The 1044913-nt window shown below is 36.9% G+C and overlaps 17 protein-coding genes and 2 long non-coding RNA genes across 48 annotated transcripts; 8 read left to right on the top strand and 11 right to left on the bottom strand.

The window, feature by feature from the left end:
- Window positions 1-1565: 1565 nt before the first annotated feature.
- On the bottom strand, window positions 1566-5830 carry LOC139996272 (3-hydroxyacyl-CoA dehydrogenase type-2-like). The gene is made up of 4 exons (XM_072020526.1): window positions 5816-5830; window positions 5389-5550; window positions 2183-2609; window positions 1566-1762 (listed from the first exon to the last, which is right to left on the bottom strand). The coding sequence occupies exons 1-4, from the start codon at window positions 5828-5830 to the stop codon at window positions 1566-1568; spliced, it is 801 nt and encodes a 266-aa protein (XP_071876627.1).
- A 35320-nt stretch (window positions 5831-41150) lies between these two features.
- Window positions 41151-42675, top strand: LOC139996271 (uncharacterized). The gene is made up of 2 exons (XM_072020525.1): window positions 41151-41283; window positions 41704-42675. The coding sequence occupies exons 1-2, from the start codon at window positions 41151-41153 to the stop codon at window positions 42393-42395; spliced, it is 825 nt and encodes a 274-aa protein (XP_071876626.1). The 3' UTR covers window positions 42396-42675.
- A 30611-nt stretch (window positions 42676-73286) lies between these two features.
- Window positions 73287-77447, bottom strand: LOC139996170 (uncharacterized). The gene is made up of 3 exons (XR_011802158.1): window positions 77041-77447; window positions 76579-76703; window positions 73287-73844 (listed from the first exon to the last, which is right to left on the bottom strand). It is a non-coding gene; the product is annotated as an uncharacterized lncRNA (long non-coding RNA).
- A 17400-nt stretch (window positions 77448-94847) lies between these two features.
- Window positions 94848-754669, top strand: Ten-m (teneurin transmembrane protein Ten-m). Of its 11 annotated transcripts, none has more exons than XM_072020548.1 (19): window positions 94855-95778; window positions 298079-298163; window positions 416904-417218; window positions 718515-718697; window positions 724590-724674; window positions 727029-727192; window positions 729106-729276; window positions 731572-731913; window positions 733463-733752; window positions 734285-734531; window positions 735090-735464; window positions 736592-736927; window positions 737801-738008; window positions 740467-740493; window positions 741809-742025; window positions 742359-743200; window positions 743514-745822; window positions 746155-746908; window positions 747619-754669. In XM_072020548.1, exons 2-19 carry the CDS (start codon window positions 298148-298150, stop codon window positions 749105-749107), a joined length of 8370 nt encoding a protein of 2789 aa, XP_071876649.1. In that variant the 5' UTR covers window positions 94855-95778; window positions 298079-298147; the 3' UTR covers window positions 749108-754669. The 11 variants fall into 11 exon arrangements, with proteins under 11 accessions (XP_071876644.1, XP_071876642.1, XP_071876645.1 ...); XM_072020549.1 differs by having other exon boundaries at window positions 94856-95778; window positions 731638-731913; XM_072020543.1 differs by having other exon boundaries at window positions 94848-95778; window positions 729106-731913; window positions 733463-733740.
- On the top strand, window positions 141954-144548 carry LOC139996171 (uncharacterized). The gene is made up of 5 exons (XR_011802159.1): window positions 141954-142557; window positions 142725-143164; window positions 143238-143396; window positions 143479-143764; window positions 144242-144548. It is a non-coding gene; the product is annotated as an uncharacterized lncRNA (long non-coding RNA).
- On the bottom strand, window positions 227944-232760 carry LOC139996060 (sialin-like). Of its 2 annotated transcripts, XM_072020105.1 has the most exons (6): window positions 232383-232760; window positions 231409-231697; window positions 230331-230916; window positions 229081-229213; window positions 228649-228890; window positions 227944-228267 (listed from the first exon to the last, which is right to left on the bottom strand). In XM_072020105.1, exons 1-6 carry the CDS (start codon window positions 232384-232386, stop codon window positions 228148-228150), a joined length of 1374 nt encoding a protein of 457 aa, XP_071876206.1. In that variant the 5' UTR covers window positions 232387-232760; the 3' UTR covers window positions 227944-228147. The 2 variants fall into 2 exon arrangements, with proteins under 2 accessions (XP_071876206.1, XP_071876205.1); XM_072020104.1 differs by lacking the exon at window positions 232383-232760 and having other exon boundaries at window positions 231409-231704.
- On the bottom strand, window positions 718973-824377 carry LOC139996284 (uncharacterized). 2 transcript variants are annotated; one of them, XM_072020556.1, is made up of 5 exons: window positions 823894-824377; window positions 823665-823811; window positions 823103-823168; window positions 820252-823029; window positions 718973-718989 (listed from the first exon to the last, which is right to left on the bottom strand). In XM_072020556.1, exons 1-4 carry the CDS (start codon window positions 824029-824031, stop codon window positions 820270-820272), a joined length of 3111 nt encoding a protein of 1036 aa, XP_071876657.1. In that variant the 5' UTR covers window positions 824032-824377; the 3' UTR covers window positions 718973-718989; window positions 820252-820269. The 2 variants fall into 2 exon arrangements, with proteins under 2 accessions (XP_071876657.1, XP_071876656.1); XM_072020555.1 differs by lacking the exon at window positions 718973-718989 and having other exon boundaries at window positions 819368-823029.
- LOC139996295 (E3 ubiquitin ligase Rnf121) lies at window positions 750383-759886 on the bottom strand. 5 transcript variants are annotated; one of them, XR_011802186.1, is made up of 10 exons: window positions 759765-759886; window positions 759444-759478; window positions 759209-759350; window positions 758986-759140; window positions 758686-758914; window positions 758375-758610; window positions 758159-758275; window positions 756057-756149; window positions 752112-752458; window positions 750383-750469 (listed from the first exon to the last, which is right to left on the bottom strand). XR_011802186.1 is itself a non-coding variant. In XM_072020589.1 (9 exons), exons 1-8 carry the CDS (start codon window positions 759801-759803, stop codon window positions 756086-756088), a joined length of 1017 nt encoding a protein of 338 aa, XP_071876690.1. In that variant the 5' UTR covers window positions 759804-759886; the 3' UTR covers window positions 751784-752458; window positions 756057-756085. The 5 variants fall into 5 exon arrangements, 4 of the variants coding, with proteins under 4 accessions (XP_071876690.1, XP_071876691.1, XP_071876689.1 ...); XM_072020589.1 differs by lacking the exon at window positions 750383-750469 and having other exon boundaries at window positions 751784-752458; XM_072020590.1 differs by lacking the exons at window positions 750383-750469; window positions 752112-752458 and adding an exon at window positions 753572-753784.
- Synd (protein kinase C and casein kinase substrate in neurons protein Synd) lies at window positions 761173-819745 on the top strand. Of its 5 annotated transcripts, none has more exons than XM_072020581.1 (10): window positions 761175-761426; window positions 808779-809170; window positions 809401-809589; window positions 811458-811469; window positions 813167-813393; window positions 813656-813776; window positions 814293-814403; window positions 816556-816722; window positions 817131-817291; window positions 817463-819745. In XM_072020581.1, the coding sequence occupies exons 2-10, from the start codon at window positions 808808-808810 to the stop codon at window positions 817573-817575; spliced, it is 1464 nt and encodes a 487-aa protein (XP_071876682.1). In that variant the 5' UTR covers window positions 761175-761426; window positions 808779-808807; the 3' UTR covers window positions 817576-819745. The 5 variants fall into 5 exon arrangements, with proteins under 5 accessions (XP_071876684.1, XP_071876682.1, XP_071876679.1 ...); XM_072020578.1 differs by lacking the exon at window positions 811458-811469 and adding an exon at window positions 810730-810750; XM_072020579.1 differs by lacking the exons at window positions 761175-761426; window positions 811458-811469 and adding exons at window positions 792158-792456; window positions 810730-810750.
- A 209-nt stretch (window positions 824378-824586) lies between the features above and the next one.
- LOC139996016 (uncharacterized) lies at window positions 824587-827004 on the bottom strand. The gene is made up of 4 exons (XM_072019987.1): window positions 826856-827004; window positions 825976-826165; window positions 825437-825651; window positions 824587-825136 (listed from the first exon to the last, which is right to left on the bottom strand). The coding sequence occupies exons 1-4, from the start codon at window positions 826868-826870 to the stop codon at window positions 824978-824980; spliced, it is 579 nt and encodes a 192-aa protein (XP_071876088.1). The 5' UTR covers window positions 826871-827004; the 3' UTR covers window positions 824587-824977.
- Window positions 827005-827363: 359 nt separating this feature from the next.
- On the bottom strand, window positions 827364-830006 carry LOC139996015 (alpha-tocopherol transfer protein-like). The gene is made up of 4 exons (XM_072019986.1): window positions 829884-830006; window positions 828986-829276; window positions 827917-828280; window positions 827364-827800 (listed from the first exon to the last, which is right to left on the bottom strand). Exons 2-4 carry the CDS (start codon window positions 829264-829266, stop codon window positions 827543-827545), a joined length of 903 nt encoding a protein of 300 aa, XP_071876087.1. The 5' UTR covers window positions 829267-829276; window positions 829884-830006; the 3' UTR covers window positions 827364-827542.
- A 1212-nt stretch (window positions 830007-831218) lies between these two features.
- On the bottom strand, window positions 831219-833782 carry LOC139996298 (alpha-tocopherol transfer protein-like). Its single transcript, XM_072020595.1, has 3 exons — window positions 832986-833782; window positions 832479-832842; window positions 831219-831617 (listed from the first exon to the last, which is right to left on the bottom strand). Exons 1-3 carry the CDS (start codon window positions 833285-833287, stop codon window positions 831360-831362), a joined length of 924 nt encoding a protein of 307 aa, XP_071876696.1. The 5' UTR covers window positions 833288-833782; the 3' UTR covers window positions 831219-831359.
- Window positions 833783-836271: 2489 nt separating this feature from the next.
- Mterf3 (mitochondrial transcription termination factor 3) lies at window positions 836272-838191 on the top strand. Its single transcript, XM_072020584.1, has 2 exons — window positions 836272-837820; window positions 837911-838191. Exons 1-2 carry the CDS (start codon window positions 836839-836841, stop codon window positions 838186-838188), a joined length of 1260 nt encoding a protein of 419 aa, XP_071876685.1. The 5' UTR covers window positions 836272-836838; the 3' UTR covers window positions 838189-838191.
- Window positions 838192-838251: 60 nt separating this feature from the next.
- On the bottom strand, window positions 838252-841686 carry LOC139996294 (endoplasmic reticulum-Golgi intermediate compartment protein 3). 2 transcript variants are annotated; one of them, XM_072020586.1, is made up of 8 exons: window positions 841435-841686; window positions 840889-841047; window positions 840695-840811; window positions 840575-840615; window positions 840429-840493; window positions 840134-840357; window positions 839938-840066; window positions 838252-838912 (listed from the first exon to the last, which is right to left on the bottom strand). In XM_072020586.1, exons 1-8 carry the CDS (start codon window positions 841547-841549, stop codon window positions 838575-838577), a joined length of 1188 nt encoding a protein of 395 aa, XP_071876687.1. In that variant the 5' UTR covers window positions 841550-841686; the 3' UTR covers window positions 838252-838574. The 2 variants fall into 2 exon arrangements, with proteins under 2 accessions (XP_071876687.1, XP_071876688.1); XM_072020587.1 differs by having other exon boundaries at window positions 841465-841682.
- On the top strand, window positions 839134-839929 carry LOC139996301 (reactive oxygen species modulator 1). Its single transcript, XM_072020598.1, has 3 exons — window positions 839134-839273; window positions 839518-839651; window positions 839726-839929. Exons 2-3 carry the CDS (start codon window positions 839524-839526, stop codon window positions 839832-839834), a joined length of 237 nt encoding a protein of 78 aa, XP_071876699.1. The 5' UTR covers window positions 839134-839273; window positions 839518-839523; the 3' UTR covers window positions 839835-839929.
- A 554-nt stretch (window positions 841687-842240) lies between the features above and the next one.
- Vari (MAGUK p55 subfamily member vari) lies at window positions 842241-866658 on the bottom strand. Of its 5 annotated transcripts, none has more exons than XM_072020568.1 (8): window positions 866240-866656; window positions 859537-859652; window positions 848934-849230; window positions 847466-847702; window positions 845752-846226; window positions 845274-845608; window positions 844458-844532; window positions 842241-843723 (listed from the first exon to the last, which is right to left on the bottom strand). In XM_072020568.1, exons 1-8 carry the CDS (start codon window positions 866343-866345, stop codon window positions 843547-843549), a joined length of 1818 nt encoding a protein of 605 aa, XP_071876669.1. In that variant the 5' UTR covers window positions 866346-866656; the 3' UTR covers window positions 842241-843546. The 5 variants fall into 5 exon arrangements, with proteins under 5 accessions (XP_071876669.1, XP_071876670.1, XP_071876673.1 ...); XM_072020569.1 differs by lacking the exon at window positions 866240-866656 and adding an exon at window positions 862178-862766; XM_072020572.1 differs by lacking the exon at window positions 844458-844532 and having other exon boundaries at window positions 866240-866658.
- Window positions 866659-870926: 4268 nt separating this feature from the next.
- On the top strand, window positions 870927-883921 carry LOC139996287 (venom dipeptidyl peptidase 4). The gene is made up of 13 exons (XM_072020567.1): window positions 870927-871181; window positions 874297-874360; window positions 875281-875522; window positions 877602-877676; window positions 877805-877857; window positions 878192-878388; window positions 878589-878758; window positions 879371-879471; window positions 879730-880193; window positions 880330-880612; window positions 881197-881391; window positions 881862-882022; window positions 882524-883921. The coding sequence occupies exons 1-13, from the start codon at window positions 871158-871160 to the stop codon at window positions 882838-882840; spliced, it is 2346 nt and encodes a 781-aa protein (XP_071876668.1). The 5' UTR covers window positions 870927-871157; the 3' UTR covers window positions 882841-883921.
- Window positions 883922-901258: 17337 nt separating this feature from the next.
- LOC139996286 (A-type potassium channel modulatory protein DPP6) lies at window positions 901259-1020997 on the top strand. Of its 5 annotated transcripts, none has more exons than XM_072020563.1 (13): window positions 901259-901866; window positions 986002-986246; window positions 1007265-1007371; window positions 1008661-1008859; window positions 1011609-1011683; window positions 1011988-1012040; window positions 1012129-1012689; window positions 1013185-1013508; window positions 1013586-1013759; window positions 1014227-1014449; window positions 1014591-1015035; window positions 1015164-1015369; window positions 1015515-1020997. In XM_072020563.1, exons 2-13 carry the CDS (start codon window positions 986145-986147, stop codon window positions 1015614-1015616), a joined length of 2571 nt encoding a protein of 856 aa, XP_071876664.1. In that variant the 5' UTR covers window positions 901259-901866; window positions 986002-986144; the 3' UTR covers window positions 1015617-1020997. The 5 variants fall into 5 exon arrangements, with proteins under 5 accessions (XP_071876664.1, XP_071876665.1, XP_071876663.1 ...); XM_072020564.1 differs by lacking the exon at window positions 901259-901866 and adding an exon at window positions 949858-950325 and having other exon boundaries at window positions 986002-986237; XM_072020562.1 differs by lacking the exon at window positions 901259-901866 and adding an exon at window positions 949858-950325.
- On the bottom strand, window positions 1020835-1024097 carry Mei-w68 (meiotic W68). Its single transcript, XM_072020524.1, has 5 exons — window positions 1023985-1024097; window positions 1023441-1023874; window positions 1022821-1023178; window positions 1022136-1022474; window positions 1020835-1021026 (listed from the first exon to the last, which is right to left on the bottom strand). Exons 1-4 carry the CDS (start codon window positions 1024095-1024097, stop codon window positions 1022174-1022176), a joined length of 1206 nt encoding a protein of 401 aa, XP_071876625.1. The 3' UTR covers window positions 1020835-1021026; window positions 1022136-1022173.
- Window positions 1024098-1044913: the final 20816 nt, after the last annotated feature.

Genomic DNA, 1044913 nt, shown 5'->3' with positions numbered 1-1044913 from the left:
CTTTTGGAGCTAAATGTGAATATAGATTTCAGTGTTATTATTGCACATTATTTACGAACAGGCAAAAGACAACGGTTTATTGATGAACACAGACTTAAATGAAATTATTATTGGATAAGATATTGCTGACGTGCATCTTCGAATAGATATGAAACAAAATGCGCGATATATATTGTATGAATGATGTATTAAAAGCCATTACTTTCTTGTTAGAGAATTATAAACTCATAGTTTGAACGACTCAGTGATTGACCCAAACTACTGATGTTTTGTGTCAACATATTGTTAGCAACAAATTTACATCTAAATACACATAATCGTGAATAAACCGTGAAAGTTTATGCATTTGTTCTGCTTACATGCTTTTTTATTGCACGTATAAAAATGAAAATTCCTAAAAATTGCATACTAGCCGTAATACTAACTCACCTGTCATGGGGCTGTCTATGTAACCAGGACAAATTGTGATAACACGTATTCCTTGCTCCAGACGTTAGTTTCGAAAACACGTCTACACTGGTCAGCAGAATGTGACTTCTTGTTCTTGAAATCGTAGATATTTTCGTAGCTAACAACCTTAGCGGAATCAATTAGCACGATCGCGCCCCACCCCAATTTCGCTTTCGTAGATTCAATGCTTGTTTAATTAACAATTAAAATTAACACTTAACACTGAGTTTTCAATTAAAAAATCACTATTAATTTCCAAAAACTCTTGATTACTACAAGTGTCTACGAGTGCTCTCACAGAAGAGCGAAGACTAGGTGACTCTTGACCGAAGATGTTTAACCGAATAACAAGTAAATGATGTCGAACTAGTAATAAATGTCAACCCCCACCATCGGTCGCTGTCAGGGTGGGAGAGGCCCTGGATTACCGTAAGGGTAAAGTCCACTTATTCCATACCTCACCGTATTGTAAACTTTAGGTATGTATTGTATAAATTAAGGATCTCTGCAATAAGCAAAATCTCTAATTCTTATGGTTTATGAGCAATAACTCAATTCCTTGGAAATAATGTGTGTCCGAGCAAATACGATTGAACAGTTGCTGATTATCTCGGCCGAAGGATGGATTAGATTATATGGTGCGTTAAAGGGACCTAATAGTTTCATTGTATTATTTCCAGGTATACTCCAAGGCTTGTGTTAAATATGTATACTATATTTTAAATATGTATAGATATATTATATATATATATATATATATATATATATATATATACACACAAAATTCTTTACATTGTTAAAAACGAAACGGTACCTTTCGTAATAAAGATCGTATTATTTTAAGTTGATTCTTGTTGAAGCTTCAAAAAAGTAATGCGATCAATCAAAACGATTAAAATGAAATTAAATAATTCGATCATTCACAGTAAATAAATTCCTAATTAGCAACAAACAACTCTAAGTATCCAACAATTAAGTACTATTTTATACTAGAATATGTCGGATATATATGTGTAAAAGGATTTATTGCAAAAAAGAAATATTTATTTTACACGACCGTCCTGCATGTAAATACATATGCTTATGTTTGGTTCCCACTGAATGTTTTCATATATTCAACACTTTGAATGGCCTTGCGAATCTCCTTCTTGATTGTACCTGTAGCCCATGTCTATACGTATATTCTCGCCATTAATCAATGGATTTTCGATGCATGCTTGAATCAAATGAGCGACTTCCTCGCAGGTTCCGTAGCGTTTTGGTGTGAGTTTCATTGCGATCCACTGCTTCCTTTCCTCCTCTTTTTGTAGAGCTAAATGTGAGCAAGGATTTCAGTGAATCTGAATTATTTAAGGGCAGACATTTAAACCATGAGTGTTTATTAATGAACAATGACACCAATGAAATTATTATAGTATAACATATTAATGAGGTGCATCATCGCATTGAAATAAAACAAAATGCGCGATATGAATTTGATGAATGGTTTATTGAAATCCATTACTTTCTTGTTAGAGTATGATAAACTCGTAGTTTGAACGACTCAATGATTGACCCAAACTACTGATGGTGTGTGTCAATATATTCTTAGCAACAAATTTACATCTAAATACACATAATCGTGAATAAACTGTGAATGTTTATGCATTTATTCTGCATACATGCTTTTTTTATTGCACGTGTAAATATAAAAATTCCTAAACATTGCATACTAGTCGTAATACTAACACACCTGTCATGGGGCTGTCTATGTAACCAGGACAAATTGTGATAACACGTATTCCTTGCGACGCGAGTCCTCTAGCTAAAGGGATCGTCATGCCGGAAACCGCAGATTTCGTGGCGCCATAAGCAACTAAACCAGGTGGTGGTTCATAAGCCATCATGCTTGAAAGATTTATAATGACTCCTCTTTGTTGATTTGAATCTGGTTTGTTCTTCGCCATCAAGCCGACCATTAAGCGCGTTACGTTAAATAAACCCCACACGTTAGTTTCGAAAACGCATCTGTACAGGTCAGTAGAATGTGGCTTCTTGTTCTTGAAGTCGTAGATATTTTCGTAGCCAACAACACCAGCAGAATTAATTAGTACGTTCACGCCGCCGAATTTTGCCTTCGCACATTCGATGCTCTCTAATACGTCCTTTTCGAGCCTCACCTAAAAAGTATCATACAGTTATTTATTATGAAAACATTACGTATTATTATTAATTCAGAGTTCCGATAAAGTATGAAAATTTTACAATGTGAAATTTCCATCTTATTACTGTTATTTCGTTCGCTTTTTTTTTTCGTCTTGTTAATTATTATCTTATAGACTCTTTAACACGATTGTTGCCATGGAGATTACTGATGACCGAAGCACCAAAATTAGTAGAAATACGTAATTTGAATAAATGTCAAGAGTTGACTACCACTGGCACCACTGGCTGTCGAACATGAGAAAATCCGCGTTTACCTTAATGAATAATAACCCTAAGGAACGTTTCGACTTGAAAGATACATGATGGCAATTAAGGATCTTGAGAGTAAAGAAGACAATGTTAAATCTTGTGGCGGGTCTTTATAATTAATGCGGGTCCGAATAAGTATGACCGATGTATGGATTATTGTTTATAGTAGGATCCGGAATATAAAAACATAGAACAATTATTTAGCAACGAGAATAAACAATATGAGATAATTTATAGTCGTAAAAAAGAAGTGAATCGAGCGAAATTGCACTATAGCGGAATCTGAGCCGCCGGTACCCTCAGTGAGATAAATTAATTAACACTTTGACTGCCACGCCGAAATCACATGTTTCCCGCATAACGCCACTGGAGTATTTTTATTATTCAAAGCATATAATGGCAACATAATAATAAATTGATGATGTAAGACAACATTCTTCCCCAATGGACCGTTTATCTTATTGGTGGCGCCTTGTTAACTGTCGATAGCGATATATTATAACAAGGCTTCGTTTATTTCAACAAACCATTCGCATTCGTTATTTCGTTGTAAGCAAAACGTCCAGAATATATTGTTGAAACGTGTAAAAGATATTAGTATACAGTTTTTTGCTCATTTCATGCAATTTGCTCTTTCTATATATAATATTAAGGTATATGCACACTTCTAACTTCAATTATATGATTATAAAGCAACATTTACGATTATTTTCTGAGGTGTGTTTATAATAATATTCGTAGATAGCCTCTCAAAGATATGGATGCTAATACGGTGCATCATTAGATGCAAGATTTGTTCTCATTCTTTTTTTTATTGACGTGCTAATAAAAATGTTTAATTGTTCAATTGGGCACTTTTTGTTTCAAAGTATCTTCTATTTATCGGTTATATTCAAAATGCCTTAACTGTCAATATTCATACAATTTTTACGATTGTAAGAATTTCAAGCGCTCTGGTCACCAATGACCATCGTGGCGTCACAGGAGAAACCGTGGCCGGTCATATATGACCAACGTGGCAGTCAAAGTGTTAATGATGATTATACAGAGTAGTATATCTCTTGTGGGTAATGTTTCAACGTTATATGTATCGCATAATAAAAAATTCATCGTGGCACCACCACCAAATCTTGTCAAACTGGCGTGGCATTCAACGTATTAATATTATATTAGGTTGGTCTACATTAAATGAAACTTGAAATCCACTTAGTTTCTTCGATATATACGTATGAATATAAAATAATTTCTTTGTTATTCAATGTGTAGCGGCACTCGACACCAACTATCTGTCGGACGGCCGCAGCGCAGTGGTTAATCTAATCAGGATGCCTCCCACAACAATAAAGGGTGACGACGACGAAGGAGTGTCGCGGAAGTACATCGAATGAAAGGCACCGGGATATTCCTGACAAGCGTCATAACGACCACCGTGGGGTTTTATTCGGTAAGAGTCCGGCACTACCCGCCGCCCCCCAGAGGGCGGTCAGGCGTCCATGAGGATTTCCCCACGTAAAAAAAAAAAAAAGTGGTTAGCGCCTTAGGTTACCGATTAGGTAGTCCGATTTTTTATCCACGATAAAAAAATGAGAAGAGAAGCAGCAGTACCCCAGCAGCGGCAATCTACACCAACAGCGCAAACCTAACTCGGCCTCTACTCCAGCGGAGTAGCGCTATCGTGACGACTACTCTAACACTTACACCTCAAATGTATTTTTCTCGACTGTATTCGCGGGGAGACGCGTTCGCAGTATAACACGCCAACGTCAGCCATAATTTCTCGTCTCGATTGTATATAATCGACGCCACGAATCAGCCGATTATCTATTTCGGTTAAGATAATAGGGGTGATTTGAATGATATTCACACTGAGTTAACAATTAAAATATCGCTTAACACTAAGTTATCAATTGAAATATTACTATTTCTTTTCAACAATCTTTGAAGAATATAAATGTTTACGAATGTTATGTGTAATAGATGTAGAATGTGTTTTTAGCGAACAGTTAATCGGTTAATCAGTTAACAATGTTGTCGGGAAGGAAAACTATTGTAGTGTTGGATGCCCCTTATTAACGGTCCCTCGCAGGTTAAAAACGGCCTTTGAGTACCGTACAGGAAAAAACCTTTTAATTTTACGACACCAATGGTTCCTTGGGATTATATTTGAGAATATTTCAATAGCTTTTGACTATCTTGACCGAAAGACGGATTAGGGCATATGGTATAATTACGGGACGTAACAACTTTCTTGGAAACTCTCCCTTCTCATTATGTGAGTATTACTCCTAGAATGTATAATGGTAAATACCAGCAGAAAATTTTACTCGATGCATAAACGAAGCGATATATAAAATAATGGAGTTGTGAAACGTTTTCGAAGGAGTTAAGAATATTTACTATTTCCTGATATCATTTTATTCGATATAATTGATAGGTTTATTGGGAGGAGCGGTGGTAAGAAATCTTACGAGCAATTGAACTTACGTCGGTACACGTAAATAAAGCATTTTCGCCCAATTTCTCGGCAACTTTAGCTCCGTTGCAAGATATATCAGCCAGAACCACCTTGGCACCTTGACAATAAATTTTCTCCGCGACAGCCTTCCCGATTCCGTTGGCACCTCCAGTGATGTAAGCAACTATATGCTAAAATTTGTTATTAATAATCCATAAATCCATGATTATTAATTTTTCTACTTCTTCCTTAATCTTTCTTAATTTTTTATTATTATATTTATCAGAAGAAATTTCATAGATCAATGGATCTACGATTTAATGATTGCATGAAGTCCTATTTCCCGTACGATGAATTTCATTTTAAAGCGCGGAAATAATGTTTAAAAAATTCAGCAACGATATAGTCTGCAACATCTTACCTAAAATATAGAGAAGAAAATTATTCCAACATTACCTGCAATTTCCCCATTTTGACATTCCTGGGTTATTACACACCAGGGGGCTGAAATTGGATGTCTCTTGTTCCTTACTTCCCTTCGTTTGCTCTAAGAAGATTTCAAGTTAGTCAAGTACTTTGAACATTCTGAAAAAAAGGAAAAAAATCTTTAAAAAATCTGAATTTTCCTCTGCTTCCACTACTTAAGTGGCAGGTATTACACGATGCAATTATTTTCACGAAATTTCTTCAAGCATGTACCACGATAAATACTTAACAAAATTTCAGGAAGATTATGTAGGAGAAAAACGTGATAAGCAATTTAAAAGTTCTTTTTATTAAAAACGTTTGCTTTCGTGGTATTAGACGTTCAACGTCATAGGAGTGAATTATAAGTCGCATAAGCCGATTTTTACATGCAATAAATTTAGATTCTCGTTGCTTTGATTATTTAAAAAATGTCACAGATTTATCTATTACCGGAGGACTTATATCTTTGATCATAAGAAATAAATTATTACCTTTCCGACTACCTTAATCGAATCAAATAGAAAATATAAAAATCAAAAAACCGATAAAAATGCACTTGTCTCGTCATTTTCTTATGTAATCTTAAAAAATTTCAAGAAATTTAATGAAATTACATTACTTGCCAATTTGTACAGGGTTACGTCTATTCTTCCGTTAAGTTATTTAGTGGATCTATCTATCTTTTCTAATAATTTCTGATTAGTTGCGACGATGCATGGTTAAAATATCGTAAAATGGCAATCGAAGATGAACGATTGTCATTCCGATTTACCTTCGGTATTCAATGCTCTTCACGAGTATAATCGATGAAAATGAGATCTAGTTAACACTGAAATTTTAATTTTTTACATGATCGCAATCATTAAATTATTTTTTTATCAAAGGAAAATTGATTTTAATCTTCAAATTATTTCTTTACCAAATCTACCATAATATTCGAGCCATTTCTCTGTTCCAAATCAATGTAATCTAATTACAAATCCTCCAATCTGTCAAATCGATAATAATTTTCCAACCTATCATTATTTCTTAAATTATGCAATCTGTTATAATTTATTTCGTTTATGAATTTATTTTTTTTTTTTTTTAATTTGCATTTAAATTTTATCGGAATGGTAACCAATGAACTCTAATTCCCCAAATTAGTAATTAAACCTTTATGAGATTAATGGTAAAATAGATTTTTATCACATGTAAATTCATCTTTGACACGCCGATCCGATAAGGCGGCTATGTCAGTCGGACGATATAACCTAATTCTCGACGATTAAATGCAACGGTTGCGATAAGGCTTGTAAATTGAGCGAATTATGCCGTTGGTACCGGTACACGACGTGGCCTCAACCGATTAACATGCGCATTACGCGAGGTTGGAACGCTCAACCTGACATTTGCATTGGAACGTGTCGAACAACCTGAGACCTCTATAACACCTGGTGCCGCCGATTACTTGTTTCATTGATCGTAAAGTGCATTCTTAAAACATCTTTTGAATTCATCGAAGAAAAGGTACTGACATTTACTTAGAATTTTTACATAAATCTTTTAGAACAAAACATGAAACAATTCAATATCAAGATTTGTAGGTATAGAATTTTAATGGAAAAAAATATATCAAATGAAACGTATAATCCGTTGATAGTTTCTTTCACCTTTTATAGATCTACAACGATATATTATGAGAGATTCTATTGAAAAAATTAACATTTCATTATTCTTCTCGATATATTTCAACGTGAAATATTCTTTAAATATAAAACAAAGTGAAAGATTCAGTTATTTGTTACACAGAAGATACAACTGATCGACATCTTTTGTTATCGTCTGCATTCAGACTCGTTGAGGACGCACTTCCCTCTTGAAGGAAATGAAGACCAGTTCGTGGCAAAGAAAGCCCGAACGAAATCGGTCACGTTAACAGAACGACCGATGGAAACATTTCGTTCTGATCTCCGACAAATTGTTAGTTCGTATGCTCGACCAATTTCAATCCTCCTCTAGTTCCAATTTCCTGCGCGTCATTACCGGTGTTCGTAGAACCACGGTGTCGAGGACCACGAGAAATCTTACAGCGTTCCTCTCGTTGGAAGAAACCAGTTCCATCCTAACAGTTCGCTTCTGTTCGCGACAGTCATCGGCTTTCGTTCTGCCGCCATATCCGCACCTTTCTCACCCTCCACGACTAATCGTCCCCACAGCCGCCAATATTCAGCCACGTTTTCCAACACACTGTTGAGTATCGAGCGTCGACAGAACCCTGAACACAACCTTATACTTGGATCCGTCGTTCTGCACACGACTGCGAATCCTGGAGAAAGCCAGACCAGAGCACGTTTGAAATTACATTATTTGAAATATTATTTCAAATAACCTGTTACTTTATTACGTAATTATTGCCAGGCCTGTGAACGCTTTCGAAATGATATTTCAAACGACACGTTATTTTGCTTCATAATTGTTTAATCAGTTAAGATAATTACGAAATAAAACAACTTGTCCTTTGAAATTAACGAATTAAGATTTCAAGGAAATTCTTAAATTCACGAAATGAGAAGTTCCCGAACTTCTTATATTCGTGGAATTTCTATTATCTGAAAGTTCCAAAACTTCCGAAACTTCTGTAATCTGAAAATCAATCAATTCTAGAACTTCCTATATTCCTAACTTTTCTAAATTCCTAACCCCTCTCCCCCCCCTCCTCTCCAAATTCTTCGATTCCAAAATTTCCAAATTCTAAAATTCTCAGGTTTCAGACATATACCGCAAAATACGAAAATTCCCGAAGTTTCCCAGCTTTCAAAATTTTCAAGTTCCCGAATTCCGTGCGATCGTTTCTCCTTTTAATTCGAAATAAAATTTCTCCCACTGCCGGTTGAAACCTGGCTGGAAGAAATGAGGCGGTAGAAGGGAGGAGGATGTGATGCTCGAGGGTGCGAGGATGCTGGGACGTGAGTAGGAGAATAAAGGGGATGGGGTAGAGGTCGCAGAGGTCGGACACCACGTAAATTGCATACCCGATTGCGGTCTACTGAAGAGTGGCGCCCTCCACTGGGCAACCCCCTCTTCAGACCGTACCAACCCCAAACTGGATCTAACAAGCCAGCAACCACAGACTAGGTTCAGCTTGCAACGGGACTGCCACCTCTAGGGATTGCCGCCGGGTAAAGCCGGTGAACTGTCCCTCATGTCCTGACTGGAATCCCCTGCTTCCTTTTCTGTCTCTCCCTCCTTCGTTCCTCCTCCCTTCAGACCCGTGAAAACCTTCGTACCCATCCAGCCGTCCTAACAAGCCCGTTTACGTTCAGCCCGTAAACCTACTGACGTTACCTCCAGCCTCGCATGGCGAGACGCTGTTTCTCTGATCGCGACACCCGTGGCTTTTAGGAATGGATTTATTTCCAGGCTGGATGATGGAGATCGGGAAATCGATGGGAAGTTAAATGATTCGAGAGTTTTCGGTATTGCTGATTACCAGATGGATTTCTAGGCGAATTTATATTTTTGTGAACAGAATTAAAGAGATTTAGATTCGTCTTATTACAATAAATATTGTGACGTGCAATTGACATTTTTAAGAATTAATAATGTAACGAATAACCCTTCTGTTGTGAATAATCGTCGACATCAAATATCGTTTCGCATTTGTTGAATCGAAGATTGCTAGATTTTTACGAGCAAAGGTAGACTGTAAATGTTCATAGGTATCCAAACCTAAAGCAACGAGGCAGCAGAGACTTATTTAATTCGTTGGCACATTATAACAAGCACCATATTTTGAAAGTTTTATGTATTTTTCGAATTCGAAACTTTTCAAGTTCGAAACTTCTAATCTGATTTACCATTAATTCAAATCGATTAAAGTTTCTGTAGTGAATATTAAAATCTACCAAAATCTTGCAGTGTCGATAACGTTTAATTTCTCATAAAAATGTTGATAGAAGAGTTCATACGAGAAAGAAGAAAGTAGTAACATTTAGACAACTAAAAAATGTAAAAAAAGTTGAGACGTAAAAAAAGCTAAACACTTTCGATGACGAGAAGCATATTTAGGAGAGTCCTTAACATACCTCGAGGCACCAATTATTCGTCTCACCAGACGATTACTGCACTTTATTTAGCTTCAGCGTTCGAAGGTTCTACTTGTATCTGTTGGTGACACTTATTATGAAATGGTTTCTTTTGAAACGTGCGATCCAAAAGCGGTAATTAGAGTGCCCGGTAACTACAGCGTTTCTTGCTACTCAACGAGAAAATGGCAGCCAGGGATTTTCTGTCTTTAGCAGGAACGAGGTGATGCCTGACTTTATACCGTGTTGCGACTCGTTAAACTCCTCTCGCTATTGTTGTAATTGTGGCCCCGCGAAATCCAGCGATTACAATAGCAGCTGGTCTTGCAAATGTACGGGGATTAAAATAACGTTCGGGAGCTTTTTCTCTCAAAGAAACACGAAAATTCAGAGAGTTTCAAGTCTTTAAAAATTGTAGGTAACTTAATTTTATCGATATTTATATATAATTTATTTCATTCTATTTAATTTGTTATTTACATTTATAAATTCATGAAACTGCTATATTCCCACAGTTACTGAATATCTAAATTTCTAGATTTAAAGAAAAATCTGCAGAACGACACAGTTTCAAAGTTATACTGAAAGTTTTAACAAAATCAATACGTTAATGTATGCTAAAAGCGGCGAGAGCTTCATGAAGAAAGAATACGCAAGTGGCATTGCCAACTTTCCAAATCCTATTAATGTAAAATACCGGAATTCTCTGAATGATCCTGTGGATAGGCTCAGATAGGTTTCGCATCCATATGTGCGCTTTCGACGCTTTAGAATTCGCCAAGAATTTGAATACAACGAATGGCGTCGCGTCTCCAAGTGGCTTGCGAACTTTTGTTAAGACCAAAACTACCATCAACGAGATGACCCGGATTCCGAACTGGTGATTCTATTCGATCCAATCAATCGTACAGATATTCCTTTAAGTTCGGAAAAGAGTACTGAGAAATACCTGATAAATTTTAGTTTTATACGATGCAGTCAATTTGTCAATATTCGACAGTCAATATTCCTATTATTATAGTTTTATTCATTGTATCATTCATGGGAAGAAATTTATTCTCAAAGCTGCAAAAATTATCTGATTTTTCGAAACTCTTAAATTGATTGTCAAATTCTCAAACATTCTATTCGACTGAAACGAAGTATCTTAACCCTATTAACCCGTAAACCCGATTTTCAGGCAAAATCGTCGAGGTTCATCTGCTCTTTGCGTATCTTCTTATCCTCTTCGCTTCGTTTCAATTTGATCGGTGATGTTCGGCGAGCAGTATGCATGTAGACGATAGAGAGAAGCGGTGAGCTACGTTCACTCGACGATAGTCGTCTTAGGCTCTATATACCTGTAGGTACTTTGCGAAAGAAGGTTGTGTTTCAGGTGTCGACGAAGAAAAAGATGCCGGAGATGGAAACAGAGGCGCGGAGGCCGGGTCGTGGCAACCGAAAGAGAAGGAAAGAAACGATGAAGCGAAGGATAGAAACACAGAGAGAGGGTGCTAAGGTAAGATGCTGAAGAGCCCATCTGGCTTCCAATCAGAGTGTTGCCACCAGCACATGTGTTCACGGCACGTTGAAGGTGGCGGCTCAATCAACGGGGTGCATCTCTCTTTGGCCCTCCTCTTCCTTATCCACCCCTCGCTTCAGCCAACTTTATATCACATAATCGAGCTTCGAAGCCACGTCGTTTCTCTCCTCTCGTCGTACGTGTGTGTGTCTGCCTTCCTCCATCTTTTCTCTGACACTTCTCCTTGTCTGTTATACGTAGCAATAGAGAGTTTCATCCTTCTCTTTGAATTTGGTACTCTATCCCTGTTGGGTTAGAGGGAAGGAGAGATTTTCTTTCGCGAGCTGTTTCGATAGGCGTTCGTTCGCTTTCTTCGACATCCACGAAACCCTTCAAGACCCTTTTCAATTCCGGAGAACAACTTTAAGACGCATCAACGGCTTTATCTAACGCTGTTACCCCACGGCTGATTACGGAAGTAGTGAGATAGAAAATATCTATCGAGAATTGTTATGAAGGAATAGATGTATGGATTTTGATGGGTTTTTTTGGGAGGGGGGAAGGTGTTGTACTGACTTGGATATTTCTATATGTCGATTTAGTAAAAAAATTTATTTATAAAGAAGATAACATACATTAATATAGGTTTAATTCTGTATTATTTATTACTAACTTTGTAAATTTATGCTTTATCAAATTTATTATTTAAATTTATATTTTAATAGAAACAAGAATCTTGGAAGAATTGTTTCATTAACGATAATAAATTCTTTTCAATTATAATGAATTAATACCCACTAATAACGTTTAATATGTTGTTTAAAGAAACAGTAAACACTCTTTTTGTCGCCATAGGAAAATATATTTTAATTCAATTTCTTTACTTACGAGCGTAATCCGGTATAACGTACATCAAATGAAACTCCCTGGTTCGCGTGTTTAAAAGGGTTGCAAGGCCGTGATTGATCCTGTCGCTCTACCATGCGTAGCACAAATACGTTATACAACGAACAAAAAACTCGTTACAAACGTTCAAATACAATTGGATTGACTATTCGATTAAAGAGCCCTAATGCTTCCTCGTTGAGTACACAAAGCAGGAAAGCTGTAAAGCGATCTATGATGCGAAATATTCACGGTCGTTATTGAAACAGGAATTATGAATTTTATTTCATTCCTTTTTTCTTTTTTTTTTTTTTTTTTGGAGAATGAAGTAAATACTCGTTACATTTTGATATTTAAAAATTTTTCTGACTTTGTGTTTTAACGCCTAAAATTTCTGTTATTTTATGGTGAAAATCAAATAGAAATTATTAGCAGGGACTAGAATTGAAAATGTTATTTTATGAAGTAAAAAGTAAAATACACTTTTTATTTTTAGTTATCATATGATATTATTTATTTTATTATGCGTTATTATTATTATTACTATTATTTATAATTTATTAATCTCATTTCTCAGTTTATTTGTTTGTGTTCTCTTAATGTAAAAATTAATGTTTGTTAACGTCTTAACCAAATTTCACGAATGGAGATACAAATTTTCCAATAAAGAGACTTCAGCGCAAAAGATATGAACCAGTTGCGTCCATTGTCGTCCTAGGATTAAGCATTCCAAAGTTCCATGGCAAAAGGGGCATTGGCGAATTAGCATACGACGAGTGGAGTTGTTAAAACGTGAACCAAACAGCGTCAGTTCCGCATCTGCATGATAAAGAGAGAAAAGGCGAATTTGTTTCAAAGACACTCGAAAAACCTTTCGTGCGGGTCGATCTAGTTGAAAGATATTATGCGCGAAATTTGCCCGTTGAATTTCCTTAATGCTGCAGATGTTTTCTTTGTATAAACTGTATAAATAGTCAAGATCGACTACTCAAACGTTCTCCGATCCATAGCTGATACACACACTGATTTGCATAGGATGTGTCCATATGCAATATTATTGAAGTCAATGAATGTAACAACTCCTTTTTAATTCCTGGATCCTCCTGCACAGTTCAATTCTGTTTTATACATTTTTGCATACCATATGCCTTCTGTGCCTGCTTTATATCTCTCACAAAAGTATAAAATGTCTGTTTGTTATATTTTAAAATGTTCTCTCTATATTTTACTATATTAATATTAAATATATTTTATTATATGAACTATATTACCGACATTATTAGTTGGTAAAAATTATCGTGCAACTAGGCCCGCCAGCTATTATCTTTAATTTCCTCATAATCGTTCGATTATCAATGAACATTAACATCATGGAACACCGTAGAACTTTCACGGAACTCGCGCGGCTTTGGTGTTGGCTTTAAATCCCAGCTACTCTTCTCTTTCTCTCTCTCTCTCTTCTCCCTTACTACCCCTGGTAGTTGAGCTCCGGCAGCGCGTCGACGCCATTGAGGAACAATAAATGATTATTGTCGAGACTATTACCGACGGAGTGGCGAGCAGGCCCCATTGGAACTGTTCGGTGGTCAGTTTCTCTCGGTGCATGTGGTCTTGTGTGTACAAGCAACGCGCGTATACGTGCCACCATTATTTCTCGTATCTCGCGAGTCCATGCACAACCCACCCACCATCCAGTCTACCACTGCCTTTGGCCTTTCGTCTTCGCTCTCTCTTGTACCCCTTTCGCTTTCTCTATTTATCCCTGTTCCGAGCGCTCGACTCTTCTTTGTCTCTAAAATACTGTCGATACGAGCAAATAAACAGCACTCGCTTAATTCGCGGCTACGATCTGCCGTAAGAAAGATAAAGCGATTTTCGAGGAGATTGCTAGAGAAAGAATGAACCCGCGAGTAATTACCGACAGTCTTACTTTCGTGGTTACTTTGTTACTAGCCACCTGTGATTGCTACTTACTCGTATAACGAGGATTGAAAGACACGGATGTTCTCTGAAGCTTCTTTTCTGCTGTAGTAAGTATGACGTGTTGGTGTGGCGAAGTAATGAGCAAAATATGCAATGTTCAAGTATCGTTATAATTGGACCGCAAATTCGTCTGCATTGAAAATATCCATTTATGCGAAATTTAAAGATATAAAAATACACAGATAGCATATATATATAGTAATGTTGTATAAGTATCGATCGCCGATAGTTTTCTATTTAGTTCTAAGATCAGCAGGCGATGTCGCTGATGTCGCAGTCCTTGTTAGGTCAAAAAGGCTATGCATAAGTATGTGTGTGTGTGTGTGTTTACAGCGTGTGCCTGCGCGAAGACAAGAGTCTTAGCCAGCGAATGTAAGCGAACGTCTCTTTTTACCTAGCGACAAAATAATAATTCAACCTTCCGTAATAGTCATCCGCTCTATAGTCCCTACATATATTACATGATATATAAGAACACTTAACATATTCAAAATAGAAGCAGATCTATTTAGATTCTATTTTTTTTTTTACTCAGGTCCACCAAAATTTACAATAAATTCGAATAAAAATCCGTAATGTATTTATAATAAACAACGTTGCTTTGGAAACAGTCTCCAAATTATTATGAACAAGAAATGTACAAAATTTCAAGAGTTATGGTTATCTAAGTTATGCAAGAACTTGACCGGAAACACGGAACAAGATCTTCGATAGGATTTAGAATTTAACAGGATTCTGAGGTAGAAGACCAGTAGCAGGAGCTGCTTGGAATCCTATCTGTCTACGAAAGGAGGAATTACTAATGCGACCGCGGCAGTGTATGTATATATTGATGTACAGAAGCCGTAGCATTTACATGGCGCGCCAGTAATAAACACTTGCTGAGCAAACGGTGTGTGCTCGACGTTTGATTGGGCCGGGCGCGTAATGACAGGGCATTGTCATGCAAATCTTGTCGAAACCCCGCCGCTTATGGCCCCGGGGCCCATTAAGCCCGCAGGCATTCGCTTATCGTCCTGTTTGGTGACCGTAAATCGTCAATTTGCGAATCCTCCGAACTTGACAGGCTTGCCATCCCTCCTTGAAACGCTCCTTAATTCGCTAGAAATAGATAGAACGTTTGATTCACGCGGCAAACATGTTTGCTGCACTGTAAGCGGTAGTTTCCTTCGTTAAAATTCAAGACGCTTTGCAAACTATGTTCGAGCAATTAACTAATAATGCAACTTTCAACGAAGAAACCAGAATAATTTACTTTCTAAACGAATTAAGCTTTACTTTCTTTAAGTCGAATGATAGATTTTTTTCAATTGATTGATGGATTTTTGGAATTTTAATTCGTCAAAGATTCATAAAAATATTAGAAAATAACAATACTTTGTAGACTTCTTGTGGTGTCTGTTTCAAAGTATTGTGAGTTGACAAATTAGAAAAATCGTAAGAATCGAATAATGTGTTCTGTTTGGTAATGGTATCATGTGTGAATTTTTATCCACATTCTAATTACAATCAATTCTTAAGTTGTACGATTAGATATAAAGTGAAAGCTGTATTTTCATCGCAAGATACATTTACTAATAGAAAAGCATTAAACACAGGGAAATTTACTTTGAAATATTTAATTTAAATTTCTTTCCGCTGAATTTTCACCGTTAGTACTGCCAGTTATGAATTCAATTCTCCAAATGTTTAGAATCAAAATTATTTATTTTGGTAATGAATGAATATCTGATAGCCAATTTAATATGAAATCCAGTTAATCTTCTACATAAAACGCATTATCTATATTTTACATAAATTTTGTTTCTCTATTTATTGAATCACGTTAATGCGTTGAGACGAATTTACGTATAAACGACGTAAGTAACAAACCAAATAAACGAGATAGATTCATCTGAATCGTGATACGTTACGCTGTGGAAATAGAAACGAAGATAAGCCTGAACACGATCGCTGTGATTTGTCCGGGGATTATTTCGACAAATCGAGATAACTATCCAGAAACGTTTACTCCATATAGATGCAGGTGTAGTAGCTCGTTGATTAGCATGCCACCGTACGGAGATAAGCGGCCTAACCGTGACGATATAGTTGGTTCTGACAGGTCTATAGGCTATTTCACGTGCGAAGATTTACGCTATTGTTACGACCGTGAAACTTACGCAATATTTCAAACTAAAATTTGGAGAGATTAGCTTCACAAGATTAATAAATAAACGCGTGTTATCGTCTTCATTAACGTGATCGAACAACATTTTGGAACAAGGTCTCGTGAGACGAAATGATAGATCGAGTAAATTGTTAATTGCGAGCTTTCGTTTTAATGTTGTAAATATTAGTTATATTTGAATTAATAATTATAATGGCTTTTAAAATACTTGTTCTTTTTACATTTACAAAGTGAATAAAATTTTCATAGTAGTTCAATTATTTGATTGACGAAACGAAACTTTAAAATATAGTCTTTACTCTGAATTTCCAACGTTTATGGTAAGAACTGTTTCGCTTAATAATAAAAACAAATCAATTTAATTGCTACTATCTGTGACCAAGCTACACACATAAAATACTTTCACATAGACAATAGGATAATGAAATTTTCGGAAGCCGAAGTTCACTTTATCATCCATTTAAGTGTGCCAGTTAACCATCCTCGAAGACGATTGTAAAGTAGCAAAACCCGGGCAAATTTCTCATTAGCAATTTCGAGGAAACGATTTTACATTTACAATAGAAATATAGCGACTTATCCCGGACAACAGGTCTCGATAACCGTTATCTCTAGCGGTTCGTGATATTAGCTCGAAAATGCTGGAACGTAAACATCATAACGTGACAGTTTCTAGAGTACAGGATAGCTTACTTCCTAATAACAGCAGGAAGTGCAGGCAATGAGCGCCACTCAGCTTCGCTTCGTTGTTGCTCGACGCTCCAGGCCGGCGTGACGTAGATAGGAAGCGAACAATAATTGATCGAACCCTCTAAGCTCCGGCTATAAGCTCGTGATCCTGTTATTGCAGATACGCATGGCCACGAGCCGCCATCCTCCAGCTCACATATCTAAACGCATCCGTATTACTAGAGATTCGTATCATGGCTGTGTATCGGGAAACTGGCAAAGATTCATTTAGACGATACTCATCAAAACAGTTCCACATATTTATTTAATTCGGTATTACATTTTTGGAAATAATTAATAAAAACGGTATGTAGGTCATTCAGAAGCTACATCGACACGAATAATTCCGTAAGTTGAAAATAAAGAAAACTGATGTTACAAATACTATTTCATTACATCTTCTTATCTTAAGCTACAATTAAGAATTCTCTAATTAATATTCTATTATAATCTTAGAACACGCACATACATTCCAGAACTATTGTTTTCTAGAAAGAAACTTTTCAACGATACTTTCGCAGCCAATGCATCGACGGAACGATTCTGCATGACGCGATCTATAAAATCACGTTCCAGAACTCTTCGAGTGTTCAAAGTTCGGATCTTGTAAATCAGCGTCGGACACAACTAAGAAACACTGGCACAAAGTCGAAACCTATGGGAGGGGACACTTTTTCCACCTCTCTGCCTGTTTCACAAAAATAAATTGCAGTTTAGGTAAGGAAATAAAGAAATAAAGAGACGTCGTCGGCAAACAAACAGCGCGAGCAAGCGTTACAACTGATGGATTCGTTTGCGGCGGTGTCAGCCGAATTTCAGGCGCAATCTCCAGCCTGCTACATTGATCACCCGACTGTCATTTAAAGGCGAACGAGAAAGAACTAAATCTAAAAACAGTGAACGTAAGAACGAGATAGAAGATTAAACAGAATATCGAGGAAGTCCTTTGCAGAAGATCCGCGAGGTTGGAACGGGGAAAAGACGGAATAATATCGTCCCGTGACGAAATCTTTCCGGTAAACTCCCTCGTGGCGTATCCCTACCTAACGTTCTCCTCGAAACGAAGAGAAAATTGGAAGAGGCGACCGGTTGCGCGATGGATAAGAGAAAGAGCCGCCGGAGAAAAAGGAGAAAAGCACCACCGTGTGCCCCCTTGAAACGCGCGGTTCCTCGGGGACTCGCGAATGAAATTTCATTTCGGGAGCGCCGTAATCTCGGAATTGTTACTTGACTTCGTTCGTGAAAGGAGAGCATGAAAGGGATCCTCTTGGATTCGTTCTGTAATCGGCGAAATCACCTACACTTCGCTCCCTCCCTCTCTCTTCCTCTCTATTCGTCTCTCTTTCTCCGCCTCTCTGCCTTTCTGCTCCTCGTCCTCTTCTTCTTCGGTGCTAGCACGTTGACTGTTCTAAACATCTACATCCACTCGAGCTTGTAGGCTGTTTAAGGAAAGCTTATTGTTTCGTACACCTGTGTTTTCAATTGCTTCGAGTTCCCCCGCTGAAGGTGCAAACGAAGCTTGATAAGATTTTCAGGGAGTTTTAAGTGGTACGGAATCGATGCAATCTGCGAATCTGCTGGAGAAATCGGGTTATAACAAGCCTGGCGCGATAGGGATGTATATTGGAAAAGGGGGAGGGGGGTGTCTGTTTTGTGAACATGTATTTGCGTGTTTCGGTGGAGAGAGTTTTGTGAAAAACGTCTCAGAATTTCTATAAAAATTATATCAAATTATATAATATAATTCTATAAATTATTATAATTATCTTATAATTATTCTGATTGTAATAATTAAATTTTATCTATCAAAAGATAATTCTATTTGAAGACTACATTTTTAATGGAACTTTATATCCAATTCTAATCACGCGTTGTATACGAATCTGTTCCAAAAAGGAAAATTATAAATATGGTTCGCCGATTAAAATGATTGCTTCGTGGACGTTCGAGGCTTTAGCAGGACATTGGTCATCCTTTAGCCTAGAGCGATACCTCGTTTATCGCTGCGGAAATAAAGCAGGCTTTCAGATTATTGCACTGGCGGACAGGGGATGGCTTCGAAATTTATTTCGGAATGTACGTGCTCCTATTGAGAAAACTTTTCGGCGAACATCCAACGATTGACCAGTCACGGAGTTTAACAGTACAAAGTTACAATTCACCGTTACAATAAGGCGCATTGCTGCGGATGTAGTAGTGAATTCCACGTACTACTTCGTATCTCTGCTGCCGGCTATTTCCAGCAATGGAATCGGAGCACAATTCGAACGTATTCGTCCACTCCAATCTGATTTCTCCAATTTTTATTTTTTCTTTTTCTTCTTTTATAATACCATCGCGACCTCGTCGTTACGCTCGATACATGAGGAACCTGTGTCAAATCGTTTCATCACAGCTATAATGCGGGGAATCTTTCGGTTGAAGATGGAGAAATTGTACTCCAAAGAATGGGATTTCTACCGTTTCTACCGTTTATTTTTCCATGTTATTTAGGTATTGCTTCGTTTCTGTTCTTAAGGGAAGAACTTTTGATTATTTGAAAGTACTATTGAAGATTAGACAACATGAAAGTAGAATTAAGGAATTTCTCGTATCGTCAATCTTTTTATCAAACGTGCAAAAACTAAAAATGCAACGCATATGAGTTCATGCATATCGAATATAGCGTTGTACAATAAAAATTCTAAAGAACCGAACCAAGTTGACTAACAAAATCTGTATCTTCGTAACGCGATATCGCGAAATTCTGGTTCGTGCTTCGTCCCATCATTCAGTAATAAATGTTTAAGTAATATTATTCAGAGAACGACATTATATATAAACTGTGTATATTTATGCATATTCAAATTTTTGTGAAAATAATTGAAAGAATGGAAGCAAGGTGAAAAATTATTTTTCTTCCTACATTCTATAATAAGCACTCTACGTTGAATAATTTATATATCTTTGCATATCAATGTATTTTTTACATCCTTAAATTTCCCATAAGTGCACAAAAGTTCGCAGTCTATTTATAAACGAACAACGAATTTTCATGCGTGCATTGACGAAAATTTAAGAGCACAGTAATTTACAAGAATGCATCAGCTGGCCAGCAACTGTTTTCTCGGAGATCAGACTTTTTGCGTATCTCCCGTCGTTCGTTCGAATTTACGTTCAGACGTTGACCTGTATTTTCGAGGCCGGATGAAGGAGAATGGCCGCATGCAACGAGTTCGACCCGAACGAAATTCGAGAGAAAAATTCCAACCGAATGAAATATTTCCCAGGGTCGATTGTGAGTTTGGACGTTTTCCGGCTGATCGGACGTTGCAGCGTGACTGCCGACGTGGAAACCTCCATCCTGTTTCCGGCAGACCGCGCCACAGCCGTCACTTCGTAATCTCTGACACCTACTTTCGCCTGTACGCGTTCAAGAACGAAGAATTGATCGGTACACGGCTTCCAGAATTCCGTGGTTCGCTTTCATCCTGATCCGTACCGAGTATCTAGCTGTTTGAAAAACGGCGCAGGAAGATTCCAATGGCCTATGTGATCGATTCGTGTCGCTAAAATTATTGGAAATTATTTTTGCAATTAAAGTATATGTTGCCAAAAGTAAACAACCGTTCAGATACGTAGATTTAAACCATGGTGCGCGCACGACGAGAATCGAAAGAGAAAGGGCGACGAGGTTGACGCGAGCAGAGGGGAAACATTAACCTGGTTGACCCTTGCATCGGTGCGGTCAGCTGGAAAATTCGAAAACTCGTTTGTCCGGCCCTTTGCCTCCCTCTGGTCGTTAGTCGATAACATGCAACGCGTTCTTTTTGCAACGATAAGCATACGAATTGCAAGCTTGTTACGCTAGCGCGTAAGCAAATTCGTACTGCGCGGAATAGAAGAAAATAGCTCGTTTTAAGGACGTTATGTTTCTTTCCCGGTGACAACGAATTATCTGCTTCGGCAAGCTGTTTCCTTTCCTTAATAATTTGACACTCTCGAATTCAGTAAAATTTCTAGTCACAGTAAAGGGTTTGTACTTGGAAAAAATATTCATAAAGTAAATTAAACAGATTGTTATATAATTATATGCGTTAAAATATGCGTATGATATATGTGGTACTTCGTTTATTATTATTATTATTTTTTATATCAACCGATCCAATCTCAACAATAAAATCCGCAACTTTCGACATGAAAATTCGTTCAAAGTAAAATAACAATAAAAGAATTCACAGCACGCCGTTCCTCGTCGCATTATCCGATATTCATTGGTAAAAAGGGAATCCCACATCTAAGGATTAATTCGGCATAGCTGTGGCAGGGGTTGGAGAAGATTACGGGAAGGGGGGCAAATAAATGAACGGTGCCAAGATAATAATTCCGGCCTTTTATTCCGTATTCACGCGGTATAAATAAGACGGCTGGCTCGTATTCGTCATTGCATCGAAGCCACCCCTAACGCGGAAGTCAATCGACGTGGAAAGTCGTGAGACTTGGATACCTCTGAACCGTAAAATCCGAAAGAATCACAGCTCAGGCACGAATCATTTTTACTCCAGGCTTTTCCTTATTTTATCGTTATATTAGGCGAAAGGAAAGAGAAGGGGATGAAAGTAAAAGGGATCTTCGTGCCGAGCTTATCCGTCGTACTGGCCAAAACCTTTTTCGATCCCGCGTATGTAAACTTCATAAACATCGCCTTGGTAACTCGAGGGGACTCCCGAAGACCGGACAAACGAGTTTGGTTGTTTGGACGAAATTTCTTTGGAAAAGCAACGTCCCTTCCATCGAATTAAACTTGTTTGTATAACTCGCTATTTTTTTCTCACTGACCATGTGACCGGCTTCCTCGTTTGCTCGTCTTGTTTAAATAAGTGTCCGGCTGGCATATGTGCTCCAATAGACAATTAGAGCGATACGTAGAAACTGCACCGCGCGTGTGGTGATTTCGAGTGATGTTTGTGTAACCTGTGACACGACGTGTTTGGTAAAGCCCATCAGAAGAGAACGACAATTATATGTACACGAGGAGGAAATTTAATTCAAACATTGATTTTTATGGCGCAAGATTTTAAATGAGATAATAATCGAAGAGCACGCAAGAAGAACGCGATGTTTTATAATCGACTGTTCGAATCGCAAAACATTCTGTAACTGTTTGAAATGTTATCAATACCAGGAAGTTCGAAACTCAAGTTAATTCTATTTTATCCGTTTTAAAACCAAATTAGAATTACGATTACTTTTCCCAATCGTGCTATAAAATCATGTTCCACTAATTTTAGAAAATTATTCGTTAAATTTAGAAAAATAATTCGTGGTAATAAATCTACGATCGCCTTTCCATTTCCTAAATGCAATTTACACATCGGAGCTGCCAACTTATTCCTGAAAACCCTTCAATCGTGACGTCTACAATTTTAAATTAATTGACTCGAAAACGTAACATTCGATCTGCCAATCAAATTCCTAATCTGAACGCGCATTAACTCTGTACCCGGGTCGAACGATATTTTCTTTGACAAAATCAGGATAGGCGCGGAAACTTTGATCGTTTCCTTCAATTCATTCCAGGCGACTCCCATCTTTGGAATGCAAAAGAAAGGCGGAACGAGCGAGTGATACACGTGAAAGCGACATGCACTAGACAGAAGGAAAGAGAAATGGGGGGAATGCAAGGAGAAAGTAGAGACGATGTCCCAACGTGCGATTAGATGACTTGTCAACCTACGAGAAAATTGCGTTTTACAAACTTGTTTCGAGGAAAGAATTGGAGGGAATTGCGGATGAGGGCGGTCGGGAAGAAACCAGGTAGAGCAAAAAAAAAGTGCACGGAGGAGGGTTGTAGGTCCGTTGCAGAGAGAAGAGGAGGGAGAGAGGGAGGAGACAAGATGAAAACGAACGAGAGAAAGGGAAAAGAGGGGCCCCTCTTTATATTAGGGCGAAACAGTCTAAACCGAGCTTCGAGCGATGCAAAGTCGCCGCCTCTGTAGCACCCTATCCTCTCCCTTTTCCTTCTTCTTCGTCTCCACCTACTCCTTACAAAGAGGGACACAAATTGCCTCGGAACTTAGTTTCGCCGGATATAAAGGACTTTCCGATTACGTTAGCCGTACTCCGTGATTGATCCGAGATGACGATTGCGAGTGCAACGTGTGTATGTGTAAGCGTGACCTTCTTTCCTTTCCTTTTCTTAGTCTTACTTCGACGTTTACCAGCGAGGATGGCCTCAGGACCACCATTTATCTCGGATTCTTTGACTGCGACAAACGAGACACGATTCTACGAAATTCGGCTCTGTTTTCAATATTTTCAAAGAAGCACGTGGACTCGATTCGACGTTCCACTTCAGAGTTTTGTTGGTAATGTTTGTAAAACAAAAATTTTAGGATAGCTGAGGACTATATTTCGAGCGCTCGATTAAATATTTCCTCGGCTTAGAATATCCATTTACGCTCCAATTCTTCGTAATACTTTGTCCAAATCAATATTATTATACAGTGGAATAATAGATCGAAATGATAAAATATTGAAACAAAAAGTGAGAAGAGAATGTAACGGAAGAAACGAAGAACGGAAAGAAACGTAATATTTAATTCCTGATATTGTTATATCGTAAAAAAGCGTCAATCTAGAGAAATTTCGTGGATTATCTATCGACCGGAGGAAAAATTGGTGGAAAATGGAAAGATGGCCATTAGAATCGACTCCACGTTCCGTGCAAGCAAACGTTCTTGATCTAATTTTCTCTTCTGTCTGATTTACGCTCTCATTCATGAAAACGATGAAATCGAGCCGACTTTCCTGAATCCGACTATAATGCCATTGGCTCGCATATACGTTATCGGCTGCGTCTCCACTTCGACCGAACTTGAATTATACGATTAATCTCCTAGCCGAAAATTAGGTTACTGGGATACGATGGTAATGGATGGGAATTTCGGGAAGAATAGGAGCGCCGAGTACGAACTTCCGGAATATTCGAACAATAAGTTTGAATGGAGGGTCGCTTGATTTATAGTCTTATTGTACATTTTCAAGGAATTATATCTCTACGAGGAATATTGCTTAAGTGAAATCATTAATTAACTCATCGAACGTACACAGTGATAAAACGAGATACCGTAAGAGCAACATATTTCTGTGCTGTTGTGTATGTTATTTGAGCTACCAAAACCTGAATTCCATGAATAAATTTGTTGCGATGCCGCCGCTCAAAAATTAGTTTCATCTCTCTTATGAATTTTCTGTAATTTCAGTAATTTATTCTTTGTCTTCGCATTAAATTCGCCATTTTTTAAGCCTTCATTCACTGACTTCGTATATTTAGTATAATTTCTGTATTGTATGATATCAATAAAATCACAGTATCGAGCGTGGTTTGATATAGGATATTATTTGAATTGGAAATATATTTTCATTATTTTATACGCTATAAACGTTCTCTAAGGACACCAGTATTTATCTGTCTTCTGTGTATAATTGTCTATCGTTATATTGTATAAGTCTTTAATTACTTCCTATTATGCCTTCTTTCTTACTCGACCACTCCTCAGACAATATCATTTTGCTTCCCCTTTAGTAAAACGCCACTTTGTTATCTCATTATCCTGAAGTAATCCTTTACAATACTTTGTCCGCCATCGCTCATTCGTACGATCTTGAGTTACCCCTTTCGCGCGATCAATTTATATCACAAGCGTACTCATTAGTTATGTCAGCTGGTCCAACAATAAAGAAACAAAGAAAGTTCCATCGTTTCAAATAATCTCCATTTATTTGCAGTAGTTTATCGATTCCAGACGTCTCTCGTTATCGTTTCTTGTTAGCGCAGGAAAAAGTGGACCTTCTTTCTTTTTGACATCTGGATTCTCCGCGCGGATACGTTCACCGATCGAAGGGTGGCGTTAGCGTTCGCAGAGGGTTCGAGGAACAATCGAAACGAGTATCGAGGCCAGAAGAGACAATCGTCGTCCGACCGGATGGACTTTGTCGCTTCCACCTACCGATTATCCTTTGACCGACCTACGGATGAGACAATAATATGAGAGGGCCACTCGTAGAAAAGATAAGAGGAGACTCAGCCAGTGGATGGTAAGCGGGACGATCTCGGAACCGTTATTTCTCGTTATCGGTTGTTACGTGTGCGAAACAAACGAATCCGACGACGATGGGTAAACCCTTTGTGCTCCTGACGAGCACCGAATCCACGCGACAATACTCTTTTCGTTTCTGTCGCCACTCTTCCACCGAGCAAACTTTCAAAAAGATCGCATCGATCCGAGAGAACTGGTTTATGGCCCCTGCACAATGGCTACCACATAAATTCCATGCTTGCGCTGCTTTCGCATGAATTGTGATTCAGGTGCAGAATGTTTAATCTTGTGTAATATATCGTATCGTTTAATTCGAATTGCATTTAATATTTGGAAATTTAAGGAACTTTAATTATTTAATATTTAATATATAAAGTATTTTTTTTTTTTTTTTAAGTTTTCGATATTATGTAGGATATTAATCATGTTCTTCGTGAACTCTGTTAAATCCACTAATCGCAAGATATCGAACATAGTAATGTAGAACGAATTTATTAGAAAATCAGGAAACTTTTCGTCGATATTTACTGCTCGTTCGAAAGATTAAAGAGGAAATTTCTATATTCGAAAAATAGCTTCCTATCACGCTCGCCATTCTCCATTTTCACTGACTTCTGCATTTAACTTCAAACTCGTCGTAATTTCACCAAAACCGTACCGATCTCCACAATTTCTCAGGTTCGCAACGTCATCGAGCATCCAGCAAATAAGCTCTGAAACTTCACGTAACCCAGCATAACCAGGAACACACGTTCCAATGTATTCGGTGTCTTTGGTCAGAAAGTTCACGCTTGCCGCGGACACGTACAAAGTACAGTAGCCGAACAGAGAATATAATCGGATAGCGGGAGAGTGTAATCAAACGGAGCGGCATCGACTTTGCCCCTCTGTCAACGCTTTTCTTCACTGGAGAGATTCGTAATGCCAGGAAATAAGGCTACGCTAGACAGAGGAGCCTTCGTTTCCTGAGAGGGACAGAAGCAAACGCAAAGCAACCCGCCACGACAGCAACAATTTCATGGAAGCAGTTCGACTAATCCTCTTCCGTGTCCTTCGGCATGGACACGCTTACTTTTACCTCTGAACACGTCTACTGTCCATGTAGTTCCCGTCTCTCGTTGTCGCTAAGTCCGTAACAGAATGTCCTTCCATTTTAGTACGAAGCTGAAGCATGATAATACACACACAGATATTTCGTATGTAGTCACGCATGCAGTATTGCGTGCACGCAGATTGGCGCACGAGTTTCCAGTTCTGTTCGGACTAGGAGCCCGTACGAATGCTCACCAGAAGCCTTTTGGTCCTTTCGCACAGCCACTGTTCGAATTAACTGATTTTGAAATGATGAATTTTGTACTGGCTTTATGCGACATCATCTATTACGATGAAACCTATAAATCCTATTACGAATTTTCAGAATTACGAGTAATCTAGAAACTTGACTATGTATAGGTGTTCGTCTACGAATACATAAAGCTGGGCTTAAAAAATTACATTTCGTACGTACCGATTTTAAGCGTATTGTAGTCCAGCTCACAATCGGTCCGATCTATTAGGTTGCCCGAAAAGTTTCTTTCGTTTTATAAGGGAATAATAGACGCACAATGTTTTTTGTTTTGTATTAGTTTATTGAATTATGCACGACCACACTAATAGAAATATAACGAAACGGATCATATCTAATTCATTTAAATAATATAAAACAGAAATTGTTGTTCATTTATTATCATCTTATGAAACCAAAGAAACTTTTCGGACAATCTAATATAATATTACATTATTGCTTGTATTATTAGAAGAAAAATCTGAAGAAACCTAAACCGCATCGAAAGATTCATCAATAACCAAGCGACGATATTGATTGCCATCATATTCATGACACTATTTCGATCGTTCTAGCGCGGTCTAAGGGCGTGTACGAAGCTTATGAATACGTCTGAAAAGTGTATCGGCAATTGCCATCTCTTTCACGTAACGATATCTGCTCACGGTATAATCGGGTCCTGCCAGTAGCAGCGGTAGTAGCGGCAATTGGACCAATAGGAATGGCTACCATTAGAGTATCTTGGACACGGACCAGAACTCGGTTCTGCAGTAAATGGATTTTCTTTGAAATACATCGTGTAGCCTAGTAGCCGACAACGTTTTCATAACTCTACTCGATTCATTCGTGAAAATCAGCGTTCGTTTCCCAATTCGATACGCGCCTGTCGCCTAACGTTTTATAAGTTTAGAAAGAGTATCGGTACTCTTTTCGTCCGAATAAAAACCTAATAATAACGTAATCTATAACCAAGCATTTTTCTTTATATAACGTTTTATAAGGTGTACAATATATCGTTGATTTTCGTGTCTCGCGTCACTGCCTGAGAGAAAATTTCACGAGGTTACCTATTTCGAGCGATATCATTTTCTTTTTTTTTTTTATAGCTTAGAGGAGATTTTCACGTCGTCGCGCAACCATTTTTTGGGAAGTTTTAAAAGTTCTTTAGGTTAATTTTTGGTTATTTTGATTATTTGAAATTTTCAGGTTATTTGATTTTTGTTTCTAGATTCTACTTTTACGTAATTCCTTGATGTTTTGGTAAAAAGATAGTTTTACTAATTGTTCTTTGCGAGATGGTTTCAAAGCGCTCAGTATGAAACGTGTACGTGTTGTTACGTTCTATTTAGTTGCCGCGTTCGGTAGCGTTAACTGACGTTTAAGGCAACTGGCAATAAGCTCCATTAACCTGCTATGTGCGGGAATATTGGTACGGGAGAGGATTAAAATTGTTCGAAAATAAATTAACAATATGTAATGATTTATTCAAATCTTACTCGATTTCGATATTGACTGACGGATATAAAATTCTTCGATAAACAAAATGATAACTAACTCTTCGATAGACAATGGTAATTATTCGGTTGACGAACGGTAATTAAATCGTAATATTTGATAGACGAACGGTAATTAATATACTAACTTCTCTGAGTCGCTACATTTATCTATATCTGTCGGAGATGAAAAAACGTTGGGGTCTTTCTTTTGAAAATGTTTGAGGAGATCCCCAACGTCTGTTCAACTGCCGACTTTGTTTACATTTTAAATTGTCTTATAAAAACATAATTAGATAAATATAATAACATAGATAGGTTTTCGCAAGATATAACTTTTAACGGCTTTAACTGCTCTTCACTTCAAACACTGTAAACATGGTTTCAAATAAACGTTTTAAATTACCTTGATTTGAAAGGAACTATTTTAGTTCCGCGCTACGGATCGCGCGGAGCGTATGACGTGACACGTGAACAAAGTTTTCTCGTGCAAGAATAATTTAAACCGTTTAATCGACCATAAACATTCGTTAGTGTCATGGAATTAAGTACTGTTATAATCCATCAACAAATTCCAACGAAAAATGTTGAACGTGTTTGCAAGTGATGAGTGATGGCTTGGAACGACATGTAACAAATCGTAGCGAAGCACACGCAAAATTACAAGCTCACAGGAGATGTCGATACGAGCAATTAGAAGGAAACCGACAAATCACCTGTATCCTGCATCTAACGTGCCATTGATTCGCCGTAAACAGGTAATTAGTCGCGCGTATTCCGTGAAGGCACAAATACGCTCTGTCACTGATTTAATTAGTCTATAACTCTTGCGCTGCGGATTAGATCTCGTTCCTCTAAATGTTTCTATAATAACATAAATTATTACCGCAACGAGCGCTATTTTGGTTCATTCAACGCAATTTAAACAACACAATACGTTTCATGCACCACAAAATGACTCGTGTCGATACTATGGTCTTGTTCAATGTACCATTACCTCGTTACTATTACAATTCGATACCTTTACAATTAGATAAAGCCCAGAGTCGCTTTAAAATATGTTCGCTGGGGGGTTAGTTTTTACGAGCATTGTACTATTGTTTCATTTATTATGGAGCTAGAAAATTATGTCTATGTAAAGCATTTGAAATTATTATTAGATATGGAAATCTTAATCATAGAAATATTACTGTTGCGAATTATCGACTAGAGCAACCGGTCAGGTCAAACCGATCGGCTGATATCGCGTACCTCGAATAAATTAATGCTCAAAGTGCAGGAGGTTTAATATATCGAGCGTTAGAGTGCCATACACGGAGGGCCACTTAAAATTCCGAACAATTACTATTGTAACAACACATGCGTCTTAGGAGGTTTCGATTTGAAGGTGCCTCGCGTAAATGTTTTGCCACAGAGGATTAGCACTGTACGACGCACATAATGTAATAAACAAACTCTGGACGAAGCAATTCCGTTGCTACGAGCAACCGACAACCGGCGACAAGTTCAAACCTTCCGATACTCTCCTCGACCTATTGGTATCGATGTATTGGTTTTATTTTACATCGGAGTGTGTTAATTTGTCCACGATGATTGTAAGCAGTGATAGCAAGTTATTAAATTGCTCTGTTTGTTTCGCGATTAATTTTTCAAGCCTATTGAAGTTATCCGTGTTTGATGAACTGGGAACACTATTTTGTGATCGATCACTATAGATTTTCGGACTGCTTTGATTTCCTTGAACTACCTGTACGTAAGAGGTTTTGTGGATTAAGTGCTTGGTTGGTTAGGTCCTTAACTCTGGGTTTCGGCTACTTATTTTTATACAAGGTCTTGTAGACTGTGCAATCTTTATAGTTCGCAGGATGCTTTCCTTGACAGAGGATGCACTTCGCAGGAGTTTCTGAAGGTTTAGTGCACTGATCTATAGAGTAGATATCTGTACATTTAAAGCTGCGGTGATTGTGGTTGCAATATTTCTGCGTGTGGCCGAGCCTTTGTCACCTTTTACATCGAACTATCTCTTTCTTTATAAAAGGTGGTTCAATTTTTACTACAGAATTCATTAAACGATTGATATTATAGGATTCTTTGTTATTTGGCTTTTGCTTTAAGTCAATAAAGTATAAGGATAACGGGTTCTTTTCTGATTCTATGCCTTATATTGCTAATGTTGGTTACTTCATGGGCATTATTTAAGAGTTCAAGTTTCAGTTCATCTAAATTAGCTGAGTGCTGGATGTTGCGTAGTACCACACGAAAAGGTCTTTCTTGTTTCAGTTAATATGTGTGGAAGTTGGAGTTCAGGGTTTTTAGTAACTTTGTTAGTTTTCTATAGGAGTCTGGATTGGCCGGCAGGATTTTAACTTGATTATTTTTAACTTTTACTATGTAATCCTCTTTGTTAATATCTTTCTCTCTAATAACATCATCAATAAAGATAGGTGGGGGAGGAGGATTTTTTGTGCGTTGATTTGTTGATGTTTCAACTACGTCCATGGAATCATCTGTAGATTTCAATATTGCGAATCCGTTGTAAATCGTAACATTCACTGACTAGTGTTTACATTTTTTTTTTTTTTTTTTTTTACTGAATCCAGCTTACGTTTTTTGATGTTGTTTGTGTGGTTTGAAAGATGGGATATATTATCCTTTTGCCACGGAAGAGGTAAAACGGTGCGGTTGTTGTTTTGTTCATGAGAGCCTGATCTCGTTACTTGGGCCATCTTAGCCATCTAAGTTTAGAAAACACTTAGATTATTTCTGTTTCAACTCATTTTCGACGGAGGGTCGTCACTTATTGTATTGTGAACTTCACTGAGCACTAGACACACGTCTAGACGCTTCGGCAGTCGAAAGAAAACTTACCGCTACAAATTAAAAGGATCGCGTTAAAAGGATTAACTTCAAAATGTTTACGTTTTATGGTGGGCCCTTAGGTTTATCGAGGGTCTGAATAACGTACGTGGATCGTTGGGAACCAGGCAACGAGGGATGGCGTACGGATTGTCTCACGCGACGTAACAATAGTTAACGAAATCAACTCGTCTCGTTATTAATTTAATCAACAACGCGTCTCACCGTCCACCACTCTGTCTTATCATTAGAAATTATTATAGATATTTATACGAAACTAATGTAAAATAACTAATGTACAGCCATAAACTCTGTATGATGCGCTTTTTTCTTTTGGGTTTGAAAACAATCATATTAACAGGTTTCACCAAATAACGGATCAATATTTTATAAACAGTACATATAAAAGGAATGACAAAATTTTTAAGCATCAGATACTTGGAAGATAATTGGAAGCGTACCCTTAATAATGCATTTTGATTTAGGATTATATCTCAATTGGTTCCAAAGATATAGCGCTGTAAAGGATAATAAACGTATCTAAGCCTATAGGAATTATGAATGGTGACCCGTAGCGATTTGACCATCTTTTTCAGGTGGCGCGTATGCTTAGTACAATAGTAGCAATAATAAAAGAACGCAAACGCTGTCCGTCACTAGCCAGCGTACTGTTAACAAGCTTGTGATAGGTCAGTGACGTGGTGCAAGTGAGAGGTCCGAGCGTGCAAGAGAGTCAGCGATAGAGAATTATCGAAAAATTCGGTTTTCTTGCAACGATGATATCTCAACAACGGAAAATCGGATCGGGATAAAATAAAAAGTATTTTGCGGAGGAAGATTTACTTTTATTGTTTAAACTTTCAGTAGTTTTAGTCGATGTCACTCGTGTATATAAAATTATTGGAATAAATATGTATACTTTTTTAACAATATCCTTTATAATTGTTTGTTTTCGTATAATTGTTGGTATTTTTAATAGCTTTTATAGCAATTATCATGCAAAACTATGTGACATATTGAATAAGAGAATTGGATAGAAGATAATACTCGATTTCTTTATTCTCGTCGTAATAATCGGTTCAGAGCAGCCACATCGATTCTTCTATATTTCCTGTCTACATCGAGATTGCTTCTCGTCGATCCAGCGTGGCGCGAAACTTACGAACGTGAGGCTTGAATAAAGCGTCGATTTTTCGAAAGAACAGAATTAGGAGGTCCTTGGCTGGCCAGCAGCCAGCCAGCCAAGTTTCCGATATGCAATTCCGCTTTATTTCCGGATCGTTTGACGCGACCGCGTGCTCGTGCGAAAGGCTAATGTAATGGAAACGCTGTAAGCCTTCCTATGCATATTATTGTGCCACTTGCATGCCGCGTCGCAATGCTAATAATTGTTATGGCCCGATTGAGTGCAATTCCACGCCACTCGAGCGCCGTGCCGCATCGCGCGGCCATTACACTTTGGCATTGAATAAATTGCAACACTTTTCCCCGTTACTTCCCCGATTCGTTTCGACTAGAGGATCATCGTTTCGTCCCACCATCCATGTACAACCCTCTCCAACGCTTGTTTGCCATTGCTGCTTCTACAGATCATATGTTTAGGCTAGTTTCATACAAAGATATTAGGTTGATGTACGTAAAAAATCGTTTCTCTGAAAACCGAATTTTATGCGCCAATACGCTCGATCATGAACCGTATCACGAAGAAAAACTACGAATGCATTTAGAATAAAATTGTGAAACTTTATTATTGCGACTTTATTAATGCACCTATAGTCGGAATATTCGATATTCATTTTGTGAACTTAACAAAAATTGTAACATTGACTATATAAATTCCTTGTAGTCGAAGATTTTATATTAGACAATGCTTCTCAATGATTTGACTAATTTCTTAATAATTGTTACAAGCTTTAGGTTAGATTTAACTTTTCGAAAGTATCATAAATAAAACTAGTTGAAGCCTTGATGGCGATAAAGTTCGCTGAAATTCGAATTGTTTAAATTCATTCGACCTTCGTCCAAAGCGTGATTCAGCAAGCATCGTTTCGAACGATTCGAACGAATATCGTAACGGGAGCACGGTTGATTTTTGATCTATCGCTGGAGACACGACTGGTGGCGTTAGCGGTTGAAGAATTTTGGTGTATTCGATGAACCGTGAGCTCGAACCGCGATATTTTTTTATGCCCCGAGTCACGCGATTTTACGCGGGCCTCGCTGGATTTTGAACGAGTTTCGCCTGGAAAACGAAGCTTCGCTGTTGTTTGATCTGCTCGAAATTAGATGGAATATGGAATCCAGCAAAAATGACGCGTTTCGATTGCGATCATCGTCAAGAGATCAAAGGAATAAAAATCGCTGCGTCTCTCTCTCTCTCTCTCTCTATATATATATATCTGCTTTTTCCGCTATATTTTTTTGACCAACGAAGTCGATTTGTAAAATTGAAATTCTTTCGCTCGTCGTGTTTACGAGTAGGTTTAGTATGAATTTCGAATTTTTAAAATTGTTAGTTTTTCGAAATATTCGTAATAGAGCTTGCTGTCTTTCTCCTCCAAAGAACTGGCAGGTGAATTAATTTGTATATTTAATTATTTTTATTCAGTACCGACTACAAACAAATTTTTATTCCATCGGAAAGAATATTTCTTCGACGCTATTGAATTGAATATTTAACAAATTACTCGATAATATTGACGATATCGTTACGGATACGTATCATCGCCTCAAACAAAATATATAGCAATTAAAAACGGTACGACTAACGGCAAGATATTAAATATGAGGGTGCGTGGCATTTAAAACCGCGCAGAGGAAGCGCTTTTCAATGCCACTTGTTTTAACTTTTACGCTGTCGTTAAACCAATGGCCAAGGCTCTGGACGATCTTAGTACACGTTTAGTTACCGCTTGTTACAGCTCGGAATCTCTTTGTTTACATGGCGGTAGTAGCCAATAATAGAAATGACCTAACTTAAAGCAGCCTTCGCTTCGAAGAAAATAAAATCATAACATCTGTTTGGAAGTATATAGAAGCACGAAACTACAGTAACGCGAAAGTGATTTTTGCCGGGATTCGAACGTTATCGAGTCGCACGACGAGTCTCTCATTTACATTTCAAATTTTAACGATTCCACCGGCCTAACTTGCAAAACCGTTTTGCATGAACGTCTGGGGGTTCAATAATGGAAGACAAGCTACTTGGTTCGATAGTGGCCGGCGCGAAAATCCTTTCAACGCGTTCCAGACTCTTCTTTCTATTGCTATTGCCACGCTCTCGATACCGACGATCAGCCTCGCGTTCACGGGAATTGCTATTTTCCGCCGTTTCGTTTTATTTAGCTGTCCTTTTCAAATCTCTGTGTGCACTTCCGAGGGCGCACTTATCGTTAGCGATAAGCTGTCGTTGGGACAATGGATGGCAGCAAGGATTTTTGAGAAATATGGCTGTTAGAAATACTCGTTTCTGGAAAGTTGCTTCGATTACGTAAATAATAAGTGGAATTTGGATTTTTATACAATATATTATATTTCGATGGATATAAATTAAAAGATAGAAATAATTCTGAACGGGCAATTGAGATATTTCTATAAGGAATTTTTAGTTTAGTCGAGAAACGTTTATTTTAGAACGTAGGAGGAGGAATATCTAAATAAGGTTCACAGATCATAGTGATTCATGTACGTATCTCCTGTCAAATATAACAAAGAGAATATTTCAGAAATCATTGTATACATTTTATCGCGTAAGATACAATAAATTTCATATATCGAGCTTTCAGAATATATTTATAATTGTTATTTGGAAGGATCAGCAGATTCTAATATCTGCAATCACAAGACGAGTGTAATTGTTTTTTAATCGGCTTAAGTTTAAACGCGTGGTATATTGGCTGATTAATGAAAACTCGGTGGCTTTTAAATTCGTTGATTCTAACGTGGTATCAAATGTCTGTCCCGGAGATATTTATTCTTTCATTGGTAAATGAATATTCGTGATTAATTAACGAACCTCACTATTAGCTCCTATTCTTTTTAAAATTCACTTACTAAATAATTTCTATTTCGATGAATACACGACGCTTTTTCAAAAGATTCTGAAATACAGTAGAACATAGGCTACTCTGATTCGTCACGGCTCGCGTTTTTCGGTTAAACGAATAACTTTGTTTTCACACGAGGAAAGATCATATATTTCGTATCGTTTTATCAAGCTTATAAGAATTTTAGAAAGCTTATAAGAGTTACAAGTTAATTATCATCCCGAAATTTTCTACTAATCGATGCTCCAATAATCGGTGTTGATAGTTGAGGTTCTACTATATAAATAATCTGCGGAATTTTTCGGGCAATTATTCGGAGCTGTGTATAATCTGGTTGCGGGCCATCAGACATTCTTCTTGGCCAGGGTAGCCACGTCTGGCGAGTTCTTTTATCGCCTCCTAAAATATCGTCATCATTGAGCTTAATCGCGTAATAAAACGTTTTTGTTCCCCTGTTTGTCTAGCCGGTAGTCCCCGGAGGGTGAAGTTTGCACAGAGAAAAATAAATAAATCGCTATGGCGCATCGCCAAACCTTACTTTCCGCCATTGCCGCTACATTTCTTCGCCTCTCTGGCTTTCCACGACCTTTAGTTTCGACTGTTCTTTCGAAAATTTACCGGCGAAAGGCCAAGGATGACAGCGAAAACTTTTCCTTTCCTCTTATGCCAACAACTAACGCGTCTTTTATCGACGAGCAAAGTTCGAAACAAAACACACGCATCAAAAGATTCCAGAGGATCGTTCGATGAAATTTCATGTACCGAGAATTCAGCGGCATAGAAAGTCAGCTGCTCTGTAACTGGTCGTTACTTCGATTTCTTGTGCGATTGAAGTAATACGATTGCCGCGGTCACTTATTATAGGCTTTGTTGTGTGCACGTATATGTCTGCAGAGAGGAGGTACGGATTTTGTAATGGTTCCGTGACTTCTTCTATCGGGTAGTTTCCAAAGTACGCAGTCTTTTAACAATTGATACGTTTTACGATAGATTTTAGCGGAATTGAAATAGGTTAATCTATTAGATACAAATCTAAACAAGTACAATAAATTTTCTAAGACCCTCGAGCGAAAGTGTACTTATCTATATAGGTGTGGCTATTTCAAATGTGTTGCTATATTATTCCATACTATAATGGTTTACGTATATTTGTTTGATATTTATTTAATTTTTTGTATTCACCGTATTGCAAGAACTAGTATAAACGAGTCTCCATTTGCAGTGAAAACTGAGCAAAAGTTAAAAAATCAGAGAACAGGCAACTATGGGAGCTGGAAGAGAGGATCATCGATTAGCTCCTCGATAACGAATCCGATGGGAGGAACATTTCAGGGCGAAAACCGTGAAATTTCGATTGGCGAAACAATAACATATCGGCGGCTCGAAGGATCGCTGACCAATAAATAATGCTTTTGTAATAAATAATCGTATTACGTAGCCACGTGGGGCGGTGGACTGCGTCCACGCAACCAGATCACCGACCTCGTGTACGTACGGTTACGATGGTATCGTGATAATCGACGTTCGATAATATCCTCCAATAAATTTGCCCCGATAACGGGTAGGATTTATATTATTGGAGCACCGTGGACTATAAACGCCGGTTACGACGTGCTACGGGGCCAATTTATTCTCCTCTGACGGGTATCATCTACCTCGTAACACGATAACGAATTTTCTTCGTTTTATCTTAAAACCTGTACATCAATTTTACAAAACAGAAAATGATTTATTTTTCCATATCTTCGTTTGTATCGTATAAGTGGATATTTATTTTATAATGAACGAAAGTTAACACTTTAACTGCCACGTTGGTCATATATGAACGGCTACAGTTTCTCCTGTGACGCCACGAAGGTCATTGGTGACCGAAGCGCTTGAACTTCTTACAATCGTAAAAATTGTATGAAAATTGGCAGTTAAGGTATTTTGAATATAACCGATAAATAGAAGATACTTTGAAACAAAAAGTGCCCAATTGAACAATTAAACATTTTTATTAGCACGTCAATAAAAAAAAGAATGAGAACAAATCTTGCATCTAATGATGCACCGTATTAGCATCCATATCTTTGAGGGGTAATCTACGAATATTATTATAAACACACCTCAGAAAATAATCGTAAATGTTGCTTTATAATCATATAATTGAAGTTAGAAGTGTTCACATACCTTAATATTATATATAGAATGAGCAAATTGCTTGAAATGAGCAAAAAAACTGTTTACTAATATCTTCCACACGTTTCAACAATATATTCTGGACGTTTTGCTAACGACGAAATAACGAATGCGAATGGTTTGTTGAAATAAACGAAGCCTTGTTATAATATATCGCTATCGACAGTTAACAAGGCGCCACCAATAAGATAAACGGTCCATTGGGGAAGAATGTTGTCTTACATCATCAATTTATTATTATGTTGCCATTATATGTTTTGAATAATAAAAATACTCCAGTGGCGTAATGCGGGAAACATGTGATTTCGGCGTGGCAGTCAAAGTGTTAATTAATTTATCTCACTGAGGGTACCGGCGGCTCAGATTCCGCTATAGTGCAATTTCGCTCGATTCACTTCTTTTTTACGACTATAAATTATCTCATATTGTTTATTCTCGTTGCTAAATAATTGTTCTATGTTTTTATATTCCGGATCCTACTATAAAAAATAATCCATACATCGGTCATACTTATTCGGACCCGCATTAATTATAAAGACCCGCCACAAGATTTAACATTGTCTTCTTTACTCTCAAGATCCTTAATTGCCATCATGTATCTTTCAAGTCGAAACGTTCATTAGGGTTATTATTCATTAAGGTAAACGCGGATTTTCTCATGTTCGACAGCCAGTGGTGCCAGTGGTAGCCAACTCTTGACATTTATTCAAATTACGTATTTCTACTAATTTTGGTGCTCCGGTCATCAGTAATCTCCATGGCAACAATCGTGTTAAAGAGTCTATAAGATAATAATTAACAAGACGAAAAAAAAGCGAACAAAATAACAGTAATAAGATAGAAATTTCACATTGTAAAATTTTCATACTTTATCGGAACTCTGAATTAATAATAATACGTAATGTTTTCATAATAAATAACTGTATGATACTTTTTAGGTGAGGCTCGAAAAAGACGTATTAGAGAGCATCGAATGTGCGAAGACAAAATTCGACAGCGTGAACGTACTAACTAATTTGCTGGTGTTGTTGGCTACGAAAATATCTACGACTTCAAGAACAAGAAGCCACGTTCTACTGACCTGTACAGATGCGTTTTCGAAACTAACGTGTGTGGTTTATTTAACGTAACGCGCTTAATGGTCTGCTTGATAGCGAAGAACAAACCAAATTCACATCAACAAAGAGGAGTCATTATAAATCTTTCAAGCACGATGGCTTAGTTACCTGGTTTAGTTGCTTCTGGCGGTTTCCGGCATGACGATCCCTTTAGCTAGAGGACTCGCGTCGCAAGGAATACGTGTTATCACAATTTGCTGGTTACACAGACAGCCCAATTACAGGTGAGTTAGTATTACAGCTAGTATGCAATGTTTAGGAATTTTTATTTTTATACGTGCAATAAAAAAAGCATGTAAGCAAATTTGTTGCTAACAGTATGTTGACACAAACCAACAGTAGTTTGGGTCAATCATTGAGTCGTTCAAACTTTTTTTTCCGTGGAGGAAATCCGCACAGACACCCGCCGCTTCTAGAGGGAAGAATGGGGTGGAGTGTCGGACTCCAACCGAACAAAACCTTCACGATGACCGTCCCTCTTGCGATTAAGGGGTGCCCGGGAACCGCTGAGGTGACACACGAGGCCCCCCGCGCGCAACTTTCTTTTCGCAAATGGCGCGGTGTGCTGCCATGTCACGTCGCGTCCCCTCCCGGGGGCCGTCCGAATCCCCAACCGGACTACTTATTGGTCCTCCTCCATCGGAGGTCGCGATGGCCCTCGCGCGCTCCGTGTAGGCGCTACACGGGCACCGCTGCGTCCTCGTCAGCCGATTCTCTCGGGATAGGAATCCCGCTCCCTCAGCCGCTCCGCTGAAACTGTTCGCGACATAACTAGCTCGCAGAAGGAGGCTATGGCCTTTCTGCCCTTCTCGCTCGTCAGCAGTGCCTCAAAAATCGCCGGCGGCGAGAGGGAGTCGTTCAAACTACGAGTTTATCATTCTCTAACAAGAAAGTAATGGCTTTTAATAAACCATTCATAAAATTCATATCGCACATTTTATTTTATTTCAATTCGATGATGCACGTAATTAATATGTTATCCTATAATAATTTCATTGGCGTCATTGTTCATTAATAAACCGTCATGGTTTAAATGTCTGCCCGTAAATAATTTAGAATCGCTGAAATCCTTGCTCACATTTAGCTCTACAATAAGAGGGGGAAAGGAAGTAGTGAATCGCAATGAAACTCACACCAAAGCGCTACGGACCCTGCAAGGAAGTAGCTCATTTGATTAAGCATGCATCGAAAATCCATTGATTAATGGCGCGAATATACGTATAGATATGGGCTAGAGGTACAATTAAGAAGGAGATTCGCAAGGCCATTCAAAGTGTTGAATCTATGAAAACATTCAGTGGGAACTAAACATAAGCATATGTATTTACATGCAGGACAGTCGTGTAAAATAAATATTTCTTTTTTGCAATAAATCCTTTTGCAAATATATATCCGACATATTTTAGTATAAAATAGTACTTAATTGTTGGATACTTAGAGTTGTTTGTTGCTAATTAGGAATTTATTTACTGTGAATGATCGAATTATTTAATTTCATTTTAATCGTTTTGATTGATCGCATTATTTTTTTGAAGCTTCAACAAGAATCAACTTAAAATAATACGATCTTTATTACGAAAGGTACCGTTTCGTTTTTAACAATGTAAAGAATTTTGTGTGTATATGTATATATATACATAATATATCTATACATATTTAAAATATAGTATACATATTTAAAGCAAGCCTTGGAGTATACCTGGAAATACTACAATGAAACGCACTTTAACGTCCCTTTTTGGTCCCTTTAACGCACCATATAATCTAATCCATCCTTCGGCCGAGATAATCAGCAACTGTTCAATCGTATTTGCTCGGACGCACATTATTTCCAAGGAGTTATTGCTCATAAACCATTAGAATTAGAGATTTTGCTTATTGCAGAGATCCTTAATTTATACAATACATACCTAAAGTTTACACTACTGTAAAGCACGTAATAAATCGTCTTTTCCCCGTACGGTATTCCAACGCCTATCTACTCTGAGAGTGACCGATGATGAGGGATGACATTTATTACTAGTTCGACATCATTTACGTGAACGTTATTTGGCTAAAATTCTTCGGTCAAGATACACCTAGTTTTCGCTTTTCTATGAGAACACTCGTGGACACTTGTAGTAATCAGAAGTTGTTGGAAATTAATAGTGATATTTTAATTGTTAACTCAGCGTTGACACTTCAATTGTTATCTCTGTATTAAGTGATATTTTAATTGTTAATTTAGTATGAATATCATTGAAACTATCCCTATTATCTTAACTGAAATAGGCCATTGGTTGATTCGTGGCGTCGATTATCTTATCGAGACGAGACGACTTACGACCTTCGTTGACGGGTTATACCGCGAACGCGTTTACCCTCGAATACGGCCGAACAAAAATACATTGAATAAAAAGGAAATTGGTTTATATTTATACTTATATATCGAAGAAACTAGGCGAGTTTCAAATTTTGTTTAATATAGATCAACCTAATATAATATTAATATCTCTATAAGATAATTAACAAGACGACAAAACGATCAAAATACAAATAATCCGATAGAAATTTCACATTGTACAATTTTCATATTTTAACGAAACTCTGAATTAACAATAATACGCAATGTTTTCATAATAAATAATTGTATGATACTTTTTAACTTTTTAGGTGACGTTCGACAAGGACGTATTAGAGGGCATTGAATCTGCGAAGGCGAAATTCTGCGGGGGGTGATCGCGGTAATTAATTCCGCTAGGGTTGTTGGATACGAAAATATCGACGATTTCAAGGACAAGGAGGACAAGGAGTTTCTTTAACATAACGCGATTAGTATTCGGCTTGATTGCCGAGTACAATCCAGATTTTAATATATTAACAATAATCATGCTGTACCGTTCGAACAAGATGCCTGACACATCGCCACCTTATTCAAATCCGGATGATGCCTCGAGATCCGTGGAGGAACCTACAGATCGAACGCAGCTAAGAGAACGTATTCTTGCACTTTTTCCTTTTCCCAAAGAAAACCCCGAGACAGGTAAGTTAATAATATGACTAGACTGCGAATGTTCAGGAATTTTTACTTGTATACGTGCAATAAAAAAACATGTATGCAGAATATATGCATAAATATTAACATTACATCTAGATACGCATAATCGTGAAAAACTTTATATCAATATATTGACACAAATCATCAGTAGTTCGGGTCAATCATTGAGTCGTTCAAACTACGAGTTTATCATTCTCTAACAAGAAAGTAATGGCTTTCAATAAACCATTCATAACATTCATCATATCGTGCATTTTTGTTTTATTTCAATTCGATGATGCACGTCATTAATATGTTATCCTATAATAGTTTCATTGAAGCCTTTGTTCATCAATAAACCGTCATCGTTTAAATGTCTGTTCGTAAATAATGTATAATATCACTGAAATCTTTGTTCACATTTAGTTTCAAAACAGAACAAGAAGCGTTCAAACAACAAAAGAAAATCAAAGCGCTCCAAACCCAGAGAGGAGGTCTCTCATTGGATTCCATCACACCTCCAGAATTCAAGAGACGTAAATTCGAGGATATGTGGCATAAATACGTGGACAACTGGCGTGAATGTCTGGTGGAGGGGAGTAAATTCGTGGATAAAAAGCTCAAAAACGTGGTCAACTGTCGCGAATTCGCTCATGAGCGGCAAGAATTCTTGTTTGAATGGCGCGTATCAACGACCGAATGTCAAGTGTCAACGATCGAATGGCTGGTATCAATGGTTGAATGGCAAGTATCCATTGTGGAGTGACAAATATCCATTTTTGAGTGACAAATATCCATTGTTGAGTGACAAATATCCGTTGTTGAGTGACAAATATCCATTGTTGATCGACAAGTATCCATTGTTGAGTGGCAACTATCAGCAGCCGTATGGCAAGTATTCACAGCCGGATGGCAAGTATCCGCAGTGGAATTTCCAATATCAGTGGTCGAATGTCGAGAATTTGTGTCCAAATGTCGCGAATTCATGGACATATCGCGTGCATTTATGTATAAATGACGAGAATTTATTGAGGAATAACGAGAAATCTTTGATAAATGACAAGAAATCTTTGAGAAATGACAAGAAATCTTTGAGAAATGACGTGAATTTTGCTTAAATCGCGAGAATCCATGGTCAAATGTCGGGAATCCGCATTTAAGGGACACGTATGCGTGGCCAGTTGGCAAGAATACAGTTTTAGATTTAAGCTACTGGTACTATTGAGCAAAAGATCCACTAAGAATTTATAGGTTTAATTTTATGGAGACATACAATGGCAACAAAAATAAGCACATGTATTTACATAGAGGATAATCTTGTAAAATAAGTATCTCTCTTTTCAATTAATCTTTGTATAAGTAAGTATCCGATATTATCTAATATAAAATAGTCCTAATTTGTTGAATACTTAGAGTTATTTGTTGTTATTTAGGAGTCTCCTGTTTAGGAGTTTACTGTGAATAAACGAATTATTTAATTTGATTTCAGTCGTTTTGAAATTATTACTTCTTTTGGAACTTCAACAGGAATCAACTTAAAGTAATACGACTTTTATTACGAAAGGTACCGTTTCGTTTGTACCGATATAAAGAATTTTGTGTATATATACGACGGAGATGAAAGGACATCGGGGCCTTTCGTTTGGAATTTTTGGGAAGACTTTCAATACTTTAGTCTAAACCTTTCATTATAACGGCATTTGAATAATAAGACTTAGAAGTAGTTATTTATGATTTAATTCGATCATGTGTGCCCGAGAATTATGACAATAGGCTTGGGCTCGAAGTGACACAACGGGTCGCTAAACGTAGCCAAGGTCACGAGATGGACGTTTTTACCTAACAGAGGGATGGAGTAATTCAATAACTTTCCTTAAAAATATAGTTGACCCGCTCCCTTACCCGCTCCGCTGCCTCCTTCCGCAGCATAACTAGCTCGCAGAAGGAGGCTACGGCCTTCCTGCCCCTCTCGCTCGTTAGCAATGCTTCAAAAATTGCTGGCGGCGAGAGGTCGCATCCTATTTCCCCGGTGAGAGAGTGTCGCGGCGCTGCCCACGCCGGGCAATGTTTCAGCGTGTGCTTATTATTATTAGACGCTCGAAGTGAGCGTCGACTGTCCAGTGGCTATCGAGAGTCAGGCCCAAATATCTCATACTGGTCCTGTCCCGATCTCTGCCCCCACCAACCCCAGGCGATAGTTCGCCGGAGGCGACCCGTAATCGGCCTTCCGGCAAAACCACATTGCCTCGGACTTTTCGGGGGATACCTTCAGCCCCAACACTTTGATCGTGGCGACCGCGCAGGCTACCGCCAGTTCCGCTAGAAGAACGGTCCTGCCCCATGTCGATCCCCATACCAGCGCCTACGTACCGTCGGCGTAGCACGTCAGCGCCGAGTCTGGGGGCATCGGTGCCCGAAGTACCGTGTCGTACGCGGTGTCCCACAGCAACGGGCCCAGTACCGAACCTTGCGGTACGCCACGGCACACTGCCCTTCTCATCATCCTTCCGCCACGCCGGTGTAGACGATACTACGGTCCCGGAGGAAGGCCCGGACCACACCCCGCAGGTAAGCGGGCACCCGATGGAACTTGGTGGCCCGGCTTATCCTGTCCCAGGAGATGCTGTTGAAGGTATTGACCACGTCTAGCGACACAGCCAGCGCCACGTAACCATACCGCACGGCCCCCTTGACGAGGGTGCGGACACGGCCGATGGCATCGGCGCGTAGACCGTCCCCTCCGGAAGCTAAACTGGCTGCTGTGTAGCCCGGGAGCACGTCGGGACAAATACAACTTATATAATATATATATATGTTATATAAGTCGTATTTGTGCGTGTGTGTGTGTAATATACATCCTTAAAACAAGGCTTAGAATATAATTGGAAATGCATACTACAATGAAAATATTATGTCCCTTGAAATAATCCATATTTCGGCCGAGGCACTCAACAACTATTCAATCGTATTAGCTCGGACCCACATTATTTGCAAGGAACTACTGATTTATTGTTCATAAACCATAAGAATTAGAGATTTTGCTTATGCGGAGATCCTTTATTTATACAATACATACCTAAAGTTGACATAACGGTAAAGCATGGAATAAGTGGAATTTACCCTTACGGTAATCCAGGACTACCCCCACCCTGAGAGCGACCGATGGTAGGGGATGACACTTATTACTAGTTCGACATCATTTACTTGTTATTTGGTTAAACATCTTCGGTCAAGAGTCACCTAGTCTTCGCTCTTCTGTGAGAACACTCGTAGACACTTGTAGTAATCAAAAGTTTTTGGAAATTAATAGTGATTTTTTAATTGATAACTCAGTGTTAAGTGATATTATAATTGTTATCTCAGTGTTAAATGACATTTTAATTGTTAATTAAACAAGCATTGAATCTACGAAGGCGAAATTCGGGGGCGTGATCGTGCTAATTAATTCCGCTAAGGTTGTTGGCTACGAAAATATCTACGATTTCAAGAACAAGAAGTCACATTCTGCTGACCAGTGTAGACGTGTTTTCGAAACTAACGTCTGGAGTTAATTTAATATAACGCGCTTAGTGGTCGACTTGCTGTCGGAGTACGATTTAATAACTAAACAATAATTATACCGGACATTTCGGACATGAGACATCGCGTACCAAATACTGATGGTACCTGGAGACCCGTGAGGGATAACGTAGTGGACCCTACAGTTCCAACGCAGAGAGGAGCACTAATACCTGCACATTCTTCATTTCGTGCAGAGAACACCGTAGCAGGTATGTCAGTATTACGGCTAGTATGCAATTTTTAGGAATTTTCATTTTTATACGTGCAATAAAAAAGCATGTAAGCAGAATAAATGCATAAACTTTCACGGTTTATTCACGATTATGTGTATTTAGATGTAAATTTGTTGCTAACAATATGTTGACACAAACCATCAGTAGTTTGGGTCAATCACTGAGTCGTTCAAACTATGAGTTTATAATTCTCTAACAAGAAAGTAATGGCTATTAATACATCATTCATACAATATATATCGCGCATTTTGTTTCATATCTATTCGAAGATGCACGTCAGCAATATCTTATCCAATAATAATTTCATTGAAGTCTTTCTTCATTAATAAACCGTCGTCTTTTATATGTCTGTACGTAAATAATATACAATAATAGCACTGAAATTTTTATTCACATTTAGCTCCAAAAGAAGAAAAGGAAATTAAGCGGTGGAAAACCACAAAACACTCACCAAAACGCTACAAAACCAGAGAGGAAGTCGCTCGTTACAATTCACCGGACCTCGGGCAATCCTCAATACCGCATGAAAATTCGTGCACAACTGGTGTGAATGTCAGGACGACTGGAGTGAATCGGTGGATGCACGGTGAGAATCCGCCGATCAACGGCGCGTATGCGCCGAACAACGGCGAGAATTCAATCAACAACGGCGAGAACCCGACCACCAATGGCGAGAATCCGATCATCAACAGCGAAGATCCAATTAACAGCGGCGCTTATCAGCCTATGAACGGCGCGTATCAGCCGATCATCGGCGAGTATCCGGTCAACAGCGGCGCTTGTCCGCCGATCAACGGCGAGTATCCGATAATCGACGGCGCGTATATGCCGATAAACGGCGCGAATCCGATCATGAACGGCGCGTTTCCGATCATGGACGGCGCGTATCCGATCATGGACGGCGCGTATCCGATCATGAACGGCGCGTATCCGATCATGGACGGAGCGTATCCGATCATGAACGGCGCGTATCCGATCATGGACGGCGCGTATCCGATCATGGACGGCGCGTATCCGATCATGAACGGCGCGCATCCGATCATGAACGATGTGTATCTGCCGACCAACGGCACGAATCCGACCATGAACGACGCTAATCCGACTATGAACGGCGCGAATCCGATCATGAACGGCGCCTACACGCCTATCAACAGCGCGAATCCGATCATCGACGGCGCGTATACGCCGATCAACGGCATGTACCCGCCGATCAACGGCATGTACCCGCCGATCAACGGCATGTACCCGCCGATCAACGGCGTGTACCCGCCAATCAACGGCGTGTACCCACCGACCAACGGCACGTATCCGATCAACAACGGCGCTTATCCGCCGATCAACGGCGCGTATACGCCGATCAACGGCGCGTATCCGCCGATTAACGGCGCGTATCCGCCGATCAACGGCGCGTATACGCCGATCAACGGCGCGTATCCGCCGATTAACGGCGCGTATCCGCCGATCAATGGCGCGTATCGGCCGATCAACGCCGAGTATCAGGTCAACAACGGCGGGAACACGCCAATCAACCGCACATGTCCGCCGATCAACGGCGAGCATCCGATTATCGAAGGGGAGTATCCGATCACCATCTGCGAATATCCGTGGATTAATTGTAAGTGCACAAATTGCTCGAATTTGTGGGCAAATCTCCAGAATTGGAGTGCAAATAGCGGAACTTTTAAGATAAACTACAGCAATTATTGCAAAAATTACGGGAATTCTTGGGCAAATGACGAGAAATATATGATAAATGACGAGAATCTGCGTTTAAATGGCGAGTATCCACGATCAGATGTCGAGGTACCGCGTTCTAATTGCGAGTATCCGCGGCCAATTGCCGAGAATACAGTTAGAGGCAGTAGGCGCAGGTACAATCGAAAAAGATGCACTTAGCATTTATAGTTTTAAATGTATGATGACATAGAACATAAGCATATGTATTTACATAGAGGATAGTTACGTAAAAAAAGTACCTCTCTTTTCAATTAATCTTTGTATAAATATGTATTTGATATTATTTAATAATAAATAGTGCTAAAGTGTGTAATACTTAGTGTTATATGTTGTTACCTCCAGTCTATTTACTATGAATGACCGAATTATATAATTTATTTCAATCGTTTTGAAATTATTACGTTTTTGAAGCTCTCTCTCTCTCTCTCTCTATATATATATATATATATATATATATATATATATATATATATATATATAATATACATATTTAAAACAAGTTTTACTTATATATATTTGGAAATGTACTTGGAAAGGCATATACTGATGAAAATATTACGTCTCGTGACCCTACCATATATTCTAATCCATTCTAACGGCCAGGATGTCCATCAGGTATTTATCGGCGGCCAAATTGACCGCTCTGAAATTTTTACATAAATTTAACCATATTTGAAATTTATCATATCGCTTCATAATTTCTGATTTTTCTTAAAACATTTACTTTTAGTTTGCCCACTTATTTTATGAGAAAAATTTGTACTCTGACTTGCCTACGGTGATCGGTCATTTCGACCGCCGACAAAATATTTTAGTTATTCTTAAAATAAATGCAATCAGTACAAAGAAAAAGCTATGTCCAGGTCAAATGACAAACAAAATCAGTAATAACAAATAATAGCGGCTGGTATAGCCGTAATCTTGTCCTAAAACATAATCCATCCCTCGATCAAGATAGCCATCAGCTGTCAAGACATATCAATTCAAGCCCGTTATAATCCTAAGGAACCGCTACAAAATTTAGCATTATTTACAGTCTATGGTTACAAACAGTTCAAAAGTTTCTTAGGGTTACTGCTCATTGAGATAAAAGACGGGAAAAGCTTTCCCAACTCCAACCTCGAGTAACCGTTGGTGGAGAACGGTCAATACTCATCAATGTTTTCGTATAAATATCGCCAATATAGACCATATTCTTACTTGCTATTGTCCTTTCGACTAGAATATATCTCAGTTGGTTAGTCAATTAATCGACGCCTAAACTTATTATCTCAAAAACTCAGACAGAAAGCATCTCACTCAGAACGTTTTGTGTAATGTTGTTATAAAAGGAAAAGTAAAGTCAAATTTGACAATAATTTTGTATTCCGTACATGGTATTATTCTGTGATAAATATTTACTCTAGAAATGTCAAGACTTTTCAAAAAAATATTATAAAAAGAGAATAACGGATATAGAAGAAGACAGTTCAGTGTGCGATGAACAAGAAACTTCAGCGACTGAAAACAGCATGAGAACGCGTGAAAAGCTATTTACAACCGAATCAGAGTTGAATATTATAAATAAGCGTTTACGTAAGGGCAAAAAGGAAAGAAATGATCGTTGACAGCAGAGAGTAAGACTGGGCCCGAGGGAACAGTCTAGAAAGAAATAGATGCAAGTCCCAAAACAGGTACGACATCAGTTCATAATATTTTGAGGGATATGCTAAACGGCATATAATGGAAGAACAAGAAAAGACGGCATTTTATCTTATCGTTGATCACCGTATAATGCTTCATATAATACTATGTAAGGAAGAAGATGCATTTAAATTATATGGGACTAAGAGCGTCAAATCTCGGGAATTCGTATTTATATGGCGAGAATTCACTAATATATCACAAGAATTTTTGGATAAATAACGAGAATTCCTTGAAGAATGGCAAGAATTCTTTGATAAATGACGAGAATCTGTGGTTAAATGGAGTGAATCCAGGGTCAGATGTCGAGTATCCTAGTTCAAATGGCGCATATCCGAAGCAAATTGGCGAGAATACAGTTATAGATATAAGACACTGGTGCAATCGAACAAGATTCAGTAAGCATTTATAGTTTTCAATTTATGAAGACATACAGTGCATATGATCGTCTTATTTTTTTGAAACTTCAACAAGAATCAACTTAAAATAATACAATCTTTATTACGGAAGGTACCGTTCCGTTCCTAACAATGTAAAGAATTTTGTGTGTATATGTATACATATATATATACATATTGAAAATATAGTATACATATTTAAAACAAGTCTTGGAGTATACCTGGAAATAGTAGAATGAAACAATTAGTTCCGTTTATCGCACCATATAATCTAATCCACCCTTCGGCCGAGGCACTCAACAACTATTCAAACGTATTAGCTCGGACCCACATTATTTGCAAGGAACAACTGACTTATTGTTCATAAATGATAAGAATTAAAGATTTTGTTTAATGCGGAGTTCTTTAATTTATACAATAGATACCTGAAGTATACAATACGGTGAAGTATGGAATAAGTGGACTTTACCCTTACGGTAATCCGGGGCTACTCCCACCCTGAGAGCGACCGATGGTAGGGGATGACACTTATTACTAGTTCGACATCATTTACTTGTTATTTGGTTAAACATCTTCGGTCAAGAGTCACCTAGTCTTCGCTCTTCTGTGAGAGCACTCGTAGACACTTGTAGTAATCAAAAGTTTTTGGAAATTAATAGTGATTTCTTAATTGAAAACTCAGTGTTAAGTGATATTATAATTGTTATCTCAGTGTTAAATAACATTTTAATTGTTAATTAAACAAGTATTGAATCTACGAAAGCGAAATTGGGGGGGCGCGATCGTGCTAATTAATTCCGCTAAGGTTGTTAGCTACGAAAATATCTACGATTTCAAGAATAAGAAGTCACATTCTGCTGACCAGTGTAGACGTGTTTTCGAAACTAACGTCTGGAGTTAATTTAATATAACGCGCTTAGTGGTCGACTTGCTGTCGGAGTACGATTTAATAACTAAACAATAATTATACCGGACATTTCGGACATGAGACATCGCGTACCAAATACTGATGGTACCAGAGGAGCACTAATACCTGCACATTCTTCATTTCGTGCAGAGAACACCGTAGCAGGTATGTCAGTATTACGGCTAGTATGCAATTTTTAGGAATTTTCATTTTTATACGTGCAATAAAAAAGCATGTAAGCAGAATAAATGCATAAACTTTCACGGTTTATTCACGATTATGTGTATTTAGATGTAAATTTGTTGCTAACAATATGTTGACACAAACCATCAGTAGTTTGGGTCAATCACTGAGTCGTTCAAACTATGAGTTTATAATTCTCTAACAAGAAAGTAATGGCTATTAATACATCATTCATACAATATATATCGCGCATTTTGTTTCATATCTATTCGAAGATGCACGTCAGCAATATCTTATCCAATAATAATTTCATTGAAGTCTTTCTTCATTAATAAACCGTCGTCTTTTATATGTCTGTACGTAAATAATATACAATAATAGCACTGAAATTTTTATTCACATTTAGCTCCAAAAGAAGAAAAGGAAATTAAGCGGTGGAAAACTACAAAACGCGCACCAAGACACAACAAAACCAGACAGGAAGTCGCTCGTTGCAATTCACCGGACCTCGATCAATCTTCAATACCGCATGAAAATTTGCGGACAACTGGAGTGAATTGCTGGATGTACGGAGAGAATCCGCCGATCAACGGCGCGTATGCGCCGATCAACGGCCCCTATGCGCCGATCAACGGCCCCTATGCGCCGATCAACGGCCCTTATGCGCCGATCAACGGCACCTATCCGCCGATCAACGGCCCTTATGCGCCGATCAACGGCCCCTATCCGCCGATCAACGGCCCCTATCCGCCGATCAACGGCTCCTATCCGCCGATCAACGGCCCCTATGCGCCGATCCCCAGCGAATATCCGCCAAACAACGGCACGTATGCTCCAAACAGCGGTGAGTATCCTCCGATCTACGGCGCGTTTCCGCCGATCACCAAAGAATATCCGCCGATCAACGGCGCGTATGCGCCGATCAACGGCGCCTGTGCGCCGATCAACGGCCCCTTTGCGCCGATCAACGGCACGTATGCGCCGATCAACGGCACCTGTGCGCCGATCAACGGCCCCTTTGCGCCGATCAACGGTCCCTTTGCGCCGATCAACGGCCCATTTGCGCCGATCAACGGCCCCTTTGCGCCGATCAACGGCCCTTATGCGCCGATTAACGGCCCCTATGCGCCGATCAACGGCCCCTATGCGCCGATCCCCAGCGAATATCCGCCGATCAACGGCCCCTATGCGCCGATCCCCAGCGAATATCCGCCGAACAACGGCGCGTATGCGCCGATCAACGGCGCCTGTGCGCCGATCAACGGCCCCTTTGCGCCGATCAACGGCGCGTATGCGCCGATCAACGGCACCTGTGCGCCGATCAACGGCCCCTTTGCGCCGATCAACGGCGCGTATGCGCCGATCAACGGCACCTGTGCGCCGATCAACGGCCCCTATGCGCCGATCCCCAGCGAATATCCGCCGATCAACGGCCCCTATGCGCCGATCCCCAGTGAATATGCCCCGAACAACGGCACGTATGCTCCGAACAGCGGCGAGTATCCTCCTATCTACGGCGCGTATCTGCCGACCACCAACGAATATCCGCCGATGAACGGCTTGTATCAACCAGTCTACGGCGAGTATCCTCCTATCTGCGGCGCGTATCTGCCGATCACCAGCGAACATCCGCCGATCAACAGCCCGTATCCTCAGTTCCACGGCGCGTATCCGTTGATTAACGGCGAGTATTCGATCAACAACGGCGAGTATCCGCCGATCACCGACTCAACCCAGCCGATCACCGATGCATCTCAGCCCACCACCGACGCGCCTTCACCAATCGAAGGTGAGAATCCGATTAACAACGGCGCGAATCCGATCAACAACAGCGGAAATTCCATCAACAACAGCGAGACTCCGATAATCAACGGCGCGTATCCGCCGATCAACGGCCCGTATCCTCTGATCAACGACGAGAATCCGATCAAGAACGGCGAGAATCCGCCGATCACCGACTCAACCCAGCCGATCACCGACTCAACCCAGCCGATCACCGACTCAACCCAGCCGATCACCGACTCAACCCAGCCGATCACCGACTCAACCCAGCCGATCACCGACTCAACCCAGCCGATCACCGACTCAACCCAGCCGATCACCGACTCAACCCAGCCGATCACCGACTCAACCCAGCCGATCACCGACTCAACCCAGCCGATCACCGACTCAACCCAGCCGATCACCGACTCAACCCAGCCGATTACCGACTCAACCCAGCCGATCACCGACTCAACCGAGCCGATCACCGACTCAACCCAGCCGATCACCGACTCAACCCAGCCGATCACCGATGCATCAACGCCCATCACCGAAGCTTCTCCACCAATCAAAGGTGAGAATCCGATCAAAAACGGCAAGAATGCGGTCAAGAACAGCAAGAATGGGATCAAGAACGGCGAGAAACCGCTGATCACCAGCGAATATCCGCCGATCAACGGGTCCGTATCCTCTGATCAATGGCGCGTATCCGCCGTTCACCGACTCAACCCTGCCGATCACCGATGCGTCTCCGCCCATCACCGACGCTTCCCCGCTGATCAACGACAAGAATCCTATCAACAACGGGTTGAATCTGATCAACAACGGCGCGTATTGGCCGATCAACGACGGGTATCCACCGATCAACGTCGCATATCCGGTCATCAACGGCGCACATCCGGCGATCAATGGCGAGTATCCGGTCAACAACGGCACTTGCCCGCCGATCAACGGCGCGTATCCAATGATCAACGCGAATATCGGTCGATCAACGGCGAGTATCCGTGGCGGAATTGTGAGTGCATAAATTGCAAGAATTTGAGGACAAGTCTCCAGAATTCGCGTGTAAATGGTAAGACTTTTGATATAAATTACAAGAATTATTGCAGAAATTACGAGATTTCTTTGGCAAATGACGAGAAATCTTTGATAAATGACGAGAATCTGCGTGTAAACGGCGCAAATCCTTGTTCAGATGTCGAGAAACCACGTTTAAATTGCGAGTATCCAGCAATTGGCGAGAATACAGTTAGAGGTAGGCGCAGATGCAATCGTAAAAAAGCCACTAAGTGTTTATAGTTTTTAATGTATGATGACATAGACCATAAGCATATGTATTTACATTATTTATATTATTTAATAATAAATAGTGCTTAAGTGCGTAATACTTAGTTTTATTTGTCCTTACCTCCAGTCTATTTACTATGAATGATCGAATTATATAATTTATTTCAATCGTTTTGAAATTATTACGTTTTTGAAGCTCTAACAAGAATCGACGTAAAGTAATACGATTTTTATTACGAAAGATAACATTTCGTTTTTAATAATGTACAGAATTTTGTGTGTGTGCATATATATAATAAATATATATATATATATATATATATTTAAAACAAGTTTTACTCATATATATTTGGAAAAAAAAATTATATCTCATATTTGTGGAATAAAATTTGGAGAGCTGCATTTTTTTCAAAAACAATGAGCAGGGATAACTTTGCTGAAATTATAAGGTTTATATGATTTGATAAGTAGAGCGAAAGAAGTCAACGTTTACGAACCAATAAATTTGCAATGTTATCTACAGTATGGGACCAATTTACAAAGAATTCACAAAATTGTTATAAATCTGGTGCATACATTACTTTTATATAAAGAATCACAGGAAAAATAAACATGCAATAAAACTCTCAACAAGTTCAAATTCATTACTACAAAAAACTTGTTAAGTAAAAAATTGTAAAGGTTACAAAATTACGAAAATTTGTTTAAGATGCGGGAAATATTTATACGGTAAATGTACAATTGATAATAAGATAATTTTTAATAAATGCAGTGGAGGTGAATAAGATATATCCCTATATAAATAAAAGTGTAATTCTATTTAAGTCTATAATTGGAATTAAACAAAAGTAAATTTGGACGAAATTTAAGAAAAGTTCATCATTTTATATACATTTAGTTATAGATTAACTATTATCTAAGTTTAAGTCATAAAAACTATTACTTCTTTAATCACCGATCATTTTGACCGCACACGGTAGGAATAGGTGTACACGGAGTGTCGGTAGGTTTAGCGTTAATTACGTAAGATTTAGAGATTTTTCTTACTGTCGAGGCCCTTAATTTATACAATACATACTGAAAATTAGGACACTCCTTAGAGTTATTGCTCATTACGGTGAAACATGGTATAAGAGATGCTCGAAGGCCGTTTCCACCGGCGAATAACCTTTGGTTGGGGGCGGCGACCATCCATCACTAGTTTCCCTTCCCGACAACATCGTCACCGAATAACGCTTCGCTAGAAACACTTTCTACATCTATTACACATAACATTCGTAGACATTAAATTCTTCAAAGATTGTTGGAAAGAAATAGTGATATTTTAATTGATAACTTAGTGTTAAGCGATATTCTAATTGTTATCTCGTTGTGAATATCATTCAAACCACCTCTATTATCTTAACCGAAATAGGCGATCGGTTGATTCGTGGCGTCGATTGTCGTATCGAGATGAGAAATTACGACTGTCGTTTATGCGTTATACTACGAACGCGTTTCCCCGCGAATACGGTCGAACAAAGGTACATTAAATAACAAGGAAATTACTTTATATTTATACTTATATATCGCAGAAACTAGGTGGATTTCAAGTTTCATTTGATGTAGACCAACCTAATACAATATTAACACGTTGACTGCCACGTTAGTTTGACAAGGTTTGGTGCCGCTATGAATTTTTTATTATGCAATGCATATAATGTTGGGATATTACCTACAAGAGATATATTACGCTGTATAATCGTCATTAACACTTTGACTGCCACGTTGGTCATATATTACCGGCTACTGTTTCTCCTGTGACGCCACAGTGGTCATTAGTGACCGGAGCGCTTGAACTTCTTACAATTGTAAAAATTGTATGAATATTGACAGTTAAGGCATTTTGAATATAACCGATAAATAGAAGATACTTGTAACAAAAAGTACCCCATTGAACAATTAAACATTTTTATTAGAACATCAATAAAAAAAAAGAATGAGAACAAATCTTGCATCTAACGATCCACTGTGTTTGCATGCATATCTTTGAGTAAACATACCTTAGAAAATAATCGTAAATGTTACTTTATAATCATATAATTGAAGCTAGAACTGTGCACATACCTTACTATTATATAGAGAATGAGCAAGTACTGTTTACTAATATCTTCTACACATTTCAACAATATATTCTGAACGTTTTGCTTACGACGAAATAACGAATGCGAATGGTTTGTTGAAATTAACGAGGCCTTGTTATAATATATCGCTATTAGTTAATAGTTACCAAGGTGTCACGGTGTTGACCCGTGACCAATAAGGTAAACGGTCCATTGAGGAAGAATGTTGTCATCATCAATTTATTATTATTCTGCCGTTATATGCTTTGAATAAAATAAATATTCCCATGGCATTCTGAGCGAAACATGTGATTTCGGCAGTCAAAGTGTTAACGTGGAAAGGGCTGATATTTGGAAATTTCAGAAACGAAGATGTGATCACAAGAAAAGAAAGATTCTAAGCAATTTCATTAGAAGAATTTCCTGAAGACTTCAAATTCTATAATGTCGTTACGCGTTACTCTACGTGTAGTTTAAAGATGTTAGAAATCGAACTGATCGATACAATCGTACGTTTCATTCATCGTAAGTCGGAAAGATTAAATCACGTGGCCCACAATTCCCATTAGAATGGACTGCACGCATGGGGTGGAAAGAAAGTGATCCGGTTGTAACGAGACAGGGATCGAAGACGAAGGTGAAAACGAAGGAACTGGGCCACTCTTCTCTCGTCCCGCGTTGTAATTGGAAACCTTCTCGAAGATCATCCTATGTATCAACAGTCCATTGGATAACGGGGTGTTCTCTTCCGCTTATCGGATAATTACGGGGATGAATCGTCTCGTTGCCACGAATCGAACAGAAAAACCCTGGCTCATCCAGGAACGGCTAGCGTTTAGCGATGGGATCAAGTTCAATATATACGTAGAAATTCGAATCAGATCCAATAATCAAAATCCGCTTCGTAGGACTGGAGTAAATAGACTCCGGAGTTTTATGTACTTCGTGCGAATCAGATATTTCTATGCGAAATTCCAAAATGCAAAAACGCACGGAACATCCGCGAATGAGAAACAAATAATATTTGTTTGATCGCTGCGTTAGTCTAATTTAATTAATAATAGACTATATAACTAACGCCATTAATGCTACTTAAGCGTGAAAGAGCGCGACGCGAGATACACAGACAGTTTCAACAATTTTAGAAATTGCTTGACAACGTGTCTATTGAATTTTAAAGTCGCCTTTCGATAAAAGTCGAAAAATATGATTCATCGTATTTCTCATCCGTGGTCTTCATACAGAGTATAAGAGCTTCGCATCTAATCTCATTGTTCGAATCTACTTGCGAAATACTTGATGCCATCGCTACCGGTGTTCCTGGAGGAAAACGAAGGCACGAAAGAAGAAAGGGGAGTGGGACTGTACCGAGGGGGTGAGAAAGAGAAGTCGTTACAAAAAGTCAGGTCGGATCAAGTCGAGGGGCTGCACACTTGTGAAAGGGGATGTAGGCGTTAGATTAGCGTGATCTCCAGTGATAACGTTCTTTTTTCCCTCTCTTTTCTCCATTCTATCCATCGAACCGTTTTCCACGTTGCAAGGAGCCGTCACGACTCTCTCGTAGAGTCTGCCTATCCTCGCAGGCGAGCAGCATCTTAGCACGTTTCTAGCGTGCAATTACTGACCCCTTAACGAGGAGGGTTGCGGATGCAACTTTTGAAAATCTCCTATTAGAAATAACGGCCCCTCCGGCGTACGTGTCCCGAGCCGCTCGGCAAATTGGAATCTGCGCGATGAGAAGGGTGCACTTACGTTTTTCTGCCCCTCCATTGCAACCCTCTGTCGAGCGGCAAGCCTTCTCGAAGGGAATCGATTTGTGTACCGGCAGTTTCGTTAAGACACGATTAAGCCAGCCGCCGTGTTTTCGCAACGAATTGTTTCCCCAGAGAGTTTCCCCGTGGGATCTCGCGTTTTTCCATGCTAATTTACAGACGACTGAGCGCAGATGTACTGACAAACGCGTGAAAATCATTGCAGTTCGTTCCGGGATTAAGAGATCCCTTTTGTGTTTGCTTTTGATCTGAAAGATGAAATGAAACGTCAAGATTTTCTTTCAAGGTATTTTTTCTCGGGCTTTAGAAGTGTTTTAAAGATAATAATAGGCGATAAGTGAAATTTTATCGCGGTAGTTTTATGGTATTTGAAAGACGTCCTGTTCCAGTACGAAATTACCCTCGAAACTCGAAAAATCTTTCTATTTTGTATTTTTTAAATATGCAACAAATATCGGAAAATTCCTTTTCATTCTATATATAACATATGTATAACATGTTACGTCATTTACTTGAAGCTCATTTTATAACGATTAAAAGCAACAAAACGCGAGTAACGCCATTAAACTGGCCATTGTGAAAGGTTAATGCTAGTCGTAATCACTTTCGGATTGTTACGCATCTCACTTTACCACCGTTCGGATGGCTGTCAATAAAGTTCATTTGTATTTGTCTAATTAACCGCAGCTGCATCGTCTATGACAATGCCGACTGTAATTACAACCGTGTGACTTTGCAACTGCGTCCACCTATGGAGATAGATCGATTTAGGAAATCGCGTATCATCGCGAGGAATATCCAATCGATTGTGTTTCGTCGTGAAATCAGCGTTACTCTCGCTTATTTCATCGAAGTCTCATTGAAATACTCGAAGCAACACCTTTTAACCCTTAGAAGCTGTCACCCTCTTACTCTAATATTAACTACTCTAATATTAATTATTATACTCTAAATAATATTAGGTTGATGTATTATTAAATAACGTTTCATGCAATAAAATATTCATTGCACGTAATTTTTTTTTACATTTAATCAAAATAATTTTCACGTCATTCAATATAATTTTTCAATGACTATTTTTCTTTGATAATTTCTGATTCGTAAGAATTGTCAATTTTAGAAACTAAAAAGCTTCAGAATGGTCCTGTCGTAATCTCTTTGTTCATAAATTTCTCTAATATATTTATGCGTTAAAAATTACTTAGGTAGAACATGGAATATGCTTAACTTTTTCTAAATGCCATTTCTTTTTCAGAAACGAAAGAATTTGCTGGAAAGTAGCGTTGCCCGTTGTGAATTCCAACGTTTGTTACGAATGTATAAACGCTGTGATATGTTTACATTCAAAAGGAAAATAAAGAGCTCGAATAAAATAACGAACAGCGGATCTGTTTGTCAGAGGAAAGATATTTGTAATTAGTAAGCAAATCTCGTTACGCGGAAATAATTAAAGGGGATCGATGTAAATATTAAGGAAAGAGAAATTCTTTCAACTCGTTATTCGCGTTATTCTCGGATTATATCTCGTTTTATAAAGATATTGAAATTTCTAACGAGTTAAAAAATTACAATTAAATTATTAAAATTAAAGATTTTACTAAATTTTCTGATATTGTTCATATGATATGATACCAATCCATCGTCAGTTCGTTAGAAGAGTAACACAATTATTATTGTAGTATCGTAGACAAAAGGCCCTAAAAGATATCGGGTAAACCATAAACATTGTCGCGTGCCAAGGTGCTGACAGGTCCATCGATGTGTCGTCGGTCCTTCAGTTGAAGAATTTCGTAGAAAAGGCCGTGACTTGGCCTTCTAGCTGACCCTGGCCACGAGCGGTTGCGTAACACGTGCGTGGTGGGGTTAAAACAAAGGGACAAAAGGGATGCTAAGGCAAAAAGACAAATTCACAGTGAGTGTTAGTAGAGAAGTCAGAGAGTGTGAATCGAGAAGTCAGACAATACGAGTTGCGTTATCGAGAGAGTGTGGTCCGCGTGAGAGAGAGAGAGAGAGAGAGAGAGAGAGAGAGAGAGAGAGAGAGAGAGAGAGAGAGAGAGAGAGATAGGTAGATAGATAGGTAGATAGAGATAGAGATAGAGGTAGAGATAGAGATAGAGATAGATAGATAGATAGAGAGAGATAGAGAGAGAAAGGGATAGAGAGAGAGTAAGAGAGAGAGAGAGAGAGGGATAGAGAGAGAGAGTAAGATAGAGAGAGAGAGAGAGGGATAGAGAGAGAGTAAGATAGACAGAGAGAGAGAGAGAGAGGGATAGAGAGAGAGTAAGATAGAGAGAGAGAGAGAGAGAGAGAGAGAGAGAGAGAGAGAGAGAGAGAGAGAAGGATAGAGAGAGAGAGAGAGAGAGAGAAGGATAGAGAGAGTGTAAGATAGAGAGAGAGAGGGATAGAGAGAGAGAGAGAGAGAGAGAGCGTTGGATCTGTGGTGATGAGAGTTGCAAATTAACTATTGAGTTGTCTAAAGTATAATACGTTATTGCGATTAGTTCATGTTAAACAACCATCGTTCCCTGTTTGACCAACATCTGTACAATCCATTCATTCGTAAACAAATCATTATTTATTTTTCCCCATACTACATTATAGAAAAAAAAAAACACGAATTTTCCAAAAAGTTCGTTTGACATAGAAAATTATGCTTCTTTAATTGCGAAGAAATATTATTTCTTTTAAATTTAAACTAATAATTTTTAATTGGCCAGAGTTTTTAATAAAATCTTGTTTATGTATATGGCGTGCTATTAGAAAAAAGATTAAAACAGGTTGCAAATTGTGAGAAACTTAGACTTAACTTAGACGAAGCTATTCTACCTTCTCTCGACTCAAATCTCGACCATAAGATCACCAAAAACCGCATTAGGTCCCCCTCATAAAGCCTTTCATTTGATCGCATCCCATTCGCAGCCCATTTATAGAAAGAAAAATCGCTTTATCACGGCGTTTCGACGATAGTGGCCGACAATTTTCGAAGGTGAGTCTTTGACAATTGTGACGAGACGTGAAAACGGCGTTCAAGGTAAATGAAGAACATAGAAAATGCTGGAAGAAAAGAAGAGAATGGAAGATCTTAGTAATGGTCGCGGACCGAGGGTCAATTTAGACTTCAAAGGGTTCCCTGGTATAAAGGATATATAAAAAGGAGTCTCCGGTCTCGTACATCCAGAAGAGAATTCCATCTCGACGAGTTATTGGTGCCTATGATCTACGAACAAACTCGCTCCATTATTTCTCAATAAATTCTCAACACTTAAAAGACAGAGTTCTCTTGTTCCCAGAGGTCCCTTTCCTCGATCGTTTTGTCCAAGTCCAGCACGAAAGTTTCAAGTGGTTTTAAAGTGTCATCGCACACTCTCGCGCCATCGACTCGACTCGTTTCGTTCACCGTATCGATAAACTATAACGAGACAAATGGATGTGGGAGCGGCGCAAGCCTCTTCCTACACTTTCTCTCGGACAAGATAGACTATACTCGTTTCTTCGTCCACTTTCTCCCTTACACGTTCGGCTAAATTCTTTTTTTCTTCTTTCCGCACGGTCGCTTTTGTCTCTGCTTCATCTATCGCGTGTCTTCTCATCGGTCTGTCTGAGAAAGAGAATCAAAGTTGCAACTGTATGCAGCCTCCATTTTCTCTTCATCCCTTAACCCCTGCCGTTTCATCCTTCGGCAACGCGTACTCTACGCGAGAAGTCACCTTGACTCCTCGATAGATATAAATGAATTCCTTTATTTCCGAAGATAGCACCTTCTCCTTCCGAGAGTGCGTTTCTTCTAGTTTACGTTATATATCCAACTCGCTTTATCGTTAACGTGGTTTATGAGAATTACGTATCTCGCTATCACGAGGTCTATGGCTTGATTATTGGTTTCAATCTCGCTGTGATTCTTCATTCTTTATACTTCGATGTTCCTGCGATTTTAACAAAACGAATATAATATTCGAAGAAAATTTTTAGAAAATTGTTATAAGATCTATCATTCGGATTATATATAAAGATATTATTGTTTCTTAGAATTGATGGTTTCTAATGTTTCGGAATCGTATTTTCTCGTATATTGCATCAACAAAAAGAATATCAAACTACTAAGTGAAAGATAAAAAATAGAATTACGTATATAATGTTGAAACTAATGTAGAGTTTACGGATCGGTTGATGGAACGAGGAGATCGAACATGCGATATATGCAGGTGATCAAAAGGAGTACGGATCAAGATCAAGTCCACCATCAGTCTCGGTGTATTTGATGTCCGAGAGATGGCGGCGCCAGTACCTCGACGAAGAAAGCAATCCAATTTTGTACTTTAGTAAAAGTAGAGAGATCTTCGTATAAAAGCTCCTTTTATGTGAAATCTGATACGTTTCAAGCAACAAGCATCTACTCATAAGATATTTTATGGCGTTTCAATCTAAATCAAATTATGCGTTATATTAGACATCATTCTCTTTAAGTTGATTTCGCGATTGAATTAAAATTACTGGATATTGCAATTGTTTATTCCATAATATAATAAAATTGCACTTAACTTTATTGAAAATAAACTACGTAATTAGCTTTAATTCAACGGAAGCTAATGATATGCATCTAAATTTCTACATGAAAGAAGAGACTTATCGCAGATCGTGTAACATCTGTCGAAGCGGAACTCGAATTTGACTAAAACTCCAGCGACTTCGCAAGTTCGCAAGTGCACATAGATCTGCTCATATCGGACTACCGGACAGCATGTTCTTTTTCCTGATCCAAACGCATCTCGTGTCCAATCTCATCCCGTACGATCCCTTGAGACGCGAACTGTATCTGCGGACATCCACGCGCGGCCGACTTTATCTGAATTCGGGCATGCAGGCTTCGATATAACGCAACGTTACGTTCCACGCTCTATCGATTGTCATTGTAGGTATGAGTTTTCGACTTTTCGTTCTTGTTCTTATCTCATTAAATAAGCAATAAACACAAGGCGTACATTTTTCAATTCCAAATACCGATTAAATACCTTCATTACAAACTTTACATTTAACTATTTTAGATTATTAGATTATTTAAACTACGTTTAATTTAATGCTGCGTTAAATAAAATCTTATGTTTAAAGTGTTTCGTTACTACTCGCTTACTATATCCTTACTTCATAAATCTACCAGAAACAAATTACCTTGGACGTTTTCTAAGAAAGAAAAACTAAATTATTTTTATATATAATAGAATTCGTACATATGAATGAAACATCTAGGAAATATTTTATTTCGATACTGAGATAGTCATATCTTATGATACTAAATTATCCACTGGGTGCAAATAAATTGTAATTTTCCTACGAATTTTGTATCCTATTATTGTAAACTTCGTAATTTAACGTTACAACATACTATAGAACGTATGAAATTTTATATTCCAATTTATATAAACAATTAAAATTCAAATTAGAAGTTCCATTGGTGCCCCAGGTTTCCCGGCAATGTTCACGGCCCTGAAACAATGGGCCTATATATCGTGCGGCACATGCGTGCGAAATCGTATTAATTTATCGCGGGGCAATTACAAGGAGCCATATATTAGGCAGCCAGCCTAGGAGCGTAGCCCTGGCAGACCTATGAGAGCCACGGAACCAGAGGAGAGGAACGTAACTATCCGACAGGGAGCGGTGGAAATTGGGGGAGAAAGAGAAGGCAACGTGGGAGAGACGAGACGTAGACGCCAGACGGAAGAAAGAGAAGGCGAGACCTGGGGACCAGAAAGAGACTCCGAGTTCATTTCGATTCGCGGGGTGCCTGCAGCGATAACGCATCTGTCGCCTTCTACCCCAACCTCTATTCCTACCATTGCCCCTAGAATACTGGATCCCTGATTTCTGTAACTGAAATGTACTGGTACCGTCTTTACTGTTCCACTTTGACTGAAAATTGTAAATTGGAGATTTGGTCTTCTCTTTGGCGTTCTGGTTTTTCTTTTCTTTTTTTTTTCCAGTTTATTAAGTATACAGCTTGTTCACGGGTTAACATGTTCGAGATCGACGAAGACTGCCTCTAATGGCTAAGTTATTTTTGCGGTTATAATTTCTAGTTTGATAAATCGGAACGATCGGTTACATACGAGACATATGTACGAATCGATGCGAAATATTCAGCTTAAAAACAACTGGATACCGAAATATTTAGTCGGATCGAAGTAGCTTCAGAAGTATGAAAAAGAATGTACCTAGACTTAGGTATCAGAATTTTTGAATAGAAAAATGTCAAACAACAGGCGTCTATATATCAAATAAAATAACATTATTCATTCGGATTTTAAGCATTTTACGCGTTCATTCGAATGATATTATTTGAGATAAGGTAAAGAGGCAAGTCATGAATTCTGGCCTGCAGGACAGAAAAAATATTTCTATCCTTAAAATGAACCTGAACTTTATATCTGCGTATTCCAACAACCAAGATTCTTCTTCATCGCTCTTCTTCTCCATTTTCTTCTTTTTCTCTTCTACTCACATCGATATCGAAAAGGAAGAGGAGAGAAACACCTGGCGGGCAGCCGCGAGCGGAATCCAGCGGCAGGCTGTTCGTTACGAGAACAATGAGAAAAGGCGTAATTTATGGTCGACCCGACGAGATTCGGTGACCGGGGGATGGGCTCGAGCAAACGTGAATTTAAATAGACTTTCTCGATTCGCGTGCAATTAACGGACTGAGAGTTCGACGGCGGGAATCGCGGATGCGAGGAAAGTGTCTGTAGAGTTTTATGGATTGGACCGTCGTGTAGTTTCGGGAGCCAAATGGTCTGCCTAGAGTGCATAATGGATCTAACGGATTATTTGTAAAGGTTACTAAATTTTCGGGTTAAAAGGTTCCAATGTGGAATCTTGAAAGCGGAGGATATACACTCTCGTTCGTAAGCATTAGGGAACCTTTTTGTTTCGTACAAGACGTGATAACATATATATATATATATACACAAAGGCAAAATGATTAATTCATCGCGATTTTACGTTCGTGCAAGATAACCAGGGAAAAATTTGTCAAAATTATTTCTAAGAGTGATGAGAGTTTCATTTGTAAAGGATGGTAGAACAGAATCACACATAAATTTCACACGAATAAATTTATATTGCACAAGCCAATATTTGGAAGAATTAGCTTCAATAATATAAAAAATTAAAATTCTGTACTTCTGTTAAATGAACTGATTGGATTATGGAGGTTTTATTTCAGCTTAACGAGGTATAAAATCATAAAACTTGATTGACAATGGTACGTTCTGGCCACACGAACGCCTATGCTTTTTACCAATTTCATCATACGAGGGAGAATTTATTATTTAACGAAGGGATCGATGTAATGTTTATGTAGGATGTAAATTTGCGTATGAATCCGATAATAGATACCGCATCCATAAGTTACATTCACATAGGCGTGTGTCACATATGGTAGCTACAACTAAACTATTATTTTTAATTTATGTTCTCAATTTACCGACTAACGAAGCTCAACGCCGGGGCACCGGAATAATTAATGCTAAACCGGCTGCTCTCGTAAAATTATCTGGCCGATAATTTTTGTTGAAACTCGCCATTAAAGCGTGTGTACGCAGATAATCACCCCTGTTTACGCACACGTGTCCCTCTCATTTTCTTTATCAAGCGTAATGATGTTAATTTCCGCGCAGCTTGGCCCAACATTTTTCTTTTTGCTAACCTGCCATGCGTTGCTCCCTACCTTCCCGTATCGAATATGCCTTTTTCCTTTTCTATCTATCACCGTTAAATGAAATATGGGATATATATATATATATATATATATGTGTAGTTTTATGTACTCAATCTCAACAATCTCTTGTTCCCTTTCGTCAACAATACGATTCACTCGATAGGATCCTGGTGGCGTACAATTTTATTCTCTATCTGTTTATCTCCGTTTCCGTGGAGATTCCGTAGGATGTTCCTGGAGCCGGTGGTATTCCAATTTCCAGGGACGATGTATCTTCCCAGTTGGCTGGTTGCACTCACGGGCAAGAACGTCGGCTTGCCAACTGGAAGTTCATTAACGAACTAAATTACCGTATCCGTTACTTTTATCGTGCCACCGCGAACGTATAGTACAGCCTCCAACCCGCGAAATCGTTTCTGACGATATTTGGCTGTGTACACGGTTTGCCGGGTTAACTGCTGCAAACAGAATTTCCGAATATCCCCCTCCCCCCATTCAACTGAAGCATAGAGAAGCACGACTCTGCAACAATAATTTTCTACTCTACATAAGATCTTGCTCGCTCTATGCACATGATATCATTCTAATTCATCAGTTTTAGAATACATAATAAGCCAAATGAATCGTTAAAACGTTTCAGATTTTTTCAATGGAATAAAATATCACGTATTACTTATTTTATTCGCAGGCAATTTACCAGAATTGAAAGCTCGGGAGCGAAGCGTCCGCGTCAACGAAACATCAGCAAAATTTTCCAATCTTTACGATCTCCCAATAATCTCGACAAATATCCCAAAACGATACCGCGATCGAGTATCCCGAAATTAACGACGCGTGAACGTTCGAAAATATTCGCATAGCTGCCTGGCAGTCGGAAATGGTATTAAGATTCATTTATGTGCTCGGCTAATGAGATTAACAGCGGGGGGCAGGGCGTTAAAAAGTCGCAGATTAATGTGTTAATGAACCGGGTATCGTGTGTTTGCGCGGCTATTCTATTATCTCGTTGGAATTTCGCCGCTTTTAACGTTTTATCAATGACGATGGCGCCACGTGCGTGGTCGCGCGCGCGCGCGCGTTCGCGTTTACGTTGTACGCGCATATGTTCGCCGTTGGTCGGCCAATAAATAGCGATAATGCCGCGGCATTATAGCAATAAACGGAAAATATAAATACAAATTTAGCGAGAGGCCGAAAGTGAGCCGATATTGCGAGCAAGTAGTGGTGGATGGCCAATGAAGAGGGGATGGGGGTTGAACAGGAAACCGGCTTATTATAAATTGATCTAATCTATATGCATTAAAAGCGTGTTTCGATACGCACACCTAGCCACGCGGCTGCAACCGATATCGCATTTTGATAATGCGCCGGGATATTCAAATTAGGCGAGTTTATCAGATTTAGCGGAGTGTCGCCACGGGATCGAACCGATATACCCGCAGAGATTCCACAGCGTTTGCTATCTTATCCTGCGAGACTTTTCCGCGATTCCCCGAACAATTCTAATTACCAACGTTTACATGTTCGCCTGAAAGGCTCGAAGCGGTCAGTTATCGGTTTTAGTGTTGGGGCTATTGGCAGTTTCCGGTGTTTTATCGGAGATTGTTTTATTACAAAGAGTAGTAGTGGAAAATGATGGAAAATATTTATAAAACGTGATTCTATCGGATCCAAGGATATGCGAAAGCGCAGCTATTTATTGCAAATTATTGTAAGTTGTGAAAAAATGTAGTTGAAATGGAGAGTGTAGGAAACGAAAAATTGGAAATAGTTAACTTTGTGACGAATGTATAAAACGTTTTTTATATTTTGCAAATCGTGGAAAAGAAAAACCGATATTTGCGATTTTGATAGATTTGCTTTGCTGGATACTACTGTTAACTTTCTCATTATATGCAAATATTGCCCATAGCAAAATACAACAAATAACAACAAACTTACACAGTAAGTTTGAAAATATGGAAAATAAGTTTGTCTGTGATTTAAGGATTTTCATCAGAATGTTAGAAAATACATTTCACTGCCTCGAATTCCAAACAATGGTGTAGTCAGACGCACATTAAGAGAAAGCCCGAAGGTAATTGACGAACTGCGTGTAATGTTCTACGGAAACGGGGGATGTCTGTATAAATGACTCACAAATTGCTATCTGAAATGCAAATAAATTCATTCGTTTCTGCGTGTGGTTACAGGGGAACAATAAAGAGGCTGCAATAAAGTTGGAAGGGAAAGTGAACGAAAAGGGCGGAGGGGAAAGAAAGTAACGATATTTGCAATAAAAATGTAAATATACGATAGAAATAAAACCATTAACTAAATGTAACTCCTTACGACATTCAGATTATTTAAATTGCGCGTCATTTTGATAATTTGAAGTTTCGTTCTTATCAAACTATAATAAATATTTCACGATGATAAATGTAACAGACAAAATGTGTCCGTAAAATAAATTAATTTATTCTTCCAATTACGTAAACAATCATTTCTTCCAAGCACTGCAACAAAATATTTAAAATACTTTTGTATATTTATACTACCGCTCGGAAGTTTTAAGACGATTATTATATTTGCTTCAAAACTGGAAAAGGTTAAGTACCTAATTATTCAAATTTACGAAGGAATTTAGCTCGATATTTTATATTTCACAAAGCCACCCAACGTCTAACGTGCTAACGTATTAAAATTTATATTATGAGATATATATATATATAATACATTCAACTTTTAAAGTGTAATCGCGAGCCTCTCGTGTCTGATACATTTTTCACTGGATAATGTGTATATATATGTCATATATACAAAAATTCTAAATTTGCATAGATATCGGCAGTCGAGTAATCATTTAATTTAGTTGAAACAGTGATCATCGATGTATTTAAAGGTATGTTGACTTTTTCGGAGACTGTAGCTACGAGAAGACGCGACTTTCTGGGGGCTTGCGGCGTGGCGCGTGCGTGCGCCACCCTTATATAGCGTCGGCGAGTAGAAAACAAGGGATAGCGCCGACAACCGACCGGCACAGAGGATTATCCAACAAGTCGTGGCCGGATAAGGCCATAAATTATGACGGGAATTTGTTCGTTCGCTCTATAATTCCCTAAGAGTGGAGTGCATGAAAAAAAAAGAGAGGGAGAATGACCAGCCTCCAAGTAATCGGACGATCAGTCTCCTCACGAAAATTTTAGTTGCTTCTCCTCTAATACCGACTCGCATTACGATCATTGAATCCAGTTGTAACAATATAAAGACGTTATTAAAATGTTTAAAACGAGAGAAGCAGTTAAACCTATAATTTATAATATAATTTTGTGCTAAAACAATTAGTTCTGATTTGTACATATTGCATTTAACAGATTGTCGTTCAATTTTTCATCGGGGGCAAATAATAACGAAGATCGAAAGGATAGACGATACCGATTTGTTAGAATTTACAGAGGATTAAAATCTCCACTTGGACAGTGATACGGTTTCTCTTTGAGACTTTAAATCGATCGGTCTACCCCAAAGCCAACCTCGCAGATTGGAGGCTCACCGCGTAGACATTGTGCGGAGACGAATGAATCACCGGGGATTATCGCATTCAAAATTCGTTTACGCCACCTTTTCTCGGACGCGAGACGCCTCGTAGGTAATTTTATAAAGGGATTCAATTGGCTTTACATCCGACCGGTGAAATATGAGTCTGTGCCGCGTGAAATAAGACCCGATTGGATTGAAAGAGTATCTTACCACCACTAGCTGTCTACTTATATGTATGTATAGACCAACCGTCTCCTCTTCCAACTTCCTGCCCTTGCTGTTAATATTGTATCGAAATCTCCGCTGTGTAATGTACGGGATGCCACTTTGCAGTTATTACCGCGTTACGAACAAATTTCACTACATATCTCTTATTCGCTGCCACAATTACAGAACTGGAATTTAGTTCATCCAATATTCAACGAACCGAATAAATTTTCGGTAGAATTTGTTTAGATTGGTGACGGATTTGGTTGATTAAATTCGATAAAACACAGTCCTTATTAATGCCCTACAGCGTTACAAACAAGTCTCGCTATATGTGTTGTTCAGAAGCCACATTGATCAACCCCATCGATTCGAACGTACAGAACAGCGATGTTACTACAAACATCCTTTCTTATCTTATTTATGTGATCCTTTTACGATAAATGAACTTACGGAGGTAAGAAAGTTGCCCTTTAAGAATTCCATTGAACGTGTATTTATATTATAAAATTATGGAATTTTTACAAAAAGTGATGTTGATCGGTTTGATTTCCGTAATACACTGACCTTTATCGAGATAGGTAAATGAATCGAAAAATCATAGCTGGTCCATACAGAAAGCATATTGAAATAGTCATTTCTATTTAATTACGGCTGAATTCCCGATGGGTTGGTCAGATAGGGTCCGAAAAGAAAGGTACGTCAAGAGGGACCATGTCGAAAACGAATCGATACCTCGACGGGATTTTAATAGCTACAAAGGATGTACGAAGGCTCCCTTGGGAATCGGAACCCGCGTTCGACACAGAACGATATGTTTACCTCGGTAAAAAAGGTGCTTGTCATTCGTATTTCATTGAACGTTACAAAGTCGACGCCGGTTCTTTCATCGCGGACAGTCGTCGATGATTTACCTTTGTTATTAATTTTTAATTAACGATCCTGTCCCCGTCGATAGGAAGGGTATACGCACGATACGACGAGAAACACGTGGAACAAAACGACGCAGCGTACTTCTCAATGGAGTCAAGAAGAAAGGGGTTAGATTAGGTTGGGACTCGACACAATGATTTCATGTACTGTCGTATTTGCGCAACGTGTTAATTATCGGACTGCTTTCGCGGAAGCGTTTCAAGTCGAATTTTTATCTCGCGGAGAAATTCTACGTTGCTTTTGGAGATGTCATATTTTATAAAAACCAAAGATATATCATGGAGACATTAACGCCTTCATATGTAAATATTAAATATAATACATGAATACACGTTTCGATAAACGATCGTTGAACTTGATTAATTAATTTATTATCACCGACTGTGACGATATTAAATGAAATATAAGATTAAATAAAATGTAAAAGGTATGAAATACATATGGTTAAACATATTCACCGATTGAACTATCGTTCACTTGTTATACAACTCATAATATGCAATTTATAAATGAAATCGACAAACGTAATAACGTAGAATTACGAAATAAAAAATGAATAGAATAACGAAACGCGTTCCAGTTTACATAAAATTATGTTGGTATAGGATTCGATGCGTCGTGTAACGATGTAAAACAAGGTAAACGGAATCAAGTGAATTCCATATCACCGATGGTGGTATTAATAATCAACCGTGATCGGCATCGAAATTTGCATAGAATTTAACGGCAACCATGTACGAAAAGAAAATGGCGACTATCCGTGTATAGAAGGAAACGAGGTAGTAACGAATAATCTCGATGCACACGGTCTCATACATATTTATTCGCGACTTGTGTACACGATGAAAGCACCAACGATCCATATGCATGTGACGACCGAACCGCATATTCGAGGTGCAGGATAGCCTTGTAAAGGGCCTCGTTCACGGTCTAAAAGCGCAATCAGTTCCTTCTTCATCGATTAACTCCTGCATTATACGCAAGACGCAATTTGACCACTTCGAAATCAGTTCCAAATTACCCACGAAGATAATTCACCGTGAAAATAATTCTTATTATTTTATATCAGATTTCATTGTGTATTTCTCTTTCTGTAAGTGCTGTAATGCTTATGAATGGGAATGTATGCAATATTCGATATACTTTAACGACTTATTAACTAGATTACGTACTTACGATTCTTTGGAATTCTATCGTGTTTCAACTTTGAGCTGAAGAAATGTCTGAATGTCAATAAAACGCAGCGCACTATTAAAAACACGATCGAAACCCGAGGCACTGTAAATCATCTAACAACCATTGCGAGAGTGTAAAACTTAAAATTATTGTACTGTACATTCTTCATAGAAACATCAGGAAATATGCGTGTGTAATAATTACAGTTTACTGATAGTCAAAAATGTATTTGTGTTTCTGCTCTGAAAGTGTTAAACTGGAGTTTCTAAACGGATGAAGAATATAAATCGTTACATAGCCGTGACAGTGGGAAAAAGTTTGGAAAATCAGATTCAACGGTTTCAAAGCATTGACAGATTAGCAGCGATCGAGGTGCATAATGTGTTCGTTAAAGCTTTCATTTACTATCGGCGAAACGTTTCGTTTCCGTAACTATTCGCCACACGTTCCGGACTGGCGGCAGTTTAAAACTCGAAACGGCACTTTAATCGGGCGTTCTTCTCGCGCAGACAGTTTCCTGCCGGTGCGCCATTCACCAGGCCAGAAAATCGTCGGATCGTTCTACGAACTTCACTCTTTTTCGTTCCCAGCGCCTTACGAATTCGTGGATAAGTCGCTGATATATCGACGATCGAACCGCAGATGGAAAACGTCTTACGAGTAATTTATTCCCGGCTAAGGAAACAGCCGGAAGGGAGAAAGCTCGCCAAATCCCGCCATTGTTTCGCTTTCCAGTGATTTTTTAACCAACGGCTGTGTTATTTGAGCGTGAAATGATGATGGAAGTTCTGCAGGAACAGATGTTTAAACTCGTAAATGAAGAAATTTCATGTGAATTGTGAATGTGTGACAAGTGTGACGATTAAAAAGATTTCACTGATGAAATTGAATACAAAACAAGACTTTTCATACTGTTCGAAATACATGGGAAATATTGCTTTCTTTTTATTCCTATTACACATAACAAATATATATTTTTTTTTTGTAAGAAATTAATAAAAACAATTGAAAAATGAATGGAAAGAAAAAGTCTGCCAGCAATATTATGAATTATCTCTGCAATGGATTCGAACTCGTAAACTATTATATTCCTTGTATTATAAAATATATGATAAATAAATAATGTGCTATAAAATAGAGGTTCTATAAAGATTAAAGAATTAATGCCTTGTAACGATTGCAAAATAAAATTTTACGTAACGATAGAATGACCCGATATTCCCTCTGGTTGGAATTAATTAAGTTTCGTGAATGGTGTTAAGGAAACGCATACGCAGAGGAAATTATGTAATCTTAGGTGTCGACGTAATTTCGTTCCTTCCATTGGTATCGGAAATCCAGTGATTTCAAAGGAAATAGTTACGTTCTGGCGTTGTCGGATCGAGCTTTCATCGGTGTTGATGTTTCTCGCTTTTACTTCGCGATTCGGACGATATGTAAATACCTTTTACGCAAATGAAAACTGCATACAGGTACACGTGGTGGTGTAAGTCGCAGCGAGCAGCGCGCATATATCAAAAATACGAGGGTCATGAAGGACGAAAGGCTAATATGGAAAATTAAAAAGGAGCTTTCCCCGACTGGTTCGCCAAATTACTAGATTTTCCATTTCAGGATATCCATCGCGGAAATTGCCACCATGCAAATGTATAAGTTGGCACGATGCATCGTCTATAATAATTTTATCTACATTTTAGAATGTTTTATGTGATTTTACGGGATAAATATAATTTTGTGCCGTATTTAAAAACAAGTTGTATTTATTAAGACAAAATTCTATTCGCATTTCTTCGAATATTACAGAGACTATTTCATTAAAATTCATACGTTCGAAGTATTTTTGTCGCTAAAAACGAAAGGGAGTTCGATTTGCTTTTATTCGAATGTTTCCGGAATTGTTTCATTAAAAAGCTATTTAATCGAATCAAATTTCAGGATTCGCGTATTAGACAAATTTTTGTTATTTCCTAAAGAAAGAAACAAAAAGACAGAAAGAATTCGATCTCTTTCGTTGGAAATAGCTGAATTTGTACAATATTCTCTAACGAGACACTTTCGTAAGTTAGTGAATCGAAAATAATCATTGCATCACACGTAACGATCTGCGTGCGACGGGTTTCACTCTCACCGTCTGCTCCCCGCTTTCTGGGCCACGAATCCTGGCGTCGTCACAATGTTATATGAAGGTAATGACCTCCAGGTCCGCTATTAACATGAAAATGCTTGTCATACACGGTGATAAATAATGCATCGGCGTCAAAGACCCTGCTACTTTTCTCCCCCTTCATATTTCGTCCCCATCTTTCCATTGCAGGGAACAACCGATAGCTCGTTGCTGCAACGCCTGCATACAATGCCCGAAACCCTCCGAACCAGTCACATTTTTCGTCTAATGAAAACCTTTTCGGAATTTGATTCGCTCTTTCTGAAAAGAGACAAGACAATACCTTTCGTTTTACAAAAGAATATACACAGCCTGGCGGAAGTATTCGAACACTTGCAGATACCTTTTGTCGATATATTATGTGTGTTATACTCCACTTTGAAATTTCATTTGCACCGTTACGAGACTCGACTCGTTTGAAACAAATCTCAAAATATATCTAAAAATTGAAATATCCACATAGTAGCAGCGTGTATCTCGCAGAATTGACAAAAATATTTAAACAATCAATTATCTGTTGAATTAATAAACCCGATGTTTAGCATCATGTTTGGCATACATTATACAGTTAAGATACCTATTCATGCTATGTACTAATGCTTTACTAAATATAAATATCACATGTAGGAGTATAAATATCACAAATATAAATATAAATATAAATATCACAAAAGGAGTTAAAGATAGCATTTAGCGAACGTTGTATTCTAACGTGTGTTACGAAACGATGGTATTACGATGATATTCGTAGAACCTACGAAAGAAGGCTGAAAGCCGATCTCGTGAGACGATCCTGTGCCATTTTCCAAGGGAACAATGCCAAAAGAGTTGATTGATCCTGCAGCAATACTAACCGGTTTCACGATGAATTCCCGTTCACGTGACGACGATCATGCACTCTTTGCTGCGTCCCATATGTCAGCCTGGAAGTCCGGGCCTTTGCCCATCAACGAGTACAAAATTCGAAGACCAGCATTTTTCCAAATTGTCCGTTTATTGGCCACTTTTTCCGGATGACGCGTCAAACGCGATCGTCCGGCAATTTATCGATTCTCTTCCAGCATATCTGATCCCTTTGGTTCCTGTATGTGTATATACGATTCCTGGATTGTTCGTAATTGGTTCCATTTTGAATATAATAAACTTTGTATACTTTTACTTCGTACTTAATACATTTCTTACTTTGTTCTTCGTATTTGATATACCCTTGACGCTTTTTCTTTATAACGTTTCCTAAAATCATAAGCTGTGATATATATATACAAAGTACACATAAATAGAGGCATGATTGATGATAATATCGTTAGATGGTTTTGATAAAAAAATAATCGAAGGTAACGAATATTGCAATTTAAGAGGAAGATCACTAAATACAGAAATATGAAAATAGCCCACACTGGTACTAATTCTTGAAATATCTGTGTGGGCGTCGTCAACGTTCAATGGGCCGTATGATCATTGGTAGAATTTGTATAGAGAGAGCATTTTGCGTCCAGTCGGTAGGAATTATTCGTTCGGGTTGGCCATTCGTCTTCGTTGGTTGAAACGAAGTTGCGGAAACTGCAGCACGCAGCTACTATTTTTCAGCGGATAAACAGGTAGAAATTTTGCGTGGACTCGCGAGTACGGTCTGGCCGGAGTTTAAAAATTCATAAGGGAGTTCGCGCGAAGATACGAAACAATGGGGCATCGTATGAATTTTAGAAGAGTGGCGAATTTGAGACACGCTGCTGGAACATTTTATCCAGTAGAAAAGCGCAATCCGGTAACCGTGCTTTATCTCCTGGCGCTCGGTAAATTTTAAGGATTATCTTCTGAAATAAATAGTTCGTGGAAGCGAAGATGCACATGCTGTTGACGTAACCGGTCGACATATCGGTCGTGTATAGGGTGACAGAAAAAATCGTTATCCATCATCATTATAATTCTTCTATATATACCTTGAAAATGTTTGTTAAGTAATAATTATTGGAATTATAAATATATACAATATAGTGTGTATATATATAATTTATATTTATAACTATGTATATTATTATAAATATGAAAAGCCTATAATTTGGTATTTGAATCAGTCAGAGACCATACTAATCAACTTCGTAAATTGAAAAGCAAGGAATAACGATTACAAATAATGCTTTTTAAACTTTATCTTAGAATTTGCGGTTGTTTATACTAATAAATTGCTGAAAATTATGTATCTTTATGAATCCTATCATGCAAAAGTGGAGTTAATCTGTTTGGCTTCTAAGGGAGCATTTAATCACCACATCCGTTCAAATAAGTAGTTTCAGATTTTTTGTTTTATAATTATTAGAAGTATGCAAGTGCTTATATAGTTGTATACATGGGCAAAATTACACGCGACTTATTTCGCGTTTTTCATTCGTTGGAGAAAAGAGATCAACATCGCCACGTTCCGGGTGAATCATTTTTCTCTCACCCCATATATATCTCGAAGGGACAAGCGTTCTCCGTTGCTGTGTATTTGCAGGTCCACCGCGTGTGCACGCGCGACAACGCCAGTAAAAATAACACGATAACCTCGCAGATGTCACCTGCCAGAACACTCGCGCGCTCCGACAACTGCATCTGGGCAATGAAAAAAAAAAAACATAAAAAAAAAGAAATAAAAAATAAAAAATGGCCCACTTATGAAAAAATCCTCGACACGGTTGTCTCTCTGTCTTCCTGCTTCGGGCTTCATTGCGATTTTTAATTAGCGATTATCGAACTCCAGGTGTCACTGACGTACCTCGTGACTTCGATCGAAATCCGATTGCATCTCGCTATCGAATATACCGCGCGATGATCTGTACGCATGAGTTGTAACTTTAATTATATAATAAATCCTTCAATTTCGAGTGATAACGCGCAGTGCACGGCCTTCGTTACGCAACAATCCGCGAAACTGATTGCCTTGATGGCAATTTCCACTTAATTCATGGAAACTGGACATTGTGGTTTCACGAGAAACTTGCGGATCTCATTGATTCTTTTAGAGAAGTAAAATGTAGCAATTTGGAGCGTTACTATATTATATACGGTCGAACATTGTATTCTTAAGATTGATTAATTAATAAAGCAATAAATGTACTACCTCTAATATCAATTATCGATATTAGAAATCGAAGTTATCAATAATTGCCAAAAAATTCCTTTATGCAATCTAAGAAGTATTTATGCACGTGGTACTGAAAGACACGATTCTTACTATAATTTTTAATTATACCGTTAAATATCATAATTGGTAAATTCTTATTAAAACTTTTAATTAACCTTGCACGTATAATTATAAATTATATTTACTATGAACAAATCAATGAACCTAAACACTATAATAATAATAATAACAATAATCCTATGGTGACCTTTGTAAAAAAAATTTATCATTAGAAAAGTAGCAATCTCGATTAATAACATTAAATAAGAAGAAATCGAAATCTCAGTCAATCCAGCGTCCAACATTCCATTCCAAATGAACACTTTTCGAATCTCAGCGTACGAATCTGAAAATTGCCACCGCTCTAGAAAAAAAAAAAAAAAAACAAAGAAAAGAAACGAGTCAATAACGAGAGAAAGGATTAAAGAAACAGAAAAAGAAGGATGATGAGAAAAGAGACTTTGCCGCGATTTCCCAAGCGGTGTACGCGCACCTGCTCTGCCAGTCGCTCCATTTCTCGCGAACACACGATGCAGATCGTTCTCAAAGATTCTGCCGCCTTCAAACACGCTACTTACCTTCTCTACCTGCTGGAGAGCTTCATACGAACACCTGATTGTTTCGTGCATATGTCGTGTGGTTGTATTTGCGCGTATCATCGCATGATCGTGACCTGTACCGTGTCTCGGATGACCAGGTGGTCTCCAGATGTCGGTAATTTTGATAAAGAGGATGATGAACGTGAATTATGATCGTCAACGATGATGAAAGACGAGATTGTAAGAAGTTGCGTGAGGCACGTACTTTGTGACATACTTCTGACGTATTGTTCTGTTTTACGTATAACGTACAGGTCGGAAAATAGTGGCTTCCGGATTTATATATATATATATATCACTGAGATTAAACGACGAAGAATTTTTCGGCTGCTGGAATTATAAATGATGGTGAAAGATTATAAGATAGAGTGGTATGTTATACGAGATAGACATTTTTTAAAGTAAAGTCACTTGATAGTTAACGATAAAATGACCTTTCATATAATAATCGGACCACGACTTTGTTTCCGAGCAATTATTAATTAAAAAAAGGAAGAAGTATGAACGATATAACAGTATCATTGTAAACTCGCTCACGACGAGAATGTCGTAACTGCGGATTGACAGATGCAAATCCCTTCGCGCACTCGCGACAGCTATTACGTGATTTCACGATGTACGATCGCATTACTATGCAAGATCGAAGATGCGTCTAATCGATAATCACCGGTCACGTTCACCTGATGAAAGCACTGGAGCGCGATCGGTTGAAACGCACGTGACCAATTCACGCAGAGACGTGTGTCGATATAACACTCTGGCGCCGTAAATCAAGACAGTTTCATCGGATCTGTTCACGTTGTTTTCTTTAATTTATCTTTCACCTAACACCATGGGTGTTTAATACATTTATGTGCATTTGACACATTTACCGATCGGACAATTACAGTACGTGCGTTCTTTATTTGCAGACATGTAAAAGACTCGTACATAACTGTACGCTTAAGATTCTAGGACGTTCTAAAAATTCCAGACGTTTTAATTTATGGAACAAATTCTGCAACCAAAATTGTATTTATTAAATACCTCCATCATGAACATAAAAATACAAGGTTCCATTTTAAAGAATTAACTTAACTTAAACTTAACTTAAATTTAAAGAATTAAATTAACTTAACTTTGATATACCTCTCGCTACTACATTAACGAAAAAATTATACATATCAACCAACTTTTCTAAGAATATTTTTTCCGATAACTTCAATTCACCATTATTAAAAATGAATTAACGACAATTGAAATAACTGAAAAATAATATAACTGCAATGATAAAAGAAATTGAATGAATATAGTATAGACTCAAAAACCTCGTTTCTCTCCTCCAAATATGTATCACTGCGCAAAAGCAGAGACACGACAAAAACAGGAACACGATTGATTCTTCTATTTGAGTATTCTTCTACATCTTTTTTCGATCGTTCCTGTGAATCGTTATTGCTGGTTACACCTGTAAATCAGGCCCTCGAGGCGGTTACCACCCACGGGATTCGTGGGCAGAACACGCGCGGTCAGATCTACAGATTATACGGACGACTGGTATCTTGTTGCTTTCCTTCCCTCTCCTCTCATGTGTTTCACCTACGCCGTACCCTTTGCCTCTGATTCCTCTTGCATACTGTGTTTATGTACACTTTCGTTCAGAAGTGTTGGCAGACTTGCAGAAAATTAAAAATTATTATGAAACTATTAAAACCTATAAGAATGATTAAATCTTGTTTCAAATCATATATTATATTATGATAAATATCGAATACATTAAAAATATAATAGATAACGATTACACACATTAATAAAATCTTTAATGCATATTAATAAGGATTATGTATTGTTCCTCACAGGATTATTATTTTAATGTTAATAATAATTGATAGATTCGTCGATGATCTAGGTCAATCATCACGTTTTGTAATCAAATGTTCCTATACTTGTGAAAGGAGCTGTACATACATGTACAGGACAGACGGTAACATTGGTTATTCTGACCAATCTGAAACAACCTTCCTGCCTAGCTTGCAATAAGCTAGCGTATAGGTAATTTAAAACTGCTTTCTGATTGATACGATTAATTTTCTACCTGAGAGTACCGTTCAGATTGCACAGTTATGTTTGAGCAGCGATCGCCATTACTGCTTGATGAAGTTCTGGTTTTCGTAGCAGCATTGCGTGGCGAACTTCTATGTTTCGATAGAAACAAGGTTAAAGGAAACATAAGAACATTTATAGTACTTTGTCATTCGTAATCATAAAATTCACACAATTTTATCCACCAAATCAATGAAGTGAAAAATCATAGAACTCGAATTTTACCAACATATCAAATCTTTGAGTTGCTTTAATATACGAACGAATAAAAATTTCCATCGGTAGATGGTGGCATTAATTTTATTAGAAAGATTCGCAGAGTTGCATTAAGTAAGTGGTTAAATACATCGTTCCGCTGGTTATTGCACCGTCTTCCCTTATATCCGGCCTCGGTTCTGGTTATTATCGTGCTATTTTCGCGGCGAGCAATTACAGAGACCACACGAAATCTCTACTTTCTTTCCTGCCTCGCCGCGTTTAGGACAGGCATGCATAAAATTGCAGATTACGCAATAGCCGACGGCGCCATCGCTTACCCACTGCAACAGGGTTTAATGCAGTGACGTTCGTTATACGCGATAAAGCGAGCTTCGGATTCGCTACCTAGAACCCTCTCGGGGATTCGTACACTACACCGTCGCGTCCTTTTTCTCCTGCTGCGAATTTAACCCAGCGGAAAAGAAACTATTATTTATATCGTGCGAATTCTACTACCAATTCGCGCTATTTGAACGAAGTACTCGATAACATAAAACGACAAAATCTACTCTTCATTTTTTCTTTAGTTCTTCTACTGCGTACGCAATATATTATTTATAATTAGGCTGCAAATGTTTATGCAATTTTAGATTCTTGCGAACGTAACTAAAAAGGAAGAATTTAAATAGAGTTTCATCTACCGAATGTTGTAATAAGTTATGTCTACTTTGAATATTTTTATACTTCATTTAAGTATTCGGAAATATGCACAAGGTAGAGAAAAGCTATTAAGAAAATCGAACTTTTGAAGTTTAAGTAATTTAAGCAAAGTATGGAATGGAATTGTTTATAATAATTTGTAATAAATATATCAGTTATCATAACTAATAAGCTTTCATACGTAATACTTTCAAAATTGAAGTTGTAAGAAAAGATCTTGATTCGGGAAGCTCGTTTCATACTTTTTATTGCCTCCCTCCCGGAATACCTTTTTCTACCATTTATACGTTATCGAGTCTCGTTAGGTCTCTTAACCAACGCCGATACTACGAAGTTTATACGCGAAATGAATGGCGAATCGAACGAAAATACAAGGGACGATAAAGAGTAGTCAGGATCGAAATTCAGTTTAATTCTTCTAGCACAGCGCAGGTTAATTTCAATGATTAATAGCAAGAGAGGTTAAGTCATTACGCGGCTCGCGTGGTCATAAGGCAGAGCAACGAGACGGGGGAGTGAGAGAGTATGGAGAAGGGAGGACACAATACGAAGAAGGAAGAGGCAAAGCAGGATAAGGGCCACGAAGGTACTCTCGATGAGGGATCCTACCGTGGGGCACAAAGAGAAAGAGGAAGACGGGGTAGAGGGCCGTGGCATTGAATGCTGCACCGGCCTTCCTCTACTGGTCCCGCAGTCGAGCAGTTCCCTTTAGTTTATTTTTCCATGCGTAATGAACTCCTCCTCTCCCGACCATTCGTCGTTGCATCGATAGGGCCGACCACCCTGCTACTCGCCACAGACTAAACCCTGTTTCGGAATTCTATGCTATTTCACGTCCGACCGTTTCCCTCCATTTCCCTCCGTTCCTTTTGATACCGCACGACCAGCAAGCTCGCGGATATTTTTGTCTAAGTTCCACTCAACTTTGTTCCTCGCGTATCGTAACCAGGAATCGGCCATCCGAAATGTTGAAGCGTTCCAATGCTAAACGGTCGACCATCGTTCAGGATACTGGTTCGAAAGTTTGATTTGATATAGTTGATCGTTCGTAATTATAGATATACTCCTGCTTGTAGGTATTGAGACATGTAGAGAAAATGAAGTGAACCTCAAGAGATGGTTAGGAACTTGTCAAAGCTTTTTTTGTAAATAATAGAAAGTTTAAATTGTAATATAAAATATAATATAAATTACAACATAGTGTAGAAACCGAATCGAGCTTCAATCGAAGATTATCAATCTATGCAAAAGTGTCTTATACCTGTGCCTCGATGGACTTACAAAACATGTATTTTTTCCTTGTATTATACAAGATTTGTTTATATAAAAATAGCTTTCTTATAAGATATACGAAAAATTTTGTTGTAAATTATAACCGTCCAAGTGGATTTTCAGGATTCACTCGCATTTCTTTCTCGTCGATCTGCCATCAATTAGTTTTTCAAGATACTGTCTTCTTCCATGGTTGGTATTCTCACAGCCGAAATGAGAAAGGTAACTTACAGATAACACTAGAAATACGAATCTCGCGAGGGGAGCTTGATTTTTGGTAGTCCCATAATCAGAGATTCAAGTCCAGTTTGTTCTCGATCGGCTAATGTCATCGATTATTGACGCCGGACGTTATCAACGATTGATCAGGAGCAATTAACACGACATTACAGAGATAGTCTCGGATGGAAAATCGGTTGCACCGTGGCGGTGGTGCCGGTGTAAAACATGATAAACACGCTTCGTATCGACGTTATCGATCGAACATGTCAATCGTAGGTATGGCCAGAAACGTAAGTGCGTCCCCTAGGGGCTAGAAATCGGTTATCGCGACAGTTCGAACTTTCCGATCAATCGTATGTAGACCGCTTTTCCCGGTGTCGAGCATGAATGTGGTTGATACGTGCACAATCGATACTCCAGGTACATTGGACCTTTGGTCGGAGATCGTGTTTTCGGGTTCGTCAGAGTGGACAGAGAGAACAGAGTGTGGTAAAGAAGGGACGTAGAGAAAGGAAGCGAGAGGAATCGGACAATAATGATGCGTTTCATTGGATCCATTGTGTCCCGAATTCAAGTTCACAGGCACAATTGATGTGTATCTATTGCTGCTACTGTCCAGCGTCGCCATTCAATCGACTTTCAATCTCTGGATGGTGTCGGCTCGCGAGACTGGACCAAAGGAGACCCTCCTGTTTTCAGCATTAGGCGCATTGTAGCTATCGATTGTACTTGGAACCATCGTATCATTTTCTTCCTTTTTTCCCCTTTTTCTTTTTTCTGCGTTTACAGCACTGAGCATGAAATCTCGTACATATTTAGGGTTAATAATATCATTTTTTGATATGTAAATATAATCAGCAGTGCAATAATCACCCACTTTGCGACTTGATCCCCCACTTAACCGATGCAAAATTACGAACACACCTTGAACAGAATTACCCAATCGTTCATTAACTTTCAGATTCGTTCCAACGAAAGGGACACTGTTTTTCTTGCGCGCTGCTCTCGTCATAATCCGTTTCAGAATCAATTACACGATACTTTCACGAGCATGTAACCAGTTCAATCTCGGATTTAATGGAGATGCAGTGGAAAGTGTGTGAAAGCAACTGTACGCCAATTTCTTACATCGATCGGTATTTTATGGGCCAGGTGCACGTAAAATGTCGTTTGCACGAAATAATAACAGTACTGTTTCACAACCGATTATTCACCGTTATTATTGTAATCGGCGATACGTCGAGATTGAAGGTGGCCATTTAACCGCACGATTATGTTTTACATAATAACCTATCATCATATAATCAGACGAACTTTCGCACGGAATTATTTCCAACAGCATTCTATGGAGATGTGACGTTTTTAGCCAGTGTAAAAGGGATATCATCCCACTGTGTAGGAGGGAATACTGCTTATTGTGCACGACGTCTCCACCTTTTTCCTGTAGTCATTACAGGAACGGAGAATATTGCTAAAAAAAAAAGGAGGCAAGAAATGGGGAAGATTCAAACGTAATAGTGCCCCTCAGACTTGACAATATTGTGTAGCGCGTGTAATGTAATAAAAACATTAGAAAGAGATTAGAACGCGATGAATGCTTGAAGTTACAAAGACAGACCAATCTTTTCGAAAAATTATGAGATTCGACCTAAATTCTCATCATATTTGTTACGTCGGCCGAATCTCTACCTAGACCAGGCCACACACCGCGGGCAGGATGTCCGCACATCCTTATTGCGTACCTCGAATCCTCAAGATTCTCAAGGATTTATAGCCAACAAAACAAGTCTTAATAGCCAATTAAAAACAATGTCTACTCACTACCCTCACTTTCCTGACCAAAAATATCATTAACAAATCCGATGGTCCCGTGCGCTAGACGCACCCTTCACTAGCTCTCCTCCGACACATCGTCATTTTCGTCTCCAGTTCTATCCTTTCGTCGTTAGAACAGTCAACAAGTCTGTAACGGGTTCTACCCTTAAACCAATTCTTCCTCGTCGTTAGAATATTTAACAAGTCTGTAACGGGTTCTACCCTTAAACCAATTCTTCCTCGTCGTTAGAACAGTCAACAAGTCTGTAACGGGTTCTACCCTTAAACCAATTCTTCCTCGTCGTTAGAATATTTAACAAGTCTGTAACGGGTTCTACCCTTAAACCAATTCTTCCTCGTCGTTAGAACATTTAACAAGCTTGTAACGGGTTCTACCCTTAAGCCAGTTCTTCCTCGTCGTTAGAACATTTAACAAGCTTATAACGGGTTCTACCCTTAAATCAGTTCTTTTTCGTCGTTAGAATAGTCAAAACGTCTGTAACGGGTCTCTTACTTATCTTGTACCGACGCATCAGTGTAACTGTTCATCTTTACAAAGTTGCTGGAATAAACGATATTATATACGTATCAACACAGTGTAACATCAATTAAACCACCCCTATTATCGTAAGAGAAATAAGGGGATCGATCAGTTCGTGGCGTCGATTGTTTAATCGTAACGGGAATTTACGACTCCCGTTGACGTGCCTTCTCGCGATCGCGTCTCTCCGCGAACGGTCGTAGCAATATTTAATCGTTATGTTCTCTCGTATAGTAACAAGGTACATAACATTGTACACCGTATACAATAGCGCACTGCGTACTGATAACAGTACACAGTATAAAAATAATCGTATGTATTTTAATTTACGAAGTCAACCAGCATGTACATAGTTCGTATTGTAACAAGAGATATGCTAAACTATGGAAGAAATTGACAAATATAAGACCCGATGACACACTTGCAGATAGTACATTGTACAAAAATAAGAATGTGACAATAATACATATGACAATCAATAAAATCAAATATTAATTTCCAAGGAACAATCGACCTGTTCGTCCAATTAAATTAAAGAACAGAGACTGGAATTTAATCGTTCGTATTTGTCTTTCGCGTGGAACCACATCAGCCGGTAGTATGAATAACTTAAAGCGTTAATAACAGTCGCGGTGCAGAAAGCACCGTGGCACAATAGAAGGTTAGGTGGAACTTAAACGGAACGAGCGTTGGATTTCTCGATTGCGATTCCATTTGCATACAGTTCTATTCGGCGCGGCGCGGCGGGCGCGACAGAAAAGCGAAGTATTTGCGATTTACGTTTGCTCTCGTTGCAATGGTGGACAAGTGCATATATCCACGGGCACGTGTAACAAGAGGTTGCCTTATCAACCACCGGGTACATGTCCAATCAATTTTCAACGTGACGGCACACGCCGCTTTTGTGGTAATATCTATTATTCCATGTCCCGAGGCCGGCTGAGTCCCACTCTCGCGCATCACACACGTGATCTCCTCGTGACAATAGCTTCGTGAATGCCACGAGATCCCTGGCGTCGCCGACCCCTCCGATTTTTAGATCAAAAACCACGGATTGCGAGTAATTTCGACGAATACGCAGCCACCGACGAATTTTCGCAGGGGTTCAGACTCCCATGCATTTTCTTAAAAGCCTCCCCCGTACAGAGGTGACCCCTAGGATGATGAAGAGAAACTAAACTTGGGAATTGAAAATGTTGAAGTTATGAGAGTTCGAGGTAAAGCGAGCAACTGTCGTAATTTCTCAGCAAAGTGTCTTGACACACAAAATTGAATTAATATTATCAAGAAGACTTGACAAAATTTTTTATCTGTATAACTCGGTAATTTCTGAGTTAGCTTCTAAGGGTCGAACTTTGGAGGTTGGTTTCATCCCTTGAACTTGAATTATCGCAGTTAAAAAAGATAAGTAACTACTATCTTTTTCTGGGCTGTTTTACAAAGTTTCATCAAAATCGAACCCAGACCGATCGCGGCCCTTCTTTACGAGCAACGGTGCGATTTTTCCTCCGACGAATTATCAAACATATGGCCGCTCGTTACAGAATGGCGTCGTTCTTGCGGTATGGATGCTTCGTTTTCCTGTCTCCGTGTCTATGTGAATTCCCCCGCTCGTCCAGAGAGTACGGATAATCTAATTATCCTGGACGACAAATCTCGTTAGCCGTGCTATGCCCATAGTCGACGACGCGGCACGACAACGAGGACAATGTCGTCCTTGACGATGTAAACGCAACGGCGTAACGCAGTGGCTCGTTGCAGTCCGAATAGAAGAAAAAGGAGAGCGACGCCAGAGAGAGAGAGAAAGAGAGAGATCGATTCAGATGAGAAGAAGACGACGAATATTCGGAAGTAACAGAGAGGAGGATATCGTTAACGTAATCACGAATTTCTTCGTGAAAATTATTCGTCCGCCTCGCTCCTCTCTCGTTCCTCGGCCCAAGAGGAGTCAGGGTAGAAAAGAAAAACGTTTACGGGGGCTTATGCAAATGCAGGTAATTAATTTCGCGAATCCTATTAGCCCTGCCCAACGGTCGTAGGTGCACGAAGGCGGAAATTCTACTGGTAACCCCCCACTTTCTACCCTTAACACCACCCGCTACCACCCTTATCGCGATACTCGACTTTTCGAGATCCTCGACTTTCGAACGTAGCCCCGTGTCCTCTACCAAGGGTTCATTTCGAAACGAACAACGATTATACGTTTCGGAAGTATTCGCTTAATTGGATCGTTCTCTAAACTCGTACCAGTAACATGGGCCTATCGAATGCGCGATTCCGATGCGTTAGGTCGACTGTTCTACCTGAGGATCGTTTGGTTAAGGGCTTTATTTCCATGTGATGCGATAGCAGTTAGAAAGAGAAAGTTTTATCTATGTGCCTAGATTGGATGGTTAGCTGATCGAAGTATTTCTTGCTGGAGAAATTAAGAATAAGTAGTTGTGTTCTGCTGTCAGATTTTCTGACAAGAATGTAATTTTAATCTGTATGTTGTTGAGATACAGAATTTTCAAAAGTTAAAAAATTAAAAGTTCAGCGCAGTTCAGTTATACGTTCCCAAATAAAATCCAACCATTTCAAACATCCACCAAAGACAGATTTCCCTGTAAATCACGATTCACGGTTCACATTTTACAATTTCCCCAACGCAGCGTCAAGTTCATAGCCAGGTAAAAAAAAAATATATATATATATATACCCACAAGCTATTCGATTGTATTTCTGTCATTCCGCGGGATCGTTCGCATCATTGTCATAAACGGTTCGACGCTTCTGCTGACCCAATCGGTAGCAGTTAATGTGCCTATCGTGAAAAATTCGTTAATTTCACAGTGACTGCGTCCGACCCGTTGCTCCTCGTTGTGTACAACCCGGTCCCTTCGTTCGTACGTGTTCTGGTGTGTACGTTCGCGTACAACTGAATCCGTATCGAGCAAACCAGGACGACACACGACTCTCGCAGCAGCTTTTCGAGTTCCCACCGGAGAGGGTTTCTACCGCCCTTCCGACGTCACGTATTATTGACGGCTTAAATTCATTAGATTCTCTCGCGGAACAATGAGAGAGGGTGAACACTACCGGACTGTAAGTTGGAAAAGGATGGATAGAACGAAGAAGAGACACGTGAAACGCGCGTGGGATTTACGCATCGAGATTGAGATCAATTATCGAGAAAAAGAGGAGTTCAAGGAAAATTTAGTGTGTTGTAGCTTCAACAAGTTTTACTTCAGTTCACAAATTTTAGTTTGGTGTATTGACGTACATTTTTTACTAAACAAACAATTTACTGTAACTTCTTACATTTTCTAGAATATCAATAAATTGTAACATTGGCTACAAAGAAGGGGAGTATCGCTGTCTCTCGAGAAGTCACATTTAATGTTCAAAGTCTCTCTTTCTTGACACCTCATACTACTTGCCGAAACTGTGCAATAACGATAATATGTCGAAAGAAATGCATACCGATATCGATCGAAATAAAACACCCATAGCATAAACTTCCAATACTCTATATAATGCCGGAGAACATTACGAAGTTTCGATAAATTCCGATGCAGGGAGTATACGTATCCAGGCGAAATTGCTGAGACGTGTTTTGGAAGGAGACCGAAAGTTGTAACGACCACACGAGAGCTTGACTGTCGTTTCCAATCGTGAAACGTAATCCCGGACGTTATGCTTCGATAATACACAGGAAAAGTACGGAGTTACGGGAAATTCGTTGGTCCTCCTTTCATCAATCGATTCATTTACCAATCCCGATTGAAAGACCATGCGGCGAATCGATGACCTATCCTACTTTTAAATCAATTGCTCGCTACGTGGGAACGCGCATCCGATGAAAAGCCAGGCCCTAGCCAATAGACCGGCTCGATGAAATCAAACCTTGAGCTCTGCCAAATTCGTTTCAGAGAGCACGGGCGTGCAGTTTGTTCATCGCGCGAATAGGACGGAGAAGGATGCAATCTGAAGGGATTGAACGATCGCACCGGGAATCAATTAATTCTTTCGATCAACGATTCCGCTGAGTAAAAATATTTTACACCACCAGAGCAATGCATCAATCCAATGCACAACCTCAAAAATTCCCTAATACTGGTTAGTTTATTCTACTTTATAGAATATAATTAAGTGTTTATAATGTATAATATTGTATGCAGAATATAGCATAGAATATTGCGAATATAGCGAATTTTGCAGTTTGTATAGTATCTTTTATAGTTTCGCGAAGACGTTAATGGCAAATTTATTCTTTTTATTTTTTTCTCTATACCAAATATATAGCTTACTCATAAATATTAAGATACATACTTATACATACAAAGTATATAAATTGAGCACATAGTTGCCTCAAAATATTCCTCTGAAATACTTATTAGCAATATGACGATCGATAATGTATATAAACACAAATAATAAAAATATAAAGATAATAAAAATGGTTTTCTTAAGATGTTACGTAACTTGTTAAAATCTTCAAAAGTCAATATTTGTCCAGAATTTATACGTAAAAATATATTAGAAATTTGTTCGTGTGATACAAATCAAGTTACATACAGATGTAATTGAATTAGCATTGCCAACATAAAGCAAGAACGAAAGAAGTAAATTCGAGAGTCGAAAACGCGTATCAAAGATTCGATCAAAGTAGAAGGATGGAAATCAAAGCGGTTCTGGTAAAAAGATGCGGGCTGGAGATCGCGTCTTTCATGCGATCCTATGCAAAGAGAAAGCCGACGATAAGGTTTAATTCTGAACGGTGCACGGCGAATGCGGATAAAGGCGTGAAAACAGGCGAGCGTGGAAAAGAGAGGTTATACAGAAAGAGGACAAGACAAGACTACGGCGCTCTATCTATCTTTATTCCCAGTGTCTTGGTATTAATTTCACGATTATTAATTGTGAGGACATTATTAACTCGAGCCTCGACAGACTTTCATAGAAAGGGTAAGGTGAGATATAACCGGAGGATGAGACGGTTTAAAATGCGAGAGGAATGCACGAGAAACGCTCCATGGGACGAGGAAGAGACCGCCAACGCTGGATACGACGAAGGTCACGAATACTGCGTTAATGAAAGGGAAGTTAATCACTCCGACCAGACGATAAAGACGATGTCGCCGCACCCCCACACGTACACGTAGAGTATTGGTGGGGGCAACGCGCGCTTTTCGCTTCACAGTTTAAAGCTCTTTAAAGCGCTATACAGCTATGTATTTGGAATTTTTGAATTATATCTTTAATGGGATAACATTCATCTTTAATTTTTCGCGTTTGTACGTGCTTCGAATTTAATGGAAGTCGATAAAAGTAGTTTTAGCTGTTTTCGTTCAACTGAGACATATGAATCTATATATATTAGGTTGTCCGAAAAGTTTCTTTCGTTTTCTAAGGAAATAATAGACGCGCAATGTTTTTTTATATTAATTTATTGAATTATGCATGAACATAATAATAGAAATAAAACGAAATGAATCATACCTAATTCAATAAAATAATATAAAACAGAAATTGTTGTTCATCTATTATCACTTTATGAAACGAAAGAAACTTTTCGGACGACCTAATATATTGATTCACGAAAATATTCCAACATTTATAGAAATCTTTATGAATATATCATGTGTGTTACACGAAACATTTAAAGTTTCATTAGCATTGCAATGATACACTATTGTCAAAATTATATTGGTAGAATTTGAGACCGATTTGAAAATGTATGTTTAGTATAACGTATACTATATTCATGGGAAATTTTTATAAATATTCAAATACTGTTATATTCTGTGAATCAATACAGATTCAACGGGTTAATTCCACAGAAGTGCCCGATTGAACGAAATTTCTCGTAAATATAACAAATCAGGAGATGAAATGGTATCGTCGACGATGTTACCCCTCGAAGACTTTCACAGCATCGAACTAAAGAAATAACTTACGCCGCTCCCCGTTCTTAGTATCGGAAGAAAAATGCGTTTGCACCAGACCCGCGATTGGAGGGTACAAAATGGATGATAGAGATATAATTCTAAGAATGCAGACGGAATCTTAAATCACTCTTTTTATGGTGAATTGAAGAAGGCTCGTCTGTGCGAATTTCATACAATTCCTCGAAAAAGGAAGAAAAGGAGAATAAAAAGTAATTCCTATGGGAGGTGAAACTTGTTTGCGAAATGAATTAAAGATCCCCGACGAACTTGAATTTATTCTTCCATCGAAATTTACGATTATACATCCTGTGCGTATTCTCTATCGTAATTCGCAGAAAATTGAAAAAAGATTGAAATATAACTTTCTACATTGTGAAAGGAATTAATATTTGACACAAGTTTTGTCGTAAAATTTATAATCAAATTTTCATCAGATAATTTAACATGCATATTACATGAATTCTCTGCATTTTTGTAAACTAAAGCTTTCCCTAAATGCATAAATATCTCTAATCTAGAAATAATTAACCTCCTGACATTCTCATGAAAGCTAAACCTCGGGGCTGCTTCTCTAGAATCTCTTAAAAAGTTCCAGTTTCTATTGAACGGAAAATCTGTAATACATTCCATACAGTAATTTCGCGATATAGATGAACGAGGACGAGCGTATCGTACGATTCCACGCACTCTGAGAACGAGAACTCGCTCGTGGCATGAATAATCATGCACGCGCGGGTTGTAGAGCGACAAGCCGCTCGCAATTATACAAAATGTAACCAGCACCGGTACAAGAACTAATTCGGAGATGCGCGAACACATCGTCAAAGGGGAAAATACGTTTCTTTATCGCTGCGCGAATCGCGAGCGGATAAAAAAATCTGCCGGATATTCAGCTTGAAGCTTCGAGCTTCAACGTTTTAACCCAGAATTTTCTTTGATAATGCAGCGGAACCTCTATATCCACGAGAAATGCATCCCCTGAAATTACCGCCAACGCGAAATTCGTATGCTGATACGAGGTTAAGCGGAGGAGTGGGGGAACACGCGCGAAAATCGAGTTACGTATTGTCACATATGTATTTAAATACATGCAAACATTAAATCGTGGACCGTGATAAAATTTCGAATGAAAATCCCTCTGAATGAATCATACGTGTTACAGAAACGAATATGCCTTCTTTTTTCACTTTTGATAATTATTTCTTGTTGTAATGATCGATAGATTATAGATGTTTTGGTAAATACATATTTTTATGAATATGATTGGAAGATGAAACCTGAATATTGATCTGGGATATTGTCCTCATAGAATAAGATGATTATTCAACTTGTAATTTTTAAAATTTGCTAGCTAAGTTTTATTTATATTATCAAAAAACTTCATTAACAAAATTTCATTATTTTGTTATGGAAAAATAGGACTTATTTCATCTACTAAAAATTATGAGGATTATTTTACTCCGGATACTTTATGTATGTTCCCACATTGCATGCATTTTCGCACCTTTAAATTTCATACTTGATTTTAAATTTTGTTGTCCTTATGCAAAATCTAATGATTCATTAAGGAAACGATTAATAGGATCAAATTTTGTATTGATGTAAGATAACAATTCAAACTACATATACAGGAGTATTTGCAAAAGTTAAAAGAAACTAAATATATTAATATATCAACTAACTGATTACCATGTATTAATTAAAATATTGTTATATAAATGATGATAAAAAATGCAATTAGAAATTTGAATACATGGATATTTTTAGTATAAATTTCAAAATAAAATAATTTTCTAGTAACTTTTCAAGTTAATTTCATTTCATCATTAGTATTATTTATAATATCTTTATATGATCGAATATATTAATTTACACTATTCAGTTCGAAAATCCATTCAAAAGATTTAAATACATGGTTCATTACAGGTCAAGCTTCTCAGTGACTTTTTATGTTAACCTCGCTTCACCAGCGTCGTAATAATTTACCAATATCCACGCACATAATTGTTCCACAACACTGAATGTCCCTGCGCATATACATAAAATTCCAATATCTAATCTAAAAAATTGTAACTGTCCACTAGAAACATACATATTATTTCTCCTACGTCTAATTATGTACTATAATATAAGTACATAAAATTTGCGCAATTTGAGGTTAAGCGTACTCGAAACAGTTTTCAACCATCGTTTCTTACCTTCTTGTTGCAATGGCTGGTGCATCAGACATAATCAAAAGTCGCGGCGAACGAAATTAGGAAGGCGGTAAAGTTTGAGGGAACAGTCTGCGGTGCGTAGAAAGTGGCGTTGCGGTGGTCAACTCTCTCTTCCGTCCCTTGTTTCACCTTTTCCGCAAACGGAAAGTGCTCGTTGGTCGCGAGTGCAATTAACTGCGGCACAGGCAAGGGCGCGGAGAGAACTCTTGCTTGTAATTCGTAAGGTATTTCGCGCGGTTAGACGAAACTTGATAACTTTAGCGCGTGACACCTGCCGCGCGTAATCAACCTGCCCGAGTTAACTGGGTTTCTCGTACTAACCGTGCCCCCACGGCCCCAAGAGCATTCCTTTTGCTACTGCTAGCAGCCGACGCGTATTGTCTCAATCTGGCGTTGTTGTCGAGGCTGCTGAGCGAATTCATGCTTGATCAGCCAATGAGAAAACGTGAACGCTATGTTATGTTGTACCTAAATTTCCTACAGGGGGCAGCAAGTTAATATGCGCCGTGGTTCTCGCGAATAGTTGATCGTTTCTTGGGTACTTGAAATTTTGTGAGTGAATGGCCGTACGAATGTTTTATAATAATGTGCAACGTAATTATATTGTGGTGTATATTGAATTGTTATTGGATATAATAAGTAGGATAAACCGTGGGTGAGCGTAGGAACGATATAATTTGAGAGGCACGAATGTCGATTTGACATTGAAATTTGAAAAATCTTACAGAAATGTTGAACGTTGTCGTGTAAAACGATGAAAATTGAATATTAGGGACAGATTTTCAGTAGTATATATATTTGTAGAGTAGTGAAATGACATGGTTTTTATAGATTTTGTCGTAAGATTCGTTTAATTTTGATTGTCTTGGCGAATGAAAGCGATATCTTTGTTTCATCTCAGAAGATGCAATTGGCGGGAAGCACGCATCGTACATTGTACGTAGATAAAAATGGTGAGTATCGATCGACGATATCGAGTTTTGAATTAATCGAAATTGAGAGGTTCGATAGAAATGGCTTGAATGTGACAGGTTATATGCTTAATGTTAAAGATGGAATGTTAGATATTTGTTAGTGAATATGATATTTAAAATTTGCAAAAATGAATGGTTTTTCAACATTGTTTTATATGGATTTTTAATCCTTTATGAACGAAAGCAGTTGAATAAACGACATATTTGTTTTATCGAGGAAGATATAATTGGCGGGAAACGATTTATTACGCGTGTATTATACACCATAATGTATAAGTATATGGAAATAAACAGCAAAGTTGTCTATACAATAACGGTAAAATATAATAACACAATGTATTATAAAATTAGTTTATATAGGTCACAATTCGTTCGAACTTATAAAGGAAATTAAGTATTAAAAAGAAGAATGTTACATTCAATCGTATACGAATGAAAAAAATTCATTCTTCAAATGTGTGAAATTATTAAAGCATAACATCCAATCGTCAATTGAGATTATTTATAAACATTAAATATACTTTTTAATTGTGCTGGTTGCAAAATATGACTAACTATGTAATATACTCGACGTTATAGAAGGAATTAGAATATTTTTTGAAAATTTCATTACATATAATATTTTATTATATGTATATAAATTTCATTATACGTAACTTTCGCTATATCTGCAAGTAATTGTAATCTGACACTTAGCAAATATATTATATACTATATACGATGACACAATAATGAAATTAGACACGCTTCTGAAATTCGAAATTTACACGGCTGAATCGTTCGATGAATGAAGTCTGGTGTAAGTGAATGCGCTCTCTGATTGGAGCGACCGACGACGAATTTTATTTTATTTTATTTTGCTCGAATGTCTTGATTGGATTGCCTACTGCATCCTTCTTTTTTATCGATACTGTGCAAAAGTGAAATGACGTAGACTTATATATATTAAAGGTATTTCTAACGAAATTTTAAAGTGGGTGCAAATAGCCAAACTTGTAGAAAATTCCAGATAATTTACAAATGAAAATTTTTGCTAACATCAATTCGCTAATTATTACAATATTTAATAAAAGTAGTATATTAAAAAGTTTTAAGAATAAAGATTTTTAATATACATACATATGTGTAAGGCACATATAACGCTTTAAAAATGTTTATCAATTACTTAAGAAAAATATTGCACTAGAAAAATTTAAGAATAGAAATCTCTGATAATGATCTTGATTTGCACTAAACTTATTAATTATTTTTAAAAAAATATCGGATATATGTACAATAAAGTTTACATTAAAAAAAAAAAAAAAAAAATACTATACAAGAAAATGTTCGCATTATATAAAGATAAGGCATATATAATATCACCTACAAGACTCTCGTCGAAATTAAATGAAATCTTCGACGCGGCAGCAATTACAGCGAGGCCGCCCTTTAACCATGTAACGCATCCGCAGAGAATACAAGCAGAAATGTAACAAGAGCAAGAGCAACAAGTGCTCAAGACGTAATTACCCCTCAACTTCGCTTCAGAGACCGTTAGCCGGCTAACAAATCCGCGTCCTGCAGAAACAGCAAAATAAATCGTCAAACTTCCACCAGGATTCATGTCGAAGGAACTCATTAAATTCCTCTTCCTAATCCTCGTTGGAAGAGGGAGAACGTTCAAAGACACGTCCTCATCCGGAAGTAAATTCAATTTCGACCTTTAAACGAATCGAAACGGTGAATCTTATCTTCTTGCTCCACCAAACCAAAGAATCCCCTTCGCTCGCTCCCGCGGAAAAAAAGAAATTTTTCACGAAAATACACTAATGAGCTACGTTCCATGATTATATTGACAAAATTTGAAACCAATCTGAAAACGTAGAAATATAGAAATTACAAGATAGTCACTGCAAAAAAATTAGTATAGTTTATGAATATTCCTTTTAACACGTATATATAATAAGTGTAGTCTCGCTAAATATTTAGGCCTATTAATATAGTAGAAAATTGGCTGCTAAAATAGTTCTGTGATGTCCATGAAATACATGCATAAATATCTTGTAGTTTCTATGTATATTTTCAGATTAATCCATGTGCTTTCAGTGGATTTTTACACCTTCAAATTTCCCACAAATACATATGATTACGACTACGTGTATTCCCAAATTTATTGTTATTAATGGATCACCAATGATTTATATTACCGATCTGCTTATATTCACTTGCTTGTCTCTCCATAGGTTAATATAAACGGAGTTCCACTGTATAACGAGGGTTAGGAGGAAAGAAGATGGGGCGAGACAAAAGTTGGGAAAGACGAGAAAAAGGAAAAACCGCCTGGCAACCACCCTCCCGTGGTGGATGCACCTCCGCGAGTAGCAGCCTCCCTCCAAAGCATGGAACGTGGCGCATGCTCATCCGGGAATCGAACCCGCGAAGGCACAACGTCACCGGCGAACCAGCCGCAGGGATCGTCAGTGCGTTTGGCGAACAGTTCGCGAACGGACGTGTTCCTCGTGGTCTCTTGGAGAACGATCTAAACTCAAACTATAAACACAGGAGAATCTAACAGAAACACGCGGCGATTGCGTCCACTGGTGGTACCAGCCAGCAGAGGACGCGTCATGCTGAAAACCTTCATGTCGTTTCTTCGTGCTTGATTCGTTTCTTCATGATCGATGAACGCTGGAGTTTGCGTGTCCTCGTCGTAAAACGCTTCCTCCATAGGTCTTTAAAGGATTAAAGCATTCGATTCGTGTCTTTGATCTTGGTAACAGGTGAATGACGTGCTGGTGACCTCGGGGGAGCGTGCACCGAGACACCAAGGTCGTTCACGATCAATGTTCGCCGCCACGTGACGAGATTCACCGTACACTCTGCGTTCTGTTAAAATACTTCCGCGAAGAGGAATTCGATTGAAAATTTCAATATTTATATTTTATAATTTATCATTCTCGGGACCTTCGTTCGCCTTATTTCTTATTCGAAACGTATGAGAAAAAAGGACACCAGAAGGATTCTACTCGCAAGATATCGATAGCTCCCTTTTCTATATTTCGGAGTATTTCTCTTCTATGAGGAAACAAGCCGTGAACTTGATGTAAATCCTGTATTTCGTCGCGTGATCATGTGGTGTGGTGAACTTTGTATTGTATAGAAATATATTGTACACTGTACATCGTTGAACTTTCGTTGAGTGGTTGGAGATAGAAATACGTGAGAATAAAGAAAAGGAAGAGAAAAGAAAGAGACATAGGAAGAAGGACACAGTGACGTGCAGTGCGATCTGTGGTAAGAAGACTCTAGGGACTACGAAAGCCCAACTACGACGTGACATGGCGGGGAAATCATAAACGGAGAGGGTAAACGAGAGCGAAGGGTGAAGAAATTGGAAAGAACGCGTGGTTTCGGTGAACGTGGCTCCTGAAGACCGGATTTTCGTCAACGTGGCTGGTGAGTCTCGTTTTATATATTATTAAACGCTTGTCTTATCGTTCTACGAAGAATGTAGGGTGTCGAAACGATTTTCCAGCGATACATGAATGAATATAAGTCTCGTTGAATGAGAAATGGAAACATCAATCTTTTGTAAGAAGGAAAGAGCAACAAGTGTTGCTGCTGATATCGCACCGCGGAGACAATCTTTGATATAAATTTGTAAACACTGGCGCGCACGCGGTTTGCACGCCGATATCGATAAATTCGCGCATTTTGGACTGATTTTTGATTCTTGTTTAACTTGAAGCGAGGATTCCTGACAACGTTATATTAATTTTATCAGCGATGTTTTGGTTGATTAAATATTTACACAATGTTCGCGGTGCATTAAGATTTCAAAATATCTGGTAATCAATTTTAAATAGCGTCGCTATAGAGAAATCCTTGTTCTATTAAGAATGAAATGATTGTAGGTTTCAGACATGCATAATTTTAACTGATTGCGCTCTTTATTCATCCCTAGATAATGAAAACTGAATCAATTCTGTCTCACGTAGATATTTCACGTTTATTGCATACAAATAGTTACATAAAAATGATATTTGAAAATCATTTCCTATAGTCTCTTTTCGTTATGACAATTCACATGCACAAAATTGAAAATTTTTCCGTGTTATGATAATATTTTTGTTTTCGAACGCTTGTTTTCTACTCGGTAATAAAGGAAGAAGTAAATATTGGTAACTGTTAACATAAAGTTACAGCAAGGAAATCGGAAATTAAGGGGTACATAGCTCCGTGGTACTTTATCGAAGGCAATTTCGTTCAATTATTAAGTTATCTCCTAAAGGTTCTTTTCCTGAACTAAGCAGCATAGAAGAGAGAGCGAGAAAGATTATTCGACTGAAAAAGTTTTAATAGCTTTTGAAATATTTTCTAAATGCTTTTTCTTTCACATCTGTTTTATAAGTTTCCTTTTATCGACACATTTCCTCGGTGCTGCTCGACTCGAACGTCTTTTGATTGTGAGATCGAGAATACTAGGTATCGATAGCCGATAGAAAAAATTAATATCTACACTTTTTAAACTGTCTGTTGAAAAAATTCTAGAGAAAGATTTTGAAAGAAAATGAAAGTATCTCTTTTCTTAAAGAACAGATGTATTACGTACATGTCACGTATATTCTATGCATATAAGAATATTATTAGAGTAGTTATAGAGTACAAATTAGGGTATTTATGTCTCGCTTCTTTGATTCATCATATTTGTAAAAGATTGAAAGAAAGAATTTTTTTAAACGATATAGTCATCTTTTTTGTATCATTAAATGTAGCGATATAAGACTAGATTATACTCTCAATCATCATATTGTTGCATTCGTTAAATGAAAAATCTCCTTTAAACGTGTTAAACCGATTACCATAAAATTTCATATTTGATTTCAGAAGTACACTAATTATTTTTTAATTATAGTCAATCCAAAATCAAGGATATCATATTTTCAGCAACTCGTAACAATCAACCAAACGCGTGAACGACACACGATAACTATAACCTTCTAACCTTATCTTTTCACGTAACTTCATTAATTTAAAATATAATCAAAATTAAACGATCGGTCAAGTCCAGGGGTTAAGTTAGGTCGTCGAGGGGTGGATCAATGTGGCTGGATCACGCGAGTACCGTTCCGTATATCGTGGCTTATCGTCGGCTGGAATGAAGTCGAAAGAATTCAGAGTCTCCTCTGAAATGGCCCAGAAAATATTTGCGTGGGATTCCAGTCGCAACATCTTTCGTTTCCCTTCCGTTGGCGACGCGTGGCGTCGTTTTTGCGACACGACACTTGCCACAATGGCATGTCGTCCCGTTAGACATTACAAGTCCTATTACGCGGGAATTCTCGACGATAACGAAGTCCTGCTCCTTCCTTTTTCCCTCGACATAGTTAATCGACCGAAGGATTGTTAGCTTTAGATTATTGTGTTCAAATCGTATACTTAACATTCTACGATATAACGTCTGTAGCCTTTTAATTTATGAAACAAATTCTGTAATCAAAATTGTATTTATCGAGTGCCTTCATGATGTGTATAAAATAAAATTCAAAGGCTCAAACATAATATTGAAACTATTACGATAAAACAAAGTATCTCGTGTTCCCAAGTTTGGCCCATAGGCTTGGTAAAATACTACACGATATCCCTCTTTATCTAAATTGATAAGTTTAATATTGAAAATCATCTAGTACATTGTAACACCTTAATATTTAAAAACGGGAGTATGTGCATGCTTGGATATAACAAGTATCGAGATGTTCGAAAAATATCGAAAGAAGGGTTTGTCAGAAACATGATATTACTAGTCGGAAATTATTTTTTGCTCGTGGTGACTGTTACATTAGCGAGGAAGAATAAAAACGAGTAATATAGTCCGAAACGTTGGATGACAGCCGGTAAACCCCCATTCCGCCAGGGCTTATACTCCATTGGACAAATTGCCGCCAATCATAAATAATTGACAGACAATCACGAGGGATTTAGATTTTCCAGCTCCGCTTGTCCATAAATTTGATACCGGTTTTCGTGACAATGCCGCCATTCTAATTTACAATGCGTTCCTCACATTTACGTCATATTTTTCATACTATCATCTGTCAGACCGAAAAGCAACTAATAATGTTCGTTTCATAATTTAATGAAGCATATCTGCTATGTTCATCTTATTATTGAAAATTCGAAGTATCGGAAGCTTGTAATTTGACAGATTATTAATTGGTAATGTTAATAATTCATGAAATCTATGAATTATATATTTGATGAAAATTTTAATACGATGGCTAATAGACTGTGGGTGCTTACGCACCTATAGAAAATCGAAAAACGCAAAAATGTTGAAAATTTTTTGGTTAAAAATTGATAAATTGCTATTTCATAACTTTGTAAACTATTCAAAATCCTTACGACGAACGAATATAATAGTAAAAAATTATTCCTTTTGATCTTTTTGAGATCACTTTTTGAGATATGGGATATAAGATCCTATTCTAGATGAGACTTTAAAGTTGTTCGTAACATATATTTCTTTAATTTTTCGTGTATCGTTGCGTTTATTACAAATAGAAAAATTATGTTGTGTTGAAAAATTTAAGTACACCTATCTTAAGCTTAATTACAAATTCCTGCTCTGCAATGAAAATATAAATAATGTAAAATTTGTCAAATTCTTTCTCTAATTCTTCGAAGATAGGAAAAGAGTATTTGCAGCTTTCTATGTGCAAAGACCTGAAAGCCAAAGTAAATTAATTATTCCTTTGCTCATGCAAATACGAATACCATCGTGTAGGAAACAAATGACAAATTTATTCGTAAAATTCAAAGGCTTCCCTTTTTTGAGAAAAAATCGCTGAGGGATTGGCTCGCGTGTGTCTCGAGAATTTGTAGGGATCGCGCGTGATTCGAGGAACAGCCGTCACGGACACACGTATACATCAAGATCGCGAATGCCTCGGAGTAGCATGCCTTCTGTAATCAGATAACGAGCCTCGCAAACGAAATCCCGCGATGATATTTTTGCCTTTATACGTTTAACAAAATGCCATTCGCGTACATTCAAACGGCACGTATCTCCGTGTAAAGTAAGCGCTCAGATTGCGATCAATGAAATACCATTGTTTCTAATCTAAATTTATTTCTCTACCGTTGATTGTCTTCTCGTGTTTTGTCAATTACTATACACCATAGTTAACGTACACGATACTATTGGCACACATAGCGTCCACTCAGTTCTTTAACTAATTCTGTTGTGTTTTAGCTTTTATGTGTTTCGATGAAATTACTTTACCATCACAGTATACAGTATGGAAAGTCACAAAACGTTGGATTGACCTTCTTTTTTCATATTTAACATGGTTTCGTAAATATTCACAGTAATATGAAAACTCGCAACTGTTTTAAGAGGTGGTTTCACTTCTATAAATCGTTTGTTAACTAAAACAAAAAATGCCGAATTGTCGGATTTCCGTCAGGGTATTTTGCAAAGAACCGTTCAAAGTCTGTTTATTTGAATATCATTAAAAAATAAAACTACAAAAAATTAAACAACTCTGTACCGCCAATGGTGTCTTTTGAGATATGTAATTTCTTAAATAAGTATGCGAAATGCATGATCTCTGCATCTTTGAATATTTAAATTCCCCATACATGTATAAAAATTCGTAGTCTACTTGTTAAAACGCTGCATAGAACGTAACTAACACAACTAACGTCGCGAATGATATTCCTAATGACATATACCTAATTTGTCACAAAACCCAGTAACTTGTCTGAAACCTCCCTTAAACTTTAACACACACACATGGATCGAGCTCGAATCGCGCAAAGAACGACGGAAATGGCAATTCCCTTGGTACACAGAGCACATAGGAACTTCCGCCGAGCAGACAAGATACATTTCCGCGTATAATTGCGCGAGATAAGATATAAGGATTTCTGTTTCGAGATCGAGCGCTCGTTCAGGTTGGATGGAAAGTCGGATCCAGGGATCGTGGAGGCAGGAGAACCGCGACATTCAGAAAGGGGTACGACGACCAAGTTTCCGGGGGGTTTTCGGTTGGAACTCGTTCGTAACCGGAGTCCGATCCGGGCCGTAATTACAATTCGAACAAAGTTATGCCAGCCTGGATCAGGCGGGGATGTGTCAAGTATTTAATCAGGGCCGAGTCGAGTCTACGAGAGACAATAGATGGCGACCAACCAACCCTCCTTCTCCTCAGCCTACCTAACCCCTTCTATGGATCTATCTTTCTCTTACCATCGTTTGCCTCCTTCATCTACCCCCTCCTGCTCTACCAACGCTATGACTAGGGGTGCAATTATGTCGACCTCATTTCAGGACAGCTTCACTCCTCCCTTTGAATTGTACCGTAACTCCTCGTATCTCCCTCTGCCCTTTTCCATCCACATTTCTTTCCCAGGAGATCAACCTTTGAGTTATTCCTCGATTACTGGTAGCTGTACGTTAGTGTAAATTATGTTCTTTTAAATTACTTCGTTCCCTAATCCTGTGTTTTTCATAGCGTTAGAAATTTGGTTTATTTCTAGATCGTGGATTTTGGCGCACCCATTTTTTGAGAAATTTAAAGGTATAAAGATGAACAAAATGCGTGAATTTCTAAGAATCGACATTTTACATGTTACTATCTGTTTCACATTTTTCTTTCTTCGCTTTTGGATTCCGCAAGATCTTCTTTGCCTCGGATTATGCTCGTTTTATTTCTCTTTATGTAGCTCCTTTTGGTGTTACGTTTACCTCGTTGATTTCTTCATGAGTCTTGTTTAGAGCAAAGCGTCTTGGTTGAGATTCTTCTTATGTGCTCGAATGAATTATGCTGTTCTTCTTTCGCTTCTTGTTACATCGCAGCAGCATTGTAATCGTGTTAGCACGGAGGGTAATCGCACGGAAAGAAGGTTGTTGCTGTTTTGACAAGATATCATAAAGTTGCTTTTTCTTCGCTAGCATTTTTCATATTCAAAGTTGGGTCGACAGTTTCACGGGAATGTAATTAGCCGTGCGTCATAAAATATTAATTGGGTCAACGCGTTCACTTCTGAATTATGCAATAAAATTATAAATCGCGAAATTGTGGAATTGTGGAAAAATATTTTTCCAGTAATCTGTGTCAAACGTATATGTAAAGTTTTACGATATACGAGGGGAAATGTATTGTACGAAAATACAATTATATTCACTATAAAAATTATTTTTTAGCACGTAGCATTGCAGATATGGAAATTTGGATTCATAGTGAATAAATATAATTGGTACTTTAGGAAATTTTAGACCAACTAAATTCTAGATAATTATGAAGATGTATCATATGCGTTAATAGTCAAGGGGATGTATTTCTATAATATAATTAGTAAATATACGAATATACTAGTTTACTAATCTACTAATGTACTAATATAATATTTTCATGTTGCTAGGATTTTTGATCCTAAAATGTAAACTCAGTAGGCTTAAGGAGGATTTGCTTAATTATGTAAAAATACGCGTTTGAGCGTGCTATTGTGAGAGAAAGATAAGAAGCTGGTGATAAGGCTAATTAAAAGAAAGAAAGTGAAAAGAAAAGAAATTTAAGCTACGTTGTTCTGTCACTATATTCTATGTAGCTTTTTTGTAATTTGGTAATTATTTGAGGTCTACACTATCAAATATAAAAAAATGAAAATTTCTGTGATTATATGAAGATTATAAAGCAGATTTTATAACATAACACTACAAATTATTTTCAAGTAAAGGATCTGCAAACTTCCTTCACCTTGAAAAATAATTTCAACCAGGCAACAAATTTTGTTTAACGTAACAACAAAGTTCTTGATAATAGTTAGGAGAGCAACTCGTGTCATGATTAATTCAGACATTTATGTTCTTTCTCGCCATTTTGAATTAAATAGCTGGAAACGGAATGTGTTTTTGTTTGTTGCCCGGAGGATTGCTAGTACCACATAAAGATAACAAACGTTGCTACGTCTTTTTCCTTCATGAATTGCAAATTCTCGTCCTCATGCTTCTTCCGCTTTCTTCATCAGCTTTACCATGTGTGTATCTTTGAAACTTTAAATCCGCTTTGCCCGGTTGTGCCACGAGGTACATAAATTCAAACGCTTTTTGATACAGCATCTACCAATGTTCACACGTTTATATACGATGGTATTTCGTTGGTAATTTTATGAGAAGAAAAAGGAGATTATTAGAAGGCATTAATATTGGAACAGCTATTTAATAAACAACGGTTTATCGGTAATCGATTATTCCCAACAGCAAATCGGTTGTAATCAGCAAATAACGTATAAAAAAAAGAATAGATTTTATTTTGAAATGTAATTATTTAAATAAAACTTTATTTATTAATATTCTCACGTTAATATCGCCTAAAAATGTAATAATTACACTGCTAATGCTTATCAACAATTTGTGGAATTTTGCAAAACTTATTATTAATATATTTTATATATTAAAACCTAAACCTTTATTTTATTAATTTTCGTTATGAAAGTATCTAATATATCTATTCCAGGGCGTAACAATCAAAACAGGACGAATATTTGCGGAAACTAGACAAGACTATCTAAACCATATAAGGCTCTGTAAACTTTTATATTACCACTAAAAAGAAAATCGTGCATATTATTTATCACAAAGTTGCCTAGCTAACCTATTCCATTATATTATATGAATTTTTCCATAAATCGAGGTCTATAACAATATCCAAGTAAATACACGATCAGTTCTTGGAATTTCGTGGAAACAACGGTGGGCCAGTTAAGCCATTGGGTTTATTACCGAATGAATTTTCCGGCCACGGCCGCGTCGCCGGATTATGCAATTTAAAACGAGTTAATTGAAGTGCAATAAGTCGTTAAAACTCTTGAGCAAATTAATTAATATAAAAGCCGGTTAGAATAGCGCAGAGCTAAAGCGCACAGCTCTCCCAGTCCTGTTGCCTCCAACCCCTTGGTCCCCTTGCCCTAACCAACCCCCTCTACAACCCTTTCTCTCTCTCTCTCTTTCTCTCCTCTCTTGCTCACCTCGTTGGAGAGAGCAACGGCAGCGGTAACGACGATGGCGCAAGCAACGGCGGGGTCAGAGAGGTAGAGACCAGGGAGGAAAAGTACGGTTAATGAAATAATGTACGCCCGACGTAGTCCTCGAGCACGCAGCGCGCAGCGCGGGATTTAACTTTTCCACGAAAATACTTGCGCAAGCTAAAGAGGCGACACCCCATCCCTTGGCTAGCAGCTACCGGCTACCCTCTTGCCGCTTTGAGTTGCAATCGCGGCGAGGGTGGCGCCCGGTGACTCGATCGTTGAGAAATCAAAGGAAACACGAGACGTAACCTGTTTAATTAAGAACTTCGTACGATAGAGTTGGTATGTAGCCACGTTAATGATTTAGCCCCGGTGCTACCGCTTTTCGCCGATGCCATTTGGCAATCGTTTCCTTTCGTTTGTTCGGATGTTGTACTATACTGTACTGTTTGCTAGTAGATGATTTTATTTTGGTAACAGAAAAATTATTAGTATCGGCATTGGATTATTTACATAGGACACTAAATTATCCAATTTTGCACTAAAATTATATGAATTTATTAAATAAATTTGAATGGAATAAATAAACCGGAAAGAGGATGAAAGCAATATGAATCCCGGCTGATGTTGCGTAATTTGTTATTTAATATTGTATTGTACATTCCTGATGGTGAATAGAAGGAACATACGAGATCGGGAATCCCGACCTTGGATTTCGCGCGACGGAGCCAACACCGTGAAGCACGGGGGAATATTAAATCCAATCTGACACGAAATTCAATATCGTATTATTCGAAAGAAATCGAAAATATAGCTCTTGATGCAGCGTATTACGTTCCGTGCACCGTATTACGTCCCTTTACATCTCTACCTATGGGCGCACAGTGGCCTTTACAATCGCACGAAAATATTCATAACTCGATTTTCAATTTGCGCGTTGGAATACCAGACGCGATATATCCCCGGTTTATCATGCTGTTTCTCCCCCGGGAAACTTTTATTTCATCGCACTACCAGATAATTAAATATATAAAAAAAAAAAACGGTGCTGTTGACAAGCGAAATAATAAATCGCGTTAAATACACCGAAATTGAGAATACAGCGTCCAGTTGGAAAACATCGTTTATTAAATCAATCCTGGCCCCGATGTAATCAGAGAAAGTATGAAAGCTCCATCTGAAAATTCGACAAAAGCAGTTCTAAAAAGAAGACAAATTGCGACTAGGCTCGGGCCAAACGAAATAATTAGGACGCGAAAGACAACTGGAACGACGACGAATAATTTGCAAATTACTTTTTTCGTCTTCACAGCCTCTGTTTAAGATAATTAGCATTCATAAAGCGATGAGACAGCGTTACACCTGTCGTAAACTGGTTCCGGCAGCGAGATACAGCCGCGTCTTGCCACAGTCTCAATTAGCTCGGCTTCACAGTTCGTTAGGCCTTTTAAAACCGGTTTCCAGAACTGAATGTTTTCAGTGAGGACACGCGCATAACTGAACACGACTGATGAAAGGGTGAAACGATAAAGCATTCGAAGGAGGGTCGCTTCTTGAGTCGATATCGATTTAGGTTGCGTAACATCCACGTAGTTGAATAATTCGGTGATATTTGATACGGTTTGACTTCTTTAAATTAGCAAGCTTATTTTTCTTAGACGGTTTATCACTCTAAACATAATATTCTCACATTTGGAACTTCTTGTTCAAAAGCTTCCGAAACTTGTTTCTTTGACAAACAAGTTCAAGTATCGAAGCTAAAGAATTTGTTATTGTACTTTTCAATTTTGGAATAAATCTCACAAAGTATTTACACCCGAAACGCCAAATATACAAACGTCCAAAACATTTTTCCCTCGCAAACACACCAAAATATCAAACTCAAAAAATTTTCTATCTAACAAAACACTTCTGTTCATAAATTATTTTATTGTATTCGCTATATACCTCAATAAACAAAACAATGAACGTTTCAACGCGATCGACAGTGGTTGTAAATCGGGTTCTCGTTGGAGCAAAGATCCGGCCCGGGTAATCTTCCCTTATCAGAATGGATCGTATAATGCCTCGTAACGAGGATGCAATGTCAGCTGAAATCCCTGCCACGTAGGGCGGCTCTGCGGAGGATTGTTGGATTCGCAGGAATGACGAAACGCATCCTCCGTATGTAACCGTGTACAGGTGCACACGTACACTCCCGTTCATAACTATTACGACACTTTTTGGTTTGGGACAAGTTTATAAAACACGATAATTCGTTTAAATCATCAAGCAAACGATTAACCGATCGCGATTTTGCACCTGTACAAGATAAAAACTTGTACAATCTATTTGTAAGAGTAGCAAAAGGAATGGGCGATAATTATGAATTAAGAATCATACGTATCGTACACAAAATTCCCAAACTTCGTTGGAAAAGTTTTGTAACTTACAACAGTTCGCTTAAAATCTCGATTGAAATTGAAAATTACGATAAGAAATTGGATGACACGAGTGCCAGGATTGGTTATAGTAACATTCGCGAGATACAGTTAGGAAAAATAAGAAGAAACTCGACGTTATTATACGCAAAAATAGGATTTTTATTCTGACGTTGAACACACGAATTCGTCTTAAAATTTTTATGATCTTGGTCTGCCTCTGTAATAGTTTGCCTAAGTTTCAAATCAAATGATAATTGTTAAAGGCTTTAGCAAGTTCCTAATTCTCAGATTAACTTTCTCTAAGTGTTCCTACACTTATGAACCTGAGTGTACATACTCGATTCTGGCTACTAGCAAGAAGCACATGATCCAGAGGCTAGTAGAGCAACAAAGAGGATGAGTTTGGGGAGGGTAGGAGCGTAAACGGACGAGCATGCGAGGCAAAGGCAACCAAGCGGGGAATCGGCGGGAGCTAGAGCTGAATTAGCATGGCTATCTGGGTAATATATTGGACTGTATCGTTGGACACGACCAGCCAGAGCCACGTGATATACTGACACCCCGGCTTTTATTGGCAGTACGTAGTCCACCCTCTCCCTTTTCGGGATAGCCTCACCTCTGCCCGGCCCTTGACGCCCGGCTTATCCACTTTCCCTGTTAATCCGGCAACCGTAGTCCGGACCACCGACGCTAAAAAATGTATTCCCTTTCCATTACTTTTGCCATGCTTCCGGAGAGTCCTCCGCAACGACAGCGCCTAGCATTGGATCCCATGTCTAGCTATTTTCGAGGTTCGGCTGCAAGTGGAAAATAAATTTTGTCGTCAAACTGGAGAACTAGAGGTGGTTGTTCCTTGCGGTTTATTAGCGTGTTGAAGCTGATTGATTGGCCATGCTGTAGATCTTCGTCGAGGGAATAAATAAATGTGGTTTAAATTGGGTCTTTTAAAGTGGTGCGTTGATGGAGATTGCGTGGATCTTCATGATTGCTTCACGAGGAAATATGTGAATGAAGTACTTTCACACTCGTCCATAACTCACGAGACACTTGTAAATTTTAAATACATATAGACGAACGATTCCATGAAACGATTAGATGATCCTGGTTATTTTATGTAAAATCGTCGAATGAAGAGATTCTTAAATAGAGCCGTTCAAATATTCGTAATACATTTCTATGTCATGATTGTCAATGTATATTTTAATCTGTTTTAAATCTTTATCAATCTATAGTATGTAAAGAAACACAAATAATTGAATAATCGACTGGAGAATTCATGGGCAGGTGTATTAAATAAACTGTTCACCTTTCTCACTGTGTGATTGATAGATACCAATAAAGCATACTCTGGTTTTGTCAAACTTGACATAGTGCGGCTGCGGTACTTTATCTGTTCTGAAAAATGTTGTATGTTACAGATTTCGGACTCGTGAATCGGGTAAATTCAATGGAATTTCGAAAAAATGAAATTCTCTGGAGTATTCGAGTAAATTGGAATAGTTTCTTTTTTTTTTTTTTCAAAATTGAACGTATAATTCTATTTTCTATTTCATTTGATACTTACACCATGGTTATGGTTGTGGAAATAATTTGGTATAATATAAGAATATAAGCGTGGAAATAAGTCAGTGAAATGGCGTGAAAAGTTAACCGAGCACACGCATTGGCGTGATCGCGAAGCTCGTGACTTGGCTATCGATCGTCGACGGTAATTAACGCGCGGTACACCCGAGAAAAATCGAAAACGATCAAGCGTCGGTACACGCAGCTAACTAATTACCCGCCGTGGATCGTGATTGCACCGCTTTGTCAGTCTCTCTGACTAGCCCTCGTCTAACCTGCATGGATTTGCATTCTGATATTTGTTTCGCGAAAACGTCGCTCTATTTTTAACCGATATCTCCCACGATCACGCGCATCAACGGTCTAATAGTTTACCGTGACACATTTGCTATCTGTCTATCTGATGCTTGTCGCACGTTTATTTGTCATCGGTGAAATTAGCACTTGTCCCTTGTTTCATCATTAATTGGGCAACTCGTATTCTCTGTAACCACAAGGTATTGCTTTCTATATTGAATTTCGTTATCTTTTTTTTTTTTTAATTGATTATTTCTAACTGCATAAATCACTATAATAGTAATAAATAATAATAAGTGAATAGTATAATCAGAATTCAAACGAGTTTTATAATTTTTACAAAAATATTGATTTTAAAATTTTCATTCTTCGGTATTCCAGTGACGGATAAAAATTTCTTAATGTTGAATGCGATATAACGAAAGGAACAAATATGAATAATTCTTCTAGTTCTCCAGTGAGAATTGTTATTAAACATTACTATAGAAAGACATTTAAAATGTGAGATTTCTTCTTTTTGATAATAATTGTTAATTATTTCATTTTACATCGAATAATAATTTATTCATGACATGATTCATACTATTCGAAAAGGACAGAAACCAATTCCAAATAATTATATTATAATTTCAATAACGAATGATCTATGGCGCGTGAAACGTGAAAAGACTAGGTAATCGACAGGTTAATTAAATAAATCGTTCCTCTTCGTTCCCTTTCTTTCAGTTTTATGAATTCAACATTTTCTATTTTTACTGACGCGACGCTTCGAATATTATGTTACTAACAAAGAGCTTCGTGCGTTACTTTCCAACAAAAGGTTATTTATTTCGCACAATGGATGACACGTTTTTAACAATTTGACACTTTTTGTATCGCCGGTTTACTTTGCGATATTTTAGTTATTGATGATATAGAGGAAATATTGCATGCAAAATTTTAAGCCATAGAAGTGAAAAATTATTTTTTGAAGTAATTACCGCTGCATTCTTTTTTTTTTTTAATGGAGTTTAATAACGCTAATGGACATTTAGTTTGACTACTTTAGGTGCCAATATCCCCTATTGCTATTGTCCATCCTAACTCATTTTAAGGTTCAGTTTTTGATTAATCATTTCAGTCCTATGAACAGCAATTATTTTTATATCAATTTCAATTTTTCGATTGATACTTGTTCGGGGGAAAATTCTTTTTAAAACGTAAGAAAGGATCAAGTGAAACAGGGGATGATGACACAATCTGGAATTTCAAGGTCGCCGATCGAAGATCGAAACGAAAAACGTCGCGTCGCCCGGTTCTGAAAGAAATCCGGAAAGCTCGGAGTGGCTCGTAAAGTTTTAACGTTTGTGGGCCGTACAAGCGTTCGAGTAAAATAATACGATCGGTGCGTTTCTGAAAAGTGGCTTTCCAAGGTTGGATCGCTCGCTTCGCGTGAATTCGTTCGGATTTTAACGAACAACGAAGGAACTTTGAATCGTAAAACTCGATCGAGAAAGCGAGAAAGAACGGGTCCGCGGCGTTGGCGGCGAGGCCGAGACGTTTCGGGGTCGTTTTAAAGCGAAGTAAATCTCGGGGATAAATCGGTCGCGTCGAAGACCAGATCGCAATAACGTAAAAGTTGTGTGACACTGAAGGCGGAGGCAAGAGACGCGCACCTGTGCCGAATAGCCCACCGGTATATATGTAACGCCTTACTTTGTTCGACTGGAATGTGTCGCGCGAGACTCCATTCTCTTCATCGATTTATTTTAGTCGAGGCCTACCCGTGCTTATAGACGAAATTTGAATGTTAACTTTCTTGTAACGGTTCTACGAACAAGTTACATTTTGTTTGAAACTTTATCAATATGATTATGGTAGCCGTGTCTTGTTCTAGTACTAATGAAATTTCACTACTGTGTACATGTAGTACTGTGGTATGAATAGTCGTCACCGATTTTTATATTTGAAATTTGTTATCTCTTTAAGAAAGAAAAATGATTCGTAATGTTTTAAGATTTATAAGAAGAAATATGGTGTTATATTTATGGGAAAATTCAATCATAAAAAAAGTAGAATAATAACAATAAACAATCAAAGAAATATATACTTCTCATTTAGAAATATACAACTGGATCTCATGTTGCTTTACAATAATTATTACAACCATCACAATAATTTAAAAGCAATAAAATTGTAATGCATTCTGTGAAAAATCTGTTTTACTATACTTCTCTATCATAATACAATAAATTGGAAATAAAACGTCCTATATTGATTTCCATTGAAATTTAAATGACTTTAACCAGTACATTGAAATTTCCATTGCTTGTAGGTATTTTGCTATTGAAAATTTTACAAAAGGTAGCATGCATTCAAAGCTACTAAATGAGTTTTATTTGAATTTAGTAAATAAAAGCAGCCGTCCAAACACTGAATATTCTAGAGAAGAATATGATTGAATATCGATTTTATTGAAATACGTCAACGCATTATCAATACACTATCTTCTTCTTAATTAGCAATTAAAGAATCGTTGAGACGACTATCCATTATACCATCTTCTTCAATCCATAATTACAGCTTTCATTTAAATTTTGAATATTATTTTTCGAAGAAATCAAGCAACCGCTCACTTACACACGCCGTTTAAGTTTACCAATCAAATCTAACATTCATTATCAATAATCGTATTATAAGATTCCTTACATACCTAAGACCATTAGGAAGATGTCTAGAAAGGAATAATATTTATGCATGCACACTTTTTTCATTATGGATGCTTTATTTTAAGTAATAATTTCTAATCTACCACTGTTTCGTTCGATTATTTAACAAATTTCGTTAAAACTCCCAAAAAATCCTACATAGTAACGCTACATACTTACATTCTTCGATAATCGCATTGCATAGCGAATGTATTAACTGAAAGAATTAAATCACACGGACGCGAACCTAAACTTTACAAAGAAGAAGCTATAATCGCAAGACTATAATCTCGACAAGACTATAATCGCAAAGAATCTTCGTATAATCCTTATTACTCGGACGACATATCGCCCATCTTCTTATATCGCTCACAAACCTCTCAATAGAATTATGACAAAATTGAAGAAGGAAGAAAGGAAACAGAAATCGGTTATCCAGCCATGTATACCAAGTAAAACGTTGAATGAAGAGATTGTGCGTGTACACGGTAAAAAGAAAAATATTAAAAAAAAGAAAACAAAAAGAAACGAAAGAAGGGAGAGCCGATAGAGTCGGGTGGAAAGATTCAGTCTGTTCAGTGACTAGCAGCGGGTTTTACACGCGACCTGTTTACACGACAATACCTTTGACACACTCGACTCTTGTGGTATCACGGCTTCAAGCGACATTTCTATCTAGCGTGCGTTCTCCTTCAAATTGTACGTCTTCTGCACCGTGCGCTATTGTATTCTTTAGCAGCGTACCTTGTAAGAGGGTGTTTTCAAACAGAGAGTCCACCGGTGAGGTAACGTTGAATCGTTCGTCGAGAACGTCTCTCGATTTTCAAGCTCCACGGAAGCACGGGGAATTGTTCTCGGGATGTGTACGAATCGACGCTCTGACGACTTGTTACTACTCTTTCGACCAAGTTTATTGTCGACCCGACAATGCCACGCCTTTATGTTTGCATGAATCTCTCGTGGTCACGTGAGCCATAATCTGAAAATACGTTTTTCTATAGGAAATTGGATTTTTAAATTATTTAGACCTTTGATGGCGTAATGAAGCACGATGAAGAATTTAGAATAAGGAATTTAAAAGGTATTAGGTTTGGTGCGTATGAAACTTCTTTTCTTCTAGTTATGTCTAATAATTTATATACTTTTCCTTACAATATTTTAAAATACTTAATAATTTCTTAATTTCTTATTATAAATCGTTTTATAATATCCTAACATTTTTATGTGATATTTCTTACGAATTATACAAGGTTTTAAGCGATATACGATTTTATTTTGTTTGATGAAAGATGGAATAAAAATGAATATTTTTAGCTGTATAGTTTCACGGGTTTACGTTTGTACAGGGAATAAAGTTCTTATGCGCATCTTGTTTACATGTAGAATATGTTTGATTCCGTACCAACGGGAGGTTAATAAACATTCGTACCCGTTTCCCGTTGCATTGTACGCTTTCTACATGCTACACCATTGTATTCTTTAGCATCGTGCTTGGAAACGGCATCGAATGTAAGTATCCGTGCTATCGCGTTGGTGTTAACCAGTTACATCAACGTTTCTGTACGAAGATAACATGGTTGCTCTGCAAGTGAATAGCAATTTTATTCTTCGTTTATTGGTTTGTGGTATTATTGAATTTTTCTTTACTGTAAGAAAGTACAATACTACTAATACCTTTTTTTCATTGATATTTTATTCGAAAACGTATTGATCATAAACTTAATGAACGGTATATAGAGATAGAAAAATTACATATCATCACGAGATCTCAGGAAACAGAGAGATAAGAAAATAAGTATTACACCAAACATCTTATCTGTGCTGTGGAACCTGTTAGGAACTAACAATACAGCTCATTCCACAGTTACAGAACAACTGCCTCACGGTCTTCGAAATGGTCATGGATCATCACAGGCAACTAGGAATACGTTGTGGAGAATTCTGCATCGTGGGACAGCCATGTAATTATAACAATGGCTAAAAACCAGCCTCGAGAACCATAGCCATAATGTCATAGTCGTATTAGTCGAAATCCCAGGATTCAGGGTGACTTGTTCTAGTTTAATCATCTAAATGAAACATTTACGTTTCATTCCATTAAGCATAAATTGGCCCCACTTTGGCTTCGGTCTTACGATATTATCGATTTGAATGTAACTGAAGACGAAATCTAATCGAATCATCGTACTATAAATTCAACTCGTTATCAAATAAACTACTATATTGTTATTTAAATATTTATATCGTAGATTTTTTACTCATTCTGTAAGCATGGCAGATCTGTAATATATCAACGGTTAAACGAAATCTGTGAGTGTTCATCTGGGAGATCGATATCGAACAGTTTCGCTCGACTAAAACGATACACAAGCAAACGAGAAAGAGGAAGTGAGAGAGAGAGAGAGAGAGAGAGAGAGAGAGAGAGAAAGAGAGAGAGAGAGAGAGGGTGAAAGAGGAAGGGGGAAAGGGTTGGTCTGTGACATCGGAGCCAGCTTGTCGAGTTTGTTCCCGATGTTTGCCGAATGCAGTCAAAGTGCATGTGAATTACCGCACTAACCTGGTCTCAACCTCTACGCTGTCAGCGTGCTACGTAATTAAAACATTCTTGTCACTGAGCGAAACGTCACAGCAAACAGAGATACCGATCATTTCGATTTGAATTCATTTGGTGGCCAAATAAATTAGCATCAGGGGCGTCGCATCGACCACTCAACAGGAGACGAAAGTATAGGCAAAACGAACAACTGTTGAACGTTATATTCCCTATAAACACGCCATTCAAAGATCACAGTTGGAGGCATAGAAGGCATGAAAGAGGTGGTAATAAAATTCCACGTTTCTATTTGAAGATATCGAAGGTATAAAAATCTTAGTAATAAGATATTGCACAGTAGAATAAAGATAAAATGCTATTGGTATCTTCCAATAAAATATAGTAGAATTACGATAATACGAAAATATCTTTCGCACAAAAGAATAAGAATTCCATAATTATTCCAGTGAAATTCAGCATTATAACGAAGCAAATTAACATTTTTTACCGAAATAACGTATGAATATATATAACGCATCTGGCAAAGAAATAAGCTTCTAAAATAATTTCATTGAAATTCAGAACTGTAACAAAATATTTCACGGCAGAGGAAATTAATATTATTCAATAAATAATTGAAAATACAGAATCTCTCAAAAGGTAAGAACATCCATTGAAATGCAGCGTTGTAATAAAATCCCATGGTTCTACTTGAAAATATCGAAGGCATAAAAATCTTACGCGAATACAGTACGTAGGAGAGGATAAAAACAACCCTCGTTAATCCTTGGAACAGCCACAGCCGGACTATTCGCAACACATAAAACGCCCTCGAGACAGACTTGTCGCGCCAGGCTTTAAATGCGGTTCAACATTCCATAAAACATGGCACTCGTCATGGCTAGAGCACGCTCCTGAACCACCATGCACAGTCTGAGTACTCGACTGTCAGAGTCATGGGATTATTTATGCGGAACCTCTTTGCCCGATGGTCGTTTTCTCACTATTTATTGGCCCTGGGAAATGCGGCCTCTACGTTCGCGGACCAAATCCAGAATCGATTTCGACTGGGTCGAGCAGCTCCTTAACTTACAGTATCGTTACGAACAGGGAAACGACCCCAGAATACCAAACACATATTTTCTAAAGACAAATGACCTTCCTCTTATCGATCAAGAAGATTTCAATCTCTAGGAATGCTTTAAACCTTCCATTTCAAGAACCCTATGAATGATAATGGCGTTCTTCCGCTATTACGCACAGTATGTAGGTTAAACGAAATTGCTATCGGGACGAGCATTAACGACTACTAAAATAAAATATGTCAAAGATAAGTATTCCAATGAAATGATATTAGTTGTGGGTTACTATGGAATCGAGTTTCGATTCTAACTGTTGTAATAATTGGCTTTCTATATAGCCAATTATTATAATAAAAATTTAGTTAATATCTGAATCGCTATATATTTTTACCATCTGTTGATCAGGTTTAATCCAATTTTTCATAAGTTACAAGCAGGTGTTCATTTTACACCAACAAATTAATTTAAAATTTCTAATCCTTCGTTGAGTAAATTAGGAATAGCAATATCGTACTGGCCAAAGTATTTTGAAACAGTGTAATAGGAGAAAAAGTTAGCCCATTTGGAAGATACAATTCACTATAGCGGCCATTCTATCGTGTTATTCGGCATTGTTTCTCTTGGTCAATATTGGGTATCCACCAATAGGGTACAAGTATTCCATTGGTAATTTAATTAATGTTGGTGGCAGAAAATTCGTGCCGAATGAAAGACAGTTCCACGAAACTCTTTTGCCCTGGGAGTTCGATCTTTTCTACTTCCTCCTCAAAGGTCAAGCCGCTTCTATTCTTCGCGAGGTTTTCTCATCCACTATCGGCTCGTCCTTCTTATCTACGAAAGTCCGAAAGGCTTTTCGCTTCTTTGATTCGGGAAACAAAAGACCGTAGATTGAAATTCGCTTGTTGTATCTTGGCTACCTTTCTATCGGATTCAACGTTATACTCCGATAAACCCGTCGATTCGTGATTTGGATGTTGCCTTTTACTCTTCGATTTTTCTGTAGTGGTTTCGGGTCCCTTTCAAGGATGTGATCGAAAATGCCGCACGTGATCCTACAGCAGCCACTATGAATTCTAATCTCGTATTTAAGATGGAAACCAATACGAAAGGTTTCGTAGATAATGATTCGATTTCTTTTATTATAGCGAAACGTAAAATTGTGAAATTTTTCTTTATATCGAATCTCATTGACTAACGAATTTTTTAATTAATTTAATACAAGATCAAGAAGTCATGTTTAATGTGAAATGAATACTGAATACTAATGAATGAAGCCTGTGTATAGGATTTGCAAATGATGATACGATCTCTTTCATCGCATCATAATTTTGTTTATATTAAATTTCTCTGTTTATCGGATTTTTTAATTAATTTCATGATAAATAAAAAATGAGTGTTTAACGTGAAATCCACTATTCAAGATCGTGTATAGAATTCGGAATAAATAGTGTTAATTCGTCCAGTCGCGGGGAGACGGTCGCGTTATAGCGCGTCAACGGGAGTCGTAAATTCCCGCTACGATTGCACGAATCGACACCACGAACAGGGCGATCCCCTTATTTCTTGTGGGAGAATAAAGGGTGATTGGGTTGGAATATAACTGGACTTCACAGTTATATAATATATGTATATTTATTTGCACTGGATTACAATAGTTAACGTGAACCGAACGTGTTTGAATTCGTCGTGTCGGAAAGCGTTGTGATGGACCCGAAGGTTGTTCGATTTGATATTTAAAGCAACGAGAACTTGACTGAGTTATGTTAGAACTTGACGGCCCGAGGGGTGTTAGAACAGTGATTGACCCGTCTCGTACTATTTGGGAAGAAAGCTCGATGTGGGTGTATCCTTGTTGAACTAAGAACGCGGATTCGTAGTTCACACTTTTCGGTAGAAAAGTGAGGGTAACTATCCGCGATGACCATTGGTTCTAGCCAATGTCAAGAAACAAAATACAAGGAGAAAGTCTCCTGCATTTGTGGCTCCTGGGTGCCTTTGTACCTGGGGAAAAACCCGCTATTTCGCTGGGCACATTTGCTTTATCCGTAATGAGTAAGAGCGTGCAATAAACCTAAGGACCCTTTTAAGGGACCACTCATAAACCGAAGATGTTCAAAAGAATGCAACTTTATGGATAACAGATGTGTGACGATGTGCAGGCCTCGGCGGCCTGACCATGAGGGACGTCGCAGGTATCGACTCACGTGACGTAACAAATAGAAACAGAAACTAAACTCCTATTTGCCAAAGTTTTATTCTATAGTACTTTGTCCTATGTTTAAAATAATAGTATAAAATAACTGACGTTGTGTCAATTTTATTAGAAATTGATTGTCGAGTAAAAAGGGATTACATGATGGGAAAGAAGGTTATTGCGTAATTTTGTTGAAAAATTTCTCTTCTTCTAAATTATGGAGAAAATGTTACAATAAACGTTACAATAGCGTTGATTGATGTGTCGGTCAAGACCTCAATTAACAGAAAAGTTTGGTTAGTCGAGAAACCACAAATTCGAATTGTAGTTAATTATATTCCGCTAATAAATTTCGACATTTGCGGGGCTTTGCAAAGTTAACTTCCAAGCGACTTTCCAAATTCTACCAACTAATATCGTACAATAGTAATGTATTAAATTTATAATATAGATTCTAACGCAATCTATATATGTATATGTAACATCTATTATTGTTAAATATTTAATCAATCGTTTGAATATTTCATCTTTTTATTACTTTCAAAAACACAGTTTCGTGCTTTTGTAATTTTGTAACGCGATGAAAATTTTTAAATTTTTATTTAAAAATACAACAATGTCAGACCAGAAGATATCAATGTTTCAATTGACATCGAAATCGTTGCGATAGCCATAAAACTCAAGACACGGTGGTTTCGAAATATGAAAAACGTTTGTGACGGCGCTCGAAAATTTCATTGAGAAACAAGCGAAAAAAGAGAAGCCACGCTGGAACAATGACCATATTGGAGAGTCGAATAAATAACGCCGATTCCGAATGCTTGAGAAAATTCGGAACGGATAGCAAGGTTTGTCTATGCTAATTTATCGTACCATCACTCTCCTCTTGATCTTTGTATACGAATGTTCTTTATTCCTCTTTGTCTTCTTCGTCACTGACTCTCTACCTTATTAGAATATTTTATGTTCGAAATGATGAAGGGTAGGTTCGATTTAACCCTTCTGGATTAGCTTAAGAAAAAAAACTTTCGTCGGTTCTTGAATTTTTATCATTATAGAATACCTTTGCAGTCAAACAATCAGTCGGATAAACTTTCTAAAATTTTTCTAAAAGTCTCTTCCTTCGCGCGAACTTTCGTCTCGAATCTTAGAACGTTATTATTACGACTTTTTCTTCGATGAGTTATGGGACTGAGTAATCGTGAGTCGAATTAGTGAAAATTACGTTTTAGGAAAGTTGAACTGTTTCTTTTCCACGACGATGAACAAATTTAAATAATTATAAAACATATAAAACAGCAACCTAATTACTCGATAAATTTCTATATATAATACGTCATCATACGAAAATAGAACGTGTATTCAATAACTTCAAAGACCTATAATATAGGTATACAAATTTGGAACAGCTCACTATCGAATATCTTTTCAAAATAATTTTTACTAGAGTCAAAGATATTTATAGGCTGTAAGAATAGCTGTACAGATCGATTCGAACTATCGTAAAACATCGATTTATCGGCAAGCCAATCGGTCAGTAAAATTCTACGTCAAAGTTTCTACAATCAATCAGATCATCAGCGCTTCGCAATAACAATCTCGAGCAATTCGTTGGCATTTCATTCGCATTTGGTCAACATGGTGTCTTATAAAAGATGTTCGCACGGACCGTTTACAGAAGACAGTGGACAAGAGGCGATTCGAACGAATGGCTGCCATAAAGAATGTCATCGTGTATTCGAAGACATCGGGATTTTTCTTGTGTCCACAGGCTCGGACTCGGAAAATCGAGCTACCGGGATAAAACGTTGTTGCAAGCTATGCAGAGCTGCGCAGCTTTGCTCTCTAGCCTTGGCTTCGATGTAAAGAGATCCCGTACGTACGGAGACGTATTTCACTGTTGAGAAGATTTCACGTGTTGCCCGAAGCTTCTGTTATGCGTTTACTTTTTGCATTAGCTGAGTTGAAGGAAATCCGGTATTTGCAAAAATATTAGATTTATGTCTGGAAAGAACGACGCATCCTATTATTCGATGAACATGGTTTGATGGCTCGTTAGCTAAACAGGAGAAAGAAAATTTCCGTGTATACGCGTATGAATGTATATTCGCATATAGTATATAGGTTCACGATAGTATTTGTACAGTTACCATGCGAAACTTTTGTAAATATATTATGTATGTTAAAGAGAACTTTTTGAAATTTCATTAGCAGTGTAAATTTACATGGAAGCTACAAAATATGTATTGCAAACATGCACTTAGTAAAACTATTAAGTGAACATGAACTGTTAATTTGAACAAACAATTAGTCCTAAAGATGTTCTTACTAAATAGCTTATTAACATAATCAATGATTGTCTGCTCGAATGGTGGTCTTTGTAAAATGTATGCTTACGATAAACATCTTGTAGCTTATTAATATTTTTGGTTGGAAACTTCTGAATTTGAAATATACATTTTGTTTATGAGAATCTCACGAGAGATAGAAAAATTAGACAAAAAGTTTTCTTTGCAACAAGGATCAAGTATTAGAAGCTGACACGCTCCGTGGAAAGGGATTACATCAAATTTGAATAAACTAGCTGTTGCTCAGAGAGCGTGAAACTGGCATGCATAGCCACAGCTCGAGTATGTTCGTTGCTCGTTTGCGGTAGCCTACGTTTTATGAAATACTGCTTGGCGAAAGTTCGCTGTTGGACCACCGAGTCACTGACACCTGCAATCTGCGTTCTCAGCTGCATTCGAGATGCACGTCGGTTATCTTACGCTGCTAGGTGTATTTCACGATTACATCCACTCGCCTGTTTGCTACGCTACGCGACCCACGCAAACTGAAAAACATTCTCTTTTGTTCTTCTTCCTGTTTGGAGTTTAGACTATGTTATACGATGTTCCTTCGTGGTTTAGCATTTTAGCGATGAAGTTTGTCCAGTATCGTTCTGGCAATATTAATACGTACTATGATTCTTTTGCATATTGAAATCTTTTTAAACAAGCTTAGTTTTATGATATCGTTTAATATATTGGGTACAATATGAATAAATGTCTAATTAAATATTTCTGTAAATTGCAACGATTAGATATGAAATTGTCTAACCTAATAGAATCTACTATTCAAGAAACGGATCAACTTCTTCATCCGTACGGTTTCTTCTTTGTGTTTATATCTTGTTCGATCTATTTTTAAGAACAAATCGAATTGCACGAGTTTTTTTATATCAAATTTCTTGTACTGAAATAATATTCTTAATTTAATCGTAGTATCTCTGTATCAGGCCAATGAACTGTAGGAATTCTTTTGGATATTGAAATCTTTTTAAACAAGCTTAGTTTTATGATATCGTTTAATATATTGGGTACAATATGAATAAATGTCTAATTAAATATTTCTGTAAATTGCAACGATTAGATATAAAATTGTCTAACCTAATAGAATCTACTATTCAAGAAACGGATCAACTTCTTCATCCGTACGGTTTCTTCTTTGTGTTTATATCTTGTTCGATCTATTTTTAAGAACAAATCGAATTGCACGAGTTTTTTTATATCAAATTTCTTGTACTGAAATAATATTCTTAATTTAATCGTAGTATCTCTGTATCAGGCCAATGAACTGTAGGAATTCTTTTGGATATTGAAATCTTTTTAAACAAGCTTACTTTTATGATATCGTTTAATATATAGGGTACGATATGGATAAATGTCTAATTAAATATTTCTGTAAATTGCAACGATTAGATATGAAATTGTCTAACCTAATAGAATCTACTATTCAAGAAACGGATCAACTTCTTCATCCGTACGGTTTCTTCTTTGTGTTTATATCTTGTTCGATCTATTTTTAAGAACAAATCGAATTGCACGAGTTTTTTTATATCTTGTACTGAAATAACATTCTTAATTTAATCGTAGTATCTTTGTATCAGGCCAATGAACTGTAGGAATTCTATACATCACTATTTTAAAATTACTAAGCAAATTCAAATAAAGATTCGAGTTAACTCGTCATTCAAATTTCTAAAAACATAATTTCTTTATTTAGGAATTCTCAATGAAATCGTGTCTTATTAATTAATTGTCGTGAAAGTTAATTATCGTTATAACGTTAATACTCTTTTTCTTTTATACTATAAATTAAGAAGTATAATATTGCTAACGCTAAATTACATTCTATGATATAATACTATTACTTTATAGGTACGTAATATCGTTCGATTCCATCTGATCGATGAAACGAATCAAATGCTACGATATCAGCTTACTCATATCCGAAACATTAGAATTGCAGATAAATCACGGCGCGACCGAGCAGAAAATTATTTATGCTCCTGGTCTGTCTAGGGATTTGGAACTTTTAATAGTTCAGTGACGTTTGTTTTCCAACGGGGGCCGTGTATGACGCAACGCATATTGGGATTCTCGATCGGAGCATCTTGCCACCTTATTTCCAGGAAAGTTTCACAATCGAACTTTCTTGAGTTGTTTATGACGTCGGTAGGTCGCCTATGTGACTGCCCAACGTTGAGTTACGGTGCCTAACTTCAATATTTAAGAATGTCAGTTTCTTCAAGTGTACGCAACTATCTGGAATCTTTCAAAGTCTCTCAAATGTCTCGCTAAGTTTTGCATAAGTCGAAAATCATGGTCAAAGGAAAATCAAATCGATTACAATGTGATTTTTCAATATACAACGTCACTGTCTGTGTTTTTTTTTTTTTTTTTTTTTTTTTGGAGAAACTTTTCTTTTTATTATATAGAGAGTTAAGCTATTTATTATGCGAATCAGTCACCATTGTGTATTTAAAAATAAAAACTTTAGAGAAGTAGTAATCGTCTATCTTACAAAGTTAATTTGGTATCAATAAATTGCTGAAACATGTTAAATTTAACAAATATTTGGTTTTACGATTTATACTTTCGAGCGAAAACTATAAAGAGAATTGTCCTTTTTACTATCTTAATTATTCACTCACGACGATTCCGGGTGGCAACTACGGAAGTGTAATGAGCATCGCTCGAGTATCCTCGGTCTCGTCCGCCATTTTCACAACATATTTCTCTCTTTCTCGTAGCCTCTTCTTCATCCATTCTTGTCCCAGGCGGCTTTTACTCGCAAGTCACAGGAGATTATTAATAGCTTGCTCTCGTGTGAATTATCGTGCACTCTGCGAGATATGATCGAGAGCACGCGCGACATTCACCAACTTCGCGCGTTCAAACGCCATCTAACATTCGAAAATTTTCCTCCACGATACTCCTCACATTCTGCAACGTATGTTTCCCATGATTTTCATGTCCACTGTAAAGAATTTATATTTTTTATTTCGATAAAAAAGGAAATTTCGCTCGTATCTTACAATTTACAAATTTCTGTTCGCAGGAATACTCACGCTAAATGCTTGTGTTCTTAATGCGCGTTGCTATTTTTTTAGTATAGTACGTTAATTTATATTTGTATTTTGTAAAAAAAAAGATAAGAATTTATATTAACTATCGAAAATCATAACGAATACTCTACTTTATATTATACCATATGCATTCTGTTTATTTTTGCACCTTTAAGTGTCGTATAAATGCATAAGAATACGCTGTCCAACGATTAGCATATTCGTCTGTTGACCTGTGAAATGCTTCGAATCGTTACGCAAAGCACACGGTTTCTTCTTTCCCCGTCGAATCATCGATTCATCGAACAATAGCGATTGTTAAACGAAGGAAATCGCGAAGGAGTTGTCGCGGCATCCCTTTGACTTCGAATCGAATTCTCGAAATTCCGACGCCGACCTGCACAAAACGCCGGAAAAGAAAGGGACTGAATTATTTATCGGTGAATTTGACTCCGATATTTTCAGCGGCGCGCGACAGATTATTCCGTAAGCCAGGCGCACATGCGAGTAGAGACGCTGCATGATTTATAGCAGGTTCGTTGTTTCATGGATGGGTGAATGTGCTACCACTAGGATCATTCGCTGCCCCTTTGCTTCTCACGCACCATATTTACGAGAACTGACCAAGCGAAAGCAATATATATACCGGAGGACAGTCATAACTTTCCGGTAACAATTACTCGTTTATAGATTCAATCTTTTCTTTAGTTTCTTTTTCTTTTTTTTTTATTATTATTAGTGGCTGGACATCGTGGTTTCTTTAACTGTTTCACTATGAACGTCATTTGATCCTTTCTTATCAGAATGTACAGTATAGTAAACAACTGAGTGACATTTTAATTTAGATAAAAAATAAGTTTCTGTATTTAGGAAATTTAATTAACCTAACACGAATGTATTTGGGAATAATAATAAATTTGTATAGTGCAGTAATAGGCATAATATAATATTTCTCATAAATACAATGCTTCCGAAATATCACGGAAATTAAAGTAAAGCATCGATGAAATATATCTAGAAATATGAGTTATTCGCTAAACCTAGCACATATGAAACATCATCCAATACGGAACCCGCAGACTAACGATATTCCATTCATTCCGTTACGAAACAATTTATCGGTAAGCGAAAGAATTTATGAACCAACGAAAATCGTCTGTTAAGTTGCTTCAACGTATATCTACATCCATTCTATACTATAGTAACTACGAGGAGACACGAATTTGCGTAATCACTGGCTCTCGTTCTCGAAAGCTCCGGACGAAATAGGAAGCCCCTGAAAATCCTGCGGAGGATGAAGTTTCTGGTCCATCGAGTGCGACATTCTGTGGCGGTGGTCATTTAAACGGCGCACAGTAGCGCTCCCATCCCGCGGATATTCGTTCATTGTCAAAGCCCCGCAATCTCTCGTCCGCAGCCAGATATTTCGGCTGCTATGAATGGATTTTTCGAGGTCTTCGCCGGGCCCTTTTAACGAGCAGCAAAATGGAGAGTTCGGAACGCGCTGCGTGCAACTGATAAATCGTACGTAATACACGCGACAGGTTGCTACCAACGACGAGTAATTTTCGCGAAAATGATAGTACTCGTCGAAAACCTAGTAGAAATTCCTGGCTAATTTATACCAGAGACGTTATCTACTCGTCGCGTTTCAATCTGCAACGTGTACGATCGAGGGATCTGTTATGGAAAGTTTCTCGATCTATAAATTTCAGAGAATACGTGGCTTTCTCTGTGACTAAAAATTCTGAGCAAAATAGCATATGTCCGTAGGGATCTGTGGCTGTTCCATGAATTCAATATATCCGGAAAAAGTTGTTGATAAAATGTGTATTTATTAGAATAGAATTTTATAGAAATATTTAATTTCATTGAATTCACCGATACTAAAATCTGCAGAAATTTGTAGGAAATGAAGGAAAGATTCGATAAGTCTATACGTATAAAACTACATAGGTATCATCAGAGTCACAGACACTTTCTCCAAATTTACAAATCTCGTTTCTGTTTGATTTTCAATGTAAATAATCAACAGAATATCGAATAAAATAAACCGACACAGCTTGATATTTACAGAGTACTCGAAAATAATACTTCACGTTGGTAATCGTTTTAAGTCGATAGAACGTTTCGTTTAATTACTAACTCGAAAAAAATGAACGCTTATCGGGTTAAATTTTGTGTAATTTGATGTCGAATAGCTTGTACACTTTCCGAATAAAGCTTGATTCATATTACGCAGCAAAGTGTCTCGTATTGTTTGTGCTTAATCAACCTTTAATCAACATCGGAAGTTAGTGAATTGTATCATTAGTTAACGTCTGAATATTCGATAACGAGCAATTTGATAGACAATTGCGATGCCCTTTTACGCTATCAAATTAATGAGAACGCGTATTTGTGCACGATTTACAAGGAAATATCGTACCATGAATTTGCGAACATTGATTCCACGCTATTATTATTATATTAATTCGGGTCGATGTTAATTTTCTATAAACAAAGTAAAATATCACTTTATTCATTCTTTATCTTTTTCGTTAATGTTAAATGATTTATATCGCTAATTTATGTGCTACGCTGAAATTCTAAATTCTATTCCCGTCGTCTATGTTCATTATGGAGGCATTTAATAAATATAATTTTAATTATAGACCGGGAATTTTAATAGTGTCTTAGACAGATTCTCTATACTTAGAGAGATAATAAAATTCTAATAATTTACTTAAATTCAGCTCTCCTGTTATTATATATATTTCTGCTCTAAAGAATATATTTCGTAATATTTTTAATATTCTGCAACCCATTACTTTCCACTTATTTTGGATAAATTTCATCGTAAGTATACATTATAGAATATTCCATTTTAATTTTATGATGCGTTTATTTTGAAAATCGGGGATTGTTCGGTGCGGATGAAAATTGCTTCACTCATATTTTACGCTCGATTTTTATGACACAGAAATATAGGTATATCATTCAATTTGAACGAAGAAAACCGAAGGAAGCAGTTGATTTTTGTATTTTGTAAACGCCTATAAAACAAATTCATTTATAGAGAGAGCGTAAAATCCCATTCTCTGAATGCATGTACATTGTATATATGTATACGCAGTTTTTTTTTTTTTTTTTAGCAATCAACATATCCATTACGCGCAAAATAAAACGTTACGATCAAAATTACGACTTTATCTTGCTATTACGAGATATTATACCGAACGTTATAGAGTGATTAGACCTTCGAATATATATGACGAAACACTTAATCGCATTTGTTTGACTTTATCGATTTCTAAAATAAGCTAAGATTTACTGAAATTTCTCGTGTAATAGAAACATAATTTTATAATAAACATCATTTTTTTTTATGTGATCATTTCTAGAGTTAACGAACCTATAGTGCACAATCTAGCAGTATAATCTAAAAATTCCTATTTTTGCGATTTGAATAGAATTGATCGGAGGCTTGGAACAAATATCACCGATCAAAGCTTGGATTTCTGGAACGATTCCATTAGTTAGACAGACGATGGGTATTAATTCAAGTCAATGATCTACAACGCGGACAGAAAGCAAAGTACGAAATCACGTTCGACGAACTTGAATTTGCATTCGATTTGGAAGGAGGCGAGCGATGAACGACGGATTACCATTGAAAAACGACATCCGTCGTAGTTATTAGACATTCCCGGATAGGAATACGCGCATGTTCCAACCTTTTTTCTTGTTTTATTTCACTTTTTCCTTTTGGTCTCGATCGACGTGGAGAGTCTGGACACGTCGACGCGAGCGTCGATCACCAGAGAAATTTTGGGTAAATTTAATTTTCTTTTTCGCTTCGGTCCCTAGTCTAAATCGAGTCACTCGTTTCTGTCGATGATTCGTCGATATTTCTACAATGGAATATTCCCCACGGAATAATTGACTTTATGGGATTATCCCGGCTACGTCCTCCGATACGTGTGCGCGTATATGGGAGGCACACGATGAACAAAATAAATGCTCGCAGCCGCCACGAATTATTTCGTCGGCTGAATCTCGCATCTCTCCGTCACAAAAAAAAAAAAAAAAAAAAAAAATCGTTTATATTCCTTCCCGTGAAAACCGAAATGCTCCCTATGGTACCCGAAGGAACGCCGATTAAATTGTCAATATTAACACTGAAAATTCCTGTCAGTTTGGATCCACGAATAGGATCGAAAAATGGAAAGCGCTTAGAAAGGATTTGTTTCGTGTGTCTGTGTTATTTCGAGAAACATTAACCTCTACGCGTAGAGAATGTAATAATTAAACCAGGGATTTTTATGCAAATATAATTAGGATATCAAAATTAACAGAACGAAAATATGTTTTAGCAATCAAGAATTCCAACAAGTTACTATACGCCATGGTGTTATTTTATTATCGTTTTATTCAATAAATTGTATAATGTCTGTTATCAATCAATCGAATCTCAACTTGAAACACGATTACGACAGATCTGGTAAAATAGCATATCTTGATTGTATCACGAGACACGTAGTGGATGTAATTATTCACAGAACGTGGAAGAAACATAGTTACGGCTCATTTTTGTGCAGACGTAGACTCGTGTGCGTGGTGGCACGTTAATCGAGATAAATCTCGATATTTATAGTCGACAATCGGCCGGATACATCGGCCATTGTACTTCTATAAATGCACCGACGTATCTGCAGCTGCAGCCCAGGGATCGGAGGGATATAACATTTGAGCTTATTATACACGATCGCGGTATGGCGAACGATCGGTCGTACCTCCATTTTTGTTTCCGCGTTTACGTGCCGTGAGTCGATACGGAAGAACCGTGCACGCGATTCGTGATTTATGGTGTCGTACTGATACAAAAATTTCCACCACTGTCATATTCGAGCGGAACAAAAATTTGTCGAAATTATCCGAGAATACGCTCGCGATTCACGGTTGCTCCATGGGAATTTCAATCGTACACATTGGTATTAAACAGGATTTTATCAACTGGTATAAATTGATACTTTACACCGAACCATTGCTGGCTCGTTCTGCTGAAACTCGAATGTTTCTGACCAGTTTATAATTTTGAAGAAAGTTATTTTCGTTATATTATTACCTTGCCGCGTATCAAATGTCGTTCTATACAATAAAACTTCAATTCCACGAAATACCGTATATTTGATCAAAGTAATTTCTGTATCTTCCCATATACTTTTACAATAACTATTTTGTTTCGTTATCCAATCTGAAACGTTTCTATCGCAATATTATCACGGGCATAGTCGAAAGCGCATTTAGAAAGCTCGGAAAATTTTTCATCTGGATGTTTCGCTTTACTATCCGCAAAAAAAACCGTGGAATAAAAACTGGGCGCGAGAAGCTAGAGAAACGGCTGAGGAAGAAGCACATACCTCGTAAGAAAAGTAATTGCCAGCAACAGATCATAGGGTCGGCTTCATGATGGCGTGCTGGCGGCATTTGACCAGAGCGAACGTAATAAAGTTTCGTTTCGCCACCACGGCCCAGAGAGATCTAATATAAAATGAAAATAAATCAAAGCTTCTCTCGTCAGACCGGCCATTAACTTCTGTTTCTTTGTATCGCTATCGTTTTCCTCCAGCAAAATTATTAGTCGCAGCAAAATAATTTACTTTATAGAAGTGTAACGATGCTACGAAGAGGAAGGAGCTCGCTGTTGCTCGTTATCGATTGCTCGGGAACAAGTAGAAAATTACGAGTTGGTGAAACTTGGTAACACGATTCATTTTAATTCGACCTGCATTCCTCTTCGACGAAGGACAATTAAATTGTTCTGTAAATCGAGAGAATATTAAGTAGACGAATTAGAAAGAGCGAGTGCAAAAGTTTCATCGGTTTTACCTTTTTATTATTTTACTTATCTTCTCTCTATCTACGTATTGTTCATTTAATTCTTTTCTATTTACTTCACAATTGATTAATACTTGCTGCACAGAACTTAAAGTCACCCATGACACGTTTGACTTGTTTCTCGATTGTAAATGCCGATACTTTAATCGTGCTTCGTATTCAAGCGATATACAAATCTCTAAAATATCGTTTCTTATTTGAAGGAAAAAGGAATTCATTGAAAGAATCGCCGTGTAGCATGCACTGGTAATAGCAATTAATTCCGGGCGCGTGTAAAATGTCGAGCGTTTCCGGCCACACTGCGCAGGGTCGACTAGGTGTCGCAATGAATTTTTAAGGTGTACGTATTTTCTGGCACGCTGGAAACGGACTCGTTGATGTCCATCGTGCCAGAAATTAAATTACCTTTCAGGTAGGCCACCGGCGTGACTTACCTTTTCTCTTACACCTCTTTTTCCATGTTCACGGGTGCAACATTAATATGCACTTTGACTGACGTCTCGCTTTCCCCCTGTTGACGAAGGAAAAGGAATGAATGTCAGCATAATTGTAAGAGGTACGGAATGGACAGAGAAAAACACATTTAAAATGTATAAATAAGAATCAAAAACGTCGGAACGAGCGACTGCGACTGAATGTTGCGCGTCAGATGCTTACTTCTTTAATTCTTTAGTACACAACAAACTCAACCGACTTTACCCTACTGTACTCTTGTTTTTCTCTAACTTAACCAACCGTGCCTTCTAAATCTACCATTAAAACCCCAGAGAATGTGCGTAAGCTATGCCATTGAAACGAAACTGCACGCGTGCAATAAACCTTTGTCTCCAGCGCTGTACACATTCAATAGTGGCCAACGTTTATGTGTTGAATATTCATTACATTAACGATCCGATGCGTTTCTGCTTGAAATAAAATCGAAATAAGAGACAAGATTGATCGTAAATGTAACGGGTATATGGGTATAGACGAATGAAAGAATTTCTACGAGCAAACATATCTAACAAATAATACATAGAATCTATAATAGTATCCAATCGATAGTATTTCATCGAAACAATATTTCTTTCGAATCACAGATAGCTTTCCTATCGCTGAATCGAACATAGATCTCGAAGAAAGTTACTTTAAAGAAAGCATAGGAGAAAGCAGATCATCTCGCTTTATCGGTTGTATACGTGTCCACCACCATAGGCTTGAAGTCGATATCACGCGATATATCGTATTGTTCTGGGTTATATATCACTGCGATACAATTCCATTGCTCTTCCCTTCTCCAGCTTAAGAAAAATCCACGACGTTTCTTTTGAAATTCCTTTACCCTACAACGCTTCACATATAATCTTTGGTGTTGAGAATTCCATAAGAAATATTTCTTCCGAAAAAAAGTGTTATGCGTTCTATAAATTTAAAACTTCTTCTATTTTTTATTAGTCGGTGATGATATATTTTATAAGTGCTGGTGATAATATTTAAAAGATCAAATAAATTTATAGTTAGATTCGAAGTCCCAGAAAATATGAATTTTCATAAACATTTGTGGTAATATTCGTGCGATATTTAAAATTATTTGTCACGGACAACTCAATTTCTCAATATCTTGCCCGCTTATGGTATTTTTGTATTCCCGAGGAAATTTATGTTTAACATTTATTTCGTCTCTTAATTTATTTCCAGTATTCACCTGCGCAAGAGAATATTAACGCGAAGGAAAAGTACGCTGTTAGTGGAAATTAAGTAATAAATTTAACGAGCTAAGTTCATATAATATTTGCAAATAGAACGCCAGCTAAATTTCTTTCCTTTAAATGAAACTGCCAGAGATTATGCGTTCAGAGTTCAGATTTAAAATTTACTAGTTATTCGAGGAACACGCAGGAGCACTCTTAATTTACGCAAGTTTATTTTTTCGGAAATAATTTTTTTGTTCTTTCGGTAGAAACGAGAATCCAAATATTTATATATGAAATTGTGATAGTGTTGCGTTTGCATATACATATTTAAATTTGTATAATATAACATAGATATACATATTTTAATCAAGTTATCTTTATTTCTGTTACAGGTATGTAGGATCAAAAAGTTATAGCGTGTCATTAATTATTGTTGAGTAGCGAATGGTAAGTCAAAATAAATTAATTAGTTATTGCAGCTTATTGCGGACGCCAATTTAAAGTTTACGCGTTTCTTTGCAACTTTCCTTTCCGGATAATTCCCCTCCCGGAAAGATAATAACGATTCTCATACTCCTTAAAAAGTATTAAAAAAATATTATAAGAAACAGTAGAAGAAAGAAAAGGCAAGAAACAAATAGGATATTTAAGATTGAAAACGTGAATGATCTAGCTGTCGATGCACCATAACCATAACCCGTTCCATCTTTTTCTCCCTACGTTCCGGTAGTCGCAGGCGAGCGACGAGACTTGTAATCAAAAAGTCATTATCCACCGTTATCTTGGAGCCCTCCAACTTTCCGAGTCCTGGACGAAGACCACAATTCCTCGCCGGTTCCCGGCATTGGGGCGACGCGAAACCAGAGACAATGACACTACTTCATATTAATTTCCCTCCCTGATGCTCTGGCCCCTTATTCTTTTTGCCGACAGGCCTCCTCACTCGACTCGTTTCCTCTCATCCACCCCACTGTTGGCTCAGGAAACCGCATTGTTACCGCCTGCTTTCATCTTCCGTTTGCCTGACCAATTTTACAGCATCCTACCGTGTGTATCCGCGTTCTACATGGGAAACTAGAGGAAAGACAACCACAATAGCTCTGGATTTGCTATTATTGTTTGTCGAATTTGCCGTGCTTTACGAAATTTCTTCTCGGACAGGGCGTTTCGCGGGTATCGTTGAGGGTTGATGATCTTAAAATTTGAAAATCTTTGTCAGCTTTCAGTGGTGTAATATTCTTCAAGCAAGGTTCCGAGCTGTGTATTCTACTTGTATGACACAAAAGTGTGTCTGAGGTGGTTTATTAAACGCGTTGGTTGGTTTATTAAAGAGATGTTGGTTTATTAAAGTACAAGTACAGAGATAAGTGTATGCCGGTCGTAATCGTCGCTCGCTCGATGCTACTGTTCAACTGTACACTTGCTATTCGACTAACTGGCTCGCTATAATGACTGTCCTAGAGACTACGTTTGTTTATTTGTATCGACAGGTGATATAAAAAGTTCAAATGTAACTCCGGTTGGCGATTACAAATAACGGCGATAATATTTTGTCGGGAGTTTGTTTACCTTTGAACCTACCAAACCAAAACAACGTTGGCATTCCAAGGCGCAATAATATGAGTCTCTCCCGATTCAAATCTTCAGTTGACTCGTGTGCCGCTACATGTGTAATACAAGTATATACACTCCTCGCCAAAAAGATAGCTCAGGTGTGCTATCTTTAATTTCTCAATGACGTGTGTAGAGTTTTTCGTCTGTAACGTATAATATCAAAACATTATTAAAAATATTATGAGGTTTAGCGTGTAATAAAAAATATTGCTTTATTTTAAGAACGAAATGATAGCACATGTACAATAAGAAAATAATATTTAACATAAATTGTAACTAACAATAATTTCTTATTAAACGTATATACTTATTTTATAATGGGTATATTCCCCTTTATTTTCTATTACTTCTATTGTACGATTTGGTATCGATTTATATAGTTTCTGGATATAATTTTGACTTAACGTATCCCATTCGCGTACAATATATATATATGTATATTTATAAACAAATTGTACAAATGCCACATGGGAGATTTATAACGTAATGCTAATCTGTCTTGTTTATTGAAATAACATCCGTTGATTGGTTTTAATTGCTCCAAATATAACAAATCGAATCTATCCGTCTAAATCTTTCATTTATTTAACTGGATTAATTTCTTCATGGAAAAAACTGCCGCTTTTGATGAATTTCATGAATGGTTAGTAACTGACCACGAAATAGCGAAGAATAATTACATGTTACTGGAAGCCCTTGGCCCGGTAGGTTCAGACAGGCTTGGATCGGTAATAAAAGAGAGGGACGACATCGCACCTCGCCAGTACAATGTTTGACGATACATTATTTAAATCAGCGCCACGCTTGTTTGCCGTCTCTGTGTGCAACATGTAAATACAGTAGCCGCCGCCGGTGTTCGACAGGGGAGACGAAAACACAAGCGGCGTGTGCACGCAGCCTCTATCACGACGACGATGATGGCGGACGCGGTTGGTGGCTGCTGTGCCATCCCGCAAACTCGATTCTGCCCGCTTTCTATCGGGCGCGTAACGTTCCGAAAATTCGTGAATGCCGACGTTGCTCGATGATCGAGTGCCCGACGCCATTGTGTGATTGGTGTTGCGATAAAAAATGTTGTCCGCGTTTGACGTGTTATTTATTCGCGGACCCTACATTTCACGCTCTCTGGTTCCGCGTTTTACGCCTCTGTAGCGCGAATCCGAATTATCCTCACACCTTGTGTCGGAAGCATTTGCATAATTACGAGAAATGTAACGCGCGATATTACGATCGAGATTTTGAAACGATCTAGTGAAAGCAAATAATTCGGGCTGCGGTTTTAAATTTAATTTTTGAATATCTCAATTAATTTTTTATTACTTCGATGGTTAACGCGTTGACTGTTGGTTCGAAGTTGCGTAGCCTCCGTTGCCATTGAAATTTCGTTTCGTGAAACTTGATAATCTTCCCGATGCTATTTGAGAACAATGTGTTAATATTATGCTAACATATATAACATTCTATAAGATATAACATAACGTAAAACGATATATCAATATTCTGAAACAGGAATATCGTGTAAAGCAATAAAATTCGCATAGAACTGGTCACGTAGAGCGATAGAAAGACGTGTTACCGATCTTCGATACGAGACCTCGAATGTTTAACGATTTCTCCTAACTTGCCTGGATATCTCGCTAATGGAGCCGATGTCTCGGCAAGCAATATCGAACGAGCTTGTTCCGTCTTTGTCATTCGCCACAGTGCATTTCGTGTTTCTTCCCGGAATCATCGGTATTCCTCGGTTTTTCCTACCGTTCTCCTCCCTTCGGCGGGTCGAGTGAGCCATTCCGCGAAACCGTTTTGCATAAACACGCGGCACCGCACAAGTGTCATGGATTTCCGATGCGGAAGATGACGCAAAGGTTTCAGGGGATTTCCTTTCTGCTAACATTAAGATAGAATCACGACAGGGACCAACATACACAATCACGTTCGCGTATACGTAGTTTTATATTCCATGTACAATATTCTTACGCAGTTGTACATTCGCGTAAATACGCGTTGCCACGCGTTAACTCCTGTATCGATGCATCTATTTTTATTACATTGAAATATCGTTTCTTTGAGTTTCGAATTTGACGCGCCGACATCTGAATTACCGCAAACAAATTGTTCAAATCTTCGATCTTCGATGTTTAGAATCACATTCTATGAATACGGTTCAAGTTTTCAGGACTCCATATCAACTTATTGTGTCTTATTTTATCATTTAGTTAAATAAATGTGATATAAATATCAATACAATACTTTACCATTACGAAGAAGCGCGTTGTAACGTTAATTTAAAGGAGTTAATGTAAAGAATTTAATTTAAAAAAATTGTGTAAAGAGTAAGGAAATAAATATAACCGAGCTAAAGAAAAATTATGAAAAATTTATGTGAATAGAAAGAGAGAGAAATTTTCTAAAAATTTCTCGAAAATCAGAGTACAAAGCAACGTAGATTCCATTGAGTGTGTTCCCATCGAATCGGTGTCACGCATTGCGAACGTTCGACCGTGGCGCCGGAAACTCACTCGTTATTCGCGCGCCGATACTCTTCGTGAAAGGTAAACACACTGCGAAGTTATTCTCGCGCTGCTGGATTCGCGAAATTTTAATCTTGAAAACGATGCCTTTCAACGGCGACGAGCGAGGGTTAGCGAGAATTCGACACGGATTTCAAAACGGCATTCATTCGCTAGCGGATATGATCATATTAATGGCATAAAGAGAGAGAGAGAGAGAGAGATGTTCGTTGGAGAGAAATTTGACCAAGTTTTGAATCTTTCTCTGCTTTCTGGTTTTCTGTATACACTTTATTCGAGAGATATTAATTGGTGATATAGAGACACTATAAAATCAAATATTTAAGAACAATGTAAGGACATGCAGGAATTCGTAGAAATAGACGATTGTACGGTAAAAAGGGCACGAAAAATTATTCCCGAGAATAACAATTTTTTCACATTTTGTTTAATCTTCTCTTTTATTACAACGTTAGAAAAATAAAATTGGGGTAAGAAATGGCTGAAAGAACGTGAAAGAGTTAAATAATTAATTTAGATTTATAATTAATGATTTTATTAAAATTATATAAATTATATAAAAATAATGTATAATTAGGTGAAATGAAAAATATAAATAATTTTATTAATGAAGTTGTTCTATGAGAAAAGCGAATTTAACGTAAATTTCGTTGCAGCAATCCTACGGATTGATATTTATTTAAATCTGCATTTAATTCAATTCAAAGAGATTCCCCTTTCTATCGAAGAATGTAGATTGCTCCAAAAAATAACGTGAATCAGAATATGCATTTGGAAAAGAAAAAATTGCAATGGAGGTAGTCTAACGATGCATTGGAAAGAAGTCGAGCATTCATGCAAAAAGCAGACAGCTGTAAAGGTGAAAATACACTTTTACGTTGTAAACTTCTGGCTGGAGCCAGATACCAAATGGACTGAAAAATTTAAAATGCCAATCAGCGGTGCGTTTCAAATATATATACGTATATATTTTCGATCGATCGTTGTCGTAAAATGCAATGGTCTGGTAATAACTGCGCCCAACCTAGCTAAAGGTAAAACTATTCGAAACTGGAACACATGTGTACCTATACAAGTTTCACTTTTACCCTTCCTTCCCTGTTTCATTTCCTGACTCATCTCCTCCGATTATATCCATTCGATTCGTTAAACTTTATCGTTCGTAAAATGTCTTAAATTTAAACGTTGATAACGTTAAAAACATTCTATTCAAAACAATTGTCGCGCTTCTCGACTGTTCCTTTATTAGTGGGTCCTTTATTTTAAGTATTAAATCGATACGTATAAAATATTGCTTCCTTGAAGTGTAAAATAATCGGAGACAGTATATTATACAATATGGAAATTACTTCGATTAAATTTACGATATTTTGTAGAAATTATACGCGATTAAAGTCTAATGCAAAATATGTAAGATAATGGAGTCGACGCAGCATGTGCGTCAATAGAGATGGACGTGTTAATCATACACACTCAATGAGCTTATTATTCAGTAGTTTCATTGTTTTGGCTGTTAGTTTTTATGGACTTAAACTACTTAGAAAGTTTCCAAATAAATACAATTTCACAGTAATTATTCTTCATTGCCAACGATACGCAATGCAGACAAAAACTTAGGAAATTACAATCTAAACGGATAAGAAATGCACTTGCAGCGGAAGATCGATGAATTTACTCGCGCCATCGTCACAAATCTTGCTTTCTTTATTTCGATTTCAGTCAGAGTCGTAGATAGTGGTGGACAATACCGCCATTCACGTCGTGAGAGAACTAAAGAAGTAACAGAAGAAAAGTGAATCGAAACCTTGGCATAGCTTGAGAGACAAGGAGGCGAGACAAGAAATCTGCATGAAGCTTGGCAATAAATTAGTAACAGGCTGCCGTTTCGTATCGGTATTTATATCGAATCTGGCCATTTACTCGGTACACAGAACGATAACATTGTCGTTTGTTCGCCGTGGAATAACGTTAGCTCTTTGACAATGCCTACTTTAACATATCTGACCCGTGTATCTGTTGAATGTTCGGCTTCTTAACTGACCAAGGTTCCACAAATTAATGAACGATAGCTTTGAACACGCCGCCTTATACTGGTTTCTTTCGAGTTCCGCTTTTATCTTACGCCGAAGTTTCTTCGATTAAATTATTCATGGAGACCTTCCACCTTCACCCTTTGACTTTCCATCGACGCACACTCAACAAACGTCCGGTCAGCAGTTTCCTCTATAAGGACGAACAATGAATTTTATTAACCATGGTTCGTATCGCTGGTGTCTCCTTTGATTTTAATGCGTGAATCATCTTTAATGGTAATTTATAGATTGCGGATGCTTATGCAAATTTATACTTTTATGGACACAATGAAAGAAGTGAAGTCCAAGTAGGTGCGTGTTTCACTCACCAATCATTATAACGAGTACTGTATACAGAATTTGCATATTTTATATATTAATTTATATATATAACATAATTATAATATATATAAATACATACAGGACGTGGATGGAGAATAATGAATAAAAACTAAGATAAAAGATGCTTTAAATATTTTTATATATTATTTGAATTCTGTGAATATTTACATCTCTAAATTTCTCATAAGTGCAGAGACATTTACATTCTAACAATTTCCTCGTTGAGATTTCTGGGAAATTGATTACAGAGTTATTATTATATGTACGATTATATGTACGACCACAGCGAGGACCTTTAATTTTTTTCCTGTGGAAAAATCGTAAAGGAATTTTTAAATCGTTGAAAGAGCAATATAAAAGAGGTTCAAGTTTAAGTTACAAAAACGGTGAACATCGTTTTACTAAACTCTAAGAAGAAATGTTCAAAGGGTTAGAGACACGAACTGCCACCTTCTCGAGACGATTCGGAAAATGGGTATGTGCTTTTTAGGTTTCAATCTTGATCCAGGGTAAATACACGTGTGATAGGTAGAGATGTAAGCAGCCGGTGGTGGCTGTGCGAGAAGCAGCTCGTCACGTCGTTGACACTACGAGTATATCTGTCAGCGTCGACGAGCGATGTTTGTACGAAGCTTTCTTTTCGAAACGTGACTGGCTTATAATCGAAAGCCACGCCGCCTTAAAGTACTCTTCGCTACAACTGCGTGACCGGATGTTCCGACAAGGGTGAAAACGATCGAGTTTATTATTCCAACGACCGACCCCGCTATCGACTTCTCTTTCTCTCTCTTTCTTCGTACTCTCGACAGAGGCAGCAGAGCGCAAAAACACTTGAGAACATGTGTCCTTATCCCTGAAGGGGTTACCACTGCAGTTTCTACTTCGAAATCGTATCCTTCTCGTGTAACTCGCCCCGCGAATAATATCGTGTTTCACTAGATTTCGTGGAACAGCGTTTCGTTTTACGTTTTTCAAACCCGTCACCGTGTTCAATCGCGTACAACGTTCTACGTGGTTTTAAATCGTTTGCGATAAAACAGAATTTTTACTTCTCCTTTGCTATCTTCTCTACTTAAAATAGCATTGCGAACGAATAGGCAATTGTAGATCAGCAAGTGTTACGTTACTATAGCTTCCTCTAAAAAATATTAGGACAGTAATTAAATCTGTTTAAAAATTTGAGGAAAATACATTTTATAAATATAAATTATGTACAACATATCCAAGTAAATATTGAAGATGGATAAAATTTACGCTAATTGGTCTATGCCAAGTATGCCAATTTTATTGAAAAAATGTGAAACGTTGCAGAACATTTGAGCAAGAGTGTATAATCTGGGTTTCTTCTTAAAAAGAAGAAATTATATTTAGGACTCGGAAGATCGTGATTAGAAATGAATTGCTCTAATACATCATGATAGGTATCACAAACAGCGATAAGTATTATAGATCTGGGTCTCGTACTTATTCGAACTTGCACGTTCGCCATAATCGTCTATATCATAATGAAAAATGTATCTTGCTAGCATATCGTACGTGAATCAAACTCGGTCACATTTAATCATTTTATAATTATTTACGATTATCCTGTTTCCCCCCGGGATACGTTAATAAATGTTAATGAGGGTGGACATAAATTTCCCTAATTCCCAGTGGGAAGTTTAAATGAAAAAGAAAGTAGCGTGTAATTAAACACGGTGATCGACACTCGAACTTGTGTAAATGAAGATTCTTTTAATTAAGGCCACGCCTCTACAAATTTCCCAACCTTGTCAACCGTTGTCGGACTTGTTTCCATGATGTTTGGTAACTCTCGGTCCTGACGCTATTAGAAAACTCCGATCAGAACCTTAAGGAACGATTTGCTTAAATTAAATTTCAACTACATTTTTTTTTTTTAATTAAATTTCACTAAAAAATTGCGTCTTTTCTTTTGGTACAATGTTAACGGCAACCGTGAAGCATGAGTATACAATAGACTCGAGTATAGGTCAGAGAACCTTAGGAAAAGGGTGTAAAATTGCTTATAAAACTGAAATTTCCTTTCTGAGGCAATTAGACCTTGAAACCGTGCAACTTCGAGACCTTGACACCTTGAAATCTTGAGAGCTTTAAAGGGACCTTGACAATTCGTTAAAAAGAGAAAATTTACATCTCCTCAACAGAAAGTAGAAACACAGGACGAACGCGATTAATTTTTCTCGCGTCCTTAAACGACGTCTTCGACGAACTTAACAAACCTCGTTAAAAGTAATAAATCGCGTTAGCGCGAACGTGCACTGCTCGCAAATCGATATATCAGTCACATAGATGTTGACGGATCATTCGATCGGCCATCGTGGAAGCAGCTGCGAAGAAAAGGGTGCCCCGTGCTGTGATACCATCGTAGGGTGGATCGAGAAGCGCAATGTTTTCGTGCGAGGGTAGCTGTTTTGTTATTTATGGTTGCATTACCGAAAGCGGTGTAAGGACAGTAAATGCGTGAGAGATGCCGCGTGCAGGACTAAAGTATGTATAAAGTGGAGAAGCACATTTTTACGATGCCACGCTGAGTTTAATCCGCTCCCACGATCGATTTCATCCCCCCCGCTCCTTTCTTCCTCTACTTCCCACGGGTGCGTTTCTTCGCGTCTCTTTCACGCGTTATATAGCGCGTGTTACCTGCCACGAAACTTGCCTGCTGCTGTTTCAGACATTGTTCGACCGAGAATTTATCTTTACGACGAAAGAACTCGTTCGCGCAACAAGACTTTACGGTGAGCCTTTAAAATTTATACGAATGAGCTCCAAATAAAGCAACCGGTTCGCTACGTGAAGAAAACTTCAACGCAAGGATTGCTCGATTTGTTGTTAGCGTAGGAATAAAATATGTTGCCGAGCATTACGTTTGTATCACAGGATGACCAAGCTCTTGGGTATAATAATTCATTTTATTTAAAGATTCTATATCTCCTTTACACGTTGTTTCATTTTCGTTACAAATAAATTACAATAGAACCTTGATTATGACGCATGCTATCCGAATAGCGCAACTTCTGAGATAATCGAATAACCTTATCTTCGTATGAGAGAAAATCATGATATTTGATGAAAGTCATATATTAAAGAAGAAGAACTTTCCTTAAGTGACTTCAATAGTGGTTCATTTGTTTCATTGTTATAAAAATCAATTGTTATCGTTTACGGATTTTCTCGTAATTTGAGTTTGAAGATGTCGCGAATATTTTGGGTTGCTTCGAGTACAGCTTTATTCGTCTCGCTTTTTCCATCATTGAGGCCATTAGAACGCGCCAGTTGGGTGGCCGATTTCGAGCGTCCATCGTCATCTTCATCGTTTTCGTCGGCATTTCTGCGTCGCGCTGTTTCGTCGTCCAAAAATAGTCGACATTTCTGAACCGACGCGACGTGCGTTACTACAGTTGGAAATCCTCTGAGATGCTGGCATTTCCGTTTCAAGCGCGCAGGGTGGTCCGTCACGTCGAAATTATCGGTATTGACAAATCCATGCTCGTCGCCCTGATTCACGAGCAACGATACACCAACTCCAATCTGTATTCCGCTCTCACGCGATTCGCCAAACGATATCTTAGAATTACACCGTGTAAAATTGTGTACGTTTCGCGGCGTGAAAAGATTTCTTATTGCGGAAAGATTCTTCCACGAATTCTTCGTGTCCGTTAAATCTTTTTTTAGATAATACATATGTTTGTAAGAGATAATTCTACAAGAGTATTCTACTTTAGCTATTGTCAATTGATAACGAAATTAATATTATTATTAATATTGGTAATGAAAGTAGCAATTACTCAAAAATTAATAAACAGAGTTTAGTCAGTATTTTGTGCATAATTATTAAAAAATTTTTTTTATAATTGTTTTGCGTAATTTGTAAAATGTACTTGCGAAGTTTTATTTGTTTTACTGATAGTATCGTGTAAGGAACTTTTTTATGAACTTGTAATTTTTAATTTGAAAACTTTCATTAACACGACAATATACGTAACGCGGCAATATGTAAAAGTTGACAACAAATGTGACTTATCTTTTGTAGTTTTCAAATGGGAGAATATTCAAATTAAAATAAGCTTGAACAGATTATTTACACTACTTAAATGACACTTTTATTTAAGTATAATTAATATTAATCTATTTGTGAATACCTTGTTGTGGTTTGTGTTGGCGTTTAAACGTAATGTGATATTAAGGTGTAACCATGTTTCTCGCATGTTACTGTATTTGTATAACTAATTTGTTAATTTTATAATACACGGAGAAAATTATGAGAAAATTCCATTCTACGAAGTGTGGACTGTTTTAATGATAAAATGAACATAGCTTTCCTTGATAGGATGAGAAAAATTAGTAAGAAAACTAACTTCCAGAAAAGTTACTCCTATGTATGCATGTATATATTCTGCAATTATTCATTGATCGAGAATGATATCGATATTACTTACACGTGTTTTTATGTCGATGCAAATTTTCTATCCTTACACTTATTCGTTCTCGATCTGAGATCGGTTTTCATGTCTGAAACGTGCGTGCGTGCGTGTGTGTGTGTAAGAGAGAGAAAATTTGAGCCTCTAATTCAAAGCCAATAATTCGATTGATTTTGAAGCACACGAGGTAAATAAAGTGGATACTTTTAATCTTTCGTAGCAATTTCAATGCGGCTTTTTAAAATAAACCGAAATGCGATGTACACGCTCATCCGCTTTCCATGGGATTTTTTTCGATATTTATGGTTCAATGGCCGCGGGTTCCATTTCAAATACTAACTTTTCGGGAACAATGTATACAGAACGGTTAATTCGTTTCCATTAATCCTCTTATATTCCCTGAACCGTGCCGCTGCGTGTACTTTATCAAAATTTCATTTGTTTTATCAAGGATAAATCTTATTGCAGTTTGCTTTATCGGGAATTGTTTTCTGACTCTTCCATATTTCCGTAATATTTGTCCTTTACGAGTGTGTTCATTGCTTCGCTCTCTAAAATAAATACGCGGAATCTAATTAATATGCAACTGTTTCAATTATCGAGTTACGTAATAAGTACAGTGGCTCGCGAAAGGATTTCGATACTTACAGTGGCTATACAAAATATTACCACACACTCTTATTTCCCTTATGAAGCGTTTCTCCTTTTTATTAGATTTCACACATTTCATTCTCATAATATCCAATTTTCACAATCGCACGAAAATAATACTAAATGCTATGAAATTTAGTATATTTAGTTCTAATTAATTAATATGTAAATATTACGATAAATAGAATGGCCTGCCGGTACTTTGTACTGCCACTGTACTCTATGTTATGTTTTGAACAGAAATTACAGACGAACAAAGTTTATTTTTGTTAGAAGACCTTCGATGATCGCATCTTACATGGAAGTAGATGTCCTCTTACTTATAAATAGGTGTGTTTATTATTCGCTTGCGAATATTTCCGCTTGATTCGACAACAAGTATTTCTTCTTTGCTGTCTTTTGAACCTCGTGCATGACTGATCTTTCGAGCGGCTGAAATATTTCGCGGACACGAAAGAAACGAGGCGAAATTGGACTCAATAAATTTCCAGCGGAGATACATCGGTGATGAATCACCGGTTATCGCCATGCGACTTCAAACGAAATTAAATGTCGTGACTCTTCTCGTGCATGTTAAAAAATTTGTCACGACAACAACGTGACGAGGAACGTGCCGAGAGGCGGCGACTTTGAAACGGATACGTGCGTTTCTCGATCGATCGATCGATCGATCGGTGAACCTTAAAGATCGCATCATTGAGAGAAGACACCACGAAGTTTCTGTGTTTTGTAAATTAAACTATGGAGCAATTGTTTCTTAATCTTCGTTCGGATAATATAGTCCAATTGCCTGAATTCGCGAAATTTAGATTCAGTTTAAAATCTGTTTGCCAGGATCTGGAAATGTGAAATTATTTAGTTAATATGAAATATTCTGTCGAGTTTTTACGCTTATCCTCATTAGCCAAGTCATTTGGCTTTAAAAGATTTGATATTTTACCAATGGGAATTTTGATTTAACGTATAGCTGCTTTCAGGTTTCAAACAAAGTTGTTCGCTCAACTATTTCTTGCTTTGAAAGGAAGGCAATTATCGAAAACATTTCTGTATTCTATCCTCTAATTTATATATACACGTGTATATGTACAAAATCTATTTTATGTTTCGAATTTTTCACTTAACAATAATTATAACTTCGATAATTATGAATTAATTCCAATGGAATTTATTTCGATAAATTTTTGCGATAAATTACTTAATTAAAATTCCTTTTGCAAAAAAATATTATCTGCATGTAGCGAACCATTTTAACTTAATTTTCTAATTATATTACATTTTGTTAACTCGATATAACAAAACTTCCAGATTCATCCTATTTTACTTCTCGGAAGCTATCCTCTCTTCCGTTCGCTTGTTGAAATACCATATCTTTACATGTACAAGCAGGAGAATATTATTTCCACTATTCTTATATAGAACATTGAAAAAGAAGGTTAGCGAGGATGCTGCAGAAGGCAGTACGCAATAAAACGTCGGAAATACACGTTCAGTTGTATTTGTTACTACAAACACTTGGGATCATTTATTCATCATGTACGCGAGTGCATTCGAGTTGCGATACGGAACATTTTGAACGTACTATGGGAAATGGCTCGGTCTTAAACTTTCCTTCGCTTGAAACGCTCTACTTCTTCAATTTTGATGACAAAGAAGAAGCTTCTACTAAAATCTTGTTTATTAAGTTTGGTAAAACATCGGAAAGCATAGGAAAGTATACAAAATCGTGTACTTAAGATTCTAGGTTTCATGATTTTTTAATTTACGAGACAAATTGTACAATGAAAATACTTTCGAGAATCGTCGAGAAACAAGAAACCTAATGATTCACTGCAGTGTGCGTGTCTTTTTTTTTTTGACACGCTTGTATTGACAAATATTTCGATATAGCGAAAATTAGTTGGTTGTCTAATGGTCTAATTTCTTTACTTAGTTTTGTAAATAAGCACAAGACGCATGGTTTCCTATAGGTTTAAATACCTTTTTTTTTTTTTTTTTTAATAGACAACGTACAAAATTCTTATGGCCGAAATTTTAAATTGATGCAGAGTCGTGACGATGTCACGAATCTGGTATTTCACGAGGATAACGTGCGCAGTACGCATCTCTGATAATTGGGGTTTGCACAGCTTGCAAACGCTTAAATGCGCACTGAAGTGGTTTGGCGCGGAACATAGCGATACGCAGTCTACATTACAAATTGGATATTATACAATTACTTAGTCATTAAATTAGGCGCTACTGAATCTGTAACAGCTACACCGATGCGAATGATAGCGTGCTGCTATACCAGCCCCTTGAAGCAGTCGAGCTTTGTGGAAGGCCTTCAACAAGTCTCTATTGTAATCAATACGACCAAAAACGATTCATTATCCCGCTATCTAATTCTATAATATCGCTGATGTGAGCCGCCTAGAATCAAAGAGGTGCAACACTTATTCTGCGTAGGTATTACCATTCCCGTTAAAAATAAATCGAACCTCCTCTATTCGATTATTGAAAAATTAATTATTTTAGAAATATTTCGTGCATAAAGCACGACCTACTTTTTCAAAATCAAAGTAATTACACGTATTGCTCATCGGGAATAAAAATACAAATAACTTCGGACGGCGCTCCTAACTTTACAAAGGCAATAGATACGCTTGGCTTGTATTATTCTGCAACTTCTCCCGGGTAATAATTTCGCGAGTAATCCACGTTCAGAGTCGATGTTTCTGTCAGTGAAGGTAACCTTTATTTTTCCGTGATACGGTAGAATGGCGAGAATCCATCGCGAAGTAGCGCCACGTCCACTAATCACCCGTCATAAATCCCAAACACCACGAGTGCAGGACGAGGAAATCCATGAAAGCTCTGTAGAGCTAAAGCTTCGTGTAATGTGTGACAACGTGACCAACGGGATCAATGATAAAATTAATTACTGTTAATTAACCGAGCGAAATACTCGAGCTCTTCGACGAACATCTAGAACGAACCGAATGAAAATTAAAACGTCTCTCCGGATGTGTGTTGACAGTTTTGTGATTGGATCGAAAAATGCGGTGAGAATTAAGCCCTTCGTGGTTCTAGATTATATCGTTGAAAAGCAGAATATAAATATATTATAATACATAACGAAAAATAGTGGCGATTGAATTTTATCCATAATAAGGTCTATATATTTATGCCAATTCAACCTTACGTATTCGTTCAAACAAATATAAAAATAAAGAAACTCGTGGTATGGAATGATTTTCTATAAATATTCTCATAGAGCTTTCCTTATAACGTTTACGACATTTACTCCGTTCATTTCCATCTTTCGTTAAAAACAAAGGAAAAAGAATGGGAAGAGGAGGGATAAGCGCGGGGGTGGGAAAAACACGAAATGCGGGATTAAAGGAAGAAAAATGTACGACTCTCTGCGTGGATTTTATATTCCACGCGAACTACGTATCTTCTTAGAGCGGCATCGTAAAACTGCGTGCATACAGCGGCAAGTTATTTTTACATTTAAATGCATTATTTTCTGTTGGCAGTTTTTTGGAGATAAGTAAGCGAGAACGAAGTTGAATGCACTCGCATTGATAAGTATGTCTGGGTTTTGATGAACATGACTTTCCAGTGAACGAATTCTCCTAAAAATGTTTGTTTAAAAATGTTGAGCGAAGCATTAGTACAGTTTTCGGTTTCACATAAAATGTGATAACTCGTATAAATTATCAAGCAAATTATTAATCAATCAGGACTGTTCATTCTTTTGTAAGATTATCACTCGAAAATTTGTACGAACTATTTATAAAAATCATAATTTTATTAAAACTTCTATATGGAATTACTTGCATGTTATTTTTATGACAATTATAGAATTTTATTAATTTTAAAAAGTAACAAGTGATCAAAATAACACGAAGTATCGTTACGTTCAGTACATAGTCTTAATATCGTATTGTACACGTCATGTTTGCTACAGAACTTGCAAGCCTCAAGTTAGTGTACAGCATATATCGTCGGTTGCATGTAAAAATAGCTGCGCATGATCACGATGGCGAAACAAAATTTCGTTGTGGGATAATGATCCTTGTATACAGCGACTCGAGTTTCGCATCGGCACGAACGGTAACGTGTTAAATGAGATAAATTATGCAAAGATAAATAGTCGGCAGACTTTCGCTCATTAGCGTAAGCTTTTCGTACTTGGAGGAAACAACGCAACAATATTTCCGCAGGCAAAAGTGCGTTGTACTGTGTGCAGTGAAAATCGTGTTGTAAAATAAGAAGAATATTAGGTCCAAAACAGAACGGTTGCACAGGTGCAAGTCCGCCAGTTTTCAAGGGGATGAATGTGAAAATATAGCTTTAATGATCATACGTATAACAAATTATAATATAATATAACGTATCATTCGATGTCCGACAGATTGTTCTCACTTTTTATTATACCATATTAAGATTTCTCTGTTTTAACGTAAAAACAAATTAGAATCAGAAGATTATCGATGTATTTACAGCATCATGCCTTTCTCTTGTGATCTTCGTATTTAGTTTATTGTACTATCATTTAGATTTCGTTATAATATAATACGATTTAGAAATGTTATATGTTCTATATCGTTCGGTATCTTCGTCCGATTTTTCTACTTTCTATTTCTGTCAGTGACTGTTGCTCGATATCCCTCAACGTGAGTGGAATAGATTGAAAGAGAACAGTCCGATTTGTGCATTCTCCGTGTTACCGATTCACGCTTGACAAATGTCCCTCTAACTGTGTTATCTGCGCGGGACACGCCGAACAACCTGTTCTTTGCATTTCGCATAAGAGTGATTTACGTAGTGCGAACGCTATCTCGGGAAAGTTATGACCAAGGAAAAGGAGTTGCTCTGGATTATTTTCTATCCGCTTTTCAAACGTAGTAATCTGCGTTATATATATATATTTTTTTATAGTAATTTTAATTATTATTTTAATATAATTACTATAATAATTTGATATTATAATTACTAAAATATTAGATTATTTCGAGGATCCGTTTCAAACTATATAAACCGAGCGCTTTTCTCATAAGAAGTATTATGGACATATCTCTTTCGATTTTCTAATTTTCAATTTGACGTCCGAAAACGCTTCAACAGCGAAGCATTGAAAATAACCCTTCTTCCACGTCACTTTGGAGCGTTTATATCAAGTCACATCATTGGAACTCCTCCGTGTCCTTTTCATATTATTTCAAAAGAAGAAAAATAACCGCGAAAGATCAAACGATAAAGCGCCAGCTGTTTTTTCCACCAGGAAGAAGGGTCGCAAAAACCTACTAAAAAAAAAAAAAGATCAGCAGAAGTTTTTTTGAATGTTTTCTCTATTCGGTCACGACGTTCATGAAACGCGGAGGTTCCCTGTGAAATAATGAAAATATTGACATTCGTGGCAGCCACGATGCATTATCTTGGCGTTTCCTAACTCGTAACGTCGCTCCCAATGTTTCGAGGAGTTGCGCGGCTTTTAGCGCCCAGTTTTTCGGCCGCATCCTAAGCAAACAGACTTTCCCAAGATGTCACCCTCCCTCCGACCAATTTCTTTTTTTTTTTTTTTTTTTTGCCCACTCCTTTCTTTGGGAAAAGGGCACGAACCTTTCTCAGGCCACGCAAACGTGTAACAACACGCGAAGGGCTGGCACGTTTTTCAGCGTGACGGCCCATCGACAAATATTCTTATAACTCTTCACGCTACTAGGACGTGTGCAAACAAGCCACGGGCAGTGAAAGAAGTCAAAATGATGGAAGGATTGGTGACTGAACGCGATAAGTGCGTGCCTTGGAGGAAAATTCTTTGATATTAGGCTAACAAATAATTAACTTGTTACGACCTTGTGAAATACTAATTTCTATTAATACTAAATTCTAAATTCTAATAAAGAACAGACACTTATTTCTCGGTTATTATATAAGATGGCGTATGATCGATGAATCATGCTTGATACGGTTGTTATCTTTAAGTGGCTGTACAATTCGTTTCGTAGAACCGTTAACCGAAGAAACAGACGACGAATGATCTCTTCGGTGGAGGTCTTTCGTCCTCTTGTCCCTCAGACATCCTCTTCCGGTCCCTTGTCATTTATTACTTGCCAGATGACTTTCTTAGTTATACACCGGCAAAATTTTATGGGCCACTTAAACATTATGATCTTATAATTTTTCCAGATACGGAGAACCAGCAGGTTAAATGTTAAAGTTATCAATTGCTTTCGAAGGCGAGTCACCATTTGATAATTTAATCTGTTGTTTTCGTAATTAGTAACTTGTCTACGTTGGTATATTTCTATTAAATAAAGTCTTTATAGAAAAGAATTTATCTTATATGTTGAAAGTAAAAATTTATTATTTCGAGCTTACATCGCCAGATTCATTTTAAAAACATAGCTGTGTCTTCGCAAACTCTGCCAGGCGTTGCCAATCATTCGCACAAATCGATATCTACGAAAAAGCATGGATCAACTCGTAACAAATCGAAAGGGTCACGGAAGTAAATAATAATTTGCCTGAAAGCGTGTCTAAGCGTCAGCCAAACGAAAGAAACATATTTATTATATAAACGGGATAAAATAGCGGCAACGGTTCTCACTAATAGCCTGGTAAAAAAGATAAATTGCCGCGGTATAAATAACAGTGAGGGCTCCCTCGTCAGCTTGGCGCGGCTGAAAGACATTCGTCTGTTTCGACAGGTGCGTGCCGGACGCTTCCGCGGTTTCCAAACGAACAGACACGTTCCGCCATTTTAAACGTTTTCTGTGTAACATCCGTTATATACGCTGTGCCCAATCTTCTCACGCGTGCACAAGCGGAGATCCTTTCAATTCGGACGAAAAAATTGCTGCACGACTTTTTAATGAAAGACATCGATTACGGGAGAGAAATAAATACGAAGCGTTCGTCAAAAATCTGGCGATTCGGAAATTGTTAGGGGATATTCTGGATAACATATTCTCTGATACTAAGATATAGCTATCGCATATACAGATTTTTTTTCATTGAAAATACGACGAAAATTCTGAACTGTATTAAATTAAAAAAAATAGGAAAATTTCATAAATGTATGGCGGTATGGTCGTTTTTAAATGAAAAGTTATATCGTGCCGTATCATGATTGTAAATTATAACATAGAGTGCAACTGATTTAAACAAAATGCTACGTATGTAAGTAAAAGAAAAAAGTTGTATGTCGGAATGTAAATTCGTAGAACGTACATCCTCTTGTTTAATTAAAAAAGGGAAGTTCGCTATTTTGCGCGATGAACCTGACGGAGCTTCTAATGCAAAATAGTTTAAATGTGTTTTTAAATGAACACGATTCTTCTTCAGTGTGGTAATATAATGTTGCATTCCTTACTCGGCATTTTTTAATCCAGAGTTCGTTATTCCCGCCGAATGAAAGAAAATTTAGCATAACGTCCAGGTTTTTAACAATTTCAATTCGCCTCGAAATTCAAAATTCCAAGTTTCACATTCGATTCGGAGCTTCGATCATCAAAACGGAATTGGTAATTTCACGGAATATTGAAATATTTCACAGATTCAGTATCAAATATCCTTAAAATCCAACACGACATTTAATACGATCAAATTCTCTATTTTATCTTTTCTATAATATAATTTTATGGGAAAAATCTTCTCAAAATATTCTAGACGAAATTATCGCATAATCACACGCATATATGCATAATATAGCAGCAATAGTAGATTACACAGGTAGATTGCTCCTGTGCGATCGACTGCGCAACGCACACGTACTTTGTAGATAATGTACAAGGTGGATGGAACACGTATGATACAGCGTACATGGACTCGCGGCCAAACTAGGCTTTATATCAAATGCATAACAACGCTATTACTGCACTCAATTGGTATAAGCCGCAGATTGCGGATAATCTGTCCGCTGTCGTCACTCTCTATGGCTCTTACCAGAAACACTTACATTTTGACGTTATTATAACGTTAATGTATCAATAACCACGAATGTTAATTGATATTATCGATCGACTACTATCCAGAAACAGTGCCGGCCAATATTAACTTGTCAACAAGAGGGACATCTTCATTTTATAAAGTAATAGAATTAATTTGTTTGGAAAGAGCATAAAGGGTTAAAGATTAATGTGATCAGGAATATTAATTAATTTTATCGGCTATCCAATTAGTCGCGGACAATGTTAAAGGATTTGCCGATAAGAGGATATAATTTCATTTGCTTATTGCTCATGTATATGTATTTTCGAAATGATCGTGTAATTAATATTTATTAGCCAGAGGAAAAGTAATATAGACAGGTAAATAACTTTTAGTCTATTCTACGAAATTAATAATTATTTCATGATCGATAACCGATACAAATTTTCTACGTAGAAAATTTCTCGTTATATAGATACTAAAGTTACGATCCGTATATGCAATAAGGAATTGCACGCAGTCAACAAAATAAGTGTTTCTCGTCTGGTTTGCTAACGCAAGAGAAACGTAACTGTAAGTTTCGATATTTATTATACTCCGGTAACAAGATGAAGCTAGAGTTAGATACACAGGCAACCTGAGAAACACTATTAGGGTAACGAACCATCAAGGATTCTATCTGCTTCTGTCCGCGCTACACGTAAACAGATCCATATGGCAACACAAATAGTCGCTTACGTGATAGGCTATCCTATCAACTCAGGTTAGTTTTATAGTTTATCCGTATGCTCGTTTGTTCACGCATGAAAAGCATCGTTGCTTCTTCCTGAAATTATTTCTTTACGAGTATCTTGTTATAGAAAATTTACGGATAAATTGTCGTGGGCGGACAGAATATTTTTACAGAATTTATTCAGCATAATAGAATGCAATGTAGAATGCTTGCGGTCCTTTATGGATCATTTACGAAGTACATTGTATTGTTTGATCGTTATTCAAGATGCTACAGAAAAGGATACTTACGGTACTCTACGAAAGAATAAAATTTCATTAATTAAAGGAAAAATTCATATTAAAAAAATATATAATAATTCTGAATTTTGCGGTAATCAAACGTTTCCACGTTCTAAAAGGATCTATTTACCATCTCATCGAGTTGTCGGAACTTTCACAGGAGAAGAAGCGATCAGAAAGTTTCACAGCTACTTGACAAGTATTGCTGATGATAGGTACGAACGCCGCAGACGTGGTTGAATAAAGGGAGGAAAAGAATGAAAGGAACAAAAAGGGAGGATAAAGCGTGAGCCGGGTGAGAGACCGTGATGTTAATTAATATCAGAGTGAGAGAGAGAGAGAGAGAGAAAGAGCAGAGGCTGAGTTTCTGACCAAAAACTTTTCACATTTTCCCGCCATCGTGAATCGCCCGACGAGCCTAAAGTTCACGAAACTCTTTCCTCGTTAAACTCTTAGCTGCATCCCGGGTATCGTCGAATTAACACGGTTTCGTGATTACATCAGAGTTCGTCGCATTATTATTAACTCTATAGAATACGAACAAACGAAGCCAACACCATGGCAAAAGATCGATTAACATATTGATGAATAGAGAATTCTACGATAGAACTAAGTTCAAACGATCTTCTGCAAGTATCTCTGATTGCTTAATTAAGTTAACAAAGCGTTAGTTATTCCGTCTTCGATGTTCAATAAGGTTTTTGTGATATGGAATTCTTTGTCTAATATGAATAATATTTTAAATAGAATTATTATTTTTATTTTCCTACTCAAAACGAATTATCTTCCCTTAAGAGTTACACATAAGCCACACTTGAGAAATGACTTGAGAGTTTGTTAGTGAAAATTCCGAACATATTGGTAGAACAAAGGAATAGAAAAAGGTATCCAATATGTAGACAAATTCCCAATAGATCCCGTTCATCGAACTATTCTGCCATTCGAAAACTTCAAAAGAAAGGAATTACACGAGTTGAGACTTCCAAATCGAACCGAGCTCAGAGCTGCAAAAACTTCATCTCGCCAGATCTTCAAACTGGCTTTGTTCGATATTAATTAACATCGTAGGTACAGCAGCCCTTGTTGCAAAGGCAAAGTTCGACTTCCATCGTATTATCGATCCTCGTCGGAAAATTGGAGCAGAGGGCAGAGAGAATGTCTTTCGACGTCTTGGAGCAAACCTGGCGTAGCTAGAATCCGGGTCCATCCGTTTGTTCGATTACCGAAACTTCGGCTAGGATAGTCTGGGAAACGGCGGGATAATTAAAGCATCCTGCCGATAATTGTTATCGACGTGACGCGAAACTTTCAGGAATGCAGTTGTCAATTGGAAATCCAGCGACCCTATCGTTCGATGGGAGGAGACGATTCTCAACATGCAGAAAGTCCAGCAGCGTTCCTGATCTTCGTTGTTTACGTCCACGGGGACACAGGGCGTAAGCTTTGAAGAAAGTACCCGATGAGAACTTTTAATTGAACGTTTTGAATCTTTCAACGGTACAGAAGCCCAAGTTTCTTTGGTTCGATTCGAATCGCCCCCGAGACTAATCCGTCCCTTTCTGTCCACCAATACACCCGTAAGGTCTATTTATCCACTTTAATTGCTTCGATTGTCTCGACATATCCTTTGGTCCTTGGATCTTCGATGACAGAGACGATGGATAGTTCCAACGTCTCGCTGGATTTGGCTATTGTTCGCTGTTGTTATTATCGGGACGTGGGGAACGTCACGCCGAGGAAAAGTTTCCACGTGTATACGCTATCTGAACTCTCATCGATCCGATAACAATAATATTATGTTAATTTTACTGAAGTATACAGATTAATAGCAAATTAATAATAATAACGAAATTAACTCGTTAATGAAATGATAATATTGGTTTGAAATTTTCGCCATCATAACGTCAGAAAATATATCGTTTTGTCATTCGTCATTGATAAAAAAAAAAAATTGTCTTAAAGTCTAAAGTCGAAATGAACCTTTCTATTATCGATAATAGGCAGAAGAAATTCTTTTTAACATCTAGAGGAAATTTATTCAGAAATCGTTTGTTCTTGCGTGACTTTAAAATCACTAACATTTGTAAATCTTATACAAACAATGCATCAGCAAAGATAATTGATTTTTAGGGCAAACTGATTCGAACTTTTTAGCGATCACTGAATTCCCGATAAATCCTTGCCAGCTTTAAATTTACACAACCTCGCAGTTTAAACGAACGACATCGGATGACACTAGCCAATTATCTCATTAAATAATAATCAGTGATGGTTGATATAAATCTCCATAGACAAATAACAAATATTTACGTCGGTTCAATATTCACAGTGCTTCGATGTTAAAACGTGAGTGACGAGCGACTTTCTAAAATCCAACGCGACGTATTTTCAATCCCCGACACGTAGGAGGCGCGATTCTTAGTCGCGTGATTGATGAGCCGAGTTTTTGTTTGAGAAAGCCTAAGATCCACGTACGAGCGTGGACATTTTTAGTTCCTCGTCGGTATTTTCAAACGGCATGACAAATAGTCGGTTGTCGGCGCGTCGAATAAATTTCTGCTCGAAACGTCGTAATAAAGAAGGAACCACGCGTTTCCAACGAACAGATAATTTTATTTCACGCGATACAAGTTCAGCTTCTGCTCTTGTTTTTTGTAAATTTTCAAATTTACAACTTCTTTTATAGAGAAGAAATCATTTATCCAAGGGAGGATTAGCAAAGCGCTGTTTGTGAATCATCTCCATTCATCTTCATGCATAAAGTTTTCATCAAAGGAGAGAAAGAAGAAAAGGTTCTACGTGTAAAATTACGATGGGGATTGGCCATAAATAAGAAACCGAACGTTTCATATAATTCACTGGATTTCCATACGATGATAAAACGGATGCTTGGGCCAGTGAACCGATGATTTATAAGATCTCCACTCTTCTCCAACGTTCAAGAGACGTTTTTGTCTATCTACGATTCTCTTCAAACCGCCGAGAATGTTTGTTTGTAAGAACCAAACATTACTCCGTTCACCTTAAATTAATTATAATTTCCTACCTATCGTTCAGATCAAACTGAAGTATTGGTATTAATAAACTTCTGAATATTTCTGTCAAATAATTCTTCACATTCTGTATTTTTACAGAGAACTTACGAGCGTAAAAATTTACAAAATTTACCTAATACAGAAAAATATTCGAATTAAAGTTCTTCTTACGATAATTAGGCAGTAAAATAAATCTGTATTTGCAAATTGTTTCTTCGGTCCTTCTTACAAACATATGAATTTGCATAGACACACGAGTCTAATGAAATCAATTAACGAGAAAATTTCTGCGCAACATTTCCCCGCCATGAAAAACTTTCGTAAGTAGGCGACGTTCGAGGTCAGATAGCGCGCTGTAAAAGTCTCAGAATTTATTTGTCAGATCAGAGAATTCACAGTTAATCCTGGAGATTAAATAAGACGCGATGAACCGCGTCTTTCGTTGCGTTAAAGAGCGACCGGATTTGCCTTCGTCAAGTTTCTAGTACTTTCGATGTGCGAGGCAAACTTGGTAAGCCTTAGGAGTTATGCGTTCCCAGGGAAACTTTGAGCCTACAAGGCAATGGAAACAACCGCGTTAGCCGTACCATCTACACGGGACGACTTGAATAATAGACATTGTTGTACGAATTAGGAAGGGAAAGGGCGCTAGCCACGAAACGTTGCGGAGACCTCGCACTCGGACCATCGACTTTAATTAACGGTGTCTGAACAGTCAGTCAGCTCGAGGTATTATTAACTCGTCCCTTGTCGACGTCGACGTCCCTACTCTGGAAAACGACCAGAGAATTCGACGATCTCGTCGATCGTGAGACCTCGTCCCTTTTCAAACTTCTTCGCGTCCTTTCGCAGACTGGCGGAGGAATCGAGAGAAAGAAAGAAACATGGATGGACGTTAATATCTTGTCAGTTCATGGATCGAGGATTTATTGATGATCGGATACATTATTAGATGGGAATGTCGAGGTTCAGTTTTTGCCCTTTTCTGGCTGATTCCTTTCGTTTCTTTTGACTGGCGTGTCATAGTTTTTAAACCGTGGGTACATTGACTTTGTCTATAATATAAAAGTTGTTTAAAAAGATTGTAAAAAATATTTAAGATAAACGAATATATAAAATCTTTTTGTTTATATTCGTTTTATCTTTACAGTAAAATTTGGTCAATTTTGTTATTTGTATTTTGTATTAAATTACGTTGTTAAAACAACGAATACTGCTTCTATCGTATCATTAGGTGCAACTGTATTTACCTTAAATCTAAAGTATTCAAGTAACACGAGTAATGAAAATAGGAAAAGACATCGGACGAATCCCATTTTTTTCATCGACGAGATTAAGATTTTAATTGTGCAGTACAGTAATTACGGGGTAAATTTCGTCCCGTGGAAATTTTCCTACTCTTAAGGCCGCCTGTTTTCCACTTCTTCTTGTTCTTCTTCTTCTTCCTGTTCACTTCCGCTTGCACGGGACGTCGCCGGAGCAGAAGTTTCGTGCGGTCAACTCGCGCGATTCGACTGAGTTTTCCTCCGTGCAACAACACCGAGAGAACCAAGCTTCTGCCGATGAAAACAGATGGAGGAATATCGCTTTCCTTCTCCACGGACAAGGCTGGAATAATATTTGTAGATTGCAAGCCGCGGAAGTTGGTCGTTCGCCGAATGGAACAAAGAGGATGAATTTCAGCTGGAAAATGAACGTCGATGAATCTTAGTCGCTTCGGGTACTGCTACGCGGTAAAATGTGTTAATTAGTTCGGGAAAAGGAAATGGTAAACAAACGCCACTATGGCTTCTGGCGTAACACGGAAGTTGTATAGAAACGATAGCAAACGAGTTGTTCTAAATTGCGAAGGAAGAAATATTATCGTTGCAGAATATATAAGAAATATTTTCGTGCGCAGAACATTTTCGTTATCCGATTTTATGAAATAAATCGTGACTTTATTTCGACGACTTTAAAAATGAAAAAACAATTACAGCGCAGTCGCTTGATTATTTATGAACCAGTTTCTGTTACTTTTCGTGAATTGGATAGACTCACGCTTGTTCTTGCATGTATTTTCTTCGAGTAAAAGTATCAGAGATTATACAAAGTATCGTCACGTTTGTGATGCCAATGAAGACGCTTTAATTATCCGCGTAATGAGTACGAAACTTCACGAAGGACTTTAAGAATTCGCTGTAACAGTGCCCCTCTCTCGCAACAAGGATTATTCTGGAAAGTCGAGAAATATTCCACGAAGTTCCCTGAACTTGCTGTATAATCCGCAAATAATCCGCCTTCGATTAATTCGGAATCTACCGTGCAATTCTAACATAGTCTATAAATTTACCAAGTAAACCAACACACGAAACTATACATAGAACGTCATATTGTAACAATAATCACGAGCTAGTTTTAGCAGAACAGATAAAAAGAAAAGAATCTTCCGATTGTCAAAGATTTGACACTACTCCCAAACAGTTTAAGATACGTATATATAACGTTGCTTATATTTCATATAGTTATACAAATATAGTGTAGGATCTTTACTACGATTAGTTTATTTACAATAAATCAATTAAACAGATGTTGGTTTAACAAGAAACGATGGTTGTTTAACCTGAACTAATCACAGTAACGTATTATAATTAAGACAACTAGATAGCGGAGCACACTCTCTCGACAACGCTAGCAACATTATCTCCCTGATTTCTCAACTAACACTCTTTGACTTCTCAACTAACACTGACTGTTAATTCGTCTTTGTCCCTTAGCATCCCTTTGTCTTTTTTCTTAGCCCCACCACGCACGTGTTCCGCAATCGCTCGTGGCCAGGATATTTTCCGCGAAACTATTCGATCGAAGGACCGACGATACATGTTGGGCCTGTCGGCACTTCGACTTTTTCGCGACATTGTTTATAGTTCGTCCGATATCTCGTAGGTCTTTCGTCCACGATACTACAATAGCTATACAAATATAGTTATACAAATGCACGCTATAGTGTATTGTATTCGCTAGTATATTTACATACACTGTGTACTACCAATCTTATCTATAGTCACTTATACAGCAGAATAAATAGAGCATCTCACCTATAAAATACAAGGGAATAAACCACTATGGTGTTTCTACTGCAGCCTGAAGAACACGGTGGTGCAGGATGAAACGGATAGGTAGTAAGAACGTTGCCAATTATCCCGAAGGATCGTAGTGAAAAATCGCATGAGTCTCGAAGATGCTGGGATGAGCGTGGGCCAGCGGCGTAATACGAGCTTAGTTGAAAAGCTGAATCGCACTCTTGGGGCAACGCCTAGCTCGTTGCCTCGCGGAACCCTTCTGACTTACGAGCAGATTAAGAAACTCCCAGCTTCTCGAAAACCAGCCTCCGAACTGCCTCGGGTCACTGCTCGTCCGTGAAACGATATCCCACCGGAATTCACCGTAGATATTATTTTCAGACCTCGCTCTCTCCGCCCGTGTTAATTACAGACAAGCTTTATGTTATTAAACCGCCGTGCGCCGCCCCGATTCAATGCCCCCATGAAATTTTACGATCGACCGAATTTGTCCGTTCTACAACGCGCTTCCGCTGCTTTACCTCTTAAATACTACGCTTGATCGAGGGTAACGCCACTATCGATGCTTCTAACCTTTTTACTCCTGAATTATATCGTCGTAACGTTTTTACGTACAATTTTTCCTCTAAGTATTTGAAAGTTGATTAGACAACGTGTATTTTATGCGTATATATCTTTCACATCCCTTAAAAGTTGAAGAGGTAATATATACTCTAAGAATTATGAATCTTACGATCTTTAACATTAGAGCTACTTACTGATCTTTAATACGGCGAATTAGAATTAAAGCGAATAAGATAGAATTATAGGGAAGATGACAAGTCACGTTTCAAGTGTGTTCAAAATTATTGACGCAAATTGTTTCTAAATACGTCAGTACAACGTGTGGTTTCCCTATGCTCGCTGTAAGTAGAATAGGTCTTCTGGTTTAGACAACCTGATCTACTCTGCGTCGTGTATGTCTGCGGTCTTCGTAATGAATTCTTATGTTACTGGCACTACAAAGTGCTATTGATGTTAACATTTCCGTAGACATTTGTAGATTGAAACGGATTTTCATGAAAATTTTATTTCATTAAAGGACCTGGAATTATCAGGTATTTTATATTAGCTGGATATTGTTAATCGATAGTAATAATCGTATAGACTACTGGAAAATTACACTTGAGAAGGACATGTAAAATTCACAAATTACGTAGAATTACCGTGTAGATTGCGGGCTGGAAACACCGCGTATAATTGATTATACCTGTTGATATTCTCATCTATTATTTAAGCTACCCTTTCTTAACATCCTATAGAGAATACAAGTCTTGTAGAATATCAATTTTTTCTTTCTTTCCGGAGATTAAATTCCTGGTATTATACTTGAACACATCTATTGGAACTCGTAACTTATAATGTTAGCAAATAATTTTTGTCGTGTAATTTTCGTATTTCACATGGTCCCTGTCCTTAATAATTATAAAACTACAAATTATTTCCATAGAAATCTATGGAACCTATAAAAGAATGAGGTTTGACTTTGTATATAATTGTTTCAATATAAAAGACCTAAGTTAATACATTTATGTGTAATAGCCATGCCAGAAGCATAGGGGTATAATAATTAGTTCGTTTAATAATGATTTATGATCGATTTGTTTGGAGGAGTCTTATCAGGTAAATGAAGCTCTTCCGGTAGTGGAACAATTATGTGATAAGTAAACGAAAGGGTTGCACGAGTTTCTTAATTTAAAGTGTTATCTGTACACACGAGCGAGATCCTCCAAGTCCAAAGGAAATATAGCTACAGAAGCTAATTTTGGATGTTTCCCTTCGAGGAAGATATTACTTGCTGCTAGTCATACCCGTTTATCTCCTTTATCCGCTTCAATTTTAATCTACCACGAAGCTGCTTCACTGTTTCTTACTTACAATCTTCCTTCGTGTCATCTTAGAATGCAAATATAATTCGGTCCTATGTGCAAAGGGTTGCGACGTAAGAAAAACACTCTTTGATCTTCTGCAATTGATAGTCATCGAATCGTAATTATATATGCAATTTAAACAGAAACCCTATTTCTATCGAATGATCGATGGTATTTACAATTACACGTGCGCTTTTCGTCGGATATTAGGAGTTGAACAAGGCGCGAAGTTTGAGAGGATGGCTTCGATGTAAATGGAACAGTATGCGTCGTCCGGCGAGCTCCTTTTAACCCTTTGTAAGCTAACGTTCAGGTAACTGCAGAACATTGAACGAGCGAGTCTGTTGTTCTGGCGGTGGTTGCTGGCTTGCTAACTGCTCGGTCGACCACCTCTCTCGCAAATTACCTGCAATTTACCACTAAAGTTGCATCAGAGTCTCGTTGTCCTCCTCTCTAGTCTTGGATATCCATTGCGTCTCCCCTTCCCCTCCATCGAATAATAGCGTCATCCTCTCCACCGACAAAATACTCTAACTTCATATAATTTGTCTCCTTTTTTATATCGTGTTATTCTTCTTTAATTCGGTCCGACTATGTAGCTTTATTCTACTTACAGGTAAACCATTAATTTTACCTCTGTATTTAAAAACAATTTGGGCCAATGGTTCAGAAAATATTGCAGAAATGTCAGATGAATTTACCACGTTGATTTTCAAATCATTTCATAGGAATTTTAATATATCTACATATGTAAGCTTTATGTTGGCAATTAAATTACTCGAGTTATTCAGTAAACGTATATGTAAATTCGAAGCTTTGATATTTGAAACTTTCGCATAAATATCGATGCAGAACCATTTGACAAATGGGAATCCAAAGTGCTATCGCGACGTTCTCACTAGAAAATAGAAAAATTATTAAAAGAGGTAATAAATGTTAATTCATAGTGAAATATTACTATATCTACTTAAAGTATAAATAATTCGATATTCTCAAATCAACAGCTTCTCTATGAATCCAAAAAAATTAAATATGCAGCTAATTCGCAAATCAAACATAACTATACCATCGTAACTATATCCATTTAAAGGGAACGTAATTTCATATTCTGAAATTAACCACTTTTCTTTTAATTCCAAATGAATAATTGTCCATTTAATTCATAGTCAAATCGTGTTGCAACAATGGATCTCATCGATAAACGGTATCTTACGTCGCTATTCCTCCAGCAATTTTAATATCGGGCCGGTGGTTTCTTTTCATTCGTTCGCGGTTCGAAGTTGGCCGCTGCGCCCCTGTTTTCCTCGGAACGTCCCGATTTCATTATCGAAAGATATGCCTCTTAAAAGTCACGAGACTCGTTCGATGACGCGATGGCGGTTCTTCGTCTTCGTTGGGGTTCTGTGCGCGCACGAGAAGCGCCAAGGAGAAATAAGAGACGACGGTGGAGAAGTCGTCGTTGTGGAAGTGGCGGTATGCAAATGTCCAGTCTCGGCAATCTGCTTAACTTCTCGTCTCGAAATTTCCCGACTTTCCCCTGGAGCTTATGTAAAGTCAGCCGTCTATTAATAATGTATTAAGTAATTACGAATACGGAAAAAGAGATGTCGGGCCCGCAGTTTCAAATACGATTTGCACACTTATAGACGTTCAGGTATAAACGATGGAACCAGATCGAAACCATTCGACTACTAATTTTTCTCAAACTTATGATCGATTAGGGTTTAAGAACTTTTGCGAAAGTTGTGTTTCCAGGAAGTATATTATATCGTACTAATTTCGATTGTAAGAATTAATTTGTGTTGAGAATTGTGGATCTTAATTACCGAAATAAAAGTAAAGGAACACTAAGGTTACACTTGGAATTCATGTTAAAATAGTTTTAGATTTATTTAATAAACGATTTCCAGGATCTTCGTCGATGTACATTTGCACGCGTCTCAGCAGTCTTGTCTGTCTCATCATCTTCCATACCTCATTGCCAACGGAACAGTTACATTCATCTGTTTTTCGAGACGCCGCGCACACATATATTTCCACACCATATTCACATACGTGTGTCACTACTACGCGGTCAATCTAGTTTAGCACACAAAATTATACATATTTCAATAATTTGTTAAATGTAGAACTGTCTACCAAATAGAAATATCTTAACGGTTTTAATATCTTGTTATACGCAATGACTTAGAAGGATAGAATATTTTGTCTTCAAATTAAAGTCAAAAGAAAAGAGCTACGTACATTTGTGAAAAATTGTAGTTATCTGTAATTCAATGTGACAAATTTTAGCATAGAAGAACATACGATTATTCGAAGACACATTTTGCTACGCATAGAGTAGAACTGAGAGAACCTTTGGAGAAAAAGAAACATTTTCCACGGTGTACGCGAAACTTTCGCGACAAACCGTCTTCGAGGATATCCCCGAGCTACTGTTCTTTGCACCTGTTCGCCTGTACCTGAGCGGAAATTTTGTAAAACCGCAGGCTTCGCTATTGTGGGAATTGTTGCAAATTGTGCGAACAACTTCAGAATCTTGCAAAACTTCGGTTTTCGTTAATTTCGAATCTTTCTAGTTATCATCCGTTTACTTATCCGAATTTTAAAATATTTGATAATATAACATCTGCGTACATAATGTCTACTTGAAAATCTTTTAAACAGATATTATAGACGCTGGGAAGGGAAGAAGGAAATATCGTAAATGTGAAAAGGAAAGAAAGTTTATGCAGTAATATCATGGCATTCCCTCGAATAAAACAGCACAGAGAATTCTTTTCTTTGATATTAAAGGGGAAACGAATCTTATGTAAAAAAAAGTTACCATAATAATTTACTATAATAATAACTGGCTGCAGAATTTTCAATCGATGTTACATCGTATTTAAAAAGGAAACAGTTTTATCGCGTTATTTTTGTGTTGCAAATAATTGTATAGCTTAGAATTAAATCATTTCTTTAATAAAATTTATCGAATAATATAATACAATTCGAATACCGAAATCAATTTATTAATATCAAAAAATTGCTTGACTAATTGAAAAATCTGAGTCATCGATTTCGGAATATTGCTTCTTTAAGCAATTCCTCGACGAATTTCCAAACAATCAATCAAACATTTATCCCATCGTTATTAGAAAAGAGAAACTTACGAAACCCGCGAAAGCTATTACGTCTGTCAATGAAATTATTTGCACCTGGTCGATAATCGAACTAGACGTCTCAGTCGAGACGCGATTTCGCGGACGAATTGGCATCGGTGAAAGTGTCCGTGGAATCGTGATATTGAAACAGAGACTGGGGGAATAGTTGGCCATTAATTACTGCGAGGAAACGTTCTACTTAGATGACAGAGTAAGAGAAAGAGAAAGAGAGGGAGAGAGAGATCTGTCTCGCGACAAAGTTTCCTCCACTTCCGGCCGCGAGAGATCCATGAACGACCGTCCCATATGGGAGTTAGTAAGGCGCGAACTCGTAACGGCATTAATATCGAATCACTCGTTCGTTGGGAAAGTTGGCCGTGCACTTTCCGAACGGAAGAACAGAGAAAGCTCGGCTTGAAAGCTCCGCCGAGTAAATCCGAGTCGGTAATTCTGGAAGGAGTTTCAAGCTTTGCCAAGGATTTGTTTTGAAGATCGTTTCGTCCAACCTTTCCCTCTCTTCTCTCTTGGTTTCCACCTCTTTATCTAAGAGAAGTCTAACATTTTATCGACAGCGTTAACGTGTAATACCGATCACCGTAATTCCATTAAATATAATCATTTAGTTATCACAGATGCAACACGAAAGAAACGTTTGCCGCATAAACGCGATGTTGTTTATCGACAGTCTTCGAGAATAACGATATCGTTATTAATTTTATTTTACGCTTGACCTATTCCAGTTTGGATCCGATCGTTATATTATATGTAGATAGGACAAGGTACGCTCTACCCCAGGAAATTTGTATGTTTAGTAAGATTTCTTTTTATTTCTGATTGGTGTACTGCGAATATTTATGCAAATTTCTATCGTTTGGAACACAACTAAAGCAGAAAGAGAAAGAGAGAGAGAGAGAGAGAGAGAGAGAGAGAGAGAGAGAAATTAGCTTGGCAAACGGTTACAATCGAAGTAATTACGGTACAGTTAATTTTTCCGCACAGCCAAGCCTCCAATATATTTCAAAGCTTCGCTCGACAGGAAAGTTTAATATCGCCATTCGGAGATTTATCGTCCTACCTAACAAACGTACACACATATACATATCGAATGTAAAGACATGGAAATTAATTAACAAACCATATTTGTTCAATTACGTGGAATTACCCGAGCGATTCGATTAATTTCTTTTCCAGCAACACTATGCGCGAACGAATCGTAGCCTGGAACAAATTATAATCAGGATTGCTGTTGCGGTTGCATTTAGAAAAATTATATTTAATTTAACTAAAAGGCACACATATTTAATTCCAATTCAAATATCAAATTATTTATTTCTGTAGGGATATTATTTAAAAAGTTGATATCAAGCAGAACGATCGTTTTACTTCTCAAATATTATAACGAGTAGTACATTTTCTACATTTTAGACATGTTTGTGTATTACGTGTATTCCGAGCATATCCCATAAACGCATAAGCGTGCAAATTGTATTTGAAGCTGCTACAAAAAAATCGACGGTATTAAAAGTCAAATTTAATTTAACACTTAACCGGATAAACGTATCGCGTAGCCAGTTACGCTCAACGTGTTTCCGCGAATACGTGCGACTGGATTTTAGCGTTCTAGAGGGTAGCACACTCGGAAGGCACGATCGAGTTATAGCCACACGTGACTGCGGTCCGGTACTTACGCAATTAGCGAAATGGCCTTTGCAAATTGAATCTCGACCACGGACCACGGATATCGAGGAGAAAGAGAGAGAGAGAGAGAGAGAAGAGAAAAGAAGTTAACGTTCACGATATTACGACTGAAGTCGGTCTAAAAGAAACGACAGAAGAGAGATCGTTGTCGAAGACCGTATTCCCAGTAGTCTTCGGTTCCCAGATACCGACCAAATTAATGCTTTCCGACTATCCTGTAGTCAAAGAATACGAGAAGTACTTTGGTATATGGACCATTGGATCGCCGACGAGCCGCGAAACGTAGTTTTCTTACATAAAGTAATATCACGATGAGAAGGGAATTGTAATTAAGAAAGGAAGATCGTAATCAAGGGATTTTTGTTGGGATATATTAACTCGGTTAAGCTCTTTGATAAATGAGAATGCAGATAATGTCGAATTATTGAAAATCAAGACTACATCAGCTGCTTATTTGTCGAATCGGATATTTCTTCACGAAACAGAAGGCAGAGAAAATTGATGAAATTATGTAAGATAAGAAACAATCAAGTGCTTTCCTGCACTATCTAACGAATTTTAAAACGTTAATATAATACAAAAAAAAAAAAGTAATTGATCATTTTGGTTTGTAGACGGTTCGTGTATTTTTCAAAAGTTTAAGAGGAACGAACAAGAACATGATCAAGTTATCCTTCTTTCGATACGGAAATGTCGCGAGTAAGCGTTTATTCATGAAACATTCGCACGTACTCGCGAAGCCGCGCGCAAGTACCGAGACGATATATTCGACTCCCTCGTGACTACGTTCTTCGTATGCTCGGGGCTAGATTGCTCTAGTTAACGACAGGTATTTCAACGCTAACTACGCGGCTGCCTTGGCGTTGTGTTCGAAATGTTTCCTGGGAGAAATTGTCCGTACGCTGCGTTATATCAACGCGCGGGTCTGATTCCGTACGTACGCGTCGTATAACAGTCATAATGCGATGCATCTTTCCCGGTAATACGAAAATTTCACGAGCCGCGGAATAATTGCCAAGTATACGGGACAATTTCGTTCGAACAGGATTATCGGCACGTCGTTGCTTATCGGTAAGCGCGCGCGCGCGCGCTTTTCAAACGTTCGATACCTCGCAGTACAATACCGCGACCGGAAAATAAAATCGAGAGATCCGGCAGGAATATTTTATTAACTTCGCCGCTGAACTTTATTTCCGTTGGAAAATATTTCTCGCCCGGTGTTCGTTATTATTTTAGAAATTACGGTGATGCCTCGATTATGTATGGATTTTATTAGTGATGGTAATTGCGACGTTTCCTTCGAATCAATTACAAGTTTAACAAACATCAAGTTTTGAGAGTATTAGATACGAACTATGCGAACTATTTGATAGGTTTAAGTATTGAGCATTTATCGATTTACATTGTGAATCATTGAAGCTCGAAAGGTACTTGTCCTGATTCAACCATCTATTTATTATTTATTATTGTTGAAATGGTCATCGCTTCTAAGAAAACTCTACATCTGGTCTTCAGTTTTCTCAAGCACTGAAGCCATCGACAGCCTATAGACAAAAGATTGCGTCGAAGGCAAACCACAAACTGTACACAGGCAACGTTGGCTTCAGGATTTTTCAGTCATAGGGTAACACTGCTAGCGTGCGGATATTGATCAGCTCATGTTATATTCCGAACTTTGTATTTACACTTTAGTTTTAAATATATATATATATTTTCTATTTTACATTTTACCCACGCATTCCTTTGTATTCGCATACATCTAATAACCTCAACAATTATTATCACGGTCCAATTTGTTTTATTCGCGCAGTCGTTTTCATCTTTACATAAGGTTTTACTTTGTTTAATTCCATTTTAATTCTCATTACATTGATTTCTTCCAACATTAAATACAACAATTTGGGACATACATTGAGCTTACGATTTGTATGTTTCATAAGGAATATATCTTACTATATACACACTTGTTTCATTATGACTTTCTTTGTTTTATTTATTTTGGGCCAAGAAAAGGTCAAAATTCTGGAACAAAGAGGACTACAAGACTCTTCGATACAAATGACGTATCGTAGACTTGGAAGAACAACAGATTTCGAACAGAGACCGTAGGATTACAAGGCAGCTTCTTAAGTCAGAGGCATGAGCTGCGCTCTCCTGTATTACATTCCTGTATACCCTATGCAGCAAGTTTGTTCAGGTCACATACAAAATTCAAGGAGCTGCCCTAAGAATCTGCACCGGCCTTCTCCCTTCTCGCTTTGCTCGTAATCCTCCAGGCATATCAAAGAAATCAGAGAAATTAGAATCTACGTAAGACTACAAATTAGTTGCTGCAGTCATATAATTGTGAAATTTTGCTTTAAAAAAATAAATAAACATATAATTTCAAAATATAAATACAAATGGGTATTTATATTCTACAATTCTAGTGTTAAATAATACGCAGGTTCAATTATCTAGATGTATTAGGTTGTCCGAAAAGTTTCCGTCGTTTCATAAGGTGATAATAGATGAACAACAATTTTTATTTTATATTATTTCATTGTATTAGGTATGTTCTATAAACTAATAAAGTATATTCTATAATTCAATAAACTAATATAAAACAAAAAACATTGTGCGTCTATTATTTCCTTATAAAACAAAAGAAACTTTTCGGACAGCCTAATATTTAATCAACATTCCTATCAATATTATTTCGATATTTAATTCGCAATCGTGGTTAAGGATTCTAAAGCGTCATCAATAGAGGCGTGAGCAGGGCGAGATGAATAGATCGCGAATTACAGACTAAATAGGATGTCACGGTATAACCCTCTCGTCATTTTCCACCCCTTCTATGTCATCGTTTCTCCCCCTGTCTCTGTAACCGTCTCTTCTTTTCACTTGCTGTTTGCTTCTCCGACCCTTTCTGTTTATAGTTCGTCCGGTACATTCTACTCTCGTCGATGTCTCTCCATCTCTCTCTTTCTCTCACTCTCTCTTCCTCTTTCACACACACACATACACTCTTTCAGTATTTCTCTCTGTCGTTTGTCACCCCTGATTCTCGTCTCTGTTCAACGACAACGTAACAAACGCAAGCACGGCCGCATCCATCATGCGAGCCACTTTGTCACGGCGGGATCAACAGCGCTTAAATTGTATTCGCGATTCGAGAACAGCCCATAAATTCTCATCGCCACGATGCGACGGGCCATCCTCCTTAACACGTTTCTCTTCGCGCGCAGTGATTCGACGGCTACTCATCCCTCCTGCTCTTCCTTATTTTTCGTCCAGAAAGATTTACGACCCGGTCTTCTAATTCTCCGAGAGTACAACGTGTACTCTCTTTATCGCGCCTAATGATTTCTTCCTTACGTACAGGAGGATTTATCGTGTAGTTCAGGTTTAGGGAATTCGAAGACTGTTTATAAACGAAAACGGTTGGGAGATCTACGGTGTTAATGAGATAGTTAAAGTTGGATTTCAGGACTTGGGTAATTTTTAAATAACTTCGTAAATGTGCAGTCGCAAAAATACATATACATACACAGATACCTTAGATATAAAATATTGTAATAAAAACGTTAGTCTTGAAAATTTTGTTAACACGTTAAAACGTATATTGTTAACATGTAACACGGTTTATTCATTTTTACATTTATTAAGAAAAAAAGAAGTAAACAAAATATAAAATACAATGTGAGCGTCAGTAATATCCTGCTATCTTCATGGCATTGAACAAATTTTAAGATTCTATAATTTCCGATATAATTTTATGCCAAATTAACAGAACAAATTAATTAATAGAATACTTTTTATCTTCGACTTTCATCTAACGAATAGGTAGATATCGCGTACGGCGATGTTTGTTAAGCGATATTTCAGTGTACAATGCAATTTTATTGGAAATAAGAAGAATCGAAACTGTATTAAGTGATTTAATGAACGGGTCGATTAAGCAGAGCGAACTGTAGCTTTATCGGAAATATCAATTTTCCCTGGAGCTTGGTTAATTTAAAAGACGATGCCTTTTTAAAGGATCGTATCTGTTCATTTGTTCCTTTCGAAGCTTTCCACGTATCCGTTTCGTTTAAATACAGCGACCTGCTGAATTATTGGCCCCTGCCAGCCACTTGACACGGAAGCGTTGAATAGGAAATTGAAAAACGTGTTTCCAGATTTTTTTCGTTTAAAGTTGCGCGCTTCGTATATCGAGAATAAAAGATCGAACTTTCTAATTAGAATCGAGTCGATAACGTTCGATAAATAATTAATAATATCGAATTCTCTACGGAGAAAATAACGAGGAATTTATTTGTAATATTTCCCGTGCGAATTCTACGTTTATTCTCTTTGAATCAAAGTTCGTCTCTTTATTTATCATTTGTTTCTTTATTTATTAAAGCTTAGAATAAATTTTCCAATTAACGACATACATTTTTATCGTTCTTTATTTGAATGGAATCTGTTACGAGTAAGAATTGCATAAAATAATTTTCCGAATAGTTTTTATATTACTTGTTCGAATGATATACTTTATTTCTTTATTCGAATAAAATTTGTTATATCACAAGTGATATTTTCACAAAACAATTTTCCATGTTACGCGCCATCGTATTAATCTCGACTCTGATTTTCGTTTACCGTATAAACCATCGCGCTTTAAGAGGAATGCTTTCGATGTTGGAACAGCGTGCATGTTGTACAAGGTTCAGAATGATGTCGTGCTAATGCATCAACTTTGTTGTGATTTGTGTACCCTGTCTCTATTCTCAGAACGCAATTAGTTCGAGAATGGAGTATAATCAGAAACAAAATTCATAATCATCTACCAAGTAAAAATTCAATTTAATTTTTTCTACCTAATTTTATCTATCTGACGTTAGAAAATAGGTATGACAAGCTCGAATAAAATATGAAAAGCTTACCATCGATATGAACGACTTTTCTTTTCGATTTTACGTGAAACAGTTTCTTAGAAATTGCATAATTGGCATAAAAAAGAAAACAGTATTGTATTCACTGTATATCAGAAAACAACAGACTCATAACAAGAACAACCTCAGACTCTCTGTACATATAATTATTTTTTAATAGCCCTTGAGAAGCAAATATTGTTTCTGCGGTTATATCGTAACCAATTATCGTAAGTCGAATAAACACATTTGGATCCTTCATCATCATAACAAGCAAACGAGTAAATAAAAAGATACCATGGCACGGAATTCATCTAAAATAACGTGGAATGAACAGTGGAGAGAAAAAATTCCAGATAAATATTTACACGAGTTGTGTTTATACCAAAGGTGCAAGCAACGGTGCAACGATAGCAACATGGTTCCATTGTTTCCGTGTTTTCTCCAAGTAGCGCTCGTACCAGCCCTTTATCTCGGTTTCAGCATAAACATGCCCTTACGATACTAGCTATGGCTACTCGCAACAGAATCATTATATATATATATATACGACACATCCAGACTTGAACACAAAGTCGTAAAGAAGAATAGAGCCACTGGTTATGAGTGCACGAGATAATCCGACAAGAGATAATTGAAGGGATAATTGATCATGATAAATAATAACGTGACTATACATCTATACACTATTCGACGGACGAGACAGATAAAATTCGTTTCTTGCCAAAAGAAATTCGTTTTATAAACGAATTTCGACGTTTTTCCTAAATTTTCTTTAAACTAAGTTTAGACAAAAGTTCACGGTAGAAACGAATTTTCCAAATGACCTACTAAAGCAACGTATTAAAAAGTAAAGTACTTATGCGATTTAGCGACTATTGACCATGATAATGGTAAATGTTCAAATACTTTGGCGAGCCATCGTACGTTTATCGTGCTACCGTATGTTTATCGTAAACGATTCACGCGAAATTTCATTGAAATTCGACGCATCGCTCGCGAGACAGAAATTGGTAAAAGACAGGAAGGTAGAAACTGCAGTGCATGAATATTCCATGGATAGGCGCTTGCGCAATGCAGGTATCACTTGGTCAGGTGATTACACCATATCGTACGTCACTGCCCTCTGTGCGAATGGTTTGGACGCCGGCAAAAGGGGGTGCAAAGTCGATGCAGGCGTCGGAGTCACGTTTCGAGTACTAAGGGAGATTCCGGAAGTCACCTGGACGTTTCCTATTTACGGCGCTTCCTAGCGAGCTAAATTAACCGAGAACGCCAGCGATTCTTATCCCCCCATGTCCTCGCATTTTGCCTCGTTCTGAAGAAGGATCGGAGGCCCGAGACGAAACGAGGAAAAGGAAGAAGGGGTGGGACACGAGACTGGTGACTGCACTAGCTAGAAAACGACGATCCTCTACTGCTCGAGGTCTACGTGACCAAGCAGATAAGAGGGCGAGGACGTCGTTAGTCTCTGGCCCAGGCGGAAGAACGTCCTCCTGCACGCGAAAACTATAGCTGCGTCGAGATTATCGGGCGTTACTTCGTTTACAAATTTCCTCCCACCGTTCCAGGCACACCGGTGCGCTTTTATCGTATTATTTACCAGCTTTCACGTATCTTTTTCCACGTTCGCCCATTCTCCACCGGTTTATTACCCCATCCACGCTGCGGATCCTGATGTACGAGCTCTTCGCCCTTTAGCGTTCACCGATCCTTTTACCTTGTTTTCTAAGGTCGTTCTTCGTCCTCGATTAATTACCATTGAACATCCTCTGAGAAGGATCTCAGGAGCAATAGTTGGTCTACAGTTGTTTCCAAAAGTTTGGGAAGCCTGTACAAAACTGCAGCGTGTCAAAGTTATTTCTAAAGCTACATTGAAAATCAAGGACGAATTCGTACGTCCTTTTTTTTTTTTTTAATAAATGTCTACCGATTCAAAGGTGTAGAATCTGGCTATGGCGGTTACTATTGGAATTTTTATCGACGAACATTTGAATATGATGAAAAGTAATTGTCGAAGGACCGTCAATTTTTTGTTTAATTAATTAGGAGGATAAGAGCGATATACAGATTTAAGGTTAGAACAGATTTTAAGAAGGTAACGTTTATTAGGTAAATAATGTGAGACCTATATTGGTTATGGTGGATGTTTTGGCCTCGAAGAAGCTCTGCAAGACGTCGTTTTATAAATAACGCTTTCACGTAGTTGATATCCCCGGGGTCGTTTCAGGCTCGTCGATGAAACGTATATACGCTTGCTTTTTCACTTCTTTGTGTACACTTACGTCTAGTGCGAAATGAAACCAAGGAGATCGATCCAAACAAACTTTCAGAGAGCGGAATAACGGCGGCACTGACAGAGAGACGCGCGGAAGAATTTAACCTTTTTTACCTACTTCAACTACCGCGATATTATTTCTTCCTACCCGTTTCGCCGCTGGAACTTTCCAAAATTGTTTGCATAATAATACGCAATCGACAAAGTTGAAGGAGTTTATGATGTTTGCCTCACTTTTCGCTGCGAACCATCGCTTTCCTCTGTGTCTCCTCTCCTTCATTTTTTTTCTATTTTTGCAAAAACCAATACAACTTCTAATACCTCTATATTAAAAAAAAAAAAAGAAAGAAGGAAGTTCATTGATATCCAAGACGGAGCAGAAAATAGCACTTTTCTCAATTCTTCCTTGTTCGAGAGAGATTTTTATCGATAGAATTAATCAATAGAATATCTACTATATTTTCGCCGATATTATTAACTTTTATCGACTTCCGTTGATTAAGAAAACTCGTACCTCTATTCTTCATTTGTATTTGAAATTTTTGCCATTTTCGAACGTTTTTTCGAACACGCACATTAACATTTCTGCCATAAAATCAACGCAAACTTTAACACGACTGGCAAAAACGCGTTTGGTTAAACGTACTTTCTCTTCTCGAGATAATTAAAGCGATAAATCTCGACAATCAAAAGTCGGTTAGCGCGGTATCGAAAAGTGCAAGTTGGAACTCAATTGTCCGCTAATTTCCATGACCTAATTTCCGGGGCAGCGGGGAGAAAAGGTTTTATTCGGTACTTAGAGAGTGCTGTTCGCGCGAACTCGATTATTACGACGTCGCAATTCGCATTTGCTTTGTAATATTTGATATGGTGAAACGAATTAAAGGGAATTCCAGATAAAAGATGACACTCTATCTTCACAGTTGCGGGTGCGCAATTTCGATTCAACGTACGTAATTCGAAACGTTGAAATTCGTTTTCCTAAAATCGTCGTTTCCGGCTTATGTCACTGTTGCGTTAAATTAACGTCGGAAGAACCGTATAAAGCTGTAGAAACATGCAGCAGAACTAAGGTTGAGAAACACTGCCCCTACTGATTTAGGTGTTCTCCGGTGCGCTATAGGTGCACGGTAAATTCTACTAATGGAATTTATCGCGACGTTACGAGCCTAGATATAGAAACTCTCGCCTCGGAGTTACCTTTTTATTGGACACCGAGCGCACGCCTACCTACCTGTGGATGCCAATCTTGTCTTAAGGAGAATATTGCACCGGTCTTACGCGTCGACAGAGATATACGAACTTTTGGAAATTAATTCATCTTACACCGATTTCAGATGAACGTCGTTTAAAGTTTTTCGTGTAGTTTTTCCTGAACGTATTATGCTAACAACGACAATTTCAAAGTGCAACACATGACGTTTTACCAAAAGAGGGAATCAAAACAACGTCATCATACGTATAATCGAATTTTATTATTCTTCAAATAGGAGAAACCTGTAGGAAAGCCGTATATCATGCCTGTCTGCATAACTAAACAGAAAAAACTGGCGGCCATTTATCAGAGAATTTTCACCATATTGAAGTGTTTGTCAATATAAATTTATTAGACAACACGTACACCGCACTGAATTATTAGGATTGTTGTGTTCTCAAGATTTTATTTTCATCGGTTCTCGGTAGTTTATCATAGCGTTTTGGCGATCGAAACGTTTTAAAATCGTACTGTTCCCTGGTATCGTGAATTTAAAACGTAGAAACGTAATAAAAGAGATCATTTAATGGGAGGGTATGTTATTCGATGTTCAAACGAAAGCTGCATTGAAGTTTCAGATACTATAATCCTGGGGAATAACGGTTTTTGGAATTGCCAGCACCTTAAACCTTTTTTCTATAATGCAGATAGGCTTGGAAACTGTTCCGTTTGCGACATAGTCGGTGTTGCACTCTTTAAATAAGTAAATGCCTAGACGTAGCGAGTGTATCGCCACTCATGTTAAACCGAGTTTCGTCGGAACTCTCTTTTTCCCGTCTGTGATTTAAATATTTAGCCTAGTGAATAATGCACGCCAGAGAGGCTAAAACTCTATGAACGGATTCAGTCGGTTCGCTCGGAGTCGTAGGCGCGGAAGTGCGGAGGAATTATTCAGAATATCATTCCGGCTTGCACGGTTTTGTTCTGCATTGTTTCGTTCAAACAGTGTGTCGCGTACTATCGCTACTCTCTATGTAATTAACGATATTCCAACGAATCACGCGCTATCGTCATTCGTCGAGTGTCGTTTTACGAATAAAAAACATATCGATCGAACGACGAACGGTTCATTAATACATATGAACTGTTGCTTGAAGTTTGAATTTCAATAGAAGTTTAGTAGAAGCTCAAAACTGATAATTCTTACAAGTTTGGAATAACGAAACAAAGCAGTGTTGAAAAAGTAGTATAACGAATGATGTGGAAATTGCTTTGACTAAATATACAAAATGAAAACCATAAGGAACGCTTTGAAGTTCAGTTTCGTGGAAATGATTGTATGCTGCTCACATTTCGTTGTATGTGGGTATATTTTACATTGTATCTAAAGTTCTATTGAGAAGATTTTGCTTTGTGATAAAAGATAGCTTGTTGAGTAAATTGCAAGAATATTGAGAACTTTTGAAAGTTGAGCATCTACCACATTAAAACAGAACGATGAGCTAGTATTTTAAGTAATAAAAAGTTCTCGAGCCGCGAGGATCTCGTAACAGACAACAAAAGATTACTTTATTGTGGTATTTTCCAAATGAAATCGTTTCATGCCCGCATGAAAAGTCTCTCGTCAAATGAAACTTATCCAACAAACGATAACAACCTGGATAGATCTGAGTGTCATATTATATGTCGCTAGTGAAAAAGTCTCGTGTCAGCAAAACCATAGTTTATAAGAAAAACAGTTAATAGAAATACATCATTCGGATAAATGAAAAACCTGAATATCATTATTACTAAAAGATTTATATTATATTTTACTGAAAGAAAAATCTTGTATCTATGAAAACGTTATGTACGTGTATAAATGAAGTAATTTCTTGAGAAGTTGAATTCCGACAGACGGAAGAAAAATTGAAATTTCCAGTTTACTAAGAATTATTTTATACAAAAACAAACATACACTGTGAAACATATGTTAAAGTCTAATTTTCCTAAAAAAATCAGTATAATTGAATTGAATTTGATGTAACTTTACATAATATAAATCATAAATTTATTTGCAGCGCGATTCAGTTGAAATAATTTATACAATTTTTTAATGATTCATTTCTGCAGAAAAATAATTAGAATTTAATAATTTATGTAATTTCGTATAAATGTCGTTCATCGGTTTATTTATGGCGGGGGATCATTTAAATCAGACAAATGGAATCTTTGATAGCAAGTTATTATCTCGTTTTATACAAACTTGCTAAAATATCATGCCGATGTTTGCACACTCCACAAACAGCGTAGTTATTTTTTGGCAGCGTTATTTTCAAGAGCAGCGTTCCACTCGATCCAGAAAGCTTAAAAGCTTTCAAAAGGCGATTTACTCTCTTGCAAAAGCGGATGTGCAGCATGCAAACGCGCTTGGATAAACATGACGATTGAGTTAACCTTAATTGTGTTTAAGATCGATTTCCCAATGTCAATATACCATGTCAATACACTACATAGCAAATATTGCAATGCACGCTAATAATGAATAATAATTGACTTCTAATATTTTACCAAGAATAAACTTTCATTCAACGTTTCATATTTTTAAAAATACTTATATATTTACAATTTTAAATACATAAATTTTAACGCTCTCTAATTAAAAATCTTTAACGCTTTTTTCTTTAAGAAATTACAAACGAATTTATTACACAAGCTAACGTCAAAATAAAATTCGTATCGGTCGAAATGTCATCGATAATAGCCCCCACCCCCCTCCCCCCAAGAGTTAAAAGTGAAACAAAAATCTCCACTTTTACGGAAAATTCGCTGACTTCGTTCGAAAGTTACAGATTTATCGCGCCATTGTCGATGTTCGTTGCACGGAATACACGTTCAAATTGAACCCATCCTTGTCCCTCTCTGTCTCGCAGCAGGTCGTCCGGTTGGAATCGTCACGAACGCGGAGAACGTCGCTACGGACCGAATTGAATCTCCACGAAATCTCGGTAGGCGTCCCGTGTTCACGTTGCAACGCTGCTCCAGTTGACGTTTCAGATTTTCAGCCGGGCATTAGCATGCACCGTGAATCGCGTTTCGTCGATGCGTGTCACGTCGACGCCATGGCGTTGCATTCTTGCGGAGGCGTCCTTAAAGGGCGACACGTTATGCCGTTTAGCCAGTCTCTCTGTTGGATATCCGCTAAAGAGAGACCTTTGGATCTCGATCTATTTTGCAAAGCTTGCCGGTTGACAAAGGCCAATCGACGTCGAATCGATAACCGTTTCCAAAAATGTTGCTAAAAATATTTACGTGTCTTGCAGTTTTGTGACAAATGCTGCGATAAACGTTGCATACGTGGATAGACGGCTGGAAGTTGTTCGACGAGAGGAAGAGTGTATCAAATAAAACTTGAATTGCACGCAGTTTCTTTAAAATATCGTACGAGTGCAGATTGAAAAGTTTTCGCAATGACGACGACAGTGACAAATAAAGCAATTTCTGGCAACGATTTAGAAAATTTGTCAATCTGTCCCATCTAATCGAAGCATTCTCCATATCATTTAATATATTTTTTCAACGATCATTTTATCTTATTTCTTCAGATCTGTAAGAATTAACAGTTTTAGAATTGAAAAGGAACTGAAACGAAATTGGTGTAACTTCTTCATTTATGAATCCCTTTAAAATAATTTACGCATTTGAAAGATTGCTCGGATGGGATAGGAAATGTTGAATTTACATTTTATCAGGGACCATTGTGGAACTTAAAGTCGCGATATCGAAGTTTCATATTTTTATTCTACATCTACTTAACCTCGAATTGATTTATAATAAATTTCTCCCTCTTTAATCTGTATTAATACGTATTAATAATTCATCGATAACAGTAGATGACAAATTGAACGTGTGGTGTTTGACGCGCTAAATTCCAGCTTCAAAGAAAAGCGTTTCATATACGCCAACGTAATATCATTTTAATTAACATAAGCGTACACATTCTTTTCATTTCATCACTCTCAAATTTTCCGTAAACGCATGAAAGTCCTCGTTCCATCGCTGATCGACACGATGATGCCCATTCGTAAAGACAAATGGCTCACTTTTGCACAGCGACAACCAAGAAAGAAGGAAAGAGTCGAGCATCGAGTTCGAGAAAACATTTTGATTTGCTTCTGTGCGCTCGCGCAACTATGCGAGGAAACATAAATAAAAAGTTGCCGGGTGCGAGGATAGGGAGCGCGTGTGCTGATGCACGGAGCTTCGAATGCATCCAGCAGTCGTATTTCTCGGAAGCTCTCCTAGGTACCTAGGTACCTATCCTGCCTTGCCTTCGGTATCACCTAGGAAACCGGGCAGAGTGGCTTGTTCGTGACAGTTGGAAAATAAATATTTGCACGTATTTCAACGATTAGTCCGGTATAAGCGACGCGAGACGACGACGACTACGGAGACGTTGCTCTGCACCATAGGGTTCTCTCATACCCTCGGTTTCTCAGCATCCTCTTTTCACCCATTTTCAGGCAACCTTCGCTCCGTCATCCGTGCCTGACCAGTTATTCCAGCCGATATTGAAAGAGCCAAGGGCATAACTCGCGGCTACACATGTGCTCGTGCAACGTGGCTTTTCTTCTTTTTAAACCATTCCACCTCCTCGCGTAGCTATATCTCTCACACACCGTTGTTACACGACGAAAGCTTTGCTGTCGTTCCACGTTCAATTTGGAGATTTATTGCGCTGATTTAGGGATATGGAGTATTGGCTTTTCCGCCGCTCTCTGTCTCTCCTGATCGCGCGTAATTTTCGTCGCTCTCCTCGAATGTTTCTTAGTAGACATCTAGTGCCATTGTTCGCTTGTGCGTGGTCTCTACATCGAGATTTTACATTATCTAGGTGGTAGGAATAACTTATGGGATAATACATTTAACGCGTCTGTTATACGCGAGAATTGATTGCGAAATTAATTTTGATTTAATTCTAAGCAGTGAAAGAAATGAATGTAATAAATGACTGACGCAGAGGCAACATCAAACATGATTCTTGTTTAGTTTGATTCGAATCAAATGTGATTAGTTGCCATTATTGGATTGTGATATTTCTGTGCGATGCCGTATATGTTTAATACGAATTATTGTTAAAATCTTTTTCCGCAATTTCGTGGTAATATCCTGCACACGCGCATCAAACACTGTTTCGTTGTCAGGCAATTTTCCAAATTTTCAATTTTGAGAATTCACCGCAACAGACTACTACGTCTCTTCAATTTACATTAATGCTAACCTAATCAACACTGGCCACATACAAAAGTCGGCGCCGACTATAAAATATTCATCATTTCAAACTACACTCGTTAAGAGGATAAAACATTTACCAAAACGAAGTCACTTTACCAGAATTACGTGGCCGGGAAGGTTCGCAGAGGAAACAGAAAAACAGAAAACGCTGCAGACTAGGAAAAAACACGTAAGAATGTCATCACAGAGGGATAGGCTCGTGTCTGCACCTACACTTCGTTATCAGGTTGATGCACATCCCACCTAACTAAATTCAGACGAAATCGCGAAAATCCCTCTTTGCACCGGCGGCTGCGCCTCACTGAATCGAATTATGAGGGACCGAGGACCAACACCCTCCTCGACCGTGAATTTCACTTCCGTCCATGTAGGGCCACAATAAAACGGACATTTGATGGACTGTGGAATGGCGAGAGGACAGAGAATGAAAAAACGCCTACCTACGTGTACTGGGGGTTTCTGGGAGTTTCAAGTGAATTACCTAAGGGATGGTAAGAAATGAAAAAAAGAGAAGTTACTTGGAATTTCACTGCGTCTTTCGCTAGAATATCTTTAAAAGTGAAAGATTCCGATGATTATCAGTCGAAAAAATTCGCTAAGAATTTGAAAAGGCAAAGACAATTTTGAAGTTTTGAAAATGGCTGCATTTTTTAAGGAGACACGTAAACCATGTGGCGCACCATTGAAAGCTATTTAAATTCCCCTCTAATGAAGTTTTATCTTCTGTTCTTTTAACGTTACGACACGGCCAAATTGTGAGAAGCACTCTGTATAAACAACTGATATCAGATTTTCATTTAACTCATTGAAGCTGATCTTGTTTCTCTTTATTTGTTTCAGGTAAGTGAAAAATAAGTGGCAAATCCTTTTATCTTCGTCCTGTTCCCATTGTCGATGTAAGTAAAAAAAAAGAAGGAAATTACCGTTATAATTGTATAGCATAATTTCTATGTAATTATCATCATCGCTTAAATTGTTACATTCAATATCATCCGTTGCCAATTAACTTCCAATGTTAAAACACTTTATACGCCCACCTAAACGTACATGCACTTAAACAAAACGAAGAAAGAGTAAAAAAAAAATAAACGAAAAAACATGTTAGTGGCCTCGTCACTAGAACCACGCAGACAAAACGCGCGCGAGCACAAAGGTAAAGGGGTGCGGAGGTGAGGAAGAGCGACTATGAAATTACGGGGTAGGTAAATGAAACTGTTGCAGAGTCTCATGCATGCAGCTGCCGCCGGTAGCAGTCCAACCTGACTGAACAGTGCAACACCAGCGCCAGTGAGAAGGCGATACTTTTATTTTTATTTGCCTTTCGCTTTATTTTCGCTTTAATTTCTCCCTTTTCGTCGCGGCACGGCGCTTGCTAATGGGGATGCCGGTGGGCGTGGGGTAGAACAAGGACGCTGCACGGAGCAGATAGGAACTGCAGAAGCAACCGGCCGTGCCTTCCTCTTTCTTCAAGCTAGCCGGCGACTCCTACTAAATCCTCAACGAAACTGCAATTCTTCTTCCGATGCCGATAAAATTAATTATCCTGTCCGCTCCGCTTCTATTCCACTTACCTCCCTTTCGTCGCGAGCAGAGGTGAATTCTCGGTTAGTTTTAGGGTAGAATCGTAAATTATGAATGTTAGGATTCGAAAATTCTTGATTGGTAACTTGATTGTATGTAAGGTAGGATGGGAGATGAAGAATTCTCTGCGTGAATGTTTCTTGCATTTTAATTCATTGGAATACTAATTCTTTCGCTAAACGTTCATGCGTATTGTGTTTTTTCTCAACGCAAATTATTGTACCATTCTTCAAGAATATTTTTTCAAAGTTTGCAGTCCCCGTATCGTTCGTTTTGATTTCTTTGTTACAAACTACACTTTACTTATCGATAGTCCCAAGTTCAGATGTTAGTAAAAAGTGACTACATTACCGCATTAATTTACAATAATTTCATAATACTTTTTCTCGGAGCATATTCTTCTATAATAAGTACAATAATCTTCTTTTTTATTGAATATTAACTAACCGGTCTTACTTCTACACCAAAGTGAAAAGAATGAACTTATAGGATCGAAAGAAGTTAAGGATGTCATTAGAATTTCACAAAGGAAGATCAAAAAGCAGCGATGTCAAAGAAGATGTCAATTTTCCCTCTTTCTTTCTTCAACATAGAATATTGTACCACATATACCTTTTACGTTAGGTGTAACCTAAATAATTATTATATATGGTCATTGAAAATGTTGTGGCGTTATATTAAACAGGATGCTTGATTTATCTAAATTAAACTGTTGATTGTTGGTTCGATCGGTGAATTTGTACGAGTAAATCGCGTTCGCCTACATATCAATATCTCGACATGACCTATATCCAAAGCAAATATGCAGGAATATTACAGAAGTGGGTGCTGCTAGGAAGCTTTTATGTGCGCCAGCGTAATGCACCGTAATCTACGATCTGCTGTGTTAGCGTTCAAAATGTTCAATCGAAAATGAACCGACTGTGACGTATATTAATTACATTCACCGGTATATGAAGTCGATTATATGAATTATTACTTGGAAATATGTCAAAGATAAAGTTGTTCTTCTTATTGCTAATTAAAAAATACCTCTGCCCTCTACATAAAGTGTACAATCTTATTAACGACTGAAGAGATTCGCGTATCTGTAATCGTAATTCTTCAGTTTCATGGATGACGGTAATGACGTCAGTTTTTCTTCTCGCGTCTGTAATATTGCGCGGTTATGCAATTATACAAAGAGATTAATTATATAGTAAAACGTTGGAGATTAACATTGCACACTAATGATATAGTCAGCTTGGAGTGTGTCTACGAATTAAAGAAATATTTATCTTAAGCGAAGCTAGATCGTGCTGTATAAATCAGAAAAATTTCGAATGAATTAGATTCGTGATTTTCGAGTTCTGTCATTGTCGCATCAAATAAGCGATACCTACATACCCCGAGGCATACTATTGCAACGACGTTTCACATTTCGAATCGAGATTCCGTGTCATGGATATACGATTTAACGCGTAGACCAAGAAGAAATTTCGGGTATCGGTTCGATGCAGCGATGTTTGTTGGCCGGGAACCTACAACGATTTCCACTTACTTCTTTCGGGAACTTCGGGATAGAGATAGGGATGTCTTGTTTTTTCTTGGACCAAGAGTCTACTCCTCGGTGGAGCCGCGTGCCGCTTTCCCTTTGCATTCCACCTTCGTCTTGGCTCGGCCGAGTATCCCCGAATTGCGAGACTAGAAGGTATCGCGGAAACAGCGTCAAGGCGGCGGCGCGTCCGGCCGCTTCCGTCTCGCTCGCGCGCGCTCGCGACCTCGTTTTCTCTCGCGCTTTCTCTATCTCGGGGTGGTATCGCGCCCCCACCGACACCCCCTTTTGCACTCTCCGTCTCGGTAGCCCCGCTCGTGCCGTCAGTTGAGTCCAGAGGACTTCGCGATTCGCACTTCCGACCTTCGTTAAGCTTTCTCTGCCGCCAACGCGATCCATGCTCCATCGTGTTTATTCGTAACTTCGTAGATTTCCATAATTTTATCCAATTCGTGATTTTAACGTTGATGGTACTTCGACATGGTTTGTTGAATTATTAAATGAATAATTGAGCTACGAGGATTTTAATAAAGATCTTTTAAAAGTGGACTCTGTTGACATTGTTGTATCTGATCTATTCGTACAAATGAGTGATGCTTCGATATGGTTTGTTTAATTGTTGAACGAATAGTAGCTAAATCGATGGAGAAAAACTTTGGCAAAGTTAAGCATTAAAAGTGGATATCGTTGACCTTGTCCTGCATGATTCATCTCGTATAAATGAGTGATGCTTACTGAATGAATATTTACAAGAAGAACTGAGTAAAACTAACTTCTGAAAGTGAATCTCATCGACATTATTTCATTTGATGTCTTCGATACAAATGAGTGAGTCACATTGAATAAATAGTTGAGAGAAGAATTTTGATAAAAGTAACATTTAAAAGTGGATTTTATTTGTTTCTATTTTAATATTAATGATTGTTATAACGGGTATATAAGTATAAGATACATGTACGTGTTGATTTTGGATGAAATTTCGTAGGAGTTGAGGAAAATCTTCAAGGTCGATAACACGATACCAAGTAAACACTACGCATCAAGTGTATCGTCTCGCCGCCATATTGACAGGCGAACACGTGAGTTCTCTCCTGCTTTTCCATCGTCCTTCACTTGGTTTTCCAAGCACTTTGCTCGATGTTATCGGAGCTCTCTATAGCTGGATCCTCGATATACACGATTTCGAAATATTTTTGGATCATCGAATAACGTCAAATCACCAGGAAGATATTCAGTAACATAACAGAATCGAAATTTGGAGATTAAATTAAAGAAAAATTCAGTGAAAATTGAACAAAGTTAAATTGAAAAGTTGGAAAAATTCAATGGAAATTCAGTGAAATTTTAATTTAAAAGTTAAATGTTAAAATTAATGTTTCGTAATATATAAACAAAATTTCCAATTGAGATAAACGAAAAGCAAATAATGTTTAATATAAATATTCCAGAGCTATAACAATATAAATCAGTTCGAAAATAAAATCTCCAAAGTTATGAAGAATCAACAAACAATTATTCTAAGATTTTGAACATCGTGTCACGTGATACGAACCTTGGCCTTGAAGGATTGCTCATTGGTTGACTGCAAGTTTCAAAGGCACAAAAGTTTAGCGAAACTAAGAGAAGAGAGAGAGAGAGAGAGAGAGAGAGAGAGAGAGAGAGAGAGAGTTCAAAAGCCCTATACATAAACTAGCATCTGTATGATTGCACGAGCGTCGTGGATATATTTCGAACTGTGTGTCGATCGTTCGATGGAAAGTGGTTCGTGATAAATGTGTCCTCGCTATCGAACGTAGACGGTGACCTTCGAAAAATCCGCCAAGATTTATGATTCGTCGAGTAAGAAAGTGACGGTGGAAATTTTGTTCCTTGAAAGCTTCCCTGCTCCGACGGAAAAAGCTTCTTTGTTACATTCCACATCTTCTATTTTCTGCATTAATGTGACGAAGTGTCTGCTGACAGTAATTTCCAGGTAAGAAAATTACGCTCCTGGCAGCCATTCTAACTGTAATTCTAGAAAATGAAATTCTGCGTTTTTCAATAATATTTCATATAATGATTTAATTGAAAACAGAAGAATTAGTAACAGCCTGACAGTATTTTAATTCCATTCTTATCTCTTGAGAAACGTTTAATTCAAAGAATTATCTCGAAACATGTCGATTAGATTCAAATAATTAAAATTTTACGCTATAACTGTTTAAAGATTACTGCTGAATAATGTCGTAATTATTTCTGTCATTTTGTTTTCAATATTCATTTTCATTTTTTTCCTTCTCTTGTCGTCTGGTACATTTTAAATAATCCGACAATAGTGCCCTATCGTGTTTAGACCAGTTTGTTCTATATTTGTAAGAAATTTTAAAGCCGAAAAACAATAAATATGAAATATTACGAAGTTGATAGTATATGGAAAAATTATATCAACATATTTATAATTTTTATTATAGTAACGTGGATGATTTAAGAGATTAAGGAATTAGTATAGACAAAATTAAAATATTATTTTAAATGAATTTTTAACTCTCACAGAGTGTATCTTCACAGTTTATAATAATACGTAATATATCCGTTTTAATACCTATTTTATAATACATGTAATTTGAGAAAGGAGAAAAATAGAAATGGTTTCCCCGTGTGGAAATGTAATATGTGTGAAGCAGATGGTTCCCGCGTGCGCAAGGTGTAACACGTGAGAATAACCCGTTTAATATATCTTTTTTCTTATTCTCTTCCATTTCAATATCTCATTGACTCGGCGTGATTCGACATTAATTATTTCAACGTTATTAATATATATGAAAAGATAACAAAAATAGAATTTGAAAGTTTAAATATAGATATTAAAGTAATAGTGCCCAAATTAGGGATAAAATAAAATCACTTCAACTAAAGGTAGAAACGAAAATGCTCGGTAAAAATTTTCGAAATCTAACATGTAAATGGATACTGTTAATATATCTCTTCGTGTAACTTATCTATTGATTACCAAAATGTTATGACACGCTTTTAAAAACCGTCAGAAGTAAGATTGGAACGTTTGAACATACGAGAGACTTAATAATTCAACCTACGTATTTTATAATAATATTTTATTATTTAATATTTTAACAGTAACTATCATGTCATATTTTGTAAATAGTTATGGAGATAAGCACAATATACGATTCCGTATAGCGTCCCTCTAATTTTATTCGAGTATTAAGTTTCGTTTTTCGAAAGGGTTTATTTTTACTTTATTCCTTCGAGAGGAAATTCCTTTTCCCTCGAGAAAAATAATGCATAACAAAGAGTCTTTATTGACGTTATCATTGAAATATCGATAACAGAAGTCTTACGAGATTCATCGAATTCTGAGTCTGGCATTTTGCAACTGAAATTAATTGTCAAACTTCGTTTCTGCGGTATGTTCCCTGGCATATTTTTTTTTTTTTTTTTTTTTTTGGAAATGTACCGCTTTAATTCCGCATGATCATTTTTATTCGAAACAGAATGTTGAACGTATGTGATAGTGAACTTTTAACAGTAACGAATAGAACGAATCGCATTGATAGTTTCCTCTTGAAAATTGATCCGGTAACCACGCAATTCTCCAATATTTTTCGAATAGATAGTAATTTGAGCATAGTTACGGATTGAAACGTGTACGAAACGAATATATCTTTTTCGCAAATTTAATTTCACGCCATAGAGTGATTTACGGCGATACATTGGCGCGCTAACCTAAATTGTTCAAACACTGAGTACTTCTAAATTTAGTGTAATTTCGAACTGCAAGAGCTGTCAGAATTCCAATAGGAATGCAAGATCCAATCACATAGCGATAAAGAAAACTTTAATATAATTATGTTGATATTTTCAATATTATTAATAGCAGGGTTGACGTAATATAATTTAATCTTTCTCTATGAATAGTGTCTATTATACTCGAACACAAGTGAAACAAAAATATCTTGATGGAAATTAACGAATTAAGAGAAAACGTAACTGAAAGTTTCATGAAAACAATGTTTTGGAAACGGTCAGTTTTCCCAGATCCTCAATTAAAATGGTAAACGACATGAGCCACAAAAATGTTCTGTTCGATTCTCTTAAAATAAATCGCAATTCGTTGTCTCCTAAAAGCGTATAGAACAATCCGGGGAAAATCGAACCGCAACTATCTATCGGAAACTAACTCACGAAAAATTAGTTGAGCTATGAAACAGTAGTTTATTGAGACGGAGTTGGTATAAACTCGGATCGGGTGTTACCCGAATATGAACGAAAAATCGTGATAGAATCACTATACGAACGACGTTTGTTCCCTTTTTAATTTTCCCAACCGGTGATTCTCTTTCCCTCTCTCTCTCCCTCTCGCTCTCTATCTCGCTCTCTCTTTCCCATGTTCTACGTCCCATTCTAGCTTTCCTGAAAGCTGCTGCGATCGACCAGTGGCCAATATTGGTGGACTGGGATGTAATAAACCCTCAGGCGTCACACAGATCATCTCTCTTGGCTAGCGTTATTGAGGCAATATTATATGACATAGCGTGTCTCTGCATACGCAACGTGTAAAATAGAAGGCAAACGTGTTATGAGAATCTTAACAGGCTACCTGTCGTTTGTTTCGATTACCAATTGGCAGCTTTAAGATCTGACCAGTTTCTCGTGGAATGGCCTATAAGATAAAATGGGCAGAGTAAATTGCGTCGGAGGTTTCAGTTCGAATCTTTCAATATATCATGAAATTTATAACATTCAATATCGTGGAAGAATAATTTTACGAAATACTAATTCTACCATCGATAATCCAAAATGATCGACTTTATTGTCCTCGTAGTTAATATTCGTGGCTTGTAACGAAAACTCCAAACAGTCTGAAAAAGTTCTGACTCGGTTGATTTCTGGTGAGTTCACTGTTCAGTCATTCATCAGAGCGATCTCGTAAATTCGATAAGTCGTTGCACAAGCGGCGGCGGTACGTAATTCAGCGAGGAGGCCGGTACCAAAAATCAATCGAGACCGTCGTCTGAGGAGTTTCGAAGCGTACTGCTGCGTTCAGAGCTGCTGGAAGAGGGGGTTGATGGTAGAAGAGAGGAAGAGGGAAAGTCGAGTACTCTGACGGTACGTCTCGTCCCTTTCCAACTCGCGGGATTCCCGATAAAGCCGTCGAGCATTTGCTTCGAAGCCTGCAGTGTACTCAGCTAGTCCGACTTCCGGAAGTTTCGTCCCTGAAGTTTACCCTTTCGCTCTGAGAACCGAGGAACGTCGGAGGAATCTCCGAGAGGTCAAAGCTGTGCACGCAAGAGTTTGAGAAGCTGAATAGGCCGAGTTGGGGAAAAACCGTAAAAATACGGATAATTCGGACTGGACATTGCCTTGTAATCTCGATAATCTAAATTCTATGGTAACCCTAATTAAGGGTGACTGTCAAGAAAATAGTTGTGAGGAGCGTGAATCGTTAGATGGCTATTTTTGGTATTGTTATATTTTACAATACGTAGATTAATTTAATATCAAGCTTCAATCAAAATCGTTGATATGCAATAATTTCGATTACATTTTTTAATTTTAATTTGATTATGTACGATATATATATATATAATCGTTATCTGTTCCCGATAGCACAGATTTCCGTGCAGATCTTCAATCTTAATCAATATACTACGCCACGACAATATCATTTACGATAAATTGAAGATTATCCTTAACGGTTCAGTAGTTTGCAGGAAGTTTACGTCGTGCTAATAAACTTCTCAGTGTATCGAACAAACTCATGGCGTTTACTGGGACACTAATCCGACGAGATTTATAGCTCAAAAGGTTGTTAAAAGTTTCTTCGAAGTTATAATGTGCTGAACGAAAGGCCTGTAATTACGCGAATATGCCATGATTAGGCCTCGATTTCTTCTACTTTTTCCAAATAAAAGCAACATTTCGTTCTATTGTCAATCGTGTACTTCATTCAAATACGCTTGTCTCACGCAATTTCTGCTAAAATTGACATACAGTATAATAAACAACGAGATTTGTCATTATACAAATATATATGTAAAACAAATTGCTTTTAAACATACTAGTGTACTAAATTTTTAGTATACTAAATATATGTCTCTAATATCTAATAATATCCATGCACATTTTTATATTAGCTTCAAATATCAATAAGACCACTATAATCATGACGATCGTGTCTCGTTACAGTGCTAATGAAATTTTCAGATGTTTTATATGAAATATGGACATAAAAATTGTCTATGGTAAAAGTTCAAATATTTACATGAGCCAGCCTAGGTATATACATATATAGAGTCAACCTGAATCCATCGTGACGAATTTTCGACGATCGATCGTGAGCCGCGTAACTTGATAATCGGTCGTAAACATCGCCTTAACAACCGGTGGTAATGTCCAATACGTGTATCTGGTAGTTGACTTACGCGTTACAGGCCGTAACACGGTACACGGCAATAATTCATCAGGATGAAATAGGCGTACGTGTTTAACGCGAGACGTTTATTACGCTGCATTTTTGCTCGACTCGCGTTCGTTTCACCCGGAAACGGATATTCGTCTCTTCAGCGGAAAGTAAATCATCGCAACAATGTTTTATCGAATCGTTCGCGCGGTCCAACGAATCGTTTCCAGCATATCTTTTACGCTTTTATCGCTTTCGTTAACTTCCTTCAGTTCCAGTAGTTTCGATGCAAGAATCTTTATTCATTCTTAATTCTTATTCTAATTAATTCTAATTCAAGTTTTATCAGTCTGGGTCAGGTTTCACTTCAAGTAGCCTGCTTCCAAGCGAATATCTAATGAAAAATGAAGCAAACTGGTTGTGCATGAATACCAATGGAAAAGATACTTCGATCTTTGTATCACTTGGTGGCTGTGAGAAGATATTTCAATGTGATTTAGTTGAAACGATCTGTTATACGCGCATTGTAATTGTAAGAAGATTTGTTGTGTTGCAAGGAGAGAGCGTAGCATGAAAAAAGAAGAAGAATGACAGATGTAGTTGGTACTGAGTGATTTCGTTCATCATCCTATTGGACGGAGACCTTTGACCCGCAGCGATCACGGAGAGAAATTACAAGCGGTGTAATTACTGGATGATGTATCGCCACGTTTAATAGGCATTCCCTTAGCTGTTTGATGATGTTCGTATCGCTGGACAGTTCTATCTGGCCTCTTCGCAACACGGGCCAATGTACTTGATTACGTCTAATCACATCGTTGTAATACCATCGTTACCTTACCCCGTTTCGGGTAAGTTACGCGTAGTCTACGCAATAACGCATGTGTGCAAGTAGGAGGATGTTTGCACAGCTAAATGAGTAACATAGATTACCTGGAATTTCTATGGAAAGCCGAATAGGCGCTGACAATGAGCGAATGATGGTGACTTACCTACATGTATGAGAAATTATTGTACATAATTTTCAGATTAATGTTCGCGAATCTTGTTATTGTCTTTTTTATATATATTGTAATTGTATCGTTTGAAGTATAATCTCGCTCATAAGTATTATTATACAAATAGTTCGTACAATTTTTTACGTGGTTACCTTGCATCAGCGAAAAATCCTGATTGTTTGCTTGATCTGTTAAATTACGTTTAATGCAACAAATATGCAACAAACCATTATCTTGGTGTTTATGAACATTTCTATGGAACTAGAACGTTAGCAATTTAACTGATTCGTTGAGCGTCAGTCGAATATAGAGCATGTACAATTATTATGATCGTTCAATTTCCCACGAACTATTATCCTACTTGGAATGGCCACGGGCTATTGTTACGAATGATACGTCGTGATGGGAGAAATCCGTGGTATGATGCCTTGCTGACCATGTGTTATTTCGCGCAAATCAGTTTTGACGTAAACGCACTTTGTCACGTTTATCAACGCTTGATCGTATGAAGATTTATGCTAAATATCTTCTTGCTTAGGTTTACGCGGCTCTGTTTTCTTTTTTCTTAACACAGTTTCGCAAAGTATTTAACCATTTCGAAGTATATCGCACATTCCCTAGTTACAAAATTTTTATTCTTGTGATGCAAGTTTCAAATGTTAATAGCATTCTAAAGAGAGTGCATTCACTGAATTTTAATAATATCCCAAAAGTAACTGATGAAGCTAATGACGTAAACAATAACCAAAAAAAAAGATATAAAAATATCCATTTCGAATTTTTCAATTGTTAAGATTTTATATTTCCAATAATTAGGTTACGCATAATACGAAAGCTGGAGTTCTAATTAGAAATCACATAACGAAAAGTAGCGATCATTTATTCTCGGATATTGATCAGAAATTATATCCTTTATCGGACTCACGTATTGTCCGAATGCAAACGAGCATCGAGACTCGTCATTTTCGAGCAGAAATTTCTGCGGGTCGCTCGATAAGGAACAAAGAGACTGTCAGAATCGTACGTGTCCAATCACCATCACTTCCTGCTGGAATTGATTATTAATTGCCGGCACGTGTGCTGCGTGCATCCATTCGAATCCCAGACGATGCGATGGTGCGAGGACATCGCGCGTGTTTCGGCGGCTGATAAAGTTATGCCTGTCCATCGGCTACTAATTAGCGATTGATTGACTTCCCTTCTCTTTCCTTCCGCTAGGTATCGTCACTAAGACAATTCGAAGAACGATTATTCCCAACCTCTCTCGTTGACAAACGTTCCTATGGGCGAATTTTAGTAACTGCTTTATTTAAGCGCGAATTAGTTGCAGAATATTTTATGGGAAATTAAAAATAAATGGTAGAACAAGAAGTAACTTTTATGAAATGAAAACGGATATAACGAAACATAAGTTTAATTCTTAAATAGGAAGATATATATACAGTATAGGAACTTTTAAGGAAATAGAAACTTAAACACATTCTGATGATGTGTCTGTTTATTTAAAGCTACGTAACATTTCTCTGTAAGATGAAATTTCTTTATATCTTGAAACAATCACTTTCTTTATACTTAAAGCAGGTGAATTAAGGAAATATAGTAATTACAAAATACGAAGGATATTAATAATACGACCTTATTAAACTTTATTTATTCACAACAAACTTACCCGTAAAATAATATTTAACTAAAACATTTGAATTGCTTTGTTAATATATTCGATTGAAAATATGGAACACTGCGAATTTGAAATACGCTTGTACATTTTATGTATGGGTATTTCAAGTGTTTCCGAAAGCGTATTAAATCAAATTGATGATATTGTAAATTCATTAAACTTGCGCGAATTTTTCGTTATGGCTTCTTTGGCATATCGTTTAAAATATTCTTTTATCATATTTGAAATAACTTTGATGTCGGGGCAAGTGGCACGTGTTACCGACAGCGAGCGATGTCTTTGACACATCATCAAAAATATAATTATTTCGTTAATAGCTTTTCGAGAACGTGAAAAATTTATGCGTCTCAATGGACGCGTAACTCATCAATTTGTGCTCGTTTAATGCACACGGAATATAATAATTATTTTTACCTTCATCGTCGAACTCGACTCACTCTTTGAATAGCGTTAAATCTTCCTAATTTTTCCCTTGATAAAACAGTAGCTCTGGAGTAATAAAAGAGTCAAAAAGCTAGAAAATTGTTCAATAAATTCACGAATAAAATTACTTTCTATTAATATATTTCATAAACTTTCTATTAATTTTGTTTTATCACGAAGTAGGAATATACATATTGAACGTAAATATGTTAAAACGAAGATATTTTTGGAATATGCACGAGTCGTACATTTTTGTTCAGTTCTGCTAATTATCTAGAGAATTACATTAGTAAAGTGTACTTTACGTAATCTACTCTATGTAATAAATTACAGAATATTTTCCTGTTAAAGTAGATAGGTACGTAAAGTGTATAATTAGTAATTCAAAGTTTATTATCAACCTGCTTTTTATGATGAACTCATTAAGTTAAAATTATTATTATATTAATGCTGTTACATTATTATATACATAAATCACGGTTGACCGATAATTAGATCATAATTAGATTGGCTGCATGTTGATAATCAAAAATGCAAATAATAGACCATGAAGAAAATTTATCTTGTTTATTTTACATAATATAAAGCTATTTATTTAACAAGATACTGTGTTAAAGCATTTTATAATTGGAAGATATCACTAATTAAAAAAAAATACAATCTTTCGCAGTTTCGTTTTGTTCTAGTAAGCTGCATTCAGTTTTCCCTGCTTATATATATGTAATATATTTTATTTCCGATATTAATTTTCTACGTTCAAAATTTCTAATTTGTCATAATTGTCTTCGCTTCATTAATCAAAGGATTCTAATACAATATTCTCGATACCCATTAATATCACGTTGGAAGTTTGACGTAATTAATTATCGTCATAATTTCGGAAACAATCAACAAGTCGTAATAATTGGTTGGGCGAGCGAGCAATTACTTCGCTCGGAGATTAGAAATCTGCGGTAAGAGATATCGAGCAGCAGTTAATAATTTATGTAGTTATGAAGGGTTGTGCTTCGCATTGCAACATAGGTCACCAGTAAATTATTCGACGGTGCCATGACACGAATACTGTTTAGTAGCCTGGAAATTCAAGTTACAGAAATTTCGTAATCAAACAATGCACTTCCGTATCTCATTCAGTTAAAATAAAATATTCTTAATATTAATATGAATGAATATTTATATGAATAAATCTATGTATGTAATTTTACATATTTTTTTCGAATTATATTAATTATATTAATAATTATATAATTATTAAATTGCGTATATTTATACATTCAGATATTTGTGGAAATGATTGGAAAAATGGAATCTAGGTAGAAAATTGTTTTATTTACTAAACACAATGAATACTCTGCTGTGGATGCCTTATATAATTTTGCATATTATATGCACTATATTCTGTGCACTTTGCATCTTCAAATTTCCCATAACTTTTTCTTACATTTAAATTAATTATTTACGATCATAGATTACACCATACAATGTATTGTATTCACTGTATTCACAATGTATTCACTGTAGTGAAAAACGATAAAAATAAAATCGATTACATTAGTCGATATCTGTGAGACAAAGGATCGAACACTATAAAAAGAGAAAAAGAAAAAAAACAGATAATGATTAACTTCTACCAGTCTGGCAGTAGTAAAATGAAGCGAGTAGTATTGATCAATGTCATAATCGTCATTCGTTGCGTAAACGTCCCTGCCTTATTATATTAAATCTTATTTTATAAGGAAGAAACGCGTCTTCGGGTAAGACGTATGGGAGATAAGACAAGCTGAGATCGTAGCATATTGGCTGGTTAATATAATAAACAATTGCCTTAACGAGGCAACAATGGAGTCGCAATATTGGTTCTGGTTCCTCGCTAACGATGACTGACAGCGGTTTTATGAACGCTCTTACGCACACCCCGAAGCTTTAACTTACCTACAGGAAGTAGTAGATATGTATAAATAACCATTGACGCGTATAATATCGCTTCTTGATAATTTAAAAAATTAAGTTTTTCAATTATTAGGTCGTCCGAAAAGTTTCTTTCGTTTTATAAAGGAAATTTTTCGTTTTAATTAATTTATCGAATTGCGTATGATCCATTTTGTTTTATAAAAGTATAAATAAGCAGACGCGATCGCGGGGAAATGAGTTACAGTCAATTGTCGATCAGTTATTAATAGAGTTATACGAGTTATCGTACACTGTCTTTGCGAATACGTTTGTACGAGCGTCTCTCGACAGTATTTATATTTATTAATTTATTTAATTTATTCCAAATATATTTGACGGGTTGCAACAGCAATCTCTCCTTCACATTTTATTAATCCTTTACACTATCCATCACAAATTGATATAGATAAAGATCACAACGTTCGACAGATTAGGTTTCATGTTTCTATAAAGATGCGTCGTTATAAAAGACGTGTCTGTAAAAGAAAGACACTTTTCGGACAACCTAATATTACCGTTTCTTCGTCGATTTTTCTTTAGGTCCAGAACTTGTATGTTCTTTATTTGCAAACGTTTCTTTCGGCATTATTTCCTTAAAAAGTATTTCACTTTCATTTATTATCTTCCAAATGGCGTTGTAAAGTGGCAGTAACAATTTTCTGTTAGCTACACGAGAATAGCTACTGTATTTCATTTTCAAGCAGGATGAAATTGACTAGAAACATAATTCGATGTTTGATTTATGAATTACGCTTCATCCGGCCCTTCGAAAAGAGGACCAATTAATATGTCAGGATAGACATCGATTTCGTGGTGGTCAGAATGAAAGACGACGCGTGTGGGCGACGTGCGTGGCCATTAAACTAAACTGCAGTTGCTTGCTATGGGCCAGCATGCTTCCGCGACGAAAACAGCGTCGTTTCAAAGTCGCTGTTCGTAGATGGAAGTAGCAACGTAGAATTAACTCTCTCGCGACCAAATGACGCGTTTTATTCACACGGCAAGTGCGATCAGGCCCTAGCGTGCACGTGGGCGTGTACAGAAACGTTTTCTCATTGAACGTTACGCACATAATAATGAAGGTGGGTGAGGCGTCTCGTTTCTGCCGCCGGATGTCACGTGGCTCCATGTGACCGCACGCGGTGCTCCTCTGGCCACCAAGAAATCACCATACCCTTTATCCATTCTGTTTTATTCTTAGAATTATTTTTTATTCGTTTCGTCGTGACATTTTAATAGAAGGAGAGATTGATATGGAAGTGATGAAGTTAGAAGTCATTAAGGTTTGGATATTTTTCTTTCTCTCAACTGCTGGTGTTACGTCTAATAAATGGATGATTCATCGCGCATAATGCGTACAGTATGAAAGAAATAAATTCAATGAATTGAAATTTCTTTATATCGCCCTCGAAATTAGAAAATTTATTGTAGGGAATAAAATCCTCGGGTTATAAAACAATGAGTCAAATTATAAAAAGGATATACACGAGAAAAACTAAAGATGTAGGAAAATTGACATGGTTTTAATTGCTATACGACTGTAGCATCGTATTCTAAAAACGCATTACGCAGAGGATGGAGACTTTCATCGAGAAACGAGTTTACACGAGCAAAAGGAAAATGTTAGCGTTAGCATAATGCAAAGCACTCTGCGCGCTATAGTTTAGTCCGGCCCGAATGAGTCGCGAGAGTGGTGCGGTTGCGAAAAATAAATCCGCACTTTTCGTGTCATACAATGTGCAATTTTAAACGCTGCGCGACTGACAGAATAGTTGGAACTTCATCTGTGGAAATGTGTACGTAAACCTGCCCGTCGACCTAGTTTGTAACCGCAATTTGTGAACACATAGCTTTTTTTATTTTCCTTTACAGAAACTTCGTTGCGGAATACGTTTATGCAAAATATATCGAAATTGTACGTTCTATCGTCGTATTTATTAAAAATATAAAATTTTCACAAGTATCAGCTTGGTGCGTTTGATATATTATTTCTTTGGAATTTGAATTTGATAGAATACCTGAATTATCAGTGGCAAAATATTAAAGAATTATTTTATACGAAAAAGATTATGCATTTCGCGAAGGTTTAACAGTTTAAAGAATAAAGCGAAAATGATAGGTACAAAAAATGTTTTAATTATAAATCAAAGAATTAAATGCTAGTCTATTTTTCGTTGGTAGAGTAAAATGCGAAATTTCGTTGTTTTACACACGGCATGTGTTACGTTCAAAATAAGTAGAATAAATGTTCGCCGTAAAAAGAAGAATACGCTGGAATAAAAAAAGTCGCATGCAATGGCACACATTGTTTGTCGAGTAGGTATTTAATTTTCACGGTGCAAATGAGCACGTTCAATCTTCCTCGGGAGTACGATTATTTCTACCAATAAATTTCATTTATTAAGCACCGTCATATTTAAATGTCATATTACGAATTTTTTTCAATTATTGTGATTCAAATATTCTTAGTTAGATTTACACAGGCTAGAAAGGATTTGACACGAGGTAGAAAAAACTCAATGAAATCTTCCGTGGATCTTTATTTATTTATATTTTTTTTATATGCGAATAAATTATCTTTTATCCATTTTTCAGGAATGAATTATATCTCAAATCCTTCTTTCGTAAGGATACGTTTACGAAATTCTTATTTAAAGATATAAAGTAATAGATAATTCTGGTTTTGTAATTTTCAATGGAAGACGTTCGTTTCTAGGAAGCTTAACGTAATTAACTTCTAATTGTAAAAATGGAGAGATAGTTGTATGAATAAAAGTCATCACAATTTTTAATGATATACATAATTCCATGCAATATTTACTCCAAATTAATAGCTAGCGTGAAAGAACTGTCAAATTGTAGCCTCTGTTCAAAATACAACATTCTGATATCACGATATTTTATCAAAGGTGAATCGTAATGATATATGTATATAAAGTATTAAACAGAGTAGCGATACTCCTAAAAGAGATGCATAAACGTAGGTAACATAACTCATACTAATGATAAGCAAATGTTATCTCAGGTTGATTTTCAAGAAGTATTTATTTAGGGCAAGATAAATAATCTTTTGATCGTGGAACTCGACATATCCCAATTTTAGTAGAATATTATAATTAATTCAAGATTCTAATAGAACATTACAATTAACGCAAAATCAGCCTCAGAAACAAGAAAATCATGTTTCTTGCCTTCTTCTCTAATGTGCGTAAGTAACAAATTACGGTACTTACTCGAGAGATACTAATAAAGACACTAATATACTGTGTTCTTATAGTATTGTGAGTTTTTGAACGAGTTTTAAAAATATTGGCGCCAATATTTGAAAATTGTTAAAATTCAACAAGGAGCGATGGTAACGAGAAAATTTCAGAGCCACAAAATACAATGATAAAACATAATTTTATCGCGTCTTTTCCAACGAGGACAAGGTTCCAAACGACAAAATTGTATTCTATATCTCGTGAAAAGAATTTTCCAACAAGTGTAGACGTCAGAGCAAATTCCTCGTTTCGTAGATTCTCAGGAACGACTACGTCAACTACTGCATCTGCGTGTATTCCCATTGCAGTTAATTCCGGGGAATTTTCTGTGCTGCATAAACAGATTTCCGTATAATGGAAATTTCGGATAAGCTGCGCCCCGATAATCGGCATTCTACCATGCCAGCACTTTGTTCCGGCAACTAGCAACACAATTTTTCTATTAAAATTATGGAAAACCAAACGGTTGAATTAACCAACTGTAATAAATCCTCTTTCCATCTTTTGTCTTTCCGATTTTCCCTGTAGTATATTCAGGGAAGTTGAGCGAAACCGTGCTAATAAATCAAATTGGACAGCGAACAAATTGGTCAATCAGATTTTTCGTGAAAATATATGAACCAAATACCAAACCATTCTTATTTTATAATTTTATACGAAGACTGTCATGATCGAAGAAGAAATATTAGAAAATATAATTTAATTTAATTACTAGTTACTTAAAAATCATTATCCCTCATCAAAATTCACAGATCAGATATTAATAATTTCTTTTTCCTTTTTTAATCGCTATTCGATAAGTATTGATCGATCGTGCATTTTCTTATCCTAAATTATTTTAAATTATCCAAAATACGTCACAATTCATGAGAAATACAGATTAAACATCCTCTTCGATAATTATCCATTTAAATTACTTTAAATTATCAACTAAGTAAATACGTCACAGTAGGATATAAGAAGAAATTTGCCGGCAGGAAAGCTTCAATCGTTTTCCGTGTCGAACATTCCTTCGCGACAAGTCATTAGAAAAGGGAATCTATACTTACTCGCGATCGTTTGTCCCTTAGACGGACAGACGAAAACGAGGCACATTCTCTCCATCTTTTTTTCCTCCTTTAATCCTCGGACTTTCTTAGTTTCGTCGTCCTTCTCCTCCTACTTTACCCTCCTCGTTTTATTTTATTTGTTCTTGCCGCTCGAAAAGCTGTGTTCATTCTTCGGCTACGAAAGAAGAAGAATTGGAACAATGCTCCGGCGGTTATCGGAAGTTGTTTGTCGACCAATTAGGAAAATGGCTTGCCTTTGCTCCGTTCCATCTCCGAGTAGCACACCGATTAATACGACTGGAGAAAATAAAACGATTCTGTAATATCCTTTTGCACGATTCAGAAACAACGGTTGAAACGGATGAAAATAAATATATTTCACAAAGGCTTGCAGCCAGACGGGAGACTGAATTTTCAAGCATTTTAACGAGGTGCCAACGAATATTTAAATATTTCGATTCAATTGCAAGCGGTTCTCTCTTGTTTCGTCGCTTTCTTTCTCTTCTCTTTCTTTTTTTTTTTTTTTTTTTTTTTTTTTTATCGTTTATAAATGTTTCGTCTTTGAGAAACATCTTTTAATCGCAATGTTTCTGTATTTGCTTGTATTAATGTTCATCGTCGAGGACTTTTCGAGATTTATGCAGAATATCGTTTATTTGAAAAAAAAGTAATAAAAAGAACTAAGTTTGCTGGTAATCACTGAATATAGTATTTCTTTTTTCTCTTGATATCATTAATATTGATCACTGCCAATGAAAGTTAAAAAAATTCACATAGAATAAGCATAAAGAACGAGGTTATTTCATTTTACAACAATTGTAAAAGGAATTGAGCTGCATTATTTAGTTTTGTTTTGAAAGCGGAGGCTTTTATTTCCATTCATTTCACTCGCATCATTTTTACGCGCATTCATTTCTTCTTTGTATCATGTATTCGAAAACAAGATTACGAACGGCACGCAAACCTTATTGATAATTACAGAAATGAATTCGTTATCGCCGTTATTAATTCGTATGTATGAATATAATTCATAATACACGTGCACATTGTTGCCTCATAATTACTGTTTCAGCGAGGTTTTATCGTTCCCTTTGTTTCCGCGTGTCCCACGTTTTGTCTCAGCATATTGTGTGATTCTTTTATCGTACGAACGAAGACTGCTGCATGAATTTTCTAATGAATGCAATTGCAATTTAAATTTCCTAAATTTACATTAGTTAAGCGATCAAAGCCTATTATTACATTCTCACGATATTTTACACCCAGAAAGTGAATGCTTTCCTATATTTATTACAATTTTAAGCGTGACATAATGTAATTGATTACTCGTACGATAAAGTATTTGTATAATTCTTCTTTGGTCTTTCAAACCGTTCCAGATACACCTAATAAATATAAAATTAATAGCGATAAAAGATATAATTCGCGCCTTTTTACGTTTTATAATTTGACCTCACTACCGCGAATGAATAAAATTTCAATCTTTCGTTAATCGAGCGTCCCAGTGTTGAGCGTCGAAGATTTCTCGATTAAATTCATTTACATAGTTCAATCATCGACGCTTCGATAACTTTCACAGAACGTAATCGTGCACGCGACACGATTACCCTTCCAAAGATTAATAATTACAAATGCAGCGATCTTTCAAGACGTATAGCGAATACGGTTACTCTGCTGCAAGTAGGTCGCTTTTAATTCACGGCTAATTCGAGCTCGACCGACTAAATTTAGTCGGTCGTAAAGTTTTCAGATTATACACGCCGAGAGAAAAACATCAAAGAACGCATTACAGCTCCATTGATTAATTCCGCGCGGTTGAATACAGAGAAAAAGAACTGGCTGGCAGAGATCGTTTGATTTCTTTCTCCTCAAAGACATCGTCCCGCGTAACAGTGTCATTTCTACTCTTGACTAGCGATCGGGAAATGGGAATTCTTGAAACGAATGGCAAAAAAATGCAAAAGGACCGATTGCACGTGAAAGAAACGATATGAACAGAGGAAAAAGGTCAAGGATTACTTTAACCATGCATTTTCCGATGAAATAGAGTGTTCTCGATTACAGGGAAAAAAGTTTGAAAAAGGAACGAGTTGTACTTACTATACAGCTTGTTGTAAGTACGTGTCCATCGCAAGGTGAGTTCCTATTTCAATAACGAAGAACACAGTCAGAAGATTTTACGTCCAGCGACTCACGAAAGAGAATTTGAACATTTATAAAAGCTTTCTATGAAGATAATATTATGTGTGTTGATAGTATTACGTGTAGTAAGACAAGACTGTGGTCTGAAAATGTATATATTCAGACCTATTAACGGAAAATACTTCTACCACAGTATCGAAGTACGTGTATAACGAACGAAACGTAAACTGATAGATTTGACGATTAGCTATTCCTCTGTAAGATTACCAGACAGTAATAAAGGAAATGAACATTCGTTCGAAATGAATAGAGAATCGTATGTCCAACAATCGCTATTTTTCATTACGAAAGGTATTCGACTGTTTAGCTTTGCTTTTCGAATTAACAAACTGCTTGAAAACAAAATCTGTGTTGCGATTAAACAGTCACGAACGCTAATTAAAAACCTTCCCATCTTGCCAAGAATAAGTTCGTGAAATAAATAAAAAAGTATCAAAGGTATCAAAACCTTTTCTCTCTAAAAATGAAATCCTTTTATGACTTCCTGTGTCAGTTGAATTCGAAGCTTCACCGGTTGAGAAACTTATACAAAAAAAAAAAAAAAAAAAAAGTGGAAGGGAGAGAAAGAGAAAATGTTCGTTCAGAGTTACGGTACGAATATTTTAGAAAAGTGGGAAAGTATGGCCGGTCGGAAGTGGAAGTAGGTCATCAATGGCCGAGGAAAATTGCCGGCCGTGTTGTTGGAATTTAAGGTAGCTCATAGTCGTTCAAAGGATCGTAGCTTTCTGCGAGCTACCAACCGACTATCGTAAAACCTTGGCGAACAGCGCGAGCACGTTGGAAATTCATGACAAAGGTGCAAGTGAATACGTACGAACGTTTCGTTGCTGGACACGAACGATAAAATACAAGTAGAATACAAAAGTAAGAATGGGTCAGGTTGAGGGCCGATATACACGAGGAGGAATTTGATGATGATAATCGCAGACGATTAATGTCACGTTTGGTTATCGTGTTCCGCTGTTTTAGTCTCTTACGTAGAACTTAATGGGCGTAGCACGTTAGTGAGTAAATTACTCCCTCCCTCTAGAAAAGTATGAATAAATACAATAATTTCTTTTTATGTTATGCATAGTATAGTTTGCATTGGTAGAGTATCGTATTAACGCTCAACGACATGAGCGCCATGTGAGTGATTGACCACCACATAATATAAACTCATGACAATATTCGAACACTTGTGGAAAATTTTATAAATATATTGTGTACGTTATATCTCCACGTTCTGTAATTTCGTCAGCACTGGCCATAGATTCGGAGAACTTGATCATTCCTTATTTGATAGCATTGCGAAATTATCCTAATTGTCAAGGGCAATATTATTTAACGTATATAACTGTAACTATCGATGAGCTGGAAGAAGAAAAGACTTTATTTTAACAGTACTCTGTTTAAACTGTTGAGTTCTGTTTCTATTGTTTTATGTTAATTAGGAAAACATCTAATAAATACAATTTTGGTTACACGGTTTATCTGATAAATTAAGAAGTAACAGAACTGGAATCTGGAGTATACGGTTTGCTACGGATTTCCCATATGCTTCTTCTTCTTTCTGCGCGTTCTTTCTCACACTGTTATCTAGACGAACGTTCTTCATTAACACACCGTGGACAAATGCGATTCTATCCTAGTCTCTGTGAGTGCGTTACGATGTTCAGGATTTCGGGGCTGGGCATTTACTCCATTTACTGCTCGCGTCGATCTATTTCCTCCCTCTGAAAAATTCATCGAGGCGAGGTATCAGCGCGCGGAAAAAGAGGGAACATTAGGTGGAAGATAAACACCGGGCCACGATCCTTTGAACTTGACAAATCGTGGGTAGAAAAGGTCACGGGGAAAAGGGTAAACGAACCCCCTCGCGCTGGTCCTTGAACCTTCCACGTCGTATCCGTGCATTATTCGAGACGGCCAGCGCCACTGGTAATGGCTCCTTATGATTTAGCGAGAGTGTTTTCTTAGTTTCCGCGAAAGTGGCGCTCGCGTAATCGTTTGTCAAGCGGCCGACGAAATAATAGCCGGGCACCGCCTCCCTCTTGGCGAGGTCCCGTGGCCCAACCGTGAAATCCTGCCGCGATATTTTACCGTCATCGCTATTAAAGGCCATTCCCCAGATGAAGAGTAACGACGCGTCCTTCGCACGGTCGAACCAACGACGTCGCTCGCTCCTTTTTTTCCAAGCCATTTTCCTATCTCGTGTCCTTTAACTGCTCACGAACAGGAATGGCGATTAATCTGAGATCGAAGGTTTGTTTCGTACAGTCCAAATATTATTTGTATGTAGTAACCGGTGATTTTTAGCTAAATTCAAATGTTTTTGTGATCTAAGATTCTGTACTTTGTTTTCAATGTTTTATAGTATTTCTATATTTATATGCATTCTGTGTATTTTTGCATATTATGTATATTTTCATACGTTCAATACCCAAGATTTACTTCAAATTATAGAATATGAACATGAAGCTCGAATTGCTTCGATCAGGTCGCATCACGCACCGGTCAAAATCGCGTAAATCACGTAAATCCAATGGAAGCATTCACAGTAGGCTGTTCGGTCAAGTCGAATGAAAATCTATACGGCGTCGGTTTGCTAGATCGCGGTCGATAGTGGAAAGGGGCCATGGAGGACGAGCGTTTAATTGAGTTCGTACGAAATTACAGCTAGCTATATCATTTCAGTGTACTTGGAAAACGACGTTTTCCCCGAGTGACCGAATAAAAATGAAAGAGACTGCGACGACATTTGATTGTTTCTGACCGTTTAATATGAATGACTCGGTAAAATCCTAGATTTTGAGATCTGAGCGAATCTTTGACCGCTAGGATGAATCCGGTATAATACGATTTTCATAGATATCTACCTTTCAAAGACTTTTCAACTTTCCACCTATCGTAATCACAAATCATAAATAAGAGGCATCAAAATCAAAACATTAACCGAAACACCATCGTCACTTATAATATCTAATTTTCATTGTAAATTCAAAATATCTAAATCCACAGGGTTTTCAAGAAGACGTCTTACAATTGTAAGAATTGTAAGGAATTGCGCACAATAACGGGCTCGCTCTTGACGCCAATTCAAAGAAAAAGGAGAAGATTTCACGTCCAGTTAGCACATTTCGAGGCTTCGCAGGGTAGTTTATGTCAGTTTAACACGATTCACCGATAATGACGGGGTCGTGGCCCCGTATCCACTTGGTCAGCTTGATGCTCGCGTCAAGTCACGCAATACACCGTCACGCGACCGTCTCTCTCTCTCTCTCCCTCTCTCTCCCTTTCTCTTTCTATCAATTGTCACGGCATTCTAATGCTTAATTATTGTCTTCCATCGACTGTATACTGTCTCGGTACTGTCAGGATGTCGTGCGTAGCAATCGACAAAAATCTTAAACACAATGGTTACGTGCGTGTTTCGACGGTGATCGTTTGGAGAGATATCCGGTGTCTACGTGTAGCTTGTCCATGGCTATCGTTTGGTTTAAACGGAATGGCATCTTGAAGCAACGCTTGACGAAGGAGCTACCACGGAAGCAGCCGTAATCTCGACGATAACCCCGGGAATAGGATTGATGCGAAGGGACCGCTTTGCCTAACACCGGAACTGTTAATCTGCGTGAATCTCCCGAGTCTTTCGTTGCACGCATCTGCGCGTATGATTCGATGTCTACTTCAACGCTTCTCCATTCAATACAGCAGAGATATTCTATTTAAATCGAGGATTATGAAGAAGTAGGGTTAGATATGGTTGGATTGATAAAAATCGGTGTTTTCGATGTAGCTTTTAACAAAAGTATACTTCTTATTCATCGAATGTCGTGTTAATCGAACTTGGACACATATTTTGAAACATAATACAATTTATTATACTTGTTAAGAAATGTGACTATCTTGTCTTTGGTTTATACACTAAGATTGTATGTCTTCTATAGAGCACTTAAATCTTAAATTTGAACTTCATCGCGGGCCATTTAAAAGATCCACCTGGTTCATTTCTAACAAATTTTTCATATTTTGGATTCGACAGGTTATTTCCTTTCCCAGATACGTTATATTAAACCCTTTCTACACATTGAATAGCGTTAAAAGCAGTGAGATCTACAAATTATTAATATGATTTAGTACACATGTAATTATCAACACAATAAAAAATAACATTACTAATACAACTTTAAGGCAAGATTTTCGGCAAGTGTTTGCTAATAGAAGCGAATTCACAGTGGTAGGAAAATGGACGACAAGACTAAATTCGTGATATGTACAAAGAATGCAATTTCCCGGCAATTTATCTGGTTGGCTCTCATTTTCTTTTCAGCAACGAGCAAGCAGTAGGTGAAAGAATTGCAGGCAAACGTCAGTCGCGACCGCTAAAACAGCAGTTGTGGCCGTGCGAATGTAAAACAAAGATCACTTCGCGATAGCGGACACATGCCTTGCACGGAGTGAAGCATAAAAACCTCGTAAAATCGTCTGCCCAGTTACGCTCCTCTGCCAGCTCCTCTATTTGCAACCACGGGATACTCTTTTCCTCCACACTGTTCTCTATAGATTCTTCAACGAGTTCTTCTCTGCCGCATGTTTTGCAAATTATTTGCAAACGTATTCGTCTGCAGAAAAGAAAATGTGGAAATATATCTTGCGTAATAACTGTTTCTAGTACAATGGCTGTTTGTTTCTTCCGTCTTTTTAATCTTTATAAAGTTGGCAAATATAGAAGAACGTTATACTAAATTAAATATGGAAAATTATTTATTGCATAGAATATTTCTGCATTAAGATCTTCGTGGTTCGCACTTTGCTTAATTCGATAATTCCGCTTTTGGAAAATTCGAATTTCTACAATTCTAAAATTAGTAGAACTTGTAACTTACAATTTATCATTTTCTATTAGAAAATGGATAATAAATATTTCACAAGAGGCAGAAAAGAGTATCACACGTGAATCGAAGATTATAGATAAACCGGGTGGATCTTCTTAAAACGGTTAAGTATGGATTTTACGCTTAGAGGATCCTTTAGCTGGTGGCAAGGCACATCGCCGTGAAAAGACGCGTTACCATCTTGCCCCCCCCTTCTTTTTTTTTTTCGATAGAATTTGCGGGGTTTCTTCTTTTGACAGGCCCGGTGATTTCAAAGGAAGCGGTAAGTGGCTCCTCGCATAAAGACCGTACGTGACCCAACCTGGTTTACTCTTCACTGTGCGATCACGGTCAGAATTTTCCTCATCACACGCATCACACGAACCAAACATTATTCTTCACGCCTAACAACGGTGCGCATGTAAGGCGCGCCTATCTCCCTGGGCTCGTTTCTATGAAAAATTTATGTTACAGATTTCCCATCGCGATCCCTTTTATTCCTTACTTTATTTTACGTGTATCGTCAGATTTGTGAAAGCTTTCTAAATGTGGCTTACATTTACGTAGATTAAATACACGTAATAAGGTTTATTTTATTTAAATAAAATTCAAATCACTACGGTTTAGAGTAATTATACCTAACTGATTGTTACAAATAAGACTAGCAGCTTTTTCGTTTATAATATCTTTGCAATCGTGTACATGGCTTCTAAAAAAATTCTCTACGCTGCTGATCTTATTTTCATTTGGAAAAGCATCGCAATGAAACAAAATTTTACATAGTTCGAGTAATATTCATAATACGTGAACACAGTCTCAGCAAGTTTTCATTGCAAACGACTCGTCAAGCTGGAATTATCGGGTTTGCTCGGTCATGTTCGACAATGTCCTCTTTGTTCGTAATTCACTATACTGGCATACTTACAGTTTCGAAACGAACGGAAAGCAACGAAAGGGAGGAAAAGTTTGAAGGAAAGGGAAAAAGAAGGAGGCAGCACCGATCGAGGAAGAGGATCATTTGTTATGCGTGACTGGCGGCCAACTGAACTAAAATTGTGGTAGAAACAAGGGTTGTCTGGGTAGTGAAAAGAAGGTGGAGAAAGTATAAACTTGCGAAGAAACTCGGTCCTGTGAGGAATAAAAAGGAGAAACTTCAACTTATCGCGCCTCTGGCGAAATCGCGGAACTTGTATCTACGAACGAACGCGACAAAACGTTACTCCGTTCGAATAATATTTTATTCTCTCCCTTTCTCACACTCTACAACCAGTTACTGGAAAATGCAGCTTGAATACGTAACTTCGTTTTGATTAGAATATCGAATATGTTCGTACGTAGAGCGTCACACAGAAAAATGCACGATTTTATATTTACAATGGAGAATATTAACGCTTAGGTTATCAACTTTCAACATGTTACACATATATACCTAATTACAATTAAGACAATATGACTCACACAGAAGAATGCACGATTTTATACTTACAATGGAGAATATTAACGCTTAGGTTACCAACCTTCAACATGTTACACATATATACCTAATTACAATTAAGACAATATGACACACACAGAAGAATGCACGATTTTATATTTACAATGGAGAATATTAACGCTTAGGTTACCAACCTTCAACATGTTACACATATATACCTAATTACAATTAAGACAATATGATTCACACAGAAGAATGCACGATTTTATATTTACAATGGAGAATATTAACGCTTAGGTTACCAACTTTCAACATGTTACACATATATACCTAATTACAATTAAGACAATATGACACACACAGAAGAATGCACGATTATATATTTACAATGGAGAATATTAACGCTTGGGTTATCAACTTTCAACATGTTACACATATATACCTAATTACAATTAAGACAATATGACTCACACAGAAGAATGCACGATTTTATATCTACAATGGAGAATATTAACGCTTAGGTTACCAACTTTCAACATGTTACACATATATACCTAATTACAATTAAGACAATATGACTCACACAGAAGAATGCACGATTTTATATTTACAATGGAGAATATTAACGCTTAGGTTACCAACCTTCAACATGTTACACATATATACCTAATTACAATTAAGACAATATGATTCACACAGAAGAATGCACGATTTTATATTTACAATGGAGAATATTAACGCTTAGGTTACCAACCTTCAACATGTTACACATATATACCTAATTACAATTAAGACAATATGATTCACACAGAAGAATGCACGATTTTATATTTACAATGGAGAATATTAACGCTTAGGTTACCAACCTTCAACATGTTACACATATATACCTAATTACAATTAAGACAATATGATTCACACAGAAGAATGCACGATTTTATATTTACAATGGAGAATATTAACGCTTAGGTTACCTACTTTCAACATGTTACACATATATACCTAATTACAATTAAGACAATATGATTCACACAGAAGAATGCACGATTTTATATTTACAATGGAGAATATTAACGCTTAGGTTACCAACCTTCAACATGTTACACATATATACCTAATTACAATTAAGACAATATGATTCACACAGAAGAATGCACGATTTTATATTTACAATGGAGAATATTAACGCTTGGGTTATCAACTTTCAACATGTTACACATATATACCTAATTACAATTAAGACAATATGATAAAAATAACTAAGTACGTGCAACTGTATTTCTATCTCAAAAAATAAGTAACACTTTGCAGAATCGTTATATTCTGTCGATTTCCAAAACAATAAACGTTCTGACTCGTATCCGATCATGCGATACCATTGAAAATGGCAGCCATTCGATGTAACGGTCAACATCATAACTCACGGTTCTTTCAATCCGGAGATTAAAAAAGAGCTTGGGAGGCGCAAGGTCGCCGAAGCGACGATGTTACGAGGATGATATCAACTTATCTGTAACCTAGAGGCAAGGTGGCCCGAGACCTTCTATGGTCTACAAGAAGAGGTGGAGGCTCACCTTCTCATCTCAGTTGAGCCGATACCCGACCTTGATTGAAAAGCAGATGACGTGGAATAAGGAGTTTCCCGGAGGGGGGAGTGGTCCAGAGAAAATGTCTTCTACCCTTGGGGCTCTCCAATTTCTCAGAAACGCGGAATTTATTTCATTCCCCTAGCTATACCGGTGGGTGAGGTAAAGACGAAAGAAGGAAAAAGGATATAGAGAAGGAAGAAGGCCGAAAGACAACCTTCGATGGTGAAACGTCTCTGGGCTAGAATGTCTGCGTTCGATTTTGCCGTTTCGTTATGATATGAAGCCCATCTATATTGTTAGTGGCTTCTCCTACCGATTTGGAAATAAGAATTTATTCCATTTACTTTGAATTTTTGTCTTGCAAATTGTCATTTGTAGTTTATATATGCAGTCATATGTAGTTAATATTTATTTCTCATTATTTCTGTTAATATCAACTAATATTTCACTTTTTCTTTCCGTAGACATATAATTCTGAACACGAGACGTTAAATTGAAATAGAAAGCAACAATAAAATTCTCCGCTTTCCTAAATCACGAATAACTCTTCCATCATCACGAAATTCCTTCTATATAGAAATTCCCTAATACATCCAGATAACGGCACCATCACTATTGGAAGTATTCTCTAAATAATCATATACCCTCAAAGCATCCAAAGAATCTAGAACGTGTTCACGATTACCATCATCCCATCGCTGCTTGAGAAAACATTTCTTGAAATCAAAAAACATTGACCACGAACAATCGAAATACTGGGAAGAAACGATACTAGTTGAAGTAAAGAAGTAGTAAAGAATATTTATATATTCTTACTACCAATTTATAGAGGACTCGTGTAGAGGATGTTTGATCGTGAGATTTATTAGTCGAGATTGCACGTTATTGAAACCGTCGAATATATTTAAAAATAATTAAATAAATTAGTATACAGACAATATTCGCTGAGACGATCGTACAGTATAAATCGCAAAATAAGATCGCTGATAAATACTCGATAAATGCTCGATAGATACTCGTAGATACTGATCGATAACTGTTAGTTAACTGGTTGATAACTGATTCGCAGGACTAGCGGATAACTCAAGAAAATGTAGTTGAACCACCTTCAAATGGTTGTTCTGAGACACACGAAATAGAAGTACGTGATTTGAAGACGACCTAACATCCTCTATATTGGTGACCCCGACACCATATATATATATATATTGCAACGTATCTACTATATAAAATTAAAGAATAATTTATGAAATCTAAAAGCAAGCACGCATAAACTACGTCGAACTTGCAAACTATAAAACGGAATACTCGATCACAGTTATGGTTAGGAGATAAAGAAGCAGCAGTAGAAAACTATTCTCCTAACATAATTTTGAAAATATGTCAATAATCAAATATATTTCGAACGAATTGTACCAGTCATTCAAACAGTAGCATAAATCATTCATCGGTACATAAAAAGAGGCATCAGCGATCAAAGATCCAAAGCTTATGATAGGACCTCGCAGTAAAGTTTAACTTACGAGTACATTCTCCTGTATTAAGGAAGAGGTTTGAAATATTGTTCCAACAGCATGGTGAAACACGAGGGACCGCTGGTCAATCGAGCAACCTTGGAGATTTTCGAGTTGTCCGCGAAGAAGGGGTGGGAGTGTGGCGAGAAACAATTGAAGCTTCATCGTGCTTCAGGGTCTGGACGTTGGATTTCTATAGAAAAGGACGTGGTCCGAGACTGGGAGAACAAAAGCCTCGGTGGACCAACGAACGAAAAGAAGATGCTGGAACCAATATGTAGCTCGCTCTTTCGTCTCTCAGGCTCTTCCTTCTTTAGCCAGGGGCAAAACCTTTGTTACTTGTTAGTGACTTTTATCTGGTCGCCCCCGGTGCTCGATTTATCTCGCTATTCTCTCCCTCTTTCTCTCTTCGAGCTTTCGCTTCCCCTTTTCACGTTCGGCGCGCTATCACCTACCAACAGCCCGCAGCCTCGAACAGCCCGGAACTTCTTATTCCGGATTTTAGACCCGTAGGGGAAACTCTTTCTTATTCCTTTTTTTTTTCTTCTTCTTTTTCTTCCTCTTCTTCTGCTTCTCCTTTCCCCCTCTCCACCGCTACATCCTTTCTTTTTTTTTCAGTTTCGTTGAACGTTCCCAGGACCTAGCACCTGCTTCCCTTTATCAGTGACAGCTTAATCTCTCGTACGACTTTCGGTAACACAGACAACCGCGACAGTACGCGCTCGGAAACGACGACTTTCTTCCAGTAAACTGCCCCTCCTTATCTCCCCGAAGCCCAAACTTTCTCCAACCAACGTGGATCTTTGATTCCTCCCGCTAACCTCTAATCTAGTACCAATAATCCGCATCACACTAAATCAATCATCATTCCCCGCTAGGGCGGAATGAAATATTCGTATTTTACAGGGAAACATTTTAGGTTACGTGCTTCGTCAAATTTGAGGAAACTCTTCAAACTTGATGAACATTTTTCAATGGATTAAATACGCGTTCATGAAGTTTGGTAATAACATTAGGATTCGTTGGATTCGTGAGAAACCTTACAGTTGTGGATAGAAGAAAGTTAGAAATAACGGCATAATTTTATAAGGTGAAGAAACAAAATAAATTGTTTGTAACAGAGAGGCGAATGTATACCTTTAGCTATCTCTGCAAACTAATCAAAATAACTTTTACATTACGTTGCATACGAAGAAAATGAAGGTCATCTTACGGAGAAAAATTTTATGTCAAAACGTTTCGTATAGTACACGTAATATATTAAATTATATTAAAGTGTATAGTTTCAGTAGTACAAATAATAGTGTATAGTGTCAGCGTGTTTATCTGTACTTTTAAGTCTATGGAAATGACAACAGAAAGCGATGACTTTCTTCCGGCAAACTGGCCTCCTTCATCTCTGCAAACTCAAGTACCCGACGCTTCTTCCTTTGGATGGCGTGAATTCTTGATTCCTCGCGTTAGACGCTGATCTATATGTATAATGCCAATAATCCGCGGGGTTTCTTCATTAAATCTCGGAATTACTTTATCGAGGAATGTCGGCGCAGATAATTCCATAGCAATCGGACGTTTGGAGTTATTGCTGGGAAGAAGCTGAGGTTTCTTTTAATGGTGAGACTTGAAATGGATCGGTGTTGTCCCGTGTTTGAATTTGTGGGGTCTCTGGGGTGATAAACATCTGTATTCAATCAAAAGGAGAAAGTTTTAAAGCCGCATGGTTGTCTAGATCGTTTATAATACATGAGAAATGTAAATAAGTTTAGATGTATAATAATTCTCTTTATTATGAATGAATCTTCACAAACGTTCATTTTATATTTTTGTTCTATTCATCTTTATCTTTACGTATGAAATCTTATGAATATATTATATGTATCATAAGAAACTTTTTGCTAAGAATGAAGCTGTAAAAAGACGTTACTACAATTTCTACACGTAATATCGCCAATCATAAAACAAAATCCAATACAAATTTGATTATGTGATTTAGTTTGATATTCGAAAGAAATTCGTATCTTTTATCAGAAGTAACTTTAAACCAGTTTTAAGTTGGGAATGGCGACAACGTGAATGTTATTTCTTACACCTGGAAGACACGTTCATTTCCCTATCGCGCTGATCGATCAGCAATCGACGCGTTTCCAATCTCGCGAAAACGCGACGGATTTCGCGATATAGCATAGCCAGGCTTGTCGAACTCGGGGAAAACGCTTTCGTATCGCCGGAAGGAACGTTTCGCTCGTCCTTTCCACGATGCCAGAGAGAAATGACAGATGTCTACGACGCACCTGTGTCGGCTGTCGCCTCTACCGCGTTTCCTGCTCGTCGCATCTGTGTCCTTAACGGGAACCGATTGTACCTCGTGCATTCCTACACTTTTCCATTCTTAATAAAAGAAAGATACGGAAAGGTACGAAAAATGTTTCATATGTTCTAACGTTTAACGTTAGCATGTTGGTATCTTGGAATTTTGTATTAACAAGGGGAGTTCTTATATTAAATTTCGCTCGATTTAATTTGTGATTATTGTTGTTTTATACAATATACATATATTGTTGTTTTTTTTTTTTTTGTAAAATTTGAATAGCATATAATTTCCAACATTTCCACATCAGTCGATAGTATCTTTTCAACGACTATTTTGTTTCATTATTCCAAGTTTGAAAGAATTATCAATTATAAACTATATGAAACATCGTAGTTTGAATCCATTAAAATCAACAGGTACAATAATAGAACTGCCAAATGACAGGCATATGAGTGTGTCTAATTAATACTTCTATTTCTACTTGAGCATATGGTGCGTCGATTCCATCATTTTATACATTCCCTGTATAACATGATTTTAAAGGAATTTATTACGAAAAAAAAAAAAAAGAGAACAGTTGAGAAAGTATTTAGACAAATGGAATAAGGAATATGGTTAACCTACCCTAAATACTTTATGATTAGACATTATCATATGCCGTGACAATAGTTTCATATTTTTATTATAAATCTTTTTAACTTGAACGTATAATTATTCTCATTGGTATCGTGGTAAGTGAAAATGGAATTACAATATTTGCACAACATAATTTACAAGCTATGCATTTATGAAATTTATATATTTCGATATACATTTTTATTTACAAGAGAAATGAAAATTAAAATTTATTTTAATGAACCACACGAATATTTGATTAACTTTATAATATTTACTACAGTTTATTAAACACATATTTAACATGGAATGAAAATGTAAATAAATTTTATTTTTATGGAAAAGCCAACAAATTTATTTATTTATTAAGCTTATTTCCTTTACGCTGACAAACTATCATATTATTACAAACAGATATTTTATACTATATATTTTATAAAACATGAAACGTCAGATTGCTGTTATTGCATTAACATACCTCGATAACTATAGTTTTCCTAATATCCTGTTTAGTATCGTTGTAAGCGTGAGGATTACACAGCTGTTTACATATTTTCGTGCTTTCATCTGCGTGTTACGAGTCTGAGATATAAAATTACGAAACTTCCGTGATTCAGTTGCGTTTCATCTCCACTTACACTTTCTGTATACTTAAATACAACTTCTCATTATTTATGCAACTCGTTCTACTAGATGGTGATGCTCGATCTTCGTTTTCGTAAAAACTTTTGGAACATCAATCTCTGGTTTGCGCGTACTACATTTTTGTTCTTTAACTCGCAAAATTATACTATTTAAATTTATAATATTATACACGTAAATATATACAATATAGTGTTTGGTGAGTAATTCTAATTATTTAAATCAATTACGAATTGTATGAATCGTACATATATTGTCAAAACTGTATAAAAATTTGCAGAAGAGAAATAACGAATATAATTACATACATGAAATATGAAGATAAATAAAATATTTTTATTAGTTAAAAATTTCTAAAAAGGATATAATGAACGTAATTACATAAAGTATAACGGTAACTGGAAACGTCGTTATATACAAATTTGTAAAATGAAGATAATAGACTTTTAAAAAGAAATATTATAAAATTAATACCTAACAACTTCAAAAATATAATACTTAGACAATTGTATTATATCTTCCTGTACGAGAAATTTAACACGCGAGACTTAAGATTACGCACGTCCTTCGCTTCTGTATATTTTCATTATTAACTTTATAATTAAGAAATTAAGGTTTACTATCTCATGCTAATGTTGATTAATATTTCTCTGTTGTTTCAACAGAATACAAATGACAAATGTTTTAATGGAACAGTAAGATTTATTCTTGCATTTTGTCTGAGAATGTCATGTTTTTTAAAGAACATTGGAAATTTGTTTAATCAACGTCAATACAAAAATTGGTTTTGCTACGAAAGAAATTACTAAATATGAAAACGAATTAAAAAATATTTTCATTGACCTGATAAATACGAAAACCTCGGCTACATAGTTGGCAAAGGTTTATTCACTGGAATATAATAGAAGACTAATCGGACTGTCCCTGTTATCAGCACTCGCCATTGATCGATATTCATTCCATTTCTACCGTATCAACCATTTTGAAAGCTTATCATTACTTTGTGTGATGGTCCGCGACTCGATGATTGATAAAACTTAATTGAATGCGCGTTTTTCATTACGTAATTAGCGCGTGAAGTTTCGTCACTTGCGCTTTACAACAAAATTATTATAATTACTACAATTATTTTTATTATATACAAGATTAATTACAATAAAAATATTTATTTATATACAAGAATAATTAGAATAAAAAAGATAGAGAAAAATGTGAATTACGAATCACGTTATATAATTCTCAAAAAAAAAAAAAAAAAAAAACACGAAATATTCGAACCGTTTGTGACAGAGTTCACATTTCGGCGATTTTCGAGCTTTTTGTTTTAAGCTCGGTTCAACGATATCCGAAGCTAACTTGGCAAAAACGAAATTAACCGACGCGATGTTCGTTATTGTACGTAGTGGTCGTTCCCGTTTCGTATTCTCTGCAACACTGACTATAATTAGTACGACGAAGAGAGTTAGCCAAGTGGACTTCGCCGCAATGATGTTCCCGCTTCATTTGTTATCAGACTCATTATCATCGGAGCCGCTTTTCCACTCACGTGAAAGGTCATATCGCAGGTGAAACAGCTCTTTACCATTTTGTACCGTTGATTGCACAGTATGCGTATCTTTTATTCCCCTCTCTATCTTCTCTCGTTCGTTCATTGTATCATAAGCGCGGTTAACTCTTGCTACGAATATGTACGATTGTTGTTATGGAAAGCACGTGACATCAAAAGTAAACGCTCGACGCTGAAAAAGAGTGCAATGATATATGGTACTTTGAAGAAACCTGTTTATTAAGTTTTTTGAGTAGTTCCAATCTTCTTTGGAACATTTACTTCAACCCTTAACGTTATGGATTTTTTCATGAAAATACGAAAGACTGTCGTGGTCCGATAAGTATAACATAATACAATATAAATAAATAAATGAAGATACTGACGTAAAAATGAAATCGAGAACATAGTGTAGCGGTACATAATTCAATGGAAGATTTCAATCGGGAGAGACTCATATTATAATGCCTTTGAATACCAATGTTGTTTTGGTTTGCTAAGTTCAAAGGCAAACGAACTCCCGACAAAATATTGTCGCTGTTATTTGTAATTGGCAACCGGAGTTACATTTGAATTTTTTATAATAACACCGATGTCGATATAAATAGACGAACGTGCTCTCTAGGACAGTCATTATAGCGAGTCATATTTAGTCGAATAGTTAGTCGAATAGAAACGTATAGTTAAACAGAGCGACATACACTATCTCTGTACTTGTACTTAAGATGATTTTAATATAACTGACTGTTGAAGTGGTCATCGCTTCTAAGAAAACTCTATATCTGGTCTTTTAGTTTTCTCAAGCACTGAAACCATCGACAGCGTATAGACAAAAGACTGGGACGAAGGCAGACCATAAACAGTAGACAGGCGACAATGACTTCAGGGCTTTTAGTCATAGGGTAACACTGCTAGCGTGCGGATGTGGACCAGCTTAAATTATATTCCGACTTGTATTTACATTTCTGTATTAAAATATATTTTCTACAATTCTTCTTACAATTTATCCACGCGTTCCTTTGTTCACACATCTACTAACCTCAACACTGACAATTATGAATTTCTCTTTATTAAACAAACCAACACGTTTAATAAACCAGCTGAATAGAAATTAGAATAAGATATCATTCATGAAAATTCATTATTCTTATGAAGTAACAACAAATTCAATGACATATCTTAATTCAATTAAATCGGAAAAGAACGTTTACAAATGTTCTCGAGCCACAGAAATTTCTCTTTATCCCTTCTAATACGAAATTAAATCGAAGAGCAGCGGTGTACGAAAATAAGACAAAGCGGAAGATTGTGGTAACAGGCGATGTGTGAATCCGACTGGAACAATAGTTTGGACTTTGTTGATTAAATGTCAACAGAAGGCAGACGCTTGAGCCGCTTTTCGACCGGTTCATAGGATGAATCCGCGCATTGGTGTGTCCTGCACCTGACGTCGTAAGGGTTGGACGAAACGAGCCGGTGGAAAAGGTGTAGGAAAAAGATGAACAACGAAGGGAGAAGGTCAGACTAATTGGATGTCGGAGGCGCAATCTTGTGGTCTCCATTTGTCATTCGAGAACGCGAGAGGCGACTCATCCTTTTGTATTTCTACTCTCTCCTCCCCATTTCCATTTTTCTCGTCTTACATTCCGTCCACACGCGCGAATATCTTTTCGTGAATTTGGTAATCGTTGCGATATTGCAAGAATTCTGCAATTCGATTCACGTATCGCTGAAAATGCCACCAACATTCCCGTGATTTTGCATCGTTCGTGCGAGATTGTTATTCGACGTAGAACGGGCTTGCTAGACCAAGTGGAAGTTTGATGGCGAAGATGGGAAGAAATTGAAGTAGCAAATAAAGATTTTTTTCAAATTCTACTTTTATTAGCGAGTATCTTTATCAATCAAATATGCGTAACGTTTTACGCTAATTATCTTGTCGTTTAAAAAATTAGAATGGAATGGTGTTCGAAAGGATTAAGCAAATTTAGTAGAAAAATATATCGATGTATTTAATAAAAATATTTCCTCTGCTAAAATATATACGTTCGGTGTAAACGTAACGGAAAAAGATTTAAGCTAAAATGTTAGAATGAAGTTGTAGAGAAGACTTTATGCGGGAATTGAATTTATCGTTCGATATTGAAATATCTTTGAATGTATTATTGAATCGCTGTTAAGAAGGCGTATACAAATATAACCTGACTGTAGATGCGACGAAGGCTTTTCCAGAGAAAAAGGAGACTATTACCGGCTGTCAGTTTATGAAAGGTTACCAGTTGCTTCGAGTGATATTGTTCCATGCGCTATTGAGCACGAAACATCCATCGCCTTCGGTTCTTCCGCCGATGCAGCGAAAAGAAAACCGGGTACACCCATCCAGAGTGTAGATAAAGCTTCGAGTAAAAGACATTTCTTGACTTCACGGCGTTCAGAGAACGTTTGTAGTTTTCGGTTACTAGAAGAAACATCGGTTGTCTTTTATGTAACGTACCTTCCAAATCGCTGAAAAATTCAATTTCTTCCTTCCTAGTTTTCTTTTAGCTCTCTATCAATGTACATCGTTTATTTCCAATACTCAAATTTATCGTCTGAAGTACTTATAATTATTGTAGTTGAAATTTAATATCGAAATATACAATTTTAGCATTTATAATAAATCTTCATACGCTCTAGGATTCGTAAAAAGATCATTTGTATTATATTCCAAATATATGTATCTATTTACAATTGCCATTTTTATAGAAATAAAAAATTTGAGTAACATATAAATCCTTAAAAATCATGAATTCTGTGAATGGTAAACGTAGAATCATTAATATATATGAGTTTTTACGATATCCAATTCATCTACTAATTTGGAATTAGAATTAAATTAGTTACTAATTTTGAAAATAGAAAACTCGCTGTTATTCAAATTCTAAATCTATTAAATCATATCACTAGCTATAATTTAATGTTGTTTATACAACATAGTTTGGGAAACGTTAAGTACACCAAGTTTAAGGAGTAACAAGCTCACAAACAAGGTAAAATTGTTACTTGCTGGCCAAATTTACCGCTATCGAATGCATAAATCTACGTGCTCGTGTATTCGTACGTAATTAGTGAAAAATTACCTACCAGGAGAGAAAGTAGTACAACGTACAAAGCAATTGTGCAAGTTTTCGACTGGTGAAACGTTTCAGAAAGTATTCTAAGGACGAAGAAGCAGTTAAACGGATAGGCAATTGTCTATTTCGAAAAGAAGACATCACGCGAGCGGAACACTTGTGTTGTTTGAGAAAGAACGCGTCGAATGCAAAGGCATGCTTCGCGGCAATAAATCCATATGTTAATCGCCGCGAGCGTCGTTATCCTAAATCACTGCATAAGTTAACTGGCGTTTAACCTAATAACGCGAAGGCGTTCGTGACACGTAAGGTGATCATAAAAAGCTTATTTAAGGTTGCTCCACCAACTCGCACGATTAACTTGATTACAAAGAAGCCGATTCAGTTGTCGAAAACGTGTTTAATTCTGCAAATAAATAGCTATTTAACAGATACGAGGATTTGAAAGAAAGAAAGTACATTGCTGGGCATAATTGACAATTTGCATTTTTTTACTCATTAAGAGGCATGTGTGTATTTAGTTTAAATAATATCTATGAATTAAAGAAATTATTCGTTTGCATTGAATTACGTTACATGCGTGAATTGCGAGACAAAATTGTAATGTTTGCGTTATATTATTGATGTACAACAATAGGCTAAAAATTCTGACAACATTAGATCCTTGCTGTAAAGTTGATTCACCGTAGATGGACGGAAATGTGCGAGCATTTGCCAACAGATAATTTGCAGGAAACTCAGGTGAAACGGTACGGTAAATCTCCGAAGGCAAGGAACCGGGACGCGTGATGCATGCGACGTCCATGTTTGTTACTGTTTCACGTACACGGCGAACAACTCCGTTACTAATTGCTCATTAGGTCGGATCAGAGACATTTCTAGCTGTGAGAACCGTCGTGCATTTCTGCTCGATTAAACGACAGTTCGAATTTCTGTTCTAATTCTGCCTGATTAATCGACCAATCGACGTTGAGTCTTTATAAATTCCTGCTCATTGGCGATTCTCAATCGAGATACGTTACACGTTAAAATAGGATTTCTATCGTTAATTTTGTCATATTTTCATTTCCATGGAGTTTAGTTACATTTAAAAGGTGTGATTATCAAATTTCCAAATATAATTATTAGATTGCGAATGTTTATGCATTTACAAGATAGATACACGCGATATTCAAAAATATAAAAAAATATTCGAAGGTTATAATATTTAAAGAGCAAATGAAATTATTTAAGATTCTATCCTTTTATTTGCGCCCAAAAAAGTATGCATTTTTGCATAAAAGTTAGCGATCTAGTAATTATATCATTAACATTTATTCGCATTTTAGGTTCTGTTTAATTGCATAAACGTATGCGTTAAGAAATTTGGAAAAAAGAAACAGAAAGTTTGAATATTCTGTACCGTATAAATTTGAAGAGACAAGTTGACAAACATGGAATAATTGACTTTTACGATTAATCAACGTGACTGACTTTATAAGAAATGAATTTTTCTATCCATCATGCTTTAATTTTTACCATCTAAATTTTGTTTGCCATCGCTTTCCAATTAACACATCAGTTTATGCTTATGAGTATTTGAACATCAAACCAATATTTAAAACTTATACCAACATTTTTTACGAATAGGATAACATTAAATCAGTGCAAATATGTGAATATCTATATGATGGCGTAAAAAGTTAAATAAATAATTTACTAAATGAAGATTAAATACATATTTACTGTTAAACAACGGAGAAAAACGACGAATATAAAATACTACCTCGAAGTAATAAAATTATCTCGTATTTGTTTGAACGCAACGAAATCGTATAATTTCCAAAAATTTCTTTCACCTTCGCGTAACATAATGTCACATCAACATTTTCATATATCTTCTTACGTACGTACATTTTTCAGAGCTTCTAGAGACGAAAGAAAATACCAAACTTCCTTTCGACAGTGCCACTCGAATGCCAGGGATATTTCTTCAACTATTTCTCAATCGTCGATGTTTTCTACAGGAGAATTCCTCGCGGCTTTGCGATTCAACAGCGTCGCCAGAAAGCCGCATCTTTCGTCACAATTACTAAATCGCTGGCAGGAAATAATCTCTCTCTTTGTCCACGTGGTGTCTCGAAACGGCCAGATATTAATTCACCGCGATTAATCACCGGAATCTAGAGAAACAGCTGAGAATGGCGAACCTTCCAAGCAAAGAAACAAACATTAAAATAGCATATCTCAGCCTTTTTTGAATCGCCATTCCCTTTTACAATAGCCTTTCTTACGAAAAAGAAGCTTTTAACAAGATAAAAGATACATTAGAGGTGAATCGAATATTTTAGAACGTTCTGTTCAGATAAAATGTTGATTTACGATATTTTATATTGTAAACGAAAGAAAAATGTACGCAGGTTTCTAAAAATGGGAAACACGCATTGCGAAATAAATGTCTTAAGTAAGTTACACAGTTATCAAGTTTCAAATATTTATTTGTATTTGTTAATAATGCTGTGTTAAATTGTACTATTTACTCTCCATTAAATTATTAGAAGTTTCTATCTTTTTCTAGTTTTTCTTCTTGCTTCGTTGCTGCGTTCGCTCGCAAATTTCATTTCTCCTATATCAGGAAGCATTAGGTTGAGACTTCTCCAAAATCTCCAATTTCAGCGAGATCCCTTTCAAACATGTTAATTAATTACAAGATACCTCTCAAATACTTCAAACTCTCGTTATAACCAATCTCTTCCGTTTTGGTCCGTGAAAAATTCTTAAAACATAATACGAGGATTCATCGAAAGCAAAACTGCGCTTGAATATAGATACGCTATGAATGAAATTTCGAATTAACAATCAAAGTCCTAGAATCATTTCGAATAAGAAACCGACTGTAGGATTCTTTTATAACGTTTGAATTTCTTTATAGGTTGTAGACCAAAATCCTTTTACAATATTTGCGCTTTACATTCTTAGAGCTTTAATAAATAAGGATTATCACTAATGTGCAAAAATAATATGTATGATGCATTGATTATGAAATAATTTGTACTTTTCCGTTATTCGTTATATTGCTTTAAAATATTTACATTCTTTAAACGATTTTTAATCGAGGAATTAATAACGAACAGAAGGTTTTGAACATAATATACAATGAGTTTATGGATGAAAATATTTAACAAGAGGAGAAAGGCTAATTATTCAAGCTCGCGTTTACGGGTGTACTTTTTTTCTTCTGGCGAATTTTATCATATTTATCCCGGACGTTGGTAAGGAACCACGTCTGGTTATACCGTAAAACCCAAAAATACTGGCTGACGCGTTCGTACGGGCTCTGCCTACGTTGCAGTTTGCATAATTACCCAATAAAAAAAGAACCTATGATGCTATAAAATAAATAGAGCGATTCTAGCACAACCTCGAAGAAACGCGATCTAACAAACGCAACCCCATAACAGTAATGAATTCTTTAATCCTCTGGTGTTTCAGCCTGTCAAATAAATTTTTTAAAAATCCCAGAATGCACTCGGAATTCCTTTAGTTTTCCTCGATTTGAAATTCTTTTGAAAGATGGATCGAGTTATACTTAAATTTTTTAATAGGAATATTTCCATCAAAAATATTCGCGAAATATTCAAGAATAAAGTAAAAGAAGGCAGTAGGTCTGTAATAAATTTGGAAGGTTATGCTTCCGCGTGTAGCGATGATTTTTCGGATCGGCCTGGACGCATAAGCGGCCCGGGTGTAAAACATACTACCCCCGAGGGTAAAGCGTACCCCTCATTATCCGCGTGTTCCGCACTTGAGTTACATCCCACGCGCATATACCCTTTATGTCAATTTGCATATTAAACTCGTTGAAACAACTAACAAGGATTCTGCTGGGGGTAGCATAAGCTACTAATATGCAAAATATTAAAAAGCCAATTTAGAATAAGTGAAAACGTACCCTACGCTCCTGTGAGAAGAACAACTACGATGTCAAATAGAATGATAATTCGCGGAAATTTTATCATACGTTTTATCATACCTTGAAGAATGAAAAAAAAAAAAATTAAAAATAGAAAAAAAATAGACAGATAATTTATATTTGGTGTTTCTATAGTAATTTTCTATTATGATTGACCCCATCGTCTGTATTTTTCTATTCGATTTTTCTTCTTTTTTTTTTTTTTTTTTTTTGTAAAAATTTTTTATCCTTTGCAAGTAATTTTTTTATTATAATTCACATGTATATATATATATATGTATTCATTTTTTATAAATATAAAGTATGACTTCATTTTATAGAAATTAACTTTAATGAAGATTTTTAACTTGGACCGATTCTTATAGAGAGAGAATAACTTTAACGTTTCTATTTGAAAATTAAATTTCTGACTTATAATAAGATTTGATCGGAACAAGTCTATAGATTTTCGAAGGGGTGTGCTCCGACAGCTGGCGCCACAGTTGGCAAACTTTCGTACTAAAATTCGTAGAAAAATGAATATATCTCGTATGAAAATTGTTCAAATCTTCGGTAATATCGTTAATTCGATTCCTTTATCTACCTTATTTTTCTTAAACGTATTTCATTGGTTTTTAGGTATAAAAGAAGATATACAAGAATCCCCAAGAAATATTGAATTTATCATAACACAAAATTACAGTAATAGATACAATACAATATACAATATTTGTCTAACTTATATCAACTATGTTGCCAGCCATTTTCTTCCAGCCATTTTCGACCAACAATTTTTCAAGCTTGAAAGAAATATAAACGAATTATCATTAATAAGCTTAGTTTCTTTTACCATTTTGTCATGAAATTCCAATATCCAAAATGCCACAATAAACAACGTTAAGACTCCACTAATGCTCTGTTACACTAATACAACTGCTATACTAATGCAAAATAAACGAATTTCGAAACAAAGAATGAAATTTCAATAACAAATTCACGTTAAGGTATCATACAAGCATAGGAGAGATAGTTTCCGTAGTGATTCGTTAAATCCAGGCCATTAAAAGTAGCATAAAGCTGAAGTGTAATATCGAGTCTGAGGATCGATTGTCGCAGGGTATACCGTGAACCTCGTCGATGCAATAACCAACGCGCGCCACGCTGTAGATAATCGTCTCATAATTCACATATCCAGCGTCATTATTATTCATACTTCGAGTGAGACCACGGTATGCGAAGGCAAATTGCCAGCCAGCGCTGGCAAATACCACGTTGTACTTCCATACGTAGCTACGTAGGAGTTTAGCTTTTCATTGAGCATTATGTAACGTTCCAGCTATGTGCAGAGTGTGCCACCCGTGAAAAGAGTTAGTTTACTTTAGAAGTTAATAACGTGTTAGACAACCGAACAGGCAAATGTAGTCTCTTGTTAAACCGACTGTACTCTCGAAATGCGTTTTACTATTTCAAACAGTTTTTACAAGTATCAGGCTAGAGTATGTCGTTTCATGCGATACAATTTTTGTCGCAACTGGAATTGCATCTAATTCCAGCGACTATCTTCTTTCTTTATTCCAGATTTTAAAGAATTATCAGTTTTGGAATTCGAGAAGTTTTAGAACGGTGCTGTTACGATTTCCTCGTTTATAAATTCCTTGAAAATAATTTATGTAGTGAAAAGTTATTCAGCTGGAATACGAAACGTTATTAACCTTCCTCGAATACTAAATTTACGTTTCCAGAAACCTTCGTGATACTTTCTCTAAATTGAAGTTCATCTAAGAAAATGTTTTTATTATAAAACTTCTTACTATTAAATAAACGTGATTTATTACACATTCTTCTTCTTTAATATGGTTATCTAACAATTAGTGATAAAAGAAAATTAAAGGGATGGCATTGACACGCCAGAAATACCAAATTTCAAAGAAATGACATTTCATATATGCATCGGCATGATATTAATTTTCGATCGAAGAGAAACAGCGAAGGAAAATCTGCTATTCGTTCCATAATTCCATCGCGATCCTGTAAACGTCGAGCGTCAACATGATCGATAATAATCGAGTGAAGAGGTATTTTATTGTTTCAATTAAATGTGAATTATGCAACGGAATGCGGTGGCGGGCTGGTCGATCATTTTTACCACGCACCCCATACGTTTTCCTAGAGCGGTTGATGGCCAGAAAAAGAACAGAAGGGACTTGAGCGATCACGCGAGCACCGTAAACGGTTATCGCATCACTCAACCGGAAGTTCACCGCTGCTGCCCGGAAAAAATAGCCGGATACGCACGTCCCTGTAATTATGCTTCGTAAAATTCAGGAGTTTTCTCGCGTGCTAGCCCAGCCAGATTGGATCGTTCGTGGGATGAGACCAGACGTAAAATTTAAATCCTTTTTGAGTGGCGGGGAGCCCTTTCACCGGGTTACGAGTAATTTCCCCTTAACTAACTCTGCAATTTCGAGCGTTAACTTATCGATCCAAGATTTACACGCGCGCGGATTATACGCTCCTGTCAATTACGATTCGAGTTTCCGATAGTTCCAACAACCATATTTTGTCCTTTTTCCTCGCGTGATTCTTTGTTATTTTTACCATTGACATATGTTTTTATTTCAATATAATCATGTTCTAATATCAATATTTTCTCTATTTTTGTTAAAAAAGGTTTTATCCAAAGGTATCCCAATGTAATTAATCCATAAATTTTTTCAGACAAACGGGGCTCGTTGTTAATTAAATTATAAGGAAAATACTTCGACTGTTAATTCTCGCAAAGTAAACTAACAGCGATCTGTTTCATTTGTAAGGAAAATGTCCCTAAAATTCACGAGGATCACGTGTTACAAAAATCAGCTTTAGTCGTCGCAGAATAATTTACTTAAAAAATAAATTACTTTCAATAAGAAGATTACGAGAAAAATATTTCCAATAGCTTTTACGTATAATTCGCATAAACTACCACTAATTTTTGCAAGGCAAACTTTGCTATATTTTACCATTAGTCGCAAGCGCATCGAACTACACACGAATATGATGTCTCTCTGGATATTCAGACTGTCGGGACGTCTTTTTCTTCGTATCTTTCGATCATGTCTTCTATATAGTATTTCCTGCTCCGTTTCGACCGTGAGTAGTTTGATCGATCGTGAACGTTCACGTGGAACTGAATCTCAAGAAACAGGAATGGCGGATCTGTCCCCGTGTGGCAAATGAAAATATATCAGTGGCAGTCGGCGGTAGCCGAAATCAGGATGCGGTAGCGTTCTCATCAGCATGCGAAAACTTTGTTATTTGTTTGAACACGTTCAATTATGCATGCGCAATATGCTGACGGTTTTCAAGGGTGCGGAGGGCGGGAAAAGGGGTGGTCAAGGGAGGCACGAGGGGGAGGTAACCGTGTGCCGTATTACGTCGCAAAAGAGGAAACGGCAATCCTATTGGAAGGGTGCGCTCTCGTTCGGACGTAATTGAAATGATAATAAAGCGCGAATGCGCAACAATGACTGCAACTTTTTATCTCTCGCGTTCCTCTTTTAAGGGTGGCGAATAATGTAGTGACAAAATGAAATTAGAGGAAATTTCTGGTCATTAATACAAAAAAACTCTTTTGGTTGTTGCTGAATTAATTGTGGTTCAATTCAATTAATTGTGGTTCCTTTACGAGTATATGTTTTGTCACGAGAAAGAAAAAAAATGCGAATTAAAGATACGATTTTTGAAAGCCTTAGCTGATATGAATCACAGCGTTTATTGCTTCGAATCAACTATCTTTGTCAAGATATCGAGAATATCGTTTTAAGTTCAATGAGGGTGTTAATAAAATTCGTTCAATTTGTATTTCTTATTGGCGTGACAGAAGAGATAATATATTTTGATAGAGAAGTAATATAAGTTTATAAGTAATATTAGAAGTTTCCGGAAATAAAGCTATCTTAGGAATTAAAAATTTGAGGTGATTTCTAGCGTAAAGACTTAATGATGAGAAAACAGATTTTTTAACGTTGAAAGTTTCATATAACAAAGCACGTTTAAGTCCAAAATTAATGCAAGAAATAAATTACGTACGTGCTTGTAAAGAGATAATATATTGCTTGCCGTATATCTGAGACCGCTATCTTCAGCACTACAACGTGGAACATAACAAATGAACAGCTGTACTATCGTTTACCTTACATTTTCTTCGCATCTTTCAACTAGAAATAATCGCTATGTACTTATCCTATGTAAAACGATCGGTTCAGAACAGAATAAGATTATTAAATTATATTTCTATTTAATAAAAATCTATAGCAATAAGATTTCAATCAAAAAGGTTGTACAAACAAATTTTGAAATAACAAGATATCTTTTAAGCATGTAAACAATTTGCTACAGAATATGATTGTCTGAACTAATTAAATTCAGACAAATAAGAAATTTAATGTACAATTATACATAATTAACAAATTCATTGTAATATTAAATCTAGAACGAATTCCTTGTAGCATAAAATTCTTCAAAGTTCGAATAATTTGCCAATGATAATTCATGTAATAACGCGGCAAATTCGAATTTTTCGTATGCATCGATCAAATACATTGAAACATTGAAGCTTCTCCACAAAATAAAAACAACTGTCGAGAAACCAAGCGTAAATAGACTTTTAACCACTGCTAACAAGATTCCTATTGGCTCGTATATCTCACTTTCAGTTCTGTTTGCAGCTGCCTTGTTTCCAACACTCTATCAAACGCCATCAAACAGTCTTTACCTTCTCGAGCTACGTCACGTCACGAGATTACTATGCACTGGGCCAGCTTCGCGCATCGTTAGCCGACTGTTCACCCGAAAGCGTGAACTGGGTCATCGCGAAGGAAACGAGGGGATGGTGGATTCGCGAATCGGCCAAGTATTCGAAATTATTTCCTTAGCGAGAGAAAAACGGGCGAGGAACACGGAAGGTCGACTCGGTTCTCGGCATTCCACAGAGTCCAGCAAAGAATTCAATATGCCTCAGTTGACGACGATGAAGCGAAGGTAGGAATCTCGAAACTCGGTCACCTCGTTTCCAATTGACCGGCTCCAACCGCTCGTCTCGATTCCCTGCGGACCGGGGTTGCATTATGCGAACTTCCTGCAGATTAGTTGTCGTCAAGTTTAATATTTTACCAGGTGATTCCGCGTCGACCTGGCTATTCCGCCAACTACCACTACCTGCAAGTTGTGTATAGAACAAAGCCATAGTTTCCTCCGAATATTACATTCCTTAGAAGGAGCGCGCGTAGATTCGATAGCGGTCAATATCGAGTGAGATTTTACATTGATTAGGATTGTCTTTAAATGGATATTTTGAGTTTATTAAGCAACGGATCGTCAAATTGCAATCACGTACACGGATATGATCAAATGACTACTATCGATTCGTAGAATTGGTAGAATCAAAATTGGTTCTGTGTAGATTGCAATGGAGAAATCCTTTCAGCTTTGATAGCAAAGGTAGAAAACGCGGATGCACGGAATTAACGCGCGTACATTTACACCTGAATACCTGAGCTTGGAAATTGTATATAGGATACGCACGTGAATGGAGTGCTCAAGTGCAGACACGTGGCATGTCGAGACCTTAATAGCTCAGTCTCACGACTAAAAGGGATTCGTGGTTGAAAAGCACCGAGGGCGGTACTGGTCAGACTGTTAGCAGCTGCATTTTCAGTTGTTCCACACATTCAATTCACCCTTTGATAGCGCTGACCCAGATTCGGCTCCGAGCAGACACGTCGAAGAGCAATCGATAACCTCTTTCTACGCAATTAACTACTCCTAACTCGCTGGCGGCGCTCTTACCCAGAAAAATTACAAGCAGATGTGCTTCAGGAAATTAGCAGCTTTTATTGTGTTTAGTGGTTAGAGGAAGAATATATTTTTCTGTCTTTATATCGAGTTTATTGTCGTAAGAATAAGGAATATAATGGTATCTCTCATTCTCGTTACTTCATTTTGTATTATGTTTGATTGATGGTTGTGTACCGTGCTTTATCGATCACAAGAGATAAACGTGATAAGTCCATTTTTGTAGTTTTCTGATTTTAACGTCAACGTGTAATTCGTTGAACGCAAAGGAAAGCAAAAGATATAAGAAATTCAAAAATAGTCGACAAGTTACGAAATTTTATAAATGACGATTTTACTATTGATTCTTTTGAAATATTCAGGAGTTAAAAGATCAGATTAAACATCTCTTTCATCTTCTTGGATTCAAAATTATCAATATTCTTATGAATAATTCTGAAGATTAAAGGCTATATTTGATTTCATTCATTCTAAACTTAAAACTGTAGGAATATTTTAGAAGATGTAAGGTGAAGGTTGTATTATGTATGCACAATTAGGAACGCAAGGTCGGCCGTGAATGAACCCATACTTTTCGACACCTTGAACCTCAAGCCAGGCGTTCGTGCCACAACCTTCTCCTAGGAACCTTCGAGAGACACATTCGCAGCCAGACCGCACCGTTATTACCAGCGATAAATCGCCACCTTTAATAAGAGTTCGCATGACGTTCCAGACGGAAGCCAGAGACGCCGGCGTCGCAGCTAACGGCCAAAGAGAGTCGTGATATCAACTTGACGCGAGAACAATGCGATATCAACCATTCACGATAGTTTGTTCCTACGATTGTAAGACCAGGTTTAGGAGCATTTTCTGTCGATTTACTTTATCATAGATAAAGGAAAGTAGATAAAAAAGTGTTACTTCGCTCTTAGAAGTTGACTTAGAAGTTTGAATAGATAAATGGAATTAGTATTTCGTTCATAAAATTCCTAATAATACAATAAAATCCTATTATAAACGCTGTTATTGAACATAGTCCTATTCGAAGTACGATATAAAAGCTTTCTTCCAATGAATGATTTATGCACACACGTTACGATAACAGCTTGTACGGATTTGTATTCAGTGAAAAGAATAATAAACAACAATTATGAATTACAGAAAGGTTTGGTTTGTCTCGTAAGTGAACGCAGCTGCGAATCCTTAACACAGGAAACGTTATGCTGTGTGGAGCTGCGCTAGATTAACAATTCTTGGCGTTTCAGTGTCGCTTTGGATGCGTTGACGCTACTTCAGGCTAGCTTCAAGGCTCGACTGTAACGAGCTTCAGGATTGATTAACCGTGGCGTCGAGCGACGCGCGAGCAACTCTACTTCTGCCAAGTCTGGGCAAACGAGTCGACGTCTCGATCCCCTGGCGAAGGATCAGCGGAGCCTTAATTACGCTTGATTAATAGCTTCTTCGACGGATTGTCGGCTGACGGAGACGGCTGTTTAACGGAGGTCTACCATAATTTTTCGGTGAGACTGTTCCCTCGGCTAATTTTCGGTACACCGCTTAAAATAAAACGTCACGAAGTGGTTAGTCTACTCGATTGATGGGACAGAATCACGACGATACGTTTTCGTCTTTTAAAGTGTCCCATTTGATTGATTGCCTGCTTTTTTCCCTTTGTTACGAGAAAATTGCCTTTTATCTAACTTTGATTAAATTTTCTATACAACGCGCTGGAATTTTTTGATCGACAGACAGAATCTCGTTGTTATCCTGTTGATATCCGTTGATCTCGAGGTATTCTTAATCGAATTCCATCATTTTGTAGCGCTCATTATTATTTTGTAGCAACACCAGAATAATTCATATTCATACGCCGTGCAAAATAATGTAGTTTCGGTAACTGGATAAGTTCAACTAATAGTTGCGAATTTTGTATGTTTCAATCTCGTCAACGGTCCACTACCGTCAATTCCTTAACGTTTTTAGCGACTAAAAAACAGATTCATTCTGTGGATTCATTCTACGTCGTCTAGAGAATACAACAGCTACTCGAACATGTAAGAAATCGAGCCAATATTATTCATAGACATTTTAATGAGAGATGATTGAAGTTCTCAATCTCTGTTTCTCTTCGTTAAAGTGTTGTTAAAAGCGGATATATTATTCTCATCTTTTATATTAATTTTACGCTAAAAATATCTTTAAGATCATAATAGTCTTGTTATTTATAAAACCAAATAGCATTACCTGCGAAGCATTTTCCACTTATGTCTCGATGAACGAAGCGGTAATTGGCAACAGGCCACAAAGCAACCTGAAACTCGCGAATACAGCGATTCGTTCAATTTCCGCGACTCAAAATCTTCATGAAATTTCCAGGGACGAGACGACCGCACTCTTTTCTCGAGCGGTGGTCTTTGATATCTTGCTGGTACAGGAAACGTTTCAAAGGAGAGGGGAAATGACTTAGCTGTAATCTTCCGTTTTTCAACTGCGAAGCTCGTCGAAACGGCCGGCTATAGCACCGAAATAGATTACAAACGTAATATTTCAGCCGCCATAAATATTCTCCGTTAAAGTTGCCAGAGCTTTTCACTCTCGGTGCTCTTTCGTTGGATCTTTTGGCTGTTTCTTTCTAAGCAGAGGACGAGAGAGGGAAAGGGAGTCTTTCGCGGAGTGCTGGTCGCCAACGCCGCGATCTAATTGGGATAAGACGGATTTTTGTACCAGGTGGTCCTTAATTGGTCGGCCATCATTACGGGTGGTCTCGCGGTTCTAATTACTGTAGTCCACGTTGCGCAGACCTTTATACGCTTCTGCACACCAACTCTCGAAAGATTTTCGTGAATGTAGAATTATTTATAACGATCGCCACTACATCGTTGACACTCTATTGCTTGTGTGCCATTGTTTCGAGTTACTTTATTCGAGCGTTTGGTATTTTAATTTTAGATTTTTGAACAATTCGACGACTTTTGATTTATTATTGAGATTATTAGAAATATAGTTTGAGTTAGATGCAATATTTATTTTCTGGAATTATCACACTATAAATTTACGTTACGTATTAAGAGACTCAATAACAGTAGTTTACAATAAAGTTCAGGATTCGCTGTTATGTGTATCATTTTCATGTAGATCATCTTTTTATTATTTGAATAAAGTGGTTCCACTCTGATCTATAAGTTGGAAAGGAAAAAATCCCAGAATGTTTAAAAATATTTGGATACTTCTAAAATACATTATAGAAAGTTTCTTAAAATATCTTAAAACAATTTGCTTTTATTATATTGGAAGTATCTATTAACCACTTTTAATAGAATATTTAATAGAATATTTAACACTTTTAATAGAATAAACATTTATTGTTATTATTTATATTTAAAAAACGTGTATAAAAATGTGACAATAATCTACATAAAACATAAAAGTTTTAGCTTCATTCGTAATTTATAAATCTTGCAGATCTTTCCGTTTACGAAAAACAGGTTAAAGTTTAACAGTAGTAATAATAGTGAAACATATTTCTGGCTCGTCATTACCACTGCTATGGTGCTTGGTTCCATGGTTGAATCTCCGCCGATCCAAAGATCGCGAATACAACAAACGCAGACGTTTGAGCAATAATATTAATCCAGAAGACATACCTCCACTTTGCCATAGTGTGCTACGTTATTAATATAACACGTGAGATCAATAAGAATAAGAAGAAAGAGTTCGATGATTACACAGTGAACTTGAAAGAGAAAATAGTACAAAATTAATTGTTTTATTCGAGAAGTAATGCTGTTAAATTAAATTTGACAAAGAAATTAGTCAGAGTGTTAGAAGATAATATTTATGTATAACGAACGTTCGAATGATTCTCGATTGTATTTTAAGTACTCTTTCCTTTTTCCTTCACTTATCACTCGGCTGTGAATATTTATGCTCTTATCGATGTATTTCTCATCATATTTAAACGTTTCTTTATTTCTTTTATACCATGTAATTTTTACGATCAAATAACTTCTTCTATTTAGAAAAGTAAGTTCTATGTTCATCTTACCCCAGTTTCCATAAGCGCGCCAACCAAAGCAGGCAGAATAAACGCAGAAATCGTCCCTGGTGTATTTGTAATACCCATTAAGATTCCAGCATAGTTTGGTGCCAAATCATTGTGATTGGTGAGATGTCCAACAAAAATTACACCGCAGAATACTATGCTCAGTATTAATAATATCGTGGACCCTACGCGGTCGCAGCCGAGATAAGCGATTATAATAAGACATAAACTCGGTGGAATACAACCTGTAACGTTAACGAATAATTGAAAACCCATAGGTTGACATATAGGACATATAGTTTGACGTATTTATCATATTTAACGTAAAAATGAAATCATTCGTGTTATTATGAATACTTTTTACCTAAACTTGTAAATGAAAAAAATTTATAAGATTGAGATTATATCGAATATAAATTATATAACGAAACTCACTTATAAATACTGCAACTTTTCTAGCCCTTGTCTGTTCCCAATAATTCTTTTGTCTGCCCCAGTCCAGTAATCTACCAAGCAATGGGTTCGCTATTGCATTTATCAGATATGGGGAGCAGCTCAGGGAAGCATTCTACGCAAGTAAATAAATACGTTGACGACCGAATGATTCACAACTGTACATATAATTTCATAATTATTTATATCGCTTTTGTATTATTATTAACGAATATAAAGTTTTATTTGTCGCTGTAAATTTTTTGTTCAAAAAGATCCCAAAAGTTTAAATGAATTTTATAAAACGAATTATTAACTTAAAAGTTATTATGTAAATTAAAGGAACGATAATGTAGCCATTATCCTTGTAACAATCAAAGCAATATTTTAGCTGAGATATTTTAATAAATAATAAATAATAAATAATAATAAATATATGTGTCTTATAGTACCTCCTGACTAATTTAAGTAACTCTACCATTGGGTTATTCGAATCACTTTCTCGTTTTTGATATTTTTTGCTTTGTGGATCTAACGTGTACACGATATTTTCTCATTCTTCTATTATTGTATTAAGTACTAATGGAGTCTCAGAATATACAACAAGTTTGATCATTCCATGTAAAAGTTCGAAATTGAGTTTCAAGTTTAGGTGACAAATAATCCTATATTATTATACAGGGTGTCGCTATTTTTTGCCGTCACTAACTTTTTGGAGATCATTAACTTTTCCTGTAGATCCTACGAGTGAAAATAAGAAAAATATTTCATATAAACGTACGTAAAAATGTTCTATCAAAGAATTATAACAGAAATTCGAAATGACAATTGGCTACATTTACTTGCGTTAGCTCCATTTCAAAGTGCCGTGTGTTCTTATAAATACAGGCTTGATATTTTCTCAGAAATTGAATTTATTACATTGCGAATTTTACGTCAATTTCCTTTCATGTTGTCAAACGCATTATAAGTTCTTTGCCCTAACTCCTCGCATGTATCAACGACTTCGAGTATCAAACGTAGCTTATGTAAACAGATCAGATAAATATTGCCAACCTGTTCTTATGCTATATCGAACGAAAACCAATATTTCGTTGTTATTTTGATTTTTTGTTATAATTTTCTAACAAAGCATTCTTGATCCTACGTTTTTTTTCCTTTTTTTTTTTTTTTCTTACTTTCATTTGTGGAATCTGCTGGCAAAGTTATACGGAGAAAAGTAGGGACACCCTGTATATTATTACCAAACTTACCGATTTTATATCGAACCTTAGTATCTTGTTCATATACAGAGGCAGTTGTGTGAGTAAAAAGTACCAACAGAAGTTCCCAAAAGTATTCGTATAAATCAATGCCCAAAAGGGTACCGACGTGAAGATGGCTTTCCATGGAACGTCCATCTCTGCAGATTCAAGGCTTCTGTGCCCATAAGAGGTCACAATGAGTTGCCTTTCCTTTTCAGAAATGTACTTTTGCGTTTCTGGATTGTCAGCGAAAAACCAATAGAACAGGACACACCAGATCAGTGGCAGTGTACCGTGAATGTAGAAAACTGCCTCCCATCCGAAGCAGTCGAGTATCAGGCCAGAACTCAAGATGGAGATCACGGTACCAAGCGATGTTCCAGCGTAGATGATGGCGAACCATGTGCTTTTTTCTTCGTAAACAACCCATTTGCCAACGAGGACGTTCACCACAGGTAGATGCGCTGCGCTCACTAGGCCCGTCAAGAATCTCACGACATAAAGGATTAGTAGCACGTTGGCTGCTGCTGGTACCAACAACGTCAAAAAAGCGTTCCCTAACACGCATATCAGCAGCACGTTCTTCGTATTGAAGCTGAAATATATCGTCGTCGATTCGAAGGATTAAAATTTTGAAAGTTTTAAGAATTCGAGAATTTATAAATTCGAATGTTTGACAATGCGTGAGTTCGAAGAACGCGTCATGAAGGATATAAATCTAAAATGATCTAAATCACTGTACTGATTATGACAGTAGCGCTACATAAGTATATAATACGTATAAACATAGAATATGTTGAGGAGATACTTAGTTATCGAATATCTTGATAGGAAGACATTTATCACATAAAATTTAAAAACACCACTAACTGGTGTTACACCATTTGATAAAAGATAATCCTAGTTTCATGAACGATCATTACTATTATTATTACTGCTAGCTACAATATCTCCCTTATCTCATTAAATAATCTCAGTCGACAGATTTTTGATAAGAAGACTTAAACTTATTTTCATACACAAAAGATATTCCATGGGAGAGTTATATTTTTGAATTAAAAAATGTTTAATTTTAAGTTTCACTTACCGATCCGCGAAATATCCGCAAGGAAACATACCCGTGAGGTAACCAGCGAAATAAATGCTAACAACCAAGCCCTGCTCCGTTGTCGACCAATCAAAAGGACCATCTATATCGATTCCCGAAACGTCTTCGTCGCCAAAATCACATTCATAAGTTATATCGCCCGGAGTATTTGAATGCTTTTTAGATTTCACCATGCCAACGATAGCTGTCGCGATGTTGATCTTCAATCCATAGATGATCATGTTCGCGATGCAAAGCATTATAGCGAACAAAAACCTCACGATGTCCGCTATCATAGTAAAACACGAAATTTATAAATATTTTTCGTCAAAATTCCTGAGAGATGTATGGTAAAGATTCATGTCAAGTTAATTTTTGTGCATTCACCATTTCCAAGGAAATGTTTATTTTTTGCTATGATTTTTAAATTAAAATATTCTCTGTTACGAAGCATGTGCTACTCGTCATTTAAAATAAAATTACAATATTACAACAGAATATATATATTTTTAAGTAACAAAGTATTTCTGTTTTAAGTAACATTCCAACGCACTGTTTATTTTTCTTTCTTTCTTCAAAATCATTTGGTTAAAGCGCACAAGGATAAAGACGCGACAGTTGCGTTAGCAACAACAAACGTGTTAAACAGAAAGTAAATGTACGCTAACTATTATTCAAAAGTATTTATTTGGGTATTTTGTTATTCTTGATGCAATGATTCTTGGCAAAATTTATAATAACGAAATTGATACTTATAAACGTTATGAATGTTTCGTTGTTTCACAAATTTTTCTTCATTCTATAAGCATTTCCATTCTATAAGTTTCTAAACTACGGATACGATAAGAAATATAAACCTAAAATCATCGAAACTAAAAAATTATGGCTAACGTAATGCGACTGATTGTGATTAATAGAAAATTCGCGTGTTAAAATAAGATCATGAAATAGTTAAAATAAAGATGATAGCTCACGCATGTTTGTGTGTCTGTTTCAATCTTGGAGATTTCAAACTTTTTACTCTTTTTGCTTCGTTACGTTGACGATCATCACAGCTCGATTCCACGTACGTCTTCGTGCAGTGTCTCTTGTCAGTTCTTGTCTCTTTTCGCATCGATCCGATCGCGAAAGTCGTTCTTTCTCTGCATTCGACGGCTCGACGACGACTATCGAATTATCGTTAACGACGCAGTCGATCGAAGTATACTAGATTTCTCGTTCTCTGGATATCTTCTTCGACACGACGCGTCGAGACGAGATTACGCGTGACACCGTGTGGTTCTGAACCGCGTGTGTCGCTTGTTTCCGAAATCGATGTGGATTTCGACTGTCGATTCCGTTATCGCGCAATTACCACTCACTTTTCCTCTTAGTTGCATTATATCATTCGTTGGTAATGCGGTTTTTCTCGGAGATGTATGTATAGCAATGGAACTTTAGAAGTCACAGTGGAAGTTTCATCGAAGAGAAGTAGAAAGTTTTATGGATAAATGATAATGTAGTCGTATACTTCTGACATTGTGAAGGGTAAGATTTTTTCACGTATGTATTTAAGAAAAACCATTATCTCGTTTATCAGAAAAGGAATACATCGTAGATTATTTTTAAAAATTGCCAAAGTTTTATATTACTAAGAAAATTAAATGCACAATTTTTCCAAACGCGTATAATAAAATACTTTGAAATTGCCAATTGATGGCATTTAAATGTATGACGAGATGGTAGAAACATAATATTAAGAAATTGTTTCCTTTTTTTCATTTTTTTTTTTTTTTGCTCAAGGAGAAAGTTATAACGCATCTGGAAAAAATGTAATTAGAACGACTTTGATCAGACTAATAAACGTACATCTTTTCTAAATTTGACGAATTACGAATAAAGCTGTTACTTCCGAAAATAGCATCCATTTCTCATCATATTTAATCATAAAATACAGAAAATAATTCTATGAATTACAGTTATTAACATGACTAATCTGACATCATAAATCTGATTGTTTTCAGGAAGTTAAACGTGTCTGCCATTGAAATTCCCACGACACGTGCATGTTTATTCGATACTTATGACGAATTATCCGCTGATAGGAATCGCTAATGTCACTAGATTCATAGAGAATGCGGTGGAAATGTAACGTATATAGTAGAAACATTCAACAGGTTGATGTCGCACAATAAAAACTTTTAAGCGGTCGATACTTCTTTAAACATCGCAACCGACGTTAAATAAGAACGATGTTGCTACCAGCTGAAACAAGGTCAAAGCAATGAAATCCTCCGAACACATAATTTACCAACTGAGCAAAGATTGCACTCTGAACAAATGATATATATTGTACAATTTATAGATTATTGGTGTCCTTGAGTTTTATTATGTCCGCTTTCTAGATCGTAAATTTGATTCTTTTCGACGAACAATGATTGTGTAACTTTTTAATCTTCTTTTATGTAAACTAGAAAACATTGTGAATACTCTGGATAGAAAATATTATTTTATATTTCAATTGTTTCTCCTTGATACGTAAAATATTGTTCTCTACGAAAATCGGTGAAATTTTTTCAACGTTCTCTACTTCTTTCTCCATCTCCTTTTAATTGTAGAGAAAATATTGATAACATAACGCTTTTTCTTATCAACTCACTAGTATCATTAATTACTAAATTATTGAGCACGTCTTTCCTAGTATCGTGTATGTGTTTCTAAATATATTAATATTTAACTTTTTCACTTCTTGTGTAAAAAAAAATTAATTTATTTGTGGTAAAAGACCAGTAGTTCGTATCAGTAAAATACACCTTGATATCTACGAAACTTTATCACCTACTTTATCTATACGATATTTGCTAACTTCGTTTTATATCAGCTGAATTTCGGCTACCAGTCTGTTACATAATGCCAGTGAGTGGTATTTACTATCTAACGAGCCTCCTATAACTGTCTTCCTGAACAAAAGGCCATTGACACAAAGTACTGATAAATTAGTGCATAGCCCAGTGATACATAACCAATCTACTGAGATAATGCGCGAACATGCATTGATTGTACAACATCACGGTTGTCAGCGCTCTTACGTAACTTATTGACAAAGTCAAATTTGTATTACGTTTCATTTGTAATAAAAGGGATCGGAAATTTTTACGCACAGTTTTAGACATTCCATTAAGGAAATAAAAATTAGGAGTTTGTTTTATGTATTAATTCGTTGAACGAATCATTCTTTAATTAGTTTTAGAATTATGAAATTGAATGTTAATAAAGTCGAATCAATTTCAGATAGGATAATTTTTATTTTCCTAATTATAAATATAACATAATTTATTTTCAATAGAAATAAGAATACAGAATTAAAAAGTAGAGACTCTATAAATAGAGAAGTTATTATTTCCAAGCATTTTGAAATTGTACAAGTATGCGCACTCTATTTTGAATATTCTATATATTTTTCCATGTTATACAAATATTGTATACGTTAACTCCGTATGAATGCATACAAATTTGCTTTTGTAATAAATATTGGATTTTGCTTTTATTATTCCTTATATAAAATTCTTCATCATTTATATCTGAATGGTATTTAATTAAATTCAAATCGTATTTGCTCGAATTATTGTAACGTGTCGTGAAAATGTGTTATTAATCTTAATTTGGAGCTAAAAACTGTTTCCCGATAGATTTACATAAAACATAGAGCATAAAATATTAAATATTTTAAATCCAAATTAATGCTAACCTCGATTTACAAAGATTATTAAATCAAGTATCTAATCAATGACAAATTGTTAATGTCGTTGTTCTGATACGAAAAGTTCGAATGGAACTCATTGGATTTTACATTTATCACGTTGCATTTGCACGCTATTTAATTATTTTATTCGACAAAATAGAATTAGATTTGGAACATTTCATCGTTCGCATTCTATTATCACTTAGCGATCATCTACAGTCAATCACAATAATGTACATACACTTATAGAATTATTATCTGCTTTATGAAATGAAACTAAAACCACGTTTTATCATAAAACACATTTATGAACGTAAAACAAAAAATTCGGAAAATTTGATTCCAAAAGAATTGCTGGAACCAATCTCATTATTGTAATTGGAATGCGATTCTTAATGCATTTATCGGAAATTTGAAGACGCAATGGTTCACAGAATATAGAGAGAATGTAAACATATGTAAAATACCTAAAGTATAATACTCGTAATAATATTTATCAGGTACATCAAGTACTTTTTTAACTACGTCCATAAAAATACGAATTTGCAGAAATATCCTCAGCTTAATTACAATATCTCAAAAGTATGATAGTCTATATATATATCTTATCAATTACGTATCTCGTTCAAACATAGATAGACGAAACTTCCTGCTGCGCCCTTCTACATACAAATCATTCTTCCCCGGCATCGATCTCAGGAAATTTTACCTGTTCCATTCATGCGTGCCGCTCGTCTACCGCTCGGCTTGACACATGTTTGACAAACGTGCACCTGTAACGACCAACAACAGGCCGATCGATACACCGGAGACTTCCTTTAAACGTCGGCTCCTTTCACGTCGCGATGCAAACGACAGCCGTAACGAAATGTTTCGTAGGAACGGGAACAGGAAGGATAGGGGTGATTACGACGACAGCTTACCGAGACGGATGGCGCACCCGAGGTCGCATAATATACATATGCTTCCGTTCATCGGTATTAGCAGACTCAGAGAAAGTGCATTTAACCTCAGAAATGTTTAGGGACCTATACAACCTTTTAACAATTATTATCAGATTTGCAACTTACGCAACGTAGAATTAAGATCATAGAATCGAGAAGAATTGAATAAAATTCATGTATTGAACGTTATAATCGTATGTTATATATGAGCAATGAGTGTGCTAACACAAATGAACGATGGCGTAGTCACAAACTTACGTAAGTCATTCCTAAGATTAAGAAAATTTAACAAACGTCTGTTGTAGCTAGAAATCGTTTGACTTTGTATCGCCTCGCGTTACTTTCGCGGTAGGTGGTCCGAGAGTGTCGGCAAAGAACGTCAAGAGAGCATCACGCTTGTTAGCAGAACGAACTTCCAGCAGCTAATTGGTATTCCTCCGGCGGGAAGTGTCAGCCTTTGACTGATTCTATTTCGAGTAGGTTGCGGTCTTTTCAAGCTGCTCGGTGTGTTTACATTCTGGAGGGAATCGTAAGACAGCAAAGTGGCTGACCAACGTTGACCGAACACAATGCAGCATCTCGAGGGCCTTGAATCTTCTCAGACCGGTTCCATCCGAGGATTTTCAAGCGCTTCTCCTTCTAATCGGTCACCAGGCATCGTTGTCCTGACGCCTCTGAGAGTTCTTCGTGCCCGTGAGCTGTCGAGAAACGGGTTGCCTCTTCTTATAAAACGCACCATCTTCATTCTTTCTTTCTTTCTTTCTTTATTTCTTTCTTTCGTCTGCTATACTAGCTAGTCTTCATTCTTCTCTCTGCCGCAGAAGCGTGATGGCACATTCATTTTTAACGTGTCGAGGCTTCGCATTTTCTCGAGTGGATTTCACGTTTCTCCGGCATATTCTGCGTACGGATATACGCGACCGTTCACCTCGTCTCCAATGCAACGCGTACGTGCCACTCGTGGGGACAAACACAAAGAGATACTATCTCTGGCTATCGAATTAAGAAAAGAAGAGAATCCACTTTTAACAATGGAAATATATCGTATATACGTAGTGCGTTAGATGCGTCTTTGCTTATGCAAATTATTATCATTAGATAGGTGTATTATGAAATTTAATTACTTAAATTTCCTCGATAATGGCTCCGATATCGAAATTATCACCAGTGAATTATTAAGATCTTCAAGAATTATTTTACACTATAAGGACGATTCATAAACTGTAATAAAACTATAAAAAGATTTCGTATACTCAACATTAAAATAAATCCTCGATTAATGTTACGTTTGAATATTGACTATTCGAATTCTAAAATTCATGACTTTTATAAATCTGAAATACATTGATCAATAACAAAGAGTACATTGGTCGATGTAAAAATTGCTTCGATTAAATGTATAACATTTTAAATAAACTACCAGAAGTTAAAGTTTCATAGTATAGAACGTATGATATGTACACGAACCTAATACTCAGATACTATCAATTCCACTGACAATCTGATAGATACACTTGATCGAAGCAATAAACCAATCCATTGAAAGAAGTTCGAGAAAGACAGAAAAGACGCCACACGTTCAGTCTATTACAGGAGCATCGGTGACTGTTTGTCATTCTAACACCGTTGATCCGCACCTTTCGTCGGTTCCTGAAGGAATTTCCTCGAGTGGCTCGCACGAGCATGTGGATGACACCGGTGGAATAGTATATGCTCTCGATGACACGGAAGGTGAATTTGGACACCGAGATCACGGTGCAAGAATGAAAAATGAAGGTACGAAGCGGAATCGCAGGGAAGTTGACGCATTGCGGCGGGAAAATATGGGTCGTTCCCGATTATGTTGGATATGTATGGTGCTACAGTGGCTCACAAAAGTATTTCAAAACTTTTATCTATATATATTACGTACGCCACATAAAATACTTTGTAATTTCGTTTGCACTGCAACGAGACGCGATTGTCATAATTATGTATTAGGTCGTCCGAAAAATTTCTTTCGTTTTATAAGGAAATAATGGATGTACAAGATTTTCCCTTTTATATTTTTTTATCGAATTACGTATGATCCATTTTGTTCTATCAAGGTAAAGATCACAACGTTCGACAGATTAGGTTTCATGTTTGTATGAAGATGCATCGTTGTAAAAGACGTGTCTGTAAAAGAAAAACACTTTTCGGACAACCTAATATATTGGTCGAATTTGAAACAAGAGGCAAATATCGCATGAAAATTATTTGTTAACATAAATGACTATGAAAAGAGAAAATCGAATGAACTCGTTGGAGGTGTGTAACAATGTAAGATGACTGTGTTATTGACATCTTTCACGAACAATACTCAAAATGATCGACAGAATAATTTAACCTGTCGAATCAATTTCATCAATTTTTCGTAGCAATCTTAAATATACGTACACTTGTATGCATATATACGCGCGGCAGTGAAGACGATGGTGTTATTGGACGGGCATAAAACGGGTTTATTTGTTCACCTAGTTTACACAGCTCTCAAAGTCAGCGGCAACTTCCGCTCGACCAACTATCGTTGAACGAAATGCTAACGATGATGGATGGCCAGCTATCCTCTTCTTCCTCTGAGTAAACCGGAGCTAAAAGAAAATAACAGAAAGCCACGTCTCAAACATGCTCATCATAAGATAGCCTGATATTTTAAAACCATTTCACAATCGTTTTTTTTTGGCTTGTAATTAACCTTAAAGGATGCTCGTTTACATATTCAAATTAGCTATAGAGAAGAAAGTCAAACACCAAGTGGAAACATTCGTGGCCCTAATACGGTGATCTGGTTTCTTAGGGTGAGCTTAATTCATGCATAGGAATGTTCCTTTTTTTCAAGGAATTCTTTCCTAACCCTTCGTTCGTTCGATCGAGTCTATGAATTTTTGAACAGTGTTTTGCATGAGAAACGCGACAAGCGATGGAAATTGAATGGAATGGTAATTAGATATATTATATACAGGTGATATAATAAAATCGAATAACTATATCAAATTCCGGAGCCTGTATATTTGCATGAAATTCCATAGATTTCATTCTACCAATTATTATATCAATTAGCTACCCACGTAAAACAATTCTAAATAAGATAATGTTATAAATAATTCCAAATATAAGTAATAAAATTTCGTGCTAAAAAGGACCTAGATTACCATTATATCGATTAACTTAAATCTAACTTAAAAGAATTCTAACTAAGATAAAACTATGAGTAACTCCAATTAAACTAAAGCTACAAATAATTCCAAGTAATCTAAAAGTAAAAAGAAACTCCAAATAAAGGAATAAATGATGGCATGAGAAGGATTTTAATCGAGAAACTGTTAGCTAAAGATAGGCTGGAAATAGACGCGACACCTTTTATCGCATTACGAGCGACGAGCCGTCAGCTGGACAGCCGTATCGCCATTCTACTTACCTACACCCACTGTCAAGATTCTCCAGGTGAGACGAGCAACCTTCTCGCCTTTCGGATCAAACTGAAACGTCTTACGGGATCTTGGACACGAACGATATGATCCTCTTAATATGTCCCACGGCTTACGAGTATTATGATATTCCCTGCTCTGTTCCTAATTCTTATCGCTCGCAAGAAGAGGCTACCCTCTTGCTTTAAGCCGGACGACGAAGCCCCGACCAACGTCGGCTTACATGCATATTGATGCTCCCTGGACGTAGACACTCGCATATTTATACGATAACGAGAACTGTGCTGGTTTTTAGTCGATCTGTTCCATTCAAACGTGTATATATCTTAATAAGATTGGTTTACTAGCGTATTATTAAGCGTGTTGTTTCCTTTACCGCGTCTCTTTTTATCGAGAGAACGATCTTGTTAGAGGATTGAAAATTATAGCTTTAAAGATAGATTTTATATTTTAATTATTGAATATTTAAATGCGGAACTTTGCGTCTACAAAATTGGGTCGGTGGACGTACACGAGCGAAGGATAGAATATTTTTTGCGGCTCAAAAATTTAATAAAAAATTCAATTCATATTATTTCGAACGTGAGAGCTAATAATAATTTTAATTGTTTAATTTCGAATGAGAAAAATTATTAATCGCTTTATCGAGCCAAAGCGACTGCATTTTATAGAAAAATTCCTTCAAGATCTCAAGGTGAGAAGTGGAAAGGTGAAGGGAGAAGTACGCGTAGGGTGTTCAAGGGATCGAATTACCAGCATCGTATTGTCCCGTCAAGCACAACTACTCTTCTTTCCTTCAATGATACTTCGAAACTGATTTAAGGTCAAGTTTACAGACACTTGACCCAATCAACCCTTCCTGTTTCAACACTTCATAAAAGCAAAATTTACACAGCACGGTTATATTTTAGAAATAGAATAAAATTATACAATAGATTAATTGTATTATGATATATTTAAAGATTCTGAAATAGAAGTGAAAATCTAATGAAAAGATTAAATTTTCTATCTGTTATGAGGCAGAATTAATCTAAATTGATCAAATAAAACAACGAAATTGAATTTAATCTTAATTTTCAATTTAATTTTCATTTTCATTGGACGAAGCTGAAGAATATATTAAGGTATACAAGGTGATCTAATAATTAGCCCCAAGATTTTTCAGACACTTTCGATAGACGGATAAAAGATGTTTCGAACAAAAGTTAATCAGCTTTCTATCTAAGAAAAACATAAAAGCAAAAAGTATTACGAATTCTTTCACACCGTAAGTTCTACAACATTAAAGCTAAAATATCTCTTAAACTAATCATCTTCTCACTCAAGTATCTTAATGCCGCTTGTAGAAAATTAAAAAATAAATTGCACAAAAAATGTATTGTTCCATTTAAAGAGACAAAGGTGACCTTGGCTTTTCATCAAAGTAAAACATTTTTTTTTTTTTTCTAATTCATTGCATTGCAATTTGAAGTCGATCGAAAGTTGATTAACTTTTGTTCGACTATCGGAAGTACTTGAAAATCCGTGGGATCTGATTTTTAAACCACCCTATATAGAACAGAAAAATGGTATTTTTCCCTTGTGCTCGTCCAATTACGCCACCCATTTGTTTCAAACTTCACATATTCTACCTACGTTCTGTCGATCTAGCTTTCAGATTGAACATTTATCGACAACTTTCCATATCAACCAGAAATCTCCTTTTCTTCCTTAAATTCAATCTTTCTGGAGTGTAATACGGGAAATTCGAACAGCTGTCAAATACAATATCGTAAAATACAGGTCTTGTATTTTGTTGTTTATAACGTAATTACGCATGAAGATCGATTACATATCAGAGCATAGCTGTACCGTGTTGGTGATTATTTCATTTTCACTCCTAGTTATTTATTATTAACTGTTATTAAGTTTTACTTACAATGATTTACATTTATAATATTTTAATACTACGTATATTACTAAATATTACATATGTTTTTTTTTCTCAAATTCTCATTCTGCGCATAGCATTTGCTTTTGAACAAGCCTCGGATACGAATATCCATAGTCACGTCGTTAGTTCCGCAATTAAGAAACCCGAGTAGGAACACGCGAATTCCGCGAATGAGTATCGCGCATTCAAGAATGTCCAGGTCCTCGGCAAAGGCAAGAAAGAGAAACCTCGCTCTAACGAATCCGCGTTATTCTTTTCGCGTCAGCTTTATGATCTCTCCTGCACCGGTTCTCTTTCTTATGTCTCATCAACGAAACGCTTCGGAATTCATGGCTGCATCGTCATCACCGTCAGTCGCGATAATGAGGACATCTTGCGCCGCTAATAAGACGAGTGTCACATCTCTGGTTCTTGTACATCGTCTTCCAGCCTAGAATTCTCGCGAGCACAGGAATATCATAATGCGGTCGCTTTGCGAATTTGCTTAGTCAGAACAACGTTGAACGAGGAGCTTCGTACGATTTTGGGAAAACGAAACGCGTTGGATTACAATACGTATAGTAATAAGTAAGGCAACGTGAATCCGCGTTTCACCGCGATGACAACCATCAGACAGCTTCGGGTGCTTTCATAGAAATCGGGATCGTGACACGTATTCTACACTTTCGTTCATAAGTATTAGGATATTTAGAGAAAGTGATGTTAACCTTTGAAACTTGTTAAAGCTTTTTTGTATAACTGACTGAAAGTTTAAGTTCACCCTGTAACAAGAAATAGTTTTTTGTTTAATTATAATTTTTTAACTCTCTTATCTCTGAGAAGTAGTTGATTAACTAAACGACAAATGTATTAGTATGCCGTAAAAGTTGCTCTGAAGAATCATCCAAATGAGAACCTGTTCTTATTATCAATAATTAATAGAAGATAATTCTTTATCACAAATTTATTTCACTTTTCAGTTAAGAAAAAACGTTATTTCTAAACAAAAATTCAATTCTGAAGAGATAAATTTGCTAAACATGTAAAGAATGATAAAGAAGAAATAAACGCGGAAGAATTGCTAGTCTTACAAATGGCGAAGAACGATGATTGTATGACAAATGTAATTCCCGTCACGAACTTCAACGGGGCATGTTACATTAGATTGATGCTGACAACGAAATCATGCACGAAAGCACGACTGCCTGGAAATAATGCATCGCATTTGAAAGCCAGAACAATAGTGACAGTTACAATCATTGATCCTCTCCATTTGCTTTGCTTTAATGTCAGCCTGTTTCATTACCATACATCAATAAATTTCTTCTCATTGTTCAAACGAATTAATTACGAAATAATTAGTATCGATTGTAATAATATCTGATTTATCAATTTTCATACGTTCTTCGTTTTACTCTATCTTTTTATTTTTATCTATATGTAGTTGGATCAAGATTTCAAAGACTTTTCAAAATTCAATAATATCAAAGAGATGCAAACTTACTCGGACACTTAAACATCACGAGCTGAATATTCAACCCACTTCGTTCTGAAGCTATTCGTGAAAGCAGAAATGAATACGCGTCCTTTGAACCTATCTCTCAAGATCAAAATACTGCAAAGAATCAATTTAAAAAGCGAGTCCCCGTCTATCCGAATATACAAGGAACAAATATAACTGTTCAACGAGCGGAAATTATTTGTAAAAAATGCAATATACGAAAAGCAAATAAAACTGTCGGGAAAAGAAAAATAATTCTCCCAGAAGATATAAACAATCAAATATTTATGTGTTGTTTCTTCGAGGTTTCGAGTTGCCGCGCCAATAACCACTCATTTAACTCTCTACCATCGTTACTTATTAAACATATTAAAGAGGAAGAAATTCGCTACAAGTCACGTGTATTCGATCCTAAGAAGATTTACATTGAAAATATGAAACTTCATTATCGCGCAACGTTAACGTATACCTAGAATCTTTAGAAATAGTATTAGGTCGTTCCAATTATCTTGAAGAAAGAGATCTTGAAAAAAGTTTCTTTCGTTTTATAAGGAAATAATGGGATGCACAAGATTTTCCGTTTTATATTATTTTATCAAATTACGTATGATCCATTTTGTTCTATCAAAATAAAGATCACAACGTTCGACAGATTGGGTTTCATGTTTGTATAAAGATGCATCGTTGTAAAAGACGTGTCTGTAAAAGAAAGACACTTTTCGGACAATCTAATATATTTCCCATTTCTCCAAGACGAATTTTTCATTCTCATGATTTTATGCGTTTGATTCCCACGTTGATATTAATTTAATAGTGACTGACTATTCAAACGGAAACATTTTCGCAACGAGAAACTGAAGGTTGCCCGCGTGATGTTGAACCGCGTATCTGATGGCCGGCGTAACGAAATCAAAGACTCACGCGATACTCGCGCTTATATTCTTCAATCCAGGTCGTGAATCGCGGCGAGATAAGGAGCAGGAAGGGTATAGGTGGTGGCGAGGAGAGGGGAAAGGGCGATCGTTATCGGGCAAAGAGACAGAGAACCCTTTGACTTCGGAATGTTATCGCGGGAAACAAAGTTCCTCTGGAAAGCATAGTTCATTCGGTAAGGAAAGGGCAGAGCTGTGTTTCCCTGCGGGACGCCCAACAGTTCTGATTGAAGAGATACGGGGATATTAAAAGCGACATTTTCTTCGTCCTCGCGATAACTTCGATTTGCAGCCGGCTAGACGTGCACGTAGAAATCGTTGATCGGCTGATAAGACACAGGAATATTCGATATCGTACGACTTTTAAGTTAGATCGCGACAATTACACCATTTTACGAAACATACGTATTTAGCTAATAGTCGCTCAATAAGCTCATCCACAATTATCGTTTACATTAAGTCGGTGTATATCAGAGTTTTAATTGTACGTAGATTCTTTAAAATATCGTACATCTAATTAAAGTAACATTCAACATCTTTTAGTATACTTTTTTAACCGCTCTTTCGTTTTATTGTTCCGGATTTAAAAGAATTACAAATTTATTTATTTATTACAAATATATTTTAGTGTAAGTTATGGTAGTTTGAATCCACGAACATCGATACCTAAAATAATAAGATTGCCAAATGTCAGGTATGCTTCTACTGACGCACATGGTGCGTCGATTCAGTTTCATATACAATTTAATTTCATATTCTTATTGTTACTTTTCTTAACACCGAATACATATGATTTATAATAAATCTCTTCTTCTCTAATGTGGTTAATAATCAACGGTGAGGCAAAGTTAAATGGGTGGTATCGATACACCAAATTTTTAAAAAATTTCAAAGAGATGTCACTTTAAAATGAGCTTTGTATATTTTTCGTGCACCTGTAAAAGCATTTCACAAGGTTGTTGTAAGTTTGTTGCGCGTGAAAATTAATAATGGTATGGTATGGTGTTTAATGATTTGAAAGCCGAAATATCCGTTAGGACGATGAAATTAGAGGAAGCGAAAGTCCGTTAATGGATTATCGCGATCGAGTCAGCCTATCATTGCCGAACTAGATAGGCGTACCGATGTGGTATCCTTCTAATGTTTCATATGCTGGTGAGTCCGAGGTTAAACACATGAGAAAGCTGTATCGAAACATTGATTACCTGCAGCAATATCTAGAATTATTAGCATAATCTCTTAATTTATAATAATTTATTCGATGCAAAATAAACGAGCAATCAAAAATATCTTGTAATTGATGCATATAATTTACATATACTTTATTTATATAATTATTGTATATTTTACCAATAAAACATAAGATTCTTATTGACAAATTTTCTAAGATATTCCAATCTTTTTTAATTGACAAATTCTTTTAAATTTTCTGTCGTAGTAAAACTTTTCCAAGATATTCGTTATAATATCCTCTTTCTGTATCTTATGATACCTTATATAACATCTTAAATACTTTTTCAAGATTATGGCAATTTAAAACAACATACGTTCCGTAACATTTTCAAATTAATAATTACGTATTCTTTCGTTACTAGAATCGAGGTCGCTAAATTACACGACGAAAGAACCTGTATCACAGTTCAATTATTAAATCGCATTAGTGTTTACAGATCGATGTCTTGTATGACGTAAGAGCTGGAAGTTGATTCTTAAATCGGTTTTCCTGTTCTCGAGCAGTTCCTTCCCTAGCTATGCATAAATGAAAGGATAAGACGGAGGCACGATCGGAACGAATTAAAAAATAATAAGAACAGTCCTCGATTTTATCGCTTGTTGCCGGCACACAAACGTCGTAGAAACGATTCATAAGGAGGAATAACTGTTCGTCAGCGAAATAAATATCTGGCTTTAACGAACCGGCTCTTGGATACTATCGATCCATGGCGGTATCTCCTTCCCGCGTCATTAATCCTAAATAAGGTTTATAAAATAAAGTGGAACGAGCCCGTGGAGATCGATAACCTAAGGGAATAGTAAAGGTTATTCCGAGCTCACCTGAGATTCACCGATATGGTCAGAAGCAATACTTTCCTGCCATTGCACGTTCCTCATTCTTCCTGACGTTAGATTGCTTCCTTTTTTTTTTTTTTTTTTTTTTTTTTTTTAAGTGAATCTCGCTATAATTTATATCAACCGTTGATTATCCAGCTACCGTAATTCCTACGCTTCTCAAATTAAGCGTATAACTTTTATCGATGAGATTCCACCAAGTAATTCCTTTCCAAACGCCTCGGATCGTGATCGATGGCACTGTAATCGCAGAATCGCGCGAAACGATCGATGAATCGTTCCTTTTTCAATTATTAGTGAATTTATTGAATACGTTTATTGAATTATAATTTTTATTTCCTGTTTAATTAATGCGATTGTATGGATTCTTTTGTCAAATTAATTAGACTGTTGCGTATGAATGAAATGTCGTTTGTTTGAAGTTGGAATTTGACGTGGCAATACCTGAATTATTATTAGCGAATAATTAAAATCTTCACAAGAATTATTTCACATTGAAGTAAATATTAAGATTAATACGTAGGGTGTCTCAATATGTAGAAACGAACATTTTTATGAAATCTGTGAATGAAGTAGTTTTTAAACGGATAAAAAAGACCAAACTCTTAAAATTAAGGGATTAACTACGAAGTTTAATAGAGTAATTTGCGAATTGGTTATTTTCAGCAGCTTTTAAAAGAATTTATTTATTTAAAAAAATAGGGTAAAATATTATTTATGCCTTTGACAGTTCCATTCTCGAAATTTATTTATCGAATTCATTGTTTACAACAATAATATTTATCGTACGCGAGAGCAGCGCATTTTGAACGAAACAAGGAAATAGGTACATGAAAATAGAAATCCTTACAAAAAGAAATATACGAATAAAGAAATATTGCCACGTACGAGAATCGTGAATAAAAATGTAAAAATAAATGAATTCCTTCGCAACGTGGCGCGAGAGAGATTCAAGCAAGTTAAATTATATTACACGTAATATAATTATTAAAATTTATTCCATATGAGCAGTTGAAATTACGCGTTTTTTGTACTTGACGTCGGTAACGTAAAAAATGTTCACAATTTCTCATTTTATCGGAACGACGAAAAATTAAGAGCTAGTTATACCTACTATATGCTTAGTCCACTTTTACAGAGAATTTAAATTACTGCTATTATTAGAATATCAATTATTTCAATATGTGAAAAATTTGTTAATAATTCAAAGAACGTAAAAATGCAATTTTTCAACAGAGGGTCAAAAGTTTTGTCGCGATGAAATAAAAGATTAGCTTAATCCACTTAGATTAAATCCACTGCTTAATCCTCTAGAATAAAATATATAAAAAATATTCCGACATCGTCGACTGAATATAATTTCTCAATAAATAAATAAGAATTTAATTACAATAATTTGCATAAATAAATTTGATTTTTTTACCTTCTTCTCGAGAAATCCGAATGAGCTCGTTACACAACCTAAAAGTTCAGTTTATTCCATGGTTGTACATCATTTCTAATGATGGTAGAATGCAAAGACGCATGTAATCGAGGGAATGCAAGAGAAATACTACAGCCGTTGTTCGTGAAAGCCGGCGCTGAGTATTTCACGGTTGTACATGCTCATATTTTATTCGATACATTTCACAATATCCTAGTGTTTTCAGCAATTTCCCGTTTCAGCAACTAGGGCGGAAGAAAAAACAATCCGTTCCAGGTAGCAACGTGAAATTACCAACCATTCGATTCATTTCACGCTAGGCTAAATCACTAACGTATACAACCTTTTATACAGTTATCGTTTTTATGGATCGCGTTCACCGGCAGAATATCAGCGATGGCATCAACATTAATATATTCGCTTATGTTCGCGAGTAAAATCTTGATCGGTTGATCAACTGCTTGATGACTTAAACGAATTATCACATCTTGTATGGAATTGAAAAATGGACTAATACTTATGAATAGAAATGTACCTATTCGGATTGTTTCGAAATTTTACAAATACGATCACGACATTACAGCGCATACGAAACAAAAATTTTCATATAATACACATAATACGTTCATAAGAATTTTCTATGGTAAGTGTTTGAATAAATGTAGTTTAATCAGACAGTGTTTAAATTAATACTAAATATTCAAAGGTGATTGGTCATTATAAATAATTATAAATAAGGAACATTAAAGATTTTGATGAATTTTTATGAATTTACGGAATATGATATCAACAAGATCCAAAATGGTGAAAATTCAGTTCTTCTTGTACGACTTTTTCCGTGCGTGTCATTATTTTTTAGCAGCATCCGCGGTTCGTGAAATACAGCCGCATGACAGAAAATCTATGATTTGATTTGACGTGACAGCAAGATAATGGATTCGAATGTCGATCATCTTCCAATACTACGGTGAAGAGTGATCGCGAAGACAACAGGTGCTCTTAATTCTTTGTCCGACACGTTGAAAAGATTATTAAATTATATCAGCGCGAAATCTGATTTAATTTTAAAATGTAATTTGGTTTTGATTGGAAATCAATGGTAATCCATTGAAAGTTTATGGGAATGATATCTCGAGGACTATTTTTATTCATTATTAAAATTAAAATTCATGACGGTATAATTATAATATCTAGATTATAGATTTGTATGGATTTATAAAAAATTTAAATGTGCAGAAATAAATAAAATTTACCAATTAATTGGTTAAATGTAAAGTTTATCGAAGGTAAATGTCTCGTTAGAATATTTATGGAATTGAAGATATCTCTATTTTATTACTTCAGGTTTATCCATAAAAATACGAATTTCCATTCATTGAAATTTTCAATCCATTAATATCTGTATATCAACAAGTTTACGATAATCAACTTATTTAGAAATTCAACCATTTTTCATTGTTCGCTTCGAAGTTTTCGTCGCTTTATCACACCGTTAAATGCTTAAAACGATCAAATCTTGACGACCAATCGTGACCTCCACATACAATACGTGCAACATAGAAAAATGGAGCATCGTGTTCTATCCCATCTATATTCAGACAAAAGACTGAAACCCCCAAGTCCCGTAACCATTACTTTAGTAGTGGTACCATCAGCCTGATCAGTATTTTATTCGGTGCAAGCGTTCGAACACCGCCCAGGAACCACAAAACGCATCCTCAATTGGTGTATAGATCTGATTGGCGAGATCTAACGAGAAGAAACCCACAGCTCGGATAAGATTCATAGAGGTGATCTAACACGAGGGAGAAAAGACGTAGGAGATGGCAGACGTCTTCCTTTTTTTTTCTTCTTCCTCGTCTCCTTCCTCTGGACGTGAGTAATGAGCGGCGTGAGAGGCAGGCGTGGCTCCATCAGACGATCCTCAGACCACGAAAATCTTATCGGCCCGAATACGCCTGATTCTAGATTGAAGAGCACGGTTTCGTCGATGTAGGAGTGGGAATTACCGATCAAGGACCGATTTCGACACGACGCGGAATCACGTAATCAAAGATAGTCGTCGAAAGTTCGAGGAAATTCGCTTTTTACGATTTATTGATTTGTTTTTGTCGTCGTTGAAATCAGTGATCTCGCGTTGCACGAATATACACAGATATCTGTTGCAATTGATGGAATTAAAGTTGTTAGAGTGATACGAAAAACCAGTTATAATTTTTCATTCGATCTGCGCAAATGACACAGGATGCACTCGGTATTAATAATCTGACCAAATTGAAAATTAAAAAGGTATGAGAAAATATAAATTTGCATAAATATCCGCAATCTACTCTATGTGTATATCCCAAAACTGCAACGTCTAAAGCAACTCGTCAACTGTTCCAACGAAGCAAACCTCGCCTGACCTCAAACTCCAAAACGTTCCTTTCTATTCTCCATTCCCAAATCCCACTAATAACACAGACCGATCCATACACGGCCTATTTCCATGAAGGCTACTCTGTAGCGTGATTTAGTATACCAATCCTCCGTTTCTTGCCGAAACTATAGCGCAAAGGATCGGCTGCGGTTCCCTCCTGCAGGCTGTCTAGATCCCTCGGGCTAGCTTCTCATTACCCCTTGCCGATGCTTCTCGTAGGATGGGTCCCGCGATGGCAATGGTTGGATGGTGGCGGTCGTAATCGTGGCTCGCGTCTCAACAAAGGAATCGTTATTAAATGGCGCGCTCGCTGGGAGACGGTTCGCGTGGACAGTTCCCGTGAGGAAAGATGGATACGTTCAATCCAATCCACAACGCCCGCTTCGCCACAGGCCTGAGGGTAATTTTTATAGAAGCCGCGATTCACTGTACCACCGTTACTCTGCTACCCCCTTTTCTCTCTTCTCTTCTGTCGTCTTTCGAGCGAGTAATTTCTTGTCTAGGATCCCCGTTTCTTCTGTATCAAGTACGGAAGAAGAGGAGGAAGAGAATAAGGAGATTCTCTTCTTCTTCGTCATCTCCTTCTTCCTCTTTCTGTTCCTTTGCTTCTTCTTTTTCGTTGTGTAGGTTGTACTTCACCTTCCATCTTAGTGGCGGTTACCGGCGCCAAGATTCCAGATAAGACCGGGAGAAAAATGCGACCGAGTATCTCTTCCCTTCTACGTACTTACCTAGACGTAAACGATTTCGTGGATTAAAGATGACGCGCCGGGGAATTCCGACCACGCCAACGAAATTCGAGACGAGGCTTGTGTGTGGAATTGCTGCGTGTGCCCAGAAGAGCTTCTTGATCGCTAGCATTAATTACGTCCCGCCGGGTTTCGATGTACACTGCCGTTACTAAGTATTAGGACACTTAAAGAAAGAGAGATCAATCTCAGAAATTGCCAGAAACTTATTAAAGTTTCTTTTTTCGTATGACAGAAATTTTAGATTCATATCATCATACATTGTCGTATAGAAAGTGAACCAAACTTTAATTGTAAATTAAAACATATACATTCCTCGTACCTATCTTAGGTTTCGTACACCTAACTTTTTCTAAAAGAATCTAAAAAAGCCTTTGTTCCTATTTAACAAATTTTGATGTCGAAGCCTGAGTATGAAGTACTTTCGTTTTAGCGTCGATCTTAACAAAGAAACGTTTAATTAACAAACAAATGTATAGTTAGTTGATGGTGCACTACGAACGAAAGTGTCAAAGATCGAATCGCTCAGGAGCCACGATCAATTTTGTATCGTGTTTATATTCGAAGCGTCTTGCGATTTCGAAACTAGTTAGTCGTTCCAGCGTGTTAAGATTAAGAAATAGGCAAAGAAAAGTAAAAATATCGGTCGGTGTTTTACACAACCTTCTATTCTGTGTTAAAGAGTAAAGAAAGAGGAAAATATGCATGACTAAAGTTTGAAAAAAACCTTAACCGGTGGTATCATAGAGTTCTTATTTCGAGTCTCCAGGGCGGAAAGAAAGGAAGGAAGAAAAGGTTTCTCTGTTCACGATCCGCCATCAATTTCAGGCAGTTTGAACCGTGTTAAATTGCCGTTGGGCTTGATAAAAGGAAAGGCGAGGGCCTAGTTAGTTCCCATTACACGCTAATACCTGTGTAAATCGGTCCTTAAACAAGATCGGCTCCACAAAGGCAGCAGCTGTCGCGTCAGGTTCTTAGCTCAAGGGTTTGCGTTCCTTCCGTAGACGGTAGATGCAATTCTGTATTCGATTATAGTCTTCTCTGTGAATTCTTATTTTCTTGAACTCGATGCACTTCGATTATCCGATCTAATTGAAGAACGGAGAACTGCGTATAATCGATTCGTTTAGATTTAGATGATCGAACGACAGGTACTTAAATGGAAGATTGCTTATTAACGGACGGTGAATTTTTATGCGAATTCATATATCACAGGCTGACGAATGATTTTTTAATTACTTCTATATACAGGATTCAATTACGAGTCATTACAAATGGAAAATATTTATGTATATATTATCGAGAATTTTTTTTAAGTGCTATTTGTTACCAATGTTCTTTAGGACATTGAGTTCCTTTTGTTAGAATATTAATACTAATGTCTTGAATAAAATTATATGGTGAATATTAGTACTAATTTTGACTTCTTTTTTGTTTCAGGTACGTACGTTGTTAACTCTCTTTCCTATCTAGAAAAACACGGTAAGTGTTTCAATCTTTCGTCGCATCTAATTAAAAGCATTGTACACCATTAAGAATTTCAATTTTATCAAGCTTTCATTGTCATTGAAATCAAATGTTTAATTTATCAAATTTCTAGAAGCTAAGGAAATTTATTTTCTAACGAAAACTATGTTCTTAATGTAAAAATATGAGAATCTTGGGAAATATTTCGTTCTAAAGACACTCGCTTCATCGCTATTCGCATCACCTTTTAACACAACGCAACGCGTTGTAGCAACAGCACACAGGTAACTGTGTACGTGATACTTAGCACAATATTTGCTTCTATCATGTCATGAAATATAAAGCAAGCACAGCAAACAACTTTGCATAAAGTGTAGTGAAAGTTAAAGATTAAAGCGAGAAAGATAAAAGGAGATCGACTACAGCACAAATCTCTAAAAAAACAGAGATTGAGGATGTTCTTCAACGAAATAAATGAAGTATATATTAAATCTAAATATTATAACGAGCCATTGATTTCAATATCTTGTAGACGTTCACATATCATGCACGTCCTACTTGTCAGGAACTTGGAAAACAATAAATTCGTGCACATTCAAACGACTGGTAACGATAAGCTCACGCTCAAACTCAGGAAAGATGTGTCTTAATCTACTTTTGCTATCTATGCTTTAACTAAAATAAAAAGAAAAAAGAAGAGCTATCTTCGACATAGAATCTTATTTCATTTGCGCGATTAAACGTTCTCGTGCGCACGAGTGAATTCACCGTTCGAACGAGTGAAGTTTGTCGAACCTTAGCTGTCTCTCGCCTGCACGAATCCTAACACTTACCGGTACTAATGAGTCTTCTCTCGAAGAGTGGTACGTAAGAGCGACTTCGTAATGATCGTTTATCTAAGTACTCGGACGTAAGTTTCTGCAAATTGACGTGAAGCAGAGAGAAAAGAAGGGAAGGGAAGAGAAGATAGAAGGAAAAAGAAGAAACGGGCGAACGAACGAACGAACGAAAGAATGCAATAATAGAAAAGGCGTGTACGTCTTTCAAATGTCAAAGCAGCCCGAGCCAGCACGAGTTCGCAATTATACTCGGATTCTCGTTAAGACGGAGGATAGATGTTTTATGTTAAAGCTAGCCAGCAGCGCCCTCTCATTAAGAGTTCTTAAAAACACCTAACCTGGATTCTTGTTCCAGCCATGATTATCGGCTCCTTTGAATTCAAACCCAGAATTATCGGGAAGATTCGGAAGCTTGCGTTTCTCTTTTTCTTCGCCTCCTTCGGTTCCTTCCTCGTTTCCTTTCCCCTCATTTTTTCTTCTCTCCTTTTTTTTTTTAATGGCCGGTTCTTAACCAGGCAAGAGCAACGCGCAGTTTAGATCGATTTTATTATAGGAAACGAAGTTTCAACTGCTTGTTTGGGTTCGACAGCGCAGAATTTTACGGTGATTACCGTGTGCTGGAAAAATACAGTGGGAAAGGAAACAAGCCCCGCAATTACATCTTAATGAGAGTGAACGGTCACAAATCTCCGGTTAACGAGTGTTTTGGCGAGAAATCTCGATTGCGGAGGACGAGATCGACAGGTGAATCTGTTACAAGGGTTACTTCCAAGATCATTCGATAACAAATTGTAGTTCTGCGAAGAGGAAACAGTAAGCCTTGAACAGTATAGCTCGTGACATTATGAGAAAATTCTAGGCTTGGGTTAACCCTCTTGCGACATATTTCTTCAGCTCTTTAAACAAAATTTGTCTTTTCAATTATTAATAATAGAAGTACATCCTTTTGAAGTTCCGTACAAGCGTAATTCACTAGAATTAGGATCAATTTCTCTAAAAAGTAGATACACGCTCAATGTTTAATTAGTTACTAATTTAAACCAATTACTTTCTAAAATTAAAATACTCATGAAAATACTGAAACTTGAAGCAACTTAATTTATTAAAATATTTCTGAAAAATCGATTAATCATTGGATCATTCTACGGCTACTTCGTATTGCAAGATAGATATCGTTTATTTCTATCAATTAACATTCGAACACGTGGCACAGCTGCAATGCGATACCGCCATTAAAAACGTACCCCATCACCGGAAGTGCGTTGTTTCCCCTGAACGAGAGATGGCGAACGATATAAGTACACGATGATGCCGAAGGAAACCGGATTAAAACAGCATCAAACGCGGAATGGATATATAATTACATTAGTCTCGTGCTATCGGTTGAAAATAATAGGTTAGACGCGCTCTCGCGCATGGCGAGCGATAATTAGGTTGTATCAGGTTCGTAAGCCGCGTTCTAAGCGGATGCGCAAACGTAGCTTCCTTCAAACACGTTACGCTCTAATGGCACCCTATTATCTTTCGTTATAGCTGCAAAGTGTTACAAACTTTTCAACCTTATTTTTGTCCCTTTACCACGTGTCCCGTTTGCTTTCTAACGGAAACGTGAGTTAGAAGCGTTGATTAAAAGTCGATTATACGACGAGAAGTAGTAAATGAGAACGTCCTAACAATCTTTTTTACATTATCAGTTTGATAAGTATGAAACGTCGTGTCTTTGAAGTTTGAATTTGGCGCGTCGATACCGCTCGTTGAATTTTGTTATTTTGCTAATTATCAACCAACTAAAGTGGAAAGAATTTAATATGAATCGCGTATATTTAATGTCAGGAAAAGTTTTACTTACAACTGTCGAGAGGATAGGTAGACTTTTAAATAGAACTCGAAGAAATACACCACAGAAGTCATAAATATGTTACACTACCTCTTCCTCACTGGCTCCATTCCACATGATGTTTATTCGAGAAAATTTCGAAGGACTGAACTTCGTCAACTGCAACGGCTCTCTATATTTCCATTAGTAGAAAATATCGTGTATCTTTCATAATTAGGCCAGAGCAGTTTAGCGTAGTTAGTAGAACGTCGGTGTTTCAAAGCGAAAGAGATCGCGGAGAATTTTAATGTTGGAACGGAACAGGGAATACGGCACACGTTGGTTGATGCGAAGGTAAAAGCGTTGCGGATAGCCCGCTTGTGTTCTCATTTACCTGAAATTTCACGTAGACACCGTGGCAAGCTTGTATACGAGGCTTTGAGGGTAGTTAAGAAATATCCACGTTTCGAGAGGGATAAGATTGTTCGCTTCGTCGGGAATTTTCGACAAACTTTCTTTTACGCAAGTTTTGCCACTTCCGCTATTTTATATTTCCGCCGATCCTGTAAGCTAACTTCTCGGAAACTATACTTAAAACGTGATTTTGCAAGCCGTTGTATTTTTCCACCGGTGTAATCAAAAGTACGCAGTCTTGTAAACTAGGTTACGCTTTATCCTTTGGTACAACAAGTTTTCTGTCGTTATTGGTTCGCTGGAAATCAAGCTTAAGCGACTCCTGTACCAGCGAATTCATACTCGCACTTTTATTTCAGCGACTCGTTTCTCTTTTTTCTAAATTGTAAATTTTTAGTTATGTCGTTGTTGTAGCAAATGTATGAGATTGAGAAAAGCGTAGGACGAAGTTACGATCAATTTAATAAAACAAAAGAAGAAGAGGATGGTAAAAGAAATAGCATATTTTTACATCGGCGCTTGGAGTAAAATGGCGCGTTGCACGAGACGAAATTATTTAAAGCAGACTGCCCTTTGAAACGATTCCCTGACGGGAAGCCGCGATGGGAAGCAAAAAGGGAGCATCTCCCTTAGTTCAGCGAAGTGAGAGTCGTAAGAAAAGAAACTCCTACCCCGTCGCTATAGGCAATTTGACTTTTCTGCCCTTTGAGTCGATGATCCTGGGTTGTAAAGAAAGAATCAGTTCCGAGTAAACCACTCCACTAGAAGGGCCGCCTCTGAATAAGGTAATGTTCCAAAAGAAATTTTTTCCCTCCTTTCCCCCTCGCGTAAAACCTTTAATCGGTTAAAAAATGCTTACCCATCCACGTCCCCTTCCATGAATATTTTCTTTTTTATTACAGCTATCGCAGTGGCCTCGAATCAATTCGATTGGAAATAGGGGAAAGTGTTTTACGATGGTTTTTTATAGATATTTTAAAAGTTTCGCTCGTGAAAAAATCATTCCCTTTTTTTTTTTTTTTCGTGAAAGATAGAGCATAAAGTAGTCAAGTGGATAGCTTTTTATTTAAATATTTAATATAAACCAGAATTTTCTTTGACACTCCAAACTTAAAAGCGTCGCTATTTCTTGAATTTTTGACATTTCTTTTAAATTCTTGTGGTTCGTTTTTTGCTTCATTTTTGTTATCGTGTCGCTCGATAGGGGCTTTACGTAATGGTACGTAATTCATGTAATTTCGCCTAACAAAATGGTAAACGTTCTCTGAACATCAATAAACATGTGTGCAAAAATACTGATCCACAAAATTCAGAAAGAATTAATTTTTTTTTAATAACTATTTCATATTCCGATAGATCGAGCAGATTTACAATAATTCGGAGCTTGTCGTATAAGTCGATGTAACACAAAGAGCGATACAATGATAGAGATAAGCGCGACAATCGTTCAAACATGAGGCGCGCATTATTTTTCCAATTAACGTGGTCGAAAAGTTTTAATTAAAATTTAACTGGCAACGGTTAGAGGGAAGGACATGTGTGTAGTCTTGCATCCCTTGGGTAAACCGCGGACATTGCCAACGAAAACGTACAAATTAAGCAAATAAAATTCTCCGTTTTGTGGCAGTACAGTTTTCGAGCATTTATCGCCGTGCTACTCGAATTAAATATCAACTAAATCTACCTGCTACGAGTTTGATTATCAGATAATGAAGAATGCGAGAGAATGAGATTCATAATGCGTTTTGTTTTCCATTACGATGAATGGATTTTCGTTAAAAGCGATACGGCAAGTGTTCGATAATAAAAAGTACAACAGTTGATAAATATATTTTCTACACCATCGCTACCTTCAAGTAAAATGAAGAAATAATGTACAAATGATGATTAAATTGATCGATATACAAAAAATTAGATCACACGTCTTTTACAATGATGCGTCTTTATACAAACATGAAACCTTATTTTGAAACATGATCCTTATTTAGGACAAAATGGATCATACGTAATTCAATAAAATAATATAAAACGGAAAATATCGTGCATCTATTATTTCCTTCTAAAACGAAAGAAACTTTTCGGACGTCCTAATAAAATGTTGTACATGAAGAAAAAGAAGGAATTGTTCGTTTTGACCTCGCTAGTAATTCTAGAACTCAGAAAAGAATAATGAACGAAATAATTAAAAAATATCTGATTAATGCAATTAAGCCTTTATCGCGTAAAACATTTTATATGTATCAACAGTTTTATCGTATTGATCGGTACAAGGTATGATACAATGTCTTCCATTTTAAATTAGTTATTAAAAAGAAGCGTTTCTCCTTGGCGTCATATCCTATCTACAAAGATAAACGAACTCATCCAGAACTAGTTTCCGAGGCAAGGTGAAATTGGCATTCTCACCGACATCTGAATGCCAAGATTCGACGTTAGATTTTGGACACAGGATATTAGCAGAGCGGTGGACGCTCTGGGAAACGTGCAGGAATTCAGCTTGGAAACATTCTCCTCTGGCTGTATTATCTGTTTCCCTCTCCTGCTCGAATTCCCCTCTTGCAATCTTGTTGGCTGGAGATAAGACTAATTACCATTGTATCCATGGAGAATGGTTCATATACCATCATCTTAGAAATCTAACCCTTAATAATATCGCTGTCAGTCAACAAGCTACCTACAACGAATCGGTTAATCGCGTTTAACCAATAACACTACGGAATCCCATGCTTACCAGGCGTAATTGTAAATGTTTTGATATCGTAGCATGCTCTGGAATCAGTCACTTCAAACATGCTGCAATATTATACCTTGAAATAGGATTTGTCGGTTGAATGATTTTAGTCGTGAAATATTTGGTTATTGAAAAAGTTAGTAGCGTGATTAAAATTTAATTAATACGTTCACAGTAATATATTATGATTTGTGTATAGATTGTTCTTTTCAGGTAGCTTTATGAATATTTTTTCGAAAATCTCGTTTCAAAATAATGATTTTCTCTCTAATCTTTCTCATTAAAATACATGAAACGTGCTAGGAATTTATCGAAGAAAATGTTCAGGATTTGATAATCTCTGATTAAAAGTTAGATAATTTTTATACTATATATAACTTGAGAAGAAAATAAATGAAGCTTTTATTAAGATTGGCGCACATTTATACTAGTAATAAAATATTTTATGTGCTCGTGCCTATGACAGACAATTGAACAAGAAATTCATAGAACGAAGTTTGAAAGTTTACTAAAAACTATCAAAGCTAGTTTTACTACTAAAGTTGTGACGGATCGATTAACTAGAAAGATAATTAAAGTTTAACGACCAGCAATTTATTTTATAGGGTTTTAGTTCACCAGGTGTATAATATTGTATTTATCTTCTGGTGTCATTTCTATTTATTTTCTTAACTTTACCTTAAGCTTTAAATTATATTTCCTCTGTAATGTTTAATTACGTAAACACAATGCGATCGTTTTATCCGTAATACAACTATAAAACTTACTTGCTTAGTGTTGTGTTTATTATAATATTAACATACTAATTAATTAGATGAAAGTATTATATTAAATTTCGTATCATTCAACCGTGCTATCGTACAAATATACAAATTTGATACTACAATAATGAAACGTGAAACCTGATGAAAACCATTTCATTGAAAAATAAGGGCATGTGCAAATACTTTTTCTAACCACTGTATATCGAACACCGATACAAAAAACCGATAAAACACATTCCTACGCGCATACAATTTTCTCCATATTACAAAATCGTGAATTCAGTACCGAAGCAGGTGAAACTTACCGCGGACGTTATGAAAATTTACGGATATTAAATGCCCGTGGACGGGCGTGGGCATTAGAAGTTTTTGCCTCGTGCGAAACTTTGCCCTTCTTATCTGGCTTTATGGTCGAGTGCCGTTCCAGAAAGTGGGCTAACGTGAGTATCTTGAAGCAGACGCATCGATCTCTCGGGACGCTCATAAAGACGCAAACACATCGGCCCGAGGAGAACGCGGAAAGAAACAACAGCCAGGAACTAGAATACAATTCCGGAAATTGTAGTGGACAGTGTCTACATACATGGGAGAAGCAGTTCATCCCTCAGGGGTATAACTCGGCCCGACACTGTGTCAGTGACACATCGCTGATAACTTTTACACAGACGATCGACAACGGAAGCTGACGGAAACGAACGATTCTACCTTTCAATGTAACGCATTATGCAGAATTTTGAATCTTCGAATGGTCTAATTATCTGCTGTGATCGAATCTTTGCTTTCCTTGGTTTGAGAAACGTAAGAGAAGAATTTGATAAATCGTGAATGTGGTTTGAAACATTTTACGGCTAGATAGTTTTCTAAAATTTCTGCTCCAATTATTTTGGTATTGATAAACTCTTCGATTATTGATAAACGTTTTGCATCTCTTATTTGATGAAATAAAGAGAAAATTGAATAAATAGTGGAGTGCAACATGAGATCCCTTTGGATTAAATATTCGAAACTGAAGTTCCGTTTGTGTGGGCAAATAGATCAGGTTTGGTTTTGTTGTTTGTAGGTACATTTCGTCAGTTTCGATAGCAAGGGTCGTCGAGCTAATTTATTTATGCAGCAAGTCCGAGGTCGAGACTCTTGTCTTCCATTCAACCTGCTGGGCCAACCGGTGACAAAGAGAGCTGGTGTCGGTAAAGTTGCTAACTTTATGCTTCGCTTGTTTAGATTAGGCAGGAAAGCGGTTCCCCGGTTCTCAGCATTGTTGGTAATTTGGCACCGACTTTGTTACGAACCAGCCGGTGCCTTAGCTGTAATCACGAAGCTGGACGAGTTTCCCCGAGTCTGAATCGCAAGAACGTTCGAGCTACTCGTATAGGTATTAGTCGAACCCTTGGTTCGAATCTGCAAGACTGAATATCAACGCCAACTGACTATGCTCGCTCAGCAGTTGACCTGGTTTCTACGTTTATCGCATGGAAACGCGCAAATGTTCCAGTGTTGGAGTAAGATTAATCGTTAATTATAGCTAGTGCTTGATATTTCATTGAGTGGCGATCAGAGAATGCTCGCTTTATGATAAGCATTTTTACGTGTTTCTACAGTACGCGTGATTATCGTTGCGTCAAGCATTCAGTTTGAGATATAAACTTGCGATACGTTTAATTCATTTAGTAGTGGCATTCAAAAATGCGAAATTAACTCAAAAAATCAATAGTTTCTCGTAATGTTACGAATACTTCGATTTCAAATGTAAATTATCGTTTTCGACATAGTGAATCTTGCAAGTAGTCTGATTGGGTCATATTCATCGTTCTAAATAGTTAACTGACTTTTCCCATCTTATTATTGAATATTCTCTTGTTATAAAATAATATCGAATTACTCGCCACTCGCAAATACCATTAACCCATCCATTCTTTTTACAAGCTTCAGCAAATACTGCTTTCTTCTTTCTGCCGGTAAATTCCTGGGGCGATCGCAAGCATAAAGTACCGGTTTCAAATGAACCCTGCGGAGCGTGAAAAAGTTAATCGACCCCTTTTTTTCTTTTCGTGTCCCGTTACCTCCACCATTCTCTTGATTTCTCCTTATTAAGGAAGTCAACTATGAAGCGACCCTGCGGAATGCGAAGAAGAATTCCGAAATTGGCATTACATTGGAACATCCACGGAGGATTGGCAAGTGGAGAAAGTAAGTTCGCGAGGCGGGATGGAGCGTGGAAATCGACGGGTGCGACAGTTGGCAACTGTTCTGCGGTTATTGGAACCGTATAAACAGTCCACTCGTTCGCTGGAACTCGTGACGTCACGACGATCGGGAAGTTATCGGAGAGTACATAGCGAGGAAGTGAAGCGAATGGTTGGCTAAACGACTGCTAGATACTTCGTAAGGGTACGACCCTGTATTTCCTCTTTTTATTTTTTCCCTTTATGCTTCGTAAGTTCTTACTCGTTACAACGTGCTTCCACGCACCTGGCGATCGTGGAATTAAGAACGCACGATTATTTATAACGACTCGACCCTCGCGACTGAATTTCTATTAAGTTCCACCGCTGCGCTTTCTCCGGACAGTTTCTTGGGAAAATTATAAAGGACGAGTGTATTTAAGTGCATTTTTAATCGGCGGTTTTCGCGTGCGGATTTTTATTAACATCTTGAACTGTGTTGTTGCCTTAGTGTTATCTCGATGCTAACTCCGGGAGAAAAAACTGGTCGACTCCGTTTCTTATTAATTCGATCCATTTTCGTTGCTAGTGTTATTTTTTGAGAAGAATAAGATAATTTAAAGATGAAATTGCGAATTGCAATTGTAAAATAATATTTCGAACTCCGTCGTTTTCTTCCACTTTCTTCTACTTTCGAATATGGATACTTTCCAAGTGACTCATATGACATGTAAATTTCGCTATATATTGAATATCACGACATGCCAATAATTACGATGTTCTATTTTAGATGTATTATACATGAACATTTTATAGAAGTTTCATTTTACGTTGACTTTGGCGCGAATTAACGTTTTTCAAACATTCTTAGAATGATAGAGGAAAATTAAAATTAACTATCCTTCACACTATGACTAGGTGAAACGATCACGAAGCTTCGTGAGACACACGATGACGTTACACAAGAAAGTTAGCAGCTTAGCGTTAACACTTGACAAATTATGCTCTTCCTTCTCTTTCACCGGTGATGACGATCTCCATATTCAGAAGCAACAACAACCACGTTCCTCTTTCTCATACACTCATATTTAACACGCCCTAACAACTGACACAACCAAGTATACATACACCTACACATATATATAAATATATATGTACACTCTGCTTCATAAGTATCTGTATTAAAAAACTTTCTGCTTATATAATTACGAATAACTATAACGATTAATCAATTCTGTATTACTGCAAGGTAATCGTGTACAAACTTATGAAAACTATTTGCAAGAATTATAACAGGAACATGATGAGTACGAATTAAGTATCATACACACGATCGCCTACACTCGTTGGAAAAGTTTCGAACGAATTAAATACAAGGATCCAGAGATGTTTATTTAGAAATCTGGAACGACGATAGAAAATAGAATTACACGAGTGCCAGGATCGTTAAAGCTTTCAACAAGTTCCTAACAATTTCTGAGATTAAATTCAGACACTGTAAATGTTCTAATATTTGTGAACGGGAGTGTACACCGTTGTTGTCGGACTCGGCGAGTCGTCTAGTTTGGCTGTAATTAATAAGAATAAAAGTAGACACAGCGTCGAGGTGGATCGAATGAGTTTGATTAATCGTCTAGTATAGCATTGATGGATGGTCGTGCTTGAAATCTCGAAGCTTTATTTTGACCTCGATTAATGCACAATCTCCATAATCCTTTCGTTGTGTAAATTAGTCTAAATCCAAGGGAACATCGTTAGCAAGCCTCCGACGCGAGTTAATGTAGATAAATTGAAAAGCTGATAACACGAGCTTATACTAGATCGTGCCAGTTTTTAAGGCTAACGAAATGCTACTTTTTCTTTCTTTTTTTTTTTTCTCCGTTTCTTTCCAGGTTGATATGAATAGAAATTTATTATGCAATTCTTAAGGAAATAAGGAAGTTATCTTAAGATTCTTATAATCGGTTAATCGTGCCGTTCATTGTAATCGTTATTGATTATTCATGTTTCAGAAATTAGAATTTTTGTTACGGTAATAGTGCCATTATTCATTTAAAGTTACTTCTTATGATAAAGTAAAAAATATTGAATCGAAGGGAAAATATTTGAAATTCTAAATTGATCAAGTTAGATTGCTAATCACGTAATTAATGAAATTCGAGGATAGTTTGAAAAATTGAGCCCATTAAATGTAGCAGCAATACGAGCGTATTCATAATTCTCGGTCGCAACAGAAAGGATCTCGACAAGCTTGAATTACGACGTGGCACGACGCTCACGATTTGTCGAAGGATAAGGGCGAATGTAAAAAAAATCTTACAGGATACAGGATCATGATTTCAACGTTAATCGAGCATCTCACTGGTCGCGAACCACCCAAGTAGTATGACGGAATGGGCAACACATGTTTGCAGTCGCGAGCAGCAGACTGTTTCGCACGTCGCGATTAATCTTACATGCGTTCTGCGAATTTCGTCTCGGAACACAGGCGCAACCAGAAGACCCAAGAGTTGTTGAAACGTGTGGAAACTGACAGCCATCGGTGGAACAGAATCGCCAAGAAAGATCATCATCGTGATAAAAGGCAGCCTCAGTTTCCCTAAGTACGATGCAAAAGGAATATTTTTCTCGTCTGAGATTCGCATCTCTGTGTCACGACTTTTGCATCATAACTCTCCATTTTGTACATAAAATGACGCCGAGAATGATAGAAATACATATAGCTCGCTATATTTTTGTCAAATGATAGCTTTCATTAGTTTACTTTCAAATTCTTCCTTATAAATATTATTATATAATGCAATTTGCGCTGGAAACGAAAAGTAAATTACTGAAATCACGAAAAATTTCTTCAAAGCGAGAAAAATAATTTTTCAGTAACTTGTAGCGCCTCAAAGAATTTATCGATCAAATTCAAATTTTAATAACTTAAATAGCACGTTTCTTTTCTGCTATTAAAAGACACGAATATTACAACAAAATGTTTATATTTCATTGTTCCTCGTATTTTGTTGCTTCTTATATTTCGTTTCGTCCTACGCGTTCAATGACTCTGCAGATTTGCTTCATTTACATGGCTTTCCTTAAGTTTTACACGTTCATGAATTCTTTATCGTTGCCGGTTTCCGAAGCAGAGAATTAACCACGCATAGAAGAATTTATGCTCTGCCTCTGTACAATCTGAAATACCACTAACACGTACATTAGCATGTTGTTAAGTGCATAGCACGTACGTGTAGATACCACAAAAGATGAGGTTAAAATATTGCGCGCGCTGATAGTGCCGCATGTTCGCTGTGCAATTAACGTTAACGCTACGATTTAACGCGAATATAACAATCTATTTCGCTGTTCATGCGCGTCAAACTTTCCAACCCGACAACACTAAAGTTCTAACGAATTGTATGTATTAGTGAGGCACGTATTTCGACGATATTTACGACGATGGAGATTTCTTTCTGCACTTTTAGAATTTTTAAGCTCGACTGCTTGTGGCTGTTGAGAAAATATGTAAATTAGGTTGTTTCACTATAGAGAAAAATGTGTGAGTTAGGTTGTTCTCGAGGTAAGTGTATGAGACAAGACATTTATAACATATGAAACATAATATATAGAGTTGATACAGTTATTACTAAAAACATTATCAAGTCTAATGCAGTTCTATTTTGTTCCTCGAACTTTCCATGCGCGTTGCACGTCCCATTATAATTCCTATTGTGAATAGTATTTCGAGGAAAATATAATATTCAATTTATTTAATAATATTTCATTTATTAAATATAATATTTAGTTGTCATAAAAATAAAACAGTATTAGTTGTACAATTCGGATACTCTAATAAACTATATGACAAAGTATAACATATGATAAAAATGAAGTAGTACATATACTAAAGTCGGGGTTGAAAAATGGTATGGCAGTATCACTACTTCCGTGATCATAACAAACGCTCTGTTTGATAGCGGTAGTGCACGGTACAAGTACATATTGTGAAATCAGAAAATTTAGGACACCATCAAACTTTCTCTAATATTTCTACCTATATTTTTATTAACCTTCGAATCATCATAACTGAAACTATTAATGAGATATAGAAATTTCTGTTAATTCTTATGTATTTATTTTATCATAGGAATTGAAAGATTCGATAATAAATTAATAAAAGCAATTACATTTAAAGTTTATTTATAATTTCAAATAACATGATAAACCAAAATAGAAAATTCCGAGAAATCTTCAGATAAATCGACGTTAGTCTTCGAGGCGAAAGAGGAGTAAACTCGAACGAATCGTAAAGGTATCATACGAATTTCATGGTGGAATTTATCGCGGCGGACGATTGCACATAACAGTGCTGAACGACGTTCCACCATGAAAATCCAGGATCGTCATGATTTCACGTCGGGTCATCGTAGGTAGCGCAAGGAGAAGGACAATTCTTGTGCATTTTTCACGGCCGGTTCGCAGAAGAAAGCTCGCGAAAACGTTCTGGCAGCGTGTGCGGTGTGAGATGCATTATTCGTGGATCGCAAGGGAAGAGAAACCGGGGCTTTTCGAGTACGTCCGTCGCTGTTTCAATAAACTCATGGGAATCGACAACGCGTACGATAGGTTGTGTGTCGCCAAAACCGGCTGGTGGTGCTGGCAGCGGCTCTGAAATATTAAACGATCCACCGCCGACTGCAGTACACGCGCGTTCTCGCTCACGCCCACGTGTGCACCTATCTTCCGTGCATAGTACACCCATGTTCATAAGTATTACGACACTTGCGAAGACTTAAGTTAACTTGGTATGTCATTAGAAAATGATTAAAACGAGAATTACTTGGTTGTATGAAATGTATCACAGTTTCTTTGAAGTTTGAAGTTGACGTGTTAATACTTGGATCGTGACGTTTGCAAAATATTAATATCTCTAACAGTTATTTTATACTAAAATGTAATTTCGATATTCAATATTACAATAAATTCTTTAACCGTGTAAAATGAAACTTGTGACTAAACTTGCTACTTAATAAAATTTAGGTAAATTTTATTTCCATAGTTATTAGAAATGTTTAGAATTATCTCAATGAAAAAAAAAATATTATTTTCATACATTTATTTATCATAAGAAGATAGTATAAATAATGTAAGTTCCAAGGAGAATGTCTTTGTGCGAGAAAATTCTTGCAAATAGATTCAACAAATATTTTCTTAGATACATCTATCCAGTTACAACCTTACATAAGTGCAACATTCCGATAGATTAATCGTTCCATTGATAATTTACATTAATTATCACGTTCCGGATGAAATCAATGAGTGCTTGAATACTTGTGAAGGGGAATGTACACGGATGCTGGGTGCACCGATCTACTGTTTTACCGGACCAGCATATACCAGCATATTAGCCAAGCTCTGATGTCCCTACGTGTATAATTAGGAAGATGTTCGTAGGTTTAACGTATACACGATAAATATTATAATTAGCCGGATCAGTGTAGACCCTAAACATTTGCATGACTATTCTTGCTGTGCTCTTTGACGAGACCGCTTTGGGGAACCGGTAGTCGTTCATTATGGAACATTACGGAACGAGATAACATATTACAATAATTTTTATGTTACCTCGTTCTATGAATTCTATTCCTCTTATTTCGTTTCATACCCTCATTCTACTTCTTTTAATTATCCAATATAAACATACCAAAAATCATACTTGACATTCGAAATTAGCCAATAACCAATCGTCACAGTGTCAACCCTTGTCGCTCCAATGCTGTTGCTTGAAATAGAACATTGGTTTGCGATCGGCAACATTGCTGACGATTTCAATGATGAGGTTTAAAAACATTATACTTCACCTAAAGAATCACGGTACAAAGCTATTCACACATACGTTACACGTACAAACATCAACCATCCAGCTACCTATTGGAATCTATCGGAAGACTAACGCGTTTAGAAACGCGTTTCAGATGAACAGCTTGCTCCCGGCGAAGCATCGAACGATTGGTCGATCGAGCATTGTTAATTCCTCAATTATCCCAGCAGCTAAATCGAATCCCCATTTATTAATTAACGCCGCGGTAGACGCATCAGGCGGCCTGGTTCCGCGTAACGACACGTATTTTCCGACGAAATTGGGCTGACGTGCCGTATGGAGTGCGTATTGGGAATCGGGAGTCACTCGATTCCGACCACTGGCTGGACGATTGCTCCGTAATGCCTGCACTATGTGTAATACGATGGCCCTGCCATTGTCATGGGACTGGATCCGCGTTGCATGGGATCCCAATGTCGCGCCATGCTGTCTATTATGCCAGGCAGTGGCATCGAACTGGGGGAACCACCGCGTAAACGAGTTACATCGTTACCAAACGGGCTAATTGTAATATTTACTGAACTCTGCAGGTTACAGGGGACACTCCGCTGATATAGTGGCACCATGTAATCCGATTGGCTGCCGGAGACTGCGAAACATTTCATAATTAGTCACAGCCTGGAAAAATTTGGACGCTGTGTGATGGATTTTCGGGGGAATTCACACGGGACGATTATGCAAGCTGTAATGGACTATTCGTGTTCTTTGAGAATGTCGTTAAATTGGTTTTCATGTAGGAAGAAAGTAATGCAGCGGCTCGCGAGAACTTCAGCGTACATCTATATAAAACGTTTTTAAATTTTCATTAACGGTGTAACGAGACACCACTAACACGATTATTATATTTTGTAAGGTTTGAAGTCAATCTGAGAATATATATAAAAGTTACTAAATATTTATTGTAAATATATACTTAGTGAAAAATTAGTATGCAGTATGTATAACGTCAATGTTTATTAATATAATGAATAATTGACTGTTTAAGTACATCTGTAATCTCTGTCAGATATGATACATCTTATTATAATAATCTTGTAATTTCTCTATATAATTTTGAATGCCTCTTTACAATGACAATAAAATTTCAAAATGTTTCGTATCAGACACGGTATATTCGTGGGAGCTTTCAACAAATGTTTGAATGCTTTCGTCGATTTATCTGTAGGATAACCTAATATATATACAATTTCATCTTTTATAGTCATTCATCTAACACTTTCAAATATTTTGAACAATTTAGAACGCGATGCTGCGCAAGGTTAGAAACCGTAATCACTGTAAACCTTCGAGAACAAGCTCTCGAGTAGAATCAATTTTCACGTAAATTATACTTGAAACGAGTTGCATTGTAGCTCGGTGGAAAACGATCGTGAAGTTTCTGAATCGATATAACACCGTCGCGTCTTGATTTATGTCGCGTACATAAGATAGCTGTGTACCGTGTGCCATGCTACACGGAATCGCATGTATTCAACTCTGGCAAACATAGATTTACCGTTTATCTTGACCGTCTAATGGTCGAAGAATAAGTCCATTCCCCTCGTTTCATGTCGATGCATTGACTACATATTAATAGGAGTGATGGAATCGAGCGCATGGTCTTCTATACATATTCAATCTTTGCTACATTTATTTGCGAATGAAATCTCGAAGCGTTCGGTATAACCCACATATTCCATTCGTAAACAATTCCAATGATAAATATTCAAATATTTTCAGAAATAACTATAAGCTTCGTAGAGAGATTCTACAGAGAATTCTAATCCAGTGGATCAATATTCGAGGCAACTTGCGACGAGCTTGAGGCCATCGCTAGTTAATGGCGTTCAGGTTTCTCTTTCGCGATACACAGCCGACACGGTATAATGGAGTGATCTCGAACAGAACAAGCGAAAACAAAGAGAATCGCGAGTGTGAGTAAGCTCGCAAGGACTGGCACGCGCTGCTGTGTTAAATACCGCAGAGCATACGGTCCAGGCTGCGCTCTACACGCACCGTAAATGGCTGCAAGAAAGACTCAAACGACCGGCGATTCGTGTACTGATGGAAATTGGACCGTTGAAAGCCCGTGTCTTAAGTGTTAAGTAAAGCGCAGCGCATTTGAAATTGCTTTGCCAGCCGCGATATTGCGCGAGGTTCTACACGAACGTCGTATCTGTGTCTGTGCGAACGTTGGTTAGAGTCGAGTAAGAAAAGAGCCTCGTCGAAAGCATAATCAACGATATATACTAAATGTTATACGAGATATTGTGCTCTGTTTAATGGAATTGTTCTCTGATACACAACAGTGCAACATGGTTCACTTGTCTGGATATTTATTTCGTAGAGTTGTGCACTTTTACTTTGAAAACGTAGTAAATCTGTGTGCATTTTCTAGAAACGTAAAAACCATGTTTTTTAGATTATTTAATACGTACAGCTAAGCAGACTACTAAGAGAAACTTTATTAAAAAAAAAAAAAAATATGATCCTTGTACTATGTGTATAGAAAGATCTCACGTACGAATTTACTATATTTCAAAACTCTAGAAAATAAATATATACGATATGTATCGAGTTAAATATATATGTAATGCAATATAGAGAGCAGAAAGAACGTTCTCTTCAGCCAGTGTCGATCTACAAAGGAATTCAAGGGAATGGCAATTTCAGCGAGCCATATTTATTGCTACGTAGCAGGTACACGTTTCGAGAGCAATATGGCACACGTGGTTGGATGGTGTGTCACCGTCATTTATTACAGTTTTAACGACCGACGCGTTTCGCGTAGCCGGGTCATCACTTTTCCGTTTGAGAAGCTCGCAAAAGAGGTAAACGGCCGGTTGTCAGCGTGGTCGCGCGCGTGCACAATGACACACACACATACTCACAATTAAATGTCTCGTTAACCTGTGGCAACCACCGCCACGAGACTTTGTCTCGCGTCGAATAATGTCATTCGAATCTGGTCTTGCGTGGCTCGTTGCATGAAACGCTTCAAAGATGCTCAAATAAAAAACCGTAACGCGAGCTTTTGCTCAGAGCCAGAGAGCCACGCTCGTATACGCTCCGTTCTACGTGTTGCATGCAAATTATACGCGGACAGGATCCCGCCGCGGTAACAAGATCTCATTTCGAGTCTCGAAACTGATTCGTTCATGCCGAGTTAAATTTCTTCGCGCGGACGTGGCGTTTTTAGATATTGTAATTTGTTTTGTGCAACAGAGAATTGCTCGACTAGACCTTTGATCATCCTGATGCATAATATTTTTGTTATGTATCAGTCAGACGGAATAAGGCAATATCTTTGATGAGGATATTTGTGGTAGAAATACCACTTTGCTTTTTTATTAGGTCGATGCACATCAAATGTCACTTTATCGTATTTTATCATATCTTTAATCGCATTTATATCGTATATTTAATTAGAAGTAATTTCCACGCCATTCGATATGCTTTTTCGACAGCTATTTTCTTTCGGTGTTGCAGATTTGATACGCGCGTTTCAACAAAGTGGCGTAAAAGGACATTTGAAATAAAAACGTTCCATACGAAAAGAAATGCAACTCCAGCAAATAATCATTTCTTTATATTTATACTGGCAACACATTGTACGGAAACGAAGAAACGTTGTATTTTTTAATATCTTTCTAGAAACACTTTGTACGTCACTTTCGTGCTCTAGGTGCCATTTCTTGTTGTCGAAATACCGTTTACGTTGCACATTCCACGAAGACTACGGTATAAAATAAAACGTAGGAGGAACGGTCTAATGCCTTATTTTCTTGCTGTTATATCGTATTGATATTTCACCTTTATACCTGTAACTTTATGCTCTTGTATAGTGTACGTTTCACGAGCGCTGTTTTCTATCATCCGTTTTACGTTTCGACCCGATAGCCGTTGGCCATATATTAAGATCCTGTTAGTATAGCTTCTGCGTGCTCGTGTATGCCTCTATGTAACAAAAATGGAGTTACTAGATGAAGTTATAGGAAAAAACTGACCTTAGACTATGCAAGATCCCCTTAAATTCTTGAAAATATTGTTAGACACGAGTTGGAAATTTCTATCATTTTTGAAAAATAACACCGTACATTTGTAATTTTAACAGAAAAAGGAAATGTAAACGTAAATCAAAACCAAGATTTCTCTAAACGTCGTAATTAAAAAGCAGTCAAAGTTACTTATTAGCGACGTAAAATGCAAATTACGGAGGGGAATGGAACGCTATACGAGACGAGCAATGTTACATTTCCCCCTTCCTTCCACTTACTTACGTTATCGAGCCGAGTCTCTTCCTTGTTACATTTCCTTACTATTCCTTCCTTTGCCTTCAGATATTGCGGTTGCTAAATGGATTCATCAGCATTACCACGTCAGTCTGAATGTGGCTCAACCGTAGAGGTGGTTCGCCCTTTTGCTCCTTCCGTCAGACTTCTCTCATCTTTGTCAATATACTTCACCCAGTTTGTGGCACGCGTAGTACACAAAATATGGGAATTCCTTGGCCCGCTTTAAGTGATTACATCTGATTCTTAACATCGACCCAAAATACATTAATACAAAATTAGTAATGACAAAAATTTGATTAAGTTAAAATGAAAAGATGAATAGGTGTATTTCAGAAATAATTAAGATATACCATGGATATGCCATTATGGACGTGATTTCGCTGCTATTTTTGAAGTTAGGATTTTCAATACGCTTTTCTATATTATTTCGTCTACCTTTACAGTTCATAATATAACTATAACCCGCTTAGAATGTAAAAAGAAGCATTATTATCAATTTTTATATAGTCCAAGCTGAAATTCAGCTAAATTTGATTAATTATCAAGTAAAAGTATTTAATTCATATTATATACAATATACATTAACGATTAAGTAAAGTACTTAGGCAGTAAAATTTTTTTAAGACAGAAAGCCCATGCGAGTGTCGCTAATTTCGGAGCTGCGAAGCTCGAAGAAGCTGGATACATAGTAGTCAGTAGAACTAGAAACACCGCAATCTGAGAGCTCGAAGAAACAAAGCTTGTGGAGTACGCAAATCGGAAATCTGCAATTCACACAAGTTCCGAATACATTGAAGAGATAGGGAACTATTGAAGAGTCAAACTGGTGACACAGAGTATATGCAGGGACTAAAGATTCAAAGGCTGACAATCACCAGGCACTGTAGACTCGGAACAATGCTTTAACAATCCAGAAATTCAGTATATCAGACGCAATACGTTCCAGAAGGCCAGATACGCGACAATCAGCATATTTGGGTTACGTTCCACGTTGTACCAAACGTGTACGAGTGATTACAGGTATAATAGGAATGTTGCGTAAATACAGCATAATATTTGTTTATTTGCAGATACCAAACATATAATTTTTTAGAGAGCTGAGCACGATGTTTATATTCTTTTTGCGTTACAAATTAATTTAGTAAAAATGTGGTAAAATAGATGTATCGTTGTTTACAGAAATATGAAGATTTATCAACATTATGTATGTACCAGAATATAAACCAGTTTGGTTCTTGATTAAACCAATTAAATTTTTCTTCAGCTGCAAAATTTAAAAATCACGGTGTATTAACATTCTGGGCGATACGGTTTGCTTGATCTTTAGAATTGCTGGACCAGCGTCGAATCAGGATTGTATACGAGAATGACAATGTAATGCATAAACTATAAGTTAAACTTACAGGCATGTAGAATTATCAAAATATTGAAGTAAGACAACGCATTGAAAATCATCCAGAAACATTCCAGTAAAACTGCACCAATTTTCATTTGCTTAATTCTACTATGGTGGGTATTAGAAGATTATAGAAAAATAAGACATTCATTTACATTTGAAATCTTCACGAAATCTCGAATTTGTAAATCGTCTGATTTAGAGTTTTTATGGTGTAAGCACTTAGCCGTAGAGTGTATATCGAATGACGACAATAACATAGATTATCAGTTTTATTAGCACGGAAAACACATTAGCATTGAATTTATGGTACAATAATTTATGATCCAATATTATACTTATATAGCACGTGTCGGGTGTCCTAATCCCAAAATCCGATTCAGTTCAAGTCCCTTGGTTCCAGAGTAATCCACTTTGGATCTCTAGTGAGATTCGTGTCCATAGCCTGCAAACATCCTCATGTTGATCTCATTCGAATTTTTTTAAATATCTTTCACCCGAAATTATAATTGTTCGTTTTCCGTGTTCTTAGTGTTCTCAGTATCGTATTATTCGAATATATTTTGGAATCTGGAATGTTGCCAATATATATTTTGGTTTTCTCTTCCAATCTTTTCGCGAGAAACAATATATGATAAGTTTGAAATGCGAGTAGCGAGTATACATATTTAGTTACTGAAACTCTACGTATTTCTCCTGTTCGATCATCAAAAAATGTACCAGCTCGATTGGAAAGTTCGATCTTTGCATATTTGCCACTTTATTTTTATTTATTTAATTGAAATTTAACTTCTAAAGTATAAACTGTAAAATCTACACTAAAACAAATTTCAACGGCCACTTAGCAACAAATTTCCTTTTTAAAAAGAAAAAGAAACGAAAAGAGCAAAAAACAATAAAATTAATTTAACTTCGAAAATGCTACTAGTAAGATTTCAGGAAAAATAAAAACTATTAATAAGGATTCGCTTTATCGGCACAAGCATAAGTTCTACGAATTCTACGTTGGATAAATTTTTGTCAGCGCTTTATATCATAGACGAACGACTTTGGTAGCGCGTGTTACTGCCAAGGTTGCGCGCCTCAACCCCCTTACACTGCAGTATCCAGGTTTCCCATGGTATCCCGGTATGGCAGGGGATTTAGTTGTATTTTATTCAACCACTTTATTCCGGGAGTTGTCACACCTTTACATTTCCATTGGCTGCAGTCAGCATCTGGTGCGTCGCTGTCTATTTTTGTACGTACACTCCCACTCATAAATAGCAGAACACCTTTTGATTTCACGTAAGATATGATAATTCGTTCAAATTACCAAGGAAATGATTATAAGCAGTCGTGATTTTATATTCGTGCAAGGTAGCCACGCAAGAAATTGTAAAAACTCAAGAGGAACATGATAAATATAAGTTAAAGAACGCTACGCATGATTTCCAAATCTTATTGGAAAAGTTTTACACGGATTAGATGCAAACCTCAGAAACGTTTACCTGAAATCTCAGTTGAAACTTAGAGTTACGATAGAAAAATTGAATAACAGAGTGTCAAGATTGGTTAAAACAATGATCATGAGACATAGTAAATATAAACGAGGACGAATTTAACGTTATTGTATGCAAAAATAAAATTTTTATTGTAACATTCGATATACGTAAATGTTTATTCATCTCAAGATCCTATGGTCTTCGTGTCTTTGCATAAGTTTCAAAGTAGATAATTGTTAGAGGCTTGAATAAATTGTTAACCACATCGGAGGTCAACCTTGTTTCCTTTAAGTGTCTTAATACTTACGAACAAGAATGTATACTCACATTGAACGAGTATAGCTACCTCATCAGCAACTCTTCGCCAGTTTTTCTGTTCGTTTCTTCTTCGCACATTCTGGTCGCCCACGGTGAACGACACACGGCTTTCCCTTCGATATATCGCCTTACCATTTTATTGTTTCATCGTGTTCTCTTTTCACCACCACCGGTTCCGTATACTTTATCATCTCGTTATTGCCCTTCAGCCGTACCACTTCATTTCTGTAGCCGGTTTTTCAAACGGGAAACTAGTTTTCACGGATTTTATTGTGCGTTGCCGTTATCGTTGAAATACGCATACGAGAACACATTTATCGAAACACAAAGCTAAAGCGCAATATCGATCGTTGGCAAAAACTAATTTGCAAAGTGCAATCATATGTAACGAGTATCCCGTGTAATTCCCTTTTAAAAAATTCCCAAATATTCTCTTTCAATATATTTTTTAATCTCTTCGAAAATATAAAACGAACATTTACATTTCCGTCAATTCTACGAAAAATATTTTAAAAAGGATATATATATCTTGTTGTTATACATACATCTATAATTAACAAAAATAATATTAATATGCTGCGAAGACCAGTATTAGACAAACTCAAATTTTGATAAGCTCGATTAAAGAAATAGAACGGAACTGTTATAATTTCTTCATTCTAAGATATTTCGAATTCTAAAATTGATCGTTCTTTCGACTCTAGAATAGCGAAAGAAAATAATCGGGACAGCTGGAAAATTGTAGCGAATGACGTGCAAAGTACTTCGATTAAATACGTATCTACATCTATTTTGTAAAGACTGTACTTGTAATTTCACTGCATAAAATAATCAACTTAATAGCAGGTAAAACGATTTTCTAGCCGTGTCTCATTTTTCAATTATTTTTATAACAATTCAAATTTGCATAAATATCCTCAGTATGTTCACGAAATTTCAAGCTCTACCCTTGCAAACATGTTCCACAAATTCGTCAGACTGCTCTGTCTACCCTTTCCTCAGGATCGTTCGTTTTAAGCTCCAAAAAAGTAGGCGTAACTTAGTCGGAACAACGGTAACATTCGTTCACATTCCAGGAAATGTTGCAGCGTTTCCATTCCTCTTCCGCGGGCATACATACCTACCGTAGGGTACCTTGGATGACCGGATGCATTATCTCCCTGTTCGGACAACGTGTAAGTGTAATTAACACGCCGCCGCTCATAACGAGGACGATGTACGCAGTCACACTAACGAGAGCAAATTAGCTCGTTTGTGCCAGTTTAGCTTCGTCTCCTTGCTTCACCGTGCCGCCATCTCTGTGCTCTCTGGTCCCCTCTGCCGCTATTTGCGGTCAAGAATGCAAATTTGGTCGTTTCGTGCTCTCCTGTCTACACTACGGTGAACATGAATTTCTGTCGGGGGCTCTGGCTGACGAATTCAGTGGACTAGCGGCGGTTTGTGCCACGTAGTTTCAAAATTCATGGTCAACATGTTACCGGTTTGCCCCCACTTTGATAACACTCCGCTCGGGACAACATTGACATTATCTGTTGATCTAAATGATGAGACCTCGAGAGCTACGTTTTCTTATCGGTAATCGTTCGATGCTGGATCGCCATCGTGATTGAAATATCACTGGTGGATGTACAGGTTTGACGGTATGTCAGGACGATAACCAAGCTGGAAGAATACTGATAGCAGACTTTACGATCGAAAGCTCGAATTTCACGTACTTTTATTCTAGCGAAGAGCATGTAATGGTTAATTGCAAGGGATTTATGTATGAGGACGTTTTAAAGCTTGATGAAGTCAGATAAGACACACTCGAGAAATCTGATGTATGTAATTATCCGAACAGATTGCTCGACTGCATAAATTTTTAATAACTATTATTATAATTTACTAAGTAATGATATTAGCGAATTGATAAATTACAAGATGCCAATTATCCTTAAGTACGGTACTCAAATGACTTGTAATTTGAAGAGTGTTATATCAAATTTATATCTTTCTCAACATGACTAGTTGTAAGAAAGTGAAATAAAGAAGATTATCTTCTTAATATCCCAATGAATATCTTTTAGATATTTTGTATGTTTCTTACAGATCTAAAATTATATACAAATTATAAATTTTATATTCGAAGTCAAGAGAAAGCTGAGAGGGAAATTAGAATTTGTAATATAGGTAATACATTTTTTTGTCCACTTTCTCTCGTATATCGATAGAAACGCTAGAAGAAATATTGTTCGCGAGAAGGAAATCGTTTGACTTGGATAGAATATACTTATCACCGCCTCAAAGCAGCTGCAATAGTTCAATTCCATGCAAATCTCTGGGGGTATCCCCGGCGCGCCAGCCCCGATACCGTTGAAACGTCTGTTATCGGGACGGGTCTATTTTACGATCAACTCGAACCGCTTCCTTGACTAGCCAAGTGAAGAAAATCGTGATATATTTAACGCACGCGTGCCCCAACACGCGTTTAGATCCGTGCAAAATTAAAATTTTCTATAAGTATCGAAATATCAAATACGTAGGTTCATTTGATAGCATTTGTAAAAAATAAACGTTAATAGACTGCGGCTGTTTGTACGTTTATGATAGTTCTTCTGCTCTTTATAATGATTTAATTTCTAAAGAATCAAACACTGTATTTTGCTTGCATTTTGCTGTTAAAGTTAAGGAATTTGTAGAGAGAGGCAGAAGAGTTAGATTTCAAATCCTTTATTTTCATTTGAAAATGATATTTTGTACATTTTTGCATTTTTGAATATTTCTGCAGTCTATTCATAAATGTAAGAAACATAAACTTTGTTAGGTGTTTTCAGCACCCTAAGATTTCTAATAATTAATAATAATGAACAATAACGAATGAATTGTGAACTATAATGTTGTTACGTATATGGTATTCGATGTACCAGAAACGTAACTACTTTCCTTATATTTTTGTTGTTTAAAAACTTTGATAACAAACTTTTATTACATCGCGAATGCATTCAAAGTTTCGCAGGCCGAAACGGCGTTACAGAAACAATGTACTATCACACTTTCTTACTTCTCCTTCATTATTATCATTCTTTTTTCTCCTTTCTTGTTACCATTCTCACGCCACTCCATATAACAAAATTTTTAATACCGCATCGTAACTTCCCTACCAACTTATTTCGTTTCCTTTCCTTCTTCTTCCCTTTTTTCTTTTTTCAAAATCTCAGTGACAATGGCATCGACGACGGTTTTCTTTAGAATGAGAACGAGTATAAGCGACTACTTGGAATATTCATGAAACGCATACAGTTCGCTTTAATTTAAGTTTTTCCTTAAAGAATCTAACTGTGTGGTGTTTTAACTTTTTCTTCTAAAACTTATACCGTGTAAGCCGAAAGAAGAATTAAGTGTACGATATTTCGAAGAAACTACACGGTTAAAAAGGCTTTCTCTTTTGGAAAAAATGAATAATAATTCGAATAATTACAAGGCTTTTGTTATGATACAACGATAGAAGGTTCAAATTCCCGGTTAGCTTACTCTGCAACGTTTCAAAACGCGCTGGTTATTTTATGATAATAAATTTGTTCCTCTCTCTCTCTCTCCCTCTTTCTCTTCCCTTCTCGCGAACAAAACAGACGTTGAATTTTAATAATTCGCGTAAAAGTAAATGTTATACTTGAAATTAAAGTGTTATGAGGAATTCGTTTAATAATTCAGTTCGGTATGGTTAGTCTGCGTGTAAAATATGTTTGCCTGTGAGAGAAAGTGGAATAACAAATTTTCTATGCTGAATAATGATTTAATAATTCTATTCTGGGGTGTTGAAAATTTCAATGCAAAAATCATGTTATAAAATAAATTCTTAACCGTTTGTGTTTAAATAGGTTAAACATTAATTTATTCTTAACTTTCAAAGAAGCATTTCTAGTACGTTTGTTTCGAATAAAATACGCGTATCTTACTGCCGAATTAATCTGATATTTTATTTTTGGTTCTACCGAATAACTTGAAATATTATAGAAAAATGCGATCACTAACATACCTTAAATAGTTTTCATTCTTACGTCTTGCTTCCTGGAAACATTTTCCATAGGAAATATGTCAGAAAGGACATCGTGCTCGAAGTGACGAAACAAGATACCTCTGTACTAGGACTAAAGGTTGCTGGTTAAGTTTCCACGCAGGTTAACCACAGCGTCACGTTATAATTCTTGGCGGACAGACAGGCGAGCAAAGTGGCATGTGCCAACGTACCCACCGAGAACCAGACGAAACGCATATACGCGAGATCATCCTACAAATCGATCAAGACATTAAAGCTCTTTATCCTTTCTCGCCTCATGTAGCTTCTACGACAACGTGATTTCACGTTTTTTGATCTACACTTTGGAAAACAAATTTATCTTCCAAGTATTTGATGAGATTACTGATACGTTAGATGATACTTTAGATGAGAAGCATTTAGTTTAAACATATTAGTAGTTTATAATGATTTGTTTATAATATTTTGTCAAATATACGTACATCTACGAAAACCATGAGCAACTTCAAATTTAATTTTATCAAAAATCTCATAATATTAGATGCACGTTTAGTGGAGACGCGCAGATTACAAAATTTCATAGATCTATCTATTTGTAGAAAGTATGCATCTTTGTCATTAATTTTAGAATTCCTGCTCGTTGATTAGCATAAGCTCTACACATTATTGTACAAATTTCCTATTTCCACTCACATTTAACAATTCAAAACGTTCAAACTCGTTTCTCTAAAATCCTGATCTTTGAATAATGTCATTGGCGCAATAAATAAAAAATTGAAAGTTCTTGGCTGGTTTTATAGATACGAAACACAGTGTATCGCGCACTGACGGTTAATTAACCGCACACACACGTGGCAGTATTTCGCAATACTCTTTTAATGCAAAACTATACTATGCGCGGCACAAGAGCAAAAGCACGAAAAAGTTCGTTCGATTGAACGAATAGTCTACTCGTGCGTATAACTACTCGATCCCAACTTCTGTTCGGCATAAATAATTCCGTCTCCGTTGGCTGCAGCGGCGTTAGCCCGTTATGTGCAGTATACATTAACCAGACAATTGCCGATGCGTCAACTTTGCCCGATAATCGATCGAGGACATTTCATTATTCACAAAGTTACGCAAACTCGTTCGGTTCTGACCCAGAAAGTGCTCGTTACATTGGGAGAAGGAGGATGGTTCGCGTCTATGACTTTCATTCAATGAAAACGTTTCTGGAAGGCATCGCGTCCACTCGCTTTCTCTGCGAATAAAATGAGAAAAAAGAATTGGCAAACGAGACGGTTTGTAGCCGAAGGCATAGCGGCATCTAGAAAGCAGCTTCTTCCAAGTGCGATAACGAGATCAATTAGTGTGTCTATGAATGTATAATATGAATCTTCTGCTTCTGGAAACCGTTGCGAAATTGCTCTTGACGAACAGTTGCTTCGAAAAAAGATTTTCTATAAACGTGTACGTTTAAGCCATTAAAACACAAATTACATTTTACTTGTTATCTTCTTAATCAATTTACGTCATCGAATTTGAAATATTTTGTCTGATTATTAATTCTTCCTCCATCTGAATTCTGCACTATTATTTTGGAGAAGTCGAGGAACTTTACAATACACACTATGGTAAACCATTCTCTCAAATTATAGACATTTTTCTGTTCATAATAATATTCTGTTCTTTTTATTTGTAACAAATTATGGAAATTCAATCATGTACCTCTTACTCTAATATATTTTTCATAACTTGGTGAAACTTAATAATTTATCTTATTTATGCTTTTCAATAATATCATGCTATGTAATAGCATCTCGTACATAAGTTTCCGAATTTTTTCATTTTATTTTATTTGGATTGTTGCAACGATGCATGAATAAACCGCAGGTATTAATAAAGCAAGTAGCTAAGCTCTGTTTAGGTAGGAAGTTACGTGAATGGGATAATTGACTTTGCATTTGTTGAAGCATAACGTTGCTACGTGTTAAAATTAAATGGTATAGTGTAGAATACTGTTTGTAGAAATGAAGACAGAGTTATGGTGGGCGATAGTCTGTTATAAGGTTGAGTGATATTTGATAAATGCAAGCGAGATAACCACCGTCAATTGTTATAGGATTTCCAATTGCATTCGCTATTTATTTAAGCAAGGCAAAATTATAAATTGTTTATTTATTCATTATTTAATTTTCAATTTTTCACTAATTCAACTTGTTTTTCGATCCAATTGTACACGCATTGTATTCTTGTGTAGTTTTACTTTGATTATTTCCATTAATACGATACCAATTACATTGTTTATTTTCATTAATAATACCTTGTTTTATGAGTTCAAAATTTATTTTCAAATTCATATTTTCGCTGGACTTTGTATATGCACAATTTTTACTTTAATAAATTATTAACTAACTGACCGACCCATTTTCTTTAAAGGTCACAACGAATTCGCTTCTGAAAGGGTTAATTTACACTATCGTATAAAATATATAAAACACATATATACATACACATACATGCAATTTCCGCCTAAAATAGCTAGAATTTATAATTCAAAGATTATAAAACGATTTTATCTTCTCTGAAATGCATAATAATTATAAATTATATACTGAATGAGACTCAATCTGAAAGCAAACAAAAAATAAAAGAATAATAAATAGCAATTTGTATAAAACCGAAAGAAAAGATGAAATATTTATTACGAATAGATTCCAAAACTTTCGACCAGCATTTTCATCGATTATCCCAACCCCTTTGAACTTATATACCTTCTCAAACCCTAAACTTCTAGGAATCGGTAACAATTATCGTACTCGAACTTAGACACAGAAATCCATACACTTGTTTGTCACCAGTTTCACATTTATCCTGTTCGCTCTTTTTGTTTCAACTAAGCGAAACACGCGAAGCACCAAACAAAAACAAAATAACTACCCCATGCATCTCTCATCAGATAGCATTGCGTTTCTCGTGACACACGACAATCGCAATTTTTCGGAAAGCTTCAGGACTGTTTCACGGACCACTGACCCAAGACAATTCTCCGCGTGGTCGAGAAATTTAATCGCGAGACGTTCTCCGTACGATTAAACGTCACGGACGCACGCGACAGACCAAAGGGACAGGAAGAGCGTAATAGAGCGAGACACAGAGGGTGCAAGAGTATATCGAAAGGCGAGGAGACAGAAGGACGAAGGGTAGATCAACGGGTCCCCAGATTTCCCCAGCGATTGTCTCACAAAGTCTCGCGGAGTCTCGTCAGGCCATTCATCGGCGACGTGCCGAGACTTAAAGTCTCGAAGGCTCGCCTCATCTCCGTTCAACCGTTTCTCGACCTCAAAGAAACCAACGGATAGAAACGACCAGGCTTATTCAGTTTTATACCGTGATCCTCTCTCTCTCTCTCTCTCTCTCTCCTTGTGTGTGCGTGTTACACATAGAGAATCGGTCTCTTCTTCGCCCTCCATGGACGTTGGTTCTCTCTACCTTGTTACTCGTTCCCCTGTTCGTCGATGATAGGGTTGCCAACTGGCCGATAACGCTGATTGAAAAAAGGCTCCCACGCAAAATCGAATTTCCAAGTTGGAGCTCCCCTGGTAACGGGACACGCCGCGGCCGTCACGAGTACCGATTGGTTCTGATCGCTACGCAATTCGGCCTTCAGCTATTGATCCTTGCCGGCCATGCCTCCAACGTTTGTCCACAGAGTTGGATGCGCGACTTACGTTGTTTGCCGATGCACTATGCCATAGGTCTAGCTTGATCATCGGTGTAGGGTGGTGCGTGACTGCGTTTGAGATTTGTTTGCACAGCTTCATAGATTCAGGAATTATTGTGCAGTGCTTTGAGTGATGATGATTCATGGGTTGTGTCACAGGAAAAATTTTATTACTTTCATTCATAAGCAAGGAATTTTGATCCCAAGCAAATGACTACTTGAGAGAAGTTCGTAAGAAAAGTTGTGTATAAAACACATCAAAGACATCTAAAGAATTTTCATATTTTAGAAAGAATTCATGATTTATGATAATGAGTGTTCGAGTATTTATGACTATTCAAATTTCTCCAGTCTTCATAAAACTATAGAATGTAAATGAAATTGAAGAATATAAATTAATTAAAGAAAAGCTAGAAACTAAGAATTTCAAAATTTGTGTCAATGTATCGTTAACCCTTAGTAAGTTAATTAATGAAGGAAATAAGATCTCCTAATCCTGCAAATACAAAAAAAAACGTTCTCCAAGCCTAAACTGAAAACTAAATTTTACTGCAACGAATTTCCCGTGAAATTTCCATTTTATTCAGTTCCAAGCACCAACATCTAATATCGTTCGACAATGTCGTCGGAGACGAAAGGCAGCCGGCTGCAGCTGGAATTCTTCATCCTTTGATTGTTGAACCTTTAGCCGGGGTGGCGCGCGTCGGCCCGCTTTGTATTAACGCAGCAAAATTTGCGGACCTGACCATTCGCCCGTCGCTCCCAACGTATTAATTAGAAGCTCGCCCTTAAAGCACCTGCACGGTCTAGCCTTAAAGTACCGCACCGCGGTCTGGCGAATTCACTGCTCGGATTTCACGTAGCCAGACTGGAGTTTAGTACACCGTGGGGGTAATTATTCAAGCGGCATCTCCCGTGGCAAGGGAGAGAGAGTCACGCGAAAGTGGGGGTGCCAGAAGTGGGAACCCATTACAGGGAAGAAGAGAACCAGAGAGAAGGAGAGAGAGAGAGAGACAGAAGGAAAGAGAGAGAGAGAAAGAAAGACAGAGACAGACAGAGAGTTTCTCAGAGCGTCATCCATCACTCCGTAACGTACGCATGTACGAAGCGAGTGGCCTGAAATAATTGAGCAAGCGCGCAGAAATCGCCTCCGCCAAGCTCAGTAACAAGGATTTTCAGGATATTTGTGCAGCCGCCCCGTAAATAATAAATGACGTCGTTGAGATGCAACTTTTCGCCGATTCGTTTTCCAGCAACTTGTATGCTCACGGGATCCAAGCCTAGATGCTTACGTTTGGCGGTTTCTGAGGGAAAATCGCACCGTGAAATTTGATATTCTTGAATGAGAGAGATTGCAGAGAGGAACTGGATTTTGGGGTTGACAGTTTGAAACGTTTGGGAAACGCAACTTGGCGATGATTAATTTCCCACTTGGAAGTGAGGATTTTTTGGGATATATTCGTTGGGAGGTATCTCTCTTTCACATGATATTTAAACATAATAGGTTAGGTGTTAATGGTTGTTTGGCGAAACTATTTTTGGTAACGCGAGTCGAGGAATAATTTCTGAGTAGAAGGAAGTAATCTACCGAACCCTTCCAATTTAACAAGGTAACTTGATATTACCCGATCCCGACCTAACCTATACTGCACGCCTGAACGAGATTGCGAAAGTTTTCATGGAAAGTAACGTCTATGCATAAATCGTTTGGCCGTGACTTTGCACGGTTTCCTATGTGCTCCTTTTTTTGTTACGGAAAGAGTGAAATGAAAACATACGAGTAAGATATGCGAAGAATAAAATCCCTCTTTAATGATGTTTTACCTTTACAGAAAAATAATTTCAAAAATTCCCTCAAATAATTTTACAGTTCCAATAAATTATTTCATTTCATTTTCAATAGAAATTTATAAATTTGTGTGAAAATGGCACATTGTAATCCTACGAGGGAAACGATATATATATTTAAAACTGAGGAGCTTTTTGAAAAAAAAAAAAACAATTTTTTACATTTACAACAATTACAATTTTAAGTTTCACTAGAAATTTATTTAACAGATATTTAATAGCCCTAGCTTCGTTTTTCAGAAATATCATCAATTAGTATAATTACGCGGTAAACTATAAAATCGTTGGTGAAAATACTTGAAAATATTACTAGGAAACAGTTTCAGTTGACGAGAACGTACATAAAACGATTGTTCCTCTAAATCAACACATAATATCCGTGGACGGAAAACTCATTTAATCTGAGATGAGTTTATGTCCCATCAAGGTGATCTAAAACCTTTTCCACAGTACTCTACTTCCGCCAAGGGCTATAATATATTAAATATACCGCGATCTTTCAGCAACGAAGCACAGCACTCTGTCACCGCGCTCCGCAACGATCGTCGATATATTTCGCGAAGATTATTCTCGTTGCGGATACTTTTTCCTTCTGCGTTGAGTCGTTGATCCTTCCAACTTCCAAAAATACTCCAGTTTAACTTTCGATGAAAAGGTAAAGTGAAATATACTGAAAAAGGGAATTATATTTTACGTTTCTCAGCTAGATTTCACCCTCCCTTTTTCGCTAATTCACTCATTCCCTGCCATTGTCTCTTTTCTGCTTTCACATTGTGTCTCTTTTATGCACTCTCTAATTCTATCTCATTCTTCACCCCTTCCTCCGCTAAGCAACCCTTTCTTCCGTCTCTCTGTTGCACCAAGTCATTCACTGCACCTCATTTACCTTTCCTTTCTTGCATTATACGGGGTGTTCCAGGATTTATTTCGAGGCGAATCGTTCTTTTAACGAACGCCATATTAAAATATCAAATTTGTATAATAAAATGTCGAACTTGCTCTGAGATGTTATAATATTCTCGTTAGAGATCGATAAATTCACATTTATCCTTAAACCTACTCGCGATTAGCATAAGATCCGACACTCTTCTGGAACTTTAGTAAAACTCACGCTCCTGTTTCTAACGCAACTAACAACTGGAAAACTGCAAATTTTAAGTTGTGTCGTTACTGCAATAAACGAATAAAAAAAGCAATGAATAAAAAGCAAAGACGAAATCGCGATCGATTTAGATAAAAAAAAAAAAAAAAAGAGGATTAAGAAAAGCGGATGACGTATTTTTAGGTCTGCGCTTCGAATAGTTACAATAATTTTAATATTTTTCCAGTAGAACATAAGAAGGACAAATTTTGTCTGTTAAAACATGGGACACCCTGTATATTTCAGTCGACCGTTGGCAATACGAATACTTTCCTTTATCCAGGCGCCGGGTGCACACCTTGGTCCCGTCGAAACGCCGATTTCCAGGAGCACGGAGACGCGACTGCTCGTCAGGCGGAATACTAATTCGGGATCGCAGATTTACAGGTTCTTAATTTCGTAGGCAGCTTTATAAATTGGAACGGCGTGGCGCGTTGCCGTGCTGAACGTAATGCAACGACTTCCCCTCGTCGCTTCTTTGTTCAGCCAGGACTGTTCCTTCCCTCGTTTCACATCTTGTCCCGCATAGTCAAGAATACTAATGACACGGCAGTAGACTAATAAAAATTGTAGCGACGATTCGTGAGCGAGGCACAGCCGGCCCGCGTCAACTATTTGTCTTTTTCCCTCGCTTGCAATTTCATATCTCTAGTTCCTACCGATGTAATTGAAATCTTTCTGCCTTTTGTTTCTTTGCAATTTCATGGTTTCTTTAGGTTCTAATATGTTCTTATTTGAAATTCTTTCTCATTGGCTAAATGTTTTATTGCTTGATAAAAGGATTGTCTTAAGCCCTCTTCTTCCTCTATATTGGTTGTTTGCATAATTCGTTTTATCTTCTTTTCAATCGTCTACGTCTCTTGGTTTGCTTTTCATCCCTTTTGAATGAATAACGCGCTGTAAACGTGTTTTCTACTAAATATCAATATTTTCAGGGCTTCGTTTCCTTTTTGAATATTGCATTTCCTGGCAATTCTTTTCACCTTTGTTTAAGATGCTCATTATCTTTTCCGTATTTTACTGACAATCTTCGTTAAACTTTGGTATTTTCGGAATCCACTTCTCATGACTTCTATAATTCTTTTCTTATGTCTATTGGACGGATGAGATTAGGGGGCCATCGAAGCGATGAATGAACACGACGATGAAATTGATTAGATTTCATTCGTCGTTTAATCAAACGGCGCTTTTAAGTGCCATTAAATCCACGATGGAAATTACCACGCCGCGAGCTCATGGTTTAACCTTGTTACAAGTCCCTCGTTACGATCCGTGATGCGACCCTTCTTATGCATGATGGTATATTTGTCGATGGTTTGCGACAGTTTTCTCGTAGATTTCCGATCGAATGTCGTACACGAGGTTATTTGCTTTTTACTGAAAATAAAAGGTCAAGCGAATTGTCAATATTGATTTCTTAATTATCGGGAAACTGAAAATTCCTTTTTGCAAAGTATACTTGTGGAAATATTAATCGAGCAGCTTCCTAAAGATAGAATTGTAGATCTATCATGTATCAAATATGTAGCATGATTTAAATTAATTTTCTTCTAGATACGGAAATAACAAACGGCGAACGCAGTTCTTAGGATTCATTATAATTATCAATATATTTAATAATTAATATAATTATCAATTTAAAAAAATAATTATCAATATAATTATCAAACATAATTGATATTAAAAAATTAAAAACTTAAGGGTCCTTTTTATGGGTCCTTTTTCCAGAAAATTTCTCTATAAAGTTCGATTGAAGTTTTCTATCACTGCGAACATAATTGCGTTGATAATTACCGATTAACGTTATTATTATTACACGTTGCAAATAATATTTCATTAAATATCCTAGAAACTAATGAAAGTAATCTCGGCAATTAGATTGGGAATCTCAATCGACAATAATCTGCGCCATCAGCGAGAAGCTCAACCATCAAGCTTTTAATTCTTCTGAAAAAAATGCTTTAAAGACAATTCTTATAAAAATATATAAACTGCTTAAAATCCTGATTTCGTGGCATTAAATTTTAATTTGATGGACAGAGAGAGAAATGATAATTCGCACACATTATTCCCAGTATAGATAATATCAATTAGAAAGGACGATAATTGAACGTTAGCTTAACGAACTGCAAATATTACAGTGCGTCAAATAAGGATTTACCGTCCATTTTGCTTTTACTACAAACGCTATACATTGGCATCGTGCAACGCGATTCCCTAATTAATCGTAATTATTAATCGCACGCTGTTGGCATTACAAACTACGCCATTTATTGACTTCAATGTCGAATCGATTGATCCAATAATGTACCCCTGTCGGATACGTGTCCTGCCGATAGTTAATTGAACGATAATTCCAATTTGATCAAATGACTGGACATTAATTTCACCGGTTTGCTACATTTCGTTTGTTAAGAACATGTACGACGATTCATAGTTAACGTTGCTTGTCTGCGACGAATGTACATAAGTACATATTTGGCTGTTTGGAAAATTCATATCGAAATATAAGAAGCAATCAAAGGCAACATTTTATTGGATTATATAATATAATATAATTTTGTGATTTTTTTTCTTTGAAAAATTTCCCATCTTTTCACGATCTTGTCTATTTCAGAAGCTTATGTTGATTGCTAAAAACGCTACGAAATTTCCGAACATTCCGATACTAATTGATTTCGACGAATGGGACTGTTCCTCGACTTAAATTTAATTTCGATTTCTTTTTCGTAACTTTTAGAAGCTTTATCGATGAAGAAAGGTTTCTGAAGCTTTTTGTCTTCGTTTTATTTCCCATCTTATATCGAGACTTTCTGCTTGTAAATAACATCGATAAGAGTGGATAGAAATAGAACAGAAAATATAACTCTAATTGAAGTTGTGTTTTATTAGGATAGTTTTATAATAGTTAAAATATTTTTAGAAAAAGCCTACGTTTTGTCTTCTTCGTTATGTTCCTAAAAATATGAATTTTTATAAATATCCGCAGTCTAATTATCGATTATGAAAATGTAAAAATTGATACAAATTATGAGAAAATTGTGATAGTAACTTATTAGTTATAATGAAATAATAAATATTCTAACCCTATTCAAAGTACACGTTAGTATACAGTAGAAGAATATATGCAGTATGTAATATGAAACAAATTTATACTCCAACCTTGATATCTGACGTATTCAAGCAACTGCTATAAGCGATTCATAATCAGCCGTATCCTATTACCTCGTACCGGTGCGTATAGTTTGCCACTGTCAACTCCCATTAAACCCTACAATTCAATGATCTTGAAATCACCACCAAGACCTCTGTATTAACTCTAAACATACTTGTTCAACAACAATTTTATTCCATTATTCCAAATTTGGAAGAAATAATTGTCGATTTTAGAATTCGGGAAGTTTTAAAATTATGCTGCTACAATTTCTTCACTTATAAATCTGTTTAAAATAATTCTGAAAAATCGCATTAAAAATAACTGAAGATACATTTTTAACCAACCTCGTTTGTGCCACAAAATTTCTTTATTGGATTCTAGAAATTTTCAAAAACGAAAATATATATATATAGGCTTCACATATATAAAATTTAACATCTTTTCCTACAATTTCTGTGGTTTTCAATAAAGGAAACCTTATTAAAATCATATTATATTGTATAGAATTATATATTCTTATTTTATATTATATTTATATTATATATATATAATTCCACATAATGCTATAATTCTAATCTGTACCACAATGTTCCCTTTGTCGAGTACCACAGAAATTGTAGGAAAGGGTGTTAAAGTTTATACTATCTGCCATACAATTGTACTATTCCTCGCAGCAGACGTGAGCGAGAATAAAGACGTTATACCTCGAAATGATTGAATATGCGTGGCAGTGAATTAGTGGCGCCGTTGAATTAAATATAAGACGCTTCAGGGGTCGGATCTTGGACGGTAGTCGCTATTAATGTCACCAACCCTAACCATGGGTCATGGATATCGCGTGGCTGGGGTGCATTCTTAATCAGTTGCGCCTTTCGGTACAGCTGTACGGCCCTAACGCGATGAGATAATAAAACTGCATCCGCGGCAAGCCCCAATAATTTCCGAAAATCTATCTCGACTGAGTTAAGTTCGACCCTAAGTCCATCACCACGGTACAAATGTAATCTGCCGGAATAATTCTTTCTTATTCAGAAGCAAATGCGAGTAAGTAGATACGTGTTCGAATTGAATTATTATAGAGCGGAAATTGTGAAGAATGAATGCACGTTATCGAAAGTCAGCTGATTTAAATAGTTTAATATGTATCAGGCCATGAATGCTTCCATAAAAACTCATGCATACGATTCATGCTGGTAATGAGGATACGGTGCACTGATTATCGAATGCTTGAAATTGATAATTTATTCATATTCTCTATGGAAGGTTATGTTGTGAATGGATTATGGATTTTTCTGAGTTTATGGAAAATTTGAAGATGAAACATACATGGAATGCATATAATATACAAAAATATATATATATATATAGTGTCTAAAGCATAGCACCTACTTGAGATAATATTCGCTTGATAAAATAGCTTTTAATTGCATTCATTAAAATATGAATTTGTATTGAATTCTCACGTACGAAGCAAAGAATCGAAGAAACTATAAGCATCGAGTTCGAAAATTAAACGGAAATCTTCGTGACAAGTCCGATTCGTTAATAGCTAAATAAACTCATTTGAAATTACAATCGGATGTATTGTTGGTATGTAATAGAAGTGATGCTGTTGAAACCTTGCTGCAATCCGAATTTCTGAAGATTGTATAAGTAGAATTATATTTAGTATGGAAATAGATTCAGACAAAGCCATTTTGCTATTGTAGTGCATAGAAGTGTAAACCATTGGGATAAGAGATTTGATTTTCAACAAGATATGTTTCTGGATAGTTTCTACAATTCATTTCGTGTTTCTAACGCAGAATTGTATAAATTTCTGTATATAATTATATTCCTATATAAAATTTCTGCAATATCTACAATTTAATTATGTGATTTTCTATGTATGATCTACGTATATATCAAATAATTCAATTTAATTATTATTGTATTTATATTATTAATACACTTCACCTTGTATTCCATACGATCGAATTATTTATAAATAAAGTATATCTTCGTTTTAAAATTGAACCCTTATTCTGTTAAATATTTATTACACTCGAATGGACATATTATACAATACATTATATGATACATAACAAAACCACAAAAATTACTTCATATAATACAAAATAGCACAAAATAGATATAAATTTATATAATAGCATAAAACATATATAAAATTACATTTGAATGAATAATTTTTACAATTAAACAATGTCGCATATATTTCGAGATTACGAGAATTGGATATCCGATTTCTTTTTTTTTTTTTTCCTCTTTCTCTTTCTCTATCCCACTGTTCGTAAGGCCATTTTAATTTACGATGGAATACTATTATTTCGCTGGTATTCCACGGATCCTCGGAGCCGCTTCTTGAGAATTTTTCATCCGTTCGACTCTCGAACGGCCGGGGCTCTCTCCGTTTCCTCAATATCTCTTTCCATTAGGATCGCTAATCGTTTTATCATCTCAAGATTAATGGGATCAACGGGGCGCTTTTAATTTCTGTCGTCAAGAACCCACCGCTTACGTCAGCTCCTTCGTCGGCCGAGGGAAATGAAATTCTCGTTTCATATTCCAGATTAGAGATCCTTTTTCTTCCGAATGCGCGGAAGAACGCTTATCTCGCTAAACGAAATATATATTGGAATATACGCGAGACGTACCTTTCTGAATGCTAGATAACTCCTATTTCTATGATTATAATGTAATGGAGATATCATTTCCAGAACATTGATTAATTGAACGTTTCCGTTTAGCGGAACATTAATCTGATAAATGGAAAGATGTATCGTGTCCTTCTTTTCAAATGTGATTAATTAAATTGAAGTTAGAGTTAACTAACTGAATTTTTTAGTAATTACAGGACAATTCGTTCCTTTCTTAATTATTAAGGCTACTGATCTAAATACGATATGTAATTTCTTTTTTAAAAGAAAGTATTCGAATGGAAGATGAATAATTTGAAGAAATGGATGAAGTTTAGATATAAAAGAGACAGAACTCGACTGGTTTGGGACACACCGCGTATTATATAGAGACAGACGAAGAGGTAAATCTTGTGTTAAAATACACAAACCCTATCCATCACGCCCTTTTTCTCCGCAATCAATCTCCTAATCAAGAAACAACTCTCAACAGATTAATTAATTCCCCATTCCAGCCACGAGATCGGCTATGAATCTCCTTCAACGCCATTCTCTGACTCATCGCGACACGCTCGACATAAAATGTAACTATGGTACACCCTGGCGAATCGCACGCAATGCGTATACATATTCGCGGTGCTCGCAAAGGGTTTCCACAGTCGCACGCACACTATTGCGTATTTATGACGTTCACTCTTCGTACAATCTCGTGGTTACTCAAGTTAATTCCACATTACGATATTGCTGCAATATTGACGTAACTAAAAAAATCACGATTTTAGAAAAACGACTGAAAATTTGGAATCGTTACAATTTTGCAAGAATATCATATTAAGATAAAAAATTGGTATGATAAGATGAACTTCTTGTACAAAAATGTTATAATATTCTCATCTAGTTCGACGAATTCGCCTTTAAAGCCTACGTCTATTTTGAATTCTTTTGATGAGAAATTTACGCCGCGATCGAGACTTGTTTAATATTACGTCGTCGTTGTTAAAGAAATTTCAACAGGAGCAACGTGTATTCTTCCATCTACAAAATCATAATTTGAAACAATACATTATTAAGAACAGAAAAAGGAAAAGGAATTATAATTGCCGCTATAGCAATATCACGATAGTAAACGATAATAATAATGTCACGATAATAAACTTCATGCTTCTATTCTAATGAAACAATTAAGATACGTCGTCGTTAAAATAAATCAATAGAAGGAACCGTAAAAATGGAATGGGAGCACAAGTGTTTCACAAACAACAAATTTTGCAACAAAGAATATAAATTGTTATATAAGTTATTAACAATTATTCGTTGAGCTCGGATAAATGAAACGTACTGTATCTCAGTGTGAAACTAGCTTTGTCTAATAACGTGATCGCGCTGACAATGACTCACAACTGCACATGACTATGGACGCCAATGGCTAATAAAACGACAGAGGACGAAACAGAAAAGGAATTGCCAAAATGAAATTATAAATTACAAGCAGAGGACTGTCAAAAATACGATCGCGTCACGACATCAAATTTTACGAGGCATCCGTAGTTAGGGTTGAAGAGTTTCGGATAGGGAGGCTCGAACCTTTAAACCCTCTCCCCCGTTTCTTTCGCTCATGAGAAAGTCTCCGCCTGTGCTCTCGTCTTTTCGCGCGTTTTCCTCTTTTTGCCGTAGGATACGACGCGTTTTCGGACTTGGACGAAAAGTTCCTGCAAAACTTTCGACACTCTTTGCGTTTCTACGGAAGACACGCGGCCCGTGAAAGGAAACGTACGTCCCTTTGACGAACGATCGGCGATGGCCGTGTAATTTTCGAAAAAGTTTCGTGCCGGGAGTTCGACGAAAGTTTTCGGGGGCTTCCGATGAAATGGCGCGATGTAATTGGAAAGTTAATTAGTTCTTTCAGGATACGGGTTCGGCGCTAAGTGTTCGATCGTGGCGGTTCTGAATCTGATTGACACGTTACGATTATGTATAGATTTGTACATTTCTAGATTTTCTTCCGAATTTCTATACTCTATATTCTATATATTTTGATTTCTATATCTCTAGATGCTCCCCAACAATTTTTTTATTTTTTATCAAATACCTCACAAAATTATTCTATTTTTTAAATATTTTTACGTCAAGATTTATGCAAAGATTCTTGCGAATAAAGAAAGGATAGGACAAAATAATGTACATGCTGTTCTAAACAAATATTGTGGAACCTATCACATAGCCTGAAGGTTCAGTAACATTATCCAGACGATAGTTTTATGTGGAAAAACTCCATAATAGGAACTTTGCTCTCGAGACATCCTTAAACTCACGGATATCGCTAGATTCTATAGAGAACGCGTTAGACCGCCTAATATTCGTCTGTAAATTTTCTGGGCAATTCAGCGACACCTATACGCCATTCGGATGCGCATATCGATATATCGCTTAATTTTAACGACGCTGCGAGGGTATATAATGTAAACTCAATACCTTGGAGCATGCATGTTGGTAAGCGCCATACGATCCGATCCTGGATACTGGCATCAAATCCCCGACATGGCCATTATACGCTCATTTCAGGTTAATACTTGGCCGATGTCGGTGCATTGACCTAACGACCGACACCGTCGGACATTAAAGTTGAGCACCGCTGAGCTCCATCGCGCGGGCCGCATTGTCTGCCCTTATTTGCGGAGTTGCCGAGCAAATTATCCTGAGGATTTTGCCGGGGATATTGACAATGTCGAGCATCCGTGGAAAGCGAGAAGAAATGTTTGCGAACCGCGAGATAATGTTCCACGATTCCAACCATTTTACCAGCCAGTACTCGCGAAAATTGTTCGAATTTTCCTCGTGTTTCGTTGTCAATCGACGACTAATATGGCATTGTCTCGACTATCGTTGGTTACAGGTTCCAAGTAAAAGTAAAATGTCTGCAAAAAGTATTTTCATACCGTCGTATTTATTATAGCGTATATTTAACGTAGAACATGATTAGAAAACGATTCATCGGAGAATAAAGGTACGTGCAAACGTCACTTCTAACCACCGTATATAAGGGATTATACTGGCTGTAAAAAGATGATGGGACGCTTAGAATGAATTAGGTTAAATCGTATGAAATCCATCTATATTATTTTGTTAGTAAGATTACACCGTGCAAGTATTAAATTCACTTTTTCCTGTGTAAGGATTGCCTTTTGGCAAGAATATTAATTTCATTATAAAACTATAATACTATTAATACCTCGAACTGTTATACGCGTAAACTGCAAAGTATTATAAAATGTAAATTCGAGACTCGGAGGGTATTAGGAAAAGAGGATTAAAATTTTTACCATTATTTCACGGAAGAATACTTAACATCGTGAACCAGTTTTATTAAAGTATGTTTAAGATCATAAAATACATGTATCTGTATATATATATATATATTTGACGAAGTCAAAAGTTGAAGTAAACGTAACTTAACACGATGAACCAATTCTAAAAAAAGGCTACAATTATGAAATATGTATATTTCTGGGGAAGAATTAAAATTATAACAATATTTAAAGATTAAAATCCAAGAGTTCCAACCAACTCGCATAGTAAACGCGATTACAGTAACCGTTGAACTACACGTGGCGAATGGACGAAGAGGAGGAGGACCACTCGCGGAGATAGGTGGTCAATCGGGACACGTGGGAAAAGGAAAACGATAATCTAACGAGGACACTCGACAATTGGATCACAGGTTGCCTTTTCAGCTTTCAGCTTTTTTTCACCCTTGTTGCCGTCCATAAAGGAACGATTCAAGGAGCAACTCGCATCGTCGAAAGGGTTCAAAAAGCGAGATTCCCGGTCGATTCTTCTTTTCTCTCTTCAATTTTCTTTAGAACGCTTACGCACGTACGAACCTACACACACGCGCCTCTGCCTGGATCTAAGATAGTCTTGATTCTTAAAATTCCCGATGCAAGTCTCTGCCGCGGGCGATATTGGAAAACCTATCGATGCCTTCTCATCTACTCGTTGGCATTCAATAGAAACCGGACGGAATATTCGGACGCAATTTCTTTATGATAATTCAATTTTTCCCTCGATCCCGTCGTGGCCATCCTGGCTTTCGCGATTCCAAGAGCTGGCCAACGCGCAGCCTACATACCTGACGTACCGACCTTCTCCAACCTTTTATCCTGCAAATGGCCGGACCTTATTCGTCCATATTGCCGCGAACAGCCTCCTGACTAAAGAATCCTACTGGCTCTTTCGTGAATTCATTTTGAATACCCAAGCCAGCTCGAGAACCGGCGGCCTTCTCCCCCATGCTGCATGAAAATTGATCGATTCGTGCCTCAGGGCGTAAGAAAATTTATTGTATAACGTAGCCCGCTCTTCGATGTCGAACTACCTAGCTTTAGGTAAAGGTTGGATCGGTCGTGAACCGGTTGAACGAGATCCTTGGTGACCTATGGAACTGCAAAAGTCAAATTGGTGAAGTTTTCACGAGGATCAATTGTATTCGAGTTTCTAAAATGATAATCGAGAGTAGTTCAAGTAATTTCATTTTGTTAATGTATTATTGTTGAGGTTGTTAGATGTATGTGAACAAAGGAACGCGTGGATAAATTGTAAGGTAGAAAATATATTCTAAATATTAAAGTGTAAATACAAATCGGAATATAATTGAGCTGATCCAGATCCGCAACGCTAGCAGTGTTACCCTATGACTGAAAACCCTGAAGCCAGCGTTGCCTGTGCACTGTTTATGGTTTGCCTTCGTCCCAATCTTTTGTCTATGGCTGTCGATGGCTTCAGTACTTGAGAAAACTAAAAGATCAGACGTAGAGTTTTCTTAGAAGTGGTGACCACTTCAACAATTATTAACCCATTGACATTGGTGATTATATATATCCGTGTGATTACAAACATATATATTTAAAAATTTTAAACAATAACGAGTTATATTGATTGTTATTTATTTCTGATCTTGACGTTGAATTAATTGCACTTGTAGAGGACTTGTGTAGAGGATGTTTGATCGTGAGATTGCTCGTTATTGAAACCGTCGAACATAATTAAATTAAATAAATAAATTAGTATACAGACAATATTCGCTAAGACGCTTGTACAATGTATAAGTTGCAAAGTAAAATCGCTGATAAATACTCGATAGATAACTGTTTGATAACTAAACTCTTTTCGTTGCGTCCGTTTATTTATACTGATCGGGGGAGAGTCGGAAAATTCATTTTTTTTGTTCGACGGTTGCCCGTAGCGGCGACATTATTTTGCCCGGAGTTTATTTATTATTACATTACGTGTATCCTAACGATCTTGATACTCCGAGGCAAAACAACAACATGATTTAAATTGTCCTCTCACTCATGTGCCGCTGTACACTCATAAGTTACAATTGGTCATTGATTACTTACATACATTTCATTTCTTGTGAATGGTGAAATTCTTGTTAAAAACTGATATATTTGCTAAATCTCGAATCTAAATCTTTCTTAAAACACGTACTTATCTGAACAATTTTCTTGCCTGTATTTTGTCAGTGTCATGATTTCATCCAAGACATTCTTTGTATACTTAATCCATTTCGTATCAATTTATCTGGCGCGTATCGTATCGCATCCGTAAGTGTTCTTCCCTATCTTCATTTTTCCGCTTGCCGAAGTTTCCCATTATACCCTGCTGCCTTGGAAGGGCAGACGTTATCCGATTATTTCGTCCAACGTTTACCGCCGCGACACAAATGCATTCTTCGGTTACCGCCCGCTCCGATTGTATTCTCTTAAGTGGTATTTGCTAAGATAACTTCGTCCACTTTCTCCTAATTCTCCTCCAATAGTTACTTTCCTTTGGCGAACAATTCTGATGAAGATGGACGTCGTACGAATGCTTATCAATCAAACATTCCATTAAATGAATGTAATTACTGATTAAGTATACCATAAAATAAATAAATTAAATATATATATTTAATGTGCTTTAAAAGTATTCAATATATTTTAACATTAGAACTACCACACCAGTCAAATCGATTGGTTTCACAATTTTATTTAAAAGTTTTTACTTCGTGTTATATTTTTTTCCGCAATGATGTAATGACTTTCGTAACGATAACTAAAAGAGTAATATAATGAATTTTATTTTGTCTTTTATGTATTCAAACTCGAAATAATTTTGTATCAAGGCTACTTATACCAATATCACTCAAAATGATTGGTACTTGTCAAAGTGTAAAAGGATCCTACAATCTGTTTATCGAACCCCAATTAAACAGTTTCCTCGTTTTGTACAACTTCTCACAAGTTTTTACAATTTTTACCGCGTATCATTCGATATGACGATATCAGTTATCAGGAAAATTCCCGATCGATCGCTAGATGGCTAGATGCTAACACTAAAAAATACCAGACCAGTCAACCAATCCTCGTTTAGAGATCATGGTCCCAGATGGATTAATAATACCAAAAATGTACTACACAACATGGAATTCCTTCTGTAAGAAAGTAATAAGTCAATAAATATACAAATATTCTATTATTACGTATTTTTTAGACCAATTATTTTGGCTGGTTTTGATAGAAATAGCTTCGTGTTAACTATCGGTAATTCCAGTATTAAAGAAACGCGCTATTGATGTTTCATTGTATTTACTCGTATCAGACGACATTTGATACGCACCAATCTGATAATAGATAATGTAAATACTTTATTTAGTTTTTGGCAATAACTCAACTTAATATCGTCTTATCGACGGATAACGATATATATCGATAACACAGTTTAGCTTTATTTAGCTTTAACAGTATCTTTAATACTTTACAGCGTTATCGATCAGCTGTTACTCGAGTTACGTTCCCTACTCGTCTTCCCTTCGTCCATCTTGCTCTCCTTTGGCCGTCAATGCCGATTGGAAAATCGAAGTACCCACGAGGGTGGTTACGCAGACCCGTTAAACCCCCTTAGTGGTGGCAATATACGAGAAGGACTTATTGGCTAACTAAGCCAATATCACCGCAAACGATGTGTCCATCTGGCAAGCTAATTAGCAACTTATGAAACGAATCGCGACGTATTAGCCCACTTTATTTGTTTCACGCTCCTGCAGGTGTTCGTGTACTATGACGATAAAATGCTTACTGGTTTTTATTGGTTACTGGTTTTTCAATGACCTTAGCTTGTTTGGTTATTCGTGAGAATGTAGGGTCAAAATTATTACACCTACGAATGTGCATCAACGAGCCTGACTTTCATTTAGAATACGCAAAGACAAAAAAAGTACAAGATTTTAAAAATCAAGATTCGCTGAATTAATAAAAATTGAAGTGAAATTGAGAAAGAACTTTTTTTTATTTGAAAAAAAAAACACACACACATACACAGAATCTAAATCTAAAAGCACAGAAGCTTTTCGTACAATCAAACAATTATGTTTAATCGAGATCGCCGAATAACGAATTTTAAAATATCAAAGTAGCTATAATCGTTTAATCCTCAAAAATGCACGATAATTAACAGGAAAATGGAATTGTTGCAGGTGTTAGCGTGTATCTGTGCGATCGCGACTCCGGCCAGGAGTAACCATCGAGGTACATGAAAGAAGGACATGAACTACTCTCAAGGTAAGCTGTGTCCGATCTCAATTCCAGAATCGCAATTCAACCAGTATACAATTTCCATTCAATCTTGCGGAACGCGACGTTGGTACATATGTATATAGACACGTACACAAATGTACGGAAACTATAGACGGTGTATATGTATGTGTGCGCGCGGAAAATTCGCCGAAGGTTTGTCGCCGTCCGATCTCGAGCTTCGCTCGAAGCCAACACGAGCGGTCTGAAACAGTTCGGAAATTCACTCAACTAATCAAATACCGCTAAAACCGCTAAACAAGTTAGGTTAGCAATCTACGTGCTCCGAATGGCAACTCCGAACTGCTCTGCGGCTGCGAAGCGCGAAAACGCTCGCGACTGCTTCCGCAATCCGCACGCCAGCTCCGACCTACCCTCCTCCACCTACGGAATCCCTTAACGAGGGGAAACGACTCGACGCAGACGTGTCCGATTCCTTCTGGCCGCAGATACAATTCGCTATCAGCTCAAAGAAATTATTTCTTCTTCGACTTCCTCCAGTCCGACGTCTGCGTTTCTCTTAATCGACGTTTGTTGGAAAGACCGAGGCTTTTGTTTTATCGTACAGCTTTCTCCATGAATATGTACGTTATATATATTTATAGATATACACCGGCAAGTTACGTTAATAGAAATACCAAGTCGCATATTTATATTTATTTGAACTATACACGCTGTGTGTGCTTTCTTTCACTTTTACTATAAAAGCGAAGTTATTTGGTATATCCAGAGATTCGTAATTTATAGAAAACATAGTACAAGAAAGTTTCCATCGCACGAATCTAAATAGGAAGACTTTCTTCTGCTTGAAAAAGTTTGAAAAAATTCTACAAACAATGCTTTACATTATCACGCGAAGCGTTTAATATTCATTGCTGTTACTAATATACAGTCGCAGAAGAATATTTCTAGCGTTATTCGCGCGATGATCATTCGAATGGTCTCTTTATGGTTGCTGAAGAATTTAATTTCGCTCGAAAAGCCATTATGTAAAAGACCCATCGCGTCCCTCGACCGCTATGTGCACGAGTAAAAAGTCACTCGAAAGCTTCTATGTAAACCGAACGAGTTTTTAATTGTAAAAGCATCACGTACTGCTCTGCCACGCTCGAACATCGGGGTCACTTCGTTCCGAGGGTTGAAAAGACACGTGCGGTTAGCCCGTCAAGATGTTTCCTCCTGACCCTCTTCTCTTCCCTTAATTGTTCTCATATTTGATGGTCGAGACGTTATCTTGCGTACGTGTCCTTTCCTAACTTGCATACATACACTTCTGTTTATAAGTATTGGGACATGTACAGAGAATGAAATCAACGTACGATTCTTAATTCATTTCGCTTCATCGTTTTCACGACTATAAAAAACATGAAATGTTTGTGATAATTCGTATTACGAGACCAATAATAATAAGATGCTATAAATAGACGATAGATATGACTTTTATTTAGATAAAAACGTGATAACGTATTATCTAATTATATTCGTCATATTGTTTAATTCTAATTCAGTATGCATAACATATTTAGATACGCATTATCATTTTTCATAGTTAATTTCTAGTGTTAGTTTTATCTGTTAATAACACAGAGTCTCTATAAAATCTCATTGTAACGGTATATAACAGTACGTGTTATTATAGTCTTTCAAAGAATTGACATTTCATTCGATAGAAAAGAAGAGAGAGAAGATTCTAGTGTCGATATTGCATGATCAATAATACATCCCGATTTGGAATATTGAATTGAGCCACGTGCTATCACGACCCTTCGAAAGTAACCCCGCGATCGAAACTTCCTCTAGGAGGGTATAAAAAGGAAATTCAGAAAAACCGGCTGCACGCCAGCGTACCGAATAGAAGGCAAATAATGAATTTAGTCTCTTTTAAAGAGGTTATTGACGGAATCCATTGCTGTTCCTAAACGCATGGCCGACCGAGCGAGAGAGCCAGAATTTCCCTCGGTGCTTCACCCCCTCCCCTATAACGTAATTACGAAACTCGTCCTCGACCGTGCCAAAGGGGTTGTTTCTTTGTAAATTTTTTCCCCCCGGCCAGCCTCTGTGAAACCGATGTTTACTCGGATGACCACTTTCGCCACAAATCTCGATCGCAAAGTTCACGCCGACCATCGAAGCTAAAGGTTAACTTTCCTCTCCGCTTTTTCGTTATTTTCGGCAACGACGAAATTCAACCAATGTGTTTTGATGATATATTGAAAGTTATTTGTTCTTTATTATAATATTTTTATTGGTTTCCATTACATTTGAAATGTACGCATTTATTATCTCGTACGACTATCGTTGAAAACTACAAATCAATAACTTAATATCACATTAAATATATCTGTATAATCATTATGTATGGAAAAAAGATTGGTGATTTTAGTTATTTTTTTATATATTCTATGTCCTCAAAATGACATCGAGTGATTCGTTATCAAACAATTGTTCGTATATGGGGTTGATCTATTAGTCTTCTAAGTAACTTAATTGTGCCTTTACTTCCTCCTTTGTTCAATAAGTCGTATGAAATTCTATTACAAATATTATATATAACACTATAAGTGTTGCAGAATATTATATCATCATAAACAGTAAGCACGTCACGATGTTTTATCGTATCATAATATTTATGCGATATAGGTTGTGCAACAAAATATATTCTATTATTCATTTAGAGAATAGTGTTTATAAGCTAGGGATAAATATTTGATATCTATCAAGTAGCTTAAAGGTAATTTAATTTTATCCACATTCAAAAACACGGACGTGTGTCTCAACTAAATTTAAATATCTAGAAATTAATTTCTTCTTGAAAGGCCAAACTCCGTGGCACATTGAAACCCAATATCCTCTGTTGTTCGAATTTCTTACTTAGTGGTTTATGTACCTTCGTTTACTTTAATCCTTTCAAATATCCCAAATTCCTATTTTATTTTATTCTAATCGTGTTTAAACGAATGAACGATCCTTTGCGCCTTTAAAGCAACTTTTAGCGGTGATAGAATAAAACCAAAGTAAGAGAGATAGGTCGATCCAAGCATCCTTGACAACCATCTGACTTATGTATTGTAAATACCATGTAATCCGATGACCTCTCGGCGACGGTCCCTTCATTACCGGCGCGGTTGCCATTGTTCCGTTGCTATAATTGAATTCCCAAGGCAGCCGCTGGCAACCAATCCTCATCCTCTCAGCATCAGCGATCCGAGAGCACCGCCGATTCCACGTCGAAACTCTACGAGATCCTGATTTACCCCATTCAGCCGGGAATAATGCGATATCCCGACCCCAAAAGCCACGTCGAACCTCACTTCGAAAGCGAAGTCATCTTAGCAAGGGTTAGTCTGATCTCGTGCAGAGTCGATTCTAAATGTCCGTTCGTTCGTGTCACCCGGTCGCTTTTCCGGCCGACAGCCGGACGTGATTTCCATCTTGAAAACGAACCGCGAGTCCGCGCCTGTTTTATACATACGACTGTCTGTATCTGATAAGCTGAAATCGAGGCTTCGTTCTAGATTCCCTGTGATTAAAATGCAGAATCAGTGCGGCTGAGAGATATAGAGGATAGCTGGTAGGATAGCACTTCGTTTAGAATGCTGGTGAACGATGCGATCTTTCTTTGGTGTTGGAGCGTCTTTGTTCTACGAAAGGAGAAAGTTGGGGTTTAGGAATGAATGTGAAGTTAGAATTGGTTGGCTGGTTTTCGGATGTAGTTATTTGTGGTGGAAGATGGAAACGAATGATGTTTCGATATTAATTTTTTAAGTTATTCTTTTTCGATATATAACGTGTAAATGTCCTAATTAATTGTGATTAATGTGGATGATTCTTTTCGTCGATTTAACACCTTTGTAATATTGATCGTAAATAATAGAATAAAGCTTCGAATAGCAAGTAAGAACTTTTAATACCTTCGGTTACAGTCTTCGAATAGAAACGAAGGTATTTAAATTACATTTTAGGAAGAAATAAAGTTTCCCTCTTGTTAAATGCATCCCTCTGCTCTAGATACTGTCTATTGCATACTACAAACCTACAATTTAAATAGTCAGTGTATCGACGTATCATGTATGCAATATAGTTCGAAGTGATCTAGTTTCTCTTCAATCTAGTATATCCTAACTCACATTTTATTCATCGCATCACTTACGTACGATTTCATTCCTTCAAGATTTAACGATGTACACTAACCTGAATGTTTCTCCTACTGCAGCTCTCTTGAAATATAAATATTTCTAAAGGATTTTCTACACCAACCTTATACGTACCAAATCCATGCAACAAGCTGTCACATAGATTTCCAAAATTGGCTAATCAGAATTCAAACTATAATTTAATAACGATATCGTCAGTTAAAACCTGAAAAAATACAAACATAGCACCCCGCCAACTTAACCAGCTACCGGATAAATTCTCAAATTGCATAATCACAGTTCAAATCGTTCCAATCCTGAAAAATCCCTTCGTTATTGCACTTTACACGAGAAATGGGAAAAGGCTTGCGTCGAAAAGGATAGAAACGAGATAGAAAAACACAACAACGTGCAATCATTGACGCGATCATAGATACAACGGGTGTATGGAAAGCGGGGATCGACAATCGTTGGAAACGATCGACGTGTCGTTGCGGCTACTAATCAACGCGCAGATACCGCATATTAGCGAGAACAACGTTACGGGGGTTTCGTCGAATTCGCGTCAGTCTGTCGGCGGCAGATTTTTGGTGCGGATGCGTTATGGGTCAGTCCGGTGCTGGACAGTTACGTCGACGTGAACAATCGATGTTAGCCATCAGTTGCAGTTTGCGCGAGGCAGCTATACCCGGGACAATTGTTATTGACAAATCGTAATGCCGGTCATCAGTCATGGTGGAGACAGGACGCCTGTAGCGACGCGGCCCGCGCATTTATACGCCTCCTGCGTGCACCCACATGTAAGCGCATCCACGCACAAAGACCCTTCGTGCCATCTCTATCCTCGATCACTTCATCACTCGTCACTAACCTGGATTTGCATTTGATTGCTCAAGATATTAGCCATTTCATCTAAGACGCGAGTAATTTTGAGGTCTGTGTATTGAATAAAAGTTAATGAAAGTAGTTCGTTGCGGTTCTTTTAACAATAATTCTAGCTTCGAGTGTGGAAATCTAAATTGCAAAGAAAACTACTTCTCCGTCATATAAAAAAAAAAAAAAAGGAAGCAAGAATAATTGCTCTTCATTCACGTCACCGCCATATTTCCCCTTAAAAAGAAAAAAAAAAAAAAATGCAACTAAAACGATCTTTCACCGCTGGCACGCAAAATAAGAATACGAATATAAAAATCGTACAACGAGAGTTTAGCTCGAAAAAGATGAAAAAAGCAAATATTGATTGCAAATAAGAAAGAAATGCAGTCGTGTATTAACTGGAACATTCTATCAGCGATAACGACATTCACGAAGCAAGTTAGCTCCGTTCCATAAAAATGCAGACACGCGGATTATAACGCGGACGGCTTTCAACGACCAACTATTATACATTTCTTCGACAATGCACGTAACAGCGCAACATTCATTAACGATCGTTATTGCCATTCATTCCCCTGAATCATCGAAGGGCAAAATCGCCCAACAACGAGCAGAAGAAGGAACACTATTTCCCATTTAAGATTAAACGCACGACGGTCGGTTATTCCTTCCAATTACACCTGATTTAGGCAGCGTTACGCTTAACTAAGCCCGCAAAAAGCGGGATTCGTGCGCGTCCTGAATGGACTTGCCTCACGAAGAACTTGCATCGGTATCTGTAGTAGGTTAACGTTCACCAGAAGCTGGCCCCGCCAAGAACCGGAGGCGTGCTCGAGGGCCTCTATTGAATTAACTCCATTCACCAAATTGCTCTCGCATTATGCTGGATCACGCCTGAGCTAAGTTCCACCCTCGGGCCGTGTGGTCTCTCTGTCACAAACGGAGGACAAAGTCTTCGTACGATTGAAATTCGTGGCCCGTTAGCGAGTCTACATGGATCGGGATATGCGAACGATCCCCTCTTCTCCTCTTACTCCTCCTTTTTCACCGCCCCTCCCCCCCCCTCTTTGTAATTCATCAAAGACCTACAGCTAGTCCAGAATTTCTTCGCCTCCTCCAATTTCCCTTCGTCGACGAAAATTTTACTCGCAGATAAGAACGAGTTCTTTCGACTAACGCTGAAAGGATTACGCTGTTACCCGAACCTTGTTCAAATTTAAATTCAACTCTATCTTTTCTCTTTGGAAGCCTCGCTTTCTTTTTCTTTAGACCGTAATACGGTATAACGATTGTTTGATGATTCTGTTAATTCATTAGCGGTGATTTTAGGTTGATTGCCTGGCCTTTTGGTTGGCTCGGTTTTCTGGGAATAATAATGTGTAAGAAAGGATCTTCCGTTCTCTTAATGAAAAAGGATTTTTCAGGCACGTTTGATTATAAGATAAATTTGTTTTAGTTCCGGCAGGTCGAGCGTGGATTTATCTGCAGGAAAAAAATGGGTAACCTTCGAATAAAGATAAGAAGTGCTAATTAAGTGTTTTTCGTTGTGATTCCTTGAATTAGGAAATACTGATAATAGAGAAAATTAATATCGTATAAAATATCAAGGCAAACGTTATTTCTTTATAGAGTTAATTTCCTCTGATTTAAAAGCAAATATGAAACTGTGTAAAGTACGAAAAAAAAAAAAATAAATAATAAAATAAAATTTAATAAACTAAAGCTGAAATTTTTGAACGAGGATGTACCTAAATACGACGATGAAGAAAATCTGGGAATTTAGTCTTAAGCCGTCTTTTATATTTTCCTTTCATACCTCGTACGTTCTTATATTTGCCACACGTTGTTCCCCACATATAACATCCTGACCAGGAAAAGAGAAATACGGAACGGACAAGGATAGAAATCTTGAATTGTAGGAGAATAAAGGAGGAAGAAGAGAGAAGGAGAGAAGAAAAGCAAGAGGACATTCGCCAATTTCTCCCAAGGCTACCGCGTGCTACTGCAGCTGTGAGTAAACGAACGATAAATTTGCCCTGAAAAATAAAAATAAAAGGAAAGATCGAGCAGAACCGGAGAAACATCTCGCGCGATGCACAATACGAGTCTTCTCTCTTCCTTGCTTTTCCTCCGTTTCTTTTTCTATTTCCCCATTTCCTTCACGTGGAACTGTTCACCAATCGAGAATCGTGTCGGCGATCAAATTCAATTTCCGTTATCGATTCACTTTCGCGCTTCTTTATGGTATAAACAATCCAATAATGAAACGATAGAAAATCGTGTAATCGGTGTTCGAGAAACGGACATTAATTAATTTTATATTATAACGTTTTATTTCTGTTCGACATTTGACGAGTAAAAGTTTTTAGGTGTTAACTTTTCTTTCCAAATTTTAATACCATGGAATCAGAGTTTAATTTGTTGAGAATTCATTATAAATTGTTCTTTATACGAGTAATACGAGAATTATGCAGTGAGTTTCATTTCCATGTAGCATACACGGAATATAGGTTATAAACACGCTCATTCAAGTTATGCCGTACATTCTACAACTTCGAGGTATTCTTCTCCTTCAAACTCTACTTCGAAAACCCTGCCGTGTATTTCCATATTGTTCCATAAAGTTAAATTTACGCCGCCGCACTTTCTCCATTAAAGTTAAAAAATATACAAACACATTGTTTCAAAAACGCGTGTACATCTCTGAAAGAATGGAAACTGGGTCTCCTCAATTTTGAGTTACCTTTTCCTAAGATATGTACAAGTATCGTTTCTCGTGCTATTAAAGATCATGCTAAAAATGTAATATTTCATGTTAATTCCATATCGCACGTAATATTCTTGCTTTTTTTTAATACATTTGGCTATAATTTTACCAAAGTGTGTTATCCATGCAATAAAATATATTTTTTACCATTATTATTATCTCTGATATAATAATCTAAACAATTTGTTCGCGTCACTCTTTCAAGAGGATACACGTACAATATTTCATATTAAAATTCGTCCGGAAAATGTCGTCATCGTCGACGTGATAATACAAAATTCGAAACAATCAGGTTTCGTGTCAATGCACAAGCGGTCTACTGAAATTCGCGATTCGTATCTCGCTCGTCCGCGCTGACCCTCTTTCCGGAATACATTATATCGTAACGTCAGTCCTAATTATCGATTGCACACACATACACACCGTGTACGACTGCATCGTCCCACATTTCACAAGTGGTTTTCGCCCTGCGGAATTTCTTCTTCATTCCTGTTTCTTTCTTAGCCCCTTTAGCAAAGGCAGCGCGACAAGGTAAGCTTGATCTCGCGGGGTCTGCTATTTACTCATGGCACTTTGATTAAAAAAGAAGGCGTGAAATTTCTTGGTAACGAGCAACGAGGGCCCGAGGATTTTTTAATTAAAAACCGAGGCAACGGTTGCGAAAACATTCAACATCGACGTTCGCAATCGCGAGCGACGATCTTTCACAACGAAATCCAGGTCGAAAACACCGACAACGTTGTATTATTTCGAACGAAATTACAAGGCGAAACAGAAAGAACGTCGAGGAAACGACGGAAATCTCGTTAAGGCGGGCGACATTATCTTGTATTTGCTTGGCGCATATGAAATGTCAAATGTTTATTTGAAGTTTGAATTTGCCACGTCAATACCACAATCGTCATTAGTAAATCAATAAAACGTACAAGAATTATTAAATATTTTAGTATACAATTTTTATACTAAAGAGAAATCGTACAGGCAACGTTATAATACACTCGTTAATCGATATAATTAATTGATAAATTATATGTATGAATATTAAATTAAGATCGTGGAATTCAAAATCTCTCTTTTATATGCATTAAAACACTGAACATTACAATTATCTTACAGATATACAAGTTTCAATGTTACTATTCTGTGTGGTACTTATCTCGTTCCAATTCAATTTACAATTAAAGCATAACAAAGTTTCTTCACGGAATAGCACAAGAAAACAACTCTTAAAAGTAATCAATGTAAAGTGTGAATCTCCATGATGTTAATAGAAAGAAAGACGCTTCTTTTGTTTCTCTCGCCGAGGTAATTCTCTTCATCGAAAACAGTTCTTCATAAAAGGAGCACGTTGAAGAAGGAAATGTCGTTGTGAGGTTATTTCAAGGTAGTTTGACGAGAATTTAGTGTTATTACAGTCATTGGGGGCGTCCAGAAACGTATTTCAGGTACAGCCCTTAATTTAGCACGAGAAACCTAGCTAACAATCTTTTCAGAATTTAGATTCCTATCTTCAGATCGGTGCCCCGTGATATTTTCTGTGACGTTTTTAAAACCATCTCTGGTCAGGGCACGTACTGCTAGATGAAGATTTATAGGGTGTGCTTCGGTAAACACGCTTTCAACAACGAATTTAACGCACTGAAATAGCGAAGAAGAATTTAACCTATTGGTAGAATTGACTAACGATAGTTTTTTATCCAAATTTCTTTCAAACTTTCATATTTATAAACCTACTTATTAATAATTTATTAAACTTTGGTATTTGCAGATCTACACTTGTTATATTTATAAATCCATTTTTTATCGATCTTCACCCTTTACAAATGAATGTTTTTCACATTTTGCTATTTATAAATCAATTTCTTTCAAACTTTCATATCTACAAATCCGTGTTGCCAATAATTCGCGTACCGATAAATCCATCCAATTAATTTCAGAAATTTCCAAATAAGTTCTTTCATCGACTCACGATTGTCACAATATACCATACACAAAAACACGAGGAATTATCCAATTCGCAGAAGAGCGAAATAACGAGTTCGGTGGATTTCTATTAAGTCATTGCAGCGGCTCGAAACGCGGCCGCCTTATCAGTTCGGTAATGCACCGCGGCGAGGGGTGTTTTTTGTATAACCAGCCACCCTTCTTGCAAGTTATGCGACGTTAAGGTGGTCGCAGTTTAGGTACGTAATGAAATTTAAATGGCAGCCAAGTCTAACGGCGACAGCAATTGCAGCAACGCTGGCTGACAGGTCACGTTACGAGACTTCTTATCGAACGAGTGTCGTGCACACTTGCTCCTAGCCCGTAGCTGACTATACAATCCATCCTTTCTACCTACTCATCGTCACGTGCGTTTTCAACGTTCCTTGAATTCATGCACACAGGTTTTCGTTCAATTCACCGCGCGGGGGGAAAAAGTTTCACGCGTTTAATCACGCTTTACGGATGGGTCGATATAATCTTTGTTTTTTCATCAATTTGCTTTTTCGTGAGATATATATTTGCTAGCAATTATTTTCTGTTATTTATAGTTGGTGATATATGCATATATAATATTATAATATATATATTTATTTATTTACTTATTTATTTATTTGTACCTTTCACTATACTAATTTATATTTATTTGTATAATATTTAATTTGAATTTTTATAATAGAACGTCATAACCGTAAAAAATTGAAAATCACACGAGATAAATCCGATTCCTTTGGCAATTTTCTGATTTTCATATTACTCTCTATCTAATAGAGACTATCTTAATATAAGAGGCAAGTAATCTGTTTTAAATTCAAAGAGATGAAGATATTAAGTCAGAAGATGTTCCAGTTAACAAGTTAAATAAATTCCTTTAGTATTACAAGCCAGATAGATAAAAAAGGATACAGAAAAAAGACCTAGGAGATAAAACATTTCGAACGAACTAAAAGAAAGATCGTATTTTATAACAAAAAATCACTCGATAATACGTTCAATCTGTAATGTTATTCTTTCGCTAACGACGGACCGGTTTTGCTGGAAATAGAAGTAATGGTGACTGGAAGACGGGCCATCCCGGATGGAAAAATCGATTTCTATAATTGAATTGCGAGCGACCGAAAAAAATGGGAGGTGAAACGAGCTTCATCGTCCCCGAGTATCCCGGCATAAAAATTTCAACTAGTTCTCTCTAGTCCCTCTGCAATTTTTTGCATGGAAAACAAGTCGTGCGCCCTTTCCTCGTTTCTGGGTGCTCTTTTTATTATTTTTCTATCTTTTTTCTTTTTATTTTATTCGCTCATTACCCTCCCGTTGGTTTACGCCTTAATTTCTCTTTGCCGTCCACCCCCCTTTCACAGTGCCCGACCTTTCTGGCCGCTTGACCATTATTTACACCTACCCCTCGTCCATTCTCCCTCTCCTCCCGCTGCAGCCCCTCCCCCTCCCGCCTTGTTCAAGCTCGATTGTATCCCAAGCGTAAATAAATGACCCCGTGATTTTTAATTGGACTCGGCCCGGGCTCTCGAGTTTTCAGAATAAACGAGCTGTCCGACGAATAAGATCGCGACAGAAGCTGAAGAGGGGGTTGCGCGTCGATTCCCCGCTCAACCTTCCCCTACGAACAGCTTCCACCCTTAAAAAACGTTGCTACAATCACATTATGTTAGTTAAAAGGAATCCATATCTGAGTTGGATGGATATCACCATTTTATGTTCGGACAGATACTTGAAGTATACTACGCTACAAGTATCTGCGTGCGTTTACAAATATTCGTACATAGCGACAGGTTTGGTAATGAAACAAATAAACTCTTCTAAGCAACAAGTTCAATAATAAAACAAGTAAGTTTCACAAATGAAAAGTTAGCTGATTGTCCAATTTGACATAGGATTATCAAATCGTGAAAGACAAGTCAACATCTTTATCCTTCAACGATACAAATCGTCATTTGTATCACTTATTTCTGCAATACTCGATATACCTGGTAATTTGATCAATCGCAAAACGGCTTGGAAACACGTATGCTTTCCAAAAACTCTGAACATCGCCTGCATGAAAGAAATACGAAATAAGAAATAACGTAGCAAGCTAAAAACAGAATACACGTCCAAACGATCACGCGAAACCTAGCCACGAACTAATAAATTTTTCAAAATTCTCAATTCCGGCTGAATCGCCCCGTAAATCCGACGCCACAAAAATTCGCCGTAACACCAAATCGCCTGTCGGTTTCAGAACGTGAGTTGCTTGCATCGTGGTGCGAAACGATGGGGTTTGCGCTCGGTTATTCGTGGGAGGCGAGCAAGATCGGGTCAGCGAAGAATGTTAAACGTAAATCTGGCGCGGTGGTAGCGTTAGAAGAGAAGAAGTCTGATCCAGTTCGAATTCTGACCCAGTTTTTACGCGATACAACGAGAAATTGTTATCAGGTCGCGACATATACACTGGTTCTTTCCAATTAATACATACGTGTGATAAATTCGTTTATGAGTATTGGTGATGGAAGTTTGGTAAATTATTAAGACGAGTATTGGTGCGCCAGATTCGAGCTTCAAAGAAACGTATTTCGTATTTTTCCTATGTACTAACCTAATACTATCTGGAACTTTAAAAAATTTATTAAAATCCGTTTTTATTACGAATCACAGATTTATTACGTTGGATACACAACAGCAAGTATATCAATGATTACGAATGTAAGAGTATATCACGACGAGACAAGAAGTTCTGGCATTTACGATGCAAACGAAATCGGGTTCTCGCCATATTCCCCTCTCTCCGCGTCTCTTTCTCAGTCCTCCGGTTTCTCCACTTTGGAATACGTTAATTACTCAAAGGAATTTGCCTGGCCGGCCCTCCTTAAGCGTTATCAAGTTTCATGGATTTAGTAGCTACGCGTCACGGAATCGTCGCTGTGAAACGCTGATGGAAAAAAGGAACGTTAGCGCCCACGCGAGAGTAATTAAAACTTTAAGAGATTTCCGACCGGGCCCGCCGAGCGGATCAGTCTTATTATAAATCAGGAAAAGTGAAGAGCGCCGTAATCCGGAAAGATCTCGTTGCTTCTGAAACATTAACGTTGCCTGCTCCACGAGTAACAATGATGATTACAGGATTCCTTGTGTCTTTCTGCCATGTAACGTTGGTGACGTGATTATATGCTTTCTAGGTATGGGGAGACTTCAAAAGGGATCGCTTCATTGTCAATTTTTCTTTTCTTTTATTATAATTTCTCTCGCTTGGTAGAAGGTTTTTGAGGCACTTGAGAATTGTAATTGTGCTTCCTGTACATCTCGATTTTTATTCGAATCTCTAAACGAATCTATTCAACTTTTGATTTTGTGCAATAATTACCACCCAAATTAATTTGCATTTTCTATGATTTTCACTACTTATATACTGTACCTTTATGTCAGGCAATAAATCAAAATTTACAATTAAACTCTTCGATGCAAGATCAAATTCAACGTAATGCCAAATGCGTACACGTATCCAACATCTGGTAAACCGCTTGGTTTTCATTCGCATTCACCGACAATAAGGCGATTCAATTTCACGCCTACGTAACGCGCTCTGTTCTTACAGAATAGTCGACATGGTATTGTTCGTCTTTTTGGTCGATCGATGGATCCGTGACAGAGAAGAAAAGAGAGATGCGCTTCCTACTGACCCAAATCCGCACGGGTCGCTGACGGCACACGAATAGAGAAAGAGAAAGAGAGAGAGAGAGAGAGAGAGAAATAGAGAAAGGAACGTGTACGTAGGTACACTTTGTAATCTGCATATCGATTTCCCGAAGAAATGCGTTATTCATGGGGGACGGAGTCGTACATCGGAGAAGCAGAAGCTGATACGCGTGATCGCGATACTCTAAACCCATTTCAAGACTCAACGACGACACACTCTGACGCAGGGGGAAGAAAATGTGAGCAGACAACTGCTTCAGACGGACAGGTAAGCGAAACTGAAGAATCTTTCCGTGGAGTGGACGAGAAAGCGTGGAGAGACATACGAAAGGTTTACGATATCAGCGATGTCTTGCCATAGTACTGATTTTCAACGATATTGCAATTACAGTGATTAAATGTATGATATTTTGAAGGAGCTACGTGCAATTAACGTTTCACTGTATAAAACGATCAACCTGATGTAACACGTAATATAATCTAATTAAGAACCAATGATATGTACGTACCATAAACCATAAACGTACAATATATAATTCTACAAGAGGATGAAACTCGTTAATTTTACAAAAGATTAATTTGCTAAAATTGCTCGAGCACAGTGAATAGATCACTGATGATAACGATTCGTCGATTTTACACTTTTCAACGGTAGTGTGTCAACGATCTTTGGATATTGATCAAGAGATCCGAATGTCGATGAGACCGCGGGATTTTTAGCGCGTTGCGATCGTAATTAAATGGGTACGATCGGCAACTAAACGCAACCCGGTTTGTAATAAAGCGAGAGAATGCGGAGTTGCACTCGTTCATGGTGACAATAGCCGAACGACCCGGGCACGAATCAATTAACTGAAGTTGACGCAGCGAAACCGAAGTGTCATTATCAGTGCAGGCTAATGCGTAATGCTTTTGGAGATTGATTTCGAACGGTTCGTTTCGAAAATCACGGAGCAAATAACAAACGAGAAACCGATCGACGAGTGCGATTTGTCTTTTCCAATCTGAACCAGAAAACCGTGTTTCTTCCACTCTTCTTTTGTTCCTGTTACAGTCACTTGATTGATTTGGTTTTTCTATGGCGTTCGACAAAGAAACGATACGAATGATAATAATAAAAACAATACTTAATAACGAAGGCTATATATAAATAATTCTGGTAAAAATAATGCATCGTTGTCTCCTGTTAAAATTGTCAGTTTACGTTATTAAACGTAATAAAATATTATTCCATGTAATAGAAGAAGTTAGATACAGTATGACACGTATTAATAAGTTTAATAATAGTTTTATCTAAACTTGAATATTACTCATTAAAGTCAACTTTGTATGAATTATTATAAAAAAGTCATAATCTTATTTCCATCTTAATGAAAGTAAACATTAATGTCACGAGAAACGCTCGTATACTTTGATAGTTTCTCTAACAAAATTTAAAAAAAATTACTCTTAATAAAATCCATCATTTTAACTGATTTAGCAGATTTAGTATTAACCCGCTATACAGTGTCTGTTTTCAAATCAATTTCAGTTTATATCTACTTAATTCTCAGAAGTCTTCCTTTAATACGTCTTAAGCATCATACTTTGTATTCGCTTTATTAAAATCGAGCGGCAAATCAAATGATGCTCCGGACCAATAAACAGAGTGTACAATAGTTGCAACCATTCATAAATTATCCGCATGAAAGGATAGCGCTGTACCTCGCGTACGAACGAGCGAAACATCAAGGATGGAGGATCCTCTTTATCCGTGCGAGCTTGGTGTTCTTTCGCGAAAATAAAAAAGTCTCGAAACGTCTTGAGTGATTGTTGCACGAACGGGTTATGCGTTCTGAATGCGCTTTATTATAAGCATCATTTGTTATCTCTTTAAAAACGACAATGCTATGGGTTTAGCACGCGGCACAAGCGAATGAAAGCAGGCACGAGGAGCGATTTATCAGCTCGCACGATGACAGGATCAGTCATCTCCTTCTCGTTCGTCTTCTTCTCCGTCTCTGCTGTTGCACCTCGAATCTTTCTCCAGATATTCATCTCGAAAATAACATATTCCACGCTGTTTAACCGCATTAATGGAATTCGTGTTGTCTCTGTCCTACCTGAACGATTCTCTTCTCTGTGCTGTAAATTAATTTATTCTAAAATGCTTTAACCTCTTGCCAAAATGAATTATTTTGTAATCTATACATATAGACAAGGAAATCGTTACGTTATCTTCTTACAGGTCTGAAAATTTAGAATCAGAGTTGGCTCGTGATGAGAACCTTTCGTATACTTTACTTATTTTTGTATACTTAGAACACTCAAACTTTAAAAAGACCGACGTTTCATATGCACCAACCTAATATTCCTTTCTCTATATACAAACTCGAACTTGAGTAAAAATCCGCAATCCGATCACCACGAACCTAAAACTACGTGTAAATACAGTGCCAAACTACTTGGAAGATCGAAAACACGAAGAGAAGCAGCAGAATGAACCTCGTACGCCCTAAATCTCAGAGCACAGGTAGCTTTGTTTCCCATTCGAAGAAAATGGGACATGGTGACAAAGTCGCATCAGTGTTGGATGAGCTAAAGAGGAAAGTACCAGGCGAGTTCGTATCACGGACAGGCAGCTGCAAGGGTAATCTGTCAATTTATCCGTCAACGGAACTCTCACTGGGTTAGCGAGGGTTTCAGAGATCGCGGATATATTCTTCTTTTCCCAAAGCTCCCTGTGCATTGCGTCGTGAGGTCACGTATACCTTCTGATCCTGTTCCACGACTATCGTCAGGGATCTCTGTACGTTGGGACGACGACCATGACTACGACGACGACGACAACCCTCAGGAACAAGCGGGAATTTTGAGTTCTGACGTGAGAAGAGCTCGTTATCGGGTAGTTCGATGAGATTCGCTCGATCATCTCGCTTTTCTGTCGCTCAAAGAGCCTTGAAATTGAAAAGGATCCTTTTCTCCGTGTCACAGAAGCTGCCCCTTTAGTCTGACACGGAAAAATCAAGAGATCTCCAGCCGTTTCGAAAGCAGTTTACATTAGAAGTGAATATACACGTACGCTACGAAAACTAAAGAAACAGAAAATTTCTAGAAATTTTGCTACTCTGTTTCAAAAATTCTATACTCTGACCGGAAATTGATAAATTCTTTTACCTGTAAATAATTTATATTCCAACCTAAACGTTCTAAGTTCCTATGCGTAAACACTTATATCGCGGCTCGTGGAAATTATAGAATTATTAAAGATTAAAAAATATTCATACTAAGGCGATGAAACTGCATCTCGTAGAGAAAATTGTTGCGAAGCACGGATGAATGTACGAATTTACCTATACACGAAAGTGGAAACGCCACTTCGTCATTGCTTTACGGTAACGGTTATGCTTCTTGAAAGTTTACTAGTTTGCTAGCATCCTCTGCTGTCTCTTTCGGTTCTGAACGTCCATGCATTCGTCGTATCTTTCTTCCTTTCGGCCTCTCTCTCTCTCTTTGCATCCCACACGTTACACCACTTTCGACCCCCTTCGAAGCGCTACATCTACTCCGCTAAGAGCTAAGTTGTACATATAACACCACGACGTTGTAAAAAGTAGAAAAAGTATAGAAAAAGGGAAAAGAAATGTATGAGTGTGCAGGCTGTCGCGTAACTTGTACAACCGACAAGGGGTTGATTCTGTTAAAAAAGAATTCAATGCATATTATGGGAAAATATTGTTTACCCTATATAAAAATCATTTTATATAAGAGAAACTAATACAAAATATAGACAAACGTTTTATTCTGCATAAAAATAATCCATGCAAAATGTAGAGAAAAGTCTACTCGTTCCAGGATTCCGAGAATATTTTGATTCCTCTGAAAACGAAATTTTCTGAACTTCTTCTTGAAGACTTGAGAAGATTCGTGTGAATCTGATAATTATAACCTATTTATAATAATTAAGAATAACTAAGACAATTAAGAATATAGAAAATGACAATGTTTGCCTTATAATATCTAAGCTTTATTCGCAATTAAAAACGGAAGTTCCATTTCGTAGTTACGTACAGAGATAATTTTCATTTCAATTCGTAGTATTTACCATTTAAGAATAAATGAACTGATTTAACAGAGATTTCAATTTCGAACCAAACCAACGTATCGATTTATTTCTACAACAACAAGAACATTTCTACGCGACAATAAAAATCATTCGTAAAATTAACGAGCGTGGCAACAAAGTTCAAACGGTATTTTACATATCGCACATTCGTATTGGCTTGATGACTGGCACGATTAACGAGCGAATCGTTTTCTGGTTCTATCTCTTTCGTAAAACGAAAAGCAGACGTCACATCAGGCCGAGTTCCTGGGCAAAATTTCCGAATTAACCGGACATTAAACGGATGGGAGAGGGAGGAAGGGCGAGGTCTTTCGTTTGACGAAATCCGTAAACGCGTTAGTAACTTTCGGCGAATTACACGGTCCAGGAGAAAGTTCCCGGTTAACTCGCCTCCCTGTATCACCCCTTGGGAAAGTTAGTCGTACCACACGTAAGTCCCACCATGTCACGTAATCGTACAGTGATCATGTTAATCGGGCAACCGATAAACCAGCGTGAACTTGGCTTACCACGTTGAGGTTTAATCATCTGTCTTGGCTAACGATCAACTCCTAAACATCCTTTGCTGCTTTATCCTTTCCTTATCAAAAATACGAAGTAAATCAAACGTCTTGACAGTTGGTCTTTAAGTAACTGGATGATTCTATTTATAAGACACGAATGTATCAGACACGAATTACGATTTCATATTTCGTTTGCTACAAGTTCCACTGATTCGTAAGTTGACTACATGAATTATTTAGAAAGTATTTCCCTTGCTACGTAGTCTTTTCTCTAGAAATTATCAAATATTTAGACTCGCTGCATATTAAAAAAAGGATTCTAACGTTTAATTTCCTTTGGTACCGATATCTTTCCACGAGTCGTTTCCAAGCCACGAAATAGGGAATATTCTTCCCCGATTGCACGGAATATTTAAATAGGCTCTCCGACGTTCGTTCTGATTTCAAAGTGGCAGCTTCTCAGTCTGTCTTTTTCGTGAATGAAAAATTTTATTTCAAACAGAAGCAGGATTCCGTGGCTGGTTGGCGAGATGGGAAAGAAGGAAATCTCACGGGACGTCAGCCAGGATTTTCCGGCTGTCCCTTCGTTTCGAAAGACCCCTTCGACCCGTCACTTAATAATCTTTATCCTCTAATTCCGTAGGATACGTAAAGTCGAGCGGTTAAGTCCGCTGGATTAGACCATGACCGACGAACAGAAAGACGAGGGTTCAACGGTTCCCATCATCCGTGTCTCAATCGTTAAGAAGACGGAAAGAGTGAAAGGAAAGTGTTAGATAAGCGGAAATTAGGTTGGTGCATATGAAATGTCGTTTCTTTGAAGTTTGAATTTCGCGTGTCAGTACCTGAATTCATCATTAGCAAATTATTAATAACTCTTGAAGAATTATTTTACGCTAAAAATAATATTATTCGGTATTATTATAAACTTGTTAACTATGTACGATTAAATTAAATTTTTTAATTATTTAAATTTAATTAAATCTACCAATGTATCATTTATTTTAGAAAGATTTATCGGTCTTAATATGTAATTATCTTAGAGATTTATAATATATTGACTTTTATGTGCAATTGGCTTGCAATGTATTATGTATCGAGAAATTGTTCTTCTTGCATGATTTTTTTCTTTTGTTTAGTGTTAAATGATTATATATAGACTTCAGTAACATAAGAAGAAGAAAGGAATAAAAAGGGAATGAGAGAGGAAAACGTTACTTAAGCAGGTAGAAATATGAATATTCATAGAAGCTTCCGCGAGCGAAAATAGTTCAATTTCGAAGACTTCTTTTCGATATTGAGCTTCTAACGGCGATACATTCTCCAATATTGACACGAACGATTGCACCATATTACAATCGACGTGCTCCAATTTCTTTCTCTCTTTCTTCTTTCCTTTTGCAATTGCAATGATCCGCCACTGTATTATCCTCCGTGTTCTATATTCCATCGGATTTTTCTACGTATCTATTATATCGAACCTACACACACGAAATTACGATTCGAAGAACGTTTAATATGAATTTGAAGGTTTCGTTCGTTGTCATACTTCTGCCTCTAAACCTAATTTTACGGAAGTTTTCCTACTACGAACGCCCCTAAACAATTATATTTTTAACACTAGAACTATCAACTTCTTATGTATGCATAATTTAAATATAAATTACAATTATACAATTACAATGAAATAATAAATGTGTAATCGTAAGTATGTCGATTTCAATAGAAATTATTTCTTCCAAATGTACCTACATCTTACGAAAACTAAATTATTAACTGATATTAAAAGAAAAACGAATTTCTTAGATTTACTGACATTTCCAGTTTGACAAGAGCGTGTTCCAAGATCAACATGCTGAATAATTCGAGGTGCAAATCTGTTTAATACGCAGTTGTGAATCTCTTCCTTAGTCCTCTTCCTGTTGGCGCCACATTTCCGTCGAATGTTCTTGCTTTTCCACGTGGTGCCCTTGTAAGATAGCTTTAGGCAAGGCACGCAATATCCGCGTAACGGGTCCTCTGCCCTATCGAAATCGGCACGGCTAATAATTACCACCCTCGAAAATTCTGTTGCTCGGGTGGCACCCTTCGCGCCATTTTACGCATCGCTAAGTTGACGCAACGATCTCGAAGGTGGGCCAGTACCAGGCTTGGTTGAGTGCCTTCACTCGCACCCGTTCAGATATCTTGCCTTCGGGGCTAAAATCTTGCGGGGGACGACTGCAATTCAGTGAAATTGAGGGGATGAAATCAGCTTTCGCGTCGCTCAGTCGTTACATTTTTCCCGTCATCCATTCCTCGATGGATACACGCTCGATCGGCGGCAATATTATTCGGGAAAATTAAGTGGAAAATACAACCGGTAATCGTGTGCCCTTTTTTCCTTAGACGACACATTTTTGGAACTTTCTCGATGAATCTTGATATCCTCTGCACGTTGCGATAAATATGGATGTCACGTTACGAAGATGATGATTAAACTATGAATTTTTATGTTTTATGCCGAGTATAAAATATGACATGGATTTTAAAAGTTATATCTTGACAATGTGATCCAATTCTGGACGTTCTCCAATTCTGACGTTCGATCGATTTTCTTCAAATGATTCAGGAGTACCAATATCGCACAATATCCGCAGGATTTGCTTGCCAAAAAGTACCGTATAATTCGCCATTTTTCTTTGTAAAGCATATTTAATCGAGAATATCGGGGAATTTCGCGAGCGAGTTTCCTATTGTCGACGTACAGAGCCTGGAAAAATCGCGTGCTCGTATCAAATGTTGCGCAAATTTACATAACATACTTTCCAGCCGCGTAGCTGTAATGCTCATCAAGTTGTTTACAGACTGAAAAATTCATCACGGCCGACAACCGTTTGCACAGCACTGAACCCTGCATCGTCGTGCACGTAATCACGGAAATTATTTAAAACGCCTCGCTATCGTGTACTTCGATTTTCAACGGACTTCTTATGACGTACGAACCATAATCAAATACGAAAATATAAATGAACGGCAATAATTGAATGAAAACTGCTTACGAAGATTCAAATGATACACACTTTTGTACAGATTTCCCTTACGTATATGATTAGTAGTTAATTTTTCTGCCAGTTGTTCTAAAAATATCTTGAGTTTAAAATGACCCAACCATAGGATCGCGGAAGTTAATCTCAACAAAATGCCATGTTTGGCCGTGGCGTGTGTGCTAAGGTAATTCGAGTGTGTATGAAGCAGCCCAGAGACGTTCGAACTGCCGAGTACCCTTGAATTAAACTACACAGGGAACCTAATACAGATACGAGCCGAGCCACGACGATGTGTTGAGCTATAAAAGATCGTTTCAGCGCCCCGCAGATTGGCTATTAAAACCTTCCATACGAAGTGCCTCAAGAGCGCGCGTTCACTCCTACGAAATCCCCTAACTTCACTGCCGACGAGAAGGGTTGTTTCCAATTTTCCTGAATTACGCCCGCCACGACGATGCGTATAGTTGATAAAATTCGTTTTCAATCCCTCTCCGTGCTCGAATGGATGGCTTAATATCGTTGTTACTCTCTCGCGCGCGTTAAATAGCGTCGTTTATGCTTGGAAAGTTCTCCGCTAAAATTTCGATACGAGATACACTTTGCTTCACGAGCCGGCGTGATTCGCTGTTTAACGAGTGTAATCGTGTTCTTTAAGTCGTTTTCGAAAGTAGTCGAGTTTACTCGGTTGTACCATGTTTTTTAAATTTGAGAAAAATTTGACGTACCAATGTTGAAATTAGGACAGAAAAATTCAAGAGCTGTAGCACGGTTGAAGTAACGAATTAAATCGCTTTATTTAGCGACGAAACGAAGTCAGTTAGGTGGATGGAAAGTGATTTACATTAGAGATATGACACGCTTTCGTAACATTAATTTTTAAAAAAGCCATTCCAAGGCAGAATAGATAACGTGCAGTTAGGAACTGACCTCGTGAGATATCGCTGCGTGAATAATAGCGATATATTGTCTATCGTTTCTGTTTGCATCGTGATTCTTATCTATTATTCCATGGTAGAATGTAGAAATGGAGGTGAAATAACGATTGGCTATCACTTTCTTCGTTAAAAGCATCGTGCCGAGGTAATGAATTATTTTCAAGCGTACCCTAAATTTATTGAAACCAGTTAATCTTCGCTTTGAAAAGGTAAAAGTAGCTTTAAAATTTCTGCTATTGCTTGAACTAAAGGATCATTATTGGTCAAATTACTTTAATACATTTTTCAATTCTTTCAACACAAAATCATAAAACCTTCGCAATTTTCTTCTTTCTCGCGAGAAACTTTTTGTTAAATTCAAGACGAAAAGTAACTGTCACTTGGAAAATATCTTATCTCTGACATTAGTATTAAGAAAATGTTCTAATAAAATTATATAAAAAGCAAGTATAAGAATAAGAATAAAATTGGATATTGATTCGAATATTTATTCCCATCTGTAATTACAGAGACCTGTGTATCTGAATCTTCTAGGTTAATTCAGTTCTCGTGGACGTTCTCTTCAGTAATTCAAAACAATCGGGGCAATTTCACGGTCGATTTCTTCGGTGACCCTTGCATAGTTAATCGATAGCCATCTTCTCGGGACATCTAATTGCGTTTTTGTATAGGCCCGGAGGATACGAGACGGAAAGAATAGAGTCTAGGGTATCTTGATGTTGGACATCCGATGAGAGAGGCAGCATGATAAGATGGAGGCTCCTCATGAATACAATAATAGCACCGTGCCCTTCGAGCAACGAACCTCAACGTCGTGGCTTTTAATGAGGAATATTGTCAATGTAGACTACGTTTACCAAGAATCTGTATTCCCCGTGCTTCTTTATTAATTTCTCGAGGTAATGGAAAGCGAGCTGCCCGTTTCGATAGAACGGTTCATCATCGATTTATTGATCCACCAATGTCGTTTTATTAACAAGAAGAAATTATATTAGAAACAACTTCTTCGTTAGAATATTTCGAACGAAAAATGGCAAGAATTGTACGAATTTTTGAGAATGGGACAAAATAAAATACATAAAAAAAAAAAAAAAAAAAATGGATGCTTTTTGAGGAATATTATATTAAGTTAAAAACAACGTCGACAAAGGCAATCAACTTTCGTTAGAACTATTTGATTGAGAGAAGACAAGAATCGTGTGAAATTTTCAAAGTTAATGCAGAATAAAACAGGTGAAGATATTTGAAGAATCTTCTACTAAATTCATACTTTGTCCATTCAATTAAGAAATACAGTTGATTAATAAATATGTTATATATTATTGCTCGTACACATTGTATTAGAACCTATGGAGCATAAAGGTCTACCATATCTATTTTTTCGTGAATTCTAGCGAAAAAGTCAACGGAATGTGGCTGTGAATCGTTCCCAGCGGGTCGTGAATGAATGTTATATGAGGTATGAATTCTCCTGCCGTCTTTCCATTTCTCGAGGATCATTCGTCGCATAGCGTTTCTTCGACGAGAGGAAAAAATGGGACGAGGGATGACAATGGATAATCGAGCCTACCATTTCTTCGCGTGTTTGTTTCGGTCACATCGAGGGGAACGCGAACGAAAAAATCTGCATACATCGCTCCCAGGACGCTCGTACATTTTTTCCCCTCCTTCCTTCCCCATTCGCTAACACTCACTAGCAGGTCTACCAGAAAGTGATCGTTCGGTTCAACGTTTGGGCGACGAGGGCTCACTTCGATGTCAGAGAGAAGCGTTAGAGGTAGTCAACGAAGTTTCATCTTGGTAGTCAAGAGTCCCTTGCCTGCGTTCCTATACCACAGGCTACGGAGTCATAATGAACAATTAATATGCAAACAGCGATTACTTGATTCCAAGTTAGGCGGTTGCTTTTAATAGGCTGCTCGCAGAAAGCTAGGTCAAAATCGGAGCTTGCCTTCACGCGTGCCTATCTCCTTTTCATTGTGTTCTTCCGAATCGAAATTTTCTGTCTAACATTCCTTGCTTTCCGGCCACACTTTTGCGCGCTGTCTCGTGCCGTAGCGGGTGAAATTTTATGACGTGATAAAGCAACAACGCTAATTAAAAAATTTCCCCTCTCTATAAATTTCTTATCTTACACTCGATTTGCTTTCTGGTGACGTAAATTGGATTATTACGGCCACGGTAAGAAGGACGAGTCTAGTTTTCAGACGGCCTGGCGCTCGAATAATGCTTTCATTAATAATTTGAGACAACAAACGACGGAGGAAGGGAAAGAGAGAAATGGAATCCGTAAGCCGGAGATATTAAGCGCGTATAATGAAATAGAGGCGGCATCGTCACTACCAGATAGTTCTTGCAACTACTTTCCTGTAATTTTCATTTTACCATTTCTATTTTATAAAAGGAAGAAAGGCAGAAATTTTATTGCATGTTCCTGAAACAAGATACTGTGACAGTTTGTCATTCTTTCGTAGCTCGGAAACTTCTGCTATACGTGGAATTATCTTGAAATTTTATATTGATATGAATAGGAATTTTTAGTTATTGTTAAGTTCAGATTATATACTTCTTTCTTTAATAGATCATTTAATTTTCACTGTGAATAATTTTCCATTAAATATATTATTCCGATTATTCCGTAGATCAAAAGAATGAAGAGATCAAATGGATTACGCAGATCTAATCTAAATAATTTAAAATAGAAAAAATCTCACTTGATCCTTATCCTGTTACTTTCTTTCTGTTTCAGGTACGAGCAAAGTAATCATTATCGTCCCCAATAAATACTATAAGCAGTAAGGCAAGTATGTATTATTATAACATGCATTACTGTTTGTACAAACTGGACTTGATATAATAAGTACACAAATTATTTATTATAATATGTATTTAATACAGATATTCTCCATCTTATTCAATTTATCATCAACTTATTCCTAGAGTTCAATATTATAAATCACAATTGTATTCCATAAAACACCCCCAGAAAATTAGCACAAATAACAAAATCCCTAAAAGTACATTTCCTCGACAAAACCTCAGCCTCTTTCTTTCATTTTTCTCATTATTCTACCAGCACCTCCCTCTCTCCCTTAAGATCTTCAAACACCATCATTTTCGATATATCAACACGTGCACATTTTCACCTAGGAAAATAAAAATCGCGCCGGTACGAATAACTCGAGCGTAGAATAAGAACGAGCTCGAAAACCTCGAGTTCAGGGATGGTGGTTACACAGCATACGCGGAGAACATTTTGACCCCGGAAGAAGATCGGGGACGCGTGAAGCCCGAGGCTCGATCCGCAAAAAGTTTCCGCTTTACGAGGCCGCGCGACTTGATTCGCGCCTCGAGACGCGATACTGAAAATGTGCGACTGCATCGAATCGCCTGCAACTCTGCTTTTCCTCTGAATTTGGTAGCGGTGCATCGATGCACAGGTTCACGATGTGAAACTGGAAATATATGCACGTCGGAGCACAGTAATATCAGATCTATTTTACGAGCGCGAGAACGCCAAGGCCTCGATGATTCACCGTAACTTTTAGCCCCCATAACGGATGCCATTGCGCGTTCCCGGCGAATTTTTATTCGCGTCAATGCTCAAGGTACAAGGTTCTTCTTCTATCTTCTATCTGCATATCTTGTTGTTTTTCTGTCTTTGTTTCGTTCATCGTTTGCTCCGCTGCTTGTCTTTGATCCCCGCTGGTGCTGCAGTTTACGAGATGCGCGTTAAAATAAATAAGCATTCGCGAGAAAGATTCGTTTTTCTGCCGTTGGTGCGGATTTCGAGTCAAGAGAAGAATGTTCGAGATATTAATAATTTGCACTAAGTTGTATTTTCATATCTCTTTTTCAACAAACTTAACTTGAAATTGACCCCATTTGATTTTTATTTAATCCCAACAGCTTAAAGATTTATTTCAGAATTCCAGCAATTCCGCTAAATTTTCGAAAACGATAATACGTGCAAAGTCGAAATTAGGATGCCTTTGAGAAATTCGAATTATTCGAGAAAGTTATAAGTTATAAGTTAGAAGTAATTCGAGAAATTAACGCGCGAACATTCTTTTATGTAAGTAGTAAACTCTGATTTCTCCTTGACACTAGTTTCGCTTAGGCACGCGGAAACTGGGTTGCAGATTATTAAGATGCGAGCTGTCGCGACGGTTAGGAGTTTTTTTACCTCGATTTTTCACTTTTTCTCACTCCACGGATACGTACGCTCTGGTGTGATGAAAAAAATTTTGCGGGGATACTGGACGATGTAGCACCCCAGCAGCAGAATATAAATTACGCAATTTGTATAAAGAGCGGAAACTACTCCTGCTCCGCTCGGAACTGCCAGTCCTGTACAGGATGTCCCAAAACACATGGCGAACTGTTCAGACACACGATATTTTTTAAAATCGATAAAACGCGAGTTTTGTTTCGCACGTTGGTTCGTAAATGATTCGTTTTGAAACAAAGAAGCAAGTTGTGTAATCGATCGGTATTCAACCACAAACACCTATACAACAACATTTAAAAAAAATTATGACGGAAGTATAAAGTATAAACTATTAAATAAAGATTAAAATCTTTTTTTTTTTCTATATGAACTATATGGAAAATCTATAAAATTACATAATCGAACTCGACGTCTTATACTCATTCGCGCGTTTGTATTCAACGTCAACTTCGAGAAAAAAAGAAATCCCTTCTAAAATATTGTTTCTTGAAAAAAGTAAAAAAAATGTCATTTAGTTTGTAGTTGAATATCACGGCTTGAACAAACCTGTACGGACACAAAGAGGCGTGCTGCGTAAATGCTTTTATGCTCAACAACGTCTGCGTGATCAATTCGAAGTTGGGATCGCGAAAGGCATAAAAGGAATTGAAGAGAGGAACAAACAGAGAGAAAAAGGAAAGTGGCGATCGGTTTTACAGAGAAATACGTGTATATCCATAAAGCGTGAACGTTTCGAACGACAAGGGAAGATCCATTGAGAACGAATAGAATCGACGAGTTTCTTTAGTCATTTACAATTCAATTACTCTTGTAACATCGATCAGGGAGCAGATGCGAACGATTTTCACGACTTTCCGCGATTATGAAATATTTAACCTTAAGATATTATGCGGAATAACAAAGTATCTGCTTTATTTACGTCCGTACAATCTAAAATATCGAGATGACGCGATTCGAGTAAAACTGAGAATGAGAGTAAGTCTGAGAATGAGCGATGGGCGCTGGTAAAATTTGACATTCGTTCGAAATTCGCAACATATTGACCCATGACTACGATGTTTCATATAAATAAATGTCGACTTCTGACGATTAATATGTTTTGTCCGCCTTGTGATCTAATATTTCTTTATTTATATGTTGTTAGTTGACGAAGCATTAGATTCAGAAATAGCTTTCTGAATACAAATTTTTATTATAATTACATTATTTCTTACTAGATAAATATTGTATTGTTGCGAAGATTGAAAGGTTCGATTTTCTTTTTTAGTTTTCTAATTTCGAACATTCTTTTAAATCGATCAATGAACAGTAATTTGTATTTTTCGTTTTTGTTGGAATTTATGGAAGGGCAATAACGACATTTGATTGCGTGCAGCATAAAAGAAAAAAAAAAAAAATAAAGAGAAACAAAATATATTAATAGAAAAAAGAGTAAATGAAAATATTGTCAGCGCTATAATGAAACGGATGAAAAATTGCCTGTCAATTTATCTGGCGGCACAATGGAAGTAATTAGTGGCGGAATACAATGGTATTAAATTAAATGGTAACAGCGGCCGTTCAATGGGACGCCTGTAATTTGTTCAACGCTGTAGCGTATTCAAATGACAGCCGGTGAATTTGTATTCGTTAAACAATTTCCTCGAATTCTCGGAACACGACTGTACACGAAAGAAACGTAAGGGTTAACGTTTTAATCAAACAGCGCTCTTCAATATTCTCGTTAGATAATCCACACTGCGCGTTATTAAAACAACTATCTACTAACTTCATTTTACCCCAAAACTGTCGACGTCGTAGTTCTAAAGTTACGTGACGTCAGTTCTTGCGGATAAACAGCCACTTACACTGAGTTACGACCCTAAAATCTCTGCTTGCTTAAAATTACATGAAACTCACGAAAGGATTTGAATATTTCCTGCTTTTATGTATATAGTGGTTACAAAAAATATTTTCATAGTATTCTTAGTTCAATTGCTTACAATCAAAACTTCCAAACGAAGCTTCACCATTCCCTAATAGTTTGTTGGCTTTTACCTGGTTTTCTTCTATTTTAATACTTATAAAGAACAGGTGTAAAGTTTAATACGAACCAGTAGTGTGTAAGGTTTATCCCGGCATCGAGTTAAACGCAGTCATTTTACTAGCCGTCGTTCTAGTTTCGTTGTGTCAAGTATTAACCCCTGTACGTTAACCTGGTCGACTAATTTGCATACACCCCGTCTATTACGTCCTAGGCTTTCTCTCTTACTCAGTCTCTCTCCCTTTCTCTGAACGACTTCTATGCGGGATCCTGTACGCAGGGTTTCCAGAGTTCCACTTGCATAATGGACTGAACCATTTGGTATCCTTTGTACGCCCATCGTTCGACTAATTGATTAATATGACATTCCACCGTGCTCGATGCACTTGAACACTGGCTGAAACCACGCGGAAGGGTGTTATATGAAAACAAATCGACTCGGAAATGTGAGCGCCAATTTCAGCGATGCTGACGTGGAGAATAACGTTCATAAAGTATTTCAATGCTTATCATAGAAAAATATATAGGTATTTAACATTATAGATATTTGTTGTACAGTATACGCATTAAAAGGTTAAACTCTATTTTCTATACGCTAAAAATCGTCTTAAAGGTTGTTTACCTATCTACCATTATTGGATTGTTAAATTTTCTTCTTACAAAAGAATAGCTGCTGCTTCAACCGTTTCCTCGCGTGTCAGAAGATACTCGTTTCTCTTGGTCACTCAAAAACATCGTGCTACGATCTCGTAGCAGGTAATTAGCAGATGTTGGATTCTTTTTAATCGAACCATCGTTACGGTCGTATCCAACAGGGATTAGAAATTCGCGTTTGGCAATCGCACCGTCTGTAAAACGGTACGTCGTTACCGATCAATCGATAAAAGAGGATCCGGATTTACGAAACAATGAAAAAACAACATCATCAATCACCTTTCTTCTTTTCACCACTGTTGCTGGTGAAAAATGACCTACCCGCAATTATGACGCCGTAGCCCAACCAGGCAAACAAAGAGATACAGATTCGATTAAACGAAACAACCGAGCCGGCGTTCGATTTGCGAAACTGTAAATCGAGACAGCAAAGGATTAAGCAGAAATTAATCGGACGTAGTTTTTTAAATTTAAATTTTTGTAATATGAAAGAATAATATTACCATAACATTTGTATCAATTGACAATGTAATACAAGAAATAGAGCGGTAACGAAATTGCAGAAACATTTTATTATGACAACAGGGCATTCGTCTCGGTATTCGTAGCCGTAAACACGGTGCAATCAGTTCAAAGCGAAAACGGACAAAATGGAAGCATTCAATTTTCGCAAAGCACCCTCTGCAAAGCCCGTATCCTCTTACGGCAACAATGGAAGATCATTCGATGCCTCTGAGAGTGGAGTGACAATGATATTGTAATAGAATGACGCGAATCAATCCGAACTCGCGATTTACGTTTCGCCCCCCTGCGTCCCGGTTACTCGATGAAATAGGATTTTCAGCGCGAACGAGACCCGGAAACAGGAGCAATAAAAATATTTGCCATTTCAATCGGCGAGCTATCGTTTTTCATCGATACGAATTGCAACTGCGATGCGATTCCCAACCAACTCCTGCGGTTCCAAAAGTCAGACGCGTTTCGTTGTTATTTATGAACATCTTTTTTTTTGGTTTGCTTTTTTTAAACATCCCCGTGACGATTTATTTGTAAGACTTTGCCAGAAAATTCTTGCTGCACGTATCGTTCGTCGTTTTGTTTGATTTATTACACGTGCATTTTCGATTTACACAGTGATTCACGAAAGTATTCCAACACTAATAGAAACCTTTCATGAATATACAGTGTAGTGTCGATTGTCCAAAGTTCCGTATTATCCGAGCTGCTTTGAACTTTACCATAACTTCATTTTCCTTGAAATTTTAACACGAAGAATACGAAAGTGTAAATAACCGGGTACCGTGAAAATAGAAACTTTCAACCGATTCGATAATTAATTAAACCTAAGTATGTACACTATCACATTATCAAAATGTTTCTATGATTTTAGTATACCATTTATGAACACTGCTGGTCTTTTCCGTATTTTCTGAGTTTTCGGTTATCCGAGTTATGCTCGGTTCACATCACCTCGGATAATCGAGATTCTACTGTACTATGCACGTTGTACGAAACATTTTGAAATTTTATTAGTACCGTAATGACTATGGATAGAGTTCGAAACAAAGCTAAAAATGTTTCTTTGAAGTTTGAATTTGGCTCGCCAATACGCGCTCTAATAAAATGTTACTCCGTATTTTAAATTGTAAGATATGAAGTGTCCATTTGAAACTACAGATTCTTTAATTAGATTCTATTACGTTGAAAGGACATCGCAATTCGATTATCGTGATTGTATTGGCAAAATCTGAAATAAATTTGGAAATTTGTGTACACTGCCGATTACAAATGCTGGGACACTCTTTGCTTTCAATAGACAGACATCAAACGAGCGATTAACTGGTCGTGAGACATAGTGGATATAAATATAACTTTAGTATACACACAGACAAGATTTTCATTGCAACGTTGAATATTTGAATTCTTTCGAAGTTTCGAGTTTCGAATTTCGAAGCGGATAGTAATTTGATAAAAACATTAATAAATTTGTAATTATTTCCGAGGCTAACCTCGTTTTCTGCAAGTGTTAAGTTGTCCGAAATGTTCCTTTCATTTTATAAGGAAACAATAGACGCACAATGTTTTTTGTTTCATATTAGTTTATTGAATTATGCACGAACATAATAGTAGAAACAGAACGAAATGGATCATACCTAATTGAATAAAATAATATAAAACAGAAATTGTTGTTCGTCTATTATCACCTTATGAAACGAAAGAAACTTTTCGGACAACCTAATACTTTATTACTTATATGTTATATTATAATTTTCATTGATTTAATAATAGTATTCAACATGAACAAACCTGCATCTGAAGATCAATACACTTTCACAGTGGCGCAATTCGTCAACGCCTGATTCAATTTGATGACCCACGCTTCCTGGCCGAGCTACTTTGAATAAGGGAAGCTTACTTCGTGTTGAATAGCAGTCTATTCGGTCCATGGATTGATCAGAAACTCATCTGTGATATGACTTCGGCGAACTTCTGGCATGAAGCTTTTTCACGTGCACACGGTGCATTGATATCGACATGAATTCGCGAAATGTAACGCAGCTAACGATCTAACGTTTATATATTCTGATAGATCGATATCCTGAGTGACGAGTTTTCTATTGAAGGCCATTTGAATAAGGAGTACATATTCGTTTTTTCTTTTTCATTCGATTCTACTTGACCCATGGATGGTTGTCGCTTAATCATTCGATCGTCCAGGTCGATGCATAGGACGAACCTACCTTTCTTCCGTTTGCCCCTTTGAAAACACCCATTGAAAACTCACATTTGTGCATGTGTATATGTGATTGTGTGTAGATGTGCGTGAGAGAGGTACGAGTGTGTAATAGCTGCGCAATCGACTCCCTCGTCAATAAACGAACTCGCCTCTATTTACTTGTTACTTCATCATTGGAATCCGTACTTCTCTCCCCGTGTTCGCAATCTACCGAGCCACTGATTTACACGGCTGCGCGAAAAATCCAGCAGGGAAATAAATCTCGTTCTGTAGCCGGTCGACTCTCAATGACATCCTTTTATGGCATTAACGCTGCCTACCATGATCGATAACGTGATGAGCGCGATGACGCGGCGGTTATGCGATTCTACGATGTAACCGATGGCTAACGATATGTCTTGTTTGTAAATTCGATTTTGTTGCAAGCATGTAAGTACTGGTTCATTTCATATAAACGCCAATTGTATAAAATATAATTTCATATATATAAGAGACATTAAGAAATATAAATATGTATATATAAATACATACACATTCACTGTTCAAAGGAATGTAAATGCACTTATTAAAAACCCCAATATTCTAAATTTCTCTGTAAAAAGAATACACGTTTAACTTTCATACATTAATCTCTACAAAATATCCCAAAGCACATGCCGTAAACCCACTTCAGTAACTGGTAGAATTTTCCTTTCGACTACGAAGCGACGCTTTTCCTCTCCGAACCCATCCACTCGTGAAAACAAAGCTCCGCTAAACGATACTTTTACCACATCTCATTACTCCAATGAATAACGTTTCTAACAATCGAGCGAGTGCGTGGCGAATAATAACGTCTCTCATAATCTACGGTCGCAATTTGTCGGGCAACATCCACCATGACAACCTGTCGTTCGCGATCGTATTCGTCGAACGTACACGGAATTCACGGTGCGCGCGCGTAAATAAAATCGCAATAGCCTCGCACAGCTCGCGGAATATCGCAACTTTTTGCACCCTTCATCCCCCCGTTCCCTGATATCACTGTATACGGGCAGCTGCGGTGGCGTCTCCGCTCGTTTCGCTGTGTTCGAATGAATGGTAAACGCCGGGCCTCGACACAACACACCGAGTACACCGACAAGAGTTACAACTAGCTCGAAACAATTCCAACGACTTTTGATGGTGTTGGATATTAAATTTCGTTTGCGTCTCCCAGTTTTATTGGATTACGGGTAACCAGCCGGGACACAGTACGGCACTCGAGCGTGCGCTACCCCCCCTCTAAGTACCCTGTGCAGGCAGCACGTCTGCATCGGCACGTAACGCTCGAGTGCCGGCTGCCGCTGGTATGGGTGGTTGCTCTGGACCCGGTGGAAAGGGGCTGTTTGTACGAAAATTAAATTCATAACGATAAAATCCTTTGCGGGATCCGAGCACGCCCGCGACTGCCATCGACATTCAACCGAGGACGCAATCAACCAAACTCGCGAGAAGCCTCCCTGTTTGTGCCAAGCGACTGCCAAAGTCAAGCACTGACTGAGTAGCCATTAAATGCGCCATTGAATTCCTACCCCTTGCCTTCGAATGCGCATGTAAAACAACCGAGCGGATGGAAAAAGCGAATGAGACTGAAAAACCACAGTCTGAGTTTCGTGGTTCGAGCTGATACGAGTCTCTTTATCTTGTTCTAGGCAATTTTCGAAGAATTTCGGATGCATTACGTTGCATTGATGGCGCTTTGAAAGATGATCGTACGTTAACTTTTGTTGCTCCGGATTTTACGGGATAAAGCTTATTTGAATACTGCATTTGAGGTTTAAAAGTAAAAGTTCTAATGTAATGTTTTTGGAAATGAATATCAGGATCATCGTGGTATAATTTTTATTTGTAGAAAGCGTTCGGAAATGTAAATATCGATGTAACGCTAGGAGATGAGTGTTGCAAAAATGAAGAGAATTTTATATTGCCCAGAGTAATTAGAATATCAACCTGAAGGCAATACGCTTCGAAACATTAAATTCTAACCTTGAATTGAAATAAATATTCTATATTTAGTATAGTAAAAAGTGCAACTACGCTTCATACAACATTATCATTCAAATAAATTATTTGTCGAAAACTTTATGGTAATAATTAATTTATGTTTCAAGGAATTACATATATGATTTTTCTTATTGACTTGAAAGGCAACTTAACTTTTAATTTTGTAATTATAGAAATTTATAATTAATTTTAATAATATAGCATCTAGTCTTGTTTACAGAATACATGGAAATCTGGATGAAAATTAAAGTTTCGCGAAATGGATTTTGTGAAAGTGTAACACATATTTTCGCATAACGAACTAAATCCGACCTACGTACTTACCCTTTGGTAATCTGCTGGTCGACCAGTTTATCCTCTGCGGTGTAGACGCATTCGTACTTATCGTTATTAATTAGTTGAACGTGTCCTGTAAGTCGGGACAAGGGTCGTATTACTGTCTCAACAAATCCGATTTTCCCAGTTCAATTCAGAGTATGAACAGCAGCGACTGTTTATCCAGTTTCTATATCGTCGATAATAACAACCCTGTAGTAGATGCATATACACAATTGGGGGATGGTAAAATTGTCGTTGCTATTTTCACCGTAAGTTACAAATGTTGCCATAATATCGTGGTTATGCTGTGCAACCATTCCTAATAATCGAATCAAACTTTACGTATACACATTTATAAATGTACATACATAGTACGTAATATTTAAATAAATTTATTTTCAATTAATTTAAAATGCTTCGGATAATATTTTGGAATGTTATTATAGAAATAATCGTTTTCAAAATAATCTATTATGCTATAATATTTATGTCCTAATATAGAAATTCTAAATACGACTCAATATCTTTTAATATAGTAATAAAATTGTAAATAAAATAAATTTTAGATAAGAGAGGTCGTTATACAGATAGGTAATGTAAAATACTTAAAGGTTTCGATCGGGGCAGCTGCCAACATAATTAAAGAGAAAAATACAGCGCTTCCGGAAGGAGTCCGTTTCACTAGAAAAACGATCGATTTGTGAATAGGGAAACGAAACATCTGGCTTCTTGACAACGCGGTGTTTCTATAGTCACCCTTGTCTGATCTTCGCGTTGTATGTTCAAGTGTTTAATCTCACTCTGTAGGAGAGCACGCGAAGCTCTTGCAGTCGCCTGAAAAGATATACAGTTCTCTACCTGGAAAAATAATAACACGTGTATTTCCTTTATGACCGCAATATACGACTTCTTAATTTTCTTGTATTTTCTAGCAAAGAAACTTATATAAGGGAAAATTGTTAGACTCCTAACTTTACAGCGTTTGTTGTTATTAATTATAAAATATGTTTAGAAAGTAGAAAGCATAATACTATGAAAATATTCTAAATATGACGGACATTAAATAGTGTTTAGTCCTTACACGTAAATTTAATTAAATAAAAATAAAATCGTCCAATTGTATGATGAAACGATTAGGGAATGAACGGAAAACATTGATCTTGCGTCATTGGTGCCAGTTAAAAGAAGTACAAAAATGTAATGAAACCGTAATTAAAGGGAAAATTACATTATTTTAAATAACATCATAAAAATCTTGTTAAAAACTTCTTGTAGCTATTCCTAGGATTCTTCCAAAGTGTAAATACTTCATTGCACCAAAAGACAATTCTCAAGGCAATATGGCTGTCGTCAGTGCGACCGATTAACGTATTTGAACGCATCCACGCAGAAAAGTTTCGGTTTGCCGGCAATAACAATAGATCTGTTTAATGAGCCCCTAAATAAGGGAAAGTAATTTCATGTATTTATGCTTGAATTACCGTAGCTACATCTAGGTGGGTACGTCCGGAGGCAATTAACGTTGACTTCGTAAAACCGGTACTTCCACCAAGCACCAAGGAACATCCCGGCTAGGGACGCATCCGCAATACACGCGCCGATGTACGTGTACGCATTACACCGACCTTTAGGAATGGCACAACCCTTCGCTGTCCTGCTGAAACGAACTAATTGCCACCAGCTCAAAATAAATACGACCACGCACGGGAAGCAGGATCACGGTTTCGGATGTAGCCAGGGTTAATTCGGTAACCGCAGCGTCGCTTCGACTACATAATTGCCTTGGCACCCAACTTTTGGGTCAATGGAAGGCGCTCCAGTTGATGAGCTCCCACGCCTTAATTGTTAAGAAACGTTTCCTCGAGAGTTGAGAGGTCGTATGGACAATTTTAGGGTTTTTAGAGGGTCGTGCCATACGTCCTTTCGGTTAGGTTTGTGGCTCTGCAATGTGGGAGGTTGTACAAGCATATATATATATATATGTATATACTCCCGTTCAGAAATCACGGAACATTTGTTAATTTTAAATATATTATAGATGTTGAGAATAAAATCCGTAATAAAATCTTTAAAGAATGTAGTTCTAAGAATGTTTCTAGCGGGGAAACATTACAAACGACCACCGTCGTGAAAATATCTAAAGGCTCGTTTCTATGTAATACCGTATAACGTGGAAACATTTGTCAAAAATATGATCAGTTGTTGTTAAGACATTTTGCACAATATATAGACAACTTCACAGCTGACAGAACATTTTCATCAGCCATGTCTGAAGATAAACAAGACTCGCTTCTTCGCATTCGCTTCGTTAACTTCCAGCTCGCGTGTTTCCTTCGTAATACCGTGACACAGGGTCTCGATAATTCGGCAGAAATCCGTATCGTTGAAGTGACTCAGGAGGCGAGTGAAGCCCATAGGACCCATGAAATCCAGGATCTCGAAAGTCTGTCGGATTAAGCGCAGCCGGCTGTTCGCAGCACAGGCTTGCTTCGCCATTGCACGATGAAAGGATTAATCGTTGGAACGGGAGACGTGTTAGCCATTCAATGCATTCCTCGAGACACTCTGTGTAACCGTTGTACCGTTTAACAGGCGTTCTCGACTTGGAAAATCACCAGTCAATGTCGAAGTTTCCGCTGTGTAGTCCGTGGATCAGTAATCTTCGATATTAAAGGAGCGAATAGGTTGAATTAAAGACATCGAGGTAGAGCAATTGATGACTAATGGACCTTTAGATAAATTCGCATTCTTACGGATACACCTAAAGAATTTCAACTTGAACGCGAACAAATGTTTTATTTTCTGAATGTAATAATATGTACTTTACTTTTGATATTTTGTATGATTTTACATTTCTGGCAACTGCCACTTTAAAGTCAGACTGGCTGGCGGTGGTGACCATCATTAACCAAGCGATCAGCCACATGTTTCATTTTTATTTATGAGACGCGTGTAGACCACGAAGGGATATGGCTCGTTCCCAGCCGCATGACCAGGAACAACAAGCGTAAAAAAAAGGGCATCGACGATGCTGCAGCCTATCCAGCTACGGCAGAATTTATAGCCGGCACAGCGATGATCGTAACAGACCCGGCCATTACGACACTACGAAACAGCTTTTAATTACTACCGGTTGATACATTACACAACACCGCGTATCGTTGCCGCGGCCCGATAGTTATTAGCCACTCGTCGATCTCACACGTTATTACGTCAGCCAGCTATAGTCGGCGAAGAAAAATTTTTGGCTCAAAAGCAATTCGCCTCGCGTTATATCACTTCTGCGGTCTACTTCTGTTTTCGATACATATTTTGTATGAAGGGTTTTTAATAGATTCTTTAGTTTAATATTATATTATTGAAAGTTAGACATTTTCTTAAATTATATTGAAATATCTGGTTAGAATGTTCAGGTGACTTTAGAAATTTTGAAAATTTATTTTACTTCATCACATGTGTATGAAGTTTCATTGAAAATAAATTTTACACGTGTCCCTTTGATCAAATATCTGTTGCTTCCTCGTATTCGACAAACGACCTAAACATTTAATATTACAAATTTCGCATCCAGCACGCCTCACTACGCTTTATTAAATCCACCATACATCCATAAACGCAAACAGAGTTCACACAAGTACACAGAAAGCTTGAAAAAAATTAATCAGAATGATAATAACGGCGTTCGCGTAAAATCGAAAGGATACAAAAGGTGGACGACCCATTTCCATAGTCGGTGGTCGGAGAGGGTATAATTTATTGCGTTAGCCGGTATTGTGCGCGAGGGAACGCATTGAGAGCCGTGGACGATTCGTTTGGAACGCGGTGGGGTACGCAAATAATTGGCGGGCTCGCGAGGGTGCTCCCTTACATTCAACATCGCATTACGTAATAACCAGCCCGGTTAAAGAGGGGAGGAGCAGGGTAATTTGCAGAGAGGCAACCTACGTGCAACTAGGTAGAAGCCTTTTCGGGAGTTGATAGGGGTCGTGCACGCCCCTTCTGCCAGCCGGCAGAAGATTTAAAACTGGCGCGACTCGCTAATGACCATTAACTGCTTGTCCTCCGCTCCACCTACCGGCTGGCACACGTTTGTCGTGTCGTTCTCGGTGCGTGCCGCGCTGTCACGCTCGCCTTTCCCTTCGTCCCACATACAGAAACGACCACTGCTAACCCCCGCGAGATTTATGCACCGGATGTGACTCGGCTCCCGTACTTTATGGCTTTCGAACTGCGCCTCGCGCATGACTGCTCTGGTAGTAACGCTTTGTTTTCTTAATTTTCGAGACGGAGTAGTATCCTGCCTTTCTTAGTTAATATCTTCCGTCATCTATCTACTCGTTTTTTGTAACAGATTGAAATATTTAAAGCTTTATATGTTTTCGTACTTTTACAGTTATATTTAAGTTGCGGATGTTTATATACATTCATATTTTCGTGGAGTAGAGATTTGTTCCATTCCGTATGTATTATAACGAATGCTTTGCTACTTTCTATTTTCTTTTCATATAGCGCGCGACTCGGCGCGCTCGATTCGGCACACTTCGGCAATTATCGCCGATGATCGTAAGGTAGCGCATTGCGCGGTTTGAATTCGGCAAGATGTGACAAGTCGAAAATGGCTGACGTGATGGTGGTACCGTGAATTTGATATCGTTCATCGAAATTAATGGATATGGAAGAATTTGTGTGAATGATTCGTGTGAATGATTCGTGTGAAAGGATAGTGAAGTGAGTGAATGCTTAGGCTACAGTACTGGTAGTGATTGCAGATCGATTGAGTCGAATAATACGTGTGCAGATTGGAATGCATGATGTCGCATGTTTGTTATGTGTAGAAATGATGTGTGTTTTGCCTGTGAAATGTATAACAGCTGTAATTGCCAACTGTGATTGAAATCTTGAGAAGCATGATTGGGATGCGAGAGAATGGATTTGAAACAAATTCCTGGAAATTATTCTGAATAAATGAAGAAATTATCCTGCACCAGGTACATTATACATATTCACACTATGCTCTTCTGTTTATACGTCAATCTGTTTATAAGAAGATTAGACAACTATTCCCTAAATACATATTTACAAAAAATAGAATAAAATTAACGAAAATAGCAAAATGTAATAGATTCGACCGAGCTTTTTTTCGCGCGCACATGTGTGTTTCTAATTGAGGTTAGGAAAAATGGTTGTAAGACATTCCTACTACGTTAGTGATATGGATATTAATAATAGAGAAATTCTTAACACGTTTGGGTCTGAATAGAACTGGTTATTTAATATTTTATGGAAAATGCAGACCTGAAATTTGCTGTGGATATTGCGCGGGATATTGTTTATTCGTCCTAGTTTGATTTTACAAGGAAATGTCGAACTTCTGTTGGATATAATTTATGAAACACGAATGACGTTCTAGATTTCCTCCATATTGTGTTTCTACTTGTAGATTCTATCTAACAGCATTTCGTAAACATGAACGCATTTTGAAACAATTCATAGTAATGGATAAACGTGATAAAATATTATATTACAAATTTTAGTCACTTTTTCATAAAGTTACAGGGTACAATTTTATTTTGGTGATTTTAAATACTGAAATCTCTGTTATAGTTATTAATTATTTATCAGAGAATTTATTACCATTTCATAAATGTTTAGTTACGTTTTGGTAAGTTTGATTTCGTTTACATTTTATTTTAAATTTTACGGTAATTTTAAATATCGATGTTACGATATTTTATTGAAATTTCTATTATATTTATTAATTATCCATTCTCTCGAACAATCTAAAGATAAATTATCCTTAATAATTGTATCAGTACACAAAGGTTTGTGTACCTTGGGTGTCTCGAAGCTTGTGAATTGCGACAGACATTCTAGAGGGACATCCCCAGTAGCCACAGACGTTTTAGCTACTCATAATCATCGTTACTCATGAATACAACAGTTATTCGCAGGTACGGAATCAGTTAGAGTTACTTGGAGTTAGTTTGGGGCTTGTAACTTTCGAGTAACTTTGAGACTATGGTACTTTTGAGACTGTATAACGTCAACTTCGTACTTCACGGACTTATAGTAAACTTTGCAGCAAGTTTGCGCGTTTGTAAACCTCGTAACTAAAAATACATAATAAATTCATGTAATACCTCGCACGGATACTCGTTCCATAATTTTGAATTATTTCAATACATTTTTCAGCTTTTCACGGAAAGTATGAAATTTTTTTCGCTTATAGAGGCACAGAGATATCCTTCCTTACAGGATCTTAGGGTAATATGAAATACAGGAGTAAAATTTTCGCGTACTATTCTTGACTTCTAATAATGAACAACAGTTGCTATCTACAGTGGCATTCAAGTTATTAAAATCTAAATGTGATTAACAAATTTTTCAAGGCGCTACAAGTCACGAAAAATTATTTTTATCGTTGTCATAAATTTTTCGTAGTTTCAATTTACTTTTCGTTTTCAGCAAATCATGTTTTTCTTACGAGATAATAACATTTGTGAATAAGAAGTTGGAGATAAATTAATGAAAGCTCTTATTTCACAAGAATTCTTTACGGCATTTGAAAAATTCATTCGACAAAAACTAATTTTTGTATTCACGTGATAAAAATATATACGCAATAAGTACACGGTAATAATAGCCAGGAAGAAAGCACAATCTCCGTAAATCGCATATCTTCATAACCTTCTATAATTGTCGGAAGATGTTTCTCGTCGATATACGAGTTTCTACGATAACATGCAACGAAGCGGACAAAAATACGTCGACATTTAACTGCATTAACATCGTTCTCTCTCCACAATATCATTTCGCGAAAGTCACTGTTGTATTCGACCCTTGAGACCCAAATTTTGTCACATACGTTCATGCTTTTTATTGCGAAATAGTCAGATATGTTGCAATTACACTAAATATATATTAAAGGAAAATTGTATTACGAGAAAATGTCAAAATAACAATCGTAAACTCTTTCATGCAACATCAAATGATTATAGTACATTAAATTTATAGTACAAAATGAAATTTAGGAGATTTCATGGCTCAAAATAAAGTTGAGAATAATAAAATTACGTCGGTAGCTTCGTTTTTGAGAAAATCTCTTACGAGATGTGTACTAATATTTATGTCGCAGCCAATTCATCCAAAATTATTTCAATAAAGTTTCGCTTAGAAAAATATTGTTCCCCTTCGAACTCCTCGAAATGGCTTTCACAATAATTATCTTTTTCCATATCAGTTTTCTTATCTTGCAAAGTCCTAATCAATTAATCATCTCCAGGATAATTTGAATCAATCGTCAATCTCATATAAACCCAAAACTGTTCTAATATTTAAAAAAACGGGAACAAAACTATTAGACCATAGCGTCCTCGTGAACGACTAGGCTCGACAGTAAGGTAACAGGAAAGAAAAGTGTTGAAAGACGACGATTACGTCTACTAGGACGATGATGACGACAGGGACAAGAGGTAACAGGACGTCGACAATAACGCAGTTCACGGATTGGCCGGAAGCTGAGGAGCTAACTCCAGCTTAAGGCTGCTACGGACTCTCTCGGGGACGGTAAGATCGTCTTCGAAGAACGAAGAAACTTGCTGGGAACGACGGAATAAAGAGAGAGAACTGATAGAACGGCGACAGGGCAAGGGGGATGAGACGAGTGGTGGCGAGACCTTCGTAATATCACAGGCAATTTCCTGAAGGAATTTGATCGGTTCCTATATCGTCGGGAATATTTTTCCCCGTCATTTATTTTTCGAAACGTCTCGCGAAGCTGCTACGATCTTATCGTACCTATCTACGCGAATATGTACGCCGCTATGCTGGGAGCGTGAGCGTGAGTAGATTTATAGAGCGACAAGGTTCCTTCTCTTCTTGGGACGAGTCTGCTCGCTTTTCACTTGGTACTACGATTATCGACAGGATTTCTAAGCTATCGGATAATAGTAGGATTCTTTAATATTTATATGATCTTAGGATCCTTACTTTCACTATAATAAAACTTTATTGTACGTGGCAAGAGTATATGATGAGCCTTTAAGAATGTTATGTATGTGATTCCCCGAAGTAAAGTTTCTTAATAGATTAGAACAATGTGACAAGAATTATATATCTTTTAGTATCTTAAAATACTTTTAGTAGCTTTTCTTATTTTGCTCTTTTTTTCGTCCCATGATGCATCTGTCTGTTTGAAATGTTTAAATCGCTTTAGTACCTGGAAGATTTTCCATCTTAATTTGAATGTCTCTAGATGTATTGTAATTTATCGCCTAATTCTCGATGTGAATCCAATTTGTCCCATGATGATGATTCACGTTGACAGAGCAGTGTGTGATTATGCATCATGCTTCTAGTTGCTGGTGCTGCAGTCTGATTTATTAACGATTCCTAATTTGTAGTTTCTAACTCCCCAATTCTGAATCTATCGAGATACCGAGATTCTACATGAATTGCGTACAATAAATTTCAATTTTGATCGATTTATACAATATACGATTTATTGATAAGTGTTAAAAACTTCAATTGTCCGGTTGAAATTTTAATCATCGAGCTTAATTCTCATCGGTACTTTTAATATAATTAGAGTCGTCAGATGTTATTAAATAAGTTGTAATAGTGGTTGAAATTAGAATTCTATGCTTGATGTTTTCACTCGTCTACGCAAAGGCAATTCATAGTCGCGGATAAAGGATTTTACATACCACTGGTTGGAATGCGCGTTTGATACGACATTCCTGATTTTACGGTTCTTTCCTTTAGCATGCGCCAGAACGTGTGTAACCTGTGATTCGAAATATAAGAAACTCTTCCGCAGGTATGTCCCTTAGATATATCCCCTCGAGGATTGTAAAGGTAAACGGAGTAAACCGCATCCATCGATAATTTCTCTCATCTGTACCAAATATACAGTCATATTATTTAGTAATTCGATTCCAAGGTAAATACCAGAATCATCGAAGATTAACGTATGTCTGATAAATAATATGACGTAATAAATTTGTCTTTTTAATTATAATTGTTAACGATTCGATAAAGCAATTAGCTTAGCATCGTAATTATCTAAGTAAACGTGGTTCTTGCTTATTGGCATATCTTCAATAAACGTTTAATTATTGTAGCTAGAGATCATTATAGCCGCACGCATATGAAACATAAATACTGAACAACATTAGCTCAGTAATTATTATTGCCGTTACGTCGAGTTTAGAATAAACAGCAATCTCTAATTAAATAGTTTCTGCTACACTCGAGATGTAATGTACTGGCGAAAATTTGATATCCCTTGTTCCACGTAACGTTGGAAAGCGCCCAAGGAAATTAGATATGCGAAATAATTTTGATATTTGAGTGTATTCCAATTACATTACTAGAATATTCTAATTTTATAGCCATTATATCTCAATCAAGTTACTGTTTTATATACGTATTTTATAATTGAACAATTTCTGCGTGAAATCATTCGTGGCTATGCAAAACAATCAACACTTTCTCATATATTATTGGGTATTACTGTACGTAAAAATTCTTTTTCTACTATGAAAGCGTTCAAGTAGATTAGATTCATTAGTTTCTTCATATACCTGAAATACTAATTTTTCATTCATCTTTATTAGATTTCACCCTTTTCCATCTAAATTGTCTCTCTCAAATGATGTAAAATAGGATTTCTTATATAGCTATTTTTTAAGTCTTGCAATACTTGAAAATAAAAATAAATATATTTAAAAATAATTAAAATGAAAAATATAAAGAACTAAATAACTCCAATTGGTGTTGTTGGACGTGTTATAATAACGTGTTGTTGTTACTTATAGTTGAAAATACTTCATCGTTTTGCTATTGAATGAATAAATAGATGGTGTAATTTTTGTATTTTATGTAGAATACACAGTCGTTCGTTAAATCAGACGAGGCGATAGCACCAGCGACAGTATTCTCAACAGCCACTAGGCGGCCTCGATGAATTCTCCTCTTGGCAACCAAACTCCTTATCCCCGTTGCTTCCACAGCTAGGTCCACGTATCAATGTTTGTGGCGACACTAACTAGGAGAGCATATTTGCCGTGCAGATCCTAGTTATATGCAGTCCAAGTTGGCTAGACGGAGAGGCACTTGCTGCGGCCGCCACTCCATCTCTGCTTCAACGGAACTATGTCATGCTTGCCAAACTGTTTGAGTAGTCGTCGAGGGTATATCGAAGGAATCCCAATCCTTGTTATAACTACTTATACCAGCTGAATTTGCTTGTAACCTTAAGCCTTGATCCGCAGTTTAATTACAACCCACGTTGCTGTAGTAGCTTTGAAAAAATCCCTGTGAATCGCTAGTTTCATTTGACTGATCTAATAGCCGTTCTACTTAAGATCTTACATAAAATTCTTAGTTTTCTGTAAATTAGCAAAGTTTAATAATATGTACGATGGAACAAACGTTGAATCAATATAGATCATCCTGTATAATTCTTTGCGTCAAGATTTGTTTATGAGAATATTCTAATTGCTCCATACAAATTCTATTTTGAATTTCTTTCAAGTAAATTACGAAGACAACACTATCTAGAGCAAGCTCAACGTATATCTCTAGACAGCAATCATATAAAATCGAGTCTGCGTTCTTTTATCCTCCATTAACAGTTGCCTGTAGCGAAGGTGGTGAACGTAAAGTGTAAAACAGTGACACTGTTGCTAAACGCGTGATTCGGATCGTTAGCCTATGAATTGCTGTGTACCGGAAAACTCCACTACCTGCTACAAAATAAACTTTTATTACCTCAGAGGAAAGTTCTTATGTCTTCTAAGATTTCCTCTGAAATTTGCCCAGTTTATTTGTTCCAGATAAACAAGAAATTACCGAGGGGTTAAAAATATTACTCCCCTCATATTTTCCATAAAATTAAATTTTGAATGGTGTTCAATTATTTTTCCCTCATGGATTTTATATATACTTTTAAAGAATCGTTACCTGTATTAAAGCTGGAATTATTTCATAACAATCTAGAAAAGTTGTCTTAACGTGGCTTATAATTAAAAAATTAATTACCAAATTTTATTTTATTTTTATATAAATGTCTTAATACTTATGAACGATGGTTGTAAATGGAGTCGAGGAGGAAAAAATAAGGCGCTCGAGAAGCTTTTGGAAATATACATAATCTGGCTTTCCCCCTCACTTTTCGTATTTCGCTACGTAAATAGTGGCACGTGCAAACCACCGTGCAACCCCTTTTGGCTCGTTGCTACCGAACCCTGAGGCCTTTCGGATCCGGTGCTGTTTACCGGCACAATATTTACCCGCGACTTATAACCATCGACTGTTAAGCCGGGTGTAAAGCGGTTACACGATGCGCCGAATATATATTCATATTTATTTACATACGACAATCTATACGCGGTCGCGTGTACACGCGTGCACGTGTATTTTGTTTTATTTGATTTCGCTTAATTGCAGCCATCTTGCTGGGTATAAGGATTCATACTGAATGCCGAACTTAAGCACAGCGTGCCATAGTGTGTTGTTATAGCGGATCTCTCTAAAGACTTTTCGCTGTTTCAACTAATGTGTTCTTTGATCCTGTTTAGAGTAGAATTCCATTTATCTGAATAACAATGTAAATAATATACAATGTGCATACAATGTGTAATACGTGTAAATTCATACAATGCATATAATATTTAGAATTTTATTTATCTGAACCGAAACAATTTATGTAATTTAGAGAATGACTATATAGACAAATTTCTGTATATAAATTTACTGATTGAATATCGCCAATCAATTAAGCCACGATTCAAACTTCAAAATGATATATTTTCACAATTAATTCTGAAATATAATACATAGTTTAAACTAAATAGAAATATCCAAGGTATGAATTGTTTCATATGTTAGAATTAATTACAAACTTCCAAGTACATCACTTTCCAAGAATCATTTTCATTCCTCAAGGAACAAAGGAGAATCTCTGATCACAATTTGAGACTGCATTAAAACAATTATGGTCGTGTCTCGGCAAATGATCGTCTTCCTCTCCTTTCCGGCGGTCATTCACTTATCAACAACTTGTGATACATTCCCGCGTCGCTTGTTGAGACGAGAATATACGCTTTGAGACGCTGCGTCGCGCCGTGCCAGAATTTACTAGGTCACAGTTTACCATTCTCTATTTTCCTCCTTGTAATTATATATTTCGTCGGGACGGTCTGGAAAAAAAGAAGAATTTGTTTTATGATTATATCACGTAAAAGCCTGGCAGCAGCACAAAGAGAATGTAGTTTACAGATGGTGACGAGTTATATACTACTATTTATAAGTGTTCGGACAATTTCAATTTGAAGATAAAGAGATAGTCAAGTATAAATATAATTGTACAAGGTTTGTCGACTATGAACGATTATTTATTACTGTATATTATCTTTTAGGGATCACTTTAATCCCGTCGTAATAATTTTATCAAAATCATCACAGTTGACAATTTATTCGTAATTCTTCAATGAAAATAGTCCGTCGATACTTTTGAGCGATATGTATGTAGTATTTATATTTGTAGTGGTTGGATTACGATTGAATGAAAGACTAACCAAAGAAAGAGAGAATCCTTTTCCTTACTCTTCTTCCATCTTGCTTTCGCCCTTTTCTGTATCCCCGTTCGCAGCATGTCGCGTCATTGACATGCGAACCTCCGCCGTAGGCTGAATGGCGAATTAGATCTGGCTCGCGTTTCAAACGCGGCTACATATGCAAATTTTTACTTTGCTCCGCGGAACCACCCCTCGTCAGTTCGGTTCGTCAGAGGAAATTTCCGGCTCCTGTCCTACCTTAATTCATCCGCTACCGACAGAAAGTGCGGGATCACTTCAAGTGCTGGCTTTTATACCGTGGGACATGGATTAATTCTGCGGTGATTCAATTTTATTTGCATTAGTTTACTACCAGTCGTATCTTCGTACATGTATGGTTGTGATATCAAATTAAATTTCTCTTTGATAATCCAGCAAGAGACTGTAGTTTAGAAGTGTAGGTATGTTTTATATCATAACACTGTTATTACTAGCGTTGGTAGGAATTCATTCCTGCGCTGTGCTTACATAAACTTTTATATATTGTTTAATTCTTCCTAGATTAATAGAAGACCAAGCCACTATTTATAGAAGATTCGAAATTATCATAATTTTTCGTGGAAACGATGGAAATTCTAAAAGATAAAATAATACTATTACAAATTCATTTTCATATTTCGGTATTACCGTGAAATAACAATTCTTGAAACAACGAATAACTTCTTATACATTTTACTGTTGTTATTCGTATATAATTGAATTTGAAAGGAATCGTCAAATATTGTATATGACTATGATATGCCAATCAGTTCTGACTTTACGGGCTCTATTTTCCCCGTTGTTTATCTTGCATTAATATCCTGCTCACCGAAATGTTTCACGCAAATATTTCCACTAACAAAAGTCACGTGAAATAATTACTGAGTATGTACGTGCGTGCGAATTAATGATTGTATAATGATCCACTCACCTTTATGGCCCCTACCTGATGTTTGCGGATGAGCAATTTATGGATATTATCCTCTTTCATTTAAACGATACGTACAATAATTAAATATCCCATCGGTATCATTGTATACTATCATGATACGATATTTGTGTAATTATTGTCGTTATCACGTCCACGCATCAAACGAATCATCAATTTGTATAATGCGTTTCCTAGTGGCCCATACCGATCTCACCGAGATATATTAATAGGTACATGTTTCCATAGTTTACTGAAACTTCTACACGAAAACTATTCGGCAAATTTGGTGAAATTATAATTTCAGTCTCTTCATGAACGAAATCGTATCGCACTGAATAAACAATTCGGTCAGTTGTAATGAAAGCAAAGATATACAAATATTGATTATTTTATAAGTAATCTTGTTTTTAGTTTTACTCAGCTGCAAAATTTTCGAGTTTACTCAAAAATCAATACGCTCGAAGATAAAATTTCGCTAGCTACCGATATTTTCTAAATGATAATTTCTTTAGTTTCGATTATTTTAAAATTGGAATTAGGGATCAGAACCACTGCAAAGATAAAAGAGCAGAGTTTGGAGTCTTTAAATTTTCATTTCCAATTTTCATTTATGAATAAAATTATTTCTTTCGGAATCCTAGGATGCTTTAAACTTTATTAGGAACTAATAGTTAATGTTCAGCGTCGTGTTGACCAGTCACTACGACTAACAAGACGTTCTTACATGTCTGTTACCTATCTATTCGGTTCGACAAAGAACCTTAAGCTTCTGTGCAGAGACCACCAACGTCATGTGCCGAGATTAGGATTCTAATTACGATTAACGTGGACATCAGGACGCGTTGACAGGTCCGTCCAGGCGTGCATGCCCTTCCGTGACATCTGTCGATTTGGGGTGCACGCGACACGAGAAGAAAGAAGGGTGGAAACAAGGAAGGTGAACAGGAGGAGTAAGGGGTGAGAAAGGCTGGGTAAATGAAAAGCAGTAAGCTGAGCAGAACCGTATTTGGGGGTTGACTGTGTTTGAGTAAGGCACGTGACCAGGACCTCGCGTGGTCCATGCCAGCTGCGAAAAGGCTCCTCTTCCTTTCGACGTCCCGATTTCACTCTGTTTACCCCCGCAATCATATCGGCAAATACGGCGCACAATTAAAGGCAATATAACGCGACCGCTCTTGACATGTGCATCGGCACGAAAAATACAGCGACTGGGGGAGAGACGATATTGTTCCCGATGCACACACACACAGCCGTGCCTCGTATTAATTGAATTGTAATATTCGGGGACAAGGCGTATTAACGCGCGGCCGCGAGATGAGCGCTCGTCGGTGACGTGACAGTAACAGTCAGCTCGAAAGTTCGGGCTTTTATTAAATTTTACGCCAAAGGGGAACGTGATTACCACCCACGTTAAGACATCATGCGATTAAAGGGATACAGGCGCATTGTAATTTTGAGGAATTACGTGGAGAATAGAGTGATGATGTAAATTAAGACGCGCGTCTTTGTCGGCTATCTTTTAAGCGACGCATTTCTGTTGCGAAAGAAGGTGGAAAATGTTGAAATTTTAGATAGCTAAGACGTGAAAAGTATTTATAGGGTATCACTCTATAATGAGAATTGCAAATGAACAATTATTTACGTTATTAGGATAACCGGTCGATATTTATAATTTACGTAAAAAATAATTGACATCAGCTTTATTTAACAATCCTATTTGTTCAAGAAAATATATTTGTAATTATACTGTGTCTTATTTGTAAAGTATTATGTATTAATTGAACTCCGTATTGAAGATATGGATGCATTATTTCGTAATATTATTTCGTAATAATTAGTTTTAAGGTGATCGATTTGCTAGCGAGGTACGGGATAATATTTGTATCTTCCAAACAGGGAAATTTCGTGATAACATGTCACGGATGAATTGCAGTTTAAGTGAAATTATAGTTACTGCGAAGGAGAGAAACGCTTTAAAAGGAAAAGCAAACAGCGCGCAACTAGGGTCATTATCGTAACCACAACCGTTTCAGAAACAGCTTGAGAAAACAACAAACCCTACCGTCGGAAGAATAACCGTGTAGAATGTAGAAAAATGGCGGTTCGCCGTGGAACAGGCACAACGAGTAGAACAAAGTGGCCAGGATACGTTTCGCGCGAAATGGAACGAAAATTTCGCATTTCGTTGGAAAACCAGCAACATCGAATCGGAATTAAAGTCATTCGTCAAAATCACTGGCCTCGGCTGTAAAATATTTACTAAAAACCGTCAACTTAGTTCGCGACAAGTTTGACGTCGAAAATGGAGCGAAAATTCGCATCAGTTTTCACTGATGGAAAAAGTTTGATTTAATTAATCGTGACCGTTCGAACGTGAAATATTATGAAAAAATAGAATTATATATTAGTATTTACTTTTTATAACGTTTACAAGTTAGATGACTTAAAAAGCTCTTGGTATAAGAGTATATGTGCAATTTGAGGCAGGAATGTCATACATTCATACGTCAATGTGTTCAAACAGTTTCACGCTTATTTCTATACTCACTATCATTTGAGTTGACTGAATCTCAGTTGCTTTACTCCAAAATAATGTAACTAATAGCAACTATATATAATAAACATGTAGCTACTGAAAAGTTTTTTGAAACAACAAATGGAACTCCGAGTAACCGAAGATTCTCGAACCAATTCTTCCGCGTCCGGTAGATTCTCATTTCCGGTGCTACTTCGCTCCTCTGTAGATCCTTGTACAGCAATATAAAACAAGATTAAAAAAAATAAAGGGCAACGCCTATGGATTCTTCTGGCCGTGGAAAGGATGTCTAAAACCTTAGAGAGGGGGAGAAAGAATAGGGGTGGCTGGAGCAGTGAACCGAAGTTAAGAAGAGACCGGTAAAAGGGAGAGACGGTACGATGTGTAATCTGCAATCCAATCTTAAGTTAAATGAGAGAAAAAGAGGGAACAGCAGCCGAGAGACGAAGAAGAGTGGGGAACGCGCGAGATAGTCAAAGATAAAGGCGAAGACCGCGCGATTACGACGAAGAAAGAGACAGTACAGGGACAGAGAGAGAGAGAGAGAGAGAGAGAGAGAGAGAGAGAGAGAGAGAGAGAGAGAGAGAGAGAGAGAGAGAGAGAGAGAGAGAGAGAGAGAGAGAGAGAGAGAGAGAGAGAGAGAGAGAGAGAGAGAGAGAGAAGAGAGTGTGTTCTGGTAGAGAGTCCTTGGCATCCATACTCTCTACTGCCGGAATCCCTTCAGGATCTCTCCAAGATCTCTTCTCAGCACTGTCTGCAGAAGTGTGTCGGGTGGGAAAGAGGATGAGGAAGGGGCAGAAGAGACGGCACAATGCGCACGAGGCTCGCGAGACATTGTCAGCCCCTTCTTGCTTCCCTTTTGTGCCCCCACCTCTTTGTTCGAAGCCACCGAAATCCTGGAGACTCCTCTCTCTCTCTCTGTCTTTCTCTTTGTTTCTGGCTTCTCGAGCGTGTGAAAATTCCAGCACGCAAGCTGCATTTAGGCCACCCGCCGGATCGGAGAGGATGCTCAGGAAACGTCGTATACCGCGTGAATTATCCCAGACTAATGACACTTCCGATGGTGTTAATTGCACTGGTTACGAGATCCGCCGTCAATTTGGCAAGATTCGTTGGTTCTATTAAGAACTGTTGGGAGATTGATTGGTGATTTTGAAAATCTTAGGTCTTCTTGTATTTTATCATTTTCTTACTTTTATCCTGTCGCGAACGACAAAGTGATTTTTAACTGCGAATAATATTATATTTTCTTCGTAAATAAGACTATTCTTTTTATTAAAATGTAAGTACACCTATAAAAGGTCGTTTATTTAATAATTAATTGTAATGAAAATTGTGGGGGTATCTACAATCGAAACTAGAATATCTCAGTGCAAATCTAATTCATAAAAATTAGAATTTGGTATTTTGATATGGTATAATAAATTTCGTGTCTTCTTTACTTGCCGAAAGCAATTAATAAACGTAATATACGTAAGGGACACGAACCCGGATGTGGAAACGCATCACTGTAACAGATTAACGGCCGACCAATTTGCAGCTCGCATTCATCCACTAACGCGGAGGTAACATCCTGATAGAATTAGCAAAGTTTCTAGGAGTGTCGAGCTAGGGTACATCGAGAACGCATCAAGGAGGATACATGACGAGGATACACACGTGCAGGGCTAATCCCTCGATAAGTCGTTCGACTGTGCGTCCTAGTTAGTCGCTTAATATGAAAGAGAAGGGTGACGCAAATTCTACAGAAACAGCGATTCGTCGGCTGTTTCCTCTGCTTGCCGATGCTAACGTCTTCCAATTTTCCTATATAATCGTACCGATGAATCAATTCGACGATGCAAATCCGACATCCAGTTACAGACACGTGGATACACTAATTCTCAAAAGCATCTATAGATACTTACTCGTGTTGGATGAGATGTGCTTCAATTCGACTATTTACTTCAACTTATATTACTTTAATTACAGAATAGAAACATCAAAGCTATAATGATTTTATTATCTGTAATCATTCATTATGGCTAAAGTGCTCGAATACTTACGAACAATAGCGAAAAAGGAAAATAGGTGGCGATGAAAAGATGTTTTATCGATGGGCAACGATTCGCTTGATACAACCAACCGTTCGAGTTCGTTAATGTAATACTTCGAATTACAAATGACAGAAAATTGGTTGTAATCGGGGCCATAGGAAATCTCACTAATGACACTATAAAATTACTTATGGCGCATTGATCCCCGTGACGGGTACTAATTTCAACGGCGAGATAATGAGGCGCAATGGCCACGCGTAAATAATGCTTTAAACACGGGTAATCGGCACGTGCGCCGCGTCATTGTTCCTGTTGTAACCAGAGAAACTTTCATTCCGTTGTAATTGCTGGCAACGTGAAATTTTATATGTTTGGTACTCGTTTGGGCACCACCGATTAAAATTTTATATACGCACCTCTAATTGGTCGAATTTATTGCTGATAAAAATACGCAAATTTATTTGAAACGGAAATTTCAATATTTTCAATACTGTTACAATTCTATCGTATCTATTAAAAAATTTATCGCAAATATTATCTTTTATATTTAGAGAACACAAAGACATTTTAAATTCGGGTTTAGATAAAGACTTTCATATGTTGTATTTTCAACGTTCCAAATTAATTCGATAGACGACTTTAAAAACATGAAAATGAAAATTTGTATCTATTAGCCGTGGTACTTACTTTCGAACTTACAATTAGAGAATTGTGACCGACACAATTCTAGAACCCCATGACCCGTCCAAGTAGGAGAATCAACAAGATCTGTAGAACCCCTGGAACCACTAAAACCCTGACAGGGTTAGGGGGTTATAACCCTCTCTGTCGACCGCTAGAACCTCTTGGAACCAACAAGACTCCAATAACTCGGCAAATCACCGAAACCTTCGACATCCGTTGGGATCTCCATAGATTTTCGTCTACTCGACATCTAACATTCTCGAAATTCCAACTATCATTGCGGTTCTCAGATTGGTGGAATTTTAAAATTTCTAATCCCCGCGTACCAATGTCTTTTGGTCTATTAAATCTTAGAACTTGTCTTACTTCGAAACTGACGGAATTCTTGTGTTGTATGAAATCTGTGCAATCTAAATTTCAATAGCGTTGTGAATTTCAAGAATCTCGTGATGGCGTACTGTCGTATTTTACAACTATGCGATTTCTGTTATCAAATTCTTTTAATTAGTAGATATCCTCCGGTACGATTAATTCATATTTATTTATATTGTTCTCTAGGTATTGAAAAGTACAAATCAAACTTTTTAAGAATCGTTATAACAGACGCGACTTGTACCTTTAGGTGTATGCTAAAGTCATCGCTTAAAACATCCAAAGTTCGTTTGAATGATTGATACGCAAAAATTCTGAAACCATAACGAAATCAATTTTCCCAAATCTGACTGCTGTACACGAAGCAAAAGACATCCAACACTGAAAGGTATCGGCATCTCACCGTTTCTGTTACGATTCACAAAGCCAGATTTCCTAGCAATCGTCTTCTTCACGGAGATGGAGAATAGATACTTCCGCGGCCGGAAGTAACGCAAGTGAGAAAACGAAGGGTAGGAGAAGGGAAAAAAGAAGAAGTCGGGTGAAAAAAGCAGGATAAACTCGCCTCTCGGAAGTTAGGAACGAGTTGGCGTTAGGGAAGAGGGCAATGAGCATCTGGGGAAATCTTGCGAAATAAGAGGAGGCAGGGTCAGAGAGAAAACGAGAGCTAGACGGAAAGAGAGAAGGTAAGAACCTGGCTCGTGTAGCTTCCAGGTCCGGTTACACCGCAAACCCGATAGCCCACTGCTCCTGTTGAGTAGCTTGCTTCCTGCAATGTCTAAAGATATCCTAGAAAGTCCCAAAACTTTTCACTACACCCTTCAATCCAGCAACTCGCGTAAAATTTCCATCCTCGTCTCGGTTTCTTTCGAACGCCTTTCCAAGCGAGAAAAATTACACCGTCTTGATGAAACATTGTTAGGTGGAATCATTGTCTAAAAAGGCAAAAGTAGCTTACGTTTTTTAACGAAGTTTAGACTGAATTCTATCTTTACTGTCGATTTCTAGAATTGAATTTTGCTAACTGTACTTTGATTAGTTTGATCAAATGCACGATATTTTGAAGAAATTATATGCAATTAATGATTTATTATATAAAAAAAAAAAAAAAATTTGATGCGTGTCTAATGCAATAACTAATTTAAGAAACTATTTAAAAAGTTTCGAGCGAAGGATTAAAAATATGGAAATTCTCTACTCGCAATTATACTTCTATAAATCACTACAATGTTTCTCAAAGAGCCTAGAACTTGAGGATATGGAGAAATTTAATCAACACGCACGCGTCGTAAAACCGCCCGAGTTACGAATCTCTTTGGAGTTTTATCCGAGCAATTATCCGTATCCTTGCTCGATGCCAGTAAACGCGACTAGGAAGCGTGTACTACGGGGGTTTTACGTGAATCGAGTAGGTTTTTTCCCCTATCCTGTTGAAACTTGCTCCCTGGGGCTGATCGGCATAGAGAGAATCGAGTAGAGGGAGTGGCAACGAAATATCGACACTGTGAAATTCAATGGGTTGATTTATGACCGTCATAAGTCATCAGTGACGTCACGCACCACCCTGCACACAGGTTAGTCGACACGAGCAACCCCGTGGAACGCGCGAGCCACCCTTTACGATCGACGTTCCGCTCGCACGTTTCCCATCTCTGCGTGAACGTTGTTCGACGATCCAACCATCGGCTGATTTTCCTTCTCCTTTTTTCTACAATCGATGGCACGGTAGTAGTCGTTTGAATTTGTTCTGTCCTTTTTTATGGAATGGCGAGGATGAGGGGACAAGGGTAGATAATAAATGGAGGAAATTAATTGCTCGCGCGCGATACATCGCTGCTTCGTTTGATCAGTCACGCTTCATGACGCACTTTACGGGCTAGATTGAAGCTCGTTTCCCTGCGTGCTGTGAGAATTAACTAACGCGATGCATGGCATATTAAATAGATTCGAAGGATCTTCTTCACATTCTCTTTTTCCTCGCTTTGTCTTTTTTAACACAAATAATTGAAACAGCACAACATACACGCCATAATCAACGAATCGATTGAGAAATAATTCTATTTATTTTTCTATGTGATTCTAATTATCTCTCAAGAACAGCTCACTTTATTTCAATATCGGTATATTCATAACCTTCTTTATCTTCTTGTATTTCCCCAATAAATCATCGTTAATTAATCAGAACTCCCGATGTTGCTGAAAGCTTCCCAAGAATCGAACAATACCATCACTCGTTAATACATCAGTCATCCCAGAAACTCTTTCCCCGTTACCTAATTTACTGTCCGTAGAATACGGACGAGCCTTTTGTTCCGCGGGGGTAAAGATACAGTTCGGCGAGATCGACAGCGCGCCTCGTAAATTTCGTTGATAGGATCGTCGGTTTGTTTGTAACAGAGAGCCGAATTCCGAAATTTCATCGAAGCTCGCGTATCGAGTCGCGTTATGCAAAAACCACTAAAGATCATGAAAAAGAAAGGCGCGTATAATACAATTACATAGTCTTTGTCTTCCTTATACTATCAGACCGGTACATATCAACAAATGTCGTTTTGTACATTAAAATTTTAAGCTTGTACGAAATATCATATACTTAATGAAAGTAATTTTCATGTCATTCAATGTAGTTACAACAAACGAAAGAGAACTTGGTTCTAGAGAGTAGTTAGTACAAAAGACAAGAAAGGGGTAGATCTTACGAAATTCTTGAGCTATTCTTACTACTTATCGGACAACGAAGTGACGGCAATAATTTATACAATTAGCCAGGCACGTCGCAGTTCGCGACAACTCTGGTACGGCGTATATTTAAATTATCAAAGACCGGCATCCTCCCCTCGCTATGTACGCTACATGGCCAGGCGAATACACTTTGTTGTCGTGAAGCAGGCACGAACCAGCATAAATATGCGGTCTATGTACGATAGATGCGTGTGTACCTATTCGTGCTTTCAGGCCACGCGAAACCGCGCTAAAGTATTCAAATTTGCGTCGCCGCAGCTAGACACGAATCTCTGATACAAATATCATTATCATCCATGATAATTAATAAATAGAATATGAGTATAACAGAGAATTACGAACTATGGAAAGAATTTATTTCATAGTTGGTTCAGTTGCTATTATATATTGTACAGGAATTTCCATAATATAAAAATATACGTGTAAAAAAAAAATTATAAATTTTGGAAAGAATTTATTGTTTGAAATTGCTCGCGGGATATGAAGATACAATAGAGCTATTCTTTTCCATTTCATTGAAATGTTTTGAAAGATCGGACCTATCAAGTGTAAGTAAACCGAAATCGCCTCATACGAGATTAAACCAGCAGACACACGGCGAGGCAAGTACGATGGTGTGCAGAGTACTTAAAAGCTCTCGATACCTAAGTGTACTCGTACCATACCACTGGCCATATTTATGAGTACAATTATACGCGTCGATCTTCGTGCGCGCGTGCACGCACTCGGGTTTTATGTAGGAGAATGCTTGGCGGCACGGTGCGACGCGGTGATTTCACCGCACGGAAAGGTGGTTGCCGAAGCTAATTCCGGAGGCACGCGAGCAACCGTCGGGCTTCGAATCGATGCTCGGTTGATTGTCTTGATTTATACTTAACGTGCATGAAGAAGCTAATTATTGCCTCGAGCTCTGCACCGAGCTTACTTGTACTAGTCTGCATTCTTTCCTCTATAGAACTGGCCTCGTTTATTCTCGTCGTGAACCAGCAAATCCGTGTCATGGCTTGCCTGATATCGCTAGTTGTTGATTTCCACTTGATTCATTTCAATGCATTTTATCAATAATTAACTAGTTCTACCATATGGTTGATAATTAATGGCAAAAATAGTGTAATGGAAAACTTAAAAGAAACATTTTGCATAATAAAATATTTGGCACAAAGCTAGCAAATATTAAATATCTATTGCATAATAAACCATTATACGTGTAGATTGCGAATTTCAAAGACAATAAACTGGCGTTAAATGATTAGTCGGGACAATTATTTAGCCGACCGGACATTGGCGTCTCCGGGACCAAATGAATTGCCGAGACGGACTAATAAAGACACATACCACGGAGCAGGGTCCCTTAGATACAGAAACTCTCTTCCCCGCCATAAAGATTAGCAATGGCCCATATAATTCGGCGAGGTTCGTCCGAGCAGCGGGTCGTCTTCGAAGAAACCTTAATTGGAAGACGAGGAATTAAGATAGTTCGCGAGGCTGATAGCTTCATAGAATAAAGGGCCATTTGTTTCTTAATTCACGTCGTGTGACTCATCTCTTCGAATTCTGGGATCGATACACCAGTTTCCCATAAACGAAATACTATCGAGAAGTTTTCTGGAAAAATGGCCATAAGACGAAATAGTATATGTATAGATAAAATATCTTTTTTCTTCTTTAACTACGTTTGAATCGATAATTAAATGGCGCTAGTATTGCACGTAGTATTGCAAGATACGTAAATTGCAGCATAGTATGATATCTCATCCAATTATCTTCTCGGAAGGTCGAAGAAATTTTATATTCAAATTAACTTTTCCTTGTGGAGAGAACTTTCTTTCGTTTTCAACAAACTGCGTCAACCAGTCGATATCCGACTGAAATCTCCATTACTTTCAGTTCGCTGGGCTCTGTGTGAAATTGTTGCAGATACGTGGTTAATTACGTTGGTTCATTATTAAAGGAATTTGTATCGTAGACGTTAGGTTCGAATGATGTATCGAAGTTGAGTGCACTTCAATCGGGCTTGTAGCCTTTATAAAGTGCGCGGCTTTTATTCGCGGGATTAAGAATATGACGAATCAAACTATATTATCAGATATTTATCAGTAATTTGCTACGGTTGTAATTTGAATTAATTATCGGTAATTAGAAGCAAATTAGAATTAATAATGTAAAGCAATTTCGTTACGGTTGTTGGCGATCAAAGAGACGGTTCAAAAGCATACCTACAGGAAAGAGAGAAAATTGTTGCCAGTTCCGAGTTATTGCAATTATAAATTCTTGCGTTATCGATTCGACGTGCTTCTAATTGAAAATGTAAAATCACGTGGCTTGTGTTTGTTTTACGTGCTGCGGCGATTCCTGGCCGCAATAAAGGCGCCGATATTTCCCAAAGAATCATTCTTAATGCGTGGTAACTTGTTTTACCATTACAAACATTTGCTTAGGTAATATGACGGTTGAAAAATTTTCTGGAAAAGAAAATTGTATTAATTTACGATTAATATCTTATGGTAGACAAATTTATAGAATTTATATCTAGAAAAATCTACGTTTTACAAATATAAATGTAAGAAATATAAACGTCTTTAAGAATTAGGATTATCAATACACAAACGTAACTAATATGAGGAAACTGTAACTAAAACATTCTTCGCAATTTATTTGATTCGACATTTTATTTTCTGTGCATTTTTCTCGAGAATCTTCTCGATAATAAAGAGACGAAAATCCTACAATATTTTACTTTTGATAAAAAATAAACGTTTAATAAAGTAACACTTCAATTCTTAATAAACTGTAATTAACGTTCTCATGTTACACCAAAGGAGTAATAACGCTATTAGACGAATGGCCACTCGTGTTCCGTAATAAATTACTATGTAGCTTTGAGTATTTTTTATTCACGAGTATTAATAGAAACAACTCGCATCAGCTGGAATAAAGCGTAATATACACTTTAATATGTCATTCTAATGAACAATTGTTGCCATTAAACCAGGGAAATTTTCATGTATCCACCACGGTAACTACTAATTACATACATAATAGGTTTTGCCTGACCTACTTTTACTCTACGACGCATTGTACCGTCTATTGTGCAGGAAATTGCGGAAAGTTACATAGAACCACCGAAAAGGCAGTAGACGAAGCAGCGTAGATTTCTGTTCAAGTGGACAGAAACTAATTTGAAACAAATCTTAACTAGCGGGAGCTCGTTTAAAACAAATCTTTATCAGATATCATCAGGCTCCTTTTGTGTGTGGAATAAACACTGATCGTGTTTGATCGCTATCTTGGCTCTATTAATTATAATTTTTGCCTAATAGGAATTTTCTCTAATAAGATGAAACGAAACAATAAAAATTACATGATTATCTTCTAATAGTGAAAAAAACTTGCTTCTACTCTGCCAAATTCAGCATGGGTTGGATTTTAGATGCATTTTGTCAAACAAATTTTCGAGGTGTTGTAAGAGTTTCTTTGGAAACGAAAAAATAGTTTTTCAGTGGCTTGCGGCACCGCAACAAAATTGTTCAAATTCGGACCTTAACTGCTTCAATGCACCGTAGAAGGCGACTTTTGTTCACTATTAGAAGTCGCGAATATTTGAACTAGCTTACTTGGAACATGCAAACGATCATTGTCAAACAACTATACACCGTTTACACGCGTGCATGTACTTGTATGGGTACACAGATCAAGGTATAAGTGGCATAACCGAGCACTCTGCAACTCGCTGAATGTACTAACCACTCGAGTCGAATTCCCTTCTCTCCCTCTGACTTTTTCCTCCCGTACCATGTACTCGCTTTTATCTACCCCTCTATTTTGTGCACTACGCAAAGATTTACTCAACAATACATTCTACCAGGTTGTACCGCTTTTACCCTATTCGCGCACGTGACAGCTATCGAGGATCGTTTCGAGATGACTCACCTGATACCATATCCTTCCCTCTACCGTAATGATACACCTGTCACCAGAGTTCATTATTGAAGTTTATGTTTAAGAGATTTCGTGTATTTTATTATATTCTATTATATAAACTTTTATATCTTTTTTTAAATACGAATTTTATACTTTCTTTATGTTATGTATCATGTAAGTTTTGTAATTCTGAATTTAGATGTGATTAAGTTTTGAAGTCGTTTGAAGTCTTACGGCACTCGAATTTTTATTTCCAAGTAAAAATACTTTCGAAGTTGTAGGAACACGTTTAGTATAAGATTGAGACGAGATGTTTAAGCGTATTAATAGCGAATCTTACGTAAGAAAATTCTAAACTTAAAAAATTCAAATATTTGAGAATTCGAAAGTTTGAAATTGTAGCCAAGGGATAAGCTGGAAATCGCGCGTCGAGCAAGAGAGAAAAATAAACGAGAGAGAGAGATTCGTCGCGACGTCTTCCTCAGTCGCCGCGGGAGAAATCCGTTTTCACTTTTCGTCCTGAATCCCAATGCCGACTGCTTGAGAAACGAACGAACAAAACGTTTGGGCCACCGCACTGGTGGCCATTGCACCGCAGTCAGCCTGCGACTCGGTATGCAAATGCGCCCTTCTCCCCTTCCATTCTCATCCCTCTCCAAACCGACGTTCTTTCTCTCTTTCTACAAGATTCTCTCGCTACAGCAAGCTCCAAAGCCTCACGATACCAGTACGAGAATATCTGCATCGTCGACTGCTTCGATTCTTTATTCCTCTGTTTTCTTTCGGCTGCCGACAAAGAGACCGAAACTCGCGCACGTAGTTGTATCGAATAATATACGATGTGTAACGTTTCGAATGGTTTGAGATGCTTAGAAAATTGGAAGATCAACATTTTTTCGAGAATTGGATTAGTTAATGTTAATGTTCTAGTACTAGAGCTTGAGAAATACGAAATAGAAGTTGAGGAACGTTGATGAAATTTGCAAGCAATTGGAAGTTTGCAAGAGATTAAAGAGACTAGAGAATTTTTTAAATAGATTGGTGCTTAGAACGTTTGCGAATTTTTGAGAATGTTCTAAATTTAGGGATTTTAAGTAGGGGAAGGTTCAAGAGTTCGGAGGTTTGTTCGAAAGTTTGTTCCTATCAGAAATCAATATTTTTTGGTTCTTTCTGTCGAAAAGTATCCAACTAGACGCGGAACTTAGAATTTCGTTTGATTATATAATATGTACATATCTGCCAGCAAATATAAGGCATTGAGCATCAAATGTCAGATAGATTATGAATTTTCCGAGATTTGTTTATATTATTCATATAAATGAAACGTATATACAGCTCAATAGCATAATTAGATTAAATCGATTATAGGAGATCTCACAATAGAGAATATCAAAGGAGAATCATGAAACATGGTAAATGAGATTTAGAGATCGCCACATGTAAAATTTGTAAAGCATATTATATCGCTATCACGCGCACCGTTAATGCGAAATTCGCTGCACTCTTGAACTCGCGTAAGTCGATTACACGAAATCTATTACTATCGCAGCGACAAATTAATTAAATTTCCAGTTTCGATAATCAAGATTAAATTCAAATAAATATACCTATCCGGGCTGAACATTCGCTAAATTAAAAGGGCATTATAATCGATTTGTAATGACCTACGCCAGTATCGCTAGCATTAAGCCTGATTAACACTTTGCCTACCGCTAAACTTTCTGCGCACCATCGACCAACGCGACGTCTCATTCTGTCGCCGATACATCGTTAGCATTGATAAAAAAAAAAAAAAAAAAACCGAACGATTCAATAGGCTTCCGACCGATAAACGTTGACGTCGAAAAGCCTATTAACAAATTTCCGGTAGGTAAAACGTTGAAAAGCATTTTCCAAAATTCATCTCTACTATATTATGATAATAATCCCTGCAAATTTTCATATCAGGTACAAACATTCATAAATTTTCTGTAACTCGTCGTTGAAAAGGAACTTCTTTCTTATCCGTTTTTCATTGTTCTTGAAGTTTGACACGAGCTTCAGAACTGAGTATTTTGTTGGTGTTATTTAACCACAGCATACATTAATTAGCGAAGGCTCAGGAGTTAGTCAATTTTAACTACATAAATCACCGAAAAAAAAAAGGACGATAAAGAATTTAAAAATTCAACAAGCATTCGTATCTTATCGTTTCAGGATCTATCAGTAGACGACTATATTACACAATGTCCAATGCATTCGTAACGATTCAACTATGCATTTTTCATTGCATTTCTGCAATTTGAAATATACATCAAGTAATATACAAAAATACATCAAGTACAGTATATACCCGTTATAGTTTTCAGATGAAACAAACCTTTGCTTAGATTCTATTTCTTTAATCACGTTCATGAAAATAGAAAAACTTCCATAAAAATCCGCCGTCCAGTAAGGAGTTTTTAATTAATAAACATAGAACACGATCCGTATCATGGTAGCATGCGAGGCGGAGCAATTTTTACACTTGTATACCGTAAACTGGTGATGCAGTGTCGGAGAGAGGACCGCCGACTGGAACCTGTAAGATTTATGACCTCGTAATCATCTGCTGATCCACGAGCTGGCCTCATCCCAGCGTCCACCTCCGACCACCCATATTTTCTATCTGGAGTATCCAATGTTCATTGTTCGTTGTGGACCTGTAGCACGAGCAACGGGGTCCAAGCGACGAAACACGGTAGAAAGATGAAGCGAGACCACCACAGGGTGAAAAGGGTTCTCCGTTGGAGAGGCATGAAGAAGGGGCTGCCACCGCCTGTGTTTAATTCGTTTCACACCTTCTGGCCTGGTAAATCGAGAGACGAATGGCTCCACCGCTGAAATTTGCTCGCGCCACTGCTGCATCGCGTTTAATACGTCGAATCTTCCTTTTTTCCGCCCTCTTTTCACCTCTAGGTTATATTTGTTCTAGGTTAGACGCTTCGTTTTTTCGTGCTATGGCACGAAGATCGGAATGAAACTGTGAATTAATAAATAGTCTTTGGTCTGTTTGAAACTACAGGGTGTACCAGAATATGTGGCACCTACATCGGGAGCTGATTGTACACTACAAAATAATGAAAAACGTAAAATCATATGTTCCATCTGTTTTCGTTTGTGAAATGTAACGAATGTTGCGTTTTGACTTTGCGTTATCTAATTATCTTTACAGAAGACACTCAAGATGACCATAGATATCTTGTCATGGATTGTTCCTAGTGTAAACCGAATTTGTCGAAATCCTTGCTCTTCTCCAAACCTTAGCATTTCAACTATCTTCAATAGGTGTTGCTCTGTTTACAAAATTCGTTGTATCTCATAAGCGAAGACGGATAGAGCACGTGTTTATACGAACTTTTTTCATCGTTTTTAGGTGTGCGATCAACCTCCGAAGTAAATTTCACGTGCTTCGTTACGCTCTGTTATATAAAAAATGGATTTCTGTTTGCAAAGCTTATGGCTAAGAAAAATATTTTTCGATAGAAGATTAGAATATCGGTAGGAACGAGCGTTAGTTTATTTAGGATTAGTCTCAGTCGAAACGATGCTTCGAATCGCGATGTTCTTCCGGCGAAAGTCTCTTCGCCGGCGAATAAAAAGATCCCCTGGCGTTTGAATTTCCGGGTATCCGAGGCGTGTCGTTTTAGGGAGCTCCTCCCCTGTTATATATCGAGATTCGTAACGAGTAATATAATCGGTATCGCGGCGCGCGATCGCGCCACCGATGCGTGATACAGTCGAACCGTTTACGTCGGACGGGCAGGGATATTCGATTTGCCCGTTGCCCGTGAGTAAGGACATTAAAGGATTAGGGTGAAAATCCCCGAAATTATTAGGCGATATCCAAGTGGAAAATGGAGCGCGCTGCTCGGAAACGCTGACTGGCCAGCGGCCGGTCTGCACGGTATACGGTTTGTCCATCTGTCCCGAGGGACAGCTCGGTGTACGATGTCTATGCTAAAAGGTTGACCGATGCGATTGCTCGACGGTAGCACGGGGGAAATGGCTCGAATTGGTCGGTAGGTGGGCGACGAAAGAGGATGAAGAGCGGTATTGTGCGTGTAATCACGCTAACCACCCGGAGAATGGATAACTCCCAACTAGACTCGACCGATGCACACATGCGTGTACGCACGTTCGTCGTTCTTTCATGTCCTTTTTCAAAGAATTTAAAAATTCACACCGATCCGCTGTGCTTAAACCACGCGCTCTGGCGTCATTGCCCTACCTACCGTACGTTCGTAAATATTCTTACGTTTCTAATTATCCAAATGCAAGTGCGTATGTTAGAACTTGGATTTGTCACAGAATTTGAGAACTATAGACAGTTATCAATGAAAGGATTAAGAATCCCGTGTCAACCAACTTTAAGGAAGATCGCTGTTGAACTCTCACGTTTTGCATATTTACCTTAAGCAGATTTCGCAATAAATTTCAAGAACGTAGTATACGTAAAATGTCGCTATTCTTTCAATTTTGAAGTTATTCAGCGATGTTTCGAGTGATTCATATATGAAAATATACGAATGACAATAACTGACGATTCTTTCAATGATGCTCATAAAATACCATGAAAATCGAACAACTCGATAATGGAATCACATGTTCTTCTATAGATCTTATAGATTTTTGAATCCTTTGTCACGCCACTTTTCCGTTAATCTTAAAGCCTCTCAACTATACGTGTATATACAACTCTGTGTACTTTTGACGTCTGAAAAATTGGCAGGTTGAAAGATTGAACTCCTCTCGAAACGAGAAGCACTTTCTTGGTCATTCGATGAATCTTTCATCCGACTGTCGTAACATCGGTGATCGTGAATTCTCGATCGGTTACTCGAGTGCTGGTAACCTATCTCTCCTCGCGAGCACATCGAATCATGAGGTGAAGTCTCGAAGGGATTTACTACAGGGTATTACATAAGCCAGTCCATTTAACGTTATTACTTGCTGCAAAAAATGAGCCCGGCGAATCTCGTTACTTCGACTCGCGTTTGTCTTTCGTACACGACCCCAACTGATTTCAACGAATTGCCGCGGCTCCACGACGTGACGAAAAATACCTCTCGATTTTATACGGAACGAATGCTGAGACGAAAAACCCTTAAATGCGAATTGGTGAAATCTCACCCCTAGTGAATTTTCTTTTAATTAGATACGGAACATCAATATACGAACGTTATATGATAATTATTTTCTATTTTTCATCTGAGACTGAATATTATAAGAATTTTATTTTCTTTTGATTTTACTGATTTTTTAAATATAAAAAAGCCACTCTTTTATGGTAACATTATGACGTGATTTCTGTTAGTGATATCTTTTAAAGATTAAATAGAACCTCTGTTGGATTCTTGTTTGGAATTAGTGAGTTAACAAACCCTCGAGTGAACAAAATTTCAAGTTCCAATTATACATACATATATGAAAAGTTCCAAACTAACAACTGTAGAATATTAAAAAAATTATATTGACTGTAAAATTAGATGTGGTATTAGAAAATCATTTTTGGCGTATTTTTTCCGCAGTAAAAACAGATTTGCGGGCCATGAGAGATAAAGTCAACGATTGAGTCGGTAATTTTATCGCGGCGTGGTTAATGCGGGGCCTCTTTTTTACCATTTTTTTTTTTTTTATCGTTGAGCCTTTCGATTAACAAAACGATCCACGGCTGCACACTCCAACCCCTCCGTTCATTGCGAACCAAACGATAAACATAAAGTCTAATTGAACGCGGCTCGAAACGGGTCGTTCTCCTTTAAATCTCGAAATCGCACCCAACTGCGAGTTCAGCTTGCCTCTTTTTTTATAGACCAAGAGCCGATGGCTATCGGATTTTACGGTAAAACAAATGCATCGGCCCGGTAATCCCGAAACTGTCCTTCTGCCGGCTCAATTTATTTTATAGTTTTGTTTTTTTATCTTCGATTTCGCTGCCTCCCTCGATTTCCTCCCTTTCTTCCGTATAATCGTGCGTTTCAGTCCGCTAAAATTTAACCATTCGCCTGTGCACCACCGATATTTCTATATTTGTTTTCTTGTTACTTATTATATTATTTCTCCCTTTGATTTATCTCATAATTTTATCTTTTCCTCTTTAAATTATCACGATCACCTGTTATTCTTCATCTTCTTATCTAGCGTATCATTCCTTATCTCGATTTATATTCCGATTTTCTTTCTTTGAAATGATGATGTTTTATACTGATACATCTTGAGAAGTAACTCGAATTCTAATAATAGTAAAACCTTGATTATGCGAATTAATAATGATACACACGGTGTTCGAACAGTCGAGTAATTTTGCTTTTATACAAAAAAAAAATTTATATTAAAAAAGATTATTTATTTTGATCTTTATAATAATTGATATCAAATACAAATTTTTGGATAAAAATGCAACAATCTTTTTCAGTTTTTATTTTCGCTGTACTTGACACAATTATAAAAATGTATTATTTGTAAACGTGTTATTCTTTTTTTATGCTTTGATTTGAATCCAATTGTTATCTGCAAGCGATTCGCAATTCTATGCCGAAGCAGAGAGAGAATTCTGTGCGAGCGAAAATTTCCCTTATAATTTCTTGAAGTGAATAAGAAGCCGTAAATATTACTTTATCTTATTATTTTCCTTCTAATTTTTACACCATATCTAAAAGATGGCTTTACTTTATGGGCCCAGAAAAAATTTCAGAAAAAATAATTTTATTATATTTAAAGTTTTACATTTAGTTAGCTAATACCGATCAAAAGAAACCGGGGCTTCTCGATCAGCACAGCCGACCAGGAAAGATTTCTCAGATTATCTGACAGTTTCTTTCCGTTTTTAGATGCCTTAGAAAGTGGATTAGAAAATCAAATAGAGAAAATTGGGACGATTTGAATTTTTGTCTTTAATATCACATTTATAAGGGGTCCATTCGTTTCTTTATCTATGTACAATGAATATATCACGTTGTATATTATTTTGTTTTTTCGATTTACGTGATATGGAAGAAAAATTAATCGGTATTTCCCCATAGGTGAGGCAATTCCAACCAAAGCTCACTTTTCGTTATATTCGATATTTTTTCCGAATAACTAACTTTACGTATCTCATATTTTGACATGACAGAAACATTACTCTGATTTACGTATCTGGTGCAGAAATTTTAGTAAATCTGGCAATCCAAGCTCTTCTTAGTCCAAACTTTCCTTAAGCGTTTGATATTCATTCATTTTCCCTTAACAAGTATTAAAAAGAATCATACTACATCATCTACGTTAGAGCGGATGGTATTCAGAAGCGGTGACATTTAATATCAGACATCTGCTTGAGGTTCAAGCATAGCGTATCCTTTAATCGTCGAACAAATCCTCAATGACGAACGTACGGAAGCATTATAATGGGGTAACGTATACATATACAAAAGCATGAACGTCGCATGGAGCGCATCAGCCATGTTCTCTATGATATTTTACGCTGAATCTATTCGAATGCGCCGCGTGCTTGAAAGTTTAAACGAGAAGGAAGTTAGGAAGACTTGTTATCACGGTCGTTTAATCATTGCGGATTATGTAATGGGTAGAATGTGCAGTTAATTAGCGTGGAAAGGTATGAACTTTCAGTCTTTCACTCCTCTCCTGGCATTTTCAACTTTTTCTCTCTCTTTCTCTTCCCCCTTTGTCCAATAATTTCTTGTCATTATATTTCATGCATGAACATCGAACCTAATTAACGTTAATTAGATAAATTTCTTTAGATACGTGTTTGTTTACAGTTCACTTTTGTCTGTATTTATACAATGTCCATTGGATATATAATTTAACGAAATTTAAATAAATGCTTAATAAAGAATAAATATAGCTTATGGATGACAATATCGAATATATACATATTCTTTTTAGTGTTAAATAATTCCTGGTGGTTTCAACAATCTGTTAATAATAATTCAGGTATTAGCGCCAAAGTCGAACTTTAAAAAATCGACGTTCAACGTGTACCATAGTTAATGCGAACAAACGATATGCAACTTTTAACATTATAGGATCTAATAAAATAACGTAGAGTTTTCAAACGGATACAATTCATATGATACAAGTTAACATATTTAATACTATTTTATCAGACGGCGATAGAACCGGACAAAGTGTTTAACAAAGCTATGTACACCTTCTGTATTTCTCTCACGGTTTGCGAATTCTCCCCTGCGTTTCGCACCAGCCGCGTGTGGAATTCCCCTACGGATAGCTGTCCGATGCGAGCCGTTTTGCGCCGTTGGCGAAAACATAAATTCCCACCAAAAGTGAATTCACCAGGCGTTACCCATATCGAACTATGAGGCAAATGTGCGCCGAACCAACGCACCTATATGCCTAGTTTTGAGCTTACACCTGTATTGTCGTGGTACGTGTCAACGTTCGTGATTAGCTTCGTCGTCGATTTATAAAAAAACTTCTTCCTTTGGGTGATTGCCAGAGATGGGATAGGTGAAAGCGTAAAAGTAGAATTATATTCGCCTTCACTTGCTAGAAGACAAACAGTTCGTGTAATAACAGTTCTTCGATTTTCTCCGATTACAGTTATTATTCTTCGTTTTTATAATAGACGTCCATGTTCAGATAAGTGGATTCATGTACGAGACATATGTAATATACATATGTAGTTCACGTATGTATATGTGTAAATGAATTTCGAAAAATGTAATCACACGGTAGAATAAATTGAAGAAAACGTAGCCGATCTTTCTGTAATATAGTATGTATATCTTAGCTTTCCTTGTACCTTGCTACCTTGTAATTTAGAATCAATTCTCTGGATTTTTTTCGAAGTAACGTGCAACCTGATTTTTACAAAATACAGCATCGTGCCATTTTTCTTTTCGTTAGCCTGCAACCTTATGAAGGAATTGCGTAGGTATGGTAACGTTTGATGATCGTTAGAATGCGTAGTTGTGACGCTGTAGAAAGCTCTGTGTACGTGTGAGGCAGCAGGCAAAGTTGCGTTTTATCCAGCAGTTGCCGGTAGATTCATTAAAAAATTTAGCAAGGCTTCTTAGCAAACCCGTACCTTGGGTACAAGAAGGTTGGAGTTAGGAGATTATTTTTTGGGAAACTGAAGGATTAACATGGAAACTTGTGTACAAGACCTGCCGTATGATGTTATGAGGGATTTTCTTGTTTTTTTTTTCTTTTTTCTTTGGCATGGAGAAAAGTTGCTTCGCGTTTTTTCTATCATGTGTGATATAGGATTAGAAGTTTGCAATTTTTTAATATTACAGTGACTGAGAAATGTCGGCAGAAATACAATTCTGTTTTGAAATAATAAAACTTTCATGTGTATTCATTAAATATTGGATTAAAGTTTATTGAAGAAGTTATAGGATACAAAAATAAATGTATAACATTTTTCTGTTACTCCAAGCAACAAAATATAAAACAAAACATCGAATAACAAAATATAGCAATTTATAGAGTATGAAATTTCCAATTGATCCTGATGCCTTTTATTTTATTACTCGCAAATCGAACGATATTTGCTTAAAACAACGGAACCGTTTTCCATTTAATATGAGAGTCAATTTGAAGAGTGTGGGCAAAAACGTGAAAATACAGCTATTTGTTACAGATTTTCTTTCCTACATTAAAATATAATAATTTACATATTTTATCTGTTTATAGACTATACAATAAACGATAAAAAAAAGTCACCAAAACATATAAACATTCTACATTATGAAAGAACTGAAAGGTACGAATGATCTAACTGGTGATTCGAGCTTCACAAAATTTTCCTCTAAATTCCAGAAAGAATCTTCCGTAACATTCATATCCTTGAACATGCAATATTTAAATTCGGCCAAATCGTTTCCAAGTTTCGAACACCCGCAGTTACAATATCGACTCCATGTTATGAAGGAATTTCGAAGACCGAGAAAGGAAATGGTGGCGGGAAAAGTGTACGCAACGAGCGGTTAGATTCGAATGATCATGAAAGGAAAAGAAGAGGCGGGAACGCGACGAAATGCTAACGCGGACTTTAGCTCAATGAATATTTCAGCGAGTCAAAACCCTGAAGCCGGTTTCCAATATTCCAGCATCCATTTTCGTTCTTTATCCGTGACGGAATTTTCGCAGCCGACGAGTCCGTTTCTTCAACAGGAAGTTGGAGAGGAATAGAGATGTCCGCCGCGGCGTGACAAGCCACGCTCCAAAGATACGAGACTAAACCGATAGCAAAGAGAGAGAGAGAGAGAGAAACCTTTTGAGAAACGATTTCATTTTATTCTGGCCATTTTCTACCATCGTGTTCTTCTTCTTCTGTGCACGGATTTCCGCTGATATTCGCTGACTGAGGCGTTACGAACTCGGATATTAATATATAATTGCGTTGTCCGAAATGGATACGATTATTAACGTATTATTATCGTTATGTCATAAAGTATTTCGTTAAACTGTGTGTTGATGCCTATATTTCAGACAACTGGGTGGAATTTTGTCTGCAATCTTACTACGATTCTCGAATTTGTGTATTTAGATTTTGGTCTCATTTTGTCAATTGAAAAGAATTTCTACTGTTTTAAGAAAATGTTCGATCTCGTGGCATCCGTCTGGTGTATTTCGAATATTTGTCATAATTAATGTCGAAAGATAATTGGAGTTGAGAAGTTGGAAAAGTTGAACAGAGATTTATAATAATTTGTCTGGAAATATCGGCAAAGAATCTGCCTTATCGTGTTGAACTATTGGTGAACTTATGAGCACGATATTCCACGATTTTCTTTCTTGGTTGAATATGTAGATATAGTTTCGGAAGTTCGTTGAATTGGATAGAATTCTTGTCTTCTTAAGTACGTAAGGGTGGAAGAAGGGTAGAGGAAGAATGTTAAAGTGTCATTAGCGATGATTGATAGGCGGAGATGTCAAAGATACTTCGACAACGTTTATCTTTTATTAAACGATCCACTCGATTTCTAGTGCAATAAGATTGAAGTTATGTCATAATCAGTGACTTTCTAAGATGTGTTTAAGGAATCCAAAAAATTACGTATTTACGTATTTAACATAACAAATGTTTTATGACTGATATGGTTGAATAATATTTAATGTGGTTAATCATAAACAATGTTTTATTATCGGCATGGTATTAAGAATTATTAATTATTATGTAATTATATTATATTACTATGTTATTATATCATACATATTAACATGCGCATTGATATCATAAATATTAACAATATCAACCGTAGTAATAACAAAATGTAACAATAATACATTAAATTGTTTCACGTTGTGTCACAATAGACGAATATCAAAGTTTGATTAATTTTAATTCATTACATTACACATTCTACAAATTAAAATCGCTATTCACATTACCTGATCACTAAAATTTAGTGGAAAAATGCAACATAAAAGCATCAACTTTATTTCATTTAATCCCAATTTAATTATGACGCGTATATGAACAATTAAATTGGACAAACGTCTAAATATGACAATATTCCTATTTCTACTACGTTCATGATAACGTTCTTTTTTTTTTCTGTATTTGAAATACAATCGATCAATGTTCGAATCGAGGAAAGTGGACAGTAGAAATCTTTTTCTCGGTGTCTTTGTTTCCAACGAAAAGGAGAAATTCGTGGAAACGTAGATTACGGTCAGTACCACGAATCCTGACAAAAACTGGGTCCGTCATCAGGAGCCAGTAATAAGATAAGGTTTTGTACCCATTCGTTTGTTAGGGGCGATAGGGATGAACGACGGAAGTCAGACTCGAGATTGCCCAGAATAGAATGGTAAAGCGTAACAGGAATGAGCGATATCGACCAACGTAAAAACTCTAGCGATATGCTCTGATTCTAAAAATATAGATATGTATGTATAGTGCATATATATATATATATACATTCTTACGTAGCGAGTTTTCTATTTCAGATTTTTCACTTAGTTGGAAGATAAGGAACAATGTATCGAGAAGATAAAGGAATTCCTAGTATTTGATGACCTGAAATTGAAATAATTAACTACGTGACGAGATTGAGATTAAATCGAGGCTCAAACCTCATTCCCAACCTTCTATTTAACTGATCTCATCACTGAACTGATTAGCAAACAATTTTCCATTTCCATGATTTCATTCTCATCATCCCTCTAACATCTTCATGAGCCAGTAATCAAAGATCGGACGCATTTCAGTGCTGATACAACGATTTTGGCCTAAGGCAAGCGTACTTCGCAATGAAGTTTCCTATTGTACGCTTTTATTCACTTATCACGCGTCGCACGCTTCCGGCTGTCGGTTAATCTACACACACGCGCACGCTTTTACATTATTTTATTTATTTCATGAATTAGTTCGCCTAAATCGCTAACTCTTTTCAATTTCAAATGAAGATTCCCTAACGAAGATTAGTACAACTTTATTGATTTTTCTACTTACACCTTATTTCATGGTTCATAGTTAAAAAAATAAACTTTGATGCAACATAGTTGTAAAGAGAAGCACTCTATTCGCATAAGTTATAACTATTTTAACAGCCGTTCTACTCGATTATATTCATAGAATATTCTGACAAAATTTGGCTAATTAATCTGTGTGTGTGACAACCTGTATATTATTTGTACATGAATTAGTATAATTAACAGTATAATTACATTATTAGTATCCTTTGTCGGTATAATCCATAAGATGGGAGTCTTTCGACCCTTCTGTTGTCTTATCTCGTCACGCCTGCACCTTCTGCGATGCAAATCTTCCCTGAAATCGTGCAACGAGGGCTGGCACCCTCGCAGCGCGAGGATTTTAAATTGATGGGACCACCTATGGAAGCTATCTCGCTTCCACGATCACTGTATTGCTTGATGGATGTTCCTCGCGACGAATGCGACCTTCTTCACCATAGCAAACACGCTCGACATAGAAATCCAGAGAATTTATTGATTCGTGGAAGATGCGTGTGAGACCAGCCTGTTAACGATCGTTCAATGTCATCAGAAATCGAAAGATCGATATGATATGATTTTTTCGTGTCCCCTAAAAGCAAAGCTATTCCTAAAATAATAAAAACTTAAGGGCAAAATTAGGGAAATTTTTCTTCGAAGAAGGAATACGAAAATAATTCGTTGCCTATCCCATTCAATTTAGAAAAAAGAATGGATTCGAAGAAAACCTGTCGTAACACTTCGCGTGATTTATTGGGTATGCATACGAAGAGTAAACGGGAAAAGATATATACTAATGTTAAGCTCTTTGTCATACGTTGCATAGTTTAGAAATATTTTTCATTGGAATCGAGAGGGAAATCGGTTGGTCAAAATCTTCGGCTTTAATTACAGAGACGTAATAAAAATTTCAATAAAAGGTTTGCACAATACAATACATTATTACTTTTTTCCTTGTCTTCGTTTCATTTTTTCTTTCTCTTTTTGTCTCTTTTTCTTTTTCGAACTCGTTACCTCTGCAAAGTGCTCTTTAATGGGAACCGCGCCTTAAAAGTGATCAAAGGACACGCCACGTTTCTGAAATACGTAACGAAAAACGTCGAGCGACTTTTTAGCGAAAGCAAAGCAACGTATCGTTTCCATCTGACGAGTACAAGCTCGGCGAGCAAAGGCCACCGTTAATTAACATAAATTGTTTGCTTTTTCCCCGTTTTCACTGTTCCTTCTCCATCTTTACCTTTCTCTCCATCTCCTTTCACGTCGTATTTCTACCTTTGATTACATATCAACGTTCCAACCGCGAATTATTCGTATGATGTGTCAATCTCCTTGGAACTCGCCTTATTACTTGTCCACAGAAAATTCTACAGAAGAAATAAAAAATAGGGATGTTAGTTAAGTTTAATGGTAGAATCTGCTTTGTTTCCCTAGGTTTGCTATATTTAATTCGTCTTTTGATGCAGAAACGTAGAAAATATGATGGTCGACAAACTGAAAATTTTAATTTGATAGATATAAATCGTTAATTTGGAAAATTATTGTGACACTTATAAATAGTATTTATTTATTCTATAACGTTCCATTAGTTACTCTATAACTTAATAAAATAGAGAAATTATAATAGCTTCATTCTAAAGCTTCCTGAATTCTAACATTAATCATTCTTGCGATAAATATTACAAAGTTGGAATAATGGAATAAAATAATAGTTCAAAAAAAATATATCGACCGATACGAAAATTACTTTGATCGAATATGCGATATTCTAGAAGAACTACCTATAATTCAAGTTCTATTCCATAACACCACATTTTATATGCATCTACTTAATAATTACATATTTTTAATAAACGAAGTTTCGTGTATATAACAGGTGAGCAGTCGTATTTTAATAGCAATGCATGTGTTAAAGTGTTAAAGGAAGGTAATAGCGTTTGTTAGGTGAGACATGGCTAGCCTGGTTTCTAGTTTTCCTTGAAGCTGGCTTTTCCTCGATTGTGGTAGCGCAATGGTGGTCTTTCATGGTGTGGATCGAGCGAGGCACGGAAACTCACAGGCCCGGATACCGAGCGTTATTAGTTCCGCGTTCGGTCTGTGCTGTAACGTGAACCTAGTCAAGCTCTTCTTCCTTTATAACCACCGTTCGCGTCATTTGCCTCCGCTCGTTTCCGTAATTAATGCTTTCCTACTGTGTATCGATTCTATGTCACTGATAGTAACCTGGCTCTCTTATCATTCAGAAATTTCATGGGAATTAACGCAGTATACTATAAGCATTAAGAATTTGTATTATTCCCTATGGAACTTTATTAACAAATTTCGAATTACTCGAATAAGAATATACAAAATGTTCAGCTGTTTCATAGCCAAGAAACTAAATTAAAAACACTCTAGGTAAGAATCTACTATTTGGGTGTACCTGTATTTGATCAGCAAGAATTGGAAGACCTTGATAGGACGCAGGAGCCTGTCTGATATTATCGGGTAGGTTGGAGACGCGAAAGTCAAAGGTTATCGCCCTTTGTGATCCGAGATAAGTTGGAAGACAGGATGATCAGGGTCTCTGGACTGCAGGGTCATGTGGTGTCTGGGCGTGCACGAGGAATTCCACGAATACGCCAATGCAGATCGTTTTCCTCAAATCTCCAAACTGTTTGGCCTGAGTTCCAAGAGTATGGAATTTAGTGACAATGGAAAATTGAACTTTTCTAAACGAAGCGAGAACACATAAACACAGAACGGTCCGATGCGTGTACGCGTGAAAATAATTCTCTACTTCGGAATAGAGTGAAACCTCGGTACGATAATTGCATAAACGGAGAATCGGCGGAAGCAGTCGTTAAAATTTAGCAACGCGTACAACGATAGGAGAGGCGTCGCACGATTGTACACGCGCCCGCGTTTCACGATATCATTCACGGACAATTATGCCAAGCTGATAAAACGTTGCCGCCAAACTCAACCACGATTTTGTTATATTTATGTAATCCTCTTAAAAGCTATAAATCAGCGTGTTCTCGCGCTCTCGTGTATAGCCGGTAGGAAGGAGAAAGAGAAATTTTGGTCCCCGAGGGATCGATATATAACCGACAACGCAACTGTGAAATTGAGCCGCTCACGTATCATTTTAGAAAACGAGAAATTATTAAAACCGAATCCGACCAGTAATTCGTTCGCAGATTAAAATTTATTTCAGCCAAGACGCATATTTGCTAAGCAGTTTCCATATCACGTCGCAGATTTTGATCGATTATGAGGTGTAAGAGTTTGATAAATAATACAAAAATATTTAAATAGTGAAATATAAAAGAAAGGAAAGAGTCAGAACTTAAACTTGTTACATCATCCAATAGAAAATACAGAATAGATAAAACGTTACTGGAAAACATATCTTTTATCAGGGATAGTATTGTTCAATTTTTTAATTATAGAAGGAAATTGTTATTTTTCTTGCTAACGAACTTGCGATTTGAGAAAACTGATGTATACGTAGCAAATAATTTCTCGTTCCTGTAAAATATCCGTATCGTATAATGTCTAATATCTAATACATAATTTAAAATTTTGGTAAAGCAATGTGTAATCTACGTATTTCAATAACATTGTGTATGCATATTAACGAGCTAATGGATGTTTAGCCTCGGGATGATTCGCACAATGGGTTAATAATTGAAATTGCAGAAGCATTGAAGCATTATTGTGAACAGTAAGAGAATTTTATTAAAATCGTACTGTCTCCTGAAACCCACTAAAACGCACATTTGCTGTAAATGGATATTTGAGAGCTTCGATGGCATCTATAATGAACTTATCACTGAACAAACTTTGCATCTGCAACAATAATATCGTTTCTTTTCTATTCCGCATACAATAATGTACTATATAAAAGAGTAATATAATCAAATGAAAGAATATCGCATTTTATGATTTTTTAGTAACTAGATAGAATATTCTTCCATTATAAACAAATTGTAGTTTGAAGCAAGTATACATGTTTCGATATACAATCCTATCTGCTGTAATTCTTTTTGCTGCGATATATAACAGTCATCGTTTTCAAGTTACTAATAAATATCATTACACACAAAATCTTGAAAAATGGAAGAGATCTCGTCATGATACAAAAATAGATTCTATTCTTTATGAATATTATAAAATATGAATCATATTTACATTTTTAATTCAAATATATTAATCATGTGATATGTACGACTGGACACAATAAATGAAAAAACTGCACACAAATAACAATATTACGACAACAAAAAACTATTCAACTTTCCTGATATAAAATTCCTCGAAACAATTTAAACTACAATATAACACAATTATTCCTGTGCCTGGAAAGAGGTCGCGAAAACTCGTAATCGTGACTGCGAAAAATTGAAACTTCATCGTTGTCACGAGAAGTTGTCAGGTGAATGCAATTTTACAATTTTTAGTTTCTGCAAAATTTCCTAAATTTGACGGCACAATAGACGGAATTGTGTTCTAGTTTACGAGCGTCGTTTTAGAAAATGAGAGAAGCCAGAGACCGGATGGAAAACAGGTTTTCGGCGAGAATAGAAGATAAGTAACTTCCTCTCATTCGCATAGAAAACTGGGCCCGTTTCCTATTTTTACGCGCACTTTTTTTCCATTCGTTTCCTCCCACAGATGAAGGGAAAAAATTGCAGACGAACGACGCCGACGAGGATCCTCTCGACCCGAATTTTCCGCATTTCCCAGCCGGAACTGTGGTACTTCCGCCGTCAGGCGCAATATTTTCGCAGATTATCCGCGAGTACATGTATCTATCCGTCCATGTCCACTAATATCTCACCATATTTGCTCATTCTAATCGATTTTTCCATTTCAATTGAGTAAATTATTCTCAAAGTAAAAGAGAAAGAAAAATAATTTATTTAAAGCGAATTTCCTAAATTCAACTTTTGATATTTTTGGAAGTAATGCTGTGTGACATTATTTTTAGCTATCTGACTTCTAAAATGTCATTTTCTTTATTCAACTTTATGAAACTTGCTACTGCTACGTAAAATTATATTAATAATATTCACTCGTACTAACAATTATTAGTAATGATCGCATGATAAATATCATAATGAAATAAATTTAATACGCTCAGTGAAATGTTTCATGATACCAAACAAGAATCCAAGCGAGGAAACAAAAACGATAATCGATGTATCCGCGTTGTAACTACCGTAACCTCTCCCTTTCAAGCTCCGCCGTCTATAAAGAAAGATTAATTCAAATTAAAATCCAATTTAAGCGGTGTCTCTTATTCCTGCCCCCCCGCCACCCTCAACGAGCCACTCGTTATGCTTTAGGAGGCAGCGACGCTCGTTAAGTTCTCGTCGAACTCGAGAACCAACCAGCCTCTGTTTCTCATACTTTCTTTTCGTTATCTCGCCCCTTTGCCGCTTCTGAAATTTCAGAAATTAATGTTCGACATCGCCCTTCGCTGTTCAGATTTGAAAAAAGAGGGAAAGAAACAAGGGGAAGAAACGTGTCCACTTATCGCGAAGGTTCTACATCCTTGTGGAATCATTATCACCAATTGATTCTATCAGAGTATAGAATCAAGCTACCCTCATTGAACGAGACACGTATCTTCAGAGAAACATTCTCAATCGAAGACTACGATTGTTTCACGTAAAATTTTTCATGAGAACAAGGTTTATATTGTTTTGTTGCGAAGTAGGAAGCGTAGAGATTCTGTAGAACGCGGGAAAAAGTTTCCTCTTTTGTCAGCTGTCTGGAGATAATGAACAAGGTCGACCATAAATGGAAAAGTAAATGGGCGGTACTCAATTTTTGGTGATCGATGAGAATTTTTCTAGAGGTTATGCGAGGAAACGAAGGGGAAAAGATATTTTATCAGTGTAATAATTTGTTTCGGAAGTACATAAATATTTAAGAACGTTACAATACAGTTTCCGAGTTATGTGAAATATATTAATAGAGACAAGAACGTTTTATTAATCAACGAAAGTCGTATTACAATTCTTCTAAAAATTCCTCAACCTAAAAATGCATCTGTGAAAAAAATTCTATAATTACATTTGTCAAGCTTATCCAACCAAACCAATCTCATTATCTCCCCAAACCTTCCATCCCCCAAATCGACACTTCCAAATAAATATCTGCTTTCTAGATTCAACGTCTGCATTCATCCCCTAACCGATCGCCAGCCCCAAGTCACCTCATCATCAACCACTAAACTTTTCCTTTGGAAAATGAAGTTTTTCGTCTGGTCTCGTTCGTTTCTCGCAATAACGACGGAAATGACGGAAAGCACGCGTTAGGCTGGAGCCCCTTCGCGGCAAAGTTGCAGAGGATACAGACATTAAGGGCTAGGGTGAGGTTATTCCACGAAGATCGTCGGAGATGGCCGAGAACTGAACGTTGCGCGCGGCGCCCCTTCACGATCAATACGGGCAACCCTTGTTGTAATACCGCGTTGCCCGGCGCGTGCAACGTTGGCTACAACTTTTTCACAGATTTTTCGTTAGGAATCTCAGAACCGATCCGCGGAATCTCGCGGAATTTCACGGCGAGCCTGACGTGCCTCGGAATCAGTCCAGCTGACTGCCGAACTTCCGATCCTCTCCGTAACAATGGAAGCACGCGATACTCAGACGTTTTCATCCCTTCTTCCGCGTTTTGTGTCACTGGGTTAGAAGATTGTAATCGTGTTTCTTCCGGCCGAATTGGGTTAAAGTTGAAATTCACGGTCGTTTTTGTAATTGTTGATTGTTCGTTCTTCACTCTTGATATACATTCGCGATTATAAGTATTAAAACACTTTTTGGTTTCTTGTAAGACACGATGATTCGTTCAAATCACTAAACGAACGATTAACGGATCGTGATTTTGTATTCCTACAGGATAACCAGGCAAAAATGTGAAATAACTATTTGGAAGAGTCAAAAGAAGAATGTGTGAGGAATATGAATTAACAATCGCACGTGTTGTCTAGGATAATTGTTGGTAGCGAAGCACTTTTTAATTAAATTTCCATTAATTGTTTCTTCTATTCTTTCTACGAGCCATTTTCTTTAAGATTTGATTGTTGATTGCTCGTTCTTGACTCTTGATATACATTCGCGATTATAGGTATTAAAACACTTTTTGGTTTCTTGTAAGACACGATGATTCGTTCAAATCACTAAACGAACGATTAACGGATCGTGATTTTGTATTCCTACAGGATAACCAGGCAAAAATGTGAAATAACTATTTGGAAGAGTCAAAAGAAGAATGTGTGAGGAATATGAATTAACAATCGCACGTGTTGTCTAGGATAATTGTTGGTAGCGAAGCACTTTTTAATTAAATTTCCATTAATTGTTTCTTCTGTTCTTTCGATGAGCCATTTTCTTTAAGATTTGATTGTTGATTGTTCGTTCTTCACTCTTGATATACATTCGCGATTATAAGCATTAAAACACTTTTTGGTTTCTTGTAAGACACGATGATTCGTTCAAATCACTAAACGAACGATTAACGGATCGTGATTTTGTATTCCTACAGGATAACCAGGCAAAAATGTGAAATAACTATTTGGAAGAGTCAAAAGAGGAATGTGTGATGAATATGAATTAACAATCGCACGTGTTGTCTAGGATAATTGTTGGTAGCGAGGCATTCTTTAATTAAATTTCCATTAATTGTTTCTTCTGTTCTTTCGATGAGCCATTTTCTTTAAGATTTGATTGTTGATTGCTCGTTCTTGACTCTTGATATACATTCGCGATTATAGGTATTAAAACACTTTTTGGTTTCTTGTAAGACACGATGATTCGTTCAAATCACTAAACGAACGATTAACGGATCGTGATTTTGTATTCCTACAGGATAACCAGGCAAAAATGTGAAATAACTATTTGGAAGAGTCAAAAGAGGAATGTGTGATGAATATGAATTAACAATCGCACGTGTTGTCTAGGATAATTATTGGTAGCGAGGCATTCTTTAATTAAATTTCCATTAATTGTTTCTTCTGTTCTTTCGATGAGCCATTTTCTTTAAGATTTGATTGTTGATTGCTCGTTCTTGACTCTTGATATACATTCGCGATTATAGGTATTAAAACACTTTTTGGTTTCTTGTAAGACACGATGATTCGTTCAAATCACTAAACGAACGTTTAAGGGATCGTGATTTTGTACTCCTACAGGATAACCAGACAAAAATGTGAAATAACTATTTGGAAGAGTCAAAAGAGGAATGTGTGATGAATATGAATTAACAATCGCACGTGTTGTCTAGGATAATTATTGGTAGCGAAGCATTCTTTAATTAAATTTCCATTAATTGTTTCTTCTATTCTTTCGATGAGCCATTTTCTTTAAGATTTTTTTTAGAGTATATCGTACATATTATGAATTAAGTAATAAATTCCAGAGCAAAGAACAAATAGCGTACAAATTTCTAAATACTGACTCCGTGGACTTTTATCGTTTACAGAGGGAATATTCATGGCTTCCGTGGGAATCTCTTGTAAGCTCGGAGAAGATCTTCGAAAGAATAGAAAAATATTAGCTTAGAGGCTCGATGGGGTCGGGGATTCCTTAGGCAGTGTATTCAAGGCATACCGTGCTCTATTTCACGATCGTCTTATATATTCTCGGGCTCAATTATTAAAAAATTCCCTCCTTTCCTTCTATAGTTCAATATCATGGAAATTACTTGTCTTGCTATCTAAAGCTTCGAATCTCAATATCAAAGACATGATTTCTTTATTGAAACGTGACAAAGAAGTTCGGTATCCTGTGCTACCGGCCAATTAAATTCAGCATAGATTTCATTAAGCTTTAAATAAATAGCTCTTCTACTGAATGCATGAATAGCGGGCTAGGAGATCCCCAGGAGCTTGTACAGATTTTTCAACGCGAACAATTTCGTTACAATTTTTGCGGTTTTTATCGCGCAATTCCTGGTGACAAAGGCGGACATGTTTTATTCAGTTACTTCGATTACACTTCTTTTTTACATCGATTGCAGCTAAAACGACATCATATTTTAATATCGAGACTTTGGTAGCTTACAATTATCTTTTGAACCAAGGTATGCATATTTAGCCTTTGGAAAGCCGCTTTCCCACGCTTACCTCTTTGCGATCGAATGTTTATCGTCACTTTGATATTTTACAAATCCGATAATATTTCACACTAATGGACAGTTAGCAATTTTTCTTACAAATCTTTCCTTCGTCTAGGTTTACTTCAAATTGATTAAATTCGGAAACATACAGTACAGAAAAAATCAACTAACAGATTGTTTTCATTTTCGATTGTGTAACATTAAAATTCTTCTAATTATTCATAAGTTAAACTTAGACGTTAAAATCAGAAAATCAAGAAAAATGAATTTATCGTATTCTTATCTTGTAATCTTCATACAATACATTAACATTGTGTCAACAAATTTGCACACTTTAAAAATTCGTAATTTATATCAAATATTAAAGTGTAATTGAAATTAGAAAATTAGGAATTCTTAAGCTTTCTTTTAGATATGTATTATTTGCATTGAAGTGTCTTATTAGCGAAAACAAAAAACATCTGATAGCAGTCATTTTCGCTGGTTTGATAGCTCTCAACAGCACTCGTATCTTCACCATTATCCTTGCCGATCATCGATGTGATTGTCTCGATAAGGGAATATTCAAGAAAACGAAGGTTCTCGTAGTAAAAAGGAAAGGTGGAAAACGAAAATACAAAGAAAGGCAAGAAGAAGAAGAAGAAGAAGAAGAGAAAGTAGATAGAGAAGAAAAGAGAGCGTGAGCGAGAGGGTGGAGGTGGCAATTTCCAGTTATAACGGCTAATCCGTATTTCATCGCCTAAACGGCGCTCGTTCGTCTTCGTTCCTCTGCGGTTCAGATAGCTGGGATGGAAGTCGGAGTCGAGTCGCAGTAAAATATAATTGGGTTTCGGGGATTATTCCGCGGCCGACGTAGATCTCCGTGCGACTGCCTCCACGAGGTGTTCCTTTTGCCCTCTAGAATCCTCACCAAGCTCATCGTCCCCGACCAATTGCAGCCACGGCATCCTCGCGCACCCATCTGCGAATTTATTAATCTATACCGTCTAGACTTCTTAAATCTACCACCTTTTGCGATTGATCCATTAACATTTTCTGCTTCCTAATCTCCAATTTTTTTGGTCATTTTTACAAGAAAGTATCTTGAATGGTATGCACAATATTTTCCAGAGAAACACAGTGCAATTATTTTGATTATAATTATTTATATCGAGTTGTATCGACTTGTATTGAGTTATAAATATTTTTATAAATGGAAGATATACGGGTTTTTAAAAAATTATGTATTATTTATATGTATAGATAAATAGATATTAATTATAATGTTTAAGAAATTGACTCAGTTTGAAGTAATATTTAACATACAATGAATATGAATCGTAAAAACTCTCGAAGTCTTTAATCGTTGCTATCAACAAGAAACTATTAGCAAGATATAGTGATTAAAATTGAATTTGTAACTCGATATACGAGGAAATTTTATTTACGAGGTAAAGAAATAACTGATCATCGTATGACACGAGAGCGTTACGCAAAAACTGTGAACCAAGCGTTTTATTAATTATACTGTGCATAAGACGATTATATCGTCATTAACATTTAAGAGCTTTGAGATTTGTACGTGTTCTCTACAGCACAAATTGTATTCCTGATTTTTGGACTTCTCTTTCAATTAGTTACTTTCTCTACTCATCTATTTTCTTTTTTTTTTTAATCTTCTGTTCTCTATTATATTCAAGATTAGGTACGTTTCCGATCCACTTCATAATTACAATTATATCACAATATTTATAATATCCTCATCGATATTAGCAAAGAATTATTAATAAAATAAATAGCGAGATCGAAGAGAAACGGAGGAAGTAAAACCAAACACGAGTATGTGAATGGGGAGGGTAGAGAGGAAATACGTGAAGAGAGCGAACGAAGAAAAATTAAAAAAATGGACGAGAAGAGCACACGGTAACTAACCATTCAATAAATTGGCTTCATTCATGGGAGAACTTTTCTACCGCAATGTAGCGGACTTCATCATGAATCGTCGTTATCGAATGTGCTACGAATATGTTCGTTGAATCTCTTTCGCTGCTACCAGCAATTGCCCGATGGTAATTAATCTCTATACGAGACAAAACCGATGGTCGATCGGTATTTCTTCTCTCTCTCTCTTCCCCTTTTTTCTTCTTTTTTTTTGAATTCGAACTCTCCGCTTGATTCTACGCGTTTCATTCTCTCCTGTTCTATTTTTTTTTTTTTTTTTTTTCATGTTTCGATTATCTTCCGCTGCTATCTCGATTTAATTTCAATTCCTTTTGCTCCGATTACAAAGCAAACTCAATTTTTCATATTCAATCTATCGAGGGAGAAGAGATGGGGCTGAAAAAAGTGAAAGAGAAAGAAAAGTCCGTTGTATCAATAGAACCAAATCAATGAAGAGGTTCAAAGTACCTGCTAACGTCACCGCGTATGTTAAAAAGTAAAAGTTCTACGTTTACACCTTCGTGAAATATGTGGATACTTACGCGCAAGATTCCATAAGTCACATATGCAAACGTCGAACGTGACTAAATCGGAAAACAAGATGTTTTCTTCAGACAAAATCAGAAGGATAGAGAATCGTACGTAGCTTGTATATGATATCAGAAAACAAGAATAGAAATATGAAATCAAAGAATGTCCTAATACTTATGAACGTGAGTGTATATTCTCATTTTCATCCATCTGGAAGACGAATACATATATATGTAGGTACTTACGCGGTCGCTTTTCTCTTTTCTCGTCAGCGATTCCCCAAGTTTCCGCTCGACCGTGGAGGAGAGAGAATCGAAACCAGCGAGCGAAGCCATTTCTTTTATCTGCTTATCTTTATCCACGGCTGCTTAAAACCGTCTAGCTTCCCTTCCGGCAGCGCGCGGCCGCCTTTTTCCCTCTTTCATTCTCTTAAGTCCTTGGTCCCTTTGCCTTACCGCCGCGTTCTTCTACATTCTACACTCTACACCTTCAGCCATGTTCCCGCGTCGACTTCGTTGCGTTCCCCTCTCCCCACGGCTAGTTTCCATTCTCATTAGTCGAGCTTCGTGCACAATGCAGTCGGCAACATTCCATCCGAGTGTCTTCTCTCTCTCCCGGTTTTCTCCTTCTCTTTCTCAGGTTCCGTTCTTTAGGTTAGAAACTATTCCTTTCGGCGTGTTGCTCTTTCTACTTCATAGGAGTTCTCGCGGGATTCTTCTAGCGCGTCGTTGCAGACTTCTTCGCCGATACCACTTCACGTGTCCTCTTAACGCTCCGCTCCCACGTTTCGCTACTTTTCAGCGACATGTGACGAGACACCTCGCTCTATACAGTGTTTTTGTGCCCGCTCCGTTTCCTCGTATGCTGGGTGATTTCGACGATTATTGATTATTTTACATTGGAATTGCTGCATTGACTAAATTTTCAAATTAAATTAATTAATTTAAATTCATTTAAAGTATTGGATTAACCAAAAGGGACCAATTTTCGCGACTTTATATATATAAGAACTTTATTGATTTTAAAATTATGCATTGTACGGGATTCCTCCTGACTTTTTGTCAAAGGATTTTGTTAAAACTTTTATTAAAAATATAATATATTTTTGTCAATGCAGATAAAGGCTTACATTTCGTAATTTCAATCATGTACTTTTTCATAAAATGTAGGTATATTTTATGTCTCTAAATCCTGTGAATTTTTATATATTTTCTTCGTATGCCATTTGTTTTGATTTACTAGAACATTTTTTATGCAGCGGTCTCCTAGGTGTAGATTGGAATATTTTGGTTTGACCGTATCGCACCGAGTTTATCAAGTTATATGGCTTTATTCTCAGCCTTGGTAATCAGTTTTTCTTGATGTATGAGGACAAGTTTAGATCCCTTATGTAACTAATTAACGCGTGTCGCCTACACTATGTCGTAGAGAATGTATACACGTATATACTTTCAGCAAATGTTTGCTCAAATTTTCAAGGGACATGTACTCGTCTTTCGCGAAGTAAAGGTTAATATACTCTGCTCGTTGATAACATTATTTAATCTGTTCGCGATATAATTCAGGATTTTAAATAATTATTAACTTACATATTTAGAATTTTAAGTCACATCAATTTGTTACTCTTAATCCCTAATCAATGTTTTTCTTTGAATGTAATTTTACAAAATGCAAGTCATCCTCCTTCCATAATTACAATATCTCTACATAGATCTATAAAATATCCATTTATCCGAAATAAACCAAATGTGATTTATGGACAACAATATACTTTCTTCTCGTAGAAATACCTACTTGTTATGGTTCGAAAGAGAAACACTGAAAGTTGGATAGGGTAAAGTACCAATAGAGAGAGGAGGGGCGAGAGAGAGAGAGAGAGAACTGTATAGAATACAGAATATAGAGAAAGAAGGAAGCGGTATCGAATTGGCTGCAGGAAAACTACCCGTGTGGGTGCTGCTTCAACTGATATCAAGAGACACGCGCCGGATTTCCTGTGCGTCTTATCCGAAGGCGATTAAACGGCCAGATAACGCCTGGCGACTCCTCGTTTCGCGACTGTTTCGTGCAACTGCTTTCGAGGGAGAAGTTAAGTAGCAAATGCCTCTCCTCTTCGTCTTCTTTTATTCTTTTGAGAGACGAAAGAGAGAAATTGTCGAGAAAGTACGTGTCTGATTACAGAAACAATGAGGAGGAATTTGGTTGAAATAGTTATTCAATTAAATAAAATTACGTGTTTAATAATACTTGGCGAAATGTGGTTTATTTCTAGTAAATTGTAATATTTCAATATGAAAGAAAATGTATATTAAATATAGATTTTATATTTGCATAATTTTACAGATACATAGAGTAAATGTTTAATATGTAATATTTGATAATTTTGGGCGTATTAAAATGTGAAACTTGCACGGTTTTTAATAAAGGTCCTCGGCAAAAATACACGTCGCCAGCGCGTACGCTTGTATCCTCTCAGGGTTTTCATATTCGTTAGCTCTATATGAACAGTGCTCGACACGTTTCAGACTTAAAAACATTTACTTTAACAGGAGAAAATCCAACGAAGCGAGTTTCAAGGGGATCAACATTCTATGTCCATAATCGACTATTTTCCTTCCATTGAATCCCGCTTCAACGCGGTTTCCAACTTTTCCTTCCGTGAATTGCCGCGAAATCCTTTGAAACCTGTTCCAAAGACATCAACGTTCCGCATTCAGGATCAATTATTTCCTTGACTTTTCAATCTTCTACAGGCTAAAGGAACATGTTGCAAAGCGTTTTCACTTTGTTGTGTATTTCAAAAGTCCTTTTAAAAATGAATCAACATAGAATAACTTTGACTTAAAGAAACCTTGATGAATTTTAACATACATATTATGATCTAAATAGGTGTGATAGCTATAGAGTAGTAAGATTAATATAATTATATACGTTCCTTGAATCGTTATGAAAGAATAATTTTTCAATGGCTGGTAATATTATTCTTATCCAACACATTTTAATTAAATTTCTTTATTCTCTACTTTCTTAACATTCTATGTGCATTTTCTTATCATACTGAAATCCTGACAACTTTTCGATATATACTAATAGATTTATCACACGTTTTGATTGAACTTCTTTATATACTTATATCAGTAGGTATACTTTTTACAAAAAAAAAAAAAAATCGTTTATTCCTCAATTTTGTTCAATTTTATCTTTTCGTTAAAAATGCACAGACGCAAAAACCAGTAAACCATCAGCGGATCTATAAAAGGCACATAAAACGCAATATGTTGGCAACGATTGCAATAATAAAGACTTTAAAGCGGAAAAGCGCAAGTACTCTACGTACATGCGTGTACGTATGCTGATTTATGTACATACTATATAACCTGAGTTGCCCCTTGAAACTCATGTACACAGCTCCGTATCGCTTATCATTAACAAACTCCCTCTCTGCGTGAATAGCACTCACTACCCCTGAGACTTCTCCATCATATTCTAGACTTTTGATTATTTTTTAAGTACTGTTTGATAATACTATACCCTTCTATATTAGTTACAACTCACTGTAGCTTCTCTAACTATAACTTTTTATAAAGTTATAACTAATATGTTATAACTTTGGAACTTACTTCCCTTGAATATCGATGGAGCAGAGTGACTTTTATGCCTGATAACTTTCTAGATCAAACTCTGAAAATATCTGATTTGATAAATTGTTTCGTCTTACGCGATTGTTTTGAATAAGAACTATAGTTTAATTCTTGCTCTATAATTATATTATTTAGCTGTAATATATACTATGTATCTATATTTTTTTTTACTATACCCACAGGAAACAGTAAGTTAAGACGTACCTGTACAAAAAATAGTATTAGATTTCTCAGTGTCAATCTCCAAGTGTTTTATTAACATATTCGAACGATTTAACGTGAGTCCCTGTATTCGTGAATTTACGTCAGTGGCACCACAAAGTCCGCGAATCTCGCTGAAAAAGCAAGCTTTTGCATTTTCCCAGGGAACTTCACGGGTTACGCGATGCAGGCGGCGCGGCGAGTTCCTCCCCTTTTCCATTTCTGCTTCTCTCTTTTCTTTTACAAACAGCATCGGCAAAGTTTCGCGAGTTGCGCGCCAACTGTTCGAAAGTTAAACGAACGACTCCAATTATGCAGCCCACCGTTGCAACCAGCCACCCTCGGACGCGGCTGTTTATTTTACAAATTTATTATTGGCACTACGTTACGAGGAATTGCCAAACTTACTCGCTCTCCTTGCTTACCGAATTCGTTTCCTTCGTTTACGTACGTATCCTTTCTTTTCATTATCAACCTCCTTTCATCGTGGTTTGTTCAGACTTGGATCTGTTTGGTGTCTTATTTTCAAACGAGTTGTTTGGCTCGTGGTTAGTATCAATTTGAAGTATATTTTAATCTGATGGATTGGATTTTGGACCTGGTATTTTGAGACACTGTTACTGTTGTAATGTTTCAGAGAAAAGTTACAAATTTAGAGTTATAAGGAGAAATCATTTAATCGTTCAAACCATACACATTTTCGGCATCTTCCGTTCGATAGAAAAAGATTCATCATCGAGTGAGATTCAATACGTGCATGAAATACTATCCCGATAAATACAAAATATTTTATTGCTACGCAGACTCTGGTTTCATTTCAATGAAATCGTCAAATTCAATTAATTGGAAACTGAATACTTTGCAGAACGCAATTATTGCACCTTATAGATACAAACTGACGTCAAAGAAGAACCAAAGGTAGAAATGATGAGTGCAGTCGGTCGAATGGTGGACGAACGTCGATCAATTTTCTGCTCGCCAAGCTGCAATGTAACAAGTCGTAAAAAATTGGCACATAAAAAAGGGAGCAGCTTGTCAGAGCAGCTAATGAGGAACTACCAGTCGCGCTTCCCTGTGTCTCGGCCACGAATAATTAGGCGGCTGCCGCGGCTACTGCCATAATCCTTAGACACGCGCCGTAAAAAGAATTATTAAAGCTCTGTGCTCTCTTGGCCGACGTCACGGAAGGATCAACTTGTTTTAGCGGAAAACGCGGGAACGAAGCTTGTCTGACGGTGGCAACCACCTGTGCGAGACCTGTGGAGACAAATTTGTCCCGCTGTCGGATAAATTGCTCGTACATATCGAACAAAAAATCCCTCGGCCCCTCGATGACAAACAGTGCGTGCACTACCACATTTTTTCCACCGCCTATTACGCGAAACATTGGGAAATATTCCGCTACGTGTCTGATTGCTGCCAATTTTTGATGGAGAGAGCATGGTTTGATCGAGATCAGTGGAATAGTCGTGAGTGATTAGGTCACTGGTGCACTTCTATCTTAACTCTCTGTTCACATATAGTGCACGATTAATATTCAGTTTTCAGAAAGCAAATGACTTATTTCCATAAGTTCTAAGGCAAATTTAAAAACTAGTGTTTTTCGCGTGATCTTTATTTTCCAATTTATGGAGTTGATTAATCTGGCTTCTGAACGATTCAGTTACTGGCTCATTTCTATACGTACATTTTAATGCTTCAAGAAAATGTTTAATATAAAATTGGATCGAAATATATTTCATTCAAACTGAAGTTACTTTTTAACGTTAGAAAGAAATGATCGAAAGAACATAGCAAGTTTAATACGTTCGCTATTTAGATTACGTGTATGGAGCTGACTTAAACATGAAACTCGAATTAAAACTAACGAAATTAAGAATTTCATTAAAATAGAATTGTATATATATATTGTGGATTTTGATAGAACCTATACTTAACGTATAGAACAGATCTCTGCACAAATATCTGCGGTCTAATCGCTATCTTGTGTCAGCTGTAAAAGCAAAACCATTCGCAATCATTAATAAAATAAAAATTCAAAAATTCTCCACTATAAATACGCATATAGCAATCGATGAAAGCACTTGATCGACGAATTATATCAAAATTGCACCGAAGTCTCCTCCATCCATGTTTCGACAATTGTTCGACTCTATCAGCACAACGAGGCGATCGATATCGCGTGGAGTATTCCGGAAAGAGTTGACGAAACATTCGTCGATAAAACTCTGCATTCCGCGTATTCTACGTGGCAATCGCGTTACAATATCCGGAGCATGGACTGGCGTTCTATCGCGGGACCATTAACTCATCGAGCGGCTAATGCGTATTCCTTTTGGCGAGGAGCAATTATCGAACGACGACAATCATACGAATGAAACGTTCGGGGCTGGCAGCACGCGGAGGCATAATTCGCAACGAAAAGCCGGGTACAACGGTGGAAAGCGGCTTTATACGCGCTCATATACGCGAGGCGCGTGCCTATAGGCCGGATTGTTCCGTGTCGGGATAGCGGCACGGTGGGTTGAAGTTCCAATAGCTGTCGAATTATTGGCGAACGATTAAAGCAATGTAAAGTCTGCTCCGGTTCGTCCCGCGACGAATAATTTAAGCGTGCGATTGCTGGCGGGCAAATAATGCCCGTACGATAAACAACGGGCCCGCCGACGCAAGTTAATCGCTCTATTGTCCGATTGCGTCGACGTGCGTGAACGAGTTCTATCGGTACTGCCCCACCCGACCGACGACCATCGTATATTTCTAAAGCCGAACACACAGAACCGAATTCTCGTCCATTTAAGTATATACCATCATCCTGATACGTTTAAAAATAAATAAAGTTGACCAATTCTTGTCCCATAACGCTCATTTTCTACAGCTATGACGTAACTTTGGAATTTATCAGTTATGAGTATAGAAAGCATGGTTACTGTGTTTGTATCTAACAAAAATACAGAAATTTCTAGTGAAATTGTAGTGTGATTGTTTAGTAATATTAATAGAGGGAATTAAATTATAATTTATTAATAAACAGTTGTTACACGAATAGAGTATTAGTTTGGCGGATGATAATTTATATCAATTTGAATGGTTACGTAAAATTGATCGATTAGTTGTTCAGAGCGTTAACAGGCAAAAGTTACACGCGAACGAAGTTATTTATTTAACGCTATAACGTAGATTTTATAACTGGTTTCGATGGTAACAATTCGTAACCGCGTAATAATAAACGAATTAAACGGTAGGTTACACGACGAGAACTTCAATTATCGATGCAGCGTAGCTTGTGTAATTCCACTCGGAGACTTGGTTGTCGACACGAAAATCCCGAATAACACACAGGAAAATCAGCAAAAAGGGGTAACGATGTCGTCGATAAAACGTACTTATTCCGATTATTTCGAGCTGCAGCTCGTTATCGCTGAAATTTCATTTAACGAATGACTAATTAGTCTGTCATGTGGTTAACGTTCGCGTCTTGCAACGACAGCATTATATTATAAAAATTGATTTATTGGATAATCAAAATAAGACGAATCATATGTGTGTATTATAATTTTATAACGAACTCGGTAATTTGAGTTTCGATTAAATATTGATATTCCTGATATTCTATATCTACCATTTTAAAACTGAAGAAATTTAAAGTTTCATCTATATCTTTATGCTATTTTTATTTTGTTCGTTCTATACATGTTTAGTCCTCGGTTTCGCTGTATGATAACTTTACTTATCAGTATCAAGGATTCATTTGGTTTAGTTATTAACACATTGTATTAAAAATAAACCAGAGCAAGCCACCTATTTCAAACTTTCAACTTTCTATCTTTCCATAAAGCAAATAACTAAAACATATTTACGCTTGACATATTTGTGATCCTTCTCCTTTTAACTGTGTTGTTATTAGTACGCTATGCTTTGTGTCCTCGTTACGTGAATATTCCTGTTTACTTCTCTCGCGAAAGCGATCTGAAATTTTTGCGAAATGTCACGAGAGAGCGCAACGTGCTAATAAAAACACGATTGGAACCCGAAGAACCACAGATATGTCATCCAATTTTACAAGTTTAAAATCTAAGACACTTGCACTTGGTCTAGCTCGCGAATCTTTTGTATCTTTCTTTTACCCTTCCTTTACTCGTCGAACTCATTGACTTTAGACCCAGTAATTCCATAAGGGTGTCCGGACTCCAAAAACAGGGGCTGCGTACATAGTTATGAGGTTGTACGCGGGCGTCGCAATCAAGAGGGTGAGAGAAAAGCAAAAAGTCAATCAATCGGGTCGGAGCATTGTTTGTACGAGGCTTAACGTTAATTCCTATTTGTAGATCTGATTGGATGGACGACCGCGCGCATCGGATTTCCTTTTCATAATCCGTTATACGGGGTCGAAACCGAAACGAGGAGGTGTGGGACGATCGTTATCATGCTTGAGAGAACGAGACGACTCTTGGCCCCGGCCACCGATGATAGATTGCTTGTCTCTCGTCGGGGCTTCGATCGTTGATGGATAATTTCGCGAAAACGCGCCGCGCGTTCCAGTTGATTAATATGCTTACTCAATCACCGGTCGAGTAGCCCGCGATAAGGGTATTGGAAAATCTTACGCGATGAAATTCACCGGACTGCGCGCTAATTCTCCGCGCGTTTATTTTTCCAACTGCATCCGGATCGGTATGGGTTTGCGCGAGGTGTTATTAATGATTGTTTGCCCTCCATTTTCTGTTTTTTGGGAAGTTCGGGGCGTAATTATTTGTTGAGGTGAAGTGTGTGGCTTGCTGGAGTTGGGATTTGTTGTGGAATTTCAAGTAAAATTTGGAAAATTATTTCTTGTTGGAAGTATTTTATTAATTAGTAAATTTCATTACATATATATATGGACTACAGAACTTTGTAACTGTACCATTTAGTACATAACAACTTTCGAAGGAAATTCCTGAAATACTCTTTTTAGCAATGTGTTTGGAAAGATAACTCGCTGAATATATTGAATATTTAAACATACACTTGAATTTATAGATTCGTTACAATCGGTCATTTCAAGTGAAATTACATGGATTTAAAATATTATTGTTAGATCATGGCAAAAATTGTATAAGTTTTTATTAAGTTTTGCAATTATCAAAGAAATGTAGGGTGATTTTGGCAAAATTAGCGTGGACTTTTATTAGACAAGCAAACGTACTAAAATGCTTAGAACTCCGCTGAAATTTTATTACAAAATAGATTCTCAAGGAGCCAAAAAGAAGCTGCAATCCACGGATAAACAACCTAAAATCTTTGATCGAAGGATACAAAAAATTTGCCAGAGTTATGATCGGATATATCTACTCCACGGAAACTTTCAAACTTCCTGCTGTACTAGAAAACAAAATCAATGAGTTGGCTTGGCGGAGAACGGTCGATCATAATCATTTATGGCCACGTCGTAAACACGTACTCGTGTCCTGAAAACGTTGAAGAGGGTCCGCGCGAATAAATCGACAATTTCTCCAGGCAGATTAGGTCTTGGAACCGTTACTTCATCCTTATTGTTGGAAAGGGTCGCGAAGACGAGCTAAAAGGTTGCAACGAGAGCGCCATTGGCCCAGGACGTGTGCCATCCTACCGATAATACTTTCACCTAGCGCGTAAACCCTCCTGGTTCGGGAGAAAGTGGCGGAAACTACCAGCAACCCTGGTGAAGCTCGAATATATATCTATTCCTGGGGAGCCGTTAGCTCGAGTATGACTCCCAGGGGATAGCAACTCTCAGACTCATCCTGGCAAGTAACGACCGCGTACCCTCTCTTATTCCGCTCGATCTGGGCCGCTTCCTTCATCCTCGTTACCTTAGTCGACCTTCTTCCCGATCTTTAACATCTCACCTTGCACCATTTAGCCCACCTTTCGTCGAACATGTTTGTCTTCCTCCTCTTTCTCGTTACCGAACCAGGATTCGACCAACTGCACGCGTTTATCAGGATTTATCGCACTGGATTACCTTCGCGTTTCAGACAGTTAAGTAAGATTGACTGAACTGCCTGGAACGTTTTTCATCTTGGATAGGAATTGTAGTCTGGCTTGGTTTTGGTGAGGAAGGATGCTTGTTTGATGAGCAATCTTGGGGAGATTTGGAAATAATTGGAGAGGGATTTGTGGGTAGGTGGGGCTTCAATTTTACTGGCTTGTGGACTCTTTGGGGTTAGTTTCAGGGTACTACGATTTTGTAACGATCATTGTAGAAACGTGGTAAGTTTCAAGGACACTATTTTTGCAAGATGTTACGTCGAATATATTTACTTTACTATGTATCTATTATACACTGAGATAGCGAGAAATAAAGTAAAACATAATCCCTGCGTTAAAATTATATTTTAATTATATTTTAAATATTCGACTGAGATTTCCTTCTCGTAACGATTAACGAAACGTAAACATTCGTGTAGCAAAGCTGGACGTGGAATATCACGTTGAACTTTTCGATGTGGGAGTAACGTAAGCGGATAGAACATCGTTGGAGCGGCAAAAAGTCGGAGCAAAATGATACGGGACAGGGTAGGACGCAACAAGAACGCAATACTAATTTGTCCAACATCGCGAACAATGTTGGTTAATATGTATGATGTACGAGTGTCGTGTTACGTGTGGTCAATGTCGCGTATCATCTTTATCCGGCATAACGAACACGACTTTCTTGTCCTCCGACTCCGAAACAATGGTCTTGAGGTTGTAAAGGGTGGACTCGACTTGTTAACGAACTTCTCTCTTGTCCTGGTTCCTCTATATACGCGTCTGATTACGAAACCGGATACAAAAACGAAATGAAGTTACACGTCTTCTGAAAAACTCCAGCATCAGTTAATACACGTAAATTTCGATAACGATGACACTTAAAAGGTTCAAACGAATGACTTTCAAGGTCTTCTCTTTTAAGTATCTTGAGGTTGACTGATAGAAGAACGAGTGGATGAAATTGTAATAGAAAAATATATTGAAATAAATAATGGTATAAGTATAACTGTAATATATAAGTTTATGCTGATCCAAATCCTCACTCTCATAGTGTTGCAATACAATAGAATCGATAGGAAGCACGTTCATATATTTATAGCAAAAGGACATTAGCAAAAGTGTTAACCTTATAGCTCTAGCTAAAGGTTAGAAGGAACATAAATAGAAATCAATTTATTAGTTCCTTTGTTCCTAGACCTTGTAACTGAAAACATAATTTATATTCAAGGGTACAATAATATGGACCTCTCCTTATTTAGAATATTTTTGTTCCACTAAATTTTATTTTCTGCGTAATAGCGGTCTTCAGGTCACGGATATACATAAATAAAGATGTAGAGTTTTCCTTGAAGTAATTACTTCAACAAAATAAAAAGTATATTGTCTACATTATTCAGTGAATTCTTGTTTAGTCTCAGATATCTGTAATTAGAGTTTTGTGCGTTATGAAATCTCCTAGTAGTTCACAGTACATTGTTATAGTCAAAATACGAATTTATTAATTCTCATCTTCACCCCAGAACAGAATTATATCGGAAAGATTTTCAACTAATTGAACCTGCATTTAATAAAGTAATATTTACTAAACAGAGTAGGATACGATAATTTCTTTTTAAGATATTTCAATATAAATCTATTGTTACTACTTAGTAGCACAAATGAACATATTAATATTAAATAAATTACCTATATTAATAAACTAATATCAAATATATCGAACGATATGAAATCGAAGCAGAACAAACTCGGGCTAATAATTACATATCGGACTATCGAGACAGATCAAATTGAAATTCATTTATAAAATCGTGACTAATGGTTTGTCGACTGTGAGCTAAGTACAAACGTCAGACAGACGCGGTGAAGAAACGCGAGGATTCTTTGAAGTTTATAAAAAAAAGGAAGGATGGAGATTGAAGAAAAGGGAAAGAGGGAGGAAGTCAGTAAACATTAATCGAATCCTTTAATCAAATTCGCTTTCATCTTTCGATAGGCGGTCTAAAATAGAGAGAGGTTGCTTATCGATTCAAACGGCTACCCTTAAAACGGCACCGGAGTCAATTCGCAGACTCCTGGACTCGAAGAAAGAAGAGCGAGGAATGAAAGGATGAAAGGTAGAGTAATGGGGGAGGATCCGGCAGGTGGAATGGAAAAGTTTGCAAATTTCGTGTATGAAACGCCTTTTTATACAGTCACGAAAGAAATGTTCAATAGGAAACAACGTTTCCAGCAATATTAAATAATTTCTTCGTAACTTATATTTTAAATAGAACAAAATCAAACTAACATAATTATATAATCCACAAACATTTAGTGACAGAAATTTTTATCGAACAAAAATAGGAAACTAATATTCCAAACTGCACATATAGAATGAATTTTATCCTAAAATTACTAGAACACCCCAGTGCCATTTTCAACATACTGTAAGTCCATTGATTAAGCAATAAACGGGCCAACAAACTAATTGAAGCCACATCCACAATAACCTCGTGCAAAATAAGCTCAATAACAGAGGCGGCCAGCATCAATCAGAGACGATGCGCGTATGTCGATCGGCAATCATCAAAGTAGCTACTCTTGAAACGGTCCCCGTTACCAACGCAATAAGTTAACGCGTATGGGTATCCATCGATGCAATTACTATTAACGTGTCCTGTGTACGTATGCATATCGATGTAACGACATCGTAACTTTGATCGTCCCTCTAGGCTTTCGCCGTCCAATTCGTCAGTTCAACATGGCATAGCCTTCGCGTATACCGTCATTTTGTACCTTAAGCCGTGTTCTCACTATACCAACAACAACGAATTTGCTAGAATTGACTCGTAACTTTCATAGAGATAATATTTCTTTCGTCGCAGAACGAGGTGTTCTGTCGTTAATGCGACGTTGTGCAATAGATACAACGAATTTTAAAATGTTTTATATGACAGATATAATGAATTCGTAGAAAGGTTCTATAAGTTTTCGCCGTTTAATTTGCTACTACGACGTCGTGTGTCACAGCCTACACCATATTGCGGCGTTATGGCAATTGGTGGTGCGAGCTATGGGTTCTCGCAATACGTAACGCGATATTAAACGCGACGAAGGGAACGCGAGGAATATGGTAATGTTAGGGGAGCAACGAAACTACGACAGAACTGGACACGGGGTAAAATTCAGCGGAACAAAGGAAACGTCCAGCGTTATTCCGTTCAATTTCACCGCCCGGAAGTTATCCGCGCGCGTCGACAATAACGCTTTCGCCTCCTATTCTCCGCGTTTTCGAATTTCTCCATGTGGTAAAAGCCCGTGATATCAGCCGAGATTTCACGGAACCGACAAAATTCGAGGCTCGCGGACGCCCTCTTTGACATTCAAATCGGACACACCAAGCATCAAATTGCCACGCTCGCGGGTACCTGCGATGATTTTGTCCAGAAGAATCGTTTAAGGAAATTTAGAGAAAAATTTTCATTGTGAAAAATGGATCGCTAGGAAACAGTTTAGAAAATTACAACCAGTATCTTCATACAGATGCAGTTATAGGTAACCTCTTCTAAAACGCTGTAACGGACCTGGGAAACGAATATTTAAATTAATATTTCATGTTTCTGATTTATTACAATCCAATACTATACTATACTATTACAATCTAATTTAATATTGTACTTACATAAATGCATTTACAAGATTGATAGTAATAATATCGAGATAAAAGTGAATTGGAATATTGCAGGCTAAATAGCTTATATAAATTCATTTATTATATAAATTTATATAAAAAATAAATATACATTTATTATGTAAATTCAATATATAGATGTTATATAAATGTTACTGTTTGTTATCAAGTATTATCAAATTCCTAAAACAAGCTTTTTCGATCCTTTGAACAAATGAAATATAGCAGTTTGATAAAATATAATATACCGTGTCGATACAGAATCTCGTATCGTTTCGCGTAACATTTATAGCCCTAAAAAATCCACAAACAACAAAAAAAGCTGGTTAAAAGTTTGCCAACAATTTTGTACGATATTGTCAAGGACATAAAATTTAAATTCTTGGTGTACAGCATGGCGATTAAATACTTGTGGCTCTGAACAGGCATGCTACAACATACCGAATCTAACGCAATAGTTAACGTGTTAATATCGAGCTACGCATCGTTCGAGCATTCCTAAAATTCTCTGTGAAAGATACAACCGCGTTACAAACGAGCTCTGTCTCTTTCTGCATCCGCAGTTTCCATCGCTTTCCGATTGAACGGGTGGATCGTATCGAGAAAAATCCAGCTACCCGCGAATGACTTCATTCGTTTCGTATACGCGACGCGTGATCCTTTACTGCTCGAATTTCAATACCTTTTTCTCCGGGAACATCATCGAACAACCGGCTTACGATTCTTGCGATACATCAGCACGTTGCCCCACTTTTGAGATATGATTCGTTTAAATCGATTCGCTTAAAACAATTTCCCTCTTTTTCCGCGTTTCTTCACAACGTGTTGCAGAATTATAACTGAATAAAGCAGCAGTTCGTATGAAGTAAAACGACCAATTTTAGGACGATAAAAGCGTATATGCAGATTTCGGGTACCTAGCAATTTGCTCTCGTAGAATATTTATTTACTTTAATTGAACGTTTACCGTGGAATTAGCCAGTAGGTTATTTGAAGACTGTTGTGTATGTTTATGCAAATTTCAATTTTTGTGTCAATCATTTAAACGACAGAACAGAAATAAAAATTTTTTCATCCTCTAGATATTCCAAATGTATAGTACCTTATTGGACAAGCAAAGCAATTTAGGCCGACGCAGCTTTTGGCCCATTCGATGAAACGAGCAAGTCCATGAGAAAGGGTTGGGAAATTAGTATAGAAGGAGGAGGACGTAACTCAGACTGTGTCTAGGCTATCTACATGGTAGATCTGGCATCTAACACTAAGAGCAACGCCCACTCACACTTCTGCTCGTGTCTGCGGTGAGGCTGTTGCGGCTCCTCTCGAACGGATCCACATAAAAGCCGGTGGTTCGTTGTTGGGGGGAACATTGAACAGGTACATCCTCTTTCAGAATTATTTAGACGCCTATGAAACTTAAATTATCGTTAGGATATTATTAAGATATTATATTAAGATATATATTAAGATATTAGGATATTATTATTTCCTCGGAATCGGAAAGGAAAGGATTTGGGAAAAGTTCAATAAATTTCCTATCACAGCCAAGTAATTTTTTAACGCGTCAATTATTTTCAAAAGATTTATTTCATTATTCTGAACGAAGAAAATGATAACAACTAGGATTCTAAGATTTTTCAAGTTCTAACGTTGATAACCTCTGCAATAGTGAAACAAAATAGTTGTTGCAAAAGCATATATTTCAGATGACGTATATGGAAATCACTTCGATTAAATACGCGATATTTTCAAGAAACTAAGTGCTACTGTTTAAAATGATATTTGCTATGCATCGACCTACCTATATACATAGCAGGTGTCCTAGTACTTCTGAACGAGAGTGTAGGTCACACACATCCACCACACTATACACACATGAACGCGCGACGAGGGTGGATCGCGCACAATTACCCATTGTCTGATACAGAAATTTATGTGTGGATAGTCTGGGCCCACGTAACTAACGGATGGTCAGCTCCGGCGGAGATCCACTAAATCCAAAGGCTTGCAGCAGCATGCGCCTTAGACCGTGCAGATAAGCGACGGATAGGATATAGGAGGGACGTGCTTTGTGATCCGGAACCCGCAACAGTCAGAGAGGGAGAGAGTGGTTAGCTGGCCCATGCGTACACTTGACAGAAGGCTCTGCACTCTCTGACTTGTTTTGTATGTAAAAGAGTAAAGGAGCCGCGCTGTAACCGCGTAAATAAAGAGGAGGAACCGATGGACCTGCATTCTTCTTTCACGAATTTCGAGATCGTATTGAAGATGCGTGTTCTTTTCTCCCTTTTTAGGGTTCACTGGTCGTGTTATCTGCATTGTGGTATTTAAAAAAAAAAAAAAATGTCTACTCAAACTCTTCCACTTGCTTCTAATGAAAAGAACATACAATTTCTGAAGAGAAGGGCCAGTCGTTGCATTGTGGTAGCGGTGAATGTGCTAACTAAAAGGTTGGTTCGTGGAGCAGGCATGCGAACGAAGCTTAAGAAACATTCGAAAAGTTATTTCGTTCTAATAACGAGCATCGTGAGGTACAATGTCCGAACATATTTAAGTAAGAATTTCACTAACAGTATAGGCTCATTCAACGAATTTTGACATTTGTTTGTTAAGAGTTTTATCCTTTGACAAAATATGTGTATTAAAATGTCAGTGGATGTTGCACTGCATGTAATCCCATCGAAAATTCGAGACTCTCTGTTCGAATCCGCGGAAAAGTAATTCCGATGTTGAGCGGCGCTCATTTAATTAAGGAGAAGACCGATCGTAATGAATTTCACATCTTGATGCGATCAAGGAATTTCTGGTCTCGTTGAGCAGCACCACGGTGGAAATTGCGGCGCTTCTATCGTCAAATTTCTGAAGTCGAGGAAACTTCATGCTCGCGTTCACCTGCGCGTTTATGCACGCGCGTACCCGATATACAGCAAGAAAGAGAAGGAGAGAGAGAGAGAGAGAGAGCTGATTTTACGTGTCCCGGTTTAACATGGAAGGGATCGTTATCCCGCGAATGCAGTGGAGACTTAGCGACGAATTAGCCTGTGTATCTACCACTAAAACGTCGTTCGACGATCCACCCGCCTTTATTCCCGCCTCGTTAACCGCTTCGATGCTTTTCCTAGCGAATTTCTGGCTTCATAATTTTCCATTGAACGCGAAAATCGCCTGAATGCGTTCTTGTCAGGATATGTATAAAATGGCATGGTGATAATCTAATGGATGATAGTAAAGATGTAATTCGTAGAAACGCATCGACGAAGAAGAAAAATGGTCCTTTGATGAAAGCTTCGCGGATTTACTACAAAAACTATTAACTCGTATTCTTATATCAATGAAGTGATTTTTTTATCACTTATCACGTTCTCTGTTTCATGTTTGTAGTATCAAATTATAATGTACTTGAAAGAAAAAGTATAGTAGATTGAAATTTAATTATAATGAATTGTGTTTATGTCTTTTTAAAGTTTCTTGAAGTTTTTAGGTGAAAGTTATTTTAATTTACAATAATAACAAAAAGTCCTTTCAATTGTTCACGCTTTATCGCTGGTATAATATCATTTATTGGAATTCCATTTGGTTCCGCATCCATCGAGGAAAGATATATCAAGTTTGTCACAAAAATTCGTCTACTCAGCGTAACTATCCGTTCCACTCGCGTTTCAATCATTGGCAAACCAAAACGAACACGTGACCCAAATTTCTCTCGTCTCCAATTTAATCCCGTCACACGTCGTTTTTCCTCTCGCGATTGCCGTGCAATGGACTTTGAAAAACATCGTTCTCGCAAATTTCGCATCCATTACCATCGAAAATACCAACAGTGGTTAGAACCACTCATTATATCACAAACGCTACATTTAAATAAGTAAGAAAGTGGATTAAATTACACATAATTAACGGAATCATTGCGATATTATTTTTGTAATATGTTTCTTAATATTATTAAAATAAGTTTTGCACGTTTCAATAGTAATGATAATTCAAATATTGGCGCGCCAAATCCAAACCTCTGAAGCCAAATATTATTACATTGTCCGATAAGTTTCTTTCGTTCTATAAGGAAATAATAGACGCACAATGTTTTTTGTTTTATATTAATTTATTGAATTATGTACGAACGTAATAATAGAAATATAACGAAATGGATCACATCTAATTCAATAAAATAATATAAAACAGAAATTGTTGTTCATCTATTATCATCTTATGAAACGAAAGAAACTTTTCGAACAACCTAATGCAATGTTGCAACTTTCTTTTCTTTTCTCTTTCTTTTTTTCTTTTCTCTTTTGTGGCGAATTTAAATTCAAAAGGGGAAGGAGAAACTCGTACAGTAACGGTTGGTAATTTTTCTAAAGCAAATGGACACTGCGGCTGCGTTTCATTTGTACGTGGCAAAGAGGAAAAACTGTTATGATCGCAGTGTAACGCTGTCCAAACAAGCATTGCCAGCAGGTGCACTGAACGCGGGTATAGGAACATAGAGAGGCGGACGTGCGGCGTCCCTTATTTACTCATGTGCCTGGCTAAGCACTTAGTATTGTGATATTGCCGGGGTAAATAAAAAGTATCAGGCAGCAGGGGCGGTGAACAGTTCAAAGGACCAAGTTTAAACACGTATGGTCAGGGTTACCGCAAAACGCATCGTGACATTCTCAGAGAGAAACAGGGAATACTAATACGTCAAATTCTTCTGTCTATTTCTCTTCTTTCTTAATTTTGCACTGTTATGTAATTCGACTATCATGATTATATTGGTAAAGTTACAAATGAAGCCAAAACTAAACATATTATATAAAAATTACAAGATATTTAACACAAGTGCATATTTTGTAGATATATTACGATAATCTTTAGACAGTTGATTATCCATTGTATTAATAAACCTGGACATTCGGTGTGATCATGTTTAACATTAAATGCTTAAGATGATCATTCATCCTGTAGACTAATTTTTCTTCTTACAATTAATATACACACTTTTTCATTGCGTTCAAATTTGGTCAATGATAATCATAATCGTGACTCAGTCTCGTTACAGTACTAATAAAATTTCAAAATGTTTTATGTAACATGTACATATTAAATGGATACCATACCATGACGAGTGTTCATATACTTCATTTTGTTTCAAGTCCATATAAGTGGTGGATTTTTCGGGCCTCGTTCGGTGCCGCCATCAATCCACCAGAAAACCTGTGTGTATGTGTACGTGTGTGCCTGAATGGTCGAATGAATTATTCATGCTGTGTCCCAATTCCATTTCGTACGCATGTTAATAAATACCCTTACAACAGGCAAATATGCAAGACGCGGACCAAGTCGAATCATACTTTGTTTCTGACTCACCGCACATTTTTAACACATCTCGGGGCCAGTGCATCGTCCATAGCCACAAAACAGACGTCATCCGATGTTTCTTCGAACGATATGTATCATCTTTATACTTTAATTCTATCTGATCGTTGGAAACGAAACGATCGAATTTTTAATTCACTTCGCTTGTAGAATTAACGCATATATTTCTAATAGATTGTTGCAAGTATGATGGCGGAATTTTTAATTTGTATTGCTTCTAAGATCATTGCGTTATAGAGTACTTCACTCGTATTAGGCGGTTTCAAATAAAATGATCGAATCCCAAATAAAATTTGCGTTGAAACGTTTACAGCTTTCTCCCAATGGAATTACCGAGGCAATTGTATTGACGCCCACGCGTTAAGTGGTTAACACTCCGATTCCACGAACGCAAGTACGAAACAATTGCGACTTGCGAATTATCACAATTAAAATCTCTTTCATTTAAACCCATTTTCCTCTAAGATCAATAACGTTGACCCACAATTTCTAGCATAACAGAACACGTTCTATGCATATCAGCAGCGAGTCACAGCGGTGCGGTGCTAGTAAATTTATACGTCAATACTATATAATTTCTGGGTCCATATTTCAAACTGGGTTAATAATGCAGCCGAATTATCACTCACCACTGTTTGATTAATTACGCAGCGACAGAGGATAGGTCAGAAAATCAGCTCTCTGTTTCGAAATTGAAAGGCCGAGATAAAAATATCTGATTTAATAATTCGTTTGATAAAATCAGCCGAGTCTGCTACAGCTGCATAAATCACGTACAATCGGAATTTTCAATTATGCAGCTCCATATATGTACTATCCTAATTGTATGGAATAGTTAAAGAATTATGTGTAGATAGTGGTGGAATGATCGATAAGAAGGATCACAGCGCTACTGAGAACCCTTGACATCCGGTCTAGTCGAAGCCTCAAATGTATTTACGTGACTTATCTGTATTACTATTCGGACACGTGTGAATTATCGCCAAGATTATTCAGATTTATCGAACGAAGCGTTGACGTAGGAATTTACATAAATTTCGACATACTTAGCTACGTACACTATTGCTCATGACTATGTGAATGACTTCGACAGTCGATGGATAGATCGCTTGAATAACATAAACTTGAAGCACGTACTATTTCTAACGAACAATGTAAAAACACACATTCCTGTGACATGGATAGACATAATTATTAATCTAGTCGATTAATTTATTCATCCATCTTCATGGATTCAGGCTAAAAGTATTGCACAGTCCAGAAGTGACGCAGCTTAGACAAGCTTCACAGGAAAAATGAGAAACTGTTCGGAAGCTTATAAAAGATCATTCTCGCTGGCGAATTGAAGAAGAATTTGTACATAAAGAGGTTAATTATTATTTCTAACTATGCGTAGCTTGAGAAAATATTTCCTACTTCTTAAAAAGCATACTATTGTTTTTCATGTGTTATATCATATTTTGAAGAGCTATCCTCTATCAAAATTAAAAATGTGCTAATTCTAGGACGTTTTAGTCCAAGTTAATCAACATTAGTTTGATTGACACGATAAACACTATTAGTACATTATATGTACACAAGCATTATCAATATCATCAATATTATCAACATCATTACCGGTACCAAATGTGGTAATGTGTGTTTCTCGATATAATGGCTATTATTAAAAACCCCATGTCACCCTATTGTCACTAATAAAACGTTCTACAGATCAACCGTTTGATTAAGATAGATATTAAGAAGAATTAGAGAACTATGTAATCAATAAAATGAAGTTTATTATTGGATACTAATAGGCATCGGCAGTAACAGGAAACTTGAAATTTGTGTACATTATCGGTTCCCTAATTACGTTTACCGCTCGACCAAATTGTAATTGTACTTTCAAAATTTATTGACCACATCCAATTCGATAAAGTATACAGTTTAGAAGAGTCGCTTTATTATGGAAAAATCCATTTCATTATACAAAATTTCGCTTTCTATTAAAATAACACAGTTCTTCTTGATCAATATTGGGACGTTATAGTGCGATTGGAACATACGTATCCAGTCATATTTTATTCGCGATAAAAGTATTTAAAATTTTTATGAGATGTTGGCTATCTATCGGAAATAAATATGCGCATCGAGTGACTTCCTTGCATATAAAACGTTTTTCAATCATAACTTTAAAAATATAACAAATATATAAAGATTCACATTTTTCAAAAGATTTTCATTGAATTACATCAGATATCGAATCCTTGTCCACGGTAGTCTACATTACAGAGATATGTGGCGTGGCGTTGGTGTTAATATTAATCGAGCGGTGCTCGATAGATCGCATCAATTATGAGAAACGCGGCGAAAGTAACGCCGTGGATGCGCGTAAATTCGTTTCGACTCTTGCATCATACGTACAACGGTGCGTGTGATAAATAACGTAGCGGGTAATTAACGGAGGATGGAACAAACGTTTATCTATCTGCGCAGACGCCTTTATCACGCTGCCGCCGCATAACGCGCTCACGCACGCCACCGCGTTGCGTACCACCGCATAAAAGCAACATTATGCGTCCCACAAATTGCGTTACCGATAACGTACGACTTTATGTTTCCCGCGACCTTTCCGCCGGCTCAAACTCCGACTGTATTTTACCTTATTCGCACTCTAGTCTCTCCAGTTCGTTTCAAAACGAAAGATCCTTCGATCTCTCGTTTTTCTTAACGCCAATGCATTTTTTGAGTCATACACGACGTAATCGTGTCTTTCGTGCATTTCCTAATTAGATTGCGGGCATTTACATAATTTTGTAGTTTGATAAAGATAGCCAAAGAATTTCAATTTACATATATGGTTTCATTTTATACTACTACAGATCTTACAATATTTATCATAATCTTAATCTTATAATTTCTTAATCTTAGATCTTATCATATTTAAAAAATAATATTACTTCGAGTATATCGATTATATGCATTTTGTACATATGTACACTCTTAAATTTCCGAAAAATGTACGCGAACATCAGCAATCTAGTCGTCACCATTAACAAAATCTCAAAATACACCTAACTTTACTCAAAGCGCGTTCGTCCCTTTAAAAAAATCAATTACTCATTCTATACACGTTCTAATACATATTTTACACCATAAAATCACTTAAAAATCCAAAATCGATTTGAATGGATCACTGAAGCGTGACTTCCGACTAAATACACGCGAAGCGGAAATGGCTCAGCAAGCGCGGGTGGTTCAAACCGTGTGAGTTTGAAGAGGGCGTGCTTGTTTTTTAATCCGAGTCTCGGGATCGACCACATAGCGGAGAAGCTTATGAAAGCCGTGGCCAGGTTAAAACAAGCGAGTGGAGAGCGCTGTGCCTCTCTCTCTCTCTCTCTCTCTCGCGTATCCACGGGCCATCGATCACGCGTACACGAACACGGGGAGCACGACGATCGAGCAGAAATTTACGACGTAACGCGAAAATCGTTTCGCAGTTTGTCAGCCAGCCGAGCCTTCCGGCAGTTCATGGGTTCACGTGCTACGTCGGCATAAAATATGAACCTGCCGTATGTAAAGAGTCATCGCGAGAGAGAACCAAATGTTCACAGCGTTTCGTCGCTCTTTACTTGTACACACTAGCCTTCAAAAGCATTCTTACGTTTTCTTTTCTTTTTCTGTTGATAATGCGTCACTTTAATTAATATCGTAAAAGATACAAACACGTGAAACTTCAGTAACTTTCTCTTTTGTCTGCATCGTAGTTATATTTGATAGAATATGATACTTGTAAATTTGTAATTATATAAAGTTACAATTCGTAATACGTTTTATAGCGTGTAAATCCTTATTTTTATCTTCAATTATTCTTATTAAAAAAAGATATATGTATTAGGTTGTCTTTCTTCTACAGACACTATGTATCTTTATACAAACACGAAACCTAATCTGTCGAACGTTGTGATCTTCATCAGTTTGATAGAACAAAATGGATCATACGTAATTCGATAAAATAATATAAAACGAATAACGTTGCACATCCATTATTTCCTTATAAAACGAAAGAAACTTTTCGGACGACCTAACATATACATGTGTATATAGCAATAAGTACACATCAAATCTGTAGCAACGCTGATACTCCCTTCGGTTCTTGACTTTGGCGAAGTTATGCACAAAACGTTTGCACGCAGGGTTAATTATCGTACGTAGATAACGAGCCGCTGAAAGATCGATCACCCGACTGTGGAACTACCGAGTACGCAGTTCATGTAACTTTTTCTTCGAGTAACTTTTGTCAGCGACCACTTACCGATTTGAATAAAGCTGCGAGTAAATATGCATAAAGTTACGTAACATGCTCGCCATAGGAAGTTCACTTTAGTACACGTTCATGTGTAATAGGTCAGATCGTGTATTAGCATACTTTTACGATAAATAGAAACATCGATCTTCCTCAACCATCGCTTCAATCCATACTGTCTGCACACCGCTGAAATTTTTATCCGACTCGCGTCGAACATCGATATCTCGTTATTATTAGACTACTGAAAGAATCGTTTCCCAACTACCTTCTTCGACTATACTTTCAAAGTTACGAGAATTCCCTTTACTTCGTAAAAGAGATACGAAAGAATTATTATTTATGTCAATTGCTAGATTTTTATGCAAATTTCTATTTTTATAGGCGCAATTACAAAAGTAAGACTTATTTAAAGATTTGCTTTATCTTAAAAATTAAAACGAGCGTTCTACTTTTTTTTTTTTTTTATCTTTGCATATTACCGCAATGCACACGAAGATTTATATTATAATTTTCACGGAACAAATAATAAATTTATCGTAGGAATATTTATACTATAAAATACTATAAAATTTAATACAACGAAAGTAAGTTAACTTCCTACGTACAATATTTTCTAATATCTGTAATATTTTCATAAAAGGTTTCGCATATGCCGAAATTGCATATGCATTGCGACATGCAGAATTCGTAGTTAAAGAATGTCCGTTCCAGTAGCTACGAGAACGTATTTTCTAGAAGTATCAGGGGAGAAAAGAAATCGAATACATCCGTTCATCGAGAACAGTAGATAGTTAGAAACGTACTTGCCTGACCGTTGACTTTAGATCGATATTCGAAGCACGCCTTACACAGCCGACGCTCATCCAGATGAGTGCCGTACGATGCCATCGCAAGAAACCTATAATTTACTCTAAACACCCGTCAGCGGACGAACATCAAACGTTATTCCATATATGGCAACCTGTCGAAGATACGGATGACGTTTGTGTTTTTCTTGAATCATAGTGAATTCTTTTCCCAAGCGACATCGTGCCTCTTTCGACTATTTTAATTTGTTAACCGAGTCATTCTTTAACGTTGGATAGGATTTAATGCGACGTAACTAACAACAAGTAAGATTCTAGAAACTTATGAAAGTGCCCGTAACACTTGAAATATTCTATGAATGTCATCGATGTACTTTTCTAGATAAATGTGTGGACGTGAAATCGCGTAGCGTCTAAGAACGTGACTCACCGGTTACCATTTTGGATTTAGCATGTTCTCACGTATTTATGACGAATTAAAGGATATTTCGTGGAAGAATAGTAAATGTGATTGTTATGCGCCGAGCGACATTTTGAAATCATATGTAAGTAGGTACTTACGTAGGTACGCGTTTGGAGATCAGGGATTTGTTATCTTTCATAGAACCGCTTTGTAATGTGTGAAACGTCGAGTGAAAGACTGATTTGAAATAATTCTATATGAAATGTTGTATCGTCAAATAGATGGCAATTAAAATGCCCTAATGATTTGTAAATAGACTGGCAGATATTTATGCAAATTTACATTCCTGCGAGTACAATTAAAGAAATAGAAGCTAAGAATTATAACGAATATTCTACTTCGAATATTTTATATATCATTGCATACTACGTGCATTCTGTGCGCGTTTGCGATTTTAAATTCCCCATAAATGCATAAATTCCGCAGTGTACTCATAATATCCGCTATAGCCGTTGCAAGGAGGCAAAAAAAGGACAAAGCATCGTAAAATCCGAAATTACGCCGTTCGTCTTTAATGCGACTTCGGTGGCGCCGAATTTTGCGCGATACTCGAGACGATCTCGCGAGAACGTGACGATGAAGTAGATAAACAAACTAGGTCGAAGCAATTGTGTGAATCACAGGAAATAGACACCCCGATGAAACGTCCTCTTGTAAAATCGAATCGTAAAAAGGCTGCGAAGGTATATGAATTAACGAGATTCCCGGCGCAGATGCGTTGTCTGTGATTTTTATGCCCGACGAATGCCAGATGCGATCGTAAAACAGTTCTCGGATATTTCAGAGAGTCACGGCTGGGACTTTGAATTTCCTGCTCAAGTGTCTGTCGAATGAGATAGAAATTACTGGCTTAGAAATTTCGATGATTATATTTGTTTTAAGTGAGCTTCTTTTTTATTTATACTCCTACATACAACATAAATATCATTTTTTATCTTTATGTCCATACGTAATGGAAGAAAAGATTGTAATAATAATGAAACATTATCTAATACGTTGTATCTGTCTCGACCAGGTTATGAAAAAATGTCGAAATAAGGATTTATGGCGAATCGACATAAACCTTCACAACTTCATTAGAGTTGTTTATACATTTGTAGGGTAATTTAAAGCTACAAAAGCGTTTATAGAGATCTATAGGAAATTTTTATCCATGAAAATGCTCAAAATACGCACGGTTTATAAAAATATATGAGATATATGAGAGACAAATTTCTGTTTGAATTCCATCCCTTCGCTGATATTCGCCAAACGTAAATTTGCATAAACAATCGCAGTTTAATCAGGAATTTTACACTTTCTCGCTCCTATCAATAATTTTCCTCTATCCATCCTCTTTCTTATCGTCCATCCTTTTTCTAACCAGCTCGATCGGCCCTTTTGAACGTTCCGGAACCGGTTCCAGAAATCCAAAGCTCGAGACGCGATGTCTCGAAGCAACGTGCATGAATGCAGTTAGGCGCCCTTCGAAGACGCGTAAGTCGCTAGGGATAATTGGCTGGTGGCCTGCGGCAAGTGCCATCGATTTGCACCACCTGCTCTCCCGCATTGCTGCGACCTACCATACATCCTAGTATTTATTCTCGATCTTGTTAAATGGTTCACGAGGCCGGTTTCCGTGAGAAAAATTGAAAACGACCAGCGATGGCGAACGAATAAGAGAGAAGAGACCGATAGAATGAAACGAACTGGTACAGAGAAACGCCAGACATCGTGTTTTCTTTCGATCCGGTGATTTCTGAAGTTTGCTCCGCGGATTATTTGTTTAAGGTCTGCGACGCGTGAAAATTCAGCGGATATGATTTTATTTTGAGAATGAATGTGGGTATTTGTTAAGGATTAGGAACGTTGTGAGATTTAATAATAGCAATAAAGAACAGTGACAAAATAATTAATTTCTCTATTTAAAATCTGAGGTGTTAAATTTCGATTTAACACTTCGTCTATGCCATTTCGTTTAGAGATATTAAAATGATTAATATCGCGTAAATATAATCGTCATAATTGATAGCGTGGAAACAATACACTGTTGCGAAACTCATAAACTTGAAAATTTCAGAAAAGTTAAAAATAAGCTGAATTTTGGATTATTTACGTAATACGAATAAAAAGCAACAATATTCTGTGTCGTCGGATTAACAACTTTCTTAATTTCTCATTGGGGAACTTGTAACATAGTTGGAAATTTTTTACAATGTTCCTGAATGTTTCACAAGTTAAACAATTTACCCATGAGGTGTCACTTTCGCGTTTTACAAGCTTGACCTCTCGCCGAGCTATTTGACTTTAAAACATAGTCATCTGACTAACCTGATACTGCCCTTTGAAATAGCTGCGCGTCAAGTATTCGTTGTATTTTTTCTTTTTCGTTAGGGGCTGCTACCGTGAAGACCTATTCTCACGGTTCCCTGGCTCTTATCTTCCCAAGCTTTTGTTTATCATCGAAGCGCGCGTAATCAGCTAATAGTTTTCATCAATATGCGAAAGAATAGCGTTGTTAAAAGGATTTCTTCGTTCAAAAGCTAAATTTAACATTTGAATACATTATGACTTTTACATCCTGGATCATCCAAAAAAAAAACCTCAATTGTTGCAACACGATTTCTTTTTAACGAAATTTCAGGAATTTTGTTGTTAAAAGTCCTACATATTACGTTCGTTGACGTTTTATTGGAAATATCGTGATGCGGCCGTAATTGAAAGTCTATTGTCTACGCGAACGAACTAAATATTTCGTAAAAAAAATTTGTTCTTCGGAAATATAACCTGACTTAAATATAACGAAATCTAGATTTCCTATATAACTCGTTAATACGATCGTTTGCCTCGCGTTAATAAAATATATCGATTATCGAAGCTGTTGCGCAACTTTGTTGGTTAAAAATATTTCAATATATTTCTACACGCGCGCGATTTTTCAATGTTACGAAAGTACGACAGTTTCGGGCCAGCGAATGAATTGCAGCCGGCGAAAAAATTTTTCTCCAATAACAGAAACTTTCCCCTTTCCCTGATGTACGACCTAACTTCGCATTTTCACCGTGCACGCATATCTATATGCATTAAGCTTATTTATCTCTTCTATTTTTCCTCTTTTTTTTTTCAATGTATTATACACCGTGGTAGAACAAAATTCGTATTACAAGTTCGAAGAACAAGAAAAATCTCCCTGTTAGCTTTTTCAGTCGTAAAGTACAAGTATCTCGAAGTTGAACGAAGTTAACTTCGGGGTACGCGGATTTCGTTTAAATTCTATGTATGTCAAGAAGTTCGCGTGTATTCATAAAGTTCTAGCGTAAATGTCGTTCTAAGAATACTCTTAATGTGTGACTTTATATGTAATAGTCGTGGCCTGTAATAGTCATGTACACGCGTTTTATTGCCATCATGCAACCTAGCATCGTGACATCGTGTTAAAGCCATCCGACACGCGTTTCTACATTGTTTATTAAACCATTTCTGGCTCGGAGATTCATTATCATTATATTAGAATAATGTCATCGATACTTACAGTTCTCTATCAAATTTTTTAAAAAAATATTCTCACATTCAAGTGTATAGTCTACGCACGTATATGATGAACGACGATTGCTAAACAGCTGTACGATAAATATGCATAACGGACTGTCTCTCTCGATTGTTGTAAAATCAATAATAGAGAGTATTAATCATTTAAATTCGACAATTGTATTCCCTTTTGGGTCCAAGAGCGTCTAATCATCGCGATCACAAGGGAGAATAGGTTCTCAATTCGGTGAAGATCGAAGCACGGGCACGCGCAACCGTTTCATTCGGTGAAACGCTATCATCGGAGCTAAGTCGATTAAGCCAAAGGCGATTCAAATGTTCTCTAGTCATGCTCGAGCGTTTCCGCGAGTATTCTAAAATGCCTTTATCCAATTTCCCGATGAAGGAAAACGTCTATTGTTTTATCCACGATGCGATCTTTTTATATAGAATCTGAGATAACGCGTGCACGAGAGTGGACGTAGCAGAACTCGTTTACCTCGTAACCCCGTCAAGTCGCAGCTATTCGCACGAGACACAGGAAAATCGATAGCTAACGCTTCGTGCTGTGTCGCTTCGTTGTACGCTGCACTGTTTCATGGGTCTACACCCTCGCTGCCAGACAAATACGGCATTAGATAATCAGGTGATACCGATATATCGTTATCGGTTGCCACTATTATTTCATAGTGTCGTGAGAAACGGTGTGCAGGCACGTACAATGTGCGTCATTCGCCACGGTCGGCCATTCCCATTTTACCAAGTGATTTCAGGCATCGCGTCGCCACCACTTGCTAATAATCCCTGTACTAACTCCGCTACAAATAATTCTCGCTCGAATTACAGAAGTTTATGGCAACGTCGAAGGTAAGCGACAAGTATCGGAGTCGATGCGTCATTGAAGTTTCCAAAAATATCGAAATATGTTATCGCCGATCGTTATGCACTTATAGGTTTGTAGCGACACACGAGCTACAGGACAATTCAAATCGCGTTGTTGTTTTGCCTCGGAGTATCAATATCGTAATGTAATAATAAATAAACTCCGGGCAAAACAATGTTGCCGCTACATGCAACCGTCGCAGGTGGACGAATTCGAATTTTCCAGCTGTCCACCGACCAGTGTAAACAAACAGAAGCGAGCGTAAGAAAGTCAGTATCCACGAGTATCGTAGAGTATCTATCGAGTGTCTATCAATTACCAACGAGTTATCAGCGAACAATTGTACACTATCTTAGCGAATTTGTTAGTACGAGCGTCTCAGTGAATATTGTCTGTATATTAACACGTTGACTGTCAGCAAAGTTTCTGATCAGGCCGCGTAACCCATATTTAGGTGTCGCTTATTTAATTACTTGCGAAGGATCGTCGTAGGTATTTGAGAAGATATTCCATAATAATAAAACTGTTGAATTGTTATAAAAGTAATACGAAAATAGTTTATTAAAAGAATTATTTAGAATGTAAAACTATTCTATACATAACTGAGGTTGGTCGGGACAATTTGGACAATAAGTTGTTGTTTTCTTTAAATTTTCTGTGTCTTTGTTCGGTGCATTCGACGTCTTTTATTTGTATGCGCGTGTAATGCTTCTTCCGGAATCATTTTTCCGAACGGCGATATTATGCTGACTCAATCGAAAACAAGGACTTTTTGTATTTTCAGACAACCCTAATAATTTTGTAGCTAATAACTCTCTAAATATTCTAATATTTATATCCTTCCTTGTTACAATTTTGCAAACCGTCAAAGCGTTTTCAACAGGAATTCCCAGAAGGACTTGGACGCCAAGTTTTCTGTACCATATGATCCATTTTCTAATTTTGGTGGCATAAGAAACCATTTGGTCGGAATAATCTATACCACACTTTCCTTCATTATATTCAACAACAGCTAGTGGTTTGAATATTGCGAACAAACGAAACGAGAGATCATTCTTGAGACTACCACTCGAGCGCCTCGCATTACTAAAATATCGATGGGAGTATCTAGCAGAGAACGCTTGGCGTTCTACTGCGGCACGCGTGACCTGACGGAGATTTCTTTGAAAACACGCGTGGCAGTCAACGGGTTCATTTATTTAATTATTTTAAATACACTTGACGGTTTGCAACAGCCAGTTATCTCGTTATTCTAACTACCAATCCTCTACAGGTTGATGCATCAGGAATGTCGTATCTCTGATGTTTGAATTTAGCACGCCAATACCAGCTATTTAATTTCATAGCATCGTTGATCATTAATCGCATTAAAGAAGGAATATGTTACGTATCGTGTGTGTAAGAATATTTCAAGGCAAGTAGAGTAACCGAATAAGATTCGCATTAGTTAGTCTGGTGAGTTGACTAACGAGGATAAGCATATAAATTCGAAATACATTTGAAGTTGAGTAACCAGGAATTTGACGATGCTAAAGAGGTTCCAAGTTACCGGAATTTAACTTGGCCAGTCTGAACGAAGATTGTAACGTAATGTAAATCATCTTCAGAAGCGATAGTGATCGGAATTGACTTGTCCAGGAGCTTCGCACAGCGCTGCAATCGATAACAATCATTTCCGCGTTACGTTAACGAAATACTATTGTCCGTGACGCGTTAATGGAATTATAGATTCTCGCGTACGCGGCGCGTTGTTGCGGTATCATGGGAACGATGATGGAATTATGTGGGTTAACACAATCCACGTTCGAGGTTAGGAAGAAATTTACAAGCCTTCACGCACGTGCGCGCATAAGCGCTGGATATATGATCGCAGGAGTCTCTATGGTGGCCACAATATTCCCCCATGGTAATTCGATAATGTATTATGGATACGTGAAATTCGACGAGAATCTCCGCTGGTCGCGTAACAGGAAAATACAAAGTGTTTGGCCGGCAAGTATCCACATGGAAGAGATCGTTTCACGCCTCTTCTATGCTCACCTTCCCACGCTCTGTTCCTTTGTTCACTTTGATTCTCTTCGTCCGATTCGAATTAAACGAATTCATTCCCGTACCGACCAGCCAATACATTTCTGGTTGTCGTTCGATTCAACTCGCAAAAGTTTGCTCGCTCAAACGGACCGAGACTTCTTCAATTTTGGGAAACGAGCTGAAACTATGTTTAGCTATATGGTGGTTAAGGAATGAAACGTGGTTGGGATATGTACATTATAGCGAAAGTTTGATAGGATGCGAGGAATTTATATAGTTTAGCCACTTGGTAGTTTCATTGCTGTTAACGCATTTGGTGCATCAAGATAATTAGTTAATAATAAGTAATGGTACCGATAAACGTTGTAATAAAGAACCCAGAAAGACAGAAAGAAAATGGGTAGTTTGTTAGAAGAAATATTGTTATTTGTTCAACTTGTTAGCTGTAAAATTAATAACTTTGGTAAAATAATTAGCGAGATTGAATAATAACCGTGAAAATAAAAGAGTCATTAACGTAAAACTGCATCCTTACGAACATAATACTACGTTATCTTCTAGTTCATAAAAGTTAAAAGCTTGCTCTTCCACCCTTGAATACGCCAAAGTTGATAGACATCAAAATAATATTATCCTATTATCCCATCCTATCTTATGAGATAAGATTGAAATACAGACTAAACGACATTAGCGATAGCTGGAACAAACTGTATTACAGGATTTCTTTATATAATCTGTATAAAAGCGAGTAGATGGTCCAAAAATTACGTTCCATTTACAATCTTTTCTCAGACAATTTACATTATTTGCTTCTGCTTTTTTAACGTTAGTATTGCGAAAGCGAATTCTCTTTACTTAAGTTCTACGATTCCGTAAAAGATAAAGAAATATTTATATCTTTTCGAAATTTGCAACTTCCATATATATATATTTTCAAATTAGTTTTGAACTTTGCCAATATAATTACGAAGTCGGGTCTCATAAAAGCGTTGATGAAACTTCGAAATGTTTCGTATCGCACGTAATATGTTCCTGTAACGTGTCTACAAGTGTTCGAATACTTTCGCGAGCTTTCGTAAGATACATAAAAGGAAGGAAAATGAAATAAAAAAAAAAAAAAAAAAAGAAGAGAATAGCCGCGAACCATTGATTCGATCAACGGCAAGTTAACTCGGTCGACGGAGCAATAGATTGCATCCATTAACGTTGTGCGCGTCTAAACCTCGTTACAAAGGATGCCATTTCATGATCGTACCTCCTTTTAATAATGCCGCGTTGAAGTAGTGGCGAGGAGAGTCTCTTTCACGAGAAAGGTCGGCGGTAAAAAATTATTTGAAAACTCGCCGAGAGGTCGGGGGAGTAGCAAACTCGATGCATTACACGCAGACCATAATTAAATGTCGTGCAACTCATCACTGATGGACACACCTAATTTCATTCGCTGCCATAACTTCATTAATAATTTACATCCCTTTCAGCTTGCTTTGCTATCCTTTCCACGCCGTGGTAATTGTAGTTCAAAAGATTTTTCAGCATCGTTCGATAACGAAACTCAGCCAACCGTGACTTCTTGATCTAAAAGAAAAGAAAAATTCAGTCACCTTGACGGATTCTTCTTCTTCTTCTTCTCAGCACCTACAGATCTATTTTTAGTGATAGAATTGTGGACTCGCGTAAATTCGACTATAAATTCTGCACAGCGACTCGTGAAAGTTTGGAAATATTTCAATAAATTTTCAAGGATATACGAATATGTCCAATAGCACAGAAAACATAATTAAGTTTCTTCGTTGACGACGCGGTAACGTTCAATAAAGCCGCCGACACTTGGCTGCGGTAACGGGAGATATCTCACATTAAACATTAGAAGAGAACATCACACCGGCGGTGTCCACTTACCAAAGACATAGAAACGTTACATTAAGGCCCGGAGGGTTTCCCCGAAAAGGTGGCAAAACAATTCTAACGTCACGCACACTTGGACAAACACGGAGGAACATGGGACTTCCGGCTCCTTTCAGCCAAGGGGAGACGACCAAACGGAAAAATATTCTTTCTGAAGATTCTTCCATCATATGATGTCACCGTTTTCTCTTGCCTGAAGCTACGAAAAGTAGCTCACGAAAGTATTATCATAGAAAGTATAACATTTTGAAATTTCAGTGCCACTCTAATGAAATACGACTGTCATAATTATATTGGTAAAGTTGAAATAAAAACTAAAAATATATGTATTTGACACACCAATAATCGAATCATCGTTAGAAGTTATTTAAATCTTCAAGAATTATTTTGCACTGAGAAGAATATTCTTTTTTAGAATTATTTTAATGAGATTAGGTAAACCAGAATAATTATCGTTAAATTATTACAACCCTAGTCTTAGCCGCTAAAAGCTTTCCACAAGTGTTCGAATACTTTTGTAAGCAATTGTACGTTCGTAGACGAACTCTCCGCGAGATTTCTCGAACGTTTTTGTCGCGAAAACTTGGTTAGAGTGCTTGGTTAAATCTCGACAGAGAGAAGACTAATTGATCCCATGGGTGACCACGAGTTGTCATCGTATCTCAAAACGGAACAGATGTTGTTAGGTGACGAGGGAACAGGAAAACCAGTTTTTAGGTCGTCGTAAAGGAAAAAAGAAAAGAAAGTGAGGGAAGTGACGGCGATGTCTTGTCACGGGCAAGCGTTTGGGATAAATCGCGCGAAAACTATGATCGATGCCTTTAACCTTTGACTCTGCTCCTCCACGAGCCACTGCATCAACCAACCGTGTTATCGAGATATCGATATCCACGCTTTTCTTTCGCTATCTTTAGCTTTCCTCTATCGATCCAACTTTGCCTGGGGGAACTTGGTGATGGGATCAAGTTCAATATGTACACCGCCATTCTTACGTAGACTACGGATGTTTGTGCAATTTCACATTTTTACAATCATAACTAAAGTAAGGGAACCTAACCAGAATATTGTTGTTAATAGCTTAATGATACAAACGAATTAAAAGATCGCATTGGTCAAAATTTAAGTAGTATTAAAGTAAACAAAAATTAAAAGTCGTTGTAGGGATTGTACAAAACAATTTCAAAATATGTACACTGCATGTATGTTATCGTGGAAATGTAAATTTGTAAAAATAATTTACAAATAAACTTTGTAAAAAATTTACGTTGTATAAAAATTGTTCGTATTCTTTCTCACATATCATCTGTTAAAATTTCTTAGATTTTAACTGTGTCAACAGAATCGAATTGTTGCATAAATAAAAAAATGGCACCCTCATTGTGTTTGTTAATAAATAAGCTGGCAATAAAAGAGAATCATATTAATCAGTAATGTAATAAATCCCTAGTCTCTGCGTCGTGAATAGAATATCGTTTTAATCCACACTCTTATGGTTTCTTTCATTCACAAAATTATGATATAAATATCATGAATACCGCGTATTAATCGAATACCAAAATAGTGTAATAAAATTCCAGACAAGAATTCAATAACCCGGCAGGGAGAACGCTTTAATCGCTCCATTTTTGTTGTGAAACTCTCCTACACAGCTGGATATTAATTGCCTAATAAAAGCAACGTTCCATAAAAAATTTTTATTAAATAAATGGCTAATAGGATACGTACGGTGGAAAATAATTTTTCTATAATAAATCTTTCCTAAGTTCAGAAAACATATATACATAGACTAAGAAAGGAAAAATAATACGTCCATTAAAAAGTTAAGTATAATTCTAGGATTAACCAAAACTACATTAAAAACGGGTTAATAGTAACGCAACTAACATATAAAACATCTATATCGTAATAAGATTATCTCGTAAACTAAACAGATAAAAACACACAAAATTATCGTAACATCCAAAACGAAAGGATCCATCAAGAGTTTGAGTGACTTAATCGTTCAGCAAACGACAAGCCCAGATCCCGAAAACGAGGGGTTAACACCCTCTTTTTCGTGGTAGCTACAATGTCAACGTTAATACAAACGCACGTAGTCGACTCGACATGGATGTTTACGTAGAACATTTTTAACGATTGTTGCAGGGAAGGGACGGCTCTACCCGGCCTACAGTTTGAGCGGCAGCGAGGGTGAGGAAAATTCGCCAAGCCTGCGAGGTCGCGCTCCCGCCTACCCTCAAAATAATCACCAGACCACGCAATCACACCTGAATCACTACAACGCCAGTCAGCATAAACAACGTGCCTATCAACAGCAACAGCAGCATCCCCTGTATCATATGCCCAGCACTGGTGCTGGACTTAGCGACACACCAACTTCCGGTAACGCGTCCGACGAAACTCTCACCGACAGTGACCTGATCACTGTTGCCCGTGACTCTGCTCTGCTCGTTCATAACGGTGAGTAACATTATTTGTGCCTTCATTCCTTCAAATAAAACAATTAAATTAGCGTTAGTTTATTGAAGAGGAACATAAGCGCCACATAACGAAAACAGAAAGGAGGATGAAAATTATAATAATTAGGTCTTTGGTTTTATTTGTTGTCGCTTTGTTTAATATATTTGTAGGGATTTTAGGAAGATCAGTCACTTTGACTAACTTGATACTTCTAGCGTTAAGAATCTCAAGCCTACAACGCACATTCTTAGCATAGTCGACACAGTTTATAATCTCAAGTAAACTGAACACGCGTGAAGCTTATCAGAAACGTATCTTTTCGTAACGTTCCCACGCAATAACTCTATTTCCTATCCGATGGTACATCTATTGCATACATCACCTTATCTGTTCCTCGTCTTTCACCGTGTAACAACATTCTTAAACAAAGTTGTCGTGTGAGTTTCGCGCTAAATGGTCCGATTGACTCGTCTCGTGTCTTCCACGTGATAAATACCTTTCACGAGCAACTGTCCAGCAAAGACTTCGAATCCAGAGAGTTTCCAGGTGTTATACGAGACGAAGCTGGCGCAGGTTGGAGTAGACGTGGCTGTACCACGCTCGGTATACCTTCGAAGCGATACGTCATCCGTGACAAGCCGGTGTGCCGATAACCTCCGTCTCCGACAAACCCCCGTGTGTGGCCTCACACCTCATCGCGGCAACGACCATCCATCATGTTTGAGTAATGTAGGGACACGATTTCACGTTATTGCAAATGACCGACTCCGTCTACGTAGCAACGTACCTCTACTTCAGACCGATTACCATCCAAGAAACTGACCCTTTATTAGAGGCCATTATCGATCGCGCCCTGTGGCCCTGATTCTCAGCTGCGAGGTCAACGCGATCCACGTTCAAGGTGCATCATAATGTATTAGGTTGTTCGAAAAGTTTCTAACGAAACTTAAGGAAAGTTAATTTTGATAATTAAATTTTATAGAAGCAGAACGTTATTAGTAGACTGCCAATGTTTATGAGATTTCAGTGAAATTCAAGCGAAAGCTAAATAGAAATTTGTTTCACTCGTTAATCGTTATAGCAACCGCTTCATTTGCCATACTCTACATATTCATCTTTTATTTCTTCGTGGAAGCGAAGGACGAGTGATCGAAGACGTTATATCGTTGTTAATCCAAGCAGTTCGATACACATGACGCTACACTCGGTGTAACCATGAAGCGCACCCTCTCGCGCATGACACGTTGCTTTCCACTGTCATGCTAATCCCTTGCAGGCGTAATTGCCGATTTATGCGCGGGAACATTGGTCTCGGAGCATAATGCGTACACAATGTGTCCCGGGGGTTTGGGATTACTTATCCCATGAAGAAGGAAATCGCGCTGGTTTGATGGATGATGGAACCTTACGATCCCAATGTCTCGTCACTTTCTCATGAAACGTGGACGTACTTACTTAGTCTAGAGTAGTCATGCTAGTGGAACGAAATTCGCCAGAAGCTCTTTATTTCCCTGGTTTCTACACGAGGCTAGAGACAGAGTCATTGTGATTCAGCTGAAATCTTAATGGAGTATCGAGAACCGTGGAGGAACGTCTATTATGAACTCGCCTGTTTCCCATTACGGTCAATAAAAGGGGAGATTCAAAGCACATTTTTTTGCACCGCAGAGTGAGGCTAGAAGAAGACGAGGAAAGGGGGGAAAAAAGAGAGAGAGAGGAAGGTTTACTAGGTACGCTGACGTGATTTTAGTCCGCGATCCATTCTCCGCAACGCGACGCGGGGAACACTTCCATTTAGATGCTCATCTCGCGGAAAAGATTTCACGAGGATATATTACCGTGACGTTATGTCTCCTTTCGTTCGAGGAAACCGGAACGAGATGCTATCTTTGAAATAAACGATCACGGTTAAATGCTTTGCTTGCAATACGAACCATTAACGCGCATCCACGCTAATATCCTGCCTCTGGTACGAGATGCAAGCAGCGACGGGATGTCTTCCTCTAATTAATTTAAGACAGACACTGGTTACAATATGCTCGCGTCGATCTGAATTCGAGTAATTTCTTAAAATACTCTGCAATCGTCAAATACAGTCCAAATAAAATATTTTGACGTTCGAATAATCGTGTAACTCCCGTCAAATAATATCGAGTTAAAAAATCATATTGATACAATATTTAGAAATATTAGTAAATTTAATGAAACTATAATGAATTCTATTAATGAATCGAATTGAAATGAAACTATTAATGAATTATAAAACAATATCAAATTTAATAGAATATTTCGATTAGAAAGTAATGATTCTTAAATTACATTTTTCTATGCCCTGCGAATAAAAAATCATCGAGTCTACCAAAGAACGATATAAAGGAAGCTCGAGAAATTAAGAATTGATTAGCAAGCAAGTTTGTAAGATGTTCAATAAATGATAAAAGAATGAAATTTTAATGGGATATAGGCGGAGTGAGGATTTCAATTTAACGTTGAACCGGCTGTTTCGTATCTATCTATAAATCTACACGCCTAGAGAATCTACGACATGTTTACTTACCAATGTTAATACGGACCACAGTGGCAGCGTTATCCGTGGCAAGTATTGCTACTAGCTGGGACCTCGTAGATTACTGCTTGTTCCGTTATTGTAAGGTATGTAATTACTACACCCACTATCATCAGCGTGTGTATAATTACTACATGCACTATCATCAATGGATATCTAATTTCTACACGTACCCTTGCCAGTGGGTGTGAAATTACTAGATGTACGATCCAACCTGCCCCTCTCAACTAATACGTGTACTGTGGATTGTACAGTTGCGAAATATACTTCTTAGAATGAAAGTTAACGACGCATCAGAGACCTTTCGATGTTCAAACGATCATCTGATTCCCGTCAAATGGTTTTGACTTTATGTATCAGCATAGTTTGCCAAGGATTGGATTTTCTAACGTTATTAGTATAAAGTCAAGATAAAACAGTTATTTCAGCGGTATTACTTCTTGTTATATAATCCATACGACGCACCATGTGCGTCAATACCATGCAAAGTGTTAAATAATACTTTAGTTTTAGGGAAAGCTTTTTAAAACTTTTTACACATCTCTTATTTCCAAGGGTGTCGGAAGGTTTTAAATGCTTTATGTGCAACTTGTTGCTTCGTTTGGAATAATCGCCTACCTACTACTATAAGACAAAAATTCGACGATTTATTTCGGTCTGGTAACGAAAGGAAATTTAAATATGGATTTGCAAATAATACGACTAATGACATTTATGTGAAGAATTTGAAACGGAGAAATTCCCGAACCATTTGATAAAGCAAATATAATATTCGCGTGTTACTAAAAATTAGAACTATTATCACAGATAGTAAGATCGTACGATTCAACGATGAGCAATTATTTAAATTCTGCGTGTAACTTTTGTAAATGTATAGCCTTCAATCGAGAATAACACACCATGCGATTGGCAGAAACTGTAAAACCCTTCGACACTCTGTTTCCTTGAATACCGATAGGTTGGTTTTTTACCGAGTTGCGCCAAGTTTCGACACAAACTATTCACTAATAGTCTGCGATATCTGAACGACTGGTATGTAACGTATAATGGCGGCGGAGAAAAGAGAAGTTCGCGGTGCAGTATACCCGTGGAATTCAAGGCAGCTGAAGGGGATGGTGGTTGAAATGTGGAATGTGTAGATGGGAATAGAACGGTACCAGTTTGTCCGTTCTTTTTCCAGACAAAAAAAAAGCCTGCGAAATGAATGATAGGTGTCTCCAACTGCTTCTATGCACAAATTTTTATTTTCACCATTAAGTCTAATAATTTTCACTGACAAGTTTATTTCCTTTATTCGTAAGTTTTTCATTTTATCCATGATAATTGTTTTAAACATATTCTTCCCCCTTGAGTATAATTACTTGCAAGTTTTTCTCTTTAGAAGAAGAGACGAGTGTCTTTCTCTTTGCTTAGATATATTACTTAAAACACGAAAAGAGAGAAATCGTAAGAGAAAAAGCTATGATATTTCCAACGTCAATACTAAAAATTGTTATTACTGAAAAATGTTTGTCTTGCTATTATTTCAAATATGATGGCGGCTGCAGCGTACATAAATTTCGACTCTCTCGATGGTCGACTCGACTCTTGACCCACGCAGCAAGCTTTCGCACAGTAAAATCAATGAAGAAAATTCTAATTGCTCCCTTTCGCGGAGGGCTGCTGCCACTCGAGCAAGAGACAAGATAATCGTTTGCTCGAACGCGAGAACGCGACGAGGGGCTATAGATCAGAAGAAGCTTCCGGAATTAATGTTCAAAGAGAAGAAAGCAATATACCAGAGGGGCGGAGAGAGATTAATTATCTACGAGACGATAATTCGTAAAGAGGAACGCAGGCAAGGTGTGCCGGGGTTCGTGATAAAGCGCGGTTTTCCTTCGTGTTGGAACGGAGTCGAAGGTCGGAAACGACGTGGATTAGAGCCGCGCGACCGGAATTTCGCGGGGAAATCCATTCCTACGCCGGAACCATGACCGACCCCGAGCCCAGCTTTCAACCAGGACGAATGAATACCCGAAGAGAACACGAGGGAGGGGGATTACTTCCGTCTCATTAGCGTGGGCCATGATTCCACGCGGCGAGATCGAGGAATTCGTCACGCCTGCCGACCATACACACCCACGAAAATCCTAATTCATTTCACGACGAAAACCTCCAGTCTGATGATTAACCCGCCGATGATGACGGAAGCCGAATTTATCCGACGCTCCACGTCGCCAAATTACCCGGGCTGAGTCACTTCGGTTTTTCGTTCACGCCATGTTGCATAATTTATAACTCTAATATGTCATATTGTAGCAGTGTTTATGAATAATGCAGGAAGTGAATCCCGGGAGGGAAAGATTTCTTGTTTTGTGATTCAGGATCATTAGTACATGTACATTGCCGCTTAAAAGTATACACGCGTTGACCAATTTATGATAACAATACGCGAATATATATGTCGGAGTTGAGTTGTTTGAGCTTGAATTATGGGCGTGTAAAGAATCTTCGCCTGGGTTGTTCATTGTTGTTTCACAATCAAGATAACATTTATTAACGCAAATACAGAAGAAATAAGTTCGACCAGTGACCGCGGTAACTAGACGCTGATGGCAATGACCTTAGGTTCGATATAGCGAATCCACGGTCCACGGGCTCACTCTTTATTAAACTCGGAATAGAATTTCTATGCACAAAAGTATCGCTCACTATGATGCTCTTTATATTGCTCTCTAGACGATGTGTCACTCACCAAGGAGATTACAAGAATAATTGAGTAATGGAAACTTTCTTCTCCTTACGATTGCGTTAGCTTTGTTTAACGTTGGCCTGGGATACCAACAAACTGCTACCGTTGCTAGGCAGACTCGCATAACTGCGACATTGCTCTTGCCCAGGGTTCGATTGTTAATACAACGTGTGTCTCATAATATTGGTACTTTTCTGTTAGGTGGAACGTTCATCCCGTGACCGCGGCTACGCTCGGCGACCGGTTGTCGCCTCGAGCCTAAGCTCATTGTCTCAAGTTTCGAATGACTGTGTCTGGGTTATTTCGTGAATGCTATTGAGGCTTTTCCAAGCAATTCCAACGGGTGACCCCGTTGTCCTTTCATCTCCGACATATATATGTATGTAATAACGTAAATCCTTAGGATCAATCAGACGATCGATTGTGCAAAATAGAGTTTATTATGGGAATAATTAAATTAAATACAATAACAGTTAATAACAAATCTACTACAAATTTGATCGATTCTCGATTTTCTAGATCCTAAATTACTGTTTTTCTCTCGTGATCTATTCTATTCTATTCAGCAAATGACTGACGATAAAACAAAACAAAACAAAAGTAAAAATGTCGGTTGGCGAGTAGTTTGAATTCTATGGAATTTACATGTATATATAGGAATCAGTGAGAAAGTAAAGATCAGAAGCAATACTTACTCTCTTCTTCTGGAATGAACGTATTATATCGTATGAAATATTTATCTAAAATCTTATCACGTTAAATACGTATCGTTCAGTTAGAAGTTTTAGGTTTTCTTATTATTCACGTCGAATTGCGTGAAATGCAATACTCGTAAAAATGGCTGCCGTCTGGGTTGACCGTCATGAATCACGAGCACTATCAAACTTGTACACGTAATTCGTTTCACGATTTCTGAAGGCGTACACTTTGTCAGCCTCCGGTAAATCAAAGAGTCACACACGTTTCGATCGAAAGGTTTCTCTTAAATTGAAAACGTCCGAGCCAGAAGTAAGATAAAATAAACAGGACGAATTCTGGGATCAGTACAGTCGTACCACTTTTAGGATTTATTAAAGTATCGAATTACTTTAATATTTCTTGCAAACGAACTCTATTTTTGATGATATGTATATCGCAGCTGTTCCATTGAATTTGCCACAATTAAAGTTTATAGAAATATAGTTTAAATTAAACATTTTTACAAATAAATTATTATTTGTTATAATTTCTTATAAAATCTGTATTTAATCCATTGAAATTTTATATACGATAGATATTAAATTTACTATATTTACTGTATATAATACAATTTTATGTAGTGTAGATATATAATCCAATTTTTAAGAATAGATTAATGCACCAGTGGAAATCATTAAATTTTGGATTTTCTTCAATTATGTGGAACACGCTGTAAATGCAAACCTAACTATATTGTATAATAATTAATATTAGGGGATTGTAGAGGAATTTATTCTGGAAAAGGAATCATATCAAATGGCTCAAATTTTCCCTCTATATCATATAGAATAATACATATATTAAACATATTTAATTGAATATTCAGAATTTCACCAGAGGATGATATTTGATATTTTACGTATACACCAATTTGTTATACCTTTTTCAAGCTAAATAATCTATTAATGACATGAATTACTTTCAATCGCATAATTGGTATCAGTTACTTATAAATTAATTGCACATTAAACATATTGGAAACTCTAAACCTCTGATTAGGATCTTAACAATGAGTGCATCATTAAATGATTACATTGGTAATTACCAAGTTACGAAATCCGTATCTAATTCGAATCATATAATATTCAGTGGAAATTATATAATGCATGTTTCCCACTCAACATTGTTTTCATAAAACTCGATCTACTTTATTGTTTACGAGACGATAGATTATTTAAAAAAAAAAAACCTGTTATTTTTCAAAAATAGAAATACGTACACTTAAAATTTCTATGCAAATTATGAACTTGGATCGATACAAAAATATACGAAATATCGATCAAGTATATTTATTACGATTATTAATAGATAAAACTCTACTTAAATTTTATTCTTTCAGCTGTCATAAAAATGCCCAATCTTGAGGAGAAAATGAAATTATCAATCGTTTAATAATTATCTTATCAAGTGGCAATATGACTTTATAAAATTAATAATTGATATTATTCGGCTAGCCAATGGCTAAACTTCATGCGAATGGACAATACTCTTAGTGTGATAACCAAGTAATTTTGGATTAGAAGCATAAGGATATTACTGATAGGGTCTTCTGTATACCCTTATATATCCGATACCGGTTGTTAACGATATCCGAAGATCCTTTGTCGATGGCATTATGAGTACAGTTCGTTACACCTAAGGAGTCCGTGATTTATGTTTCAGAAGGCAAAAAACCTTTGTTGTCCGTGTAGCATGTTAAAAGAGCGAACCAGGGATATCGAATTTCGTCTTCGCCATTCAAAATTAACGAGCAGCTACCCTTTGGGAATCTTTGTAACAATCGGTACTGTTTCAACGAGTTACACAGGTACGCGCCCTTGTTAACAATCCGTTTGATCCTATTACAGACAGTTTCACACTGTGTTAAGCAATTTCTACGACTCAAAAAAACCATTTCGCGTCCATCAATGTTTGTTACCGTAGAAAAAATCTTTTCATTGGAATAATTCCAAAATGTAACATTGCGTACTGACACTTTTTATTTTGGATAAGGTTTGTGTCATGAATGATAAATAATTCCAACCAAAGTATTACGTCAAAGTATTAAGTAGGTATTTATTACGATAAATGTACAGTTTGATATGGTGATGGCTTTAGATTATACAGGGTGTGGTCGAATAATACGTGAAAGTAAAGTTTGAGAATTTATCTATTTAGATCAATTAATTAATTCTGGACTGGATAAGACTAAATAATCGTAGAATCAAATTTTAAACCTGTTTAGTTGAGAATCACTCTAGTACATGCGTGTAATAAATTTTCAAATTTATTTTTCTTGCAAACAAAGCGTCTTGTGAAAAAAGTTTATCCTGTATATTTGACTTACTTTCACACACAGAGTGACCATCTGTCGATTATTTAATTACATGTTATTCCGTCTGACTCTGTATATCGTTGTTGAAGATACGCACAATTATATCAATTAATGAATCAAAATCCGAATTTGTAGATTCTAAGGTTTATTCAGAAAACAAATATATTTGTTTATGGAATCAATATTAATGTTAAAATCAAAAAAATAATTTTCATCGGTTTTTCGACCAAATATTTCACTGTGCGTTACGAAAAAAAGTGTAATTTCACCGCATTTTTGTGTAATGTGTATTAGATAATTACGTTTTCTTATTTCCAAGTGCTTCTTTAAAATTAAGAAAATAATTTTGACCAGCTTTTTGGCTCAAATACTCCACTGCTTGAGTCAAGGAGACAATACAATATGACGAACAATAAAAGGACAACAAGAGGGGCATGAACCGTTCCGTATGAGCGGGTCTCTTAGGTCCCAAACCGATATCGGACGATTCAGTTGCGTGCAGCGATGGAAGTTTCGATTCACTGCGGAATTCTGACGAGAAGGTGGTGAGTTGCGTGTAGGCGTTTCGTAGCACGATCGTCTCGAGAGAAGAACTTCCGTGGCGTCCCTTGACGAAGCCCCGAAGACGAACGCCACGGTGTATCCTGTCGATCGTTTGGGGGAAGTACGAGCGAGCGAGAGGGAGTTTCATTTAAGTTAGAAATTGCTTCTTCCGCAGCGATGATGGGCCGCAAATTGGGCGCGAAACTGAACGCGAGACGAGAAGAATGTAAGGGAGAGAGAGAGAGAGAGAGAGAGAGAGAGAATAGGAAGCGTTAAGCAACGAAACGAGACGTCAAATAATATATTGATTTTTGTTCACAAGTCGAAGATTACTCTGGTTTGAACAGCTGTCTTGGAAAACACAGATTGAAATTATCTTTGCTTCCAGATTTCCGAGAGTAATTCTTCGTGAAGAAGTAGATTTCGACAGACTGCGTATTGTTCAATTTTTAGTTTGAAATATTAGAAAGATTCTAATATAAAATGTTACGTAGCCAGAGTAAGGTAGGATTATTTGAGTCAGTTATGTTTCAAGATCTGGAATTTTATGCGAAATTTAAAGGTACAAAAATGCATAGAACATGAAGAAATACGTAAAATATTCAGAGTACAACACACGTCATAATTTTTAGTAGGTGAAATATATATATATATATATCTTGACTCTACTTCTTTACTTGTATTCATAAAAATATAAATCTGCATAAAAATCCACAGTCTAATAATGATGAAAGAACGAGGAAATATCTGAGGAAAGCTGTATTAAATAAGTAACAATAGATATAAATGGTATACATCCGTAATTATTATATTGCTATTATTGCATTAACAGAAAGAACCATTAAAAGTGGATCTTCTGCAGAACATTTCAAACAAAATATAAGTAGATTTCCATATACTTTTTGACGCCTTCAAGGTTGGAACGTGATCTTATTCACAACGTGGCACACAAAAGTGGTGGAAAAAAAAGTTAATGAACTTAAGTATACATAGAAACCCGGCTTACAAAGCTTTCTAAATTATTCCTCTGTCTGTGTTACTTTTTCCTCGACTTTTATTCCCCTTTTTGTAGAACCGTCTACTTACATAGTTTAACTTACGGAGATTAAAAGATAAAAGTATCGTTTCGTAGGCTTAGCGATCCGTATTTTCACATAAACGTCACGTTAACTAAGCCATCATACGAAACTTACGGTAAACTTAACGTCAACATGGTGGTAAGAATGAAATCGTATACAGGATGTTCCAGTAACCGTGGAACAATTAATTAACAGGTGGAAAATTCCTTGTGAAAGAATAAATCGAAAATGTAGAATAAAATTTGTTCATGTGGCACTATGTATTTGATAAAATTGAATTTAAAGATTTGTTTGACGTACATGAAATTAGCTAATTATCGATCGGCTATGAAAAATATTCAACAGTAGGTTGTTCTACATGCGGAAACTAGTCGAAAATGTGGTTTAACATTTTCGCGTCTATGGCCTCGTTTTCAAGGAAATGCAGTCTGAAACGTATACATAATACATTTTCAAACTTCATTTTCTCAAGAACGAAATGTCACATGAGGAAACATTACTCTTCATTTTTTATTTATTTTCTTTTTTTGCCTTGCTGGTTGTTCCGTGGTTACCGAAACATCCCATAGACATGGTGATTTTAAACAAGTTTTTCCTTATCTCTTTAGTTTGACACTCGTTCGATAAATTGTCCACATTCCACATTCAATAAACCAAATCGTATCAGGGTAATAGGATTAACCCGATATACGGATTAGCCTACTTTCTCTCTTAGACATATAAGCTAAGAGCAGCTTCAAACCGCTTACAAACTACTTGTTATATTCCTGTCAAGATCATGACACAAACTTAGATTATCCTGGAACTACACGCAACTCGTTACGCTTTCGGTGATACTATCGCCCGCATTCAATGTACCCCGATATTCTCGCGTTTTCGGCGATCTCCATCGTTAATTAAGCCATGTATTTCATACCACGTTGATAGGTCGCGGTTAAATTTCATCGCATGATACTAAAGAGCAGTAAAAAGAAGAGGAAATTATAGACAAAGTTGAAGTTTGAATGATTATTTCTTGTAATCTGACTCTGAGCATTGTGACTTAAATTTGTTACAAATTTTGTTTTTATATCTTCTACCGCAGCTTCTTTGAACATAATATTTATATTTCATTCAATTAAATTTATAATATCAAATATGATATAGTACTTAATAAATAATAAAAGGTACATTAATGTTTCGAGCTCATCCGATTGATCTGTTGTCTCAGTAGTAAAATAAAATTTAAAAAAAGAAGATCAACAAATAGTTAAAAGTAGACAAACTTAAAAAGATCATTAAATTGTTATCTATCTCTATTCGAACATTTTTTATTTCTATTTAGTATTAGTTTGCAAAACAATTCGAAGTAAACTACTTTCTCTCAAGATAAAAAGAAAGTTTACTAATCTAAAACAAAGATCATTTAAAAAATTCGATTACTCGACGCTGCTTTTTATTGAGGTAATTTGAATGTTCGTGAAGAGGTCATTTTGCAGTGGCTGATTTAATATTCGATTACACAAGGGTTACGGGAGTTTGAAGCTTCGTCTTGCCCTTTCCCATCTGAACGTTCAAACTACCTTGCCCGAGATATTTGGGATGGCCACGAAAAGCGATTCTCCCCAGCCGACGTCGTATTGTGTTATGCGTTCACCATAGAGAATTCTTCTTTGGGTGTACGATCGGCAATAATCAGCTATCAGCCCGTACAACTAGCAGCCAACTATTCTCGTTACACCTGATAATCCGTTTTCAAAGGTTTCGATACTGTATCGAACTGTATCGTTACTGTACAACAAAGTGTAATAGCAATTATGCTGTTTTGAAGATTAGATCGTCCTTTCAAGTTACCAAATGTCTTTCATCCTTTTTTATGGTTTGCAAATTGGATTATTAAGTGCTGGTGAACGTATCTCTTAAAAATAACAAAAATTATATTACGAAGAGTTTATACAAATACTATCATATATTGTGTATAAATATTATACTAAATATATTATAATATGCAAATATTATGTAATATGGTTGTTGAGGTTGACTAGTAGAGGAACGAGTGGATGAATTTGCAATAGAAAAATTTATTGAAATAAGTGTAGGTATAAGAATAAGTATAAGTACAGACACAGTGTATGCTGATCCAAATCCTCACTCTTACAGTGTTACAATACAATAGAAAGAAGGTATAATAGAGAGCACGTTCATATATTTATAGCAAAGGACATTACCAAAAAGTTAACCTTGGTTTCTTGCTGGAAGCTACAAGAAACAGCAATAGAAATCTACTTATAGCTCTTTTGCTTCTAGGTCTTGTAATCCAAAAACAAAATTTATATTCAAGGGCACAATAATATGGACCTCTCCTTATTTTGAATTTTATTCAATAAATTCTATTCTCTTCGTAACAGCGATTTCCAGGGCACGGATATGCAAAAGAAAAGGTGTAGAGTTTTTCTTGAAGTAATTAGTTCAACAATAATAGGTTTATCTATCTTTAGAAGGTTTCTATCTTTACCATGAAGCCAAGAATCATTTGGTTAGTCGCTAATTCGTGCAATTTGGATATCTCATTGGACCGATTTGACGTTCAAACGCGATGTTCGTACAAAATTATAACGATCCAAGAGATTGAAATTCATTTTTCCCAAAATCATGATTTTTGGTTTATGTCATTGTTACAGCGAAGAAACGAGCACACGATACTGAAAAGACAATACATGAATTGACATATTACAATTTCTACTCTACAATTGCATTATATGATAATAAAATAACTAAAACTTCCGTGAAACATCGTTGCGAGATTCGTATACTGTGCAAACTGACTCTTGCTTAATCAGAAAAAGGGATGTAGTAGTGGAAAATAGAAAGATAGGAAGGAAACAGAGAGAAGACAGATTTGCGAGTCTATCGAAAATTCTCGTTGGCGAATCCGGCTGTGTGGAGCCCTTGAGACAACGCGGCCAAGATTACTCTGTCTTCGAGTAAGCGCAGAGTCGACGAAGGGTTACCCGTATTTAATTAAACTGTTACTTCGCATTGATTGCCAAACTTGGGGCCCGGGGCCGCTGCAGGGAAGATTATCGAAGTTCTGCGCGCTCCCACTTCGGCCATATCGAGAGGCTGCTAAGCAATCTTGCGAACTTCCAGTCGTGTGATAGCGCTAGCCTTCTTTGGCAACCTCGTTTTATTATCACCAACTAATATATCTATTCATATCGTCACGTCGTTCCGATAAAAAATATTTGAATAAAAGAAAATGAGATTAAAAAAGCTTGATGAAAGCTTGTATACCTTTGTTCAGAGGTATTAGGCTTCTTGTCTCGTATCGTATGATAGAAGGTGATCACTGATCTAGATTGCTAGAGAAACAATTAACCGGTTGAAATTTTGTACTTGTACTTCGAGTAATTTTTCAAAATATAAGAGGAAAAGGTATGAGTATTTTTGCGGGAATTTTAGGGGAAAATGATAAATCAATAATTGTAATGTTCACAGCTGTATAATTTTTCGGTCTAAGGATTATTAAACACAAATGACACGCGAATACAGGTTGTCAATGTTGCGATAAAATATCGAAATGTACGAGTCACGGTCGAGTAAGCAGTATCTTCTTCGTAACATTCCTCGCTTCTTCTTCCTTTTCTTCCTAACACGCGCGATACGCTCAGCTGCTAGTGTCACGAGCAACTTCTTTACTCTTGGGAGTTTCCTTACGGCTGATTTCGATTTTCGATGAAACTTCACTGCTCCCGACTTCTTCTATTCGTACACTATTGCTGCCTCACCAATACTGGGGAATCTTCTTTGCTTGTTTACGAATTACCAGGCTCATTTCCATCCGTTTGTCCTTCGAAACTTGATTTCCACGTTGAGAGGACGAACTTTTACTGTTTATGCATATCCAGATGAAAGTGGATGCGTGATGATGCAGTCTGAGTGACCTATATCTTTGAAGCACTTTATCTTTTGGAAATGAGATCTTAATAATTTGCAAGGTACTTCGGAACATATTAATTATTATAAAATTAATATCGTTGGTACCGGTGTGTTCGATCTTTTAAACTAAATAATTAGTATTTACTTAGTACTAATTAGTAATAAATAGTGTTCACTACTTTGTATTAAAATCAATTGTAAAAAAGGTATTTTAATATTCTAAATTTGTCTTATCTCCCATCTTTATTTTAGATATTTTCTATATTTTTACGTATTACGTGTGTCCTACGTAAATACAAAATAAATTGCTATAGAAAGACTTGAATCATACTTTAAGAATGCATGCGATTGAAATAGAACAGAATAGTTTCTTTATTTAAAGCACATAATTGATATATTGTCTGTCTTACCTAAATCTGTACTCGGTAAATATTGATATTGTCTTATTAATAAAGATTCGTCTTATCACCCTGTATATATAGCAAAATTTTCAAAATGCACTGCAAGAAAATAGTCTCAACTTAAATCCATTAATATATTATAACGGTTTAATTTCATGCCATTTGTTTAAACGATATTAATATTGTAACAGTAACATTGAATGTATAGCCGACAACACTACTTTAAATATCCACATATCACTTACAATTAATAAGAAATATGATCGGAGCAATTAACTAGTTTTAACCAGCGATTCGATTGTCCTCGATCGTACATTCGTAATGTTCGAACAGAAAATAGAACGACCCGAATCTCTTTTAATATCGTACTAAGTGGGGAATGATGTTCTTTCCTTCTCCGCCAATAATCGAGAGGAGCTCTATTCTGAGGCTTTCGCTACGTTATCACACTCAAGTTCAACCTATGCATTATTCAGAGAAAGAGTAGGCAGCCCGGTTCTGCCAGGGGGTGGAAAGAAAAGAGGATACGAGGTAAGAGAGAGCCTATTAGCATCGAACCAAATTACTTTTTCACGATAACGTCATTCGTACAATTTGCTGTTATGGACGGCCGTAGATTTTTCGAGTTTCCTCTATTACCGAATTTATGTATCTGTGCCAGTTAAGTGATTCGATCTTGAACTTTGATACAATAGTCAATTTTATTATATTTATGTGATGATGTACGTACGTATTATTCACAGATCATACGATGCTCGTGATATATCACATCCGATAATTCTTAAATTATTCAATTGAAAAATTAACCTATACTTTTTTAAACTTTACCAATCGTTCGTTGATATTGCATTTACATCGATTCCAGCCGTTTTTTTTTTTTTAATTTTATTGATATGTCAAATGGACATCGTCTTATTTATTATTGACATTTAAAGATTCCTAAATATTAATTATTAAAGATATTCCGTGTATTTAAAGGCGCCAAACTAATTTTTATACCTAACAATAATTAAACTAAGTACAGTTTAACATTTTCGCCCCTAACGACACGTGTGATACGTCGCTTTAGTTCTGTAAATATTCAGGGACTATTTTTAAGTATACTCACCACCATTCACACATCATCCTCGTGAAACTGTTTTACGATTCTCTTCGATAAGAATCGACTTACATATATATATATATATCGGTACCGATAGAGGAAAATAAAAATAATCGATTGCAAAAGACAATCAGTCAATGTTGCTTGAAAATACGGTCAGGTATTTCTTCTTGTCCGCTGGAAGTAAAGTAAACAGCCCCGTCTTCCTATGGCCTGGTCTCCGCAACTTCGATACCCGACTCATGCGACGACGCTTGAATGTACAATCGAAGTCACGAGTTCGAGAAATTTAATCGTTGATCGGCCGTCGCATTGCGGGAAAACCGGCAGAGCAGAAAAATTCCGTGTCTAAATCCAGGTATCGTATACTTCGAGAAAAATCTTGATCCGATCGTCGGTTTTATTCTACTTTAGAATCTTTAAAACGAACAGTTTCAATCGTTTAAGATAGAATTCAATTTCTGTTCTACTTGATTCGTTTCTACTTTAATCTTTAACAGAACATTCGTTCTCCGTGTAAATTACAACGATAATTGAAGATTCCGAATTTCTTTTTCAATTTTGCTGTTAAAGTTAGTAAGAAAGGGAATCCTTTTAAATGTATAAAATACCTAGATCCTTGGATATCGAAATTTAAGTTAATAGAAATGTATTAACGTAGATACAAATTATGAACAGCTTTTGAAACTAACCTGTTGAGTACGAATTTCAATTCAACAACACTCGATACAACAATTTTGGGAAAAATTCATATAATTCGAACGAATGCTCAAAATACCACTGACGTTCGTAAAAATGGAAGCGAAGATAGCCGATGGAATGGAATCGATAGATACAGAAAGAAAATCAACGAAAAGGGATACATGCGTGTCGGAATGTAATTTGTTGTCTGCAAAAGACAATCGAAGAATTGGTCCTGACGGAAGGACATCGGTTCAAGCGAGGATCTAGCGAGATACTCATGGAGCTAGTGAGCCACGGATCTTTTCCTGGCTAGGTCGGGGAAACAATTTCAATCGTTCGAAACGTAGCTTTGATGTTTCCCAAGGATACCTACGCATTCTTCCGCTTCTCTCCTGGACCTTGGCAATTCGTTCGAGAAAGAGAAAGCGGAACTGACTTCCATCCCTGAAACGATCGTCTGCTGCTCTAACTCCTCCTTTTCTTCCGCTTCTCTGTCTTCTTTCCGGCAAAGGACACACATGCCACGGCATTACCTTCGAATTTCTTTGGCCCTTTGTTTGCCTCTTAAAATCACGGAATTTTCGAGTCCTATGAGCGGAAAGCACCGAGACACAAACTTTAATTTTATTGTGTTAAAGTTGGAACAAATACAAAAGGAGTATCTTGAAAGGAGATTCTGCAGTAAGGTTTTGGTGACCATGCAAATATTTAGTTCCTTTTTCTCACCCGACAAACACGAGACATTTTTGCGATAGATTCAAGTTGAGAAAACAAGAAGAGAATGTTTTATCGAGGAATAAGCTGTGTCGTTTCTGGGAAACCTTCAGAGGATACCGAGTCTTGCGATTGTTAATAGCAAGATGATCATTGTTGAGGTGTTCGGTTTCTTTCCGCTTTAATTTCCGTTGATATTAATTATTCAATTAGGAGGCAGGATAGAGGTTTTCAAATAGAAACAGAATTATACATTTAATATAGCAGCAGATAATATAAAACATAAAGAAATAAACATTTAATTAAATTTTAACAGAATTGCGGTATACGGAATGTTATGACATAATTTCATTCGCGTGGTTCGCCTTCGTAACGTAAAATATTAAACAAATTAAAATTTCTCCAAATTTTCCAACAAATCTACCGAGTAAATGTCCCAATATTATATGTAATACAAATATCCCAAAACAGTGTATACTTTCTGAATTCGAGTGGAAATTCTTATTTCTTATGAATCCCGACCAGTGGTCGTTACGCTTTATCGAGGTGAAAAGGATAATAGTGTCGATGCCAAGATTCATATGGTGGAGGGATAATAACGGGGTCGCGAACGTTTCAATACTTCAACGACGCTCTTTATGCGTCTGCAAAGTTCTTAAACGTTCATGCAAAGCGCGTAAAAGCCTGAAGGGAAGCCAAAGGTCGGAGTCGCGGAGTACTAAATTCACAATGCAATAGCATTATCGGTCGGTATTCTTTGCACGTTCACGATCCCCGGCACACCAATCGGAAAAGCGTTGCTCTCGCAAAGCCGTGAGAAGTCGCGAATACGAGGAAATAACAAAAGAATAGGTCGGTGGAACGGAACGAAAGTTGTCGGTGAAGCCAGCGCTTACCTGAGAACGCGGTGAGATCGGATACCTCGTGTCGAGTATCACCGAACACCGTGATGTTGCGATGTTCTTTTCTTCGAGAGCTCTCCGCACTTGATCGACCTCAGTGTGAACAGATAATTGAGGGAAATTTCGTTCTTTACGGAATATCGTGTAAGAATTAACTTTTCAGAACACTGTGTCACTTGAAAGTTGCTCATCTGTGTACATTTATTCGTCTCTTAGATATTAATCTGTGTATCCGTTGCTTACTTCTTTTATTGTAAACGAGCAGTTTATTTTAGTGACTATTTCTTCTACTGAAATGGAAAATTAGATTTTTAGCACAGAGAAACGAATTTAAATACGATGAGCATAAAATAATGTTAAATAGCTCGATACCAAAACAGGGAGAGAAAAATAAAGGTACATTTTAATGGAGTAATCTTAATGCATAATAAATTATCGAAAAGTTATTTCTATAATGTTGGCGATAATGATTAAATTATCCAAACTTCTCAATTTCCTTTCGGAGGGTCTTGTCAGAAGCTTCAATTTACATGTCATCCGAAAATACGGCTTTGAGGTGTAAAAACTGAAAAGAACGTTGTAGACATAATTCTTAAGACACTGGCCAGAGGGTAGACCGATAGTAATAGGGGAAGAAAAGCGTCGAGGGGCGAAAAAGGAGCGTGAAGAAGGTAAGAAAACAAATTTCGTTATTACCTACGATGGCCGCAGGGTACGATGAGCCGGAAGTTGAAACAGAATAAGGGAGACTTCAGAGATACAAGTAGATGGTGCAAGCATCCGAATTCCAAGCAATTGTTATATAATTTTCGAACACAGAAATTAATCTTGACAACACTATTTTCTACATGCCTCGGAAATAAAATAATAAATTAAAGATTCGACGAAAATTATATCAAATCTAAGTTGCATTGAAAGATTTCTTCAAAATCCGAGCTTGAATTTAATCTAGATTCTTTAATCTAGTTAATTAATAAAAAATACAATACATTGGTAAAATTGCGTATAAATAATGTAATATATAACATTTTTGTTTTATATATACTATTTCTACGATTATACAATTTGTTTCAATGATAACTTACTTCTCATAAATGAAATTTTTCTTATAATTTATGCATATAATTCGAAACGCTTGTAGTATTGGAACATCGAAAAATATGAATCTTCTGAAATGAAACTGTAGCTGTTTCGTTTACCTCTTTAAGATGACCCATTGCCATAAAAAGTCACGAATTTATTGTTCTGCGTGCAGAATAATTTAAAGATTTCATTCGACTAGGAAGTTGTTCGTATTGTCATCGAGTTCAAGTTAAAGCACAGATTGATGAACTTCTCTATATTTGGTGCATATGATAGTAACATGAAATAGAATATAAATATATTTTCGATCATAAGAAAATTACAAATATACCCTCAACATTCAAACGATAGAAGCGATATACTTGGCTTTATTGAAAAGAGACTTGTATTATCGAAGCTGAAATAAAATAAAACAGATCGAAGAGTAGATTTCGATCCATATATCGTACTTTGAAGACGCCCCAGGGTGTCCCATTTGGTTACTTTAATTTCGGGCCTTCGATAGCAATATTTCATTGTGGACGAAGGAACAACGATTTCGGCCTTAGGTTATTAGTAACCGACTATCGCGTTTCTCTCGTTTTGTCCATCCCCTTCGTAGTTATTTCCTCGTCGTTCCTTCGATGTTCGACGCCCACACACATTCTACCGCCACCCTCGAAGATCTACATCGATCGCCATTCGATAGTCTTGGGAAATCAAACAGAAACTTTTGATAACAAATACGCGCTTCTTTGTTAAGTTGAGTGAATATACGAAAAATTCTAAAAGGATATTTAAAATTGTAAAATTGTTGAATAAAATTGTTGAGCGTAAGTATTTCCTAAGAATAGAAAGTATAATGAACAATTAAGAACGATTCATTGGCTCGAAAACTTTTCATTTGTCTTATGACAATTCCATGACTTTTCAAATAATATTTCTCTTGATGATTATCGAATAAGTCGTTGTGTGAGTTAATACGTAGTAAATTGTACGCTTATTATTTTTTTTTTTTTAATTTTATAACACGAAAAAACAATTGTTCTACCAAAGAGCTTAAGATTATTCTTGATCTCGAACAAGGTCAGTCTTTCTCAGAGCATCGGATCACGTCGTCCAACTTTTGTCTAAGGAACTATAATAAATTAGAGTGCATGGGTGGCCTCGCAGCATAGAGCATCGTCCCACTCCTTCGCAGGTTCTTGTTCACTCGACCTTTACACTCTATTCACAATCCTACGAGCTGACCGATAGGAAAACAATTTTATTGCAACAGGAAGAGCTTTGTTTCGTGGAACGTCAAGGAAGTCAGGTCTCAGCCACAGCATGACCGACTTATTTGCCTTCTCTGAAAAATTAATAAACACTGGGGATCAGTATTCACCATACAAATTGTAGAATATCGCCTGGAAGTCGAGATCAAACTGTATCTTTATTGTTCTTCGGTGTATCTGTAGATTTTATGATTTGACGCTTGGATTATGCAGAAACAATACCGCGAAGCTACTGTTTATTTATAACACAATAAATATTTTTGTAGGCGAGCTAGTATGTCAGCCTTCGAATCTTTGTGTCGTATCCTCTCTTTTGTTTCGATGAATAAAGAAACTTCGAACGTTCTGAAAAATATTTAGAACGAAATTGTACGTCAATAAAGGTCGTTTCACATTTCCCTTAAAGTTATCAATTTCTTTGACAGAAAAGTATAGTTGATTTGAAAATATGACGTCCTTGAGAATCAAAGATTAGTTACGTATAAAATGCAATTTAAACAGAAATCTTCTAACATAATTTAAATTTCGTTTGCACCGCATTGCATTTGCATAGCGATAAAATTTACGTTTCTAAATGAAAACTTAAATATTTTTCGCGATATTAGCAGACGGTGTGCTCGCGTTTCCACAAGAATTTCTTTTCCCTTCGGCAGAACGTGGGTTGCGAACGATCGTAAATAATTTGTTATTCGCTGAAATCTCGGGGTGGAAGAAAATGGCGAATGGCCGAAATACGACTCTGAAACTCTCTCTCGCCCTTACCGTGGTTTGAAGTTCCTAACAAGACGTCGCAATAGGCTGGTAGGAGTTACGCTTATTAATTGACGATTTATAATTGCCGGCAGCCATTCGTATGGCGGCCAGAGGCATGTTGCGTGCGCCCTGTAAGGTGCTGCCGTTAATGGGGCGCTGCGCCGACGTTTGATTAGTCCACCGCAAAATCTACGACTCTCCTACCATCTTTTTTCCCCTTCTCACCGACGACGTTTTGCATTCATTCTGTCTCTCATTAACGCAATCACCGGAATTGCTGCTCGCGGGTGTGCATAATACAGAGAATGATAAACGCAGTGTTCACGTCATTGGTGTCTGGCGTGTTTTCTTGCCAGGTACAAGGGGAGAATTTGTACGAGATTAATATCTCTATCTTATTACCTTAAGGTGCTTGCGAATCGCTAGAAATTGTGGTAAATTTAAATTCACGAGTGTAAAGAGAAAAACATTTTTTTTTTTTTTATATCTTTCCCTTTTTCTTCCATTCTATAAGTTTTATATTAGAAAGATTATAAGAAAGAATATATCTGTATATTAATAAATCTTGCGAAGCATCTTTCCAAATATTTCTTCTTTCAATTGTAAAATTTCATACAGCGCTATTCTCTACTTGGAATAAAAAATTTACCTTCGATTCCTGGAAGCACGGCATTTCTCCGGTATTAATTCAACGAGGAAATTTTTAGAGAAAGCTACAGATGGTGTTTTCGAAGGAGAATTAAGAGCAGAATGGAACAGTGATTTTTAAAAGACGTCATGTATGACGAAGATAGAGGAGAGTGTGGGGAGGTTAGAATCGCATGAGTGAAAGTGACAAAGGTGAAACTGGAGGTTCTATGACTCTCTTTGAGGCTTTCCTCTGCGTATTCTTCACCCTCTTCTCTTTTAATCCATTTGTACATTCTCTCTTTCTCTGCTTTGAATCTCCTTCGTCATCACGTTGCTCTTCTTTGTTTCGAATCCCAGCACCTTCCTTCTTTCTCCAGACTCGCAACAATCGCTTTCTCGCTTGTTGCGGATATAAACGAGGCGTTGACTATAAAATAATGAAAATTTATGGTCCCTCATACCATGATTCCACCAGACGACGAATAGAACGCAAGGGGTACGCAATTTGTAGAGCTTTCAGGGAGCTTTGCTCTCGGCTTCTGATGAAAATGCTGGAGCAACAGTGACAATTACCAGGAGCCTTGTCGCGTTTCACCCTCGTCTCTAACCTCTTTCTCTTATGCTTTCTTTCTCAGTCTTGGTACCCTCGTTACAAGTGTTCCCGTTTTATCGTCGTAACTTGATAGGCGCGTTATTTTCCGTCGCTACGCTGTTAAATCGATGTACCCCCAAAAACGAAGCTATACCGCCCTTTCCAGCAACGGCTATTAATTATGAACGTCTAAAATAGAACGTAATAGGCGCATGATAAATAAAACTAATTGCATAATGAAGTATTTGGGTTGCCAAAAGATCTTAGAAAATCTTAGAGACACATCTTAGGTGAAATGAAACAGAATTAGTGACGAATCTAATAGCGTTAACACTTTGACTGCCACGGTGATCATTGGTGACCGGAGCGCTTGAACTTCTTACAATTGTAAAAATTGAAAATAAATAGGAGATACTTTGAAATAAAAAATGCCCCATTGAACAATTAAACATTTTTATTAGAACATCAATAAAAAAAAAAATGAGAACAAATCTTGCATCTAACGGTGCACTGTGTTTGCGTCCATATCTTTGAGGGGTAATCTACGAATATTATTATAAACACACCTTAGAAAATAAGCGTAAATGCTGCTTTATAATCATTTAATTCAAGTTAGAAGTGTGCACATACCTTGCTATTATATATAGAATGAGCAAATACTATTTACTAATATCTTCTACACGATTCAACGATATATTCTGGATATTTTGCTTACGCCGAAATAACAAATGCGAATGGTTTGTTGAAATAAAAGAAGCCTTGTTATAATACGTCGCTATTAACTGTTACCAAGGCACCACGGTCCAATAAGATAAACGGTCCATCGGGGAAGAATGTTGTCTTACATCATCAATTTATTATTATTTTGCCATTATATGCTTTGGATAATAAAAATACTTCCGTGGCGTCCTGAGCGAAACATGTGATTTCAGGGTGGCAGTCAAAGTGTTAATAATTACGGTGATAGTGATAATTTATAATTTTCGAGAAGGATATTAGTATCGATGTACAAAGTTAATGATAGCTTCTTTATTTGACATTATGTTTTGCAAAATCAGGTCTGACACAGATATATATTATTCTGTCGATAAGTTAATTAACTAGGATCGACACGTCGATTAAAGCTTCGTTCAGTTTGTACGTTAGGTCGTAAAATGAATTCAGTTTTCCTATCGCTTATGCAAAAAGGCTTTAACAAGTTCCTATCCATTTCTGAGGTTAACCTCACACTCTGTAAATGTCCTAATACTTCTGAAAGGGAATGTATGTATATTAAACGCATTCATCTTGGAAACTCGAAGAGCGTCGAAAGCAGGTCCCCTTTCTCGCAAAGTCCTTGGGTCGAAAAGTTGGAAAACTCGGGTCACAGAGGGCCAGGGAAGGGAGTTCGGTGTCGATTTCCTCGGGGATTCGAAGACATCGTTGCCGAACAAAAGAAACGTATTTACAACCGCGCCGGGATGCGACGCGGAATCTCGGTAGCGTCGTTAACGTTTCTCGCGGAAATATTACCATGTCAATTCCGCGCGATATTACGTTACACCGGCGAGTATCGCTTTCCTCGGGGAGTAACCCGCGAGTTGAATGCGAACGTAGGTAAACGACGCGATTGATACGCATCTTCCCGAAGTAAGGAAATCCTATGGGGACCCATTACAGGCTAGTTCATTCCCGTCTAACGCGTTATGTCGCTAACCTCGAGATTGTACAGTTGTGGTGGCGTAGGCGGTAAAATTACGAGCTAGAGATTTTTTAAGCGAACGCAGCAACGTCTGATCCTTCGAACGATCAGAGGATCTTGGGTCGGCAAAGTTTATTGGACGCTCAAGCGCTTAGCATTTCACCTATTGTTAGAAAGATGGAAGGTGAAAGGTGAAGAATAAGAAAGTGTAATTAATTGCGTGTGAATTAGCATCATGGGTTGAACTATCCGAGATATTGGATAATGCCAACTACGTAATTACTGTTAAAATCGAAGGAAGTAGATTGACAATTTACAAAAAGACAAAGATCACATACTTGTATAGAATATATTTATATTACAATTTAAATATTAATATTGACATTTGCAATCTTTCCATTCGCGATTGATATACATTTTTGAATATTCAACTTACTTGTGCATATATTCAAATATCTGCATTATTCGATTAGTATGGTTTGAAAGATCACGTGTAATATTGTTGTTGGAATAAGTTATGAATAATATTCAGGATAAAGCTTGCACGTGGAAGCGTAGAAGTAGATTCAGATTTTTAAAACGATTTGTAATTTTCCATATTCAAGAAGCTTCAAAAACATTAACAAATTTTAATATGAAACAATCGTGAGAAAATAGATTAATTTAAAAGGAAGAACGAAATAGATGAAATAATCACTCAAGCACATTATAATACTATAATATACTAAATCAATATATTAAAAATGTCAAATTCTTTTTCTTTTTCTTTTTTTTTTGGAACTATATCAAAAAATTGAAAGAGAACAAAGAAAAAAGTACATTGCCTGCTTCTTTATTTCTTGATGCAGAACTACAGAATCGAAATGTAAACTGTATTCCATGAAATTACAGATACAACGTAGTTATCCCGCGATAGTTCGATGTTCTATATACGTGTTCGCGATTTCGAATTCTTTATTCCACGCAATTACCTTTTTACACGCAGATATCCGATGTTCAGCAGCTACTTTGCATTCAAATCCACGTATATACCATATTGGAGGTATTCACGTGCGAAGAAACCGCTTATTCCTTATTCCAGCAGCGAGTATAAACTATTCACCGGCGCCACTCCAGGAATATAGAAACTACTTATTGGATCTGCGAGTGTAGACCAAGTTTCTTGAAGAATTAAACCCCTAGCTGTATTACCTCTGAAAAGCGTGCTTTCCTAACCGAGTAATTCGATTAATTTTGACACACGAGGTCTTGCCTAATTTGTGTCATAAATCTCAACTAACTTCGTTGCCTGAAACACTTCTTTCATTGTTAGAATAATAAGAATTAATTTTTAGAAGGATTTCATAGCACTGATAATATTGATATTGTTCTTAATGACACAGTAATTTGGACGATGTTAATATTAATATTATCATACTGCTATAGAAAAATATACTTCCCAGTCCTCGGATTTCGTAAAATTTAAAGCTTAAATGTATATTGCTATCATTTGGAAATGTATTTGGAAATATTAGGTTGTCCGAAAAGTGTCTTTCTTTTACAGACACGTCTTTTACAACGATGCATCTTTATACAAACATGAAACCTAATCTGTCGATAAAATAATATAAAACGGAAAATGTTGTGCATCCATTATTTCCTTATAAAACGAAAGAAACTTTTCGGATGACCTAGTAGATACGTATCGAATGATCGATTAAAAATGTAATAATAATGGATACAAAAAAACGTGGTTGAAGACGTAACTTCAGACTGTAACCAGGTCTCTAATCCCTGAAGTCGAAACTTCCTAATCCCCTTCTATTACCCTAGGTTCTGTATTAATCGTAGGATGCCCTGAACCTTTAGAAACGGATTATTACCTGTAACGAGAATAGTTTACTGATAGTTCACCCTTCCGATAGCTGCTTATTGACTAACTAGACGGTCAAAGGAGACTTCTGGAGTATACCATACGGAGGCGTACCTAACTATTCAAAGCTACCCTCAAATATCCAGAATCGAGAAATTTACTTGCCCACAAAGTATCTTTTATTCATCTAAAATGACAACATTCGTTTAAATTCTCATTCTTCTCATCCAGGTCTCCATAAATATGAATGCTTCGTTTGTCGTCATTTTTTAAATTTACCAACATTTTTAAAGTTTCGAAGCTTACAAAGATCTTGTCTCTTTCATCTCTTTCCTCCATCTCCATGTTATTTTTTCAAGACGCAGGTCATAGACGATGCGTATCGAGGCAACGAAAGTTTGTGGGTGTAATAACACATGATGGGTGAGATTACAAGCTGACTAATGTTGCACGATACCTAGGGAAAGGGTGCAACTCCGTTAAACTGCGCCTAGCTGCCGCCGACACGCTTTAATTTGCACACGCCGCATCAGGGATCACAGCGATAATTGCATGATCGTTGTCACATGGCCAGGATATTAAAATGGTTAGCATTAATTAAAGGCGAGCGAATTACCGATTTTCCGCCGTCCACACCATCATCGCGTCTTTCGATATTTCACAGTAAAATTCGAGTGATCATCGTCTGCCGAATCATTTTTTTTTTTTTTCTTTGGTTTTTTAGAGTTCTCGTTTCTAAATCACAGTAAAATTGCGAAATTGTTACGATATTGCTACAAATTTGCAAAATTACTATGATACTGTTGGAAAATTGCAAATCTGCGAAGTTATCACGATATTTTTAAACGTCGGAATGACGAGAATTTAAAATGTCCATAGAGACGAAAAGGAACGCGTGTCACGTATTTTATTTGATAGTTTGGTAGATATCATTGGATGCTTCAGCTTGATTAATAGGCTCGTGACAATTGAAATTTATTACCGTTCGATTCGAAATTTATTACTTGCAGTTCAGCATGCAACTATTTTTTAGTACTTAAAAAGAGATATTTTTTCTCTTCGATTAAGATATATCGCGAAATATTGCAATATTCAGGAAAAGATAGAAAAAATATTTATTTTCATTTGCGAGTATTTTACAATAATTTTACTAGCTTTTTGCAAGTTTTATATAGAGCAAACGCCAATAAAAATTATATACTCTTTATAATTCATGCACATCAATATGGCTATCTACATTATCATAAATTTTCGATCGGCGAACATTTATGTACTTTTTGATGTTCATAAAACTCGTAAAGAGGTTAGAAGTTTCAAATTGGGACTAGTATTTTTAACAACTCAACTTCTTTCGTCTTTGTGCTTCATAAACTTCTTAACGCAATATTATGGCTTTAAGTTTGAGCAAAAGTTGTACAACCATGACACTTTAGGTTACAACATCGAGTAACCGCAAGTAAAAGTGACAATATTTTTCTGTGAATAAAGATATAGTAAAATTAGGTCAAGTAAATTCTAAAGTTAATTATTCTAGACTCTAACTAATTGCTTGGCCAATTTTAACGAGCGTCAAAGTCACAACAATAATTTTTTAATCGAGTTGTGATACTTTTAAGATAAAGTGTGCTTTTAGAATTTAGTAAGAGGCTTTTCGAGTGACAAATGGATGATGACTCAAAGAAACTGTAATGATAACATTTTTCATCTTGATCGTTATAGAATACACTGAATGCAGTTCGAAAATATAGACTCGGATATTTCGGTATATAAATAAGGAAAGCGTATTACCATACTCGTACCACGATTAAATGCAAGAGCTTCCAGTTAATGGCATTCGTAACTTCCCAGAATAAATACAGCCACCGGGAATCGAGTCCCTTACCGAGGTCGAAATAAATGAATCCTCGTTAAGTCAAACCGGATGGATCTTCGTTTGCGTCATTCTAAGACTCACGGTTCAAACGAACCTTCGCATTTCGATGTTGCTACGAGAACTTCTCCGGAGGAAATCAATCGTCCTGATAATTTTCGTCTTCTATCTTTTTTTTTTTTTTTTTTTTTGATATAAACATCAATTTTGATAATTTATTCGTTTTATCGTAATTTTCAGAATTCTTCACTACAATCGTTTGACGTTTACTCGAATAAAATTCACTAGTAAATAAATGGAAATTCATTAGTAATGAAAAATTGCTTGGTAATAAAATTAAGACAAACTAATTTAGGAAAATTTAAATAGAAATTGAAATTTACATTGCGTTTATGCAAATATTTATACAAATTCATATTTTTACGAATATCATTTAAATTATCGAACCCATACAGAAATTTGTTTTGCCTATTAAATACTATAGCTTATATAAGGTCGTCCGAAAAATTTCTTTCGTTTTAGAAGGAAATAAGGGATGCACAACATTTTCCGTTTTATATTATTTCATCGAATTACGTATGATCCATTTTGTTCTATCAAGATAAAGATCACAACGTTCGATAGATTAGGTTTCATGTTTGTATAAAAATGCATCGTTGTAAATGACATGTCTGTAAAAGAAAGACACTTTCCGGACAACCTAATACATATACATCTACGTATACATATATTATATTTCGGATACTTTATATATTCTTGCATATTTCGTACGACCTGTAAATCTTTCCACCCTTTTCACAATTTGCCAAAACTGCATAAAAATCAATTCGTAAGTTTGAGACAATGATTTTCTCAAAATAGAAGGTATAATTTCTTCAATTTTTACTGCACCTAATTACACGTCGCGTATTAGGGACGCGTAATGTAATTATTCATCAAACAGAGAACGTTACCATCGAGATACACGCATAGAACAGGGAATGCAGGGGTTGCTGAAACAGTCGTATTAAATTTGCTACTTTCACGTGCAACGTAACGTTATTAATCTTGGGCATCGTCGGGCTGGAAAGCGGGCGCGCGTTAATAAGTCGGGATTTCAGCGTTTCGAAATGCACCGGCTGATCTGACACGCGATATTATCCGCGCTCCCCTTTCTGCACAGTTTAAATAGCGGTGCCCAGCTGAGTCACGGTCAAAGTCAGATACGCGCATGATAGCCAGAAGGGGAGAAACACACAAACGACGACAGAGGCATCCGGTTCCGGCGCTGTCGTCAGTCTTTCGATCTACGAGGAAAAGTCTTCGTTAATTAGCCTCGTGTTTCCGTTTTGCGAGGATGTACAAGTGTGACGACGGCGTTCTATGCTACTATGAATGACAATGTCCTCCTCAGCTTCCTTTCTTTTCGCAAATAATCATAGGTATTATCAGCTATAGAAGTTTTATTAGGTTGTGTAGGTATTATTATCATTAGAATGGAATGAAATACGGGAGAAAAATTTTATTGATTTCGTGATTTCTAATAGCGAACAAAATTTGTTCTCTACAATGGTATTTGAGTTATTAAAATTTGAATTTAATTAATAAATTGATTGAGGCGCGGTGAATTGCTGGAGAATTATTTTCATCGGTCGTAGAAATTTTTGATGTGCAATTGTCAAAATATTATAGAAATATTCAAATACTATATTGGCAACATATAGTTGTCGAATAAAATATACCTGGAAGGTAGAAACGCCTTAAAATCGATGACAGATCAATTTCCGGAAATTTCTACGTTTCTTAACTGTTAGAAACGTTCATCCGGAACAGCAGCGAATATTAGACTCCATTAGAACTGGTGAGAGCTCCTCGTCACTATTAGACTACGACCACGTAATAATACTTGCATTGTTACGTGTATACCAGGAAATTGGAGGTTTCGAAGTTTGGGAAGCCTCTTACGAATATTACTGGTGGAACGATGACTGGGCGATCGACGCACGATATTGAGGCACTGCTTCCATTTTCCAGCTGCCTTCTACGCCACGCTTAACACCGGTTCTGTCACTTGTTTCGTTGTTTAGTCCGCGCCACGCATTGCTTTGTCACCAGTCTGACGATAGGAAACGCGATTGCACGTGTGGGTACACGCGCAGGAAAAGTGGCACGCGCCAGAAGGGTGTCGCTTAACGATCACTGTCACCACCAGCTCGGCCTGTGTAATGATCCTTCGATAAATTGGTCAACTGCCTCTCTGCTGCCTTTGCTTCTGCACGTGTTCCTGCTAACGACTGTCCGTTTGTCAAACCTGCGTCGATACGTTTTTTCAAAGAGAATTATAAACTGTCTTATAATCTGCCAGGTGCGATAGAAAGTAACTAATTTTAGAGTCTATCGTATACGAATGAGGTTGATATTAAACGTGTTGGTTTGTTTAGTAAAGAGACGAATGATAAAATTGTAATAGTATATTAAAATCACTATAAGTACAAGTACAGAGATAATGTATGCCGGTTGTAATCGTTGCTCGCTCAATGCTACTGTTCAACTCTACGCTATTCGACTGTATGACTCGCTGTAATGACTCGTTATAATGACTGTCCTAGAGAGTACGTTATTGTAAAAAGTTCAAGTGTAACTCTAGTTGACGATTACAAATAACGGTGATAATATTTTGTTCGGAGTTCGTTTACCTTTGAACCTCATAAACTAAAACAACGTTGGTATTCCAAAGCACGTTGATATGAGTCTTTCCTGATTCAAATCTTCCGTTGACTCATGTGCCGCTACACGAACAATTTTACAAACTAATTCTAAGATTCCGTTATTTTAATATAATGTTTAATTATTTGAATTAATTAATTAGTGAACTTATTTAATAAAAAAAAACTGAGTGTTAATAAATATGAAACTCCTTAGTAGTTTATTTTCTTATAAAATTACGTATCTGACGAACCTAAGTTTTAATGCAAAAGATCTAATATTAAAGCTTCAAATTGACGCATTTGTTGGATAATTTACAGCATGGAATTTTCGTTGCCTACTAATCGAGCAGACACAGACAGGCATTTGCCCGACACAATATTATTCATTTTTGTTCTTTTCTATCACAATGCACAAATTTGAAAACATAAAAGTACGTGATGCGCCGTCGTATGCATGAACGGCAGCGAAATAGTCAAGAAATTGCACTCGAAATCGAGAAACTTGCAATCGCAGCCAAATGCCATCATGCCATTCATAGAATTTCACGGAATTCTCCTTTAATCGAAGAGCAGCATCGATCGAGATCTGAGATCGAGTCCCACCCATCCCTTGAGGAATTAATTCAATCGATGAAAAATGCAGGACATGGCAGGAAGACCGTAGACGTCTAGACCAGCAGCGCGTTGGGACGGCTGCCAAAAAACACGAGCATAGAACCGCGACGCCGTTGAAAAGATCTTTATCCATCGGTGTACGGTTGTATCCGCTTATGTATTTTCGCGTATACATCGACTTTTCGGAGAGGATTGGCAAGCTTCTCCTTACGGACGATTCGGTTCGCTGCATAATGCTGCGAATCGCTTGCTAGCATATGGTCAGCGCCTGTTGTGAATTCAACAAACGAACCGTGGAAAACGCAACGCCGTGCTGATGCTTTCATGTAACACATCGCGGATCGACGGTGAATCTGTGAACGCTAGCAAGACTCTTTTTTATTGTAAACACGGGACTCGGTATTGGTGTTTTGTGGAAGAATCGCGCTAAAGAGAGGATTGCGTATTTGGTTTGGAATGGTCTAAACTTTTGATCGCGGGATATGCATATTTTTGGAAAATATTTTCACGCTTATTAGCCAGCTGCCATTAAACCTACAAAATCGGTAAAGCTGATATAAAACCTACAAAGTCTACAATTAGGTACGATGAAACCTGTAAAAATAAAAGTACTAAATTATGAGAATGACCGAAACAAGTGAAACTTCCCAAAAAATCATTAACTGTACCAGCTCTAATGAAGTCCAAAACGAATTCTGACGATCGGTTAGAACATCAGCTGGTATTTCGCTAACTGCTAAATAAAGTGCTGAAGTTTCAACTCGGTTTGCGGATTCGCTCAGCCCCGGGGCGTATGTGGGTTAATCGACGTCGATGAAATTCCGGAACGAAATTACGAGTACCAACGATCGTTTCGCCATCGATGAAGTCCAAAACGGCGTTTATGTGCCTCGCCAAGGACAGGATTATCGCGAGCCGACTAGTCCGTGGGGATTTGGTATCCTGAGCAGCTGCATCCGCGTCGACGACTTTGCAACTGCCTAGAAACCGCGTCCACTAAAGATCGAATGTTTCGATAAAATTCTCTGCGCAAAGATTTTTTTCTCCTCCTTCTTCGATGACGAATCGCTTGCGTAGGTCGAGGCTAGCGCTTCACGACGAGAAGACTTTGTAACATTCGCTTAAGGGTTTGTCTTCAGAAGATTTGTTACGAAGGTGTCGTTGCAGTATGGTAATTTGCAAAATATTTGGTATTCAAATTTGAATACTAATATTAGATTCAAACTTAATAATTTAAATTACTAATACTAAATAGTAATACTAATCCGCCATGTTTAACATATAATTCTGAACAATAAAAAAAAAAAAAAAAAAGAAAACCAGTTTACTTTAGAGACACACTATTTATGTTTGTAATATCTGGTACACTAAATTATTCACAAGATATTGAATTTAATATCAATATTAAATACCAATAGTAATTTATACTAATTTGACACTGATATTAAATGCTAGTACTACTATTAAGTATTCATGGTAATATTAAATTTTAATATTAAATTATTGGTACAGGTTCTACATAGACATTATAGAAAATAGAATACATAGTGGCTTTTTAATTAAAGAGATCCGATAACTTTGATTAATTGCTCGGAAAAATCTTGTACCAAATAAATACACTCGTCTCTCAAGAATTCCCATACAGCATAATATGTTCGAAAAACTCGGTAACAGGGTCAGAGAGGCCAGCAACTAATTCACGTCAATCACGTCCTTTCATCACTTTTACCATCGAGATCACTCCCAACACCGTCGGCACACACAGATTTTTATAAAATCCTATTTCCCTACCCCTTTATCTCTATGAAGCCCGGCTGGTATTGTTCAAAAACGCCAGAACATGACGTAGCTGCTTGAGCCAGGAAAATCGCATTTTTTCGTGATGCAACGCATGCCAATCAAGATCGCCGAATTTCCACGGTAATTACGAGATAGACCGTGCTCTTCTTCACTCTCTTTCTCTGTCTGTCTGTCTCTCTCCCTCTCTCTCTCTATCTTTATTTCCTCGTGCACTCTTTCCTCTTACGGCTGGCTAGCTGGCGCGCTGTTCATGACACAATTCGTTCGTTAACCGCGTGAAATAATAATTATTATCCCCGTCGGTAGCCCCGAGCGATCGCACGGGCCATTCAAGCGGACGAGCGTAGGGAGAATGATATTTTATGCAGTGGAACAATCGCTCTGAAAATTGATAAATCGCTCGTTTCTCGTTTGTCGTGGGCGGCGATCCGATCGGCGGACGAATCGTCAGATAGGGCATTGATCGAGGAACGCGTCGAAATATTTCCGAATAAATCGAAAACTAATGAGTCCAACATCCCAACGCCCAGCGATAATCATAATTCTACGTTATTACGTTTCTCTAGCAATTCACTTATAATGTTTCAAGAGTAATCGTTACACACCTGGGTATATTAATATACTTACAGAAAATGAAGTCAATCTGAGAAATGGTTGGGAATTTAGAAGATTTTTTGAATAAGTAATAGAAAGTCTAAATTCATCCTATAACGTAAATATACAAACTGAAACCAGCTTGGATTAAAATAGCCAATCTATGCGATTTTCTTCTAACTTGTTGCAAATTCTACGGGGATTTTTCTTCCCACTTGAGATATTTTTATCTCAAAGAGTAAACCCGAAATGCTTTCATTTTAACAACCATCTTAACACGCGAATGTTGTTTCACTAATAGACGAACATATTATCGATTTCTAGTGCACTACGAATGAAAGTATCGAGCATCGAATCACTCTGTGTTTATACTTGCCAATGTCCTTTATTGAATTAATTGAATTTTTCACATATTTGTTCGATAATATGTATAAAATGGGGAACACATTAACGACGAAACCTGATCACGCCGTTAAAAGCTGGCAAATAAACATTGATTATGTTCTATAGAGCAAACATAAAATCAGATACCGATACTGAATGTTGATGATTATGTTCGCCAATTTACTGGAGTAAATAGCACCATTTCGTTTTGATCTACTGAATGGTAGTCACTTAATGAAGGTCTCGATTTGATCGCACTGTTCAATCATTCAATGACTATTTTATTAGCATACCTACCTTCATTGATAAATACGTTCTGTACTTCGCAATTAGTGTTGTAGATGTTTTAAAAAATAAACACGTCTATGATGTAATAATTAATTAATTCATACGAACATGGTGATTTACAAAATATCAAGATAAATCCATTGAGATCTTAAACAAATATTTACACATTTCAATATATATAAATATATCAAATATATGTATGTACATTTCTCTTTTCATCAATTTCTATCAATTTATCTGTACTGTGTTGCTTTCATAATTTTGTATAAATAGATTTCAGTTTTCAAGAGCATGTAACATTTGATAATAATTAAACGTGTCACAGGGATAACAGTGTTTTATATTATAAGAAACTTGATATTCTCCTAAATATTCGAAATTCGTCATAAACTTTTACGATCAACTTGAAACATTTTCATTTCGTTACCTAGAAAGAACACGCATATACTAAATTGATCGTAAAATTATTTTAGAATATATTTTAAGAGCAACGTATTTCCCTATTAAAATAATTAACATCTCTATACAGATTTTAAAAATAATATTTTCTGCTAACATACCATACATTATATTATATTCGAATAATAAATCACATATCAACTTTTGATCTGCATCAAACTCCCAAAGGCTCCATCCCGTCAGAAAAAGAGCACGCGCCAGATCTCGAAACGGAATGTAATTCCAGATATGAAGTACATTGACCCAGGACCACGTGCCTTTCGATGTTATTCAGATAAACTCCGATACTTAACGATCACCGCTGAGCTCCTATGATTTGGTGCATCGATCAATCAAGATTAAGGTCCCTAATGAAAAAGCTCTGAGACGTCAGAAAGTCAAAGATTCGAGAACCAAAAAGAAGTCCTCCCCAGGGGAGTAGCAGGTAAACGGTTGTCGAGTAAGCAAAGAGAGTGAGAGAGAAAGAGAATAGGGTCCAGAATCGGAATCTTTGAGCGTGTGTGGCCCGTTGATCCCCCGTTGAGCACCCTATGGTTCCACGTGAAACAAGAATGACAACAAACCTAGAAACAAGCACCGCGCTTGTCCCCCGGGGCTTGTTACGAAAGCTGAAAATATGTGTTTCGGCTTTAATGGCCGAAGGTCGCGACCTCTGCCTCCGCTTCTCTCTTCGTTTCGCTGCAGCGAGCGTTAATACGAGCGATAAGTCGAGTGCAAGAGGCGGAGAAGAGGACTGGTCGGACACGTGCCTCAGGGCGAACATGATTTACATACCCGCACCAGAGGTGCACCTGGCCTGCCAGATTTTTACCGCGCATCCAGAAACTTTAAATCCTCCGCTCTCTTCTCTTATTCACCAGAGATATTAGTATATCTGTCTTAATATGATTCGTGTCCTTTCTTCAACCGAGCATTAAAATTCTATTCCGAAGTATTTGCATTCATTGATGTCTCTGTCTTTTGGAAATGTATCTAAGAATATATTTCTTCACGAGGCATTCATTATCTCGGATTAATCTTCAGATTTCAGATTTATAGATTGCAGTCAATCATTTATCGATCACGTTTATTATTATAAGGTTTCCGTCTGCTTAAAATCGTTCGAGAAAATGAAGGAAGACGTTCAGGAAAATGACTGACATTTTTTCGTGTTCCATTAGGAACATAGGAAAGCTTAGTGAAATATTAAAAGCAAATGCATGTACAGGAGACACGGTTCATCTTAGAACGACATGGTTAATGCATGCGGAGCTGTAGGTAATCTTGAGCGACGTTTTTTATTTCGTAGACGTATATGTATATTTAATTCGTTCTTCTACGGTATAATTGCTCTTCCAGATAATGCGTCTTCGGATAATCGACATCTCCATTAATCGACGCCCGAATAATCGACACTTTCTGGATTCCGCGAGGTTTCTCTGTTTTTATTTTCTCACGAGAAGGCTGACGAGGCGAAAGGCGAGGCTCGAAAAAACTTTCAAGAAAAGAGATCCATTAGCCGTTGTACAAAAACCTGGACTCTATTCCAAAAGGAAAAATCGAAATGAAGTATTCTAGAGGAGAATTAATCGTTATTTTCCAAAGTCCGTCTTTCTCCCTTAATATACAGTTTAAGTTGCTCTAAAGGATTAAGGATACATCGAATCGAATCGAAACAAAACACTATTTTCAGATAAAGCCCATTGTTGCAATATTTACGATATTTATAATCAATAACTTCGTCGTTCTTATCTCATTGACATTTTCAAACACGTACAAAATAATTTATTTGTTAAAAGTTGGCATCACTAGTCATTAATAAGTATAATTCATTTACATAGTATATTTCTCCCATCGTTTGTAATTCTTCTAATTATATAATTCTTAATTATATAATCTCTTCTCAAACGATTAATTATAGTTCAGTATAAAGATATGATATGATTAATCAGAAAAGGAACCAAAAGTGCAAAAAAGTTGCAAAATACTCTCGATATATATACCTGTTTCGGTTAAAAGGACCTACAAATGAAGGATCATTCATCCAATTTACTATAGCTTGCATCAATCGGAACAAACATATTCTTGCAAACTGGACGTATTCCTTTCGTCTCGTACGTCATCCAGAATAGCGAACATAATATCTTCTAATGATGTGATGAATGCAAAAGAACCGTAAAATCTCGTGCCGCGAAGGCGAGCTCGGTGATTTATACCCAATTACTGACGAATTCATCCTTGAAGCAGGGAAAAGAACGTAAATCCCAGGGAAAAGCCGTAGGATTAACGACCAATCAGTTTCGTTCTTGTGGCCAACCTACCGTGAACGGATACGAAGAGAGTTTATTCGACTCTTCTTGGATATACCAGAGACGATGCAATATTAAATCGCACCGGTGTGTCCTTGTAAACTCGTTTAATTGGACCCCACTTTATCGAATCTTCAAGAATATAATCTCGTTACATGGAATTATGAATAAGTATATTTTTTTGGTTTTTAACGAAACCTTTCGGTTTTCTTTAAATCGTAGAAGATCTTTTCGAAATATTTTGATGCTACTGAAAAAGGCTAATCTATATCTCTAGTTAGACCTTCTTCTTTCTTTTAATATTTTTTAATTTCTGGCTAGTTGCATTTAACATAACTTCTGAAAATTTTCTTTTTAATTCCTTTTTTAATTCTGCTCTTTGCCTGATTACAAACATTTCTACTTTCTGTATTGATATAATCTCATAAAAGTATATTTAATTCATCACAGATTTTAAACATTATACGTATAATACACGTTGCCAGACTTTGTAGTTTTCAAACTTTTCAGTCGGCAACAACGTATCGATATGCAGTGTATCATTTCATCAATAAGCTCGATATAAAATTGTAGAGATTCATCTGCTGTACACGATGATTATTCCCAAAGTCGAAAATTATTTCTAGCTGGTAACGCGCGATTATTTTATCTTGCAAAGGAAACAGAGGGAAGAACAGAGCAGTATGGTGGCATAAAGAACGCAAAAATTGAAAAGTAAAGGGAGCTACCACACTCGATGGCATCTTGGAATTCTAACATCGAAGGGACGTTATTTCGGTACGCTTGACTTCCTTAGAAGACTCAACTCAAAGTGCCTTCCTGCGTTTCAGCGTGGTTCCCCATCGGGGATCATGATATCCTGCCGACAAGGTTGCAGACGATACACCGTACACCAAAGATCAACTCACCATACGGGAATGCCGATCCATGTCAAAATGTCACTCTACTTTATCTCTTCTTCTCTCTGATGTCTGCTTCTTTCAGAAACAATTATTTCCTCTGAGATTATTCTCCAAAAGAAAGGAATAAGAAAGTTGCAAGAAATCATGGTAAATTGATACATAAGAACTTTATTAAAACAAACGCAACCTAAATACAGGTTATGAATAATGGCGACCGCTGAAGGCTACATATCAACCATCTCGTCACTGGGTCAAGTATACCCATTCTTTCATATTTCATGAAAGCCAGTTAGGTGAAAGCCACCTTTGTCTTCATTCTGTTAAATAGATTCAACAAAATCACCCCGTTAAACCAGAAACTACGAACCAAAATAACGAAAATAAAAATTCAGCATATAAAATTCAGTAAAAAATCACGGATCGTAACGTTCGTAGATCTGCCCTGATAACCGATACGATGCTCTGAATTAAATTTAGATCTTCTGAAAGTTCACTTTACTTAATATAAAAGTAACTGAAATATTAAAAAATTCCAAGACGAACGAGACTCCCTGTAAATAATGACACGTTGATACCACGAAATACATAAAAAATTCTTCCATTTAGAATTTTATCGTCGTGTCAAGCAATCGAGAAACGTAAGAACGTTTCAACGAGGTGAATCTAACGACTGAGTCTATTCGACGATAGGAACAAGAAGGCTAGGAGAACGCTAGGAGGAGTTCGCATGCACTATGCATGTAAGATGTTTCTCTTTGAACAACCCTATAGCCGTGTCTCTTCCCTCCAATTTTCCGCGAAGACCGGGGAGTAAAAAAGACGAAAGAGAAAGAGAGAGAGAAAGGAAATGGTGTGCTATTCACCGCGGCTACTCTGAAAAATTTAGCTCCGCATAACGAGTGTAAGCTGAGTAGATGAGGTCATACTTGACAGTTTTTTCGTTCGCGACAAGAAAGTACATATTATCGTCTACCCCGTTTCCACGGAATCGTCTATTCACTTGGACTTTCAGTTTATGGTCGTCGATATTTATTTTTTTACAGAAGATTCAAGCAATCATTACGAAAAGATCGTTTCAAGGTAGACGAAACCTCGATTATGAAATTAACAGGACGGTAACTGTTCCCTTTCAAAGACAAAGCTACTCTTCGCAGTAGTGCAAACAATTATTTAATAATATTATCTAATAAAAATAATTAATATTCTAATAAAAAAAAATAATTCTTTAATAATATTAATAATATCATCGTGTACGTAAATACTACGTTGGCATCTTACAAAAATTATAATTAAAAAAAAAAGAATTTATAATGCTTTTACTTTGATCCGATAGACTTCGTTCTGATGCAATTGTTCGCACAGGAAAGAAAGAAACTAAAGTACTATTGATTCCAGAATAAATGAAACACTCTGTGTATAATTGTTTTTAAAAAACAAAAGGATTGTGTTTCTATTTGAAAAAGAAGTACTCTCGATGTATTTTAAACGAACTCACAATGTTTTTTGTTTGCCGAGTAAGTATAATAAAATTTCCACACGTTACGCTCTGTATCATCAAAAATATCGGGGCTTTAGGTGCGAAATTTAATCAAAACCGGCTTTCACGCTCCAGTTTTGAAACTGATATTCGCGAAGACAACATGTTCGCTACTAATTGGGTGGAACCACTGTTTGTAATTAGAATTTTCGATTTTAAAAACATTCTTCCGTGATATTCTATTAATCTGTGTTTGTAAGCATATATAATCTACATTTCGTAGTCGTACGTTCTATAAATGTTTACAGCTTGAAATTTTCAATAAATTCATACATATTCATAGTCTAATAATTTCTATTCTCTAAAATAAATGAAATAAATAATCGAGTATAGCGTCACCAATATGAATTTGGAAAATACATTTCCACGAAAGTCAACAAGAAACTAAACTACACCGTCGTTAAACCTTACCTATAAGAACCAAACAGAAGCGCGTTGTTCTAAATCGAATATTCGAAGACGCGTTGGTGATGCAATTCGCTTTTACCACGAGGCCTTAAAAGTCGTCGTACAGTTTTCCCTAATCCTATCGACGATACATGGCTCTCGTTCTCGTATTTTTGTGAGACGACCATGTTTCGGTCGACTATTAAGAAAACGTTGAGCAGAAAATGGGATGCTCGCGAAACTGCATCGTATAATAATTTCCGAGGGACTTGCGAGGGTGGTGAAGTGCACGTGTATACTTCGCAGCAGTAACCTCGAAAGTAACCCCTTTAAAAGTAACTGTCGCAACACCTGGTCCAGGCCAGAACCATCAGTCGACCCTCTTCGCAATTTCTTCCCTCGACCAAGGGTGAAAACATCGGATCAACGAAGTTCTTTAAGGACTATTATAATTATTATAAACTGCAGACTTTTATACAAATTTATATTTTCATGGACAAAACTAATGAAACAAAATTTAAATATTTACTTTATCTATTAAAAATTATAATAAGTAATGATATTTTTTGCATTCTATCAGTTTCTCCAGCTTGGAATTTCACATAAAAATCTGCAATATGGTAATTATCAATTTGAACCAATTTTTTTTTTTTTAACTTTAATATTGAAAATTCAGAAATCCTGAAATTTTCGAAGCAATTTACTTATGCATCCTGTGACTTCTGGATGAAAATGTACCTACATATTTTTCTATTTTTTTTCTTTTTTTTTTCTTTTTTTTAACGACAGAATAATAAAGCAGTAAGTATCAATAGGGTGTACAGTGATAGTTGTTTTGATCGCCAAGTCAGCTACGACCAGGAGGGTGCTACGTTACGAGTGCGTTACGACCGATTTTACGAAGGTTCAGTCTTTTGCGTTTGGTTATTGAACGGATGTAGGATCGGATAATAATAAAATGTATTATGGTGATGTGGCGATTGTAAACGCGACTTGCTCGTACAGAGGTGATTCAACACTTTGAATATTTCAATATTTAAGTAGCGTCGTATTCAAGATACTCCCTTTCGCTTGGAATTTTTAACTTTCACGCTAAACAACCTTCGAACTTTATAACAAACAAAAATACTTTCGACTCTTACGCTGAGTAATCTTTGGATTTTAACGTAAATAAAAATATCAATTTCGATCAGAGTATGGAATCAGTGCTCGTTAGAGGTTGATCTCTCGAAATCTGGTCCTCATCAAAAGATGGTGTTTACCGGAGCAGGTTCGACACGCAAGAAACACTTTTACCCGCGCTGCAACGGCTAGCCGCTTGAAGACTTCATTACCCTGAGCGGGCGCGATTAATTTTCATGGTCGCTCCACTTAAGCGATCGTAAACGAGACTGACGAGTGTACACGGGACAAAAAGGACGTCGAAAAAATCCTACGCGTTTCGAGAGAGGTGGCGGCGAGACGTGGTAAAAAGAGCAACCCGAGGAAGAGTTAGAAAGGTGAGGCGGAAAGAAGAGAGAGAAAAAAAAAATGGAAGAGAAGCCGAGGCACAGGTATAATGCAGGCGACTCGCCTCAGTTCGCTCGTGCGCTGCTCGTTTATCGTTTTATATCAGTCTCGTGTAAACAATATTCACCGTTTGATTCCTCGTGCCACACGCTTTGCGCCTCGAGCGTGTGTTCCAACGTGTTTATCACTCGTAACATTTGAGTTCTTTATCTTTTTGGAATTTTTTACTGACTTTTCTCCTTATAGTTAATTTAGAAATAATTTTTTACTGATTTTTCTCCTTGATAGTTCATTTAAAAATGCCTAAATTCTTCTCCAATTTTTTCTTTTCTTTTTTTTTTTTTTTTACGTCGCCATAGGTAAAAAGTCGGAAAATTGAAATAATATGATACACGGTAATGTGATATATAGATATACAATAGCGAAATGTTATCTTAAATACAGGGAATATTTGGACAGAAGATCTGTCGATAATCGTATAGATACATATTTTAGTGTATAGAGAGCGATTAAGGACGGAATTATATAGCAAATTGACAATTTCATTTGTCGCATTCCGCGTAATGCAAGTTTAATTCAGAATTGTCCGATTACACAAACCGCACTTGAAACAAGACGCAACATGATTACGAGTTATGCATGCCACGAATAGCTACATTCGAGCAGTCTAGGTAACAAAGGACCATTAACTGGGCGAACTTCCGCGTAGATTAAACCTACGGTTAAATATAAATAAGCTGTAAACCTTGCTTATGGTATTTAATCTCGACATTCGCGTTTTCATTCCATTTCCAATCTTCCTCTAAATATTTGTCCAAATGTTACAGTTCCTTTTTATTTCTATATCTTTCGTTGATATAAATTTATATTATATTTTAAATTTTATTACACTTGGTGATTAATATTTTCAATTGCATACAGTATATCGGTAATTAAATTTCACGCAGAAACTCGTACGATATAATTTTTTTAAACGAATTCTTCTTTTCAAGACTTTTATATAGGAAATTGAATTCCTTGTAAAGAATGTTACAACGCATACAAATAAAAAATTCTTATAATATCCTTAAAACTATGTATTTGCATAGAAACTAGCCGTTGGAGAAAGTAAAAATTATGGTGAACTTTTGAAACAGTATATCGCAAAGAGAGAACGAGAATTCGATGTGGTTCGAGGCTAATGAGAGGACCACGCACTACTTCGGTCCATGAAACACGAAACTTTTTCACTCGTAATCCGATTATTCGTAGTGGGTAGACGCGATCTAACCTTCACGGGGCGCAGTGTCGTATTTCGTTTGACGAATGCGACCCGTAAATTTCGTTGATGCGGCATTAAAAGTCGATATATCGTTACGACTCCCGTGATAACTCCTCGTAAAGGGATAACGATAAATGTCACCAAATGCCATGGCTTTTCGTGGCTTTTATGCTCACGTTTCCTCATTCATCTATATAGATACCCTTATTAAATGATTTATTCACTTCGACATTCTCCTTTTCTTCTTCTTCAAACGAAAAACAGTCTCTAGACTGTCGTCTCGCGTGTTCACGATGTTTTATAATGGTGAGCTTATAATTACGTTTGTATTAGGTTGTTCGAAAAGTTTTTTCCGTTCTATAAGGAAATAATAGACGCACAATGTTTTTTGTTTTATATTAGTTTATTAAATTATGCACGAACGTAATGATAGAAATAGAACGAAATGGATCATACATAATTCTATAAAATAATATAAAACAGAAATTGTTGTTCATTTATTACCGCCTTATGAAACGAAAGAAACTTTTCGGACAACCTGATACGATTCTTATTAAACCTGTTTATCACGACGTTTCTTAACCAAAAAACATTTACAGTTAGAACATCAGAAATTAGTAAAAATAAACATATCTCTTTCATTCACAGAGGTGGAAATTTGTATAAACTTCGCGATCTAACGATCAGCGTCTCTACTAGGGTATGAGTTTAATTCAAGATTAAATTACTGTATACCAACACCATCGACTGCTTCGATTTCAAAATAACTTTTCTGGTGGTTACACTAGGTTTTTAGGAGACCCTTAATAATGCAGTTGGAGTAAACGCGCGTGGTTCGAGGGCAACGTAAGATGTCACGTAATCCCGAGTGCAGTTCCCTCTGGTTCGTGGTTTTATGAACGCGAACGCTCGTATAACAAGGTTGGATTACCAAATGACCAGCCTTGAATCAGTGTCTACCGGCTGAAATGCATGACAGGTTGGCGTGTAGGGTATTTAACGGGGCCACGAAAATTCCATTTCCCGCTGCTGCATTTCCGCTTAAGACGTAATAAACGTGCCAGAAATTGTGGCGCGAACGTTGGAGTCGTTACATGTCCGGCCACTTCAGCGTCCCCGTTTATTTCTTAATATTCAGTTTTATAGGCAAGTAATAGAGTTGTTCGCGATATAGTTTTCCCTCTTTTTTTTTTTTTTTTTTTTTAGATAAGTATAAGTAACATATTTCGTTGGAACGTTTATATCTGTATAATATACATCTGTATAATCGTACAAACGTATAATCATTATAATATAATTAAACTTTATATTTTAAGTTTCCAAGAATTTTGTTTCATTGAATTTTGAAAGTTTCGCATCTTTTCCCTATTCGATAAATACTTCGATAAATATATTTAGCGAATGTCATTCATCATCAGATCCAAATATTCATTATCGCGTGTTTCTAGAATATCTTTCTACGGTTCTAATTTTAATTAACAAGTTTCTATTAATTATCTCGCTACGATACACTATCACAACGATATATTATCTTAATATTTCATTCCAAGGAATTTTCAAAACTTCGTATCTTTTTCTATAAACGTGTCCAATACAAGCTATTCTGAATCTCTATTTAATGAAAAAATTAATTCTAGAAGTCTAACTGTAATTGTGAAATTCCCGCTATTCTCTCGATATCAAGGAAAAACGAAATTGGTACGCGATAGGAGTTTCAGGGAGGCAAGACATAATAACTCCCGGGCAAATTCTCCAAAAGTCAGATTACGACGTCAGCTCACGCGCGGCTTAAGTTTGAATCGTTAACCTAAACGTGGGATAGTCTCGTAGAATAACGTGTGCACTTGACAGCTCGTTGAAGCGTCTGACCCTGCTAGAACGTCGACAGAACGCCAAGTCAGCACCTTGACTTGACGGACATTAACGCGAAATACGCGTATTTCTTCCTAGCCTAGACACAATTATCCACGATTCGGAACCTTCCTGTCGTTTTCCTGTTCAACCAATTCTATACGATCTCCTCATCCTCATCTATTACTCTTTGACGCAACATCAGACAAGCCATATCGTCTTTATTTCTCTTTCAATCCTCCACTACGTTCTTTGAATCATTTTCGGCTCGATGGTAAAACGTTGGCAAATTTTTGTAATAACAGAAAATGTACCAAAGAATTGTTTCATACGCAATCATCATTCCCAAGTAACAGATTCTTAAAAGGCAGCACGTCGAGGAACGATATCGAGAAGATCCATATATGGCCGTGCACAGGTGCTCCACATGTATAATCCACTAGTTAAAGCACAGCTACAATTATGGTTTCAAGGCTGTTCTCGGAAAGAGTTACAGATTTATTTAGAGATTTCACGAGCAGCTGTATCCAGCGCTGCGGCAGCTGATACGAGAACGATCGTAGTGTATTCGATGCCTACGGCGAACTGATATATTACATGTAGTGGGTCGCAAATGTATTTGAATGTTTACTGTTATTTGTATTTGAACGCTAATTCTTAAAAGCGTGAAATAACGAAAGAAAATAGTGAAAAAGAATCGAGAAAAATGTATCGAATAATACGGAAATTTTGTTTTGTTTTACTAAAACTAGAGTGTAAATCGAGTTTCATTGTGTAAAAATAATAGATTCGATGTGCACAATTTTTACATAAGTCCTCAAACAGTCGATACATACAGCTTCAGATAGTAGGAAAGATTTCTACAAGTATTCGAATATTTCCGCCAACCACTGTATATCGACGTAGCACCTGAACGGATACGAGTCGTCCTTGTTCCGACAAATTCTTCGGGAAACGAAACACTTGCCGCGATAAAGTTGCGTTCCCACAGGTACAACAAAAGAGGTTTATGAACGTATTCGGCGAACAACTGGCGCGCAGCGACGAGAAAAGGAAGCTGTTAGCGAGCATTCTGGTAGAATAAGCGCTCACGTAGGTACACTATGACAATGATGGAAAAGAATTCAGAAAATATTACTCTACCGTGTATGGAGCTTGTGGTACTGCATATTGTTCCATGGCTATTTCGTCAGCGAGTAATTTTGAGCGCTTGACTGCTAAGACATTCTCACTTTTTACGATTACATTGGTTTTTAAAAGAAAGGAATAAGTCGCCATATTTGTTGCATCGAAATTTATTTTTTACGAATATCTAGGAGTATATTTGGAAGTATTCACACGAGCAGACTTTTTCTTTTGTTCGAAAGCTTATACTGCCATTAGTGTTTAAGGCGTTCTTGCGTGCTAGGTTTTAAGAGCAAGTTAATTATGTTCAATTAGAAGGAAAATTTAATATTTCTGAATAAATTTCTATAGAATATTATCAATGATATTACTTTGTCTAATGGTAGATAATTAATTCTTCTACGATTAAAGTAATATCATTGATGATATTCTATAAGAACTCGTTCAGAAATATTATTCGTTAAAAAATATGCAATTTTTATTTGTCTAATGGAAGGTAATTAATTCTTCTATAATTAAACAAAAATTGAATATTTTTTAACAAATTGCCGTTCGCATAGACATAAATACATAATTTTATGTACATGAAATATTACATACGTAATAAGCAAGAGTCATTCGCGCGATAACCTTCAATTCCAAATACCCATAAAGCGCAAATGCTCGAATAATTAGAACATGATATGGTGAAAATTATTCCCCAGAGTAATATCAACAATATTAACGCAGCAATACCGCGTGGCAACAGATGAGCCCGTAATTTGTCTGTCGGCAAAACTAAACAATAGAGGTAATTAAATGTCGGCGAAGGCGTCGAGTCGCGTCTGAATGAAATAAGAGAAAAGTCGATGGCGGAGGAGCTTGAGTTTCCTGTGTTGCTACCTTGGAAGAACGAACTGTCGTTCGAATTCCGCCAATTACTAATTGACAAGTTTACTTCTTGTCATTAAAGAGGAGAAAGCGCAGGCAGATACGAAAGTTTCGTATCGAGCCGCAATTACGATTGATAACTTGCCAAACGATTTTCCACCCTCGTTTTCTCCGCATTCTCCCATCTTATCGTTCTTCCTAGAACCACTTCTCCTATTCCGCTCTGCAAACAACTTTTCCCGTTACATTTCAGCGTTCGGAAAGTTGGCCCGATATTCGACCACCAGGAAACGTCTAGCATTTCTGGAAAAAATTTTAAGGACACGCGCAATGTTTACGATGCAGGAATAGTGCAATACGAGATAGCTGCAACCTTGATCGACAGATTGAATCACTGTTGTAGCTAACGATATCATATGTATTCTGCATAGTCGACCGACTATTTCTGTCTGGTAAGATTGTTTGTTTCGCTCACAGATTGAATGATATTATGACTCGAAGCAACACTCAAAAGAAAATGGTATAAATAATACGAAGAATGTATAAAGAAGAATCGTAAAATATATTTTTAATTAAACAGAAATATCGAACATACAGTATCAAAAGCATACGAAATATTATTCGTCGATGTAAAATGTTGATGTTTGAAAATTATGTATATAAATACAAGTAATATAATGAAAATGATGCATAATTAATTGTCGCGTTGCTACTTCAATTTATCAAATTTATCTTTCACTTTATATATTTCAAACTATATATATATATAATTTGAAATAACTCGCCTCTTTTGCTACGTTTGACAATTGAATTTTACGATACAAATTCATTTTCCAATTCTACGTTCAACTCTGACCTGACACATCCACGTAAACTAAAATAAACTTTCATCGAGATTTTAAATGTTTAATAAACAAAATAAAGTATACACTTTGATAACGACAATACATATATATTTACGTATACAATTGTGTGTACGTGATAAATAAATAGCACGCGTCCGAGAATGAATTTATGGCTGGTAGGATCAATTTGGCGAAAGGTGTAGGAGCATCAACACGATCGGCGGCAAAATTGCATCTACCAGTTCCTATGAAATTTCTAACAGGGGTTTTCCCCCATAACACAGTGAAAACTCGCGTTGGCGTCATTATATCCGCGCGCCAGGTTCGCGAGTGCGTTTACGCTACAACTATACGAGAGTTTATGTGCTTTGCGTTATCTTGCTGCTCGCTTCTATCCCTATCTGGCTCGTCTGTGCGAGGCTACTTATCTACTCTGATGTATTGCTCCGGAAACTCGGCACACGAACGCGTTCGCCTGGCCCTCCTTCACCCCTTTTCCACCCTCTCTTTCTCTTCTCCTTTACCCACCGCCGTTCGTTGCGTTCGTTGCGCCTCGTTTTCTAACGGTTACGAGAGCTCTACGCCAATGGTATGGAGAAATTCGCGAAACTTCACTTTCGAAAGTTGTGCATCCGCAGCACTTTGCGGTTCATCGGCCGCCTCAAGTGAAGATAATTTGCACCGAATTCGACCGAATTCCGCGAGCCAAAATTGCCTTAGCTGCCATCGCGAGACGATCTACCTGCAACAGAGTAGAAAAAAGTATAGTTTTCGAGAAACTACGGATCTAATACTAATCTAATACTGAATGGCAGACAGAGAATTCGTATAAATATTAATTTAAACCGACAGGACATTGTGAAATTATTAAAACGTGTAAAATTAAAATGTAAAATTACGGTCTGAAGCAAATTATCTGAAACGAAATACAACAACGATTTTCGATATTTTCCAATGCCAGGTAATTGTACGAATACTTCTCGTAATTAGATTTTCAAGAGAATAACTAAAGAAGTGGAAGCTGAGCAAAGATTTGTTTTACTTGGTGTGTATTATAACGAGTACTTTACCATGGATATTTCATCTCGTTGATATATACACGTAACTGGAAAATCCTGGAATATCGTAAAATTTCCACGGAATATCTATTGCGTATCAATCACTGAAAATGAAACTAGCTTGAACTAAAATTCGAACGCGCAAAATCTTTCGAGCGTTGAACGAACAATTTTCTACTGCTTTCAAAAGAATTTCTCGAATTGGTTACAGTAAATGTATATAATTAAATTTGATTTATCGAATTCAGCTGTCAGACACGAAAAATACTTCCTCGTAAATGATAAAGATCAGAGATAACGAGCTCGATGTAATTACAATCCTGCTGTTTTCTATTTTACAAATAGATAATCGACTGTAACGATCGGCGAAGCTCTCGCATATATACGTCGAATCATCGAAACTGCACGATGGTTTCTCGAATGATCTTCGAATATTCTTTCCTGCCTCGTTACTGACAGAAGGAAATTCGGTCGTTCGCTGTATGCTATTGACACAACTGTCGATAAATATCGATGTGGGTGACAAGCGTAATATGTACTGGGAAGAGAGCGTGATTTACTGTGACACTCATATAGATATAAAGTTCTCGTACTTGGAAGGAGATCCATGCATGCGTGTTTGCCTTCTGCAGCGGATTCAAAGGTAAACTAACAGAACTCGCTTTATACAGTAGATTGCTTTTGGCTTTCTGCGGAATACTTTATTCTGGCATCTCGATCGATATTTCTTTCATGAACGTCTCTGTGTCACCACTCGTAACTTTAATTTAAGTTAAGCCCAAAGATACACCGTGTGTATTGTAAAAGATGGTCAGTATTCAAATGACAAAATCTCTAGTAGACCCGAGATATTTTCCACATAACTATATCTGCGTAAGTTTCAAAATAGATAACAGTTATTAAGAGCTTTAACGCTAGAACTACCGATAGTTAACGCGAAATTATTTCTACCAAAATGAGACTGTAAATTCGGCCAGTCGCGGGGAGACGCGTTCGCGAGGAGGCGCGTCAACGGGAGTCGTAAATTCCCGTTACGATTGTATCAATCGACACCACGAGCAGGTCGATCCCCGTATTTCTTTTGGAATAATGGGGGTAGTTCAGTTGGAATAAAACTGTAGTCTACAGTTTTATTAATATATATATATTTATTTCTATTTTGCACGGATACACACTCTCATACACAAGCGAAGTCGGTGAATTTGATTCCTTAGACGGAACGTAAAGTTAATATGAATGCCCGATTGTCGTACGAACAGTTGACTTGACTGTCGCGAGGGCTTGAAGAGCCAAAGGAACCCGGGAGATGTGTGGCACAGACTGGCCTAGACTCGACTCACAGTTCGTTCTTTCGCCATCACAGGAGTAGGAGACTTTCTACCGTCTTAGGTAGTGGATGATATTGTTTTTTGGGATGAAGTCCCTTTTTTCTTTGTATACACATCCGCTCTTTCCGTATGGCAGATACCTGTTTTATCCGTGATTGTTACCAGCACGTAATAAATTCCAGGTCGTGGTGAATAGCCCGCTGTAAACGTGAAGTACTTTTTGGGACTCTACGTCCCGTAATTTTAGTGCAGACCGATTGACCCATCTATATACGTTAGCCATTAAACTATCGTTGGAGTATATGGTGGGTCCTTGGGTCTGTAGAAGGTCAGAATAACGGTATGAGGGCCGTTGACAGTCAGGTAATAAGGGCTGACTTGTGGGCCGCTTCAGAGACAAAATGATTGGTCTTTAAAAAATACGTAATAATAGAATATTTATATATATATATATTGATTTATTACTTTCTTACAGAAGCAATTCCATGTTATGTAGTACAGTTTTTGTATTATTAATCCATCTGAGACCATAAACTCTAAACGAGGGTTGACACATTTATAAAATCGTAGAACCAATCACTTTGACTGCTGAGGTATTTCTAGTGTTAGCATCTAGCGATCTAGCGATCGATCCGGAATTTTCCTGATAACTGATATCGTCATGTCGAATGATACGCGGTAAAAATTGTAAAAACGTGTGGAAAGTTGTGCAAAACGAGGAACTGGTTAATTGGGATTCGATAAACAGATTGTAGGATCCTTTTACACTTTGACAAGTACCAGTTATTTTGACTGATATTGGTATAAGTAGTCTTGATACAAAATTATTTCGAATTTGAGTACATAAAAACAAAATAAAATTCATTATATTATTCTTTTAGTTATCGTTGCGAAAGTCATTACATTATTGCGGAAAAAAGCTATAACATAAAGTAGGAATTTGAAAATAAAATTGTAAAACTAGTCAATTTAACTGGCGTGGTAGTTCTAGTGTTAACTTCCTTACCATGTCTGAGTTTAACCTCGCGTTCTCAAAATGTCGTTATGATAATTATGAATACGAGTGTGCGATGTAAGTAATTCCCTTACTAATATTCTCCTACCAAAGTATTACAAAATAAATATTACAAAATTGCTATCGATTCTGGTTAACATTTCCCCAGGTTGCACTATGCTCGAGGTAACAGCTCCCCGTTGAGCTTCCTTAGATAAAGTTTTTCGTTAGCATATTCGAAAGTCGCAGATAAGCGACGCTTTTCCTCCTTCGGACAAGGTGAATTCGCTTAAACTAGCCCCCGGTATTCTATGCACAAAAGGCAAAGCGGCGATATCCTGAAAACGCAACCCCCATCATCCGTCCTTTTCTCTCTCTCACTCTCTCTCTCTCTCTCTCTCTCTCGTTCTTCTGGGCGTCATCATTTATTCCAGGAGCCTATTTACACGCAAGCCTTCAAAGTCGCTTTCACGAGATAACCTCGGCTCGTTCGAGCAGGATAACGTCAAAGTGCTCTCCGAAAGGAAGAGAGAAGGTTACGGTCAGAGACGACCGATTGAAATAGCCACCGTCAGCAGAGCAGGCTACTATTTTTGAGGATGAGCGATCAAAACGATCGGATGCGGCACCATTGCGAAAGTAAATGCCAACCGATAGATACCTGTGTCTCTCCGGGGAACGAAACTTTCGTTTCCCAGGCATTTACCGCGGAAATCCTTCAAAGGGTAATGCACCGCAGCTCCCAAGTCCCATTCAATATCACCGAGATGAATAAACCGCAAAAAATCTCTGTGTGTACAAATTTTCCACTGCACGTAAGTGATATCTCGATATTCATATTCGGTGGATGCTTCATGATGGACGACGTTTTATCATGCAGAAATTGAGCAACTAATACAGTCTGGAACAAAAATACAAGAATATCGGAATATCTGCGTAGCCTAGGTATATCGTATTATACGTAGAAAACATACTATAATCGATTTCATGGAATATGGTTTACAAAAGTTAGAGGAAGTATTGTAAATAGAAGTTAAAACAAATGCCACAACATCGTTTCGCACATTTGTGCATCTTAAATTTCTTATTAGTAGCTAGCGAGATCATTGGGAGATTTCCGTTCAAATGGAATAAAACGTGGAAATCGAGAATTTCAACATAAAGACACATAGGTGGATCGAACCGCTCGATACTCTGTAGAAGAAAATTTGCGAAAATTCAAGCTCTCCGAAGCACGAAATATTTTCATTAAAAATTTCGTACGATATCGTCAGTGAGATACTCGTTAAACATCTGATTCGTTGAAATTTCCGCTCACGCACATATTCAGCGGCACTCGTCCGACGATTACGTTGGCTCTCGACATCACCGCTTGCCAGCAAGCAAAACATTCTAGGATACGGGTACGACGAGTTAAACCATCGTCAGAGTAGAGGAGTGGCTGGAACATTAAATGCACTCTTGGCGTTTCATCGTTGCAACGAGCGTTCGTGAATCGAGTGTACAAACAAAACAGGATAGAATGACCAATTTTGCGGGAAACGATACCGCCTGCTCGAGTTCTTTCAATCCTCGATGAGACGTTCGATGCTCGAAGAGTATGAAGAGTACGAAACGTGGAGAACCATTTTAATAGAGGAACGATCAAAGACTGGCACGGTCGTTGGTAATGAAAAGGCGAATGTCAGGTTTTATAAGGAGGGGCGAGAGAGAATCCCTGAATTTCTTAGCGAACTAAGAGGGTATAGAGGAGAAGACCACTCCATATTTCGTACGACGTAGATTTCACTGCGTCTGAAGAAGGGAGAAAATGTCTTGGCGCGACGTCACGTTTAGTCGAGCACGTCAAAATGAGCATCTGCAAGTAGAGTTTTCGAATTTACGAGCTACCTCGACGAACAGGACTAAATAAAAAGTTTCCCCTCTCTCCGTAATCGATTTATACGCTCACCAACGTGTTTATGGGCACACATAATGCCATGGAATGAACGATTTGATGGAAGACGGCGGAATTTTAGCTGGAGAATTTCAAATTGATTTAAATAAATGTATTATATTTAAAATAAATCGTAAATAATCATAATTGAAATAGCGTTACTTTATTGATCTAAGACGTTTGCTACGATTCGTCGTTAAAAGTAGTTGATATTAGAACTGCAATTTATATAACAAATTAATTGTGCAATTACGTAATAGTATTTATATAGTCGCACGTGCATTCGATATGAATTATAATATTTCATACATCGTATTTGAGAATAATACATTTCTCTCGTTTTTGTTCCTCCTCGTACGTTTATCAAAATTTATCGGGAAATAAATGGAGCGACCTAAATATTTCGAGTACTTTACAATTTTCGTGAAAAGTTATAAATCATAGAATGATGCAGAGAATATCGGATAAAACAACATAGCTACAAATCAAAGAAAGCGTATACAGCTTTTAAGTAAAGCTTGGAATAAAAGTAAAACATTCGCCAACCGCTTTCTTATATTAACAAATATTCCTTCGTATTTCTCTTTTCTTCGATACTTTATCATCAAACAGCTTTTTCGTATTTTAGATTGATATATGAGACAATAAGAAAAAAATACGATAGTCCACGTCCGATAATTTTGTCACATGTATCCTACTTAACGATCAAAAAGAGGATTATCAGAGGAGAAAATTTTTGTATGAAACAGCTAAAGACAAAATAGGTGATAAATCCATAATGCTCTATAAGAAACAAATAATATTATTCGTACGTTTTACGTATACAATTACATACAATATGCAATATAATGTATTAATACATATGAATTATGTATAAAACTATTAGGTATGTTATTTTTTATCATGAGTTTTATTTCGTGAATCAGACAATGCGTATCGAAACGCGTTATCGAAAGTCATTTTCCCGGCACAATTCCTGAACGAACACAAACACCCACAGAGTGTTAGAGAAGACCCCATAGAAATGTAGCAGCATAGAAACGCACGCGCTTTTGCAGTCCGCTTTCTGTCAGATAGTTGATTGGCGAAACCATTGTTCTCTGAGCCGCAGACCTCGTTATTTGACGGAAATCGTTAATTACTCGCATAATTAGACCTGCGAATCTCATTTACATCTACGTTCTGTACAGGTGCAAAATTTATTATGAAATTTCTTTGTCTTATTTCACTCGACTGGAAATATTATGAAACAACCCTCTTTCTATTCTCGTCGCGTTTCTAATAAAAGATCGTAGTATGATTCGCATACAGGATTAAAATAAAGGAAAAATAATTTTCAAAAATTGTCAAACTTTTGATTACCTCCTTGGAATATATAAATTTGTTCAATTTAAATATACCTGATCGAAATTATGTCACGAAATTATCATGATGATCACCCAAGTTTATCTAATTTAGTTAAATTTAGACGAGGAATTTAATTCAATTGTACGTAACGCAATTGACGAGTTTATTGTAATATCGGATATACGAATTTCCTTTAGCGCACACTAATTCTCGAAGCTTTCAATAATTTGCCAATGTCGATTCAGATATTTGTCGCGTCAAACTCAATTTTCGAAGAAACCAAATCTCACACACACCAACCTGATACGTAACAAAACCACTGAAGCTTCTTTATTCGTCTAACTTACAATATATCTACTGATATATTCTTGCTCGAGCAAAATGCGACATTCGATAATTTTCGATGAGACGTGATTTGCAAAAAAAAAAAAAAAAAAAATGCCAGCTTCCAGCATTCAAAGGTGCAGATAACGTGGCAGCATCGCAAATTACGGTTGTAGAGGATACGAAGTAGCGCGTGGCACGCAAACGTTGCCAAAGGATAGTATCGTATTTATGCAAGAAGAAGGATGAACGCGACCAAATCAGAGTGGCGGCAGATCAAAGGGAAACGGAAGATGGGAACGAGGTGCTGAAGCGTCGGTGCTTGGTAATCCATCATGCGCTGTCTATACCAGTTCCGTAGCACTCGCTCCGGGCTAAACCAATCCATGCGTTTCATTCCGGTGACTTCCTTCGAACCCGTCATTTTTCTCGCTGCATCGTCACTGCATCATCGCTTTCTGATACGAAAGCTCTACTTACGTATCTGACGCCACCCCTAAACGCAGTCATCATTCCTCTTTCGTCTTGTTGACAGACACACGTGGATTACTCGTACGTAAACCAAAGCAAGTCCTGTCAGAGGCGAAGAAAAATTTTGAAAAGTGGAACGAATGATGGATGAAAAATTTGTGTAATTGGTGACTGATGCTTTGCAAATGATTGCGAGTTGTTTTGTAGGTGACGCGCTGGCCTTTAATCATTCTCTGTATCATTGTGATTCATCCAGGATCTTATAGTTCGTGCGTGTTTATGTCATGTTATCGAAGGTTGCTATGTAAAAACGTTGCTTCGTTCTATTATTACTACATTGCAGATTTCTATGGAAATTCATATTTTTGAGAATACGTTTTAAAATACATCACACAATACACCGTACATACATGAAATCTAATATAGCCGAATACTTTATTTTGCACTTTTGAATTTCCTAAAAAAATACATACGTAACAATTCGCAGTCTAATTATTAGGTTTGTTACGAAGACACGTAAACTTTTAACGTGATGCGTAGCACGAGATACGTAAATACATTACGCTTTATTCAACTGCAGAAATGATATCGTCCAAAGCTAGATGCGATTTTGTAAAGGAACATTATAAGTTATTGAAATACGAAGCACAATACTACGCGTTTCACCAAATACAGACGCATTAGGGATGGCGGAATCGTAAATTATCTTTTCGATGTTTGATATCGCGCTCGATATTGCTTTACGGCGATAAAGATTCGAAATAGGGGTGGAAACGCGGAAGAAAGATAGGAATAAACGGCACGATAACTTCCTCGCGTACATTCGCCACGGTACTCGACTACGATTCGACGTTCTGACCCAAAGTTCGGCGACGAGAGTTAACGGGCTCCTCGAGGAGCCATTCCGATGATTGATCGTTTCTACAGGGATAGAAACTCGGTTCCACTCGCACAAAGCATCCGACACGACGAACAGTCCTCTGGTATTCTTCTAGCGTGATTACTTATCGTTTGAACCGTGCAAATTTTTTTTAGTGGCGAATTTGACGAAATCGCAAATAGTCAAATACCGAAGAAAATTGTAAAATATATTCGTAACAAGCAAATTAAACAAAGAGAATCGTTAAAAATTAATCCCTTTACCGCAAATTATTATACAACTCTGTAGATTTTAATTAATTTTCAACGAAAGGATATTTAATCTAAAATTCCGATATTCTATCTTTCTTCGCTCAAACAGCCAATAAACAGCGCGAAACTTCTTCGTTCCAATTACGACTGATAATGATAAACGAAGATTTCTTCGACAGGGTATCTTGAAGATGTTAAATAATTATCATTTACAACAAACTTTTCACGTACGAAAATATCAAATAATTTTTGATAAAGCTGGATATTCCATCTTTTCTCGCTCAAACATCTAACAACCACTTGAAACTTCTCCAATTAAATTACGACCCATAATAAGCGCGTATTCCTTTGATAGAGAGTCTGATCGTTTGATTTTGACGATACCGGTGATAAAATAAATCGCAATGCTGTTGGTAAGCAGACGCGATGATCCCCCGCCGCGCTTTCTCGCGCTGTGCCGCGAATTCCGTAATTAAATCGGAATCCACGAGGCGAGAGGCAAAGTAAATGAGCAACACGGAGAGACTGGTTGCAACGCTGTCGCTACCTGCAGCGTTGCTCTCTCATCGGCATTGGCAGTGAACGCGTAGAAACTCGAAAAGGAGAACGACCGAGGGGTTACAGTGAAAGATCGACGAAGAGGGTGAATCGCGGAGGGTGTTTGCGTCGCCTGTGTGTCTCGTGTGAATGCTATCCGCGTCAAGGGCTCAATTAACGAGCGATAACGAACGCCCGAGAGTAAACACGATGACGGAACAGACGGAGGAATCCGTGAGCAAACGTCGACGAATGTCTTATTCGTTTGATACCGGAATTCGGCAAACTGACTCTGTGTTTAGCGAAATGTCACGCTTTGATTTCTCTGTGAAAAACGAGGAGAAAGCTGTGCGGGGGTTTCTTGAATGTCTCTTTGGTCACGTCACTATGAATTAGGAGCTTGTTTTCTACGATTAAATAGAGTTACAGTAATTAAAAAAAAAAAAGAAACATTTGTACGCCATTATATCTATTACTGCATTTACATACTAATTAATTAGGTTCGACTATGTTAAATTTTGTATCATTTAGTAGTACTTTCAGATGATTATGTAAATTTAATAATTTCCGAAGATAAAATGTAGAATCTGAATAGAATAAGCGTCTGTATAATCAAGATTTGCATAATTTATATATTTCTTTATCTTTCTACTTTGATGAACGCATTACTCCGATAGCTGTGAATCAATTTTTCAGAATAATCTTGTGTTTATAGGATGTTCGCGAAACGAAATCCCTTAAATATAATGAGAAAATGATAATAGCTGATAAAATATTCTAACGATCGAGTCAGAATCAAAAACGGAGCAAATAATCCACGCTTTAGTTGATATTGTATCATAAAACAAGGAGAGGAATAAATAATCCCAGCTTTCCCTTTATACGGATATAAAGTTTGAAAATATAATCCTATAAAAGCGCTTCTCTGATAACGAGAAAGCGTATACTGATTCGTTTTTAATGTTTATAACGACGTAAGGGACGCACAACTGGGGAACATTATTTCGTAATGATGATAAACATCCGCGCGGTGGTTGTTAACACTGTTTTAATAAAACCTTGGCTTTTGTCGATCTGTCATTATCATAAATCACCGATATCATTAATATATAATATTATAAACATTCATGGTTATGAGGTGCTGTTGGATGTAAATGCCCAAGGACTACTCTCCATGTTCAACAAAAAAGGTTTATTTAACAATTAATAGTCGACGATCAACAGTCAATAATCGACAATCAACAATCAACGATCAACAATCAACAATCACGCTTCTCGAATGTGTTTGCTTCGCTGTAACGCTAGTCCGTTCGCACTTCGCTGTTCGAAACGGAATGAATCTTTTGCTCAAAACCAAACGGATTCTTTTCTTTGTTGCCCCTCGATATCCCCACTACGCACGCGTTTGTTACATGTCCGCGACCGTTGCCGCGTATGCATTCTTCCGAATATTCGGCGAAAGAACCGTAGGAATATCGATGGTAGATTAGGCATATCGGTCTTACGCTTTGTGTTGCGAAGACGTCGGAAACTTCCGTTGTCAAGTGCCGCCACAGTTATCTGTAGAAAGTAGAAAACAGTATTTTGGTTTTCTAAAGAAATTGTTTCGACAGAGTTATCCTTTCTAATTGATTTGTAAATCGATAGTAAAAATTATCATTCAAATTGTCGAAATTCACAAACTCGAGTATCGTGTCTTCAAATGTTCGAATTCCCAAGTATTCGAATCTTCATACTTTCGAACTAAATTTCTTTCGTAATCACTGACATGATACGAATATTAACTATAGAGCTAGATATTCGTAAGACAGACATAGAAATCGAAAATCATTTTACGCGCAATCACACATGATTTCGCGTTCCTGGGTTTAAGAGCGCAATTCACGAAAACTACCCCTTTGATGTAATTACTATGAGCGAGCAAGTAGTTGACCTTGCGTGATAATTCCACGCTATGAAAGCTGGGCTTAGGTCCTTAAAGAGGTTTAATCGTAAGCTGATTAAACGTAAACAGGACCTTCGGTCCTTCTAAATCGATCAGCATGTTCAAGATTCAAGAGGGACGCTCTGTTGTTGCACGCGTTGCGTAAGGTACATATTGTAAACACTCGAATTTTCTCCAATATATTACCTATCGCTAATACATGTACGTAGAAATAGCATAATTTGCATATGATAATTTTCACCACCGAGCCACTTGACTTTTTTCAGTTTATATGAAAATACCTAACACGATACGTTAAAAAGTTCTATCGTCTCAATTATCAATCCTATCTAATCTCTCACGCTCTTTTAATTAATTTCACTTGCAATACTTTATATATCCGATCGATATGTCGTTTATAATCATTCTCAGTATTCCCAATCTCTAATAAAAAGCTCTCAAATTTATTTCTATGTCTTAGCTTTCAAACACGAAAGAAAATAATCTTCTCTTCGCTGCATCGGAGACATCAATCAAGAGCAACGATTTCGATGCATATTTAAGGCTGATGTCTCTTATCATAGCCTTTCGATTTCGTGTCGTACAGAAAGGAAAAATATTTCATCGTGGCTTCGTAATTTAGTTTCCCCCGGCCTCGATGCTCGCGCGAGAAGGAAAAGAACCAAACTAAAGAACAAAACACCTAACGCAAAGAAATCTAAAACGAACGAAAGAAGAAGAACGAATGAACGGACTGAAAGAAAGAAAGCGAGAAAGAGAGAGAGAGAGAGAGAGAAAATAAAAAGGATCCTTTTCTTGGAAGACGTTGGCAGCCGCGTTTCGCGGTTCTCCAGTACAGAAAATATTAAGCCGCGTTCCTTTTTCCCTTGACTTTGAGACGCGAGAGCCGGCGCACTTACCATTCGCAGCCTATAATAAATTGTGCATGGCGGAACATTTTAACAGCCTCGTTTCTTCCTGTGTTTAAAGCACTGCAAGAAGAAAAAAAAATTCCAGGGAACGAAATAGACGCTCTTTCTTTCTCTCTCTCTTTCTCTCTTTCTCGCTCTTTCTTTCTCTCACTCTGTTGATGTGACAGGGATAGAAAACGGTCAGAAAGTGAGGGTTGAGAAGGATGGTGGAGGAAACGAGGGTGAAATGTCTGGTCGGGGCCACCAACCCCCTTAACTGAAAGTGTAGACGGTACTTGGGAGCATGGAAAAGAGAAACTTCACGTAGAAAACGCCGAAAAGGCAACGTACGCGCCGATTTCCTTCCGCGTAGCGAAAGCTTTAGACCGGTTTTCCCATCCCTTGGCTTAAATCCCCGGAAGCCTGAACCAGCCAACCAGTCAGTCTGCCCATAAATGCACGCGTTTTCATCTTCGCGCAAAGCATTTAGGTATGCGTACGCGAAGCGCCCTGCAAACTCATTAGGAGCTGAAATAAATACGATGCAGTCGCTGCACCCGGCTGGCTAGCACGCTGCACTTGCTTATAGAGAGTCTGCCTTCATGCTACAGACCCAAAAGTTTCTCTCCTCGAGCTCGTATATCTGTCTATATACAGTATATGCGCGTAGATATATTCATAGGGTGGTGTAAAAAATAAGGGATGGATAGGTCTAGCGACTCGTCAGTACTTCGTCTTCCACTTACAATTTCACGTTTTGTCGATCGATGATACTAAAACTTATTAGTAGAAGAATCAATTTTTATTTACGGGTTTCAGACCATAAATTTCATCCCTAATGAAGTTGAGTACTATATGAGAATTTGGTTAATCGTGGAAAATAATCGATCAATGTAAAAGCTTGTGATTCGATCTGAGAGAATGAACCGAATATGTACATTAACATTTTTTTATAGACAGCTTCGTGGTCGGGAAAATTCAGGCTGAACACTTGTCAAGTAGATCGAACTTTCTTAATTTTCGATTATTTAATTAGTCTCCGTACAACAAGTAATCGAAAACGTAGAATAGGATTCATTTGTGTAAACTTCTATATTTGGGGGAAAGTAGAAGTTGGAAGTTTATCAAATATACTTTAACTCGTTAGTTAGTTTGCAATTGGATTGGAATAACAGACAGATTAATTTACATGTGAGAAAAAATCGAAAACGTAGAAATCACCCTGTATATACGTGGGCGATATACAAGAAGAGGGGAGATGAATGACGAAGAAAATAAAGCAGAAAACAGAAGGAAGGAGGAGGCAGTGCAGTAGGAATCCCGATTTTCCAACGTCAGATGGTTTTTTCCGGTTTTCGTCCTTCTCTTCGAGCGTGCCTTTTTCTCAGCCACCCCTACACTCTCCACGCTTTAAACCGTTCGAGCAATCTACCGCTTTCTGTTTTCCTCTGCGACACTATTTTCCTTCCCTTCGATTCTTTCCTTCAGCCTTTTTCTCTCGTTTCAACGCGTTTCCTGCAAGCGCGGCTTGTTTCTGATATCATCGGTGGACTTGGCGAAACTTCTCAATGGAAAAATGTAACGAGCAGAGTCTCCGTATGATGTAGAATCGAAAAAAAGGGGGAAATTTCCCCGGGTTTTGCCGCGGTTTCCCCATTTTTTCCCTCATTGCTTTCTCATTTCCTTCGAACGTCTACACGATCATACTTTGCTCTTTTCTCGACTGTCACGACTGTTTATTGACTCAGGCGAAACTATTCCATTAAGAGAAACGATCTCTGTTTTTATAATCAAACAGGCGTCATATAAATTGCAATTTGCAGTCAAACAATTTCAAACACTCTCACGTCCGGTGGTACCAACGTGTTGTCAAGCGCAAACAAATGTTAGTATCGTTATGGTGGTGACAACACGTTGGTGTAAAACACCGGCTACTGGTTAGACTTACCAGTAGATTTATACGGACAGCCAAGTACTAATATTTTCATGAACGAAAATATCGCTCGTTTGCTGCGACAATCGCATAACTCAAGGTTTCCATTACTCAGTTATTCTTGTGATCTCCTTGGTGAGTGACACATCGTTTAGAGAGCAATATAAAGAGCGTCATAGCGAGCGATACTTTTGTGCATAGAAATTCTATTTTGAGTTTAATAAAGAGTGAGCCCGTGGACCGTGGATTCGCTATATCGAATCTAAGGTCATTGCCATCAGCGTCTAGTTACCGTTGTTACTGTTCAAACTTATTTCTTCTGTATTTGTGTTAATAAACGTTATCTTGATTGTGAAACAACAATGAACAACCCAGGCGAAGATTCTTTACACGCCCATAATCAAAACTCAAACAACTCAACTCCGACATATATATATATATATATTTCTATATATAGAACGTAATGGATTTATCTACTTTTAGTTAGAATACTTATATCTTTGTCGCTAATCTCAAAATTCTCTTCCTTATACAAATTCCACATCTCATTAAATCAATTCGACATTCCGAAGCGACCGCCTTACGAAGTCAGAACGATTCTCATATCTGGTTTCGCTGCAAGCGAAGGATATTTTTACAATATTTCGTAATAGGCGATATTGAAATATAAAATTAATTTTAATCCATGAGAGACGCGTGTACATGATCCGTTGCACAGTGCTGTAGCTGTACGGATTAGCCTCCTCGTCCGGTGACCTGCTTCAGCACCACCCCTGTTAAGCCAACCTATTCTGTGATCCGCTTTCGCCATTTCAATTTCGTTGTCCCCTCGTGTCGCTCCTCTTCCGCGTCTTCCGCATCCTGAGAACATCTACAGCTGCGCCTACAGCACTGGAAAGAGCGAGTAAGAGTGACAGAGGAGAATAGAAGAGGAGAGATAGAGAAGGCAGACTCTCTGTCGAACCTGCGAAATAACACGGTACTTCCACCTTCAGACTTTGCAACCTTTCTACCGGTGGCTTCGAGGACGGGGCCAGAAGAAAGGGGAAAACCCAGACTTCGTCTTCGAAATAACCGAAATAACCTTTCTCCTGCGAGGATAATCGTGGAACGATAGACTTGGCACGAAATTCGCGAGGCCGGGAATTAAGTTGCTTCTTGTACGGCTTTGCGAATGGGATTTCCACAAATCGAAATCACCTTCGAGTAGCCAGGCCTTCGAACTGTCTCCGTGACTTTGTCGTCTGCCAAAATTGCGGCCAGGCGCTTTGTCGTCGGCTAAATCTAGCTGCACCGTGAAATTATACTGTCACGTTCACGCGTTCCAGTATTTTTATTTTTTTAATAAAGGAAAAATGAATTTGGAAAGTCGCCTGTGTCAGCCCTTTGTGTTTGTCTATCATTGTTTTGCTTCTACTACATAAAATCGATTATTTTATATTAAAGCTTCATTATATCGAAATATATCAGAGTACATAAATTGATAACTATAGTAAAATGACGAGCAGTTTTTCAATTTGATCTATTAAGTGTGAACTATTGTGGACCAGTCACGATAAAATGCTCGACGCAACTTGAATCTCAAAGAGCCAATTTCTGTCGTAACTTTGGCAAATTTTTATAGGAAACCTGATACAAAAATATCGCTCTATTAGTTTACGTTTTCATGACGCGTGTGTATCTACCTTTTATTTATCTAGATATCAAATTCTTCTCATGTACTAATAAAATATTTTCCATTTCGAATCCTATTTTTTCTCTTCGCTTTGTTTACATTCGAAAGTGACCATTCGCCATTGTAAATTCCAACGTGAAAGTACCAACAGTTAAAATAACAAGAGACGTAATCTCTGACTGGGAAACAAACCAATGTTTCAACGGAATCGATTCTTCGACAAGACACGATCAGTCGTCGCTGCACCTGCACGTACGTCAACAGTCGCGTTGCAACTGGAATTCACTTCTCCACTAAGAGTCCCGTAAGACTATAAAAGAGCCCGTAAAAATGTGGTACTTAAAGATAGCAGCTGGCTCGACTATGCAGCGAAGATGATCACGAAAGCTATTTGGAATATACATAAGAAACAATTGTGAAGCAATAGCTCTAGCGCCGATAACTTGAGCTATCTGATCTTCTTGCGTCGATAACAGTCTTCCAACGACGATCAAATTTACGTTCTCAAAGTTAGAATAATCCCCGTAGATTACCATCTGATAATTCAGTTACAGCGTACTGAAACGGAACTTGTAGCCATAAAGATTCCCACGAATGGTCCTGGAACCTACTTTCTTGGTTTTTAGGTACCAAATCAAACGCATTTAAAAATGATAAAAAATTATTGTTCCGTGTAATTTTCCATAGAAATACGTAAGAAAATTAGACATAATTCGTTATTCTAGAATTAGGAAATTCAGGAACGATTTACTAAATTTTTATTATTATATTAGAAAATCTTTATGTGGAGATCCGTATTTTGATAGTTGCATATAGGTCTAGAAAAATACGAATTCGCATAAATATTCGCAGTTTGGACATACGTAATTAATCTAAATTTCATTAATTTACAGTCCAATAAACTTTGAAATATTTTCCAACTTTACGTTAACAACCAAATATTCCAACTTGCGTCGTTAAAAATTGTAAAGAGAATGTTTCTGTATACGTACGACTGTATTTCTTCGACCAAGCACGGGATATAAACGAGCGAAGTATCCAACGATTTCATCTTCGACTACGCATAAACACGAAACACAGGTCGTTTCATCTCTGTCCGCGTTCTCGAAATCAGATTAAAGGTGGACCATCCAACGCCCACAGGCCGAACGATCCATTCCTCGAGTTGGAAGAACGCGTTTCGTCTCGTATTCGTGTACGAAACATCTTGATAGGATCACCAATTATTCTCGTGGCTGGAAGTGCGGAGTACGAGCCTGTCAATTATCTACCTGGGCAGTGAATTCATGAGAAACGATCGTTCGAGAAGAATCGTTACACACCATTGATAAACACCATTTATTCACAAACTGGTTAAACGAAAAGAAAAGGTATATGGAGTATGATTTATGATGGGCACGTGCGCTCGTGTAACCGAGTAATCCCTGTGCCTGCCTTCAATTTATAAGTATTAGCACACTATTTGGTTTTCTATGTGATGTGATAATTTGTTTAAGTCACTAAGCAAACGATTAATCGATCACGGTCCTACGACTGTAACTATACTAAGGAAAAATTAATTTACTATGAATAACGTTTATTCAATAATAAGGAAATGCAAAATAATACCAAAAATGAAACTTGTGTATCTTTGTATTTTGTATGTTATGTATATGAGAAGAACGATAGTCCATAGCACTAACGTTTGTCTAATAATTAAAATAATCGTGCGATTTTCCCAAGTGACATTCTTTAAATAAATACCGTGAAGGTTTCTGGAAACATGGAATTAAAGTTTTATCGCATAAAACGGCATTTGTTATACATCTAACTTCACGAAAGGACAGGTGGATCTGATGAGCTGTGCACTAACTATCACACTCTCTAAATTGCCAGGAATAAAACGGAAAAGAGTTACGTGAAAATTTTGCAGAAGATCGTGTCGCGTGACGGATTATATTTTTTAAACAAACGTTCCACCCTTTCGGGCTTGGTCGCTGCTCGTTTCCGATGCCAACTACTATCTTTCTTTTTTTCTTTGCAATTATGCGAATGGTACGTCGCAATGTACACACACATACACACATCGTGGACGCGCGCGCATACGTACACGTACATATAACACGATGTGTTTCGAGCGGATATATGAATCCTCCGTACTTTGCTTCGTACCTCGCTTCAACCCTCATGCATGTGTACATAAACTCGGCGCGGCTCGGGCTCAGCCGTGTATATTTTAGCGTCTGTGAATAATCAGCAATCAGCAGTAGCTGCGGCAATGGCGGCGGTAACAAATTGCACGTGTACACACACAAACTAGGCATGCAAATTCGAGAAGCGAGCGGAGACTTTGCCCGAATCCCAGCCTACGAGGATGTCCCTTTCGGGCTAACGAGTCATGAAACCGCCGCAGAGAATCGACGTATTGCTCTTCAGGGACCAGTCGAGAAATTCACCGATGAATGAGCTTACCTTTGCTACAATGCTATTTCCAAAGGCGATCCAGTTTTACATTTGGCTTGTAAACCTCTATATATATTACGATTTTCACATTTCAAACTTTACATCTACGTATAGAGTACATTTCAAGTCTCTTAATATCCAGAACAAACTCGGATAACAATTTTCGCAATAGTCAGTGTCGCTGTTATTGCGTCAATAGAGTGCGAACGATTACTAATTAGAGAAAGAAATTTGCGTTCATCCAAATCGCCAGTAAAAAAAAAAAAAAAATGGAAAACGAAGAGTAAGGGTGTGTATATTACGTGGCGTCGTTGCAAGTTCCCGTAGAAATCGGAGTAAACGGAGTAAAACGACACGCGGCAACGACCGACAAGGGGTTTCGTTCCGCGTTTTCAGTGAGAAATTACGATCGTTACCGATAATTAACGCGAAACATAGTCTACGGGCTACGAGCATTGCATAACCTCGTATAACATAAACGAGATACCGCCGTGGCAATTATCGCTGCTTACGACTATTAATAACAGGATTTTCTTGGCAGCAACGCTCCAGGAAGATCCTTTCCTCCTCCTCCTCCTTCCGGTTTCACAGAAGGGTGGCATCGACGGTTCTTGCCATCGGTGGTTAGAAAGTAGCTCTCCAAGCCACGATCCATTGTACGTTCCAGCCCAATTTGCCATGATTATTTTACACTCGGTGAAATTCATTTCGTCGGCTGGTTTGCCCTTCGGTGGTCTTCCCTTCTCTTGGAACTGCATAATGGATGAGTCGAGTATGAATCGACCATCGAGACATAAATGCTTCGTTGACACCCTTCTTCGTTCGTTAGGATTCACAATCCTTTTACTTCGATTCAGAAGTAAATAGTTAAACGAATGTTTCCAAGTTCCTTTTAAAAAATACTTTCTGTTCTGTGTGCTGTAAGTTGTTTTGTTAGAGAGACAATGCGTAGAGGTCAGACTCGAGCTACTTAAGATATAAATCTTAGTGGGTTATATTCGTTGTAACTTCATGTTACAAAAGCTGAGAACATCTTCGTACAAGAAGCTTCACGAACAGTAATGCTACGTCTTAATAAAAATTAGCATTAAAACAATTAATGCATCCGACGAACGATATTTGCACAATTCTTCTTGCATCTGAAAGATATATTTGATTATATAAATATTTTCTTTAAGCCAAACCACCGTCTTAACTTGAACGGATGTCCGATAGCAAAGAAATTGGATTAGTCATTCGTAATAATTAAGTTTCTGCTGTTCATCCTTCCTCTCTCGATCTTTTAAACACATTTTAAATCACCATCCCACCTCCAAACCATGGAAAAAGCGTATAATTCGTTTAAGCGTGGCGATGGAAGATCACAGGGCAGAAGAAGGTCGTAAAAATGGTGGAAAATTTGGAGGAAATTTCTAGGACAAGAACCGATGTAGATACATGCAGATACAACGTCGATAGGAGTTGCTTGTCAAGCTTCCCTTAAGCCGGCTGCAAGAGACAAACTCTCCAACGAAGATAAGCTCTTGCTCATAGTAATTGAACCGCAGTTGCTCTAATCTCGACTGGACGTGTTTCCAGCGAGAGTCGCAAGTGCAAAGTAACGAGAGTAGTTAAGGCAATATCGCGTATTCTGTGGAATCGTCGAATTACGGAGTACTCGGAAATACATTTTAACTAATTGAACGTCGGCGAACTTCTGCCAGCGAAACGGTGAAATCTGACGCGAGTATCGGATTCCTCTTCGTTTAAAAATCAATGATAGTCATCAAATGGTGGAAATATTTCGAGTATGTATGTATATCGTTTAATACAAGAGAAAATGAAAGAGGAGGGCTATAATTGATGGTCTTTTTTTTTAGCGGAAAATGGTGGAGAAAGAAACAAAGATCGGAGAATAACAGTGACCACAAATTGAAAATAATTGTTTCTTGTAATTATAATGTATAAATATCTTAAGTATTGTATAGTAGATAAGATTTACATAATGAAATGTATAATATAGCAAGATTTGAGACAGAATGATCAATCACACGTAATACTCTATTTTATGTAATTCTAACTTTAAAGGATAGAAAATTTTCACGTAAGATTTTATTTTGTAGAATTTCGCAAAGAAAGAAAAAAAAAGAAAAAACAACGAACAATGTCAGCAATCACTGTTATTACGCAAATATTAGAAATACAGGAAGTGTCTTAAGACGAAGGGTTGATGGAACGTTGCGCGACCAATCTGCGATATTGTCTATATTTTTCTGTCGTCTTATTCCCCCCTGAGGGAGTAGAGAATAAAAAAAAGTGTAAAACGGAGGGATGCAGAGTCATACTGCGACAAAATTGCCCTTCAGACTGAGCTTCATAACTGTGCGACAAGTTCGAACTAGCGAACAACGAAAATGAGAGTGCCTGACGTCTCGTACATCGCCATAATCCAGATGAAACCTGTAGGAATAAGAAATGAGAATATCTAGACAAAGAAATCACAACTACCGTTTCGAGTCTATAGCACAAATATAAATTTGACTCTCCTTGCCTCTCTCTTTTTTTTTTTTTTTTTTTTTTTTTTCTTGGCGATGAATATATTTTCTTCGCCAATATTTTCACGTTTAATTCAGCCGAAGACAAAATATTTCTCATTTAACTCTCCTGCAGCTTGTTTAATCATTCTCGACAAAATAATATTTTTGTATCGTAAATTTCTCAAGTTCGAATATTATTGTAATTAAATTTAGAATAAAATGTGGATAATATTATAGAATTAAAGTCGTATAAATCTAAAAGTTATCGTGTATTAAATTTCTACTCTTTGATATCGTTGTTTTCGTGTTAATCCTTTGCTCAAGACTTTTTTGAAATATTAGATATCGAAATTTTGTCTTAATTAAATTAATACTGAAATATTAAATTCTTGATTTATTAAAACGAGATTTAAATATAAAAATTCGAGGACTTGGGCGCAGTTAAGGCATATTAGAGAGTGAAATTTCTTAACACATTTGAGTAAGAGAAATCGAAAGTAGAAATTATAATCTTAATTAACTTCAGTTAATAGACATCTGTTTCCGAAAGATTAATTTAACTAACAGATAGATCCTCTTCATATGTATTACATTATAATGTGAAATTAAATATGTTTCGTCTGTTCCAGGTGAGTACTTATACGAAATCATCTTGTGGATGAAGTATGCGACTGACAAGTGAGTGTTTTAAGAACGTACATATTTTTAATTGGATTTGAATTATTTAGTTTGTAATTTAATATAATAGAACAGTGGATAAAAATTGTTCGAAACTATAAAAGTTTATGTAGAAAATGGAATATTACTATAACCAGAACGCTAGTTACTACGAAGTATTTTTAGGAATTAGGAGATTTTCTAATATTAGCTTGCCAGCAATCTCTTTAAAGATGAGTAATTCAATTGCTATATCAGAAACTGTAATTTTACTAATAGTGTCGTCGTGTAGTATAAATAACGTGTATTACACATTGATATCCGCATTAAATTTAATCTCAGAGAACATAGTTAATTTTTAATATTCACACGAAAGATTGAACGTGTGCTTGAAATACAGCGAGGATACAGTATTAATAATAAGGAAGATTAATAACATTAAGAATGATACTAATGAGATACCGCAGTTTATCTGCTGAAATGGGAGAAATATAATGGCAAAGATATTCTACTTTTTATTAAATCAACATCTTATTCAATTTTAATAAACTCCTTCTAAGATGTACCAATACTTGTTTCAAAACATACTTTCTCATTCAACAATCATACTATTTCTAACTCCCAGTTCTACTCAATCGAATGAAATCAAAAAGTCAAATAGAGGGACCAAAATCGAAGAGACACGCGAATACATAAAAATCGAACAACAAAATCGAATACACAACGAATCGAAAGTGAACAGACACGTAAAAGGTATGGACGTTTTTCATCGACTTAACGAAGTCGTAAAATATAGTAGCTACAGCGTGTTCTCTAGTCCAAAGCTGAAGCACGAGAGAAAGAGAGAGTAGGGCGAACGTGTGTAGGAAATTGCCGAGCAAACAGAGACAAGAATGCACACGTGGTACAACGAACGTGTGTAGGAATCGTGGTTCATACGTGCGAATACACGCGTAGGTAGTGAGAATACGGAGAGCGGGTCAGAGGCAACCCGATGCATTATTCAACTCGGTCAACCCTAACTCACGCAAGACGCATCCTCATCCACCCTCGACCACATTTAGAATGAACCACGTTAACTACCAATCCGCGTGTACAAGTAAGCCTCAGGATGATAGTAAGCCACTCTTCGATCGCGTAGTACTCCGCTAGAGTTTAACGATACAAACAACTGCTTATCAAGAAGTTTCAGATTAGTCTACTTAGTGTCTTCAACTTGCTTTAACTCCACAGTCTTGATTTTTCAGCCTGAAAATTTCCGTGAACGTGTGTTCGAAGGTTTGAATCATGCAATTTCATCTTGGTTTCTTTTATATGAAAATATTTGTTCTCTTGTTGAAAATTCGATGTGTTCTTTCTTGTGGTTTGGTGGATTGTTTACTAATATTTCATAAATAAACGTTCCGTCTATTCAATTTCATCTTTTGGTTACAAGCACGCTTTTAATGTTCGAATAATTTTCATTTCACGCCCAGCCACCGTGTAACCAATTTTGCCCTTTTTTCCCCGCTGGAATAAACGAATAACGTGTACCTACATCGTAAAAATGTCGAAAATAAGGTCAGCCGGAATAAACATTTGTACAAAACTTTTTTTGATCATTTCTATGCAGTGAGTTCACCCCTGAAGTAATACATTTTATGAAATGCTCTGTGTGCTCGCGATCTTAATTTTCCTCATAGCGCAGGCTTGCTGCGTTCGCTTTAAAACCACCTTCACGAGATAGAAAGATACCGTGTTCCGCTGAACACAAGCGAACTTAACGTGTCACCTGCAAGAAAGCTTCCTATATAAATTATCATAAATGTCCGCTTGTATTATGCGTTATTCGACTTTTTTTTTCTTTTTCGAACTTTCAAGCAATGAAAAAGTAGAATTTAGTAATTGTTGTAAAAATTATTTCCAAAATGACTTGACTTGTCAAGATCATCGAGATCAAATTAGCTTCTTTTCGAAGATTAAGTTCAACTAAAAATCACGTTTTTTTCTTTCACTCTCAAAGAACTTTATTCTTTCTACATTCACAACATAAATCAACATCTTATAATAATTCGACCATTTGATTAAAATATACGCTAGATCTGTACGCTTCCTTCTTTTTAAAAAGTTTACTGTCTATAAGAAGTAAAAGACCGTCGCTGTTGTTTATCGTTCACACGGTCGAGCGCACGATAGTAAGGGTCGAGAAAAATCGGAAGGAACTGGAAATGTTGGAGACAAGGAGGAGCAGGGTCGCTTTTGGGGGAGTTTGAAAAGTCCTTTGCGAGTCGCGGTCTGATTCGAGAGTGGTCAGGCGAATCGAAATGGGTATTTGGTATTCTGACGAAGTAACTCCGGCCTCTTTCCTCTTTTCCGCTCATCGCACATGCACGCCAACTATCTTCCGATCGTTCAAGAGTTCCCCGTGTCTTTCGTCTTCGAAGCGAATAAATATTTGCGACAACGACCAGACCACGAAACTCTTCATACAGCAAAGGCCGAAATAGAATGACTCTGCCTACTCGACTGCGCTTTCGTTTGCTTCTGAAAAATAGAAAATTCTCGACTCGTTAATATTAAAATCTATACACACTGTATAACGAAATGTATTGCGAAAATGAGAATTGTGTACTTTAACGTCATATTAGCCCTATTATCGAGTATAAAAGTTGCATACGCGCTACTTCTTTACGTTATTAAAGAAAAGGTAAATGAAATAAATTATTGTTTTGTCGGGGTATGTAAATAATTCGACGTAATTCAAAATCCATTGCAAAATAAATAAAAAAAAAGGGAGAGTACAACAAGGAATAAAGAAAATTGATTGAATTTCAGCTTACCTCGATTCACAGCGCCTTATCATTCAATTTATACGTCGTAGAACTCGAATTCCTCAGTGACCAAGCTACAATTCCTCCCCGAGCACCAACAATCGATAATCGAGCCAAAGAACCGGAAGACTCGTCCCAGCGACTACATTGGGTAGTTTCCAGTTTTTAATTAGCGTTTCTTTACGTAATTCGAAAAGCAATTTCTTAGCAAGTTAACAAACAGGACGATGCCTGGCTCGAGTCTTTGGCGGAGACTTCGATTTGAAGGAACTCGCGGTAAACATTCGAGATGCTCCAACTTTCCACACGGTCCCCTTCGCGACTTAAGACGAGAAAGGAGTCGTTTTCATTCTTAGCCTTCTCCATTCTTCTTTCCTTATCTGTCTTTTCCTTCGTGAACTATCACAAGTTCGCGAGGGCTATCGATTTGATCGCATGGCGAATTCGTATCAAACGAACCGATTGCAGAAAACTTGTCGAGAGCCCGACGAAATCCTTCCTTACCTCCCCCCCCCTCTCTCTCTCTCTGTCTGTCTTTCTAGTGAACCACCCTCCAATTCTTCCAACCCTCTCCGCAACCGTGTTCTCTTTTTCTGTATGCTACATCCCTCCTCCGTTTCTTTCCCGATTGTCCTGGTTTTATTCCAGGCCATTGCCCTCATCGTCCTTCCTTGCGAGACGCTACAGGGAATATAGTAAAAGCTACGAGGTATGAATCAAAAGACCTCAAAGGATTGAAAACACCCTTACGAAGATGCTGTTCAGTTTCGATCACCGGTTAGCCGAATCCGGAACGCCGAGAAATTGCTGTATTCTTCACGTCCCGTGGTAAATGGCCGCGGTTTGTCGATCGAACAGGCACACTTTCTGTACACCCTGTCGCAATGGTAGTTTTGAAGTCTTTTTCTATCCCACGAATCCTATATTTGGTGTTGTAACAGTTGTAGATTGTAGCAGTTTTAGAAGATTTATTATATATCTGCCAGTTGCTGTTAATATATCGAGTAGCTTTTCCAAAAAACTATTCGTTTTTTCAGTAATGAGACTTGTCGTAAAACGAAATCTTTAGAATTAATCAGGGACAACACTACTTTTAAACTTAGCATTTCTATGATATATAATCCCTTTTTAATCTCCTATCAAATATAACGCAGAATATATCTACTGTGAAAGAGGCTATGAAATTTCCAAACGACTTAATGCTTCAAAGATAAGATTAACTCTTTCGATGAATAATCGTAGGTTTAAAAAAGAAATTCGAACATCGCGCCTCTCGGTACTTTGTTTTTGCGAGATATCGGGCATGAACAAAGAAGTGCAAATTTCAGAACTTAGACGTCATTAAGCGAAGAGTGGCAGTCCCTCGAAAAGTTTTATCAGTTTATTCAGGGTAATCTCCTGACATTAAATTAATGAACGTCGTGGCTCTTGTTTTGTCACGTGGTTTTCTAAGAGCAAACAACTTCGAAGGCAAGGTAGCGGGCTCCATTTTACCCTAAGGATGAACATTTCCTGTGCCAACGCGTAATTTTGGAAGCAACAAGAAACGAGCTCCTTTATTTTACCCTTTAATTTACCTATAAATCTCGCAATACTACAAAACTTTACGAGGGTTCAACTGAATAATTGAATTATATACGTAGTCAGTTGCTTTTAAATTGCCACTGTACCGTACATTGTTACGAGATAAATTAGACCTGCCGCCGACTTCTCTGTATAGTTCCTGCTTCTCCCTCCTTTCAAATTAGCAACCTTCGTTCCACGCTCACGATTATGGGCATAAAATGTCACTTTCATTTGTCACCGGCTTAAAATCTAGGTTTATGGAACATGTACCATTCTATCGGATATAAAGTTTTTCATGATCTTATAATTCGTTGATGTTAGCAAAGGGTGCGTTAATTGAAAATTATTTGATTTTAAAACAGATACGGTACTTACTTTTTACTGTCCCTTTGATCTGTAGTTCCGCCGTTTTATATTGTAACTTGGTCCAATTCTTGGAAATTCTGCGTCTGTTTAATATTCGAAGACTAAGTTCTGATACCTGCAGCTATTTCACGTTTATTACTTTCTCACATTCGTACGTTATTATTATATCAAACTATATAAAAAATTCAAATACAAAAAATCGTTGTCGCTAGACTGCAGATTTTTAAATGTTTTAAAATATTCTTATAATACTATTCTATTGTTTTAGTAGAGATACGATTGGTTTTTTTTATGAATATCGAAACTTTGGTAGTCGTCAGTTTTCTGTATAGAAGATATTTTTGATAACTTTTCATAGAGATAATTTATGATAGAGAAAGGAAAGAAATTATTTTCCCTTTGCAATGTAACGCTGATGATCCGGTCGTACTGAAAACGAGGTCATCGTTCTTCTTCTCGTCGATCGGATCATGGAGCACTAGTGAAATACAGCGAGCACTAGATTGCCGTACAACGAGATCGTATACAAAATTCACGTAATCCTGTCGACTTTTAAGATAGCCTTTAAATCATTTATCTTCGTATCGTACTTGATCGAACGATAAATATTTATTAATCATACTCGAAGAAACGTATCTACTTACGTACGATCTACTTACCTTCAAAAATTCCTGTTATATATTTCTGCTTGTGATATTAAAAATTGAAAGATCTTAGCCTGCGTATTGTTACCTCAAAGAATTTAGTGGAATCTTTCTATAATTATAGAAAAGCAGAACAATTTTTCACTAAATCGTTTCAACTTCTCCTAAACTAGGATCGAAATTATTATATATTACGTATAACTCACGTATTACCCATTTGCATGCAGTTTTCTGACTGAAAATAATATGCAAACGTGGTTCGTTATATCGAAAAGAAACAAAGGACGCATCGACACAACTTTCCAAGGGAAACTTTAGAGAAGAGTTAGCGAGCTCGCATAGATTCGCACCTGAAATATTTTCTGGAAAAGGAGGAAGGAAGGTCTGGTGGCTCGATGGCTTTTGCGCGTCCTTCAGAACCTCGGCCCGTGTTGCCGATAACATCCTAACATCCTTCAAATCCAACGAGGTGTACACACACGAAACACGCCTGAAAGCGGAACTCATCGACGTTGGTCGACACACACCGATGCACATCTCAAGCCCCGGTACCCATCCATCTTATACACGCGTCTCTGAAGAAGTTTTATTCTGTACGTTTCCAACCCTCTGGCCTATCTTCCTTTGCGCGCGATAACGTCAGCCTCCGCAACTGATTGTGAGAGAAGGATGTCGCCCCCTATACAGAATTTCCTTCTACGTTTCGTTCAGGATCATCCGAGACAACTTAAATCTTCGACATATTCCCCGTGAGTTCACATCGATGCCCTTTTATTACGTCGTACATCTTGTTATATCGTTTATTATTATTATTATTTTTTTTTAAATCCTTTCCTCGATAGCGATAATTATTATGATATTTACGTATACGCTTAATCGTTTCTAAGAACACTTCTTACAAACAAATGAAATATCTAGGTTATCGTAATATCTTCGTTTAAGTCAGTAAGCTGGGCTCTACGTAATGTATTATTTCTTCTTTTTATATATCAATATAACTATTTCTCCATTTATAGTTTTCAAAGCTTTGAAAAAGACGTCTCTCCTTCCCATTGAATAATTCAATTTTCTTTTTAACTCAAATAGAGAAGATAAGGGAATTTGGACGAGTTTCCCTCTGGGAATGATCGATGCAGAATGAATGTGCATGTATGGAAATGCTGGCTAGGAGTCGTCACTATTCTAGGAACGCTTTCATATTTACATATTCGTAGATTGCTTCAGTTAAGTCTGTGCACGATACAAAAGGACGATAGGATAATGGCTCTTACTGATGCATATGTAAATCAAAATCGAATTACCTTGCTGGATCTTCCCGAAGCATCTTTCGAAAAGATGACTTGTAGAGGAGTAAATAGAACAGAATCTGGCGTTTAAATATTTATTAACTGTGACTATCTTTCACAGATTTCTTTATTTAAATACGCCACAATGGTACTCGGAAATTTTGAAGTACTTCTATCATGCGGGTTATTGAAAATTTAAATTTGTACGAAAGAAGAGAAAATCTGACAAGAGGACATTCTATTTTCTAATATATTTATCGACAAAACATAAAAAATAAAATAGAATAGATCATAAAACTGACTGTAAAATGAACGACACTACGCTTCGCTACGTTGAGAAAAGGACCACTTTTCTTCAATTTTCAGTGATTTCGCCTCATCTCGCTCGCTTTCCCTTTCATACGGAACAATCGTATAAATATCGGCACACCACCGATTCTTCCGAAGATCATCCTCCTTTCTTCGCCAGAAGTCGACATTGAAGAGCGAGTAGGATGAAAACAGAGCGTAGACAAGATTCTCAAAGCCTGCCTTTCTCGCTCTTTCTCTCTAGTAAACGAACTATCCCAGAGCCCCGCCTCTATTCCTCCATTCTTTTCTTGACTGCATTTGTTCCTTATTAGATATTCCGTTTTATTGAACGAAGCCTAGAAGCCTTCCTTCCTGACGCCCTTTCTTGCATCCTTTTGCTTTGCTTCAGCTACATACGAGGATATATTCTTCTTCTGTCTTCTTCTTTGCTCTCTCCAAACCCTCTTTGGTTCCTTACTTTCCCTTCGATGCGAAACGCGCGGCTCCTCGTCCACGACATCATTTTATTCCGCGTCTCGAATTTCAAACGTTATTATTCACCCTTCCGCGAGCCCCTCCTGCGAATCTTAGATCTTTCTCGTAGAGCATTTCCGGTTAGGTGCGCACCCGGAAGCCATTCTTTCCTTCTTCTTCTCTTCTCTTCGATTCGATTCTTAGAAATGTTTCGCTCGGGCTATAGTCGTCGATTCCATTTCTTGTTCACGCGCGGGGGCGTCCCCGGCAGGGAAATTTCTTTGTACATTCAATCGGGGATCAGAAGTGTATTTTGATGAGGAGACAAAGCCCGGGTTTTATCGTCACTCCGTGAGTTGAAGCGTGAGCGATCATGGATATAGTAACGTAATGCGATCTCTCCCGTCGTATCACTCGTATACTCGCATCGTACTCTACATAGAAATTAATCTGTGTGAATATTATGTAGAACCTGTTTTATTTTACAAGTTAAATCACATTGTGTGATTTTCTTATTTATGTCTACGTTCGATTCTATAACGTAGAATGTGCATTTTTTATGGAGAGGCATGGTTAAGTAGCTTGTTAGAAATACTATTTTTAAAATAGGAATAGAAATTTTTAATTTGTAACGAAGAACTTAAGATAGAAATTAGTAGCTAAAGGAATGTAGTTTTACACCCACTATTCCATTATCGGATAATAAGGAAGAAAAGGTAGAAAAGAATTTTGATTATTTTCGCGTGATCTATATTAACATTACAGAAAAGTGAGTCACTGGCAAGGCAAATATTTGATATTTTTCCATATTAGATCAATTGAAAATTAAAAGCTTTCCTTTCGACGAAATAACGAAATTTTATCATTTTATCGATAGGAGAAGACTACGTGCAATACAACGTCAATCACAAAGGTGTAGAAATTAAAGCGTAATATCGTAACATTGGAAAGTATAGAGCGTCGTCACTTTTTGCTCTCAGAGGAGAAGGAAGGAAAACAAACGAGTTCTTCCTGTAATTCGAAACGATAGAACACTTTTAAAACGAAGTTACCGGCAACAATCTCCGATAAAATGTTTCTAAAGCTCTCGTTACTTAAGCTGTATAACGATATTGAGTGTCACTAGCATGTTCTATGCCCGTTCTCACGTAATAAAACAATTTCATTCACGTTCGAATGAAATACCGTGAACGGCCAAGAGACCGATGGTGGATCGATATCCGAATGATATTTTATACGTGAAAGCTTCTGAAAGTAGCGATAATAGTTGTTTCTAAATCGTGTCAATGTTTTCAAATAATTTATTTCCCACTAAATAACGCATACATCACGATGAAATACATGCATCGGCGCTGACGATCTTCAAACGAAACATTATTTATAACTTCTATTTATTTCCAACACAAAAACATCTTCGCATTAAAACTATTTCGACGATGTTAATTTGCATCTTTAAAAATCTCTCTTCTCACTAACAAGTAACTCGTATAATTGCCATTTCGTCAAGACAATATGGTCAGTTTAAAGGTAACTAAAAGAAGTCAGAAAGTGAACAATCAATATTCAACCTCTAAAACCTTCCAACTCATTAAACCCAAATGCTCAAATAATAAAACAAGAATTCGAAACGTGAATAATCAATATCAGTCAACTCTGCCAGATTCCTCAATCTCTTTTCCTCCCTTTGGCTTCGAGAATAACGAACGCAGCAATATCTGATCATCCTAAATTGGTCGTACCCTTTTCACGGTGTTCTTGATCCAGGCAATCATCGTCCTGAAGCCATCATCCAGGAATGACCCCAAGAAAGCCGTCCCCGTGTATCCTGTACGTTTTGTTCCTCTGTCCATTCCTTCAATTTCTTTTCTCGCTCGTCTCTGTTCACCTTCGATACGTATCCCGGATTCCTTCTCCACTCGCATCAGTCGTCAATCTTTCCTCCTGCATCTCTCGCCTTTTCTTTCTCATTTTCTCTTACATTCTACGAGGCTCTGTCGCTTTTTCTTCACGTTTTCCCCCTTGGACCTTCGATTCCCGCGTTTCTCACCTGAGCAGCCGATTATGTCAGTCGGAGTTAAAGCCACGTTTGTTTATCTGATCCCACGTTATAACTACAGACAGACAGGCTACCGGTGGCTGCTTCGGGCGCTACCTCTTGCGTATTCGAGCGAGACGAGCAGAGATAGAAGATAAGAAGAAACGAAAGAGAAAGAATGAGAACAGCGTGCTCCGTAATGTCGCTCGAGGCGAGGACGCCTCTCCTTCGGAAAACAGTTTAGTTACGATGAATGGAGCGAATGAATCACGCGAACCAATTAAGGATTACAGTAGAAGATAGAGAGAAAGCAAGAATCGAGGCTGCTTCTTCACGCCTGCTTAACCTTCGCTGGCTCCCACTTAATTGCAACTGCTAAATATACTTTCCTCCGATCGAACGTTCCGTAAATTTTCCTCGAACGCGTCCAACGAACGTTGAATCGCGAGTTAAGTCGACTTTCGTAATGCCCCGAGCAGTCAATTGAGTGTGTCGTGGCCATTGTGGATCTGCGTGCAATAGCAGAGGACGATAGCCTCTATTTAGGTCCTGCTTCGTGTTCACGGTACATAGTTAGGTTTATCTTTGCTAATTACAAAATGTAATTGTGGAACGTGAGTGTGGATAATATCTATTATCTATTATCTATTGGTAAAATCGATTGGTGGACGCAGATTTTGCTATTAAATGGAAAGAGAACTGTTCTAAGCGCAGTACAAAATTATTCCTTTCGTTCGTTATTTATACAATATCCTTACTTACTTGTTTTTTCATAATTTGATATTTCGTAGTATTCCAATCTTCCTTCCCAAAATAGTTGCAAATCTGTCATCTTGGTATCGTATTCGATCATCAAAATTGTGAGTCTATGCTGCATAGACTTACGACATATTTAAACAAAGTGGGTATTGCAGCAGTTCCGTTTATACGTCCAGAATCAATTTAGTTTATCTGTTAATCTGGCAGTTTATCTTCAACACGAAGCATTCGTCTATGTTTTTCCTCTGTTTTATCTTTAACGAGATCCACATGCCATGCATTATGACTTTAATACAATGAAGCATCAAGCGTTTAAGCTTATTCGATAGCTATATGATTTCAACAACATTTGTTTTCCGTTACAAGAATTTCGGCAAACAGGATGAATTTTATTCAAGATTTTTCGACGAAGAATGATATCCCGATGTACTTTTATTTAAGAACGAATTACATACATATATAAACACATCACCGACACATCTACGCTGTCCTTCTCTAATAATCCGATCTAGGTAATCAAATTTAATTTTATATTCCACTTCTTTCGTAGCTAAAATAAGAACGGACCTAATCTACTGCTGTTGGTAGTGCTCGCGTTACGTCCTCGAGCGGGCGTCCTGGAGAAGAGGGTATTTGACGCGAGAAGCCGACACCTCTTCTTCTTGCCCGGTCTTTTCCTACGGTGGCACTGGTGGCTCGCGCTCTCCTCTCTGGGGCGCGGAGTGCCGATTTAGGGGATGAAACACGGAAGTAGGTTCGCGTGTACGCTCACATAGGTGCACACGCGTTCCTGTGTGTACGTAGATGGACAGGATAGGGCAACGAAGGGAGAAAGGGGTAACAATGCCGACGAGGACTACGAGCAGGACGAAAACGTCGACGACGACGACGACGACGACGATGTCAGCGACGGCCGTTGACGACGGCGCAATGTCGCCACGGTGTCGCACGCATGCGCCACGTAGAAGTAACAGCCGCGGACTCGGGTCGAACCGGGAAGCCAGTCAGTGCATTGCTAGCTCCTGAACCGCGAACGCTGAACTCGCGCGTTCCTATATAATCGCGAATCTAGCCCCTTACTGGCCACCGCACACACAGTGTTCCGGTTTCCTCGCGACAGACTCGAACCATCGACTACGCCTCGAACATATCAAATCTCTCGACCCTCTGACAATATCGTTCTTCTTTCACGATTCTCGTTGTGATTTCGTTCAATGTAGGAGAATCGAGATCAGTGGAGAAGAATAGTGCAGGACATTGGCGTGTACATGTGTTGTGTGCCTTCCAGCGGCAGGATACACCGGCTGTCTTTGGATATATGTAGCTACCTTCCCGTGGCACGGATTCCTGCGACTGCATTGCACAATCGGCCTGTAAATCGACAATCGTGTTTCCTATCGATAAATCGGTGCTTACTATAATTATGATCGTTATTATGGTGATTTGAGAGTGTGTGCAGTGCTCGTGTGCAATGACACAGAGGGCAACCACCGGTGTACTTATAGGATCTTAAATGTACCAATTAGGTGAGTGACGCATTCTAGCATATCTTTCACTTTTTGAATCTCCTACGAAGACATGACTTCGTAGATTAAGTATTGTATGTTAGGCATGTATATACTAGTTATTACGAATATTGAACCTGTTAATTGCGTGACTGCTCTTTGAGCATTTCTGAATTTACAAAGTTCCTATAGAAACATGGTTTCGTAGATTAACTATGTTGTGTTAGTACGTAGATATATTGAGTTGTTAGGATTTTGTTTGTAGTGTGTTTGTTACTTACGGTCAATCGCGCGCTCTTTCGGTGTTTCTTGCCTCCCCACCACGCCCAGAGTTTAAGCTCGTTCGTTGTCCCGAAAGTTCGTACTCGGCAAGTTGACAAGCGCTCGGTTTTTTTTAATGCGAGACGTGGTTGCTTTATCTCGCGTTCCAACTGCCGATTGATGGACAATTGGTGGGTGAAAATGGAGCGCTAAACTCGCGATTTCATTCAAAGGACATGCAATTACCTTTCATGTATATAGGAACAGGAGAGAACGGAAGAGCACGTTTAACAGTAGCATTATTCATTAAGGTGTATGATATTATGGTTGAAACCATAATGAGAGAAACGACAAACGTATGACTATACTTATTAATATTCAGATGTGAAACAACAGTTATATATATGATACAGAATTTGTTAATTTCAATTTTGTCGTGAAGGTAGATACAGTAAAATGATCACATGTTTTGTAACGAGTGAATTGTATATTAAAAATACATTCAATTATATGAAAGATATATTAATATCGTGTAATATTTTCTCATGGTGTGAAATAGATATACGTGCAATAAATGAATTAACATTCAAATCAACGAACTTTAAAGAGATTCTAAAGAAACGGATTTTATAGGCATATGAAAATATGTCAATTTTCGTCCGTCACATTTTTTTTAGGTTTCGTTGAATAGTCGATGATAGTTCGATTCTGTGAATATCCGAGTATTCAAATTCTTCGAGAAATATGCATTTGTACTTTCTTAAATTTCTGATTGTCACTTCTAATTATACTCCTAATTATTGAAATTTCTAATTGTTGTAATTTTATATAATTAGTGGATAATTGTATTTTGTGATACATTTTTCGAAAATATTCTCATTCTTAAAGAAAATGTAGAATTAGTATCTTTTAAAGAAAACATAACATAAGAATTACAAATTTATATTTGTCGCAAAGTTTAAGAAAATATTTGAAAAGTAAATATGAAAATAATAAATTATAAAATATGTGATGACTTTTACGTTAAATTTTCTTAAATATTTGCATTAAATATACTTATTCTGAAGCTGTTATCGGATATATTTGCACATATCAAGACGAAAACAAAAACTGATTCTCGTTCGTTCACGGACACGCTGTAAAGTAAATTTGTTTAGAAGCAAGTTTGTTGACGCTGGACATTCTTGACATTCGCGTTAGAAGAAACGTCGACCTGCTGAATGTTTAGTGAACAAGTTCGTAGAAGCTTCTTAGCGTGGTATTTTGCTTCGCGTGAAAGCTCACACGACGATGTGAAAATATTGAAAAGTCGGTAGTAAAGTTTGATTAGAATATTCTGAATAAAATAACGAAAACATTTTTCTTTATCTTCGTCACACTCTTCGAATCATTTTTGATTACATCATGGAGTTTTCCTTCCAATTAAGCTTGATAAATTTTCTTTCTAAAGTGTTAAAAACCTGTTCGTTTGTTGAGCGATTGAAATAAATAAAAATCAGATGTTGCTAAATCCAGAGGACCGAGTGAATGTTGTAATATTTTATCTAATGTTGTTTTCACTACGTGAAACTAATATGACCACTGTTATGTTGAAACAGAATTCAATTTATAATCGATCATCACCGTATTTCAACTCAATACCCATGAATGCAGTATTGTTGCTATTATTGCGATATTGAAAACGCAAGCGTGTTTTTCAACATGGTTAACATTGCACAAATATCAAAAATTGTCAATCTGTGATGGTAATATTGAGGAAAGATCGTTGAAACATGAATTTCGTAAATGCGCAAACAATGCTACTATTTTTCCAATCGCGTTGTGCTGGAATTAATTAAAGAGTTATATTAATCAAGTATATGGCTTGCAAATGTACACATCCATGCAGATATGGAAACAATGTGTCACTATATAAAAATCATGTGTATCTTCTGTTTTTTAACGCGCCTTGTATCATTTCGATCCAATGTGTGTATTTTTCTCTAATCAAAATAATTTTTAGTTGGGGGAACACATGAAAAAAGTTGTGTTTTTTTTTTTTTTAGAAATTAATTCATCACTGAAAAGGATTGAATTAATTAATAAATTTTAATTTTGAAAGAACGATGCGTTACAGGCGGGCGACCTATCGGTGGCATTTAAATGAAAACAAACGCGACGCGCGTTTTCTCTCTTCAAAACGACAGCACGTTCGGTTCGGCGTGCGGGTAGCGTGTCACACGTGCCGTTGGCAGCTACGAAAATAGTTGCGCGAAAAATAATGACCCGCGTTCAGCCACGCGAGCGCTGCGAAGTAGAAACGCGAAATTGAGCAGGATATGGTAATAGTGGCGAGGGCGTGTTAGCCTCCGGCCACACCATTAGGCTTCTTGTCACGTAGAAAAACTATACGCGACGCTAGAATTACTAATAAAATTCTATTGTTCCAAACTTTCGATCTTTGTAACCAGCAATCGTTTTTACTACACGTTCCATTTAGTCATGGACTTTTTTGTATATTTGTTCGTACTGTGAATGGCAAATGACTCTTTACTAACACTTTCGTTATTATTGATGTGTATCGCTTTAATTGCCTAACAATCAGTTTTTATCTACGTTAAGTATATCTTCCGGTCAAATTGTACGAGATGTCCAATAACGGAAACCCGTGTGAAACCGTATACTTAGAGTTCTGAGTCCATAATCTTCTAATTTATGAAACAGGCGGTGCAATTAAGATTGTACTTACTAAATACCTCCGTAATGAAAGATCAAGACACTTAAAAACACAAGAAACTTGATTCACCGCGGTACACGTATTTTGTAATAAGCTTCCAGTGAAAAACGCTTGAATGTGGTAAAACGTAATTGCCAAGGGGCCGCAGGTTTTTTTTTTTTATTTTAATTAATTATGGAGATAAGTATGATAGACGGTTTTGTACAGCTTTCTCCTAGTTGTGGACAAGAGTGTACATGTGGGAGTTGTAAAACGATTTCGTAATGAAACTTGTTAGAAGGTGAACGTTGACCGGGAGCGATACGACGCGAATAAAGCCAGCGGGTGTTAGAATCGAAGAATGCATAAATATGTAGGCACACGCGGACTACATTTGCATGTCGATGCTATCGACGATGGCTGGGTCGACGACCGGCCAGTTAAGTATTTTTAATAGGCGGTCAGACCAAAGGAGCGCTTCGTTCTCGTATTCACTGATCCGTTCTATCAAGAGCAATTGATTGCCATGCTACCGAGAAGCTAATCGCAGTCATTTGTCGTTGTTCTCAACTTGTCCCGCCGTCAAATAGCATTCAATCGTCTTAAGACTATCGGATACGTCCAGTCTTCGTGAATCATCTGCAAGCAACCAAGCCTGTCTTCGAATCTCTGGCCACTTTCTTCGCTGGATAAAGAGCCGAGGTGGAAGCACGATCTTCGACCTTTCACCTCCAATGCTTCCTCCTCATTCTTTCCAAATGTCCATTTGTAAATGCGCGTGTCAATATCGAACAATATACATACATATCATGTCTTGTTAGGATGTCGTTTAAGGGAATTATTAGTTACAACTGTAGATAAGCCTAATAAGTAAAGAAACATCAATAGTAAATACAATGATGTAAATAACGTTCTATGAGCTGTTTTCTATGTATCGAGTGTCTTATTGGTAGTAAAAGGATTATTTAATTATTTTAAATAATAAATTAATTTATATTCACTGAATAAAGTAAAACTTTTCAGCCGATTGGTTTGAAGTAGAAAGTTTAGAGCCTGAATGACTAATTTTCAAAGATATCTTCAATCGTACAATTAACACATTTGAAGTCCTAAGTAATAATTATTAACGGGGAGTGTAACATTTGATTTTGAGTTAACTGACCATCGACTATCCTATAATTTCGGAACAAATGCTTTCGCGCCCGCACGATTAACGCCATATTCGAACGTACAAACAACAGGCATGATGTTAATTGATGCCAGGTCAATTACGTAGTTCGCAGACGTGTCATTAACTTATAGTCCCCGGTTGAATTGCATGTTTGGAGAATATTCTATTACGGATGAAATGACTTAACCCTGTCGCTTATACAATTAGCTGAGAGATTTTAATTTCTGATTTAACACGTTTTTCATCGAGGGGCTTGTAAAGCCTTCTGTTTCTTCTCATTGCGTGACTATTTACTTGAAAAATATAGACGTATTTTATTAGCTTTTTTTGTAGCTTGAAACGCATATGAATGATCTGATGAAGGAATCGAATCTCATCGCATTTTCTATTAGAGTACTATTTTCTGTTTCTTCTATAAATATCGATCATTGTTTAATAAACCAGTCGTTCTAAAATGTAGTTAAAAAAGTTCTGTCTTTAATAGGTCAGTATTTTAGAAATTAATTCATCATAATCAGAATATTCAGTTTTTTCTTCTCCATTTATCTTTATACGAGAATTAGACATAAACACGATAACAAAGAACCACAAAAAACCGTCGACCTCAAAATATGCCAACACGAGTTTATGGTGTTACGAAAAAAGCATTGAAATTCCCATAGCCAGTTAAACTATCGAAGCGCGTCGACAAAGATATTTCGTTGCTTAGTAAATATTCATTTCGAGAGCATCGATCGTGAATGTAATCGGGCAGCTTAACGTTTGCTCCAGGTTCGAAACAGTGACCGACATTTTCTCTGTCCAAACTGCACAGAAGAGTGAAGCGAAAAAAGTCAAAATTATACGGCAACCTTCTAATAGTAAAAAAAGCTCGCTTCTACTCTTTCAGATTAAGAGGTTTAATGTAACAGTGCTATACTTCGTTCTGTTCTACTCTGCAACCTTATACTCTAACTAATCACGACGAAAATATCTCGTTTTTCTTCCTTTAAACATCTTTTGTACCCAGAATTCATCGATGCAAAGCAATTTCTCAAGAAAGTGGGATACTTTACATCGGGGTTGTACAAAAATAAAAGGGTTAGAGGAAAGGTATCGATAGAGTCTCTCTGTCGAAGTGCACTGTTTCAAAGAAAAGAGAAGAGAGTAGGTGAAACGTAAAGTCGGAGGGTGAGCGTCAGACCGAGGGAAACGACGGTTGTAGGCTTGAGGACGACAGATGAAGGTGAGAAGAGGGACGTACGCAGCGGACAGTCGCGTTTAAAAATGCAATCAGGATAATAGCGTGCCTTGAAGAAGGAATTCCTCTTTATTTCTCTGTTTCCCCTCCTTAGTTGGACTCTATGTCCCCTTTCGAGGCCCTTCCTCTTCATCTCGCCGATTTACTTTGTTTCCGGCGCGTGTTTACTCACGAACAAAGTCCACGTTCCTCAGCTTTAATTTGTTAAAAGCACGAAAGACAGTAGCCGTGGAAATTGGAAGGGTGAGAGAAATCACGCGTGCAAATTTGAGATTTTTTATGGTGGTTACGAGAAATGTATATAGAAGCGTGGAAACATCGTATAATACGATAGAAATGCTTCGATGAACGTTAAATAACACTGAGAAGCGTTTTCGATACAGTTGAGGACTTAATCATTCTTTATACCGATAACTCTCTGTTGGCTCAAGTCTGAAAAGAATTTCACACAATTGTCACGAAATAAAGCTTGAACGAGTGGTACAGTTTTTACTAATCCTGAAACATTACTTTCTTGGCAAGTCGAACTTTCCATAGGAAGTTTTCTCAACAGGAAATAAACTTCTGTTATTTTCAAGTGGCATAAACTCTAACCGTGAACGTTTGCCCAAGGGAAACTATGTAACGATTACGTCGTGGAAGAAGTTGAAGAAATACCGAGCCTTAGATTACGATAATTTATGTTGAAACTATTCCTTAACATAATCCTCGTTAGACAGAAAAAGAGTAACAGGTGAAGTGCGTTAATGTTTCATTCTATCCATTGTAGTGTTTCCAATATAATATGGATTTTTATAAAATTCTACGTTAGAGATTAGAAAAAATTAGATAAGAACCGTAAAAAAGGAATTTTTATCGAAAAGTTTTTTGTATTTTAGATAGCATGATTAATAATCAATAGGATGTTTATGTAATCAGTGAAAACGTTTACATAAATTCATATTTTTATAAAGATAAATAAAGAGCGAATGTCGTTTTATACAATAAATCTTCAGTTGCACCGTTTCTCAAAATATCATATATTTATTCAAAAAAGTAACACTTAATCTCCTTCTTGATATAGAGATCATAAAGCGCGAATCTTACGATTCGACAGACCGGCGGTCACCGTTTATGATCAACCGTAATCGTTGTGATCACCGTAAGGGAGCGCATCGTGCGGTTTGAATTCGCGAAGACACGACAGCCGAACATGGCGGACGCGATATTGCTATCGTCTACGTATTTAGTATTCTGATTCACAATGAATGTAGTTGAGAGAATTTGCGTGAATGATTTGTGTGAAGTGATAATGGAATACGTGAACGTATATTTTAAGATATTAACGTTGTGAGTGCAGGTTAGTTGAGTCGGAAAATGCAAATATAGATTGGAATCTGCATGTTTTGGTTATGTTTAGAAACGTGTTTAGGGTGTGAAATCTTTAAGAATTGTGATTGAAAGCTTTGATTGCGGTCTTGGAAGGTATGATCGAGATGCGAGAGAATGGATTCGAGATCAATTCCCGAAAATAATTCTGAATAAACGAAGAAAATATTCTACACGAGGTACATTCAACACGCAATACATATTCACACTATATACATATATATTTAGGAAAAATCGAGCAAAACAGAATTTCACGATACTTATAACACACTATTATCGAATATGTGTACATTCTTTTTAGTGTAAAATAATTCTTGAAGGTTTTAATAATTTGCTAATGATAACTCAGGTATTATGGCATCAACTTCAAACTTCAAAGAAACGACATTTCATACATTTGCTGCATTAACCTACATACACATAATTAGCGACGTTACTGTAATACTGAATACATGAATTCTTTTTACTATAAAATAGTAAATAATTCGTGAAGGTTGTAACAATTTGATTATTGGCTTTTACATTTAAATAATTAAGCAATTTAATTGGATGACATGTACATAATTGACGAATCTATTGTAACATAAAATTCTTTTTAATATGGAAGAATTCTCGAAAGTTTGAATAATTTGTTAAATAATAATTCAATTGTGTGTGGCGTATCAAATTCAAACTTCAGGTAAACGACATTTCATACTTTCGTAAGCGACATTTTCTTCCTCAAAATCCGCTAAGCAGATCTTATTCTATACTCTCATTGATCGATATGGAGCGCGTCTTAAATTAGTCTGTAATATTGTAGGGGGTGATAAAGTTGATAGACATTATCGCGAACAGGGAGGTCGGATGTCATAGAGCCTATATGGCTGGGAGCAAAAGCCTTCCTATATTATTGTGTGTATCGTATACACACGTCCACATATGCATGCGCGTGTCACACGCACATGTACAATGTACACATATGCAAGGCGTATGCTGTCATACCGATATGCACACGTTCGCGCGCATGCTTTGGTGCATCGACGAATCCGCGCCGCGACGCGACGTTTACGCAGCAGCCCGCTCGACGCCGTGCGAGCTCACAGCTTTTGATTACATACACGAATGTACGTGTGGGTGTATAGACGTAAGTGCACCATACACTGTACACTGTATAAGATGTGTATCACTGGCTTTTCCGCAACGCGTCCTTTTTATTTTTATGAAATTATCCCAAGGAGTCCGTTAAAATACTGTTTATGTCATTGTTTTTCTATAATTATATGCAGTATAGGGTATTAGTTTGAGTTGAAGCCCTTTTCTTTTTATTGGTGTGTATGATATGTGTATGATGTGTGTATGATGGTCTATGGAATTTTGGAAACTTAATGGTCCGATGGGTTAAATGAAATAATGATAAATAATGATTAGTAGATTGCGGATTTTTATGCAAATTAATGTTTTCATAAACATAACTAAGGCAATAAAACCTATGTAGAAATTTGTTCCACCCGCTAAATATTATAATGAGTATTATTATATCTTGAATATTTTATATATCCTTGCGTTTCATATGCATTATGCACATTATTGCACAATTAGATTTTTCATAAATGTATAAACTGCCGGAGGCTAATAATTAAAAAAAATGAAAGCGTAGCAAATTAACACAAGTGTGGTGTCAGCATCGCATTTTACGTGTTTTCAAGTGGTGGGATGCAAGACATTAAATGTTTATATAACTTTACAAAATGTAACAATAAATACTAATACGTAATACCACCACGATGTAACGTGAAAATCTAATAGGAAATCAATTTTTCATTATTGTATAATCAAGAATTTTTCGAAGATTTAACCAAATTTCAAAATATAAAGTTTTGATCTCGACTTTGCTTTAAATCTGACAAATATTCCAAAGCCAGTAGAAGCTTTTTGATTCGCTCGTGGTATTTTTATTCGAATTATCTGCCCCCCATAGTCAGTCCGTCAAAGGAGTACAGCAAGTACATTAATTTCGGGACGACACCCTGAACGCAAACTTACACACATGTACCTGTACACTCACGTCTGAATATGTATATATATGTGTGTGTATGGTCTAGCGTATAGGTAGTCCGGGATGGTGACCACGACACGGTATATAGCTACGGCTAAACCCTGCTAAAGCTCGTAATGTATAGCCTAGCGCAACCCGTGCTACGCCCTCTGGCCAAACCCCACGATCCCTCTCTCTTCTCGTCTCTTCCTTCTTGTCTCTTTTACTCTCTTTTCCACGTACATAGTCTGTTTTTCTATTACTTTCGGTTCCTCGTCCGGAGTTTCGATGGCAACTAGAAACCACCCAGGACGTTATTGAACTATCGCGTTGGATTTAACCAATCGTTCATTAATTACGTCGAATCGTTTTCGATTTAGGTAGTTTAGCGTGGCATTATTGGTAGTTTAACCTAGTATTAACGCGTGAGAGTATGAATGTTATTTGAATGGAATGCAGAGAAGATGAGACTGGATATTCCGCTGACGTGTTTGTGACTGTTGGAATTGCGGTAAAGGGTGACGTATGGATTAGTAGGGTTTGGAATGAAGGCGGAAAGGAGAAGAGGTTTAAAAATGAAAATTGAACGAAGTATTATTGGTATTGGGATAGATATAGTTTTTACATCGTTATTAGTGCCTAAAAAAATTGCTATAGCTAAGTAGAATTTTAAGTGTTAGAAAAGCATAATTTTAGGTATTAAGTAGGTAAAATTTTTAACGTATTTAAATATTAGGTACGTCGAATTTAGTCATAGGTAGGTCAATTTTTAGGTATTATGATTAAAATTTGTGAATTTTTCAATAAATAAAACCAGTAAATGGCCTAATAATGGTTATGATTAGCAGTTGATATCGAATAGGATGCAAGAAGATTATAGGTAGTATGATAAATGAAAGATTAACGCTGCACCGGATGAAATATCATAACTGAACCAGGTTGAAAATGCGGCTTACGATATCGTGATTCAGGCAGAGTAATGTACCGCTGATTAAATTATCAAAAGCGTTGAGGTTATTGGGGTGAAGGGTGGATAAGTCGTAGCCGCTGCGGATTCCGCTTTACCGATCGAGGGGGAACGGCCTTAGTTCAATTAAAAATTTATGAAGGGTTCCCCAGCTTCTGTAGTTTCATTATGTACCGATATTAATATTTCAAGGTTTATCTCAGAAGCATCGTGACATTCTTTCTCTTCATACCTTTCGTATATCTTTTTCTTCGTGACTTGCGCTCGTGACTTGCTTGCACTCCCATTCAGAAATATTCAGACACTGATATTTTGCTTCTGTATAAGATCGATAGATAAGGTAAGTTTTCCAACAGTCTTTCGTATGAGACAATAATTCTAAGCGGATCATTCTCTAATCAAGCAAACATCATGAAATTAAAAGTAATTAAGAACAATTCAATTTGGAACAAGATATGAAAAATTAAGAGATGCATAAACAAAGAAATTACTCATATAATATTCGAAAGATTAAAAATTTGAGCGACGACTTCAACTATCTTGCCTGGTTTACGGGTTGCAATTCCTCCATGATTTTTCAAATTTAGTTAGGTTTTTATAAGCGTCCCAAAACTAATAGACGAAAATGTGTAAGGTATCTTCTAACATCTCAGAATTTTGTCCACGCCCAGGGTGGGCAGAAAAGAGACGACTATGGGGCATCCTCCTAAGGGAAGGTCCGAAAGTTCCCAGTTTTCTAGGTGGGGTAGTTCCACCTCCTCGATCCTCGGTGATTCAGTGCGTTCACGGGAACGGTCAGATAACGAGTGAGTCTTTAAAGCCTTCGTTCTGGCATCACAAATCACGTTAGGATTAAGGGCGGCGGCACCGTCGGAGGTGGCAACGCCGACTCCAATTACGCTCACCGACCCATAGTCGTTTCCTTCTCCTTCGTCCTGTTTTCTTAAACCTGAATTTATTGTTTATTCCCCAGCGCTTTCGTTCGGCCCCGGTGTTTCTCGTGGGAGACACGGTTAATAAATCTTCGTCGTGTTCCGCGTCGAGTAGGAAAACAAGGTTCTTGTCTTGGTTCCCCGTGGCCTTTTCCTACGCGTCACTTCCGGTGAGATCTTCTTCCGTTTGGAATCAAGTCGTTGCGTTCCCCTGAAAACACTGCGTCTCAAATTAAAGAAAACACAGGCTGCTAGGGACTACGATATTTTCAAAGCTGGATAGAACCAATTAATGTAACGCGCTGGAAACTAATTACATGGGCTTCAGAGTGTCCTTGCTATTGTGTCGTGTCTTGAATTCTTTTTCTGTGATTGACTGAATGGGAGGTAAAGCGTTTAGTAAAATGTGACCGGGTAAGTGGATTATAAGATGATTAGTTCCTTTAATCTTGCTGTTTGATTAATGCGTATGACGATTGTTCATTCATTCTAAATTTCTACATCTCGATATTATTCTATGTTCTTAAAATTCTATTATAGAAACAATTATGATAATTTAGAAATATAGAATACATCACGGTATTTATATGTGATACATATATATAATCTTCGAAACAATAATAAATTTGAAATTTAAATATTTTTTTAATCAAAATATTCTAAACCAATAACAACAATGATTTGTTTTGAAGTATCCGACTATATACATATATACCAACAAGTATCACGTTTCTCCAACGATTCAAGGAAAATCAACTCGGCATGAGTACTTTCGCGTTCTTTTTTCTTTTATATCGTCTGTCGTTTTTCTCGTCAACCTGTATGTACCAGACAGGCTTGCACTTCGTCGATGGCCCACGGGTAAACCGTACCAGATATTGTTTTAGGGCTGCAATCTGAGCATCAGCGGGGGATAAATCTACAGGGACGTTTTGTTTCAGCTTCTTCCACTATCTTTCTCCTTTTTTTTTTTTTTTTTTTTTTTTTTAATACAATAACTCGGCGATGTTTTTTCTCCCTCTCTCATCTGGCTCTCGTATTTCTTTGTTTCCGATCCTCTCGTTTTTAACGGCATCATTTTATGGCAATACTAAATTTCGCTAGGTGCGTGAGACGAAACGATATCAAGCAGAGCACAGTTTAAGAGTTCAATTTTCTATCGTAATTCCAAAATGCCAGTTGAGATTGCAAGGAAAACATTTGGGAGTTTTGCATCTAGTTCGTACGAAACTTTCCCAAGTTAAGTTAGAGAACTGTATGTAGGACACGTATGCTTCTTAATTCAAGTTCATCATGTTCACTCCTTCAAACATTTTTTCCAAATTTCGCATGGTTATCCTGCATGGACGAAAAATCGTAATCGGTCAATCGCTTGTTTGATAATTTCAACGAATTAGCGCACCTTGTATGAAACCAAAAATTGTTCAAATGCTTATAAATAGGAGTGTACGTGTACCGACGCTAGTGGCGGACTCATCACCAATCCCCCGCGTAGGGTAAATCGAGGGAAATCGGCGATCTCGTTTCCCCGTTCCCTCTTTCACCCCTATCTGCTTTCTTTTTTTCCCATTTTGTTTCATTTTACCAGCGATCGAGCCGCGAGGAAGGGTAGCGCGAACGCGAACGGACGAGAGGTATTAAAACCGGTCTAATTGACACCGATAGGGAAATTTCGCTGTCCCAGTTACAATTGCCTCGACGTCCCATGTAATTGGCGTGGTCGTTTGAAAAAAAAAACAGATAAAAAAAATACCAACAACGAAGTTCCTGCAATCGGTCCGCGGCTACTTGATTTCTTTCATATTTTGTAATGATTTCAATTGATTGTGTCTCGAACACGTGTAGATTGGTTTGCGAAATGTTAGTTTCGATTCGCAATTATCGTACTAGTTTCAGTGCTTGATTTCGCGACAGGGAATAAAAATTGTGTCATCGATTTAACCGCGCGCATGGAGACATTACAGTGCTTGTCGATTTGCGAATAAATAACTTTGTTACTTTGGGAAACGTGATGCCTCCATATAAACACGTTACGTTACTGATGTAACTGTTATGCAAGGACTAAATTAATGTTTCGTAACAAAATAAAATTTAATGTTTCATTTAAGTGTAGGGATATACAAATACCCATTCTTCGTTTTCATAGGAATCCTTTAGGTTCTTAATTAATATTATGGAAAGTAATTATCTTTTTATCTTGAGAGATTTCTTATCTTTCTGATATCAGATGTAAAAAATACGTACTTTCAACTTTTGATGGAAAATAAATTTCTTCTTTATGAGCCCAAATCTCTTTCAACATTTAGAATGAATTATTGGGTACTTACAGGATACTTATACCTTTTATAAAGAATTAATCATATATATTTTGAAAAATCTGAAATATTCGTTTGTCTATGGGTTATCAATTATTCGTCGTTCTCAAATAATATAACGTCCTAATTGAATTACTAAAATGAAAGAAAGAAAAAGGGGGGCGGTAAGAAACTAATCGGAAATAAAGTCGTGTTTAATACCTGGCAGTTGGTAAAGTGAAAAGCTCGCTAATCTTACTTTCGCCAGGAGTTAATTAGACAACGAGAAAAACGTGTTACGCAAGGTGTATTGGCAAGCAGCGAAAATTTGTTGCGGATTTGCATATTCACGGGGTGCGCACGTACTTACCCCAACGCGAAAACATTTACCTTCGGTCGTCTTTATTATTCCTGGCCGTTACGAAGCCTTCGAATCCGAAACTTTGCTCTTTCCAGACGAATAAGTTCCTGCCTTCTCCTGAAACTCTCATTATCGTGCAAATGGAAGTAAAACATTCGAGAAGTGCCGGTTCTTGTTTTTTCCCTCTTTTTATTACCGGTCAATAAATTCCTTCGAATTTCCTATTCTGTGTAACATCGTGAACGTGCTTACCAGATTTGCAATACGTTATTTTGTTGAAAAAATATTAACAAGCATTAATCGATGAAAAATTAATTTCACTTTTTACTGTTTTTTTTTTTTTACCATTTTTGCTATTTTTAATATCATTTTTATTATTTTTGTTACTTTTGCTATGATTTATAACTTATTATTATAAATTACGGAAGAGTTTCAGAAGCTGCTTAGGAAGGTTGCTTTTCTTAGGATTTCGCTTTGACTGGCGAATATCAACAGTGATCGGAGACGATTTTATTCTTTCAATCCACCTTTCGAACTACCAGCCGAGTTCTCATTATTACAAAGCCACTAACGATCCGTCTCAGACCATCCAATTTCTCTTTCTTTCTCTGCCGTCCATCACTCAGCTTCCTTTTGCGCCCTTTCCTCCAGCTATCTCTGTTACACCCAGGATAATAAACCAAATTGAGTCGTTTTCTAACTTGTAATTGCGAGCACGAAATTAAGCTACTCGTTTGAAAGATTGTTACCGATCTGTGATATCAAATACGCACAATCACTTCAATTACAATATATGAAGATATCAAGATCTATTATCATTCGTAAAAATAAATTTCTAACCGTCGATTTAATTATAATTCTGCAATTATATATTCCATATTCCATCGTCTTCATTCTCGGTGATGCAAAATACCTAACCAATTCTTAAAGAAGATACAAATCCACGGTCTAACCACTATTTATCTACCAATTTATCATCCTAAAAAGATCCACAATTTTATTCACAACAATCAAAAATTAAAAATCATTGTCTCTATTCCAACAACAGGTTAACAACTCTCGCCTTCTTCTCAAATAAGATAAAAGAGATCTTGCTAAGATTCATCAAATTATTTGGAATGCGGCGTTCTAACCAAAAGTTTCCCAGCTTTGTAACGTTTCCTGAAAGCTGTAGAAATAACCAAGAGAGAGAAATGGAGAATCGTCTGCATGGACGAAGAGAGTTATATAGAGTAAGAGAGAAGCATTTGGGGGATGAGATATATAGGCATCGGCTAGCATCGGCGCGATACATAAATAACGATATCGGTGTTTTCACAAGCACACACGCTCCGAAGCGTGTACAAGGGAGGTTACTCTAGCGTGGCGGCGGGCTGCGGTATATAACTCACCCCGTCGAGAGTCGTGTACGCTGAATAGAGTCACCGGGATCGATACCTATTGGCCTGTACGTAGATACAGCTCGCGGGACAGGAATTTTTCCGCTCCTTCCAATTTTAATCCTCGTCGTGCCACCGACATACACCAGACCCGTCCCGCCCGCGGAAATCGTTCCCGCTACGGTCATTCGTTTCCCTGTTTAAAATGATAGGATTGCTTCCTCATGTTTACTCGGTCGACGCCACGCGAGCCAACATTCAAGTTAACTCGACGTCCAGACTGTGTGTCTGCGGTCTCTCCTCGAGATGTTGTAGACAGTGAATGAAAGATCGATCAATTAGAAGCCAAATATGTTTGGTTCTTGATCACAATTGGTGTTTCGTAGACAGATGATGTTGTGTTCCTTTGTTTGGTTGTGTTTGATTAAAACTAATAATAGACGAAATATTTTATTGGAGATATCTGTATTACTTATCATTCTGGTATTTACAAGTTTCGAATTTAAAACTGAAAAATTGGTGGAAATTTGAAACACATTCTGAGCCAACGAAGCCTTTTTATTTTATATCTGCGAATGCAATCAGGGTAAGTTATTTTGTTCGACTACAGCAGCGAACGTTGCTGTATTTCCTTTGAACATATATTATGTGTTATATAGCTATTCATATATAACAAAGTATTAAAAATTTCAGTTTCACTGATGGGATTTTTATATGTGCAAATAAAAATGTCCACTATTCAATAATTTCATCTTGTCAATATCCTTTCTGAGCTAAGCTTGATTGTACAAGATCTGTTGCTTGCAATTTTGTTGCTTATCACATTCTACGTTTATAAAATACATTATGAAAAGTATAGAAACACAGCGGCACGAACTTATTAGACGACTTATATATATATCTGTAGCATTACGCTTATAATACAATTTACGAGAAGACAATGATAATTGTACAAACAAAGACGCACCAACTACTTCGGATTTATTCGGAATTATAAGAAATTAACGTTTTAAATGAATTTAAAAAGAATGAATAGAAGTAGCAGAGAGTTCATTTAACAATGTTGAAACGAAGTAACGATTCTCTAATCCATTTGAGCTTTCTTATCGTTTAAAACCTGGCCGCGATCAGGAGAATCGATCGAGGCAGTAGTCATGACGCCGTACACGAGATCGCGAAGCTACAAGCTCAAACCATTGCGCACCGAACCTAATTCCGCGCGGGATTTGCTAATCCAGGGTTGCAGAGTCGGTCATTATTTGGTGTCGCGTGATCCCGGGGGTAAAGCAGCACACGGGGCGTACACCGGACCACAGAACGCGCTGTATTTATCCCCCGATATATCACCCAAACCCCTAAACACCCTGGAAAAGCCCATCTGACCGAAACTGGTCGCGTATAAAGCGTCACGGTAGAAACCTACAGTAAAGTATTTAGCAGTGACGCGGAAATTCGAACGCGAACCCATTGTGAAAATGTCCTCTGTTTCCGTAAATCGAGCGCTATTTCCACGATCGTTCGATAAATAAGCATCCCAATAGTACAAATCGTACAATTTTTACGTCTAGAAAGTCGTGAAATATTCTATAATATATGATTTATCTGTTTCACGCCAATAATATAGGAATATAAAATTTTTATATCTACGAAGTTACGAAATATTTTATAATAAATAGTTTATCCGTTTTGTTTCAACAATACAGAGAGATATTAAATTTTCACTTTAAGAGATTAAATAGAAGAGATTCTTTTCAATTATTTGACGAAAATTGCAGGATTTACAATTGTTAGATACAAAGCTTTTGTAGGAAATAAATATTGATAATCGTATTATGTGCGTGTGCTACATCGTGAAATAGTTGTATGGTTTGATAAAAAAGAACAGATTACCGTAACAGCCGGTGAAACCGATCGAAGGAAAATTCAAACGGACTTTGTTTAAACCAGATTTTCCAACATTCAACAATATTTTATCTAATGGTTTTTAAGATCGACGATATACTATTTGAAAACATCAATAGACTTACCAAATATATGCCTATATAATAATTATGATCAAAATGGAAAATAAAATGGATGTATATATATATTTATTCTTTTTACTCATTTTCATTATCAAGATTCATTTTCATGATTGATAGTTCAAGTATTCTAGTTTCTCGCACTTCCTCAAAATGACCCCATGCAGACGGTTAACGCTTCGCGTTTGACGCGATGACGCATTCCTTAATTATTAACGTGGTTCGACAGATGCGCGAACGACCAGTAGGGAACACGCGCGATTTGTTCCACATCTCGATGTATCGTTCAGCCACCGATACTTCTCGAAAATGTAACGCGCAACTCTAAGGGGAGAGTGATGCGAAATGCAATCGATCTCATCAGGATTGTACTACTTTCATGAATAATGCAGCATCTATATGTAGCGGCTCTTAGTTCTACTCGCAACAACTCCATTCGCGAGTGGAAAGCTGCCGATGTTCCTCGATAATCTGCTGGGCCAATCTAATCGCTAGCCTTCTGCACCAAATTCGATCTGTCTTGACAGAAACTCCGTGAATAATCAATCAAGCGTCGCTTTAAATCCCCAACTTGTCCCACGTTACATGATTACATTCAGAATTTGTGCATCCGATGCATGGTATTAACACTTTCGCTGTTGAGGCGAACGGTGCGCCTTTACAGCGTGGTCCGTAATTCACAGTTCAAACGGGGTCAGGGAGATGATATGGCTCGAAATTATACGAAAATCAAGACTAACCCAATTGCGTTGGAGGCTTCTTTTTTTTTTTTTGAGAAAATCAAGTTCGAGCGTTTGTGAGATGCTTAATTTGGATGAATAGAGGCGATCTTTCCTCGCTATTAGACAATAGTCGCGTAATTTTACTTTTTTAGTCTCGTTGTAATGTATATTCAGAGGGGTTTGTCGTTGTACAGGGAACATAGAAAATTAATAAAGTAGAAGCAGAAATGGTTGCCAAGGTAAGGAGTTAACCATGTCGCAACTAGATTCGAGCTTCGTGTGTAGAAGCTTCGTGTAATCTGGCCGAGTTATATTTGCATTTTTAGATAGCCGGATAACGTACGTAGAGCATGGCGCGGCATAATGCGCGGTTACTAGCGACACACGTTCGACGCCATTAAAATTTCCATGAAATTTGTGCGGTTCAGCGTTGGTTAAGTGAAATTCGATTCATTAATCATACACGACAACGTTCAATTAGAAGTCGGTGTACAGATATAGCTCTTTCAATATTTCAACCGAGTAAAGATTCTCTCGATTCCGGGGCTTAACGCCGATAGAAGGAAGCCGTGGCTCGATCAGAAAATGCTCGTGTTTAATCCACGCGCCGTATATGAATATGGAATGGAGGAATCGACGCGCGAGACGTGCGTCTTTTATCGAATTTCGCGTGCGCGTCTGTTCGCGTTACGTTGCTAGTTTTCGAAACATTTTCTTCATCAATTGGCGAGAAATTTTCATTTTTGATATAATCAAACGCTACAAGCGAGTCGCTTTAATTAACATCGTAACTATTACGATATTTACTTGCTATATTTATTGGAAAATTCCAATAAATTTTACTCCATTTAGTACTTTATATTATAATACGAATAGAATATCAGATTTATGAGAAAATAATTAGGAAATAAGAGATTGGAAAGCATTCAGTTTGTATATAAGCGGATGAGAAATAAGTACAACGAATACGAAGGAAGAAGAAATTAAAACATTTATTACGTAATTGGCAAGATTTTTATTAAAATGTTAAATATATGAGTCATTTTTGATCTAAAGTCGCAAATGAAATTTAACGATGTATATACGAACGAGGTCAGAGTGATTAAGTAATGAAGCAGCATCATCGAGAGGGGCTGATGAATTTTTCAAGCGTTCTCGCAGTGGCAGGCTGTTCTACCCGGAAATAAAAATGCCATAAGTCGAAGTGAATCGATAAGAGGACGAAAGAACGCCATTGGAGAGAAAGACAGAGCCCTGAGAGCAATGTAGGTGTAGGAGTCAAAGCGGTGAGGGAACAGAGGGCTGTAACAAGAGAAAAAGAGCAAAAGCACACAGTCGATGCAAGAAGCGCTTGCTACTAAAGAAATGAATTCGAAAAGGGGTTATCCACGCTCAACCAGTATCTATACCCGTAGCCTATCGATCTGAGCATTATTGCTGCAGGAAGTAGCGACCTCAAATTCAACCATCTGTGCCGAGAGAACACGATCATTCATATTTCATCGCGAGGTGGTTGCACCGTAGTTACCGGCACCGCTGCAACCCTGATACGTCTATGCACGTTTCCCTCTCGTAGAACACGACGAGTTTCTTCCTCGGTACACTTTTTATCATTAGCCAGACCCCACAGGCTGTCGTCACGCGTTTACTCGGTCACAGCTGCGAGCATTCGCGTGCACGCACCCGTTTACTTCCTTTCTTCCTACAGGGTCCTCGAAAATAGGTCGACCATTTCTGTGATTCTTCGTCTCACTGTTGTGTCGCTATTCATAGTGATTCACAGAATCTTGCGTTGTGTAGATCTATAGAAATTTCATCAGATACTGATGCTTTTCTGGCTCTTTTCTTCGAGATAAGTTTGTTTTTTTAATTCTCTTATTATCATACTTAAACGGATTAAATATACCAAACAGGCGTGAAAATTATAATTATCAACTTAACGACGAGGAGGTAATGCAAAGCGCGTGCGTGTTTCACTGGCTCCTTGTATTCAAAGCAACTACTGCCCTAACCGTTACGGAAATTTGATCAACTTTCTGAAACAAGCCATCACTACGAGAGCCGGAATCACCGGTCCGCTAAGTGGACCAACAGAAACGAGGGGACAAGCCCGTAAATTTGATTAGTCTGCGAATGCGGTAGCGTCTGCACTTAGCAGCGCGTATCGAATATTCAGAATTGCAGAACGCGGCAGGAAACGAAAAACCTTTGGATTCTCCCGTGAGAAATCACAAAAACCAAACGAGAAGTCGGGGTCAATTAGACTCGTTCCATCGATTTCTTGGCCGTGACTCGCGTTAAGAGTTTCATTGAATCCCCTTCGATATTTCATTATTATCGAAGGAACCAGCCCCTGGAGGACTTTCTGTTTATTTCATTTTATACTGGAAATTTCTGCTTCTCGATTTACACAGGCTCGCGAAAGTATTTGAAAACATGCAACTACCTATGAATATATTAAGTACGTTGTACTTCCACATTTTCAAATTTCACTAGCACTCTTACGAGATCGACTATCGTGATCGCATTAGTAAAGTTTGAAACAAATCTGAAATTATATAAATTACAGTATATTGGAAATAATTCAAAGGATACATTAAATTTTTAGATAAAAGGGTAAACGTTCGATAAATGATTTATTTGCAATAATGGAAAAGCAAGTGCCTTTGACATTTCTGTAAAGAAATATAAACGAACTTGTCAAGTATATTGTAGGATTCATTAACCCTTTGGTCTACTAACGCGGATGAATCCTGGTAAACTAGACTAACAGTTTGTAGCAGATCAGCCTAACGGTAAACGGACCAAAGTAAAATGAGAGAAAGATATAACTATCGGACACTAAAGACACCGAAAAGGATAGGATACACGAAGAAGCAAAGGAAGGACTATGTAAAATAGAAAATGGAAGATAGAAGGAGAGTTTGGGAGGACCAGGGTAGGACAGAAACGCTAGAAAGGGAAAAAGAGGGTGGTCGACGTTACCATGGCGACCCTGTGAACCAAATGGACCCACACGCTGTCGAGGTATGCCTGGCTCGAGTGTGGAACGGTGAAGGAGGGAAAGAGGAAAGCGAGAGGACGCTGTCATCTCTACTACTACCATCAGCCTCGTTTCACCATTTTCTCGTAGCCGCCTTCACCCGCACAGCCTCTCTTCTCCTCGACGAAGGCGCGCAGCCAACGGAATTATGCTAAATCCTCGACGAGGAAAATTCGCGACACGACGTCGCGACGTGTACCTACCTCTACGTGCTGTATCGCCATCTCGAGAGAAATCTCGGAGAGCAAACCCCCTGTCTACCGTCCCCGACGACAGTTCGATCCAGATCGATCCGCAGGGAAACGTTTTCATTCCGTGTAGGCTGTGCACCAACTTGATACCGATCGTCCAATCGAAATCCAGTCCCTTTTCGTAACGTTACGAAAGTTCATAGCGAAATTCAAGGAACATTTGACATTCTATTAGATAATATAGGCATTGTTCCTTTCAATGATCCTTCTTCCAGGAATTTTTTATTCTTTCCAGCGGACGAATACCTTCAAGTAGATTCTATTTGAATTCCTTCGAATTCTTGAAGTACTCTATTTCTAGTAATTAAGAGAATTTTACGAAACTTAAGACAAATGCGATAGTTCGATTCTTTTTGTCTGCTATTCTTTGATATACGAGGGATTCGTTAGCAACTTGAGAAAATAATATTTGACAGCTATATAAAAAATCAAGATCACCAGTTTGGTTTCTGAGCAGCTTATTTCATAGAAATTTATAGGAGAAACGCTACGATACTTGTACCCAATATCAAAATGACCTTGTTTACCAACTATTCCGTTTTGATTTGGAGAATGACGCGCTTAAAGGAGCGCTTTCCACGGGGCTTTACTTAAATCGATCAATGCAAATACACGGCGAACCTTTCGATACATATATATCCAGCAGTTATGTCACCCATGGGTGCCCTCTTTGCTTAAGCCTAAGCGTCGACTCACGTTCTTGCCCACGACACAGTATTAAAGATAACAAATCTTGAAATATGTCGCTGTTTCGAGATGGGGCTTGCGATAATACAAGGGGAATATCGTAAGCTTTCTACATTATTCGCGCGCGTATATACGTTCACGCGTGTGTCCATAGAGTATAATATATCATCTTCATCCGTCGTACGCGCATACACGTGCACGTGTCCAAAGCATACGTAAACGTGTGCTGTGATTTCAAAGATTTTTTGTTAGTTTTCACGCATACTTTACGCTCTTTATAGGTATTAACACGAACATTTTTTTTTTGTTCCATACAAGATACGATACTTGATTTAAATCATCGAGTAAATGATCGTTTCTATTATTATTAAGCATTTAAAATTTCACGCGTAGTTCATTTCAATCGTGCAAGTATTCATAATATTTGTGTAAACAAAAAGCACGTAATTAGAGTATAGTATAATATTTCTACATATATAATATATATCATTTTAAATTGCACTTGAAAAATTTGAAATACTTTAGAAAAAGTTTATTTATTCCTTGTCTACATAGGAGAATATGTATTGTATTCTATTTTGGATATTTTATATATCTCTATATACTATATGTATTCTCTATACTTTTGTATCTTTAAATTTCGCATAAATATTTATATAAAAATCTGATCGTGACAAAACTATGAAAATGGTAGGAAATCGGACAATGTGGAATGGATATCTAATTTAATCTGTAGATAACTTCCGAATGAAAAATACAGGAGATGTATTCGAAGTCTTCTAAATCGAAAAATTCATTTGCGATAGATCTCTGTCTCGATTCACAGGTTAAAGGTCACTATACAGTAAAATAGAAGTCAGCAGCATGAAGAATCACGAAAGGGGAAAGATAAGAAAGACGTACGACGTCTGTGACGAGATATGCGTTTGTAAAACAGTTTTCCTCGGCGCGATGGGTTGCTCAGTACATAGCTTCTCCGAGTAAACCAATCAGGTTGAATAACAATCCGTGCAAACACATCGAGCGTGTTTTCTGCGACGGGAGAAGCTTCCCTCGTTTCAGTTTGCGTTCGAATTTCTGCGATCCATGCCGGAATCTATTACTGTTTTCGCACTCCGTGAAATAGCGCATACTCTCCTGCTGATCCTACGTTACCAATTATCTTGATCGCATTATCGCGGGAATGCGGTTGAAAGCGAAGTGAAGTTATGGGAAAGCCGTAGAAATTCATGTACTTGAGACTCTAGATCGATAACTTTTTAATTGTCGAAATAAATTCTGCGATTGAAATTATATTTATTAAGTGACTTCGTAGTGAGCATAGAATAACAAAAATCGAATTCGCAAGTTTAAAAATAGTACTCGAATTCACGATAAAAGAAACTCTCTTCTCCTTAAATTACCTAATTATTCGCGTGTTTTGTAATAAATTTCTATTCAGAAACGCTTCAACATAGTGAGAAATAATTGCCAAATAAAAACTGTAATGTACTACAAAAAGCTTAGAAGACGCGTGATTCATTTTTTTTTTCTTTGGTAGAATTTTTACAATCAATTCTCGTTGAGAATTATAAGTAAATTATTTTGGCGTGGTACTGTAACTTGGAACGTGTGATTCGTCTCGAGAAAAAAGTGAACGGTTCGCTTTGAACAGATTAGAGCGTATAAAATAATCAGTCGAGCGTGTATTTTTTCCCCTCGATCTTTTTTTCTGGAAAAGGCAAAAAAAAAAGAGAGAGAGAGAGAAAAAGAACAAGAGCTCGTAAATTATCTAAATGGAATATAACATTACAGCTATAAACGATATCGTTGAACGGGGAGAAGCTGGATTAGAGTCTGCTTTATATACGAACACCATGCTCTTTACTAACCTAGTCTTTTTTAGACGTTCGAGCCACTCGACCAGATTGTTTTAATGGGATTTCTAAGTGCTCCTAGGGACCTTATCTGCATACAACCCCGCGGCCGGCCCACCCACGAAATTCCTTCCACGAACCGACTCAAAGAAAGTGTTATATCCCCTGTAAAGTCGACTCTCGTTTCTCAAAAATTGTCGAAAAAAAAAAAAGGGTACGGATCAGGAGACCCGGCCACACCCTTCGTCTATCAAGAAGGTTTTTATTCCGCTGTTAGGGAAAAGAAAGAATGCGACCTATCCTAACAAATCAGTGAAATAAAGCATATATGTATATAGTGTTCCATTGAATATAACAGTGTTGGGTAATAAAATTGTTTACAATTGTGACAGTAAAGGGGTTGGCGTAAAAGATATATTTTCACTTCATTAAAAATACATTTCTCCTTCTCGTTTTTCTATTATTGTATATTATACAATGATATTCTCTTTTTAGATAAATGTGTCATTCATTTATCAACATTGCTTCTCTGTAAATCCTACTATTTTTACTCTTAATTGAAAAGCAAAAATGATTTATAATTGATCCAATGTATTACAGACGCATCAAGTTGATTTTTACACCTAATATTATTTCGTTCTGTTTGTCCTTTTTTCCCCGATAATCGATACTCGGATAATCCGCGTTTTCATTAATCGACGCATCACTCTAGCGATGATTCCCCATGACTCTCGGCCCGCAAACACTCTCCAACTCCCCGCTTATTTTCAAAACAAGCCTGGATTAGCCGTTTCATCGGGTAAAACACAATCGACAAATCTGGAAGCGAATCACGGGGGAAGCAACGTGATGCCAGCTGGCCGCGTCAACGAGATGCGATGACGGCTGTCCTCCCTCTTTTTGTCACGCTAATACGCATACCTGACAGGCCACAATACCTCACTTATTTCGTTACCAGTCACGTGTGCTCTGTCACACTCGATCTGAATGTTGCCGGTAATAGTATGCGTAGGAGAAAGTACATGTGAGAAGTACAACGTGAGAGTGTGCTCTATTTCGTTACTACATGCTTACAAAAATGCATATGTATGTACTTGCGAAAAAAAAAAACGTAAGTAATAAACCTAAAAAATGATTAGGAACTCATACAAGTCTAAATTCGTTCTACAACATATTTAGCTAGAAAAAGTATTTCGTCACGATTGTATTTATTATATTTATTACACTAATAAATGAAATCCGAGTATATTACATTTCATATCAATTATTAATATTTTAATATGACTGTAAAAATTTGATATCATCTGCAATGTAGAACTTTATTAAAAAACAGTTCATTACAAAATAAGGGTATTCGAAAATATATTTCATAATCGCTATATATGTACAATACAAGGAACGCCAGGTGGGCATATTTATGTTGGTATCTGTTAATTTTACGTATTTTTTAATGAACATTTCATAATGTGTACAACGGAACTCTCCGTGCAACTTGATATTATTTCACCTAGAATTTTAACGATATCGTTCTAGGTTGAAATAAATCGCAAATTCATGTAGTTTGTATTTAGAGTTTTAGATTGTATTTAGTATTTTAGAGTTTTGGTATTTGGAACTTTCGTTTCGCGGCATTTCGGAATATTCGATTGAAAAGTTGTATTGGTTGAAACGCGGCACTCGAATTTCAAACTGGATACAGTTTTCAGTACAATCACAATCGCATCGAATGATTGTTGCTTTCCCAGCGCCAGTTAAAAAGTCAATTGCATCAAACGAGTATGCTATGCATTTTAACGGGAAGTTAGCTTTGATCGGAACCAACTTTCGAGAATGACCCTTAACTTATTCGTAATCTGTATCGAACTCTTTGTTTAACGTCATCTACATTCCAGTTAAAAGTGTCCTTTCTATTTATACGTACAAATTTCTTACTAACTTGGTGCAAAGGATACTCTTTTTCGTTCTGCAGGAATTCTTGACAACAAATCTCCCAAAGATAGTTGCAAAATTCTCTTTGGGTAATATTTTTCTTAGCACTAAAGAAATATTTTTGTGCAACCTACAAGTCTGCAATAAAAAACACATACTTACTCCTAATAATATTGATCCATTTGTTTATACAGTACATTTGTAAATGACAAGAAACGAAGCACTTTAGAAACAATTTGTCAAAAATTCGCTATTTATTATTCAAGTTCACAAACTTAATTAAATTTGAATAAGAAATTTTATTTGATAATATTTAAGACGAATTTATTGCAACATTCAATACACAAATTCTATTTAGTATAAAATAATTCTCAGTAATTTTAATAACTTGCTAATAATAATTTAGATATTTAGCACAGCAAATCCAAACTTGAAAGAAACATCATTAAACAACAATCTCAATTAATTGACACAACAGCACGGTATATCGAAGGAATGTGATCCAGTGAAATCGATACGGACCAGATTATCGATAAAAAAAGAAGATGAATGCAACGGGTGAAAATAGATTTCTTCGTGTCTACAAGAGACACACGCGAGCCGATGGAGCCGAGCCGAATACCGTTCGTTGGATTTGCGCACGAGTGGATAATGGAAAACGCATTTTCGATGTATTGTCACCGATCTCTTCTTTTTTCATCGGTATCTTCGACACTATTGATTCTTGCTCCCGCTGGTTCGGCCAGGTAGGCATGCACAGGATGTCCCCGATGTTTAATGCACGCTCGTTCACATCGTTCGTCCTGGATTAAACGGCCTGACACAGCTATTTTTACAACGGGACACGAAACCGTACGTGTCGATGAATATCCGACCAACGATGTTAATTCACGAATTAACCTTAATTAGGCTGAATCGATCACCTCGATACAATCAGAGAACAATTATATCTTCAAACTGCTATTCTCTGCCGATTATCATTCTGCTTTCTTCGCATTGTATATAATGTATTTTTTAGTATTATGAGTATTCAAACATTTGAGAAACTTTGGTCGACTTCTACAATAGTAAATTTATATGATATTAAAGTAATGTGGAATTAGTAATTAAAAGTAACAGTTGTTACCCTTTTAGGAAATCACCAGACTATAAATTTGAATTAGTTATTGTAAAACGTAGCAATAAGATAGTTTACTATTTATTATATGTACATACGTACTATCGCACACATTTGCTATTTAAGTATCACTGGTTAATATCAGAAGTCCATCTATCAATTTAAAAGACCCTTTAAATTATCTTAAAATTAGAAAATGAAAGAATGTGAAGAATGTGAGGTGAAAATATTTCATTATTTTCGTATAATTAATCTGTCCATTACTTAATATGAGAAATTAGTTTTTCATTTTAATGGTCTAACTTTCAATTTACTAACAAAATACATATTTCTTAAATTATCTATTTAATTTATTACATTATATAATCAAATATTCCAATCGCGTATAATATTAATTATCAATTCGGAAGATGACAAGAAAAATCCAATATGAACAATACAGAAATTAAAAAAAAAAAAACATGGTGAAACGTGACGCAACTAATTGGCGCACAGCCATTTGAAATCTAAAGAACCGTCGCGTCGCGTCGTCCTATAAAATTGTTATCCGTGACAGTCACAGCGTCGAGTGATATACGATCGAACTGGAAATACTAGAGTTGTAGGTAATTCTATACAAGAGAAATTAATATTTCCCCGCGAGTCATACAATAACTGCGTGTTGCTCGTTACCGGCCGGAAAATTTAGAAACTTGCTTTTATATAGTGCAGCATGACCGTAGGGTGAACAATAGCGATTCGATAATGACTTACTTTTTCCGACCGAGTACAATCGCTAATTAAAGTAGCGAACATATATACACGTATGTATGCATTCGGTTAACGAATTCAATTTATAAGTTTTAGAGCGCATGATTAAGCTTCAAATGGATATCGAATTTAATGGAGCTCGGTTAAAAAAACGGCCCCAGTTTGAAAAATTTGGTCGATTTTTGACATATGAAAATACAATCTTTTTTCTTGGTACATAATATTTGGTATATAAATCTAGTTCTAACTTTAATAAATGTATATTCCTAAATTTAAATATTTTCCAAAATTCAATTCTGAATTCCTTGAACGTAAGCATAAAAAAAGACACGTTTAACCGCGCTGTTTTCATTTTAAATCATTACAAATCCTTGTTAAAATTGGAGCAAGATTGAAATGGGAAAATTCGAGGATCATAACAGAATAAAATTTCTTATGTATCAGATCACTACCTTCAATTACGAAATCAAAACAATCAGCGGATTCCCGCCACTTAACTCGACCATTTAAGCCACGCTAACCGCTCGCGGTATAAACTTATCTCGACGAGAGCCGCGAGGGAGGTAAAAGACAACGTTGCGGTTAACGAGCGATCATTTACCAGGGTCACGCAGCCACTGGGCTTTGAGAAACGGAAAAAGACGAAGGAATTCGCGCGCTCGGGTTCGTTGGACAGATACGAGTGTCTTTGCGACTTCCCTCTTTTCCTCTTCAGTCTCTTCTCTCTACTGAAAAACGAGTGTTTATCAGGCCACATTTAGCGTAATCTCACCTCCTAAGGCACTCGCGTAATTAGGGTCGCCTCCACCGGCGCGCTACATCCGCTACTTCACAAGCGTACACTCCCATTTATAAATATTAGGACACATTTTCATTTTATAAAAGGTCTTGATATAATTCGTTTAGATCGTCAACCAAACGATAAACCGATTATGATTTTGCATTCGTGCAAAGTGAGGCAAAAATAATAAATATAAAAGCTTTTTCTATAGAAGTCGCAAGAGCAACTTTCGTTTTCTTTCGTCTACTTTCTCCTATCCTAGTTGGACAAGTTTTGTATGAATTAGATGTAAAGAAACGTTTACTGAAGATCTCATTGAAATTTAGATTTACATTAAAAATTCTGTCGAGGTTGACTGATAGAGGAACGAGTGGATGAATTTGTAATAGAAAAATATATTGAAATAAATATAGGTATAGGTATAGTGTGTGCTGATCCAGATCCTCACTCTTACAGTGTTACAATACAATAGAAGAAGGTGATAGGGAACACTTTCATAAATTTATAGCAAAGGACATTATCAGAAAGTTAACCTTGGTGCGTAGTTCTAGCTGAAGGCTACAAGAAACAGCAATAGAAATCTACTTATAGCTCTTTTGTTTCTAGGTCTTGTAATCCAAAAACAAAATTTATATTCAAGGGCACAATAATATGGACCTCTCCTTATTTTGAATTTTATTCACTAAATTCTATTCTCTTCGTAACAGCGGTGTCCAGGTCACGGATATACAAAAGAAAAGGTGTAGAGTTTTTCTTGAAGTAATTACTTCAACAAATTTGAATAACACGAATGTCAGGATCGTGTCAGATGAAAGATCGAGAGACGTTGTTGATAGAAAGGAAGGGGAATTTAAAATTATTACACGCAAAGGTTATATTTGCATTGTAGAGTTGAATAAATTAATTCTTTATTCGTCTTAAGGTTCTACAGTCTTTATCTGTCTTTGCATAAGTTTTAAATCAGATAATAATCGTTAAAGACTATAATAAGTCTCCCTAACCATTTCTAAGGTTAATCTTACTTTCTGTAAGTACCTAAGTCCTAATACTTATGAACAGGAGTGTACGTTTACGCGTTCTCTTCCCCTATCTTGCTTCGACTCTCACTAATTTCCAAATTCCTGCCCTTTATATTTCCACGTCCTTAGCACTGTATCCTCCATCTTTGTCTCACGAAGGAAAAGCTCGCCTTGTTTCTCTTTTGCGCGCGTTACTCCTGCCTGACTCTCTAATTTAGATTGGAGGTAAAAGTGGGGTGGCTCGTAAGGAGTGAGACTTTCTCTTAGAGAATTTCTCGGCTGTTCTTGGTGCTTCATCTTCCGTGGCCCGTTCCTCCAGCCTTCCTTTTATTTGTTTCTCGCCCTCTTTCTCAGCCTTCGTCCTTATCGCGTCTCCTTCACCGCCGCGAATAGATTACCCTTGACGCTTCATTTATTTGTCCGCGATAACCAGTAACCTATCTACAGGTGTAACGTTCGTTGATTGTCTCGTTTAATGGCTGTGCTACCTAGGATGTTTGCATAATTCACAATCAGCTTATAATAGAGAAATGTTAAACGACTGGCCATTTGTTCTAGGTACCGGAGAAATTATCACGAGACATTTAGCGCGGAATTATACAGTTTTAAGAAATCTAGGTAAGGGTTGAATGGACTGATTAGCACCAACCCTTTTATTATGCCATTCTCTAAGTTAAATGTAAAAGCGAGATAGGTTTTAGCGACGTGTAGGACATCTTCGTATGCAGGTATTCAGATTTTCTGAAAAATCATTTACATCATTATCTATCGGTCCACTGACATCTTCTAAGATATGCATCGTACAGAATAAAATCGTGTTGTTACATACAATATTATTATTATAATTAAGCACTTTGTCAGCCGCCATTGTATTTATCATGACACCATGAACACTAGAAAAGACAGAGAATTTATTAAAATACCGATAGATATACCAAATTCCGCAATACCCAGTAACAAATAATTCGTCAAAAACCATCGAACAAACCGCAAGATCGTGGCGAAACCATGAACTCCAATCAAATGTCCATCCATCAAAGAAATATTTGAAATCGGCTAATCGAACCACGGATAACGACAGGGCGGCTCGTTTCTAATTGCAAAATAATAACCGCTATCGATAACGCATTATACAGAGAGCGCATTGAACGCGGTGCACGCTTTTATGTGTAGCCTGAAACGCGAGCAGATCGTCTAACACGCGTCAGATCAGTCGGCGAACATTAACTGTTCCGGGGCCCGATTCGCGATAAGAGCTTAGAAGCGCACGTGGCCACGGCGTCTGTCGTTTCAGGGTGGAACACGTGGCCCGTGTCGTCGAAACGAGGGAAATAGAAAAGACCAGAGCCAACATAGAATAGATGATAGCCGCTGTTATCGCGACATCGGCAATGCTGCAGGGCTACGCCGGATTATCGAGGGTCTGTGCTTCATTTGATTTACTCTAACGCAGTGCTCGGATCATTCGAACTATCATTTTCGATTTATCTTGAGAACCGTATGCATCATCCCGCGTAAAAAGATTGTACCGAGGGAACGAATCGAACCAAAGTCCGTTTCAAATGCTATATCGCATGAATTTTCAAAGTAGAAAACGGGACTCGGTGAGTCGCAAACTGGTTTTGGGTGGGTCGCGTTAAATATGAGAACTCATAAATGTTGATATATGTATAGCACTGTTCGACATTCTTAATAGGAAAAATATATGATAAACAATTTAAAAATTCAATAATTCGGTCCTATGTTAAAATTATTCTTCCATTTGTCTGTGGGACTAAATATATATTTTTGCATCGGAAATTATTTCTAGAAAGATGCAAAATTATAATTTGCTTCGAAATACCATATGTTGCGATAGAATACATCTTTAAAACAAAATAATCGCAGTATACCGATCGGAAACCCTTTATTTTAGAAAATTACGAAGACGATGTATCGCCATGAAACAATCTGTTTAGCTTGAGACCCGTAAATTAATGTCTCGCCCACGCTCATATGCCCATTGTGTACGAGTCCCTAAATCACTCGTGAAGGCCCTCCGAAGAAGTTTGTCGGTAGAAGCAAACCGCGTAGCGTGTTTCCAAGAAAGGTTACAGCAAATGTGCGATAAAAAGAATACAATATAACGAGCAAAAAGGAAATTCTGTATAAGGAATCGAAGTAAGAGAGAACTGAATTTAGAAATGATTAATTATCTAAATAACTAACTAATTAAATAATTAACGAACTGACTAAATAACAAGGCAAAAGATTTGCAACTTTCTAAGAAAAATTTCAGTATTCGTTTATATTGAGGAATTCTATATCAACAACGATTCTTTCATACCTGAAAAGTAAAGAAATTTGTTAAGATTAAAATAAACATTATTGTACTTGGAATGATTAAAAAAACGCAACAGGGTTAATAATTGCTAAAATATAATTGTTCTCAAAATTTTCACAAAATTCACTTCTAGAAGTGTTAATCAACTTTCGTTCCTCCAATTTTTCGAGAACTTGTCTCCGTTTGTTACCATCTCCTCTTCCGACAAACCACAAAGACACTCGTCTTCAGAAACCGTGACGGCGATTCGTTGGTGTTCCTGTTACGTCGAAAACCGACCCTCCACCACGTTTCGTAGCCTTAAACATGATAGATACGTTTTGTCTCTGGAAAATCCTCAGCAGACAGACGCCTAGACGCGACTGGTTTTACGAGTTCCGAGATGGATTTAAATAAGAAGCTTCGTTCGGTCTTGTTTGACGAGTGGAATCGTAGCTGGCAGCCGGCTGGCCTGAATAATTACCGAAAAATGCGTTAATTGTCCCGGAGGCCCTCGTATCTGCTACGCACGATCTACGAGAGGCCATTTTTAATGGGCATTCCTGCAGAATGTTGTTCTTCAAATGAGACGGCTCTAACAAGCCTCTTTGGGGCCGAGAGTGAATCCGTTCAATGTTCTACTCGAGCGTGTATGTGTGTGTGTAATGTGAATTTATAGCGCTGTAATGGAACGCTCTGACATTGGTTTCCGCGAAAAGTGCGCAGTTAGTTTCGTTTTAATCCTTCCGTTCAATTTTATTTTACTTCATTTTACTGTTAACAGAGTAGTTGCTATAGGCGCACATGGTGCGTTAAGTTAATGATTGCTTATAACGTAATTAATGCCATTAAATTTCTATTTTTGTGTATTCGGACAAAATGGTTTAGAAATTCAATCTGTCAAGAGAGGAAAAGAACGAGTTGATATAGCTGTGCTCAAAAGTCTTAAAACAATTGTCATATTAGCTCGAAAATTGGGGAGCATTAAGCTAACTAATTAAGTTAAAACCAATAATATTATATAGCCTAAAAAATCATTTAATTTTTACTAAATATCGAATGTTTCCAATGCGAAAAAGGCAACTTTCCAATGACCTCTTTGAGGAAGTGGAAAATGTCAATTCGAATCTAAAAATACGAGCTCGTAATTCAACATGCAGTACCGGACGAAAGTATTCGTACACCTTTGAAAGCAGAATAGCTTCTTAAAATTGGATCAAACGACTTGAACGTTTTTGAGTTGAGGGACTCATTGACTACATGACGCGTACCAAAGTTTTGGAGAAATGTAATCGATCGAAATCGCGAGGAAGAAACGTAAGGGTCACCTTTAACAATATTTTTATCTGCATCTGTAATGAAAATTTGAACAACACATTTGAGAAAGTTAGAAGAGTTCGTGTCAGTTATATACATGCTGAAAATTTCATCGAAGTCGATCGATGCAAAAGCAAGCAACAGACATCGAAAGATGGACAAAAATGTAAATTTATTACAGTTATAGGCTAAAAATCGTAGAAAACTGCGATTTTCATAAATTTTAGGCGTTTGTAACACAATTACATAGCTGACGTAATTGTTCAATATATGTTGTTTAAATTTTCATTACAGGCTCGGATGAAAAAGTTGCAGAAGCAATTTTTCCTTTTTTCTTCGCATTCCCCATCAATTACATTTTTTTCAAAATTCTTCCGTACTTCATCTATTCAACTAATCCTCTTAACTTCTCACAAAAAATTCGAGTTGTTTGGTACAATTTGAAAAAAGTTATTCTGTTCTCAAAGGTATACGAATACCTTCGTTCGGTAACGTATGTAGTTATTATTTGTACGTTTCTGTCGGAACAGTTTGTATCGTATGACAGCTCTACCTGTCATGAATTAAACGATTCTCGCATTAAACTGTTTTCATGACTGGTTACTTATAATGCTACAGCATCGAAGAATGCGAATCACATGTGAACCGAGTTGCAGTACAAGGAACACGTGCAGAGCATAATGTGTCGTTATGTCGGCACTCCTCGTCCGGTTCTCTCAGGATGTAAAAGCATAAACGGGGCTTGGTAGCTGCGCCGCGCGGAGTCCACGAACGATTGGCTACAAGTTTACGACCGCGGGTCGTCGTGTTGTCGTTAACCGTGCCGCTGTTATTAGACAATATGTCCTGATGCAAGGCAGTATTGCCGACATATGCAGCTACACACACTAAGAGTAATGAAACGTATCAAATTTAATGTTTCATTTGTTTCTTGCCAATACAAACGCATTCGTGTACTTGCAAATTTAAGAGTTTTCTTACAAATGTACATTTCTATGACAAGATGCTAGATATAAATAAGTTTAAAGGTTTGATATTTAAAATGTTTGTAAAACTGTTGATATAAAAATGGCTAAAGGATAGGATCAGTACTGTATAAATCTTCTACAAAATCAATTCAAACCAAATCTTCTCGTATGATGGAAGCTTCTATTAGATAAGAAGAACAATAAACCAAACTTTGAATTAAAATTCAATGGATATAAATAATTTTAAAGATTTGATATTTAAAACTTTTGTAAAATTGTTGATGTAAAAATGGCTAAAGGATTGTATAAATCTTCTACAAAATGAATTCAAACCAAATCTTCTCGTATGATGGAAGCTTCTATTAGATAAGAAGAACAATAAACTAAACTTTGAATTAAAATTCAATGGATATAAATAATTTTAAAGATTTGATATTTAAAACTTTTGTAAAACTGTTGATGTAAAAATGGCTAAAGGATTGTATAAATCTTCAACAAAATGAATTCAAACCAAATCTTCTCGTATGATGGAAGCTTCTATTAGATAAGAAGAACAATAAACTAAACTTTGAATTAAAATTCAATCGAAATATCAAATACCCGACGGTACTACAATAAATTATCATTTGAAATACCGTACACGACTTCAAGCAGAGCGACTGCCGGATAGTAACGTCATTACACTTGGAATTAACGTCAAAGTTAACAGGCCGCTAGCCCATGAACAATAAACGTACCGAGCTAAAAGCAACTCCAGCTGCATTCTCCTCCTCGATGCGTTTCCAGTTCGATACGGAGAACGATCCGAGGGAGCTTCAGGCATGGCTTCTTCTAATTGACTCCAATTGTTCCATTAAAAATGAAGGCATATTCGAGCGGTGGCTCTCTGCTGCGAATATTTCATCAGCAGAGTTTTGGTTTCATGCGAACATGATTTTTATTGGTTAATCCATTCGTGCTGAACTAACATATGACTAGTTATATAATATAATCGAGTGAAATACTTTTAATCCTTAATGAAAAATTGTCTTCAATAATAAATCGATGTCCGTAAATGAAAAATAAGAGAAAATTCAACCGCGTTCTAACTAGTGTCACTTCCTATAAATACAGAGCCGCGTGTTTCTCAGGGACATCCCCAGCTTCTGTTTTCTTATTTTTCCCGCCAAAAATACTATGTTGCGCAAAATTTGCACCGCAACCAAGGCGACGAAGGATGTACGAACGATGATGAATCTCTCGTAGCTTCCAATCTTTTCAACCTCGGTTCCAAGACGTGCATCTGTCTCTTTCTCTCTTTCCGTCTGCGACCACCCACGTATTTCTAGACGCGACGAGAAGCCTGCATTCTCGTGGAAACACATGGTAATTCCGGACCAGGATAAAAAGAAGAAGGAAAGACGAAGGTGGAGAAATGGAACGAGCGAGAGACGACGCTTCACGCGATTGAAGTTCATATCATGATTCCACTCTCGCATGGTTATCGTGGCCGGACAATGCGGAAGGTGGTAGCTTGAGGCGTGCTTGCACGGACGGTGGAACAATTAAGACTAATTGCAATGTCGTACTACGATCAGACATTTTAATAACGCAGCCAGGGAATATTAAATCCGCGTACGGTCCGGCTTTGGTTCTGATTCGTTCGGTCACCATCGAGAGAAAATTGCGTCGAAGCGAACCCGAGAACGAGCGATTTCCTTTGTCCCCGCGTGCTCTCTTAATTTTTAAATAGTCGAGAAATTACGCGTTCGTGTCGAGCCACGGTTCTCTTGAGAAGACCTCGCAAAAATAATTTCAAACGTGTCTTAAGCGTTTGAAGTGTTGACTCCTATTGACGCACACCGTGCGTCCATGTAATTTATTCAAATAATACTACTTTGCACGATTTCTATAAAATTAATTACGCGGTTAAAAAAGTAGTAGTCTGTATGTGAGGATAATTATTAATTTCTTACTTATCAATCCTTCATCGATCAAATATTTAATTCGTCTACCCTTGCTTCATATACCAACATAAGTTTGACATATAAAACGATAAACCAACATAGAAATTATCTTCTCTATTTTTACTAAGAAGAAACCAAATGTTTAAATTCCTATGAATCTATTATAATTGTTAAATTTTCTCTGTCTTTCATAAACTTTCTAACCAAACCCGTACTTGCATCCACAAGAACACAGTAATCTGCGAAAACGGAAAAGTTAACTTTCCATCTACAAGGCTATGGCTTACTATCGTACTATCAACATATAATATCACTCTTACAACTGTTTTTAAAACATAAAAACCTGTATCTCAAGCTTTTCAACGTAAAGCTTGCCTAACCTAAAAGTACGACATATCCCACGTACTACACAAGCTTCCTAACCTAGAAATTCAACGTCAATCATCAACATCGGCGTTCTCTTGCTGAATACCAATATCAATCGGCAAATTTTTGCCGTTGCCGATTCCGGAGAAATGTATCGTGGCTGCAAAAGGAGTATAACTGACAGCAGGTTGTAATATCAAAAAACGTAAGATTTTCAACGGCGAGTTTTCTCTGGACATTGGGATCCATGGCGTTTGCCCGGGAGAAGGAGTCCAGCCGGATGGAATATTGGAAACTTTATTCCCGGCTGTCAGGAGGAAGATAGAGGGACGGGAGGGTGAATAAGAGAGGGAAAGAGAGAAGAGGGCCGGATGGCAGCGGCTGTAAACCATGCATCCCGTTTTCCCATTCAATAAGGGGGATGCGCAATGATTTAGGCGAGCCGGCCAGCCGAAAAAGGTGCAATAAATAGGAAAAGCTTACGTGCTCGGAATTCGCTTGTACCTTCGACGAGCACGTCGATTTCGAAGGGACGAATCACCGGGAAAGATTCTCGAGAGCGAATCGTGCACTGGGTGAACAGGGGAGGAAAACGAAAGAGGAGGAAGAGAGTCGAGTTCGGATTCCTAGTGATGGAATCAAGTTCGATATGTACACTTCCGTTTGTAGGTATTGTATTAGGGCACGTTTTGGTTTCGTATAAGACACGATACGTAATACGTATTACACGGCACACAAATTTTATATATTTTCTTGTGAGTGCCATAATATATTGAAATATAGCATAAGCGCAATATTTCATTCATGTGAAATATTATATTCTCTGTCAATGTTGTCTAAGTATTCGTGTAGGAAATATTTTGATCGGTGAAATTTATCTCATTTTGAACATTCTGAAAAATTTAATAACGCGAGTTACCGACGACCACCGCAACAGTTAACGTATTGAATCACAAAACAATAATTAACTAATCACAATTTTGCTTTTCATACGTAACATCGTATTCGAATAATTCACTGCTAAGCAAATACATATAAGTTTTATAATTTTTACATATGTACATATCTAATTGGTCGAAATTTATTTTAGTATTAATGAAATTTTAAAAACTGTCGTACAATATACATAACACGTAATGTACATTCGTAAAAATTTTCTAAATGTCGAGATATCTCATGAGTCGCTACAAAGAATTCGAATTCTTGAGTCTATCACTACCTTTTTACGGAATAAATTTTCTTCGAAGATGGGGAGGGGGTTGAAACGAAGGGTGGCTATTTTCGATTGTACCAAGTCGTCCGAAAATACGGCACCAGAATGGGGCGGCATAATTCCGGCTTGATAAAGCACGGATGATCGCCGAAAAAGATCCCCTTTCTCTTTTACGCTTATGTTTCACATACATACGTACGTATAAAGGGAAAAAGGAGCAGGCTGTTATCGCGGCATTATCTGGCCTGGAAATCGACACTGGCTTATTGGCGACGCGATTTGAATGCATCACCGCACGCGGCTGTGCTTTTGCGTGCTGCGTCCATGTTGATTGAAAAGCATACATGGGCCGCATGACGAACCGAGGAACTCGTTAGGATTACTGGCTCGATTCATCGAAAGAAAAACTGTAAATGCTACAGATAATACTTGGATGCTTTCCTGTTTTATGCTGATAGAAGATTCGGAGAAGTTTTGAACCAGAGGAAAGTGGATTATTATTTGGGAATCTTTAAGAATGGAGATTTACACTGGAACTATTACAAAATTCACCAAAATGTTTGGAATTTCTGAGTAAATTAATATACACTTTTATTCAGATCGAATTTTTATTATAGAATATACTTTTTCATTTTCATCGAGCCAATTGTAAACATAGTTATTTACGCGAAGTACATTTGAGAATGGAATAGTCTTTGTTCGTTGAATAAAACAAGTACCGAGTCTTCTTTTTCCATCTCACCAATTCTTTCTACACGAAAGATTTGATTCGACGTATCGATTCGATCTGATCGCAGCATCGGATCGTACGATCTCCAACAAATAGAAGAGCGAAATTAAATAAATCAAATAGGGGCTGAGCCGCCCTTTCTGCCTTTTATCTTTCGTCTATCTACGATCGTTCTAGGGTCTGTCCCTCTGCTTCAGGAATCCTTCGTTTACAATCCTAACCCCGACGAATCCCTTAAGCGAGATTTTCAAGACTCTTTGCCCGTAACTCGTAGAAATGGCCCCGCTAGGAAAAACTTAGCCCTGAGCGACCCTACGCTTCGTGCCACGTATAAAGTACTCGTGCAGAGTCGAAGGTGGAGGCTGTAATACTTATCTGAAAGTCGACTACTCGGGGGATCAAATTTTACAGATTTCTTCGATCATGTGTTACTTCCGTCTCTCGAAAATTTTATTACATTTAATAAACGATTATATGGAAAATTTTCTAAAGGATTTGTAATATTTGAAAATGGATTATAGGAGGAACGTTTTATAAAAAAAAAAACTTGAAGTTGCCCAAATTTAGATGAATTTAAATTTAACAAATTTAATTTCTGAAATATATATTTATGAGTATATCTTCTGCGTATACTTTTTTTTTAGCTTACCGTAAAGATCGATAAATATAATCGGAGGGCTCGCACGTACAACTGTTTTCCTTCTGTAAATATTCACGTCATTGCAGACGTAGCTTGAATATAAACGCATGTATGCGCATATAAGTACTCTAATCATAATTCGAGTAGCTTCACTTCGCTATTCCGCTATTAGCGCCAGCCATGAAATCGCTTACGTGAGTCTATTAATAAAATATAACTAATTGTTGAACGCTACAAAGCAATGCCAGGTCCATCTTACTGCGATGATGTGTGTATTCACGCTTCTTAATTATATTCTTTCGTTTAACTCCCGAGATTATGATGTCATTTTGTATTATTAGATTATAAATATTTATGCATTTAAATAGGAAAATTTGAAAGTGTAAAATTATACAGAATGCACGGAATATGTTAAAATATGTGCTATCCAAAGTAGAATGTACTATATATAAAAGTATAACGTGTTTGATGAAAATAAGGAAAGATCTTGAGATTTCTGCTTTTAATTTTGCACAAAATATTTTCTGAGAATACTGAAGATCCTTTGTTTTAAATTCAAACGAAAGAAATATTGAGATGTAAAAATCTCGGAGATTAAATATGCGTCACCCACAAGCCATACTGATCAATTCCAAACTGATGATTACAAACATAATTTTTCAAAATTGATCTTGGAACTTGTTGCAAATAAATTCCTGTAAATAAGTTCCTCGTTTCCTTAGACTTACAGTACTAAATTATGTATCCATGAACCCTATTGTGTAAAATTGGGATTAATCAGATTGGCTTCCGAAAGGCTGGCATAATACACAAAGGCACGCAAACTCCCATCGATCATTTCACCGTTTTGCTATTCCTGGATCGCATCGGGACGAAAAATTGGCCAATCTGCAATCGAAACGCGGCACGATAGTTCGTCTGGCCCTCTCTTCGGGTTCCCTTTCAACGCAAATTTCGAGGGACGAGTCGAGCGTGCATCGTACACGCGTCACGTAGCTGCAATTCGTACAGACCGATCATGTCGTGTAACTTTCTCTGTGCTCGTGCACACGTATCGAAATTACGTATCGAATCCACACACATACACACATACACAAAGGCATACATAGTATATAGAGAATACGCGTTACATACGTCCTGGCCAGAGAGAGTGAGTATTCCCAAGGTGGCTATAGAGCCACTCGAATACATTTTGCCTTAGTCCCTGAATGTACACTGGAACGATAGCCAGCTGATAGGAGGAACGAGCGATGACCGGTTGCTTTGACAAACCCTTGACCATCCCTTCTCTCCGTTTTCTCTTTTGATTCGCCCCTGAAAGTCTACCATGCAACCCTCTCCGCGTTCCTCCCTATTTCCTTTTTAGCTTGGCGTGCACACCAGTGATCTGGCTCTTTCAGATCGCGGACCCGGGTAATTCCCGTAACGAGAACGAATTAAAAGGCGAATTAATCGAATCTCTCGCGTTCGCGCCGTGTCCTCCGACAATCAGCGATGGACACACGAAACGAATTCATTTAGAGGGATTCGATTTTACGCGTAAGCTGTCCTCTGCTGGATTTTCATTAAAATCCAACGTCCATCTTTCGAAAAGGACGTTTTACAGCACACTTATAGAATTTCTCTGAAATGAAACCTAAGTCGTTGTAATATGTATTTGAGGAATGTAAAATTGCGGTTGCATCCTTAAAATACGTTTTAATTTGATAAGTTTTGGAAATATCGATCAAACGTGAGCTACTAATAACGCTATATTTCTATTCTAGCCCAGAATATATACGTAAAACGAAGCATTGGACGGTGAAAGGAGAGTAAAACCACAGTGATGAGACGTCTCGTGGACGCATAAAGATTCGAAATTATTTTCGCTTCTTTCACGTGGTCGCTCGTTTACGTTAGCAGCCAGACAAAATAAGCGTCTTTGTCTAGACGCTGCTTTTGTCGCGTCTCATTTTTGTATAATTAAATCTTCCCTGTGGTTGCACGAGAAAAGGGACAAATTTCGAGATAAGGTCGCCTAGCCCAGAGGCATGTATCATTTTTTATTTTTCTTGTGTCGCGTAACCATCCTGTCGCAGCCCTTACTGTTCCTACGAAGATTATGCTACGCCAGCTGACCGCCCTCAATATGCTCCTGACATATCGTTTTGATAAATCGTAACAATTACTCAACATAGAGGTCGTACGTACGCATATGTCGAGGGTTGCTTTCAAAACGCATCCTGCACCCTCGGTATGCTGGTAACGTTTTTTGTTAGTCGTGTTCTATATTTCGAAGGATTATGCGGACCCGCCTAATTGTAAGCTGGTACCACTGGGGAACCTCGTTCGATGAAATCGTGGTAATTCTAAATTCGACGGTTGGAGAATACTCACTTGAAAAAGCAGATTCAATACTTTATATGGAAAATATAATCTGTGTTTTAGATAGTGTTTGTTATGCGTGCACATTTCTTTACATTCGATCACAACTCTGTTTAGCGTTCTTATTCGTACAGTCTAAAGATACAATCAGAAGAAACAACTAAATGTCCCAATGTCTACGAGACCACCAATCCCATTCCATTCCCAAATCCTCGATCCAACTCTCTTCCGATAATCCTATTCACGCTAACCATGTTAAACCCTAATCTCCGAAATTGCGATTCGGAAACCGGGATCCAACTTTTTATTCCATGGTTATCAAAATTCTGTGACCTTCGAACAAAAAAGACGGTTCCATTCGCTTCATCCGTACTACTATGGCAAAAGACTCGAAACCAGGTTGCCAGCCATAGTCCACGGAGCTAGTTATCCCGGTAATATTTTCTTTCAATTTCGTCTAGAGGGTAGGTGAAGGGAGAGAAGCGAAATATACGAAATGAAAGGGCGACGAAGGGTGTTTCGGGTGTTGACGTGCACAGGGACCACCGAGAGGTTTCACTGCGCAGCGCTGGTATCAGCGATGCCAGTCGGCAAATTATAGATGAGTATCAACCGCACGTGATCCGAGCAGATAATGCGGCAAATGAATAGGCTAGCTCGACAATGAGGGACCACCGTGACTCTTTCATACGGCCGATCCGGGCCGTAACTCCTCTCCCCTTAATCAGTTTTCGATCCCCTAATGATTTTGGGCGCGGTTACGGCCCCTACAGCTTTCCACCGAAACCGATAGCCGATGCGCCACGTTAAAAGGTTTACATAGTCATCGGAGCGACGCGCGTAATTCGCGATACCCTGATGCACATTTCCAGCAAGATTGATGGTCCATCTATCACCGGGCTGGGTTGAACGTTTCTTTTGATGCCTGGTTGACGTCTATGTTGTGGACGTTTGATAACGCGCCGTTGTTTAGATTCGTGAAATGCAAAAGATTTGTCAGATGGGTTGAATGAACTCTTTTATTTGAGAAATTTTCCTTTTCGTTTACGTTTCGTTTTTGAGTTCGAGTTTCCGATGTAATTTATACAATTTATGACAGGAGAATATTGGCTGTTTCTTAAATTATTTTATCTATTTTACAATCCTAATAGCGATGTATCAATCTTAATTCTTAGGATGCAGGATCGATCATGATTGGATTACGGATGTTTAAATGGAAATTTTAGATTGTAAAAATGTGAATGTAAAATATTTTATTAGATTTAAAGGAGACGTTAGGGAGTGAACAGTTCTTAACATACTGTATTTTATAATTTTATGTAGCATCGTGAATAAAAATATTTAACGTTCACGATATATACTTGTCACCGTCACGCTAGTCGTTTTTTACTTTCCCCTCTCAATTTCTTTGTCAGAATTCGCTCTAAACTTTCTAAATCCCCTTTGTTCCTTGTACGCTGTGAAACGTCGTTTGTGCCACGCATTGACCGTCCTTAAGAACATTTACCACCATACACATGTACATTCCACACCTTGGTCTCCGTTTCTCTACCACCTTTAGCTCGCTCATACATTTCTAGAATCTTCAGTTTTTTCTCCACCCTGTCGCGTTTCGTTTGTAAAAAATGGAAAAACTGTATCTTAAACACGTTAACTGAAATTAATATTCTTAACGAGATATTTTTATATTTGTTACTCATTTTTCTACATTTTTCTATTACTGAATATTTTCGTCTATAAATAGAGCAGTTTTCATATAATTTCGACATCTGCGAAGATTTATTAATGTTAAGGTTATACGATGGATGTGGAATTAAAGAAACGCGTGGGTAAATTGTAAGGTATTGTAAATATATAATTTATTGTGAATGTAAAGTACAAAGTGTGGAATATATGTAAGCTGGTCCAGATCCGTACGCTAGCAATGTTACCCTGAGACTAAAAGAACGCTGAAGCCAACGTCGCACGTGTGTCGCTTATGGTCTGTCGTCGACGCATTCTTTTGTCTATGCGCTATTGATGACCTCGGCGCTTGAGAAAGCTGAAGATCAGATGTAGAGTTTTCCTAGAAGTGTCGATCACTTCAACAATTAAGATTAGTCGAAAGATGTTAATTAAATTATAGATGAGTTTTTCTAAAATCTCGCTCATCCAATGTGCGTGAAATTGAATCAACAAAAATCTCAAGTATCATTGGAAATAGTAATCTTTCCATCGTTAATAACATTTGCTAAAAGGTATATCACCACGCTATATTAACAATTTGCGACTAAAACAGACAATTACCTCACGAATGATTAAACCCTACAAGAAGCTGGAAGCAACGTGCATGTTGCCTAATTGATAGGAACGACGACAAGATTTAACAAGATCAGACGTAAAGAGAAGTCGCATTAAGCAGAATACGAACTAACGAATCAATGGCGCTCTCCTTAAATCTGGATTCAAAAGGGACTTCGAGGGGGTGGAAATATCGCGACAAAAGGGTGTCGTAAAACAATATCGCCGCGTGGATTGCAGTTATTACGAGGTAGAACGCGAGCTAGAATCATCCGACCAGTTAAAGATTAAAATCTAATTAATCAAGTCGACGGGCCGTGGAACGGGGGAACGAAGCAAGAGAATGGAGAAATACTCAATTAAGCTCCGGGCCTTTTCGCCTCTCCTGGGGACTCCCAGAGAGATTTATCTTGGATAACCAGTCGCGGCGGTTGCGTATTTAAATCAAAGTGGTATTGAAGATAAAAAGAAAGGGAAGAGAAGATGTTGAATTCGGGACAAGGTACTCTTTGTCTTTTTCCAATGAGATTCAGAATTAACATATACATGTAGTTATGTACATAGTCTTTATACGTTCGAGAAAATATCTTATCCCATCATAAAGCATTCGAACACTTGTAGACACCTTTATGGTTATTTTTATACAGGTTTGTGGTTGTATTGGTACAGTGTAAAACAAATCTGAAAATGTATATAGAAGTTATAAGGAGATGTCAGAAAAGTGCTTAGAAAAGCAATTAGTAAATTACTCACTACATGAATAAACCTCGATGTTCTGTGTGATTTAACATTTATTATATGCTTAGGATGACTATTTGCTATATACTAATTTTTCACGAAATATATGTTTGTGATAGATCTCACAGCTTTTTATGTACATTCTCAAGTGGTTTAAAATTTGATCAATAAAATCATGACTGTCGTGTTTCATTACGATGCCGATGAAATTTCAAAATGTTGTACACAACATGTACAATATGGACTTAGGATGACAATTCATGCTACATGCTAATTTTTTACTACATATATGTTTGTGATAGATCTCATAGCTTTTTATGTACATTCTCAAGTTGGTTTAAAATTTGATCAATAAAATCATGACTGTCGTGCTTCATTACGATGCCGATGAAATTTCACAATGTTGTACACAACATGTATAATATGGACTTAGGATGACAATTCATGCTACATGCTAATTTTTTACTACATATATGTTTGTGATAGATCTCACAGCTTTTTATGTACATTCTCAAGTTGGTTTAAAATTTGATCAATAAAATCATGACTGTCGTGTTTCATTACGATGCCGATGAAATTTCAAAATGTTGTACACAACATGTACAATATGGACTTAGGATGACAATTCATGCTACATGCTAATTTTTTACTAAATAATCTTTGTGATAAATCTTACAGCTTTTTATGTACATTCTCAAGTAGTTTAAAATTTGATCAATAAAATCATGACTGTCGTGTTTCATTACGATGCCGATGAAATTTCAAAATGTTGTACACAACATGTACAATATTGACTTAGGATGACAATTCATGCTACATGCTAATTTTTTACTACATATATGTTTGTGATAGATCTCACAGCTTTTTATGTACATTCTCAAGTTGGTTTAAAATTTGATCAATAAAATCATGACTGTCGTGTTTCATTACGATGCCGATGAAATTTCAAAATGTTTTACATAACATGTACAATATGTCTCATGTGGTAAATGTTCGAATATTTTTGTAAGCTTGTGTTTATAACACGGAAACAACTGAAAGCTTCGTCTCTGAAGACGAATACCGATTGATCGAAGGTAGTTAACCCTGTTAACCGTGCCACGGATCGATCTCTCTTCTCTTCGTGGATATTTCTTGAGATCGGATTACCGGTGTCGAGAATGCCGGGGTTAAGATGTTGAGTGTACCCTTGAAGTACAAATGGTACTAGCGCCGCCACTTTTCCTTTTATTCCGGAGAGCCTGTTTACCACGATCGAATGTTTACGGAGACGATACATGTAAAGTACTAATTCCGCGCGATTATTTTTATGAATATTCATGGACATAATTTCGTTTGGAAAATTATGTATTATAGTTAAGAATTCGATGATTTCATTTATCGTGGATTTTCATTCAAATCAATATTTTCGTGGCCATAGCTACGAGAAATGGAACTTAAATAGAAGTTTGTCTCAACAGTTACACAATAATTAGTAGTAAAAACAGTAGCACAATAATTTACCAATTAATAATATTAATAAATTGACAAGTTATAAGTTATATGTTGTAAATTTTCCCCTTTAAAATTTGATATCTATTAAAGATAAATTATAATGACTATATACATATAAATCATATAAATTTGTATAGGTTATATTTGCATCAATGGTTGGATCATAGGTTCCATCGATTATGTTGATAGCGTTGCGTTATAGGGTATTTGTTTTATGTAATTCTCCCCTTGATCATACCTATTAAATAATTGAAACTTAGTAAATTGTAACCATACAGGTGATTTATAGTACGTGTATTTTGTTGCTTATGGGATTCGTGTGTAACAATATAAAGTCCAGAGAGACGTAAAATAAATTCAATCTGTTTTCCTATTGCGTATGATCAAATTTACGATTTCACAGTTGATTAAATTTACATTTACATTAACGTAGTAATTATCTAATATAATCTAACATAGTAATTATTCCGTTTATGGGCAATAACAAATTTACATTCCTATTTATATATAAACTATTTACACATTTGGCATTACGAGTGTTATATAGTTGCATAAAATCGCTTTATCGACTTTCGCGTTCCATTGTAAGTGAACTAACAATTTTCCGCTTCGAACAAGTGAGAAGGCATCTGTATATAAAATTTAAGTTAAATTTAAGACATTAAAATAAATGTTAAGAAAGTAGAATTAAGTTTTAGAAAATCAATTTGTTGTTGACTCTAAGATTAACGTAATACAGTAGATAAAGCAACGAATATTATCAAACGATTTAAATTTCCATTTTTCTCACATCTTGCAAGAAGGAAAATTTATATTAACTCACAGTGACTAGACGGTCGTTAGAGATTTCATAAATTATTTCAGACACAGCGCGCGTAAATTAAATAAAACAACGGTGTGGAAATTGCGAGAAAGAAGTCTGCGTGAAAAAAATTCGTGGACAAAGGCTTGCTGCGAGATTCAATGTTTCTTCACCCTTCGATAGTTTCTCTAAGTTAAGAGGAGGCAGAAACGTGCTGAACAACGGCGACGATGCGTTGATTAAAATGCATTCGTTGGATTTTTCGCGTCGACGCTTCCTTTTTTCGCGTTCCGACCACCGCCATGCGTGTTGCCGGTTGTGCCCGTAATTAACGTTAATTTTTTAATTAGAATACCACCTCGAAACAACGATAACGTCGGCGTGTCACGTTCAAGAACGTCGTGACAGCCGAACGATGCAAAAATAGGAACAATGATGACGCGAGAATGTTAAAGGAAAATAAAATAATGACAAAGGCCTGTGGAGAAGTTAATGGTTGAAAGAATGAAAAGATTCGTTGGAGTGTGATTCTCACAATGTGTTATTGAAACTGTTTGGACTTTTTATTGAAATAATTGAAACGTTTATTGAAACTTATTTTTCTGTACTTGTTTAGTTGTTTGTTGTTTATTATTTGTTTATTCGCAGTGTAGCTTTCTTAAAACACATTCAGCTTATGTTAAGAAAAGTTTTAGTAAAACCATTATTAGTGTGAATAAACTTCTAATTTATTTATGTAAAAGACTTTTATATATTAGGTTGTCCCAAAAGTTTCTTTCGTTTCATAAGTGAAACAATAGATGCACAATATTGTTTATTTTATATAATTTTATAGATTTATGTGTGATCCATTTTGTAGTAATAGAATAAAATGGATCAAACATAATTCAATAAAATAACATAAAATAAAAAATGTTGTGCATCTACTACTTCCTTTTAAAAAGAAAAGGAACTTCTGGGACAACCTAATATATAATAAGGAAATTTATAATAAAATAAAGATATTCGTAATAAAAATAGAAGGCTGGTAAAGAAGGGATTATAGAATTTTATAAGAAAAATTTATTTGATATTAATAGTTAATATGGATCAAAGGAACAATAATATTACCCAGCTCGTTCGATTTTTCCATTTTTATCAAACCAATCGCATTACTACAATCCTTTCGCACACGAGGATGAACGATGATTTCACAGCGGACATTTTCTCCTTTTAATTCGCGCTTGACACGGCCGTTTGCTGTCCCAGGCAACAGGATATGCCTTTCAATTATTCCATCCATGCCACGCGTAACGTAATTCGAACTGTGCTCGCACTTTTTCGTATATACCTCCATACTATACATCTATATACCTCCTTCTATTTCCCTGGGCTCGTCCCTCTCTCTCTTTCTTCCTTTTTTCCCTGTTTTGAACGCGTGAAAACTGCAAAGTGTACCGCTGCGGGAAACAACAGAGAAGAGAGAGAGAGAGAGAGAGAGGAGAGAGAGAGCGCAAGGGAGAAAAATGGAATTTTCAACGACGCTTCGCTACCGGTCAAATGGGCTTTCGATCGACTCAAATGACCGGCGCTTTAATTGCGTTCCTTTTCCTTTTTCCCCTATCTTTCTCACTCCTTCTTCCGTGGAATCTCGTTTTTTCTCAGTGGTGACCTGACCATGTAATTTGCAGCGTCCAACGCGCAGTTTATTCGTCCTAAGTGATGTAATCGGCGAATTTAATGCGTGCCCCGGAAAAATCCGGGACGTTATTGTTTTATCTGCAATAACGGACGCAGTGAGGGCGATTTGGCGCCTCCGTGAAAGGATTCACGCCTCAATGCCCAGAATTTTTGTTCCTTAAAAGCAATATAGATTATAGAATATTTACAGAAACTTTGAGTGAACTGTATTTAAACTTTTGCAAGAATTTTCTCTGTCGGTTATTTCATATTTTTGTACTATGTTAAACGAATGACTAACTAACCAAATGTTCATCTTTTTTCTGTTACAGGTAAGTCTGATCGATAATAAATCGAATAAACAGTATACTTCATCAAGAATCATCGAGTCACCAATGGTAAGTTATTTGATATGAGCCATCAGAGTTTATCGGTCGATTAATAAGCAGCCGTTCGACAGTTTTCGAGAGAGGCCGTCACTCCCCTAATAAATATAGATCGAGGCACGCGCAAGTTTGAGGAATTAATTAGTGAAAATTCAACAGTGGAATCAAGGGAAAAGGCGGGTTGGGCTGTAAAGATTGGGCTGCATGGGCTAAGGGCGCGAGCGATGGAAAGCGGTAGACTTTGGTACTCGAGACTTTGCCCTTCCAAACCCTCGTAGCAACGAGCTTCTCCCTTGGGAGCTGCTTCTCCTTCTACTACTCGTTCAACCTCACTCTTCTCCATTTTCCACAGCCTCTCTCGTCAATGTTGGTATGGGAATCCGTAGAAAATCGTATACTTAAGGTTTTAGCTCTAACACTTTTCATTTTATGAAACAAATTGTGTTTTCAAAATTGTCTTTATTAAGTGCTTTCATAGTGAACACAAATAGAATTCGAAAGTTCAAACATAGTGGTCGAGTTAATGATAAAACTTTCAACGATAAAATTTTTTACCTTCTTTCTCTTTTTTTCTTTTTTTTTTTTTGGCTCTTTCGACCGATACTCGATATTAACGCGTCCAACGTCAAGCCGTTATCGTTATAATAAAGAAGTAGAAAAAGAGTAACAAGGGAGAAGAGGCGGTAGACTGGGGTCGGGTGAAACGAAAATGGTGCAAGATTATCTACGACCACCAACGAGACTCTGTATGACTAGCCTGCCGTGCCAGATCATTTCGGAAACGACTTGTAGAAAGTGTATAATATTTTCCCAACACGGCGTAAATTGGCACCCCCTTGGATATAGGGGTAATATTTTATGGTTATACGCTGCGACAGACCAAAGTTTGGGGAATTTGGCACAGAAATGTTGCGTAGCTCGTCGCTTCTCGTTGAGGCTTCGTGTGGGGCGATTAAACGGCGATTGAGAAGAATTGAGGTGGAATAAGGGGATGAATAGTTTTGGAATTGTGGAAATGGAACTTTAATAAGTTTTAGAATCTTAGAATTTTTGAGAAATTTCATTAAAAATTCTGGTAGTAGATCGCGAACTTTTCTCTATTTATAAATAAAACTAATAATGCAACTATTAATGGTTAAATTAATTTTTATTTGGAATTCTAAAATTCCAGGAGATTTCAGCATTTTTTCCAGAAATGTAGTCAAATAAGAAAAATGTCACGTGTATCTTTATGCTCGTTTCAAAACGTCCATCCAACCAATAACATGGAATTGTTTTGGAATTGTGGAAATGGAACTTTAATAAGTTTTAGAATCTTAGAATTTTTGAGAAATTTCATTAAAAATTCTGGTAGTAGATCGCCAACTTTTCTCTATTTCTAAATAAAACTAATAATGCAACTATTAATGGTTAAATTAATTTTTATTTCGAATTCTAAAATTCCAGGAGATTTCAGCATTTTTTCCAGAAATGTAATCAACAAGAAAACTGTCACGTGTATCTTTATGCTCGTTTCAAAACGTCCATCCAACCAATAACATGGAATTGTTTTGGAATTGTGGAAATGGAACTTTAATAAGTTTTAGAATCTTAGAATTTTTGAGAAATTTCATTAAAAATTCTGGTAGTAGATCGCGAACTTTTCTCTATTTCTAAATGAAACTAATAATGCAACTATTAATGGTTAAATTAATTTTTATTTGGAATTCTAAAATTCCAGGAGATTTCAGCATTTTTTCCAGAAATGTAGTCAAATAAGAAAAATGTCACGTGTATCTCTATGCTCGTTCCAAAACCTCCGTCCAACCAAGAACATGCATCCGCTTTTCACCGCATCCACGCGATAGAGACGACAGAGCCGTTGTCGTGTTCCACGCAGTCCTTCGCGTTTTCATTTTTTCCCTCCGATTGTCTTCTTAGACGAATTACATCCCCGTTCCCTGAGCTCTTCGTTCTCCGTCTGAATAAATGACGAGGCTCCACGCGGAACACACTCGCGCACGCTCGTTGTTTGGTGATTTTTTTACGACTCGCCGGCGAAATAGCGGCACGAAGGAGGGTTCGAGCACACCGGGACTCGTCACCCCCCGGGGGCCTAACCCTCTACCTCCGGTTTCGTTTTCACACTCCACTCGATTATCCCGCGCGAAAATGAATGAATATTCGTCTTCCACGCCTAAGGCGCTATCCATATACTCCCTGTTTTAAAAACTTAATGTCGAACCTTATCGGGACAAGAAATAGATTTAAGTAAATCTGAATCTGAATATCATTAACTTCGAAGTTTTAAGGATGTGATCGCAATGGAAATATGCTTTGACGAATTGTCATTCCGATGACTAAAACATCTGAAGACAAGATACAGCGCTAATGAAAATTCAAAATGTTTCGTACAATACGTTCACGAAAGGTTTCTACAATTGTTCGAATATTTTCCTGAACAACTGTATATTCGTTGTATATAATAAACATAGGGACAGAATGAATTTATATTACAATTCAATATTTCATAAATGATAACGTATGAAACTTATATATAATGGAAACATCTTATAACGTTCTAATTTATAGGTCTACTAATATTTCGACATCTGTTACGGCCTTTTCGTTTAGTTTGACAAATACCTCGTGCTCCTCGAGTTTGAAACAGCCCGTATGCTTGCAATTTTTATCTCTCTTTTTCTTCGTAGGTTCGCAAAATTCCACGCGATAATGTTTGTATTAGGTTCGGCAGAGACAATCATTAATTGTATTTCTCCCGCAGACGGTCTAATTAAGGCCATGGATGAATGAGCGTCCAGACTCGTCGCAGTGCGCCCAGCCGAGTGTTTGATTATTCATCTACGCCTTTCTTCCTCGCCTTTTTAGTTTTCATCCTCTTTTCTTCGTAGTAGCAGAGGCGGTGAAAAGAGGGTAGAACCAGCGAAGGCCTACGGTTATGCAATCCCTGGGGCTAGTCCTTTCTCGCTGCTCACTCTCCTTTCACTCTTCACCACTCGACCACCTTCGCGAAGGGAAAGCCATTCTAATGCCTCGTTCCGACTTTTTCCAACGACCCGGAACATCTAGCTTACGCTTTTCCTTCCAAAAAAAAAAAAAGAAATGAAACCTACCCTCTTGCAACCCTACTCGTATTATCTTTCGTTTCCTAGATGTATTGGATTGTCCGAAAAAAATTCTACCAACTGTGACCATGCATATTTGATAAATGAAATATTCTTGTCTGGTTCTTGAGAATCTTACTAAGGTTTATAGCAAATAGAAGTGTACGTCTACATTTACAATCGACCAAATCGAAAGGTTGTATGAACGAATACGATGTTTCAACGATCAGCACCGTTACTTCGATAGGAAATTCATTTTTCTTCGGCACAGTTAGTAATCGCGATTTTCAGTTACGATACAAAATATCCTAATAATATTTAACGTCCAAACCAGAATCGCAATTTGAAACAGGAAAATCCATTGGCAGCACTTACTATCTTTTATTCATCACACGATCCATCATCCCACAAAAACTGACTTTGCAATAGAGTTACAGATTGCCTGGCTAGTATCTTCGTTTAGAGCTGATAACTATCTAAAGTTCCGTCTCTAAACATCTCTAGCCCAACCGGGAACACAGTTTCTGCTCGACAAACAGAGCTCGCCATTCAGCTTCCATCGAATCTTAGAAAACGGTCGAAAGAAAGGAAAGAAAAAGAAGAAACGAGGTTGAAGCGAGGCTAGACAGGGGCAGGCTATAATCATAACGATGGAAAGAAAACGTGCGCACGGAGGAGGTAGGCGGCGAAATAATATCGTGGAATAAAGCCCCGAGACGAATGAGCGGAATTTATTATCGCGTCAGCGGATAGTTGTTACGTTGCGAGGAAAACGAGCAAAACGAGGGGGAAAGCCGCGCGAGGGGGCGAAATGGAGAGAGCAGCGGTGGTCGTACGAAAAGAGAGAGGGTGCCTCTTTCTTGCCGACTCATGAATAACGCTTTAACGTCATTTTTTACGTCTCCCGCTGCGGCGAGCAGTTTCCAGAGAAACAACCGCGGAGTCTAAGTGGCTCGAATGTGCGTATTCCGAAATTCACTGTTGCCTCCAAGGCGATATCTAGGGGCTCATCGCACCCCAACACGCAAATTTACAGAGCTAGATGCATTTACCATTCTCCACCCCGAAATCAAACCGAGAATACTTCTATTATCGGATCAGACGCGAGCTCCAGCACTGCAAAAGGCTCGGGCAAAGTAATTGACATTATCTACGCTGGAGGGGATAAAAGTAACGCGATCGTATCATTCGTGATTGTATATGCATTAAAGATGCACGCAGAGTGAAATCCGATGAAGAACTCGATGGGCTTTTTGGCAGATGAGAAAGTACACGGAACACGTTTATTTCGATGAACCTTTTGGAATGTTTGTGGTTGGTTTTTGTTTGAAGACAGTGGAAGCGTGTTTGAAGTGATATTCTAAATTGGAAATGATGAATGTGTTTCAAAGAGAATAAGAATTATATTTCTAGGCTTAACTAAATATATGTATATTATACTCAAATTGTGAAATATCTAAGGTAATACAGTGAAGATATATACGTAATACAAAAGCTAATTAAAAAGTTGTAGGAAGCTTTATTACATGAAACGGGCGAATAGGTTCGACGATAATTCTTGGATAACATTTTTTAAAAGCTTTATGTGACAGGCAAGTATCGATAGAAAAGGACGATTCAAGTTCCTCATAGTACATACAATATAAGTTTAAAATATCGAAGTATGGGGGTTTAATAGAAGTTTCGAAATAATTAGTAGCGTCTGGTTAGATGAAACATTATGTTGTAGATTAAATTTTTCATTAAACATCGTACTAGTTCGTAGTAGTTAATCAGAAAAATAAATTGATATTTCCTGATTAAGAAAATAATCTACGAAACTTTCCAACATGTTTTACTGTAACCTATAATTGAATTTTGCTCTAGATTTCGTCGATTTAATCTTCCAATGTCTTTGGTTTATAACCTGGTAATAGCTATCCTCGATATAGATTCTATAATTATCCAACCAACATTCAATCATGCAAAATTAATTCGTCATTGCATGAAACATCATAAGATCTAAGCTCATTGGTCGGTTCGATAAATTTGTATACTACAACGATAACGATCGCTAATTGCTTTCCAATAATGAAATAAAACGGAAGCAGGAGCAAGGTAAAAACGTGACAGAAGGGTGGCTGCACAGGGAGCAAAAATGCGAGGAACAACAATCGAAAAGGGGATGAATAAATCGCGTGCAACTTTGCGATCGATTCGATTAATGAGGCGTGAAATGGTCGAAAAGGAAAACGCGGAGAAACGAGCGATAAAACAGGCAACTAACTTCACGCGATTCACTAATAAATGATTTCTCTTCGGCAAGTCGCTTATTTCGATCGAATCGCTTAATATTTAACGATTAATTGGAATCCGAATCAAATCTGATACTCAACAAAAATTTTCGACATTTACCAGTTTTTTTTTTTTTTTTTTTTTTTAATAAAATTGGGTAGCGTGAGCGAATTTTATATATGATAATAAATTTTATTAATTACCAAAATGTTGTATATACACATTAATAACTTTTGCTTAACATTTATGTTACTATATGCGTTATACGAAACATTAAAAAATTTCATCAGTAACTACAATGGGTATTCATCTCATTTTAAAGAAATTCATATAATACATACAGTTCATAAATTTAAAAAATTGTACACGTAAACGTTTAAGTACTTTCATGAGTCACTGTTCGAAGCTACTTCGATGTACTTGAACCGATCGCTAAATCTGGATGCCTTAAGCGCAAACAGTTTCTGGATTCGAGGCTTCTTCTCGAAGAAGATTCCCGCGTACACGCGTCCTCGTGTAAATCCTCGTTCATCCCATAAAATACAGGAAGACGCACCCCTCTGCTAGTCGTCGAAATTGCCGGAGGAACGAGGAGCAATGATAGAAGGGATTCGCGTTCCTTTCTCTTCTTTCTATCTCGTTCTTCCCCTTTCTCGACTCCTTAACCTCACCCTCTGTTACTCGTAGATTCTCGATTATCCGAGACGACTCGGTGCTTCGAATCGCTCGTAATCGGACAAGAACTCGAACAAAGAAAACCAGAGACAGCGTAATGGTACGCGTAGACCGGTGCGGTAGCCGTGAGCGAGACGGAGTGACTGATCAAAAGAAAGCAGATTCATCGGCGCTGATGCGCATTAATGAACAGGAGACCTTGTAATGGCGACGATGACGATTGTCCTACGAGATCGACGCCAGACGATGGAGTTAGGTTAGACAATGGGAATAGACTCCTAGATTTTTGACATTCCACGACTAGGTTTCCCCTTCCTCTCATTGTGCGATCTAAGTAATATATGTGTAGGAATGTTTGAGAGAATTGGATGTAGCGTGAGTGTGTTGGTGATTTTCATAGAGGCTTGAGAATGAAGGTAGACTTTTAACTCAGATGTCTAACTCTAGAATTCTAGATATACTTTTCAAAATAATTGACAAAATAATTTTTAATCGGATACTATTAAGTCTTCGTATTACGATCTATTACTCGTTTAATACACCATCTCTGTGAATAGAAGAATATAACGGTAGATATTTCTAAAGATTGCAAATTAGGTACAATTGTTCTTCTGAAAGGATGACAGGCATATCTGGGTTAATAATACGATAAACTTAAGTTTCGATTAAGAACTTACGTCTATCTAGTATCTTAGAACAGTGAATACATCAACTAATACATCAGAATGGAAACCTGAAACGCGAACACATCACGAGTATCGTAGGATGTAGAATCCGTGACGTTGGTTCCTCGAAGGCGGGCGAGCAGCGGTCTGATTTAAATTTATTTACATTTGTCCCTTTTCTACAGGACGCTTCCTGCGCGCCGCTATGAACCCGACGGCGCTATTGATTTCGTCCTCACTCACGAACCACCTACACACCCCTTTTGCAGCGACTCTGCTCGCAGAGTACATCCCCCAGCCACCCAAGAGCACCGCGCCACCCTTTGCCCGCGGAAATTCGCTGTTACGAAATTCATCGATTCGTCCTTTCTGCTAGTTATCGGAACTTGACAGCGATGTCGGCCCATTCTCAACACCGTAAGTCGTCGGTTCGTCGAATCGGCTATATGAATTATCGGGGAAAAGAGAATAACACGAATCGATCCTTCTTTCCCTATTTACGAAGATCAACGGCTACACTCACGTTCAAAAGTCACAGAACATTTCTTTCGTATAAGACGCGTTCATTCGTTTAAACCGTTGTCGTAAAAACGATTAACACGATTTCGTATTCATGCGAGGCGACCATGCAAAAATTAGTAAAAAGTAATTTGCGAGAATCGCGAGAGGAACATGAGAGATGAATACGAATAAGAATCACACGTGTTGTACATATGGTCCCCTAACCTTGTTGGAATATTTTCGTTTTTTGAGAATCGTATTTTTGAAATTCTGCTGGTTCCTGAGAAGTTTGATGATCGAAACAACTGGCGGTTGGCTTGGTTTCATTTGGAATTGATCGTTGCGTATACCCAGAACGATTTTTGCAGAATAGATAGTTTCTTATTGGCACTTGCTTGCTTGTTGAAAACTTTTGATAGTCACTTGTTGTTCTAGTGTGCGAGAAGTTTTTGTTGGCTGTTGGGATTTGGGGCTGTTGCTGCTACGTTACGTTGATTTGAAAATGGTCTTTGGAAATGTTCCTATAGAGATATTTAAATTTCACTTCATCATTTATATATATAAAGTTGATTTAGTAAATAATATACGTCTTCCTTTCTCGTGAGGCTCTGCTATAAATAATATTAACGTAGGAAAAATAAGAAATCAGAAATTATCTTCTCAAGCTGTTAGAAACAAATATAGACAGCTTAAGACATTTAAAAGGGTGGAAAATATACTTGGAAGATAATAGCCGAACGATCCAAAATTCCTGGATTTTCTGATCGAATAAGAAATTAATCATTGCAGCATACAAAAGGGACCATCGCCCACGCCCAGCACAAAGAAAGAGAGAAATTTACATGCAAATAAAGGCAAGGTCTGTTGAAATTGAAAGAATGCTCCCTGTAATGCTATGGATATCGTTAAACACGCGAAATAATCGCTGGCGAAGGAGTTTTATCCGAAAATCAGTCGATCTTTCGCAGTTTGCTTGCGAGAACAAAGGATTCGTCGGGTCACGCTTTAGAAATTTTCAGGGGCGAGAGTCTCCATTGAGATGGAAATATCCAGGCGGTGGTGCTATTCAAAATTTAGTATCGGAACTCTTCCGAAATTACATTTTATAGAGGCAATTCGTTCCGCGCCGCACCGGGATTGGCTTGCATTAATAATGCCTTTATGGGGCGCACCGGGTGACCCCGAAGTCAGCAGTCTGCCTCGATTTTTCACGATAACCTGGAACCAGAGCTCTCTCAGTGAAGGCACGATCGAAAGAACGATGCTTTCTATTTCTGCGTCTTAAATTTTCGATACTGATCCCTTGTATATATGACACAATGCCTGGTTTCTCTAATAGTAAGAAAGTCGGCTAGCAGTCGGATGTATGTTATATTAGGTATTTAATAAATAAAGTTAAATGGAATAATGTAGATTTAGCAAGTATAAAGGAATAATCGGTGTGATTTTTACTTATCATTCTTTTTTTTTTCTTTTTTCTATTGTCGATAGTAATTCACAAAATCTGATGAACAATTTGATTGGGCAAGATACAATGGTTAAACGCAATGATAAATACGAAATAAAAGTTTCTTGAAACTTAACAAATATATATCTTTTTCTTTTCATTTTTCTAATGATTAATATTTAATTTTATTCGCTTAGTAATTACACGCTTCGGTAAAAAATTTGAGAAGACGGATTATGTATGAAACGTATATTACGTATAAATGTTTCTTGAGGGACGAATGCATTGGCAAGAAACAATTTGATTAAACGAGAACTATGGGTTTCGGTTTTCAAATTGAAAATTAATACCTACCAACCAGAAATCGAAACTTTGCTGTAATACTAAAATGAACAGCAACTAGCAATAAGCAATAATTAATGGTAATTTCGTGAGCGACCGCAATTGCTGCCGCCACAAGTGGAATTGTTGCATAGGGGCCACAACTTTGTCCATGTCATCCTAAATGGAATCAAATTTAGTTATACTAAAATGTTGTACGGGTCTAATTGCCGACACTTTTACCATTACATTATGTACGTATTAATTTTGAAGAATTATTATAAGAAACAGATATAGAAGAAATTGTATTTGAAATATAGATTGTTTTATGTATAACGAGATACAGATTATTCTCTACAGGTAGAATGATGATTATTTTAATTTCCGATTTAACGAACTTTCAATCATTTATGTGCTAATTATCGAAAACCGATTATACACAGATTCTTATTAAACATTCATTCTTATATTATTCAAGTATTATAACTTTATTTCTCTATCTTAGTTAACTATCTACCATCTCATTACTTTCTTACTTAATTATCTAATTTCTTTTTATTCGAGTATTTTACAAAATTCCTTACATAATGAATAATTTTCTTTAAATCTGATCAAATATTCATATAATATCCAAGGTATAAGGAGAATAAATCGATTGTTAAAAAGCCCTAGGTGCTTTCCGAATAACTCAATAAAAGGCAAAGAGATAAAAGTTTACTCGTAAGGCGTAATTGCAACAAAAAGGACGAGTTAAAATAACGAGTTTGAAATCCGATTAAACTCTCAAAACGACTATCAATTCCTCTCTCTGCTAAGGTTTCGAGCACAGTTCTCTGAAACTCGAGAAAATTGTAACCGCGTGACGCGATCATACGCCAACGGAAAACCCATAAATTAAACCTTCACCCCGGAGGGAAGAGGGAATATTTTCCCAGAGACAACGGATAATTTCTCGAACATCTCGACTGGTTGACCGCTCGCAAACTTTCTTCCATCGAGCGCGAAAGTTAAAGCGGCTTTTTAACTTCGACGCATGTTACTCACTGGGAAAATGGATTTGCAAAATCCGGATAGATAAAAATCGATGCATCGAATTTGTCGTCTCACTTTGTATCTGTAATAGCGTTTGCTATGTAAATTCTATAATAAATACAGCGCTGTGAAAATATATTTTGTAGCCACTGCATATATATTTATTTATTTGCCAGATAAACATTCTGATACGAAAAGATAAAACGGAAATTAACGAAGCAGGAAATACACATAAGAAAAAAGAAGACAAGAAAAAGAAGAAACAGATAGACGTAATAAAATAAATGTAGCGAATAATTAAAGTATACGGAGCGTCTTAAATATCCTAGGAGTTCGTCAAATATGTCATTATCCTGATAAGTGAAATTAGTACGCATAGGCATTCGAGTTAAGATACACTTACGATAAAATACAACAAACATACTTCCACCCTAGACAATCGTCTCACATTTTTATCTGCAATAAAAAATTTAATTCTCTAACTTTCTCAACGATTTACATACCTATCGTAGCTCATGTGTCCACAATTAAATCCTCGATCATACTTCTCGTTGCTTTCTCATGGAACGAATCTTTTTGCTAAACGCATTCGGTGCAAGTAAAGTTTAATGCAGGAAAATCGCAGTGCGGTGACACACGTAACGTCGTAAGCCCGTGTTATGCCTCAGGGACGCATTACAGTCGGTTAAATGTGTGTGAAGGTATATACGAGCGAGTTTTTTTATGGCTACCTTGCCGATTTTTATGATATCACCAAAGAGGCTGTTTGGTTTAAGTTGCAATACCAAGCCTTGGCCTCTGTGTCGACCAATACCGTGTTGAAGCAACTGAAGAGTACCTACATGGAAAAAGAGTTACTAGTTCATTTTTATTGATTTTCTTGCCTTTTATGTCATTTAGTTGCTCACAGACAAGTGTTGGTCGAAAGTCTAAATAAGTAGACATAAAGGAAAATGTCACTTACTTATAGTTACAGACTAAGATATTTGAAAAGGAAATAACTTCTTATGTAGGTTGAAACGTATAAACATTTTTTATTGCATTCAAGATATTACTTCTTTCTTTGGATTTCAGAACTTTGCATTTCCTGTTGTAAACTGGGACAGTAATAAGCATGTAAAGTGGAGATTAGGGGAACGTATGAGGTAACCAAAAAAATCCTGTTACTTTTTTTTATAAAAGAAAATAAAGATCTAAGGAACGAAGGGAACTGTTCATCAAAATAAAAGTGACTATTTTGGTAATGAAAATGATATTTTTCTATATCGCTATATCAGTCTTTTCTGCCACGAAGGAAACGCTAGAACTTTTTTGGTTACTTTAATACCGTCCACCGATTCACAATTTATCCGCAACTTATAAAATTACAAAATTATAAAATTATTAATACCGACAAACGTATCCGAATATTCTACTTCGATACACGCTTTCTCTTTCCTCTTCCATCAAACGGAAACCGCGCTCCGCGGGGCGCATCAACCAGGATTTAATTGATCGTAGCGCGCCCCGTCACCCGCCGCGGCCCCGACATTCCTAAACGAACGTTTGATCGATCCAACAATCCGAAAACGAGTCGTAACGTGTATCTACCGATGGCACGTCGCTTTAATCCCTCCCTTTACAAGAAAAAAAGAAACACAGAAGTGCAAGGAAACCGAGCAAAAGATTGCAAAATCTACTTGTAATAATCGCAAGAGGAACTTGGATATTATCGTACGTATTGTATAAACGATTCTCTAACAATTTATATGCGAATTAAATGCAAAACTCGAGTGTTGAATTAAGTCTCAGTTGGAATTTGGAATTACGATAGAAAATTAAATCACGCGGATATAGACGAAAAGAAATTTATCATACACAAAGATGAAATTTTTATCGTAACGTTGAATATGTGGATTCTCTATCCATCTTAAGATTCTATCGCCTTTATCTATTATATTATCTATTATATCTATTATATTTGCGTAACTTTCAAATGGGAGAGTAATTATTAAAGATTGTAATAAATTCTCAAGCATTTCCGAGGTTAATCTCGCTACCTAGAAGTGTTCCAGTACTTGTAGACAAGAATGTACAACAAAATCTCGTTGATCGCGTTTATTTTCCTACTTCTAACCCACATTTCGCTCTCTGCACTTACACCGATCGATCGTTTTACCGTGGAAGGTGTAGCAAGTGCATTCCGTGCTCGATGAAGAATGCGAGACGGAATCGCATTTGAAGTGCAAACGCTCGCAAGATAACGGAATCGCCGTTGGCGACCACAGTTACGCTGCTTTCCATCGATTCGATCAATTCGACGCGACTAAACTCGAATAGAACTGGATCCAGGTAAACTCGATTCGGCTTACGTACTTCGAATTAGAGACAAACTCGCCGGTTAGCATCGTCGATCTCTGTCACCTGTCGATCCAAGATGGTCTCTCTCTTTTCTCTCTATGTAACTTTCGATTTGAGACGTTAGAGTTTTGACTCTATAGCGAAACAGTGCAGAATTTCGAAGATTTTTAAAGAAGACTTTTCCAACGTATTGGATGCTTCGAAAAATTCATATTGTTTTTATTGTGAATTTTTATCTAGCGATGACACGTTCCAACAAATACTAGTTCTATTTGGATATTAAAGAGAACAGTAAACTTAAATACCCATATCTGCCAACTGTCATCGATTATTTGCCAGTTTTCTATTAAACCTTCTTTTATGAAACTTCTATCCAGTTCTGTCAATTCTTAAGAAAATTGTATTACTTCTTGTGACAATATAATCGTCAAATTCGACAACCCGTGATTAAGATTCGTCTTGAAATCTGTATCTATAAGCGATATACGATGATGGCCGATCAGTACTTTTCCTTTTGCCATGATCTTCAACATTTTGTAAGAAATTGTGTATTATTTTACGACTTCTTCTTATTACTTTCGATATTTTTCCTACTGATAACTGTTGCTGTTTTAGTTCAAGAATTTGCTTTTTTTCAGACTCGTTTAATTTTTTTCCGCGTCCCATACTTACAAATTTATATAACATTGTACTGTAATCTTTACTCGTTGATAGATCATAAACTACTGAGCAATTTCTAAACATATTAACAGAGCGCGCTATCGTTTCGTTATTGAAATAAAACAATTTTTTTTTTATTATACACTAAACCTCATAAAATTTTTAATTATTTTTTAACAAACCGCGTATCCTGAGCTCATAATGTTTTGATATTATACGTTACAGACGAAAAACTTTACACGCGTCATTGAGAAATTAAAGTTATCTCTTTGACGAGGAGTGTATCTTTCCTCGATGACATTTGGTTATTTCATCGAACATTCAAATGGTTAATCGACTGGCGGTCCGCGTTTTGGCTGGCGTTTTCGAAAACGACTCGTGAACTCCCACCTGGGACACAATTAGTCACAATCTACCTTAGTTATGACTTATTCGCCGCAGCTGGCTTGGCGCACAAATTACTTAACTTGGTCAGCTTACTCGGAACTTGTTACGTGGCGCGTAACTTTGGGCCCTGACTTTACACCCGTCGTAGATTCTCATTAGCCGGCTTTTCGTCGTTGTCGTCAATGTCGTCATCTTGGTACGAACCAGAAAGAGCCCTTAGGGTCCGTCGCGATCTTGCTACCATGATATTAGTTCGTAGTTGCGTAATTGTTGTACCCTGGAATACGATGCATCTCGTTTTGCGAGAACCGCCGAATCCTGTCAATCGTGGAAATTCGATCGATCGATCTGAACCGTTATCTTCGCGATAATGGATCTAATTAATTACATCCGTGTAAATGCGGCATACAATTTCGTTGCGACTTTACGGAAATCGATTCTCGAATAATTAAACGTATCAGGGAAACTGGTATTTACAGGCGATTGGACCCAGCTTTATTTTCATTCGATGCTCAGCTTGTTTGAACTGGTCTTCCCGGCTTTTTGTCGTAAGCTGATGGAGCGATATTTATTTTATACGTGAACAGATAAAAATGATCTACTTGTCGGACATGGAAGATCGTGGATGAAATAATTGAATCTCATTTGAGTCTAAGAAAAGATCCAAATTGAATCTAAGAATTGAATCGACGAGGTATTCGAAATTCATATAAGAATGCTTGAAATTTTGATCTTATCAAGCGCTGTAAATCTTAATTTCTTGAAAAATCGTCGAATTGCATTGCGTTAGTGCGTTTTATAAATAACTAAATTTTTCTATTTTTTCTTTTTTTTTCCTATTAAAATAACGACAAAATTTTTATTCTCCATTTATTCAAATATATACGCGAATCGATAATATTCACAATTTTATGGCATATTGTATCGTTATTTTGTTTTTCGACTAAAAATGATCAATGTCCAGCAGGGCATGTCGCATTTCGACAGGCATCACTATGAGAAACAATTAACCGGTTTAAAAAATACCGAGGCACTAGAAATACCGATTCGATCGGGCAACGTTTTAACAAGTGAGACTGGAAAATGACAAATTTTCATGCGAATGGAAGCCCAGTGAATTTAATGAGAGCACTGCCGGCACGCAAGGATCTGTAGGACGTTATTAAATGCGTGCGCGGAAATATGTAAAATAACGTCGGTATAACGGGATGTAGAACGTTGAAAAACGGCGCAAGCATGTTTTTAATATTTACTCGGTGGTTGTGTACGCGCCATCGAGCGAAAAATCGTCGATTTTCGATGAAAACGACTAAACATTGTCGCGGATACACCGTATTCGCGTTTTGCATCTCCATATAGAAGGTGTCAGTTGAAAGAAAGGTTCGTCAGTTGATTTAAATACTATTAGGCTGGTGTATATGAAAATGACGTTTCTTTGAACTTCAAATTTCGCGCGCCGACATAATCCATCCAATTTTGTTCTGTTATATCGAAGGAGAGGAAATTTACTATAAACCACGTATATTCGATGTTATTGTTTTTTTACAATAAAAATGTAAAACTTCATTACCGTGACGTCAATGAACAACGAGAATATTCGTTTGATTTTCCTATGTGAATTAAAATTTGTAAAAGGTTAAATACGTTTCTCATCAACCACTAAACTATTGTCATATAAACTACGTACAATCAAAGTTTTATCACTTACTTAATAGTACGTTTCTAGGTCTCACGATATTTTTCTATATAAGTTTCCATCGTTTTGATGTTTAAAATCGATTTATTTTGTAACGCCCTGTATAGTCCATGTTGCAGCAAACCGAGTTCCTTCGTGGAAATTTCCAGTTTCTCTTGAGAGGCAAATTGCGAGCGTCCTGTGAAAAGCTTTAAATTAAATTTCAATCTTGTTAGTATTACGTTAACCACCGAACAATCCCGAGCGTGGCTTTCATTGCGAGTCGCGGAGGAAAGTCGTGCTCGGTCTGTGCAAATCCACTTTGGCCGACGAGAGAAACGAAGAAAGGAAGACAAACGGTTTTACGAAAAACCACGATCGACTCGCTTTTCAAATCACCCCTTATAAGTTTCCATTATTTCCTCTGGCCACAATTGTGCCCGGTCCACTGGACGTTCGATCTTTTGTGCTAACCTTTTCTTCTCCGTGACCTGGCGCCCAAGACAAATAACCTCCCGATCGCCCGTGGGCTTTCGTCAGTTTTTAAACTAGGAAAAATAGTGTCAAACACCGTGATTAAACAGATTATTCGTTATTGAGGAATTTATAGAAGAGAAAGAAGCTTGGCAAAAGTTTCACAGTTTCATCGTCTGGCACAATAATTTACCAATTAATAAAATTAAAGAATCGAGAAGTTTGAAACTATAGGTTACAGACCTGTGCCCTACGATTTTAAAATTATAATTTCTAAAATTTACCTCTGTAAAATGCCTTACTTTATCAGCAAACATGTCACTGTTACGCAATTACGTGACAAGTTTCATTAGTGACAAAATTCATTTTATTGAAAATTCAACCACAGTGATCTTGTTAATCCATATTTGTTTAAAATTTAAACGATGCAATAATAATTGGATCTTCTTGTATAAGCTTACACTGAACGAATATAACGTGTAATTTTAACATCATGATAACTATAATATAATAAATAGAATAAAAACAATATGCATAAAATATATGAAATATCCAAAATGCTTAGATGAAATTATCCACATAAGTTGTATCTCTTCAATTATTTTCTAACAAACAGGAATTTGTATGAACATCCTTAGTCTAAGGATAATTCAACAATAAATAAGGAACTTTTTTTTTGTGAACTCGGGGAAAAAGCAGTAGCAAAGGTTGCCTGGTTAACAGGGATATCCCTTTCTCCGGGAAATAAACTGATGATTTAAGGCGTCTGAAAAAGGGATCTTTATTTCGCGCGGCGCACTTATTTCTGTAACGGGTCCGGGCTAAGGGCTGATTAATGGGTGTTAGTTTTATTCGTTCGTACCCAAGCTTTCTAGTTGGCTGCTGCTTCGAGGCTGGCCTTTATCCCGGAGGTCGAAAACCAGCTACCCCCTAGAATCTCGCGTCGCTCGACCACTGGACCATGAAATGATATAATGAAAAAGACGCTGTTGCCCTCATTCCCCCCCTCGTCCTCTTTATTATTATGTTTCTCATCCTTTCTCTTCCGTTTTCACGGAGAATTTCTCCAACCAGAGGAATTCTTTCCTGCTTTCCATTACTCTACCACCACTTTTGCTGCTGTTGCCGACAGGTTGTGTAGATTGTCCCTGTATAGTGAACGATGCGCGAACAATTTTATTCTCGAGGCGTATTAATGCCACTGAGAATCGTTATCTACGAAATAGAGATCTTCGAACGAAGAGTATGAATTTAGCGAAATGCGAGCTTTAAACGCGCGCATTGAGTGCTTTCGACGAGAAACGCAGGTTTCTGATATTCAAATTTAGTCTATACCTATAGAAAAAATGGGCAAAATGGGGACATTGATTCTTATAAAATATAATAAAACTATCATCGCGTTATAATTTCTTTAAAATGTTCTATATTTGATCAAAGTAATCTCCGTATCGTTTGTTATTTGCTTCGTCATCGAAAAGTCTTCGAACGGAGCTGTTATAATTTGTTCGTTTATAAAACTTTTTAAACCGACTGGTTCAATTGAAGGGAGATCTTTATTACACTTTAGACACACGAGTTCTTTATAATCTAAGCTTTCAAATGGTTTGTCAAGCTTTTCCTTGTTCTTCCGTAAATGTCCTGATATCTTTGAATGAACGAGGGTGCAAATATACGAGTAATCTAGTTACACCGCGTCTATTTGAATACACGCGAATTATGCTTGTAAGAGTCACCCAGGCCTCGACACCCATGTCATCAAACTCATGACAACTATTTAGGACCACTCGGAAATTGAGGGATCTCGATCCCATGGGACTCACGTAGGGCTAACCTTGGAAATTCGTCTATTCTGACCGTGAACTCGTGGGATTCCCAGAGGGTCAGCTTGGGATCGAAGGATTCTAACCTCTCTGACTCCCTAGTGGTGAAATTCACGTGGAATTCAAGCCCCAGTCTCGAACAGACGAGCCTTGGCATCCATAATTTTCAGTTGCTGGATCATTCTGGGTTTACTTTTCGTAAAACTTTTGTTGATCCTTGATACTAGGTTAAAGTACAAATATTCTCTCTATACTTTCATTGAAGTTTCTTTCAAACTCCATTTTTTTCTCAGTTTCTCAATTTCATGACACGAGTATACAATTAACGTTCGATTTATTTGCACGAGTGTGTTCGTGGTAAAGAAGATTATACGCGTGATGATAACTTTCAATGCGAATTAAAAATATTTGCAATAAAATTTTGGCTATCAACGAACCAATTTAGCTATCAATCTCTTGCCTTACGATTTCCGCTCGACAATTTGTAAACTAAATACACCGGCAAGTCACGGTTAAACTTCAAATTAAGTTTCCTCAAACCGTTCTCGTCTCATAAGAGAAACAGTTGATCCAGAAATCTGCAAAGATCGAAACTTTACTATCAAGGAGAGAAAATCAAAGAGGAACTTAAAAATTCAAGAAAGCTCGCGGTCGACTGGAGAGGAACGTTTCTGGTAACGAAAGTTCGCTATAAACGTTCGGATCGAACAAAAGGCGAGTCGAACAGCGCGCTTAGCGATTGCGTTTTCAGCGATTTGTAAATCGCAATGGCGTGTTACGGCGCAGGTTGGCTGTAAAAAGGTGGAGGGAAACTTATGGAAGTAGCATCGTTAATTTAAAAAGCAAGGATCTCTTACTGGAAGAAGCTTAGCGTGCGCTCTTTCTCTCCTTTGGATGTGGAAAGTGGGCATGAAACGAATGGACGAAGCTGGTATTCGTTACAGTCCAAGAAAAGGAAAACGAGCGAGCTGCTTGAAAAGTCTGACCCCAGTTTCTCTGTGCCGCACGCTTTTGACCCAGTATTACGCCAGTGGCACAAGTGGCCTAGCTCGACGTGCTCAAAAAGCGTATGTAGATAACGAGGAAACGTAATAGCCACTTTGTCCACGGCGTTTCCATGATGTATCAACAGCCGTCTGCCCCGCGCGTTCTCATTCTACTGCCTGTGAATTTTATTACGTATACTGCGTGACCACGTTCACGCGCACTGTAATTGACAAGAAAGAGTGTGGAACACTAGTCACCAGTTTAGCTGAAACTTTATGTGCTCAGAGGTTTCCTTAATTCGTTAACGAATGGCGAGATGATGAAAATTGTAGTGTTGCTCAAGTTAGGATTTAGAATATTTAAATATAATTACGCACTTCAACGCTTAAAAGTGTCATCTTTTCAGTTTCATAATAGAACATGTCTTATGATTATACACTAACTAATTATATACTATAATATATTTTCCTCAGTTGAAGGAAATATAACAAGTTTTTTATAATAACAAGTGATGAATATTATTTCATACGAACTATTACAGACATTGATAAATGATAATTTTATCATAGCTCACGTGCATGTATTTCAGGCTTGATAAATCGATCGTTTGTTAATTCCATCTTGGCAATATGCCCTACGTTCGTTTAGTTGAAACGACTCGCTCTAAATGCGTCAAATAAACGGACATTGCGTCAAATACGGAGATTTGTTCATAAATGAGAGACGTGTTCGTGGTACAGGTGTGATACATTGTATATCACTAGATGTCATAGTTAGTCGAGTAATTTGTACGTACGAAATCAATCCGGAAACGTATATAGGAGTCATAAGATATTTGCAAACTTTCTACATTGCAAAATTATACTTTCGAAAGTATGAAAAGATAGTATACAGCATGTAGACTTAAATATACAATTAACACTAAAGATAGTCTCGCTAAATATTGTTGCTCATTGATATAGTTTGATACAGTACTTGTATGCTTCCAATAAATATTTTCTAACTTCTATATACATTTTCAGGTTTAAAATTTTACCAATACAATCACGATAGTCATTTCTCGTTAAAGCGCTAATGAGATTTCAAAATCTTTTGTATAATATATACGTAAAACGTTTCTAAGTGTTCAAATACTTTCGCTAGCCAGTGTACATATTTGAATTTACAAGTTTATAGATTCGTCTGAGAATTTCGATGGTGTTTGTGGAAGAGCCGGAGGTAGGCGATTGCTTTATTTTGATACACGGTTCACTTTATCTGGCTACGTGTCGTTGGACGCGAATATTAAGCTGCACGATCCGTGTGCCAGGTTAGTGCATAAACAAAACGGGCATCGTTAGCATCGATCCATCGGGTTGTGCGCTTCGTGTTATCGCGCCGCGTTTCGAAATCGCTTCTGGTCAATGATCAGTGAATTCCGATTGATGTCGGCTATGTTGGTTTTGTTTTCGATTACGTTATTGCACGGGGACCGCGTTTTTGATAGGGACGCTGGTATTGTCCGTGAACGAATTCCAAAGTTACAATGACCAAACGAGCTTAACGGAAACGCGTGGGTGGAGGATTATATTGTCCACGTTTTTATTCTGCCTCGTTACGATCCTTTTTTTTTCCTATTTATGAAAATTAACAACTATACTGTCGTTCGCAGGTCATAGAACACTGTCCGTTTTTTTATAAATCTTCGTTGTTTCATCACACACCTCCGTATTGCGACACTTTTTACTTTCACATAGGATGTGATAGTCGTATTTTCTTCGGAAATATCAAAGAAAGAGAATTTCTCTTAATAATTAACACAAAAAATCTCCCTCGTACTAACAATGAAGAATAAATTATCACGATGGACGTTAAAACACGAGGAACGGAGAAAAACGTATTGCAGTTGTTTTAATAACAGAATCGATCAAATTTCTCTTCTTCGAGTTCCCAATTCGCGAAAGACTTTTTCCATCAACTTCTACTTCGTACAACCGTACGATTTCGAAATTGTCGAAGCCAAACTGGATTGTTATTTCATCGAACACCAGCATCGCGAAACGCAGTCCTCTTTCTCTCTCTTTCTGTCTCTGTCTCTCGCTCTCTCTAAGCATCCGCGACTGAGACTCCATTAAGACGGGAAGTTGTGGAATCGGGAGCAATTCGGGCGATCGGCGCCGATGGTTAATTAAATCAGAATCAACATCGAATTAAATTGAAGCCTGGTGCCGCAGAATCATCTCTTATTCTACGCGGTGGCGCGCGGATCGTCTGAAAACTTTCGATAAGAAGAGAAGAAAGAGAACAAGGAGGCCGGAATAGCAAAGGGTGGGCACACAGGTAGTGAAAAGAGAGAAAACTGGAAAGGAAAGGCGACTAGAGTAGATCGAATAAGAGTACCCCGAAGTATCTGGTCGAATTCAGGTTCATTCCTTCCTTCCTTCCTTCCTTCCTTCCTCGAAGCTTCCTTCCTTCCTTTCATTCCAAGTTTCCAATGTATAATTCCGAACTTTCCGCCGACAATGGCAGTTCGCCGCAGTTCCGCAACACAATTGATCGCACCGTCGCGATCCGCCCTACCCGGCTGACACCCTCCGTTTGCCACGAGCCTGAAGAATCGAAAAGAAGAGCAAGGTACTTCGAGTCCCGTGTAAGTACTCAGATACGCGCGTGCCAGGCCTAATTTAAGACATCCGCAGGCAGAACATCTGTTTCTTAGATCGTGTTAATCCTGTTGCGATACGCAATTCTTATATTCAGATCTCGTTCTAGCAAACAACAAGGTTTGTATCGAATGTTGCGATGCTCTAGAAATTATGCACGATAACAATTGGAAACGTGAGATATTTTCTAACATTAAAAAAATACAATTGGATGAAGAATGCGCGCAGAAACATTGCGAAGTTATGATACTGATAGACACTTCCACTGTTGTTGAAACTTTAGCTTTCATCCCCAGAAACGACGTGTTTCTTTGTTCCTAATTGAGAGAAATTTACAAGCAAATAAAGGCAAGGTCTGTTGAAATCGAAAGAATACTCCCTGTACCGCTATGGATATCGTTAAACACGCGAAATAATCGCGGGCGAAGGAGTTTTATCCGAAAATCAGTCGATCTTTCGCAGTTTGCTTGCGAGAACAAAGAATTCGTCGGCTTACGCTTTAGAAATTTTCAGGGGCGAGAGTCTCCATTGAGATGGAAATATCCAGGCGGTGGTGCTATTCAAAATTTAGTATCGGAACTCTTATGTCGTTATGTTTAACTTCGTGGATGATCTATTTAAACAATGATCGGTGAAATATTAAAATAATCGATAGTATAACATTAATGAAATATTCCAATTATATAGTAAATATTGTGATATATAGCGTAAATGTTGCATCATAGTCACTAACTTTTATTCGTATAAATTTTCTAATGGAACAGACAGATAGAAAAAATTTGTTCGAATATATTTAATTGAAACCATCCGTTCGATGACCTACATAGAAAGCCAATTTGGACTAATGCGTGTTTCTAGCTTCAAATATAAATTAAAGTGGCGAAGACTAGTACCCAGGTTTGAAACAAGAAAAATAAGATATTGTGTGTTCGCAGGTGTACGTAGTATTCGTCAGAGTCGAGAAAAGCGTATGTGTGTATCTATATGCGCTCACGTATCGAGATAGAACCATGTAGAACATACGGCATATGAGGATGCGTTTTGGTAACGAGAAGTATCGGCGTGCAAACTGACGAGTTGATTCGCAACGTTTGAAAACTCGAGAATTTACATTGTATCGGGAATAAACAAGTTGATTGAAAATTGAGCAAAGCTTCTCTTGATAGTTTTGCCTCAAGTGAATCAATTTTACTGGGTAGCTTTTATCGAAAAAATGTCGACGTAAAACACAAATTTGGCGGCAAGTTTTAGTGAAATCTATCTATTTCAAACCGTTCCTTTGTTTCAAAGGAAACCTTTGTGATATTTCAAAAGTTCGCTCGCCAGAAATTAGCTTTTACATGTTTAACCTGCAGAGCAGAAGTAAAGATTTCTTAACTGTTGGCAGATAATTTTGTTTTTTCCTTTTTTTCTTTTTTTTTTTTTTGTCGTCACGCTCTAATACACAATTCATATCAAGACAAGTCATCTTCATGACGGTCCCTCAAAAATTTCGGCTTTGCTATCGGAAACATCGTAACAGAGGGACACACAGCTCGTGCAGAAAATATGGAAATGGTGGTTCGACGTGTGCAACGTTCGCCAGGGGGAGACAAACCTCGCGGAGGGTTGGTTTCGTTGGTGCAGCGAAGGATTCGTGCGCGCGATAACGGAAAAAACTGTCATAAATCACGGAGGCTCGGGAGAATCAGAAGCGACGGATAAAGGAATAGAAGCAAGAGGAGAGAACGCGAAAAAGGGGATGGTACATAGGGGTGTGAGAACGCAAGAAAGGGAGAAAGAAAAGCGAATGGGGAAGGCTCGAAAAGTCGGAACGAAGGAAATATATCACCGAGGCTATCTCGACGTCTCTCGAAGCGTGGCATAACTAGTGTAGCGAGATGGTATCGTTACCTCTCTGACCGGTTGGATCGGGGCGTTGGATGAGTATATTAGACGGCCAGACCCTCTTAGAATTCGCTTTGCAGCGTAGCTGATGAATGTGGCGTAGACACGCGCCGTACGCGAATATTCATTCCACCCGGTGTGTAATGCGCTACACTCGTGTTCATAAGTTACCGGATACTTGCTAATTTTACATTAATTTTGGTAAAATAGATCTGTAATAAAATCTTCGAAATAGTCAGATAATTGTTAAATGATGTATACGTGGTATTTTCGCATCTAGTTAATTTCAAATTGATTTTTTCAGTACTACCTATGTATACGTTTAACTTGTCAGGTGCGAATAGTCGAAACATTTTCTATTGTATAAACTAACGTTTAATTTAAATTTCTCGGTTTTAAATTTCATTTTCTAAATTATTTTGAAACGAAAAAATGTAGGAATTTGCCAGCGTCGAGTGACTTATGAAGGATAGTGTACCTTGACCCTTGTTTCGTTTCGTTTCGGTTCGTGTTGTCGTGGGGACTATGCTAAATCTTGCTGTTTTCACGTCACGTACGCGAAAGGGGGAGATAATAGCTATTCAAGGTTGTTTAAATAGCGACTGATTAATTTCGACCGGGCTGACTTTCTCGTTTCGTTTCGGACGACGCGACATTGATACGAGCGATAATGGGGCGTGACATGGTTGAACGCGGTCGTGTTGTTTTGAGAAATGGGAACCGGTAGATCGGGGGAATTCGAAGTCGTTTTAAAATCTAGTAAACACCGGATCGGAATGCATGGTTTTACTTGAACACGTATAATGATGTTCAAATGGTCGTTGGAGGATCTAAACGTATTTCAATTAGAGAATTATGTTCTTTAAATTATTGCTTTACTTGAGATTTAGAACACAAGGTATTTATGTTTCTCCTATCCAATTTTTTTATTCGAGATTTTCCGCAATGCAAATATTTTTGCATTATAATTAGTATAAAAATTATTAACAATACCATCGCAAACTACATTGTTTGAAAAATATACATATCTGTTCCAATAAACTGTAAATACACGAGTAACATCTATTAGAACTAGAAGCTTAAACCATTACCGTTGCAAAATTATTGAAAATCCTGAAATCTAGGTATAATTACCAGGAAGAGTAAACCTTCCCTTGCAAAATGCTTTTTGTTTTATTTCGATCCAACTTTCCGCTACTGAGATATCATCGTTGGATCAGAATTGAGTTCTTCGATAATTCTTTAGCGCTGTTTCGCTCGCATGTTCGTACTTCTCACTCGTACCGCGTCACTGACCAACCATAATCTCGTTAGTATTACGCTGGTCAGTGACAGACAGCGTCTGCGCTTTTTTACCATTAGTATTACTAAGCGTACGCGTTTCCTGGAAAAATATAGGTCAAACCGTTGCATGTTATAGACTTAGATTGATATTTTGCAGTATCTTCAGAACCAATTGAGTTATCGATTTAAATCAAAATGTATTACGGAGGGTACATATCTTTGATTATCTTCTACGTAGATAATATTTAAAAATTTCGTTACTGTTTTATATCTATTATTTATAAAATATCGTATTACTCTACTATATTTTTCGTGATTTGCTGTTTTCTCTTCTTCTTCCTCTTTTTTTTTACGTTTTTATTTCTTTAGATATCCTCGTCTCTCGGAATACCGAAATAAAAAAAGGCGCGCAAACTTAAAAGTCATGTATTAAGTTAGAAGTTAGCTTAAGAGCTCGACTTGAAAGTTAAAGGAAAGATGTGAAAATAAAAAATTCGATTACTCATTTATTGGCAACGTTTGTACGATATAATCGTTCACATAAAATAAACAAATACGTTCGCGTAGAACGATCATAAATTTTGTACAACTAATCAGCACCACGTACTCAGGGAATACGGGAGAAAAGAAAGAAAAAGCACGTAATTGCTTCTCTTTCGCGTTCTAGAGAGATTAAACGACGGTCATAATGCATGGTACCGGGGAATCTGCTTCGTTGAGATTTAGATAAATTTGAGAAATTGGCTGCAGTTATTCAGATTTTACGACAGATTATAACTCTGGCTAGGGTAATTAAGTGGCGGTTCTGGTCTGCTCGACGAACGTGCTGGCCCCGGCCTTTTTGGCGGACCACCATGGAATTTCAAGTGGAATTGGGGGATTATTTAATTCGCGTCTTTTGGGGTAGAGTTTCCTGCCCCTACGTACGTTCGTCGTTTTAAGCGTTTTCCATAATGCCTGCGTGCGTTTACCCCGGCCAATTACCATTTTAATTAGAGAACAGTACTCTAGTTCGACGTTTGTACGACAATTCCATTATGCCCTTTTAATCAATCCGAAATTTCTTGTCCAGAGACGGATCGATGTTTCTCCTAACATAGAAATCCTCCTATTGCACTATATTAGTTGCTATCTTGTTCCTAGAAATTCAAAAAAAAGTCTCGCAACAACTCGATATTTTTTATTTTTCATTTCCAAGCGTTCGAATGAAACTCGAACGAACACGAAACAAAGGAAAACGAGTTTCTCAGAGAAGAATCAACGAAAGAAACGACGCGTATACTGTTTGATAGTACGCTCACTTTTTCTTGAATTGCGGCACGAACCTTCCTTTCATCCAAATATCTCCTTATTACAGTACATTTATTTTTAATGGATAAAACGCGATATCTGGATAGATGATGGCGTAGTATCTAAGGAACGCCGCAGCTTCCGTTTCCCGAACGCCCCCGATTTCCGGCAACTCTGGTTTATCAGACGTCGAACGGAGCGTACACACACGGGTTAGTTTAATATCGATGTCTCGCGTTGCAGGGCTGTAAATTTCTGGCTGTAAAGGGGTGCACAGCAATAAATAGAGAGGCGAGGGGTGGCTTGTACTTATCGTTCGTAGGGCTAACCGCAAAATAACGGGTTGCGAACTGCGAACAGTTAATACGAGGGCGTGTGTGCGTTTGCAAGGCAGCACGAATCGCGATATACACGCTTTGCTTGCTTTTTAGCCACCTCCGCCGATTTCTTTGCTTCTTTCGACGTAATGTAAACGTATCGGACGCGCCTAACAACCTGCAATTTTTTTTACGGCCCACGATCAAACATTCCCGATAAGGTTAGCCCTTACGAGCTGCCTCTATTATATAGCATTGAACGCTTCGTGCTGAGTGCGTAAAAGCAATTTCAGTTGGAGCTGGAGAGATGAAGGCAGATTGTTGATTATCTTGGCCAGGTTAACCGTTCAAGTGTGTAATGAAGTGGTGAAATCGAAATGGAAGATTTATGGAATAAGTACTTCTTTAACCGAGAGATTTCTAAGTTTCTGGGTCATCCTGTACGACTGAACTATAGTAACGCTAATGTATCTAATAAGGAATTTTATGAATTACATTATCTTATGGCGTAAATATAATTAAATTATAGATTAATATAATGTAATTGTAAGTAGTAACTGCGAAGTCTGTTACTTGGAATTTAGTACTTGCCAATACATCAATTTTATTAAGTAAAGATTAAAGTCGTGTCGTTCCTGTGAGTCCTTGATCCCATGTTCGAGGTAAAGAAAGTTTGGGAATTTGGTAGTCGTAATTACAATCAATATAGCTGACTTTTGACAGAGTTGTATGTATTATACGTGTTTAGAAAGGTGTTTAGGAAGGTGTTTCATTAATATGAATAAGATGTTGATCAATATGATATTTTAAAAGAAAGAAAATCGTGAAAAAGACTCTGATAATAATATATAATACAATAAAGAAAAGATAGACAAATGCAATAAAAATGTGCTATTGTTATTCATACGTGCGTTTCAATTAAAAATCCTTTATTAGTGGATGTTTGTTTAGGCTTTAATTGTCATTGATTCGAAGTAAGTCTCGTTAACGACAATAATTAGATTGAAACGGTAGTTTCACTCAGAAGGCACGATTGTTTCCTAGTAATAAACGGAGTAGCAGTTCTCGTAGAACGAGCTCATTGACATAAAACTTCCTCCCGTTTAATGAAACGTAAAGCTGTCTGTTAAAACGATAAATTAATTGCTTGAAATGTTTATCATTCCTGCTATTATCTTACTAAACGATTATATTACTTCTTCTTGTTTTATACCATCTTTCAGCCATTGTGTACCAGTACAATGATACTTCATACAATAATGCATTAAATAACTAAACGTTTATTTCTGTCGAATTATTAAAACATTTCCTCGTTACAAATTCTGGAGGCACGTAAATCATACGTCGAAAATCAAATTCAACGACTTGCTCTATCCTCGTCTGCTCCATCGATCGATCGAAATGAAAAGGGAGAAGGAGAAAGGTCGCGGGCTAAATATTTTCGATAGGTGAGCTCGCACGAAGCCCGAGAGCGTAGAAAAAGGACCTTTAGCCGTTTGTTTACTCGGTCGTCTAGGCCGGCCACAATAAAGGAATCGGCGAAAATGTAGAATTCGTCCTGACAGTCGGAGCTGGTAGTGGTTTCTTGTAAGGAGCGACGAAAAACATGGCAACGAAATTCGCCGGGCGAGGTAAAGCTGAAGAACGAGGAAAGGAAGCAAAGAGGACGAGGGGAAAAAAACGAATACAGCAAAGAAAAAGAAACAGAGAGAAAGAGAGAGGATGCGCGCAAGAGTCGGTGAACTGGGATGGGTGAATGGGCTTCTTGGAAAATGAGAAGAGACTTTATCCAGCATGGATAGATACCGAGTGAGAAAGTAACCCCCTGCAGCCAGTGCGAAAGCTCCATGGAACGGAATACTCGAAAGCACTTTGGCCTTAGCCTGACATCCACCGCCGACTTTAATCGTATCCATTGCCCTGAGACATTCACGTTCATTCCCCTTTTCTTTCTTTTATCTCGCGTTATTAACTCCTTACGTACCAAACCGAAGTTCGTCAAGGTATATGTTATTTTGATGGTGTTTGATAAGTATTACAATTGTAAAAAATTAATCAACAATAACGACACTTTTTGAAATTTCCTTACTGTCGTAACGAGACTCCATTATCGTGATTATAAAAAGATAACGTTTGAAGCAAATCTGGAAATACACGTCGAAGATACGAGATATTTAGTACAAGTAAATCATGCTTCGCATCATTAGTATAAGTCCCGATAATAAGATGGACCGTCTGTAACACTTGTGTGCGTTTAAAATGGCTATTTATTATGTAACAGTAACAACATAATATCAGATATATTTTGATGGCGGAGTAAATTTCACATCAAAGAATGGATATTGGTAAAAATGGAGGCAGCTTTAAGGATAACTGTGAATTTATCAGATTAAAGAAGAGTATTATAATTCTTTTCTTATACCAATTTGTCATTATAATACGACGTTCTCATAATAAGAATTCAAAACGTACAAACTCGTTTTTCCAAAAATCGTGGTTGCAGAAAATGAATCCGGCACAACGAAGAACGTTTTAATAAGAAATGTTCGCGTTTACAGTATAATAACTGGATAATAATACGCGACAGAGTAGATGGCAGTAGATTACAGCTATGATTAAAGATAAGACTGTTTGCGACGAGGTTTCTCGAATACTGGTAACTCTCTTTGCATCTACAACGGGAGGCAGCCTCGAGAACGAGGGAAATATCCACTTTTCGAGATGTCGGTGTGTTTTGGTCGCGCTCTTGCGAGATAATTGAATCCGATAGGTCAGGTCTGTAACGACTGCTTAGATTTGAATTTCGGCAGAATTATCGTGCAGTTTGAGCGCAAGCTAATGGCACGTGAAACTTTAAATGTGGATACTTGAATATTAGATTACGTTTTTTTGTAGCCATTAGCCAAAATTTTCTGAAGCTCTAGAAAGCAGTCGAACCACCGTATTGAGCACCGCATTTCCACTGAAATCCAACAGAGTCTATATTTTCAATAAACGCAGGTTACTCTGAATGCGAAGTCGTTAATATTAACGAGGGGAACCCGATTAAACCGGTTATTATAATTATTCATTTACGGGATCAATAATAATTTCATGAATGAATGCTAGTTTAATTATGACGGACAAACGCGTCGATACGGTTTAAGGTAATAAATGTAAAATTTGTAATTGTCACTTGACGGTTCAACGCAACATCTCAACCTAGACATGACGACCAATTTGGCCATGGTGAGTCCTCATTCATAAATAAAGCAAGATAGCGGTATTTGAATCAAGTTAACACTAGAACTACCACACCAGTTGAATTGACTGGTTTTACAAATTTATTTTCAAATTCCTACTTCGTGTTCTATTTTTTTTCCGCAATAATATAACGAGTTTCTCAACGATAACTAAAAGAATAATACAATGAATTTTATTTTGTTTTTTATATATTCAAACTGAAAATAATTTTGTATTAGGCTATTTATAGCAATACCAATCAAAATAACTGGTACTTGTCAAAGTGTAAAAAGGTCCTACAATCTGTTTATCGAACCACAATTAACCAGTTTTCTCGTTTTGTACAACTTCGCACACGTTTTTAAAATTTTTACCGCGTATCATTCGATATTATGATATCAGTTATCAATCAGGAAAATTCTAGATCGATCGCTAGATCACTAGATGCTAACACTAGAAACATCACACCAATGAAAACGACTTGTTCTACAATTTTATAAATATGTCGATCCCTCGTTTAGGGATCATGGTCCCAGATGGATTAATAGTAGCAAAAATGTACTACATAACATGGAATTCCTTCTGTAAGAAAGTAATAAATCAATAAAAATAAGAATATTCTATTGTTACGTATTTTTTAAAAACCAGTCATTTCGAAATAGCTTCACGTTAACTATCGATAGTTCTAGTGTTAAGCAATATGTGAAATATATTCTAAGAAGTGATATAGTGTTTTGTAAAAACAAATCAGAAGATTTGAGATATCTCGTGCTATAGACTCACAAGTATAAGATTACAATATTATATTACATATACGTATGGTATTAAAATTGAAAGCTCCACAGTCAGTTGAAAAGTCGAGATGTTAACAGTCGCAGAAATATGTGCTTTGAATCTTTAACGAGATTCATGATTAACTTTGAGTACGCGAAGAGAATCTAATATATGGCAAGTCTAATGTGTGATCTAGGGAAATGATACGAAGTTACATTTATCTGCAAGTTTCTAAGTAACGATGTAGAGATATAATACATGGTAGTTGAGATGAACACTGAGAATTTCAGTATTTATTATCCTTTTCATGGACGATATTCTTGATGCTAAATATAATCTCCTCGAAATATAGGTAATATTTCTCATGTAAATATTCGGAAGTTTCAAATTGCTCGATCATTTTATATAACGAATTTGTATATTTTTTGTACAATTTGTATATTTCTTGTACAATTTGTATAGCCTTTTTAAACATCTTCAAATCACAAATAACAATTAAATAAAAAACATAAAATGTCGGTTTTATTAAATTATTGATTGAGTATTTAAATGGAAAAATGGACTGTCCGTAATCGATATACTTCTCTTTTTGCGTTTATAGAATCAGATAAAAGTGATATCTGTAATATTAGTGTATTTAACGATTGTTGACGGACCATAATACAAGCTTTTGTATTATATCCGAGATTTAACGGGGCAATCTAATGACCGTGTACGTTCGTCCCTTATCGAGTAATGAAAAAATAATTAGTAGCCTTTTGGGGACGTACTGTCACGAGGGATCGTTATCTCTCACGATATAAAGTTCATTGTTTGATTATTGAGATTTGCGTGTCACCAAAATGAAAGGGTGCTACACAGTTGAAATGCTCGAGGGCTAGTGTTCAATAAAAAACGAAAGCTTGCATGCACGTGTTATATTATCGTGTTAAGCAGCCAATATCTCTTCTCTTTTCGATATCTCGTTCGTCCTGAAAGCTATTCTTGCATTTATTACTTAATCTTATCGCAATTAGTAAACGAAATTGAATAACGTAAATTATACTAAATCTAACGCAAGTAAATTTTCGAGCATCCGCATAACCGAATATAGAAATGAATATTGTTGAACGAAACCCATGAAGTAGAATTTAGTAGAATATCATCGCGATGCAAATTTAGGTTCCTTTGCCGATAAAATCCTCGAAACGGGCATCGAAGAAACGTACACGCTCCTATAAAAGCACAAGAAGAAACGTAAAAAGCACGTCGTTCCAATTCCTTCGAGTTTTCTCAATGACATCGCATTACAAGATTAAATCGTCGCACTTTAACAGACATTTTCAATCTCCTTGATAAGAATGTGCCTGGTATGTTTGCACTCTCTTTCATGCGTTGCTTTTCTACTCGAAAACTGGAGCATCGAACTCCCTTGCCGAACATTTTTACAAAGTAGACGCGGCAATATTTGGTCGGAAACATTGCGCAAACAGATGCTACACGTTCTAGAAGCAAGATACATGTGTAGTTCATAGTTCATACGATACTGAATTATGTACATGGCTGTGCGTGTGTTGGTTTCTTAATATTGTCGAGAAGAATTATCGAACTAAGGTAAATTCCTTGCACCCAAAGGCTTGCAACAATGTGAATGATTTGAATAACATCGTCGATTAAACGTTTGCAAGTATACGCTATAATATTTTACAAAAATAAAATGGTATAGTTTCATATATATATTTCAATCTATCGCGACCCTCCAGGAAAAATATATAAACTGCACGTGGCGGTCAACGTGTTGATCATTTACTCGACGATTTAAACGAATTATTGCGCCTGATACGAAACCGAAAAGCATGTTAATATCTATGAACAAGCGTTGCAATGGTGTGAAAACCTCTTTCATCAAACTCTGTGCGACAGTTCAATAACTAATTGATTAGCGTTTTCGTGATTTCGAGACGACGAAAGGATTCGAGAGTTTGGCGGTAATTAATCGTTGCCAGGGAGAAAGAGATAAGAAGAAAGAAGAGAAGCGGAGGGTGAAGCGGGAGACGGAGGAATCATTGCCATTCGGGGCGTGTATGCAAATGAGCAGTAGATGCCGCGATGCTTCCCTACGCTGGAAAACGGCTGGTTGCGTGCACGCTCGCGGTGTTCGCTCAGATAGTTGCCGCGATTCGGCGAATTTGCATTTTTAGCGAATTTACAATTTGATTAGGCCCCGAGCTGGAGTCGTCGGATCCGCTTCGCGGCTACGGACGACCACGCCAGCCGCGTCGTTATCTTACAGTCGCTTTCGTTGCTTCTGGCCACGCCTGGCTTCGCAGAAGACAGATTTTGGATAATACAGTCACCGGCCACTTTTAATCAGGCCCTCGTTTCTCTTCTTTTCCTTCTGCTGCACGATAAGCTCGTGTTACTCGCGACTCTTCTTTTAAACCAGCTACTTAGCCGCGTGCCATTTGAAAATAAATTTGACGAAAGTATGAGTAGAAAAGGAAATTTTCTTGAAAGATGATTAACCGCTTCTTTCGTTGCTTGTCGTTTATGGTAAACTGATTATAAAAAAGGAATACTTACTATCTTCTTGCGAAATCCACAGATATATAATAATAGAAATTGTTTATTTAAGACTTTAAAAATACTGAATTAAAATTAAATGCTTCGTTCATGAATGTTTCGAGTATTGAAGATAATGGAAAACATAAATAAATTTCTTTTTTCTTACCGATTAACTTCCTACCTTAATAACAATTCTTATTAAGGATAAAATGGTTCTGGATCCTAGTATTTATAATTTCCTAATTAAACTGTATTCTTCGCCTCTGATCGGTTGGTATAATAATAGAACCGTTCGTTTTACTTATCTTCTGATAAAATTGATTCGAACAGTGTATTTTAGACATTGGTATTCTATAAAATCAATTTTCACTCCGACCATTTTAGTAATTGCATGTAAAAAGAAATTTAACGTAACCGGTGAAATACAGTAATATTTAATAATATCGTGATAGGATTTAATTAAAGTATCGTTCGCATGTTTGATATCCAACGACAAACTCTTCTATATTCTTATCTCTGCTCTGTGCTATCAATCACGGTACCGCCTTTGTACAAAATCACGAAACCTGCGGAATGGTGCTATTAACCCATCGTATAATCACCAGAAAAATTATAGAACGAGGTGTTTAATGCCATTAACAGCCAGCAATAAATCTACACTGACAATTATCTGCTAATGAATTAAACACATTAGGTACCGCAGTTACGAAGTTTAATGTCATAAAATTAAACATTAATAGATCAGATACACGGGGCCTGTTATTTCCACTCATAGAACGAGAGAAAGCTTTCTATCGTTTTTGATATTTAATTGAAAAAGACAATTTATAAACTTGGCTTTTCCCGCGTCTAATTGTATTCAAAACTGCTGGTTTCCGTGCAATTCAGTCATAAATATTGTAGCTTGAATCGACGATGAAACGAGATAGGATCGAAATAAATTCGAGAGAGTTGGCAAAGGTCAATATGGGGTCAGGAACGTTTAAAGCTCAAATCAAACAAAAATAAATTCACAAACATTTCTCTAAAGCAAAAGAAAGATAAGAATAGCTTGAAACTGTTTGCTTTTAAATTATTTCAATAATAATACCCGAGTATCTGCAATTTTTAATTATTTTTATCTGCAGTTTTTCTTAATTTCTTTGTGTGTTGTTAAGAATGATTCTTGATACTGAAGATAATTTTCTATTCGATGGAGCATACTTAATAAATAAATATATAATTAGTACATTTTAATAAATTGACAAATTTTAAAATTATATTATAAAATATTATATATTATTATAATTTATTCTCTTTATTCTTTCTGCGATATAAAAGTAATATTTTCGTGTTTAAAATTCTAATCCCAATTATATACATGGAATGAATTTGTGTGTATCTAATATTTGTAATTTCGTATAAAAATAATCCTTCATTTGTTTAAGATGAAAACTTTCATATAATGTGTGTGTATGCTTATAAAAATAATATTGTGAAATTCTATTCGTATGACATTTAGAACCTAAACTTTATACTAATGTTCTAGCACAATCGTTGAGCGAAAACGTTTCTGGCCGATGTGATTTCCCATGCGGTCGCGAAAAGATTAGTGGCATCTGTGGTACAGTGAACGAAATGTGGTCATATCACTCGCGATTGTCAATAAAAGTGCGGTTTATGGTCAAAGCTATCGATTGCCACTGCTCCGATTCAAGACTGATGGAATGAATAAATATCTTCCTATTATGCCAAAGGGGGTCACTGTACAATGATCGCAAAGTAATGGCAATTGACGCTCGAAGTTTATTTTTCAAATATATGTATAGTATCCGTAAATTGCTTACTTTTGTTAGGATATTTTATAATTGAAATATTATAGAATTATACTTGCAATAATAATAAGTAAAAAGAAATTAAGTAATAATAATTACTAAATAAGATAACCTGTTCCGTATCTTACGATTTCGTTCCTTAATATTAATTCTACGATTCTACTTTTCATGATTATACAATGCATATAACGAAGGAAATTTTAATATTGATAAAAGGTATGTTTGCGTTATTAAGCGATCTCAATGGATCTAAATCATTCGAATTGATCATTTAAATTAATTCATAATGCTGTCATTAACAAAGAGAAACATAGTGGTTTCTAGTATTGAAACCTTTGAACTGACTTTCGCGTTCGATCAAGAAATTCCATGTATCGAACGCATGTCCTGCCATATGGTGGAGCACGAAACACCAAGAAGGAAAATCGAAACGCGAACCCTTGGAGCTCGTCCAGTTGATCCTTTATTTATTTCCCTGGCTCGCTGTAATATTCATCGACCAGAAATTGATTTGAAATTAGACCTCCTCTTAGACCTCTCTTGTACTTCCTAGACACTCTCGAGGGTAGACGTCCCTTCGAAGGGAGAATCATTCTATGGTGGCTACCGCCATCGCTCTTCCAGTAATTTCGGGTAATTCTTGTGCAGATTTCTCCCGGTACGAGAGATTAAATTGCCCATTCTTAGTGGTAACCGTAGATTTACGATTGGGGAAAAATTGCTTTATTTTATCCTAATATATCGTGGCGTACAATGTGCTTCGATCTTGGGTGCAGTTTCTGTTAGAAGAAAATGGAAAAATGATGAAACAATTAATTATTATAATCGATAAATGATCATTAAAATCAATATGAAGTTGATTTTTATATGAAGATATAAATGTTCTTTCAGTTCAATTATATTATTGGAAAATATAATCGTAATTCGTGTCGTATGATGCTGGATATTATTGGGTTGGCAACTAAGTCATTAGGTGGGTATTGACAAAATCCGCAATCACTTAGTTGCCAACCCAATAGTACTTACGAAATTTCGAAACGTTTCATACAAAACACATAATATATTCATAAAGATAATTTACAATACTTTCACGAGCCTGTATATATTGTTCGAAAACTAACACTCGTTGAGCCAGGATTGTCAATACATTTAACCAAGTCTACCCTTCAAAAAGCGACTGATTCAGAGTGCATTCCTTGCTATTCCATCATCAAAGTTCATTGACAGACCGTTCCAGCGTATTAGCTTTTGCTCCATTAGCGGCGGCAGTCTGCGAGACCTGATAATTCAGCAGCGTATCTCCACAACGAAGCAAAAGGGGTGGCCAGCGATGGAAGGGCTGCTTCGGACGCGCGTAGGGACGCGGTCAGCGCACCCTCGTCGCCAGAAACAAGGGTCAGAACCGAGATTTTTCCCGATAGGTCGAGGCGTTTTGTCAAGCGGCTAAAGTGGTCCGCTGGCTCTGGTTTAGCCGGCCATCGTCGTCGAACCGACCGAAAACGGGAGAGGAAAAGGGAAGCAAGGATAAAAGGGATGGGTGGCGTGGTCGATGGTTGGAAGGAAGGGGCTGATTCTCGACGGCAGGTTCGCGTGTAGGGACGACATGGCATGTCAGGTTACTCCTTTCAGATCGGTCGATGGTAGCGCGCCGTTAGCTTTGACAGCGTGGCTGGCGTGATTCCGAAAGCTTTAGAGACCGCACCGGATATGAAACTAACTTCGTTCGTACGAAGCGAGCTTCGAAAACGCCATGGTAGGATGGATAAAACTCGAATGAGACATTGGGAGGGAAAAAAGGATCGTGACTATTTTAATATCTACACTCCCGTTCATAAGTACTAGGATACTTTTTGTTTTTATAACAAAGTAAGGATTATTTGGAGAATCGATGATTCGAACGAAGCTGAGCAATAAATATTAATAATATTGATTATGCAAGTTAATATTGATCAAGCTACCGTAACGACTAAGCTAATGTTATTTGTTTCTTACTAAAAGTTGTGGATTTATCATCCACTTAAAAAAATTTTACCGAAATCTTGAAATTACATTTGCTGGAAAAGAACGTTGTATTTTATTTCGCAGAAATTTCTTCACTTTTACTCTGACGATGTTACAATTTTATGGCCATTGATGCACATGCAGTAGTAAAAAACGTTGTTTACGAGTCTCGCGTTTCGAGCGGACGAGATTGTTCGATTTTCCTGGCTTCCGCGCGGTTTCAAACTGTAATTTCGTCGAACGTACTTAAATGAAATTTCAACCGGGTGATAGTCGATTGTTTTCGCGTTCATAACACTGCCTGGAGGGGGTGAGAAGAGGAATATACATGCGGCGTTATATCACGCGCGAGCGAAACGCAATGCGACCGCAGGGGATGGCTTTTATCCCTCGAAACGGGCCGAAAAATCGAGGGGTTGATTAATTAATATAATTTCGATTCTCCGCTTGTAAACACGTTAGTCACGAGTTTCGCGTCTTCAATTAACACTTTTCTGCGTGTATCGTGAGTCTCGCGCACTTCGTCTCCGTTACCATCGTAGCGATGGCCTCGAGAACATCGCAAGTAGCATAAACGTAAGAATAAGCCTACATCGTGTCGATGATTCTGTTCGTAAAGGGAATCATCCCCTGAACATTTTTGCTGTTATTGAAGTACGCTTTGCGTCTCACCCATTATCTTACTTATAGTTTAAATCAATTCGTATTAAAACAATTGCGTTTCGAATTTAAAAAGGAAAACAAACCGATATATCAAAATACAACGAATTAAAATTTGACAACGATGTGAGGATACGAATACTTTTGTGTAAATCTTATTCAAGACGTGTTACTGCTGAGAAAAGGTATAGAAGTAACCATTTAAATGCATAAACCAGCAACGCTGCAAATCCACCTCCATCGATATCTATATGAACGTCCCCAGAAATACGAAAAGATCGTAGTAGATTTAATTAGACACCACTTGGATGAATATCAGCGGGGCATCGATAAGTACCACTTTCAACTTTCTTCTCTTCGGTTCGCGTTCCCGACATGCTTTACCTCTTTCGAGCAAAGCCACAAAGTTTCTTATGCTATTTCCCGAGTCTCATCCACCCTCTTCTTCGTCCATTCCCTCTTCGACCAATCGTGTCGTTGCTCACCAGCACGGATGTCGGCTAACGAGCGACGTTAGACAGGATGCAATTAGCAAAAGTCCTCTTTTCAGGCCAGGTATACGTCTTTTCCTTTTGCTCGAGGAACAAGTGACGAGCTGGAGGAAAAAGTCCCAGGACACCCCCAATTGAAAGTCACTTCGCCGCGCATCTAATTTATTTCTTTCCTTCTCGTTCTTGTTCGGATGTAAATTCGTCCTTGGCCAACGGTGACTCCCCTTTTTATTTTATTTTTTCTTTTTTTTTTTTTTTTTATGAAGGAGACAGAGAGACGAAGCGGAGAAGAGTTGTCAGTGGCCCAACCCTCTCAGGATTCGGTGTTCTCACCCTCTTCTTCAACGTCCCATGGTTCACATCAGTATTCCTCTCATTTGTCTCGCACTGATTGTCCAGGAAGCGTAATAGCGCAATCTCTAGGGCCGGGTGCCGTAAAACCCTTCGCCAAGTCACGTATCATCCCTGAATCGGCAACCTACGTACCCACCGGGATAATCAATTTCTTTCGTCGGAGAAAAAATCCGCCGGCAATTAAGTGCTGATACATGGAAAATGGAAATTGTACGAGTGCTTTTAGGGGATGATAGAAATTTTCTAATCGACGAAGCGAACAGTACCATGCAGAAGTGATTTAAGGGTGAAATGTATACTTTGTTTAGTTTATGAGGATTATTTTATGTGCAAGCAGTTGAGAAAATTGTGACGCAGATATTTAGGAAAATCGATATTTTATTAATACCAACTTGATTTTTTTATTCTTCTACCAATATTATCGTGATAATCGAATGACAGTGCTGATCGAAGTTCAAAAATATTTTGCACAACGCGTACAGTATATTTATAAAACGTTTCTATAACTGTCCAAATACTTTGACGAGCAACTTGACGAAAATATCAACGACTTTGTCAGAGGTTCTGAAATGTCAGTGAAATTTTTCCTACGTTCCTATCTATCTCTAAAACCTATGTACAATATGCACGTAGATATTCCCAGACTTCGAATTACTCAGAGTCCGCGATCCGTGATGACGTTTACGAATCAGATCACGGGTGACCGAAACGAAACTCATCGTTGCTCACGCTCCGGTTCACAAGCTTGGGTACCTACACGTGTTGGACGTGTCGTCGGTTGGGACCGGTTCGCGCGCGTATTCGTCAAGCGTGTTCTCCACGCACGTCCACCGACACGCGTGATCCTGGGAGACGGGAGACGCGTGCGTACCATTCGCGGAGCGTATCGTTGGCTGGCTGACGGTTAACAGAGCAAGGGGGTCACGGACGACTAGATCGCGTTAAGGGTCACGCTCGGTTGCATCTAACTTGCACTCGCACGCCGTCGGTCAATGCACGTTGACCGGGCAATTTCTGATCCCGGGGCACGTCGTGTGCGAACGAAGAGAATGGCGAATTGAACGGAGGAGATGCATCGAACGATCGTGATACCAAGCTTCGAGGAAGACGCAATAGAGAATGGAGAAGGGAGATTGGCGCGTGGGAGCAGAAACAGATTCCTCGGGCATAACCGGTTCGCACACACGTTCTGTAGTTTCCGTAGTGAGTTTATCGTGCCGCGGGCTAGCCGACGTCAACTCGCCGCACTGGGGTTAAGTAACCGACGGAATCGCAGAGAAATATTCATCGACCCACGTCCCGGCCTGTCTTCCCGTCGCTCCGCCATCGATTTTTAATAGTCTTAATGATGGGGAGCCGGATAAGCGGATAGACGGATAGGTTATGTTGCATGGACCAAGATTACGGATAGATGGGATTCCAGCTATCTTTGAACTGCAGAGTCCTTCCTTAGTTACAGCAGTGTTTCCCAACCATTTTTGAATCGTTCACAGCTGCAACGCCTCAAAGATTTTAATGGCATTCCTAAAAGCGGTGATCTTCGTAGAAAAATTCAAATACAACCAAATTTTGGTAAATTACGGTATAAATAGATACCCGGAGCGAAAGACAAAGGAACGTAGGTAAAACTGTTTTTAATTTGACTGCTTTCAATGAATGCTTTCATGTTTAATGTTTTTCGTTGTATCATGTCATCGTGTTTAACATATCATATTTATACAACGTATAATTGTGGCAAAATACAAACCTGATACAATTGTATATTGTATTGAATAGCGCGACTTTTGGATAATCAAAATCCTAACAGCATATAAAAACGTTGTATAAAAGGAACGTCTGCTAGCGTAAGAAACGATCGTGATTTCCTCAACTATAATCGTAATTTTGTTAATTGTATAATAATAGTAATAGTAATAATTACGCTATACATTCACTGTAATTCTTCTGCATTAGATCGTCGCTTGTTTAATATCATTTCCAAAGAAGCCATAAAAGTTAAAAATTTTGTTAAGAATTCAACCATTTTCTCTGTAACGATCTAACGCATAAAACTTAATACTTCCTGGTTGAGAAGGATTACAAAACGCAATTTTTTATCGAAATGATTCCGCTTCAATACCGTCGGAATTTTCTATATACGAATAAAAGTTGAGCAAATCCAAATAAAGCCCGCGGTGTGTTATTTCTAAAATCGAATTCTATTTTAAATTACCGTTCGGTTAACCCAAATTCGAGCGCAAGTCAGCCGAACTACTTCGTAACTTCATTTTCAAGCGCATTTCACTCATATAGCGAAATCTACAACGGAACAAACGATTTCAATTACTATTTTAGTCACGAGTTATATTCAACGCACGTTTTCATGATGAAAGCACAATTTCATTACAACAAAACCATGTCGTTCTAACGAAACATGCGCTTCGAATATACCTTAAGTCTGCGTTACAGAAGTGAGAATGAAACGTACACTTGTGTTTCAAAAGGGTTTAAAAGATATCGTGGATGTTTGGATGAGCTTGTAGACGATCGATAAATGGTTTTGGGAACCAAGAATTGCAAGTTATTTCGTTGGATGTCCTTTGGATTGAACGGTACCTGAGTAGCGCGTGCATCGATGCCGCGTAAGCAGTATTGATCGAGCAGGTGCATTACGGTGGTGGCCCCGCAGAAGATGGCGGAGAATACGGGGTTGCAGAGATCTTGCCAGCACTGGCTAGCCAACACCGAATATAAAGTAAATTTAACATTTGAGCAAGATAAAGATAAAGACTATTCCATTTAAATAATTTTATAACGCATGGATTATTTTCAAAAGTTTTATGAACGAGGAAATTATTAATTATATAAATCATTTTAAGATTGTTTGAATTTTAATATCGATAATCCTATCTAATTTGAAATTCCAATGAGATGAAATAGTTGAAAAGGTATATCGAATGGTATGAAAATTGTTGTTATTAAACGTTCGATGTTTTGAAGAAATCACGTGCATTTAAAGTTTTCATGTATAAAACGACATTTGATATGAACCGATCTAATCTAACGTGAGATACAAAGGGGAAACGAAAGGGTTAAATTTGGGTAATTTGGTTCCTTCGCACAGTGACGGGCAATTTCTTCCCGTATCGGGTCCTTTTAATCACGTAATGCGTTCCATCTAACTGCTGATAATTAGCTGCCAATAACAAGCGAAACCTCGACAGGCTGGCGCGCCATCGAAATCAGAAACATAGGCTGCTTATTAAATTGCACACGGAACCCATTATCTCGATGAACGTCGATCTAACGGCGAACCAAGGGGCCCTGCCAGAGCATTCTACTTCCATTCGCAAGTAGCGTATCTCGATATCTGTTGGTTGCTGTTCCGTTTCGCGCTTAAGGGCATACTCACTTTCGGAACTATGCCTATTAATATCTTTGCCATGGGATTCTGCTGACCGCACCAGGTCAGAGGGAACGAACTAACGAAGGCACGAGGGGTTGGCGACCAACCGTGAACCATCGATAGTTCAACCAGACTCGCTGGAACCTCCATGTTGGCCTGTAGACGACTATCCAAGAGAGGATTGATCGCTAGCTAAGAGAACTATAGGGTACATAAGAACGAAGGTATATAAAATTTTAATTGAAAAAGAAGTTGCTTGTTTGCGTTAGGATATAAAGATGTCCATATAGAAATGACAGAGAAATAAATCTAATAACCTTCGATTGATATAATCGGATCGTATGTTTTTAGCGACAGATCTCCCTTTGATTCTATAATTGATCTATTGATGCTATATGGAAAATAGACAAAGTAAAATCGATGAAATCTATTCGAAGAAATTCGGTCATCGCGATGATTAAGTGCGACGCTCGTACAAATATACAGGCGCGCAGCGCGATATCCACCAAGCGACCTCGCATTTTCCGATTGAGCCGCCGATGCCGCACCTGCTGCACTATCCGTTTTAATTTCAAGTCATTTAATCAATGCGTCCAGGCAGCATTGAATCAAAACGTCCGGCCGGTCCGTTACTATGGGCTAAACATTCTCTCTCTCTCTACACCCTTTACGCACGTGCGTTCGTGAATGCGTCGCGTACGTGTGAGTTTGCCATCTCTCTCGCGCAATGAATTAATCAACCAGAGTGATGAGGGACGCGTTCCTACATACCGATGGCAGAGGATCGCACGCGATTCCTAGTCGATCCACACGCCGATTCGCTTCAACGAAACCTGCGACACATCATGTACAGCATCAATGTGCTGAGTCTCATGATGAATTCGGAGATGCTGTTAAAGATTATTGGTTATGTGGTGATACAGTACACAGTAAGTAATAGAGAGCTTGCAAATTAAAGCATTGGATAGTTGTGCGATTTGTTGATGTACCGAGTATATGGAACATTTGAAGTTTTCGTGTGTTTCGGGTGGATTTTTTTTTTTCAGATTCTGGTTCTAAATTAAAGCATAAAGCAGTTTTGCGATTTATTGATATATTGAGCTATATGCGATATTTTAGGTTTTTGTTTGTTTCCGATGGACTGTATTGAGATTTTAATGGTGATTGAACGCGATGTTGGCAGTGTCGAACTTTCGATTTGATCTACGACGTAATTGGTGTAGTATATGGATGAATCGTTGGATGGAGAGGGTTTACGTCGTACGTTGAGCCGATGTTGAGTATTCCAATTTCGGATTGATTGGTTTTGTCAGTCGATGAAGGAAATGTGAAGAAGAGACCTTATAAGGTCTCTTTATGCGATTTTGTAAAACGAAATAGAATAATATTTTAAGGTTATTTCTTGGAAAATTATTCACCAGTTTGAGCCTGTTTTAATATTTTAATTAATTAATATTTTTAATTTATTAATGTCGCGATTTTTAATACGTTATTGTACATTAATGCATATGAGCGATGGACAGTTTGATTTTCATGTAAAATATTTGTACAACTCGCAGTAATAGTTTCGTAATGTATGCTATCTGGTATCTGGGACGCATTTCGTGGAAAAAGTGAGCGCGTATGCTTGATGTTGCCTGAAAAGAAAGCTCAATATTCTCGCAAGAGCCGTTGTCTTGAAAAAAAAAAAAGGAAAGAAAAAGGGAAAAAATGTAGAACTGTGGTTGGCTGACAAAAAGTGCGTTTTACCATGTCGACGTTTCGAAAAGGATGAATTGTATAGACAGATATGTATGCATGCTGATGGAACAAATTTTCGTACACATTAGATATTTACATATATATTTTTACTTCTTTACTTACTCTATTTCTGATAAAATTATATTTCAATGAATTGTATTTCAAATTAATTTGAAACTTCCTGCCCGACTGTGCATGTTTATGCAAATTCATATTTTCTACCGACATTAATAAAAGAGTAAAATTTGAATGAAAGTATAGCTCAACACACAGTATGTTGTAAAATGTAGTGCCTCTTTTTAAATATCAAGTTCAGTTTAAGGTTTAAATTTAAAATACTAACTCAATTTAGTTCATATATTATTAAATTTATTTATTTTTTAACCATTATTCTAGATACTATGTCAATTTAAATGAAATTCTCTTCATATTGCAATCAACGTGGAACAACGAATTCCCGAATTCGTTCTCTCGAATGATGGATAAAAAAAAAAGCATTGGATGAGAGACAAATCGAACGTGGACATTCCTATTGTACGTAGAAATGATCGATCCGTACCATCCCCGTTGCCTTTCAAGGCGCACTCTCGACTCACAGCCGAAGTCTTTTCTTTTCTCAACGGCGACGTTCAGACTATTCGGGTCGATACCTTAGCTCGCGCCTGTCTTCCGCCAGGAAAGATCCTATCTGCCAGAAACGCGACGACCTACTTTTGCTGTCGAGTCATGCGATATCAGCTCTCTCTCCGCAAAGTGATTTGTACGGTCAGAAAGTACTTCTGTTATGGTCAAATCGGACCTCATGATCGTACACTCCCTTTCAACCTACCACTTAAATGGTTCGAGTAGTATCCATTCTTTCACTTAATCCACATTTTTCACCATAAGTGTATGTACATGCTGCAAATGCGTTAGATCATCGAGTATTAATTATTACATTAAATTTAGTTGTAACAGGAAAAATTAATTGAACTTGAAGCAATTGGGATTTGTTTGTGAGGTACCCTAGCAACTTTTAGATAATTTTGGGAATTTTTACATTATATTAGGAAGAAATAAGAAATAAATATTATTTTAGATAGAAAGCAATACGATCGATTTTCTCAATGGACGATCGAACGGTATTGTATTTGCAACAGAACGGAAATATTTTGTCGAATATTAGCGTAAGCAAACGGAGAGGCGGTGTACGCAGAAAGGCAATAGCTGGTTAACTGTAAAATAAACCGGTTGTATTACAGCGTGTGGACGAGGCAGTACGACATAATGCCGTTAATTTCGAATCGAAGGGGGAAACTTTCCGTTAAATCAAACGAGACATTCATGACTGTGGCGAGCGTCTGATCAATGCGACAGCGTTTACACCACTTCCGAGGAAATCGAGTTAAAGAGCGAAGTGTCCACACTCGAATCTGTCCGGACGGTATATACATTGATAGTAATCCCAGCACCCGCTCGCCACCCGAGCTACGTAAACTTGTTAATAACGGGGGAACCCCGAAACTATTGATTTCTAGTGACACCCTAAACTTATACAATTCCCCGTATACTTACTTTGGTCTGCATATTCATGCAGAGATCGACGGAAACTAAGAGTTGCGCAAGTTAATGCACCTATCGAAATTAGCTACGAAGGATGATTAATGGGGTGAAACGAAATGTAGGGACAACATTTTGCTGTGCTATTCATGATTTCTAATAGTGAAATAATGTTGCATTCTACTAGGAACTGAAGTTAATACATTTTTTAAGATATCTCAAGCCACTGAAAAATTGTTTTTATCACTTTCAGAAATTGTTGGTGATTTTAGTAATTTGCTTTCTCCTTTATGTTTTCCCTACTATATAATAATATTTGTGGGATAAAGATTTGGAAGTAAATTAGTGAAAGCTATAATCTTGCAAGAATTCCTTATTTGGATTCTATTAAATTATTTTGGATCATTGTATTTTTATACAAAAATTATAGAAAGAAAAAGATTCGCTTAACAGAAAGTTACAGCTTAAATGATTTGATGGTTAATTGATAATTAGAATAAAAAGCTAAGAATCATTCGACTCTCGCTATTAACCGATAATAAATTTGAAAATTCTTCGATGTTATCAAAAACGAATGCCATTTATCCTTTACTTTCTCTTATGGATGTTTCGTCTATAAAACAAAACAATCGAAATTTTAGGGAGTCTTTACCAAAAAGCAGTATAAATATTAAAGGGTGTAAAGCCGTTTGATTCGTTGGGGCGTTGTTCGGTGCATTTTGATTGGGCAGGTCGCGCACAGCGTGTGACCAAGCAGCTAACTCGGAAACACGCCGAGTGGGAAAAGCCCACCCGTCACGTTTTCCATGCTGACGAATCGTTTGAGTCTGGTGTACATTGAATATAAACCGGGCGCAAGAATTATTTGTTCTACGCGGAAAGCTTTATTAGCAAAGGAAGAACAGGAAGGTTTCGCGTCTTGCTTTTGTATTTCGATGAACACGGTTAATTCAACACCGTGCCGCGCTTCTATTTTGCCTGCTCTACCTGTCTACGAAAATACACGAACAGACAGGTAAAGATAGATGAAGAAACAGAGAAAAAGAAAGATAGAGACGAGAATGGTCAGAGAAGGAAAGTTCAGAGGTAATGCTGATTACTGGCGACTATGTCAGACAGAAAGATACAAAGGGAATAAAAAAAAAAATATATATATATATATGTATATATACATAGAGAGAAAAAGAGAGAGGACGAGAGAGAAGAGAAAGACTGAATGGAGAAAAGCTAATAAACGAAAAAGGTGTTCTCTCTGGTACGAATCTCTTTGTTGGTGTTTTAATAGCGACAGATATCGATATCTCCTTTTTACTTCCGCTAGTCGCTGTTTTGTTTGCGGATCTATTATCTGTATTTGCCTCTGTCAAGGTAATAAAGAGATTTAATTAATATGCCGGTATAAATTGCACGTGACTACGAGGATAAATATGATATACGTCGAATATGAACGATGTCAATTTCTTGTTCTATTTTATGCTAGCGAACTTTTATTTTAAAGTAAGTATTCTGTCACGGAAATTTTTAGAAATTCTCTTTCCTAGGTGTTCAGTAATCTGTAGATTATCGTTTTAATCAATTTTACTACGTACTTCGCTTCTATTAAACTCGTAATTTTTCATCATCATTGCGTCTTAGTTTCTAAATTTCTTTCAGTTTCGCATCGCATGTGTAAGATATCTTCTTAGCGGATATTCAACATTTTTACCTTGTCTTCTCTAACTCTTCTTTATATTTTTTTTTTTTTTTTTTATAAATACGTATTATCACTGCATATAGCAATTTTAAGTGTTTTACTCGCACCCTTTACAGTCTTCATAAACATCAAAATCAGATTGAAATATCAAATTTATTTTGAGCTTTTAACACGTGACATTCAAGTCTTCCCTGATCTATGTAGGTAAATTTCAAGTCTTAATATTCCAAATCTTTGCACTTTCCACGTAAAAGTTGAGATGCGAAACTTTCGCTAAAAAGTAAACAGGCTACGCTCGTTCAAAGAAACATCAGAGTTAAATCCATCGTATTACCCACTTCCAAGTTACAATCCTATCACAATCAGCATTTCAATTCACTAATCACAACCAATCGGCGATAGCTTGACATTTCAACACCTCCAGAATCCTAGAGAATCGTCGATCTAACATGGCTTTGAAGACAATCGTCGTCTCCTCGACCCAGAGTCGAGACACGGAGGATTGACGTTTGAGAATTTAGCAAAGTGAAGGGGGACTGTCTTGGAAACAAGAGCAAAATGGCGGAGTATTAGCCGGCTATCGATCACGAGGATCGATTTTACACGTGGGATAATTGGATCGTGGCTACTTTGTTGTACAGGGGTGTAGTTCGGTGTAGCTGGTCGGTTTAATAACCTCGTGCCCGAGATTCGTCGGCTGTCAAGCTCGATTCGACGAGAGACGAGCTCGAGCAGAGGCGTGTGTAAGCTGCAAGCGCTTCCGGGTGTTTCCTGCATCGACGATCGCCTTTGGGGACACAGTGGAGTGTTCAAAGGGTGGACGCGTAAATCGAACGTGCATGTTTTAAAAGGCTGGCTAGCCGAGCCGCAAAATTTTCAACGCCGGAAAAAAGAGAGCCATGTAAATTTCCACCCAGGCCATTTACATCGTTATGGGTCGGCCAAGTTTTCGGGTTTATCAGGTTTCCCGGATGTGAGGCGCGCCGCTATGAGCGATGTCTCGTCCAATGTCTCGTCGTTCGCTCCGCGTGTTCGTGTTAATCGCGTTTTCTGTAGAGGGAATCGTAGAATTTTTAGGAATATCTTAAAATAATATCATGGATTGTTTCAAAGTTCCAGATTTATTGCAAAATTGTTCACTTTATGAAAGGCTCTGTTCCATGATGTTATATATCAATTTTAACGGGATATCGATAAAAAGATGAATTTACATTGAAATAATATGAAATAATATCGTTTGAGATATTTAACGTATACAAGCGTACTTCTATATTTTAGCTACTATGTAGGTATGTACGTAATTCCCCACTTTCTCGACACAGCTCTATCACATTAATTCTGGATAAAGATAGCGTAGTCGTGACGTCTCACGCTATTCTACAGTTTCGCTGGAAACAGCTGCTTTCATCTTCGCGCATACCCCTAACATGACGTACGTTATGTATATACTTCATACTCCACAGATATAACGTAGCATCATGTACCCTATTACCTGTCGCGGATATATCGTGAATCTTATAAGGTATTGAAACAGGATACCGATAAGCAGAATATTTTTGTGTTGGCAAAAATTGTCGATACCCCTCCATTAACCAAAGGAAATTCATACAGCATAGAAATATAGATACGAGTCAGGATATTATAAAATTCAGATATAAAATATAAAAGTCAACGTGTTAGCATTTAACGAATATTGTCCTGTTTGAAATTTATTCACGGATTGATAGAAACCATAGAATCCAAAAGATGAATAAAGTGTATTCAGCGTTGTAAAGCCTTGAGCATTAGTTTGATCGAACTTGATCCCATTGCTACTGTTCTCTGTTAGACGGATTCATATCTTGGAAATCGCGATTCTCGAGTACTAGGATTAATCTGTAGCGTTAGTGAAAATTTCATATAAAGTTAGGAAAAATGCGTGTGTGTTGTTTACGGTTCGATAAGTTTGCGCTTTTATATAGCGCGTGCACAGCAAATATCTCTTTGTCGGGCGTGGAACAATTTTTTTCGCCTGTGGTGTTTCTGAAATTACACTTTTCAAAATACACCCATATCTTTGACCAAGGCAACGATTTCAACCGTTCGACCGTACCTGTCCGTAAAAACATACAATGTAAAAACATTTCCGGCCACGGATTCCGAACTGATCGGTTCTCCGCTTAGCAACAACAACTGAAGAAGAAAAAAAAAAAAAAAAAAAAAAGAGGAGCGATCTATTCAAAATTTCGATAGACCAGTTTTTTCGTATTTTGTATTCCGTGCGAATTCACCGACAAAAAGACGCGAGATTGGAACATGGTCGTACTGCTATACGATAATAATGAATTTCAAGAGAAATCTGCTTGAATAGAGAATAGAGGATAGTTCCGAAAAAGCTGCACAATGTAATGGCGTAGCTTTAAGATAAGAGAGGACGAATACTGTTTGCTTATGAACCATCTCTTTGTATGAGAATGTTTAGGCGTGCAAACAAGAAAATCTTGTATAATATGTATGTGGTGTAATTGGGTTGCTTATCGAAAAGTGGAATATAAATATTTGACTAATGTATGTTAATCTAGAACCAAACAGCGAAGAAATACGTAAAATTTGTGTAAGCGCAAAATTGTTAAGAACTCCAATTGCTTCTATACGTAACAGAATCTACTGTGTATACAAACTATAAAAAAAAAAAAAGATTTCGCGATTAAAAAGGACAATTATCCGTTATAATGTGCAAATGTTTAAATTTCTTCAACCCTCGCAACAATTTCTGAGGTTAACCTTATTCTCCGTAAGTGTCGTAATACCTGTAACTCCCTTAGAACGAAAAAGAAAAGAAAGATACAAGGTGCTGGCGATAATGCGAGAATTCTCTCGACAGAGCACGCTGAGCGAAATAGAAGTCGGAAGGCAAAGTTGCAGAGCGTGTGCCGCGCAGCGTGTTAAGCTGTGGTAATATTTCGTTTGAGGTTGGCCTGTGCAGCCGCGCATAACCGACTAAAGTCCTCCGTGTTGCTTTTTCTCACCGGAAATTAAAACTCTTTTTGTCAAACGTACAGAGACTGTGGACACATAGAAAAAGGACGAAAGAGAGTGGACCTTCCTTCTGCGTACTCCTATGTTTTAGCGGGGCGTACTTCATTTCCTCGATTGAATAACCTGTAATTTGCGTCTTCTTTGCAGTGGAATCGAAAAGCCTAACTTTCCGAAGAATATTTAGCCAAGTAATATTCTTCGTTATGAGAGACGATATTATTGCCGTTTCGTTTCTTCGGTTATGAGGAACGATCACCTTTTATCCTCCTAGTAATTTGTTCCAACTGTGTTTTCTTTGTGACGAGGATTCGTAGCTTCTACCGAAACGAATATTACTTCCGTTATGGTCTCGAACAATCGCTTTTGAGGTTCTGATTAGAAAATACTCGTATATCAATGTTTGCAACTAGAATTTGTAAAGTTATGAAGAATAAATATGTTTCGAATAAACGTAAAACTCGTTTCAGCTTCATATTAGTTATTTATAATATTAGTTAATATTTGGTAATGTTATTCGGTACTACTAGTCGATAATTTATTAAAATGCAGCTACCGAAACGTATCGACTTTTCATTTTATCAAAGCTTCCTATTAGGCTTACTATTTTAGGTTAATTTGAAACAAAAATTCCTTGAGTATCTGTAACAAGCATAGTACACTGCAATTAAAAGAATAGTTAAAATTTTACCATCTTCTGTGACGATTATTAATAATTAATATTGAGCGTATAATAGTATACGATATTTAAAGATAAGACCAATAAAAATTTTATCATTCGATTTCGTGTCAAGATGCCTCAACTTCTCTACCTGGTTTAAGGTTCGGAATAATTGTTCCCGGAACAATAGTTCTCTGGGATAGATTTTGTCTTGGTTGTTTTTGGAAACGGCTCTTTTTATTATACTACGCGGTTTGAATCCGCGAGTCGACGAGGCAATTGATTCGTACTGACACCGTGACGCGGTCAATCTCGCGTTTTCATCACTCTCTATGAAAATAAAGTTTCGCTTCAACCGGTTTACCGTTTTTCCTTCCTCTTCTTCTCTTTCATTTGTCACATTTTTCGTTTCCATGCGTGTCGCGCAGAGCAGTAAGCTCTCAAGTATATCGCAAGTAGATTCGAGTAGATTTCAACCTTTTATATGGTGACTCGGAAAATTTTTCATAAAAGATCTATTATACTTTATGTAATAAATTATCAAGATTATAGAGGACTCCGGCTAGAGTACATTTTTGTATGAAGGAACGCGCGAACCAAAGGAAACTATAGTCTACAATTCGCGTTAAATATCCCGCAGCAGTCTCGCGCAATTTCCCGAGAAAGGTAGCTCGCACGTAGCCGATTTTATAAACTGCGAAGCATCCATTCCCCACGAAGCTACGAGTCACGAACACGAGAGTCTTCCTCCATCGTATAGAGAGTTTCGACCGGGACGACTTGCCCGGGTACGGGGCTAAATTTCGAGCTCGTTTCTCGCGGCTTAAATTGTCCGGAACCACTTACGGCACGTTCGCGAACCGCACGTCGAAGAGTATCGACGCGAGGAACACACAACCAGGATTCCTTGTAACCATGTCTATATAGCACAGTCGCTGGTCTTCGAATTAGTTCTACATACAGAAATTTTTACTTTTTTAGCTACAATGTCATGTACACTCCTGTTCACAAGCATCGAGACATGTATAATTCATTTAAATCATCAGGCCAATTATTACCAGATCACGATTTTTCATTCAAAGTACGTACAGTGGAGTAAAAATGTAAAAAGTATTCCAGCATTCGTACATATTATGTATATTAATTAATTAAGTTCAAATGTAAGTCGATCAAGTTTCGTATCATTTGGTAGTAGCGTCGTATGATTACAAAAAATTAATAACAAGAAAATGAAACGTGGAACCTGCTAAAGAAACGTTTCATTGAAATAGAATAACCGTAGATACAAATATCGTTTGTAATTGTCCGGATATATTTTAACTACATATGGTGTTATGTATCGCTTGCAACTACAATACCCACGATTTTCTCCATTGGCAGCGAGTTGAAAACGTTACACGAGCAAGACGAAAAGATATTGGCGCAAAAGTTGTGCTATCAAAGAAAGACAAAGAGAGAGAAAGAGTAGTATGCTGCTGACTCTGCTGGCGTGGCTCGTCTTCAGACGTCGTCGCCGAGAGAAGCTGGAAATTCGCCTGAATCCAGCTTTCTCTCGGTACAGGCGACTCTTCTCTCTCTCTCTCTCTCTTTTGCTCTCTTCGCGTCTGCCCTTTTCCCGTTTCCATGTCAGTCCTCCGTCCCACGGGATCGACGTAATCCTCTTCCATCATTTCGCAACGATGATATGAAAAGAGTACTTATGTGGGTTCAATTATGGGGCTCCATACCAATAAAAACTCTCTCTCTCTCCTCCTTCAATCCTCTATCTTCTCTCTCTTCCTTTCATTTTCTGTCTTTTCTCTCGCATTGCACTCTGGCTTTTCAGCTCTATCCTATGCGTAACGCGCTCTCTGTCTATGTAGTCGCCTCTTTCCTCCTTTAGTTATCTAACTTTAATCTTAATTCAACGGTTTTTGTACGGTATCCAGTTGTAATGTCCCAGGAAATGGAATAGTCGATGTATGGAGGTTAGACTTGTTAGCGTGTTCCAAGGTGTTTCGATTTTTTTGTATGATACATTAGAAAACGTAGTTTTTTCATGTGGTTACTTCAATGGTTTTTCGAATTAGTCGCACCTTATACGAAACCAAAAGTGTCTGGACATTTCTGAACGGTGGGGTATACGTTCAGTGTATTCCTCCGACCAGCAACTAAGAAATCTTTTCCATAGTCGTTCTTTAATCCATTAATTATTAATTACATTAAGCGAGCGTTATTAGCTGGCGAGCCAATTTGCGTGCGCTGACGATGATTGCGGTCGGAGCTAATAAAGGATAATAAATAATATTATCTTATTACCGACTAAGTAATTGATGTATTGCAATTAGCGTTCGCGTTACACGTTCGTACAATTTTTCCCTGTTTCCAGCCCGGTTTCATAACGACCAGTTACAATTCAAATTAGAAGAGTATTTCTCGAATTATCGATCCGTCGTGCAAACGTGCGCATATGTGCGCCTACGTGTACGCGTATGTGTACGTAGTTCTCTAATTAATTCGACTACGGAAAATGGAAAGAAAGTAAAAAAGGAAACACGAAGAGGGTTAAAATAGATTTCGCCCTAATTAAACATAAACCTTCGACTCGCCGTTCTAACGGACTTTTCCTCGTTGTCGAGTGAATTTACAATGAACCGGAAATGGATGGGGCAGTATAGGCGCGTTTTTGTCCTGCTTCCATTTACCGTCATGTGAACGATAAATAATGACACCCGTGATAATAAGCTTCTCTCCTCTATTGGCTACAGATAATGCGCGTGTATGCATAGGAACGCACAGATTATTGATTTTAATTGCATGTCGAATTTAAAGGATCGTAGTATCAACGAAAGCTGCACAGAAAATTTCGGTTAGAGTATCTGAATATTTTAGAGTAGAAAAAGAGATAAACATTTAAAAAATATAGTATACTTATGCCAAATGTCTAGATGCGTAAAAAAAATGTCAAATAAATATGTTAAACGTGAAATGTAATTTATTATTACTAAATTGAATCGAAAAATCTAACCTTTAATTTTCGATAATGTATATCGTATAAAAAGAAACGTTTCATCAAAATGACGCGAATTCCTTAAAACGTAATCGTAATTTCTATTATATTCATATCGTATTCATTGAATGCGTTACGACGGAGGGATCCAATTAATTCCTGGAGGATTCTCATTCGGTCAAGGGTCGAAAGATCGAAATCATTATTTTCCCTGTTAACCGCTTAACTCCGTACTATTTTTTATATACGATTTCCGTTTTCGCTTGTCTTCGTTAACAACACTTATCGGTTAATTATCTCTCTGCGATAGCAGGTAATTATACGACGGAAACTAGATCACGCGTGAGAGTGTGCTGGTTGGCCGGAAAGATTGACCGGAAACGTTGCTTTCCGTCTGAGATTCGCTCCGCTGCTTTTTTGATACCCTCTCGTCCACGGAAATGGAAGTAACTTCGTTTCATATATAAGTGATACAAGTATTTCCAATCTCTGCATTATCACTCGAACGACAACTGTGCGTAGTAGACCTGTTTTATTTCTTATGTCTTCTATCAACCGTAATTCCATTCGGTAAGTTTCTATTTTACAAGTGCTTATTGTTTGTTCTATATTCTATGCATGTGCCTCTCGCAAGTCAAATCGATCAGTTTTGCGAATTTTACTATTTTATTACACGGGTACAGGACAAGAACCATTTTTACCTACCAATATATCCATTTTTCGCGACTTTTATCGCTAGACTGCGGATTTATATGCATTTATGGGGAACGTAAAGGTGCAGAAATGCGTACAATCAATCTCAAAAGGAAATAAATCATAATACGAAGAGTACGGTATTATTCGATCGATGGATGCATGACTGAGAATAATAAAATATTAAAATGGATCGAGGTGTCATAGCATAGATCACGGAACACGCATTATATATCGCGGCTCTCTATTAATAGCTGTATGGCATACGCGTCTGCCACGGTTCGTCGTATGTCATCATTTTATTTTTCCAGTTACCCGCGTCCACGGTCCCTTTCATCTTCAGCTTGGCGAGGAACGACGTATCCCTTCTTGTAGTCTCATCGTACGGTTTCTTTTCGAGCTCGAGGACGTCGTAAATTGTGGGCTGGAGTCACGACGCAACGCGCACCTTTGCCTGCTATTCACAGATAGAAGAAACCGCAATGTTCCGCGGTGCTGCCTTGCGGCAGCTGTCGTACTCGTTGTGCCCGAATAATCGCCGGTAATTTCTCCCGTGCGCCCGGTATATTGGCGCCATTTTCGTTTCTTTATTGCACAGCCAACATGGTGAAGACGACCCGGGTCTGCGTTTCGGTTCTGTAATTAGTTCTGTACGGATGAAACGGGTGGCTACGATACATCGAAGCTTCGTTAGGCGTTTGGTTACCATGATTCATAGTCATGCGCTCCTTTTAGGATCTTCAGAGAGTCTACATAGTCATCTTAGCCTTCAGACAGTCATCTCAGGCTGGAACGAAACATAAAAGCAAAGGTTTGTTTAGTCGTGACTCGTAACAGCGGAGAAAACCTGTCTTCTATTCTACGGTAATTACAATTGTTAAAATTCGAATTTTATGAATCTTTGTCGTAAGACATTGAAAAATTATTGTTTTCGTTAATTTATTTCTTGTCCTCGGTAAATTATGCATTTAACGATATACGTAGATAAAAATTTGAAAGTGAATTACTTCTATTACTAATTCTATTGTTAATAGGAGCTATCATTTAATGCTAAAAATTGAAGAATTTAAATAGAGGTTCGTTTAACTTATTAAAAATTTAAATCATCATAAAATGGATAATCTATTTTCGATGTTCTATACATTTTTACATATCGCACTTTTGCATTTTTAAGCTTTCTACAAATGCATAAAAAATACGCCGTTTGCTTTTCGTTATCAGGTAATAAATACGAAATAATACTAAAAAAAAAAAAGCAGTCTCATTGAAAAATAGAAGATATTGAACCCTAAAACCGGAAATATTAAAAACAAGAGAATTCGATATGTCGATTATCATTGGTTTGAAACGAGTACCCTTCGAAATGTAAATTAGCTGGTTTAATTACGCGGTCCTTTAATCACTTGGAGTGGTGCGTATATAAATTACACGTCCATCAACGGAAGACTGGTCGAGTACGCGTTATTCGACAGTCGAAGGTAAAGATTTTCTGTTTTAACGCTTCTTAACTAGACGATGACGATGTTCATGTCACTTTCTGGACAGTCGTTTCGCCGACAGGTCCACGAATAATCTCTCTCCGGGCACCGAGTGCTATCAACGCCAACGAATGCCACCCCTGATAAGCAGGAAACGGTCGTCGGTGCATTCATTTGCACGTTAATTAAAAATAAATTTTACTCGTCACCGTGGACGAGTGCATGATCAACCACATAGCTCCACGATCATTCTATATGTAATTTGTATTTACTCCCTACCTATTATTCACGTATTTTTGTGCAACTGGTATGTGTAATTTTGGATTCTAAATTTATAAGTTATTTTGCAATAATTGACACGAAGAGATATTTCAAGCTTCCAACTTTATATCTGCATATGCGGATATTGCTGTACTCTGTGACGCAAATAGTCAGTTTATTTGTATTCCAGAAAGATAACATTTTACGTAGTCCTCCTGGTTATAAACTGCATTCTTTTTTTAAAGAAATACGAAGAAAAACCTCTGACGTTATCACGAAGAATTATAGGCAGATTTGATAGTAGGTGGAAATATAACGGAGTCACACAGGAATAGACGATTGTTATTTTAAAATATGAGGTGAAGGTTACAAGTTAAAAGAATAAAAAATCACTTATTGTATTCTTTACAGAAAGTCAAATGCGTACCAAAATTTCGAAACACCTTTTCCTTTAAATTATCAAACGAATATTTCATTTGTAAAAGCTTGAATCATCAGTTTTAAAGATACTGTAATATTTATGAAATATCTAGAGCATTTGCGTCTCTCATTCCTCTAAATATCGTATTTTTTTTTTTTTTTTTTTTTGCAAGTGATTAATAGCAGAGAATTTCGTAAAAAAGGAAATGTCAGTAAAGTAACATTAATACAGTTGACAAATGTATATATGATATGCACGGTTTTATGGTTTTAGGTCACGAAGAATAAAATGAAAAATAACTTTTTCGATATAAAAAAAAAAGTGACATTGTACATTGCACTATGGATGATTAAACGCTTATCTTCATTCTTCTTCTACGTATATTGAGGTTTAATCTAATAATAATTATATCGTCATACTTCCCGCTTAGATCATGTGTGTTTATACAACTACATATATTATAATCTTTGCTCGCATAAATTCGGACAAGACATTGAATATTATTCATACACGTTATGAATCATTGCATTGTAGATTAATAATTACTAATATTCCAATATAAAATATATTCGTAATATAAATTTTATGTTGAAAATTTACATTCAGACGACTTCTAAAAGTGATTTAATTAAAGAGAGACGCGAGAAATTAATAAATTATTACGATTTTTATCAAAGTAACGTTAAGCTTCGTATATCGATAAAAAGTAATGTATCTTGATTGTAACATTAAATTCCATTATGCGAAAACAAATTGTTTAAGGATTTAAAGAAATTCATTTGAAATCTGTATGGAGAAAATCCGTACGAATAGACTATTCAATAGAATCGAAAGAACGTTCAATTCTTCTGAAACTTTGCTACGAATTTTCGGAACAACTTAATATTATACAGAGAAAGATAGGTTGTTCGTCAGCGTGAAGCTTTTTCTACGAGGTAAATCAATTCTCCCGACGTAACGCTTTTTCAACGACAGTTTTTTAGTTTTTTCTTCTTTTTTTTTTTTTTTTTTTTTTATTTCGACGATCCGACTCTGGCCGATCGTTAACCGGCACGTGCGTTATATTGGAAAAAATATCGTTGCAAAAGCCAGCCTGCGCGATTCGGTTAATCCTGAATGGCTACGTAGGATGGGAGCGTCGCGATCCGTTTCGCAACAGTTGAATTTAGGAAAACTGGTGACAAGGTAACATTATTTTCACTGATATTTTCTAGTTTACTCTTAACCTCTGTTGAAATTGAGATACAGTAAGCCTCGAATGGGATTTTTGAACGTTTCAATAGAAAATTTGTATTTAATTGTAAGTTTATAAATTACGTTAGATCGTGTTCTCATGATTTTCGTTCGCATTTCTTTAACAAATAGATTGTTTAAAAAATCTTAGTGTACTAAACCTAGAATCTACTAAATTAATCTGCTATGTGAATAGTTTAATCGATCCTGTACTATCTTGTTAAATTTTAATATGTTCGGTGATCTTAGTTTTAAGAAAATATCGCGAAATTCATAGTAAAAACGTTACGATCTTCTTGAATACGTCAATATAATACGAAAGTGTCTATATTACATTAATTAACAGCAGAGTTACGAAGATACGCGTATCAGCGGCCGTAACGCATTAAATCGAGCATTTCCGGTTGATTAATCGACGATTGATGACCTCTGCACAGACTGGATGCGTAATAAACTGAGCCGGTGCCATTGACACGTAGAATCAAGTCTCGATATATGTATAGATCGTAAAACAGCTCTCAGACGCTTGTTGTATCGCAAAGTTATCGCGATCAGTATATGATCGTACAAGCAGTTTGTTTAATTAAACAATATACATACAGTGATCTATGAAAGTATCTATTTTACCACAGAAAACTTCTATATCCATATTGTATGTGTTTTATGAAACGTTTAGAAATTTCATTAATACCATAATGAGGCAGTGCTGTCATTTTTTACCTCAACCTTAAGGACTCTTTTTATTTTTCAAATGTAGACTCTTACCGATAAAAGAAATACGTGTCTGATATTTTTAGTTGCACTGTAAACCTACAAAATTTCATGAAGATCAGCGTGTTCCATTTGGTTAATATTCCTTGTTAGTAGATAGAAAACAACGTTTATATTATGCGAAAATATGTATAAATTTCTGCATGAACACGTGAATTCTAATTCTAATTGTACATGCTTAAAATTTCCGGATTTCTTCGTTTCGAGATGTCCGCGTTGTGTTCTTATCATGGACTCTTTCGTGTCTTTATATTTCGCTCGTGAAACAATGAATCACTTAGTTTGATGAAAGAGGTTGTGTATTGTCTTGCAGACGTCGTGGAAGCTTTTATTGGTTTCATTGTTACATTATCTTGCTTTATGCTGGTTAAATGTACCCAGAGCATGTAAGAAATTGTGATTTAATGAGAGCAAGTTGAATGTACTCGTTTATATGCTAATTGAAATGTGATCTTTCTTTTATCCTAAAGATATAACAAATAAAGTAATTTAAGATAAGTAGCTTGTTTAGATCACTGTTCTGAGTATAATGTGTATTAATAATATTTTATAAATTCAGCGTAGAAACTACAGTAATGCATTTATCATTTTTGAGTAAATTTACGATCTTGCATTTTAAAAACCTACAGCAGTGATATATATTTATTAGACTCAGTCAAGTCTGTAATGAAATCATTTCACGCACTGAGGAACCTTTTTTTAAGGAGCTTTAATTAGGCAAGCTTCGCACGTTCTTCCCAAAGCAGATTTTCATTAGTAAATCGAGTTCAAAACGAAGGCAACGAAATTAATGTACAGGCCATAGAAGAAATACTACAGGAAATTAAGAACTTGCGTTAAAAAATAATTCCATCGGTAAAATTGTCAATTTAATGTGTTGTATAGGAATTGAAATAAGACAAAAGACCATGAAAATGCACACCGTCATAAATTTTTATTTAAAAAATCATTACGAACCTAAGCTCGGTAAAAAATTCCTGTCTATACATTCATAGCATAGGACTCTTTTTGTTATTAAGTATTCAATGAAGAATACAAAAAATAATTAAATATCTACACATATATTTTTTTTCCTATTAACAAAGACTGTTTTTATCTCTGCATAAAAGAGATCTCTCGTTCCACAATATCGAACATGTTTAACCAAATTGCTATTTCATTAATTTCCCACTTCATACTCGAACTTCGATATTAAATTAACACTTTTCTCTATTCAACAAAAATTACCACATATACAAAACATGTAATTACTCTCCAACATAATCACAAGCACGTATATTCTTAAGACTTCGTACCTTTAACGTGCAATTAATTCCATCCTCTTCCATCATTTATCAAATATCTATTTTTATTGTACAACAACCAACACGATTAATCATCCGATCGCTATATATCAGTAACGTTGTTCGCGAAGGCAAAACGCTGACGTTCCACGTTTTTCATACGTTCGATCGTCATCGATGGAAGCGACGTGGCTATTAGAACGTCTTCGTCAGGCGTGCGGAAAGGACGTGAGCAGGATCAGAGACGGCGAGAGGATTTTCCGCGAGGCACCGTCAGGATCGTCTATATATTTTCGAGCAATTAGTGTCACGATCTTTTTCTAGCGCGCGCTTAACTTTGACACGCTCTGTCACTCCGAGCCCTGGTACCCTTCAATCCCAGTTGTCTGCTATTCGGATGCGAGTAATTACGCGTCACTCATGGCTCTTACGTTCGACGAGCGTGCCGGCGAAGTTTCCTCGCTTCGAACACCAGCCACGGCGAAACTTCTGTCGCGACGAGCGTGCACGGCCGTTCGCCTTCGTGTTTCCGCCCACTTTCCACCCCCTTTCCGCTATTTTCACCCGTGATCGCGTTCCCCGGCCACCTCCAAATGAAATATCGGAAAGATTCGTGCGCGATGAATTGTTTATGCGAAGTAGAGATCCATTTGATTAATCCTTAAACGAAACATATTTCGAGTAATGTAGAAATTGACCTGCTGCATTTTTAGTTTTTAGACTTCGTCGTCTATGGGCATAGTCTTTAGAAATCTTTTTATTCGTCTGAGCTTTTTTGAGATAATTGAAGAATTAAGAATAAAGTGGTACGATTTGAGGTAGCGCTGGATTTTCAACTTTTTCCATCTTGTGACAAACGTAAGCTAGTTACCAAAATTCTACGCCAAAACAGAAAAATATATTTGCTTTGTTTTATTCGTAACTTTGAACGATCCGAAGAATTAATTTAACTAACGACTAACTTTGTTTCGTGCACACGATATTCACGTTCACGGCAACGGGTTGGCGTAGGTCGTAACCTTTCCGGTGTCGAGGTAAGCAGACCGTGTAGCAGACGGCTGCAGCTGCACATCGGCCGTCTCCAGTGGCCGGCGATTTCCGTTTTGTCAATTAATTCACTGCGAAACAGGCTGCGCGCTTTTCTACCAGCCACCCCAGTGAAATTGCATGGTCGACGAATCATTTCACGGACGACTCGCGGAAGGGACAAATTTCGTTATTAACTCGACGGTCACTACCTTCTCACTGGAATGTTGGATGAGTTTAATTCTTCGCTTGGGGGATAGAGCTCAGATATTGTTTTCTTTTTGGAAACTTCGGGGGTGGATATAGAGGGTAAGATGCAAGAAGGAATTATTGGATCGTCTGATGGAGTGGGTGTACTTGGTGAGTTTACCGAAGGGTAGTTTTAGCAAGTGTGTTTGTGTTTGTGTTTGTGCGTCGGGTTGGTTGGCTAAAGGAAATTGTCTTGATCCGAACGGAAGAAGTCCAGAATTTCATATAGATATGTTATTATGTATTTCATACAGATTTCGTTATTATACTTTTCTCAAATTAAAGATATTGCTATAAATTTCCAATATTTTATACGTACACTCCCGTTCATAAACAAAGGACACTTTTTAAATATAAGTTCAAAATCGTATGCATTAGATAAAAACCTCGTAGATGTTTTTTTAAAACGTCAAGTGAAATTTGGTATTACGACACAATATTAAATTGCAATGAAACGAGGAGAAATTTAACGTTATGTAACATAGTATGTATTAGGTTGTCCGAAAAGTTTCTTTCGTTTTATAAGGACATAATAGACGCATAACCTTTTTTTGCTTTATATTAGTTTATTGAATTATGCACGAACGTAATAATAGAAATAGGACGAAATGGATCATGCTTAACTCAATAAAATAATATAAAACAGAAATTGTTGTCCATCTATTATTACCTTATGAAAGGAAAGAAACTTTTCGCGCAATCTAACACTATAAAACCAGCAGTTAAATCAAATTTATTGATATTAAATTTATCTTCATATAAAATAGAAAAATATCTAAACCAAGGGAAATAGAAACAAAGAAACCACGAAGCGCACCAATATAAACCGCAGGGACTCCTATATTCCATTTGAAATTTACCTTCCGTGTCTCGTTCTTGCGCCCTTAACTTCACCCTCCGAAAAATTCATAGTTTCCCGGGCCAGCTGACGCGGATCTATAAACATCAGACACTCGGCATCTCTATCTCTGCCGTTTAATATATTGAAAAACTTTAATTGCCGACAGAATGCACTTGAACGAATGCACGGTTCCCAAACGAGTAGTTGTTTCTCCTTGCAGCACACGGATGAGTAAGCGGCTTTTCGCCGCGGCTCGCCCCCTCCCCCCTTCCCCGAAAACTTTGTTCTCGTTTACCTTTATGCAACCGCGAGCTCGGCAGTGATTTATTAACTTGTATAATCCTACAACTGCTGGTGCTTATTAGACTCTGGGACGCAGGCAGTGGTGTTTCGTAGGCTGTGTCTGGCTACGCTTCGATCGAAAGCGTTTCCCTGGCCGCGTGTGTGCCGTTTATTTTCGTTTTAAACAGTCGATGCGGTTCGCTGGCCGATCGGGCTACGCTGAATTTTAACGTAGGAAAACTTGTACGCGCGGGTATTTTAGATTTTACGAGGCATTCTTTTAGTTTTACTTCTGAATTTTGTTGCCTCCTCTTTATTGTTAAGTTCTTGTTGCTGTGCCTTTTTCTATACTTTTAGCAGTTAGAATTTTTTTAATTCGAGCGAAATTCACTTTGCTAATTTCTTAACGTCCAAGAATGTTTTTATCCAACTGTAAAAAGTTAATAATTGAAAAAAAGAAGGTAAACCGAGTTTCTGTATATGACAGAACATTTCTCGTTTTGACTCGATGCGAACAGGCAGTAAAGGGCAGTTAATAACAGAAACTTTCTTTCGTTCGTCAAAGATGTTAGTTTATCCAAGTCTTTAAATGTAAATTGTAAACGGCCTAAAGAAACATTTCCACAAAGGAAAATTGCTTAATAAATCATAAAACGTTCTAAAGTAATATATATTAGTAATAAAAGTCAAGAAATTTAATACATTTTCTCTGTCACGAGAAGCTTCATACGTGGAAGTGGAATATGTCCGTTATTGTTCAGACTGTATTCTTAGGCGATTTTGTAGGACTTTAGAAGGAGGACTTTTAAGGTCTTTAAAACGATAGTTACTTTGTTTTTCGTAACTTATCTATCGAACGTTTGAGAAAAGAAAAGGAACTGAAATATCAAGTATCTATCTTACGTTCTACGAGAAGTACATGTGCAAGATAAGAACAAGAATAATGCGCTTCCTCTGATAGATTATATGTATTAAAAAAAAAAAGAAAAAAAGAAAATCAAACAATTATAGACATTTCATCAATTGATCAAAGTACTTACATTAACAAAATTTCTAAAAAGTGCAGTCGAATAAGTTAACGTCTGAATGGCTGATACGTTAAAGACAGGAGTTAATAAACTAAATATTGGATATTATGGATCGTAATATTATGGATCGTTTATCAAAAATTCATTCAAACCTGTCGCAACCAACGAGCGAGCGATCACGCGCGCGCAATGTGATTGGAGCTCGCAGCTCGTTAGGCGGAAGCTGGGGCAAGCGTACCGCTTAACAGGGCAAAGCTTACGCTTCTCAAGACTCGCCAGAAAGCCACAGACCGACGCTTATTAAACCGCCCCTAATTATATTTCAATATACGCTCGCGAGCGCGGAATATCAAGAAAGGAGATTGGCCGAGTCGAGAAAGGATGGCGAAGGTAGCTCGAGAAGGGCTGCAAACGGTGGTATGGCAAGAAGCTTGGAGGGCGAAGGGTACTGGAAACTGCGAAGGGATGCTAGGAAGCTTGGCATCCATCGTGCAATCCCTCTCGACCGCGCTGGTTACCCTCGTTACCCTCGTCGATCCCTCAGTCTCATCACCTGCTCTGCTCTAATTAATAGCTTCGTCATAGATTACTGAGGGATATTAAAATAGCGTTCGATCTCCAGCGTTACGGGGACTATGCAGAGTCTTTTGAGTGTCAAACCCTTCCAATGCGCAGGAAATAAGGATTCGTGGAATTTGTTTTTATAGATCGAAGGATCTTCCTGCGTTAGTTTGCGTTCAAATAATTAATTATATAAATTTCTGAATATTATGTCCCGTCTATTATAAAATTAATTTCTATTATTAATTAATTTCTCTGTGATTTTGAATGGTGAACAAGTTTAAAATAAGGAAATATTATTCAAATAATGCTGTATCCATGTCTGATAAATGTGTGTTGCTTTCTGTTACAGGTGAGTTAACTTGAAACACTGAAATAGCTATAACGATCACGAACTTGTAAGTACCTACATTTATGCTTACCATAAAATTCTTTTTTCGGATCTATCACGTGATAATTTTCTAGCCAAAACACCAACTGTTCCCGTCTTTTTACAACTTTCAGTAATTCGAATACCATAAAAATTATATTTATTCTAACAACTATATAACATTTTCATTCCCTTCATTGAAACACGTAATAATAATATTAATAGTACTACGAGTAATACCAATAGGAATTTAACACGCAAGATAAAATCTCGAAATATTGTTTATTAATTATAAATATTACTAACATTGAACTGCAATGTTAAATAATCAAAAGCATAATCAAAAAGTGGCGGCTGCCGTTATGCTGCAACGTTTCAGATTTTTTGATCTGCACTCATAACACCCAGGAACAAAGTCTACTCTACCCCTATAATCCGTGGAAAACCTTCACTCTCTCGTCATCTGTTTCGCACCTACCCCTTTCACCTTTACTGGCCTCGAAATATCGATTGCCTTAGGCGCCGATTTCTCTCTCTCTCTCTCTCTCTCTCGCTCTCGCTCTCTCGCTCTCTCCCACTCTCTGTTTCTCTGTGCAATGCACTCTGACACAAGTTCACCGACAGTAATGGCTGTGATTACAGACGAATGATTCCATTAAGGGTTACGAGACTTACAAGCACAGTGTTTGACCTCCTAGTCGACGATTAAACGTGAAAATCCAACTCTTATCCGAATTCTTACCAATCCCTTTTTGTCGATAGATACAGTGCTAAAAAGATTTTTAATTGAAAAATGTTTAATTGTTTATTTTAAAAATTCGGAACTTTGTTAGGATTTTTTTTAAGAATTTAGGATTTATTTGGAATTTCATGTACGATATAAAATTTGTTCGGGACCAAGATCGTTTACGCTATAGGATACAAATTCGTATAGTATAAATTTCTAAATTTGGGTTATAAATTATAACTGTTGTGATGGCTGATACTATTATCAATAAATCGTTGTTATCTGTTATCTTTCAAAACAAAATTTATCATGACGATCTTCGAGCTTAAGCGAATTTGGATATTTTGTATAATTTAGAAACACGCAAAGCATTTTTTGCAGCGGGTATTACGAGCGTTTGAAAATAGACTGTTCGGAACATGATTCTCGATCGCAAAAAGGGAATCTTGCAGCGGCGCATAGCTTTGCGCGATAAACAACAGCGTCATGTTGCCGTTTTGAAAATCTGGTACAAGTGCGAGCAATCGTGCAAACCAGCAAAAGAGCGCCTCGTGAAGTGTGCAGCACGATCCATCACTCGTTAAACGCAGCTGCGCTCGCCGATTTCCATTGTCTGTGCACCTGCTGTTGCATGTTTGCCCGAATTCCCCGCCATCGTACGCTCTCGACCTTCCGAAAAACGCCGCATAACATTTTCTAATTCGTGGAATTGCCCGTTTGAATTTTCGTTTTCGAAAATTTAGATCGCCATAGTAAAATGCTGAAAAATATATCTACATGCAAAATTATGGAAATTCCTATTGTTTATCTTACTATTTTGAAGATAAAATCTTTTACAGATAAAATACAAGAAATAGATAAATTGGTTTGTTCAAGAAAGATATAGAAATTAAGATACAACATAGCTTAAAGTTTCAAAAAGGAGGAAGAAATGAGAAATTGAAAGAAAAATTGTAAGAAACAATTCTAAAAATGGTACGTATCATTTCTCTCGGGCAAATTATATGTTACTGTAATTCCATTAACGAACGAACAATTGTTCTTTACAAAATATGTAATTTTACTTTCAATATCTTCGATAGAGGGATAATAGTAATTCACGCGTCACGTGATGACGAGAATACACCGTTCCATTCCATTTTAACGTATCATTTCGCTATCTGTTTATCTGGCTATTTAGCCTGTCTCTCGTGAGTTCACCACAGCCGCTTGTATCGATTCGCATAGCCTCATCGAAACGTAATGACTGTAACGAACATTCCGTGTCAAGTGGCTCACCGGTTATCGCTGATAAGTAATCACACTTTACCGCACACCCTCCATCAGCGTGGAAATAAAATACAACAACGAACTGACAGGGCGGAGGAACGCGGTGAACGATTACGCAATATCGTTTCATCTCGAATCGGCGATCGCGATCCACCGATATTATTTGCGTAAACAGATCGTGTACATTGTGAATATACGCATTGATTTACGTAATGTTTCGATCTTAACCATTTACTCATAACTCATAAACTCATCTGCGTCTAAACCTAATTCTTTGTCGGTTTTAAAAAATTGGAAAAAATTCCAAGATATAAGAGAATTTTTTCTCTATTTTACTGGAATAGATCTATTTAATAGATCTATTTAATAGATCTAATTTTTGAAACTATTTTTTTCAAGTAAATACAAAAATTGTTTGACTTTGAAACATTCTGTATAAATATTTAATACGAAACGATAAGATTACGAGTTAAATCGTAAAATGTAATTTAATTCTATAGAATTCCATAGGTCATATACGTTAATATTTTGACACGTTGTTAATTAGTACAGCACTAGTTATCGACCAGTCGATTCTTACAATCGAACTGTATTTCCTCCAGCAAGTAACTGTATACGTGGACATCGGAAATTGCTAAGTAGCGAGCGTTGGAACTCTCGGTAAATGCGAGCAAACTGTCGTGTTGCATTTGTACTATTCGCGATGATATCGGCTGAAACCGTTTTAACCGATTGATTCGGTCACTGCTGTCTTTGTGACCTCGGAATAATATAAGCATTGTCTTGCTTTCAATTTATATACCGTCATCCAAGTTCCTACAGGATGACAGTTCCGCCAAGTTTGCGAAGCAAATAAAGCACGAACGTTAGCCTATTGTAATTAAGTTTCATTTAAAGCTTCTTTTAATCTGAAATAGCCACAATTTCATGACATTTTATGAATTTTAATTAAAAAATGGCTGTTTTCGTTTATGTTTGAAAAATAGTTTAGACAATGCGTGGATTGTGCTGGGATACAAAAATGAAATGAAATCAATTTTTTAACTTCAATTCAGTAAATTTCAAGTTCCTTTAGAATTTACATATCTGAAGTTCGAACGAGATTAACTTTCCAGTTAATTAGACTGAGAAGGTTGTACGAACGTAAAACCAGGAAATTATATTACGATTTTTATAATTCTCTCTCATTTCTTTCCAATTTTCTTCCTATGTATTATGGTATTGAATTGCAGAATGACAATATCTGTTTAATAAAAATCCAATTTGCTCGTTCACAGCAGTTACTCATTCATTCATAGAGATTTGTAGGACCATGACAGGTGCGAACATTCTTCCCTGAAAATATCTCTCTAGTGTTATAAGGTATTTAATGTTCCGCATAATTGATCGTTCTTTAAACGGAAAAATTTGGATGGAACTAAGGCCGGAACTGGGTCAAACTATTTAATCATGAGTCAAACAAGGCTATAAATATATCAAATGCAAAGAGCAAATTCTTCGAAAATCGTTAAATTTAGTCACTTAACTCGGCGAAGCGTGGAAAACAGGCCAGCCTTCGTTCAGTAATATTTCCTTAAACGAGTCTGCAATTAATTTTCGTGTCACCGCATATTTTATCGTTCGGTTTTTCATCGAACGTTGCTTTCATGGATCCATGCGAACACAAGTATTTTCCCCCGCGGTGAAAAACGCCGGTGTATTAAACTCTTTGTTGTCTGAGCTACGATGACGTGGGAAAGCCCCAGGATGATTAATTATCTGCTTAATAAAAGAGTTTCAACGGAATATCTGAAATATATTAAACCATTAAACTTCGCAAATATTGCCCGTGGCTACCGTAGTCCCTCAAAAATTTCTGATCGTATCACTTCGTCGTATGGCGATGTTCTTTTACAAACGAAATTTACGATTAATCTTATATTACATTAATATAAAAGAAATGAGAAGCCACGTATTTTAAAAACTACAAGGTGTAAAGGATTCACAGATATATTCGAAACACGTGCAATCATCAGTATTCGTAAGTAAATATTTACCTATCCTATAATCGTATCACTTTGTCGTGCGATGATGTTCTTCTAGAAACGAAATTTGCCATCGATCGTCTTAGATACATTGTTAGAAAATCTGTAATATTAGGAAAGCAAAATATTTCTATTCGTATATATATCGTTACATAGCAATTAGAGCAATTCAAAGGCGCAGGTGGATAATTTATTTGGGAACGTTAATCGCGAAATCTTTTATCGACCAGCATTTTATTCTTCGCGAGCATCAACACTTTCGCCGTGAAAAACGTCCGTGTCGGCTGTACATTGAATTTTTTTTCGGTTCGATGCCGCGAAAAACTGGACCCGATGATTAATTATTCTTTTAATGAAAGAATTAGGCCGGTCGAAAAGAAAAACACGACGGAGCAACACAACGTGGCATTGTCTCGCGCTCGTTTTCCACGACACGGCGTCGAGGTATTTGCACCTTCGCTTCGGCATGAATGACGAGGGTGGCCCGAATGATTAATGAGCGAACCGAGTTTTGATTGTGGTGCCTCGGAGGGTGGCCCGTCATGCAATTAGAAGATGAATCATTTGTAGCTTGAAATCGCGGTAATCCAGCGGCGGGGACTTACGAGAGTGAAATCGAGATTGCGAAAGAGTTATGAATTATTATTAGACCAATTTCGACTGTGTTTAATGTCGATGCCTAACGATTCCAGGTTATAGTTCTTCACGCAGTATCGTGTAATTTATTTTCGTTCGTTTCGATTAAAGAATCGATGAGTTTTAAAACGATGACTTTATTTATATTCTCTATATGTATAATAGTTATTAATCTCTGGTGTGTTCGTTTCTAAGGTTTTTCTACCAATCACCGTGAAGCAATTTATTATTCAATTTATAAATATATTTGTCGAAAGGTTTTTCTTTTTGAAAAATATAAATATCCTGCTGCAGTTACCATCGCGTGAAAGAAATCTTATTATTCTGTTACTTTCTTGTAATTCGCAAAAAGTAGGAGCAATAATCGCGTTAAACCGTACAAATTCGAGCGACGTTTTTCACCGGGGCTTAAGCGCGATAATCGCGCCACCGAAAAGCAATGAGATCGCGAAAAGAGTTATTTCCACTGGAATTTTCAACCGTAACGTGATTAATATTTTTGGTCGTGTCAGCTTCTCGCGTCTAACGAAATAATTTTCGGCCTTTATGATACCAACTCCCTACGGATAATAATCCTCGTTTGCTACGAAACTCGACGTTTCTTGTCAGTTATTTTATATATTTAAAACGTTTCAGTACGAACAACATTCGCGAAATATCTGTTTGTGCATCGATCATCGCTAATTACCACACGTAAGACGATTAGGAGAGTACTGCCGTTTGCTAATTAAGAGATGATTTCTGATTACTACAATTGCCTATATTATAGGATTAATGAAATTTTCGTGGTAGAATCAATATAAATAAATTACAATTGGGAAATACTTCGATTTTTTTAATTCTTTATATTTTAGAGAAATTACAAATTTAATGCGAGGTCACTGAATATAATTAATCTTAACCATTTCAGGATCAAATTTCGTTCTAGTTATGGACAAAATTTCTTTCCCATTAATTATATATTAATAACAGAAAATTCCGGAAACCTTGACTTACACCGCTATGATTGTCAGTCTGTGTTTGATTTGTCTGGCAACTTTCCTTTTCTGCAGTTTCTCGACACTTCTTTAAAAAACTGGCAAACGTTCGACGCGCTTTTGCGCGGAAATAAACTCTTATGCGATGAAATACCGTTATTTTGTTAATTCGCCGTAATTGCAAAATTTAAGTTGAATGCATACTGTGATGAGATTCGCGAATGTTTCAACAACGTCGCGCGTGATTTAATTAAACGCTTACGTTCCCCGCAATCACGGATGCAGGGAGTAAATTGAAATTTCCGTGGAATATTTTGAAAAATTTATTGTGCAATTAAAACGTGATACAGGTTTCTGTTTATTTAAATCTTACATCCCGCATCCAGGAATTTAAGTACTCGTGATGCGACTTTTCATTTTGTCGAAAAATTCGTAAACAGAACTGCAAAATTTACTAAAATTGCGATAAAAACAAAATATAATAGCTATTCGTAAAACATTCAAAACTAGTAAAGCAGATTCGTGTAATTTTTGTTAAATTTTTAAAGATCCTTAATAAGTAGAAAATTTAATTAAAATTATTTTTCATTTCGTAAATATATTTTTACCTGAAATGCGTTACAGTTTCACGAATAATTTCATTCTACGGAATAATAATATTAATTTAGAAGTAACTATAATTAGTATTATTCGTGTCCCAACGGTAATTTATCGATCAACTTTTTAAAAGATACAAGTATTTACAAAATATTTATCTACGATACTAATTATTTAATAGAATTGAAATTCAAAAATCGCTCCCGCTACAAAAATCTCATTCAACCCCTATTACTTGCAACATCATCGACCTCTCGTTACCCGGTGGCACGCGATCAACGAATTCAGGTTGACTTTGAAACGTTTGGGCAAGCGAGAGGCCATAAATTAACGGTGGCACAGCGTGCAGCATCCGATTACACGGGGATCGATCTTCATCAGAACCCTTCAGCTTATCCCGAAACCAAAACAGCGCCTGCTTCATCAATTATGCTTCGACCCGATAAAAATATCTTGGGATTCAATGCTGCGTAAGAGTCAACCAATCTTCTGAAGTGGCGTTTTCTGTTTCTTCTTTTTCCTCTCTAACGTGAGTACAGTTGCTCGCGAAAGTATTTGAAGAATTATGATAACCTTTTATCAATGTGTATAATGTATATTATATAAAAGAGTTTGAAGCTTTTATTGATATTTCTATTGGTTATCGATTTATATTGGTAAAATTTGGGACAAGCCTAAAAATGTATGTAGAAATTACAAGGCGTTTATCGCAAACATCTATTAACAAGGGAAATTTGAAAATTTCTAGAAATGTAATTCAAGCAACATTAACAAGGAAATCATCGTTTATCAGATCATTTGTGCCTCGACTCGTAGAGATCCAAAGAACAAGAAACTCCAATAAACATCTTTTTATTTCATTGTTCCATATTTTGAATCAGATATCTTTACTCTCCTCATGCACTCGATTCAAACTTGCGATAGCTGGGTATAACTTCTAAATAATCAACAAACCGCTTTGCAATTATAGAATCTTCTCTACGAAACCATATTCCATCGTATTAAAAACAGTTCGAATAAACTTCTTCCTCGCACCATTGTCTCACACAGACCAGAAGTCAGCCTAACTCTCACAGTCTATCAAACACTCGATCTAAACGCGCTTCTTCCACAGACGGATCGGAATCGCGAATCGAGATCCTTAATCTGAAAAGAATCCCGCGGTGGAATAACGTAACGAGCGGAATGAATGGTTGGTAAGCCGTGGAGCAGACAACGGTTGATCTTCGAGCTCTTCTGCGAAGTGTCTTTCGAGACGAGCACGGGACCAGGATAGGCACGATGTCAAGACAATGATGCCGCTTGATCCAGGCTCCTCTCTAGGGACCAACGATGGCGTACTCTCGCGCATCCGAAAGACCTCGAGTGAGCTTTCATTGCCTGCTGTGATCTCGAGATAAACAATCGACGCCATTGTAAGGGCGGATCGTGGCTGCATAGAGCGCTGACACGCGTTCTCGCGTGTGTGCACTCGCGTCTTGGCTTTTTCCCTCCTTTCTGCTTCTCGATGTTCCTAACACGAACGAAAGAAAGCACACGCGATACGGAGAGCACAGTGCCATGCTTGTCCAGGTCCAGCTGGTTTCGTGGAGCGATTCAACGCTCTGATGATCCTTGTACAGTGACTCACGAAAGTATTTCTACGTTTATTGTGAAGAAAGTTCGCTGAATGTACAGGGTGTTAAATAATTAAAATAGGGGCTGTGTCTTTGGCAGTTTGTTAAAAGAAACTTTGAACTCGCTTTAATCACGAGCAAGCAAAGCAAAGATTGATCGAATAGAAATATTCATGGATAGTAGTGTAACGAAAAGATACTATGAATTGTTATACAAACAATATTGTATGATCAATGCCCGTGTTAAATTTGAAACCAATTTGAAAACGGATATAGAAGTTGCAAATCATTTACTGCAAACATACGAAAATCATATATACCTATATAAACAACGTAAAAAACTGTATCGTTTTACAGTTATAAAGTATAGAATCGCGATTCACCATGGGATACCTAGTGCGCCCCTATCGACGACCCCAATTACTCCGTTGCTGGTTGTCGGGATAAAGGACCGAAAGCCAGAAGAAAAAGCAAACAAAGGAAAACATGGTCCTTTGAGCGAGTCGAAGTATTACCGATAAAACGCGGTGGGAACAAACGTAACACCGTGGAAATCTCCCTTTTGTTACGTGTTCACCCTGGCCTATCGCTGGATAAATATCGATTGGCAGCGTTACACACACGTCGCGTTTCTTGCTGTCGAGCCCGATTTCGCCGCGATCATGACGAGTGTGCTCATCGAGCTTGCCTTTTTTTTCCCTCTCCTTTTTTACTCTCTGTATGCCACTTCTGTTCCGAGACTTTTTTATCGAAGAGAACCAGAGCTAGAATGAACGTCGTCGATAGCTTGGCTGTCGCGAATCTCCAACAAGAATCGAACCTGTCCCTGGGATAGAAAACGTTTCGAAGGAAGGATTTTAGAGAGGATGACGGGTAAACATGTAATCCGTGGTAATACTATGCTACAGTTGCCGCGTCTTATTTGCTTCGTGTAATCGCCACAGCGGGATTTACATCGAGATCGTATTACTTGTAGAGTAACAGAGTACGTAGTGAGCAAGTGTACGGTTAATTTCGCTTACGGCTTATTATTTTGACACTGCTCGGGGCTTTTGCCTTTCTAAGTTAATTACTCGATGCAGTTTTGTTACTGTACAAGGCAAAGCGAAAGAAGGCTTTGTGTCGATATTCTGTGTTGGTACGTTTAATTAATATCGATTGCAAACGAAGAAATTATGGAAAAACTTTTCGAATCCGCAGTTCTTTCAAATTTCATACACATATTATCTCGATGAGAAAATCGGTCTAAAGAATAAGTCAATAATTATAAATATCCATAAGATTGCTCCAGAAGCTTTTAAATTCCCAAACAAATTTCTATCCACTCAAACTTTAGCCTAGTACTTATCCCTCAAAATGCTTTCAATAGATCACTTCGTCATCCTCTTTATTGGAATTCTTATCTAACCCTTGTCTCAAATTTCAGAAAAACAGTACGAAGTGTCATTAACCACCCACATTGTAGCCTTCTAAAACCGAGCCTAAAAATCGAATGCTCTTTTCAAACAAACATTGAGAAGCGTAGTCAAGAGCTGGAAAGTAAACAGTAGCACAAGTATTCACAATCTCACCCCTTCATAACCAACTCGAAACTCGACCATAATCTAATCTCTCACCACTCCATCATCTATTTTTGCCATCTACCTATCAAACCAACCAAACATTACTCCCCTCGCTCATTCCACGCTTTCCATGTCTCGCGGGAGCCTTTCAGAAGAGCCGATGTTTTTCTCGTTTAAAAAACAGGATTTCGCATTGAAAGCGCGCAAAGCGAGGATTGCGATCCTCGTCGCCATTTCAAGGGACGTAGGGGGTTGAAAGGGTGGTTTAGATGGGTGGACAGACGACTGGGGGTAAAACGGACGGGGGTACACAAGAACGAAAACATTGCACTCTCTCAGCCAACAAGCCGGGCTTCGTTGTAATTAGTTTCTGTAGAGCAAGAGTTCAGCTAGCTCAGCATAGAGAGGAAAACACAGAGGCTGCTGTCCGGCCGCGTATACGGCCAACATTCTGCCACGAGAACACGCGCCTCTATGCACATACATACATTGAAAAGCCACGTATAAACATAGACAAACTCGCATTGGGTAAAACAGATATATAAGCACACATTGGACAAAACACATACGAGTATACGGGTATACACCTACACTTACAGGTTGCCAAGCTACGTACATTCCCGTTCATAAGTATCGTGACATTTTTTCGTTCCATATAAGATGCGATAACTCGTTCGGGTTATGAAGCAAATTAACCGATTATGATTTTGCAAGATAATCGCGCAAAAAATTTCTAGAAACTATTCGCGAGAACCGTAAAAGGGATGAATATGAATTACGGATCGCACACGTTGATATTCTCATCTTACTGGAAAAGTTTTCTACGAATTAGACGCCAAACTCAGAGAATTGAAATTTGGAGAAACAGTGGATAGAAACGACCGGAGAATTTTAACGTCCTATTGCCTTCATTTATCTTTACAAATGTTTCGTGCTACATAGTACTCGTTAAAGGGTTTAGTAATTTTCCAACCGTTCTGCTGCCAGCCTCGCATCCTCCAAGTATCCTGATACTTATGAACCTGAGTGTATAAACACACACGCGCGCGCCGTTGCATAAAACACACACATATAGAAGGTAGAACACGAACAGAGCTACGTATACAAGCGCACATTGGATAAAACATACATGCACGAGCACATATATACCAACGTTAGCAGAGGTACGTGTCGTCTGGCTGGCGCTATTGCGGCCACGCTGATGGCGGAGGAGCAAATAGGACGCAATAAACATGGCACTACATCATCCGCGAGCAACCCTTTATCCGTGGAGGATCGGCCGCGGGGCCAGCATTCGAACTCCCTGCGGATAGTTGGTTACGTCGCACGGGAATTACCGTCAGGTATGTATTCTGTCTGCCTCTTGCGTTCCCGCCGCATGCCGGCAAGCACCAGCGGTGTAGGGGATAGGCAGCTTCATAAAAATGAGCGGGACAGAGAGCGGGGGATTGATTAGTTGCTCGGATGCTCGTTAGCACGCCAGAGAACGGAAGTTATGAGTTTTGCGACCGCTGGAAAAGCGTGTATTGGAATTTGAAGTGGCGGGGACGTGAGAGGTTGAGGTTGAAGAAATTGATGTATTACAGCGCAATGAACGAGGTTGTAAGAAGTTTGAAGATTCGAATTTTTCGCGTTAGCTTTTTACGAATATCAGTATGGTATTTAGGGACGAAAAATTTTATTTGCTCTGTGTAGAGTAGCATATATATTGGAAATCTGAGTGAGATAACGATGTCGTAAAAGATTGAGTTTGAAGATGTGTTATGGCGTGTTGAATGACGCTGTAATAATTTTTGAATGTAATAAAATTGGAATTTTTTAGATTAATAACATTTCGGCCACGCGAGGGAAATATTTTATTTAAAAGAAATGCAGTCTTTTTACCATGTGAGGAAAATTGTGTTTTATTAAATTATAAATGGTACATAAAATAAATAAGCATTATATAAGATAAATGTTTTTATTAATCGTTCTCTTATCCACACTTGGAAACACACATGAAAGATGTGCAATATTGATAAACGCGATTGAAATAAAACACGAGGTAGTGTAATCACCGTTTAGCAATCTAACCACGTCAGATTGTGTAAAAAAAAAAAAAAGGAAACGTGACCCTGTTATTTTATTTAGTTCAACTTTAATATTAACAAGGCCTTGTTCTTTAAATATACTTCTCCGATTTAATCTTTCTAAATATACTTCCACTAAATCGTGCTAAATGTAAATTAAAAAATTCTCTATATTAAAGCTTTACATTCACGAGTTATTACTATCTACACCTGCGCACAAAAAAGCTTTATTATCTTCGATTTTTAATGAAACTTAGATATTTAATAGATTATAAATTCTATTACGTATATATTTAGACATTTAAATTCTGAAAAATTGATATTATATAATCTAATATTGTTTTACAACATGTTTTCATTTATTTAATTCATTTATTTAGTTTGCGAATAACCTTGATTTTTCCATATGTTCTCTCAATATTCTGCAATAATTCGTGTCTCATTCCAACATACGTAAATTGTGAGCAACATTTCACGAAACGTCCAGTTAAATTCGTGTTATCGATAAAAATCGTAGAACGAAGGCAGTCGTTAGCTGCGTGTCTCTGTACTACAGGATACCATTTTCATCGTATCGGCGTGCAGTAAACGAGCAGTCGATTTCTCCTTTTGTTACACTTTCTCGGGCCATTGTGCCCTGACCGTGCAACAGAAATTCACCCACATCTCCGTTATTGGAAACATAATTAGCGATTGTTTGGCCCCGTCAATAACGAATGATTTCGGAGCAAAGAAAGAATGATAAAATCATTAGCAGAATCGAATCGACGGCGAATTATGTTTTATTTCGATATGCGTTAGCCGTAAATTGATCACGTTTCCATAATTACCATGTTTAATTTGAAGTTAATAGAGATACTGCTTATTAAAATCATTTAATTGGTCGTTCGATTCCTGTTAAAATTATATCAGTTCAAATTTTACAATATGTAACGATACACTTTAAATTAAGATTTCATACTTATAATTTATTATTACGTAAGTACACGTTCGCTGAAATGTTTTAAGACAGCTATTACTAGATTACGAGTGTTTATACAAATTTATATTTGCACGAATTTAATCAAAGAAATTGAAATCTAAGAATAAACTTCTTCTACCCATTTTTGTATATTACGGATATTTTACGCGTTCTGGTAGTTTCAAATTTCTTTAAGCGCATAAACGTCCGTAGTCCATTAGAATATTTTCTTGGGAATTGAAAAACAAATTCTGATTAAATCGAGCCATAATGATTCGGTTGACTTGATAAGTGACTTGAGCATTAATACATTGATACTTTGATTCAAACATGCATGTAATTTATCATACACATACTTCTGAAAATTCTTTTCCCCTCGTTTTTATCATTTTACATCCACGAATAGCTTACATCAGCCGCATCGTAATTTATAACACAATTTAACCTACGCCATGGCTGTCAGAGCTTAAACTTCTTCTAATGTCATCAATATTCCATCGATAAGATCTAATTGATAATTGTCAGCGGCACGTCGGGCGCAGACCGCGTCGCCTCGTTTGCATGATACATTTTCGCATAAAAATTAGAAGATAGAAAGCAGAGGAAGAGATGGTGAAAATCGCTGGAACTGTGGACGGGATAAATAAAGAAAAAACGTGGAAAAGAAAAGAGAGGTGGATCGGAGTAGAGAAGACAGATAACGAAAAAAATGAGAGAATGGGTGGAGGGTTGAAAAACGAGGAGGTTCGATGATTGATGGATACTGGTCGATTGAAAACCGCGCCGGCTGTCTGCCCGCACGACTGAATTTCATGTTTAAATTCGCCTGCCGGAAAGTTTGCGTTTTAGGCTTCGTTTGGTGACATCGTTTTTCGCATTTTCCAACCCTGATTACACCTTGATAGGTCAACACGAAAAATGATACTTCGAATAGATCGTTTTTCTTAAAATGCACACGTTCAAGAAACTCGATGAAATTGAAAAATTGCTTGCGAAAAATCGATGTTAAGCGATGGATTGATTTCTTTTATACGTGGAATATTTTATTTGATAAAGAGAGGTCATGTTAGTGTTAAGTAGTCTTGTTCGCTTTTATTTGATTGTTGATAGTCGCATCAATCGATGTAATGACATATCGGTATTTTTAATATGATATTTATTTCTCTGTATTCCTTTCGCTTCATACGTACGCACCAAGAAACACAATCTCGAAACAAACAACGATAATAATAATTTTCGAGAAAGCAGGACAAATTCCCCGCAGGAAAACAGAACGATAGATATCGATGTACATAATCCTTTCATTGCAGCTTAAATTTTAATTACCTATTTTCGATCCGCGTTGTATTTTCTGTTGTTACGTTTATTAATGTCGAAACAAACGGCCAATGAAAACGACGATTTTCGTGGGCGTTTTATTTTTGGCAGAAAATTCGGTGCATCGACGGTAACGAGTTGATTCGGTATGAGAAAACAAGGTATGATCTAACAAAGGGTTCTCGTTCATAGGTTCGTTTGCATATTATACCGGTGATAAATAATCCGGTCTCGCTCCACGTTGCGGCCATTCACGTTTATATTGAAACGAAACTTTTATATAGTTACGCCAGAGCTGCACAACATCGTAACACGTTCCCTGGCAATGCTTCTATCGACAATTATTGACGTTACCATTTTCATATCGGTTGTATTATAATTTTCCGCTCCGTTGCTTATTATTTACCAACTAAGAATAAAAATTCGCTGTGTTAACTTTCGTGATGCTTTTTGCGATTTTATTAATAATTCTCATCGTGTTTTATTTCCGTCTCACGCCTTGATGGACAATTATTAGACAGGAAGCATGTAAAATGTATTAATTATATTTTTTCCTTCTTTTTAACCGCTTTCTTTCAGATATTACATAATTATTTTCTTTTGTTATGGCACACAAATAAACTAATATCCAACAATTTTCATTCGAACAGTTGATATTCTGATTGACACGTTAGATCAATACGTTGCGTATTTCACCAAAAACATTATTTTCAATAGGTTCGCAATTGCTTCACGAGATTTGCTTTTAATATATAACGTACAGAACGCGTCTAAATAATTTACTATAATAACTGTTCGTTTCTTTGAAAGACACGCACGATAATTAATTAATTTGGTCGCGCTGGTCTTAAATACAAAGCCATTTGGTGAGAAACTCGATCGAACATTTCATTTCGACCAACTATTCAACAGCTTTTTGTTTGAATATACATAATAATAAAGTAAATCATGTTGTGATATAAATGGAGGCCACAGGTGATTCACACAGGTCATATTTCTCGTCTTTTATAAAACAATTTTAATATAAAATATGATATAAGACAAAATATGAATTACAAAATATAATACAAAATTCAGTATGTATCAATTTTACATCAAAGAGCTCTTGTTATTTGCTTTTGACATTAAATATGTGTTTTCTTACTCTTTTGGACATTTAACAAATATTAATAACACTAATTGTGCAGACTAATATTAATCGAATTTAATCGAGTTTGTTAAATTAACGTGACGATTAAGCTAATATTATTCGTTTCTTTCGTTCAAAGCTATTCGATCTTTTTGTTTTTCATATTTTTCTTACCCTTGTGTTATCGTATTAGACTTACGGTGTCTTATAATATACGATAAGTCTGATTGTTCTGTGCAAAGATTAAATTAAAGATGTTAAAATTTAGGTGACTCGAATAAATCTCATTATTTTATATTAAAATAATTCTTTTGAACTATCGAATGATACAAATGTGAGAGAATCAACAAAAATAGACTTACCATGCCTTTGCCGCGTGATCTTTAATTAATATCGATTTTATCAAAGTTATTTCGACGAATTAAACGTAGAAGATAATTAAACGCGGGTTACATTTGGAATTTCATGCGTTGGAAAGTCAAACACGCGATAGTCGTGGCAGAAAATTCTTCGAGCAGACCAACTTATCTCCGATTCGCTTGTTTCTTTTTCACTTTTCCTTCTCCCTCGACATCTGCGGGGATCGGATTATACCGGTGTGCTGATTGTTTTTCATTCCGTCTTTCCTGGACGAGAAAGAGAGAACGATCCAAGGAATAATATCGTCAGGAAACTCTAAGGGTGAATAATTCATAAAATGCCGGACCTGTCGACGTTATTTATTAAACGAACGACCCTGAAAAGAAGAAATGACGAGTATGAAACGTGAGACACACGTATGATTGTGTTCGTCGACTTATCTCTTTTCCCATTGAAATTTATAAGATGATCAATTTAGGTTAAAGAAGAAAAATTCTATCATCGAATGAGTAGAAGATATTTATAGAAGACTTTAAGTAAATTATGTTGAATTTATAAATTGTGTTGCACAGGACGGAACAGTGCATTACGCTTTATTCAGAATCGTTTCTCGGAATATCCTGGAACGTCAGAAACACTTCTTTTATAATTACAAGCGAATCTGACAACTTATCCATTTAAATCTCTATGTAAAAATTTATTTAAATTATTTACGACTAAAAAGGAATACGAGATCAAGAATTCTGCTTTTTTCCGTTTTTGGTTTCGCTATGAGTGTTTCAACAAAATGAACTTGACTTCATACATACAGATATAATACGACTATATGTATCTATCCATTCGTCGATATGGTTTACGAGAGGGTCACGTTTGCAGATATCATCCTGTCGTCAGTTTCAAAGGATACACCGTTGTTGGAAATCAAAAATCACGATCGACGGCTATTGCTGCCAAATTATGGAAAGTATCGAACAATCGGTGGAAGCTTTCGTCAATCGGGCTAATAAACGATATTGTTTTTAGCGAGGGAAATCGCCTCTCGGATCATCGCATTATTTTTCCCTCAATATTTTTTTTTTTTTCTTTTTAATACGCACATTTTCCTAATATTTTTTCAGCCATCCATTCGATCTTGTATTTTCAAATATGAAATAATATTTGTATTTGATTTATAAGGATCAAATGTCTGGTCTCTTATCTTATTAAAAAATACTATCTTCTTAATACTATCGTATTGCATCTTAGCAATTAATAAACTGTGGATTTTTATACATTTCTAAAAAATTTTGGAAACGTACAGGACATCAAATTTCTATGTATGTACAGAATCAAATAAATTTTAGTTCAGCTTCCATTTCTTTAGTCCTGTTCGTAAAAATACCATCCATAGGATTAAAAGTTCTGAAACTCTGCAGCCCTGAAAATCTAAAATTCTAACTTTACAATTATTTCGTTCTATTCATAAAAATCCCACAGTCTGGTAATTTGAAAAAAGGAAAACCGACATCCATGATATTAATAATTAGTACTTTTAATGTTAAAAAGCTACCAAAATTAAAACTAAAAGAACCATAATGTATTAAAAGTAAAATGATCTTCCTACGTATGAAAAAGCGGAACGATACAACTTGGATTTTTCGGTGCAGCGACGATCGTGCGTGCACCTGTTCCACTTTTTAATTAAACTGCACACTCGGCCCAATGAATTCGCTAATCACGTCATTGCCGATGACTGGCCAGCCAGGGCGAACGCGCGATTTGTTCTGTAAAATTTCAATAAAACGGCTTAATCGATTAATCTGCCAGTCGAAATATAGGGAGAATACCATGGGGAAGAATGAACGGATACACGTTTGTATTTGTACGCAAATTGGATAGACGTACCTGGTCTCAACGTAGTTTTCATCGATTTCCAAAAAAACCAGATAATATATCACGATACCAGAAATATCAAACGCATCTAAGCCCGATTTTTTCTATCAGGCATTAGGCTTTCGAAAAATCTAGGACTATTGTACTTATCAGTATCCTTGAAGCATTGTACGATCGTTTATTAAGTAAAATATTCGATAAAAATGAAAATTTAAAACCAAATAACTCGAGGGTAAAATTTCATTCGAATCTTCAACGAAGTAATTTATCTATGAAGAGATAAAAATATATGACGGTAGCAAACATAATGATACAATATATACATTACATAAAATAGTAAAATAGTATTTAATCTTATTATTAAAATAGTAAGATAACGTTTAGCAAGATTTATGTATTATTACATAAAGTAATGTACTAATCCGATGAGTAGAAATTTCAAGTTTTTATTCATTGTTTTATTTTTTTTTTTTTTTTCTGCGTGAATAAATGAAACAGATAAGAAATAGTAAGAAAGGAAAGATTCGTGGTAGGATGTGGCTTGTTTTTAAACTATTTTTCCAGTTAATAACAGGAGGTTCTCTTGCTAACGATCCTATAAATGCGATGGAACGGCCGCAGGGCAGCTCGAGATTTCAGGACGCGGCGTATACAGTACGTACTACGAACATATTATGCACAAAACGCGAGCTACATTGAGACTTCTGTACGAGCACCGCGGGTATTGTTATCGCTACACCAGCTGCCAAGCCGCGGGTTTACCTTTCCTGCTAGCAGTCGTATATGCGACCCAGAAATACACCTATCCGTGCACTTGAAGCGAAATTCACGTGTACTAGCTGCTTCCTTAATACGCCCAGTATCGAGCTGGAATTTCTCACGAAATATTATTAGAATACCTATAAATCGTAGCCTGTGTAATGAAAATTTGTAAAATATTTTCCGTTTCATGGAAATTGGTGTATTCGTTAAATCAGATACTGCACCCACCATTTTTGACAATTATAACTCAGCCACACGATATTAATCTTGATAAACTGCAATAAATGAATATAATATGTTGAATAATTTAATAGCCCAAGAAAATAAATAATTCTCTTACATAAAATAATTTGTTACATTACATTATTACATTTACATTAATACGTAAAAGCAAATCTTAATTTTCCTATACAAAAGTATCGTATTTCCCGAAACAAGATTTCCATCAGATAACATAGCAAAGCTCGAGACCATGGTAGTAAACCATCTTTAACCCGATACATTTATCGAGCTCCTTTAAAAGCACAAGCAGCTTTAACTAGGTCACAAGGAGTTCATAATTCAGAAACAATATGATACCCTAAACGGCTATTTGCAGGAGCATCCTGCGTTATTTCTGCAAGCTAAATCCGTCTGTACTACGTTTGCCGCAAGTTTGGAAACACCCTGTACAACAAAAGATATATGTATATACGAGTACGTACACGAAGGTCGAACGCAGAGTTTGGTCGAGCCATATTCGCATAACCCGCGGCCAAAACTCTTGCACAAACGACCGAGGTGGCCCAGTGCCACTAATTACGAACAGTGTGCCATGGACACATCCCTTCTCTCGCGAAAGTACTACTTTTTCTCTTTGTATGCGTTGACGGCGCTCGTTTCGTCCTTTTTTTCGTCTCACACCTCGTATTTCACTCGTTTCTTCTCCACGTAATGCCGTGCGGAAAATTATGTATAATCAATTGATCTTTTCTTACTACGTAACATTCCCAAGTCGATAACAATTCATTCGTGAAAACGTTTTATAAAGCAACGATATTGGGATTTACTAAGATTCTTTTGCTTGTTCGAGCAAATTTTTGTGGTTTTGGTTATCGAACCAGGATCGCACGAAGAAATTTCGCTTTTCTATTTGCGATATGTCATGTTCACTACGTACTGCGTCAGATAAATTGTCCTTGTCCAAATTGTTGCGAGATACTCGTATTGTTTATAGTACACTTTTTATTATTTTATAATTTTGCATACTTCCTATGAATTAATAGAAAAGTTTGATTACAAAACACAACTGTAATTTCGATAGTATTACGAGGATAAAGTTTCTCCGTAACTTAGAGAATTGTCCTAGCCTTCGGTGTGTACATCGGATGAGCACCCTGGGGACCCTTTGGGGCTGTACCGCAGGGAACACGTGTGTCTCGAATCTTGAAGAGCCAATCAGCCTTAGAAAAGTTGCTACGCTGTCTATTCTTGTCTCTTAATTACGACTACCGGGGGTGGAAGTCTGAAGAAAGTTGGTACGGTTGTTTCTTTCTCGCAAATACATGAAACTTTGTTTATCAGTTTTATCCATTTGAAAGGTTATTTTACGTATGGAAGCAGAACTACGATTATTTGTTACAATGTTAGATAATACATGATACGTTGGCAAGTATTATAAGACAATGCAGTTAAATTATTTGTAACACGATACAGTGTGATAAAGTTAGATTTAGGTGAAATTTTTGAGGATTTAGGATTCATTTACTTTGTTTCGCGTTATTATGGATTTTTACATATGTTATTATAATTGCAAATCGAATATTTGATAATTTTATCGTAATAAGTGTTTGGCGTATGTAAGAATTATTTAGAAGAAAATACATTCTCTTCATTCTAATTCTCCCAAAGTAGCAAAAAGCGCTGGCCAAAAGCTTTAGGACGATTCTCTGCATGTGCGATCGAAACGTAAGGGGCAGGATGAGAAATGGCGGTTATAAGGGGGGACAGTATCCCCTCGATGCAAGGAAACTCCCTAACAAAGCGTTCGAACAGATAATTCCCCGTCTGCTGCAACGTCATTAAGTTCTTCTTATTGCGCGAGTTACACCCTATACGCATTCGTCGTAACGTAACGGGGGTTGGTAACCCTCCTATGTTATTTGTAACTCATCGATCAACGATGGGAAAGAACAGGAAAAAAGAATGCTGGGTATCTACACCTCCGCGAACACGGATTTCCTTCGTAATCGAGTTTGTTCTCGATTATTGGCGGTCGCACCTACCGGAAATGTGGCGTTTCCGCTTCAACCCCTGTTTTCAAAACCATCGTTACGTTATATACTTATGGGGATGGGTGGAACGAAAATACAACGTTTGTTTGTCAACGGTGCGAGTCGCGTTGATAGGATTCTACGTTTCGAAGAAATAAAAGAATTTTTGTTACAGATATAAGGAAATATTCACTGTTTCGTTCATTTGTATCTACAGTGATTAAACAAATTTGATACTATGGAACTGAAACACAGAATATGATAAAAAAATATGTGATTGGAAAAAAGGTGAACCACTGTATTTACAGTTGGTCACAAAAATCTAGATACATTGGAGTCGATTTCAAATATCACAAGGAAGATGAAAGTAAATTACAGCAACCTTTTCATGTCAAATTTTATATTAATTGAATTTGATAGTGTATGTATACATAATGTATATGTGTGTGTATATATATACATCGTTAAATATATATTTTTATATCTTATACGTCTCTCGAAATTAATACTTAGACATTAATCGCGGGAATTAATCAAATTGAGGTAATTTTGTAATCTCCAATGCAACAAAATTCGGTAAGTGCATAGAGACTTTTTTGATTGAATGTTTCTCATTGAAGTCTGTAATAAATTTGTTACAAATTGTTTCGAGGTTATTTTTGTTTTTCCATTTTAGATTGTGTACACTTTTAGTATGATTTTAATAAGTAGATAGAGATTTAAAAGGGAATATAAAGATAGCTGTGATTCAGAAGTAGTATCTAGCTATATACGTGTTTATATAAACTCTCTTTATTACTGGTACGTATTGAGGCTACCCCTGAAGCCTGCCCCAGCAATAAAAAAACGCTATAATAAAACCTGCAATCTTTTATACGCGAGATCATGGATTGTAAATCTAAAGGTCCGACGAAACGGTTTGTCCCCTGAGTATTTGATCTTAAGGATGCCTTAAATTGAAGTTATTACTATAACTATAGTAATACATATGTATACTATCAAACAGTATTCTCAAAGAGAAGATTCGTCACTCGGAAAGATTCACGCTAACTTGCATTTTTCCCACAGAAAGTGCAATTTCATCGCGATTCGAGCGTGACCAATCCCCCACAATGCCCAAAAATTGCAGACATATGTGAGAAGAGGACAGAGATACACGCGACACGGTGTATCGTTCGTGTTAATGTCGTCACAGGGAAATTCGTCGAAACGCTTACGCCGTCGCGGTTGCCGATCGATTTGTCACGCTGTCAGACTGCAATCCCATAAAACATTCGATAATGATATTCATATGTCGCGCGGTGCGCCGATGAATACCAACACAGGAGGAGAAATCGTCGAATCGAGTCAGCGGTCCCGCGGGTGAAGCCAGCTAAACGTCCCTTCGTCCCTACAGGACGATCGCCACCAAGGGACATGGCACCCTCTCCTTCCTTTTGACCACGAGCTAATGAAATATCACGTATGCGAAATTGACAGCAACGAAATAGACTGACGATAATTCAACCCTCGCGCTAACGTTGCTTGTTCTTCCCTCGGGAAACCGCAAAGGATCAACTTGCCCTTCCGCACTTTTTCCGGGTTTTTCCGCGACGATTTGCAGGAAATATTGCCAGCTATGTAGAAATCGATAGCTTTCGTGTTTCTTCAAGTGTACAGTATTGTGTAGCATTTTTGGACTATTTATCATAGTAGAGTTTGTTTATTATCTCCATTTAGTGTTTTATGTAGAGGAACGAATTTTTCCGTATTTTATTTATTGCGCTATTGGATCACGGTTTTCGAAAGAATACATCAATAAGTAAGAACCTGAATTAAAAGTTATAAAATATTTATAGAGAACGTAGGTAAATTATTTGAAACGCCATAAATAAAGTGACGAAATGAGTTTATTGGGAAATTATCTGACAGGTTCGTCGAATGAACTTTTACTGTTGAAAAATCTAAAAAAGCTTACTAAGAACGTTAATTATTTCAAATTAATAAACACGTCTTAAGAAGTGAAGATTTGAATTTAAAGAACGACAGGTTTGAAATAAAAACAAGTGGCTTTATATTCATTTATAAAAACAAAACATTCTTTGTAAAATGGTTAGATAAGTAATGGTTCGCACTATTTAACATTGCTATACGTTTGTCTCTTTCGTGTTTTGCGTTCCTTGTGCCCTGTTTCTTCTATTTGTCAGTGTCTATGTGTGTTCCTCTCTGTTCGTGGTTCATGTCCAATCGGCAGTTTTAATTTCAACGAGCACTTCTGCATCGGTTTGTATTCTCGTTGAATTGGATAAAGTAATGCATCGCAATTTGAAAAGCGTATAAGCAGACAGAGTTAAATCGCCGGACGCATTGAATTTTTCGTTTAAATATCCGCATATTTTCGATCTTCGTCAAATATTTGAACTGGTAAAAATCTTTGCGTTGCATACGCCGCGCCGGAACTGATATACGGTACGTATAACGTGCGTATATTGAAACTATATCGCGAACCAGCGCGATACAGGTTCGGGTTTAATAATTGAACGCGTAATTACAAAATTAAAATCTATTTGTAACGATGTTTTGTATAATAACGACTGCCGGATATTAATTTAGCAATACGATGTAGCTGGACAGACTCGTTTACTTGTGTAAAAGTTCCGATATCTTCGTGAAATTTCATAAAAAGACGAGTATTCAATAGCAAAAGGAAGGAACAGAAATTGAAAGTTTAATTAATTTAATTTCTGTTATTCTTCTATTCGACATTAATTCGGAAACTTTAGGAATTTGAAACACGAGTCACGACTTTTTCTAAATCACAACTTTCTTCATTTCTAACTACAGAAGCTGACACGTTACGTCCAAATACAGAAACTTCGCAATCCATAAGAAATCTGCTCTTCGCTAAAAATCGTTTAACTTCAAACTCTTCAAAAAGTAGTCAAGAGATCGTAATGGCCGGAGAAATCGTCTCCGAGATCGTATAAACGTTGGGATAGTCCTGCAACCATTGTAGGTGTACTACACCTTGATCAAACTATCCAACGTTCCGTTACCTTTTACGCTCGGTCAGCGTTCATAAAAATGAAAGTTGTTGCACATAACAATAATTTTCCGTACATCGGTTTTAAGAAGGTAGAAAAATCTTTAGATGCAACTTCGTAGCTCGATCAAGCGTACGAGAGGAACATTTCCGGCATGAAATGGCGCTCGTAAAAATATAGCAAACTTCTCATAAAACATAATCGTCGATTAGCCTGGGGAGTCGAAACGATGACTCTCGACTGGTCCAGCTTGCTACCGTTTCATCCAAGCATCTCCTAAATAGGTGAAAGCCGATAGAAACTTTCCTAGACTTAATAGAAAGATCCGACAAAGTTTGATGAAGATTTGATCGTAAAATAAATGACACGAGCTTTTAAGATAAAAAAACGAGTGATACGATGTATTTAAGGATTGATGTAGACGTTACATTTGAAGATCAGAGTAGATGTGGTATTTTATAATTAAGAAGGAATATTTTAATATACGTAAAATAAATGAAAATGAAAAGAAGCTATTAAATTTTTAAAGATATAGTTGATGAAGTTTTGTAGAAACCAGAACTTTATATGCTGATAACTAAAAAAATGCAAATTGAGTTATGCCATTGTTCTGCAATATTCCACGCTATGGAATGAAATATTTTATCATATATTTAATTTCTACTGACTAAAGATAAATTTTGATTAGAATATGAGGACACGATATTTCATTGAGACATCTTTTGATACACATATGACAAATTAACTAACAAATGTTACATATGTACGATATGATCATCCTTGATTTAATTCTGTTCTGAATAGATAATCGGAGAACAAAACATAACCGTGCGTGATAATTAGCGAATTTCGGAGTACGCTGGTTGGATTGATTCCTCTGTTATTTTACTGGGAACAAAACGTAACTCATGATATAACAGGACGTCATTGTTCTTCATTGCAAATGAATCAAACAAAGAATGGAGTGGATAGGAATAATGGAATTTCTATAAGCGTTATTGTAAAACAATGGTCGCTGAAAATGAAAAATATCAAATATCTAATTGTCTTCACCGTTATTTATTTCACCAGATATCATTTCAAAAGTTCCGAGCTATACTGGAAAATTAAAGAATCATATTTTTCAGAAAATTTCAGTGTGGGATTATTTTTTCAAATATTACTTCGAAAAATTAAACTTTTAAATATGCAAACTGTTCGGAATAATTCGTATTTCTAGGAAAATTAAAGAAAGAAATGAATGGAGTAGCAAGAAACAGTATCTACATATCAAATATAACATATATATATATATATATATTTAATAACAATGAATTAGAGCACCATAAACGTAACTGGAGATTATAACTTGGAAGGTCTATTTTCTCCGTACACAGAGCACTTCGTGGTTCAATTCTCAATTTCTCAGTTACATAATTCACGTTTTCTCTTAAAACTAACAGAAGCTAAAGGGTAACTTGGTTGAAACTTTTCCCCTTAAACCTGTGTTTCGCTATGTGTGGATAGAAAACAAGATAAATTTTCTGTTACTATAGCGCGATCATATTTACAGAATGTACGAGTAGACGAGTTATAGCAGACTTTTTTGAAATTCTGCATTTAGCTAAAACTTAGGAATAAAATTTAATAATACGTTTTCATACAGTTCTATCTGTTACATTCAATCAAACATTTTTATTATTTTATCGAGCCATATTGTTTTATAAATCAAACCAAATATCGATCGCTTTAACTTTTTTGCTGTTTAAATATTCCAAGTTTTAAATTTTCCTACTTCATCGATTCTTGTGGTGAAATGTAGGTCGTATTATTAAAAAGAAGTAGAATATTCTAAAAACGTTCGAGTAATCTTTTCTGCTTTATCTCCAAAGCAAATAGGTACACCAACGTGCAATAATTGTGAGAAAATTCGGTCTCTTGGTAAATTTGTCGGCTTCTTGATCTCACTTATATTTAGAGAAGTATATTCACGTCACAGGTGAACCGAGTAGAGAGAGAGATCGGCAATACTGTTCGCTTTGTACGAAGTTAGCATAAGCAACCTACTTCTGTCGTTCGAAGACGCATTCGACCGACGAAAATCTCGTCCTGCACGCACTTTTCTTCGTCGAATAGTTGTTCGAGGGTCGATTGTTCCCAATTTCGTTTCGAGAGACATTTAATGCGCTTTGTCAACGCGATTTATCGATCGTTTCACGAAAAATCCTATTTCCATGGCTAACAAAAATCTGCTGTGTCGCGTTATTGAACCATTTTTCGACGTGAGCCGTTTTCAGCACAGGTCGATGAATCGCTGCGAGACCCAGACACACTTTCCATTGTCGTTAACGGCGTTATTAGGGAATTAGGAAGCGGACGACGACGGATTAAGCCGCGCGACGGCGTACTGTTGCGTGTTTCAATGGCGAAACGGGAGGAGCCTCGATGTGAATGGACCTTTAGACCCTTAAGCTCGGTCTTCCGCCTTTCCTCGACCGCCTTCCGGTTTAGCGACCCCTCGGCTTTCTTTCTTTCAATTTTCACCCTCCTCTCTTTTTCTGTCAACGTCCTGCGTGACGCTACGTCGAATCTCTCTCGCAGAGATGTCGTAATTAGCCAATAAAATTCGAGTATACCAAGATACGTATTCTACCGCAATTTTGCAATTATAGCAAAAGGGTAAATAATCTTACAATCGAGTAGTGTTAAAAGATCGCGGTCACATCAACCAGATTCGGCTAGAAAAAAAAAAAAAAGCAAACAAAACGACGCGATGTCCTAGTTGGAAATTCGGTGACTTTCATTTGGGGGGAACAAACGGGCTGGGGGTGTAAATCGAAAATGTTAAAATTGTCTGACGTAATTAACCGCGGCGAAACGAAGTTGGCCGTGCTCTCGGTATCGGCTCTGGAAAATACATTTGTCCGCCGGGGTAGAATTTGATGAGATTTTATATTGTCCCGCATTTTATCATCAGTTTCGCGCATTCGCGACGCATTCATTTCGTTAGCGTGCGTTAACATAAATACAAATGGAAAGTAGCATCGGAATTGGATCTGAGGACTGTATCCGGTGATTTTTCGGAGGTAGCTTGCCAGTTGATAAATTCGACTACAAAAAATAGAAAAAAAAGAAAAGAGTATAATAAAGCTCTGTTAATACGAATGCCTGAAATAAAATTCTTCTCGATACTTTTATTATTCACAATCTTCCTTACTATTTCAAAATGTGTATTTCATGTTAAAGTTACCTAAATTTTAGGACATAAGTTATTCATCATTATATCTTCCATGAAGCATTCCATTGGATCACATTAATATATCGCGTCAATTGTTCGAGCTCGTAGCATGATACTATAACTTCGTTACAAAATAAATAAAAAATGAATTCGTTAAGCATTACTCGCAAATTAAATTATAAATTTCTAAGTCTGAAACATTGTTAGGAATTTATGAGCAGATATTTGAAAGAATTAAAATAAACTCTGTGCTATTATGTGAACCTGTTTGGTCCTCGACAGGTTAATATGAAGACAATTCTACCGTTATATAGAAAGAGGAGCAGCGATTATAACAGTGAGCAGACATAAAAAAAAAAAAAGACGAAGACGCGAAGGAGTGGGCCAGTGTTGAAGTCGTTGAAATTTTCGTCAGTCTCGAAAATGAGCCGCGTTATTTAATTGCGGCCGTAATTATGGCACGCGTGCTTAACGATAGTAATAACAGGAAACATTTTTCACGATTAAAAGGAAACGTTTCGTGAGTACTCCATTACGCTCGTGCATATTTCAAATATGAAATTCAGTTACACGCGTGGAAAATCGCATCGCTTCTCCCCGCCTCGTTAACATTGCTTGGTCAACGTTTATATTAAACGTGGCTGCTGCTGTTGAAGAACAGTTCGCAGATCGAACAAGAAACCTGGAAAGACGAAAAACTTCCAAATCGCGCTCTTTTTCCATTAGCGAAACGAATTTTGCAATATTAACGACTCTTGGCATATCGTAGGAAGCATAAAATTACTAGCTACTCTCTCCTAAGTAGTAACTATGTATCGAAGAAGCTAAATGAAAAAAAATGTTGCATTCGACCGAGATGCTACCAAAATGTTCCACGGTGGAACAAACTTTGCACTTTCGTTCGTGCAAAAACGAGAATGCATGACGGTCGTTGGAGCTCTTCATTTCGAGCATAAACAAAGAGTTTGGCTTCTATGCGCCGGATGTACGCTATGTTTTACAGACCAAGCATATGCCCCAATTGTCTGCTCGTTTTCATGTCGAGGATACCAAGAAACATCGCTTTCCAGGCAATATGTCGGAAACTATAGCAATCTAAAATAGAAATCCACGTTTCGAACAGTATACATTGTGCGATTCCATATATACCATAATTTCGTATTTTCATTAACGTAAGAAACTAAAAAAGACGGAACCTGTATAAAATTTTATTTCCCCCATTGAATATTATAACAGATATTTTCTTCGAATATTTTTTACAGTTTTGCATATTATGCGTATTTCTTACATTTTTGCACCTTCAAATTCATAAAAATCCGTCTAATTATCGCGTTGTATATTATATCAGCAGGTATCCTAATACTTACGAACAAGGCTATAAACACAACGAATACGACAACTCGAGTACGTTGTAACCTCTGAGCGTATGTAGCCAGGCTGGCTATCGGCATTCTCCCGTCGACCCTTTCTACTCGTGTCCCGTCGAATATGACAGGAGTCGTGGTTCTCCCTTTGGAGACAGTGCACGCGTACGTGAATAGGTTCGGTGCAGCTCGCACACCCACGCAGCTTCGTACACGCAGCTGGGCTTGCTAATGACCAGACGCATCCAGGAATCAAATTCAGATGACGGGGGTACGCTCGTCTACGCGCAATTTCAATTGTAACATGTTCGAGGGCCGAGCGTTGCCTCGACCACACGAATACACGATACCGATGTTCGCGCAGCCTCGCCCATTCATGCTGCCAATTATTATCGAAAGAGCGACGTAACCGTGCGCTCCACGGGGAAATTGGCTTCCTTTATGCGCTGACTAGCGAAAGTATTGTAGCACTTATACAAATCATTTACGTATAAATTCTATGTGTTATATACGAAATATTTTGAAATTTTATTGACACTATAATGAAAAGTAGACTGCGAATTTTTATGCATTTATTCAAAATTCGAAGAGACAAATTTTTACAGATTTTTCTTGTGACGTTAAATGTACCTATATGAATTCGTTATTCATTTGAATATTCTATGGTCTTTGCTTGTCTTTTTATAAATTTCAAACCAGATAATAATTATCGAAGATTTTAATAAGTTCCTAACCATTTCTGAGGTTAGCCTCATCTTCTGTAAGTGTTTTGTTACTTATGAAACCACCGTGTATATAACTGCTGTACATTTCGCAACTGAGGGGTAGTTTTTATCGAACCGTGTTTGGTTCGCCGCTTAATTCTTGCAAAGAAGAAACGATCAGTTACTTGTAGAATTCCACCTTCCTTTCACTCGCATCCTTTTTTTATCCTGTTTCGAGAGTCGAGCGTATATTGTTTCGCAGCGAATCGATTCGACGATGCTGAATAAAGCGAGACAAGTTTAACAGAGGTAATATTTGGTTCGATATCGGACTGTCGACGTATTCCACGATAATTTTCGAGTTGACGAGCCAGTAATGAGATACTTCCCTCGGTTACCTGTAATTGGAAGCGCAGTTAACGTTGAACATTGGCGAGAGCTTCTTCTTGAGATGCTCTCGATCCTGGATTTTACCGGGTATTCGGACTTGCAAGGATATTTCATTCTTTGACAATCTTGGAAACATCTTCCAAATATTCTGCTTTTTTAGGATACAAAGATTCAAAACTAGAGTTGTACGTCGTAAATTGTGCTATTTTGTTTCTGTATACACTTTGTTAGTGACCGTTTCATTCTTTACATTTGTTTTACAATCGATATAATCTCGTCCTTTATAACTTTCGTCGATTTTAAATGATTTTTAATCGTTTCCAATTTATTATTAACGAAACAATTCTTTTTTTATTTTATATCAACAAACTATTGTATTTCCGATAATTGTAATTTAAATCATTTCGTAAATTAGAAATTTAATAGGCATTTGAATTTTCTATAGAAAAGATGAATAATTATAAGAGACATTTGTAATAATTTTCTTACTAAATATTGTCATTTTACCAACTAAAAAATACAGCGTAATCAATAAGAATACAGAAATTGGTATAAAGAATATCAAAAGCCCAAGGATCGAAAATATTAAATACCTTATTTCCATTAACAAAACCGTTTTTCAATGTACGATACACGAAACTCGATTGTAAAACAATAGTGTTAACGAAACCACTTACGTTCGTTTAATACATCGACGTAATAAAGCGTTGTGTAACACGCGAGTTATTTGAACAAGGAAAAGTAGGGAAAAGGGTAACTCCTATCAAGCAACGACAGTAAAGAGATCGTCGGGGTTGGTTTCGAATGTACCTCTGGAATTGCTTATCACGTACGATACGGAACGATAGTGTGTTAGCTTTATGATACGTTTCGTGACCACGGCATTACATAGCTGTACATATACCTCAATTTCCAAGCGGCACGAGAAGTCGGCGAGGGCTCACGAAAGAACTGGAAGGAAAGCTTATCCTTGGGTCATCGACTAGGTCACCCACTTGTGAGTAACTATCGTTGCCTACGAGCCACGATCAAATGGGAAAATGATGTTCCGTGAATAACAAACTTACCACTTTCGCGGTATCGAAATAATAAGGATTAAGATAACCACGAATTTATTTTGCATCGTTATCGCTTGATAATCCCAATATGGCAACGATCTTTTCTTCGTCTACAATCGACGAAAAAAATTCATTCGTTTCACTTGATACTTCTTTTTCTCTTTTTATTGATAAATCTTGCGACGAACAAGGATTTTCACTTCGTATGCATCGTACATTGTGTGCATGTAGATTTTTTTTAACGTATTCGCCGTACTGAAGGGGAGCCTTATTTTGACATGTGCAAAATTTTGAAAAAAAGTTCCATCGCTGCGAAAAAAAAAAAAAACAATGCCAGGATGGACATTAAATGGGAATCAATTGAATTTCAATAAATCCCGAATCTACGAAATCTCGGATAGGATCGAAGGAGGTCGCGGATCTCTGGTGAATGGGAAATGGAAGTTACAGGATGTCTGGAAATGAACGATTTCGAAATCAATTTTCTCGATACAAGCGTGGTGACGGGCGGCCGCGTGCAAGGGATGAAACTGACACTTTCGTGTCGCGCGGAGGAGGGTAGGTTCCGACCCGTTCCCAGTCCCCGCCATGAATAATGGAGGATGTTTGTCAAAATTTCTGAAATATACAACGGCCGCTTATTGGTTACGTCACGGGGATATAATATTTATACACGTTGCTCGCGCAAACTTTTCACAATAGATAGGAATTACGAGCGTTCGTTCGTCTGACGAACTTTCTTCTGCAAACAGCTTTTTGTCTTCACCGCGTTCCTACCGATTTAGCTCGGAAAATTCGATTATTCGTTCGAGAATATCCGACAGTTTCGAATATCTTCCACACAAAGACGTAAAGTATAACACTTGACGTGTAACACATACATAAATGAAGACAAGAATTAATCTTTGTTGATATAAATGAAGTAAATAAATTTAGCCTCAGCTTTAAAGCAAGATAAATGAAAATAAAGTCTCTACTCTACATTATATCCACGTTCTATATTAATTTCTATATTACATCCTTCCAATTCCCTCGTCCGACCAAGCGAAAACTCGATACATCAAAATAAACTGGTCGGAAGCGTCTCCGGTACCCCGTGGCTTCCGGTTGTTCACCCTCGTTCGAAAAGAAATTCTAAACAAGTAGCCGGATCGATAAAGTCCAGCTGCCAGACTATCCTGCCTTTGTGGACATTAATTCGGTTCATATCAAAGGACCCAGCTATGCGAAACCCTTTCTATTTTCCGCGAGTCGATAACTGCGAGTAAATGCGAATTCGAGCCAAGTGAGAATATAATATTTTCATACATGTTCGACCAACCTTATTATACGAATTTAATGCTACAATGCGATGTTTTTAAAATCATAACGCTTTAAAATGTTACCTCATATTTCTCTTACTCTGTTTTATTAATCATATTTATAAAAACACTTGTTTCCTTTCATTTTCTACTTTGTGTGTTCTGCGTCTTACTCTGTTCAAGACGTAGGATGTAGCGTTAGAATTACAACAAAAATATATTATTATACAGCTGAGGAACGATTTCGCCAAAAAAAAGGAGACAAATTGTACGTTAAAGCTATGTATTTAACCAGGATCAGAAATCGATATTACTCTCTCAACTCAATATATTATAATATAGGAGCTTCTCTAGCAAGAAAGGGTAGCAAGAGAAGGAAGCGATTTGAAACACCGGCAAGAATAATAAGATAGCCAAGGGTAATCGGTAAGATGCCGCGAATGGGGATGAAAGTGGCGGGAAGAAGGGTTTGCGAGGATGGTCCGTTTGAAAGGAATCGCGGGAAGTATTTCGTTCCTGCCGACAGCCAGGAATTTCGGGCTCTTTGTGATTGGCAATAGACCGAGGAAATTGGTTTGAAATTCGCGGGGCTATGGAATGTATTGGCAATCAGATTTTCCATCCTTCTCAGCCCCCTCCCCCTACACTCACACACACATACAGAAATCCTTTTCTTCCTTGTACGTGTTAAGGTCAGTCTTTCTTTATTTCTCTCTCTTTCTCCTTTGGTTTTTCTCGCAGTTATTCTCAGAATGCGGAGCGTAATCGAGACGGCGGCTATATTTTCTAGAATTTCTTTCCGCGGGAATTCCGCGAACCGAATCGAATACGCGGATCGAAAGGCGAACAGAAAACGACCCCCGTGGCTAACTGAGCGACTCCGCGTAACACGCCTGTACTGCCAGTAGCCCATTATCCCTGGCGAGTTTTATGGCCAGCTGTACGGAAAATACGCTCCCAGTCGCCGTAAAGAAAAGCAATATCGACCGATCTCCGATCCTAAGAAGAGGAAATCCAGCAAGGTGAGGGCGTTAGCGGCTATTGTTTCAGAATTGTTCTGGAATTTTAAAGAGTTTGATAGTAGAGTATGTGGTATAAAAGAGTTATGGAATTCATAATTCATGTCAGAACACTCGTTATCTCGACAAGGGATTAATCGATCAGAATTTTATATTCGTGTAAGATTACGAGAAAGAGATACATAGTATGAATTCTATTTTTTTTTTTTTTTTTTTTTTTTTTTTTGATATTCTGCATATAGCTAAAACTTAGGAATAAAATTTAATTATACCTTTCCATACAGTTCTATCTGTTACATTAAATCAAACATTTTTATTATTTTATCAAGCCGTACTGTTTTATACTTGAAAGCAAACATTGATCGCTTCAACCTTTTTGCTTTTTAAATGTTCCAAGTTTTAAATTTTCCTACTTTATCGATTCTTGTGGTGAAATGTAGATTGTATTATTAAAAAGAAGTAGAATATTCTAAAAACGTTCGAGTAATCTTTTCTGTTTTGTCTCCGAAGCATATAGCAATACGCCAGCGTGCAATAAGTGTGAGAAAATTCGGTCTCTTGATAAATTTAATAAATTTAAATAGTTAAAACTATTTGCTAGAGTTGAGACGTATATAAATATATAATAATTACGTGTTGGCCTCGACAGTTTTCTTACTTAAATATTCTGGAAAAAATTTCAGGTGATGCTCCAAAAAACCTGCTCAAAGTCTGAATGTGTTTTGTTAAATCGTTCAGAACGTGCATAGAATCGATTGAACAGAAATGCACAAATTTTGATGAAGAAAAATTCGTAGGATATATATATATATATATAACATAATGGACCTTCTTTTCTTCAAAATTTCCCAGAAATACATAAATATTTGCAGTCTGCTCGTAACATCATTTCGAGTCGACTCACAATAATCATGCGTGACCTAAAAGTATCTATCCATGAAACAGTTCCTCCTATAAAATTATGAACGTTCGAAGCATTTTCACTTGATTATATTACGAAAAAAAACAAGAAGATTATTTCTGGCCATCGATTTCACGAAAAGCACGCTGGGTAAAATCAGTTAGAAGGATTTACGATTGGCGAGGCGGTTTCGAGCGTGTTCCACGGCGAAATATTGGCACTTCCACTCGTATGCTGATAAGAACTGCATCTCACGACCTTTCGTTGCGGCTGTATCGCACGATGCCCGGTTAAAGCAGCCCAGGAATAAAGATGAAACGAAGGATAGAGAAATTTATTGCCATGCTTGTGTTTCAACGGAGAGGTATGATAGGTTCGTAAGTCTCGATGCTTGTAAACAGCTTCAGACGCAAGTATGAAGATGCTTTCGCAAGGCAACTTGATACTCGTTCAATAATTTCGATGCAAATCTATAATCCTGTGGCTTACACCGTTTATCCATGGCGAAGACGTTTTTCAGTAACGTTTAGTAACGTTTTGTTAGAGCACCGTAGTTCCGATAAATTTTCTTACTTCCGGATGTACTGTTAGCTGAATGCGTTTGAGAAAATTACTTTTTCATTCATTTTCGCAAGCTCTAAGAAAATAGAGAATTATAATCTCATAACTAGAGGAACTTCGATACTTATTTAATGAAAGCGGAATTACACGGACATCCTGTACGAAACCGAATTTATATGTTAAAATGATTTCACGATCGCATGATTTCAATGTTTCGTATATTTTAATTGCGACGAAATTATTTCACACGAAATATAAATTTGACAAAATGCCACATTGTTTAAGTGATGTGACGCTAGGGCGAGTCTGCTTTAATTGACGATCATGGCATATTGAAAAATACGGCATTTATTAGTTTATGGAGACCAATACACGTTTTCGCTGTAACAAATATAATCGTACATGGAAATGGAATTTTTACAGAATATTCCCGATTTTGCCAATAACAACGTCAATATCTGCTCGCGTATTACGTCAGAAAATTCTATACGCGAAATATAAATAAATCCGAAACGTAAATACGTGTCCTATGTTGCGCATAATGCGTTTAACATTCATCTCGAATCCATAATATTTCAATCATCGTGAAATTTCAAATAAACCATTGGAAAATTTGACTGGCGGAATTAAGTTCCGTTTATACATCGAACGGAAGAACACGTTTACACTGCATCTTTTCGCACTTCCGAAAAATATTTCCGATAATTATAGGAATATTACATGTTCGTGATAACAATCCGCCTAGTTTGCTAACTAGGATCCGGATGATTAAAAAAAACGTACAGAAAGTGTTGAGATTATGTACAGAAAAAGATTAATGCAAAAACAAGATCGATAAATTGAAGCTCAGGGGACAGCAAATGATCCTGCCTTACGATATGACAGAAGAAAAATTTCCCAAAATTTCCAGAGTTCTCTAAATCGCGACAGTCGGAGCTCTTCCACAGAACGTGTAATCCTTCATCTGGTTTTATGACTTCCGGCGTGGTTTTTTTTCGCGCATCCCCGCTGATAAGTTGACGTCCGGCGAAATTAAGAAGGTCGTTCGTCTTTCGTCCAGTCAGTAAAGAGGAGGCCAACTTGGTTCCCTGTGGTGTTTTTGTATCGTTTACGGAAATACGAAAACAAGCAGGCCCGAAAGAAAGAACCCGCGATCACGATGACGACTATTTTTCACTGATTCAACGCCGATCCCAAAGAAGAGCACGAAGCTCGAAAAAAGGGAGCCGAGTGTCTCTTGAAATCCGTCGAATCCCAGGATGCAATGATTAATTCATTACTTTCGACTCGAAATAGGATGACAAACTGCGGGGATATGTCTCTCCGTTCTCCTTTTTGTTCTTACTCTTCTCTTGCAGGGATTACTTTCGATCTGTGAAAAGTTTATGATTTTTTTTTTTTTTTTATTAAAATGGCGAGTATAAATGTTCAAAGAGTACTGTTAGTAAAGTAGTAAGTATAGAGATAAATTGGATACTCTTTTTAGATAAATTTGTCACTCATTTATCTGGTTTGTTTTTCAATCAGTTCCAATTCGTTTACCTTTGGTTGGAAAGCGAAAATAACGTCATTTTATTTATTAATGTTCCTCTTTATATTGTGTTTTAAAATTCCATAAGAAAATAGTTAATATATTTAAATAGTTCAGTGTACTGTAAAAGAACCAAATTATTTGTGTATTTCTTCGTTGTATACTTTTCTACATTTTTCACGAATAAGGTATTTCGAAATTTGAAAAGAAAATATCGAAAGGACAACGTGGAAAGAATAGCAAAGTTAATATTATACTACTCATGAACGAAGATATCCATCAAATTATTTCAAGTAATATACGCGAAAAGCGTAGAAGAAAAGATGGGTAGAAATTAGGAAAAACGCGAAACGATCATTTTTCAAGATTCGACATTGAATCGTTAGAACGTCCGCCGGATTTTATGCGCTGCATTTATAAATGGCGGCGCAAGGATCATAGTCCGATCGAATATCCATTGGATTCATGGCCGAACCTCGATTACTGTAATTAATTCGCTGGCAGGTTATTCTTTGACGCTGCGTCATCGCGATCCAGCTTGTGATTAATTAAATTTAATTAAGCTCGCTCGATTTCTTGTAACTCGAGACCCGCGCGTACACCTTCTACCGTACATCATGCAATAATTAATGCGATCTGTTTAACTCTGACAATCCGTGAACAATACAAAAGGAACAAAATTTTATATACGTCGCTTGCAATTTGAATGGACCGAAAGAAGAAAGAGTCGCTCTATTCTCAAAAGTTACTATTCAGCTGGATTAAATGTATAAATATTCCTGAACATCGTAGTTGTCAGAGTATTAAGTACAGTAGAGGCCCCTCATCCGAATAGCCTAAGCTTTATTATCCGAACATAATAGCTCCTAGTAACGGATGCTTTTGCTCGTTTCAAATATGTACATATTTTATTAACGTTTATATATTTGCAATGTATTCTTTTCTTTATTCGACCGAGTGAATTCTGATTATAGGAATTTAGTACGGCGTTAATAGCGTTCTAACTGTGGAAATAAAATACGGCATAATTAAAAAGAATCGGAAAATAGTGTAACTGCAACGGAATTAGTAAGAATACATGACGTTGGAAAGGAAACGATCGCGCACGTTAAAAAGCAAAAACGTGATATTGAAAATAATTGGAAGCAGGTAGATCCTTAGATGTTGGCAACGATAAAAAAGACCTTGAATGTGCCGAAGTAATGAAAGAGTTTCATTTCGTTCAAGACGATAATAAGGCGATTTTATAGAAATGCACGCAGCACACAAGAGTGGTAATGGAGAAGTACCTTCTCGTGTCGAAGCATTCGTGGTATTCGAAAATGAGCTGGTTCGAAGTACAAAAAGAATGTAACTCTATGGAATTACTTACGTTGAAAGAATTATGTGACTTGACAGCTGTCAATTAATTTTAATTCGTATTTGAATATTCAATAGTTTTGTTTCCCTATTAATTCGGATAAGGAATATTCCACTATGTTCTTAAATTTTGTAGAATACTTTTATAGATTTGCAGTCCGCCATATAAAAGTAAGATATTGCAAAAACTATATTTTAGTAATATTTGAAGAAACTAGTTGCTAAGATCGTTAACGAAAATTAATTAAAAATAGCTGGACATTGTAGCATTAATAAAGATAATTTAAAAAAGAAAGTGGCGCTCTAAAAGCTTCTCGTGTTTTACAAATCGAATTGTTCTGTAAATTGTCTCGTTAAATCGAAATGTCCTGTGCCATCTCGTATACAACGTTACGGAATTCTTGTATGCACTTAATTTATTTTATGGAGGCTGATATTTAGTGTACCCAACAGATTGTCCAATTTCTCGAATCAATGTGCCTTGCGTAACGTTTAATTTTACTGGAAATTTTCCATGCGAATTAAGCGAAAGTAATAAATAAAATAATGTGATAATCTGTTGAAAGCCATGAACTGAACAAATAAATAAAAGCACTTAACAAATGAATAAATCTTGAAAGCAATTAACAAATTATATTGTAAAAAGGATAAAATGTGAGAAAATAATAATAAAAAAAAGAAAAAACAAAACAGGAAACGAAGTCATAAAATATGGAGAAACTTTTAAATTCTTAATTTCTTCGATACGAAACATAAATAGAGAACGTTATGCGAAAATGTATCGAAAATATATTCAAAAAATATTTATATAAAATAAAACAGAGTATCCTTTTGTAATATTTATACGAAGCGTGTTTATAATATATTTACTTGCTACATATATACACTAAAATATACGTAAATGTTATAGAGCCTAGCTATTTGTTCTCTGTAACGTAGAATTATTTTTATTTGATAACGAAAGAGTTCAATCACGCAGAGTCTATCAATCAAAATCGATCTGGTTCACAAATCGGTGCGCACAAAGAAAAAGATCGAAAAGAAGAAATCACGTTACGTGAGAAAAGAGGAAAAAACCAGCTGTCTCTATAATGGTCGTTCACGAAGCGCGCGTGACAAATCGAGGCGCGAAGAATCGCCGACTTCCGGCGCTGTTGACAACTAGTCAACGGTGTCTCTCTTGGCGCATGCGGGTAATTTCAAATTTTCCTAACGATACGTACTAGCCGAATTAAGATTTATTAAGAAATTACACAGTAACCAAATGAAGAAAATTTATTGAAATTTATTAAACGACAGAGTTGCATAGATCTTCTGATGTTACTTTGAAGAATCTAATAATGGATCAATGTTTGACAAGTAAATGGACAAGTAATAATTTGTCCAATCACAATAGTTGTTAAATTAATGTGCAAAAATTTGTTTACAAAAAATCGGTTCTCTTCGCAAGATCATCCATATTTTTCTCTTCCTTTTTTATAAATACAAGTTCTGAAGCAGTATTGAACGATCAATGCTCGCTCTGCGTTTTTACGTTTTCGTTCAGTCGCGTGAATGTCTCGTGGGACTCGAGCTCTCCTCGTAACTCGGCGTTGGAATTTTGAGTTTCATGAACAGAGAACGAGAGAGAAGAGAAAGCGAGAAAGAGGAAGAGAAAGAGAGAGAGAGAGAAATAAAGCCCTTTAACTCATCACGAACTCGATTCCACAGAACGACAGACGGAACTTCGACTTGGAACGGATAATTGGACGAAATTGAACACCGTTTGACCGCTTTCTCCGGAATCAATCCGACAGACTGATGGACGTTCTTCGAGCGAGACCAGGCTTTTCGAAAAATATTGAAAAATCGACGCGTATTAAAGGACAAATGGAAATCGTTATTCTGACGATGTTGAGAGATTGAAACGGGATTGTTCTTGTTATCGATTGTTCTTTGTGGAAACTTTTAGATTTCGTATGTTGGTAAATTGATGAGTGATTGCCTGTAGTGTGGTATATTGAAGTTACACGATGAATCATTGCGAATAAAATGGTGAATGGTTCGAACGTTCTAATATAATAATTGGAATTCAAACGTATTTACTAAATTTGTATTATTCAGAAGACAAAGATCGTCCTGTTTTCCTTATGAATCTTACAATTTACAGATCTGTCCATTTCCCATCTCTGTTTTCTCAAATTACGTCAAAGTTCTTCGACGCGAAACGTCGCGTCAATTAGTCCATTTATTAAACAAGTAACGCTAAATCTCGCCTTCCTTCAACGCGGAAAGAAAAATATCTGCGCTGGCGAAGAAGCTCGCCCTCGTCTCGTCCTTCTTCATTTGTAGCTTTTCACTGAACAAGGGGCCTTATAAATCTAATACTTCGTTCGGTGCGAGCCGGTGTTGCGATATTTTCCCCGTAACCAAACGTGCAGACGGGTGGCTAACGCCATGCAACACAGGGGAAGGAGGCAAGCAGACTGCACGAAACAAGGAGAAAATCACGACGGGAAGAAGAGAATGGGGGGTGAAACCGGTGGAAGGCGGAGAAAGAGACGCGTCAAAAGAGAGACGCTTAATTTCCTGTCGCGCGCGCTTTATTTCATTAAAAAGTCGTCAATAATATTACGTTAATTACATGGCCGTGTATGCGTGTGTATAACAGCAGTTATACGCGCTAGGTAGGAGACACGAAGCTAGAGGAAGCTTCGTTCGAACGTTTGTCACTGGCTTCTGGCTGATTCAATGCGATGTTGTTTCCTTGCTTCTTGCTATCATCTTTAATTTCATTTTTTTTTTTTTTTTTTTTTTTATAATACAGAGTATTTCGATTGTATGTTTCCTTTAGTTTTTCGTTTGTAGCTAGATCGATTTGAGTACAAACTGTGGAGATTTTTACATCTCAAAAGAACATATAGCAAGTTCATTGTTTCAATTTTACGATGATAAATAAAATTAGATCGAAAATGACTCGAAGAAGTCTTTTTTATTATGTCATTGAGGCTTAAAATCGAAAAATTCGATGGAATGATTCTTTTTTATTTAATTTCATCGATTCGAAAACATCAGTGCAATTTCCGTCGATCGTTAAAACGAGAAAAACAAACTATTTTATCCTCTTACGACTTGTACTCTGACGTTAAACTCGCCATCAACGTTTCGAGAGATGATGGTGCACGCGACGCCGTTATCTCGTCGCTGTAATATCGCCGAAAGCGTCGCGTCTGCGATGCATTTTAAACGGTCGCAGCTTGAGGGCAAGGAGAACGCGTGAAACACGTGGAAGAACGTCGGAGGGCGAAAGTAAAAGCGACGTTCCGCGATGTAATCGGAGAAAATATAGCCGCTCCCGTGAATTACGCGCGACGCCTCGCACTCTATAACAATTTAGACCGAATAACGGCGTTTTTATTAAAATACTCGACAACGCGACTACGCTACCGTTCAAAAGTATCCGGTCGCTTGCCTATTTTTTATAAGACGTTACTTTACCTTACGGAAAGTTCGCAGATTGTACAAAAAACTGGGAAGAACTTTCAATTCGTGAATCATCATCGAAACGAATAATATTAATAAATAGACTGTGGATGAATATTTATCAAGATTAAAATGTTTGTCGTCGCAACTAAAAAATTGGAATCTCAGCAGAGAGTTTTTTCACTTTCAAATATTTAAAAAATAAGTGGGGAGAAGTAAAGAGGATTAAACAAATAAACGTGTACATTACTAATTAACAGTCATACGTATTAGCATCATACAGCCATTCTTAACGACCATAATTAGTACAATCTTGTAACTGGCAGTATAGGAAAAAAAAAAAAAGAGATGCCTGTAAGAATACTTAAGAATCCGATTTCAAGTTGCGAATCATCGCATTGTAATAAGTGACCCGTAACGATCATCCTTTCTTCATGATCGATCACGATCGTCGATGAATATCGCAGGATAGGATAATTAATATCAAAGTTATGAGTTTCGACATGCTCCTCGAACGTTATCCTATAACATCCAAGATTGAAGATCAACTATCCTCGATGCTCCGTGCACTTCACTCTTAACGCTCCAGTTAATTAATTCCGATTTAAAACATCGATTACAAGCAAAGTACTCGGTGTTTGTTCGATTCGAAACAATTCGCGTTAAATCGGAGAAAATTTTTTCCCTTGGAAAAGCTTATTAACCGTTACGTGTCACGAAAGCTGGCATAGTTTTTTTTTTGTTGCTTCAGCGAGGTTTCGTGTTAAACACGCTTCTGCTTAATGCTCTAACTGTGTTATAAACAAGCAGCGTTTCTACTAAAAGAGAAAATAATTTGTCATTCTGAAATAATTTCATTTGGACTGAAATATCGCCGCACGAAACATTCTGAGAGATTTTATGATACATTTTGATACGTTTTTGATATATGACGACGTGCCCGTGGAGTTTCTAGCAAGATTTTTTAATAAAATCGTTTATAGAAATTCTCTTTTCAAACAATTTCTCTGTTTCATTCTCGTGTTACGTTAAATTCCGAATTTTTAGACTTTAGGCGAAAGAAAAATATTGTAGGGATGTTGTACCAATAGGAAACATCTTCCTTCGGTGTTCCTTTTTTTTTTTTTTTGGCGTACGAAAGAAGTCTCATTTCCACCTCTCAGGAGAGTTTCAGTAAACCCAGTTTTATATTGCAATTTTGAAATTTTAACCCAGCAGAGTTTGCAAATTTTTTTACAACTTTATGAATTTTTTAAACTTCCTGTAATCCTTTTGCAGATACACTTTTACATCTGTAAAAACCGATGTGAAAAGAGAAGAAGAATATATTTTAGTTTTCTATCCCTCTAACTCGAAACTTAAAACTTTCAAGGAAGAAAATAGACAAAGTAAAAGAAACCTGGTATCATCGATATAGCGAATGAGATGAAATGAAAATATAAATGAAATTTTCTTAACGTCGTACCATCCATTGAGTGCAACCATTTTGTATAAAATTCGTTTCTGCTGTAAGGGCTCCGGGTAATCCGTAATAGGAGCATCCACCGTACGTTAATCTACTTTGGTTCAGCAGTAATCCTTCGAGACTTAATTGAAAAGCTCGATCAGAAAATTTGCTTTAATAATAGATTCTATTTTTCGTTTAGAAATATCCTATCCGTATTTAATCACGCTTGATCATGATTCATTCGCCTAACTGTATAAAATCCAATTACTGTTTAAAAATGAATACCATAGTTCAAGCTAATTTTGCAAAATAAGCACGGCTATTCGTTTCGGTTGAGTTTTCATTCGCCTAATACTTTTAATTATTTATCTCGAACTGTCAGGCACTGATCTAGAGACGATCGTGACCTGTAATGAAAACAGAAATGCGCGGCAACTGCAGATATATCTGCTCTCTAATTAAGGTTAATAATTATGTTCGGAGAAAGCCTGCCCCAGATCAGCTCCAGGGGGCTAAACCGTTCTCTCTCACTCTCTCTCACTCTCGATCCAAAGCCTGATTGATGTAACTGTAATGGCCTGGCAATTATACAATGAATTACCAGTTCGTTGATAATATCTGTATTAAGCTCGAAAAAGACGGACGCTAGTGGAATATATAATAGCATTGTTTAAATAAGTGACGATAGAACGATGAATAACTTGTATTGTAAAATTGAAACAACTTTTAAACAAGGAAAAATGTGAATATTGAAAGAGAAAAAGCATTGTTCCGTTGTTCACATCTTAAGCATTCGTGTAATTGAAGCTTATTAATGTTTGGATAATAGAAATTCAGTTATAATCTCAACAATCAGCTACCGACGGTAAATAAAATTTCATTCCTGTAAGTGAAATGTAGTTCAGATATTCTAAATAAAATCTCATCGGTACAAATGAATTTCAAATAAATAGAATCCTATCATACTCGTAGCACAATTTCCAACACTTTGAACTTACGAAGTAAGTCAGACAGATGTTCACCGAGAAGAAAGCGGATAAAACTGGAGGGGCTACGTATAACCTGAACAGGAAGCAGCACGAACGTTAAAAAAAAAAAGAAAGAAAAGAGAAGACGAGACAATGTACGAAATCTCGCAATAAGATGCAACTGGAGATAAGCTAGGACCCCCAAAGAGACTTCTCATGGAAGGTCGAGTTATTATTACGAATGACAGAGTTTCCGTGGTGCCAGGTGCCTCTGACAGATCAAAGAGATCGACCATCGTGATCTCCGAAAACGGGTACGTATTATTTTTCTACGGTGGAAAGGAGGAAAGGGAAAGACACCTTCTGTGATATTTCGCGTCTGTTCTCCCTTTTTATCTATATTTTGTTCGACGTCTGCTCGAGGTCGATCGAAGAACACGAAAAGCTGTTGGCTATGCTGTGCTCTGCCTATCCACACGTGCATCCTCTCTTTTGTACCACGAAAATTGGGACATCGTGTTCTGGTCAGGCACGATGCAACCAATCGATAGCTAGCGACCTGTGTACATGGCCATTCTCACCTTTCTGCGGGCCGTTCTCCTTTTTTAACGAGCCAGAAGAACCACTTTGTCCTCGAGGATGTTCCAGTGAACGATCCAACTCGGAGAATTTAAAGTGCTGCCTTCGTGAACGTGCTTTTACCGCTTCAGTCTCGGATTTATATGATTAGCATCGGTTTAGTTTTGAATGAAAATGTTTGAATCGTTGCGAGAGTGTTTATTTAATTGCTCTATCTCTGCTTGTTTTAAGGTTCGTGTAACGTTTTACTAGTTACGATGTATCAGGACGTTAGAAACGTATTTTACCGTTACCTGTCTGTGAAATAATACGACACGCACTACCAATCTTAAGAAAATTGATCTTAGATCGAAGACTGGCAAGTAAAAGCAATGATAGGTTGGATGAATTGAAATCGAAACTACCACCATTGTGCTGCAAACAAGGCGTAAATTTATGGTTCAACACACAAAATTGACAAATTTGCTATATCTCGTCCCATTGAAGTTCGTCCAAAGAATTTTCTGACAGTTTTGATTGTTGAAAACGGGAAGTAGTACTTGAATTTTATGATCGAGAATGTTATAGCTTTTTCTACTGTTTGAGCCTCCAGATAGCGTATTTTTACGATTCTAGATTTCGACGCGGCTTTGCTAGACTTTACGACTTTAAAACAAACAATCTACGATGTGTGCGCTATATTTTCCCCCCCTCTTCCCTTGCTGACGCCTGAGAATTTTGGGATTTATGTCTCCTGTCAACGATAACGAAATAGTTCCAACCTATATGTATTATATACATCTTGGGCTCCGAAAATATTGCGTCTAGTTGACAAGAAGTTATTGATCATTAATAAATATTGCATAATGAGAATGCTTCGTAAGAACAACTTTTATAACTTCCGATAAGAAAATCTCCTCTAAGAGATACATCATATCGATAACTTAAATTTATCTTTCTGTTTTGAAGTTCAGAAGTCTATAGCCTGAAATAAACTCCAGAAAAACTATCCCAAGCACTCGTATCTTTTCTTTTTCTAATATTCAATATCTTTTCCCTTTCTTGTTTTCATCAGCCACCTAATTCACATTTATGTAATATCAATTATGTAATATATATATATATAATTCCAATCCTATGAACAGTTCAAAAAGGATCTAAGTTGCAACCTCCAAAAATGAATTCGATCTATGCCAGCATTTACAAAAGATATTCAAGCTTCTTCGCCTTTCTTTCACAAGATGTCACGTTACAATACATTAAGAAAACTATCAATTAACCAGTAACAGCACAAGCTCTCAATAATTCATTGCAACCCTCTCAAACCTGAACCTGAATCCTGATACATCGGAGGACCACCAAGGAACTTTGAACATGACGTAACAATTTAGACTGGCCCGAGTGTCGTGTTTCGAATAACAGTCACGTGTACAAAAGAATCGCATCGGAAACTCAAGAGCAAGAGGGGAAAGACAAATTATAGGAAAAGCACGTTCGCAAGGGAGAGAGAGAAGTTAGATCTGTTAGTTTAGGGCTTGGCTCGGAAGAAACACGACACCGAGCGTTCAACAGCGTTCTCGAGCCATTAGCTATTTACGGAAACACCGCTGCAAATGGGGCGTTCGACAATTTTCGTTTTCGTCCCGTCGACGGAGAACTGGATGAAAGAACTATAGAGCTTTTTTTTCAGCTCTCCCGAACATCCGAAAGAGCGGAATATCAAACCATGGGTGAAAGGGTTGCGACGAAAGGTTGCTCCTTTTATTTCGGGACTCGCGTGGAAAACCGTACGTAACGATTGCCGTTGAGAACCAAGAGGATGGCCTCACCCTCTTTTTTCAACGTATCGACCTCCTTCCTTTCCTTTTCGCCTTCTTTTTCTTCTATTCTTCCACCGTTTTAACGCTCCATCGCATTGGAATCGAGACAGTTGTACCGTGCGACGAAAAGAGCCAAGCAGCTTCCCGACTATTTTTCTTAGGGCCATCGTCGCGGTAATTAGCACCGCGTACGCGTTTCTTCGAAGGGAATAAGCTTGACGAGAGTTGGAAGCGGCATAAAGCAATTAGTCGTGGTGTTTTGGAAAGAGCTCGGTGTAAATCTGTCCGATGTTTTACATTTGGTGTACTTTCTACCTTTACAATTGGTGGGGAAACGTTGTTGAATAATAACATAATTTTTAATTCACGACATTGGTCGGAATTATATAGCAAAACTATATACATATACTATAGTTATCAATTTACACTGTTGATCGAAAATAGTATAATTTATACCGCAACTGACACTACTGAAATCAGTTTCTCGGTTGTTCAATAAACGACATCCCTATAGCGATGTATCGATCAGAAAATTACGCAACGAGATTTTCGCAAGTGATACACCGTAGTTACGTATTAGAAGGGACAGCGGTCGTTCGATTCTCTCTTTTTGTCGCCTGGGTTTGCTCATAAATTTTTCAGGAAGCAGAGTGGTCCGATCGCGTGCGCTAATCTCGCAAGCAGATGCCACGCGATGCTTCGCAAAACCGATTACGGAGACTCTGACGAGAGAGAGTGGATCGGTCGTGTGTCGCGCCGGTAAAGAGACCCATGGAGGATGAAAGTGGTACTTTTATATCCATCAAACTGCCTATAAACCTGGCTACGGATAAAGCGACGTCCTTTCTAACACGGCTGGCCGCTCTTTTTCATCGAAAAGGACACTCGGATACCGTGACTAAACGGATTCCTCTCTTTTTCCCGGAGATCGTCGGTTTCATTGTTGAAACGTATGCACGCAACGCGATTACCGACCATAACTGACGTGACCTAAATACGTGAAGATATTTTCGGGATCGTGTATATAAGGGACATTCTTTGTTCTTCGCACGGTTGCATGGTATGTAACTATATCCGTGGTGCCTCGTTAGGTTAAAAAGGTGTACACTCTCGTTCAAAAATATTGCAACACCTTTGGTTTTATACAGCTAAGATGCGATAAATTATCAAACAAACGATCAACCGATCACGATAAATGGAATTACGATAGAAAGTTAAATAACACGAGTGCCAGAATCGGTTAAAGCAACGATCGTGAGACGTGGTGGATACGAATTGAGGAGGAGGAATTTTACTTTATTAGAGAAAAACGAAAGGATAATTACCATCGAATCTCAACGAGACTACCAAACATTTCGCCAAACATTGATCGTTTATGTCGTAACGTGTATTCGTCTTGTTTTCTCCGTTCATACAATGACTATAGAAACAGGACGAATGTAGTACATGTGTTACACCTACGCGTTACAAGCCGATACCTCAAAATTTCGATTTAAAATTGAAAGCATTTCATAAACATTCTATAAACAATCGCCGTGAAATAGCCAATCAACGAACAATTAGAAAATCAATAAAAAACTGGATGGTTTGTCAATACGAGAAATCAAGGGACGTATTTAATCTTATTGTCAGTTAACAAACAGAAGGATTGTTCGCGTTCGTAAGTACGTAGCTTGTCAATAAGCCTCGTTTAAACGGTTACGTGCCTTCGTACGGCTTGTCGTCGAATTAACGTCGATTAGTACGTCCATTAGGCAGACGTTGAACTGTCGTCATCATCGGTCAGCCAGCGTCAATGCAATTGCGAGGTCAAGCTAGGATTTGTATCGAGAGCTTACCTATAATTTGCTTTCGTCACTATGCGGGGGGTCGTTTCCGATTCCGACCCCGACAGGGGATTTAAACACGAGCTACTCAAATATTGAACTGCGTCCTGTTTCTTATCGTTGGAGGGAGTTGTGTATACTTCATGCGCCCCCAGGAAGCGGTTCGATACTCGGGGGTGGGGTAAGAAAGAAGGTAAATAGAACTGCGATACTTTCGCTAACCTGGTGCTTCTTTTCGTGAAAGAAATTGCTACTTTGTTACTGTATTGTACAATCACAAACCTTTTACGATATTTTATCGGTAGTACTCGCGACGCTAATTTGTCGAAGAAATACAATAGCACCGAACTTGAGAGAAAAGATTCAATAATATTTTATTAGGTTGGTCATAAGATTATCTACATTTTATCGAAGAAAAATGATAAAATCTATCCAATCAACGAGTTCAGTTATTTCGTTCCTCTATTAATCCTGCATAAAGTTCCTCTATAAATATCTTCTATCAAAAAGTTCAGATATATTTCTTACATGCTCCAAATAATATTTATAACATCTTTTGTAATTCATACGGTAGTGAAAGATGAACGAATTTATTACCTAATCCAATATAATTTCAATTAAATATTCCATAGCATACTATAATTTATGTTAAATTCTAATCACTGGCAAACATCATTCCAAACACACCTACCCTAACAACCTTGCCATCTAACCTCAAACCAAAGCACTCTGGCTCAATATCCCTTAACACGAGCATCGTTTCTTCACTGTCAAAATATCTGGCGAAGACAGTGATCCTCGTAGCTTTAAAACTCTGCTTATAGCATCGGGGAGGATTAATGGAAATGCACGTCCGACCGCAGGAGACGATAGACGTATGAGAAAGAGCCGGGGGCTCGGTTCAGGATTGATAAAGGCAGCTTTTAACCCTTAACTGGTATTCCGGCCTGGTAACGATGATATATGACGTGGCAGGATCACGCCTGACCTTGATAGCTGCCGGAACGAGGATAAACGGGACTATAGCTTTCGTTTCATCGGCATTCTCACGCGTTAAATATCGATCGTTTGATATATACGACGTCGCTTCGAACGCGCGTTCTTGTCCGCAACATCGTCCGATGGTTTGTCAGATCGCTATCGCCACTGAAAGACAAGCCGGTCATTCTGTTCGACGCTCGATGCACACGATGCTCCACGCGACGATGAAGTAATTGTCGATCCTCCAGGAACAGGTAGATTATATACGCGTGCACGCGTATTCAACAGGTGTCGTGCTAAGAACCACCTCATTTCCTTTACTTTTAGTTTTCTCTTCCCTTTTTCTTGTTGTTCATAGTCGCATCAAACGCTTGCATGGGCTATTAGCGATGCAAAGGAATGAAATGTTGTAATTATACAAGGTCATTCTCTCGCTAGAGGCCTCACTCTACGTGTGCACACGCAAATATTGAAAATAATTCGAAGCTTCTAGCGAGAGAAGTTTCAGCCTGTATCAAAACCTTTCTATAAATACATAGTACCATAATCGAAGCTAAAAAATGTTAGTGACACGAGGAAGAAATGTCACTTATAGGAATTTAATTTTATCATATATCATTATTTAGTTTTTAATGAAACGATCGAACAAAATGATTCAATATTATGTATACGTTTACTCAAAGTAAATACTTTAAGTAATTTACCAGTTATAATATTTGTAGTATCGTGAACGAGGGACCTGGGGGGTATCGGGCGAATTATAAACAAGCGGTTGTGAAACATGTGGGGCTAAAACAGAAGAGATGAGGCTAAGACGAAAGACAAGGGGTTGATAAGGGACATAAACGAATGAACAGCAGTGTTAGTCGAGAAGTCAGATAGTGTAAATCAGGAAGTTAGAGAGTGCGAAAACTGAGAAAGCGTTGGATCCGTGGTGACGAGAGTTGCAAATTAACTATCTAGTGGTCTTAATTATAATACGCTATTGTGATTAGTTCAGGTTAAACAACTATCGTTTCCTGTTTAATCAACATCTGTTTAATCCATTTATTGTAAATAAACTAATTGTAGTATAAGATCCTACAGTATCATATTTAATCGTAAACTTAATATCTGCAATTACACGAAGAACGTAGTACATCACCGAAAAGGCATGTGTTTTAAAAGAGAGTGGCAAAACTGATGCGAAACCCAAGGGCAATTTCTGTGGAATGGCAGCTCTTCTATCCTCGCAATTTCCCGTGGACTAACGATCACTTTTCGGCCTGTAATTATCGGTCCGTGGCATGAGTCATTGCGGTTCGGATTAGACTGTTACGCGAATCGATTAGCGATCTCGAGGCGAGCCACGATCATGATAATTCGTCGAGGTACCCGTCATTCTACCTGCTAGTAATGACCTTCGCCGGAGGGTCGAGTCATTCGTGGGAGGGTCGATCCTTCTCTTGTATCCGATCCACGACCATGAGAAAATAATACCGGCGAAACTTCTCTAAATACTTTTTAACGAACAATCGCAACCTTGTTCCTGAATAATGCGGCTCGTGATTCACTTGGGAAAAACAAACCCCCTGGATATATGATTCTCTGCATCATCGTTATTACTGTTATGGAAATGATTCTTTATCGAAATGTTTGAAATTTCATGGGAAAGAAATACCTTCGTTTCAAGAGGAATTTCGACTTTTATTTCAAGAGAGATTTGTCATTTTCATTTCTTTCTTTCTACACTTTTCGTTATGTGACTTGTTTATGGAATGTGAGAATGATTGATAGAAAGATTCAAAGATAAAATGAGAATCAAGCGGAGACTAAGATGACAGGAAAGATTAGAATTTAGATTACAATTTCTTACAAATTTGTATATTTCAAAAACAAGTGTCGTTTACTGGATATTTTGAATGTTAATGTAAATGGAATATTTCGCGTGTAAATTTGAATTTTATTTAAACAGCATAATTCAACCATTCTAAGCTTCCTGATAAATAAACCAATATCCAAACTCGTAAAAATTAGAATAAAGATAGCAATTTCTCTCATCAACTTCTCAGCATCTTTCAACCGAAATCGAAGGGAGGAAGCAAATCGTTGAACGAGACGAAAACCGTGGATGTTCGCCGGAAAGCCAATTAACGGAGGAAGTAATTTTGATTTACGTTGTGCTGGCCCGGTAGAACCGCGGGCGTTATCCTTTATTCCCAGAGCTAACGCTGCCACGGGAACCACTTTAAGGGGGATAAGTTATGTACGTGCTCGCGGTCACCTGCTACATCGGCCCTCGAGATGCTTTCGAAGCTCGTTGCGCGAGAGCAGGTGCATTGTGTGCGCTCGTCGTCGTTCGAACTTGAGGATCGCTTACGCCCGGCAACCCGCGCTCAACGAAATGTTCAAGCCGAGGCCGAAAACCGGCCGAAAGACAAAGGAGCCACGGGGGCTAGCGTAGTTGAAGCGTGCACGCTCTTCATTCCGCCTCTGACCTCGAGACTCCAGTTAACACAAGAGATGCCTCGGAATAATCGCACTCTGACTTTTTGCACGTCGAGTGTTTTCTCTTACACGTTAAGTGGAGGTTCTGTGTTCAGGTGAAGTGATTTTGTTAGGGAAAAATCGGGATAGGGGTTGCTTGGTTTCTCGTGCTTTGACTGACAACGTTTATGTAATTTTATATTTCTATATAATTAAGGAAATTCATCTGGTGAAGATTTCATAAATTCATACTTTTGTGATCGATGAAATCTCCCAGAAAGTTAGTTAAGAGATAGATACATATTTCGAAATGCAAATAAGAAGCCAATTGAGGAACCAAACATTTCGACGACTAATACTATTCACCCCCAAAATCGTTATACATAATACATATTATACAGGATATACATGTTATTACAAGTATTATAATACTTCCAGAGACATTTAAATTCGCTTGAAAGATTCATTTTTCGATCCATATTTTCTTAAAGCGCTAGTACCTTCCTCGAATATTTAACGCGCGGCTTGCACCGTTTTCATTCCGTCGCGGTAGAGAAGGAACCTCTTACCGCAAAATGAAAAAGCCACCCTCTTTTTCACGCGGCAAACCCGCGGGAGAACGCGCGTTCGTCTGAATTTTTTTGTCGCGCCATTGTGGTTATTCGCAAAGTGCAACACGGCAACACGCGCAAGAGGGTTCACATCCTGAATGTAGGATGGGGGAGAACCAGACACGAATTAACATCGCCAGGGGTTGCGTTTTAATCTGAGGTGTGTAGAATTCGCTCGCATGAGTCACAAACTCTTTCCACCGGACACCATACGGATTTAGATTGTCTTAGTACATATTATTGCTATTATTATTACGATTGCTATCAAGGCACACAGTCATATTGTCATTTTGTAAATTAGTGCCTTTTCTTACTTATTTTTATTACCACTCTCTTCTATAATCTGCGAGTTTCTTCTTTATGTGTACGTATTATGAGTCTCTCTCAGGAGCCTATTCTGGTTAACTCCACCTTTACATGATACAATAGAATTTATAAATGAATGCAGGCAATTAGCAGATTATGGATTTTTGTACAAATTAAAAAATTCGTTTTACGTATTAAAAGTTATAATGTATAATGGCTTTTATATGTTAATGTGCGTTTGTAAATTTTTCATAAATGCATAAAGATCCGTAGTTCAATAATTAATATCTATATCAGAGAATAAAAAATTTGTTTATCACTAGCAGATACTATAAATAATCACAAGTTTCAGCGTCATGGGGGTGAGAGCGCGGCGACTAGAACCTCTGTCACCCTACGTCATAGCATTCGCCAACCCTAAAGATTGATGGTGACAACGCAGGGGTAGGTTCAGTCATCGATTCGGGAGAGAAAAGTTTAAAGTTTCTCTCCCAAACACGTATTGCCTCTTAAATACACTTAAGCTTAACAACCATTTTTTGCGTGGATAGTGGAGATTTAACATTTTTACTGGAAATACGTTGATGACGAAGAAAGTTGGTAAAGCTGTATAGATGGTCTCGAAGCTTTCGTTGATCTTAGTTCTGATCTAAAATACTCAGCCGAGGAAAGAGATCCGAGATGTCTGATTTAAGATGTAAAGAAAGCATTTCTAAATATCTTTCATTATTGACAAAGTCTATTCGTGAATGAAGTTAAGAAAAATGGAAAAAAAAAATTGTATGTTCATTTGGAATCTTTACGAACCGATAAAACTTAATTACAAAGTTTGATCAAACATTTTATTTGTTGATAATTATCCACATTTCTGGGAATATTCGTCATGTTGAATCAAACAACAGTCGTCCTAGAAAATTTCACAAAATGTAGCAACTGATATCGCAATTTTTCATTCGCATAAATAATTTTTTAGTTAACTAGAATTTCAATAATATTTTAATAATAATGGACACTAATGAACTCTAGCGAAAAATAAGCAGTAGTTTCGAGGAACGTTTTGAGAATGTCTTATGACAAAGAGAAAAATTAAATGAGTTGGTAATTATATTACTCGTATTGTATGTTAATTTCTATGTTTCATCTTTTTAATTAACAAATGGTTTCTCTTTTGTTTCAGGTACGTACACACCATTTTAACATACGATGCACACTGATGCGCTCCACTAATACAGACACGGACGAGACGTCGTGTAAGTAAATTTGAAGGATTCTATACGTTCACAGGCTTCCTCTTTTTTTTTTATTTTCTTTAAATATTTTCCCTGATTCTGTACATTTTCCCCGTATTGATGTATTTGTTATTTGATAAAAATTTGGTATTGGGATTTTAAAAAGTATGGAAATATGGAAGTTATCGGTTGAAATGTTAAAGAAATTTAGTATGAGCCATTAACGTTGAACGAAGAATATTATCAAAAGTTTTCTTCGCTTCATTTAGCATTTTACACTCGAACGGTGGGTGAATCTGGATCTTTACTTTCGTAATATATTATAGATCGGGCGTAAATATTGCGGATATTAGAGCGGAAATGATACATTTTTCAAATAGCGCGGATTCTCTAAAGATATCGAACGTGGAATTTAAAAATTTGTGAGATAATCTATACAACATATATTATATCTTCAGCATTAAATCCTTAACTTTCAACAATCTGTATAGATACGACAATCGAAAAATTAATATTAGAAGTTTGTATAAATACTGTAACTTAATTAATTAGAAAGAGAATTTATATTTTTTTACACTGCAATATTGAAAATCATATATTACCTATATTTAATGCAGTCCAAAATTTCAACAAGTTAATATCAAAGTAATAATATCTAACTAATATACATATAATAGATAATAATATTTATTGAAATATATAAATACAATAAAACAGTAAGAAATAAAAAATGTACTAAAAAAACAAATGAATGACATAATGAAACGATTACACGTTACTTCATCATTCTGACTCATAGAATAAAGAATTATATATAATAAATGAAAATAAGAAGACGAAAGCACATACATTTTGAATTAAAAACTCTAATTTCAGCCCTTTGGCATATGGAAAGTGACAAGAATAGAAATAACTTCGAAAATCGCATAATCTCAACCTATATTTTATATAACATCAGTACCGGATTTCTCTTTCTAAGAACCATCCTCACACGATCATCTGGTTACCTTGTTTATTTATGGGTCGTTTAAACACCGACCAATGATTTTCCAAGGTTCGCGCAAACGAGTTTCATCTCCCACGACATGTGGTTGAGCCGGTCGCTTTAATGTTAAAATGATTTTACGGTTTTGACTTAGCCCTTGCCGTATCCCTGCTTCGATTTCTTTTTAAGTTCCTCGGGAACGTCAGAATTCACGACCTAATGTCTTTTTAATTGACACGAACGATTATTCGATGTACTATCCCGCTTGCAAGCTGATTTCCTTCTTCGAAACAATTTGTAATCGTTCGCGGGATTGTCAGTTTTTTGAAATTCAATATAAATCCAATACCATTAAACCAAATATATTTGCTGTGTTTCCCGCGAAACTACGAAACATTCTAAAAGAATCCGAAAATATCAATCAAGGTAAATTGCTTTTTGTTATTCCCCCTTTTATATTTCTTTTTAGGGAAATCAAGAATATTCATTCAATAAAAATTGTTCAATAAAAAAAAAAAAAAAAGACAGCAGAAGGAGGAAAATTTTATTAGCAATAATCAACAAGCCAATTGTAATTCATTTTCCTGGCATACCCTCCCAAAAAAAAAAAAAAAAAAAGGATAAAATAAATAAACTACAAATACTACAGGTTTCATATCGTAATAAAAGTATAAAAGAATATCTTTCAAGATAACAGATTTAACTTTTTCTTCTCGAAAAAAAAGAATTCGTTTCATTGAATGAAGAAACGTAGTTAGGTGCAAAGAATTGCAAGAGGTTACTAGATCCACGTGACTGAGAAAGCAGGGTCTTTCTCGCAATATTATTCTACGTTATGGTTGAAAGGCGAATAAAGTCCACTTTCGAGGACATCGAGCAAGGAATACAATCGAGCTAGCACTTCCGCAACAAGCCATTGTAGGCTAAACGGGCGAGCCTCTTTAAATCTGGCCTGCTTTATAGAGAATTTTACCTGCTTTCAATCGACCATTTCACATGAACGTTTCGCTATGTTAAATCGAGTACCGAAGCTGTTTGTGCAGCCGTCCCGCGTTTATCCGAACGAGAATCACCTGGAGAGTCCAAAGACTTGTCCTTACTCAGTGTTTATCGAAGCAATTTTCTGCTAACTGAGCCAAAATAGCCCCATTACGAATGTCCAAACCACTTTTCTGGTATACTTAACCCCCACTTTGTTTATCTTTAACTCCTATAGTTATAATTATCCTGATTAGACTATATTATATTGAAGTAACTATTTGAATAATTTTGGGAAAATTGGAGGTTTTTGTTCGATGAGCTTAAGTAATCGTTGTTTGTATTGTTGTTTTTGGAGATTAATGGGGAAAAATGTATAATGGAAATGTATAATTTATTATTATTTAATTATTTATTCATTTAAAGTCGCGCTTAAATGCAGAATGTTTTATTTATACTTCCGGACAATATGAAAATAAATTACTGAAATCGCGAAAAATTCCTGAAATAAAAATTATTTTTGCGTCAGCTCAACAAATTCAGATTTGAACAGCTTAAATACGATCGTCGCACGGCAATGCAATTTTCCTTCGCTATTAGATATCGTGAATAGCATAACAAAACTTTGCCCCTACATTTCGTTTCCACCCTGTTCTATAAACTTAATTCATCGAACATTCTTGTATCCTCTATCCAACGCAACATCTTACAATCGAACGTAAATGTGGCTTTTGATATAATCGAGACATAGCAGCTATCGTTAATAGTAAAAAATAGAAAGTAGAATGGTAAGAAATTCGTGAATCGTCAAATACGTTGTATCGTATTGTATTACAATGCGTTGTTTTCACATCACCGTCATCATCATATTATTATTATTATTTATACGCAAATGTACACATATATCTGTCTAACACAGGCAAATATAGCGTCGATCGAGTTGCATAATTTAAAAAGCAGACAACAACTGCTATGGAAATGCTCCGTTATTCGAAGATAAACGACACGCGATTCACTTTGACTAGTGTGTTCGCTTTACACGAGCGAATGAAGGCGATAATCAGATTTCTGTTGGCGTAATCGTTTCGCCCGGCGTCGAAGCTTTCCAGCGAACTATCGCGGCTCTCTTCGTTAAGGTGGAATGAAAGCTAACGCTATTTTCCAACAACTAACAGGGTGGTCTCGTCACAGACCAATCAACCGCTGCTCGCTTCCGAATAGCCCCTTGAGGTACCTAAAATTACGAGGTCCGAGACTGGGCTCGGCCTATCGGTCTCCTAACGACTCAATTTCCCATCTACTATCTCCTATACACTCATCTAGTAGTCGTCCTCATTCTTCGTTGTTTGTTTTTCCAATTTTCCGCAGACCTGGTAAACAGATAGAAAAAGATAGATGGAAAATGAAAAGAAGGAAGTCGTTCCTGACAAAGGTATTTCTCTTGTATTTGGGTTCCCAACTTGCACGATGATTCTTAATACTTTTATTTATAACTTTTATTTATAATTTGGCTCGTCGCTTTACAATCGACTTGAGATCATACAATGTTGATATGAATTGAGAATACGTTTAGAATAATTTTAATTTAAAATAATACGCACACATTATCAGAGTAATGTTAATTTCGAATGACATACTCAATTATAATAATGGCAAACGAGATAATGTATGTTTTATGTGTTAATGATATAACACTGATTTTGAACAAATCGCGTATTATTTGATCTCAAAGTCTTGAAAAAGATTGAGGAACACTGTTCAAAACCAACAGTGTGACATTCGGAGGCTAAAAGGGACTAATTGTGTCTACGGAGAAATTAGGATTGCCGTCGAGGCGTACTTCAAACATCCTCTCCGAAAAGGAAGAATCCCTTTTTCAGCTCAGACGCTAAAAGATATCCCTTCTGATAGGTAGAAAAAATACTGACCCAGCAGGAGACACGGCGCGGCGTCTGGCGTCCAGGAGGGCCAAAGCTCTATTGTCCTGTATTCAGGCGCCCCGTCAGGACTGTTTAGGCTTTAAATGCAAATTCAGAACGAGGACAATACCTGCCACGATTGCCAGGAACCGTTCGCTTTGGGTGGCAAATGTAATGTGTACAACAGACACCAAGTATATACATAGAGAACATTGCAAAATGAAATCTTAGGTAATCTGGAGAACCCGTAAGGAAGAAACGATTTTTATTTTATTTGCCTTTATTTTACAATCAATTCTCGTTAGAGAATTTTAAGTAAATTTATCTGACGTGGTACTATGACATGATTAATAAGTGTTTATAATATGTTTGAATCTAGTGCTTAGGTCTAAAGTGTAATGTCTTTTTAGCCTGCGGATCTGTTCCGGCGTGTCGGGTAGTTGAGTAATTAGAAGAAACGATGGCGATCTTTAGCTTAAAGAGACCGGCGTGTGCGCCACGTGTCACTGGTCACCGATAAACAGCAAACACATCCAGCTCCATAGTAAAGAAAGCAATTGAAAAATAAAAAAAAAAAACAAAAATTCTGCATTCGTATTAACACGTTGAAATACAGTGACTCTTATTAATATTAAAACCACTATTATCGAATTGAATTAATTGTTCTTTGATATTTGATTGTTCGAAAAACTCGTAGCAAATTTAACAATTGAAAGGTATTGTATTTTTCTAGAATATTAAAATTTTATTAAATAATCAATGCATCATTTCTTTTATGATAACGTCGTTATTTAATTTATAACGCTTTACACTCAACAACATTTTATAACACTATTATAAACAAATATAAAGTGTCTAAAAATTAGTAAGAGTCACTATGTACACGATATATTACAAAATGAAATCTTCTCTTGGAAGGAAATCTGTACTCGTCAGGAAGAAATGGTGGCAGTCTGTGTACCACGTGCAGTTCACCGGTGACCGGGAAAAAGAAGGCCGCTACGTGACGAAGAACAATCGTAGACAGATCTAGGAACAGATGGATCGACGATACCGCGACCTGAATCTGACCAGATGAAATCTGGTAACACTCGGCACGTTCTGGTGTAGAATAAGATAAAACCTATGCAGTGCGCAGCTTTTTAAAGCTTGAAAAGTTTCGTCGCTTCTGCTAGATAACGAATTGTGCGGACTAAAGGAAGCTGCAGGACGCGTACCGGAAGAATGCTCGGTTGGAAGGATTTATTATATTTCATTTTGTAATAGTGAAGATTTGTACGAAGCTTCATTTTCAATGTCATGGGATCTTGGGTTTAATCAGACGAGCTTGTATAAATCGATTTCATTACGCGGTGATGAATTTTTAGAATCAGTGTCTATGAATGATGATTTATTCAATATTTCCCATATTTGGTTGTTTTGAAGAAAATCGTATTTTCTAAATCTCAGTTACTCTCTAATCACGAGACAAGTTTCTTACAACACGTTCTTTGTTTACGTAGGATAAATCTATTCAGAAAGCTAGAAAGTACATTTGTGGTTATGGTCATTAGCCAGGAACCTGCCCTTTTAAATAACACTCGAACCACCAACGATAACATAGGATTCTTCCAAGTTAACCCTTTTAGAACACTAATTGCTTCTAATGCACGTTAACTTTGTGATTAGATAATACAGTAGGTCCCCAGAAAATTTTCAAACAGTTCTTTCCAAGTATCCTAAAAATAATAAAGCTATACTATTTGAAGAAAATACACGTTTTGTCTTAAGAGCACAGAATGTCATTTCTGTTCTCGTATTTCGCGGCAAAGAATATTTTCTGAACTAGGCTGGACATCTTCACACTTTCCTCAGTCACAGCTGGAATTGTTTGCGTTAAGAAGTGTCGTGTTCCCTCGTGGTCCATCTGGATGTCGGGTCAGGGATCATGCTTCGGGTTCGCAGGATGTACAACTCGTACGTGACGTGATATTTTGTTTCCTTTAGACCTTCGCGCTTCTAATATACCGCTTTCTTATGGCCAGTTTAAAATAAAGTTGGAATACGCAGTACCGCTATGGGTACGATATTTGGACAATTCGACTAACTACTTACTTATATAGAGTGGTCCGTAATGTTTATCGAGTGTTAAAATTGTTTATCATATTCTTATCTCGTGATCTTCATATTTATCGATCATAATTATCGATTATAATTCATATTTATCAGTGGTGTTGTAATAAACAAGTTAGCGATATTGTACAGAATATATCATACGCGAAATTTTCCAACATATCCTACGAAATTGTTTTGAAATAATTTCTACTGTTCGATAATATAAAACGCATTATTCTGTCAACAGCGTTTTCGAAATAAAAGAAACAAAGAACGGAGATATAGGTATAAAATATATTGAAATAACAATCACGATTTAAATTAATTCACTCGTTTTATCGTAACGTTAAATAATAAACCACGTACCGGGATAATAAAACATAAGCAATTATGTATAAAAATATCATAAATGAATCATTTTTAATCAATGGGGAAAAAATAGTCACGTTATACAGAACATACATATAATACATCTCTTCTTTTTATCATTCTTTTAATTCTATAATATTTTCATGTTTTATATTAAATGTATTATATTTCACTGAACGATAAATCATTAATAATCATAGTGAAGAGTTTTATTCAAGAGTTAACAATCGGATTGTAGAAATCAAAGAGCCTCTTTGCAGAGTGGGAAATCCAAGGAAAGAGTTCTACTTTGAGTATGGGGTGCTAGTGATCGATGGCAGTATCGATTGGTATCAGGGGGCAATATCATACCCGAGGGATGTAATACAGCTGCACTTGGAGAAATTGCTAATCCCCCACGAACCCCGTTCCTTCGATACCCTGTCATGGTATTGCGTTTGTTGTTCGCTGTATTTTGCTACACGCTGGAAATTTTCATTACCCTAAACGATTATTTTCCTATAATATTTTCATGGCACTACTCGTTTATGAACTCTGATAAAACGTACAGTATCGAATTAAATGAAAATTAAATAGCGCTTTCACTCGACAATTTTTATAAATTAAGAGACATCAGTTATTCATTTATCATTATGTTGAAGATAATATTTAAAAAATTGCTATATTATTAACGCGCTAAACTAACTACGTTTACGTGGCAAATTTTTTACAGTTTTTAACATAAATATCACTCGGATTTCAAATAGATTAACAACTTTCTGAAAATTTACCGAATGTCCAACTGGACAAATTGTAAATTAAATAATAATAATAAAAAAAATCTTTCTGAATATTCCTTAAGTTTGGAACATATGGCCAGCGTTTAAGGTTTCAGAAGCCAGACATTTATCTCGATGAAATTATTATATAATATAATAGGCACGTACCTGGTGAACTCAAGATGTTTATTAAAACACTGCAAGTTCGTGCATATAATCCAAAGGATCTGTAACGATGCATTTCGCACTTATCAGATTTAGACAGAGTTAATTCGTAAAATTTAAAATGCCACACCTGTTCGAAACCATTTAAACTCTCTTGGCGAATGTTGTCTCCGTGGAGATCGGGGAATCTTTATCGGAATCCGCCCTATTCCCTTAGCACATTCGGATATCACTGTGGCTGACGTACGTGTGCGTTAATGCTCGGTGTTTTGCGTGGTTTGATAGGAGTGAGTGTCGGAAGAGGGAGGATTTAAGGACCCCTCTCTAGCATTCGCGCGCGTGCAATCGTCTGAGTATGCGTAGCACCGGTGAAATCTTCGTCACGCGTACGGCATAGCATAGGTGCGGGCCCCACGTCTCTGTTTTGGTCCGTGGAATCACGCAAACACCCACTGCGAATACCGAACGAATGCCTGGCATCGGCCGATGCGCTCCAGAAGGGTGGTAATCCGATCCGGTTTCCGGCAAGTCGGGGCTTGCGCCCCGTAAATTTCGTATTCCATCCGCCCGCGCTGTGTCTATCATTCGACTCTCTATTATCGCGTTTTTCACCCCTTTCCCTTTATCTTCTACTCCCTCCTTCCTATACCTTAACCCTTTACAGCCATGAATTCAACCATCTTAGCTCTTTACAACCTGGATTTATAACATAGATTTTGCTCATTTCTATCTGTATTGTTATAAAACGACAAATTTCAAAAATATGTGAAGAATATATATAGTATATCGTCAAGAAAGTTCAGTTTCGCGATAGAAAGAACAATGGGAAAACGAATGAAACTACAGATCTTGATAATACTATTATGGATTAAAACGTTGAATTAAACACCGTACTGTGTAGTCATTAAAATGTGTTAAATGATCGACTTGTTTGTTATAAGTGAAAATTAATGAGACGTACAGACGTCTGTAGAAAAATGAAATATGATTTTTGTTATATTTTTAGAAAAAGTCAACGACTTTGGATGCTTGGAAAGTACAAAACTAGAAGTAAAAAGTAATTAAGGAAACATATAGATAGATAAACGATCGTGTACATTATGCAATAGTAGTCGTCGTAGTACCCGTATTCAGAACAAAGCCTAAATTTGAAGCCGCGGATCTGCCGGACATTTGACCGAAGGTGGACTTAGCCCCTTTATCGAGCGAGAACATACGAATCGAGGGTTGTTGTGTAAATGGAGCAAGGAAAAAAAGGGAAGGAAATGCGTGAGACGTAATGGGAGGAAAGGAAGAGGGATGAAAAGTGTTTGGGAGGAATATGTACTTTCGGGCATTTGATCGAGATTTGTGATATTGGGGTCGTTGAATTAAAGATACAGCGAAGGAATTGAGGATATAAAATTATTTGTGGGATGTGGAAGGCATCTCTGGGAGTAAAAGTAATGTTTATACATACAAATACACGTATTACAGTTCACAATTTGAAAAGGAAGGGAGAACGATGGTACGAACACTTTTTCTTAAATCTACTTCAGAATTAATATCATTTATGTCATATTCTTGCGACAAACGAACTTATGACAGCAAATTGTTTGTTTCTTAAGAATTAATCGTCATTTTTTATACGTTAATCGTGTGTTTAAGAAAAAGAAACAAGTAAAATTTATCAGTTTCGTTCCTGAAAGACTCGTACGTGAATGATAGGTCGTCGATACGTTTCTTACGAATTCCTGGAACCGAAGAAGCCGCCAAGTTCGTTACGTTCCACAATTTAAGAGCTTAAAAGATATTATTATCAAGGTATTCGTTCGATGATACTTTCCTGAGCCCATCAAGATTCGTCAAAACTAGTCGGAGAGCATTTTAAATGCAAAGAGGATGGGATGGATAGGATGACTGTCGAAGTAGGAATTTCGAAGTGTGTCTAATTGGTTGAAAACTTGTCACGCGGCATCGATCTCGATGTTCAGCTGGAGCTTGGTATGATTAATGGAACCAAAGAAAAAAAGGAGGAACATGCACCTCTAATGCGTTTCGCCGATGATCTAGCTTCACTCTATGACACGTAACTGCCCTTTCCAGATGAGAAAAAATTCAATATGCCCGAAACACACGCGTCTATCGTTAAAGGGCCCTTTGTGTCGACAGAGCTTCTCTTTCAGCCTCGACATTAATTATAAATTACGACGTGTTTGGGGAAACATGAATTTTGAATACCAAATAAGGACTATAATTTACAAGTTAATACGGCTAATTATAACGACGACAGTAGAATAGATCGTTAGTAGCCGTATTTGTAGTTTAAACAGAGTATCCTGGCACAAAAGTTTGAAAATTACGGTTGTCGTATCGAAGGGAGATTCTTCTGTAATTTTTGTTTCATTTAACGTATGTAGGTTTTACCCATCTATCTTCTCGAATTTGTAACTTTCTATTCCTCTGCTTCAGAATTTCTTGAAATTCAAAAATATCGAGAGAAACATCACGTCGAGCTGTAAAATTAATCGACACGTTATAACGATCCAAAAGTGTTAGTCATCGATTAAAGTTCAATATCGATGTTTTTTTTAATAAATTATCAGCTATAAATAAATCGTCGATACCATCTACAATTAATTGCTCGATAATTTCAGGTAACCGCTCAACTAAGAAAAACATGAGAGAAAACAAGAATGAAAGGATTGTTTTAAAATAACTAGAGTTACAGGGAAAAATTTCCACCACTTCCTCTTCCTGTTCTTATTCCCAATAAACCATTTTTATTTAAATTTTAGGTTCAACATAAGGATTCCAAGTTCTCTTATTAAAACAACAAATTTCCATCTCTTGTAAATTTCAAGTAACCGTTTAATTCGCTTAAGAATTCTCCGTCTAAGAAAAACACGGAAGCGAAGAAAAATAACGAGTAAATTGCGAAGAAGGAAAAGATGATAGCGTTTCGTTTACGCAAAGTCGGTCACCGGAAGCACTGTGTCGCGTTTCTCTCCTCTTGATGGCGAGAGGGACTACGAATTCAGCACGCATCGGTGCCTCGCAATGGACATCTCGTTCACGAAGCGGAGAAACGACACGACACGGTGTAACTCGTCACCGGTGGCATCGTACAAAGCTGACAGGGACGAAGAATGCCTAGAAGGGGAGAACACTTTTAACCGTGCGCGTTTGAATAAGCGTCCCTCTAATTCCTTGGAGCACCGCGACGACGCCCGAAAGTCAACGACATGACAAACACGTTTGCGTGATGCTTGCGTAGAAGTAGCATCCGGCCCGACCATAACAGATGTCTCTACGAACCGAAAGTCCGATTAGTCCCGCTGAACACGCCGATTAACCGCGTAAGAATCATCGTTCCCGCTCGTTATGCAGGAGGTCTCGAAGATCTATTGCTCGAGGAAATTCCGGTGGCCACTCTCCATCGCTATGTCCATGAAAGATATTGTTTAAGCGCGATGTGATTGTATATGACATTTTGGTATTAAATAAGATTGACCTATAGGAGATTAGGTGTTTGAAAAAAAAAAGAGACAAGATGATGGGAAATTTTCTTCTATAAAAATGGTATAGAAACGGTCTATCTTTTAGTTTCATTAAGATAGAGGTGTACTTGTACATCTTATAAATATAATTCTTTTTACACTTTCCTCGTTTGAGCTATAGAAATATTTTTATAGAACTTCTATAGAACTGATATATCTATTTGCAAAATGCAGATCAATTATTGTTCAGAATACTAAAAACATGGGATACCTGCTAATTCATATTTACTGTATATTATTATATATATTCGTGAGTAAATTAGCATATTTGAGACTGAAAACGTTTGTGAGATATCTATTTCGAACCTCGTTTTAATCAAAATACTCGCAGATAATAATGTCATATCTCGCATAATAGAATATAACGCGAAACATCATTCCCACAAACATCACCAAAACCGTTACGTACGCTCTTGTAGAACGCGTTTGATGTCTCGAAGGGTCAAAATGAAATACACTCCACACGCGTAAAGACGAACGTTGTCGACCGTTTTCTCCGGTTATTGCCCATTCTCAACGATTGCACGTTACAGTACACGATCATTATTATTATCGGGGCAAACGATTCCCTTTTATTGGCACTTTACAGGGCCGATACCATGGTCGTAGATCGAAAGAAAAACGCTTTTCATTTCGTCATCGCGAACTTCGTGAGGGAAAAGTGCTTACTCTGGTATAGGTACCGGTTGAATAAGGCGTACAAGCGGTTTTTCTCATTTTGTCTGTCGAGAGAGAACGCGTCTCTCTTGGTGCCACTATCCTAAACGTATTACGATCGAAAAGTAGCCTTTTTCGTGGGCAGGAAAGAAAGAGAAGAAAGAGGACGGGCTAGTCAATAAGAGACCATGCGTGCTGATACGAGCATATTTCGTCGTCGAGAGGGTAAAGTCTGTGGTGAAATAAGGATCCAATAACTGGCGAGTGGACGAAGCCAACGTAGGTTGGTAACGTTGGTGTGCGTTCGGTTAACTATCTACGATGGAGAAAAAAAGAAGCTGAATAGAATTGATCGGAATAACAGTGAAGGGATTTTAATCCCTAAATGCATGATCTTTTCAGATATAACGAAATATTATTTTATAACTGTAGAGTTTAATTGATATTTTATATTAATTACAATATTTAAATTGTATTCATTGAAAGAAAAAAGAAAAGATATAGACTTCATATTTAAAAGTGTGAATATTTATTCACGGATAACAGAATCCAATAAAGAAATCCAATAATAGAACGTTAATGTGCTTTCTTCATTGTTGTTGATCTTCGATCTTAACAAAGCAAATTATTAAAAATCTGTAATACACCAATATGGAAAATAATACAAAATTTCCGTAGCTATAAGAGAAACGTATGTAATTCAGAAAAAAAGATAATTTATGAATGTACGTTTATATAATAGAAGACATACGATATAGATATGTATAATAGTATTTCTAATCATTTCTACGAACGATGAATCTTTCAAATCGGTTTTTTAAACTACCCAGTACGTACTTTTTATATCAGAGAGGGAATTTAAAGCGATCCCAGGGAAATGCATCAGCGATTACAAAATAAATCCTGGAGAAGATCGGAACGGGCGGACATCGTAAACACAGTTCCACCGGAACGCTTCGCGAAAATGTTTAATCCAGCGGTGTCCTCAAAAGTTGGATAATTTGTTGGACGAAAGCTGGGGGTATATCTGTCTGGAAACGCTTTTACCGGGGACATGGTTTTCCACTAATAAAAAAGCCTTCTAATTATCGGCCAGCCTGTCCGCTTTAGTTATTTTAATCCATTTATACTGCAGAGAAGAGTTGAAAAGCGAGCGCGACAAAGAGAATCGGCTGGCTCGGCGAAAAATGAATAAAGAGAAGAAAGAGAAACGGTGGAGGAAATCAGAGAAAAGTCGTGACGTTTTGGCGAATTTCTAGATTCCTCGAACGTCGAATTTTAAGGAAAAATTACTTGTCTGCAGTGTCGTTGTCTTGTATCTTCTTTTTTAAAATTAACAAAGAAATATTTAATAAACTACGAACATATGGAGATCGTAATTACTTGAAAAACAAAACAATTGGAAAATGTAATAATTAAAAAATTTTAATACGATACTTTAAACCTTCTTTTATCAGGGAGAAATAATGATTACATGCAAGTGATGGTTTATTGAAAGTGGTGGGAAGTCGAGCGATTTCACGCAGCACTTTCTTCGACATTTTCTTGCTCCAGTGATTTCGACCTTTGGTCACATGCCTCTGGATAATCCGGCTAGACTATCGAGACCTCTTCGAAACTCGAGGAAGAACGATCGCAAGGACCTTCAACCTGATAAGACGGACCGTCCCGTTCTTTTGGTGTTCTCTCGAACGTGACATTTTCTTCGATTGTAAAAAGATGTTTCTCCGTCTCGTGTGTCCCTCTAACAAGCTCAGGTCTCGCCACGCAATCAGACCCCACTTTCGACAAACCTTTTTCTTCTCAGAATCGCTTCGATAATTCCACAATTCTGTAACATAGTGCCTTATAATTGATTTCTGCATCACGAATTGTTATTTCAATAATCGACAATATATTTACAATACAATTTTCAATCACACTGAAATTCTACGAATTTTTCTAAATCTGCAAGCTGTTGTCTGTATAGATTAATTACTTTATAACGATACTTTCGTGTTTTCCAGAAACATAAGAAATTTTCTAACGATAAAAGACACGATCGAGTGGAAAATAATATAAGAAACATAGTAGAACCGATATTGTACACTGAGTTATTTAACAATTTTTTAAACGACATTTATCTAATTGAATATGCATTTTCTATATTCTGTTGGAACACGCCACTATATCCGAACAGATTCGATTCTCTCTTGTCGGTTATTGAATCTCCGAACGATTTCTATGGAAAATCGCGAGAGAGACGGAGAATACGAGATTAGATGAGCAAAAGTGGCGTTGAAGCGTTCTTAAAACGCTCGTTCAATCCGTAGTTGTGCAAAATCGACCTTATTTATCGTCGATATCTTCGTGGATGTTTGAAAAGGTTTCACAGCTGACTACCCAAAGGAACAATGGTTAATAGTGTCTTCCGTAGTTGTCTCTGTTTAAGGCTATCGGCTCGTGCTGCAGGAAATTGTCTTTTGGTATTTCCTTCGCGGCACACTTTGACAGCAGTGATGGTAATACGAAAATTGATGGAGCTTAAAGGCCTTCTACGGACCGAACGGTTGCTCCAATATTCTGTGGGTAATTGTCTTTCAGGAATTTGTACGAGATCTGTCTTGCTATTCTCAAATACGTTAATCAATAATTAAGATAGGTATTACCTGCGAGTTGTGGAACTTCTTTGTTCTTAAAACTTTTCCAATTATACCAATCATTAATAGATTAATATAGATAGTACAGATAACAGTATTATTATCTGTAGTAATAATTTTTGGATAATAATAATTTACAGCAGTTTCATTGATTTCAAATTTTTTGGCTAGCGTTATATAATCACAATAAATAATCAAGAATATTTGTTAAGATGACACATTCGTTTCTCAAACAGCTATTACAAATACCCATTCTTCCCCTAATTTCATTACATCTCCCCCTCCTCGTATTAACCCTACAACCGTTTCCTTTTCCTGTTCTAAAAGAGTTCGACAGGTGGTTCCTCGCGAGAACCATTCTAAATCAGCTACAATGTATCTAGCCCTTAAATTAAACGCGGAACAACCCCTAAACACGAGACCTCTTTCGCAGGAAGGGAAGGTGCCGCCTCCCTAGGATGTCCCTGCAGTGTTACCCTATACATACATACATACATACATAGAAAAGAAGAAAAAAAAAAGAAAAGAACAGAACAGTGCAGAAAGAGGTAACACGAAACCCGTAGAGTGCAAAGCACGGCCGCGGCGCTGACAAATGCCTGGTAATAAGCCCGATTGTTCAGCGCCGGGCCAATTTGAGTGGCAGCCTAGCAATTTCGAGCACGGGAAGCTCCCACCGGAAAAGGTGATCCCGTTCGGTCCTTTTCCCTTCAACAGAGCTAGCCGACAACGTGCAACGTCACAATGCAAGCGCAAACACGAGCCCCCTCCAAAAAGGGTTGCGTGCCCCGTTTTTTTCGACATTCGACTCGTTCCCCGTGCGCCGTATGTTACTTCGTGTATTTTAAGTTAGGTAACCGTTGTCCAGGTCAGGAAGCGAGATCAAAATGCAATATTTTATAGAAGAGTGTAAATGTATTTGGATTTATTAGCGTCTGAGCGTCGTTATCTTGGTTGCTTTGGTTGCTTGGTAGGTTCATGCGAGTAGGAATATTATTTATTCGCGGCAACAGTAGTAACACGAGTAAAAGAGTCGCGATCTTAGAGAAAACGAGTTTCAACGATTTGAATCGTTATAATTTTGCATGAACGCGGCGTTAGAACGACAAATTGTCGTAAAATGGTGTGCAACTTATACAAGTCGAATCTTAAAACTAGTGACCACGGATAAATCTATGGAATTTTGTTAACTATTCAGCACGTATCTGGATATTAAACCCATAAGCCGAGAGACACGTTCCACGTGTCCTCGGTCACAGAACTGTGCTCTTGTACGGAAGCACCAAAAAGAAAACGAAACAAGTTTCCATTGATTGTTCGCCTCAAATGGCCCGTAAACTAGCCGATGGAACAATGCCAAACTATCCTGCAGCCGATCTCTCAGCGAAGTGCACAATTGTTCTTGCTACGATTTCCAAGAGCACGTTGGTCAGATATTCGCCGGGACGTCGATCGAGCGTTATTCGAAAGAGAAAGAAAGAGGAAGAGAGAGAGAGAGAGAGAGAGAGAGAGAGAGAGAGAGAGATGAGACGATGGCGACGAGTGTAGTGTAACATTAATGTGCTCGTTGACATTGTGTTTCCCCTAACGTGTACACAAGGGTGGTGAAGAAGGGACGAAGAAAGAGAGTGATTTGGAAGAGAAGGTTGAATAAAGAGGAAATTTTCGAAAGGGAAGTTGCGTACAGGTCCAGCATCGACCAGCCGATTCAAGAGGGGAAAATCCCTTCTCTTCGCCCATGGATGATGAATGTCGGGTCCTTTCAAGTCCCTCTGACGGCTCTCCCTTCCTTCCTCCCCCGTTTGCGCCGCTGTTCTTTGCTGATTATCTAATACGACCCCGGCTAGAGCCGAGGGGATCACAATTTGACTGATCGTCGCCGATACAAAGATTCCGATTGGGGAGACTCGCATGGACAAACCAGAACAGTAACTTTCGTGTTCGACGCGTGTTCATCGAGTTTGACTTTTTCATGGGATAATGCAAACTCTTTATTAGCAGGTTGGCGTGTATTTATAGGAAAAGAGGAGAAATTGCGATCTGTGAGAAAACAGTTTCTCAAAGAGATATTTTCTTTGACGTAATCGAACGGCGTATGCAAACTTAACCCTGTTACAATGTTTATCATAGCAGTTTAGCTGTATGCAGATAAACATGTACAGCGGCTACAAAAAATGTTTGCGCAGATGTGTTTTAAAATTGATATTCGAGAAAAATATTAGTAGAATGACGATAGAGCGATCTATCGCGAATTACATATTATTTGACTTATTACAGTACGCAATATCGATAATCGTTAGGAGCGTCTCTATTTCAGAAGGGGAGACCGGCATCCGAGCGATCTATTTGAATAGGACACGGGTGAAATTGTAGGGGCCGATGGGTATACACAAATTGCAGACCATTAAGAGTAGTTGCCTGCCTATTTCCATAAAAAATGATCTTAAACATTGAAATTTCGAAATCGTTTCGATCAATCTCCTTTTTGTGTTTCATATGAAGGGTTATGATTATCGATGAAATGATGAAGGTAGCCGCTACATTAGCATGCCTATAGTACTTTAGAACACTTCTTATACAAGTGGACACGATTTATGGTCGACCATCGATTATTAAATTTCTACACGTCATTTGTAAATGCAAATAGGTAAATACATTAAAACGTACTTTGCTTCTAGTTAGAGAGATTAAAGTATAAATTAAATTATTAAATTTATACATATTATTTGTTAATAATTTATGAAATTCAAAAGTCTATCTCGAAGATCAATACGTATATTATATTTTCTATTCATAAAGCATTTTAAAGGATAAAACTTAAAGATTTTGTAACTCAATTTAAACTTTATATTGCATTATCTACATCTGCCCACCTCTTCAACGTTTATGTTTCTTTATCTCCTGCAAGAACATCTGTTCGCTTCTTCAAGGTTTATGTTTTATATTACGTTGCATACAACTTAAAATTTACATACAAAACTTACTTTAAACACTATTAAAACCGCTCTTTACGCAAGTACAAATTAAATGAACAGGCTGTCTCATCTCTTAACGTCATTTGTAAGAAAGAAATACCTGAAAGTACCAAACTTAATTACATCTTACCTTTAAAACGTTTCTACGTTTTACAATACTGAATATTTCAACTTCGTTCTTCCTTAATTATTATTACGTACAGACATATACGCATATAGACATTAAGTCTTAATCGTTTGCACGAGAATATTGATTAATAAACTCGAGTAAATTTCGCGCTTATCAGTCAAGTTATTCCTAAGAGGTTAAGTTACTTAGAAAATTTGAACCTCGTAAGTCACTCTCAAAGTTTTGCTTGGGTGATATTTATGCGAGTACGTAAGATGTTCGATTAAAGTTGAGGAAGAGTTACATTTCCATTAAAATTGCCCCCGTGTACGCACGGTGAATGCGTTTCCAGCTGAATGGAGAGGCTTTCCATTACGAAAACTTCGTTTTCCCATCCCTAGCCGCTCTGTGTTTTCACGTAACCGCTAAATGACTTATTATTCAACGGCGCAATTAAATTATAAATTTCCATATCCATTACGTAGGGACTCGGTCGGATTATCCTAGTCACGCCCATACATAAATGCAAGCGTTTATGATAAATGATACGAAACGAGGGGCAGAGGTTCGTTTTCGAGACGTGACAGAGGCTACTTTGAATTTCGACCGTCTCAGCACTAAAACCGAGGGATGGAATCGAAATGGTGATTTGCATACAAAGAATTCGTTTTCGCGCTACTGAAAAATGAACCTTTCGTGGCATACGTATGGAATATCGCTGGAAGATTTTGCGTTTATTTCGGTTTAAACTGATTTTAAGTTGACTTAAAAAATTGTATAATAACGTAGATTTAAAAAATCGTTAGACGGGATTACATATTTTGTTATAAACCTATTAATAAATATTGCACAGTTCTGAAGCATTGTAGGAGTGGGAAATATCAGAACTGTATGTAATTACGAATATTTATTTTGAATAACACGAGCTACGCAACAAAGTAATACAGTGCAGAAAATAACAAACAAGATATTGAATTTTTAAGATAATACGATGAAGGTTCGTTTCTTTGTCTGTGAGGTATAAAATAGAGAAACCTATTAATATAAATAGAATAGGTTGGTAATATAATAATGTATATAAGTATAGACGATACGTATAATATTAGCTGATTGGTACGTCAGCCACAAATTCGAAATTCTATAATTTGTATATTTAGCGCGTGACGAATTTGTTTATCTGCACGTGTGTAAACGATATTTGTAATTTCAATGCGATACCTTATCGTTTATAGTGTCACTACCCTGGAATTCAAAAGTGAAATATCTGTGACACATATAATAAATTAACGCAAACAACCAACAATACAGGACAATTCTAAATTGAATCGTTAAACCTTGTCATTCTGTTCAACGAATAAAAATAAACATATCTAATCTAAATATACATATATATTATAAAATTGTTCCAAGATATATAGAAACATTAGTCAGAAAATTTAATGTTCTATGTATTATTACAAAACATTTTTCTTCAATTTTTACCTCCAAGACGAGGCCAATTTCATTCATATCACGCTATCACCAATTTAAACGTACCAAAACATTCCAATTTCCTGCCCCATTAAAATCCTCAAAGTATTCCATCATTTTTCACCTAACATCGATGAATACCCTACGAATGGCGTCGAAGAATTTCAGTGCCAAGCATGGTTTTTCTAAATTCGACGTCTGTTGACCAACCGTACGGTTCTTCCTTTTTTCTGTAAGCACGTGGTGAGCCAGTCATGATTTAGAAAAGCTTGTAGCACGATCGCAAACAGAGGTCCGGCCGTTTCTGGCCTATTTCATGCGCGAACACGCACAGAAATGTAAAACGTGCAGGAAACTCGAATGGGGAGGACCACAGCATATCATTCGTTTTCTTGGAAGTTCGCACGTGAGTCACGTGCCTTTTCTGGTATTATATCATGCGCCGGCAATGTCGACGAATACAGGCTTTTTCCCTGAGCGAAAAACGAGTGAAAAAAGAAAAAGAAGAACCTTGGTTCAACCGGACTCCTTTTTCACGACAGTAATCTTTGTAACTTCTCGCTAAACGACATTTATGCGCCGTTCGCGACGCCGCGTTCCTCCGCTTTTATAATGCACTGCACTCGCGAAAGCATTTCTGGCGGAAGAGCTGCGCGGAACGGGACACGCGAGTTTTACGCGACACCCTTCTGAGCTATTGTTATGGCTATTAATGTAGAATTTCAAGAAAATTAAAATTCTAAGGTGTTTAGGAAATGTGAGGTATATAGTGTTAGTGGCGGATTTTTATTGCGTTGAATTTTAGAAAAATTTGTTACACGCGTTAATCTTAATCAATCTCAAATCCTCCAACAATGTAGAAATATCGTTAAACGTTAATCTGTACTCAAGACAGAGTGTTAAATTCTAGAAAAATTTGTCCAAAGACACCGACAAAAATATTAGAAGCTTTCCTTCAACTTCACAATTCGCCCCACCAACTGTGATACGACTGTAATAGAAACCAGTGGGTGCTCAACATTTTTCGACAAGCGTTATACCCATCCTCAAATACGAAACAATACGATCACCCATGAAACCCAGCAGACTCCAAAGGACACCGTAACCTAAAGAAAAAAAGGAAAGAAATAGGATCGAGCGATTGGAAGCGTATCGACGCCGATAGAAACGATGAGAGAAGAAAAAGAAAAGGAGAAGATACAGAGACGTAAACGTGGGTGAGGGCATTAGCATAATTCAGGCGGAGCAGCGTTTGAGATTTCTCGGTCTCGTAAGCTGGACGTCAGATGGCCTATGAAGAAGCCGGCAACAGCAGAGGGATCTCCCGTCGAGGACGAGTTTCTCGCGCGGAGATTAGCATCGGCTAACGTAAACGCCAGAAAATAAGGCAAGACCCCTCCCGCGCATTGTCGGCCGCCGAAAATTTATTCCAATCCTTTGTTCTCGGACGCCCGTTAGTTATCATTAGTACGCGGCTCGCCCCAAGCACTTGTCAGCCTCGAGGAACGTACCTGAGGAGCGAGCAAGGCGGAACGAACCACCAGTCGTAAAGAAGCGTACGATTTTCTGCCTGCAAGTATTTATTAGCGCGCCGCTGCTTCGCGTGAGTGCACGTGAAATTTTGCGTTTGATTGTTTGCCGGTTAGATAATATTTAAGAACGTTTACGATGCACGTTTGATGGATTGAAAACGAAATTAGTATACTTTTTCTAACAAAGAGTTTGTGGTTTTAATTTATTCCAATAAGCTGTATTAATTAGATATCGATTTTCTGTCTCGAGGTAAATGTAAAACTATAAGTAGTGTAAATCGTGGAGGATTCTAAAATTATAACTTTAAACCCCATACCTGACCCAACGTGGGTGCATAATACATAAATTATAAAACTACGATGTACCTATGTATATGCGATACGTTTCAAAAATTTTGGAGTTCGTTATAACTTCAAGTTCTGAGTATACATGTATAGCATGTCCTGTATTTAAATTATGGACTGGCAGGGTAATGCATTTTCAAGTTTCGGCTATATAAGAAGTTTACAAGTATGTATACGTTGCACTGAATATATGTATTATTAGGGTTGTAGGTCGTAGTTTTATTGAGGTTTTACGACTACGAGGTTAAATTTTTAAGAAAAGATAAAGTCGTTTCGAACAGCTTTGAAGTTTTAGAGCTTGCGGTGATTTTTGAGAAAGTGGCAAACTACCCTTAATACCCTGGGATTGTGTACACTCGCGGTCCCTATAGTTTGAGAATAGTCCTGTTTAAACAGTTCAACCATCCAATGATGACGTTCCCTTCATGAGATGACTATGACGATTATCGACATGTAAACAATAATAAATTAGATAAGACACGAAGTATATATAAAATATATTATGCTTTGAGCTTCATTTGTGACGTTTCTTAAAAAATATCAAATCTGACAATCTACCTATTTGTTATTAATGACAAAATATAACAAATGTTTCTTCAAGTATTGCATCGACAGCATTGTTAATCGTATTGTTCTTAAAGATACAGATACAGGAAGTTAGCAGGTAAAACAATCCTGTAGAACGTATAGTTTTGAAATTCCTGAAAAGATACTAAAACACGATAACCAGTTAATCAAAAATCTTTATTTTATTTCAAAGCTGTTGATGATTGACAGTGTGTGTTGTCATAGCATATTGTTATATTTCTGGATATTAATTTTCGAAAAAAGGAACAAGATCTGCAGAATTGGAACTGTCGACGGGTCGACGGTACTGGTCTCGCCAGTTTTTAGTTACCAGTCATTTAATCTCTCGTTCCTGGTGGTCCATGAAGAATTCTGTAGCTCGATTCGCTCCTTTGGTGGCCATAGCGCATCCCTCTTTTGTTTACTATCTTTTATTTACTCGAAGAAACTTGTAAATAGTAAGTTACTCTTACCTCCAGGTCAAGATTTTAATACACGTACTTCTTATTTAGTCTACGTTGATATCATTCCTTTGTTTTACATTTCGTTTATATTTTAAAGCATTTTAGGAATAGATTATCAAAAATATATTCCAGATACGATTACGCAGTTATCAATAGCATTGAAGCTATAAAATATAGAATTCGATTATTCATAAGTTTCTGCACACGTTTCGTCCCAATTTTCCCGTTTGTATCTACCAACGAAATGCACATATAATACATACACAAACGTACACACGCGATCGCGACTAATTTACCGAAACGAAATTATCCCTACAAACAATAATGGAGCGTATTATTATTAAAAGCAACGAATGCACAGTTTTACTTAGTCAATATTAGCAGTATCGCATCGTTTAAAATGAATATCAACAGCGAGAACGGAATAATAACCTGGTATTAATAAAATGATCACAGAAATTGATCATTATTTATCCACCAAGTACTAGCGTGCCTAATGCAAATAAAATAACACGTGGTATATGATGTCGTCCATTTTCAAGCGTGCAATTGACAGATCATACGGTAAACCTGGTCCAAAATCATCAATGAATTCGAAGTAAATCAACAAATAAATCTTCCCAATAATTTGCACGAGTGTACTATGTACTATGACGTATACTTTCTTCGCTTTGAATATTATATATATCTTCATGTAAATACATAATATACAGAAATACATAAACTTCCACTGTCTACTAATTATACACGATTGGTTTGATAGTAATACAATTTCATTTTTCGCACATTTTGGTTAAGATATTTTGTTAATAATCTATTAGGTTGTCAGAAAAGTTTCTTTCGTTTCATAAGGTGATAATAGATGAACAACGATTTCTGTTTTATATTATTTTATTGAATTAGGTGCGATCCATTTCGTTCTATTTCTATTATGTTCGTGCGTAATTCAATAAACTAATATAAAGCAAACAGCATTGTGCGTCTATTATTTCCTTATAAAACGAAAGAAACATTTCGGACAACCTAATACCTCAATCTCATTGCATTTGAGTTATCTCTATCGCAGTTACGTCGGTAGTATTGTTCTATTTTAAATAGCTGCACCGATGCGTTGTATCAATGACACCAAATCTCTTAATAACCCTAACAGCACAAATGCAGTGGAACACGATTGTTCCAAAGGAATTTCAACTTTCCTGATACAGTTCCTCTTCACGCGACACTGGAGATCTTATCTCAGCCTCGCATCTCACATTGTTTTCCCTGGAGTCTCAATGCTAGTCGTTCCTTATTTCAAGCTGTACGACTGGCCAGTTCCGGCCTATCATTTTGCTTGCACGAGCTTTATGGCCTTGCCACAGGAGCGGAGCGGAGGCGCTTGTATCCCCAAGAGGTAGGAAATCACAGTAAGGTTTCTCTCAAGAACTTCCATCTTTTTCGGCAAATGCTAGAAGGAACAAGGAATTCGATGAAAGCACAGACGTTCTCGATCGTTCGCGAATTCGCCTTGTTTCTATTCTCTTTCGAGGAATAAGTTTATAAATTTATAATTGGGTGTCATCGACACATTACAATAATCAAATCACTCGTAATTCGTAAAAATTACCTCGGAATTTTCGTTTACGTTATTATCGATTGCTTGACGTTGCATAACAGAATTTATAACATTCAGTTGAACGTTACGTTTTATACTAATTCAAAATACCATGTAACTAATAAAAATGAACATCTCCTAGGTACAATGAGTTTACCTGGCCGTAATATAGATCACCGAAATGTTACATTATGCGACGATGCGAGAATTCCAGCGACACTTTTAGCGTACACCACGATACGATGAACATCGATTCGCTGTAGCTATTACGAATTAATGTAACCGACCCATGCGAAAGGACTCACGAGTGATTTGCTGGTAGTTAGGTTTTAATGAGACACGTTACTATTTCGTGGATATTGGACCGGTGATTTCGCTAGATTATAAAATATCCACTTGGTTAAATTGCACTCTGTTGATCGTGGTTCTCGCGTGTACAGTCAATCACGAATGTCTGTATAAACCTTCGAAACTTCGGACGTTTTAAATTTAAAAAGCGTTACATTTACATCTGCATGAAGTCACTTTAACTTTAGGTATTTTATAAATTGTTATTTGAAACTCCTCAGACTCTCTCTCTCTCTTCCTATTTCTATTAACTCACCTTGTTTATTGTATCAAAGGATTGTACCGTTGGATTAATAATTTAAATTGCGTTAAATCCACAAATTGAAAGTATAACTTTCCACGATTTTCTGCTAGATAAGAGGAAAAAAGAGAAAAAGCGGAAAGGGATCGTGGGTCTTCCAAAAATAGCTTCTTCCTTAGAAAAGAAAGACGGTGTAAAAATCCGAGTACAAAAAGCAATTCCAAAAGAGGAAGAATTCTCACGTAGGATTACGCGAAAGAGTAGGGGTGAAAAAAGGATGCGAGCTAGGGAATTCCGAATTCGATTTTCGCGGCGATACAGCGGCTTGAATGAAGTCTGGTGGCCAGAGAGACGAGTGACGTGGAGGAACGACTAGGCAAGAACGAGTTTCTCATCCCAGATTGGGAAACGGCTGGGATTACATAAAAAAAGGAGTAAGTCAGATTGCACATCGGCCAGATGGCAGGCGTTCACCCTCGTAAACCTAACCCCCTCTCTTTCACCGTAACACGTTCCATATGTGTTTGCTTCTACCTGGCACGATGCATCTATTTCTTTGTATGCATCGTGACGAAACAGGATAGTAAGTAGTGTAGCATGGCGGTATTTTGAAGCGATCCTTTGCTCCAAAATTCTTGCTTATCACAATATAGTGGTAAATTATTGAGAAAAGGAACGTAGTTAATATCAGAAGAATATCCTTTGTTTATATCTTTCAGGTATTTAGTTTAGTTATTAGGTATTTGGTTTAGATGTTCTGTAATGAATATCAGAATTCATTTTTACTGTACATGCTATAGCCACCAAATACCGAATTTGACGATAGGATCGTACTTGTACTCAGGTACACGCACTGGTCCATCTAAAAGAATGAAAATCATGGTGGTTGAAGATATAGGATACGACAGAAGAAGGAACACGTTACCATGTGCGGCTTAGGTTTCGAAAAGAGTGGATCCACCCCTTTCATTCTACTCGGTCAATGTTGTCCTTCGAGAGAATTTTCCGTCCTCGTTTCCCTTCCTCCACTGCTTCTCTTCTTCCTCTTACGATGGTATAGAAGACGAAAGTTCCATTGAGCGAATCCGAGCAGCTCGAGCTTCTTCGCGTTTCACAACGTATTAAGGCTTCGACCGAGATTTTCGTGTATTATCGAACGAAACTATCGTTGCACGTTTTTCCATTCGCAGCAAGAACGGGCTTAAACCGGAGATTCGATTGTTTCATTTTATTTCATATCGCTAGAGGAGTGTCAAGAAAAATTTCTTTTTGCTGAACTTTATTTTCAGTGATTTTGATTTTTCTATTCGAATAAGTTAGTTTAGTGGGGGACGATAGGGGGCAAGTAGTCTAATTCTATATTTTAATATTCTATCAACAAAGATAATTGCTCGTGATAATTAACGATTAAAAAAGGGAGAAGAATACAAGAGATTAAAACGTTTTTTCATGAGTAAGAGGGGATTCAATCTGTGTTCGATTTGTAATTTTCTGCCCGTCATCGCCATCCATCCTAGAGAAAAATAGTAGCACGGGTAATTCGAACAGGTTCACCGTGACTTTGCAAGTATCATCCCGGAGGCTGAAGGATCCAGCGGACAGAATAATCCTTTAAACGCATCTTCGGCAACCAGATGTTCGATCGAGCGGCCACACTTCGCACAAACCAATAACATAATCGATTACCCGTATTGCTCTTGACAAAAGAAGTGGTTCCAGCTTCGCGGGCACGTGTTTCATTACGTTGCTGTAAAAGCTTCATGGTGTATTGAAATTCAAATCAAACGATGACAGAAACTATATTACGAATTTCAATACCGTTCCTATATAATTCCATTGTTATTTTATTGTGAAAATGAATAAACGCCAAATAAACGCTTCTTTCAGCTTAAAATTAAATCTAAAAGCAGCTGCCTCGGTAATCGACACAGCTTAACCATAATTTATTCCAAGAAACCTTCGCGTAAACCATCCAAACTTGCACGATTAATCTTCCGACTTGTCCCATAATTTGCACAGCTGTTTACTCACGGTGCAACTATGCGTAACATTTTTTCTCCTCTATATACAAGCTTCACTTAGGGTCGTAAGTTGTTCACACAAGACTAAGGAAACTCAACCTAGCTGGCCATCTTCTTACGCGGGCAACACAGCGTTTAACCAGACTAACAGTTATGAAGCATGACGAGGACGTGCCCCGGAAGTTTCCTCCCGAAGATTCTTGCCGCGTTCCAGTTGTGCGTCAGTGTACCACGCGACAAATGTATGAAGTTGGAACGGTGCAAAACCCTATGGAACGTTACACAGCCCCGATAGAAACTACATGTATATGTATATATATATATATAATATATATATATATATAAACGTATATATACGTTTTCTTGAACTCGATAAAAGATTCGGCCATCGCGATTCCATTTATCTTTCCGGTAACTTCTTCTTCTTCTGCTTCTTCTTCTTCTTCTTCTTCTTCTTCTTCTTCTGCGAACAACGTGGCTAGAGCAATCTTAGTTTCCTTGTTCTGATTCGAAGCTTCTATCGAATGACTTTATTCCCTTGGTTGATAGAAATAGCGGAAGCAAAAGGAAAATTTTAGATTAAGTTATAATCGTCATGTCCAATTTTATAAACATCGAATAAAGATAAATTTAAAGAAAACTTTATTTCAAGATAAATTTCATAGCGTTTTTGATAATCAATATGTATTAATAATCAATTTCCTGTTCTTCCTATCAGATTGTGAAAAAAATAAGAAGCTTTTCCAAAAGGAAATTATATTATTAATCAACAATTTCGATTTTCACGAATTATGTTGTATGAAAGAGTTGTGGGCGAGGTTTCATCCAAAAATAAACTAACACGATAAAATGCCCTTGTTATTAGTCAACAATTCCGACTTCCGTGAATTGTACTTCATCCACTGACTAAATTATAGTATTTTTCGAGTAATACCAGTGACTATAATGAGTCATCAAAAATGGTACACGCGAAGTTCGTCGATAGTACAACCCAAACGTAAAGAAATCTTCAGAAAAACATAAATACGCGTTCTCTACAGACTGCAGCAGCCATTGCCATTACACGCAACTAAAATCTCGAGATGCCTCGGCAATGGCCACGTGCATCAGCGTAAATCGACTTTTTATCGCGACCACGCCTCGAAGCCGGTATGCAAGCCACCGGCAGATCACTCGTTACAACGTGAAACATAAAAAAAAAAAAAAAAAACGAAGGAGAAAAACGTCCAGGGAAAATAGTAGTAATCCTCGGTATCTACGCGAGTTTATGTCTCTATAGGAAGCACGGACGACCCTCCAGCTAGGCGCTTAATCTCTTTAATCCACTATCGGCTGTAAAATAGTGAGTTAAGCCAATAAAACTGTGAAGCACGGTTGAACCGTGCGGGAGGTCCGGCTAAGTCGTGTGTGATGACGCTGAAGAGCAGGCTCGAACGTTGGAAAAAGGGTTGTTGGTTCGAACTCGTATAACCCTCGGGCCCGTACCATCTGCATACGAGAATGATTGGTTCGTAAATTACGCAGCTCTAGGCAACGACTCTTCCTCGTTGCCCGACACGACTCTCAATTGCGTTGTTTCGCCGGTCAAAGGGCCACAGAGGATTTCTTCTTTTTTTCCTTTCGAAGCCTTCGAAAATTTCCTCACACATCGCGCCACGATGTAGCCGCCGGCTTGGATAAACACGCGTTCCGTGAGCGTAATGTGCGAGTCCGCGCGAGAAGAACGCGCGTAATAACGGACCCTTCTGAAACCTCTCTGAAAGCGCCGCTCCACTGGTCCCGCCGGAACCTAATGCATTAAGAAAGATCCCAACGATGGGCTGAATTCACGATGTTCAGGAGGAAATCCAGGCTACATCGTGCGGTTTTTCATCCATGCCGTCATCCATAAGCTATTTTTTGCGTAAGATTTAGGATTAATAATTTAAGGGGTGCAATGTTATCCGAGATTCTGTGTCTATAACCTTCGGCGGTTTACAAACGCGATTATACTTGACGCATTACGTTTGGATGTATGAACACATTCGCTGTTATTCGCGCACATGGTGCGTCGATGCAATTTTATAAATACTTGACTAATTCTATCGACAAATATATTGTTTAACCTGAAAAAATTCGTGTGAAAAATGTGTTAAATAAATTGACAACAAATAATCCAAATAAAATATAGTATTCTAAGAAAACAAAATCTCTTTACAGAAAATTTAACTCAGACGGAAAAGATCTCGTCCTGAAGATCAGTTCATAGAATTCTGTTTTGGAATCGCGTTTTATTTTTCCCTGACCGAGTTATCAATTTAACCTTCATTCAGGTCGATTTGTCTCTCGCTATGAAGCAAATGCACGAAAAAGAAGGAAGAGTATCCAATTCTCGCGTGTTCTAATCGTAGAGAACGATCATCCTGTTTCATGAATATGACTCTCTTCTCGAAAAGGTCGGCCTTGTCACGATAGCAGAACCGTGACCGAGGAAAACAGCAGGAAAGGAGAATTGGGTCGTGCGAATGAAAATCGGCCAGCAGTACTGTTCCCCTGGAAAATTGAAAATTTTCCCGCAATCTCTCGCTGCGGTGGATACGAATTTATTCTGTCTCTGCCTTTTTTTATTTTATCCCGGATTTTTTTTTTTTTTTTGTTCGTTAAATATCGACAGCGAAAGATTTCACGAATTCGGTAAACAAGCGAAGTTGATTTGTTTTAATCCGCATCTCAAACATGTCCTTGTATATTCTGTATATTTCACTTGCGTCAGAACGACACTGGGAAAATAGTCGAAGATAGAAACTGGCAATTTCCGGACTGGTTAAAGTAATTTAGGCTAATAATCGATTTTTAAGAAGACAACTATTTCAAAGAGATTTGTGAACAAAGAAATTGTAACAACCTCATTGTAAAGAATTTTAGAATTCTGAAATTGATAATACTAATAAATCTGGTATAATGGAATAAAATAGTCGTTGAAAGGATACACGCAATTCGAATTAAAAATATACACCAATCTAATAATTAATTAGTTCTCTAAGATTTTTGTCGATCGTTCTATTTGATATTGCGAATCGTTCGAAGGAAATCATCTGAATGTAATAGCAGTTCATTCATGAATGGTGGTGATTGAATAAAAGCGAAAGAAATTTCTGAATCAAGGAATGGAATACAGTTCCGCCCAAGACAATCAGCTTCTGTAGAGCCCCATCATTTCTGTCGAACCTCATAAATTATACGAGCAATTCGCCTTTTCTTACGACATCCGGTTTCTTATCGTTCTGACCCATTTACAAATATAATTACGCGAATCGACTTTATCTATTTATACGTTCCTATGTATATTAATCTGTTCGTTGGCCGATCTTTACAGACTATCGACCAAATCGACACGAATCAATTATATATACAAGGAAAGCATCGGTCGTAAGCGGACAGGTGATCGAGAAACGGGAATATCCTCCTGTCAGGTGCTTTAAAAAACACGCAGAGTAGTTTTAGAACACGTACCCGCTGCAACTTAAAATAACTACAATTATTAAATCTACAGATATCAAATCAATTCTGACTAAAATAAGTTAAGATGAAAACGGATATTTTATGCCAGATTTTCATTTGTTGCATACTTGGAAAATTTTATTTCACGTTAACCAAAATTTAGTACAATATTTGCACGTTTTCATGATACAAGTTAAAATTTTTATCATGTAAAGACGCGAATTTAGTTTAAAAAATATTCGTGTAATAGAAATGTATTTTGAGCTTAATTAGAAGGAAGCTTCGTTATACATCGCATAGGAATATTTTTTATGCAGCCGTTGAACGAGCAACATTTAAAAAAATATGTTATTATTATTAAATCTAGCATATCTTATTTATTTCCGTAATTATTAAGAACTAGAGTTTCGATAAATGTACTGCTCATTCCTATTGAAAAAGACGCATAATTTATGTTCATCACACGATTTTAATTCTATATAAAACATATACTCATAATATCCCTTCCTTGATAATCTGCGCAAATTTTATACTGTTTGATATTTAATGCGTAAATTGATAGAGGAAGGAAGAGAAAAAGGGGGAACTATCGTTCCGCGTTGTCAATACTTGGTCCGTTTACGTACGAGCATTCGCGTTGCCCAGAGGCCCATTCAAGTCTCGTTACGCTAACCATTCACTCGTTAACTCTCTCTCTCTCTCTCTCTCTCTCCTTCTCGGCCATTAATTCGCGATACATTACGAGGGCATTAAGTCGAGTGTGAATTCCCTGAATGGTTGCTGTTGCCTCAAGTAACTATAATTCGTGATCTTTTTACTTTGAAATCAGCATGTCCAAAGACACATAAAGAGAAGAGAAACGCTATCGGAACGACAAGTTACTCGATAAGAGAAGCTTGTCCCGGCAAATAAGAAGGGCACGGTGTCACGAGAATAGGCAAATGACTACGATAACTCTTGAAACGAGATTATCGTCGGTTCGTTTGTCGCGGATAACCTTATCCATGTGGTCATTCGTCGAAAACACTGTTTACGATTTTTCGTTCTCGCTGGTTCGAAGAAACGAAACTTTTCGACTGATTAGACGTTGAATTGTGATAGGGAGTCACTGGAATTGAATTTTAAAAAAAAGTATGTTTTTATCTTGAAACCTTTTTGACTTATCGCAAGATGGATTACAAACTTTGTTTTTTTGTAATGTAAATAATATTGGTTAAAATAGATGCGTGATTTTTGTTGAAAAAACAGAATTCTAGTTCGAATTCAGATTTAACATTCAATTTTCTTCCGTAAACATACGACAGAATCTCTGACTCTTTATATTCCTATTCTGGTCATGAAGGAACTTTAACGTAAAATTGTTATCGATATTAATTATATTGTTGTATTGCTGTAAATTGTACATTCCATGTTATAGAATACAGCACGAATTATAAACACATTATTATCTTAAATTGTTATTTTTTGTTTGACAAATGGAATAATGGATTTCGTAAATATAATAATACTTACTCGATGTTTGTGAAATCTACGTGCAAAACATAATTTTACGATATATTATTATTTATATATCTTATTATATACTATTTGATGGAAATTTGTTGTTTTCGATAACATATAAAAGAGAAATCGGCGAAAATTTGTAAATTTTCAATTTTAATGACAATATATTTTCCCACCAAACGCGCAGGATTTTCATGCTTTGATTGTCGTATTGTTGAACACCGAAAAGAAAAATAGCGCAACAAGAACAATATGGTAAATCGTGAAGCTTTATTTGTTTTTAAATTATAAACGATAAACAAACAAAAGCCATGTATTGTTAGAAGCAAGAGACAACACACAATAATATCATGGGAAGTGACGGTGATTGACATTGCTTGAGAGAATAGAAAAGTAAAGATAAAAGACCGTACAATATTTTTCTAATTGAAAAGGCTATAAAAAATTATACTTTTATTTTTGATTCTGTTCGCTTAAAAATTACTATATTTTTTCATGGCTGCCGCGGCGTTATAATTGCAGCTGTCGTTAAATCGATAATCTGTCGATAAAAAATGTACAAGTACTAACATTCCTCCTTCTGTTATTAAATTATTCTATTATTCTATTATGGAATCAATTCGATTTTATAACTCGAACACGTAAATTGCAAATCTGGTATAATTTTCTAGAACATAACGTCACGAGTTCCATAATTATCTCACCTATTCTTATCACTCTATACGAAACACAAAGCTTCACACGGTACTAAGCGAATTAAACACTCGCGACAAGTCAATTTATCGTAGCCGCTGCGGGGGCGTTCTTAAATCGACCAGACACGACCCATCTTCACTCTGACCGACAGAAATTTATTCTTATAAAAACAATCGTTTCGGTCCCTTCCGGATCCTTCTGTTTAAATCTTCCTCCAAAGTAGTTCACCGACTCTTTATTTTCAAAACTTTCAGATACCATGAAACATCTCTTCTTTCGCAACAATCTTAACTTTTATCCTTACGTCATCCACGTTACGCTTTTATAACCGTATCCACTAGTACTATTATTTCGAATATATGTAGATATGTAAGATCAAATTTAACAATTTAAGTCTATCCACAGTGTGAACATTTGAACACGTTGACTGCAGATGACACGAAATTTTGTCAAACGACGTCGGAAAGAGATCGATGATTTATAAGAAAAGCAATTCACGATTGAAAACCAGGCGACTTTGTGCCAGCAGTTAACAAGCATTAATTACATACTGCCGCGTTTATATAAGCGTATAATAACATCGAAACATAGAAAGGAAGAAACAGAGAAGGAATTCAAGGAAGAAAATAAACAGGAATAAAAACAATAAAAAGGAAGCGAAACGAGGTGAGATAAAGAAGCAAGAAAACGCACGGTGTCGTCGGAAGAAAGGGAAAGAGCGAAAGCGTCTTCCGATGGAATCCACTGCAGCATCAGTGAAGTAGTGGTTGCTGTGATCGTCGAGGACCGGCTGTTGTGCTTCCCCCTCCACCTTTCCCTACCCTTTACTGTACACCGTACAGTCTACACGAACCACCTCCACCCCGCGAGATCTCCCTGCCGCTCGTTTACTCCTCCCCACTCCTTTCCTCGGCTCCATCCGCCACAGTGTCGGGAGTCATCGGCTGGCCCTGTCTTCTCAGTCTGTCAGTGACCGCGCAAGCGTGCGCATCGTCTTCTATTTAAGCGTCGTGTGCAAACCTTGCGGAGGGAATCTTCATCCCTTACGCTCGAAAGATTGATATACTCAAAGCAACAACATGCGACTAACCGTAATATATTTCATTGTAAATACTTACAAAATAGTTAAATCGATCCTTTAGTAGAGATAAGTGTCGTTCAACGTTGCTGGTCAATGTTACGAATTTAGTGAATTTTGAAAGTTTAACTGACGGTGATTTGTGATAGGAGAAAGATATTTCTGTCATAATATAAAGTGAAGTTTGCAAGGTTTCCGAAGCGAAGGAAAGGAAAATAGGAATTTGGATGTCAGAGGACGTGTCAGGGTTATCGATCAGTTAAAGTTTCGGCACTGCGAACTTTCAACCCTTATTGGAAACGTGCTAGGTACAACGATTGGTCATCGAATCGCTGAATCAAAGAGATCCGTTGATACGTTGCCAATGAAAGAAGAAACGTGATTAAGAGTGTTATCTCGTTGTTGGTGTCTTGGAATAGTGTTGTATGGTGAAACATTCGGTTGAAAGAAAAAGAAGTTCCTTAAAACAGTGGCTGTGACAATTTACGCGAAAGTTCGAAAGATTCGCGCGAGTTCTCGAAATATTCGTTCGGACGAAAAGAAACTTAGAGAAATTTTCGAAGAATTTTGAGTGCATTCGAAACACGTGCGTCGATCTATTCGACTTTTGAAAAATTAAGAGAGAAAAAAGATCCGAATAAAGAAAAGAAAAACAAGGAGAGTCGAGAAAGGTGGAATTTTTTGAGCCCACGCTGGAAGCAAGGTATAACAGGTGCACGAGGGCAATTCCGCTCGCAACTTTCCACGAGCTCGTCGTATTTCACGTGAACACGCGACGACCAAGTTTAATTTAGGATTCGTGGCAGAGTTTCGTGTGTACTTACTTTGTCGTACGTCGACGTTATCCATCGACGACTCACCAATGCGATCCCTTTGAAGTCCATACCGGAAGGATCATTTGTGCGAAGGTCATCGAACCTCAAAATTCTCTCCTTTGCTTTTCAAACCTCCTACGCGTTCTCTCTATCACTCTCTGTATATCCTGTGTTTTTAATGCAAAAATTGATCGCTCGACACAACTGACAACGCTTGAAAAATCGAAATATTCTTCTGTATTAAAAATCAGCAAAAGAACAGAAGATCAAGTTCGACGTGTTGAGAAAAGCAGTTTTTTTTTTCTTAATGAAGAAAAAGGATCGTGTTCCAAGGAAATTCATCTGTATTAAAAATTAAGCGATGCAGTGAATGATCGTATTGTGTTACAAGCAGAGTATGTTCTATTGTCGAGGATGAAAAAAAAACTGCGATAGTGTAGCAACCATCGACTACCAACGGCGCTCAAAATATTTATCTACGTTGAAAATTCGTGAGAGAAAAATTCTATATTAAAAATTTGTAAGTGAAAAATTTGTCTACGTTAGAAATTGCATACTAAAATTTCACGGATAAGAAAAATTCAACCACGCTAAAAATTCGCGAGTAAAAATTTTCTGCTCGGAAATCATATGTATGTATGTATATATTAAAAATTCGTGGCCCAATATTTCGTCTACATTAAAAATTCGCTACGGACACATTCTTCTACCTAAAAGTCTGTGTAGGAGAAGTTGAGAAGAAAAGAAAAAAAAAAAAAGAAAACTCATTAAGTGTATGCACCGGATAATGTTGACTCGTCGATGACCGAGAAACTTGAAAATTCATCTCAATGTGCGATCCCACGGCGTTGTTGGACCTAGTGCCCAGCGAGGGATTACTCAAGCGGCCGTCCATGGACTATAACGAGTACACGTATTGCTACGGTGGTGGTCGAGGTGGGTGGTATTCTTCCCTTGGCTTCTTCTTGTCGGGTCTTGCGTAGTTTTTCTTCAGTCAGAAACCAGTCCGTGCGGTCGAACGAACGTGCAGGATTTTCCCTCGATCTCTTCTCGCCGATTTCTTCAGAACGTTCTAAAGGTTAACGCAGCTTTCGAGCTTCCTTTTAGCCGTGTTCGATCTCTCATGGTACAAGGGAACGATTTTTATGGTGAACGCGTACCACGAAGCTGCGGTAAAAATTGAACGTGACACGATGCGCGTCATTTCGATCGAAAGCCCCTAGGCATTGTCCAAGAATCGTTGTCGTCGCGAATCTTGTTTTTCTGTCCACTAACACGATGTTCTTTCTTCGTGGTTTATTGTTCGAACGAGCGATATTTAATGGAATTCTCGTAAAGGAAGGCAAAGGAAAGAGAAAAGTATGCAATCTGATAGATTCTGAGAATAGTAAGAAACGAATATTAGTCTCGCTTAATTAATGTTGTTTAGTGCTAAAGTCAAACGGATAGACGGTTTTTATATGGAATTCCTGGGTAACATATCGAATTTGAGAATTGCTTCTTCCTTGTAAAAAGTAGAGAAACCACGTGTACATAAAAGAAAATAGTAAAGAGAGTTTCGTTTGAAGAAATGAAATCTTGAAATCCATGACCAAAGGATGATAGCGAAAGATTCTAAAACGTTCATTTCTACAATAGACACGATATGCGGGCTAGCCAATTTCGAAATCTCGCGAAATTCCCGGGGTGCGGCATTTCCCACTTGGGCGCATGAAAAATTTCCACGCGTCACGATTTGGAAACGTCAACGTGACAAATACGTTCGGCGTGATAATGCAGTTGCGTGACACCGCCTTGCCACTCTCTAGCTGGAGGGATGTTTTCTTCATCCTGTTCCTTTTTCCGAGCGCGCGCCACCGCGGCACAATCAATTTCAGTCAAAAATGCCCGCTTTATTCTCACGTAGGCGCGGCATATTTTCTCATGCACGCGCAAAACATCACAATAGAACAGCAAAAAAAAAAGAGGAAAAAGAGCTCGTATCATACACACACGCGATATGAACAAAAGGAAAGGCGAAAGATATCTCATGGGTCGGTGAAATGGTAAAAAATATTCAATGGCAGCGAATTAATTGAATAATTGACTGATGGAAGAAATAAACAATGATAGAATCAAGTTCAATATGATTATTTGGATGTCATAGTGATGTATAAATCAAGATTTTTAGAGAGATCAAGAGAATATCATTTTTAAAATAATTTATCGATATTTATTCAGGATTATCTGAATCAATACAATTTCAATAATTAAGAAATCTAATTTGTAATATTGTACAGACACACATACATTCAAACGTGTGAATTCTTTTTTAGTATAAAATAATTCTTAAAGGTTTAATAATTTCCTAATAATAATTCACGTATTAAGTTTTCATCAAATTAATTATTAACCAAAGAGGAACTTACTAAACGCATTATTAGCGATTAGTGTGTTAATAAAATTTCTCCCGCATATTTAAGGACAACACTGGCAGAATTCGTCCCATTTCCAACTCAAATAAAGCGAAAAGTGTAGACGGCGCTTCTGTAATGGCGGCAACGTTTAATTCCTCCGCGTGAATATGAAAATTCCTGGACCGCAGAATCGCCAACTGGTTCGAGCGTATATTCGCTTGATAAATCATGGAGCCGTCAACTGTCGCGGCGCGAAAATCGCGTAAAATATTCAATGTGGCCGGAATTACGGCCATGGAAACGGGGAAACTTTTAAAGAACGCGTCGTCGCAATTAAGAAAAGAGGAAAACCGCGGAAACTCAGGTACGAGCGAAAAAGAGAGGCTTCGTTGCATTTTCCTTGGGGCAGCTCAGGGCACTTATCACCGCGGCTCATGCAAATCGCTATACGCTAAATTTATCCCCGTGTAAATTCATGCGCCGAGGCTCTAGACCGCGTGTATCGATTACCACCACGAAATCTCGGCTTATCCAGCGATCCGCCTGCTGTTCGCGTGATAAAAGCCTCCTCACCCTCCACGTTTCTCTCTCTTTCTTTCTTCCATCCTCTCTATTTCAAGCGCCGATCGATTTCCCCGAAGCAACACTTTCACCGGTTTAAAAACAAGAAAGAGGACTTCCGTTTAATCGTCCTGGCAGAAAAAGTATACCTAACATCGTGTTTCGGATAATCGAGAGTAAATTGAAGGGATTGAGGTCATACATGGAAATTTGCTGCAAATAAGAAAGAAGGCTTTGGATATCAAAATCCATTCTCAAATGTGCGTTTATCCAAGTTTAGATTTTTGTGTATATCATTGAGAAAATAGAATATAAATAGAAATTTATTTTACCCTTTAAATATTGCAAACTTTAAATATTTCATATACATATCTTTACCAATTAAACGAAATCTATATATTTCTCAGCTTATTTTTTATTATATTTCTGATCTCTATAATAAAGTACAATTGCCGTCATGTTGTTGCCAACCCCTTCAGATAGCAAATAGTGATAGCTTACGTGATTTCATGGATAAGTCGAGTTTAGCCAAGCTACGAGTGCGCTTTTATTTGAATTAATTTATCGCAGCGCTCTATATTTTCAACGTTAAATGCAATAATGACTGTCTCTGGCGTCTTTTGTACAGTTTGATTAATCACTTCTTGTTTCCTGTCTGAAATTATGTGACTATGCATTTTGTGCCTGTGAAACTATAAAATACCCTCGCTGAACTTTCTCATTTCACCTGACGTACAAAACTATTACGTACAGTCTGTGTTGTACACTCGTAGCCATAAGTCACCAGATACTTGCCATACATTTCTCAACAGAGTGTTTATTAAGACAGAGAAACTTTAAAAAAAAAAACAGTGTTATTTATATTTTTCCTTAGCACTCTCCTTTCTTTGTAACTAAATTTATTTTACAATGAAAATGAACTTTTATAGCAACTCGGTTAATCGGTAATTTGCGTGCAAAAATCCATTTAATCTTCTGTATAGACCATTACGAACAACGAATTTCTCTATTTCTATCCTCCTAAAATATTTAACTGTTCCTTCGTTTTATTCCTCTCTGTATTATACACGTCCAAAGTCCATTAACATATTGCATTATACTCTCTACCGTTCATCTGAACAAACAGAAAGGCAAGAAAACGAGTTTCCGCGACCGTGTTCGTGTCTCCGTGAGAAGAACATCGTGGCGGAGATCGTCGTCGTGTTTATCAGGCTGACATTTCGAAATGTCGCGCGGTTTATCAGGTGTTCCCCGGTGGAAGCTTAAGGTTGAGTCGCACGCACGCGCGATCGCCACCATGGGAACGGTCGCGCGCGTGCATCGAATCAACGACGTCATTTTTACATAATAAGGCATCGCGTGGTCGAGTTCGGGGCTGTAATCATCGTTGCTGCTGCTGCTGCTGCTGCTGCTCCTCTCTGTCTATTGACACTTTGACGTGGATATTTCAAGTGCAGCTGCAACGATCGCTGCCAATTGAGAACGAATCAACGTTTCGTTAGGGTGCATCGAATTCGAGCTGGGGTTCCAATGAGTTTTTAAAGGCATATTAATATATTATTTGAAAAATCAATTTTACATGAAAGTAGATCACGAACAGATTCATTTATAAAATATACGCAATAACGAACGTTGTTTGATTATTTGTACGAATTTCGTTTGTAAGGGAATTTAGTAGGCGAATTAGGTCTTGATTTTTGTTCTATTTCGTAGGAAATAGATTCGAGTTTGAAGAAGTTCGTTTGAGGAGGTTGTTACCGATGGAATCTTTTAATTATGCTTATCGCGGTATCGGTAGACTTTCATGCAAACGAAATATTAAAAGGTAGAACTTAAACAGGCTGCGTGGTTACCTCGCATCGTAATTATTTCAATTATATGTAATCAAAAGTATATCAATTTTAGAGGCTCAGTTATTTATTTGCACAAAATTACTCGTCGGGTTAAACGCGTAGTTACAATGCTGGTACCTGTATTTAGGTATACAAATACCCATTTAAAATTGATTAACGCTTAATTGATTTTCAACTTGTGCAGAATTTCAATATTTTGCTCAAAATTCATCACAAGTAACATCACCAACAATTTTTGTGCCATTTATGTTCATCGAATAGATTCACTTTCCAAGATTCCAATTATTTTCGTAATTCCTGGGGCAAGTCTCTATTTGTCTGAGGACACCTCGTATATTCGGTTCATTGGCGCGCGAATTAAGAGGGAAGCGGAGATTAATAATTTTCGTTGGGGCGAATCTCTGTTACGCAAGATGAAAAATCTGCCGTATAACTTTCGATCGTATCAAAATACAGTAATTCGAACTCGAAATTAATTCCAATCCATTACTTGTATATTTACGGTACAGTAACCTTTAATAATTCTCGATATCAGATAAAAATAAGAAACATAAAAAAAAAAAAATAACAAAACAAGTCCAAAAAGCTACCATTTCTCGTCAATCACAAATAATCATCAAGTATTATATATTCTTTATAAATCTGAGACCTTTTACCAAATCTGACATTATAAATTCTACAGGATTTTCAGATTTTTTGCCAAAGTTAAACAGCGTAGAAACGACATGACGTTACTCGGGCCAGGTTTAAACATCTCTCACACTCTCCTCTGATTTCCAACCACGTAACACGTCGCGATCAACTTATTCACTGAAACTATTTCAAGTTTCGAAGCGATCAGGCAAAACCCAGTGCACCAGCCGCTGCTACGCTCCTGAATGCACCGTAACGATCCCACATAGAAACGACAGGGCGACCAGTTTGTACTCCTTCCGCTTTTCTGTCGGATTTCGCCGTCAACGAATTGATTCGGGAACTTTCGTCGGAAATGAGCTCTCGTAAAAACAAACTATGTGTATCGTGGACACGCTCCTCGTACGTCTGCTTCGTTCTACAGATTCCTGGTAATTTTTGTTCGATTTCCTGCGATACGGAGATTGCTGGAGAATATCCAGAACCTCGTTGAAAAGCATAGTTTATAGGAATAACTCGTGAGACTATTCTGAGATCGTAAAAAAGAAGAGCAGCGAGTTGAAGGTACAGAAATTTGTAAATCGATGAAGTGCTCCTGAAGCAGTCTGACAAGTGTAGGTCTGGTCTTCTTCTTCTTTCTTTTTTCTCAGGCTTTTCAGTTTGGTTCTTGGAAAAATATCTGGCTCGGTAAATAAGTTTCTGGAAGATAGATAACTGGAACAGTGTTTTTGAGGATAGTGGAAGTTTTGGAAAACTTTCTTTGGATTGCAGATATATTTTTCTAATAAGACATACAACGAAAATGTAGGAAAAAGTGTTTACAAATAAAAAGCACGAAAATTACAACGTCTGTGTAATGTACACCTGACATCAGAAATCTTAAGACAATCGTATCGTGCAAACATATGTATAATCTGACATTCACAATCTACACCAACGAGCAATATTTTATTGAATAATGGGAAATTTTGAGTTATGTCACTGTTGCATTGGACGAGGTAAAATACGAGATAATTGCCTCGTGGAACTTTCATCGTAATCCTCGACAGCGTGGCGCTTCAAGAAGCTGCTTCAGCCCAGGATAGCAATTAAATTCCAAGTCTAGAGACTCGATAGACGCTAAGCAACCGATAACCACGCGCGTGCCTCTAATGAGGAATCTTTGGTCCGTGTTGCACCTACTAGCCGCAGCATCGTTTATCGTTTCTTATATGTGTACGTTCTTCAAGCCGACGTACACTCTCGGCCATAATTATTAAGATATTTTTTGGTTTCATATAAGACGTGGTAATTCGTTTAAATTCATCAGGCAAGTGATTAACTGTTCATAATTTTGCATACGTTGAAGGTAAGCACGCAATCTGTAAAAACTATTTATAAGATTGTCAAGAAGAAAGGTGACGAATATGAATTAAAAATTGTATGTGTCACGAATGTTATGTATTATGAATTAAATGCAAAACTCAGAGAATTAGAATTTGGAATTACGATAAAACATTCAATAGCACAATTGTCGAGATTCGTTAGAACAACGACCGACAGACGTTACACGCAAAGATGAGATTTTCTTTATCAATCTCAAGATTTTATATCTAGTTTTGATCTGTTCTTGCACATGTTCCGAATCAGATAATAGTTGTAATAGGTTTGAACAAGTTCCCAATCATTTCTAAAGTTTACATCGCTTTCTGCGAGTATCCTAATACTTACGAACAAGAGTGTATCTCGCTTCGCCTATCTTTCTCCCTTTGTCTGACTTTCGTCCGCTTCTTATTACTAGACGTTAATCTCGCCGGCACGGCATGCCGCGTAATTCAAGAAGCTTGCCCTCGTTACAGTAGCATTTTAGCCTCCCTGCTCGATAATAGAAACGTTCGCCGAGGGTTGTTAGCTACGTGACGCCATGTCAATTCTGGAACTGATGTCTTACACGCGGAGGGATGAGTCGGCACGTGTAACCTCTCAGATTCGTGTCGCTGGGTCGCCTGATTTGGGAATTGTGAACGAATTTGGAAATTTAATTGTGACATAATACTGTTATACATTCAAGAGAGGAGTCTAATTGCGATAAAGTATTTTCATACATTTATTCCTATCTTATGGTGTTTGAGATTGCTTAATATATAGAATATAGGAATAGTATGTAGAAATTGCAAGATATTTATTGTAAACGTACATGATCGCACTGAATATCCGCGTCTATAAATTAATGGATAATCGACTGTTTAAATACCTTTGCGATCTGTACGTAATATACTCTTGTGCTTGCAATTTCTATGCATACACATATTTTCAGGTCTGTTTCAAATACGATAGTGTTTCGCCTCGCAACAGTATTAATGAAATTTCCAAATGTGAAAGTGTAACAAACACGCATAATGTCACGGAATATACTAATTCATAAAAGATTCGAATACTTCCATGAAACTGTATAATGTAGAACACCATTTGTACGAACTCCACCTATCTCAACGAAATTTTAGTTAATGCCCGATTAACTGAACTTTTGTTGGTTAAATTCATTTATCTGAACCTGAGCTTCTATTATACGAAGGAAAAATACCAGGTAGTGGGGATAATTAGTGAGTTGCTATTGTACGAACTCCAATTATATAAACTGTTTGTCCCCCGATAAGTTCGGATAAATGGAGGTTCTGCTATACTCAAAAATTATTATTTCAAATAAATTTCACCCGGGTCTGTGCCAGAGTTAGCAAAATGTGATTGCTCGAGCAAAAGTCGCGGAGAAGAAGGAATCTCGGAGTAGCATAAGGACGAATTCAAAGCTCTCAACCCTAAGATCGTCTTCTATGACCTCGTCGGGCCTCCTTCCAATATCCACGATCTGCCAAACGCAGAATCTCTCTCTCCTGCGCTTTTTCCACCCTCAACCCCTCGACGACTCCGCTTCTGCTTCGTGTCCCTCCTTTATTTCCCTCCTTTCGTTTCCCTTTTCCTTATTTTACCAGCGTCTACCGAGGTAGCTCCGGCTAAACGACTACTGCATCGATTTTAACCTTGGCTTTGCGGATATATTTTGGCCCCGTTCTTTTGTGTCGGGGCAAGAATGCCAGGCCACCGTGTCTTCATGAAGAAATAGCTTCTCTTTTGCCGCCAGTCTAGACAATGGACCGGCAGAGCGACACGGAACAGGAAGTTAGCCAGACTTTACCAACTAACCCCCTGTAATAGTCTCTGAGCGGATGGAAAATGGATATGAAGTGGGCGATTATTATTTGGGTGTTTCGTTTCACAGAGTTTGGCAAAGTGTTTGTTTGTTCATTCATATTTAGGCGTTTTACGTTCCAAGGCCACTTTGGTATTCTTTTTATAAACCTCTTAGTAATTCATTAACTCGGTAATTCATTTCCTTCTTGTTTGATCATTGTTAGACTGCGGATTTTTATGTAAACTCATATTTTCATGGATACAGTTGAAATAGTAGGAGTTAAGTAAAACTTCGTGTATTTTATTGTATAACGTTAACGGTGAAAAATTTCATTTTACACATATCAGAAGGATTAATATTTTAATCTAAAATACTCTTTTATTATTTTTACCGAATATCATCTCCAACATCTCCACATTTCTTTAACCATTCACATTACGAATTCCTGTGAAATAATAGCTTTTATTCACATTAAGAGGGATTATTACGCCTATATAGATACTGATAATTTGGAAAGTTGAAAGAGAAAGAGAGAAGTCCCTAAATCATGGCCTTCTTCACGTACGTGAACTAACGAGGCGATCTCTACGAATCGGAAATCCTTTAATTAATAGTTGGTCCGCGCTTTCAGATTCTATATCACCGGATTACGAACCAAGGTGGGTCGATCTCGGTACCTAGATATTATAAGACGATAACATACGAGGCGAAAGCAACCTCGGACCAACGAGAGATCGAGCCTATCGACGATCTCTATCGACTCTTAATGGTACCGATTAACGAGTGCCGATGTCAAAAGCACACTCGCCTCGTTAACGCCCACGCATTTCCGTTAATTAATTCCGCACAGATCGTGTATCCTCGTAAATACACCCAGAGCCCACTGTCGTTTCACGTTCAGATGGTGAATTTATGAACGCGGAAAATGGGAATCGTTGGTCTACTTCCAACCAGATGAAACGGTGAATGAGTTTTCGAACCAGGATATACAGAGTAGGCTACAGCGAAATACAGGAGCAACATTTTGTTGCGATATTCATGACTCGTAATGGTGAGGGAAAGTTGCCTTTTATAGTGGTAATTTAAGCTGCTAAAATCTGAATTCGATCAATAAATTTGTTGAGGTGTGACAAACTAAAGAGTTATTTTTATCGCTTTTAGCAGTTTCTCACGATCTTTGTATTCACGTTTTATTTCCCTGTTTTATTTTTTTTTCTTACTATATAACAATATTTGTCACAGACTCGTAACACGGATTTCTAAGGATCGAAAGTAATTTCTTTTGCTAACATAATTTCATACATTCGAATTAAAAACATCAGCAACCAAATCAAAAAGGATTATCTAAATACATTTGAATTGCTGAATATTTCACACGCATCTCGGAACGATTAGGTGTGTTCTATGATATAGTCGATCAAGCAGGGACACCATTTCTGAGATTGGACAAGTCGATCGCGCCTATATGATCTGTCCTCTGCGATTAATTTTCGCACTTAGGTTATCCAATCACAGGTTACCGCTGCACGGTTAAATAAATCAACGGTATCGATCGTCATTGACACCGTTGCGGAATCGAACGCGTTATGTATATCCGTGTCGAAATCAAGGAACGCTTGACTTCGCTTTTCGTCGAGTGGAACGTGATTAGCTAGATCGAAGATGAATGCCTTGGTATTAGTACACGTGGCAGGTGTATCCGATTATAATGCTCTATGTATATGATCGGACGAATGCTCGACGAATTGCCATATCACACTGATTCTATACATATAGCGAGTGAGCGTAGCGATTCGAACGTAGATTAACACTAGAACTACCACACCAGCCAAATTGACTGGGTTTACAATTTTATTTTAAAATTCCTACTTTATGTTATACTTTTTACTTTTTCCGCAATGATGTAATGACTTTCGCAACGATAACTAATATACTATACAATACTATACATACTATACTATACAACTATAATGAATTTTATTTTGTTTTTTATATATTCAAATTCGAAATAATTTTGTATCAAGGCTATTTATATCAATATCAGTCAAAATAACTGGTACTTTTCAAATCGTAAAAGAGTCCTGCAATTTGGGGGTTTATCGAGCCTCAATTAACCAGCTTCCTCGTTTCGTACAATTTGCCACACGTTTTTAAAATTTCTACCGCGTACCATTCAATATGATGATATCCGTTATCAGGAAAATTCCGGATCGATCGTTAGACGCTAACACTAGAAATACCACACCGGTCAAACGGCCGGTTCTACGATTTTATAAATGTGTCAATCTTCGTTTAGGGATCATAGTCCCAGCTGGATTAATAATACCAAAAATGTACTACATAACATGGAATTCCTTCTGTAAGAAATAAATCGAAATAATAAATCGAAAAATATAAAAATATTCTATTATCACGTATTTTTTAAAGCCCAGTCATTTTGATTGATTACGGTAGAAACAGCTTCGTGTTAGCTATCGGTAATTCTAGTGTTAAATACTATCGTATCGAAGCAGTTGAAGATTACGGAAAGTATACAATAGATTGTTGACTGTTGTTGACACAAACAGGAGAAAATTGTGTTGGAGAGGTTCAAGTGCAGAAACAAATTTCTAAACGTCTTTTTAGAAGTATTCGAAGCGTCAAGATTTATTGTATCTTGAAATTAATCACACTTTCTGTAGGTGTCCGAATACTTATGAATGGGAGCGTATGGCGTTGCACGAAAAGTAATCGAATGGTCGCAGCGTCAACAATTTGAACCGTGACGTAGTGCGTCGTTAGTGTCCCGAGTATTGTTGTGGGCTCAGGATGTTCACGTTACGAGGGCGGGGAACAGATAAATTGCTCGTTGAAACAAAACGATCTTGTCGACTCTGTCAGGGCTGCTGCGTGGGTGGGAGGCTGGAATCATGGATTGGCGCTTTTCAGCGCTTCAGATCGCTCCTCAAAAGGACACGAATACCACTGTAACCATTTCGTTCGAACATCCACAAATCGTGTTCCTATTTTTTACGATCGCTTGCGATCCACTGCGAAACTATTCGTTCGCAATTGTAAGATTCTTTAACCTGTTTTACATGTTTCTCAATGGGTGCAATGATCCACGCTCCGGTGGATTTTTATATTTTCGTTGAAGAAAATACAACATTTTTATAGAACGTTTAAACAGCAATCTAATTATACTTTTTATAATTGATCAGTGCCTCGATAAAATACACGGTTCTTCGAATACAAAGTATTTTAATTAGCAACGTGCAGAAATACGTAGAAAAATATTAAGTACGAAAAGTTATTCAAATACTGTTATGGATTTTATTAGATTTTCAATTTATTCAATCATGATATATCTTTAAAACCTCAAATATAGATATCTTTCGATTTAAAAGAAGAATCTTCCAAGCCTTTCTCAAAATCACACACATCCACAAATTTCTTAAATTCAGAATATATAAATTTCTTTTTACGATATTCAAATGGAAACCACGACGTTCCTCGACGTCCTCGAAACGGCGTACAATATAATTCCACGAGAAATAGAAACCAAGTATTTCTAATTCACCTAACCATAAGTGTTATCCTTTGAAGGTCGCGAAACCAAACCATTCGTTATTCCATAATCTTTAAAAATTCATACACACCTTTGGATTATTTCTAAATTTAAGCATTAGATTCAGCTAGAATCGAACATACGATAATCACTTATTATTCACGTTGTAGTACCACGCCAGAATAATTTACTTATAATTCTCAATGAGAATTGATTGTAAAATTATTCCAAATAAAAAAAAACCTTCGGATTATGATAATTTGCTGCAAATCGGTCGGCACGATCGAATCTCGGCTGTCGTGAATACGATCTGTCCAGCGATAATGATCGATCGTGTGGGACGAAACGAGTCTGCCTGGTTTTCGGTTAGAAAATGCAAAAAGTCTCCCGTTGACTGGATTTTACACGGGAAGAAGATGCGTGTTAACGTTTCTCGCACACGAACGACCGTCGAACCGCACGACTCTCTCGAAATGGCGATGTTTCAGTTTCTCACGTCATTGTAACGTCGCAGGTCGTGAAAAAAGAGTACACACGTGCATTAATTATTCCGACGCTCGTTTGCGACGTAGGGAATTACGTTCCGGGAGTTGCGAGTATTCTCCTGGATCCTGTCGATGCTTTTTGCTCTGTGATTTTAGACGCGAAACAGCCTTTTTTTTTTATTTACGGTTAGAATGAAGCTTTTGTCATATTTGGGAGATAATAAAGATAATGGATCCGTAATAAGCCTAATTTTGAAAATAATTTGGTGTAGGTACAGTAATTTCCTGGTATTTTTATGCATAAAAGGTTTTGGTATCTCGAAGTTCAAATATAGTAGATGATTTATTAAGAAACCTAATCTTTTAAATAATCCAATGCAAGTATAATAATATTCTTATGTTTCTTGCATAGAAAATTATATTCGTTTCTATGGGAGGAATTTCTCTTCGATAAGATTTTAACAAATTAACATTTAAGATTAGAATTTTCGATTAAACTCTTTAATTATTAAATTAATTTAAATTAAAGATTAAGATTTTCAAGACAATTGTTTGTTAAAGTTATATAGTGTAACCATTAATAAATCTTTTGAAATCGAGGCTTTATACTTGCGTGAAATGAAACAATACTTTTTATAGTATAATATAATATAATATTGTACAATGTGAAAATCCTGTTGTAGGAAAGAACTAAAAAATATTGGATCGATGTGCAACTAATTTTCGTATATTTCGTTTTTCTCTCTTTTTTTAAATCCTTTCGCTACGAAGGACGCGTATTCACGTCACGATAAAACAGACGCTTGTTTATGAAGGGCGCGCATATGCTGTACACTCTAAACAGCAAGTAAACACGCGCTGTTACACGCCGGAAAGTCAGCGGAAAACGCGGAACCAAGCTGGCTTCTCGTGTAAATCGCAAAATATAAATGCAGTTGTAAAACGTAGAAATTTTACCGCACCGGAACAATGGAATTATCATACTTCCATGAGCAAAACGCGAAAAAGTAAATTGAAAAAGAAAAAAGTAAGAATTATTTTCCATTTCATATTATTTATTTAATCTTTTTATATTTCTTCTTGTCGATTGATTGTTTAAATAGTTAATTGTTAATAGTTAAATATTTCTATGATTTCGAACTTTCATATATTCGAATTTATTTCAAACTTTACCAATACGATCATGCTAATCGAGTCTCGTATCAACGATAACAAAATTTCAAAATATTTGTATAATAATCGTAATATGCAAGTGTTGGAATACTTTTAATAAGCTTGCGTATGTATGATATAGTTGTATTAGCGTAGAAAACTTTAAGCGGCGCAATTTAAAGAAATCGTAAGTTGACTGAAAAAGAATTCGAAATGAAATGTTGCGTTAACGCAACGTTGTCTCCTAATATCTTAAGCACATTTTCACGCATAAAACAGTCATAAACGAAGGATTCTTTGATGAAAAACATCTCGACTTGAGATTCTGGGAACGCAGTGCTCGCGAACGAATCGTCTGCGGTTCACAATGCCTTGAAAGAGAGTTGGAGAGGAGCCGATAAACGATTGGCCGCTCGTAATAACTCCTTTAACGAGCCGATAATGCCTCAAGATGAAAAAAATGAATGTTCGTTTGCCGTGCTGGAATATAAGCAACGAACGAAAAGGAAAAGGAAAGAGGGTGCAAAACGAGTAGCACGTTTCTGCAGTCTGGTAATCGAATGATATATCCTACCATTCATGCTAGGAAAGCGTTCGTAGAGAACAGAAGCGCAAGAGTCCACGGGGAAATGGGCCAGAGCTTAATTCCTTTCCCATTGGAATTTATGTGCTGCGCGGAAACAACGCGTTCGAGACATACGAAAGGTGTAGTAGAGCGTGTTTCAAAAAGTGTCTTCCTCATCAACTAATTGACTTTATTTAATTCTATGATTATAACCCAGACAACATTTTTGTCCATAGACTTCTTTCATTATCTCCATCTTTAGTATCATATTTTACGTATAATCATATTTATGGTCCACTAAGAAAAGGCAGTTTTCACGATTATTTATAAACTTGAAAAATATACATTTCTCTCGTCTGTCCCGATTACTAAACTTAAATTTGGCTCACTGTTATCGAACACCCTATGAAAAGATACGAAAAGGCGGTGGTCGTTGAAGATCAGATGCGTTGAAGCACGCACGTTCGAGTGGACGTTCAGTGGAGCAGTTTGATACGACATCGAGCCTGTTCTTTTATTTTTTCCACCATCTTTTTTCCTCTAGAAGGAAGATCTAAGCCATGGACCGTGGAAAAGCGATGGTTTGCTGGTGTTCCCGCGAGGAATTTTTCTTTGGAAAATGGAAGGGGATCGAAATCAAAGGAGCGCCGGTCCGTGTGAATTCGAGTGCGCGTCTTGGGGGATCTTGAAGGTCTGTGTACGCGTCCGCTCGGTTTCAACGCGGTGAAAGAAAGAAAGCGCGGAGGAAAAAACGCGCCCTACAGCACGCTCGACTTCCGCTCATCGCCGATTAACGATCCTCGATTAGAATTTACTGACTCGTGAAATGGAGCGTTATTACTTTTATACCTCCTTCTTTTCGCACGTTTTGCGCCATCTACGCGCCGTCTTTGTCTTCTGGCCGTTGTTTGTTATAAGTAGCGATAAAGTTGAAATAATTGTGTGAATTATTCAATTTTTATTGAACTTATGAATATGAAGCAATTATCAAGGAAAAATATGTTCTTAAAATTCAAAAATACAATATTAAAGTCAAACTATACTAGAGAATTCTTAAAGTTTTAATATATAGTAACAAACTCAATAAAAATATAAATAACATTCTATTCCGAAAAAGCAAGAACACTGTAACATTTCTTGGTTATCGAGCTCTCCTGACTATCGGGGAGGGAATCGCATAAAAAGGATAATTCAACATCGATTTCACCCGATTTTTCGCACGAAACCTTGATTCGAACCTTCGTTTCTTCTTCTATCTTCGAACGAAACTCGTGTGCGTCACATCGATAAAGCTAATTTTATTTTCCGCGGCGAGGAAGCACCGCGAAATTCGATGGTTGTTACGCGAAGAAAGAAAAGTAGAAAGATTCGAACTCCCTTTTTTTTTTCTCTCTATCCGTTCTTTCCACCCTCCAGACTTTCTTTTCCCTGGCAGTTTCGCAGCCTCTCTTCATTCCCGTGGCGCGTAAATTCTAATGGGAAACGAATTAAGCCCTTTTTCCTCCCCTAACCAGGGAACGAGTCACTCTCGAGATCCGTCTCTCGAACCCGTCGAGTTTCCATTTTGTCCGCTGAAAAAACGACCGCCCTTGCCGCCATTCTACACAGTTTAAGGCACGAGAAAGACGAGAATGGAAGAATTGGCGATGAAGAGAGAGAATGAGACGACGCAATCATGTTCACGCGTGCACCCGTTGATGTATACATAAAACGTATGCGGAAACCACGCATAAACCACTTACCAATACGTCAATCATAAACGGCACATTGAAGTTTTACACACTGTTACTTTTACACAAGTTTTTAAACGGACAACTAAAATTTATCATTTGTTATTAATTTCTCATTAATTTGTACATCTCGCTGATGTTCATATACCGTTGCGAAAAACCAGTTAAAGCCTTCCAATTCTTACGAGCAAAATTCTTTCTCGCAAAATGCACTTTGTATCTTCTATGAAGGTATCTTTTCCCTTGCCTTCGGAGATAAAAAATTGAATCAAGTTTTTGTGTTTTTCAAACACCTTTGCCTGATTTATTAATTTTTCCAACGTGGAGTGCCTCACAAATTGTTTTGTAGACCATTGCGATAATACGATATTTCAATTAACATTCGAAATTTCCAATTCTGTGGGAATCAATCTCAAAAAACGCGCAACGAAAGACGTTCTCTGGATCGAGCCAAGAACTGAAAAATCCAGCGTGTTTTCCATAGAAACGCGCGTAAACTCCGAGTGACCGAGGCGCAAAGTCCTCTCGACTTCTTTTTCCGATTCGACTTGCTGGCGTCAGAGGAGGAAAATCTTTAAAAATGAAAGGGCATACTGCCGTCCGTTGCATGGCCATAGAGAAAGAGGGGCAGAAGTGTCGAAAGAGAGAGGAAGAGAGAGAGAATGCAGGGCTGTGATGGGCGAAAGGATTTTAATTGGAAGCCAGAGGAGGGCAACGATGGTGGTAGCGTTGCCTGGCCAAAGCTCGAGATAGGGTGAGGTGAACCGTGAGGGGAGGGTGCTGGAGAAAGGTTAGAGGGATGGAAGGGATAGTAGAGGCTGCTATGGTGGTTCTTTACCCTCGTTCTTCGCTCCCTTTATCCTCGACTACGTACATTTTCGCGCGCGCGTACACCGCCTTGAACACGCTGTAATATACGTGTCTCTGTCTCTGTGTATATTCTTGTTCATGAGTATTGAGACACTTAGGAAGAGTTAAGTAAGCTTCAAATGTTATTAGGAAATTATTGTAACCTTTAAGAATTATTATCTCATTTGAAACTTGAACAATATTAGGATCTTATTAAAGACTTTAAGAATAATTATCTTATATGAAATTTTAGTATGAAGAGTCCACGTATTCAATATTGTAATAACAATTATGCTAGTAGAATATATAGCATAAATTAATGAGAAATAATGCTTACAATTTTCTTATGGAATCAAGAGTTAGAGTAAATCGGTCAAAGAAGATCGGTATTAGACAGTTTAAATAAACGATTGTGATTGAAATATACGAGGATTATGTGAGAATACACGGGTGGCCGATAATTTATGGGCCGGCTGACACCGCGACATTTAGTTGTATAATAATATCGCGAACACGGTTGATCGGTTAGTATTCCAAAGTTCTCGTGAAAATTTGCCGGCAGCGCAACGCGCGCTGGCTACTATATCAATTTGCCGTAATTGAATTGCGTTTCGATGAAATATACCAGAGCCGACTAAAGTGGCGCTATCGAGAGCCGCTCGTTCGATTGAAACGGTCACAAAAGGAGAATCATTTTTTACCATCGAAATCGGCCCAACCTACTATGGCCACTAAAACCGAGCTTTGTCGTGCTGAATTATCTAAACATCGAACACCATATGAATCATGATCTAGAGGATTTTTTTTTACGCCGAATGTGATATAAATTTTTACGCTAAAATACATAAATTAAATTTCTTAAAAGACAACAGACAATGCACAGAGATATATAGCATATTGTTTTATAAAATATATACACGTTTCAATATATGTATAAGCTATTGTAGCTCTTCCATCTATAAATTAAATCTTGTTATAATAAAAAAAAACAACTTACAACGCAGACAGGTACACCATATATTTTCCATAAGATATATATTGTAGATATTGTAGTCTATGTATAAAATATCGTAGTTCTCAAGACCATAAATTAAATTTTTCATATTAAAAACCAGCAGACGATGCAAATAGGTCTACAATGTATATCTATATCTTTTAATAAAATATATGGTTATTCTGCTATATAAAATCTTGAATGCACAAAGATCTATAACTAAATTAAAAACAATTTTTATATGTTACGAGTACGTGCGTTAAATGGTTAAATAAATTATCGTCTCATCGCTTTGAACACCGTATCGAACCACCATGACTAACAACTATAAATAGGACTTTGTAATTCCCACCATCTTCCATAATTATCTACGACTATTTTATTCTCCTAGTAAAAAGAGAATATATTATTTTAGATTATGTATTATATGCTAAAGTTATTTTTTTTTTTTTTTTTTCATATTTCGGGTCACATCGAAGGAAGGGTATATATTTGAAAATGAACCGTCAAATAACGTGAATAATCTGGCCTGTAAATTTTCGAAGCAACCGATCAAAGTCGATCAAAGTTTTCAACTTCGACACCGAAACTTTCCAGAAAGAGAGAAGGGAAGGTGCTGGTGTCTGTAAAAAGACAAGATCGACGTGTCCCGACTGAAAACGTACATCCGGAAGGGCTTCTGACGCAGGATGTGAATTATATCCTGCCTCGTGCCGAGATAATTATATTCTGGTGGATCCAGACAGGCATGAACGCAGGCCCTCTATGAAAATATTATCGAAAGAATATTTCTGGCCCTTTTATCAGCCAATACGACGCATGTCAGGCCACTTTTAAAGTGTGTTCGATTTTTATTATCTAGGATCTGTTCCATTTATCATAGATTATCTTAATTAACAAATACACATCCACTCTTTCATCTTTCATTATTCGCAAAAAAAGAGACAAAGAGCTAAAAAGCCACGGAAAATGCTCTCAATTACATATCACATCACAGTTTATAATTGCCACTTTTCATTTTTTGAATTACCCTAAAAAAAAGAAAAAGAAAAAACAAATCGTACTATATAATACGCGATTGCGAGTTGCATTTGGTATGCTATTGGTCCATGATCTCGATCCTATTACACGAATTCGTTTCGGAATCGCGATTCCCATGGTACACGGGAACGCAGACTTACGCGTACACACATTTTTTTCCCCGTGGCGTACTCGTTTTAGTATTAATTCGTTCCGGTTCGAAAGCTAATCCAGACACGAGGCTAACCCTTGTCCATTTTCCTCCGTTCCGCTCCCCAAAATACATCGATTTCGGTCTGGTGATACGTGACCAGGGATCCCAATCGTTTGCTCACTTCTCCCCATCGTACCAACGGTAAACGTTACACCACCATCTTCCTCCATGTCGCGTTTTACTTCTGAACGATTTAACACCGGCCACGATTTCCTACAAAAATTAATTCCACGCTCTGTAGAGTTTATTCGGAAATTTTATCACGAACGCTCACTCGCGTGATTTTTTGTTTTAACCAATAGAGTATACATCGACGAAGGTTTACAATTCCTCTGCCTCCGTTGTACTCCTCGATTTTTGTCGAAGGGTAAATTGGAACGAAACGTCCACGATTACAGGCAATTTCTCGGTCGATGTTGGTAGAGCAGTACGTGTTTCGGGAAAGATTAATTCGATCCTGTAAGCGAGCATATTTTTCAGAGTTTGTCCAGATTAAGATTCGAGGAAATCCTGACATTCTTTTGCAGTTGGAGAATTTATGTTAACGAGCACTAAGAATTAACGAGCGAAGTCTATCGGCAAATCGATCAAGCTCGTTAATAACGAAACATAAAACAAAAGCCAGAGACATTCGTTATTTGGTCAGACAAATTCGAACATTTAGAAAGCCATAGAAACATCTCCACTTTCCCAAGCCGCAATTACCATAAATCAAACCAGTATTCCCAAGAGTCTCGCCTAACCTACAACACACATAAACCTATTTCTACACGCGACAGCTAATCGTAAGTGCTAACAAGAGAGCAACAGAGAAATTACGACGCTCCTTTTTCGTTCGCTCTTGATTCCGATCGAAGACGCATGCCACGCGGAACGAACGTAAGCGAAAAAGGAAGAAAAGATTCTTCAGGTATATCTTTGGCGGAGGCTCCCTTCTCTAATAAATTCCATTAGACATGGGCTCTTGCTCGCCCTATATTATGTTACGCGTTTCCACGTGCATTCTCAATGGGCGCACATCCATTACGCGGCCCGGTGCGACAACAACCGTCCTTGCCCTGCTCATTCAACAAAATCCTTTTTTCTCGGGACCACTGGGCCCTCTTTTCCTTTCTAACGTTTTCATCGTCGCGTTTACGGAACCCATGGCGCTGAATCTTTGAAGGAAGAGGACCCAGTAGGTTCAAGCAAACGAGTACAATTCGATTCACCAATAGGACTCAGGCTTCTCCCGCAACATGCTTGTCCTGTATTTGTAGTAGCGATGAACTCAAGTAGGTTCAAAGATGGATCAACTACGCTTCCAAGCTTCTATGTAATGATTCACAGAAACATTCGAGCGTTTACGATAGAAACTTTGTACGAATTATTACGCGTATTATACGAAACTTTCCCAAGTTTCACTAGCATTGTAATGGTACGCGACTGTCGTGATTATATCGAGAAAATTTAAAATTTAAAAATATATATATAAATACAAGATACTTGCTTCAAACGTACATTTAACAAAAAATTGCTACAGGTATAGTCTGGAAACAAATTGGCTATGTCACATCATGACCTATAAATTATGGAAATTAAGAAGTTAAGAAATAAGGAAGAAATATATACACTTCTAGATTCTTCAAAGTAAACTCTTGAAACTTTTGAGACTTACTCGCTGAGTCTCTGTAGGGCTGACCCCATGGCACTGAATCTAGGAAAGGAGAGAGGACTTGATAGGTTCAAGTAACCGAGCATAATTCGATTCACCAATAGGACCCAGATTCTTCGGCAACGTGCTCCGTCTCTATAGCACGAGACTCATCCTGGATTACGGGATAGCGAGGTAGCCTTGGTCGACCTGGCGCTGATTCTTTATGTAGTTGCTGTCCTCGTCGTTGCTCTTTTCGTCCTTTTAACGCGACCCGATCGGCGGAGAAGAAAGGATCGGCCGTGTAACGACCGACACAATGACTACTCCCGCCGATCTATTAGGAAGAATAACGACGTGCTGCGAAGAGTTTTCTGCTTCGATGGCTTCTTACTATTCTTCTTTGCCTCCTGATGCCTGGGCGCAAAGTTACTTACGCTGTTATGTCAATGGCGGCTTGTAGATTTTGGAAGTGGATCGAGAGGTATTGTGATGATTCTGTTGAGTTGACGAATACGATGTGATTAATGCTACTAGTGTTCGCTTTGTTGTGGGATAAGTTGAAGCTGTTCGAATCTTTCCTAAAGATATTAAAAATAATAGTTACATGCGTCTTTTAAGAATTTTCAGAAGCCTGGAAATTGCCAAATTTCTTCTATCTCTATTATTCTTTGATAAAACTTCAATACTGCTCGGATTAGAAAATTAACTCCTAGTACATGACGTTATATGTGAGAAAAAATTATTGTTACTAACATTTATATTATATGGAAATTTCTGACGACGATATATATATATATTTCAAGTATATTTTACACTTGGAACTTTCACAAGAAATAGATCATTTATTATTAAAAATTATTACTAAAATAGCATTTGAAACTATAAAAATATACTACATATAAATACTATATAACTATACAAATATGCTACAGAAGTACGAGAAAACTACAAGGGAGATATTTAACAGTCCCGACTTTGATGATTCTATTTCAGCTTCTTGATTTATATCACACACATAAATACGAAATACCGAATACGAAAGTTGAAACTGTTTTAAGTCGATCTTTATACATTTTATCGGAATATTAATACACCAATGATACTATCAAAGTTTACTGGGTTAAGATATACAAGAATTAATATGACGTTAAACATTGCTAATATGACAGTAATTGACACAAAATGATACTTGACGGATTTTAAAATTTACTCGTGCATAGTGTATTTGTATCTAAATATATCTTGTAGAAAATATAATATTCGCCATCTGGAAGAAAAAGAAAGAAATTGTCGGCCATTGCACCGTAACAAATAAACATATAGAGAATATAATTAAACAATTCTATGCGAGTTCATAACATTCATTCGTAAACGTGGCAGATAATTCGAGATGAAGCAAGTTTATTTGTCGACGTAAAGAGGCTTCCGCAGTGAAACGGAAGAGAACAAAAAAAAAAAAATTGTAGTCGTATAAAGGTTTTCAAGCTTCGATTGTACGTAATATTAGATCACTTGTGCAAGAGACCACTGGTTCTCATTCTTCCATTTTCCTCGATGTTAGCTTGATGTTACTGCAATTTACATGTCCGAGGCTTCTTTGGTGAACCGATGCATGCTGCTGGTAACGCAAAATGGCGGGTCGCCCCTCGGGGGAAAATGTCGAAACTGAGAAAGTTCGCTCGTAAAAGGGTCGAGTGCTCTTAGTTGAAGGCGAAGGGGTGAGGTAGTGCAAACAGAGCACGAATCGAAATTCCCTCACGAATCGTTGGGGATGAAGAAAAAGTGAGAGACGAGCGATTAGTTGCAGATTGGGAAAGTCTTTGTCATTTTACAGAGCGAAGGTCTTTTTCCACTCCATTTTTAACATAAGATAAAGTAACTACGATTTGACGAACTAGCACTTATTGCTGTCGATATTCTGAAGTTAATTGTACGATAGACTTTACTCATTTCAACACTCATTCTCCTTATTCGCTGGTTTCGATGGTATCTTCGATAGAAATTGTTTAGTTCCAACCCGAAGAAACGAACCTTGTTCGTCAAACGTCGGAATGCAATATATTAAAAGCACGATCGAAACTCGAAGAAGCACGCGTGTCACCTAATCATCGCAAAAGTTTAAAACCCAACATTCTCTCGTCTTTTTCATATCTTTTTTCTTGCGCTTCTTCTTTGGTACCTTCTTGCTCATACCCTTCGAGAAGAGCACCCAGTTCTTTATTCGTTCAGGTTCCTCTCTGCTTCCTGTTGCGTACCAGTCGATCAAATGTCAGAAGGACGTTCTTTACAGGCGTAAAAAAGGGCTCGAAAGGATCCAGTTCATTGGCTAATAGAGAACGTAAAAAGAACGCAGCTCGAGTTTCTTCGACGGTCACCCTATCCGGGGAGCTCTGGTCTGTTAGGCGTTTTAGATTGTGCTCGATACAATGAAAGAGAAAGAGAGAGGAAGGAAGGGAGTGAGAGAGAGAGAGAGAGAGAGGAAAGGAGAGGGTGCTTCGAATCTGACCGGGCTTATAATCGACTTAAAGAACCCAGAGACTGCTCCACTTTCCGAGTATCGACTTCGAGGAAATCTAAAAATGAGTTGCGACCCTCTCTATTCGGCTTGCTCGAGAAACTAAATTTATGGAACCGTTGCTCTCGGTACGGGATAACATTCTACATAATGGAATTTTGATTCTTTTTTCCTGAAACTCTTCGAGATGAACGTAGATTTAACGTAGCCTCGCGTTCGAAACGCGTCTTTCCAGTCATTTCTGACGCAATTGTGCGAATAAGTTAATATAACAATGCGATATTATAACAAGCTGAACTGCGGAACTTTGTTGAAATTCATGTTTTCATGAAATGATTAAGGTAATCTGCTTTCCTTACTAAGTATTATAAGCACATATTACTAAGTATTATTTCGGATATTTTATACATTTTTATACGAATCTTTAAATCTCCTTTGAACGATTACTGATTTCATATCGAGCTACTTTCTTGTAGTTTTATCAAATTCAAGACTACCTTTGCTTCTTCATCTCTGTAAAATCAGACTTACCAGTAATTTTCAAAGCCAGTAGCAAGATCGATTCTACACCAAACATTTCGTTCGAACAAGCCACGAATCTGGTATATTGCTTCCTAAAGACCATCGATTGACGCGCGAAAAAAGGATTGTTATAGAAATTCCAACAAAGACTTCCGATACATCGGCGGCAAAAAAGAAAGAAACGACAACGCATCTTCCGTTATTGGTGTGTGCTTTTTGGAAAAGTGGAGAGGAAGAGAGAAAAAAGGGGAAAAAGGGAGAGAGAGAAGGGGTGACATTGTTATACCTGGCACAGAGCACTATGACAAAGCTGTGAAACTGCCTTCGAAAAATTTTCATTTCGCATCGTTGCGCAGAGGAGAGAGAGTTTTGCGATTCTGGGTCACTCCCCCTAGTCGTTGTAATCCCTGTAGCGGCGGCGAAAGCCTGGCTGTGTGAAACGTGCCTAATCGCGAGATCGGCTCAACCCTTTCGCCTCGATGAAAACCGCCTGGCCACCTGCCCAGGATTACGCTTAGACATTGTTCGAGTACCTGGAAGAAGACCCAGTAATCTAAACCGCAACGTTATTTTTAAGCGGGATCGAATTGTCCTTTGAACGTGTTTTAATAGCAGTCGTAATAGCGGTTGCGTGGTGTTTATTGTTTGGAAAATTCAAAGAAAAATTGTTGATATACGGTATAGATGCTATTATTTAATAAAACGTTAATTTTCTAAGAATACAAAAGAGATCTAGGCACGCGATAAAATTATTTAAAACTAAAATAAAGAAGAATCCGAGGGTTAGACAATAAAACACAAAGCTAACATGAAAATAAATCTAAAGCTCCAAAGATAAAAAAATCTTCTAAAATTTCTAACATATTTCAGTTATCGAGATATTCACGGGAATAATTAACAAGTATCCCTTCTTGTTTGTTATAGGGTGTTTGTTGGACAATTCGGCGCCGCGGGGCCCGCCCGATGTGCCACCCCGTAACCCTACAATGAGCCGCGTCAACGGAAGATTGCCAGGAAGTCACGCAGCCAGCGATCACGAGCGTGATCCCGACCTCCAGCCGTCCTGCCTCGTACGCACCTCATCAGGCGGCTTCTACAGTATACCAAGTGAGTATTAGGGGTTGCTCAAGGCATTGATTTACGTTCTCAAAGCGAAAAAGAGGCCAAGACAAAAACGTGGCAAAGGGGTTTCACTTCCTCGAAACACAAAGTTGTACGATTACGTATCTCCGCTTGATCAGCTCGATAACTGTTTGAGCTTGTTAAGAAATTGCTGGATGAGATAAGTTAGAGCCGTTCTTTCGATGACGACACAAAAATTGTAGTAGAAGATTTGTTGCTAACGTTTCGTACTTGACAAATTTTGATACATTAAATATTCTATCGGAATTCTTTGTGTCTTTGGCAAATATAAACTATGATTTAAATCGACATTAAATATCGTTTGAGTAAAATTTTATGTATAAAACGTTTTATACATAAAATAAAATAGTTTTGTTTAAACTATTTGATCGAGATTTCCTAAAAATATTCCTCAAACGTCTTTTTGTGGATTCGAAGTGGTGGATTCTTGGTAATGTTTGCATCGGATCTCTAAATAATCGATCTGTAGATAAACAGAGGCGAACTTTACACCGATCGACATTTTTCCAGGATCTCGAGAGTTTCCCCAGGATGATATCGGTTAAAAGTGTTTGAGAAACAAATATCTAGAGAGCAAGATTGACTGCCTAAGAGACAGTAGATAAGGATTCTGTTTGAGATACGTAGCTTTCGACTTTGCATCAAGCAAACTCTTATAGCTTTTGCGTTTTTCTGTTTAAACAAAGATAGACTCTAACACTGCATTATACATAGCCATAAAAGTATACTTCCTTTAAACGTTGCAAAGTTACTTAAGGATTTTTCAATCTTCTCTATTTAACGAGAATTTCTATTTAACAAAAGGCTGAAATTTCCGAGGAAGATTTCCAAGGACACAAAAACTAGCCCTAAACTGACACGAAGACTGACCTCAAATTCATATTTTCGTTAAATTCGTTATTTCGATCAAAAATCTGGTAAAAAATAAATTTTTGATCGTTAAGACGACACACCATATGCTAGCAACAGCGGTGAATGCGTTTGAAATTGAGAACTGGTTCGAACTTTGAAATGATCTTAGAAAAAGTTTAAGAAAACATCGATGATTTAAAATTGATTATATAGATTTCAGTCGGTTATCACAGTGACTTGTGAAGTTTGCTGAACGAAAGTAAAAGGGAAAAGATTCTTGGAAGAAAAGTGTTTGGAGGAGGTGTGTCCACCGATAACACGGACAATGTTTCATCGAGGGCTGTAATAAGAAGGCTTAGCCAAGGAGAGGGGGAAGTGACTGACGTTTCTGACGAGGGTAGTACACGCTGTAATCAGTGGTAACCAATGGTGGGCGGGGGTGCGATAATTTTCAAGACGAAGTTTCCTTCTAGCCGCTATCTTATCGGCCAAACAGGACCCCGAGCAGTTTCTAAAGAATTCAACGTTTTCGTTAAAAATTTACTTTCGTTATTTGTCGAAATATCCAAATGAAAGACTCTTCGTTTATTTTGAAAGAACAAATAGGACCTGTTCCCCAGAAACTTTAAAACAAGTCGTTCTACCTATATAGAATTCTTCGAAAAAATTTAAAGAAGTTGATCTGTATAGAATATTCTGAAAAGATGTTGCGAAAAATGTTGAAAGCTATGGGAAATTGCTACTGAAATATCTGTCACGTTAATTTTGAACATACATAACAGAATTAGTAGCAGATTCGATATAATCACTGAGAAATGATTCCAAATTTTTGGTCCACAATGTGTGCATATAATAAGTCATAAAATGTTCAAAGCTACTAAATCTTTTTCTCTAAAAGGAGACGAGGATGTTCTTCGTTCATTCATTTTAGGTCTTCAATCAGTAGCCTCAAAATTTTCCACATTTTCGCAGTAATTTTCCATCTGTGTCGGAGCTGATGACCGAAAAACTACCCTAAGCGACGCTTAAAACGATTCTCTCTCAGAACCAGCAGCTAGGTAATCGAAATTTACCAGAGACGCACAGCCATGAAATGACGTGCCTCGATGTCCCAACAGTTGAGTGCATTCGACAGAGGAAAAGCATACCGTGAACAGGCTTTTCGAAACACTTTAACAGCAATCTACACCAACTAAAGGGAAAACATAGACGAAAACCGAGGTTTCTGACGTTTTCAACAACACAATAAGACGCGTTCCTTCCCTTGTTTGGTTGCTAACTAAGGTAGGACTGGAAATTTTCTACGGTTCAGACGACCCAGGCGCCGAAAACGATTCTCTAGCGAGAAACCTCGGAACACTTGAAAGCTTTATAGCGTTTCAAAACCGTGGGACGCGGCTCGAACGGTGATTTATGATCTCTCGACTTATTGACCCTCGGTTATGACACTGGCTGACGCTTATGACCTTCCACAGAATACTTTAGGCTCCACCTAAGGTCGATCCTTGGTCTTTCTCTTTTTTCCTTTCTGGTCTGGTCATCGACACGGCCACCAATCTTTTCTAGGCTTTTGTCCCTTTCGCCGCTGTCGATAATGCACTTCTCGGCTTCGTCGAATCCGTCATCCAAGTGTTTGCGAAATTCTATGGCCATTCATCTTTCCTAACGGTTAGGCGAATCATGCTTGTGGACATTGAGATTGTATCGTTGTTGGAAGAAATACGTGTATTTTCATGTTCCTCGCTATTTTTATACCACAGATACAATTTTTGTAGGTACTTTATTTTTTAATGCTTTAATCAATGAGACTTCTTCCTTTGTGTTTACAACTCTATTTACATAATATTGCAATGAAAAAAAGGCCTCTCTTACATCCCCTATAAACAACACAATCTCATAAAATTGTCTTGAAAAGTAATCAAACAATAAAATCCTTACCTCGTGAATGCTTTTCTATAGAAACATGTAAAAGGACCGCATTGAAATACTCTTGGAAACCCTTCGTTTTATTCTTACGTTAGAATTCGCTGCTTTACCCTTCACTCGTTACATATACCTGGTGAGCAGGAAATCGAAGCGTGGGAAGACGAAGGTCCGCAAAAGTAGACCCCAAGCCGCTAATTGCAGGTGTTGCCGGTCGCTCGGCCCCAAAATTCGATGATTATGGCATTTAGGCAGATATCCGTTATTATGGGGATTCTGGACTGCCTCTTTGCCCATTCGTTTTGCTTCTTTATTCGTGATTATCCGCCGCACGAGACGACGCCTAATGCCAGGAACCGTAGAAAAAGGGATATGTCTACGATTAGCGTGTCAGAATTGCCTTAATCACTCACCAAACCAACGTGATTTACTTTCCCGCATTGGAAATACTTGTCAACATATAACACGGTGACTATGTTTTATTGGCTAAGGTTTTTTTATTGGTTTTATTGAGAAAACATCTAGAAAATATCTCTATGTAGATTCTTTTAAGGATTAAATTGTAATTTATATGTGATTTTAATTAGATGGATTATTTAACAAAGTTGTATTTTAATTATGATTATACAATTGATATTACGAGGAACTAAGGTTAAAGGGTTTTAAAAAACGCTAGTGCTGTTGCAAAGTTTTCAAATATTGGTTAATTAATTTTTCTCAAGTTCGAGTAAATTTTTTAGTAACGTTAAGTAAGCAAGTGCATTAGCATATATTGACAAAGTAATGCTTGTAGCTACTGAATTTACTTAATTTCAGTAACATCAAGCGAGTAAGAGGTAAAAAATGAGGATAACAAATTTTAACACGAGTGCGTTCACCCGCCAAGTAACATTACAGAATGTTAAATTTATTTAAAAGTGGCTTATGGAGAGTATTTTTATTTCATAACAATAACCAAAAATATCCAATAATACGTGACAGTCTAAATAGAAATATTTCATCGAATTCAATGTAAATTCTAAAATTAAAAAAAGATAACACGGGTATCGAATATTTATTTTTTTATTCATCACAGTTAAACGGATACTCGAAATAACCAAAACCTCTATTCTTCTAAAGCATTAAATCAAGTTGGGTAAAGCTTTATTCTACTAATACATTTACAATATTAATTGGACATTTATGTTCTACAAAAATGAGACAAATACCAGAAATATCAGAAATTCTACGATAAATAAATAAACAAACCATCGTATGTTTAAAGATTTTATTAAAGATTATTAAATCGTTTATTAAAGATTAATTGGTGGTAATTTGGAAGAAACCTAATCTAAAGTCGATATGTACCTGTTTTAATCATCATTCACCTAAACACAGCTTCAAATCCTAAATCCTCTCATAATAGGTCACAACCTCACAGGTAGATCATTTCAACATGAAATCAAAGCCTTTGCAATGGTACTCGATGAATGGCCCACCACTGACAGATTAATTGTACCCCTTTTATCTGTTCGACATATTTATTATACACATTTCTAATTACTTGAGGTACACTTAATTAGAGAGGACAACGCGTATGGGCGGAGCTGTCGGAAAAAATGAATTAAACAAACCTTCGCGTCTTCTTTCTTTCTTTTTTACTCGTTATACGACCAGCTAAAGCAGGATTATTCATTATTATTTAAATATCAATCTGCATTAAAGACTAATGGTGCCCCACGATGTACTATAAGTTTGATTATCCGGTGCAAAGTTCAAGATTAAATTTTAAGATATTTTGAAGCTTAGGTGACTCGAATAACCCTATCTTGAAATATGGCGGATAGAGGTTCGCGCATTTTGCGATGCCAGACGCGGCGACCTTTTCTTTGCACCGTGTTCTACCGATACAACCCGAAGACGAAGGAAAAAGAGGAAGAAGCGAGACGGTGAACGAGGCCCCGTGTTGAATCGATAAGTACATGATTCATCGTGGTTTCGGTTTGAATTTCAAGCGGCCAGACCACAAGGTGCATAAGGAAAACTGAACACCTTGGAAACACCACAAGATCGTCCCCGTGTAAACGATGGTGGTTTTTCTAGCAGGCCACTCATCGATCCCTCGGACTTTCCTTCGAACCGGATAATTGAAAACGGCGTTGTATAATGAATACTGATATAGACGGAATCATTGTCCTTAAGTATTTTCATTTTCTTCTCACGTTTCATCGTATGCATCGGGTGAATGCGATTGTTTAAAGTGGAGTTAGACGATCATAATTTATACGCTGGTGAAACAAAGTTGTGTACTCATATGTTGCATACTTACATACTCAGTTGTTCGCTCAATAACATTGAGCTATCGATGTATTGATGCGAACGATGAATAATAACTATTTAACTAAACTGGTTCGTAGATTGTATTTTTAGTTAGTTAATTAGTATAATACGCTATTATTATTGCTTTTTAGTAGATTATTCTTCTATATTGAACTCACTTAGCGAAAGCATTGGAAAAATTAAGTCTGTTACATCTCTCTTTACATTTCTTTTATACAAATACGAAACAAATTATAAATTACTTTCAAAATAAAAATAACTAATATAAAAGGAACTATATAATAAAACAGTTACATTAAAGAATTTGTTTATATAATAGAACACGCTTGCTTTTTTTATATATAAAAACTTCGAAATAAGACTATCTACAGTCATATCGCTTCCAACTTTCTAACTAAACTCGACCTACGTCTGTCAACTACGATATCTAAAACAAAGCGTTAAACAATTGATAGAACACGATGCAGTACACATTTTCGGAATTTAATGGGATTAGATCGGTGACTCTTGGATTGCTGCCTCTATTGCCCGACATGTACACCGATGAATTATTTTCTACAGAAAGGACAACAGAGGACAACAGCATGATACTGTATAGAAAGAATCGCGAAGATATTACACGAACAAAGAAAAACTGAGAGAGAGAAAAAGATAGAATAAAAGTTGGGTTAGGTAAAAACTAGGGCAACATTTCCCACGAGAAATTTCGTCGATCTGCAACGTAACAAATTGTCTCTATCGTTCTGTTCTCTCTTTTCACAGAGATACCGAAGAATGAGTACAACAACAAGAATCAGTCCACGGGGAATAGTCCAATAAAAGTCGAGCTGCAGAACAACATGGACAGGTAAGCCTATCTCATTCTCTACCATACGATTCTATTCTATATAAATAGGCTTCTGTATTTTTCGTTTTTTGCTCCTGTAAAAAGATGCGACGCTTGAACAGCAGGCAGCGCAGTTTTCAAATTCTGCTCGCCCCTAATAATTAAATGTCCGAATTCATTGGAATCTTCTGTATCGGATTCTATCATCCTAATTTCATTTGGATCTACAATGACGTTAAAATATCACGGTTTATTAAATAACAAGTTTATATTTAAAATCAAATATATCGTGACAATCGATGTTCCAACGAAATAATTTGCTTGAAATAGACAATTTATTATTCGAAAATTTACAAGCTTTTTTTTTAAGTCTTGCACGACTTACGAACGTTTATTGTACGAAAGTTAAAAGGACGAAGAATAAAAAAAGAAAAAGGGAGGCAATAGGTCATGGAAATTTCGAAAAACGAACGGTGCTAGATCGGAACGAACGAACCGTGGCGAACAATCGCTTCTTCGTGTTCTCTTCTTGAACAACGGAGAACGTACTCAAGGGAGATCTCGTGAATCATCTATTCAGATGGTGTCGTACAATGAGTCAATGTTTGAAGCTGAAGTGTCATCCCATCGGAGAATGGTTTTTGTGCACGTGACACCATGTTACCGTGAAAAATCGTGCGCTTTGGGACCACGAATCTCTATAGATCCTCGAGTTTTACTAAAACATACTCGAAATTTACTAAACCGTCGTAAACTAGACGCTATAGGAATTCTGCTTTCGTGGAAATGTTCCTATTTTATTACTTTGTGCAATTGTTGTGATAATAAATTGGAAGAGAGCAAATATTCGTCGAATTTTTATTTACTGGCAATGCTTGATCTTACCATTCTCGAATTGAGTGAACATAATACGATATTTTTTCTTTAGGAAATATTTTAATTTATCCTGGAAGACGATAATAAATTTTAAGATAGTTTGTGGCTTTGGTAGACCTACAAAATGTGATACGCGCGATTATCAGCAAAGCCACGAATAAATATCCAGCGATCGTATTAATGAAACATCAACTTGCAACAGAAAAGTGTCACAAGCCACAAAGTAGACTCTTCATATAATAGAAATTCAGTAGAAAGGAAATAACGTTTTTTAAATTTCTTTGCTTTTCAAATAATAAAGCACGAACAACCTGAAACGAAAATACACGAAAAAGAAAGAAACATATATACTTCCCACAAAGGATTTCTGAACTCCAGATTTAAAACAGAAAAAATCCAAACTTCCGTTCAAAGTTTCTAAATTTTTCTCGACTCGTGCAACCCAGACTTAATTCGTGCTCTAAATATTTAGACGCGAGAATCAACTTGATCGGTCGTTCATTTAAAAAGAAAAAGGGGAGAGGGGAAGAAAAAAATATAAAGAAAGAGAGAATTCGCGCGATTTTCGATTGCACACGGGGTTGTAAAGTGAAAGAAGGGGAAAGATCTGCGCGAATAAGACGACGAGGACGACGACGATGCGTCTGGCTTTCGTTTTCCATTATCGCGTGATGCAACGAAAGCAAACAGGCAGCCTCTCGCTGCTCGGAAACCCGGCCCGTCCCGTTTAAATATTTTTGTTAGACGTTTCTGAGTTACTTGGAAACGCGCGCTTCCACGTTCAGCATAAACATACTCCAGGAGCCCTGGGTTGATGCTTTTGCGCGAGAGCACGTGACGAGTACAAATATATTTGCCGCGTATCAAACGACGTGAACCGGCGTTCCGCTTCCTTTGAAATCAACGTTCGGAGACAGCGTCGAATCATACGGACCGTGCTACCACTTTACGACTCCGCTCCGGATATATGTATCTTGCGTCTTCTTTTAATCATTAAAACTCAAGACAAACTCTCTAATTTTGTAGAAGAATCGGTATCGTGACTTTTTTTTTCATTTAAAATTAAAGAAGAAATTCTTTAATTTTGGAAGAAAGTTAGTAGACGAATTGTGTAATTTTTAAATTGACTAAAGTTTGATAACTTGACTAAGGAGAGGCACGAAGATCCGATAAAGAATATGAAAAGAGCTCAAAGCTGTTTCAAGAATATGACGAGTCCATTCTTGATGAGTTGATCTCTCAATTTTGATGTCACGGAAGATATAAATCTTCTCAAAACATATAGAAGAATTGGATGGAAAGCGACTCGATGAATATGTATATTATTTAAATAAATCGTTGCTTTTTGTCTCTTCAAATGAAAGACAATTCCACGACCTATTGTTTTCCTGCTATTAAAATATTCGAAATCTTTGTAACACAGTAAAATTTCCTCATGAGAGTAAATAATCTTTGATGTATAAAGCGGAAGTAAAATGAGATCAATTTGTTGATTGCAGGGTACCTTTACCGTATGGCCACGCGCCCTCAATGATCCCAATGAGGAGACAAAGCATTCGCTGCCATTTTGTCAAAGGGGTCGACTGGTGCAGCTGGAAATTAATTGCAATGATACTGCTTATGGTCTCGCTGTGTATAACGGCGGCACTAGCCTACGTAGTAGGTAAGTCGTCGTCTAATTTATATTCAATCTTTGTACATCTAGATTAAATAAACAAATGTTTATACCGTCGTTTGATGAAATAATAATTCGTTAATAAGGAATAATTAATTGATTATACTTGTTGGTTTTCATTGTCAAATACACGCTAACTTCGTAAGTGAACAAATCTTCTGAATCGTTAACGATTTGATTTACTATCAAATTCGTTTTTACATAGATCGAAGATTAGTGGAAATATTTCTAACGAATAAATCATTAGAAAACCAAATAAATATAGAGTAACTTTATACATAAATAAATTAATCTTCTAAATCACCGATGGTTTGGTTCGATATCAAGACTTAGCTTTTAGATTCTTAGACATTTTCTGCTGGAAGTTCAATGAACTGAGTAGAAATATTTATAACGAACAAATTTTTAAGAAATTAAATAAACTACAGAACCCCTGTGTTCTGTAATATTTAAGTGAAATAGTATTGGTTTACGAGTCATCAAGTATTATGGACAATATCGGATTATTCTACATATTCGTTGCGTTTTATCAGTGAAATTCATAACATGAATTCCGCTTCAAATAAATTATGACGAATTCTACTGAAGATCACCGAAATTGTTTATATTATTGTTCTATAAATACATTTACTTTAACACTAAAGTGAATTTAAAATTTACATCACGATATACCTATATCGATAGTTACGAGTACCTCGTACGATCTATTTTCTGACTGCAAAAAGAAGCGTTTTAAAACGACGAATTCTATGACGAATTCTACTTAAGATCACCGAAATTGTTTATATTATTGTTCTATAAATACATTTACTTTAAAACTAAAGTGAATTTAAAATTTACATCACGATATACCTCTATCGATAGTTACGAGTACCTCGTACGATCTATTTTCTGACTGCAAAAAGAAGCGTTTTAAAACGACGAATTCTATGACGAATTCTACTTAAGATCACCGAAATTGTTTATATTATTGTTCTATAAATACATTTACTTTAAAACTAAAGTGAATTTAAAATTTGCATCACGATATACCTATATCGATAGTTACGAGTACCTCGTACGATCTATTTTCTGACTGCAAAAAGAAGCGTTTTAAAACGACGAATTCTATGACGAATTCTACTTAAGATCACCGAAATTGTTTATATTATTGTTCTATAAATACATTTACTTTAACATTAAAGTGAATTTAAAATTTACATCACGATATACCTATATCGATAGTTACGAGTACCTCGTACGATCTATTTTCTGACTGCAAAAAGAAGCGTTTTAAAACGACGAATTCTATGACGAATTCTACTTAAGATCACCGAAATTGTTTATATTATTGTTCTATAAATACATTTACTTTAAAACTAAAGTGAATTTAAAATTTACATCACGATATACCTATATCGATAGTTACGAGTACCTCGTACGATCTATTTTCTGACTGCAAAAAGAAGCGTTTTAAAACGACGAATTCTATGACGAATTCTACTTAAGATCACCGAAATTGTTTATATTATTGTTCTATAAATACATTTACTTTAAAACTAAAGTGAATTTAAAATTTACATCACGATATACCTATATCGATAGTTACGAATACCTCGTACGATCTATTTTCTGACTGCAAAAAGAAGCGTTTTAAAACGACGAATTCTATGACGAATTCTACTTAAGATCACCGAAATTGTTTATATTATTGTTCTATAAATACATTTACTTTAACACTAAAGTGAATTTAAAATTTACATCACGATATACCTATATCGATAGTTACGAGTACCTCGTACGATCTATTTTCTGACTGCAAAAAGAAGCGTTTTAAAACTTTATTCAAAATTTCTATCCTATTCATCTCGTCACATTAAAAAAGATCAAAGAGCGTAGCAAAACCACCGTTTATATTTCAGTTTCCAGCATAGTGAACCGGTCGTACCAAAGCACGAAAGCCTGCGCAGTTCTGGTTGGCGAGAACTCGGATACAAAACCACTGTCCTCGGACGGGAACAAGACCTCTTCTTCGGCAACCGCGTCCTCGTCGCAGTCGAGCGGACGAACACGGCAACAAGCATCCTCAGGAGGTAGTATTAACCCATCGGCTAGCATGTTAGAGCACGCGTACACCCGTAAACGTAGGGACACGTTTAACCAGCATGCGTTGCACCAAACTGTCGCATCCCGCGAACGTGAACAGCTCTCGTCGACCGTGACAAACGAACCGACGTCACAGTTCAACGAGGATCGTCCTGGTATGGTTAATGTGCATGAAACGGAGCATGCGGACGATCAAAAATCTTCTTCGTCGTTGCCTTTGTCATCAACGAGTCCATTGGGATCGTTGCTTCGTGCGAATGTCTCTGACTCTTCGGTTATTACTAATAATTACACCACTGCCGCTACATCCTCCTCTGTTCACCCTGCTGCTAGTGACTCTTTCGTTTCACTTAACGACCAACCTTCAGAGAGTCAAATCAACAACGATTTCACGCAGTCTGAGTCCGATAATTTAGATTCGATTGTTGTCACTACAGAATCGATCATTGAGAATCGGGCTACAACAGATTCGATCGCCGAATTTAGCGAGTTTGGCGAGTCGAGTGGAGACAATGGTAACGCTCAGACTAGTGAAACTTTCGTCCCTAGGGCGTCCAGTTTTGGAACGTTCTCGGTAGACATAGAATCGAACGAGTTTAACGTCGAATCGATCACCGTGAAACATTCGTTCAACGAGGGTAGTACTGGTAGTAGCGTTGTAGAAGTTGCACAGAAAGATTTAGGATTAAATGTAGAGAATAATAGACAGTTACTAGAAAACGATAGAGAACGTAATAAAGAACCGTTTGAAAAGAATAAATACACAAATAATACGTCTTTGTCCGCGGATTTCAAATATGACGAATCCAGTGTGAATCTTACTAAAGTAAAGTTACAAAAGAACGATACAGAAGGCGATAGAAAGTTATTAGAAAATAATAAATACATAAATGACACTGCTTCGCCCACGCGTGTCGAAACCGACGAGATCATCGCGAATCTCACTGACATGAAATCGATAGAGAACGATAGAAAGTTACTAGAAAAACATATATCTACAAATAACACGACTTTCTTTGCGGATGTCACTGAGTATGATATGAATGTCGCCGATTCGTTAACCGTAAGTACAACAAGTTCAACAAAGAATGATTTCGAAGCAAATATTGTGCCAGCGCTGGTAGTAGAGCACGTAGATGTCGCTAGTTCGTTAAGTACCCCGAAGGACGAGAAAGACGGTAAGAATCTGGAAACTGAAAGTACTGCTCGGAACGGACCACAGAATCGCAGGAACGCGAGTTCTTCCGATGATTTTTCGGATGTTGTGAAGGAAACGCGAGAACTCTCCCGAGAAGATTCTTCGTCCGAGTCTGAAACTTTGCCCAGTCATGCGAACAGTCCTGAGAAATCCGAAGAATTCCAGAGAGACTATCCTGTTTATAATTACGGGCAAGACGAGGTGGAAATTGTCAAATTAAATCATGAAATAGCTGAAGATCATACCACGATGAAGGACAAGAAGCTGGACCGTTTTTTGGAGAATGAACTGAAGACCAACAATGTTCCTCAGAAATCGAATTTGGTGCATCAGACTGGTGATCTGAGGGTTATCACTAGAGAAGAGAGTAACGAGGAGTTCTTAAGAGAGTTTGAGAAAATGTTTCACGAAAAATCTGCAGAGGATGACGCTATAAACGAAGATTCATACAAAAAAGTGCACAGTAATTTTAATAACATGCAGTCTACAACTAAATCTAAGTTCGATTCATTACCACCGCGGAGAATGTATCACGAAAAATCTTCAGAAACCGATTCTGTACACGACGATTCATTGAAAAAGACACACGATGCTTCTAACAATATTCAAGCTCCGATCAAACCTAACTCCGAATCGTCACCACCATTGACACAGCAAATAAAAATCATCGAAGTACCAGTCGATCGTCTTCATCGATCTTCATCAGGTTCACCGAGTTCATCGAGCTCTTCATCTTCATCATCATCATCGCATCGGGTGCTTGTGAACATCACGATAGCTTCTGGAGACTCGGCTTCCTCGAAACCGCTTTACGTGCTGTCTGTCTCTGTCCCAACCAACGGTGACGATATCAATGACAAACAAGCCGCTAAAGTAAACGTGGACGAGGTTAAGGTTCATGAGACACCCGTGGAAAGTGCTTCGAGCATGGCAAAGAACTCTGTCGCGAATTCCGAAGACAATCGATTGCCTCCACCGCCTCAGCCACCATCTTCTCCACCGCCACCAATTTGGGCTGGTGGCGAGTGCGAGTGCTCGTGTCCATGCATGGGCTCATCCTCTGACGAGTGGGATCCATTTTCAGCCATAGATGATACCCTGAACTTCGAGGATCAACCACATAATTTGAATCTTTCGATGGATGAAATAGATGAGCGTCAAGAGTCTGCAGTGTTTGATGGGGTCACGCTGAAACAGATGGACTCCAAGGACGGAAAGGAAACTTCTGTAAGTTTGGGGAAGGAGTCTGTAAAAGAAGGAACGAGTACGAGCTATGAGAATGATTATGAATCCACGACTGAGGAGAGTACTGGGACTGTTGACTGGACCACTACTCCGAGTTATGAGGATGAGTCGAGCAGTGTAGGCTTGTCATGTTCTGGGACAACGCCATTACCCCCAGAACCCACTATACTGATCCTGGAAGGTGAGGCCCCGTTTATGGTTGTTTTCAAACGTTTGCCTCTTAATTCTTACCTTTTTCTTATATCTTTGTTTAGTAGTTTGATTTATGAATTTTGCTGTAATATATTATGCTTATTTTATTCTTTTTAATTAGGCTCTTTCTAAGCTGCCTTTATCCCGCCGATGCAAGCTTTTCTTCGAAGTTTGGATAGTATGATATACACGTAGATTCTTAATGTAGTTGTTCCTATTAGATTGTGGATGTTTATCTATACAGATTTGTGTTTTTGGGAATAAAATTAAAGAAATGGAACCGAAGGAGAAATTCTTACTTGGGATATTTCGTATGAAGATCACATGGCAGAAAAAAAGTCATATCTCTTGTTTTTTATAGGAAATATGGTCCATATTACATTATATACCTTATCACATATAGTTCCATGTTACTATTTCTTCTTTTGATTCCGGAATTAAGAATTATGTATTTTTGTATATTACGTAAATTTTTATATTGTAAACTTTTGTAACTTGAAATTTCCCATAAGTGGATAAATATCCATAGTCTATTTATCACGCTCGAAGTTCGTTTGCCTGTAGAACGTTCGGTGTGTTTAGATGTTCACTAGTGGTTAGAGAAGCTTGTGTAATATTGTAATATGGTGTTGGTACATCACGGCGTTTACGCAGCTACGTAACCGAGCTATTTTCTAATCAGCTCTTGCACGAGATTCTTGAAATAAGGAGAAAGAAAAACGATGCTGATAATAGTGTTACGCCAGAAGAACGTGATGAGAATTCGTTCGAGGAACCTAAGAACCAATTTTATTTTTAGTATCTTTTTCTTTTCTGTCTTTCTTCTTCTTTTTTTTTTTTTTTTTTTTTTAATATTGAAATGGAAGTTGACTGGTTCTTCCGAAGATCGAAGACAATAGAACGAAAAAGATTAAAATTTGTGAATTGCAAATTAACATTTAATCCTTATATCATTTAAGAATCAACTTTGTTTTTAGAGTCTTCTTGCTGTTTCTTTATTCTTTAGTAATATTGAAATCGAGGTTAATTGGTTCTTACAAAGACGATTAAAAGAACGACAGCGGTGAGAATTTGTGAATTGTAAATAGAAGTTTTATAGTTAGAAGTTAGTCGGAGCGAAAGAAAATCACGAAATTCGCTGATGCGCAAGCCTAGCTAAGTATAAAGCCACGCAATTTTTATAAACCTTTTATGCTTTAAAAATTAAGCAACAACAATCTGTTTTCTTACGGAGAATATCTTTCTTTCCTACATTAGAAAGAATAATACATCTAGTAACGAATTTTCGTTGCTTAGCGATCGATATTCCTTGATACACATTTTCTTTGCCTTTATTTTTAAAAGCTCTAAAAAAGGAATAAATATTTTATTTACCAACGCTTCAGTTTCTAAGATTGTCATAGTCAACATACTTCCAAAGAGACAATTTATTCTATCGAAACATCAAAAAAATAGTAAAAAAACGAGTCATCCGAAAGAAAACTGATTTCGTACAAAAGCGAAAGGATGGAAGTGACGTTTCATCTCGCGTTCTCCAGGTGCAAGAACTTTCCCCGCCAGGTCCTTCCCACCTGACGGCACGACTTTCGCCCAAGTGGGTCTCGGACAGAAGCTCAGCAAAGAGATTCCACCATACAGCTACTGGAACATGCAATTCTACCAGTCGGAAGCTGCGTACGTGCGATTCGACTATAATATTCCTCGTGGAGCCAGTATCGGCGTCTACGCAAGAAGAAACGCTCTTCCTACTCACACGCAGTACGATCTTCTGGAAGTACTGAGTGGTTTCAAGGCCAGAACCACACGGGCGTCCCATGTTAGTGTTATTGTATGTGCCACTGCCCCATTTTTCTTTTTTTTTTCCTAGAATAGAATCGTAGAAAAGGTCATTAACACGTTACGTGCCGTGAATTTTAAGTTCAGACGATTCGTACTGAGTGAGATTTGATAGTTTTGTGGTTTGAAATATTTGGAAAAATAGTGATTTATCATTTTCTATATTCTTGAAGAATGTTCGCTGATATAAAAATGAAGCAAATTAGTTTTTTCATTTGAAATTTATAACAGAATGCTTGTATTTAGTCAGTGCACTTGAAGACAACTACCGCACTTAACGTGTTGAATCTAATAAGATCAAATTATCGCTTCATTCTGACGAAATCTTTAAAAACAGTTCATTTCTATTATTTTTTTTTCTCTCTTAATTGTAACAGGAACGAAGATCAAATATTCCGGGTTCTCAGAGATTTTTTTTTATTTTTTTCCCTCGGAAGCACTTTTTGGAAGTGTTTCATCTGTAGCAAAAGAATAGCTAGAAAAATCGATAAGAAATTACTAAAGTTTCCTGGTTTCTCGTCTAGCCATCGATCAAGAAGGAAGTGACGCACTATATGGAGCCCGGTCATTGGTTCCTCTCGTTGTACAACGACGACGGTGATCCTCAGGAAGTATCGTTTATAGCTATGATCGCGGAAGACATGACGCACAATTGTCCGAATGGCTGTAGTGGAAAGGGCGAATGTCTGCTGGGTCACTGCCAATGTAATCCTGGTTTCGGTGGCGAAGATTGCAGCGAGAGCGTTTGTCCTGTTCTCTGTAGTCAACGTGGTAAGTGAACATTTGTTTCGTATTAATTTCAAAAAGAAAAATAAATAGTATCAAGAAGAAACATTTTAGAAAGACCTATAACTTGAGATTATCCTGAATTTAAACCTTGAAATCAGAGTTCCTACTTATTAGGTTGTCCGAAAAGTGCCTTTCTTTTACAAACACGTCTTTTACAACGATGCATCGTTATAAAAACATGAAACATAATCCGCCAAACGTTGTGATCTTTATCTTGATGGAACAGAATGGATCAAACGGATAAAACGAAACGAAACGATGGATAAAACGAAAGAAACTTTCCGGACGACCTAATACTCATGAACATACTTACATCTAACTATCGTATATCTAACATTGTATATTCAAAATTCCTAGCGAAACACGCGTCAATCGTTGCAATGTCTCGTGGTTATGATACAATTCTATCTAACCAGAACCTCGAGGCTCGATAAATTCCAGGCTTCGTCTTCGATTAAGCTTCACCGTAGAATCTAACATTGCAAGGAAACAATTTCTTATGTTTCCGTTTTAACACCGTTTTCTTCCTCTGGGCTACAGGCGAGTACATAAACGGAGAGTGCCAATGTAACCCTGGCTGGAAGGGCAAGGAATGTTCCCTACGACACGACGAATGCGAAGTGCCTGATTGTAACGGACACGGCCATTGCACCAATGGAAAGTGCAATTGCGTACGTGGCTACAAAGGAAAGTATTGCGAGGAAGTGGACTGCCCTCATCCGACTTGCTCTGGCCATGGTTTCTGCGCGGAGGGCACCTGCATTTGTAAGAAGGGCTGGAAAGGAGCAGATTGTAGCCAGATGGACAAAGAAGCGTTACAGTGTCTGCCCGATTGCAGTGGACATGGAAATTTCGATCTTGAGACGCAGACTTGTCTATGTGAGCCTATGTGGTCTGGAGACGACTGCTCGAAAGGTAAGAAATATTATATTAACAGCAATCGTGTATTGTATATATTAGATTGCAGTAAAATCTTCTTTACATAGACAAGTCAATGGTCAGATTTAGATACATAGCTGAGCTATATATTCTGTCAAGATGTCCTGTTGATTTATAATATAAATTATAAATAAATATTCCTCCATTGAAATATTCGAAGTTCTCCGTGTTCTTATATAGGATTCGATATTAGGATCGTAGACGAATAATGTTGAAGCTTGAATAATATCACTGGTGATCGTGTTTAAATTAGTAACACGCATTTCAAATTCATTGGTCTTATCGGAAAATGAATTTCTAATTTGATCTAAATGACGATCGATAAACAGCAATGGTAGTGGTTCATATGTAATCTCATGTAGATTATATTAATGTAAATTCTCTTAATGACGTTTTAAGTTATTAATTCTAACTCTTCGTAAGAATGTCTTTCTAAATTGTGTCGTAACTTCAAATCTTCTTCGTATAATATGTATGAAAGTTCGCTTCGATTAATCGATTCTTATGTTTCCAGGTGACATCAATGAAACTCTCTATTTTATATCGACATAATTCTCCATTTCGTTCGTTCTACCGGTTTTTTTTTTTTACTCCTTTGCTAATTGTGATCATTGATCCAATTGCCCATTAGTGTTAACTAATTCCACCTTTTACAAAATCGTAAAAGGTTTTCTCCCAGCTTCTGTGTTGCTTAGTGCCCCCACGCTAACTAGTGTTTCTCAAAGATATTCGCAAAATTTTGAAAAATTATATTAATTGTGATTTCTATTACTCGAACTATTAATGATTCGTAATTGTTACAAAAATAGATATAGTGACAACCAGACTGCGGACTTTTATGCGCTTATGCGAAATTTTAAGATGCAAAAATATATCAAATATTCGAAATAGGGTAACAAATTTTTGATAAGTAATAAATAAAGAATTTCGGAGAGCTAGAGAGTCCAAAGTAGAGAATTTTCAATAGTTAAAACAGATCTCTATTTAAATCCTATTTCTTCGCTTCGCAAAAATACAAATTTGCATAAAATCCGCAGTTATTTAAGGACAACTCCTACAGATCCCTCTATTTATATAATAACAATATATCCCATGATTTTCAGAATTATGCGATTTGGATTGCGGTCCCCACGGACATTGCGTTGACAATGCTTGCGACTGTTTGCCCGGATGGTCCGGCGAATTGTGTAATCTAAAGCAATGCGATCCACGATGCAACGAACACGGCCAATGTAAAAACGGGACCTGTTTGTGCGTGACTGGTTGGAATGGAAAACACTGCACCATGGAAGGTTGCCCGAATTCCTGCTCTGGACACGGACAGTGTAGAGTCGGCAACGATGGTCAATGGGAATGCAGGTGTTACGATGGCTGGGATGGCAAGGACTGCAACGTGCTTCTTGAACAGAACTGCAATGACGGAAGAGACAATGACAAAGGTACAAAACTAAATAGAGTAAATTATTATTTATAATTCGACGAGTTAGATTGTAAATGTTGCTATTTAGATCGTTAGATAAATATGTGAAGAATTAATTCTAGTTCAACGCTACAATAATTAAACACTATTGCATATTTAAATGTACTATATATAAAAAATTATTATTGAAATGATATGATAAAAATGCAGTAGATGTGATTCTCTAATTACTTTAAGCAGGGTGCTTTATTTTATCCATGAATGGTTCTAGAGATAGAAATATGTTTGAAAGTATTCTATTGACACACCAAATCAAGAAACGTGTAATTGTTTTTTAGGAACTTGTTACTGTATTTTAAAAAGTAAATGGTAAAGTTAGTATCAGAACGGTGAAATTAACGAAGTTGTAAGATCTATGGACAAGGTTTTACCTTCGTGTTTTCGCGTTTCATTTTCATATTACTTCGAGCTCTAAATCATGGGTGTGGCTTATGCCAGCCATTTAGAGCCATTAGTCTCCGATATAAAGAACCCATTACTATACTCTATAACAAAAGAACGAACACAAGACGTTATACAAACGCATGTAATCTAACAAATGCAATGTGATATGTAGGCTGTTGATATCTATGCGTTTCTAGGAAATTCTAAAGTGATAATACGTAGAAAATGTGGATAACATGCAAAAATATGAAAAAGTATTTGTTACAATTTTTAATAAATGAAACAAACGTTTATGCACATAGGTATGTTTCCTTAGGTGTCGTAGATTATATCTTAATAGAAATATGAAATTGCATAAAAATTTGCTGTCTAGTGACACGACTATACGTCGAATGCGCCTAGCACCGATCATCTTTTCTAATTGTACGATAACGTACATACTTTCCAGACGGTCTCATCGATTGCGCGGATCCGGAATGTTGCTCGAATCATATATGTCGTAGCAGCCAACTTTGCGTGTCAGCACCGAAGCCGATCGATATACTTCTGCGAAAGCAGCCGCCGGCCATCACCGCTTCCTTCTTCGAGAGGATGAAATTTTTAATCGACGAAGGCAGTCTTCAAAATTACGCGCGTCAAGAAACCTTCAACGAGAGGTGAGTTTGTTCAGCACGATCACGTATTACGATTCTCCTTCGTCCAACGCGTCTCGTTACTTTAGAGAATCATTCTAACTGTAATAATAGTAATAATAACAGAATTATTATATAATAACACACACGCGTTATATTATTATTGTATATACTCGTGAGAAACGAATATATTCGTCGTACATTATAATACTTGAACGTGTCCGTCCCGTTGGTCCGTCCCAACTTTGATGTTACGTGCAATTCCTTTCTTTTTTCTTACGTGTGTTCGATTAGACACTTGGAACAAATACAGTGAAACTCGGTAGCCACGACATATTATATATATATGATACGTAATGTCTTTTACTAATGACGTATACGTCTGAGAAGAACGCGTGTCTTGCAAGACGGCTAGAGTTTATCGAGAATTTAAGGAGGTTCGGATGACTGACTAATACCCTCTACTGTTACTGACGCACATGCTGCGTCGTTTCGATTATCTGACAATAATACGAACACTACAGGGAAAGAACGTAATAAGTCACATTTCCTACTTTTTACACAGAAGCTTTACGATTCAGTACGTGTTGTGAATAAATCTTATGTTACCAAAATTGTCTATATATTTGGTTGTGGAGTTAAACAAGTGTTTTCTCATCCCCTTACATATTTTCAAAATAATGCTCGTCATTGTATTACGATATTGAAGAGACTAAAATATTGCTTGCCCATTAGCTTCTTGCATCTCTGGATCTGACAGCTTGTTCTCATTTTCAATTATGTCATATAAAAGTTCTCCCATTCGATCATAAAGCGAAGTTAAAAGCAGGAAATCAATAAAAATATACTTATCATATTTTTCCCCCTATGATCTTCGTATTATTATTCGTGTTTTATATGTTTATTCTGTATGTTTTAATAAGATATTCAGAAAACAAAAGTGTCTTAAACAGATATTAATTATTATTTAAAATAAAAATATTTCCAACAGGAAACTCATCTCACGTTCGATATAAAGCAGTGAATGTGTTAATTATAAAAAGTAACCTTTAGCTGTCTCGATCTATGACAAGACACGTGCATCCTCTTCTACCTATCTTTATCTATCTATATATATATTTTTTCGTTATACAAAAACACGAAGACGTATACATAGATATGATATATTCTCTGCGTTGTTGTGACCCGTGTGAAATCACATCCCAAAAGTTTTATACATATGTTTGTACGTACGTGTGCGCGAGCGTGTGCCCTGCACTAAACCCCCAGTTCTCTTCACTCTACACTCTCATTCTATACTTTCTTCTTCGACTATATTCGCTGCTCTCTTAATCATTTAATATGAAATCGATCGATGATACAACGAACGATCGACGGTCTTCTCCATATACATTGTTCTTTCTTTCTTTCTTTCTTTCCATTTCTATTTCACGTGTCCGTCCGAGTGGAGCTTGCGTAAATGTGTAACACCATCTACGAGCCTCGAGCTTTACGCCTATGATCATTTATTAAAAGAGTAATTAAAAATCTATAGTAGTTCATGAAAGTATTTGAATATTTACCATGGAAATCTTTTTATGTGTGTGTTGTGTGTGTTATGTAAAACATTTTGATAGTTTAACGCAGACAGAATTGACGGACATTTATCATATAATGTTTATATAGTATATATAATAAAATTGTAATTGTTACTTAACGCCTAAAAATATTACATAACATTAAGACAAAGAAATTACTGAATGTTCTTTATGGTTCGTATAACACACATAACGTATTCATAAAAGGTATCTACAAGCGTTCGAATACTTTTGCGAGTCATTATATTTAGAAGCGTGTTTTCCCAGCCGCATTTCTGGAACTGATTCCTAAAGACTTCTGCCTAACTTTCTTTCGAAGATATTTCGAAACATTTCGGGACATTTCGAGAAATCTTTTCACGTGGTCTCTCTATATACAAGATCTCTATTCCATCCCCTATTACCCTAACTTACCCTTACTAAGATCCACGAATTTTTATTTGATTGAACAAAAAAAAAAAAAAAACTTTCAATGTTTGAAGATGTTTGACATAAAATAGAAACGGAAAGTCACCTTCTTTCTTCTATTATCCTAGATTAACCCCGCTGCGTTCCTCTTATTCTTATACTACTATCCTTCTAATTCTTATATTTCAATCTTTACTTTCTTCTCAAGAAACGAAAATGCTTTGTTAAAAGAAATTTATCGAATAATAAAATTTACTTTTTTGATGTATATTTAAACTTTAGAAACATAGATTTGGTTAAAAAATAATCTAAAAAAACTCAGTAGGATTAACCAAATTATCTCTCTACTCATATATTTCCTTCCTTCTATCTATTTTCTATTCTCTTCTCCATCTTCTATTTCTTCTTCTTCTTCTTCTTCTCTATCTCTCCGTCTAGTTTCGCCTTTAATCACATCATTTTAACTCGGCTCTGTTTTATCCGTGCTGCCCGGTCAGTATGTTCTGGAATCACTTCAACACAAGGTAAGAAAGCTACTACGACCAAGGAACAAAAAAGATACAAAAGAAAAAAAGTAAATTAAAAGAAAAATGATATGAAAGTACCGGTTGCGAGTTCGTTTTGTAGAGTATAAGCGGTTGAATAGCTGCTGATGCTGTTTGACGACGTTTTGCATTATTATCATGTGTGACACATAATATAACAATTCCTGCATCCGAAAAACGAGGTTGTTACGCGCGCGTTCAATTCAGTTTCGAGGACGAGTCTATTCACGACTTGTTGACATTTGCGAAGGTCATGAAAATTGTCGACAAAACTGAAAAAGAATCTTCCTCGAACATTGTTACGCTGCGTACGACTGATTAAAAAAAAAAAAAAAAAAATAAAGAGATATATGAAAGCTCACAACCACCAAACCCCATTCGTCTCCTTCTCATCAATGTTCGAATCTCTTTCTCGTTGCATGGTTTGGTTACCTTATTATTCCTACGTTGTCTTTCGTGCCTTTTAAGTTGAGCTTCTAACTTTGTGTTATTCGTGTATATGTGTATGTATATATATATGTATTCATAGCATTTCTACCGATGCTTCTTCAGTGCCAACGAGGCATCCATAAGGAGCGATGTGTCTCGTCTCAATGGTTTGCTCAGGTTTGACGCGAAAAAAATGAAAGTTTTATGTGGAAATTTTATCTCGAGATCTTTCGTAAGAATTTTTCACATACGAGAGGAAAAAGAGCAGCACCGATCACTCGATAAAAAGTTTGTAAATTCTCAAGGTTAAATTCAACAGGTTAAATCCAAATGATCAATATTCACAAGAAATTAATTAATACTCTTCGACCAAATTAAATTATTCACCTCTTTAGCACTGAAAAGCAGCGTTGACGAGACTGAGGTCGCGTTGACTGAATTTTCGACTTTATATTTCCAAGACATGTACAATGTACACGCACGAAGTACCAATATATTTAAACGAAGAAGTACTGCCACCTAAAACAACCAAGAACTTCGATCTTTGTAGATTTCATGAATTCTTGATTAGTAATAATAATTTTTTCCTTCATAAATATCAACTTATTAATTCCACGCTCGAAAGACATGAACATCTTGCAAATGACAGTACATTTTCGTTAGAAAAATTCTAAATTAATAAACACTGCAAGACAAAGTACGAACTTCCAAAAGTAATACTGTGGTAGATTGAAATTAGATTAGAGATAACAGTTGCTTTGTTGTTAGTGTGCCACGGAGCACAGTGGAAAAAAGTAATCACCTTAGTTTGACACGATAGAGCGGAGACAGCTATTGGATCGTTAACATTGTTGTTTCCTGACAGTCGATCGGCTGTTGTCCGTGGCCGCGTTGTCACGCATCTTGGCACCGGTCTGATGGGAGTGCGAGTCAGTACCAGCACACCTCTGGAAGGCTTCACCTTGACGAGAGACGACGGCTGGTTCGATCTCCTGGTGAACGGCGGTGGCGCGGTCACTTTACAATTTGGAAGATCGCCATTCAAACCGCAGAGCCACATTGTTTTTGTACCATGGAACGAGGTAATGCTACATTAAATTGTGATTGTATAAGTCGAATAAAGATTATCGAGAAGATTGTGATAAGCAGGTAGATTGCAGATTTTTAAGCATTTGTAGGAACTTCAAAATTTAAAAATATGAAAGTTTTTATTTTTGATGTAATTCAAATGTTTAAATATTAATATAGAACGTGTAAATATTAACAAAAGTATATGTATAGTAAATGGTATAAAGTACAACATATGAAATATAGTGTCACGTTTAAACTAACTTGAGCACAATATGCCCCATGTTTACGCAATAATCGATAAACAAAACATACTTTTAATATATAAAATCTTATCTGTTCTAAAGGTGGTAATAATCGACAAGATAGTCATGAGCACCGCAGAAGAGAAGCAAACAAGCCACATACCATACGCTTGTGCAGCGCATGATTACGACCTGATGAAACCAGTGGTCCTGGCAACGTGGAAGCACGGTTTCCAGGGAGCGTGCCCTGATAAAAGTGCTATTCTGGCCGAGTCCCAAGTTATACAAGAAAGCCTGCAAATACCTGGCACGGGTCTCAATCTCGTTTACCATAGCTCCAGAGCAGCCGGCTATCTGTCCACCATACAGCTGCAGTTGACCCCAGAAGTCATACCTCCTACCCTTAATCTAATTCATCTGAGAATCACAATCGAAGGAATTCTGTTTGAGAAAACCTTTGAAGCAGACCCAGTGATAAAGTTCACTTATGCTTGGAATCGACTGAACGTGTATAGACAACGCGTTTATGGTGTCACCACTGCTATGGTGAAAGTTGGATACGAGTATAATGATTGCAAAGATATTATTTGGGATGTTCAAACGACGAAACTGAGTGGCCATGACATGTCCATTTCTGAAGTTGGAGGCTGGAATTTGGATATCCATCATAGATACAATTTCCACGAGGGGATTCTTCAGAAAGGAGATGGCTCGAATATTTATTTGAAGCAGAAGCCCAGAGTGATTTTGACCACTATGGGCGATGGACATCAAAGGTCTCTGGATTGCTATGATTGCGATAGACAAGCAGAGGCTTCTAACCAGAGGCTTCTTGCACCCGTTGCTCTTGCAACTGCTTCTGATGGATCTATCTTTGTCGGGGACTTCAATCTTGTCAGAAAGATTCTTGTCGATGGCACTGTTAGAACTGTTGTTCGGCTCAAGTAAGTTTTCCACTGAATTTTGATGTATCTTTTCGTGAAATTTCAAGTTACAAGAGTCTTGCCTTGAAATTGGAAAGAATTAGATAATTGTCAAGAAATACGAAGAAATATCATTTAACTTCGCATTATTCTATTCGTATCTTATCACTCTTATTAATTGAAATAGATGTAAACTACTTTTGATAAAACAAAAAAGTGTCTTAAAATAGTTTTACAATCGAATTGAAAACAGTCTGTGTACAACAATATCTATAAGATTAAAAGAATCAGAACTTTTTACGCAATCTCATCGCTTTTGTGTTCTTTTTTACAGTGCAACAAGGGTATCCTACCGTTACCACATAGCCCTCAGCCCTCTAGACGGCTCCCTCTACATTTCTGACCCAGAATCACACCAAATCATTCGTGTGCGCGACACCAACGATTATTCTGAGCCCGATCACAACTGGGAAACAGTCGTCGGCTCTGGAGAACGTTGTCTTCCTGGCGACGAAGCTCATTGTGGCGACGGTGCTCTGGCCAGAGACGCCAAACTTGCCTATCCCAAAGGAGTAGCAGTCTCTGCAGACAACGTGCTCTATTTCGCCGATGGAACTAACATCAGAATGGTCGACAGAGATGGTATAATCACCACAGTAATTGGAAACCACATGCACAAGTCACACTGGAAGCCAATTCCTTGTGAGGGTACTTTAAACGTGGAAGAAGTTCATCTTCGTTGGCCTACAGAATTAGCAATCAATCCTTTGGACAACTCGTTACACATGATAGATGATCATATGGTCCTTCAGTTGGCTCCTGATGGTCGTGTCAAGGTCGTTGCTGGACGTCCTCTTCACTGTGCTTCTCCATCTTCATCGTTTGACACTGAACTAGCTACGCATGCAACCTTGGTGATGCCTCAGAGCATTGCATTTGGCCCTTCAGGAAATCTATATATAGCAGAAAGTGATTCTCAAAGGATTAATCGTGTGAGAGTGATTGGTACAGATGGTAAAATTTCACCATATGCTGGAGCGGAGTCCAAGTGTAATTGTTTGGAACGTGGTTGTGATTGTTTCGACGCTGATCATTATCTTGCTTCCACTTCGAAGTTTAATACGATATCTGCAGTTGCCGTGTCTCCTGATGGAGTGGTTCATATTGGTGATCAAGCGAATTATAGAATCCGATCCGTGATGGCCAGTATTCCTGATGCTAGTGGCGCTAGAGAGTATGAGATTTATTCTCCAGACACTCAAGAAATCTATGTATTCAATAGATTTGGCCAACATGTTGCTACCAAGAACATACTCACTGGAGAGATTGTTTATCAGTTTACTTACAATGTAAATACTAGCAATGGAAAGCTTAGCACTGTCACAGATGCAGCTGGGAATAAAGTATTCTTGTTAAGAGACTACAGTAGCCAGGTGAACTCCATTGAGAACACTAAGGGACAGAAGTGCAGGCTGAGGATGTCTAGAATGAAGATGTTGCACGAATTGAGCACTCCAGACAATTATAATGTAACCTTCGATTACCATGGACCCACTGGTTTATTGAAAACCAAATTAGACAGCACAGGAAGGAGTTATGTGTACAATTATGATGAATTTGGCAGACTTACCTCTGCAGTCACTCCAACAGGCAAAGTGATCAGTCTGACTTTTGATCTAAGTTTGAAAGGAGCGGTTGTGAAGGTTGGACAGAATAATAGGAAGCCAATCTCAATGCTCATCAAAGGATCGTCTGTGGTTACGAAGGTTGGAGAGGCTGAGCAGAGAACAACAGTTCTTTCTGATGGTTCAGTGGGTCAGGTCACACCATGGGCTCACACTGTCAGTACAGATACCTTACCGTACTCAGTATTGGCGGAAATAGAACCACTGTTAGGTGAAAGCTACCCAGTTCCTGCTAAGCAGAGAACAGAGATCGCTGGGGATTTAGCAAACAGATTCGAATGGCGATACTTTCTCAGAAAGTTTCAAGGGAATAAATATAGAAGCGAATCGAAGACTGTGGCACAAGTTGGCAGAAAGCTTCGCATCAACGGGGACATTTTATTGTCTCTTGAATATGATAGAGAAACTAACAGCGTGGCAGTGTTCATGGATGATGACGCGGAGCTTCTAAATGTCACCTATGACAGAACGGCAAGACCAGTTAAATGGGGTCCCAGAAATGGAATTTTCTCCGGTGTAGAGCTTGAATATGATCGATTTAGTAGATTGACAAGCTGGACTTGGGGAGATATCAGTGAAACCTATGGCTTTGATAGAGCTGGAAGATTGTACGAAATTAAATATAGTGATGGAACATCCATGGTGTATGCATTTAAGGACATGTTCAGTAGTCTTCCACTGAAAGTAACTACACCAAGAGGAAGTGATTATTTGTTGCAATATGACGAAGCTGGAGCACTGCAGTCGTTAACTACTCCTAGAGGACATATTCATGCGTTCTCACTGCAGACTTCTCTTGGGTTCTATAAATATCAGTACTACTCGCCAATGAACAGACATCCGTACGAGATTTTGTATAATGATGATGGACAGATCCTGGCTAAAGTGTACCCGCATCAGAGTGGCAAGGTCGCTTACGTTTATGATCATACTGGGAAGCTGGAAACTACTCTTGCTGGTAAGTGATACCCATTATGATTATAAGTAATTACTTATAGTCTTAAATACCAATACACAAAAAAATAACGATTATAAATATTGTTTATTGCAATTCATCGATGTTAGTTAACTATTTAATGTAAAAGAAGAAAATTTCTTTCAATGGTTTCAGTTAGAATATAACAACACGCACTTTTAATAGATTTAACATTTAGTAGAATCATCATATATACTATATCACTAATACTTTTAATCTGTAAGAACTTACTACAGTATAATCACCCACAAAACTCATCATCTATCTTCGTTAATGTTCCCTAAATTTATTAAATCTCAAATATCCTCATACAGGATTGTCTTCAATCCACTACACGTATCAAGAAACCACGAGCCTGGTCCATAGTATCGACATTAACGAACCCAATTTCGAGATGCGTATAGAGTACAAATATCACGCAGGAATCGTTAAAGATGAAAAGATCAAATTCGGTAGCAAAAGTGGCTTGGACAACGCACGCTATCGTTACCAATACGATGGCAACGCCAGGATATCCGGCATCGAAGTTGACATCAACGGCAAACAACTTCCACAATTACGTCTGAAATACAACCAAAACCTGGGAATATTGGAAGGCGTAGGAGATCTCAGAATATATAGAAATCTCTTTAACAGATCTGTAATGCAAGATAGTAGCAAACAATTCTTCACCGTCACCGATTATGACGAGCATGGTCGAGTTAAAACAGTTTTGATGAACATTAGATCATTGGATGTATTTAGAATGGAACTCGAATATGATAACCGAAATCGTATAAAGATGAGGAAATTGTCTATTGGAAAAGATGCCATGGAGAAGAAAGAATGGACAAAGATGGAGAAGATCACTTATAATGCTGACGGACATGTTTTAGAAGTTGCTGATACTGAGAATAATTGGCAATATGCTTATGATGAAAATGGTAATGTGATTGGAGTTACAGAACATAATGAGAAGATCGCATTAGGTTATGATAGTGGAGATCGGGTTGTTCAATACGGTGACGTTGAGTTTAACTCTTACGATGGACGAGGATTCGTTGTTATTCGAGGAGAGCATAAGTACAGGTTCGTATAAAATTATATTATATATCGTTTTTTAACATGTTATATATTCAAGAAGAAATTTGAGATAAAGCTGGGTTGAAACATTTCATTACTTAAAAATATTTTTGTGCGGGTTATTAACCATTGTTATTTTCAAAAGTGATGATTTCTATGTTATAGACAAATATTTAAATAATAATTTCTTTTTATTGTTTATTTTATGTCGAGATAAAAGATTCGCTTTAGGGGCAAAAATATAGCACAGAAGGATCACTATTATCGAAATTTGAATTTCTATTTATTTAGAAGTAAATTATTCTTAACCTTTAGTGATCATAAAATAATCTGCAGAAATTATAAAGCTAGAAAATTCTATATTTACGCGAGTCATTCGTGTACAATTAATCGTTTGTAGTGTATTTTAGCGGAAAGCTAGTTTTTTTTATATCAAGACAAATTCAACCATGTGCAATAAAGGCTTCCAAAGTCAAAAAGAACGGGGTCAATGAAAATAGCTCTCTTTTATAACGTAATTCCTATTATATTTAGAGTCAATATTTTTATTTTATTAATTAAAACCACAACTACTCCTAAACTTGACTATTATATATAGAATTGACCATATGAACGAAGTATACATTTTATCATACTGACGTGATCAGTGTTATTACTGTGTTATTTTTTAAATAATTTAGCTAACTCTTACCTGACTTTAACTTTGTTTTACACAGATACAATTCACGCGGTCAACTGATCCACGCTTCCGAGCATAAGAAGTTCCAGATCTGGTACTTCTACGACGACCGTGGCCGACTGGTCGCCTGGAACGACGACCGCGAGAACATCACGCAGTTCTTCTATGCGAATCCAAAGACGCCGGATTTGATCACGCACATCCACTTCCCGAAGTCCTCGAAAACCTTCCGATTCCTCTACGACTCCCGCAACTTCCTCATGACAGTGGAGACATCAGAGCAAAGATTCTACGTTGCAACAGATCAAAATGGCTCTCCTCTGGCGCTCTTTGATACCAATGGAAACCTGATAAAGGAGATGAGACGTACACCATTTGGAAAAATCATCAAGGACACCAATCCAGACTTCTACTTGCCCATAGACTTCCACGGTGGTCTCCTGGATCCAAACACTAAATTAGTTTACCTGAACAAGCGCTTGTACGATCCGACTGTTGGCCAGTGGATGACACCAGCGTGGGAGCAAATGGCCAACGAACTCACCACTCCAACCGATATTTTCATCTATCGTTTCCGTAATAACGATCCAATTAATTTCAAACAGAATGTGGAATACATGACTGATCTGGCTAGTTGGCTGAAACTATATGGCTATGATATCTCTGCAATGCTTGGTTCCGAGTACATGAAACAAATGGTGTACCAACCTAGCGCAACCATCACATCACCTCAATTGACTCCAGACTTTGGTGTCATGTCCGGTTTACAGTGCATTGTGAATCGCGTACACGAAAAGTTCTCAGATCTAGGTTTCGTCCCTAAGCCGTTGCTCAAGCTGGAACCAAAGACGAGGAATCTTCTTCCCAGAGTGGCTCATCGTCGCGCCGTCTTTGGAGAAGGTATCCTAGTTTCCCGTGTCGGTGGAAGATCACTTGTCAGCGTAGTAGACGGTGTGAACAGCGTAGTCCAGGACGTAGTGACATCCGTGTTCAACAACTCATACTTCTTACCTCTACACTTCAGTGTCCACGATCAAGACGTGTTCTACTTTGTGAAAGACAATGCACTGAAAATTCGCGATGATATGGAGGAACTTCGTCGTCTAGGTGGCATGTTCAACGTCTCAACCCATGAAACTACCGAACATGGTGCAGGTACCTGGAAAGAGCTAAGATTACACAATCCAGATGCTGCTGTGGTGATCAAGTATGGAGCTGATCCTGAACAAGAGAGACACAGAATATTAAAACACGCTCATAAACGAGCAGTAGAAAGAGCTTGGGAGATAGAAAAGCAATTGGTTATGGCTGGTTTCCAAGGAAGAGGCGACTGGTCTAAAGAAGAGAAAGATGAACTAATTAGTCGAGGCACGGTTAGTGGCTACGAAGGTGTGGACATTCATAGTGTGCATAGATATCCACAATTAGCTGACGATCCTGGTAATGTAGCGTTCACGAGAGATACCAAAAGAAAACGAAGAAAGAGTGGAAACAGGCGCAACAGAATTCACAGGCATGACTCGTGATTCGAGGATGTGACGCGGGATCGTAACGCTATTTGGGACTTGATTCACGCGCCCACGTGAATCGCGCCGCCGGACAAAAAACGAAAGAATACTGAAGAGAGACAAGACTAACGTTCGTTCCATCGAGCCGATTATTACAAGGCTCGTCGTATACGTGCCGTCTATCCTCTAATCCTCCCCGATCGTTCTCTCTGTTCTCTTCTCACCGCACTCGTGCATCAAAATAGCGGACAAGGAAGCGAAGAAACGTGTCCTCTCGATCAGTGGCGCTGCTGTCTTTATTTCGTGTGTAGCAAACCCCGCTCGGTGTGCCATAATAGCGTCGCTTGTGATTCAATCGTGTTCGTAATCGTTTCTTTTGTCGACAGCGCGATCGAAGATGTCCGTTCGAGTAAGTTTATTAACATACGTACACGCCAGAGGTGGAAATATCGTAATATGTGGTGTTAAGATTCAGCTAGTCACTGAAAGAAAAGGAAAGAAGGGAAGCTTGTTACGTGGTGATTAGTTTGTAATCAAACAGCATGATACTTACTCTCGCGAGTATAAGTATAATTACGTGTTATAAGACTTTGAAGTTATGTGCATGAACTTAAGGTGCCGTCCGTGAAATGAAATTCAAGAGAAGACGAAGACGAAGAAAATAGAGAACGAGTGCGTGAAAGAGATAGGAGAGAAGTACTTTCATGCTCGTTCAGAGTGATCGATCGATCTGGAGCTTGGTGTATCGATGCAACAGGGTCTAATGAGACGTGCACGTCGGGGGCGTTTTCGTTCTCGTAGAAGGAATTATATTTATGCAAGACGACGATACTTTTTTTTGGCGACCTATAGATCAACATGCGAAGGAACGAAAGGGAAATGCAAAAGAAAAAAAAATGAAAAAAAATGGAAAGAAAATAGATACGTCGACACAATAAATATACAGCAGATATTTTTAACATGACGCAAATGATGTGCTAGTGCGAGGCGTGCGATTGTACATATAGCTACTCGATTAATCGTAATGTGTAGATAATATATATATAATATATATATATATATACATAAAGAAACCGGTAAACTTAAGTGGAAACTGTCGATAATGCTTTTATATATGTATACATGTACACACACGTACACGTGTAATAAGCGTTCGTGTGTGTACCAAACACGCGACACACATACAAAATATATACATACAATATATACGAACAACACGCGAGACACCTACACCCATTATATGTAGGAGATGATACGTGAATCGATCGAGAAATGCGTTTTTCGAGACGAGAAAAAAGAAAATGAATCGAGATTGGATTAACATAGACTCAGGTCTACGCGTATGTACTCTCGTTTTGCCTGTTGAGAAAGAATATCCACCTGGAAAAATCGAAAGAGAAAAAGAGATAAAAGATGCTGCGTTTAATCTGTTCGAAAATTGAAACGGCCGATTACGTTATATGTATATGGAAAACGAGAGGGTGGGAAAAATAACGAAAAAACGTGTAAATAGATATGATAGGTATAAAGAAAAGTTTGCGTGTCGTACTAAAAGCTATACTAATCCGGCGTGGAATTCGTTACGTTGTATTTTATGCCTCGTGTCGGTACTTCGCGTGACGTGATGTAACGAGACGAGCAATAGACGAGCAAAGATGACGTGACGAGATACGTCAAGGTAATAATGTCCAGGTGGAATAATAATAATAGTAATAAAATAATAATATAATAACGATAATAATATAACGATAACGGTATAATAATAATAACGTAATAATGATAGTAATAACGGTATGATAATACTGATACTAATAATAGTAATAACTAATAAAAAAGGAAATAATATTAATACGATATAATATACTATTGTACGGAAATACCCCGCCTATCTTTCTACTAAAAATGAAAAATTATTTTTTGAATTGTGTCGTCAAAGATGTCCTATGTAACCGTGTGTCTGTGGGATCGTCCCGTGGAAATCAACCCTTGCGCCCCATCGAGATATATCGAAGAATCTCTTTGAAAAAAAAAAAAAAAAAATAATGCAACACCTCCTCTCTATTTAATAAGGGTATAAACTGAATTCATCGGTGTTTATCGGTATTGGGTAAATTAAAGAAAAGAAAAAAAGTAAAAAAAGAAAACGAGTAGTAGAAGCGGAGCACTGTGGTTTCTGGAACGAGGTGAAATCTAAAAGGGGGGAGAGCAAGAGAAAGATGCTGAGGAAAGAAAGAAACTGACATAGAAAGTAAAGAACGTCAAAGGAACGAGAGAAATAAAACGATAACGCGATATAATACGTACATATAAAAGTAAACGTAAAAAAATAGAGGAATAGCGAGCCAACGTGCGAGCCACGTCGCTCAACCACGTTGTGTTCCAGGTAGTTGTACCGTGGACTTAAAGCAAAATAAAAAAAAAAACACATACATAATCATAATTAACAAAGTAAACGTACACTAGACGAGTTAAACGAGGGATTTTAGTAAACGGTGTTAAGACTTGTGTGCTAGTGAACCTTTAAACAATAAATGAAAAAAAAAAATATTGATAAAAAGCCGCTGTACATATCCGTTGTGTATAGCCAGTGTGTCGCAAAACCCACGCAAGTATAGTAGATTCGCGTCCACGTTGTAAGAACGGTGCATTTTTCTACGAAGTAACGGAAAGTGATGGTCAAACGACGAGCGTGTCCTTATTTTTTCTTTAATTCTTTTTCTTCTTTCTTTTTTTCTGAGTTAACGATCAATCGTTGCGTCCAAAATTCGAACGTTTCCAACGATGGCTCACTTTCGTCCGTTCCGTTTCATTTCTCGACAGTTCCATTTCCGATTCGTTCATCGAATTGCCTCCATTTTAGCGCAACTGGATGGATCGTTATCGCGATTTTTCTTTTTATAGCAGATGAGACGAGGCCCGGGGTGACACGAGGCATATCAGTCTGTGATCCACCATTTTTCGATATTCCCCCATACACGAACTTTATATCGTACCTTAATACGGATTTTACATTCGTTCCTACCTTTCGAAGTTTTTTAGCGTTGGGCCATAATCAGCCTCGGGCTCGACTCTTGCCACATATTTATAATTAGGTTGGTGCATACGAAATATTGTTCTTCTGAAATGAATTTATTTTTTTTGTTAAATTGTTCTTCTGAAATTTGAATTTACCGCTGCAATATCATCCATTCAATTATGTCCTATCGTTAATTGTCAACCACGTTAATACGTCGAGTACTGATGACCACATGTTGGCGTCACGGTGGGGTTGCCTCCGAAGACGGGTGACGCCACGTTAACGTCGCGTGCAAATATTTTTCGGTTCAATTACAATGGGCAGCCATGCATCTTCGACCCAGCATTCGCCGACTGTTAAAAAAGAAGAAATTTATTATAAATCACGTGCGTTCGATATTAAGAAATTTTAGAATAAAAACACGAAACTTAAATTTAGAGGAAGTGTCAGATCTCTGGAAATTCTGCATTTAGGGTATGTCGAAGACATTTCTTTTAATTCGTAAATTACTTTACTCCGTTGTGACTGTTCGAATTCCAAAACTGATCATTCTTACGATTCTGGAATGATCAGACGATATAAACATTGAAAAAGTATATCGAATGATATGGAAATTATTTTAATGAAACGCGCGATTAAAGCTTTCGACGTGCACCAACCTAATAAATCGGTTCCATTTTAGTAAAATTTCTGCCTGATTTTTTATTTCTTTGTCGTTTTCGACTCTCTCGAGAATATTATAGAACATTTAAAAGGGCGATGCTTGTCTGATTTGTCCGTTAACTCGCCGTTACCTGCCATCCGCAATGTAATAGTGTTCTAGATACTCAGCATGCAAGACACACGTGGTATGTGTGAGCTCTAAGATGACAAAAGAGCCGATAGATACCACGCCAGGGAAAAAAGAAACACTTTTCTATGTGTACTCGTCTATACGCGAAACGATACTTAGGGAGAAAAAACGAAGAAAAGAAAAAAAACAACGGAAATATGAAGGTCCTGTGTACTCGAGTTAACTTTACGCTTAGCGCATGGTCACCTTCGAGCGATACAGCACCGTGAGAATTCTGCTTTTGAAATGCAAATACATAGCATGACATAAAAAGATACCGATATCAACAACTGTATAGCTTGTCCACTAATATATGGGAAATATTTTAGGAATTAATTCAATATCTACAAGCAGAGGTACCTTGCCATTACTACGAGATATAATTACTTTTGCAATATTTCCTGATACTTTCCAAATTTGTTAAAACTCAATTTCACATTGGAATATCTCGATATTTCCAATAGGTGTTCCATACGAAGCGGATTAACATACATACGAAATTCGCTATATATTATAAACAAAGATTTATGCGAACGTTTTTCGCTACTTCTAGATACTAAATCAACTCTACAAATATTTTCCACGTTTTATTGGACACCCTTCGGAACACGTCCGAAATGAAAGATACTCGAAGTTTAAAATCAGCTTTGCAATTTAATTAAATCAATCGCATCTATCATTCGTAATCTATACATGTGTATGGAACAATAGAGCTCGCAGGATTCTTGCGGAGGCTCGATGCCGTGGTAAGTTGCGGAATTAATTATTGTTATGCTCGACACGAATCTTCGCCGTCGACGGGAGACCGTCCGCTGTGTTTGGAAGGCGAACCGCGATCGGCACGCGACTAAAAGAAAGCAATACTTCTTAACTATCGTGTATATCTTTAAAAGAAGAAAAAAGGATATCTAATGCGTGTGACGAGCGAAAGAGAGAGAGAGAAAGAGAGGGAGAGGGAGAGAGACAGAGTAAACGAGCGTGCAAGAATGTGTGTCAGGTAAAAAAGTGAGGAAAACGTTCACACGAACAAAGAATGAATGAGCAAAGAGCGAGCCAGAGCTATTATAGTAAATTAATATATAACATATGAGTTGTGTTAAACTATAGCCGAAGAAGAAAGTCGCGCGCGTTTTTTACTTTTCTTTCTTTACGTTCGAAGACGAACGAATTCTCGAAGAACCTCGCTGTGTAAGAGGAAACACATTTGTTCGTGATCGGTGTCTCGTTGTGTTTTTCCTGTTTTTCCAAGCGACACGTAAAAAACACGATCGATTTTTACGTGTCGCTGTGTCTTTTTGTACATATGCACATACAGAACTGCACGTCGTCGTCGATCGATAACATTTTGTTTTTTATTTTCATCTTTACTTTTGTTGATCTTCGTTTTGATTTCGTTGACATTGTCGATTACTGTGTGTGTGTTCCGTACGTACGACATATGTAGTATATGGTAATCGAAGTGGCGACGCTTTTTTCTATTGCTCATGAAAACAGAAGGATCGAGCGAATCGGACATACGCGACATCGATGTCGACGATTCATTTTATTTACGAGTATCCGCAAAGTATCGATATAACGATAGTTTCATACAGAATGAGCCACGCCATCATCCACGCGACAAAAGAAAGAAAAAGACAAAAAAAGTAAACCAGTCACCTCGATAATTGCGCCCTTTATACTTTCGTATAGAGTACGGTTGATCTAAAAGCGATGTGAGAACCAAAAAGAAAAATTCGAACAATGATCCCTTCCTCATGATTCGTAATCGGCGAGCGCGGAACATGGATTGAGAAATAATTAGGAGGAAGGTTCCATGGGACGCTATTTTGCAGTTCGTCCGTTTTTCTCTCTGTAACTTTTTCGTTTTGTCCTTTCGTCTACGATTGTACATATATTAATTATTGCGATCATTATGTAAATATTCTTCGACAACACAAATGAAGAAGATGAATGAAAGAAAGAAAGAAAAAAAAAAAAAGAAAACACACACAACACACGCGCAGTCTGTCCGCGCGAGGTTTATTTTAAAGACTACATCATTATATAATGATTACCATGTAATGATATTTAATTGATAAGGTAACATATATTCTATACTCTTACACGCTAAGTACTCAATAAATATATCTATAAAATTTCCCCGTGTTTGTGATTGTCTGCCCTTTAACCCATCCCGAACGTTCCCATCGTATTCGTGGCGTCTGAATCCAATCAAAAAGTTCTTTCTCACACCTCTGTCGTCCATTTTATTTTCTAGAAAAATTCGGCTCCGTTTTTATACGTACATACATATGTAAATGTTCTCTTCGCACCTCTTGTCTCTCACCTATCGTACAATTTCTTCCCCATGACAATAGCGAGAGGTTTTTAGATTTAAGTGTATAAATAAATATTTCTATATACATCATACATTATAAATGAAGAGTACAGGGGAAAGACATGATAAGTTATATTTTCTATTTTTCATAGGAAAGCAGTTTTTAACTTTAATATATACGTTGTCGATCAATCCAATGTTAACAGAATTATCTTTCTATTTCATTTTTACATCCTCTATGTAATTTTCAAGATATCCTCTGTTGTCATAATGTTAAAATATTTCTTGGTGATAATTTTTTTAGTAAAATTTGAGAAAATATTAGCTGCATTTTAAAAACCATCGTCTTTGACCCTAACAGGATCAAAAATGTAATATGAAAATATTACCTTTTAGTCATAAAACGACATCAAAATAAGAAAGTCAAGAAAATTGTATTTTATCAGGTTTTTCTCCTGTGATCTTCAAATGTATCATCCGGTGCTCTCGCTACAAGTCCGAAAATAGTACCTACGAATGCGTGATGTGATAAAAAGTTGTTTTTTGCTAAACGAGTAACGATGAGAGATTGATTAAAGACTTTTAGTAACATCATTAACAGAGTTCTCATTATTTATTTCTCTCTCTTTCGTACAAACCCGTAAATTCAATTCTAAATGCGTATCCACTGAGACTTTTATCCTCCACTTTTACATCTCGTGTAACCTTTGCAACAATGAAGCCAAATTATAATAATATATAAGAAAAATACAAAAATTTGTTTCATTTACTCGATTTCTTGCGAGAAGATTAGAATACGTACGATGGATCTCGATGAAGAATTACAGTATTTTAACGTATATCGATTCCTAGTTTCGTCGTATTCACATTTCCGTTGTCTGTACCTTCCGGCATTCTGGAAAAATTCGAAAACAAAAACGGGAGAAGAATTAAGAAAATCTTTTTAGCCAGATAAATGTTCTGTTCGATTAATCGCATGAAAGTAATTATAAATCGAGGAGAGATTGCAGATGGAATGGTAAAAGATCTAACGCTTTAATGGTTGAAAAATTAAATTCTAATTGTTAACAGTTCCTACCGAGATCGACTGTTTTATAATCTTTATTGATGAGAAATAAATTTTACATGAATTTCGTATGCTTTTTGTACATCATTTATTACGGAACAACGTTTCTTTATGTTTCGAATCTTACAATTTGTATAATTTTCTCCAAAATATTTACAATAATCGCGCAATTGCCTTATTTGTTTTATAAGAAGAAATCACGAAAAAAAGAAATGTGTACGTTTTAAACGGTATGAAAATCGAATCGCCATCGAATCGAATTGTTAAGTTTCATTTTGTACAATATACGTACAATGTGTACAATGTTTACTTTACAATGATACAATATTTTGTACAGTTTATATAAAATTTTGTATCATTCTATGACAATGATACGCGCCAACTTCTCGTAAAATTACAATTTCTGTTGTAGTTGAGCAACCTGATTTATCATGGTAACAAGTTCGACAACCATAAAAAATTTTTGTTCCAAAGATTTATAAAAATTTCGATTTATAAGTATATAATATGCACAAGTCGTAATTATGAATCTATTAAAATTAAAAAATGATTTATTCCATTTACTCTATTTCACTACCTTTTCTTTTCTTTTATGCATGAAACATTCGACAACCAAATCACTTTATCAGTGGAAATAATAATTTACAGGATAAAAAATGCATATATGCGAAATAATACTTATAGAAATATCATAAATAATTTAATTCTATTGCTAGCCACGATTTTCTTTTTGCTTTGAGAAATATTATATCGGATATTTTCTAATAACCTACTTCTCTGAATCCAGAATATATTAAGTAAAATTTCCCTTCTTTGGCATAACGAAGCTTACTCGAATATAATTACCAAAGCAATTTTCTTATGAAATATCTTAATATTTTCTAGTATATGTAACAATTTTATAAGCTTAAAGTGTACAAAATAACGTTGTTACTGTCAAAAAATTTCATTAATATGCAGAATATAATTAGAGCATATCTTTAGAGAGAATTATTTGAATTAGGTGTGTATACCGCATGAAACACAATTTGATTGTGTAAAATGAAAACTTGAATTGACTAACTTGAATGAGGAAGTGGAATGATAAAAGAAATGATAAGGTAAATTCCTATCATTCTCACATCAATTCAGAATATTTCTACACGTATTATACAATCAAATATTTCAAGATTATCCGAATTGAACTTCTTCCAAGGTAAAGGATCCACACGCTATATCTAATTTCTCATACTGTATATTTCAATTGTAAAGTACAAAATGAGAGTAGGATCTGTATTGTCAACATCTCTTTCTTATTATAGAAAATATTAGATTATTTGTTACGTTTCCGCTATATTAAAGTTAATTCGGATAACCATGGTTCATATGCATTTCACACTGCATATTTAAATTAAAATACATTATTTAGTAATTGCCACACATTTGTTAAATGAGAATTTGAAAATGTTCATATACATTGCAAAAAACGATGTTCTATGGAAGAATTATTATTTAGTGCTACATAAATGGTGTGTAAATTTGTCAGTATAGAAGAGATAGCATTTTATAATGTTATATCATCTACAGTGGCAAACATCCTAATCATATAAAATAAGTTATTTATAACGCTGCAACCTGAATGCAATATTGATATCGAAATTGGATTAAAATTTTAATCACAAGTTGGACTGGAATTATATCTTTCTAATAGAATTCGTTGTTACAAATAACGAATATAATAGCAATTATTTGTAGAAAAATACAAACAAATACTTGTTTACAAGAATAAATCATTAGTTTTACAGAAACTTAATGGTTTTCAAAGTGCAATTTAATTATCCTATTACAATACTACTTACTCGAGGCCTAGGCCCCAATTGATACCTTGAACGAGAAACAAAATTAATGGTTGCCAAGCAACTAACCACCTGATCCAGTCTAGTAGTTGACCATACAAAACATGAGGTCGTTCCCATCTTTGCACGTTATTAAGGCACATACATATATGTATATATATATATATATATGTATTCACGAAAATAAATTATAAATTATTAATTACATCAAAAGGATACGGATTGTGAAACATTTTCTTGAGATCGACTTTTTCTTTACAATATGGACATGTTTGTTTTTTTCCTACAATGCACCATCCTCTGATACAAAATTCGTGAAATACGTGTTCACAACTAAGTTTGTACGTGTTTTCAATAACACCAGGTTCATTTTCTGACACTAAAAGTCTATTTCCACATACTGCACACACACCAGGATCTAAAGTTCTTGTTGGCATATGGCCTGGTACATAATACTGCAAATTATTTAATATATTCCACTTTTTATTTGACACACAGTCCACATCTGTATCAGATTACTGTGAACATACCCCGATATGTGAAGCCATTTTATCTGCACATATTTCTGCAACATCTCTTCCTAATACTCCAAAATAAAGACCATAAAATAACAAAAGGAAACTACAATCCATCCATATTTGTGGCTTTACCTCAAACACAAGATATAAACCAAAAAATGTGGCTAACATTATAACATAACTTATTATGCCCAACATATAACTTAATTTATAAATAAAAAGAAACCATTTATACACCAATCTATAAAAAAAATTGAATGAATTACTAAGTTCACAGTAATACATAAATTATAATTAAAAAAACATACATACCTTGGTGTTGTACCTGCTATAGGTTTTTGAACAGCCTTCCTTACCACTAATCCTGTTATACAAGATGTTACTAACCAGAGAAATATAAATCTCCACCAATGATGTTTTAAACTTAATCCAAATGGAATTAGCCACATAGCGATTAAAGTAACAAACTGAAAAAATATATAAACGTATCAAACTAAAATTTATGTGATTTTAGGGCATATAAACTTTCATTTACCTGATATGACTTATAATGTATTTTCTTCCATTCAACTAATATAATCTGTGCTATTAACAAAGTTCCAAATAAAATAAGCAGCATTTCTAAATGCATTCCTTCATGCCCTTTATGTTGTTCGTGCATTTTTACATGTTGCACCCTGAAACGTCAAGTTAAATTTATACATTCATAATATAGTTCCTTGAATATACAATATCAGTTAGACTATATAATAATGAGTATTCGTATTTACATCCATTTCTCTTCTACTGTCATCTCATCTTCACTCTGTAAAATATACATATATTTAATTAGAAAATAGTATAAATATAAAAAGCACATTAAATACAATTCATTGTTTTTCAATAAAAAAATTATAAAAATCGAATAATAATGAAAGTGAATATATAAATAATTGCAAAGACAGCATGATGTCCATTGATGCATAATAATTTATGCTTTTTTTAACATAAATATTGTCCTTGGAGGTTATATTTGCGTAAGCATGACTTACGTGTACATTCTTATTATTCTACATAATATCAATATATTTGTATTTAGGATGATACTGTACCTTATTTGGAATTATGTGTGAATGCATACTTAATCTCATATTGCGCTACTAATAAAATAGATTTTAATAAATTGACATAATACAGCAATAGCAAAGACTCTTTGGAGACATTGTAAAGTACTATTCACAATGATGCTTAACTGACATGTTGATAATCAGTAACGACGAACTTCATTTGATTTATATACATAAATAAAAATAGGTAAGAAAACAATAATTTGTTTTTTATAATATATTATTATTAATATTATTATTATTAATATATGTATTATTTTAAGTATATTTTCGATTTTTCGCGCTGAAATCCTTTCTCCAACCATATTGATGACGATACAATTATTGAACCTGCTATTGGAAACATATTATTCAAGTTGTGAAAAACATAATTGATAAATGCGATAAGATAGCAAAGACAACGATTATAAAAATATCAATTTAAGAAGAGTGAATAACCTCCAGCAATTACTTTGTTAAAATTCCTATAAAAGAGTAATAAATATCAATAATATCTATGTTACACCAAATATATTCTTAATTATATGCTGTGACGATTAACTTTCTTTGTAAAATCTTACGTGAATTTAAAAAAAATATGATATTTTATTTAATTCTTTTGCAGAATATATTTTTAAAGAATAAAAACTGTTGTGACATTGATTTCAGTTTTTAAAACGTTTATGTAACACTTTTATTTTAAGTAGTTACTATAAAGAACGTGTTTGCATTATTATTCTTATTCTAAATTATGTTTTTTGGTTTTATATCCGCTCTACAATTTTATAATAACTGAAATCCTATGTATTTTTATTATTCATCTCTTATGGTACAACTACTTGTTGGTAACGAATTACAATATACTTAAATTTTCAACCAGAAAGATATATTTTATAAAGAATCCTATCTTTTAAAGATTCACATAGTATTTTATAGGAAACGCAAATTTATATTAACATACTTTTTATTATTGTATATTTTTGCATAACCCAAAATTCGCTTATAACATACAATAACATCGACAATTATAATATGCTTATACTTCGAACTTCGAAATTATATTTTACAAAGAATTATACGTTTTACACAGTATTAAATAGGACAATCAGATTTGTGCCAATACTTTTGCTCATCATTGTATACTCCTGTATAAAATACAAATTCACATAAAATTTTCTTACAATATACAATAATATCAGCAATCAATATATTTTACCATTTTACAGAAATTTATTACCTGTCATAAGAAATATTAAGTTTAAACTGCACGCGCAATTCCCATTCGTCTTACACTGTTGTCCAAATGTGAATCGGTTCAGAGGTTCACCAATTAGCGACGTTCGTGTGAGTTCGTAAGTATTCGAGTGATCACGGATTTAAACCACGCCCATCGCTGCTGGCCAGAGAGGGAAGCTGGTAATTCACTCTGCGAAGGAGCAATATGAGCGTTTGTTTCTTGAGAATACGCGCGACGTGACGAAATTCCACAGTCGTAAAATCGCGTGTCGGAAGTGTCATCGGATCGCGCGTCGTTCGCGGATTCAGTGAGTGATACAGTGTCGTGATTGGTTTCGTTCCGTCTACGGTGATACGGTTTTTGGTTAGTTTTCCAAGGCCCGAAAGGATATCGCCGCTCGTCGGTTCATTTGCCTCGAGGAATTGCCTTCGGTGAGTAAGAACACGGCACGTATTTAGAATGTGCGCGTGTTTCGTTAAGGTTTTTTCTGTCTGTCAAATCGTCGCACATATTGCCGACAGATTGTGCGTGCATTGTCGTCAATAAACTCACATGTCGCTTCTTGTACATGATTAAGGTTACGTATGTGTGTATATGTATCCATGCAATTCTCTATAATTTGAACAAAAATTTCCAAAATAAATTCTGCCGAATTGCCCATCCTTTCCTGAACAATCCTCTTCCGGGATAAAACATCAAAAGCTGAAATAAAATGCATTCTTTCTTTTATGTAATTTCATATGTATATACATACCATGCGGTTTATCTATATGTGGTAGAATTTTTGTAGTTCACTTGTTTTAACAGGTAGTTTCTTCTATGTATGTTGGAGAAGTGTTGTCAGTACGTAATACTTTGGTAAACAAACGGAGATGAATTAGGTCGATAATTTTACCTTCGGTTTCCACCTGAGCGCTAGATCAAATATCGAATCATAAATCACATTTATCTATTGCTACGTATTTAGAATTTTTCACTAGGAAGCGTATACAGTATATAGCGTATACGCCTTATCATTCGTCATTCTAATGTCCAATATTGACTTCAATCGGTCTCCTAACCTGACATGTAATGATTTAATCAACGTTAGGTTAGGTTATAAATATAATTCTAGAACAATAACTATTTGAAAAACAAAAACTATTTAGTAATAATTCTGAAAATTTCTGGAAATTTATGTTTCTGGAAATCTTCGTGACACTTTCTTCAAATTTAAATTCACATAAGAAAGTCACATGAATATTTTGATTATGTTGCGTTAATCAAGTTTCGTATTTTTATCACAAATTTTTTCAACGTTCAGTATACATGTTTTTATTATAAATCTTTCCTTCCTTAATGTGGTTTATAATTAACGACAAGACAAAATTGAATGGGTGGTATTGGCGCGCTAAATTCGAACTTCAAGGAAACGACATTTCATACACAGAAATCTAGCACGATACATAATTCTTACCCTGTTACATAAAAATATTCAATGATAATTCCGATAATTTGCAAATAGAAGAAATTTATTTGAACTTTGTTCGAATTAGCGTGAAATTTAATATAGTTCGTTTCGAAGAAATAGTATTGAATGTAAGTTACGTAGTGTCTATTTTACGCTGAATCAGTCAAAGAACTCGAAAGGAGCAAAATCCTCGTAGCAGCGCTGTTTGAATGTTGTATAAATTGGCGGCTATCCAAGTTTCCGTACTCTCACCACGTTCTCGGTCTCGGGGTCCACGCTATCACATTCCTCGCTAGTATATGTACATGCTGTCTTTCCGCATGATTTTGTGCAAACTACTTTTATCGACTGATACATAACGTAATAATACTGCAGTGTTATTTGTAAATACATACGAATGGCCTTAGGTCAGGTTAAGCATTGAGCAGCTTTTCTGAAACGATTTGTATTTAAGAATGGAATTACAAATTTTACTTAATTATGTTAATGACATAGACGGATATATAGCATATTAATCAAGTAAATTACATTTGCCTCAGTTTCAAAATACAATCGTTGATGTGATCGCAATGTTATATCATTTCTTCATTGATCGAATTAGCCGGCCTAACACTGACCGCTTTTCATAATAGCATGGTACCTTACAAGACGCATTCATTTTTAAAGTTCAACGATTATCTTTACAGTTGAGTATACATGATTACTTCGCGCGTAATATACAAATAAATTCAATAGTAAGAAATAAATTTTTAATTCGATCTTAATACGATTTGAAATCAATAATAATAAATAGATCATAAAATCTCTAAATGGATGACAATTTTTATTTTAAATGTAAAATTAATTACTCTTTTTGAATGAAAATACATTTAATATTGCAAGGTTAGAGTATCTAGAGATTAGAAATTTGAAAGCAATGTTTATCACGAACATGAAAGTGAATATCACGTGAGAGAAGTAGTCGCTGTGGTTTATTCGCGGTAGTAATAGTAATCCTGGAAATACATCGGAGACGCGTAGATGTATCATCGTAAATCACGGCACTACTTACTATCAAAAGATAAGACGCATTAATTATTCACGGAACTATGTTCGATACTATGTTAAATAACTACGTATTTAAAAAATATTGAAGTCGTAGAAATGCGATTTTATCTAAATTATAATTATCTTTCAACTATTTTTGTTAATTTCATATATGCAATCTTTATTTTTAAAACAAAAATAGTACTGTCTTTGAAAATATACGTATTATTCAAAATTATTAAGAATTTCGAATAACGAATAAATGTTTGAAAATGTTTGGAGTCGATGTTATGTGTCCCGAACTTTTTCCATCTCATTTACCTGTTCCTCGCGTAACTTAGAAAGCCCACCTGTTGAAATCGACCTTCTCTCCGTAGCTAACTATAAAACCCATAAAAAGTGAAAATCTAACGTGTAGAGCTTATTGGATTCTTGCATGCTTCTTTAAACAGAAATCAAACAATATCAAAAACGTGCAACGTGAAAGTCTCATACGAACTTCTAAAGTATTTCACGCGCTTCATAAGCTTTCTTTTACTTTCTTTACATATTTAGAATTCTCTCTCATCATATACGAAATTATACTTGCAAAGACGTACCAATTCTGAATATAAAATTTAGTAAAAAGAACTGCAGATAACGAGATCTAACGATTTAATGAGAAGTTAGAAGAAAAGTAAAATAATTTTGAATGTAGAAGCTCGTAAAAAAATTTAGATCAAATATTCAAGGAAAAGTTACAAGCTGAAAATCTTTAAACGATGACTCAGACAGAAAGTTATTTACAAGATAACAATTTTATCAGTTTGCGTCGCATGAAAGCGAAAAAAAAAAATACTTCAACTACTAAAACGATTAAACTCACGTGCATATAAATTCATGTGTTTTCTCTGATCTTATCATATTTGTGTATACATGTATATACATATACATATACATATATATGTAATATAATATAATAAATATAATAATAAATTTACATGTATACGTATATATACATATACATATATATGTAAATTGTTATAAAACATTTCTATATGCAAAATATTATTGATATACAATATTCGTTGCTATTGGCGCACATATTGCTTCGACTCGAATAATTTCAACTTCGTATTTTCTAAAAATCAATATTAAGTAGAAACAGAAACTTCCGAACGAAAGTTGATATTTTGATATTTCCATAATCTATTGTTTCTTTATTCGATACTCTGATAATTGTGATTTTACTGTACCCCGAAATCTAAAAGAAACAACGAGAACAGTTTTAAACCGAATTTGATTCTTCGTTCGCGTGACACAAATTTCGGAACACCTTGTACACGATCGGATCACGTAACTCGTATTAACCGTACGAAAGGACGTTACGTGAGTAATGTTGAGCACGACCGCGAATAGAACGTCTGATGGCATGCGAAGTCTTTAATGTTAGCGTCACCCCTAATTCCGCTAGAATTCCATATTTTACCATCGACCGCGCCGCCATCATTTGCTCAAGGGAAAAGTTACAAACAGCACAGCACAGCAATTACGCACTGTATAACAAAATCTTTCTCTTCTTCTTCTTTTTCTCATAGAGTGCACAGTTCTCTTTCGTAAGCGGGGAAAGATCGTTGTCGATGTTGGAAAGTGAAAAGCGGACCCACTGTTACGATCAAATTTTAACTCGCCAGGGACTCGATCGCACGCTGTCCCGCATACAATCATGCGGGACATGTGATCATCTCGTGATGAGATTATTAAGCGCTGCTATTGAGGAAATTGTTGTAGAGAAAGATAAATAAATAAACGCGGAAGAAACTTCTTACTAATAGAAAATTTCTAAGAAACTTAATATTTACGATTACAGCAATCGTTGAAAGATTTAGTAGTTTAGGAAAGGAATATCGAATAGAATTTAAAGCTATGGCAAATGTATTCGTGGCACTAGTACATTGCACAAACTCGTGCAATGAAGTAATAATTCGAAGAATGCGGAACATTTATGCGATTAGCACCTATGAAGTCATTAAATGCCAACCACCGGTCGCTATTATTATTGGCTACTTTCTATTCAAAACTCCACGTTATCCGAATCATTCAGCTTCCAGAGTTCTCAGTTCATCGAGAGAAACGAAATTACTCTCGTTCTCGATCGACCGTCAGTTATTTATTTTTATCTGTGACCATGTGAAAAGTGTTTGTCACTGTGCAATAAAACGGCGCAGATTTATTGCACACGGTATTTCCTTCCCCATATGTGGCGCATTCATGTGTGTGTCCTACGACGAAGAAAACAGAATTCTTCCTTTTTTGCTTTTACAAGAAATATTTTTGCGGTGTACTAATTTCAAGAGAAGAAATGAAGATTTCTTTCTATTGTTCATTTATGATACTAATTTCACTCTAAATTAAAACTCTTCGTTCCTTTTTCATACATTAAATTTGATACATTCACGACAAAATACGCAAATTTATTAACAAACAGTAAATTTGAAATTACTAATATCACATTGAATTCAGATGCAGTGAAACGAAACGAAAATTCTTTCTCTTCAATCAAACGTATAAAACACACATGCACTATTTGAATTCTACTGATAAAACTTAGAATTTACTGGACCAGTTGCTAGCTAGAGCCTAAACTTCAGTTTCTATAGTCCGCGCACTTACTTAGCCTCGAATACTCACTGGCCTACAGTTACAGTTTCCATCAATGCAAAAGTTTTCCACTGCTTTCAGTCGCAACTGCTTTTCCTAGTTTCTCATTTTAAGGATCACTGATTTCTTCAGTGGCCAAATATATACATGCACACGTGTTTGCACATGTTTGTCGAACATTACACGTGCATAGAAAATTGTCGTGGCTTTTCATATGTACATAAATTTTAGTAGGATTTTAAATATTCATCGGAATTGTGGAATTCATTTTCATAAGCAAATTTGATATTTCGATTGGAACGTCTGTTAAAATCGATCGAATGTGATTAATGGTACTGGATATAGGAAATACAGTGTTCACGGAGAGAAAAGTCAAGAACTAGGTCGGTCTTTCTAAACCTGTAATTTTCATTACTAATTTATCGGATAAATTATTCAAGATCACTTATTTTTCATTGATCTTCACAGCTATACTTTGTATATAACATCCGATTTATTTAAAACGAGTCGATTTCCTTCGAAAATTATTACTTCAATTTTTCAAATTTATAAGATTGTTTTTCCCCGTTTATTGTACTTCTATTGTGAAATATTATGTCTCTCTCTTTCATTCTGAATTCTTTTCGTATAGCTTTCGTTTTGATTTCTTTCATTTAAATATTATACTTCGGTAGTTGCAGTGTTAAACATTTCCTAACAAACAATATTGATTTAATTGTATAAATATTGCCTGTCATATGCATCCGTATTATCGATGGCCATTATTATTACCACAAATAACATACCAGTAAATCATAAATTGCGTGATGATTAAGTCACGAAGGACGAAAGTTCCTAGTAGAATGATGTTTTACCCGCATAACGTAACATGATAGGAATACAAGAAACAGAAGTGATCTTGGACTTTCGTGCGACACCGTAAAGTGGTTGCAGTCAGATCGATGCAACGAAACCATAAATCTGTGGAAACGATGACACGTCTTTCTAAAGACGGTACGTGCATACCGAGGAACGAAAGTAGGTTATCCGAATGAAAACGGTGTATAGCCGTGGCTGTTCGATTTTCTCTTGCAGTTCTTCCTGTGCTAATCCATTGCACTCTCTCGAAAACGAGCGGCGTATCGAAACCGCCATCGATGTGTAAAATTGTAGCTCTTCCGTATGAGCTCCTAGTTATTCGAAGTAATTGGAGGATCATTTTCATAGGTTCTGAGAAAGCGTGATATCCTCTTGCTTTATTTATTGTCTTAATAAAGGCTTGACTTTTTTCGCGTGACTCCTCTTTTACGTACTATGTCACGAATGATCGATGTTGAAGTATCTGTTACACGTGGCTGAATTATCAAATAATTTACATAAAAGACACCAACCTCTGCTGCAAAAACTAACCGTTTCAGTGTATAAAAGGAAGTCATAGAATCTTGACGATTTCATTATTGACGATATAAAGTGCGTAATAATTAAGAGAGAAATTGTTTAAAAGTTTGATTTTAACATATTAATAATTTAACGTATAGTCTCTAATAAAAAGATGTAATTTAACAAAGCTGTAATTGTTGATAATGTATCGATGATATAATAGTTACTTTACAAATAATACAAGATATTTTTTAATAATCTACCTGCGAATATTAGAGATACGAAATGTACTAAATGAAAAATTCTCCACAGCTCATCCGTGATGCACACATGGTATAGAATGTGTTAATAACAGATCGCAAGAATAAGAGCATCGTAAAATTGTGCCAAGAGAATCGATCGAAACGCAACCGTTTATTTACGGGCTTGCTTTCTGCATAGAAATTGCGATGCACGAAACAAGCCTCGAGTAGAAAGGCAAACGAACGCCAGCCTATATTAGAAGTCACGCGTGAACACCCGTCAATCAAATGCAGCATTAATCTTTTCGTTTAGTAATTAATTATTTTCACGTTGATAAGTGAATGAAATTAACGGATCGTTTATAAGAATTATCTCGATCTGAAAATTTTGCAGAATATTGAAAACTTTATAACACGGTAGAGATTTAGACTGAATTCATTTTATTATAATTTTCGAATTGTTTATTTCTGCTTTTACCATTTGGAGCTGCCGATTCATTGACAATTTCCCTTAAAATTGAACAAAGAGTCCAGAAATACGATAAACTCTTCCATCTTCCTTTCCATATAATTTCTACAATCTCATTTATAGTTGATCACTTTATCGCTTCAACATTTCGCCACTTGTCCTCTACTATCTAATTAATCTTCTAGTATCGATCTGGTATCGAATTAATTGGTCTACTCCGTATATATCACAAGCGAAATGTCAATTTAGTAGTTATATCAATATGTAACACACTAATTACACAGATATATAATTACGTTGCTCCCTCGATCAACATATATTTTATATATTCGTTTGTGGTTAATTAAACGAATGATTTAATTGATGCAAGAGCAGGGACCTTAATAGGATTTAAGCAGTCGAAAATCGTCGATGTCGTAATAGCCACTTCTCGAAGATACTTAGCCAGAGTTCGCCAGAAAATGTTCTGCCTCATCAGCGACATCGCGTGCATGATTTAATATTGATGAGGAAGTGGATGCTGTACCTTCGTATTTCGCTTCCACATTTCCATTTTCCTTCGCTGTTCGTATCGTATTTATATTACGACTAATTATAGTTGTACGAATTGCACAGCTGCATATTACAATAATACATAAAAAATACGAAATGTTTTATTTAACTTAGATTCGTTAATATCGTACGAGGATATCGTTTCTGCTTTTCTTCTTACGTTGTATAGGATAATTTTTACTTTAATTCCAGTTTCTTTTTCGTTGCTCTAGTGTCAATGTCGATACAAAATGAAGATATATGAATAATTTAACGTTTAGTTTCAATATTTAATTTAAGGAATAAATAATGTTTTCGCTCAAGTATCACTTATATCAATTTTCTCGTTTTTCTCGTCCATCGCTATTAATTGCTGTAATAGTAATAATATCTTATACCGTTTTCGTTATACAAATTATGATATCCCGTATACAAATGATGATAGCGAGTAATCGATGTCACGACTATTTTGAAGAAACTTTCTTTCAAACTTGATATTTCAAACTTTCTCGGTTGTCGAATTCAAAGGCCAACGTATCATACGTAATTTGACAGACCAGGAATTATTCCTTCACGTTTGCCTATTCATCGCGGATAATGAGAATTCTGTCACTTATCCTTGAATCAAATACTCGTTAATGTATTTTAGGTTTAATTAAAGATAAAACCTTGGATTGCATAGATAAAACTTTAAGGTAATATTACGCACAGGAATGAAAAAGAAACAAAAAATTAAGTAACAAATTATGAAGACATGAATATTTATTTATGAAATTCTTCATCTTTGAATTCCTCTCACAAACTTAATGAAATTTTATGCGACTTTTGAGGACAAGCGTAAACGGTAAAACATGAAATCCAAAGAAAGGAAGAAACTACTTAGAAGATACACGCATCAGTGATTTCCTTCTGGGAATCACATTTGTTAATGTATTATAAACATCTCGATTATTTTCATAATACCGTACCTGGATGATAAAGGAGAAATTAGTGGAATTTAATAAACTTATATATATCGATAATTGCGTTCGAAGCTTTAAGTTTCCACGGCAGAATGTAGGAAATTAATAGAACATTGTAGAAACCAGTGGCTGGAAACAGAATTCCATATAAAATTCTACTTACTAAGTGGCGAGCATGTTCCTTGAGAAAATATGTTAGGGAGAAAAATTTCTTGAAAAATAATATTAATATAGTTTACTGCATAATATATTATATTAACGTTAATACACGTGTAGTCGAATGCATGTATTATAGAATTAGAATGAAACGAGAATTGACTACAATATTTCAATAAAATATATTACACCTGACACGATATAGCGTCACGCGATTGCAAATATATCAGCTGATTTAAGATCGTCGAGTCATAAATATTTCATGTGCTAATTTCTTAAACATGATCTTCCAGAGAAAAGGTCAGAGTATAACAAATTCGACACGAGTACCATTTTTCTTTGATTCAATATTCTCACCTAACTATTTCTACCAAAATACTTTCTTATTACTCGAAATATGTTAACACTCTATATTAATTGTATTATTCCTTCGAGCGTTAAGTTCTTCCGAATCCTGAATGAAAGTAGATCATTAATAGAATAGATTGTTGAACAAAAGACTTTGATTTTATGTCTGACAAAATATTACTTATTCTACTTCTGGGCGCACTTGCACTGTAATTTACCAGCTAATAATATTAACGATTAACAAAGTGATAATAAATTTGTAGCTGTACATATTTACCCCAAAATTTTTCATTCGTATCCTGCTATCCAACTTGCACAAAAAATCACATCAATCTTGTTACATATACATAATTATCAAATAATAAGTTGCAATTAAATTACTGCAATTACTGCAAAGTAAAACGGTAAAAACAGAATCAGACATTTACCACTAGTATTATACATTCAATTTCTCTTTCCATATTAATTAATCGGCACATTTTTAACAACCAGTCAATCCTGTTTCTGAGAATTAACGAGGATAATAATTAATACACAGGTTGAAAATCACGCGTCTCTTTTGTTTTTAGCGTTTTGCCCATTCCATCCTATGAGATATGCTCTCATTTATTCCAGTGTTTTGTGCTTCGTTGCACTCGATGGATTATTATGCAGCCACTTTTACGATCCGTACAAATTCCATTACGTTCGCCACCGATCTCCATAAATTCATTAATATCACGGGTCGAGGGTTCAAAAACAATTCAATATCCATATAAGAACAATGCATAAATATATACAGCGACGAATAAAAATATTTTGATCATAGAAAACTAGCTTTCTTTTTCTAAAATTTTCTATAAATTTATAAAAAAATATACAATTGTTAATTGTTGTACTTAATTCTTTCAAATTATTTTTACATATATTTCTTATTTAAAATTGATATTTAATCTTTCATGGCACGCTGTGGTTATAACGTGGATTTTATTGCGTAAAACAGTTGTGCAAAACGTTTATAAAAGATCAAAATCTCCAATACTTTCTGTTTCTTTCATAATTAGTATATCGGTTCTGGGATCATTATTTTTTGGTGCTACATTAGTTCCGAATTCGTGTTTATATTTCTATTCATCGCTGTACTAAGTACAAATACACTCCTAAAAAAATGTACTCATGATCAAATAATAAACAATACAAAAAATTCGTACGCGTGTCTATCAAAAGAAGTCGAAATGGTATGAAGACTACCCATGCTAACGTAAAAGTTAACGACGCGTATATCCGCGAAAATCGAATATGGAAGGCGATACAGTCGCGGTATTAAGCGTTAAATATAATTAATATCTGTCTGATGAACGTTCGAAACCGCTAAAGAAGAAACGCTGAGCCATTGTCAATATTACGCAATTTATTTCGACTGTAACTCTATCGATCGAGGTATCAATAACTATGCTTCAGCCCAGTGGCTGCAGATGTTTATCGTAAGACAGAACAGTGCAAACGAATTTTCCATCACGTTCAATACGGTATCACCTATTAACAGCAAGGAAATGAATATAAATGAACTCGCGTTTGTAAGTATTAGAGAACGTTTTGGCTTCAAAGAATAAGATACGATAATTCGTTTAAATCATCAAGCGAACTATGGTAAAAATTATCTGTGAGAATCGAAGAAGAACACGATGAATATAAATTAAGAATTATACATGTTGCATACACGATCCCCTAATCTCGTTTGAAAAGTTTTGTACGAATTAGATGCGAAACTCAGAGATGTTTTCCAACTTTACTTAAGATCTCAAGTGAAATTTATAATCACATGTATCATAGAAAATTGAATAACATCAGTGTCAAAATTGGTTAAAAAAATCGTTGCTTTAACGATCGTGACACATAGTGGATACAAGCAACTAGGAACCACGACATGTCATGAAAGATAAAATATCAATTTTAAATAAGAAATATATGTAAAAATAATTTGAAAGAATTAAGTACAACAATTAAAAATTGTATATTTTTTTATAAATTTATAGAAAATTTTAGAAAAGGAAAGCTGGTTTTCTATGATCAAAATATTTTTATTCGTCGCTGTATATATTTATGTATTGTTCTTACATGGATGTTGAATTGTTTTCGAACTCTCGACCCGTAATAGTAATGAATTTATGGAAATCGGAGGCGAACGTAATGCAATTTGTACGGATTGTAAAAGTGGCTGCATAACGTTACTATACATAAAAATGAGATTTTTATTGTTACGTTGAATACACGAATTCTTTATCTTCTTTCATTTATCTTTGCGTAAATTTCAAATCTAATAATAATTGTTAAAGATTTTGATAAATTTCTAACCATTCCTGACATTAACCTGTGTAAGTATCCTAATGATAGCGTACGTACAATTTACCATTGGCGGCAGTGGCCGGAAGAACCACTATGGAAACATCGTAAGAAACTCAAGAAACAGCAGATGAGGCGAGAGATCTAACAGCGATCATGCAGTATGCACGTTGTGGAAACATTTCGCCACGGAGGAACTTTTCTGACTTAACGGGTTCTCTCTTTTCACCTTCGACCTTCCGAATGCCTTCGGCAGCTTCTATCTTTCTAGTCTTGTAGTCTTGTGCTGGCTGCCGGTGAACTTGTCCCAAATTCCACCGAGTACACCAGCCAACGATCCTTGATCTTTTGTGAGCCGTAATTAACTCTCTGCTGATCCATTTCCGCGCACGATCTTCCGTAGAAAAGATCTATCACGGTGCTCAGAAGTGAGTCGTTACACGCTTCGACAAACCTGAGACTCGCAACGGAAGAAGAAAATTGCTTAAAGTTGGACTTAGATGAGTATTTAACGTTCTGTTCGATGTGGTTGGTAATTGATGGAAAAAGATTTTAACGAATTTGTGTAAGCGTTTAAGAGGGATTTATCAAGCTTTAGATTTCAATTTCTTGAAAGTTGCGTTGTCAAAGAATGATAAGAATTCTTCCATGTGTATCTCCTAAAACTGTTTAATTCTTGTTGATGGGAGGATACATTCCAAGGTAATTTTTAGAAAGACTGGTAGCTTATTATAGTTTCTCCGAGATTATGTGAATTCGCTATAAATGAAACTACATATCCCATTTTTTAAATTATGGTTAATCTACGTTTCCTTTTAATCTTTATAGAAAAAGAGAAATTCTGTTGTATTGTTAATAAATTGAAAAATAAACCAGTCTTTAACGTAGAAAATCGTATTTCATTGTTAATAACGCAAACTCATTCAGTTTGTTGAGAACGACACATCTTCTTCACAATGAGACAAGTTTTCGTATGTAGGAAGATGAATTCGAGTCATTATACATATATATATATATATATATATATACATATATACATAGAACCGCCCAAGTACCGTTTCCACAGTATTGTAAATTGTAAATGAGTCTCGCGACTCGCTTCGCGTTAATGCCGAAGCTCGAACGCGATTCAAGGCTAAGTTACTTAAAGTTTTAAAAATATTTTCAACGATAACGCTACTTATACTTATTGCAGACGTGAACTAATCATGCTCAAACAGATTATTATCCGCTAACTTCGTTATCTGTTTTACGAAATGAACGTTGTTTTACAAAGTTCTGAAGAAATATTCATTTGAAGAAATAAAATATTTGCGGAAAGTATAAGTATATATACGGTGTAAAGTATTCGTAAAACTGTTAGCCTCGGACTTTCCTCCAACGTGCGATGTTTTTCGATTAGATTCCACCGTCTCGAGCCCATCCGGCCAAGGAAATCACTTTTCTTAGCTATAAAAGAAAATATAGAATGGTTGCTTCATCTTAGATTCGTTAATATCTTTTTTTAGCTCAAAAGAAGAAATGTTTTTGCAGAGAATTATGCACTTACTTATATGGCTTCGCAAAAATTTTGTCATAAAATTTTTACGTTATCAATTTATTGGAAATTTGTTCGAAAAAAGAGTATATTTGGATAAATGTGAGAAATGCTTTCTTGTGGATATTCTTTATTTGTCGTGAATGTTGCATTATTTACCTTATTAATGAAACTGTAAATGTAGTATAAAGTAGATAATGAAATGATGGAATAAAATGCTGCATTAAAAGTATTTTAATGAAGAATGTAGATTTATGTAAGCAATGTTATAACGAAATTCCACGGTAGCTATGAAAAGTCTTTGAACGAGAAGAAACGATGACTTTTTTCGCTTGGAACTGGCGCCGTTCTAACAATTTGTGCGACCTACATTGCAACTGTTACGTAAGGGTATAGGTACGTATTATTATCAGTTCACGCAAAGAATGCTTCCTGATAGAGTACGTACTATAATACCCTTATCAATCGATACAGTAGCTTAAAAGCATTCACTACTAAAACCTTTAATTTGATAAATGGGACCTTTTTGTTATTGTTTTGATGGATTCGTTTCCTGAAATTTGAAACGTTGGTGAATAAGCTAGGCAAATATTACTAATTTATTTCGAAGTTAAATCGAATAAAATAATTGATTGCGCGGTGTAGTTGGATGTACAAAGAATTGAATTAGTTAAAGAGCTATTGAAACTCAATTTCTTGTTTCTATTGTTACTCTGTCAATAATAATGTAATTACAATAATTAAGCATTTTTCATAATTTAAAACTCTTCATGGAAATTAAAAATTCTTCAATTTAAACGAAGAAAAACGTTATCATTTAGATCTTACTATCTGTATTAAAAATCTTATAGATGAAGAAATCTAAGATTTTTAACACATAAGTTATATAAATAGTTCATAGAGCTAAATTTGTATTGTTCATTCCATTTACAAAATTACAAAATTATTAGATTTATTAATAAATAATAATAAAACTCCGTATAGCACTTTTCGTATAGGTATTGTTGATCTTTTGTAAAAGGTTGAATGTGGAAGGTAAAATTTTTCCGCTACACGGAAATGGATCGATCGTCGAGGGAGAGAACGAGCGTCAAAGCCAGAGGAACAATGTAGGAATGCGATCAAATGCGCACCCTTATCAAGAGGTTCTCCTCATTTCGCGACGTCGTATTTCGAGAGGTGACCTTAGGGAAAAATCGATGCCAGCCACCGTATCTACACTTTTGTAGGACACGAAGCTACCAACCGATTCGATTCTCTATGAAGAACGATTCTCTTTCCATTATTGTACTCTCTATTCTTACTTATGCATTTGTTGCGAAGAAAGAATGGTATCTTTAGGTCTTGAGACGCACATAGACTCGCGAAAGCATTCGAACATTCGTAGACACGTTTTTAGGAATGTTATCTCCATTATTCAATAAATAAAAGTATTTTGGAACAAGAGTATTTTTATATAGAGTTAAAATATTCAGATATTTATATATAAAAAGGAAATTTAGTTATTGATGTAGAAAATTTATTTAAAGTTGCTTAATCACTATCTAAGTATCGGGTTAAAAATGTAATTAATGTGTAAATTATTTTATCATTTATTTGAAACGCATAATGTAGAAATAGCGTTTTATTATATTATATATGACGTAAATTTTACATAGAAGAATTCTATTTTTCGCTTGCAAAGAGGTGAATACCTTTTAAAACGTCTATCTTGTCATTAGATCTCCATAAGAATTTTTATAAAATTTAGAAGAGAATTCATTGATAATCATTGATAATACTTCGGATATTTTCTATGTTAATCTACTAAACTTTTTGTATATTCTGTGATTTGAAATACTATGTAGCAAAGTATTGTAACTTCCCTAAAATTGCAAAAGTGTAACTTTATACATTATATCATTATTGACTTTGAAGAATTTTTGTTTGATTTCATTACTAAAAAAAGATATATCTTTCGTGAGATATAGATAAACGATAATAGATTATTTCTTTATCTAAAATTCTTTTTCAAATGTGGAACTCATGATTTCCTATCAGTTTGGGTAATAAAAATTACAATGACTGAAAGTGGAGTAATGGAACTTGTCGACCATCGAAAACATGAATTATACAAATAACGTATTTATACATGTATATACGACAACTTTGCTAAAAGAAATTATAGAACACTATATAGAGAAGTTAATAAGAAATTATTCATATATATGAATTATATATATTATTATACACGATACAGTAAAGTTATTTAAGTCAGTAGAATATCTGTGAGCAAAATAATTTATCAAATAATTGCAACGAATTACAGAGAACGAGAACAATAATGGATAAGAATACAATAATCGCATCGATCAAATTAATTCATCGTTATCAAAACCTATTCGATTATCAAAAGTAAACAAACTGATTGGATTCGATCTATTCTTACTGAAATTAAAGTTTTCAGCGTGATACAAAGACCTGAGTCATTGGATGACTCTACCAACGTGGAGAAAAGATATTGACGTACGAGGCGAGCATAATAATGAGCAATCAAAAGATAGCAGAGACCAGAGGCTGTCAGATAGATAGATTCACATGTATAGTGCATAGTTGGCTCTCTCGAAAGCGAACTCGTCACGGCGACCTCCTTTAAATCGTAGACAGAACTTTCGTCTGAATAATTTCTCCGTGTATACACTGAAAACTTTTCACGTGTTATTCTCACTCGCGTTCACTCTCACGATTGACGCGTTGAATCGATGATGACGATGGTGGTCTGTGCTTTTTCGATTTTATATTCACACCTAACACGATACGTACACTGCCGTTCATAAATATTAGAACACCTTTTCCTTTCGTATAAGATAATTCGTTTACAGCTTGAACTATCAAGGAAAAGGTTAACCGATATAAAACCGATCGCTATTTTACATTCGTGCACGCTAAGATTGATAAAAATTATTTGTAGGAGTAATTCCGTGATTTTCAATATTCGATATAGACATTCAATATAGATTATAGCAGATAATATAAATTATTTGTATATATGTATAAGTAAAAAATATGTTATAAACCATAAGCTTTAATTTATCATATTATATTAGTATAAATCATTTTCATGGACATTTTGGTGTTCTTTCATTTGTTCGATTTAAAATGCAAAGTAAAAGTTTACAGAAATCTCTGTTTTCAATCAAATACAAGGTACGTTCTTTCTTAACAGATGAAATTAATTACCGCGAAAGTAAATTTAAAGCAAAGGTCGCATACCTACTCTACGAATGACCATGACTTTCGACCTGAAAATCAGAAGGAGTGCGTTCACCCTGATTCGATTCATTGACGCCTTTCTAAGCGGTCTGACATTCCAGCCGCGTACAACTCGATTCGCTCGAATCTAGATTGCGTTTCCATCGTGTCGTGCGTATCTCTCTCTGCTTTCATCTGAAAAATTTGAGCTACATTATTGTGAGAATGTCATGTCGATCTACAATTAAACACATTATTACTAAAAAGGTAATTTAGTAATTGACTTCCAGTCATCCAGTAACTTCTATTTTAAGTTATTTTAAGTTATTTTAAAGTAAACATTTTTTATTATTTGCTCCTTATTTTTAATTACAGTTATATACATGTTATCGTAGTATAGTCTAACGTTTCAAATGGAATAATAATTCTTAAAGGTTTTGATCATTTTTTAATGATTTATTCGAGTTTTCGTAAGTGTTTGGAATATTTCTTTTTTATTTATTTATTTATTTATTATTATCCGTTCCTCTCTCGGCTTTGGATGATTTCTGATTATCCGTTGCATTAAACTTAAGTCAGGTTGTAAGTGCTTTGATACTTATGAATAGGATTGAATGTTAGTTGAAGACGCGTAGTTAAAGCGCATTAAAGCCTTTCGTGGCTCCTGTTGGGATGTTGATATATCGGAAGCTCGGAGGGGATAGATTCGTTGATAATTCTATGACGACATGGAATAGAGACAGCCTTAAGAGATACAACTATGTTATCTCGGCTGAATTATTACGCATTAAAGGAACGCGATACGACCAGATAATGTATAGATCGATTAAAGTCCTTCAATATCGAAAACACGAGGTTCTCCAATCCATAAGATTCTTAATTAACCAAGAAGCACTCCAACAACTGATTTACTAGAAATTGGACATAACGTCGAAATAGATTATGGAACGATTTAATTGTTCATTGTTTAGATACTAGTTAATTACGATGATTTTGAAAATCGTCGAGTTTAATTGAAAAATAAATAAGTAGCTCGAGATTCTTATATCGATATGTATTTTAAGTGAGAAAAATCGATAAAAGAAATATATTTTGTTAATGTATTTTAGGATTGGTAGGAAGAGCTGAAAGAATTTTATATATTAATTACAAATCGAAAAAAAAATTTTCTAATTAGGCAGATTCACGAATCGCGAACGAAGGTCAATAACACGCGATATCACATGCATAGTTGCATTGACAGTGCCTTCTAAGTACAATGTGTCCTCGATACGTTTCTATTATCCACAAGGTCTCGCGTTCCCAATTAGACTTGAATAAAGAACAGCGTAAAAGCGGACGACCGACAAGGCAATTGACAAATCAGGATACACTTTGACATTACACATTAAAATAGAAATTACTTGCGTGTTCCTGTCATAAATCTAAAATCTTCTTTAAAATTATTTGCAACCAAATAGAATTCTAATACTTACGAACGAGAGTGTATATGACTTATTCTGACTAGAAAAGTGAAATTTCTGCTGGTGGTTCTGACCCGATGGCCAGCGACTGTTTTAAGTATTTTATTAAATAATAACACAATGCATCGCACAAAATTACAGTTCTTTATAAAGGAACAGTTGCAGGAGAAAGATTTCGTAACCCTTCCCTCTAGAATTTGAAATTCAAGTCTCTTTGATCATCAATCATTATACTAAATCATAGTGGTTCGTTGCTCAAAAGGCTTGTATCATTTTCAGTGAATGTGAAATGCTGTTTACTAAGATTATCGTTAGGATACTGTGGTAATCCAGATGTAAATTTTGTAAGCACGAAGGCGGAATCGATTATGTAACATGTACAGTATGGGGAATTATGGTGTGTATATCAGCTGATGGTCGACCCAAATTTTCGAATTCCAATCTCGGTATTCCGAACGGATAATTTGGTTCTGCTGCTCTGAATATTCCCACGAATACTCGAGACGTACTGTAAACAATTTTTCGCTCGAATAAACTGCATGAAACGAGTAGTTTATCGTTCAGTAAAACGATGCTCTTGTCGAGTTATTTATAAAAATTATGTATAAAAATATGCCTGATTATTATTAATATATAAATATAGAACTTTTAATATATATATGCAGTTTCTTTTATGAGTAAATTTACAACGAGTTCTGTGTACCTTTCTCATCAATGACAATGTTATAATAATAAAGCTCAAATCTTATTGAGCTGTAGAGAAAATTGTATTAATTACAATAGAAACATATGATGTTTTTGTAAAGAAGACGATACATTAAAATTAGCTCTACTTTCGATTAAAAGAAATACACTTGTCGTGTAATTAGATAATAACTTGTTATAATGCAATGAGTGAGAGAATTGAACCTTTTTCGACTATAATTGTATTAAGAAGGGTGTATTTTAATATAGACGAATGAACTTTTTAACAATAGAACGGTGACTAAATACATTTCGTGTTGTAAGCTAAATATATTAAATAATACAATTCTCGTTTTATTTCTTATGAGGAAAATGTAGAACTGACAGTAGAAGAGGTACAAAAAATAAACGTGTTTTATACATAATTCACAGGATGATACGAAAGACTATTTCATCGGAATGACGTCAAAAGTTATTCCGGGATAAGCGTAAAAGAATCTTTCAAGTAACCAGAAGAACTGACAATAGTACCTTTTGTAAAAGGTCTAGGAGACTCGTAAGGGCTATAAAATCACCCAGCTAACTGTGAGTTACCATCAACGACCCGTCTAAAACGTTTATGAACGTAATTAAGACGCCAGACGATGCTCACGTCACGCCCGGCAATTTAATCTAGTTATTTTTATCTTTTCCTTCTTTAATCACCTTTCTTTCGTTCTGGTAAATATGTCTCTGGAAAATAACCAACTGTTTCACAGCATCTTACGTGATCGAACATATTTCCAACTCGCAACGAATAATTTTAATTATTCCGATTACTTTTGTGCACTGTGTAGTTCTAATTCTAAAATTCCATAACAAAGTTCAAAGACTTTGAGATTCTAAGATCCTAAAATTCCAAAGCTGGAAATTTATACAACTCTGAGATTTCAAGACTTAAAAATTAGAAAGTTTTAAAATTCCCGAATCCCAAAATTCTAAAATTCTAACAATTTTTAAATATACTTGGTATGCGTATGATTTTTTTAAATAACACGCGAGCAATATGAGATAAAAGATCGAAAGATAGAATTTAGTACTGTACGGTATTTTAATAAAAACAAAAAATTGAATTGTTCACTTTAGAAATACAGAAATTTGCAGCAGGTGTATAAAATATAGAAAAGAAGATACGCAGAATATTTTCAGTAAAAATAGAAATAGGGAAAGGTCAAACGATCTTTGCAAATGGCACAGTACCACGCAAACGTCGATAAAATCTCAATTCTGCACCGCGTATGATGGATGATGGATAGAAACAAGACCAGTCGTGTATTGAAACAAAAGATCAATTTCCCTTTTCATGGAATTTTGATCCAATCGGGCACATGTATACTTCATGTACCGACATACTGTATTTCATACATTCATACATCAAATATTTAACATTATCAACTATTAACATATTTCCATATTAGAATTAAATTACAATATTCAGTAGCTTGGTACCTACGTACATACGTTACAACATTCTCTAAATACATCTTTAAAAAAGTGAGTATTACCAAACGATCGATTATATGAAACAGAGTATGTATTACGTGTTGGTCAGGGTCGATCTGACGATCCAGATGTCTCGAGGTTCCGATGCACTTATTCAGGTCTCTAAACTCTTCCCAACGAGCTGGGAAGACCCCCCGGTCTCTAGAACCGGTCCCGAGTCGTCCTACCTGTACCGATTTACCGATATCAACCTGTGCGTAAATACATAATGTATCGTATGGGCATGTGGTCGAACTCGACCTGCCTCTAACCTCTTCGGCACGCTTTGGGAACTCTCGTGGGAATGAACTAACTGACCGACTGAATCCAGTCATTCGAGTATGGACTTTCTTGGAATGTATGACGAGATTCCTTTGTTCAAACCCCTCTTTTTTTCCTTTTCTTTGTTTCTACCTTGTACTATTCCTTTTTTCTTTTTTCGTTTCTTTTCCTCTTCTTGTTCGGCCTTGTAGTAGACATCGCAGATGTTTACCGCATGAGTGTTGATTAATTTCTGAAACGTTACGTGGACACACGTGTCCTCTTTTTGTAAATAATTTTGTTCGATACCTTGGAATACTAGATTTAGACGCTTTACCAAAACCTTAAGACACTTAACCTTAAGATCTTTAATTGAAGCTTTATTTAATAGATAGTAGATTGTCTAACGAACCTTAAATCATTTGGTATTTCCCTGTATAAGGCGATGCGAATGAATCGATAGATTTTTTAATAAAACAACCAGAAAATAAAAACAGTGAAAATTATTGAATTTTATAGTAATTGCGTTTCATGTATAGATTTCGTAAACATAAATTCGGTTGAAGAAAACTAGAGCGAAAAATTAGACTTTCTGGAATTTTTAAGCGTCCATGTAATACCTTAGGTTGTTGTAAATTATTTCGTTTTGAAAATCGTGTCTGAAATCTTGCCAACGTTGCAGTTGGCTTGGTGGACAATTTAAGGACGCGATAGCGAGACGTGCTTTCTATTTACCCTTTATTCAAACGCTTGCTCTCATTCTGACGCTACACGTATATACTCGCTGGCAAAACTTCAAAACTATCTTCCAAAACGATACGCCTTGCATCCGGAAGCCTAAAACGGTATTAACTGCGGACGTTATCTCCTCTTAAAGAACAACAAGAGAATTAATATGTGATGACAATTTATGACTCTCGATAAATCATAAAATCAGCAAGCAACAATCCTTAAGCAAATTAAATCATATCATGTAGTAATCGATTGAAACGGTTAACCCACTTGCTGCTATTGACGCACACGATGGGTATTATTAATTGGATTGAACATTTTTTTCAGATTGTTTGACCTTTCCTTATGTCTATCTTTACTGAAAATTAAAATTAAACATTTTTAATTTAGAAATTCCAATATTTCACGTGTTCTCTTTAATTCTTGAAATTTTCGTATTTGTTTTAACTGTGTATATTTCTTATTTTGATAGAAACAAATCTCTATTATCCTTCGATCTTTATCTTTCGATTACGTAGTAAAAGGAGTAATAACAACAATTGTACTTTTATAAAACTTAGAAAATAATGTGCTTTTACTTCAGAAAAGTATGGTTAAGTATAGTCAAGTATATGGTATCGAACGCGTATCTGTATTTAATCAAATATATTACTCAAAGTATGATCTTATCGACAGACATAATATTCTTCAGAAACATTATTATGCAAACACATAGGCCAACCATAGTGATTCATACATTTTATCGCGTGCGACGTATAACACGTAATTTCCACTGACAGTGCTCGTTAATTTTTCCAAGAGAATCTTTTCAATAGAATAATCCATTCATTCGATTCCGTTCACGAATTAATTTTTGTGTTTTACGAATGCTTTGTCTCTTATTCAATCTTTTTATAAGACGTAACCTTTTATTCGATGCTATTTTTTTAAATAAATTTATCCTACCCTAATCCAGTCAACATTGCAAGAAAATATTTAAATTAAAATTCAACTGGCTCTACTTCCTATCTGATCTCCCATTTTATCTTTGTTATCCAAGTATGCGTATGACATCTTTTCTTATTAATTAGGAAAATTTTTATCTAAATATGTTTATGAAATTCTTTCGCCTTATGTGAGAAACTTTTTTAATACAAGAATTGTGACTTGAAGACGTATGTACGCATTCATAGGGAGAAGTTTTTATTTCGCCGCATTCATTTTCTAGATAGATACGAATGTTAGATTCGTTGTACGTTTCCCATGAAACGACTTGGAGCAACTTCCTGTTGAAAAGAGAGAAGCAGATGTGGCCTTCATAAAGCCCTTTTATTGTGTTCCTCAATTCTATTTAACATAAGAATCGCCTCGAACGCTTTATACTGAATACTCTGTGATGGATTTGCTCGATCTGAAAATTATTATACGTTTTATTACAACATATGTTTTGTCGTCAGAAAGATAGAAATAGGAAAATTCTGATACTCCATTTATTTAAAAAAGAAAAAAAAGGCAGAATTATTGCTGAACTTCTTTGAACTTTCCCTGAATAATTAAAGAATTAATGTTATACAACTGATTGCTATAAAATATTATAGAACTATAAAAAATCTTATAAAAATTCATTCATTGCTAATTTTATGGATTATAGTAATTACTAGATAGTAATTTCGTTATTAGAGTTTCTTAACGACGAAAGAATGCAATCTCTACGAGAGGTATCGCTTTCACCTGTACGTATAATCTCTGTCACTTCCGGAATTGTGTGCATTCTTGTCGTAAGTGGTGCGTTTACGTGCAGAATTAAATTTCAGTTATCATTCTTAGCTTCAAGAACGATGCTATCTAACGTTATTAAACTAGATCGTGAATAACGGTGCGAACACGTTGCAATAAGGTGATCGTGTCTCTATAACGTTGCATCTTATGCAACTCGTTTGGATTTCAAAATACTCTTCCTAGCGGTTTCATAGCGATTGTCCTTAATATTATATATCGTGTCGTATAAAACATATACTTTAATCTTTAAAGAAGATACTCCATTTATTTTTCACTTGTAATATTAAAAATTAGAATTATCATTAAGAGATAAATATTTTGATATTATATCTTTTTTTTATACGAATTAATTAGATTTAAAGAAGCGTGATCGTCATAAACTGTAAATGTAACAAATGCATGAAAAGGGAGAATAGATTTATTTTGTTTATAAAGTAAAAGTAGAATTGCTTTTTAGCTTGTACGTTGTCAGGCATTTCCTCGTGTCACGAAGGTAGCTAAACTACCGTTTTATTGAATCGTCAACGCCTACTTGCTTAAAGCTGTCGATATTGCGTACGTCAGAAGTCGTGTAATAAAGGACTTTTATTTTAAGAGAACACGAAATAACTAATGGAAATTATTAAACGAACAACTCCTTATTCCCTTCATTTTACAAATGTTACACTATCAATATTGCCAATACTGTCATTCATTTACTTTCGCTACGTTGTTTTCAAATATCCCTTTATTCACCGATCAATGTACATTTTGAGAATTATTGAATATATAGTTGTATTTAAATCTACTGCGCGTTTCGAATTTCTATGCTTTTACTTCTATTTTAAGAAACAAAAAGACTTTAAGAAAATTTGTTAAGAATAAAGAGTCGCATGATTGAATTTAAAATCGTCCAAAGAACACAACAAGGTTAAAAGATCTTGCATTCTCTCGTGTAAAAGCGTATCCCTTAAAAACTAAACTTAAAATTACATACGCACAAAATCTATTTTAATTTCAGAGTTCTAAACCCACAATAACGTGAGTTTATGCACTGGGCGAGATGTAATATTCATCTAAAAACGTTTCCCTCGGTACTCGCACGGCCCTTTCACAGTCAGAAAAATCATCTTCTTTTTTCTCGTCACCCCGTCGTTAAATCCAGCGTTTTCGTGTCACTGTAAGGGAAAAAAGAAGAAACCCTCGACTGACTATCTTTGAACATCTCTATGTATAATACGCGACAAAACCAACGCTACGCGACGCGATAGTATTTATAGAGATTGGAACAATGTACACGTCCACGTTATTAATAGCATCGAGTTTCTTCCTTTATCCTGTTAATTGTTCGCAAAGAAAAAAAAACATAATTTACGGCTATTTTGCGTCGTTTTCGATGCGTGTAATTGCGAATCATCCCGTTCGAGTACTTTTGACGGGAATTTAGGATACAAAATTAGTCAGAACTAAAATTACATACATTTTGATCGTCAAAAAAGGAGAATATTTTATGGGAAATTAATAAAATATAATTTTAAAATAAAATTCTGAATTAGAATGAATCGACAACCCTAAGACCAATCGGTTGGACGAGGATTCCCCAAACTTTTATGACACGAGACCCATTTTTGAGAACGATGGAGTTTGGCGACCCATTCGAATATTACACGAAATGTAGGTAATTGTGAAGATTTGATTGATCAGCAATTTAAAATTGATTTGATATTACGAGCGGAGAAGCACTAGACAGAGATAGTAATTCGTCTTTGAATTGTTTATCCGACGATTCTCTATGAGTAAAACTCTTCTAACGAACATGTAAACTACCTTCACATTTTAATATTTAACGCAACCCATCCAAAATCATCTTCGCCAGTAGCTCACGAATCTATTGATTAGATCAACTGGTACGTTCGTTTAATTCTTTAATCTACAAGCTCGCTATATTCAATTCGGCAAAGAATACTCAAGGAAGAAAAGAAAGAATGAGAGAGAACTAGGAATGGACGTAACGCCGCGTGCAATATTAACATCGACGTTTATACAGTGCACCGAGACGATGAGCGCGCGAGCGCGTAATTTACACTCGTCATTCAGACGGAGTACATCCTCATTAAGCCGATCAGACTGAGTTTGCATGCATTACCTATATGAAGATCGCGGGACGTTTCAGAAGGAGACTGCGCTCGAAACTGGCGAGTGCTCAATCAGGAAGCCACACGGTCAACTTCCGCGAAACACCGAACGCCGAAAAATAAATTATACATACGATGGAATTACCCGCCGTATTTGGAGCGGGAAACATCCCGTTGCCCCGTTCTTTTTCCGCGGCTTTGCTGCGTAACAGTTAGATCATAGTTTCTGTTCCATTTGGCGGAACCGAAGTACCATTGTTCAGATATCATGTGAATGCCATTTTAATAGTAGAGACATACACAGATTTATGAAAATATTCGAATACTTCTACCTAGATACCACTTGTGACTGTATATTTTGTGTCTTATATGAAATAGCTTGGAATTTCATTATATAGCACTATAATGACGTTTATCATGATTGTATCGGTCAAGTTTAAAACGAATCCAAAAATATATATAGAAATCACAAGATATTTAGTATAAGTATATATATATATATGCATTTTTAGATTGGTTTCATGTTAAAATGGTTCCTTCGATGGTCTGAAAACGCGCTATATTTATATTTATCTTTAGTATTTTCTTAATCTTAATAATAAATTTACACGGATGTATATTATTGTATCTTGCATCTAGAGCCGTTGCACAAACGATTTTCACACTCGTACCTTCACCACCCTGTGAACGTGTAGTAAAGCTACAAAGTGTCTCATAACAACCGTTTCTTTTATGAGATTTACTTAGAGTCGGGGAGGAGTTGTTCTTGTCGTAGAGAAAACGAAGCCTGGTGTGTAGTTCCGTGGTTCGGTTTTTCTTTTTAGAGAGCATTTCAGAATTACAGGATTCTCTACTTGTGTCGAGGATGTATTTGACATCCAATTACATACCTCTTAGAAAGCTGAAATTTTTGAAGTTTATAGTAAGAACGAGGAATTACTAGCTTATTACATAAAATTTTATACAAACACTTCGACTATTATCCACTATTACGATACATCATAATCCATGTCATGTACTCTCAGGCAAAAACGAGTCAATAAATCAGTGTAATATATAATTTAAATAAATTAATTCTTATGTCTTTCCAAAGATGAAGCGCATACAATCTTGCAAGTTGATCAAATTTTATAGCGCGTAAACGTGTCCTCGTGCAATAAAAATCTACGAACCCAAGTTCCTTTCGCGAATGACGATCATTACTGGAGCTTCACACGATGTCGTAAAATGTCCAACACACAGAGTTCGGGCTCTTCTTCTTCTTCTTCGTCTGTGAGAGTTCGTTAACCGTGGACATAGTACGAATCCGTGCATGTAAAGTGCAGAGGTACATAAGCGGTTCTCCTACCATGTGCAATATAATCATCGTCAGATTTATAACAGGATTGAACACAAATAGGGCCTCTCGAACCATCAAGCTACGGCAGTCGAGGAAGCCATCCCCCTTTGTACGCTCTATTGGTAACTTAATCAATAGAGACAAGAAACGTAGTACGCTTTTTCCTTATACGACGACCCCACTTACAAATTAAAAAGGTGCCAATTGCTAGATTACTAAATGACAAGAATAAATAGCGAAGGAGTAACAAATTCTCTTCTTCCTTTTTGGGGGGAATTTTCCTATTAGATTTACCGAATTTTCGATACTGCTATACGTTATAATTAAAAAAGAAAAAATAGTTTGTTATAGATACTTACAAAGTTACTCGTAAATTAACCAAGTGCCAATTACTAGTGGCAAAAATTATATATCGATAGATCCTTAAAGTTGTGTATCGGATTTACTAAAATTATTGGACTAATTATAATTATAATTTATTATAATTATATTAATATATATTATAATAGAAATATTATAAGAAAAGTGTACTATTACTAACATTTCAAAACATTTCCACTAATCTTACATTAGGAAACAAGAGAAGTATCTATACAAATGTATATAATACAAATGTACAAATCAGTACGTATATAAAATACGAAAATTTCATAATAATATTTTCCTTCAAAATAGAGAAAAACTCTATCTATCAACATCGTGCTACGAAATAGGAAAGAGCGTATTATTTCTACTGAACAAAACCGGTAAAACCATTTATCTCAATTTTAACAACACGAGCTATTTCGCTGACGAAGATAATTCCCGAATTCGAAGAAAGCGTGCGCCTTCAGCTTACATAACAGTTAGCGAAATGCAACCGAAGCTTAATCAAACTGGACTAACACGCACGTGCTATGGATGCTATAATGCCGGCAATGTTGGTCAGGTTATCCGAAGCCAACTAAATTCGTTACCATAAGCAGTTAGAAAGCTTGTTTCACTCAAAGGTTATTTTCCGTTTTTTCTTTTACGTTCAAATCTACTCCGTCTTATCTATCGTAATAAATCGCTGTGCTGATAATAATTTAAGCATCATAATATGATCACACGTGTTGCTCTACGACTCACTATTTTTCTCTCATTTACGAACATGTAACAAAAAAATGTTTTGAACCGTCGACGTGTCGAGTGTGCCACAAATGACGACAAAAAAATGTCCGAAAACACTTTGTTTTCATAGCGAAACCAGGCTCACCTTAGGCAACATAAATAGGACCATACGTTGTACTTTTTTATGAAATTGGATTTACGACAAATTCCAAAAGCATATTGCACGATATTTTTACCAACCTGATATTACGTTTAATACTAGGTAGGTAATGGAAATAATATTTCATTCGTTGATACATTTCAGAATATTACATACAGGTCAGAAAGAGAGAATTACTGCAACGTGTAGTGTTATACGCCCAGACACTCTAATAACAGCAAGTCATTCAAACTTCTGCAAAAGAGCAAAATGTTGTACTATGAAAGGCGATATGAAATTTGAACAATTTGCAAGTGTACTTACATTATAAACCTGGTATCGAGTTCATATTATAAAATAAAATATTATATAATATGCTTTTTTAATTTGCCGTTAAGTTTCCTACACTTTCATGAAGAAATACAACATATGGTCCTATTTATGTTACACAAGCTGACCTTGCTTTCGTTCTGAAAATAAAGTATTTTCGGGATTCTTTTTATCGTCATTTGCGGTACACTCGACGCTATTAAAGTACTGTTCAAAACACTTTTTATTACATCGCAGCAAATGACAGAAAAATAGTGAATCGCGTTATACGGAACGCTTTTGTGTATGTACATAGATCATTACAAAAAGTTAATCGTTTCACAATAATGATATCAACCATGAAATATCTATAAATATATAACTTTAAGAAAATTATATTTGCATCAGTGTATGTTTAATGAATCTATCAGATAAATTTTCAAGAATCTTTTACTGTTTGATATTTGCCATTAGTAATCGATGATGGTAGTTGATTTGTGCGATTAGATGGCATTAGGTGGAATTTTTATTAATATAACACAAATTTTAAACAATCGAAATACAAAAATTTATTACATAATTCATTTATTTCCTATATACATACTTTTCATATAAACTATTCTTGTAATAAAGATTTATATTTTCCAATGATCTTTGACTACATGGATATTAAAGTTTGTTTTTATGCCTTATAACATAAAGCTTCGTGATCAAACGATAGCCAACATGAATAACAAATATCAAGTCTACATGATTCAACAAAAGTTACGTTTATTTAAACAGTTAATTCAGCTTGCTTTACGACCTATTGTAAAGTACGATATATACTGCTATTAATAGTAATCATTGATCAAAGTTCACTATTCTCTTCTTAATTATCTCCTTATGTAAATATGATCATGTTTCTTAATTTGATAGTCTGTATATTCTCTGATCCGTAAAATTAATTGTCAAATTAAGACATTAAAACACTGTTATTAGTTATTTTAAATATGATATGTATCTATTTTTATCATTTTCAAAAGATCATAAATTCAATTTATATCATTCATAATTGCTTGGAAAAAATTAACCATCCTTGACCGATTTGCGATATAGAGGACGCATATAACGCCGTGGGGCTAATTAGCAGTGTAAGCAAATAAATTTTTACGATGAAGGAGTGGTAGTTACGCAGGCTCTCTTCTGTTCTTAATCGATTAGCGGTTAAAGCGTGCGCCAGACCTTCGGCCATAGCAATGTTGGTTTCGCGCGTGTAACACTAGGGACTCATCGATTCGTCATTTTATTGCTTTGGATCAATTGCGCAGATTGAAGAATCATGTGTCATTTGAAATTCAACATTCGATTTAATCCAATGAGTTGTACGTTGTAAGTTTTTATAGGAAGTTATTTTCTTCCAACTTGATCTTGTTGCTACATTTCGATTCCTTTTTCTACCTCAATTCTTTTTGGTTAAGAAATTTCGCAACTATTTGTAGAAGAATGTACTTTATCCTTTTACTAAAAATATTTGCTTCTTCTAAAATTAACGATTTTGTTTCCTTTTTTTTTTTTTTATATATATATTTGGAACTTAATTTCTTGAAATCAGGCGTCAATAAAAATTACAAAGTATTACACTGAATAGATGAATCTTGATGTAGTGATTATATTTTAGAAGTTTGAAAAATTTTAACTTCAATAAGAATTATTCATGAAGATATTTGAATAAAAGACAGTAAATATTGCAGCATGTAAAAAAGGGTTACTCAACCGCATTAACACTTCCATTAGCATCGTAATTATCACTCGTAGTGATAAATGGGTCGAACAGTAGTTTTCAAGTTTCAAACGCGTATGATTAACGACATATTTTCAACTTTACTTTTACTGTGAATAACGTGTACGTATATGAACACAATTCCACCATTATCGGAGACATATTTTGATATAAAGAATTAAAAAATGGAGAAATAGGAAGTATCTTGAAATCTTCCGAATGTCATCGCCTAAAAAAAGAATTTCTTTCCATCTACCTTATCTTGCCAGGAAAAAAAGCACAAAACTTTTATCTCTCCCCGTTTTTTTCTCCGCAAGTACGAATATCAATCTACGGCAGCCTGATAAGACCACTCACTTTGCTCCATAAATTTTTAAACACCTCGCGTGTGACTCAGTAAGTCCACAATCATTCTTCCGCATACGCACAGACTTATACAGGTATTCAACTTTTAACGCTTATTATATGTTTAAGATTCATGCTGTATACTAAATTTTTGCTAACTATACATTTGTAGAATATCTTTTGTAATTTTTATAATTTGCATATACATATCGAAATTTGTTTCAATCTAGCTGACATTCGGATGTTTCCAAAACGCTAGAAAATTGTATCTTCCGCATAACCCGCATTTGAGATATATGAACTTACAAATTGAAGCGAGCAATACAAGGAATTAGCTAAATTGACTGCCCGGTACTGACCGAAGTGTTTCAGAAACGTTGAAAAACTGCGTATTAGCATTATGATTATGAGAAATTTCCTTTTTGTGTCTCTGCGGTGTACATCGAGAAACGTTAATGTTGGCGATATGAATGTTCATATCTCGATAACAGATGGTGCGAAAGACACGAATTGGAAACGTGTTTTGGAAACGTCTCAATATCAGCTACCAAGAGCACGTAATAAAAATACAGTTTCCCGTTAAAAAATTTTAATATGAACTTCACAGTATATTTCAAAAATTGACAAGGGTACAGTATATGTACCGTCGATTTCATGCAATCTTTGTCTGAAACATTTTTTCGTATCATTCGTATTTTTCCATGTGTTTGAGCATTCTCGATTAAACATGACTGTATATATGTATATATATATTTATTTATACTGTATACCTATTTATCTATCTATATATATATACATACGATATATAATTGTATATTAAATGCACGCAAGATATAATGTTATAATTCTGTGTTATACATACAATGTTAAATCTATGGTAAATGTCCAAATATTAGGTTGTCCGAAAAGTTTCTTTCGTTTTATAAGAAAATAGTAGATGCACAACATTATTTGTTCTATATTATTTTATAGAATTATGTGTAATCCATTTTGTTCTATCGGAACAAATGTATTAACAGGAATATAAAACAAACAATGTTACGCACCCATTATTTTCTTATAAAACGAAAAAAAACTTTTCCTACCTACCTAATATTTATCAGTATATGTGATTACCTCCAACCTAATATTTTTAGTGAATCGCAATATATATTTCACGAAACTAAGCTCAAAGTTATTAACGTAAAATCTTTTAAAAACATATGAATTTGCTGGTAGCTAGATGTGATTAAATCGTAGAATACAGTATGAGGTGTTAGCTATTATTATCGTTTCGACTAATTGCATGTCCTTTCTGGCGAACATATAACACAACATCGCGTCGTGTGCGTATTGCTTTTTCCACTCTCGTTGAGCCTCGGAGGTAGTCGAGTTCTGGAGAGAGAAACGTCGTCGGTTCAGTCAGTCGAGTCAGTTTACTTTGAACCGTCGCGTCGTACAGTGTGGATTTCCTTCGCGTTCTCTCAGTCGACGCGTTATTTATAAACATTGCGTCCGATTCATCAGGCTTTCTCAAACCGACCGAAAGTATGCGGTGATTTCAGTGGCGCATTTCAGTGGCGCGTTTCAATGATATCGAACCGGTGCCGTAATTCCGTACTGTTGGTGTGATTTAAGAAAATTGTTCCGTTTCACGAGGATCGTTGCTCAACCATGCCATCCAGACGAGGTAAAAATCCTCTCTGTTGTATACTTACTACCGTCTTCTTGTGTATGAATGTATGTACATACTTTGCTGCGCGTGCGACGAACTATCGTGACGAATGGAAACGTGCAGGATTTAATTAGCGTGTCGTTTATGGGCATATAGGGTGTTCCAAGCATAGAATTAATTATTTTAACAGTGTTTTTATACTTGATAAAGTGAATATTTGAAAGTTGTATACTTACTATCGTCTTGTTGATGAATGGAAACGCATAAGATTTAATTGGAAAATTCTTTGAGGGTATAAATATATATAGGGTGATCTAAAAATCAATTCCCCGATTTTTCAGATACTTCCGACTAAAGAATGTTTTGAACAAAACTTAATCAACTTTCAATCGACTGCAATATAAAGAACTTTTTAATATTGCAACTTTATAGTCGATCGAAAGTTGATTAACTTTTGTTCAAAACGTTCTTTTGTCTATCGATCGGAAGTGTTTGAAAAATCGTACTAATTTTTAGACCATCCTGTGTATATAGGGGAGTCCAAATATAGAATTAGTTAGTCTGAGGATGTATTTATACTTGATGAATTGAATGTTTAAAAGTCGTATTCTTACCATCATTTTTTCATACGCTGTTGCATCTGCGACTTTTGATTTGTGGATGTAAAAGGCACAACCGAATAACACGCGAAAGCGGACACAACGTGATTTCTTACGAAAAAATAAGAAAATAATAAAGAATAAAGTTTCTTATTTTTGGTTTAGTTTTCGAGAAAATCGAGTTTGAAAATTCATCAAGCGTACTTGATCATAGCTAATTGCTATGATATGGATATGAGTAAACAATCAATAGGATGTTATTCTGGAAAAGAAATAGAAGGAATAGAAAGGAAAATAAGTAAAACATATGAAATACAATTTTTTCGTTTAACGCTTTATTTTCAAGAAAATAGAGTTCGAACATGTTTATATTCGACTTATTTCCACACGTATAGCGACCTCCTATCGATTATTTAATCCTCTGTAATCTGTAATTAGCCATGTTCAGCTATACTTGATAAATTTTCAAAATCGATTTTCTCGTAAACTAACCCGAGAATGAAAAAGTTTTATTCTATATTTCTTTCTTATTTTCCTACAAGGAATCATGTTCTGCACGCTGTTACATGTTATTCGGCCGCATCCTGTATAAGGTGTTGCAACATAAAATTAATTACAGCGATGTACATATTTATATTATGATAAATTTATCGAGCTATTCACACGACAGAACAAACACGAACGTAGAAATGCGGAGCATGGCTGTAAAGTGTGCGCACACGGAATGTTCCAAGTATTTACGTATAGGGGAGTGAATCAAGGATACGCTTCGATAACTGGATGTATTGTTATGTGCGCAACATCCTCGCTTATATAGGGTGTTCCAGTAATCCTGGTATAATAGGTAAGGGGATGATACTTAGTTAAAAAAGAAATATGTCGAAAATGTAGAATAAAATTTGTTCGTAAGATGCTTCATTTTCGAGAAAATGGAATTTGAAAATTAATCAAGTACGTGCTTCAGCCCTAGCGATGTTTCTTTACATTTGTATTCGTTTGTAAATGAATTAATATGGAATACGCATACCATGCGTTGCTGAAGGATAATGACGCGTATCAATTCTTCGAAAGCTTGATTTTAAATTCCGGATTATGTTCACGCGAGCGAAAATAAAATAGAAAAAGGGGAAATTACACAGTAAGCATGAGGTAGACGCGTCCAGAGACTGCATTTCCTCTGCGAAGGATACAGTTAATTTCGAATGTAGCCTAGTAGAGGAGCATGGCTAGCGGTTTACCATAATTCAACGAGAAAAAAAAAAAAACACAGACTCGGATATGCTCCCGGCTTATTTAAAATGCTACCTCCGTAATGGTTGTCGGTCGGTTAGCTTCGTTTTAGAAAGATATTAATTATAGTGCTAATTATTGTAACCGCGTGCAATGCTTATTCGTTATTGTATTTAATCGTGGAAATACGATATTCCATTGGATAATAGAAAAAATTGCGATTCCTCTGTGTTTAAGAAAGCACAAAATAAAATTCAAATGTTTATCATTTACAATAAAATCATATATCATACTATTGTCTATAATAATTGTAATAGATTACATTAATTATTAAATTAATTAACATGGAATATTTTTAATATGTACTAGCTTATGTGAAATAATTATAAAAAGAAGCTATCGTCAATCAATCGTAAAACAAATATTCCATTGTATCGTCATGCATCAAACACGTTAAAAGGTACTGTAAAAATAGTGCAAACAACACAAGGCAGCTTAATATTCATAGATTTTAACAATTCTTTACAAATTAATATCGTAAGAACAAAATTAATCTAAAACTAAAGCGAAAAAGTTAAAGATGTAATTCAAGAATAAAAGTCATTAGATTTCATAAATTCTATAATTAAGTTTAACTTAAAATCGTCCTTATTCGAATAATTCGCATTAATGAAAAGAGAAACGTAGTGTATAGAAGGTGAAGAGTGGTAAACAGCCAATTATCCAGGTTTTTTGAAATACCTCAAAGTTGCTCGAGTGACAAACACACCGCATATAAGTTGGTAATTTGAGGAAGTTGTAAAGGGACGAGAAGCTTGGCACGATGAATGCTGCAACACGTTAACCTCCCTCTTTCGTTATTTTCGTATGTTATTACGTGTGCAGACGCGTATTACAGATGCGCTTCGTTACACAGTCGCGCACGCTTGCTCTTCGAATATTCTCCCTTATGCATCTCTTCCTCCTTCTCTCCTCCTTCTCTTTCTTCTTTTCCTTTTTTCTTTTTATCGCGAATGCAAGCATCCTTTTAGTTTTATATTAAAGACGGTTTTGATTTAATCAAAATCTGAAAAGTATGAGAGATCGTTAGTTCAAGTAGTACCGAATAATTGTCTAATCAATAGTACGTGAAATTCAGTTGATTAAATTTTCTAGAATTTAGCAGTAGAACTATCAAAGCGATCGGAACGAGCAATTTGTAATTTTTCATAGGCATTTTATAGATTTAGAACATCGGCGTTTAATTTTCTGTAGAAATGTTAGAGATATAGATTACCAGTTTCTAGAGTTTATCAATCTCTGTTTTTCCATAGAAAGGAGATCGTATGTTTCTTTCTAAAATTGTTTGTGAATTATATCGGCCAAGTTCGATTCAGATCGACATTAGCGTTAATCAAGCTGTCACGATGCCCTAATACTGATTATTAACCTTGGCTTTTCTCGACTACGAGCTAATTCGATCATCGCTCATGGAATAATCGCTCCCCCTGTACTAGGGATCTGACCCTGTGTATAGGCAGGGTGATGTTAATTACCGATATCTACAGTAACTTTAACAAGCAAAACATAAAAACATAGCCTCCAAACGATTCGACAAACGAATAGAACAGTACCCGTGGTTTCAAAAGAATTTTCAAATTTTTCTGCGTTATCACAATTTCGGTTGCAAGCGAAGTTGTAAACTTTCGTGGCTGACTGATTCACGTAGATTTCGTCGGAGCACCGGTTAAAATGAGATCTCAGCGACGAGGCAACTTGATTGCCTGGAGATGAAACATGGCACTGAAATTTGTCGGAATCTTTACGCCCCGAATATTTCAAGTCTTTTCCTGTGTCACTCCACTCGCTATTCTCATCCATTTTCCAAGCTTTTGTTGGAATTTCAGTTACCCGAAATTTACTTACTACTCGCGATGAAAAGAATTCGGAAAACAAGAAGTGGCTTGACAGAAGATTGGTATAATAAGACATCGAGCTTTATGAAAAATATTATAATATTCTCATTTAACTCGATAAATTCATATTTACTACTCCGATTCTGGGTTATGATACTCTTCACTCCGCGAGCAAGATTTATTTAGTATTATGTTGTTATTAGTCAAGCGAATTTCAACAAGAGCCACGCACGTTATTTCATCGACAAAGTCATAAGCTTTGAAATAATACGTTATTAATGATAAAGAAAAAGAAAGAAGCAATAATTATCTTTACAACAATATCCTTCTTCAAACTTCAATGAACTTTAGAGTTCCATTGTAGTGATGCAACTGAGATATATCACTTTTGATGTAAATCAACAAGAGCAAACATAACGGTATAAGTGTCTTCGTGTTAGAATTTTTATTAGCCGGAAACTTATTTAATACTTAATACGATGAAAGGAATTTGGAAAACAGGAAATGGCTTGGAAGAAGAAGGAGAAAAAGAGAGAGGGATAATTGTAATAATCATGGCTTCTCTATTCAGCCTCTTGGCCAGCAACTCGTGATTTGTCATACTACGGTGCTTCGGGTAATTAAAGGATCGACTAATTAGATGATCTTATCCTTAGTAGTTCTGTGTCTCGTTTAAGCTTTTGAGGTCTTTCCAAAGATTACTCGAAAGTAATTCTACGATTGTTTTAGTTGTGTTCAGTTGAACTTCTATAATATGGTTTGCATCAGATAAAGAATTAAATAAAATTTCCTATAATTACTCTCATTGCAAGTTGCATGAATAAAGCTGAAAAGAATAGACAACGATTGTAAACGAAGACAGAAATTGGCATAGCTATACAAAGTTGCATACATCCTTCAATTCAAGAGGCTGTCTTCCCGAACAAAAGAGCTTTTTGTCAAGACTTGTTTTACCATCGATCTGGATTCAAATCCTTTCTTTTCGTTCAGAACCCTCGTTCGCGACCTATACACGTAAACCCTGTCCTGTACTGTTTCCATTCGACGATTTCTCTCTCACATCTTTTTACAGTGCATTACTTCCTGTTCCTGTTTTCTTGTTCATAGAACCTTTACGATAAATCAATGAAAAGAAATTTCGCAAGTCATTTAATCATAGATAGTAAATGGTAATAAATATGGAAAACACGAATTGCGTTGGTTTCATGTGAATTTTTTATTCACGCTAGGCGGAACACCGATGAATTGTGATTACTATCTTTATATTTCTAATGCATATTTTATAATATCTTCGATGTAATGAATATAATTATTTTTTCGAAAGGAACAATAACGATATAATGTATAAAATGTGTTGCACAATAAGACGAATACCTTTTTTTATTTATTCCCTTACATCCGATTGATCGAAGAAATTTGCACCTATAAGTCTTTTGTATCTTATATGCATTTGCATATTTTAGACTTACACAGCGTGTAATTGTAAGTATTAAATTCCATTGAATATGAAATAAAATCTAATTATGTATCAGTTAATGAAATCATGATTACTGTATCTCCGTGGGTTAATATTAGGAAACTCAGTTATTTCTAATGTAATTAAAAAATGATTTGCTTAAAAAAATAACGACATGTCCCATATGAAAATTTGCTAATTTCCAAGATAATACTATGTATTTACATTCTCTTAATTACGATAGCTGATATGAAGCTAACACCTATATCTACGATACAAATTTATTGATTTATCGCTTCATAGGCAAATTCAGTAAATTTTATATTATACCGTAGGATTATTAAACATTTGATATCTCAATAGGTATATAAAGTTTTTAAAGTAAAGTGTATTAAGTGTATTAAGTTTTTTGTAAAGTGTATTAAGTATAGATTCTGTGACCACAACAGAGCAAACAGTCAATTTGATCAAGATTCCTTGTTTACTTTTTTCTTCTATGTAATTCTGTTGCTCGATAAATATTTGTACGATTTTGAAACGTAGTGACGTGATCTACCACAACACGACTCTGAACAATGTATGACGTCATGACCTAAAGGGTTTCTTGTCCACGGTCAATGGGAGAAGCTTGGCCTAATTGCAACGTTGTATCTTAAATTCTGAAAAGAATGCTTCTAACAAACATTCTGACTTTCGTCCTTGTAATTCTAGGTACACTCAAGAGAAAAAAAAATCATTTTTATATCATATATATTAGGTTGCCCGAAAGTTTCTTTCGTTTTATAGATTCACAACATTATTTGTTTTATATTATTTTTTCGTATCATGTATGATCCATTTTGTTCTATTGAAACAAGAAGAAACTTTTGAGACAACCTAATACGTTATATTATATATATATCATATTTTATATTATATCATTTTTATTATATAAAATAGGTATTTTTCCTTTTATTATCGATATGTTGATCTTTCTTCTTTACATTGAAATTTTTTAATATAAATGATTTGAAAATATATTTCTAAAGAATGACCTAATTTACAAACGAAAAATGTAGAATTAATCCTTCTTAGAATTTTTCTGGTATTAGTTTTTTCTTTGATATTAAAATTAATTTGTTTGCGATTATTATCTTCGAGGAGAGAAAATTATAATGGCTGAAAATCTGGCATATAAATTCTTCTTCGGACGTTTAAAAATCTGGTAATTTACCTAAAAGCTTTCGCATTCAGCCTGTAAAGTAAGCCAAAAGTGTAAACAAAACAGGGAAATAGCGGAGCATTATATCGCAACGTTCCCTGCACGCATATAATTGAAAAATGAGATATTCCAAATTAAGTTTTGCTGTGAATATAATTGGAAAAATATCTTTTTAAATTAAATTTCAATTACGAAGTTATCACTTGCCCGAAATAATCGAACGATAATTTTTACGTTATGCAACGGTTAATACGATAAATTGACATTAATTTGCTGATTTATCGAAATTCAATACTGGTCTTAACCTACATCTATATTTAGGGAATTACTTTGTGCTCTAGAGTATAAGATAAAATATTGGCTAAATTATTAAATCACAAAGTTACTAAATTATTAAATTTCGGATTAATGGTACAAAATTTTTTCACTCAATTTATTAAAGATATTGTAATATACATAATTACATTATAATATATAAATATATAATTACTAATTATTAAATTACTAAGTTAGTAAATAATTAAATATTAGCTCATTGTCGACGATGAATTATAATAATCTTCTCCATTTCAAAAAATTTCCTCTTTTTGAATTCTTAATAAAACTTTCAATTAAATTCTTTATAAAACTTTCGATGTATAATAGACACGCTTTACTTTCGATCTCTTTATCAAAGCAAGGAAAAAAACGCATTAGCCCATTTATTTCGATCGTGCCGTAAAATTGAGTGTATTATACGGATACCGCACATAAATTCAAGGACGAAATGAAAACAGTAACCAGGTCGATCTCCAGTAACCTCGTGTCGACGACAAATTACCATTTGCAATCTTTCATTGCCAAACGCTCCGATTTCAATAATTAGCAAATTGAAACTTATTAAACCTCTATCATAGTTATCAATCTTCGTTTATTATCATTCATTCTATTTAATAATTCATTATTTACATAGCGCCAGAAGTAGATAGGTAAGCGTTGATTAAAATAAGTTCTAGCTGATTACTGAGAGCAAATACGTATATATATGTAGTTTAATTAATAACTTATTGAAGTATAATTTTGCATATACAAAGCGTGAAATAGAATTAATATACAGTCCATAAAATCTACAAATTTTATTTTCTTTTTACTTTATGTTTCTTATGATATTCGTATCTTTCAAAAAATCTTTCAAAAATATTCCTCCAGTTTTGTTTCACCTTTTTCCTTTAAAAGGTAGATATTTCTTTCCTTAGAGGTTGTTTCTTTATTTACCGAAATATTTCTTTCTCTCGATAAAAATTGCCTCATTTTCCTGATTCGACTAAAAACTAGGCGATCGATAAGACGATGTCGAACCGAAGGGGAAAATTTCTCGGTGTTTGCCGAGTATGTTGACCCGCGCTGGTTCGTTGAAAGTCATCAGACTACCCAGAAGATGATTCCATGAATGACACACTCACACGTTCGCACCGTTTGCGAATCTATCTCACTTGGTAAGGGTATTGAAAACATGAATTGCTCAACGTGTTGCTACAGAAAGAAGCTCATTTTCCTACACAATCATGTTGCCGGGCCTCTTTGAGACGCTCCAGAGAACTACTTCGAGGAACCAGTTAAGAAGTTCCAGGCGAGAGGTCAACTCGCACCCTATTTCCTCTAAAGTACACTATCGTTCATAAGTATTACATCAGGACATTTGTTGGTTTTATAATATACACGTGGTAATTGAAAAAATCAATCGGTCAGAATTTTTTACTTATGAACAATCGGCAAAAATTTGTGTTTAGATCTTAGACTAAGTTTAGAACATTTACGTTAAATGAATTAAAACGAAACGTGTTCCTGCATAGTAAGTTGGGAAAATTGATCGTAACATAGTATCGTGTGGTTACGTAACACAAAACTATCGACAACCTGTCGATAGCTGTCAATCACGTAGAAGTGAGCATCATTTTGTGATAGAAAATATTATCTTACTTGCCGAAGCTTTCCGCATAAATTGGACATTTCAATAAGAACGAACTACATATATGTGTGAAACGAAATCAACAAATTTCTTTTAACTGTAAATTAAGCCTTTGCATCAAATCAATATTAATAAATGATAAATAACTGCGGTGTTTTACGCGTTTACTCGAAATTTAAAGATACAAAAGTACAAAAAAGAGAATGTATGTGCTACACGAAAATATATAAAATGTATAAAACGAATCTTTCTATTTAAATTGTATATCTCTGTAGTTACGTCCATAAAAATATAAATTTCCATAAAAACCCGCAATCTGATAATAAAATATCTTTATTCTTGGCGAATCCATCACCTATTGTCGAATCAATTACAAAAAACCCGTGACTTTTCTTTAACACGTTGGCATCACACATAAAAATTGACAAGTTTCAGGAAAAAAGATTTCAATCCTAACGAAGAACCACACTTCTGTTCAGCAGACAGCATGCTAAACTTTTATGTATTCTTCCATCAGAATATTTTTAGAATTATGACACAGTTCATATTTTTATACAATGTCATCGTTCTTGCTTCTATAAATGAAGATATAATTACGATTGGAGAATTGGGTCAGAAAGATATTTCTTCTCGGGCCGAAAAGACGAGGACGAAGCGCATAGTTGGTTCCAAAAGGAATTCGATACACGTAAAGTTCTTACTTCTTCCTCGACGATTCGTGTACGAGGTTGCTTTTAAGGCCATCCATTTCCTCGGTTGTTCTATTCCCAGCATTGTTCTTGCTGCATCGCGACACAAATTCCCGCCAAACAGATTTCTGATCTCTTGCTATTGCGCGTGCCTTAATGAACAATCTGTTTAAAAGTAGTTTGCCTCTGTCCTTTCTCTTGACAACAGTTTCAAGCTGTCTAAGGACCAAGCAACAGTTCATCATAACTTACGCGTACTTCAATTTCTTTAAATTTCATAAAATTGTTGAATTTACATGGAAGAAACGGCGATGAGAAAAGTATCAAGCAAATCTTTCGAATTCTCCTTCAAAGCTACGACGTTAAAGCACGGAATTCGATAATGTAAAATGATCGATAAAGATTTGCAAGCAAAATGTTGCGTAAACAGCGTTAGCTTATAATGGATTAAGATGAAATGTAATGTTTTAAATGATAATATAAAAAGCATGATTATCTGCTTAGATAGAGAAAGAAATCTCGTGCATTCCGATTGATTGCACTTAGCTTAATCGAAAAATCATGATAAGGGAAATTAGGTAATGTGCCTTTTTTGTTGCTTTTACGGAAATGTTGCCTAATGTACTGTACATGACTTGTATAAGAAAAACACTTGAATAATGTATATTGGAAAATGTTGTACGATGTGTATATAACTCGAAGGTTGCCTTATCGTTAACCGACGTTTATCTGCAGGTTTTAAATGGATTTTCCTTGGAAATTTATTTCGTATGTGTAGATATCGACACAAAATAAAGACTTTACTTGTTAATTTATAAATATACGTTAGCCTGAATAATAATAGATAATAGATTCATGAATGTGGATAATAGGGATTATTTAAGGAACTATCCGTTTTTGAATCAATCTTTAAATATCACAAAGAATTATCTTATATTTTTTCTTAGCGTTTCACACCACAGTTTTCTACAGGTTACGGAAAGTAAATATTCCTTCCTATAGTGTAATTATGTACTTTACAAAGAGAAAGGTGAATACACGTAAAACTCCTTTTATCATACTCGTGCCATAAACACTACATAAAAATAACATTCTTGTGTAACCACATCAACATTGACTACGTTATTTTTATACGAAATTATGAACTTTGTTTGTCTCGCTGCTATCGAGACCGATTATCACAATCGAGGTTGTCGACGCTACTCTCTATATGTTTCGTTTGTTAAATAAACCATTTTGTTAAACAACTAATGATACCGCGTATACATATTGATTTTGATACTGAGAATTTTATTCTCGGCTATTTTGTTTTATTATGCCAGATTAAGAAGAATGATCAATTTCCGAATTCCGAAAATTTTAGAATAAAACCGTTACAATTTTATTTCATCGTTTATAAATTGCCTTAAAATAATTCACGTTAGTCACGTTTATTCGTACCTTCCAATGTTATCGACATTCTTTATCGTGATCGTAACACACAAAACACAGACATTCCAACACGTTTCTGTCGAGCATGATGTCACTAATATGGAAGATGATTGAAAAAGAAAAAAAAAAATAGCCCGATCAAAGATTAACTTTTCTCCATTTTTTACCAATTAACGATGAATCAACATGTATATGTTAAATAGCAATAAACGTGATCGCAGTTACTTATCCTTTCATCTCATATCGTCAAATATCATAGCTTTTTATATTGAGATGGGTTAAAAATTTTAAAAATTCAGAAACAAATGATGTACCAGTGAGAGAAGATCAAACAAATGCAATCATGTTTTTACTCCTGGGCACAAGCTGATAATCGTGACATAATGAAACAAAACGAACGTGGTGATTCATCTGGAATTGTTTTTCATCGACTGTTTTTTTTTTCCCTTCTTTTCTTTCTTCATAGTCGATTATGTAAAGACGATGATTAATCGTTGACGTCCCAGCGTCACGAGACATCGATCTATCAACGAATTGCATTTCGTGTATTTTTAGTCTTTCCAGTTAAGTTTACAAGCGGAGTTTACTTTCTCTACTTTTATATTTATTTTCCTTATTAACGTTTAATTGGTCTTACGCAATGGAAATTAATGCAGTTGCGGCTTGTTCAACTACTTTATTTAGTTATATCGGGAACAAAGTAATTAAAGATCGGAATTTTCTAGACAAGTAAACTTTGAGAGGAAATGTATATATATTATTTACTTCTAAATTAATATCACTAATATTGTATAAATATAAAAAATTAACAGCCTGAAATCGCTAAGAAACGCGCAATATCATAAAATCTTTAATTATTCATAAAAGGCAATAAATTGAATTGCTCAAAATCTTTCCAAAAATGTCTACATTCCTTCGATGAGCCGAATAACCAAATTTTTCTATAATTTTAACTACACCTCTATCGATTAACCGTCAACAAGCTCGTTCCTAATCTGTCATCCATCTGAAACGAAGAAGAAACACTGGACAGAAGTCGACAAGCAAACAAAGAACAACACGAGATCGAGGAAGCCAGTAAAAAGAAGCGAAAGGACGAAAAATGTTAAAGAAGAAGCATAAACCGCGGAATGCTGCCAGGCAAGAGGATCGAAAGGCCTTTAAGCTTCACGCGGAGGAGGAGAAGGTCGGATCAAGGCTTCGTGGAGTTCGATTTTCGGCGTCTCGAGCGAAAAACAGATGAACCAAATGGTTTCCTGTTTCGTCTCTCACGCGAGAATTCTATGTGTATGTGAGCGCGTGCAGTTCAGAGCGTGACGAGTAGCGATGGGCTTAAGTACGTCGCAAATAGATTCAAACATCGATCATCTGGTCTTAAGTCCTGTAAACCATGGCTTCGCAACTTTTGTAGGCCGAGACAAACCCACTTTCGTCAACGTTAATTTTTTTCCCGACCCACTCGAAGATTACACGGAATGTAATTGCAGTCGAGAATTGATCGATAAGCGATTCAAAATTACTTTAACATAGATCTGCGGAAAACTAAGCAGAAACAGTAATTCTCACGCGATCTTTAACTTACAATCGTTCAGCTGACGATTCTCGATGAGTAAGAGTAAAACTCTTTCAATGAACGTGTAATTACTCCCATATTTTAGTATTTAACGCGATTCGTACTTTAGGAATCCACGCTTTATACTAATTTATAGAGCGATTCACGAAAGTGTCTCCATGTTTACCATAAAAGATTTGTATGCCTTTGTTGGTAATTTCACTAGCATTGATAATAAAGCACGATACATTGCGATCATATTGATAAAATTTGAAACGAATCTCAAAATGTACATGAAATTTGTGTCTGTTCTTTTGACGCATTCTGATACTGACGCATATGGTGCGTCGCGTCGGTTTAATTATTATTATTATTATTTGTGTCATTGAACTCGTGATATCGAACTTGATCCCATCGCTAGTGTGGCAGTGCACCTTCCATGGAGAATGCTCTTTCGCAGGAGAGCGTGCTGATGGAATGAGTGTGGCCATTCCATACCGTGGAATGTTGCTCTACCGGCTCGATAAGCTGCTTGGTATCAGAGATCTCGTAGGCGCCATGACTCGTGTTGATTACTCGATTTCAGCGTTATTGCTACTGAACGAGTTATTTGTGATCCTAGGGCCCTTCAGCTGTGGAATAGATGGCACAACGCTAAATAGGTGTACGTAAAGTGGATATATACGACGATGGTTAAATACAAAGACAGTGTGAGATTTCCGTGTTGGAAGAAAGTTGTTTAGTTTCTGTTCGTTTTCTAGTTCTCCAGAGGATAAATGGAGAATTTATGATCTACCGAAGTGAAGATTCGATAGAAATGATGTATGGTGGGTTGAAAATTTAAGGATGCGTTCAGTTGAGATTGTATGTATGTAGTTTTGTTCAGATATTTATATATATATATCTAATGATATATTACTGTTAAATTAGTTCGGCTTGAGAGAGTTTCTATTTCACTTAAAAAATGTGCAAATTTCCGGTCGGTAGAATTTTTATTTATTAATGTATTTTATCTGACTAAAACTTAGTTATTTTATCACGATTCCTAGAACTTCTATTTCACTTTAGAATCAGAAAATAGTATTTTTAATTTAGCTTTCAGTTATTCGATTCCCGTTTGAATAGGAATTTCTAAATTTTTTTAAATCGTTTTGTTAATTAGAATAAACGGTATCCAGTCGAAGGTTTCTAATTTATTTTAATATAACTTTTGAAATTTCCTTGTTGCTTTAAAAACAGCTTTTCTCTATTTATGTCGGTAAGATTTTCTAATTAAAGGAAGTAGATAATATTTTCGAACAAATTATTCTATATTCAGAATAATTTTACTTCAAGACTATTAAATTAATCTGTTCACAGCTCGACTTATTCAGTTATCCTAACTTATGCTACGAATTATTACAATCAAGTTGATAACGCTATGAATAAGGTTGAAGTTAAAAATATTGCAATGAACTTGAGTCATGGGATTTTGATCGACTAGAATTTGACATTTTTAGCATCTGGATATTCCCAGCTCCTACCGTTCAAGGTTCTCATTATACAATCTATGATTATGCAATATATTGGCGTTTATAAATAGAAAATATAATGGACGAAATAATTTTTCTTTCCAGTACAAGTATCCAAAAAATTAAAGTAATAAAACATGTGTAAAATATATAAATTTATAAAGATATAAAAATTTGTTTGTTACTAACATCTGGTCTATTTTTGATCGTCAAATTGTATTAGAAATTTTATTCTATCAATTAATATTTTTCACTATTGCCACAATTGAAGAAAATTCAAAAGAAATTTATCTAAAATTTATTGTTATTTATAATTTCTTTGTCCAATATTCAAACGATTAAAGTGTACCGTTAAAATGGAATAAATTCGCTAATTACCTAAATAGATGGTTCTTTAATTGCTTCAAAATTATTCTTATCGTACGATTATACATTTCACCTGGTGATCTAATCGTGAGACGTAACGACTTAAATGAGAAGGAGAACGAAAGATCTAAATGCATTTTATGCAGATTGTTATAACTGTTATGTATGTATAGTGCTCGCGTAACATAGTAATGTAGTAATTCTGCTCGACTCTGGTATTGATGCAATGTGTCCCCATTAACAACCGCTTTGTTTCAATGAAAGTGCTGAGCTTGCAATCCAAACATCTTGATTGCGTCGCGTTCACAAAACGTCGCACTCTCAATTTTATAATTCCACGAAATTGATATTCGAGATGTAATTCTTATAAGAATACTCTAAGATAATTTATTATCGTCCGGAGAAGATCAAATTTTTTATTCCAATAGAGACTCTCACGCGCGACGATTATTACACAGAAAAGATTACACGAATTAAAATACACCAATATGTATTTATATATTCTAAATTAGTATTTAAATATAACTAAATGTACAGAGTAAAGTAAAGTCTTCTAGAATTTAATGATCGAATAAGAGAGAAAAAAAAAAAAAAAACTAATATCAAGGTAACAGGAACGCGTGAATTATTTTTTTGTACCATTGAAAGTTTCGAATCAAACACGCTCCTTGAATCGTGTTTTTATAGAAAGTATTTCTGATTAATGACAAGTGTGCTAAACACTTTATTGCTTTGTGCGTCAAAAACTGTTTTCTACGTATTAGCGGATAAATGGACTAAGAAAAAGACAATTAAGGAGACGTCAATGATTACGTTGTTACATTCGCGGTAAAACAGCTGGTATGTTAATAAATATTTTTATAGAACGATTTATAAAATGGTTGGTCTCGGCCAAGAGAGAGTATCGTATAGATGAATTGAATTATTTCGTTCTATCAATGAACAGATTTTTGATTCGTTAGTAAAGTCAAAATTTGGCAAACCAAATATTTGTATGAAAGGAAATTATGTCAGCTTTATTTATGAAATACCATTAATTATTTAATTATTAAATGAAATTACTCAATTCGATTCAATTACAAGAGAACATAAATTCGTATGTATGATTTTCATGGATTAAAGAAACAATGATACACGGCTGCAATAAAATGTACTTACAGTGTACAACTGCTACACGACAGTTCGATTATGGAAACCATAAAGTTTTGTCAGCACAACCATAATTGTGCACGGTGCGAAATCAAATTTGCATGTGTGCCAGATTTAGGAGATGCAACGAGTCCAACAAGCTATTCCAACTAATTGTCACTGTTATCCTACTGTTGACCTAATCAGACTCCATCTCCCTCCATATACGTATACAAGTAGACACAATTCCAATGAAATACAATGGAAGAGCTCGCAAGAAAAAATAACAATGTTTGTCGCTTTCTAGGAAATGTTTAATTTCTGTTCGGTAGATTTCAATTTTCTGTGACGAAATATGCATCATATTACACTGTTCCTATAAATGTATCAATAATTATTACATCATAAAGAAATTATATTTGAATCACGAAATTATAGAGCCTTGATAAAAATTGTTTTTGTAGGATTATTTCATTTTCATTTGACTATATAAGCCAGAACATAAATCATGTTTCATCATACCAATTCCATGAAAAAGTCAAAAGCTTGACAAGGATCGTGCTTATTACGAACCTCTCGATCGTAACCAACTTTATACACATTACTAAGTTACCTTTGCATTCTTAACGAATATTGCAGTTTAACGATCACCGGTTACCACGCAACATCGTGCGTTGTATCGTGAAAGTTAATCGAACGATAGCTCCAATATGATTCAAAGAGAAGAGAATTTCGAAACAGACTGCTATTTGTCGTATATGTAATCTTCACTCTGCTATAGTCCCGTAATCGAAAGAAATAGCATAGTATCGTGGACAAAGATTTGTTTTGTAACGATCGTTCTTAATTGGATATCAAATCAGGACAATCGATGTGCATATAATCTAATTAGCTATTTGGCTTATGTTATTTATGGTGGTAATCCACGGATAGAAATTTACAATCGTTTGTGTATTAGCTATCAATGCTACAAGAGAATGATGATATAGAGACAGTATATAAAAATGATTGGTCAGAATAGAGCATTGTAATTAAAATCGCTTAAATATTATATTTAAATATTAAAACGAGTATTTATGTCTTGCTTGAAATATTTTGCATACTTTTATATATTCCGTATACTTTTGCATATTAACATTTTCCATAAATGAACATCCGCAGTCTAATAATTACACAATTCATATTTAACGCGATGAACTAAATCGTATAATAAATATGATAAATAACAAATCACAATACATGTCATGAATTATCAATTTATATTTCATTATGATTTCTGTCCATACAAATGAATATCTATAATAATATTTTCGTTTAATTTTTAATTACAGGTGAAAGGAATTTCTCGACTTAGGCTAAGATGTCACATCACAGCGACGACAACATGCTGATAGCAACCTCGGACTCTTTCTGGGAGCCAGGTAACTATAAACGAACGACCAAGAGGATCGAGGATGGCCATAAGCTCTGCGACAGTTTAATAGCTCTAGTCCAAGAAAGAGCAGAGATTGAGAAAAGTTACGCGAAAGCGTTGAAAAATTGGTCGAAAAATTGGAACGACAAGATCGAAAAAGGACCGGAATATGGAACCACCGAGGCTGCTTGGAAAGGAGTTCTCGTTGAATCGGAGAGGCTGTGCGATCTCCACCTCAGGGTCAAAGAGAATCTCTGTAACGACATCATTCACCAAGTGAAAACGTGGCAGAAAGAGACCTATCACAAAGTACGTGCTCTTTTCTTATGAATAATCTCTGACATATCGAGATGAAAGTCTACGTTTCCTTTCTTGTTCCCGTTCTTTTCTTTTTTCGGAATTTCAAAGTATTATTTTAGCTTTCGCATTTCTTTCTCCGTTTTATCTTTATTTTTCTATCTTTACAAATAATTCTTTTCCCACGTAGGTTTTCATAATAATTAATAAATTGCACACTTGGATGTGGTTCGAAATTGCAGTCAATGATGACGTTGAAAGAGCGAAAGGAGATGGAGGACGCGTTCAAAAAGGCGCAGAAACCATGGGCGAAGCTTTTGCAGAAGGTTGAAAAAGCAAAGTCCGAGTACCACAACAGCTGCAAAACCGAACGAACCGCGGCGAACATGGAAAGGAACGCATCGGCGGACAGTTCGCTTTCCCCTGACCAGGTAAAACGATAGTCGTCCTCTCTATGTCGATTACAGTAATGAACAGTTACATCATTCTCGCTCGTACGTTATCGACGACTAGCGCAATCGTTACGTTACATATTTGAATCACAGCGATTGTCATCGTGTTCGCTTTCAAAAGGTACTTTTCGACCACTCATTGTAACGTATCGAAGAGAACCGAGTACTTTGAACGCCTCGTTCAAGTTAGAACGATTAAAATTACGACACTTGAACAAATGGTTGAGAGAATTGTTTACTATTCAGAATGATGTCCGATGGAAACTTGTAATTAAATGTTGTTAAATAATTATAATCAACACACAGAGTTTTCGTCTTTAAATTTGTGACAATTATTTGAATATCCATAGAGGTAAATCATTGCATAAGTTAGTGGAAAATTCTCCAGTCTTGTATGACTTGGAATTCAGTAAGAAGAAAGTTTTTTTATTATCTACATATTTGATTAAAAGTTTACATTAAATAATCTATTAGACGATCTGCACTTTAAAAACGAGGAAAAGTTTTCTTAATTAAAATTCTTTTACGCTGTGTTTCGTCTTCCTGGATACCCTGCATAGTTGTTAGATAACAAAACGAGATGAGATCGAAGTTGAACTAATGGAAATTTCATAGTATTTAAATCGAACGATTCTAAAAATTAGGACGTAGTTAGCTTACATCTAATCTAATATTTCAAATATGTATAATTTCTATTAACGCTTTCGCTAATGTTGGGGATATATTTATATATATATATGGTATATCCCCAACATTAGTGAAAGCGTTATATATATATAAATTACTCTGAGAGAGAGAAGCGAATTGTACAAGCGATATCTTTTGGCATAAAACGATTCTCCAACCACTTTAAGTAGCATATTATATTTTTTAAAAAATAAAATAGAAGTTACATCCGTTGTTTTTTATAGAATGTATTACGTACAATCTACGAAAATCATATTTTTCTCTCTTCGAAGCGACAGTACTCTTGACAAAACATAACGCATACGTAATGTACTGATACACAATGTGTACTTACATGTGCGTAATATTAACATTTAGTATGTATCTCGATTACGCAATCGCGGCTGAATATAAAAGTAGATACTGTTGTTCTTTAGCAAGTATTATTTTCAGATGGCCCGAGGCTCTGAAAACGTATGTGAAAGAAAAAGAAACATCTCGTGTTTTAATTTTTATCGAAAATCTGCATGTCGTGTTGTCCTGTGTCCTTGACAATTATCTATATCTGTTCTCTCTGTCCTTTTGCTTCCAAATTTTTCGTGAATGTCCGAATGATCCTTTTTTCTTTTCCTGCACGTTTCAGTCGTGGACTGTAGACTTTGTTAAATTTTTCAGCTGCGTTATTAGATATTGATTGTGAAACTTAATGTTCAACAATTTTTACGTACAATACAGTTACACGAAATATTTACAATATAAATTTTTTTGAATATTAAATATTAAGTGAAATAAATATTGAATATTTTATGAAGAAGAGTAGATCGTGAAATGTTGTTAGTGCACAAAATTATTTTCCTTTATTTTGGGTTGCATCACTTTCTCTTATTTTTGAGAAGATTTCGAAACCTGTTTTGAAATGATATTTTTATAGAAATAAAATAACTGGAAAAAAGATCGTTACTCTACGTCTCGAGTGTTATGAATTTGATAAATCGCCAAACGAGAGGCGATCTTCTGAAAAAACGACGTTTTTAGATGACAGTTTGTGGATGTGATGCATGGGGCCACAGAATACGAAAATCCTTTAGGAAATCTAAAATAGGAGACGTTCAGCTTGTATGTATAATAATAATGCATGCAGCATGTATGTTTAATTAACATTCTCTCATTTTTCATTACAGAAAGCTCTGCTGGTAAGCAAAATCTGTTTCACGCTTTCTTTCGAGTATTAATAATTTTATCACGTAAACATCGAGCTTTTAAATGGTTGTTGTTCTAAGATTCAAAATTCAATTTTTTAAATAATTCAAGATGAAAGTTCGAAAAAAATAAAAATTTTTTCTATATTATCTAGAATATTCTAAATTTGGAAAACTGAATTTTTCGATTTTTGTACAGCTTGGCAAATTTGAAATCTATATTCAACAAATAATTTATTGATTACTATTTAAAGAATAAAGTTTATATCAAAATTCTAGAGCTCGTGTGTTTGTATTTCAATTAGTAAAAGATGTAAAGAATAGACAGAAAGTAACGAAAGAATTAAAACACTATTAAACAAAGTTTTAAACAGAAACTTTCCAATTTATCTTTTAGCGAAATCAAATATTATACATATAGAACAGAATTATAAATCAATGAATTCTTTCATATATAATTCTGCAATTTACTTCGATAATTACTCGATGATTGCTCGTTATCTCTGTTTAAAAGCGAATTATAGTATCCTAATACGTTTCAATATAGAATTTGCTCTCTCTATCCCTTTTATGCATAAATTTTTAAATCTTATGAACCACTATGCTCTAATTGCTTGGCCAGTTACCTACTTTCTTCAATTGTAGATTTGTAATTTCCAAGAAACTATAAGTCAATCTACTAAATTATTTCATTCTCAAAATCAAATTATTAATTATATATATATATTTTTTTTCTTATATAATAATATGCTATATATTATTATATACATATAATGTGGAGTTTTAAAGTTTTTACATATTATATATTAAATGTTCATTTTTTAAATTTCTTTTTATTAATTATACGCTTCTTCTTCTTACTCTAACATCTATACGTGTAAATATTACACAACAAGAAGTTATACTTACACCATTTATACTTACATATCGTATTGTAATGAACTGTAAAGAATGTTTCTGAGAACTACCATAAGGTAAGAAAAATAAAAATATCGCTAATCATTATTATGCGTGAGTCCAGATAGCATTCAGACTAACAATAATGTAAGCTTTTCAAGCTTCGTAGTAGCTGCGTTACTAGAAAAGAGAACAAGTTCAAGGATATTCTGTACAGTTCCTTACAGTATTTACAACTCCCATTTTACATTCTTTCACGCCATATATATCTATTCTCTTTTTTTTTCCCCAAATTTCCAAATTTTCTTCTAAATATTTCACTTATAAATTTTATTTCTACGCAAACCTTACGAAATACACGATACAATAAATAACCAAAAACTTCTCAATTTGTTTTATTACAATACTTATAATACTTACTGTGTTACAACTTTATTGCACTAGTAAATCCTGTAGGTATTTGTTACGTAACTGCTAAAATCACGCTTACCTTTCCAAAGGTATTTTTTTGCCATCTCGATAGTGCGCTAGATAAGCTTGAGGGTAAAGAATTGGAATTATTATCATAAATAACAGAATATTGTTCAGAACACGTTTCGACACTTATAATAACAATAATGCAATATTAATTAATCGCTTCGATATAAAATTAAGGACATTTTCTCTTCGTTATTTTTCTTTAGATTACCAACGTGTTAGGTTTGTACCAAGATCTTTACCTTCAATGTAGACGGTGAAATTATTAAATTTAAAATTGAGTATTTATCGTATGTCTTCTTCTATTTAATTAACAGGTGAAGAAAATGCAGGACAGGGTGCAGAAAACGAAGGAAGAGGTACAAAAAGCGAAAGAAAAATATGAAGCTGCGTTGCAAGAAATTAATCAGTATAACCCAAAATACATGGAGGATATGACCCAAGTGTTCGAGAAGTGTCAAGAAATGGAGGCGCAGCGGCTTCAATTCTTCAAGGATGTTCTCTTCGGCATTCACAAATGTCTCAATATATCTCAGGATCCAATGTAAATTACTTTTTGTTACTTTCGTTTACACCCTTCGATGAATATTATTATTTTCCAGAGTGTGTTGTATAATGACTCGCAAAAATATTTGAAGCATTTGAATCGAATAATTTATTTCAAGTATCGACATTACAAATACCGTTAAAAGCCCGGAATTGAAATCATGCGTTTTATAAATTCCCAAAATTTACTAAATCATAAAGTAAATTTATTACTTTAGAAAGAAATTCAAACAAAAGATTTGATTTCGTTTGGTTTACAGACTTCCACAAATATACGAAGAATTTTATCATACAGTTAACAACGCGGACCATGAAAAAGATCTGAAATGGTGGTCGAATAATCACGGTGTAAATATGGCGATGAATTGGCCACAGTTCGAGGTAAGTCGACAAAATACAAATATACGCATTACAATGATTCTTTCTCATCGCATGTAAACTCTTGCTGATGGTTGAAGATCTGATGTTAGAAAACATAGCCGTAGCGTGTATTGAATATCGTTCTTGTTCTTTCCTTTTTATAACTGCATTAATATCGTCCATTAGTTATATTCTGTATGTCTGGACATTCTGTAGTATTTCATTTGAATTAATATAAATATCGCCAATCTGTTTCTATACTCTACCGATGGAAAAACAAACCTGTCGTTATTTCGTGTGTCTGTTATAACTTTTAAAGAAAGCAATTATTATGAGCTTCTTATTTTTATTGGATAGGTTCTTTTTATTGGAAAAACATTGAGGCACTCTGTGTAGCATAGTATCGAATCTCTCTCAAAGCTTCCAATCAAAGAAACAAAGAAATACAAAAAATGAAATATATCCCCTGAGATTGAAATATTTTCTGGAATGCATGCATGTGATTGTTCTTTTTTTTTGGGCGTTGCTATTACGCAGGACTACACAGAGGAGTTCCGTGACATCACCAAGGGCTCAAAATCGAAGGAGGCTCTTCCGGCTGGCTCCATCACGCTCATCAATCAACGCCCGGTCGGCGAGGATGTGCATGTAAAGTTTTGTTACGTTTTACACTTATCCATTCGCTTATTCTTCGTTCGCGTGCTAATCAATGAACGAAGATTCACACAAATACATATACGTATACGCACATAGAAAAAAGAAAATGAACTTTTTTTTACCGATCAAGAACCACGAAATAGTGTCGTAACAGGCAAACACGACGAGGTCACCGAGGATGGGTTTCCTTTTTCAGCTTCTGGCTCGCCTAACTTAACTGAATTAACCGTAACCCGCTATGCGCTTGTTTTTGCACGTGATCGCAGATCTATATCGCGAATACACGCCGAGCATGTTTCCACTGTTCGATTCTGGAGCGAATTTGCAATAAGATTGATATGTTAACCGAGGAACATATCATTTGAATTTACATGAAAGTTACACGGTTCTTCCTTATCTTCTCTGTAAAAAGAATTTCATTAAAACATGTCGACGCTTTCTAAGAAGTGTAATGAAAATATCCAGATGATCGTAAAGATCTAGCGGTGTATTGTCAGCAAGGTCGTTTCAAATCTCTTTATCTATTTATAATGCATGCCGATGACGCGAATCGAACGTGCATCCATTATGCAGGCGATCGTAAATGAGTAAGACCAGCAAACTGATACCGCGTGTCAAAATACGAAAGAATTTCGAATTCATCTGTAAGAAATTTAAAAGTATAGAAATACACAAAATATATAAAATATCCGAACTATAGTATAAACAAATATATAAAAATACACAAGATTCATATATGTAGGATTTTCTTTTTAATGTTTAAGCTTGTAATTTGGTAAAATTTCATAATAAAATGGAGGAAACTTTAGAAAAACATACAATTGTGAAATTGGACTTACATGAAATTGAACATTAAATTTACATAACTGCGTAATGATCTCTTGTGATGCTACATAATTTCTGCTAATTGATTTTAGTTATTTTGATTTGATTTCCATTGAAGAATACCTGTATTAAATAAATTTATGAATGACAGACCTGTATAGTAAATTCGCTCTATATTTACTCGCACGTTTAACAAACACGATCCTTAGTATACGTATTTATTTATTATAATTATATAGAGAATCGAAGCGTTAAAATAAACATGCTTGCAACCAGAAATCATGCGCACAGTTAATTCGCACGCAAAAATTGTCACAGCCGTAAGGTGAATTACGTTCATCCATGTAACAACGAATACGTATATTGCCACATTCGTTACCGCATGATGTATGACAACGATCTTTGCAGGTAATAGGTACCTGTGCGACGCAATTTAACTTCATTCCATTTCAACACGTTCGTTTTCGTTTCATTTTAAATTATACCATTTCTTTTTTTTTTTTTATTATGATACAACTTTTTATAACATGACGATAAATTGTTATCATATGTGAAGCTCGTACCCTTAAGCTTAAAAATAACAAATTAAAAATACTGCAAACAGGTATTATAATTGTATATATATATGTGCTTGTCATATTAAATAATTAATAAATACACATAGCCTGATGAAAGTATTCAAACACCGTTAACGAATATATTATGTGTATTGTACGAGACATCGTGAAATTTTATTGGCTCTCATGACTATATTGATAAAGTTTAAAATGAATCTCGATGTATATGTAAAAATTACAAGACATTTCCTACAATTATATGCATGTACAATGCATAAATATATATTTCGCAGCGATCACTAAAGTATTATAGTAAACAAAGTAGTATGCTGATAAACGTATCACAAATAATCGAACCGGTGACCATAATGTGTCAGTAAAATGTGTCAAAAGAACAGACAAATTCTATATGCATTTTTAAATTCATTTCAAAATTAATATGCTCGTGGTAATCGTCTCTTGTTACTGTATTAATGAAAGTTCAAAATCGCTTACATAACAAACACAATCCGAACATAAAAAATTTTCTATGATAAATGTTCCAATACTTTTGTGAGTCGGTACAGAGATGAAAAATTTCTAGATATACTATAATTGGTTGCACGCATGATTTAGGATAACATTATAAATATTTAATATACATATTTAAATTATAAAATTGTATATATATATATATATATATACACAAATGTAACTTTAAATTATATAGAGTGATGTATATACAATGATGTAATAAATATAATGATCTTTCATTAACGTAGGAGTACCCACCAGTTAATAACAAATCAAAATCGAAGCCCAGTTCCCGGGTAATATCAACAGATGGAGGCCATGGGGATAGCAAAACCGACACGATGAATTCCAGCAAACACTCTTCAGAGAAAAACAATCACGATGGTAATGCTGTGAACAGGACCTCCACGATGACGTGAGTATTCAAAATAATTTCATAACAAGAATTAATAATAATATTGTTAATTCGATTTCTCTGTTTTAAATACAAAAAACTTGGTCTTCTATGCATTAAATTGAAGATCTCCAAAACTATGTGTGTACTCCTAAACTTTTACTATCTTATAATAATAATAATAATAATAATTCACTATTCACTATGTATTTTCACTATAGAAAATACATTTTTATACTGTTTTATATTTCACAAATAGCCATTATTAAAGATTTTTTATTAAATGATGGAATATTAATTACACAGATTTTATTATAGGATTTTTTAATTTATATTGTTTTATATATTAGTACACCTGTATAAGTATATAGACATAAACAAAGCTAGTGTATGAATATAAATAAAAATTGGAAAATTTTCTCTCCACAGTAATGGTACAAATGTTAAGCAAGAATCAAATCCATTTGAGGAAGAAGAATGGGATGAAGACAGTGGCGAACCATTGGTAGATAATGGAGAACCAGGTGTTCTTGTACGCGCGTTATATGATTACGAAGGAGCCGAAGCTGATGAACTTAGTTTTAAGCAAGGTATTATATAAACTATATATATATACAACATGTACGTATTATTAAATCACAGTACATATTTAAGCATTTTATTGTACAGAGCCGACCTAGCTCTTAGCTGGTCCAGTTAAATGGACCACCCTGTATGCATGTATATACAATACGATTAAAATAATTTTTAAATTTTCATAGGCGATGTATTCGATAAATTAGAAGACGAAGACGAGCAAGGATGGTGTAAAGGACGAAAAGACGGTAGAGTGGGTCTCTATCCGGCAAACTACGTAGAACTTGTGTCTCCGTAAAGCTACCACATAACGCCAAATTACATGAACATTGTTAGTTACTTAACACGTAACACGCATACGAAAGCAAAGGAAAAGAACGAAATTTTTATTTTGTTGTTTATTTCTTTACGAAATAGCAAGTTCGTTGAAAAAATAATAAGAAAATTTGTAAATGTCGTTAAATAATAATTAGGGATCGTTCATTTTGTGTGATATATAATGAACGTTGAAAAAGACGAGAAAGATTATAAAATCTTACGGCTCGATGTTACGATTGAAATTCAAAGAAAACTGTTATAAGCGTGAAAAGAGAAAAAATTGCATACATCTACTTCAATATATTTCTCAGAACGATGTAGGGTCGATACGATAGAACTTAAAAAACGAAACTTTTACTCCTGATGGGTAATTGGTTTCCATAGATAGTTAGGGTTCTCTATATCCATCTATAAATTAGCGCTAAACGATAAGATGGATACACATACAACACGAGTATATTATAAGTTTAGACTTTTGAGGTACTGTACAATTTCAAAACATTTTTCGACTCATTATTAGCATTGTTGCTATGAAATATTTTGGCTAGCGCGACGAAAAGTATATTTAATTTATTGTTATTCAAATGATACTATTAAAACCTATTCTTTCCGAATGGTATCGTTGTATATAATAGCTTTAAGAACATAAACGGTATGTAAAGTTACAATTGTTTAGCGAAGTTGAGATTTTATGATGGGAAAGTGAAAAAAAGAACACTTGAAGAATACATAAGACGTATCAGGCAAATAAAATTTGGGACCCAGAATTGTCCAATCTTTTTCTTTATTCTGTTTTTATTTTTTTTTTTTTTTTTTTGTTTTTAATAATTACAATATTCTAATGTTGAGAAAAAAATGAAGGGAGAAAGAGAATTATTTATATATAAGAAATGAAATATTATAATTAAAAATTATAATATTATAAGAATATTCACGTTATAAAAAGTTATAATGAGAAGTTTTCGTCATTGGTTAATGTGCTTTTTTGTACATAATTTCTTATATTGAAGCAATGTTGATCATTTATGAGAATAAAGTCATAATATCTTTTTTAATTGAACGAAAAATTTTATATAAAATGAAATATATAATACTGAAGGTATTTCATATAATCATTATCCATTTTCTGATAGATGTAACACAATTGAAAAAATATGGAAGTGAAAGCGCAAAATTTTGATTATTAGATATGTACTTTCGCAACAAATTACTTGCTATTAAGTTAATCGACGTACCTTCACGAATATATGCTTTCAGGAAATATTTGTAGTATAGAAACACGTGTTTAAGTTAATATTGAAAACAGTGCTGCGGAGTGATTATGAAATTGAACGAACTGTAGATTTATATGGTTTGAGAAAAAAAGCATTTATAATTTTCTATATGACGAGACAAATTTGAGAGTTAGTATTAATGAAGTCATTTGTTATTTAAATATTCTTTTATTTTATAATGCGTGCAGGAGAATCAACTTACAAGTCAAGTCAAGTTTTCATGGTATATAGTGATAAATGCTAGTTATTCGTCACGAGTAAATAACGTGTTACTATACACAATATTTATGTAAATATAGTAGAGTATAATAACATTTACAATTCAGCCAGCGACTGATTTTTGTAATTGTTTACATCATTAGTCCTCCAAATTATTTTCTGTAAAGAGTGTTCGCGATTCCATGATGTTGTTAAATAGATTATAGTTTGTGTATAAAATTTATTATGTATAACTTAATAAATAGCATATATACGAAATATTACATAATACATCATGCAGCAACTATTTTCACTTACAAATATCACAACAATGCGTCGATACATTTTCATAAACGCCAATTAAGTTTACAAACAACTATGGTATGATAAATTCGTTTGTTAACTGCGAAACTGAATTCAATAATCATGGTTTTGGCCAGAACTATTAAAAATGTATATCAGTTGAGTGAAAATTGTTTCAAGAAAGAAATTATTGTATAACATTATGTTATGTAAAAACATATATTTGGATAGTCATTAAATTTCATACATATTAAATTTCATTGAACGAAACAGATTACAATTTATACACAAGTGTTCATTTAATCGCTCCTGGTTCTAATCATTGATAAGTATTATGCTTGGTTAGCTTTGATATTATAATTCGTTATATGTTGATATGATATTATATTATATATATATTTATATCGACACATATGAAATATCGTCTGTTCATTACATAATATATGTACATATAGATCAAGAAATCTTTTATAGCTTGTGAATAATATTTTACACTAACGTAATTATCATAATCAAAATCCCTACGTTTAATTTATAAATAACCATATTGTTTACATTTAGTTTTGATGATTCTAAATTATACGAACATCTGCAGATGCATTAATGTAAAAAAAGTTAAACATTACTTGCAGATAAAGTGGAATAGAATTCAATAGATATCAAAATGGAAGCAATATAAACATGCACTTGGAAACCTATCCTTAAGTTCCAATATATTTGTAAATTATTATACATGTTTATATATACTATATCAGTGAACACAATTTTGTTGATTACACTATAAATTACAAATTCGAGAGTCATTACATACAACATTATATGTAGTATGTAATTAATGTAGAAAACATCGGAATTCTCAGTCTATGTAAAGAGTAATTAACATAATTGGAGTAATTAAATTAATGAGTTGCAACATGTCTCTGCAAGTCTTCAAGACTGAAAAATGGTTTATCACATAATTGACAAACATGCGCAGTTTCATTATGTATATCTAAATGTTCCGATAAATCCTCTTCTGTTTCAAAAAGTTCATCACAAATCATACACTGAAATTCATAAGTTTTTATTCCTTGTTTCTCCCATTCTGCTATTGCAGCTTCTTCTTCATGAGCTTGCATATGCATTTCTAGTAACATCTCTGAATTAAACACTTCTGTACACTGCAGACATTGATAGACTTCATCCTTTGACTTATCATTTTCACTGCCAATACTAATAAGATTGGGATTATCATCCTCTTCATCAAACAAATGTTTTTCAACATGTGCTTCCAATGCATCCTCAGATTCTAATGAGTCCCCACAGATTGCACATTGATACTGCTCTTTGCCAGGACTTTGATCACCCTCGCTCATATCATCACAATGCTTTTGTAAATGATCTTTTAATATTTCTTCATCTGTAAAAATTTTGTCACATACGAAACAAGTATACGTTTCCTTTAGTTTCTCTGCTCCTGACACAGTATCTCCTCTCCCTTTGGTTACTCCTATTTTCTCAATACTTATTCCTGTCCTAGAATTCTCTAACTTCATAATTAAATTATTCTCTGCTTTCGAAAGTTTATCTGACTTTAAGTATACTGTGTCTTTCGAATTCTGTGATGTGTTTGTATTTGTTAACTTCTGAGATTCTCCTTTTGTTATGTTTTCTATATTAAATTCAGACTGATCGTGACTTTCTAAATGGCGTACCAACAGTTTCTCAGTTCGAAACGTAGAATTGCATACATAACATTTATGAATGTATTGCTTTGTAGATTTACATACATGAGCTTTTACGAATCTAGCTTCTACTATTTCATGACATCTTTTACATCGCATCATTTTGTGCTTATTATGTCGCAATATAGTGGTTTCTGTTTTATGAATACGAACATGTGTAATAGCATCACTACGATTAGTAAATGATTGCTCACATACACCACATATATGTTTTTCATTATGCGATGAAGTAATTTGAAAAATATTTTCTTGAATTTCTATTTGATGTTCATTTTTAGTAATATTAGAATCCGCAGCTTTCGATTCATCTACCTGTTTTACGACACTATTTTGTTCTTTATTTTCTTGTGACTTTTGTACATTATTATCAGTCCTAAATGTTTCAGAAGTTTCATCTGATAAATATGAGTCAGAATCCAAAGCGGAAGTATTATAATCATTATATCTTATTGGTGGTACACTTTGTCTTTTATGAGAGACCATACTAAATGGCCCACCAAGATTGCTCTTAACTGTACGCTTAATTAAAACATGCATATTATTAATATTGTAGAGTTTACTTTCTTTTGTAATGTCCAAACGTTTTAATATGACTTTTGGTTGGTACTTTTTAGAATTCATTGCCTCCTTTACAAACGCTGGAGAGACTGTCCCAAATTGTTGAGAATATGAATTAAGATCAGTGCCACAACTTCTCATCATAGACGATTCGAAATTTTTCTTTATAGTCTTTTCTATTATAGTTTTCAACTGTTGATCTAGAGTTTGATACGAAGTTTTATAGTCATTTCCTATCTTATCTCTTCTTATACTATCATTACTCATTCCAAATAATCTGTATTTCATTTCTTTCTCTACAAAACCTGCTAACTCAACTTGTATGCGTTTTAATGCTTCTACCTCTGTTCCCTCTACTTCTATATTCAAACATCTTTCGACACATTTTTTATTATTAGCATCTATTGGAATTGGATTTATCCTACGAAGTTGCACAGCATCGATAATATCGGTATTTTTGTCTTGAGAATTTTGTTCAATACTACCATCTTTAGATTCCTTTGACAAGGTATTTAAATTTGCTTTATTTAAATAATGGGGTCCAGCAAGCATTAATGTAGACGTAACAATATATGTAGCATCTTCAATATCTAATTCTGATTTTACTGAATATGGTGTAAATGTATCTTCGGTTATTTCCGTTTCATCTTTCTTCTGCGATTTTTTTTGAACAACTTTTTCTGACTGTGAATTAGGAAGAATTTCTTTCTCTTTTAAGTCTTCGAAAAATGTATCTTTCTTTGCTTTATCTTGTTTAATATTTCCTTTAGCAGATATATTTTTTGCTCCAGTTAAAGAACCATCAGAATTTATGTCTTTAAGAGATCTTGTCTTATGTGTATCAGTATCACTGTCTAAACTCACAAAATCATTTCTATCATGTTCATATTTATCTGCCAAAGTGTTTTGCAAGTTCTCTAACACTTTGACCAATCTTCTTTGTTTTTCAAGTTCTTTATCCATATTTGTCTTTGCTCTTGCTTTCTGTACTGGTGATAGCTGCGTATCGTCTGAAGCCATAGAATCTGTATCTGAAACAGTTTCTCCTGTTGCTGCAAGGAGTGCCTTTTTTCTTGCAACCCATCTTTTGGTCGATGCCTTCCTTCGTTCTGTTATATTACGCCTCCCAATTAATGGCTTGATCTTCATTGGAACTAAGGTTGGTTTTAATTGAGCATTATCTTTAATTTCTTGTTCTTCATCATTTTTACATTTATCATCATTGGAAGCATCATGAGCTTTTTGCGAGGAGTCTTTCGAAGATGTAACATCATCTTCAGATATATACATATCCTTTAGCATCGTTTGATTTGTTATGTTTTCCGTATTTGTAAACTGTAAAGGTATTAATGGTGGCACATCTGATTTTGGTTTTTTCTGAAATAATAAATTTTCTTATAAAATTGTATGTGATTAATTAAAAGAAATGTGTTATTACAATTAGTATTACCTTATCAAAAGAATCAGAGAAACTGTCTTCTCCACTTTGATGCAAGTTATTACATGATTCTATGTTCTTTAAATTAAAGTTATAAAGTTATAAGAAAATTATAAAGCTATGAGACATTATTTTAATAGACATATGTAAGAGAATATTATTCTATATATTCTATATAAATGTAAAACTTTGTCAGCATATTTTATACAAGTTTTTATACATAACACTTTCTTCGTATTTAAATTCATGGAATATACTGACAAAGTTGAACCACTAAATCTTGAAACATTCTGTATATAAATGGTAGACTAAAGATTATAATAGTTTAAATTAAAATTTTGAGAATTTGAATTTTAGCACATATTTTGTGCCTGTAGTTTCCTAATTAATTAAGTTACAGTTCTATTTTTACCATAATATAAAGAAATATAGTCAGTTTTTTATAATACATGCATAACACTATCTTATGAACATTAATATTAGTGAAATTAACCTTATGCTTTGCACCATTATTTCTTAAATGTGTCTAAATATATATAATTAAAAGTTTAAGGTTTACGCTAAATAATCTTACATCATTATCAGAAGATCCTATGAGTTCCAACTGACTTAACAACATTTGATTTGATCGTATAAACTGTTCCTTAAACTCGTTCCACATTTCTAATTTGTAGAGGCATATATGACAAATAATATCTGGCATTCCATGTTCTTCTTTAATCTAAAAAGAAAAGAATATCCATTATAAGACACAAACAAGTATAAAATTAATTACAAAAATTAAAAAGATGGTATAAACATACATTGATAGAAGTACATTTACTCAGATCATTTAGTTTTGATTGTAGAACTTCATCGAATAAATTTTTCATACATCCATGGTCAATGAGGCAAATACGACATCTTTCCTTTATAGTTGATAATTTACGTTTTCTCGACATTTTGCTCAACTTTTCTAAAATACAAAATATGATTATGCGTATCTGTATTGATACGGAACACTCTGAATATGTTACGAGTGAACTACGGTGGTTGTAATATCGATAGATCGAAATATTATCGAAATAAAACTGTTCATGATATATTCATGACACACGAATCGTTGCTAAAACTCCCGCGAAAATTCGTGTCTACTTATTTTAATGTACGTAGGTTAAATATATTTAATTAATGTACATAAACATGTTAAAAGCAGGATCGCGCTACACGACGAAATAGATACGAACTCTAACAAATTGATTGAAGCACCTTACTTGTGAAATATTTTTTGTAGGTTAAGTGCCTTTCTCCTACACGCAAGTTGCCAAACCTGTGTAAGCATTTAGACTATGTATGTATAAATGCATGCTTATGATCGTGGTCTCAATTACCTTTTCATGCACCCTTGACGCGCCATCTTCTGATAAAGGTGGGTCGTTACTTGAATTGATGCGAGGTGTACGATTTTTCGAGAAAGTTTTTTTAAAGATTTTTCTGTTTTATGATAAAAAAAAGTATTGTAGAGGTATTCGTATTTTAATTGTAATTTATCTAATGTTACAATAACAAATGATAACAAATTAAAACATACGAGATTAACGTTATTCCCAACAAAATCGATAAATACATTGAATTATTAAGATTTCATTCATATTATCTGAGATGCAGAACATACATAATGATAAACATACATTATTATTGAGTGGTTAAAATTTGTAATTTAATTAGATTAAATAGACTGTACATTAAATCTTAAATCTAGATTCTTGAGTATTAAGTTCATTCTTCAATATTAAATGAACTTTCATTTTTCATAATTCTTCGTAATAGCATTAAAAGTGATCATTTAAAGTAATACTCGATGTCATCGTGTTTTCAAAGTCATTTTCGTCAACAAGTATAATAAGTTTAATACGCATGGTCAGGATTTACATCGTTTACTACAGAAGTAGCTTCGTAAGCTAGTCGTGCTGCCTCTCTTTGATTCGCAATTGCTGCATGTTCCTCGGCTATCTTCTGGTAGAGTTGAATATGTCTGTCCTTCGCTCTCCCCACACTCGCCGAATCCTGTAAGATGGCATACACGATCATCAAGTGAAAGCTACCGTTTCGAATCTTCTCTAGCAATAAAATTGAACCTTAATCGAGTATATTTGTTCTTGTACATTGTACTTTGGGTCTTTCGATTTTAAATCTTAATTTGATTCTTTTACATCTCAATGGTTTGGAAAAACGACACATTTAATAGAGAGTAAATAAACAGTAAATACGTAGTATCCAGACCAGGTAATAATCCTTCAGCTAATTAAACAATTATAGAATTTAATTATTACTGTTTGTTAACAAGCACAACTACATGTTTATTACCCGTGGTAGATCGATTGGGACGCCATGAGCATTTGACTCGGCAATTTTTTGGTATAATCGAAAATGTTTTTCCTTCGCGAGTCTCACAGCTTCAGAATCGATAGGTTGAGCGATAGTATCTTCATAATTTATTAAAGATGCGTGAAATCCACTTTCATCAGCAGCATATTGAACTGTTCGTATTTTATGCTTGGGATCAATGAAGGAATAAGAACCTAAAATATAAACAATTACAATTATATTATATAAATAATTACAATTTATTTATATAATAAAGACAATTTATAAATTGAATACATATTATTTATCGATATTTGTCCTAAATATAAACAGGATTACAAACACGAATAAAATTATTTTTATGTAAAACAATAAACACATGACAGAAGTTAAATAAATATGTAAATATCTTATATATCTTCATATATTATATGCAATCTGTGTATTTTTCTGTCTTTAAATTCCGTATAAATGCATGAAAATCCATAGTCTAATTATAACCTATAATAATGACCTCATAAGAAGCATTAAATAATTACCTTGAACATGTCCAGCGCCATCTCCACTCTCTTGATGAACACGATCAATGTTTCCAGGATATCGTCCCGCCTGGTATTGAAAACTGTAAGGTCTAGGAGGCGGTGGTGGAGTAGTTGTAGTCGTCGTAGAATATTCTGACAAAAGATGCGATACGTCCCCCAGGCAGGGGCTAATCAGAACGATTGCGATCTGATTCGAAAGTATAGTAAATCTAATTAGCTATGTACGCCGACCAATTAGTCGAATGTAATACAAGTTGACGTCACTTTTGTACAATTACAATTGAGTAACAATTATGAATTTAGTTTATTAGATGAATATTTTAAATTATCAATAGAATTACCAATTTAGTTAAAAAGAATATGAAGAATATGTATATATATATATATTCATTAGCAATTCTTTCTATTTTAAGTTCATAGGCAATATTTATAGAGATATAAAACTTATAAAATAAAAAACTAATCGGTAATTGTAATTATGTGAAATAATAAGAAACGAATAAATTAATAATCGTATGTTCGGATGATGAAAGATGAAACCTGTATACGAAGTACATAAATACCAAACTGATTACGGAATCAGGAATAATAACTTCAACGAACAAATCAAAACGCGATGTAACAGTATTTATTATTTCTATTCTTAAATTTTAGTTATTTTTTTAAATTTCACGTATCAAATGTTTTACCGAATGAAACGAAATTATTATTTAAAATACGTTGGAATTAATTGATGCTTTAGTTAATAAAAATTAAGATATATGGTGTTAGTAAAAATTAAGAATGGCGCGATTAAAATATTACGAAGAATTATATAATGATATTGATATGGATCAAACGATGATGATATTAAATATGGTGAAATTGATGTACATACCATTAGATTTCTCATCTTGGCTGCTATGAGTCGACACTTTCGTATAGACGAATCGACATAAACTGAGATACTCTGCCAGTGAAAGTAATATAAGAAACTAACGAAAAGGTGGAGGCAATACGTGTTGAGCCTGTTTTAACATTGGCGCTTCTTCGAACATAGTAAACATTCTTTTTCATAGTAAAATAATTAAAACGAGCAGTGGTGATATTATAACGTGTTTTAACGCGTTAAACATCTCTAGATCGAATCTGTTATCAATTTTTGCTTCAATTTTCAATGAAAATTATGTGAAAAGAGAGATTTTATTGAAATTACCAAATAATTATATCCGAATAAAATTCTACTATATTAAATATATTTTCTATAAAAAGCTAATGAAAATAAAATTCAGTAAAATAAATTCTATATCTGGAAAATCTATGCAATAAAACTACCTATGTATAATTTCATAAGAAAATAATGAAGTGGGGAAATCATTGAGAAACTAATATTATATGAAACAAAATTAATTATAATTTTTGTATATTTATTATAAAATAAATATTTTAGAATAAATTTACAATACGTAGGATAGAAATAGAAAAAAAAAAAGAAGGAAAAACATTTATACTCATTTTATTCACAAATTATCTCAATGGATGGACTTTAACGAATTTGTTTAAATCTGTATAAACAGTTGAATATTTAATCAATATCGAGTTTCTTGAAAGTGCCTTCAACACCAAACAGATCGGTCGCTGTTTTCCCTTTACCTGCTCTCAATGATTCATTAACACGCCTTGTTTGTTCTTCTTGCAAAAACCAGTCACGATTATCCTCGAGCATTTTGATAGACTTTTCGTGGAGTTGCATTAACGGACCGGCCTTTCCACCTGCCTCGTTTGGTAATATATCTACTGGTAAAAATTTCGCTACTGTATCCAAAGTTGTATGTGTATGAAGCTGTAACAAATTAATATAATCAATTATTAATAATATCATCAGCGGGTTTCGAGATTAAAAATTTTTAATTTTGAAATAAATGTGAAGTGCAAGTTGTACCAATACTATTCTATTACCATGTCTAACAATTCCTTCTTCATGAACGGTTTCATCATATTCAGTATCACATCCATCACGCTCGTAATATTCATAAAATGGAACCCTTTCAAGCGAACTGGCAATGCCTCTTGCAAATAAAAAAGATATTTCTTCAAACCCATCGGATTCAATCGAGCAGCATGACCGAATACAACGTTCTTCATATCGAATAAAATGATGTGTCCCTGAGTTGTGCCTTCTTTATAAAGCCACAAATCAAGCACCATGCTCAGGAATTTCATTGCATCGTTATAAACATAATTCGAAGGATCCGTATCGATTAGTCTTCCGTAAAGAATAGCGTAACCTTCTGGCGTTTTCGTCTCTAAGACTTGAATAGTTCTAAAAATCCAATAATTATTAAATTACTAAAAACTCCATAATTACTAATTATAAGGATTAATTAAGAGATCTATATTTTTCGACGCTCAGCTTAAATATCGGGTTATTCAGAAGATTTGTAGCGAAATTTGAAAAGAAATAATCTATTACTGTAAATATTAATTAGAATTGGAATTACAAATAAGGATTAGAATTTTATTAATTAATACACGCAGATCTAATATATTTATAATTTTACGAGCTCTTCTTTGATCATCTTTTCGCTTTTTCGCAATTTCGCCAAATATACAGTAAAAATTTATGTAGATTATTAGAAATATAACGAATTCTCTGAACAACCTGCTAAATAATATAATACGTTGATGATCATTTTTCTTTTTTTTTTTTTTTTTTTTTTTGTGAACGATAACATGTATTAGCAAAGAACAGATAATGGGTTCTGTGCGTGTAATTAGTAATTAAGTGTAATATGATACGTAATATAAGATAATTAAACGCGAGAAGATTAATGCGTGAGATTTTAATTAAGAACAATGACTGTGAAGATGAAGCACGTATGGTATTTGTTAGGCGCCTTTAGTTACTAGATTCAATTTCAGTTGTAATTATTATTTATAATGGAATAATAATACGCTATATATGTATATGGCTTACAGAAATCGAATTCTTTAACGCTAGAGCTATCAGTGACCGAAGTATACCCACATTGTCTGAAAAGATTTCCTTAATTCCTTTGACCCTAAAGGATCTCTATTGGAAAAGAATTCAGGTACGTGGCTCCTCACAGTGTAATATGCATCAATAGTCGTTTTTGTGGGTTCCATCCTATAGTAATTACTATGTAGAAATAACACCAATTCGGGATCTGTTATTTGTGGTAGATGAGGCTGTTTCTTGTACCAGTCTCTTAACATCTGCATGTCTTCCTCTTTCAGGTCTGGATTATTCTTTAACTCATCTTCGTATTTCATTCCTTGGGATGCCATGTTTGAGTTCCTTCAAATATTAGACAAATCTCCTTTATATCATAAGATTCACAAGGTAACTTTAAAACACAGTCTTTAAATTTTGAACAAATACGTAAACTTAATTTTTATCTAACTTTTTACTTATTAATTAATTTGTAGCTTCCGGTTTTGTTCTATCTTTGCAAATTTGCAGTTTCATTGGGTGAAAAGAATGTTTTTCTTATTTAAGATACAGATTTTACTAGAATCTTGTAATTTCCATGTATACATGAAGTATATATCATTTTAAATATCAACAGAAACTATCAACGATATAATTTAGTTATCAACTTCGATACAAGAATAATTTTAAAAAATGTACGATAATATTTATAAAATATTCTTACATATAATAATGAACTCAGATGTAAATTATTAATTTTCCAATGATACAATGTTCAAGCAATAAAATATTCACGATATGAATGATTAATTTTGAGATATCGATTTGGAAAAATTCCTATTTAATTTTCTTGAATAAATTGATGATACTAATATTTTATATTTATGGCCTTGAAAATTTTTAACGAAAGTGGTAATTTGATTTATCGAATACTTAAAACGAAATGTTTGAAAGAAATGGAACACTGTAATACCAAGGAAAGCTTATTTCCTGAAGATCACTTCAACGCGATACTACGGTGGCGGTTTGAATAGTACTAACTTCTTTAGAGATCCGAGTACAATCGAGTGATGGAATGAGTTAATATCAGATAATCACACATAGCGTGACAGTCGAGGTCGTCAGATTTCCAAGTGCCAAATTATATATCTTATCGTGACATGAAAAATCCTATTGAATAGGATTTTATGAAAATTGATATGTTTTTATATAACTACTTATGGTGCATAATAAAATCGATGAGATGTGTAAACATGTAATGAAATGTTTACATAGATAACTTTTACATATGATATTTAAAAGAAATATAAACAATTAAACTTAAGGATGTTGAGCTAGTTAGAAATACTGGGATATATGGAGCAATTAATATTAAGAAATATCAGATAATTAATATTAAGAAATATCAGATAATTAATATTAAGAATATTAGGGAATGTTAGGTAATCTGTTATTTAATAATGATTAACTAGTGGAAATTATTATTTAAATTCTGGAATGTATGAGATTAATTCAAGTACTAAACTATTACGATAAAATTTTTTCTTATCATTCTGATCAAGCAAAAATGTATAGGCGTAATGTACCGGATAGGAATAAAAGACATCATGACGTTGAATAATATGTCCCACGATATTGCAAACAGGAACTTGTCATTAAAGGAAATTATTAGGTTACGGTACCGAAGTCGGACTTTAAAATGATGCACATGTAGACAAAGTGTCAGTTTTACGTTAGATTGCAAGGTATCAGTAATAAGAGTGATTTGTTTAGCCAAAAAGATCGGCGAACTAGTCGATTATTATCTGTATTTGTGATTATTTTGTAATAGTCCATTTATTAGATTAATAATTGTATTGTTTAAAGTTTTACATTAGGTACATGAGTTTTATCATGATTATTTATCAAAAAGAAATACGTGTATAACGAGCACCAGTTTTCTAAAATATCTTCTTACAACTTTGTACAACTTAAATATTTTCTTGAAATTATTTATGAAATTATACATGAAAGAGTTTCATAAAGAATTGAAAGGAGATGATTTCGAAAATTTCCTTCTGATAAATTACCAAGAATATATCTTGTTATCCAAAAAATGTACGAAGCTGTAAATATTAACACGTAGCAATTAGTACGTAGCGGTATAATTAATCGTAGAACCGAAGAATTCTACTGGCTCTAATTACTAGCATACGTTTAAATTTGTATACTATTTTCGTCAAAAATTCCCGTTAATGAGATTGTTACGAACAGAAAAATTAAAAAAACAAGACAACGATTTATCGAACAAAATGAACACAACGCGTGAACGGTAATAAATCTTTATTACTCTTTATAAGATACGCGTGACAAATAGGTTTCTCAGAGTTTAAATATCAAAAATTGTTCACAAAGTCGCATACAGAGAGGAGATTGTTCGTTAAATAAAAAATATGAGATCGATGCTTTCTTAATCTATGTCGAGCTTCTTGAATGTGCCCTCGACACCAAACAGATCATTGGCGATGTTACTTTTTCCAATACGCAACGACTCGTCCACCTTGCCATATTTCATTTCTTCGAGGAACCATTCTCGTTTACTGTCGATTTCATTTATCCGCGCTTCCTGCATTTCAGCTAGCGATCCAGCTTTTCCACCGATTTCGTTCGGTAAGAGATCGAGAGAGATGTATTCTTCCAGCGTTTTTAACGACGAATGAAGATGTATCTAAAAAAGAAAAAAAAGGAATCTGGTGAAATGTAAAATAATATTTAACTTTAAAGAATATATCGGAGAATTTCTAAAGAAATATTTTTACTTGGTAATCGTGCTTTGTGTTTTCACTTGAATTTTATTTTCACTATGTTCAAATACTTCCGTGAGTTGCTAGTACAAATTATTCATTTCAATAAAAATTATCGATAATATTACCAAATATTTTAGATGAGAAGAAAAATAATTTCTTAAGGATTAATATGGTAATTGCGATATCGTTTCACGTACGCATTGAATAATGCACCTACTTCGTAACACTTTTAGCATCGAGAAATGCATCACCGTTGTTGCTCTACAGAGCGGAAAATTATCATTTTATGCAGAGTCTAACATAGATAAGTAATTATTTCTTATGTAAGCCGTCGTCGAAAAAGACATATATAATACATAAATTACAAATGATACACTGATGTTCTCGTAATACGTGAGCGAAATATCATGAAACTAATGTAATGTAATCGATACGTACAATACCAGGAAATTCGCGTTAACTGGTGTATAATTAATTATCCAATAAATACAAAATAAAAATTGTAATTCAACAGATGTTATTAAAATACCAATAATGTCAAAATATTTGGTTTTAACATTCAACATATTATTCATATTCCTTTTATCACCTTTCACGAATAAAATATATTTCGAAATTTGAAAAGGAGTATACATCTGTTGGTATATAAACATAAAAAAGAAACGAATAGAACAGCAGTTTCGGATAAAATTGCAGATACTTTCAATCTTTTTATATTGTTATACAACTATATTAATTAATGATGGAACTAAAACTCTGAATCTCGTTATAAAATTCCTTACCATGTTCCAAAGTTCCTTTTTCATAAACGGTTTTGCCATATTCAGGATGACATCCATCACTGAAGGAGTATTAATAAAATGTATGCCCTTTATACGAACAGGTATGGCTTCCTGAACGTACATCACTAGCTTTTTCATCCCCATAGGATTCATCCGCCCTACGTGGCCAAGAGTCACGTTAGATGCGTCTGCGATAAAAATATAGCCATCGCAAGTGCCATTTTTCAAACCGATCAAATCGCATCCCATGAAGATATTCTTGTTACTATCTTCGAAAGAATAGTGCGATGGATTAGTATCCATTAACTTTCCGAAGAGTATTTTGTAACCATGCTTCGAGAGTCCGGGTAATTCGGAACTGAAACTACAGCGCAGGAAGAGAGATTAATTACAAATTATCTACTAATCAAGAAACTAGTAACATTAATAGGTTTAATTACTAACGAAGAAAATTTCAAATTATACAATTAAATAATAGAAACGATCAAACAACCGATTAAAACTTACACAACATTAAAAGCTTGCCGCAGTTCTTTGGATCCCAAAGGATCTCTGTTATCAAAAAACTCAGGAACATGAGATCTAATAGTAAAAAAATTCTCTATAGTATTCTTAGCTGCCTCCATGCTATAATAATTACTATGAAGAAACAAAATGAGATGCAAATTAGATGGTTTAGGTAAATGTTGCTGTTTATCACACCACTCTCTCAACATTTCGATATCCGACATCTTTAGTTCCGAATTTTTTTTCAATTCTTCCTCCAAGGAAAAAGGATAAGGCAAAGGGATCATCTTTTTATTGACCATTTTCGTTTCGTAATTTAAACCAGTTGCACTGTGAACAAACGAATCAAACAACAAGTTCTTCTGAAGATGCACAAGAATTTTTGTCGCGTTGCGACGATCTTTAGCGTCAAATCCTTGAATGTTTGAAGACTTCTTGATCACTGATTCACGATAATTTCACCGATACACATCGATGCAGGAAAGTCTAACGCGGAAATCTTGTACGCGAATAAATTAATCGTAGGCAAAAACGGTATCACTGATCGGTCTGGAGTCTTAACGAAGACTGAAAGAAACACTGGGCGCGTTGATTTTTAATTCAGACCGTAAATTGATTGAGTAACGTGTGGAGAAGGTAGCATTAGGCCAACGCACGGCAAATGTGTGTGTTTACGATTCAGGAATATTGTAATTTTTGTATCGTTAGAGTGTACGCTGGAAAAAGATGATAATTACGATAGACGAAAACACATATTAGACCATTCTCGATCATTTCATCTATGAATTATGCGTAAACACGGTTCATAGGTGGATATTAGGACACTGAGAAAAATGAGATAAAAGTGGAAAATCATTAGCGACTTGTTATAAGTAATATGTGAATTTTCATGTAAGATAGTTTTATAATGAGTTAGAACAGAGAGAAAGGAATAAGGATAAAGTGAAGATAATATTTCTATCGATAATTATGAAAATGGAGTAATTCGTCTATTCTTCATTTCGGTTAAAATCGGTTAAAAAATGTTTTACCATTATAGCACGAAATTTTCTATTAAACTGTTCGCTCTTATAGCGTAAAACTTGCCCGTGATTGTACAATTTTATAAGAATCTCATATGGAAATATATGTATTTTAAATAATAACCAATTTCATTAGCTTAATCTACAACTATGTTGTAAAAATTCTTCACTGTTATAGTAAAATCAAATAATATAATGCAGAATAGTTGATTGATCCTTTGATGATCCATATCAATTATTTGTATAATTCCTTCGCTAATCTAAATGAATTATTTATATAAATGTATAATTGTATAAATTGTTGTATTCTATATGATGTTATGATATTTGTAAACGGCAGTGTACCTGTATATGAAGTCATAAACAGTAGACTGCATAAACCGATTCAAGTTGAAAGCACCACGCCTAGATTCGTCGATAGAAGCGTCATGCTGTTACACATAATGTTAATTAATTTTCACAGAGGAGCATCAACGGAGGAATTATGAAAGCATCCGCTGGAATAAAAAAGGCATTCACCGGAGCCGCAAAGGAATCGCGACGCTTTCTAATTTAATCATTTTCTGATCTAGTTCCTTGTTGTTCCGCTTTGAACACGGATGTTATGAGTTTGCGATTATCTGCAAAAAAATTCTCAAGAATATAAGATATTTATAATGATCGTAGGCAAAGTTCATTAACAGAAGGTAATTAACAAAATGTACTACGTAAGTATTTACTAAGTATTTATTTTTAAAGAAAGAAGCATCAATTCTTACGCAAAAAAGTGTAATCGTACAGGGTGGCACGTAAGCCCTGTTTTCCGTTTAAAAGTTGTATAACTTTTTTTATTTGTTAATAAATTGCGTTTATTTATTTATTTATTTTTTGCTATAAAATACACAAAGTGGAAATATTTTTAATCCAGAAACGGAAAATAATGTGGCGTAAACGATCCCTGTTTTCTGTATCGCAAGCGTGGACTCTTTCCATTACGTTCTGCATCACAGCTGTTAATGTTTCGGGTCCCAGGGCTTGAATTTCTTCCTGGATATTGTTCTTTGTCTGTTATATTGTTTCGAGTTTATTAACACGCATTCTTACAAATATTTCTACAGAAAGAAGTCGGATGCCGTTAAATCGAGTGACCGGTAAAGCCAGTTGAATTTGGAAGCTCGCGAAATTAAGCGACATAATTATTCGAAAATTCAATTACTTTTACTCGTTTCTCCGTTATGAATTTGTCCATTATAAAGTTGCACAAAAGAAATCAAAAACCTAGGAAGAAGATTTTAAGATATGTGATAGAGAAATCGTTATAAAATTTTTAAATGGGAAAGTACCTGTATAAATTGAAGTGCGCAAAAGTAGAAAGTTTTACACTTATGAACTTATGCATGTAGTACATAGAACTTATATTTATATACGTAATTGCTCATTATTGTGAAATAGTGATTTACATCGTTAGATAACAGCATGCAATACAAATACACGGCAATAATGAAACCTTCAATTTCCTTCAACTTGAACGACACTTTAAGACATGTAGTGCAAATTAAAGGTACGGCAACCCTAAAGCAATTACATTATATTAAATAGTAAGTTTCGTTAACTACTTCTACGAATAACTTAATAACTACTTTCTTAATATATTGCAATCAGAAGGAGGAAATTATAAAAAATTTATATGTAATCAAAATGTAAGACGAGCAGGTTTTTAATTAAATGTTTATACGTATGATATATCTATTTAATTGATCAATTAAATATTTAAATAAAATTCTACCTTGAATTATATAAAAAAAAAACAAAAATAGTATTAATTTAAATTGCATTTGAATAAAAACTAAATAAGATGATTAACGACATATATTTTTAAATTAAATACGTAACACTAATGAAAAGTGGGAAGTTTGGTCATTTTAAGTTTTATTAAAAGATTGGCTTCTAAAAGAATATAAAAGCTACTTCATTCTTCTAAAAATAAAATTATGTATTAATTTTTTATTATTTGTAGATGGTTATTGCCAAACTTAATAATATTTATCTAAAACATTTATTTTTTCACTTATGAAAATCTTCATTTATTATTATCAAAAATATAGAATCTCGAAGTACGTATCTTAATACAATATCAAATAAATTATATAAATCTCATATTGAAGTGAAATAAAATATACTACATCGATTTTATTTTTTACAACAGAACACGTGCCTTTTAATTCTTCAATTTACCGTGAAAGACGATGGCACAGTTGTCGCTGCAGTGTATTTGATCACACAAATTACAACACACTTTCATATACGCGTCCTGTTTTTGCGGCCAAGTTTTCAGGACAGAAACAACAACCAAAAACAAGAACACACAAAAGCTCCGCTCCTTAAATCCAGCTCCTTAAATCCAGCGGCTTAAATCCAGGAACCCAACACAAGAATAAAAACTCAAAAAATTGTAAAAACTCCGATGCACAATACAGCATGGCTACGTCGTACCGTCGCGTATCGGTACTTTTGCCTAATACATCTTATTAAAATTCATAGTTTATTGTGAATTACTAAAATGTATTAAAAAACAAGTCTTGGCAAAAATAAACGTTAAAAAAAAAAAAAAAACTTTCATATACACAGTATACCTCGTTTCCTCGTTAGTGACGTACAAATGCAGTGTGATGCAAAACTGGATTGCATGTTTAACCTACTACGTACTTTACCTGTGACTGTAGATTATTTGTAGTAAAACACATATACGAAGTTGTTAATATACATATGTACTAATGTGTAGTACAAGGAAGTTTATTTTGTTATTTCTTAGCAATTAAAAGATAATATTCCATGTAATTTTATCATTAAATATGATGACTTCACGGTTGTATACACTTTTACACTTAAAACCCTGCAATGTCGTTGAAATCAGAAATTTCATTTTTCAAAACGTTTCTAAAAGCTCCAAACTTTTTTATTGCTCTTCAACTGATGCAATTAAGGATAAAGTAACAGATATTAATGATAAAAAAGCTTACTTATCAGAGAATATTAAGGCTGATAATATAGGTTACACTGAGAAATTAACAAATAATGCATTTACAAAAAGAAGTGAAGATATTGAAAACAATAGTAGTGTGACAAAAGTACATAATGAATTGCAACAGTTATGTAGTATTGAATCTTTAGCAGGAAATGTCTGCAAAGTAAATGATACGTTGGAAGATATAAATGAAGAACTACCAGGACCATTTGATCATTGCGATGAAGATCTGTCTGACATTGGACCTAATATAACAGCAACTTATAATTTTGCAAAATTTGCGAACGACTCACATACAATTCAACAGTTAGTTAAATTAGGAGTTGAATTATATAAATTAGAAGCAAACAAAGAAATACTAGAAATGTTTTTGAAACTCGACTTTGAAAGAGATATGAAACCATACATACAATTTTTACATGATTGTGGTGTAAATTCAGAAAATCTTGGATTCTTCATTACCAGATATCCTAAGGTTTTTAAAGAGAACTTGGATGATCTTCATACAAGAATAAGGTATTTGAGAGCTCATAACTTTAACATACAAATGATACAAAGAATAGTAAACATACATCCTCCGTGGTTGGCTTTCAAGACGCAAGAGATAGATAGCAGATTAAGTTATTTTCAAAATAATTTTCGACTAAATGGTTCTCAAACAAGAAATTTAGCAGTAAAATCTCCAAAGCTCATAACATATGATATGAAACGCATAAGAAAGAGTACCTTTGCTGTAAAAGAGGAAATGGGTTTTAATGTGCCAGAAACACATCTTATTTTGCTTAAGGCACCACGTGTCATGATTCGAGGTAATTAAGATAATTAATGCTAATAATATATTAATAGGAATACATTTATTCTATCTATTTAGATGTGAAAATGTTTTATTTTAATTACAGCCAGGACTGAAGTGGTGAAAACTTTTGATTACCTCCATAATTATATGGAATTGTCACATACTATTATAAGCCAGCAACCACAGGCTTTATTGTGTAGAAAAAGCAGGCTTGAAAGAAGACATAGATTTTTATTAGAATTAAAAAGAGACCAATATGATCCTACAAAACCATTATATGTGTCACTATTAAATTTAATCAAAGGTAGTGATGATGAGTTTTGTAGAAAAGTTGCAAAAGCATCTATTCGAACTTACAATGATTTTCTAAAGAGTTTGTAATGTTGGAAATAAACATAAATTATAAATTAATAAATATTTATATTTTTTCAGCCTTCTTGTTGTAATAGTATAACCTTTATTGTATATATTTTACTTAAATATTAGGTATTCTTACATATTCCTATAGTCCTTTATGTTTACAGTTTTAAATATCTTATACAAAAATGTTTAATGTGTTGTGTCAATACAAGTTTAGGCAATGTAAAAAATTGGTAAATTTTATATTGTTACATCAGCATTTTCTTTTTTTTTTTCATGTTTTTAATAATACGCTCGATAAAAGATTAAGTTACTTCTTAACTGACGTGTAAGATCAAATCATCCATCGTACAAGATATTTTCAAATATTCTATAATACTTTTCAAACTTATAAGCTGATCGAAATATTAATTGTATTTACCCAATTCTATCTTTTTCTGTATTGCTCTGACAGAATGATATAATAGCGAATCTATTAATCCAGCAACTGTAAATACGCCACCGATAATTGCACATGCATTCGTCGCGAAATGACCGAACGATTTCGCTTTTTCTGTATATTTTACCATCAGTGGACTTAATTCATAATTAAAGAATATACCAGGCATTCCAGATTCGCCGCTAAACAAAGACACTTGTCTGGCGTGTCGAGTTACAGAAAATTGATTTGTCAGTAACGTGGAACCATCAGCGCGCACGTAGGTCGTTGGTACAATTTTGATGTAATGATAAAACATCATCGCACCTAAAACAAAAACAACAAAATATCTAAGTAGAGTTTTAACTGCAATGACACAAATTAATACAAATGTGTGTTGAATGAAGTCTAATAGTTTAATATTTCAAAATTGAAAGTATAAGAACTTTCTGTAAAACGTTCTCATAATCGAAATATTTACGTATTAATCGAATAGTCCGCCATTATCATTGACGTCATAGAGAACGGAAATAGAAGAAGCAGCCATCTTGCATTGTAAACGGAAAAACTGACATGGCATCTTCCTTACATTGCTCGAACGAATTGTGCTAAGGATTTACCAGTAAAAGACGAAAAATCGTAATAAAACGAAAACTAATCAGAAGTTCCAAAGTCGTACGCTTAAATCGTGAGTGATGTTAACTATAATGAACGTCAATACATTTTTTTGTGTATAAGCTAAATATGATTTATTCAGATCATGGCTCACAATGTGTTAAGGAAATTTTATAAATTTTATGTTAAATGATTGACTAAAAATTAGTTTTACGTACTAAATTCATTAAAATGAGAAATTATAATTAATGTTGATCATGAAATATCTCTTTAAAAAAAAGTTAAAGTTATATATTTTTATAAATTTATATTCGTAGAATAAAATGCCGGCCGTACCAGGCATGTATCAACAAGCTCCTTCATGCTGGGATAGGATGAAGCTTGGTTTTATGATTGGATTTTGTGTTGGTATGGCATCTGGTGTTCTGTTTGGCGGGTATTCTGTTGTTAGGTGCATATTTATTTATGGTGATTAAATTCTGGACATTTTGAAATGAGAAGCTAACGGTGTGTGTTTATTGCCAGATATGGACTAAGAGGAAGGGAATTGGTAAACAACGTTGGAAAAGCGATGATTCAAGGTGGTGGAACATTCGGAACATTCATGGCCATAGGAAGCGGAATAAGATGCTAGTATTTGAAGACTGATACGTTGAAGATTTAGGATACAAAAAAGTGTAGTATCAAGATATTCTGCTAATTTCTTAATAAAAAGTTTCTATATAACAAGGCCATACCTTCCATTGCTACTACAGTGGTATCATCCATAGGATTCGTCTTTCCTGGGATATTTAGTCCAAAACTCAAATGGCGAATCTTGTGGGTCATGTTAAATTGCGTTGATGTATATGGTTTGACATCATGCACTATAAGTAAAATAAAAATCATAATATTTTAATTTATGCAAAAGATAATATATTTTTTTTCACTTACCATGTACATGGTTTACAGAAAAGCTGTCACCTGGTGCAATGTGAAAACTCCCACCCACTCTATTTACTTCCATATAACCATAGATTTGACAACCTTGAATAAAGGCATTTTTTATTTTCTCTACTGATTCGTGATTTTTACATTGCTTTACAATTCCTACAGCAGGAAGTGCCCAATTTTTAAGTCTATAGGCTTCCCTTACAGCTTCACAAGTATTACAACATCTATGAAGTTAATTGATATTGTATGATGGATATTTTATAAAATACATACATAAATTTTTGTAATACTATACTTGATAATATCACCAGCAGCTCCATAACAGTCTCCACATGCTTTCTCAGTAGTGCTTTCTACTGTCTATGGAAAAAATTATGTTTTAGTATAAGTTTTAAAACTTATATTATAAAAATAGACCTATAAGAGTCATAATTCAATTACCTTTGGTGTTGTTTTACTACGTGCTTTTGTGTCAGTAATATCTACAATAAAATGAAGAAAAAGGTATTAAATTTATATTATTTAACTTAAATATTTTAAAACTTTTATATTATTTTGTACCTGTTTTTTGTGGATCTTCTATAGGTTTCCCATTTAAGTCTAAGCGTCTTTTAAATATATTATGCTTTATTTGTAAATGCTGTTCACCTGTCGTGTCCATTGCATCTATTGATAAAACTGCAATACACTTAATTTAATATACATGTCAGTATTACTCATAATGCATTTATATTCATAAAATAATCTACACCTACCATCACAAGATATCGTAGGTACAATTATATCTAAAGTAATTCTTAATTTTGAACCCCTTGAAGTGTCTACAAACAATTCTTCACTTAGGGTTGGAGTAAGATAATAATTCACTTCGGATATAAATAGAATACCCATGATAATGGTACTAATAATTGTCACTGAAACATGGAGGGGTACATAAATAGTAAACATAGATTGTAAACTTTATTTATGGCAACTGATAACAAATATGTAAACAATAGTTATGAGATAGTGGAAACCTTAACAAATACATGCAAAAATTGAAATACAGTTTCAATAAAGTATAAGGAATGACGGTATTCGATTTTAGAAACAAGAGAATGGTAGAAATTCTACTTCCGTTAAGTATTATCAACTTTTGAGGTTAAGTATGTTTATCACATAATATCTTGAAATAATGTTTCAGATTGTAGAATAGAATAATTTTAAAATTTTTCGACATTATGACGACTGCAGAAAATTAACAAAATTGTTTAATAGTTAAAAGTATACTGGTAGCAGAATAAAACCGATAAGTTGCACACGTTTAAGATTTGACAAGTGAAACATTTTACCAACGGCACCACTGAAGGTTCGTACGAGAATATCCGCCTCTTCGCGCACTTTTGGGTGCACGTCTAATTGCCGTAATATTTGCATGATCAGTTAATAATAAGATAAACTACTCAACACGGTTTGAACCGTGAAATACACTCGGCGTGCTAACTTTTCCCGGAATGCATATGTCACAATGCGACAACTTAGAAACGTAGCAAATGATAGTATTTGATTGGTTGTCGTCGGTGCATCGTGGGTGTATCAAGTGCATTCGATAACCAATCATGTTTCAGACATATTCATAAAGTTCATTTAAAGTTGTTCATTCTTACAGAGTTCATTCTTCAGTTTATATAAAATATTTGATGTTATTCAATTCCAGGTATTTATTTTTTTCCTTACCATATAGAACAATTATAGATATCTTGAAATTAATGTTGGAAATTGGTTTCAAAATGTAATTAACTCATTGTCGTCCCTGTTTATGGTTATAGATCAGAGATACATATTTGTTAAATAGTTGATTGTATTTGTAATAAAATATAATTTCAGCTCTAATTTTTACTTTAGTTCTTCAGATTGAAATATAAAATTCATTCATTATGAAACATAAAACAACCTGTTTATAATTATTTATAAATTAAGTCTTTCATTTTGTAATTTTCAGAGTAGAAGATGGACAAGAGATACATGACCCTATGATTATGTTCCGAGTGTGGGCAATAAAAAGCAATTGTAGGAAATAAGGATAATGAAAATGATAGAAAGGTATTAGTAATTCAAATTCGTAACAAACGCTCGATAAACTTTATTTTTCCGTATATCACATGGCACGATCGGGAGCTTCCGATCAAATGCATATATAGCGATTTGCAACGGTCGTAATTTCCATGTGCATGCGTGTCAGAGCATTAGAAAAAATGTGTTATTAGACGTGTCTTGCGTAAAACTCTCGAGTATAAGAGAATATATCGTCTCGACATAGTAGGTCTTCGCTGCAAGCCCGGTAAGGCTATGCTATTAAGGCACTCTATGCCAGGAATATGTTCAAAGTGCACGAGCGGTACAAACAGGATTCATGAAATATATAATGTATAATATGTATATATAATAGATATCTCTATAAAAGAAACGAAAGTACATTGTATGACAAATGGTAAATAAACATACATACATATGCAGACTCGTACTTCGAGGGAAATTAAAACTAGACGTATCCTAAAAATAATTGGACGGCGGTCTATAACGTATATCTAATTTAATTTCGATCCGTTTCCGTTTAGTTGTTCTGGGTAATAAAGGGGAATGTATGCGAGAATTTTTTTGTAACGTTACTTTAGTTAGCGTGAAAAGACAATTTAGAGACTCACAGAGGAAATTATCAGATATTGGATTATTAAGATATTAAAAATATTAAAATAATTAAAACTTTTTAACTACTATCGTTGAAATCAAAATTCATATGTTTATTTTCTAATTTTCTTGTTATTCTCTTCTATCTTTTAACGGTACTTTTGTAGATTTCTAACGAATATATGTTATTAACGAGCGAAATTTAGGAGGCGAACGGATCGTTTCGTAAACCTAAAACAAAGTAACGTAAATGCTACACGATTGTACTTGCTGGAAACGTAGCATCATAAAGCGAGATACTATATCTTCTTGGCCTTCATAGCCCCGAGTATTTTTCTAATCATAAGTAGAAGAAGAATGCACGTGTTCGAAATTTGTTGCTTTCGTTTCGGAGACTCCCCGCTCGATAGAAGAAATTCACGTCCCGTTTCTTCTTTACCCGATTCGAGTGCGTCATTTCGCTTAAAAGTATTTATACATTTGATGGAGACAATATACACAACACACTAGAACTCTGTATACACATAGTACAACCATAAAATTGTTCCATTGCACGACGATACGATGCTATAAATATACTAACGATGCACTCGACATCAAGTTTACCAAGCATGGGTATATTAAAGACGCCATCGCGTGTTCCACAGAAAATTATGCAATAATTTCTTATTTTGCACGATACTGTAGCCCGGAATTGGATCATCTGTTCTGAAACTACTTGTTCCCTCAGGTAGCCTGAATGGTGTTTAATAAATCCAGTTCACCGGAACCCATTGGTGTTCGGTGGCTAAGGCGTCTAACGCGGCGATCACCTGTCTAAATGTATTGTCGAAGTCTTCGTTCACAATCACCAGGTCGATATATTTCTCGTAGGCACGCTGTAAGGCCGCGGATTCTTCCAACGTTGCTTTCAGATCGTCCTCCTGGTTAGTGAAAAGCAAACTATAATTTAGTTGCACTTTGTAAAGTTTGAGAAAGATTAAGTTTTGATTGCATTTAGTTCAAGTGTGTTTGTTGATGGCGATTCTTTCCAATTGGAAGATCGAATGTTAGAAAGATTGTAGCTTCCATATTGTGCCTTGAATATATTTGTTCCTTGTTTTGCATTAAGTCGCTACATAAGTCCTATCCACCAGAATGGATCTTCTATAAATTCCATTTATAAATGCCTCTTTTATAAAAAATTTTTGGATTTATCATTAAAAGAAGGATATATTTTATTACATTTGTTATGTATTGTAATGTCTGAAAGATATGAGAATTTTGGTACTGGATTTGTCATTATGAGAACATTCTGAATGTCTGATTACTATTTGATTAATGAACATATTTTTTTCCTATTTTCTGCGAGTTTCAGAAGCACAATTTATATTGATTTAGGTAGCAATGTTACATATACCACAACATTGACAATTTATTTATATGATCGAAGAGGCGGACAAACTCTATGCAGCAACCTAATGTCATTAATAAACTACATTTTAAAATTAATGCATTATCAATAAACTGCATTTAGATATTATATAAATTACAATTTTTCTTCGAATGTTACGTGATTCTGCATAGTGGAATATTTCAAACAATAATACTACACATCTACAAGCAATCACATTACGATAAAAGAAAAGAAAAATACAATATGCATGCAAATACAAACCTCGTACAAGGAAGCAAGAGATTCCAACGTCCTGGCTCTTCTCGAGCTGTACCTGATGGAACTCTGGCGGTCAAACTAGCAAAGCCAACATCAAATACATACGAAAGATTAAATAAAGAACGCTACGTCAATCGAGGGAAGGAAGTTATACAACGGGTAATATGTGAAAATATTCGATATCAATCTAAATGGAGTGTAAAGAGTAGTTGGTATTTGGAATTTTATGGAAGAGAAACCAATCATTGAGTCATTGTAATCGAACAAAGGTGCATGCGATACATTTATAATAGGCAAATTACACGCATTTACACGACGACGGTAGACTGGCAGGCAGAGATTCGGAAGGTTGCATCGTAAAATATTTGATGGCTATGTTTATTTGAAACGCGGCCTGTGCCGTCGATATATGTTTCTTCTTTATACAAATTTCGCGCATCGAATCGTTCTATTTCAAATAGATTTCTTATTTCTCGTACGCGAAATTCGAACATGTTCTCAAAAAATAATAAATACGTAAATCATTCTGTAAATTTTTAAATATATTGTATTCGTGGAAATGTATTTACTTGATAGAAAGTCATTTTAACGAGTAGTTGTAAAACTCGATTAACAAAACTTGAGTAACATTAACCAGTAGTTTCAATAATTAAAAATGATATCAATAATCAAAGCAATTTTAAACATTCGGTAGAAACTTCAATTCATAGAACACTTTCATTCTCGGCTTTATTATTGATCGTATCGGAGATAAAAAAATATAATTTTCATATAGAGAAAAAAAGAAAGGGCAGTGATGTATAATAGAAGCGTAATTACCGTCAAGTTCCGACTGCTCGTTCCAGTCGACCTCGCCAAATCATACAACCATTTCAATTGTTCCATTCCTGGTGCCGCTATGAAGATGACATAGGGCATAAATTCTGTGCTGTTGTGAAGTATTTTCAGAGCAGCTGGACTGCAGTCCAGAACGCACATTTTGCCAGCTCTGATTAACTCCCTCACGGAATCCAACTTTGTACCATACAAATGCCCACCGTGTTCCCCATACTCAAGGTATCGATGCTCTCTAATATCCGTTTCCATGGACTCGCGGTCAGTAAACCAATAACTTTTGCCATCTTCCTCAAGTACTCTGGGTGGTCGTGAGGTATCTATAAACATATGACTTCTATGAATCACGATATTACAATCCTAATTTGTAACTGTTAACAGTAGAAGAGAATGGTATTTTCCCATCAATTTTGTTTGTCATTCTCGTCAAGATCTCACGACACACAAAAATTATGACACTTACACGGAACAATGGTACCGAACTTCTCAGGGTCGCTATTTATCAGTCTATTCTTCAGCGTCCTGCGACCAACTCCTCTTGGACCGACTAAAGCCAAAGTCTTACGTCTAAATGGCGGCATCCTGGCCACTTCTTCGTACAATAGCAGTTCCGCACTGTCAAATTCACCGTTCGACTTCGATTGATACATCTTCCTCTTCTTCTTTTTAGAGATTTTAGTCCCACAGATGCTAATTTTGTGTACAAAATCTGCTTCCGGTGGCACGAATGCTTTTCTTCGTTCTTCCAGTTCCAGCGACGGAATTAGACCAGGCGGACCTAGACCCTCGCCTTCGACTCGCCGAGCTTGCCACCAATTTGGGTCTGCTTGGTCTACAATTTGTAGTACGTCACCTTTCTGGAATGGAAGTCCAATCTCTACGCACGGTAACAGAGTGTCTTCCGATGGATCGTAGTCGAACAGCGCTCTCATGTAACACTGTAATGTGAAAACAAATTCGAGATTTCAGGAGAGAGACGTGGTAGGAGGACTGTGGATTTTTATGTATTTATAAGAAACTTGAAGATACAAAAATGCACAGAATGCGTTACAATGTACAAAAACGCATAAAACAATGAAAGTATAGTGCTTGTTAAAGTATTTAGTAGCTGAAGCAAATGCCTGCCCAGATTTTACTTTCTCGGTTGTTTTTATAAAAATATGAATTTGTATAAATATTCTCAATTTAACGATGACTTCTATCTTCTCTTTTCTTTAATAGGAGAACAGTTTTAAAATTCAATACACTGACTAATTCTTTAATTTTTTTATTTGATTTGGAGATTAAATATATGCTTTCGTTGTCTATCTGTTCTTGAATATTTGCAATATATTTATTATTATAACATAAATTATTTTGTTAGCTTTTACTAAATTCCTTCGATTTAGCATATAATTTAAACAATTAATATATCTGTACGTAGATGATTGTTTTTTCTAGTAATAATAGTATGTAGTTCTCTAGAATTTCATCTATTGATACTTTTTATCCACCTATGTTTTATTCTTGTCTTCAAAACATAAGGTTTTTAAGCTCCGATGTTTTGCTTCACATAATTCTTATCTATTTCCATTCCTAAAACCTTTCACGTTTTTGAAAAAATTGATATTACAGGATATATAAACAATGTGCGAGCTATTCGCAAGTGTTCTTCGACGGATTGAGTTTCCCATTCTCGATCCACATTATCATTTATTTACACACGAAATACAGAACTACCGCCAGATATAAAGAGTTATTACAATTCGTGTTTCCAGTAATGATTTTTATATTTAGAACACGATTTTGACAGCATGTTCTGTTCAATCTTTTGGACAAATTCTATCAGCGAAATAGTAAAATTTTATAGTCTAAATTCAATCGCGTTAAAGAGACCTCTTGTCAGAAGGTGGAAATCGTAACCATGTGTCTCATATAGACGTCATTAAATTGAATCGTAAAGATCCTAAGAGGTCGATTAAACATATTTTCGTACCTCTATACTTTCATGCTTTTAATAGAAGCAATCTTCTTTTCAAGAAGGTGGCCTTTCAAGAATTTTATTTTTACCTTCCTTTTAAATTCCCATCTTATTCATGGTGTAAATTCAATTTAGATTTATACCATACGAATTAAGATAAAGGGATTTAAAATTAGCCAACTTGAACCAAATCGAAAGTCAAATTATGTTCACTTACCGTAGATTTTACGGGTCGATTGCCATCAGAAGCGATTCCAGGTGCAAGTTTCAGCGACAAATTCTCCTTCGCCTCGTGAATGGCTTCTTGAAGCTCCTCAGGGTTGTGAACTTCCTTCCCGTTCACTTCGAGGATTACCTCGCCAGTTCTTAGGAGTCCCTGGCGGGCAGCAGTGCTTCCGCCTAAGATCCTGGCGATGATCAAATTTCCGGATTCGTCGACCTGTACCGTCAGACCCTGTACAAAAACGTACCAGTGAAAATAAACTCGCCTGTTCTCGTTAAATGCAACCAGGTTTGCTATTTAGTACATTTAGAGAACAATCGACGATTCTCTATGTCCGTTCCATTTTTGTTGTTACATTCTTGCGATGTTACTTGTTTAAGAAGACCTACTGTTTCCATTTTAGTGTAAAAGTGTAAACTAACATTGATGGAAGGCCATCATGCAAGATCATGGCTTTGTGCACTTGTTTGTCGAGAATACCTTTTGCTGACAATGAGAGAAAATAGCGAATGTTGAAACAGACTGTGATTTAGCATACAGAGAATTCACCGGCTCCCAAGGATGTTTTGTCTGGTTTTTAACACGTGGAATCGACTTCAGGATAATGTAAAGATCGTATCGCTAATGCGCCATTTGTCTCTTTGCGAAAGAGAAGCCTTAGCTTTCAAGAACTTTATTATAAAGGTGCTGTTGCAATTTTATTATAAAAATTTTTGGAATGCAGAAGGTTAAGAGCAGCATAAGGAAGAGTAATGTATTATGTTTCTGTTAAAATGTTTTCTTCGCTTGGTATAAAGCTTGGAACAACGTGCCAGATTCATCGAAGAGGCCACGTGGCCTCGAATCAGCATTGCGCGGATAATAAACGTTTTCGAATTATTTATGAACTGCGAGTGGCATTTCCGTCTTTTCTTCGTTCGAGCGTGTTAAATCCGATTCAGAATGGGAATTCTCTCACGTGACGGAATGGTAAACCTCTAAAACTAGAGCCACGAACGAGAAAGTCGGCGCGAACGATTATATTTCTTTGTTGATTGCTCGACGTGCCTTCTCGTCAGCCGCTTTCTTCACCAACGAAACAAACCGTCAAACACAGAAGCTAAACATCCTCTAACACCCTGAACTCTTGAAACATTTACAAAGATTTCCAAATATTCAAAAATATATTTCCGAGACTTTGAGCTATAAAAATTATTTGATTATTTGGAAAAGCGTCAAACGTTCATATCTATCTGTTCATATCTTCCGTTAATTGTATTTCAATTCATCTTTTCTGTTAACTGTAAAACCACAAACGTTACACAGAGTGATCCAGTCGTCATCGTACGATCAACAAAGATTTCATGCGAAAATTTTCAAATTTATTTTTGTCAGTCCTTTCCGATTGCATAATGATCACTGGGACACTGTGTTCTTTCATTAATTCTAGAATTCAAGAATTCTATCATGAAAGAATTTTTACCAGAGGTTCGTTAGGTTGCCTCCTAAGTCCAACCATCCTGACAGCTTCCGTCCTCTCGTTGGTAGGCATCGTCAGTTGCGATGGTTCCGGCTTCGATGGCGCTTCCTTTCGTTCGACGACCGCGTCGTGCGTCTCTAGAAGGGCTTTTAGATGCGATCCTCTTAATAATCGTACGAGTTCGCGCGCGTTTTCGTCCCTGGAGGAGCGCAGCGCGTGACACACCTCGTCGACGATGTCACAAATGGACGAGCATACCGGTTCCACGTGAAGTGGAGGATCCTCCAGACGCTCCTGGACCTGCAACAGTCACGCCACGATGTCTGTCAGGTTTCCATGGGAACTGGTTTTTGTTCAAGTCGTCCTCGTTCGTCCTACTAACTTGACCGGCAACTTTTAGGATCTCTCAGTCAAGATTAGATTCCGTTCTTTAGATATTTTTCTTTGGAATGTTTTAGCTTACCTGGTAAATATAGTTATTAAGTTTAGTTATTTGATCGAGCAATTATTTTCGAAGATTTGAAAATTATGCTTTTATGGATATAGTGATAGCATAGGAATTTGATTATCGATGATTCAACTATATCAAAATAAAATTACCGCAATGATACGAAGCTAACGTATTGTTGCGCAGAGGTTTACAGAATGAATCGATCATCATCGACGAAATAATAAGTCCCTGGAGCCCATCGAGGGCATCGAGCGCTCCTCGAACTCCTTTCTGGGCTACGTGGTAGCGTATAGTCAAAGCCACAAACAGTGAACGGCTTAGTCGTCGTCAGTTGTGAAAGTCGAAACGGGTTTCCGCATCAAATTCACCGTACGAGGAACCTTGGTTACTCTTGGTCCCCTTGTACAACCCGAGAGGAACGAAGGTTTTTACTCTACACTTGAATCAACAATGTTACGCGTGATATCAAAGATATTTCAATGCTTTCTCTATATTTATCGAACAAATTTTTTTCGTAAATGTGAAGATTTCATAGAAGACAGTAATGTACTAGATTCGATTTATTTTTTGATCGATTAAAATCGCAAGCATTTTTTGCTGACTTATCACCTAAGAGCGTGAAATTATCATTGCGCAACGATGACCCTGTGTCAACGAGGTTTGATTGGATTAGCGTCGAACCACGTAAGGCTAGTGTACTCCACATTGAACCAGCCAATGCAACGTTACAACAATGAAAGAGTAATTACGAAAGTAGGTCATTCACAGTGTTTCAGAGCCACCTTCGAGAATACTTGATACCTGAACGCCACGACGGAAAATGCCGAGCAACGAATAATCGTGCACCTCTTAGAATAATTTCTTTAAAAAACAGATTGAAAGAAAAAATTATATTCCAACTAATGGAATCAAAAGAGATATATCACGCAAATACTCAACTATAATAAAGGGAAAGTGAGATTGTGTTTAAAAATATTAGGAAAAATTCAGGTGTCAGTCAAAATTAGCCAAATTGATCAGAAAAGATTAATTCTTTGAGACAAATAGCTATTTTTCGACAATCACTTAATATTAGTAGAAAAAATTATTGTTATTTTTAATGTGAACGCTAAAGTGATATTTCGAGAAAAATTATCAAAACGATCGAGCATATCTGGATTAATCGAACAAGATCAGATGAAAAATTCTCCTCTCGTTTGAAAGACCAACGCGAATCGTTCGTCTATGGAAATTGTTTCACGAAGCCGTCGAAGTCGATGTTCCTCACCGCCAGTATGATTCATCGTCGAATCATTCGCGTCGATACATGTGCATCGCAGATGCACGATGTCGATTCAACGATTTTGTTGCAGCATCGATTATACGAATTGCAATATGGCATAAGTTTCCGTATGTAAAATATCGTACATCTTGGAAAAGGAGCATCAAAAGAAAGAAATGAATCTTCGATTTAGGCCTCACTGCCCACACGACTTGTATGTACACGCAACAATAAATCAACTCACGACGCGAGAGACATCAAAGAACACGGTTGAAGTTGTGTTTTGGTTGAAACCTAAGAAAACAGTGTGTGATTTATCTAGAACCGTGTGCGCACGTCGAAATTTGAGGGTTTCATTAACGCGAGCTAGAAAGTTCGATTACTTTAGGAATTACTAATTCGCCCACAAACGTTAACTTCGTATTTGGATAAACGATTCTCTATTTTCAAGAGAATTCAAATACTGTTTTTACAACCTTGTTACGTTTAAAAAATTATTTTCAAATCAGTTGTATCTTTCCCACACGAAAAGATACGTCAAGTAATAAAAATTAACTTTTTCATTTTCTTTAAGTCTTTTTCCACTGAATTGTATTTTTGCAACCTTTATGACAGGCTTATATTTGTTCACAAGCTCGTGAAAATGAAAAATGAAACGTAGCTATTTTTATATAATTTGGAGAGATAATCGAAGGAAAAGAAGCAACTAAAAATTAGTTGTGAATAGCAATTAAAATTAAAATGCCACGTTACGTGGAACGAAGAATCGAGGTATTTCTCCATATGTCGCAAGATTGTCATTGTCGTGGGCATGAATTATACCGTATTTATAATGAAAACGACGGTAGAACAGCTGGCGTTCAACGAACGTTGTAGCCTATAATGAATTCTTCTGTTCTTCCGTGACGTCCCTGAAAAACCTCTCACGAAACAAACACAGGATTATTGCGCTTCAAGAACAAACAGCAACTCGCTGCTCATTATACATATCAATAACTAAACGTTTCATTACTACTACGATTCAAACGATCGTGTGGCAATTCCGTGTCCTTCTTATTTCCTTTGTGTTATCTCTCGTTTTGAAATTTTTCGAACGAAAATCAAATAAATCACACGTTCGTACAGTAAATGTCGCAATTCTAAACGATACTACAGTTCGAATGAGTTGCAAGAAAAATGTTAACCGACGTTCACTTATTGCTGTAAAAACAAAACAAAGAATGAAGTAATTATTCTTCTATCTATTATTATTATTATTATTCTATTAAAATTCTGTCTTATCTATTTCCAAGAAATTACACAGCAAGTGGAATAATATCTTTCTTTAGGAGAATTAGAAGACTTTCCCAAATTTTGTTTTTTTCGTTCACTTCAAGAAATTGCGCGGCTTATCCTTAACAGGATCGTTGAACGATTCCGAATTCCACCAAGTTCCGTTTCTCCAAAAAATGAAGCAAAGCACAACGAATGGTTCAAAGTATGGATGGACAACAGTACCTCTCTCCTCCCCTTCTGCTAGAAATTACACAGGAAGTAGAATAATACCATCCCCAAAATAGGATCATCAACCCACTAAAAACTTCACCGTTATCTTTAAATTGCCCTTGTTCAAAAACTGATACGAATAATATTAACAAATGATAAACGAAGCACGTCTAACGTATGAAAATACAGATCATAGTACTCTCTCAAGATCGAGCTACTCTCAACCTCGAGATCCACGGACCACAGACGCCAAGAGGGGCCAACGGTCAACGAATCGCGCTTTCTCCCGATCTCACGTGTCGTCGTAGCAGCAACAGTTTTCCACTCATCCACCTTTTCCATCTATCCACATTTCTACCCCAAACTCACCACCGTCCCACCGAAATGACGAAACGAGCCTCCTCAAAGATTTCTTCGTAGCAATCCTAACTTACACTGGAAGCCTAGAGAAACGCCGAGGCAGAGGTCGCCTGTCTCCGTCAGGTAGGACGCAGTACTCTGGAGAACGAGCTGGCCGCCAACCTGGAACTGGAGTTCGCCGTATCGATCGGCCAGTGCCGTGAGGGTGCACTCACGCGGCGACAACCGACGGGGTAAACGGCCACGGGAGAACCTGGCGAGGGGTTTCCACAAGGGATAAACGCTACTCGGACAACACGCACACCGTGTGTGTTACTTAGGTAAGCGGCGTCAGAAAACTGCCGCGCCTACTGACGTTTCTTTCGCCCCCACCTTCGTCAGGCGGCCAGCCTGAAACAGGTGGGGGCCCTTCTTCGGATGGTATGCAACACTCCGCTACGTTCGATGCAGGGCCGTCTACGTGTGTGCTTTAGACCCCATTCTACTAGATTTTCCATAAATGGATGATTTGGAATTTTGAAAATCGATGGTAGTTTTCCATTTAGAAGCTTATTTGGGTAGTTGTGATTTTGGCAGCCGTTCAGAAGCAGCTACATTCGTCAACTCGGGGAAAAGAGGAAAGCGATGTTGGAAATATTGTTTTTTATTTATCTTGGAATTTACTGTTATTTATAGGTTCTGCTTGTGTCGCATAAATTAGTCTGTGAAAGTGAGCCACTTGTTTGTTGACAATTGGAAATTGATTACGTTGGTAGGAAAATTGACAAGTCTATAAAACGTAGTTTTAAAAATATGTCTTAGAATTTTCTTGCTCTTTTCTTTTATTAGCGAATATATATGTAAGATGGGTTTAATTTGAAACTGTTACAAAAGGATTAAGAATTATAGCGAAACGAGGTCAATTAACAATACCAATTGTTGTGGAAAAGTTCGCGGGGAAATTAGAATTTTGATAAGTAGTAGGTATGTATGTTGCTATTTTGATATTTTAGAATTTTCAAATTCTCTTCTTATTAGTTAACATCTGATCGATAGTCTTCTAATAAAATTTTAATGCAATGACATGGGGTTAATTACCAATTGTCACCTTTTATAATATATCAAACGAATGAATAAACGAAGTCTATTTATTGATTGAATTAACTCTATCAAATTTAAAGTTAAAGGGTATCTCTTGAACTCGACGAGGTTACGATTGACAGTAATCTCACTAATTACGCGTGTAGAGTTAGAAATCAAGGATTTTAGGATTACAGTAAATAGGTCATGTTGCACTAGCTGGTTACACGATAATATTATTATCTAGCTGGTATCATTGTCGGAACTTCCAACGTTTCTTTCGACACGGGAAAGCGGCGATGTTTAAACGGAGTGCCAACGTGTAAACGAGAACGTGCCTCGTTGCGAGGAATGTTAAATATCCTAGCTACTCTATCTAGAAGAAGTAGAGGGGTATTCCTCTTACTACTCGAGCATTCCAATTGCGTACATTATTCCTGCGTGAAAGTACACATACACGCAAACTCCTAACTTTCGTTTTATTCTTGTCCTTGGACATATTTTCGAGTCTGCTTTTGTCAATGATAGGAATTTATAACGTATGTACGTGTCGTTGATTTGAAGAATTATGCAATTCGATTGCAGTCGGGTCGATGAATATAATGTCGTGACAGAAAAGAAACGCTGGCAGTCATCGACACCGATCGGTTTGTCGATCTTGCGACACAGGTAGACCCTTCTAGAGATACTCAATAATCCGTTACGCGATACAACGGGATCGTATGACTCTAGTGTTAAAGACAGCTATTGCTACGGCAACATTAGCGAGTCTCGGTGTAATAAATAATTAGGAAAGTTTCACTTTTGAAGTAATTCTTCCTTCCGGTATCGTTATTAAATATTCTTTTAATCTTAACATCTTTAAAACCTCTTAACTAATCTTTAATCTTTGATTATCTAGCTCCGAAAGTTTACACAAGAAACATATACCTTATATCGTTTCATAACAAAATTAATGTCAAATAATTGTAATATATTTTATAATCAATTCATTAAATTCATCATTTTGCGATACGAATGTTTTTTTCGGAAAGCTTCTAACTTTTCTTTCATCGTATACACATATACATGTCACAACCATTGTTCCAAAAATATATCAACAAAATTGCATTCCAGATTTCCATCCTCTCAAATTATACTAAAACGACATCAAACTAAAACCGCATGGCGCATAACTTTGCCAGCTACGTTCCTGTCACTTACACGTGCGTCAATGTCGCATACGCGTGTTCTTCACTCGTCCCTTCACGCGATTACAAAGCCGGTTGAAATTACATCGTAATCCGTGTGTGTACACGAGCGCACGCGACGTGACACTGCCTCGCGATTTCTGCGAGAGTGGTCATAAGCGATGACTCGGTCGCTGGAGTTCGAGCCTGGGCCAATTGGCCAGGACCTCCGAGGTCGCGGTCAATTACGCCGGATATCAGAGAAGCCGCGGCAACGATTTGTCAATTAACATACTCGGATTATTCACGAGGCATGGTTCGCCACTGGTTTCCGACGCCGCTGGCGCGCGACCGCCTGATTCACGGTTTGTCTCGCTCGCTTCTTCCCTTCGCAGGAAACGCCTTTGTTCCCAAGGAGGACCCTCGCGGTTTCCGCTTTTCGGTGGACTGTCCACGGGATGGCTTTGTAAGGTACACGTTCGAGACCAGGATGAATGAGACGGAGGAAAAAGAACGGAAGTGGAGTTTGTCATTAGTAATACAAAGGTTAGGGTAGTTGGTACAGGGGTGGAAGATTAATGAGACCTTTTTTCTGTAAACTGTGATGTTACTTTTCAGTTAAAATTCTTTTCTACTAGAATTTATAGGTTTATCTGTGTAGAAGCTATAAAATTTAGAAATGTTGGACAAGATAGATGAGATGGAAAGAAAGATGGAAAGTTGTGTTTGTTATTAGTGGAATATCGTAATATACGAAGTGTCCGATTTTATTATATAGATTCCTGAATCTTTTTGTTTTTTTCAATCAAATTGGTGACTTTGATTTCTTTATAATATCATTTTATAGTGAATATGACAGTAATTTTGTATCTCGAGTTTTATCAAATTCATAAAGATTGACAAGATTTACTCAGTTTCTGTTTTGCATCTACTGCTCGAGCACGACGTAACTCTATTAATGGAAATTTTCCTATTACTCAGGCGACTTCTCGGCCTAATTAAACCTAACCACGTTCAGCCGAGTCATTAAGACATTCCCAAGATAAACCAGCAATTTTAGAATATACGAAAATAAAAATACCTGGAGGCGAGATACCACGAGAAAATCAAACTTCTCACACCTGTCTCAGATCCTTTCTTCCAACAGTTCCACATTAGCCATCAAATTTACCAAGGTTGTTTGGTGACCGGTTTTCACGGTTTTCGACGGATCCAGTAACACCATATCGCATCTGTCAACGTTCGCTATTGTTGCCTTGAACCGAGCCGGAAACGAACACCGGCTTCTTAACGACTTTTCGACACCACACGAGACTTCTACCTGCTGATCCCGAAGAACAGGATGGAATGTGGGCCCAGCAGGTGCGGTAAGGTGTATACATATATACGTGTGGATGGGCACTAACGTTTCGCAGGAAAGCCACGGATGCGTGCAGTTGATCGGGAACAAGATAATTCGAACGGTTTTGGGTCACGAGCCAGCAACCAACTTTGAGACTTTACAGATACGCTAAACTTCAAAGATCTTTTACGCCATCATTTTGGAATATTTTTAGAGACCTAAAGTCAAAGTTCTTCTTTTTTATAATTCTAAGAATTTCAAGAAAATGTTCGACCTGTTGGACGACTTCCAATAAAAAGATGCTCGAGTCTTCCAACTGCACTTCTTCTTCTGTATAGAACGCTGAATTATTGAACGTTCTTTAATTATCCGTAAATACAGTGAATCATCGACAAAGTAACTAAAATTCCACCAAATTTTTTATTAAATTGTTTTATTAAAAACAGATTTGATTCAACAAATAGTCGTACAGCTTAGTAGAGACCTAAGTTATCTATGAAATGTGAAAAAATATATCTTACGGAACATTAAATGTCGTTAAAATTATAACCGAAGATATGGAATGATCCCGAAGACTCGACAGTAATGAATGCATTATACAAATGAAGAAGGTCGAGGTGTAATGAGAAATATACACAGACGTATCATAGTTGTTACGTAATGGATCGGAGAAGAGGTGACGTACGCAGTCACGTCACACTGCTGAATTTACACCAATCGGCGGATAGTAGTATTTTCACTTGAAGAGCCCAAGTTGTTCCATGGTTCGACGGGAAATGTATGTCACGACCAAAATAATGCTGCTGTTTCACGCAGCCATAGTGCAAGCGGCGTGTAAAAAGAAGCTACGTACAAGACTTGTTTCGAAAATTTCATTGGTCGGACCGACGTTTTCAAGTTCCAGCGTCGCACATTCCTGCGCTACGGGATCTTTGCGGTTAGCGTCTCTTAAATTCCGTAAGAATTGCTCGGTTAGTGGAAACGTTGGCTCATCTTTGCACGAGAAGAATTGAAAAATCGTATAAGAATTAAAAACACTATTTATGTTTTGAAAATCTAGTTTTAATTGTTGATGAATGTAGCAAATGAAATTAATGTATTGTAATCAAAGAGACTGAGAATGATCAGAACAAATAGTTTGTTGCGAATTTTTATAGGAATTAACTGTGTTATATGTATTTCTAGAATGATTCATTCTGTGCAAATTTTTGTAACGATTTACTACAGATCGTAATTCTCAAAAACATGTTGGTCGTGTTGAATATCGGAATACGAGATGATAAAATTATATTCGATGCCATCAGATCATTTTTTAACCAATATCACGTGCACAACCAAATCAGGATATTTTCAATCGTAGCGACGCTAGTTTCGATGGCTAGAAATGTGCGAATTAAGTCTTAGAAGATTTATGCGTCTTCGTGTGGTATATCGAGTTCATAGTCGATTTATTGCTTTGAATTCAGGTAGCCGTTGTTAGATGAGATTGTTTGAGAATGTCTGGCGTAACATTCATAAATTATAGCAAAAGGTTTTCAGCGTCTGAATTTCTTGTTTTACAAAACAGAAAGTGGCCATTACAAGTTGAATGAATGGATTGAATGTCAACGATGGGAAATAAAAATTTGTATAATAGCGCTGAGTGTTGGATGTGAGAACGAATAGTATTTTGAAGAATAGAATACACTCGTGGAAAGTGTTTTGTTCACTGACAGGAAGCTTTCGTAATATAAGAATACTATACATCGCGGTGGAACAGAAAGCTGAAATCAAAAGTTGAGAGAAATAGGCAAGTGAAAAGGTGTTCATTTATTACAGTTTTGATGGTGAAGCTGTAATGAAACTGTGGAAACGAAAACGAGCGGCGACACGGTCAACGAAGCGTATTTATGTACCGTGAAAATGACATAGATGACGATTTTACTAAACAGCAAAAAAGCACGTAAAAATGTTAACCTCTTCAGGAACGAATTTATTTAAGTTAGAAAACGATCGTTATTTCTCATTTTTCTGAGAAAAGGAATGTACGCTATTGAACACATACGCGGCAAGTGGGTTTTCGGGTTAACTATTTGTAAAACAATTTTCTCCGTCAAGGGAATATTTATGACTTAAATTAAAGAAAAAGTAAATACAAAACACATATACTTCCGTTCACAACAGATATATTGGATTATACGAATACAGAATTCCAACCGATTAATTGTTTCATCAATAATTTAGATTAATTATTATATTTTGTATGAAACTAAATGTTTCGATACTTCTATATTTATAATTTCCAAGAGATTAAAAAAATAACACTTTTATTAAAAAGATTAAACACTAAAAGCCTAAATAAATGAAAAATCGAGAAGAAAAACTCTGAAAAGGCATAGAAACGAATAAACGTACCCAAAGCTTAAGTATCCAGCTTTACAGAATTCCAAATGTTAAACGAGTTAAACAAAGCTTCGTAATCGATCAATAAAAGACAGGATAGTAACAGACTAAACAAGCCAGCTAGCCAACGAGTAAGTATATCTTTCCTATTTTTACGAACGAGCCAAGAAACCGATCCCAAACGAGTATCGAGCGTGGAAGGAACGAGTTCAACGACATTCGAAGATTTTTACCGACCTCGGCAAGGGGACTCGCGGCTGGCTGCGTTACGTTTTTCATTTCACGGCGTTGCATTCGTACGGGGATTTCACGGCGGACGAGGCACTCTCTCGTAAATGACGGTCTCTTTATCGTAAAATCGAGCGTAGTAAACACGTGGCACGTGCATGTGTCTCGAAACCATCTGCCCTCAGCGCGCATGATCCAACGACGCACGCTATTGTTTATTTCGCCGATGCCAAAAATAATACACACAGGCGCGAATAATGGTTGCAATTAACCCGATTCGATATATGTTGAAAAAATTCTATACTCAAGCAAGTGGCAATTAACAATCTAACAAATAAGCTATCGATTATGAGCCTGTAATAGTTGCGTTCATTGATCTTCATTTACCACGAATGAGAAAACACAATCTTCATCCTGTTGTAACAAAACTAAACTTCCTCGTTCTATTGTAGCGAACTGCAAATTAACCGGTAGTGCGAATAAACAATGATTGATAACAGGAAACGATTATAACAAACTGTCAGTTCAGTTCACAGTTGTAAAAGAGAAGATATGCGGTCATGCTTCCCTACAATATTAGATATTTCGAAACAACATCTTTAATTTTAATTATTTTCAATGGAATATTGCTTGAAAATCGTATGCTTTCAACGTAGGAAACGTCCACCTGCATTACATCCAGGCAAACTAACCTCGTTTCTTTTATTTATTAACGAGATTTAAACCAACTTGTTTAGAATTTATTTTCTAATATATATTTAATAATATAGAAGATTTCTAAATTCTGTAACTGGATACAAAATGGGAGGACAATGATGTAATACAGGAGACAGAAAAGATCACTAGCATGAAGACACGCGTTTACTCACCTTCACTAGAGACGTGACCACAGGGCTATCCAGGAGGCCTTTGAGGAAGAGCAGATCCGTGTCGTCAGCCACCTTGCCCAGCTCCTCCAGGTTGTCGCGTACGTGCATGAAGGCGGCTGGAACAGTGACCAGGCACTTTTCCATAACACCGTGCTACGTGGACGTGCGCGAAGGGCAACGACACTACCGGCACGAGCGTCGAGGGTGCAAAAGAGCGACGCGAGGGGATGCCGGGTGTGGCCATTCGATGGATCAATATTGGGGCAGCTACAGGTGGCTGGAGTTGAAGCATGAGACACTTCGGTGGAAAAATCGAAAGGCGGGAAGTCGAGTAAGTGTTGATGCGAAAGGAAGTATGATTCACGTAGAGGTAACATTTTTAAATGGTTATCTTTAGACCGCTAATATTTATGCATTTATGGAAAGTTGAAGTACACAAAAATGTGCAAAATGCGTATAATATGCTAAAATGTTTCAAGTACTATAGCATTGTAGTATATAGTACCTCTATAATGGTTATAATATTTATATAATATTGAGTTATAATATTATTTTTATAGAAATGTGAATTTGAATCAGTATAACCGAAATTATTTTCCATTTTATACATTTCAGGTATATTTTCGCCTAAAACGCTACGTATTATTGCAGCAAACATTGTAATTTTGCGAATATTTCATTCCACGGTATAATAGTATTAATTTAGAAATAAACAGCACATACATATTTTACATGTGTTATGAAAACAAAATGTTCTGGTTTATATGCTCAGCAGCGCGTGTATATTATTTCATATATGCAGTTCACATGCCAGTAGAATAAAAATAAATAATAGAAAGAAAATAAATAATAAATTTAACAACTCGGGAAAATATGTTTTTGCAAGATTCATAATTTAATCGAGATCAAAATAGTAATGAAATAATGTTGGGTATTAGTTTTCAGAATATAAACTTAAGGGTTATTTATTTTATATTAAAAATTGAAGTTTTTGTCAAGACTTTAGCAAGTACTTCCTTTATGAATGTGAATGAATACCAGACTTTTCATTACATACGACTTATTTGTGATAGAGTTACTGCTGAACTTATTTTTCCAGATTTGAGAACCTAATTAATCAAAGGCTGATTATTAACCGAATCTCAATTTCAAGTATGATGTTCGTCAATTTAGTTTGTACAATCTAGAGTCAAACATATTATGTTCGGATTCGAAGGAAATTTGAAACGAACTCAAGGACCAAAGAATCATCTTACTGCTAACAATGGCTTCCAGCTGGTGCCAATTAACATTGAATCCATTCACAAGTGCCAGGACTAATTAGAGTCATAGTTAGACTTCGACCTACCTTTTCACTCTCGTTCGACCTTACTTTGTCGAACAATTTTCAACACGAGACAACGTTTAGCGTAATTATGAGTGTGATAAAATCTTTTTACTATTTCAAACACAGAATACAAAAAGATCGTTCTATTGTTTAATTGTCGATATTAATAGCCAAAAACGAGTTTAAATCAAAGATTACAAATCGTTCGTAATGTATTTGGAAATGTGGCGTCTCTCACTGAAAAACGCCTTGGAATCTCAATTTTTTATAGATGATATATTAAAATTTCGATTTATTTTAATAAAAGCAACGACACAAGATATTTTACTAAAAATATCTCTTATCTTCGCAAACATATCCTGTTACAAAGTTAAGTCATAAAATTTTCTAAAATTATCTCATTTGCAATTACCTTACATCCCTTAGAACACATTTATCATAAAGGGCGGTTTGTCGAACCAGTTGTATCTTTATAATTTATGACGTTTAATTATCGAAGACGAGACGAGGCGTTCTCCAGTTTCGAGTGGTTCTGATAAATAGTGATTGGCCACTTGAATGTACGATGATAAGCGATGTCGACGACGGGACGTTTGCATGATAAATGCGTGTAGTTACACGAAGCTATCGAACCACGAGTGCATAGAACCATACTACGACGATCGCGTATCGTCTTTCCAGAACGCCTCGACCTATTTCTCGCCTGGTTTACAGCCGAAGGAAAAAGTTCTTAAACCAGTCTGTTCGTGTGTATACAGGCGAAACGAAACGCTGGTTTTGCGATACGTTATACAAGCAACTGCAAATCTTTAACTTTAATACGAAACGATATAAAGAAAATATCTTCTATTTGAAGAAAAATATGATCGTGCCAAATTTAGTATAATTTTTTAGCATATTTTTTTATTTCAGATTGTCTAATTTCAGTATTGAATCAGAAAATGTTCCGCTCGTTCGTTCTGGCTGATTTTGTGCATGAAACAGAACTGCAGAAGAATTAAGAAGAGAAGAATACTTAAATACATTTAGAATTGCGTCAATTTTTTCGAACCTTCTCTATTTTAGATTATTGAACTCCTTGGGGATTTTAATTAATTTCAATTAAAAGGAAGAAATTCGTTTTCAAATTTGTTAAAAACCAAAGCGAAGCACATAAACGCGGAGGAATAATATTTAGATACGAGAAGTTTGTTCGCAGAATTCTGATGGAGAACGGGAAGGAAATATTTCTTCTGAACATTACATTAGAAAATTTTTCAATTGAATTCTTTCAATGTAGAACCAAACAAATCTAAACTAACATTGTAGCTTTACCATTTTCTATTTGATAGAGTTTGGTGCCATTCACAGCATCGATGCTGGCTAACAGCCGGCGATCTTCTATCTTCTCCTTTCTTCCGAAGAAAACCATTTTGACGTTTCTTCTTACACGACGACGTAAACTCTTATATAAGAAATCTTTAATACATCAACAAATCACATTTTCACTTTCTTCTCCGTTTCACATTTTACATTCTCATCGTCATATCTAACGTCACGTCTCGTTGACGTCACTAAACGCCAGACACCATAAGTAAGTACGATTATTCTCACATTCTTGCACTGTCAAACAACGAAACAAGAAATCTCTTCTTTAGGAGCCTGTATCTACTGAATCCTATCACAACGTTCTTAAAGAGTGGAACAGTTTCAATTACCATAACTCAATTATCACCGAGCTATCCATCTCACTATCAACAATCACTGTTCTTTGTAACACGCATTCTCACGCGATCGTTGATCCTTCGGGAAGCCACGTTCCTTTCGGTAGCCAAGCCAGTGTTTGTCAAGACAGAGCAAACAAGAGAATTTTCTTCGAAGACGTAGGAAGCGTGCACACTGGTCCGTTCCGCGGCAACACGTCACGGTGAATGGAAACTCCGTGTTACACCTGCTTGGGGCCCCAGGCCCCTGCTAGGAGACTAAAAGCGACACCCCGTGGAAGTGATGGAACACAACGAAGTTAGAAGAACGTTCGCGCCGCGCCGCGCTGCTCCCTTCGAGCAGGAAATTCGTGACGTTCTTTAAGGGCATCTTGACTACATCACAGAAGGTGCTCTTTCTTTTGTCACGGAAACATCTTTAACGGCTGACGCTTTCGAGTGTTTTCTTTTTCAAATCAAATAGTACAAGCGTATGGAGCTGGTAGTTTTTAAATAGCCATTTGCGAGATTCGTCGTGGCCGATTGATCCTCGAGGAATTCTCTTCTTTCCTTTTCTTTTAAAATGACGGATGTCGATATTAGGATGAAACTATTGAAACGCGGGGTTGCGTTGCAAGGTGCAAGGAAGTAAACAGGTTATTTATTCGGACCGAAGATTGTTGAATGTAGGATAGTCCATGGTTTGATTAAAAGTTTCGTTCAAGTTTTAGTTGCTTTCTATTATGATTAAGAAGAATTGGCCTCTGCTTTTAGTAAGATCTCGTTAGTGTTAGTTGTTCGTAATTGAGGAAAATGGTTCTTGCTTATGGCGTGACCTTTTAAAAGTTTTGTGAAAGGCTCGAATGATCTTTATTTCATTGTGTCCCATTTCATTTGTCAAAGTTATTTCACACATTCACACACAATCCTGAAGATTTCGCACAATAACGAACCTCAGAAGTTGATTTCCTTTTAGGATTTTGACGACTGATACCATCGGATTGGTTCAGCTGGTTACGTTACGAAGTTTTTAAACTATCAAAGCAAATTTCAAATCTAATTGAAGTTTCACCTGGCCAATCTCATTCACCAAATAGCGCCACTCGTGAATCGAATTTCACATATCCATAGGTTTCCACTCGAGAAGAATCACACTTTGTTATTTACATGATCTAGTCGTTTGAGCTACATACTCTGCGAGAAAAGACGCTGGGGCGCTTTAAAAACAGAACGTGAATTGTATAGTCTACGAAGATGGTCGCGATGCGTGTTGTCGTCGCCGAAGAACGATCGAAACTGACGTTTTCAAAAATTCGTCGAGGAACGAGCGCATCAAAAGAGGAAAGCTATTCTTATTTTTCCAGACAAATCAAAGCGAGGGAATACGAGAAAGAGAGGAGCGTACGAGGAAAAGGAAAGTACCATCGGGTAACTGCCCGAGAGAATCCGAGCACGTTGACGAAGGGTCCAGAAAAGAACCAGCTGGTCTCCGGAGGAAGGAAATCATTCTTCATGAACGTAACGAAAAAATCGACCGTCACTTGGCTCGTGTCTTATTTTAGATAACTTGTTTTCTACGATTTGTCGCGATTATTCACCCTTTTCTCTTTTTTACGTTATTTTTCGTTCGATGTATCTTAAACAAAGAGTTGACTTCGAAATAACTTTATACGACGAGTGGAGAAATTTTGTTGTAACCGGAGAACACATTTTTGGTCTTTTGGATTTTTGAAATGTTTGAGTTTTTTAATTTATTCGTAATTTTTTCGGTTCAATTATTTTAAAGTATTAGTTGACTCTGTTGAGAAATTATCTTACGACCAGGGGAATTGAAACTTCATGATTTTCTTAGGTATTTTAGGTAGATATTTATGAAAGTTTTAGATTATACTTCTCCATTGGATTTTTATCAAGGTGAAATACTGCGGCTATTTAGAATATTTTACGCGAGCTACTTCTGAGTCGATTAACTGTTTTATCGTGAACAGATGTTCAACGTAACCCACCGATCGTGCAAATCGTGATTTTATTGACGTTTATTTTGTCCCACACTAGAGAAATACACAGGCTCCGGACCAGGGATCTGAAACTGCTTTCAATCAGGATGGCCGTAAGGTGTGGACGGAAACCATTTGCTCCATCGAAATTACAAAACAGAAGCAACTATGATTTCGATACTAGAAGTTATAGCCTGGAATTCATGAAGATTTTTAATAAACTTCTTATGAAGCAGCTCAAATTTAAAATCGTACATAAGATAAAAGTTAAATATAAAATTCTTGGAAAGTACATGAAGAAGATCGCTTTTACGATAGAAGTAATAGTATAACAGAAAAACAGTTCGACGAAAGTAAAGAGCTTTCGTGGAAAGCTTAAGAAAAGGAGGAGGAACGAGTTTGAACACACAAAATTTTTAAAGAGATTCTTAAATCTGTGAGAATGAAGAGCGAATAAAATTTGAATTCTGAAAATTATCCTGGCTGAAGATTTTTAACGTAGAAGAATTTGGATTTCGTGATGATGTTACTATATTATACGTGATCATTGAAATTAGTATTCATTCAAGGTCCTAAAGTGTATAGCTGGCTTTGTTATGGGTTTTATCGATCGTCCGAGTTTTCTTCTCGAGAGCACGCGTTAATATCGACCGTCTCTTTGTTGTAATTTTTCCATGACGTCGTGAATTTCATTTCGGCGTTTCGGCGATGTGAAATATTCGTGAAATTGAAATTTTTGAAAAATATTGGTATCAAATCGAGATATCTGATTTAACTTGTCAGTCGTGAAAGAAAGCTAATAAAGATAAATTAATACTCGTTAAGTCGAATTCGAGCTATTCAAAAAGTCGTAATATATATCTGAAATGATCCAATTAACAGGTTATTCTAGTATTCTTCAGAAATGAGGTAGATAAAGAATTTAATGTAAAATTATTTGCAAATTTGTACCAAAACTTGGCCACCACGTCAATGTGATACTAAATCCCTGTGAGACGTGTCTGAACCGCAATGTGAAAAACTGGAACGTAAGTCAGCATCGATGGTGCTTCCACTGAAATCACGTTAAATTTAACAGGATCACAGACATTTTGTGCCAGAGAAAGAAGAATCTTCGAAGAATGGTAAACGAAAGTTATAGAGAAGGAAAAGTTCGTGGAAGTCGGACGAAACGGTTCAATCAATATCCTCCATCCGTACAAATCAAGATCCAGAGAACTGTCAAGAATTCCAAGTGACGAGTGGAATCTATCGAAAGTTTTGGGGAGATTTGATAAGACGAGACTTTAGAAATTCTACGAAAGTCGAGCAGCAAGGTACAATATCTTTAGATCTTTAAAAAGATTCCGGCTATTTCGTTAACTAGATATTTAAATTCAGATTCTATTTAACGCAAGATTAGATAGAAATTTCTTAAGAAAAGTTAACATTTTTTAATTCAAGTTCACATATAAATCGCTAGTTGAAATTCAAACTTTCTTTTACATTCAAATTCGAATTTTCAATTTGAAATTCTCAATTTTCTAGACCTCGATATAAATGGCGGGAGAACTAATTGAAACCCACTTCGATAACAGAGGTGAGTAAATCAAACGGTTCGCGTAGTCAATAAAACGTTACTCGACTCGGTTCAATCTCTCCAATCTCGGACAGTTCAATCTACAATCCGTTCTATACTCGAATAATTTCAAACTTACCGGAAGTGGATTTCAAGTGCGGTAGTTCCTTCTTAGGAATGATCGAGGGTAGTTTCGAACACCCACAAATGTCCTCGATATCCATCATCGACTTGCTATTCTTCATCCTGGTGGACGATAGTGGAATGTGGTTTCAGGTGACGCCAATCGGCATCACGATCAGCATGGATCCCAGCCCCGAGTGTTCCACCGACAGGATCGAACTTCCGTTTGCCCAAATTCCCGATTCACCGGTGACCTTGTCATTCTCCCTGTTACTCTTCCTCTCGAATGTTCCACGTGTTGTCCACGTCCCCCCGTCAATTGATCTACGTTTGACGCGAAGTCAAAATGGCAGTCGAAGATCTCGTGATCTATTCATAGATCACCGGTAATGGTCCGTGATCGTGGTAGCGTCGAAGAGAACGAACGAACGAGGAAGACCGCAACGGGACCTATAAGCCCGCGCTCTGTTCGTGTCCGGTACTTATAGCATGTTGCGCGGGGGGTGGGTTTTTGCACCCTCTCTCTCGCTCCGCTTACACGATTTTGCGACTCGTGGCAACGAGTGCCGCGTGCGTTCGAATCGATCGATAGTAAACGCGCCCACGGAAGGGTAGAAATATTCTGGATTACGGCGTCATACAACTTACAACAACAACAACATACAAAACAAACGCCTCGACGATCGACTTTTTAAACCAAAAGATAGATATTTTTTTAAATAATGGGGAAATTATATTTGCATCTTCTATTATTGGAGATATGAAGTTTGGAGCTTTTATTAGAACGTTTCTCGGTGAACTTATAGTTTCTGATTGAATTTGAAGTTTTAGATCGAAGTTCGTACGTCTACACTATTTTATGGTACAACGAATAAATTGTAATTAGTTATTATATGCGAACCGTTGACAAGCCACGTTGAATAGCTTCGTATAAATTATAAAATTGAGAAATTGCAAATGTTTAAACATCTTTTTTTTTCATTCGGATCAGCTGGATAAAATTATTGCGTTAAAAAATTGTTTTCCTTCTTTTTATTGTCGATTGTATATTTTAGTAATATTCAACACTAATTGCAATACCTTGTAATCGTCCTGAATGTGAATCTACCGGTGCTATGTCATGACTATATTTGGCATATATCGCAGGATCCGAATGACGAAGAAAATGACTAAATAGCTAGGTGAAGAAAGAAAGATGATATATAACGACCTAATAAGCCCTTTTATTCTTTCATTTGTATTCTTTTATTTATTCCCGATTCTTTTATTTCATTGTTGTAACTGATATTTGATGTTACAAGTTAATATCAGATTGTTTGGTGCGTTTTATTATATTTCATGTAGATTGTGAAAGTTGAACCGCGTCCAATTTCGTATCGATCAATGAAATTGTTTTAGCCGATCGCGACAAAGATATGACCATTTTGTGGGATTCGAACTCGATTAGGGAGTTTATTAAATGAATTGTATCTTAGATCGATAAGGAATTCTTTGTCACGAAAATATATCGACTTATGAACAAATATTCTCTATAGAAGAAAACTTATGAGATGAATATCGTTTATTATATTTCGAATATATCGGAACATTGATTAAATACAGGATATAGATATCGCATTATGCGAGCACAGACTAAACACAGAATAGATCTATTATTATATAGGGACTTTGTGTTTCACTTTCTGTAATACCGACCTCGAGGAAACGAGTGTTTCTTGCGCCCTCTGTGATTTGCTACGGCGAATATAGGAATTACATCATGTTCTAGTAAATTCTATACGAGGGACATCTAGCGAGGTTAGTTAACAGTTAAAACGCTACGAGATATTACAGTTGCATATTTACAGGCGTTCGAGTATCTAGTTTTATTGGATAGCGTTATCACATTCTTCGTTATCAACGAGGGGTGACGCTACTGACTTGATAAATGAGATCTGATTATATACATATACATTAGATGTTATTGCTGTATCTGTTGTGCTATTTTGAATATTACAACATCGTTGACGCTCTCTACATGCAAGATTAAACTTCTCCGTTCTAAATCAGATTTATCATAAATTTAAAAAATCTTCAAACCTCTGTGAATTGTTAATTTTTGGTTTCTGGTACTTTTATACTTTCTCGTAGTATAATCAATGAAACTTCATTTTTGCTAAAAACTATCTTTTATACATTGTTTACTGTTTAGTTTTATTATACTCCTCCTTGATGACAGTGTATCTGTAGTATATTTAAATTATAAATTTGTAAGTTACGTCTTATAAAAGAATCGAATATAAATTTTGTTTTACAGATCCATACAGGGCTTTACAGGAAAATATGTATAGTCTGTACCAATACTTCAGTTTATCCTTGTCTATCTATAATAAGTACGTTAATTGATTGTTTCTACTGGAAAACGTATAGTTTAGTTGATTCGTGTTTAAAATATCTCTCAGTTGAATCTTATCACGACCCCGTTCGAAATACCGGAACAATGGGCATTCAGCAAAGATTGGCTGATTAGGTTCGTCGAGGTCGACGATATAAGCGGCTTGTTTCCGGCTCTCTTCCGAGTCTCGTCACGCTCCCTGTCGAACGAAAGATGCGTCTGTACTCCGCGGACCTACCTAGCAGTTCGCGCCTCGACTTTGCTCTACAAACATTGCTTCACGTGGCATTGACCCAACGCGAGTTATCATTCGTTACCAACACGAGTTACCCACACGTTCTTAGGGCCATCAATGTTCGGACGAACCTTATCTCCATTCGCGTAAATAAATACGTACACTTATTATTATCTGTTTCGTAAATACTATCATTAATCGACGCGAAGTATGCGGAAGCTTTCGCTATAAATTTAATGGATTTTACTGTACGAATATTTTCATATATTATTCCAATTTACTTTTAGAAAGTAAATCTTACAACAACAAATAACTATGGTACTCGTTTAGATCAATAACGATTCACAAAAGCAATCTACAAAGCCACGATAGAATAGTCGACGCTTAACTTTTAACTGGTAATTCCATAGATTAGCGCCTTTTGTTAGACAGGTCACGAAGCGAGTCGCTGGTAGCGATTACGCGTGGCGCGTGACTGGTTCGCAAAATAATTTCAGCAGCGTGCAATTTTATCGGTCGAGTATCTTTTCCTGGCCCGGTTCGCCGGTTGTTCGCGCGTCATCGAATCAATGAGCGTCCTTGTCGTGACGCGCTGCAACTTGCAATACCGAGCGACGATCTCCGCAGCGACGATGAGTTGTCGTTCGATAACCGCGATTTACAGCGGCAGAATTTCGTAAAGCTTTACGAAGTTATTGACAGCGTTGGCCCGTGAATCAGGATTATTAGTGACAACCGACGACGGGGAAAGAATGTGAAGTGTCTGCGCTCACGTCGCCAGATTCCAGCCGACGTTAATCCGTTCGATTTCCCCTCGTTTCATTCTTTTTTTGACGTCAACTGAATGGAATTACATTCTGCATGTTATTTATTTATTCTTTTTTCGTTTTGATATATCGCCCAAATTTGATTTTTTGTGTTACAGTTGCGATCATTTTTTGTATAGAACCGATGATTCCAAAAGAGGATTATCTTACTGTTTTGTCTGCAATCGAATATTACGGTATTGTTGTGATTTTAAATTTTATATCTGTGGTAATATAATAAATAGGTAAATGGAAGCTACGATGCTATCAATGGTGTAATTAGATTCAAAGGGTTAAGAAGAGGTTAAATTCGAAATTAAAATTTAAATTAAGCGTTACTTAACCTTTTAAAGTAACGTTGGCTTATACAGTAATGAACGAAAGTATCGATACAGAACTAATTTCCTACAAAACTGAATAGAAAAGTACCGAATTCAAAGCTTTTGAGTTTAAAGCGTATTAAGTATAAAGCGTATTATCGTTGAACAACTGATGCGGTTAGATCGATTTCTAAAAGTTGATACGGAATAATAACGATTGTGTTTGAAATTGTCAAACTTCACAGTGTTATTTTCTAACCTGACGAGCTCTGCATCTATCGATTCGTTCATTTTCGTATACCAAGAGGATTTTTCGCAAATTGATAAAAAACACCAAACGTGACGTAAAAAACACCAAACGTGACGTAAGTAGCGTTATGTGAATACACAGTAGTCGTACAGCAGATGTAGAATAACTAGAAAAATACATTATTATTACACATTTTAATAAGTCATTTAAATCTATAATATATATAATTATAATTTATGATACTACAAAGAGGTAGTAAGTGCTGCTTCTAGTTACTAATTCATTATTATTTTATGTACCTTGGTCGAGTTCAAATACTATGAGTATAAATCTGTCAAAGTTTCCACATACAGGCAAAGTTTGGACAGCAGAGCAACGTATACGTTATTTTCCTTGGAAAAATATATTTTCGTTATCTTTCCAGCTTTAGCAAATCCATTTACCGAAGACGTTAAAACCCAAGTCATAATACAACGCTATATGCATAACTGTATACAAATCTTTCCATGCATCTACCTCTTCGCTAATTCAACATCATTATACAAAATCTTCCATATGCAAGGTGACCAATTATTTCTTAATCCATCATCATATCTTCCTTACTCATCGATCTCCATATACGAACTCGATCGAATATTCATAGTTCGTGGTATACAGATAAAGAGAAGATTTCCTTATCGACCGATCGTAGCGATAACCGGAGAATTAAAAATAACTAAAAACTAGAAAATAGGAAAAAGACTGAGGCCAAGACCGAGTACTATGAGGGAATGCCCCGTGTTGATCGTCGGAGGTGGGAGTGATCGCGGCCTCCGGCACATCGGAAAACTACGTGATGGATCAGTCTGTGTTCGACGCACCCGTGACATTCATCGAGCCGTGTCGATCTCTCGATCGTCACTAGAAGGAATCACACGATAGGGAAATCAACATCGTCGGACCCTGCTACATGTTCGCTATGTCGTGGAACCGGGTAGGTTATCGGAGATCAAGCTTTTTCTTCTATCTCTTCCGCTATTCAAGTGATTATATAGTTTGTAGAAGTAATTAAGATCGACCTGTTGTTCTTATCGTCTAATCCATTGAAGTGGAGGTCACTGTCACTTGTCAATGAAATTCGCTGATTTTTTTCTTTTCTCCTTTTTTTATTTATTTTTTATTTTAATGTGTCGAGTCTCGTGACACGTTGAATTATCAGTCTCATTATGTAATTTTGCTCTTTTTATGTGATATGGATGTCATGTGAATACCGATAAATCGTTGTATAGGAATAGGTGACAGAGTATTCATTTTTATCAGTAATTGAAACAATATGTGATACGTCGATTTTTAATATATCAGCTGTTATCGAAATATCACCAGCGATTACATTTAAGCGAGTTTGTTTAGGAATTTAGAAATTACATGGATAAGAGATAAAAGTAAGGGATTATTACATGTTTAGAAAACAATTTTTTTTTGGATTAACTGTATCACCTGTATTATCAATTTTTCTCGTTTACACGGTAATCTATATTTGGATAGACTCTTCGTGTAACCGGTTTTACGACGATCGCGCGCGTGCTAATAACAAAAAAGAAAGAAACGGTCGTATTAAAAGCAAACACCCTGAAGATAATTGCCGATCCCGTAATCGACCGACATTTTCAAATTCCGTTTCCTTCCAGAGAATCGTATCGATTCAACAACTTTTCTTTCCAGTTGTTTTCGTCGCATGGATGAAGAAGTTTCGCGTGCCTCGATTTATCGTCGACGATGCGTCGCTTTTGGAAGAAATCTCGCGGAAAAAGAGGTTGGAAACGCGAAGAGGTTACAACTTAATCGTGAAAAAGAAAAAAAGACGCGTTGATAAATCAAAACAGTCATTTCTATCCCAAGATTATATTTATTGCTTGATCGGAAGATTAATGATCTTTAGAGAATTATTAACAATTTTTACACATCGTGTTTGCAATGCATTCGAAGAGCCAAGGTGAACAAATAAAAGTTAACCTGCTAGGTGTATGTTTGACGTTAATTGGTTAAATTACAGAATAACTATTTAATATTAGCCAATATTTTTAATGAATAGGTGTTCCACATTTCGTAAATAGGGATTGTAACGATAAATCGGGTAACTTTACTGAAATTTCACAGAGCTGAAACTTTCAAAGATTCTCTTCGTTAAATCAAGGCACTCTTTGCTTATGAAATAAATAAATATTATTTCGGCGACGAATGAGAAAATGCAATTTTATAATTTCAAACCAGTTTTGTTTTGTCAGTCGGTCTTCGTTAAGCGAGGAAAACTTCGAACATTTTCGTCCAGGTTTCGTACATGCAAAGAATATTTAATTTCTCGCTGTATTTCTTTTTTTTTTTTTATTGTTCTTGCTTGAACGAAAAAGAAACGCTTGCTTTTATCGCAGACTTTTGACTTTCGATAGCCATAGGTACAAGTTCTAAAATTTTCAATGTCTTTACGGTTTGAAGTTTATTTTTATTAGGCTGTATCTTAAATCGTGAGAATGTTATAACCGAGTAATTCGAGTAAGTGCTTTTAGACTCGAGTTTTTGGAAAAACAGTTCCATCCAACTTCGATACTGCGTATCAACAATATTATTTCGATACCGATAGATAACAGAGATATCAGCGATGTTATTGCTGAACAGTTAATACGTAATTTCATTTGTGTGCGGATTAAATAATATCGTATTTATATTTGAGCGAATTAAAATCGATCGATCTTAAGTTTAATTTTGAAAATATAGAAATTTGTAATTAAAAGATGATCGAATTAACGAGTTAGATAAGAAATTTAATGTTTAATTTCGCAGAAATGTTAAGAACAAAAATCAGTAGTTTCTTCTTGAAAATAACTTTGAAGTGGAGCCTTTTCTTCTTCGCTTTAAATACCAAGAATACTTGGTATACTTAGTAAGCGTTCTTAAACCTGATCCTCTTCGAACGAGAATTCCACTAACCTTATATCATTCACGAGATACTTGTGCTGACCAACGGACTTTCTCAACGTGATCTATTCTACCCTGACGTCTCCTAAAAGATTCACAACCAAACGGAAAAGTCCTATCACTCCTTTCTTGGTTCAACTTTTCTTTATCGTGCAACACCGTTCGTTGATCTTTCTTTTCTTATCTGTCATCTCATTGTTATATTTCCAGTTCGCGAATTGTCCTCCTTTCCTAATTCCAACTCAATATAGACCAGTTTCTATTATAATTCACAGGCGTGATCGATAAGGGAGATTGTCTTTACCTTTAATCCGTCGCGACAATCCCTTTGTAACTCGACGACGTATAATAAGTAATATAATTATATTATAAGAGACAAAAGATAGATACTTTAAAATATTAGTAAGAAATAAAACGTTAATAAATAGTTCAAAAGTGACGTATAACACACATAATATGTTTATAAAAGGTTTCTATAAATGTCCCGTTTGAAAACTTCAGATCAAAAATTAATTTGCGAAGCATCGATGGATGATATTTAATTGATATAAAAATAATACTTTGATGGTATTTTGTGACGCGTCTGAAAATGTATTTCTTGAATTCACACCGTTGTTCAGACTTCATCGACCCGATTCTAACTTAATTAATTCTGGAACTAATGAAATAATCATTTTAAGCGTCGAAATACGCAACTAAATCCAAATTCTCGAAATATTTACTCGCGCTACTATGAATTTCATTTCGCCATATAGCGAGATATCTTGTCTATAGATGTGACGGGCTTAAGAAAACGACGATCACAGCCATCTTGTCCGCCGGAGGGTTAACAAATCTGGTCAGGAGTCGTCCAGCAATTTCGCGACAGCAATTTCGCGGATTTTACTAAGCTCGCGAGATCGTCGACGCGAAACCTTTATGCGATGCACGTGTTGCTGTCTCCGGGGTCGAACGCCTTCAACGTGTTCTATAAATCCGTCTTTCCTTTTTCGCGTCGCCGTATCCTGACGAGGTGTCGCGGACAGAGCAGCACGGAGAGAGGAATGGAATTCCAGATGCGAGGATTCTTTTTCTTCGACCTCCTTTTTTCTCTGTCTTTTTATGGTCTCTTTCAACGGGAACGAAATCTTTTCCAGATACTGCCACAGCTGATACTGGTGCTGCATGGATTCCTGGTCGTCCTTGTTGCTGGAAAATCCAGTAAGTCTTCCGCTTCTTTGTCCTCGAGAGATAATCGCGCTTCCGTTGAGCCGCTTAGGGACCGGACGTCTCGGGATACAGCCGGGTGCCTCGAGATCGACGGGAATCGGGCTAATACTCTTCACCGATTTGCGTTATTTGCTTGGAGATAAGTTTAATCGTAGCCCTACTCCGTATACTTTCTGCCTGTTACGATTTCGACGCTAGAAATCGTTGATCTAAACGTATGACGATGGTTATCTTGTTTTTTAACGATTGTTTCATACTTTTGCCAAACGTAGGACATTTTTGAGAACGAAAAATATAATTGCGTTGAAATAATCGGTATAATGTAAAAAGAAGTATAATATACTTGGTATAATATCGAGCGGATGAAATAAGTGTCTATTGAAGTTCTGTTTTTTTGAAATCGTACTCTTAGAAATCTGAATTTGAAGAAATAAACATCGGCAATTTGTTTATGAGCGACAATGTATATAGCAGTATACCGCGAAGTAGAATGGAAAAATGCAGAAATAACGTGATTATACCGATTGATAATTCTAATTTCAATACGGAATAAATCAAGCACTATTGCTTCATCGCTTGGCAATTTTCCATGAAATTTCCCTAATGACTTGCGCCACTCAAACCATTAAAATTCTCTCGAAGAGTATGCAGATTATGGACACCTAAACCTAAACAACTTTGACATGTATGTGGATCACGGATATTCTGAGTCACAACTTTGACCCACATATGGCTCGATGAATAATAAATTCGCAATTAATCAGTCTACCTATATCAAGAAACTCGTACAGTTCCGAAATTTTAGCATTACTCGACATTTTCCCAGCCTCGTCCTTTCTTCCTCTTCCTTCACTTTCCTCCTTTTGTTCTGTTCGTAAGAAAATATTAAGAGTTCCCGTCTTTCGATATAGTTCCACAAGTGATCGACAAGGATGTGGGCAGATACGAATCCTCGGAGGGCAATGATCATCATCCTGTTAGGGTTCCCTTCAAGCTGGAAGAAACTTATGATCAAAGCTTTCGGGCGAACATCTTCAATGCTACTTGGGAAACAGACACGGAAATCCTTTATTCCGATAATTACATTGGTAACATTCGCGTATTCGACGTGACCAAGGGAACCACTTGGGTCCTTTTGGATTCTTCCGTGATGGTATGATTTATTTGATCTATTTTCACCTATACATGTATATGCTATATGGTGTATTTTTACCTATATACACACACACATATATGTATATGTATATGTAGCATATATATGCTTTGGGATCAGGAGAAATTTATCAGTTTCGTATTGGAACATAAATAGGTCCTTTGCCTTTTTGGAAATTAGAAATAGTTCACCATCAAAGGCAAGATGTTGTAATTTTCGTCTTGAACTTTTTATAAATATTTTAAATTTAAACGATTGTGATAATTGCCAGAGGATAGCGAATAATCTATATGTTGGCTATAATCAAAAATATAATGTACACGTAGGTACATATTAGGTTGTCCGAAAAGTTTCTTTCGTCTTATGAGGAAATAATAGACGCACAGCATTTTTTGTTTTATATTATTTTGTCAAATTACGTACGATCCATTTTGTTCTATCGAGGTAAACACCACGACATTTCGCAGACTTGGTTTCACGTTTGTATGAAGATGCATTGTTGTAGAAAACACGTTTGCGAAAGAAAGACACTATCCGGACAACCTAATATTAAGATGGATGTAACGAATTACGATTAATGTTACGATTGGAAAGAACGAAATCATGTCATATTAGTCGCTATTTATTAGACGAGCGAAATACTAAAAAATCAAATTGAATCAAATTTTTAGAAGATTCTTTATTGTAGTAAACGCTATTTATTTTTTGAATACCAAGAAATTAAATATCCAATAGAACAATATAAAAGAATGTAGAAAATTTGGAAGAGAATCTTGAAGATGATATCTGATATTTTCGAATTTCTACAATATTTCATTCAGTACTTTAATTATTTAAGCAATTTGGAATATCCATTGGATGTGGGCAGCGAGCTTTCGAGAAATTACGTTTCAATTTCAAGAATAAATTGCTTGAATGTCGGGCTCTCCCTTTTGCTCGATCGAGGACGCGTACAAATAACACGGTTACGTTTAATTAATCGTACGGAAATTCTCAGCGTTGACCAGCTTCTTAATCGGTGAATTACACCGTCCACTTTTGACCATGAATCAACATCGAACGTTGTTGATTTAAGAAACACGATGTCTAACATTTTCTTTTCAATTTTCCCTGGTCTCGAAGCGTTTGCGTCTCTTTTAGCGATATTCCAGGTAAACGTTTACCGATCATTCCCAACTATAATCATTCCAAATTATACATTATAAATAAGACTTTTGAAACGTTTTCCTATCAATCCTGCTACGGTTTTCGCATTTTTGCATCCCAGTCTCGTTCTCGTTTCAACAAATAAGATTTCTAACGTTTATCAGAAATTTGCAAGTGTTTAACTTTTCAAGTTTTGTCACATACAAACCTATAAACTTTCAAATTCTGAAATATTCGAATATTGAAATATAGTTCAGAGAGCATAGAACGAAATACAAAATATCATTCGTGAAATACAAAACGTGAAAATGTTTCCTCCCATTCTACCCCCTCAAGGAAGATCGAAGCATGACGTAGCATTTCGACGTTCGATGAATTAATATCACGATAATGTATCGATCGTTCCGAACAATTTAAGATTTATCGTGTCGTAACGTATCGGATAACTTGACACGAAATCAATAGTATCGATACTCCAAATCACTCAAGCATTTGTCCCACCATACTGCCCCGATACCTTGATATTGCTCGCAATTTCGAATACTTGCTATACTCCAGGGACCAATTTCCGCTTACCACTATGCTGATAAAATGGTAGACGAATCGTTACTCGATCCTTCTTGTCAAATGTATCACGACTGTTCTTCGCTAATTTTGACACCTGTTTTGATTTAAAATCTGCTCGACAGTGTGGCAGACGAATCGTCAGTTTTCATATTTCCACGTCTCGAAATCGTGAAATTTAGAAATTAAAAGATTTTTAAGTTTCTAAATTTTCGAATTTCCAAATATTCGTCAAAATTCTCAAACGCACAAATATTCAGATTTTTCAATTTTCAAACTTTCGCGAACGATTGTTCTTCGTTATCTTGACTTCTGCTTCGATTGGACGTTTGTCTGATATTTTATAAATGAATATTAACGTGCTTTCAGGCCGATTACGAGAAGCCTTCCATAAGCTTTTCCTTCGACAATTCTTTCGTTGCGATTAGTCATGACTATGCAAACGTGAGTATATAATTTTTGCATGCTACAAGTTCCGATCGATCGTATCGTAAACGTTTTACTAGTGCAACGGTTAAAATCCCATCTCTGTTCGTTGAGTATAAAAAGATATATAAGTTATCGATCTCCAGGGTTTCCGGTATTCACTGTATCAAAGGTGCGACGTATACAACACTAAAACCAGGTAAACTATCTATTTTACATTAGCGACAATTTTAACGGCACCGTGATAAATCAAATTACAAAACAATGCAACATGTCAGTAGCAATAACGATAAAGTTAATGTTCGTTCAGTTACTTTCAGTTATATATTTCGAGTTTGTCGATATTCGTGTAAAAATAAACTATTACAAATATCAATAACAATTTATCAGACTTCTAACTGTAGCATTCCTAATTGCAGATTAATAATAAAAAAAAAATTCAAGACTTTCTTGTTAAATTATTTTCAAAAAGTTAATCCTTATTAATTTATATACGTTTCCTTTTTTATATTTCTTTGCTTTCATTCACGTAGAACGTATACGAGAATTGCGAATGGCGATCGCATACCTCTGTTCAAGTGGTCGCCCACGAGGAACGCTTTGATTTATGTTCACGAGAACGATATCTATTACCAAGAGTTCTCCGAGGGGGGCAGTCATATTCGAAGAATAACGAACACGGGTGTGCTCGACACCGTTTATAACGGAGTACCTGATTGGGTTTACGAAGGTAATCGAAAAGAATGGTCGAACAGATAATGTTAATCTTCCATTTATTATCTTGCTAACATTAAAGTGTTCAATGGCAACTTTAACACGTTAATGTTAGAAAAATTCGAATTGTAAAATTCTAATTCTCCATTAGGATGAAATTATTAGTTTGATTAATCGATAGACTAATCGAAATAATTCACGCGTTAACGTTTACAGAGGAAGTATTAGCTTCTGCTTCGGCTCTCTGGTTTTCTCCCGATGGACGACAGCTTGCTTTTGCTACTTTCAATGATACGAACGTGAAGGATATCGAAATACCAAAGTATGGATCTCCAGGAAACATGAAAGATCAATACCCGAAGGAAATAAAAATCAAATATCCAAAGGTAGTTATTTTTGTTGTTAACAATTTCCGCAACGTATAGAATCGAAGATGGGAATTTAATAAGGAAAAATCAATCGGATCGGATAATCGACCTTTTGCTTTAGTCAGCCTGTTCGGATGCAAGTAACACAGTTTTACAGTCGTTAAAAGACGAGATTAGGAAGCTCAAGCTATCCTTACGGCGTCGTTGCGGGGTTTAAAAGGGGATGAAAAGGGTTATCTTGCGGTCGTCGTAGCGTTTAACCGTTAGTTTTTTCTTGTAACAGACCTATTCTCTCGTAGTTGTACTACAATGGCGAAAAACTGGTTCGATTCGATGTCGGACCACTTGTGAAAGCAATCTTTATTTTATACGCGGAGCTATTTCAATGTGAAACACGTGTATCATTGACTTGCGTTCTCTTTCGTAAAATTCTATTTATCTTCTTTAGCGTAATTTCTTGCAGAAGAGTATCACGCATATAATATTTAATTAGGAACGATAAATCTCAATTATTACAAAATTCTAATTATCCAATTTAAAAATCTAATCAAAGATTTAATATTTAAAAGCTCGTGGTTCTTTCTTTGTTAATGTCGTTTAGATATAAACGCATAATTTTTCACATTTTAGGCAGGCAGTCCAAATCCAGTCGTATCAATGAGCGTCGTTGATTTGGATAATTGGTCGTCTGAAATACTCAATCTTGAGCCGCCCACTGATATTGTTGGCACGTGAGTATCTCACAAGGATTAAGGTTTCGTTCTGACAATTGTTCGGTTACTCACACGTTCGTTTAACATTAATATATACTACACGAATTTAACTTCAGAATAGCGATCGACCAACACATTATTTTTCTGCTTGATGATCAATGGGTTACCTAATCGTGATCATGAAAACACGAATTTTCGATAAAAATCTCTAGCTTATTAATAAGATAAATAAGATGAAAATTTAGGAATTTTTCCAAACGCGTTTTTCTTTCACAGAGACTGCGTCCTCTACACGGTGAGCTGGAGGACCAATCACCAAGTTACTGTCACCTGGACGAACCGTGTGCAGAATAAAACTCAGATAGTTCTCTACGACTTAAGGGGTAACAACAGTAATATTTACTACGAGGAGGAAAACGAGGGCTGGCTTCGCATTCTACCTCTCGTCTTTCACGATGAATATGTTATCATTGTGAAGCTTCAGGATTCTGGAACGCCGGCTGGACGGTTCCAACATGCGACTAGGTTCGAGTACAAGGATGGGAAGCTGATTGGCGAAAGGGATTTGACGCCAGGAGCTAAGGAAGTTATCTCCATCCTAGCGGTGGATCACGCCAGGAAGAGACTTTATTATTTGGGCAATGAGCTCGATGAACCTTCTCATAGAAATGTGTACTCGGTGCAGTTGGATGGCAATGAAGCACCTGTTTGTTTGTCCTGTAACGTCTTTTCTCCTGAGGGCAAGTATTTGAAACTTGGCAATGGGTTTCGAATACATATACCGTTGTTCAGGAAAAGTTGTCCAATGTTGATGAATAAATGTATTATCTATATATGTTATGCGATTTATTTTGAAAAATATCGATTGCTTTGCAGGAAATCGCTGCACTTATGCCTACGCGTACTTTTCTACCGATAGCTCGAACTATGCCCTGTCTTGCTCTGGTCCGGATCCATTGTTCATCACGATTATGAACGCCAATCATAAACGTATTTATAATTGGGAGGAAAATCGATCACTGAGAGAAAAACTGGCAACCCGCACGCAGCCTATCTTTAGAGATTTCTATGTCACTGCTAATGGATACAAGAATAAAGTTAAACTTTCTCTGCCGCCTGATTTTGACGAGAAGAAATCGTACCCTTTATTAATCAACGTGTAAGTTTATATATCTATATATACATAAATATCGAAACAACGTGTCTTTGTTATTAATAATCGGAAAGAAAATTTAAAAAACATTCAATCCTGAAGGAATTAATTCAAACTGTGTGTTCCATGATATCAATTAGGAGCGTTAAAACAGCGACTTGAAAAAAGAATATAAACTATAATTCTCTTTTTTATGAACATAAAAGCGTCCCGAATACATTTCTCCCGAATCGATAATAACAAGCAAGAGATAATAATCCAAGCACACAAATGAAGGGACGTATATGCTTCCGAGAGGTTGGAATCCATTCGTAATCTATCTCGAGTCACGTTCGGAATGCGGTGGCTGTTCGATTTTCCGATTATCGTTGCACCGTTGCGAGCAAAAATTCGCGAGACCCAAGTGGTTCCTTAATCCTGAAATTCGTTTTCCACCGTTCGAGATTATTAAGTATGATTGATCTGCACGCGCGAGAGAAAGTGAGAGATTCGTGATCTCTATTTCCAATCGTAGAATAGTTCTTACGTTAGTACAACGTTTCATCAAGTTATCTTCCCCGAATTTTTTATTTTTCTTTTCACTTTTACAGTTACGCGGGTCCAAACACTGTTAGGGTCACCAATGAGGCATCGTTTGGTTTCGAATCGTACATAGTGACCAACAGGAGCGTAATTTATGGTCGCATCGATGGTCGTGGGTCAGCTTATAAGGGTAGCAAGATGTTGTTCGAAATTTATCGGCGACTTGGCACCGTGGAAATCGAGGATCAAATTGCCGTTACTAGGTAGATTCAGGTTTTACAATTTTTAGATGTCCCTTATTTATTTGAGAAAAGCAAATGTTCAAATTCTTTTGAGAATACGGCAATGAGAATCTCTCATATCTGATATGGTAGGAAGGCACGTTTGGAAAAGAAGAAACGTCTGCATATTATAACAATAACTCTCTTGGCATTAAATTTTATTTATTTAGGTAGAGATTAAAAAAATCATCAGTCTGTTTTAATATTTTACTTTAACTCTTTAATTACAAATTTTTTAATATAAGTAACTTTGTAGAATTATATCCTTTGTATGGTATTCTGGCAAAAGTTCCAAGCGCAATGATATCTTACTGTTATAAATTTAGTAATTTAGCATTTCAGGAATTTCATTTTATGTAATTTTTGGAATGAAAATTGCTAAAAGATTAATTTTGATAGGAACAGTAGAAAATTCCCAATAGTAGGAATTTCAGCATGCGTATGATTTTTAGGATACTGCAAGAGACATATTCGTGGATCGATTCAAACAGAACCGCGATATGGGGTTGGAGTTATGGCGGTTTCTCTACTGCCATGGTACTGGCTACTGACAAGGCCTCTGTGTTCAAATGCGGTATATCAGTCGCACCTGTGACCTCCTGGATTTATTACGGTAATGCCATACCTCGTGGAACATTAATAAGTATCTAACACCATCTCCATTTGGGCTCCGGGAAATAACAATAATTAATTACTAAATATTCAGTCAATTACAAAATATAGGGATACATCCATACGATTATTTTCTCTTACAACAAAGCAACTTTAATTTACTCCATCTTCATGGTTAATTTGCGAACAAATCCAAACAATTAGAAACTCCGTTTCTATAAAATTTTACAATTTTTGCAGATCTACATTTTATAGACATGATTATTCTTAAAATAGAGTATTTTCCATTTTCTCTTCGAAGGATAAGTTTCGAATGGATTTTACAAATCAGAGAATCTATTTCTATTTAAACCTTGATCTACCTTAATCTAAATTGCATAGAGAAAAAAGGACGCTATAATTTACAATATATATATTATAATGTAAATAGTTCTCTACTATAACAAATTGCTCCTAACTCACATTCTGACGTCACAAAACCAAACATCGTTTTCCATCGCAGATTCCTTGTACACGGAACGGTTCATGGGGTTGCCTACTCCCGCGGATAATCTATACGGTTACAACCACACGGACGTGGCCAGAAGGGTAGAAGGAATTCGTGGCAAAAAATACATGCTGATACACGGTACCGGTGATGACAATGTGCATTACCAACAATCTATGGCTCTGAACAAAGCTCTGGTGGATAAGGACATCATGTTCGAGCAGCAGAGCTACACGGACGAAGCACATGCTCTGTCTGGCGTCTTCCCTCACCTTTACCACACGATGGACCGATTTTGGGCAAATTGTCTGGGATACTCGCATACTCACTGACCCAAATCCAAAATACTAAATCACACGTACAGAGTATAGCTAGTTCAGCTACCTGTTTGACTTTCATCAACGATACATCGTGGTCTGTTGTTGTTTTAATGGCATGGATCGAATTTTGTGAATATTCTTTGAGCGATTTACGAGTTTTGTCGTTCGTTAACACACTCGCTGTTACTGGCGTATATACCACGTCCATGTGATTATTTACGTAATACTATTTATACAACTTTTACTTCTTGATAAAATGGCTTCGAAAGTTGAAAGGAGCAGTGCAGAGAGCGTTGGAATAGTTGTTATCCCTTAAAGTAAAGAAAGTTAAATGAAAAGGATGTGCAGTTCCACAGATGGCAGCGAATGTGTTAAGTTACAGTGATCTCGTGAATTGTTTCCTGGGGAATGATCGACGAAGATCCAGATCTTCTGAAAATTTGTTCAAAGGGTAACAGACAAGTGCCATTCTTCGATGTAATTTGAAAGCAAATAAGGCAAAGTTGTGGGTGGAGAAAATGAAAATTTTTGTTATCTACGAAGACTATACAAGTGTCAGGATTATTCTTTAATACAATCCCAAAGGAAAAGAAGAAACTCTGACAAGAAAATGAGAATTTTCAACGCGTTCGAAGAGTGCCATACTAATGTCAGGATTATTCTTTAATATAATTCGAAAGGGAAATTTGGTTAAAGAAGAGAGGCGTGGATGAAAAGAGGTGTTGGGATCGGTTTCAGAGATTCGTAGACGTGTTCACACGCGTGTTCTCCCTTGGCACAGACGCGATGCAAATACTTCAAAGGCAACGACGTCGTGGGTGAATCGATACTTAAGGATGCTCGATACGTTTCCGTGATAGTCAAGTAAGTGGAAAATGGATCGCGAGGAAGATGGAACGAGTGAATTTCTCGTTTTGATCTTTTTTTCTTTTGTTTCTTATCGTAAGATCTTATTCGTACACCGAAATTCAACTGTGGCTTCGAAGAGAGCAGCTGCGTTCGATTTATCATTGGATAATCATCCTGTGAGAGAAAGCTGTATAAACTTGTTAAAACGATTGTTAATAAACCACCGATATTTTCTTCGAAACAATATTTTTGTTTTAATCGACAATTAATTGGAACAGCTTAGCAGTCTAATTACTATCATTATACGTTATATTTGCGTATTTAATGTTTTTATTTTTCAGTTGAACGAATATGCAACAGTACATAAACGACTTGTTCCACGGATAATAATCCATTTACGTTTCACATATCGAGAAGAGAAGTTATTAATGTCAACGTGAAAGCGAAGTTTGAAAAATTCCAATTGACACTTAAAAAGCAGATATCAACGACCACTGATTTTCACTTCCTATACTTTCAACGCGTGTTTTTTTGGATAAATCGAATTAATAAGCTCGAAAACGTAGAAAGGACACTTTCTGTTCGGTACTGGACAAAAGATAATCAGAAATTTAATTTAATAATATCTTAATCTATCTGCTTCTTTTTTCACACCCATGAGATCGTAGATTCTTTCAATTATCATATACTATTAAAATATCAACGTTCAAAAGAAATTCTAAAAAAAAAGGAATGTAGCATGAAATATAGGGAGAACCGTTTAATATCGAATAGAAATTCTAACAGATAAAACCTCCTGTATCGTAAGCGTATTCGTGATTACAGCGAATGATTTCATCGACGATGTATCGTTGATTTTTATCCATGACGGAAACAGTAACCGGAAAATATCAGATTAAATCTAGCCGGTCGTGATTACTCCAGGGACGAGTTAAGCTCGCATGAGAAATCAGAAAGAATCATAAATGTCGACAGTGCAGTCACAAAAGAGTGCGCAACATCAAACGTGTTGGCCGTATATCAAACGAGGGAGAGTAACAAAAATAGAGAGATAAATGATCCTTCTCTACTTTGCTTAGCGGATCGATCGCATTTCATAGCACGTCACTCGTCGAATTAATCGACGATTTGCACGAGCAGCTCCGTGGGATTCGTTGTTTGTACGTACAACCTTCGCTGGATTCATATAGATTTTAAATACTTAAAAAAGGAGATTTTAAATATTTAAAAAATATTAATTTACTATTTTATTCATATAGATTAATTTTATTATTACATAGACATTTCATTACTACATACGACGGTTAAAATATTCAATCTGGTAAATCATAATTTGATTAGTATAATTTTCAATATAAATAAACGTATAAGAAGTCGGTCATTTGCAACGACTTAATGCGTCCATTGATTTTTATTCCTGTTTCCTCCTCTGTTTTCTTTTCATTTTTAACCATTAACATTCTCTTTCTTCCTTTTTTCCCTTAAAACTCGCGCCTTTTCATTCTTCCATAATCCATGGTGTCCTCTGTTCCTCGTTTCTTTAATGGCTTGTTTCGTTCCTTTTAGATTCCTACTATTTCATATACCATGACTCCTTTGTCGCTTTTTTGCTTCTGTATTTTCTTTTTCCGCTAGTTTATTCATTCGTATTCCGTATAAATTCTTTTACCCATCGAGTGTACATTCTCTTTGATTTTTATTTTTATACACATGTATAGCGGAGCATGAGAAAAAATGTGGAATATTCTATTTATCTGCTTAAGACGCAAGAACGATAAAACATAAATATTCAAAGAAGAACTAAACTGCTTCTACGATTAACAACGATTTTTTAATTCACTACTATTCTGTTATTTTCATCTCACGAGTTTTCGAACCTTTTTAAGTGCTTTTTCCTTTTTACCTGAAGTTGTTCGTTCTAATTCGACCATTTCGTAACTTTCTTCCTCCTTCTTTCATCAATCCACTTTTTCTTCGAATTCTCTTATTCTTGCCAGTGATTCTCTATTTCTCTTCTTTATAACCGAACTTTCCCATTCCCTAATTTCCTTCGTTTTACTCGACGTTTCCCGTATTCTTCCTCTCTTCGTTCGAACTTGGCCCTTTAGCCTTTCATTCTCAATTTCTTCCATCCCCCTCAGCATCCACACAGCTTCCTCTCTCAGCTGGACCGTGAAACAGATTCAGAAGGACGGAAACGAAGTTTGTCATCCTTCCGCGCGGTCGATGCCTACAGCCGATGCCAACTCGATCGGCCGGTTCCGGTCAAAGAGACTTTTGTGTAATTTAATCAGCCGGCCCAGTATCCTCCGCAGCGTCGCGACGTTGGAAACGCTGCTCGTTGAACATCCACCCCCATCATCGAACCTGCTGACCTGGAATCGTGCGATTCTCCAGCCAACGGGAAGAAAAATTCGACGAACGAGGAATGCGTGGTGCACTTTGCTCTACCTCAAATTCCTACACGTTTCTCGTTTTCTACATGGTCTCGTTGAATATAAAAGTGGCAATGGATATGATATCTCATTCCACAGCGACATGAGATGGGTCCGAGTTTTGAGGACATGTTATTACTCGAGTTTTTGGAACATGTTATTTTAGACATTATGGTATAATGAAATACGTCGATAAACTTTAGCATTTACGCTGCCAATACTTTAGCACGAATATTCTCTAATTGTCAACTCAGTATACAATATACAATAAACAACTTGACAATAAAAAGTTTTTACCACTATACTTTTCGAATATTCTATTTGTTGAGGTTATTAGATGTGTGAACAAAGAAACGTGTGGATAGATTGTAAGGTAGAAAATATAATTTAATATAGAAGTGTAAATACAAGTAGGAATATATATGTAAGCTGGTCCAGATCCGCACGCTAGCAGTGTTACCCTATGACTGAAGGAACGCCGAAAAAAACGTCGCACGTGTGCCGCTTATCGTCTGTCGTCGACGCATTCTTTTGTCTATGCGCTATAGACGACATCGGCGCCTTGTGAAAGCCGAAGACCAGATGTAGAGTTTTCTCAGAAGTATCGATCACTTCAACACTATTTTAAATTATTCCACGCAAGTTTGATCGAAGAATTTAAACTGTTCTGCACAAGTTTAGGATAAGTCTATGATTGTGAATTATTCCACGCAAGTTTGATCTAAGATATGGAAAATAAAATTAGGTTTGCAAATTAAACGAGTCTGTCCAGTATTTACAAACGAATGGCTTCGGAATTGGTGTTTGTTTCCAGCTTAAGATGTCTTTATCGCATAGTAACATCGTCCACCCACGCGATGGTATCCATTTCCTTAGGGTGAACTGGGCTAAGGCCTCGGCTTATCGCCGCGTATGCACATCCTGACGGCTTAAGCGCTGCTTTAATAACCAAGGAACATCGCGAAGGACGAGTTGGCACGCGAACCTAACCATTTTCCGTTTGATTTACAACGAGAAATTGTTCCTCCGGCGAATTGAGGCCGCCTGAAAAATTGTTTGTCGACCGTCCAATGGCTATGGTCGATTTGGAACGTGCACTAATGTTTCCAGCGATTCAGAGACACTTGGACATTTGTACAGATGTCAAGGCAGGCGTTAATAGGAAATAAATTGTCTCTCGATGATCGTAAATCTGTCTACCTCAACATTTAACAGCACATAGATTATTCCGACATTTTGTAAATATCAGAATTCGAGTCAGCTCTAAACCGATGGCTCGTTGTTTGATCTTCCTGCATGCGTTCTTTTCATCGTTTTAATCTTGTGCCTCATGATTTTATAGTTTGATAACTGCCTGCTTTATTTTATCAAAGAATCTAACACGATCTTACCTTCTCCGACGATTCGCAAAAATTTATCAAAGAACAATAACCGATTAATTTTTATATTTACGCATCTTGTGTGGTAAGTATCCTGCCAGCAAATTGTCAATTCAAATATTTCTTTTTCATTTTATTAAGGAACTGTGGTGGACGGAGTGACGTGTTGTTGGTTAAATTAATAACGAGACGAGTTAATTCAATCAACTATACTTACAGATATTTTAAAATGTAGAATACAAAGTGAATCGCAAGCCTTGCTCGCTTGATGATATTCGTTATGAGATTGCGCGATACTGTGGTACTGATACTAATTGTTATAGTGATTCGCTAGACTGACTGACTGACTGACTGACTGATTTCTATTTATACTGTTCGAGTGGAGTACCGAGAGGTTTGAACTTGTCGCCGGTTGTAAGTTGCACGTAGCAGCGTAATTGTTTTGTGCTGTGTTTATTATATTATGTGCGTCTACAATGTTGATCCTCTGTAGCAAAACAACTACGTGAGTTGTCTTCAAATCGAAACGTCCTAAGACGCATATACCGCTACAGAACCCAACAGAATTTTACTTTCCTTGATGATTCGCAAACATCTATCAAAGAACAAAAATCAACCAATATTTATATCCGCATCGACAATATTACTTATGAACTTCCTAATTTAAAGATTCATTCCACACATATCTGTCCCATCTTATCAAAGCTCGACATCACGAAGGAGCATCAAAGATCGCGGTTACGCGGATACACAAATTCGTTTACGAGCATGCTACTTTCTCAGCCATCGTGCCACGCATTAAACAATCCCGGCGCATGCAAATCTACACGATCGAGGTAAAAGTCATCGATTTGTCATTGGTTTGACAGCTAAGAGGCAGATAAATGCACAAAGAGAGAGAGAGAGAGAGAGAGAGAAAGGTGAAAAGGAAGGATGCTGAAGAGATAGTATCCGGTGGGGGTGTCTTTCTCTCCGCCTCATCTCGCGGAACACGAAGATCGGTGTTCGCGTCACCGATAGCGTTTACGCCGCGATGAAAAGCGTCGCTGACACAGAGAACCATTGTTACAGGCCTCGGTAGAGGGTTGACAATAGATTGCACCCCGTCTACCTCTACGTTACTACCCGGCTACCAGCAGGAACACTTTCAACGCGGGAAATAGACTCAGTTCCTTTTGTCTAGCTTTTCCAGCCTCCGTTAACTCGCGCCTTTATATTCTTGCTCCCTTGTTCGCATCCCTTTCTTTCGCTTTCTTCCATTCTATATCTTTTCATTTTGCTTGTTTTTTAAAATCCTGACCAACGTGCATCGCGTTTACGATCGCGTCTTAACGTGGCTTTCGTGCAGTTCTTAGATTGGGTTGTTCATGAAATTGTGGGTATTTAGGGAGTTTTCTGTCATTTCTGTTACTGACACAGGACTTACAGATTACAACTTTATGCATTTTAGTAGTTCTAGGGTAGATTTATAGCTAGAACGAAGCTTCGATTCTCGAAATAATAACTGCTTCACTGGTCTTCGGTAAGCTTTGGGAATTTGAGAAGATTTTTAAAATTTGTACAATTCTTGATACAAAAATGCGTTCCTTTAATTTTTTAAATAATTTTCTATCAGTTTTAGAGCTAATGAAACGAGGTTCTGATTTTCGATTGTTTCGTATCTAAGCTCGAAATAACAATTGTCCAAATTGTTGACTGATACTAGTGGAACTTTAGGAACATAAAAAGTTTTCCTTAATTTTTGTTACCAATAAACGACACATGATACAAAGTTTCGTTCTCTCCGTAATAAGCAGTTAGATGGTGATACGAAGCTTTGAGCCTTGGTTGCTTCGTACCCATATATTGTCAAGATAATGATTGTCTAGATTCTTGACTAGTAATATAGAACAATATGTAGAAAGGGTATTCTAAGATACGCGGTTTGTAAGCGTAGTTTCGAGTTCAAATAGCTTTTTGAGTGTTTCAACAGATTCGCGGACGATTCTTGGCTATTCACGTGGGACCAGATACTGTTGGAGCTTCCCTACACGATAGAAGAAGAGGCATCGGAGAAGTTCTCTGAATGTCTTTGGAAGCTTTCAACTGCTTTTAAATATTCATCCGAGTCTACTAATGTTCGTCGATCCCTATCAAGCAGTACAGAACAGGTTAGTCAAACGATTGAATGTTTCATGAACATTATGCTGTTGTCTATAACGCTTCAATTATGAATTCGTAACTTCTTAAAATTCTTCTTTCAGATTCTTAAGCGCACAAAGTTAACTTAGTAAACTCTGTGATGAGCTACAACTCTCGTTCCTGAATTTTTGCATATTTCTATGATAATCCAAGAACTGGCGATAGAAACGGGTCTTTTTGAAAGAAAACGAAAGAATGGTCTAACATCGTCGCAGAAAAATGGTCTCTGGTTGAATCATGAAATTGACGACCTCACGACAAAAGTTGTCTTTGATTAAATTAAAGAAGCTACTATTTCTACATATTTTTCTACATATTCTCAACAGTTTTAATCACTTGCAACTTACACCTAATTTAGGAAAGTAAGAAGCAACGATCCATCGAAAGTTCCTAGTCTATTTACTTCTAACGAGGCAGCTTCAACGTAGGTCGCGTGACAGACCGGAAATCCATCTTCCATCCAGGGAGAACTCGAAGCTAGGTGCCAAGGAGAACTCAGCCTGATCACGTGACGAGCATTATCGCGGTTGGCGTGACGCGAACTCATCAATTACACCAGGTTCCTCTATCCTGGAATAGAGACAGCCATCCTTGAACTATAAACCGTGGCACGACTTCCGATGCAACCCTTTTCAAGAGCTGGTGATTCCTCTTTGACAAGCTGTGCCAAACCTTCCGTTGTTATTGGCACTCTAAAAGTTCCTAAAACACGATGGTCGCGTTTGTGATGTTTTTTCGCACAATCGCGCCCCTTTTGTTTTCGTTTGCTTTGTTTTCTATCAGCGTTTTTTCACCAGAAAAATGTTTGAAAATATGGAAGGCAACGGCTATTCAAACGGAAGTTGAATGTTTCAAAATTGCCAATTTTTTATTGAAAATTTCTATGATCTATATTTTTTGATTTATATTTCTTAAATACCATATATATGTGTATGTTTATGGTTTTATTTGGATCTTTCAATATTATTGGCATGCAGGATGTATCAGAGATTAATGGTCAAACTTTGTCAACGTATAACATTTTTGCTTGCATATGCTCATCAAATATACTAACGGAGTATGGTTATTAAATCCTAAAATCATCTAGGCAACGGGCAACGAAATTTTTAAAGGAAAAAGTAAACAAAAAAATAACGTAGTAAATGATGGAAGAGTTTCGTAAACGGACGAGAGAAAAGGAAAGTTTTTCAGCGCGAGTTCCACCTTTCAAAGGAAAAGTTTCAAGAAGTTGGGGAAAAGAGGGCGGAAAAAGTACGATGTCTTCGAATTGGCGTTGATTATCGACCAGGCGAAAATAAATTAACACTGTGGTGGCTTCGTTGCTGGGGTTCGTAATAACACCGCCACTACTCGAAGTAATTACCGTGAACCAAGCATAATTCCTGGCCATCCGGTTACATTAGAACGGCGAACCACGATGCAACGCAACTTTCCAGTCGATAGACAGAAGAATAGAAAAAACAAACTCAAGTTTTCAACGTCTACTGTAGCGTCGACTTGTTGTTTCAGTATTTTTAATTTTTACTGAATTAATTACACAGCGAGCCGTGAGGATACTTAATACTTGATAAACTGCAAATTAAAAGCGTCGATGAAGATGAGAATCTACTTCCTCTGTGAATTTACCTTTTATAAATAATTTTCATTTAGCTTACCTTCCTGTTTGTCTGTGGCTGAAATTTTGTAAGAGAAATTTTACCCACTTCGGCTAGAAAGTTATACTTTCCAATGAAAAACATTTCTTTTTCATTTATATATTTTCTTTTCATCCAATTGAAACGAAAAACTAATCGTCTCATCCCTCGGAAACTAACTTCTTATTTTACGATACTTTTAATAATCGTTTAGAAAGGCTTTACCTATATTTGTACATATATTTTGACATCATAACTAGTACTAAAATAAAACTAATAATTATTGCAGTATAAATATAAATAAGTATATCAATGTGAAGTTTCTACATGTACGTAATGATGATATTACGAATTTATTCGTAAGTCATACATAGTGTATCATCGCATTCGGACGAATCAAGCAACGAAAAAGAATCTGAACGAGAATCTGGTTAATTAATATTGGAAAAGCGAAATCGTGTAATAATAGGTAATTATGACGGATTTCGTCGAGTTGGTTCGGATAAGATGAAGGAAAACGAAATTATGCGACGAGAGTATCGAGTGGACGTGGAGGCGGTCGTTAAATCGTGTACCTGAATTTTTTTTTAATCTCCTGAGTGGATCCGCCCAGAGTTAGCTTTCAATCTCGTTGAACTTTCGGAGCCACGAAACTTTCTTCCGCTCTTTCGCTGCAGAGTTCCGGGCTTCTTTCATTGCTTTCCGAACAGGTATCGATTCATGATTAGGTTAGAGATGTTTAACACCCATCAATCTTTAAAACGTTACTCGTAATGTAATATTATCGAACAACTAAGATAATTGTGATCGTATGTATGTATGTCTAATGAAAGTCATACGAGAGAAAATTTACGCTGGATTTTCTCAACTTATTTCATTCAACATTTCTGCATTCTTCAAGTTTTTTATATTTCAATATAAAAATCTCGTTTTATCGAAGGAAACACATTTATCGTTTTAAACAAACTTGTGCACAAATTTGCATCTTTGTCATTATTATCTCCACTAAGCCCTTAATTTAATCATTGCAATTGAATCAACTTTCTCTTAATCGCCAAACCGTTCCAGTCTCACCATCCCAGCTCTAAATTTTCGCCTGTTAAAGGATTAGATTCAATTCCATCAACAACAGCGATCCTTAGACAAAACAATAAAATCGAGGTATCAGTTCCTTGAAACGGTCCACGATTATCCTTGGATTACCGAGAAATCTCTTGCACGTATCATCACCGAGGATGTTCGTCCAGGGTCTTGTTATTTCGATCAGAAACGATCGCTATCCCGTAGCTGGCGGTCATTAAACGGCATCGTTCGACCAGCTTTCATGATCTATCCGCCGTCGACGTCCACTTCGATTTCCGTCGACGTGGAAATCCCGTTATCGTTGTTCTTCCGTGACGAACGAGCGTCACCGGAACAGAAACTGAATAAATGTCAGTCGTCTCGTTAGACAGCGAGCAAGCTGGATTAGCAGCAGAGAAATAGTTAACTTTGCTAACGCGACTTCGTTGAACCTGTACTGTCTTTTCGATGAATTTTATTCGAATACCTATGCTAGAACATCTTTGAATGAGACACGAATGATACGAAGATCACAGAGTTCTTGGAAGGTACCTTATGGTGGATTTTGTTTCACGGAAGAGTAAGATAGAGAGGATGCACGATCGATAGTTCGATGATTAAGGAGATAGGAATTTTTAGAGAGATCTGCAAGATTAATAAAGCAGTAATGTAGAAAAACCATGAATCGATGGGTTTTTATAGCATGAGAGTTTTAGGTTACGTATCTTTGAACTGTTACAGACCGATAAATCTTTATTGCGATATCATACGGATAATTTCTTTCTTTCTGTTCGCTTGGTTGATGTTCATAGAACTGTTTCCTAGTAGTGATTCATCGGTTATTTCGATAAGTGTATTTCTAAATTTTCCATTGCAAAATTCTTGCTTAAAGTGTCAATTAAAATTCTACTTCATCACTTGAGCGCAAACACAAGCCACGTTTAAGCTGAATTCTCGTGGAATAATCCTGTTAAGGTGTACTTCTCGTGATTTAATCCTCTTTCAAGTCGGTAGTCGGTGTTACTACCTTGCGATGTACGCTGCAAAATATCGGCGAGGCGCCCCCTCGATTCCTAAATTTCATTTTTCGTTGAGCTGGACTTCGGTGGTTCGCAAGTCTCCGGAAAAAGTTTCCACCAACGATACCTCATCGTTGGTTCGCTACCGAATTTGTCTGGTCGAAGATCGATCTGGCCACAGAACGAGAGTTTTTCCAAGAATACGCTGCGATTCTGGCCGGAATGGAAACATTTTATCTCAAGAGCACACCTTCGATTTATTCCCTCGTCAATTGGCAAGGAAATTCGTGTATCTTTTCGAATAACACATTTTGAATAAAAAAATATATCGTTCCATTTAAAAACATTAGTTTGATATTGAAATTTTTTCCATTATTTATAGAAGGATGACTTATACCAGCTATATGTTTTTCTTCGTACCAAAGGATTTATGCAACAATATATTTTTAATATATACACATTCTGATCTTTACGAGATATTCCTGTGTTGCCAGTTAAGGTATACTCTGTGTATTATAAAACGTCGCGTATTGCTACACGATTACTATAGAATGTTTATATTACAATTTATTTGAAGGATACACTTTTTATATCTTTATATATTTTTATATCTACTTCTATTATTTTTTAATCTGCGGTGCTGATCAATAAAAAAGCATCAGTGCGTTTCATATAGATTTTTTAACCTTTGTTTTTATTTTTGTCGAACATTCCAAGTAAATATAATTGAAAATATTATAAATGTAAAACATTTACACGTGTCAGAGTTGACCTAGTTTTCGTCATCCAAAGGTTAATTAAATCGAATTCTAGTTCTGTGAAAAAATTGCAAACCACGAGACCTCCAAATTACACGATAAAAAATTTAACAAAATTCAGCGCCTGGAGATGCTTCCATATGCAGATAGCTACGCAACATTTTACACGGTGACAAAGGATAGACGTCGAAATTCATTGGCGCGTGTTCGAGAGTAAGTGAAACAAGTAATGGTGGAAATTCCATACGGATTTTGCAAACACTGGTCGAAAAATTGGTCGAGATACGGATAGTAAAAGTTTTTGTCACCACGGTGACGTTGAACGAACAGCGAAAAAAGGGCAGCGTGACACCGGTCGATAGATTAATTGAAAAATTGTCGGCAACGGCGGCCGATTGTAAAATATATATTTTACAACGTGCCTTGACAGGTCGCGATCTGCTGATGCTCCCGTTCCATTGTCCACGTTAATTTCCCGTCAACCTCTATTTTTTCTCCATTAAATCCCACAGATACGAGCTGATCGAAATTGCGTTTCCCTCGTTTGTTTTCTTCGCTTCATATCCCCTCGCTTCCACGAGCTAGAAATCCTTGAAATACTTTTATAAAAGGATTTTGATAGATATGAAAAATATCGATGCGATGTAGAAGGCAGAGGAAAAGTAAACTATAAATTTATAAAGAGACCGAAGAATTTTCAAAAAAGAATTCGGCAAATAAGGAGAATATCGACGATACACGAAGACGCAAGGAGAAACTATAAATTTGCAAAGGAGACGAAGAATTTTCGAGAAAACTTTTACAAAAGAATTTTCGTAAATATGAAAGATATCGTCGATGTAGAAGATGCAAGAGGAGAGTGTACGCTCATAGAGAAAGTACAAGGAGACATGAAAACTTTTCTAAGTTCTTTATTACAGAAAAGAATGTTGTAATTGCTGCTACGTATAATATTCTTTATTTTATATTATTTCTTTTATCTTCTTTCTGAATTTTATGATACATCCCTTTTTAGTATAGTCCCTATGAAGTTTTCTAGCAACGCAAAAAAGAGGCTGAAAAGACATTCTGAGACATCCCGAGTCATCGTGTGTTTTTGTTCTACACGAGAAGCGGTTAAGAAAAGAAAATCATCTTCTTTATTTTGAAATTTTCATCCGTTTTCCTTCCCAACAGTTTCCTTCGTTTGTTCTCGTGAAATATTTGCAATTTCATTGTTCCTTCTAGTCGATACAATTCTCGAAGAACGACTTACGGCCGACGACTATATCATCGTTGAAACTTCGTTAGTTCTTCACCGATGAAAAATAGAAGGTGTGGTAGTAGAAGGTTTTATTTCACACGGTGCAATGGAGGAATCTCAAGATATGATATAGTTTCAGAGAAAAAGAAAAGAAGAGCTTTTTACCCTTAGATATTCAGAAGTGTCCTTAAACGTATACGATATCTATGTTCTCGTTTTGGATCAAAGATTTTCAAACTATTTGATCTCGTGAAATATTTACCACACCAAATTACATATCAAATATTGGATCACTGGTATTACTGGTATCACTGGGATCACTGGTGTTTATATCTTATATTGACTAGAAGACAGCATGAAAAGTTGATGGTAAATACGCGTATCTGGAGTTTCGAAATTCACGCCATTTAATTTAATTTAATTTAATCTAATTTTACTGGTACTTCGACTTTCAATTGCATCACTGTTTCATACTAAACTAAAAATCTCTCTTTTCCGTGGGATACCAGAATAAAATCATTTCATCGCAAAATTCCCTGTCATAAAGAACGGAATTTCAGGATGCGTGTTCGTTTCCCAATGGCGATGCATCGCACGGTGCGTTTCAAATACCTTCCCATTGAAATCTAATCCCGAAGGCTGGATCGCCACCACGGGAACCCGACGCTTCGTCCGTCGTGCTGCCGTTCGATTTTTGTTAGAAAAAAAGCGTCGTCGCGTGGTACGGTCGACTCGTCGAACATCCGAATTCTACGATCGAAATGGAACACCATTGTTGTGGTAGTCGCGTGCAGATTAAAGGTAACCGTATATTCCGACGCGGTTGAATATGGAGCGTGAGAAATGCAAGGGGAAAGTGCCAGGAAATGAAAATCTGTAAAACGTTAAGCACACAAACTAAAATCGAAAACGTAATACACAAAGAACTTGAGAAATATAAAGCAAGTAAATGGTCTTTTTTAAAGTAAAATGTAAACTTAAGTGTGATAAAATAATAACACTGAAAAAATTAGAGTTTAGAGATGATATTTTTATGATAAGAGAGATACGTCTATGATGCTTTGAAGTACAAAAATCCTACTGGTTTTTAGTTATACATCATAGGGGACAAAAAAGGAGACAACACTTCCCATGATACAGTTGATGAAATTTACGAGTAATACACACACGTTTTTTTCTTTAAGATTCGTGAGGTGTTAATTAAAAAAAAGTTGGACATTTGGTACAATAAATATATTAGAAATTTTGCGATGCAAAACTCAATTACAACTAAGGAACGAAACACCTGACCGCCATTCCTCCACTTCTCACGCTACAAAATTCGTGCGCACCAAAGTGCCGTTATTTCTACCACATTGTACGAACCCCTTCATCGTCCTATACAACTCAAATAGTTTCTGATCACGATCGAGCAACACTATCAATCGGACAAAACTGTCGGATCGTAAATCTTTCGCGGCACGAATTCGAGCACCGTGTCCACGACGGATCACGACACACGTACACACTGCATCCTGCGACGGTGCTCGTTAAGTCGAGCCTTTATTTTCACTCTCCGTTGATCACGCAAAATGGAAAGTCGCGGTCTAACCTTGTTCACCGTCATCGATTTTCGACTACCACGGGGCCAGGAGACGTTGCATGCGCATCCTTGACTGCTGTAACCTTTCCATTTCTGGGGTCAAGGACGCCAGGTGCGAGATTAATCGTCCAGGAAATTCGCGGTCTTTCGCTATGTACGAAGGCCTCGCGCTATCGCAGCAGTCGTAGATCGCTGGTTAAGATCTTCGAGAAAGGTCTACCCACGTCACAAAGTTAATTGTATACGGACTTTGCTTCGAGAAAGAGCAATGGCGTAAGTATACAGCGTGAGTTTAACTGTGTGATACATGGTGACTATGAGAGGTATTGGCATATACTATTATTATTCAAGACAGTGTTCTATGTTTCATTTCCGTAGTATCTTTGTAGTCATATATGAAAAAACGATTATTAAATTATTAAATGACATTTTAATGTCGTTGGTTCTAATTGTTTGGTACGTAAATTATATAATAAATATTTATTAGGTTGTCCGGAAAGTGGCTTTGTTTCGCAAACGTGTTTTTTACAACAGTGCACCTTCATACAAACGTGAAACCAAGTCTGTGAAATGTCATGGTGTTTATCTCAACAGAACAAAATGGATCGTACGTACAATCGATCGACAAAATAATATAAAACAAAAAACGTTGTGTGTCTATTATTTCCACATAAAGCGAAAGAAACCTTTCGGACAACGTAATACAATGGCGTGACAATACTATTCGTAGCCACTGTAAGCAACGTTAGAGATTTGATGACTTGAAATAAAACGGAAATGAGGAATACTAAAATTATATTGTTTCTGAGAAGATCGAGTTGAATTTGGGAAAACTTGTCGAATGCGCGCATACCGAGTACGTTTTTCACTGAACTTGTTCAGATTGTATTAAATTTTTTACACTGATAACTTCATAGGAAGGTTGTAAGTTGCTGTTGCTCTTTAATTCATCGTGCATTTTCAAAATCAAGACGCGGAAATTATAGGAAAAAGAGGTTGTGATGATCTGTATCCTTTAAAGTTTGGAAATAAAGCGAAGCCCGAGACCAGATCTTAGATGCTAATTGTGCTATTTGGCTGTGGTTCCAAGAGGCACTCTAGAAACAAACAGAGCAACAATGGTGTAAGCGACTATTGAATTCTACAGGTGCAAAATGTAATACGTTGGTGGCGACAGGGCTTCCTATTGCTCGTTATAAACTAGCTGCGCATAGTAACAGACAGTCTTATTTGCGTTACTCCTGATATCATTTATCACAGAATAATTATTCGGCCGAGCGAACAGTTTATATCTAACATTCTTAATCGCTCAATAGTCAGAATTTGTTTCATCGAGATACCATTCCATGCATGTAATTTATCAAAGGTAAGTGTGCGATTCAAACAGTAGCGTAGGTAACGATTGTATTGCAGAAACTGGGCGCGTTACGCTTCGCTAATAATTAGCATTGGCATCAAGTTCAATACGTATAGTGGCCAGTGAAAATATTTAAACGCTTATCGTAGAGAGCTTTTATGTAGTATATACTGTGTGTGTCGTACAAAATACTTTGAAGTTTCATCGGTACTATAATGAGACACAATTGTCATGATAACGTTGGTAAAATCTGACCAGTTTCTGATTCTGTTTGGATGTATATTTAAAGTATTCGTATCTGTCGTGTTCACACTCAGTTCTACTGGAAAATTTTGCTCCATTTTTTTAAAACACTTACAAAACACTCAAATCCGATCGGTCAATATTCGAACCTACTTACGATGTGCTTGTGTATATCGCTAATAATAATGACATTTCTAGTTTTGTAATTGCCCCTTGACGCAACGTTAGATGTCTTTGAATCGAGGAATAACCGCGAAATTCCTCGTGCGCTTTTGTTTGCTGAAAAATAGTTCCACATAAGGAAGTCATTCTTTTCTTTCGGGAGGAAAACAAGTTCTGGAGAGAAAAATTCAAAGAGAATCGACGACCAAGAGTTCGAATTCCCTATAAATTGGGCAAAGTTCGGGGGTTGAAGTTCGATTTACGTGACCATGGCGCAACGAATCGAACATCACGTTACCGTAGAATCCGTATTTTTGTCCATCGACTATCTTTATTATCATCTGTAATGCGATTGTCAGGAATTTCGCGGATCGTGGTAAAATCTTTATCGCATCGACGGCTTGCAGCCCAGTGGCGGAATATTATTAGCATAACAATGCGACCATGCCGCAAATCAGAACCTTATCCTCGATCATATCGCCACGTCGAAGGTCGTGGCTCCTTGAGGCTCCACTTTTTCTTCTTACCATATTTTCACTTACCGATCGATCCAAGGGATAAGAAAATCGATCTCGTTTTAAAAGAGAAATTGCATCTGTCATTCGAGCAAACATTTCACTAGAATTCTTAAACGTTTTATGCATATCGTGAAATACTTAGAGAAAATAATAAGAGATTGTATTATGCCTAGAATACTGCTCTTCTATTAAATCCTTACTCGTTTTTATTTCGCAATAGCTTAAATATTAAATATTACAAATATTTAAAGGATGGAAAAAGTTGATTCGCAGAAAAGAAAGAGCAGACTGTTCGACGTCATCCAGTTTGAAGTAGCAAACAGAAACGCGATGGACTTAAATATTTTGTGGTTTCACGAGGTACATCGAGAGATTCCGTGGATTGTGTTTATTTCATCGTTGAGGCTGCCAGCAGGATGGCGCTACAAGGGTTTGCGGCAGGGTTAGAGGGGGATGAAAGAGTGCCAGGATCGTCACGGGCTTGAATTTTGTGGTGAAACGCTGTAGAACAGCAAGAATTTTCGATGACGTGGAACTCGGTGCCATCGCTATAGCTGAAAGAGGAGGGAAACAGAGAAGGATTGAAAGGATAGAGAGGAAAACAAGCAAAAAGGGTGCTACAGGGTTGTGAATGCAGGACATGGGAAAAGAAAATCTCGGTGAAAACCGGGCGAAGATGCAGCTGAGAAGGAAGAAGCTGAGAAAATTGCGATAAAGGATGACGAGGACGAAATGGACGAGTTTGGTAAGAGGATTAATGGAGGTAGGAAAACGAATGGAAAATTCTACAAATATGGGAACGAAAACAGGAATCTAAAAAAACATAAAATGATTAAAATCGGGATAGAATAAAGGTGACAAGTAAATAAAGGATGGAGGTGAAACGTGAAGTCGCGAAAGATGAACGCATTCAACGAGTGAAATAAGTGGAATCGACGTAAGGAACTGGACGATACTATAGTTTAATAGCAAATACTTCGCAGCGACTAATAAAACGATGGTAAAACGAGAAACGGGAAGGGAAGTGAATGAAATGAAAGATTGGGGGTAGAAAACAGAAAGAACAGGCAAAGGGTACTGAATGGAGGAAATAGATAAAAAAAAAACGATGTGTAACAAATGTTACACGTCACAATTCGAAGCATCCCTAAAACGAATAGCCTAAGTTTATGTATACGAAATAATATATATAATATAGGTATGTATTCCCAGATAAAAATAGCGCAAAGCTAAAGATAAAGAAACATGTAAAACATTGTGGTAAGAAAAATCACCAAGAGGATGCTTGGAACGAATCCACAGAAAACGAGAAAGTAGAAATTAGGATACGAAACCAGAAACTCTCCGAAAGGAATAGGGAATGGGTAACGTTCGAAACGAAGATGCGGCGAGGAACAGGATAAAAAGGTTAACGGAAAAAACCAAGAAAATGCAAACAAACCTCTCGAAGCCCGGTTGATGTATGTTAGAAAAGAAGAGGACCGGGCATTGAAGAAAGAAGCAGAGGATTCAAGAAAAGGTTACGGGAGGGGCGCGCGTTCGAAAACACGAACACCTATCCCGATCAAGAAAGAAGCATCGAGAAAGCGAGAGGGATGCAGCGGCTAGTAAAACAGAGATAGAAACTGCGTCTAGGGAGGAAGGAGGATAGCGAAAGAGGGGTGAGGGTGAGGAGCGCGTGTCAGGGGTGGCGGAGATCCGAAAAGAGAGAGCGGCGGGTGGCGGAGAGGTGTGTGCAACAGAAGAGAGGTAGACGCGTAGGGGGCGGTTAGAGAGAGAAATTGAACTTGGAAGAGGGAGAAGGAGAGGCAAAGAAAGATAGAGAGAGCGAGAGAGCGAAAGCGAGAGAGGTAGAGGCGGGGAACGAGAGTCGAGGAAAGAGAGAGAGAGAGAGAGAGAGAGAGAGAGTCGAGCAACGAGAGGGGAGGGAGTAGCAGGAGAGCGAGGCTGCGGCGTAGCCTCAGTGCCGGCGCAGTGGCCGGGCCATCGTGTCCTGTGCCTAGTTTTCTGTGCTCTCTTTTCTCTGATCCTGTTCGACAGCCGACCACGATTCCCTAGAGAGATCGTCCTTTTTACCAACCCTGGACCTGGTGTGTGTCACGCTCCCTGTCTTCACAGTAGCCAACGTCATCTCGATCAACGACTTTTTCTTCTTTCTCGCTCGTCGGATGATCCTTCGGCTCTGTCGCGTTTCTCGCCTCCTCTCTTATCGACGCGTATCGTACCAGTCCAAGTGTGACGCGTACACCGAGAAGACGTAACCGGAATGAGAATCGTGTCGTCGTCGTTGTCGTGACGCGTATTCTTGACACTCTCCAGTTCTAAGGTCCTGCCGTTGAAGGATCTTTGTTCTACTACGGTGTATACGGAAGCATACTTTGGTATTTCCTTGTGTTCGACGTATTTCGACTTCCACTCTGTGCGAACAACGTCCGCGGTTGCCAAACGAATCAGCACAAACAGAGGAAGAAGGACACCCTGCCGGGCAGCAGTCGGGAGGATCACAGGGCGAAGAGGTGGGAGCCATGCCGCCCGGGCGAGCTTCCCTCGAGGTAGCCAGGATCGTCCGGCATCCCTGTCCTTCCACAGTACTGCGTTCTGATCGCCTCTTTTGAGGTAAGGGATCCTTTTCATTGCTCGCGTCCCGCCGATGGATTTTTGGGTCTCTCGCGATGGTGTTACGCGACGTGCGGCTTGACGCACGAACGTTCGCTTCTGAAGATGCTGAACGATGCATGGGATTAGATACCTGAGAGTCTTCGTGTATGACTAGGATCCTAGGTAGAACATCTTTCTGTGTTTCGTGATGAAGTGTGCAAAATTTTGGGACTCTATAAGTGTATATTTGAGATTTAGTTCTTTATCTTCGATCGAGGATAAACATAGAAATGTTTGTCTCAAAAATGCGAAATATCTTCTTTGGTACGAAGATGTTTTCAGCTTTGTTTATCACAACACTAAACGTTTACGAGAACCTGTTAAAACCTACGACTATGTTAAACTTCAATAATGTCACATATCAACGTTCGTTGGAAAAGCGATAGAAATCGAAGAACCGTTTTCAATTGAACGTACGTTTCGTCGTGAGATCGTCATCCATTCCGCGAGAGTGGTCAAAGCTTGCGCCACTGTTGACATTCGCGACGCGCGATGAGGCTTCCGGCGAACGTTGGCCAGCCTGGTCGATTCACAATAGCGAACGGCAGGGCACATGTTCCAGCAAGGAGGAAGAAACGAACGGCGAGCTTCAATGAAGTCGCGCTGAATGCGTCACACGAACAAACATCGCCTGTCTCTGTGTAGCGTTTCTGTCGTTACATTTCGAATCTGCTCACCCATAAAAAGTCCCTTTAGAGTGCTGTTTCCTTGGAAAACTTTTTAGATAAAGGTCCGTAAAAAGAGGGGAAATCAATATTGATATTTACAGTATTGATTGTTAAATAGCAAAATTGGTAGAAAATTCGGTATTTGTATAACCTGGAAGGTGATTCGAAATTTTTCATCGATAATATATATATATATATAAAATACTTTTAGTGTCAAATCCAAAATTCGTAAAATTTTTAAAGTTAACATCAAACCCAAGTATAAACGTAAAATGTTTTTTTTTCCAAAACTCGTAACTATAGAACTCGATACAAGACGAATGTATGAAACTGTGAAGTTTTCATCCAGAATTTTATCGATCTTGTCACATAAATTTCCCTGGAAGTACCACGTCGAACTCGTAATATCGTTCCTGACGGTTCATGGGTCATTTAAAATTCATTTTTTCGCGCCAGAAAGAATTCTCACGTGTTAACGAATCCACGATCAAAATCACACGGTTCTCTGAAATTTTACGGTTGCCTCGGTCGTTATCTTGCGATGGGAGCGCAAGACGAATCCGCACGTTGCATTTACGAGCACTCGAGGTTGCCAAAATTTGCGTATACCAGGGTGGAACGATGGTCTACTACAAGATGCAAGAGTAGCGCAGCATCGCTATTGGAAATTCAAGCGTGACTTATTGTCGTATGCGTTCGCAGACTCGCTCGCCAAGAATGTCGAGCATCCCTATACGACGACATCCGCGGAAGAATTCCGCTGGCTTGCGGTTCTCTACGTCGAACAGGCTTTCGGCATGTTTCAGAATTTATTAGACCGTAGCTTTTTAATGTATCCGACGAAATTTTGGGTCAACTGTTCTTATTCCTGTCTTTATCGTGTTTCCCAGAAACTGTTTTCCTCGATAGATCTTCTTCGTAGAGTTTCGTAGAGTTTCCTGAAGGCTTTGGTATTTAAAATATTCTACGAAGATGCAATTTCAAGGAGAAGGAAAGAGAAGGAAACACGGTGTCTTTCATCCAGGAGTTAGGTCTTCCTATGCAATTTAACCCTTTCACTGCTCAGACCGTAATCATACGATCTATACGACATACGTGTTCACTATTCTGAACCCGTAAAATCCAGCAGTGAACGGGTTAAATAATATTATTCGGAGAATGTTATAAGTAACTGTTGTAATGAAGAATAAATTCAAAATTCTCTTGTATAATAGCAGAGAGATTGGTAACAAAATGAATGATTTTCTAGAGATAAATGTTATAGATCGTAGTATAATTATTCTCACAAAATCGCAAAATTTAAAAGTGTGGTTTATGATATATAACTTGTAACTTGTCAGTATAGATAGATTTCACTTTTATAATTTCACAGCTTTTTACCACGTAAGACAATCGGATAATCTGTGATTTGTAAAATTTGCTCGTTCAATTTCATTTATTTTATTACGAGATTTATTCCAATTGTCGATATTTACAATTAGTAAAATTTCGTTAGTCATTGAATTAGTATTCAATTGTGCAAGAGGACTCAGACAGGCCAATTATCGGGTACTGTTACTATTCGAATTATCAGTAATAAACAATACAGAACATAATATTTTACGACGAGCTCTATAAATCTTTCTCATAATTGTAGAAATCTGCGGTTTGATACTTTACGATATCAATAAAATTATCGACCTCGAATCTGCTAATATCGTCCATACAGGTCCACATGATCTATAATCTCCTATTTCGAATTCTAAACGGATAGCTTGAAACACTAGACTGACTGCATCATGAAAATCAGATCGTCGATGGAGTAAATATAAAATAAATGCATAAATGTCATCGACGTCCTACATTTTATCTCCAGCGCGATCACGAATCCATCGCACTTTAAACACGCGAAACCAGCTACTTCCGCACCTTCGACATTTTATTCTTCAACTACGGTCGTTACAGAGCGGAACCTTTTCCTCTCGACTCGACAAAGCAACAGATTTCAGCCAGGTTCCGTGACGCTGAATCGCGGCCCAAAGAGACGCGATGACGCTGCTTCCGGTTTCGCTTTTGTCAGCGCAAAAACGCATTTAAAGGGAACCCAGTGCCGCAGATAACGTTGCCATTCCGACGAAGAAACGACGTCCCTCGGGACAACGTTGCAACTTGCATTCGCTTAACAACAGTACAGTGCGAACGCAAAAACGAATAAAAACGGCTCACTTTATACACGCTGCGTTCTGTGTGTTCTCCATTTTTTCGAAACAGAAAAGTTGCGGCGTTTCCGTTCCGCTACATAGAAGGTCCGACCTTCCCTCCTCTTTCTGTTTCGATTGTGAGTTCCAAGCTTTCAGATTATACAGTTCGCGGCCATTTACCTGGCGACGATCGATCCAAGGGAAAAGTTGATGTTCCGGAAAGTCGAGCTGGTTTTGGCGTCGCGATTGTTCTGAGATCGATTTATCCACCATCGACACAGAATTGTGGTTTGGGTTGAAAAATTGTTCGGAAGCGATTTGTACGTACGCATCGCTCGAGTTTTGCTGCCGCAATATTAGAACGTAATGAGATAATTTCGAGTGGTAAACGAGTTGAGTGGAAAAGTGGTATAAATGGATTCTTCGCTACAAAAAATATAGAAAATTTGTATTTATCTAGAGCACTTTCTAAATGGATTCCCAAGCCTTTATGGCTATGTATAATAATATATTTTAATACCTGGAAGCGAGAATTAGAGTTTAACTTTACCCACAATTTTCTTTAATTAAGGACCTTATTGGTTTTTCTTTGCACTTCTCCTCCATATATAAAGATGATCTTGTTAGATTAATTTTAAGAATTTTGGTGATGATAATATTCCATACTAAATTGATAGGAAGTTTGATTTTAATTATATTTTATATTTATACAATATTAAATATTCTTAAGACAGAGAGGATTTGTTTAATTGACTTTAATTAAACGCAGTTGAAAGAAAAGGAGCTCCTGAAACGAAGCAAAATGATCCCAGTTTTCATTTGCAGAATGCATCGTTGTTTAACAAGTTGAAAAAGTTCCCAGGTCTTCAAAAATCAATTCAAAAACAGTCAATGATAACAAAGTGAAGCTACCATTAGTCTCCAAACATAATACACTACAATTTTGTTCTTGATCAGCGTAAATCATTTCAATTCATTGGCCAACGCAAAATTAATTCCCAACCGATCTGCAAACATTACGAAAGTGTGCTTCGAGCTTTGTCCAACTCGATTCGAGAGGATCCAGCGTCAAAACGGCTAGTAACGCGGTTAATACCGTTGCAACGTCTCAATTTGCGTCGCTCGAAGCTTCGTGACTGACTGGAAATTTCAGTATTCGCGTTATTCGATCGTTATTAGCTGCGTTATCAGTCATTTACACCGGCCGTAACACGTAGTTCGCCAGTTTGCACGCTCGTTCATGCAACGTTCGTACAAATTAACGTACAAATTTAAAGCACAAAAGAAGATGAAGCCACTATACATCTTTGATCGAACGACGAAGAGGGTGCTGATAGTTGTTCACTTTTTTTCGTTTCGATGAATAGCAATTGAAAAACTTCATAGTATGTTCGGCTTGCTAGATTATATTCATTTAGAAACTAACACTTAACGAATCTTCTATCTTGAGTTCTAGAAACAATAAATTCTGGCTTTCCGTAGTATCTCTCCAAAAATCCATTAAAGTTAAGAAAATTCTTAAGACTTTGAACTACAATGTTCTCCCAAAGTCCTCGGTAAATTCCGAGATAATCACATTAACTTTTTTCGCTCTACAAGCACCAAATTGTCCTCTATCGACTGGAAGACAGATCAGTTCCGTTGGAGAATCCTGCCGTATCCTTCACAAGAGGCTAATCAAATTAGTCTCGAGCCTGCAGCGATAACGCGATTATCGGACGTCTTCACGTTGGTTCAATCTGACGTACGATCATTTTACGATCCTGTCCTCTTCTGTCGTAGAATTTAGAGTAGGTGTGAATTATGAAAAAATCGCCGTTTTAAAGTTTTCTCTTAGAAATACTTATAAATTTCTTATAAATTTACTTTGATAAAATATTCTGGAGCAACTATTTTCAAATGGTTTTGTATCTTCGAGTCTTTCAAGTCATTTTCAACAATTTTTTCTTAAGATATATTTTTTTAGCCACTAAGTGATAAAGAAGCCAGGAAATGAACAAAAGAGAAATTCTGACATTTTTTTCACGTGGTCCTTAATTACAGCATTTACCATGTTCTTCTAATAAAATATAATTAGCTGCTTAGCTCGTTTCATCGTTGCTAAAGAAAGAAATTGAAACTGAATTTCGAGCGATCACGAGAACGTGATTAACACGATTAACGCTATAGAGTAGTTTATCGGCACGGGGCGATAGCGTGTCCAGTTGTTTTCAGGTCGTTAATGGAATTCGAATGGAATTTAAAGGCAGTTGAACGAAGTAGAACTCTAATTAAATTTTCGTCCTAGGCATCGTTGGACAATTTTTGAAATAAATTCCGCTTGTATCGCGAGACGAAGTCAAAAGACACGACGAAACATCGAATTTGATGGGACGCAAATTTCACATGTGTCTCACGGGATCGCGCGATTATCGTTTCGCAAGGAATAACGTTTGTCACACGTTGTCGAAAACGATGCGTCACCCAGAATTATCGATGTGTATAACTTCGTTCACCAAGCTGAGCGAACTCTCGCGAATTAGGACACGGGGATCAACCAACGATAAATCGAGCCATGGATTATTTCAACTTAACTTTCCGCTGTGCTGTTATATTAACGAACCATTCAAAGGATTTATGTTCCCTTTGACTCGATGATAATTCTGGGCTATAAATCCGTAAATGAAATAAATTATAAGTAAATTCTGCCCAAATTTTCGATCTCGTTGGATGACAATTTTATTGTACTTTTTTAAGATAAATAAATATGAAATGTCATAAGGTACCTGGAACTTTCTGAAAGTGAGGCGAAAGAATGAAATGAAATGGCGAAAAAATTCCTGTTTTAGTGCAATCACGCTTTTTCTTTGAAATTTCAATTATTGGCGGACCGTTCCTTTTGAAGCGTTTCTACAGAATCTTTCAAACATCTTATCACCTATTCATCTTAATTCTAACGTAATCATAATTGTGACGCACATAGGCGGATGGAAAATCATTACAGCGTACACGTAATCAATATACCTGCACGGTTAATCGAATCAACAGCTCGTTTAGTTTAAAGTGGCGATTAGTGGAATTAGAAGACAACTTTGTTATCCGGTAGCTTCGATGATTTTTAGCGCGTCATAACGGAACTGCAGCCTCATAATCCTACGATTATGAGATCTTCTGTAAACGAGTTATATGTAACGCCCTAAAAGTGTCGTAAGATAATGCTCTTCGAAGTAATACGGAAGAGGATCAAACGGCTCACGAGGGAAAATTCTGTAAAAAGTTTCATAGGTGAAGTTTCGTGAAGAAATATTAAAAAATGAGGAACTAGCGAAAAATCATTTAGCGGCGTAGCAACTTCACTCACACAATTTCGTTCTTTGCATAAGATATCATGTTTAAAGAATCGTTATCCTGGTTTCCCGTCATTCTCTTCACGAAAAATTCGCCCACCACGTACAACATTCCTCGTAAGAGTGCGACTCTCATTACACGAAAATGAACGAATATGGAAGATTTATGAATAATTGTACCGATGACAGAGAAATTCAAGATTTTCATAACGGAATAAAGTCTCAACACGTCGAATTTTTAATCCAACGCAATAATTTCTCGAAAAAGCATCTCCTCGTCGAAATTCGTACACGGACCTCTGAAAAATATCAAGAGCTTTGGCCGATTAACAAAAGTGCCCCACAATTAAGCTACGTATAGCGCAGATGTTCGTTCGTTGGGAAAAAAATTTTTTTTACCTCTCTGTTCCCCCGTTTATTCCCTTCTTTCTTTTTCGTTTCTCTGTTACGAGAAAAAAAATTCCAACGAAATCACAGAACAAAAATTTCATTAACAGCACGAGGTGCTTACCCAACTAGCTGTCGAACGATTCGCGCACCGGCGAGTAATTTCGTTTCAATTCGACACGCCTCTCTCCCCCTTCTGGTTGCCCCGAGGGGGCAGAAATGGGAGAACTTCGTTCCGGCCGGTGAATTAAGAGATCAACGAGAAGCCGGAAATGTCCGTGGATCACGCGACGAACGCACGGGCCCGTCGTTAATCGTCCAGGCACGAATTTTCGATTTTGCATTTTCACTGCCGCAAATGGTTAATGCCAGTCGAATAATAGAGGCCAGGGACCGGAACGGTCGCTCTAGCAGCCGTTATATGGCTAAACAACCCACGCTATAGCAGAAAATTGCCGATGTTCATTGAAATAGCTTTTGTATCAACGTGAAAACGAGCTTGATGTTTCACGATTTTCAGCGATTTTTTTCCCCCTGTACTCGTCGTTGTTGTTTTATGCGAAGCACAATGTTGCCAGATTTCTGGATACGTCAAATTTATATTTTATTTGTGATCGATAGATTGCGGAGTTTTACGTAATTCCATATATTTTTAAAGAGACTTAAAAGAATGGAACCTATATAGTAATTTGTTTCGTCTGCTAAGAATTATGACGAATTCTCCAGTTTGAATATTTTACGTATTCTTACATATTATATGCATTCTTTGCATGTCTACGTCTTTAAACTTGTTATAATTGCATAAAGAGACGCACTTCAACGATCAATGATTAGTTGCTTTTGAGGCATTGCGAAGGGAAAGTCTGGTTGTAAATGATATTAATGGAATTTTCAAATTTCACGTCCTTCAATAATAATGGAATATTACACGATTAGTAGCGTAATACTTTTTAATAAGTAATACGTAATACGCCATTTAATTAATAATCGATAATCAAACATATCATCCGCGTCAAATACAAACTCCAAACTTCGATCGTTAAAAATTGCGTACGCCTATATCCCCGAATTAACTTGTTAATCAGAGCCGAACGAAAAGAATTCCCACGAGATGCGTCTAGTCCGAACTCATCACCGTGTTCACCGATTAATTCAGCAAATCCTGACACGCCAATGACGTCGTTTGAAAAGCCAAACCGCGTAACGCTCCCGACCAACGACACGCGCGAAACCGCGAATCGCATGGCTAATTATTTCAGCCTCGTTCGATCTACGTATACGTCGTGCATGTGCTACGTGTTGGAAGTTGACCGCCGCGGTTTGAAATAATGAGATTCAGCGGGGACGAGACGAGCCAGTTACAATGGCAACGGTAAGATCTCATCGCAGGGAGAAAAGCAAGTGGGCGAAGTTTGTTATCGCGACGGGACAGGAATTTCACGAAGGGGATGGGGTTGAAAGGGAGCGAAATGGTGCGAGGACAGGAGGCCCTTTGCCCGGTAACCTTCTTTCGTTTGCAGAACCTCGTCGGCGAATCTTGCCGGCATGACTGTTATCTTATTATCAGCGGCATTGTTCCAGAAGTTGAACGGGAACGCGTCGTTCCGCCGCTGGAATCGACGTGGTCTCTTTGTCACAATTTGAACACATTTTGAACTCGATGTATCAACGGAAAAACATAAAATAAAGAGCGAAAAAACGAGGGACCGTTTTGATAAACGAGGAAAACAGGTGTTACCGGTTGTTTTGCAAATTGTTTGCATATGATTCTTCCAGTCACGTGACTTTGTTAACTGTGTCGCTTTAAGCTTGGAAGTGTTTCAACGCTTCCTTGCATTCGCTCGGTAAACGAAAAAATTATGGTTGTTTGCTTTATCTTTGTTATATATACATGTATTTATTTAACAAATATTTATATTTTATAATTTCATAACGTTTTTACGCGAGATAGATTTTCAAACAACTATCTGGATGAATATTTGGAAGAGTCGTTATAGACGAAAAATCAACCCAGATTTCCTCGAATTCAATTGTAGATTCATTAAAATTAATACATTGTTTCCTAAAATGAAATGAATTCCTTAGGTAAATCGAAAAAGCTGCTGGCTTGTCTGAGGCCTTGACCTGATCTTCATATTTGATGTTTGATTTCTTCCAAAATGTTATCTCCAAAAAATTAGATTCAATTTCTCTGGTTATATCTATAAAATAGAAAGAGAGAGAGAGAGAGAGAGAGAGAGAGAGAGAGAGAGAGAGAGAGAGAGAGAGGGAGAGGGAGAGAGAGAGAGAAATCTAGTGCAGAGACAATGTTAATGATCAGACTACGAATGTCTATGTAAATTCACTCTTTTCTCTTATTTTCATGCTATTTTCTGTGGATCGTCAATTCCTTGATAAGCGTATAACTGAAAGCAGGGAGCAGAAATACCAGATAGAGAAACATGCAGTGGTATTCTTCTCCTTTTCAATTTGTCGGTTTTGGGATTACAGCGAATTGGATGTCGATAATGCGGCATTACCGAACGCGAGCGCGTGTGTTGATTTCGTTAATTTCACGGACAGCAAGGCGACTGGACGTTTTATCGTTTAGAGAGTGATTATAGAAAGTGGGGCAGACTGCACTTTGTTACTTTGGAGAGAACGAATATAATCGTTAGAAAAATTCTTCGTTTCTTTTTAAATAATACCTGCGATTCCTTTCTGTATAATTCTTTCGAAGAGGTTGTATGCTGTTTGTATAAAGACGAGAATAAAACGAATTGGTATATTGTATATTTCTATACGGGTTTTATGTCAGCAGAACATAGAGTGCTCTGTTTTTCTTTTCCAACTTTGAACTTTTAAAAATTTTAGATAATTTTAAATTCGTATGTTTTTTTAAAATTGTTAGATCTTCGATGGAACATGTAGTGATTCTAAACTTTAGGTTAATAATTTTATACAATATTGTTGACTTCTACTTTTGTACTTTTTTTTTTATATCGTATCTCTTTTTCTAATTTTTTATGAATGAAATATTTAGAACTTTGAGCTTTCACAGCCTCTGCTTTGTTTTTATTATATGACAGGTCATCCTGAAAGTTTTCAGGATTTTTCCTGCATCTAGCTTTAACGCCACGAACTAACATTTGGAATGTGTTGATTTTTAATATGATTATACGGATATGTTTATGCGTTATATTTTTGTTTAATAATCCATGAGACGAGTTGACAAATATCAAATTATCAAGGAAACATGGAACAGTCCGATCTAATTTTATAATTTATAGCCAAAACACCTGATCGATTTACATTTTATCGAACGCACTATTTGTTATTGTCACCGTTAACGTCAATATTAGTCTCGTGGAATTTTCATCAGCGAAATTGACATGACGATATGCGCATCTCGATAATTTATTCCGCGTTGATTTCGGACATGATAATCATTAATACGAGGATTTATTTAATACGAAGATTTTATTTTAAACGTATTTCTAATAAAAGGAGAAGATGGTTCATGTATCTCACGTCCGCTCTTCAAATATACCTTGTAGAGCAATACGTCTAAGAAATGATAACCGGAGACCAATTTTCTTTACGTCGGCTGCTGTTTCGTGCTCGGTTAAACGTGGTCTCTATTGTAACTAGATCATGGATTTATAGAAAATTGAAATGTGCAAAACGAATAGAATGCATATAATACGAAAAAATATAAAATATTCAAAATATGGCATTTTATATAATATTTTTGTTACATCTTTATTATATTAATATTATATTACGTTAATAATAGAACTACCGATAGTTAACACGAAGCTATTTCTACCAAAAGCAGCCAAAATAGAATATTATTACGTAATAATAGAATATTTTTATATTTATTGATTACTTTCTTACAGAAGGAATTCCATGTTATGTAGTACATTTTTGGTATTATTAATCCATCTGGGACCATAAACCAGGGTCGATACATTTATAGAATTGCAGAACCAATCGTTTTGACGGTGCGGTACTTCTAGTGTTAGCATCTAGCGATCGATCCGGAATTTTCCTGATAAGTGATATCATAATATCGAATGATACGCGGTAAAAATTTTAAAAACGTGTGCGAAGTTGTACAAGACGAGGAAACGAGGAGATGGCAGGATCCTTTTATACTTTGACAAGTGCCAGCCATTTTAACTGGTATCGGTATAAGTAGCCTTGATACGACATTATTTTGAGTTTGAATACAAAAAAAACAAAATAAAATTCATGATATTATTCTTTTAGTTATCGTTGCGAAACTCGTTACATCATTGCGAAGAAAAACATAACACGAAGTAGGAATTTGAAAATAAATTTGTAAAACCAGTCAATTCGCCTGGTGTGGTAGTTCTAGTGTTAATAATATATAAAATACAAAAAGAGTAGGTTAATTTGTTCGAAATCTTGCTTGGCATTCAAAAATTTGCAATTTGTCTTATCTGTATTTTGCATCATAGCACTGATTCTATCACAATTACTTTAAACATCACAATCATGAATACAAATTTGTCTCGCCGTCAACGCATAATAAAATCAAATCAGAATTAATTAAATCCGCAATACCACTCATGTGTCAATTAATTTGAAGTATGTAGAAATTTTGATCAAAGTTGTAATGGCCAATGGTGGGTAGAAGAGGATCGATTGCCAAACTAACGCAATATAACAGGCACATAAAGCACTCGCGTAACATAACCGCTTTCCATGCTCTTAGGATGTATTTCACGCACGGGATCAGGCCGAAACAAGGGAAAGAGCATTGGAATTTCGGATGGACGAGAGAGGCTACGAACAGAGTGGGGAAGCGGAGGAAAAGTTCGAGTTGGACCAGTAGTAGGATCGATAGTTCTGTCATAAGCCGGCACGAGCAACAAAACCGCACGCGTCAGCCTTAGCGGCTTGCGGTTCATGATAACGATTCAATTTTTCCTAGACAAGGAAATCTTATCCGTCCTATTATTCGCGGGATCCCTCCCACGTCTACCTACCATCCGGTTACTCTCGCGACTGCTTCAGGATCGTTCCGAAAAATTTGATAACTTCTGACGATCCAATTTCACTGGGTGTGGCCCGGACCACGCGACAATCGCGCGAACTATGTTCGAGATTTCACTCGTTATTTTCTCGAATGATCCAGTTCCATTTGTTACTTAACACTACGATAACCGATCAGCTTCGACCATAGTAGCTTTCACGATGCGAATTAATAATCGTTACGTTCGCAGCGAGCGTCTGTAAAATAACACAGGAAATAGTAATATTCTTGTCCATGTCATAATCTTTGAAAATTGGGTGATTTGAATATAAAGAAAAAAGCAAAGTTTCGTTAACATATTAAAAAAAAAAAATCATTAAATTTCTTAAAATAAAATTTCTATAAAAAGTCACAGATTGGTTACTTTGATCACCCGTCGTGGTTTCAATATTCTCTCGTATCTTCGAAAAGTCCGAATATACTCGGTGGTTTGTTCGAGTTTCATTCATTTGTCGCGAAAGAAGTAAAAGAGAATTCCAAGAAGTAGTATCCACAAAGGCGAGGTAGACGAGAAATATTCTTGAAAAGAGGAACGCGAGATACTTCAACTCCGGGGAAAATTAAACAAAGCTCGATCTTAGCTAAAATATATAACGCGTCAAGCCTTAGCCCCGTAAGGATATTTCTGCCGTGAAAATGATTGCAGCAGAGGACATTGTCTACTGCTGAAGCTCTATTGTACGTGTAACAGGAAAAGGAGGAACGCCGATTATTTGATCTTCTTCCTACTAAATAAGAAACGAAAGGAGCAATGCTCATAATTCGTAATCATCGTAGAAAATATTTCCGGCTTCGTTCCCGCGATTTTATCGACGTTTCCCCCTTTCCAGCTCTGTCATTTCTTCCACTTGGCTTTCTTGCACGTGAATTTTTCTTTTCATCTTTAATAACTTGGACGTTCGCGGAGACTTTTCCACGAAGCAGATTCGACGTTCGCAGATATGGCAATGGAAAATTGCTCCTGGGTAAGATGAATTAATTAGAACAAATTAATGAGAACGGAATTGAGTTTCTTTGAGAATCGGATTTCTGTATCTTCTCTCGAGGAACGTATTAGGAATGCTTCCTTGTTTGAATAGTTCTTACCCTGTAACTGCTCTTGATTGGTTAACAAGAGTGAGATTCTTTTTTGTATAGCGTCAAGTATTAGTTAAACGAAAAAATAATTTCCGTTTTTGAACGTTCTAAGATAGACTGTTTCAAATGGCTCACACATCGCTATTTACAATAAAATCATTTTACTAATGAGATGTTCCGTGTTGATATGATACATAGCACTCGTCTCGATTAAGAAATCAGTATAAAGATTAAACACAGTTTCAATAATTATATATGTATAAGTATGTATATATATCTAGCAAAACAATTAATGTTAAATTGTAACATACGAAATAATACAATTTCATTGTATCTTAATTTTCTAAACGTTGCTGCCCGTAAGGAGAATATTTTTCTCCAAGTTTCTTTCTGCTTATTACTCATTAATATTCCTGAACTCCTATTTGTAGTCAATTGTTATTCTATTAGTATTCAGAATTAGAAAACAATTCTGGTGAAAATTCTGCCTAGAATATGCTTCTGTCGTCGAAAAACGTCTCAATGGAATGTTCACGCTTCAGTCATTTCAACGCCGGGAATGCCATTAATTCATTACGCGACGACGCGGTTGAAATGCGGCTGAAAAGGTCCTGACATTAGCAGGACTCGTTTGCCGATGCCATCGTGTATGATGTGCGGATATTCAACCACAGATAGAATTTTGACGAATCGCGCGACATGTTTACTATACCGATTCTAAATGCCAGTCGTCCATTCGCGTTTGCTATTGTGCCGTGGAAACAAAAATAAAAAAACACTAGAGAAATCTTCTTTCGTGACAGGAGGAGAATTGCAATGGGTATTTAAAGGGTAGAATTGCAATGGGTATTTAAACGGCAGAAGGGCTTACGTATTGAAAACAAAGCTGTGGTTGGAATAAAATGTTTTAGTGCTTTACAAGTTGATTGCTTCGTTTCAGCTTTCAGCATTTTGTTGACGTTTTAGATAGTTTGTTTGTGTTATTCATTCTACTATTGTGCTCTGTCAATGCTGTCTTCTGTTTAATTTTGAAAAGACACGTTATTTTATGAGATTTCCTAGCAAGATCAAAAATAACTCTTTCGCTGACCTCATAATTTGTTTTCTAAGAAAATATTTGTTGAAATATTATCGCTATCTGCTTTCAAAAATTAACCAGATACTTTCCTCTATAACAAACAACCATCCCCATTAATTCTCCGATTAGAAATCGAAATTACATCGGTACCATCCTTCCTATTTACTTCCTTACCAAATAAATCCAATACGACAAAACTGCGACAATCATATTTTTCATAATTTCCAAAAGAAACGATGCCCAAACTAGTTCGTTCTCACGGTAAATAAAACTGTTCCGGTGCTCGATAAAGAAGCGAGGTGGTATTAATTCCATGCCGATTAAAAGACACCGAACTGGTTGGAAGAGCAGGATACGCATGACCGACCAATTTTAATAACCAGCGCTTGCCGTTTGAGGTGTTCCATGGAATATATCCTGGGGCACCGATAAAAATCGTCCACAGCGACCAGCTAGCTCGAAAACCAGAGTGTTGGAAAGAGGAATAAGTGGAGAGGGTGAAGGACAGCGAGCGTCGCTCGAGACCGAGTTTATTGGACGACGCGTGGCGACTCGTTCGCCGGTCGAAAGATTAAATTGGAATTCGATTATCAAACTGGCGTCGTTTGGCTTCCGCCTCGATTCAGTTCCGGTCCCTGGTTATCGGTCGTCACTCATCGATTTCATTGCTCGCGATCGGCTGGCGATGCGACGCTTCGCGACGCCAACTTCGGCTTTCAAAGGGACTTCGTCTTTTTTCCCTCTTTTTATTCTGTGTTTGGGTTTGTTTTCCATGTTATATAGGTGTTCGCGAATTAATCGTGAAATGTGTGAAGCTGGATAGAAGTTGGATGTTGTGGACATCAGGTTCGAAGAGGTGGAGTTCGTGGAATACCCGATTAGGTTAATTGGCTAAGGTCTGTGTCTAATCTCGATCGAGCAATCCAATCAGGTAATTGCTCCTTTCCACAATTTCAAGTCAACTTCAGATTAGAGTTCCAAGCTTCTATAATCTCTTTATAAAAGCTCTAATTCCTTGATCTTTTGTATTTCTTAATTCTGACTTGCCAATTTCAGGGAAACCAGTATGAATCTAATAATATAATAATGGATATCTTAATACTCGATTTTATTAATGATAAAAGTAGGAACACTGTATGGAAATTGTCACAAATGGGATTGAATTTGCCCCGTTTCACTCGCAGTCTTTCTGATTCACGTCACCATACGACCTGGTACGTGCTTGAAATGGAAAATCAGAAAAATTCGCACGCGAGAGTATTATCTTTTGGTCCAATTTGCAGCTCGTTGTGCTCAGCACAAAGAAATATCGTGATACTTCCACTCGTATCCCAAAGGTATACATTACGTTCTAGTTTACAAATGATCACTAGTAGTTATGTCTGTTGTTCAATAGAAATTTTAGTTGTACTATATCGTGTATCAGTATAATAAATGCTTTTTCTAATTACCTTTGATATATAGTGCTTTGAACTTTCACTGACATATTATTCACAGTTTTTAATGAGATTATTAATCACTTGATTACTTAATGATGTACGAGTATCAGAGAACTGAATATATTTTAAGGAATAATAATATGGGAAAATAGCTGTTATTATAATTTCTGTTGTGCAATTCTGTGTTAATCATTTGACAAATTAAATTGTTTCTTTTCTGGTTAACATCTTTGAATTGTGAGTTATCAAGGATTTCTTTAATGCATCTTTAATTGCATCATTCGTGCAATATTCTGTTTCTCTCTTTTATTTCTACTTTTTAACAGTCTGACATGTAATTTTAATTTTTTACTTGTTTCACAACATATTCTCCTTTTAGTTTTTTCATTAATTTAAAAGTTCTAGTTTCGGTTGTATCAAATTTATTTTTATTTCAATTGCATCTAGTTTTAATACCATTTTTCAGACGAGAATTTTTTCTGGAAATTATTTTAAAATACGTAATAAAACTCAACAGATATATAGATTAATTTCTTTCCTTTTTCGTAATGAAAATACGTTTCCCAAATGTAGGCGAGAAAATACGAATATTTATCTACGTATTTTCACGCAGTCTGTTTCACGCAGAAATGTGTAGAAATATAATTAAGATGTAATATATTAATTTGATATCGAATTTCACGAACTTCGATTTTTTAATATCGATGCTTGCCGTAGATAAATACGTCCAATAAAAAAGTCACGAATTGCGACGCGAAAATACATCGAATGGATGTTTAAATCCATGATTCCCGTTGGGAATATCGCAATTTTTCTCCTACAAACATCGCGTTCGCAGTACGTACAAAGAGGAAGGGAGAAAAACTCACTCGTCATACAGCGTCCAATAATGGACATGTTTTGCCAATTCGAGGTCGATACCGGCGAAACGCTCTTACGCTCGATTACATCGCCATTACTTTCGCCAAATTCCATGCACAACAGCTCGAAGAATACCGTGCGTTTATCTCTATCGCCAACGCATTACGTTTTACTTCGCCAGCAATTGTGTTTCACTCTTTTTTTCGCGTAAAATTAGTTTAAACTTAGCAAATTGCTATCCTTTTTCCATCGATTCCTTTTTTATTGTGAATATATATTTTTGTGAAAATTTTAGCGAAAAGCAACAATGGACCCTTTTACCGTTGGATTTTTATGGATTTTTATGCTTCAATAGTTTCGAACGTTTCAAGAATTTTATTGAGTATTTTCACTCACTGAATGTAAATTTTTATAAAGAGAGAGAGAGAGAGAGAGAGAGAGAGGAAGAGAAAGATTTTGATGAAAAGATTTGAACAGAAAGTAACGACCTCTTATATTCTACTCTTCTCATAAAAGAATTCTTAACGAAGCCGGTTACTTGAAACTAATTTCGATTGTCTAAAAACTCTTTTTCGTACCGATCAATCGAAACACAGATATCCTGTAAGTTTCAAGCGAGAAGTTCGATCGAATGCTAATATCAAACTGAAATCGAATTCTCCACGCAATCAAGATAATGAGTTCAACTAAAACCTCCTAATTACTTTAGATGTGGAAGAAATTGAAGTGGGAGAAATGATTCTTTGGCCAATTCGTTTTAATTCTATGTAAAATTCATTTTAAATCAACATTTAGTCGATCTGCCACGATAAAAAAGTAAATGGTAGGTATCTATACAAATTGTTCGGAATTTTCCATTTTCCTCTTCTATTTCTCTTTTTTCGATCTTATATAGATACTTCAATAGATATCTTCTTGTTGAGCAAAACACGATTGCATTTGTATTGGTACGCAGTAATGGATGAGAAATTGTTTTTGTTCAAACAGATTCACCATGCAAAATAATGGGTCTGTTGCGTACATGACGATGATGGAACTCGCTTACACATGTTATCTCCATTGAAGGTTCTTTGAGTTATTTTCTATTGAAATCCTCTTTGATGAAACGAGATCACACGGCTAGCAGAACGGTGTTAAGCAGCCGTGATAACAAACGGATTCACGGTTCGACTACAGATTTTAATGGGCCGTTATTAACAGGCGAAGTTGTTTCGAAACGTGTGCGTGGACAAAGTGAATCACGTGGATTGAACAGGTAAATCGAGCGATAAAGATCTATGGATTAAATAAATTGCTATCCAAATTTTCTTACTCTAATTATCACACGATACGTATCAAACATAGACGTAGGAAATAAAAAGGAAGGGATGATTTGAAAGGACAAATAAATCGTCGAGGTCCTGGCGGTCGATGAAAATCATTTTGCATCGTATTTTCAATGTAACGGGGCGTTGGAAACAATTTCCCCGGAGAAACGCGGGCAATTTGCGAGGCAATCGTCCGGCTATATCGATTCCGAGGTTGATTGTAGAGAAGCGTGGCTCACTTCAGCCGCTGTCAAGATGTTGTTCGAAGCTTAGTCAACAGTCGGCAGAGCGAACCACTTGGCTAGTTTTCCCGAACGTCTCTGAAGTGTTACGAGGTTCACCCTCGAGTGGAATAGGTCGGCGCGCGGTCGGGCACTGCTCAACGCCAGCATAAACAGAGCTTGTTAAACCGAAAGTGGCCGCCATCTACGAGAGAGATATTTTTATTCTGCTCTTATGTTTTCTGGCCTTCCTTTGACACGTACCAATTACATAGAAACTTGGAAAAGATTCTTCTATTTCTGTCAGAAGACGCACGATATGGACAAACATTGTGGTTTATATTGAAGCGAAAGAATATTTTATTATTTCGTTAAATTTTGTCTGACCAAGAACATGCCATACTATTGTGCAACATCAGCGTTCGATGTGTTGACAGAAATTAGACAGTTCTCGTCATTTTATTATCAAAGGAGCAAGGATAATAATAGTTTAAATAAAAGATCACGTTTGTTGAGAAGATGCATGATAATATTTAAGGACAGAATTATTATCGGTAAAGTAATTGCATGCATCTATAACTGGCAGATGCGAGGCAACGAACGTTGTTGCGGTTAAGACAGGCTCGACTTCGTCTCTGTGTCGGCTGGTGTGTGGCCACAAGTTGGCCAAGTGAACCACAAATCCCATTACACATCTATGTTCTCCTTGGTTGGTCCGGTATTTTCGTCTTTGTCTCGTTATTTGCGATTCATTTCGACTAACCTCTTCACAGCATCTTCCCGTTACCTTTGTTCTTATCAATTTTTTTATTATTACTTCTTTTATTTGTCAAACACATTATATATTTAATTTATTTTCAATAATCTACTCGCCCTGTAATTAACGTTTTGTTAACAACATTTGGATCAGGACTCCTATAATTACACTGTATTCTCTCGAAAGACGATCGATCATTTGTAAAAAATCTTTAATTCCATCGTCTATATTTATCTAGCAATCTTTTATCTTAAAAAAAAAAAAAACGCTCGAAAATAATATTTCCAAATAGAAATTCTCCAAACGATTCAGATCTCCCATTTTCTATTATTCAATTTAAGTCGTACGATAAAGTTATAATACAAGCGTTGGTTGAAACATAATAGAGGCGGTAAAAGACTGGTTTCACAGCTCGTTTCTTTTACACAAGGCTACTCAGCCTGCCCATTTTCGTTCCTTAACTTTCGTTTGGCGCCCAGCTAAAGATAAGGCACGTAGTCATTAGTTTCGAGGCAACGCGTGCCTCGGGGTGCCGACACATCGGAAAGATGGCCAGCCTTCGTCGTCATCGTACTCCCTTACCCTTATACCAACTCGAATTCCACCGAACACTAATTGTAAGCCTGTAATTTACTTACACTCTAGCTAAAGCTTGCGTCGTTGCCGTGGTAACGCTCTGAATTCAATGGAGAATTACCGTCTTCCGCCTTCCCATGACATCCTTCAGCCACCACTCCATTCATTCTTATTGGCGGCAACGTTTAATCTCATCGTTGGAACCGGTCTAATTTCCTTGATGGCGTTTTGTAGTCGTAATGGAGCGTGCGGATCCAGAAGTTGGACATTTGTGACCCGAAATGAGAATCGATATTATAATTTTAGAATTCCAAGTATTAGGAATTTGCATTGAGAAGGGGCAAATTTCAATATAGGATTGATAATAACTCGACTGTAGAACTCCGTAATACCAAAATAGAGATGACTATATAAATTCAAAAATAGGATGCTGCGAATAAGAATTCGAGTAAGAATCCATTGATCTCAAACGTGAAAATTAACGGTACATTTCGATATTCGTAGGATTTTAAAGAGAAAGAAGAAATAAAGATTCTATTTGTGATTTTGAGAAATCCATAATGATCATAGAAATTCGAATGACGGAGTTGACAACAATTAGACCTTTGAATCTCAGAATGGTTGTATGCATCTAAAACATCGGGTGTTTGAAACTCTTTAATAAAACCTTCGATTAACACTAGAACTACCGATAGTTAACACGAAGCTGTTTCTATCACAACTATTATTATTATTATTAATTTTTACTAATCCAGTTGGGACCATGATCCCCTAAACGAGAGTTGACACATTTATAAAATTGTATAACCAGTCGTTTCGATTGGTGTGACATTTCTAGTGTTAGCATCTAGCGAACTAATAATCGATTCGGAATTTTCCTGATAACTGATATCATAATATCGAATGATACGCGGTAAAAAATTTTAAAACGTGTGGCAAGTTGTATGAAACGAGGAAACTGGTTATTTGAGATTCGATAAACAGATCGCAGGACCCTTTTACACTTTCACAAGTGCCAGACATTTTAATTGATATCGGTATAAGTAGCCTTGATACAAAATTATTTTCAGTTTGAATACATAAAAAACAAAATAAAATTCATTATATTATTCTTTTTGTTATCGTTGCGAAAGTCATTACATCAATGCGGAAAAAAAACATGAAGTAGGAATTTCAAAATAAAATTGTAAAATCAGTCAATTTAACTGGTGTGGTAGTTCTAGTGTTAATTATGTATTAAATGTGGCTTTCATTTTCACCAGTTAAATGCTACTAGACTCATCGCTTTACATTCTCATACTCATATCCGTTTGAGAAGCTGCAGCACACCTGAACGGATTTACAGGTCACAATTGCTGTTTGAATTTCCCTCGGAAATAAATGACCTACTCTATCTATTATGTTCCACGTTATTCGATCCTATTTCCATCACTTAGATAGCCCCCTATCATCAAACAAACGAGCGTTCGAAAGCTCTATTCGTATATACTGTAGCTACACGCGAGTAGCCAATTAGCGATGACAAATATACACGGCTCGGTCAAGGAACACGAATGCACAGCGATACTTAGTCGTGAACGTCTATTGTATGCCTCGATATAATTGAGTTTGCACCGATTAGATAGCACTGGGTCGAAGGAAGACAGCCGACAAAGACGGTCTGATATTCCATTCGATTGATTCCTCCGATCAATCATCGTTTCGTCCGCGACTTATCTTCTTCTTCCACTGTCTAACTCGTCGAATTACACCCCCGCTTGTGATTTATCGTTCTCGTCGATCCCGCTTTGCTTCATCTATTCTCTAACTTTAACCCATTTCCATCGTCCGACTTTCATGGAATTACTTCCCATCCTGTTCGCTTATTTCTTTTGAACTTGTCGAGAAAAAGATGCAAAGATTCTGATCGTTCGCTAACGACGTGACAAGTAGTAGGTTTAGAGTTATGACTCGTATATAGGTCAGCGTAGTTCCTACTCATTGTTAAATGTTCGCTGGTTTATCTTTGGATCAGACAAACTCACAGTCGGAGGTCACATATTTTTTTTATTTAAACGGTAGTTTATGTTTAAATTTGTAAATGTAATTATTCAACGTTATTTTTATTTTTACCTTATCCTTATTAGATGATACTTGTTAAATGAAATTAAACGACAGTTTTGTTGGGATACGATATTTCTATAATATCAAATAGAGCTCATAGTCAGATTTAGAGTTGAGTTTTACAGAAACTTCGATTACGAAGTTTCCGCCGTGTTGGTGTTCCGCGTTCAACGCCCTGTAAGTGTCCTGTCGTTTCGATGGCCTTCCGCAGAAGCGTCACGATCGCTTTCGATAACTTTTCACGTGTCCAATTGATACGTGAGTACCTAGAGAAGCAACGCGATACGGAAACGTACATACGTTCTCGTATTCGACGTTTCTCGCGAAACTTGCAAGCGGTCTTTGTCGTCCAGGAACCACTTTCGCGCGTCGAGTAAGTTGACGTGGACGAAGTAAACAGGAGGAAGAAAGTGATTGCCCGTCCGAATCGATCTCTGCTGGAATAGTCCAGGATACTGGAATAGCAAACTCGAGCATTGGTATAACTCGGGGAAAACGTTTGTTGCGTTTTGTACATATGGTCACGTATTTGATTATTCTATGTTTGGTATCGTGTAGTTGTGAATGATCTGTGTGGACTTGTACTTGGAATCGTGAGAGCGGATTTGTAAATATTGAATGAGAAGAATGAAACTGAGTCGAAAGTTTCCTGCGCTTCCTCCGCAGGGCCATATCTGTTTAACAACAGTCTTATTCTACTTGGTCGTCCAGAGACGATTCTAACTTGTACGATTTCTTTTAGCGCATATTGTTTTCCTGTATAGCAATATGCAATCTCGTTCTACTTATCGTTACTTGTCGTACTTGTTATATTTACTATGTATCGTGTCCAATCTTTGATCATTTGAATAAACGAAAGATTCTTCTACCGTCTGATTATATAGACTCCTGTACTACTGCATTCTATATTTTTAATTTAACTATTTAAATATTGGATGAAAAGAAGAAAATTGTGTCAAAAGTCTCTCAGGAGGTCGTGTCTGTTTAGCTATAGTGTTATTTTACTTGCTCGTTGCGGAGCAATCACAGTTATACGACTTGTGCTAGCGAACGTTCTTTCCTTGTCTGACCAGATACGATCTTGTTCTACTTATCAGATCGTACTTTTGTCGCTCGAATAACGAAAAATTGTTCCACTGTCTGGTTATATAGACGGTTATACTACATACTTCGTTCTATATCTTTCGTTTAACTTTTCAAAGTGATCCATCGTACTTTCACTATTGGAAACTTTCTACATATATTTTTCACTTGGAAAATTAAATACAAATATACTACGCAAACATTATCAGTCCGATCTTCTCATAATTTTTCTTCCTCGTATTCGTCTTTCTATTGTACGTCAATTCGTTCATTCGTCAACCTATCACGTCGCGATAACTTTAAGAAATGTTCTGCACATCGGTTTATTTTATCGTCGGCGTATTTCCGTTTGAATGTGCAGGAATTTCTTGTTTGAAACAGAAGGACTTGTAAATTTAACTATTTACTTTATCATTCTACTGATTTTTTTATTGCTATATAAACTTGACGTCAAAGGGCAAATTTATCCTTTATCTTTCACACTCGTTACATATACGGGTATTTATCGTTCTTTGATCGTTTTCCCAATCATTTTACCGCGTTATACGAATTCAAGTTACAAAGGAATACATCAAATAGGGGTCCATTGTATCTCGATTAACTTCAATTATCATATAATATTTCATCTTCTGCTTTTCTGTATCTATTTCGATAAAATTATTTCGCGCATTACTAAAAATACAATATATGAAATAAAAAATTGCGCGTTTTCGAAGAAACTAAAATATCTAAAGAAGAAAATGAAGCATTAAGAAGTTACACTGAGGGAATATAGGACAATCGTGAATAAAGCACGTACACGTTCGCTATAATCGAAACTCCAGATCGAACGTACACGAAATTCACAACTTAAAACTCGTCGGTTTCACGTCGGAAGGGGTTCAATCTAAATATCCAGAATGCAAGTTCCTCGTCAAATTCAATTATTTGCGTCGCGTCGATGTATTCTAGCTGTCTGCATGGTGCAATGCAAATACGCGAGTCGGAGGCAGAGCTCGAAGGTAAACCGAATGACGTCTTCGACTTGGATTAGCGCACGTGTGCGCTCTTACGAGATTGCTTTGAGTGCACTCGAAGAGCTCCCGCGATCTTTTTCGTCGAGAGAAAAAGACACGGCTGCTTGCCTGAGAGTTCTCGATTTACGTGGTAGCAATGTTGTCCCTTGAAGAGTTGGTCGGCTGATGAGGAAGCAAACCCTCGATTATTGGGTTCCTTCGATACAGCTTTTCGCATTAGACGAAATGGGTTCGTGGAAAGTACCGTTTGCGGCAACGAAGAGATTGGTGGGAGATTGATTCCACATTTCAAAGATTTTGATTCCAAAGAATCTATCGAGATTAACCGGAAAAATTGGTCTTTTCAGGAATTTCTTTCCTTATCGAAAGGATGTATAATTTTCAGAAAAATTTCATAAAAGTTACTTCTATATTTTGGGCTGTGCAATGAGAACCTTGATTTTTAATATATTTCTACCATTAAGCTGTGTTATGTATTACACTTGTCACATCCCACCTGGAATACGCCTCGGTAATATGGAACCCTACGCTCAAGAAATACGGCACTGTTATAGAAAGAGCACAACATAAATTCTTGCGATTCGCTACGTTCAAACTTGGTGTGATATTTTTATTTATGATTCTTTGTATTTTTATTTATAATTATTAATATTATATATGTCGAGTTCTCATTAGGGTTAGGGGCATGTAACGAATCTTCATTTGGATTAGACATTGCTGTTATGCAGTAGAGAAGATATTTACTAGTACAAATATGATTATTACAGAATTTGACAAGTAATCGTGGTAATTAGATACTCGAGATGCTAATGGCAATGATCTTAGGCTCAATAACGAATCCACGATCAAGGGGTAGCAAATGTGTTTTCTTCCAAAATCCAAGTCGAACTGAACTCACTGGTCCACAATTCAAATGTAACTCAATTTACTCGTCTACAAGTAGAACTCAATTTCCTTGTCCACAGTACAAGTAGAACTCAATTTCCTTGTCCACAGTACAAGTAGAACTCCACTAACTCGTCTACAAGTAGAACTCAATTTCCTTCTCCACAGTACAAGTAGAACTCAACTAACTCGTCTACAAGTAGAACTCAATTTACTTGCCCACAGTACAAGTAGAACTCAATTTCCTTGTCCACAGTACAAGTAGAACTCAACTAACTCGTCTACAAGTAGAACTCAATTTACTTGCCCACGGTACAAGTAGAACTAGAATAATATATATATATATATTATCTTTTTATGATTATATGAGCTTGTTCTATGGCATTTTTAATATTCTTCCGCTTGATAATCGCAGGAGGATATGCGACATGATTTTTCTCAAAAAAAAATTTAAGCGGTCATATAGATTGCTCTGCTTTATTTAGTATCATTAGTATCCATTTATCTCGTAGAGATACAAGGTGTAATAATATTTTTCATGTTAATACTGTACGCTCAAAGTATGGATATTTTGATTCGTTACATCGTATTTTCAATTGTGTTAATGGTCTTGGTAACTGCTTTGACTTCTCCCCCGGATATACATCGTCACTAAAACGCACCTTGGCTGAATGGAAGGCGGTTCGACATTTTTCTTTCTGTACTTTTCTCTTGTTTCTGTGTCTATATAATTCTATTTTATTTTTTATGTATGTATAATTGAGCTATTGTCCGTATATAAAGTAACGATAAAAAGAAATAATAATAGTAAAGCTCAAAATTTTTCTCCCATTCGTAGAGATCGCTCTTAGAAAAAAATTGATAAATTTTTATATATTTTTGTAGCCGTATATACATACGTGGACATTTTGATCGGTCTCTATTAACACGAATGTTGCATATAGATATCTGTATCACCTTGATTTGTATGTTGAGTTTGAGTTTTATATAATAAAAATTCAATATATATATACTATACAAATTGGAAAGGATCAAAAATTCCATTTGCATCTCATCGTCGCCTGCATTTCTGTATCGAAAATTATAGAAATACGAAAATGCGCCGCGATCATTTCTGAAAATAATAATTTTCCTAAGCATGAAACCATCCTCGATAAACTGTACAGGTATCTCGCGTGAAATATAAAAGTGTCATGTAATGAAATTGCGAATTACACCGAAAAATGAGAGATAATTTCGGTTGGCTGCAGTCGCGGCAAAATAAAATTCATACCTGTTTTTTACATTGGCGCGCGTTAAACCCGTACAATCTCGGCCCTGTAGAAATAAGGAAATAAAGAAGGGACACTGGCAGTCGTCGCGAGCGTAGACCGGCTGAAAAAGCTACAGTTCTTTCACAGAGGCGTTAATTCCGTGAGTTTGCAGCACTAGTTTCGAAAGCAACGTGCGCGAGAAGCTCGCGAAGTCTTTCTCCGTGTGAAGAAATTTTTTAAGAGGTCTCGTCTTCCTTCTCGTTACAAAGACGCAACTTTTCTTTCATCAGAAGACGCCCGATGTACAGAAAGTCGATTCATATGCATCGAAACGGCTCTGAGATTTCGATGGTACGAGCCTTTCTGTTCGACGTTATCTGAAAGCGTTAATTACAGAGGACAAGTTAACTTCGGCCCTTCTCATTTAAATGAGAGTTCAACCGGTGGATTTTTCACCGCCAAGAATTCACGTGCTTTCTCTTCGGTGAAATTTCTGTTCGTAATTCGAGGAGTTTCAAGAAACTAATCGCGACCAATGAAAATTAGTTCATTAGTTAATTAGAAAGGTTAAAAGGAAACGTGAGAATTTGACCTCTCGTTCGAACACTAACGCCGACTGGTTAGTTATACAACTATAGACAATAATACATCTTCGTGAACTCGTAAAACAAGCAGAAGTAAAAATTTACAAAACTCCTCCAAAGTAATTAACACGATATGAACATCAGTCATTCGCAATCTTTCACAACAGTTTCCTTCCTTCTTGGGCTTTTCTTGCAATTTTCCAGTTTTACATACCGCTTCCACGAACCTTTCCTTCTCCCGCATTAAATTTTCTTTTCTTATCTAATCATACACTGCAGTTTTTTTATTCTTCCCCTCTATATACATACTATGTACCTAGAATTTATTTACATTCATTAGACATTTTCTGTCTGCAGAGTACAACAAACTCTTTTGAAGACTGAAATTTTTACAAGGCTTAACACGAATCAAGTAGCGAGTTAAAGGGAGAGATTTTCCCAAAATTAAACAGGTGTATAACACTTTTGTACGACGCGTGTAAAATTCCGGGAATTATCCAAGAGATTCTAGTCTCGGTGTTCCCACCCTCTCATCCCGTGGAAACATTTGAGAGGAAGAAATTACAGTCTACGCATTTCACCGAGGTACACGTTGATTTTAGACCTCGCTGACTCTGAACACATATTCACCTTCATAAATTTTATGACATCCTACGATCCCCGTTCGAAGTTTATAATACTTGTAGTTATTCTATCATTGAAAAAAACTTTCTTCGTTATTAACCCTAACTTCCACCACCAAAGAAATTTTATTGGGAATAATTAATACTATTATATGTTGGTACTTAATTGCATGATGTATATGATTTCATAAGTTAGACTCTGAACTGTTCAATATATTTATATATAAATATATGACATTTGAATATATTTGTCAGCTATTATTTTGTTCTTAAATTCATGCAAACGAGTTTCGGAATCTTCCGTCAGTTACTCTGCAGAAATACAAAATTCTAATCAATTAATTATTTGCTTAACAATATGGATTCATTATGATGTTGTGTATATAAAAATTACAAATTACAAATTATACTGTTAAAAACGTAAACGAGTATCATTTTCACGTGAAAATTTTCCGAAACGACCGATTCAAAGTTTCATTCCCGGGAAATACAACAATAACTATAATTATTCGAAGATATTCGTGAGTTGAAGCGAACGCGTGGAATGGCCGGCCGAAGCCATAATTACAGCGGAAGAAAGCTTATTTTAACGGATTGCTCTATTAAAGACAGCCGGACGAGTCTGAGTTTAGGTCCGACAACTTCGTCCCTCTCTCGCGAGTCAACACTCGACACCACAGGGTGATATAAACTGTGTCCAGGTCGGTCGATGCGAAAACTTTGCGAGTGGAAACACGCCTCAAGCGTTGACCACCCCCGTACTAACAGGAAGGGACGATTATGGCAACGGCTGGCCATTAACTTCCTTCATCCCGTGATGAACGACTAGGTTGCTGCATCTGACTAAGAACCCCGCGGAATTTGCAGTCACGCTCGAACCTCGCCATTATAACTGTCCCTTCTGTCGAAATTTTCCTCTCTGTCCGAGAAATTTCAGGCTTTACTACTTGCCATTTCGAGCTCACCGTGTTTATGAGATGTAAGAGGACTTGAAGGGCGAATTTTGAACATGGAAGTGAAAATACGAAATATTTGTTCGGTCGTCACATAGTAATTGTTTATTTAGACGAAGCTCTTCAGATGTAGTTGTGTGACGATTTGTAAGATCATTCTATAGAAATAGTAGGACAGTCAGACGGTTATCAAATGCGTATGAACACTTTATCTGTCAACACAAGGATTAATAAACTAAATGCGGACGTATAAAACGATTATTAGCTGATGGAAATTTTTTTCTGAATAACAATTCGAATTACTCGGATCATTGGCACGGTTCTATCGTTTCGTTCCGCGAGATTTACCTTTGAAGACTCGCAACGCCCGGGAATTGTAGCATTCCGGAACACGGGATAATTCCCGTGAACAGAGTTCCGTCGTAACGTGCTTCCGGCAGAACGTTTGCCACGCGGAACATTTACTTCGGCCAGCGAATTCATAAATCGCGACGCGTGGTTTTTATGTGACAAGCATTTAAACATTTCGTTTGAAACTGCCTGTTACGATCGTTCGCGGAGAGACGCGGTCGCGAGGAAAACGCGTCAGCGAAAGGCGTAAATTCTCGCTATGATTTGGCTAATCGACGCCGCGAAATAGTCGTTCCCCTTGTTTCGATTAGGATAACAGGGGTGGTTAAACTGAAATCAACGCTGTGTTAACAGGTTAATATGACGTATATATTCAACAATGGATTACACAATATTATGAGCGTCACAAGTATTTGACGATGAGTACAGTTAATGCGTTACAGAAGTATGACCCGATTTGACGACTAGATTCGATGAGTTAGTTAGACTTTACGAAACGGATTGATTTAAAGGTAGAACCGTGGTAGACTTGTTGACTGTTCTGACGACGAAAATGGACTACCCTGAGAGTGACGATGCTGTGTCAGAGGAGAGCTAGGAAAGGGTGTGTCTAGCGCACGGGATCATTCGATTTGTTGATGACAGTTTTTGGCCAGGAAAGTGAGGGTAATAGACATTGTTTCTATTGGCTATTACGATTGTTGGTGGACTAGGAGGGGTCTTAGCCGCCCTCGATAGAAGGTTGGAAGTGGGAAGCATCGCACGTGTGAAAAGAACTAATTTTCAAGTGTTTTCCGGACACAACCCAGAGATCTTAGAAAACGCTTTCGTAGAAAAGATCTTTGTTCGATCTGAATGACTTTAGTTGCAATTTTCTAAGATTTATGGTCGGTCCTGGAGATTCTTAAGGGTACGCGATAAGGATGTGCAGACATATGGTTGCCATCCCGCTCGCGATGCGAGGCCCGGTCCAGGTAGAGAGTCGGCCGACGTAACAATATTAGTTCATTGAATTATGCACGAACGTAACAATAGAAGTATAACGAAATTAGGTATGGATCATACCTAATTCAATAAAATAATATAAAACAGAAATTGTTGTTCATCTATTATCACTATATGAAACGAAAGAAACTTTTCGTGCCTCCCAATTGAAGCTACCATATTCATGGATCAGAATTCTCCAATTTTATTCTTCGATCGGAAAGACTTGGATAGGAGGAAACGCTGATACATAGTTGATAATTGAAGACCGAAAATGTAGAATCTCGTGACGTAGACGACACAAATGCACCATTTGAAGGATATATCGAAGATTTAACACTCTGAGATATTATTTTATTCACTTTAGAAAAAGAATTTTTGTCATTTGGACCAACTGCCACTTCGTGAGAATAATCTCTTGTGGGATTCAAAATTTCTTTTATCTGCCTAACGTAGTGCTATATTAACCTACTATAATACTAGGATTAAACTACTGAACATTGAAGTAATATAAGAAAAGAAAAAAGAGTATGAGTACCCATTATGATACAGTGAATATTAGCGTAAGTGGTATAGTTGGAAATTAATGGAACCTTTATTATCTAATATTCTAACACACATTACCACATTACACAAAAATAGGAAAATGAAAAAGAAAGGTATCAAGTACAAATCCATGACGAATCTGTCGTTTTTAGAAACTAAAAGTCCAGACTTTGATCTCGAATAATTGATCGCGGATGCTTGTTAAGCCTCGAAAAAAGAGAGGCGACATTACCACATTGCACAAGAATAGGAAAATGAAAAAGAAAGGTATCAAGTACAAATCCATGACGAATCTGTCGTATTTAGAAACTAAAAGTCCAGACTTTGATCTCGAATAATTGATCGCGGATGCTTGTTAAGCCTCGAAAAAAGAGAGGCGACATTACCACATTGCACAAAAATAGGAAAATGAAAAAGAAAGGTATCAAGTACAAATCCATGACGAATCTGTCGTTTTTAGAAAGTCCAGACTTTAATCTCGAATAATTGATCGCGGATGCTTTTAAGCCTCAAAACAGTGGGACGCAATTACTGTACACTGTCTTACGCTTGAGCGTTTTCGTTTCCCGGTAACAAGCTGTCAAAGTTCCTTGTTCCCCCCGGAACAAGGAACAAATACCTTGGTGCGAATAAATGGAAAGCCGTGTGATGTGCACCCAGACGTCTGAACTACGTTTATCCAGTTAAGCTTAATCCCGCAGAGCAAGTGGAAGCGGTTCTTCGTGTATTTAGGATATGACGCTATCTTGCATAGCATAGTGGCTGTATTACCCACATGGGTGACAGACTAGGGACAGTGTTACAGGTCTGCAGACCGTAATATTCATTACGTGTATTATTATAAAAGTATAATAATACTTTCTGCGCTGACAATGCTACAACGTACGGTTAATCAGCTAGAATACGCGATTCGACAAATAGAATAGGACGATTCATGGTCAGACGAGTAAAAGATGACAGAGAGCGATTATCCAAGGAGAGTGAGACAATTGTTCACGAGACCATTAGAAGAGGATAATATCTCATCGAATAAGTAATACGAAATATGCACTTTGTCTGGACTAGTAGAGCGAGACGGTCTATGATGAAACACAAACATTAGATAAAGTTTATATGCTTGTGTGAGTTGATACAAGTTGAAAATGTTTGATGAACGTGGTAATGTTGGTGATTGTTGAAGTGTACACGTAGAATATAATATTCGATGCGGGGTGTATGATTGTTTTCGTAATTAAGCGAGTAGAATGGTGATTCGATGCTCGTATAAACATGGAAACGTAAAATACATTATTGTAGAGGCCAAAATTAAAAAATAAACAAATTTACTGCTGAGAATTGAAAATGAGACTTTTTGAAAATTTTGATCGATCCTTCTGTTATGTTATTAAAATTGATAATTCGATGAACTCGCAGAATTCGATAATAACGTTAGGTTAACCGCAACGGAAAGTGCCCGACGCATTATAGAATCCGATAAGCGCCAAGTATCTTTGGCGCGACAATCGATCGTTTATTAACGAGGTGCAAGTGGTCTCGCGCGAGGGCCGCTGAATCACGAGCACACAACATTCAATATTACCCAACATATTTAGAGAGCGGATGTGGCAGCCCATGAAGCTTGCGCAAACCTTTAGCAAACAATTCTCGACTGGCCGACAGGCCTCATCTCCGGTCTCGCATCGACATTAAATCCGAGCGCCGATTGAAATTCTTGAGCGCACGAATTAACTTGTATTGTCAGAAAATCGTCATTAATTGTCACAGAGATCCATAGAGATCATCTTTCACGTAATCCTTTAATACATGAAATAAAAGCTATCGAATTTAATTGAACTCCAGTTGAGCGTTAATTAATACTTTAAAACAGTATTATTGACAGTATTAATTAATACTTTAATTTGAAATATTGATCAATACTTTCAATAATGACATTGTTTAAGACAAATCTTATAAATATTATAATCCCCTGACTATTTAATTCTATATTACAAGTGAAAACTTGTTGATACCCACCTCTTTCAGCCTTAAAAAGCAACGTCAATTCATTAACACGCGAACAAAACCAAACATCGTTTAGTTATGTCGCGTTGAAGATTCAACAGCGAAACGAATCGAGTTATCCCCACCGCTTATTCTCCGCTATTAATGACGCAAAGGCAGGACGTGGTGGACAGTGGGAGCTCGCGTACAGTTAAAGTGGCGCGCATAAAAGACGGAGGGTGGCTGGGCATCTGCGGGCGTTAGCTCGCGCTCGTGTGCGTTAATGCAGGAACGTTGCCGCATTTCCAGAGATGCTTTTGCTCCACCCCCCAGGGCTAATGCGGCAACGGACACTAGCCAAGACGAGACGTGTCAACCTACAGGAATTTAGTATACCAATTTTGCTTCAGTGTTCTTCCGCTTTCCATTTTTCCGCTCCGCGTCTCTATTTTACTCATATTTCCGCCTGACATTTTACTCATATTTGCTCCGCTTAGAACTCGTTTTTTAAAATGCTAATACAAAGTGGATTGGGGATTGAGAATTATTACTATGGGCGAAAGGGATGAAAAAATCGTATGTTAGAAAAGGTCTTCGTTACACGGCTTTATATCTACAAGTATTGAAGGATAAGTGTACGACGAAATTCCCTAATCGAATATCTATCCATCATGTTCCATGGTCTATCTTCGTTTCGATAACATAATAGCATCTTCGTTGGAGTCAAGATCGATGAAGATCGACCGATGATTTTATCTCGCTTCTGTGATACTTGCTGATCTATCGACTTACACAAGCGCCACTTGTACGAAAAACGAGAGATAAATATAAAATACTCGTCCCTTTGGGCGGAATCGGTGCATCGGGTTATTCATCAAGCGAATCGTCGCTTGGTAACTCGGAGGCAATTCCAGATAACCAGAAAAGAGAGCGGAGTCGAGGTGAAGCGAACGGGGACCGGAGGAAAATGAGTGGGCTCGTGACGAGAATTGAAAAGCATACAGGATGAATGGTCAGGAAACTGGCGCCGTCAAAGGGAACACGTCGCTCGTAATTACGAGTAATGCTTAAAACCGGAAGGGGACACGGGACCAATTTCAGATTGCTTCGACCGGACCGTACCCTGCTGACGATAATGCCTTTTTTCACTGCGATTCCATTCTCGTGTCCTCCGGCGGAAATGCTTTGCACAGCTCGATCGAAACGGCGATCCACTCGATCCGAAACGGTAACGTCGTTTCCTATCGGACGACGTTTTATTGCATAGACTCGAATAAATGGTAGAAATTGTTAATTTTTTTTTAAATCACCCTGTAATTTTAGAAAATTGTATAGTCCGGGCAATTGATCGGAATCGTTTCGAATATTTAATTGAAAATCGAGGATTTATGAAATAGTCTTGTTCAGATTGTAGAAGTTAGGGAAATTTGAGCGATTTAATTCTCCGCAGGCAAATCTCCTCCGAATTCTTCTTTTGATTTTATTTAAAAAATGATTCTATAATGTGGGGGGCAGTTTTTCTAAATGTTTTAGAATTTGTAAAACAATTAAGATTACGCATGGACGTAATCAACGTAATTTAACATTAGAACTACCATGCCAGTCAAAACGATTAGTTCTACAATTTTATAAATGTGTCAACCCTCGTTTAGAGAACATAGTCCCAGCTGGATTAATAATACCAAAAATGTACTACATAACATGGAATTCCTTCTGTAAGAAAGTAATCAACAGATATAAAAATATTCTATTATTACGTATTTTTTAAAGACCAGTCATTTTCACTGGTTTTGATACAAATAGCTTCGTGTTAACTATCGGTAGTTCTAGTGTTAATCAATGGAGCGCTAAAATCAAGCAATTTGACTTCAAGTCTGTAAAAGAACACATATCTGAAACGAAATATATTTTACGAAATGACACACCTGCGAAGTATCTACATTACAAAATGCTTTAAACCATCTGTTTAAAGCATCTTGCGCTTATTCTAGAAAAGGAGAAGAAACAATGCATACAAAGTAACATTTTACAACGCAGTTTTAATTGAAGGATTATCGTGCGTCTGGCAATGAATGACGTAGAGGGGTGAGGGTGGCGCGCACCCTCCTTGTAAACGGTTAAGAAGATCGTAACACGTGAAGCCAACCTCCCTATCTTGACTTCGCAGCTCGACCTCCAGAAAATCTCTCAAGGACGTCCTTGCAGGAAAGTCAGGGACAAATTGATGAGAGGCTGACGTCTTGGCACGTACATGGCGAAGGACAGAAATCCCTCCGGGGACGTACACAGTTTCCGGTACAGTGTGTTTCTCCGGTAAATCCCTTGAAATTTTGATGCCCTGGAAATGAATTCGAGGAAAGCTCGGGAAAAATGTCCGTGTCGTTTGACGCGAGAAGACGAAGATAGTATCGAATAAATAACGCTCGAGACAAAGGTGCCAGCCTTTGAAATACTATAGCAAATGTTCACAGTGGGATCGTGTGTTGTAAAGGAGTGAAGAGTTGTGATTCGAAAAGAAAGTAAGAAATGGGAAAGCGTTCGAGGAAGAAGATACGCGTTTGTCACGTGTTTTCACTGAATCTTACGATTTCGTTTGATGCAAATAAAATTGAGATTGTTAGGAAAATGTCGAACATAGAATTAATTTAATAATGTTTAAAGAATTGAAAAAATTGAAAAAAATAACGTATTTAATTTTTGTTTTAAGAGCCTAAATCAACGTTAAAAGGTATAATAAAAGATTCCTCTCATGGAACGTGTAAAAGGATATCACGAAAAGAGAAGCAACAAAAGTATCGAAATAAGGTGAAATTCATTTCGAGTGACAGTACAAATCCCCGAAATCCACGCTCTGGCATCGGATTGCCAGGGAGAAAGTTGCGGAAGCTCGTGGAAAAGACAAGAGAAGGGGCATTTCTCTATATATATTTTAAAAATCCCGCGGAATCGAGAAATATAGCCGAGCAATGTTTGTACGTGTGTACATACGTTAAAAGGAAAACGATCGCTGAAAATTCATGAGCAACTCGCGATGACTTTCCAATGAGCAAAGAAGGAGGAAATAAGAGTAAAATCAGAAGAAAAGAAAACCCGAAAAGAACATTTTCCTCGACGTGATATGGATCTGTAATTTTATCTGATATTTTTTCTTCGTATAACATCGCAAAGGAAAAGGATTATACGAACCGTATACTTATACAATTACGTGTCTATTTCTGACGATGGTTGACGCGTCGAACTTCGTCGAAAGAGAAAAGAATTAGTGATGGGATCAAGTTTACCGTGTATTTTTACTTCTTTGTCTTACAGCTTGTCAGCTAATGGAAAGGAGGTTAACAAACTTCTTAAATGACAAAACTACTTCATAATACTATTTCACGTAGCCGGCTTTGATTTATCGATAATTGTGTAATTGAAACGCATTTTCTTAAAAATAAGCAAGTATCCGGATATTTATAAGCACGATCATACGCTCGTGACGTATTTTGGCGCATCACTCTAACGAAGAACAAAGAAAATCAGCTCCTGAATCGTCTCAAATCCATTTCTTTCACTATGGCTTTGCTTTCAGCTTTACGAGCATAGTGGAACTAGTAGCTATGAGAGAAATCATTTGACCCTCCGCGCGAGCAGTCGTAAAAGGTTTCTCCACGCTCGCGCAGTCCGCTTTAGGTTTTTCGTCGGCTTCCCACGCTTATCACGAACGTCCGCGGATTTAACGGTGTCGTTGGGGCAGTAATTCTCAAACGACTGTTTAAAAGAACGATATTGCCAATATCGTGTACTCCCATAAAACGAACTAGGCTTTAGGGAAGTGTTTACGAGCCGATATTATTAACATTATCAGCGACGCTACTTGGGTTTCGTGAACTGTAAATCGCGGCTCTGACGTATACGATGAAGCGCGATTCGCCGAGTTGTCGATAGTCGTTCGGTTGGAAAGTAACTTTAAGCGGAGTTTCATACTTTCTCTTGGTTAGAATCGAGACAAAAATTGTCCGAGATTTAAGCAGATTAAGTTACTCGAGTAAAACAGAAATCTTGAAACTCCGTTTGTTAACCATCTTTTCTGTATCCTCAAATCAATGTTACTTTCTCTTCTTTGCGCAATATCCTTTCTACGCGATTTCATTTGTCCGATTACTTTTCCAATACTCATTGACACGCAACAATAAAACGAATTCTCTCAAATTTCGTATATGGTACGAATAATTTCGAATGCGATAATATATACTCTTAGGCAATTAACAGTAATAAGCTCCACCTTATACATTTTTATTCAGAATCTTTCCTATTGAAAGTTAGGCGAGACGTATTCGACTTCAGAAAAGCCAGACGGAAATCTCGATATGTAGATTAGTCGAACGCGAGGAACGAAAACCCGCTCCAATCGGAGTGCAGACTTCGGTTTCTGCGTCCTTCAACCAACCAGCGTGGAATATTCAATTGCTCGTCCCCTCTTGGTAGAACCGACCATGTTCCCTTTTCAACCTTCTCTGCACTCGCCCTCTTCCCTGGGTTAAAAGCCACTTTTTCTTCCCATGAAATGTGTACTTCATCTCGAATGCCGAGTGGCCTGCAAGCCCTCACCTGTCCCGGCTTCTCGAGTCCGGACGAAATTTAAAATCAACTCGTCATTGTTTAAATCCCTGTGAACTATTGTCCTTGCTAATTTACAGATTAATACGTTACACAGCTTACTAATCCCTTGTCTCGTAATATCGAGCCACGCTTGTGAATTGATTTGATAAAGACACATTCTGTTTTCGATGTGCATTGGTCCTTGATGTAGGAAAGCAGAGAAATATCTTTGGGAAATAGAAGACGGCCGAAACGAGACAGAAATATGCACAACTTAAAGAACTTCCTTTTATTAATTTTTTTTATTAGATCGTCCGACAAGTTTCTTTTGTTTTATAAGGAAATAATAGATGCACAATGTTTTTTGTTTTATATTTGTTACGACCGTTCGCGGAGAGACGCGGTCGCGAGGAAAACGCGTCAGCGAGAGGCGTAAATTCTCGCTACGATTCGGCTAATCGACGCCGCGAAATAGTCGTTCCCCTTGTTTCGATTAGGATAACAGGGGTGGTTAAACTGAAATCAACGCTGTGTTAACAGGTTAATATGACGTATATATTCAACAATGGATTACACAATATTATGAGCGTCACAAGTATTTGACGATGAGTACAGTTAATGCGTTACAGAAGTATGACCCGACTTGACGACTAGATTCGATGAGTTAGTTAGACTTTACGAAACGGATTGATTTAAAGGTAGAACCGTGGTAGACTTGTTGACTGTTCTGACGACGAAAATGGACTACCCTGAGAGTGACGATGCTGTGTCAGAGGAGAGCTAGGAAAGGGTGTGTCTAGCGCACGGGATCATCCGATTTGTTGATGACAGTTTTTGGCCAGGAAAGTGAGGGTAATAGACATTGTTTCTATTGGCTATTACGATTGTTGGTGGACTAGGAGGGATCTTAGCCGCCCTCGATAGAAGGTTGGTGGTGGGAAGCATCGCACGTGTGAAAAGAACTAATTTTCAAGTGTTTTCCGGGCACAACTCAGAGATCTTAGAAAACGCTTTCGTAGAAAAGATCCTTGTTCGATCTGAATGACTTTAGTTGCAATTTTCTAAGATTTATGGTCGGTCCTGGAGATTCTTAAGGGTACGCGATAAGGATGTGCAGACATATGGTTGCCATCCCGCTCGCGATGCGAGGCCCGGTCCAGATAGAGAGTCGGCCGACGTAACAATATTAGTTCATTGAATTATGCACGAACGTAACAATAGAAATATAACGAAATTAGGTATGGATCATACCTAATTCAATAAAATAATATAAAACAGAAATTGTTGTTCATCTATTATCACTATATGAAACGAAAGAAACTTTTCGAACAACCTAATATATTCTTTTTTCGTACGTAGTAGAGAATTTTTTGGAGATTTGCGATGACTACTTTTCATGTTCAATAACGAATAAAGATCACTGATTTTCTTATTCCACTGGACGGTCTATTATTCTGACTCAATGGAGATACCGTCAGCATTTTGTATCTAAAAAAATTCGCAATTTGTTCGTGCCACTCAGATCCCCCGATTTGACGGCTCTTGATTTCTTCCTCTGGGGATATTCGAAGGAGCGGATGTATATGAATAAACCACAAACCATTCAGCAGCTCAAAGACAATATTCGCGTCGAAATTGGAAATTTACAGCCTGAAACCTTGTGTGTAGTAACGGAAAATATTCTTGAAAGGGCCCGTCTTTGTCAACGTAAAATTGGGAGGTGGGATATTTGCGGACTGTTGTATTTCATAGGTAAACAAAAAAATTTCCATGAACTATATTTTCTTGAAAAAAAAAGAGAAAGAAAGGAAAGAAATGAAAAAGTTTCAGAAGTTATTTAAATTTTACACCTTTCAGTTTTATTCGGGTCACCCTGTTTTAATAAAAAAGAAATTCGTAAAGCGTGACACTTTAAGATTTGGCTATTTAAAAAATTCTGGGTACCCTGTCTCATTGAAGATATTCGTGCGTGAGAAGAAAAAAGGAAAGAGTTACACGTGCGAATGTTTATGATAATATTTCCATTTTTAACAACCTAAAATTCGTCGATGCAGTTCTTTTGCGTAGAATCCGCATCGTTTAGAGAGCTGCTAAAAAATATGCAAACGGCGAAAGTTTGGAAGTTCGAAAGGCTTTTCGGTAGAATTAGAAGCGCCCTCCTTCGAAGTCTATTTTTTCGACTTTTCCTCGTGTAGATTCATAACGTTGATTTACAGAAAGTTGGCGTTTCCAGAGACGAATTTTTATTATGGCATGCTACCCGCTTTACATATATTCCGCATTCAGGTGCAAGCTTTCTCATTCCGCATTCCTTTCTGCCCTTCATTCGCAACTTCGAACAATTCATTTTCCGTCATTACGGTGTTCGTGACCACAATTCTTCTTGTTACCAGCACGCGGCCTCGTTCGCAACGGTTCACGCTAATTTTCGAATATCTTCCCCTTATATACCTTGCTACACCACTTATTTTCCCTTCTACTAGTAATTTCTCTTCTCACGGAACGATTTAATGTGATTTACGCGCGGTTCTCTTAACGTGAAATATTTCTATCCTGCGAAGATATAGAAGAAACGTCCGAACGTTCGATGTATCACGTCGAATCGGGCCTATCTCTCCCGAAAAGGTTTTCCCAGAGTGGACGCGATAGTTTTACGACTCTGCGTGATTCCGCAAAATACAAAAAGCCTGATTCACGCGTCACGAAAACCAATGAAGTCTCTAAAAACAAGGGATCAGTTTACCGGCGAACAATTCTGTTCTGAAATGGAAACAACCAGTTGGTGAATCGAAAATATGCAACATGGAATATAAAAATACAGGTTACAGAATACCTAAAGTTAACTCAACCTCACGGAATATACAAAAAATAATTTACTATACTTTTGCTACTTTAATCTGACAAAAATTCCTATTGTTTCACGCTTGATGTTACGTGTACGTAACATTGTACATTGACAAATTATCGATTAATTCAATTAACAAGATTTAAGAAGATAATTGTTCGAAATCATTCTTACAACTTCTGCCACGCCATTGACATTGAATCGGCAGGTAAAACAATGCCTATTTCTTTAATAGATTTGATTTTAACGATACATTCGAACAAATCTGTTAAACAAGAAACACCCTTTCTCTTAATCAGAAACACGACTGATACAGTAGACCGGGTGAACACATATTTCCGTAGCTATTTACATTTTAATATCAATATTCATGACCCTTTATGTTTCCCGATTATATTTTCAAAGCCGGGAATGCCCGCAACGCGATGAATATTTAAACGAGAATTTCGTTCGTTACCGAGTCACCGCTTTTCCCAATTTTTTCGCAACTTGTTACGCTCTCCAAACTACACAACAACGTTCCTGAAAGCGTATACACGGCTTAAGCGAAACTCGTTCGCGACTTATCTTCTCGTTCGAACGTTTTGCGAAACAATCGACGTAAACCGAATGGAGAATTGTAGATTTCCTTTTTCCTATCTCGACGAACAGCAAATTCAGCAGATTTCAGCAGATCTCGTCTAATAAAGAAAGAAAGAAGATGAAAGAAAAAGAATACAGAAAAGAACAAAAATGGGGTAAAAAGAAAAAGAGAAAGGGAAGATGCAAGAAAGAGACGTTTAACATAGTTTGGTCGAATGGTGGCCGAAACGATAAAGGATTTCGCTCGTGCTACGATATTACTCGCTTAATGACCACGCGGATTACTAGCCATATTGCGAAACGACTTCTCGCCTTCTATCGTTCAACTGTGACCTGCCACGCTGCTCGTGGATCACGCTACCGAACGAACCGTTGTTACTGTCGTGAAATGCTAACTAGCCTTCTGGAATTAGCGTACGGCTGGTATAAGATGCAAACGATGAATTATAGCGGAACTGGAGACGCGTCCTGTTCAACGGATGCTGGCTGATGCACAGCTCGTAAAACCGTGACTCGGTTGTTTCGTGCTTGGTGGAGAATATTGGACGATGAATTTATGGTCGCGCTTGGGTTTATCGTTAAAATAAGCTTCGCCTGCAGGTGCTTTATTTGATAATTATAAAATAAAGGACTGATCTCACTGTTTTCGTTATCCTCGATATGTATATTATCAAGAGCAATGTTTTGAGTAATTTTACACGCTATGAATGTTGATGTATTTATAGGAAAAATAAACAAGTATGAATATAAATGCGATAAGGTACGAAATATCAAGAGTAAAACATGTTAGTATCTTCAGAAAGTAGAAAAACATCAAGCTTCGTGAAACTTTGTTTTATTAAAATTTCTAAAACATTAATTTCTACAAACATTCACCATCTACTAATAATGCCGTTGAAAACAGAATTATAGATTCTAGGTTGGTTATTATAGTCATTTGAAGTTTGGAACTAGAACTTTTGTTATCTTATTTAAATAAGACTATCGAGGTTTCGTAAGCAATTATCTCGATACTAATAAAGCCGTAATGAATTAGCTATCATAAACGAAGAAGCTCAACTGAGAATGTTTCGCAATTGTGTCTTAAAGTCTTAAAGCTGGCTCGTGCACGAGCTATTCTACTGCTAATTCAGCTTGGCGTTCATTTTATGACGGTTTATCGAATTTCTTTTCGAAGAAACTTTCAACAGAGGCTCTTAATCCAAAGATTTCAAAAGTAAAAGACAACGGATGTGTTTCATTCACTACTTTCCTACAATAAAATACAATAAAATAACAGTTGCTTCTCTAACTTTCGAGAAGGAAGAGCAGTTCGCTTAGAAATCTACCATTGCCAAAAATTTCATACGAGTGTTTCTATGTATGCGTGTATGGATGCAATGCGGTTGAAACAGTTCGTTTTGTTTGAAGATACCTCTACATTTTTTACTAGTCCGACATAGCGAAACATATGAAACATTTGCTCAAACTATAGATTCTGGCATCGTGCCTGGTATTCGTATTTCATCTCCATCTATTTTATCATAGAATAAAATAATCCATAATTTTTTTTTTTTTTTTGAGATCGTGTTATTATCGAATGTTAGAAATGTTCCTGCTCCTGTTCGTTCATCAGTAAATTACCGATGCTCCGGCACAATTTTAGTTTAAATTATATCTCTGCAGAGTGTATTACTAAAAGAAGATAAAATATCCTGTGAATAAATATCCTGTGAATTAATCTGTGAAGAAATAGATATGTTTACTAATCCTACGATAAATCATATCTTTGCACAGAATTAAATATTCTTTCCGAATAGTTCGACATGAAAAAGTATTAATTAGATACGAGAAAGATTTATTGAAATATTTGTGAGGTGACATAGAGGTTTATACACAATTAATAGAGCTGACAAATTGTAACGCAGTGATAAAAAGCCAATAAACGATTCAAGAGTCGAACCATCGAGGATCAATTGGCTGGCGTCACAGAGTGGGTGTTGATGGTTACAACGCGAGAAATATGTAAAATCGTATTTTATTACGCTTTCTAGCGGCGTTCTCTTTGGCCACTCTGTTGGCACTTGTCTGGTAAGTCGTTTAATGTCTGTCGTATAACGCAAGGCTACAAAGCAAAAATATGCGCGATATTCGCGTCTCTGGCCGCCTCTGTAACGAGTAGAGTTAAACAATCCCTCGGCTCAAGTAACGATAAAACGGAGTGATATAAAATGCGAATGGCAATCAACGTCGGTCAGTTCACTGTCATCCAGTCGACCGTTAAAGAAACTAATTTATGTTTTACCGTGTTAGGTTTATCTCTGATGGATTTTAATTTTCCATCGTACATTTGATAATTTTCATACAACGAAGAAAAGAATTTAGAAGACTTTGTCGATACACGAAAAATATTTCTCAGTAATCTTTTTCTTTTAGACAAATGAGTAGCGTTAAATTTTTTATAACATGTCTTATAAAATACATCGAACGTTATGGACTATATTTTAACTGGAAATTCTTAGTTTCAATGGACATTCAGGATGACCTAATGTTATAAATATTATTTCATATCTTCAATTTTATTTCTTCATTACCTATACCCCTTTTTCTTTAAATTTATTAAAATTCCTGTCAATTATTGAAATATCTTCCGAATATGGTTCAATAAATTTCAACACAGTGACAAATCTTTCGCCAAGATATGCGAGTAGCATTACTTATTATAACCCTACTCGTATCTCAAACCGTACTCATATTCTCAGAATTTATCTATGCTCATCCGTACGTTCAATCTACCATCATCGACGGTTATAAAAAAAAAAAGGAAATCGAGGTATACAGAAGGACCATCCTGATATCCGCCACGCGAGTACTCGGCAACAATCGGTTTTCGTCGAGTGGCCATCGAGTAATTGCAGACTGAATGAACCTCTGGGCAGAAGTTTCGCCGTCGATAGGCGTTCAGAGGAGAAACGAGGGACAATTTTACGAGGTCCTGTCCGAAAGATCGAAGCTCGACGACCGGTCGAGATCAGTATTACGCCCACGGAAAGGTCCACTCGGTATTTGAAGAGATCTGTGATACGCGCGAGGGTCCAAGAGATAAAGGGGGCCGAAAACCATGCTACGGGACGTTTATATGCCAGATATGAATCTCATAACTACACCGAAATTACCGTTCCTTTATCTGTGTACGACTAAATGCGAAGTTCCATGCTATCGCGTGAACTGCTCTTTTATACGTAATTTAAAATTGTTTTGAAGCTTTAGTATTCTGCGATGAAGACTTACTTTCAAATAATCACTTTAAAAAGCATCGTTGCGTAAGACACGAAACAATGAGCATAACGATCAAAGTGATGTGGAAAGCCTCTAATTATTTAGAATAATCTGTAGTAAACAATTTATATATTCTTGCGCATTTAAATTCTTTATAGTTTCATAAGCGTTTACGATCCAATTATCTATTATAATATCGCGTATATCATTAAGTTTATCAAAATATCTTGTTCGCAAAATATTGAATATTTTTCGGAACGAGGAATGAAATTAATTTCACCCTAAAAGCTGCTATTTTGCGATCAGTAATGTAAGGAAGTGAGGCATAATCAACGCAAATCGACGGTCCTTCCGCCAATTCTCTGGAGGACCGTGCAGAGACGCTGGAATCACAGGGGTGGCCCTGAAGGGAGACGAATCTGACTTGCAAAGTCACAGATTTGGGGATGGTGTTGTGTCAGGAGAGCCAACGCGATTGGTTGGTCCCTTGGAACGCTCCTATTTACTCGAACGACCCCGGCTGGCCCATTTATTTTCAGGTTTGAACGTTCTATTTATCTTCGAATTCGAATGGCCGATTTAGTCATCGAGTCTGATTAAATATTTGAAATGATGGCGATGGGGGATTACGGTGTTTTTACTTTTAATCGTTTTTACAGGAATATATGTGAATTTATGTAATTGATTAAAAATTTGATTATCCAATAACTTGTTACGACGCTTATGTACTTTTTATAACGTGTTTTATGAACACAGGAAATTATGCGTAAATGCTCAAAATGTTATACGATCAAATTTTATGTAGAAAAGACGTTGAGAAAAGGAAATTAACGAATGGTTAGCATTTTGATTTCTACACATGTGGTTCAACTAACTTTATCTTGATACAATTTGTTAGACAAGGCTAACAAAGGTATTAACGAATATAATATTCGCCATACGAGTTTCATTGTAATTATTCGCAGAATATTTCGGTGCACGTTAGGGTTTGGTTGCTCTAGTGTTAAATCGTCATTTTATTTCCACGTTTGCAATTGTAACGACTTTAAAACACTCGTAGCGTCAAATTCGATCGTGCGATTAACTCTGTGGACGCTGGTTCGATTTTTCATTAGCAGGTAGAGGTGACACATACAACCAGAACTTTGGTCCAATATCCGTGTAACTGGCTGGTAGCGGAAGTCCTGGCGTGGACCATTAATATGCTAATTATTATCTTGTTAAGGGTGGGAAAGTCGTGGCCATGGACCAGTGTTATCTAATTAATATCCACGAATTCAGTAGAGAAACCGGTGAATCGATGTTGGATGCTAATGCAAAAGTTAATTATCGTTCCACCTTTCTAGCCGCTCGTTTAAATAATTTATAACGTGACGTTAAGGGCTTTTTTCTAAGATGAAGCTGACCTTTGGTCGTAAAGCAAACGTATTTCAGTGGTTCAGGTCAAAGAACGAACTCAAAGTAGAATTTTAGTATTTGATTTTTGTGTAGAGAGGTTCGAGAATTGCGCGAGTGTCAATTATTCTCTGGTGTTCTTTACTCGTTCAAATCACTACCCTTGTTAAGGCCATTAAACGAACTTAAAGAATGTGTACAATTTTGTAACGCAGGCTGAAAAATTGCTGGTTAAGAATTTTTGGTAAGTGTACACGAATTTATTACGACTGCTTAAAAGTCGAAGTGCAACTTCTTTTCTTCTATGAATTTTACGTACTCAAAATCTATGTCTTAAATCACAATACTAATCTTTGCTAATAGTGATGATAAAAAAGAAGAAGTTTAAATATATTTTCCATATGAAAGCCAAATACAGAGCGCTATATATAGATTACGATACACTGTATCGACTCTACACAAATTGTAACAGATAATTAGTATCTAAATTGTATTACACAATTCCGAGTCGATTAGGCTTCACTGGATCGTTTGTCAACCGAAAACGCAACACGAACCAAACTTAATTGATAGTTACCGGATAAACGAGCTTTCTTATCTATTTCGTCCTCGGATGAGAAGCTATTGAAAGCCTTTAGGTACACGCTGAAACTCGAAACCCTTGTCTCTCGACGTAGATCCTGATTGACGTGTCGCGTCAATAGAAACAAGCTAAATCAGCGAAACCTATTATTTAGAATTCCATTGTAGTCCTTCAGCTAACATTTACAAAACAGGACGGTTTCTCAAGGATTCTAATTAATTGGTTTAATTAATTAACGATATTTCAGAGTACACTGAATATTAAGCGAGAAAGATTTAACAACAATTCTTCCGTATATTTCTCAAATGTAGACATTTTTTAAGGTAGAGAAATACAGTAGCTTTGAAAACAACACAAATGACGTGGCAGAGTTAAATTTATATTTCCCTATTCTTCTTCGTTCCTATTTAAAGAGTCATTGATGTTAACTGGTCAACCACCGCAGTTCACTTTCGTTCAATGAAAAAGTCCTGAATGGTGAGCACGCACCATTCAATCACAACAACCAGGTGGTTGAAAGATCGATGCGCTTCTGCCCTGACTATGCGACACACCGCGAGATCGTCTTCCAGGTGAGGGTTTCGGTTCCCATGGAAACCGGACTTGTCCCGGTTCTCCCCTAGGTCAGGGCCATCTGGTTCCTACGTCAACTCCCGCTCCCTTCATTGGCTTCCTGTCTCGTGGATATCGCATAACAGGTGTGTGTTTACCTTCCTTTCCAATCCAACGTTTCGATTCTTCTTTCTATGCAAAGAAATTTCAAGATCTCAACAAATTTTACATCAGGCGAATCCATACAAAGTTATGGAGAACGTTCTTCACAAAAGTGTTTTTCCACTCTTCTATGACGTTGTCGCGAAAGCAATGTAGATCAAATTTTAGCTGAAATATACAAATTACGTACAACTGCTATCTACTGTGTGTTTAATTAACCGTCTGTATAAAGAAGTATTTCAGTGTTCTTTTGAATCAACTTGATATTTAAAAACCGAAGATATTGAACAACATTTTGTAATTATCCGTTTGCTATGATTATGAAGCATTAGTTTTTATGATCCGTACATGAATTTACTAATGTACATTTACATTCTATAATTTCATAATGTTTGAAAGTGTATTTCTTGAAACAATTTGAAAAAAATTATGATAAGAAATTTATCCATTTAATTCCACCATAGACATATAATTGTATAATAACTATAATATAATATAAAATAGATGAGTCGAGTCACGAGTATGGATTTGAGAAATCTCTAAATCTGTTTCCATAAATTTACGATGGCTTGTTTAGTTTCGTTACACGTTTGCCATAAAGAAGGATGGTTGGGAGAAAGATGGAAATAAGCGAATATGCGACCATCGCGACAACGGAGAGCATCTATTTCGGAAGTGTCACGTGCCATGAGTGCCACAGACCAGAGTGCGAACCTGGGATCATTCGAGTGTTCGGTATTCGCGTTGGAATTTCGCAATCGAGAACGAGGAAATGTCGTGGGAACTTTCAGTGTGTTTTGAATAGGACTCGAGACGCTTCTAATTCTCGAATAGTAATTTCCTTTCTTGATCGTGAAATTTATTAGCTATCTACCTACTAATAATTTCAAGTAATAGCATAAACGAAATTTCTCAAATTTCTCAAATTACTTTTCATAAAAACCCGTAGTTTTGGTGATCATTAGATCGCGGATGTTTATGCATTTTTGGGAAATCTAAGATTCCAAAAGTTTATAGAATGTATAAAATATACACAAATATAATTGTATACTTAGAATAGAATATTTATTATGACATTTAGTAGATGAAACAGATTTTTATTTAGATTCCTTTTGCTTAATAGTGTTAATAAAAATACAAGATTGCAGAAATATCCAGAGTCTAGGTGAGCATCCGTAACCCAACGATACTATAATAAACTGTTTAATAAACTGTGTTTCGAGAAAATAGGTTTACGACTCTCGTCGAGATCCATCCTTCATTAGCCGCATCTTCAACTTCGAGTAATCTCGTTAGAATTTTCATCAGGCAGGAAGAAATATGAGAGTTAGCGAATGAACCAGACGGTTTCGTCGTTTTATCGTTGCCTCTAAAGTCTCTTGCCAAATGTCGTGGCTTGGACCACGAAAATTCTGCGACGACCATAACCGGAGCATCGTAGTTCGTTGAACCAACCTCTTCTCTCCTTTCCGTTCGTTATTTAGTGGCGGGAAAAAGGAAGTATTACTTGCGGTTAGCGAACGATCGTACTATAAACTAACTTTCTCAGACTTGTATTACCTACGGCACCGGCTATTTGTCGACCCGCATTTTACAAACTTCTACCGTGCTTCGCTAACCTGCAATTTTTTGCAGTTTCTCGAACCACGTCCACGAAGTTTCGTCGTGTAGTCAACGAGCCAATTGAAAACAATTGGGTGCCGGCTTAGAGATAATTAAGCGATGGGGATGGATTCCATTCAAAATTCAAAGAGTAATTTAATATTTTTCATTTACCATGGATAAACTTGTCCAGGAATCGTTTCATAAGATCGAGTGAAATTCTACAGAAATTCTATATTTTTAATTTATTGTAGATATTTTATTAATGTTTAAAGGAGTTTGTTTGGAACAAGGAAGTATTAGTTTAGTAGGGGACGCAAATTTTTGCTAAAATAAATAATTTTAAGTGACGCACACGTTACTATTTACGATGCAATAATTTTGCCATAGTTCTATGTTTATAAAATACTTGGCCAAACTTTTGAGTCAACCCAGATCGAACAATATTAATAGTTAAATACGCAGCTCGACGAAGTTTATTTTCAGGTATGCAAAATGGAATACAAATGTAACATTAGTTCTCATAAATCAAGTATCGTATGAAAAGATGTTATCTTATATTTTTCATGCATCTTTTCACATGGAATCGCCCACCTTATCGATTTACCATGATTACCGAAACTCTTTATACGATTAACATGTATTTCAGGTTTAAAACGTAAACGATTGCGAAATTAAGAATTTTCCGTGCAATAGTACGTCACTTCATCTGTATCTGTATAATAGTCTCTATAATACGCAGCCATCAGGGCTTAGGTACGGCGACAAATCTTCAATATATTTTCAACTATATATTTACTATTTCACTCTCGCTCCAGCCTCGAAATAGCCCGCTACAAAGGGACGAACGAATTAAGAGCTGCGATTAATAGACGGCAAGAAGCATCATCGCAATTTCTCCTATTCTTCCCCTCTCTTCTTCCTTCATTCTTTCTTTCTCTCACTCTCTTGAGCCACTAATTCCTGCCAGTCTCTTTCAGGCTTCCCACTAAAAAGGGAAATCAAAAGCGAACCGGTCGCGGTTTGTTCGACGAAACAGAGACGGATAGAGGGTAGGAGAGAGATAAAAGTGACGAACAGAGGGGAAGAGACATAGAATGAGACAGTGGACGAGTGTTTATTCAGTCACGAGCATGGAAGCGTTCGCTTCGCTTCGTGGACCGGTGTGGAAACAAACTCGAACGGATATTTCCGGATTCGAAAATCGTTCTCCTCGAAAAACCTGAACTTTAATCTCCGCGCGCGCTGACCAGACACGCGAAATTGACTTTCTTGTTTGTTGCGTTCTTTGACCTTTACTCTCATCCTTGCCCGCTATTCTTCTCTCTTCACATTCGTCAACTTCGACCCTTCGAAATCGTTTCTTCGACAAAGTAGTACGTTCAATCTTTCTATCCCTGTTTTCTTCGTTCGCAAGTGATACTTAGTTCTCGCGAGTGAAAATCGCGACGGTGAAAAATGTAGCCAAGAAGTGAACGAATCCATTTGGAAATAGAAACGTTCGAACCGAAACGGAGAACCGAATTATCGATCGTTGCTGGATGATCAAAGTTGCTGCTGATTGGCGAGACCTCGGTGAGATTTATTGCTTCCGCCATTAAAGCTTGAATTTTACCGAATCAGCTTCTGGTTCCGGTTCGAAGGCGAACGAGGACTTTTATCAATTTGAAAGAAAGCGTGATCGATTTTTGAATGCTTCATTTACCGGGTCGATCTGCGGGCATTGTATTTTAATTCCTGAACTTTCCAGTCGGTTCATTCATTATCGAGGATCGTCCGAGGCATACGATATTTCTCGTCGAAATTGAATCCAGCCTCCCTTTTTTGGCTCGCCGTTCAATAATCGATTCGGTATCGCGAACACGCTCTAATGGATGACGCAAAAATCTGCATGGATATCCGTTCGAGCGTTTATAACGCTCGGGAATGATTGTCGAATTCGAATTCGTAGGAAAGAAAAAAAGTCGTATTAATACGACTGATGGATCGACATACTCTGAACATACTCTGTTTTACTCTATGCCCCTTGAAGGACAAACAGTTCATAAAAATATGAATAAAATGTGGATAAAATGTGGTTTCTTAAAAAATGATGATTTATTGTATATTATTATATATATATGTATATTGTATGTACAGTACGAGAAAGAAAGGAGCATATGAAAAATACTTGTCGTGTATATTAATTTACACTTATTCTACTTTAATAAACTTGTAACAATTTTATTATATTCTAATGATAATTTTATTAATTCGTTAGCTACGCAATATTTTTTTGATTCAGTCATGCACGATTTTAAAATTCTCCACCCTAGATTTTTTAATTTTGACTTATAATGAAAATACAGTTATTCACATTAATATTCGGACACTATACTATCATTGTAATTATTGCCATGTATAATTATTTAGATACTAATTTATTGTAAATTGAAAGTATATAAATAATTCCATTCTAACAATAACATTTAATTGTTAATGTTCCGACACTATGGTATGTTCTGTAATCTAGCAATTCTTAGAAACCATTCGAACTGTAAAATTGATGTTTTATATACAAACTGCTAGAATATTATTCTACCTCAGTACAAAGTTATATTTCGAAATACTAATGTCTGAAATCTAAGATGTCACGAGGAGGACAAAATACCAGTTTTGGTAAAAGACAACTTGTTATTTATCATAGAAAAAGAGGTAAAAATTGTCGTGAAATTGCAAGATTATTAATGACGAAGAGGAGCACAGTTGCAGATATTATTAAAAGATATATAGAGGAAGATCGTATCGAATTTAAGAAACAAAAAGGGAAATGAAAAGGAGGAAAGAAGGATAATGTGGAGAGTTAAAGAAAATCCGCATTATAGCAATTGACCTTAGATATTTGTCATGAAACTAGGAAAAAAGTCAGCGCTGAAACAGTACGCGGAATAATGAGACGCAATGCGTTTAATGGCCGAGTAACAAGAAGAAAACAGCACATGAACGAAATAAACAGGAAAAATAGATTGGCTTTCGCTAAAGAGCTCGTTAAAAAGCCTGAAAATTGGTGGAATGATGTTACATTCGCCGAGAGTAAATATTGCATTTTTGGTTCGGATAGAAAAAGTATAGCATGGCGCGGAGTAAATAAAACTTTAAATCCCAAAAATTTAGAACCTACTTTAAAACACGGAGGAGATTCTGTGATTGTATGGGGATGCATTTCGAGTGTTGGTGTGGATGAACTGGTGTTTATCGAAGATATATTACATAAGAATAGATACTTAGATCTTTTAAAAAACAATCTGCTAAAAAGTGCAAACAATATAAAAAAAAATTACAAGGCGAGAATAATACATGCATATTTATTATACAATTGTCCTAATATTTTACACTCACCTTCGCAATCTCTGGTCTTAAATCCCATAGAGAATCTATGGGATCAATTAGACCAAGAATCAGAAAAACACTAATAAATTCAAAAATTAAATTGCAAACGAGGATAAAAAAAGAATGGGCAATTATTTCCTCAAACAATTAAAACAAAAATTATTTTTATTATGCTGAATAAGTTATACGAGGTCATTAAACAAAACGGACATGCGGCAAAATATTAATATCGCAATTTTTCATGAATTTTATATATGGAATATTTACATTTCATAAACTGTCGGAATATTAACGTGGCGTGAAAATGTGATAACTTTTTATTTAAAATATGTTATACAATTAAACGTTATTATTAAAATGGAATTATTTATATATTTTCGATTTACAATAAATGGTTTATCTGTTTGTAAAATAAACGATATAATATCTAAATCATTTCGTCTTACACACACCAATAATTACAAAGGTAGTATAGTGTCCGAATATTAATACAAGTAACTGATTTTATCGATACATCTTTTAATAAGTAATTTAAATATATAATTTTCTGATTTCACTCCAGAGGCAGTGTATGCTGTTTCTGATTATTTATTAATTCATCATAAATATGTATGTTTCGTTCAAATTTAGCAACTGTTGCTAGAAATCGACCGAATTACTTGGATATTTAATAATAAACGACGCTGTATTTAAAAAAAAACATTCGATGCTTTCCGATCAACGTTATAAATTGTTAAATTTGCATTTGAAATTTTACTTCCAGTATTTCTTTTTACAATTGTAAATTATTCTTCCTCTGATTATTTACATTCAGCATTCGATCGTGTAAAAGCAGAAGTTGCAACATGGAGGAGTTTGTTCTTGTAGACCTTTTGCAAAGAAGTTGAACTCGATGCAACCATCCGATCTACCGGTTCGAGCGCGAGAAAGCACCTCAAACCGGCGGAATTCGAGGAAGTCGATCACGCGGTGACACGTTCGACAAGTTTCGTTGGAAGTTCCGGGATGCAGGTTCGTGATTGAGTCTCGAGCTCGACTAAATGCGACGAATTTCAATGCACCTCGATTCACCGTTGTAACGGGTTATTTACCCTGGAACCGAGGACTGAGCAAGAGAAACAAAATAAGAATATATGCGTGGAGATTTGTTTCGAACGAGATTTGTTTTGCGATTACGGTAGAGCGCCATTTATTTCAACTGTAGTTGTTGGAATGAAATTTTACATAGTTAACTAAACTTTTATCGATTAAATCCTCCTATCTAAATTCACATAATTTGAACGAAAACAAACGTGGAAACAAACGCGTGATGTATAACAATATTTATTGCGTTAATATACTTAATTATATGTTTTATGGAACATCGCCAATGTGATAGAAAAAAATCATTGTTGACATTCTACACTGGCAATCAGAATTCTTCTGGGCTTCACCTTTGATTTTTTCTTATTGTATTCGTATATTTAACCGCTGTGACCTAAAAGTACTGTAATTGTAAGAATTTTACAGACACATTCAAGCGATAAGAATCTTTACTTCCTTTCGTTTATTATCATTTTCTCCTTCTACCTCTTCTTCTATATAATTTCAATTTTCTCTATGTCGTAATCAGTTGTTTCTTATTTTCCACTTTGTCTTTCCAGCTGAGGTTAGGCGACAGCACTTTCAAAACGCTCTGAGGATTTTTAGAATAGAACATGGGACAAAAATATTGATAGTTACTCGCTGCCAAGAATGTCACGGCTAAGCGACGAGATGTTCGAGCGTGTCGTTGAGCCGAGCAAATTTTTCACTGATTCTTTTCTCAATGGAGCTGGAAGGGATTCATATCGCGAGAGCGCGACACACGTGCCTCTATGTATAGCGCGATTCGCACGCCATTCGACTTTGACAGAGATAAATCGGCCGCGTATATTTAGCGGAACGCTCGATCTCTCGACGAGGAAAGCGGATGGGTCTCCCGTGGGCTCGTTGATGAATGCCAGATAGAAACCACCTCCTGTCTTTCTTTTACCTTCGACATATAGTCGATGTTTTATTATTCGGTTCGTTTGGAACCTCTTTTTAGTTTACATTTTCTTTCTCCGACGATGGAAAAAGCACGAAATTCGAATTCTTGATAGCCGAATAAACATCGGCATCGTCCACGAGCAATTAACCTTCTTCAGGATACCATAGCGATTCACATAAAATGTTGCTGTATTTAAATTGTACTCGATTCTATTAAACTTTATAATATAACATGATTGTATTTTATCGCGAATAAAGATTAGCGAACTTCATAATTTACTAAGGTTTCCAAGCGTTACACTGAATTCATAGTTACAATTTCTCAGAATGCAGAACTTTAAAATAAGCAGAATATTTTTCGAGAAATAATTGGTCCAACTGGGTCGTAGATCAAGTCCACTGAATCACCTAATACACCATATAAAACGTCGTCTCTCGAAGAGTAGCAGCTATAATAGCCTTTATCGTGCCACCACCTGCTGGCCAAAGATAGAACGCGACACGACGATTTGCATAAATACCTATAGAGCGCTCTTTCTTCTCGGTTAAAACTCACCAATTACTCGAGCGTTTCGCTATGGCCCCAACTGGCCACTGTCGATTCCGTGCATCGTGACCATTAATCGAGCTTTGCGAGGGAAATCAGCGAACGCCAGCCAACTTCCCGTATTCCTCGATTTTAACGAATACACAGGACCCGTGGAGAATTTTGCAAAGTTGAGAAATGGTCGAATCGTGTAACTATTCAGTTGTAGGGGTTCATTTCGTCACGGTTAGAAACTCGCTCGAGAATCTCTTGACTTAATGACGAATAGAAATCTTGCAGCCACTCGAATCAGACTTCCAAATGTTTGCTGCTTAAAACCGAGTCCCACTATTCATGGAAATAGGGTTGAAGGATTTTTCCCGAAACCTTTTGACCCAGGGATCATTCTTCTTCGAAGCTAGCTTCCAAAAGCGTCATGATTCTCGCGATTCTGTTCAATGTTCCTCGGTGAATGAAGGAGATGATTACTAGGAACTTTCGAGTGGCTAGATTAATGGTTCTTCCAGGAGATATCGTCGTACTTCGGAGTAAAGTAAGATCCCGGATGCGATATTTTTCGCTCTTCTCTTCGTGGATAACGCTGCCATCATAAAAATATAATGGAACACCATAGGATAATTAAAGATGGAAAAGGTACAGAACGTGCGTAATATGCTGAAATACTTTCGTGGAAGTTTATCATTCATGATAAATTAATAGTTTATCGATGCGTCAGTCGATTAGGTCATAAATATACAAACATTTACCACAAACTAACTATCATGGTGCTCGACATTCTCGTTATACCACAGTGTAATAATGGGTAATTGATAACTATAATTTTAATCTACCGTGAAATTTAAATTAAAATTGATCGAGTTTATCGAACCGAAATATCTAACAATACAAATTTATATAAATATCCTTGCTCTGTTCATCACAAATTCAGCAGCGAAGTAATCGCGCACGTTTAACGATTTACATTACAGTTTTAACGAGCAGTTCTAAGAAAATTCCTGAGTATACGACAGTAAGTAACAACAAGCCGTGGAATAATCGTGAAAAGTGACGAGTTCCTTTTTTAACGAGCGAATCCCGGCCGACCATCGACTACCTTAGAAAAGAATCCCGCGTTTTCTCGATAACAGGAAGCGGAGACAAAGACGCCGGGAAAATAAAGAGAACGTTGAATCGAGGATTCGGAGAACGTGCTTCAAGGAGGTTGTCCTTGCAGTTAAAGCAAGCGAACAAAAGGGACAACATTTTTTACCGTGCATTTGCAACTTGGAATTCGTTAATTGTGCGTGGTGGGCGAATAAAACGGGAAGTAAATGGATCGAAAAAAAACCGTTGGTCTCGACTCTTCGTCTGCGGTTTCTGGAAAAAGGAAGTGCAAGGCTCCTGTCTGAACGTAATGAAATCTCGTCCCGCAGTTTGTTAGCTCGGTTACTGAAAACTAGTCGGGTTGTTTAGGCGAATAGAACTTAGCGAATCTGACCGGTTGACCGAGGCGAAGTTGGATTTTTCGAGAAGTTGGCGTGGACAGAGAACATAGCTTTCCGGTATGACGAAACTTTTCTTTCGGAGAGTTTGGAAAGCTGGAGGCGGAGTGAAAACGCGCGATGAAGTTAAAAATGAAGTTTGACGCAACGGAATTTGGCTACTGTTGTTTCTGTTTGGCCAAATGGTAATTGCCAAAGAGTATCAGCTCTTGCGCGAAGAGCCGTCAAAGAAAGCAAACTGAAAATGTAAATTCAGGATGCTAGAGGAATATCTGTATTTCGTTGGTATCTTTTGGGAAAATTAAACGAACAAAGGTATTTACGATTATGGGGATTAAATTGGTAACAGAAGCTGAAAAGTGAGGGAAAATTGAAAAAGAAAGGAATCCAGGTTGGTTGGTCACGAATTTTTCCTGGCAAACTTTCCGTCAGCAGGGATCGTGACAATGTTGCAAACCTCTTTCCACAAGTTGGAGATTGCAGAAAAGATTGAAATTTTGTTTCTTTGAAAGCAGATTCCTAGCCTCGAGGCGATATTTCTATTCGCCTGAGTTTAAACTCACGAGGGACAGTAAGAAACCAAAAACTAGGAAATATTGAATTGTTTGGAAACTTTGTAATGAAATTTAAAGGAAATTTGATGGTACTGTATTATTGTAAGATTAACGCGTCGTTGTTCGTTTTTCTGAAAAACTTGTTTCTCTCAGAGGCGAATTTCTTGAAGTAGCTTCTGCAAGTTTCCCGAGACCTGGAATCAACCGCAGTTCGTGGACCGTCTTTCTGAAATCTCGGAATAGATGTCCGACCGTGTATGATATTATTAGATGGCACGTGATGGCGAATGTGATCTCGGTTATTAATATCGGATCGTAGAATCCGTTTAATCGCCACCAACGAAGGTAAACAACGCTCGAAACGCATCCGCATGCATAATTAATGCAGGTACCATCGATTGGATAGGATAGAATTATGCATGAGCTACTTTGCCTTTTGAGCCATTATGCAACGGTGTTCGAAAGAAGCAAGCGTTCTCTTTCTTTTTTCCACTGTATATCGAAGGGAACTGGTGAATTCGTTAAAACGACTCCTTCGTCGTTGCTGGTTTATTATTCGAAACGAAGGTAGATGTTCGTTTCATGGTAAAAAGCGCATCGGATGGAAAATGGTAACACGGTTTATTACGGTATACAATATCGCGAATGAATCTACATCGCGTTATTGTATGCGAGATAATTTGATTTTGATCACGGAAGTTGATTCTTGCCTGGGAAATTTTGATACTGTTCAAATACGGACTGTCTACACGGTGCAGAGTCGATGGATCGATGGTAAACCAGTCTGATTCGAAATCGAAGTAATCCGGCAGAAAGTATTCGTAGACTGGTGATATAGATAGATTTTGTCGAGTATTAATGTCGAATATACAATCAGTATCGATTGTCCAAGCTAGTTAGTTACAGGATAACTAGCTAATCAAATTTTTCAAATAAATGAAACAAAAAATTATGCTCTTGTTTTATACAATAATATACTATCGAAATTTATCTGTATTAAGTGTACGATAAATAACGACGATAAATATTTAGAAAATAGTTTGCTTCTATAGCGAAGCAAAGACCATCTTGAGTTTTTAAATGGTATATATTGACAGTAGAAAGTTTGAAATTTCTCTAAAATTTGTTAAATTTGTTCGAAGTTCATACTGTAAATATTAATCTACTTACTCTCTACATTCCAAACCAAGCGAATGGAAAAAGCTTTATCCACTTTCTACACAACTGGAAGAATTTTCTAAAAATTTCCGCGTTTTCCCAATCACAAAGCTTTAAGATTTAATTTCGCCATTTCAATAGCGTGATTTTTATCTTCACTCGTCCACAAGGAGCATTCCTATCTCGCGAAGCGAGAAAGGACGACAATGCCACGCGAGGATAATTTCTTTTTCCTTTTTTCTCCTGTGGCCAACGACGAAGTTCCACGTTGTGTTATTAAACCGGATCAAATGTTGCGAGCTTTGTCGCTTCGAAAGCTTCTCGGTACCGTCTCGATAACGAAACATGTATGTAAATCTCCGTGACTTCCTTGTTGCGCTAGCGCCCGTCGTGATTGGAAAACTCGACGGTGCATGCCGTCTGGTATAATGAAGTGCCATATCACTGGCAGGAAACGAACGAGCGCAAACAGATCGATGCATCGCGTCCTACGCGTCCATCGGCATCCGTGGGTGCCACGTACGATTTATTTTTCAGTTCCACCAGAACATCCTTGAGAAATTAATATGGAATAGCCTGGAACGACGTGATTTCCTTTCGCGTCGAAATTACTTCGTCTTTCAGGTGGATTACCTCGAACTATGTTAGGTATGGAATGAAAAATCATTCATCTCTTTCGGAGTACAAAGGGATTGGTTTACAAAAGATCGTTGTTTGCGTTTGAGCTTGAACTAATATTACTTATTCTTATTCTTAGAATGCTGGGAATGCACTGCTATTGTGGTGCTGCATTCTCCATTCATTTTTCTTTTGGTTATATGTTTTTGAATTGAATTTGTCCTGTATTTATGTGTAGATACGTATAATATGTATACAAATATATAAGATTATTATATTTTTGTACATATTATGAATTATAACGTTGTTATATGCACAACAATAGGCCAGTTGACGGGCAATCGATTCTTGGAAAATCTCGAGACAGGTATGCATCATGCGGATGACAAAGGGGCCTGTGCGCAAGATGAATCCACAGATCGTATCTGGCGCGCGAGTCGAGCACGGTCGAGCACGTGATTAATTGCTCGATTCTCTCGAAACGCTGACTAAAGGGCTGCGCGCCAATAGTAGACACGTCAGCCAATCGCATCTGGCCTACGGTATTAATAACAGGACGCGTGAAAAGATGTCTCCGAGGAGGCTGTCTTCCGGCTTTCCAGCAGCCTGTGATCTGTCAAACGGAACCGTGTCAGCGATATCTTCTATGATCGATGTGAATAGGAAGTTGGCACGGATTCCCATTAAGCTTCGTCAGAAATAACTGTTCAATCGGCAACCAGTATCAAGAGTTAAGGACGTACTCTCATTTGGGAAGGGGGATGGCGAAAATAATGAATTTACCTAATAACCTTTTATGCTGAAAGTTATCTAAAGTGATGCTTCCAAATGCAAATTTTCTCTCTACAAGGATTTGTTCCGTAGATGAATAGTTGAAAGTGGAATTTAATTGAAATTCGGCCATTCACACTCTGTACGTTAATTGTGATCGAACAACGATAATAGGAGCTGCGATTGTAGTATCGGTCATTTAATATGGAAGATTTGACGTGGATGTTCGTGATTGGTAATATTTCGAGTGCTAAGTAGTTTAATACTGGGATAGATGAATCCATTCAATGTTTCAAATGTTGATTGCTTCAAAATCCTCGATTACATATACTGAAATGCTGAGTTATTGGTCGACTATCGTTAATTAATTTCAAACACGAGCATTCCAATAATTCAATACCTTTGGTTTGAAATTAATTTGTCATTTGTGTAAAACAAGTACTAATTAACTAAAAGTTTATAGTCATCTTCTACCATGTAGTTTCTGTAGTTGCCATTGAATTGTTAAATGGTAAATGTGCAAAGTATAAAAGTAGATTCATGAAAATCCTATCGAATAAATCGAGTTGGATAGGCTGTTCTAATCGATCCTAACGCCAGGCTTATTCCGCACGAGATAATAGCGTGGCGATGAAGGGAAGCGGGTAGTAAGGGTTACCCTCGTCGATGTAATTCGTTGATGGCCCACCTCGCTTAAAATCCTACGGGAATTTCAGATAGATGCGGTTGAGTAAATGGCCGGGCGTGTAACGAGGTCTGGTCAGTACAGACAGATTCTACTTCCGCCTAACAGACAGTCGCTGTTCTCGAATATTTCTACACTAGCTACCGTTTTATCCAAATGATTATTCCTTTCCTTTGGATTAATTAATAATAACGAGCAATCTAATTTTCTAAACTTTCAAATTTTTAAATATTCCATTTTTCAAATCTTCGAATTTTCAAACATTTGAATCTTCGATATTAGATTATTATGACACATTATAATATTGATATTTTTAAACTTTCACGTTCTCTTATTTATAAATTTACAAATTTGTAATCCCTAAAGCGCGAAGCTCCGAATTCTAACAAAAAGTTTTAAAGCTTCAAGTTATCAAATTTCCAATTTCCCGATCCTCGCACTTTTATATATGAAGAGTTTCTATCACGGTATTCTCGGATCTACCGAGAAATTTTCCCTACGTCGCATAACCATAAGCAAAGGGAATATTGTAAAACGAACTGCTACAGATTCAAAGAACTCTAATTTGGAATAAAGTATTTATTACAACAGACGTCAATAGATAAATTATGCAACGTTCAATTTAGCTGGTCGTGCGAAATCCGCGAAACAGGTACTCGGTTATCGTGTTAACTTATTTCGCGACCTATTTCGGATTTCTGAACGACGACGCGGAAGCCGCTGACAAGCGGAAGCGGAGAAAGGGGCGGTTGCTCGCGCTCGACTTCGACCATAATAGAGAAACTTTCAGTGCCGGCGAGAGAGTAACGTTCCGTTAATTTTTTTTCTCTCTGTCCTTGTTCCTCCTCTGGTCGCCGAATTTCAACGGCGGTAACCGGTGCCAAGTCGCTGGTTGCAGAACGAACGGCCCGCAGCGATGTCGGTGAAATAAAAAAGGATTTTCCAGTTGGCAACGAATACCGTGGTCGCCAGCGTGGCGCGGGGGAAAGAAACAAATACTTTCCTAGATAAAAAGCTGGCGGAATGAAAGCAACTGAAAATCTCTATTATCACGAGTAGACCGACGTGACTATGAAAGGGATCTACCCTTGCGTTCCTTTCAATGACTCGTTCATTCGAGTAGGATGAACAGAAATTTTCATGAGAATTTCACGCGTGAATACTTTGGAATTAGGGATTTGTAGGTATCCTAGTTCGAGATGATCCATCTTTGCGGGAGAACTCGTTTAATTTTTGAAGGTGAATTACTGGTACGAAGGATTATTCGTCGCTAATTCTTAATTGTGCCTTAATTTTAATCGTTTTCTATTACTTCATTCTTGGTCTCTTTAAGTTTCGTGCAACAGAGATAAATTGTTATTTGTCAATTCATTAATGTCGTTAATTAACACACTATTATAGATTATTCTAGATTATAATTTTCATAGAAGAAAATTCCCTCCTATAATATAATTTCCCAAATAGATCTACTATTAGTTTCTCATACAAATTACAACGCGTATTTAAATAGCAAGAGCGTGATTCATTTCGTGTACCTATCGAGCTTGCATATATCAGAAACTCTGGTGAAAAAATTCTCGATCGAGCGACAACGATACTCGATTCGTCGCTGCTGTTACATGTACCACACGGTTATTCCACCGTTCTTTTCACCTCGCGAGCAAAAGAACTTTCCCAGAACCCCTAAGTCAGGAAGAAAGCGGGGAAAAGAAAAAGAGAAAGAAGAGGGGTGAGCTTAATTAAAGTTTCCGTAGTCGACTGAAATTTACGCGAGGGCAACCGTCGAATTCTTCTAGCGAGAGGATCGAAAATTTAGGAAGGGACGCTTTTCCGCGAATCATCGAGGACGTCCTCTGGCAAATTCCACTGGGCGGACACTGAATAATGGAAAACCGCTGGAATCGCGTATCTAGCACGGTTTTTTCGACGATGCAACTCCGCGTGTATCGCCGTTCTTTTTCAGTTCTCTTCGTGTAGCCGGTAAAAACAGAGCGACGTGATTCCACGCGAAAGCATGTGTTCCACTCGACTACCATCCCCTTGCCCCCACACAGACCCCTTTGTTCTCTGTCTTTCTCTATCCACCACCTATTCACGGCACATACTCGATTCGTGGTGGCATAAGCGCCTGCTCGAGCGCCATACTCCCCTCGACAACAACAATTTCTCTTTTTAGCGCTTTTGATGAGCGTGCATGCGACTACTGGACAATACCTACGTCGATTTCACGCGATGGACACGCCAGGAAACGAACAGAAAGCAGCGTATTTCTTGAAATCGGGTTTAATAAATTGATTTCTAATGATTATTAGCAACAACGGATTACCTGATTCTGAATTTCCCGAGATATAACAACTTCCGTGGGAAATATAAGTTAGAACTGTTCCTTGAAACTTGCACTTTTTCGTACAGTTACTTTGTAAAACATTAAAGACAGGTAATATACTAAATGAAGTTGGAAAAAAGGAAAAAATTCATTCGAACCTCTTTCCTCACGGTTAATTTTCCCTTTTTGCCGCTCTTCTGTGCGCGACTAAATTAAAACCTAGAGAGTAACTTGAAATAAACCGGGATTGCAGACCAAGTCTGTTGGCTCTTAAAATTCCCGATTAAAATTTTCGTGAGGTATCGCGTTCAGAATTCTCTCACGCAAATTTATGCATTACACCGCCGGTTTAGATATTCCGTCGCTCTATTGCAATTCTTCTGGTCGTGGACGAAGATCGTTTCAGAGTCATTCTCCGAGTTATTAAATGCGTGAAAGATAGTAAAGAAGAAAAATATTCAGATTTTAAATTCGATCGTATTTTCGCTTTAAACGATTCGTTTACAACTGTTCCACGTATCTTTTCATTGACGTTAGTGTTGAAGTGGTCATCGCTTCTAAGAAAACTTTACATCTGGTCTTTTAGTTTTCTCAAACACCGAAACCATAAAAAAAGTATAGGCAAAAGACTGCGTCGAAGGCGCACTATAAACTGTACACAGGCAACGTTGGCTTCAGGACTTTCAGTCATAGGGTAACACTGCTAGTGTCACGTAATTTTTAAAGTGAAAAACACAAGATTCGGTCTGAAGTCAAGTTTATTTTTCACAGTTAGGTTTTGCTACAAAAAAGATCGGAAGAAGAACTGTTTGGTCCTGGCTCGTACCATCAGGGAAGAAAGCTCGGTGTGGGTGTGCCCGTTTGAACTCAGAACGCGGATTCGTCGTCCGCACTTTTCGATAGAAAAGTGAGGGTAATGATCCGCGATGCCCATTGGCTAATGAATGATAAAGAAAACCAGATATGGGCATCCTTGTTCCTGGGAAAAGTTTGTTATCTCGCCAGACACCCGCTTTCTCCGTAATAGTTAAGAGCGTGCAACAAATATGCGGACCATCTGTAAACCGAAAATGTTTATGTGAAGAGAAATGAAACAGAACAGATTCGGTTTACGGTGTCTCCTTAGGCCTGTTGAGGGTTAGCGTTAACAATGGGTAGTCCTTAACGCCCAGACTATGAGGAATCTCGCAAGGGCCATAGCATCTGGCGTAGCATGTGCTAAACAAAAATTTGATCCGTGACACTAGCGTGCGGATCTGGATCAGCTGAATTATATTCCGATTTGTATTTACACTTCAGTATTTAAAATATATTTTCTACCTTACAATTTATCCACGCGTTCCTTTGTATTCGCATGCATCTAATAACCTCAACATTTAGGTTTCTATATTTGACAATAATTGAAAAATATAGTTGGAGTAGATATTCTAAGATAGTTTTTCTAGATGCGAGAAATTGATTTAACAGCTGACAATTTATTATATGTAATATATTACATACGATACCTACATATTATAGCGATATATGTTTCATTCATTTCATAATTATGTTTAGAATATTTGTTTAATTATCATATTCATCGAATTTATTGCTTTGTATATTTACGTTCTTAATTTGTTTACCTGTTTGTTTGTTTGTTCATATTTTCATATTGAATTAATGAACACATAATTTAGTTTCGTATTAAATCACGACAGGTGTCCATTGAAGAGTTTTCGTCTCAAATTCGACACACAGAGATAAATTAGAGAAAAGACAAGGAAAAACAAAATCAAAAGATATTAGGTGTTAAATAATGGAACACAGGCAAATGTACGATTGAGTGCTGATGCGTTTAATTTATACCTGCCATAACTTCCGCTTGACGCGTCTTACGTTTTGATCTCCGTTAAAATTCGATGCACGAACTCGTAGTTACGCGCAGCAGCTAATTAAATCCGGAAATATGCGAGATAAAGGAAGCCTGACTCGTGTTCCTTCCTAATTGTCCTACTTTTCGCAATTAACGATCTGTGCTCGTTTACTCCTAGACTTTACGTGCGTAGTTACACGAGACTAATCATAAAACCATGGAAAATATCATATGTGGTATTATCATTCACTTCATTTTATACAATTTAACTTTCTACTGTAACACTAGTGATTTTAAGTTCGAATAATAATTAATATCTTTAAATTAACTAATTAACTAAGACGATTGACTATAATTTTCTCTTTCTTCTTACAAGCAAGCACGATTCTAGTTGTAGAAAGTTAAATCTGAACTTACGATTATTATATATAAAGTTGCACCTGATTAAAGATTACCGAAGCTCTTAACGTTATGTATTATTTTATAGCAAAATTATGACAATATTTATAACGTGTATAATATCTCAAGATTCTGCAGTAGGAAAAATGTCTTTCACTCAACTGTTCGACGAAATATATGTGAGAAAGCAATACGTTTGGCAGAAAGTCGTGGATCGTTTCCCCCGCTGTTCTTGGAAACCTCGATTATTAAAGCTTCCTGCAAACCACTGACCTGGAAAATCTGTTTTTCCTCCCGCTGAAAACCCAGGCCACAGCTTTGCTTTATTGCGTGTCCTGCTTCCAAGTCCTACGAGCGTGTGACCAAGTGCAAACTTGTTTTCCTGTTTCATCCCCACGGGAGCCTAACGAGTTTCTAAAGCTTAATTCGTAAGATTTCACCTGGCTTATCTTTGGATTATTGTACCAGCTCATTTTCCTATTTGGCTTATCCCTAAACTTTATTCTTCTTTTAAAAATTAAAAATTACCAAGAGAACAGTTCTGTACATTTTGTTTAATAATTATAAATTATTTCAACTTTAACAAAATTAATTAAAACAAAGTTAAACCTTCCTATAGTTTTTACGTGAAACTTTTATCACTGTATTTCTCACATACATCCCTATTCCTGACGAAACTTTAGAGCTGCAACCTCGTCAGGGTTAGCCTATAAAACTTAATAACATGGAACACAGATAAGTAATACGATTACATTTATAGGATCGCTATTTCTTCAGAGTCAACCTATAAAGCTTAATAGTGCACAATGTGCATACTAAGGCAATGTCGAAGGAAACTATTTCTTCCAAATGATAAAATTCTTCGTTTCCTTTCTCCAAGAAAATATCTCTTATCTCTGATAATACATTTTTTCCTTATGCGTCAATTAAAGTTGGTAATACATCGGTCCTGAAGAATCGTGTTCGAGCAGCGGTTCCAGACACGTTTTCCTATCCGAGACATCGATCCTCGTACAGCGTAAGTAACTCGATATATCGAGTGGCTGCCTCTTCTTTTTCCCCATTCAACGGGACAAGTTGGAATATCGTAACGTCGAGACGATATTCGACGATACGGGAAAGTCTCATGGAACAGGGCTACGATATAAGCGACATACTGCGAGCGAACGAATCGAAATTCTGGATGGAGGATTACATGGTTCCGCCGCGACACGCTGCTTCCGTCGTTCATCCTTCATCTTCTTTCGATTTTCTTCTCTTCCTACTGCTTCACTGTCTCCCTCTATCTGTTTGTCTGTCTGTCTCTCCCTCTCTCTCACACACACTGCTATATTACACTGTTTAACGTCGAGGGACTCAGAGTTTTTCTTTTTTTATTTCATAAAAATAAAACTCGGAAGTTGTCCCATTAAATTGTTTCAAAGCTGAATAGGTCAACTTAAGAATACATCGTTACGAAACAGTAAATGCTATTGGAAACGATTTTTGGAGCACAGTCGTGTGGACTTCGCAATTTTGAGAATCTTATATTATTCGGTAACAGCAATGTCGTAGGTATTTTATAGTTTGGCAATTCTCGTTATGGAAGTCTGCTAATCGAGGCGTCGTCGAAGTCGAGTTTTCCTGCTCAGGAATTTCCAATATCAAAGCAGTTTCCGAGTTCTGAATGTCTAATTTTACGAATCGGTACGAATGGCCAAACTATTGTCTCAAACTTTCCAGAATCACATCCAGTTTAGCGTCCCTTACCCGTCTCATGTTTCATCATCTTTTACAATCTAGAAATTCCCTTTTCCATCTCCGATACCATAAACGCAGGAGAATCTAAGGGAGAGGGGGCAGGTTGAAAAACAAGCCGACTGAAGCTAAACGTTCCCAAGCGGCACAATAATTATCGTCGTTTTGTTCGCGCTAGCGCACACACGTAACTACTCGCGTACAGAAAAGGTAGAAAATTAGACGAGAAAGAAGAAAGAAAAAGTAGGGTCGAGGTTGTAAGTGGCGTCTCATGAAAAAATCCTTCGACGGAAGTCAATTGTCCCGCGCCACGCTCGGAAAAAACAAGATATGCAAAAAAGTGCGGGAGTGGGAATGAGTGTGAACGCAAAAGTGGAGCACGTGTGCACAGCAGAAGTTCCGCTCGCTGAATGCTGGAGTGCGCGACGACACGAAGTGGTCCTCCCGTTGGTCCCACTCTTTTGCATTTCACAAGCCACAGAAATAAAAAAAGAAAGAAAAAAGTAAACCAAAGGGGAAACGAGGAACAGTATAAAATAGAGGACGAAGGAAGGATAGAATTGTGATATTTGTAAGGCACGAGATCCTTTGTTTTAACTGCGTTTGACGAGTACACACGTCGAACAAAAGCTTTATTTCGGTGCGTTTCACGTGTATACTCGTCGTCGTCGTCTGCATTTATTTACGTACTACACGACCTAACCCCATGAGACATTCTACAATTAAATTCCGCAGTTAATTAGTTAAAGAACGACGTACGTTGATTAAGAGCAATTTGAGGGTTGTTTAAATTGTGAGATTTACGAGGTGTAGAATCCTTGAAGGAATTTGCGTTTTGAAGAACGATGAATGCTGTTTAGAGGAAATTATGGATTCTTGATCTTCTCTGGTAGATAATATTCTCTGAAATGGGAAAGCTTCTTCGGCCTTGCGGTGGCTGTTTGAGAATAATTTCGAAGATAGGATCCTGCCGCATAGAGAGTTTAAACATCTGCGATGGTAGTTTGGATGTGCAGGGTGGTGCAGGGTGGCGAAGACGTTGTGTTATTGACACGACGAACTCGGAACTAAAGTGCTGGATAGTGTAGAGATTTTTCTAAGAAGTTCGTGAAGTTTACTTATACTTAATACTTATAAACGGAGACGTACGTGTCACGAAAATCCAACCAGCTTCGCAACAGAGAACGAAATCTAACAACCTGACACTGACAGTTCCAAAAGAACGACGATAACGAGGCTAATAAGGCAGAAGGGCAACGAGGAGAAAAATTAACGACGTTGTAAGAAACTTTGCTCGTTTGTTGCGAACGTTGTTCCTTCCGCCATCTAGCCGGTGTGTCGAACATTCGTAGAGACAGACGAAGAAAGAACTGCTTGGCAGTGAGCCATTTCAGCCGCGGAAATCGAAGCGATACCATGGCACGGTGTATTCGTGCTGTTTTCGCGCGTGAGCGAAAGCAAACATCGCGAACACACTGGGACCAAGTCTCCGGAGGAATTCGCGTTCTCGATGGAAGATAGGTCAGCCGTGGGAAGAAATTGACGAAATATTGCGTGCATCGGTAGCTCTTCGCGCGAACCCTCTTCGACAAAGGGAAAGGGGTCGAAGTTTTCGAGCGAACGAATATTCCCAAGGCTGGACTAGTTTTCGGAATGGAAAGCAAAGCGTTTAACTTTGAAAGCGGATACGTCGGAGATCAAAGAGCTTGTTGCTGTTCATAAAGCGTATCTGTGGCTTTCGATTTTTGATGTTTATGCACACGTAATATCGTGGGTGGCCTTTTTTGGCTGAAATGATTTTTTATGAATTTCAAGAGTTTCGAAATAACCGTAGAATGATTCAAATTTTTATTTTAAATGGAAAATATTCGAGGAAACGAAGTATTTTTGAATACCGAAAGAAAACCTTCCTCGAGTTCTTATTTTCTGGATGGTGTTGCTGGCGTTGCAAATTCAGGTGAATTGGCTGGCAGCAAGATGGCTGGCGGAAATGAAGTTTTATGTCCCGATAAAACACAATGGTCCCTAAAATATGAAGAAGCCGCTCGTCTAATAGAGATATATACATCGATGGAAAAATAAGAGTAATGCTACCACCGAACGCAAAACAGATAGCGATAAGATTGTTTAGCCAGTGGCGTTGGTTGTTGGCGAGCTCCGTTAAAATAGCCACCTGAAGCACGATCGCAATTTTACTCTAGCCTTACGTAGCTACATTCTGCTCTGTCCTGCTCGATAATTGAATTCCCCTGTATTTGTTTTATTAAACGTTGGAACGTGCTACAGCATACAACGAGACGTTGAAAAAAATTAGAAAAAAAAAAAAAGAGAAGAAGGTGAGAACAAAGGGAGGGAGTAAAAAAAATTGCAAAAGCCGAAGTACAGTCGCCAAATATATCGAAACCATAAAAAACAAATGGTCTATATAGAACAACTATCGTTCCATACTATCACTGCAGAATTAAAACAGGAAAGAAAACACAGGGGAAGATAGAGGAAAAAGGAATTTCTAGACAGCACTTTTTGGGTAGAATTACTGCCGCTCTCGCACGTGTATCGTTTTTCCGAGTATCACTCTCTCGTCGATAAAATACAATTTCGCGATGGCTCAACGATTTCTGTAAAAACAGGTTTATTTTATCGATCGATTCCATTGCAGATGCTCTGTTTACCGTAACCATCTTTTCATCGTATTTTTTCCGGAAATTACTACCAGGGGCCATTTGTGAAAATCATACATCTCGTGAAACACTCGTTTCGAACAATGATATCGGTAATAATTCACCAGTCGTACTATGCTGAATTTATCATATGAGAATTTCACGAGAAAAATATGATACGTTCATTTTTGTCAATCTTCTGGCTTTTATGTCATTTGCACATATAAAATAGGTATTTTGATATAAAATGGCTGAAGATCGAACGAACAGCTGATTCGAAATTACTACTTGGACAATTTTCGCGATAAAATTCCATGAAAAGTTGTAAAAATAGATATTACAACGCAGAGTATAGACATCTAGTCGAAAACTTTACTGTTAAACGAGCGTGTGATAAAGTGGGGGTTGGTTCGCGAATGGAGGAAGCATCGATAATCTCGTCGCGTATTATATCGGATGCAATCACGCTTCCCGTAGCCGATGGCAATGGTAATTGTCTTCGTGACGGTAATTAATTTAGTCCAGTGGAAACCGAATGATACGGAGAACGAGGAAAAATTTTATCGAAAAATATTTCACGGTTCGCCGTCGACTGTTCTTCCGGAACGCTGGACTGTGGCTCGTTAATAGCGTCCAGCCGAATCATGCGTACTCTTTTTCCGAGATTGACTTGAAAACCTGACTAACGTGATCATGATAATGCTCGGAAACTTCCAAAATATCGTATTAACACATGTTCGAATACTTTTGTGAACCACTGAAATTTCCAATGCTTATATACGACATCTTATATATGATAATTTGAATATAATAAGCATGTGGTAATAATATGATTTCATAGACATGATTGAAAACTTCAGTGTCCCCCGTCAAATCTTTTATAACAGATAACTTTTAATAGTAAAATTCTTGCGTCAAAGAGCGCTGTTGTTTCATCCCTTAACCATCACTTCCCCAATCAATGGTTCCACCACAGCACGAATAAAATTCCACCTTTCTCTCTCGGGCCATATTCATGAAACAAACTCGAACGAGGCGATGAACAATGGAAGGCCAACGAACTATCCGAAAACTGTTCCGAATTCGTCGAATTGACGTTTCCATGGTACGTTAGAACTTCTCGTTTCCGATTATAAATTAATCTCACGAGAGCATTCGGACAAATTGTGCATCAAAGGCAGACATCAATCGTCTTCGACGGAAATAGAAAGTCGTTCGGGTTCGCTCGGTACGCGTTTCACGTTCTGCGGAAGTTGCAAGCATCAAGGATATTTCCTTGAAATATCCTCGAATTTAAATCCAAGTATCCCAGATGTGAATGATCATCCGACGAGCCTGGTGTGACTTTCGATATAACGGAATACTATACATACATTGTAAAAATGTTAAAGAACAATTAAAAGAGGTAAACATTATGCAATAGAGTGAAATTAACTTGCATTATGCTTGAATACGTTAATGATAAACGAAGAAGAATAAAATTACAAAGACGAAGTTGCATTGGATTTCCAAAATATAAAGAAATTGTTTACGACACTTGTATATTGTGGCTAATTAATATGTTGAAATCTTCTTGAATAGTGATTTCTATATCTGACAAACGAAAAAAGATATGACTAGAAAAATGGAATTTCACCAAGTTTCTGGAATATAGATATATTCCTTATATAACGTATTTATATCATGCTTTAAAAATATCGAGGTCCTTCTCAATTTTTGTAACCAGAATTTATCGGATAAGTAATCGTTTCAACCCATTCAACTACGTCACAGTGTTGAAATCGAGACGAGAGAAGGATGAAATTTCCGGGAAATTCGAAGTGAATTGAAACGAATCGCAACAGGGAGACGAAGCATCCAGGAACACCAATGAAAGCTTCAATTTTCTCAAGTGTTCGCCGCAGAAACTGTAAAGACAATGAGAATACACCTTCCTGTTATAAACGAACGGAAATACAATCGGGAGTGTTTCTACTGTCGGTAACTGAGATCACGATAAATATAATCTAATGTTAGCGACGCTTACAGAATAAATTCATCTTTGTTTCTCAAAAGCCTGAGAATCCTTTTTACGTGCTGTAACTGGCTCTGTTGCGTCCTGAAATTCCTTGTCTTCCGCGTTTAGCACGACCAGTATTTGAATACCTCTCTTTATCCTTTCTGTTCCAACAATTTCTTCCTTCGAACTATAGAAATATTTTCGAAAAATTCTTTACTCCCAAGCTGGAATCAGTCATTGAATTTTTACGAGAGAACGTACATCGCTTGGGAATCCGCGGAATTCGGTTGTGCTTCGTCGCTCGAAACAAGCTCTCTTTCGAATCGCTGCATTTTCGTTTGCCTTTTTTAGATCTAGATCGGTGTTCCACATTCCCGAATTAAATTTCGCCCAGTTAAGCAGATATAATTAAGGAAACACGAGGAAACCAGCTGATATGCGTTATTCCTCGTCGACGATTTATCTTGGAACTGGAAGGATCTTGAAAAGCAAGAAACGAGTTAGCATATGAACTAGAAACCTTTCGTGCGTCTACTCCGCAATTATTTGAATTGTTAATTTAGAATTTTGTTATGTATTTAGTGTGTTTGAGGTATGTTTTTCATTGATGTTTTTAATCATTCATTGATGTTTATTCATATTAAACATAAATAAGCGTATTATACATAAATATATAAATTGTACAGGATAAATTATTCACTGGAATTCTGGTAAATAGCTCGCTTTTAAAGTGTAATCTTTATGGATACATGTGAAAAGTAATTATTTATTATGTGTCAACTTTCTATCAAATCCACCAAATGTACGTAATTAGAGAAATTATTAACGAGTAGAATAGACAAATAAGAAAGGAGCAAGCTGAAAAAAGAAATATTTCACGTAATAATAATCCTGGTTCCCCTCAATCTCATTAATTTATACCACGTCGTGTGAAACGGTACGCGTTGCAGATTTCTATCCTCTTTCGAATGGATCGGTCTCGCCAGAGATTAATCACGTTGGCTACATGCCGGCTGCTTATTTCTACGACTGGTACAAACGCGGCTGCTTTCTTTTTCAGCGTTCTATAGGCGCAGTCGAGGCCCGTGGCGCGGATAATAATTTCGTTGCTGCTCACGATGCTCATAAATTAAAGGAACGTCGGCCGACAACGCCTGTCCCGAAGGGAATATTTCCTCGTCGACCCTTGCAGGTCTAGGACGCATTTATTTCGTGCTTGAAAAACATCTCTCTGTTTTCTGTACTCTGCCATTGTACGAAAAAAAGGGACATTGAGGAAACGACGTAACAGAGTTGTTTAGAGCTTCCTGATCTTTTTGCTGTTGCATCGTTTCGCTAGATAATGGTACGGTACTTTAAAACGTGTAACTTTTTATATACGTTAGTCGAAGTTAATTTTGAAATTGTAATTAAGACACTAGATCGACTATAGCCTCGAACACCAGAGTTGATATGCAAATAGAGTGCAGTTTATCTTAATAGATACGTCACGCTTGTCTTTTATAACGAAACGCTGCGTGATCAAATTTACAAATGGCTAATAATGGAATTTCGCCTACTTTATCTTTATGCATTGTCGCTATTTTTATCAGTGCATTTTTGTTTGGAAATAATTGCGAACCGATTTCCACTCATAGGCACCGCCAAGTATAAATATGGTAAATTCGCATATTAATTCAGATATGCCTAACAAAACAGATAATTGGAAGATTTAGTAATACAAGATTATTCGAGTCGCCTGATTGTGTCGTCTGGTTACGAAGATCGTCCTGTGAAGAGTGAAAGAAGATATTTTACATGTGAGAAACTGATTTAAGGTATTCTGTGAAATTAATCCGATTAATAAGGCGGCAGACAACCAGTGTACGAACAACAGGTAGCTCTGCGAATTAATAAACCGATTAGATCGTGCGAGCACGGGGTCGACCTGGACTCGCAAGAAATTAATTCGTTGCAGGCTTGAAAACGCGAATGGAATATGTCGCTCTAGATATATCTCGGATTTTCGGGAAATATTTATGGGGAAACGAAGGAACGGAGCGAAAGTAAATAGAAACTCGAGATAGCACTAGCATGTGGGTATTCTGAATTTAATTTCACGTCGAATAGAGCTGTGTAAATATTAAGAGTGAAATTTAGTGGAAAGAAAGGACCCCTAATTTGTGTAAACTCACAAATAAAGTTGGAAATATGGGAATATGCAAATAAATCAAAATCTGGCGTCAGAATTGTTCGACTTATCTAGCGTTCTATGAGGAATCGTTCGTTTTCAGTTTGTTTGTTGTTCGTTAATCGGCGACGGCAAACTAGAGGAAGGGAAGCTGAGAGCGACCGCGTAATTCATAATTAAAACCGGCGCAGCGAACGACACCGTTGAAGCAGACTTACGAAGCTAATGAAAATAGGAGCTTTATGGATTAATTAAGCGCACGACACCAGACCCCAGCATTTGCGTTTCCCTTCGTAGACACAATTTGATTGCGTCTCGCGTCTTTTCCAGCTGCGCTGCAGCCTGTCACATTTCTCACGAAAGACGAATTCGGAAGATTTCACGCGTAATTCGGGAAATCGAAGCCCTTTGTCTTCGTACACGCCGACCTGGATTTACTTTCGCCAACGATCGTAATATATTTTCCATCAATCGTCCACGAGGAAAAAGATACTTGGCAAAAAAAGAGAAACTTTCGTCCAAGTTTTCCCCAAATGTTCTATATTAACGACACTTTACGCGTTGAGAAGTTTTCCTGCGGATCCTGAAACTTTCCGATGGTGTGAGTTGCTGCTGGTTTATGACTCACCGCTTGATGGACTCTCTTGACGACTCGGAATTATCCAAAATGATATATTATCGTTTTATTCGAATTCTTTGTTTAAGGACCGCAGTGTCTGAAGCACAATAATTAGTTATTTCACGGTTATTACGGTGAAAAATTACTAAGTTCGAGCCATTAAGAGGCATCATCGAGAGCTCCGAACCTATTCAAAGAGCACGCTGGATTCTCCATCACTGTTCGAACTCGACCACTGTCGAGCGTATAAAACATGGATTCCATCACAAACACAAATTCGTTCAACTTGCTTTTTCGCTCGACGCGCTTCGAGAATTACAAACTCATACTTTATACCGGGACGAGAAAACTCTCCGCTCGATTTTCTATTTCTCTCTCTCTCTCTCTCTCTCTCTCTCTGTCTTACTCTCTACGAGCTATCGACCGCGTGACAGAAACTTTTCCAATTATTCTCTTCGGCACATCGATACAACCAGTGGTAGCAATGGCTGCAACGAATATTTCTAAGCATCGCCGACCATGTGATTAAAACGGACGATCGCGCGTGATCGTTGAAACGCGCTCGTTTCCGGAAACCGAGCAGTTAATGCTCCTGCAAAACCGTTGCGCCGCAAACAATGGCGCAGTACCAACGACCAGGTCGATCTGATTCGTAAAAGTACGATTGCTGACGCGGCTCGGATCGTCAATCCCATTCGATTGGTCAGGTACCAGAAGCTAGAAAAATCAACCGGCTTCGAGCTGATTCCTAATGAATCGTTCGACGTTTAATCTGATGAGGTTCCCGTGAATTCGCTTCTATGATGTTAATGGATTAGACTAAGTTCTGTACTTGGTCTATGAGAATATGTAGGTTTATTATAAAGAACAATTTCTACTTTCCCGGTCTTAAAAATAGCTTATAAGCTGACGAAGTTTTGTAAAAAAACATACAATTAGAAAGATAAACAATATTTTAATATCATAGCAAGCGTTATATATTATGACAAGCATTTGAAGTCTCGGTTGAAACATTTTTCTCTTCTCCTTTTCTCTATGCTTTTTTTCTTCTTTTTCTACATTATAGTACCACAATCACTAACAATAACATGATCTATTTCTGACTGAAACCCGATGCAGACAAGCGGTATTTTTCTCGACCGTTTTCGACGTTGCCACGCAGTGGACTGAAACAGAGAACATGTAAAATAACGCTCATCGCGAAATGTGTGACAATCGTTCATGTATATATAATGTATACAAATGTACCCAACCGCACACATGGCAATTTTTATCCTCAACCAGCACTCCCGCTTGTGTTATTTCCTTTGTCTGCAATGAAACGGTCCGAATAATTCTCTGATATGTAACTTTCGATCATCATACGCGCTTCTTTTTATCACTGTATTAAATCTATTGAAAATAACCAATCGGATTCGCACTCTTTCCATGTGCCGCCTTCTAAACGACCAACGGTACTTATCTTCGCGCGAAAGAGCTCTAATTACCTCAACATAGCTCTTACACAAAAGTAGGACGATTCAACGCTCAGATCAGTCCTGTAGTTACAGATCGCATTATCTATTTCACAGACGTGGCAAATTACGAATTCTACAGTAGCTGGCTGCAGTCCACGTACGCGTGCATCTATCATCGTCGTTTCTCACAACGGTGTCTTCTATTCGCCAGGACAAATGACTTTGTTTGCGCCATGGAACAACTCTGATGGAACATTGATTAGCGGGACTCGGAAGACAGGCTAACTTTGTTCCCAGCGTGGACAGGTATTTATGGTCGAAGCTCGCTCGGCCATCGGGCCAATGGAATTCCGATTTGGTGAATACGGCCCGTGCGCTCGTGGATGAGCGAAGTTTTCGCAATTTCACCTCACGGCGAAACTTCCTACGTTTCTGGATGGTCGTTAAAAGTGCTGTGACGGTCTGCAGAGATGGCTGGTTTCGTTGTTCGTTTTAATTAAAAAGATGCTTCGATGGGGAAACGAGGGTGGGAATTGGTAGTTGCGATCCTCGAGTCTGGTAATGTGTCGTGTTAAAAGCAGAGCAACGCGACTAGATTTGTCGAGTTATCAACAAACTTTTGTATACAATTTTCGGTATTTTAGAGAAATACGTTTGATTGTATAGTGGTATACATAGTGAACAGTAAAATATATAACCGAATAAAAAAATAATGTACATGATCATTGTTTTTCTGTGTCTCGATTTATAAAATTGATCAGCATCATTCGATAAATCGAGTAGACGATCTAAGCCAACGATTTTTACACGTAACACTTGTTGAATCCGTCGACAGGACATGGATTTCGTAATGCTACGTAATGTCGTTTATTTTCCTTTGTCGTTGATATTATTAATATCCTTAAGAAAGGAATATTAATTCGCCTGATTTTAATAAGTCAATATACATTGAGCTGTTTGAAGTGAGATAACGAGTTAAAATAGTCGTTTCGTCGAAAGTAACTGTTTGAATGTCCTTGTCATTTGAACGTTGTTTCTTCGAGAACGAATAAACAGCGTGTAAGCAACGGAACGGCGGTCGTGAAAACTTTCGTGCCAACTGAAACGACATCATTTTAGATCTATACAGGGTAGTACACGCTTCTAGAGGCTGAGTTACTGGAAACTATAATCGGCTTTTGTGTGCTGATAAAGTAGTTCTAACCTCCGGGAAACGACGCGATGAATCACCTCGAAATTACAAGGATCCCTTGAATGTTCGTTGAATGTGTAATGATGTATACTACACGAGCAGAATTATGATTAAATTCCATTGTAATTAATTAAAGTCTGAGATGCTTTTAATCTTAATTGAACGACAGGTCTAAGACATTTTATGTAATTAATCCTATCTTGTAAATTAGGACTAGGACTACCCACCTGTACCGTGTATCCAAATATATTATACAAAGACCATTAGATTTGAAGTAACATTACAAAAGCGAATGCGTATATAGAATTATGCTTTAATAAAAGTCAACGTTAATTTTCTCATATGCACGAACTTATAGCGATGCTAAAAGTTTAAACGAATAGAAGCCTCTTTATTAAAAATAACATAATATATGGTAAACCCGTAATCACGTAGAATAGTCATATAGAAAAATATTTACAATTATCGAGTTTCATGAGAAATATTGTCATCCGTTCTACAGACATGCTTCTATAAATAGCGGAACGAGTCGCAGATGCAAGTGCCTTAATATCCGCAGCACTAACCTCGCTTCCTGCTTTCGATAGAACTTCCCGATATCACGAAACTAACACACGCGCATCGCAAGAAATATTCAGAAATATACGTCGCAATCAATGTTAAATATCGATTAAAGGATCCCAATTGCATTCGGAATCTGTACAAATGCCCAGTATAATTTTTTGGCAATTTTGGAGTTAAATTCTTTGTAACCCCCAAACTTTGTAGTCCAATTAGCATTTGACATTTGACCGAACTAATGAAAGATTTGTGATAAAAGTAATCAGAAAATACTCCGTAGCTATCGAGTTACGATTCGCAGTAAATCACTCATCGTAAACGCATTGAATGTGCACGCACGACTGGGTAAAGGCAGGGCCCAAGCCAGCGATGGAGACTGGAAGTCACGAAATAGCAGTAACGCGTATTCCTGGCCCATGAGTGGGTTGGGTCGAATATATCTGCCGAAACGTGCCAGAAGCGGAATTATCGTGAAATATACAGAGCGAATTCCAGCAAACGTGCATGCGATATTCTTCGCGCCGACCATAAATCATACTCGTCGAAAACGCGAATCGTTTCCGAGGAGAATTGGGAGGATTTCTGGTAATGCAATTACGGAATCGTATAATGGCTGCAGTGCACGACGAAACTTCAGCTAAGTTCGTTAGTTTCAGAGAAAATTAACGATACATTTCGGTAGATAAACGATCGAATTCGATGGAAATTCGTGTCTGTTTATCGCGACGCGACGATGACCGAAAATTGGACGGTGGAAAACGGGAAAATGGACTGACATTAATGATTATAAACGTGTTTACTACGTTGACGCGTTTTACATTTGCACGTGCCGCTGTAATATTGAAGGACCTCGTGAACGCGAGTCCCTCGCTGTTGACGTTTTCCCGGTACGTCGTTTTTCACGTAAATGACATTATGCGAAAACAGAGGTTTATTCGTTTCTCTTTTTGCTGGCTATATTTATCGCGTTATTATAGTGTAGTTTGTTTCAAAGGTGAAAAATTCGTTGAAAGGTGTACATGGACCATTATGAAACTGAATAAGTGTACAAACCTTATTGGTAGAATAATAATAAAAAAATCTTTAGAGTAATAATAAAATAAATGTAGATTATTGAAAGTTAGTAAAGGAATCCCATATAGAACTGTGTTACGAGTTAATGTTATAGGTCCTTACAATGTTTCAGTTTAAAAATGAAATAACTGTGTTTAGAGACTAGACTCGAAGACCGTCAAAACCGAGCTCGTTCCACTTCGCCCGCCGAATCCGCTTCGAATTCCACGTCGTTTTCCACCTTCGTTGTCTTTAATTTCTGGTAGGAGACCGGTAGCTTTTATCCGGTCTCGATGTCTCGCGAAACGACAAGATAGGAAACGGTTGATCTTCGCCTGAAATTGGCAGTTAAAGACGAAGAAATAAAGGCCCCTCAAAGACGCGTCGCAAGAAAACTTTAACGAACCAATTTGGCGCCAAGTGGTTGGCGAGCGAAAGGAAATGGACAGGACTCCGTGCGAAAGAAGCAGCCGTTGACGACGTTTCGCGGGATCTATTCAACGGAGCTGTGTGAAAATTCGATTAGCGTAAGAACTTTGCCTTTTTTACCATGTCCCGTGTAAATGTTTTTGCCAGAGACGCTTAACGAATGCCAGATCGTAAAAACGTCGCACCGCCGCAACGAAGTTCTCGGTTTAGCGATTTCCATCTTGGATGTCGAAGAAAAAGCGCGAGTACAATGGTAGAAAACATATTCAAACATCAAATAATTAAAAAGGAGCTTTTTATTACGCACAATACAAATCCCTCTTAAATTTCGTTATCGCGAGACAAATACGTGAATCGTTATTCAGCTTGCAGACACTAGTCCCGTTATTTTAATCCTGCAGGTTGTCGAGTTTTTATGCTCCGATTTTTGTTCCTATCTAAAGAAACGGCAAGATTTGGAACGTTTTATCTCATTCGCTACGAAAGACGTACTTACCTATACATCCTCAAATATCGAATACATAATTATTTGCTAAAAGAATACGTACATATCTTCTATAATACAGAATGATTTTTACTTTCATTTATGTAGCGACTTACTAATACATTTGGACATTTACTAAAAAATTTCTATGAGTAGATTCTTTAATTATACTTAAACATCACCTCAATAACGATTCTGTTATATTTCCCTTAAACTTAAGAAATTTTCCAACAATAGAAAGATACAGTTATGTCAAAAATCCTATTTTTAATCTAAACCTAATCCATAGCGTAATATTAATACTCCTTTTGCTTGCTTTTGATTGAATCCTTTTAACTGAGACAGCATCGTGAATGTTTCATGGAGAAACAAAATCTCTGAAGATAAATCCATCGAGCGAATTCGTCGGCAACTTTCGAACAACTTGAAACACGCACGTGCGTGAAACGCGTCTGCCATCAATCTCCATTGCGATTTCGGTTTTGTCGTTTAGACAGGGCTGACAACTGTGGAGGATTAATCCAGTTAGCCTGGCCACCGTGGACTGTGACTGATGAATGAAATCCGGGGTGGCCGACCTTATTTTGCGTCAACCATTGCCCCAGTCCCTCCACGGCGCCTGCATCCCCTTCGCTGCTCTGCCTACCCTCTCTTTCTCTCCCTCTGGTTTCCAGCAACCCTCCTACCACCGTTCGAGCGAAGCTTCGAGCCCACACAGTCTGCCGCACTACTGACGTAACACATCCCCTTCTGACGTCACGACCTGGGAGCAACGTGGTAACCCTTTCACCAGGACAACGTCCTCTTTCCGTTTTTCCTCTCGTTGCTTGCACGCTGCTCTTGTGATTCTGCCTTTCCTCATCCGTTGTTATCAATCGTTGTATGCGGTTAATCTTGGAACTGTTTATGGAATCTGCCCTAATTACCACATTAGTTTCTGACAGCATTGTAGCGTATTGTTCTTACCCGCGAATATGTTCGTTCGAGAATTAACCCTTTCACGTTGCAATGTACGCAACGCTGTATTCTCCTAAGTTATTAACCGACTGAACCAGCGGTTCTGCAACAATGCTACGCGTACCATTGGTGATATATTAGAGTGGTTGGGTGACACGTGGATAACTTGTGTAATATATTAGATTGTAACATACACTATGGCTAATAAGTATTCGGATATTTTAGCTATACATGGCGGTACACGAATGTTGGTAATTAATTACAAAATCAAAATTTAGATTTGAATCTAACGTAGATTCGTGTAAAATTTTGACGTGGAATTCAATTTCGTCTAACGAACTTAACTCCGCGAAATTTTAAAATTCCCACGTTTTCGACGTTTGGTCGGTGCTGGTGAACTAGAAAAATTTCGCCGTATCCTTACGAATCTACAAACCTCGCATGTGCTTGTCAAAAATACCGACGTCCATCGTTCCGTTTCTATTCTACAATTTCGACAATTGCCAATTAAAACTCACCGAATCAATCAAACGTGTCTAGCAATAAAAAAGTAGAACTGAAAAAAGAACCGGCTCTGATTCCTCCTAAAAAAGAAACAATTCTGCTTGTCACCCCGCTTGCTCGTTTGCGAGCAACTAGCAGCAGCGACGTGTCCAGAATATCAGTTCTGAAATTCCGACGATTCGTTTAGAATGAAAGGTCGTCTCGAGTGAAAATTCGGTGCAACTCGGGAAGCAATGTTTAAAGCAGAGTTGCGACAATAGAGCACAGAACTTTAATTAAGGTTAATCCGTCTTGGAGGGGGCGTGACTCGTTCGCCACGGACGTTGAAAAGTTCAAAGTGCCTCGGTGCCAATCTCGACCGCCTTCTATCGGCTTCCTGACGAATGAAAAGAAGCCGGTGATGTAATTAAATGATTCCTTCGGGCAATAGCTTTTGGCCAGCCGACGGCTCCCTCATTATCTAACTTGCCCGCAAACGCTCCTTTCCCCATCCCCTTTTGTCAGCTTGGACTGAGCGCGATGGATGCAATTCAATCCCAGGCGAAGAAAGCGAGAAGATCTTGAAAACGATTTAATAGACGTACCCTCGACACCGCGTCAGCTGGATAGACGATAATATCGTTAAAAGTTGGACGAGGCTGCCCTCTGGCTTGATCCTCGACTTTGACGCTCGACTTGATGTATTCGACGAATCTTGTCCAAGTTCTTGGATAATTCATTTTGCAATCATCGAATAATTTCTCGAAGCGTGAAGATGAGAAAAATATAAGATTTTACAGTAATGATCAGTTTTAAAATGGAAATATAAATCGCGAAGCAGTGGAATAATTCCATGTAACGATGGAATAATAAAAAATAATTATATTGAAAATATTGATTCGAAAAGTGTATTTCTGATATTAGATACACCATTTTTTCACAAAATATCATAAATTTGTCATCTGTTGTTAAAATATCTTCTACATATATCTGTTATACTTTACTTAAATTTCAACGCTAAGATAATAGGAGGTAAAACGATTTAAAGAAGATTGTCAATGAAGGTGATGAGAGAGCGGGATATTGGATCCATAGAAACGTGTTCAATAGAAGGTAGAATGCGGAATGGTATCATGTCGAAACAGTAATTTTGCGATTCTGCAGTAAAACATTGGCGTATTGAAATCCACTGGTTCAGATACATAGTACTTTTACGACATCGTGTCACATCGAACTGGGCGGCAAGCAGAAATGATGCATGCGGTCGTACATGTACTGTATTTTCATCCAATTTCTCTTTACGAAACAGCAATGCGCGGAACGATAGAAAAGCGCCAACCAAATTATAAGGTTTCCGGTAACCAGCGCTTGCATAAAGAATGCCCTTCGTTTACCGTGGCCACGATAAACAATAAACGCGACAACGTTATGAAGCGGTGTCCTCTTACGTTGCATAGTCCAGACAATTTCAAATGTTGATCACGTGGACCATTCTTTATATGAGTTGGTTCATTTACTCACGTTATAACAACGAAAGGAAATACATATTTGATAAGGTAGAGCTTGAATAGAGGGGTTATCAAACATAACTGTGGTTAATAATATTAGGACGATAATAACAAGCTGATTATACCATAACTCTTGCTGTATTCGATAAACTATAACTCTTAGCCTTAATTTTCCAAACTATGAACTCTCACTGCTCTTTCCTTTCTTAATCAAGTACTCTTATATTATTATATTATATATTATGGTTAATAACCATTTAAGCTTTCATATCAATGTCTTCTCAACTTTTACTTTTTTAGTTACTTTAATCGAAGTAACCATTCTGACTTAGAAGAGATTCGGATATTTCACTTTCGTTATACGCATCGTAAGTAATACAGCGCGAAGACATCCGCTTGTATCAAGGGAAGACACGAGCACATGATAAACGATGGAAATGGCGTGATACAAAAAACGTAAAATGCGCTATTCTCTACGGTGACGAAAATGACACTTGGTCTATAATAGCGTGAATAAAAGTTTCAGGTTAATGGCCGGCAGGCAACGGCAGTTAAATCGCTGTTCCGCGACGCAGTTTTATAAATGCAATCACGAGAATTTAAATGGTGGAGGCGTGCTGCGAGTGAAGCGCAAGACTGGAAGGACGATGAATCCGAGGCGGAAAGGAAGTATCGTGCGTTTCTCGTGCCGTTCGTATTTCCTGCTCTTTGCATTCCTTTTACGTCCCATAAATTCCCGCCAACTGAATCGCTAGTTCGTTATCACGATCTATGTTTCACAGTCGCTTCCGGAACGCGTTCAGGCGGTCTACCGAATGAGCGCCCGATATTGCGGAGAATGTTAATCTCCGCGGTTGATCTAGCGATCATCCGGTTTCGAATTTCATAAATTTTGTACGTGACGTGCTGACTGTAAGAAACCTACTCGCGGAGGATCAATATAAATACAGTCATTCCATTATAATTATTTCAATTATATAAATATTTTACTATTAGAAAAATCTTCTTTTAAAAATATTAGCATAAAAAAACAAGAGAAATTATTGGGAAATCATTATCCCTCATCCGTCCTTTGTCTTTGCTTCTTACCGAATTGATACATGCTCGTATCTATGGAGCTAAATGAATATTTGATGGGACTTGGATTACCATGAATTTGAAGAGTGGAACTTTCCCTTTATAATGGTCTGGTTTTATTTTTTTTTTCAAAACATGCAGTCTCTACGATACTTTGGAAAACGGAGGTTTTTGTTAGTCAAACGTCGTTCGGATCGAATTCTCTAATTTGGTGATCGAGGGTATAGAGTTCTCCAATTTGGAGGTCATTTCTCGAGTTCGTATCGAGTTCTCTAAATTAATGGCCGTTTAGGTGGAATGCTGTAATTTAGATGTCAAAGGATATCAAGTTCTACAGTTCGAAGGTTATCTATGTCGAATTGTGCAATTTAGGAGTCGAAATTCAAATGTCAAGCACGTTGAAGTTTAGGACTTGAAAAACGTTCGATTTCTACCGAAATAAAAATACCGAATTCTATCATTTAAGGATAAAGAATATCCTGCAACGTCGAAAAGAAGTACATTTTTCGAGTGAAAATAAATACTACAACGCAGCAGATAGCAATATTTATCTTTAAAACTCTAAAATCACTAAATGCTGTTGGAGTAAAGCTATTATTACATCAATTCAGAGTTCTCACGAGTGAAACATCTTCGAGACCAAAGTTCAACGCCTCGGGGAGCATCTAATCCTACTAGATGTCGATACGAGTAACAACTATCGAGTCCCTTGAAACATACTTCTTTGGTGTGAAGGTATCGGGCCTAGTCCCACGTCTCCTGAGTCCCATAAGTTCAGGCTCATCTGTAGCTAGCTAGATTTTCCAGAACGTGAAGAGTTTCCTCAAAATCTCTACCTACTAAGGTACTCGACGAACGTTCGTCCGCGAAGGATGCATTTAAGTTTTCAAGGACTCGCGCGATGTTCCGATCACGATGTTGCGTTTGGTTAGTTGCGAGATGTGCTTCGTCTGAACTGTAAAGGATCTCGAAAATTCACCGGAGCTTCCTGAAGGGTCGACGAGTAGATAAGGACGTCTAAACGTGGAAGATTTGGAAATGATGAAACATTAAACTCTCGTGAGTGCATTATGATGACGGAGATATGATAAAGATGTAAAAGTATGTGTACTATCTCGTTCATGAATATCTGGATACTTAAATGGAGTTATAGCGCAATAAAATCGTGATTATCAGAGCATAGATTATCAAGAACATTAATTATTGATACATTATTTAACAAAGAATTTAAGAGTATTTTCCTTTAGGTGTATAAAGAAGATTAGATTAAAATAAGAATAGAAACTGAAAGAAATTGATTCATTTTTACTAAAGCTTCTGCTCCTGTTTAATATTGATATTGATAAAACAGTTCACAATACTCGTATACGTGGAGATACAGAAGTGTTAAGTGTTTCGTAATTCGTTTCTTAAGTTTAGCATACGATGCAGCAGCTCGCGTGTATTTAGAATTTATTGTACATAGCCGCGCAGGCTTAATCGCGATTTGAAATTTAAATTGAAAATAAACTAATGGCTGGCTGTGTGCGTTCTCGTCCGGAAATTTTGACTTTAATTAAATTATTCATAGGGGATGGCGGACAGGCCGAGCGGTGTAATCCTTTATTCAGGTTTAATTCCCTGGAGAATTCGTAATTATCCTTTGTCCCTATCCCTCGTCAATGATTCAAAGTGTCCATTCATGCTTTCCACGAACTTGTAGGACATATATTGATGTTGCTTGACATCATGGAGCGAGAAAAGTTATGAAATATGCTATAATTGATAATTGATAAATGGAAAAAAATCGAAACTTTATATTAAATACAAATTCAAGCGCTGTATGTGATAGGATCATTTATTTTAACGTTTAAGGCTAGTGGCCTAATACTTATGAATGGACATGTATATCGTTTATTACCCTACATACGTTCTCAACTCTAAAAACCAGGGATTTATTATCATTTTCAAATTGATTAAATTCGATGACGTAATGGGACTTGATAATTAGCGAAAATTATCGCCAAATTAAAATTATAAAACGACGCTATAAATAATTTACGTGATCATCGGCGGGAATAAAAATCAGATAAGACTAACGAAGTGGCAGACAAGAATGTCGATGAAGCGTCTCATGCAAATTACCATGACATTTCATGAGAATCGTCCTTAACCTTTTTCCTCGCTGACCGAAGCTCTAATCAAATAATCGATATTAATCGACCTGAAAACGATTCACACTATTCGCTCGATCATGGAATCCAAACGACGAGGCCGTGTTTCGATAAAGTTTCGATTCGTTATTTATCTTCGTGTTTAACTTAACCGATTGCCGTGGCTCAATTCGATCTTCAGTTTCAGTTTCTTGTTATTCTTCTATCCACTTCCGACTTGCCCTTCGTGAATTCTTTCGGAAACTGTTCTCCAATCTTTCTTCGATTACCCTCTAACTGGATGAAACTTTATCGGGCTGTGTGTCTTGTTTAAGGAGCGGCAAAACGCAGAACAGTAGCCTTGTTATCGTTTCTGGTACTTATATAGTCTTGTTTGATACCCCGTAGTTAAGATGAAAGGAAAAGAAGAAGAAGAAAGCCGAAATAAATGACGAAGATGGGAGAGAATAAAGTTGGCCTCATCATGGCTTTGAAACCAAATAGCGAATACTGATAGAGTTTACAAGAGTAATCTTACAAAATGAGACTAAGAACGAAGAAAAAGGAGATTATGTATCTTTGATGAAAGAACTTTTCCTTATTCCATGACCAGTTAACGAAGAAAAATTCCCCATTTTAAGTGATACTATCCATCGTAATACTTCTACGGTAAAGCTCCATTTACTTGAACTTGTCGGGGAACAAAACAGTTTATATAATTGGAATTCATATAATACGAGCTGAGAAATCCTTCGCGTTATCAATTATACTTTATTCACATAATAGAAGCTCGCGTTCAGTTAAGTCGTTAAATAAAGTTTCGTTTCGATAAATAGAGTTCAGATAAATTGAGTTCCACTTTAATTTATCAACTATAATTTAATATAATTTTAACGTGACTCGACAAACAATTTATAACGCTTCGATGCTCAAATTGAACCAATTTCGTTCACCTTGTTTCAGGTGAGGAACTGTGGATTGCTGGTGTAAGACCTCGGCCCCAGGAGTGGCCCGGGGGTTACCCTGGGGACCTTGGGCAAGTGTTTGTGCAAGGACGAAGCTGTTAAGAACGACGAAGGACACGGGAGGCGGAGGAGGAGGCCGCTATGAACGCCAGCGTCAACATCGAGAGGAACTCCTGGCGGCTGCCTCCCGACGAGACCGTCCAGGTCGCCGATCCCCGTTCAAAGTCAGCCCAGGTAAAAGAGGTAAATCGCTCCAGCAGTCCATCGTGCGTTTCCCCCCTCAGATATACGTTGTCGATTCGAGATCGTTCGAGGTTCGTCGTAACGCGGCGAAAATTCGTCAGGTTTTCAACGCATGATTCTGTCTAGTGTCTCTTCACTTCTCTGACAATCACTGATCGTAGTTGTGGGAACTTCTATATGGGATCTGGCACCATAGACTAGTGCACAGGATGTAAAATACGTTGGTGTATAGTTTGAGGGATATTTTGGGTGAAATAAAAATGAGACGATCTTTGAAGATTTCGTGGGAATTTGTAAATAAATCTTTGCCAAGTACAGACAAACAAAACATTCACGATTTATTATTGTGTCGATGGTTTCGATACATTAATCTTTCTGAGGCCTTCGAATTTTTTATATCCCAATTTTCAAGCGAGAAAAAGATTTTTAATCCTTAATCTTAGATTCTATTTTTAATCATACAATTTTATTTTTAGAAAGCTTGTTGTTGCTGGTTGTAAGTACCATGTATTGTCAATTGTCTCATTTTTGTTAGAACAAGTCCCTTAAACGCGTGTACAATGGAATTTTACATATATCTCGAATGTTTTGTCTTTCTTCCTCGTAATACCGTTAGCGGTATCGCAGTTATTATGGTTGACTGGTAGCAATGGTACCTAGCCGAAAATATTTTATAGTAGCAGTCACGACTAACTTAATTGAAACGCATGCTAGTACGAGGATTTTGCATTTGAGGTGGAATGAGATCGATGGTTGTGAGTTAGAATACCGAGTAAGATAGAATTTTAGCTGTGTAGCGTGTGCCATACTGTTACAAACATTATACAGAGTGCGCCTGTTATATACATATAAAGGTACACGTTAACATAATTTCAAGATAACATGACACAGTTCAGACAGTTTCCGCACAGAAAATTCATTGGCGCAACATCGCATCTGGTAGTCGTTAACATGACTGTTAAATTAACTTGTTGATCATTAACGAAGCGGGAATAGCCGGCGAAATGCGTTGTCCCCTCGTTCGAATTGGACACCATTCTTAAATTAAAAATGAAAAATGAAAAAATTACCGATTGCTGACAATTTAGTCAATTAAACGATCTCAACATCTAAGAATTTGAAAATTGAAAATGCTACAAATAGACGTGAATTCGAACGTTTGGAAATTTCAACTTAAAACTTGGATGTTAAAAAGCTTTAAAGTTCGAACAGTTGAAGTTCATAAAAAATTGTTACGATTAAAATCCATTCTCTCGGCGAAGACCATTTACTCGAGATATTGTCGCGTTCAAAGCAGAAATTGCACGCATCCTTTTTCACGTTTCATTAACTGCGCTCTGTTTCGAGTACCTGCCTCCGGTTTACGAGTGTTTCCCCACCCGAAATAAGGACTAGTATACCGTTTCCACACTGGCGGAGTGGTCTTTTTAAGCAGCGATCTCTGAATTAACGAAACAATTAATGGAAAGGAGCGTGAATGAACGAGTCCGTAAAGTCGTCGTTTCTCACAGTAGCAGCCAGTGAATTTTCCACAAAGACGAGCTCCAAGTGCCAGTAGGAATTAAGAATTTAAACAAAAGAGTTATAAACTTTTCGTGTACAAGAACACTGATCGTATTCCTCGTGTTCACTTCAGTTTACGTCTCTCTTACACCTCTATAAACGATCATATGCTTTCAACAATAAACGGAAGATTCCTATCTTCTCCAATATCAACAACGAATGATTTCTGCTTGTTTCATAACAAAAATTCTAATAGTAATTGACGCGTGACTTGTACATCCCTATAAATCTGACTATTTAAGACGCTCCTGATGATTAACAAGAAAATGTTTGAAACAGAATTCCACTGACATAAAAAAGACTTTCAAGAGCACCATTTTTCATATAGAAACAGCAGTAGTTTTGTATTTTTATATCCTTCTGATCATATTTCTACGAAATGCTAATCAGCTTGAACAACATTCAACTCGAACCGTTTATCATCGATTAATCAAACTCGCAAATACGAAAAGCGTCGAACGTCTTCGATTGGCGTGGATTCGATAAAAAGTTCCGGCAGATTTAGAAGGCGACGTTGGAGGTCGAGGAGAGAGAGAGAGAGAGGCACGTGACTAATTACGTAGCACGAGACGAATCGGAGAGAAGAAGAGGATAGCCGAGAAACGGGTATTCATTATGCAAAGCTGGCTACTAGCTTCGCTCCCTTTGTTTCCTCAGCTCTCGTCAACGGCCACGCGGGAATTGACTGTCGGGAGGACTCGCGACTAACCGTCCTATCGTGTCAACTAAACGCCATGTTGCCAACCGAGGACACCTTTGAGGAGCCCTTGAGAAAGTTAATTATGCAAAGAATGCGAGAGAACGGCGTGGAGCGTTCGGCGAGAAACGACCCCAGCCGCGCCATCTCGAGATGGAAAACTAGCGCGTTTGGAGGAAATCTAGCCGACTGCGAGCTGCAGATAACTGGCGACCGATTTCCCCTCGCATAATTCACCGGTAACCGAGTATCCTCGGGGCTCTCCCTGCGTTTACCATTCGCATTCTTCAGAAACTCTCGAGTTTTCGTCGGCTGATTGCTTCTTTGGTCCGATTGAAATTTCGCTGGATGATGAGGACTGTTCTCGTGAAAAACGAAGGTAAATATAACGGAAGGAAATTGAGAAATAATTATCGACCAGCGAAAGACCAAAGACATCGAAGTTTCGAGAGTTTCCTGGCGAGGTAGGAGCGTGGCGCTATGGTATGCGTGTACAGTATTGAGCAAAAGTTCCGGGATGCTTGGTATATTTAGAATAGGAAAGAACGAACGTTGGAATTGTTACGTTGTAGAAAATTCGTTCACACTTTCTTTAACCCTCGAATGCGTGATTTCTCCAAATATAACAAGACATTTTAGTATTGCCAATTTAAAAATGCATTCAAGTCTTTTGTATCTTTATTTGGTAAAAATATTTGTGCCAAATAGCGAAAAGATACGTAGAAGATGCATATATTGAAGTCGTAAATTAATTATTATAATAATTATAATATACTTCTCCGTTGATTAATCAAACTTGAAGATACGATAGCGTAATATATGATAGCGTAATTTGTAAAATATTTTCACTTCGTATCGTTTTAAATATAGACAAATGCTAGATTTATTTTAGTAAAAATTACATTCAAATAAGCATACAGTGATTTATGGATGGTAATACATATGCGTCATTCCACAGCGGTCTTTCACTTCTCGAGTCTGACTCGCGCGAGCCTATACTACTCGAACGATGGCTGGCTTGTGTGCTATACACTCGTGCCGCGGCTAAGTGGCAATCGACGTTTATTAACCGATCAGCGGGTTGGTTACACGGGTACAGTCGATCGATCGAAAAACGCTGATTGCCGGTTACTAGATACACGCGTAATACACGAAGTCGAGGGCTTTCACCCACTTGCGGATCGTCGATTAACGAACAATTAATTCAGTCATCGGCGAAATTGCCCAGAGAATAGCCAGAGATTCGAAAACACGATATTACCAGGTGTATCGACAAATTGTTTATCTTTCAAGCCTTTTTTATCTTTCTAAGTTTTATTGTTGTCTTTTTACGGCGAGTGGTGGCTAGGTAAAGAGAGAATGTTATTGAGCTAGCTTCAAAGAGACATTCCTGGCGTACCACTTACGAACCGTCGATAAACGAACTATTAATTCGGTCAGTAGCAGAGCAGCTAGGTCAAAGACTCGAAAATACGATAACAGTATTTATAAATTTACGCAGTTTTATTACATACAGTTTTATCGTTTTTATTGCTTGTATTTCACGGTGAATGACAACTAATGGAGTTAATACTAAATTTGCTTAAAATATGAGGGCAGAGATTCGACAGTACAATAACAATAAAAGTATCTATAAATTAACGTAACTTATAGCTTCACTGTGATTTATCCATAGCGAGTAACGTCTATGGACCGAGAGAATGTCATCGTGCGTGCTTCAAAGAGGCATTCTTGGCGTAACCTTAAAAGGAGAAGTTTGGAAATAGTTTACGCGATGTCGTAGAAAATCCCACTGATCCTATGGACCTGTATATAACACTCTCTCTCTCTTTCTCTCTCTCTCTCTCTCTCTCTCTCTCTCTCTCTCTTTCACCGATACCACTATTTATAAATCGAACTCTGGTAAATATTACGTGTGCGCGTATGTACGTACAGTTATAATTCCCTAGGAACGGCGAGGCGCGGAGAAAGCGGCACTGGAATTCCGGATCGATAGAACTGAAGCCTTCAGCGGGAAAATCTAAATTTATACCGACTGTCGGAATACAACTGCGTGTTTGGATAACATTTACATACCGCGCGACGTTGTCGCGCGACGAGAGCAACGGGCTCGAGCGAATTTTCAGACGCATGCAGATTTATTCATGAAAGACCACGTTGCAGGATTGCGACGTCAACTATCCCTATAACTGGCAGGAACTCAGCGGTCAAATAATTTTCATCGCCTTCCGGTATCCGGAATTGTTTTATATAACACGTTATATATATACAACTACTTGAGTTGGAGAAATTTGCGTGGGAAATATATGAGATTATCACAACCATCCTATTATCGCCGTTGCTTGTTAAGCGAGTTAACGTTCGACGCTGTGAAATAGCAATTTCATGGTTCTCGTTTCTTGTGTATATTACGAACAAATACATTAGGCAGAAACGATATAATGTGGGTGTAAAATCCGTTAGGTATTAAAGCCTATGCGTTTTGAGAGATGAAACGTGTAATACGAGATATTTTTGCCAGTAATAAACTCGGTAATTATTCATATAAGTAATTATTTAGTTTACCGATTATTTTCCAAATTTCTCTATTCGATTCCAATTGATTTTTGATTTAAGTTACATTTCGATAAAAAAGACAGTCGACTCTTTTCAAAGCCATCAATCGTCTTGCTCATCTAACCTTTTTAATAAATTCTGAATATCAAATGAATGTTTATCAGTGCACGCTAGTGAACATCTCTCGATATCATTTCCATTCTACCATCAAATATTCCATCATATTCCAGTCCAATAGACCACAATCGTCGAGGTTGCACTTTCGAGTTCAGAAATTCTCATTATCTGGAAACAGACGTGGTCGTGAAATGAAATGACGCGGCTTCTCGGAGGAAGTTTGGTGCGATGATCGGCACGGAAAAGTGAGACTCGATGGCAAAGGTCGCCGTTTCGCGAGATTGCATCGTGCTCGTTAATGAATCGTCGCGATAACGTCACTGTCGATCGTTAAACGCGTCGTTGTTAGGCGCGAATCGCCAGCATCGCACCGAAAAGGACTCGAAAAGCTTCCAGTTGTCAACCACGACCAATTATGAGGGCGAGCTTTCTCGACGGTTTGGCTCCTCTCTCAAAAGGATTTTCCTGTCGACTCTTCTGTGCAGTTCGCTGCATGGCTAAATTGCACCCCCGGTGGATTCCTTCCAGGCATTCTATCGACATACCTCGATATTTCTTTCACCTGAAGCTATCTTTCCTTTTAAACACGTGAAAGGGGTGGCCGTGTTTGACTCTAGTCGATTCGTTTTGCTCGCGATTTTTTTGTCGAACAAAAGTACTTTTCTGACAATATCTTATTTGTTTAAGGCAAATATTATACACGAAGGAACAACACGTTGAAACTTGTACACATATACATAAAAAAATCAGGTGATTTTTGATAATCAGTAAGAAATTCTTAAAATCGTTGATTACTATGTTATTTAAGATCGTAGGGCATAAAGAGATTATATGTTCAACATTGCAATTAGAATCGTATCAATTATGTGTATACTAGCTATAAAAAGTATTTTCTCGTCATTGTGCCTACTAATTAATTAAGCCCAAGTATCTCAAATTACATATTACTATTATACATAATTACTACACATATAATTACTTAGCACAATTGTTGATTCATTATTTTTCTAATAGTAAAAACATCCAAATAATACTATTATAATTAATACTTTAACACTAACAAACAAAAATTAATGTATATACTTCCAACTAAAAAATATCGATTTACTTGATAATTTTTTTACAAATTTTCCTAAATACGGGCGACCAATTTAATCCCCTTCTTAAAAGAATTTCGCATCCAGGCGAAAAACCTTTTCACGCGATAAGCTTCGAAACATGCTCGCCTTCACACAGGTCACCGCTAGGCTATAAAGTGACACGGGCCAACTACCTGTTTCACGGTTGTAAGAGCTGTCCACGAAACTGGGAACTAGTAGTTTGAGAGGATGGGGCACCGCGGAACTAGCGAATAACACGATGGTGGCTGCGGAGGGCGAGAAAGCGAGCATGCATAGAGAAACGCGGAATCAACTTGAAATCGCCATTTAGTATGCGGGTGAGGTCGAGGCCTCTTTGAAACAGTATGCGTGCGGCTCACTATGCCCATTACACAGTCTCGGGGAACTGAGCATACTGAAAGCAACAATTGCTCCACTTGACCCTTTAATCATCCGTGTTGCGTGTTATCTAGGGAACTCTCTGATAAGAAGTCTCCGTGGGATCTACTTTGAAAAGCCTCGTAGAATAATTAACCTGTGCCCGACAAATGCTAGCTTGTTGAAAGAAACATCCATGTGGTTTTGACGAATGATAACACTTTAGATGAATAAATTATAAAATTGTTCAGCAAATGCAATAGCGAAAGTTTATTAGCCAATCAAATTGGAATTAAATCTTTTGTCATCTATCTTTTTAATAATGAATTCTTTCAAATAACTTTTACAAATACCTGGAATATTTCACTTCTTATCCATATCCTTTGAATAAGCTTCAGATTTTTGTCAGAGAATTGTCGACAACGGAAAATGAAAAAGGAAACGCTTTTTTTCATGACAAATGTTCATTTGGTACAGACGGGAGCAACAGTGCTGCCCTCTGTTTGGTCGATATCGCCTCTTCGCGTTTCTTCGCGACATCAACCTCGCGATAATCTGGACGTATTAATCAGCTGGTGAAATTCGGGCCACGAAACGGTGGCTGAAGATGGATCAATTTAGAAATCCTTCTACGTTTAAATTATTCGATAGTCATATCGGACGGCGACGAAATGGACCGATAGCACGTTCCGTGTCGCGCCAATTTTGTGTGATTTGTCGTCCAGGACATATGAATTATAGGTTATGTTTACTATAGGAATTAGATAAATTATGTTTCATAATGGCTATAAAATTTCAAAAATTATTATTCTATGGAAAAATACCTGATGTATAAAATAATTCGATATACTTTCTAACTGTATATAATATGTACAGTGGCTCGCATTAATATTAATATTATTTAGTTATATCACATATTATATAAAAAACTATATCCATTAAATAAATAAAATTCATATTTCTGTTAACTACAGCAGTCGTGTTATATTAAAAAACAATTAATTCGATAACACTATTATGAACAAATAGAGTAATAATTATTAAATATATATATTATATATTAGTATATTAGTATATCATATAGAGTATTATTAAATATAGAGTAATAATTTCTCGAAAACCGTGGTGTTCGAATATTGATGCAAATCATTAGATTTTATAATTTCCTTTTATTTCATCTTTCCGAAGTAGAAAATCCAGCACGGATCAGCTGTGATCCACGTGATACGGAACGTGCTTGAAACCAGATAAATATTCGACGAACCATTTTATTTTCTCGTGTCTGATCGATACTCTGATACAAGAACACAGTAATGAAACGATAAAACTAAAAGAAGGAGGCATATTTTCTCCACCTGGATTTTAAGTGAAACAGAGACGACAGATGAAACGACACGTTCGTTCGATTATCGACCCCTTTCGGCGAGTGCTCTCCTGACCCCTGAAGGGTCAGCCGCGCGAGGGGAGAATCGGCATATGTTACCCCTTTGAGCTTTCTGGTTCGAGCAAAAAGAGACGGGCGACCGGAGAAGGGTCTCTCTTCAAGCGGCGAAAAGGCACGCCAGTTAGACATTGTCTTTCGGCCTGAACGGTGCTGATCTAAGTCGCGAGAGTCCCACGATGAAAGCTTGCGCACGGCTACACGGAACGCTGGTGAGCTAATCTCACGTATTTTTCACGGATTCGTTTCGTTTGAAACTTCTCGATCCTCCGAGCACGTAGCTTAAATTTCGAGAGTTGGAGATTTTCTCAAGCAAATCGTAGAAATCAGTGGGCTCTTAGCTGTATCCTGTCCATAAATTCATTTTCCTTTTATATACACTAGACATATACAACATTTGTAACGAAAGTATTTGCATATTCATGGAAATTTGTATACTAAGAGAGACACGAAACCTAATCCAATCCAAGGATTTAGGCCTTCCAGTAACAAATTACAAATTCACGAAGTATTGCGAGGAACTAACGGCGCACGGTTGATGTTGGAAAATGTAAGAAAAAAAAATAGCCTTGGTAAAACGTAACTGGTGATAGGTATTGGATTTCAAAATTGCTCTTATATGAAAAACGAAAAAAGATTCAAAGACTTATTATTCCTTTTTGTGGTCTTTGTACAAAGATAATTTATTCTGAATATAATACATAAATTTGCGAAATTATAATATCAAAGTATAATTAAGGTGATTGGGTTTTGGTATACCCGACGAACTCCAATTTTAAAGCTATAATACCAATATCGAATCAGCCTATATTTTACTGCTCGTTCGTCCAAAATCCCGCTGATTAAGCGAAACCGTGACGTAACCATCTGGGACATCGATATTGCTGGCGGTTTCATCGATCGGGTATCCACTCGTGTATCGATCGGATCTGCCAACGATCCCTGCGATTCATCAGCAAGCTCAAAGTGGCGCGTTACTGTCAACGATTTCCACTACACGAGCTACCGCGTGTGTATATAATTTATAACACGTTAAGAGAGGTACGGCGAGGGACAAAGAGAACACTGAGGTGTGGAGGGCAATGAGCCAGAAAGTCTGGCAGAAAGATTCTTCTCAGTCGATGCTGGTTGCTCGGTGACGAAGGATTATACTCGTTCGATGCTCGCGAATATAATACTAATCAGCGACGATATCCTAGTCGTGTAAGAATGAAGAATTACGTGCACGAAATCGTCAGTATCGGTGAAACGTTGCGTTGATCCGTGCTATTTCTGGAAGCTAGTGCTAAACTAGAGGAACAACGATGGCCAATACGCCGCTCAATCTGTCGGAAGATAAGCAAGCAACTTCGTCTTAAATCACTTTTACGCTTTTCATGTTTGAATTTTCACGATTTTCTTTATATACGTTTATTTTTAGTAGTTATAATTATCTCACAATGCGCAGTTCCTTATTCTCGTTTCATCACACTTTATTTTATCCTACGACATTCGCCATGTTTTTATTCAACCTTCTAACATTAACAGTAATCCACCAAAGTATACTAATACTTCTAGAAACCTTTCGTCGCTATATTGTACGTGTTAAAAAATTTCATTCGCTCTGTAATGAAACGTCTGTTTATCAGACTGATATTTGTTATATCAGAAAAAAAATTCCACGCTGAATATTTAAATACGTTCGTGAACCATCGTATCCACTTACCGATCGCAATTTTCATCGTGGAATAGTTTCACTAAAGGACTTTTACTCAAAGTTTCGTAAGATTTTGAATGGAAGTGTCTATTCTGAATTTGATTTCGTTGTACGAGAATCGGGAATGCTGACAATACATAGATCGTCCAAGATTCTCTGCTATTGCTCAATTGTCGGATTTACGAGTGTTTTGGCAGTAACTGCACCCTTATCTCGTTAACACCGCCCACGCTCGCACGATATTACTGTACAATGTTCGTCGCACTAATGCGTCCCGACAGCTCGACTTTCAGCTACGAATTATTCGTTATCGGAGATAATTTGCTTACTTTGTCTCGTGATTGATTATCAATGTCTGGTACAAGTGTGATGGTGATTTAGAGAATTCCATTTTCTGGAACAAAATCTCAGCTAGTATCTTATTAAATGATTAATTCATTAATGAATTTCATGTGAAGGTCGTAAGTGAACGAAACTAAGTCAGATTTCTCATTTTTCAGAGAAGAGCGATTTTAAAATTCAATAAGCTCTACGATAAAAGATGCGAAAATCCGGGTAGCCTCAGATGGTTGGGCAATACTTTCGACTAGTTTCGTAAGCAACATCTTTACAGTCTGGCTAATAACTTTTTAATTGAGATGCTTGGATTTAACGGTCATAAAAATATAGGAGCTTTCGAATAAAGTCGTCGCTAAGCGAGCAGCCTGCTCGTCAACGCTACGTACAAATTTAACTGTAGAAATCTATAAATGTTGGCCCGTGAAGCTTACTTTATTACCGAATCAGTATGGGTCAGTATTTTCTCAAGTGTTCCACGAGTCTTCTTGAATGTACTATAACAGCATTCTGAATCTTCGAAGTTCTTGTCCGACGATAACAAGCGTTGTTCAATTAGTAGGAACAATTTTTCCACTACAATGGCCAGTCCTTCGCGAGAACGAATCGGCCAGACAGAAGAAACTTCCAACGATTTCTTCTTAATATCGAGCTATCTTCGATTGATTACCAGTCAAGAAATGCTTAGAACACGAAACATATTTCCCGTGAATTGGAAGCGGGACGTGGCTCGTGAAAGTACTTGAAGCTTTTTATGAATATATTGGATAAAGTATTTTGAAATATCATGAAACGAGACACGGCTATCGTGATTATATTAAATGATAAAACTCAAAATGCCAGTTTTATTCACAGCGTGTTTATTTAAAAAGATAAACTATATCGTGAAATAATATTCTGTGACGAGTCTTATAAAATATCAATCTTTCTACTTATAGCGTTGTAATTAAATAACGCATTGCTAAAAATAAACAAGTGTCTATATACTTTTGAGTGGTTACGTATGTTCGAATCGATAAAGAATTTCGTAACATTTTATAGGAGATTATGTACGCCCATAATCCTGAAATCTTTTGGAATCCGACAAAGCTGTGGTTGGATACTCCGTGACCTGGTATTCTCGCGATCATATCGGTCTAGCCAATAAAACGTAAGGTTTATCTTCGCGAAATTTTCCGCCCATCCTTTCATTTAGCCGTCAATGAAATCCAACAGAAAGAAAGATTGAACTGACTTATCTCCTCGCCACCTTCTTCCTATTTTGTCGTTCTTACACAACTTAGTTTCTAGTAGAGACGTTCCGCTTGCAACGAACTGACAATGAACGTTCAATTATATTTTTACAATCGTTACTATTGTTTTTACAATTGTTGTGTGTTAGATCCTTGAACGAGTGCTCTGCTAATTGTACAATGAAACGTATGTGCTAATTATGTCAAGTAAAGAAAAATTCGAAATTTAATGAATATCCTACATAAAGCAAATATTTCAGTCGAGTGAATATTTAAAAAATAATGCAACGGTACAAGATTTGCTTACGATAAAATATACAATATAAGCTTCAAAGAAGATTGCAAAACAGAACCTCAAACCACCATACAACGTACCGTTACCCTCATACCCAACGAACCTTTCTCTATCCCTAGTGCAAACAACCGATCACCACGACCTCTTGACACAGAGACGAACATTATAACCCTACGACCGAGGCAAAATCCATTGCATTTCCTTCGCTACATATACTTCGATGGAGCCAGGATCTCCCATTTATCTTTATCGAGGGAAAGGGTATCCAAGTATTGTCTTCACTAAAAATAGAGAAAGAAAAATAGTAAACAACCAACAGGGGGATCGATAGTGCTACTATTCACCAAAAGAAATCGGTTTGATTCGCGCAATAATTAGTTCGATTAGGTACTTTAATCCTGAATTCAACCAAGCGTCACAGAATCCTTGATACCTTTGTCCTCGTATGTCTGGCCTCAGCCATTAAAACACTTTTATCGTTTTGATCGTATAAATCGATGTGAAATGTAACGATGGATTTAAATTATCAAAGGAAATTAATCGACTAGAGTTATGTGTGATAACGACCTAAAATACATAGCACAAATATTAAGAAGTTAAAATAACGAATTAAGATTTATATATCGCTAAATCGAAAGTAGCGATGACAAATTTCATAATTATATTTTGTTTGTTATATATGCAAGATTATATTACCAACAATCTTGCAATGAACAAAAATATTAAAATAGAAATTTTATCAATAAAAATATATATACTAATTATTATTTTTCTATATTCATTTATATTTATATCGTTTAATTTAATATAAATTTTAATTTCATCCTTAAATTTGCAATTTAAAATTTTCACTTAAACTATATTAAATTTAATATTAAAAATAATGATATTAAAAGAATTTTTAATCTTCATAAATAAATTTACAATTTATTTCTTTCTCAGACGTAATACTTTAAGATTTTAAGTTAATTAAAACTATTAATCTTTAAAATTAATTATATATTTAAATTTTATAAATCTTAATTAAAAAAAATGATTAATATCCACTAATCATAAAAATTTTGTTTGTTATATATACAGAATTATATTATCAATAATTTTACAATAAACATGAATTACAATAAACATAACGCGAATATACGAGCTTAATACGATCGGAAATGATTAATTCTTCGCTTGACCAATCTTTCTCAGAGAATATCGAAAGAGCTCGAAGTTGGTTCGACTCGGAAAAGTTTCGTCGCCTGAAGAAGATTGAAAATGCGCGCGTTATTTCCATTGGGAACGCGGTACCGTTGTAAACATGTAAATATCGCGGTTGCAAAGCTCGTGAGTAACGACGACTCACTACAAGTGTTCGCTTCTACTCGCTTCTCACCGCGCGACATTAGCGTCTGACATTATTCACCGGAGAAACGAAAGCTGGCGCAGGTGAACGCGAGCTTTCCAACGGTGAATTTTACAAAATTCCCAGCTTTGCTGATGGACGACAGAGCGTTCAACTCAGTGGGTATTTTTGACGAATAGAAATTGAACTTTGGGTGGGCACATCTTGGGGAAAACAGGTAGAAAATTAAAAATTTGGAATAAGTTAGAAAGATTTGGATTACATACTGAGTTGAACAGTGTTTATTTTTAGTTTTCTAGGGCAAAATTTTCTCGGATAGATCTGATCGAAGCATAGTGATGTACGATGTGATGACGTAAAGGCGAGTCGTAGAATGAGATTCGTTACGAAATCCTACACGCATTTCCCGGTTTCCCAGAATCGCGAAGATCGACGTTGAACAGTTCTCGAGACTCGAAGAAGAAGATGCGAATAGATCGACGAAAATCTGTAGTAGATCAAAATTAGTATCTTTCGGTTAATAGTTAATAAAACGGCGATAGCCTAAATTTTATTTGGTCATTTGACTCATTCAGAAGCAATATTGATCATAAATTAATGCATAGATTGACAAGTAGAAAAACGTAACAATTTTACAAATATACAATTTTACCCACGAAGTTCGATTTAGCTTTCATTGTGTATACAATAATGAATCAATAATCCACGGCTCATAAAACAACTAGAAACGGTAGAAATTACAGCGGTGCATTTCGTTGTTTCCTCGTTTGCTAAAGATAACAAATCGAACGCGAGGCTAGGCATTCATTATCGAAGAAATCATGACGAGGACTGTAATTGCAGAGCAATTATTCGGCAACAGAACAGAACAATTCTTCACCAACGAGGCTCGAGGCTGTGCTTCGAAACGTTCGACCGCGACTATTATCTCTATGGTCGATTAATTCCAATCCGACGATACGTCGATCGACGCGACAGTTGTGTTCATTTTCCGTCGTTGCACTCGCGAAACAACGCAATAGCATAATCCAAACGCAACCCTCTGTGGCAGACATTTCTTCGCGAAGGTTCCAATTTCCAGTCGTCCCCGCATAGTAAAGGGTCGCATTGCTGCTGGAATATAAAAGCAGAAGTCGCTCCAGGGAGTCGGCATTTCATATAGAAAACGTTAAATCCCTTGGAAGACCGTGCGCCATTTCTCGACGTGTATCGAGAATCGATGCACGACGAGAAGGAAAACGTGATACGTGAATACGTGCACGTAGCCAGGAATTAACAGTTTAAGGGAATATGCTCGCGTCTAGTTATCATTTTTTACACTCACGTCTGGTCTTTTTGCTGAAAAACTGTTAGACTTTTTAGCATTAGTCCTTCTATACGTGTTTATCTATGTTCAAAAAATATTTACCATTATTTTTGAATAATGATAATCAAAATTGAGTAAATTATACGTAATTGCGTATGAATTTGTCTTATTGACTAACGTAATTCCAAACAGTCAAAGATCGTGTATTGTCGAGAATATTTTTGGACAAAGTAATTGAGAATTTGAAGAAGTATCACGATCGAGGATGAAAGGAATTTGAGTCGATTGTGTAAGATTGATTTTCAAGGAAAGGAGATTCACTTGAATTCCTCGAGGACCATGTATAGACTTGGCGAAGCCAGCACGTTTCAGCGTTCTCGAATCTTCAAGAGTGGACAGCGTTCAAACGAGAATGCTATCTGAATAACAGAACTGATAAAGTATGAATTATTCTTAAATCAGTTCTATCTTTTATCTATGAAGACGGCATAACGTGCTTATCCTTATTCTTGAAGAAGGATAATGCCCCATTCGGATTCAAATTTATTCGCGAAGGAAGGTTTATGGTTTCTCATTCCAGTCTGTTTATATCCACCCTTTCCATGAATGCCTTTTTCTTATCTGTCAAGTATCATTTTCAACATCCTTTATTATAAAAGCACGAAATCAACGATTCTTTCTGAATTATAATTCGTAGTACTTAATAACTCAACACTATTATAGATTCTTTATTTTCAATGTTTTACATATTTTTGAAAAAAATTTTTTATTTCTATCACTTTTTTTATATCGTAGGATTTAAAAGTACCATACTTGGACTTGGAGGCATTATAAATGTAGAAGAGCTCTCAAAATTTATATTTCTATGTTGAAGATAAAATAGAAGAGAATACCCTGTAGTTCAATCTATCGAGAGGAATTCTTCCAGCCCTATGTTGCCACTTTATTCCGAATGCAGTAGATTTTGTACCGTTTTCCGTAAAATAGGAAATAAAATACAAGGAATAGCTACGACAGGCGACTGAATTAAATTTCAGAGAAGGCACAACCTAAAATCGGATTGCAAATGTAAGACACAGCAAGCTTCGAGTGCAAATGATTAAATTAACAAATTTAACAATTCTTTGTATTAATAGTAAACCGCGATCAAGTCAAAAGTAATCAAATGAACTTGGCAACGATAATCGCATTCGTAAAAAAGAAAAAATACATCAGCAGTCTTGTTGTTTCTACGATCTAAATTCCAAATGATTAAATTAACAAATTTAACAATTCTTTGTGTTAATAGTAAACCGCGATCAAGTCAAAAGTAATCAAATGAACTTGGCAACGATAATCGCATTTGTAAAAAAGAAAAAATACATCAACAGTCTTGTTGTTTCTACAATCTAAATTCCAAATGATTAAATTAACAAATTTAACAATTCTTTGTGTTAATAGTAAACCGCGATCAAGTCAAAAGTAATCAAATGAACTTGGCAACGATAATCGCATTTGTAAAAAAGAAAAAATACATCAACAGTCTTGTTGTTTCTACAATCTAAATTCCAAATGATTAAATTAACAAATTTAACAATTCTTTGTGTTAATAGTAAACCGCGATCAAGTCAAAAGTAATCAAATGAACTTGGCAACGATAATCGCATTTGTAAAAAAGAAAAAATACATAAACAGTCTTGTTGTTTCTACGATCTAAATTCCAAATGATTAAATTAACAAATTTAACAATTCTTTGTGTTAATAGTAAACCGCGATCAAGTCAAAAGTAATCAAATGAACTTGGCAACGATAATCGCATTTGTAAAAAAGAAAAAATACATAAACAGTCTTGTTGTTTCTACAATCTAAATTCCAAATGATTAAATTAACAAATTTAACAATTCTTTGTATTAATAGTAAACCGCGATCAAGTCAAAAGTAATCAAATGAACTTGGCAACGATAATCGCATTTGTAAAAAAGAAAAAATACATCAACAGTCTTGTTGTTTCTAAAATCTAAATTCCGCTTATATATATTTCTAAAAATCATGCATCAATACTGCCATCGATATCCATTGGAAAAATCGCGATCGAACATAGAATTATCACATTATCGGTGGCACTTCACAAGCGGATCGTTCGAGATAGCTGTGTCGCTGAAAATACATTTATTATCTCTCGAGGCATAAGGATCTGTAGAGGATGCGAGAAGAAACTGTGTGAGAAGAGTGGCATAGCAACTCTGGCGGATATTTTCTTACCGCGAACGTACTACCGTGGTACAGGGAATATTATATTTTCCTCGCGCGCACCCTACGCGCGTCTTTCGTATTCGCCGCGCCCCGTATCATGCTAATACCATCGTGGCAGTGTTGTAACACTGCTATTTTACTATTCTGCAAAGCGTCGTCGTGCGGGACGTGTTTACCGGCAAGTTCTGAACACGTTTCCGCGCATGGTGTCGCTTGCTCGCGCGAATATCCTTTCCTAAAATGCATCCACGACGAAGCATTTTTATATTTTCTTTACTGGATCCTTGAGATTTGACATTATATCGCTCGGTTTTTCGTTTCGTTAAACAGTTAATAGTGTATAATAATTTTATTTTAATACATAATTTGTATATTAAATAATACACGAAGTTGCGAACTTTCGAAAGATAGATCGATTGTCGCTAAGTTTACTCTGTACGAAGATAGCAGTGGAATTTTCCAGCGTGAATGGAAATTTTGTTAGAAACTAATAACGTGCAAGTATCGCAGTTACCCTGATATAACGAGATCATAAATTCAAGCATCGGATAACGGCATTGATTGATGCAATGACATATGACTGTGCATGCAATATTTTATCTTTTTGAATGCTAGCTGAGCTTCAGCTAAAGCATACTTCATAAGATTCAAACTAAAATTAGATTGACATCAATTCACTTGTCAAGATGCTGAAATGGTATAAACGCCAGTGTCGTACCACATTATTAATGAATGTAGTTTATTTCTTAATATTGTGTCATTTATATTTTTAATCTGGCACGCTTTATCGTAACGAAACTTCGAGCTTGAAAAATCTCCAGAAATCTGCTTTTTAACACTGGTAGAAATTCTGAGAATTCTGAGCGAAATTCTGAGAAAAATTTTGCTGCGAAAAGTAAGCAAAAACAACGTAAGGGCACTACAAAGGAGATTAAGTCTCCAGCAATAAAAAAATTATACGAGGGTATAAAAATAATAGAATTTCAGCAATAAAAAAAGATAACGGTAAAAGAGCGGTACCTGTCTATAAATACAGGTACGAAGAAAATGTTCCAGCGATATAGATGCAAATCAGAAACACGAAAAAAGATATTTTAGAGCAACGAAATTTCAGAACTAAATAAACAAGCAGTATAAGGTATCAAAACAAGGAGTTGCAGCAATAAAAGTAGCGCGAGGGCACTAAGCAAACATTTGAGCAATAAAAGGAAACACAAGTGCACAAGGGCACCTAAAAATGGAATGCCAACAATAATAATGATATTATAGGAGCACATAGGAATAGGAAGTTCCAACAAAACAAGAATAGGAGAAATTCCAACAAAAAAAGAACAATCTAAGGACGTTAAAGAAAATATCGATACTAGGACAAATGATACTACGTGTGTAACAAACATACGATAATACCACGATACAAGGAAAGGTGAATTTTCTTGAAGTGAATTTCCATAAAATGGTAGCGGCACTTCAAAAATTCTTCGATAAAAACTACATAACTTTCGCATGTTTAATCTGCAAGAGTAGAAGCAAGATGTGTTCTTATTGCCATTTTTCTTACTCTACCCTAATGCGCATATGTGTGTGTATGGAATATTTTTTATGTGTGTATATATGTATGAATATGTATTTGAATACTTTTCATGTTGCAAAATTCACGAGTATCCATAATGCTTGAAACGCAGTAGCAAATGGACACTCGTGGCATTGCTCTTTCACTGAAAAGTGGAGCATTGACGAGGAACCGATGCTCATATTCAACCTTCCTCGTCATAACTACGAACAGAGCTGGTTCTCGAATTACGTATACCGAAATCGCGAATAAAATTCGTTCTCGGTTCGACATTATCGAAACCTGAATTCTCGTAACCATCTAAAGATGCTATTATATCCTTGAACATAGCTTTTTCGCACTCTTGTTGAATAATCGAAGAAATTTCGAATCGTAAACACGGATACTCTAATAAATTCCGAAAATAAGAGAGCAACGTAGAAAATCACCTAGAGAATGACCTGGAAGATGACACTTGCACGCCAAATGTTCGCCATGTGTTGCCCGAAACACACTGAATATCAATGTCGACGATTTCGTCGCGATACTTTTGCATAGATGATCGATAGCGTGGAAGAGATAGGGAGAGAATAATTCGAGGAACAATGGAGAATCCGGAGGAAAACATCGAGACGAGCACATCGACAAACAAACGTTCGGGTCGGTCACGTTTCATCATGATGCGCCCTCGATACGGAATGTGTAGTATCGAAAACATTATATCCTGCTCCAACGCACGTACACGGCTACATGCTTGGAATTCAAAGGCGACGAATCGATCAGCTTCCCCGCGGATGCTAAAGCGACATTAAAGGACCGTAAGCTGTAGGGTAGAGGGAGTGGAGGAGGAATCGAAATGAGAAACAGGAGGATCAGTAGTAGAAAAGATAGGTAGCAAATAGAGAAGAAACTATAGAAGGTAAAAAAGAATGCAGAGGACAGAACTCGAGAATCAATTGCTACACTGGCGAACACGTATGCTACCGCACATAAATATCTGGGTACTTTAGCTGGTTTCTAGTAACTGTAAATGGATATTAGTAAAAGTATAAATTAATGAGAAACTAATGATTGAAAATGATACTTATAGTCTTCTTGTAGAATCAACAAATAATACATTTTTGTTATTCAATTAAAAACTGAACTATAATGTACTATAATTCAATACGCGATTTATCGATGTACATTTCTGATGGTATTCATGAAAATCTAATGTTAACGATTTCTTGAAGAAAAAAGAATGAAAACTAAATGGAGAAAAATTTAAGTTGAGACAGTTAAAGAAAGATAAAGTGGAAAAACGTACGAGGAGCTGAAATGAGAAACAGAAGGAACAATGGACAAAACAACGTGAAGTAAATAGAGAAGAAACTGTGGTAGGAATTAAAAAGAAGACGACGGAGATCGATGATCAACCGCTGTGATAAACAAGTCGTTCGAAACCGATTATCGTGTTCCAATGCCCATATCGATGCTTCGTCAATTAGAATAGAACTATCTTAGTTTCGCAGGCGATAAAAGAGATACAGGAGGACTACATTTTTATTATATTTTAAACATGCTATAAATTTTTAGCTGCGATTTTAACGAGAGAAAAAGGAGAAAAAATCTCTTTTCCGACCGTTGTTCTTCCCATAATCGCATAACTAAAACGTACGTTGTGGCAAACAGGCACGAAGGACCGTTTAAAAGCTGTTACAAATTTAATGATCAGGCTCCGAACCAGAGAGAGCTTCGAGCTGCGACTGGTTCAGCTCCTTTAATTTGATCGTGCCGAGGGAATTTATCGGATTCAGATGTGACATCTAAAAGAATTGCAATTTTATTTCTTCCCAAAATTAAAGGTTTTAATTAATGATATAAGCCGAATCGATGAATTTATGACGAGATTATTTACTATTTATACGTCACTACATATGTAAGAGAGGTAGATCATCTCGTCCTATTAACAGGTTAATGCGTCACTATTATACAAGTCGATGCGCTTCTAGCAATCAAGTAAAGGGAGACAAATAACACGGTGATCGTTCACGATAGAAGCTGTTGGACAAACAGCGGTCGGATTAGGTACGTTTACGCGGCAAATCGATAACCCCCGGCGGAGGCCGGATTTTGCAAACACGCGTGTGCGTAGCGCAGGTCGCGTGGTCATTCAAACAGGTCCCGAAAATCCAGTCGCGCCGCTATGTATTACACGGTAGGAACGTGTTATCTGGCTTAGCCCTGCGAACAGAGGCAGCCACCTACGTTGCGAGCATAACCCAAATACAATATGCATGTCACGAACTATAACGCGTATCCTGCACGAAATCCTTCGATATTCTTTATACGAGTACCACCGTCGCGACTGTACCGAAGAAAGTAAGCTCGATCGTCCTTGATCCTTATGATATCGTTTTACTTTCTAAGTAATAGAAGGAAGGATATTTAAACATTTATGGACAGCTGTATATCTTGAACTCCATAAACCGGTCTCGGACAACAATTTCGAAACTCTTACCGATGATTCTAATAGTAATATATTTAGTAAATCTTGAGAACATTGGGAATTCTTCTTTGAAACTCTGAAGATTATTTCAATCGAAATACTCTGGAAACAAATATTGCCTTGAGAAGAGCAACAGTCATTAGGTAACGTAATCTGTTATTTCCAACCTCGGGTTCTGTTCTTCCTCAATGCCATTTTAGGTATAAACTGTGCTCCATTAGATTTGACTTGGCTCGAATTTAAACGAACTCACTTCAATTAAACACGAACTTCAGTTCAAGTAACTCAACTAGACTGAACGAAACGCGAAACACCAATCTTAAAATTGTCACCAAAGACTGTTCTCCTAATTGTCGAAAATGTCACGAATTCTATGCACGAGCCCAGACTCACTCGCACTAGATCTCAATCACACGAACTCAACAGGGCCACTGCCTTGTAACCACCGAAGAAAAGTCACCGCAGGAATCTCTGGCTTCGAACAAACCTGAGAATGCCCAACCGAAACCAGATCCAATCAACTAACAAACCAATTACCAGCATGAGCCGTGTTGACTGTCGATCGTGAACGTTTGTTCTTCCCCGAAGGTTTCGCGTGTTGCATGCAAGCTTGTGCATTTGGTAGATCCCACGTTTGGTGGATCGATCGATCGCTGACGACAAAGATCTTTGGTCTGTTCACAGGATCTAACGTACGCGGAGGGCGGCCACAATTGGCGGAGCATAATCTTCTCGCTGTTGGTCATCGGCTTCGTTATCGCCGGGATCGTCACGGCTATTTACCTTCTCGGGTAAGTGTTCCAACGCTTTCTTTCGTTTCTCTTTTCTACTCGTTATTGGTCCACGATCCTCTCGATAGTTTCCGCTAGCAGAGGATGCAATTACACAGTCGGAAATACCTTACCCGGTGTAGATTCGCGAAATTAAGCGGAGCTGCTCCCTCGTATCGGGCGAAATCTCTTGATCCCTTTATATTAACGAGCCACGACCCGTAGTCGTCCCGGAAACCCGATTTATCCACGTGGAAATTCTACGGAGGAATTTTATGCAGCTTTTTGTAAACGATATTATTTTTCCACGTTTTTTACCGTTGGAACTACCAGGCTCAATGTGAGTTAAAATTAACTACTTTATATCGAACTTTTATACGTTTACAACGTTGCACTTTTCTGAACTTGAATGATTTATAAGTATCGAAATACTTACAGAGAAACAGAATAAAGTCATTAGGAAATTACTAAAATTTTTAACTGTGAAGAAATATGTTCAATATCGCAATAAAATTCTCATCAATTTAAAGTATTTAGAATCACTATTTTATAAAGTTGATAAATAACTTTCCATGTGTATAGAAGAAGCTATTATTTTGTTGTTAATACAGAGAATTTTAGTCGAATCTTATGATTTACTTCGTAACAAGGTTTTGTGTACTCTTCCGTAAGAAGGAACTAATCAAGCTCGAGTTACATCCCGAAACAGGATCAGATACAGAGTTCGCTCAAAGAGCTCGCGAGTTGACTTTCACTCTTTACCTTCGAGTTCACTTTTTTTGCGAGAAATTCTCTCGGACAACCAGCCTCATCCCGCCAGAAAATCTCCATTTTATCGCCCTTAAAGCCAACTCGGAATGAGAACATCTCTTCGCTTTCTATAACATTATCCTCTATACTTTTTCGCAATCCCTAAACGTCGTAAACACGGAAGTTTATCCTTAAAAGCATTGCGATTTAAATCATTAACGAACGTGATGCAAAAATCGATAACTGTAAAACTGGAGAATAGATGGAAACATGCATCTTTTAAAATATTAAACATCTTTTCCGGTATTAAGGGAATTATTGACAAGCATCGAATATTCAACTATGTTCTAGACAAACTATTATCAAATTATATATGAACTTAAGCTCCTTGTAATTTAAATATTAACTAACTTCACGAAAAGATTAATAATTCTAAAATTAATCGAAAATATTTGCAATCTAACTCGATACTAATTGCAAGGTAATTGGTAAACTGGATTAGGTGTTTAACGAACTGATATTCCGGAAGGGCTATTATCAAATTAGACATGAACTTTCAGGTACGTCGACGAGCTGTTGTACTGGAGCGGCAGACGGCTCACGTTAGACGAGTGCCTTCGTGATGATCTAACGCCGCATAGGTTAACACCGACTTGGGTTGGCCACGACAAGTTTGTCTATCAGGCTGACGACGGTTCCCTCACTCTCCTGGACACCAGCAACAATTCCGTGTCCCTTCTGGTCTCTAATCACACGCTCGTACGTATCACGCAAAGCGCGTTAACGAAGGTTTCTTTCTCAAAAGAAGAAGACCTTGAACACAATTTTATCATTCTTAATTTCCGCTCTACTTCGAACCATACAATCTCGTCGACTTCGTTTATACCGTTTGGCAAGGATCATTTTTGTTATAAGCTCTTCAATATTCGTTTTATACAGTAGGAGAACAGCAGAGGATTGTTCGGTGTGAATCTGCATAGTTTAACGCAAGAGTCGCATTGCATTTTAATCTTTCTATGCATCTTTATGAATCCTGGCTGTGCTTGCTGTACGATCCGAGAACGTTGATAGAAATTTGAGCGGAACGAACACGGAGCCGTGAAACACACGAGTGGAAACCGTCCTTCAACGGTTGCTCCTCGATTCGAGTAAAATCGGTGCAGAAGCAGCCGCGACAATTAAAATTTGCTCTACCTTAATTAATCTATGTAGACCGAACGTCCAAGTGCAATGACCTCGTTCAGCGAACGTCGGGCAAGAATTTCAACAGGGGACGCTTCTTGGTTAACTTCAATTAAGTCTAATGCAATCTCGCGGTTCAAAATTGCAGAATATTTTTCAAGTCGTTCGAGTTTGAAATCCGCGCTGCGAGCAGGTATCAGCGTTCTTACTTCTTGAACAATCTCCCAAAGAGGATTATAAATTTCAGCGCATGAACGAAATTAATTAAACACGTGGAAACCAACCTGGCGGAATGCAGCCTGAGGTTAATAACAATTAAACGTAAAGACCTCCTCCGAGAGGAAAAACTTCGACCACGGAACGATCTCATCTGAATTCTCGTCTAAACGCTGAATGAACAATGCAAATTAACAACTGAAACGAAAAATTTCTGCTCAAACGTAAAACAGAATTTAATGACGCTAAGGTATGTTGTCGAGTTAATTAATTCTTTCAGTTAACTTTGTTCTTATCGTCTGGACGTTGGTCTTCGGAACACACCGCGATGACCACACAATATTAACTTTATAATTTCGTATTCCCAGCTCTTGGAAATGCCTCTTCAACGGTTTTGATATTTCTTTAAACACAGGATCAAATTATTTTCAATCGTGACATTTTTTAAATATATACATATATTTTAACTTGCATTTGTATGTAATATATATATATACGTATTTGAAAATAATGGAAATCTGTGGGATATGCTACATTCTATATATGTAATTATTAAAATTTTTCCGTATGATGTACATAAAACGAGAAAAGGGATGGCAATAAACGGTATTAACCGTCGAGTATCAAACGTCCATCGTCTTATCTATCGGGCAGAGTTTTGCCCGGGGCGCGTCATAAAACACAGAGAGTAGCCCGTATATACGGCGAAATTTAAGGCATTCGCCGGTTTATTCGAGGGAAAAGGGAGTCGCTCTCTTCTTCGCTCATCTCAGTGCTATTGTATTTTCACTCCACGAAACGATCCTGCGTGCCCGTGGGGTGAGCGAGAGATGATCGAGAACTAAAACGAAGGCAGAAGAAGAAGAATGATAACGAGCTAAGTAAAAACAGAAAGGAACTGAAGAAATTGTGGAATATTCGTTGTAAGAACAATCATGTTCTTGATGGTTATGTTCTAATAGATGGGATTTAACAGACACAGACAGAATTTAACAGCTAAACTTTAATCAATTTTAAATGATTCATTAAAAAATGTCGCACGGATGTAGGTCACTCGAGTCTGAGAGTATTGGTCTCTTTGCATTTCATATTTTCATTATAATTTTTTAATACAATTTTATTCGCACAATATACCGACGAAGTTTGGTTATTATACCTCGGAAATTTCGTATAAGAGCGGAGAAGGAGATTTGAGAAGCGAGAATGTCAATTTACTAGCCGTTAACGAAGGATCCTTCTCATCTGACGACGAGGAATATGAAATACGATTGAGGGTAATAATGTTTTCCAGTGGTTGGGTTGTAAGATCGCGGTTAATGAACGCGAGCGGTGACGATCGCTATCATTGCTTTTGCCGATTCCAAAGAACCCAAACGTCAGGGTATTAAATGCTCGACTATAGACGAGGCTCTTCTTGCTTGCTGATGGAGAACTCTTGCTGTTCATGTTAATGAAATTGGATAGAAGATTGTACTTGATAAATGTATGATCGTTCGATTGCATTAGGTAGTTTTGCTCGCGTAAAAGTACTCGTGTAATCTCTCCGGAATAAATGCTTCTTAAACCAGCGAATGTGTAGCTTTAGAAGATGGTAATTCTTCGAAATGATTTTGCTTCGCTGAGGCGAAACAAGTCCAACGTTCTTGTTCCTTTATTTTTATAGCCAGTCAACGAACAAATACATCACATTGATTTGGTGACCAGAAAAACACACTTCAATCGTCACACAACTCGTCCATTTCATTTTCTGGTCAGAAATAGATATCGAACTCTGGTCTAGTGCATAATCCAATTGCACAGCAATTCACGAGCGTACAATGGAAGCGATTATCTATTAAACAATGCAATAAGATTCATAACGTTACTGATAGCGGACTATTATAATTAAAAAGCGTGATGAGGACGTGAGGAATAATTTTATGGAAACATCGCGTCGTACTGCTTTTGATTTAAAACGGCCATTGCACGTGGATCTATGTTTCGAGGGATTGTTCTTGAAAGTTTGAGAATCGTTTGGTTTTACGAGGTCAGTTAACGGTCGTAAAATTCGCGCTAACACAGAAAATGGAAAATGCATAAGCCCGTAAATCTTGGCCGGCTTTATTTCCAGAGACAGCTGAACGTTCAAGGCTACCAGTGCAGCGGTGATCTGCGTTTTGTGTTGTTCAAACACAATGTCAAGCCGGTGAGTAATGTAAAATACGAGGAACAACTAGGCAGGCTTTCGCCTCGTTAGAGAGCCCACTGTCGTTGCATTAAACCAAATGATTTGAAATATAATTTACTACTAATTACTATTTAACTATCTTAAAGCAGTGTTTTCAAATGCAAAAAAGAATTGAGAAATTATGTTTATAATCCAATTCGTAAATTTATATCGATATATAAATGAATCATTATTAAATTATAAAATCACGACAACGTAGAAACCTCGGAAATCTTTAAATTCTCCGAAAGTGCTAAATAATCAAACGATTTCATCATTGCAGGTGTACAGAAATACCTTCACCGCATACTACACAGTCTACGACGTCACGAACGAGTAAGTAAACTGTCCGTCAATAAAACCTTTCTATTCCATCAAAGCTATATTTACTCGTATATCCTCACGCACTGTTTGCTGTTTTCAGCCATCACACGCCTCTTCGTCTACACATGTCGGGGAGAATGCAGCAAACGCGATTACAACACGCAACTTGGTTGGGTAACACGTCTGGCCTCCTGATGATCTCTGAGAATGATATTTACGTGAGGATAGCACCCTCCGCGGCGGAAGACGTGCGGATAACCGATACAGGTGTCCCTGGAGTAATTTATAATGGCGTGCCAGACTGGTTATACCAGGAAGAAGTGATGCCGCGGCCAGAAGCAACCTGGCCTAGTCCCGATGGCACGCACCTTCTCTTTGCTAGCTTCAATGACACCAAGGTCACTGCCCTGGAATTCCCTTGGTTCAGTAGCCAACCGGGTCAGGATGGGCCCAGTTCCAGTCCCTTGTCCACGCCTAGGAGAGGCTCATTCCCACCATCGAGGTCAATTAGATATCCTACTCCCGGCTCGTTCAATCCAGAGGTCGATCTGTGGCTCATGGAATTGAGCAACCTGACCAACTCCTATAATGGAAATGGAACAGCGAACTCGACGACCCTCTTCAGGATGAGGCTGAAGCCGCCACCTGCTTTGGACGGGCAGTAAGTAGTTGAAGAAAAGCTTTCAAGGATAATTGCGTATGCGTAAACTACTCTGAGATAATTAACACACTCTCTGCTACTAACATTTCTAAAAATTCATTGAAAAAGACACTAGATATTGTTAAAGATATTTTTGATTTAACTAATCATTCAGAAAGTTCGTGGCGTTATTGACACTCGATTTATTCTATTACATTCTGTATATTATATGTTTGGCGAGGATTATGTTTGAGGAGAATTATGTTTTATCTAGTGTTACAAAATACTACTTGGCAGATACTGCTTCTAATTGGATAACAAATGCACCAAATTTTACCTAAGTCAATGGAAAGAGCGTTATTTTTAAACAAGATAGAAGTACCTTCATATAATTGAAAAATTGGTACTTGTTTAAAATTTGTCTCATCTTATTCATAGGCCTTCCTTATCCTATTCCGAGCTAAATAAAATGTGGAAATGAATCGATGAAGAAAGAATTTATTTTTTTTTTTGCAGAGAATATTATCTGATATCTGCGGGTTGGGTGGGTGACGACTCCAGCCAAGTAGCGGTTGTCTGGATGAGCAGATCGCAGAATCTCTCGTTGGTATCCGCTTGTCGAGCACCAATGTGGGAATGTGAGGAGACTCACTCCGAGAGAGCGCCAGAAGGACAATGGTTAGACGCACAACCTCATCCCCTATTCGCCCCTGATGGTGACAGCTTCTTGCTCCTAGCTGCTGTTCAGGAAGGCGATAAAGAGCACTTCACCCACATCAAGCACGTAACCTTAACACAACAAAGGATAGCGGTCCTATCTCACGGTCGTTACGAGGTGAGGTAAATTAATAAATTAATTATTATATATCGTATTGAGAATCAGCGTTGTACATATTTTTCTGGATATTTAAGGTGAGTGAAATCTTAGCATGGGACACGAAAGCCCATTTGGTGTATTATTTGGGCACTAGAGAAAGAAGGCCAGGTCAGAGACATCTTTATGTCGTTCGTGATCCTACTGCTGATGATCCTCGACGTCTGGAACCGCTCTGCGTCACGTGTGATCTCGGCGAAGTTCTATGGAGCAGTAGGTGGGTTCTTATGTATTTAGAACGTAAATAGTTCGTGTTATATTTGACTTTACTTTACTGAAGTCCTCGAAATTTTGTGTCTGAATCAGGATCTCGTTTTAATGAACAAAAAGATATTTCATATTTTAATAGAATTTCTAGCAAAAAAATTAAAGGAAGAATGTCACGTATTTATCTACTACATTTTTCGTGTTCTAAGTTAAATCCAGACTGGAAGAATCAAATGTCAAAGCCTAACTATAGGGTGCACGTAATTTGCTTTAAATACAAAATGATGTAGAACTAGGCCAACGGTATCTCGCTATGCAAATACAACCTACTTTGAAAGAACGTAGAACTATATCGGTGGGAACGAGTTACGGCTTTAAAATTACGCACAACTACGTTAACTCCTACGAATTTATCAGCTATTAAAATATCGATCGCGTCAATTCTCTAATAAGATATTCGATAAATTGGTTTTATAGGTTCTACTACACCAACTGTACGCATTTTGGTGCGTCCGTAAGTCCACCAAACGGCGACGAAACTCAGGGTTACTACGTTCTCTACTGCGAAGGTCCAGGCCTTCCACTAGCCGGTGTCCACTTGATGACCTCTCACAAGATGATTCGCGTGTTATATGACACGCGAATCCAACGGGGAGATAAGCTTTCTCAGCTGGCGTTACCGACTCGAAGAAGCTTCGAGGTATATGCTTTGCACAAATGAAAAGATCTAATAAAATTATATCGAGTCTGCCAGAAATATCAATCAGTCCATCTTTTCATAAACTTTCGTTATCGATGTCTATTTCACACATTTCTACTCTTAACTAAACTGATCCTTCAGGTACCCCTACCTCAAGGCTGGAAGGCACAAGTGCAGCTATTATTACCACCTTCGTGGCGAGAGGAGCTCAGAGACGCGGCATTTCCTGTCTTGGTCGAAGTGAACGGTCGTCCAGGAAGCGAAGCAGTGACTGATCGATTTAAAATCGACTGGGGGACCTACATGTCCAGCCACAACGATGTAGTTTATGTCAGGTTGGATGTTCGTGGCGCTAGAGGTCAAGGAAAACGAGATCTGTTCAGGCGAATCGGTGGCGTCGAGGTTCAAGATCAGTTGACCGTACTGAGGCACTTGCTAAAGACTCTGAAGTACCTGGACGTCACGAGAGTGGGAGTGTGGGGTTGGGGATACGGCGGCTACGTGACTGCCATGGTGTTGGGTAGCCAGGAGAACGTGTTCAAGTGTGGCGTCGCTGTGAATCCCATTGCGGATTGGCTCTATTACAGTGAGTTACTGCATTTTGTATAAATCGAGAATATTCCCCGGAGCGAACTGAAGGGAATACGAGTTTTTTCTACCATTTTTTTTATTGTATAAAATTTACTAGATTAGAGCTATGTTCTTTTCGTATAGATTCCGCGTTTACGGAGCGAATCCTTGGTGCCCCAGCAGAGAACTACAAAGGTTACGTAGAGGCTGACCTGACCCAGCGTGCAAGGTTGGTGCCCAGTCATAGTCTCTACCTTCTTCACGGTCTAGCCGACCTTACAGCGCCTTATACGCACGGTGTCGCCTTCGCTAAGGCTCTGTCCGAAGCGGGTATCATCTTCAGGTACCAGGTATGCGATTTATTCGAAGCTTTTCTTTAATTATAACTGACTGAATTAATAAAATCTTCACAGATATCTTACTTATTTAAAACATTCGAATCTCATACGGTGTATTTGAATTATATCTTAAACAACGGTTTTTTAAATTTAACAGAGTTACGCGGACGAAGACCACGCCTTATCAGGTGTGTTGGAACACGCTTATCGTTCCATGGAGGACTTCCTCGCAGAGTGCCTCGCCCTGGACGCGTCCTAGTGCCTCAAGCCGAACGCTCCCTCGTTGTCTCTAGCTCGCCTACTTCTGATACATCCCAGATTGATCTGGATGCTCGTCAAGAAGGCTGCCGTCGTTCAGGACTAGACTAGCTTCGAGTAAATAGATATATCGGACGTCACGGAATACACTGGTCCTGATCGTTACGTATCAGACCAACGAAAACGCGAACGAAACAAAAATAGCAAAGAATCGTATAGAAGAAAAAATAACGAAACGACTAAAATTAATGCTAGTCTGTATCGAAGTCAAGGATGCTTGTGACGCAGAGAATGATTACGCGTAGAAAACAAGCGATGATGAGAGGGATGATGTAAACTTAGTGTTTGTATAAGTAACACCGTTAAATAACGTTATGTATCAGTCGCCTGCATCAGCCTGCGGATTCCTCTTTGCTACGAACAACTTTCACTTTGCTCTTTGGACGCGCACCCCGGATAAATTTCTAGTTTAGAATCTACCCCAGCCATCCAGAGAACTATGACACAGTTCAGTGGCGCTTGGACACTTTCAGATTCTGCAAGCTCGAGACTCACGCGTTTTCTCATCTTAAGATCTATCTCTTACGATCCACGAGAGAAATTACACAAAAATTGAAGAGAATCGGCAAATGGTGTCGTGCTTCTCGCAAGCTTGCAAGCTCTTTCCATTTTTTATACAGCGAAACTTTTGAGATCGAATGACGATCGATGACACACGGAGGATACTCGGCGAACGACGATCGAGCGTATCGAGCTTAGCGCGAGCTTGCAAGCTCGCGTTTCATGTTTTTTATATCGATCTTCCACCATATACACTCGTCACCGCTCGAGACATTCATGCCGTTTATATATATTGTTCCGCTTTCGAGCTTATCAAAGAAGCTTGCAAGCTTCCCCCCCCCCCACCCACCCGCCTTTTTCATCGAGGAACAGTTATTCTCGAGGATGTAGACTTCTTTCTATACGAACGAGTCATATTTCTAAGTTCAATAAATCACGACGTATTACGTAGAGCTTGCAGGCTCGCGTTTCACGACCGTCTGTCTTCTTAGTCTACGTCCCAGATATATCGGTGCAATCCTGATTTTTTGAACAGCTGGTTACGCCTGTGCGATGACGCTTGTCTAGGGGTACCGACCTATTTCATCGTTTTGAAAACGAACGCCTAGTGCTAAGTTTTGTGTTGTACAGCTTTGCGCCTAGTCTATGTACCATAATGTTACTTGCGCGTAAAAGCAAGGAAAAGAAGAGAACAGAAAGGGAAGAGAAAAAAATGTATTTCCCTAGCCCTTTATCGACCTGATCCCTTTTTGCCAAACTTCACATTCGATCCTTGAATATTTGTATATATCCGTATGCACGTCTCTCGATGAATCCCTTGATGCAGGACACGTTCCCCTCGACGAGGTTCGCGAGTGTTCCCGTTTATCGTTGATCGTTTGTTGTACTATATCGCTAAGTTGTACTATAAACACACAGTTTCCAGATTAACTAACTATCGTTAAGTAAGTTAAGCGACGCGAGGCTTTAGGATAACGTTTCAGGTTCACCATGTACTTTAGCTCGTTCGAGAGGACGAACCTCGTCAAGGGCAACGAACCTTTATCGTATTCCTTTTCTCGATCAACGTCGATCATGTGCAGTGTCCTGACAAAGTGAAAATTGAATGCGCCTTCGGATGTTCGTGGCTTTAGGACACTCTCGATCGACGTGTTAATGATCGATGTTCGTTCAGACGCGGTTGATGTTGGAGGATAATCGTTCGAGATCGATCGAACTCCCGAGATCTGTTTTCAGAACACTTTCGTTAGTCCTTTCGCTACCAAAAAAGAAAAAAAAACCCGCTCCGGTGATTCGTTTGTTCGAAGATCCGTTACTTAACGAATATAATTAATACCTCTATGTGTCTTTTGAAATTTGTACCGTGCCATCGATTCAAGTTTCTTCCGAATTATTCCTCATCCGGATGATAAACGTAGCGAAAGGGTTGAGAGACTTGGATATTTTTCGCTCGCGAGTCCGATCGATACGAGACTCCTTTCACAGTTGATTAAGAGGATAAGAGAAAACTAAGTGAACACAAAATATGTCGCGCTCGAACGAAGAGAGTCGCACGTCGCCATAAAACGCTGCCTGCCAAGCAGCCCTTAAATGCCGACAATCAAGGCTAGTGCAACTAATCAAACGATAATAAATAGAAACGGAGAGGATGAAGAAATTACCTAATAATAATTAATGAATTCTTAGATGAGTGATCGATGTGGTTCGTCCGCGTCAGGCTGCGTGGCTTAGGGTCTCGACGAGATACAAAGAGAGAAATTAAGAAATCACAGGAAGAGAAAGACTTGTTAGAAATATATCCAACGTATGAAAAGAATTCTCGTCGAGGAGATCCACATTTGCGCGTGGACGGATAAGTAGACGTGGCAAATCGATTAGATTGAAATTACGTGCTTGATGTCGATCGTAGAGAGTACAAAAGGTGTAACAGCGCCTGACTAAGGAATTGCCTCACCAATTATTCACCTGAACGTCTACCCTCGAATCCACGAACGTTTCTTCCACGGCCCGAGAAAATATATTCGAATCAACGTAGTCTCGATATTTTTTCCAGGAAGGATACTGAATAAAATATAACGGCGCCATTTGACGCGGAGATCATCCTGCATTCGTGAGAACGAGAAGAAACGTCGCAATTCCTTAGGAAATGTTTCGCTGAATCCTTTCTAACCGGATTCCTCGATTGCGCGACAAGGACAGACGCATTATTGTTAGATCACGTTGTAAAAGATTCATTTTTTCTTTTTTCTTTTTTTTTTTTTCGTTTTCGTGAGCAACTTTTCCCCGAGTATGAATTCGAGAGAAAGGGTTAGTAAAATTCGAGAAACACGAAGGGAGAAGCGTGAACGCGAATATAAAAGAGAGATAGAATATGAGGTAGTGAGAATGAATGAGAGTGTGAGCGTGCAATCGCAATCAATTATTAACTTATAATTAAACGGCAAAAAAAAGTGCGGCGAACTTTAACTGTAGGCATATAGATAATCGGTCTCACGAACTCGGCAGGCACGCAAACAGTAAAAAAAAAAAAAAAAAAGAGAAGAAAGAAACGATGGCAAATAACAATTGTAAACAGCGATAAGAAGAAAGGAGAACAAGAGGGAATTGCAAGCATGCGAATTACGTGAAATTAAATCGCAAGAAAATTAAATAAATAAATAAATGAAACCTTGGTAGCAGCGCATAAGGGTATCTATAAGCTTTTGGTAACGTATTATCGCCGCTAGGCTAAAGAGAATTAATTAAAAATAAAAAAAAAGAAAATATATATATATTATACAATAAAGAGAAAAAAAAAAAGTAAAATGCGACACACAAAGAAAGAGAAGACACATACGCAGGACATGCAGATTGCAATTGACGCGGAAACTCGAGTTTAATATATCGGGCCCGTGCGAACACTCGGACGAATTTATGCGAACAATGTCGACGAATGTATTCGCCTGTCCGACCACGCGAAATCGCCCGTCGACGTTCAACGATTTCGAGATGACGATAGAAAATTATACAAGAATAAAGAGAAGAAGAAGAAGAAGAAGAAGAAGAAGAAAAAAGAAGAAGAGAAAGAAATAGAAAAATGAAAAAGAAATCGCGAGCGTTTGTATCATCCGTAATGGGAGAACAAAAATTTACTGATAATAATAATAAGGAGACTATTTGAAATTAATTTGGATAATCTGTGATACTCAGATTGACGATTATTATTCGGATTAGACGGTATTTCACGCGTTTTTAACGTCATCGGATAACACTCGAACATCGAGGTATTAATAGATAAGGTATCGATAAACGAAATTGTTCGAGTAACGCATGCTCCGAACTAAGTCCAAGCTTCTCCACGAGAATCGATGTAAACTTAATAGGTAGTAAACGATATTCAAAGCCTTCAGGGTTCTTGAACGACAAGGTATTGTTATCGAATTGTTATCTATCTAAATATATTAGAATTTCTAGCTGTTGAAAGTACGATGTCTTACTTGTACTCTTTAATGTTTCATTGTGAGACTGTTCGTGAAACTACTCTAACACGTCGACATAAAAAAAATTCGATGTCAGGATTAAAATACAATGTTCACTACTATATTCGACGATCGAATTTGATTCAAAATTTATTCACACTTTTTCTAATAATTCGATCTCACATCAAAGGAAATAAACAATCGTATCGATGTTCATATCGTCGAGAGCTTGGACTTGATTTCCGGAAGTGGCCTACTCGTCACGACGTTTTATGTATATCAGACTCCTCGATGTGAATCGCATCAGGCGAGCCAACTCGAAACGACGTCTGAATGATCAAAGATTCGGTTTAATCGATCAACATACTCGGAAGCGTTGAGTCGAATATTGGCCAGCGACTCGTTGAATTCAATCGTGCTCCGCGAGTGTGGCCGACGCGCTCGGACAATTGTTTTTTATAATAATAATAATTCGCTCGGATCATCAAGCGAGCGACTATGCGAGAGTGCCGTGAATTATCGTTATCGAGAGACAGAGAGGCGTTCTCGATAGTTTCTCGTGGGAAACGAGGGCACGCGGATTGTTTCCACTCGGTTTTTTACGATATTCGCACGGACCTGGAGACCGAACATCCACGAAATCGGCCACGCCAAACAATCGATCGTTTTCAATCGGTTTCAACGAAGTATCCCATAAGTGAAACGCAAACTATTGTGATAGCACGTTGGATGATCGAAAATATCGTGTCCTTGATTTCATTTTCTAATATTCAATTATACATCCATATTAGGATATTCCATGTGTTATCTATTATTTTTCGAAGCTATTCTTTCTGGCAATTTCTGAATTCCTCGCTCGATAAGTTGTTAAAATTTTCAGACAAAATATTTGATTATTACTTTGGGAATTTCGAATAGATCAAAGTTTTTAATTTTATAGCATTTCGTAATGGTCAAAATAAATGAATATTTTCCCTTATTACATACGTTTATTTACCAGATTTTTAATATGTCCACATATTACAAACAGAATTGTATATTCGTACGTTTTATTTGTCAAGCCAATCAAATGTGTTTCATAATGTAATTCAACGCGTTAAAGATTAATTTTCAATACCTGCAAAGAATATTTCCTATCTTAAAGAATAAATTTTCGTTTGTAACCACTGTTATAAAATCAATTTTCAAAGAGGCTTGCTGTAATCGTTTAAAGACGCCGATTTCGCGGATATCGTTATAATTCCACGTAACACCCACGAGATAATCATGTTACTAAGACTCTGCGTTTTTTAATATCAGCGAGACTCGGCCCTGACCACGGGCGAACAAAAGTGTTTTCAATAAACTGTTACATTACCTGAAATCTTGTTGTTTTCTTTCGTTCCATCGAACCTGAAACATACAACTTCCGGTTATCGTATATCATAAATAACGACTATTCGCTTTTGTTTTTTAATTAACATCGTAGTTCTGGAAGGAATGTATACCAAAATAATACCGAAAAGATTTTAGAATAATATTTTCAGGGTATTTTATACAGACGAAGCTTTTTGAGAATTAAAATTATGTCTTTACGACGATCCCGCAAGAAGACTACACGTAAATGGCTGAGCGTTCAAGGAAATAAAAAACGGGAGCTTCATCCATCGTTTGGTAATCATAGGTAAATTATTTGATTGAATTATCAGAGAAGAGAATATCTTACTAAATGGTACCGATGGCTATCGATTATTAAAACGAAAGACTTTCGAAACGAATATTTCGTAATTTTGTTACATTAAGGTTATGCGATCATTTTTACGCGACGAGATCGAAGAGTCAACGAAATACAATCACAGTACCAGACTCGAATGAATCATTGGTTATTTCGAAACAATCATCGGATAGCAGTATTATTTATTTGGGAACGTTTCGAAACGTTCCCGAATTAATAAATTTAGAAGACAGCAATGACGATTATCGGGAGCAGGTAGCCAAACCAGAAGAAATTCAATCTCCAAGCTTCGTGGTAACATTATATTTCTCATAGCTTTATATCGCAGACGATATGTTAAGTACAAATTGACGAAGAGAAAAACAAATCTTGTTACAGACAGAGTGCAACAAAATTGAAAATTCAACAGACTAATCGTCCATTTAAGAGGTATTTCTGTTTTCAAGTATCATCGATGGTACGATTTCCCTTCCATAAAATTAAGAAATAAAATATATTCGGCTGATCGAAAAGTTCAATGTTTTAAAATTTCGATTGTACGACTTACACGGAAGGACAAATAGTAAAGAGAAAAATACGGAAGAAATTTCTGAAATTTCTTTTTGTAATTACAATGTGAATTCGACTTGAAATTCGAACGTGAAACGACGATTGAAGCGTTGCATTATTATTTTCATCCTCAGTAGGTTAACAGAAATTTCAGTTAAAGCAATTAATTGTTTCTTTTCAAAGAACGAAAATTACAAAACTCGTCGATCAACCTGATCGATCTACAATCTGCACGTACATTTTTAATTACGAATCATCCTGTATCATTCAACAATGTTAAATATAATCGTTGCCTTTGATCTTGCAAGGTAAATAGGTGGCTGCTAGAAATCTTCCCGAGGACGAATACACATTCTCTATCTCCGCTTTACCAGCTCGCATAATTTCAAGTTCTTTCCTAAACGCGTTGGTCATATAAGGCCTGCCTTCGAGAGCCATCAGTCTCGAGAAATCGAATTCCGTGAGGGGAACGGTATTCACTCCCAGAGCGAGCAATTCCGATGGATGTATTCCCAGCCAGCGTACCTTCGAACAGGCCAAGCATTTCCTCTCTCTGGATAACGCAGCCGAGCCAAAACTAATTCAGAAAAACGTGAAAGAAATTTTATCATGCGATCTCTGTGCATTTTCAATCTTCTTCAACTTCTATTGGAAATTTTTTCTCTTTCTCCGCGGTTCTGTGCGAAATTTGATAAACGTTTAATAAATGACCTTATATAGATTTTTCATTATTTTCTTTCTTGAGTTTTTTTTTTTTTTTTTTTTTTTTTTAGTAAGAAATATCAGTTTATTTTAAAATAAAAATTTTTCAATTTCATCGACTTTCTCCATTTTATCTCCCTCCTTTTATTTGGAAGTTTCTTTGATTTTTTACAATTTTAAAACTTTATAAATTTCATCGAATCATTTGATCGTTGATTTACCGATAAACACACATGATGTCCACACCGAAAGGGTCTGCATCCACGATTATATAAACCGGAAGTTCCAATTTCTCGGACAGCAGTTTAACCAGCATTCTTGTAGTCACGTCCGGATACCCTTTTCCCGTGACCAGAATGCAGCTCAACGAAGAGGTACAATCATCCTCTAACAATTTTTGAAAGACAGCATCTTTCTCGACAATCAACACCATTTTCGCCCTGGTGCGAACGGAAATTACCTCAGATATATTGTGCGGAATAAGGGCACCCCCGGGCACCGTGCAATCGATAATACGATTGTCAGTTAGAGCGAACGTCAATTCACCAGCTACTAATCCCTTTGATGTTGGCAACAAATCTAGATAATTAATTTTTCGTACAAAGTACAATAATATAATAGTAATATAATATATAATAATCACGCGAAAATTAATAGATTTCTAGTAATTTCTACTTTATTGTCATCGATTGCTACTCGCGAACAAATTATTTTTAAACTTCCACAGATTTTTAATAATTGTTCTAATCTTATTGTTCAAAGATTAACGTAATTAAATAGAATAAGTAATATAATAATTATTAAATCCCTTGGAATTTGATTAAATTCATTAAACACTTACTGAGCTCCCATGGCGAGCAGTTTAGTAAATTAGCCACATGATTCACAGTCTGATCCAGATAACTCTGTTCTGGAACTAAATTCAACGTTTTATCGTTTTTCAGCTCGTAATAAAGAGATCGTCTTGTAATGGTCGAGTTTATAATTAGCAAACGATGCGCGGCAGCCATCACGGTCATCGTTAAAGCCAACTTGTCTTTGCCTCTTTTAGTAGCAAAGTTGATCACCGTTCTTGTTTCATTTCCTTTGATTTCTTCGGAATTCTGATCAGGTTCTTCGTGAAATTCCGACTCGGGATCATTGTCTTTGGCAGTATGCGTGTCTACTGTAGCATAATTCCGTGCCGATGAGTATGAAATTTGTGGTAATCGACCCGAACATATCTGTTGGATTATAGATGAAGTAATGTTCTCGATACGGGCTACTAACTGCTTCCTAAATATCGTAAAAATGACTTTGTATTGTCTCCTTTTAGGCTTTTCTAAATTTTAAATTTATTAATAAAAAATATCGAAAATATCGATCCAACCACATTCGACATTCACCTCGATTCTGCATTATCTACCACGGGTATATCGATTTTCTTTTCCTCCGTGTCTTGCGGTTGACTGTCGGTAATTCTGAATCCCATTTTCACGTTTCTACTCATTTTTGACATATTCCCTACAATAAATAATTTAATATATAGAAAATGTTATATTTCAGTTACATACAATTTTATCTTCATAAAGAATTTCATTGATTATTTTTAATCGATCGAGTTGTTCAAGATGGACAACATATAAAGAAATATTTAAATATCTCGGCAAAATAGACACATCTTATATATCTTTCATAGATGATACTTAATATTATTTAATAGAATATTTTATAAATTTATCGTTTACGCTTCTGAGCAATATTAAAGCGTTCGGTTTAATCAATTTTCTCGTCCACAGATGGCACGAGGAAAGATCGCGTTACACTCTGTGGTTCTATCCTCCTACGCTTCTTTATCAACATTGTTAAAATACAACTTACCCTTATCCAAGATTCTAAGCAATTTCCCAAAGTTTCGAAACCCGTGCGATTTTTCTTCGCGCTATATACATACGCATAGGTAAATACACGTTTTATAAAAATATATGAAAATATATATTTTCAAAGTACAAATACCGCATTAATTCGATATATTCGCTAAAAGTACAAAATTAACATTCCACCAAATTTATTATACAATTCATTTTTTAACGCAATTTTGTTATTTCAAAAATTGATTAGCTTTCTGATAAACCAGCCGTAATACAAACCGATGAATTGAATCGATCGCTTTGGAGTCTTAATTCTAGTTCTAGTTTGTCGATATTAGAATATCCTTGATTTTCTCCTGTTCGCTACAGATAACTCGATATTATAAAGTAAATGTTAAACGTTGCATTTTGGCAAAAATTGCCAGCTTTTTTTCCGGAGACACGCGTAAAAAAGGAAGCGGAAGGGAACGAGAGAAAAGTCAAGAGGCAGCCCCAATTCGGATAATGATCCAGAGTCGATTTTTCCAGCGACTGAGACGCGTATCGACGCGAGTTTAGAAGGCAACGAGGCCAGATAAAAATCTACCACCTATCCGAACGTAACATTCTCACAGCAATAAACATATTAAATTGTTGCAGGACGGAAAAAGTATTGATCCGAGGTACGTAGTCGAGATTGTCCAACGATCGACAACGATTTTCCTGGTTGGAGAACGACGGTCGTATCGAGTAGCGAATCTCAAGAGAGCCGGACACCCCGCTGTGCATTTGTGAGCGGCGACCATTGAACGTCGCGCTACCGAGTGCACTAAAGACACTTCAGGACCTCATTCAACGGTAAAAAACAGTGACCGTGCCTGTAAAACGCTCAATTGTAACGAAAATCAGCGGCCAGTCTCACCACCGAGTCGCGTTTGATCGAATTCGATAAAGGAATATCTGAACCGAAACGATGAAAACACAAGTTACACTATTGATTTTTAAAAGTAGGATGAATAGTTAAGATCTGTGGTTTCCGAAGCAACCAATTGGAGGCAAAGTGTGGATCTTCCACGATCAAATTTGGAAATTTCCATGCGTTTTTCATATGTTTCTAAATGTAAATAAACAAAGAGATGCTTCTGGATAGAGATTTGTTAATCGCGTGCAATTCCTTCAGGGTATCATATACGAAGATCGCAGGAAAGAGGCAAGATAAGAACATTTTTATTCATTTTCTTATTTCAATACTACTTCGTGATCAAACAACAAAATTTTGCTATGACGTAATAGAAAAATATGTTTGCTTCTAGAGGGCTAATTATATCGAATCTTGGGCATTGCTTCGTACATTTACATGCGTAAGAGATTCTTCAAAAGAAAATTAGCTAAGTACGAAACACGTTAGATCACACTTTCTGTATAAATATTCACATATAGACTGTAAATTTCCTTCAGCAGAGGTTAGCCAAAGCAAAGATACCCGAAGGGACAATGAATACTAACGAGCGGCCACAGGCATTTGCGACGCGTGCCAAACAGCTTAGGGTCACTGAAACTGCCCTATCACAATCATCTCTTCCGTTCTCTTCCCTACGAATATCAAATTTATCCTACATTCGCATTATATTGCAAAAAAATACCATGTATTACCCTAACAAGTAGCTGTATATTGCTATATTAATTGTATTTTATGCTGTATAATGTTACCATACTTAATTATATACTGTACATTGCTGTTCTCTATTATTACTTTTACTTACAATTGACGGTATCCAGATTCCCCGCAGCACTCACTTATCGAAATTAAACGACCGAAGGAGAAATATTTTTCAATTCTGGATCATTACAAACCTCGAGCCTCCGATAAGCTGCAATTTATCGAGTAAATCTTGTTCGAACGAATTTCGTCATGTCAAATGGACGAAGCCGTGTCTCCTGCGAGCGTTCATCTCGATGATTGCATACATTGCGGTCGCTCGAGGCTGTCGAATCGTTTTCTGTTCTTCATCGATGTAGCGTGCTCATTCGTGCAAACGGGTAGAAGTAGTAGATACTTCGTCTTGAAGACCCGCGCCAAGCCTCTTTACCGTGCATAAAGGGATTATTCACGACAAAATAATACATGAACGCCGCTCGGTTTCGCATTAAAGACACTTCAAGGCTGTTCTTCTATACGAAAGGGGGATAGCGTTACATTGTGCAACGAGTGTGTTCGAGAAACACCCCTGAGAATGCGCTCTCCAGCCCTCAAATGGCCCGTATACGGCCGCGTCCTCCTCAAAATATCGGTTGGAGCCACTGAATATCACGAAAATATGCCTAATCTTTTGCGCTCACGTGTGTCAATCTCGTGAAACCTTCGAAAAATCGAAAATAATCCCCCAGCGAGAATCTCGCTTTCTTCCTAGGATTTGCTCTTACATGGGAAAATACGAATCCGTGAATCTTTTACATGTCATATGTAGGCATTTGGAATTTTCAGTCGGTGAATTCGTAGAACTCGATCCGAATTTAGACTATTTCCGATAGAGAAGGTGCGAATCTGTAACACGAACCGGAGGTTATTTTCCCTAAACCGAATATCTTTCAACCGAATAAACGCGTGTAAGCCCTGAGATCGAGGTAATCCCTTCGTGTTTAGGCCGATTTCATTGACCAGAATCGAAAACTTGTTCCCGTATTGAAACGTCAAATGGTCGCATGATCGAGTGACAAGAATGGCACGGTACCTGTTCGATTTGCTCGACGACAGTGATTTGTCAAATCCATTATATTATATATTCGCATGCAAGTGTACAGAGACGACGTATAACGTGACAGAGAGAACCAGATTTTTTTTTTTTTTTTTAGATTTCGACAAAAAGAAGAGAGAAAGAATGCGACGAGTTGTGGACAAACACATTTCAAGGAACAGCTCGAGATATATCGCCTGTCATAAATTTCACGCTGACTGAATCGATACTTTATATTAAATGGGATAAATGAATTATTACGATGTATGTAGCATGAAATAAAAAAATATACGAGTACAGCTAGTTAGTTACAAGGTATGATGAAAAATAATATTTCAGCGGTGGACTCGAATAAGAATTATTATAAGATTAATTTATCATCGACCGAACAAATCAATTATATTATAATCTTTTATATCGGACAACTTGATTAAGGATCATTGTGTACATAAGATTAGTCAAGATAGCGTATCGTCGGTACATCAAACGAATTGTCCGAACGCGTCTGTAAAAATAAAACTACAGTTTCTTACAAGATACGAAAGAAACTTTTATCGAAGATCTCGAGCGAAATTTGTCGTAGTTTCAAAACCAATCCATCGACAATTCCCTGAGAGTTTTCTCCGATTTTCGGTAGTGGGGTGGAAACCGCAGAGAACAATAAAGTCAGAGAAATATTTCAACGATTCCGGGTGTTGAAAAACTCGGTCAAACAACACGGAATATCGACAAATCGGCAATTCATCTTTTGTAAGAAGCTGTAACAGTCGGCGACACGGAGAGAATTCTGTTCAGATCGAATCTACGTCACCTCGCTTAGGAGCAGCTCCTCGTGCTGTTAAAGTGGAACAGATAGCATCGAATTTGTCCAAACAGTGGGGGTTGCAGTCAAAGACGCAGGGGTTGCTTAACGTACGAACAAGAAGTAAAAGAACGCGGATAAGCAGTTCCTAGGAAGAAAAGGTACGTTCCATAGGGTTTTATTGTCGAGAATGTTGTTCGTTGACGCGAGGAAATTGATCACGAGTTTGTAACAGAACGAATTTCATTGATGGAAGCCATCTGAGCTAATAATAATTTATGATCTTCGACTTGTATGACCGATGGGAAAAAATTTACGTACATTACAGGCTATAAATACAGCGAATTGCAGGAACAACAAATTATAGAATTGCGGATAAATTAATGAAATCGCAAGAGGAAATTGTAAGAGAAAGGCTTCTATTGAACGAAACTAGACTTTTCGACTCTTTCTATCTACGAATACCCTAATTTTTTCGACCCCAGATGGGTTGTTGAACAAAAATTCCAAGTGTACTTGCAGCGGATACTCGAGCGCAGTTTTGGGGCGTCGGGCAAAGTTATTGCAGCGGTCTGTATATTCGCATACTGGGAGGAAAGTGTGTTAAAGAGCACTTGACATCATTCGTAAGCTTGGGAAAGTCGATCGTTCTAAACGGTGAAATTCTCACTATAAACTTCGATTCTTTAAAATATCGAATAATATGTTGCTCGGTAAAAATTGGCAACGTGCAGCGTATGAATCGTTGTTCCAACAAAAAAAAAAAAAAAAAATTCCGCAAATAGACAGGTAACGCGTAAGCACGTATACACGGTTCTTTGGCGAAGGTTCAGGCATCGTTCAATGAAAGCGCAATAAAGGAAGCCCGGTTTGGGCATTTGCACCCGATAAACCTGGATGCGTTATACGAATAATTCACGGCAATTTGATTCATCTTTCGAGCATAATCACTTAACGACCAGTTTGCGGCTCCCTTTAAGTCCAAGAATCCTTAATAACAGACCAGCGCGCCTCTCTCCTTCTCTCTTAACACGGCCCGGGATTAAGACCTCCAGCTAGCAGAAAACGAGCAGCTCTCGTTGCACGTCAAATATTTTCTCAAGGATCTCCGTGCAAAGTGGAAAAACGAGAGAAAAGAAACGCGGCGAACAGGATGAAAGAAAATATCGAAAGATCGGACGACACGAAACAGAGAAAGGGAAAATGAGCGGGGCAGGATGAGGAGAGAAAAGAGGAGAAAAAGCGGACAAATAGGCTGAGTTCGTCGACACGAGTGCTTCAGGCAGATTCGGTAGCTATTATAATAAAGTCCACAGAAACTGTCGCCTCGATAGTAACGCGGTCGTCACCTTCGGACGCATCCTGATCCAAAGAGGATCGATCGTCTGATTAAAGTCATGGAGGGAAGGAACGCTGGCCGCGGGCGTGCCCGGTTTCTTAAGTGTAGGTCAGTTATACCAGACCGACTGGTCCGATCGGCTGCCAATTAAATGGAAACTGGCAACCTGTTATTTCCCGACACGCTTCTGATCTGTACGAAGAGAAGGTCGACGTCGTTTTCGCCTGCTCGCTTCGTACACCGCTTTTTATACCCGGCCATTGCATCGAGCTTAAACTTCGATAGAGATCTCAACGAGCACGCGGTATCTTTGACATGGCGCGTCGGATTCCGCGTCTTTGCCACGCGCAGACGCTTGCTAATCCGACATTACCCACGAATCACCTCGACTTTTCGCCATCTGACCACCTAGCGTTCGCACATTTTCAACGCTCTCATCGCACAGTAAAGCAAAGAATTTATTATTATATTATCTTGTTCGTATTTTTATATTTACTTACACTTACGTTTAAATGTCTACGAGCAACTTCAATTTGTATTAAAAATAGACACGTATTTTGACAATATTTTTATATGTTATTATATAACTATTAAGAGTTGCTCGCGATGAAATATTCAATTCAAGTATTGAGTTATTGAGAAATAGATGATTACTACGAAACGACTGTTTTTATAATCCATCATAATTAATTTTCTGGTTTCTTGTTCGAATAAGAATCTATCGAATCGATGAAATACATACGGATAAGTCTTCGAACGAATCGACCGACAGTTTAATAGCATGATCAATTTCTTGCGGATCTTTGTTCATGGTGACAAGTACCATAAATCTGCGAATCGGTTCTGACTGAAGACGGTCGACAAATTAAAGGTATACGCAAAAAAGGAATTCACTTGAGAATTTTATGATCAGTAACAAAAACAGTAGAATCGAAGTCCTTGGATGCGGTCGTCCGTTTATGTTGCAATGCTTTTTTAAATTGCTCGATTCGTCGGCGACGATCACCGAGATAAAGTGGCGCGCTTATAAAATATCTTCGTGAATTATTTACAACGACATTGCCACGTGACACTGAATTGTGCGAATCTCATCTTAGTCCGGATGTTCAGGCTGGCAAAAAAAAAAAATTTCTAACCTTTTTATAACTTCTTCGCCGATATTCGAACGTTTTATATTCCATAGTTCTTAAATAAACTTTTGTCGACTAATTTTCTCCAGATTTTACGTCGTGGTATTTTCATTTTGACAGTTCTTTTATTTGTATTTTATCAAGGATTTAATTGTAACGAGGGAATCGTCGATAGAAGCTAGTAAAATTTGAATTCCTCGTACAACCCGAAAATTATGCGATTCTCGTGAAACACGATTTCGATGAATTACTAGTCTTCGTAAATCACGGAAATATAAATTATTCAAGGTATTGCATAAGATTTTCAACAAATTAAATCGCGGGTGAGAAGAAAAAAATCAAATGAAGACAAATGGAGAAAATTCGAGGTCGTTCGCTGTCCTTGGGCTAGGTGTATTGTCCAGTTGGTAACGGGAGAGCCGGACTCGAAAAATTTGTTCGACGTGTGTCGCGTGACAGCGGTTTGCAGCTGCTAGATTTTTTCCGCGAATTTTTCGCGATTCCGAGGCCCGAGGCGAGCAGATGCGTCCTCGACGCGAGATGCACCATTCCTCTCGCGTACTCTTTCTTCGTATTCCCTCTGTACTCCGTATTCTGCCCAGTCGAATTAAATCGCTGCCTTCCGATCGACAGATTGCGACCCCTCAGCCACGATATTTCATCGAGGCGACCTTTCACCCCGTGTGCCAGTTTGCGCGCGATTATCCTGGCACCATAATTTTTACACCTTCGCACTCGTTTCGTCCTCCTCGGTTCTGGCAAATTCGTCGACTCGCAGTAATATGTACGCGGCGAATAATCGCTCGAGGCCTTGCTTGCCAATAATTATTAACATTACGAGACATTTATTTGGGAATTTTTATAGCAATCTTTATCCCACATTTGGAGATAACGAAGGATAGAAATTACACGCTTTCGCTTCTCCAGGTAATTTTACACAAAGTTTGGCGAACGCTGGAATTATTTGTATCTTGGAAGGATTAACTTCATAATTATAAAAATAATTAAAATAATCAATCCGTGATTCTTCATACGAATTTTATAGATTTACAAGAGTGTATTTTTAAGTATTTGAATGATTTTGTGTAAAGTATATGGATAATATTGCTGCCACAGAAATTTTAGACATTCATAATATACTTTGGGGATTTATTTTTTTTTTTTTTTTTTTTTTGTTTTTACAAGCTTGTCCTTTCCCTTACATTGTATATCTCTTATCTTAATCTTATATCTTATCTTTACAGGTACGGGTACAGGTTTAACACTTTACTCATCGGTACTTTTACACTCTCTTAGTAAATGATATAACAAAAAAAAAGAAGATTAAAGAATAAAAAGATCAAGATAAAAGTTCTAGTAAAATATTCGCTCGTTTAGAGGCAGGTAAAGGGAGAAACAGAGATTAGACTCTACTTAGCGACAGATAGTTTGGGGTTGCAATAATTAAGTGTCAAAGAGAACCCTTGATCGTTAAGGACGGTCTTTATCGTGACTTAAGAGGGGATTAACCGTGAAGAATGAAAAGCTATTGGCTGACCCTGAGGATCATCGGTTGTTCGATAAGAGGTGAACGGTCGCTGATAAACTTGCGAGACTTTCGGTTGCCCTTCGCGACATTACTATAATGAAACCTCAGAATCTTCGCGTGTTACAAATGCATTAAATAAGAAAGAAACCATCCAAGGACGTACACATGGTCACTTAATCATCAGATTCTACAATATGATTGCTCAATTCACAGTCTCGATGCAAGTATACTTATACGGTTCCACTATGAAACAAGTCAATTTGTAGCAGATGGACATGAACGTTTGCAGCTTACCATGTTTGCTATATTTTGTCTACAGACGGCAATTGTCTTTTTGCATTGAATAGAAACGCAGAATGTTCCCAACAATTCTCTACTATATCTTTTCGTAGTGTTACATTCTACATATTATACCTTCTGCTTCAACGATAAATTTAACTGTACGCATTAATTACGAATATTAAATATCGTTACTTTTAATTCCTCATTTATATAATGAAATAAAATTATTCAACCCCGGGCAAACAATACAAACGGTCACCGAGCATCCCTCGACTGTTCTACAACCAGAACCTACGCTGAAAAGAAATCGAATCGCATCCGTAGGACAGCAACTCAATATAAATCAGTTCAACGAGTGTCTGTCAAATCGTGGAGGCGTGATCCTTTCTGTTTGTTGGTTTTTCAAGAGCGCTCTACGGGACTTATTGTTCGTAAACATATGTTCCTGTGGGCGTGCAGGAAGAGCGGTTTCCTCGCGGAAGACAGAGAGAGAAAGAAAGTCGACAACGACGAAGGAAAATGGATGGACGAACAGCAGACAGTCTGGCATCACCTGGACGAGGAGCACGCGCCTTTCGCGCGCCTGCAACTCATGCAGAGAAGGACACGCGTGAATATCGATGCGCAACGACTGCATTGTATAATACATCGTCGATTGGTGATCGTTGCAATAATGCGATCGTGTAACGTCGCCACGTAACCATGGTACAATGGTCTATATCCTATGCCCTATGGTTTCGCTACTTGTCATACGAGAAATCCTTTCGCAAACAATGAAAATCCTTTTAGGGGAATCCTTTTGAATACGGAAGTCAGAAGCTAGATTTGCGGACAAAAGCTATTTTTCCAGAGTTGAGGTATTTCCTATCGCAATTAAAAATCAAAGGGATTTGGGATTGAGGGATCGACCCGGTGACTAGGGCTTAGGTTTGGGTTTAGTAGTTGGTGTTTTGATGAATTTTTGGTATGTGTTTGGTAGGTTTACGTATATCCCTATTCACAACTTGTAGGATGTTTATCATATTAAATTTACAAAAAATTTAACAAGCTTGAAAAATGTACAAAAAGAAAATAACGACCAAAAGCAATAAAACTAATTTAATTTAAACTTTAATTACAACCTCAATTCACCGGATGGGAAATTATTAAATGTAAATTATGCACAACATTTCAATATTAAGACATTTGACATACTGTATAAAGCAATGAATAGCTTTAATAGCGTTAACTTGGATGGTTGCTAAAAGAATCACAAACCAAAGGTTAATAATATCAGAAACAAAGATACGGTCATTATGAAACACTAGTTGTTGATATGAATTTAACTTGACGATTCTAAATTCATTGCCATTTGTAATAGAAATGAATACGGTAAATAGTATTCGAGAAATACTTGTAGGAAGTAACCGTTGTCTGTCGATCGAGCGAGACGTGACAGTACAGTTTCCGTGTGGTGGAAACCAAACTGCGTTAATCCGATTTGAACCGCATTTATTCTCATTATCCGGTTCCTCGAGGAGTAAGCGTAATAAAGTATAACTCGCGTCTATCTGGGGGAAATCCAAATCGGTTGAATAGTTTCTGAGATTACCTCGAACACACACATATACCTCTGTACATTATAATAATAATATAAATTATGTTGTTTTACCTTTGTCGTTGGAAAAATGGGAAGGCGTGAATTTTCTGGAAATCGGAAACCTGCATGTTGACGCGTTATTCCGCAGTTAGGACCATCGATAAATTACGACCGAAGATAATCACGAGTTTCTTTTTTCCACTAATAACGCAAGTTTCTCTTATTCTACCGTTTTCGACAAGTGTTCGAAGAGCACGCGGCCCGTGTCTCGCTGAGATATTCAACCGTGGATACTCGTGACTCCATAAAGAGCCCAGGTGGAAGAGCGCGCAGATATTAAACTGACATTTAATTTTGCAGGGAACAGTTAGACTTATGCTTGATTTTTAAGAAACAAGTACTTCATTTTCTTCTTCTATCTTTTCTCGTTTCGTACGTTTCTTAATTATGAAAGTTATGTCCCAGGTATTAAATCTGAATCATTCTGATCCGTTATAGTTAGGTATATATTGGATCCGGTACTTATTATCTTTAACATTCATTTACATTTAGCAACATTTCTTTAGATGTTGCATTTTCATGTATTATAACAGAATACAGAAAAGAGGAGGCGGATTGTAATGGAATCCCGCGTAAGATGTGCAAGGAAACGCGAACGACGAAAGAGAAGCAAAAGGATAGCATTAAATATGCGCCGGTTAGCCTTCGGAAAGTGCACAGGGTTTTTATGACATCCTTGACTATTTTTATCATACGAAACATAGCTCAGTATGCGTACGAGATCGTACATGAGGTTAATTAACCCCCAATAAAATTTTAATCCAAGGTGTTGCCAATCCGAGCGGTTGCGGATGACATTCGATCACCTCATAATATATATTCGCCTGTAAAACTGACATCCAGCCAATTATCATCAATCGCGAAGGCGTAGAAATTACATCGAGTGGAATATCTCGGAGTAACCTCATTAACGGTTGTGCTTAAACTTTACGCATTCTCAGTCAAGGAAATTCTATTGTAGTAGATCTCGAATATCGAAGAATCAAAATAGTAAATGACATGCGGTTGTTCATAAAGGTATTCGCACACTTGCAGGCACCCTTTATAATTATGTTATGTATGTTGTACAGAATACTTTAAAATTTCATTAGCACTGTAACGCTAATGATCGAATGTAAGTAATGTCTTATTGCTTCTCGTTTGAGGACTGTAAAGTGCAAAGAACGCGTAAAAGATAAATAGATGTGTCATGGCGAGAAGTTGCCGTCCTCGAGAATTTACGAGGGAGTTCGAAGAGAAAAGAGCGCAGAGTAATAATTACGTTAGTTGGGGGCACATTAATGAAGCACATAATCGACAGGACGTGGGGTACCGTATACGTCATTATTGCACGAACAATTATAATAATAAACGCGTTCAAGAGCGCAACGAGTTAGTTTATGCGACTCGCTTCATTGTTTATTCGTACGTCAATGAAGTTTAAGATCTTATTATCAAAATATTATGAAAAAGAATTACGATTTGAAGAATACTTAATTATATTCATAGTTAACTTCGCTTCTATTCGAACATTTTAGTATCGAAATATTGAAATTCGTCCAAATTCGAACTGAAACTCGTTCGAAAGTTACAAATTTCCAATCTGCGTCACTGTATCTCGTCCTACGAGGAAACTGGGCCAAAGGAACAGTAGCACTTGTCGCGAAAGTCGTCCCGAAATCGCACCTTGCAACGAGCCTCCTCGAACAGTAGCCACCAGCAGGAATTGGCCTAGGTTCAAAGAAAGAAAAGAAATGGAGAAAAAAGGTCGAGGTGTGAGAAAACAGAATTAGAACGGATGAAAAGAAGACGGGGAAGAAGGAAAAGACCTGGCCCGAAGGGTAGGCCGTCCGAACCACGTAAATAAAACGTTTTGTAGCCGGTTTCGTGAGTGCGGTTATGCTGGCCCACCTACCGAAGAAAAAGGGCTACCTGTCTTCCTTCAGCTCCCCATCCCAGACCCCACCACGAAACTTTGAGGTCTTCATTCAAGCTGGATTCCTTCCTGGGACTCGTTCCTCACATCGGAGACCATTGACTTTTATCCACGTAAGGAAGAGACAGGAGGGGTAGCTTTCTCGATAAAGAAGCCAGAGACTTGTGTCGATATAGGGTACGATCGGACAATGAAGATGACGTTCGTGGCAGAGATTCAACTCTTCGTACAGATGTAATCGCCTGGGAATCCGCGAGCTAGCGATCATTGAATCATTCTTCTGTGACTCTTTATGTCGGATAGGGTGGACGGAGCGGCGACCGATGAACGACGAGGGCGCACAATAAAAAGGTCTACCACCTCCGCGTGCGTGCCAGCACCCATATTAGCGATCCATCATATGACTCCGTAAAATGGAAAGACTCTAACAAGTTCGTTGGATCCGATCTCACATTAATCTGCCTCGGATCATGCTGGATCAGATAAGACAAGTGCATCGTATCTCGCGGACACGGATAGGATCCAAAGTATCCAGATAACTCGTCTGTTGCAGGTTATTTATGATTGATCGTTCAGTGTTAATTGCTTTGCATAATCAACACGGACATCGGTAGTACTGCTTTACCAGGCTCGGCCAGAGTTGCGCGTAAGTTTTCTATCTTTCTCTGGTCGCATAAGCTTTTGCAGCTGCGATATTTTTCTAGTCACGTTAGTGTCCCCTGTCTGAGTGTCTGCGCGGTCTCAGGTACGGCGAGCACGCGTACGCTCGAGCAGACTGCGTGGATTTTTTCACTGTCACAGAATTCACCTGGCGCTAATAATTGCGTTTGAAAACCGCAAAATAATCGAGTGGCTCGCGTCAAGGTGCGTTTCTCCTTGCTGTTTATTAATCGTTCTAGCTACGTTATAATCAAATTTTATAGAAAAATCCGGAAAATATGATCGAGAAGAAACAGGTGAAACAAGCAATTCTATCTCACGCGATCCAGAAAATTATACGAGACAGGACACTTTAATGATTAATGGTTTTTTGCGAATCATTCTCGAACATGATATTTGAGAAATTTGCAAGTGTCTCATAATTTATGTACAAGAGTATGATTAAATGGTCGCGATGCGTCTGTATTCGCTTCTCCCCGCCTCCAAAAAAAGAAAAGTTGGAAGAAAAATGTAAGTAGAACAGATACGACGATTGTAATTTTATTGAATCAGCTACTGCGAGAGAACGTAGGATCCAGAAACGGATTACGTGTATACGTGTATCCGTGTGTGGGAGAAAAATATTTCCCGAGACTCGCAAACTGTCCGAATAGGCGGACAAATTATTATCCAGAGTCACAACAGAGCGTGCCCTTTTCTTCTCGCAGACCCACCTTCCTTTTCTTCGTCGCACCATGAGAATTTCCACCTTGCACGTTTGATTTATCGCAATCTCAACGTGTTAGTCTCTCCCGATGTCTCCACGGGACTCCCACGTGGGTCGCACTATTCTCTTTCTTCTCTTTGTCGCACCAATAGACATATTCGAGGCCCATACAACTCTTCGTCGTCTACCTTTCCCCTTCGAATGTCCTGTCTGGCCTTAGTCGAATTTCTTGGTGGTCGTGCGTACAAAACAGATTCATCTAAGATCGATTATTCAGAAGACTCTAGATTCTTGAGGAGACAGTTAGATCTTTTTCACTAGATTGCTTATGACGAGAAAATCCCCTTAAATATAGCCATTTCTAAGCGAAGTTCGTGTCCGAGGCAGCTCTATTAGCAACTTCCAAAAGAGTCGTTATTGAATCCTTATAGAAATGATCGAGACGAAGGTAAGTATGATCGACGACCTGGAGAATGTGATGAATCGAGAAATGATAGGTATTTCAGATGACTTTTTATGAGACGTTGCACCTCTGCCGTATAGCGATTAAACCTTAGCAATTTTAATGATAGTTGTGTGGTAAACATTTACAGACGATATACGCTTGTGATTGATCGAACATGTCGTACAGGTAAAGAATATAAGTAGATACAAGTAATGCGAATAAAATGTTAAACGAGTAACATAACGAATATTTCTTACGAGTAAGATCAGAATGCTATAATGAGAATCATACTTAAGCTAAAATCAATTAACCCTTTCCCTGACGAATAGGGATGTAGAATCAAATAGTTCGTTCGAGCGTTCTCCGCTATATAAATCATATATCGAAACTTCAAGATGTAAATGAAGTACTAACCGGTCGGCTGATAGAAACGTATGAAAGGAGCAGGCACGAAGAATACTACTTTCGTAGAGAGGCAGATGTTGAAGAACTCGTAATACGTCTACAGATCGAACCGATGATTACGTATTATTTATATTTTAAGGGGTTGCAATTGGACGCTGCCAAAGAAGCCGTGGTGTCCACCCCCTGCAGGTATACCTGATCAGATAGAGGAACAGCCCACCTTTTGCCTTCAACTGTGTGGAACACCATGACGAATATACATTACAATGCTCGTTTCATCTACATTGTCAGACAGCCATCGATTTCCGTCCTTTCATCCTTTTAAGGCCGTTAAACCCGTTTTCTCACTTTTAAGTAGTTGGATCATTTGTCAAAGTTTGCTTTGGACATTTTTTTGTAATAATTTTTGTCTCACAATTATTATCTACTTTTTACCTATCCTTTTACTTGCCTTTTTACTTACCAATTATTACAATTTTAAAATGCAATTTTTTTTTTTTATGCCACGTTTAGATTCCAAGGTTTCAAAACCGAAGCGTAACATTCGCTAAAATTACATTTTAGAAAATGAAAATTCAGAAAAGTATTCCTTACGGGAAAGATATGGACGCCGTTTTCATAGCGAGGTAAAGCAGCTCGCGAGGAACGGTCGCCATCGAGAGAGAGAATAAGAGGGGGTTGCGGCACGCGACCGCCACGAACGCATGCGTCGGGACGCACGCACAGGGCCTCCCGATAAATGTGCGAAAGGAGCCGCGACGCGGGTAGGGAATGGGGCGAAACGTGCTGGTCGAGACGGAACAGCCAAAGAGAGGAAAAGGAGCAGTAAGAACGCCGGATCGAGAGGAACGAGTCTCCGCGACCTTGGGATCCCTAACCCACATCTAATTTGCGAGAGGCTGTTTCCTGCGAACACGTGTGCGGCTCGGAAGTGAATATCGTCACTTTTCCCTAGCCTTCGTAACGATGGCCTCTAGAATACCGCTATTAATGGGGATATACTTTAGCTCACGAAAATATTATAACAATTATCATAGAGAGGATTTATGCATATTGTGTATATTGCGCGTGCTACAAGAACATTTTGAAATTTCATTAGTAACGTACTTAGACACAATTGTTGTTATGTCGCGTGAAAGGATTAGCACGCCATGCCTTGTTACTTGTAAGCCAACGGCCCACGTATCGTTAATCCGAATCTGTATAAACCTAAGGACCTGCCATAAACCTTAACTTATCAGCCGAATTACTAATACATATTGCTTATCTTAATTCGTTTATCCTGAAGGGCTTCCGAATTCTATTTTAGTGTTTATGGTTTATGGCTAGATAAGATCTTAGAAAAGTCCTTGGGTTTATTATGCTTTATCAAATATCAGAGAAAACGGTATTTACGGAAAAGTGAATATTTCTGTAACAAAATAACTGGTTTCCCCCAGGAACAATGACAGGTACTAGCAACGATATCATCATTCGTGTTTACTAGTGTTCACCAATGGGCATTACAGATCGTTATTTCCACATTTACCGACAAAAGGTGTCAGCATCGAATCCTCTTTCTTTGTTAGAATAGTGCACCCATACCGAGTTTTCCGAGCTTCCGAAACAGCGCAACACTAAGTGTGTCAAATTGTTGAAAATATAAATATTAGAAAACTGTTGATTATAGTTTTATTGCACATCAAACACCCCTATTATCCCACAAGAAATAAGAAGATCGACCTGTTCGTAGTGTCGATTGTCACAATCGTAACGGGAATTTACGATTCCTCGCAACTGGAAGAAAATACAATTGTCATGATTATATAAGTAAAATTTGAAACGAATTTGAAATGTACCTATATATAGAAATTACAAGATATATATTTTCTTTGGTAAAAAAATTAGTATACAGCGTAAATTGTGATGTTACATATATGCACGTATGTATAAGAGTTAAAGATGGTTTCGCTGAATAAATCCAATGACTGCAAGCAACAACAGCATTCGCTTGCTTCACATCAAATTGCAGTAAATCACACTGAACTTGCGGCAAGACACGTTTCATCGTAATGTAGAATATAGATCGAGTATTCTGTGGACAGCGTAATTGGTTTCTGCCGGAGGATCGACGTACTTACGTGATCGCATACTCTTCGTGATTCTCACGGACGACAAGTCTCATTACAGATGCGTGACGCTCGATTACCAAGTTTCCAGCCGTTTTCAGTGGCTTGTCGATTCGATGAAATGGATGGAATACCAATACCAATGTTTTTAAAGGAATAATCTGTCGTATTCTTCGGTTTACACGTCCATTATTTCTCGTGAAAATTGTGAAATAACGGTAGCGTAGTTGCTATTGTTACTTTCTTAGGCTCGTAATATCAGTTTGTAGACCCGTTATAATCTTAAAAGCTTCTAGATGTATATCTTTACGTTCTGACAGCAATTTATTTACTTATTCACTGGTATTTCCATACAATTTATGAACATTGTTACAAAAAATAATTCTTAGAGACATTTACACAAAAGTTCTTGCGAACACAACATGTGGGTATATAATAAGTCTGTAGTTATACAAAATACGTTTATGGGTTTCGAAAATTGTTCGTGGATCTGTTATGAGCCATTTTTACGAGGAAATCGTAGAGAAGTCGTAAAATGCACCTAAGACGCTACAGATCTGAAAGATGCAAATTTTCAATAGAATCTTAGTTACCAAACTATGAAAATCAACGTGTAATTTTTAAATTACTACATATATTTCTCCAATATATTTGATCGTGATCTTGCACGAAGCTATCCGTCGCCTCCATCGGAGCATAGCAATGGCGGAGTCTTTACAGCGCGGTTCACCGCGAACTAGAATCGCGTTTCAGCTGTCAGAATCGTTGTGAGCCGGCGAGAGGACAGAGATTCTACACGATATCCCTGGCCTCTCTGTTCGTTCGTTTCAATTTTACGATCCCGATATTTTTATCGGTTCGCGAGGCTGCCAATGACAAGGTGGGCAGGTGGCAGGCCCCGTGTGGTAGTCTATTTGCGTTGTCTGCCGAGACCGTTTGTAAGTCCACGCTTACGTGACCGTCTCTGCGCGTATATATAAAGCACTCGTGTGGCCGTTTGTGTATTTGAAACACGTCGGTAGGGTAGCGATGCGGGCTCATTACTGGCACGAGCCAAAGCGCGCGACCGTTCGCCAACCTATCGCCACCGTGACCGTTCACGGAATCGTTTCGTATGCCGTTCGATTAGCTATGTATAGTAGGTGGAAATGAAAATAATGCGCTAAGTAGGTGTACCGATGGTCTACATTCTGTACGCATTTCGTACGCAAGTGGCGTCAGTTTTTTGAAATCAATTTCTATCACTGTCGAATGATCGACAATGAGTCATAAAATTAGAGCTTCCAAAATATTGCGTGCCTCTGCAATCGTTGTAGAACTAAGAAAGGATTCATTTCTTGATTACGTAGTTACGCTACGATTGTACAGTATAAGTTAGACACGAGTTATGGCCATTCCTCTCTACAAAGAAACGCAAAGGAAAAATCGATCTTGAGTTGACATCGTACGGTCCTGAACGAGTCTCTAGGTCCTCATGACGATTTAATTGTTGCAATCTTTGCAAATCTGTTCCCAAGTAAGTACGACCCTGTTGTCAAGTAGTAGGAAAGCTTGCACAGCTAAAAGTTGGACGTCTGCTGCCGTTGAAATCGCCGGAAACCGGATAGATCGTGGTATAAAACTTACTTCTCGAATAAGTTATCAGGGCCATTTTTAAAATATTACCGCTTATTCGCAGCTCAATATAAGCTAATGTAACCAACATGCACGACAAAAACGTATACAGGCACAGTGAACTTGTCGAAAAGGATAGAAGAAAATTTTCCATTTTTGCCTAGATACGGCAGATGCACGCCGTGTACTTGTCTGTGTACTCGCACCTGCCTTACGCCGTAACTGCATATACACACGCTTAAATATTGCGCATCGAAAGAACGTTCGACGCTCGAATGTGCACGATGTTATCATTATTCTTCGACTGTTAAATTTCCTTCAAGGATTTCTGCATTGATAACGAATTCGTCGATTGCTATTAGTGGTTCTATCACGCCAGGTGTGTAGTAAATCGAACGATTTAAATAATCGATTTTACGTTGCGCCATCAACGCGACCTTATTCTTCTTGTACCTCAATCAGGTATACATGATGCGAAGCGCCGCGGTGTCTAATTTCAAGCTGGAAATTAACTTGTAACGGTGGTCGATATAGTTTGATGATACGCTTTGCATCCTGCTATGCAAGGGACCATGGTATTTGCATGTTGTTTCTGGTTAAACTTGTATTTAAGGATCTTACAAACGCGCTATTAATGCCACAGAAACTGCTTGTGTCATTTACAGTGGTTAAAAAAAAATACTTGCACATCACTGCTTACTCTAGCATTTACATATTAATTGATCATATAACGCTTCAGATTTTTAATTTTATTTTTATGCTCGTTCGAAGGCATTTCATAAGTTTATTTCATTAATTAAAGAGTTATTGGCATAGAATTTTCCTCCATATGTATTTGTTTATTCTCACAATATAGAAGAGCTGAAACAAAAAGTTCATCGTGTACCATCGGTGGTCCACACGGCAGGGAATGCGTTAAAGGATCACGGAGAACGACCTGGAAACAGGAGAGTTCGGGCCTAGTCGTTCGTAGAATCGCGTGCAGGCAAAACGAAGCATGCAGGCTCGTCCCTTTTAGCGCGTATTTAGCGCTGGTATTCAGTTTCGCACAATAAAGCGCTTTGTGGGGTATCCGTTTACCCGGGGGCACGTCGTGCGCGTGCCAAAATGAAAAAACCGCAAAACGGCGCCCCGGCATACCTTTTGTACGGCCTTGTCCACCGTCCTGACACGTTCGCGTTTTATCATTCCGCCTCTGTTCTACGTACACCTCGCTCTCTTATCATCGCGCATTTATATTCCAACGAGATTGCTCACGACGACACAATAGGGAAAACGCTTCGCGAGGTATTTTCTCCGCATCCACTCTCTTTTCATCCTCTTTGTCGCAGTAGCCATTTCATAAATCAATCCGGGCCAACGGTGCGACGCGTTCAGAGAAACATGGATTCGCCATTCATACTCTTCGTTCATTGAATTTTTGTACTCGTTGAATTTGCTAATAATTTTTGAACGAATTCCTTCGATAACCAAAATCGATAGAGTAATAATTATACCCTTTTTAAGAGAAGAAATTATTTCCAATATAACATATGAAAATAGAAGTATATTCTACTTGCTCTTGTTTTTTATTTTTGTACTTCTGGCATTCCATTAATGTTATTATGTGAATCGAATCTGTATTTGTGTAAATAAATTTATCCTAAGACATAAAAAGCAAAATTATTAAAATGAGTAGATAATAGATGCATGTACAATAGACAAGTTGCTTTTTTAATACTCTGAACTGGTCTGGTGTTTCGAGAAAATGCCAGAGGTGCATTTAAATGAATATTTCAACTCCACAGCAGCGGGCAGCTGTCCTATTCGGGAAAAGTTATTTAAAGGGGTATACTAGTGTGAAACGTGTCTTTTTAGAACTTTGTTATCATTTTTTTTTTTTTATCTCAGTATTTTACACGTGCATTTATCCATGCCTCCGTTACATTTACAAATTTTGTTGAACGGCAAGTAAAAATCGTATCGAATAGAATATCTAACTCCTTCATTCTATCGGAGGTACGAAATGACGACTAAAAGATTAGAAATTTCGCATCATAAAACATTAGTCTATAAAACATCTCAAGATACTTGAATCTCATCCTAAATTCATAAGTAATTCACGAGTAATGTTGTTGAAACAATTAAACAAGTCAATGGCCCACATTCAGAAATTGAACTTTCGAGTCACGTTCATCATCCCCCAATTTGTGCACCGTGAAACGAACGTAACACGAATGACACGGACCTCGTGACTTTCACAGTTAATTTCTATTATTCCCTAAATAAAATTCAATTGATCGATCCACCACCTCGGATGCGAACAGCACGGAGGTATATCGAATCATTTCAATGACATCAGGTTAATTCCATCACAGATGGCCGAGTCTGGACCAAGAATGATTCTGCAGAAGCAGAACGAATCGCGTTTCGAAACATATTGCGACGGCATGCAGGTATAGCACGAGCCAAGTGCCACCCTCTAATGAAGCAGGGGGTGAATACATCGAAACAGAAGCGCTTGTTACGTTTATGAATGTAAATGATACTTCGATGACGTGGTAAATACTTCGGACAGAGGTAATCATCCTATGAAGTCGTTAGTCAACGAAGTAGTCGCATGCTGCAATTGTTCAGTTCATTGAAAACATTTTCAAATATCGCTGTATGGTTAATCGCTTAGAAAAACTGAAAATTAACGCGAAAGTAATGCAATATTATTACCATTGGACAAAATAAAAATTTTGTATTTGTATTTGTTAACTCATAACCAGAAAATTTTCCAATAGCGGAGTGTTACTGTTACACTTACCTGCAATTATGTTTTTTAAATATTAGATGGTATTCTTCTTTACAACTTAATGGAAGGTAAGGAACCACAATCTACGTCATTTCATCGTCTAATTACGATAATTTTAACCTGGAAGTAAGCTCACGCCGAGTAATTTCCTACAAACTAAAAAAGCAATAAATTCGAAATCTTTTATTTTGAGACGTTTGGTATAGTTCTAATGCCAATTTGACGAACCTATTTTTTGAATTTTTTACAATAGGACTAATAAATTTTATGCTATGATCAGTAGCTAAATGTTGGCAAAGAGAAACCAAGCTTTCGTGATAATTTTCGAAACTGTTTTACAATTGTATACAATTAGGAAATGAACTATTCGAAAGTTGTATTCTGTCGCAAAATACGTC

This window comes from Bombus fervidus, chromosome 17, assembly GCF_041682495.2.
Source record: "Bombus fervidus isolate BK054 chromosome 17, iyBomFerv1, whole genome shotgun sequence".
Classification (NCBI taxonomy): Eukaryota; Metazoa; Arthropoda; class Insecta; order Hymenoptera; family Apidae; genus Bombus; species Bombus fervidus.
The sequence above is the reverse complement of the archived record's forward strand: the minus strand, read 5'-3'. Positions and strand labels throughout refer to the sequence as shown.

Coding starts and splice junctions, on each gene's coding strand:
- LOC139996272 (XM_072020526.1), bottom strand. Junction 2,610..5,388: donor CTTTATTTACGTGTACCGAC/GTAAGTTCAATT, acceptor GATACTTTTTAG/GTGAGGCTCGAAAAGGACGT. Junction 1,763..2,182: donor CATAGACAGCCCCATGACAG/GTGTGTTAGTAT, acceptor GCTCACATTTAG/CTCTACAAAAAGAGGAGGAA.
- LOC139996271 (XM_072020525.1), top strand. CDS start 41,151: ATGCCTGACACATCGCCACCTTATTCAAATCCGGATGATGCCTCGAGA. Junction 41,284..41,703: donor CAAAGAAAACCCCGAGACAG/GTAAGTTAATAA, acceptor GTTCACATTTAG/TTTCAAAACAGAACAAGAAG.
- LOC139996060 (XM_072020104.1), bottom strand. CDS start 231,704: ATGATAGCGGACATCGTGAGGTTTTTGTTCGCTATAATGCTTTGCATC. Junction 229,214..230,330: donor TAAGGTTCGATATAAAATCG/GTAAGTTTGGTA, acceptor TTACTTGCGTAG/AATGCTTCCCTGAGCTGCTC. Junction 228,268..228,648: donor GCGCGCTTATGGAAACTGGG/GTAAGATGAACA, acceptor TTAATAACGTAG/CACACTATGGCAAAGTGGAG.
- Ten-m (XM_072020541.1), top strand. Junction 417,219..718,514: donor TGCTCTGCTCGTTCATAACG/GTGAGTAACATT, acceptor TGTTTGTTATAG/GGTGTTTGTTGGACAATTCG. Junction 724,675..727,028: donor CTGCAGAACAACATGGACAG/GTAAGCCTATCT, acceptor TGTTGATTGCAG/GGTACCTTTACCGTATGGCC.
- LOC139996295 (XM_072020589.1), bottom strand. CDS start 759,803: ATGAGATTAAGTATGCATTCACACATAATTCCAAATAAG. Junction 759,351..759,443: donor ACAGTAGAAGAGAAATGGAT/GTAAATACGAAT, acceptor TTGACGTTTCAG/GGTGCAACATGTAAAAATGC. Junction 759,141..759,208: donor TACATTATAAGTCATATCAG/GTAAATGAAAGT, acceptor ATATTTTTTCAG/TTTGTTACTTTAATCGCTAT.
- Synd (XM_072020578.1), top strand. CDS start 808,808: ATGTCACATCACAGCGACGACAACATGCTGATAGCAACCTCGGACTCT. Junction 810,751..813,166: donor TGGCCCGAGGCTCTGAAAAC/GTATGTGAAAGA, acceptor TTTAATTAACAG/GTGAAGAAAATGCAGGACAG. Junction 813,394..813,655: donor AATATATCTCAGGATCCAAT/GTAAATTACTTT, acceptor TTTGGTTTACAG/ACTTCCACAAATATACGAAG.
- LOC139996284 (XM_072020556.1), bottom strand. CDS start 824,031: ATGTCGAGAAAACGTAAATTATCAACTATAAAGGAAAGATGTCGTATT. Junction 823,812..823,893: donor GTAAATGTACTTCTATCAAT/GTATGTTTATAC, acceptor TTTTCTTTTTAG/ATTAAAGAAGAACATGGAAT. Junction 823,030..823,102: donor TCTCTGATTCTTTTGATAAG/GTAATACTAATT, acceptor TTATTATTTCAG/AAAAAACCAAAATCAGATGT.
- LOC139996016 (XM_072019987.1), bottom strand. Junction 825,652..825,975: donor TGGCGCTGGACATGTTCAAG/GTAATTATTTAA, acceptor TTTATATTTTAG/GTTCTTATTCCTTCATTGAT. Junction 825,137..825,436: donor TCCCAATCGATCTACCACGG/GTAATAAACATG, acceptor GCCATCTTACAG/GATTCGGCGAGTGTGGGGAG.
- LOC139996015 (XM_072019986.1), bottom strand. CDS start 829,266: ATGGCATCCCAAGGAATGAAATACGAAGATGAGTTAAAGAATAATCCA. Junction 828,281..828,985: donor AGGAAATCTTTTCAGACAAT/GTGGGTATACTT, acceptor TTGGATTTTTAG/AACTATTCAAGTCTTAGAGA. Junction 827,801..827,916: donor AGAAGGAATTGTTAGACATG/GTAATAGAATAG, acceptor AATTTGTTACAG/CTTCATACACATACAACTTT.
- LOC139996298 (XM_072020595.1), bottom strand. CDS start 833,287: ATGGTCAATAAAAAGATGATCCCTTTGCCTTATCCTTTTTCCTTGGAG. Junction 832,843..832,985: donor CGGCAAGCTTTTAATGTTGT/GTAAGTTTTAAT, acceptor CCTGCGCTGTAG/TTTCAGTTCCGAATTACCCG. Junction 831,618..832,478: donor AAAAGGAACTTTGGAACATG/GTAAGGAATTTT, acceptor TTTCTTTTTTAG/ATACATCTTCATTCGTCGTT.
- Mterf3 (XM_072020584.1), top strand. CDS start 836,839: ATGATGACTTCACGGTTGTATACACTTTTACACTTAAAACCCTGCAAT. Junction 837,821..837,910: donor ACCACGTGTCATGATTCGAG/GTAATTAAGATA, acceptor TTTTAATTACAG/CCAGGACTGAAGTGGTGAAA.
- LOC139996301 (XM_072020598.1), top strand. CDS start 839,524: ATGCCGGCCGTACCAGGCATGTATCAACAAGCTCCTTCATGCTGGGAT. Junction 839,652..839,725: donor GGCGGGTATTCTGTTGTTAG/GTGCATATTTAT, acceptor GTTTATTGCCAG/ATATGGACTAAGAGGAAGGG.
- LOC139996294 (XM_072020586.1), bottom strand. CDS start 841,549: ATGCAAATATTACGGCAATTAGACGTGCACCCAAAAGTGCGCGAAGAG. Junction 841,048..841,434: donor TCACTTGTCAAATCTTAAAC/GTGTGCAACTTA, acceptor TCCATGTTTCAG/TGACAATTATTAGTACCATT. Junction 840,358..840,428: donor GCTGCTGGTGATATTATCAA/GTATAGTATTAC, acceptor TTAACTTCATAG/ATGTTGTAATACTTGTGAAG.
- Vari (XM_072020568.1), bottom strand. CDS start 866,345: ATGAAGAATAGCAAGTCGATGATGGATATCGAGGACATTTGTGGGTGT. Junction 859,653..866,239: donor GCACTTGAAATCCACTTCCG/GTAAGTTTGAAA, acceptor TCACTGTTCCAG/CCGCCTTCATGCACGTACGC. Junction 849,231..859,536: donor TGGTCACGTCTCTAGTGAAG/GTGAGTAAACGC, acceptor TGACTGTTGCAG/GTCCAGGAGCGTCTGGAGGA.
- LOC139996287 (XM_072020567.1), top strand. CDS start 871,158: ATGTTCGCTATGTCGTGGAACCGG. Junction 871,182..874,296: donor TCGCTATGTCGTGGAACCGG/GTAGGTTATCGG, acceptor AATCTTTTCCAG/ATACTGCCACAGCTGATACT. Junction 881,392..881,861: donor GATCAAATTGCCGTTACTAG/GTAGATTCAGGT, acceptor TATGATTTTTAG/GATACTGCAAGAGACATATT.
- LOC139996286 (XM_072020563.1), top strand. CDS start 986,145: ATGAACGCCAGCGTCAACATCGAGAGGAACTCCTGGCGGCTGCCTCCC. Junction 1,008,860..1,011,608: donor TGGTCTCTAATCACACGCTC/GTACGTATCACG, acceptor CTTTATTTCCAG/AGACAGCTGAACGTTCAAGG. Junction 1,013,760..1,014,226: donor GAAGTTCTATGGAGCAGTAG/GTGGGTTCTTAT, acceptor TTGGTTTTATAG/GTTCTACTACACCAACTGTA.
- Mei-w68 (XM_072020524.1), bottom strand. CDS start 1,024,097: ATGTCAAAAATGAGTAGAAACGTGAAAATGGGATTCAGAATTACCGAC. Junction 1,023,179..1,023,440: donor CTGCTCGCCATGGGAGCTCA/GTAAGTGTTTAA, acceptor TTAATTATCTAG/ATTTGTTGCCAACATCAAAG. Junction 1,022,475..1,022,820: donor GACATCATGTGTGTTTATCG/GTAAATCAACGA, acceptor TTTCTGAATTAG/TTTTGGCTCGGCTGCGTTAT.